This window comes from Oryzias latipes, chromosome 5, assembly GCF_053564925.1.
Source record: "Oryzias latipes strain Hd-rR chromosome 5, Olatipes_Hd-rR_3.1".
Lineage (NCBI taxonomy): Eukaryota > Metazoa > Chordata > Actinopteri > Beloniformes > Adrianichthyidae > Oryzias > Oryzias latipes.
The window spans coordinates 15346577-16392125 of NC_136241.1; the positions used below are offsets into that span (position 1 = coordinate 15346577).

The window sequence follows — 1045549 nt, forward strand, 5'->3', positions numbered from 1 at the left end:
GGGGTTTGTCCTCCCATGAGGGTCTGTCCTCCAGCACTGTGTCCTCTGCTCTATTTTCTTTTCCTCTGGAGTGTCTTTAGCATGAAGTGAAGGAGCTCAGCAAAATATGGATTTAGGCCTATTTTGGGCACTTTTGGACAGGAGAACCCGACCAGTCAAAGATGTTATGAGAATTAATTCAGCCTTTAACATTTAAAGCCTCACACCTACTTATTATCTTTTACACAACTGACTGATATTGTTTTGATTAATTTTTTGCCAAATCAGACTCAGAAAAAAGCCTAAAACACAAATCACATAAAAGATAAATTAAATAGTGAATTAAATTGGGTTACTGAATGAGAAATACAACGATTAGAAAAAGTCAGAAACGTCAGGTGGTAAAAGATAGAATTTGAAATTAGCCTATGAAGTTATACTTTGCCCATCAAAAAGCATGTCTTCTTTTGTGCATGCATCATGGCAAAGAACGCCCTATAACTGTTCTAAAAAGCAACCTGAAATCTGTTATCTCGCCCATTACTGTAATGTTTTTACACTCCAACATGCTCAAAAGAAGCAATTTATCCTTACAGCTGTCCAATCTGGCAACACAAAAAAGGAAAAAAAGGAAAAGACACGAACATGCGTGCTGATAACTTAATTGTTCATACACTTTCAGCTTTAAACGCATGTTTATTTAACGTTTATCAGTTGAAAAAAATGTTTTGCTTCATGGTTGTATTTTCAAGAAAATGAAACTATTTTTATCATTATTTTTTTTAAATAAACTTACATTAGGAGTTGTTTTTATTTTGACGCATCCGACTATTGTTTACTGATGGTGCAGTTTCATGTTTGTCCACTAGATGGAGACATCGGTGTGCTTTGGTGCAGTGATTTCAATCAGAATCCTCTAATCTTAGAACCGTTATTTGTGGTGGTTATTTATGTGGGTGCAAAAACTGGATCATTAACTATCATTCCAAAAAAAATGTTGTTTTTGATGCAAATTGCACTGACAATTTTCACATAAAACAAAGTACATTAAAAAAAGTGTCAGGAGAGGATGAATGTGGCAGGACACTAAAATTCAAAATACGGATAGGGGTTTTAGTTTGAGTTTTCTTGTAAACATTACACGGCTGATGGACTAAACTGATATTAGTTTGACATGAATGCAGGTCATTGATTTGACTTTAGGTCACATTGAAAGCATTAGACAGTATGTCTGTTGTGAATGAAAATACGAGTGTTGACAGTGATCATCTGATGATCTTCGCTGCGTCTTAGACAGTAGTCTCGCTGTGTCCTGCCCACATCAATGCAGCAAACAAAAGCAGCACAAACATGAGAAGATTGGCTGCCAGAGTGGGTGAACCCCAGCTGACCCTACAGCCTCAGTGGGAGCAGATAATAAAGAAGTGTTTTTGCAGCGTGCCATGGTTGTTCTTCGTTTAGAGTAGACAAATAGCCTGGAGTCACTGTGATTTGAACAGTGTTCCCCCTTTTTTTTTTTTTAGCTCGTAAGCAAATGGACATATAAAATTAAAATGTGCAGATGAAGACAGAAGGACCGTTTATGCGTTTGCTTTGAAAAGTTGTTTTTACATAAACAGGAAGAATTTTGACACAAAACGTTCAAATGACAGCCTGTAATCCCGCCAAACTGCAGCTCAGAGCAGAATCACTCAGTTTTCACTAACTAACTCATGAAATGCAAACCAAGATGAGTCTGCTGTGGGCCTCAGATTACCAGTCAGCTTGCAGTTCACACCCACCTCTCCATCTGCTCCTGAGTTATGGTGTGGGAGAGTGGCAACAAACACGCTTTCCACAATGTGGGAACACGAAAAAACTGCTGTTTAATATGTCACACGACATACCTTCATATTAATATCCTATAGGCTTTTTTTTTTTTTACTTACATCTTTATGTCTTGACTTTATTCTTTCTTTAGCATTTAGGAAAGAAAAACCCAGTCAGGAAATGTTGATACGAGCAAAGGATGAATGATGAGGGTGGACATCATGATGGATGGACTCAAGCTTAGTCAATTAAAACAAAGATATTGATACAAGATATGAGAAAGATATGAAAATAGGACGTGAGAGGGTTCTCTTTAACATTTTATTCCCCAACTGCTTCTTTAAAAATGAACATTTGTTTTCTGGAGTTTGATTTGAAAACATATTTTACTTCCACAGCTGTCTAGCATTTTTTTTTGCAAGGAATCATTTCAAATTTCCTGCAAGTCATGAATTCATGAGCTCCTGTGGTTCTGTTTAGTCTTTCTCTGTTGAAGGTGCACACCGGAGGCTTTATTTTCACAATAAATACTGCTATCTCAGAGAGGAGACAGACTCCCACCTTGGCTTCTATGTGAAAAGTGGAGATAGAAAGTGGTTCATATCCGTAGCTGCACTTTCATTCCAGGTTTGTGGCACAAAAATAACAGATGGCTCCAATTCCCAGCGGTGATGTGATGCGCCCTTTGGTCACATATGTTGATGCGTAATTCTGTGTTGAGTCAGAAGGTTCACGATTTCTAACAGAAGCGGACATTCATAGGCTGTGCTCTTTTTGATCCACACCTCCTCCTCCTCCTCCTCCTCCTGGTCGTGTTGTTGATGGATCATCTAACACCTCCCTCAGAAGGACTCTCATCCACCTCAACGGGCTCCAGCCATCACGGTGGGCGGGCGGTGCACAACTCGTGCTCGTGCTGCTTGTGCGCATGCGAGCAGATCTTCCATCCGCGCGCGGGTTGATGTCACACTGACTGACTGACTGAAGGCAGAATTCGTGAACCGAGACGGACTCCGAGCGGACCGAGCAGGCAGCATCATGAGCAAAGTGCAGGGAGGAATGAAATTCGTCAAATATCTCCTCTTCGTGTTCAACTTCATCTTTTGGGTGAGGCTGCTCCGCACATCGTTTTGTGTTGTTTTTGTTGCCCTGTTTTCCGTGCGTTTTAGGTCGGTGACTGTGAGGGAGCTGTTCCTGGTTGGGATTTGTCCTTTTGCTGCAAAACAAATTCATTTTTACGCACAGAAGCTGCGCGCGCCTCCGCTTTCTTTAGCCATGTTTGCATTTTTGACACATTGCATTCAAAAGACTGCAGGTGGGACACTGTTTTAGGTCATTTTTCCCCATCTCCTGATGATTTGTTGTTGTTCTTGTACAGCAGCCGCGCACCTGTCTAACCACAATGATGCGCCAATTCCCCTAAATCAGTTTTACAATTTCCTATTTTTAAAGCAAATAAATGTAGCAAATATTGCATAAATGATACACAGATTAAAAATGGTATTTTTAATTAAAAAAAAGGATCCCACAGGGTCAACCAGGAGGTGAGCAGTTTATTCCGCGGCACAGGGCTGTTCTGTTTCCTAGTGCTGCAGGTTGCTGCTACTTTTCCAACACAGACTCTCTTTTGTGATTTGGCATTTCAATGTGAATTTCCCAACTGCAAGTCTGTTATTTTTTACCAGGATGGTTGGTTTGTTTTGGAAACACCAATACAGGGTTCTGTTTGAACCTCAATACTTAAAGCCTGTGTATCTCTTTTTTTAAGGATAGGTGTGCAAAATTTCAATTATATCCACTTTTTTTCAGTCCTGTGTGGTGTTGCAGATTCATTGTATGTTTATATACATCTTTTTAAAAGATATAAGTGATAAAGTCCTCTTGAACCAGCAAAAAAATAAAAAAAAATAAAAAAAAGTTTGGGAACCCAACAGTACCAACTTTCAATCAATGATAGTATTTTAGGCCAGAACAAAAGAGCAGAAAACTCATTTTTTTTAGGTCAGGGAGGATTTGTATAGAAAGAAACGAGGCAAATGAGTGGGCTGAATCAAACAGTCATTTATGCCGCAGACTATTTATCTTTTCAGATAGTGACTACAGCTGTGTTTTATTGTTCAATGATACAGTATATATGAGTTTGAGAAGCTGCATTGACTCATCTGGGCTCTGTAAGGCGATCTCTTGTGTCACCCAAACTGACAGCGGCCTCTTTGTGGAGCAGTTTTGGAGCTGAAAGCAGAGCTGTTGTGATCAGAGCCAAAGGAGGCGTACAGTGCACTGTCATTTTGGGCTACAGAGCCAACTGGTAGCCAATGCCAATCTGAGTTACATCATCCAGGCACTGAGAGGCTGGCACAGCCTGTGTCTGAGGCACACCGTGGGAGATGAACCTCAGGAGTTCCAAAGTCACACAGACACATGAGGATAGTTGTCACGGTGCATTCAGGGGTTTTAGGAGGTCATTGTCATTCTTAGCATTACTGTTTTTCAAATTAAAGAGAAAAAAAGGAATGAATTAAAAACAAAAATCAAAAGACTGAATTTATTTCTATTTAGATGTTGTTTTACTCGTGTTTTTAATGGAAAATAAATTTAAAAGTGAACTTAAACTTATTTAAAATCAATGTGTGTTGTTAGTTGACTTAAAATATTATACTTAGAGGTTTTCCTCTGGAAAAAATTCACTTAAGAGATCCAGCATTTGCATATTTGGCAGGAACCTGTTTGAAATAAAGTGAAGAAGAAGCATCATCAGCCACTTCACTCAGAAGACATGAGCACGGCCTGCAGAATGTTAATTAACTGATACTATGGAGACAGAAAAATAGAGCGTTCCTTTTGTGTTACTGCTTTTGGACAGACAAGTATGAAAGTTTAAAAGTGTGTTCCTTTCAACAAGTTGGAATAAATGCCTGTACCAATACATTTATTTGCTGTCTAATAACTCTCAGGTGTCTGGCCTGCTGGTGTTGGCGGTAGGACTATGGCTCAGGTTTGACCCAAGCACAGTGCTTCTTCTGACAGATGATGGCGCCCCGGAGAACTACTTTATAGGTACGTCACCTCTTCACAACATCAATGAAAGGCTTTTGGTATTATGTCCATTTTGATTTAGGATTCAGGGGCTTTTCAAAAACATACAGCAGTAACTAAAATATGCCAGAGTTAGCCAGTAGGCTTCTCATCTGCAGTCGTGGTCCGAATGTGCAAAAAGTACAGTAAAGGTTCATAAAATGTAAGGAAATTTTACAACAATATGTTGATGATGAAACAACAATAAAAAAGACACCATAGTGTCTAACAGTTAAAGGAAGTTTGAGTTTAAAGAGCAAAGTTAAAAGCAACCATGCAATACCACGACAAATACACGGAACTAAAGAAATGAAACCAAATTCAACATGGAAGCAGCTACACTTGAATGGATAGAAAGAAAAAGCAGAAACAAAGACAGTTTTAGATAAAAGCTAATGAAAAACTGCACTTATGATACCACAGAAGGTTAGTGCCACAGTTTTCATGAATAATTAATCAATATTTTAACTGGGAGCAGGATAAAGTGTAGAAACTCATTTCTCTAAATGTTTTGTATGTGGTTTTTTACTGTTTTGATTTTGAACACGTTGTGCATTCAAAAAAAGCTGAAATGTAAAATGAGTTTGAGGATTTCATCAATCAAGGTTAAATAACTGCTGTAATAGTTCAACTCTGTCTACAGCTCACACCGGCCTCTGCAACGCGTGTTCAAGCCTCCACTTCCAGTCTGTAAATGCCCGTAAACCTGAGTTTGAGTTTCTCGTTCAAAACCCTCACATTCACGCCTCGCTACACAAGTTTTTAAGTCCGTTGTCAGACTCTACATACAAAATGAACCCATTCTGAATGTTCGACCAGCTGAACTCTCAACTAATCAAAATCAAACTTTATATATAAAATAGCGCTTCTCATGCAGTTGCGCAGCTTGAAGCGCTTTAACATTAAAAACAGAAAACACACAATATTACAGTAAAAACCCAACCCACCCTTCACCCTTCCCACTCCCCTCCGTTAAAACATATGACCCATGGCCCCCATGTACAAAGAATAATGACTATGTAACTGTAAATAAATAAATAAAGAAAAAATAAAGAAAGGAATAAACAAACAAGTAAGACTTGGCTCTGCTGTGAGGAAACAGTATTTGGGAATCTCTTCTTGCCAGGAGCCAGCCTGGCCATGGGAGCATCGCCACAGTGCCCACCCAGACTGGGACAACACTGGGGTCACAGTGCCCACCCAGACTGGGACAACACTGGGGTCCACTTCACAGCCATGAAGCTGCAAAGTTAGACTCCAGCTGCCCCAGCAACTGCGACAACTGCGGCAACAGCCACCGATGAAGCCGGCAAGCCCTGGAGGAAAAGATCTCCACAAGAAACACTGGGGCTAAAATCATGATAAGATACTAAAATTAAAGACATAACATGTATATAAAAACATAAAATTGAGAACAAGATGCATAAAATGAAATTACGGTAAATACACAAAATAGGCTATACTAAAACTAATAGAATTAATTAGCAGTAAAAATCAACTAAAAGCTAAATTAAAAATGTGGGTCTTGAGCCTCTTATTAAAAACCTGTACAGTCTCTGTGGCCCTGAGGTTCTCCGGCAGGCCGTTCCACAGGCAAGGACCGTAATGGCAGAACGAAGCCTCGCCATAAGTTTTGGTTCTCACCTTAGGAACAACTAAGAAGCCAGCACCGGAAGACCTCAGGGTCCGCGAGGGCTCATACTTTAAAAGAATATCATTTAAATAAGAAGGCCCAAGACTATAAAAACATTTATAAACCATCAAAAGAATTTTAAAATCAATCCTGAAACGCACAGGGAGCCAATGCAGCCATTTTAAAACCGGTGTAATGTGTTCCCGCCCTCTGGTCCTCGTCAGAACTCGTGCCGCTGAGTTCTGCAATAGTTGTAGATTTGAAAGAGACTTTTTGGGTAAACCAGAGAGCAGAGCATTACAATAATCTAAACGACTGAAAATAAAAACATGCATCAGCACCTCTGTGCTGGCAAGAGAGAGGAACTAAAGAAAGGAATTCATTAGTTTAGCTCTGACTGATTATTTTTAGTTATTATTATTATATTTTTTTTGTTTCAAAGCCAAACAGCTGAACTTTGACCAATCAGGGACTCGGGTTTGGTAGTGATGTGTAGGTAGTGTCTTTTTCAAAACACGGAAGTGCCAACTATTTGAAATTTGATCATGAGGATAAATTAATAATTGCGGTTTTTGCCCGGCTGGAATTATATGTCATGCTGGTCCGATGTGAACACCATGGCTTGAACACGGTCATGAAACTGTGTATAGCACATTTTTGAACGCATTACATATGAGCGTTATGAACGTGGCATTAAAGTTATCACGCGTACAAACTCAAAGAACTCCAGAGGGAAATTAGACCAGTGATGACCCATTTCTGCTGGTGGTTTTTGGTGACAATGACATGAAAACGTACAGAAAGTCTGAAAAATCTGCAAAACATGGCAGTCATTTCTACAAATTGCGTTTGTTTCCAACGGCTGGCTAACAGACGGAATTCGAAATATCTGTCATTCCCTCTGTTTCACATGTGAAAAGAAAAAAATGTTGTTTTTGGCTGCCCGCTTTAGGGGGCTGCCACAGCAAATCATACACCTTCATCTAATTGTATTCTCTGCATCCTCCTTACTAACACCAACCACCCTCGTGTAATCCTTGACTTCATCTAACCTCCCTGATGGTCGCCTCTTAGTCTGGTTGCTCCATCCTCAGCATCTTTTTTACAACAAAGAACACAAGTATTATGATGAAACATCTCTGACCAAACTGATTATATGGCTACAGACAAAGCCAAAAAGAAATGAAATATAATGTCAGATGTTTAAATTTCGTGCTAATATGGCCACACGCAAAAAATTACACTTCTTTCTTTATTCAAATCGTGAAAAGGTAGCAGATGAAAAAATCCGTTTGAAAAAGCTTGTATTTGTGACGTAGAAGATACGCTGGGTGGGCCATAAGCTCCCTGCTCCGATCTGTTCTAATGCATCTACTTTCATGCAAATAGATCCATGTACGTTTTTTGTTTTTGTCTGGATAGCAACAGTATTATTTTTGTCGCACCGGTAATGTTTTCGGTTGTGAAGGGCTGTTAGCTATTGGGAGAACAAATGGGTGATGGGGAGGGAGGATGGGCTTACTCTGCGTCAGTAGTCCTGCCCACAACTCAAAGGTGAATTTCTAATGAACTGCTGCTGCTATGTAGAAATTATGTCCTAAAAAAGCGCCAAAAAAAATGCCAAAAACATAAGTAAAAGACCACTGGGAACACTTTGAAAATAGATCAAACGATGATCGGAGTGGGGACTTTATGGACTCTGTAAATCTACAAAATAATCTTTTCTTTAGGGTGAAAGTGTGAAGAGCTCAGGTGGATTTGAAATAATACTTTGGTTGCAAAACTTTTAATAAACAAACAGAAGATTATTAATACACACACAAGACAAGCAGCCTCCAGTCTTCAGCAGGCGATACAATAGGGCCAGTCTTTCTTGCTTTGTGTAGGAGCAGATTTTCGGAACGAAGCCTATTCTTGCACCTCTTGTTTAGACCATGACTTTATTGTGGTGACTTCACTTCATCAGCTCTCTGCAGCGCTGCCATGGGTCCGGTTCCCTCCTTCTACATGTACAGCGACCTCAGTGGGTGAAATGTTCCAAAATGCCTACAATGTTCTTGAACGCTGTGCAGAGGGTGTGTCCAGCATCCTCTGAAGCCGAGGACACATGTTCTTCAGATAAAACGTGCTGCAGAAATTATCTGCTCATGCAAACCATCAACTGCAGAACAAATGTGTGCACTCAGCTTCTTCCAGTAAGCATGCAAATATTTTAAAAGTTATCAGTTGACGTCCAAGGCTGTGTTTTGTGATGCTGTGCTGATGAACTCTAAAGGATGTGTTTTCATTTTAACTTTGTAGTCCTGTGACTCTCCAAATTTCTTAGAAAAAGTTAACCTCACATTCACAATGGCTAACAAAAAAAAATATTTTAATTGTCTTTAAGCATTTTTAATTTCAAATTTTAAAAAAGTTGTTTAAATTTTAAATGATTGACTGTTTGCACATGTAACTTAACAATGTGTTTATTGGAAAAAACAGTGAAATAACCGTGTTTTATTAAGAATATGGGAGTGATGCTGGTATTGAGTGGGGCTGATGGGATTTCTCTGACTCTCTGAGACAGAAATCTGCCTACAGAGGGAGACAATGATGGGCAAATACCAAGTGTAAATAAAATATGTGAACAAACAAACAAGTAAACTAGAATTAATGGTAATCCTTTTATAAAGTTCATGAAGTTGTTTTCCCACAGAACAGAATATTCTACCACACTGTATGGTCACGTCTTTACAAATTTATTTCCACACATTAGACTGTAATGATGGTTTGATCGTTTTTTGCTGCCATCACACGTGTGTTGTCCGCTGTGATGCACTTGGTCGTTTTTATGTTATAGTAAAATAAACCTACCATGCCTCAATCCAAGTGGTATAGCCCAATATTAATGTAATCGATTTATTTCAGTTTGAAAGGTGGATTAGGTGGATAGGAATATTGATTCATTGATTGAGTTGATTAATTATTACACCCTTAATATAGCTACTAGACCCATAAATCCTAAAGTACAGCATGTTAATGACATGTATGAAACACATGACACTTACGATCAAATTTCATTGAGGAGTCGTGTCTCTTTTCTGATTTGGTTTTATACTTTTAAGACATTTCAGTGAATTGGGGAGATTACAGCGTTTAATGAGATAATTAATAGTTGTCGTTATTTTTGCAGCTCACTCTTACTGAGGCATGACAGAACGGCCCTACAAGTTTAATCTCTGAAATATCTGGTTTATGTCAAGTGCATCTCAAAGTTTAAGGAATTCTGTTGAATTTTAGCAACAACAGAACAAATCTCCTCAAAAACATTCTAGGCAAACTACCCAGGCACCACTGCCTGCTTGTAGCCATGACTAAGAAACCAAACACACTGCTAAAACAATGAAGTGAAGTGTCAGCACTCTCTGTGTGCTTTACTTTCCATTGTGTCACTGATGTGCTCCTCTGTCTCTCCAGCCATAAGATTTGCACATAAAACAGACATAAAGTAGTGAATCACAGATGCCCACATTTGTTATCTCTTTTATAATAATATCAACTTTATAGACAAAGAAAGCTACATGGAAGCTGATTTCTTCAATCAACAAGCATGCTTTCATTATTAAAAGAAATCTGTAATTAAATGATTAAAAAATTACAAGCAAAAAGATTTATTTCTGTCAGTATCTTTTCTTTTGATACTACCCAAAAGCGGTGTTTATACCGTTTTTCTGATCCCTTCAGGTCAGACTATTCTCTGCAACAAGAAAACAACAGCTTGCATGGGCCCCATGTGGATTAATTAAATTACTGCAGCGGTAGCTGTCTGTGTCACTGATTAGGCCCTTAGCAATGGACCTTAGGGAGCAACGTGGTGTACAGTTGCAGGGAGCAGTGGAGGTGACGTCACTCGGCCTTTTGTGGAGCTAACATGGTTCCTCTTTGCAGCCGTTAGATCCTCTATATTGTGTTAGGGCTTTTAATACAGACAGTTTGCTTTTCAAGCTCTGCAAAAGCAGGGAAAAGAAACAGTTTAAGTGCTAAGATAAGAAATAAAAGCAGTACACCAGAAAGGGTGTTTGTCGGAGGACTCCATCAGTTCTTTTTCTAATTTGATTATGATTCAACCCAGGCTGCTCATGCTCCAGAGAGCTGGGCTATTTAAAGGAAGGCTCTATTTGAAGGTTTCCTGAAGAGGAAGGAAGTCTATTTTGTTCTGCTGGTAATTTCATTTCTTCCCTGTTTTTTTTTTCTTCCTCAATGCAGCTGTCTTAAGAAAATCTTGAGAACCACATTGCAGTTAAAATACAAAAATATGTTCTTCACAATAACTCTTTATTTTTCTGTTAGACATTCAACAGAGAGACCTTCAGCGATTTCCCCGGCTAAAAGCTTTGCATTTCTCAGAAAAGAAGTAGGCTGTTAATCAAATTGCGATCTATGAGAAGCGGCTCTCATGTTTTGAACTGCTGAAGGAGGGTCCACCTACTTTTCAGCTGTCACTCAAACACAACAAATGGTCTCATAGAAATCCTAGTTCACCTACAGACAAAAAAATACTTGATTATGCTGCCCCCTTCTGCTAAAGATGAGAACTACAATCATGTGATCCCCATTTGTGCTCACATCTAGCCTCCTGAACTCAGTAACTGGTCTTTAGATTAGATTTTCTGCTGTTCGTTTATTGAAAGTCACACTAACTGACCTGTGTGGTTGCGTTGCTCCACAGCTGTGTACATCCTTCTCGGTGCAGGAGGGTTAATGATAATCGTTGGGTTCTTTGGTTGTTTCGGAGCCATACGTGAATCTCAGTGTCTTCTTGCCTCGGTGAGTGCTTAAAAGTATTTTCATGTATTATTTTTCTCTTTATTTCATATATTGTCTCATTATATAGAGCTGTGTTTAACTGAGTGCATTTAAACTGAGACATTTACAAGAGATATGTATATTGCTGGACAACAGTTGGTAATTATTTTGTTCTGATTTCAAATGCACAAATAGAAAAGTTAATTATGTAAAAAAAAAAAAGTCTTGCACACTACAACACAATTTTTTTTTTCTTTCAAAAATATACACATGTTTTGAAAACCAAAATTTGAATTGGTGAGAATTAATTAAATAATGAAAACACCTGTAAAGTTCATGGACCACCTTTATTTTTATTGTGCAGTTCTTTGCTTGCCTCCTGATAATCTTTGGAGCAGAGATTACGGCTGGCGTTTTTGGATTCCTGAACAAGGAACAGGTAAAGCTATCCACGCATCAATAAATCACAAAGCAAACAAATGGACCCTTCTTCTTGAGCTTGTTTTTGAAATTTACATCAGATTTCAGAGGAAGTCCAAAACTTCTACAGCAGCTCTTTCACTGGAGACAGCAATTCCAACGGCACCACAGTTGCTGCAATTTATCACACAGCTGTGAGTTGAGCTGGGCTCGTGTATCTTCTCTCATAGTTCAGTTGTGTTACTGATTCCATTTTCTGTACTGACAGCTGAATTGCTGTGGAACCTCTAAAGAAGACATGTCTTCAAACCTTTGTGAAAATGTTCCCCCAGACACCCAGGTAAACCATTTTTGATTGCTGTGACACCTTATGTCCACAAGATGGCAGCATAGCCACACATAGTCTGTTGCACATAGTCAAGCTGCTTTGAAGAGATAAATCTCTTTTTTCTTCTTCAAAATATTATATTCATAAAACTAAATTTAGCAATAAACCCTGAATAATACATTATTTTCAAACAGCTTCTACCCGTCTCAGTTTTATTAACATAGAGTTACTTTTATTTTTGTTGTTTTGTTATCACCCCTAAAGTAGTTTTTTTTTTTTATTAGATGAAAACTTTATTGTTCTTTGGTCATTACTGTAAGTGTTTAAAATAAAGACAGATTATTTGAAGCTAAACACTTCCTTTGTTTTCTTTTGTTCTCAGGACTGCTACAAGGCGATATCAGACTTCTTTAATGAAAAGCTCTTCATCCTCGGTTATATTGGCATTGGTATTGCTGGTGTAATGGTATGTATTTGTCAATGTTTATTAGGTTAAATCATCAAATACTTTCTTGGGTATTTTTTTCTGGCATTTGGTGAATTGACCTTTGACCTTTCATCTTTTGTTTTTCAGGTCATTGGGATGATCTTCAGTATGGTTCTGTGCTGTGCCATCAGAAACAGCAGGGAGGTGATATAGATGCTGATCGTATCCCCCAGTCTGCACACCTACCCGACTACCACACCCTCCTCCAACCGCTCATAATCAATGTATCCGCATGAGGAGGAGAACACCAAAGCTACATGTCAACAGCATCCATGTCCGCATTTCCCTGATGATGAGTTTCGCCAACACGGATCCTACCACACACGAAACGCTGGATCATATTTCCTCATGTCTTTCTCCCATCTCCACCAGCTCTCAGATCCAAATCTGCCCCCCCCCCCAAAAAAAGGCTTTACTTTTAGCACGGCACGCAACATTCCTTTCTGTTAACATCCTTTTGTTAAACTACTGGTGCTCTGCAGAGGTTTTGCAGAGGGCCACTGCAGCTACATCTCGGTACATGAAGCCTACTTTGACACAGGAATGTTGTGATTGAGAAGTATTGCTGTAAATATGAACAGTCGTCGTCACATCTGCTGTTAACATTATTTATTCGGCGTGCTTTGTTGCTGTTTTAAGGCTAACCCCGACCGTCAGTTGTGTGCTTCAGTGTTTGGAGGACTAGCATGTGCCTAGAGTGAAGCCTTCAGCTTCGGACGATTTCTCCCCATTCGAATATTTAGATGATGACTACGCTTGCTCCCCGCTTTCACTACCAAATATTTCTACCGTAAAGCACAATAGAAGGCATTTAGAAATCATATCAACCCAAAGGGTTAGGAAGGTCTGATGACAACCTACTTCTTTAGTAAATCTTTAATTTCATCTGAAAGATCGCTAACTCTACACTCAGCTCTTTTTGAGCTTTTTTAAACGATAACAACCAGCTAGTTTGCATTTTGTGTGAGTTATTTTATATGTAAATGTTGGTGTGCCAATGACGTGTGGATTATAGGATAATATAGTTGATATCATACATGTTAACTGAAATAAAACTTCTGGATGCTTTTGATGATGCTTATGATTTTTATTTTTTCGTTTGCTCTTGGAATGAAAGTTTTTTTTTAACATGTTTCAGAATCAAAAGACAAGACGGATTCAAGCATGCAAAATGGCGTTGAACACGTCTGTCAACAACTGATAAGATACGAACTAAACTGTTGCAAATGTCACATTTTCCATATGTTCTAAAATAATAATACTGTTGTAGTCCCAGCAAGACAAATACATGGTCTATTGCAGATTTTTATTTTATTTTATTTGATGCTTTATATCACATGCCGTATTTTCAAATTGATTAATAAACAGCAAAATACAACCACATTTTAAAGTTTCTCAGGAAAATCGTAGCAAAACGAAAGAAAAACTACGTAAGCAGCAAAGTACAACAAAGCATGTCATTCACTGTAATTACTTTGTACAACCTCAAATTATTTAACCCTTGTGCTATCTTAGATGACCCCAACCTTACATTGACGTGTTCTCCCTACCATGACAAAGGTGGATAAAGGTGGAAAGATTTCATGTAATCCATGGACACCAGTGAGGATCACTAATCATTGAAGAAAAAAGGTTCAGCGCACTGTCTAGTGGGTCTAGATGACCCAACTCCCAATGGTAACGTGCCTAGGATAGCACAAGGGTTACATAACCAAAAATCTCAAACTTTACTAAAAGGCATTTTTATTTTGAAAGGTATCAGATTTTAAGTAAGCTGTGCAACTTTAGCTCACAGCTTAAAATTGTTTTTTTATTTAAATGCTCAACTAAACATCGATTTCTCATGGCTTTGATTAGGTCAAAAACTGATCAAGTTGTTTCAGAGATTAGTGCGTCTAGAGTTCCAATCCATACTGTTGGACCTTGAAGTTTGCCAAAGGTTTGATTCTTCCTGTGAATGTTGAAAGTTTGAACAAGTTTTCACAAGGCAGCGCTCCTGTCTCAGCACGCAACAGAAACGCAGAAATTCTGTATAACCCTGCTGCTATGAAAAACCTGTTTTCGTTGGCAGAAGCTTTCCTTTTACGCACCACAAACAGATGCTTACCGGTATTTAGGCGCGTCCAATATCAATTTCTATCGTTTACCTCGCTTTAAAGGTCAGAACAGTTCATCTAAAGCAGAGGTCTGCACTCTGAGGTTCATGAGCCTCCTGTGGCTCTTCTCCCTTCATTGTTGTTCTCTGGTTAAAGAAGAATAAAATGTTTTTAACTTAAAAAGTATGTATTTTTCAGAGTAAATGATGCATCTAGTGAAACAAAACAGATGAGTCAAACTTTTTTCAACTAATCCACCGACTGCTAAAAACTGGACAATCCCTCCCATCCTCTCTACAAAGTGGGGGTCTAACTGAGAAACAGCTTTAGCAGTAGCCTCCTACACCATCGCACAGTACAGGAAGTCATTCCTGCCATCAGACTCTACAACTCATCTGGTAGAATTGTGCTCACAAACTTACACTGAAGAATCTTCTTTGGTGAACTCCAAACTTTAGTTACATTTACACTAGGCTCATTTGTCTCCGACTGCAGTGTTTCTTCTTTCTGCTACAACTTAATTTCCCTATGGGGATTAATAAAGCTCATCTTAATCTTTAACAGTTGAAGTACATCAAGTATCGCTCCAGAAAAGGCCTACATGATTGACCTTGATGGCACCCCAAGTGTTCCAGTTACCAGAACCCTGATCTACACTGAGAATGTAGCCTACGGAGATGAAAAGAAACCCAACATAGAGGTCAGTCAATAACTGATTTAATGTGTGCGTGAATGGAGTAACAAATGTCCCTTCAGAACAGTATTCAGGTTCCTTTCACATTATCAGGATTTATTTATGGGAGGTCTAGACTGCTGGCTTGAGGGAAACTTGATCTGAAACTGTTTAAACCATAAAAAAGTGACCCATGTTGTACACAAAACAACAAGAATAATTATGTCAGTTCACAATAAAATAACAATTATTTACAGAAAAGATCTAAAAGTAGCATTCTGTAGTCCACAAATATTCAAATATTAACGACCTATTTTAGAAAAAAAAAAAAAAAAAAAGGTTTTCAGTAAACCAAATGACAGGATTCTGGAGTTACAACAAGAGATCTGAAATCTGATCATTTGTTCAACTGGAAATGCAAAAAGTAATCAAAAATAAGATACAGGATCCTCTAGAAAACATATATCTTAGTTCCAGGTATAGCTATGTATAAAAAAAAAAAAAAAAAAACTTTCAGATTATAAGTCAGTAATAAAATTTAAATATCAAAAATACAGTTTGAAGAATCTTAGGGTTTTGAAATTAAGAACTAGCACACATCAAATATAAAAATTGAGATAATATACGGTATATGAAAATATGTAAAACAACTTAAGCCTCCACTCGCTCAGAGGGAAACGAAAAGAATAAAAAACAACCAGCTGTTTGGGAACAAAAGGTTGACGCTGCAACGGAATCCCCAAAAACAGGAAGGCCAACAGTTTCAAGTGCAAACAATGGCCTCGGCCAAGTCAACTCAATCACTAAATTGTACATGTGCAACTGTGCTGTCGAGATGGTACAGTCATCAAATGATGGGTCCTTGCATCCAGAGTCTTCCTGGATGTTTTCGATGTAAACTGATTGTAGCTGCCCGTTCTCCCACCAGGTGCTGTGCACGGCGCGTCAGCACATTTGGTCTCACGCAGACAGCCGGCTTAGAGGAGCGTTGTTCAGAATGTATTCACCAACGCCAACAAAGTACATGACTTGTGCAATTCCGAACAGCGGCGCGATGACCAGAGCCCGGCAGCCCGCGCCTTTCAGGAATGCAGAGGGCCCCTCCTTCCGCATTATTTTGCTGTTGAGACAGGGGGGAGGGGGGGGGGGCTTTATTTATATACATGCACAAAAGGGAAACTATGCGTCTATGTCACCAGCTAAACACAAAAGTAAAGGCATACCTTATGCAATCCACCACTCCGCTGTACGTTTCCTCACTGGCACCTTTGTTCAGAGACTGCAGTCTGGTCTTCACAACTGGAAAAAGGAATTGAATAGATATTTTCAACAATCGAGCGCTCCCATTTTACCCTCAAATAGCCCTGACCTAACTAACGGCGTGAAAAACGTACCATCACAGGGGTTGACAGCCACGGCGGCAGTCGAGCCTGCGACACAGCCGGAGAGGAATGCCCAATAGAAAGGCGATGACTCATCCCGGCTGGGTCTGCCCAGTTGGTTCAGATTAGCGAACAACGGGAAGTAAACAATAGAAAAAGGAACATCCCTGCAAGAAATGTGAAAAGTTATTTCAGACTTTGAATGCAAATCAACAAATACAGACAAGCTTGAATTCCCCTCAGTGAACAGAAATAAAGGATTCATCTTACCTCATGAGTGTTGCCCCCAGACCCCTGTACAGGCCTTGGATGCCTTGCGTCCGGAGAAGATCCTTTGCGATCTGTGTGGCAGATACGGTCCTCGGAGCAGACACCACGTTTCCAGAGTTGTAGGAACGACTGAGAACGGCGTTTGTGGCCACGAGCTTTGTTGGCGACATGATGATGGGTTTTTGCTGCTGGGCCGCTTTGGAATAAATAAGTGTATTTTAGATTCACGTTAATATTGCAAAACTTCATGTGGACGTTTTGAGGTCTCACTGGGGTTTCACACCAAGCCACGTAATCTAGAAACTTGTTCAAAAGGTCAAATGTGCTCTTACCGAGTCTGCCTGCATCCTGCAACTGAATTTTGAGCATTTCCATGGGAGTAGTAACAATAACCTGGCACATTCCTGCACCACACCCTGCCAGCATTTCTTTGAAGACTGTCAGTCCCTTTCTGTCGACAGAAGGATATTTTAGGATCATTTACTAAGAACTAAACACTCCTACTTTTTAGGAATACTTGACAAAGCGCTCTTACCCATTCTTTGCGAGGTGTTGTCGAAAGAGGTCATTAGCAGCCAGCTTGATGGCCTTCTCTGGGGTGACCAGGGTCAAGTTTACTGCAGCACCTGAGACAAATAAACGGCTACAGTTAGCAACAATGTCATATTAGCTGTTTTATTCAAAACCTTTAAGTAAAAAATTTGACAATTTTATTACAACACAAGAACAATAGTCAACTGTGTAGCTAATTTAAGGACAGGACAAATACTCAATTTAAAGCAGTTTCAGTCATAATGGTTTAGGATTATAGCAAATAAAAAGGAAAAAAAGATGAGAGCAAAGTAAAGAACAAGCGAAACAAGACAGAACGAGAGATGACATTCAGTGAAATATTCACGCCAAATTTATGACTGAGTCAGTGTTTGGTAACAAGGCCCAATTTATAGAGAACATTTAAAATAAATGCCTATTAAAGTTAATAAGAACAAAAAACAGAGGATGAATGAAGACAGGTTAGTGAGGACAGACCAACTTGTTCTATAGACTGTGTGAGCAGACTTTGAGGAGTCTCACAAACTCATCTCTTTGGCCATTTCATCCTCAGTTACTTCACAACAGATTTATTTGCAAAAAACACACAAAGTCTGCAGGAGCACAAGCCATAGTCGGGGGGGGGAATGACAACAAGTTGACAGAAGAACAGCAGGACAGCAGAGACGTTATTGACAAGAAATCTGATGACAGAAAGAAACAGATGGCAAAACAAAAGACATGTGCCTATAGTTTAAATAGAGCAATATTGTAAGAACCATTAAATGATTTGCCTCCAGCGTGGCTGCGCCTTATCGGCTAGCCTGCAATATCCCAGGGGACCCAAGTCTGTAATATGAAAAACACAGATGCAACAACAGCATTCCTCATAAAAGAGAGACCACAACTAGTGGTCACCATTCTGTGTAGGTTTAAACCTGTCCTTAATTCAACAAACATCACATCACCATTCTTTCAAATGAACCTCATTTTAACTTGAAAGGTTATTGTGACTTTAGATGTGTAGCCTTAACACACAATTTGAAATACAAACAAAACAAACTGGTCGGTAAAGATGAGAATGTACCCAATAGCAATGGCAAAAATCATTAAATCTTTTCATACTTGCAGAATATTTTCCTGCTTAAAGCTGTCAAATATGCACATGTGTAACAATCTTACCTCTATACATTCCAAAGTATCCCTCTGATCGAACTGTCTTGACAAGGCAGTCCATCCTAAAAAACAAAATACAGAATTAGACTAAAAACAAAGTTACAACGGAAAGAGTTAACAGGGAAAGACAGTTGTCATAATCCAAGTCAGGAATGTCCTCCTAAATCCACACACTGATCACCACACCATCCGTGCGTCACTAAGGACTTACGGATTAAACAAGGTCATAGTAGCTAATGTCAAAGAGAGTGGGCCAGTGGAGTGCTGCCAAGTCTGTCAGTCAGGAGACACTCAGAAATACTTACATGTTCTTGTAGATCTGCTGCCCTGGTCTCTGGTTCTGCAATCTGGTCTTTGCCAAGTCGATGGGAAAGACACAGGTGACCCCAACAATGCCAGCGATGCCGCCATTGATGAGTTTAGCTGGGAGGCTGAAGAGACAGAAAAGGTTTGACTATGTTGGACATAAATACTAATAACAAAAAAAAGAAGGTTTCAATTATAATTCTATTTCTGGATCATTTACAAAACCTGTAATTTCTTAGATTGTTTTTTTTTTTTTTTATTTTTTTTTTTTACACACAAAATAAAAAATTAATTTGATTCAAGCAAGATGAATTAAAATACTCCCCCCCCCCCAAAAAAAATTGGATTTTTAACCATTTAAAATTAAAATATTATTGAAAGAAAACAGCTAAAATAAATAACTTACCTGATTTGCTGCTGAGACATGATTGCTTTGACACAACTGGAGGCAAATGGTTCAAATTGTTTTGGGTTCCGACAGTTTTCTCCAATCAGTCCTACAGAATGAAAGTGGGGATAAGTTAGAAGAGAGACTCCCAGGACGCAGCCGTTTGTATACAGAGCACCCATCCACAGCACAGCCTCTTATGTGCTTTACGGTCACGAGGAGATGACGCGGCCTCATCCCCTCGATTGCCTTTGCAGTGGGCGTGGCCTAGTCCAGATAACTACACCCTCGCAGAAGTTCCCAGAAATCTGATACCAACCTCGCGCTTCTAAATTTAAGGCCCTTTAACGTAGATTAAGTTTGAAGTAAAACTGTGTTAAACATAAAATCATATTTGCAAATCATATCACTTCTTCGTGGGGCATTCTTGGACAAATATTGTATTGCCTTCTAATATCTGTAACTGAAACTGTTTGAAAAGTTAAAGTATTTTGAAGTTTAAAAGAATCCAAAGTAGTCTAAATGTACGATATTACTAAATGCTTTGACCCGCGCATATTTCTAAAAACGGTTGGCTCGTGCGTGTCTGGGAGGTAAAAAACTCAGACACCCATTCTTAGCAGTTTTGACAGTCAGATGCGGATAAAACGTAGCATGAAGCCAAAAAAATCACAATAACCAATTTCCCTTTGAAAAAAATCTCAAGCAAAACCTTGTTCGTTTACTCACCAGAAAACTGTCCTTTGTTTACGTTTGTAGTTGCTTTAAAAAAAGGGGGTTGTTCTGTGAGGTATCTTTAGAAACCTCGCTGCCAGCTCAAGAAGAAATGAATAAAACGACTGGAAATTTCCATTGGGTTTTAAAGAAGGGGCGGTGGACTGTTACATCCAACGACCAATAGTAAAATCACTTTCCTGGCAGCTGATTGGATAATAGTCCGCCACGCTTTGTTCCTGTTTAACAAGAGATCTGTCAATCAATCCGCTCTGTGGAGACCCGGAAGTTAAAACTGAACCAGTATTGTTCCGAGAGCTCACATTTCAAAATCCATGAAAAGAAAATATTAGTCATCTGCTTTTTAAATGAGAAGATTAAGTGAACTTTACATTTAGATCGTATTAATCATTTTAAAATGCAGTGGACGTAAATCTTTAAATGCTTATTTAATAAACTTCAAAAAGTCTATTCTAGAAACCCGTGGCTGCATTTTGCAGACCAAGGCGTAGTTTAACGCCCGGTATAGGTACTGGCGGGGTAAACGCGTCGCTTACTAAGCCCACTGTATGTAATTCTTCTTCGTCAATTCAATTGCCCTATTTTTCTTGTCATTTTACAAGTTTTCACGTGCAATATAGTGACATGTTTACTTTTTTTTTCATTCAAGCAAAGGGGAGTTATTTTGATTTAAGGATATGTACACTTCTGCTTAGAGCCCTTTTTATTTATGGCAACAGAACTGGAACAAAAAAGTGCAACTGAACAAAACTGTAATGTGTCGGTGGCGAACGAAATGGCTCTCTTATCTCATAAATATATCTCAAAATTTGCCAGAGAACACAAATGTCGTCTCTTTTTCCGTCTATGTATTCCCTGTTTCTGCTCAATGGACAAACAAACCACCGTCCTCTGCGTCAGCGCGTTCACAGACGCAGCAAGTCAATGAGCCGGAAGTCGTTCATTTTCTAGATAAATCCTGGAGATGATTGCCTTGTTTGATAAATATACACGCTGCTCAGACGTATATCGCTGTTCTAGTAGACCAGGGGTGTCAAACTCCTTTTCACCGAGGGCCACATCAGCATATTGTCTGTCCTCAAAGGGCCAGTTATAACTTATACATGAAACTGAATGTAATGAAAAATAAACGTAACTACTCCTTAATGTTAAAAAAATCATTACTTATTTAATTAAAACGTTTTAAAGTGTCAATTACAGTTGCATAGAAAACATGTTTGCTTGTTACTCTAACATAAATCCTTTTAACTTTTGTCCACTTATTAAAACCCACATAACTCCATTAATGAAAGATCAAACTTAATAAAGAAAAATAACATAAAACTGATCTAGAGAACATGTATTACACGTGTAACATATTATAAAAGAAAGGCTGCACACAGCCTTGCATCCAACTGATGGTTTGATGACAACAATTTTTCTGCATACACACATAAGACCTGCAAACATTGAATAATTGCAACAGGAGCTACACATAAATAATATGTTATCAACTAAAGAAACATTTAATTTTAAGAAATTAAAAACGTTTATGCTCTCACGGGCCACATGAAATGACATGGTGGGCCGCATGTGGCCCCCGGGCCTTGAGTTTGACACATGTGTAGTAGACAGTTGCAGGCATATCCAAACAGCACAAGTATGAACTAAATCCGTGATTTTGGATACGACTGGTGCGATGCCTGAATCCCTTGGCTCTAAACCGAACTAAAAGAGCCGGCTTCTTCCTGGGAAATGTTTTTTCAAACTGTCTTTCTTTCTCTCTTTTTTTTTCTCTTCAAGCTGCTCATAATTAGTCAATACGTGTTTATGCTGAGCAGGGGAGCGGTAGCAAAAGCTTGTTAAATGGAATAGAGCACCGGGTGCAGCAAGAACAGACTACATCAACACAAAAACGTACAGACATGAGTGACATTGGAAAAAGGAGCAAAATCAAGAACCACTTCACTTTAATTGATTATGCAAATAGAGAATTTAGAGAGTCTGCAACAAAACTATTCCATCTAAAACCAGCTCCAAAAACCAACCTGCACCTGAGAACTGAGAGAATCTTCTCAGGATACACTCCTGAAGAAGATAGATTAAAATATTGCACGTGGAAATTTATAAAATGCATAGAAAAATTCAGCAATTATTGCAGATATGAAGAAGATTCACATGATACGGCGGGCGGAGCGCAACGTGCTTAACGCCGCCCATGTAGAGCCACACCTCAGTCTGAACACCGAAGCCAGGGGCAGTTATTCTATTCTATTCTATTCTATTGTGAAAAAATGGTGTTATTAGTAGGGCACTATATCAAAGTGCTTATAAAGATACAAAACACATTCTACCTTTTCGTGTTACTGTATTCTTTATAATGGTTACACTGTACAGTACCTCGATCAGATTGCAACAAGTTTTTAAAGAAACATTGTTGCAAAGCGTAGATTAAAACTAATTACATAAAATTTAAAATTCTTTTTTTCTTACATCTAGGAATTTAGCATCAGAATGTTTGTTATATTTCTGGGTTAGTGTCTTTAAATATTTTTAAGGCATTTATTTTTTATTGTAACCATAAAGTTTAAAAAACAAACATTTACATTCCATGTGCTTTTAGTTGAAGACTAGCTGTTTTTGTGAGTGTTATCTTGCTGATGAGGGACTCTCACATTTTCTTTGCAGCTGCATTAAAAAACTGCTAAAGGACAACTTCAACAAATGGAAGATTCCTATGATGTTAAAAATGCAGTCTAGGTTAAATAAAAACAACCTTTTCTAGGAAAGTGTCAGCCGAGTCATCTGGAAAGTTACATGAAGACAGATAGGTTTAGCTCTGTGTTTTGAACACATTCCAGAGGATTAAGAACCTGATTCCTGCATAGTTTTCTTGTGACCAGAGGCTAAAATGTTGTGCAACCCTGGGTGGTACCTTTCATAATTTGGGAGAGGCAGCATGCACTCCTCTTTAGGTCATATTTAGTATATTTTTTACAAATAAGTAAAAATTAGATGATATCATATTTTAACACTAGAGCTAATAAGTAAATAGAAAACGTAGGGAATGGCATATGACAACAGCAAAAATCTCATTTTAATTTTCATCCCATTTAATCTCTTTCCAGCATCTGTTGAAAAAACAAATATAAACCTGTTTGTTGTGCAACTGCTTTTTAAAAATATATATTTTTGGTCAACAGATACTAAGGGTTAACATTAAAAACTCACCGTTTCCAGCAAAAAGCAAACAAATACACACAAAAAACAACTGAAAATAAATTGACCTTTCAAAATAAAAGAAAACTGGTGCTTTCAAGACCTTTTAAAAGTTTCATAACTCCAAAGATAAAACACTGTTTGCTGTTTTCCAATTTATTGTGTATTTTTTTATTAATCTTTAGATAATTGTTTACGTTTTTAGGGGCTTTCTTGTCTATTTAACCTTGCCACTAAAATGCAAGACATTGTGAGTAAAGCCTTATTCCTTTTTCGGGACAAAGATGTAAAAATGAACTAATGAAATACTGTAGTAGTTTGTGGTAATACTATCAGCTGGCTGTCTGGTGTCAGGTCCCAAGGGTTTAACAAGGTCAACTTATATATGTGTGCGTGTTCATGACACAAACTTCTAAACCAGTTTAACACTCGTTTGCCAACAAGATAAGTTAACAGATGTTTTTTTTACTCTACTTTAGTTTGAACAAAGTCTGTCAAAATTTGAGAGCCTGCTGACCAACATATGATACAAAAACCAATGATTACATGAACGAACTGAAGAGAATGCGATATGATGAAAGGGCAATGTCATAGGGAGTCATGGCAGATATTTTTTCTGACTAAAATACCAGGCTATTAATACTTGCAGCTGTCCCCCTGAACTCCCTTTGTGGACAGAAATGATTCACATTAATACGTTTTAAAAGTAGAGGTAAAAAAAAACTCTGAAAAGGAGTCTAGTGTTGGTGAATTGTCTTTAGAGTATGTCAATTCTCCCCCCTTGACCAACAGGTTATAAAAAAGTGTTTTGTCAACAATCATGTTCTTTCCAGAATGACTAGGAATCCAAATTTAGCAGCAGGAGGTGACATTGTGGAGAGACACTGGATTAAGGTTTGCTTGTAGTAAATAAACGGCACAGGATGTGATTAAGTCAAGAAAAGCTTAGTCAAAGAGCTTTGATTCTGCACGTTTAATTATAGGTAACATTCAAAGAATCCCTTTTAAAGAGAAAATATTTGGGAAAAGATAGTGAATACATTGTGAACAAGGAATCATTGTAATGCACAAAAAAAAGGTGACAAGAATTCATCTCATGGTTATCTGAGAAGCTATTTTGCTGCACAATAGGCCACCAAAGTCATTAAAGTACAGGTAAGCAAGTTGTAGTTGCAAAAGCAGATACATTGCAAGTATCTCTTAAAAGTTTTTTTTCTGTCATTTTTCAAGACATCATTTTAGGTTGACAAGAAGGACAACTTGAGAAAGAGGACCAAAGAGTCAAAACAGGATCATATAGGTGCTCTGGCCTGGATATGGATGGACTAGTCGAACTGGTTTGGTACACCTCCCTCCGCCTGTGCTGGCCCTATGCGTGCACTCATCACTGTCAGTCCTGCAGGCACTACAGTGGCAGCTGAGTGCCACGGGGTAGGTAAAAACAGGATTGGACTCAAGGGGACAGCCAGGCAGGATAGCTGATCGGTATTCCACCTTATCATATGTGCAGCCTCTCTGGATAAGGAAGCGTGGACCAAAAATGTCCCTCATGTTGCTGTCCTGCAGGATATACATAAGGGATAAACAACAATTTACATATTGCTGAATAAGAGTGATACATTTCCATTTTATACTTTAGAGGCTAAATTTCCAACATCACAACCACATAGTAGGTTACGGAATCAACATGTCATTTCTTTTCTCCTTCATTTTATTTGTATTAAGGACAGAACGAAAGCATTTTAATAGAAAGAAAAGAAAATTAACTTAATTAACTTCAGATACATAAAATTTAGTCAAGATACACATGTATATTTCAGGAGATGCATACCATTTTTGCAATATATGTAAATGTCTATTTATTACACGTTTTAAATTTAAGGTCTATACAAGCAACCTTTTTCCTTTTTTTTGCTAAATATCTATGAAATTATGTTTGCTGTACTACTTGACGCAAAAAAATGAAAGTGCTGCAAAACAAACAATTTGTTAGTGATCCAAAATTAAAACAAATTCTAGTTTTTATCAGGTTTGCAAATACTGGTATAACAGACAAAAAGAAATATTCCAATAGGTTAAAGGAATTAAATCAAGAAAGAATAAAAAACCACACATCTTTTTTTTCTCTTGAGAGAGAGAAAAGAGAATATATTAAAAACACACACACACACACACACACACGCACACACCCACACACACACACACACATTTTAAACGTAGCACCAAAAAATACAAAAAGGAGTATTGGTTTCAAACAAGCACCTAATCTGCAAGGTTTCAACAAGTGTTATATTTGCTTATAGAGGAAAACTGTTAAAATTGTATCTATTTACTGATTTTAAAACAGTCTAAAGATACCAATCACATCATCCTGTGCAAACAAAACAGTTTCCAAAATGTCATATTTCTCATAAAGTCATATTAACAGTCTTCTTTTTTCAGAGTGGTCAAAATTGACAGTGAGCTTTAATGCCTAAATGTGTCTAATTACAAAAATAACACAAAGTTATTTTCATTTGACGTTGGTTTGACAAAGGATAATTACATACATACCCTTGAGTAGCAAAACCCTGTGCAGATGGTGGTGTTGACTGCCACACAGTAGTCGCATTCTGGCTTCTCCACATACAGTGTAAAGTCAGTAGGTAAACACATTGGCACCACTGGAGACAGCAGCAGGAAAAGCATCCAAAAGGGGAACAGTACAGTGTTCATCTTAAGAGATGTGTTTGGCTTAACTTGAGTTTAGCCTGCAAAGAAAAATGTAAAAACAACATTAAATAAAGCCTACAAATTTATCTTCAAAGCCTTTATCTTCAAAAATCAAAGATCCACCTGTTTAAAGATCACTTTAACTTGCTGGTGACTGTAAGTCTGACTATCTAGGCTATAGAGTATTTATTTGAACATCGCAATAATCCCCCTCAGCCTCAACTACGCGTTATCTTCAATCTGTGACGAAAAAGGTCTCCTATTGTTTCAGTCCATTAGGTGTATTACATGAATTTGTTTAATGAATTTTATATAATGAAGGATGATGAAATAAACATTTTAATCTGCCAAAGGTAGTCAAGTCATTTTCCACTAGATGTCACAAAATAACAAAAGAAAAATTAACTTCCTTTTTGAAAGTATGCATGTTTCAAAAGGAGAAAATAAAATTTTAACTTTTATTACCTTTTCCAAAACAAACACATCTCTATGTGATTTGATTAATTATCAACTAAGACCTCTTAACTGTGATAGACTTGAAAACATGTTCAGGGCTCATCCTTCATTCAGCTGATGACAGGGGGGATAGGCTCAGCAGACCTTTGTGATCCCAAAATGAGTACATGAGTGAGTGAAACTTCTAAAGATGCAGAAAATTCTGTGAATGTGTAAGTGCGTGTTCAAAGAATTGCGTGTATGTTCTTGGTTAAAAATGAACAAAAATGTCAGCAGTATCAAGATGGACTAACCCTCATGCCTCACACTTGTTCTGAACACTGGCAAATAGAAATTTAGAGTGAGTTTATCTGATTCATGTATACATAAAAAGGTACAGATGGCAAGATATTTACCCTTTCAGCTGTAAAAATGCTGCCCGTTTTTATAGTGATATTGAATTGTGCAACCTTTATGATGATTTCACGTATTCAGGAAAACTATCTAAAAGAAAATCAGTTTCAGAGATTCAGAGAATGCCCACATTTCTGCAAAGATTTGGAAAACTTTATTCACAGGAATTCCAAAAAGCTAATTGACGCAAACGTAAAAAATGAATTACATTTGTTATTGTTGAAAGTGGAAATTACTTTTTGAGAACCTGTGATGTAGGTTTAAATATTTTTATTTCTAACAATCTATACTGAAAAAGTGCTCTTAATATTAACTTTTCTATTCTTGTATAGTATCCAAAATAGTCTGATGAACTGAAACATTAAAGTTTGACAAATGATGATACAAAAAAAAAACATACAACAGCATAGAGCACAAAACACAATTATCCTTAAAACACAAGTATTTCTACTCCAAAGATTCAAAGTTTGAACTGATTCTTTAACTACAACTTTAACTACGACTTTGCTTAATGATTATTCAAGATTGCCAAAATTATGCTGACAAAAAAACGTAATAAGCCACAAACATGTGAGCTTGTTTCTGGTCCTATCTCCTTTTTTATTTTTAGTTAACAAGATTTTTTAAAGATAAAGAACAATCAGGAAGTGTAAAAGATTACAGGGCTGGACACAAATTCTGTTTTTCTTTTCAAAATAAATAACAATCGTAATTTTTCTTTAAAACGTATACTTAATCCTTTACTTAAAATAGCACTTATACAACAGTTACATAGATAGTTAGGTTGTTGTGTTTTCTTCTTCTGTTTGCAGCTTCACAAGCAGTAAAGTGATCTGGTAATCTTCATTGACTTTATGAACTTCACTGTAACTTATTCTCTACGCAAATCACTAAACCATAAAACTAAAAGAATTTTAGGCTGCAAATACGTAATATCTGATTTGCTGACACAAAAGTTCAGAGAACAACTTCACACCTTCTTTTATTTTGTAGTATTTTTTTAACGGTTGCATGTTTCACAGACTTTAAAGTTTTAAATGACACCCTCCTTTTATTTTAGAGATAATTACATCATAAAGGATTGTCATCTGTTACAAACAAAAAACAACATGTGGCAGAAGGACCAACCCCAAAGTTTTAGCCTGCCCTCTTCCTGAAAGTCCCTATATAACTACTAAGTAACAGACAGATGTCATTAATGTGTCACTGAGACACTTGATTTTGTGAGTTAAAGAGATGTTTTAATTGTAACTGGATAGCAATCTAAGTGACACCACAGGGAAAATAGCTTTTTTATTATCGCTGAAATTGTTACAGGCTTTGGTGCCTTTTGGTCCTCATTGATCATTTACTAAAGTGAACTATTTATTGTCCGCTCAACACTTCGAGCCATTTAGACTTGCTTGGAATATCTCATTGAAGCACTGAACTGGCTGAAATGGACAAAGTGAAAGACAGACAGCTGGAAATTGTTGGATATATCTCCTAATTGTTTAAGGTTTGAAGGAAGTTTAATAGGGAATACAATTATATCTGTTGACTGATTAAATCTGTTTGGTTTTTGTTTATTGGCACATGCTCTATCGTTTATTGAACTTGTTCACTTTTTGCTTAAAAGACGGATGCATTTGTCAACTAAATCTAGAAATTTGTATTCATAACAACATAAAGGTAAGGCAAATTTTGTAACTTTTCTTTTTAAAAACCACAATGGTTGGAACAGGTGGCCCAGTGGCCACTTTCTCCGTTTGGGACTATGTGGTGTTTGCCGTGACCATTTTGGGGGCTGCTGGCATTGGCCTTTTCCAAGCCATCAGGGGCCGCAAGGAAAGCAGCAGTGCGGAATTTTTGTTAGGTGGGCGACAAATGACAGCAGTGCCAGTGGCCATGTCCCTCACTGCTAGTTTCATGTCTGGGATCACCGTCATTGGAACACCTGCTGAGGCGTACCAGTTTGGTGCCGCTTTTTGGATTTTTGGCATTTCCTACACCATTATGTCCACCATCACTGCTGAAATTTTTGTTCCACTTTTTTATCGGTTGGCGATCACCAGCGCTTATGAGGTAAGGGCCAAAAATAGACTGTCAAAGATATTTTTTTTTTCTTGAATAACCATGAACAGGTGCAGTAGGCATATACTATAAATGTACATCAAGGCAAAGCTTGTCAGCTTTGTAAGGTTGCAATGTTTACCTCTCCTTTTGTTTTTCTTTCCAGTATCTTGAGTTGCGTTTCAGTCGACCCATTCGATTAATTGGAACATCAATGTACATCATACAAACGGTAACTCTTTTTAAACAAACAAAAGACAGCAAATACAAATAAAATTTGAAAGAAGGTTTTCATTTTGGCAATTCTGAAGAGAAAAAGAGGATTGTGGTAGTTTCTCCATTGAAAAACAACATCTGCTTTTTTGCTTTTTGCCTGTATTCAAACTGATTGGAGATATCAGTTTCAAAACACTGCTATGTTTCCATGTTATTAACTAATGCTGGCATTGTTTTTTTTTTTCAAGGCTTTGTACACAGGCTTAGTCATCTACGCTCCAGCTCTTGCCCTGAATCAAAGTAAGCAACATGTATATCTAAAAGAATGAAAGTCTTTTTTTAAACAAATGATCAAACTGGGAGTATTAGGTTCTGTCTTTGGATTTCTAAAGTTACACATTTCTTGGTAAAATAAATAAATAAATGAAAACAAATAAATGTTTAGCATTTTAATACTTACGTGTACATGTGAGTATATATGGACTTATAAGAGTTTGAAGAATTTAAAATTTATAAAATTTAAGTTTTATACAAATTTAAAATGCAACTTTTTTTGTTTTTTTATTAGTCACTGGATTGGATCTATGGGGTGTGCTGGTTGCGACTGGACTAGTTTGCATACTCTACTGTTCTTTGGTCAGTACTATCTCATTCAAAACATATTCTAATAACAAATTTGATCTGTTTTTTTGGAAACATTACTATTTGATAGGGATTAGAAGCAGTGACTCTGAACCAGCAGATGGTTATCCATTTTTGTATTCTTCAAGGGGACAAACAGGTGTTTGATGTGAAGCTAAGGGAGAACCTACAATTTTCAGCCTCGGACATCTATGACTGAAAAAAAAAAGTCTTGTTGATGGTCAGATTTGGATTCATAAACTTGTTTCTTGGTTTGGTTGTGAAATACTAATATGGGTCTTGATCTATGCTAGAACCTATAACCGTGGATACTGTTTTCTTACCTGTCCACATGTGTTCTGCAAAACCTGAAGAATGTCAGTGTTAGACGTAGACTGTGTCCTTTGACTGTGGATCTAAGGCTTTACAGTTTAGGGTACTAGGGTGTCTGCAAACACCAGTTGGATCTTTATCAAATCAACATCTTGATAGAGCAAGTTAGACTCATTTCATATTTTTGGAGGTTCAGAAGGATTAGCTTCAAGTTTGGTTGCTCACAAAAATATTTGAGCAAAAGACTTTCTGTTGTGGTGAACAAAGGTACTTAAAGATTAAGCTCTTTTTTGCATCTTAGACTTATTTGTAGTCACAAGCTGTATGTGATAAAAGGACATTCTGAAGGTTTTCAGAAAAGGAGGCTAGTTTTACCCTTGAAAAACTGGACCGTCCAAAAAGACTCTGATGAGAGATGATGCTCTAAATCCACTCAAATCCAATCCAATTTAATATTTACAGCATGTTTCCAGCACGTGACTTAAAGTGCTTTACATGAAAACATTTTCCAATTTTAAAAACCATAAGAGAAAAAAAGACAAGCAAAAAAAATAAATGTACATAAAACACATACAATTCCCACAACCCCCCCCCCCCAATACACACACACTCTCTGACACATGTTCACACGCACACATTACTAAGCATAACATAATTAACTGAGAAGTAGAAATCTGGCTCTGTAATACCTGTTAAGATGTTTTGTTACTAGCTTAGAGGGGTGGTGGATTAGATTTGTTTTACCCGGAGTATACTTCAAGCCACATTGGCATGTTGTGACCAGCTGTATCCCTGATGGACTGGTCATAGAAAAGATGATGCACTGCGTTGGTTTCAGTGGTGGACAACCATCAAATTACTCATTCTAGATGAGACATAGGTGGCAAGAACTTAAGCGGATGTGAAATGAAAGCCTTGTCAGCTAAAGATAACATCGCAAAACATGCTAATGCCACAAAACATGAGTTTTGATAAGGGCTTCTTTGTACATTGGGCTTAAAAGCTTCTATCACACTGATGTGTTAGTCAATCTCAACAATATGCCATTTATTGTAGAGGAAGCAATAGTTGATGGCAAACAGATTTACTGTAATCTTAAGGCCTGTTTAAATATTTAAAGGTATTTGTTCTTTGGAAACCTGTTAAAATAGAATTTATGCTTGAATGAAGTTCCCTGTTTAAAATAAAGTTTGGCTGGAAAAAGAAAATTCATAAACTTTGTGCTCAAACTGTTAATCACACAACTTTGTCCAGATCATGAATAAGAAAGCCTAGAAGCAAGCTACTGTGGTCAAGTTTAAACAGTGGAAATTTGAGCTTGAGTTTGTGTATCAAACACTGTCATTTATTTGTACTTTTATTTATCAGCTTTCATATTTAAAGTCCATCGTCCAAATCCTTATATTTTTCCCACATCAAACCTTTTCCAGGATAAGTTCCAAATTGCTCTATTTCTTTTTTAGGGTGGCCTTAAAGCAGTCATCTGGACAGATGTGTTCCAGATGGGGATCATGCTGGCAGGATTTGTTGCTGTCATTGCTAGAGGAGCTGTAATAAGAGGAGGCCTGGGTCAAATCTGGGAAGATGCTGGTCAAGGAGGCAGACTGAATGCATTTGAGTGAGTTCACAAAAGATTAACAGATAAGATAATTTAATAGAAAAGATATTTTTGTAATAGTGTTTGTTGTTCCTGTTGTAAATCACAGTATTTTTCTCAAGAATAGAGAACTAGACGTTGCATAAGCTTACAGCTTTAGGGAAACAGATTACCGTGCAAGCATTGTCAACACTTTGTCATGGCTACATGAAAGACTTGCACATTATATGTTTACAGACGGTAATAAAGATATCTGTATAGGAAGCACGCATAAAACAAATGTTGGTGTATCTTTTTAAAACATTATGTGTAGCTAGAAGTTTGCATCGCTTGTTACCATAATTAGCATTTTTTTCAAGGCATTTTTCTAATGTTCATGACTTCACCACAGCTTTGACCCCAACCCCTTAAAGCGCCATACCTTTTGGAGCATAGTAATTGGTGGCAGCATAATGTGGGTTTCTATCTACTCAATCAATCAGTCCCAGGTGCAGCGCTACATCTCCTGCAAAACGCTGGGCCATGCCAAGATGTGAGCACTCCTGTCCTGCAGTATGAACAGTCTGTTCTTGCTGTCAGCAGAAATTCATGTATTGACAAGTCCTGTATTATTTCCAGGTCTCTGTATGTGAACATGGTTGGCTTGTGGGTCACAGTGAGCCTGGCTGTGTTTTCTGGCCTCACCATGTACTCCATTTACAAGAATTGTGACCCACTTTCCAATGGTGATGTCACTGCCTCTGACCAGGTAAATATGTGGTAGGCATTTATATGTGTTGTTCATGATTTACACACTATTTTGCATATAATGTCGACCCTGATTTAGTAATGCACTGCACATAAAAAAAAAAACAATAAACATGGATATTATTTGTCGGTCAGCTGCTTCCTTACCTTGTGATGGATATCCTGGGAGACTTTCCTGGAATTCCTGGCCTGTTTGTAGCTGCAGCATATAGTGGCACTCTAAGGTGAGAGCCAGATAAAGCAATTTTTGATTTATCGTTCACTAATAAATAAACACATTTGAGGCAACCAATGCAAGGGCCTGAAACAATTTGTTGTCAATGTCTGGGATTTATTGCTGCTTGATTACAATATGTGAACCATCTGCATTTCTGAAGAGATCTCTACATCAGTCTGCTGTAAACGCTTGACTTTCTGTTCAGTTTAGTTTCTAAAATCTTTCCATTGAACATTTTCCAGCACGGTTTCTTCCAGCATCAACGCTTTGGTTGCTGTCACTGTGGAAGACTTCATTTTTCCTGTATGGAAAAACCTCACACAGAAACAAATATCCTGGTTGAACATGGGTCTAAGTAAGTTCAATAGATATTTGTTGCAACCTGCAAGTAAAAGTCAGGTTCAGAAGTCCTATCTTTGAGACTTTGACATGGGAATAAAGTGAACTGGAGATTGATGCAACAACACCCTGACTTAATGATGATCATATTAGCAAATGGACCAGAGCTGCTTTATGGTTTCCATAGAAATGTGTTTTTAAAAACTGAAAAAAATCACAGAAAATGTAAAATGCATTTATAGATTAGTATTAAATAATAAAAAAAGGTCATGAGACACCTTAAGACATTCGCCAGGCCTCTATCTTATCTTGTTAGGCTTGGCAGATATTATATAGACTTCAGCTGTGCAAGTAAAAACCTGGTTGCAAATGAATTACAGAGAGAAAACTTTGCACAGGTTAACGCTTGTCAATTCAGCACCAAACTAAAAATCGCTCAAAGAAATGCATTTCTTAACAGTTTCCATGAACATGGTGTAAAGAACTCAGAAGCCTGAGTTCTGAGAAATTGCCAAGTAATTTGGTTGACAGATGTATTGAGAGAAACTTGTACGGGCAAGACGTCTATGAAGCATTGTGGGATACCGTCTCAGTAAAAGTACAGTCACACATTCAAGATGTTTATCTTTTTGTTGCTAAGTTTTGATTAAAAAACATCTTTAGTTTGGAAATAAATAAACTTTTTTTTTCTGTGAGCATCTAATCTGTGTTTAAGTTAAGACCAGTTTTATAAAGTGAATTCTCTCTCAGGTATTTTCTTTGGAGGGGTGTGTATTGGAATGGCAGGAGTTGCTTCCATGATGGGTCGGGTTCTGCAGGTGAACTTTTTTATTCACAGACAGTCATCCAATATTTTTTTTGCTGTACAGCACCCTCACTAGCTGAATGCTGAGAACTGCAAGCCTACTAATAAACATTCTTCTTTCAGGCTGCTCTGTCCATATTTGGTATGATCAGTGGGCCTCTTCTTGGCCTTTATTTATTAGGGATGCTTTTCCGCACATCAAATTCCATAGTGAGTACTACACCGCTGCATTATTTGGCAACATAAAAACACAATGGTACAGGGATGAAGCTGACTGCAGTTCTACTTGCACTGCAGGGAGGACTTGTGGGTATGGTCATTGGTCTAGTGTTGACTCTGTGGGTGGGAATTGGAGGCCAGGTTTACCCACCAACAGCCGACATGACAAATCCTCTTCCTCTGACCACTGCTGGCTGCAACAACACAATGAGCCAAAACTACACAACCACATCTCCCTGGAGCACTTCAGCATCTCTGACCACACCATCAAAGTAAGCCAGTTTATTTTAAACAAAATTGTTGTTTTTCTGATAAGCTTGTACAACAATATGTTTACAATGCATACTAAAAACAAGTGAATGAACGCGGAAAACAATACAGGTAAAATAATCTAACTACCGGTATAAAGATTTGCTTTTTGCCCAAGAGTCTTGAATGTTGGTGGAATTCAAAATACATACTTTTCCCTTTTTTTTCAGTTTCAGGCCAGATATAGCGGATTCTTGGTACTCCCTGTCTTATGTCTATTTGTCTCTCCTCGGCATGCTGGTCACAATGGTGTGTGGCCTGCTGATAAGTGCAATCACAGGTAAACTCTTGGTATTATATGATCGCTGTTAAAAAAAAAAAAAAGCTCTGATGGAACCCTCTATATTTATATTCACAACATATAACAAAATCCAGCAATATTCAGAAAACACGTGTTAGGTTAGGTTACCTATTTGTTATGTAATGTGCTGACCGTAGTTAAGAAATCTTCATGTCTTTGTATATTCTAAAGCTCTCTTATCTAATGGGAACTAAAAATCTACACAAAAAGCTTTAAGGTTACCATATCAGTAACCTTAAAGCTTTTTTTAAATATGCATAACAAAACACTTAAAACAGAAAAAAAATTAGTTGAAGAAAAACAAGAAAATGTGTTTCACAGGTGGATGTAAGCAAAAGAAGATGAACTCAGACCTGTTTGTAAGGAGGAGTGACTTGATGTGCTTCAGGTGTACCAATAAATCAGAGGTAAGATGTTAATTCTCATACATTTTTTAATATTTTCAAAAAAAAAATCCAATGGTCCCTTGGAAAAAAGATAATAAAAACACTATATATATATATATATATATATATATATATATATATATATGTAAATGATTATTTTTTTTTAATCCACTACAGGCGACAGATGATAAAGAAAAGTCTTCAACAGACCATCACACAGGAGTTCACATTACAGCCGACTTGGATGTCAAGAACACAGAGTTAGAAAAATCCACAAAGCTCTAATTCTGAGCTTTAAAATGTGTCTATGCAAAACCAACGTTTTACAAGCTTTTGTAAATAATGTTTCTTTTTATGTTCATTTTTGTTGTAATCTAAGTTGCCAGGAGTTTCTTCTCCTCGTGCCACATGCAGCCAGTTTCCTCATTACTTACATGTATAATCTGGAAAACCGTTAACTGTGTTATTTTATGGTTGAGACGTTTCATTGGAAAAAGTCTAAAACAGTCAATAATAGTTTGTCTGTCAGTGACTTTGAATTTGAGTTCTTAAGAGATTTTAGTCAAATTTGTTTTGTTGATGCTTGAATTTTTTGAAATTTAACATTATACATTTAAAAATAATAATTGTTAAATTGTACCTGCATGTTCGCTGAGATTGATCTGCTCCAGCTTTTCTTTTTATTGTTGCAGAAGTAGTTTGCTTTCCTTGCCCCGTTCTCAAATGTTTTCAGTGATTTAAAATAATACCTGAACTTTGTTTTCTTTTCCCCGCAGAATTGGACACCAAATGTTATATTGTTTTTTATATAGTTTTTTGAGCTTGTTGCTTTAAACCACCTTGTTTTTTCACTATTTGTGAATTTTTAGTACAAATCCCAGAAAAAGTGCAACTATTTTGCACCAACTTGGAATGAGTTTGTGGAAATATTTTAACTATGTAAGAGATCCCATTTAGACTATTACCTTGGAATTGATTTCCTAATATCTTAGGATATCAAGGTTTAAAAGACACTGTCCTATCCATGGACGTATGGGAAAAAAGGGAGTTCTGGCTTCTATCCAATCCAAAAACATACCGCACATGTTGATTGACAACTCAAAATTATCCTTTCAAAGTGAATGTGTGGCCCTGCCAGGTTGTGATAGGTTCCAGCGACCCCTGTGACCCTGCATTGGACTGAAGTGGGGATAGAAGATGGGCGGATGGACAGTTTGCAGGAATTTGTGAAATAATTGTTCCATGGGTGGAATAATTTGTTGTTTTGACCCCTAAAGGGAGCAATCAAAAGGCAAAGAAGACGGATTCTCTTGCTATAAAGAATTGTTACTCTTATTTTTATCAGCCATTAAAATGTTTTTGGAAAGGAATAAAGTTTATGCACCAATGATTTTGCTATTTGATAGTTGTTTTAGGCTTGCCTTTCAGAAAAGAGAGAGATTAGGTTTTAACATCCCAGGGTTTCACTTTGACTGAAAACCCATATTTTCTTTTTAGATAGTTTAGATGAGTGGGATAAATCAAATCTCCAAAATAAACTGTCAATATGTATACCAAATACTCTACTACACAAAGTTTACAATTTTTTATCTATCAAAATGTTTTTTAGCAAAAACATTAGAATGAAAGGAAAAACAGTACCAGAATTTTAGGAACATTGAATATTGATACGAAGATGTTCTCATGTTTATGCAGGATTGCACATTTGTTTCTAACTTTATAGAACTTATTTTAATTTATAAAAACATTTGCTTGGTGCTTTATGGTCATATTCCGCTGCGTCAAAGAAAAATCTTCATTTTACGGTAGTAACCACTGGCCCAAACCTGGCAACAACCAGTCAAATATGGAAAAATGGCTGAATAAAAGATAAAAACCGGCATGACGACTGTGGCAGTGACCATCAGACTTCCACCTCTGGAGTCAACTTAACCCAACATACTGACAACAGTAGACAAACCTAAATGCAAACCACACTAAATGTTCATAAACGTGAAGTTAGAATTTCTTCAGAAATCTCATCTGAGGTTGCCAGGTCAGTGGACAAAGAAACTCCAGGGATTCAAGTTCTCCTCACTACACTTTAATGTTTTCAGTAACAAGAGTTGAGACACATACATGAAAAGAAGATGACAATTATCTTCTACTCTGAAAGTTAGTAGTAATATTAGTTATATTTCAAAATTGCACATTTTAAATCTGGAACTTGCATCTTAATAGATAAAACAATATTAAATAACATGTTACAGTTTCAACACACGTCGAAATTTTTAGTGCAAAAAAAATATGTCTGCTCGACTTTCAATAGGGTTTGACCCCATCAAGCAAATTGGTGTTGTCCTCACTGTTCCCAAAACAATAAAATAATCCATTTGTTCACCAAAACTTGGCATGTTTAGGTTGAAACTTCAATTCCAAACATGTTACATTTTCCATTAGAGACAATTGGGAATAAAGAACAAAGATAACCAACAGCAGTACTAAGTGAATTCCATTGAACTACAGTCTAGAACACTAAAACAATTGGTCAATGTTACTTGTTAGTAAAATTCATAAAATAAACTAAAATCAATTCTGTTATGTGTGAACGTTAATAGAATGAACTGATAGAAGGTGGATCTGCTGTCACAGTATTAATCACAGATTTTTGAACTATTAGCAAAGGAACCAAAACAACTTTTTTTTAACAAATGTTGAAAAGTTCAATTTTAAATGTATTAAATGTATTCATTCTAATAATAGTAGCATGTTTTCCTTTGCTCCAGTAGCAATACTTATGCAAAGATCTTGTCCTGGGTCTTCTTTCTCTTTTCAAGACCCGTGACGGCTGTCCAGCCCGCATCCCTCATTCTTTTCATTGCAGCTAGTTTTAGGGAGTTTCCAGGTGAGACAGACGTGACTGGACTTTGAATCTGAAAAAAATATCAAGTAAAAACATAAGCAAGTGATAAATTAGTAACAAAAGCCGACAATAACCAAAAATCAAATGTGAAAATCTTTTAATTTGTAGTCAGGGACCGTGTTTCAGTGTAGAGCACCATTGCTGTGCCGTTACCTTTTTAGAGAAGTTGACTTTGAACTTTGGAGCACAAACATTTTGTGATGTTCCATTTGCAAAAGTCTTTAAAAAAAAAACAATAAAGCAGTGTCTTTAGGTTTTTTGGCAGAAATTGTAAGAAAGTTAAAAGATTTCTGACATTGATACCATAACAAGTATTAGGATAACACTCACGAGAAGATCAAGATGATCAGAATCTTCAGATTTTGGGTCCAGCTCAATGGTGCCCTTCTCCCACCAGGCAGCTTTTTCATTGAAGGGCGGTGTTCTTATTCTGTAGGACTGTAAAACGAGGTTACAGAGTAAATAGCATAATCACTGTAGAATATTTCAAAATGAATTACTTTGATCTTTGATTGCCCATTGATCTTGGAAACATCCCTTCCTGGAGTTTTCTGGTCTTTGTTCAGAATTCGCTGTAATACAAAAAAATCAATGTCAGCACAAGTTATCACATCCCAAATTGCAAATGGAAAATTAAAACAAAACTTTTTATTGTTCAAACAGCCAATCCACATTAACTTTTAAACTACATTTGTGTAGATGTTAATATCTTGGTTTGCTTTTTTAACTTTTTGGTGGATTGACAGGCAGACTTCATACTATGAGAAAACATGAAATACGATTTTCTGAACTCCAGTCCTCAGGACTCCACCTTCCTGAATGTTTTTATGCTACTCTACTCAAACACATCTGCCTCTGTCATGAACTGCAGAGCTTGATGATGAGCTGAACCAAGTGTGTTTGAGCAGGGTTCCATGGGAAACATGCGGGTCGGTGAGGCCTGGAGTTCAGAAACCACTAATAGTGGGAAAAAAAACACGTTTCTTTGTGGCCATCTAGTGGGAGAAAACAGTATAACAGTTTAGATGGTGTATGGTTCAGGGGTTCTAAATATATATATTTACTTTTACGCGTCTATTCACTAAATCCAATTATTTTTTTAAATCTTCAATTTGTAAATTTCCTCTCATATATTAGCATTAAATTGAATGTTGAAATTCAGAACCGTTTTTATTAACCCTAAGGGAAATTTACAGGCCTAATTTGGGGTACTGGTACATTTTTTAACCACTTATAATGTTAACCAGAGCTGTGACGGTGTGGGATTTTTGATCACCACGGTGATTAACCAGCGACCCCCCCAAAAAAACAACACTAAATCACCCGGCGGCCGCGTCGGAAATAAATACAATTACAATGCAGTATTCTTTATTAAAAAATGACGGTAACAACTAACTACTACCTATCTGACTAAAGAACTAACTATATCAGTGTTGTACAATGTGTATGTGTGCCAGGGAGTGAAGGAGAACACTAATAAAAGTTTCCCCCAGAAACCCTGGAAGTCTGAACACAGGACTAACAGAAAAAGTAAATTATCAGCAAAGATGAATGTGTTTAGTGTGTTTATTATAGTTCCAATCATGCACCATATGCAGAACTTATAAAAAAAAGTGTGGTGATGCGGTTATCGTCACACCCCTGATTTGTTTCCTGTCTTTTTTTTTGTTTTCTAATTAGAGATTATCATTGAAATGTATGTTTAATGTAAATGAAGGTAATGACTATGTTGCAGCTACTTCAGGAATATAAAATATTAAGTAAAACCCCCTGATTCTCAAATCAAATGAGGTAAACTCCCTCCAAAATGTAGCAAGCTTTTAACTTACCATTTTCCCAAGAGCTGCAGTACTCCCACCACTGCTCCTGGAGGGAGTTCTTATGTTCTTGGTAAAATTAAAGATGTCATTCTTTGCAGAAGTCATCTCTGGAGTTTCAAATTTTCCTTTTAGTTTATAAATTGGTGTTGCTGACTAGAATTAGGAAGAAAAGTTCTGCAGTTAAACCAAACTGTAGCAGGCTGAGTTCATTTGAGGTGTTTTTTCCTTACCTGTTTGCTTTTCACTTGAGAGGACTGGCTCGCATTCAGAGCAGATAGCTTTCCTTGTAATTCAGTCAGTTCCTTCTGCACGTTTTCCTTTAGGTTAAACATTTATAAGCACAATAAAACATTTTATTAAAGGAAAAATAAATAAACGTTAACAGCAAAAAAAGCTGAAACAAACCTTTTCTGTTGTTTTTTCCTGCAATTGGTTTTTGAGACTTTCAATTTCTGACTTCTGTGCTGCCAATTCTGCTTCCTGCTGTTTTTAGAGAATAAATATTACTGTTATCTGTTGTTCGTAAAAAAAAAACCAAACATTTCTATTGTTTATCATTTTTAGATTCAAACCAGTGATTTTGCATGGGTAACTGCCTCCTCTTCTTTCTTCATCTTTTCGTTGAACTCTGCCTCCTTCTCTTCAAGCATCCGGTCGTACTGGCTCTGAAAATACAGACAAAATTCTTTGAACAAAAACAAGAGTTCTTTCTAACAGCACAATACTTTCTCAAACGTACTTTGTGTTTTTCCATCAGTGTGATCATGTCTGCTATCTTCTGCTGACACTTCAGTTCTCGTTCCTCCTTGTCCTTGAGTGCTTCTGCAGCTGTTTTTCTGAGATTTTCCACCTGTAGCACAAAACGTTTTTATATTTAACAGAAAAGACATTTTGAAAGATTTCAAGACAAACCTCATTCATCAGCTCTGCTGTAAATTTAGATTTAGACTCCAGATTCTCCAGCAGTTTCTGATGCTCCTCATCTTTTTGTCTTTGAACATTCTGCATTTCTTCTTTGAGACTGTTGATCTAAAGACAAAAAAAGATTACTTCCTAAAACAGCAAGCTTAAGCTTAACTTTATTGTCTCAAGATCATGCTGTTAACTATTGGCACCAATAGTTACCCTTTTATTAAGTGTCCTGGATTTGGCACTTTCCACTGCTATTTGTTTCTTTAGCATTTCTTTCTGACAGTTAAAGACAACATTTTCTTTAGGTTAAATACTTGAAAACACAATAATTAGTCCATCAGGGGACCACCTAATGAACTCAACAGTAACAACAACAAGCAGAAGTGGATTCAAGCAAAAACAAACCTTCTCTGTGGTGTTTGACTTCAACTGTTTCTTAAGTTGGTCAATTTCTAACTCCTGTGTTGACAACTCAGACATCTGTAATGACGTTTTTCAAAAAATATTATAAGAGTCAGTTATTATTGTTTGCTACAGTATATTTCCCATTTTCAGCATTATACCAGTGACTTTGCATGGGCAACGGCCTCCTCTTCTTTCTTTGTCATTTCATTGAGCTCTGCATCCTTCTCTTCAACCATCCGGTCATACTGGCTCTGAAAATCCGTGTCCAAAATGATTTCAATAAAAACAACATTTCTTCATAAAACCTGATAAGAACTTACTTTGTGTTTTTCCATCAGTGTGATCATTTCTGCTATCTTGTGCTGACACTTCAGTTCGGTTTCTTCCTTCTCTTTAATAGTCTCTGCTGTCGATACTTTGAGCTTGTCAATCTACACCAGAACATATTGCTTTTGTTAGTCTTTTTTTTAGGATTGAACTACTTTTTAGAAGAATCTTGTCAAACAAACCTCATTCATAAGCTCTGCAGTAAATGTTGATTTTGACTCCAGTTCCTTAATCAACTTCTGATGCTCTTCGTCCCTCAGCCTTTGAAGATTCTGCATCTCTTCCTTAAGTCTGTTGATCTAAAGACAAAACATCCTCCTAATATGATCAATTCAAGACTAAGGTGAGGATCTGAAAAATACAGCCTTGAGACCTACTAGAACTTCAAGTTCACTGGATTTTTCTGTTTCCATTGTTATTTGTTTCTTCAGGGAGTCATTCTGAAATCAAACAGAATATTACTGATTGAATAATTAATTATCTCAGCATGAGTGTTATTTAATGAGTACCGGTAAATAAATTAACATTTAGTTTTAAAGTGTTAACAACCCACTTTCCAGAACCACAGCTTACAGACTCACCTGTTCTTCCATTTTCTTCTGCAGAGTTTCTTTGTTCTGACTCTCCTTCTCCATGTTTGCTTTCAAAGCCTTTATTTCCTCTCTATTTAAATGAAGAACAATTAAGGTTTAAACATCAGTCAAACTGTTTCACATTTCTATTGGCCTGTAGTCACGTACAGTTTTTTGAAACAATCATTTTCCCTGTTCATGTTTTTGCATTTCCTTGGTTTGATTTACTTTGATTTGAAATGGTTTGATTTGAAATGGTTTATTTCAAGCAATTAAGTAGAAATAATACACAAAAGCAATATAATCATCAGTTATACATTCATACAGTAACTAATCTTAACTAACTAAGAACTAAGTAACTTTAATCTTCTCATTTGCCTGACTCAACTATTTTTAAATAAATTACATCATAGTAAGATGATTATATTTATTAAAAAAATAAGAATTTAGGTCAAGGATCATTTGAAATTTAGTTAAGTCAGACTTTTCTATTTCCATCAGTGGATTTAAAACTAAATGAGTTTCAAACATGTTCTGAAAGGCAACTTTTCTTCAGCTGTAGCTTACAAAAGCTTTGACATCTTGCAAATTTTTTTTTCAGAAAAAATGGTCAAACCCAAAAACATGTACATTACAAAACATTTGTCTGTGTGATGGATTTCATCAAACTCACTTGTAATGCACAATATCTTCCTTTAATCTCTCCATCTCAAAGTCGCCTTCTTCATTTTTCTTCCTTTCAGCAGATAATTTATCCTCCACCTCCAGTACTTTTATCTGAATGTGCGTTAAAAAAAAAGAAAAGAAAAAGAAATGTAGCGATAAAGCAGCTGTTTTGCATTGCCGTGTTGCCAAAATATTGAAAAACTATATCAGATATGTAACCTCTGAGCAAGGCGTAACAGAGGGAAACAAGTAAGAAAAAAACAGAAAAAAACAAGCTTTGCAGTGGAAAACAGCAAAATCTTTCCAATGTTTTATCTTAAGCCTGTTAAAATTTGTAGATTCAGGAAGTCTACTTTCCCATGATTGCAGACAGTCTTTGAACTCTAAAAAAGCAGTGTAATTCTAAAGGCTTAAAAGGCTAAGATTTTCTGCTCTACAATTATAAGTAAGGGTATTTTCATTATACACAAGAATACTTTTACCATCAATAATAATATATATATCTAAATCACTTACTTCCAAATCTTTACATTGTTGTTCAGCAACATTTAGTTTTTGAAGACTATTCTCCTTCTCAGAATTTAAATTCTTAAGAAGTTCAGCTTGTTGATCTGTAAGAACAGCATGTGATCTTAACTAAATAACAATAGACCATATTACTACAGAACATCAGAAAAACTGAGGACATCCCCCATAATACATCTTACAAGTTTAAACATATCTGATAAAAAAATAAGAACATTTTCTTTAATTAAAAAAGAGCATGCAAAAAGAACAGGAAAACAATTATTTTATTGATTATCTACATTTGAAATTGCTTTGATATTAGTTGTGATATGTTCATTAAACTTACTTGTTGACTCCTCAAGCTCTTTGCAGTGCTTCTGAATTTCGTTAAGTTTGAATAGTACTGTTTGAAGTTCATGTTCTCCATTCTGAAGTTTAGTCTGAAGCACTGAAATCTGTGAGGATAAGAGTTGATCGTTTAAAAACTTGGAAAAAAATGTTTCACATTTCAAGAAAATTGATGTAAACTTTGTTTTTTCTTTTGACTAACCTCTTCCTCTTTTGCGAGATGGTCTTGGTGATACTTCTCTTTAAGCTCCTCAAACTGCAGAACATGGTTTTTGACTAAAGATACAATTGTATCAATATAAGTTTTTGTTTTATTATAAATGCTAATTTTGGAAATGTACCTTTCTGCATTTCTTGTTGGTCAGCTTCCACTTGAATACTGAGGCTCTGAAATGCTGCAACAATTTTCTACAACAAAATGTTATTTTCAGAAGTGAAACAATGACATCTTATGCTCTATTTTATACATTAGAATTGTTTTACCTTAATATTCTCACTATTTTCCAGGAAAAGGTGATGTGTTTCTTCTCTTTCAGATTCAACTTAAAAAAAAGTACAATAAAGTAAACTTCTAGTGCTACAAAAAAACCTTGTATGAAATATAAAAAGTAATCAGTTACTTACATAACTGCATTTTCTCTGTTGACCACTGAAATGTTTCTTTAAGTATATTACACAGGTTCCTTGTTGCGCTGTTTCTATATTAAAAATGTAGAATTTTAATATTTTAGAGGAATCTGAAAACTTGTATTTCATAACTGGATATTTCCATTTAACTACATGACATACAGTATGTGTGACAATGAAACTATCAAACATACTTGTTTCTTAAATCTTCATTTTCACCAATTTGCTCCTCTAGCTTTACGCTAAGACTTTCATTTCCAAACTGTCAGGACAAAACCAACAGAAATTGTCAATAAAAGTATCATCAAGTGTTACAAGCTCTAAAAGAATACACAGCATTTGGTATAACAGTAAAACAAGGAAAAGCCTTCATTATATGAATATGAATATGAATGAATTGAAAGTAATGAAATTTAGGAAAATGCTTGAATCTATTTGAATCTAGTGTGTTTTTTATTACATTTTTTTTTACATGTAGAGACCGCTCCAAAGAGCAATTTTATATTAAAAGATCACACAAACTAGACAAAATCTCCTGGCAAGAATGTGAATATGGATCCTGCCCAATAACATGCAACAGTTCAAATCACCAGTATGCTTAGTTTATTACTGAAGTGCCTTTAGTCGTGTTGACTTCAACAAGAGAGAACTTGAGGCCCATTGTGGCAATGAAAAATTGAGTGAAAGGTAGTAAAGGCTGATTTGAATCAACCTGAACATTGCATGCACGCACCTGCAGTTCTTGAATTGCTTTTCGCTGCGTTTCAATTGTTATTTTGCTTTCTTGGAGCTTTCTTTCCTGCTGCATTGTCTCTGACTCAACTTTGACCTTCCAAAACTTGATTTTCTCAATTTCATCAAAAAGCTTGGAATAAAGCTCACCAGGGCTACACATACTCTGGGAAATATTGACAAAAGAAAATCGTTAAACATGTAACTTTTTACGCTGATGGTCTGTTCAGTGAACACCGTACCTCAGCCATTTCCAATGGTGACACACCTCTGGTAGATAAAAGGTCTTAGGCGAGAATCAAGAATTACATTTCAAACTGTTCTTTGACACCTTGTTGACTTAAATAATGGAGTCAGTAGTGTAAAATACCTGGTTTGTTTGGCTTAGTTGGTGCAACCACATTTGTGTTAAACGGCATGCTCTTCTGTTGGTCAAAACATCTCAGGTGACCCTAAAAAAAACGTAAAGTAAGCCTTTATTATACAGCCATAAAGACATTTATTTAAAATCTCTTTTTAATTTATTACACAAACAGTAATTCATGAGGAATGCAGGGCGGTAAACAAGACAAAAATACCTAATCTTCTTTGTGTAATTTATCAACATTTCTTCAAAACTCCACATGGGGAATCTCAGTATTTCATGCAAATAATTCTATCAAGGTAAACCAAGGGTGCTCATTATGTCAATAAAGGATGTAATGGTAACAAATAAAAAGATAAAAAGTATTTAAAATATCTGTCAGCGAACAATCAATGTGTAATACATCACTTAATTGACATGCAGAATGTGCAATCTAACATCCTATGAAAAATACGTCACTGTGTTGAACTACACGGACCCCACTTTCTTTTTCCTTTCTTTGTTTTCTCAGGCTTCTGCCGGCCTCGCTGCGGCGTCCCAGGCGAAGCAAAGAAAAATGGGTCTAGGTTCTTATGGGCTAAAAGTATGTATTACTACAAATTACTACCAAAAAATGACTGTATCTTTTAGAGCTTGTTGTCTCAAAAGTAGCTTGACTTTTACCTGCCGTTATCCCTCAGTATCTTTAGTCATCAGTGAGTTTGTCAATCACATCAGCGTTTTTTAGTAGGAATGACAATGCATTTTTTTTTTGTCTCTATGCGTTTGATCTTTTGATGTAAAACATAGAAATAGTTTGATCTCAATTTTGGTGATTTTGTGCAGTAAAAAGAAAAAAAAATATCTGAAAAAAAATAAGCTGGGTTGTACTGAAAAATATTGATAGGGCAAATTGAAAAGAAAAACAAAAACCCCAGACTACTTACAAGAAGTTATTACAGGTGCGACATGAATATATTTGTTGCTTACATTTAATTTAAAATGTGATTTTTTTTTTTTTTGCAGAAAATGTTACCACTTTTAAAAAAGTGAGTAGACGGGTAATTTATTTAGAAAGAAAACAGTAAGTTCACAGGCGTTTATTTTACCAGCTAAGACGTTTTAGCTGCGTAATTTAAAAAAACAAACAATGTGTTTTTCTTTTAGTATGTATTGTCGTGCATGTCCCATTACTTACCTGGAATGTTTTCAAGCAGTCAATGCTGTTTGCATTGTTTTCCTTTGGCCGAACAGCATTAACCTGGCCGGTATAATTTACTCTGGGAGGTACCAACAGTTTGAAATTAAAGCCATGATCTCTCTCCATTCTGAAACGAAAATATTAATAATAAAGTCAATTGTACGGCTGATAATGTTATGTTCTACATCAATTAAAGGCTGTAAAACCGTCGAGTTTACTTATTAGACTATGTTCTTAGCCTGTAAGAAGTCTCTCACACATACATCACAAAGAAAAAGTTAGCTAGCTTGTTTAGCCGTTCAGTTTTAAATTCAATGATTCTCGTGACGTTTACTAGTCAACATAACCAAAAGTTACCCAAAAATATTTTAAACAGGTAGTATGAATTCTGTTAAACGTAAATATAAGTCAAACCCAAACTGATAAATTCGTCGCATAAACCTTACCTTGCTCTGTCAGTACAAGAAGTCATTTGCCACGGCGTTGAAGCGAGCGCGTGACGGACGTCAACGGTTATTTCAACGGTTGTACGAGAGAATGCTCTTGCTACATAAAAAAAAAAAAAATTACTATAAATATTTTCCCCAATTCAACGCCCATACAACGCTGCATTTCATTTTTGCTGTAATTTCTATAGTTATCTATTTGATAGTTTTATTCATCATGTTCATTAATTCATTAATTTAAGGTTAAGATGCATCCGCTGAATTTATTTTTCATGGCTTTAAACTAAGACACTAACCCACCTGCGTAATAAAATCCAATTAGTTTTCTTTCAACAACAGTTTAAAATAATAATATTAAAAAAGAAAATCACAAAATAAAAATTTCAGAAGTCCCCACAATTGCAATGAGCCTGCGCTGTATTTCTTGTTACCCCCCCCCCCCCCCCAATAAATACATAAATAAACAAAAAAACAAACATAAATTTCTCTTCTCTTGGCAAACTAGTCACAGACAAAAAAAATACTGACATTTAAATCATGATTCCCAGACTTGAGCGCATGTGGAGTTGTTAAGTCAAAAGTAGATAGACATTGATGATAAAAATATTGGATTCAATTTTCCTGATACTCAAAGCACTTAAATCCATAATTGGATGAATACATCCATCCAATGATGTGCAGTGGTGGACAAAATTGTTGGTACCCCTCAGTTAAAGAAAGAAAGTCAACAATGCTCACATAAATGACTTGAAACGTTCAAAAGTAACAATACATTAAAATGTATTGAAAATTAAATAACCAAAATCAGCCATTACTTTTGAGTTGTTGATTCACAGAATTATAAAAAAAAAAAAAAAAAAAAAAACTACTGAAATAGGGCTGGATAAAAATGATGGTACCCATAAATTAATATTTTGTTGCACAACCTTTTGAGGCAATCACTGCAATGAAACGGTTTCTGTATTTGTCAATGAGCCTTCTGCACCTGTCCACAGGTATTTTTGCCCACTCCTCATGAGCAAACTGCTCCAGTTGTCTCAGGTTTGACGGGTGTCTTCTCCAAATGGCATGTTTCAGCTCCTTCCACAGATGTTCAATGGGATTCAGATCTGGGCTCATAGAAGGCCACTTCAGAATAGTCCAACGCTTTTCTCTGAGCCATTCTTGGGTGTTTTTGGCTGTTTATTTTGGATCGTTGTCCTGTTGGAGGACCCATGACCTGCGAATGAGACCAAGCTTTCCGACACTAGGCAGCACATTTCTATCCAGAATGCCTTGATAATCTGGAGATTTCATTTGACCTTGCACAACTTCAAGACACCCTGTGACAGATGCAGCAAAGCAGCCCCAAAACAGAACTGAGCATCCTCCATGTTCACAGTCGGGACAGTGTTCTTTTCCTTGTATGCTTCATTTTTGAGTCTACGAACATAAAGCTGTTGTGCCTTACCAAAAAGCTCCAGTTTTGTCTCATCTGTTCCCAGAAGCTTTGTGGCTTGTCAACATGCATTTTTGCAAATTCCAGTCTGGCTTTTTTATGATTTCCTTTCAACAGTGGTGTCCTCCTTGGTCGTCTCCCATGAAGTCCACTGTGGCTCAAACAACCACGAATGGTGCGATCTGACACTGATGGACCTTGATCTAGGAGTTCACCTTTAATATCTTTGGAGGTTGTTCTGGGCTCTTTGGACATCAATTTTCCTCTTCCGGCCACGTCCAGGGAGGTTGGCTACTGTCCCGTGGGTCTTAAACCTCTGAATAATATGTGCCACTGTCGTCACAGGAACTTCAAGCTGCTTAGAGATGGTTTTATAGCCTTTACCTTTACAATGTTTGTCTATAATTTTGTTTCTAATGTCCTGGGACAGTTCTCTCCTTCGCTTTCTGTTGTCCATGTTCAGTGTGGTACACACCTTTTCACCAAAAAGCAACGTGACTATTTGTCTCCCTTTAAATAGGCAGACTGACTGATTCTGGGTTTAAAAACAGCTGTGATGTCAATTAAAGGACATACCTGAGTCCATCATGACCCCCTGGGCAATTAGTTCTCAGTCTTTTATGGAGGTACCATCATTTTTGTCCAGACCTATTTCATTAGTTTTTTTTTTAAATAATTCTGTTAATGAAAAACTCAAAAGTAATGGCTGATTTTGAATATTTAATTTTCAATACATTTTAATTTATTGTTACTTTTGAACGTTTCAAGTCATTTCAGTGAGCATAGTGGACTATCTTTCTTTAACTGAGGGGTACAAACAATTTTGTCCACCACTGTATCCATCATTCATTCACTCACTCATCATTCATACTTGGTCATGGGAAGCTACTGATTTAGCCACAGCTACCCTGACAGAGGCGAACAGCCCCTATTTGACCATCACTGGACATTCATACGATTTCACATACCAGTGGGGCCACTGGTATGTGAAATCTGAAGGTATGTGTATCTGAAGGCAGGGAGGGTGAAGTGTCTGTTATTTGGTGCCCTGTTACAGTCAGTCAAATCATTTTATAATTTACCAAATAGACATGGACATTTTGAAGTATAAAAAAAAAACAAGTCTTTTTTTAAAGGTAGTTTATTTGACACGATGAGGTATTCTAATGAAGTTTACGGACAAAAATGTTAATAAAGGTTTTAAAAATACAAAAATAAGTATTAGTCACATTGGTTATTTTCTTATGCTAAAGATCTTCCTCGTAAACTGCATTAGTCTTCTTATACCCTTCCAAGATATAGTGTCAGTTTCATTAAACAGATTAAACGCTTTTCTTTTTTTTAAAGAAATATTAGAGATATAACTTGGATACACAAAATACACACTTTCAGGTTAATATATTCAAACTGTATACATACGTTTAAAAAGCAAGCTTTAATAAAACATTTTGAATATATTTTTAAAAACATCGCTGTCTCACAGCCAAGTTTTATTTTAATGATTAACAGCTTTTGCAGATTCAAAGCTAAAAACAAAGCAGTTCATTTAGTAATGTATATGGTTTGACAAAGTAAGAGCATTTGACAAAAATGTTGTAAAACCAAATAAGTGCTTCATGCACATTTTTGAACTGTGTTAGATTGATTTTATCAAGTATGAAACACTAAAACAGGGTCAAAGGTAAAACCTGTAAGTGAAGTATACAAATCAAGTTTTTTTTCCCATAAAGGTATGTTTTACTTTGCTCAAAAATGAAAGATGACTGGGTGCAGAACACTAGACAGTGTCTTCTTTGCTCTGAGCCTCTGCCACCGCTTTAGAAGCATGGTCAACATTGGAACTTTGTCCTCTATTTCCCACCCTGGCCCTTCTCTCCTCCTCTTTTTTCTCTTTGGCCAACAGCCGATAGTTAAGTCCCATTCCAGCAAACAGGAAGACACTGGAGACGATGAGGATGATCCCACAGCTCTGGTATGTGTACCTGTAATGATGGTAGATGTCTTTGAACTTTCCTGAAAAAAAAAAAAGTCAAAAGTTAAGTCTCTTTGGTTGTGTCCAACCTTGCCATTCAGGCAAATTTGTAAAACTGAATCTTTCCTGATGGGGAACTCACCCAGCAGCGGAGGCCCTAACAGTACTGGACCACATTCCACAATGGTGACCAGCCCAACAGCACTTGAGAAGCGCTGGGCCCCCACGAGATCCATCAAAGTCTCAAACAGCACTGAGCTCAGCCAGCCATAAGCGAATCCAAAAAAAATGGCGTAAATAACAAAGCCTGTGTAGTCAACAGATACAGGGGCCAAAACATGACACACACCATTGAGCAGTGCAGAGGCAGCAAAGTAGTATTGGATTCTGGGCCGAACCCACTTGGTACTAGCCACAAAGCCCATTGAAGGACGGGCAAACATGTCAACAAAAGCCAGCACAGAGAGTAAAAAAGCTGCCTTTTCCTTTGGTATGTCTTCACTCTTGGCATAATTAGAGAGAAACACTAGTGGTGCAAACAAGCCAAAAAACATTATAGAGTTGCCCAGGATGTAGAGCAAAAACCCACGGTGCTTAAACAAAGTGAGGTCAATGAAGCTGTTAATGGTCTGTGATACAGTCCTTCTCTCAGTGGTCTTCTCTGCTGGTTTTGGTTTTGGCCCTATAGGTCGCATGAGTGAGCCTGCAACACAGCAGTTAAGAAGCAGTCCTCCAAGAATCATAAAACTTCCTCTCCAGCCAAACTGGTCAAAGAACCAGGTGTTGAGAGGAGCCAAGGTAGAGAGAAAGACAGGACTTCCAGCCATGGCAATCCCATTAGCAATAGGACGTCTTTTGTAGAAGTACTTTCCAATCATAGTGAGGGCAGGGTTCAGGTTGAAAGCCAACCCCAAACCTTGAGGAATAAAAAAAAAAATGAAAATAAATAAATAATCAACAGTAAAAATTCATTGTTCTACAACAGGGGTTTGCAACCTAAGGCTCCATAGCCACTCCAATGCCGGCTCTTTTGTCTCTTCATTCTGGCTCTTTGGCTTTAAAGAAAAAATATAAAAATGTAACTAAAAATGGGTTTGTAGTTTTGGTTAATTTGTTTTAGTAATTACGCTTGGTTTTATTATTAGAATACTCTAAAAGCTCATTTTCTTCTTCTCTGATGCACAACAGTATGTAGTTGCTTTTCAGAGACAAAGTTCTTAAAGTGATTGCATCTAGATTTTTTTAAAAATAGGATTCTTCCCCAACATAGTCATTTTTACATTTGATAGAATAAGGAGAAAATGAGTTATTATGATAGAAAATGCCAAGATTGATTAAAATGTTTTGCATTTTTAATTAAGTCAGTCGATTTAATTTGACTCAGTGTATTTTATTTTGAAAGGAACTTTTATGTGCTGCTGTCATAAGTAAAATATTTTTATATATAAATAAATACAACAATGTTATAATTCTACTTTTGTAAATATTTGAAAACTACATTTAGTAAATAAATGGCTTAATGGTCATAAAAATGTAAATAAAGTCTATTTTTCTAAAAGGGGAAGTGGGATTTTGCGGCTCAGCTGGACTAAATGGTTCTTTTAGTGTTAAAGGTTGCAGACCCCTGATCTAGAAAAAACTATGGCATTCTTTAACTAATGTGCGCAATTGCCTACGTAGTGTGCCTATGCTGACCAAACAAAAAATATATTTGTATGATCAAAATGTACTTACCTCCTATCACACCAATGCAGAAGTACAAGGCTGGAACAGAGTTGCAGAAAGAGGCAGCAACAAGTCCCACTCCGGATAGTAATCCTCCAGCCATCATGACAGGGCGACTGCCATATTTGTTAACCAAGATGCTGCTTATAGGGCCTGTAGTAAAATAAATAAAAGAATATATAGAAAATATATATATTAAAAAAAAAAAATTGCAGTCACTGCTTGCTAAAAGCTGACCACTGCCTTGAGCACACTTTAATATTTAACCACCAGGGGGCTCTGGTGCCACAGCTATGCTTGAGCACATTCAACCAACTTCTGCAATCATTTTGTGTCAGTACTGCAGTGCAGTGGAAGCGTTTTCATGCTATTAATAATTCCATCTGTCAGAAAAACCACAAACACTGCAATGAAAAAATCATTTGTTCCGTCTGAGATTCATAAAAATTGACAGAAAAATAATTTGTTTGGAAAATCTTTTCAAATGGAGTCCAAATGCATTTCAAATTATTAATGGATGTTTCTCAGGTCAGACATATAAACGTGGGGGTGTATTTCATATGTGTGTGTGGTGTAGTGGTAGAGGGGGCACCACAGTTTGCATGGAAAATACAAAAAAATGGAAATCTTGTTTTGGCAGGTTTGGCACCTGGTACTTATTTCAGAAGAAAAAGCTGAATGAAAATGGAATAAATTAACTTATTAAGATGCATGAATACAAGATCTTGCATTAGTTCAAGAAAATTACTCTGACTTGCAGACAAATAACTAAGATGCATGCAGAGTTCAGGTCCCAAAACACTATTTCCATCTAGAGCTTATAACAACCAGTCTAAATGAGTGTGAGGATCCACATGGACGACACTTTTGCCTTCCTGCCAAATCTCTGTGGTCCCCAATGAACCTAAATGGAAACTGACAGCTTTTGTTTAGAGGTTGTCCAGACTCATTTGCCAGCACAGCGCAAGAAAAAGGGGTTTTAAATTGTAATGCAGGCTGTCTCAACACACACAATGAGTTCTTTCCTTCCATTTTGCTGAGGGTTACTTTATATATAAAGGTTGGAGGCAAACCAGTGTAGAATATTATGAGTGTAATGAATCAAAAATTGAAGGAGTTCAGAGGTATGCAACAGTAGGCTGTTAATGAACTTCACTTGTGCTCAGAATGCTTAAAACACAAATGAGAGCAGACTGTCACAGTTCTGACAAACATTTCCTCATTTTTATTCTCATTCTTCCAGAAGAAATTCACCTGGAAATGCAGTTCAAAGCCCACAATTGTGCTCAGTTTCACATCCATCAAACAAATCAGTGAGGCTTCTGCCAAGTATGAGACAACAGAAGACAAGGACATTTTATGAGGAAAAAAAAAGGTGATCTATTAAAAGGACTGTATTTGTTTCTCTGTAAGGGCAAAGGTGAATGTCAACTACAGAACTAGGTCAAGGTTTGTCTTGTGAAAAAAAACTTTCAGGTCATACAAGGGTAGGTTTGTAACAAAAACCAATTTAATTAATATCTAACCTTGGATCAATTTGATATGGATTTCAGTTTTGTTATCAAAATGTTAAAATTGAGGTTAAAAAGTCTTGGAGGGAAACCCACTGACCTCCTTTTACAGCATGCATGTCACTCAGCAGCTACTTGTTAGGGGAATGTGCTGCTGAACAATAAGCAGCATTGATTCCTTTAAGGGGAACATGACCCTTCCGTCAAGCAGTAATGAGGGTTCGGCTTGAATAAGATGTTTTACATGCCTTGGCAGTGTAATGCTGCTGAAAGTAAATAGACATGTGTAAGCTTTGTTTTCCCCAGATTTATGCAGTATGAAGGTTATTTTGAGCTGTTTCTGATCGCAAATGGTCAACTCCATGCACAACTCAGCAGATCTAGAACCAACTTCATTAAAAAAACACATTTTCTGTTCTGTGTTCCAAATATTTCTTTTTCACACATATTGTTTGTTTTTCAACATTTGAACTGTTAAAGAGAACAGCGGTGTTTGGTTTTTGTGGCAGAAAGTGGCCTTTTTTCAGCGTATTGCTACCATTATTTAAGGTCTATTCAGGCACATGAATGGAGGTTTATTGTTATCCGATTGACTTAAGCCATGTCATATCATTTAACCCAATCACATATTTCTTCAGTGCAGGAACACCTCATAACTCCCTGCTGTTGTTCAACTTTCAAAGCACCAGGGGAATAATCTATGTGCTCACAAAAGCAAAACCTATTTGTGCACTCCGGAGAGATTATGTTGCAACAGCACTTCAATGCAAGAGATACAGTATTATTCTGAGTTTGAAAGTTTATTAATTGAGCGTGGACTCTCACTGTGAGGATCAGGGGCTTCTCTGTAGACAAAACAAGAGGGAGATGCTTCTGGGTAAGGCTGTATTTTAGCAGAAGACAAAGGATTGACTTCTAACCCAACACAGCAGGAATAAATCTTTTACGGTCATGCTAAGAGCCAGAAATTGATTCCATCTACAAATCTTCCTCAAGTGCTAAATGTCAAATGCAACCAAACCTCGCTGCTTGCAGTGTGGAGTTCAGCTCACCTCCGCCATACATGACTGCTAGCATGATAGATGAGATCCATGACACCTGGCTGCTTGTCACGTCGAAGATCACCTCAATTTCTTTGAAGAAGACAGTGATGCACTTGGGAAAGGCATAAGAGAAGCCGATAGAAATGAAGGCCCCAGTCACCACCATCCATCCCCAGCCACCTTCTGGTGGAGTGTAGCCTTCGGGACCACCAACGGCACACGGCATTTTCCCTCTATTAAAAAAAATCTGTCAGTGGCAGAAAAAGACAGCAAAAATAATAAACACCATCCATGTTTTTAGTTCACACATATATTTTCAAAATGAAGTTATAATTTAATTCTAAATCACACAAAATTTTTTCTTTTTTATTTCTTTGGTGGCTGTTTTGAATGCATCAAATGTTTGAACAGTACACAAAACAAAACTAACATCTTTGGTCTTCTCAGTTTGGCTTTTTAGTACCAACACTAGCATGTTTGTAGCAATTTTTATTAATAAATTCATCCTGCAAAATTTGGCATCATATACAATACGTAAAGGTTAATGGCCGACGAAGTATGCGTTATTACTTTTTAACGCACGCCATGGAAGCCTGAACCGTCCGACGCGAAGTGCGTTAAAAAGTAATAACGCACACTTCGAAGGCCATTAAACCGCCTATACCATGGTCACTTACAAAAGCAATACATATAAAACAGTTTTTAGTCCTTAAATCTTGTTTTTTTTTTTTTTTCAATTTGGATCGCTTTTCTCACAAAAAGCAGACTATGTAACATATAGTCCGCGTCGCGCAGCACAACCGCTGCAGTCAAGATTCGGCGATACATATATATGCTGATCGTCCTGATGGGTCGAAGAAAGCATCAGTTCAGAGAGAAAGTTCACCTCTTACCGCTTGTTTTTGTCCAAATGGTTGTTGTATGTTTGGTTGTTTTAAAGAAGCCGGCGCAGTGATACAAAACAGTTATGCTAGGTGACCGGAAGTTCTTTTTTCACCGTGCGGTTATCAGGTTTTAAAGCATACCCAGCAGCCAATCAGAATCGAGTATTCAACCGGACCATGGTATAATTTAGATTTATGAGCAAAAGGCATTAAAAAGATTTTTAACTGCTTGAACTATACAGATTTAAAGTTTAATAGCTACTTCAGACTCATTCACTTGTTCATCTTGGTACAACTGCTTGGCTGAGAGGATGGGCTTTCACAAAAAATACAGGCAGTCTCTAGAACAGTCACATAGGTCTAGCTTTAATAGTATTATTATTCTTATTATTCTTATTCTTATCATTTTTGGTTTTATGTATTTGTGTTTTTGCTTTTTGAATTGTTTTAGATACTTTTATTTACTGAGGTCTTTAGCTACTAAATTCCCACAGTTTTATTTTTTTGCCTAATCATTATTGTCAACCAGCAGAGTCAAGTGAACTACGGTACTTCCGTGTTTACTTTGGCAAAACAATGCTGACACCTTTTTCCAAAGCAACACATGGACTGTTAGGTATCATGGAAAAAATTGTCATGATCATCTAAACCAAACAGTTGGCAAACAGGCTGCTAAAGCCAAGGAGTTACAGCCACCATACACCCTCATAACTTTGATCTCACTGTGAACAATGGTTAAAATAACCCAGTTGGTGAAAATATTATGTTTTAAAGCCAAGCAGAGCTTGACTGGCTTGAATAGTCGGCATGGAGCTCTGAAAACTTATTGCACAAGCTAGTTATGTGCAGCAAGTAGTGCATATTTAATGTGGGTTAAAGACCTTTGGTTATTAGGTTGGGATTTTGGCTGCTGCTGTGCAGCTGTAAATGCATCCCTGCCTTATTCTAAAGATACTAAACACAGTAAAAGAAAAATAACAACTCTGTCTTTATGGGTCATGCTGGACAGCTTAGTATTCACATAGGTGAAACTGTAAAAATATTATGCAATACATAAAAAAGATTGTGTATGTACAATTGTTATTCTTTATATGACCAGTACTGTATTATGTGCATTGATGTAAGTGTTGCATTGGTAAACTTTAAGCAAAAAAATCAAAAAAGGAACAGAAAAAATGTTTAACATTTGAGGAAATTGGGAAATTGCAAGAAGCTTGGATTTATAGATTTTCTAAGATCCCATAAAAGCTTTTTTTAGTGCAACACAAGAGTGGCAGTTAACAACATTTTGATGGTGTAAAAGCAAACAACTCATACCAGCACAGAATGCTTGAGACATGCTGTGTTACCTATATTTTGAAAAATAAGATTTCCTAAGTTTGCACACTGAGTAAATAATTAAGCACATTTGAACAGACTGAGCTCCAGTTAACATAGAAAAATTGTCAAAATGATGTTAAAACCTACATTTTCAATTTACGATTTAATCCTCCAGAGTAAAGTCAGAAAGAGTTTAGTTAAAACAATAGAGTTGATTCATTCAGGCCAGTTAGAGGACTGAAATATAAGACTCATCTGCAGAAGCATGTAACCCCTCATACTGTACAGGTCTAAATAAAGCACTTCAAGTGGGGAGCCCAAAAGTGCCACTTGACAGCACACATACCAGAATCGAGATGGGTCAGATAAAACGAGAACACAGGCACCGGCATAAAGGCGATTTTGTGTCTGAGGATAAAAAGTTTGGGATGTCTGAATAATATTAGGAACTCAAGACCCCCTGGTATCAGGGCGCTCTTTGTGATTTCAGGCAACAATGTTCCTTTATTTATCAAAATAATAACCCTGACAACAAAATAAAGAAATGAATCCTAAAAAAAAGACAGTCATTTTTTTACTTTCCCTTAAAAGTTGTTGTTCTTTGAAAAAGCTTTTTTTTTTTCTTAAAATAAAAAAAAATCCTTGACTTCAAGTCAGGTATCTCACCTGAGAAAAAGTATCTTACCTCAGCAAAAGCTCTGGTACAAGGATGATGGAGCTGCTCTGTTTATCTGTATAAAAAAAAGTCAGTTAATGCAAAGAAAAAAAAATCAGTCAATCTGAATGTTTGAATATTTGCCACAGGGAAACAATATTGAAAGCAAATGCATGTCTGTAAAAGTTCAACATTCTTCAAATAACCTGTGCGTCTCTATCCAAGGTGTCAGTCCAAAAGTTGGATGGAGCTCCTGAGCTCTGTTTCCACTGAGTGCAGTAAAGCTGAACAGTCGACTGCATTCACTTTCTAGATCAAACAGCTGCATGACCTGGACACAATGGCTACAAGGTGGAGTCGGAAAAGTTCTTATTGGCCATAAGTGCCAGGCCCCTTACAAAGCTTTCTCCTCCCATCTATTATGTGCTTTGCACAAAACAAGCTAGTTTGTGGCGCAGCATCACAACAGTCTAAAGAAGTCTGCAGTCCATGGTGATTTGGTCATAGACCGGTAAGTTTATAAATAAAAGTCTCACCTTCCTCTTTTACCAAACAACAATCGTGGCTAACCTCCAAATCCAAAGCAATGAGTTTTATAACACTTCAAGGGTAAGTGTTTGTTACAGCTTTTTATACCACGGTCCGGGTGAATACTAGATCAAACAGCTGCATGACCTGGACACAATGGCTACAAGGTGGAGTCGGACAAGTTCTTATTGGCTATAAGTGCCAAGCCCCTTTCAAAGCTTTTTCCTCCCATCTATCATGTGCTTTGCACAAAACAAGCTAGTTTGTGGCGCAGCATCACAACAGTCTAAAGAAGTCTGTGGTCCATGGTGATTTGGTCATATACTGGTAAGTTTATAAATAAAAGTCTCACCTTCCTCTTTTACCAAACAACAATCACGGCTAACCTCAAAACTAAAGCAATGAGTTTTGTAACACTTCAAGGGTAAGTGTTTGTTACAGCTTTTTATACTACGGTCCGAGTGAATACTCGATTTTAAATGGCTGCTGGGTGTGGATTAAAAAGTGATAATCCACAGTGATAATGCAACCCTAAAAAAGAAGTTCCAGTCACATCGCTTAAATGTTCCATATCACTGTGCTGGCTTCTTTGAAACAAACTTTTGCTTCCTCATCTGGACAAAAACAATTGGCAAGAGGTGAATTTTCTCTCTGATTTTATGTTTTATTTAGCTTGTTGTAATGATCAGCATATACGTATATTACTTTCCTTTGCCGCCGCAGTCGAGGCCAGTGCCGGCGACACAGAATGTGGCATGTTACCGTGACAGCGCGCTGCACCTTGTGACAAATAGTCCCATTTTGTGAAAAAAGTGATTGAAACAAATAAAAAAGGACAAGAATAAAGTACTAAAAACTGGTTGAAAATTTATTTTCCGCCTGGTTTGAACACACTTCATGGAAGCAACCGTCCTCCGATTCAAGTCAGACGGTTCAGGCTTCCACGGCGTGCGTTAAAAAGTGATAATGCATACTTGGTCGGCCATTAACCCTTACATAAGTGGCACTAATAATGAACTCGGTCAACTTTTTCTTTTTGGTTTATTAAAAGATGAATCAAAACTATATCAATAGAGAAAAATATATGTCAAACTAATTTCAACACAAACATCTATTCTATACATTCTATTCTATTCTATTCTATTCTATTCTATTCTATTCTATTCTATTCTATTCTATTCTATTCTATTCTATAATAGTTTATGACAAAGATCTAGATTTTTGCTGATTTTTTATAGAACTCAAAGGAACAACAAGTTACTTATGAAAATTCAGAGGAAAACCACAAAGCCGGATCTTATCATTGACAAAATTCCAAAACATTTGTAAAAGCAGCTGTATCGATTTGTTTGATTAAATAACAATGTTCATTTTTATACCAGAGGGCCATAAATAACTTCCAGCCTGAGTCTGGTGGAATGTCGAACTGTTTGAAGAAAATATCTCTTCTGTTTAGGTAAAGAAAATATTTTTTATGTTAAATTGGACCACTTAACCTCTGCTTGGAAGGGAATGCTCTGAGGTCCAGAGTCTAAGGCTTTGAAGCCATTTGGAACCACTGGTATTAAATTTCTAAAAAATTAAGTGTAATTAAAATTCGAAAGAACTGATTATCCAAGGCCAGTTTTTCTGTTGAAAAGTAGGCTGGAATAACATCCCCACAGTTCACTAATAAAGGATGATCTTCTTATGGATACGTCACCAAAATATAGTTTTTATATTTGTATTTTTTAAGAAACTGCATTATTTTCAAATGCACTGCTTTTACAATAGCCACTGTCTTATTAAGAACACAGCATGCAGTTATTTCTATACAAATGTGATCAGACCCAATCAAGAGAAGCAAGAACAGCTTAATTGTTCCTTTTAACTCTGTAACCAGGAGCTAGATAAACTTTGCACCACTTTGTGTTTCAAACAGCCCAAATGCAATTTACAGTGGCCCATAAAACTGACACTCACAGGTCAGAAGTCAGTCAGCAATTACCTTTAGCAGGAAAAATTGAGTGGAGCAATTCTTGGCCTGGTGAACTGCGAGAGAGCAGCGTTTTCCTACGGGTCAAGGGGAGGGCATAATGGCAAAAGAAGCCAATTAGCTCACATATACAAGTTACAGTGACAGAGCTTACCCCCAGACAATGTGTAAAAAGGTCGTTCTGCTCCTACATCACTTCACCCCACACAGAGTTTAAACACAAAACAAACTTTCTGCATTACTCAGAAAGATAAAAATAGAACTAAACAACAATTTCTGCAGACAAGCACCAAATTAAAAAAGGTCTGGTTGTTGAGCACTGATGCTTGATATATTTACTGCTGGAGATCCTGATTTCATAGGCATTTACCAATAAACACAAATGCGTGCTTTAGTTCTCCATAATCAATTCTCTATATTGCTGCATAGCCAAAAAAAAGAAAGAGAAGAAAACATAACCAAACACACAAACAAACAACAAAGGCTGCCAAAAAAAACAGTGCCTGTTAAAATGATCGGAAGTGCACTCCCTTCGCTGACAAATATCACAAGTCACATGAGCTTTGTTTTGATCTTGTCTTTGTCTAAAAGCTTCCCCTCTCCCATTAAACACGCACACATACAAACACACGCACAGACTATATTGTCTGTTGTGGAGAACTTCAAGCACTTCTTTGTACTAAGAAATAATATACAATAACTCCCTGGGGTCTGAATTCCAGGTCACCATATATTCTGAATGCAGGGCACAAGCAAGACCTTGGATCTAGTTTACCCCAATTGATTTTTCCCTGTGTCAGCCGGACTTGGTATAACAATTATGTTATAGGAGCTTATTCACACAGAGTTTTTTAAATGTTACTGTTCAAAAAGTTGTGTTTCACTCAAGATAAAAGCCGACACCTTCTTGATTGTTGGTTTGCAACATGCATGAATGAAGCTTTTCAATTGGGATGCAAGAGCAGCCTCCAGCTGCTAATGAAAGTAATGGAGTAAAACAAGTGACTGGAATTTGTTCGGTCTTCACATGCATGCATAATTCTAACATAATAAATTGGATGCTGGATAACCAGAATGAAGCACCTTTAGTTTAATTTGTTTTCATTAAATTTTGGATTAAGGTAGCTCTAAAAAATTATTTTACTGAATCATACATTTTTCCCATTAATCATTTTACAAAAACTCATTCCGAATCCCACGAATCTACACTCTTTATGTATAAATAGATAAGTGTACACAGATATGACAATAATACATTTTTCTTCAATAGACTACATTAATAATTTGTATTATTTATTATAATTATATAAAAATGTTTTAGTAAAGCTGGTTAGCATGTAATGTCTTTGTTTTGTTGTTTTTTAGTCCAGGAAACATTCTGCTCCAGAGTATAAGTCGCAGGAGCCCCCCCCCAAAAAAAACCTTAACAAAGGAGAAAAAATTATATACAAGTCGCCTTGGAGCAGGAGTCACATTTTGGGAAAATTTCTTCTTGAAAGGCAAATGACATAATAGATAATAAGAACGCATCCAAGAACACACTAAATCCTGGTTCTTGAATTTGCATCACATGCTCTTTGTGTGTAGCTTAAGTCGCACTTGAGTATCAGTTGCACCCCCGGACAAATAATGTGAAAACAAAAAATGCGACTTATACTCCGAAAAATATAGCAGATGCATGATTGTGACATTAGGATTTCAGGTTATAAAGGCAGATGCAAAAACTGATTTTATTTTGGAGAAAGACATGAAGTCTTCCCAAACAAACGACAATCAAGTGGTTCTAACTATTTGGATAGATCCATCTGAAAATGGTAAGCAAAAATGAAAAAAAAAAAAAAGGTGAGATTTAAAAGGAAAACAAATTTAGAAGAAAGAAAGGTGTTATAGTAAAGTAAGCAAGAAAATAAATATTGTTTTGTTTTGCATGCTCAGACTCTAAGGTCTATTTGGCCTCAGTCTTTCACAACATTCAAATACAAGTTGTCGTGGTTTAGAAGCTTTTTCAGAAAAACAACACCAAGATACTGTTCATTTGTCATCTTATCGCTGCTTTTCTTAGAGAGTTTTAGAGGGTTAATCAAAGGTTTTCCTTTCTTTTTGAAGAGTCAAACTTCCAGCTTTGACACATTCATATAGCTAAGTTCAGAATGTTAATAGAGAGTTTCATTAAAAGCGTAGTCTTACAATACAATTATGTTTTTCTAACATCTGATTTAAGAAAAGTTAGGTCCAGAAGAGGATTTGGAACCAAAAAAAATGTAAAATTTCTGATTCCATGAAATGAAAGATAAAAACTAAAGGATTTAAAATAAAATTCCCTCTGTTGATCAGTAAAAGACATAATAATGTATGTCATGCATGCTAAAATCATAACAAAATGTTTGCAATATTGTTCATTATTCATTGACAAAACAAATACTAACAAATAGAAATGTGTGTTTTGCGATTATAGTAGTTGCACTGACATGTTTGCTTGTATCCTAATTGCATTGTCTTTCATGTTGTCTATTGTTTTGGTACCTTTAAAGTTGGTAGCCTATGATCAAGTGTGGACCATAGCAGATTTCCTGAAGTCCCACTGACCCCAATCTTTTCACAAGTGGATTATTCACCAAATACAAATGAAACTAATTAATAAACATCCAAAAGACAGAGGAGTAAAAACATATTAAAATGCAGTTCACATTTTGTTTAAAGTGTTTCTATGTGTGGATATTTCACATACATCAAAAACTCAGCAGATTAGGTCACTGTGTAAACAGATAAAGTGCCTGTGGTGGGGCATGTTTCGTCACTGCAGGGGTCGCATTGTTTGTTGAAGCAGTATTTTAGGAAGTGATGTGGGGACCTCTGCAACACATCAAGCAGAATGAAAGTCCACATTGACGTCTGTTTCCTCTGCTTTTCAAGCTGCAGTTAAATTATTGGGACTTGTCCGTGAACAATGTCTTTCCAACCCTTTTATTTTCCTCAAACCTTTTCAAGCTGTGCCATAAATTACCTGAAGGCATGTGGATTATGATTTTCAGCATAATAGCACATTTTATTTTTCTACAATACAAGCAGTGGATTTTAATAGCAGTAAAATGTGTCCCTTGTTACATTCAAATGTTTCATTTATTGTAGTGTAAAAAGATTTAATGCCTGTGCAAGTGGTGCACATAGAAATCTTTTTTCAATAGAAATGAAAGAGATTGAATAAATCAAAACATAAGTGTGAAGCATGTAATCTGTACAATCATTGCAGCAAATGTTGCTTAGGGAGTTGTTATGACACAACAAATTAAACAATGATCACTGAATAAAAGTGACTTTGATGAACAATTGGTATTCTCCAAAATTTTCAAACACCAAGTATTAAAACATTTTGTAGGGTAAAAAAAAAAACAATTAAGAACACAATTGTCTTTAACCTTTTTAGAAACAAAATGAAAGGATCTCAAGTTTTAAGTTGTGCAAGTTTTCTTATTTAGTGAAGAAAGGTCAAAACGATTATGAGAAGAGGACGGCTTGGTCTGCTTTTAAAGCTGCAGTTTTTTGTTTTCATACTAACATTTTCTATAAAACGCTGTCAAAATATTTTTTACAGATAAAATATTATATCATATTACATTACTTGGAATTGAAAAAATAAAGAAGACAAACTAACAAAAAATCAACAACAAAGTATTACATAGATATACAGTATCACACCTACTTTGGATATTTAGTCACGAATTGGTTGGAAAATAAAAAAAAAGAGAAAAAAAGAAAAACAATTACTCACACACACGCACGCACACACACACCCACGCACACACACACACACACACACACACACAGACCTACACACCCACACATAAATACATACATTGTAAGTAGTAAATGCTAATTTAATAGTAAATACTTTCTTAAAAGGCCCAAAGCGCTAGAGTCACAGTTCTATTCACCCACACACACATTCACACGCTGTTGCAGCTCCGCTGCCGAACACTGGCACCAACCCATAACCACCAAGAACAACGTGGGTTTCAGTTTCTTGTCCGCCTCAACACACAGGTGCGCAGTGCGGAAACGAAACCTGCAATCTTCCAATCAGAGGTCGACCACTCTACCTCTGCACATATCCATATACATCCACATAAACATGTAAATAATGTTATTGTTATTACTTTTGATCATGAATTGACACATTTTCACTTATAAAATACTTGAAACATTGAATCTATTAAATATTAAATACAATAACGTTTGATTGCTTGAAAGGAAACGACATGGGGCAAACTTATTGGATCCCACCTCTGATGTCTTTATTTTTCTGATTATTTAATTAGGTTACATATTTAAAACTAGTGTTGCATATATCTCTATGTATGATAGTGAGTGTATCATTATAAAGGCATGTTTTATTACTATATAAATAATAAAAGATGTATTTTGTCATTGTTACTCCAGATCAAAACGACATAGGTATAAAAAACACTTTTAACGTATTTTTATGAGTCTTCGTAACACGGATTACTTGAAAATGAGGGATGTCTAAACATTACATCAAACTAAGGTTGCTGTGTGCACTACATGACCATGTTTAAATGTTTTCTGCAATCACTAAAAAAAGTTTACTTAAATCTTTTCAAATCATTACGGTTCAGAAATGTGAAACTTTGAGCTACAGTTTTGTTGGCTTAATTTTTATCATTGCTGCGCTGTAGGAAAGAAGGTTGAGCATTCCAGCAAATAAGATATGACTGGAGCATAGAGTGGAGTTTAGGTGACTGCAGAGGTGGATGGGAGGCAGACCAGCAGTAACAGTCTGTCTGCTGCTTTGTCCATCCCACAGAGGAATTGACCTTGAAAAGAATAGGGAAAATTGACAGGGGGAGCAATAATAAGGGCCAGCTATATATCAAGGAGGCAATTTGGAGTGCTTTATCCAATGAGGGTCAACTCTTTTTGGGGTATCATAGATCAGAGTTTTCAAGCTTGAGCACACAGTCATGTGAAAAGGTTAGGATAGATCGTTTTTTGAATGAGTGAGTCGCTGATCAAGCTCCCACAAATCATTCACGCAACACATACAACAGCGGGGTGGCCAAGAGGAATTGTTATGGCAAAAATGTGCATCAGCGAATTCATCTTCTGCTATCATTGGCCTTGCTTCTCTGGATCTGGTCCAACTAAAATCTGCTTTCAGAGGCAGTTTCACCATGTTCCTCTCAATTGCTTTACATATTTAGGACATAGAGCTGGTGATTATCTAGGATCTGGGCATTAATGTCAGTATTATTGCCAGTAGTAAAACTGAATACCCCTCATTTGTGACCAAACCATATTTCTCACATGTATAGAAGACATTACATTTCTGTGCTAAATCCGTCATGGTACAATGACAAGACTGTGTCTGTAATTTTACAGATGCTTTTATTGAATGTCTGACCTTATCTATTACTACCTCTAGTTTGAATCAGTCTCTCTGCACCTCTGGGTCTGTCCAGATGGCAGGTTGACCAAGTGATAAAACTTAAAAGGCGAGAGCACCATTACACCCCAAGACCATTTGGCTCAGGAGCCTGCTTCGGTCGAGCCTAGAACAGCCACAGCATTTTATTTCCCTTCATTATTTTGCTCTCCTGTGTGGCTAACAGAATCACCCGACTTCAAATGCAGCATTTATTATGCAGTGGGAGAGGAGCAGTGAAGCAAGTTTTGTGTGACGTCTTGGTGGAAAAGATCTACAACTAAGGCCAAAAATCTTCTCCCACAAAACCCATAAAAATTATCATTGTGCCATATTTTCCGCACTAAAAGGCACACTTAAAAACCTACATTCTTTTCAATAAATGACGATGGACCTCATAATTTGGAGCACCTCATTAATAGATGAGTTCTTGGTGTGTTTCAAATCAAGTCAATGTTACTTTATGTTTGTGGGAACACAAGGCAGAGACAAAAACACATCAATAAACATAAAAAAATAAAAATAAAATCAGTAGAATTAATGCAACACACATACACTCAGTGAAATACAGACAATATAAACTCAGACCTGCTAAGCAACCAAATAAAAAATAAGTATTCAACGAAATAATAATTCAAAGCCTAAGATGACACTGATTTGATTTAAATTGATTTAATTTTATTTGATTCAATACAATTCACTTCATTTTAATTATACAATATGATACGATACATTTTGATTTGATTTTGGGAGTACCTTATACATGGGTGAATTCTGGCGGTGTTTATTGATGTCACCGCTAATGATTTACGTGTTTCAGACAAGGTTGGGATTTACAGGTAGCCTAATGTGAATATGCTAATGCTTCCAATCTGGCTAATGTTTAGAGTATTACAAACTAGATTAGCCTATGTTCAAATTCCCTCCCTACTCCCTAACTTAAAAAAACTGCACAGTGAGGAACTATCCAGTACGGAGCCCGTGTCCTGACATTAAGATATAAAAATATATCTTGTTCCCACAGATTAATATCTTGTTCCCACAGATTATTATCTCGTTCGCACGAAATACTATTCCGTTCCCACAAGATACTATTGCGTTCCCTCAAAATACTATTCCGTTCCCTCGAAATGATTAACTCGTGCGAACGCAATAATTATGTCGTTCGAATAGAATAATTAATCCGTTCGAACGCAGTAATTATTCACGTCATAAGTCATACACGCGGATATGCTCTCTGTACGCCGGCAAAACTAAGCCGCTTTCAGCGGTAACTTCCGTGTCTCTGTGCCCCATATTCGTTCAAAAAAGGAACATGAAAAACAAAAATGATCACTTTATTACTGTCTCAATGAATTTAAGAAAAATATCAAAAGATTTATGATAACTAGGCTGCTTTGTCATACGATAGCTCCTGCTAAGCTACCACTAGCGCCGCCGCAGAGCTCTTTGATGTATGCCGGCATTTGGGCAACTGGCTGGTCTGTTGTCAGACAGCTGATATTGTAGTTTAGGGTCGAATAGGAATAATAATATTCAGGACTTATAAAAATAAAGTGATCATTTTTGTTTTTCATGTTCCTTTTTTGAACGAATATGGGTCGCAGAGACATGGAAGTTAACGCTGAAAGCAGCTTAGTTTTGCCGGCGTACAGAGAGCATATCCGCGTGTATGACTTATGACGTGAATAATTACTGCTTTCGAACGGATTAATTATTGCGTTCGAACGACATAATTATTGCGTTAGCACGAGTTAATCATTTCGAGGGAACGGAATAGTATTTTGAGGGAACGCAATAGTATCTTGTGGGAACGGAATAGTATCTTGTGGGAACGGAATAGTATTTCGTGCGAACGACATAATAACCTGTGGGAACAAGATATTAATCTGTGGGAACAAGATATATTTTTATATCTTAATGTCAGGACACGGGCTCCCTTATCCAGTGCTCTGGATTTAAAAGCAATTTGGACACCATGCTCACTCCTTTTTTTTACGGCAAATATGTAACAGTAAAAACCTAATTAATATGAACCTTTTGTAAAGACTACCGTATTTTCCGGACTATAAGTCGGACTTTTTTTCATAGTTTGGCAAGGGGTGCGACTTATACTCCGCAGCGACTTATATTAGAAATAAATTGAAATAAATACATTGTTAACCCTCCTGTTATGTTCATTTGTAAGGAACAGAGATGATGTTTCTGGGTCAATTTGATGTATGAGGTATGTTAAGTGTTAAGAGGATGTTAAGTGACTCAGAGAATCAGCAAACTTTTTTTTACAGTAAGATCTTGAAGGCTAACAACATAATATTCTATTTTCCAATGATTTCATAGATTCAGAAATGCTATAAAAGTGAAAACTGTTTCTACAAATACAGGATGAAAACAGAGTATTAGTTAGCCAATGATGCTTCATGAAAGGAATAAATAAATAAGTTTGAGAAAAAATTACTGTGAAATTATTAGATAAACAGTCTGCAATGATTGTGTCATATAAGGTTGTGAAAGTTAAAATGCGACTTATAGTCCAGTGCGACTTATCTGTGTTTTTTTCTACTTTATAATGCATTTTTGGGCTGGTGCGACTTATACTCCGGTGCGACTTATAGTCCGGAAAATACGGTATTTATGAATATCCGCTGTGCTCTCATGGTGAAAACATGGATGGTTTATAGAAAATAAATACCTTCAATTCATTTATCTCTTTTAAAATGAAAATTAGTTCAAATGCAATGCATTGTGGTCTATATTCATTAATTTAGTGGGGACTGATGTACAGTTTTTTTGCAAAAAACTTTTGGGAAATTTCTAGGACACTGGATTTTGAGATTGTAGATTCATACAGCTCTACAAAATGGCAAACACACTATATATGGCACTATCTAGTGAGTAGTGAAGGAATTTGGACACAACCCTAGAGTTACTGCGAACTCAGTTAATGAAATCTACATGAATGATGGACTTATCTCTGACTCCTTTGTCTCACTTGATACGCCTCACAGTGGGCCTTTTTATCCAGAGTATCCTATGTAAAAATATGGTACTAAAGTATTTTATTTATGTTTTATATACAAATTTGGAGGAGAAATGTACATTTATTGCAGTGTTATCACTACTGAAATGCCAATTATAGCACAGCAGATCATTTTTTATTACCTGCCAGCTGCACTTGTGACACTTTTATTAAATCATCCTTATTTCCATAATTAATTTGCTAGGAGTCCAATTATCTCTTTTTTTAAAGATCAACTCTCCAGATCTGAGATTTTAAGGCATTTTTTTGGATTAGTATTCTATCTGAAATTAAATGTGAAGGCACAAAAAAAAAAATCTGATTCATTTAAGTATTGGTAAAATGTTCACCCAAAAAATAATCAAATAAGCAAATTTTTGATTATTTTTCGAAAGGCATAATTTCAGTAGGGGGGGAGCTTACCATAAAACTTTATCAATAAATTAATAAAATATATAATATAAATAAACTAATTTAATATAAATAAAATAAATACATTTAAATGTAAACATCAATATTTTTGTAGGGCATTAAATATTTAAATGACTTGATTTTTTTTTTTTACTAAGATAAGCCCTGGTCATTACATGGCCTTTTACACAAACATTCTTATGAGCCATACTTTGTCCTGTATGGTCTTGCTTTAGTACACACATTTATGGTAATTCCCTTTATGCTGTTGTGTGACATACTTTTTTGAAAAGGACAATGTTTTAACCCTTGTGCTATCTTAGACGACCCCACCCTTACATTGACGTGTTATTCCTACCATGACAAAGGTGGATAAAAGTGGAAAGATTTCATGTAATCCATGGACACCAGTGAAGATCACAAATCATTGAAGAAAAAAGGTTCAGAGCACTGTCTAGTGGGTCTAGATGACCCACCTCCCAATGTTAAAGTGCCTAGGATAGCACAAGGGTTACACATGCTGCGTTGCTTTACTCTCTGGCCACTGATTGGCTGTTGAGTGACATCACAAATGTATCTGCAGTTTATAGTAAAGAACTGCAGCCGTGCACATGGATGTTGTCCCTCCAAAACAGAAATAGAACAGAGCTGCTCAAAGCCTTCTTCGACTATGACTTTAAAATAAATCCAGAGACCTAGCAAAACGGTCCAAACACGTTTCAATTGTTTAAGTTTGTTGCTTTATTAAGAGCACTGAAATCCAATTGTTGAGACATACACTTACTTTTACTTTAGTTTTGTATACATTTATTCAAATCAACTTACAGTACATTTTGATCCGTTTAATTTGGATGGATATACACAATCAAAGGGCAAAACGGAATCATAAAATGTCTTCTTCAGCAGAAATTACCATAGGGGTCAAATGTGAAATGTATGCAGTGTGATTTAAGGCTTCCTGATGAAAGTCTACAGGATTTTGCCATATGCAATCACAAAACAGATACACTACACAGTTGACAATGCATTTTTGTGCATTATCTATGCTCTGCTCATTTTATGCTTGAGAAAGTTTGGGAAATTAACTTTGAATTGCTCTATGCAAAGTGGCTGCACTTTCCATTCACACAGTTAGACAGAGAGCATTGTTGTGCATCGCAGGTATGTATAGTTTTCAGCAGAAGATGCTGGGCCTTATTGTTGAAAGAAAAACATTCAACTCATGTTCTCATTACTGATTAGAGAGGTGTATTGGAATATTACTAATCATCTTATTTCTATGGGATTAGAAAAAAAAGTGTACATTTGTCTGGAAATAATGGCCTTTTAAAGAAATATGTTCAATTTACTTGTCAATCTTGACCTACCTTTAGCTTGAACTCTCACTTTTTACATAAAACAGCACAGTTGCTTCTCAAATAAAGAGTGCAAGTGGAACAAAATACATACAATCGTTTAAAATTGAAAGAAATGTACTGAACTTGCTAACAAAAGGGTAGAGTCAATGCAAAACCATGCAATTTCTGAAAGAATATATTATTGTTGAAGTTAATGTGAAAGCTTAAAAAGTTGGGGAGTTAGGTGGGTGGGAGGTACCTGTGTAGAGAAAAAACAGGTGAAAGCATTTGGAAAGATAAAATGTATCATCTGTTTACCCCAACTCAGCCCTGAAATAATTTCTTTACACTGACTTTATGAGAAGCATTTAAACTACATCGAAAAGCTCAATCATATGGAAACACCGTAACCCTTGTGCTATCTTAGATGGCCCCACCCTCACATTGACGTGTTCTCCCTACCATGACAAAGGTGGATAAAGGTGGAAAGATCTAATGTAATCTATGGACACCAGGGAAGATCACAAATCATTGAAGAAAAAAGGTTTAGCGCACTGTCTAGTGGGTCTAGATGACCCAACTCCCAATGTTAAAGTGCCTAGGATAGCACAAGGGTTAATCCCTTTTAAATTACTTAGAGTATCAAGTTCTTAAAATCAACTTCCAAAATACTCAAATCATGCTGAGATTAATAATTCTCAAAAACAGAGGCACTCAGGACCAAAGTCAGGTTTCTTTGTTGTTTTGTTTGGTTAAATAAAAGTCATGCGGTGTCTGAAATTTGTTTGAAACAAGCTGCAACAGTTTATTGTTGATTTCTTGTTGTTATGCAGTGAGTAAAGAAAGAAATTCAAACACAAGAAAGGAACACCTAGAAGAGTTTCAACAATTATCCTATATCTCATACTAAAAAAAACGTAACCCTCAGCAGTCCATGGCCTTTTTGTGCTTTTTTTTCCATTTAACAATTTACTCTATTAATATACGTTTAAAATTGTTTACACTATCTTTTCCGTTTATTTTCAGATTTTACCAGTGAGTTCAGGAACTATGGAAGCGATTATGAAGCATAAATAAAAAGCAAAGTCAAAACCAGAAATGCTTTTTCATTTTCAAAATGAAGCTGCATTTTTTGACTCAAAAATATAATGAAAAAGCAAACCACCAAAATGCTTTTTCATTTCCTTCCTCAACACAGCTTATTCTGTCACTTAATTAAAATTAAAATGAAAATGGTATTTGACATTTCATTTTCAAGACGTTCCATGGTAAATGTGTAGCATAATTCATTTAGAAATGTTTAATTTGACATTTAAAATGGATTAATAGAAATGCTTTTTAATTTTCAAAATGAAGCTGCATTTTTTGACTGAAAATTTAAAAGAAAAAGCAATACTTCAAAATGCTTTATCATTTTATACTTCAACCCAGCTTTTTCTGTCACTTAATTAAAATGATAAAGAAAATGGTATTTGACGTTTCATTTTCAAAAAGGTCCATGGTAAATGTGTAGCATAATTCATTTAGAAATGTCTAATTTGACAATTAAAATGGATTAACAGAAATGCTTTTTAATTTTCAAAACGTAGCTGCATTTTTTGACTCAAAATTAAAAAGAAAAAGCAATATTTCAAAATGCTTTTTCATTTTATACCTAAAACCGCTTATTCTGTGTCATAATTAAAACGAAAATGCAAAGAGGGGATTGCATTTGCATTTTAACATCCACCCCGCGCACCTTGTCACAATATTCATTTCGAAAAAGCATTAGCAGAGGGGAGGCGGGGCGATGACGTCACTGCTTTCTCCGTGTGTGCGGCTGCTGACTGACGCACACACGCACCAGGAGCAGACAGTGTTAGCGGCAGAGACGAGGGTTTTGTGATGGTTGTGAACTTCTGATGAGTTTCCACAGCTTCTCAGGACTACATAGCAGCATGTCCGCCTTCTGCAGTCCTCCTCCTGACGCACCGCGGACAAGCTTTGTTCTTCGGACCGCCAGCTGGCTTCGCATAGCGGAGCGCGAAGCTCCGATGATCGCTGAAGGCAGAAATGCTGCTACGATCTGAGAAACCATCATGAATTTGTGTTTCCAGTGGTGTCCAGAACAAAATAAAGACATGTAATTCCCAGATATTTACACTTTGATCTGCAGCTTCGCGGTGAATTTGCTGTTTGATGACAGCTGGAGCTCCATCAACAGACAGCAGATTTCTCCATGCTAAACGTTGCTGGTTGGACCAAAACACTCACTCAGCGCGAAGCTGCAGGAGACTATCTTCATATGTGCTTTTATTACAGTTATGCTAATATTTTACGGCCTGCTCTGCTCGATCATATGTTTTTAAATCCGTGCGGTCACACGACGCTAAAGTTGGCTTACGATTCACAGCTTCTGATTCGCGAGGGAGCTAAAGGAACATTCTGCTGCATTTTTCACATTAAGATTACGTAAAACCGGGTCCTGTTCAAAAACCGCTGGACCTGGCCTGCTCAAACCTGGATTCCTGGATTTTAATAAATCAAACAGCAAATTCACCGCAAAGCTGCAGATCAAGGTGTAAATATCTGGGAATTACATGTCTTTATTTTGTTCTGGACACCACTGGAAACACAAATTCATATGATGGTTTCTCAGATCGCAGCAGCATTTCCGCCTTCAGCGATCATCGGAGCTTCGCGCTCCGCTATGCAGAGGCAGCTGGCGGTCCGAAGAACAAAAGCTTGTCCGCGGTGCGTCAGGAGGAGGACTGCAGAAGGCGGACATGCAGCTACTTAGTCCTGAGAAGCTGTGGAAACTCATCAGAAGTTCACAACCATCACAAAACCCTCTGCCGCTAACACAGTCTGCTCCTGGTGCGTGTGTGTGCGTCAGTCAGCAGCCGCACACACGGAGAAAGCAGTGACGTCATCGCCCCGCCTCCCCTCTGCTAATGCTTTTTCGAAATGAATATTGTGACAAGGTGCGCGGGGTGGATGTTAAAATGCAAATGCAATCCCCTCTTTGCATTTTCGTTTTAATTATGACACAGAATAAGCGTTTTTAAGTATAAAATGAAAAAGCATTTTAAAATATTGCTTTTTCTTTTTAATTTTGAGTCAAAAAAAGCAGCTACATTTTGAAAATTAAAAAGCATTTCTGTTAATCCATTTTAATTGTCAAATTAGACATTTCTAAATGAATTTTGGTACACATTTACCAGGGACCTTTTTGAAAATGAAATGTCAAATACCATTTTCTTTATCATTTTAATAAAGTGACAGAAAAAGCTGGGTTGAGGAAGGAAATGAAAAAGCATTTTGGTGGATTGCTTTTTCATTATATTTTTGAGTCAAAAAATGCAGCTTCATTTTGAAAATTAAAAAGCATTTCTATTAATCCATTTTGAATGTCAAATTAGACATTTCTAAATGAATTATGCTACACATTTACCAGAGAACGTCTTGAAAATGAAATGTCAAATACCATTTTCATTTTAATTTTAATTAAGTGACAGAATAAGCTTTGTTGAGGAAGGAAATGAAAAAGCATTTTGGTGGATTGCTTTTTCATTATATTTTTGAGTCAAAAAATGCTTTTTCATTTTGAAAATGAAAAAGCATTTCTGGTTTTGACTTTGCTTTTTATTTATGCTACATAATCGCTTCCATAAGGAACTGCTAAGGACTGAAGTATAAAATAGAAAAAATATGTACATACAATTGGAAAGGACATTTCAATTAAAATCAAAAAAAAACAGCAAGATAAGAACAAACTCAAAAGTCAAAAAACAAAATTTTGTGGTAATATATATATAAAAAAAACTTTGAAGTAAACTGTTGCAAGGCAACAATGAAACCTATCAACCATGACACCAAGTGCTGGATGGCTGGTCAAGCTGCAAGCCATGTAATATTCATCAGAGAAACCTCAGCTTGTTTGTGGCCTAAGGATATTCTTAAAAAGTGGAAAAAAAATTATATATAAAAAGAGCAATGCTGACAACAACAATGACTTCTACAAATCTGTAGTAAAATCCTAGAATGCTTCTTGGCTCTTCCAGTCTGTTTTTGTGGATTTGTGCTGGTTTCTACATAAAGCTCAGAGGCTTTAGAGGAGCCGCTCTCTCACCTTGTAATGCCAAAGTTTTGTCCAGGGAACAAGACGGGAATATTGTGGGGGAAAAGCCTAACTTTTAGGGTTTTGTCCTGTATCCTAAAACTGTATTTTGACAAGTTACAACCATTTTGAATATTAGCGAAATAGAATTCAAATGATCCTGTTGTATCGAGTTGAACCATTGTTATACTGGATAATCTATTGTGAGTTGTGGATACAGTGGCAAATGAAGGATTGTTGTTGTTGTTGCTGTTTTGTTTTGTGCAGTCTTTTATGTTTAATTTGAAAATGGAACTCCAAAATAATGATGGAAACCATCCATTATAAGTTCTTCTTCCAACATACGAAATGAAGAAAACTCTTTCTGAGGCAGACCTGTTGACGTAATGTGTCTGCTGTGAGTTAGATTTAGCCTAATGTTGCTATTCCAAACTGAAAACCATTCAAGAGATTCCTAGACCAAGAAAGCCAGTACATTAAAAATGAGGACTCAGACCGATTAAACCAATCACTGCTTACTGATGTTGTCTGGTTCCATATTGCAAAAAATGGTGACTGAATTGGTTTCATTTGGTTGGAGCCGGAAGTAAAGTATTTTTATGGGTGACGTCACACTGACTCGTCCAGTTCCTTAAACAAAATCAATGTCTGAAACTCAGAACCAGAGTACAGATGTTACACCCCCATTCCAAAGGAAGGAGGTAGAGGGGGTGATCTTAAGACAAAATTGAAATCAGGGGGGTTAATGAACAGCAATTGGAAAAAAAGTGAAGCGTCATCATAGAGAATTAAGAAGGTGTGAACATAAATGTGAAAATGTGTAAAACCTAAACCTGAAATAAAAAAATATAAAGAAAACTTGATTAGCACCCAAACTAAGGTGCACTAACAGAATGGTGCAATCATTCTGTTTACCAGAAACTCCTTTTCTTATTTACACACAAAGTCCCAGACAGAAAGAGTCGGCAGGATGCAACCTTCGCAGTACAAAGATAACTTACAGCTTGAGCAGGGTGCTCCTTACAAGCATCATTTTGGCTGGCTTGTTAGTCAGTTGCAGGGGGCATGGGCAGGTAGCGTGCAGAAACTTGCCGGACCTTCTGCAGGTGGAACACACATCTACACACTGATGTACACACACTCAAATACACACTCACCAAAGGAAGAATGCCTGATCTCCAGGGCTCTAATAAAAAATAGCAAATTTTCATGTCACGTGTCATTGTCAGAGGAGTAGAGTGGATAAAACTGTTTTTAAGAAGGGTAACTTGACTATTGTAATAGCGCTTAAATATCCACATAACTATGGGCATATCTTTGTATTTGCTCACAGTACTCACTACTCCCTGTTCTGTCTAATTACCCATTTTTGGAACATTAAGTTGGATGGAATCAAGTTCAGACTTTGTTTTCCACTTATCAGTATCCTATAAGAGATGTGAGAGGTACAGTTACCGTAATGTTTGTTCATAAACAGCAGTGAAAGGCGTTCATAATGTTTGCATTTTTTACTGAGAACGTTTTGAGCAACGCTAGAAATACATCATGTATCTCCAGTATTTGAGTTAACAAGACCATGAGAAATTTTTCAATGAAAAAAAAGTCTGCTTTTCTGCTTACTGTTGATCCCTTTGTGTCAGCAGTGGGATTTGGAAGACTCAAATGCAGCAAGCAAAGAACAAGTTGACTGAAAAAAACATTTTCAGAACTGAAACATGACCTCAAGAGCAAATTCCAAACATCATTGTGACAAAATAAAAACACTTGTCTGTGCAAAAAGATTGAAGATGAGAAGATAAATAGTCAGAGGATGTTCAACTCAGAGATAGCTATGGTTATAGTTCATTTTTTCATACAAAAAAAATGGCTTAAATGACAGTTTATTAAAACAAATAACTTTACACAGCTTTCGTAAGAGATAAGATAAGACTTTATTGATCCCCGGAGGGAAATTCGGTTGTCACAGCAGCCAAAAGCAAGAAATATAGCAGTTAGAAAAAGACAAAAAAACAAAGTAGCAATGAGTAAGAATAAAATAGTAATAATACAAAGTGGAAGTAAAAGTACACATCATAAATAATGAGTTAAATAAGGCAATAAATAACAGCAGCGGTTTCAGCAGTCCTAGACCGTGTTGTTAAACAGTCTGACTGCTGTTGGGACGAAGGACCTCCGGTAACGTTCCTTTTTGCACTGGGGGGGTGCAGCAGTCTCTGGCTGAACGGGCTATTCATGGTCCTCACCGTTACATACAGGGGGTGAGAGGGGTTGTTCTGGATGCTGGACAGCTTGGTCAGCATCTTCCTCTCACCTACCGAGTCCGCTGAGTCCAGGGAACAGCCCAGGACAGAGCTAGATCTCTTCACCAGCTTGTCCAGTTTCTTTTTGTCCTTTTCATTAATTCCTCCACACCAGCAGACCACAGCATAGAAAGTTGCTGATGCAACGACAGTCTCATAGAAAGTCTTGAGTAGTGGCCTAAACACACCAAAGGATCTCAGTCTCCTCAGGAGGTGGAGGTGACTCTGGCCCTTCTTGTGCAGGACCCTTGTGTTATCTAACCAGTCCAGTTTATATATACACATCCACCCTCTCGATGTCCAGTCGCTGAATTACCACTGGAGGAGACTGAGAAGCCTTTTTGCGGAAGTCCACCACCATCTCCTTTGTTTTGGTGGCATTGATATGGAGGTGATTGAGTTCACACCAGTCCACAAAGTTCTTGATCACCTTCTTACATTCCAGATCATTTCCCTCTGACACGCGTCCAACGATGGCTGTGTCATCGGAGAACTTCTGGATATGGCAGCTGTTTGAGTCATGGTGAAAGTCAGATGTGTAGAGTGTGAAAAGAAAAGGAGAGATCACTGTCCCTTGTGGATCCTCTGTGCTGCAGACCACCTGGGCAGACACACAGTCTTGGAGCTTCACAGATTAGTAGATTCATTTTCTGCCTTTGTTTTGTAACTTTTGTTGTTTTGACTTTTTGGAAAGCTATTGTTTCTTGGTTCTGGTTATTTGTGTAGTTATTTTGATGAAAGTAACCAACAGAATCATAATACACAAAGTTTTGACAAAGTAATACTAAAATCAAGAATCTAATATAAACCAATACAGTGTGTTGGCATTGAAACAGGCGCCCTTAATACAGGCAGCGAGTTGAGGACAGAATCCTCTTACAGAAGAATTTACAGGTCTCTGAGAGACTGAAATTCTGCTTGTTTGTAGGTGACCAAATACTTATTTTCCACCATAATTTGCAATTTAATTCTTTAAAAATTTAATTTTAAAAGATTTTACTTTCTCATTTTGTTTTAGTTGGTTGTTTGTCTTAGTTTTGTCATAGTTGAGGTAAATTTATGATGAAAATTACTTGCCTCTCTCGTCTTTTTAAATGGGAGAACTTGCACAATTGGTGGCGGACTAAATATTCTTTGCCAGTTGTCATAGGCCTCACAAGAAACACTGCAGATAAAGATGAAGACGTGTAAAGTTTATTGTAGGTAGAGTCCTAGAAAATGTTACCTTTTTTATTTGATTATAATCAAAAATATAATGAAATTAAATTTTTTATAATAAAAGAAGTTATTAAAGTTCTGGAAAATGTTTTTTGTTTTCTCTGCATGCATCAGTTTCCATTGTTTTAGGCTGCTTTGCTGTGACAAACAGTTTGAGGTTCATTTTTATCTTTACGTTTCAACAATCTCAATGTAGAGAAGAGTCCTGTGACATGTTTTGGGTGTCAGTAAATGCAGCTTTTTCATTTTTCTTTATTGAGTTATACATCCATAAAAAAGCAAATGAACTAAAGCAGCCTCAGTTAAACTGTACTTGTGAAAAAACTCATCTGCATCATGAACACCAGAGGGCCACAAGTGTGATTTAAAGCAGAGGGAGTCTGTATCCAAGCAGGAGAGAGGTGCTAGGCAAAGGGGATGAAATATTCATCAAATGCTCTTCCTTGACAATGAATCTACATGACAATGGTCTCACTTTTAAACGTCTCAGGTGCACAAATCTAACGGGGAACTTACCTTACATAATTTCTGCTTGTTTCATTCAGAGCTCAAGTGCCAAGGCAAAGAAGACACTTGATATTCAACAGTGTCATTAAATAAGAGGTTAGTAACTCTGATAAGAGCATTGCCCTTGAAAAAGACTTGCTCACAAAGATGAAACACATTGTATGTAAATAAGGAAAAGCTGCTCATGAATGTTTAATTTTTAGGCAATAAAGCACAGAGGCAGACTAAAAAAGCTATCTTTAAGTGAGATAGCCTTTATGGAAAGCTTTTTTGTATCCTGATATTGTCTAGAAAGTCCCAAAATTATTCTCAGCTCCAGAATCTTTTATTTAAATGTCAAGCTAGTACACATGAACTTCAGCTTTTCATAGCTTTCCTAAAATTAGGAGAAAAAAAAGATTTTATATATATATATATATATATATATATATATATATATATATATATATATATATATAATCTTGGACAATTTGTCCTATTTAGCCCTTTATCTTTAAAGACCTACTGTTTTTAATATGTTCTTGTAGCATTTTTCTCATAATGGAGGACTTACAGAAAATTAAGCTTTAAATTCCATTTCTTTATTCAAATGGTTGTGAATCAAAAGCAGATGAAAAAATGCTGTTTAAAGAAGCTTGCAGTTGTGATGTAGAAGCTACTACAGCAAGCAAGCTCCCATGCTCTGCTTCTTTCTGATGCATGTACTTGCAGACTACTAGATCCAAGTACCGGTACGTCTTGGTTTTGCTCGTCTGAGCTAGAACTTGGCTCAAAATTAAACAGCTTGATTCTGATATAGCTCGCCATTTTTGTTGCACCGCTAATGTAAAGTGAGGGTGTGAGGGGTTGTAGGCTAGCGGGAAAGAGAGTGTAAAAAGAGGGACGATGATTTTGTCTCTCATAGTTGAGGTTTACCTATGATGAAAATTACAGGCCTCGCTCATCTTCTTAAGTGGGAGATCTTGCACAGTTGGTGGCTGACTACCGGTAAAAACTTTTTTGCCCCAACTGCCCTGACTTCTTTTATATTCTCAGGCATAGTGTGTTTAGAGGGAATACGTTATTTTTATTAATACTGGTTTAAAACACAGGTTTAAGTGGAACTACAGTACATGGAATGCTAAACTTTGAAAAAATATTGACTTTTTCAAAGGAAAATGTAATTTACTGGCTTAGTTTTTTCAAGCCCTAAAAGACTTGAGTTATAAGGTCAAATCTTCCTGGGCAGAGATGTTAGTACTGATGCAAAACTTGCATGCTTTCTTGCAATTGCGACTTTCATCCTGTCCTGTGCAAACAACATAGTAACTACTGGATTGTTGCAACACGAGAATGCTCTTTCATGTGAGGTTCTAAGACGAAGATAAGAATTTCATTTGAGCAGTATGACTGGCAGAAGACCATAAAACCGTGTTGTGTTTTTAAAGATGCACACAAGGAGAAGAGCTTGATTTGAGAAACAGAATTCCTCCTCAACATGCACTTATACCGTGTTATGCTAGGTGAATTACATTTAGCAACATTTACATCTTATTTGGTTACAAATTATGTGTAAACATACATTTTTTATTTGCTTAAATAAGATTAGAATTATTTTACACCGGGAGCCTTTTCTGCACCCTGTCAGCATCTTGCTGTTAACTCCCAGGTGGCATTCTGTCTCCCTCTTGTGGTTCTCCCTTATCTCCAACAGCGCACATTTTGGGCATCACTTTTTTTTCTCTCTACATCTAGGTGACAATAAATATCACTCTTTAGTGTTATCTATAGATTTTTTATGTTTTAGCTTTTAAAACAACACCTAAGACTTAAAAAAACGCTGGAATACACTTTAGAACCGCCGAGGCGGACTTACTGTAAGTATTGGCGCAACTCAAGACAAAACAATAAGCATCTTAAGCTAAAGATGGTTAAATTAGACAGTTTTATGCTAGAATGAAAAGTAACATTTACATAAATGTTTTTTAGTTTACATAAAAAAAACGGGGTTTTTAGTTCATCTCTATTTTCGGAAATACAAAAAATGCTCCCAGCTGTTCTAAAAGCATCCACCTCCCGCTCATATTCTTGATCTCTTAAGTGACAGCTGATGAGTTGAAGGATGAATAGTCATTGAAGTGGAGGCTTAATTCTTTGAAGGGCTTTTTTGCAGCAACACTTGACTAGCTGACACTGGCTGGCACCTTCTGGCTGCAAGCTCCCTTTGAGTTTGTTTTTTTGGCCTCTAGAAGTAATAAACATGACCCAGTAAGGCCAAGGTGAGTAACAAAGCTGAAAAAATATAATAGGTAACAAATCTCATTTGCCTCTGTGTAAGAAGACAAGTCATTTACTTTACAGATAATAGGTTGTGAGAGATTTCAAAATAGTTCTGTAAGCAAGCTGCCAAAAAATACTGTAGATAATGAATAGAACTTGAAAAAACCAAAGTTGTGAATGGTAATGTTTGGTAATGGTAATGTTTGGTCAGAGTGGAAAGAAGAATTTCTAAATTCAAGGATTACTGGAATAAAATCATTTTTCCCAGAACACAGCACACAAGACAGTTGTCCTTGCATCTTTGTTTACCTGAACTACAGCCTAGTGTTGCATCGCTCAAACTAAAATGAGGAGAGCATGCTTTTTAAAGGGATTGAGTGGATTTACATTCAGACATGCAGCAGTTGCAATTATGTGTGCAATCAAAATTATAAAAGAATAATCATTTTTTGTATTCTATCATTTTTGCTCAAATATATTCAAAAATACCTTTTTAGGACTGTAATCATCTTAAATCTGAAGCAAATTTTGGAATGTTTTTAATTTTATTTTAGTTAAAAATTTGACTTTCATGTTATGAGGTTGGTTTCTCATGTTCAAGAGTATTTTTTCAACCTTTAATTAACCAGATAAAGATCCACTGGGAACAAGATCTCTTTTTCCGAGAGGGACTGGACAGACAGGTCAGCAGCACACGTCATAACAAAAAAACAGTTGGACGATGGAAGAAAAAGGAAAAGTGTTTATTGCCCCCTTTTCAATCAGTGTGGGCTTGATGTGTGTCACAGTCACATGGAAGTATGACACCATGGAATCTGAGATATAGCAAGATATGCAGCATAATCTTTTTCAATTACCCCACCTCAGCACCATGGGGGGCAGGACCTTCAGCCCCCAGACTCTGGAACTCTCTTCACCCTGATCTTAGAAACTCTATATCCACCTTCAGATCCCAAACTGAAAACCTTCCTTTAAATCTATCTATCTATCTATCTATCTATCTATCTATCTATCTATCTATCTATCTATCTATCTATCTATCTATCTATCTATCTATCTATCTATCTATCTATCTATCTATCTATCTATCTATCTATCTATCTATCTATCTATCTATCTATCTATCTATCTATCTATCTATCTATCTATCTATCTATCTATCTATCTATCTATCTATCTATCTATCTATCTATCTATATCAATAGCACCTTCCATCTTCTGTCTTGTACCAATGGTTTTTATCTTGTTCCCTGTATTGTGTTTTACCTGTTTTTATTTTGAAGTGACCTTGAGAGCCTTGAAAGGTGTTTTTAAATAAAATGTATTATTACTATTTGCTAGGCATTAAACTGTTATCACTGTTTGGGATGGAGGTAGTGCATGTAGGGCATTAATGGTGACAACAATGGTGAAAATAGTAATGCTGGCATGACCAAATGTTGTTATAGAGACATGTTAACAGACCAGACAGATGGAGACAAAGCTCACTGAGGTGCAGCAGATTTTAAGGACAAGTGATTCAGTGTGTAAGGTTGTTATTGCCAATGCCAGTATATTCTGAATTAGATATTGATCCTGTCAGGGTAGGTGTGTGGAGCAGGTACGACCTGCTAAACTGAGCCTCATTTCACTGACAGTCTGCACAAGAAGAGCCTTGGCAATATTCACACAGTCACTTAAATATCCAAACTTACAGTTCAAGACCCAGTATGCTGGCACATGGAAATTAAAGTTAAAGTTCCACTAGTTGTCTCACACCTGATGTTCTCCACTTTTGACCTATCCCCTGAGCTGCGGTCACAGTTGTTCTCAGGAAACAGTTAGTGATTTAACCCTTCAATCCATTTTTTCTTATTGAATGATAAGATGTGCCCTTTGATATGGAAAAAACTAAACCTAAAACTGCCCAAAAATGACGCACACACTCAGAAATATATAATTACAACAATTTTGTTTTTTGCCCCATTTGTCCTGATAATGAACTCAAAGATCTGAAACATTTTCTACAAAATTTCTCTCAAATATTGTTCACGTATCTGTTTACTATCTGTGATAGTGAGCACTTTGCCTTAGCTCAGAAAATCCATCCCACCTCACAGGTGTGCCAAATCAAGATGCTGATAAGACAGCATGGATATTGCACAGGTATTACCTTAGACTGGTCACAATGAAAGCCCTCTCTAAAACATGCCATTTTTTTCATTGGGGGGTCTAGGGACTCAAAAAACCGGTCAGTTTTTTGGTGTGACCACTATTTGCCTTATGCAGTGCAACACACGTCCTTCGCATTGTGGCCTCGGGAACTTTAATCCAATCCTCCTTAAGGGCTGTGCAAAATTGTTGGATATTGGCAGAAACTAGAAGATGCCGTCGTATACGCTCATCTAGAGCATCCCAAACTTGCTCAATGGGCAAAATGTTTGATGAGTATGCTGGCCATGCAAGAGCTGGCATGTTTTCATCTTCCAAGAATTGCGTACTGATCCTTGCAACATGGGGCTGTACGTTATCATGCTGCAACATGAGGTGATGTTCTGGGATGTACGGCACAACAATGAGCCTCAAGATTTTGTTACAGTTTCTCCATGCATTCAAGAAGCCATCAATAAAATGCATCTGCGCTCTTTGTCCATAACATACGCCTGCCCATACATAACCCCACTGCCAACATGGATCAACTTTATATGAAGGAGATGGATTTCACTGCATTAGGCAAATGGTGGTCACACCAAAGACTGATCAGTTTTCTGAGTCCCAGCTCCCCAATTATACAAAATGGCATGTTTTAGAGGGGGCCAAGGCCCAGGGACACTTTAACACATGGGCAGGCAAGACAGGAACCAAACCTGTGACCTTTGCCAAGAAAAATAGAGTATTTAGCTTCATCAAATAAAGTGCCCAGATAAAGATAAACATGAAAGAAACGTTTGATTTAAAAAGGGAAGTGATTTCAACAACAAGAGCTTCATGGAAAACAAAATATTTAAACAGATAAAAAAGCAATGTCAGTTGCTGTTCTTGATGCTGAACAAGTAGTTTACTAAACACTCCAAGTTATGTCTCTATTAGCTTTGTTAAGTGTTTTGGCAGTAAAACTGCTGGTTTCAACTAACCCTTTTTTCATTTGGAAAGAGAACTATTATGTCAAAGTACTGAGCTGTAGCTTTAAAAAATATTAAAAGAATAAAAAGAATATATTGACAAACTATCTAAGGAAATGAAAATTAAACAGAGTCAAAGTCATTTGCATGATTATCCTCTGCATATGATTCTCTTTTCTGTTTGTTTGACAATCAAACTCCTTGGATCCAGTCAAAACATCATAATGTGACTTTTCAGCTTGAACCCACTGGACTTGCACTTCCATTTTTTTAACCATAATGCAAATGCAGACGATTAAAACTTTAGTTATGCCCAGAGGACAGAAGGTCTGTGAAGAAGGCTTTCTAAAGTGACCTGTGTGACTGAGATACAACCAAATCCACCCAACTACAACTCCTTGGCTCGAGTTGAAGACATACTGCCAGCAGATAAAGATTGACGATAGCATCTGATGCAATTTATTCCATGTCCAGGGTTGCTGGTTCACAATCTGTTGTTGGTAGCAAAGACTCAGGTTGCAAAGGAAATCCCCTGTGAATCTATCAGCTGGAATTGAACTTTGGGTTTAAACAGCAAAGCCTGTAGATTGTATTTCTTGTTTATCTGCAAATGCAGATGGGAAATTTTATAGGATTTGTGCAATGAGAAAATGACAACTGTGCTGGGTTCTGGGTATTTCAAATCATTGTGCTGACTGTTAAAAAGCACGATCATGCACAATATTTGCATTTACCAAAATGGAAAATTGACTTATGACTGTTCAGAAAAAGGTGGATAAGGAATTTGTATTAATGAGCTGCTTTTCCACAAAGTAGAAGAATAGGGCAATTTATATTTGAATAAACTGAATTTTGCTGGATCTGCATTTAAAATAAGGAATTACTGCACACAGGTCTCTGTTGATGAAATCATTAAACCGTGAAATATTACCATGTTAAGTAGATCAGGCAGGGGAACCTATCGATTAATCTCTTGATGGGCTATTTATTTCAACTGCTTGATGTATTGTGTCCTCTCTTTTTCAAACAAATCTGTTCCTAATTGCTTCTTCCTATTGTATGATGCTATTGAAGTCTGTTGTTGGGGCTCTTACATCAGGCAGTACTGGCTCCTAAAAACATGAATGTCTTTTAAAGACCAAACCATCCAGAAAACTGTTCATATAACATGATTTGACTCAAGTAAATAACTTAAGTTCATCATTATTGTCATCATAAAATAAGATATGATTGAAGTAGAAATTACTGTATGTGGAATTATGTAAATGTGCACACACAAATTATAACACTTGTTTATTTAATGATTACCGGTAGTTTAAAATACATTTAATTATCTTATTTACTCCGGAGTTTGAGTGTAAAAAGAATTCATGATAAAGAAGAAAAACAATCATATATAAGTCAAACTGTAGCATAAGTCACTCATTTGGGAGAAATTTATTTTACAAAATACAGGACCAAAAATGGAAATTGTAACACAGAATGGATAACAATAATAGACTAAACATCTGCACGCTTCGCTACTGCTTCACTACTGCAACCATTTAGTTTTATGAAACGTGAGAGGAACTGAGTAAGTGTCTAAACATTAGCGCAACATATGAACAATTATTCAGATAACTATAGCATGAGGAACATGCTAACTAGTCCACTAAGCTGTTTATATCACTTTTTTCACTAAATGCATTGAATTTTTCATTGTCTGTGTCCCTTTCAAAGAACCCCGCTGAGGCGGGCGCTTCTTCTTCTGCATTAATGCCATTAGCAAATGCTGATAAACACACCTGCAGGGCCCTCTAGTTGTTATTAATAGGAAAATAACAAACTCTTGAGCTTTTTTTTTTCTTTTTAAAATCACATATTCTCTAAGTCTCACCTGAGTACAATGCATATCCCCAGCTAAACTAGTAATAAAAGAAAAACATAAATTATACTCCAAAAATGCAGTGGTTCATCCCAAGTACTTTTTTGCTCATTAGATGAATATTTGAAGCTGTTTTATTGAATCTTTTAGCCAAATCAGACAAGACTCTTACATTTATGTGTAGCAACACATTCTACAATTTCATTTAAGTGGTCATAATACATTGAAATGTCAAAAAATCCTTTTCTGCGTTGGTTGCCTGAATTTTGTGGCAACACCTGCCTTCTTCCGAACCATTGAGGGAAGTCGCCAGACTGACATCACGTGACCAGTTCACTCAGACATTGTCCAGCGCAGTTAGAGAGCCGACTATGTCATCAGCTGTTGTTGTGTCCATCATAGGAAGCAACTCAAGAAACTCAGCAGTGATGAATCAATACTTCTAATTAATATGCACATCTATGCAATATCAGTCAATTGGCTGCCCAAGACTCCTGAAAGATCTTCGAATTGTATTTTTTTTCCCCAGTTTCTTTATCTCAAACACAAACACAAATGAAAATCAAAACAGTGGTTTAAAAGACATAAGAAAATACAATGAGCTTGAGAAGAGTAGGTTGAAGAGAAATCTTGTCTGATCCCACCCCTTTTTACAACACCTGATGATGTGCATATTTCATGTTACAGATATGTACAAGACATTCACGGTACAATTTTAGCATGGCAACTGTGCAAAGTAACTTTTTTTTGTTTTTTGTTTCTGGTCTTGCAAATATCAATTAGTGACTTCTTGTAGGTTATTATGACTAAAATTCACACTACAATGTGATAAACGCATTTTTCTTTTTTGTAGTGAGAATGCTCTGCTATTTGAAATTCAGTTGTTTTCTTAGATTGGAACTCCCGTCTCTGTCTTCGAACTTTTGCAGTAAGTTTATTGGAAGTAAGCTGTATCTGGCTTTATACATGATGAGAGCCGTCTTCAATTTCTTTGTAATTTTTTGTAATCCTTAACACACTTTAGTTGGTAAAGGTCGACTACTTTCTGGGTCACACGACCTCTGCAGCCTTTTTGCATGCATTCTTTGACAAGATCACCATCCAAAAATGGTTTGGATGTTTGCACCAACTCGTTTGCAATAAGGAAGCTAGCTCTCACTGCTCCATCACTGACGTCACAGCTGCAGTAAATGCAGATGATTGTTTTTTCAGTCCAGCTAATAGCCTAGTTGGTTAACCTTCATTTTTCTTAACTGCCCCTGTAAAAGGTGAAACCTTTCTTTATGATGACTGTAATAGTGGGACCGAATGTTATATTCTTTGAGCACTGCGACCTTTTGATTTCATAGCAAGTACGCGGGTTTTGCATTCAGCTCCGTGAATAGATAATAACGTCCGCTTATCCTGGAAAGCTTGACACATCACGTCAACCTTTCTTATTTTTTACAATGACATATTAGTAACTGGGGTGTAACACCTAATCATTTTTATAGGAACTTAACAGCGGTGAGGCTCGGGGAACCACACTGCATCTTACCCAGACGTAGCACGTACTTGCAAAGATATGCTGTTTATTTCTTCATCTCTTCTCATACTAGCCTTGCTTTTCCTATGCTCCCCTAGTGGCAGAATTACGCATTTCAGTTATTTCTTTAAAGCCCCCCTATGACAATAATTATTATTTTATAAAAGGATTCCCAGTGGTGTTTTATTTATGACCATGAGGTTTTCAACCAAAATCCCACAACCTAAATATCTTAAAAAGCCATTTTTCCTGTTTATCTGAAGCCTCTGTTTCCAAAATCTCCTCTACATGGGCGTGGCTGAACTAAGTGGCCCCACCCTTGATCCCCCCTTTCTGCAAGCTGTGTCTTGCATGAGTGAAGAGCTTGACCCTAGGGAGGATGGGGACACAAACGACACCGACTGACAGTCTCAAAGGTACAGACGTGACCTGAGGTCCAGTGGTGCGATTTGAGAGACTGGTGCAGCACAAAGGTCTGGCAGCAGCGCAATTTCAGCGTACCCATCCGAACCAAAGGTGAGTACACCCTGGACAGTCTGTCACAGGGCCGATGGAGCTGAAGCGATTCCGATCACTATGTTGGCTCCCCTGAGGCAAGATGGCGGCCAGACAGAGACCCGCTGCAGGATGGGGAATCAGCCTGTTTGGGCCTCCTGAACTTTAAATTTTTTCTTATTTTCATCAAGGCAATAATAACAAATGTCCCCTGATTTTATTCCTGTTTTTAATTTTTCCCCTTTGGTTAATGTGGGACAGCCTTCAAACTTGGTAGAGAGAGAACACAAAAGCAGAGAACATATTTGGGACTTTAGCTTTAAGTTTAATTTTAAATAAATGTGGCTAACAACAAAATCCAGCCTTGGACGCTCTTAAAATGCGTGCAGGCAATGCAGTAATGTGTCATCCTCTCTTCTGCCGCACCGGAGCTTGTTCACGCTGGACAGGGCAGATAAGGGAGATTGTGCAACGCACATGAGCTACTTGGCCGTTGTGACATCACAACAGCTCATTAATTCAAACTGCGCATCTTTGAAACAGTTTGATTGACAGCGATTTAAAAGGAGAAATACTCAAAAGTGCAAAAATGAATCGTATTTAATTGCATTTGTTCTCTTTTATAAGAAAACTGCCACAAGTACATGTCAAATACTCAAACATTATTTTTAATGGAGGGGGGACATTTCCTTAAAAAAACCCAAACACAACTCTTCACAGGAATTGGCTAGAAATGTGCTTTTTCTTAAACATCCTTATCATTTTTTTCTCTTCACGGCTGATAAAAACATCTGAGCGTATGTTTGACACCCCTGTTTTAAACTAATTTTAAACTCAAAGCTTTTATTTTTAGTCTATTAATTTTCACTGTACAAAGTAAAGATCTTTCTTAGTTGTTTGCTCCCCAGCTGAAAACCAGCACTTTCTACGCAAGGCTCTTGCACCAAAAGTCTTAACCTTCTCAGCCATGGATTTTTATGTGCTACCTGGTGCTACCTGTTAATTCAAGCACATAGAATTTAAGTGTTGGTACTAATTTAGTCTATACATGACTCTAAATGTATTTTTGAATGATTCCAAAGGACCTGTGTGTCCCCAGTGAGTGAAAAAGCACTTCTTAAACACTTCTTGTTTTAGGGGAATTAATTCTGCACCGGTTCAAATTGCATGAAATAAGAATGAATTACACTGACCCCCCTCAAAGTAAATTAACACGGGTGATTGTGGATGTAATTGCTAATTAGCATGGCACAGTGCTTCTATAGTCTCACAGGTGGATAATTTTCTCTCTCCATGGGTTTTAAAAGTAAGGAAACCTGAACAAAGTGATTAGATCAAAAGGCTTTCCTTAAATGTGTGAGCCGTGGTTCTTCATCTTCTGCTTTGAAATAAAAAGTGACAGTGCACCCGCGTGGTCTACAACTGAATGAACAAAACTTTCACATACATTTTCTAAAGGACTACTTTTTTCTATTGCAGTGCATGGGTGGCTTTTGCCTTCGGATTATTGTGAAAATTATGTCATTTTCACATTTTTTCAAATTTCTTACAATTATAAGCTGTTTCCTGTCAAAGAAATGACAAAACATTTCTTACCTGTCCAGTGCAGGCATTTTCTTTACATTTTCATTTATAAACTAATTGATGGTGCTATAAAATGGTCCTATAAAATGTGTGACAGTGAAACCTTAAAGTATGAACAAAGCCAGCTGACTTACAGTTCTTTTTAGAAGGGTCAATTGGAGATTGAAGTTCATTTTACCTCAGATAATCATTTGTACATTCACATAACAAACTGAATTTGGTCAAATACATCAGAGATATATTTGACCAAAACATGTAAACATTAAACATGTAAACATGTCTTTATGCCCATGTACTGTAAGCAGCATTTGCTTACTGCGTTTTCTGAGTCTCATCACTATTTCTATGAGCTGACCTTTGTTAAATTGACCCTTCAGTCTGTATGAATATTTTTTCCTTTTCTTTTTTCTCATTGAAAGTAAAAAAAATAGTGTTATCATGTTATGAGTGGAGCCATAAAGTTTGTCAGCTTATCAGATGTACAGATGCTCAGGATTGTAAAAAAAGTCAATTGGAATAGCAAATGAATGTGAAGGATTGCTGGCAGCATGAAGCCAGATGTGCAGTGGGGTTAATTAAAACTTGTTTAGCAGTTTAAAAAAAGATTCAAAAATAATAATCCAAAAAATATTTATTTTTAGTCACACTGGAGGACATGAAAACACAGTAAAATTTTAAATAATGTTTAAAAAGAAAAAAACGTTAATTGAGGGTTCATGACGATAATTTTTGAAAACTTAAACGGATTTTTTAAAAATCTATTAGGCACACCATAATCAATTATTCAGTAATTCCTAAACAAAGATTAAAGACAGTTGTTTAACCTTTATAGGAAATTTCTAGCTTAAAAGAAAACATTAGGGTTATGCATTATATGCATAACTGCTGCTGTAAAGCTTCAGTCTGCAACAATGAAAAGGTCTGTAGTACACACACACACACACACAAGTGAAGAAGTTTCATTATTCATCTCACACTGGCATGCCCAACTTCCCTGCCTCCCAAAGGGAAAAGTATAAAATTTCAATTGGCATCATTCTATGTGTTGGGTTTTAATGTCAATATCGCAGACAGTCTTCAACGGGCTCGCAGGCTCCCATCTGACTCCAACAAGAAACTTCAAAGGAGCACTTCTCTGAATCTCTCAGTCTTGCATTAAAAATGTTAACCTTGGAGACATGCTAACGACCCGGCTGTGCATGTTCCTGAATTCTAATGAGGATTCTGATCATTCAGGACAACAAAGAGAAGAGGAGTCAACCGTGCTTCTGTCTTTCAATCTGTCCATCCATCCATCCACCTTATGACTCTGACTCACCCTTTGACTTCTATTTGGAAAAGTTGTTTTATTGATAGAGTCTCAGAAAAATGTAAACATAAGATGAAGGTACACGTTTCTTCGATTTACAGTCATATTAAAATACATATCTTAAAAGGACTGAGAATAGGAGTAAAATACAATTTTTGTACAGTCTTCATGCAGCAAAAAAGAAAGATGGAAAAGCTGATCTGGTTCTTTTGGGACTTTTGTGGCTGCTGCTCAATTAGCCTCAGGTGTGGATCTCTAATGCTAGGCAGAAAAAAACTCCATCTCAGTGTGAACGTGTGCACAAAAACGCAGGAGCTTTAAAGGGAGTACTAGCTGGAATATATATATATATGTATAACTGTCCTCCAGCAACATGTGACAAGGCAAGATATTCCTCAAAAGACAAAAACTTGTGAGGAATAAAAAGTATTACCATTTTAGTTCGTGCAAGAACTTTTTTTTATTTTTTTAACCAATTTTCTAACCCTCTTACACACTGGAAATCCTGTGGTCCAATGGGTCCAGATGGAAAGGGTGCAAGGTTAAATTGCAAGATCACTCAGGTAGCTGAAATGCAGACTGAGCTACTAACTTAAAATAAACCAAAACAAAACAACGTATATTCTTATGAATGAATTATGAATACATTCTGAGCCATAGTTAACTTTTCACATTTATTTTACCCAGGTAAAAAAAAAGAAACATTTTAAAATGTCGAACTGATGCCCCAATTTTGTGAAGCAAAATAAAAAGATTCCAATTAAACAGAACTGTCTGTTATTGTTACAGCCTTAAGGCGCGTGGGTGTGTTTTCTGGGGGGTATTCCAGAAAGCATGTTTAAACTACCCTGACTTTAACCCTGAACTCTGGCTGAAGTCCGCCTGAACTTGCTTACTCTGGGTATGTGGGTTCCAAAAGACCGGATATGAGTTAGCATAATTACGCTCGACTTGGTAACCCTGGGTTAATGCATGTGCACGGCCGGTACATGAAGACATTCTCAACGGATTGCCGATTTCCAGAGTCACCATGGAAACGCGTGGAGAAAAAATGAGCGTGCTATACTTCAGTTAGACGGAGTCGGAGATTTCAATGACAGCGTATGAAGATTATACACCCATCAAGAAAGTAATACGGCTGCATCAGCAAAAGAAAGAGTTTCTGCTTGGACAAAAACCCACACTTAAACCCAAATCCGTCCAGACAGGCAAAGGGAATGGTATCCCACAATTCCTTGCGGTGCCGATCTAACAGCAGCACCAAAGTTACACCTACTTAATTGAATTAATTTGAATGAAAATAAAATAACTGTCTGATAACTACGTGTTATTTTTAAGCTGACTAAACTAAAACAATGATTTATCTTAACTGAGGCAAATAATTAAATTAGATCAATGTAAAAAAGTTTACCTTTCCAACATCCATACATGGTCTTATCACCCTTTCACGGTGGAAAAAGTATTATCTGAAACATACCTCCTTTTTTGGAACTGAAAGCTGAGGTTATCCGCTTCCTTAGCCTCAAACTTACCGTGGGAACTAGCATAACCTACTTTCTGGAATACCCCCCTAGTGCCTGCCCTTTGTCTCCACCTAGACAGGTGCAGGTGTTTTGGAAGTCAGATGACTCAAATAAAAAGGCCCGCCTTAGGAGCTCATCCAGGAACTCTTTCCCTGGTCTTCCTGCCACGTCCAGATCTGTTGCTGCTGCTGTGTGTTTGATCCCCACTCCCCTGCATGCACTCATCTGTTTGGCTTCCATTCATCTGCTCCATTTGCAAACATGCATTTTCATTCCCAGACACTCATCCAACAAAAGACCTTCACGATTTCTGTTATTTTGTTGTTTATTATTCTTTCAACCAGGGGTGCCCGAAATGAGACCTTGAGGGCCAGCCTCCTGCTAGTTGTCAATGGCAGGACTGTTGGAAAATTCAATTCAATTAAATTGTATTTGTATAGCCCAAAATCACAACAACAGTCGTCTCGATGGGCTTTGAAGTAAAACATGAACTCAAAAGGATCATGAATACAAAGAGTTCAATAACGGATTCCGGAAAAAACGAAGAAACCTCAGGGGTGCCCACATGAAGGAGGGGTCCTCCCCCAGGACGGACAGGCGATTTACCAGAACTCTTAGAGAAGAATGAATTTAACTAATTCTACAACTACATATTTAAAGTCCAGCAGACGAGCTTCATCCAGCCGTGGTTGGGGGGACAGTCAGGGGCGCGAGTCGAGCCAGAGGCAGGATCCACAGCCAGGTGTAGGAGCGGGAGCAAAGGCGAGGTACAAGGTCAGGAACTGGAGCACGGATGAGCCAACTGGAGTCTGGAAGCACTCCCACTCCCCAGGAGGGGAGAGGGAAAGAGGGACAATACATGAATCGCACTGCACCAAACAGAGGCATGGAGAACTAAATGATGAATGATGATCAAAAATAGAGAAGAGAGGAAGGGTAGAAGTAGATGGGAAAAGAGGACAGAACCCCAGTGCACCATAGTTACCCCAGCTTCAACTTCTAGCAGCCTTTAAAACAAATAGTTATTGTTATTAAGTTTAATTTAAACATATTAACATTAAGTTAAATAATCTCTGAATACTAACTAGTCTGACAATAAGCCTGTCCAAGAGGAATGTTTTCAGTCTAACTTTGAATGTAGAAACTGTGTCGGCCTCTCTTACATGAGCTGGAAGTTTATTCCATAAAACAGGGGCTTGATGGCTAAACGCTCTACCTCCAACCGTACTTTACTAATTCTAGGAGCCACAAGCAGTCCTGCTCTTTGCGAGCGGAGTAATCTTATTGGATGGTAAGGGACTATGAGGTCCTCAATATAGGACGAGGCCATTCCTGTAGATGTAGGACACCGGCCCTCGTAGCCTGGATTTGGGCAACCTAGCTTTATATGTATTAAAATACTTTCAGTGCTAAAAATGCTTAATCTCTCTTCTTTTTGATGTGGTTAAGAGCAAACCGTAACAGTAGTAAACATTCATTCATTCATTCATTTTCTGTACCGCTTTGTCCCTTTCGGGGTCACGGGGCTGCCGAAGCCTATCCCGGCTACTTGGGCGGAGGCAGGGGATGCCCTGGACAGGTCGCCAGTCTATCGCAGGGTAGAACATCCACAATCACACACCCATGCACTCTCACACTCACACCTATGGACACTTTAGAGTTGCCAATTAACCTATGAAGCATGTTTTTGGACAGTGGGAGGAAGCCGGAGATCCCGGAGAGAACCCACGCATACACGGGGAGAACATGCAAACTCCACACAGAAACGTCCCCCATTGATGTGTCCCCCAGCTGGGACTTGAACCAGGGGCCTTCTTGCTGTGAGGCAAGAGCGCTAACCACTGCGCCACCGTGCAGCCCCTAACAGTAAACAGTAACGGCTAAAAGTGGAGTGCCTTCCCTGATAAGTCACTTTGCTCACATAGGGTACATTTTCTTAAAATGTATTTAATTTAACTTAAATTTCACTAAACGACATTCCAGAAACAAGTGAAAACTCGAACAGCTTTAAATGGCCCTCTTCAGTCACTAAAATCTGCCGTGTCCCCTGTGCAAATGTCATTTTAGGCCCTGCAAGGTCACTTGCATTATTTTTGTGCTTAAACGTTTACCGGTAGTTGTTTTTTTTCTTGCAGTTGAAAAACTTGGCACTTTCAGACTTTGGCTCCAAAATGTAAAATTGTATGTCAAAGGTCATCGCCATAGTGACATTTCAATGAGCCCTATGATAGACTTTTGAACCATCCAGGGTGTAGCCTGTCTTTGCTAGAAAAAAGCTTAAATGATAAAAAAAAAACCTGTGACCTTTATAATTTTAGATCTTAGTTCAGAAAGAGGAAACACCCAAAAAGAGACAGGTTTTTAACAGGGAACGTACTGTTCTTTCACATCACGTAATGGGTATACAGTATGTTGGTCTACAGAATTAAAACAACAACAACAACAACAACACCCATTTGGCTTACTCAATGCAAAACAGTATTGTTCAGTATTTACAAATCCTGGTAACTTACAAGTGGGTCCTGCAAAAAAGAAAAGGGTAAACAACAACAAAAAACCTCTCTGTAAATGAGGTGAACAGGGACAAAAAAAGATCATATCTCCACCACTCCTCTAGCATTAAAGCAATCTGTTTTCCACAACTGATGGTCTCATGTCTTGGTATTTTTTTCTTTTTTTGTTTAAATCCTTTAAAAAGGTTGTGCATCAGAAAAAAACTCTTACCAATCTTACATTTCGATCCCAAACAGAAAAAATAAGAGCACACAATCGATGTTTCCTCCCTTACTTCCTGTAATCCTCATCAGTTTGCTACACAAGCTTCCTTCTTCCTTCATATAAATTAGAGTCGAAACCTCCAGAAAAGTACTTTTATTGACCGGTTTAAACAAAACTGTAATGCTTCACTGTTTTCTTTAGGTGTTTTAAGTAAAGGTGAAAGTAGCAGTAAAGACAAAAAGATGGCAGGGATGTGAGCAAAGACCTGGAAAGGTTTAACTGAAACTATAACAGCATACTGAAGAAAAGAAGCTGAGCAGTTAATAGGAAAAAGTCACAAGGAAAATAGAAATGAATGCACCCCTGGGACAAAAATTTGGTAAATAAAATGTGAAGGGGAAACAACAGAACTGTACAAACTTAATCCACACAAAGTGGTGACTGGTTAAACTTCCGGTACTTGGATGAGAGGTAAAAAAAGGTAAAAAGAGAAAACATTACATCCACATCAAGATACCGTCAACAGGACTTTAAACAAAACTCCAAAGAGTGAAGAAATCACAAAACAAGTAATAAAATACTGTAGACTCAAAGGACTGCCTGAATTATGTCCCTTTTTAACCAAAACTGTAATGATTCCTTAGAATTTCTTGGGTGGATTTTAATTGTTCTGTCTTTAAAAAGTTGATCGCTTTCCTATTTGAAATTAGGGTAAAGAAACAGCCAAGAGAAAAATAAAAGCCTTTATAAAAAAGTTGTTGCACTTTGGTTTTGTTACAAGAACGTCATCACATTTAAGTTGTTTTGATTCGTTCCCTATTTCAGCTTAAAAATGTACTCTGTACATCCCCGGAGACTTCTGTGAAAGTGACAGACTTCCGCTACAGCTGATGACAGGCATAGCACTTTTAAGTAAAAGTCTGTCTGGATGGCAATCTACCCTCCTTTCATTTAAATTAAAGTCCTTCCAATGTATAAAAAATCATCTTTCCACTCTTGCCCTCACTTATATATGGAGAGGTTCAAATAATCTTTACAAAGTTCATCTCATGCAACTGGGAATCTCAAGAAAAGCATTTATACATAATGTGAGCCGTCCGTGTGATAGACCTGTAAGGAATAGATTATCATCATCTCTGCACATTCGGAACACCCTCACAGTCTCTCAATTGTTGCATTTAGAGAGGGCATGAATGGGTAGGAAAATGTCATTAGTAAGATAGGTAATCTGTTTCTGGAGAGAAATCAAAGATCATAATTGGATTTTCTTCGAGTCTGCTCAAAGCTTTCTGGAGTCTCAGACAGCTATCATATTAATGATTGTAAGCTGACAGAGCTTGAGAGTGAGCTTGGTGAAAAATAGCTTCTTGTGCAGGTCAAGGCCTAAACTGTAGATTTCAGAAAGTGTTTTTTTCAATAAGTACAGTTTCACTATAAATAAACAAAACTTTATCCATTGTAAACTTGATTTTTGAATGACCATCACAATTAGACCTTTATTATAAAGGGGCAAAAGTTTACTTACATAATAGGACACTTACTTTGTAGAAATAATTACTCAGTAAGAATGAATACCACCATTAATAAAAGTTTTCAAGTAAAAGCAAATCATCTGTCCACAACCTACCCTGTAAGAAAACGTTAATGCAAGAAAACACAACAATAGTTACAGATTAAAAATTAGATTCATGCGTAAAAACATGAAAACATAAGATCATTTGACTGCAATTCATTAATGAGATTAACGTGATGATTTGACACCCCTAACTCAGCAAAGGCACAAAATGCACAGTTAGAGACAATGAACAATACAGTTTTGGTATCCATCGTAGTCAGTGCAAGAGTGAAGGAGAGGGGCTGTGAACTGTCTTTGGCACATTGCTGCATGAAAGGGAAAACACAGTATGTTCCGGTGTGCAAGAACCGTCGCAGCAGGTAACATTGGACGTTTTTTTTAGCTGACACTTCCTGAAAGCAGATCGGTATGGAGAAAATAATCCAAGCGTGCTAGATCAGCAAGATTGTTCACCTTTACTCTCACCTTCTTGTATTCTTTTACTATTGACATTTGTGACAGATGAAATAACAATAGATCTCTAACAAAGAGTTTTCACAAAACTTCAATGTAAAAGCAAAATGCAATGAAAAACTGCCCTGTGACAGACTGGTGACCTGGGTGTACCCCGCCTTCGCCCAACAGTGGCTGAACAGGCTCCGGTGATCCTGTGACCCAAAATAGGTAATAGCAGGTTAAGATGGATTTTATGGATGGATGGATGGATGGATGCATGGATGGATGGATGGATGGATGGATGGATGGATGGATGGACAAAATTAAACCTATGTCACCACCTCATGCTTTAGTTTGTATAAAACAGGTAGTGTGTATAAAAGCTGTCACATTTTCCAAGGCAATAAGTTGCTAGAACAGTTGTAGAATCAGTCTTCAGGATGTTTGTGACATGACTCAGTACTGTTATATAACAGCTAATCCAACTATAGAGTACTTTGGCATACAGATACACACTATGGTGTGTATTGGAGTTATATGGCTTCAGCATGCAAATAACCCTAACTCTGTGCTTTACAAACACGACAAAAAATGTTGGATTTTCTGCTCATAAGTGTTTTTGTTATTCTTTTTCACTAAACTTAGCATACATAAGTATGCTTAGCTGATGTCTGAGCAGATGGAAGTACTGCAGTTAAGGAAGATAACAACAGTAATGTGAAATGAAGGCAATGGGAAGTACTTGGAAAATTGGTATAATGGTGGAACATGCAAAGCATTTTTATAGCAGTATTTATTCTCTGGTGATTAAAATTATACACAAACGTACTTGGGCAAATTGAAAGACAGCACGAGTCAAATTATAGGAGATTTAGACACATTAATCTTGGTTACTTCTAACATTGGTGAACATATGTCTCCTTGATGAACAGGATTTTCTCTTTAGAAACACCTCATGTTTTTCAACCCTTTTATTCCTATTCATGCAGATATGCACCAAACAACTTTGGCTCTCAAATGATCTTAATTTAGTATCATTGAAAGTTAAAACATAAGTAACATTTTTGTTTTCACATCAGAGAAATACATTTAAAAACATTGCTTTACCATAGAAGTTACTATGAAAAAATGTCAATATTTAAGAGGATCATCATGAGATCATTAAGTGGCATGAATTGTCCCTAAAATAATATCAGATTCAGCAGCTTTTTTCAAGGCACACCCACAGTTTTGAAATCGCCACAGAAAGCACCAGAGTGAAAGTCCTATCAGAGATCTGTGTGTCAGGTTATGTTTTGTTGTATCACGTCTCCCTTGCACTTTGGGTTAGGGGGCTTCAAACTTCACCACAGTGTCTCAGTAAAAATGACAACAACAGTTTCAGTGACACCAAATCCCAAAGAGGCATTTAAAAACTTGCTTTCCAAGTGCTCGGCGAGAGACCTGTCACTGTTGTGACAGCTGGAAACATGTTGACACCAGAGGCCAGCCTGTGCCGAACAGTGTAGCCTTTTCTGGTGAGACGTCTGAAGGATAAAAGATGCTAAACAGCATTTTAACCCTTATGGTGCATTCCAGTCAAACTTTCATCTCTGGTAAAATATATTTCATCAGAACGGCTTTGCCCACTGTAATGTGAATTAACTGTATCAGTGTGTCAATTTGTGTTTTGTTCAGTATTCTTTTAATTGTGTTTTTAATGGTGATTTAAAGGAAATGGCTAATCACAGAGCATTGTGATGTTAACACATTTCAGGCTAATTTATTTGAGTATAAAATAAAGACAGAGTTTAGTTAACTTGATTATTGGTTGACCCGATAACAATTGAGCTTTCCAGTGTTTACAGATTTTTAACAACCCTTTATTTTCAACCATTTACAGAATTAAGGCAATGTCAGCAGATTCTGAAGCAGACAAAAGCAGTTTTTCACTGACATGTAACACTGCACATACATGAAGTGCCGACGTAAGCAGTGTAAATCAGCTGATTCTGACATGGAGAAAAACGGCTTTGGACCATTATGCAACACTTTGAACAAAAAGTGTTGCAAAACGGTGCAAAGCGGATATGAAAAGCCACTTTTCTCCTCATCAGAATCAGCTGGCTTACTGTAATCGTGCCAAACGTCGAAGATTTATGATAATTCAAGGAGCATGTGTTGTTTAGCTGTCATTGGCGACATCTCTGGTGGTAAAGGGTTTAGATCACGTCAGGTTAATAAAATCCACCTCAAGATTTAAAGTCATTTAGAGAAGGCCTGCTTAGCAGCATGCTTAGCAGCATAACATAATAATTCTTCTTCTTTAGCAGTCCGTCGATGACAACGATGACGTTGGGAGGAGCTATCCCAATAGCTGTCTTGAATGTCCTGTCGCAGGTGTCACACCTGTAGGTCGCTTCAGAAGGTGGAAGTGCTGGTTCTAGTTTACGCTGCCTTCTTATTGACGATACCTGAACATTTCGTTCCCTGATGGCAGCAGCAGCACCGGTCACCACCTTTCTCCATGTCACACGGTCTTCAGCTTTTCCCTTCCAGTTGACATATTCATTTACGTTCTCCAGGTGTCTCTTGAACACGTCTTTAAAAATAATTTGCTGGGGAAAAAAAACAGTTTGCTGTAATGTTCCTTAACCTTTTATCAGGAGTTGTCACCGACAACACCTACATAATACACGCTCCTTGACATACCATAACTCTTTGACAGTTTGAGCAATCAGCTGATTCTGACATGGAGAAAAGCGGCTTTCAATCAACTGATTTACGTAAATGGCGTCAACATTTCACTACTGTGTTGCTTTTTAGTTCAAGGCCGCTTTTCTCTGCCTCAGAATCCGCTGAATTCCTAATCATTAAACAGTATAATGCTACGTTCACACCGGGCATGTGATCGATTTTCAAATGGTTGTCACTTCTGTGAATTGGAAAGGACGCCGTCTATGCATCATCACTAAATCTAATTCCAAGATTGGTAAAAGTTTGATGTTTTTTAAATTTTAGTCTGTGTTCAATGGATGCGAGTTTGGTGCGCAGAGCCTAAAAACAGTCCGAAAAATGTGTGAAGCGACGGGTAAACTCAAGAGTTTTGAATGCTGAAGCCTGAACGCGCATTTACATAACCTTCTCATTGAAAGTGGTAACTTGAATGTTGCGTTGCCGAAAGCGGTGAGATGCATGTTTCATTTTGTGAAAATTCAATTCAATTTCCTAAAACTATGAACAAACCAAGATGTTTTAAGAAAAAAACTTGGTCAATGGTAAAAAGACACAAATAATATCAACAATTATGAAAGAAAAATAATATGAGTAAGGTTTGAAAATTAATCAGTAATTAAAGGGGAAAAGCTTAATTGTGGGTTTCCTTCAGACATCAGTTTTCTAAACTCTCAAACAGAGCTTATTAATTTGAGTCTTTAATCACATCCAGGTAGACACAGTCACCTGTAAAGGTGGATTTGCCAGGACCATTTATATTCAATGTTGATTACTTGTAGGATGTCATTTGCATTATCAGGGACCAAGCACTAATGAGACTCCTGGTTTTGGACCTTAATTGGATTGCTTCACTGCAGTCCCTTATTGATATTTGCACGCCACAGTTCATCACGATAAGTAATGAGAGGATTATCCACTGGAGGTATCCAATTGCAAACTCCATCTGTGAAATTGAGGGATCCCTGTCCATGCCTTGGTTTTTCTCATGGGGTTGAAAAAGCACAGTGCCTAGATGTGACAAGCATTCACAGTTGTAAACGCGTTACAGTAGCTGACTGATCCACCTTTTTACCCAGAGGCAGCTCAGGTTTACCATTTCAAGAAGCATTTGTTGTTCACCTGCTTAGAGCTATTACGGCATTGAATAAATTACTGTGCCAGCCAACAGAAGCAACATCTGCTCGGGAATGAGGTGAGGGGATTACAGAGGCTATAGCTACTTCAGGGACATGTCTTAAAAAATAATAACAAAAAAACACTGTGAGACTTGAGATGCAAAGCCTATAGAGCTCAGAAACACACAGAAAAATTACAAAAATAAAGTTGAATCAAAAAGCGAATTTCATAGTTTCTGCAGAGTGGCAGTAGTTCATCAGAAATTTGCCTCTTAGTTGTGGCGGAACTGTTGAGGAGGACCTTCTTTTCCCATCATCATTTTGTTTATACTCTTTCCCACTAGCTTACAGCCCCTGATGACCCCAACCTAACATTACGGTTGCAACAAAAATAGCGAGCAATATTGAAGCAATCCAGTTGTACAAATTTTGAGCCAAATACCAGCTCAGACGAGGAAGACGAAGACGTTGATGGATCTATTTGTCTGCAGGTGGATGCATCAGAATGAATCGAGCAGGGAGATTGTGACCCGCCAACTGCAGCACCTAGGTTATTTCTACACGCTTTGTTAAACAGCGTTTTTCCCGCCTGCTCTTGATTCACTAATTTAAATAAAGAAATACTCAGAAATGTCACGGTGGAGGGTGGCTCGAGAGCCGGTTGGACCCAGATGCAGAGGCGGAGGCATGAGGATCAGGGATAGTGGGTTTAATTCACAAAAAACAAAAAAAAAGCGCTGCAGAGCAGGATGTCAGAACAAAAACAAAAAACTCCCTGTGGCGTGGCATGGCATGGCGAGAAACATGGAACATGGCATGACATGAACACCAGACAGGAATAATGGACCAACACAGGAGGAAGGCAGAGACAAGACTTATATACAGACAGGGCAGACAAGACACAGGTGAACACGATTAGGGCAGATGGGGACCAAAGGAATTAAACTCAAAAAACATGACAAGACAGGAAACCTTTCAAAATAAAACAGGAAACAGAACCAAACAAGACAGGACAAGAACTAAAGCGAAAAACAAGACACAACAAACTGAAACCATGACAAGAAATGCAGTTTTAATTTTAATTTCCTTAATATTTGTCCACCATTATGAGGAAAATGCCATAGGTCCATGTTAAAAACACCCAAAACACAATTTTCTTTGGAGGAGGTCTTTAAGGAGGATGACAACAAAATCTGCCTATAAAATAACTTTGTCAAAACCTGGAAATGATAATTATTTTTCAAAACTGCTAGGGACTGTTATTTGCTGTTTGTTGTTTCCCTTTACAGGTATTTTCTATTGTAGATTATAACATGCCATCAACATTCCTAAGAAAAGAAGATTGGTGTTTTTTATGAATTTCTCATGTAATGTTGGAGAGAAAACATGCAAAGAAGGTTAAATCTTCAAAAACACAACAATTCTACAGCATTAAATGGTTTTGCATACATTGAGATTCTTGATAAGTACAGTTCTTTGGCTTTGTGTAATGTTTAAAATCTAGCCAGAAAGAAAAAATATAATTGGTGAACTTTACAGATCTAAATGACATCCATCCGATCAAAAGGAGGAGGATCCTGTAAGTGCTGCCACATCACAGCATTCAACAATCCCCTCAGCTTCAGCTGTGGACCACTCTGAGATCTGTGACTGCTGATCCGCTGCTGTGTGAGGCCTATTAAAAAACATTGCTCTCTGCTTGAAAGTCATCCTTCGGTGAATAAAACAGGACATGCAACAGAAACACATATTGTTTTCTCTCAGATTTTCACAAACATTTTCAAATGCATTTCAGCACCTGAGGCTTGGATTTAGCGCATGAGTGGACAACTGTACAGGAAATGCCAATGTTTTTATTTTTATTTTTGTAAATGAGAAGCAGTTTCCTGGATGGAAGCCCCACATTTTAAGCTTTAGAAAACAATGTTTTTTCCCTCTTTTTTGCGGGAAAAGGTCAAAAGATTGTTTTGCTCCCATGTCTCCAAACCTGACTGTCATGTCAGACATGATATTGCTACATTTGCAACTGTCAAAGCTTTGTTCTCCTCTGACCTGAGATGGGAAAATGGGAATAAGCCCGGAGCAACATTTGACAACTCAGTGAATCTTATTGCCACAAAGTGGGGCAAAGAAGACCCACACTTACACAGCAGAAAACATATTACCACACTCCCCAGCCAGCTGCTCTGTCACAGCGTACAGCAGTGGAATGAGGAACACTGCAAACAGGTTACAGTGTTTTGTTTGGGGACCTCAATGGAGAAGAAAATGATTTCACTAATCAGTGTGATCATTTCCAGGGCTTGCTTCTTTTAATGATTTTGAAAGATTTATAACTGTAACACCCAGGTTTCTTGCTATTTTAGACTCCCCAGTGCAGACCAAACCTGCCCCCAAACACTTGGCCTCTCATGCTTTATCAAATCAGTCAGACACGGCCTGGCTTCCAGCTTTCTGCCCTAACTCTGAATTTGCTCCGGGCAAGGTTGAGGTGGAGGGTACACTGACTAAAAGCGCAGTCATATCCCCAAGATTCTCTGCATGTCTCTTTTCTTTTTCCTCTGTCTTCTTTTATCTCACCAGCGTTAATTTCATATTCAGAGAACACATTTTTTGTTACACATTAAAATCTAAGTGAATGAATCATGAGATATCAGAGAAAAAAAGGGAAGAGTGAAAACTGCTCAGTGAATGAAATATGACGAAAAGATTTCAAGAGTGTCCAGAATTAATTCTAGTTTTTCCGTCTTGTGGCCTCGGTTGTAAAAAGCCAAAAAGATTTTAAATCCCTTTCTAAGAGTGTGCACACTCATCTGAAGGACATTACTGATATGCATCAACATGAATAAAGGTAACAAAAAATAAAAATATTGTTGGCCAATAATAACAAAGCATACAATTTAAAAACTGAAAAAAAAGAAATATTTCAATGTCAACAGCAGCATCACTGTGATGATATAGGATTATCCTGCAAAGCTGAGTCTGCACACAAAAGTTTTTCTCAGAGTTTTAGACTTTCTACAGTTGCCCCGAAGCAACTCATTCAGTTATAAAATCTGAAATGTTGCATCAGAAATCTCTCCACCTCTCTTTGTGTCTTATTGGCTGCAGGTGTACTGAGGCTTCAAAGCAGCGAGGGATCTCAAAGAGGAGAAGCCTCCTCTGCGTGCTTCCTCTGATGGCCCGGCAGACACTGCACTGTTTCAAATCACAAACGACTGGGCATGGGTGAACCACAGAAGATCACTTAAAAAGGCTGTTAGATGCTGTTTTTAATGGTTTTGGAACACTTGAAAGCTCCTTTGAATTAAGAGTAGATGTGTGAAAAATGTTCTGAATTGTTTTTCTTGGAGTTTAACCATATTGTTTTCTTTTGTTGATTTTTAGGGAGCAGTGGTGCTGCAAGTCCATCTCCATGTCCTTGTAAATTCTTGCACTTTCTACTAAGATTACTCTCTCAGCTTCCATACATCCGAACATTCTTCTCCAATTTTTAAGGATTGAGATTGCTATTGAGTTTCTCTCCTTATCAAGCCTCCATTTCACTAATTTCCACTTCTAAAACAGTAACGTAGGTCCAAAAGCCACACCCATTCCATCATCATTTGAGGTGACAAACCAGAAAAGAGGCATTGAAGGCCTCAGAAACACTCACTCTGGTCGGTTTCGCAACAAGGAAGTTTCTCCTGGGTTGGTTGTTGGCCCTCCGCAGGATAGTCGGATAGTGGGGCTGCCACCTTAAAGCGTTCTGACAAGCTGTGGGTCTATTTTTGTCTGGAACCTCGCCAGGTGACCGGCCCGCCAAGGGTGACCCTGCCAGGAGCAAGCTCCAGACGATATCGCTCCCTGGGTCATCGGTTCACACAAGCCCCCTTGCCACGACAAGGCCAGACCCATAAAACACTGAGTAATTCTTTATTCAAATCACTGTGAAACAGGAGCAGACAAAAAGATGCCATTTGAAAAAGAGCATATTTGTGACGTAAAAACAACGATGGGCGGACCACAAGCTTTAAGCAATAGGGAGGGGAAGGGAGGCAGAGTTGGTCTACACCAACGTTCCCAACCCCAACTTAGAGGCAGATTTCTAATCAGCCTCTGCTGTTCTGCAGAAACAATGCCCCAGAAAATTACACTTCTTTTGATTGTGCTTAAAAAAAAGCATAATCATAATTAAAAGACCTTAGGGAAAACTTAAAATAGCTCAAAAGATGGTCAAAGTTGGACTTTAGGTTTTCGTGTTAGTTTTTTTTACTGAAAATGCTCACAGACACATTGAAAAAAAAAAATAGGATGAAGACTATATAAAATGAGCACAAAGACTGGAGTTGCTTTGAACATTAAAAAGAGGATGATAAATGCATATTCATATTCTGTATGTTCAGTAAATGAAAATGACAAAATCCATTCAAGATATTCATTTATTTTAAAAGGATATGACCAGCCATGTTCATTTTTGAACACTCTCATCCGCAGTGAGCACCCGGCTCAAACACTAACCCAAAGCAGATTCTGGATTAACCCCCACTAAAATATTCAAACATGTTTGACCTCCGCAGATAATGAAGATTCTTGTGGCAATTTGTGAGCTACAAACTGCGGGGTCAGTCTCTCCAGTGTGTTTAAATGGGCTGCATTATCCCCTCTTCAGTCTTGCCTTTTGTTTACCTTCATAAAAATAAATGAAACAGTGCAGTCATCTGCAGAGGCAAGCAAAGCCTTCCTGACTGAGGAGGCTTTCAGGCTTCCTCAAGCTTTTTCAGCATGTTGTCATGGTAGTTCAGAGCGGCTCAGGGAGAACATTGCTGCACAGTACTGCTGTGGAATGACAATGGGAAAGGGGCTACAGAGGGGATTGCTAATGCAGAATGCCAATCATAACAATGTTGTTCTCATGTTCTGTATGAAGGACAGGTAGGCCAACTGGAGCCTATAAGAACAAGATCCCCCTGAAAGACAAATACGTTTTCAAGAAAGAAAAGATAGAAACGATTAATCTACCTGGAGTAACCATGCAACACACCAAACTAAAATAGAGCCTTTCTAAATGTGCTGCAGAGGTATTACTAATTTGTGGCTATTGAGCAATGCAATTAACATCTTCCTATTAAAATGAATATTTTCTCACATTACAGCTTTACTGATTGGAAAAGAAACCAAACAAAAAACGGTAGACTAATGATTCAGTTCAAATGTGCTGCCCTCAAGTTCATTTCATGCTGTTAGATCAGAAAGTTTTTCCAGAGTTTGCAGGGTCTTGTAGTTCCCCCTTCTTATATGGCTTTATTTGCTCAAAGACCGCAAGTTTAAAAGGATAAGAAAGCAACCCAGAAGTGAACAGTGAGGTCTTAATGAGTTACGTAACTTCCCTGGTGCCGCGCAGCCTCTGATGTAGCACCAGCCCAAGATTTCGGAGGACTTAAATCTAATCCACAGATGGAGGGAGATTTAAAGGTAGACAGGCAGGAATTCTTATTTGATGTCTCTCTTTTTCTGAGCAGAAAGAGATGTCAGCAGCCTTTTCCTTACAGCACGACCCAAAGAAATGCTTTGGCTTGTGTATAAATGCAATCTGAAGTTTCAGATAGAAACATGGACATGTTGTGTGAACATTTAGTCACTCTCAACAATATTGCTCTGTATTTCATATCCATATAAGTTTACTTGCCTGAACAAAAACCAGCCAAAAGCAGAAAATGCAGTGCTTGCATCCCTGAGATTCTGATTCCTCGTCATGTCTCACCACTTGCTCTAGAACATGAAGGCGGGCCATCTCTTTCCTATAGCTTTCTAATTTCATCAGGTTTCTATTTTCTTGAAGTGACCAACTTCACCCCTCTAAGGGAAATCATTCCACACACAGTTAAAAATATAAAATATGAACACACTATATCCTATTCTTATCAGTATTTTTCCCAAAATAATCAGAAATCAATTTAAACCAAATTAAATAATCGCAAAAAAGTATAATTTGTAAAGATTCAGTGAGAATCTCTTTTGAATTTACATTAAACTAATAAACTACACTATCAGCTCCAGAGTTGCAACAGTGTAGCTCTGTAGGCAGTTTGTCCATGAGGTTTTGCCATAGAAAGAACAATTCACAGCAGAGTAGTAGAGAAGTAGGAACGATCATGAAGTGAGAAATGTCCTGATTCATTATTTTCTGACAGCGAGCTTAGCAGAGATCGGTGAACCTTAATCTGTGGACGTAACTGCTCACAAATGTCAGTCAGCCTGGTTTTCTTCCCTTCTCCTTTTGTAGCAGTGCAAAGAACTCCAAAAAGATTTCTTTATGGGAACAAAATGTTTCATTTGACCAGCATCAATAGCACAAACTTAGTGTACTTGCTACCAGAGACAATCCACATATAAAAAAAAACAAGATAATGCTACTTGGTGGTTTACAAAAGTTTTGCTATTCAATTTTTTGGAATTGTCTTAGTGTTTAAACATCATAATATAATTAATTTGCAATTATTCAAACATGGCTTTCATAAAGATTACGAATGCAGCAATGGCTTTTATATGCAAGTGATTATTTAAATAATGTATATGTGAGGAGAAGATATATTTAAAAGAATGCAAAGTGGCTGTAGCTGAAGTACAGCAAATATTTTTTAATTTTAAGTTAAATTCTCCAATTGGAAGTTTTTTACTTTTTAAAAAGATGTTCAGAGACAGATTGATTTTACATTAAAAACAAACAAAACAGAATGGTTAAATGAGCTTACCTGTGTACTGCAGACTATTTTTCTTATACCAGTATGGTCTAGCTCAGCATCCCGACCCTTCGACTCAGAGAAGACTTTTTGTGCCTTTTTCTCAAATACAGCTAAAAGTGTTGAAGACTGTTTATTTTTTCCACTTTCAAAGGTGTTACAGGAATGCTGTAATAAACTTAATAAATAATACCTTTCAGGTTCTAGCAGGTGGTGTTAATGGTGGAGATGGGAGAGTCTCTCTGAGATGGAGCAAATCTGTGAATGCTCTCCAAGCCAAGGCATTCTCTGCACGTTGGAGCTGCCAGGAAAAATAAAGTTCACCAGATCACAGTTCACCCTGGTCCTGTATGTAATCAGTCAGTGGTGGGGCCTGTCTGTCAAGCCTCTGACAGCTGCCTGTGTCGTTAAATGTGCAGAGATCAGTGGTCGTCAGAGCCATTCGTGTGACAGCCCCTAAACGAGGACTTTAAATTAGTTCCATGGGTGGTGGAGCATTTCGCTTAAGGTCCACACTGTGCACAACACACACTCGTGTGCAGGCACTCATGCACAAACACGCAGGCACACAGACTGCAAGCATCTATTTCTATCACCCCCTCTGCTTCAGCCGCCACACAGTGATTACATATCGTTAATGACTCTCTTTACCTGATGTTCCAGTCTGTATGTCAGTGCTTCTCCAGAGCTGCAGTCGATGCCACTGGCCCTGCCAATGGAGGAGTCACCATCCCATGCCTAGTGTGAATAATAAAACTGAATATGGATGTGAAATGATTTCAACTAAAATGTATAAAAAAGTCATATTTTATACTAGAAAAACCTTTTGACATATTTCTTCATGTGCTAGAAGTGTAGAGCCAAATAACCATCATGTTTGCAAAAAAACTTTCATGTATGTGCAAAACATCAAGTGACATCTAATTCACAAGACTAACTCAAATTATTTGCATTGTAATATATATATATATATATATATATATATATATATATATATATATATATATTTTTTTTTTTTTTTTTTTAAGTTGACTGTTGACTGAATGCTTAAATTTATTTGGAGGGCATGTACGTAACACTTTTGCTATCCTAGGCACCCTAACGTTGGGAGTTGGGTCATCTAGACCCACTAGACAGTGCTCTGAACCTTTTTTCTTCAATGATTTGTGATCTTCACTGGTGTCCATGGATTACATGAAATCTTTCCACCTTTATCCACCTTTGTCATGGTAGGAATAACACGTCAAAGTAAGGGTGGGGTTATCTAAGATAGCACAAGGACACCCTCTTCTGACTTACGCTATGTGGCTGAGCGGGCATTGTTTCTAAAAGTTTTTAGTAACACTAAAGATGTGTTTATAATGTTTGATCACTGTATTTGTGAAGTCTTGACTCTTGCAGTTGGATGATAATTATCAAGCATTTTGAAGAAAGAAATGAAAAGAAGTCAAAAGAGTCCCAAATCAGCTGTTTGGGATCATTTTGAGCTTCTTGTGGAGACCTTTTGTTATAATATAATATAATATAATAATTTAAGTGGAGACCCCTGAGAACAAAATATCCTGATGATATATCCAGTCCAAGTTCAAGTGCTGAATCGAGCTATGGTATATAATTCAAGACACTCAAATTAATTAATAGTTTGTTTTTCCTTAAATAAAAAAAATAAACATTTCAGCATGTGCCTTTTGTCGTTAATTTGCAAATATCTGTAAAATTTACTAAACAATGTTTATGAAACAGGTCAGCATTCCATCTCATTCAATGCTTTTGATTCCCCCCATGAATGCACTTTAGTTAAAGCTGAAACTAAAAATTAAGTCCTGTTGGTTGTCACGCACCTAGATGTGTGAAATTTGTTCTCTGCATTTGACACATCACCTGGGGGGAGCAGTGAGCTGCAGACAAAGTTATGCTTGGGTATCATTTGGTGGTTTAACCCCCAATCCAACCCTTTACTGCTGAGTGTTTGATATGACTTGGCTGTGGATTTGAACTCTTGACCTTCCAGTCTCAGGGAGGGAACTTTACAAAGCAATTCTTTACTTTAAGCTGGTTAGAATATACAGTATTTTCTTATAAAACATACTCTATCAGTGTTTTTCAACCAGTGTGCCGTGCCGCGGCATACTAGTGTGCTGTGGGATATGGTCAGGTGTGCCGTGGGAAATTGCCCTCATTAACTCATCTGAATACATTTACCATCTCCAGGATATCAGCTCTGTGTTCATCCAAACAGGCCCTGATAAAACACTGAGTAGTTAGGAATATGAAAGATCGTAAAAGATTCTTTTCTTTGTGTTTATTTGATTCTATTTAAGACATTTTGATAAGTATGACGGTACCGCGATTTAGCCGTAGCTTCAGCTATTTTCGGAAAAGTCCCGCCCCTTTAACTCTCTCCACCAATCATTCTTGGAGGCTTAATCATACGTCATAAGTCTGACCAATCAGAAGTGGTTAAAGTCTTCAATTCCTTGTTCCGATTCTGCTCATAAAGTCGCTTAGTTCCAACAAAAATACCAGCCAAAGCTCGTCTTTAGCGGTGTAGCTTCCAGCAGGATCCGGTGTCAGACCGTGGAACAAGTGCAGAAAACAATGAAGCTCAGAGAAGGTAGTCTGTCTGTCGTTCGGTGGCTGTTTGCACTACATCTCCCATGATGCATTGGGTTAAAGTGAGAGCGTCTCAGCGCACAATGAGTCTTCGTTGATAAACGTCTTGAAACCACAACGAATACGCATCAAACAGTTTTTAAATGTTCTAACTTAACTTTTATTACATCTTTTAGAAAAAACAGCTGCTACTTCCAGCTTTTTCTGCCACAATTATCACAAAAATGCACGTGAGATTGCGGAGGGGCTGTAGATCAATACAGACTATGAGTTTCTCCTTTTTTTATAAATTTTTGGATGCTGGTGTGCCGCGGGATTTTTGTCAAGGTTAAAGTGTGCCGTGGCACTAAAAAAAGACTGAAAAACACTGTACTACATGACCCCACCTATATGGTAAGAAAAATAGCCCAAACACATCCGTCATTCCAATTTATTGAGTTCAGCATTTTTGAAACCTTTTTTTGGCCACTAGATGTGGCTGTGGTGGGGTGATCGAGCATTCCATCTTTTTTAGCACAATTGCTCCAAATGGTTCAATCTCCCAATCGTTCCTTTTCTGCCACCACCAGTGTTCAATACTTGTCCCGCTAAGCCTGAGGTTTAGCTGGCTCTCTTGTTTGTTCCTTTATTTCTTCGTCAGAATTTTTATTGCCGCCAAGGGAGATGAGCAAAAGCAAAAAACACCAGATCAAGGTGAGACATTTTCTAGCATTCTTAGCTCATTTGAATTCAGTCCAGGGCACTTTCCCTGTGTAAAAAGAACATTGCAACTTTCCAACAAACATCCGGCAATAATGACATTTAGAAAGCCATGCAGCTGTAAAGGTGGCAGGCTATCAATGTTCTGTGATGCTTAAAATTTCAGGGATTTTCACAATTACCCAATTTGTTTAACATAGTGCTAATAGAGTGTGACGTTTTTTGGTGAGTATTTTTCCTTTCCAGTCGGCAATAGGACTGACAGACTAAAACATTAGGAAAACGTGTCAGAAGCTGATGGTGAAGAACCCAAAAATTGAGACCAGGCTTGATGGCAGGAACTTAAAAGTAAAAAAATAAAAACTTAAACATGAACAAATTGTTAAACAAAGCAGAAATAAAAAATGGGTGACAGAGCAGATGAGCTCAAATTCCCAAAGGTGAATACAATTGATGTCATCATCAAACGGAAGTAAAGTCCAAATTTGAGGACACAATTCTTTCCACATCTCTCTGCTTGGAGGGATACATGTAGGGACAGGGAGAAGCAATTTGGATTCTCCTTTGGGTAAATAATGAAAAGAGTTGTGGTTTATGAAACTGAGCCAGGTAAAAACAAGCCTGAAAATGCAATATTACAAGAACCAAGAAAAAGTGACTGACAAACCAAACCAAAGGGCACAATCCTCACACCACAAGCTGGTTCATACTCTCCCCAAAAAACTGAGCAATATGTTTGTTTTACCCTTACAGGCTGCAAGACAAAAATTGTATTATTTATCTGTCTTATTTTGGAGTTTTTGCAGCCTTTCTCCACACATCACATGAGTTAAACTTTTTTCTTGTGCCAAAACAAACTTTTTTTTTTCTCTTCGAGTTGCTGAAGTTTCTCAGTTCTCATTAAATATGTAGAGATGGGAAGGTTTGCCCTCAATATTGACTTGTGATGGTGTGAAATGCACACAATTAGAATAAAATCCAACTTGGGCTTTGTTTTCAGGGAATTAAAATCAAATTCATTTCATTAGACTGAGATTTTCACATTTTGAAATCAAACAACAAAAAAATCATCAGCTCCTCCTTTTTCTTCCAAAACAAACCACCTCTTTCTGTTGCAAACCAACCAGGCAATTTTAAGAAAGGGTCCTCCCTAAAAACTCTTAAACCAACTGATCTCCATAATCTAGGATTACTCTGAATATAAAAGGAAAAAGAGGCAATCAATCTTGTTTAAAGGTTTTAATCCTTTATGAAATAGACTGGATTATTTCCTCAGGTTAGGCTTTATGACTTGGATTTAATTCCTCTGAGTGTCGGTGCCAGCTTTATGCAGCTCTTCTCTCTGTATGGATCCCACTAACTCTCCACAAGGGGATCCTTGATTTATAGATATCATTTGACCTGTTAAGGCAACAGTCTGCCAAAAGTCCAAGATTAAGTGCCAATGTCTGAGCTGACAGGAATTCCCGCTGCTAGTTTTACATGATCTATGGAGCTAATACCTGTTCTTCATCCGCCCCTTTACATTCTTCAGGGGGTCAGTGAGAAACAGCTAATGCCTCAAACCCCTGAGTAGCGATGATAAAGAAAAATTGCCAATAACATTTGAAATAATGTAAAGATGTATATGTGAAAGCATTTTACCTTTTTTCAACAAGTGAAAGAAATAGTTGTTAAACCTCAAAAGTTTAAAAGAGCCTCTGAAACTCCAAATTGAGAGCATAATCAAATTGTTGTCCTGGGAAGGACAAAGATTTTATACTGAAACTATATGCTTCAAAATAAAGTCTCATGTTGTTGCAGTGGCTAATCAGATGACAAATATTTATAGTCTTACAATGTTGTAATTCTATAAAATATGTAGAAAAGCGAACATTTTTTCATTTTACTAATTAGGAACCAGGACTTTGTTCATCATAGGTGTTCTATAACAGTTTCCCAATTAAACTTTTGTTTTCAGCCCTTTGAAATTACCAAAATAAAACTTGAAATAATAAAAAATGTCAAAAGATCCTAAAGAAAAGTGTACTAAAATCCCCAGCAGAGCCAATAAAGACCAAATCCCCTGATCAGCCAGATCCCTTGAGGGCAAAACTTGACATGTGGACCCCACCTCCATCAACCTGTTTGTTCAATTGCACGAAATATTAGTTTTGAATAACTGCAAGATTCAAGGGGACCTGAATTTCTGTGGTTTACTGTGGTCACTGTTTTGAGAAGTGTGTAAAAAAATCTTTAAAGTTGTAAAAAGGGATGCAATTTCAAGGACCACCAGTGTCCTTGGTCTTCTATCTGTGTTGCATGGTGTTCTCAGGATCGCTTCACTACTGCCTTAATTACTTTTCCGGCAGCAAATAAAAGCTTTCCCTAGGTAACTCAGCACACTAAACACACCAAGTGTCTTTTCAGGATGAGGTGGAAAACTGGAAAATGTATTAAAGACCATTTCACGTTTCCAGGAGGAGACTACAAGAAGAAAATGAGCTAAAATGTCTGTTTTTGAGCCTCTTCCACACTGTTTGCCTTGCACCCTCCTTTTTGTCCTCTTTTTTTTTGCTAATTTAAAAAAGAACAATTGCAGCCTGCAAATATCTACTATACTTCCCCTTTGCTCTGACAGAGATGGGAAATATTTGTGAGATGGCATACCATCAAAACAGGATGGGGGTGTGGCTTTCTGGATGTTTTGTTAGTTCAAAAACACTCATAACTCATTTAAAGCCTGCAGCTTACTTCAGTTTTTCATTAAATGCAACACATATCTCCTTTTTAACCCTTTAACACCAGAGCCGTTGCCAGCGACACTTTTATAAAACACGCTGATTGACACAGTGTAAATCAGGGGTCCCCAAATCCAGGCCTTGAGGGCTGGTGTCCTGCTGGTTTTCCAAAAAACGCTGCCTTATTTGCTGCTGATTAACTAGATCAGGTGTGTTTAGCCAATAAGGTGCTTCAATGGCAGGTTGGTTGAAAAAACATGTACACCAGCCCTTGAGGCCTGGATTTGGAGACCAATACTGTAAATCTTTAATTGTTTATCCAATCACCATGACTCAGGAGATTCTGATGCTCAGAAAAGCTGTAGAATAAGCCAATTTACGTTGAGCGAGTAAGCTGTGAAGTGTCGCATATCCGTGCAAGTTTGCTTTTCTCCGCTTCAGAATCCGCAGGAGTTACATTAATTGTGTAAAGACTGAAGAGGTAGAGTAGTCAAAAGAATATCAACACTGGAGCTAAAGTTCTGGTGTTATAGGGTCAACAAACATTGGTAGAATAATAATAACAATGGATTGGATTTATCTGTGCTTTTCCAGATGCTCAAAGCACTTACAGTGTGTCCATTATTCATTCACTCTTCATTCATACGTTGTGATGGTAAACTACTGTAGTAGCCACAGCTGACCTGGGGCAGACTGACAGCGGCATGGCTGCCAGTTCACGCCTACAGCCCCTCTGACCATCATCACGATCATTCGTACACATTCACACACCAGTGGAGCCACACTGGAGGCAATGAGGGTGAAGTGTCTTGGCCAAGGCCACAACGACAGTTGGCTGGGGAGCGGGGATTGAACCGCCGACCCTTCGATCATTAGACGACTTGCTCAACCGCCTGAGCCACTGCCACCCTGTTTGCCCTGCAAGGGCATACAGGATGTACCCCGCCTTTGTCTAACAGCAATGGGTCAGTTTTATTGACCATGTGACCCTGGACAGGAACAAGTGATGTAGAAGATGGATGAATGGATGACCTACTCTCATTTGTGTCATGAAAGGCGCTGAAAGGGTTGATACAGCAAAGAACAGAGAAACCCCTTAATGTGTGAAAATATATAATACATTTGGAAATCATATGTTCTTTAAAATGCAAATGAAAGCATTTCTACAAGCACGCAGTTCTTCTATACGTCTTCTATATGTTCTTAACCCTTTCAAATTACCAAGATAAAATGTTTCAGCTGAAACTACCTCACAAGAAGTTTGACATAACTATGTGTCTTAACACAGTAAAAGCAATGCAAACTGGAAATGTGAATGGTACGTGCTTTTTAACAGTATCCTTTTGTACTTTTAGAGTGATTTTGTACAATGTTTGTGCTAAGTTGGCCCTTAGAGTCATGGAATGTAAAAAATGAGCAAATGGGTTTTATGTAAAATTTAAAAATGTTTGGAGAATAGTTTTTGAACTTTTTACCTCAGCATTTTGTCAAGAGGCATCTCTCGTATGTAACAGACTGAGTGAGATGTTATGGGGAAAAAAACTCTTTTCAGCCTTTTTTGCCCACGCATGTTTTACAAATTTACATTTTTCCTTAATTTGTTCAATTACCAAATCCATTATTCATTCATGGAATATATCTGCTTTATTTACATGGCTGATCTCAACTTCAGCACGAGTAATGATCTTCGGTAAGTTGGTCCTTTATCATATGTATCTGAAAATGAAAAAATGAAAAAGAAAAGTCCAAATGAAGTTTACACATGTATACGTTTTTTTTTTCTTTTTTAGAAGTGCTGTGCTTATTTTCCACCAAAAAACAAACAAACAATAAAAACACTTTACCAAATAAAAAAGGGACATAATAAAAAGGGATAACTATATTTTTGAATGTAAAAACAATCAATTTTATTTTTTCCCCCCCACTCATATTTAATGATCATATATATCATGTTTAAATGTTCCAAATAAACATATTGCTACTCCCTGTTAATTAATGTGCTATTTTGAAGAAATAATGTCTGTGTTGGGATAAGGTCAGGATGTCACTAGAAACTTCTCATTACTGATCCAATGAAGAGTTAAATTTCTGCTCTGATTTCATGTGCAGAATTGGTCTTCTTTTAATTAGCAGACCAAATTGACTGTTTTCCCCACACTTTGGGTATCACCATTCAGTCTGGTTGGTTAATTAAAATCGTGCTAGCAGCCCCTGATGCAATAGGTTGTTACTGTGTACCGAAGGGCAAAGAGTTGGTGCTGCTTAGGATGTATTTTTCCTGGTTAAAATCCAGCTCTAAGGCTGTCTAAATGCAAATGCAATGACCTCAGTTCAAGCCTAGGCACAGGCTCTGAAGCACTACTGATCCACTTCAGTCAAAAATAAGGGGGGTGTCTGATATTCACATTTAGAAATACAATTGTACTTTTGGGAAATAGGTCGCATGAGAAGATGGGGACCATCAACAGGTTTCTTATAAGTTCAGTGAGAACAAAAAATTGGATTTGTGCCATTTATGCTTAAAAAAAAGGTCAATGAGAAAGGATCAAGGATGCATTTGAGAAAAAAGGTTTTGACCCTCACTGCTCAGATTGTATAAAAACAAAACTGTTGTCAAATGACACTCATAACTGATTAGTCTAAATCTAAACAAAAAAAACGCTTCAGTTTTATTTTAAAAAGTTTGTATGTTTAAACTCCTAATTATCTGTTTTTTATAGTTACATTTTCTATTTTTATTTTTAGAAGTTTAGATAATGTAAGAAGAAATCTAAAACACATGTTCAGTTTTATTAAGTATAATGACAAAACATTAGCAAAAATATAAAATAGTAAAATAGTTTTGTGTTGTTTGTGCCAGATATCCCAATCTTTGACAATGCATGCTAAAATGTAATTGTCTAAGGTTTAATTGTAATGTTATGCTATCAAAGCATAATCAGTTTTGACTGTCAGAAGATAACTTCATAAATGATTTTCTAGTTCACCACCTTATTTTACAGATTGTTCCTATTGATTTCTGTATAAATCCTGGATTTAAGCCCCTTTTCTAAAAGTGTTTAGAAAAGAGGAACTTGTGGTCCAAACGTTGCAATTCACATAAATATAACAGAACAAAAGACAAATATCTCAAAGCAGTATGACTGATTGATGCCCAGCCACTGTTTCAGGACATACTGACTTACAGACTGAATACGAAGGGAGTTTTATACGGGACTGGCAATAAGATCTAGTTCAACTTTAGTCCATCACAAGAAGTTGATTTGGGTGATGGGGTGGTTAAATAAGACTTTAAAGCCAGTGCAACATAAGTGAAATAATTCTCATAAAGACACCTGAAAGAAAGTCCCAAACGTGTGATTTTGTGAGTCAGTACACCTTGGATCCAAGAGCAAGCATCTATTCCAAGTATGTCAAACATGGAGACTGTGGGGTTTTGTGGCAGCATAAATTGCAAGAATCTCTTTGTGCACATACAACAAGTGAGAAAAGTTGTTTCATAGTTTGTGTGTTCTAGCATGGAGTAGTTCAGGCCGATCACAGAGCTGAGTGCAGCTTAGATCTTTTGGTTGGTGCAGTGGAAGACTGATGGTGGCCAAAACAGGTTTTGTGTGGCAGCCATTCAACACCATCCCAGGTACACATACTGCATGTAGTTGCTACTTGACCAAAGCAGAAGGTTAAAATGTTAAAAGTTCTGTCTTGAAACCTGGCTCTCTGCTGATTTTATATTGAAATTGTTTCGATACATTTATCAATAGTGGGGCATTTATGGAGGAAAACTTACATCTGGAAGTAGTATACCTTGTGTCTCCTGGGAATTTAAACAACGGACTTAAATTGTTTGATCCTGTTCGGCAATAATTTCTTTAAAATAATATAGATTTCACATAGGGGAAAAACGTTGTTAATGCCAGTGAATAGAAATAAACAATTCTGTGGAATACTCCTCCTCATGAGATCCGAGGAACAAGTTGTAACCAGAAGTGGGTGAATGGAGCAGAGCGTCCTGAAATGAACCTGTTGATTAAACCACTGAAGTAAACCCAGTTGACTTATTAGCCTGAAAACCCTGTTGTCTAAAAGAACCACCCCCCAGGGCCAGACAGGTGGTAAGCAGGTGTGACCTTAAGTGGAGTTTACCTTCACAGCGTTAGGCTAAATGGAAGCCCAAATGGAAGTAAAATACTGTCATTGTGATGCATCTTTGGAGTCAGTTTCTACAGGTGCTTTATCTCAAACTTTTCTCACCAGACAATACTTGTTTCAGTTGTTATTTCGAATTTCGAATTTATAAATTCAACTAGACTGAAAAGTACAAAGTGGTACTGGTACTGCTTCACACGTCTTAATTGTCTTTGCGGTAAACTTAGTTCATAATGTGAAAATTGAGATGTGTTCCGTCAGATTAATGACTGATATCATACCTCAGGACATTCCAGACGGAGTGTCTGGAAATCATGTAATGTGGTTCAAAGTGTCAAACAGAACTTACTGTATACAGTAAGATGAAGTACAGCAGGAGACACTATACAGCAGGAGCCTATACCTAGGATCTAGGATCTTTGTGATCCTGAGCAGGGCGGACTTGAGTAAATATTAGATTAGTGCATATTATAATTAAACAGTTTTATTTTTTCTTTAAATCTTGACTAATATCATGAAATTTATCCTAGCTTAACATACATGACCGACGTAAAAACTTTAGTTGTGTGTGCATATAGCGACTTTGAGCAACATTTGTGTTAAAAATGGATTGGCCATCATAACAGCAGCATCGTTTAAGCAATTCATGGGGCGTCCCTGCGAGACCACGATATCACATGAAGCTTTTCTAATCTGTTGCTTAGTGATATGGTTTCTGAAAAAGAAAAAAGCTCAGCTTTTATTGACAAAATGGATTTTCAAAAATATTATTACTTTTAGGTATGCTGTTTGCTTCTTTTATGTAATCATGAAGTGGTGTCAACAAAGAGACAAGGTTTTAATATGGTAAACCCTTGTAGATACACATTTATTTATCTAATATCATTCAATTGCTATGCCCTTTTTAAACAAATGAACATGTACAAACACTAACAGATTATTGTGCTAAACTGCTTCTCAGTCAAACCAAATTCTATATTAATACTTAGTAAATGATATTTTGTTATTTATCAGACAGCCACAAATTTGAACACTGGATGATTTGAACTGATGGACTTGAACAATGATGATTCTGATACATAACAAGTTCCTCTTCTTGTCCAAATTATCCTAAAAATTCTAAACTAAAACTCAGCATTTGCTTCTTAACTGTGACACCAACTTTTTCTTTTTTTACAAAAGTGAAATAAAAAAAATTGTTTAAATATCCTTACAAAAAAAGAGAGTCACAATAAAAGTCTTAAAAGCTACAGGTGCTCAATAATAGAGATTAATTTATGAGTGTGAATCTCAGTGTCTATAAATGTTTGGGACCATCATATGAATCTTTTTTTTTTTTTTTTTAAGGCAAGATATTTTTAATTTTTAATGGCAGATACAAACAGCATCATGACCATAAATCCTATCCAAATATTTAAAATGTTATATGATGGTTAACAGTAACAATTATTGTCAAGCAAATATTATGTAAATTATTAAAAAGGGTCTCACTTGTTTTTTTTTTTACTTCCAAATCATATTTGTTTAGTATCACAAGTAACCTATTGATTATTTAAGAATGTTTGATACTTGAAGATAAGACGTGGGGAAAAAGATATTTTATAGTTTTCGTATTTATCTTCATCATCTTTATCTTCATTTCAACTAATAATTATGAAATATTGGCCGACTGCGAGCAGTAGCAGATGTCCTTTAGCGCCCTACCTGCCAATTTTAACTGCACCGTAGACATTTAGGGCCCCTTGGTGGGGAGGGTGATGGGACATCACTGTGAGTAATCGGGAGATGTCCCCTCAGTGCCCTACCTGTCAATTTTAACTGCACCCCCTTAGTACACCTACCCTTTACTCCTCAAAATATACATTCCAACATAAACACACACACACGTATTTCACAAGGAAGGTGGGACCTAGGGACATCTGTCCTCTACCCCATCCCCGGTAGGGGGTACTGGGCCCTTGGCAACGGCGGCGGTGTTCCCTGGGTGCTGGCTTCCCTGGCCTGGCAGCCCTTTATCCACGCAGGGAGAGGGATCCCTGAGCTTTCTTGCAAGACCAAGAGCCGGGGATGACATCCCATCTGAGCTGGGGGTGTCCGAGTCCTTGTGGTGTGGGTTCTGGTCCTTGCCCCTGAGTGCCGGGCCTCGCCAAATTTCCAACTGTGGCCGAGCCTGGTCAGGCCATGTTTACAACACCTCTTGTGGACCCCCTCTTCTCCTGGGTGCCCTCTTTCTGGGCGAGGGCGGCTGCCCCCTGCCTTGCTCCTTCCTGGACCAACCCTGAGCCGGGTGGGTGGCTGCCTGGAGTGCGGGGCGGGTCTCCCTTTGGGGGCCCCAGGTCGTACCTGGGGTTGGGGTTTGGGGGATGCCCAGAACTCCTGGGTGGTAATGAGGTGCTCGTCTGGGGCTGTGGGCACTCTTCTTGGGCGGGGCCCTGCGTTGGGCCCTCCCTGCGCGGCGGGGGGGCTGCTCTCCTGGTTGAGCTGGAGCTGCACTCTCTGTCACCCCCATGCCTCCCTGCTTTCTGCCTCTGGGGGGCCCGTGGCGGTCCTGCCGGCCCTGGCCTGGGTGGTGGATGTGATCACCCGGGGGGCGGTTGCTCTCCATCTGCTGCCGTGCGGGAGTTGGGGGGTTCTGGCTGCCGCTGCGGTGGGGGTCTTGGTGTTGGGATGGCTGGGCACTCTCCCTCCCTCTTTATACATTCCATCATCCATTTTAGAAGAACATAAACACTCACTTGAGCACAGGTGTTAGCTCACCTTTGCACTAATGTCTGCGTGATTAATTGAAATATGTCACACTAGTTGGTTTGAAGGCATACGTATGCATGTGTGAACATTATTGGTATTGTGTACATGTTGACATGTGAACATTTTTGGAGCCAACAGGTAGGTTTACAACATTTGAGTGTGTGTGTGGACAGGCCCCGCCCCTTCTAGATTTGTATTACATCTGAACCTGACCGTAATGATAAACATCCAGCTTCATGGTTTTACCCCCCCCCCCCCCCCCCTAAAATCACCCTCCTACCCCCCTCTCTAACATCCCTCTCTTTTCTTCCCTCCTTTCCTTTTCCGTCCGGTCCAACACAAAAGATTTTCAAGTACGATTAAAATGAAGTTTGGCCTCGATTACAAAAGGGGTTTATTTAGACATACCTCTGGTTTGTCAGAAGATACATAACCCCTGTTGTTAAAGTAAAATATGTCCAACACAAGAGGCCTTAAGCTCTCATCTGTTTGCGCAGCTGTTGGACAGGACAAGTTAAAAAAAAAATAAGAAGAAAAAACAATGAAATAGTGGCGGATAGTTTTTCCACTTTTGAACATCGCCTAGACCTTGACTTATTTGCATTTATTAGTTTGTTTGCTCAAATGATAGTAATTTTGTTTATTCAAAATTGAATTCTCAAGGAAAAAGCCCTCAAACACCACAGCTTTTTTCTTTAGGATCAAAAGTTTATGCATGTAACTCAGTTTCAACCATAACTCAAGACTTTTCACAATGTTAGTATGCACAGAGGTAAGGGATGTGAAGGAAGATGAGAATCCAAGCTCAGTTGCTTTTGGACCTTTGTCTGTGCAACCGAGACAGATTTCCACACAAAATCCAAATTGAGCCTTACTCGCTGGGGATCCCTTTGATAGGAGAACAAGGCTAATCCCTTATAGGTGCTATGTCTTCATCCTCCCAACCAGGTGCCCTTTCATTAACCTTTGACTCATGCAGGCACTGTGTTTGAAGAGGCTGGTATTAAAGAGGCTTATTCTGGATCGCAGCTGCTGCTGAAACAGAAGGACTTGGTGTGTTTCCCACAGGTCTTTTAAGATGTTGAATAATATTAATAAAAAAAGAATAATATTTTGGGGCTCTCAATTACCTGTTGGCCCAGACTGAACTCTGCTGCACCTTCTGCAGCAGGGTAACACACTGTAACACACTGGAAACTCAAGTCAGCAGTCTAATATCTTTTATCTGTCACAACTTTGGCTTTATTTGTTTAGTATTTTTTCTTAAAAATTCACATTACTTTAAAAGCATACTCTTCTAAGACTCTTAGTGATTCTCAAGCAAAAAAAAGTGTTAAAAAGCAAAATAAAATACAATTTTGTGGTCTATCAATTTAACTCAAGTTAATACCTTCCCTTCAAGTCATCAAAGTAATTAAAATGCTGCTTTTACTTTAAATTAATCATGGAAAATCCATAACAACATATGAAAAATATATTAAATATGAAATGTAGGCTTTGTCAGGCAGGCTTAACAAAAAAACAGATGCATATACTCAATTAAAATTCAGTACTAAGATAAACTTAATCATGCTGTTTTAGATTATACATTTTACCAGGTAGTGACAGGATTTAGCAATCTGCACATCAGCACATTTTTTTTTTTACAGAGTTCATTCTGAAATCTTCGGATACACAGATCTTCATCATGTTTGTCCACCCCACACACTTGCACACAACTATAACAGTGATGTAAGAGGCAGATTGAGTGACAGGTCAGGAAAATTAAAAAGATTTCAATGTCAATAATAGTCAATAATCATACTTGCTGTGTTAAAAGTAGGAATACATTGGTGTGACAACACAATAACTACTGTTTTTCTCTGATTTTTTTTGTTTGTGTTTACTTTTGTCTATGCAGTATTAGTGGAATAACTTTTTAAGGATACTGAAATATTTTTGATTTTTTTAGTTCAAACTATGCCACAAGTGAATTAGTTAGGCTCCTGGATGCAGGAGATACTGATGCCAGCATGTGACACCACCAAGCTTAAGCAATGCAATTTCCAAGAGAAGTAAAGTTTGTGACTGTTAAAGATTGATGTAAAAACTCACAGAGCGGCACCTGCTGTCCGATGGGATTTATTTTATTTTCCTTTTTCGAGCATCACCTTCATGGTGTTTTAAATGAACTTCAATAAATGTTTAGCTTGAAACTGTTGAGCACCTAAAGTGAATGTAGGTGTGATCATTGGTGCACTTTTCAAAATATTGTTCAAAATATTGCATTGCAGCTGGGGCTCAAGGATTGATTGTCAACAAGGTAATAAAGTAAAAGAGCTTGTTTTTTGTGGCCATTTTGTTTCTTTGGGCTGTTTTGTTTAATCAGTTTTCTGACAGTATCTGGCTCCAATATGAGAAAATAAATATGTAGTGCTGGTGAAGTCTGCATGTGCTTGTGATGTGGGGTTGGGATGTTAAAACTTTCAAAAAAAACAATACATACACACTGTAAAATTCTTAAAATTAATAAAATCATACAAGCAACACATTTGAAATTCACAAGACAATATGAAGTTTTAAAGTCTGAAATACTTTCAAATAAAACTGGACCTTGAGGGTGTAGAAAATACTCTAAGCAAAAAGACATAATATGAGAGAACAAATATTTCTGCCTTAGTTTAAGTAATACTGTTTAAAAAATGCACATGTCTGATTTTCCTCCATCTTCTAGCAGTCTTGACTATTTCTTTGCTTGAAATAAATATCTAAGTTATGATGTGTGAATACCTACATTAGAAATGGTGGAACTGTTAAAAAACTGTGGGTTAGGTAAGAAAATGTGGGCATTTAAACCCTTGATGACCTATGGAAAAGCAAAACAAATGTAAATGACAGTAGTTACACTACAAGGTATTTTTACAAACAAAAACAGTCCACATTTCTATGAGCTCTGCATCAGTGTACCCAAAATACACTCAAGCATTTACACAGCTGAAAAAAACTGAAATCAGCAAAAGTTCGTAGAAAGTTTGCGGCTCAATCAAATAGCACTCTGACAGCACAGTGAGATTTGAATGCAAAGTCAACGAGGCTTGACAGCGTCAAACTGTTCAAAACTGCAGACAGATCTGAGCTGTCTCAGTCTCGAGGACGCACGTAGCTATCTGGGGCAAAAATGGACACATTATGTGATGAAGTTGGGCCGTGCGTTCTTTTTTCTGAAATTCTTTCTGAGTCATTCCTCCAGGACTAATTTGACAGAAGCAAAAGTTGCACTGTGGCATTTAGATGTGTTTTTTGTCTCTAGAAGGTGACAAACAATATTCTCAATTGTGCTCCACGGGACCAGCAGTGTCTCTGCCTGATAGTCCTCTCTTCCATACAAGATACGTATGCATTTCAGTGGGGCATACAACCCTGTCTGTTTGGAGAAAAGGGATGACAAGTGTGTGGATTGTGGCTAAGCATGAAGAAGCCCTTTGAACTTTACAGTTTGCATCACTCTTTCTATGTGAGAATGAGGGTGACTTCTCTGACTAGTTTTGAAGGGATGGTAAGGCTACAGAGGTTAAAGCAGCTTGAAAACTTGCCTCACCTAAAAACAGGATACTCTGAGCTGCAGCCAGCAGAGTCTCCACTCTGGAGGAACAAGTCTTGAAAAAAGTGAACTGTATTTTAATCTCTATCTGAATTTTTCCCTCTGGCACAGAGATCCTCTCCGTGCTCATTCCCATCGCCTCTGCTTCACTGGGGCATATGATGGGAGAGGTTTCAGCAGTGTCCCAAGGTAGCCGATCTTTGAGTGATGACAGGCCACAAGCTTCATTTTTTATTATGATTTATTCAAGCTAGCCACTTTTCTGTAATGGAAATTCATTTGAATCAACATCCCTTTGCAGAGCCATTCAGGCTCCATGCAGGCCATCTGTAAGGGAGGGGACACAAAGACAGGCCCCATTTGGCAAAATGAAAGAAACCGATCTTAATGTAAACCTTTGCTAAGCATGAAAGGGTGAGAACAGATCTCCAATTCTATTTTCAGGTATGTTGGCTGCTCTGTGACCCATTTTTCTTGAAGTGGATTTTTTTTTTTCTCAGCTGGAACAAGCAGAGCAGAAATCTCAACAATAGTCATCCTCCAAGCAAAGTCATGTGATCAACTTTTGCTTTTTTAGATGGTGTGTGACTCTCAATGACAGACAACTATGTTTCTTTGAAATAACTAACAACTAAAACACCTATCCAGGAAGACTTCTATTTCAGTATTTAAGAGATTTAGATTGTGCCTAAGTTCGAAATCTTCCCAAATAAAAGTCTTCCTGGAAAGTATTTACTTTTTTGGATTTTAACTGCACCATGAAAAAACAAACATAATTTACCTGAATGATTCAATTCAATTCAGTTTAATTTACAGTATATAGCCCAATATTAAATTCAATTCAATTCAATTTTATTTGTATAGCCCAAAATCACAACAACAGTCGTCTCGATGGGCTTCGAAGTAAAACATGAAATCAAAAGGATCACGAATACAAAGAGTTCAATAGAAAAATACTAAAATGAACTAACAAACTGACTAAGCTATACTGGCATCCCTGCCCTTAGACCCCCCTTCGCGGTAAGGAAAAACTCCCAAAAAACCGGATTCCGGAAAAAACGAAGAAACCTCAGGGGTGCCCACATGAAGGAGGGATCCTCCCCCAGGACGGACAGGCGATTTACCAGAAATCTTAGAGAAGAATTAACTTATCTAAATCTACAACTACATATATAAAAGTCCAGCAGACGAGCTTCATCCAGCCGTGGTTGTGGGGACAGTCAAAGGCGCGAGTCGAGCCGGAGACAGGAACCACAGCCAGGTGTAGGAGCAGGAGCAGAGGCGAGGTACTCGGTCAGGTACAGAGCAGAGACGAGCCAGAGATGAGCCAGAGGCAGGATCCACAGCCAGGTGTAGGAGCAGGAGCAAAGGCGAGGTAAACGGTCAGGAACTGGAGCACTGATGAGCCAACTGGAGTCTGGAAGCACTCCCACTCCCCAGGAGGGGAGAGGAAAAGAGGGACAATACATGAATCGCACTGCACCAAACAGAGGCATGGAGAACTAAATGATGAATGATGATCAAGAATAGAGGAGAGGAAGGGTAGAAGTAAAAACAGGAAAGAGGACAGAACCCCAGTGCACCATAGTTACCCCAGCTTCAACTTCTAGCAGCCTTTTAAAAGAAATAGTTATTATTAAGTTTAATTTAAACAAATTAACATTAAGTTAAATAATCTCTGAATACTAACTAGTCTGACAATAAGCCTGTCCAAAGAGGAATGTTTTCAGTCTAGCTTTGAATGTAGAAACTGAGTCGGCCTCTCTTACATGAGCTGGGAGTTTATTCCATAAGACAGGGGCTTGGTGACTAAACGCTCTACCTCCAACCGTACTTTTACTAATTCTAGGAACCACAAGCAGTCCTGCATTTTGCGAGCGAAGTGTTCTCATTGGATGGTAAGGGACTATGAGGTCCTTAATATAGGACGGGGCCATTCCATGTAAGGCCTTATAGGTTAACAGGAGGATCTTGAACTTAATTCTAGAATCAACTGGGAGCCAATGGAGCGAAACTAACACAGGAGTGATGTGATCTCTTCTGCTGGTTCCAGCTAACAATCTAGCAGCTGCGTTCTGAACAAGCTGGAGACTTCTTAAGGAACTCTTAGGACACGCTGCTAACAAGGAGTTACAGTAATCCAGCCTCGACGTAACAAATGCATGGATGAGTTTTTCAGCATCACTCTTAGAAAGTATATTTCTGATCTTAGCAATATTCCGCAGGTGAAAAAAGGCAGTTCTGCACGCCTGAGATATGTGAGCCTTAAATGATAAATCCTGGTCAAGTAAAACCCCAAGGTTTCTAACTGTGGAATTGGGGGTTATACTTATGCCATCCAGGGAGACTATCTGAGCAGACAGAGTATCTCTGAGGTTTTTAGGACCAAGTATAATGACCTCAGTTTTTTCTGGGTTCAAGAGGAGGTCATTAATTGTCATCCAGGTCTTGATGTCACTGATGCAGGCGTTCAGTTTCTCTATCTGGTCATTCTGGTCAGGCTTCATGGATAAATACAACTGCATATCGTCGGCATAACAATGAAAATTAATGCTGTGTTTCCTGATTATGTTTCCTAGGGGTAGCATATAAAGCGTAAACAGGATCGGTCCCAAGACTGAGCCCTGTGGGACTCCATAGTTGACTCGAGTGCACTGAGAGGAATTGCCATTTACATTAACGAACTGATACCTATCGGACAGATAGGATTTAAACCCTTGGGGAGCAGTTCATATGATCCATATGTCCTGCTCTAATCTATGGAGTAAAATACCGTGGTCAATAGTGTCAAAGGCTGCACTGAGGTCCAACAGGACCAGAATAGAAAGTAGTCCCTTTTCTGAGGCCAATAACAAGTCATTAGAGACTCTAACTAGTGCAGTTTCCGTACTGTGGTGAGGTCTAAACCCCGACTGAAAGTCTTCAAAGTGGCTGTTGTCCTGTAGGTGGCAGTAAAGCTGCTTAACTACAACTCTTTCTAGGATTTTAGAAATAAAGGGCAGGTTTGATATCGGTCTATAGTTGGCCAAGATGCTAGGATCCAAACTGGGCTTTTTCAGAAGAGGTTTAACAACTGCATATTTAAAAGACTGTGGCACGTAACCCGTTTCCAGAGAGGCATTTATCATTGTTAATATGGGATCATTAATTAGGGGAAAAGTTTCTTTAAAAAGTCTAGTGGGAATTGGGTCTAACAGACACGTTGAGGATTTGGAGGACGTAATAATTGATGTTATTTCCGCTTGATCCACAGCAGTGAAGCAGTCTAATGTTACAGAGGTTTCTATGGATGCCTCCACTTCTACCGCTTCAGCCTGCTCTGGGCTGATAGTAGGAATAACTTGATTTAACTTATGTCTAATATTTGAGATTTTACTGTCGAAAAATGTAAGAAAATCATCAGAGCTGAGAGAAACAGGAACATGTGGTTCTACTGAGCTCTGACTGCGAGTTAATTTAGCAATAGTGCTAAAAAGAAATCTTGGATTATTTCCATTCTCTGATATTAAGGTTGAATAATACTGGCTTCTAGCTCTACGCAGGGCTTTTTTATAATTTAAAAGGCTATGTTTCCAGGTATTCAGAGACTGCTCTGAACCGGAGCGGCGCCATTCCCTTTCCAACTTACGGGTTTCTTGTTTAAGAGAACGAGTTTCAGCGTTAAACCACGGTGCTACTCGGTTTTGTCTAACGAACTTAGGTTTCAAGGGGGCAACAACATCGAGTGTACTCCTGAGGGCTTGTAAGGCATCATTAACAAAGTGGTCATTTATATTAGGACTGATAATATGGGAGCTGGTCTCAGAGTATTTTCTCAGAATATCACTAAGTACTGGCTGAACTGTGTGTTTAAACTCAGACACAGAACGGTCAGTTAAGGTTCTTCTAAGCTGTTTCTTATTCACTGGGACAGAAGGATGTTCCAGTGTAAACTGGAAGGTAATCAGAAAGTGATCAGAAATGATGGGGTTAAGAGGAAGGACACTCAGCTGGCTGATCTCTATACCATGGGTTAGAACAAGGTCCAGGGTGTGCTTATGACAGTGAGTGGGTTCATTCACACTTTGGGTGAAACCAACATCATCTAATAAAGCTGCAAAAGCCTTTCCTAGGCAGTCACTGGGGTCATCAACATGAATATTAAAATCCCCTAATATTATAGTTTGATCAGAATCTAAGACAATAGTCGATAGGAAGTCGGAAAACTCAGTTAAAAATTCTGAATATGGGCCGGGGGGGCGATAAATAATTATGAGTAAAACAGGTTTTGGAGTTTTCCTGTTTGGGTGACTTAAAGACAATATGATGTTTTCAAATGAATTATAAGCATTTTTAACTTTAGGGCTGAGAAGTAAGCTAGACTGTGATATTACTGCCAAACCACCTCCTTTACCTGAAATCCTGGATTTCTGATAGTTAGCATAAGTGGGGGGGGTTGCTTCATTCAATCTAACATAGTCATCCTGATGGAGCCAAGTTTCTGTTAAGGCTAAAAGACTAAGGTTTTTATCAGTAATTAACTCGTTGACTAAGAGGGACTTGGAGGAAATGGATCTAATGTTTAATAAACCGCATTTAATTACATCATAATTCTGCTTGTGAGAACTGCTGTCTGTCACTTTAAGGTTTCTATGACGCCCTCCTTTCATTTGTCTTTCAGCACATAAGCTAAAGCTAGGACCTGCTTGACTTTTCCTGCATGGGTTTTGCACCGGCACTAACCCTAAGGGAGGCTCAGAGGAGCGTTTTACACTGCTGCTCTGCGCCCGGGTCTCGTCTCTGGATTGTCAGGTTAACAGACTAAGGCTAGCAGAAATGTTTCTAGAAAGAAGAGCGGCACCGTCCCGGGTGGGATGGACGCCGTCTCTCCGCATGAGACCGGGCTTCCCCCAAAACGCGCTCCAGTTATCCACAAAACCAACGCCGTTTTCTGGGCACCATCTAAAAAGCCAGCGGTTAAATGATGAAAAGCGGCTGTACATTTCATCACTGACTAAGTTCGGCAGGGGACCAGAGAAAATTACAGTGTCGGACATCGTCTTAGCCAGTTTACACACCGAAGTTACGTTTAACTTAACCACCTCTGACTGTCTCCGTCGGGCATCATTACCGCCTGCGTGAATCACGACTCGACGGAACCTGGACTTATTCTGAGCTAACATCCTAAGGTTCCCCTCGATGTCACCAACTCTGGCCCCCGGATAACACCTGACTGTAGCCGCTGGGAGCTCCACGTTTCTAACTTCAGAAGAGCCTATAACCAGAGTTGAGTGTTCAGCGGGTGTGTCGCTGAGGGGGGAGAACCTATTACTAACGTGGAGTCTCGGGTGCTCTAAGTTTTTGCGTTTAGCACTATGTTTCCTCCCAACCGGTACAAACCCCTGACTGTCTCCCGGCTGTTGGGAGGGCGCTGGGGTGCTAGCTAAGTTAGCCCTGGTAGCGCGGCCCGCGCTACGAGTAACGACCTGGCTAGCCGGCTTAGCTTCCACTGTGCGGAGCCGCGCTTCTAACTGCTCCAGCCTGGCCTCCAAGTCTAACACAAGACTACACTTAACACAACTACCGCTATTTTCACTAAAGGAGGCAGGATCATCACTAAACATATGGCACATGGGGCAGGAGAGAGGAGGAGAGGCGGAAGGAGTGGTGACCATGCCAGGTTTTAAGCTAAGGCTAGCGGTGTTTAGGTAAAGAGAAGTGGTCTATTTAGCAAAATGAGAAAGTGAACAGCAAGCGGTTTAACAGTGGTGAATTCGCTAATAAAAGGTACTAGATATGAATATTAACCCAGATAACCCTTAGAGTAAGCAATAGTAGTAAGGCTAATGCCAAACAAGAGGACAACAGTCACACACGACTAGCACTGGGAATAGCTCACCCGGAAATGATGTCACAGGAAAGGTTCAGTGCACAACACAGTTGTCTCAACAGGCTTAAAAAATTGTACAAAAGATAAATTATGTTAGAAAATACAATAGCTGATTGCTAAACTAAACTAAACAGACTATACTTAGACTATACAGACTTACTTCTTCTTGGTAAGGAACCCCCCCCCCCCAAAAAAAACAACAACAACCAAACCAAAAAAAAAAAAAAACCGATTCCAGGTTAAAAAAAAAGAAGAAACCTCAGAGTTGTTCTCGTGAAGGAGGAATTTTCTCCCACGATGGACAGGCAATGTACCAGAACTGTTAAAGAGGAATAAGCTTATTTAACTCTACAACTACATGTTTGAATTGTGTAGCAGATGGGCTTCATCCAGATGTGACTAGGGGACGGCTGGGGGCGTGAGACAAGCCAGAGGTGAGGTCCATGGCCAAGTACAGAGAAAGAGCACAGACGAGCCAACTGAAATCTAGAAATTACTCCCGCTGCCCTGATGATTTTTAGCATATCAATATTAATACAATATAGCATTAATCTAAGCAGGGGGAATGGCCGCCCTGGCCCGGTTTATGAAACCATGTTCTCTCTGTTTAGATCCGTGGAAAAATATGTACCGGTATAATGAATGTGATGAAAATTATAACCATTCCCCCAAACTTCATTTAAGTAGTCATGGTAGGGGGAGCAATAAGTTAAATATTCTCTGATTACTAGCTTGCCTGGCAATAACCCATTCCAAAGAGGAATATTTTAAGCCTAACTTTGAATGTAGAAACTGTGTCGGCCTCTCTTACATGAGCTGAGAGCTTATTCCATAAGATAGGGGCTTGGTGGCAAAAGGCTCTACCTCCAAATGTACTTTTAGAAATTCTGGGAAAAACAAGCAGTTCTGTATTTTGTGAGCAAAGTGATCTGTTTGAGTGGTAAGGCACTATGAGGTCTTTAATATAGGATGAGGTCGAACCATGTAAGACCTTGTAGGTTAGCAGGAGGATTTTGAACTTGATTCTAGATTCAACTGGGAGCTAATGAAGTGAAACTAACACAGGAGGGATGCTATCTCTTATGCTAGTTCCTGCTAACAATCTAGCTGCTGCATTCTGAAGAAGCTTAAGACTGTTTAAGGACGTTTTAGGGCCCGCTGCTAACAAAGAGTTACAGTAATCCAGCCTAGATGTAACAAATGCATGGATTAATTTTTCAGCATCACTTTTATATTATAATCTAAATATAATCTTAATATAATCTAAAAGTGATGCTGAAAAATGCTGAAAAAAAACGTACGTAAGATCTCTAGGATCAAAAATATATTATATTTCTGATCCTAGAAAGCTGCTGCTGCGGTGGGGGTCTTGGGGTGGGGATGGCTGGGCACTCTCCCTCCTTCTTTCCACGTTCCACCATCCATTTTAGAAGAACATAAACACTCACCTGAGCACAGGTGTTAGCTCACCTTTGCACTTACAGTTTGCATGACTGAATGACTGAAATATTTCACACTAGTTGGTTTTAAGGCATAAGTATGCGTGTGAACACTATCTGTTTTGTATATATGTCGACAGGTGGACATTTTTTGCAGCTAGCAGGTGTGTTTATAACATTTGAGTGTGTGTGTGGACAGGCTCCGCCCTTATTGTACTACATTTGAACGTTACCATAATGATTAACAACCAGTAAACTTGTTGCTTTATGCTGCTTCATGGTCTTATCCCCCTTCCCCTCCTATTATCACCCCCTACCCCCCCTCTCTCTATCGTCCCTCTCTCTTCTTCCCCTCTTTCCTTTTCCGTCCGGTCCAACACCAAAGATTTTCAGACATGATTGAAATTAATAAAGTTTGGCCTCAATTACAAAAGGGGTTTATCCAGACATACCTTTGGTTTGTCTGAAGATTAATAACCCCTCTTGTTAAAGTAAAATCTGTCCAACACAAGAGGCCCTCAGCTCTCATCTGTCTGCCCAGCTGTTGGACAGGACAAGTTTAAAAAAAAAAAAAAAAAAAAAAAAAAAAAAAAAAAAAAAGAGATCTTACGTACGGTAAATGCAGTTTAACAAGCCTGTGTTTTATGAGCCTTAAATGATAAATCCTGGTCAAATAAAACCCCTAGATTTCTAATTGTGGAATTGGAGGCAATACTTATGCCATCTAGGGACACTATCTGATCAAACACATCAACTCACGTATTTAGGGCCCAGTATTATGACCTCATTTGTTTTGGGTTTAGGAGGAGACAATTAATTGTCACCCAGGTCTTGATGTCGCTGATGCAGGATGATGATGGAATGACTGACTGTTTTATGGAAATCTTAAAAATTTAAGTTATTACATTTTTAATTTAGAATCAACATTTTTACTAACCTTATTTCAATTAAAAAACAAATTAAAACAATTAAAAATTTAAAAAAATTCAGACACTTAATGATATTAAAAACAGATGTAAATTACAATAAATAGGAACATACTAGCAACTGTTAAAAACACATGTGAAGGTCTGTATTTCTATGTCTGCCATAGATTATATTGCAAAATACGTCAAATGTGACAAATTAAGTTCTGTTTGAGGACTAACCCATAAAGCTGCAAAGAAGAGGGCACTTTTACTAGTTTTAGAGACGATTGGACATGAGACACTTCCAACAAGTAAAAAACAATTATAGGATGTATTGACTTTTGGTCATATGTAAATGTAAACAGAGAGATGAATGAACCAAAAAGAGTTTTATAAATCAACGTCATCCAGTAGATGTATCTTTGCATTGTTTAAGATCCCCACTTGGCTCATAGAGTTTACAATGCAAAGTAATCAGGCTGCTGCCTGTTACAGTTCTGAACAAGGCCCATTTAGACTCACTGTGCTCTGGTTTTTTCGTAGTAGGACTGAAGCTTTCCCAAAGGTGGCGGGGTAAATATTAGTCTGACAGCTTCTACTTCCAGACATTCCCAGCTGACCCACTCCACACGTTTGAGCTTACCAGGTCTGTCCAACATGTCCCCCTGCTATCTAATCCAACTCACCAACAGGTGGTAATCAGTTGACAGCTCAGCCCAAATCACAGCAAATAACAGACAAGGCCTTGACCCAGAGGTCCAGGAATACTATCATGTTATCCACAAGGGAAAGATGGAATGAGTATAGGTCCAAACTGGGGGAGCAGAGATTTGTCCAAATTCTAATTTTTGAAAAGGAATAATCCTAATTGAGTGAAATTACAGTGTCCCCTTTTAAAAAAAAAATTGTTTAAAATCATCAAATTATAAAAGAAAGGACGTTCGTTGTTCCGTTATTATTGATTTTAATAATTGATTTTAACCACATACAAGTGGCTGAAATGAGCTTCCTCTGTAGTGTGGCTAGGCGCTCCCGTAGAGATAGGGTGAAAAGCACAGTCAGCCGGAGGGAGCTAGTAGAGCCACTGCTCCTCCACCTCGAGAGCAGCCAGTTGGGGTGGCTCGGGCATCTGGTCTGGATGCCTCCTGAACGCCTCCCTGGGGAGGTGTTCCGGGCAGTGGACACGCCAGTGGACACGCTGGAGAGACTATGTCTCTCGGCTGGCTTGGGAATGCCTCGGGTTCCCCCCAGAGCAGCTGGAGGAAGTGGCCGGGGAGAGGGAAGTCTGGGCACCTTTGTTCAGACTGTTTCCCCGCTAACCCGGTCCCAGATGAGTGGAAGAACATGGATAGATGGAAAGCCAGTCCATTGTTTCTTAACAACAACACTGATGTCAGGAACTGAACTGGGGGTGTAGGACCCAATAAATGCTGGAGACCTGGCTTTCTGTCAGAAACTTAAACAATTCATAAATAAACATAAATATGGAACACAAAAGTGACAAAGCATTGAAGAACTGAAAACCAGACATCTATATACAGAGAGTAATTAACTAAATGGAAACAGCTGAGGATGATCAACCTTAACCTGGTAAGACTGACAGGCTAAATGGGAAATGACAAACACCAAAAAACATCACAAAAATTCAAGTGCAGAATCCTCACAGCACCACTCCCTGAAAGGGCAGATCTCAGATGCCCAAACACAACCCTTGGGAAGTACCTGGAGGAACAACAAAACAAAAGCAGAACTAGGAAACAGTTCCGTTTTCTGTAGCAGTGAGGTGTTACGGCAGATTTACATTGGTCCATCTGTGGCGTGTCTTTATTATTATTATTATTATTATTATTATTATTATTATTATTATTATTATTATTATCTGATCCACAACTACGTCCTGCTATAGTTGAGCAAACTGTGCAGGGTGTACCCCACTTTTGCCCTTGGCTCCAGCAACCCTGAGACCCCAAGCAAGAGCAGATGAGGTTTAGAAGATGGACTTGGTGCAGCAGTACTACAGAAGCTTAAGAAACTTTTTGCAGAGCATGAAAAGTAAGTAGAAATTCTGATAAAGACAAAGCATCATTGACTTAAACTCAGTGCCAGTCAGAGCTAAGAAGGGTAGATGTTTTAAAATGTGATTACTCTAAATGTAACCACTTTGTCATAGTAACAGCTGCTCCATTTTTCTCTCTCTCCTCCTCTCCTTCTCACCTAAGGTCTGTTTTAGGGTATTTGCAGAGCCTCCACTGTTTCTCTCTGTCCACAGATTTTATTACCATTCAAAATTAAATTATTGTCATGAAATTTAAAAAATTATAACATAGTTACTCTAAAACTGTTGTCATAAACGTGAACAAGCACCACAACAACAATAGCGTAACAACAATCGCGCTTAATATTTTTAATTCACTTTGGTATTTTAATTTTAAAGCACATTTCTGGATATACTTTCTGGTCAGAATATAAGGAACTGTTGTCCAAAGTTTCTTTTATTCATACTAATTTTATTTATTTGTTTTTTTCTTACAGGGGATTACAATGAAAACACAAAGAGTAAACTGGGTTTAAAACTAAACAACTTTAACAACTTAGTATTTACCACATTAAAAAACCTGACATTCTTCTTCATCTACATTCTGTTGCAATCCATCCATTCATCTTCTGAACCCCCCTAAAACCCTTTTGGGGTCATGGGTTTGCTGGAGCTTATCCCAGGCTCTGTAAGGCAAAGGTGAGGCAAACTCTGGGTTATGAAGGTAAAAATGTGTCTTAATGAACGAGCTTGTAGATTTGATATGAGAACTTGTAAAATAGAATGTGAAAACTTGGGCACCAAAAATCTGCATCTGCGTGTAAAAATCTTCTTCTGTAAATGTTGACAAAAAAGATCACAACTGACAAATTACCATTTGCATGTGTACATTTAGAGATACAACTGCTCAAATCTGCTGCTGTGAATCAAGAGTGCGCTCTGGGCTCAGACTTTTGACCCATTTCTTGAGAGACATTTGTGTCTAAACCGTTCTGTGTCCGATAATGGAACTAGAGGGGGGGGGGGGGGGGGGTTAGAGGAGGGAGAGTCAACCAATCAGAGTGCAGGACTCAGAAGACTTGGTAAAGTTAGAAAGATATTCACAGATTCTGACTTCTCGCCTCAATATCTCTTATAAGCGTTCAAATGGGACAGCAAGTATCTCTATCATTTTGTAACAACACAGAGAGTGAACTACAAATGCCTTTCTGAAGAAAAAGATTGTTTTTTTTTGCTGCCTTTTAATGAGAAGTATTGTCGTCGAGCTGTAAATGGAGACACGGCAGTAAGACGACTGCCAATTGACCAACATCAAAGTGCAAGTTCAGAGAAAAGACCATTCTGCAAAAATATCTAAAAATTCAATGATATAAGCTGGTAATGACGACTCATCAACATATTTATGCTGCAATAAATATTTTGTGAGAAAGTTAATCCAAATGTTATTGTATATAGTTATTCATATTTTAATAACTCTGAAGATACTGACATACAAAGTTTCTTTAGAGCTATTGAGCATTTTTGATTGAAATTTAAAAAATTCTTAACAATTAACAAAGTGAATTTCTGACAGGGTCATGATTACTCAGTGTAGAAAGTTTGGTGACAATAGCTTGAGTATATTCAGAGCTACTGAGCACCTTTATTAAGATGTGTGTGTGTTTATATATATATATATATATAAAACAGCCAATGTGTGATCATTTCTATTAGTAATTTATTAAAAAAACAAACAAATATACATTTCTCATATCCAAATTTCTGTTTGTACAATTTGGCTTGAGTATGTATGTGTATTTGTTTTTGTTTTTGTTTTTTTTTGCCTTTGTGTGTGTTTGTGTAGGCCCTCAGGTGCTGTCCGTGTCACTGTCCACGCAGTGTGAATTGAGTGTCAGTAGCAATGAGACAGTGCTCTGGGCTGTCATAAGCCTCTGTGTAAATGTCAAATGACTAAATGTGAACTCCACACGGCATGAGGAAAGGACAACCCTTTAAAGGATGACTTTGTGTATATCTGACAAAATGCATCATCACAATGTCACTGGATTCATCCATAATTCAGTACGTGTGTGCTTGTTTGTGAATGTGCAAGTGGGAAAAAAAAGAGAAAAAAAAGGCGAGCATATGATAAAGAAATGGGGAGAAGTTAAAATAAAGACAGGTAAAGAAAGGTGATTTTTCATCATGTTCCAGCAATGGTTTTATTTTTAAACTGGACTTTGAGCATGACACCTCATTTTAAGTATGACCATTGTGTGTTTGTGTGTGGTTTCTGTTTATAAGTTTGAGAGAGACAGGTTGGGCAGAGAAAGACAAATATTAAAGATGATTTCTGTCACTAACAAACCAATGTTTTTCCTAGCGAGAGCTTCTTCCAGCGTGGCTGTCATGTTCCGGACTGGGATGTCAATCACCTTCTTTGTTTCACTTCACTGCATTCGTTGACTGTCAGCAAAGGTCTAAGGAGATGTTCTTCATTTTTCGGGCTCTTCTGCTGTTCAGCAAAACAGGCAGTATCATCAAAAAGCATAAAAATGTTTGCAACATATAAAACTTATGAGATTTCAGAGCAGATAAAGAAAACAGGTTCTCCTAAAAGAAAAAGTATGCAAAAAATGATTTTTCAATAACTTCCAATTGAAAAAAAACATCAATTACAGCAGGGGGTTTGATTGAGAGACTGTGCATTTATACACAGAAGCTGTCACCCACATTATCTCCAAACAAAGTTATATGTTCAATACCTCAATAATACATATCAGTCATTTTGACAGTTTATGTGGTTTAAGTGGCAGAGTGTGGGAAAAGCAAATAATGGAGAAAGATGTAAATAAAACATTGGCATTTGGGAAACATATAGATAAGGTGGGTGGTCTCTTATGCAAATATGCAAAGCAAATATCATTCAAGGCTATATACATGACTGGAATCTTCTTTAAGGCTACAGGGTGAGTGGAACTGCTTTAAGAACCTAAATCTCATTAGTTTGATGTCAAATAAAAGGAATCATCTGGAGAGGCTGGCACCATAACTCCAGTACGACAGCATTTGAGTGAGAGGAAAAGTGAAATTTGTCTTTGAAGTCAGTGGTATTTACGGAGAAAAAATTAGGGTTATTTTAAGTGGTTTTCATTCCTAAAGGGCAGAACAGGTGGGTTCTTGTAAAAATGTATTTTTAATGTGCCGGCAACTAGAGCATCGAAGAGTGAAATGTGATCAGCGTGCCTTCAAGTCTAGAACTGCGATCTGCAACCTACAAAAGCCATTTGGACCAGTTTCTTACCGACCAAAACCCAGTGAGAGCCGCAAAAGTCCCACCTCTCAGTTTAGAAAAAAAACTATTAATTTTTGTTTTTTGTGGCCATTAAGTGATTCCTTTACAAATTTTAGCTTTTAAATATTTGTCAAAATTGAATTATAACAGTGTTACAACTATATTTTGTTACATTTGACAGCAGCACATACAAGTTCCTTTCAAAATAAAATACATCTGTTGTCAAATAAGATCATGCTGCTGTAGATTTTCTTGCAAACTTATTTTATTAATAAAATCACTCTGGGAATTGATCAAAGCTTTCAGTTCAATTCAAAAATCTAAAAATGTATGACAAAACTTTAGTAACAAACATATTATTTATTCAGATGTTTAGCACTTTTCCTCAAAGCCAAAGGGCCACAATGGAGGGATAAAAGAGCCACATGGGTCAGGTTGCAGATCCCTGGTCTAACTCTTGTGCTATCTTGGGGGTCCAGATAAACCCACCCGTACATTGACATATTATCCCTCCCAGGACAGGATTTCATGTCTGCATTGAATTGATGAATGTCAGATGTGACATAAAATTGGCAGTTTTTTTTTAAGGTGTTTCGTTTTAACAAGTTAATCAAAAAAATGGGGGGGGTTCTGTTGGATCTTAAATGCAAGCTTTTTTGCTTTGATGCAAATAATCTTGGACTTAAAAAATTCCACTTTCTCCACCAATGGAAACCCTGTACACAACAGACACATCACCTAAATGTTATTTCCATAATGTTTACAGCACAATGAGTCCCATTTTGTCTTTCATGAAAGCTAATATTTTCCACACTCAGTATGCACACCTCTTTTCAGGATGAAGAAAGGGATGATGACCTGAGACTGTGTTTTGCAAGTCGGGTTGTGAAAGCGTGTCCTTCAAAAATCCAAAGCTTTTTGCCTTTTCTCTTGCCTGGAAATTAAACTGACAAGGAATCAGCCTGAAAATGAGTGGGTACACTATTACGGCTGTATTCTACATCCAGCACTGAGTTGGTAAGTGCTTGATGGTGTCACTTTGAAAGATTAACATGTCAGCTTGTCGTGAAACAGTGTGGCGGATAATCAAAATGCAGGTTTATGGTAGATGGGATATTAAATAAATTGATAAATACATTGAAAACTGTTTTAAGAATAAAATAACTAAATGTATAAAAAGTAGAAGACTGATGATCTAATAATGAAACAATCAGGTTCTCCAGCACATTGGCAGGAGTAACTACAAGAAGAAAGATGTGATGATTGCAGTCTTAAACTAGATGTGTTTGAGAGTGAGAGGAATAGAAACACACCCAGAAATAAACAAGAAAATCTAATTATGAAACCATAACATAAAGAAAATCTAAGAACAAACAAGAAATCCTAGGCTTTCACAGAGCATTAGCATTAGTATATGTATATATGCACATGTATGTGTATATATATCCCTTGTGCTATCTTAGGCACTTTAACATTGGGAGTTGGGTCATGTAGACCCACTAGACAGTGCGCTGAACATTTTTTCTTCAATGATTTGTGATCTTCACTGGTGTCCATGGATTACATGAAATCTTTCCACCTTTATCCACCTTTGTCATGGTAGGGAGAACACGTTAATGATCAACACTATATATATATATACATATATGTATATATATATATATATATATATATATATATATATATATATATATATATATATATATATATATATATATATATATATATATATACATATATGTATATATATATATATATACATATATGTATATATGTATATATATATATATATATATATATATATATATATATATATATATATATTGTAGGAAAGAAATCTTCGCTTTTCAGTTCTTTCCGTACATGCGTGTTCAGTAGTACAGAGTGGTAAAGCAAACAAGGATTCAACCGGATTAAAAATACACGAAGTTTATTTCCCTGACAATAGTTCTAGAGCACAGATTAAACATTAATGCAGATATATCTGGATTCTCAAGTAAAGATCTACTGACGCACAAGTTACATGAATTACTCGTAGATTTTCCTAAGAACAATGGAAAAGTTTTAAAACAGTCTTTTAACTTGTGTTTGAATCTCCGCCTTCCGGAAAGATCATGGTCGCTGGACCTCCGCCCCTGGTCGCTCTGATTCGTCAGCTGATAGCCCGCCTGCTTCCTCTGGCCAATAGCTGACGGCTGCCAATCTTCAGATCCGCACCGCCTCTCGGGGGCCCGTTTTACCGGCGCACACAGTCCGATGATCAATAGAGTCCCCATCTGGTCAGAGTAAATCATTCCTGGACAACTCAAGGTTCCTTTACCGGTATCCAGAGCAAAGGTCAGCTCCAACCTCCACATGAGAACACGAATCTTCACACTTTCCCAGGGGAAGAATCTTCAACCCAGATGGTACGGATATAGACCATGACATATTTATGGCACCTATGGAAAACACCTATCTTTGCACAAAGAACATCCTATTTCTTCACAGGATGCTGCAATCATAAAGCAAAAAGGAATGTCACACGACCATAAATCTGGATAGTTCAAAATAAGTTCACTTCACACTAAGGATAAAGCTGTAACATAATAAAGAAGATATTAAAACATACATTTTCTACAATACATATATATATATATATATATATATATATATATATATATATATCAGGTGCTCTGGTTCCCCAGCACCTGAGGCAGACCTTCCAGAAAAGCGCAGTGCTAGGAACAGCTAAGATACTGCGCAGGACCCTCAAGCTCCCAGGCCTCTGGTACCTGAGCTTGGGTGAGAAACCACCCACGAAGGGTGAGAGGGGCGATTTTTAAATTTACATTTAACAATAGATTTTATCTCTGGTTTTCTAAAAACTTATTAAAAATATAAGAGAATTCCACAAATCCAAATTTAATTTAACACCACATCTATAGTGCGAATCTCACTTATCTAAAATGCACTGGGTGGCCATCCAGTGTGGATCCAATTTGGGAAAAACCTAAAGCTGTTGGTATGTGCATTTTATTGTGGTCGCCTGCCAGCTGGGGCAATTCGATGCACAAGACAAGCGACAACAGGAGGCAAAAATGCCAAATACAATTTGCCCACAATTAATTTCATAGAACTCAACGTCATATTTAGCTACTCACATTTAGGATACACAAAGTCAAACTTTAACTTAAAGATTGGGTCATCTGCAACTCACAAAGCCCTAATGTAGGATAAAAGAGGAGACGTAAAAGTTGACTGCAGTGTAAATGTGAATCTTCACCGAGCATGAGTGTCTTATACCACGCAGGGCCTCACAACAGGCAGTGAAGGTGATTTACAGCTATTGTAAGTCCTCCTACATGAAATATAACTGCTGAAGCATTAGTCTAAGTCAGTGACTAATGACAAACCATGTCAGCCAGCAGATCTTTGTTTACCTCCGCAGCATCATTCATCTACACCCCAGCGACAGTCCAGTCTGCGGGGGATATGAGTAAATAATATGCAAATTATTTTTTGAGATACATTCATAATTATAAAATGCATTTGCATGGTGTGAATTTAAATTTAATTGTCTCACATCCCCATCACATCCCGTTGTTAAAAAAGCCATCTGACAAGTTGTGCTTAATTAGTTAAACCATGACAGTTAATCTCTGCAATAACATTTACACAGGCTCAACAGATAAGAAGTAATATTTATGTCAGATAAAACAAGCTGTTATCAAACAAAGAGCATAAGATTTGTGGTTCATTTTTTAAAATATTCTCTTTTGAGGACATCCAATTTGGAATTTTTGCATAATGTACTGTATGGGGCTATTATGCCCAAATTTGTTTCAAGTCAGTAAAGACTTAAGAATCAACTATTTCTTCTGGGATCTATTTTGCTGCTCTTCTTGCTTCCGGACGTTCCATGGTCTTTTGCATTTTCTTACACATTCAACTGAAATCTCAGCAAGGATTTAAATGACGATAATCATCTGATAATCAAAAAAAACACTGTACAGGTTAAAATATGTATCTATTTCCGAGACCGCCGCTGCATCATAATCTCCATCATCATCGCTACCAGTAGTCACATCACCTGACATGAAAGAAAAAGCCTGAAACAGGGTGTGTTGTCACAGCCCATGATGGATTCAAGGGGCAACACTGAATGTTGATCAAGGTGAGGCATGGAGGAGGCCGTGCTTGTCAGGGACCCGCAAGCATCCCCAAGCAATCTTTGCAGTCAGGAGATGGAAAGAGCACCACACCAAAATCCATCATGTGCCACCTACGAATAGCATTGATAGAGAGGAGGTGCTGTCCCCAAAGTAATAACAAGTGAATGATCTGAGATTTTAAAGCACTGTTCCCAAAATTAATTTAAAAAATAATTAATCTTAATTCTTCTTCTTCTTAATTCTTGATAAAAATATTGAAGAACAAGATTTAATAAGTAAAATGTGAAAATATACACAAACAAAAGAAAAAAACCTTAATTGCTAATTAAACATAGTAAAAAAGTAGATTGTGAGAGATAAAATGCTTAAACCATACACACACAAGTAAAAAAATGTTACTACTAAATTACATTTAAAAAACTTTTTCTCTTTCTGCAAGAAAAGATGCCCACAGCTCTTTGTAGTTCTTCAACAGTACGTTTTTTGTGCCTCTTCTAAGATCCTGAAGATGTCTTTGGTGAAACAGTGAAGGAACTCTATAAGTCCTTAAAATATCTACAGCTTGGTTTCCTTGCAGTCTGCAAACAGTCAGGGCTGAAAGGTCAATGAAGGTATCTGGAGTCTCATGGGTGTGCTTGTTATTAAATTTAAGCCAACAAAATTTTGATTGTCTCTGATGTGTCTCTAAACCCTGCTTTTTATGTAAATTAAACTCACCACCCCATGGGCCACATATGTCAAACTCAGGCCCGCGGGCCAAATTTGGCTCACAGTGTAGTTATAATTGGCCTGCGAGATCATATCAAATGTGCTTTAGAGCTGGCCCATGGTATACACTGCACCGCTTACATAACATACCCAACAATGCTTTGATAGTATGTTGGCACTCAGTCAAAACCAGCAAGCGCTCCTTTTTTCTGTTGACATTGACAGCCATGCTCCAGTCATATCTGACAAAATTATTTCACCCTCCACAAAAATGGACTAACGAAAGATGGACAAAAGGACCTTTGAAGACAGGTGGCAGGCAGATTATCTGTTCACGAATATAAACACAGACCGTTTGTCTGACAGACTGTTTGTTTGACGCAAGACAATTTGTCTTGTGTACGGAGCTGACAGAGCTGTAACTAAAGAATATAACGTAACAAGAAAATAAATGAAAGGTTAAACTTTACATATCAGTTGCAGTTAATTTTTCAATAAATTTTGAGTTTGGCCCGTGACTTTACTTCACTGTTTAATTTTGGCCCACTGTGAATGTGACTTTGACACTCCTGCTATAAAAGGTGTTGCTTGTGACGTCATAATTCCAGAAGTCGGTCATGTTGGCATTGTCAAAAAATTAACAATCGCTTGATGACAATTCCAGAACTCCACTTTAAAGCAAAACAGTCAACTGCACTTGGCTGTCACATCAGGTCAGATTGAGAAACTCAGTTACAGTTTTACAGTTTGCTATAAAGTTTTGCAGAACCAGAGAGAGGAGACAGAGAATTTGACGACAAAAGGAGCAGTCTGTGGATTGACAGCCTCCTACTGGATTTGGCAAGATTAGCATTTTTGAACACTAAACAAGCCTTGTGTGGACATGGCAACACACTAAGTTACACTTGCTAACTAACACACTGCATGCTACAAATGCTTTATTAAAATGGTTTTACACATTTGAGACATTTTTATTCTATGTACTCACTTTCCATATAGAAGTTAGTGTATTTCATCTATCACTTACTTAGTTATCAAATATAGGACTACATGGTGGCGCAGTGGTTAGCAAAAAGGCTCTGCTTTACATCACAGTTGAGACCTTTCTGAGTGGAGTTTGCATGTTCTCCCCATTCATGTTTGGTTATTATGTAGGCGCTCTGGCTTCCTCCCACAGTCCAAAAAACATGCTCTATAGGTTAATTGATGAGTCTAAATTGTCCCTTGGTGTGCATGTATGTGTGTATGAAAAACTGGTGACCTGTTTAGTGTCAGCTACAACAGTAGCTGGGTTGGCTCCAGCGGCCCTGTGACGCCAAAAGCGATGTAGTGGTTTCTGAAAAAGGATGGTTTGGAAAAAGGAGAAGGAGGACTTTTACATCAAGTTAAAGATTTGCCCTGAAGCAGTGTGCATGGACTTTATTTACAGGTAAAGACAGGAAGAGTGCGAATTCTAGTTTTATTTATTTTACTTGTCCTGTCCAACAGCTAGGCAAACAGATGAGAACTGAAGGCCTCTTGTGTTGGACATATTTTACTTTAACAACAGGGGTTATGAATGTTCTGACAAACCAGAGTTATGTCTGAATAAATGCCTGTGTAATTGAGGCTAAGGGCCAAGGCAAGGGCCAGCAGGACCGCCACGGGGGCCCCCAAAGCCCGAGAGCAGGGAGGCATGGGCGGACAGAGAGTGCAAGCTCCAGCCCAACCAGGAAAGCAGCCCCCCCACCGCGCCGGGAGGGCCCAACGCAGAAGAATGCCCACAGCCCCAGATGAGCACCCCACCACCACCCAGGAGTTCTGAGTTACGAGCGAGGACCCCCAAGGGAGATCCGCCCCACGCTCCAGGCAGCCACCCACCCGGCCCACGGTTGGTCCAGGAAAGAGCGGGGCAGGGGCTAGCCGTCCCCGCCCAGGAGGAGGATCCCCAGGGGAAGAGAAGGGTCCACAAGAAATGTTGTAAACATGGACCTACCACATGGATGGGGTAGAGGACAAGTGGTCCTAGGTCCCACCTTCCTTGTGAAATGCATGTGTGTGTGTTTGTGAGGGCGTGTGTGTGCATGTATGTGTGTCTGTGTTGGTGTATATTTTGAAGGGTAAAGGGTGTGTGTACTAAGGGGGTGCAGTTAAAATTGGCGGGTAAAGTACTGAGAGGACATCTCCTGATTACTCACAGTGATGTCCAATTACTCTCGCCGCCAAGGGGCCCTAAATGTCTACGGTGCAGTTAAAATCGGCTGGTAGGGCGCTAAAGGACAGTGCCAATTTCATTGTGTGTTTGTGTGCAGGAAAGAAATCCTCTGCTTTGCATCCATACATTTTAATTCTGTCTTGTCCCAATATGCACCTGCTATGCATGTTGAAAGAAGGCTGATTGAGGTACAAAACACATTCTTTAGTCAACAATTACACAGGGAGCAAATAGTTGTAAAAGTAACTCTGAAAAAGTCAGGGCCTCAATAGCCACAAACTAGAGCCCTGCGCGGGACTATTTTCTTCATCCCGCTCCCGCCCGCGCCCGCTGAATTTCTGACCAATCCCGCCCGCACCCGCAATATGTATGCCCACTCCCGCCCGCACCCGCAAAACTCAAAGAATTTAGTCCCGCACAGTAATAGAGATGCATTGATTTTGTATCGTCTCCCGTCCCGCAGGAAAAAAAACACGTATTTGTATTGATAGTATTAAAGAGATTCATGTCCCTCCTCCAGCCTCATCTTTTCATGCATTCCTCTTTTGTGTAATTTGCAACTTAATTATTAAATATATTTTCACAAATCCTGTTCGGTTAAAAGTGTGCGTGTGCGCGCAGACAGACGGCCTGAAGCGCGCTCTTAGTAAGAGGCAGGGCGGGGCGTTGCACACCCCCAACAACAGGTTAGATGACAGAGGCCATTGGGCGTCTCTACCTGGTGCCTTCACGGAGCTTCAGTACATAAGAATCCAACAGCCGCACAGACTAACGTAATCCGCTAATATATATTCATGAGATATTCAAAGCAGCACTGATCCCGGAGTTTTTTTTTTTAGCCGCCCGCAGCACAATTCAAACCGCCCAATCCGGCGAGATTTGGGTTGGGTCCCGCGGAACCCAGCGGGACCCAATCCCAATGCAGCCCTCTACCACAAACCTCACCACACAACACTAAACCACTCGTAATGCGAGCAGAGGATTTGAAATGTTTGTTGAAAACAATACAAATACAACCAATAAAAGACCATGGCCTTGATACCCAACCAGGTCTCAATACAGTTAATTAAAATCTCATTTCAAACAGTAATAAAAACTGTGGTAAGATCTAAGGGAATTTAAACAGCACTCTGTACTTTATCTGTTGATGAAAGGATGCTATTTGTCATGATGAGGGCAGTTTCGGTGCAACACAAAGTTCAAAGAACCTGTCAGAAATTCATCAAGGTCTACTCATTGTGCTGTAAACCTGTGTTTCCATCTCTCTGACAGAGTTTGAAGCCAAAGCCCCTCCCCCGCTTCTCTACCTGCTTTTCCTCTCTACCTGTTCACCTGTTCATATCCTTTGCAGCTGAGAGTTGTTTTCCCCCACGCTCCTCAGTGTATTACACAGAGAGCACAAAATACGGTCATCATAGCAGCAGGTTGACACGATAGACGGGCGCTCTGGCGCAAGCGAAGCACAAGGATGAAAGAGCTGCACGCAGGTTGTAGCGGGGATAGAGCGGGTTACGAAAATGAATGGAAGAAGACCGGTCCGCTGAAGAAATATTCAATACTGTCCTCCTGTTTTGTGTGGTAAGTTAATGTGTTGTGAATTAATGTGTTCTGAGGTAAGTTATTGTGTTGTGTTGTTAGTTAATGTGTTGTATGGTGAGTTAATGTGTGACCCTTCTGGGCCACAAAGCAATCCTGCACAGAAGGTGCTGGAATACTTCGGTTTTAATGCTTACTTGTTTTAATCCCATCTTCTGTCATCCAACTCTCAGGTGAACGATCATCCATTTCTTCTGGTCTGCTGATAACATTTTAGAGGTGTCCTTAATGGGAGCTTATAGAACCAATTGCCTGTGATTGCCTGTAATTGCTATTAAAAGCAGTTGGCTGGTTAAATTGAAGCCTGGCCACTGTCTTTTTTTCTTTCCCAAACATGATTTGGACCATATTTTCTGTCTGCTGTGGCTTGGCACTTTTTGGATCCACCTATTACCAGCTAATACCTGTTGTCAACTTAGATGAAGGAATTCCAGCCCCTCTTCACCTGCCAACATGGATCCCCAGACTCTGAGAAAGCTTTTCCAGAACAGTGCAGCCCCATTTGGGGTGGTGAAGTAAAATAATAAGACCTCTTTCTTGAGGATTTTTCATCTTTCTGTCCTTAGTTTTCTCCTTGTAATGGAGATGTGTGCGGTTCCCAGTAAGTATGCCACTTTGTCAAACTATTACCAGTTCAATTAGGCTCAGGAAAAAAATCCCAAAACATATTTTGGCCACGAGGAACAGCGAACTAAATCAAATTCTACAAAAAAATACTTCTACCAGCCAGTGGGAGATGCATTTTGTTTTTCCAGACAGCATTATTGTTGCAAAGGTTTTGTTTAGGTTTTGCTGTTTCACAGAGGATCATTTTCAGAAAAAGGCTCAAAATGACACTGGATTTAGAGCGACAGGCTTGTCTAATGTACGACAAGCACATACTTGCCCATTTTGCTTTGTAACGCCTATGTCCTTGCAGCCAACCACTTTTATTTTATAAATATGCTTTCTTATTCCCAAGATGTAGTGTGAAGACATGGTGATTCTCTTATTATGGTGTGAGAAGATGAACAATCTGCCCTGCTTCATTTTCCCTGCCTCATTTTACAGCTCAAAGTAGATGGTGCAAAGTTGGGTGTTTGTTTGTTTTTGTCCACAGCAGTTGGTTCACATCCAAACAGTAAAACCCCTATTTTTACCACATATTCATGATCCACCTCTATATAGTAAAACCAATTAAGACAGCTGGCTCAAATTTTTAATATTAAAGTTAGTCACACCATTGAAAAATGTGACAATTAGGAAAGACCTTGAAAGTAAAGGGGAGGGGCATCAACAGAAAAATTAGTACAGTGGTTTCTCACTAATATGCAGTTAACCTTTGGCAATTATAAATCTGCTGTTTTATTTTTTTTGTATACATCCTCTTTTTTTTACAACACACTGGTCCTACATGTTCTGCATCCTGATGGGTTGCAAACCATTGTCAATCGTCTCCTTTACAGAAAGCGTTCAATTTGCCAATTTTACAAATGTACTTGATTGTGATCAGATCTTTGTTTTTAGTCTCTAATATTGGATTTATTTGTCAACAAAGATATAAACTTTGAAAGTTTCAACACGAGATTGTAGTAGGTTAACGACCCAGGTGGAACTGGTTTGGTTTGTTTAGGTTTCAAAACACTGCCGTAGATGGATGGAAGAATAAACCTGAGGCCGCCATTCTTATTAAGAGAAGGTTTATCCTTCTTGACAAAGATGGCTTCTTTCACTCCTCGCTCAAACCATCCTTTCTCTTTGGCTAGAATTCGGACTTCACTGTCCTCGAACGAGTGGTTTGTGGCCTTCAGGTGGAGATGCACTGCAGACTCAGGTCCACTTGGGTTGGCTCTGCGATGTTGGAAACCTAAACAAACAACAATATAAACCTGCCCAAGTTAAACGAAGATCAAACCACAAATTTAGACTCTCCGCTCTCGCTGTCTGAGCTTCATGAAGCTCTGTTACTTATGCCTAACAGCAAAGCACCAGGACCCGACGGCTTTCCTGCAGAGTTTTATAAGGAATTCTGGGAACAACTGGCACCAACGTTTTATAAAACGGTAAAATTTATCAATGAAAGCCAATCTCTACCACCTAACATGAACTCTGCCAACATTATCCTTCTTCTAAAACCAGACAAAGACCCCACGAGTCCTTCAAGCTATCGCCCCATTTCTTTAATTAATGCAGATGTAAAAATTATCTGCAAAGCACTAGCACAGAGAATAGAAAAAGTCACTCCTCACATAATTGACTTTGATCAAACTGGATTCATCAAAGGCAGACACTCGGATGATAATGTCCGCAGACTCGTTAACATAATAGACTTTGCCACCATCAAAAACCAGGAAATGACTATACTATCACTGGATGCTGAAAAAGCCTTTGATAGAGTAAACTGGAAGTTCCTCATTGCTGCCCTCCATAAGTTTGGGTTTGGAGAATCATTCATCAATTGGATCAAAATATTATATCACAACCCCAATGCATCAGTTAGAACTAATAAACAGACTTCCAACAGGTTTTTTCTTGGAAGAGGAACTAGACAGGGTTGCCCACTCTCCCCCTCTCTTTTTGCAATATTTATCGAGCCTCTAGCTGCAGCAATAAGACAGAATGAGAGTATTAAAGGAATTAAAACCAAACACAGCCATCATAAAATTAGTCTCTATGCAGATGACATATTACTGTTTTTAAGTAATATACATTCTGTAAATGAAACGGCAACAATCATTAATGAATTCTCTTCTATATCAGACTATTCCATTAATTGGAATAAATCTGTTTTATTACCACTGAACAGTAATGCGGAGCAAGGACTCACAATACCAGTTAAAACAGGAAATATCAAATATCTAGGTATTTATTTTTCCCCCAAAATATCAGAACTGGTGCAGCTAAACTACACCCCATTACTGAAAAACATACAGGACGATCTAACACGCTGGACCAACCTGCCTCTGTCCCTTATGGGCAAGGTAGCCACGGTAAAAATGAAAATCTTACCCAAAGTTAATTATCTCTTCTCAATGATTCCCACACAACCGCCATTAAAATGGTTCAAAACATTAGACTCATCCATATCAAGCTTTCTATGGAACAATAAACCTGCAAGAATTAGTCTAAAAACTTTAAAATCTGCAAAAAGCTGTGGAGGATTAGAATTACCTAACTTCCACAATTACTTTCTTGCAAATAGATTACAATATATCCTAAAATGGTTAAAAAATAATCCAGAAACTAACTCATGGTTAGACTTGGAACAGGCGTTATGTGGAAAGATCAACCTGTCAGATCTTCCATTTATTAGCCAAATAGTTAAAAAACAGGATTGTTTCAAAAGTATTAATATAAATGCCACTTTAACAGCCTGGTGGGAATTTCTCAAAATATCAAAATCATCAATTCAACCGTGCAAAATGACACCCATCTGGAACAACCCAGACATCCTCATAAACAAAAAAATTATCCACTTCCCAGCTTGGCAAGCAGGGGGCATAAAACAACTAGAGCACATAATTATTGATAGAAGATTCATAACTCCCCAGGAACTTCAAGACAAACATGGAATATATAACTTCTTGGAATATCAGCAACTTAAATCAATTATTACTAAAAAGTTTAAATACAGAGACAACGATTTTAAGCTACCAGATGTAGTTACCACTCTGATCAATTTCTCAATGAATAAAACTCTCTCCAAAATATACAAACTTTTATGCAATTTAGATAACAATATTTCACTTCCGACAACAAAATGGGATGCGGATTTAAGCATCAGCACAGATGAAAGTTTTTGGTCAGAACTTTGTCTAAACACCTTTAAAATGACAAAAAGTCCAAATCTGCAGCTAATCCATTTCAAAACTCTTCACAGAATTTACTACACTGGACAGAGGATGTTCAAGATGGGTCTCAGTAACTCAGACATTTGTCAGCACTGTGACAGTAATCTACCCGACAATTACATGCATGCACTATGGTTCTGCACGCCTGTCCAGGCTCTCTGGCAGCAGGTATGTGCCGATTTATCAGTCTGGCTTAAGGTTAAGGTTCCCCCCTCTTTCGGTTTTATTTGCACCTTAGACATGTAGGGCCCTTGGTAGGGGGGGTGCTTGGACATCACTGCCAGCAAGCAGCGGATGTCCTCCTGGCACCCTACCCGCCAATTTTAACCGCACCTTAGACATTTAGGGCCCCTTGGTGGGGAGGGTGAGGGGACGTCACTGTGAGTAATCAGGAGATGTCCCCTTAGTGCCCTACCCGCCAATTTTAACTGCACCCCCCTTAGTACACACACCCCTCCCCCCTCAATATATACATCCCAACATAAACACACACACATGCACACACACACCATCTCAAACACACATACACGCACACACAATTTGCAAGGAAGGTGGGACCTGGGTCCATCTGTCCCCTGCCTCTTCCCTGGTGGGGGGTGCGGGCCCCCCTTTGCAACGGCGGCCGTGTCCCCGGGGTGCCGGCTTCCTGGGCCCGGCGGTGCTCTCTCCGCGCGGAGGGGGAGTTCACATTACATCTGAGCCGGGGGTGTCTGGTTCCTGGGGGGTGGGTTCTGGTCCTTGCTCCTGAGTGCTGGGCCCCGCCAAATTTCCAACTGTGGCCGAGCCTGGTCGGGCCATATTTATAACACCCCTTGTGGGCCCTCTTTTTTTTCCCCGGGGTTCCCCCCTCCTGGGCGGGGGCGGCGGGCCCCCTGCCTCGCTCCTCCCTGGACCAACCGTGGGCCGGGCGGATGGTTGCCTGGAGTGCGGAGCGGGTCTCCCTTGGGGGGTCCTGGCTCGTACCTGGGGTTGGGGCGGGGGGATGCCCGGAACTCCTGGGTGGTGGTGGGGTGCTCGTTTGGGGCTGTGGGCGTCCTTCTCCGGTGGGGCTCTGCGTTGGGTTCTCCCGGCGCGGCGGGGGGGCTGCTCTCCTGGTTGGGCTGGGGCGGCGCTCTCTTTCCCTCCGTGCTTCCCTGGCCCCTGGCTCTGGGGGCCTTGCGGCGGCCCTGCTGGCCCTGGCCTGGGTGGCGGGCTTGGTCGCCCGGGCGGCGGTTGTTCCCTGCCGGTTCCCGTGTGGCGTTGGGGGGATTCCGGCTGCCGCTGCTGCTGCGGTGGGGGTCTTGGGGTGGGGATGGCTGGGCACTCTCCCTCCTTCTTTTCACGTTCCACCATCCATTTTAGAAGAACATAAAACCTCACCTGAGCACTGGTGTTAGCTCACCTTTGCACTAATAGCTTGCATGACTGAATGACTGAAATATTTCACACTAGTTGGTTATCAGGCATAAGTATGCGTGTGAACACTATCTGTTTTGTGTACATGTCGACAGGTGGACATTTTTGCAGCTAGCAGGTGTGTTTATAACATTTGAGTGTGTGTGTGGACAGGCCCCGCCCTTTTTGTACTGCATTTGAACCTTACCATAATGATTAACAACCAGTAAACTTGTTGCTGTATGCTGCTTCATGGTCTTATCCCCCTTCCCCTCCTATTGTCACCCCCTACACCCCCCTCTCTCTAGCGTCCCTCTCTCTTCTTCCCCTCTTTCCTTTTCCGTCCGGTCCAACACCAAAGATTTTCAGACATGATTGAAATTAATAAAGTTTGGCCTCAATTACAAAAGGGGTTTATTCAGACATACCTTTGGTTTGTCAGAAGATTAATAACCCCTCTTGTTAAAGCAAAATATGTCCAACACAAAAGGCCCTCAGCTCTCGTCTGTCTGCCCAGCTGTTGGACAGGACAAGTTAAAAAAAAAAAAAAAAAAAAAAAAAAAAAAAAAAAAAAAGGAAACCTAAACAAACCAAACCAGTTCCACCTGGGTCGTTAACAGCTGAAAGAGATGACCAATTTGGAGAGAGAGTCACTGGCTCCCGAACCCCCAGCTGAAGACAAAGGACTCTTAACGACCCGAAACCATGTAGACTAAGTTGAGAATACCATCCAGTTTAAGGTCTGACTCCTGCCCCATGAGCGCATATATACCAGCTCTTAGACCAGCTAATTCAGAATTGACAAAGCCTCTTGGATAAGAGGCAAAACGTCTTCAAACTTTAAAACCAAGTCCAGATGACATCTCCTAAACCTACTACAATGGAACCAACCTGGATGAATGAGAGTCATCATAGACATTAAAACACGAGAGATAAGTGTGAAAACATTCATGTCTGTCTGAGAACAGTAGCCGCGTTTACATGGGCAAAAGTAATCGGAATGAACGCCTGATCGGAAAGAAAATGCGTCATGTAAACGCGCCGTTCGGAATACTCTGCCCCGGTCAGACTCATTCGGATCAGAATTTCTTTCCGATCGAGATAGGTGGGTTATACCGATCGTTTATCCGATCGTGGAGCATGTAAACGGTCATTCCGATCGTGTGTCACTGCTGCTCTGGTTTACGTCACGCATAGACGGTGTTTCGCTGAGAGAAAGCTTTGGAGCGCATACGGGACCGACCAGCTCTGCGGACGCCCCGTGAAAAGCGCCGCTCCGCTCTCGCCCCGCTGGCTCTCCCCTCTCTTACACCCCTCACGGGGGAGATTCGGAGGAGGAGCGCTTCGTGCCCCCCGACGCTCACTCGGTCCACTGGCACCCGAGTGAGCAGAGCAGCTGGATTAATAATTTTGTGTCGGGGGGGGGGGGGGGGGGGGGGGGGGGGGGGGGGCTTTTTTACGTGTGCGTTTTGTTGTTTTGTTATGTGTGGGAGAATTCAGACTGCGAGCCGTCCCGCCGCTCTGGGTTAGCGGCTGCAGGACTCAGGAGGAACCGTGTTCGAACAGAGCTCGGGCCGATAGCTCACAGAGTGGCTTTGGGGCGGTCTGTGTGAACTTTCAGAGCAGAAATAAATGTCACTCAGTCCTTAGAAAGCTGCAGATTGCTGCGTTTCTCGCACGGTCCTGGATTTTGTGTCCATCCATCAGGCTAATGATGTTAGCCCGTGTTAGTCTGTCCTAAGCTTTCGTCCAGCTTAATTCTTCCACAACAAAAGCACTGACCACACAGATTAAATATAACGATGAGCGAACAGGCAATTCATAATATTCATGACATTAATAAAAGCACGTTTGGAAGATCGTCTCGTATGTTACCGAGCTGCTGCATAAATGTCTGTGGAAGCGGTTTGTTTACAACGGGACCTATATCCGCATCCGGGTGATTTTTACACTACTGCGCATGCCCAAATGATTCATTCCGAACGAGAGTATGAGCCATGGGAACGTTTGTTCTAATCGGAAAAAGGTTTTCTGTGCCCATGTGCACGGGTGAATTTTAACCCGACCATTGATCCGATCAAGATATTCTGCCCATGTAACCGCGGCTACTGTATAAAGTGTGTAGTGAGGAGTTTTACACTCTTAAATCATCTACAATCATACTTCACAGATTTTACCTATGGCTGGTTAATTTTTGAAAGTAACTTCTTGATTAATGAGGGAACACTGTACATTTGATAAAATAAAGGATATGATCAGCGTACATTTAAACAACTTTTTTAATATAAAATTGTAAGTGGATTTTGGTACAAAGGTTAATAGGATTAGAATTAGATAGCCTTTAAAGATTACACATGTAAACAGCATCGTTGAAACCATGTCAACAGTGACGAGAACTGAAACTTATGTAGCAACAAACGAGTTGCACAAAATTTACACTAGCTTTGTTTCCATTGATCATGAAATTGCGCAAATTGGATTTGCGCTAATAAATTTGCCTAATGGAAACACCACATTAAAAAAACCCCACAATTTCGCAAAATTGCTTCATCCGTAGCCGCTCCCACGTGTAAGAAGCTTTGCGCTCCATGGCCTGAATAAGACGCCGACGTCTCTTTTGATAGAGGATGACGTGCGCTAGTGCCGTGCCAGAAATTTGAATGTATGAAAGTTTTGTTCACATCCATTGCCATTTTTGAATGACTTTTGTCGTGAGTTGGTTTGTGTTTATTTGCATGTGTTGATTTAATGGAAACAGCGTAATAGCAAAATTGTGCCTCTTTGATTGATCGACTTACTGGTGAATCATATTGCTGCTGTTGTTTAGCTGTCAAACCTTTAGACAAAAGAAAACAAAAAAAAACATTGTTATTAGTAAATATCAAGGGGAATTTTTCAAAACAAGCTAAAATGATTCTGAACATTTTTACATAGCTAAAGAAAATCTAAATATGAGGTAGTTGAAAGTTTGAGACTGTTTATTTTAAATGGCAAGAAATGTTGCAATTTTGCAATTCTACGGAAAATTAAAAGTTGGGAAAAATAGCTGACAAGAGCAATAGTCCTTAAAGAGTTAAACATGTTATTAGTTGAGCAGTTAAAATTGGCTGAAGGTTACAGAGGAAATCAATAGACAAAAAATATGGAATAATACTAATAATACGAATAAAAAAATAAAGAGCAGAAATAGTTAAATTCAATACAGCTATTGAAAAGCTAAATCAAAGGATTAGAAGTAAAAAAGTTTCTGAAGACTTTATGTTGACCGTTATACTTCTATAAGGGGAAATATTGCTCCATGCAAGCTTAATTTCCATTCAAACAGCAACCTCTTAAATTAATTTGGAGGGTCAAATACATCTCACACATACCTTTCTATGGCACTTAACCTCCAACGAAAAACGTTATAGGTGAAAACATAATGTATGAATTATGAATTTGACTATTTATTTTGTTTCTTTAAAACTAAAATAAGTGAGGAAGAAGAATCAGTTATGATGAGTTATTACGCGACTGGACAAAAGAGATAAAGCACCTGGAATGTCCATGGTGTTGAAAACTGTTGTCATGAAAGAAAGTGATAAAAATCTGAGAAGCAGCACTTTGATAAAGATCTCAGATTGACTGGGAAACCTCCCCTCAAGGTTTAATTGAAGTTAAACCAAACATCTTAGATCTCAAAGATGACCCAGCCTGCACTTTTTTTCTCATTCGTTTTTTCTTCACAATTTCATCAGGGTCCCAGTGTTCATGAAATAAATTTGTAAAGTAGACCACCAACCAACAATACCTGCTTCAACTGGAAGTTGGGAAAATTCAAAATTAAATGGGTCTGTTTTTGGTAAAGCAGACATTGCTTCAGCTAAAAACACAGCAATAGCAGAAAACCACCAGCTCAGTAGATAAGGCTAATGTTTTTTTCAGAAGGTCGTTTCTCTGCTTTCCTCCTTATCCAGCTTGTTTTGTCATTGGGTGAAATGGATTTAATTTGTGGTTCAATGCAGCGTTTTCCCACGTCTTACTTTTTCTGTAGCATTACACAAATTTTAATGCGGTTTATTTCATCATTAAAATCAAAATTGTATTTTTTGCAATACATTTGACCTAAGTATATAGGCCTTGCTATTGCTCACATTTTCTGGCACATTTGGCTAACATGTTAACTTTGAATCTACAAGTTTGTAGCAAAATAAATCTGTAGGTGAGTATCATCTTAAAGATGTCCTACAATGAAAGTTTTGGGAGTTTTTGTATGTTCTTGTAGCATTTTTCTCATGATGGGGGACATGTATAAAGAAAATAATATCAAAATTGTGTGTCTGAGGAGTACCCTATTTAAATTGCTATGAATCAGGAGCAGATAAAAAATTACAATTCGAAAAGCTTGTAGTCGCTACATAGAAAATACATTTGGCAGGTCACAAGCTCCCTGTTCAGCTATATTTTGATGCATCTGACAAACAGATCCACGTACATCTTAGATTCCATTGTCTGAGCTCAAAACTGTATGGCTCCGCTACTGCTTGCCCTTTGTGTTGCAGCTGTAATGTTAGGTTGAGATTGTGAAGGACTGTAAAGAGACAAGGCTCTACATAATCTGTTTATCAATGGAAATACTAGCATGTTAATCCTAAAGCTATTCATCAGTTCAACAACTTGATACTAAGGTTGTGTAAGAATTCCTTTCATACTCACTATATAATCCGTTCGCCATTTTGTAGTGCTGTCCGAATCTAGAATTCCAAAATTGAGTGCCCTAGAATTTTCCCTGAAGTCTTAGCGAAAAACCATTGGGCATCGATGATCAGATCGGCAAATATGGACCACAATGCATTGCATCTGAAATTTCTTCTACCAAAAAAATGTATATTATTTTTTTTTTAATAAACCATCAACTTTTTTATTTTCATTAGACAGTGGACTCATCAATAATCATCGCAAAACACTCATATCAATTAGATTTTAACTTTGTGAAATTGATGACGTCACATCCCCCTTTAAAAAAAAAAAAGTAGTGAGCGTGGTGTCCGAAGTGCTTTTAAAATTCAGGGCACTACATAGTGCCACACTAAACAGCTTATTAGTAGTTATGGAGTAGGGTGGAAATTCGGACATGACATATATCTTACAAAGTCCATTTTATAATATTCTCATGTGTTTCTCTCCCATCATCAGTCTCTAACTCTCATCACTACTAGATTTTTGCATCATTGATTCCTCCTGTTATCTGTTAATGTTGTCTGACAAAGCCTGACAAGCTATTCAGGCATGCATTTTGCTGTTGCACACCCACTCCTAAGAATAACCCACTCACAATAATTATCTTCCGTACACTGCCTGATCATCTTTGGGGTGATCCAACTCGAGTTCAAGTAATTCTTGATGATGAACCAAAGCTCCGGTTGTCTCCAAGCTGAGTTGTCAGGATGGGACAAGCAGTCGGTGATTGATGCATATTCCAGAGTGGCAGATTGTTCCGCTGAGTTGCCTCATGCACCAATAATGACACATGATGGAAACCCTTGTCAGTGAGCCATGATAGGAAATGAAGATGGATAGTGCCTTGGATGGAAAAGGATTTTGTATGAGCAGAAATTTAAAAACATTTTTGTAGTGATTATCTTGCACAATTACTTCCTGTAGAGCTGCATGTTGGAAAGAGAAAAAGCATGCTTCCCTCAGAGATTTTACATTCATTTTTGTTGTTTTGCTGCTAAAAACGGCATGTGAAACAAGGAAGCTACGAGTTGATCCCTTCATGCCATATGTCGCTAAGTTGCAATGTACCAATTGATCCAGCACTCCACTTATATTAGCATTAACTTAAGTTAAAGAAACACTGAAGAATATTTTGATATAACTGGAAATAATATAAATGCAGGCATGAAAGGGTTATTATTGAGGCAAGTAAAAAAAAAAGTGTAATAAGTTCTCATTGAAATGGATCAATGTAATTTAATGAAAACAGCCATGCTTTATTACTTAGTGCAATCATCAATCATTCTTTACTGAGTTAACTGATTATTAATTATTTAGAAAAAAAAGTCTGGAAAGTAACACTTTCAACAAAGCTTATGAACATTTAAGCGATGAAAATAAAAATAAAGGTGCTTTATGTGACAAAATCCTGATGCTTACATATCAAAACATTAGACAGGAAGTAAATTACAACTTGCAGGATGCACTGTTGACATGAATTGTTTTAACTTTCAGTTGGAAACAGTTTCACACTCTTGTTACCGCTTCAGCCTTGATAACAACAGAACACATTCTGGATGCAACAAGCCTTTATTCATTTTGAAAGTACATTGTTCTGAGTTTAAATTGTTTAAGGCAGCAAAACAATTTCACCTTTTTTTCTGTTATGATAGCTTTAAGCCCCAGATTACCAATCGTTACTCTTCCCTTGCTACTTTAATAAATCGTGGTTGAAGGTTTCCTTTATTTTCAATGTTGCCCTACAGAAACAAACCATACTAGGCGTTTCTGCTGTTAGAAAATGTGAACAAATGTTACAATCGCATGTGCTTTAGTCCAATAAAATGTTCTACATGAAAAAAAAATGGTTCTCGGGACCAATAAACAGGCAAAAATGTTTTTGCATTTTCTTGTGTCTGTATCAACACCATGCAATCAACCCACTTATAGTGAATCGCTTGAGCCTGAGATGCTAACATTTCCAAATAGTGGAACTGGTAATAATAATCATGCATTTTGTTGTCCAAGCACTAAATTTGACATGGATGTACCTTGGTCTCCCCTTTTTAGAAAAGCACATTAGACATTAGAAATTATAAGGTTTTTAAATATATTTAGGTTGAATCTGAATTCTTTCCCTACCCCTTCGGCCCCGTCCTACCCCTAGAGTTATCCTCAAATTTGGACGTTACTATCGCTTGATGATGTCAAAAATAGTCGTCGGTCATCTACGTTAGCATGTAGCTGCCAGCTCTCCGAAAATACACACCAAAATTTGCTTTTATTACTTTATAAATTCATGCAAGAGAACATTTTTTACAGTTAAATGTAAACTTCTGTGCTTCAGAGTACACCCACATGAAGAAATGCGTTTCTCTTCTGCAGCACAGATCATCCAAAGTAATATATATATATATATATATATATATATATATATATATATATATATATAAAAATAAACGTTTTGTTTATACAGTCTATATACATATATATGTAGATACGTAGACATGTATGTAGAGAATATATACACGTATTACTTTCTTCTGTGGGTACGCTTTAAGTTTAAAGACTCCATTTTTCTCCATAATTTCGAGACTGGAACAAATTACTATTGAATATTTTTGTAATAATTGAGTGCAAAGCCACCATCTTTACAAATGGCTGCTGCCATTTTGGATTTTCTCGTGGAAAACATACTTTTCTGAAAGAGGGGATCCTACGGTACATCAATGCCAAAAATAGTGTACAAAATGTACAATTTGTCTGAAATATCAACTTGACTCACTCGGCTAAAAGCAAAGCAAAGAGATAACGATGCATCAAAGTCATTCTAACTTCATCCACTTATGACGTGGTTCTGAAGTGCAGCTGTTTAATGTCAACATTGTAGAAACAGGTCAGGAAAGTAGTTAGTACAGTCATAAAGCCATGAACTGAAAGCAGAAGTAGTATTCTCCTCCTCTTTTTTCTTTACAGCTTTACTCTCTTCACCTGAGCTGGGTGGTTTTAATTTGTCAAATCTGTTTACTAGCATGGCTCCAAGGCGATAACTGGTATGTCACAAGGGAGAAGACAGCTAATGAAAAGCGTACAAATGGCAGATAAAAAAGCATTGCAGAGAGGAGAGAGGACTTGTGTTGAGTTGATGATGCAAGTGGATCTTTCACGTTTAAGGAACAACATTGATTTATTATTCCATCTTTTCTGGGGAATCAATTATACTAAAATGCTAATCAGGGACATTATGATTTTCTCCGTTTGTTATGAATAATTCAGATATTTATTGGGTGTGGGTAGACAACACAAATTACTTTGTCCCTGCAACAACACACAACCAACACAGTCTAATGAGATGATTTCAGATGTTCCTTTTTCTAACACAGACAGCCCTTTTGTTATTACGCCATTGAGTCTTGCTTGTGCTTTGTAATGCCTATAGAAAACGCCTGTCTTCTAATGGTATAAAGCTAAATTTAACACAAACGGATAAAAAGCACAAATGAAACTCCAATCAGAGGAACAGAGTAGAGTCTAGCAGAAGCCAAAGTCATGAGACGACACACACATAGAAATAGGACATGGGGACATATGGCTGGCTGCCATCATTTAAGTGCCACTGAGCACATGTAGTCAGCCCAGGATAATGTCACACTATCCCATCATGGGGAATTAATTATACACCTGTTAAAGACAGGCCAGCGGAACCGTTTTCTCAAATATCCATCTGGATGTGGAGTGTGAATACCGGTACTTAATGTAGTGGCAGTTGGTACTTTATCTAATCAAAATGCATGCCTGCGTTTCTGTGATCGTGCTAACTACAGCAACATATGCTACTTCTGCGAATGCCTTCATATGGACAGCAACTCTTGCATGAATTGACTCACCAGGAGAAAATCAAATAATAATAAAATTAACATCACATCTCTCTGATGAAGACTTGACTCTGATAAAACTACCAGGCAAAAAATGATTAATGTTGCTTTGATTGATACTTGTGTATCACCGTGAAGGTTTAGTGTTTCACCAATTAAACAATAAAATAATTAATGCAAATAAGAAAGTCATGCAAGGCAAAAGTGGACCAAAAAAAGTGATTATTTTTCAATTCAAAAATATAAACCTAAATGCAGTATTCTTTATTATGCAAGTGAAAGGTCAAAATCCCTTACTACCATATTATTGCCCCAATATGTAAAATGTTTATATAGATAACACTATGTGTTGACACCTTTCTATTCAGGCCCAGTTATTTGCTATAAATGGCATGCCTCATTAAAATAAAAAGGTTTGAGCTGCAAAAAAAGTATGAATGTATGTTTTGATTTTTAACACATCCTTGTAACATTTTTCTCATGATGGAGGACAAATATAACATAATTAAAGATTAAAACGGCGTTTCTGAGTATTTTTTATGCAAATCGGGATGAATCAGGAGGAGATGAAAAAATGTTGTTGAGATAGCTCTTTTTTTGAGCAAGTGAAATGGGCAGGCCAAAGTCTCCCTGCTCTGCTCCATTCTTGTGCATTCACTTGCAGACAAATAGATCCATGTACATCTTTGCTTCCCTTATCTGAGCTGTCATCTGGATCAAAAATATACGACACAGGTTTTTGATTTTTTCATTATCATAAAGAAAAGACCACTGGGAACAGTTTTAAAGAGCTTTAAAAGACTTTGAGACTTGAATAAAAAAGAAAACATGTATAAACATGTATAACTAACACACTATGAAATACAAAAGACTGTGTTTTACAAAAAAGCTATTTTTAAACAAGTCCCTTTCCCAAACTGCCCTGAGAGAACAACAAATATATTTTTAGAAGAGATAAACATATAATTACACATGTAGATTTTTCCTCAGAAATAAATTAAATGACTCCAAAATCTTCCAAATTTGACTGAAAACACTTTTCTCTGCATCCTCGTGCTTTCATGTAGCACATGGTAGTTTGTGGCTGATGGGTGCTTTCTACAACATGCTGCTTCCTTTTTTTTTTTTCTTTGAGAACAAAGTATCATTTATCCACCTGGTAGTGACTTTTTTTTCTCTTTTTGGTAGAAATGGTCTTACCATGTATATAAAATTTTTTCTCTGTTTGATTCTACTACACATAATACCAGTAGCATGACACTATTACCTATGGTACAGAGGAGGTGCCTTTGAGGAAGTTCAGCACTGGTTTACAGTCTATCCATCCATCCATCCATCCATCTTCCTCCGCTTATCCGAGACCGGGTCGCGGGGGCAGCAGACTGAGCAGAGATGCCCAGACTTCCCTCACCCCAGCCACTTCCTCCAGCTCCTCTGGGGGGACCCCGAGGCGTTCCCAGGCCAGCCGAGAGACGTAGTCTCTCCAGCGTGTCCTGGGTCTTCCCCGGGGCCTCCGCCCAGTGGGACATGCCCGGAACACCTCTCCAGGGAGGCGTCCAGGGGGCATCCGGACTAGATGCCCGAGCCACCTCAGCTGGCTCCTTTCGATTTACAGTTTACAGTCTAGTCAGTCAGTAACAGGTTGAATGCCTAAAGATATTTGGTGAAGGAAATGCAACTGTAATGTCACAGTCAAATGAAACTGGATTAATGATCTCAGTGATCTTCAAGCTCAAGATTGGTGCTATTCTCTTTGTAAGCAAAAGTTAATATATTAAAATGTCATTTTAACACAGGCTAGGAACCAGAGGACAAAATCTAGAGTCAGTTCATGCGAATCGTTCTAAAAGCTAAAGCTAAAAAGTAATGAATAACCAAACATTGTCCAAAATATGAAAGCCAAAAAAGAGTTTAATGTAAGATTGTATAAGATCAAGAAGTACATTTAAAAAAAGCTGTATATCTTTTTTATTTATTTAAAGTGTAAAAAGTCTTTATTTCTAGTGAGACAATAAAACAATTCCCTTCTCCTACACAAGAACACATTATACAGTGACAGTGAGCATTAACCCATCAGAACACTTGAGATGGAAATAGCTGTCAAATTACATTTTAAAAAGAACTTGGAGTGTAGCAATGACACAATGGTGTTAATTAGACAGCATCAATAGAGTGATCACTTGATCCAGTGCTCTGGCAGCCAACCGCAGCCTGGTAACCAGGTCAGGCAGATTGATATGATAATCTCAGGGGCATGGCATGAAAGGAAAGGCTAACTCTGCATTGGCGGGGCACGAGCCAGGGGTGTGAGGGGGAGGTATTCCTCTGAAGTCAGAATCCTCCTTAGGCCTTGGAGGTCTAGATGAGTGCTTGAGAGAGAGAACTTATAGAAAAAGAGAAAAATCATTCATCCTATGGGATAAATGTATGAATCCAAGCTGCTATAGAATTTCATAAATGAGCAAGAAACGAGGCATGAAGGATGGGTAGATAAAAATCAAAACATTTGACAAAGGGTTGAGATGCATGAAAGTGTTATCCACAGGCATGGTGAAGGACTCAGGAACCTAATAATATAGTATCTGTGTAAACCTTTAAAGAAGTTTTTTGGAAGTTGGTTGTGGAAATTTACAATAAGGACAAAACTTTACCAACAGATATTCTCTGCAAGCATTCAGCTTCACAAGTCTGAACTGTGCAGTGAGCTGGGATATGTAAGGGTTAATGGCCTTGGCCGACGAAGTGTGCGTTATTACTTTTTAACCAGGCCGTGGAAGCCTGAACCGGACGGTTGCTTCCGAGAAGTGCGTTAATAAGTAATCACGCACACTTCGAAGGCCATTAACTCGCCTATACCATGGTCACGTACAAAAGCAATACATATTAACCAGGTTTTAGTCCTTAATTCTTGTTTTTTTTCCGATTTGGATCGCTTTTCTCACAAAAAGCGGACTATATGTTACGTGATGCGGTGCATCGATCCGCATCACGTAACATATAGTCCACGTTGCGCAGCACCATCGTTGCAGTCAAGATTCGGCGTTATATACATATGCTGATCGTCCTGATGGGTTGAATAAAGCATCAGTTCAGAGAGAAAGTTCACCTCTTACAGCTTGTTTTTGTCCAAATGATGAAGCAAAAGGTTGTTTTAAGGAAGCCGGCGGAGTGACACAAAACATTTAAGCTAGGTGACCGGAACTTCTTTTTCCACCGTGCGGTTGTCAGGTTTTAATGCACACCCAGCAGCCAATCAGAATCGAGTATTCAACCAGACTATGGTATAAACTGCAATAAACTGCACTGTATACTGGCAATAAAAACAATCTAGAAAACTACTTGTGGACTTTGTTTCTTTGAAATAACTTTCGCTTCATCATCTGAACAAAAAAAATCAGTGAGTGGTGTCGACCCATGATCGTAACATTGCAGGTTCGATTCCCGCCTTTCACACCCATGAGTCGATATGTCCTTGGGCAAGACACTGAACCCCTGAATTTCGTGTGGCAGAGCAAAGTCATTACTGTAACATGTCACACCACATATCAAAATGTTGGCTTCTTGTGAAAAACAATTTTACCCTAAAAAATAACAATATTAAAGTACTATTAATTGTTTTAATATTGATTTCTTTCATACGTGACCATAGTTTTACTATTTAAAAGTTTAAAAGTAAAGATTTGATGAGATTGTTATGTTGCATGATTGTTTATGGTTTGTCATGAAAACTGGATGCATTTCAACTGGAATACCTTGTATAAAAAACGATGTACAGATAAAACCATGCAAAAGCTAGCTTCTAAAAAATTCTAAAGGCACAATCAACACTGTCTACATGGATGGACAGCTCAAGTGGTTTCACAAAGATATATTCGGAAAAAGATTTAGGTCCTCTCCACTCATTCACTTGCAGCCACAATCATATCGTGTTTTGGCTCTTTGGTATCTAAATAACAGTACTCTAAAGCAACGTTTCCACTGAGCAGTCCAGTACAGTTTAGAATGGTCCTGGCAATTCGGGTAAGTGTTTCTACCCAAAGCTGGACTGTCACGGCACATGTGGGCTGTAGCTAACAATAACAACAACAATGTAGATCATCCAGCAGCTCATTTTTTCTGCTTGGCTTTTGGTACTTCGTATATACAAAGCATTTAATGTTGTTTGAGAGAAGAAACACATTCAAGTTCACTTTGTTTGTCACAATGGCAGTGTTGCATTCAAGATGCAGTTTGTACAATTGGAGAATTGTAAATCATCCCTGATAAATTTAACCTGTGGAGTACCACAAGGTTCAATATTAGGTCCAAAACTGTTCATCCTATATCTAAATGACACACACATTTAGTCGAATACACTCAAATACTTTTTATATGCCGACGAGACCAGTATAGTATGTACAGGGGAGAATCTCAGGGAAGTTGTAGAAACAGTAAAAACCTAGTTAGGGAAACTAAAACAATGGTTCGACATAAATAAACTCTCACTCAATGTTAACAAAACTAAATAACCGATTTTTTGAAATCGCCATATTCCTGCAGATTTAAAAATAAACGTTGCTATTAATAATCATGTGGTGAAAAGTGTGACTGAAATTGAGTTTCTTGGAGTAATTATGGATGACAAAATAAGCTGGAAGCCACAAATAAAGCAAGTCAGAGCTAAACTTACTGAAAAATATTAATATATTCATCGATAATACTACCATATTTACAGTAAAGTGTAGAAGTTTGGGTAAATACTTATAAAACAAAGTAACAGTCTTTGTACATCTAAAGCTATTCGAATAGTTCGTAGTGTGGATTATGGGAGATATACAAATGCACTGTTTTTAATGTCAGGTTTATTAAAATTATGGGAACTTTGTGTGAATGCTAAATATATTTCACAAAAGTAATGCTAATAAACCTCTAGTTAATCAATATAAGTAACAGTCACAATCGTTTATGTAAGTATTTTAGTTATTTTAAGTTAATGCATACATATTGCAGAGAATGCAAAGCTTTTGATGTACATTGGGTACATACTGTAGATAAATAAAATATACAGCATACATATGCTGTATGTTTTATTAATTGTGTCTTTTCAAAAACTGAATCCAATAAAAAATGAGTGAACATGTGTGAACAGCCACTGGAATGTAATAAACTGATTATTATATTTTATGTCAACAACTTACTGGAGAACATCTGTCTTTCATCAAACCATTTATGTGAGACTTTCAGACACAGCACACATAAACACCTGCCACTAGATATGAAAGAGAGCATATGTCAGGTCTGATCTTGATATGTCTACACCTCACATGAGAAAAGATTAATTTTTTTACCTATCAAAGACATTTCGTGAGGCTCTTTCAGAGCCACATAGGTTGCCAGACAACAGCCACTCATCAGCAATGCACTTTTCCTGACATTTGCAACCATATGCCATTACCAGAAAGACCTCGAATCTCCTGGAGTGACATTTAGGTCCTGACTGAGATATACTGTATCAGCATTACACGGTGAAAATTGGAAGCCATATCTATTCTACCTTCATGGAAATGTTATAAAGGCAGATATGTCATCTGGTGGGTGGAAATACAAAGAAAGAGGCACAGATGCAAGAAAGAAAAAAAAAGGTCAGTACTTACTTATACTAAAATTACTTCTCCAAATTACTGTGTAAAGACTCACTAAAGATTAAATTAGTTCATTTGCAAAATAAAAAAAAGCATCCACACACGATATGGAAATAGAAGAAAATATATAGTAGTAAAAAATAAAGTTGAATTGGAAATAAAATCCAGATAATTTAACTTTTAGTTAAAGACCAAGTAACTTTGGTGTATCATGTTTTGTACAAGCTAAATTTATGCATATCAGTGTTCACATTGCTAAAATACAACAGCCACATGTCACACAGCAAAATAAATCAGTACATAACAAGTTTTAGCATAAGTGAAGCAGCTCTTTATATTTTTAGGACTGCTACTTTTTCTTTAGACTTTTTTTTCCCCCAAATAGCTGAGATGTAAATTCTGGCTTGTGAGATCAAAACTCATCTAGTTTTGATCCAAATTAAACTTCCATGTCTTTTGGTCAGTTCATTTTTCTACAGCTACATGCAACAAAGTACTCCATCAAATTAACGTTATACTTCATTATTTAAGATTAAGTTTGTTTCTGTATGCATTTTGATTGAAAAAAACTTGACATTAAATTAACATTTAGAATTGTAATCATGCTTAGGTATCACGAAAAATGGTTTTAGTTTTGCTTGCATCAAAACTCATATTTACATTGTTGTTAGATGTGTTAACAGCTACCAAACTCTCCCACGGGCATAGGGCATTTAGTCCTGCAAATGTTTTTACAGAGGCTAATGAGCAGTCAGTATAGCGGAAAAATTTGCAGAAGCTGTGGTGAAAACACAATGTTTAACAAACAGATGGAGGAGAAATGGATAAGGGGGAGAATTTTGGGCAGATAAAGAAGCATTATCAGAGCATTTTTGACAGCATGTAACCCAACAAAATGGCTTCACATCAGAGAGGCTGCCTTGACCTTTTCAGTATTCATCACCAGATTGCATCTCCAACTCCTAAACCAATCAGTGCCATGGAATTTCCAGGTCAGCGTATCCACCTTAAAGCAAAAGGTCAGCACAGCAGAATCAGGGTCCCCTATTACTTGGAAGACAGTGCATGGTGAAGAGGTTTATCTACCTGGCAAATGACATATTACCTCACTGCGGCTTAAGTCCTCTTAAGTCAGCGATGAAACTACTTTGGCTGACTGCAGGAAAAAGGGCTTTTAATCAAAGAAAAGTGCTGCTTCAGAGGATGTCAGCCTCAGTTCAGATTGTACTGATAGATAATGTGGAGCCTGCAGCGAGAAAGTGGGAGAATGCTATTTGGAAAAAGTGTATTATTACAAGAAGGACTGATAAAGATTTGGATAGGAAAAATATTAACTTGTAATTAGAAGTGAAATGCAATGCATCCATTTGTTACAGCTTCAAAAATTTCAGTTTGTCTTAAATTGCAGATAACTGAAGCAGTATCCTGAAAAACTTTATTTTCATTTTATTGAGCATTTAAGAGCATCCCAAATTTACTTCCAATTGCAAAGGTAATGTTCTCTTTGTTACATCATAAATGCAGCTATACGTTTGCATAATTATTTCTACAGAGTGTTGATAATCTGCAAAGAAAACTGAGATTTTGCACAAATACTATTAGGTGGCTCAAGCAGCATTTGCTTCACACACCAGCAGAAAATGATGTCAATGGTGGTGTTTTTTTCTCTGAAGTTAGAGTTTGTATTAGAAAATAAAGGTTAATTTACTATAGTTGGTGAATCTTTGATTCAGCCTTGCCAATTTAGCTCCATTGATCTCTATCAATGGTTGAGTATCTTCAGCTCTTTCTCAGAAATTGAGATCAAAGCAGTCATATCAAAGGGAGCACAGAGGAAAACATAGTGAGCACTGATTTCCATCCCCAACTTCTCAAACTTTCTTTAGAGCGAAAACACAATTTTGAAGTTAATCCCAGATACAATTTTTTTGCAGTGTTTTTATTTATTACATGCCTTCAGATTGGTACACATAGAGTTTGGGAATTGAATGAAGACCTTAAACCCTTTTGTTAAACTGGTTGAGAACTGGCCTAGTGGACATTGCTGAAGAAACTACTGTTATCCTGAATATGGAGAACAACATCTAGTGGAAATATTGGACGGTATGTAGTCACAGGTATCTAACAAGGTAAACAGACAAATTCTGTCTGTTTACCTTGTTAGATCACCTGATTGGAAATGGTTTGAAGTGTTTAATTGTACAAGAGAGTATTGTGAGATGACAATCTTGCAAATCATACCTGAAAAGTTATTATGTTTTTCATAACATCAGTATGAAAATATGAAGAACAGCTTCAACAATTAATTTGATTTTGTGCTTGTTCTATCAAATTGCACTTTCATAGTTCGTATCAGACCATCTACAAATACTAAAAACTTGTAAATTTTAGTTGCAAGATAAATGTGCAGAAAAAGTTGCTTCTCAGAGCTTAGACTTTTGCAAACTCTTTTGATGGGGATTTTGGGTAGACTGGAAGATTCCTTTGGAAAGGATGGTAAGAGATATTTCAGGGTTTATTTTACCAAGTCTTTTAACCTTCTAATCAGCCTCCGAAGAAAACTATAAGAGAACAAATAAGTGATCAACAGAAGCAATTTCCTTCCTAAATAACCTGTTGAGTGTGAAATATAGTAAAATTTGTTTCATAACTGTCTTAACTGCACAAGCTAGTTATTTGATCTACTTAGTTGTTATTCACCATTTTAATATAGCAACAGTAAAAGTTTGTTGTAAATAATTTCTTTTCTAATTTTTTCTTCTTTTTACACACTGTAGCAATGAAAAAAAGCACCAAAATTGTTGTTATTAACTTACTTTTATTTATAAATGAAGTTCTTGCCCCGCTCCCCCTGAAGAAATACATGGATAACCTGTTTGTTGAAGTGTGTCTTTTCTTTCTTCAGTTTTAAATATCTCTGTCTCAATGGAGATCACTGCCAATGATGTGTCGAAACAAATTCCTGAGTTTAGACACGTAATCCTCCATTTAGAAAATGATGCCAAACAATATTAAAGAATAACTGGACGGCTGCGCTTGACAGCCGTCCAGCATTGGCTGTTTAATTCATAACTAAATTAATCGCTTGTGACATCACCTGTAGAAAATGCCTTGCATCTAGTTCCAACCAAATGCAGTCAATTCAATAGCTATTTTTCCGTTATGTGTCTGTTGCCATTTTGGAACCAGACGTTAACATATAACAAGATGGTCAGCACTTTGCAAGAAGGCCCCCGGTTCAAGTCCCGCCTGGGGGACCTGAAACAGAACACCAGTGGGGGACCTTTGTGTGTGGAGTTTGCATGTTCTCCCCGTGCATGCGTGGGCTTTCTTGGTGGACTCCAGCTTCCTCCCACAGTCCAAAAACATGCTTTACAGTTGAAGTGGTTACTCTAAATTGTCCACAGGTGTGAATGTGAGAGTGCATGGGTGTGTGATTGTGGCGCTGCGACAGACTGGCGACATTTCCAGGATGTCCCCTCACCTGCCTTCCATCACTGCACGTCACTGGTTTGAGTAGTGTAACACGTCCAAAACTACAGTTCATAATCCGCAGTAAATGTCAACATTATAACTTGGACTGGGTTGATATAATCGAAAAATCCATCTTAATTAATCCAAGCTTAATAAATCAATAAGTGATAGATCCATTATGCCTTTTATTTACTTTTTTAGTGACCTCATGCAAAACACAAGTAAAGCCAAAATCCACTAGCCTAATGCTAACGTGTAATGGAATTTCCCATAGGACAGCTAATGCTCAGTCGACCTAAACATACATAGCTGACTAAATGAAAAGCTATATATACTCACAGGCATACATTGTCCAATTTCTTTGAAGGAAACATTTTTTAAAGTAACCATTTGTGGTCTAAAACACCAGTTTTTGCTCAAATGTTAATGATCTGCATATTTTTCTTTCTTCTTTTGAGAAACCATGTACCATAATCCGGACTACAAAGCCCACCCGATTACAAGCCGCACCCACCCATTTTCACGTGTCTCAGTACTTTTAAACATATACAAGCCGCGTTGGAGTAAAAGCCGCATGTATTAGACAACATGGTAAACATGACAAGTCACGTCCTGACTCCCAGAGTAAGTGTGATTCGTAGTTACATTGTGGGAGGAGTCAGCCTTGCCTCAGGCTCATGCATGTGAGTATACCTACATCTGCCAAACACCATGGACCTCTATTCTGTTCACAAGTTCCTCAGTTATGGTTTTTGTATTTATTTATTTATTTTTTTTAGTTTTTTTAACTTATTGACAATCTAGGTATCATACATAACATTATAAACAGTAACCATATAATCAACATTACATCCCTCAGTTATGATGAGGAAATTTACATCCGCGATCCCCCATTTCCCATGAGTCTTAGGGGCTAAAGGCGGGGCCAACGCCCGGCTCGCCATACTGTTGTACGTGTTTAAGAATGAGCAAGTAGCAGCAGTGCATGGAGGGGTGAACGGGAACAGCTCTCCTTCCGCTTGTGTCGCGGCAGCATTATGGTACTAACAGGGCTGGTTAAAAAAACACACCAGTAAAATAAAGCAGCGGCGACTGAAAAGCGCGCGCCTCAGCGCGATACCAGCGCCTCAGCGCGGCGCGTGAGTCAGAAGTTTCCTTCCACAACAAACACTGTTGCTCCGCGGACGCCTCTGCGCTCCGCGCTCGCCCCGCGCGCTCCCCTTACTATCTTCTCCGACACCTCTGGCCAGGGCGGCTCCAGGGAGGAGCAAATCGTGTCTGTGCAGAGCAATCGGACTTAATACTGTACGTTTTGTGGATGAGGGGCGGATGCGTTGTTACGTGTGGGAGCATGTGCTGTTCTCTCCGTCACGCAGCTGACCAGCTTTTCCAAACCCGTTGGTGATGGCGGATTTTTTCATGCTGCTTTTAACGATTGTTTTTAACTTGAAAGCTTCATCATATTGTAGCGGCGATCACGTGCACGTTGGGTCTAGTGGCACCAAAGGATTCTGGGATGCGGCCGGGCATGCGTGTTTCGTTTTGTTGAACCATGACTGAAGTGTCTAAGACCTGAAGTGAGGTCCATGCTGTTTGGCTGTTCAGTGTGTTAAAAAACAAATGACTTGTGCTTGGTGTTAGACAAAGAATTCAAACCATTCACTGGGTCCGAAAGTACGTGCATGGCGGCCGCCAATTAAATCCATAAATTAGCCGTGTCACTTTATAAGCCGCAGGGCTGTAAGCGCAGGTAAAAAGTAGCGGCTTATAGTCTGGTAATTACTGTACTTAACACTGCATAGTGTTAACAATCTCTTAGGTTTATTATTTCACCAATAAATATTACAGTATGTGAACTGTTTCAGAATAATATAAATGTCCTCAAAAGATATATAGATTATTATTGTTTTTCTATGCAAATATTTTTAAATGTGTTAATCATGTAAATTGAAAAATAGAACCGAATTTTATTGAGTGGATTGGAAGAGCAGTCTATCGATCCAGGCCCCGGTGAATCAAATCAAATCAATTATTGTTGTTATTGGTGATACCCAGCCCCAACTATTACACAGTTGCACAGGATGGCCTCAGTACTTAAAAATATCATTTACTTTTCTTTAAGCTTGCTTGGCAGACACCAAAATGTGCGTATTCACTATTTCTCTCCTGGAAGCTTATCATTCTTTTTTCTTTTTTCCAGAGATTCTTGGTGTGATGAGTTTGGTGTTATAATAAAGACTCTTTGATTTTGCTGCTGCACACCTGAATTTCTATCATATCATGTCATTTTGATAACTTGCAGCGGAGGTTTGCCTTTGCCACAGACAAGTCCTTAATGCATCTCCACTGCTGCCTGGCACTAATGGTCAAGAATGGCTACTAATACTCTGCCTCTGGATATTTAATCACCCAATCAATCTTAGCTGTGACAAAGCCTCCTTACCCACACTTGGCAAGAACATCTATGCCTGCAATCTCTACCACATTTTCCCTGTCAATGGAACAAGAGAATAGCTGAAGAAGAGAAAAGAGAAGAGGTGAGTGGAGAGAGGAGATGGGGAAGGAGAAGAGGAGGAGGAGGCGGGGGTGTTTAATCTACTGATTCAATTCCTGCCAATGCCCGTCACTCTCCCTCTCTGTCAGGAGGGCAAATGGAGCATGCAGCCCAAAACACCCAGACCAAATCACATTTTCTCCTAACTTCTCAGTTTCTTTTTTGCTGTCTCGGTTGCATCTCTGTTTTTATCTTTCACTCAATCTCTCACTCTTTTCCTTCTGTCTATCTTCCTGTTGCATTTTTCTTCATTTTCTGCACCCACCCATTGACTGATTCCTATGTTACAGAACTACACAAACTGAGACAACTAAATGTTGGAAACCTACAGAGCGGAGTTTGTGAAATTGTAAGAATAATCTGTAGAAAAATGTAGAAATGTCTGCCTAAACAGGGAGTAAAGAAAGTTGTTTTTTCACATGTCCCACAGTTCATGAGACAACCAACATTTTGTCCAGACTCGACAATATGTGGCAATGACAGTAAAAGGCACGCAGCCAAACACAAATACACACAGGGAAAGGACACAAAAATAAATGAGGCCCAACGCCTACCTGCAAATAGCAACCAGGTACTAAAGAAAACATTTAAAAAAAGGAAAACACCGCATTCATAAGCCAAACTCATGCAAGTGAAGGGAGAAGGGGGTCAAACCCAGCGGAGCAGGTCCAGACAATGGTCACCATTGAGGGTAGACTATAAAAAAAGATGGATGAAATAGGGGTGCGCTGGTTGCTCCAATTGCTGAAGTTACCTAAACCACAAGTGGCAAATTAAGCCCACCCAGGGCCATGTCAGAGTGGCATTATTCAGTCATGGGTGGTCCAAGCTGTGCAGAACGCAGAATGAGTGGTTCAGAGACTTTTGATCTAAAAAATTCCAGATTCAAAAAATTTATTGGACTGGGTTTCACTCCTTGTGGATGCCGCCCATTTCATGACTTCAACCTAAAGTCAGCCTCGGCAGCGTGTCTGTGTTTCACCAACGAAAAACAAAGAACATCCAAACTTTTCCCAAAGATGGATGTGCATATTGTGCATATAAACTGAAAGCGTTTAGCCAATCACCGCTAGCTCCTCAAAGAAAGAGGGTGTTTGTGTTAGTCTGGGGGCACTGCTGGCAGCGCAGACACTTTCTGAAGGGGTTGTTCATCCTTTGTGACATCACTATGTGAGGACCCACTCGTTTTTATGGTTTGGTAAGGGCTGGTGCAAATAGAGCAGGGTTTTATAGGACTGCTCAGATATGTTTGACTGGTTAAAAATACAGCTTCTGGTTGTTTGTACTGAGGAATTAACATTATAATAAAAACTCAAAGGGTCAGATTTTGCATGACATAGGCCCTTTAATATTGAGTTGCAAGAACAGTAATTATAAACAGTTAGTATTTGGAAAGGTGCAGTCTATTGTTACAGAATCATGTCAGCTGTTACTGAGTGATGGCAGATGGAGTCTAGTGGTCTCACACTTCATACGCCTGTACCTCCGGTCCAAGGTGAGGAGAGTGAACAGACCTCGTTGGGGATGGGGTTCTTGGTGGTGGAAGCAGCTCTCCTGTTGACTCTGCTCTTGTAGATGCTCTGCAGCCTGGTGATCCTCGATGCGGTCTTTACCACTGCCGTACCACACTGGAATGCAGCTGGTTAGTATGGATTTAACAACGCTGTTGTAGAGGTTTTTAAGGATCTTTGGAGAAAACCCAAACTTCCTCAGTCTCCTGTGGTCTCCTGGGACTTTCACTCAGCTTAAAGGAGCCCCTGTCTCTGGACAAACAAATCTTCAGCTGAGCAATCATTACAAGATGCAGGACAGCATGACAGGGAAACGTCTTAAAAAACCTCCCCGAAACAGCTTTTAGCAGTTAGCGGTGGACCTGCTTTGCTTTGGCCGGATCCTTGGTATGTGCAACGACATACAACAAACCTCCGTCTTTTGTTGATTTTAAGACCTAAATAAACTTTCATTACATTTCAAAATTAAATATTTCCTTTTAGAGATTGACGTCAATCAAAGAAAAGGAGCGTTATTTTAGTAAAGTTGAAATAGCTGCTGGGGAAAATCCATATCAAATGCAACCCCTGTTGTTTCCCAGATGAACTCAAACAGTCCTCTTGGGTTTGTTAATTAACTTTTTTTTGTTGAATCATAACATATATAGATCTGTAAAAATTTTACAGTCAAATAAATGATAATGACATTCAACCATCAGAACTAGTATCATGAGCGAGACTACTTTGTCTGTAACACCACAAAACTACTCAGTTGGATAATTCAGTGGTGATGTAATTAATAATATAAATTGTCTTTTCTAATGAATTTCAATCACGATTTTTATCATAATTTTCGGTCAAAATTAGCCAACTTCTTTTGGAGGCTGTCAATCGACAGATGCCTTCTTTTGTCAACACTCCATGACCTTGATATGCTTCTTCTTCACCCATTCCTTGGTTGCCTTGGCTGTATGTTTAGGGCATTATATCATGGAAAGACCCATCCATGACCCATTTGAAGTATCCAGGTGGGGGAAGGAGGTTCCCTGTTCTCATAATCATGGAAAGCCTGCGAGTTAAGATTGTGTTTGGAGCCCCAGACCTAGATCAATTGATGTTCATGTCATGCAAATTTTTATTTAAATTCTTCAAAGTGAATTTCTAGATTTACTTTGCCATTTTCTATTTCTCACTATTCAAATAAACCTACCATTTGGATGACACTGTCAATTTTATTTTAGGTGGGCAAACCTTTAAAATCAGCAAGGGATCAAATACTTACTTCCTTAACTGTAAGCCAGCACATGTTCAAGCTGACATGTTACAGTTGACCTGATTTTGTGATTGACTCCAAACACATACACAAGAGTAAAGAAGGTGTTTAAGACGGTTTAAGAGCTTACTTTTAGCTAATACAGGCTAACTCTTAAAAAAAATAATGGAGGAATTTTATCTACTAACATAGTTTAAACAAAAATCATTTGGCAGTATCATTGGACAAATCCATTTTGTATAATATTCCTGAAAATGACATTACACTAGGCAGCAGTATGTTATCAGAAGAAATAAATCTTAAAGTCAGCAATGAAAAAGTAGATAAATCTGAGATCTTTAACTTGTAAAGCAACTGTTAAACAAACAATAAGTCTCTCAGAAAGGATGTTTTTCTGCATACCAATTGACCAGTGTGGGCCCATGTCATGTCTTAAAACAAGACATTAGTTTAAATGGCCACTCCAATCATCTTTTGATCTATTCCTAGCCTCGGTTCACAACAATTCAAATAAAGAAATACTTAGAATTTTTAAGCTTCATTTTCTGTATGTGTCCTCTTAAATCTGAAAAATGCCACACAAACATTTTAAAAACACAAAAAAAAATATTTTAATCTGAGTAAGTCTTTAATGGACATGGAGCGTTAATTTTGAGTTTAAACTTCAGATGAAATAGAAGGGTTTTTTTTTTACTCTGTTAGACGATTTAGAGGCCACTGACTTTTTCCCTAAAAGACTCTTCAAATGTATTACCAAATTTTTGCTCTACCGATTTGCCAATGCATACTGAATAAGTTGTCCAATGTTCAGTAAAAAAAAAAAAAAATGGGAAAACTTAATGTTCTGTAAAACTATAATTATGTAACAACAATCCTTTTAGAATTTGTTTTACTGATGATATGACAACTGGACTTCAACTTTATTTTTGCCCATCAGTCTCATCCACCACAATTTCCTGATTAAGGATTAGATTATCAGAAAGAGAGACCCAGTGAGGTTGGGTCAACCTGCCATGACGTATGCCACTTGATGAATCCCCAATTTTTATATCAGCTAAGACTCAAAAAATGAAAGCTTCCTGAACAATATCGGTGACACTCATAAACCCAAAAGCATACAGGCCTTAATTAGTAAAATCTTACAGTTTCACTGAATCAGCTTTCCTGCTCAGTGCAAGAGATGAAGCAGCTTTATTCATCTTCTTGCCAGCTTACTGAGTTGACACATTAGCATAAATGCCTTATGTTCTGTCTTTTTCTCCGTCCTCCTTTCATCTGTGCGGAGCCTTAGGCTGAGAGAGCCTCTGTGCTGCTACAGTATAATCTTTGTCACCCCCACATGGGGCCTCCGGCTGGCCACGCCAGCTCTCACTTTAGTCCTCTCATTTACACCCAGCATAATTAAGAGTGTCGACCCTAAAAAGCTGGTGACTCTTGTAGAAACAACTCCCAAAGGATTTCACACTAAAGCTGCCAAAGCAGCTCAGGGAATGAAGTCAGAAATAACCATGCAAATGTTCCGTAAGTGAGACTTCATAAGGCCACTGGTAGCGCAGTACCATATATGATCCTCTGTAAGAACGTAAAGTCACCCAAAACATAGCTGTTTTCATAACTACTTTTCTATATACCAACATCTAATGTAAAGTAATTGATCTCATAAACACAAATGATAATTGTGTGGTAATTTAAAATGACTATAGTTAAGAATCTAAACAAACATTATCTAACGCTTTCCCAAAACAAACTACTGAAAGTTTGCATCAGGAAACAAATCTTATGTTTCAGGAGCCTAAATTATCATTCCAATGAAATGAATCCACCGTGTTGTTCTTTCTTTGAGCTGATTAACACATGCATTGGCTGCATTATATGATATAATCATGAAGGAAATAGGCCTATGTACGTTTGGGGTTTTTAATATATGTTTTGCATTTTACAAACACAAGATAGTATCATTTTATGTTCTTTTTGGGAATTTAGGGAAAATATCTAAACAAAAACATTATTTTCCTTGGTATGGGTGTTTAAAATGTTCCAATTTAGTCTGAAAAAGTATTACTTTAGTACAATCCTACTCTACATGCGTGTGGTTAATAGTAAAATTGCCATACTTATACTCAAGTGTACTCAATGAAAAAAACTTCAAGTTTATTACTTTGCTCAGGTGCATTTTGTCTCAACCAGTCTCCAACAGATGGAAAAAAAATGCTGGGGTCTACTTAGCTGGGAAGGTGGAACTGTACCTAAAACTATGGCAATAAAACTAGTATATGTGAATTGGGATATGGTGTACATTATTTGTTTTTTATTGTTTTTTTTGAGGGAAGTCTGCATTTTTGCCTAGACTGCTGCCCCGGCGGAAGCGGAGGAAGATGGATGGATGGATGGATGGATGGATGGATGAATGGATGGATGGATGGATGGATGGATGGATGGATGGATGGATGGATGGATGGATGCATGGATGGATGGATGGATGGATGGATGGATGAATGGATGGATGGATGGATGGATGGATGGATGGATGGATGGATGGATGGATGGATGGATGGATGGATGGATGCATGGATGGATGGATGGATGGATGGATGGATGGATGGATGGATGGATGGATGGATGGATGGATGGATGGATGCATGGATGGATGCATGGATGGATGCATGGATGGATGAATGGATGTTTTTTTGTTGTTTAGTGTCTCAGTTTTCATAATGCAACAATTGAGGGATATAAAGCAGAAAAAAAAAACATGTTTTTTTTATTGCTTTTTCTGTTTTTGATGTTCCATCCATCGTTTTTCTTTATCCGCTAAATCCTTTTCGGGCTCATTGGGTCGCCCGTCCCGGCTACTGTTGGTCGATGGTGAGGTACACCCTGGACAGGTCACCAGTCTGTCGCAGGGGTGTTTTTGATGCTACATATGTGCAGATACATTTTCAAACACATTAAATAAAATACACTAGATAAAAAAAATCATTAAATTTTAGTTTTTAAACAAATACATTTTTGGCGTGTTTGTATTTTATTAACACATTTCTTTGGTTCCACATTCTACTCTGTTCAATAAAGACAGGATTCCAAATTTGTCTCAACAATTAAAGAAAGCGATCAAATGCTGAACCTGAAATGTTTAGATATGTTCAATGTGTGACAACCAGTTTTACACAGACAGGTTACAGATTTATATTTCTTAAAATGTTATTTAGGGCATAAACAGGACAATGCACTATCACTCATTATTTTTTCCAGTGTTCTCTTTAAAAAAGGAATTGTGAGAAAAATGTTGATTAATGAGGCAATGTATCTTTAGACTGCAAACTACACAGCTTGACATCAAGAGAAATCCCTACATGGTATTTTAATGCAGAAATGTCCTGGCATTCTGAAATGTTGTGTTTTTTGCTACACAAAAACTCCTGCTAAGGTCTGCTCTCTTCAACCCAAATGGTAAAAAAAAGTTTAATTTATACGTTTCGTTGAATGAAAACAAAGGTTTTCAGATCAGTTACTATTTTGCTTTCAACAAAATGTTGATGACATGATGAAGGTATAAACTAAGAGATTCTACACTTTTATCCACAAAATAAGAAAATTGTCACTTTTGTCCAACTTTTTCTGGAATCTGGGTTGTTTTTGTGTGTTGTCTAATAACCAGAAAAATAGATGTTGCCTTCTATATGACATTCCTGCAGCAAACTCTAAGTATAAAACCAAATGTATCATTTTCTGAAGTTGTTCTGCTGTATCCAGCAAGCTATAGTATTTTCTTTAAGTCTTTTCTATTTCGTTTTCAATGAAAGTCACGTTCACGATCATGAAGAAATTATTTAAACTTCAGCTGTCCTAACTATGCCCTACATATAGGACATATCCTTTTTGAACTGGACGGATCTAGGACCTTACTCTGGGCATTGCCTTATCTTTCAGAAGCTCACTGTAAAATAATTTGGAAAGTAAAAAAAAAAAAAAAAAAAAAAGAATCAGATGCTTTGATTTCCCAGTGTTTGATTTTCTCCAGCTAATAAGTTTGTTTTTTTCTGAAAATATTTAACCATAGTAAAATATATATATATATATATATATATATATATATATATATATATATATATATATATATATATATATATATATATATATATATATTTTTTTTTTATATATATATAGATATTGAAGCTTTTGTCATCATCGGAACATATGAAGGAAGTTTTACTTTCAACAAATTCAATCAGCCAAAACAGTCAATAGGGAGTCTATAATTTTCATCATTATTCATTCAATCAACAAAAAATATACTTGGAGTAATATTCCAATTACACCCATTCCAATTAACCGCTCAGAAAGGCCATCAAACATGCAGAACAACAATACATCCTATAGGAGCTGGAAAGATCCCTTTGCCTTTGTCGTAGATTAAGGATGTGACCCTTGTTTCCCTTAAGAGCACTTACATCCCATCTACCTCCAACCCTCTGAAATCCCCACTGAATACATGATCACTGCTGAGATGGCAACCTGGTGGACTGGATGTAAACATCCCAGAGGAGAGAAGAAGAGATGGTGCCTCCTCGGAGCTCCTCCGTCAACTTGATGGGAGGTGTTATTTCTTAAGCAGCTAATATCTATGTGATCTGTCAAGGACAAGCAGGGGATGGTGGAGGTATAAAGCAGGGTGCAGCCTTAAACAGTGTGATGGGCTTTAAAGGTGCACAGTGTTGATACACACACACGCATGCAAATACACACACGCAAATTCCTCCACAACTCCACAATTCAACAACAAAAATGGATTACTTACTTCCCCACTGGAAACCCTGTGCTGTTACATGAGGGGACTTAAGTAGTTGATCCTACATATATATATATATATATATATATATATATATATATATATATATATATATATATATATATATATATATATATATATATATATATATATATAGTTAACTGAGACACTCCAGGTTTCATTAACAGCAGAATTATGAATCTGTGTGCTCCTACACACAGCTGTCCGCTGAGTTTGTCCAGCCGCCTCCAGCAGGCACATCAGCCTGTCACATTTAATTGATGTGGCTTTGCATCACACTTATGTGCTACTAATTAACACAATGTTTTAGATATAGTATTGCTGCTAAAAGCCAATTCCAAGTCCTGTTTTTCACTTCATGACAAGATTTATTAACAACGTTCTAGAGTCAAAGGTAGAGAGCTTCATCATCCCAGGCTTAATAAGTCCTGAAATATAATTATCTTTACTAACACAGACATGCATGCTTAAAAAGTAACAGTAATTGAACAAAAATGATATTATAAAGGTTCCAAGTGTTTGTCTGATAATTGTTGAAAGTCTGCTTTTTGTGTGGTTTGCAGAGCAAACTGCCATCTGCATATTTTAGCTTAATCTTTCTTGGTGCTCAAATCTAAAAGTTTACTGAAAGTATAAAATGTAAACTGACAATACTGCAAAGAGGTGCAGCTTACTGACTTATAACACTATCACAAAATGGAAATGAAATAATTAAATCAACACTTATTTTTATTAAGAATCCCAATGACTTTTGCACAAAATAACTGAATTTCTGCTTAAATTAAAGGAAAATCTTTGTTGCTGGAGACTAATTTTATTGTCTCTGCTAAAAGTGACTTACATGATTCATACATTTTATTTTACAAAGCTTGCGTAATACTCTCTTGATTCCTAACTTCCTATGTTCCTTTTTGGTGGGTTTGTTCTGTTCTTTGCTCTGGCCCAGTTTAGCAAACAAATCCGACTGAGTCTAATTTCTCTCCATATATAGTCATTAGCTTGACTACAACGATCAAACTGCAGGTCAAAGCAATTCAAAAATTTGACCTGCTGGTATTTTTAAACATGCTGGAACACTATTCTCCTAAGCTATAACATCAATTTTTCTGCACTCCTTGTTTTTCCTCATTCAAAATTGTTCAGATGAGCTGCAATATACTGTAAACTGGGAATCACATTGTGCTGTAAAAGACAAACCATAGACACATTTATAACAGGTTTTTACAGCTACAATTACAAACAGTTTTTTGTTTTCCAAAGAAAGATTGCAATCTTAAGCTGCATTCACAACAGACACAGTAAATAGATCTGATCTCTCATCATTTTCTGTGTCTTCCATGTAGGGGTGAGGCTGAAAACTTTGGACAATAGCCGCTCCCACACAAGAGAGTCAGGTTTATGAACACATTTTGGAACAAGTGTTTTGCGCTGAATTCAACCACGCATCAAAACAGAGGCTGCAGATGCAAATTCAGTGCACGATTTGCGTTTGGAGTGAAGCGAGAGAGTTAAAGCCCTTTTTCTTTTCATGTTACTGGCTGGGAGTTGGGGCTGCATGGTGGCTAATGGTGGTTTGCGCTCTTGTTGCCTTTCGGCCCAGGTCTCCCTTGAAAAAACATTTTATCTCAATAGTATTTTCTGGTAAAATAAAGGTCAAATTAAAAGTTGAAAAAATCCTGGCTGGGTGTTTTCTGTGTGGAGTTTGGATGTCCCCCCGGTGCATGCGTGGGTTTTCTCCAGAAACCCCTGAACCAGCAGTTACTGAGAACAGTGTGAGCATTCCCTTTGTTTTGTATTCTGCAGTCTCTCTTGAGCCTTATTTAAGACATCCACATATCAAAACCTCCTTTGGATTGAAGCAAAAGAAAATTAGAATCCAGGACTTTTGCTTGAGACTGTTCAGAACTTGTATCAATCTGTTGCACACCGTGAAATACTATGCTTGGATTAATTTATAAGCAAGCATTGCATTGAGATCCCCTGTGTTTGTATATACATGCACATAGAACAAAATTGATGCACAAGTCGTGCTATTGTCTGACAGAATATTTTAATAATATCATATAATCTGCATAAAAATACAGGTGACTGATTAAACAAAATAGTAAAAATAACAAATAGATATGCATTTAGGGGTGTCTAGGCAGTAACATATCCACTTTCAATTGGTTTAAAAAAAATCAAAGGAAACACAAAACTGAAAAGGGCTTCATACAGCAAAGGTTTTGACATGTTGTGATTATTTTTTCATTAAACAAACTAGTAGGGCACACAAATTCATTGAAATGATTACTGTTTTATAATTTCAAGCAAATCATTTTGCAAGAGAGGCTGCTTTACCTTGAGGGCCAGAGGAGGATGTCAGGGGCCACCAGAACTATTGAGTTGGAAGTCCCCGCTTCACGGCTTGTTGCTTCCACCTCTGTGACCAACAGTGCGGCGCATGTAGCTTTGAGCAAGGACACCAGAGAGAGCTGTGTGTGTGTGTGTGTTGGTGTACTTGTAGCTTGTGTTTGTGGATAATTAATGGACAGTGTTTTGCACAGGCTTGGCCACATGTGCTTGTGAGGCATGTGTCCTGTCTAATTAATATCTTTATAGCATAATTAACTAAATACCCCGAAGGTGGATTGCATCAGTGTAGTAACTAAAAAATATGTCACGTTCTTAGAAAGCTGCTTTGAGTCTTTTTTACCCTGTTTTTTTGTGTTCCCCTTGTTTTGGTTTAAGAGACAATATGCAACAGTCTTTCACTGCAAACATAAATAAATGGAAGACAGCTTGAAATGTATTTGTCTGAAGCATGGCGGCATTTCTCCAGATGTATAATTCATTGTACACACCTGTCTGCTCAATAGCTGCCCTCTTCTCACACTCACTCCGTGTTTTGTATTCTGCCATGTTCTTTTCAGTGCCATAATTATTCATTACAAGGGCCTTCAATCCAATGTGACAGAGCTCTCTTATGATGAAGTGGCCTTTGTTTGAGTTTGCACAGCTGGACAGTTTGGCTGCAGACTAAATCCACCGCTGCATGTGTAAGTCTGCTGCAGTTTAGAATCATTTTTTTGTTTAAACCGACAAAGCTATTGGTCAAAGCCAATCTAACAGAAGGGCTTTGTTGTCACTCACTGCTTTCTGTAATTAAATGTTTAGGAAACAAGTGAGACTTGAGGGAATTTGGACTCACTCAGTGCCCAGAAAAGCAAGCATGTCATTGCTTTGAAAACCTCAGTAAATGGACACTCTTCTCAACTGCAATTCAGCTTGGAACAGTTAGGATAGCTTTAACACAACATTCTGCATTTAACCAGACTTGGGACTGGCACATTGGAACATTGCAACCCCATAAAACTAGGATAACTTACAGGACCGGGTATGACAGTCTCTCATCCAAAGATACATTAACCCATGGCAACAAACGTTCAAGCGACTACTTTTAATGTAAACGTGCGTATCTGCGCATTTCAGGCCCACGCATTCAAAACTGTCGCGTTCGCACGTAGCTACGCATATTTTTTAAGACTGTTTTTGGGTGGCCATTTAATGTGCACTGAACGTTAAATGAGGTTAAACTTTGACCAATCAGAGACTCTGATTTTTTGAGCGACGTATGGATGGCATCTTTTTTAATTCACGGGAGTGCCAAACATTTGAAAGTTGATAGAGCTATGAAAGAAAAGCCTGGAGCAAGATTTGCACCGCTTGAACATTTCACACCAATCCTCTTCCAACTGTAGGTGCCAGACATACGCTAGTAAATAGCGGCAAAAGAAAGAGATGAAGACCCTCTCTGCTCATCCAGTGTGTACACCATATGTTAGACAAGTTTCACATGCCCTGTGTGAACGTAGCATAAGGAATTATCAGACCTTAGCAGCCAGAATCAGACAAGCCTGGATGTACTCAAGGTAGTGAAGTAGTCAAAAGCCAAACTTGCACAATTCCACAAAATAGGCTTCATTTATACCATGTTTTAGTCAATCTTAGTAATACTAAAAAAAATTGCTTATTCATAAGATACAAATATCCAATTGTTTTTTTCTATACAAACATGCGTTTACTTTAAGCCAGAACAATCTGTATCACTGTTTGCTGAAAATGTTCTGGATGAAATGTGAGGCATCTTAGAGGATTCCCTACATTTCCACTGAGTGTATTTGCTCAGAAGAGCTCAGATGAGCAATATACACACACAGGGTGGGATATGGCCAAGTGTTACTCCTGACAGCAGGATAGAGGCAGCAAACAGTATAAATTTCGTCAAACAAACAGATATCAGGCAGTCTGTGTTTAAAAATTGCGTGATTTAGAAAAAGCTAAGCCACCATGCTGTTCTGTTCAGTGTAAGAAGGATAAATGAAGGAAAAATTAAAGAATTGGACAAAAATCAATACATGTGAGCTGCCATTTATCTAAGCAAAATATTTTAATCAAAAAATATCTTTTTTAAAGTTTAGTGTTACGTGAAAAACTATTAATATTGTATTTTAAAGCAGATGTTAAAACATCCACATGAACATATTTATAAAGAGTGTTTTCATATTTTTTATGTCTCAAAGTTCTTCATGTTGATTTTATCCCTAACTTAGTTTCTGTTATGCACAGTTCAGTGAGATTTACTTCATTTTCTGCCCACTCCACCGTTAATTGTTCACACCTGGTTTCTATTTCAGTCTCTACATCTGTTCTTTGACTCTCATCATCCATGAGTGTTTTGGGCCTTCAGTTAGATTTGACAGATCCTTCTGTCCACTCTGTCAAATCTTTCTGTCATTGCTTCCTTCGTCAAGCTGAAGATTTTGGTCTTTCTACCTCAGTGAGTCTGACTATCATAAAGTTAAACCAATAAGATAAAGAAATAAAATACGTTTTAGGTAAAGAAAGTAACGTTTCTTTGGAACCAATAAAAAAAGTCCCACATTTCTGAGATTCACTATTAAAGTAGAATTAATCTGTCGGAAATTAACCTCAACAATCTGATCACAGTCATCCTGGTTTCTGCTTTTGATGGTTTTATCAGGCATAAAAGATGGAAATAGCTGCACATCTTTGAACTTCTTTTTTGGGATTCCCTGATGATGCTGATCACTCATATTTTGGTTTGATTATTTGAACATGTTATTCCAATGTATTTGTTTGCTCTTCTTAAATGTAACCTTTTTACGTAGGAGATTTAAACAAAAGCTGAATTCTTGGTCAAGTCTTTGCCACCTCCCAAACACACAAAACAACAGCTTGCAGCTGCTTTTAAAGGTTACTCCTAAAAATAAAGAAGTTAAAAAACTGCCAAAAGTAAAAAAAAAAAAAAAAGAAATGGCCCTGGAGCAGCTGATTGCTATATGTATCTTATCCAAAGCAGTGTGCACCATTTCCATCTACATCCCACCAAGCATGCTGAACAGGAGGTTCATTCACCACCAGTCTCTAGAAGTTGAGTGTGAACAGTAATGAGTGGAAAGGGCAGGGTTCAGTACATGTAGGGGGTTGATCTGTATTCTTCACCGCCAGCCAGGTCTCTGGATCCCTCTGTGGAGGTCACACAGATCAGACGCAGCTTGCTGCTGCAGCTGCTGCATCACAAACCAGAGCTCTGGCATCTTCACTGGGAGAATAGCAGGGAATTAGAGGAGAGCCATAATGTTCTGAATGCTTAAGATAAACTTCTTTTTTTGTACTAACCTTCCTGTTCATCAGCACTTAAATCTCTCATCAGGATAGTTTGTTTTATGGAAAATAGCAGGGAAGGGAGAAAGAGTCTAGAGTCATGGAAGCTGTGTCAGCATAATGTTGCAGTAAATGGGTCAAATGAGACAGTGCTGATTACTGAAAAGAATTGAGTGGGGGAGTTTTGTTCCTAAACCCACTGTGGAGAACTTGAGAGTATTTTTGCATTAACCCTTCACCCTTGTCGAATTTGCTGGAACTCCAAACTGAAAAAAACCAGTGGAATTTTCGTGTTATGCTATGTTCACACCGGGCATGTGACACTCGTTCAAGAACGCACTTAGCACAGGGTCTTGAATGCACATTTAGCCCATGGTGTTCACATTGGACAAGCAGGGAAGGGCTTCTTCTTTCTTTTTCTACTGTTTACTGGCACATGTTCACCATCAACAGTTGGAATAGGCTTGGTGGGAAATGCAGAAGTGACGCAAATCTGGCAAATCTTGCTCCAGGCTTTTCCTTTCAAAGCTCCATTCCGATAGTAAAAAAGAATTTCTGTCATTCCAATTTAATTTCAGCCAGGCACAAACCAAAATGATTAATTTCTCCTTCATGATCAATTTTCAATCAGTTGCACTTCAGTGAATTAAAAGTGATGCCATCCATACATCACTACCAATCACGAGACCCTGGCTGGTCAAGTTCGACCTGGTTTAACTTGTAACGCGTGTTCAATGGCCATGTGTTGTGTACGTAGAGCCCAAAAATGGTCGTAAATCTTGCATAGCAATGGATGAATGCGAGAATTTTGAAAGTGGAAGCCTAAAACACGTGTTTATATAGACTATTTATTGGAATGTGCATTGCCAAGGTTGGTGTGAACATAGCTTTCCTGTACAGTGTACTGCTGCTTCTTATTAAAGGAAAAATAATGCAGAACATTAACTTATGTTTTATTTACAACTGCTTTTGATGTCATTTGTACTGAGCCAGTTATCAAGTCTGCATATTACATTCCCCATAAGCACCGGTGCTTCACATCAAAGACTGAGGTGAGGTGATGATTTTTCTCCTGACTGTGACTGCCCGTGACATGTTTCATCTGGTTTTTCCTCTCACAGTCCTTGGGTTCTGTTCATATTTTCATTTTCCATTCCCAGCTGCATGCCCAGCCTCGTCTCTTCCCATCTGTCTCTCTTTCTCTTTTAGGAAGTGCTTCTTTTGACTTTGACCTTAAGAGCCAGTGAACCACAGAATAATCAAATTTACTTACTCTGAGAAAACCAGATTGGCTCCGTGTGTAAAGACTAGTTAATCAGAGGAAACTGGCTCTGCAGATCAATTTTCATCAAATAATTAGTTTCACAAAAATAAACCTTTGATTAAAAACATTTACCATTTTTTTTGCATTGAAACTCTTAATACTCCTGTACGGAAAACTTAAAATTAAAAATAGAGCGCCACAATTTAAGAGAATGGGACCTCCTTAAGAAGAACTAAAACATAAATGTTTTTTAAAGGGAAAACTTTTGCTTAAAACAAACTGTTAAACTTTCTTAGGCTCTTCAGATACTGAACCAACTAAGTCATTTCTCCTGACAGAGACCAGGCATTCACTTCTTAAGCAAGACTGAAATTATTATTAAAATTTGGCAAAACATTTCTCAAACATTTCTCGATAGATTATAATGATCCATACCAAATGACACTGAATACTGACCACCTCAGCAAGTTTCAAATTTTTAGAAAGTGAGGCTGTTTGCAAGCCCACAAAATAGATAGGAATAAACAGCTATCTGCAAATTAACCATGAAAATCTGATTACAATGACAGTCAACATATTTTTTGTTCACTGATTTATTTAACAGGTCTGCAAGATAGATGTGTTTCTACTGGACTCTGTTTTATGTTACGTAAGACGGGTAAGGCGGTTACTTTAGATTACTTTAGATACACACGTTACATGAGGTACTATACTGCATTTCTTTTACACTTGCACAGATTTTTTTATCTATTTTACACAATAAATTGCATTGCCATGGATACAGTGGTGGATCGACAACTCAAACGTAATGGCTGATTTTGATTATTTAATTTTCAATAAATTTTCATTTATTGTTACTTTTGAACGTTTCAAGTCATTTCAGTGAGCATTGTGGACTTTATTTCTTTAACTGAGGGGTACCAACATTTTTGTCCACTACTGTATGTGCTTTGACATAGAGGCCGTAACCCTTGTGCTATCCTAGGCACTTTACTATTGGGGTTGGGTCATCTAGACCCACTAGACAGTGCGCTGAACCTTTTTTCTTCAATGATTTGTGTTCTTCACTGGTGTCCATGGATTACATGAAATCTTTCCACCTTTATCCACCTTTGTCATGGTAGGGAGAACACGTCAATGTAAGGGTGGGGTCATCTAAGATAGCACAAGGGTTAAGGAGGGAATCAACTTCTTTTTTACTATTAGGTAACTCTTTTTATTGAATAAAAGCAATGTCAATGATTGGATGTGAATGTAAATAGGCAGGAAATATCTTGATGTTAGATTTTTTTTTTTGTCTTTGTATTTTACCTTTCAAACCTAGAGCCCCTCATATCAGAGTCTTTCATGCAAAAAGTTAAAATAATAGATGTCATAAGTGACCTTTATTGCTATTTTTTCACAATTTCTCGATTTTGCAAGCGAAGCTTTAAAAAAAAGTTACTTCTACTTAGATTGACCCTCTAAAGAATGAAAATTAATTGATTTTACTTCAGAAAATTACATTTGCTTCCCACATCCCAGTCAAAAAGAAGGAATAGCCAGCTGTTCAAACCCCTAAAAGTTCCTATTTTAAATTTAAAGCTCTTAGGCTATCTGTTTTCCTCAGAACTTCAAATTTAATGGAGTAAAACACTTTCACTGCTTCTGTCATCTTAGTCATCTCTTTCCTCAAAGCAGCCATTTCAACTAACTCTGCATAGTATATGACAACACATCCGAGCTTTTCTCACCTTATTCTCAGTACACTGTGAAAGCCGGCACATCAAACCATAGTGTGATGATAGACCACTCAGACACATGCGAGCATCTCAGACACCAGGGATTTAGCTTACATAAAATAGATACTACAAGTACACAACTGTAGGAAACTAACTACACTACTAAACTACACTAAGTATAAGGCAGCACAGATAATTATTACAGGTATTAAAGCAGGTAAACATTTGAGGCAGGAGGGCCTCGAGTCACAAACATTCTGTCCAAGGCTTCAGCAACACACTATCTTGTGCAATAAGTCTTTCAGTCAGACACCTGGATCTGAAAATATTAATAAATGACGCCATGCAGTCATTCAGCATCTGGAAGGAATTTATTTAGTTGTGATTGACCAAAGGCGCTGGTATCTCTATGAGGAGATAAACAAAAATTCATCCATCACGCTGCAAGAAGACACAAGCCCACCTCAACAGTCTCCTACTCATCCTTTTCCTGTCCACATTTAACTTCCCAGGTTGGAAAATGTATATATTTTAAAACTCAGGCAGCAAGGGTGTCAATTACCTGAGATTGGTGAAAGAGACATTTTTGCCTGGAGTGCTTCAGAAACTGAACCTCGTACAGAAAGCTTTACGGCAGGGGTCTCTTTAAACCACAAATCAGTAAAGGAGAAACAAAATTCATTTTTGGATTTTCTTGCGTATGAATTTCTGCAGATTTAAACCCTGATCACGAGTTATTTTAGAGGAGCCGGTCAGCCACTCCTATATTTTCATTCTGAATTCAAACTGTGGTTAATAAAAGAACGGGCGCTGTTTACTGGAGATCAGAACAATCGTTACAGATACCTGAGGTCAAAGAAAGGCTCCAAAACGGATGGCAATGTATGTTGGCAACACCAAATAAGTGCAGCCAAGATGCCCAATGAGCGTGTTTGAGATCACCCAGGGGGACGTAACGCTGCGCAGATCACCTGGTGTGTGACGGATGTTTTTGTTTTTGCTCCAACATTACCTGTCACTCATCACAACAATATCATGAGAAAGGGGCGGGAGCAAAACTCAAACCTACGCGAACGCAGCTGGAAATTTAGTACTGTGCTGACCGCAAGCTGCCCACTGACTCCAAACAATGAATTATGGGAAATGTGTCCTGATGGTCTTTGTAGTTGAGTGATCAATTAAAATAATTTAAAATACCTATTGATTAAAAAAGGCTACATACATTACAAAACATTGAAATAAATATAAAATATATAATAACACAGATCACACTAAGGGGGGGAGGCATATAAAACTAAATTGAATGTTAAGGACAACTCCAGCTTCCTGTTCTCCTTCAGTTTCGCCTTCAACCCCCCCCCCGGGTTAAATGCAAAGTAAAATGTTTTTATTCTCTTGAATGCTGTTCCTTTGACGTATTATGTTCTAGTTTTAGATGGTGGTACTAATCAGGATTTCATACCAACTTGAGAAAAACAGGCCGTTTATTCAAAAATTATTTTCAAACATTTCGATATGTTAAGATTTTTGGTCTGCACAGTCTTTGTAGCCAGAATGTTTCCACTCCGAGCTGCTTCATAAATCTTTTTCATTTCATAAGTGTGTATCTTCTCTCCCTGCTGCACAGATTTATGGGGCTGAGTTTCACAGGGAAAAGTCAGACTTCAGTCACAGCAGACACACTCAAGTAGAATACGCTTCAAAAGTGACAGCTAACCAACTGAAATCAGGAGGTGAAGGCTTTCACAAGTTTTCCCAAAGGTTCCATCCTTACCATAACATTCTTCCCAAAGAGCTGTGTGTGGAGATCAACAGTCTCAGTCCAAATCAAAAATAATTCAAATAAATCCATCTACCTACAGTGCAAAATCACATCTCTATCCTTATAGTAAACTATTTTGTAACAACTGATTTTTTTTTCTAAGAAAAAAATCAAATTTATTCAAAGTAATAAAATAAATATCTGTAATAAAATGTGGTAAGGCGGTCGACTTGCAACCCCAATTGTAATATTGCAGGTACGATTCCCGCATTTCCCGCCCAGGAGTTGAAGTGTTCTTTGGGCAAGACACTGAAACTGTGAGTTCATCACTCAAACAATGTCTTGTAAAATATACAAAACATTGGGTTCCAAGTACCAAGACTCATAAACAACATGATGGATTTTTTTATTATTATTAATTTATGGATAATCTCTTACAACCAGAACAGACATAGACAAAGACATGTTATTTGGGCATTCTTTAATTGAATGTTGAAAATTTAGATTTTCAAAAATGTTTATGAGCTGTGTTAACACTGATATCAATATAAATGATATATAATACATTCTAACCAGTAAAACCTTTTTCTTCAACAGTTTTCTAACATTGAAGCCGTAATATTCAAAAGATCAATGCCAACAGCAACATTTCAATTTATAGTGGAATGTACCTGTCAGACGTCTGTCTCCCACTAACCATGTCACCATCGGGAACCATCTCCTGAGTTCTAACCGCACTTCCTGGATGCTGCACACCTGACTCTCATTTGACTCAATCAACCACAGCATACTTAAGCACTGCACTGAGCTGAGCTGTTTACCTGCCGCCTGCCTCGCCTGTATTTTGACCATCCTGTCTCTCCTCTGATGAACTTATGTCTGTAATCGACTCCTGCCTGCCTGCCTGAGCCTGATTTAGCTTTGTGAACTTTAAGCTGAGCTAATAAACCTGCTGCATTTGGATCCAGCCGTCTGCCTGTTCTTGTGACAGTCCCACTGCACAAAATAAATCTAAGCTCATGAACAAAGAATTGTGACCTTGACATTTCTTTTTTCCATACCATGGCATGATTTTTGCTTGGTTTGATTGTTTAAGTTTGTCTATAATTGTCTATAATATAATTCAGTTGAAAAATGAAAATGCAGAGTTTTTATTTTCTTTTTCTCAAAGGTGTTTTCATTTTTGTTCAAATTTAGCTTGATAGAAATTTTAGTTTGAAGGGATAAAGATTTTGTTCCTTATTTATGGAGAAAAAGGATACAAAATAATGCATTTTACTACTTTTTTGGCTGTAGAAATATCCAATAAACCATGTTCTCACAGCTGCTTTTGTAAATGCTTCATAAGAATTTTCTCTGAAGTTCACTTTTTTTATTTATTTGCGATCAGGAATTATCAAGCCTTAGCAGAGGCTTTTACTGTTTGCTGATGTGCAGCATGCCTGTTGCTTTTCATGACTGAATGGTCCTCTGGATCATTAAGATGTTTCAGACTTCCTCTGTTGCCAAGTGTGGCACAAACAGCACACTCTGCTCCCTGAGGGTTGAATTCATGGCTTTTTATAAATTTTGATCTTTCCTTCATTTCTTTTTTTGGTTTTTGTTTGTTTGGCCGGCATGTTCTTAAGCTTCATCTGTCATTTTAAGATGTAAGACAGAGAGTCCCTAAAGGCAGGGAGAGACCACGAATATGTTTGGTCTTAGGAATAACAGTGACTTAAAACACTGCATTGAAAAAATAAGTATCTCACTTTGTGTTTATTTTTGTTCAAGTTCAAGTTCAAAAATATTTATTTTGGACAAGTGAAAACGAATGCAGAATAATAAAATAAGACAGACAAAATGATATAAAACAAGAAAAAATATAAAACAATACTAAATTATAAGCACAAAGTCCAAAAGGGAGTAAGAAGAAAACAAATCTTATAAACTCTCACTCCTTGTACCTTAAGTCATTACTTTCCTAAACTCAGTACTCCCACCATCAACGTCCAGTGCCCTAGCCAAGAGTATATTCGGTTACAGCTGCACATTTAATTCTCATTTCCAAAAAACACCCAAATTGTGTTTTGTAAATCACTTTATTTTTAAATACTTTAAATTATCATCATATTTGATATTGGTTGGTTTTATAACATTTCACTGGATTAAAAATCCAAATATTAGCATTGGATGAGGATCTTTATGGATCTAATTGTGTATTTCTAAATAATCCTATTTCCTCTCACCTTAAGGATGTGGTAGATGGCAGGAAACACTAACAGTGGCTCTGTCTTAGAACTTTTAAAACAAAGCTGCTAGAATCATCAATGACCTTAGGGAAGACAACCGTGCCCTCAAGGTTGAACTGGAAATGAATGATTCCTTCTTTTCCAAATGTAGAGATGTCTCCTTTGGCCTGTGTAAGCTTTTAGCTTAGCCCGGCGCCACGCTTCAGGACACAGCTCTAACGCACCCATGACACTGTCCACAGCCTTCTTCATGGTCGACTCCCAAACAGAGATCAGCGGATTAGACAGTTGTTGTCCGATTACCCAGGAGGAGTTCCAGTGAGACTCCAAAACCCCCTTCACTGAGTCTTTCAAATTTCTGTGCAGCACTGGCTAAAGATTCTCAGCCCCCTCTGCTAAAGTCACAACGGCCCAAAACCCCACCAGACCTGGGATTATCCATTTATTTATTTAGCTCTGTGGAGATGCTTCAAACAGCCCTACAGAACAAGGATTGCAGGATGGAGTAACCCAGCTCCAGCCCTGAGGAAGACCACTGAAAAGTCTCAGCTGCATCAACATATCAGCAACAGCAAGATGGGGTTGTGTTGTCCAGATGTGTTCTGGTGCAAATGGTGCCTTTCCTTCTCCTCTGCTCTTCCAGAGGCAGCAAGAATTTGGGTCTTCATGATTAAGAATGTTTATAAATTCTATGGGTTTCTCCAGATATGTCAACTGACTGCCTCTATTTCAGGACCACTTCCTACCGTTTTTTATAGTCAGGGCTGCTTCAGCAGCAGACTGCTGAGCTTCAGTTCACCTCCAGTCTTAAGAGGTATTCTTTTAGGGACAGTTTTAAGCTGTTCTGAATCCAGACATTTTTTATTGATGGAATCCAGCACAGTAATTTGGGCAGTAACATAGACTATCCATAGACAATGCCTGAGTTTAGACCTTGAACCCAAATACAAACGCCCACAAATGGCAGCACAAAAAACCAGGCAACAATTACAACAATCAACACTGCAGCATCTTTTTTATTATGGCATTTGTCAATGTTTAACATAATGCCTAACATACCTAATTATTCCATATCATATCACAGCTAGGCACAGATGCACCCACAGTTATAACAGAAACCTCCCCACCAATAATTTGTTTTTTTCTTTTCAACCAGAAGACAAGGAATGGAAGTGGCACTGCATTTATGTTCCAACTCTTGCAGCATGAAAATGAATTCTTTAGACCACTACTTATCCTTTGGACCCTTTGTTTTTAATTCCCTTCAATTTTTTCCTTTAAAGTGAACACATTTTCTACTTATACTTATGGATTAAGAGTAAGCCTAATATTTAACTTCTCAGTTTGCATTTTTTGAAGTTTAAACCACTTGTCATATAGCTGACCCACAAAGGGGACAGATATTTTTGACCACCCGCTGTACAACAGAAAATCATTTTGAGATCAGGAAACACAACAAAAAAAATCATACATACAGCATAACCATAAAAAAGGTTACTGTCAAATATGACAACTGCCACCTTGCTGGCACTGTTCTCAGTGCATCAATTTCTTTCTCATAAACAGAAACTTTAAGATAATTATGTAATTGCACTTTTCGGGCGTGCATCAAATTGAACGTGGTGTGCCTTAAGGTTTTGTCCTAAGAATCCTTCTAACACATACATGCTTCTGTTTAGGAATTTCAACAGAAGATACACAATTATTTTTCCTTGCTAGACTGACAATAAACCGTTTTATCAGTTGTAAGACCATTTCCAGCGGTCCAGCGGTAGGGCAGTCGACCCATGTTCGTCAGATTGCAGGTTCGATTCCCGCCTTGCACGCCCATATGTCGAAGTGTCCTTGGGCAAGACACTGAACCCCACCTTGCCTCTGGTGGGAGGTTGGCGCCAGTGTTTGGCAGCGGAGCCGCCATCAGTGTGTGACTGGGTGAATGGAACTGTGACTGTAAAGCGCTTTGGGGCTTTGAAAGAGGGTAGAAAGCACCATAAGTATACGCCATTTCCAATTTAAGTCTATACCATGCAAAATAAATTTTTGAGAATATTATAATGTATATGTATAAGTTTGTTAAAATGTTCATTATTCACTAAAAAAAAACTCAAAGCGGGATTTTGCTCCATTCACGCATTTCTAAGTATTCCTCTAAAAACCTGCGCTCTGACCACCGGCCCCTCCCAACCCACAAAAATGAGTGGGTTTTCACGAGCTGATGTGACTAAGGAACATCCTCTTCCAGGAAGAGTCTGCGCTGTCAGCACTGTCCCCAGGCTAACACACACACACACACACACACACATTTCTCCACAGAGCTAGTATTTTTGGCCAAAACGCTTTCATTTTATACACACAATATGTACATCCATCTTTGCAAAAGTTTGGATGTTGTTTGTTTTCGTGGGCAAAACACTGACACGCTGAAGAGGGAGATTCTAGGTTGATGTCATGAAATGGGCGGCACCCACACAGAGCGAAAGCCAGTGCCTCAGAGATCAAGTCGTCTTACTTCTGGGTTGGAAAAGAACTCAGGAAAATAACTAATTTTATTATAAAAACTGTTCTTTACTGTGACAAAGGTAATACATTATCATATTTTAACGTCCAGCTGGTGCGTCACTGGTAGCGGGAAATATGAGAGCCAAGCTGTCAACCAGTTCAGCTGTCAATCAACTGGCTGCACTGGAGAGCTGTCCCATTCACCACACGACTCCGAACAGGCCCAGAAAGGAGGAGGCCAAACAAGATGCTGAGAGCATAAGTCCATTTATTTTTGAACATACACAACATTGAACATTGCACAGTCGTCATCACCCTCTGCCTCTCCCACACTCATGGTGCAACAATAAGAAACAAATATAACAGGAAGAATAAACTAAGGTGGAACAACAAAATCGCAATTTGAAAAGAACATGGGTGAAAAGAAACGCTCATGCTGAGCACAAATTTTGATCAGGGGCCGCATCCCACAATCCCCTGCTGCTAGCAGACCCAACATGCACATGGCCGCCACCACAATATATATATATGGAGATTGTTTACTATAAAAGGCTTCAGAATAGCATGGTATAGATCCTTTACATTAAAGCCATGAGGGTTGTTAAACCCTTTTGCTGAGTTATCCTAATAAAGTAGAAAATCTGCTTGTCATCTATTCCTTTAACTTTTATCTCTCATACTGGGTAGGTGGTCAAATCTAGTTTTTATTATCTTAAAAATTTTGCTAAAATCCATCCTGTTTCTTTCTTTTGTTGACAGGGTGAAGCTAATTTTATTATTTTATTTTGAGTAGAATGATATAAAGTCCCCATTTTTATAGTCTTCCAAATGTTACATTAACATCCTCCGGCTTCTCCAGAATCCCGCTGTACGCAATCTTTGTAAAACCAGAAGGTAGCCTTGTTTAGACCAATATTAAGAATCTTCCAATGGTTCCTAGTGGGCTTCAAGCTTGACTCAGGTTGTCAAGAACTAGTGCTGAAGGAATAGAATAGATTAGAAGCTTTAATAATCTCGAAAGAAATTTAAAAGCGGCCAGCTGTTTGCATTCACAGCCACAAGATCTGGAAAAAAACAATAAAAATAAACTCTAAAAAAGAATAAAACAATAAAAACAAACAAAGATTAAAATCTGCTAATAAAAAATGATTGAAAATATGAATTCCAAATATAATAAATCCAATATGCAGGAGACCCCGCTTGGTGGCAAAAACGTAAACATTTAATAAATAAACTTGAACATGAAAAAAATCCATGGAGAAAGAAAAAAAGATGACAAAGTAGATGACCTAACAATGAAAAACCCAAAGCCATTAACACAAATCAAGACACCTGTGGATAATTGGCAGCCTAAACCTGGCTTGACTGACAGAGGGAAAACCGTAAAGAGAACATGACAAGAACCAAGAACCCAACTGAGTAACCAAACTCAAACATTCTTTCCTCGTGAAAGTACTTCTGATAGTACTGATAGTAGTCTTGCACCTTCTTATCTTGTGAACCCTGAGATCTTTCAGCACAGATCTGTTCATTATTATACCTGTGAGCATGGAGAGGAATCATTTTAGTCCTTTTGTCCTTGTTTATGGAACATATTGTTGGACAATCTGAAGGCAGAAAAGAGCATGGGGATTTTTAAGAATAGATCTAAGACCCACATCTTCTCTTCAGGCTTTCAACTAATACTAATTGTTTTTTCTTCTGGCTTTATTTTTTTTCATAGTATTATTAAAAAAGATGTTTCATTTTCTTGATGTCATGTTATTATAGGCTGATGTTTAATTAATTGTTTTCATTGTTTTAGGGTAATCTTTTTCCAGTGTTTCATCTGTTAGAATTATCTCCTTCAGGGTCAGCTGGTGTTCCACAGCTGTAGCTCTAGCAAGAGACCCAGCTCGCTGCCTTGCTGGTTTCCTCCCTGGGTTGCTGGGTTGTAGACCAGCCCTACAGCTACTGCCAGATGAAGAGGGTATAACAGTTAGTCCTTCCTCCTAACTGAATTTTCTTTTCTCTGCTCAGCCTAATGTTTAACTCGTGCTAAAAGGGCACGAGGGGTGTGGGAGTTGTGAGCAGTGTGGGGTCTGTTTTTAAATTTTATTGTGCTACTGTGTATTAAAAGTGCTGACGATTGGGTTGATTTGGTCCATCAGCCGGTTGGTTGAAGGAGAGTTGCTGTCCCACCCTTCATTGGGCCACCAACGCATTTAAAGCTGGGTTAGTGGGGGCAAACATAGAATAAAACACCAAGCTGAGGCCCCCAATAAGGGTTTGGAGTGTGTGACAGGGACAATATTAGATAATATAGGTTACTGCAAACACACATCTCTAACACATCCAGCAGTTAATGTCTGTTTGGTTTAAAAGAGCCATGAATGAATTAAGTTTTTTTGAACTGGGAGAGAACGTAAAAAGGGACAAACTTGGAAGCTTGTTTTACATCTTGCAAGAGCTTTTCTGCAGTTGCTTAAGAAGAACTGGAAAAACTGTAGGCTTGAGTCATGAATTTCAAGTTTACAGAAATGTGTCAATGTTAAACAGCTGTTGTGATCAGGGTTCAGGGCGGTGGTGTGCTGGTTAGCACTTCACTTCACCTAACACAAAAAGAAGGTGCTGGCTCCAAAATGTGTGGGTTTTCTCCGGGCACTCCCGTTTCCTGCTTCACATGCTTCACAGATTAAGGGATATTTCATAATCGTCCTTAGGTGTTAATGTGCGATTGCAGGACCCTGCATCATTTCGACCTGTTCAGGCTGTACCCTGCCTTCACCCAACAGTAGCTGGGTTGGCTCCAGCAACCCCATGACCCAGAAAGAGATACAAAGAGTTCTGAAAATGGATGAATGGAAGTTTATTGTAGTGATTGAAAGCCAGCACAGGTGCTCAGGGCTGCACAGTGGTGTGGTGGTTACCAACCTCACTTCATGGAGAGAAGGTGCTGGCTCAAATCCCTGCTGAGTCCTTTCTGTGTGAAGTTTGCATTTTCTCCCTGTGGGGATGAGTTTTCTCCAGGCTCTCTCTTGCAGGCTTAAAACATGCTTCATTGGTTGTCCCTTAGGTGGGAGTGTTTAGCCTTGCAATAGAATGATAAATTGTCTAAAGCAGGGGTGTTATAATCCAGGGCTTGAGGGCCGTTGTCCAACATGTTCTCCAACCAACCTGCCATTGAAGCTCCTTTTCAGCCAAAAACACCTGATCCAGGTAATCAGCAGCAGATAAGGCAGAATTTCCTGAAAACCAGCAGGAGGCTGGCTCTCAAGGTCTGGAGTTTGACACTCCTGGGTTTAAAGAGTTCCCCAACTTCACCCCGAAGTCCTTAGCAACTGCTGTGACACTCCGTATAAGTGTTCCACATAATGTGGCACTTATGGAGCTGCCCCAAATATTATATTTATTCAAATGTCTTTTCAAAAACATGTATTTTTCCCTGAGTGTTTCCCTGATCATCCAAAAATTCTCATTATCAAACATAGTTGTTCCTGAATCCAACAGAAACCTAACGCTGTCTTTGTTAAATAAAAATATTTTAAATAAAAAGTGGCTCTGGAACAGTGATAGGGTAATAATCTGCAAATCTGCTCACATTTAGGTACAAATTTATGTTTATTTACTAAAGTTTTAGAATTAAAGGTTAGGTAACGTTAAACCCCCTTTCCTTATATCTTTTTTTAGAAAATGAATTTTTTCCTTTTCACTGCATTCATCTTATTTTTGTGAATGAAGAAAGAATGCAAATGTGAACATTATTTTCCTTATTTGAAACCAGTGTTTGGTTTTTACTTTGTCGTTTTTGTTTCTGGAGTTATTGAGTGTATATTTTATCGAGCAGCATAAAACGCTGTAAAAGTTTTTCACTTCATTTAAACAAAACAAATTAGATTTCCGTACGAACTGCAGTTATTAAAAAGTTAATCATTTAAGCTACTTCAAAACTAAATTAAATGTGAAAAGGATTTTACACCTTGAAAAAAAGGAAAACAAAAAAAACTTTTGGATCATTTTACCTTTTGCAAGTAAGTGCACAGAATAAAAGTATATTCACATCCATTGTATTTTACTCACAGAAGTTGCAAAAACAACATTTCATATCTCGGGCATCCGTTTAAATGCACACTACTCCGTGATGAAAATCAAACAACGAGAACCACAACATCCAGCAGCAGATGACAGGCTACAGAGTCATTCATCTGCCAGGAGAGTGGGATCGAAGGGATTGATCTGCGCCCCACTATCTCATCCCTGTTTTTACCCTCTGTCAAACAGGTGCCAAGGGGAGATGGATTGTGTCTGCAGAAAGAGTGGATTAATGGCAGTTGTAAAGAAATGGGGGGGGGGTCTGGGTACAGCTGGGATTGGTGCCCTGTTGGTGGAATGGAAGTGGCTCCAGCAGAAGACAGAGGATGCCAGTTCACTGCTGGTAGGCTTAAGAGCAGAAAAGTAGAGATGGAATCCTCTCCTATCTTATGCTAAGGTCAGTGGTTTAGAGGACTCCAATAGAGAGGACAACGCAATAGAAAAATTAGAAAAGACAAACTGAAACATGATTCAGCAAAAAAAAAAAAAAAGTTGGGGGGGGTCTTGGGATGTGGCCATCACCAGTTAAAACATAGTAGCACATACAAAAACCCTTAAAATCCTACTCTGATCATATTTCTCATAATCCATCTGATTCTCTCTCCCACTAGCTTAGGGCCCTCACAACCCCAACCTAACATTATCAATGCAACAAAAATGGAGAGCAATGTTAGAGTTATTTGGCCGTATAGTTGTGAGCCAGATGCCAGCCAGGACGAGGAAAACATATACGTACATGGATCTGGTTGTCTGCAAGTGGATGCATAAGAATGGAGGGAAGCAGGGAGCTTGTAGCCTTGTAGCTTCTCCATCACAGCTTTAAGCGTTTTTAAGTGGCATCTTTTCATCTGCTCCTGATTCTCATCAATTTTAATAAAGAAATACTCAGAAAGGCGGTTTTAAGCTGAATTAAATATATACATATTTGCACTCTATTTGCTCTGTTTGCTCTCTAACTTAATGAAAAGTGCTGCAACAACCCTACATGTTGTTACTAGTGCTGTTTAAAGGCCTCTCATTCAGTCTTGTTTTGACTTCCATATTTATGAATTGATTATTAGCCAAAGTAATAAATATGCATGTGCGAGATGATGATGTTCACAGGCTCAACATGGAGCATATGAACTGTCATTGTGCAACTAATGACTCAAACACAACCCTTTGTTCAATTTTCATTAACTTGCTGTGAGCTTACTTAATATCTTCCAATTAAAATTGATATTTTCTGTGCATAGATAAGTAAACAAGGATTGGATTATTCTAATTATGAAGACAAAATGTCAAAATCCGTCTTGATATTGCATTGGCGCTAACAGCTAAACAAATGAGGCTGACCTAATTCTGTGTTTCTGCCAATAATAACATAATCATGGAAAAACATTCACACTGAAGTAGACACACTTTAATGGGATTTGAATGAATCTTTTAAAGGGTATGGTCAAAAAATCAGCTTGAAAGGAAGACTGTTAGGGTTTTTCTTATTGGGAACATGGATCTATGAACAGAGAATGGGAAATCTGTGGATCCTTTTCTCTCTGCAAACTCTTCTGTCAAACAGCTCTGACAAATTCTTGATGCAGCATTTTTTTCTAGTTTTTTACAAAATAGGCTCATCATGCTAAAAAGGTGTGGCTTTTCCCAGATTAATAATTGCTCAAATGGCAACAAAGTTAACAACCTATTTTCTCTCTATCTCTGCATCATGTACTCTTTCGCTTTCCTTTGTTTTTTTCATGAGATTGTCTCATCAGGTATTCTCAACAAATAAATGCTTCTGCACAGTTTCTTACAAATTTAAATTAGGAACATCAAAATACGTTCAACTGTTACTCTCTGTGCTTATCGGATAAAAATGAATGGCAATATAATATATGAAACACTTTAGGTACGACTTTATTAGGTGTAATATATGAGATGACATGTTACCTAAAGAGTCTGGCAAGTCACACAAAGTCCACATTTGTAGTTGTAAATTAATGTTTTCTTTTTGAAAGAAGCGTTGTGATGTGATAGTGGTTTAATTACACATGACAGCCTGTGATTCAGGATACAGAAATAGGCTGGAAGCAGACTTCACAAGTACACAAGGTGTGAGAGTCTGAGTGTCTGCTACTTTAACCTCAGGCTGTTTTAAGGGCAACATCTACAGTCTTAGAATGGAAAATGTGACATGGGCTGGGCTTGGTCCTAATTATCACAGTCGACAGATTTAATTAAAAGTGACTATCATTGAATAGAGTCACCTGCACTGTATTTCGTAGTTTCTAGAAGGCAGGCAGGTGCACTGAATTGTCCAAAAATGTCTAATTTTCTGCATCAAAGAAATGATAATGGCAATTTTTCACAATCATGCACATGTCACCGTTTGTCTTTAAGACAAATAAACCTTTTTTTCTGTCCTACTTCATCACATTGTGACCTTTAGAAGGAAATAAGTGTTTAGGGGGTGGATTTATGCCAAAACATCATTTGTTACTGACTTTAGAAAAGTTTTATATTCAGTTTGATATTTATGTTGAAACACCTGTTTGTCCAAAAAGGGAAATTATAAAAAACAAAAAGGATAATAAATGTAAAGGCACATGTTTATCTTTAAAAGCCAACCATACATAATTTTTATTGAATAATTAGTTAAAATTTCTGATGAAGTTTACCTATACTTTTAAAGCATGTAAGTCATACTGATTTCTTCTATCTTAATTTTAACCTGGGATTTTTTTACATTACTGGAAAAGATTTAGAAATTTGTAAATATAATTTTTGGTAGAAACAAAACATATGCAGGGAAAGAAAAGTCAGATTCTTCTTTTGGAGATTGCAAAAAAATATTTTTCCTTTCATGTAGATTACAATTTAATCTATATATTGCAGTAAACTATAGGAAAACACGTGTAAAAAAAATATATTGGGAAAAAGTCATGTCAGAAATGTGGTTGAAATTTTTTCCGCTCAGTGGCTAGTCCACTATCTCTCAGCCTCAGCTGATCTAGAATCTCCCCCAGTAGAGGGATTACTGCCTCTTGTGACCAAGGTCTGCCACTGATGAAAAAATGCTGCAGTAAAGTGAGAATGGATGTGTGGGTGGAATTGGGATTGGGATTTAAGCGAACTGGAGACAAGGCAGAACCACAGGAAGAAGGGTTGGCTGGTGTCTGACGGATCGTTTTCAGTGAACAAGCGAGGGGACTTGGAGTACTTTTTCTGCTCTCCCCAATTGTCCCATTTGTCTGTGTCACAGCAAAATACAGATGTGTAAGTGTATAAGAGGAGTTTTTTTTACATTTTAGGTTCTTCAAATTAAGGTTTGCAACCCGGGCTAAGGCTAGGGTTTAATTAGATTGGTCCATTTTTACAAGCAGTATTAACAGTTAGAGGTTTAAAAAGGCTTAAAGTCCAGTAAACAACATTTCACATTTATTATTATATTTTACGCCTGTCTATCAAAAGACTTAAGAAACTATTCTTCTATTATTATTGCCTATGAAGCAAAACATTTATTAAAAAAGCATGTGAGCACATTTTTACAGCTCCAACTGTACTCCCTTTTCACTCAGACACTTCTGACATTTGTCTTATCGTCTTAAAAAATGTCTGAGTGGATTGCAGATGTCGTAAACATGTAAATTTCAGGAGACAGTTCTCCCAATAGAATGCCATGCCATTACAAGATAGGAAGTCTTACTTCTGTCACATAGAATCAGATCAGTGTATTTTAATGCTTAGAACTGAAAAAAGGTCATTCTTAGGTGATGCTCATTTCTTAAGAGGCCAGAGAACATAGTAATGATCTTAGCTTGGTTCCGCTGTTTTCTTCTTTTTGGTTCTGAACTCGCCACCCTCTTAATCTTTGGTACACATCGGCTGAAATGTCCCTCGCAAGCCTCATGTCACAAAGAATAAATTGCCTTTGCTATCAACGAGTCCAAACAACAGTGAAACATCATTATTTTGCTACAATTGATGACGTCTAAAGAAACACAAGTCAATAGTTTCTGAAGCAACGTCTCCAGCGCCTTGGAGGTTTGTTCACGAAGGCTCCTTCTCCCATTCTCATCTGTAATTTTGATCATGGCTGATGTATGACAAGCTTGAAAAATGTACTTTATACTAGGGTGGGTGTAGATTATAAATCAATGTCGGCCAAGTAAAATCCTAAAATTCTTCCAAAAAATAAATAATGAATTAGTAAAAATTTCAGTGTCATCTATATCAGTGGTCCCCAAACCCCGGGCCACAGACCGGTACCGGTCCGTGGGTCATTTGGTACCGGGCCGCACAGAAAAATTAAAATAACTTACATGACTTCCGTTTTATTTATTTCGGAATCTTAAAGATGTTTTATTTTGAAAAATTGTCCGATTCTCTGTTACATTAGTCTATGTTACTCTTGACGCAGGCCAATTCGCTCGTCTCGGTCACATGATAGGATACCGCTAAAATAAAACCCACACTGTAAATTGTAATAGCTTTCCTGACTCACATATACTTAGTTAACTTTACTCATTAATATAAAATACATACTTCTTACTAGGTTTTGTTGAGTTACAGTCAATTGCAGGTTGAAAATAACAATTTACTTAATTGTTTGAGTGCCGCTTACTTGAAACAAGCAAGTACCAACAAAGGATGCAATGACGTTATCACACCAGTGAGAGGCAGCAGTGCAATAAAGCGTACCTAATGTGCAGAAAAAAAACGAAGAAAAAGAAGCGGCACTGCAAGAGCATGCGTACTATCTCGGCGCCAATTCTCCAGATGTGGAAAGACGTTGACAGGCCACCTACGTTTTTATCCGGAGCTTCGTTACTTTTTTGAAAGAAAAAGAATAATAATAAGGTAAGTAATCAAGCATACAACATTTGAGTGAATGTTTTTTACTATTACTGTCTGTTGCTAATTGTTGCTGAGCTCCTTAATGTGTAACAGTTACCAAATAATTTTGATTTTATTCAGATCTTGAAGAAGATGGTTTGGGCTTTTTTTTAATTTTCATTTAAAAAAATACGCTACACCATGGCGCTGCACCACGGCGGGGCGGCCGTTCGTGCAGCGGTCGTGGTGCAGCGGTAGGGCGGCCATTGTAAGATTGCAGGTACGATTCCCGCCTTGCACGCCCATGTGTCGAAGTGTCATTGGGCAAGACACTGAACCCCACCTGGCCTCTGGTGGGAGGTTGGCGCCAGTTTTCGGCAGCGGAGCCGCCAACAGTGTGTGAATGTGTGTGTGCATGGGTGAATGGGACTGTGACTGAGCGCTTTGGGCCTTCGAAAGAGGGTAGAAAGCGCTATAATACGCCATTTACCATTTTACCTTTTTTTTTTTTTTTTTAACATATAAAACTATCAGGTACCACAACGGTTCCTGGATTGATTAAAAATTTGTTTTAATTGTTCCAAATACAATTATGGTTTTCTATTTTACCATTTTCCCTGATGCATTCCCATCTGTTGGCATTGGTTTATAAATGATTAACGTTACAAAGCTGTTGAAATGGCGACATTTACTGTTATATGTACCAGTTTATGCAGAGATGACGTTTGTGATTATTTTTGATATTTTTTGTGATTTAACATTAACATTATACTATTGTTTTAAATTCAGTAAATTAAGAATATAATACAAGCACTGTAAAATGTTTGATATACTGAGCCGTCTTCTAAAATAAGAAACATAGTAATGTTAAAAGTGAGTTAAACTAAGAAATGTTAATATCACATGAAAGTTTTCTTTTACGATATTTGTTTGTACTGGCACAACATTACTGAAAGTTATCAGAGGAAACCCTGTTTCAAAATGATCTGTACTGAAGTCACACATGCATATTTATAGAACTGTGTATTTAAAGGTATATTTTCTGTAATGCTTGCAAAATATGTACATATCAAGGAATGTGTCTTTAATTTTGTAAAGCAGAACCTGTTAATTAAATTTTGTTCTTTTTTTTTTAGAAGAAGTCCTTCTGGCAGCTGCCTCCTGATTGGTCTTCAACAAACAGGTCTTGATACACTGGTGAGGACTTTATATTTTGTTAATATTTTGTTGACTAAACCAACTTAAAATATTTGTCCACCTCACATAATCTCTTGCAGATGCAGTGGAACTGTAAGCACTGTGTTTTTTCTGCAAACAAAAGAGGACTTTTGTTAAAACATTATCGTCTAAAACATGGAGGCTTCACTCGACAACAGCCAATACCATGTCTTCATATGGATTGCTTATGCTCTTTCAAGTCTTTTAACGCACTCAAAGTGCACTTATCTTTTTGGCACTCTCAATCAGACAGACAAACAAGTGAACCCAAAGTTGCGTTTCACTGCCAGTTATGCGAGTATGTGCGTCCCTGCACTGAATCTGAGTTTTTCACTCATTTACGCAGTCATTTAAAACTTAAACAAAGTGTTTCATGCCCATATGAAGGCTGTCAGTTTGAGAGTAATATATATTCAACATTTAATGCTCACAAAAGCAGAGTACACAGTGGGAGTTCTACAACCCAATTTAAAGGTCCAATACTTTCAAACATTGAACAATTAGATCAACTGACTGAAGTGGCTGAAGAGGTGCCTTTACAGGATGACAATTGTGTAAATGAGTCTGTAGATGACATGCAGGACTTAGATATTCAGTTAGAACGTAACCTGGCTTCATTATTTTTGAAAATGCAAGCAATCCTGCATATATCTGAAAGCGCTGCACAAGAAGTAATCCAGCAGATTAATCAGATTCAAATGCTTTCAGAGCCATTACTACAAAATGCTGTCCAGAAAATTATCAGTCATCACTGTAGTGATGTGGATAATTCCATAGTAAGTGACATTGTTAGTGTAGTGTCACAAAGTAATGTCCTGCTGAAATTTACCAGTGCAGAAGGATCCCTGTCAACAGCTAGCAGAAGAGCATCTTATATGCTGCGAGAATTTCCAGTCGTCATGCCAGTTGAGTTTGCTCTTGATAAAGATCACTCATTTGTTTATGTCCCCATACTGAAAATGTTGAAGACATTGCTCAACAATAAGGACATTTTGGATAAGGTGCTGCACGCAGAGGGGATTTCACCCGAAGGATACCACTCATTCAGAGACGGCTCTCATTTCAAAGAAAATATTCTTTTGAATGTAGAAGAATGTAGGATTGCCCTTGGTCTATACATTGATGACTTTGAAGTTGCTAATCCAATTGGAACCTCCAAGAAAAAACACAAACTATGTGCCATATATTGGGTACTTGCAAATCTTGATTCCAAGTATCGGTCGGCTCTTCACTCCATCCAACTTGCACTTTTGTGCAAAGTTCACACTGTAAAAGAGCATAGCTATCATGAAGTTCTTCGTCCTCTCATTCAGGACATTGCAACTCTTGAGGAAAGTGGTGTGTATGTTGAACGATTAGCAGAAAGTGTTAAAGGCACTGTACTTTATGTGGCAGCGGACAACTTGGGGGCTCACTCTTTGGCAGGATTCCATGAGAGTTTTGCAGCAGATTATTTTTGTCGGTTTTGTATGTGTAAACAACATGACATTCAGGATAAGGAGGTCAGATCTGGTCTACTTCAGCCAAGGACAAGAGAGAACCATGAAAAACATGTGCACGAGGTTTCCCGTGACCATCTTATGGCAAAACATCATGGCGTAAAAAGAGGATGTCCACTATCTGAAAAATTGACACACTTTCACGTGGTGAACGGTTTCCCACCTGACATTCTTCATGATTTTTTGGAGGGTTTAGTACCAGTAGAATTGTCACTGTGCCTTAAGGATTTGATTGCCAAAAAATATATTTCTTTGGAGTCTTTGAATAGGGCTATTAGGCAGTTCCCTTACACATTTTCTGATAAAGCTGACAAACCACAGATCATTCCAAAAACTTCCTTCTCTAGGGGAACTACTGGGGGAAATGGTCATGAAAATTGGTCTCTGCTGAGGCTGCTTCCATTGATGATAGGCCATAACATCCCTGAAGGAGACCAATCATGGGAGATACTGATGCTTCTTAAAGATACACTGGAGTTGGTAATGTCAGCACACTTTACGGAAGAGTTAATACACATCTTGGACTGCAAAATCTCAGAACATCGTGAGTTAGTTCAGAAAACTTTTCCAAACTACAGACTTCGTCCCAAACATCATTTCATTGAACACTATCCTCAAATGATACAAATCTTTGGCCCTCTAGTAGATGTGTGGACAATGAGGTTTGAAGGGAAGCACAAATTTTTCAAGAAAGTTGTGCATGACACATGCAATTTCAAGAATGTAGCACATAGCTTAGCTGTAAGACACCAGAAAATGATGGCCTTCCATTTGGATTCCTCAACATTCTTCAAGCCTCTTTTGGAAATTGATAAAGTGAGATCAGTTATGGTCACATCTTTCCCTGAGAATGTTCAGAGCTCACTGCATCAGCAAAATGGCAAGCAATCTGCAGTGCTGGTTGCATCATCTGCATGTGTTCATGGTGTAAAATACTGTGCAGATATGATTGTCTCTGTTGGCAGTTGCTCAGGTCTTCCAGAGTTTAGACAAATAACACACATTGTGGTTATCAACACAGAAATTATGTTGGTCTGCAGGATTTTGAGCTCCTGGTACATTGAACATTTGCGTTCTTATGAATTGTGCTATGGTGGGGCAGGGTGTCTTACAGTGACCCATCTGTCTGAGCTTAATGATGTTTTCCCCTTATCTGCCTACCAAGTAAAAGGCAATGTGTATGTGACCCTGAAACGTTTCATTCTGTGCTGAATGAAAATGTATCAAATGGCCACTAAAGAGAATTTCTTTTTTTTCTTATATTTTTTAAGAACAATGGAAAGCTATAAAGTAAGACTCATCCTAACTGAACAGGACATAAGGAAGTTGTCACTGGATGCAAAACCCAAAAATGTTGAGGAGCTGAAGATAAAAATCAAAGAAAAATGTGATCTGCAGTATGATTTCAATGTGATGTATGAAGATTCAGACTTTGACAATGCCTTCTGCAACCTTGAAGACATAGGTGACCTACCAGCTTCAAGAGCTACAGTGAAGGTAATCCCATTGTTGGTTACCGCCTCAACCACCAGCATGTCTGATGACTCCTGTGTTTCCAACGATACAGTGATTATGCCCACAGACAGCTCATCTACAAGACACAATCCATGGCCAGAGATTTTTTAAATTTCCAGATTTTTCTGTCGATGTAGAATTCAGACTCAGACAGTCTAATCTTCAATATCTACGAGACCAGACGTACCTCAGTGTAACAAGAGACATGAAGCATAGCATTTTAGAAAAGCTTGCTGAAACTATTTACAAGTTTGATGCGTATCCGAATAATGAGCGTATTAATTCTGTGGCACTAGCACTCATTAACAAACATCCCTGCCTTAAGGAGCAAGGTTCACCGGATGGGTGCTCTAGCTGGAAGCACAGCTTAAAATTCAAAATGGGAAACTATCGGACTAAACTAAGAAAAGCAGGATGTGTGGAGGTTGGTGTAAACGGAGGCAAAACAGGTGGCCCGGGAATGGCAGCAAAAGGACTGAAAAGGCCAAAAAGGTCTGAGGTAAATTACTTACCAGAACACCCTGAGGGACAGAATGGAGACAGCCTAGAGGCTGTGAGACAGCTTCTGGTTGAAGAAATGAGGAAAGTGAACCCTAGTGGAACTTTCATTGCATCAAAGATGGACCTGACCTTCTCAATGCGAAGACATGAGATTGTGGATGCAGAAACTCCAGTGAAAACATTGATGGAGCGGTGGCCAGCACTTTTTACTGAGAGACAAGTAAGTACTTATTCATATTCCTTTTTTGACCATGAGAAACTGCATTCTGTTTAGGTTTGTCTTTAGAATTGACCTGTAGCCCTGACCAAACATTAACAAATGTCCACACTGTCTCAACCCTCAATTTTTTTCTTTTTTTGTTGCATGTGTAGGTGTTTGCAGAGTTTAACAGGATAGTCACCACAGATCTGCATTGTAACTTTTATGGTGCTGTGGATCGCTACACACCACGCTTTGTCACAATCTTCAAGTCCAAGAAAGGGACCGTTGGAGAGAAATTGGATGAGCTTATGCAGCAAATGAATACAGGGGTGAGTTTACTGCAGCCTTAATTTTGTTTATTATTCTGTGACAGAATTAGAGCCGGTTTAGCTCGTGCTGGTTTGCGGCGCCTTCCGTCCGTGAAACCAGGGTTCGACTCCGGGCTGCTCCCTCTTCCCTTCTCTACCTCTGCCGGTTCCAAGCCCGGTTTGAGAAGGTTGCGTCAGGAAGGGCATCCGGCGTAAAACATTGCCAAATCTACCATGCGACTCGTTCGCTGTGGCGACCCCTGATGGGAGAAGCCGAAAGTGGAAGAAGATTCTGTGACAGAATTAATATAAATAATGACAGAATTTAAATCTTTGGGTGAAGTAAGCTAATTTATTTTTATTGTAGCTGTAAAGTTTCATGATCTTGAACTTGATCTCTTTTTTTTTTTCATGTACTTCTAGAAAGAAGCAGATGTGACAGCAATGCGCACTCTTGTGCTCCGGGGCTTACCTATCCTGCTTGGTGATGATGCCAGTAACTTCTACAATACCTGCAATGTAAGTTCTCATTGTAAAAAAAATTTAAAAGGGTTACTTCTTCCAAAAAATAAAAATCGTCATCAATTGCACTTCTGGGCTCCGAGAGTTGTTTGACCAAAAAATTATACAGCATTTCTTTAAAAAAATAATAAAGGTACCCTTTTACTAACTTTTGACTGGTAGTTTATTTGCTGCACTTTTACTGAGACAACACTTAAGATTAATCTTGATTACATCCTATGAGTGAAGTAAAAAGACAAAGGCTTCAAAATGTGGCAATTCAGTGTAAGCTAGAAGGGTGATCAGAGAATATAAATCAGGAAAACTTTACCTTTATTTTCATAGCATTTATACAATATAAAAGTAAGTTCACAGTGCATTAACTAATGTTAACAAGATTTTAATAAAGTATTTGTGTGTAAATGTGTATTATATTTGTAAGGATATTAAACAATCAATGTCAATTAAGTAAAAAATAAAATATTGAAAAGTCCATGAAACAATTGATCTTATGTCTGGTAACAATTGTGACCAGTAGTAGAACACAGTGGGTCTTGGTCTATGGTGTTAAAGCATTTGCAAATTCACAAACCTCCAGCAATTAATTTAAGACTGTTAAATAGAAGGACAAAATAGCATTCATGCAGCATTGCAGCACAAATGATCAAATAAAATGATGAAAAAAGGACAAATTCTAGGAAAATGCAAGGTAATTATTATCAACTTTATAATAAACTTAAATAAATAACAAGATAGATAGATAGATATGATGTAAAACTGTGGATTTTCACGTTTCCCTGTTGTAATATTTGTACTGTTTGGTTTTATTCAGGCATGTGAGGTTGATGGCTGGCCACAAGTGTCCATTGGGGTGCTGACTGTTATTGATGAAGAAGAACCTCTCATTCCAAATAAACTGTACCTTGACCCAGTGTCTACTGCAGTCATTGTGGAGGGAGGTATAGTACTGGATAATCTGCAGAATCTGCCTCAGGCAATTTGCATCTTGTTTGGTCTGTCTTATGCTTTAAATTTGGAGTACCCAAAAGGCATGATCAACACTTTCAACTTCATTCAGAAAGTGATGCTTGGTTTGGGACAGAACAAACTGCCACCAAAACTACAATCTCTGAAAAATCTCCTGTTGAGCTGAGATGTAATCAAATGTGAAAGAGTGAAAATTGACATTTGATTTAAGAAAAAATGTTCTTTGATTAAAAAAAAAAGTTCTGACAGTGGAATAAGAGTAGTTGATAGAAGAAAAAAAAGGAAAACTAAGTCACTTGTTTAAAATTGTCAGCCCATTGGTTCTTGAGCAAGTTATGAGGCTGCCAGTGTAATCGATGTTTGTCAGAGACATTGCTTTTGGCACTCGTCAACTCGTTGGTTAAATCAAGTTTGGTCTCTGAAATGTTGTTGATTTAAAGTTGTTAAGATTCAAGGTATGGCCCATTTACTTAGATTTTATATACATTTATTTAGATTTTTGTACTGTAAAATATTTTTGTTTTAAACATTTTAAAAACCTGACTATTTGCATTAATTTTTACCCCAGTGCGTGTGTACCATCCTTGTGTCAGTTGTTAAGAAAAATAAATATATTTACCTTTGAATTGTATCATTGCCTTTAATTTATTTGTCCAGTTGCAAAATTTATATTTGAAAAATTGAGAAACTATTCTCTGTGATTTATAATAGATGATTGTTAGCACTTAAGTTATTTGAGTAACGCTTGCTTGGTTTTTTTAAGGCAATCGGTTTGCATGGTTTTAACAAGTAAACTGGATTGCCTTTGAAGTAAAGTAAACTCGGTAATTCCAAGTTGTCTGCAGAATACATCAACTTAGTACAACTTGCATAAATAAGTTAGGAATACTCACGAAGTGAATTTTACTTGAAATTATTTAGTTGTTTAAAATAGTAATTCTGAGTAGTCTATACTAAGACAAGTACATCTAAAGTAAATGATTAAGTAGACCATACAAATTTGTTTTAAGTTACTGGAACTCTCTTGTAAGTGTACAATACTAGACAGGCAATTGTAAGTTCTACATACTATTCCTATTTCACCTTACTTGGTTTTTTCAAGGCAATCGGTTTGCATGCTTTTTTTAAGTAAGGTTTACTTATTGGATTTTACAGTGCAGGAACTATCAAAATGAAAAAAAAAAAAAAGTTTTTGGAAAGTTTCTTTGCCAAGTGGAAAAGGCTGAGCTAGGAGACAGAAGAGGAGCCTTCGTCTTCCAAAAAAGAAAGCTACATTTAATAGACAGTATCAGGAGTCCTGCTTAAAATACGGATTTATCCCAACGGGAGATTCCCTCGAACCATTCAGCATTGTGGTGAGTTGGATTTTCCATGCACTTATTTTGAAGGAATGTTTAAATGTTATAATAATAGAGACCAAGGAGTGTTGCGGGCAGAGAGAACGTTGCTCATGTCATAATTCGTGTTTATTGTTATGTTTAGAAAATACCACAGTTTTCATGCAAGTCATGTTATTTTGTTGTACTGTAGTGTCGGTCACGTGCACGTTTGGTCTGCTGTCGGAGTTCCGCAGGCTGCAGGGGTTACTGTCGGAGCTGGCATCACAGGTAATTAAATCAATCCCCTTTGCCTGCTTTGGTCAAAGTAGGGTTGAGCATGGGTGTTTCTTTGTGCCTACAGGTCCTTTCATCTGGCAGTCATGTTGTTTCACCCTTAGTTATTTCTTCCTGTTGTGTTTACTTCTTTTTAACACCAGAGGATGATGACACCTGTGCGATGTACAATGTTTTACGTGTCAAAATAAAAGTGCAGAGTACATCTTATCACGTGTCTCTGCCTTTATTGCAGCGTTTCTGCAGCGTGTGTCCACCACAGATAACATACCGGTCTGTGAGAATTGTGCCAGACATCAAACTGGTCCGTGGTGCAATAAAGGTTGGGGACCGCTGATCTATATGATCACTCACTAATTGAGTGGTTAGCAGGAATACAAATGTGTTTTTCTCACTGATACCTAGACTATCATAATTTTTAACATGCGCTTGACTTAAAACACTGTCCAATACTGATAGATTTGTTTTATAAATATGAACACTGTAAAAATCAGTGAGAATTTAGCAATACATCCTTGTTCACATGCAGAAGCTGGCATTTTCTACCAAAAATGTCTCAAATGTTTGTGGACAAACATTGAAGGACAAGAAATCTCAACTGAGTCACTCATTTAATTGAGTAAATTTTTTTTTGTCTTTTCAATAGTTTAGTACAACGTAGTTTTAGGGCCAAGGTGAGAAAAAAATTATGGAGGATAATTTTGTTTGTTTTGTTCCTCACTAACAGGAAAAAAGGGCGAAATGTCGAGATTGAAGTTGAAATAGATTTAACCCGCTACACCAAAGTTGTCTGTTTATGGTAAATGGCGTATATTTATATAGCGCCTTTCTTCCTACAAGGACAAAGCGCTTTACAGTCACAGACCCATTCACCCAGTCACACACACATTCACACACTGGTGGCCACTCCGCTGCCAAACACAGGCACCCGCCAACCACCAGAGGCAAGGTGGGGTTCAGTGTCTTGCCCAAGGACACTTCGACTCATGGGCGTGCAAGGCGGGAATTGAACCTGCAATCTTACGATCATGGGTTGACCGCCCTACCGCTGCACCACGGCCACCCACACGTTTATCGGTGTCAGGAACTGGTGGTGGATGACCCAAAATGCAGGAGACCAGGGTAGGTGACAGGAAATAAAACATTTAATAAACAAACTGAAACATGACAAAACTATGGGGCAAAACAAAAAGGTGATACAACAGAGCAGATGACCTGACAAGGATGACCAGAAACCAAGACACTTAAATAGGCTGAGGGTGATTAACTGAACTGAAGACAGCTTTGGATCATGAACCTGAAAACTGGAGTGACTGACTAAATGAAAACCAAAAACATGACCAAGAACAAAACCACAGAATCCTTACAGTACCCCTCCCCAAAAGGGGCAGATGCCAGATGCCCAAACAAACAGAAGGGGACCTGGAGGAACAGGAAAAGAAAAACACAAGTCCAGAACACAGTTTGGGTTCCTGCAGCCTAGCAGAAGTGAGGGGGTGACATGGCAAACCCCTCCTCAGGAACAGGCGGAGCAGTCCCAATTACTCTCCCCAGGGACAGGAACCATGAAGGGGAGCAGCACTGGTGACCCTCTTCTGGACCAGGAGACATAGCCAAGGGGGAATGAATGGTCACCATCCTCAGGGATAGGGGACATGAAGTGTGGTCCCAGCAACCCTCCTCAGGAACACACATGAAGAGGAGCGGCCCCGGTGACCCTCCACAGGACACTTGAAACTTGAAGGATGGTCCTCCTCAGGAACAGATTAGTTGGGTGTGGATTGGCATGACTTGTGGCTGCAGAAAAACCCATCTAACATGGCGTGGACTGCAGTTGCAAAGAAAAAGCCCTGCTACTGCAGCAAAAATTCTCCTGCTGGGTCCAAGGTGGTCAGGTCATTCTGTCAGGAACTGGTGGTGGAGACCAGGCTTGGTGAAGCTTGATGTGACATTATAAAGTTGAACAAATGTCTGGTGAAGCAGCTAATTTGTTGACAAAAACAAGTTCACCCTTTCGTTTATGCACCTAATGTAATTCCAGCAGATTCTAAAGCAGAGGAAAGCAGCTTTGTGTTATGCAGCACCGCACAACAGTGAGGTGCTTATATAACCCACAAAAATCAGCTGATTCTGTTGCAGAGAAAAGCTGCTTTACGCCGGTATGCAACACTTTAAGTTAGTAATGTGTTGCATATTGGTGCAAAGCTGACACAAAAGCTTTTCTCCGCTTCAGAATCAGATGATTCAAGTTCACCACATCAATGGTCGAGGAGTTACAGTATGTGTAAGAGTGTGTGTTGTTTGGGTGTCGCTGGCATTTCTGGTGTGAAAGGGTTAAACAACAAACTTTTACAAACAAATATGACACCTAAGTGTGCATTTGTTGTTGTGTCCATCTTAACAGGGAGGTGTACTCTGAGAAACTTGGAAAGAGCAAGAAGGAATGCCTTCCATTTTTTTAAAACCCTTTGTAATTTTGTTGATTTTAAATCCGAGATTGGAAATTGTACCACTAAGTTTACAGCTGTTAAACTTTGTTTACCTTTCACTGTCTTCTCTTTGCATTTACGTGCTACATTAGAGACATCTGTACGGCACCCGGGATCTGACATGGATAAAATAAATAAATCGTTGCCTCAAAATAATATTTAGTTCCCACGAACGAATGAATTTTTTTACCATTAAATAATTAATTCATGGGAACTAAATATCAATTCACATGATAAGTCATTTATAAACATGGAAGTGAGCAATACTTGGATTTATAGCAGATACCTTCACATTTCTGTCAGTGTCTATTTCATTACAATGCGTGGAAGACACGAAGGATGTTTAGAGATCGGATTTATTTATTTTAAAAAGCTCTTCAAAAGCATCAATAACCACGTCTCCATGTCTGGGTTCATTCACATCCTGGTACGCTCTCCGTCCTGCCGCTAAAGCCTGCTGCCGAAGCTCTTTTGCTTGTCATGCCAACATTCGGGCAGCTGCGGTATGGGATGCTGTACTTTAGGGTCGAACAGGAATAATAATATTCAGGATGTGCTGAGGTGACTTGCCTTTTATTAACATACTCATTAGTAGTCACTTTACATCAAAAGGCTCCATGCTACGTATCCCATCATGCATCACACATATCCCATATTGCATCTCGACCAGTCAACGTGTCCCCGTAACAGTGGTGCATTCAAATACAACAGGATGTATATCAGAATATTATCTCGAGGAAACACTTTAATTATTTTGTGGGAACTAAATATTATTTAGTGGGAAGGGTTTATTTATTGTAACCATGTCAGATATCAGGCTCCGTACATCTGAAAAGAGAAAAATGAAAAAAATGCATATACAGAAAAGAGGATAAGCATGTGAAATTGTGGCCGAAATTTATAACAAAAAAAGTGAAGTCCTTCAGCAAGAAAGAATCAGGCTGTCTTAGCTTTACTTCTTTGAACCCCACAGGCCATCACAATGAACAAGCACTATCTTTTCTGGTGAAAACACTTCTGGATTTGATGTGCTCCTTACAATTTAAATTCTGCTTCATTCTCTGCATTTGTGCCAATTCATTCTCCTCCAAAGCAGGAAGTGGTGAATTGTTAGCATCACATTCACTTGCACAAATGTACTCACGGTCTGCATTGTGTCAGAACTATCAGTCTCTGATGAAACCATCTGCTCTGCTCTGTTCTTCTTTTGTGCAAAAAAAATAAAACAAAAAACCTTAACAACTCTTGGCAAGAGGTCCTCATTTGCCACCTCGCATGCATTGCAGCAAATTAATGAGTTACCTGAGAGAGCGCATGAATGGAGCTTTTGTGGGTCTAATGGGTAATTAAAAATGGCTAATCACAAGGAATCGGCCAAACTAATGGAGAGTGTTGCTGATGTCTTTCCTAAACCGTGCCAGAACCTCGCCTGGAGTGCCAAAGCAATGAAATGATTCGAGGGGGTGGGGGAGGGGTCATTCATGAATGATGGTCCCATAAGCAGAAGGTCTAATGAGCAATAAAGATGTGGGAATTCAAAATCTGCCGTCAGCCAGTGTGCCATATCCAACAAAACTTTACCAAAGGAAATTCCTTCTGGCAAAAGTAAAAAAAGAGAACATTTGTTTACTACTGTAAACTGTTTACAATGAATCCAGAATCATTTTGCATTAGTCTACCTGCAATATACTAAAATTAACAGTTCCCATATTTCTAAAATGTCAAATGTCATTTCTTAGCCTCCATCACCCCTCAACCGCCTTCAATAATGAGGGATGTTCCAGGTGAGGTATCAAATATTTCTCACTCCAGTGCCATCACATAATGCCATCTTTTTTTCAGCGGTCTATGGCATCAAAGATAAATGCGGAGGAGAGCCGTGAGCATCACTTTTCACCACACTGAGTAAACATCAGCCTTTTCCAGACATGAGATTCTTAACATTAATGCTTTCATCTGTCTATTTAAGTGATGGCTTTGAGCCGTTTGAACACTTTTTTTTTTTTTTTTTTTTTTTTCTTTTTTTTTTTTTTTCTTCTTTTTTTTTTCTTGTTTTTTTTTTTTTTTTTTTCTTTTTTTCTTTTCTCTTTTTCTTTCTTCTCTCTTTTTGTGGAGGAAAGACTCCTGGTTTTTGTCTGTTAAATGCAGCTTTCTTTTATTTTGAAATTGAAGGCTCTTGTTTCCTCATTGGCTCTTTTGTTTTGATAAATTTGCTAGCTTGGAGGTTTCAGTTTTGTGGTCGGCGCGTCCGTCTTACGACCGTAGCAGATGTATATTTCTCACCCGACCGTGCATCAAGAACGAGTCTGTTTTTCAAAATAAATCTTCTTTTAGAATCTGTTAATAAAGAAAACGGTGACAACGTTGGTGGTGTTTACAAACTGTCCCACTCACTGGGGGACCACTGTTTTAGGGGTTAGGGTGTGGTGTAGCACAGATATTAAAATGGGGTGAAGTGGGACTCTGACTCATCGCTTTGCAGAACTCTACAATCAAACCGGCTCTGGTCAAAGATGTATGTTTGCTCCTTTTGGGCGTTTCACCGTAAATCCACAGCCTGTTCCGTCTCTAATCCTTAACTAATCACGACTCTTGATATCGAGGCCGAATCCCTTCACCTTTTCCCTGGATGCTTTGCTGCATCTCACTTTTTAGAGCGTTTTTAGGTTTCTGCTTCTTCCCCAAATGGCTTAAATAAACGCAGCGTTTTTAAATTAAAGCTCAGGAGTTGTTGGTAAAATCAGACCGATTATCTGGAAAACATACTGAGAAGGGAAAAAAAAACAAGAAAAAACAGCACTGTCTAAATAAAAGTTGTTGACTCTTCTTGTTTGGATTCCTTTTTTCTCCTAATTGCAGCCTTCTTCCAAATCCTAATCACTATTTGCCTTTTTGAATTTTCTCTCTTTCTGTCCCTTCAAGTAAAAGCAATTTAATAGATAAATTGTCATGTTTATTTATGTGATAATGACTAATGCAGCAGCGTGCGCATTCTGATTAGGCCGGAGTGAAATTCTGCATCAAGTTCCTGATTGCAGTTGTGTGTCAGTAAATAACGCACAGCTATGCAGTGTTTGAGCTCCTCTAATATTTATTTTAGTCAGATTTAAATCTGTAGGGGAAAAAATGGGCAGTTTTTCCAGTGATGCACTGGTGTCCAACACCAAAAAAAGAAAAGAAAATGAACAGAATAATTAATCAAATGTCAGAAAATGAAAGCGAATAATGATCTTTTTTTTTTTTTTTTTAACTTGTCCTGTCCAACAGCTGGGCAGACAGACGAGAGCTGAGGGCCTCTTGTGTTGGACATATTTTGCTTTAACAAGAGGGGTTATTAATCTTCTGACAAACCAAAGGTATGTCTGAATAAACCCCTTTTGTAATTGAGGCCAAACTTTATTAATTTCAATCATGTCTGAAAATCTTTGGTGTTGGACCGGACGGAAAAGGAAAGAGGGGAAGAAGAGAGAGGGACGCTAGAGAGAGGGGGGTGTAGGGGGTGATAATAGGAGGGGAAGGGGGATAAGACCATGAAGCAGCATACAGCAACAAGTTTACTGGTTGTTAATCATTATGGTAAGGTTCAAATGCAGTACAAAAAGGGCGGGGCCTGTCCACACACACACTCAAATGTTATAAACACACCTGCTAGCTGCAAAAATGTCCACCTGTCGACATGTACACAAAACAGATAGTGTTCACACGCATACTTATGCCTGATAACCAACTAGTGTGAAATATTTCAGTCATTCAGTCATGCAAGCTATTAGTGCAAAGGTGAGCTAACACCAGTGCTCAGGTGAGGTTTTATGTTCTTCTAAAATGGATGGTGGAACGTGAAAAGAAGGAGGGAGAGTGCCCAGCCATCCCCACCCCAAGACCCCCACCGCAGCAGCAGCGGCAGCCGGAATCCCCCCAACGCCACACGGGAACCGGCAGGGAACAACCGCCGCCCGGGCGACCAAGCCCGCCACCCAGGCCAGGGCCAGCAGGGCCGCCGCAAGGCCCCCAGAGCCAGAGGCCAGGGAAGCACGGAGGGAAAGAGAGCGCCGCCCCAGCCCAACCAGGAGAGCAGCCCCCCCGCCGCGCCGGGAGAACCCAACGCAGAGCCCCACCGGAGAAGGACGCCCACAGCCCCAAACGAGCACCCCACCACCACCCAGGAGTTCCGGGCATCCCCCCGCCCCAACCCCAGGTACGAGCCAGGACCCCCCAAGGGAGACCCGCTCCGCACTCCAGGCAACCATCCGCCCGGCCCACGGTTGGTCCAGGGAGGAGCGAGGCAGGGGGCCCGCCGCCCCCGCCCAGGAGGGGGGAACCCCGGGGAAAAAAAAGAGGGCCCACAAGGGGTGTTATAAATATGGCCCGACCAGGCTCGGCCACAGTTGGAAATTTGGCGGGGCCCAGCACTCAGGAGCAAGGACCAGAACCCGCCCCCCAGGAACCAGACACCCCCGGCTCAGATGTAATGTGAACTCCCCCCCCGCGGGGAGAGAGCACCGCCGGGCCCAGGAAGCCGGCACCCCGGGGACACGGCCACCGTTGCAAAGGGGGCCCCGCACCCCCCACCAGGGAAGAGGCAGGGGACAGATGGACCCAGGTCCCACCTTCCTTGCAAATTGTGTGTGCGTGTATGTGTGTTTGAGATGGTGTGTGTGTGCATGTGTGTGTGTTTATGTTGGGATGTATATATTGAGGGGGGAGGGGTGTGTGTACTAAGGGGGGTGCAGTTAAAATTGGCGGGTAGGGCACTAAGGGGACATCTCCTGATTACTCACAGTGACGTCCCCTCACCCTCCCCACCAAGGGGCCCTAAATGTCTAAGGTGCGGTTAAAATTGGCGGGTAGGGTGCCAGGAGGACATCCGCTGCTTGCTGGCAGTGATGTCCAAGCACCCCCCCTACCAAGGGCCCTACATGTCTAAGGTGCAAATAAAACCGAAAGAGGGGGGGCCCACTCCATACGGCAACCATAGGAGGGGGGCCACTGCCTAGTAAACCCCCCCCCAAGGCTCATCGCAGGCTAAGCCCCCCACCCCCTCACCCTATTATGAGGTTATATGAGGAAGGGGGTAAGTTGGGGACAGCTGATAGACTGTCCCCCGGTGGTCAAACAGCTGTCCCCCGCCCCCCCCCCAGCAAGGGGGCCAGGCCCACCCAGCCCAGGGGCCCCACCCCCGGAGGCGCCGACACCCCAGGCCCAGCACCACCCCCCCCACACAGAGAGAGAGGAGCCAGAAAGCGCCGGCCCCCCCCGGAGCAAGCCCAGGCCCCCACCCCCAAACGCCGGCCCTAGAAGAGCTCTGGTCAGGCCTCGACGGGACCGAGGCAGCCAACCGGCCGGGGAAACCGCCGATGGCCTCAGCGGAGACCCCGACCCGTCAAACCCCCCTGCCCCGTACCAATAGTGGACCCCCCCCCTCCCCCAGAATGCCCCCCCACAGGTCAGGGCCGACAAGACCCCCCACCCCACCCCACCCCCAGACCCCGCAGCCGAAGCGGAGGACACCCAGAGCGACCGGGGGCCCCAAGAGGGTTGTCCCGTCCCGCCCCAGAGCCAGGGAAGGGCCGATCCCAGCCCCAGGCGTAGATGGGAAGCCCATCCAGTGCCGCTGGGCCCCCCCCCCCGAGCAGCGCCCCCCGCCGACCCCCCCCAGCACAGGCAAAGGGACCACCCCCCCAAGCCAGGCCAGACCACCACCCCACCCCCCCACCACGCACCCCCACACCCAAGCCCAAAGGACCACGCAGCGCCCCAGCCCGCCCCACCCAGGCGCCGGACCCGACCCCCCGACCAACGGAGCCCCCAACAACCCCCGCCAGGCACCGGAGGCCCCGACCCCCACCCCAGCCCACGGCAGAAGGGCAAGGAGCAGCGACGACCAGGCCCCCCCCACCCCCTAAGTCACGGAGTTAGCTATGGGAGACCAGAGAGACCGAATTCTTTCGAAGTTACTTGAACTTTGGGCTGACATTTTTTCCAAGCTGATATGATCAAGCAGCAGATTTCTGTGTTGACTTATATTTATATTTTTTTTGCTTTTCCAATTTATTAAAATAGTTTTTTTAGCAATGCAAAGAGTTATGAAAATGATAGATGCTAATCCTCCTTCTACATCGATGGCACTCATGTCACCAAGCACACAAAGTGACGGTGAAGCTGTGATTGGAACCTTAAGCCAGACTGATAAATCGGCACATACCTGCTGCCAGAGAGCCTGGACAGGCGTGCAGAACCATAGTGCATGCATGTAATTGTCGGGTAGATTACTGTCACAGTGCTGACAAATGTCTGAGTTACTGAGACCCATCTTGAACATCCTCTGTCCAGTGTAGTAAATTCTGTGAAGAGTTTTGAAATGGATTAGCTGCAGATTTGGACTTTTTGTCATTTTAAAGGTGTTTAGACAAAGTTCTGACCAAAAACTTTCATCTGTGCTGATGCTTAAATCCGCATCCCATTTTGTTGTCGGAAGTGAAATATTGTTATCTAAATTGCATAAAAGTTTGTATATTTTGGAGAGAGTTTTATTCATTGAGAAATTGATCAGAGTGGTAACTACATCTGGTAGCTTTAAATCGTTGTCTCTGTATTTAAACTTTTTAGTAATAATTGATTTAAGTTGCTGATATTCCAAGAAGTTATATATTCCATGTTTGTCTTGAAGTTCCTGGGGAGTTATGAATCTTCTATCAATAATTATGTGCTCTAGTTGTTTTATGCCCCCTGCTTGCCAAGCTGGGAAGTGGATAATTTTTTTGTTTATGAGGATGTCTGGGTTGTTCCAGATGGGTGTCATTTTGCACGGTTGAATTGATGATTTTGATATTTTGAGAAATTCCCACCAGGCTGTTAAAGTGGCATTTATATTAATACTTTTGAAACAATCCTGTTTTTTAACTATTTGGCTAATAAATGGAAGATCTGACAGGTTGATCTTTCCACATAACGCCTGTTCCAAGTCTAACCATGAGTTAGTTTCTGGATTATTTTTTAACCATTTTAGGATATATTGTAATCTATTTGCAAGAAAGTAATTGTGGAAGTTAGGTAATTCTAATCCTCCACAGCTTTTTGCAGATTTTAAAGTTTTTAGACTAATTCTTGCAGGTTTATTGTTCCATAGAAAGCTTGATATGGATGAGTCTAATGTTTTGAACCATTTTAATGGCGGTTGTGTGGGAATCATTGAGAAGAGATAATTAACTTTGGGTAAGATTTTCATTTTTACCGTGGCTACCTTGCCCATAAGGGACAGAGGCAGGTTGGTCCAGCGTGTTAGATCGTCCTGTATGTTTTTCAGTAATGGGGTGTAGTTTAGCTGCACCAGTTCTGATATTTTGGGGGAAAAATAAATACCTAGATATTTGATATTTCCTGTTTTAACTGGTATTGTGAGTCCTTGCTCCGCATTACTGTTCAGTGGTAATAAAACAGATTTATTCCAATTAATGGAATAGTCTGATATAGAAGAGAATTCATTAATGATTGTTGCCGTTTCATTTACAGAATGTATATTACTTAAAAACAGTAATATGTCATCTGCATAGAGACTAATTTTATGATGGCTGTGTTTGGTTTTAATTCCTTTAATACTCTCATTCTGTCTTATTGCTGCAGCTAGAGGCTCGATAAATATTGCAAAAAGAGAGGGGGAGAGTGGGCAACCCTGTCTAGTTCCTCTTCCAAGAAAAAACCTGTTGGAAGTCTGTTTATTAGTTCTAACTGATGCATTGGGGTTGTGATATAATATTTTGATCCAATTGATGAATGATTCTCCAAACCCAAACTTATGGAGGGCAGCAATGAGGAACTTCCAGTTTACTCTATCAAAGGCTTTTTCAGCATCCAGTGATAGTATAGTCATTTCCTGGTTTTTGATGGTGGCAAAGTCTATTATGTTAACGAGTCTGCGGACATTATCATCCGAGTGTCTGCCTTTGATGAATCCAGTTTGATCAAAGTCAATTATGTGAGGAGTGACTTTTTCTATTCTCTGTGCTAGTGCTTTGCAGATAATTTTTACATCTGCATTAATTAAAGAAATGGGGCGATAGCTTGAAGGACTCGTGGGGTCTTTGTCTGGTTTTAGAAGAAGGATAATGTTGGCAGAGTTCATGTTAGGTGGTAGAGATTGGCTTTCATTGATAAATTTTACCGTTTTATAAAACGTTGGTGCCAGTTGTTCCCAGAATTCCTTATAAAACTCTGCAGGAAAGCCGTCGGGTCCTGGTGCTTTGCTGTTAGGCATAAGTAACAGAGCTTCATGAAGCTCAGACAGCGAGAGCGGAGAGTCTAAATTTGTGGTTTGATCTTCGTTTAACTTGGGCAGGTTTATATTGTTGAGAAATGAGTTGATTCTTTGTTCTGATGGATTGATCTGTGGAGTGTATAAGTTTTGATAAAAGTCTTTAAACGCATTATTAATTTTTACCGGGTCATGGGTGACATTCCCTGTTTGGTCCATAATAGAAGTGATTGTTGATTTTTCTTTATTAATTTTAAGCTGATTAGCTAGAAATTTGCCAGATTTATTTGAGTTTTCGTATCTTTCCAGTCGAAGCCTTTGTATCTGGAATTGTGTTTGTTTATTGATGATGTCATTTAACTGCAGCTTTAAATTTTTCAGATCTCCCAGTATGTGTTCCTGTGCAGAAGCAGCATAAGCAGTCTCCAGAGTTTTTATTTTATTTTCTAATTCTAATAAATCTGCTTTCTCTTTGCGTTTTTTATGCGTTGAATAAGAGATGATTTTCCCTCTCATGACTGCTTTTGCTGCTTCCCAAAGAATACTTGGTGATATTTCAGAAGTATTGTTGAATTCTAAGAAGGTTGCCCACTCTTTTTTAAAGAATTCAATAAATTCCTGGTCTTTTAACAGAGATGTATTAAACCTCCAGGTTGAACCCGAGGGTCTGGGTACTTCCCTTGAAATAGTAACAGAAACTGGTGCATGGTCACTGATAATAATTGGATGAATGTTGGAACTTTTAATTTCTTTCAAAAGGGAATTACTGACTAATAAATAATCTAAACGAGAGTGTGAATGATGAACTGGAGAAAAAAAGGTGAACCCCTTAGTGCTTGGATGACATGAGCGCCACGCGTCGCAGAGACCCAGATCATTCATGTACTGCTTTAGAATACTTGCAGACTGCCATGTACGCTGATTTGCTGCTGTGCTGAGTCTGTCAAGTTCAGGGTCCAAAACCAGGTTGACGTCTCCTCCTATAATGATTGTGGAGTCAGAGTGAGCTGAGAGTGAGGTGAAGAATCTGTGAAAGAAGGAAGAGTCGTCAACATTAGGGCCATAGATGCTGGCGATGCAAAAGTCTTTATTCTGACTGGATATATTAATGATTACAAATCTGCCTTCTGGGTCAGTAACTGTATCCTTATGAGTAAATGTAACATTTTTATTAATCAAAACTGCAACCCCTCTTTGTTTGGAGTTGAAACTGGCAGAATACATAGCTGGATACTGGGAACAGCACAGGAGATGACCAGCTGATAAAGATAAATGGGTCTCCTGCAGCAGAGCTATATCTGCTTTAAGATCATTCAGGTGATTTAACACTTTCAATCTCTTTGGCCCAGAACCAAGTCCACGCACATTCCAGCTAACTATGTTAAGACTGTTCATAGCTGTTCTAACTGGGAGAGTGCAAGGCTAAATAGTGCGTGTGCCCGTCCGTGTGCGCGTGCACGCTGTGCGTTTCTGCTACACTGACAAGCGCTATGCGTTGTGGGTGAACGTGCCTTGGCTGTGAGCTGCATGTTGCGTGCGTCCTGTGTGAGCCTAAGTGAGCTTTTTGCAGTTTATCAACGTGTGTGTGCGGGATCGCGTGTGCATGCTCTTATGCGCGCTAGTATGCGCGCGCGCCCGTTCCGTGCATAAATAAATACTTACCGTGGTTGCGTTGACTTTACCTGATTCACATATGAGGAAATGGGAAGGGGGGGGGACAAGAGAAAAGAGAGAGGAAAAGAGAAAGAACAAAAAACAAAAACAACGAAACAACAACAGAAACATGAATGTGAGAGAAAGAAAAAACACTTTTCCTGAGAGGTGTGGATTATTGATGATCCGATTATTTCCTAGTTAAATAAGTTTGCGGGTTTCTTCTGGGCAGCGCAGATGTCAGTGCGCCTCTGAAAGCCTTCAGCACAGCCAGGGTGTTACCTCTGGGTCCCGGAACAGCTTGCCATTCACAAAAAGTTTATCAACAGCAACCACCGCGCGTGCTCCAGCAGACAGGTGCTTCCTCCTCAGCGGGAAGAGGATTTTCCGCCGGCGGAGGATCTCGCCTGGAAACTGATCATTCACGCTATAATGTGTGTCTTTTAGCTCTCGCCCTCTGCTTTTTACCTGCATTTTTTGTTTATAATGTTCAAATTTAGCAACAATAGGACGGGGACGCTGATTGTCCGGCCTCTTTCCTCCGAGCCGGTGAACCCTGTGGAAGGAGATCTTCTGGACTTCTTCCTTGGGGAGTTTCAGGTGGACCTCTATAAAGGACTTAACAATGTTCTCCGGGACTTCTCCTGCCTCTTCTGGAATCCCTGCGAACACTAGATTGTCCCTCATGCTCCTCGCCTGAAGATCCAGGAGGTTTTCTTTGATGGATCGGTTTTCCTCAGAGAGACGGGCGGTGTCGTTGGCCATGATCTTGACGGTCTCTCTGAGGGCCTGGTTCTCCGCTGCGAGCTCCTGCACCTGCTGTTGGCTGAACTCCAGAGACTCTCGCAGACCCTGGAATTCCTTATGGAGGATCTCCAGCAGATTTAAACGGCAATCAAGGCTGGAGAGCCTTTTATCAATTGAATCCAGGATATCACTCATGTTGCTGCCTGGGGAGGAGGCAGCCCCCGGGGAGTCTTCGGGACGGTTGCGTTTGGTGGACGGAGTGGCGGTGTTGGATTTCTTCATGAGGCAGGTATTGAAACACTCGTCGATGTAATTCTCCAGATCCTCCAGGTCCTCCAGGTCATCCAGGCTGGCAAATGCTTGACAAACTTTTTCAGATTTTTTTATTTTTTAACTTTCTGGATTATTTAAATATGGCGGTGTAGTAAAATAAATCAAAAATGTTTGTTCACAACTTACGCGCCGCCAAGTAAACTCACCACACTCCTCTCGTCGGCTCTCGCGATACTACAGCATCACGTGTCTCCTACCGTTTGAACACTTTTTCATTAATGTTCCTCTCGCATCGTTCAGACACGCCTGTGAAATTGACTGAAAGGACCGTAGTAGATGCCCAATATTTGCCATTTGTGCCAGATCAGAATGTAAAACCAAGTGGAGCATATTATTAAAGTCCCCACAAAGTTTCAGTTTTCTCACAGAATGTGTTCTATCACCAAAACAATTCGTACCACCTTGCCAAGTGTGCAGTAGTTGTGTTTGCCACACCACTGAAGGGTGAACGCTTCTGGAAAAAAATCCCTTTTTTAATATTTCAGCTTACTGGCCAGAGAATTTTAAATAAGGATTAGAAGGGCCTTCTGATTTCCAACAGCGTAAATTCTTTTAGGTCAAAAGTGTGATCTTCTGAGCTACTTCACTTAAGGACATGTGTCATCCATATGTGAACTTGCTGAATCAACCAAAACTGTGTGTCATTGTTTAGTTAACAAAATCTTTTTACTATAGAAATGAGGTATTGTGAGTCTATGAGGTAAACAACTTTGCAGCATTTTGGCCTTAAAAAAATGCCTATATTTTTGTGATGAACAGACTTTCAGTCTGACCCACTTGTATAAATATATTTTAAATTTCAAAGTGACTTATTTTCAGACAGGTTATGGGGATTACTGTCCCCCCGTCTGTTCAAATGTGGTCACTTCAGACATCAAAAAGATGAGGACGGCACTTCTAAATGCTTCACTCAAGACTTCAAAGTGAATGTTCATAAACTACAGACAGACATCTCAGTTGCTTGGATGCTCCGCTGTCTCAGGCACCTTACCTTAAAAATAGAAGGGCAAGTGTGGAGAAAAAGAACGGTTGAAAAAAAAAAAAACTGTAATCTTTGTAATAGTCCACAGTACACTTTAGCACTGCACTGAGCCTCACTCAGTGTGAAGTGTTGTTTTAAGAGATAGAGATTCTTTATTGATCCCACATTGGGGAAATTCAATTGCTACAGCAGTTCAAAAAGCAGAGAAGAATGACAGCAATGTGCAAAAGTGAAGGGTGTTCAAAATGTGCAAAAATAGAAAAATTATTTTGTAATTTGTGCCACTCTGCCTGCAATACCAAGTGTATACAGACCTGATCTTCTATTTTCGTAACCCTGTTTTGTCTCTGACTCCGTTTGCCTGTCGCCTGCCCAAAATCTTGCCTGGATCCTGACTACTGCTGTTTATTCTCTGATGCTCCCATGCTCGTTATTGACCTCTGCCAGACCCTGATTTAGCTTTGTTTACTTTTAGCTGTGCCTATAAAACCAGCTGCAACTGGAATTAGCCATCTGCCCGTTCTAGTGACAGTAACAGACAAAATACAGATTTTTTTGAGGAAATGTAGTTCTAGGTAATAAACTATCATTTGATCAAGAATTGTCCTTGGTCACAACACAAGGTATTTACGTAGTCTGCCCGCTTTCCAAGATAGAAACCAGAACAGATGAAGGTGTGCATGCAGAGAAAATAACTGAACATCAATATGTGGAATGAACTGCAGAGCCAAGTATGTGGGTTACCCCTATAAAAAAATAGCCAAATATTCTCTGTCTAATACTAAACAGCCTATATTACTGCAGCTATGGACTCTTGTCTTTAGCTTCTGGAACACAGAAACATGATATACACTCATCTCTGCTTCTCATCCCGCAAATGATAAACAGAAAATCCAACAGCATAGGTTTCTGCCTAGAAACATTGTTACAAGACAATAAAAAATTTACTGTGCAGGAATGTTTCTATTCTTCATGCTGTCTATAATAAAAGAAAATCTGCAATCCAACAGAAAAAATATAAGATAAAATTTATCCTAATAAACTACTAATTTGTTTTTTACATGAGGTTAATTTGTTTGTTGACACAACAAAGGTTAATGCTGACAACAATTTGGCAATTATTTTTTGTATTCATTTTTAGAGTGTAATCCCTTGTCACCTGAATTTATCTTCAGCTAAGACAAAAAAAATAGTTTTTTTGCTTTCGTGTAAATGCAAAATTAAGGTACGTCTGGAGCAGAAGTAGTTTGAAGCATATTTACATAAAAACGCATTAAGGGGTTAAATTGAAATGTATGTAATTTAATTTTGATTACAATTTAATAGCATAAATCATTGTTTAAATTGTTCATAATTTATTGATACAACTTAATAACGACTTTCATGTGATTTTTAAAATACATAATAAGTTACTGCAGGTCTCAAAGAAGGATATTTCACTAAACATAATATCATAAATAGAAAATATGCTCATTTTAAAAGGTTTTTGAAACTCAGTAACCTAGAGGAAGAAAAAGTAGCCAAACAAAAAAAGTTTGGTCACTTTTCGGTGACACAAGTTTACAAAATGCCAAGAGATTAAACAGGTAGGATGTTTAGCAAACGTGATATGGCACACTTCCTGGCTTTTCTTTTTCTTTTTTGTTTCTGCTTAATAGTTTCAACGATAGGACTAATTATTTAAAGGTGGCAGCATTAACAGCCTTCAAATTCCTCCCTAACACCTCCTCTGATTTCTCCCGTTCCATCGTGGTTTCAACTGAAACCTGGGCTCTGGGTTGCGAGTCACTCTCCATCTTGTCAGGACAGTGTTTTCACTGCCCTCTTTTCCCAGCAGCACTGACCTTTCTACGTCTCTCTGATCTGTGCAACAGAGACACTCATTGATGGATCTGTGAAAAGTATATCGTAATCCATTCTATCTCTGCTTTGGCTTTGGCTGTGGATGCAGGTGGAGTTGTCTTCATAGATAAAAAGGATTTTCCAAACCTGCTGGTCCACTGGCCCAAGAAGAAGAAGATACTGGAAAGAGCTGAGACTCAGATGGATGAGTGAAGCAGAGCGTTTCTGTCATTTTGTGTTACTCAACTGAAACAGACAATTTTCTCTGACCTTTCCCCCTGAAATATTCAGGCTGTGTTTTGTAAGGGCTGCTTTCTTCCCATGTAAATGCACATGAGCTAAATAATTCAACGGGGATAAATATGCCAACATATTCATATTGGGGAAAAACAGTTAAAGACAGAAAACAAATTTTCTTTGCAGTAAGATTCCATATTGCATTTATGTGTAGACTGCTGTTAAAGGTTTAGGGCCTGTTCACACCGGGACGAATTTCGCCCGCGATATTCGCAGACGTTTAACGCCTCGTGACTAAACAAAGGGCACCAATGTGAGTGTGCACATCGACACGAAAAAACGCCACGCGTCAAAGCGTCACTTTTTAAAAAACGCCTCGGGTTCGTTTTTTTGGTTTGACGCGTCGCGTCGAAAACTATAAGACCAATGAGAACGGCGCCTTTGCACACGTGTCTGGAGCTTCTGAAGTTACAGTAAAACACAACTTGGGGGCGCTCAAACATCCAACTGCCTTTCTGAGCACATATACCAGCGAAGAAGATAGACGCCAAGTAGCGTCTACACTGCCACGAAGAAATAATGACGGACATTCTAAAATACCCCCGAACCAATCACCAGTTGGAGCAACTGGTGCTTGAAATATTCATGTTTTCTTTGTATGATTCTGACAAGCGCGTAAATACTTGCTCTCTTCTTCTGAGTGAAAAGCGACTTTAAGAAGCGTAAAGTTGCGCAGCGCCACCTTGTGTACAGGAGTATTTCTGTTTTACATTAAGCGCCATCTAATGTCAGGGAATGAAATTGCATATTCACTTGGCTCATCGTCAGCGAAAATCGCCTGGGTGTGAACACAAAAAACGTGGCGAAAAACGCTGGCGAATATTCGCCCCGCCTTTAGGGTGAAGTATTTCACTGAAATGTGTACATATCTTTCTACTTCCTGTTTAAATCAGCTTCTGTTGAAATATCACTTATGGTCGGTCATAAAAAAAACAGCTTTTAGGTGGCTTCCTCATAAACACATGCAGGGATGCTTTTCCATATATTCTGTATTTTGTCACCTCCCACCTCTGCACTGCCCTTTACTGAAACTGCTGCACTGTGATGCTAAAACAGCAGCATAGAAGGATGTTTGCATGTCGACATAACAGAGAAAGGTGTGGGAGTGTGCTGAGCTTTTTAATGCTGGCAGGCCAGTTTTCCTGGATCCCTCCACATATGGAGGGAACCGCCCCAGGTAGGGAGAGACCAAACCTAGAATATGAAACAAGGATGACCAAGCTCCCACCGGAAGACAGCAGAGGAAGTGAGGGATTGTGGGATCTGTGTTACAATAGATAATTAGTCCGAGACATCTGTTGGAGGAAGTTCCGCTGCGTCTCTCGGGCCGTAAATCTTAAATCATTCTTTGGTTTGCAATAGAGAATGAGCAGCTCAAGCTATTTAATTTGATAAATTATTAACCGTTGAGGCAACCGTTACACTTCCGCTTGTGTTTGTACTGCATTTGAACTTTAATTAACCACACTGTGCTGAGAAACTAGACCAATTACTTAAACATAACATAGTTAAAGTTAGAAGTTTGCTTTACTTTGAGAATTGTTTTAAACTTTCAAGTTAAATCGCCCTTTAGATGGGCAGAGTTTTTGTACCATAAACCACAGATTATTAGACAACAGAAACAACTTTTTTTTCATTGTAAACTAATTTGAAATGACCCCCGGATTTTAAACGGCAGATTTTTTACCACTGAAATTGCCCGCACCCAACTCACCTGCCTTCTTTTTTTTTTTTTACTTGTCCTGTCCAGCAACTGAGAAAACAGGCCTCTTGTGTTTGACAGATTTTACTGTAACAGTGGGGTCATGAATCTTCTGACAAGAAGTGTATATTTGTATAAATCCCTTTTGTATTTGAGGCTAAACTTTTTTTTAATAATAATTGTATGCATTTCTTGTTGGACCGGACAGAAAAAAAGAAGAGAGAAGCAGAGAGAAGGATGTCAGAGATGGGGGACAAGGGCACAAAAGAAAGGGGAGAAAAAAGGGGTTGAAGAAGTTGGTGAAGGATTAAAACATACCGTTGTTCAGATTTTTTACAATACAGCTTAATGATTCCAATTGTTTAGAGGAGGATCATCTGGTGGATTAGATATTTGGCTGAGAATGTCACAATGTTCAGACCTGAAAATTGCCAAGCAGTTATGACAGCTTCTTATGTGGTAGCAGTGAATGTCCCAAAACAAGCACTGGCCAAAAAACCTCTTAAAATTGTCCTTTTTTTATTGGTCATCCTACTATGGTCAATTACTGTGACCTGATATTCTCCATCTGCCCCTAGGTTTTTTCTTTGACTTCGTTTTTTTTAAAGATTTTGTATGTTTGGACTGTTTTAATGTTATAAAGTTCTTTTTAGAAGCTTTATGCTTTGTGGTTATTTGTGGTAAAAACCTTCCTCACTATAGATGAGGTGCTGCAAAACATTTAATAAACTGTTAACAAAGTTAATTAATACATTTGTTAAGCTTATAAGCAGTTTAGTAATATGGACTTTGAAGACAATGGTCTGACTTTAGATGTTAATGAATCTTATTAACACTTTTAGGTATTTGCAATACATCTATAATGCTAATAAATATCTTACTAGCATCTGACACATTAATAAAGCCTATTAATTTGTTAAGATAGTTAATAAAACTCATTAAGCTAATAAGTTTGTGTGAGCCATCTATAATACTAATAAATGTCTTACTAGAACCCCAAACAAAATAATACTTCTTAATTTGTTAACAAAGGTTGTTAATAAATCTTATTAAGCTTATTAACACTGACACATTTGTTAGGTATCTTTAATGCCAATAAATGAATCATTAGAATCTTAAAAACATCCTAATAATAATGCTTTTAAATGTGTTAACTAAGTAATTTAATAAAACCTTATTAGACTTACTGTACTAATAAATGTCTCCCTAAAGATTCTATTATAGTGCTTGTTAATATGTTAACAAAGCTTGTTAAGGAATCTTAATATAAATAAAGTGTTACCAACAGTTGAATTAACATTTTTCTGTTTTATTTAACAGAAACAGAAAGCTTTAAATGAGGAGATGTTCATGCTAACAGATGATGGAAAAAGGGGTTAATAATTATTTTTAAAGATTAGAAACTTTTTCACAGTGAGACTTCAGTTGCTGTATTTATTAAAAAATCTCACAAGACTGAATATGGCTTAATTTCTCTTGTCAGTTGCTGGCAGCAGAGATGCCCCTGCTCCTGGTGCAATATGACCTGACCATTAGTAAGGAAATAGATTGCAGGAAGGGTCACGAAATGAGGTAGGTAAACAAATAAATGAAAACATTTGTGTATTACTTGTACAGTTACATTTTGCAAGATGGGGCTAAGAAGGAAAAAAGGCCATTAGAAATGCATCAGAATCTCGTTTGTGGGTCTTCATCTCTTTCTCTTCCATCCACAGAGATGACAGCCTTTTAGAAACCTCATTTCCATCAACTTGTTCACAGGAAGTTGAAATTTTCACCTTTTCCATCAACTCCTCCAGTCTGTTGACCTTCTTTCCCTCCCCATCCTCTCATCTGCCTGCCTTTGGTCCGCTGAGGAGGTTCCACGAAACTATTTCCTTTTCAAATTACAGCTGGCCCTTTCACTGACCCGAGGGCTTTGTGATAATGCAGTGTGGGAGTGGAGAGCATCTCTGATGAGAGACTAAAGCAAATGCATCAGCCAGCACTATTGTCTTGTCAACTATACGCTTAAAAATGCAAAAGCCAGAATCCTTCACAGTATTTTTACCAATAGTTACATCACTAGGTGGAGGTGTAAATAAAAGCAGAGTTTGTTCTTTTCTACAAATGAAAACCAAAAAATACAAGAAGCTGTTGGAAAATGTGTGAATGACCTGGAGCAGCTTGTTTACTGCGCTGTGAATCACAGACTAATCACCTCACGTTCCAGTTAGGCATGAGAAATGGAGAAAAGCACATGTCAGGCACAGCCACAAATACTTTGATATTAAAATTCAAGCCGTCAACGCCTTTCCTTAAGCAGGATAATCCCATTATTCCTCAGGTCACGGCAGTGAACAAACGAAAAGAAAGAAAATGCTTTAAAATCAAGAGGTTACAGTTGATTGAAATACTTGAAGCAGTGATCAAACATCATATAAAGCTCCAACCAAGATAGCAGCTTAAGTTACCAAGAAAAATAAATATTTCTGACAGAAAATATAATGAAAAGCAATACAGCCAAGAAAAACTATATATTTTTTAAAGTGGTGTTTTACCTGGTTTCAGGTTTAATTCAAATATTTTGAATCATGTTTCTTTTATTATTGGAAAAAATATACTACCGGTACAAACTGAACAGATTCCTCTTAATTCCATGAATCTGATCTTTTTTCACTTTCTTTTCACATTTTTTCCAATTTTTAGCAACTGCCACATTTTAGCCAGTAAAGGGGAAGTCTACAAGCATTTTTATTGTTGTGCTCCTATTTTAATCACTAGTTTGAAATTTAGCTCAACTAAAATATTGAAAACACAAAGCTGCATTTGTAAGATAGACTGGACTGATATGTTGATCTAATATTGGCTCTCCAATAAAAACCGGATTGGTGAGGCGGCTTCAACAGCTTCCACTGAGATCTCTGCCCCTCTGTGACCACAGCTAGAAAATGCAATTTTACTAATATTATTTTCTGCTTGAGATGGCCGACTAGAGAGTTTATACCAGGGAGGAGTTATGAGAGGAGTTTAATCAACAGCTTCAGAGGCAGCAGTCTGTGAAAAATGCAATGAAACCAGCTATAGGCTAATAACCTACAGACTATGACACACCTCAAAGAGTTCTATTAGTCAGACATGCATTGGAAAAGTCTAATGTGCACATTTATTTTAATTCTACTTCTGGAGGAAGCAACATTCCTAGTGATTGGAGAGGCTGAGATACAAATGAATAATTGACGGGGAAATACAGACAGTTAAAAATTCCAATCCAAAAACAAAGTAGTACAACTCTGCATGAAGTTTTTCCCCTTTCAATTAAATTTCAAACAATTTTTAGATTAAATAGAACCAGAAGTAAGCTGGAAAATGCATTCATTTTACAAATTAAATGAATTTAATACTCAAACTAAAGGAATACTAAGATTTATTTTAAATGAGCCAGGATTCATAAGGGATCAATAAAAAATATTTTAAAGTGGATTAATTTTGATTTCAAAAGTATTAAACTGCAATGATGCAGAGTAGTTAGATCCATTTTGGTCCACAATAAAAAAAATAAAAAAACGTATTATCTTTTGCGTCTCATTTATTGGGAGCCTTACACCTTTTCCAAAAACTAAAATATCGGGGAAGATTTTGTTCATTTCTATAATTCCATTAAAACATTTCCATAGAATAAACATTCAGCCAGCCTCCTTAGCTAGGAACTTGACTCCAGACTATGGAGGGGATCAATAATGGTCTTTTGGCTAGTTGTCAAGTCTGATATCCCCCCCATATTGATCCAAACTAAGACAATTGAACCAAACTGAACCAATCTAATGACATGTGGAGAACCTGTGCAAGTCTTTGAGTTTAGTAGATGATTAGTTGCTGGAACTCAGTTTACAACAATAATAAATTTGAGCAGATTTCTTCACAGTATTCTAATTTTTTGGAATCCTGTTTTCATTGGTTTTATGATCTGAACCCCAATTAATGTAAAGATTAACAAATAAATATTTTAAATCAATTAAACAGTGGGGGGAGCCAGTTTAGCTCGTGCTGGTTTGCGGCGCCTTCCGTCCGTGAAACCCGGGTTCGACTCCGGGCTGCTCCCTGTTCCCTTCTCTACCTCTGCCGGTTCCAAGCCCGGTTTGAGAAGGTTGCGTCAGGAAGGGCATCCGGCGTAAAACATTGCCAAATTTACCATGCGACTTGTTCGCTGTGGCGACCCCTGATGGGAGAAGCCGAAAGTGGAAGAAGAAATCAATTAAACAGTGGGCCCTAAACCTATATTCTGTAAAAGTGTAATGTTTTTAAATTGAATTGTGAAAATGAATACAATTTTCCATTATATTCTATTTTTTGCAAAGGGGGTCTGTATGTATAAAAGTAGTTAGTTAATAGAAGAATTGAGTCTGTCTTGCAACTTCCTTGGGTTCTAGGGTTAGGCTAAATATGCCAGTTAGTATAATTTCTGCATCTTATTGTAACGTTTCGAAATATTTCATAAGAAAACATATGTATAATAAGGCGAATACAGGGACTGATTCATATTAATTTATAGGCCAAGAGAGAGCAGGCAGAACCTAAATGTAAAATCCAGAAAACAGGTCAAGTGCATCGCAGTCAAACTGGTACAAGAGGAAAAACAAGGGCTTTGAGGTAGTGATGGGTTTTAACAGACAATCCGTCACAAGCCTGAAGTCACAGGTTGCCACAAGTGATGAGAGCACAGGTTAACTGTAACACGTAAACAACGCACACAGGGAATGGTGCATTCAGGGAGACTCAAAACACAGCAACACCTTTACCCACACAATCGAAAATAGAGTCAAGACCAAACAGTCATGGCAGTGCCGTGACCCAGCTTGTTGGGAAGTGGGGAAAGAGGAAGATGAACACAGAAGGTGAGAACAGTAAAGATTTTTTTTCAAAAACATAGTCAAAGCTATGCCACTGAGTTTCAATAGCAAAGAACACAGGTCTTCCCCTTCACCTTTGCTAAAATTATTAACACAAAGGATACAAAGACCACCAAATTATCATTATTATCCGACCAGGCTCAGATGTGCACAGACAATTTCTGCTGGAAATACCCATGAGCAGCAAAACCAAAGGTTTGAGAGATCTTATCAGCTCCTGATCAGAATAAAAATGGTTAATGTAAACACGCCGTTCTGAATTCTCTGACCCGATCAGACTCATTCGGATCAAAATTTATTTCCGATCGAGATAGGTGGGTTATGCCGATTGTTGATCCGATTGTGGTGCATAAAACAGTTTATTCCTATTGTGGGTCATCACTGCGCTGGTTTAGGTCATGCGTAAATGGCGTGGCGCTCCAGGAATCCTCTGGCCAGCTGCTCCACATGAGCAAAACATGAGCAGAGCAGCCGGACTCGTAGCTTTGTGTTTGCGGGCAGGCGAGGGTGCTTTGTCACAGTGTGCGCTCCAGAGCAGGCTTCGGACCGCAGTCCGTGCAGCTACTCTGCATGAGTGAGCTGCCAAACTCGTGTCTCCAGGGAGAACTGTGTCTCCGAGCAGAGGAGCAGCTTTAGAACTTTTGTTTTAATCGGATGAAGCATGTAGACAGTTCAATTTTGATCCAATCTTTGATCCAATCAAAGATATTTTGCACATGTAATTGCAGCTATTGACAGTGTTCAGGCATTTACCAATTCAAAAATATACATCGGTTGATGGTTGGTTGCTGGGCAACAAGCCAGGAAAGACTTTTTCCTCACCACATTCCACCTTAAATTAGTGACAACATTTAAGACTCTGTGGAAATCATTCACTTTTTTCTTTTTTCATTATGTTCTATGTAGGAAATTCTACTAAATGTTTTGTTCCCACAAGTGAATGATGACCATACAATCTTATAATTTTTTTAATGTCCTGCTTTAAAAAAGTCTTGTCTGGTGTGGTAGATCTGAGCCTCTATCGCTCTGGTGCTCAGGGCTTGTTCCTGAGCTGCCAGGATGAGCGCTTCAGTGCTGTCCTGTAGGCCAGCCCTTTCTAGCCATTGGTAGGACTTCTTGATATCAGCCACTTCAGTTATGGTCCGGTGGTACATCCCATGGAGGGGTTTGTCCTCCCCTGAGGATCTGTCATCCAGTGCCGTATCCTCTGCTCTCCATTGCCTGAGACATTCACTGAGCACATTGTCATTTGGGGCCTTGAGCTTGATGTATTCATTCATCTTGGATGTTTCATCCTGGATAGTGGCTTCAACACTCACTAGTCCTCGGCCTCCTTCCTTGCGGCTAGCATACAGTCTCAGGGTGCTGGATTTGGGATGGAACCCTCCATGTATGGTGAGGAGTTTTCATGTCTTAACATCCATGGTCTGGAAATCTTCCTTTGGCCATCTTATTCTTCCTTCAGGGTATCTATATATACGTACACACACACATTTCTACTTTCATTACTGCTCTGCTGCTCTCCTAACTGTGGTTAAAAACCCAAGCTTGATGTGAACAGTGAGGCTTTGAATTCAAGTATCACATCCTCAGGTGTTACAGCAACAAATGTTTACTGGGACATTTCAAGGCACGGTCTTCTGAATCAAAACCATAGCATATAAAAAGATAAAGCATGCCTCAGAAAGGCTCTAAAACATTCAGTGTGTATTTTAAATTTTTACTAAGGTGAATTGATCAAAAATTAAATGAGGGCACTACCTAACTTGAATTGCCAATGTCCAACAGTTAAAAAAGAAAGATAATAAACAAATAGAAAAGCAACTAAAGAAAATTATACCCTTTAATTTCTTCTGACATTCATCATTACATATTTTACATATTACATAAGGTAAAAAAGTTTTTTTTTTTTGTTTGGTAAGCATAACTATGCTTAAAGTCCAGATTTTGCTCAAAATGGTTAAATTAAAACAATCTGTGCCTTGGTCACCCACATTTTAGTGCATGTTGGAACTTAAAAACCAAAACAAATGTTGGTCAACATCTGAATTGACTTGAAGGACTAAAATCAGAACAAATAAGTCAAATAAAATAAAATAATGAGTATGCAACTTGGGTAGGTTAAAAATCCATGATGAATAGTGGTTTGTTTGTGACTAAAATTGAGTAAATGTCCATTTATTTACTGTTATTTTTTCAATGTTATTCAATTCAATTCTGAATATGTATTACTTTTTTATTTTTAATTGCTAATTACTACAAGCTAATGATGCTCCAAGTTTGCAGATCAAGAGTTTGACCAGGTCAAAGTCCTCCCAGTTGTCACACAGCAGTGTGTGTAAAGTTTGTTTTCCACTCTTAACAAGATTAACGTTTTGCTTGAAAACTGATTCAACATTTAATGCTTCGTATCATGCAGGGTACCCTTTTCTCCTCCCAGTTATGGATTGGAATTCATGATTTTCCAGACTCAGAAAGGACACTCTAACACTTAGCAGGTTACAAATCCACCAAGTCTTTTCTCAAACCTTTAAAAAGAATAAAATGCGTTCTGTGTCGTTAAGCTGCAACAAATTGAGAAAACCTATGTTGCCTTCTAAAGAAATCAAAGTAGAATGCAATTGTAGTCATATATTTTTTTTTATGAGATGCAGATAGTATCAATTACGATATGTTGGGTGATTTACTGAGTTTTTGCTCACAGCTATGTTATTTTAAGATGCAAACACATTGACATGAGTGTTCAGGGGGAAAAAAGCACCTTTTTTTTACCACTGTCTCAAATTTGATCCACACATTTTCTGACATGGAGTAACTGTATTATAAAGAAATGCAGCAGGTATTCATTTAAAAATGCATAACAATAGATGAGTTTTTGTCACCATAAAGTCATAAAAAATTTGCTAAACTGTTACCCGCAAAAAGTGTTTTTTCAGATTTCATGGAAGCAGCCATTTTGAAATGGGCAGGAAAAGCGGATTAATGAGCAGCTCCAGCCATCTTTCCAGAAAAATAAATGCAGGGATTGTAGTATCATGTTTTTGAAAAGGCAAGAAGTAGAAGCCGTGGGCACATATTAGGGAAATCCCACCAGATGTGGAAAACCAATCCAGACGGACATAGGTCTTTGACTTGTACAAGACTCACTTCCCACAGAAGAAGTAGAACAGAAATTTAAACACCTTGCATTCACATTGTGACTTCCAAACATGTAGGTCAAATTTCACTGAACTTTTGCTTTTGGTAAAGTGACTAACACCAAAGGAGTTCGAGTATAAAGAGAATTTTCATTATTAATGGAATATTAGCTTCAATAAAGGGCAATGACTGAAGGATTGTGTTTCAACACTGCAGGGGCTACAAAGTGCAAGGAGGTTAATTCTCTGATCCAAGGACAGATTTGTATCATTGTTTGTAGATAGAAAGGGTTTTTCCAGGGGACTGAAACACGTCTTCGCCTGAGCTCCTTGGAGTACCGTCGTAGATTGCCTAGTCAGATTAATCTTAATGAATTATGCAAATAGCCTTTATCTCAAATGATTTAGCAACGTTTTTATATTGTTTTATTAATACACTTTTGGATTGCTCTTTATATTCATCAAGCCATTCCACTGCCTTTCGTTTGTTTGTAATTCATCGCCAGCTTTTTTATTAAATTCATGGAGGTCTCCGGTGAATTGCATGCAGGAATGAGAAATTAGTCATTACTGTAATTTAATGATTTCTCGCCAAACAAAACACAACCTAGATCGCTAACCATAGCAACCTCCCTCATTCCTTCCTTTCAGCATCAGTCCCACATGTCTGATCTTTGGAAGCAAACCTTCTCCATTTTGGCTTAATTAATTGTGTTTAGAATAGGAAGCATTCTTGTTGTGAATGTACCATTTCAATTACAGGCTAAAATTGACTTACTCTACATTTACATTCATTTAGCAGACACTTTTATCCGATGTGATTTAGGAGTGGGGACTTGATTGTGGGTTAGGGTGGGACTTGGTAGCTCAACAAAAGACACACAATGTCCCCCCCTACCACCCGCATCAAAAACTTCATAAGAATTTCATGCTGCGATGTGTGGATCAGGGGCATGGCTACGAGGGGACAAGAGGGGAAAAAGATTTGCCCCGCGACTTGACCTCCCAATTTTTGAGCCGATATTAGTATCATTATTGACTAAGAAGTTATTACTGCAAATCTCCTTTGCAAAAATAACCAAAAAAACGTGATATTTCTAAATGAAATCCAGAGTCCCTCAAATTACTTGCCAGTTCCCTGTATTGTGTATGCTGGCCAGCACCCTGGCCTCAGCCAAAATCCATGCCATTTCCCTATTTGGCAAGAGGAAATTGTTATGTTTGGAAAACTCAATAATAATAACAACAGTTTGATTCTTTCATATGTAATGGCCTTCCATTACATTTGTCCCCCTTCCAAAGTCCTCTGCCTTCCTCTCACCCCCCCCCCCCCCCCCCCCCATATCAAATGTTCTGTGGATTTATACATGTTGTGCTTTGAGAGAAAACAATAGGTCATTTAGAGAAAATTCTTGACTGACAGACCAAAACAGTTGGTACACTGATGTTAATCCTAGAATCGTGACAATGGAAATTACATTTCAAAATGCCTCCTTTTGTCATGTCAGAAGAGCGCTTGCTGTGCTCCACACTAAAATGTATTGTCTCTACAGGGTTTCTCATATGCAGGTAAATACAAAAGAAATGTTGCAGCTGTTTCCTGCCTCTCGTCACTCCAACTTTAAACCTACTTGGCTTCTGCAGAGAAGGAAATAGAGCTCCGCATTGATTCTGGTAATGATAATGACTTTATTACACATATCAGAGTGGATAGAAATGTTGGTTGCCCTTGGAGTCCTCTGAGTTGTATAGTTGGTAAGGTCACAAGTTAAATGTTCCCATTTCATTTATGCATTTTCTTGTTACTCACAAAGCACACCTATCTTGGAGTAGATGGTTTCCTTCTTTAAATGGAATCTAGAAAAGGGAAAAACTGGTTCTAAAAGCATTCTTGTAAAGTGCTTATTTTTTTAAAAGGAAAAAAAGAGAGATAAAATAAATGCTTTTTTCGGATCTACCAAAATAAAACAACCACAAATAGCTCCTTTATTTCTTCACAGGATCATGTTCCTGATGGTATTGAACTGTAAAAACCCACTCCAATGAAAATCGTGTTTTTGGTAATTTTAAAATCCTCTTGTGGCATTTTTCTTCTGATGGAAGACTTATATAAAGAAAATTTAGAAATTCGTTCTGAATCAGGGGCAGGCAAAAAAAAAGCCATGTGAAAAAGCTTTAGGAGTGACGTATAATCTACAGTCTGTGGACCACAAAATCCCTGATCCACTCCATTTTGATGCATCCCCTTAAAGACGACTGAAATGCTCGCCCTTTTTATGCACCGGTAATTTTAGGTTGGGGTTTTAGGGGCTGTAAACTAGAGTGTAAATAGAGGGTGGGAAGTGGGTGCAGTCTTAATCCACTCCAACAGTCCCACCTACAACTCAGAGATGAATTTTTAATGAACTTCTGCTGGTCTGCAGAAACTATGTCCTAAAAAAAACAATTTTTTTAAAAATGATTTTGCCAAAAAAAGACCACTGGAAACGCTTTTAAAATAAGTTCAAAAGATGATTGGAGTGGGTCTTTAAATGAAAAAAATAAAGTGAGATAAAATCTGTACTCTTTTGTTTCCACCAAAACAATACAACCAAAATGCACTCCTTAATTTTACACAGGATTATATTTATTACGGATTTGGACTTTAAAGAAACATCTAGAAGACAGTGAGCTGCTCATTCAAGTCGTTTTTTTCAGTTCAAACTGCTGATAAGGAATTCAGGTTTCATTGACAGTCATTAGGGGTTTGTTGTTTGTGTGCAGCAGGTGTGAATGAGACCCTTAGGTGCCACGCAATAACAATCAACCACTGAGTGACATCACCTTCGAGTCCCATCAAGTAAGAAGACATTACCTGACCATTCTGATAAGCACTTCTGTATCTGCACACAACATTTAGTTTTGGAACGTTTTGCCACTTCGCTAAAGTAACACCACATAAATAATCATAATTTCCCATCAGCAGATAAAACTGAAGAAACTACTTGAATAAAAAGCAAAACATCTTCTGGATCAACCTTTAAAGTCCAGTTGCCCTAAAGATCTAAATTCTGTGATATCAGGACCTGGATGACCGATGACCTTCTCTGACCCACTCCTGTATTTGTTTTATTTCAACTTTTTTGATACACTGACCAAATAAGGAGCACAGATTAAAACAGAAATCCCACATTTTACTTAACAGCAATATTTACTGAGTTAGGTTTATTAAGGTAATATTGACATTTTGCAATGAATTATTGTTTCCAGGTATTAGAAATTGAACCAATCCATTCAGACAGAACTTGGCTGTGTTCGCCCTTAAAAACCTGTGGTCTTTGTGTTTAATCTTAGTGGCATCGTCTTTTGTCTTTAAAAATGAGTTGTCCTCTTAAAGATAAAAAAAAATGAGCCAGGGAATGTATCAAACCAACAAAAGAAGTTCAAAAAATCTATTCTCCGTAAGAATGAAGTGAATAAAAATGTTTATGACCCCACCAGATCTTCCACACAGTTCTGCATCAGGAGTCCAAGAGGATATGGGCAAATAAGAATGACACAAAAGTTTCACATCACATGGTTCTGCTTTATGAATGATTGTTATGCCCCCTCAGGGTAATCCAAGATCTTTAAGTCAATAAATAACTTCATGGTTGAGTCTTCTTGTCCACAGGAATAGAACTATATTACAATAAGAAATCTGATGGCCAGAAGAGCTTAGACACAGCTACTGTTGAAAATAAAAGTAAAAGCTAGGAATCTGTTTGGTTATGTAGTTTCCAATGGAGCTCCATGGTGCTGCTCCTCCTTTTGTTCACTGGAATGTCTGTGATTACTGTCCTCGTTGGTCCCTTGTTTCCACCAAACACAAAATCACACATCCCAATATCCCACTGAGTCGGCCCAAGAAACTCCATTCTGGTCCACAAAAGGTTGTCCTTGAAATACACGACTATCGGGTGACCTAAAAACCAGAAAAGAAAAAAAATGCATTATAGAAGCTGGAAAAAAAGGATAAAAACAATGACAATCATTATTATCTTCAAAACCATCTTTTATTGTAACCATCTTATAGTATAAACTTTTTTTCCCTGTGGTCAAGTCTAGTGTTTTTCTATAAAAACCTAAAACCGGTAGCAATCATCTCAACACATATTATGTTCAAAGATATTTACAATTATAAGTAAAAATAGCTTTGGTGGTCTTTTGCTTAAATGTGTGGAACTTGTATGTTTGGATTAGATTATAAAGCGTTTCCAAGCAGTAACCCAATTATTTTAACCCCTTCACAGCATATGTTGCTAATTTGCAATGCACTGTTCAGTCCGGGACCCCAATTAACTTAGCACCACCTTGAAAGGAAAAAACACTTACGATTTTTTTTTAATTTGGGGGAAAATTCAGGGACGAAGGGCTTACCTCTGTAATATCACAACGAAAGGATCACACCCATTTCAACTGATTTGTGTTTGTCATACTGTACATAAAATTATGCCACAAAACAACTATTGTTTCTGTTGCATTAAATCTTAAAATGATCAACTAACTTCCATGCTGTGTTTTTTACTCTTGCTCAAAAGAAAAATGTATAAACAAACTTCCCTGTACAAACAATTTTAAATTGCTAAACTTCTGGTCTTCTATGGCTAAAATCCTGTCATTTTTGTTAAGTTTTAGAATATATTCTTGTACTCTAGATAAATAAATTGAACAAATGTTTAATCATGAAATGTCTCATAACATAAAATAATGACAAATGATATCAAATATTGAAAACAAATGCTTGCTGTTATACTCCTACTTTCAGAAATACAAATTATGATTTTTCATTGTTATTAATTTACAAAATTCAGTTGAGTTAATGAAAAAATAAACTATTGGATTTTTTTACCGTTTGCCTTCAAACCAGTATCAATTCTTACAGGCACAAGATTTTGTAGAATTATTATCTGGTGTGTAATGAACCAGTAATACCAAACAGATGCTAATGATAATCAAAGTTACACCTATCTGCTCTCTACTGTCTAGAGAAGTCTGTCCAGAAGTGGTTTTTATGGAAGACATGCCGCTACAAAGCCAAACCTCCAACGTGGAAACTAGACCAAGTGACTCCATTATGAACGAAAACAAAGAGACTAGATTATAGAAAAAAATGGCTGCAGCTGCTCTGGACTGATGAGTCCAAATTTGAAGTATTTGGCTGAAGCAGAAGGAAGTTTGTTTTTCTGAGGGCTGGTAAACGGTGCAATAATAGTGTCAGCAGGCAACAGCGAAGCATTGTTGGGGGTCTCTCCATTAATACAAATGGAGTTGGAGATTGGGTCAAGATAAATGGCATTCTCAATAGTCACATGTCTTAGCAAATTTCAAAGTGTTTCCACACATTGGACTGTAATGATGGATTGATCATTTTTGCTGCCATAGTTTTAACATTGTAGTAAAATAAACCTGTCATGTCTCAATCCAAATGGTTTTTTCCAATATCGATTATTTTATCTGTTTCATTTTGCAAATATTTTATAATGGTATAGGTTAATTTGATTAACAACTTGCCTCAGATTGATCTGGTTGGAATTAATGAACATAAATTAAACCATCTATTAATCGTTACACCCCTAGTTTCCATCATGCAATACCATGATGAATGGCCCCAAATGTATTCTGCACCAAAACAACAAGCCCAAACATACAGCCAAACTCAATGAGAACTATTTTTTTATGAGGAAGAACAAGAAGTACTTATGGCATGGCCTCCACAAAGCCTTGATCTCAACATTATTCCGTGTGTGTGGGATGACATGAAGACACAAAAGGATGTGAGAAAGCCATCAGCCACACTAGATCTGTGGTTAGTTCTCCAAGATATTTGGAACAACCTACAAGCTGAGTACCTTAAAAAAAAACTCTGAAGAAATTATGTTCTTTTAAAAGGCAGTAGGTGGTCACACCAAATATTAATCTGATTTAGGTTTTTCTTTTTTTTTAACTTCTATTTTGTTGATTGATGACAATAAATGATTAACACTTCCATCTGTGAAAATAGTCTGTTTTTACAGTATTTTGTTCTTCACACAAGCCTAAGTTGGTGGGGTCTTGCCAGATGAATCTGCATGTCATTGACACATACTTACAGTTTTCTGAGGCATGCAATCAAAATTTTTTTTATAAAAGTGTGGATTTTTTTTTTAGCTGCAACTGATGACACTGTCATTGCCACTTGGGGAGGCTCATTTTAATTTTCACTTCCAGGTGGCAATTTTCAGAAATCACAATGTGACAGACAATATGAGAATGATTTCATCTCCCTGCTGCTCTGACTGTAGAAATTTTGAGATCAGTCACCTGACATCGGAAACATATTTATATGATAATAAAATTTCACAAGTACATTTTTTAAGAAGTTTCTCTTGCATAGTCGCTCTTGTAGAAAGAAACAATCTACAGCTTTTATTTTGGTAAAAAGTATTTTTTTACATCTTTTCCTTATTGGAAAAATATGCACATAATTAGAAAAAAAGATTTTTTCTTGTAGTCTATCAGACTTAGATAACTGGAACATCACAATTGTATACTATATCTAAAAGAATATAGAAAAATTGATTGAATAACTGAAAACAAACAGGAACACCTCCCCATGCAGTAAGTTTCTTTTAGTGCTAGAACTTTGAAATCCGCTGTTGATTACAGGACAGAGGGAATTTCAGAATAAGAGCTCAAATCCTTCCTTTGAAGCTCAAATTTCTTCAAGATGAAAGATCACACCTGACTGACAGTTCCTTCCCATGCACATGAGTGTGTATCGAACTCCAACAGACTCATTCATTTAACAATTTACAATGATTGATCACAGAATATTTTTTTTAGCTTCCTGTTAGATGAAGTGAAGACTCTTAAAATTTACACATTTGAATAAATAGCTTTTCTTTAATGTTTCTTCCACTTGAATGATTTTTCTGCTTTTTCAGTTATCCGTTTATTAAAACTTGAGAACATTTCCTTCCTTTTATTGTGGTTGATTGATGTTGACTGAGAACGAAAAGCAAAGAAGTGCACCAAAGATTTTATTGAGGGACATGGTCCACACAAACTCATTAGGGCTGTCTTCCAGAGAAGACAGAGTCAAGAAAATGTTAATGATGGAAAAATACATATGCATACAGATTCATGTATCATACAAACTTCCAGATTTTGCATGGAGACTTTCACACATGGATACAATTTCTAATACCCCTCTGTTACTGAAAGAAATCCACACAATGATCACTAACATACACTCAAAAAAGAGTAAATACCTAATAAAAAGTAAATGAAAAATCAACTAGTAAAAATCAGATATTTGTTCCTTGTCCAAATGGAATCATTTTAACAAACAAACAAAAAATGGTCAGAAAAATAATATTATTTTGAAAAAATAATCACTGTTATTAGACAATTCTGCATCTATCAACAATAGTGGCCCTCAAGTTCAAATCATGTTAACAAATTACTCAACACAAAAACACATTAAATACCACAAGGACAATTAAAAAAGCAAATTAAATAAATATTACATTTTAAAAATCAAAACGATATACCAGAAACTAAAGCGCAATTCAAAAAAGATAAAATATAATAATTATAAAATAAAAAATATAAACAAAATGTTTGAAAACAGAAAAGTACTTTCCAGCAACCAAAATGGAATGTTAAAAAAACAAAATAATAGAAGAAACAAGAGAAGTTAAGTATTTTTGGTCATCACTGATTAGATGATTGTCAGAAGTCAGAGCTCTGTCTCCACCCTGTTTTTGTGTTGAGTGAAAAGACAGATTAGGTTTTCTCCTCTAGAGGGAGCTGCTCCAAATACGTACATCTGGTTAGAAAGGTGTCTTTCAAATGGCATGTTATCTCCTTTCACCAATGCTGTACACAAAATCTCATAGACTACTTTAGTGTACTGTTTAATGCTTGTTCTTAGCCATTCTTTGGAGTTTTCTTTCACTTTCAGTGTATTACATCACCAAAGAGTACAATAACCATCATCACTTTAAAATAACCGGATATAACCTAAGGTCAAAAGAATTTACTGGTTTATGAAATCGTCATTGCAAAACTTGGAATTTTCAGAATGAAATCCCAACTTAAAACAGGAAATGTTTCTCTAAACTCACTGGCTTCTCCCACATTGCAGTGGCAGATCAAGCTCAGGTTGTCTTCCAGAGGTCTGAGAGCCAGAGGGTTTTTTCAGCATCTTAGTCATCCCTAAGACCGAACTCTGCATGCTAAGAATCTCTGATGTTTTTCTTGACATCTACTGAAGCCCCTCTCCCAGTTTGGTGGGGTCACAGCCTGAGGGCCATCACACCCTGCATCTATTCTCTCTTCATTCAGTTTGTCTGTGTGTGTTATTTCTTACATATTGTTTTCATGAGGATTTTTTTTTTTTGCATGACCAGCAGTGCATTGGTTTAAAACTAAGAAACCCTTGGGATTTTAGCCTTTCATCCTCTGCCCCTATTGGAGATGTTTCTCACGTCACAACTTCTAGAACTTCTGGACCTCCAACCTCTACTGTGCACCAGCATTCCTGTACAAATCTTCTGCTGGTATCTGTAACACATTTAACTGTATGATAATGAATCGGTTCAGTCTTTGAAGTCCCACTCTGATAATCATTTGATCTATTGTAAAAGCGGTCCCAGTGGTCTTTTGAATATACAAATACAAATATACAAACCTGTTACATAGGTTTTGCAGAGCAGCAGTAGTTCATTAGGATTTTGCCTCTAAGTTGTGGGCAGAACTGTTGGTGTTAAGTAAACATGTCATTTTCCATCACCCATCTGTACACTCTCAACCCCCAACCTAACCCTACTGGTATAACAAAAAATGGCAAACAATATTGGAGCGACCCAGCCGTACAGTTTTGAGCCAGATACCAGTTCATACGATGAAAATGAAGACGTACATGGATCTATTTGACTGCAAGTATGAAAAGAAAGGAGTGTAGCAGGGATCTTGTGGCCTGCTGATTGTATCTTCTACGTCATGATTACAAGCTTTTTCCAACTGCATTTTTTTGTTTTCTCCTGATTTACAACTATTTAAAATAAAGAAATACTTAGACATGCAATCTTGGTGGGTCTTTAAGCACAATCTAGACCTGAGTGAAAGTTTAATTACCAATCTTTAATGGTGTAATGATTCATTTTAACAATTCATATCAGATTTTTTGGTCGCTCAAAGTCGATATTGGTTTGATGTGAATAAATTAATTCAATCCAATTCACTGACCTTAAATTGATCCAGGACACCTTTAGTAAAAAAATTCAACCACTGTTATCCTATATAGAGATAGAGATAGAGATATATGGGACAGAACTGTGCTCATGGTTTTGCACTAAAAAACTGAATATGTTCCGCAAATACCAAAGGGATAGTCAAGTCATTGACTTAACGAGTTGATAGGATTATTGGATTTAACAAAAATTGAAATTTCTAAGACATTAATTTGTTGAGTCAACAGTGTGTAACAGAACCACACAAAGCAGTGATTGACCAGATCCTCTCCCTCTTGCAGGCTAACAGCTGGTTGTGTCGTTTATAACCCATGTGATTCATGGAGTTGACCTTAGGACTATTTTCAGGCAAACTTAGTCTTGATTAGAACTTAAACTTGTTTTACGGGCGAAATAACTGTAATCTTAAAGAAAGCACAAACCCCAAAAATATTGGGATTGCCATTATCAAAACTGATTTTGTTGGCTTTGCATTAACATTCCTTCCAGCAATTACAAGTCAATGCCCCTCGCACTCATACTCCCACCTCCAATAATGTTCTCCCTCCGTATACATCACACTTTAGTATTGTCTGTTCCCGTGTGAAGAGTTTTTAGTGAACACTGTGCATTCTGTTCCATATTGTCTAGGATTAGAGCATACAAACCGAGACCCTAAATCTGAAGAAAACTGCAGTTCTTGGTGTTGGCATGATGAGGATTCCCACTGTGCAAACTGTCAGCTGTTTGGAAGTTGGCCTTCAGATTGGATTTTTTTTTCTTTGTCTTATTCAAAATGATGCAACAACCTTGAAGGTGCCCGTTTGTATGTTTTCTGTTTTCAGATCCAGTTAAATATGGCAATCCAATTCCAGGAGAACCAAAAGAGTACCATCATAGCAGACCCCATACACGCTGGAGGAGGCAGAAAGTCAAAACAAGAATAAATAACAAAAGGTAAAAAATGCTGTTTGCCAATAACAAAGTTTACCATATTTTTTATTGGAGCTACCCTCAAACTCACCATCCCAGAAGGTTATTTTCATTACAAATATGCACCTTAGTCAGGCATTAAGAAGGCTTTCCAATAATTTTACAAATTTATCTCCTTTCCTTTGTACTGTGTTTGCATTTTAAAAGGACACATCCATTTATAAAAGAAAACTGCTTAAAGGCAGCAAAATAAGTAAGAGTATAGTGGATTTTAATTGCTTAAAGAATATTTTTGTTTATAACTAATGCATTGGAAAAAAAATATTTTCAGACTGCCTTTGCAACTACAGTACAGTATCTTTCATTCAGTTTTGGTGCTGCAAATGTCAGACATATTTTCATTATTTCTGGAATAGAAATCTTTCTCAGACAGCAATCTATCAAAAAACTTTAATACTCTCTCCAAGCTTCATAGCATCTGTCAAGTGCAGGGGCTCTGTGGTTCTTTTGGCCTATGTGTTCTGATTGATAGGAAGCGAAAAGCAGGAGCTGGCAGGGTTATAATTCTTGATATTAGAAGACTATAAAACTAGCAGCTCCTGGAACATGCAGAGAAAGATGAAACCAACTTGTTTGTCCAAGCCAAGGCTTGAGGGCCTTAAGACACCTGATTTACTGATGTGAATTCATTGTTGGGTGAAAGCATACCATCATATTTCAGCAACAATGCCACCACTGCAACCAAAAAACAACAAAAAGATTAATATTGCTGAAAGAGAAATTTGTCTGTTTGCAGCATTAATGTCAAGCAAACGTTTAGAGCCTTTTTTTGTTTTTTCTGAACTATGCAAAAGCGTAAAATAACATTGACAAAAACAAATAATCAAAATAAAACACTAATTCATGAAATAAATATACATTTCAGGCAGAAGAAATTGCCTTTTTTAATAAGAAATATTGCAAAAGGTTTGGATTTTCATTCACATGAGGGATTTTTACTGTGAGTCAAGCTCTGAGCAGAACAGAACTATTTTTTTGTCTAGAATTAACTCACTAATAAAACGACTATAAGCACAAACCCTTCAGCCACACAGAAACAAATGAATGCTGTTGATTTTTTTTTATTGATTTTTTTTGTCACTGCTCCTATAAGCAACAGGTTGTGAGCAGCAATTTCCTGTACAGTTCTCCCTATGATCAGGAGCAACAAGAACAACCTGAAAACAATGAGAGCAGAGATGATGCAAACGACAAACCAGCTCATCACTCTGATCAATGATATGAAACTGGCATTTTGTTTCTTTAGATCATGACATTTTTTAATTGAGTTTTTTACACCTCAGGTTTAGCTGTGGAAATTATTGGGTTACTTTTATTTGTTTAAAATTATGTTAATTTTTATCATGAGATTGACCATTTCCTTGTGTACAATAATAAGGTTTTGCTTCTGTTAAAGTTGATTTTTGTCAAATTGATGGGATTCTATTTTCATTCTTGAATTTTACTAATAAAATCCAAACTGAACCAGTGCCAAACTTAGCACTCTGAGCTCCATTCTTCTCCATTTTTCTGCTCATTCCTCAGAGGATGTTAAGTGTTCAAGAAGTTGGGGAATGGAGCTTTCTAGCAAGCACAAGTTGTCCCTTGCTGGTTCGCTGTGGGAGGGAGCAAGGCCATGGGCATGGAGCGACCTCCGCTGACTCTCTAATTAAAAATAGAGCTCAGGTTCTGAAGGGTTCTACTGCCCACCAGGCCCTCTCCACATCTGTGCCTGTGTTTCTGCTTCCCTGCAGCTGTATGAAGGGGCATGAATTATTAACCCAACTAAAATAAAAAGTGTTTCTTCATCCATGCCTCCTGTATTTATGAATAATGGAAGATTAAGCTCTACTACAGACAATTGGTAAGTCAAATAGAAGACTGTGATGGATGGTTGAGGATCTATAGTGTCCCTCACTCCTCACCTACCAACCACTTTGGGTCTACCCCACCCTGGGACCTAAAGCACAAGTTCAGACAACCTTCATTAATCTCTAGAAAACAACTCAAGCCCTCGAACCCCACAGCAGCAAACCCAAAGAAACGGATTTTGGATCGATTTTGGATTGTTTGCACCTGTTTTTGTATCATTATCGCTTTATTTAATTTACTTTTAAATAAAATGATTGTTTTAGCTACTTGCAAGTACATTCAAAGCCAAATGCAAGCTCGTTTGAAGCTAGAGCCCTATTTTCTTACACTTATTGCTAATTTATTGCACTGAGACTGTGTACTGTTCAAATCAATGGCCAGTTAACTAACTTAAGCTGCTAAGTGGAGGGCAGGGATCATTTATAGAATCTGTTTTGTGTTTTGAAAAACTTTGCCTTAGCTACTCCGTTTAGCATAGCTTCCTCTTTATTTTAACAGCCAGTGATTATATTTTGAGTCAAATAAAACCTTGGCTCTGATGAAAAGCTGACTATGCTTATCTGTAGAAGTTTTGTCTGCACTCGAGTACCGAGGGGGCTCGTAAACTTAAATCTCAGCCACACAGCACCTAAAAATAGGCTGATAGTTCAATGACCTGTATTTGTCTTTAACTTTAAAATGTGGGAGAGGATGTTTAGGCCTTCTTTTGGGACAGTTTTCACCAGAGCAGCCCACCATCCCTGAGGCTAATTGTCTTCTAACGATATCATTTTTCAAAGCTCAACCAGATCAGCAGTTTAAACAAATAACGTGAGTGAAGTTACACTACTAAAAAAAGAAACCCTAACTGTATCTCTGGTCCCAGCCTGCTCTAATACTCGTCAAATGCATCAAGATAGACCTCTCGCAGTCCCTGTACGTCTTCATCCACAGCATACATACGTGAAGTGATTAAAACAATGAACTAGTCCCTTTTTAGCTTCCGTTTTATTATTTTTCTATTGCAGTCTTCTGTTGTATTTTTTTAGGATTTTCTATTAAGGGCTTTACTCCATGCCACAAAATTGTTTTTCGCTTTTGGATCAAAAAATATTCCACTTGATCAATATGTTTTAAATATGTTTAAAATTGACTATTTGCCCAAAAATTAAAGACCCACTTCAATGAAAATCATGTTTTTGGTTTTTTCACGAATTTTTCTCCTGATGGAGGGCATCCTATATAAAAGAATTAAGAATACAATTGCATTTCTGAGTGTTTCTTTATTCTAATGTTGTGAATCAGGAGCAGATAAAAAAAAATGCTGTTTGAAAAAGCTTGTAGTTGTTACGTACAAACTACAGCTGATGGGCCACAAGCCCCCTGATCCTCTTCATTCAGATGCATCCACTTGCAGACAAATGGAACCGTGTACATCTTAGTTTTCCTCGTCTGAACTGGCATCTGGCTGGATAGCTCGAACATTGCTCACCATTTCTGTTGCACCATTAATGTTAGGTTGGGGGTGTGATGGGCTGTAAGCTAGGCGAAGGGTGTAAACAGAAGGATGTCAGAAAGCAGGGGCGGGCTTACACAGAGCCTCTTAAGTGACCCTCAACTTGGAGGAAAACATCTAATGGATCACTGTTGCTCTGCTGAAACTATGTCCTAAAAAAAACACAAGTTTATTAATTTTGACTAAAAATGGCAAAATCATAATTAAAAGACAACTAACACTGTAGATTAAAAAATGATGGGAGTGGGGCTTTAAGGCACAATTCCAAACTGCAACCCACCTTTGTTGTCTTAACTTTGTTTCCTGTACTGCAGCTCCATCCTTTGAGATCTGGCAGCACTTTACACTCCTCTCCATCCATGCAGGGATGCATCTGACACCACCACTTCTGAGCGACTATTGATGCTGAAGAACAATAAAATGGGTAAAGTGCAAACATTTCTATTAAAAGCAATTAACAGCACGCTGCTCTAAATAACATCAGTTTCTGCCTTTATTGACTCAACAGCCCATTATACTTCTGTGTGCAGAACAGAGCATGTTGATTTCTGGATATGTCAGTTCTACCCTAGTGTGTCTTGGGGTCTAAATTAGAGGGCATAGGTGAATTTCAAGGTGCCGAGTGTTGTGAGAACTGTGTGTTCACTCTGAGGAGGGTGGCTGTTTACATTTATAGAAGGAGTGAAAAAACATCCAGTCAAGGTCTTCTGCTGCTTTGAAAAAGCCTACAGGGGAGAAACATCTTCCCTTGACATTTCTAAAGCAAGGAGAGAACTGTCAACATGGAAGGAAGCCTATGTCAGAGCGCCTCCACTGAGAAGAGAAGACATGGATCGATTCACATGTAACTGGGGCCACTGCTGACATGATGTTAAATTACCTGGGCATCTGTCTACTCTCTTGAACCTGTCTGATGTAACCTCAAGACATAAGGCTAAGTGAATGAAATGCCCAGGAACGAACCATTTTTCTTTCAGAATGAAAACCTCTGAATGCTGAAATAGGCACCAGATGTACAGTGACAGGTGTGGCAGTGCAGAATATTCCCCCGAAATCATTACCAAAATCCATAATCAGAGTGCTGCCATACCATCTACACAAGATGGGGCCGCTCTCGTTGTTCCCGCCACCTGTCCAGGGAAGCAGGAGCATTTGACGGTCTGGGATCTCTCTTCGATCTTGTTCTTGTTGCAGCATCGGTGTGCAGCAATTACCTCACAGGTTCCTGCTTTGACGTGAACTGGAAACACAGAAGTATTTGATGGTTAGAAAACATTTGAGAGTTTCAGCAACATTTGATTTGATATTTTGCACCAGAAAAACAAAAGGTTTTCCATCTTTTTTTTTAGAAAAGCTTTTTTGAACTTTTAGATTTATTTCAAATCTTTAAAAATTATGTATCTTCTAATACAACATACGTTTAGAATAGTGCTAACATTACATGTTCAATGTATTTATTATGCTGCGGTCACACTGGACTGAAACGCGTGTTCAAGCGACAACTTTAAATGAAAAGTCTATGTTAACGTGTGTTTATGCGTGTTTCGGGCTTCTGTGTTCAAACAGGTTCATACGGTTATGACAAACCTTGAAAGTTTTGGACAATGAAAATGCAATTTCAAGGTCATTCATTGAAAATTGATTGATTCACTTATTGTTAGATAATTGTGAATACTGGAGTTATGTTTTAGCCTACAAAATGACTTTTTTTTTTTTAAGATATATTTGCTCAAATGTATGACGAGTGATTAGGCGTCCTGTGTTATTTCTCTTATCCTCGCCAATAGGGCACAATAGTCACCAGCATTGAAAACATTACTTGTACGTCTTTATAACTGTGAAAACATTGATATCACCTTAAAGATGAGGGGTAAATATGTAAAAAACAATGCATTTCATGAAAATCAAAACATTTTACTGTTTGAACAGTTAATGAAATAGTCAGTTTTTCTTAAGGTCTTTTATCCTGACTCAAGAACCTGGAGTTTTACAAATATTAGAATAAAAATTATGTACAAAAAATTAGAACAAAAATCAGATTTTTTTTTCTCTCTTTTTTTATTCAATCCAGTGCGCTTTCTGTATGGATTTGATGGTGACGTATGGGTAGCATCCTTTTTAATTCACAGAAGTCCGAACCATTTGAAAATTGATCATGGAGGAGAAGTTAATATTTGCGGTTTGTGTTGTATGACACAAAGTCGTTCATATTTCAGGACTGAGCTGTGAAAGAAAAAGCCTGTAGCAACATTGGCGAGATTTCTCCACTTTGACATTTCGTATCACTGTAGATGTAGAGCTTTATCTTTGTTTCTGTTCTTTCCCCTGTTCCTCTTCTTGATTTTCTTTTTGTTCTTTTTTTTTAACTTGTCCTGTCCAACAGCTGAGCTGAAAGCCTCTTGTGTTGGACATATGTTACAGTTACAACAGGGAGTTATTCTTCTTCTTGATTTTGACTTCTTAAAAAATGGAAGACAGATTCTGACGCATATGGACAACAAAGTCACTGCACACTGTAAAATAACCAAGTTGCTCCTCAGTCCATCTGTATTGACAAAGTCAATAACAAAACGTCGTCTTCTTCTATAAATTACATTAGCATGAAACAGGTCTGCGCCCTCTAGTGTTTAAACAATGCACTGGTTTTAACCTAAACATCAACTGTTCAAACATTTATGCTTCCAAAACAAATGTATAAATCTGGTAAGAGTTTAGCTGAATAGAAACAAAATAAAAAGAAATTATTTCATAATTTCAAACTCATAAAATGGTGCCTACAGTAGGCATCACTTGGATCAGGTAGTATAAAGAATGTGCGTTCTTGATCATGCATGCTGTTAAGAAGGTTTAAAATTTAGTTTTTGTATTTCCCTTTTTTGGAAACGTTAAATGAGACAGTGAGGCTTCATGTCTTGCATGTACACATTGATAGTTTTTCATCAACTGTTGAGGGAAAATAATCCATTCTTACTCCTATACTCTGTTCTCACAATAACTGCACATTCTCTTCATTCTCTCCTTCCCAACCCCGTACCTTCCACAACACAGAATGAATTATACCTTATGAATTTGTGGGATGCCTTGCAGTCTTTTAGGCTTCTCTTTTAGACTCACTTCTGCCCGTTAATGCATATAAAGAGCAGATTATCAGTTATTAATAACTTCTGTTTCCCACAATAGTTGTTTTCACAGTTTTTCACATGTGACCCACAGCAATGTGTATATTCAGAGCAGGAAACCAAATGAGTTAAAACAGGTAACGCGTTTGACAAGTAAACTATGATAGTCAAAGGGGAACACTACTTTAACAGCAAAGCAATGAGTCAGTAGACCAATATCAGCCCAGGATTGAGGTGCCAAGTTTGTCTGATGCAGCTGTAGCTTTGTGAGGAAACTGGATTTTCTAGAAAGGACTGTATTAATAAAAATATTAGGTTGGTTCGTTTCCCTTCAGTTTCCAACACACAGAAAGGAATGAATGAGACTCAGAGACAGTTACTTAGCTTCAGTGAAGATTTACTCCGCACAAAACAGCACAGATTTGTACGCAGGGTTACAGACAGAGGAACAGGATCACAAGGTCTGAACAAAGACACTCAGAAAAGGGCTTGGTATATATACCTGGCATTTACATATTCAGAAGATGGTCTGAGGATCTATGGTGTGAAAAACCCACCCACATGCTGTTGCAGGCTGGATACTTGAAGGTCATAAAGCTTCAAGTGTCAGATCTCTCTGATGTTCCCACAGACATTTGCCAGAAAACATCCATATAAGGCATTGAACATATATTGTTGAGAGTTTATCACTTCCTACCAAAATATTTGTGGACCTCCTCATAAATGTCTATTACATCAGCTGAGCAAAGGGCACAGAATTAAGAGGAGATGAACTCAAGTCCAGACCAGATGTAAAATCGGCTGCATTTTTCCATGGCTCCTATTAAATGCTTTGCAGTTTACTATCGAATTCTTTCCAAGTCTATTTAGTTTCATAAAATAAAAAGTTGTTTTTTTATTTATTTATAAAAAGTGCTGAACTTATAAATTGTTTTGCTTTCATATTTTGTTCCAGTTTATGAGCCCAGCTCCATGGGGTTCATTTCTTGTGACCATGTTGACTACTCCACGAGGTTGCCGTCTTGACCTTTTTTTGTCTGAGGAAGTCCTGGCACAGCTTGGACTCTTGTTTGAGTTCATTATGTTGCTGCAGGATGGACCATGACCATGGAAGTGCACTAGTAAGTGACATGTAAGAGGGCACTGCATGGAGTTTCAGAAAGCTGTTGTGGTTCAATTTGGCTCTATAAAAGTGACACTTACTCCTCCAGGTACACAGCTATTTATGTCACTCGTCCATTTTTTTGTTCTCTAACAGTGAACATTTTTGTACAAATTCAATTATTGTATATACATTATTTCAGTTTTAGAAAATTACAGATTTTTGAAAACTTTCTTTTATCTTCTGATATTTCACCATTTAAACTCCTTTCTACTGGGCAGCATCAAAGTCATGTGGTTAAAACCCATTTCTGGGAAATATGTAGTTGTTTTCTCATCCACAGCCATTAACTGCTTTTTCACTTTAACATTATTACTGACCAATTAAGTGGCTTTAACTAAATGACCCCACCAACTTCACTAATCTTTATTAGTTATGCAATGAATGCAGATTTAAAGACTCCTCTGTATCACAGTAACGTTTTTCTATAAAACTTTTAGCTTTAAACGTTTGATATAAACATCTGAGAAATAAGGATGTGTCTACAAAATGTATATTTTTACAAAAATGCATGTCATTGTTAGTGTAGACCCATTTACAACAAGACGTGGGATCTGTTATGTTAAGTCAAAAAATGGAGAAATCAACCAAGATATCTATAAATTACGTCATATCTTCCTTTGCTTCAGCTATATATATATATATATATATATATATATATATATATATATATATATATATATATATATATATATATATATATATATATATATATATATATATTTTTTTTTTACTGGCTCTGTCGAATAAATTTAGTACAGTTCATTTCATTTAATGAAAAACTTGTTTTGAGCCTTAAGTGTGGATCCTCCGGTCTTGTGCAAAAAAAAGAAAGAAGCTGTAAATTCGTACACAAATATATGCTGCTGAGCCAGTGTTCATTATGAAAATATTTGACCTATTCTTCATAAATCAGGCTATAATAAAAGTCGAATATGAAATATTTAGGTGTATTTTCAGTGTATTTTTTAAACGTCCAGTTGGACAGGCTGTTTCAAATCCAGGACACCCCCCATGTGAAAGAAGCAGCCCTACTTGCCCAAATATCCTTGACCAGCCCTGCAAATCCACCGACCTTGCACCGTAACCAGAGGACAGAGCATTTACCTTTTTTATAACCTGTGTAGTGTTCTCTAACAATTTAGGTGATTAGCAACACTAAATATCTTATTTTTAAAGCTTATAATCTCAATAAAAAGGGTTTTACTGACACCAGGCTGAATCAGACATAACTGCCCTCTATTTTATTTTCATTACTTCAACACATCAAAATGCAGAGCATGTTTGGATTTCAAACATAACCAAGCCTTGGTAAATGGGTGGAGCAGGGGGGGACCCCACAAAAGCAATATATTTGACATTCCTTTCAAATAAGCCTTAATTATGCATGTAAAGATTTTCAATTTGGAACTTTACTTGAAAATAGATTGCAGAGAGTTTCCATCTTCCCTTTAGCAGGCAATCCAGAAATCTCATCTACAACATTAAAAACATTTTGTTGCCAATCAATAAGGTGCTACTCACAATCCCAACAACAATTGCCAATTGAGTGCTTTTCATTGAGCAGAAACTTACCAATGCAAAAACAGGTCAGGGTCTGTGCCCTTGATGTGATTATCTTTCAGCCACCAGCACAACCATTAATCAAAGTTTCTTGGAAAAGTTGGCAGAACACGGAAGCAAAATTGAAACTTTGTTTAGGGGATAATACAAGGACAATAATAGAAAATCTGCTAAAACGTATGATAACATGTAAGAGTAATGAACAATATGTCTTAAAGTTAGTAATTCAGAAATGGTACAGGTTTTTAATGCCCATCAGGAAGACATGAACATCAAAACTGCTTTGGATTTTCTATTCAACACCACTTAATAGTGAGCAGATATTGACTCACTAAAAAGCAAAGACCAACCGTGCAAAACTCCTTTCTTAAAACATCAGAATTCTTGTGTGCTGGTCTTACACAACATCGCTACATTTTTCCTTTAAGCCCTGTGTGCCAGTGTTTGATAAAGAGAAAGGTAGGCCTCCACATAGACCACAGCTGATTTTGGCTTGGGACGCTGGAGTCATTAAGGTGCAGGAAGTTGTTAGCTGTGAAGAGAATTGCTGATTACAGCTGGAGCCTCAGGCCAAGGGAGCTGACTTTCAGACTGGACCCAAAAACACCAAGTAGTGAGGGGAAGATGAGAGTTCAGAGAGCAGAGTGTGGTGGTCAACTCCACGCTCCACAAGAATAGAAACAACCATGAACTCACATGTTGGTCTTTACACTGATCATAAAGTGAGATTGACAAATAGAAAAAAAACTTTGCAGCATAAACATAAAGAAAAAAAGCAGAAAAAAAAATTGTTTTAAGTATGTCTGGCTCAGAAATATATACGACTGGATAGCTCCAAAATTACTCGCCTTTTTTGTTGTACCGGTAATTTTATCTTGGGATTCTGAGGGGCTCTAGTGAAACCGAGTGTAAACAAAGGTATTATGGAAAATCAGCGAAGGGTCATGTCCGCGCCAACAGTCAACAGAGCCGTTCTGGAGAAACTTTATTCTAGAAAACGACAGATTTTTTTTTTTTTAAACTAAAAACTGCATAATCATAATTAAGAGACCACTGGGAATAGTTTAACAATGGATAAAAATATAGTTTGAATGGAACTTTAATTGAATTTCCCAATTTGGTGTCTACGTTAGTTTTAATCTGTACCATAACTAATATTTAAGCTGTTGTTCTGTGTTTCTCTTTCCAACATTTTTTCTTTTTTTTCAGGCCTAAAGATCAACAACTTTAGGTTTTTCTTGTCCCGACAATTGCAGTTCTCCAACAAACTCTGCTGTTGAAAATTCGTAGTTGTTTCATTGTCTATGGACGAACAAAAGAAAAAGGAGTGGTTTAGTGTCTGCAAAAGCAGTTTGGTTAAACTGGACCACTCAAAAACTACCATATTTTCCAAACTATCAATGAATGGTCTATTTTCAAATTTAAGTCATAAACTTAACCAAGCTACAGTACAGACCAAACATTTGGACGCACCTTCTCATTATGGGAAGGTGTGTATGGGAAAGCTTTTGGTCTGTACTGTATTTAAATTTAACTTAAAGTTTTTCAAACGTGCATCAAGTATGAAATAGAATTTGTCCTTCAATCCAGACATTATTAGAAAGCCGCTGTTTCCTTCATAAAGATGACCGTGATCCATATGGATCACCAGCCCCGCTTCTGCACATACGTGTGCGGCCGCGGATCCCCCCCCCTCCGCACACTTTGTTTTAATCACTTGTCTGTTCACATTGAACGCAACACACCCATTAAATTCACATCCTCCTCTTTTGTTTTAACCTGCATCAAAGTCTCTGCTGGACGTTTGTACAAAAGTGTGTTCAGAAACCTCACGCTCCCGTCTCGTGTGGGCAAAGCTTCTGTCAAAAGTTTTTTCTCGCCGTCCTTCTAAAAGACACAGAAGATGCTGAGAGATCAGGTGCATTTATTTTGAAGATCTCCATAAAGGCGTCGGCAAACTACACTGTGTGAAACTTGAGGCTTTTTTGAATAACATGGAGCTGATATTCTGGTGATCATAAATGTTTTTAGATCAATGAGAATTAACAATTTTCCACGGCACACTTGGTCATCTCTCACGGCACACTAGTGTGCCGCAGCACAATGGATGAAAAACACTGGTTTACAGAATTACATTCACTGGTTCTGTAGTATAATTACATGATAGGACTTTGATTCAACCAGATCATTTTATGTCATTTTAAGATGAAAACCATAGAACAAGCGTGTTTACATAATTAGAATTCCATTGCTTTAGTCAATGACTGAGATTCTCTTAGATTCTTGTTCCTTTTACAGGTGTAAGTGTAGTGATGAACAGCACAGAAAGTTCTCACAAGCTACAACAATAAAATGTTGATTTAAGACTTTGCTTCAATCAAGCTACTAACATAACATACAGGTAGGAGGCATCAGGAATAACACGCTTTTTTAACCGTCGAAAGCATGACTGGCTGTCTGGCAGCATCACCTGGCCAGTCAAGCACAGCATGCAATAATAGAAGCACAACAGGAGAGACAGGAAAAACAGAAGCATGATGTTCATTCTGATGCAACAGGCTTCACTGGCTGCAACAAAGTGAAACCAGGCATGTTTCTTGTTCCATGACGGGGAAACATGTACAATTTGTCACTTCTATTACAGGTGTATTGTACTTCATAAAATAATCATTATATAATATTTTCATTTGTTCACATTATGTCAAAGCATCTGATGTTATTAAAACATTCTTTCCTCCATTTTTTCAGATATTATTTAAAGATGAAATTGTGGAAAGGTATTTGACACATATCGTCATTGACTTAAAATATTTGCAACTATTTTAAGCACCAGTGTCAACATATGTAATGATAAAAGGCATCCATTATTTATTTACTAGCTCCATCTTCGCTGTGGGGAGGACATGTTGTTGTCAGGAGTCCATTTCACTATTTTTTTCCTAAAATGTAGAGAAACACAGAGTAATTTGAAAGGGAAGATAAAGAAAATAGCCATGTCTTTACCATCAATACCATAAAAAAAGTAAAAATAAAACAAAATATTAATAGTCAGAAAAATAAAATAAAACAAAATATAGTCTAAACTTATATGCATGATTTCCTATCAATGTTTTCAACTCAAATACCTTCAGCAGCTGAAGTAGAAGCTGACCAAAAACAAAAACTCACAATTCCTATTTTGTAACTAATAATGCTGCACAAGGCTAATTCTTTTTTTTCTTTTTTAAAAAAAAAACAAATAACTATTGTCTATATTATTGTAAAACACTTGAGACCATTCAGTTGCACTTTCTAGGAAGATGTTCTCCATTGTTTTTTTTTTCATTAAAGTTTGTTACTGTTCCATCCATCTTCTAAAACCGTTTTGTCCCTTTCGGGGTCACAGGGCTGACAGAGCCTATCCCGGCCACTCATGGGCAAAGGTGAAATTTAGAGAAACCAATTAATCTATGAAGAATGTAATTGACTGTGGGAGGAAGTTCTGCCAGCAGAACCTTTGGCCAATTCTAAGAGGTCCTCCAAGGGGTCGTCTGGCTTCTCAAAAGAAACTGGGGTGTGACGGTTGACTGTACAGTACAACTGGACTGAGTGAGTGATGTCACCCATAGACAATGGCTTATTGAAGCCAGATGTCATCAGTAAGCTGTAATTGGTCCGAGACAACGTTTCTATGGCAACCTCTTCTATTTACAGGCTTAAGTGTAGTGATGACCACTATCACAACAACTATCGCCAATCAGGAGTGAGCTTGTTGGAAGTCCACACCCATACTCCTTGAAAGCCGACTCGGAAGAATCTGTTAAATGTTTTGAACGTTCAACATGGGTGCCAGTGGGCACCACATACTTTTATTGAGGCATCTGATTATAGCTTGAATAACTAAATAACCTGAATAAATTGGACTACAACAAAGAAAAAGAAAAAAACGTGAAAAAAATAGGATTAGCAAGAATGTGTTAAAACAGGTAGCAGAGCAAGAACAGTTATTCTGACAAATAGAATGACTGTTTATTTCTCAATGGAAGTCCGTGGGATTTTGGCTTCTTGGAGGCACCAGGTACATCCTATTTGGAACATGAGGGGGGAGTGGTCACTAAGTCCGTAAAGTAAATGGGTGTGACACCATAGTTACAGTATCTCAAGGGGAGGTGCTTTATTGTGCCCCAGGAACCACAACCAATTCTTGGGCAATCATTGTTTGCATGTGGTTTGGAATAATTAAATTAAATAAAAGAGAAATACAATTGAACTGAATTGTTTGGATGAGTAAAAATCGCTCTGTTTAAAATGAATAATGTGTGTTCCAACAAGATAGAACTTTAATTTTATGAGGACAAATTTTAACCAGTTGTATGGTTAGCTAAACCAGTGAGGGCAATGTGATAACCGATTAACCAGATAAGGAAACAGCACTTTATGTGTGTGTGTTTATATATATAAAAACTAGCAGTATTTGCAACAAAAAGGATTTGGCATTTGAATCCACCAACGCTCAAGAATCGAGTATGTTACAAGAAACTACATAATTACATAAGTTGATTATAGCTTAAACACAATATAATCGATTACATGGCAATTTAGAGATATGGCAACATAAGATCAAATAAGCACTCTTGGCAGACATCAACAACTGGGAGGCTCAATCGAGAGCCCAAAATTGCTCAGTTGAATTAGCGTTACATCAAATGCCATTTCTCAGCCCTCCTGCTGACAGACAGATGTAAGCACCTAACAGGAAACAAGCAACAAGTACAGCTTCAGTTAGCCTTCACAACAGGGGGACAGACAGTAAAACCCACTGTATGAATTGTCTGTCTCCATCTCTCCCCATTGAGCGCGCTGCCAGTCAAGCTTTTTTTGTGTCGACAAATGCAGGCAGATCAAAACACTGAAAACAGAGTCACGTCCTGGCCACAGGGCCCAACCGCAGAACCAGCAGCAGCTATAAAAAACAGAGGTTATGGGCTGCACAATAGAGGCGCCCCATGAATTAATAATGACTCAAATCATACCGCTTGCTCCACATGCCAATAATTCTCTATATGCAGAACACAACTTGCTGCAGCACATTTTCCAGGTAAAAATGGATTCCAGGATTCACAAAGCGAAACCCTTCATTAAAAAAACATGCAAATTGATCGTAGAAATAGATTAGAACATTTCATATGAATACTTTGAAGGGAAAGAAATCTGCTATTAAGGAAATGATAACTACTAAGACATACTGCAGAACTAATTTATGAAACAGTAACTGTGGTTGCCCGGTGAGAAACAAAAAACTAATCTCTTCCAATAACAGATTTTAAATAGATCGCCATTTTCTAAAAACCCAGAATCATTCTTTTTCCACAAACGGAAAACCCGCTGAGGTGAATAAAGGACCAATGGGACCCAATAAGTGTTTTAACATCTAACAGAGAGAACATGCAGTTAAGTTTAAAACGAACTTGTAGTTTGTTTGTTTTTATCACCCTGGGTGTTGTTCTCATATCCTAAATCATATTTAATATAGATTAAGCCCTCCTATCTTAAGTTAAAGGTTTGGCAGACTCAAGCAAACTTTCCCAACAAAAACACTCTTTGAGTTTCTTTCCATTTCTCAATTTATCTTATGTCATACAGGAAGCTTGAAGTTGTTGGTTTACTGTGGCCGTTTTCATCACCATCACCTCTATTATTGACAGGAATAAATGTAGCTTCCGTCCACCCTTGGACTGTTGCTATGCAACAGATAATCAAAATCAGCATTAAGCATGTGGACACAGTAGAAACCGAGCCGAAAAGAATAAACGGCAATCTTGGACAGAGAAGAAATAACAGAGTCACATTGACGTAAACGAATTAAACTGATTTCTTTTTATAATCCATTCTGTAACTTTTACAGTCTTTTATGACGAGTCAAACAGAACTAAACTTATATTCTCTCTGTTTAGTTTAAGCAAACTGATTTAAAATAAAAGATTGGGTCAAAGAAGAAAAATCTTAGAAGTTTACAGTTTAGCTGAGTCTGTTAAGCAGAGTTTTTTAAGGCATTGTTCTTCCACCTAAAATAAAGAACCCATATCCCATGGCGTCCTGTTAAGGCTGTTGGAACAATGACTCAATTCCCTAGAACAGTGGCAGAACGGTACCTTTTTTCTTTTTCTTTTTTTGTCGCCGTGATCCTGACAATAAGCAAAACAAAATCCCAAACCAAATTCGAATGTAAAAAACTCAAGCCAACAGAAGTAGCAGCACAAAGACAGTGTACGAAAGCAAACTGTACATTTTCTTTGCGCACCAGTCTCCAATCTCACAGGGTCTTAAAAAAGAAAAAGAAAAACGAAGCTTCATTTAATCTTTTTCCCACTGAGGACCGGCTTTGAGAAAAAGAATACCAAAACAGATGAGTGGTACCTCCCACTCCCAGAGTGGATACTTTAGTGGTTGCGATGAGGTCTATGCCAGTGTCATTCATCTGGCTGCCACAGTATAAGAGCCCACCACTGACTGATCAATTGGAGTCCCTCAAGGAATAATACAGCCTTATAAGTGAAAGGCTAGTGAAGTTATTAAATCTTGGGACTGCAGCAGCAGCAGCACAGTAGGTAAGAAAGACTTATGCACAGACAGAAAGCCAGGCAAGAAAATGTTGCCTCTCTGTTTTTTTAGGTAGAACTTCAAAGAAAATGTAATAAAAGGACGCTCAAGCAGAATATTAATGACTGATTACATTTGTTTTTCCATCTTTAGATAGAATTTTATGGCACACTCAGTACATGATATGTGTACGTTAATTTCTTGTTTTAGTTGATGCAAGATTCAATTTGAAGCAAATATTTAATTTTTTTCAACTAAAACTAACTGAGACTTTAGATGAACACAGCCAGGTACTTTTATTATCATAAATTTTTTCGCTCTAGGGTTTGTGGAAGAGCCTATGAGACAAGATGGAAGATATTTGCTATTTTGTCGATAAATACAACAAATGACATAAAAGAAACCAGAATATTGCAATAAAACATGGGAGACATTATAACATGACATGAAGGCATACTAACAAGTGACACACAGGATGTCAACGTAAAGTAGCTGAAACTTGAAGGCCCACTCTGATCAACTTTTAATATATGGTAAAAGTGTTCCCAGTGTTTTATTTTTTTTTTTTAATTATGATTATGCAGATTTTAGCAAAAAACTGTTGTTTTCTAGTACATAGTTACTGCAGATCAGCAGTAATTCATTAGAAACTCTCCCTATAAGTTGTCAGGAGGTCGAACCCTGCCCATACGTCCTGTCATCCATCTGTTTATGTAGCTTACACCCCCTCTCACTCCAACCTATTGCCAGTGCTGCAAAAAATGGCGTGCAATGGAGCAAACGAGCCATACAGTTTGGATCCAGATGCCAGCTCAGACGTGGAAAACAAAGACGTACATAGATCTAGTCGTCTATAAGTGGATGCAGCAGAATGGAGCACAGGGAGCTAGTGGCCTGTTTATTGTGTTTACAACGTCACAACTACAAGCTTTTTCCAACGGCATTTTTCCTTCTGCTCCAGATTCATTTGAAAAAAAGAAATACAAAAAAAAAAGGCCATTTCAAGCTTAATTTTCTTCATATGAGTCACTATTTTTATGTCCTCTGTTATGAGAAAAATGCCACAAGAACACTTTAAAAACACCAACAACACAATTTTCATCCGATTTGGTAAATACACAGACTAACTTTATACCTATTCTAAAAAAACGTCCAAGATTATAGTACCCAGTTCAAAGAGAGAAGGTTGTGAGATGACCCAAAAAGTTATGCTCTAATAAAGTAGAAAACTGTTCTCAGAAAGACAAGGAAAAAAGATACCATTAACTCATATGGGAAAGTCTTAATGATGCACAATCTAACCAGGTGAAGAACATTTTCTTTCTATCAATTTGTCTCTGTCATCACAAAAAGCACAATCTGTTTGACCTGGATTTTTAAAGTGTTCTCTAATGTATGTAATGATGTCATCTACCTATCCTTTAAAGTGTACTTCAGCGAATTCAGGGTCAAGAGCCGAATACTGTTCCAGCTATCAGGCAAAAATTATGAGAAATATAACTGAAGATAAAGGGGATAAAAAGCATCCATTTTAATATTTTCTTTTAAACCATGTGATGCCTATTGACGCATCAAACTACTTCAGCTCCAAAATGATCTTAATTTAGCATCTACTTGTAAGCAACAACGTAAGTGATTTTTTTTCATTGCTACAATTTTTCATTGCTACAAGTACATTCAGGCGTCATGGGGTTAAACCAAGTTTTTTTTATGTTAAGATTTATAAGAAGGATTAAAAAGAGAAAAAATGTTTAAATCAAAGTTTTACATCATATAAAACAATGCATTTTCATAATAATCCTGTTCTAATGCAACACTTATGCAGAACCCGTTAAGAAAAACATTTTCTGGAAGCAGAAATTGCTCCGCATGCACTGAGCTCTGCAGGGACATACTAAAGACGTGCCTGGGATTCTCTTCTCTTCTCTTTGCTCTCTCATCTGACATGTACACATGCTGGGTATCTGTCAAACAGATGTCATGCCTGCACTAAACTGATGCCAGCTAGCTCTCCAACTATTTCTCCTTTTTTCATCTTAAATAGATTTTGCTGATGTATTCCAGTACTGAGTGACAGGCAGCTTGTCATGAAACCTTCATGACTAGATCAACTATGAGGAAGGGGGGGCAGATCAACTGTATTTTTATGGAACAAGGAGAGAGCCACTGTGATCTGAACTGCAATCTGCAATATGTGAGAAACCATGTGGAGCAGTAGAAGTAGAGCATCATCTGAAAGCAAGAAAAACACTTTTGTTCCCATTTTCCATGGTTGAGGGTCACAGATTTTTGCTCTCTAAATCAGGATCTCATGTAATTATATTAACAATGCTGCTAAGTGAGAGGTATATTTAGCTACTTATGCTAACTAAAACCTTGTGGTAGAAAACAATATTATCTCATTAGTGGAGAGACGGTCGCTGGCACAGACCCACCAAATGAATATTGGGCTGCCTGAGGACACCATTAAAAGAGCATCTGACCCCTCCACCCACTGACAGCTCAGTAGAAATGGTCCTCTTTTTAATAGACCATCTTGCTCAAAATTATGTCGACAAACATTCTTTGAAAGAAAACCATTTCAGGAGAACTCCACTGGTCCAAACCATTACATTTTATGCTCCAGCCCATTCCCATAAATGCAATGCTCAGCCTAGGTAGCTATTTTTATGGTGCAATGTGGACACTCTCACTCTGCCTCGTTCCTGAGGAGATGTGAGCCAGAAGGCAAAAAGATCTTGGAGTGCAGCCAGAAGTCAGGGAAGCAATTGATAGACTGCATTATAGAAGCTTATATTTCATTTTATTCAGTCATTATCCAGCCTCTAGTGAATAACCACCAGGTCGTAGCATAGCATTACTCAAAGGAGAATAGAGGATGCCACCCAAAGCTGAATGACAACTCTCCCTATGGAATTCCTCCAAAACATTGCCCAAGTACAGATGGGTATTCATAAAATCTGTTAGGATTTTCGTGACCAAACTGCATGACAAAAATGTTTCAGGCGACAGTTTCTTAAGCTAATTATTTAAAGTTAACCCTTTAAGCTGTAAGCCAGTACTGGAAAACACAGGGACTTACAGCCAAAGAGATAAAGGAGATTTTCCTGACATCATCTTAGATATGCATGAATGGCAAAACAATGGGAAGCACTAAGAATGCATTGGACCTGAGGCTGGAGGGGACATCATAAACCGCCCTCAAGGAAGAGATCCAAAGGGAAGTGCGTGTGATCATGACACAGAGAAAATCGTTTAAAACATGTTCATCCAATAGAGGAAAAAAATGTAGACTAAATTTGGAGTTGATTTTTATGAGTATTGTATTGTATTTTTTAATTTAATAAAGTTGGCTTTTGGCAGGCAATAATTGTCTCAGAATGATGTGGATGATAAATATTGTTTGGCTACAGATGAGTTTCAGCACATGAAGTGAAGACTGAAAACTTGTGTTGATTCAACAGGTGTTATTTCAATAAAACTTTGAGGTCATGTGTTGTAGAAGCTGACAGAGACGCAGAAGCGCGGAGGAGCAAGGAGGGTGAATTGTTACAAGTTGTGGGACAGATGTAGCAAAAGTTTAAATTAACCCTTGTGCTATCTTAGATGACCCCACCCTTACATTGACGTGTTCTCCCTACCATGACACAGGTGGATAAAGGTGGAAAGATTTCATGTAATCCATGGACACCAGTGAAGATCACAAATCATTGAAGAAAAAAGGTTCAGCGCACTGTCTAGTGGGTCTAGATGACCCAACTCCCAACGTTAAAGTGCCTAGGATAGCACAAGGGTTACACAAACATCCCTGCCAGACCTAAGGGAGGATGCCTGTGACTGAAAGATAAAATGCAAAACTGTTAAAAGAGAATCTAACAAACAATAATGGCGAACTAAAAACGAGACAATAGAAATAACTAAGATGTCCCAATGAGGTTTTTTTGGGTCCCGATCCGATTCAGATTCATTTGATCTTGATTATCTAATATCGAGCCCTGATCCGAAACTTTTGAAACACATTTTAAAAATAAATGAATTTAATAAACAGAAGATTTTCCCCAAATATTATTTTATTTACCTCCTTTTATCATTAAACGGAGCATTTCTGTGTAGTATCTTGACATAAAATACTGTAATTTGAGATTTTCGAGAGAATGTTTTTAAGATGTTTGCGTCAAATCCCCATTAAAAGTTCTCAGAACAAATTAACAAAGTTATCTGTCAATGAAAATAGTTTTGAAAGTCTTGAATGTTATATTTTTAAAAGCTACTTTAAAAATATAACAAACAAGTTCTAGCATATTTTGTATAAATGTTCATTTCTTATGTTAGTAATGAAAACATTAAATCATTTTTTTAAATGGGATAACCCAAATATACTTTTTAATAAAACTCAAAAAAAAGTATTTCTTGAAATTACATTTCCATGTAATTATTCAAACTCAAACAGTCAGTAAATATTTAGATAATTCACAGATTTGACAGTAGATTTTCACTACAACACTCATAGTTGCTCACTATCCCCTTACAATTAAAGTTAAACTGATATGAATTTAAGAGTTTAGGTTTTTTTTTTAAGTTCCAAAGGTGAATTAATAATTGATAAACCAACATTTGACTCCTTAATGTACAGCTTGGATCGTACAAGAAATAATCCTTTTTCTGGCAGCCTTTGACTTTTCTACACATCCTTTGGCTTTAACTCACTAGATACTCAGCAGTTGGTCCTGCTCTTTGATGTCTTTAATCTCCTGGAACCACAGGGACCGTGCAGACAGGTTGTAAATATCTGATATGTTTGATAAGCTAGAGGCAATTCATTCCATCTGTCAGTTCGTCATTGTGGTGGCAAAAGAGTTTTCACATCCTTTTTTTAAGAATCCGCATATTGCTATGTTCCTATACGGTTCTTCAGTCATTATTTTTTTCCCTACCTTTTCCTCACAAATAATTTTTAAAAATTCTCATAATAAAAAGGAAATATATTTTCCCGTTCATATATTTTTTCCATTGATTTATCAATAGACTCCTAAAAGTTGGCTTTGTTGTTTCTTACGTGTGAAGCAATGTAAACACCGACCTTGGCAACTTACATGAATGTGACCATTTTCAATAAAAACTCCATGTAAATGCCTGTAAACCCATGTTTCAGGCTTTCACGTTACAAACTCTCGCATTCATGTATTGCTACAAAATCTTTTAAGTCCGTTTTCAAGGTCTACATGCAAACCAGGCGTTCATTGAATGCACACTGAAAGTTCAACCAGTTGAACTTTTGTTTGAATGTCATACATACTTTGACCAATCAGAGACACCGGTTTGTTAGTGACTTACGGGTGGTGTCCTGTTTTGCCCCCCTTAACTTTACTAAACAAAGTGCAAGTATACAAGAAGGGAACAAATGTGTATATAATGTAATAGTCAGGGGGGTTAGTTACGTAAATGCATGCAAATATCAAACGTTTTGATAGTCTTTCTGATAGTGGAGTATGATATTGTTTTTAGGAATTGAAGAAAGGGTTTGCCTCCCAGGGGCGTGATGAGCTTAATCCAGTGTGGATCCTTATCCCTTGAGCTATCAAGGCACTTTAACGTTGGGTCAGCTAGACCCACTAGACCAGGGGTGGGCAATTCCAGGCCTCGAGGGCCGGTGTGTCTGCATGATTTCCAGATAGTCTTGCCCTACTCGTGGCTGATTACCTGGTTCAGGTGTGTCCAGCCAATCAGAACATGCCAGAGCAGGGTATGCTGGAAAACATGCAGGAATGCGGCCCTCAGTGCCCACCTCTGCACTAGACTGTGCGCTGAACCTTTTTTCTTCAATGATTTGTGATCTTCACTGGTGTCCATGGATTACATGAAATCCTCTTCACCTTTATCCACCTTTGTCATAGTAACACGTCAATGTAAGGGTGGAGTCATCTGGACCCCATAAGATACCACAAGGGTTAGGCAAGACCTTTCATGCTACTGCCTAACTATGTAGCCACAAGGTGGCCCAAGTCTGGGTCTCCCTGTGCATGCCCCCACCCCGGATAAAATACAGGGTTGTGTCAGGAAGGGCATCTGGCTTAAAAAAAACTCTCGCTAAACCTGTGCAAATCACTAACAACTGATTTGCAGTAGCAACCCCTGACACGATATGCCACAACATGAACAACAAAGCCAAGGTACAGGGAAAAAGAACAGAGCATTTACCTCTCAAATCACTTCAATATCTGTTTACACAGATATATATATAAGACACTTTGGATTGGAAGGCGCAGTGTCAAGGAAGAGTGAAATGAAGTAAGACTTTTAAAGGTTTTAGTGCAGAAAATACAGTGTTGCATCTTTCTGACTCCCCTATCCCCTTACATGCATAGAGCAGCATCATATTAAGTAGATTTGATCTATTCTAACCTTGTCAAATCATCTATGTAAAAAAATATGATAAAGTCATTTTAAGTTAAGGGTGCACTGCTGTCTTCTTCAAATATCTGAAAGCAATGAAGCAACATCATTTTTCTTCTTTGTGAAACTGCAACTGATCTCAAAGTTAATGATATGTAACAATATGCATCAGACAGCCTGTCCTATAACACAGTCTGAGGAGCAGTTAATCACCACACAAACAAATTAATCCCTCAAAAAATAAATAAATAACCAAAAGAGAGTCTTCACACAAAAACTTTAACACAGCAGAGAAACTGTAATAAGAACTGAAGCTGAGGCCAGATTGAAAGAGAACTCACCTCTTCCCACCACTAAGCTTCAGCCAAGCATGGACCATTAACAGCAATACAATTGACTAACTTTAAGGGAGGTTGCTTTAATTGCTGGGTAAGGACAGGCTTTTAGTTTGCAAGACCCAATTACTGCGAGGCTGTTAGCACCTCTTCACTAATTGCATTCATCAGCTGAAATCATTATCAGCAGGCTTTCTTTCAATTCCTATCAAAACCTAAAAATCCTCATTTCTTTGAGTTTCAGAATCACCAGAGGTAGCTCATAATGTGGTGAGGGATAATGGGTTTACATTTGAGCTGTAATTAGAGAGGGAATGGAGATGGAATATTTCTGGCACACGTGTTTCTGAAGCAGTGAGGGGGCTTTTTCTGTTGCAATGAAATCAAAAGAATTTGTTTTGCGCTATTATGCCAGTGTGTGTTTCTTTATATCATAGATTGATTCCATGCGATTGGAGAAAGGTGTAGTAGGAGACAGCGTTCAGGTGAAGTTTTTGTTCTGGTTGCACTTTTGACACCGGCTTTACCACACAGTTTTGTGGACACATATACTTGTTCCGTGTGACAACAAAAAAATTAGGTCTCAAATTAGTGTCAAAAATAATTATTCAGGTTATCTACTTGGCTGTTAAATGACACTTTGAAAAACAGCCTCAATGCAACCGTCACATGATTCTAAAAGGAAAATATCAAGCCCACACATGATCCTGTTATGGCTTCGATTTTTTTAGATGCCAGTCTTTAGTCGCAGTCATGCTCATTTTGTGCTCCTATTGAATCCCATCTGTACCAAGAAGAATCTAGTGTGTACTCGTTTTTTTTATGTTTATTTTAAAGAATTTTGTTTCAAACAAAAAATGAAATAATACGAGCTAAAAATAGACAGATAAAACAAAACAATGTAATTGAAAAGGAGTGGGTAAAAAAAAAACTTGTATGATCCCACCCCTTTTTACAACACCTCATGTTGTGCATATTTTTTATTTACAATTTCTTTTCCTCATAACATCCCAATTACCTTCTGTAGAGCACCTATGCAGAAGTGACATTTGTATTTATTGATCGTTTCTAGCTATGTACATTTTCATTCGTGCCATCTGTTTTTTTTTATTACATGTAAACTTTTCCTTGTTTGCTAACAGTTAATAAGGCCTGTTGTAAATTTAAAATGACGTCCCAGTAACACGTATAAATCATCATAAGGCATATTTATAAATCCCTAACAAACTGTTAATTGTTTATTAACAAGTCATTTATAACTCATTGACTAACAGTTTATAAATGAATTGAATTGGAGAGTAATAAAGTGTTACCAAATAGGTTTGTATTTATCCTTCTATGAATGACTCGAAATATTTCCAATATTTCCCGCTAACTCTTGGCTGAACTATTTCCTTTTCATGCGCAAAACTATTGATATTCTGTCTGTACATGAGTTGGTCTCCAGCTCTCCTCAGATGGCTCCTCAGAGCGGCAGACAGAGGATACAACCAAGGCCACACGCAGCCACTCGTGGCTCATCTATTCAGCTGCCATTCAGATGCATATAGCAAAGGACGTTTGAGGGTTTTCTAATCTCACGAACTGCCACTGGGAGATGGGGCGAGCTGACCCCTGTCATCCCCACAGTGCATCTCAAGCAGCCCCACATCTCCATCTCAATCTTTCTCTGCTTGCTAACCGTCCTCCATTGCATCGTTCACCGGCTCTCCAAATGTCAGCACGAATGCTCCACAGTCGCATTCTGGCACATCCCCAGGGTGAGGATGACCTACTCGCAACCATTCGGTATAATGTCGTGCTATCTCTGGGCAAGGGTTTCACACTGACCTGAGATGAAGAGCGTGCAACAGGCTTATTCATGCTAACATGCAACTGCAAAGATTCACAACATCTACAGCATTTTAGGGCCCTCTAAGACATGAAGCTGACAGAACCCACATGCAGGGGAATGTCTGAGAAGAAATGACAAGGTAAAAAAAAAGCATAAAGGGCAGGGAAAGAGATCTGTTTGGGGCTTCAGCCTGGCTCATCAAGCATGGCAAGCCTTTTCCCACATTTGTTTTTCCCTTTAGGGGATCTCCTATTATTAAGTCTTATTTTATTTAAAACTGTCAAAAATGTTTACAATTCTTTTCTTTTTTATCTTTTAATAACTTCTGTTATGTACTTATTTATTCATCCAGAAGATGATGGCAATGCAAATCCCTCCACTCTCACTGGATTTCTTCATGATCAGGGCCCAGAAGAAACATTTTGTGTGGCTACAAACAATAAAATAAAACAAAAAATCCAAATATTTCTCTGCTTCAGTTTAAATAATTCTTTTAAAATCCCCTGGGCATGAAAATTAGCTTGGGAATCCATCCGGAGAGGACATCACACAGTTTTTTAAAAAGTCCCTACCATAAGCAGATATGGAAATTTCCTCAGAAATTCTAATGAGAGCTGGTGCATGGTTTCACCTAAATAGAAAACTGTGTGGCCTCCTGTGTGTGTATAATAAGAATGAAAAAAAAAAAATCATTTTGTTCTTGATCAGTAATTCTGCAATGTGCATTTGGGCTAAGGGATACTGTACGTCAAAACAGAAAGATCACTTACAGAACAAGTGTTTACTCTTGTACCATATTGTGACTTTGTTTGCTCATTTTAATTGTGAATTTTCTTTGCTCATTTTAGTTTTAATAGGACAAAGAAAATAAAAATATATATATTGAAAAAAATAATTATTTCCAAATGTGTTGATCTTTGCAACCTTACCAGATATAAAGTCATGATGAAAAAGTGACAGCAGCAATTCTCTTCTTTGGCCTTTGGCTTATTTATTGGAAACAGACATTTTTTTTACAGCTATACTATTTCTCCCCTTCAAACCTGCTCCTCATGGTTGACAGTGAAAGACAAATCCCATTTTCAACTTGAGTGAACAAAGCAAAATTTCTCACAACCCTCAGTTGTACTGATATTAAATAACTCCAAACAAAAAAGTATACTGTAATGTTAATTTTAGAATAAAACCCACCTTCCCTACACTGTTTTCTTGCTAGTAGTGTTATCTTTAATTGGCTGAATTACTTTTTTCATTCCCTTACTCCATTGTTTTGATATATTGATCACAGCTACCTTAAATGTATGTTGAGTCCAACTATGTTCAGTGGCAGAAACCTGGGATAATGAAAAAATATTATTTGAGTCTGTGTTGTTAGAAAATCCCTTAACCCCTTGACTCTTGATTTTACCCCAAGCTTTGAAAAAAAAAAAAACTCAACTATCTTTTCACTTTCAAGTATATGCTGACTTATGGTGATATTGGAGCCAAAATGGTTTGGTCCATATTTGCATCAAGAGGTATGAATGGGTAACCCCCCCCCCCCCCCCCCCCACACCACACACACACACACACACATACACCCACAGGCAGATTCATTCACTCTGCCTGTAGCCATAGGCTGCGATTCTTTGTTTCGTCCATCATTTGGTTCTAATATCTAACTTGTATTTGCCTTTCCATGCTTTGATCGCCCACAAATAAAAAAAATATGTTTCTGAACATTGTCAGGTTGATATGCCAATAAAGGCTGTGCTATTTTTACCTTGACCAAAAAAACTTCTAGGTCACATTGAAATCCTGCTTTTCCTCATCCTGTTTAAATGGAAAACACAGAGACCCACATTTCTGCACTTTTGATAAGTCTGGCCTTTTATCTGTCAGTGTTCAGTAAGGGGTCTACACTGTTTGCTTTTAAAAGTATCATTTTCGAACTACAGGGTAAACATCCGTTCTGTTTTGCTGACATAAACTTTTCGACAAGACGTCCTTGAATGAGACTGCGTTTACAGCTGACAGTGACACACCATGACAGGTGTGAAAGCTTCTAAGGAAGACTGCAGGCCAGTTGAAACATCTCAAGGTAAAAAACAACTATAGTCCTATTATGTATGATAAAAAGAGAAAAAAAACACACATGGAGGACAAAAAGATTTTATTAGGATTTCTATTTTAAGTGGGAAGAAACTTTCCCTGAAGACACACTTTACACACTTGCTAGGTCTTTTCTGCTTTGCTCTTAATTACAAACCTCATTTTATAGTCTTAGCACATTTTCATAAGAGCAATTATTCCATATCTTATTGCATGGTGGTAAATCATGAAACTTACCTTTTTTGTCAAATAGTTTGCAAATAGTATACCTTCCTGTAGACATCAGTATTAAAGTTTGTACAGTCTTTGTGGGTTATCATGCTCTGTCCTTATTTAACTGTTGTGCCATAGTGTTGGAGTAAACAACACACTTGTTAGCATTGTTTCACGCTGTTGCCCCATGCTGTCGATCAGGAATACTGTGCATTTTCCTTTCACTGAGTAATATCTGCTAATTCCAGCTAATTTCAGCTTTAAAGTTTCAGAAAAACTCTTAAATTGTGTGACATTGGTAATAATGTGTGAAGTAGCTCCAGTAGCGACTATCAGGCTTCTCTTTTAAGGGTGTTTTCAGACTGAAAAATTCCACTGGTCCAGACCAAGTCCCCTTAATTTGGTTCGGATCAAGTCCTGAACCACTGCCTATCAACCGGACATTTCTGTTTCAGACCGTAGCTTGTAAACAAAAGCATGTGGCTGAAAATCTCTTCAGTCATTGGCCAGGAATTATGAGGGTGGGGAAAAGCAAAAAGAGAAAGAATAATGGAAGTCTTTCGCTTTGCTTTACTTTTTAGGAAGGTTCACTTTTTCAAACTTTATATTTCCCTACCCGATTTTGAACATCTGTATCAACATCAAGTACAACACTTTATATTTGTTCCTTTGGTACGCAGTTTCATACCGCAAGGCGGTTACTGTGGAGGCCATGGCTAAGAGGGTACGCTAAGAAGTGTCATATACATTGTTGGGAAATCTGTTTCATCTGTGGTTTTCTTTGCTCAATCCATTGTGTCTTCGTGTCTACAAGTGGTGTCATTATGTCTGTTACTCTTACAACAACTGAACCACATCTTCTTTCTGTACACTTTTGCATGATGACCCCTCATTCCAGACTTTAACAATTGATCTTTCCATCACTATTGTCCTTGCTTTGTGTATTTGACTAACGTGGCCTTTGCACGTCTCTGACCAGTCATGTCATGTTATGTCATGCCACATCTTATATTGCCAGTGGATTCAGTTGCATTTATGTTTACAGTGTTTTCAAAATTGCATAATTGTGTTTTGAACTTAAAAAATGTTATATTGTCCTTTTGTATTATGCATATATTGTAAATAGGTAAAAGCTTTCAGACTGTTCTAAAACGAAAGCGATACAAAGGTCATCGTCAAGCGTTTCCATCGGGTTGATGATGTTCTCTGCTCGCAAACCATCACGATGTTCTATTTGCAATTATATAATCAAAAATGAAAATGTTTCTTTGAAAAACTATTTTTAAGTACCTCCTTGATCTACAAACTGTTCAGCTTTGCACCTTCACTAACAATTAACTCAAAAGAAAAAAGATAGCAGCATCAGCCCATTAGCCCACTGGCATTTTTTAGCAACAGATTTTCAGAGCAACAGAGAATTGAACAGTTTTCACTATACATGGCTCATAAAAACTTCCAACTGTTACTATGATTTGAAACCCCTGCACCTCATAGTGGAGAAAAACCAACTTTACATCAAAGTTTGCAACAAATCCCATTTTTTACTTGAGAGAATAGAAAGCAATCTCTCAGCAAAATGTCTAAATAATGAGGCTCCTTCCTGACGTGGGCACATCATTATGAATCCTATTGAAGGGACTAAAACAAATTGTACAGGCGAAAAGTAGCTATTAATGCAACACTCTTTCTCCAAAATACCCTGGTCCTTCTTCACATTCCTCACTGTTTCCTGTTTTTCAAGACTAGCTAAAGGATGTAAATGGTGCTGTGGGGGATGGATTGGTCTTATTACACAGGTTATAGTTATATATAGACATGTGTGTGTTCACAGTTAGCTTAGCCTCTTCAGTCAGGCAATGGTAAGCAGTTCAATTGCTGTGGTAAAGCCCCACCTCAATAAACAGAAGGGCTAAAGAGGTTTGTTTATTGGGTCCACCTTGGTCTGACCTCTGTAGCTCAGGGAGAGGCAGCATGATTACAGAAGTGTCAGTGCAGCCCAGAGAGAACAAGGCCACACTACCTCTGCTGGCTGCTTCCCAAACCCATAATAAATCACATGAATAAGTGCAAAATCCACAGGTGTAAAGTAATGCTAAAGAAAAACAAAACAAAGCCTGCTAAACTTAAAAATTTAATAATTTATCCTCAATGTCTGCATGCAGTACCTGCTTGACTGCTGGTTTACCCAGATGGAACATCAAAGAATAAAATCCAGGACTGTCTAAAACAACATGGCCCCTTTGTTCAAGTCCAGGGTATTAACAGTGATACAAAGACACTGGATAATTGGTAGTCCCCATTTAAAGAAATGCTGCTATTCATCAAAGTTTGATAAAAGACCCACTCCATGAAAATCCTGTTTTTAACATGTTCTTGTGGTATTTTTCTCATGATGGAAGACATATTTTTAGAAGATTGAACTCAAAACAGTTTTTCTGAGTGTTTCTTTCGTCAAATCATGGGGAATCAGGAGCAGAAGAAAAAACGGTGTTGAAAAAATCTTGTAGCTCTTGTGCTGTTTTGTGGGGTCCAGATGACCTCACCCTTACATTGATGTGTTCTCCCTCCCATGACAAAGGTGGACAGGATTTCATATCTGCTATGTACACCAGTGAAAATCAAAAATCATTGAAATAAAATGTTAAGGACGCCGTCTTATGGGTTCCAGATGACCCCACTCCCAACGTTAACATGCCTTAGATAGCACAAGCGGTACCTGTCACAGAGGTGCTCCAATCGTCGGGGTATAAGCTGAGCTGGCATCTGGATCTAAACTGTACAGCTGGATAGCTCTAATATTGTTCGCCATTTTTGTTGCACCACTAATGTTAGGTAGGTGGGTCTATTGGGCTGTAAGGTATAGCGGGAGAGTATGTAATGATTGACAGGAAGGGGGGGTTGCTTAGTGCTAATACCCCCACCCACAATTCAAATTTCTTATGAACAAGTGCCACTCTGCAAAACCTATGTCCTAGAAAACAACACAGGTTTTTAGATTTGGGCTAATAATAGCATAATTGTAGTTAAAAGACCACTGGGAACACTTTGAAAATAAATCAAAAGATAATCAGAGTGGGACTTTGTCTGATCATTAGCAGTATGCAGACATTTTTGGAATTTGTTATTCTCAAAAATTCTAATGTGAGGTAACCACGTGTAAGATAATAACCATTCTAGATCAGACTTTTTAATCCCTGTGCAATAAAAAACTCATCATAAACCAAAAAATATGTATAAATCACTCTGTCTCCTGACAGGAATTATTTTACAGCAAAGCTGAAACTCTACAGTTCTTCTACTTATGTTACAACGTTTCATCCGCTTTTCAGGATTTGGTTTAAAGAATACCTTGAAAGACACTTTTTTCATATTCACAAAAGTGTCCCTTCTCTCCATTTCCCACCAATCATCATCCAATCAAGGTCTTTTACTTGTCATATTTGTGTTTTACGCTGATGCCTGGGGCCGTCTCCCCCTTGCCTTTGTGCCATTTTTCCTAAAGTTAGAACAAGGCTCATTATATCAATGTGCAGTCAAAGTTTCTACCATCACTCTCAGAGATCCAGCCATTACAGAAAGTTTCTGGAATCTGCTTCCAACACGTGTGTATTTAAAGAAACTTGCATACCTGATTTCTGGAATTGTGTTTTCTCATTTGGTGCTTGGCTGATTTCATATTAACTTTTGTAAATACCTTTTAATAGTTATGGGCCGCAGCAGTTACTCAGTGCAAGGACCAGATTGTTTTTTTAATTCTTTTTTGAGCAAAACTTTCTCCTCCAAGACACACTTAAAACTCAACAAAGGGGGATGGTCTCGTTGTTCCCTGGCTCCTGCCCCCTAGCTCGCTGGATTAGCTGGGCTGCTGTCTGCTGCTGGTTCTGGGTGCCGAGCCTCCTTTCTTTGCTGGAGCATTCAATGTGAACAAAGCACACTCTAAGAAGCACACATTAATTCAACCCACCTGCTTATTCACTTTTGCACAAATATGGGCGTGGGTACTGTTTTTACAACCCTCTCCAAGAATGTAGGATGTGTAAATATCGTGTGTATCTGTCTGTGTGCATAAGTTAATTTCAGTCGGTGCGTCCTGTGAGATAAGTTTTCCATGTTTGAATATACTTAAAACCTGTAAATATCTGGTACAGACTAGTTATTGGTGCGTGTATGTGAGAACGAAGTAATGCAATTTACTTATGACAGTCCTATGTTATGACTCTGTATTATCAACTGCCCCCCCCATCTTTTCCATCTTAACCCCTTATCCCCCATCTCTAACATCCCACTCTCTCCCTCTCCCTTCTTTTTTCCGTCCAGTTCATATAAACATAATTATTATAAATAAAGCTTAGCCTCAAATACAAAAGGGGTTTATACAAATATACACTCTTGTTTGTCTGAAGATCCATAAACTCATTTCAGCTTTCAGCTCCTATCTGCGTGCTCAGCTGTTGGACAGGACAAATTAAATGAATATTAAATGGTTTGGCTATGAAGCTAAAAATGTTTCTAAATGGACGAGCTTGTATATTCGATGTGAGAACTTAAAACAAATAGATCAAATAGAATGTACAAACATTCGCATCAAAAATTTGCATCTGTGTGTTCAAATGTGACAGCAAGTATTTCAATCATTTTGTATTAACACAGACAGAGAACCACAAATGCAAATCAAAAGAAAAAAGATATTTTTTTGTTGCCTTTCAATGAGAAGTGTTCTCTGCAAGCTTTGAATGGAGACATGGAAGCGAGACGGCTGCCAAGAGACCGTCAACAAATTGCAAACTCTGAGAAAAGACCATTCTGTAAAAATCCATAACTCTCAAAAACGAAATAATATATGAGCTGGTAATGAAGACTCATCCGCAATTTCGATTCAAGTCTTCGAGCATCATTGGGAAGCTAACTGGGCAAATTGTTGGCATTAGAAGTGGTAGATTTTGAAAGGTTTTAGCAAGGCAAGCTCGCAAAGGAAGCGTTTCCTTGTTGTACTCACATTTACTGGAATTACTCAACATTTAATTCATAAATCGATAACTTAAGCTGAAGAAATATAATTTCATTAGGAATCTGGGCGGGGTTAACAAAAAACCTCAGTTACCAAGGAAATTCAAAAGCTTACTTTTACCAATTCTTCTGAAAATTATATAGACCTCTTCATCACCTCCAGGAGGAGAGTGAAAGGCCTGAAGCATCCACTCAGCCAGTGCGAGCAGATAAAAAGGGGATAATGGGGTGTGGTGGGGGCATGGGAGGGTTGCGCTTGTGGGCCATACAACAGTACACATGGCTTTAATTATTTTACATTGGTCCACTGATAGTCTAAAAAAACAAAAAACAAAAAGGTAAATCTAATAAGATCGGTTGAACAAAAAGTGTTGCATGTGTGCTCTTGACTGCTCCACCTGTAATCTATTATCATGCATCATATGAAGCATTTTATCATATTGTTGGGGTGAGTTACAGTTCAGTAAAACTATTAAACATTATAATTTCTTTCATGACTCTATAATGATTCAGCCAAATGCACAGTTTTTTTTCTTTTCTATGAGCATTGTCATTTATTGCACATCGATAAATTATGTACCGTATGTATTGCATGTTTCATGAGAATGATATTTTAACAATATTTCCTGGAAGGAAAAGGAGCTTGTCAGAGTACCTATGTGGCTTCTGTGTGACGATGAACTGGTCAGTTGTCCCCAGAGAGACAGCATACAGGCGGTCAGCAGAAGCACCCTCCTGCACCCACTCTGGAGGTCCCTTTCCCGCATCCTGGGAAAAAGAAAATTGACAAAATGTGGCATAAAATTAACAAAAAGCCAAATAAGCAGACAAAAGCGCAGATCACTTGGGCACAAACCAACCAGGCCCCCTAGTTTTCACTTGGCACATGTGGGCAATTAACGTAACTTTTAAAAGCCACAAGTGTGGATCTGCAGGGTTTTTAAAGTGGAATCTTCATGGTGTGAAGGATTAACAAGCTGAGACACAACAAGTGACCAAAATGTGACTGTAGCTACAGACTGCAGAGGATTTAAATGGCTTGACTGCATTCATGTGGTGCTTTTTCTGCCCCAATTGACCACACAGAGCACTTTGCTTATTCTTGTTTTTTTCTCTCTCTTAGTCAAGCCAATAAATGCATCAGAGGCAATGCAGGGATTTGGATCACACCCATCAACCCCAGATTAGCTGCAAATGCTTTCCCTTCTTGACTGCAGATGAGCAGTATCACCAAAATGGAGTCTTCCAAATGCAAAGGTTTTAGCGTGAAGAAGGTTCATCTAAATATGCCTCTATTTAATCTGGCCCACCAGACTGGGATAATTAATACTGATAATCCATATTAATGTTTTGTTTTCCCTGTAATTCTGGTGCATCCCCATAGATGGGGGCACACACTGAAATGTATTTAGGCGCAGAAAGTTATTTTACATTCACGTAGTATTGGTAGATTTTGTAGTTTTTCTGATCTTCATGTGTGTTTTCCAAGTCGGTCAGGCATTTTTCCGATCATTCCAACACCACATGAATGCAGCATTTCCCTACATTTGCGTTGCTCCCTGGGAGGTGTAGGATCCAAGACGCAGGTGACCAGACATGGTGGTAGAAACTCAAACTTTCAATATATAAACTTAAACTTGACCAAAATCATGGAGAAACAAAGGAGGGTGACAAAGAAGATGACCTGACAATGACAAACTGAAAACCAATGACTTAAATACACTGATGATAATTATGGTAAATCAAGATAGCCATGTTTAATTTGCAACCTAAACCTGGAGTGACTGGCAAAAGGGAAAACAGCAAAAAGACCATGACCAAAAACCAAACTTAAGTACTTAATCCTCACAGAGAGACATCAACCCATTGGTGCAATTACCAGCAAAATGAGAAAAAGTCACAGTTTCTAATTTAAAAAACTCCAAAAGGTTCTATAATAATTTTTAATAAAAATTTCATCAAGATTGCATGTTATTTTTTTCTCTAATAAAGTGTATTACCAAAACCCTTTATGGGTATGCTTCTGCTTGTGGTCCAGCCCTTCCATCAGGTTTTAGAACCCTTTGAGCTCCCCAATCTAAATGGAGGTGGTTGTGAACAGTGGTTTTGTGGAGGGAGACCCAATTTGTGCAAAGACAAAGCAAGTCTGTATTTCAAACTACACAACAGCTGGATTTTCACCACACAGGTTTTTGCAAATACTTGGGTTTGTTCAGCAATGGTCTCTTGCAGCCTACCAAAACGTGAGCATAGATTTTGCAAGTCTAGAACAGACTCAATATAGGAAATAGAGCATCTTTGAATTCTGATCCAAAAATCAGAAACGAATGCATTTATGTGAATCATGACAACTATACTAGTCATTCTCGCAAAGATCAGCATGTAAAGAAAAGAAATATCTTATATGGAAATGGGGGGAAATAACCGCACCTAATTCACAGCCCTTGACTGTCAGCTTCTCAATGTGCATAATGTATACTGTTCTCTTTCCATCTTCCTTTGTGACTCAGTTTCTTCCACCTGTCTTAAATTCTCATCTCCAGCACTCTAAATCCCTCAGATTCCTTTTTGGATTGTGTTTGATTGGTATTTGGGTTATGCAGCTTGTGCGGCATCTTCTGTTTACCTCAGTAAGTGTGATTAAAAACTCTTTGTTCTGCACCTGCCTGCCTGCTCTTGCCTGTCTTCTGGCTCCTCATATTGCCTGTAACAAGTATAAAATAGGATGAAATGACGTGCAGATACCTGGCTCTATTTCTGCTGACACACTCAGTGATCACATTAAAAACCACAAACACAAGCTTTGATTCATATCACCAATTTAGATGAAGGAGCAGACAGAAAGCCGTTTCTTTTTTGTTTTTTTTACTCTCTTCCGTTGGCTTTTGTTAAGAGGAAAATGCCTCATGTGCTTAGAAATCTTCATATATTTTCAGACGACTGTTGTCCAGTTATACTCTCCATCTCAATCTAAAGGGCCCCGTGAGAGTGGAACAAACAATCAGCAGCACATCTTAATGCCTACAGAGCCCACATCCTCTCTCCTGAGGAAAAAGCTGCAAATCACAGCTTTCCTTTGAACTCAGTTCCAGTGCAGAAGCTGAAATTAGCCAAATGTTTGGTTTCATGCAAAGAGATCAACTCTTGCTTATCTGGCAGAGGCTCACACACACGAGACAGCTCTCAGTGAATGATTTTGTACCGACACAGAGATGAGGAGATCTTAAAGCGCAGACTGCTGATGCTATCACACTGTTGGGGAGCGTACTCATGAAAGAAAACAGAAATCACAAGAATCACAGTGACTGGAACATCTCTGCAGAATCCTGAAAGTGCTGTTTGAAGGTTGAGCTTTGGGTAAAGTGCTCCAAGTTAGATTCTGAAAGTAAATAATCCAGATTTGGAATTGAAAAAAGTTCTGGTTTGACCTTAAGTGGCTGATCCTTAGAGTAACATTCTAGGTATTTTTACATAAAAATGGGATGGAACATAGTGCAGTTACCGTAATTTCTGGACTATAGAGCGCACCAGGTTATAAGCCGCACCCATTACATTTTTAAAGGATAAAAAATGTTGTACATACATAAGCCGCACAAGGCCATAAGCTGCATGTGCCCACATTGAAACATGTGTTGTAGAATGAGGATGTGTATGTGCTGAAACCGCGCGCGCTTGTGTAAGACAGAGGAGGAAGCGCGCAGAGCTTAAGAGGGAGCGAGAGCGCGCAGCAGAAGTGTGTTGGGGGTGCGCGTTCATGTTTGGTGTTATGGAGTGAAGGAGAACAGTGATAAAAGGTTTCCCCCAGAAGAACGGTGAATGATTCTTTATTAACCCGCTCTGGAGGCTTTGAGGGTGCGAACGGGGAAGTGAACCCCGAAAGGAAGATCCGCCCTCGGCGGAGAGGATCTCCCTTGCATTTTCCGACCACCGTCAAAAAGAAAAAAGTAATTGCAGGAAAGGTTCAACAAATGATATATTTACAAAGAAAGACGGTACACAGAAAGAGTTTTTAAAGTTTTAATAATATACCTGTCATGGTCAAACACTATGGAGACCCAGTTGCTGGAACCCGGAAGAAACTCAGGAGACGAGGCAGAGTCAGAAGATTTAATCTGAGGGTGATGCGAGTCGTGGACGAGGAGGAATGTCAGGGACAACGTAGACAGCCTGTGACGAGGTGGAGCGCCGAGGACGGCGAGCACAGCTTGGAGCGAGTGGAGGCGCCGAGGACGGCGTAGACAGCCTGTGACGAGGTGGAGCGCCGAGGACGGCGAGCACAGCTTGGAGCGAGTGGAGGCGCCGAGGACGGCGTAGACAGCCGGTGACGAGGAAGAACCAGCGGCACCCGTGGAGGAGCGGACCTGAAGGCGTAGAATAAGGCAAGGTAAGTACGTGGCTTAACTTGGCAAAACTGGACTTAACTAGAGACCAGGCGTAGGCACCGGAGAGAGTGTAACGGACTGGCGTAGTATGCTGGGATGGATCTCCTTAAGAAGGTCTGCTGGTGATGAGGTGATGAGGTGCAGCTGGTTCCAATGAGGAGCAGGGAGGAGGGAGGCAGCTGACGGCGGAACCGTGACAGTGCCCCCCCCTCAACGACCGCCTCCAGGCGGTCCAGGGCGACGATCCGGATGAGCCCGATAAAAGTCATCGATGAGGGCACGGTCCAGAATAAGGGAGCGGGAGATCCATGAGCGCTCCTCCGGACCGTAACCCTCCCAGTCCACCAAGAACTGATACCCACGGCCCCGGCGGCGAACATCCAGCACCTTACGGGCCGTAAAAGCAGGAGCACCGTCGATGACCCGGGCGGGTGGTGGGGAAGCGGACGGTGGGCACAACGGGCTTTCCTGAAAGGGCTTGAGGTGAGAGACATGGAAAGCGGGGTGTACCTTGAGGGCTGCCGGAAGCTTAAGGCGCACGCAGGTGGGGTTAATAATCTTCTCGACCGTGTAGGGACCGATGAACCGGGGGGCCAGTTTGCGGGAGGTGGCTTGAAGAGGGATATCACGGGAGGAAAGCCATACTTTCTGTCCCGGCTGGTAGGTCGGACCCTTCACTCTGCGGCGGTTAGCAATCCGGCAGTTGCTCTCCCGAGTGCGCAGGAGAGCAGCCCTGGCCTGCTGCCAGACGCGCTGAACCTTCTGGAGGTGGTGCTGAATGGAGGGCACGGCCAGGTCCAACTCCTGAGAGGGAAAAAGGGGGGGAGAGTAGCCCAAGGAAACCTCAAAAGGGGACATACCAGTGGCTGATGAGGGATGATTGTTGTGGGCGTACTCTATCCAGACCAGGAACGAGGACCAGTTGGCCGGATTTTGAGCGGCCAGGCAGCGCAGCGCAGCCTCGAGTTCCTGGTTGGCGCGCTCCGCCTGTCCGTTAGACTGGGGGTGATGTCCAGAAGTTAAACTGACCGTGGCCCCTAGAGCAGAACAAAAGGCTCTCCAGACCTGAGACACAAATTGAGGGCCACGGTCTGAAACAATGTCACTGGGAATGCCGTGGTGGCGGAATACGTTCTGGACCACGATATCGGCCATCTCTGTGGCTGTGGGTAGCTTGGGAAGGGGAATAAACTGAGCAGATTTTGAAAAACGGTCGATGACGGTGAGTATTACTGTGTTACCTTGTGAGGGGGGCAGACCAGTGACAAAGTCCATGGCGAGATGGGACCAAGGACGTTGAGGAACAGGCAGAGGGTGGAGCAGACCGGCAGGAGGAGAGTGCGTGGACTTGGAGCGTGCACAGACTTCGCAGGCGGCGACGAACTCCCTGACATCGCGCTCCATGGTGGGCCAGAAGAACCTCCTTCGGAGGAGTTTTAGAGTCCTTTGAATGCCCCCATGACAGGAAATGCGAGAGGTGTGCCCCCAGACCAAAACCGCAGAACGAAGCGAGGAGGGAACATAAAGGGTGTTGGCAGGAGCTGGAGGGTGATCGGGTTCTTCGTTTTGGGCCTGTAGGACCCGGGTCTCAATGTCCCACGTGAGTTGACCAATAATACATGTGGGGGAAATAATGGGAGAGGGTTCCTGACTGTCACTGATGCTGGAGAGACGTGAAAGAGCATCAGGCTTTATATTCCTGCTGCCAGGCCTATAAGTAATAACGAAGGAAAAACGGTCAAAAAAAAGGCACCAACGGGCCTGACGTGAATTTAAACGTTTGGCGGATCGGAGGTAAGCTAAGTTTTTATGATCCGTCCAAACGATAAATTGTTGAGCCGCACCCTCGAGCCAGTGGCGCCACTCCTCTAACGCGAGTTTTATAGCCAGAAGTTCTCGGTTACCCACGTCGTAATTACGCTCCGCAGCGGAGAGTTTGCGAGAGAAGAAGGCACAAGGTTTTAATTTGCCGGTCTCGCTCTCACGCTGGGAGAGAACCGCCCCGACCCCAGAGTCGGAGGCATCGACCTCGACTATGAACTGGCGAAGAGGGTCGGGCTGAATGAGGATGGGAGCCGAGGTGAATAAGGCCTTGAGCTTGTCGAAAGCAGCCTGAGCCTCCTGAGTCCAAATAAAGGGGAAATTGACCGAAGTGAGCTTAGTGAGAGGGGCAGCAATGCTGCTGTAGTTCCGGATAAACCGGCGGTAAAAATTGGCGAAACCGAGGAAACGTTGGAGCTGTTTTCTGGACTCAGGCGGTTCCCAATTAGCAACGGCAGAGACTTTAGCGGGATCAGGGCGGATGTTTCCTGCCTCTATTATAAACCCGAGGAAGGAGATGGTGGGAACATGGAATTCACATTTTTCAGCTTTAACAAAAAGCTGGTTCTCGAGTAAACGCTCGAGTACCTGCCGGACATGGTGGGTGTGTTGGGCCTGGTCACGGGAGTAAATGAGAATGTCGTCTAAGTATACAAAAACAAAACGGTTGAGGAAATCACGAAGCACATCATTTACGAGATGTTGAAAAATGGCGGGTGCGTTAGTGAGCCCGAAAGGCATTACTAAATACTCAAAGTGTCCGAGGGGGGTGTTAAACGCTGTCTTCCATTCATCCCCCTCCCTCATACGGACGAGATGATAGGCATTACGAAGGTCCAGTTTAGTAAAGACCCGAGCTTCTTGGACGGAGTCAAGGGCGGAACTGATTAGCGGGAGAGGATACTTATTTTTAACAGTGATCCGATTAAGCTCTCGAAAATCGATGCAGGGGCGTAAGGTTTTGTCTTTCTTTTGGACAAAAAAGAACCCAGCCCCGACAGGAGAGGAGGAGGGACGTATGTGTCCGGAAGCGAGAGCTTCATGGATGTATCTTTCCATTGCCTGCTTCTCAGGGCCTGATAAATTAAACAGACGACCCCTGGGAAGAGTAGCCCCTTTTAGAAGTTCTATGGAGCAGTCGTACGGTCTGTGAGGTGGTAAAGCGCCAGCCCTGGCCTTACTAAAAACCGTCTTAAGGTCGTGATAGCAGGACGGTACCTTGGAAAGGTCGATGACCTCCGGAGTAGGACAGTGACTTGTGGGAACTGAAGGAATGGCGGAGCGAAGGCAATTAGCCATACAGGCAGTACTCCAGTTGGTGATGTGCCGGTTAACCCAGTCAAACTGCGGGTTATGAGCGCACAGCCAGGGAAAACCTAGGATGACCGGAGATTGGGGGGATTGAGTGACATAAAACTGCATGAATTCATGATGGTTACCAGAAGAGATTAGTTGAACGGGCTTGGTGCGGTGGGTGATGTGAGTAAGGAGTTGGCCTCCTAGTCCAGCCGCCTTGACGGGATGTTCCAACGGTTCTGTAGGAAGATTGAGCTCAGAGACCAGATGGTTATCAATAAAACTCTGTTCGGAACCAGAATCAATGAGAGCCTTGCAAACATGGGTTCTTGAAAGGTTACATAGCTTGACAGGGATGTACAAAAAGGTGTTCTCAGTGGTGAGAGGAGGGTGACCCGCCCGCGGCCTGTCGTCTAGCGGGGGGTCTTGGCGTTTAAACGTAAGGTACACTGGTGAACGAGATGACCCGACTGTCCACAGTAAAAACAGGTACCTTCGTCTCTACGTCTCTGCCGCTCTTCAGGTGTAAGTTTGGAGTGTCCTATTTGCATAGGTTCCTCCGGGGGTCCTCTGACCTGTTCATGAGAAACGGGATGGAGAGATTCAGTGCTTGATGTCAGAGGCAGGAGTTTGACCACCGTTTTCTTTTGATAGTGGGGACGCTCAGCCTGGCGTTCTCGGAGGCGAACGTCAGACCGCAAGGCCGCGGTGACGAGCTCCTCAAAAGTCTTGGCTTCGGGCTGAGAACATAAATGATCCTTGATGGAGTCATTGAGAGATTGGTAAAACACCCCCTTAAGAGCGATGTCCGGCCAACCTGCCTCCACCGCCAGGATACGAAAGTCAATTAAATGGTCACTCACTGATCTGCTGCGTTGCCTGAGAGCTAGTAATCAGCGAGTAGCTTCTTCCTCCTTGCGGGGCTGGTCGAACACCAGACAAAAACTCATTTATGAAACGCTCGAATGGGACCTGGTGTATGGGATTGGCAGTAAGAAAAGCCTGCGCCCATTGGAGCGCCTTACCCCTAAGAGAGTTCACGATGAGGGTTATTTTGCTTTGATCGGCGTGGTAATGTCGCGGAGCCTGCTGGAAAATTAGCCGACATTGTAGGAGGAAACCCCCGCATGCTTTGACGTCACCATGGAAGACCTCGGGTTGAAGCCGGATGTTTTCGTTAGCTGCGTTAGCGATAGCGGGGCCCGGACTTCCGGTGGCGGAGAAGGAGGTGCTGGCTGCGGCGATGGAAGATTGCTGACCGGTAAGGTCCATTAGGGCATGAGATATTCCATCCAGCCGACGGAAAAGATCCTGCTGGACGGTGGCCATCTGGTTCAGTGATTCCACTTGGCGTCCCAGAGCAATCCCCTGCTGCGTGACTGCGAAGCGGAGTCCTTCCGGGTCAGCTGGGTCTGGGCTATGGCCAGTCCGTTCTGTCATGGTCAAACACTATGGAGACCCAGTTGCTGGAACCCGGAAGAAACTCAGGAGACGAGGCAGAGTCAGAAGATTTAATCTGAGGGTGATGCGAGTCGTGGACGAGGAGGAATGTCAGGGACAACGTAGACAGCCTGTGACGAGGTGGAGCGCCGAGGACGGCGAGCACAGCTTGGAGCGAGTGGAGGCGCCGAGGACGGCGTAGACAGCCTGTGACGAGGTGGAGCGCCGAGGACGGCGAGCACAGCTTGGAGCGAGTGGAGGCGCCGAGGACGGCGTAGACAGCCGGTGACGAGGAAGAACCAGCGGCACCCGTGGAGGAGCGGACCTGAAGGCGTAGAATAAGGCAAGGTAAGTACGTGGCTTAACTTGGCAAAACTGGACTTAACTAGAGACCAGGCGTAGGCACCGGAGAGAGTGTAACGGACTGGCGTAGTATGCTGGGATGGATCTCCTTAAGAAGGTCTGCTGGTGATGAGGTGATGAGGTGCAGCTGGTTCCAATGAGGAGCAGGGAGGAGGGAGGCAGCTGACGGCGGAACCGTGACAATACCTGAGCTTTTCTTTCCAAACTAGGGGGGTGACGATAAATGCATCACGGCGGTGATGACTCTTTGCCTTTTTTTTTTTGAAAGTTTCCCCAACACACTTGTGCGTGTTCTACACACGCAGCCCGATGACACACATACTCATCCTACAACACCTATTTAGTTAGTTCATTAGTTAGTAGTTAGTTGTTACTGTTATTTGTTAATAAAGAATAGTGCGTTGTAATTATTACTTGTACCGGTATTTATTTGCGACGCGGCCGCCGAGGGATTTTGTGTTTGGGGGAGGGGCAGGGTCATCACCGCGGTGATCAAGAATCCCACACTGTCACAGCTCTATTCCAAACAGTGCCTATGACGCAGCAGTAACACGGCAGCAATGTGGTAGTAACAGCACTAACAGGGCTGTTAAAAGAAAACATACCAGTAAAAGTCACTGAGAGCAGCAGTAACTTATGGCGCTCGCCTCCTGTGCACTGAAACCATGGAAGTCTTCCTCCTCAGTGTTGGATTGGAATAACGTCAGATATTTTTTTGCCACACTCTCTCTCAGTGTCTCCTTCGTTCTCGCTGTCAGTGTCACTCTGAGGTAAATTCACTCCTGAACTTGCGCTGTCCTCTCCGTCACGCAGCAGACCGGCTTTTCCATACCCGTTGGTGATGGTGGATTTTTTCACAATGCTTTTAACGATTGCCTTTAACTTGAAAGCTGCGTCATATGCATTCCCTCTTGCATTTTCCATGCTGAGTGTCTGTTCGTGCCATTTAATCACAAAGCGGGAATTTACATTAAACTTCCGTCTTCCTTGACACATACACCGTATTCCCCATGTCTCACTCTTACCCTTTCTGCTCGAGCGCCCCTAGCGGCTGTTGGAAAAAGTGCATTAAAAAGGAGAAACAAATGCATAAAAACCACATCATTGAGGGTTGAAAGCGTGTGACAAAAGTAGCGGCTTATAATCCGGATATTACGGTAGTTTATTTATTTGCACTAACGTAACACAGGCCAGGTAAAGACTTTGTGTTTTAAATGTCTTATGTTGTACTCGGAGAATTAATGATATCTTACAATTTTATATGATTTATTTGAACATATCATAAAAATATTTAAAGTGTAATATTTGAGTGCAGAGGCTTTTATATTTACTTAACCTCTTTAACCCTTGTGCTATTTTAGATGACCCCACCCTTACATTGATGTGTTATTCCTACCATGACAAAGGTGGATAAAGGTGGAAAGATTTCATGTAATCCATGGACACCAGTGAAGATCACAACTCATTGAAGAAAAAAGGTTCAGCGCACTGTCTAGTGGGTCTAGATGACCCAACTCCCAATGTTAAAGTGCCTAGGATGGCACAAGAGTTAAAGAACAAAACAAAGACATAAAAAGCAGTATCTTTACTAAGTGTTGCACACAGACTTGCACATTTTTAATTTGAGTAGATGAACAAAATACTTTGAGTTTGAGCAGGAACATTCAATATAACATCAATCAGCATCTTCATCTCTTCAACTTCCAGCACTGCTTCCTGTAACAACATTGCTGGTCTCACCGCTGTTCTGTAAACCTTTCCTTTCATTTGAGCTGAAATTTTTCTATCACACCTGACATTTTTCTCCACTCATTCCAACCTGCCTCCACTCGCTTCATTTCCACACTGTCCATTACTCTGAACAGTTTACCCTAGATACTTAAATGTACAGTTATTGTTATTATATAAAGATGTTTCCACTGCTTTGTAATTTCTAACAACCTAGTACTGTATTATCCGCACTATAAGGCAAACAAAAAAGCCCTTTAAAAAAAACAAAACTACAGTGTACCTTATAATCTGGAGAGCCTTATTATGGAATGATTCTGGTTATATGTAATGATGTTGATGTCAACGATTTTGAGAGGTACACGGTGCTCTGTCAAAATGTTTGGTTGGGTGTTATCGTGAATAGTAGTGGTGTCAGGTTGTGTTCCCTTTATGTGTTACTAACATCGGTGGGAGTTACAGGTATGCTGACATGGCTAACGTGTAGTTACAACCAAGTTATAGAGTTACTGTGAATGCAGTTAATAAAGTCTGACTGACGGTGCAGCTTAATGTGATTTTATAGTCCAGTGCGCCATATATATGACATAATTGTGAAAATAGATAGTTTATTAACGATTCGCCTTATAATCCGGTGTGGTAAAAAGTATATACATTGTATATAAAGTGTGGAAAAAATGTAACTTCCTGAAAACAAAGTAAGCGACCTACTTGATAGAAATTATATTTCAGTTACTATTAACTGTCACGCACCTGATAACATTCACCGCTCATTAATATTTGCCTGTAGATTTCAGTTATTGTGAAATGTATAATGCGATGATTTAATGGTACAAATTCACTGTTGCTTGGCCGGATTCATTAGAGCAAACACTATTTCTTCTTCTTCTACCAGTCTTTCATATCCACTGCAGACTTTCATTAAAGTCTTGTGCTTCAGGCAGTCACAGAAGCTGAGGCTCGTTTATTCAAACTGCACATGTACTACAAAGAACTGAGAAGTGAATGTGTGAGGAAGAAGCCCAAGATGGGGAAAGTTACAGAGAAACAATTTACCAAAAACCGTTAGAGATGAAGAACATTTCTCCTGTAGCACCTTTAACATAAGCATGTTCAAAGCCATTATAATTTAAGACGTCATCTATGGTTGAATTACAAGATTACATGATACTATATACTTGTATTTGAAGAAACTACCGGTGCTTGTGTTTGAAAGTATTTACTAAATAAGGTTATTTTCACACAATCTCCGTGGCTGTGTTTTTGCAGTAGTTAGTTTGAAGAAAGAAAGAAAAAAGATCAATATTATATCAATCTTTACTTCAAGGACTGGTTGATTTAACCCATGAAATGATTGCTTTTCTTTCTTTTTCATAAGGTAAACACTTCTTTCAGTTTGTTTTAATGTAACAAATTATGATTCAAAGAAAATACCACCTTAGTTTGTATCATTAGTTGTGTAAACTGTTTCCATTACCAAATAAAATCAGTTTTATATACAAATTGGAAAAAATAAATTGATATCAAATTGAATTGTGAACATCAAATCAATTTTTTGTTTTGGCAGAGATACCCAGCCCTAAACTCTAGGACTGAACCATGAGGCCAGCCCATCAAAAGTGTAAACTATTCACCCAAAAAATACACCAAAAAACAGACCTTATAAGGGGACATAAGGGACATGCTTTTTGCTGTCCCCTTGGTGCCAGTTTAAAGAAGAACAAAGAAATACTCTGATGCAAACAGGACCAGCTGGTTGTCCTAATGGTCTATTTTTCTTCCTGGTCCAAGCTAGTATACTTCTGCCAAGAAAGCAGCTGTTGTAACAATGAGCATGTTTCACAAAAATTGGAATACTGGGAGAAATTAGACTCCAGCTTCCTCCCACAGTCCAAAAACATACTTCATAGGTTAATTGTGGATTCTGTGGATTCTAAATTGTCCTTAGGTGTGATTGTGAGTGTGAGATTGTGGACATGCGACAGATTGGTGACCTATTCTGGCTGTACTCCGCCTTTGCCCAACAGTGTCTGAATTAGACTCTGATAGCCCCGTAACCCCAAAAGGGATACAGCAGGTTAAGAAGATGGATGAATGAGAGAAATTAAATATTTGCACTAATCATTTGTTTTGAATTTACAAAGACTATGGGAATATGAGCATCAGAAAATCCTGGGCAATGTGTTAGTCTTTTATTGAATGCATTATGGAGAGCATACATGCAAAATTTCAATACTTACACCAGTCTGTTTTTGGTAAATGCTTGTTTACACATGTATAGATGAAAACCACAGAACAAATTGGATAAATGATGAATCATGCAGACATACATCATCTCCTCTAAATGTTTAAGTCAGATTTCTCATTGATACATGGCTGCCATTATCACGAAGAGAATATTAGATTATCCTGTGTACATTATGGATTAAAAAAACTCCTGAATCGATTAATGATTGGACATTTGGTGTGCACATAAACTTGCTCAATGTGATCTTACAGGATGGTTTGCACAAAACCAAACAGTCCAACTGAAGGTGTGGAAATTGTCCTTGGAAATCAATCCATGTGATTGTCCTTGTGTAAAAAACGTACAGCTGTCATAATAAATGCGTGGTTATATTGAAAGATTTACTCTCACTTGTGCTACGTGGGTTCATTTATCATTTTTTAGCCAATGAGATGCCAACTGAGAAGATTTTAGAAAAAAAAAAGTTGAACAGCTAATTGAAACTGTTAGACACTCTACAGGGCGGCCTTGGTGTAGTGGTAGGGTGGTCGAACACATATTGCCGGTTCAAATCCTGCCTTGCCCGCCCTTGTCAAAGCAAGACACTGAACCCCACCTTGCCTCTGGTGGAAGGTTGGCGACAGTGTTCAGCAGCAGAACCGCCATCAGTGTGTGAATGTGAATGTGTGTGTGAATGGGACTTTGACTGTAAAGCGCTTTGGGTCTTTGAGGAAGGTAGAAAAACGCTATACAGGTATTTACCACAGCTGATTTTTAATAGTTTTCTTCTGTAAACAAGGCAATGCTTCAAGTCTGTTCTTACGTGAGAGGTCAGCCTATGTATCTAGTAGAGACAAGAAAGATGAGCTAATTAGAAGCTCTCACCTTATTTGTATGTGCCTGCTCTAACTTTATTTTTAACTTCAATTGCTGGGAAACAACATGTTTACCTGATTAAAAAACTTATTAAAAAAACGTTTTTTACTTATTTTCTGTCTTATGTTTGTTTACGTTTGCAGTTACAGCAAGAGCAGGAGAGAACTCATGTATTTGCTGTGACAGCTGAACTTCAGAAATAATTTAAATTTCTGAGCGCTCTGTTGTGCTTGTTGAAAATTAAATGTTAAGCATTTGCTAGGTGATTGCACATTTTTCATTGGGGCCGTGGAATGCCAGGTTTTATTCCGACATTAAACAAACTTCCAGTCGAGGGCCCGCTGGTGTTCAGGTGGCGTTCTGGAGCTGGTTAACAGGAAAATGGTTCCAGCTGGCTGATGTGCCGCCGAGACCAGGTGGCTCATCAGAAACTGCTCTGAACAGGTAAAGGGGACATATTTTTACGTACATGTGGCGATCAGCGTGACTGTGGCTAATTTAATGTTGTCCACGTAGCTTGGTAAAACTTAAGAGCTCCTTTTATAAATGAACTCCGTGGTCTGGAAAACTTGAGTCACAGTTACTGCACAAACCAAGGATGTAAGGGCCGAGTGTATATTTAATGAGCGGACTAGCTACAGTAAGTGCAGCCATGAGTGTGCTCTCACGGCTGTTTAATTATTCAGCTCTCTCTTGAAGAGCTGCGGCTTTCGATTAAATTTGGGCTGCTTGGACTTTGAATTCCCTGATGCTTTGTGACTGTGCCTAGTCGTTGATGCTGCTTTATGACAGTTCATTAACAAAAGTAACATTTTCAAGGCCTACTCATTTAAAAAAATGTGAGCACAGCTATTCAAATTTTAAAATATTTATTGTTCTTATATTTTCAGTGGCAAAAAGAAAAATCACAGAAAATACTAAAACAGTCTCATCTGCATAAGGAGTGATTTTTTTTTCATCTAAAAATTAATTAATTGAACATTTCAAACATGGTTTCTTTAATATGAATTTAACTGACAACAACCTCTTAATGTTGTACCAGATAACCAAGTTAAAATCACTATCTTTCCAACCAAAAACAGAGAGGTTTTTTTTATTTGTTTCGAGGCTTTTTTCTACTACAACATGTAATTCTTTAATGTCATGGGGATTAAACTCATGTTAGCACTAACGTTCACACCAGGCATGTGACGCACATTCAAAAATGTACTAATTGTGCATTCTTGAACGAACTTTTTAGCATTATCTACCTTGCATGTACCTACAGTTGGAAGAGGTTTGGTGAAAAAAGGTTAAGGTGGTGCAAATCTCGTAAATCTTGCCTCAGACGTCTTCTTTTACAGCTCCATTCTGATTTAAGACAGACTTGATGCCAAATATTTACTTGATTACTTAATTGAAACGGACATCACCCATATGTCACTACCAAATCTGAGTCCCTAACTGTCAAAGTTCAACTGGTTTTACATTCAATGTCTGCACATTTTGTACATAGAACCTGAAAAGTGAATTAAAAATGTGTGAACGTGAGAAGCCCAAAATGAGTTTATACACCCATTTACATGGACTTTTCATTGGAAGTGGTCACTTGAACATGTGTTGCCGAGAGCGGTTTGAACGTTGCTTTACAGCACAAATATCTTAGAGAATTCTACAATAAAAGTATATAAAAAACAGTATAAATATATAAGTATATATAAGCCTAAGTATATAAAAAGTTGGTGAAGCATAACTTTTCATGGTTTTATGATATGTATTTCTCCAACAAAGACAGGCGTAAACTCTCATCTTTAAGTGTTTCGGACTCTATTTTGTTCCAAGGAAAAAGACAAAAACTTAGCCCAACCAATTCTACTAACCTGTAACACCCTCAGTCCAAACACTGAAGGTTTTCAAAAGGCCACCAAGAAACAGCAACTGTGCAACTTCACCTGTCTGATGATGATGACGATGATGATGATGCCACAAGTCAGGCTTGGGTCTTGTGCCATGCAGGAACTGGAAAAAGCACTTGACAGCAAAACCCACCCAGACGTGCTATAGTACATTTCCTTTAAATCTTTCCAGACACCACCATTTATTAGTGGAGCAGTGCTGAAGGCTGACTGCACTGTGAACCCCACAAGAGCTAAATGATGCATCAACACCTTCTAAAACACTTCACTGGGTGACTGCTTCGGAAACGGTCGCTCACTAAATATAGTTTTCACACAAAGCTTGAATTATCCACAGCTACTCATCTGATAAGGACGCCAGTTTGCTATTTTTTCCTAAAACTTTATTCTCCTTACAAAGCGACGTGAGAATTTGTATTTCATGTGTGAAGAAATCACTTTGTGTTGCATAGCAACAGCAGTGAAATAGGCCTCTTTGCGTCCTTTGATCCTCTGCTCTTTGTGTTGTTAGTGACTCTCACAACTGCTCATTTTGAAATAAAGCTTTTTTTTTGTTAAATGCATTTTTTATCACAATATATAAAAAGCTGACATGGCTCAAAGAAATGTCAAACGAGTTGCCTGAAACGCAGCCCATGAGATAGTCACAGAAGTGTGAACATACAGAAAGCAGCACTGTATATATGGGAAAAAAATACCTGCAAGAATGCAGGTATGCGTGTGATTGGGTGGAGGAAAAAACTTTGAAGCACCTGGAGAAGGTTAAAAGGTGCGATATAAATGTGGAGTATTTAACACTTTCCCCTGAGCCTCTTGTGTTTGGTGCAGCAGTGATTCAATGGACCAATAAGACTGGGAAGTGTGTTTACAGCTGATACATGATACAATGGACAAGTGTGAGGTGGCTGCTGTGGTTGGAGGGCAAAACAACCAGGGTTGTTGCTTAAGTTTACCGTTTTGTTTGTTCCTTATCTAAATATGACACGCGCTTGGTGGTGCTCCAGTCGTCTTGCCTGGAGCATAGCATTCCCTCAACTACATGCAGTTATTACACTGACTGACACAGAAAGCATGGGCATAATTACAAGCTCCACTGAAAGCTGGCAAATCTGTCCAGCTCAGTACATTTTAAATTCAGTGGATGCTAAAGTAAGGTTTAGACACATTTTATGTTATATGACACTTGCCTGCACTTTCTTTATTAACTTAATTTGTGTTTGCTTGTTGTGGGGATGTTTACTGTAAAGAAAATTACTTAAATTGTTAGACAGTATTTAATTGAAGGGTTTGGAAAACAAAAAAACCCTGCTTTTACAGTAAAGCTACGATTGCGCCAGCAATTTGACAAATGTCAAAGAAAGGACCTTTCACAGCTCTATTCTGATATATGACAGATTTGGTGTCATATAACTCTAACTGGATACAAACCACTGGTATTGTTTTCTCCTCCATTATTAATTTTCAAATGGTTGCCACTTACGTGAATTAAAAGGAACGCCGTCCATATGTCACTACTAAATCTGAGTCCCTGATTGGTCTAAGTTCAATGGATTGTGCGTTTTGTACATAGGAGCTTAAAAATGGTTTCTAGAAACTTGTGTAGCTACGAGTAAACGCAAGATTTTTCAACACAAAATCCTAAAACGTGCATGTATGTGCGTAATTACATTGACTTTTCTTTGGAAGTGGTCACCTGAACGTGCGTTGCCAAGGGCGGTGTGAATGTAGTTTAATTGTACCATCCTAAAAAATTAATATTTATTTTTCGGTGAATGTTATTTGCTCCAATAAATAGAAACATTATTTTCCAATTCTGCTCCGATCATATCTGTTATAAAAAGATCACTACCAGCAGAATTTACAATGAAACACGTACCAATTTTTGTGTGTAAATTGTGTCTTAGCACTGATCCAGCTTAAAAATTTCTAACTTTTAAATTAAGAATAATAAATCTTGTCTTTACTGCTGCGAATTGTCAACATTTGAACTGAACCATATAATAATAACACAGGCATAAACAGGGTTTATTTCTAAGATAAATGTTAAAATTTTAGTTTTGTTGTTGTTACAGTGGAATCACTTAATATACAGCAGTTTGATTTTGGTTAAAAAATCTAAATGTCCTTTCAGTATGTGTGGCCCATAAACAAATGTCTGCCAAGACCATCGTTCTATAGTTAAATGAATCAAAAAGAGCTCAAACCACAATCAAATATTACAGTTTTTTTGCTTATTTATCTGGTTAATTTTATTTTAGATTGAATTCAAATGAAAAATACTTGTACTTACTGCTGGAAAAATCACAACTGGGAACATTTTTTATATCAGTTCTGGATATGCATAAAACAACAATTAAAAATGGTTAAATATTGTCAGCAGCAATGTTAACAGCATAGCTAATTTAGCTTTGAGCAAACAGTAATACTCCCTCTGGTTGTATGATTTTCAAATCAAACTTTTTTTATTTGTACAGCACTATTTTAATTGTGATGGCTTCAAATATTTTTGCAAACTCTGAGGTTCAGAGTTGATAGTTGACATAGTTACAACTTCTTTAAAAGCGAAGACTATTAAAAAGCAATGATATTTAAAATATTGTACATTTTTACCCTAGAGTTTTTGTAATTTTTTCCTAAATCAAAGCAATCATGTCACAGTTGCGTCAGGAAAGTAATCCACTCAAAGTTTAGCATGTGACATAATATTATGTTAATGTTACAACTGATGGACTGTGCTCAACACATTCCCAAAAATAGGAAAAATTATGTTTTTTTATATAAAATTAAATTAAAAAAAGATTGAAGAAAGTTTTTTTTTCTGGAAGTTTTTTTGTATTTTTTAGTCCTACAGTTTCTTTTGTTGCATATTTTACATTCTTGTCCAAGTTTTTGTTGTCAAAACTTTCTAAAAATGTAAAAAAAATAAAAATGTAAAAAAAAAAAGAAATTTTTAGAAAACAGGCAGTTTTGAACTGTTCATTGGCTTTTTCTATTCTAGTGGTACTTTTCATTTTCATAAATACTAAAGTACTTCTTAGTTCTGTTTACCCAGTGCAGAAACAACTGGTTCTAGTGTTCACTTCAAACTGTTTCATCTTAAATACGATTGGAAAAACTGCTCCCTGCAGGGCTTTAGGAAAGGAGCTTTAAATCAGGAAATGTGTTGACAAAGACCAGCCGACCTGAGGCAGCCAATGCCCCACAGTCACAATGTTGACGGGACTTAATTTAATAGTTCAATATTAAAGGCCCCATTATGAATTCTTTACTGTACTTCAGCTGATCCTTCTCTGATTCTAAGGCCTCAAGGCTGTGTAAAATAGATCAGCCTTCACAGCATATAAAACCAGAGGGCAAAATTGATGAAATCTTGTTATTTTTGAGTATTATAGCACATTTAAGGGAAGCCTTTACTTAAAGATGTAAATTACTTGAAATCTGCTGCTCTCTTGCAGTTATTCTCAGATAAAATGGATGCTTACATATGTCTTTGTGCTAGTCATATTTCATTCCTTTGCGCCTTCTCCTGTAGAACTGTGACACAGAGTCCTGTTCTCTTTTGAAAACATCCCTCCTGACAATAATGAGCAGTTGAAATGCAGAAAACAGAGGCACCGCCGATCCAAACGGCGGCTGGAGTGAGTGGTTGACAAAAGGATTGTAATGACAGCATGAGGAGAAATCATGCAACTTAAATCCCCAGATGAATGGATTGAGGGAATGGCCATTTCCATAAAGTGATGGAATTTGCTCCAAGCATGTTTTGTTCTCGCAAATCCCAAGCAATCCCACAGATAACTAGAAGAAGGAAAAGATTTTTCATTATCCAGCAGACTGCGATGGGGAAAATCACCCAACCAGTGACAGATGAGCATCTTAGCCTGTCAAGCACAGCTTTAACTTTGCAGGACTGATTACCTGACAAAATTATAAGTTCTTAGGGAATAGAGCAAACCTGTAATCAAATGCATGATTACCACTGCAGCAAATGGCTCAGTTGGCAGGTCTGTGAAAGATGCTGACAAGTATGTAAATTCAACAGCATTCAAAAGAGTTTTATTTAGGGTAGTTGCTTTTTTTAATCATTTATTTTATTTTATTTTTTAAAACTTTACACTCCATAGTACACAGGTCACAAACTTTAGGCCTCAAGGGTCAGTGTCCTATGTTTTTTTTCCAACTGACCTGCCACTGAAGCTCCTATTTGGCTAAATTTCAGGTTTTTAAACTCTTGACGCGCTGTGATGCACTATTTGCACCAAAACACGCTGCTGCCAGAACGACACACTGGGCCTAATGCTCAAATCACACCACTGGACCTCTGATCGTACCTGTACATTGACTTTAACAATGAAGCTGGACGCCCCTGATACGTGAATCCCATTCGGTGTTAATGCAAATGCTGCATGCACAAGGTGTGCAGGGGATACTCTGCCTTATTTCCTTATTCAGTGTAAGGGATCCGCAAGGAGCACGCACTTACAACTTAAACTGCACTTGCTGTGCAGTGTGCAAGGTTTGGGAGGGGCTGAAAACAATTACATATACAACACGCCTGCATTTCTGACTTCACCTTTACCTACGTGTTACCAAACTTTTGCTACGACCTGCATGCTCATAGAAAAAAAATGTACATGGTAAATGGCGTATACTTGTATAGCGCCTTTCTTCCTACAAGGACAAAGCGCTTTTACAGTCACAGACCCATTCACCCAGTCACACACACATTCACTCACACATTCACACACTGATGGTGGCTCCGCTGCCAAACACAGGCGCCTGCCTACCACCAGAGGCAAGGTGGGGTTCAGTGTCTTGCCCAAGGACACTTCGACTCATGGGCGTGCAAGGCGGGAATCGAACCTGCAATATTATGATCATGGGTCGACCGCCCTACCGCTGCACCACGGCCGCCCCATGAACCTTTTTACTCACCAACCACTGTATGGCCTTCATATTTCCTCTGAGTGTCGCCCTTTTTTTCCACCCAGACAGCCCGTATCCACCCATAAGGGCAGTTGTGACTACGACTTTAGTTAAACAGCAGCTGACACATGTAACCCACTTTCAGAGATTGGCAAAAGATGAGTTAACGTGGCAAACAACTGTAAAATAAAAACATGACAACACTTGGAAAAAACTGTCTATAATGTTGGGCTGCTGAAACCTGTTTACAGAGGAGATTCTGTTTTTCCCGACTTGATACTCCCTCATCAACATCCACTTAACTATTATTGTCTCGATATGTCTCCTGTCATCCTCTTGGGAAATGTAATTTCAGGATAAAAGTGATTCCATCATCAGCCAGACAAGTGTATCTGTTTGCAGGGACCCTTTCCTGTATGGGATCAAGTCAACCATGTCAGCAAATACTCTCACAACACAAGTCAGCCACCAGGTCCCTGGAGTGTAGGAAGCTAGGCATCAAATCGTCCATTTACCTCCCTGTCTGTTCTTGTTTGTTGCTTTGCTTAAGAACCACCACTAATAGAGGTGTTAACATCTGAGTCTTTTTCAGGTGGTAATTTGATTGCTTTAATTCATAATTTAAAAAGAAAAAAGATAGAATGCATAGTCTTTCAATGGAGCTGTGTGAAAAACCTAATTTCATTAGTTTTCTTTGTTCAATAACTTCCCACAATGTGACTCAAAGGCTCCCACTGTGGCAACCAGAGGCTGTGAAAATTGAAGTTATGTAAAAACAGCAGTAAATTTAGAGGGCATGGGTAGATGATTGTGGCTGTGTTCCAGCTTTCACTTCCCGCTAGGTTTGGTACGGTGTCATTGTGGAAGTGGCAGGTCAAAGAAAGCCGAGCGCTTAGTTCCAGCAGCCAACATTAGGCTCAGACTTGTTAAGAAAATTCCCCTCAGGTGCAGAGGCAGAGGACTCCTTTAGTGTAGCGGCAGTCCCTCTGACACACTTGGCTACTCCACCTATCTCTCCCTGCCTTTATCTTTCTATCTCCTTTGCCGTTTAGATTTACCAAGGTCTTCTGGCTTCTGACTCATTCTGAATCCTCACAGCATGTTCTGAGCCACCGGACACGCGCTACACCACAGCAGGGTAAAGATAGCTGTCCTGCTGCATGATGACACTGTCCAACATTGTGCGTGTGTGTGTGTGGGGGGGGGGGGGGGGGGGGGGGGGGGGGGGACGACGACAAAGGATGAGTCAGGCACTGCAGGTTTCAGCTGGAGGTATGCACAACTAAAACACTTCTTTTTTGTGCATATACAAACAGAATTGTGCATTTCTACAGTCAAGAATCACAACTAGGGCTAGCTGAGAATTTAAGAAGCAAAAGAACGTCTTATCTTACTGTAAAGTTTTATTCATATTTATAAGCCAACATTTTGCATGTGGTCTCTTTTGACTTGTCAAGGCAAAGATGTGAAAACTTAATGAACATAATGTATCCTACTAAGTCGAGGTCTTGTAAAATTAACAAAAAAACATGTCTTAGGCGTAACCCACTTGTCTATGTTAACTCTATTGTTTTGCACCTTTTTTCCAATTATTTGGTATCAAAGATGTCAATACCACCAATAAAGTATTTTTTTTTATTAAAAGCTATTGTTCAGATGAAAAAATTTGAATATTTATCTTACTCATACCAAAAGTAGTCAGTTTAAGCATAGTACAAGTATACTGTGAAGAGATAAACTGCTGGGATTTTTACTCACAACCAACTCTAGGGTTTACAGTGAATGGTCCTTAAAAAGAGAAAATATCCAGTGAGCAGCAGTTCTGTGGGCAGAAATGCCTTGTTGATACCAGAGATCAGAGAATGCCCAGACTGGTTCCAGCTGATAGAAAGTCAACAGTAACTCAGATGACCACTGGTTACAACCAAGGTCTGCAGAAGAGGCTCTCTGAACGCACAACACGTCCAACCTTGAAGCAGATGGGTTACAGCAACAGAGGACCACATCGGGTGCCACTTCTGCTGAAACAATTCACACAGGCTCATCAAGATTGGATAATAGAAAAAACGTTGCCTGGTCTGATTAGACTCCATTTCTGCAGCGACATTCAGATGGTAGGGTCAGAATTTGGCGTTAACAACAGGAAAGCATGGATCCATTCTGCTTTGTATCAACGGTTCAGGCTGGTGGTGGTAGTGTAATGGTGTGGGGGATATTTTTCTTGGCACACTTTGGGCCCCTAAGTACCCACTGAGAATGGTTACAACACCAGCGGCTACCTGACTGTTGTCCATCCCTGAAGACCACAGTGTAGCATCTTCTGATGGCTCCTTCCAGCAGGATAAGGCGCCATGTCATAAAGCTGGAATTATCTCAGATTGGTTTCTTGAACATTACAATGAGTTTACTGGACTCAAATGGCCTCCACAGTCACCAGATCTCAACCCAATAGATCACCTTTGAGATGTGGTGGAACGAGAGATTGGCATCATGAATGTGAAGCCGACAAATCTGCAGCAACTGTGTGATGCTATCATGTCAATATGGAACGAACTGTCTATGGAATGTTTCCAGTACCTTGTTGAATCTACGTCATGAAGGATTAAGGTAGTTCTGAAAGCAAAAGGGGTCCAACCCTGTACTAGCAAGGCGTACCTAATAAAGTGGCCAGGAAGCATAGAGTATTTTGTAAAGGAACAAGATCACTGCAATTACTTTTAATAAATTTAATAAATCAAGGAAATTCTGAGCCAGACTTTCTGTCTGTCTGGCGAGTGACAAGCATAAACACATAGCTCTTGGCTTGAATTGTGCTAACTGTTCATGGGGCATTGAAACAAATGAGTTAAATAATGCTTATAGTTGCTTTGACATGATTGATTACCATCTCAACTAGTAGCAATGCTAAAAAATGAGGGTAATTACTCTTGCCTTCTCAGAAAAAAAATTCAGTCAGTTCAGCATGATTTTTAAATATGTTATTAATTTTTTCTGCATTTATTAAAAGTATTTCCAGTGTTTGCCACAGTCTTGTGCCTGTAGGCATGAAGCTTTTTTGGAGGACTTGAAATGACAAAAGCCTGTTTAAATGTAGAAAATATCCCCAATGCCCAATCAACCGACGATTTTTATTATCAATAGAGTAAAGGAAATGAAAAATATTTTATTTGTGAAACTAAGTTATTTATCTATAGCCATAAATATCATAGGGATGTTTTTAAAGCCAGGTATGAAAAAGACAAATGTTCACCTAAAATGTTCAAAAATATTGAAAATATGCTGAGGTTTTTCCCCTCTATTGGTGTAAAACCGTTGAGGTTTTGAGGAAAGGTTTTCTTGCATTCATTTACAATCGCAAATACACGACTTAATATTTCAAAACCTTAGAAAGTCAAAGTTTATTTTCTAAAATTATTTTGGCTGTTAATTTTCATTTCACTCATTCATTCTACTCTGCAGTGCCTTTTAATATGCTGTGCAAACCCAAATGAATATCCAAAACCTTAAAAAGTATTGAAACATGAACTGACTATAAGAGTCAGCCACAAGCCCTAACAAGATCAAAGTCATTTTAAGTGGATCTCCAAGCTTTATTTCCATGTTTCGTCCAACAATGTCTCTGCCAGAGCATAAGACAGATTCTGCTTCTTTTATACAATGTAAGCCACTGGAACATCGAAAGACCTTCTTAACAATTAAGGTTTAACAACTCGCAAATTAAGAAACACCAGAAATAAAGGTTAAAAAAAATGCAAAAAAAAGAATGCAACTCAAAGAAAATGAGTAATTATGACAATGAAGCAGAAGGTCAAAGAATATGTAAAGCTATATGCTTGTATATGTGAAAGATTTTTCATTATAAACATCACTGCAAGGCTCAACAAATTCCTTAGAATAACCTGTCAACCTAACAGACGTTTTCAATTTGGGTGTAACAGTGTTTTCTCCAAAATCGAAGTGCAGAAAACAACAGTAATTTATGAAGACACATTCTAAATCTGGGAGGCTGTACTCAAGACTTTAAAAATGGCACCCGGTGAGGTTACAGGGAGCAGAAGAGAAGAAATTAGAGGACTTTAAATACTTAGGATCAACATTCAGAACACATAAAAGAAAGTATAAGATAGGATCTTTGATAAAAGAGTGTCAGCAAAGAAAGTTGTGGAAGACTGTGCTGAGAGCAGACATGTTGCTTTAGAGACAGACAGGAGGCAGAGATGAGGATGATGAGGTTCTCTTTGGCAGTGACAAGGATGGATAGGATCAGGAATGAAAAAATCAGAGAAACAGATCATGTTTTGGAGATAAATGCAGGGAAGCAGACTGAGATGGTTTGGAGAAGTTGGAAAGAGGGAAAGTGATTGTGTTGGTAAAAGGATGCCGAGGATGGAGCTGCCAAGAGAGAGGCCAGGAGGACGACCAAAGAGGAGGTTTCTAGATACAGTCAAGGCAGACATAATGGTGGTGGATACGAATGAGGAAGATGCAGAGGATAGGGTTAGATGGAAGCTGGGACGCCGAAAAGGGGGGGGGGGGGGGGGTAAAGGTGGCTGATTCTAAAACTAAGGGAGGGGCCACAGAGGCCCTCAACAATGTTGAAATGATAAAACTGTAAAACTAATTTCAACAATTAACCAATATTTAATCACAAATAGTTTTTAATGTCATGGTAACAATATTTGTTTTGTTTTGGAAACACCAACTTCTGCAGGACCCCCCCTCCACACGCCATATTTATTCTAAAATGGTTCCGTCCAACTGGATTAAACTTCTGCTAGAAGCGTAAGCAGGCGATTTCTGACAGACAGGGCCACAGTGTGTGAGGCAGAGAAGACACGCCTAAAAAATCAGGATGCCAGAAATTAAGTGAGGAAAAGGAGTTGAAGGGTTGAAAACATGTCACCAAGTATTTCAGAAAAAAAAGTGGGTTTGTGGTAGAAAATAATAGAATATTAACTTTGTCCTTATAAGCTAGTTCATTTTTCTCACCATGTTAGCTCAAGAAAATTTATTTTTTTCATTTCACTATTAGTTGAACAATCAATCCATTCAAACTTTTAATTAGTTGACATCTACTCTGTCAAGATTATTTTTCTGAAACTTCTGAACAGAGTCAAATGCACCAGGATGCAGAAACTGCAGCTTTTATCTCCACTGATTATAATTTTTTTCATGAATTTTTTTTTTTTTTTTTTTTTTCATGTCAGAATCGGTTTTGCTGTGAATATATGAAACAAAATTAATTTGGTTGTATTCAGCGTTCAGTTCTTCCCATACTGTATGTCGGTTGTCATTTTATTTTGTCACGCAGATAATAATGAGAGTGAAAATACCATTATAATACATAATTGTATGTAAAACAGTGTTAGGGGCCCTGTCAAAATTATTTTCATGGGGCCCAAAATCCCTTGCGGCGCCCCTGGATTGAAGCACAGGATGTGCCTAAAGTAAGCTGCTGAAACAAAAAGAGGAGTTTATAGACCATCCAGCTCTCTGCATTCTCTATATATTTACAGTTTATAATACAACCCCACTTCTTAATTTCCATACAATGAAAATTACAATTTACAAAGTGATGTCAATTAAAAACAACAAACGCACAAGAAAACGAGACAAAAGGTTGACTAATCTTTTTGTTGGTGTCCCACATAAATCTGCTCTGCCAGACATGAAGCCAGCATTTCAGCAAAAACCAACTCAGAAGTTTTTTTGTTGGTTTTAATGCTGCTTTATTTGTTGGTTTTTATGTTGTCCCCCCCCCCCCCCCCTCCCAAATGAGTTGGGGGGGGGGGGGGGCTAGGAGGTTTTTAGTGGCGCCCTTCATACCACTTGGTGCCCATGAAATAGCCCTTGGCCTCAAAAAGGTTGGTGAACCCTGCCCTAAAGTCTAAGGACTGTTTGGTCCACATGTTACTTTATATCTCATTACCCCTCTTTTAGCTATGTGCCAAACTCCAAATGGCAGCTCTGTGCGGCTATAGCCAGATGACATTATGCTTCACCTTCTGGAAGTGCAATAATACCTTTAAAGAAAAAGCTGCAACTTTGAGGCATGTGCATTATTCAAAGTTTAGCAAGGCTGCAGCAGAAGTAGCTTTGCATGTAACCATAAATAATAAACATGCTGCACAACATGTGGTTGTGGGGTGGGGGGGCATTAAGAGAAGTTGGGTCACACAGCATGAAAAGAACAAGATGGTTCATTCTGCACACATTCAACTACACGGGAAAGAGCAGAACAAAAAAAGTGAGCATTCAACAAAAACAAAATTAGCATCTCTGGTGGGATTTGGGCCACAAGGCTAAACTGATGTAATCTTTTCTCTGTCAAAACAAAGATGAGAGGAGACTCTGTTTCAGACAAATATTTTATTTACTGGGTAGTGACAGGGCAGTGACACTTATAAAAGCTCAACCACAAGACATGGTTTATTGCCTGTGCTTACAAAAATGTGACATAACCAATGCTGCCATTACCCTGCTGATGAGGGATCCACACAGTCTGTCATGCAAATGAGCAAACCAGTGCAATGAGATTAGACGTCAACTCGGGCCCTTCACCTATCTAATGAGGATTTGCAGAATGTTGAGATTCATTCTTGATAGGAGACTAGTTAATACAAGTTGTTCCAGCCAAAAGCCTCAGGATAGTAGTGGCTGTAATTGGATATCTGTGCAAAGGCTTGGACATGTTTGGATGAATTTTTAGAACAACTGGGAATGCTAAAATGCACATGCAAACATTCGGTACATGAAACTTCACTACCAAATGAAGAGTTTCATAAAAAACATTACAATTTTGATCTGTTTTCCAACTGTTCCCAGAGGTCTTTTAATTATGATTATGCAATTTTTAGCCCAAATATATTTAAAAAGTGTGGATTTTTTAGAACATAGTTTCTGCAGAGCACAAGCAGTTCATTACAAAATCGCCTCTGGGTTGTGGGTGGGACTGTTGCCGCACAGTAATCCCACCCTCACTTCCTGCCATCCATCCATCCATGCTAGTTTAAAGCCCCTTACAACCAGGGGCAACAAAAATGGTGAGCATTATTGGCCCATAAGAACCCATGGTGGCATCAGTGTAATATTAAAATACCCAAAATGGATTCTGTGGTCCATTTGGTTTGTGGTAAAACACACATAATTATATTTTTAAGAAAATTGTGTCTGGGTTTTTATGGGTTAAAGCTATCTAGCCATACAGTTTTTGACAGATGCCAGCTCAAAAGAAGAAAACAAATAAGTACATGGATCTCTTAGTCTGCATGTGGATCCATCAGAATGAAGCAGAGCAAATTATTGCCTGCCAATTGTGGATTTTTTAAACTGCATTTTTTCGTCTGCTCCTGATTCACAATTTGAATGAAGAAATACTCAGAAATACCATTTCAAGCTAAATTTTCTTTATATATGTCCCTCATTATGATAAAACGCTACACGAAAATGTTAAAAACACTAAAAATAATCTGAGTGGATCTTTAATAAACAAAGAATTAAACCAAGTTTCATTACAGGCTTTATTGTTAAAAGTTTGCTCCAAGACTCAAGTAGATCTAGAGCCATAATTGCACTTTACATATAGCTATGAAAAAAGGCTGCATTCACAGTATTTGTGTGTGGTTTCATTCTTTAGCAGCAGGACCTGCATCGTGGACTGCAGTGACTCACTGCATTCACACACAGAAGAGGACGTAAAGAAGAGGAACAAAGAGATTGTCTTTTCAGATGGGAGCTTTTTTAATTTTTTTTGACAGGCTCACTTAATTCTTGTTTACAGTCCCTCCAAAAGATTTAGAGCCATCTTTGGGCCACACCAGCATGGAGTATTGTGTTTGAGATTTGCAGCTTGTTTATACGAGCTAATTTAAAGCATAAATGAGGCCACATTTCTGGTGAGCACAAAGACAATTGCGAGTGGGAATAGGGCTTATTGGGTATTTTTGCTTTCCACTTACAGTCAGTTGAGAAACAGAGCTTTGACTTTGTGACAAAAACTAGGCTCCAACTCCAATAAAATCCAAATTTGCATTAAATAAAGTAGAATATTTGTTGTTTGTTAAAGAACTAATAAAACTTAACCATTATTATTGCATAAGTTTGGTTTTTGAAAGTGTCAGTCTGTAAAATGAGTTCAGCTCATTATTTAAATGTGTAAAGTGCATTATAGGTGGTGTTATGAGGGCAAAATGAAAAAGCCAAAAACAAGTTTAAATTCATCTTTTACTCTTTCACTTCCTACATTTCTTTTTTTACTTAAGGTATCAATTTTTTTTTTAAATGTGACTGTGGTTGGAAGATCATGTGGGCATTTAGATGAAACATTAGGCCTCATACATGTCATCAATTTCTAAAGCTGCTAAAAGGCATTTAAAAAATTCAAGGTGTGAGCGAATGAATGGGAAAATAAAACGTTTTGTATGGGTAGATAAAAAAAGCGCTAATTTGTTTAATTACTAAGGTCTCAAAAGAAAGTGTGTCAAGTATTAGGCAAGTAATTGGTACAAAGGTTTATATATTTTTTAAAGTTCTTCTAAAGTCTTCTCCTGAGAGCAAAATAAGTTATAGTGGTCCTCAAAAGCAGAACATCATTTTTAAGGTAGAACAAAAAGTTGTGGTCCCATTTTTAACCCCTTGAAATCTATTGATGCAAATATGCATGAAACCCCTTTAGCTCCAAAGTTACCTTAATTTAACATCTGCATGACAACAAAAACACTGTTATTTTTTCTTTTTTTCAATGTTGGAAATTAACTCAGGTGTCAAGGGTTTAAATCAAATTACTACCTCCATCTGTTGCAGGCTGGTCCGCTGTTACAGTCCTCTCCCTGTTCACTCAGAACCAACTCTTATCAAGCTCTCAGACTGGCTCTCAACTCGATGCAGAATTGGTTAAAAAGTGGTGCTGATAGTTTACGAACCACTTATTAGTGCAACAACTAAATACTGGCACACACAGAACTTTGTGTGAGTACACAAACCCAGCAGGGCTCTGAGATCTGCAGGAAGCTTTCAGCTTCAGAGAACCAAACAGGGTGTTGCTGCCATCAGCTGCTGTTCTGAGCATCAATATCACAGGCATATCTTGGAATTTTTTACTGACTTTTTCTCGATTTAATTCCAACCTTAAACTTTGCTCTTTTATGATGCCTTTTTTTAACTGCATTTTCATTGTTTTCTTTAATAATGTCCCAGTTTTTATATTATTTTCTGTATGATGTAAAAAGTAGTGTATCTATGCAAAGTACTTTAAATTGCTCCAAAATTGAATGATTTTTCCAAATGGAAAATAAGAAAGCAGAAATTGCTGTTAAATCTGGACAAAGAAGTCCATTGTCCAAGCAGAGGTGTTAGAATGATTAGGAAAGAAAAGAACATCTAATGCAATTTTCCCTGAACTTTTTCACCCTTTAACAACCATACCAAGGGGGTAAAAATCTATGATTTTCTTTTTTTGTTTGTTTTTTTGTTTTTGTTGTTGTAATACACACAAAGGTTTTGAAAAAAGAAAATTCAAAATATACTAAATCATTTGATTTGTGGATGTAACATTATATAAAAGGGCTGTGTCATGGCAAAAACACCAATTTCAAAAAGGATAAAACATCTCCAAGAAATAAATGTAACTTTGTCTTTTGTTATATTTGATCAATGATGATTTGTTCTGCAATAGCTAACTTATATCTCTGTTGTGTTAGTTAGATAACATGATTAATGTTTTGGATTTTTTATTAATTTTTAAATTATTTACGGTGACAAGAAATAAGAAAAGTGAAGATTGTAAAAACAAGTCTGCTATTTTAAATCCATCCATTCATTAATTTTCTGAACCCACTGAATATCTATTGGGCTTGTAGGCCTGTCCCAGGACAGAGTGCCAGTCTGTTGAATGACAATTAATTCATAAAAGTATCTACTGTTTATTTGATGATTTCATATTTAACCTAAGGGCAATAACCCTTTAACACCCGAGCTTATTCTGACTTCTGTGTTCAAAACTAGCACTAGTATCAGATAGCGACAGTTCAGTGTGAACACCGTTTGCCAAAAACACAGGCTGAACGTGGGTCCTTGAACATGCCCGCTGTGTAGGTATCATTAAACAATCGAAGAGTTCCTCTATGTTATGGAGCGTGCATCAAGGCGTCCCCTGGAACATCTCCAGTGTTTAAAGGCTTCAATAATTTTAGAGATCATTTTGAACATTAAGATTTTTTTCTTCATTTCATCTTCATTTCTCTGCTTCAAGTTTTCATGTTTTTAATAAAAAAATGTGCACTATTTGACATAAATATTAATATAATTTGGATATAAATATTTCAGAATACACTTTTTAGTAGATTTTTTATTAGAACTCTAAATTAATAATTAATTTGGTTATTTATCAGTTTTATAATTAAGTTCTGTTTCTCACACATTACTATTTTATTCCAGTGCTCCATTCAGCTGAAATAATTAATCCAAGGCTATTAAAAACTATTTGTTTACACCCCCCTATCTTGATTCAGTTGCAGTTCATGTTCAGCTTCCTGTCCGCAGTGGCTACACATCATGCACGGTCTCTACTGTGAGACAAAACTGCTCCAAGCTTATCTTACCAACCGCCAATTGATTGGTTCATCAGTGTGAGATGTTTTTAATTACACTGTCAAATGATCTGTTAATGGACAAAGTGAAATCTGTTACAATGTTCTATATATAAGTGAGTATTCTGCACCTAAGACAATAATCCCATGGTCTCCAGTGACCAAGGTCATACCGGATTACTGATATGTGAAACTGCGTTAAGAGGCATACGAAACACGGAATTAGCTCCTGCCTGCTCCTCTATCATCATCTCAGTCCAGTTGTAGGGTGTGGACATCAACTGACACTCAGCTACAAACAAAAGAAACACTCAAACCCTTAAACTATACTTGAAGTAGGAAATAAAAAAAAATGAAACCCTCAGATTACAACTGTTTTGTTTGGTAGTAGGCATTAGCCAAAATGTAAAAAGCGTGCAGCCATGACATTGTGGTGAGGTAAATCATTGCGTAACTGCAAATCCTAACAGGCGAGCTCAAGGCCCTGAGGTTGAAAACTGCTTTCACTGCGATTGGACTGAAATGATAGCGCAGCAAATTATAATAGCACTCTTTCTTCATGTCAGGTGAATGTTGATATGTGCTGTGTTATCATTTTCAGTGACACTCTAAGAGAATTTTTTTTTTTCCTCAGCCTTGTATTTTATTTTTTTAAATAAAGAATTCATCTTCAGATCAAGGACAACTTGGCAACACATGTTTCTGTGTATGGTGTTAGTCCTTTGTTTTTTCTTTGGTATTCAAACTTTTTTTTGGGTAAAAGTAGCATTTTCTCTAAAAAAGAAATTAAAAAATAAAAAACTTTTATGGAGCAGAAAGGTATGAAAACAGTTCTTCTGAATCTGTCTTTCACAAAACACAACAATTGTGCCTCATGAAGCCCACACAAATATTCAGGAAACCTTCTACAGTTGTTGGAATGAACTTCTCTTAGACTAAATGCCACATGCATGTATTTGATGGCCTGTTAGCAGGAAAAAAGGAATTTTATTTCAGATCAACACCACTCAGATAAACACTCAGTTAAAAATATTTTTTTTGTGTGTTTTAACATGTTTTTGTGGCATTTTTGGTAATGAACAAATAAATATATAAATAAAATTAAGATTAAAGCTGCCTTTTTGAGTATTTCTTTATTCAAATAGCTATGAATAAAGAACAGACGAAGAAATGCTGTTGGAAAAGGCTTGTAGCTGTGAAGTAGAAGCTACAATCCGTGGGCCAAACGGGGGGGAGGAGAAGGGGGCAAGCTTGCTTTGCACCAATTGACCCGCCCACAACTCAGAGGGGAATCTCTAATGAACTACTGCCGCTCTGCAGAAACTGTGTCTCAAAAAAAACAAAAAACAGTTTTTTTCATTTTGGCTAAAAACGGCATGATCATAATTAAAACACCACTGGGAACGCTTTAACAATAAACATCCAAAAAAAAATAATACAATAGACATCCATACTGTGACCTAAATTTACAACGGCTTAGCTATAAACCACTAATAAACAAAATGCAATCTTACACCAAACCCTAACCAAGAACAACAACAGCCCACACTATAGTGGACTATTTCCTTTTATCTTCTGCTTCCTTTATTTGCCGTTTCTTCAAACCACATTGACCACTTTATTCCATTTAGTTTGCACACATTCAGGGGATCCCCCGGGAAAGGACCATGCACACTCCGTCTGTCTGGAAAAGCAGAGGAACGGCACAGAATTCGACATGCACTCACGACCTGTGCACGACTCTTACTAATTCTTCTAACCACCGCTCCATGAAAGAATTGTCTGGATGCAGTGTGGTGGTGGCTGCAGGAAAGCCCTACTTTATTTGTGCTCCTCAGAGTAAGATGATGGATTAAACATTGCAGTGGGATACTGTCTGGGTCATTGGTTTGGAGGAGGCCTCATTGGTCCAGCAGATGGGTTTGGTGATGAAGCTTTAATTGGTATAGTTTGCATTCTGTTTATGAGCAAATATTGCAGCAGAAGAAGAGGGGTGAAAAATACACTTTTGTACCTTCAAATTGATGTTGTATGCAGCTTTCTATTGACTAAATTCTTTAAAAAGATCCACTATTTGCCCTTTCTGCAATTTATCCTTCTTAACCACAACTCATCTGAACTCCAACTCAATGAATTGATGTGGGATTTTTTTTGCTGCTTCATGCGCTGTCCAAAAAATCTAGCTGTGAGGCGTCATCACTTGTGATATCACAACAGCACTAAAGAGGACATTTGCTAGGGGGAAAAAAGTCTATTAACAGTCGAACCAAATTAATTTGAAATGAAGATCCAATGTAATTGGTTTGCTTGCACAGCTAGATTACTTTTAATAAACTGCCACTCTATAAATGCAGTCACATTAGTGGCTAATGGAGTTGAATAGTTTTGACTGTACTGTCACTGTATCGCCCTGCAGCTTGCCTCTTACTGTCACACAGATCTCACCTGTTCTCATCAGTCCTTAAGCCTGTCATGTCTGCATGTGCCAGAAAGTTGCCAGTTCTCTGCAACGATGCATCCATTCTGGTCACATTACTGGTTTTCTGTTTGCTATGTTTCTCACATACTTTTGTTTCTGGACTCACGAGCCCTGCCTTTCAGATTTCTGTATCACTCCTGCCTACTCCTTTAAACACCTTTACTTTTGGATTTACAGAATCTGCTTGCTCCTCTTGAGTTTTCTGCCTGACAGTAGGGGAGATCTTTGGATACTGGATTTTGGAATTGAATATTGGATTTTGGTTTTGGATTAAAAGTTGTGTGAGTTTCCCTCCACTATAGAAAGTTTTAGAGTTTCTGACTCTGTTTACTAACTCTACTAACTTGAGTGGACATTCTCTGCTACCAGAAGGTTAAAGTGTTGCTTCTCCTGTTCCAGCCCATCTCTTTCATGTTTCTGAGCGATAAACTGTTACATTTTCTCACAGACAGTCATTTCATTCCAGCATACAATTCATCATACATACTAATAGCATGTATATTTACAATTGGAGAGAAACTTTGACAATGTTTAACTTGTATTGGGGCTAGTTTTATGCCACTTTAAATAATGCTACAATCATTGCCATCTTGGCTAAATAGGACACCATCAAACTCCTACCTTAAGAAAATAAACAAATTGGAGAGACAAACATCTCAGATTTGTTGGAATGAAGACGCAAAAAAAGTTCTGTAACTAAACTGTCTGTGGTAAAGTCAGGCCACACTTCAGTAACTTAAGAAATTGTTTGCAAAGCAATACATGTTAATCATTCTTGCTCTGGTCCCTTTTTCTTAATATCGTCTTGCCAAACCTATTTTTTTTTCCATATGTTTATTTATCCCAGATTATTTAGGTTATAAATTGACCAATCAGATGCCTCGGTAAAAAGCACGTTGTGCCCGCTGGCCCCCACCTCAAATGTTTGATTGACAGATTCTCCCGATCCGCTTTCAGTGGAAAGGGGTGTGGAAAGATCACTCATTATTGGCGACAGTAGTTGCCCTAGAAACGTGACTCAGACCAACTCGGACCAATCACTGTTGACTGACTCTAAATGGCGGTGCCCGTATTGTGGAAAAACGGCAGCTGAATTGGCTTCATTTCACCGGAGCCTGAGGAAAGGGATTTTTTATGGTTGACGTCACACCGGCCTTGTTCATCTCTATATACAGTCTACAATAGTAACATGTAAAAAAGACAGTACTGCTACATGTAAGCTGCGTATTTTCTTACAATCAAACTCAACCTTGATGCCACTGTAGGTACCATAACCGTTCGGCCTGGAACTTCCGTTTGGGGTCCTTTCGACTGAAGGTAACATCCCACCACGGTAACCCCGCTTGGACAAACTACGTAGCGTCGACATCTGCTCGGGCTCTACAAATTTTCATTTCACGTTCCCTTTTGTTACCTAAAGTTATTTTCCCTCATAAATTGTGTCTGACAATATTCTTTGTAATTTTTATAAAGACATGTTGCCACAATCTGCTTGTTATTCTTGTTTAAGTTCAGCCATGGCTGAAAATGTTGTTAGCACGGCTTAAAGTTGTTCCTCCGGGACCATTCTGCCAATAATAAAGCACTGGGCACACGGATTAAGCGAACATGCATCAATAACAATCATAACAAAAATAAAGGCATGTTTAGAAGACAATCTCGCTTTATGTCGGATCTGAGTTTGTTTACAACAGACTTCATAATAATTTCTTCTATGGTAGTATCGTAATTTGTCCAGACCAATCACTACCTGACACGTCATCAAACCGACGTACAGCCAATTACATAATGTGACGTCAGCATTAGTCCGAGGACCCCGTACGGACGTTCCAGGCTGAATGGTTATGGTACCCACAGCACTTGTATAAAAAATAGAGGGACATTTGGACAGAGCACCGTTTACCTCCCAAAATCCCTACAACATCAGTAAACACAACCAGAAAAAATACATACTGTATATAAGGCGCTCCAGATTATAGGGCGCAATGTGTTTTTGTAAAAGAAATTGGGCTTTTAAATGTGCCTGATATTGATTAAAATACCATTTGTTTTAACAGATGTTAGCCATTACATATAAAAATGTGATGAATTTACAGCTTTGTTTATTAAAATATGATCCATATTAAGGTTCCCCCCAAAAAATAAAGCTAGAGTGGATTGATCTTGAAAAGGCTTGGTGCTGCTCTTTCTAGGAAGTGTCTGGGATGCTCCATATTGCAGCCAGTGGACACAATCTGACTGAATAAAGTGCTTTTTTTGTTTGAAACAACATTTTCTGTCACTGTTACTTTGTGTTTGCTCAACATCAATTTTTGGTACGGCCAGAACTTAAAGGTTTTTCATAGCTAAAATAGATAACTTTTTTTTTTTTTACTGAGTCTTGCAATGAATTAAACAAAGTTCTCTTTCAACATTCGTTTCGGTATCTCACTATGGGACACGCCCCCTGCGCTGTCCCCCAGAAGCTCTTTTTCATTACGCCAGTCTTGACTGGCAGACAGAAGGTGACGTCTGCTCTCAGGAGGCGGGACTTCCTCCTGCTATAAGAGCCGGACGCCATCTTCTCTCCTCAGTCTAACACCTCTTCTCGCTCCCAGAAGCATCCTCAGACGGCAGGTGTAGTATCCGAAGCTAGCTTAACTGTTCCTAGAGCGAGCTAACAACTCGGTCGCTGAACGCTAGTCGGTGTTACATAGCTTGTCTGGGTCACGCGGTTGGTCTGTCTCCAAACAGCACCCGTTAGAACTAGTCACCATACTAGTAATTTTCGCGCTTCGCTCTCAACCGGCGTCGACGAAGTCGTCATGGAGCCTGAACCTTTCCTCGCCATGGAAACGGTCAGACCTCTGCCTAGAGCCTGCTCATGCGGCAGCAAAATCGCCGGGGCAGACACCCATTCTGCCTGTGCTGCATGTCTGGGGCTGCAACATGCCCAGGACGCGTTAGCATCTCCGGCTAGCTGCGAGCATTGTGCGCGCCTCTCCCTCAAGACCCTGAGACGCAGACTAGCGCGCCAAGCTAGTCTGTCCAAGGCGGACCCGGTCTTGGGGGTAACCAGCCCCCCACTACCAGAGGAGTCTACGCAGGGAGAGGTGGCAGGCATGAGCTGGGGCGACCAACTGGATACGGTCGCGCCACTCGAGGGCATGGATGAGCAGGAGGCCGCGCCCCCGGAGTTTCAGGACACTGTGCCCGACTCCGGAGACGAGTCCATCAGCCTCGGCTCTGAGGAGGACGAGGAGGACAGCGAGCCTTTCCTTCTGCCATCGGCTGCAAAGCCGCTGGCTGCGGGCGACGCGTGCAGCGGCTTCCCAAACCCGACCGCCGCGATGGACCTGCATGATGTCTGCAGAAGAGCAGCTGAAAAGCTGGGCATTAAGTGGCCTGAAGCCCTCACCGAGGCCACCACGTCTCGCTATGAGGGAAAAAGACTGCCTAAAGCCAAGTCTTCCAGCAGACAGCTGCTGCCAGTGTTCCCTGAGTGCTTGGAGGAAGCAACCAGGACCTGGAGCACCCCCTTTTCAGCCAAAAGCCCCGTCCTGGGAGGCTCGGCTTTGGACTGGGCCAACATGGAGGAGAACGGATTCTCGCAGATCCCTCCAGTCGAACCGCTGCTGGCTTCCCACCTGCACCCAACACAGAAGTCCACCATGACTTCCGCGGGCCCCGCCCTGCCCTCGAAAGCTGACTGCTTCCAGTCAACTCTCACCGAAAAGGGCTACAAGGCAGTTGCCGCATCGGTGAAAGCCCTGAATGCATCTTCTCTGCTTCTAGCCTACCAGGCAGAGCTGCAGGAACAGATGTCAAGCACTCCAACCCCAGACCTGTGGAACGAGCTATGCGTGGTCACAGACCTTTGTCTGCGTCTCCACAGGTCCGCAGTCCAAGCCTCTGGGCGAGCCATGGCCCTCATGGTTGTCCAGGAAAGAGCCCGGTGGCTGAACTTATCCAGTCTCTCTCAGAAGGAGAAGACTCAACTCCTCGATGTGCCGGTGGACCCAAAGAGCCTATTTGGGCCAGCAATGGCCACAATGCAAAGGCGCTGTGAGGAGAAGAAACGGGAAGGTGAAGCACTGCAGCTGTGTCTGCCCAGGAAGGTACCCCCTCCTACCCCAGCTGCACCGCGTCTTTCCTTCGCTCAAGCGGTAGCTAGACCAGCTTACCGCACTCCGAAACGCCAGCCTCAGCCAGGTGACCGGAGCCACGGAAAGCCTGCTGAGGCCAGAGGGGCCTGGGCCAAGAAACCGTCTGCTCCAAACGTGACAACGTCAGCCCAGCCAGCGCCTCCTGTCGCTCAGAGCGCAAAGAAAAAGAGGCGTGCCACCTAGGGCGCAACCAACAGGGATGGAGAGCGGGCAAAACCAGAAGCCTGCTTCCCCCCTTCCACGACACGTTCCGTTCCTGTCGTTTTTCTCCAGGGCATGTTCCAGCCCGACCAAAAGGCGTGCAGAGGCACAGGTGGCCCTCACTGTTCACAGCCAGTTGAAAAGGAGAAAAGAGGGACCCACAGAGAGCTCAGTGGAGCCACAGTTGGGTCCCAGAAAGTGTTTGAAAAGGTTTTTAAAACCAACACAAATAAAAAATCCCCGAGGCGCGCAACCAGGCCCCGAGCCAAGGGCGCAGCCTCAACACAAAAGACAAAACAAAAAACAAAACACATACAAATGACGGGAAGCCGAGTGGGAGCTGCGCAGCTGCACATGAGGCCACAGGAGGGAGCTGTTGCTCCGCCAGTGGCACAGCAGCCCAGCACCGTGGTACCAACGAGCCCTGCGCCAGCGCAGCTCGTGTTGGCCACGCCCACCAGTGTCTCAGCGCGGATGCCGCTCGGCCCGCTCTCGGACAAATCACAGCAATGGCGGCACTGCGGGGTGCCAGACTGGGTTATAAGCACTGTTACCAAGGGTTACAGACTCCAGTTTGCATTTACCCCTCCCCTTTTCAATGGTATACTGCAGTCGCAGGCCAGGGGGCAGAATGCACGAATTTTGCAGGAAGAGATCAAAACACTGCAGGGCAAAAGAGCCATTCAGCTAGTGCCACCGGAGCAAGCTCACAGCGGGTTCTACTCCAGATACTTCCTGGTCCCAAAACGGGGTGGAGGCCTGCGTCCGATTCTAGACCTGCGAGCACTGAACAAATACTTGAGGAAGTACAAATTCAGAATGCTAACACACGCAGGTCTGGTACGGTTTGTGCGTCCAGGAGACTGGTTCGTCTCCATAGATTTGAAAGACGCATATTTTCACGTCCCAATATACCCCCCTCACAGAAAGTATCTCAGATTTTCCTTTCGAGGGAAGGTTTACGAGTTTCTAGTGCTCCCCTTCGGCCTCTCACTGAGTCCGCGGGTGTTTGTGAAATGCACGGAGGCCGCCGTCGCACCCATGAGACAGATGGGCGTTCGGCTGGCCATGTATATAGACGACTGGCTGCTCGCAGCGCAGTCTCCCGAAGAACTCAGGAGGCAGGCCGGGTTGCTCACATCGCACCTAACTGCACTGGGCTTCACAGTAAACTGGGGAAAGTGCGTATTGACACCAGTTCAAACGATCACTTTCATCGGCTTATCCCTGAATTCGGTCGAGTTCAGAGCGCGACTCTCAGCGGAGAGAGTGACAGCCTTCCGGGCGTGTCTGTCACAGTTCCGCAGAGGGGCGTGGATAACATTCAGACTGTGCCTCAAACTCCTCGGGCTGATGGCATCGGCGCTGTCCGTCATCCCTTTTGGCCGCTTACACATGCGTCCTTTTCAGCGGTGGGTGGCGTCGCTCAATCTAAGCCCCGCCTGCCATGGTCACCGACGAGTGCTTGCTTCGGTTACGTGCATTCTCGCCCTACACAAGTGGAGGGACATCTCCTTCCTCACCACGGGTGTTGTCATGGGAACCGTGCAAACAAGACAGGTGATCACCACAGACGCCTCGCTGACAGGCTGGGGAGCCACTCACGAGGGCAGGACAGTGAACGGTCTGTGGGGCTCCCACATGCGATCAGTTCACATAAACTGCTTGGAACTCCTGGCGGTGTCTCTTGCACTGAAACATTTCTTACCCTTTCTGAAAGGGCGCCATGTTTTAGTCAGGACCGACAATACCACAGTGGTGGCGTATATCAACAGACAAGGAGGGCTGCGCTCATTTCAGTTGCACACGCTAGCACACAGACTGATTATGTGGAGCAGCTCCCGTCTTCTGTCGCTGCGGGCCATCCATGTACCGGGGATAATGAACTGGGGAGCCGACCTGCTCTCCAGAGGGAACCCGCGTTACAGGGAATGGAAGCTCCACAGCCAGGTGGTAGCCCAGATGTGGAGCATTTACGGTCAAGCAGAGGTCGATCTCTTTGCGTCAGCGGAGAACGCCCAGTGTCAAATGTTCTACTCTCTGACGGACCAGAGCGCCCCCCTGGGGGTGGACGCTCTAGCGCACGAGTGGCCGTGCCGACTTCTGTATGCGTTCCCACCATTGGAGTTGATTGCCCCTACCCTCACCAGGGTTCGGGAGGGGAAACACTCTCTCATCCTCGTAGCCCCTCGGTGGCCCGGGAAACACTGGCTAGCGGACATCATTCAGATGCTGCACAGCCAACCGTGGCCCCTGCCTTTACGCAGGGACCTCCTGTCGCAGGCCCGCGGGGAAATTTTTCATCCTCATCCGGAGCGCCTGGCTCTGTGGGCCTGGCCCGTGAGAGGCTGAATCTCATGGCAGCGGGACTCCCGCAGAACGTCGTGGACACGATCCAGAGTGCCAGAGCGCGGTCCACCCGCTCCGCCTATGGCGCCAAATGGCGCGTTTTTGAGGACTGGTGCGTAAAAATGGCCGTATTGCCTTTCCAGAGCCCAGTCCCAGTCATTCTATCGTTCCTTCAGGAACTGATTGAAAAAGGTTTGTCCTTTTCCACCATTAAAGTGTATCTGGCGGCCATATCCGCCTGTCACATAGGTGTTAATGACAAAACAGTGGGCCAGCATCCGCTTATTTGTCAGTTTATGAGGGGCGCACGTCGGCTCCGACCGGTGTCGAAAAGCCTTGTTGCTCCTTGGGATTTACCGGTGGTGCTGGACGCACTGTCGTGCGCACCGTTTGAGCCACTGAGGCAAGTCAGCCTCAAAGCGCTCTCTTTTAAAACAGCTCTGCTTATTGCACTAGCTTCTGCTAAACGAGTGAGCGACATCCATGCGTTGTCAGTTCACCCGTCCTGTTTGCAGTTCTCCAGAGGGGATTCTAAGGTTTTGTTGAGACCGAATCCGGCATTTATGCCCAAGGTTTTCAACCCTACCATACCTTGCCACCCCATTGAGTTTTTGGAATTCAATCCGCCTCCTTTTTCCTCTACGGAGCAAGAGAGGCTTCACACATTGTGCCCTGTGCGGGCGCTGCGCATGTATGTGGAGAGGACGGCTGGCTTCAGAAAATCTGAGCAGCTGTTTGTGTCGTGGGCTTCTCCTCACACAGGAAAGCCTATAACCAAACAACGCCTGTCACACTGGGTTGTGGGCGCTATAACCATGGCTTATAACAGCAAGGGGTTAACACCCCCGGCTGGCCTGCGCGCTCATTCCACTCGCGGCATGGCATCATCATGGGCAGTTTTTCAGGGCATCTCTCTGGATGATGTGTGCACGGCTGCCAGTTGGGCAACGCCTCACACTTTCATCAGATTTTATAGACTGGATGTCACTAGACCAGGGCTGCCTCACGCAGTGCTAGGTGTGGGGTCCACACCTTCACCTGTATGATCAGCCTGGTTGTTCTCTGTTGGTCTTCGGAGTAAGCTTATCTGGCAATACGGGAGTCTCTACATCCCATAGTGAGATACCGAAACGAATGTTGAAAGAGAACTTTAGGTTAAGAACTTAACCCCGGTTCTCTGAAACATGAGTGAGGTATCTCACCAGATCACCCTCCTTGCCTGGAGCGAGAAGAGGTGTGCTTACTTAGACTGAGGAGAGAAGATGGCGTCCGGCTCTTATAGCAGGAGGAAGTCCCGCCTCCTGAGAGCAGACGTCACCTTCTGTCTGCCAGTCAAGACTGGCGTAATGAAAAAGAGCTTCTGGGGGACAGCGCAGGGGGCGTGTCCCATAGTGAGATACCTCACTCATGTTTCAGAGAACCGGGGTTAAGTTCTTAACCTAAAGTTTCTTTAATATTTCGCATTGAAATAAACTGCATAACTGAAGGGTTGTTTCAGCAAGTGAAACTAATAGGTTTGAAAAAAAAAGGTATAACTGCCCAATGCAAAGCCCGTAATTTAAAGCTATACACACATCAAGATGGCCCTGCTGACGTGGTTACTTACCGCAGTATTCCTGTGATTTCTGCTCAACATTGCCACGAAAAGGTAAAGGGACGGAAATGCATTAACGACAAAATCAGATGCATGAGTCAGGAATGAAGGGCTGGTGTGGACCCAATTGCAGGAGGGAATCAAGAACGCAGTCTTTTATTTTAGTTGGTACTGATAAGACATCAGAGTCAAAAGGGTAAAATGGAAATACAAAGATCTTACAGAAAAATTGATAACGCACAGGAAGGTATAACATGGGAACGACATAGCTGCTACAAAATAAAGGTTAAATGACTCAAATAAAAGTCTCAAACTACGAAAAAATAAAACATTTGTATTTTGACTGAAATTATAGTCCAAAAGCTTATTAGGTTTAAGAAGAATAAAGAAAAATAGGAAAAAGAGAAGGTTTATACAAGGGTTTTCTTTGATTAATATGTGTTGTGGTAGATCTCTGGGGAAGAAAAAATGAAAAACCCTAAAAGTAACTTACTCAGCACTAAGATATTGGAAGTACTGGAGGCATTAGGGTTAAGCTGTCAATTGAAACAGCCTCCATATCCATCTTAAATACGAATACAAGAAGATAAGATGAAGACCCAACAGAAATATAAGAGACCCCAGCAATGAGAAAACAAGATAAGCTTTTATAATTTAAGAACCAAATGATGTCATCCTGGACATGTTACAATAAAAGAGTTGAGGACAATCATATCTACATGACAGAGCTATTCTGGCCTATGTTTCTCAGTCAGCTGGAACCAGAATAGTTTGAGACTCCTATGGCTCAGTTGTTGCCAAGTAACAAACACACCTGAGTAGTGCATTAATCTGCAAAAGCTGAAGGAATGCAGCTTGAAAATAACGTCACTAGTGGGTGTGCAAAGGTGCCTTGGAAAGCATCCAGCTTTGTTCCAGATTCAAAATATCATTAAAAACCAGCAGCTTGATGAACTTTCCCCACATTTTACTGCAGCTCCATGGAGTTTGAGTTTGTCAAAAATCTTCCAGAACAAGCCGGAGTTTCCTCAGTGGGATAGTGGTCTGGTCTTTGTCAGTGAGTATTAACTGAGCCCTTTTGTGCTTTGAGTTTATGACATCCCTTCTGGGATCCATAAAGACTATTTGAACTGAACTCAATTGAAAAACGTTTTATGGACGGCACATAAAACTTGCTGAGACTCATTTTTAACAGCACTAAGAAACTCAGAATGTTACAGCATCATGGGTAACGGCCAACAAACCTGCGTAAAGTGACATGAGCAGAGTAATGACAGCTGATAGGAGCTAATAGGAAGCTAATTGAAGAAAATCACTTTCATAAATGTTGTCTTTAGTTTGAAGGACAGGTTTGAGGCCGAGATGAAGATGACGCCTCACAGGGTTCAGTGTATTTTAATGAGCTACTTCAAAGAGTGAAAATAGATGCATCTATTTACATTCAAAAAGGCCCACACATGATCACGCGCAGGAATTTTTAGTAGGATACACAGAATTTCAAAGTAGCAGGTGATGCAACCAGAACTGGTTTCCTTACAAAGCCAACATACCAGAAGTGTACATTGAATTGTGATTAACTGATTTCTAATCCAGCCTTGGTTTTTGTTTTTGTCTCCTCTTTGATCAAACTTTGTGACTGAAATATTCATTTCTTACCTTTTTTATTTTGAAATTGATTTGGCCAATGACTGTGCATGTTAATACTTTATTACAGTCTGTATGATAAATGGATTGCATAAGCTTGCTTAGCATAATCTCAGTCGTGTAAGGATATGCATGCAGAAACCCCACGCACTCTCACTGCCCCCAGATGCAAAACCACAACCGGATCTATCAGCTTACTTTCCAATTAGTCCAGTATTAGTTTTTTCTTTTCCTCATCATTTTACATTTAAAACTTCAAGGAATGTCTTCTAAAAGGGGACATGTTGAAGACCCACTCCGATAAAAATCCTGTTTTTGGTGTTCTTGCAGCACTTTTTTTGAGGATGGAGGACATTTATTGAGAACATTAAGATTACATCTGCATTTCTGAGTATTTCTTCATTCAAATCCGGAGTACACCAAAAAAATGCTGGTTCAAAAAGCTCATAGGTGTGATGTACAATCAGCTGGTCACAAGCTCAACCCCATTCTGATGCATCCACTTGCAGACAAATAGATCCATGTATGTCTTTGTTTTCCTTGTCTGATCTGGCATCTGGATCAAAACTGTACGGCTGGAGAGCTCCAATATCGCTCGCCATATTTTCTGCACCAGCACATGGATGATGGGAAGAAGGGGCAGGCCTACTCTGCGCCAACTGTCCACAACTCAGGGGCAAATTTCTAATAAACTTCTGCCGCTCTGCAAAAACTAGTCCCAGAAAATGACAGTTTTTTTAAGATTTTGCCTAAAAACGGCAAAATCAAAATTAAAAAATCAATGTGAACACTTTTAAAAAGATTAAAAGATGATCAGAGTACAACTATAACGCTGTAGTACGAATAAGGGAAATAGCAAGGAGAACGCTTTTGCTCAACCTTTCTTGCGCAGCACACCTGTGAAGCAGTCGGGCATGCTGCCCAGTGCTGACTCCAGATTCTCTTTCTCCGTTCATTGCTCAATTTTACTCTGCTCTCATTCCTTGTCTCCTTGTTGTATTTTCTCCACTCTCCATTGTCTCTTTCCTTCACAGAGCCAGCATTTTCAGCTTCCTCTGGGTAAAGTATCACCTTCAGTAGAGCTTACCAAAATAAGCTTGTTTTCTGCACTGCTGTTCTGCAAAAGAGGAGCAGATAAGGAGGAAAAAAAGGCCTGGTGCTTTTTAAATCATTTTTAAAGGAAAAGCATGCTGGAGGAATTAGCATAGATCAAGTTAATAATCTGCCCGTGTGAAAGCAAAATATGCATTTTAGATTTTTTTTGCTCCAATATGAAACAGGGCAAACTCGGTTCAGCTTTGGGGGGGAAAAAAACCCTGCTTGGTAAAAATAAATTTTTTTTTTTGTTCTTATTAGATTTCCCATCCAGCCCCTGTATAACGTTTATTTTTATCTTGTTATTTTGCCGTTGAATTTTCATGTGAAACAACACACAATCCTTTCTTCTCCAATAAGGTGAGCAAGTAAACAATGTGCACTGCTGGAGCGTCATCTGAATGCAAAATCGACGCTTCACAGGACACAAAACACATTTTTATGAAGACACAAAACAACAACCCAACAAGGACAAAATACATCTGCATGAAAATGAGAGAGAGCTGACAAAACAACATTTAAAATGTCGGAAATGTTCAGTTCGAAGGTTAGTCCACTTTAAATATAATTTTAAAAAAATGAGCCTTATGAGCTCAACAGTCCTATCACATGAATCCTAAATGATAAAGAGGTTGTTTATTGGTCTGTAATTATTGCATGGCTTTAGAATATTTTGTTAAAAGCTGTAAATCTCACAGAAATCTCCATCTTAAAAAAAACAAATTCATCTACTGCCATAATTCTGGCATTCACAGACTCTTGGCGCTTTAATTGGTCATCTTTTCATTCCCTTTTGACATGGTGCTGCAACGTGAGTGGTTTATTGTATCAAGTCACGCTCGGCTCTGTTCTGCTTTGCCAAGACGACACCGATGACAGCAGCACTCAGGGGAACACGGTGAAGTTACATCAACCGAAAGAGTCTGCATGCTTCATGTAGTGCTGAAGCGTTTCCTTGCATATGGCACGTTTGATTTAATCCTAGCTCTGGTAGACATCAGTCTTTCTTGTCTTTACTTTGTCTCTTTTTGTACTCAGTGCATGTAGCCGTGGCTATGACAGACAAAGTGTGCAGCTATGCAGTGTTGGGATGACGTATGTCTAGATGCGTTTGAGCCATTTAAAATGTCAGCACATCCGCAATGTGTCCTTAGAATTATTTTTAAGGTGGGCTGTATTTCTAACGGGTCGTATTTTTTGAAGCACATTTTTGGGCAGTGAGAGGGCTGACAACCTAAAGGTGGTAAACTGTGAAACAGTTAGTGAAAAGCTTAAAATGAACTCAGTAAATAAATAAAATAAAAGCAGGCGTCTGAGAAACAAAGTACACAGCAAGCCACAAATTGTCATCTCATACCAAAAAGGAGTCATTTGCAAGGATTCTAAAATGGTCCTCACCACCATCTACTTAAGATAACTGACGATATTAGGTTTTATAATTATGTTCTCCATCCACAACAATCAAAACCAAATTTGTTGACAGAAATGGCTTGCAAGTATTTATAGGAAAAAAAAGGGAAGAGAAGATGAAAATTCTAAAGACGAATATTTGTCCAAGCTTTTTTGTGGACCTTTTTTAATGTAAGCTGTATTCATTAATACAATTAGTGGGTGAACTTTAGGATCTTTTTTTAGCAAGCCAGGTAAAATTGAGGATTTGAAACTACAATATTTCCTTCCTTTAGACTGTTCTGCTGAACTTTTATTAAGTTATTGAATTGCCAAAACCCCAGTCTAATGGTTAACTGAGAGCAAATGTCAGCCTTTCTTCATGGTGGTGGTGACATTCTTCAAATATTGACTGCACCTCCTCTGCCTTTCCTCCAGTCTTCTCATGTAGCCTTTGCAGGCTGCTTTTTCTTTTTCCACAAACTCTAGAAACCAGGTTGAATCTTTGAATTTTGCAGCACAGGCTCCCTCCTGTGTGGCAGAACTAATGCCAAAGCTTTTCATGGTGCACAAATCAGATAAAGCAAAAGCCCTGTGAAAAATGACAACACTTGATTTTTATAAATCCTCCACATGAACTGTGCAGGAGAAAAAGTTGCGAAAAACTTACTTGAAATATGACTAGCTGTTATCTCGGGTGACCTTTTTGAGAATGGACAATCAAATGTTAATCTCTTATTGAAAGTTTCTCTCTTTTACCCAAAATGCATCAGCCTTTTTTTGATTATTTTCAACTAGAACATCAAACATGAGAGCCACAGCAAGCCAGAAATCATAAAAAAAACAGAGGATACTTTGCCAATATGACCAAATCTGTGTTTCCTGCTGTCTGTACATTCTGCGGATGTGTCTTCTCATTTCCCAGATGATTTCCCTCCATCACTCCGTCCAGTGTGCAGTATTTATTCCCTGGTCTTCACTCACTGGCAGATTTTCATTCATCAAAAGTTGGTAATTAAATATTTGGAGCCGTTCCAATCTTCTCCCCAGTTTTTGTATCCATTTAAATTCCGCCATTTTCCCTGCCTGCTTTTGAGGAAAAATCATTCAACTGCAGCTCCCTCCTTTTTCACGCATATTATACCACAGCTGCTCAGAACATTGTCATTATTTACAAGAGCATTGCCAATAAATGCATGCCATAACTTTCACTGCATCTCTGTGCCTACTCCTGGACCCTCGGTCATAAAAATACCAATTTAAACGAAGCACAAAGAAATAGACTTTTTTTTACGTCACAGCCTTTCCTTTCTGCACTGAATGCAGGCAGAGAAAGAACAAATGGAGGTTTGTTCCTCACTCAGGAAGCCCTGCAGCTTTTTCTGAGACCGTGTTAAAAAAACAAAAGTTTGAATTTTCATGCAATCATTACCTGCAAACTCTCTCAGACACTCATCTGAAGCTCGAGACTCAATTTCACAGAATAGTTGCAGTAGCATCCAACACATGCCATGTGTCAGAAAGCAATTTTTGTCATGTGTCAGCCTCTGCCTCTGCTAGTCTTGACAAACAGGTGTATATAACACATAAGCAAACCAAAGCATGAACATGATGCAGGTGAAAACATGCTTAATGGTCAATTTAACAGTACTATGAGCAACTCTGCAGAATAACAACATCAAATGAAGCCAACATCTTCCACACAATGACCAGATCTGCATCCAGACTTGGTAAAAAAAGAACAATTGTTTTTTTCCCCCCAATCTGTTCATGTCAGAGTCAGGGATGACAGGCCCTCCTGCTTTTGTCCATGTGCCCACAGTTATGTTCCATTAAAAAAAAAAGAAAGCATCAACGCGTAGAACAGCCTGACAGCTCAAAGCAGCAGCCCGGACACAGTGATGTGTTCAAGTCTGTCAAATGACAATGCAAGTGCAATGTGACTGTCTGAAAGGTGGCCGCATGAACGAACTGCTCCCTTCGCCTTGTCAGAGGTTCAATGTCTGCTTGAGCTTCTTGTTTAGCCTCCTGACTGCTAAAATGGTGTTTTGGTTGATTTCAGTGATGCATTCACTGGAAGTAACCCCAAAATGAAACAGTATTTCTTCTTGAACAACTTTAAACAGTGAAGTGACAGACATCAGACATTTAGATAACACCTGCAGTTCAGCAACAACAGTCTTTCATTGACAACCACATAACATCAACTTGGAATCTGATATAAGTAATGAGGAGCCAATGTTGCTTTCACAGTAACTCAAAGAGAATTTAATATCGGTGAAAGCTACACTCACACCTGCCCCGAAAACACCCATTCCAGCTGCCCCTTCCAACGAAAAATCTATGTAAAAGCGCTTAAATGCACATTTCGGGCTTTCACGTTCAAAACTCTTGCATGCATGCGTAGCTATGCACATTTCTGAGACCATTTTCAGGCTCTGTGTACAAAATCCGCTGCAACTGAATGTGCGTTGCAAGTTACACAAGGTCGGACTTTGACCACGCAGGGACTTGATTTAATTCACGGAACTGCCAACTGTTTCAAAATTGATCATGGAGGACAAATAATTGCAGTTTGTGCTGGAATTATGTCATATATCTGAATGGAGCTGTGAAAGAAAAAGTCTGGAGAAAGATTTACGAGATTTGCACCGTTTTGACATTTCACCAAACCCCTTCCAACCTTAGGTAATGGATATGCACTATTGAACAATAGAAAAAGAAAAAGTCCCCTCCCTGTTTATCCAGTGTGAAAATTATGGGCTATATACACACAAGAACCCGCATTGTTGGTTTTGAATGCACATCGCATACCCAGTGTGAACGTAGCTTAAGAGTGTACTGATCCAGGTTAATCCTGCAGTTTTAAAAAACATACCCCTATAGTTTGACCTAAAAACAAAATGTAACAATGATTGCTAATCCAAAACTCTGTTTTTTTACCAATTGATGGCCAGGACCAATTACAGAACAAGTTTCTCCAGGGTTTCGATTTAAATTTGAAGAACACGTTTTGATGTTTTAGGGAAAAGCTCTTAAGACATATTTTCAAAAAACAGCGTAAACTACTGCAAGTTGCTCCAGAGTATAAACCGCAGCAGCCAAAATATGGATAATGAGGAAAAAAATTTTTTATTAACGTTGCATTGGAATATATGACTTCTGATCAATTTCACTAAGCCTGGCGTAAGACTGAGCGGCACGTCTTCTTCGGTGTTGGTTTCAGTAGCAAATACTGATGCACCTACAGTGTCCTCTAGCGGTTTTTAGTGGAAAAATGACAAACACAAGAGCCTATCTGTTTAAAATTAATAATTAAAAGGTTTGTGATAATAATTAATAAATGTAAAGCATACGGTATATGGGACAACAGACCCTTTAACCCTTTATAGGGCAAGTGACTGTTTTTGGTAATTTCCGCACCTGTTACTTTTCACGCCCTTCCCCCGTCTCAGTGAGTTCAAGAGTCATGGGATCTTTACCCATGACTCAGCAAAGATCATTCTACATTATAGGTTACTCAATTGTGCAACTTGACCAATCAGCAGAAAGCAGGGTCACATCAAATTAATCTTTTTCTGCAAAATCAGAAAAAGTTGCTTTTGCAGCTCAGTTCACTGGACATTTTCAAAGGAATCGTCAAAACTAACCATGGTAAGTTGATGAAACTCATACATTTTATTGTTGAATAGTTGTGTTAAGTGTTGACATATAAGTTGTTTGCAGAGAATTTATTGAAATGAGTGAAAATACGGCATGAAAAATGCAGGCACCATATTTGATCATACGCCCTATTCACTAAAAACAAAATTTTACTTGGTATGTCTGTTTTTGGACATATGCCCTATGCATCTAACAAACCATATTAGTGCATTTTCTTTACAAATAAAGAAATACAACTTAGAATATTATGTTTTAATATTGCCAAATGTTTTATATCACTATACAGTGATTCAGGGAGAATTTAAATACTGTTTTTAGATTATGAATAGTGATAAAGAGTGATTTTTGTCAGTTTATGATGTTATGACAGTTGTTTTATTGCATGTGTTTAATTTTTAGCTTCCATCATTTTTTTATGGCAAGAGGAGGGAGACTGCTGTTGTGCCAGTCCACCCTGACATTAGTGATGATGATGAGGATCAAGATGATGATGTGTCAGACCCCGACTTCTCCCCACCCACCAACAACCTGGACATTCCCAGACCCTCACACACAGTTGTGTGAGGGTCTATTCAACACTTTTGTTATTAGCACTTTTTTTATTAGCACGTTTATGTTCTAAAAGTGATGTTCAAATGTTCAAATACATAATATGTGTTTTTCTTATATTTATATATATATATGTATACTTATTGGAATTTGTTTTCCCACTCACGGGCAAGTGACCAAATATGGTAACTTCATTGGCATTGATTTTCTACATGAAAATAAAAAAAATTGAAAAATGTCACCAATGATATGAAGTCTTGTTATGTTCTCCAATAACACTCTAAGGTTGAATTTTAGAATTTTAGAGTATTTCATTGAGTGCCCTATAAAGGGTTAACAACTTTAACCTGCAGAGAAAACAGCTGATATGTGATATGTGTGTACATCAGAATGCATTTTATATGATTTTTATTTTTTTTACACATAAAGAAAAGCCCTGCTCTTCAGTGTTAGAGTGTATTCTTTGAGTATATATATGCAGCAAGTCTTTTAGTGTCAATTTCAGTCACATTACAAAACATTTAGCATGCACTGGAATCTAAAGGTTAGTAACAACTGGGCTCAGACGGGGCTTCGATGTCTTGCTAAAGGGCACATGTCAAACTGAGGAAATGATGGACAACTGTTCAGCTCACATGGGGCAACAGCCATCCCATCCCAGCTTGACTCAACAGGTACAGTAAAAATAATTTTTTTTAGCAACATTTCTGTTTTTAGATGCCCATTTTCTTCTGTAAAAATGCAAATAAAAATAAAAAACAAAAACCCAGGCTTAAAGACCTTAAACAAACCCACTCAGACGCCAGGTCCCACTTTAATGATAAATTTGAACATGAATGTATCTTTATTAAAGTTGTGCAAGGGGCATTTTATAATACTTTTACACAGTGTGGTTAATGGTTAAGTACAGATTAACTTAGTCATTACAATTTCCTTTTATTCATTATTAATTAGAAAGCACTGCTTCTTATAGCTTCCAGAAAAGCCGCATCATTTCTTATTGCTTCAGTTTCCCACACATGCGCTAAACAGGTTCAAATTCACCCTGTTACCACTCAACCTCAGAATGAGTAACAAGACGTGTAGGTGATGTCTCAAGAGCTGCTGGAGACGGTGTAAAGTCTCTTCACAAAACTGGTTTAGAAATCAACAAGAGCCTGTTTCACCCTCTGCCAAACATTCAGGCCTGGCATCTGTTCTCAGCCAGGAGGCCCCATCCTTCAACCTCTAAATGAAATTTCTTCATCACTTTTTACAATCCTACTTTTTCTTCTAAAAAAGAGGCGTGTTTCTAATTACTCCAGGGCTATTCATAGCAAATGACACCCTCTAGACAGTGCAGATAGCAGGTCTGTTAAAGAAAATAGGGTTTGCCTTTGCTCTGTGCTCCTCGCTGTTGATCAATAGTGAGACAGAAGAGAGGAACGCTTTTATCTTTTGACAAAATGCTATACCGGAGCATGAATATCTACTTTTATTGTCAGACCATCTTCTCTGTGAAGAATCTTTTCAAGGGAGTTGGTCTTGCTTGAGAGGGCACAGAGAGAGGCTGATCTCTGGCAGCGAATTACCTGGAGGAGGCATTCTCTACACAAGCCATGTGAGGGAGATTCATTATACCGCAGAAATGATCTAACACAGGAACGAAGCATAACATCTGCCCCTTTGCAGAACATCTGCATTTCCTGATGTGTTTCAGAGTTCCCCCACTTTTTTCCTCACCTGTCAGTCTTAAAGTAACGGTTGAAGTAATCAGACATCCAGCTGCCTGTCTCCTTTCTGGACAGAAATTATGCAAACGTATTCAATCAACCCCCAGCGGAGTGCAATATTTACCTCCTGCTTGTTAAGGCATAGCAAGGACAGCTGTCAGCAGGGCTATGCAGTCGCACAATCAATGCTGTGACATGATTGCAATGAAGGCTGGGAGTTTTAGTGTGGGTAAATTCTGTTTCAAGCAGAGCTAGGTCCAAATGCATTTTAAATGTAGGCAAGCTTTTCTCAGTGTGATTCTGAAGAAATTACTTCAGCAGAAACTCAGGAAAAATGACAACCTGTAATTTTTTTTAAATAAAAGTCTCGATAAATACAGATGCTTTCAGGAAAGTTACCATATACTCATGCAAAAATAATTTAGAAAAGTTACAGGAAGTTGAAAACTTTCCTATCACATGGTGAAGTTTCCAGGGATACACAGAGATGTTTAGTAAAATATACATTTTCTGCACTCTCAGGTGCACTTTAAAAAAAAAGAAAACATTGCCGTAAAGTGTCCTTTATCATTAAGATGTCAAAGCGTTTTTTAAAAGGTACAGGGGGCTCTGTTAGAATGTCAGTCTGCTTTTTTAGGGTTGCAAACAAGGTAGGGTGTCACAGTCACAGTAACCTTTATTTATTTGTCTGTTTTTTTTTACATGTGGCAAAACAAAGTTACAGGCATTGTAAATACGCTCACATGGCTAATGGTTCCAAAATGGCTAATGCTTCTAACATGGCTCAAGTGTAGCGTGTTACAAACAAGTTCTGGTGTTACTGTCAACACAGTTATAACGGTATGACTGACGGACTTATCCCTGACTCTGCTCTCTCGCTTAATCTGCCTTATAGTTCGATACACCTTATAAATGACATACTGTTCCAACAATAACCCCAGCGTTTATTCCAAAGATTTGGCAGCCAGCCCCGTGCTTCTAAGGGACAGGTGTCTGTTGAAGACTAGCGTTTATTCTATCACAGCCAGAATGGTAATGGCTAATAGGTTGATTTTGCTGTGAAATTCGGTCAAGAAATGCAGAAAAAAAAACACCATATATACATTTCAGGAATTAATGAAATTATAAATGAGAATATTTTGTTATTTTCTAAGTGGCACTTGCTGCGAACGTTTTGTTTCTTTTTGAAGCATCAGCAATCTCCCTATCAAAAATTCTCTTCGCTTTCATACCAATCATTTTCCTGGAGACACCTTTCCGTGTTGTTTTCTTTGCACCTCCACCAGACAGTCGTTTGCTTGTTGCTTCTTTTTCTGAAGCCGTCTTCTCAATATCACCCATCAGCTTGCGCTATTCTCTGAGACTATAGGATCCATCACTAAATATTGTGCAGATTCCTCACCTGAATGTTCTTTGGCGTATGCCACCACTGAAAATTTTGATCGAATGAGCGTGTCTTGGCCATTGTTAGGGTTAGGGTATCAGAAAACGGCGACTAAAATAACAAAGAACTGTTGGACCCGAAGTTTATTGGAGACCGGCGTCAATTACAGACTGGCCACTATTGGAAGATATAGACTCTGACCATTTATTGACAGTTTATCTTTTAATCTGGTGCACTCTATACAGCACTAAATACAATGTATGTGTTTTTATACATTTTATTTATATACATATAGGGTAGTCAAAGTTACACACACATATATGTGTCTTTTATCAATCTTGTTTTGTAAAAGTAATAGAATACCTGTAATTCTTAGTTGTTTCAAAATAAATTATTTCATATAGACTAGATTGAGGGTTAAGACTCTACAGAACATTCAAGGATAATGAGCCTGAGAATGAAAAAAGACTATGACTCATAGAGACAGTCTCAACACACCACCTGCAAAAAATTCCACCAGAGCGAAAATTACAATATTCTGAAGTTCCTCTATTTGTTTTTTTTACTTCATCCTCCACAGTCTAAAGAGCCATCCGTGCAGCATTACACCACATCAGAAAGCTGAAAAGGCAGCCTTTTCAAGGCCAGAATGCTGACCCATAACTTTATTTTTTATCTTTGACCAGATGCTTGTTAAAGAAAAACTAATGGTGCCTAGAGGAAAACTGAAATTTTCCAGCATTTGGATGTGTTTCTTAGATTACCAGTATATTTAGCCTAAATGTGCTCAAGCCAAATAATAAAAATAGCAATACAGTGCACAATTTGCAATGTTTTTCTCAAAATACCTGTCAACACCCACTGCCATACTCTATACAAGTAATGTTCTACATATTTCACAAATCTGGAAAATAATGAGCCGGCCGTCCTGAAATCATTAAGCCATTAAATTCTAGGAAACTGTGTTTTGCAAATATATTCAGAATCAAGTTAAACTCCACAGTCCCGCAATTAATAATTAAAAAAAGAATAGACAATGTGCTGATGCTAAAAAAAATGTAGTTGCAAAAAGCATTTGCTAAACTTTACATTTATTTACAATGCAGGAAGCACATATATCTTTGGTGGAAAGTTTAACTGCTGTGACACCATGGGTTAATACGCTCTTTTAACTGTGCTTTCCAATAAAAATGAGGAAAAACCCAACGGAAGGGTAATAAAACAGGAGTAAAATTAGAAGCTGAAGCAGCTTCAATACGAACTGGTGCACATCCCAGATCCAACCAATAGAGGAAATAATGGATTAAAGAAGTCTGATGTTGGACAACTCCACTATCATGAGACAGCATGAGGATAAGGGTGACCTCATAATCATTTGATCAAATAATAGATCCACTTGCACCATCAGAATTTCTTCAGTGACACAGCAAAAATCCAGTGAGCGAAAAAGTTAAAGTTGCTCGCTAATCAGTAAAGAGATAGATAGGGAGACATGACCAACTGCTTAAAAAGAAAATCACAGTACACACAATACACATCATAAATACTGGAAACAGCTGGTGCCCGTAGCAGTGAAAAAGTGTGGTTGAAAATGTGGTGAAGCCATTGGCTCAACAGATGCCCCGGGTTATTAGTAATAATTTCCATAAGGTTGGTTCTTCATAGTTTCCTCAATTGTTTATGCTCCAAACAAGAATAAAAAAAGAAAGAAAAAAAACTAAACAAACCAGATGTTTTTTGCTCTTGAGAACAATAGTTGTAAACTTTGTTAAAAACAAAATTACATCCGACAAATGGCTCCTCTTTTTTTTTTTTGTTTCTCGTTTTTGAGCTACAGATAAAGAAATGTTTCTAAAAAATATTTGGCTTCATTGTCAATTTTCTTTGAAGTAAAACACAAAACCATAACACGTAGTGAACGACCCTGGGTGTATTTCGGGCAGGCAACTCGAGCAGTGCGTTTACCTGGTTACTCCTCCCTGCCGGCGGTTCAGTCTAATCAACTCACCTGTTCTGCGTCCTACTTAAGTTCCAGGTGCGGTCCAATCCTCTTCTTCCATTTCCGCGAGCTCTGCGTTCGTCACCGGTTCTCCATGCGCGCTGTTCTAGCTTTTTCAGCGTCATGATGTCTTCCCCCCGTTCTTTTCCGGACTCGTTGGTCCCCCTTTTTATGATGTGGGGGCGTCCGTCTTCCCCACGTCTGCCCCTCCTTTTGCGGCTGTTCAGCAGGTGGTTTCACGGCTCCCGGCGCGTCTGGGGGGCAGAGTCCTGCAGTGTTCGGGTTGTCAGTGGCGCTCGATCGGGAGATGTATGGGCCTTCTTGAATGCCGTGATCACCGGAATCCCTATGGTGAGCGTGCCATGCTGCCATCCTCCTGTGTTCTTTCTGTGTTGAGGCTTTTCCGAGGCTCTTCCTGGTTCTCTGCTAAACCTGGTCATCGGTGACATCATGCCCCTAAGGACCCTGGGAATTGCAGTTATTTTTTCTTGAACGTAATGATGTGCACCTGGTTCGGTTTCTGCTGTGTGGCTCTGTGTCGTCCGGGTATCGTTTCGGGGATTGTGGGGTCTTTTCCGTGTTAGTGAAGGCTGGCGGTCCTCGCCTGGACCGGTTTCTCATGCTGGCTAAATTTGTTGTGGCCTTTGGGGTTTTTCTCTGTTGCTGTGTTATTTAGGAGCCGGATGTAAATCTTGGCCATCATTCGATGCTGGCTCCGTTATGGTGGCTCTCTGTTTTGTTTTGTTTCTTTTCTGTTAAAGCTGCTGTGTCCATTCAATAGTTTAACCAGCGTTTTGAATTAGTCTGTCGTTGGACCTGTCTCTCATTTGTAGGCATTTTATTTGTCATTGGTCTCTTTTATGCAGCGTCAGTGGCTCCTTTTCTCATTTTAATTCGCTTGGTCCGGAAACGGCGATCCTCGTGTCGTCATCACCGCATGCTCAGCTGTCTAGTTCTGCGAATCCAGCCCTAGCCTTCAGGGAACTAACATCAGCCACCCTTGTGAATGAGTCAGCTTTGTACGCGGCCCCGTCTTCTCAACCTGACAGATATTTTGTTATTCTCTCTCTCTGGTTGGTTAGTATAAGTATAAGTATAAGTATAAGTATAAGTATAAGTTTAAGTATAAGTATAAGTATAAGTATGAGTATGAGTATAAGTATAAGTCGCACCCAGCCAAACTATGCAAAACAACATGACTGATATACTGAGATAGATAGATAGATAGATAGATAGATAGATAGATAGATAGATAGATAGATAGATAGATAGATAGATAGATAGATAGATAGATAGATAGATAGATAGATAGATAGATAGATAGATAGATAGATAGATAGATAGATAGATAGATAGATAGATAGATAGATAGATAGATAGATAGATAGATAGATAGATAGATAGATAGATAGATAGATATGAACCATGCTGTAGGTTTTAATAACAATGAAAAATTGAGTACGGTCATGCTAACTACTATAAAGAATAAAGGGGCAGAAACAAGTTTATTAAGTGATAATAATCTACTTTAACTACTCTTAGCTTTGAGTTATTAGAAGGGAAACAGAGTATGTTTATGATTGGTAACTAAATTTAATGAATTGAATAAAAGCATCCCATCAGACATTTTGGCTGAAGTATGTTGTCGGTTACTGTGTATTTACTCGTAAATTAGCTCATGTAAACCACTTGAAACATCTCTGACCAGAGCACCAGTTACAGTTAACACACTCCGGCCATGTATGTTGCATTTCACTTAAGGGGGGAGAAGCCGGAGGACTGATACTCAGAAAGGCTAAGAGGGAGGCAGATGAAGGAATGAGAGAGCAAAGGAACACGTGAGGTGAGGCAGAAAATTAAGAATTTAGCAGAGGTGTGGAAAGCCGGCAGAGGGAGACGGCAGAAATTTCAGGATGTATAAAAGGATGGCAAGAGAGTGAAATAGTGAGCTGAAGAAAGAAGTCAAGAAGAAATAAAAAAGGATATGAACTCAGAAAGTGTGGTGGAAACAGAGGCAGAAAAAAAAACTTTAAAAAGTAAGAGTTTATGGCACAAAGAGCTGCAGCTGCTGATAGAACAGACAGCAGGAGCTCAATTAGCAACACTTCCTGCTGCTTCTCCCTCTGCCTGTGGTTGGACACCATAAGTGTATTACCCCATCCAGTACGCTAATTGATGTTTATTTGGGGCAATAATTTGAAACAAAGCTTAATTTTGCATCGACACTGCACCCAGTTTTCCAAGGTGTTTGTGTAATATGAATATTTGATTCAAATTAATGGAGCAGTGGGGAGCAGTGTCAGAACAAGCTAGAGCAGCAGAAATCACATGGTTTGAAGTGATTGTTCACAAATTAGGCATGCAGCCCCTCTGAGGGACGATGTCACCGAAAGACAAACAATAATTTAGCACAGTTTCTCAACAGCTCGCGCCTAGCTCTTTGCTTGATTTCACCACGCTGTAGCACAAACAAGGAGCTCGGAAAACGCACAACTTCTCTTGACAGTGGCAGTGGACAGATAGCATGCATGCCACTCTGACAGGGGCCAGATCAATAAAGCTTTTGGATATTTCAAGAAAATGACTGAGGAGGCGTGCAGACAGCCCAAAGCTGCGCGGCAGCCCCGGCACTGTGTGTATTTACAGAGCTATTCCTGAGGGAAAAGCAAAGAGCAGCAAAGCTCAAACAGAGCCACAGAGTCATTATTTTTAGTCCTGTTTGCTGTGGGCTCGTTCAAAACGCCCTCTCGCCTCACCGGGAATAAAGAGCAGCAGCAGGAGAAGAGAAATGGAACAGACCCCGAGGAGAAAGAGCAAACAGGCAAACACATCATTATGGAATTGGATGCAGCTATAATTATAATCATTCTGTTTCATTTATTACAGTTGGGCTAGGTCAATATAGAGTTTGTGGAAGAAATAACTAACCAAGTTTTGTCTCCATTTTTTAGGCTTCCCAGGACGTTTCCCGCATCAACCTCACTTTAGCTTTTGATGCTAGTAGACTTTTAGGAGTTATTCAAGACAATGAAAATGAAAACTGTGTGTTTGGTGTTTTTAAAATGTTCTTGTGTCATTTTTCTGATGATGGAGGATCTATATAAAGAAAGTTCATCTCAAAATTGTGTTTTGGAGTATTTCTTTGTTCAAATAAAAAAAAAAGCATTAGAAAAAGCTTGTAGCTGTGACATAACAGTTACAATCGGTGGGCCACAAGCTCCCTGGTCCGCCCCTAGATCTAAGTACGTCTGAACTGCCATCTGGTTCAAAACTTTACCGCTCGCCATTTTGATTGCACTGGCAATGTTAGGTTGGGGTTGTGAGAGGCTGTAAGCTAGCAGGAGAGAGTGTAAACCAAGGGATCATACAGCACATGAGTGGAGGCTTACTTCCTGCTCACAACTCAGAGGGAAATTTCTGATGAACTCCTACCGATCTGCAGAAACTATGTCCAAGAAAATAGCACCGGTTTTTGGATTTGGGCTAAAAACATCTTAATCATAAATTTAAAAAAACCTCTGGGATCCTGTTTAAAATAGATCAAAAGATGATTGGAGTGGGACTTTAAGGAGGCGATATTCCTGCTGGTTTTTAGCACTAACAAAACCCCACAGGTGAGCAGCTGAGTTTGCACAAATCTAAATGTCTCCACAAGGATCCTAAGTGGGCGTGGGCGTGCACGACGCAACCTCCACACTTGAGCATCTGCACCCACTGAAGCGCTAAGAGAGGGCCGCATTGCTGTAGCACTATAACTGAACAAGGCAATACCGGTGATGACATATATGATCTATCACACTCAGCCACCTGCTTCCAAAAAAAAGGCCATTTAAATGCCACATCTGCTTCAGTGCACCACCACCCACTGACCAGAAAACACAAAAGAAAACCAGAATTCAGCACTTACTGAAAACTGCATATAGATTTTTTTCCAGGAAGGCACACTCACAATCACACATGACACAGGAGACACAGAATCCTGACAACTAGTTGGGAAAAAATATATATAACCTAATTTCAGCTTCATAGTAACCCGTATGGAGCCAAATGATTCATGTGCAGCTGTCAGGAGTTTTAGAAATGGCTGAGGATAACTTCAGAGGTCACAACGACTGCACTTGCTGAGAACCAAAAGCCCATTGGTCACAAAGCACATGAAGTCCAACTAAATCTGACCAGCTGTCTGACTTTGGTTGGCTCACCGTGTGAATTGGGGTGGTTAAAAATGTGCTGCACTGCAGTGAGAGGAAACAACTCAGTTGGTGATTCAACATTTTCTGTACCCATTTTTATTTCACCTGTACATTTAAAATCTGTAACCTGCTTTATTAATGACTTTTATATAACGACAACTTAATCATAATTTCCTGTTTTTAGTGACAAAAAGATGCACTTATGAATTATTTCTATCTATCTATCTAAACAAAATACTGCTCATCATGGCAATTTGTCTTTTAAAAATTAATAGGTTTCATATTTTAATGAGTACGTATATGAACATTTGGATTACATTTCAACACAAGGTTTGGTATTTCTATCCTGGTCAATGTTTTGCAGAATGGATGAATGGAATAAAAGACAGTAAAAGTGATGCTTCCTGAGGAAAAAATGCAAGTGGCTAAACACTATTAGAAACACAGAATATTGATTTCTCAGTAGTAAAAGCTCTTTTATTTTAATAAGTAGATTGATTTAAAATCCTAAAAATTGAGAGTTCTACAGCAGCCCTGAAGTGCAAATCAAAGCAACAAATCCCTCAGTGCAAAAACATCTGATCACACGGACAATAAAAAAAAGCAAAATAAATAAAAAAGAACATAATTTTATTCTAGAAATCTAACGAAACACAATAAGAAACCAGAAAGGGATAGGTGCTCTAAGACATTACTGATTGGAACATAACATTTGTTTTTTGACGTTTGCATTTTTTCAAGTGCCTCTTCAATGTCTGTATACTAATAAAGGTTTTATGATCAGTATGGAGCATATCCAGTATCACTAAATGCCAAATAATGTCCAGGTTGGAATGTTGGACAAACGTCATCGATCCAATCATAAATGTCCCATAGGCCCTACCTTTTCCGGTTTCTTCTTTTGTTTCATTTTTTTACATTGTATTTTGGTTTCTGGAAATTACTTTTGTTTTCCAAAATGATTCCTTTACGGAAACAGGATTTGATTGAATTTGGACTTCGGGGCGACTGTAGAGTTCTCATAATAACAAAAACAAAAATCAAAATGAAACCGGCATTTTTCTCGTACTGATAAAAAAACTGTTGAAGGACGTAAAGCCTAAAAAGTTGTCTTTCACAGGAGTTTTGGATATTTGAATCCTCTCAATGAAGACGTTTTTGTTTTTCCAGAAACAAATCTTCCGGCTGATTTGTTGAATGTATTCTGCATCACTGAATATTTACAAAAGGATGCTTGAGATTTTAATGCACTTTTCTGTCCCTTGAAGGTCACTGTTGTTAAAAACAAACACTCTTAGACATAATGAGCTTATCCGGATTGACATTAAACAGACTACATCTTTGCTTTGTTACTGTATGAGTAAACAAGGAGAACACAGTGGAAATATTAAACAGGCTTCGATGTGACGCAAGTTGTTTGACGAGCTGTGATTACTCTGAAAGTCTGCCCACGCCTCGTCTTTCAGATTGACCTTTTTGTCCTTTAGAAAGTGTTTTTTAAATATTTCCCAACAAGCCTGAATGTGGCAGCAGAGTGTCGGAAAGCAATGCAACAAACAAGGAATCAAACAACAAAAAAAACAGACATGTATAAGCCTTTAAAAATATGTGTTCTATTTAAAGACACACAGGTATGGAAACAGGCTTTTCATCTACCACACAATCACACTGTGCTGTATGCATGCATACAGGGGTTAGTAGGCTCACGTTCACTAAACACCTGTAAATACTGCATCTGCACTGCTCAGTCTGCATTTCCATATGTGAAATAGAGCTCTCCCTATTTGTTTTTTTTATTTTTACACCTACAGTTTTTATCATTAACACTAAACTAAAGTCGGAAAAACAGCACATCCTCTGAGTCTCTACCAGTTTTGTTTATGCTGCTGCATTTTAAAAACTACCTTAAAAAACTAAATATACTGAGTTATGGGACTTTAACTAAGTTAAACTAATGGTTTTTAAAATGTATGTTTTTGCAACACTGGGCTCCACACTTTATGTCAAATAAAATGAAGAAAAATGTGAACATGATTTATTAATTCCAGACCGCATCATTAAGCTGAATGTTAGTGGAGGGGTCACAAAGCCACTGTCAGTTTCTATCCCTGTTGTGACTTTTGGCAATTAACAAAGGCTACAAAGGTTTATCTAAGTGAACATTTCTTCATTGCAGGATTTCTGCAGTGATTGTCACTTATGGCTGTAGCAAACTGGAGTGAATGGGCCATATGTATGTATGTATTTATGTATGTATGTATGTATGTATGTATGTATGTATGTATGTATGTATGTATGTATGTATGTATGTATGTATGTATGTATGTATGTATGTATGTATGTATGTATGTATGTATGTATGTATGTATGTATGTATGTATGTATGTATGTATGTATGTATGTATGTATGTATGTATGTATGTATGTATGCATGCAAGTATGCATGTATGCATGTATGTATGTATGTAGGTATGTATGTATGTAGGTATGTATATATATGTATATGTATATAATGTATTGCTTTCTCATGCGAAAGTCTTTGTTTTGCTTTATAAGTGAAGTTTGATTTGATTTGATCTGATCTGGTAGTCTTATACAAAAAAAGATATGGTTTAAAAACTAAAAGTGTAAAAGTAGTAATTAACTTTAATCAGTGCTGTACTTTTGAACTTATTGGTGAATAAATGCCAAATGTTCGACAAAAATGTCATTTTTTAACAAAATTGAACATATGCTACACGAAACTGCATACAAAAAAGCTAAATTTGAAGTTCCACTCCAATCATCTTTTGAGCTATTTTCAAGTTTTAAGCTATTTTCCAGTGGTCTTTTAATTATGATTTTAGCCCAAATCAAATTGTTTTTAGGACATACACTAGTTTCTTCAGAGCAGCACAAATTAATTCAAAATTTACCTCTGAGTTATGAATGGGACTGTGGGCATCAAGCAACCCTGCCCCCATATTCCCATTGCTGAGAGCTCTCTGTTTACACTATTTCCCACTAGCTTACAGCCCCTCACACCCCCAACCTTACATTAGGGGCACAGAAAAATGGCAAACAATATCGGAGCCGTACAGGAAAACAAAGACGTACACGGATCTATGTGTCTGCGAGTGGATGCATCAGACTGAAGTGGAGCAGGAGGCTTTTGCCCTGTGTATTTGCCTTACAAATATGCTCTTTTTTAAACAGCCCTTTTTGTCTGGCCCTCATTCACAACGATTTGAACAAAGAAATACTCAGAAATGCAATTTAAGCTTAATTTTTATTATATATGTCCCCCATTTAAAATAACGACATGTTAAAAACACCAAAAACACCATCTTACTTCACTAATTTTAGGCTTAAACGTTTAAGAATTGGAATCATAGAGATTTGCAGCAATCTTCTGAACGAAATTCCAATTTTGTGCTTGAAGATACTTAAAATATTTATTATCATTGAAGCTTGTGTTTGTGGGATCACATCTAGACCTCGTTCATGCAGCACCAGCTTCAGTTCTGGAGCCACAGAGGCAGCTATGTGGCCTGCATGCTCCTAATGAACTCTGCTTCACAGTGATGCATGGGAGCATCGTTTCTGCTCCACCCCTTCAGAGCCCGCAACTATGCGGTCGCTTGTAGGCACAGCAGTTATATACACTAATGAACACACAACAACATGTGCATCCACACAAGACTGATGCACTTAATCAATAGCAGCAGTCTTTGTGGGAAAACAAATCCATAACAACAGGAGTTGGCAGACAAACTCTGAAAGGCAAAGGGCAAAGAAACGTTACGTAGCAAATAGTTTCTCAAGATAATTAATGAAGACAAGAAAAAAATGCATAATTTGAAGATGCTTCTCAGTTTTAAACATTAAGAATTACTTTTAGTAGAATTGGAAAAAGATTAAATAGTTAGCAACGTTTAGCTTGTTACCACAGGTTTTCTTTTTTAACTTAGTGTAGGAAGCAGTCATGTTTCCCCTTTTTTTCTTAAAGTAAATTTTTGCTATAATGTCCACACAAACCTTTAACATATTTAGAGAATCAAAGTCCAAATTTTCCATCCATCTGAGTGTGACTCTAGAGTGGGTTCCCTCTCCTCACCCACATGTGACCTAATTTCAATTTGGCGCATTGCCTTTTGTGGACTTGTGATGTCAGACAATCTGATAAACTGTGATAAGCCCTGCAGGGCCACAGGTGGTGCAGCAGGACGCATAGGTGGCTGCATAGGAATTCACAAAGTGAAATTTGTAATTGAGTATTCTGTACTGTTTAAACACAGATTACACTTTCTAAAGTTTATTTTTTACAGTTTGGTCTCTTTGCCTTTCAGTCATCTTATACTTAATAAAATAATAAAATTTCGTTATACTGAATAATGGGCAAATCTGTACGGGGCAGACAGGTGACCCCCAGTAAAAAGCAAGATCGTAGACCACTGTTTAGCCTGGGAAGTGAAAATAATCATGCACATTTTGTTCTATAGGGATTCTCCAGGCGACAGGTCATAGCGAACACTTAAACAACACATAAGTAAACACATAAATAAGTAAGGGTGAAGTAGGTGATTATTTTTCTAACCCACCCAAATCATGCAGACTGCACAAGGGGCCCATTGGTGCCATTCATGTAATCATTGTGCACCTCATGTGTGCATCCTGGCTGCTAGAAATGAGAAAATTATGGAGCAGCGTAGCTTGTGTGGGCATTCTATGGTCACTTACATTGCACCTGCACACCCCATGCATGCAGCATGTGCACCTTACTGATGAATGTGGTGTAAGGCCACCGCACAACAGCATCACTTGTACATCGTAAGTACATGCAACTTACATTAGCTTTACGAATACTTCCAGTATGCTATAAACGACAATGGTGCGATCCATTTTCATGACGTCCCTTGAGGTGGCCAAATCAACCTTAAGGAAACTGGGAGACACACCTCCTGACTACGACCCTTCATGTGCCAAACAAACCAAAAACCCAGCACTCACGTGGGTCCACCATGTGGGTGCATGTGACTAAGACTATAGTTAAGGGGTTTTGCAAAAAAAAAAAAAAAAAAAAAAAAGGTTTGGTCTTGGTGGATACAAAGAAATTGGAAAGCATTTCAACATTCTCAAAAGATATTTACAGCAGACAGCACTGACTCCATTTACAGCCACACAGGCAATGTTTGTTCACAGAGAGCCTCTTTACCCATAAGAACCCATGGTGACATCAGTGTTACAGAAAAATATCATAAATTGATTCTGTGGTCCACGTTTGTGGTAAAACACACATAATTTTATTTTAGGAAAAAAATAGGTCTGGGTTCTTATGGGTTAAGCAACAATGAGTCTGCTTTTGCCTTAGTCTATACTTACATACCAAATTTAACCAGCCAGACTATCGTGATTTTGCTGACTTGTAAACCCCATCAAATCACTGCATGTAACAAGAGCTTTTCGTATTTTCATCATAGTTTCTCAATTTTACAAGGCCATATTTTCCAGGCGAAAGTCATTATTTATCACAAATAATCGTAGTTACAGTCACAGTCGTGTTCACCCACACACACACACATATTCGCACACTGATGGTGGCTCAGCTGCCTTACACTGGCACCAACCCATAACCACCAGGAGCAATGTGAGGTTTAGTGTCTTTCCTAAGGAAACTTCGACACATAGCCAGGTGGGGCGGGAATCGAACCTGCGATCTTCCAATCAGAGGTCGGTGGCTCTACCTATGCACCTTTGCTTCCACTGAGAAACATGTCACTATTTGAAAATGTTCTGCAGTAAACAAAATGCTTTCATTGTCATTTGCTTGCAGAAATAGTTTCACTTGAAATTAGAAATGTACTGCCTTATTTCTTTCCTACCCCTTCGCAATTCTGAGCATGGAAGACCATAGGGAGGACATTGGAGGACAGCTTGCTCTTCGTGAGATGTTGTGTTTTGCTTTTTCAAATTAAGACAACCACTTTACCAAAAATCAAACACATTTTTCTACATTAAAAAAGAAAGTTAGATGAAAAAAGAGAATCAGTAGACAATATTTTTTAGTGAACCAGCAATTAGAAAAGCTTTAAAAGAATATGATATGACGTAACTTGATCTGATGTTTGTCAGTGTCGTGTTTAGTTTCAGAATACTCAAAATCTGCTCTTAGATAAAGACTGATTAGGAACAGAAAACCATATCTTGGTTTCACACCATTAAAAAAAACTCATCTGAGGGTTAAACTCGTGTGAGTCATTTCTGTTGAAGTATTACAAACTTTGTTAATGCTTGTTTCTTCAAAATGAGTTTTAAGGATTTTTACCAAGTCTTCTTTCCCAAGTGACATTAATATTCCGTTCACAGCATGCAGCCTCTCCTTACACAACTATCTGAGTATTTTCAAAAGTTTAATTGTGCTCACAGGCCTACACACGCTGCCAAAATGTGCTAAATATCGGCAATTGTTTGAAAATGTTAATAGAAGCAGAAAAGCCTTTTATTTAGCGTAAGAGCTGGAATCCCGTATTATCCCATAATTATGTGTGACCAAATGACCCAAATCAAAACTCTACATACCCTTGAATGTTTGCTTTGATTGAATACAGAAAAGTTGACACATTCGGCTTTAACGTATTATTAAGGGTAATTTTCCACACCTCTGGTGTGCTTGATTGTAATTACTGCCTCTGGATAAAAAGTCGTTGAGTTTCAGAGCTTATTATAAGACCTCTGCACATTCCATCCATGGCTGCACAGAGTTTGCTGGGTGCTGATCTGCAGGGCAAGAAAAAGAAGCAGCTAAAGATCTCCAAAAGAAGACTGTGAAGCACCACAAATCAGGGAAGAGACGAAGATGTGAAACTTTGATGAAGAGCTTAGAGTTACTATTATCACTAAACAGATACTTTTCAGTCTAGTTTCATAAAACAAGAAACCCTAAACTTCTGTAGAAAGGAATAACATTAACTACAAATGAGCGAGTATCATATTAAAATCCTAAAATAGGTAGGCTTTTAAACAAATCAAAGCTGTCAGAAAAACACATTTCATTATTTTTTGCTTTTTCCTTCCAAATTCTTCTGATTAGACCTAATGTACGACCAATTAAGGTAAAAGCAGGGGTTTCTGTGAATCAGCTAAATGGTAAAAACCAAGCTATTTTTATGTACTGCTGTGTTTTTTTTTCCTCATTTGGAATTTTCCTACCGCAAACTTATCTGCTGATAGAAGTGATAAAAATTCAATATTCCACACAAACATGTGAGATTCTGATTCATTTCAAAATGTAATTAATCTATCCTGATGTATTGGCATGAGTGAAGGCTGCTTATTTGTGTCTCATACTGCAGTAAGAAGCTAATTTACCTGGAGCAGAGCTAAGAAGGGGGCACTGCCCCCCCCCCATTTTTGAGTCAGTGTACATATCAAAATTGACAAAGATTAAGAAATCATAAAAAAACAAGCTTCTTTAAGCACTGCAAAAACAACAAAAGCAATAAAATCTTTTGCCCCTCAAATTATTTGCTGTGCCCACACGCTGTGTATTCTGTGCTTTTTCCCTGCTATGGTGAGAGTAAATTCTCATTTTTGGAAACCTCATTATTAATAATATCACTAATAAAACAGTTTGAAATAGATTTTTTTTTTTTCATTTGTAATAGCCTTCCACTTGACCGTTCTCATCTGCCACCCTTCCAAAGTCTTCAGCCCACCTCATATAAAATGTTCTCACTGCGCCACTGCTGAGATCTCACCTTTTTCCACAGATGTGCAGTAGCACTGCTCTGCTGTTACTATGAGCAAGGAAGCAAAAAAACTGAGCAGTAAAGTAGAGCTTCACTGTCCCGTCCTCTCACTAAAATATCAGAATAAGAAATGTTGTTTTGTGCACTTGGATAACTGTAATCATTTGCCTTATAATAAAAGAAACGACATAAAATATGAGTCACATGGCAGCAAGTCAATGCATTTAGGCGTGTAGAAATGGTCAAGACAATCTGTTGCAGTTCAAACTGAGCATCGGAACGGGTAAGAAAGCTGATTAAAGGGACTTTGAACATGGCATGGTTGTTGGTGCCAGACAGGCTAGTTTGAGTATTTCAGAAACTGCTGATATTTTCATACTGCCTTGAATTAACGGTTCAGGCTGGTGGTGCTAGTATAATGGTGTGGGGGATATTTTCTTGCCACAATTTGGGCCCTTTAGTACAAACTGAGCATGATTACAATGCCACAGCCTACCTGAATATTGTTGCTCACCATGTCCATCCCTTACTTTTTTTTTTTTTTTTTTACTTGTCCTGTCCAACAGCTGGGCAGGCAGATGAGAGCTGAGGGCCTCTTGTGTTGGACATATTTTACTTTAACAATAGGGGTTCATCCCTTACTGACCACAGTGCACCATCTTCTGATGGCTACTTCCAGCAGGATAAGGCACCATGACATTAAGCTATAATCCTCTCAGAATGGTTTCTTGAACATCACAATAAGTTCACTGGACAGTCAGCATATCTCAACCCAGTAGATCTCCTTTAGGATGTGGTGGACCATAAGATTGGCATCATGGATGTGCAGCCGACAAATCCGCAGCAACAGCGTGTTGCTCTCATGTCAATATGGACCAAACTCTCTGTTGAATGTCTCAAGTACCTTGTTGACTTGATTGCACCAAGGATTAAGGCAGTTCTAAAGGAAAAAGGGGGTCCAACCCAGTACTAGCAAGATGTGCCTAATAAAGTGGACAGTGAATGTTTGTATTAAAAAAAACAGTTTGGATCAGCAAATCATGACCAGTTTCTTTTTCATTTCGCTTGTTAAGCTAGCAGTGTTAAGAAACTACGTTTCCGTGAAATCATCTCCTTGAATGCCAGTTTTAATAAGGTCTGGCTCAGTTGCCTGTCGTTATAGTTGCAGTTTGCATATAAAACCTTTCAGCATCAGGCAGGTCTGTTGCATTACTATTAAGTAATATTTAGAACATCAAATTTTGCTGCTACTCAATGTCCATGATGGTTCGGCTTTACTTCCTCTGGTGAAAGCAGGATTCTTGGCTTTCATACTTGCTCTTCTGCTCTCATGTGTGACCTAAATTGACTCAATTTGACTGAATATTTGTTAGTGAAGCTGTATCCACTACCAACACAAATGTCAAACTGCGTATTTGCTTTCCATCTTTGATTGCTTGTTCGGCTGCCCACACATGGATGTCCAATGTGCTAAAATAGCAGCAAGCTGCTGTTAAATGACAAGTCTCTGGCGCTGTCCGTGGTACTGAAAGAACACACCTCCTTGTTATCTGCATTTCTTACCATTCTGTCCTCATGTTTGTCATTCCACACAATTTATAAGAAGTCCAACAGAAACTTAATACAGGAACCTATGTCTGTTTAAAAGATAGTCATTTAAAGGCTTTGGGGGGTTTTGTCAAAATAAACACAGAAAAGTGACATTGATTTTTAAAATAATAGACTGTACAATACAACAAATTTTCAAAGCTAATCCAGATTTTGGAGAAAGAGGTTCTTTCAAAAAAAATTGAAATATATTTGCAAGAAATTGTGTCTAATTTACTCTGATTGTTCGGGTCAGTTCGTTTTTGACAAAGTTGGTAAAATTTGGGCTCTACGGTAATTTTCTTGCTTTTTTGCTCGTATTTTTGCTTGAATTTATTTACTAATGCTGCTTGGACTGCATGGAATTTTGCAACTTTTTGATAGAAAAACATGAATTTATTTAATAATCTTCAGACAGCACACTTGAACATAGCAGCTGTGCTTTTTCAGTCATTCTGCATGCAGAGTAAAGTGAAATGAGCAAACAGGACACATGCAGACCATGTTTTATTCTTCTTTAGCTCAACAGATGGAGGCGACAGCTTCTGTGACACATCACAGATTATTAGCACGACGTCAGAGCAGTAACGTTTCTTATGCCTCTTCCAGAGGACATTTTTCTGCTCCTCACAGCGGGCAGCGTGATGCTCCGTCAGATTCCACCAGTAGTGTCACAGAATGTCCTCTTTGCAGAAAAAGAGCTGTAGCTGTGTCTACTCTCTGCAGTGCTTCCACAACACTCAATGAGCAATAACACAAACATCCAAGTCCACATTTAACTCTGTACTCTCAGCAGTGCCCAAGGGGCATTCAGCCCAAAATATGCTATATTTTATTGAATTTAAGCTTGTCAAGTTTCAAACCATTAATTTTTTGAAGGCCTCAACTGCTGCCCTTCCCTCCATGTCTCCCTCTTTCTTCTTCTAAACCCAATTTTTCACGTAATAAACCATAACCACAGAAATGAGTTCTTTCTAAATATCCTAAGGATTAGGAGTCTGATCTGTACTTGAATGCTAATAGAAGGATAGCAGCTGTGCATTTTTGCATACAGAGGCGAATCCTCCTCCTCTATTTGGTCTTTGTTGTCAACGGCTTACAGTCGATCTCTTCACACCTCATTTCACTTTAAAATAAGAGACTGCATGACAAAACTTGCAGTGAAATAAAGTTCTAACATCAGATATGAGATTAAATGTCACTATTCACCCAGAAAACTGACAGAAACAAAAGGCAGAGTGAAGCAAAAAATCACTTTTTATACTAAAACACTGGGATTTAAAACGGTTTTATGGCAGGAAGTGCGATTCATAGAAAAACACTTAGAAATGGATATAATTAAACATTTGTTTGCATATTTTTACATATTTAAATCAGATGTATGTTTGAACTCAAGTTTAATTAAGAAACATACTTTTCTCATGATAGGTTGCAAAAAAATCACTAAAATTTTGAAGAAAAATAAATGCATATGTGTTATTATTTCAAAAGTCTATGTTTTGAATGGAACACACATTTGAAGTCCAGGCACTCAAACATTACTCCACATTTCAGCAAATCAATAGCATTCACAGTGGTCATTAATTACCGCTGCTCAGCACAGGTATACAGCATTTTTAAATGAGCTTCATGTTCTTAATACAGTCCCCAAACCCCAAAGCCAACATATTTATTTTCTTCTCTTTAATTCTGTATTTTCTTCCTGGCCCGCTTAGCTGCTACTTTGTCAGCAAAAGAGGGAGACAAAATAATTGCTTCTATATTTCCTGGATTGATTTCCTGCACAGCTCTAATAGAGCGGTCAGGCTGGCACTCGGGCGTCCATGACACAGCCCTGTATTGAAAAGATTTGTATTCCGAAAGGGAAGAAAAAGAAAGTAATTAGGAGTCAAAACTTTTTATTTTTTCTCAAATGCCGTAAATCCAAGGTCAAGTGTTTGTAATCAAAACAGAGGTCTCATCAAGAAATCCAATCGGGGAATTTTACACTGAAGACGGGCGGACCTTCAGTACTGCAGGTTGTAAAAAGGACAAAAAAAAAACAAGATTAATCTAACAGTAACTGCTTAATCAAAGTCAATTTATCTTAAAGGACATTTGAAACAGCAAACAAGCAAAAAAAAAGCATTGAATCTGCTAAATCTTCCAAAAAAGATATGAATCCAACGATCAAGGAAAATAATGTTTTGCTGCTGTAAATATTCGGACGCAAAACATTGATTTTGTTTATTCTTTGATCTGTTGTTACTATCTCATGGATTATGTGGGCTGACTAAGCAAGTCTTAGGTTCAGACTCATAATGCCGTTTTAATAAATACTGCTCATTTCTTTAATAGATTTCTATTTACTTGTCTGTCCATCTTGATCATGCCAGTGTTCGGCAGCAGAGCCACCACCAGTGTGTGAATGTATGTAGGGGGTTTGTGACTATAAAGCACTTTGGACCTTCAAAGAAGGTAGAAAGCACTATACAAGGATACGCCATGTACCATTTATCATTTAAATGAGCAAGAATAAGACTATTTCCACTTCAACTCAGGTTCTAGTCTTCTTAGCTCAAGCATCAGAGCCTATAAATCACAAACAAAAAGGTTTTTCTATTTTAACATCTGTTTAATAATTCCACTTTAAGTTATAGATTTGGGCTGATACCTAATGGTCTTACGTCTTTTTTCCTGTTATCCTTTGGTAAACTTTAATTTAATCTAGAACTAAGTCATTACCTTATAAATTAGGCTTAAAGCCTAATCTTTTTAAAACTTTCAGACATACACTGTATTTACAGCTAAAAGACTAAATTCTCCCTTTATCCACTTTAGTTGTTAATACAATTTTAAAAAGACAGTCATTTGGGAACAATCAAAGCATAGCATATTACCTGTTAGGGAGACTGGTGAAGGTCTAGAGATCTAGGTCAGTCCATTTTAAAATAGAAGCAGACGTCAGCCTTTCTGAACGGCCTGCTAAGAGAACAGACCTCCATCTAGCTGTGGCAGAACTGCACAGAGCTCTACAACAACAAAGGTTCTACCTATTTCAATGAGGTGAGACAACATGGTAAAGGGAGTAGACTAAAACTCTGTAACCCTTGTGCTATCGTAGGCACTTTAACATTGGGAGTTGGGTCATCTAGACCCACTAGACAGTGCTCTGAACCTTTTTTCTTCAATGATTTGTGATCTTCACTGGTGTCCATGGATTACATGAAATCTTTCCACCTTCATCCACCTTTGTCATGGTAGGGAGAACACGTCAATGTAAGGGTGGGGTCATCTAAGATAGCACAAGGGTTAAATGCACTATGCTGGATTCATATGGTAGACAAAAAATTAACTTAACTATCAAGTAGTTATGGAAAACACCAATAAAAATAAATGAATTCCTATTTTTGGATGTATATCTTTATGTGGCTAAATGTCATGTTGCAGGTCTATCGTTGTGGGTAGCTTCAGTACCAGAGCAAGAAGAGTGCAAAATCTAGTTGCTTTTTATCATTCCGTTCACAATCTAGTATCAATTTAATTCGGAAATCTTTATTTAAAACATATATTAAGATGAGTAGTAAACTGAACACGTGAAAATATAATTAACCAAATACAAGTTCTCACTGTAAAACTAAATGAAAACAGAGCTTTTTTCCTAAAAAAAAAAAAAACAAGAATTAAAGATAAATTCAGTCAACTAATCAACTAATTGGTGCCTTGCTCAATGGCTCAGTAAGTATTCTAGTTTCATATAAGTTTGGAAAACCTGTTTAACAATCTTGCCAGTTTAAGAATTAAACACCAAGTGTTCAGGCCACAGCTGGCCTCATCTCAATTTCTCTTTTACTTTGTGTACCAACAGTGATCAATAAGCAGTAAGAACACACTTTTAAACCTAAACCTTCATAATTAATTGAAACGTAGTGAAACCTTGGATGAAAATGGATAGGAAGTGTTAGATTAATAAATCCATCTTTAAAAGCTCCTTTTAGGGGTTAAAATACTTTTTTTCATTTAAGAATTTTACATAAAAGGAAAGTAAATTACAATTGTAATAAAAAACAGCAATCTGTGGCTGCTTAGTATGCATTTCTAGAACTCATAAAGACAACATTTTTACCCACATGTTTCCCTAACAGGAGCGCAGAAATTTCACGACAAGTGTTCAAAAATCTGACATGTTTATTCAAGCACAAGGCTGACAGTCGATGAGAAATAATGTTTGATAAATTCCTATCAACGGATGTTTAAAAAGATTTAGATTCACGTGTCAGACTGGTGTTTTAATGAGCAGAAACAACAAGGAGTCTTTGTTCTGATTTGACTCTTTATAATTAGACACCTTTTTTCTCATCGTTTGCTTTTTTTTTCTTGTTTCCTGTGGTGCATATTCAGTTAAATGACCTCCTCGAACTGTTCACCGCCTGGTACGAGCTGCTGCTTGAATTAGGCATCAGTGGGAAAGATAACACTTCCAACCATGCTAAGCTGTTTGATACAAGACCCAGAGCTACTTTAACAAAGCCAGGGCATGTGTTTAATGTTAGAAGGATCAGAAGTGCACTGCGTTGTTCCGTAGCTCTTGTCTGGTCAAACACGTAGTGTTTTCTTATTGGTTCAGCAGGTGAAGGCCTCCTTTGAGCTGCTCCACCTCCTCAGACTTTGAGTGAAAAGCCCTTGTGCTGTCAATGCGAGTGTGGAAAATCTTCATGCTGGATCCGCAGGAAAAGCAGCAGAGTGCACTAGGCACCCAGAGACAACCGAAGCATAAATTAATGCCCAACATAAGAACATATTCATGAAGCCTGGATAAAATCTGCACCTGGATGCCATCAGAGGCCAAACTCAGGCCACAGGAGGACTTGAATAATTAAGCTTCTTACTTCAAACCAATGGGGACGAGAGAAAGCAATGCACAGGGATGAACAGGAGGATAGCAACTGAAGTGTTTTTTATTTTTATTTTCCAGTCTCCAGTTTTAAAAAACAAAACTAAAACTCAACCTTCATTCATGTGTAAACTGCATTATAGCACAGATATTGTCATTCTGAGTTTAAATAGCTGTTTAAAATTGCTCAACAGAAGCAGAATCCCCAAGGAATTGAACTCGGTTGACTCACTAAACACGTTTTTTTCTTTATGCATACAAGCTGCATCTTCTTTAACACCCGCTAAATATTTAGTTTTAACAATAAATCCACATTTCCTAAAACCGTGTCAGGGATGCTATTTTGTTTGGTTCATCACATGTTTTTTGGCACACTGAAGGATTTTCAAAGCTTTGTCTCTCCCTCTGTTTTTTTTTTATACTCCCAAAATACACCCATCCATTTCTATTTTCTTTGTTACTCAAAGTAGTATTGATGATTCATTTCTGTTTTATCTTTAAACCAGCTAAACTTCTTATCATTTATGGTTGAATTAATGTTTTCTGTTACAGCATAACAAAAAAGACATTTAAAAAAAATGATAGTTTTTAATATAATAAGACTGAATGCACTTTTTTTAAACTACTATATTTTTTTCAGTCTATTATAAGGCACACTGTCAATAAATGTTCCATCTTTGAATTTATGTACTATATAATAATGTGCACCAAACTATAAGGTGCATTAAATGAGACAAAAGAGTCAGAGATCAGTCAGTCAGACTTGATTTACTTGTTATGTTGTTATGTTCACAGTAACTCAAGAACCAGTTTGTAACATTCTACGTGTTAGCCATGTTAGCATATTCATAATATATAACCATTAACTGTACAATATATAATAGGACGAACTGCGTGGGACGTCACCAATAGAAAATGCCTTGCATCCGGTTCCAACCAAATGAACTCAATTCAGTCGCCATTTTTCTGCGATATCTCTGTTGCCATCTTAGAATCAGATGTCTTAGTTGGCTGTAATTGGTCCATCTACATTTTTATGGCTATCGCTCTCTAGAATCAGGATTTGAAGAGAGTGAAACGAGTTCGGAGCACCGGGGAAGCCAGACCGGACTCGATGCTGTGTGTGTGTGCCTCTCGCACTTTTCAAGTTATGTAAAGACTCTGGCGGCCGCACTGTAGCGGGACTGGATGACATGTGAGCCCAGGGTAGGGTTATGGTAACAGTTAGGTTAGATGCGAGAGTTTAACGAATGGTTGTTATCTCAACCAACAACAGTGCAGAAAATACAGTAAATAGCATAAAATTCCAATGTTTGCAATCTTCAACAATATTAAATATTTTCCTTAAATGTGGCCGAATATATTGGCTATAGTTCAGGTTTTGGATATTGCTCCTATTAGTCCCTTATTCCACCCATTTAATAATCAAGTTGCTGTCAGCATTGACATGAAGATTGCAAAATGGAGCTTTTTTTTCTTCCAATGGAAGTAACTGCTTGCACAGTTGTGAAATTATAATCCCACATTCAGAGTCTATCTGACATCAGATTCCCTGGGAGAAATATTTCAGGGCTTCAAAGCGGTAGCTAAAGTGGCAATTCTAGATTTAGTCCCTGATGAGGCGGCAGAGCCGGACAGGAGGCTTTAGAACAAAATTAAAGCAGCGATAAAAATTCCAGGCTGAAACAGAAAGCATAATGACCTCTGGGGCAGTTTCCCTCAGTGGATTCACAATGGACAGACAAGTAGAACCTCTTTCAACAGCAGAACAGCTGAAGTAGCTATGAAATGCCTCAATTCCATTCACAGAGTTTAATTTTCCTAAAAATGGAAGCTCGTTTTTTCCATAGATTTTCCGCAAAACATATTCATGATATTTTTATTTGTCCGTATTTTTAAAAAGCGTTTGAAAATTTGAGACGCAGCAATTTCCCCTCCCAAATAGATGTATGTCGACAAGACCAAGCGGCTCCTTCAGACACATACCACTTACAGCAGCTCAGCCTTTATCAAACTGTACAAAGGCATCGTGCGTGACAGTAGAGCAGCTGATATTTGTATCAGCCTGTTGTCAGCGGGACACAGAGTAAACAAAGCTGTGCTGATTGGCAGCCGTTCCACTCTACAGAACCCAGCAAAGACAGTTTCAATTGGATTCATAAAAAACACACTTAGATTTCAATTTCTCTTCACAGATGGAAGCATCACGCACGTCGCTTGTGTTTTGTCTCCGCTACCTGAAACTGGGGATGTAAACTGATCAAAATGACACGGGCCCTCAGTGACGACACCCAGGCAGGGTGCTCTAGGCTGGCACCGATTTGTGAGGACCAACAAAAAAAAAAAAAAGACAGCAAAAAAGACGACATGAGAGGTGGTGTCGAGCTCCAGTGTGGGCGGCTTTGTGCGAGCTGCCAGTGTGCCGCTGCTTTCATTTTCTCCTTCTCAGACTCTCTCACGGTGAAGTCCAAAGCCCTGGAGAAATTAGTCACCCAGCGCTCTGTGGTGAGGGAGCTGTTGTGCATGTTGTGTTACAGTGTGTCTGAAGGAAAGAGGGAGTGCAGAGCGATGGAAGATAAGAGAAGGGAGAGCAAAATTGTTTTTCATCTCAAGGCTTAAAATTCAGCTTTCCTATCTGGAAATGTTGGTGTGGAGAGAGCACATCAATCCAAGCAGCAGTGATAAACAGCAGCAAAAGAAAAAGCTCACAGCGACAAAAATTTACAATAAAGCTACGGTCCTTGTTTGCTTTGCTTTAGAAATTGATGTTTTTCCTCACAAAAACTGATTTTTATGCAAACTTCATGCTTTCCTTTTTGAACTCCTTGTCTTGCTGTGACCTTTTGAAAAGTATGTGTCTTCATTCAAGTTTTAATTGTAGTTCTGTGGTTGGACTCTCAATAAAGAATCAAAATATGATCTATGCCATTTCAAAGATGAGCTGCTTTTGCCAACATGGTAACTGAGTTATGGAGGACAAATGCCTGATGTGATTTGAAAACGGCAGTAGACGTCTCCATTTACAAAATATTCACATTCTTTTCAGGCAATCTGCAAAATTATAAAAAAATTTAAATGTGTCTTCACACAAGACCCAAAAATGTAAATGTTACATTTGTTGAACTTGGCCTGCATCTTGTCTTTCAGACATGTTCTAGGTTAAGAAAGAGTTTAAAATGTTATATGCAGTTACCATTATCCAATATAAATGGCTTTTGTGTCCCTTAAATGAATCCAAGCTGCACGAATGACACAAATGTGTCTTTACAAGATCAGTTAGAAGTCAAGCTCCTGCAATGAAACTTAGCAACTCCTCTTAGTGATGGATGTGATGGGATGTACCCATTTCAGATTTATCACACTAAAACTGTCATGTCATGGCCATTTTTTCTCTCAAAGGAAAAATAAACATCACTAAGAAGCCTCAATGACAATTTCTGCCCTAACCGTAGTTTATTCATTTTAGACACCAAGAGGAGCCAAGACTTTGGAAAACCCGGTCATCCATCTATTTTCTAAGCTTTGAAAAGGTTGTATTTTTGATGTAAAAAAATATGCTGGGCGGGTCAGCTTCGCTCCTTTCTGACTCAGTCACTTGCAGACAAACAGATCCATGTACATCTTCGTTTTCCTCATCTGAGCTGGCAGCTGGCTCTAAACTGTATGGCTGGATAGCTCCAATATTGCTCGCCATTTTTTTGCACCAGTAATATTTAGTTAGGGTTGTAAGGGGCTGTAAGCTAACAGGAGCGTGTAAATAGATGGATTTTGGGAAATAGGGGCAGGGCTGCTTCGCGCCAACAGTCCTGCCCATAACTCATAGGCAAATTTCTAATGAACTCCTGCAGCTCTGCAGAAACTATGTCTTAGAAAACAGCAAAGGTTATCGATTTGGGCTAAAAATGGCAAAATCATAATTAAAGACCACTGGGGACGGTTTTACAATAGATACAAATATGATTGGAGTGGGACTTTAACAGAGATCAACAACCACATCCACTTAAAGGACCTTTTTTAGTCACCAAGTACCAAAGGAGCATGTGGGAGGAAGCCAGAGTGTCTGGAGAAAACCCACACAGAAAGGTCCCAGCTGGGTCTTGAACCAACATCATCTTGCTGTAAGATAAGAATGCTAAGCATTACCCCACCATGCAGCTCTTTGTTGATCAAATAATATGATACAAAAAGTAAAAAATGATAGCTCCCATTTTCCTGAGGTTTGAGACAGAAAGAAGGACTCTTTATTGTCATCGAGACAAACACAGCAAAACTAAAACCAAGGTGTTTCCAACTATTCCACTTCTCCTTTGGGCTCATCATTTAGGGTCAGGAAGAACCTGTACATTACTGCTGTGCTGCAAAAAAGATTTGATAAGAGTTCAGCACAATGGTTCAATGCTTGAGAATGAAAACTGCAATAGGCTCTCTGTTTATCGGAAGAACAAAGAACAGAAGCAGGAATTGAAAACAGAGGCAGCAGAGCTCAAAACCACCACCTTGGACCTGTGCTTTTTTTTTCTATTCAGGCCCTTTTTCACTCAAACTGTATCATCCTTATTGTCCACAGCACTTTGATCGGCTGAAGAAACCCCCTATGAGTTACATGTTTGTCCCAGCAGATCGTTCTGAGTGATTTTCTGCATAGACTGCTTGTGTTCTTGTCATTCCTGTGCAACAATGAATCTGAAAATTCAATTGAACGGACCCGATATAACCATTTCTTTAAAAAGAGTCAAAATTGACTCAACAAGTCAATTTTCCCAACGTGATTTTGATAGAATTGGTTCAAATCAGATTATATGTGCAGTGAGTGGCTTGGCAACACCTGCAGTAGGTCTGGTCATAGTGAATGTATATACTTTTGAGTTTCGATCAATGTTTTTAACCAAATTTCCTTCTGCTGAGAGTTTTTCCTTTAAATGCTTTGTGTCAGGGGGCAGGAGTATAACATTAGAGATAAAGAGCGTTTGGACAGAAGCCATTGTGTCAGTGCTCCCTACACAGCTAAAACATTCAACAGCAAATACAGTCCCTTAGTGTACATGTTGCTTCGCAGTTAAAAAATGGAATATTAAGAAAAAGGTTAATGTTTTCTGTCACTTAATTTCAGCCAAGTTTTCTGGTCAGTCAAGCATGGTAACCCCATGATTACTGAAGCAGTTTTTGGAAGTTTAGAAGATGTCAAATCCAGCAGGACAATCAAATCAGCATCTACATACAGCTTGTCAGTAAAGAGAATGACATCGTTTAGAATGTCCTGGTAGATGGCTGCATGGCGTTTAAGTGAGGTGGCTCCTGATGAACTGACATCACTTCCCTCCGTATGTTGCCTTTCAGGGCTCCGTTTATTCCAGTTGCTGATGCACCTTTTTCTACCAAACTTTTTCCTATCAGTCCATTTCCTGGTCATATTTTTAAATGCAGCACTCTGTGACTAACCAGTTTGTTTAGCAACGGACTCTGAACTCTTGTGGCTTGCTCTCTCTATACAGGTTTTCAATAACTGTCTTCTGGGAAACTGTCAGCACTGCCCCAAAATGATCAGACCATTCAAATGCTTGGGAAACCTTTCCAGGAGTTTTGTGCCTATTAGGTAAATTAGATTCAGCTTCCATCAGTTTCCAATATTTTCAGTTTTTAAAATATTCTAAATTTTTGAGACATTACCTGTAAGCAATAACTGTCATAATGACAAATAATAAAACACTGAAATATTTTAACCTATGTGTAATTTTATATAAATTCAAGTAGCATCTATTGAATTGCAAAAAAAAGGATTCAACTTTTTCAAAATATTCAATTATTTTTGATACACTTGTATAGTCGTGGGATGGGGTAAAGATTGGTTGTTTTAGGCCCATTTGAAGCTAGAATTTTATTTTCCAGGTAACAACCATCTCAATCACCCAAAGACATCAGCAAACCTCAGGCTTTGCAAGAATGAGCAAACAAACATTAATTAAAAATTAAATAATTGGTTGTTATTAAAATGATTTCAAAGTGACAAAAGTAAAAGTATCTTTAGTAAACAAATACGTTCTTTTACATTTGATTAAATGGACAACACCTCATCACCTAGTGGTTACCTGATGACTAACTTTCATTTCTCAAACAAACAGCTTTTAGTGGAAATTGCAGGCCTTACCCTTTTATTTAAAGAAAATCTCAAATATTTTCCCCTTAGAAGGCTGAAGTTTACTTTTTATTCAGTTGCTTCGTGGTTCAAGTCCCAGAACTGGGGTATCCCCAGCCTTTGCCCACAAGTGGCCAAGATAGGCTCTGGTAACCCCGAAAGTGACAAAACAGGTTTAGAAGATGAATATTTGCTGGCAGTGCATTTTTAAAAACATATGGATTCTGTAGTTTCTTGAGTTTTCGTTCAAACGTAAAGCAAAATTTCACAAGAGTTTATGCAATTCATGAGTTTTAATTTGTTTAGGTCATTTTCAATTTATCCAATCTGTATTTCTACAAATGCATTCATATTTAAGGAATTTAGGAAAACCTTTTAAAGAAAAAACATATTTTTGAAGTTTTTTAATAAACTTTTCAGAAAATAAATATGTAAAATCACTTAAGCATACATTTGTGACCGAAATGAAAGACTTAAAACTTTAAAAAAATTGCTTGTCAAAGGCATGATTTAAGGTAAAGCGTCAAAACTTCCAAAGGGATCAGCAATGTAGAAATTAATGAACTTTCGTCTAAAGAACTTCTCATTTGGAAACAATGCCAGTTCAAGCAGCTGGCTGTTCCCTGCATGTGTGTTCAAGTGTCAACAGATTCTCAGACAGTTCTTAGTGGGCTCTCTGCCTGGCCCACTGGAGATGAGGGAGTGTGAGGGGGATTGAAACTATGTAACAAATTGACAGAAAGCTGTCTGGCGGAAACAGCACCACAAGCCCCATCCTTATCAGTGCACTCAACCTTGTGCTGCACTATGATGGACTTCCACATTCCATTTTATTGATAAAATTCATTATCGAGATAAAAAGTCTTCATAAAGACATGGATCATAGTAAAATTCCAGCAGCTTTTGCTTTTTCGCACGGAGAGTGCAATTATTGGTTTGCTTTGAGATGACAGGGCACATGAACTTTTCCAGCCAACGCAGAGCTTATTAGCAAGTGCTGCTATGGAAGGTGGTCATATTAACTCACTTATATTTAACTGGCTCTGTGATGCAGAGGACATTAGCGGTGCACTCTTAATAAAAGGCAGATCAAGAATCTTTAGATAATGATCCGCACTCCAATCTGACATGAGGTCGATTTGAGGGAATATGATCAAATTAAACACAATATTGGGAGTTTTAATGGATCACTAGCACAAAAAAGGCGAAACTATGACTATTAAATGCAAAAGCATATTATGAAAGTCCTAATCCCAATTTGGTCTGTTGTAAAGCATTCCTAGTGGTCATTTAATTAGGATTATGCCGTTTTTAGCCAAAATGCAAAAACCTGTGTCGCATAGTTTCTGCAGAGCAGCACTAGTTTCTCAGTTCACCTTTAAGTTGCGTGACTGTTGGTACAGAGTGAGCCTGCCTCCACGTCCCATCATCTCTCTCCCGCTAGCTACACCAAACTAGCATTAGCCGTACAACAAAAATGGCAAGCAATGTTGGTGCCGTCCAGCTGCACAATTTAGAGCCAGATACCAGCTCAGACGAGGAAAACAAAGACGAACATGGATCTATTTGTCCGCAAGTGGGTGAATAAGAATGGAGTGGAGCAGGGAGCTTGTGGCTTGCTGTAGTAGCTTCTATGTCACAACTACAAGCTTTTTCCAATGGAATTTTTCCATCTGCTCCTGATTCATCCTGATTTGAATAAAAAAATATAAACAGAAAAGAAATGCAATTTTAACATTAATTTTCTTCATGTATGTCCTCCATCCTGAGAAAATACAACAAGAACATTTCAAAAACACCCTTTTCCTAAGAGAGGGTTTTTAAATGAAACATACACAAACAACATCTCCAGCTTTTTCCAACTCACAACAGCACAAAGGAACACGGTGAATAGGAAATGGAGCTGCTCTTCCCAGCCTGGTCTCTCTGGGAAAAAAACAAGCCGACGCATTGGCACGCGTCTCAGCCTGAGCTAGCAGATGAGGCGCTGCCTGGCTTCCAGAAAAAACAATTTGTTTGTTTATTGTCTTGGTGTTAAGACCTCGGTTACAGTACATTTTAGACAGCCATTGTTGGTCCTGCTCCTTTAAACGGCATCTATAAAACATGGGATATGCTCTCTTCTTGTCCTCCTCCTCCTCTGAACATGACGGGGCAGCACAGGAGCATCACAATGCTGCGTTTCTTTTGCTCTGTTGGGGTTTTGAGTTTTCACTTTAAGCACCCGGTGAGTTCACCCCCGGCAGCTCGTGCCTGCGCATTGAGAGGTGGAACAAACAGCTCTCTAAACACATTAGCTCGTGAATTCCACTGAGGAGCAAACCTTGAGGTGCTGGAATCGTGCGTGAATGGATGGGCGGCTTTTTCTTTTATTTTATTGTTCCTCTAAAACTAAACCCGCAGGGCTGATTGTGAACACTGAGCCACTGAGATGATGCAACACCCAGGATTTTCTGGTTAACTCCAGGCGTTGCTGTGTCATGTTCGCAAAGGCGAGGTGCTGGGATGATGTGAATTTAGCATAAACAGACGAGCTGGGCATGCCAACACTGCATTAAATGAAAACAAATGTCTTTAATTGAGACGTTTGAGAGGGCTGTAGCCGAAACAAGCGGCCTTAATTGCCCAATTACAAAACATCAGTGCCTTCATAAAGTTTAAAATCATAAGCACCGAAGGGTTTCATTTCATAATCCAGACTCGTGTGTGCCGTATTGATCGGACTGAAGGAGCAGGAATCAGGGAAGAGAACACAAGTACTGCCTCGGGTGGGTCTAGAACTAGAAGCAAGCATCTTTTCTGTGATTTTCCTGGATATCACCTGGCAGCTCATGCATCTCAAGGTCTCTTTCAGGGTCTCAGTCAGAGCTCTGCTTTTTTTTTTTTCTGCTGTTTGTTGCAATGCCCGAAAAAACATTTTTTTTAATTCCTTCTCCATGGTTGTCACGTCAAACTGCAGCACATCAGATGCATCCAAAGGGATCAAGGAAATGTATGCAATACTTCTGTGTAACGCAGGGTCACAACTTTAGTCTGTAGATGCTCCTTTTCTTTGGCAAACCATGCAAAAGCGAGCAGTTCTTCAATTCTCCACTGTAAGTGTAGAATACAGTGGACCTGTCACAGAGATCCCATCTCCCGTAATCCCAGGGTGGCCTTTGCTCTGCCAGTCAGCAACAGCAACCAATAACCCCCACAATAAAAACCTTCCAGAACAACAGTGGGCCGCAGGCGGCTTCAAGGGCTACACACACCGATCTATAAAACAATATAATGGGTTGCCTGTCAGTGAGAGTGAAAGGGAAGATCTACAGCTCCTGCGACTCTCCGAGGAACTTTGAGTAATCACAGGGGAACCGGATCGCTCTGTAAGAGGAGATATTATAATCCAGGTTTCTGGGGGATTGAAATGTGATGATAGTGCTATACTTGAAGTGAGGAAAAAAAGAAAATACAGGCGCAGGTAAGTGCAAAAGAAAAAAAAAGGTTTGAAGGAAGACAGAGAGAAGGAGCAAAAAGAAAATCTTCACAGAGCAAGCATAATTAGAAATATCCCCAGCATGTGTAGAAAGCAGCTCACTGCAAAAATAATTTTTTACCATGGACTACAAAACATAAGACACAAATAAGGCACTGAGCTGGAGCTGTTACTTTTTTCTTCTCTTTTTTGGTGCTATATTTAAAGAAAAATATAAAAAATCCGTGCTGTGGGTTGGGATCTATATGTAACCTGGCGTCTAGTTTAGTCTAGAGTTTGGAACTTTAAAAATATTTAAACTTTGTGTCAAGTATTTATTTTCTGGTTCTGGACCAAATGGATATTTCCCATCTTGCAGCTGCACCTGAACGCCACCTTGAGTCATTAGTTTCTAGCAGCCCCTCCACACGGAGAGTTAAAAACTATTCATCATGCAGGAAATGGTCAATAAAGAAGTCGATCAGCCCGGCGAGGCAAATTAGTTGTGTGGTGTGACCACTTTTGTGAGTTTTGGAATTTTGCATCCCAGGTGGCACATCTTTATGAAGTTGTGGAAGCATTTGATTATGCAGATTCAATGTGTGAGTGTGCGTGATGCTGCCTTACCTGTCGTTGTTCTGTCACTTAATCCCTGGATGCGTCCCCCTTCATTTCAGCTCCATTCCCAAATAAACAGCAGGACGCAGATCTTCAGAGGACCACCTGCATCTCCTCACTTTTAAAAACACCCAGGTGTGACATGAAATCTCTCCTCGCACTCAATCCCCGCGTCAAATCAGTCAGAAAGTGCTGCTTGTTGTCTACTTGCAAGCGCCAGACTTAAAAGTCTAGAAAAGTTGCTGGTCCTCCGCCTCTGACTCCCAACTTCCCATCCAGCAGTGCGCAGCGACGGCCGGGCAGCGGGGCGCGCAGCCGCGCATGCTCTCTGGATCCGCGCAGAGTGATGGTTGCGCTCTTCCGTCCGCTCGCTGGGTTCGGTCGGGCTTCGGCTGCGGCGTCGTGCCGTTACAGAAATGGGTTTGAGGCGTCCGGGGGCTGAAAGAGGAGCGAAGCTCATCACGGAGAGTAGCCCCGGTGCAGCAGCGCCACCCAGCGGTTACGTGGACATTCAGTGGCCAAACAGATGATTTTTTTTTATTGAAAAAAACATTTGAGGTTTACAATTTGGGACGGCTGTATACAATTATGACAAGTATAGAAAAACAGAAAAATGTAAATGACATGTACAAACAAGAAATGCAAGATAAAATTAAAAAATATAACAATAATAGAGAAAAAAATAAAATAAATTAAAAATAAAATAAAAAGGGGTTACATAGACATTTTAATGATTCTTAATTTAGAGGGTTATCAAAAAGCTGCAAGTTACATAAGATACTTTGAAGTTCCATAGCAAGTTTATTTTCCATGACATTTACAGATGAAAAAAAAGCATAGTTCTTTATGAAGTGTAAAAAAAATATCGTTTGATTTTAAGGAATCGATATTAATGTGTATAGAGAATTTACCCAAAATAATTACAACATTTAAAATAAGTTCTGTGTTTTTGTTTTTCTAAAATAAACCCAAAAATGATTTCCTTAGAAAAGTCTGCTAAATGTGGAATGTTGGGGAAAAGCCAATAATGTACATTATTCCAAAAGACATTAGAATAAAAACATTCAAAGAAAAGATGCTCAGTTGTTTCAACCTCCACATGACAAAAAGAACAACAATTTTCAGGAATTCCCAACCCTTTTTTAGTAATTCCTTGGAAGGGTAAATACCTGAAAAGGTTTTAAACAAACGGAAGAGAAGAGGGAAGTGTGAAAGATATTCCAATGAATCGTTGCTTACTTTTTGCTTTATCATATATTTTCAATTTTAGTTAACAGCAAAGAAAACAGCTGTTTTTTTTAGTATTTAATGAGGGGAGGAGCAGCTGTAAAGTCCCACTCCAATAACCTTTTATCTTTTTTTAAAGCGTTCTTTTTTTTTGTTTTGTTTTTTGTTTTTTTTTTAACTTGTCCTGTCCAACAGCTAGGCAGGCAGATGAGAGCTGAGGGGCCTCTTGTGTTGGACATATTTTACTTTAACAAGAGGGGTTATTAATCTTCAGACAAACCAAAGGTATGACTGAATAAACCCCTTTTGTAATTGAGGCCAAACTTTATTAATTTCAACCATGTTTGAAAATCTTTGGTGTTGGACTGGACGGAAAAGGAAAGAAGGGAAGAAGAGAGAGGGATGTTAGAGAGGGGAGGGTGATAGTGAGAGGGGGGGGTAAGACCATGAAGCAGCATAGAGCAGACAGGTTTACTGGTTGTTTATCATTACGGTACGGTTCAAATGTAGTACAAAAAGGGCGGGGCCTGTCCACACACACATACTCAAATGTTATCAACACACCTGCTAGCTGCAAAAATGTCCACATGTCGACATGTACACAAAAGAGTGTTCACACACGCATACCTATGCCTTTAAACCAACTAGTATGAAATCTTTCATTCATTCAATCATGCAAACTATTAGTGCAAAGGTGAGCTAACACCTGTGCTCAGGTGAGTGTTTATGTTCTTCTAAAATGGATGGTGGAATGTGAAAAGAAGGAGGAGGAGCGCCCAGCCACCCCCACACCCAGACCCCCGCCGCATCAGCAGCGGCAGCCGGAATCCCCCCCAACGCCACACGGGAACAGGCAGGGAACAACCGCCCCCCGGGCGACCAAGACCGCCACCCAGGCCAGGGCCAGCAGGACCGCCATGAGGCCCCCAGAGCCAGAGAGCAGGGAGGCGCGGAGGGAAAGAGAGCGCCGCCCCAGCCCAACCAGGAAAGCAGCCCCCCCGCCGTGCCGGGAGAGCCCAACGCAGGGCCCCACCGGAGAAGGACGCCCACAGCCCCAGACGAGCACCCCACCACCACCCAGGAGTTTCGGGCATCCCCCCGCCCCAACCCCAGGTACGAGCCAGGACCCCCCAAGGGAGACCCGCTCCGCACTCCAGGCAGCCACCCACCCGGCCCACGGTAGGTCCAGGGAGGAGCAAGGCAGGGGCCCGCCGCCCCCGCCCAGGAGGGGGGAACCCCGCGGAAAAAAGCGTTTTTAAAGCGTTCTGAGTGGTCTTCTAACTATGCTGTTTTTAGCCTAAATTAAAAAAAAAAAAGGGGATGTTTTCCAGGCCTACTGGCAGTCTGCTGCCCTTCCCATCATCCATCTGTCATCAGCTCAGACGAGGAGAACAAAGACGTAAACGGATCTGTTGGTCTGCATCAGAAGAGTGGAGCAGTGAGCTAGTAACCCACCCATTGTATAATCTACGTCACATCTACAATCTTTTTCAAACGTCTTGTTTTTTTGCTCCTGATTTAAATGAACAAAAACTCAGAAATTCAATTTTAAGCTTAATTTTCTTTATTTATCCCCTTTCTCATGAGAAAAATGCTACGAGAACATTTTAAAACACCAAAAACAGCGGAGTGGGTCTTTACGCTATGAAGGAACACGAAATAGTGGTAAAAGAGTGATTAAAAATAGGTATTTAAAAAAAAATAAGTGTGTTCTATATTTCTGTTTCTGTATTCACTATTTCACATTTTTACTGCTATTTCTCATGTTTCATCTTAATCTTTGGGTGGAGGCAAAATTTGATTTAGGGAACAAATGTCTTGGTTTTGGAATTTGGTCTTAGTCTACAATTTGTTTGTCTTTGGCATATTAAAAATTCTTTGTTATGAGAGTCCATCATAGAACAAATGCCTCTAAGCAAATTGCACACTAAGTTCTATATATTTTTTTATTTTGTGCTTCTTTTACCACATGTTTATTAATTTATGTATACAGCCCATCCCTTCTAAATTATCTTTAATTGGAAAAAAAACAACGTCAACCTTGTCCATTCTCAAAAAAGAGACAACAGTGATAGGGGAAGGGAATTCTGAATTAACGGATTAACGGATGTGTTTCCCCACTATGCCACCCTTTTGATTAAGCTGCTGCACATAAACATTTATAAAGGCCATCACATGCGAGTGAGTGAGCAGCACACAGAGCTGAAGGGCTTCTGCACTACAAGCCACACTCACATCACACGGCAAAGCCCACGTCTGTGCACATCTTTTGTTGTAACCTATTTGATCTCTTTTCCTATAGCAGATAGAATTCAAAAGAACCACAGGGTGTGAAAAATGAGATTCCTCCCTTTTTCACACAACGCGGATTACACTTCCATCAGCATTAAGCCCTCACTCTTTTCTTATCCCACCCACACAATTTGTGTGAATCTGAGGAGCTTGTCTATTATCACTTAAATTAAACTTGACTGAGTTTATGATACAGAAAGAAACCAAACTTTTTGAAACAAAATGTGCAAATAAAGACATCTGTGGTTAAATTATGTTGTTTTTAAAGTCCCACTCCTATCTTTTGATTGATTTTAAAAGTGTTCCCAGTGGTCTTTTAATTTTGATTATGCCATTTTTACCCAAATCAAAAAAACCTGTGTTGTTTTATAGGACATAGTTTTTGCAGAACGGCAGGATTTAATGAGAAATTCTGAGTTGTGGGTGCAAGCCTGCCCCCACTTCCCGTCTTTCCTATGTCTACACACGCTCTTCCGCTAGTCAACAGCCTCCTACAAAACCAACCTAACATTAGTGGTGCAACAAAACCGGCGAGCAATATCAGAGCTATCCAGCCGTACCGTTTTGACCCAGATGGCAGCTCGGACAAGGAAAACAAAGACGTACATGGATCTATTTGTCTGCTAGTGGATGCATCGGAATGGAGCCAAATGTAGCTTCTACTTTACAGCTACAATCTTTTTCAAATATTTTTCTTGTCTGCTCCTGATTCACAACAAATTAAATAAAGAAAAACTCAGAAATGCAATTTTGGGCATAATTTTCCATAATGTCCCCCATCATGAGAAAATGCCACAAAAGCATGTTAAAAACACCAAAACACAATCTTCATCAGTGTGTTTGAGGTATTTTCCTAGTTTTTGGGACCAAGACACAAAATGTATTTATGGGAGCAAAAACATCCATTCTTAATTTAAATTGCTGAAAAGTCCACAGTCTGCTTTAGGATTTCAAAAGCCACAGAGACTTTTAACTTGACTTCTCCTTTTACCATTTCCTGACTACTTTCAAAAGTTTCAACCAAGTGAAAATGCTTAGCATTCCTCCTCTAGCTTAGTTTAACTGTGCAAGTGTCAATTATTTTAATTTTCCGAGGTGTTTGCAGAATGCTGATGACAGTTGGAACAGCGTTTTTTTGAGCGAGCATTTTTATAAAACTTTCTTGGCCTTTAGCCATTGCTGTAGGCAAACCAAAACCCCATAAAGTAAAGAAGTGGGCATAGACTTTTTTGTGCTCATGAGCCATCCAAACCAGCAGCTGCAGCTTTAAAATGTTGATAAATTTTCCATCTTTCACTTTGTGTGTTTTCTTGGTCATCCCTATATAGCGGGTGTTTTGAAGGCCATCTGTTAATCTCTGACATTCTATTTCCATTTTGTCCGAGGACTACTGTTCAGTCTAAATGCATTATCATCCTTCCCTTTCTCAAGCAATCTCTTTTGTCTGGCACACTAAAGCGCAGGAATGGCTGGAATAATCAATATAAAGCATTGCAACAGTGTATGGAGATGGAAGGCGGGCATCTGGATTTTAAAATGAATTGATCTGGAAACTCCTTGAGAGAGTGTTATCATCATAAAGCTAAAGGCATCTACCTCAGATGAAACTCCACACATAGAAACACACAGTTGGGCAGAATCAAAGGCCAGGCCACAGCAATCCCTGCAGACTGAGAACGAAAAGACAAAAAAAAAAAAAAAGGAAAGGGAAAAGCCAGCTCATTATCATTGACCAGCCTGAGCTATAAAATTCAAAGCAGATAACAAGACCAGAGCCAAGCTTCACATCAAATTATGACCCACCATGAATAGAGAAGCTGTTATTCCCATCCTATTTGCGTCATTTATATTACGTGGTTCCAAAAGTCATCGAGTTTCTTTCTTCCTCTCTGAGTGTCTTTTACACGTACTGAAAGGGGAGATGACCTCATTAATCTTCGGAGCATTGTGTGGACCCATCCTGTCAGGCCGTGGACGCTGCGTTTTGTGACACAGCTCCGCTCATTAAATCATATGACAGGATGAGGTCAGCCGAGCTGTAAGGTGTCTCAAGCTGCTCCCAAGAAGATAAAGCAAAAAGTGTTGGAGAGCTCAAACAACAAATATACTGTAGGTGGCAGCTGAGGTGACTCAGGAGTTTTTTTTTTGTTTTTTTTTGCACGAGGCAACGAAGTGGATTCAAGAACCTCAGGCTGTGTCTATTTCAGGGAAAGTGTTGTCTCTACGCCTGAGGTGTCATGTGACGAGGAAACCTCTGCCTCTTCTGGCCTCATTAGTGTGGGCGGCACCTTGCATTACACTTACCGCCTCATGGTGGTCGTGCTGCGATCATTATCACTTCCTGCTGGTGGCACGAGTTGTTGGGGCTTCACAGCTTCTCACTGATGTTGCTGGTTTGGACTAAAATAAACCTGCAGGGAAAAAGCAGCGAAGTCCTGCTGAATCTTCACATGCTTTCCCCTTAGCGTTTGAAGACAGCGAGACGTCTACTAGAAAATTGCAGGGGGAGGGGGGCATTATGGCCTCAAGAATGGCCCTTTGCATCAATAATGCAGAGGAAGCAGCAGTTAATGCCCCCTTTATTTCAACAGGTCTGCAGATATCGGCATAGTTATTCTTCCTCAGCTGCAGATTTTCGATGAGAGGCCGCTACATCAGGCTTTATGGCTTTGTGTGCGGCTGCACTGAGAGGTCTCTCCTTCGACCTCAATCCTGCCTGCAGAGCCATTAATGGGTTTTCATCAGGGGCCCAGGATAATGGAGTTTCCGACTTCTTCAACACTCTCCGTCAATTCATCGGAAGGTTGTATCTAGAGAGAAAGAAATAATGCCCACATAAAGTCAGGATGTATGAGCTCAATTTTGCGTGAGCAGTGAGAGCACAGATGAGAAGAAGCCGGTCGTCTCAACAGGCCGTTTTAAATGTAAAAAATAACCTTTTATTACAAAAAATAATAATAATAAGAGATGTAATGGCAGGCTATATGTTACTGATTTTTGTGTAAGTGTAGTGGACTCTAGTACGTTTTGCTTTAAAAATGCAAATTAAGTCATTGTCTGTACTCTAACCATCATCCCGTTATGGCCTTTATATGTCAGTTCACAGCATAAGGAAAATGATGGGCATCACGCTGATTTATGTCATCATAGATGAACGGAGTCCTCTGCCAGGTGATCCCAGATGAGAGGAAACACACACTCATCAGTGACAATTAAAAAGGGGTTTATTACAACATTGAATTTACTGCATGTTAAAAAAAAAGTCAATACTATTAGTGAAAAGGGGTACAAGTGTTAGATAACCCTAAATGTGCATCCCTGACTTTTCCTCAAAACAAAATTAACAGAAAATTTGATAGAAAAACTATGATTTATCCTGTGGTGGCACCTTCCCACAAAGCACTAGGAGATCCATTGACAAATTCCTACAAGACAGATTCTGCAAAATATGATTATATTAGAAAGAGCTTTTCCAAAACCCAACAACCGTTTATTTTTTTACCCTAAAACTTAAAGGAAAATGTTGGATACTCAGTTATGGAAAACGGGTTTTAAAAATGACTATGAAGAATTTTGACCGAGCAGGACTGCGTGGTGGAGTATAGTGGCTAGCACCTTCACGTCACAATGAGAAGGCTCTGGTTCAAATCCCAGCTGGAACAGTTCTGTGTAGAGTTTGCATGTTCTCCTCATGCATGTGTGGATTTTTTCCAGGCTAGATTCCTCCCACAGGCCAAAATCATGCTTCATGGGATAACCCTTGTGCTGTCTTTAACATTGGGAGTTGGGTGATCTAGACCCACTAGACAGTGCTCTGAACCTTTTTTCTTCAATGATTTGTGATCTTCACTGGTGTCCATGGATTACATGAAAACTTTCCACCTTTATCCACCTTTGTCATGGTAGGGAGAACACGTCGATGGAAGGGGGGGTCATAGGATAGCACACGGGTTAATGAATTACTCCAAAAAAGCCCCTGGGTGTGATTGTGTTGCCCTGCAAGAGGCTGGCAGCCTGTCCAAGGTGTACTCTGCCTTTGCTCGCCTTTTTCCCCAACAGTAGCTGTGTAGGTTAGACTCTGGCAGCCCTGTGACCCTGAAATGGACACAGCAGGTTGAAAAAATGGATGGATGTTGACATAGCAGTAGCCAATCAATGATTGATTTATCTCTGAGTTAAACTTTATGTTTATCTGTGCAGCATTTGGAGCTTTTTTGCTTTACAAGTCAGAAATGGCCTAATTACGACTCCTCTTTAGGATCTTTGCATACTGTTTTATCTAAATATTAAAAAGAAAAAATAAATAAAGAATGCTCTGTGTCTACAAATGAATTAGTGTGTAAAAGACCTTTAAAGAAGACATTAAACACATTTTTACTTGAATTTGTCACACACTAAACTACAAATCCTCAGTTGACTTTTATTTCTTTCCCAATTGTTGGTGTTACCTGTTAATCTCTCTGTACAGATAGTTTCTAATCTAAGTCAAGCATTTCCACCTTTACCACCATTTGCACAAGCAGACACAAACTCATAGGAAGATAAAAATCACGGAGACAAATTCTCTTGATTTCTCAGTTCCATGTGCATTCAGAGCTGCTGCCTGAGAAGAACCTGCTCATTCATCAGGAAAGAGATTACATCTTCATCTATCTCTACTAAGTATTGGGAGTACTCTATCCTAGAAAAGAGTAAAATCTAAAGGAAAAGAAAATCCATCCTTTCAGGCGACGGATTTTACTCAATTTGGTTTGATCACTCGCCGACGTGCAACCTTGCTGTACATGAGCTGAGATATGTTTTGTGATAGATAATATGTCAGTGTGCAAATGCATTCTTTTGTCTCAATCATGAAGCAATGCAAATAGTTCACATATGTAAAATAACAAACATTAACAACAAGGATAGAATTTTTCCCCAAACTCTAGTAAAGCAGCACAGACATGCTCTGTCTTGAAAGTATGACTTTAACTCTATCTGGTGGACATAACCTGCAATTGCAAAAGTCCTTACTTGTCTGTGATTTGTAAATGCAAAAAAAACATGTAAACAAATGTTTAGTAAAATAAAAAATGATAAAAAATAAATCCCTCAGTAGTATCCGAGTCATCAGATCAATGATACTTTTGCATTTTGAAGAGTTATTTTTTTTAGTCAAAGTAGCAATATAACTACTGGACGATTTTATAAGGTGCACTTTTTGTAAGTTTATCGCGTTTTGTGTGTATCTTTTGACTGTTTTCAGAAATGTTTCTTTTTCTAAGATTTTACTTTCTAACATAAATGTTTTACCAGACCATTCAATTCAATTCAATTCAATTTCAATTCAATTTTATTTGTATAGACCAAAATCACAACAACAGTCGTCTCGATGGGCTTTGAAGTAAAACATGAACTCAAAAGGATCAGGAATACAAAGAGTTCAATAGGAAAATACTAAAATGAACTAACAAACTGACTAAGCTATACTGGCATCCCTGCCCTTAGACCCCCCTTCGCGGTAAGGAAAACCGGAATCCGGAAAAAACGAAGAAACCTCAGGGGTGCCCACAGGAAGGAGGGATCCTCCCCCAGGACGGACAGGCGATTTATCAGAACTATTAGAGAATAATTAACTTATCTAACTCTACAATTACATATATAAAGTCCAGTGGACGAGCTTCATCCACCCGTGGTTGGGGGGACAGTCAGGGGCGCGAGTCGAGGAACCACAGCCAGGTATAGGAGCAGGAGCAGAGACGAGGTACTCGGTCAGGTACAGAGCAGAGACGAGCCACAGGCAGGATCCACAGCCAGGTGTAGGAGCGGGAGCAAAGGCGAGGTAAACGGTCAAGAACAGGAGCACGGATGAGCCTTAAATGATAAATCCTGGTCAAATAAAACCCCAAGGTTTCTAACTGTGTAATTGGGGGCTATACTAGACTAGACGAGACTATCTGAGAAGACAGAACATCTCTGAGGTTTTTAGGACCAAGTATAATGACCTCAGTTTTTTCTGGGTTCAAGAGGAGGTAATTAATTGTCATCCAGGTCTTGATGTCTCTGATGCAGGCATTTTCTCTATATCGTCATTCTGGTCAGGTTTCATGGATAAATACAACTGCGTGTAGTCGGCATAACAATGGAAATTAATGCTGTGTTTCCTGATTATGTTTCCTAGGGGTAGCATATAAAGCGTAAAACAGGATGGGTCCTAAGACTGAGCCCTGTGGGACTCCACAGTTAAATCGAGTGCACTGAGAGGAATGTCCATTTACATTAACGAACTGATACCTATCGGACAGATAGGATTTAAACCATTGGAGAGCAGATCCTCTGATCCCTATGTCCTACTCTAATCTATGGAGTAAAATACTGTGGTCGATAGTGTCAAAGGCTGCACTGAGGTCTAACAGGACCAGAATAGAAAGTACCGGTAGTCCCTTTTCTGATGCCAATAACAAGTCATTAGAGACTCTAACTAATGCAGTTTCCGTGCTGTGGTGGGGTCTGAACCCCAACTGAAAGTCTTCAAAGTGGCTGTTGTCCTGTAGGTGGCAGTAAAGCTGCTTAACTACAACTCTTTCTAGGATTTTAGAAATAAAGGGGAGGTTTGATATCGGTCTATAGTTGGCCAAGATGCTAGGATCCAAACTGGGCTTTTTCAGAAGAGGTTTAACAACTGCATATTTAAAAGACTGTGGCACGTAACCCGTTTCCAGAGAGGTATTTATCATTGTTAATATGGAATCATTAATTAGGGGAAAAGTTTCTTTAAAAAGTCTAGTGGGAATTGGGTCTAACAGACAAGTTGAGGATTTGGAGGACATAATAATTGATGCTATTTCCACTTGATCCACAATAGTGAAGCAGTTTAATGTTACAGAGGTTTCTATGGATGCCTCCACTTCTACCGCTTCAGCTTACTCTGGGCTGATTTGAGATTTTACTATCGAAAAATGAAAGAAAATCATCAGAGTTGAGAGAAACAGGAACATGTGGTTCTACTGAGCTCTGACTGCGAGTTAATTTAGCAATAGTGCTAAAAAGAAATCTTGGATTGTTTCCATTCTCCGATATTAAGGTTGAATAGTACTGGCTTCTAGCTCTACGCAGAGCTTTTTTATAATTTAATAGGCTATGTTTCCAGGTATTCAGAGACCGCTCTGAACTGGAGCGGCGCCATTCTCTTTCCAACTTACGGGTTTCTTGTTTAAAAGAACGAGTTTCAGCGTTAAACCACGGTGCTACTCGGTTTTGTCTGACGAACTTAGGTTTCAAGGGGGCAACAACATCGAGTGTACTCCTGAGGGCTTGTAAGGCATCATTAACAAAGTGGTCATTTATACTAGGACTGATGCTATGGGAGCTGGACTCAGAGTATTTTCTCAGAGTATCACTAAGTACTGGCTGAACTGTGTGTTTAAACTCAGACACAGAACGGTCAGTTAAGGTTCTTCTAAGCTGTTTCTTACTCACTGGGGCAGCAGCATGTTCTAATGTAAACTGGAAGGTAATCAGAAAGTGATCAGAAATGATGGGGTTAAGAGGAAGGACACTCAGCTGGCTGATCTCTATACCATGGGTTAGAACAAGGTCCAGGGTGTGCTTATGACAGTGAGTGGGTTTATTCACACTTTGGGTGAAACCAACATCATCTAATAAAGCTGCAAAAGCATTTCCTAGACAGTCACTGGGGTCATCAACATGAATATTAAAATCCCCTATTATTATAGTTTGATCAGAATCTAAGACACCATCTTGGAACTAAGGAATAAACTAACTCCAACAAAGTAGTATTTCAGCTTTTAAATTAGAGCAGGCGTCAGCAACCTTTAGGCCTGTTTCTTAATGATCAAAATCTAGTAGGAGGCGCAAAGTCTTATTTTACCCTTTAGAAAATGTTGATACTGCTTTGCATTGATTACATTGTTTTTTCATGTCACATGAATTGTAATTCCTTTATGACATGATTAAAAACAAAAATTTAAAGAGGAACAAGCATTTTCTCAGAAGCTCATATGACGTCATTTGAAAATGAAAGACTTTCTGTGCCCGACACAGTTGTCTCAGTGCAGCTGGTGTGCTCCTGTAAAGGGTTTTAAACAACGCAAGACAAAAATGGCTTTTTCCTTGTTATTATAGGTCTACTTTGATAAGCCATCATATTTTTTCCAACTTTATTCTGATCTTAACTTGAACATAAAAATGAATGAATTGGTTTATGATCCAGTAGAAAAAGTACATAAAGAAAATACAAATGAGTCATTCTATTGATATGTCACATTTTGAGTCATTGTCCTTTCCAATTCTGATTAACTTTACCTGCTCATCAAAATGTATATCTAAAAAGCTTTATAAATACACTGAAATGTATTAATTGTAATTTAAAGTTATTTAAAATATACCAGTTTCTTTTTTTTCATACATAAATTTTGAATACTGTTGAATGATAAAAACAAAATCCTTAATTACAAAACAATTTTAAAACAACTGTCTTCTATAAAGTGATTCTCTTCTTTGACCACCCTCATGATCTTCTTCACTACATCCCTGAAGCTCCTCTTTGCTCTTCCTCTAGGTGACTTTCCTGGAAGCTCCAACCTCTGCATTTTCACCAACATGATGTTTTTTATAGATTTATTTATTTCAGTTAAGCAATTTGTGTTCATCGTTCCATCATAAACATAGTAAAGTGTACTGTACAGTTGTACACAGTTAATCGTTACTACAAGATGTTATTTCCATTGTAAAGGTGTCGACTATGCTATTTAAATGACTAGTCATTTAAGTCTGTCTAGCTGCAAAAAAAAAATCTGAGAACCAAATTTGAAGCAAGACTATTTTTAATGTTAGCATGCAAACCAAAAACTCTGTTGTCACTTTCATATTTATTCATAACTGAGTTTTTAAATGGTTTCTTAACTGATGAATTGGAGATTCATGACTTGAAAATTATTCTACAGTTTTACATCTATCACAGAAATACTGTTCATTTTAAAATAATTTGTATTGCCAGTTTTTTCATCTTTTTTTTCACTTTCATATTTTCTTTTTTATATAGTTTTTCTACAAATAATGTGTTGTTGGTTTTTTTGGCAACAGTTTCTCTTCATTTTTACTTCTTTGTGATTTTTCATTTGACTTATTTTTTCTTTGGTTTAAATTATAGAGGTGCGAGAATCTCTGCAAAAGGCTTCACATGTGATATTTGGATCAGCTGTTGCACAAACATCACTCCTTTTTTTATGCAGAGTTCTTTTTTTATTCATCAATGTTTCCTGATGTATTTCGGCTTGTTCATTTAAAAGACGACAAACATTTTTAAAGATGGCAAAAACAGTCACGCAATGTCACCAATTAATAGACCTCCAACATTTTGATCAACGAGTCCTTAGGTAAATTTGTTTTCTGGCCTATCACATGCTTTCCCACAAGCATGAAGCAAAGTTCAGTTAAGAACATACCAGTTTTTTCAGTCCACTTGTTGAAATCATTTGCCTTGGTTCAGTTAGGTTAAGTATTAATGTGGGCTTGTTCAGTTCCAATCCATTAGGTCTTGTGTTTTCCTTCCTTTTTTTTTTTCCATGTAGTTTAAATGTTTTTTTCTTCTTAAGGATGTGGTGTTGCACCCTTGAAAACAGACGGGACTTCGTCTTCTTTTTGGCAACTTTATTCACCCCGGATTTTGTATGTTTTAATATTTAGTGCTTTCTTCTGAGGCAGCCAGAGCAAGAAAAAAAAAAACGTGATGGCATACACATCGAAGCGCATCTCAATTCTGCACATGTGCACATTGCAAACATGGAGATACTGCTGTATTTTCAAAATAAAAGAGCATGGTAAATGACTAAAATGAGAAACGTTTCTCACATCTTTCATGGACCATGCCTTAAAGTAAATGAATGTAGAATTTTATGGCTGCAACTCCGGCTTGCTCTGTTTTCCCATTTTTCTTGGTTTCTTTATGTAGACTCCTGTGTCATTCAGTTTTCTGTTTGCGTCAAAATGTTAATTTTTAGATTTGAGCTTATCGGCTGTAATACAAGTGATTTTGTTCTGTCATCTTTGTTTAGTGTAAAAACTGGAATTATCTTGCTCATCCAGGAGTATCTTTTACTTCTTAGAAATTGCAATAACTGCTTTTCTAGTGTTTGTAACTCTTCAGATGAAGCTTCATCACCTGCATCTAGTCCAGTGCTTCTCAATTATTTTTTGCCAGGCCCCCTAGGAAATAGAAATTGTTTCATTGATTTGGAACATTAACACAGCAGCACCAATATATTTAACATTTTTAGTCTGAAGAAATAGGTAAAAACAGTGCTGATTTTTTTTCTAAATGGATTATTTTTTATGATCTCATAAAGGGCAGCTGTTTTCCTGCATTACCTGCTGTCTTTAGGCCCGTTCACACCGGGACGAAATTCGCCGGCGATTTTCGCCGACGTTTAACGCCTCGTGACTAAACAAAGGGCACCAATGAGAGTGTGCACACCGACGCGAAAAAACGCCACGCGACAAAGCGTCAAAAAAAAAAAAAACGCCTCGGGTTCGTTTTTTTTTCCGACGCGTCGCGTCGAAATCTATTCGACCAATGAGAATGGCGCTTTTGCACACGTGTCTGGAGCTTCTGAAGTTACAGTAAAACACAACTTGGGGGCGCTCAAACACAAAACTGCCTTGCTGAGCACACATACCAGCGAAGAAGTTAGACGCCAAGTAGCGCCAACACTGCCGCAAAGAAATAATGACGGACATTCTTAAATATCCCCTTACCAAGTACCAGTTGGAGCTACTGATGCTTGAAATATTCATGTTTTCTTTGTATTATTCTGACAAGCACATAAATACTTGCTCTCTTCTTCTGAGTGAAAAGCGACTTTAAGAAGCGTAAAGTTGCGGAGCGCCACCTTGTGTACAGGAGTATTTCTGTTTACATTAAGCGCCATCTAATGTCAGGGAATGAAATTGCATGTTCGCTCGGCTCACCGTCAGCGAAAATCGCCTGGGTGTGAACACAAAAAACGTGGCAAAAAACGCTGGCGAATAACGCCTGGCGAATATTCGTCCCGGTGTGTACGGGCCTTAAATGTCAAATACTGACACCAACTAAACCACAGGCAGACAAAGACTACATTTATGGAAAATAAAGACAGGTCTGTCACGGGGTGGGGGGCTCGAGAGCAAGTAGGACCCAGATGCAGAGACGGGAGGCCAACGGGTTCAGGACTAAAGGGTTTAATAACAGAACAAAAGGCGCTGCAGAGCAGGAATACTAAGACAAAACAAAAACTCACTGTGGCTTGGCGAGGGACAAAGAACGAGGAACGAGGACGCTAAGACGTGAACACCATGACACAAGCTAATGGACCAGCACAGGAGGAAGGCAGAGACAAGACTTATATACAGACAGGGCAGACAAGACACAGGTGAACACGATCAGGGCAGATGGGGACCAAAGGAAGTAAAACTCAAGAAACATGACAAGACAGGAAACCTTTCAAAATAAAACAGGAAACAGAACCAAACAAGACAGAACAAGAACTAAAATGAAAAACAAGACACAACAAACTCAAAACCATGACAAGGTCATCAAAATGGCTACAATAGTTAATAAAAAATGACAATATTAGCATGAGCAGAGAAATCTAAAGGCACGCCATGATCCTGGTGTTGCGTAATAGAGGCTGCTCGCATGCGCTGTTCCACCTGGCAGCCTCAGCCCACTACCCCTCCCCTCTCTTTCTCACACACGCAGCCGTGTGACAGGAGACGGGAGCAGCTGCAGGGACGGCAGTTCACAGTTTCAGGCTGTTCAAAACTCTGTGATATAACAGATAATAGGAAATCAATATCGGAGCAGATTTTTTTCCATTTGCACTCCGGACAATTACCCGTATTACCTTTGCCTAAAACCGCCACTACTCCCCCCCCCCCCCCCCCCCCTGCCATCGCATCGTGCCCATCTAGTCCAACTGGAGCTCTTGCATCGCTTTGTTCAAAAGCCAGAGAGCCCTTTTCCGGAGCCTGCTGCTCTTTCTCCTGCTTAGGGTGCTCCATCTTCTGCTGCTGAACCCACATTTTTGTTCAACATGCTTCCAATACCCAGCAATCCTTTTTTTATCTGTAGTTTGGTTTAGGGGTGGGAAAACTATGGCCATGTGCAGCCTGGTTTAATCTAGCCTGCCAAACTGGAAGAAATTCTATTGATAACCCCTTTTTTCCTTGTAATTCTGTTGTGTCCAAGATGGTACATAACAAATACTTTGACCATTTTCTATAGGTGGAGAAAGGTATTCTGCATTCATGTGATGTTGGAAGATTTGTTATTTTTCTGACGTTCATGTGTTTTCTGAGATGGACGTTCATTTTTCCAATCATTCCAATCACCGCATGAATGCAGCATTTCTCTAGATTTGTGTTTTTCCCTTAGGGACATCAACCCATTGGTGCAATTGGCACTAAAATTTGAACAAAAGCCACACATTTTGAAAAGAAAACCTTAGAACGTTCTGTTTTAAACCATATATTAATTTTCAATCAAAGTTAAAACATGTTTTCATCTAGATTTACCGTTTACACCTGCTGGTCTGGCCCTTACATTGAATTTTAGAACCTTTTGTGGCCCACAAGTTTAAACGTTTGCCCGTCCCTCCTGTAGTCCTTAGGGTCAAATCTCAAAGCCTTGAGAAGTCTCCAGTCTCAAGTCCTCAAGGTCAAGTGTCAAGTGCTTGGGATCAAGATTTAAGTCCTCGGTCAAATCTTTAGTTATTATGATCATGTCTCTAGTCCTTAGGGTTAATTCTCAATTCCTTGGCCAAGTCTCGTCCTTGAGGTCAACCTTTATGTCATTGGTCAAATCTTTAGTTCTTATGATCAAGCCTTTAGTCCTCAAGGTCAAGTCTCAAGTCCTTGAAGTAAAGCCTCAAGTTACTGGTAAAGCTTTAGTTCTTGTCATTGAGTCTCTAGTCATTAAGGTCAAGTCTTACGTCTTGAGGTAAATTTCTCAGATATTTTGGTCGTCCATTTCTAACTGGTGCCCTCTGGTTGTACATGTTTCTATGAAACGCTGAGCAGTCCTGTGTGAGTGAGAGTTAAGCGGCTTGTTCTTACAGAACACATTAGTAACAGGAGCCCTCTCTCAGTATTTTGGCAGTGTGTGTGTGTGTATGTGTGTGTGTGTGTGTGTGTGTGTGTGTGTGTGTGTGTGTGTGCGTGTGTGTGTGTGTGCGTGTGTGTGTGTGTGTGTGTGTGCCATGGTCACAGCTGGCTACACTGTGAAGCCCTGCCTTCTGGATCAGATGCAGCCTCCTGGCGGATTACAGACAGACTGCGCGCAGCTACTGATAAAAAAAAGGCTTTGAATGAGGAAAACCTCGAGCCTGCTTCTCTGCTTACTGTCACATGGGTCCAAAGAGGGAAAAAAAGCGCTTCCTGAAATGACTGTCGTCATTGTCTGCATGATCTGTGGTTTCTCTACTACAGCGGCATCGCGCTGCGTTCAGGTTTAGTGCGGCTCTGTTGGCGGCCAGCGTCGGTGCCGATGATGATCAGCAAGGTAAAAAACGCCATGTCCAACCTGGTCGGAGGAATGATGCCGCACGGACACCATCACCACCACAACCACCACGCGGGGGGCGCGCAGACCTGCGGACCCGACGGCTTGCCGCCGCGTTTCCCCTACGGCCGGCCGGAGTTCCTAGAGCTCACCCCGGAGCTGCTACAGTACTCCACCGAGCACGCATCCCGGCCGGTGCTGACGCTCAAGAGAGGCACCAGGCTTCCCTGGAGGACTGGATATGCAGAGTGAGTTTCGGGGAGAGGTTCACAGAAATGTCCGTCACGGGTTTACTTAGTGACTGCATCATGCCTCGTCTTGACTTTTGCTGCAGCAGCTCCGATGCACTGCAGTGTCCTGATGGTCGCCACCACAGCTCCATAGGTCTGTGTTTAACACCTGAGCGGCTCCATGGAGCTGAAATTCCCATTAAACAAAACAGGGATGCAGGATGCAGCCTCAAAAATGAAACCCATTGCAAAGTGAAAGCAGGAAGTGCTTGTTGTTTTCTCTCATTTCATAATTAAAAGCTGATGTGAACGTAAGATTTTCACATTTTTGCAGCTTATGCATCATATTATTAGTGCAACTTTTTAAAAAAACCTGAAATCCAGACAATTTCCATCCTAATTCTGTAGATCTGAGTTGTGGAAGTTCAATGACAGCATGCAGCTTTGTTTAAAGCAGGACTGTCATCTGATCTGCTCACACATTTAGACTATCTGGGTTCTTTTCAGGCAGAAATGAAGAAAACTGTTCAAAATAACCAAATGTAGTGTTACATTCACCTACAAGGTCAGTTGAAAGCGAAGGTTCAGTCAGTTCTGCATAGATGCCCATTTGTAGTTGGCATGATGTCTTTTTGATGTGTGCGTGTGAACTAATGGTTTAAGATCTATTATAAGATTTAATTCTTATATGATGAGTCATGTTAACAATGATTCAATCCATATAATTCTGATCCCATTTAATCCCATTCACTGACCTAAAATTGATCAAATAATCGATCCAAAACCTTAACCAAGTGTGACTCAGAGATAAATACGGGGTACTGAACAGTACAGGTAAAGTTTTCCAGATTCCATGTATTTCTTGCAAGATAATCACATGTAAATTAAATATTTGTATAAACAAACAATTAAAAAGAATGAATGTAAAATCCATTCACTTTGAATTTTCATAAAGTTCAGCCCACTGTTGTTTTTCCTCATCAAAATAATCCAAAGGGAACATTATTAGAACGTTCTACCTCACTGTATCGTCACATGTCTTTGCTCAATTCAAAGTCTTTGCACACATTGGACTGGATCGATGGCTAGATTATTTTTTACTGCATCACATATGTGTCGTCCGCTGTGATGATGGTACCTGGTCATTTTCATACAGTAAAATAAACCTACCGTACCTCAATCCAAATGCTATTTTCCAATATCAAGACATCATGCCAAACTTCTCCTCTTCTGAATGATTTGACGTTTCTTTGTCATTTCTGATCAAATGATGATTCAGTCTTTTTTTTTTCCGTCATCAAAGCTCTTAGTGAGCGAGCTGATAGTACATGCGTGCGTCACTTGGGACTTATTTCTGAAGAGATTAGCACACAGCATTGCTCCACTGTGTCAGTGAACAAAAAGTCAAACAAAAGATGGAAATACTTTTCTTAAAAGACTATAGAATTCAACAAATGGAGAAAAAGCAGTGGTTCATTTAATTTAAAATTTGTATTTATCTACTTTTTTATTTTTTATCTTTAGTTTATTAGATCCTAAAAAGGCTGCATTTTTCCTGTGTGCCATTTCCGTACAGCAAACTTCAGTATGTCAACAAAGACATTAGAAAATTATTGAAATGTTGAAAAGAAAATTCTTCAGGAAGGGGTTAGAAGATGTTTCGACATAATTGTAGTTTTTGGTTAATTAGTTAATTCATTAATCTAGAAAAATGTAACAGTGATCAGTGCTTACCTAGTAACAGATTACATGGAAAACTTTTGTTGGGGGGGATCATCTGCAATTAAATTTATGAGGTTTCCTCTAAAAAGCAGCCTTTTGCACACAAAAATGTATTTAAACCCATGAAATCATAAAAAACATTTTTTTTATTCAACAGAGAAGTTGCATGGATGCCTGTAAATTGGATTTATTGCAAGCAGATTTTGTGGTTATTCATATTGGAAAATGCACAACAGAAATGTTTTATTTATTTAGCTTTTACACAAAAGCTAAACAACTATCTCAAGTGTTACCATCAACCAGTCAAAAAGTTAAGGTCTGTGATTGTATCAGAGCTCTTAGGAAAGGCATTTCGCAGCAATTTGAAAGCAACATTATTGCAAAAGAAAGCACATGTTAAGTTTACAGGAACCTTTTGTTCCTTAGATGGAGAGTGTCTGCCAAAAAGACCTCAGTGCCAAACCGTGTGGTTTGAAAGAAAACACAAATATTGGGCTGTTCTTGTCTGTGCCTTCAGCCCTGAATTGACCTACAGGAGTCTCACAACAACAAGAAGAATACATTTTAAAAAATGTTTCAGGAAAGTTACAAGAAATAATTGAAAAATTCTGGGTGGTTAAAAGATTTGATGTTACCTCTCTTTCTGGAACTTCAAACTAGATCAAAAGAGGATCGGAGTGGGACTTTATAAATCCTGATGGCAAACACATGCAAGTCTCTATTTATGTATGTTTGTCCTGAACTCCTTACTTTCCTTGAAACGTGAAGCATGACTCGACTAATTTTAAATGTGTCTCATGGGGCTTTTATTTTGACAGCAAAGAAGTGTTTTTCACAAAAGTGCCTGCAGTGTTGATCTTAAACTAGAGTTTTCTTCATTCAGAATCACATGAACTTCTTAATATTTCTGCTGCTACTTCATGGGAGATTATGCTAAAATGTACCTTTTAAAAAGGTGATGTTAACTTAGAGTGGATTTCACCAGATTTGGGATGTTCTACGTACAGTGTGACTGGAACTCCACACTTCCCCTTTTGAAGTACTCTTGGGTAATATTTAGCAGAAGGGTTCAAGCAGAACATGAAAAAAAAAAACACAGCTTTACCAAACACGACTAGGATGGTTTTCAGTCACAGGTTGTGGAAGCATATGACCGAAAAAATGAAGTTGCTTTTTGCAGATCTCCCAGTTTAGGTTAAATCATCTTACAACGCAAGCAGAAAATTCCAAACATAGCTGTGCATGCTCATGGGACTGCTGTCAAAACAACAAAAAAAGAAATTGCTGATTAAGTCACTCAGTTTTTTTTTTTTTTTTTATATACAGCAGGAAGTCAAAACATTTTTTGGGTCAGTTAACTCCAAATATGAAGCAACAACCCAAATTTCTTCCAAATACGTTTTCCACAAACATCTAAACTTCGGGAGATTTTTTTTCTGCTTGGATGGAGATGACCAAATGAAATCAAACGGTCAGCAAAGCAAATGTCTTGGTTTGGGCTGAAAAGTGTGGATGACACACAGCAGATTTGCGTTCCACCCTATCATTAGTTCTGAAGCGGAAATGGCAGTGCAGGACACTGCGCTGAATGTCCACTGCTTTCAACTGATTAGGAAGTGAAAGGGCTTTCCATAATCCAAATATGGGAAGCTTTGGCATTTATAACATCCCGCAGCTACATGACATCAAAGTCTCTGACCTGTCAGCACTCGTTTTCTTTACTGACCATAATCAGAAATATATGTTGACATTTATTTATTGTAGAATTTCACATCATAATGGAATTTGTCGTCTTTCATTTGTCCTCATCTCAGCTCCAGTTGTCATTTCACCGCCATCTGTAAAGGTTTATTTTATTTTTTTTAGGGAAGTTATGATGACTCGCTGGTTATTGAGCCTTGTTACCTTGCTAATGTGTTTCTTTTTGTAGGCTACACAGGGACTGGGACAAATTTGCACACGTCAGTACTGCAACTGTTTGAGATCAGCGATTCATGTGGGAGTTTGTATCACTTAAATCACAAAATAATTTACAATTGGATGTATTTTGGATTTGATTCACCGGCTCCTTTAAATAGCCTTTAACTGTGATAGAATCCAAGACAAATACACAAACAAAAATGAGGCCAAAACAGTTTGTTATAATGTTTGTATTTATTATTTAGAATTGAAGAAATGTGCAACATATTGTATTATTTCTCTCAGATTTGCAGACATGTCTCTCAGGATTTGCCTAAAGCAAAAAATCTAACCCTACATAATTTATTAATCTTTGATGTGAAGTTAAAATAATATAGTAGATGGAAATGATGAATAATTCTATATGGGTATTTGAATAAAATTAGGTTTCTGGATTTTTTCTTTGCTGCAGAGGAACCTTTTGTTGATGTTGATGACTTTGGTTTCGATCAGCTGATCCTCAGCATGTTTTTAGGGTGTTTTCAGTTAAGTTTCGCTTTCTGATTGTTTATGCTTTTTAAATTCCCAGCTCTCATGCTGAAGGTGCAGTGGAGGAAATGAATATTTGATCCCTTGCTGATTTTGTAGATTTGTCCACCTAAAAAGAAATTGAAGATCTGTCATCCTAAGATTTGTTTGAACAGTGAGAGATAGAAATTCACAAAGAAAATCAAGAATTTGACTTTATAGAATTTATATAAATGTATTTGCATTTCATTGAGAGAAATAAGAATTTGATCCTCTAGTAACAGAGTTCTGGTTCACGCAGACCAGTGAAACTATCCTTATTAACCTGTCACCTGTAGAAAAGACACTTGTTCACAGAATCAGTCCATCAGTCAGACTTTCTAATATGGGAAGGGCTAAAGATCTTTCAGTGGATTTAAGGGAGAAGACTGCAACAGACTACAAAACCATCAGCAAGAAGCTGGGGGTTAAGAGTTGCAAAAATACAAGAATTACAATGTGACCATCAATCCACTGATAGGTCTGGGGCTCCAATCAAATCTTATCTGGTGGGGTTTTCATGATGCTGAGAACAGTGAGAAACAGGCCTAAAACAATAAAGCAGGAGTTAGTTGATGTTCTCAAAGCAGCTGGGACCACAGTCACCAAGGAAACCACTGAAAAGTAGCCCTGTTTAAGAGGGCACATGTGCAGGCCTGCCTGAAATTGGCCAATGAAAACCTTCATGACTTTAAGGGATTAGGAGAAGCTGCTGTTGTCGGATGAGACAAACACCGAGCTCTTTGGCATCAAGTCAACCTGTCGTGTGTGGGGGAAGTGCTCCATATGACCCCAAGAACACAATCCCAATTGTCAAGCATGGAGGTGGAAATATTATGCTTTGAAGGTGTTTCTTCACTGTGTGCATGAGAGAATGGGCGGACCCATGTACCGTCAAATCCTGAGAGAGAACCGCCTTCCCTCCACCAGAAGGCTTACGGATAGATCTTCCAACTAGATAATGACCCAAAACATTCAACCAAGGCAACCAATGGCTGAAGAAGAAGCATATCAAGGTCATGGAGTGGCCCAGAAAGTCTCTGGACCTTAATCCTATAGAAAACCTATGGAGACAACTGGAGCTCAGAGTTGCTAAGCAACAGCCAACAAATCTAAATGATTAAAAAGTCCTTTTAAAATTTCTCCCTATATGTGCAGACACCTTCTAATCAACTACAAGAAACATCTGACCTCTGTGCTTGATAATAAGAGTTTTGCTACAAAGTACTAAGTATTTCCAGCAAGAGGGATCAAATACTTATTTCTCTAAATGAAATGCAAATAAATTTACATAAATTCTTAGAAGTCAATTTCTTGATTTTCTTTTTATCTCTCAATGTTCAAATAAACCTACCATTTGGATGACAGACCGTCACTTTCTTTAAAGGTAGGCAAACCTACAAAATCAGCATAGGATAAAATACTTATTTCCTCATCAAACTTACTAACAGGAAATGCTTATAAATATTTCATTAGTTAATTTTCTTTGAAGCTGCAGAATACAAAAATATATGTGTATGAGTGAAGGGATTAGAGTCTTTATTCTTGCAGAAATGCTCATGGGTTTGATATTCAACTGGATGTCTTCAGGATTCTTTTTTTTAAATCATTTATTGTGAAGCTTTTAAAGTATTGATTTCTTCTGTGTTAACTGCAAAAAAGACACAAAAAACCACACAAGATCCTTGTTGGATGTGATCATCATTAACTCAATAAAACCACTTAGTATCTCCTGCAAATCCTCCTCCTGACGTGACCAGACCCCACTCTTGTTCTTTCTTTACACCTTTCTTTGCACTTCTTTGATTTGCAGCAGCATTTTTATGCAGTCAGAGAAACAAAAGCATAACTCAGCAGACTTCAGGCTCACCGTGTTCTTTCCTGTCTCTGTCAGGGTGATCAATGCAGGGAAGAGCATGCTGAATGAGGACCAGGCCTGCTGCGAGAAGCTGTTTGTGAAAAAGCCAAGTGGAAAACACAGAAATTCCACTCTGCTGGACAACAATGCGGTGAGGAAAAACCCCATCACTATCCAGTTAATAGGGTAAAAGTGGTTTGATTCTAGGTAAAAAAAAAAAAATTGTCATGGTTCATCTCATGAACTAAAGTCCAGGAACATGAATCTGGACATATTTGGGGTTTGTTTAGATTAACAGATTGTTTAATTGTAATGATGTTTTATAACTAAAAAAAGAAGACTGGCAGATGTTATAGGGCTGAAAAAGGAGTCTTTTCTGAAGAAAAAACTGCAAAATGTGAAAAAAAGGGAGCAGATGTCTCTGATGGCCAATTAAAAAAAGGTTTTATTTTCCGCATCAGTTTAGTTAACAGACTGGAAATGTGTGATTCGTCAAATGTCTCACATAAGTTTAATTATATAAAATCTCTGAAGGACTATACTGAGAGATTTATTAGAATAGTATAACATTACATATTTTTCAATACCAACTTAACTTTTATCACTTACTACTACTTACTCACTTATTTCAAACATTTGCTGCTTTATGTTTCCTTATTTAGAAGTCATGCTGTAGAGAAATTTCCCAAAAAACATTTATTTGCAAAATGAATATAAATAATGTTATTCTAACAGAATTTGTCATTTTAGGGTTATGTTGTAAATGTAAATCCTACAAAGTAAAACAGTTTTAAAGACTTTACACTCTGGTTTTTGTCAATACTGGGGGGAAAAGATGCATGTTTTTGCAGATATCCTGCATATCTGGCACTTTTTATTTGAGTAAATTTATGCAACTTAATTTATTAATATTTCCTTTGGTTTGTGTTCAGCTTTTTCATTACAAAACAATTCATCCTAGCTGTAGGCTTCTATTTTACACCAGAGAACTTAGTTTTTACTTTGACATGCACAAAAAACAATGATCTGCCCAAAGACGTTTAGACTTTTCCTTTAAATATTTGAGGTTTCAAACATTTCATAAAATATCCTAACCTAAACTGCCCTTTCATTGTTTTGGACATTTGGAAATTTATAGCTTCTGTAAAAAAAAAAAAAAAAAAGCAAGCCAAACCAGTTTCTTCAAAAACTCTGTTGTCTAGTTTTCCACTATTTAATCTCAAATTTGTGTCCCACATCTCCATAACACAAATCACACACAGACACACACAAACAACCTCCACTCCATTTGGTGTAAATGCATGACATCATCCTTTTTTCACCCTTCCCCCACTTGAGTGCAGCATCTGAGGGGTAAGCAGATGTCTTGTGCCAGTTCATTTATTAGTGAGCCTGGCTAACAAGCCTGTAAACATGTCTGCAGACACAAAGGTGGCTGCGCCTTTTTAAGGAGATCTTTGTTTCTTTTGCCATTTTCATTCTTCATTAAAACTGACGTAAATTGCAGTTTATCCATCAGATCATTGCACCGATAATGTTTTTGTGTATTTCTCGGTAAATAGATGTTGCAGTTCCTCACTGCGAGTGACTGCAAAGCAATGGAATCCGCTGCAAAGTAATCATTTTGTTACAAGAGTTCCATAAAGTTGTAACCATTAAAGGCAGCAGCTGATAAAATCTTTATTGTGTATCTGTAGTTAGTAATTGGGTCAGGCAGATTGCAGGAACATACTCCACCAACAATATTCTGAAAATGGCCATTTCAGTGGGACTTAGTAAAATGGGGGGTTTGTTGGTTGGTACATCAACAGATCCATCCTCCTGCCACTCAAAAAAAAAACATAGCTCCAACAGTGAACAAGCCTGAAGTCAAATTTGGGGTTTGGAATTGGCTTATTTCATGCAATCAAAACAAAAAGAAAACTGGAAACAACAGAAATATAAATCTTTGCTGTAATACTTAAAATAGTTAGTCGTGAATAAATTAGATATCCGCTGATGTCCCATCATGTCTTTGTTTACAGGATCTACTGCTAGCTTACAGTCTTTTTCAACATTACCAATGCAACAAAAATGGCGAGCAATATTGGAGCTATCCAGCTGTACAGTTTTGAGGCAGATGTCAGCTCGGACGAGGAAAACAAAGACGTACATGGATCTATTTGTCTGTGCATGCATTGGAATGGAGCAGAGCGGAGAGACCCGCCCATTTCAGTTGATGCAACAACAAAAAAGAGCTTTTGACAACTGCAGTTTTCATCGTTCCTGATTCATCCCAACTTGAATAAATACTCTGGAATGCAGTTTTAATCTTAAATTTTTACATCCTCCATCTAGAGAAAAATGCTACAAGAACATGTAAACAAAAAACAAAACATGTTTTTTTCTTTTGAGTTGGTCTTTAAATATCAAATTTTTCAAAAGAGTTTTATTAATTGCTTAAAAATGAGTGGGAGCAAGTGAACTTATACATTCTCACTCCTGTCACGTTTTTGATCATCATGTTCATGTTTTGATCGGTTTTGTTTAAAAAGAAAAGTATACTCTTCACACATGTCATGAAAAATAAAAGGAAAAATAATCATAAACAAGAGGTAAAGGGGTGTGGAATGTCAAATTAATGTCATTCCAGTTTTTAGCACTGATCCCTTAATGCTCCATCCCAGAGTTTATCAATTTTTGTGAGACTGAGTTCAGTTTACAGTGTTTCTGCATTTATATTTCCTTCTCAGGATGGCACAGGAATCCCTCTTCACTTCTGGGGAGTGTTTGATGGACATGCAGGTTCTGGCGCCGCCATCATGGCCTCCAAGCTTCTTCACCACCTCATCAAAGACCGACTTGGAGAAATCTGTCATCTCCTGGAGAACCCCAGCAGCGCACCCCCTATTTGCTTGGCCAAGAACGGAAACCCGTTTCAGGTGGAGTCAAAGAAAGGAGCGTCTCAGGAACCAGAAGACCCTGATGCTGTCTGCGACTCCTCAGTTCGCTTTTACATGGAGAAAGTTGTCAGCTTAGAAAGCCTAATTATGGGAGTCATAGAGACTGCTTTTAAACAAATGGTAAGCCAAACAACAAAGATTTAGTACAAATCTGGGGCTGTTTTGGTATCTGGAGCATAATTATTATTAGCATAATTTCCAAAAAGGAAATAAGAATCCTGAATATAATAAGAGGGGAAATAGGCTGTTCTTTTTTTCTTACTCTTGATTTTTCTCTTTTTGCTTTAGGATGACCTAATTGAAAAGGAAAAAGCTTCTTATGCCATTTCCGGTGGCTGTTGTGCCTTAGCTGCCATTCATTTAATGGGAAAACTCTATGTGGCCAATGCTGGGGACAGCAGGTAAGTGAAAATGTTTCTTTTTGGCCTCATTGACACAACATTAACATGTTCACATTAACCCCTTGTCTCCTGTTTCTCTCTGCAGGGCCATAATCATTCGAAACAAAGAAGTAATTCCCATGACTAATGAATTCACACCAGAGTCAGAGAGACAGCGGTTGCAATATCTGGTATTCAAATAAAACTTTCCTTTCTTCCAGCAAGCCCAACTCATTGTGATGTTCTCTGCTGCCAGTTTTAGAAGCTGTGTGCGATTCGGATTCAGTGTGGATGGATGGGCTAATTCTGTAGAATATATGTGTGGAAAAATGTTCCACTTTGGTTAAACGTATAAGTTTTTTTTTTTCTGTATCACTCCAGGGCTTCCTAAGGCCAGAACTCTTGGGAAATGAGTTCACTCACATTGAGTTCCCTCGCAGGATCCAGCACAGTGAGCTGGGGAAAAAAATGTTGTACAGAGACCACACTATGACGGGCTGGTAATTCTTATCATTTTTGTTAACCAAATAGGGGTGTACTGATAAATGGATTCATCAATGAATCGATGAATCCATTTCTATTGCTACGATCCAACCGGATCAATCTATCCAAGGGAATTTGTTAATCGAATTGAGTTTGACCTATAAAATCGTTTCGAAATAAAACAAATGGATTATATCGATATTGGAAAATACTATTTGGATTGAGGTATGTCAGGTTTAGTACCATCACAGCGGACCATACAGTGTGGTAGAATGTTCTAATATTGTTCCATATGTATTATTTAAATGAGGAAATATAACAGTGGGATAAACTTTATGAAACTAAAATGTGAATGGATTTCACATTAATTCTTGTTTACTTGTTTTTTGTACATATATTTACACTTGATTATCTTGCAAGAAATACAAGGAATCTGAAAAACTTCACCTGTTCAGTACCCATGTATTTTACTCCGAGTCACACTGGTTGGATTTTGGGCTAAAGATGTCCTTGATTGACTTTAGGGCAGTGAGTTGGATCGTTCAAAATGAACCCATATCGACTACTAACCTTATATCGACTACTAACCTTATCAGCGACCACAAATTATGATATAAATCGAATTGTTTTTAAAATGAATCATTACACCCCTATAATCAAATGTTTCATTGTGCATTACTTTTTGTAAATACTGTAAAATCAACCAATGTTATAAGAGAAGTTGACAAAAAAAGATTTTTCCTTCATTTTTATTGTCTACTCATATAATCAAGTCTTGTGTATTTTATCCGAAAAGTGTTGTTCCATTTTTGTGTTGTTGCAGGGCTTATAAAACAATCATAGAAGATGATCTGAAATTCCCCCTCATATATGGAGAAGGTAAAAAGGTAAATTAATTGACTTTAAATTAATTTTGCTCCAAAAAAGACCATCCTCTTCCCACAGTTATTGCACTATTTAATACACTGTTTTATACAATTTTTTTACATGATCGAACCAATGCAGAATTATTAAAATATACCTTTTGAATTTTTTGTCAGCAGATCTTTTTTTTTCCAACTTTATTTTTGGTTATGAACTGTTTTTCTGGAAAATTCTTAATCATATTACTGCACATAAAGTTCCACAGCCTCACGATCTTGCCCCATAAAACCTTTAAAAGTGGATTTCCTCCTTTAGGCTCGTGTGATGGCAACAATCGGAGTGACCCGCGGACTGGGAGACCACGACCTGAAGGTGTACAACTCCAACATTTACATCAAGCCTTTCCTGTCATGTGTGCCTGAGGTAGGTGTCAGGGTTTAACCCTTGTGCTATCTTAGATGACCCCACCCTTACATTGACGTGTTCTCCCTACCATGACAATGGTGGATAAAGGTGGAAAGATTTCATGTAATCCATGGACACCAGTGAAGATCACAAATCATTGAAGAAAAACGGTTCAGCGCACTGTCTAGTGGGTCAAGATGACCCAACTCCCAATGTTAAAGTGCCTAGGATGGCACAAGGGTTACAAGCGAAGTTGACTGCTTTCATGTTACTGCTTCAGAAATGTTTTCAATGGCCTATATACAGTATATCATGCTTTTTTTTAAGCCTTTCAGAGTAAACTATGTACATATATATGATAATATATTACCTTTGGCACACTAAAAAACAAATTTTAATGAAATATGAGTTATTTTTACTGTTCATTTTCCTACCCGAATGTAAAACAACTTGATTTCTGAGGCACCGCTTTTTCACTCCTTGTGGATGCCGCCCGTTTCACGACATCAACCCATAGTCTGCCTCTGCAGCGTGTCTGTGTTTCAGCCACAAAAACAAACAACATCCAAACTTTTGCAAAGATGGATGTACATATTGTGCACATAAAATGAAAGCGTTTTGCCGACCCCTGCCAGCTCCACGGAGAAAGTGGGTGTGTGTGTGTGTTAGCCTGAAGGTGGTGCTGGTAGCGCAGACTCTTCCTGGCAGGGGCGGTTCCTCACTGGTATACACCACAATGTGACGACCCACTCATTTGGGTGGATTTTAGAGGAAACTCAGATGTGTGAACTGTTTAAAATACCGCTTTGGGGTTTCTTTTCGTGATGAATGAAATTAAAAGCTAAAAAAATGTTGATTTTGCTTTTGTATTGACGTACTGTCAGATATAAGAATTTAAGCTTTCTTATTGCATTTTTTTGAAAATATTTGAACCAAAATGTTTTTTGAATTGGTACAGTACAATATGCAATAGATTTATTGTATAAAAGATGATTTCACTCTATCATTCTGCTAATTTCAACAACAAAAAAAAACTTTTTTTCACATGCTCATGCTACTGTTGCCTAACTTTTTCATATCACAGCAGTGTTATTTTTTAATTTTAAAATGTTTTTTATTTTAGGTTATTTTTATGAGTTAAGTTTGCTGCAAAAAACAGTCTAGTGCTTTTTTCTAAATACACTTTTTCTCAAAAACAGAAGCTTTAACCTGCTCTGCATCATTCCTGCAGAACATTCACTTAATCCACCTGTCAGACTCTAAAATGGCTTCAAAAGTACATCAAGCTTATGTAATAAAAGTGTAAATATGTAACGATCAGATTTCAATTCATTGTCATTTCTTGGAAAAGGGGATTTGACTTGCATCCTGTTTCTCTGAAGTAGAAGGAAATGTGTTAACATATGCTATCATTTCTCCGTCACACCAGAGCCTAATGGCTTCAGGCAAATTACGCAGTGATTCGCATACCAATTGATCTTCTTTTATTTATTTTTAGTTGAGTTCTATTATTAGAGGCTATTTTGACAGGAAAGGTTAAAAAGGCTCACTTGCCACCATACCTGTATCCATTTTTAACCTTTTTATAAGTTAGAAGAATGAAAAAAATTAATTTACATTTTTGCAGTGGTTCACTGTGCGCTTAATATTTGCTCTTTATCTTTAACCTTAGTGCATCTGGAATTCTAATTTATTTTTCAAGACTCTAATGGAAGCATTTACAGCTCAGCCTTTCAGAATATTTCCCTTTGCTTAATTATTGAGTTTAAACCATATATGAGCATGCCATATTTGCTAATAATTGCCCAAAAGGTGCAACGTCTTTATTGGTATCTCAATACCAAGCAGCTACAGGTTTTACTGGATTACACATGTTTTCTTTAATTGAGTCTATGTACTTCTACATCAAAACATTTAGGAAATGATTATTGCTTCCTCCTGACAACTCTATCAATCCAACTTTTTCTGAAACGCAGGTAAAGGTTTACAACTTGGAGGAAAACAAACATGGTCCAGATGACGTCCTGGTGATGGGCACAGATGGTCTGTGGGACGTGACGACAGACAGGGATGCGGCAGAAGCCGTGTCCACATACTTGGCCTGCTGTGACCCCTCTGATCCCATGAGGTATTGATTTTTCTATTCCTGAAATGAGTAAAGCTTTTCCTATTAAGTGTAGGAATAGTGGTCTGTAGATAGCATCATTTAATCTTTTTACCTCGTTCCTCCACTAGAAGGCAGCAGAATAACAGACTTGTGTGGAGTTTCAGTCTGAGTTTGTTATGATGCTGTTTAGATTTAGATAAACATTTTTAGTTGACTTTAGGACCATATTTACTTATGGCTCAAAAGATTCTCTTTCTATCTTACTTATTAGCTACTCACTTATAAACCCCACTCGGATGAAAATTGTGTTTTTGGTGTTTTTAACAGGTTCTTGTGGCCTTTTTCTCTAAAAGGAGACCATATAAGTTGTTTACCTTTTGACGTATCACTTCAGGGATTACCACAGTGAATCAGCCTTCACTGATTTGTACAGGTGGTTTGGCAGAGATTTCTGTTACGCCGGATCCCCTTCCTGACCCAACCTTGTATTTTATCCGAGCTGGGGACCGCCACAGAGGGACCCAGACTTGGCGAATCAGGAGCAGACAAAAAAATACCGTTAGAAAAAGCTTTTTTGTTTGACGTTGGACCTACTACAGCAGGCCTAATCTCCCTGCTCTGCTCCATTCTGATGCATCCACTTGTAGAAGATTAAATCCGTGTACGTCTTCATTTTCTTCGTCCGAGCTGGCATCTGGCTCAAAACTGTACAACTGAATACCTTCGATTATCGTTAATAATGCTGAGCTGTAAAAACTGTGCTAGAAAATGACACAAGTTTATGATTTGGGTTAAAAACGACATAATCATAAATAAAAGACGGGTGGGAACACTTTTACAGTAGATCAAAAGATGATCTTTTGTTTTGGCCACCAAAAGTGTATATTAAGTTACTTATAAGTTCTTAGCTGACTACTGAAAATAGGGTTCTATCCTGCACGACTGCACATCTAATTACACAGTGCACATCATTATTATCCTGTGTGTTTATGCTCCTTGCCCTCTGGTTATGTTGCACAGATACACACTGGCAGCGCAGGATCTGCTGATGAGGTCACGTGGCGTGCTGAAGGAGCGAGGCTGGCGGCTCGCCAACGATAGATTGGGTTCTGGAGATGACATCACTGTGTTTGTCATTCCACTGGTGGGGCATGAGACAGACACTTGATGAAGCCAGTGGTAATGGCTGCTAAGACCGGTCTCTGTTGGGAGAAAAAAGGTGATGGGGGAGGAAATTGTTTTTGACATCAGGACGACGTGTGCAGCACCTTTGTCAGCTGTCTGTTTCAAACCCAGTTTCTTCATATTCTCCTTTGGTTAAAGTCAGTTGTGCAGCAAAACATGCTTATGTGACATTACCTGAGGAGTTTTTGCAACAGAAAGGATGCTGCTTAATCTTGAACATTTGTCATTTTCATGTCACACCCAAATTGTTGCTGTTTTTTGTAAGGCATAAGAAATGTAGCAGTTTCTGTTTTGTTTTTTATTTTTTTTATTTTAAAGTCATAAAAAATGGAGCAGTTTCCATATTAAACGTAACAGGAGTTGCAATGGAGGAGCATTTCCCAATCCTGGTGGTCAAGCTCTAATTGTTTCCCATCCCTAGCTTCTTTATGAAGCTTTGGAGGAGACGGTGAAAGACTCTGGTGTGTTGGAGCAGGGCAACATTTTGGGCGTTTTGGAGCTGGATGGAGAAACTCTTCAAGAATGTTCGGAAACCAAAGACATGCTGATAAGTTATTAGGAATGAAAATAAAAAAAATAAAAAGTCATTATGTGCATGTCTGTACATATGAAGCCACTTAGAACAGAAGATCCATTTCCTGTCCAGGACAAGTCAGAGCTGGCTGACAATCAGTTAACAGCTGAGAAGTTCATGCATGAACCAGCTCATGATTTTTACTAGATTTGTTTGTACAGTAAAAAAAAGAATGAAGAGGACCTAAAAACAGAGGAATGGACCCATATGCGTCTAGACCCTTACAGAAGTAGCTATAAATATTTGTTGCAGTATTCCTGTCAATGACTGAAAGATTGTCGCCCATGCCTGTAGCCTGTTTGCTTTTGTTCTAACATTTTGATACAAGACTTGTTGTTTGTTTTCTCATGAAAGGTGAGCTGACACTTTTACATGTAAAAGTCTGAAGCCTTTATTTACGTGTTTTCTTTATTGAACTTTCAGAGCAGTTCTTCATAGATGTGTCAGTATTGTAAAAAGTGATTAATATTGAACACAAATATGCCTTATGAAAATGGGAAAGGGACTTGATTTCACCTCTTTCAATGCACTAAATTAAATTCACCTACACATTATATGCCCTCATGTATACCTCTTACCTACTTTGCACCATTTTTGTTACGCCATGTCATACCGCTTATATTTTGAAAGACAACATCTTTGACACGGTTTGACAAAAGTTTTTTTTCAAGTATTATTATTATTTTATTTGTCCATACATATTGAACCTGAGCTACAAGAATGTGTGGTAGAAGGAAGTGTTCCAGTTGGGATATGCAGAAGAATCCTCTTCCTTGTACTGAATGTGTTTATTATTGCCTGCTTGTAGAAACCTGCCATCTCCTTATTTCCAGTTGCTCTCCATCCTCCTAGGAAAACTCACTTTCAGTGTTTGCAGTCAGCTGATGGATGGGAAAAAAACAGCAAATATGCTGGTTTTGTTTAGAAAGGGTAAGTTAATTTATGGTTTGCATTCTGTAAGTGAAAGTACAGTTATCTACAGAAATGTTCTCACAAGTAAAGCCTTTCCCTGCATGTCTTAGTATCAGGTTCAAGTTGCAAATGTTGTTTTTTCCTTCATCAAGTTTTACTGTACAGTATGTTACATGGAAAGATTACACCACCGGTGGATGTAAGTCCTAAAATCCTTCTTTCAATAAATTCACTTATTGGTTCTTATTAAAAACTACTGTCATGGGTCTGCTTTTGTAACATCAGGTATGGTGAGGAGAGGGCAGTGCCCATTAAATGTCCTCAATGCCCTCCAAAAATCCAAAATGTACTACAGAAAAAATCACAACAAAAAGAAACCACACTAAAATACAGAGATAACAAATTAAAAAAAAAAAAAAAGTTAAATGCAGCCATAAAAGGGCGCAAACTTGTCCTGCTTGTGCCTGTCCCAAGCCCGGTAAATGCAGAGGGTAGTGTCAGGAAGAGTTTTTAACATAAAACCTATAAGACAAATTACATAAATCAAAGGAGAAGATAAACTGATACTATGATATCATGGTTTTCTAAGCATATTAGGGGCTTAGAGAGATATGACACCTCAAAATCTCAGCACACCCAGACTTGGCCCCCCTGATATTCTACCTGCACCCGATAGTGGGGCTGGCTAAATCCAGGCCTGCTTTTGTATTCCATTTTCCCTTCCAAATGGGCAACATTGCTTATTAATTTCTCTCTCTTTGACTCCTATAATTGAATCTGTTATCTCTTCTTGCAGAAACAGGAGCACAGCACTGAGCGTCTGGTTTTCAAGATGCTAATTTAAGCAACAGTCAAAATTCCAAACTTACACAATAATTTGTTGTGATTAAAATCAGAGAGGACTAAAACAGAAGATATCAGTGGAACATCTGTTCCAAGACAAAAGAAATGGCTTAGTTATAGCAGCAGCAAGACAACAGAAAAGAAACAAACACAAAAACACTCAAACATCTGTCATAAGGCAAAAGAAACATTAAGTTACTGCAGCCATGAGAGTACAGATAAGAAAACATTAAAACATGTTATAAGAAGCAAGAAAATTCTATAAAGACATGTAGTCATAGATGAGACAGAGACAAGACAACATTCAGACAGAAAAAGTCCAGTATATCCTAAAATAACCCCCAGTAGCACTTTACCAAAGACAAAACTCAAGACCATGGGAAAACCTAATTGTAAGCTTTCTTCAAAGGGATTGCTTTAAGTTTTGCCCTGAAGATGGAAAGGGGATTTGCTTCCCCAGAAACCCAAATTTTCAAGAATTTTTCTTATTCAGATTTCAAGAAAAAAATAAAAAGGTGGAGCACCATGCTCACGTTGTAAAACGAAGATGCCAAAAATATGTCTGCCATTGTTCTGGTTAAAACAACCATCAAAACATTCAGGTGAGATCATCTTTAGTCTGTCTGCAGGTACAACTGAGAACATGTGGAAGTGCAGATAAAACCACCACGTTTTACATTGGATGCTTTGAGTGCGTATCTACTAACAAGGGTACACCAAAGTAGTTTTCTGTGTACTGACACTATCTTTAAGTAAATTAAAATATAACAAGAAATGTTCAATCCACCAAGCTTTTAAATCCACAATAGAGCTGACCACAGTAAATCATAATCCACGAACACCAGGATTGGGAAATCTAATCATAATTGAAAGGTAGAGCTAACTGTTTGTGAGGGTCACACCATTAAGATCCACACCCATCCCTCCTGTTGCACTACTTTCTTGTACTACAGATGATGTCATCTTTGACCATGAAAAGGACAGGGAGGCGGGTGTGTGTGCGTGTGTGTGTGTGTGTGTGGGGGGGGGCTGAATGACGCCATCAGTCCCATCAAGTTTGGCAAAAGTAGGTAGTGCAAAACCGGAAACGTATATTTCAACATTCAAAATAAAAGCATCATTGACTTTTCTCTGAAACAGAAAGCAGTGTTTGTATTTGTTTTTAACTGGTATATGGCAGATTTCAGTTGACAAAATATCCCTTTAAACGTGCATACTATGTAGTATTTAAACATCATGTCTCCAGTTTCATGGACAAATGTCAAATGGTTCATGGACAAAATCAAAACAAGCACATGGAGCATGAAAAAGCAACATCATTTGAAACCTCAAGCTTACATAGGTTAGGTCTGACCTCCTTTCTCTACTCACGAAATAGTGCACTATATAGTGTACTTGCCATTTTGTAGTGCTGTCTAAATCTATAGGTCAAAAATCTAGTGCTCTAAAAAATTCCCAGAAGTCCCTGCGAAAAACCAGTGTGCATCAATGGCCACTAGATTGGTGAATTCAAATCACTAGTATTGATTTTTGATGGAAAAAAAAAAGTTCATAGATTTTTTTCATAAACCATCCCAGTTCTCTTCATCAGAACTCAGTGGATTCATAGTCTTCTTAAAATGCTTATATTTATCAGGTTTATACTTCGTGAAATCTGTGATGTCATATTTGACGGAAAAAAAAAAGAAGTGAGTGCTGTTAGAATTACTTGTTTGAAATGTCCCGCACTATATACAGTAGATTTTTTTTTAATTTAGTAGTTAGGGAGCAGGGAGGAACTGTTACATTACATCGCTAACTGAATATTTTTCTTCATTTTTACTTGTTTACTAGCAAATTTTTCTTGTTGTTTTGTACACACAAATATTCTGTCGAATCAGAGCAAAACCGTGACCCAACAATCAAAGATGAATCCGAATCGTGGGGAAAGTGAGGTGCTGCTTTCATTCCTTCTCGACGCAGGGTAGTTTGTGCATGGCTCCATTCTTTTATTATGAAGGCGAAAACCGGAAGTGACATCCTCCCTTCTGCCGGAGTGCTGTGTGTGTCCGCTGCTGGTGGGAGGATTTGGTTCTCGCCTGCCCCGTTTCTCTCAGCGCTCTGGTAAAAATTAGCGAACACTGCAGCAGGAGTCTCAGTGTTGGCGTCTGTGTGTGAGCGGGACGCTCCTCGAAAACGACACAAAGTCTCAAGGCGACGTTGATTATTTTTTTTACGACATTTTTTTCTACTGGTTGCAGGTAAACTAATATGCTTTTTGTTGTTTTTAACCAAACGTTCTCATTTGAAAAGTTAATTTATTTTGCTTAAAAGACATCGATTTGTGTGTCAAGTTGATTTTTCATTGACTTATATGTAAACAAGTGTTGATGATCGCTTAAAAAGTCACACAATGATTGAGATCAGAAAAGATATGTAGCTTCACTTTAGTGTAATGTTTGTTTTTGATCCAGATTTGACCCATTTGACAATTTCCCTCCTATGTGAAGTCGTCGGTTCAATTCCTCTGTTGTCATCAAACGTGTGCCATTCTGAGGTGATGAAATGAATGAACATCACGTCATCAAGTAAACAAAAACGCACATTGATGGATTCTGTTGGGGATGGGTTTACTGCAGTGATAAATGTAAAACTTTCTCTTTAAATGTGGAGAAACCTTTTAAAGAGGATTTTACACGTTGATTTTTCAAGGATATTTGTTTGACTTTAGATTTTGGATAATCAAAAATTAATAGTCTCATCTGATTGCCTTTTTATTTCCTGGATCACTTATCTTTATTATCAGCATACCAGTCAGTCAACCGTCTATTTTCCACTGTAAACTTTAGAGCCAAGATCATGTCTTTCATCCCGTGTTTAAGTGATAAATCAGTTTTTTTTAGGGTGACTGGAGTCAAATCTGCACTTTTCTCACATTTTTCTGAGGCTACTATCCAAACCAAAATGTTGGAAAGGTTATACAAGCATAAAGCAGCCCTAATCAGTAGCAGCAGCCTTGGAGTTGCATTTCCAAGAGGAAGAGCGGTATCTAAAAGCACAGAAAAGGGGGTGATGTCCTCCTCATCAGTTTTCCATTCTTTTTTGTCAGTTCATGACCTGAGTTTGTGCAGAGGTGAGTCATTGGAGTGTCTGTTTTGGGATGCGGTGGAACCACTGCCTTTGTTCTTGCACATCCTGCCCCGGATGCCACCAAGCGACTTAACTCTCTGGCAAAACCCCTTCTTCCTCTAAGTGTGTGTGTGTTTTTTGTTGTTTTTAATCCAGCAGGAGTGTCTTTTTTTTTTTTTTTTCCTTCAGTGAATATTCAACTACTAACCCTCAAGCAGCCTTGAGGTTTAGTAGGTTGCAAGTCATTATTCTGATAATAGCCAGTGAATGTTTTGTCTCAAATAGTTTTCATGGTGTGAACGCCCAGTTCAGTTATTGCATTGAAGAAAAGGTGGCTGGTTATATGAATTTTTATTTTAAAATCCTAAGAATCATTGTCGTAATAACGGCAAGAACACTTTATATTTTGTTTTTATAGTAATGTCAATACAACCACAGATTTAAACATCACATCATGTATAACACTATCAAATAGTTATCATTTTTTAGATCTAGGATTTATTTGGATCCAGTTATAACAACGTTTAAAACGACAAAGGAACATTTCTATGACGTAATCTGTCTCACTTTGTTTTGGACGAATTCTTGTCATTCTTCTTTAAGGTCACAGTAGATTGCACGGGTTTATCGATGGCTAGCTAACATTTTAGTTCATTTTTTTTTCTCTGTGTTTGTGTCTTCAGGATCTGTGTTTTGTTGTCAGACAGATGGAGTTCATGGTTGAGTCAAAGGCTACAAGATCCTGGTTAACAGAGAGGGGTTTGTGGATTGTTCCTGCAGATATGTTCATGTTTTTTTTTGTATTTCTATGCTTTTTGTTTGCGTTGTCAGCCTTTTTCTGTCACAAACCTTTAAAAAGTAGCTGAGCCCTGCGGAGTCTGAGATGTAGCTTGTTTTTTGGCGGTTGGGTTGTAAATACTGGAAGGTTAATGGGAATTTATGCTGAAACCCTGAACCTTGTAGCAGAGAAATCCTTTTCTTTTTGTCCTTCATGCATATATGCAGAGTTTTTCTGTTTTGTTTTTTTTAGACAAATGTAAGTTACGTATATAATCATCATCGATATGTTTTATGACAGGTTGGAAAAGCCCTGCAAAAACAGGCCCCTTTAAAAATAAATGACTTGTTGGCAGATTTTCTTTTAATCAGCAAAATAAAATAAAAAATCTGCCAATGGGCTAAGAAAAATGGTCTAACCAAGAATTCTTATTTTAGGAAAAAAGTTTCTCATGTTTTCTCAAACTAAGATATTTTGATATTGAAAAACTTCCTGATATGTTTATTTTTCTTACAAGACAGAAAAAAGGACACATTTTCTTGAAACAGGAGTCTTTTTACTTTCTTAGGATTCAGTTTTTGGTGTGTCATGATCATTTATTTGATTAGCTGCCCCTATAGTTGCTTACTCCCATTGGTGCAGTTATTATTAATAAATTAGGAGAGGACGCGAGCTGTAACTTGTTATTTGTATAAAGTGGCATATGACTCTTTTGGTCATGACTCTTTTATAGTTTTTTACAAAAAGTAAATCTTTAAATGTGACAGAAAGTGCACATTTACATTAAAAAAGACCCAAAACTGTGCAGTTAATTCAAAGAAATAACTCCAATATGGACTAAAGATAGTAAGCTAGCTGGCTCATCTTTAAAATTTCAATCTGTTTGCTTCTTTAAGTTACAGAATATTTATTTTAGACTATGCACTAATACAAATCCAGACAATGACTGGCATAAGTCTCTTTCTCTCCTGATTTCCTTGATTCTTTTCTTTAGGAGGGTTTTCTTTCAGCTTCTTGTTTGCGTACAGTAAGTAGCGTTGAGCTGTCAAATGCTAAATATCACCAACCAGTAAAGAATTTAAAGGGATGAAATGATAACAATAGCTATCTGATCTCCCTGAACTATTGGAGGCTTTACTCTGGGTTTGGAACCAGCAGGTTGCAGATTCAATCTTTGGTACAATCCCAGTCTAAAAGTGTCAGGAAGGGAAATTTGGTGCTAAATTCCACCTGAATTACCACATGGCTGTGGTGAAATCCCAGAAACACAAATCCCAATAATCTATATATTTGTAGTGTACAAACATAAATATTCTATAACAGACATGCATTAATCTCAGGCCTGCTGCCTTAATCTATGACTCAGAAACTAATGTGAGACATGGAGCATCTTTGACTTTAGATTAATTATGTCGCTGCCAATCATTCAAACCTTTAAGTGACCTCAAATATTTATTAGACATGTCATGAAAAGTCGGCCAGACACATGGCTGTCCGCTCAGCTCACAACTGTCTGCACACTTTGTCCGTTTTCTTTGTTAAGTTAAATGCCACAAAATCTTTTTTCCACCAAATTGTATCTTTTTTATCTTGTTTAAATCAGCAGCTGGTATGAATTTAATTGCATTTCTTCTCTTTAGTGATGGTGCAAGAGCAAAAAAAAAGATGAAAAGTAAGCTGTTTTTGCTCAGGTGGGGCTCAACGTTTGGCTGTTCTGGACAGACTAAGCAGCCCGGCAGAATGAAAACCTGTTGGAACCGTAACCTGTCATTTTGTGGCTTCTGCAAACGGAGAACAATTTTCTGCATCGTTCCCTCCGCTCAGCAACAGCAGCCCCTTTTATAGGCTGGATGTTTGTCTACTCCTAACAGTGTTGCTGATATTAAAACTGGCATGAATCTGGAAAGGACCGCTCATCTTTTGGGGATCATGCTATGCGCTTTACTCTTCTCAGTTTGTTGCATAACTTGCGGTGGCCCCTAAATCTCAGGAAGCCTCCTTAAAGGCGCTTATTAATGAGGACTGCTGCTGAAATAGAAGAGAAAAAAAGTCCTCGAAGAGCTTAATATGTCGTTTCGAACACGCCTCTGTGCTTCTGAGGGTTTTTTATTTAACACTTTACATGTACTTTTTTGTCACTGTTCCCCTCTGGATTGTATTTGAAATGCAGGCTTTGGTTCTTTAAAAAAAAGAGAAAAACTTCTCGAACCAACATTCAAGTTTTGGAAATTCATGTCCAGGATTTGATGTTTGAAGGACCAGACAAGGGTTCTTTGTAGTGTCTCTCTTAACCTTTTCTTTTCCTTTTTTTTATTTTTTGCTCTGTCATGTTAGGAATTTAGTATTTAATAATGTTTTGGTTTTGGTTTGAGGTGTCAAATCTTTGATGCGAGGACCTTTGGATGACCTTTAAATCCCTTGCTGCCTTTGAGCTGCATCTACTGTTTGAACTGCAGGAGTAAGACTGTGCTGTTGAATTCCACACTAAAAAAAAAAGCTTATGGAATTTTTCCCTAGTTCATTTTGAATTTTGATCTCTTTTCTTTTTTTTTTTTACATTTATTTATTTAGTCTAACTTGACCAGCAGCTGAGCTAACAGATCAGAGCTGAAGGCCTCTGGTGTCGGACAGATTTTACTGTTACAGTAAAAGGTTATGAGTTCTCTGACACACAAGGTGTATATTTGTATAAACCCCCTTTTTTGTATTATACCTTACAAAAAGGGTATATTAGACGAAGAAAAAGGGAAGGTTGAGGAATTTGGAGGACGATTAAACAAGTGTGTGATTGGGGGGGGGGGTAGAATCAGAGAGCAACAAGTTGCTGGAGGTTTATAATCATAACTGTCAGATGTAGATGTTAGTCAAAAGGGGCGTGGCCTGTCGACACGCACACTCAAATAGTGATAAGTGAGGAAAATTGCTGTTGAGGCCGTCTGGCCCAAAGTAGACGAGGTGAAGAGCCCAATGACTCCATACACAGCTGCTCACCATCCCCGTGAATGCACTGTGGAGCCTGACGTCATGTCCTGCTGCCTCGGCTCCTGTTCTTTTAATAAAGATGAGTCCTGAGATGATGATTCTCTACCATAGAATGCCTGAAGATCCCAATAAGCTTCTGTGCTTTGGGATCAAAGGGAATGTTGTTTGTTGTGCTCAGAAGCTTCGCTGCCGCTGGAATTTTCTGTTCACTTTCTGTCCTCACATGTTGCAGAATTGAACACGCATGACCGAGGCTGAGCCTCATGCCTCATGTTCCATCTCTCTTTGTGTCTTGTTTTGTGTGTTTTTCTTTTTGTCTCCCATTCCTCTTGTCTTCATTTGGCTGCAGTGACAGAAAAATCGTAGGCATTGTTTACACGACAATCATCAGCCCCCTTTTCCCTTGGATTGGGTATTACTGCCATTTCAATGAATGGATTCATTCAGATTCACACAGTCCTGATTTGATTTTCAAGTCTGTCTGAGTCAGGCTGTTGTTATGTACTGTAGAAGAGCGCTTTTACAGAACTTAAACTGAAGAAAAGTGTTAGTTTCATGATGAAACTTATCGTTGCTCAATTCAGGAAGTTTTGACAAAATATACATTTTTAAAGCTTAAAATCAGATATTGTGAATGGAAATTGCTTTAAATAACCAAAAAAAAAATGTTTAAACCCAACCAATTATTGTTATTATGAAGTATTAGCTACAAGAGGATATCACTGCCCAAGATGCAAATTATATAAAAATAATACAACAATATAAAATCTACAACATCAATTGACTCTGCTTACTTTGAAATTTTCATTTCTAAAAAATCTCTGTTTTTTCTCTTGACAGACATGTCAGCCCTTCGCAAAAAGCTGGTGATAGTTGGGGATGGAGCCTGCGGGAAAACATGCCTCCTCATTGTTTTCAGTAAAGACCAGTTTCCTGAAGTCTACGTCCCCACAGTCTTTGAGAACTACATCGCTGATATCGAAGTCGAGGGGAAACAGGTTTGTGCTGCCCAACCTATGTACTACAAGAAAAAGACGGCCTAATGTGCAGCCAAGTCTTTCATGTCTTCAGTTTCTGACTCAAGCTCATGCAACGTTTACTGTAAAATGGTCGAAAATTATTAAATATAATTTAGATTTGACTTTTTTCAAGCAACCCAAACAAAAACATACTAAAGAAGACAAATTTAGGATGTTTACTTGTGTTGTGTGTGTGTGTCTGTCTGTGTTTTATATATATATATGAAACATGAAACCATTAAATATTATTAATAATATTATGAATAAATTCTGGATTCTGGGGATGAAAGTTGTAGGATGTCTGTGTTTACAATTTTTCCATCTGTGTTGAACTTGATTAATGTTGCTCATGCAGCACGTTGCGCCAATATAAATAGCCTCCAGTGTTTTATTGCTTCCAAGTCTACAATAAAGTAAACAAAGTCATGTAGACTATAATTGTAGACATAAAAGAAAGTACAATTGTATCACTTTTATCTACACAGGGATCATAGCTGAGTATTTATCTATTAGTAGTTTATCTCAAAATTGTACCTAATTTTCGTACTGTTTAAAGCACAAAAAAGTGTTTTTGCTGCCCTTTTCCAACTTTGAGCCCCTGCCCTTTAAAATCCTGTGCACATCCCTGGGATGGACCATGAGGGAAAATCACTCTGATCTATTCAGGTTCAAAAATCTTACCAGACTTACCAGACAAGAAATATAGAATCTTTTGCCCCATGATGTTCAAATAAATTTTATAGTTAACTACAGCTTTTTTTCTTTAATCTGGAATAAACTATGTTTAAACTATAATCCCAACATTTAATTTAGTCTCTCTGGATAAATACAGAAAGATGTTTAGATAATATTTTTAACAGTTTGAATTTCTTTAGACTTAATATTAAAATTATTCGTGATAAAAGACGTACAACTATAATTTTGGAAAAGGTGCAGATAAAAGGCAGAAATGTATTTTTAACAATCAGGATGAATTCCTGATTGTTAAAAGTAAAAATGTAAGATCAATTGTTTTTACATTCACACAAATGTAGAAACTTCCTTCACAGCTGTCAGAAACGCAGAGGTTTAGATGACAAACTATTTTCCGACTTGACTTGAGAATGTGTTTGTTCCACTTCATGGAAGCTGGATTGTTTTGGGCTCAAACGCTCCTGGGATGTTCTTTGCCTTTGGCGTCTGGTCTGCGAGACACGGGGAGTCGGCGTGGAGACGGTGGAGGCCGAGCTGCAGATGGGCTTGTTGGGTCGAAAGGGTTTTTTACTCTCTTGATCTGACTATAGCTGCAGGATCAACACTTGCAAAACAGGAAATGACTCTGCTTCCCGGCTTCCTGTTCAGATGGGGGAGCAGGGATGTCTCCTTCCAACCCCCACATCCAAGTCTTGCATTTACCCCCTGTCCTTCATTTCCTGTCAATGTACTGCTCTAGTTTAAACATGGAGGGAGGGAGGGCTTAACTGCTGTGGGCAGGTTTTAAAACATAAAGCTGGGAATCTGTTATTGCAGAGGACGGATACTTTCAGGAAAAATCCGAGCAAAGCGCCTGCACTTCTCCCTGGAGGACGCCTGTCCCATATGAATCAGGCTTGTACAGTCAGCTCTTTCTCACACCTTCATTGGACTTGGGGCAGTTTCTATAAATAGCAGTTTTTTTTCTTTTCCTCCCCTCAGCTTGCATCTTGTAGCCGGTCCAGTGGGAACATAATGATCTGGTTCCTCACTCAGTCTCAACTGTGCTCCACTGCTTCCCACCCTCTGCCCCTGCAAACCTCTATTTTAGGACTCCTAACTGATTCTTGCTTCGACTATGAGCAAACCAGAACGCGCCCTCATTTGGAAAAGTTCCAGCGCTAAAACTCGGAAAATTTTCTTTCTCTAAAAGCAGTGAGTCAGCTTCAGAGCAGTGCTATTTACCGGATGGCTGTGAATGCTGGCAGGAGGGCAGAGGCTATCAGCTCGGATTTTTGTTTGACCCCTCCAGCTAATGAAACCCCCCAATTTGATTTTTTTGTCAGTGGCAAAACAAAAAGAAACGATCCGACTTGGAGCTGCTTTGGTTATAATAGGATCTGGATTACACCAAACAAGCAATTCATTGTAGGTGAATCACAAGTCGCACAGAAGCTGTAGGAGGAGCGGAATGTTCTGAGTTGAGTGTTTTTCAAGTTATGTGCTTCCTCATATTTAAAGCCCTGACCTGTGGCAGTTTCAAAGTAAAACTCCCATGAGCTAGAGTTCACACGTCAGCGTCCCAGGGCGGAGGCTTAAAAAACAGGAAATAAAACGTTTTTCTTTGTTGTTTAACCAATTATTATCAATGTTAATATTGTTATCATCATTTTTATGTGCAGAAAAAATAGATTTTTTTTTTGTCCGTGTCCCTTAGTGGCTTCTTTCTTTCTTTCCCCAGGTGGAGTTGGCGTTGTGGGATACTGCAGGCCAAGAAGATTACGACCGGCTGCGGCCTCTGTCCTACCCCGACACAGACGTCATCCTTATGTGCTTCTCCATCGACAGCCCAGACAGTTTAGGTGAGCTTTTCTCTCCAACTGTGTAAAAAGGTCAAAGTTTACAGTTTCGGTTGTAAAAATGTGAGACTTTTAAAGCCCCTCTCTGAAGGACATCTTTGTGTGTGTGTGTGTGTGTGTGTTTTAACTTGTTCTTGTGGCTTTTTTCTCATGATGGAGGACATATATTAAGAAAATTATAGTCACTATAAGGAACTAGATAGTCCCACACACACTATATAGATTTTGTTTATTTAGTTAGTCAAACATAGCTTATGTGCTAGAAAATGACGCAAGTTTTTACATTTTCCAAAAAAGTCTACTAGGAAGACTTTTACAATACACCAAAAGATAATTGGGGTGGGACTCTAATAGAAGAAAGTGCATGACATTGTAGCTTATATCAGATGTTTTCTAAAGTATTTTATGAATGCCATGTGAATCTGGACTAGTGTTGCTAAAAACATCTTTGCTCCAAGCACTGCAATCCATCATGGGAAGTGTTCTGCTCCATGACTCTGCACCACCTCCTCCTCCTTTTTTTTGGTAGCTCCCTCCTCTTTCCTCTTCTTTTTTTAAACTTTTTTTCCCCCCGAATACAGAAAACATCTCTGAGAAGTGGACGCCCGAGGTGAAACACTTCTGCCCTAACGTTCCCATCATCCTGGTGGGCAATAAGAAAGACTTGAGGAATGATGAACACACACGGAGGGAGCTGGCCAAGATGAAGCAGGTATGAAGGCGAGCCAGCAGAGACTCCCGCAAACACGGTCATGTCTTTGGCTCCACAGGCTGCAGAGGAAGTGATCTGGTTAATATTGGTTTTATTTGGATTTGAAGTTTCACCTCCATGTCTGTATTTCACCATCTTTTTCAATTCAAAAGTGAATGTCACATTCTCCAATCATTTCAAATAAATGTGTTCATATTTGTTACTGTTTTATGGCAGTTGTTGATATAAAAATACTTTTTATTGATCCCTGTTTTTATACTGCTCCATGCCGCCAAATTTAATCAGTAAAGGGAAAAAAACCCAAATATTTATCAGAAATTGTCAGATAATTACAGCGCTCATGTATATTATCAGTTTTTTTTTTCTTTCCATTTGGTCACTGATGGGCATCAGGCTCTGGAAGAGGCAGTCATGGTGGTCTGAAAGGCTCATGCCACAATGACAGCAACAGATTGTTTTGCCCTGTCACAGAATGGTACAGCCCGCCGCTGTGGCCCTGTCTGTCTGCCTCAGGTCCCACTGATAATGGGAGCTTGTTGACAAAGCTCTCCAGCTCTGATAAGACCCCGAGAGTGCTTTTCCTTCCGTCAGAAGACATGTCGACATCATTTTAAGAATTTGAGATGTGTCCTGATCAGAAGGACATTTTTAAAGCCTTATCAAAAATATTGCACCAACCTCAGAATGCTCTTCTTACTGTGAAGTTCCAGCTGCTGCAGACTCCTGCAGCTCTCATTTGTATCTCCTAAGCAGCATTTCTTTATGATCTCAATCATTTCCAACCCAATTTTTTGCAGGAGCCGGTGAAAACAGAAGAGGGCAGAGACATGGCTGCCAGGATTAGCGCCTTTGAGTACTTGGAGTGCTCTGCCAAGACTAAGGAAGGCGTGCGAGAAGTATTCGAGATGGCGACTAGAGCCGCTCTGCAAGTCCGCAAGAGCAGGAAGAAAAGTGGCTGCACGCTGCTGTGAGCCGCTCAGATCCACAACAACTTAAGTGACCGACAGAAGCCAAGCAAACACCAGAAAAGGACTGACCTGTTACCAAAACGGATCTTTGTACTGTAAATTGCCTTTTCCAGAAATAGGCTGGCAGGTGAATGAAATGGAAACAGAAAAAAAGGACTTTATCAACTTAAGTTTATGGCTCATGTTTCAGCTCTCTACTGATTTTTCGTTTTACCTGCTTTTCAGTTAGTATTCCCTCGTAGCTGTAATGGAAAGTGTAGATGTTCTTCAGGACCTTAAGCGAGCAGCCTCATTCTTAGCTTCTCCCAAAACGTCCTGATAGTCTTGTGTGACCTCTGGTCCTGGTGGTGGCTGTCATGGAAACCAGTGATTCCTGGTATGTTTTGATTATGAGTGCTCGTGCCTTTATTCAGTTGAAACGCTGAGATACTTAAGTCCCACAGCAACTTCTTTATCGTACTGCAGCTCCTTTTTACTGTGTGAAATCTGGCCCAGACTGTTAGTTGGGGGACATGTTTGAGATAAACAGTCATTTTTGCGAGCAGGAGACCTCATTTTCTCCCCAGCATCCTCTGCTTTCACATTGCTGAGGCACATTGGCCACACCCACTCTTTCTATCTATTAATCAGTTGGGGGGGGGGGGGGGGGGGTAAGGAAATAGCCCAGCAGAGACTCAACTATGCACAATATCTGTCTGGAACAAGACAAAGAAGACTTATGGAGATGACACAGAGGCTGAGGCCTGTTTGCTTTTAGTTTTTCGGGCCGCTGCCGGACAAGGACTGCTTCACTGGTTCATCCAGTCATGGAAATAATGTTAGCACTTCCCCGTCAGACAACATTCTTCACATGTCTGAGAGAGTAAAGAGATGATTGAGCAGTTTGTTTTTCTGCCGACGCCTTTTCTGTTCTAGCTGTTCTGTTTAAGTTCTGGCTGATCCCTCCCTAACCAGACCAACCGGTTAACCTGAAACTCTGAAGTGACTCCCTGACGTTCGTTGCGTACGTCACGCCGGTTTGATGTGGCGATACTCAGTGAAGGAAGACAATGCAGCTCTGCGTCAAATGATGCTGGCTTCCTTGTCATTGCTGGGAAGGCAGACATTTGTTGGTGTGATGGGAGGTCACCGTGAGTGCAGTCAGGTTTTTCACTTTGAGATTGAACCTGGAATGTTGAAAACTCCTTCTCACCGAAGGTTCCATCATGATAACATGGAGGCTGCATGGTAAAAAGCAACCCCTTAATTCGATAGTACTTTAGTGTCATTTGTATTAAAAATGAAAGATTTTTTTTAAAGTATGTTAAGAATATTTCTGAGGAGGAAGTGGAGATTTGGATAAAGATCTCTTTTGGCACAAAGCACACTATAAAGACAAAACTTTATGTCCTAAAACTTTGATGTTTGAAAACTTGAGTTGTCCACAGGTCTCAGCCAAGGATTTCTTTGGAAGATCTTCCAATAAGCATCTCAGCTGGAAGCAGAGCATAATGATGAAAGCATTCCTGTAGAGCAGTGGAAGGTCTACTAGTAAACATATCATTAAGAGCATGCTGCTTTTGTGCACGCACAGCCTAAATCAAACGTTCTTACAATGTGCCATGCATGTGTGTGTGTGTGGGGGGGGGGGGGGGTCTTCAGCGTGCACACGCCAGTATAAACAACTTACCCATCTTTCACTGCAGCTTCTATTCCATGTGTCACTTTTCTGTCTTTCTGGAAGTTTTTCAGATACTAAAGGATCCAGATTTCTGTAAAGTCCATTGTATTGATGCTTTATCAGGAAGTGGTTTGCTGATTGTCTCACCAAAGCTGAATATTAAACTATTTTTGAGACGAAGGGGTTGATAAATAAAAATGTAAAAAAAAGGGATCCTGAAGAGAGAGAGAAGCAAAAAGTGTATTCCATCTTTATTTGTGCTTTAAGAATCCAGTTTTATTCATAATGAAGATGAAAAAGATCAGAACGTAAAAAGATTCAGGAGGTAATTAAGTGAAATGATATGGCTACAAATGCATCACTCCTTAGTTTAATTCATCTGCAACCCCCCCCCCCCTCCAAAAAAAAATATATATGTAAAAAAAAATCAAAATTTTACATGTAGAGCAACAAGAAAAGTAGAAATGCTGACACCTGCTGGATGTTCGGATGTGACAAAGTTTTTAGCTAAATTAAAAATAAAAGAAACTTTGCATAGTTCCATCTGAGGTCCATGTGCTGCTGGATCTTTTCTTCTGCTAAATATAAAAAACAACAACAAATACATTAGTTCATGACTACTGGAAAGAAGATTTTCATGTGAATCTGATGTTAGAATGCTCTTTCCTAGAATTTGAGTATCTAAGTTATCCAGAAAAAGTTCATAACAATTATATAAATGCCAGAAATAATTTTATTCATAAAATAGATCAGTTTATAAATATGATCCAATATTTACCTGGAAAGAGATGAAACACAAAAAAACACACAGTCAACTCACTTGAGACCACCAGCTGCTCTAACATTCAGTGTCCAAGATTCTCAGGGATGCCATCATTTGCACCAAGGCATTCTCACCGGTATCTTCTAATGGAAACCCAGTGTAGCCCTTCATTGCCAAACAGTAGTCAATGAACCTTCAAAATACAATAAACAACTGAAAAATTAAAGTTCTGGTTATTTATAAAATGATTTTCACCATTTATATATTATTGATATATATTGGATATGTTAATGTAAAAAATGTCAAAGCTCAAGTGTGACGTACTTCTTCCAGACTGGATGACTTCTGAGGATCAAAGGATTCCCCACAACTATGAGCAGGGACTTAGCTCTTGTTATGGCCACATTGAACCTCTGAAAGCACAAACGTGCAAACGAGTAAAACACCGAGAACTAAAGAGATGAAACTGCGATGAAAGGATTTCCTCATAAAGGTGAACCTTGTCATTTGATAGGAACCCAGTGTTGAAGTCTTTGTCCATCTTGACGTAGCTGCTGGTACTGCGAACTGTTGAGATCATGATGATCTTCTTCTCCTGCCCCTGAAACTCTTCCACAGACCCCACCTGCAGGAAGAAAACCCAAAAAACTCAGACAATCTGATATTTTCACCATGCTGTTGGGACTCAGCAGACCTTTCTGCTCACCTTAAGATGTGTAAGATCCAGCTTTTGACTCAGCTCCCTGTCGTCCTTCAGACCCAGTCGGATTTTTTCAACCTGTATGACACGCCCAAAAGTCTGGTCAGAGAGATGCTCAGCATCATAAAAACTAATTGAAGACATGCAGATCCACCTGTTTCCTGTAGGGGGCGATAATGCCAATGTCTTCAGCTGAAATCTCTGGCAGACCCTTCTTTCCCTGGTCATCCAGCAGCTGTTTGAGGTACTTAAACAGGATGTTTATCTCAGTGACGATAACCCTTCCGCTCGCTTAGGTTGGCATGTGCTTTGGGGTCTGCATGACCCCCCTGCAAAAAATGTAACTCCTTCCGCTGTGTTACAGGGCATAAGTGACCCCACGATGCATTTCTCGGTGGCCAGCACGAAACCCATTCCCTCCGCTGTTTAAACGGGCATAAGTGACCCCACGAGACAATACTTTATTTATTTTTTCTCTTTCCATCCTCTCCGCTGTGTTACAGGGCATAAGTGACCCCACGATGCATTTCTCGGTGGCCAGCACGAAACCCATTCCCTCCGCTGTTTAAACGGGCATAAGTGACCCCACGAGACAATACTTTATTTTTTTTTCTCTTTCCATCCTCTCCGCTGTGTTACAGGGCATAAGTGACCCCACGATGCATTTCTCGGTGGCTAGCACGAAACCCATTCCCTCCGCTGTTTTAACGGGCATAAGTGACCCCACGAGACAATACTTTATTTTTTTTTTCTCTTTCCATCCTGTCTTCATTTTCCTTACACCCCAAGACCACCAGGGGGTGGAGAGGGAGGGGGGGGGGGGGGGGGGGGGGGGTATCAATTTTTTTTAAAATTTATTTTCATACCCCTCGCGCTGTGGAGTTTGCGACTACTATTCGCAGTCCAGCCTGTTCCTGTGACGCTTTGAGTGTGTGAAATATTGTTGTTTCTTTTGTAAAAAAAAATGCTTTTGTCTTTTCACTGTTGCTTGTGTTACTTGACTTGCCTGTGAAACTCAATAAAACAATGGAGTTGATATGTTTTTTTCCTTGTTGTTTTTTTTTTTCTTTCAACCATTTTTCACTCCAGCAAGGCATGAGTCAAGGTAAGTAAACTTTACAGCGACTTTTTCTTTTTAGCTGGGACTTTTGATTATGTTTTATGTCTTTCTTTTTTTTAAAAAAAAAACCTGTTGCAACTGTAAGACTTTAGATTATTATTAAATACCTTTTATTTATTTATTGCTTTCTTTTTTTGTTGTTTGTTTTTGCTTTCAAAAAATAAAAAGTTGTGTCTCAGCTCGCTTTTTGGAAAATCAGTTTTAACAGGAGCAGTTGGTGCAATACCTCCACACCAGGTGGTGGCAGTATTGCACCATTCTGTTTTTCTTGTCAAGCTGCAGGAACCGGAAATCAGAAGCTATCCGGTCTACCACGCACGCATTTAATTGCTTTTAAAAACTATAAACACTAAATTGTGCAGCACTGTATGCCGTTATAGTTATCGATTAGGGAGGGAATTCGGACACAGATTTTCAGGACTTTTGTAACCTTGAGATTTAATGTTTACAAGCTTCACGTGTTTACATGGCTTTGTTACAAAACGGTGAGTTTTCCCGGTCATATGTGGGCTTGTTGCTTTTACTAAACACTGTCATTTGCGTAATCAGTGTTCTAAATTTTATTGAAGAGAAAAAAAAAACCAACAGGAATTACCATCTTTAATAGAATTTGCATCTGATGCAGCAAGAATGATTTTATGGATTTTAATATAAAATGATCTTTTAGGTAACATTCTTTCGTTCAGATTCTTAAAAGAATGTAAAATTGTGAACGCTATTAAATAATAACAGGATGCAGACAATGAGTCCGAACACACAAAAAACCCAGGTGAACTCAAACCGATCTAGGTCACAGATTTTTTATTGTAATACAGTATAATCATAATCAAGGATACATTTCTTGAAAATATGCAGTGTCAGATTAAATCAAATTAAAAACGAATGTACGACTCCAAGTACCACAGATACATCAAACAAATTTCAGAAGCAATAGTTCTTGATAGTGTAATTACTCACAAATATAGACATTTTACCTTGAAGAATATCTATGAAGTACACTCGTGTCACATTTAGCTAAGTGATATAAGGAGCCACTTACCAGATATATCAAAAATAGAGATTAAAACTTTTCTTAAAATGTAAAGACAACTCAAAGATGATGATATAATATTTTTCTACATTTTCTTATGCGATGCACACGTGTCGAACTACGTTGGTTACATATATATTGATTACAATTAATGATTGCTATTACTTTTATAAAGAGCTTATATGTGGCTTGAAAAGTAACGAAAATAACATGTCATTCTGGGGGGGAGGTCCGGTCCACATCAGCGCCATCTTCCTTCATGTCATCGTCGTCCTCATCAGAAGAACTGCCGATATAAATGACTCCAACATGACTGTAAGGTACCGCATGTTCCCCATAGATTTCCATCTGTAAAAGATGTTAGGGAAATTTCATGTGTAATTGCATTAATTATTCATTAAAGAATAATGAATCAAAATTGCTTGAAAAGTAAAAAAAAAACAATACATTACCTGGTTGGGTTGCATGTTATGGTTTATTGAAAGTGGTCTCTGGTTTTTTGTCTTCAAAGTGAATTTTTCCTCACTTTCTGTCTGCACGCCTTTGTCAATCTTCGCAGGTTTGTCTGCTGTTGGAGTGCCTTCAGTTGAAGATGTGACATCTTCTATCATCTTTTCATCTTGGAAACTGGTTAGGTTTCTATTGATGCCTTCACAGCACAGGTATTGTCCTCCACAGAGGCAAAAACACCTCTTCCCTGAGCCAGGTTCAGGTGAACCAAAACCTTGGAGGTCCTTAAGATCTGCAGAAAAAAATGAAGGGGTAAAAGTTGTCCCGTCTAAATTTCTTTCGTGAATAATGGTAAGATCTTCCATCTTGTGCTCCAATCTGTTGTCCTGGGGAAAGCCTGAAGTAGAATGGGGAGGCCTTTATTTAAATCCTCTGTCTGGAGTCTGACTTCCTAATAAGGTTGAGGAGCAAATCAAAAGTTCCCAAGTTTATGGTTGCTCCTTTACCATAAACACATACATTTTAACTCAAGGATCAGAATTAGCTATTCTATCATTGTGCCATGTCATGTCAGACACCTCAGAACCCACACAGATTTAAATCTATGGAGGTTTTTAATACTAAACTCTGTGACATAACATAACAAAGATATATCTGGACTTTTTAAACAAAATTTTCTGAATCTTTACCAACAAACAGACAAACAATTTAAGCGTCTAGGTAATGTACCCATCTCATTAGCTGGTCGTGTAAATATAGTTAGAATGAACGTATTGCCAAAATATTTATTCCTTTTCCAATGCATCCCTATTATAATTCATTAAAAGTTTTTTAAAAAAAAAATCGATTCTCTTGTCTCATCATTTATTTGGAATAAAAAAACACCCAGAATTAAAAAAGTTTTTTTGCAAAGACCAAAATTCCTGGGAGGATTAGGACTGCCTAGGTTTAGTCTGTATTATTGGTCATGTAATATTTGATGTATGTCCTTCTGGGACGGAAAAACCAGACCTGACTGGGAACGGTTGGAAAATCGAGCTTTCTTCCCAAACACAGCAAAGTCACTGCTATATTGTACATCAGATCTTTCTAAATTTAAATGCCAGAACCCAGTTGTATCTCAGTCCCTAAAAATTTGGTCCCATATAAGAAAACATTTTAAATGGAATTTTTGTTCAGTACAAATGCCGTTGACCAACAATCAAGCTTATAAATTACTATCACATGATACATTTAAACAATGGGGCTCTAAAGGGATCCACTTAGTAGCAGATTTGTTCATAAATAAGACTTTCTCTACATTTGACCTTTGAAAAATCTCAAGAGTTGAGCTTAAATGTAAGTGCGGACGAGCCAATTTATTCGCCCAAAACAGAAAAGAAATACAACCTTTTTGGTAAAGTTACATTTGTGATTAAGACGAAAGAAAACCGATAATTCAAATAATTCAATCTCTTGAGTGGCTGTGATTGTGTAAAAAACAACCCTGCAGCTTTTGCACATTTCATCCACAAGGTGACAGCATTCTCCACAACAAAATCCACTGCCAACCTGTTTGGAAAGTCTTTATCGGTCTGAAAAGGACCTCTTTGCACCAAATCCATTCTTACTGGATCAGAGAGTGTGGTTGGTCATTCAGCTGGATCAACTGGATTTAAGTTTGGGCGAATTTTGGATCCAGTCTGTTCCTCTTCCATACAGAGCTACAATAAAAGCAAACAGTTAAAAGAAAACAGTCAAATGTTTCCCTTTCAACAGTAGATGTGGTGACAGAAGTTTCTTCTGCAGATAAAAAACAAGAATTATTATTGTACAATAATCAATGATAAAGCCAATAAAATATCTATAGCAGAATAATAATATATTGGCTCGTTTAAAATCTGTGTGCAGGTTTTTCACAATTTCATGATCTTTTTATATATTTATGAGAGATTTATTGTTTGATTGTATATTTGCATAAGGTCATATTTCATTATGCAGACACTGTTTTTTTTTTATTACTCCAATACTTTTTAATACTTTTTGAGAGCAGAAGAAACTGTCGGCTGAGATGGAACTGTGCAAAACATCATCATTATGTAAACTAAAACTGCAAAATATAAATGAGAAATAAATGTACCTATTTATAAATAATAAAATGTGAACACTAATTTGAGAATAAGTGGAAATATAAGCCTTTAATACACTTCTTTTTGTATTATTTTGTATGTTCATAATTTTAAAATTAGTACATTTATTTTGTTTGTCATTTATAGATGAGAACCTTTATTTCCTGACACACTCGTTGTAAAACTCAGACTACCTGACTGTCTATAACAGATAAACAGCAGTTTTTATGCTGTAATAAACCGAAAAATGCAGAACGCACTAAATATGTGTTACCAAAACAATGAAACAAAACGATAACGTGAGTTAATTGCGCAGCTGCACAGAACTGCTGGATAATGTAAAAATAAAGCCCCAACATCCTCCAAACTTACCTGGTGACTGATGTGGAGTTGATCAGTGACAAAATGTGTTGGTTCGTTGATTTGTTGTTAGGAACCCATCTTGAAACGGAAGGCATCAACCTAAGGGCTGTGTAAACATTACCTGGTGACTGATGTTGAAGTTTCTTTTATCCCTTTTAGGTCCTGTCAGATAAAGTCTCTGAGGAATTAAGTGTTTCTTGTCGAGTTGATCACTGACAAAATGTGCTGGTTCGTTGATTTGATGTTAAGGGACCCACCTTGAAACCATCCACCTAAGGGCTGTGTAAACATTAAGGTTAACGTTTTTTAAGGTTTGATGCTTTTCTATTCCCGTTTTTGCTTGTTCCTTTAGCATAAATCCTTTTAAATTTGATTCTGTCAGGTTAGGTTATGTGGACAGTGTTTAAGTCCAAAATACATTTAAAAAATAAATAAAAATACAGATCGGGAGAGGTGCAGGAGGGATAGACCAGCATTTTATGTATGTATGTATGTATGAATGTATGTGTGTGTGTTGAAGGCCGATAATCATTTTATTACCATTTAGCTTATAATCTTGTTTATGTTTACGCTGAAGACTTTTATTGAAACTGCTGAAACTTTTATATAACTTTTGCATTATCTTAAAGTAGATGTGGATTTTACTTAAATGTGTTTGCTAGATCTGTTTTTTTTTTTTAAGGAGGGGCGTGATGGTGACCTCAGGCCTTGTCTACAGAATCAATGTATTTTCTCTTTATTTTATCGCAAAGCCCTTTTCGCACCTTCAAGGAGTTGTAAAGTGCTATATGTATGAACAAAGTGTCATTCGTTCAGGTTCCCTTAAATGAAATAATTGTTTCTGACAGAGGCAAAACGACGGGGGAAAATAGTGTATGAGGATTCATACCTGCAGATCGTTCCCGACATTCCACAAAGCGTTCGTATCGCCAGAAGAGCGTTCAACTCCGTGTGCGCGCACCTCATCGAGAGGAATATACGCTTCCAGATGGCTTATCCAGCAACACTGTCCTTCACAATCAACGGACCTGAAAAGACTTTCAGAGACTCGAAAGAGGCTGAACTATTTCTAAAAATTGCCCACAAATGAGGTACTGTTCTTCTATTCCAACCTCAATAATAATCTGGTGAGTAAACGTCGCAGTAATGAATGACTAATGTTTGTTAAGGGTATTGAATGAATTGCACTCCTCGGGAGAGAGAAATTTGACTTGAGTTTACTTTAATGACTATGGTAATCTTTATGTTTCTTAAATTTTTACTTATTGCAAACAAAATCATTTTACTACACAACTGAAGGTTGCATCTGGAGATCGAAAAAAAAAAAAAAGTCTTGGAGGGTGTTAAATGACATTCTCAGCCGCAGAACAAAAACTACAGTCATCCCTGATGCCTTAGAGCAGTGGTTCCTAAACTTTTTCTGCAGGGCCCCCCTTTCTAAAGATTAGAATATTTTCGAGCCCCCCCACACTGACACAAACATACAAATCCTTTGTTTCTAAACTCCACTGCGCCTTATAACATGTGGTTAATGAGAAATCTCTCTCTGAACGGTAGAATTCTGTTATCTGAAGCTGAAGGAATCTCTAGATCTGTCTATGTGTCTCTGTCTTTAGAAATGCCAAAACACATCTGTAACCTATTAAACAAAACATTATTTGATTTTGGAGGAAAAAATGTCATTACTTAAGGAAAAATATTTGTGTAACAGCAGAAAACATTGGGGCATGGATGTATTAACCTTTGAAACTTTAAACAACTCTTTTAAAATAAAGTGGTTAAGTAATTTATTGAAAGGGGAAGACAATATCTGGAATGCATTTCCCAAATATATATTTGACACAATGGGAGGCATTCAATTCTTGCTAAAATGTAATTGTAAAAATGAAAAATTACCCACAAAACTTTCAAACTTTTACAATGAAGCCCTGCTGGCCTGGAAACTCCTTTATAAACATAATTTTTCTCCAACAACTTGTTTTATTTGGAATAACAGTAATGTACAATACTAGAATAAATCACTTTTTTTCCTAGATGGTATGATAATGATATTGTTTTAATCAGACAACTTTTCAATTCTCATGGACATCTTCTGACGAATGAAGAATTTCTTTTAAAATTCGGTATTCCTGTTCCACCCAGAGAATATGCAATAGTGTTAGATGCCATTCCAACCAGTCTACTTCAACTGTTTAAAGGGATTTATAACATAAGTCAATTAAGAACCCAGACAATTTTTTTGGACAATGTGGATATGTGTGTTAATTCAGTTTCCAATAAACAAATAAGAAATCTTTTACAGACCACAACCTTACCTGCTGGGAGGTTTTACTGGGAATCCAAATTTGTGGACATAAAATGGGCTTATGCTTGGACTATTAGTAATAAATACTGTCTAAATAACAAAATAAAAGAGGTGTCCTTCAAAATATTGCATTGTATATATCCTACCAAAACTTTGAGTAGATTTGTTGTGGACATGGACCTGTTTTGTTCATTCTGTGGAACTCAGGAGGAAACTATTTATAATCTGTTTGTGGACTGCAGACATACTAATATGTTTTGGATTGAAGTGGGAAACTATATTGGAAATATAACTAAACTAACTGTTACATTTTTAGATAAAGACATTATTCTGGGTTACCTTAATGTCAAAGTAGACAAAGATTGTATCTTCATTACACAATTGTTTTTATTATTGGCAAAATTCCATATCCATAAAGCCAAACGGTCAAACTCCAAACCTAAATTCCAGCAGTTTCTGAGTGAAATCAATCAGTACTGTACCATTATCAAACATCTGCAAAACAAAAAAGCAATCCAACTAATTTAATTTTTGAAAGATTTAAAATTTATTAAACCCCAAAGATTTTTGAAGGAATTATTCTTTTTTCTCTTATGTTGTATATGTATATGTATATAGTTTTTGTTTTATTTCCTATATTTTTCTGCAATATGTACACATTTCAATTCCCCCTGAGACATTCACATTGTTATTGTATTATGTTGTTTGTCAATAAAGTATGAAAAAAAAAAACTCCACCGCGCCCCCCCTGCAATACCTCCGCGATACCTCCTCTGTGATTTTTAGTATCATTTTTGTCCCCAGACTTATATATGGGTATTATTTGAGCTATTTTAGTAATTTTTGGGACTTTGCCATGTGTTAATGAAAGATTAATGGTGTAAGCGAGAGGTTCTGCAATTTCATTTACTATAGCTTTGATGATGTTACTACTTATGTTATCAGCACCAACTGTGTAGGACGATCTTAGCTTGTTTATAATATTCACCACTTCTGTTTTACAGGTTGGTTTTAGAAAGAATGAATTTGGGTAATTTCCCTGAAGATAAACATTGTAATTAGCACCACCTGGTGGATGAATGTTTTGAGAGAGACTTTTCCCAACTGAACAGAAATAATTGTTAAAAATATCAGGTAAACTGAGATTGTTTGATTGACATTGCTCTAAGGCACAGTGGCGCCTCCAGAAATTTTTCATGGGGGTGGCCAGTGGGGGGCCACATTAAATCTTGGGGTGGCACACAAAAACCATGAGCTATATTTTTAAAATTCATTCTACCAAACGTAGTAAAACAACCTTTAGAAAACCAACAGAAAGATAAATGCCTACTGATATTTTGTAGAACATGAACTTATAGTAGATACTACTAGTATAATAACTAATAGATACTAGTAGATACCATTAGTAGATACTACTACTGATATATATATATATATTTTTTTGTTTATATTTAATGCTTTGGTGTGTCTGCTTGGGGTGTTCGGCTCTTGACTGAGAGATATCTATAATGAACAAAAAATGAAATCTGTTGTTCTGAAATAATAATAAAAATATCCTCCTAATTATTAATTATATCTGTAGACATTTCTATTCAGACTAATAATCATGAAACATTTTTATTATTAGGGTAACATAATTCTAACTTCACCTGTTGGTCCAGGAACAGGTGGAGCACCTGCTTATGCTGAGTTCTGCCTTGTTTCTCTGACCAATGATGCTGACTGATGCTGAGAGTCTCATCTTTGTCTTCCTCATTCTCTTCTGTCATTCATGCTGCTCTGTCTCATCTTCCTCCTCCTCCTCACTACTCCTCTGTTGCTCCCCTTCCATCTCTTTCACTCCTTCTGCTGCACTTTTATTCTTAAAATAAGAATATATGTTGAATTTCTCTTCATTCTCTGAAAATGGACAGACACAAGCATCAACTAATGACTATAGGTAACTCTGTGGAAACAAAAACACATCAAAATGTTGCGGTAACACAACAACCAGTGCTTAAATAGTTCCATAAAAATGAGTGGCGCGTGTGACAGGGACATCCTTTGTTTACTTATTAATAAAAAGTAATGACACATCCACCGCCGCTGATGATGTGGCGTATTTGCACCAAGTATTTGCACACTGGGTTTACATGTTTTGCAGACCGCATGTTTTTTACACCTTTGCAGCTGTGTTTATTTAATATTTATTTCTTTATTTAATAAGAATCTAATTTTTCATAATTTTTCATAATTTTCTGTGATATTTTTAATTATTTAATATAAATGTCATTATTGATGTCCTTTATTGATGTTATATTATATAGATTATTTCTGAATGTCGTGTTGCTGCCACAGATAAATGAAATTTCCAAGTTATCTATCTATCTATCTATCTATCTATCTATCTATCTATCTATCTATCTATCTATCTATCTATCTATCTATCTATCTATCTATCTATCTATCTATCTATCTATCTATCTATCTATCTATCTATCTATCTATCTATCTATCTATCTATCTATCTATCTATCTATCTATCTATCTATCTATCCAGATCTAAAGTACAGTAAACAGATTGTTAAAGACCCACGGAAAATATTTAACAGGAAAAGAAACTTAGCATTTTGGGATGTGTCATTGTGTGTGCGTGCGTGCGCTCTCGCGCGCACGCGTGTGTGTGCGTGCTGAAACCGGTGCTCGCGCGATGCAGGAAGAGAGGGGGGAGAGCGCGTGTGAGGCTGTGGAGCGCATACACGCGCGGTCAGTCGCCGTTTTGGACTTAAGGAAAAAGTAATAAAGAAAGTTCATCTTTAGTGACTGAGACTGGTTCTTTTGTCTGACCGGCCCAGAGGATCTGGGGGTTCGAACGCGGAAGTGAACCACGCGTCTTATTCATTCTGCGTCCAGCGGCTCCTCTGTAGATGTCTGCGCACTCAAAGGCAGCAGGGAGGGGAGGGGGTGAGGGCCGGTTTAGGTGATCAGAGCGACTTGCCCGCTTGCTGGCTGTGCATTTGGGATGAAACGCACAACTGATGCTACCACAGCTTATAGTGGCCAGTGGGGTGGCCACTGGGGTGGCCAGGTGTCGGAGAGGGGTGGCCATGGCCACCCCTGGCCACCCCCTGGTGGCGCCACTGCTAAGGCAGAGGTTCCCAAACTGGGGGGCGCGCCCCCTAGGGGGTCGGGGAGGTATTGCAGGGGGGGCGCGGTGGAGTTTTTTTTTCATACTTTATTGACAAACAACATAATACAATAACAATGTGAATGTCTCAGGGGGAATTGAAATGTGTACATATTGCAGAAAAATATAGGAAATAAAACAAAAACTATATACATATACATATACAACATAAGAGAAAAAAGAATAATTGAAGAATGAATAAGAATAAGAATAAGAATGAATAAGACGCGTGGTTCACTTCCGCGTTCGAACCCCCAGATCCTCTGGGCCGGTCAGACAAAAGAACCAGTCTCAGTCACTAAAGATGAACTTTCTTTATTACTTTTTCCTTAAGTCCAAAACGGCGACTGACCGCGCGTGTATGCGCTCCACAGCCTCACACGCGCTCTCCCCCCTCTCTTCCTGCATCGCGCGAGCACCGGTTTCAGCACGCACACACACGCGTGCGCGCGAGAGCGCACGCACGCACACACAATGACACATCCCAAAATGCTAAGTTTCTTTTCCTGTTAAATATTTTCCGTGGGTCTTTAACAATCTGTTTACTGTACTTTAGATCTGGATAGATAGATAGATAGATAGATAGATAGATAGATAGATAGATAGATAGATAGATAGATAGATAGATAGATAGATAGATAGATAGATAGATAGATAGATAGATAGATAGATAGATAGATAGATAGATAGATAGATAGATAGATAGATAGATAACTTGGAAATTTCATTTATCTGTGGCAGCAACACGACATTCAGAAATAATCTATATAATATAACATCAATAAAGGACATCAATAATGACATTTATATTAAATAATTAAAAATATCACAGAAAATTATGAAAAATTATGAAAAATTAGATTCTTATTAAATAAAGAAATAAATATTAAATAAACACAGCTGCAAAGGTGTAAAAAACATGCGGTCTGCAAAACATGTAAACCCAGTGTGCAAATACTTGGTGCAAATACGCCACATCATCAGCGGCGGTGGATGTGTCATTACTTTTTATTAATAAGTAAACAAAGGATGTCCCTGTCACACGCGCCACTCATTTTTATGGAACTATTTAAGCACTGGTTGTTGTGTTACCGCAACATTTTGATGTGTTTTTGTTTCCACAGAGTTACCTATAGTCATTAGTTGATGCTTGTGTCTGTCCATTTTCAGAGAATGAAGAGAAATTCAACATATATTCTTATTTTAAGAATAAAAGTGCAGCAGAAGGAGTGAAAGAGATGGAAGGGGAGCAACAGAGGAGTAGTGAGGAGGAGGAGGAAGATGAGACAGAGCAGCATGAATGACAGAAGAGAATGAGGAAGACAAAGATGAGACTCTCAGCATCAGTCAGCATCATTGGTCAGAGAAACAAGGCAGAACTCAGCATAAGCAGGTGCTCCACCTGTTCCTGGACCAACAGGTGAAGTTAGAATTATGTTACCCTAATAATAAAAATGTTTCATGATTATTAGTCTGAATAGAAATGTCTACAGATATAATTAATAATTAGGAGGATATTTTTATTATTATTTCAGAACAACAGATTTCATTTTTTGTTCATTATAGATATCTCTCAGTCAAGAGCCGAACACCCCAAGCAGACACACCAAAGCATTAAATATAAACAAAAAAATATATATATATATATCAGTAGTAGTATCTACTAATGGTATCTACTAGTATCTATTAGTTATTATACTAGTAGTATCTACTATAAGTTCATGTTCTACAAAATATCAGTAGGCATTTATCTTTCTGTTGGTTTTCTAAAGGTTGTTTTACTACGTTTGGTAGAATGAATTTTAAAAATATAGCTCATGGTTTTTGTGTGCCACCCCAAGATTTAATGTGGCCCCCCACTGGCCACCCCCATGAAAAATTTCTGGAGGCGCCACTGTGCCTTAGAGCAATGTCAATCAAACAATCTCAGTTTACCTGATATTTTTAACAATTATTTCTGTTCAGTTGGGAAAAGTCTCTCTCAAAACATTCATCCACCAGGTGGTGCTAATTACAATGTTTATCTTCAGGGAAATTACCCAAATTCATTCTTTCTAAAACCAACCTGTAAAACAGAAGTGGTGAATATTATAAACAAGCTAAGATCGTCCTACACAGTTGGTGCTGATAACATAAGTAGTAACATCATCAAAGCTATAGTAAATGAAATTGCAGAACCTCTCGCTTACACCATTAATCTTTCATTAACACATGGCAAAGTCCCAAAAATTACTAAAATAGCTCAAATAATACCCATATATAAGTCTGGGGACAAAAATGATACTAAAAATCACAGAGGAGGTATCGCGGAGGTATTGCAGGGGGGGCGCGGTGGAGTTTTTTTTTTTCATACTTTATTGACAAACAACATAATACAATAACAATGTGAATGTCTCAGGGGGAATTGAAATGTGTACATATTGCAGAAAAATATAGGAAATAAAACAAAAACTATATACATATACATATACAACATAAGAGAAAAAAGAATAATTGAAGAATGAATAAGAATAAGAATAAGAATGAATAAGACGCGTGGTTCACTTCCGCGTTCGAACCCCCAGATCCTCTGGGCCGGTCAGACAAAAGAACCAGTCTCAGTCACTAAAGATGAACTTTCTTTATTACTTTTTCCTTAAGTCCAAAACGGCGACTGACCGCGCGTGTATGCGCTCCACAGCCTCACACGCGCTCTCCCCCCTCTCTTCCTGCATCGCGCGAGCACCGGTTTCAGCACGCACACACACGCGTGCGCGCGAGAGCGCACGCACGCACACACAATGACACATCCCAAAATGCTAAGTTTCTTTTCCTGTTAAATATTTTCCGTGGGTCTTTAACAATCTGTTTACTGTACTTTAGATCTGGATAGATAGATAGATAGATAGATAGATAGATAGATAGATAGATAGATAGATAGATAGATAGATAGATAGATAGATAGATAGATAGATAGATAGATAGATAGATAGATAGATAGATAGATAGATAGATAGATAGATAGATAGATAGATAGATAGATAGATAGATAGATAGATAGATAGATAGATAGATAGATAGATAGATAGATAGATAGATAGATAGATAGATAGATAGATAGATAGATAGATAACTTGGAAATTTCATTTATCTGTGGCAGCAACACGACATTCAGAAATAATCTATATAATATAACATCAATAAAGGACATCAATAATGACATTTATATTAAATAATTAAAAATATCACAGAAAATTATGAAAAATTATGAAAAATTAGATTCTTATTAAATAAAGAAATAAATATTAAATAAACACAGCTGCAAAGGTGTAAAAACATGCGGTCTGCAAAACATGTAAACCCAGTGTGCAAATACTTGGTGCAAATACGCCACATCATCAGCGGCGGTGGATGTGTCATTACTTTTTATTAATAAGTAAACAAAGGATGTCCCTGTCACACGCGCCACTCATTTTTATGGAACTATTTAAGCACTGGTTGTTGTGTTACCGCAACATTTTGATGTGTTTTTGTTTCCACAGAGTTACCTATAGTCATTAGTTGATGCTTGTGTCTGTCCATTTTCAGAGAATGAAGAGAAATTCAACATATATTCTTATTTTAAGAATAAAAGTGCAGCAGAAGGAGTGAAAGAGATGGAAGGGGAGCAACAGAGGAGTAGTGAGGAGGAGGAGGAAGATGAGACAGAGCAGCATGAATGACAGAAGAGAATGAGGAAGACAAAGATGAGACTCTCAGCATCAGTCAGCATCATTGGTCAGAGAAACAAGGCAGAACTCAGCATAAGCAGGTGCTCCACCTGTTCCTGGACCAACAGGTGAAGTTAGAATTATGTTACCCTAATAATAAAAATGTTTCATGATTATTAGTCTGAATAGAAATGTCTACAGATATAATTAATAATTAGGAGGATATTTTTATTATTATTTCAGAACAACAGATTTCATTTTTTGTTCATTATAGATATCTCTCAGTCAAGAGCCGAACACCCCAAGCAGACACACCAAAGCATTAAATATAAACAAAAAAATATATATATATATATCAGTAGTAGTATCTACTAATGGTATCTACTAGTATCTATTAGTTATTATACTAGTAGTATCTACTATAAGTTCATGTTCTACAAAATATCAGTAGGCATTTATCTTTCTGTTGGTTTTCTAAAGGTTGTTTTACTACGTTTGGTAGAATGAATTTTAAAAATATAGCTCATGGTTTTTGTGTGCCACCCCAAGATTTAATGTGGCCCCCCACTGGCCACCCCCATGAAAAATTTCTGGAGGCGCCACTGTGCCTTAGAGCAATGTCAATCAAACAATCTCAGTTTACCTGATATTTTTAACAATTATTTCTGTTCAGTTGGGAAAAGTCTCTCTCAAAACATTCATCCACCAGGTGGTGCTAATTACAATGTTTATCTTCAGGGAAATTACCCAAATTCATTCTTTCTAAAACCAACCTGTAAAACAGAAGTGGTGAATATTATAAACAAGCTAAGATCGTCCTACACAGTTGGTGCTGATAACATAAGTAGTAACATCATCAAAGCTATAGTAAATGAAATTGCAGAACCTCTCGCTTACACCATTAATCTTTCATTAACACATGGCAAAGTCCCAAAAATTACTAAAATAGCTCAAATAATACCCATATATAAGTCTGGGGACAAAAATGATACTAAAAATCACAGAGGAGGTATCGCGGAGGTATTGCAGGGGGGGCGCGGTGGAGTTTTTTTTTTTCATACTTTATTGACAAACAACATAATACAATAACAATGTGAATGTCTCAGGGGGAATTGAAATGTGTACATATTGCAGAAAAATATAGGAAATAAAACAAAAACTATATACATATACATATACAACATAAGAGAAAAAAGAATAATTCCTTCAAAAATCTTTGGGGTTTAATAAATTTTAAATCTTTCAAAAATTAAATTAGTTGGATTGCTTTTTTGTTTTGCAGATGTTTGATAATGGTACAGTACTGATTGATTTCACTCAGAAACTGCTGGAATTTAGGTTTGGAGTTTGACCGTTTGGCTTTATGGATATGGAATTTTGCCAATAATAAAAACAATTGTGTAATGAAGATACAATCTTTGTCTACTTTGACATTAAGGTAACCCAGAATAATGTCTTTATCTAAAAATGTAACAGTTAGTTTAGTTATATTTCCAATATAGTTTCCCACTTCAATCCAAAACATATTAGTATGTCTGCAGTCCACAAACAGATTATAAATAGTTTCCTCCTGAGTTCCACAGAATGAACAAAACAGGTCCATGTCCACAACAAATCTACTCAAAGTTTTGGTAGGATATATACAATGCAATATTTTGAAGGACACCTCTTTTATTTTGTTATTTAGACAGTATTTATTACTAATAGTCCAAGCATAAGCCCATTTTATGTCCACAAATTTGGATTCCCAGTAAAACCTCCCAGCAGGTAAGGTTGTGGTCTGTAAAAGATTTCTTATTTGTTTATTGGAAACTGAATTAACACACATATCCACATTGTCCAAAAAAATTGTCTGGGTTCTTAATTGACTTATGTTATAAATCCCTTTAAACAGTTGAAGTAGACTGGTTGGAATGGCATCTAACACTATTGCATATTCTCTGGGTGGAACAGGAATACCGAATTTTAAAAGAAATTCTTCATTCGTCAGAAGATGTCCATGAGAATTGAAAAGTTGTCTGATTAAAACAATATCATTATCATACCATCTAGGAAAAAAAGTGATTTATTCTAGTATTGTACATTACTGTTATTCCAAATAAAACAAGTTGTTGGAGAAAAATTATGTTTATAAAGGAGTTTCCAGGCCAGCAGGGCTTCATTGTAAAAGTTTGAAAGTTTTGTGGGTAATTTTTCATTTTTACAATTACATTTTAGCAAGAATTGAATGCCTCCCATTGTGTCAAATATATATTTGGGAAATGCATTCCAGATATTGTCTTCCCCTTTCAATAAATTACTTAACCACTTTATTTTAAAAGAGTTGTTTAAAGTTTCAAAGGTTAATACATCCATGCCCCAATGTTTTCTGCTGTTACACAAATATTTTTCCTTAAGTAATGACATTTTTTCCTCCAAAATCAAATAATGTTTTGTTTAATAGGTTACAGATGTGTTTTGGCATTTCTAAAGACAGAGACACATAGACAGATCTAGAGATTCCTTCAGCTTCAGATAACAGAATTCTACCGTTCAGAGAGAGATTTCTCATTAACCACATGTTATAAGGCGCAGTGGAGTTTAGAAACAAAGGATTTGTATGTTTGTGTCAGTGTGGGGGGGCTCGAAAATATTCTAATCTTTAGAAAGGGGGGCCCTGCAGAAAAAGTTTAGGAACCACTGCTCTAAGGCATCAGGGATGACTGTAGTTTTTGTTCTGCGGCTGAGAATGTCATTTAACACCCTCCAAGACTTTTTTTTTTTTTTCGATCTCCAGATGCAACCTTCAGTTGTGTAGTAAAATGATTTTGTTTGCAATAAGTAAAAATTTAAGAAACATAAAGATTACCATAGTCATTAAAGTAAACTCAAGTCAAATTTCTCTCTCCCGAGGAGTGCAATTCATTCAATACCCTTAACAAACATTAGTCATTCATTACTGCGACGTTTACTCACCAGATTATTATTGAGGTTGGAATAGAAGAACAGTACCTCATTTGTGGGCAATTTTTAGAAATAGTTCAGCCTCTTTCGAGTCTCTGAAAGTCTTTTCAGGTCCGTTGATTGTGAAGGACAGTGTTGCTGGATAAGCCATCTGGAAGCGTATATTCCTCTCGATGAGGTGCGCGCACACGGAGTTGAACGCTCTTCTGGCGATACGAACGCTTTGTGGAATGTCGGGAACGATCTGCAGGTATGAATCCTCATACACTATTTTCCCCCGTCGTTTTGCCTCTGTCAGAAACAATTATTTCATTTAAGGGAACCTGAACGAATGACACTTTGTTCATACATATAGCACTTTACAACTCCTTGAAGGTGCGAAAAGGGCTTTGCGATAAAATAAAGAGAAAATACATTGATTCTGTAGACAAGGCCTGAGGTCACCATCACGCCCCTCCTTAAAAAAAAAAAACAGATCTAGCAAACACATTTAAGTAAAATCCACATCTACTTTAAGATAATGCAAAAGTTATATAAAAGTTTCAGCAGTTTCAATAAAAGTCTTCAGCGTAAACATAAACAAGATTATAAGCTAAATGGTAATAAAATGATTATCGGCCTTCAACACACACACATACATTCATACATACATACATACATAAAATGCTGGTCTATCCCTCCTGCACCTCTCCCGATCTGTATTTTTATTTATTTTTTAAATGTATTTTGGACTTAAACACTGTCCACATAACCTAACCTGACAGAATCAAATTTAAAAGGATTTATGCTAAAGGAACAAGCAAAAACGGGAATAGAAAAGCATCAAACCTTAAAAAACGTTAACCTTAATGTTTACACAGCCCTTAGGTGGATGGTTTCAAGGTGGGTCCCTTAACATCAAATCAACGAACCAGCACATTTTGTCAGTGATCAACTCGACAAGAAACACTTAATTCCTCAGAGACTTTATCTGACAGGACCTAAAAGGGATAAAAGAAACTTCAACATCAGTCACCAGGTAATGTTTACACAGCCCTTAGGTTGATGCCTTCCGTTTCAAGATGGGTTCCTAACAACAAATCAACGAACCAACACATTTTGTCACTGATCAACTCCACATCAGTCACCAGGTAAGTTTGGAGGATGTTGGGGCTTTATTTTTACATTATCCAGCAGTTCTGTGCAGCTGCGCAATTAACTCACGTTATCGTTTTGTTTCATTGTTTTGGTAACACATATTTAGTGCGTTCTGCATTTTTCGGTTTATTACAGCATAAAAACTGCTGTTTATCTGTTATAGACAGTCAGGTAGTCTGAGTTTTACAACGAGTGTGTCAGGAAATAAAGGTTCTCATCTATAAATGACAAACAAAATAAATGTACTAATTTTAAAATTATGAACATACAAAATAATACAAAAAGAAGTGTATTAAAGGCTTATATTTCCACTTATTCTCAAATTAGTGTTCACATTTTATTATTTATAAATAGGTACATTTATTTCTCATTTATATTTTGCAGTTTTAGTTTACATAATGATGATGTTTTGCACAGTTCCATCTCAGCCGACAGTTTCTTCTGCTCTCAAAAAGTATTAAAAAGTATTGGAGTAATAAAAAAAAAACAGTGTCTGCATAATGAAATATGACCTTATGCAAATATACAATCAAACAATAAATCTCTCATAAATATATAAAAAGATCATGAAATTGTGAAAAACCTGCACACAGATTTTAAACGAGCCAATATATTATTATTCTGCTATAGATATTTTATTGGCTTTATCATTGATTATTGTACAATAATAATTCTTGTTTTTTATCTGCAGAAGAAACTTCTGTCACCACATCTACTGTTGAAAGGGAAACATTTGACTGTTTTCTTTTAACTGTTTGCTTTTATTGTAGCTCTGTATGGAAGAGGAACAGACTGGATCCAAAATTCGCCCAAACTTAAATCCAGTTGATCCAGCTGAATGACCAACCACACTCTCTGATCCAGTAAGAATGGATTTGGTGCAAAGAGGTCCTTTTCAGACCGATAAAGACTTTCCAAACAGGTTGGCAGTGGATTTTGTTGTGGAGAATGCTGTCACCTTGTGGATGAAATGTGCAAAAGCTGCAGGGTTGTTTTTTACACAATCACAGCCACTCAAGAGATTGAATTATTTGAATTATCGGTTTTCTTTCGTCTTAATCACAAATGTAACTTTACCAAAAAGGTTGTATTTCTTTTCTGTTTTGGGCGAATAAATTGGCTCGTCCGCACTTACATTTAAGCTCAACTCTTGAGATTTTTCAAAGGTCAAATGTAGAGAAAGTCTTATTTATGAACAAATCTGCTACTAAGTGGATCCCTTTAGAGCCCCATTGTTTAAATGTATCATGTGATAGTAATTTATAAGCTTGATTGTTGGTCAACGGCATTTGTACTGAACAAAAATTCCATTTAAAATGTTTTCTTATATGGGACCAAATTTTTAGGGACTGAGATACAACTGGGTTCTGGCATTTAAATTTAGAAAGATCTGATGTACAATATAGCAGTGACTTTGCTGTGTTTGGGAAGAAAGCTCGATTTTCCAACCGTTCCCAGTCAGGTCTGGTTTTTCCGTCCCAGAAGGACATACATCAAATATTACATGACCAATAATACAGACTAAACCTAGGCAGTCCTAATCCTCCCAGGAATTTTGGTCTTTGCAAAAAAACTTTTTTAATTCTGGGTGTTTTTTTATTCCAAATAAATGATGAGACAAGAGAATCGATTTTTTTTTTAAAAAACTTTTAATGAATTATAATAGGGATGCATTGGAAAAGGAATAAATATTTTGGCAATACGTTCATTCTAACTATATTTACACGACCAGCTAATGAGATGGGTACATTACCTAGACGCTTAAATTGTTTGTCTGTTTGTTGGTAAAGATTCAGAAAATTTTGTTTAAAAAGTCCAGATATATCTTTGTTATGTTATGTCACAGAGTTTAGTATTAAAAACCTCCATAGATTTAAATCTGTGTGGGTTCTGAGGTGTCTGACATGACATGGCACAATGATAGAATAGCTAATTCTGATCCTTGAGTTAAAATGTATGTGTTTATGGTAAAGGAGCAACCATAAACTTGGGAACTTTTGATTTGCTCCTCAACCTTATTAGGAAGTCAGACTCCAGACAGAGGATTTAAATAAAGGCCTCCCCATTCTACTTCAGGCTTTCCCCAGGACAACAGATTGGAGCACAAGATGGAAGATCTTACCATTATTCACGAAAGAAATTTAGACGGGACAACTTTTACCCCTTCATTTTTTTCTGCAGATCTTAAGGACCTCCAAGGTTTTGGTTCACCTGAACCTGGCTCAGGGAAGAGGTGTTTTTGCCTCTGTGGAGGACAATACCTGTGCTGTGAAGGCATCAATAGAAACCTAACCAGTTTCCAAGATGAAAAGATGATAGAAGATGTCACATCTTCAACTGAAGGCACTCCAACAGCAGACAAACCTGCGAAGATTGACAAAGGCGTGCAGACAGAAAGTGAGGAAAAATTCACTTTGAAGACAAAAAACCAGAGACCACTTTCAATAAACCATAACATGCAACCCAACCAGGTAATGTATTGTTTTTTTTTTACTTTTCAAGCAATTTTGATTCATTATTCTTTAATGAATAATTAATGCAATTACACATGAAATTTCCCTAACATCTTTTACAGATGGAAATCTATGGGGAACATGCGGTACCTTACAGTCATGTTGGAGTCATTTATATCGGCAGTTCTTCTGATGAGGACGACGATGACATGAAGGAAGATGGCGCTGATGTGGACCGGACCTCCCCCCCAGAATGACATGTTATTTTCGTTACTTTTCAAGCCACATATAAGCTCTTTATAAAAGTAATAGCAATCATTAATTGTAATCAATATATATGTAACCAACGTAGTTCGACACGTGTGCATCGCATAAGAAAATGTAGAAAAATATTATATCATCATCTTTGAGTTGTCTTTACATTTTAAGAAAAGTTTTAATCTCTATTTTTGATATATCTGGTAAGTGGCTCCTTATATCACTTAGCTAAATGTGACACGAGTGTACTTCATAGATATTCTTCAAGGTAAAATGTCTATATTTGTGAGTAATTACACTATCAAGAACTATTGCTTCTGAAATTTGTTTGATGTATCTGTGGTACTTGGAGTCGTACATTCGTTTTTAATTTGATTTAATCTGACACTGCATATTTTCAAGAAATGTATCCTTGATTATGATTATACTGTATTACAATAAAAAATCTGTGACCTAGATCGGTTTGAGTTCACCTGGGTTTTTTGTGTGTTCGGACTCATTGTCTGCATCCTGTTATTATTTAATAGCGTTCACAATTTTACATTCTTTTAAGAATCTGAACGAAAGAATGTTACCTAAAAGATCATTTTATATTAAAATCCATAAAATCATTCTTGCTGCATCAGATGCAAATTCTATTAAAGATGGTAATTCCTGTTGGTTTTTTTTTTCTCTTCAATAAAATTTAGAACACTGATTACGCAAATGACAGTGTTTAGTAAAAGCAACAAGCCCACATATGACCGGGAAAACTCACCGTTTTGTAACAAAGCCATGTAAACACGTGAAGCTTGTAAACATTAAATCTCAAGGTTACAAAAGTCCTGAAAATCTGTGTCCGAATTCCCTCCCTAATCGATAACTATAACGGCATACAGTGCTGCACAATTTAGTGTTTATAGTTTTTAAAAGCAATTAAATGCGTGCGTGGTAGACCGGATAGCTTCTGATTTCCGGTTCCTGCAGCTTGACAAGAAAAACAGAATGGTGCAATACTGCCACCACCTGGTGTGGAGGTATTGCACCAACTGCTCCTGTTAAAACTGATTTTCCAAAAAGCGAGCTGAGACACAACTTTTTATTTTTTGAAAGCAAAAACAAACAACAAAAAAAGAAAGCAATAAATAAATAAAAGGTATTTAATAATAATCTAAAGTCTTACAGTTGCAACAGGTTTTTTTTTTAAAAAAAAGAAAGACATAAAACATAATCAAAAGTCCCAGCTAAAAAGAAAAAGTCGCTGTAAAGTTTACTTACCTTGACTCATGCCTTGCTGGAGTGAAAAATGGTTGAAAGAAAAAAAAAAACAACAAGGAAAAAAACATATCAACTCCATTGTTTTATTGAGTTTCACAGGCAAGTCAAGTAACACAAGCAACAGTGAAAAGACAAAAGCATTTTTTTTTACAAAAGAAACAACAATATTTCACACACTCAAAGCGTCACAGGAACAGGCTGGACTGCGAATAGTAGTCGCAAACTCCACAGCGCGAGGGGTATGAAAATAAATTTTAAAAAAAATTGATACCCCCCCCCCCCCCCCCCCCCCCCCTCCCTCTCCACCCCCTGGTGGTCTTGGGGTGTAAGGAAAATGAAGACAGGATGGAAAGAGAAAAAAAAAATAAAGTATTGTCTCGTGGGGTCACTTATGCCCGTTAAAACAGCGGAGGGAATGGGTTTCGTGCTAGCCACCGAGAAATGCATCGTGGGGTCACTTATGCCCTGTAACACAGCGGAGAGGATGGAAAGAGAAAAAAAAATAAAGTATTGTCTCGTGGGGTCACTTATGCCCGTTTAAACAGCGGAGGGAATGGGTTTCGTGCTGGCCACCGAGAAATGCATCGTGGGGTCACTTATGCCCTGTAACACAGCGGAGAGGATGGAAAGAGAAAAAATAAATAAAGTATTGTCTCGTGGGGTCACTTATGCCCGTTTAAACAGCGGAGGGAATGGGTTTCGTGCTGGCCACCGAGAAATGCATCGTGGGGTCACTTATGCCCTGTAACACAGCGGAAGGAGTTACATTTTTTGCAGGGGGGTCATGCAGACCCCAAAGCACATGCCAACCTAAGCGAGCGGAAGGGTTATATTGACAAACCAATACCTTTTTACATGCTTATCACAGGTAAGATTGATAACCCTTGTGCTGTCTTAGGGGAAAAGAAAAGCATGGATTAAAAAAAAAGATAAGGAGGGGGGGTCATTTTAAAAACGCATACCCCCCTTTGGTATTGACCCCAGACAGGTACACCCCGTACACCCTCCCGCAATCGAAGAGGGTCGAGTTCCTGAATTTTTGTTTTTTCATTGTGGATTGACTCAGTCCAGTTTCATTTTTAGCATTTAAATCAGTGTTTTTCAACCAGTGGGAGATGGTCAAGTGTGCTGTGGGAAATCACCCTCATTAACTGATGTAAAAAGATTTCCATCTCCAGGATATCAGCTCTTTGTTCATCCTTACAGGCGCTGAAAAACAAAACACTAAGAAATTAGGATTATGAAAGCTCTTTGTGTTTATTTAAAGACATTTTGATAAGAATAACGGTACCCCGATTTAGCTGTAGCTTCAGCTGTTTTAGAAAAAGTCCCGTTCCTTTAACTGTCTCCACCAATCCTTCTTGGATTCTTAATCACATGTCATCAGTCTGACCAAGTAAGTCTTCAAATCCTTTTTCTGAATTTTGCTGATAAAGTTGCTCAGTTCTAACAAAAATACCAGCTGAAGCTCATCTTTAGCTGTGTAGCTTACTAAAGAAACCGGTGTCAGACTGTGGAACAAGTGAACAAAACAATGAAGTTCAGAGACGCTAGTCTTTTTTTTTTTACTTTTCAAGCAATTTTAATTAATTATTCTTTAATGAATAATTAATGTAATTACACGTGAAATTTCCCTAACATCATTATATCTTTTACAGATGGAAACCCATGACACATATATGGTACCTTACAGTTATGTTGGAGTCATTTATATTGGCAGTTCTTCTGATGAGGATGACAGCTATGGAGATGAAGGTGACGTGGACCACTGCTCCCCCCTAGAATGACATGTTATCTTCAGGTTACTTTTCAAGCAACAAAAGAAGCTCTTTATAAAAGTAATGGCAATCATTTATTGTAATCAATATATGTAACCAATGTAGTTCCACACGTGTGTTAAGGTAAAGTGCATCACCTAAGAAAATGTAGAATTTTTTTATCATCACCTTTGAGTTGTCTTTATATTTCAAGAAATGTTTTAATCAATATTTTTTGATATATCTGGTAAGTGGTTCCTTATATTACTTAGCTTAATATGGCATGAGTGTACTTCATAGATATCATTTAAGGTAATTGTTTATAATTGTGAGTAATTACACTATCAAGAACTATTGATTCTGAAATTTGTTTGATGTATCTGTGGTACGTGGAGTCGTACATTCGTTTTTATTTGATTTAATCTGACTGCATATTTTCAAGAAATGTATCCATGATTATGATTATACTGTATTACAATAAAGAATCTGTGACCTAGATCGGTTTGAATTCACCTGATGTTCATTATGTGTTCAGACACATTGTCAGCATCCTTTTATTATATATAAAAGAATAACGTCCCCCTTTTACATTCCTATAAGAATCTGAACGTAAGAATGTTACATTAAAGATCGTTTTAGATTAAAATCCATAAAATCATTCTTGTTGCATCAGATGCAGTTCCATTAATGATGATAATTCCTGTTTTTTTTTCTCTTCAATAAAATTGTCATTGAGAATGCGTATTTAGAACACGGCTTATGTGCGCCATCAGGCGGATACGAAGAGAACAGAACACAAGGGACGAATCATCATTCCACGTCTGGCCATTTTTTTTTCAAGTCCACACCACGCATATGTAATAACTGTCTGGACACACAAATGACAGTGTTTTGTAAAAGCAACAACCCCATGTGAACGGGAAAACTCACCGCGTGTAACAAACAAAGCCATGTAAACACGTGAAGCTTGTAAACATTAACTCTCACGGTCCCGAAAGTCCTTAAAGGCTCTGTCCAAATGTCCTCCTTAATCTCTACATACTTTAACACCATGTAGTGCTGCACTATGTAAAATTCTGGGTTTTAAAAAGCAATTAAAACCGTGGCTGTCAGTACTCACAGCTTCCGCTGTCGGTTCCTGTAGCTCGAGAAGAAAACAGAATGGTGCATTACCGCCACCGCCTGGTGTGGAGGCAAACTACTATCTTAACGCTGATTTTCCAAAATAAAAAATAAATGAATAAATATTGCTTTTTGCCTTTTACTTCTAAGGGAATCCATCCTGAACCGGTTAGTGAGCTGGTGGTGCAAAAGCCCAAAACAGTTGGCAGGGACGGTCTGAGCTCCACACTGTTCAAGGCATATACAGGTGATTAATTTAACTTTGTGTTGCTTTGTGACAGCAAGTTAAGTTGGGTTTTTTTTTTCTAATCTTATGACTAACCAAATTATGGTTACAGCAGATATAATGAATAAAATTTAAATGTAGTTATGAACTCATGTCTAACTTTTGTGTGTTGTGTTTCTCTTGTGTAGGACCACAGCCAGATCCATATATGATGACATCTGGAAGCAGATTATGCCAAGTGCAGCCCCAACCTCTCGTGGCTGTGTTGGATGGGTTTCTGAGATGGAATGAAAGAGAACCTGGATATGTATTATTATGGCAAATACATGAATGCATACCTTAAATTGCACTTATCTTGTCTTTAACAATCAGTTAAGCCTTCTGTCTTACTGTTGATGATCTGAAATGTTATTTTTTATTGTAAATGTTTGATATCATTTGTGTTGTGATTAATCAGTTGTTGTTGTTGTTGTTACCAAAATATTAAATGAGGCACAATTTTGACCAAAATTGTTTTATTTGTTCATCTAATTTTTTGTGAAGTCAAAGTCACCTTTCAACAGAAAAATATTAAGAATATAACAATTATATTTAATTAGATTTTAAGAATATGTGAGAACACGAAATTTTTCCATACTATTTGCACATTATACATTTTTAAAATACCAAACATTAATTCACTCTTCAAAACAAAAAGTCCATGATCATTTGCCAAAACGCGGAAGTTTATCCAGATCTGATTCCCACTGCCCAAAATGCAACTTTATTAAAAGATTACACAAAAATTTCAATGGATTATTGTTGGTGATGATGTTCATGATCATCACAGTAAGTTTGAAGAAGATTTACTGGAGAAAATTAGAGAAATTACCATTATAGTTCTCCTAAGCATACTGCCTTTATAGTTAAAGTAAAACATTTGATCCACCCAAAATGCAACTATTAAAAGATTACGCAAAAATTTCAATGGATTATTGTTGGTAATGATCTTCACTAATATCTAAGCAAGTTTGAAGAAGATTTACTGGAGAAAATTACAGAAATTACCATTATAGTTCTCCTAAGCATACTGCCTTTATAGTTAAAGTAAAACATTTGGTCCACCCAAAATGCAACTATTAAAAGATTACGCAAAAATTTCAATGGATTATTGTTGGTAATGATCTTCACTAATATCTAAGCAAGTTTGAATAAGATTTACTGGAGAAAATTAGAGAAATTAAAGTTTTAGTTCTCCTAAGCATACTGCCTTTATAGGTAACATAGGACATTTGATCCACCCAAATTGCCACTTTATTAAAAGATTACACAAAAATTTCAATGGATTATTGTTGGTAAGGATCTTCCCTAATATCTCAGCAAGTTTGAAAAAGATATACTGGAGAAAATTAGAGAAATTACCATTATAGTCTCATTCAGGCAGGGTTATCCATGGTCAGCATATACTTTAACTATAAAGCAGTATGCTTAGGAGAACTATAATGGTAATTTCTCTAATTTTCTCCAGTAAATCTTCTTCAAACTTGCTGAGATGATCATGAACATCATCACCAACAATAATCCATTGAAATTTTTGTGTAATCTTTTAGTCAAGTTGCATTTTGGGTGGATCAAATGTCCTATGTTACCTATAAAGGCAGTATGCTTAGGAGAACTAAAACTTTAATTTCTCTATTTTTCTACAGTAAATCTTCTTCAAACTTGCTGTGATGATCATGAACATCATTACTAACAATACTCCATTGAAATTTTAGTGTAATCTTTTAATAAAGTGGCATTTTGAATGGTTTCTATGTTATATGCTGACTATGAATGAGACTGCCTGCATGAGACTATAATGGCAATTTCTCTAATTTTCTACAGTAAATCTTCTTCAAACTTACTGAGATATTAGGGAAGATCATTACCAACAATAATCCATTGAAATTTTTGTGTAATCTTTTAATAAAGTGGCATTTTGGATGGTTTCCATGTTATATGCTGACCATGGATAACCCTGCCTGAATGAGACTATAATGGCAATTTCTCTAATTTTCTACAGTAAATCTTCTTCAAACTTACTGAGATATTAGGGAAGATCATTACCAACAATAATCCATTGAAATTTTTGTGTAATCTTTTAATAAAGTTGCATTTTGGGTGGATCAAATGTTCTATGTTACCTATAAAGGCAGTATGCTTAGGAGAACTAAAACTTTAATTTCTCTAATTTTCTCTAATTTTCTCCAGTAAAACTTGCTGAGATGATCATGAACATCGTTGACAACAATAATCCATTGAAATTTTTGTGTAATCTTAGACAGAAGCCACTTTAGAATGAATTGACATGACAGGACCAGATGTGCCCTTTTACGTGGAGAATCTTTATTTCTGTTTCGTTCCATTCCATGCCATGCTCAACAACACACAAAACACTCTTGTTAGTGTTCAAACACACTTTTAGAATCTGTCTGATTGATTATATTTCAAACAAAACACTTTATTTATGGTAGTTTATTATAGAATGGTCAGACATGCAATCTAAATGAATAAATCTGTACATCAAATAACAATATAGGGCTTGCAATAGCTCTCATAGATGTCAGAGCACAGTACATGTTATTTGATCATAGGTAACTGTGATATGATGGGTTATAGTAGCGTTTTATACGTCTTTTCAGCTCGCTGGCCGTGTGTACCGTAAACTATGATGTAAACGCGCATGCAAAAAGTCGGTGACGGCTAGCGAGACCGCACTTCCACAGATGTCGGCTCACTTGACCGCGGTCCACTCTTCAGGCGACGAACGACGCAGCCGCATCACAATCCGGAGCGAAGTGCCGGCATCAGACGATGCTAACTGTGTTTACATTAAAACTATGCCCTTCCTCTCTTCGGATCGCCTGTATCCATTCGGGTTTCAGGTTTGGATCCACAGGAAAATAATGAAATGAAAGGCCGGGCTGTTTTTGGTTGGAAGACGAACAGCCTGGAACACAACAGAAACTTCAACTCTTCGACTCTGCCATTCTTCATATGTGCTGCTGTGCTAACAGGAAGTTGTCATTGACGTATTTCCGGTCGAAAAATGCGGAAGTGTGAAAAAGGTCTATTAAAACCGTACTGTGTTTGAATTATTCGAAGATGGCAGACGGTTGCGCTAGAAAGAGGACTTAAAAATGTAAGTATATTTAAAAGTATCTTGTATATGTTGTAAAATATATTTGTAAATACGTAAGGTGACTTGTTTAATATGTTAATATTTATCTACATTGTTTTGAAGCTCATCAATTTCGGTAATGCTAAAGCTAACGCTAGCGCGAATTAGCATTGAAGGCTAAAAACAAACGCTGTTGATAGTACATCAAAAAATAGAGAAAATTCCCTTAAAACAGTCTAATTTTCATAAGCAGGTTTTATTAACATGGACTTTGATCTACAAACATAATTTTTCTCCTCGTCGCTACTATATTTGGAATAACGCAGATATTCTACACAAAAACAAGAGTATTTTACTTGAAAATTGGTTTGAAAAGAACATTTCTCTTGTAACACAGCTGATTAATCCACATGGTAACCTGATGTCATACGATGAGTTTCTGTCCACCTATGGTCTGCATGTTTCACCTGCAGAGTTTGCATTGGTTACTGGGGCCATCCCAGGTGGTGTTAGACTTCTGTGTAGCAGTACTCCTTCAAATACTCCATGTTCTCCTCCCAAATTAACAGATTTGTGGTGTGGAAAGATTTGTTTTTCAACTAGCAGGAATAATCGAATTATCCGTTTTCTGTTTCAAAATGAGATTGCCACAAAACCGTATGTTATCTCATACTGGAACAGCTTTGGATTTAGAATTCAGTGGGAAAAGGTTTGGACCCTGCCCCAAAAGTATTTCATCACCAACAAAATCAGAGAAATTTCTTTCAAAATTCTTCATAAATTTTATCCAGTGAAACACTTCTTTACCAAATTCAAAAAAGATCTGGACATAAACTGTTCATTCTGTCATTCCTCACCAGAAACTGTGCCTCATCTTTTTTGGTATTGCTCCTTTACTCAACTATTTTGGAAAGATTTGATACATTTTATAAGAACTCATCTATGTGTAGATTATAGATTATTTTATGAGCATATTATTTTTGGATATTTTACACAAGAAAAACTTAATGCAGATAAATTATATGTAGTTAATTTACTCATAATTATGGCTAAACACTTTATACATAAGTGTAAATATTCCAACAAGAAACCAGTGTTTTATGTTTTTCAGAAAGAAATGGTGTTGTATGTGAACAGTATAAAATCCTCCACTAACAAAAAAGCTGTCAGAACAGTTGAAGCTTGGTCTCTCCTGAAACTTTAACAAATTCCTATGCCTTTATTATTTTTGTTTTATTTTTGCATAACCAGTTTTACATAGTTATTATTATGGTTTTTGTTTTTTGTTCATTCTCCTGGCAAACGTGAATATTGTATTTTGCACAGTGTGGAGTTTTGTTTTTGGTATTTTGTATGTGCAATATTTGTTAATAAAGTTTAAAGAAAATAGTACATCAAAAAGCAGTGAGTTCTAACCATAGTCATAAGTTATTAACACATTTTTAAAATGTGTTTATATATGTAGGGACAGACGAGGATGAGGAAAATCTGATCCATCTGTGGATGGAGAAAGATAGCCTGTTTGTTATCAGGCAAGCTCGTGCCGGATGGGAGTGAGAGACACTTGATCAGATTTGTATTTATTTATCATTAAACTGTAATCGTTGTCATGTTGGGGTAAAGGTTGTTGTTAAAAGGGGAGAGGAGAGGAGGAGAGAGCAAGAAGGGACAAAGAGTGACAGGAGAGTCTGTTAAGCTTACCTGAGTTTAAAATATTGTTGACAAAATGTAACATCGTCGTTGTTTTTGCAATTTGTTTAATAAATGCATGAACAAAAATGAATTATTTACATGTATTATTTAAATCTGATCCATTTTTAACAATCTCAAAAGGATTTTCATATAAATATCAAATGTACATATTTACATTTTCGTTTTATATGTTAACATTTATTTTATACATCTTAACAATAATCCTGGTCTTCTAGAGTCATGTGTGTCACAGTTGGAGCTAAAAGGAAAGCAGAGATCTGTCCTCGCAGACGGACGCCACTTTACCCGTCCTACTGGTTCCTGCTGTGGCTCAACATCTGTGGCTCCCAGCAGTCCCCTTCGCTGATGCACAGATCGTGCAGAACTGAACTGCAGGCAATGATTTTCATCGCAAAGGTTGGTTTTACTTCCAGTGCCCCCAGAAATATTGCTCTCCTGCTCATTTGCCAAATGCTCTCTCTCCACCACAGAGCGTGCCTTGGTGTGGTGCTGGTTGTAACGGGCCTGAACCGCATTCCTCATGGGTTCCCTGTAGGGTGTCAGCAGCGTGATGGGATGAGCAATGCAGGGATACCCACCATCACCCAAAAGGATCCTTCAGGTGGGTTTGTTTGATTTACATAAATTGGGCTTTTACGTAGAACCTGTGAACTGTGGACTGATCCTTGATTCCCAACAAAAATATCTCTATATTTGGCTTGGAGTCACATACAGCCTGCAGTTGAATGGAATAAAAAAGCTTCCTGTTAAAATAACAAGCTGCATTTTATTTTATTTTAGGGCCTTTATTCTTCAGTGGCAGCCATCAATGCTCCCCACGACCTTTTGGAAGGTGGAAGACCAAGCAAGCTGCTAAAAAACCAGAGGTGAGTAATGGCAGTTCATTCCCACTGGATGCTGGATGACCCTGCTTATCAGCTGGAGGATGCGGTCTGCCGTCCTGTGGACAATGTCACTTACAGTGGACCGTGGCATGTCAAAGGCCCTGGCTACCACACTGTATGATGTGCCACATGCCAGCCAGAAAAGAAACACCAGGACCTCAGTCTCCTGTGCCCCCCCCCCCAGAGTGTGAGGAACCGGAAGCTGCTCCACCAGATGCTCAATGGTCCTGCGGGTCAACCGACCTGCAGGTCTGCCGGTCTGGTTTTGTGTCGGACTGAGCGTCAGCGTGAAGGGCCACGACAGACACCTTTATGTTTGCAAAGCAGTAGAGACGTGGAAGAACTTGTAAAATAGAAAAATAATTATTTCATTGAGAAAATTAAATCTGATTTTTTTGAATGTTTCATTGCAAAGCAGTAGAGACGTGGAAGAACTTGTAAAATAGAAAAATAATTATTTCATTGAGAAAATTAAATCTGATTTTTTTGAATGTTTCATTTTATTCTGATGTCTTACATTTTAGTTTATGACGTATTTATTAATGCTGGAAAATCTCGTGTTTTTTTTTTGGCTGGGTTTTTGGATTTTTATATAAATATTTAAAAATTAAAGTATTTTTGTTTAAAACAAGTGATATGGTTTGACTCTGAATAAAAAATACTAAACTTTGAACTCACAAGTGTTTCATGTAGTTAGACTATACAGTTCATAGTCCAGTGTTGAAAAATAATTTTAAACTCTTACCCAGCAGACTGTGTAATCTTGAGCACAATTAGTGACAAATGCTTAAATTGAACTAATAAAAAAACTTTAAGTTTAACTTACAGATGGTTTATGTCTGGTCAGGGGCATCCAGATGAAATCTTCTGAGACGTCTGCTTCTCCTTGCCGTCCTGTGATGCTGCATATCTGCTCGTTTTTGGTTTGATCCCATGAAAAACGGTTGAATTATTGCCAGGAACACGGACAGATTCATATATAAAGCTATTTTCAGTAAGGTAGAAGAGAAAACTACAGAAAAAAATGCCTCCTCGCAAGAGCCTGTAAATCGTTCAGCGGCACAAAAATAAATATTGCCATGGAGTAATAACATAGGGGTTTATTTATCAACAAATACATAAAATCACCACCAATGTGTTTGTAATTTTATTATTTATAAATCAGCCACGTTTTCCATGATCAGAACACAGCAGATGCATCAATAGTCTTCATAAAATGTTCATATTTATTATATTTTTAATTTGACAAATGGGTGTCATTCTCCGCGTTAAATAGAAGTAGTTCCCCTCCAGACCAGGTGGTGGCGGTAATGCGCCACTTTGTTTCCGTGCCAAGCGCCATTTGAAAACACCCGAAAGAGAAAACTAGTGAGCACGGGTGTCCGAATTGCTTTGAAAATTCAAAGAACTATATAGAGAACTATATAGTGCCGCACTATATAGGGTTTTAGTAGTTAGGGGTTAGGGCGGTAATTCGGACACAGTCCTCACAGCTTCCGCTGTCGGTTCCTGCAGCTCGAGAAGAAAACAGAATGGTGCATTACCGCCACCGCCTGGTGTGGAGGCAAACTACTATCTTAACGCTGATTTTCCAAAATAAAAAATAAATGAATAAATATGAACATTTTACGAAGACTATTTACGAATCTGCTGTGCTCTGATAATGACAAACATGTCTGATTTATAATGCATAAAAGTAGATACAAATTTGTCTAGATTTAATGTGTTTGTTCAGAAATAAACCGCCAAGATACTAGGCATGTGTCTGTCATTTTTTAAAAAGAAACATACTGTGGCGGCTGCTCTCTCACGTAGGTCAGGATGGAGCAGAATGCAGCTATGCTAAATAGCAAGGTGCTAATGCCTGTCACCTAAACTGTTTTAGCAGGCTGAAAAGTGAGCTGACCCGTGCCGCATGACCCCAGGCAGCTGTTGTTTTAGGAGGCACAAATGAAATGACAGAGTCCAATGTCCTCAGATTAACCATTTATTAGGCCTTTTCAGAACTAAACAGAACAGACCAACATTGAAAATGTCTTTACTGGAGATACCCAACTCACTCATGGTTTCAACAAAGCAAACAGAAAACTCCCATACTGCATTCCTGCCATGGGCAGGATAGCCACATCGACAGGATCACTACACAGCCCCCCCTCTTAGAGGGTTAAGTGTCCTCACAACCCTTAAATGTCATCAATTTCAAAATCTTGTAAGTTAACAGGCTGGTGGCGAACACGCACTGGTATTCTCTTTGGTGTGTCACCATGACCAGGCCCAGCCCTGAGTCTGCTTCCACCATTCTCTGACGCGGTTTTTGTGCAGGTTTGCTGTGAGGATTGTGGGACATTAACGCATGCCCGCCAGCGACAAAGGAGGTCAAGCCCTCTAATGCAGTCATCTTGGATGTCAGCCAGCCAAAACTCATGTTTAGACTTAATAGCCCCAACTGCCACCGATAACAATTTCTTCCCTGGCATGATGGTTCGCTCACCTGTCACTGTGAGCAGTGCAGTCTCAGTATCAATCCAACTCTCTGGGAGAGAGCCTGATGTCACTGGACCCTGCATTGGCATTGGTGGACCCTGTGTCCACCAATGCACTGCAGGGCTGGCCACCAATGGAACAGTCCAAATATAATCCATGTGTTGGGCCACAGTGATCTACCATTGGAGTGATGGTTCCAAGGGGGGTTGTGGTTTGGGGTGAGGATCCCCTTACTGCCTCACCCCGCTGGTGTTTCCCCTGAAGGGCCTGAGGTCTGGCTCTGGGACTGGGTGCTGGACAGTCTCTGGCAAAATGTCCTGGTTCTCCACAGCGGTGGCAGCAATTGGGCGGCATCCGGCGCCGTTGGGTTCGAACAGCTTGAGCTTGACTGAGCTCGTCCTGCGCAGAGTCCTCCAACTCATGGTCAGCAGCCCTCACCAGTGGGGATCTCTCAGTTGACCCAGCACACAAAACGTCCTCCGCCTGTTCAGCTCCTTTCAGCGCCTCCCCCAGGCTGGTGGGAAAGGAGAGACACACGTGTTGGCGCAGAGGTTCAGGTGTCAGACCCCGCAGAAATGCATGAAGGCTTAGCTCTTCCCTGGCAGAACTTGGAAAGTTAGGGTAGCCATGTCGTATGTGTAGTTGAATGTCAGCGGCATAGGCTCCCAGACTCTCTCCACTACGTCGTTGTCGTCTGATCAGCTGCTCTCTGCTCTGCTCACTGGACACTCTTTGGCCAAACCTTCTGTTTAGGGCCCCAGTAATGGCTTGTAGGTCACTATGTTCGTCTGCAGACAAGTCTACTAAAACCTGAAGTGCTGGACCCTCCAGAGCAAGGGCCAGGTGGATAGCCGTCTCCCTGCTGCTCCATCCATCATGCAAGGCAGCTAAATCCACTTGGGCAAGGAAAGGCTCAAGAGGAGTCAGGCCGCTAAATCTCGGTAGCTTTGCCGGTGTTTGAGTAATGGGTTTCGTGCTGGCATCCGAGAAATGCTTCGTGGGGTCACTTATGCCCTGTAAAACAGCGGAGAGGATGGAGGGGAAAAAAAAAATAAATAATGTATTGTCTCGTGGGGTCACTTATGCCCTGTAAAACAGCGGAGGGAATGGGTTTCGTGCTGGCCACCGAGAAATGCCTCGTGGGGTCACTTATGCCCTGTAAAACAGCGGAGGGAGTTATATTTTTTTGGAGGGGGGTCATGCAGACCCCAAAGCACATGCCAACCTAAGGGAGCGGAAGGGTTAAAGTCAAATTGTTTTTATCAATAAAGCACTTTGACACAGTAATCCGCGCCTTTATTTCTATTCGACTGGATCAGTGTAACTCTCTTTCCATCTCTCACTCGTCCTTATCCTGTCTCAAACTGGCAAAGATCGCTGCTGTATGTTTGTTAACTGGCATGTGGAACAGAGAGCATATTACTCAAGTTCTGACTTCTCTACACTGGCTGACTGTTCATTTTAAAATTCTTTTATTTGTTTCTAAATCTTTAAACAGTCTGGCTCTGCCCTGTCTCTCTGAGCTGCTACAGCTGCATTCCTCTTAGATCAGCTGACCAGCTGCTGCTGGATGTGCCAAGGACACAGGGGAAACTCAGAGTGTATGGGGCATTTTCCTTTGCTGGCCTCAGCTTGTGGGATGCACTGCTCATGCAGGTTAGGCAGGCCAATTCTTCGAATGATTTTAAATCCAAGTTGAAAACTCAGTTTTTCTCACTGGCTTTTAACTTAGTTTGAGTTGGTGATTGTACTGATTTTTATTACTTTTGTATTATGTTGTTCATTTTGGATCGTTGTCTTGTTTTATCTTTCATCATTAAGCACTTTGGTCAGCCTCTGCTGTCACAAAAGCGCTTTATAAATAAAGTTTACTTGACTCATGCCTTGCTGGAGTGAAAACATAGTTGAAAGAAAGAAACAAAAACAACAAACAAAACACATCAACCCCGTCATTGTTTTTATTGAGTTTCACAGGCAAGTTTACTGTAGCACAAGCAACAGTAAAAAAAAAGCAAAAGCATTTTTAAAACTAAAAAAAAAAACTATATTTCACACACTCAAAGCGTCTGCCAGCACAGAGTCCTTTCACTGCTAGCGCATTTCACAGGAACAGGCTGGACTGTGAATAGTAGTCGCCATCCCCGTATGTTTTGGCAGCATTAAGACCGTCTCGATGAGCGTTGTGTGACATGAAGGCGTCTGTATTTCTCCCGTCGCCTTGCCTCTCTTTGAGCACTGTGGAGGTGAGCACCATGGTGATCACGTACATGGCGTATATGAGAATGTTGAACACTGCTATGGCGCACTCCACGTTGTGCATCCTGTGTTCGTCACGAATCAGCGGCCTGTACAAGAGCTCCATGCAACCAGAGACGACTGCCATGAACAGCTCCAGATTCATCATGATCAGACAGGCCAGCACCGTCCGGGTGCTTTTGTTGAGCCTTCTGGTTCCTTCCTCGGCGTCGTCCATCTTGCGCTTGCTCTTGGCCGCGAAAAAGCTCAGCACCACGCTCACGACCATCGCCAGACAGCCCATGGTTATCACAGCTATGCCGCCGTGTATGTAAGCGTGATCGTAGCTACTCCTCTCCTGAGCCGTAGAGGAGCCGAAGGAGACGTCCCGAGCGCTCCCCCTCACGGCGTGACTGCTATCTATCAGGTAGAGGATGTTGTTGGGCAAGGCGAGGAACCCGACAATGAGAGAGGTGATGACCGCGATGGCGGCCCCCAACTTTCCCCTGAACCTGGCAACGCTCAGTACGGGGTTGGACTTCCTCCCCATCAACATCTCTTTTCCGGACGAAATCAAAGAATCGAAGCCTCCGACGAGGCCGGACCTGGTCCGCTGCATCCCGCCCAGCAGAGGTGGGCAGACGGGGTCGCGTCCTGCGCACGAGAGGGCCGAGCCAGCATAGGTTACCTACCCCCCTTTAACGGTTACTGCCGCACAGCGTCTTGGTCCACCCCGAGACATTTAATACGATGAAGCTCGGGAGGCCCGTGATCGAGTTCAGAGGGTCGAGAAGAGACCTCCAGGCGAAGGCCGTGACGCAGGACCGGTGGTACAGGGTCCGCGGCATCACGAGGACCTTGGATTCGATCGCGCGCCGCAGGAGAGGCGTCCGATCTCACAACATGATATGTGTGGACCTATACGCTAGGTTTTTTAGCCACCTCGTCCGTGACCGACGAAACCCGCTCGGCTGGTTGTCTCATCACTTGGCCATCCTGAACGCGCCTGATGACCCAGCCCGTAAGTTTGAGGGCGAGTTGAGACGCCTGCTGGCATACGGCTCTCTCAACTTTGAGTCGTGCAGGCGCGCCTGGGACAGGAGCCGCATGTCCAGGGGCATAGGAAACGCAGTAGACGCTCAGTGCAAGGACGTGTTCAACGGAAAGAAGGCTGCTTCAGAGACCGGGCCCGTGTCTCGCCTCCTGCTCGCCCAGCTCGAGGCCCTGCGCCTCAAGCCGATCTGCGCGGGCCTCAAAGTGGCCGGCGTGCCCACGCCCGACCGAGGCGGCAGCACGTACCACAACGGCTGCACCCGGGGCTGCGGGCCACTGCCTGGACGGAACACCTTCTACACGGAAGTCGACCTGCTGGCTCACGATGCAACGACCGACACCGTGGCCCTCCTAGAGCTCAAGACCCGAAACAGCGACGTCTTGGATGCCCCTACCCTGTGGCGGTACAACGCCCAGCTGTGGCTGACCTGGACGATGTTCTCGCTCACGTACCCGAGCGTGGCGGAGCGCTCAAACGCTTACCTGGTGATCGTGAGGCCAGGCACGAACACAGTCACCATAAGGAGCTGTCTGAGGCCCTCCGTGACCAAGACGCTGCGCACCAAGTTCCCCTGGATAAACTGCCTTTGTCCGCAGGTGCTCAACTGCCTCACGCCGACCTGTGTCAACGTGAGAGTGCAGGCCTATCCGAAGCCAGGCTCTGGCGGCAGGGCGAGCATCGACCCAAAGGACCTCTGTTACAGGAACGTCATGTTCAACCGAGAAAAGGCCAGAGTGCGTCAGAGACGTTACCCCGATGAGGGATCGCAAGGCCGTCCACCGCACCCAATACCCTCCTCCTCCGAGACGAGCGGGGCCCCCAGGGGTCCTGGGTCCGCATCATGTCGGAGCCAAAAACGGCTCCCGCGCAGGCATGACACACAATAAAAAGCCACGCATGTTCGAGCGCTGGATGGAAACTGACGGACAACTAGAACTGACATGGGTCTGAGGCACCAAGCGCTCCACGGCATGCTGGCCAACCCAGACGTGTCCCCTTTCAAAGTCATCGAGAAACCCAGCGAACAGCAGGACTGGATCCTGATAGACCATCTCATGGTCATACACACAGTCAGAGAAAGCGATTACACGGAGAGCGAACCGGAGATGTCGGTCGCGAGGATGGCGAGCTATTTCGCATCCCGGTACGTCAGAGAGAGGGCCCACGGCCGATGCGTCGTGCTCGTAAAAGACGGTCCGGGGGCGCAGAAGCCTAGCGTGAGGGAAGAAAGGGCCAACAGGACGGTCCCTGGTCACTTGAAGTTCTGTAAGGCTCACCTGGCCGAGATAGAGTACGGCACGATGAAACTGTTGGCCGACGTGGGCATGAGAGACAGCTTTTTCTTAGTCACGGGGGCGGTAGGCGAGTCGCGCTGGGCCGAGACCGCCGGCGAGCGCGCCAGCAACCTGGTCTCGTTCCACAACGAGCGCGAGGAGCGCGGGGGAGAGGGGGCCAGTCCACTCACGGAGCCAGACCACTTCAAAATCGAGACCCTCCATTTTCCCATCGTGGATCTGAGCTTCTGCGACGGCAAGACCTACAGGCCTGAGGGGACGCCTGGAGTTTTCTTGACAGCTTTCGGGAGCCCGGAAGACGAGCGGCTCCAGGGCTTGCTAAAGGCTTGCGTCGAGTGTCGAGAAACGGAGGCCGACACGCTGATGGTGGAGTTGGCCAACGCCCTGACGGGCTCAGTGACAGTGTGCACAGGGGACACAGATCTGATAGCCGTGCTCGCTGCGAGCGGACGGCCCGGCCTGACACTGAGGTTGGACAACAAAAGCTACACTGAGGACAGAGCCATGCACGAATCGCCCTTCGGCGAGCTCCTTGTCGAGCCAGCGGTCCGACGGACCGCCAACAGAGCGCCGGGTGCCACAGACGACTGGCTGAGCGCACTGTGCGACCTGGGCTCCGCAGAGCACCACCTGTTGCCCAACGGCGCGGCGGAAAGACATGCCGATCTGGGTCGCCTTCTGGAGAGCCACGGGGGCGAGGCGTTCAAACTCTCAGTGTACGAGTTCTTGTACCGGGGCGGTGTTCGAGGCTCGGTTTACGTCGCTTTCCTGAGCGCGTTCTTCGAGTCTGACGCGAGGAGCAAACTGAGCGAACTGGCACTGGAGAGCCAGAAAACGTACCCCCCCGGCACACGCAGCGCAAACACGTTACGCTTCGCCTTCACGGTCCTGTGCGGCGCGGATGACCCGAAAGTCTTAGGCGCGGGGAACGCGCCCTCGTCGCAACTTTTCGGTAACGCAGCACGCTCGGTCGAGCGGGGATCTAAGCGCCCCCGCGAGCCAGAGGTCGACCGTGAGGGCGAAGCAGAACAAGAGATCGGATCCGACCCCCAGAAGACCAAGGTAAAGATCACGGCTGGGCTCAAGCGCACGGCCAAAGCCTACGCGGACGGAGCAATTCCGGAGTCCACTCACGCCCGTTACCTCAGACTGGCTCGCTCCGGAAGGCACCTGTTCCTGAGAGCCAAAGCCAGAGCGCAGGAGGACCAGAGCGTCCGATCCAAACACTTGCTGTTCATGGCCCTCTGCGGAACAGACTACAGCTTCACTCCAGTGGGGCTGGGAATCAAAAGGTTGCTGAGTGGCGCGATACGCAACCGAGAGAAGTTCAGCTCTTGGTGCGCCAAGCTCGTGACCGCGCTGTGGTCCCGGGACGGAGAGGATGGCGGAGGGAGCGAAAGGTCCCTTGAGTTTCGCGCCATGGGCGAACAGTTGGCCAGCCTCACAGGAGTCCCCAAGTCTACGAGCTCAAAGCATTGGACTGGAAAAAAGTTTGAAATCATGTGCAGGACGCTCAAATACGTGTGCGACCTGTGGACCCTGAAGGGTCCCCGGATCGGTCCCCATTATGGGTTTCATGTGCACGACGGAGTCGTGCGTTTCATAGAAGAGGAAGACCCAGAGTCTGTGTCTTGAGAGTTGATACAGGGGCGAGATGTATTTCATTTCATTTTCTGTGTAAAAAATGAAGAAGAAAAAAAACGAGCGAACAAACACAATAAGAGGATGACCCAGAGTCTGTGTCTTGAAAGTTGATACAGGGGCGAGATGTATTTCATTTCAATTCCAATTTCTGTGTAAAAAATGAAGAAGAAAAAAAAAATAAGTGAACAAACACGATGGAAACAATAAAAGTAAATTCAAACACACCAGTGCAGTTTTCAGAGTTTTATTTCATTCGGGCACGTCTGTATTTACACCACACAATGTCGATTTCAACTCTCGAAGCCATCTCTAAATTACCGCTGGAGTTCGTCGTGTGTCAACCGAAAGGATGATTGGCGTACTCGAGCTTGCTCATCCATGTACATTAAGGTCATAGGCGGCGCTAAGGATGAACAAAGGCCGCAAAAGAACACTAAGAAGCAGGTCGAGGCCCCTGGCCCACAAGCGGGGAACAAGAGCGGTCGAGCCAGAGGATCCTCGGCCCGACTCGCAAGGGCAGCGCGGGGGGCCGAAGCCGGGCCGCTACGAACCCTACGACTGGGATTCGGACTCAGACGGGGGACACGGAGACGGAGGGGGTCACGGTCGAGTCAGCCGCAAAACTCGCGCGGGCCGGCGATCCCATCCGCCGGGGGACAAAGCCCGTGAGCCTGATGCGGCAGCGTTGGAGCCCGTGGGTCCTCGGCACGACTCGGAAGGGCAGCGCGGGGCCCCGAAGCCGGGCCGCTACGAACCCTACGACTGGGATTCGGACTCAGACGGGGGAGACGGAGGGGGCCACGGTCCGCCGCGGGACGAAGCCCTCGAGCCTGATGCGGCAGCGGTCGAGCCCGAGGGTCCTCGGCACGACTCTGAAGGGCAGGGCGGGGGAGACGGAGACAGAGGGGGCCGCGGTCAGGTCGGCCGTGAAACTCTCGAGGACAGGCGATCCGATCCGCCGCGGGACGAAGCCCTCGAGCCTGATGCGGCAGCGGTCGAGCCCGAGGGTCCTCGGCACGACTCGGAAGGGCAGGGCGGGGGAGACGGAGACAGATGGGGCCGCGGTCAGGTCGGCCGTGAAACTCTCGAGGACAGGCGATCCGATCCGCCGCGGGACGAGGCCCACATGCCTGACGATGGAGCGGTCGAGCCCGGGGGTCCTCAGCATGAATTGGAAGGGCAGGGCAGAGGCGACGAACCCTCCGATTGGGATTTGTACGAGTGTGAAACGGACGTGGACGAGCTCGATGGTTCTCAAAGTGAAACGGAGGAACAGCACCGGGGCCCCAGGTCATCGGGCGAGGAAGACGTCGAGGAAGCCGTTGAGGAAGACGCCGAGGAAGACATAGAGGAAGAACCAGCCGCAGAGAGCGCGAGCGTGTACCCGGATACATTTTCCTCCAAGAACGGTGAAATAAAGTGGTCAGCGAACGAGCGTGATCGGTCGAGCGTCCGGGCGTCCCCTCCTCACCAGGCCTCAGGGCCTACCACTGAGGCGAGGGAGGGGGCTCGAGACATCCTGTCTTCTTTTCTTTTGTTTTTCACTCCAAATGTAGAAAGACTGATTTTGATAGCTACCAACCGCCATAGCGCCGATAAGGCCCACGAATTAAAGACTCCGAAACCCATGGACGAGATTGAACTGAGGGCCTACGTGGGACTGCTGATCTTGGCCGGGGTGTACAGGTCTCGAGGCGAAGCGTTGGTGAGCCTGTGGGAGCCCGAGTGCGGACGACCGATCTTCGGGGCAACCATGTCCCTTAGAAGCTTTTACCAGCGCTCTGCGACGCTCAGGTTCGACGATCGAAGCACGAGAGCCTCTAGGAGCGCTTCGGACAGATTGGCCGCAGTCAGAGAGGTGTGGGAAGAGTGGTGCTATCGGCTGCCCAGGCTTTACGACATCGGACCCGAGGTGACTGTGGACGAACGAATGGTTCCTTTCAAAGGTGCGGTTTCAGCCTCCCTTTTTACTGTTCTCAGGGTATCCTTGACGTATTTGCGTCTGTCTTAACTCTTCCTTTTGTTTTTCTTTCTCTACGCAGGACGTTGTTCTTTCAGACAGTACATTCCCAGCAAGCCTACCAAGTACGGCCTCAAACTATGGGTCGCTTGCGACGCAAGGACGAGCTACGCTTGGAGGGTCCAACCGTACATGGGCAAGCTGGCTTCGGGTGCTCGAGAGACAAACCTTGCGTCCCGAGTGGTTTCGGATCTCACCCGGGGACTGGAGCACCGTAACGTCACGTGCGACAATTTCTTCACTTCGTACGCGCTCGCCACCGAGCTCCTGAAACGGAACATCACCCTGCTCGGTACGATCAAAAGCAACAAACCCGAACTGCCTCCGGAGCTCGCATCGGCCCGCGGACGAGAAGCACTCTCCTCCAGGTTCGCCTTTACGGACTGTGCCGCGGCCGTTTCCTACGTGCCCAAAAAGAACAAAAACGTCCTGCTCCTTAGCACGAAGCATTCGAGGGTCAAAATATGCCACGAACGCAGGGACAAAAAACCAGAGATGATCTTGGATTACAATAAAACCAAGGGCGGCGTGGACAACCTGGACAAACTGCTGGCCACGTACAGCTGCAGGAGAATGACCAAGCGCTGGCCCTTGGCCATGTTCCACAACATGATCGACATGTCGGCGTACAACGCTTACGTGATATGGAGGGAAATGCACCCGGACTGGATGCCGTGGAACCGCAACCGAAGGAGAATCTTCCTCGAGCAGCTGGGCAAAGATCTCGTCAGACCGCTCGTACTTCGCAGGAAGCGTGTTCCTCGCGCAAGGCCGGCCTACGATCTAATGGTCAGCATGCAAGAAGCCGGCGGGACGAGCGCGCGCAGCGAGGGCAAAAGAAAACGATGTCAGATATGCCCGCGCTCCAAGGACACAAAGACGCTGATCTCCTGCAAGAGCTGCGGAAAGAGCATCTGCAGAGGCTGCACTGTCCCCTTTTGCCCCCTTTGCTCCGAGCGCCAGGGAAGGGACGGCGACACAGACGCGTCCCAGTGAAAGGGATCGAGCTGTCTGGTAGCGCGACCTGATGCCTCGTTTCCCACTCGAGTAACTGAAAATCTGTTCTGTTTTGATATCAGCGAGTCTGTCCTCTGTGCCGCCCTGTATGTCCTCTGAAAATAAAACTGAGAACTGCTGTCGTACAAAGGTGTCTGTGTGCGCGTGTGTCTGTGTGAACATTCGAGAAGCAAAACTGTTGAAAGGGTTTGAGGGGTCTACGCGAAGGTACGGATATTTCGATCCAACGTGTTCGATTCACAAAGAAAGGCCTACAAACAGGGCTGGTTTGAGCTCGCAAAGCCTCTCAGCGCCCACAGGCCAACTCTGTCCTCGTTCGAGTGGATAAACAGAGTCAGCAGGGATTCTAAGCTTTATGGGGAGAGAATTGGCCTGCAAGCTCTGAGGCTTGGCGTTCTGGAGGTATCTTCACATTCAGAATGCTTGAGTCCGGAAAGATTTTTTTTTTTTCTTCCCACTCGAGCTGTCAGAATTACATGTGGAGCCAGTTTGGGGAGGGAACCGCAACAGCCGAGAGCTCAGCGGAAGGGGAAAAAAATGAGTTGGCCTTGTAGCACCAAATCTCTTATGAATCCTATGAGCTCTCCACCTAAACCTACTGTGAATGTTGTGTGAGATTTTCACTGGGTGTAAAATAAAATAAAAACAGAACAAATAATCGAAAAGAACCCAAACATTATAGTTTTTTTTTTTTTGTGTGATTCGGGGATGTCTTCTGATGCAAAAGGCTCGTAGCGCTGGCCAGCCTTCGCGATCTGGTCTGCGCCCTGGAAACGAGCAGCGTGGGTTTGCGAGGGTAGCCGAGCTGCCACACGGCTGCTCGTTCTGGGATAGGATTGGCCTGCGAGCTCCTCTCATCAACGACACGCTTCAGTTTGCCTCTGATTCGGCTTCCCTGACACAGCGCGCTGTGATGTGACTCGCAGAGCCACACATCAAACCCTTCCCATAGAGCTTCATGTGCTGTCAGAGGGGAGGCGATCGGCCTGCTCTGGGGCTGGGCTCCCCTTGGGGTTGCTTCACATTTGGAACATTTGGAGATACAAGCGGAGCCAGCCCGGAGAGGGAACAGAAACGGACCACAGCTCAACGGAAAGGAGAGAATGTTGGTCTTTGAGCACTCCGCCTGAAGCTATCGCGAATATTCCGTGAGGTTTTCACTGTCTGTAAAATAAAAATAAAAAAAACAGGACAGAAAATCCAAACAAACACAGAAATTGTTTTTATTTTGTAAGACTTTTTTATTACAACATGACCTGGGTATCCAACCCAGGGTGGAACCGAAACGGTCAGAGCTCAGCGGAATGGAGAAAGTCGGCCCTCCCTGACACAGAGCGCTGCGGTGTGACTCGTGGCATCCAGCCTGTCTCTCAGTCAGCTCACTCTCAGGCGCAGGCTGCGTGTGTTTTTCAGACGCGAAAGGCCCCAGCCTGTCTCTGAGGATGCCCCCCTGCCCCCCGACACAGAGCTCTGTGGTGTGTGGATTGTGTTCTGAAAGGGTTTTCTCACTCGAGCGGTCAGAATTACATCCTGAGCCACGCAGAGCCGCTCGTGCGGTTCCCTTCACCCGACCTGAGCCTCTCCACGGAGCTTCATGTGCTGTCAGAGGGGAGAGGGTCTGCGTGCGGGCTGCTCTCAGCCAATGCACGATCTAGCCTGCCCCTGCGCGGTCCAGCCTTCCTCTCATTCTCCTCCCCTGCAGGCGCGGGCTGCGTGTGTGCCTCAGACAGGAAAGGCTCCAGCCTTCCTCTGCCTCGGCCCCCCTTGAAACAGCGCTCAGTGGCTTTACTTCACGCAGAGCCGCTCAGGATTTTTCCCTACACACACCCCAAGCCTTTCCGTCGAGCTTCATGTGCTGTCAGAGGGGACAGGCTCTGACTGCGGGCTGCGCTGCAGCTCGGCTTCCTTGAGGTTGCTTCAAAGTTAGAACGCTTGTGTTCGGAAAGGGTTTTCTCACTCCGGCTGTCAGAATTACATCCTGAGCCACCCTGGAGAGGGAACAGAAATGGCCCAGAGCTGAACAGACTGAAGAGAATGTCCTTCTTAGAGCTCTACGCCTGAATCTATCGCAAATGTTCCGTGAGGTTTTCACTGGCTGTAAAATAAAAATTAGAAAAAAACAGGACAGAAAATCCAAACGAATTTCCCCCCGGGAGGGGCTGCGTGTGTTTCTCAGACGCGAAAGGCTCCGGCCTGCCTCTGAGAGTGCACCCTGAGCCTCTGCAGAGAGCCTCCGTAGAGAGCCTGCCTGCGAGTGGGGACTTCCCGACAGAAGCGGAGCCCTGTGCCTTGTGACATCTGTTTCGAAAGACCGCAGCCTGCTTCTGCTTCTGCAGCTTGCTTGACACGGATTTCTGCGGAGCGTGGCTGGTGTTGGGAAAGATTTGTTTTCTCACTCGAGCGGTCAGAATTAAGTGCAGGGCCAGCTCTGGGAGTGAACCGAACGGGCCCGGAGCTCAGCGGAGTGAAGAGAAAGTTTGCCACCGAGCTCTTTGCCCGTAGCTGTCTAGAGTGTTCTGTGAGGTTTTTGCTGGCTGTGAAATAAAAATGAAAACGAAGTAAAAACGGGACAGAAAACCCAAAAGAACACAGAAAATTTCTTTTGTGTGATGACTTTTTTATTACAACACGAGCTGGGTATCGAACCCAGGGGTGGAACAGAAACGGTCCGCAGCTCAGCCAACCCTGCCTGACACACAGCTCTGCCGTGTGACTCGTGGCATCCAGCCTGTCTCTCGCTCGGCTCACTCGCGGGCGGGGGCTGCCTGTGTTTCTCAGACGCGAAAGGCTCCGGCCTGCCTCTGAGGGTGCGGCCTGAGGAAAGGTTTTTTTTTTTTTTTTCCCTCTCGAGCTTTCAGAATTACATGTGGAGCCAGCTTGGGGAGGGAACCGCGACAGCCAAAAGCTCAGCGGAATGGATAAAGAGTTGGCCTTCTAGCACTAAATCTCTTATTGTTTTTGCAAATGAGCTGTCCACCTCATGCTACTGTGAATGTCGTGTGAGGTTTTCACTAGATGTAAAATAAAAAACAGAGCAAAAAATCCAAAAGAACCCAAAAATTATTGTAATTGTTTTATTTTTTATTTTTTGCATGATGATTTTCTTTGTTGTGACTCGGGGATGCCTCCTGATGCAAAAGGCTCATCGCGTTGGCCAGAAAGAGTTGCATTCAGAAAGAGTTTTTCTCACTCGAGCTGTCAGAGATACAAGCGGAGCCAGCCCGAAGAGGGAACAGAAACGGGCCACAGCTCAACGGTCTGCCTGCGGGCCGCTCTCAGACAAAGCACGATCCAGCCTGCCTTCAGTCGCTCCCCTGCACGATCCAGCCTGCCTCTCATTCCCTCCCCTGCAGGCTCGTGTGCCTCAGACGCAAAAGGCTCCAGCCTTCCTCTGCGTTGGCCCCCCCTTGACACGAGCCTCCGTGTCTCTACTCCACACAGAGCCTGCCTGCGGGCCGCTCTCAGACAAAGCACGTTCCAGCCTGCCTTCAGTCGCTCCCCTGCACGATCCAGCCTGCCTCTCATTCCCTCCCCTGCAGGCTCGTGTGCCTCAGACGCAAAAGGCTCCAGCCTTCCTCTGCGTTGGCCCCCCCTTGACACGAGCCTCCGTGTCTCTACTCCACACAGAGCCTGCCTGCGGGCCGCTCTCAGACAAAGCACGATCCAGCCTGCCTTCAGTCGCTCCCCTGCACGATCCAGCCTGCCTCTCATTCCCTCCCCTGCAGGCTCGTGTGCCTCAGACGCAAAAGGCTCCAGCCTTCCTCTGCGTTGGCCCCCCCGTGTCTTTACTCCACACAGAGCCTGCCTGCGGGCCGCTCTCAGACAAAGCACGATCCAGCCTGCCTTCAGTCGCTCCCCTGCACGATCCAGCCTGCCTCTCATTCCCTCCCCTGCAGGCTCGTGTGCCTCAGACGCAAAAGGCTCCAGCCTTCCTCTGCGTTGGCCCCCCCGTGTCTTTACTCCACACAGAGCCTGCCTGCGGGCCGCTCTCAGACAAAGCACGATCCAGCCTGCCTTCTGTCGCTCCCCTGCACGATCCAGCCTGCCTCTCATTCCCTCCCCTGCAGGCTCGTGTGCCTCAGACGCAAAAGGCTCCAGCCTTCCTCTGCGTTGGCCCCCCCTTGACACGAGCCTCCGTGTCTCTACTCCACACAGAGCCTGCCTGCGGGCCGCTCTCAGACAAAGCACGATCCAGCCTGCCTTCTGTCGCTCCCCTGCACGATCCAGCCTGCCTCTCATTCCCTCCCCTGCAGGCTCGTGTGCCTCAGACGCAAAAGGCTCCAGCCTTCCTCTGCGTTGGCCCCCCCTTGACACGAGCCTCCGTGTCTCTACTCCACACAGAGCCTGCCTGCGGGCCGCTCTCAGACAAAGCACGATCCAGCCTGCCTTCTGTCGCTCCCCTGCACGATCCAGCCTGCTTCTCATTCCCTCCCCTGTAGGCTCGTGTGCCTCAGACGCAAAAGGCTCCAGCCTTCCTCTGCGTTGGCCCCCCCTTGACACGAGCCTCCGTGTCTTTACTCCACACAGAGCCGCTCGTGATTTTTGCTTCACACAAACCGAGCCTTTCCGTCAAGCTTCATGTGCTGACGGAGGGGACAGGGTCAGCCTGCGGGCTGCGCTGCAGCTCCCGTGAAGTTGCTTCAAAGTCAGAACGCTTGTGTTCGGAAAGGGTTTTCTCAATCCGGCTGTCAGAATTACATCCCGAGGCAGCCCGGAGAGGGAACAGAAATGGCCCAGAGCTCAGCAGACTGAATAGAATGTCGGTCTTAGAGCTCTCCGCCTGAAGCTATTGGGAATGTTCTTTGAGGTTTTCAATGAGTGTGAAATAAAAAAATAAAAAAAAAACAGGACAGAAAATCCAAATGAAAACAGAAATTGTTTGTTTTTGTATGACTTCTCCAGCCTGCCTCCTGCCTCTGAGTCGCCCCTCCCTGACACAGAGCTCTGTGGCGTGTGACTTGTCTGAGAGGAAGTCTCCCGTCTGCCTCCTGAGCGGGCTTCTCCTGACAGAAGAAGAGCTCCGAGGCTGTGCGGCTCTGGTTGCTAAAGGCTCCAGCCCGCCTCTGAGCGGGCTCCCCTCGACAGGACGCACAGCTCCGTGGCGTGTGACTCGTCTCGACCAAAGGTTGCAGCCTGCCCCTGAGTCTGCCTCTCCTGACAGACGCAGGGCTGCCTGGCGTATGGGTCGTTTTTGGAAAGGTTTTTTCTCTCTCGAGCGGCCAGAATTACATGCGGGGCCAGATCGGGGAGTGAACCGAAACGGCCCAGAGCTCAGCAGAACGAAGAGAAAGAGTTGGCCTTCAAGCAACAAATTTAAAGCTATTCTGAATGTTCTGTGAGGTTTGCGATGGGTGTGAAATAAAAGAAAAAAAAATCAAACGGGACAGAAAATCCAAACGAACACAGAAATTGTTTGTTTTGGTATGACTTTTTTATTTCAACCCAGGGATAGCTCAGCGAAATGGAGAAAGAGTTGGCTTTCCAGCCCCACACCTGAAGCAATTGCAGCCCGCAGAGCTCAGTGGAGTGTGACTCTTCTGAGAAGAACCCAGATTTTTGTTTTGTTCTTGTGGGCATACAACGGGGAACAGAGATGCTTCAGAGCAGGCTCAGAGACCCCGCCGAGCTTTGGAGAGTGATAAAAAGAAATGAAAAGCAAAAGAAGCTGTGCTTTTTTTTTTTAAAAAAAAAAACGGTGCTTAGAAAGGCGACTGGTAGTCGTGCGAAACACTTTCGGTGCTGCTGTTAGATACTGCACTCTTCATTCTGTTTCAGAGTCTGCCCATCGGAGTCCTCGCTGTCCCCAGCCACGCATTTGAGAGGGAAATACCGCCGCCCCTCACTACGGCACGCTGCCCCACGAGTAAATCCCACGCTCGAACAGTCAGGGGAAGAGCCTCGGGATTTACATTTAGGGCTGACCCAGGCTGGAAACCAAAAGGGCCCAGAACTCCGTCACGAGAGGAGAGGGTTGGCGTTCGAGCAATAGGTTCAGAAGCTATTGCAAACATTGTGTGTGGTTTTCACTGGCTGTGGAATAAAACAATAACAAAACGAATAAAAAAGCCACAAAGACACCCAGAATTGGTTTTGCGTGGTGATTTTTTTTTATTACAGCATGACTTGGAGACGCTCTCATAGACAATAAAATGGAAAAATACAAAAGATTTGTCCAGCGAATCGCTCAGATGTTCCTAGTCAACGTCTCCGTCGCTTGTCAAGGCTCTCAGAGCAGACTGACCTGGAGGTCAGCCGTTTGCGCGAACGGCCCATCCCTCTCAGTCCAGAAGTCCTCACTTCGTGCCGAGTTTCACCTGCGCGAGACTGGGTCGAAGGCCACGTTCTCATCTCCAGAGCGGCGCGACCGTCGGCCTTGCGCAAGACGCTCACCGCGCGGGCCAACCTTCGCGATCTCATAGGCGCCCTGGACGCGTCCTCCCCCTTGACCACAGTCATGGCCACGGCGTAGTCCCGTTTCAGGCTTTCGACGGTGAACGCATCATGACCGTGCAGTCTGTTGAACACCTCGCAGGCTTCCAGCCACTCCCAATCCGGTTCCAGCTCGACGACGGGCCGGCGGGTGCCGTCTTCCTCCCTCAGCAGAATTCGCTCCTGGTGGTACACGGTTCGCGTGGCGCAGAAGGAGCTCAGGTTTTTCACCGGCAGGCCCGAGTACTCCGGCGAGTAGACGCTCAAGCGAGGCCCGTGAAAAGTGTCCGCCGGGCCTCTCTCGGACTCCCTCTCGTGCAGAGGGTCCAGAGATCCCCGCGGCGGGTCGTCTCCCCTGAGCCTGAAGGCTCTCGCCACCAGCCCTCCGTAGTACAAGGGCGCAGTGCAGCGAAAGAGCTGTCCCCCGATGGCGCATTTGTTGAACGAGAGCTCGTTCAGAGGATCCACTCCCGCCGTCGCCTCGAGTATCAGGGAGCGAACCGGGTCGTCGCCGAAGTCCAGGGAAAACACCAGTCTAGCGCTCCGATCCATCTCCTCGTCCCCGTCGGCCTGTGCGGTCCCGAACGCGTTGGTCTTTTCGACCGTTTCGTTGTCATAGGCGTCCATCATCGCTTCGCCCAGCTGGTCCCAGAAGCCCCGGTGCGCCTCGGGCGCGTACAGAGCCAGCATGTCGTAGACCGCTTCGAGAGAAAGGGTGACGGAGCTCACCTTTTTGGGCCGAGCGTGTCCACGCCTGCCCTGCTGCGTGTTCTGAGAGGGGGCGCATTTGTACGAGCAGAGCCTGCGGCTCCTGGGACCCGTCCCGCCACGTTCGGGAAACGTGCAGTTCGAGCAAAGCTGGAGCATTTCGTGAGCGGCGTCGTTGCCGCCTCTAAATTCGGGGCCCGAAAAACTCAAAGAATCGACGCCCGAAATGCACATCTGACCGTCCTTGACGGCGGTCTTCAGGCCCTTTTCCCGCACCTGACAAAGAAGGCGGCCCAGCGCCTTGCACGCGAAGCGTCCCTGCGCGTCCAGCACGCGGGGGCAAATGTCCGGCAGGCAGGCGGCCGCGCAGAGCTTGAACGCCGCGTTGGTCTCCAGGCAGATCTGTCCGAAAGACAGCCTGTCCAGGGCCCTCAGTCTGTTCCTGTTCAGCTGCGTCCAGAAGCCGCGGAGGTCCGGGAAGCTCCCCTCGTCTGGCACCTCCGTCCACGGAGGGACCCACACGTCGAACACAAAGTGGCAGGCCAGTTTCATGGCCTCGGCGAAGACCAGCTGGTTTATGCAGAAGGACACCCGTCTGCTCAAGGCTCCCGCGCACACGACGTGACTGGCGTACATGGCCTCGACGCAGGCGTCTCTGGCCGCGTCGAACCTCCTGTCGAACTGCATGATCTCGGACTCGGCGATCATGGTGGCCGACTGCACCAGGTTCTGCCTGTACAGGCAGACGGCAGCCACCTTGTCCATGGATCGCTTCTCCACTGTGTCCTGCAGCTGTTTCGAGCTGCGCGTCCGAGTCACGTGCGCCGAGAACTCGGATTCCATGATCACGCAGCGGTCGGCCCAGGCGTCGCTCACGAACCCCAGGGTGTTGGTGTTCCACACGAACCCGCAGTTGTGCACCGCGTGATACCTCACGGTGTCCACCTTTCCGCTGCACGCGTCCTTGCCCACCACGTCGCTCTCCAAGACGCTGGTGTCCAGCAGGTTCTTGAACGTGTTGGGTATCACGCTGGACTCCTTGTCCAGGGCCTTTAGGTTTTTCTCGTGGGTGATGTGAGCGTCGTCTATCATCACCACGCAAGCTTTCCTCTGTTGCTTGTACTTGAAAGCTTGCGGGGTGAAGGACGTGAGCGTCTCTATGCAGCCCTTCACCTGCCTGAACTGGCAGTTCAGCACGTTGTTGGCGTAGCTCTTGCCCTCCCCGGGCCCGGTGACGTTGAACAGCATGATCCGTTCGATCGTGTACCTGGGCGCGGTGTTGGTCACCACGTAGTTGAAGGTGGTGGAGGCCTGAAATAGCCTGCCCACCTGGAGGCTGTCAGAGAACATGTAGCGCACCAGCGCGTGGTCGTAGACCTTCACCGGGTTCAGCGAGCGCGGGTCCTCGGCGTAGTCGTCGTAGTAGTCCTCAGCCGGGAACTCCAGGCACAGCTCCTCGTGTATGTCGGGGAGAGCGCGGCCGAGAGACAGGCGCGAGTTGAGCATCCCTTCTCCCATCAGGTCCCGGAGCCCCGCGTACAGCGCGTCGGCGTGCGAGGAACGGCGCTTCGCGAGGATGTCGAAGACCATGTTGGCTATGCTCTCGAAGTGCCTGTGTCCTCCGTATTTCGTCTTCATGTCCTTGCTCAGGCGTTCGAGTTTTCCCAGGTGAGGGTACAGGTGCGCAAAGTAATGGTTGTAGTCGCACCTGCTCACGGAGAAGGGGTGCTGCTCGCACACGTTGTAGAAGCACGCGTACGCAGTCTGACAGTCTTCCCGGCACCTCCTCCCTCGACGATCCTGGTCGACGGCCGGGCCGGGCCGGGGGCAGGGGCAGTGGCAGCGGCCGCCCGTCAACAGCCGAGCGAGGTGCCGGGTCCTGCGGTTGGCCCTGATCTCTCGCAGCGCTCTCGAGATGCGAGGCTTCGTCACCGGCATGTGCCTGTGGAGCATGGAGTTCAGGAAGGCGTCGGGTTTGTCCCTGTCTATAAGCCTTTCGATCGAGTACCTAAACACCAGGAGCCTACCCACGCAGACTTGGGGCGCTGTCCCGCCCGCGAGGGCTCGCGTGAAGGCTCTCACCTCCTCCAAGAATCTTGCGTCGTTTGGGATGCTCGAGCTGTACCTCTGCACCACTTTGTGCCTTCTCCAGTTGTCCTCTGCGAGCCTCGAGACCAGGCGCTCGAAGAGTTCCTTGCCTTGGTCCCGACTCTCGGTGTCCGTGATCCTCCCTATCGCCTCGGCCAGGGACTTCAGCGTCAGACCGGTGATCGCCTCGGGCAGCGCGGTCGTCTGCTTTCCGCCCTGGCAGGCGGGCACGTACATCGAGCCCTGCAGTTCCTTGACCTTTTTCCGATCTATCTTGTCGGGGTTCAGCGTATCGCTGCGAATGTCTAACCACTCGAACGCAGGGTTCAGTTCTCCCTTGGGGTCTCTCATGACGATCATAGCGTTGTTCAGCGACACAGCTTTCTGCCTGACGAGCTGAAGTCTCATGAAGGCGTTGTAGGCCTCCTCTCCAAGCTCGTAGTCGATGGCGGTCCAGTCGTGTGGCTCCTCGTCGCCGTCATCGCCCTCGTCAGGCTCGCTGTCCACACTGGTGTCGGAATGCTCGTCTCCGCTCGCCCCGGGACTGCGGAACACGCTCGCGTCCGCCTCCACGAAACGCAGTAGACCACCGCCGTAAACGCACTCGGCCGGGTCGCCGTCCTCGCGACCGCGACGTTTACCCGACTCGCGTCCAGCGGCCACAAAGCTAGAAATTCCGGGAGAGTCGCCCCCGTTCATGTCCAACACGAAACAGAAAAGCCTTCCGTGCGCAAAGTCCTCCCTGACGGGGGCCGACATGCTCGAAAAGTCCGGGTCCTCCAAGGTCAACTGGAGGACTTGTCCTTTGCAGCAATAGGTGAGGTAGAGGAGCAGCTGCACCAAAGACCTTTCGCAGGGCGGCAGAGCCCGAAAAGCCAGCTCGACCGTCTCGTCGTCGTGCAGCATTTCGGTGTCCAACGCGAGGAACAGAGCTCTCCTGTCGGTGGGGAGTTCCACCATTCGCACCACTGCGGTGTTAGATTCCCTGTGGGGCAACGCCGCTCGCTCCTTCTGCTGGGCCTTTTTGTCAGACTCCATGCTCGTGGTGTGCGCGAACCTGCTGCCAACACTACATCTGGATCTGCGTGTGGCTCACTCACTCACGAGCTCATCGGTAGGCTGGCCAAGTGAGCAGTCTGACTTCAACTGAGGCGGTGGGAAACGCTCCGAGTCTGGAGGCAGGGCATCCCCGTCAGACTTTGCTGTGGGTTGGACACTTTCAGAGGCGGCCTCTGGCTCACTCACTCACGAGCTCATCGGTAGGCTGGCCAAGTGAGCAGTCTGACTTCAACTGAGGCGGTGGGAAACGCTCAGAGTCTGGAGGCAGGGCATCCCCGTCAGTTTTTTGCTGTGGGTTGGACACTTTCAGAGGCGCTCACAGCCGGCCTCTTTTCGATCAGATTTTGCTGTGGGTTGGACACTTTCAGAGGCGGCCTCTGGCTCACTCACTCACGAGCTCATCGGTAGGCTGGCCAAGTGAGCAGTCTGACTTCAACTGAGGCGGTGGGAAACGCTCAGAGTCTGGAGGCAGGGCATCCCCGTCAGTTTTTTGCTGTGGGTTGGACACTTTCAGAGGCTGCCTCTTTTCGATCGGATCGTTTTGCTGGCGGTCGGGGCTGGTCTTTGCTACGTCGGAGATTTTAGATCGTGGCCGGACCCTTTCAGCGGCGGTCGGAGTCCTTCTGTGTAGCAAGGGGAACCTGTGTTGAGAAGAAGAAAGAAAAGAGGTGAATAAGAAAGAAGAAGAAGAAAATAGAAGAGAAAAGGAATTTAAAAATAAATAAAATAAAATAAAAATAAACCAAACACCTTGTGTCCAGTCTAAGTTCACTGTACCCCCCATTTTTTTTTTTTCTGAGGAGAACGATGGATAGGCCCATTCCTTTCGTGAATTTGTTCCCCGACATCTTTCCGAAACGTAGAGCAGTATCGCCCTCGGAAAGAGGTTTGATCGGGCTCATGGTCAAGTCTGTGATGTTTCACAGGTTGGAGGAGGCACTCTTGTGCAGGGGCTTGGTGCTGCAGGCTCACAACGGCACCACGGTGTACACCACAGTGTGTTTCAAAGTGGTGGGCATAATGCCCGTGGTGGGCTATGACTTGGAATTGGACTCTGACCAGGGCGACGCCTGTGAGAGCTGGGAGCGGGTGAGTCGAGAGTGGCGCAGACACTTTGCTGCGGAGCCGGCTCACGTGAGAGTGGTGCACGACGACGTGAAAAGGGAAGTGAAGGCCGCTGCGTTCCCGCTGGGGAGCATAGCGCTGGCCAAAAAATATATGGAGACCGTAAAAGGAGCTCTCACGTTTGGGGATTTCCACCCAGAGAGCGGCTACTACGTTGCACGGGACGGCAACACGCCGGCCCTGTGCTGCGATGTCATGTACGGACGAGTGTATTTCTTGCCCGAGGAAAAGTGTGGCGGGACCCTGGTCCCAAGCGAGCTCGTGTACGACCACGAGAGGTCCGAAGAGGAGGCCAAGCTGTTTGACACCGTGCACGCGCCGCACGTCTACAGGGCCGCCTGTCTTGACATCGAGACCGTGGTGGACGAGGCCTTCCGCGATCGCTCCCTGAGGTGCGAGTTTTTCGCCCACAGGTTCCCCTACTGCACGGAGCGCACGGTTTCCGATTTGACGGCGTACAGGAGCAAACTGGTCAAGATCCTGAGCGACTTGAAGAAAGGCCCGCTCAGAGGGGCTTGTCGGGTGTCCATACCGGCCCTGGCCAGTGACATGCCGGGACAGGAGCACGAGATCACATGCGTGTCCTTGGTGCTGATGAACTCGCACCTCCCAAAGCCCGAGCCGGGGAGTCACAGGAAACAACTGATAGTGGTCTACAACAAACTGAAGGTAAAGGGCCAGGGACGCCCGAAACCCGATGGCGCGCTCGTGGAGGCCGTGGGACTGGAGTCCGCGTCCAGGATCCTTTTCTACCCCTGCGCCGGAGAGCTCGCGCTCCTAGAGCAGACCCTGCGGCTGCTCGATCGCCACGGCGTGGAGCTCCTGTACGTGTACAATGCGGAATTCGACCTGAGAGTCATCGACCAGCGCGTGCATTTCTACGCGGACTCCAACTACGCAGAGCGATCGGACGAGGATACCCGCAGAAGGTGCGCTGAAATCCTCCGGTCTTGGCACGGGCTCTTTGTCACCAGGCACCTCTCGGAAGACCTGCCTCCAGTTTTCCGTTTCGAGTCGGTGCGCCACTTGGAAATCTACAAGGAGATGCTGACCGCCGTGGGCTCGAGCCTGACCGGAGGCAAGCTCACCGAGCGTGAGGTCGAAGCGGCGTGTCGACACGTGGACAAGTTCAACAAGGACAAGGGCAAGCTGGGCCACTTTAAGATGATCGGCTGCGGCATGACAGTCGTGGACCTGTACAGGATGGCGGGCACCAGGGAGATCAGATTCGCCTGCACGAGCATGAAGCTGAACGACGTGGCGCCCTTCGTGATTTCCAGAGACCGAGAGCTGCGCGGACTGCCTCCCAAAGACCCACGTAAGCTGCGGAAGCTGACCGACGTGCCCTACTCGATGATGGACGGCATGATCCACCGCGGCGGGACCGAACTGTTCGCCGTGCTGCTGTACAACTTGGTGGACTCGCAGCTGTGTTCGAGGATGGCCAAGGCGCTCAAGCCCGCGTCCGCGCTGTTCCACAGGTGCAGGATCACGCTCAACATAGACGTGGTGGTGCACGGGCGGGGAGACAACTTTGGCGGTTTCGTTCAGAGCATCCACTCGGTCCAGATGCCCCAGCTCAAGTACGTGCTCGACACTCTGAGGGTCAGGGCGGGACCCTCGGGCAGAGAGCTGAGCAGCCGCGAGCCCTGGGACGCCTCACCGCCGGGGCTCGACGGAGCGGGCGAGGACACGTGGAAGGGAGGGTCCGTGTGCGAACCCCTCTCGGGCCTCCACTACTCTGGGCCCGGCATGGGCTTGGAGCTGGCCTTCGATTTCGCCAGCATGTACCCGTCCATCATGTGCGCGCTCAACATTTCTCCAGAGACCACCGTGCCCTGGCCTCCGCGCTCCTTCCCCCACGATCTCTCCGGATGGGTCGTGTACAAGTGGGAGGCCGAAGGCTTCGAGTACGCGACGCTGATCCTCCGGTACGACGCGGACCGAGCCGTCTTCGAGCGGGCGCCGGCCGTCTTCTCCTCCTCCGTGGAGCATTACCTCAACAGGCGGGACGAGTTCAAGGCCAAGCTTAAGGACCCGGCCCTCTGCGACGCGGAGCGAGCGTACTACAAGGTGCAGGAGGCAGAGTGCAAAGTCATGGCCAATTCGTTTTACGGGACCGCTCCCCCACCCTGCGGGTCCCTCATATCGGGACACGGCAGGAGACAGATATCGGTGGTGAACGACTGCGTGTCGACTTTTTACAAAAACCGCTGCCCGGTCATGTACGGGGACACGGACAGCGTGATGGTGTCCGCGGGGTACGGGCCGGACGACCTGCCCGAGAGCGACGTGTCGGACGAACAGCCGGGCGACGGGGAGTCCCCGGAGCTCGAGACCGAGCGGCTTCGGAACTTCGCGGCGGCCTCCCTGGCGGCCTTGGGGGCGAAATTCGAACGCGCTGCCTCCGAGGTACCGGGTTTCCTCCGATACGTGCACCTGGCGCTGGTGGAGGACACTCTGAAGAGGATGTACACCATAGAGAGGGGCAACGAGCCGGTGGCGGTGATCAGAGACCCCGAGGGCGCCTTCACGGAGGAGGGCTACCCCGTGTACGTGGCGCAAACTCCGGACTCCCGGAGCCTCCTGGACGTGACGAGGCCCTTCGTGAAGGACCGGCGGGTGAAGCTGGAATACGAGTACAGCAGCTCGGTGTACTGCCACGTGGCGAAGAAGAGCTACGTGTCTCTCACTCACAACCTTGATGGGAGGGGCCGCATGTCCTCCTCGACGGTCAAGATCAGAGGACTCTCCGCTGTAAAAAGCCTGCGCTCGCCCTGCGATTCCGCCGTCGCGGACACTTTCGTGGCCTGCGTCATGAGGGGAGACTGCGTCAAGCTGGAGCCCCACGGACTCTCCTGCTTCTCCACCCTACCGTGGCATCGGCTATCGGAGGGGGATCTCGTACTGTACCCGGAGAGCGAGCTCACCGTGGACGGCCGCGGGCGGTGGGAGCAGCTGGATCGAGCGCAAGCCCTCCTCGTAGGCCACAGGGTGCTGCGCGTAACAGAGCTGGAACTGGACGGCGGGTTTTCGGCCGTCTCCGTCACGTTGGCGAGGCCGGGTTCCGGCGTCGTCACGGCAAGAGCCCTGTACAAGGACGGAACGTACTGCATGAACCACCTGTTCTCGAGCAGACACGGAGTGCTCAGGGACCTGCTCGCGTGCCGAGCCTCCGAGCTCATCGCGTCCAAGATGGGAGCGGGCTTCTTTCCCTGGAGCGCCCTCGTCAAATCGGCGAAAAACAAGCACTTCAGCCAACAGACGCTGGAACGTTTCAAAGCGAGCAAGTCCGGCGTGAAGACGACGTACGTGGAGATCGTCCGCACGTGGCTGCAGAGGATAACCGGGCTCTCTGTGAAACCCGTGGAGTGCGAGGAGTTCTACAAGTGCAGCCCCATCGAAGCCGCCTTCTACAGGTACCCGCTCAACCTGCAGGCCACCTCGGGGTGCACGACCGCGATGTTCGGAGGTTCCCTCGCCTGCCTCTCGGACAAACACGCCCGTGGCTGCGACGGCGAGGCCGGCGCCCGGAGCGCCTCGGCGGGCCGTTTGGTCCCTCACCCCTGTCAGCCTCAGAGCCAGTGCTTCGCCGACGCCAGGGTCTTGACGGCGCACAAGGCAGACCGTGAGCTCGTCGGCCGATCCGGGAAGCTGGTGGCCCACTGCATCGTGGACTACTGCCTTCCGCGACGCATGTACGGGAGCGGCGCGGACGAGCTCGAGATCCTGGCAGACTGCAGGAGGCACCTGATCCTGTCATTCTCCGCCGTCCGAGAGCGCCTGAGCAGAGCTACGGCCGCGTTCAACGCGCTGATGAACGTCTGTCCGGAACACATGGAGCCGGCGTGCGGCCTCCGCGAGCTCGAGCGCCTGAGGGCTCTCCGTCGGGCTGCGCCTCGCCTCACGGGGGACAAACTGGAAGCCTGTCGCAGGGTCCTGGAGGAAGATCTCGCGCTGGTGCCCCGTGAGGTGTACGCCGGCCTGATCGGAGAGCTCGGCCGCTCGCTGGCCTTGCTGACTCGCGAAGGCGTCGTGCGCGTGGGAACCTCGGACGAAGGCGAGGGGCTCTCGAGCGAGCGCATAGCCCTCCGCCTGCCGACGTGCCTGTTGGTCGATGCGGGCCTCGCCGGCTCGGAGGGATCGCTGTCCATCTCGAAGAGCGAAGCCTCGGAGAGGGCCTTGGTGGACCTCGCGGGGCTTCTCTACCAGACGTTGCTCGCGCTGCACGTGAGATCGCCCGACGCGTTTTCCTCTGTCGTCGCCAGGGAGCCCGATTCGACGCTGCGCATCATGCCGTACACGACAGAAGACCCCGATGCCCTGAGAGCCTGGATAGAGGACTTCAAGAGCAAAAAGTGGCTCGTGCGTCCAGCGCCGCCAACGGCACAGAAAAGGACGGCCCGCGACAGGGCCTCTCTCGGAGGGACCGCGGGAGTCACGTATCACTGCGCCGGTTGCAAAGACTTTTTCAGAGACCTGTGCGCAAACAAGGTGTCGGGCCGGACGCTCCTGCGCAGTGTGTACGGAGACAACGGTAAGAGGAAGCTGGGGCGTTGCGTCAACGAAGCCTGGTGGCTCCGTTGAGAAAGGGGACGGCGCCCGAGCGGCAAACGGGTCGCGGTCCGGGGACGTGAACTGGGCAGACTAACTGAACCGAGGTGCGGAGGACCCCGAGCGAGCGAGCGACCAGGAGCGGACGAGATGGCCTTCAGTCAGAAGACCTACGTCTTTTGTCACGACGTGGCTAAGGACAGCGTGTCGAAACAGCCCCTCCTGTTCGCCGTCGACCTGCGGGATCTCATCTCGCCTTTCGAAGGATGCAGCCCCATGTTTGTGATCGAACAGATGAGCTTGCGGGCGTACAAGAGAGACACCTTCGAAAGGATACCGGCAAAGTTTGCGGTGCTCAACTACGCCAAGAGCAGGGTGGTCACCAACGACCCCTCCAGACTCTCGTCCGCGTGGGAAGTGGAGTTGAACGGAAAGGATGTCCGGATCAGGGCGGCGGGGACAGACACTGATCCTTTTTGCCGCACGCCGTCCACGCACGACGACGACAACAGACAGGCTCTCTTGAACGTTCTGGCCTTCATGATGTCGGGCGGGGTGCGAGCCTCGGATGGGGCGAGGCGCTCCCTCGACGCCATGAAAGGCTGTTTGTCCTCGGAACACTTCACCTACGCCTGCGAGCTGTGCAAGGGACAATGTGAGGCGACGGTCATCGTGACCCAGCCCGGCTACCCGTCCCTGTCGTTGCCCTTGTGCGTCGACGGCTACGTGTGCGTGCCCGAGCGGTCGGGCTCGACGAGTCCGAAGTCTCAAACGTACAGGAGTGTGATTTCGCTCCTCAGGACTGCGTACGAAGACAACACGAGCCTCGTGGACCGAGCGATCCAGGCCGCGTTTGCGAACTCGGGGTTCGGGCGTTATTTGGAACGGGGCAACGGAGAAGTGGAACTGTTTCCCAACCCGCTGATAAACTTTGTCGTTTCCCTGTATGACACGTTGAGCGACCAGGCCGGCAATTTCGTGGCGGTCGACAAACACGAGCCCGGTCTGAAGGTGCTGGTCGAGAGCCCCGCGGAGAAGGTGGGACACGTGACGGGCTCCCTCACTCTCACACTGCTGTACGGTCAGAGCGTGCTGGACGTGTACAGCAACGTGAAGGCACGGCACCGAGGCACCGACTGCCCACAGGACCTGCTGGACATGCACACGGCCGTGACTCGGCTCGGCTGCGACGCCTTGCTCAGACGATTCCCCTTGGACTTCTGCTCTAAGAAACGCCACCTCACCACAGTGGATTTGTGCAATTTTGACAACGACTAAGTGTGTCCCGTGGTTTATTTGAGGGTTATGCTTTATTGTGTGTTACCGGTTGCACTGTGCTCTAAACGCCAAGGTGACAATAAAAATCAAAGACAGAAAGAATATGTTTGGTCTCACGCACTCATTTATTTTGTGCACACAACCACATGGACAGAGAAATGAAAACGAGAAAAAAAATAATAACGCAGCCTCTCGCGCTGGGCAGAGCTGACCCACGGAGGCATCTAAAGGTGAAGGTGACAGCACAATTGTCTAATATCATGTGCAGACATTCACTTGGAAAGAAAAATCAGCCTTTTTAGCCGGCTGAGCCCGTACACCAGGGCCTCCATGTCCATGTGATAAGCGAGGCACTTTTTGTCCCTCGGTCCGCACACCACGGTAAACCCACGGATGCCGAACACGACCTTGCACTTGTTGATGAGCAGTCCGTAGCCCCCGTTTCGTTTGCTCAAGTACATGATCTCGAACAAGTACCCGGGACCCCTTTCTTCCTTCACGTCCGTCAGAGCGATCATGGCGCTCGGCCTCCTCTGTCGCTGCAGAGCCGTGAGGGGATACGTCAGCTTTGGCACTTGGGCCAAGTTGGTGTACGTACCCCACCAAACCTTGCCCATGGGGCCTCGTATCAGCCTGTGCAGCCGCTCTGGTATCCTCGCGTCGGCGAAAAAGCTCCGTTGCGAGGACGTCACGTTGGAGGGCTTGCGAGCCACCGTTCGCTGGCATCCCAGTAGCAGCACGATGTCCCTCGGGTCATCGTAGTAGCCCTTGAGCTCCTTGCACACGTAAAGTCCCCTTTCCATTGCGATCTCCGTCGTCAGCACTGCGTCCGAACTGCCCTGCATCGTCACGGAGCACAGCGCTCCGATCTTCGGCTCCAGGGGCTCCGAGACCACGACGGCGCATCGCCCCTTCTCGCTCCTCAAGAACGTAGCTATGTCATCTCGAGACACGGAGCCCCACCAGCGATCGTCCAGCCAGTTCAGGAAACCCTTCCAAGAACGCATGACGCTCAACCAGTTCTGGACGAGCGTGTCGGAGTCAGAGTAGAGCTCTTCCATGTTCACTTCAACTGCTCTCCTCGAGAACATGGTGCTAGGTACGAGCAGCTGGGAGCCATCCTCCCCGTTGATGATACACTCTTCTTCTTTATCCATTTCTACATCTTCATATTCTCTCTCTTCTTTTTCTTTCCTTCCTTCCCCTACTTTCTCTTCGTCCGCCTCTCCGGGTTTCTGAGACGTGGCGAACTTTGAATCCCGGAGCCCTCTCGCGATGCAGCGGAGCGGCTCTGAGACTGCCTGACGGCACTCGCCGACAAAGGTGTGGCGGCAGAACCCATAGCAACCCGAGCCGCTCGGGTCCTTCACGCACACGATGGGTTCGTAGTGGCCCAACTGGTTCTGCACGTATATCCCGGGCAGCTCGTTCGACCGAGGCCTGCCGTCTGGACTGTAGACTACCCACCCTCCGTGGTTGTGGGTGTACACGTTCACGTCCCAGCCGTTGGCCAGCGCTGCGATTTCCACCTCGGTGGCCCAGACACCCCGATCCTTCGGCCTCCTTTCGAGAATGTACTGCTCCACGCTCGAGTACTGCGAGCGCAGCAAATCTCTGTATTTTTCTTTATTCGAACTCATTTCCCTGACGCACCAGCTTCTGATCTTGTAGTGGTAGTCGTCCCTGCCGCAGACCAAGTAGCTGACGGCCCTGAAGAAACAGTTGCCGTCTCCCATCACCGGCACCGTCGCGCAGGGCCGTCCCAGAGGCACGGGTGAAAAATTCGGCCCGCGGCACAGAGCTCTCGGCTTCTCAGGAGCTGCCACAACGTACGCAGCCAGGTCGAGCAGCGTCGCTCCCCTCACCGGATCGAAGGTCATTTTGTTCCCCGGGGCAGATTCGATGTACATGACATCCAAGTCCGAGTCGCTCCCAGCCCTCCCTCCAGATACCGGGGTGCTGTCCATTCTAACGAAGAGAGTGTTTCGGTCTGGAAACTCGAGAGGAGCAAATGAGGAAAACGAAAAAAACAAAAAAAAAACAAAAAGAATACTACTTAGAAACTTTCCAAGCGACAGAGATACAAGGTACAACAGAGACAGTGCAACAGGTTTGCTCTCATCTGCAGAGCCTGTCAAGTGCCTGCCCCTGAAAGGGTGTGGGTGGGGGAAGAGGTTTCTTAGGAAAGGTGTGCCTGTTAAATATTTAAGCGGAGGGGCTGGCTTCTCTCCTCCTATCGTCTTGCAAACAGCCAGGAATTCAGAGACATGCAGTGTTAGGAATAATTAGAAACAGAATAGTTAGAAACTCAATCTTTTCTTTTATTACATTCACTTTTACCTTTTACTACACAAATGGTTTAAACTTGATTCAGTATTATCATCTCAAATTTATATTACATCCTAAGACAGCACAGCAGAGTTATTGTTGTCACAGTTTCTCCTCATCCTCCCTTTTTCACTTTTTGTGTGTCCTCGTGTGGGTCCATAGACCCTCGGACCATCTTCTGAATAAGTAAATGCTAGGTATATAAACCGAACCTTTTTATGAGTGTCTTTGTTCAGACTTTGAGATCATGTTCCTCTGTCTGTAACCCTGCGTACAAATCTGTGCTGTTTTGTGCGGGGTAAATCTTCACTGTAGCTATGTATTGTCTCTGAGTCTTATTCATTCATTTCTGTGTGCAGGAAACTGAAGGGAACGAACCAACCGAACGTTTTTATTAAAACAGTCCTTTCTAGAAAATCCAATTTTCTCACAGGCAGCATGGACGTCGACTCGGATGAGGAAGTCAACGCAGGACGGCGGTTTGTCCCAAGACGCCGGACCATCGGGACCAATACTGGGACCTCGCCCGAAGGGCCGCAGGCCAGCGTGGAGGATTCCGAGTCAGATTCTGACAACGATCGGGCCATGATGGCTTACTTGAAAAAACGGATCAAAGAGTCCCGTCAGTCCGGGAGCGACAGCAGCGAGCTGGAGTCTGGCGGAGAAAGCGTGGAGTCCTACGACGACAAAGAAATTTTCCCGGCCCACCTTTGGGGTTTCGGGGACCATGAAATCGACTGCGAATGCTGCAACTGCGTCTTCTGGCGCGCAAAGTACCGTCGCAATTACTACCAGAGTAAGCACGGTAGGATCTATTACGATCGCACCACGCAGACTGGAGCAACGGAATCCACGAGCGCGCCAGCTCAACCCGAGAAATCTGAGCCGGCACGCGTGGATCGCGGCACGAGGCCCATAACCTCAAGATTCACCAGCAAGAAGATGCGACTCGCCCAAGCCAAGTCACATTTCAGGCACACGGGAGACATATACGTCGACAGCACGTCTGACGAGGATGAGCCCAGAAAACCCTAGTTTTACAGTCACGGGCTGTGCACTCGTTTTACCAAACGATGTGAACCTGGTTTTGTTTGAATTGAATTCTACGTTCCTGTGTTCCATTACAAAATAAAGACTCCTTGACTGGGGTGTTGCTCCTTGACTGATTTTTTGTTTGTTTTGTTTTTTCTGTCTCGACCCTATCTTTAACTCGATTGAATACTGAGGAGCAAGTTACACACACACATGCACAAAAGACAAGCACACAAAAACACACACAACATAAAGGTGTGCACTGTTGGACAAGCATGAAGACTTTTGGTCAGAGAGGTAAAGTATGTCCCTAGACCTTGAGAAAGCTCATGTGCCCCTTCCACCGTATTTTCTGTGTGCAGAAGAGATCTGCTCAAACAGACGTTGCATCCTACCTGCCATAACGGCCAGGCAGCGCGGAAAGTGTAAGAAGTAGAGACGAACGAGGAGAGTGCACAGAAATTTTATTTTATTTCATTTTTTCCATACATAACAGACAGCAGAGGGCAATAAATCTACAAATCCGGTCGCCACTTCAACATTCCCGCCCGCTGTCGACTGTCGAGTCACGATCGCTGTCTTCGCGGTAGCCCCTGCCGCCTTGTTTCACCTCCCTTCCCTGACCGTGCCTTGTCGAGGAGAACTCCTTCGCACTCGAGCGACATCCATTGCGAACAGGCACTCTCCCTCGCTCTGTTCTGTCAAACCTCGATTCGTCCGCTTCACGCCATCCGCTTTCCACAGCTTCGCTCGGGTCAACCCTTTCGGCGTGACGACCGGGCCCTCTCGTCTGCGCCCGGAGCTTGCCAGCTCGAGAAAGCTGCGCAAAGTCAGATTCCTCCGGAGGAGCTGACGGGGCGGGCGACTGGAACGGAGGCAACCAAGCGTGGGGGATGTCTCTCAGGGGTTCGACCGCTCCGGCGCCAGCACCCCACGCTCGAAACCTGTTGTAAATGAAGCCCCCTCGATCGGACGATGCGAAGCTCACGCTGTAGCGAAACAGCAGGTACACGTAGTACCTGGACAACTTGCGATGGTCCACGGCGATGCATTTCGGGACCTTGGCGCCGGCGTGCCCGGCGCTCTCGCACTCCATCCGATGGAGCGAGATCAGGTCGTCCTGACACACGTGCAGCGCGTCAGACCTCGTCCACATGTCCCTCAGAAGCTCGAGGCTCTTTTGAAGCGTGGGTCTGTGCTTGCTGACCACTTCGTTCTGCAGCAGGCCAGTGGCGGGCGCCCCTGCCACTATCAGGCACTCGAAAAGGGCTACCGAGGCGTGGGGAGAAAACGCGATTTTCTGTCTCATTTCTGAGTTCATTTTATAAACTGACCGAGAGCCCCCTTCGGGCGCGCAAAGCATGGAGGACGGCGGACGGTGCACTCGGAGGCTTCTCGGACTGCTGGGAGAGCACCGCTTGTATCATGTTAAGACTCTTTGTTGCAGCGACGCTCCTGGAGCGCTGGAGTGGCTGGGAGCTAAAAGCTTCGATCTGTGCGAACCTCGCCGGGGAAGAGAAAACCTAGTCGCCTGGCTCACGAGACTGTGCGGGCTATGCGGCGTGGACACGGACAAGGTAGAGATATGCAGCGTGGACGCGAAACCTCGCGTCCGAGAGACCACGGAGCGTTTGGTGGTGTGCGTAGAGAGGACCTGGTTCCTGGGTCGCGACGGTTCTCTGGTCCTGTTTTCGACTGTAGGGCGAAACGCCCCATCTCAGAAAAACGACGAGGTGAGGTCCTTGTGCGCGGCCGCAAACGCGATCTTGGGCGCGGGAGGCTTCGAGTATGTCGCTCGCCGCGTTGCCCGGGGCTGCGAGTGCTCAATAAGACCCAAGGAGCAGGGGAGCGCTCCCGTGCTGAGGAGCCTGAGACCAGAGAGGTACGACACCGTGCCTCCAACGACGCCGATTGTGACAGCTGACAGTTTCGGACGGCGTAGCGAGCCAGAGGCGCCCACCCGCTCGTCTGAAAAATGGACGTTACGCGCCGTCCCGGAGACGGCGTCCGCGACGGCGGTCGACCTCGAGTCCCTGCTGCGCGACGGGAAGTCCGTGCTGGGCCGCGGCGGGTTCGGCGTCACGGTGCGCATCGAGGAGGGGCTGGTTGCCAAGGTCAACCTCTTCCCCGAAATGCTGAACTGGAGCCTGCCCGTGGTGGAGGACGAGTTCAAGCGCTATGCGCACGTCGCGACCCAGATGGAGGAGGTCCTGATCGGAGCCTCCATCAAGCACCCGAACGTGCTGCGGACATTCGGGGGCTTGTGGTGCGAGGCCCCCGGGTACCCTTTGGGTGGCAGGGTCGTATCCCTGATGGAGGAGGCAGCGTGCTCCCTGCACGAGTTTTCGGCGCACATGGGGACCGAGACGAGGTACGTGCCCCTGGTCGAACTGGACGTTCTGCGCGCCCTGGACCACCTGCGGTCGAGAGCCATCCAGCACAGGGACATTACGCACAGAAACGTCCTGGTGTGTCGCGCCGAAAGCAGGAGGCCCCTGCCACTGGTGTTCAAGATCAGCGACTTTGGCACCGCGTGCAACTTCTCCACTCCCGATCAGCCCAGGGGCACCCGTGCGAACAGAGCTCCCGAGGTGCTGTGGTGCCTGGAGTCCGACACTCAGGCGGACGTGTTCAGCTGGTACTGCATGATCTGGGAGCTGTACAGCGGCGCGCCCCTGATCGGCCACAGGGCGTCAGGTCAGCGGGAAGGTTTTTGCAGCAGGACCTACGCGAGGAATTTGTCCGAGCTGCTAGGCACGTACGAGCCTACCTCGGAAGCCGCCTTCGATTCGTATTACATGAAGAGCTTGGACGCCAAGGAGCTGCGGCGGCAATTCCGCTCGAGGCCGCGGACTAGAGACGTCGCGAAGAAGCTGGAAGCCGCGGCCGCGAGGGCGTCCGGTCGAACGGGCCCAGATCCGGAGTTCGTCGCCATCGGGGCGGCGTGCATCACGTTGTTCCCCCAGGAAAGGTGGTCGGCGTCTGAGCTGCTCGAACTCCCGAGGTATCGGGACCTGGGCGCGGATGCTGTCTCGGTTCCGGCGAGGGAGATCCCGACGAACATCGGAGCCGGCTGCTACAGAGCCTGTGACGCGGTGGCTTGCGAGGACTGCGAACCCCCCGCTTTCCGGGTGCCAGACACCTCTTCTCTCGCTACCACATTCCGATCCGAGAGCAAGATCTTCTACGGGGTCGACGTGATAAGACTGGCTCCGGGTTACATACAGCCTTACGTGTGGTACTCGAGAAAGGCCAGCGCTTCATCCCAGGTCGCCAAGGAAGACTCGGGCCGTGTCGGGCGGTCTCCGGAGAGACTCACCTTCGCGCGGATGCGGATCGGGTCTCCAGAGCCAGACCCCTGCTCCGCTTCGGCCAGCTCGCCCGCGGGAGGTCCCCGGGTCATCGTGAAAGGCAAAAGCGGATGCTGCGAGGGAGAGGTCGACACAAAGATGGCCATCCTCACCCAGGCATCTCCGGAGGACGCCGAGAGGTTCATAGAGCACGTCGTCGAGCTCTCGATTGCTGTCACGGAGCAGCGACCGGACTTGTTCGCGGGCCCGATCCGAGGCCTGTGCAGGAGCTCGGAGAGCTGCGACGGCGTTGTGGTGTTCCAGTACGCTCCCATGTTCGCTGACTGCAAGAAAGCATCCGAGTGGACTCTCGAGAAGGCGCCTTTCTCAGCTGACGCCTTCGCCGCTCAGGTGCTCCTGACACTTCACCAGGCCTTGGAGGCAGAGAAGCTCCCCACGCGCGCGTTAAATCTGGACGACTTGCTGATCTGCCGAGGCTGCGCGCTGATCGACCCGGTGGCTTACCTCGCCAAGCACTTTGGTCGCGGTGGTCCTTTTTTCGGGGCGCGAAACGAGGGCCTGCTCACGCTCTGTATCGAGGTTTTGGGCAGATGCGGCTTTCGCGAGGCGGATTCGATAAGCCTCCTCTCCTCAAGGGACCCCGTCGGGATCCTCAGCGGGGCCCTGGGGATCCTGAGTGAGAGAGCGGGCCGGGGGAGAGCCGTTGTACCCAGCAGGCTCACCCTGGACAGCGCCTACTTCGCGTTCGAGGAGTACACGGCCGAGAGGTCCACGTGGCGGGCCGAGCCGAGCCTCACGGGGACGAAATACGAGTCGGGCCGCGGGCTCGGCCTGCTGGTGTTCGGCAACCCTCCGCCGCGAAGGGGAAAACAGACGTTGCCGGGGCCTCCATCTGATTCCAAGTCGCTTTCTTCCCTGATACGAAACCTGACGCTGAGACTGAAGGTCAGAGTGTTCGAGAGCCACAAGGTCGAAGTGGTCGCGTTCAACTGCACGAGAGCCCCGCTAACCGTGGACCTGAGCAGGGCCGGGCTGCGCGACGTCGCGGGGGTCGACCTACTGAGCCCCGACAGAGTGCAGCTGTCCCGAGACGGCAGGTGCTACACTCACGACGCAGACCCTCGGGTCGCCTTGGGTCTATTGAAATGGGCCCCCGTCGTAATGATCTCCAAACACGCAGCACGGAGCCCCGTGCCCGAACTCACCAAAGTGTATTACAGGATCGTCATCGCGCTCGTACGCCTGTGCGGTAACGGCGCCTCCGAGAGCTCGCTGGTCGACCTCTTTGCCAGACTTTCGCCCCTCATCGTCTCCACTCACCTGCGGTGCTAGTGAGGAGCCCTTCGATCGGAGGCCCCCGCCAAGGTGCAGCGTACATGCTCATGTATGTGTGTCGATGAATGTCCCAGAGACACGGCTACGCTACACTGAGATCTGCTTCGGCTGGCTTTGTTTCTGTACTTTTACTTGACTTTTTCACGTTTGTTTGATTGTTTTCAGGTGTCCTTCGAGGGACCTACACATTGTTTTTTTTTGTTGTATCGTTGAGTGAAAATAAAATGTATTGTGTTCAGGTGTCTGGTTCTCCTTTATTTTCAGAGGTGAGATAAACTGTGCGCTCGCTCCACCGGGGGTACGGGGTACGGTAGTGTAACCGTCCGTTGGCTCCAGTGGTACTAGGGCCCGCCAGTTCTTATTAAAATCTCGCGTTCCCTTTCGGACTGCTGACAGATACTTTCGTGTATCCCGTCAGAATAAACCATGAGAGGTCTCCCATTCAGACCGTGGCTACTTCTGACTCTCACATGGACCTTGAGCGCAGCGGGTGAGTCCTCTGTAGGCTTGCTGATACTGTTCCTAGCACGAGTACGATCGATGAGCCTGTGTTTTGAGAGGCTCGATTCGATGAGTCTGTGTAGTCAGGTTACAAAGTCGAAGAGGGGCTCGGGAGGGTTGCCGGCTAAATGTTTTTTCTGCTTTCTTTCTTGTGTCGCTGTCACGTTGTTACAGACACCAACATCACCTGTCTCATCATGGAAACCTGCATCTTACCCTGCAGTTTTCAGAGAGGAGACAATCCGATAGTGCACTGGATTAAGGATAACGAGGGCACCCCCTTTCTTTCATATTACAACGCGAACCCTCAGTTCAGGAATGTCAAGGGCAGAGGTTTCTTGTTCTCGGATCAGGTCTCTAAAGGTAATGCCTCACTACGGTTGTCCTGGGTGCAGCTTCACGATCAGGGAAGATACACCTGCTACGTTACAACCCGTAAGAATGAGCGATACACTTATGTCAACGTCAACGTGCAAGGTAAGAGCGGTGAGTGACTTAGGTGACCGTTTAGCGAAAATGCGGCTCTAAATTCTAGTTTGTCTCGCAGCGGCTCCGGTCCTCGACAGTTCGGAGGGGATCAGCCGGGAACGCGAACCGGTTCGGTCGACGGAGCCCACTACGGCCAGCAGGACTTTGAACGCCGCGATCACCCCCCGGTGGTCCACGCAGCCGTTTCCCAACAAGGGCGGCTACCACGGTCCAACAACAGAGAACGTCGACGCGGACCGTGACCGCACAGCGGCGACTCCCGAACGAGACGATGGGGCGACGAAAGAGGCTGAAGGTGAGAGGGGCCGACGGTCACTGTCGAGAGGGAACGCTTGGCCCGCCAAGCAAACGGGTTGCGCTGAGCCCAGGATTCGTTTCTCGCAGCGGCTCCGGTCCTCGAAGTCCGCATGGAGGAGGTGGACGACACTGTCGTCTGCTGCTCGAAAGGGATCTACCCGAAACCCGAGCTAACCTGGTCCACCGAGCCTCCGTCCGGTGGGGCTCTGAACGCCACGACCGCCGTCTGGCGGACCTCGCTGCTGCTCTACGACATCCGCAGCTCCTTGTTACTGTCGCACGAGGACGCTGTCATGGTTTACAGCTGCGTTGTAACCTCTGGCAAGCACAGCAAGAAAGCAACTTTGATGGTGGAAGGTGTGCGAAGCAAGTGGTTCATTTGTTTAGTTTCTTTTTTTTTGCACCTACTGTTGGACTTCAGATTATGCACGAACGCCAGAGGCGTCACTATCCTCAATCTGTTCTCGCTTTCACGGCTTATTTCTTTTCGTTTTCCTCAGGCAGACTCCGAAAAGTTCTGACGATCTATGTCCTGATCCCCGTCGGTGTCGCGGCTCTCGCAATTTGCCTGGCTCTCGGGATATGGAGCATGCTAGGGAGAACCAGGAGATGCGCTCCCGCCTGACCGTGGGACTCTCGGCGACGGACCTTTCCAATCTGCCTGCTCATGCATTGTTCCAACTTCACAGGCTTACTTTTGCTACGTGAACCCTTGTGTGTGTTCGTTTGATTGCCGTAACAATAAAGACCCTAGAGTCCACCTCTGAAAGATGTCTGTATTTTGTTTTTCTTTTTGCTTTTTCAGTAATGAGAAAGTGTGGTTACGAAAAAATAAAAAGGATGGGGCATGCTCCATGAGCCTTCGAGCGCTTTGCGGCAACCCAGGGTGACCGTCCTACGCTTAACGGGGTTTCACCACGAGGTCGGTAGGGTCCTCCGAGCCCATCGCTTCACACTGCGCAAAAAACAAAAGAAAGGAAACCCAGGTTAAACGTCTGACTAGATTTTACTTTGTGTATCATCTCACACGATTACGTGTGAAAGTAGATAGAAGACAGACAAAGATGGCAGAGAGGTTCAGCCATTGAATCGAGCGGCCTTCACTGTATGAGCATGCCCTTTCGATTCTCGCCTTACGAGTTCTCTGGAATATGTAGCTCGAGAAACTCGGATGCGCCCCGAACTCGCACTTTCCTGACCTGCCTTCAGGGAATTCCCCATCTAGCGTCGGAACGGATTTGGGCGGGTCGAACGAAGCCCTTATAACTCCGCCGTGAATGCAGTGTTTGACTGAATCACCACCATCTGCTACGGTTTTACCAGGCTCCCCGAGCTCCCATTAAACTTCAGCGCCCCCTCGGACGAAAGCGAAGCGGACAGCGAGCGACGACGGTCGAAAGGTCCTTCTGTGTCTCCCACCGCCGACTCCCTCGACCCCAACCGTACTCTATCTGGCCTCAGTCATCAGAGCGGATAAACCATGAGAGGGTTCCTATTGGGACCGTGGATCCTTCTGACTCTCGCGTGGACACTGAGAGCTGAGGGTGAGTGAACTCGTTGTGTTGTGGAAGGCAGATGGTGAAACTTTGATGAATCTTTGTGAAAATGTGTGGGGTTTTGTTTTTCTTGTTTTTTTTTTCTTAAGCCGCTGTCATGTAGTTACAGACACCGACGTTACCTGCCTCGTCATGGAAACCTGCATCTTACCCTGCAGTGTTCCGAGGGAGGGCTCCATAACAGTGCGCTGGTTTAAGGATCCAGAGATAGTTCCCTTCCTCACATATGGTATAACAAACCCTGACAGGGGGAATGTCAACAACAGAACCTCCTTGTTCGAGGATCAGATCTTTGAAGGAAATGCTTCAATATTGCTGTCAAAGGTGCAGCTTCAAGACCAGGGATCATACCGTTGTGTCGTTGTCAGCTCGAGAAATGGGCATACCAGAAACGTCAAAGTAATGGTGCAAGGTAAGAGTCGCAAGTGTTGTGATTAAGTCAACCCCTGTGACCGTTAAGCGAAGACGCGGCCCTAAGTCCGAGTTTTGTCTCGCGGCAGCTCCTGTCACCGACGGTCACGCCAAAGAGGGGTTCGACCGGGATCCGAGTCTGGCCCGCCCGACGCCTCCTCCTCCACCTGGCTGGTCGAACGGCGGCGGCGCAGCCGGGGAAGAGGGGTCCAGCCGGGATCCGAGTCTGGCCAGCCCGACGCCTCCTCCTCGGACACACACCATGACCACCCCCCAGCAGTCCACGCAGACTGTCCACGCAATCAGCGACTCCCGGGTTCGACCGACCGAGGTTGTCGACGTGGACCCCAACGAAACCCAGGCCACTGGCAAAGGAGACGATAAAGCGTCGAGGGAGGTGGAAGGTGAGAGAGGCTTTCCATTTTTTATTTATTTCAATTTTTTTTTTTAAATTTGTTTGTTTCTTTCTTCTTTTAGTTTCTGCAGCATCTCCGGTCACCAAAGTCCGTCTGGAGCAGGTTGACAACACCGTTGTGTGCATTTCGGAGGGCATCTACCCGGAACCCGAGCTGACTTGGTCCACCCAGCCTCCGTCGGGCAGGACTCTGAACGCCACTACCGCCGTACGACGGACCTCACGGATGCTCTATGACATCCGCAGCACCGTGGAACTGTCTCCTGAGGACGCTGGCTTGGTTTACAGCTGCGCCGTAGCCTCTGGCATAAACAGCAAAAAAGCGACAGTGAAAATTCAGTTTTGTGAGTGGTGCTCTTATTCATTTATTCATTTATTTATTTATTTATTTATTTATTTATTTATTTATCTTTAACATTTGCATTTAATATCAGTTACGTGAGTGGTGCTCTTATTTATTTATTTTTAACAATTGAATTTATTATTTGCAAAAGCTGATGGACACCATCAACTCTCGGTTTAACGGAACATCTCCCTTGTTCTTCTCAGGCCGACTTCGAAATCGTGTTTTGTTTGTCCTTATCCCCATCGGTCTCGCTGCTCTCGCGATTTGCGCGATCGTCTGGAGGATGCGACGAAAGATGAAAAGGGGATTGGCTCCTGCATCTATCAACCTCAGTGACTTACTTCATAAGACATAAACCCATGTGTGTGTTCATTTGATCACCGTTACAATAAAGACCATCGAGTCCACCTCTGAAAGATGTCTCTGTTTTGTTTTCGTTATTATCCTTTTCAGTGCTGAAAAAGTGTGGTTAGGACAAAAACTATATAAAGGACAAGAAAATGCTATGAGGCACTTTGAACAATGTGGCTACGCGTAGCAGGGCCCCAATGATTCTGCTTGAGGTCACTCGGGTCCTCCGAGCGCAAACCCGACGCGCCGATCGCTTCAGACGGTGCAGACAAGGAAAAGAGACACAGGGCAAACGTCTGACATGATTTTATTTTGTATCTCATCACACGTGATCACACTGAGATGCTGCATCGGGCACTACAGCAGTCGAGGCGGAGCACAGGTCAGAGTCTGTGCTCTCGTCAACCGAGGGAGTGTGGAAGCGTAAGCACAAGCTTTCGGTCTTCGTCCGCTTCGCCCCGTCGTCAGCACGCCCACGATGCGAGTAGACGCTCACAAGCCCGACGTCTCGGTTTCCACTCGATGAGGAGGCCTCCCCCGAGCGAGGCACTTCAACGTGGTCGGCCAGCTCTTCCAAATAGGTCATCATGCGAGAGCTCTGTGCGCCGTGCGAGCGGAGAGTCTTCGAGGGCCCTGGTCGCCGGGACTCCATAGGCCCTGCCTGAAGGGAGATAGAAGACAGAGGAGTGCAACGGAAAGGTTAAAGGGGTTGAGTCTTCTTCGTCTGCCTCCAACGGTGTGAGCTTGTCGCCCCTCTGCCATTTATAAAAGACACCGGGTAACCCGACTTTGTGACCTGCCTTCGGGGAATTCTGCGTGACGTGTCGGAACGGTCTTCGGGTGTGATCGAGTGGTGCAAAGTGGAATAGTGTTTGCCTCAATCAACGAACGTCTGCTGCTGCTTCACCGGGCTCTGCGAGCGACGACGGTCGAAAGGTCCTTCTGCGTCTCCCGCAGCAGACTCCGCGACCCCAACCCTACTCGATCGGGCCTCGGCCATCTGAGCAGCTAAACCATGACAGGGCTCCCATTCTTACCGTGGCTACTTCTGACTGTCGCGCGGACCCAGAGCGTGGAGGGTGAGTGCTCTGTAAGCTTGCTGACATTGTTCCGAGTACGAGCGCGATCGTCATAACCCAAACAGTCAGCGCAACGCGGCTAGAGCAAAGCGAAAACAGGGGATGGCGAATTCCACACTACGGGTTGAGATGCAGTATCGTGACGTTGACTAAAAGTTCTTTTTTGTTTTTGTTCACCGCTCACACTAAAAGTCAGCGAGGAGGTGGTGTACTACGACATCTATTACGACCCAGACTACGCCTTCAATTACAGTTATGAGGGGATCAATCCGGAACCCGATCTGACCCGGCCAACGGAGCGTCCTCCATCCAGGTGGACATTGGACGACACCCAGGCCACTCACGAAAGAGACAATGATGCGACGAGGGATGCTGAAGGTGAGAGGGGCCGGCGGTCCCTTTCGAGGGGGCCGCTTGGGCCTAGAAGAAAACAGGTTGAGCTGAGCTCTGTCTTCGTTTCAAAGCAGCTCCGGTCACCGAAGTCCACCTGGAGCAGGTGGGTGACACCGCCGTGTGCAGTTCGGTGGGGATCTACCCGGAACCCGAGCTGACCTGGTCCACCGAGCCTCCGTCGGGCAGGAATCTGAGCGCCACGACCGCCGTCTGGCGGACCTCGCAGCTGCTCTACGACATCCGCAGCTCCTTGTTACTGTCGCCCGAGGACGCAGGCTTTTTTTTACGTCTGCACCGTAGTCTCTGGCGAAAGCAGCAAGAAAGCGACCGTGAAAGTTAAGCGAGGCGAGTGGTATTTTTTTTTTAAAAAAAACAAACAATATTTTAATTTGGTTTTTGGACCCATTTGTTGACTGTTTCTATCCCCGCTCTCTTTCAGTCTTCTCAGGAGGACTGTTTGTCATGATATCCATCGGTGTCACGGCTCTGACTGTTTGCACGGCTCTCTGGATCTGGAGAACGCGAAGTGGAAACAGGAGACAAGCTCCCGCCTGGGCGTAGGCTTATTCACGATGTGTCTTTCTGCCAGTGCGCCATAGGGTGATGCAAACCCATGACTGTGTTCATTTGATCATTGTGACAATAAAGACCCTCGTGTAGACTCCGAATGATGTCTGTATTTTGTTTGCTTCATTTTTTTTTAATTTTCATTTTCTGTGCTAAGAAGAGTTAGATCAGAAAAGGTTATGTTTAGAAAAATAAATGTAAAAGCGGAGAGGTATACTCTGGTATTCCTCGAGGCATTTTCCGCGTTGCTGCAACGCAGTGTGACGTTCTACGCTTATCGGAGCTGCAGAGTTTTACCGTGAGACCGCACAAGAAAAAAAAAAGAAAGAACACTCAAAGCAAAGCGTCTTACTTTGATTTTTATTTCATCACACATAATTACACAGATCCCACGGATGTAGAAGCGGTGCACCAGACAGTCTGCGGTCGCATCGAACTAATGTCCCAAACGAGAGCCCCAGTTTTGTCCACCGTGACTCCAATGCGTTCTGTCCGAAGGTTGGCTGAAGACAGGAGTGCAACGGAGAGGTCGAAGAGGTCGAGTCGGGTTCGTCTTCTTCGTCCGCCCCCACCGCTCGAGCTAGCCACTCCTCGACCTTTTCTACATCCACACCGTGTACGGGGCGCTTCCCTCTCCATCGCTTTCGTCTTGCGAGAGCCGCCGCTGAGACGCCTTGCGCTCGTCCTTGCCATCTGTGCAGAGGCGACCGGGTCCCTCTCCGAACCCTCCTGCGAGCAAATCGGCTCCAGGCTCTCTGTTCTCTGTGGGCTCTGGGTCCTCTGTGAGCTGCGGGTGCTCGGCGTGAGACCCCGCGCGCTCCGCGCTCCTCTTTCTCTGCGGGTCGCTCGCTTCCGAGCTGCCCGGCGAACAGCTCAGTTTAACCGGCGTGATCGGCTTTGGTTTTGCCGGCGACGTCACAATTCGACCGTCGGTCTCTCGCCTTTCGCCGCGAGACCTGACGGTTTGGCACCGCCTGCCCAGGTCCGTCGACTTCAGGGAGCTCCTGGCCTCACGCTCCCTGCGTGAACGGAGGCCTGCGGTCGATTTGTCAGAAAGGTCGGCCCCTTCGGATTCCCAACCGCTGCCTTCAGACGCGGACCCTCGACTCTCCGAACTGGAGGAGCGCGAACGAGCGATCCGAGCGCCGGACCTTTTCGAACCTCGACCGTCGGCCTCTCTGCCTTTCTCGCCAGAGAAACGCAGCGGTTTCCCGGAGGCTGATTTTTGCAGCCCTCTCTCTGGGCGTCTTACGTCTTTGCGGCCGCTGGAGTAAGTCTTGGAGTGGTCTTCGGTGTCGTTGCGTTGTCGCCGCGTGAGCGCGGTTTCGAGCCCCGGCCTCTTTTCCCGCTCGACCGAGGGTCTCGACTTCGACCCTCTGCCTTTCGGCCTCGCGGAGACTCGCATCGCCCATGGGCCTTCCGTCTCCGAGCTGTCCGAGCTGAGTGCGCGCTTGTAGCCCCGCCGGTCGCTTTTGCACGAGGGCGAGGACGGCTGCGACCCGCAATACGGACGGCCGACCCCGTCCTCGTTCCACCTGGCCTTGGAGCCCGCTTCCTCGCCAGCTCTTTGTCTGTACGCGCTACTGGGCGAGGAAGGTCGCGACACGCAGTACGGACGGTCAACTCCGTCCTCGCGTCTCTTGGCCCTGGCGACGTTGTCCTCTCCCGCCTCGATGTCTTCTTCGCTGGACGACGATGCGTCGTCTATGAAACTGTCGCTGCGATCGTAGTCGTCTGAGCTTTTGTCGCAATCCGAAGAGCTCTCCGTGTCCCTGTCGCTCAAATACTCCGGCTCTTCCTCGCTTTCGGAGCTGAGAGGTTCCAGGCCGTTGTCTTCCTCGGCTTCGCTCAGTAAAAAACTGTTTCTCTGGCGGCGCCCGACCTTTCTCCTCTTGGTCGCCGGAGACCGCGAGGCTCGGACGCTCTCGGCCCAGGGGGACAACCGACGTCGAGCTCTGCCGACGGTCTGGCGGCAACTCCTCTCGGGCTTCTTGACTGGCGGCGGCGGGGAGAGGTGCCTTCGGGGAACCCGCCTGGACGCCGCCTTGCGCTGGAGTGCCGCGAAGGACCGGGCCACCTTGTCGCTCCACCTCTGCGTGGATTGGGACTCCAAGCATTGGATCAACGCTCGGCTCAGGCGATCCTTGATGCCGCGCCTGCGGAGCTCGTTGACCGTGCCCTGGTTGTACGCCACCCATTCTCTCAAGAGTTCCCTGTTCGCCTCGCCGAGGAGAGCGCTGTCCAGGTTCAGGAGCTTGCACACGGCCTCTCTCTGGTACCCCAAGGAGTCGTGCAACCAAGGGTAGCTCAGGAGCAACACGGACAAGTTTTTCATCCATGTCGAAACCGGGACGGGCTCTGGGATGGGGTTGAAAAGCTCCGAGCGGTCGTTCGGGGGCTGTCTACATCCCTCGCCTGGCTCGACCGGCTCTCCGCAAGCGGGATTTCTGCCGCCCATGTCACCGTCAAAGCGGGCTGCGTTGATCCCCAGTTTCTTGAGCTTGCTGCAGTAAACTTTGAGCTTCAGGAACGCCACTTTGGCGGCCGCGTTCACCTCCTTGGCGTGGGCTTGCGCTTCCTTGTCTTCCTTGTTGCACTGGTCGCGTTTGCACATGGTGTACCAGTCTTTCTGGATCTTGTTCACTTCCCAGGGCTCTCTGTCCACCATTTCGGCGCAGGCTTTCGCTCGGCGGGCCGTCTCGGGATCGGCGTCTTTCCGGTTTTGGCTGTAGCAGCGCAACTGCCGAGCGAGCGAACCGCACTCCTTCCTGATCAGCTCCATGACCGAGGCAGCGAACCTATCCCGCTCGCTTTTTCTGAACGTAGCGTCCGAGGCGTACCTGCTAAGGAACTCGCAGTACCTCTGCAGCTTCCCAAGTGGACTGTGCAGCAGCTCGGCCACGGCGAATGCGCCTGGGATCTTGGCGTTCATGAACGTGATGGCGAGTTCAGCGATTTCGATCATCCTGGGGTCCGCCAACTTGCTCTCCACGTGTCTGGGTATGCGGTCGCACCACCCGTTCGGATCGACGCGCTTGGTGAACGCAGACAGCGCCCATTGGTTGATTTCTTGGAACGTGAGCTGCCCCGACAGATACGTCTCCCGGGCCATCTCCTGGAGCGTCTCGTTCCAGCAGCTCGCGAGCTCTCCGTTGCCTTTCACGCAGCTGCGTTTCAAGAGCCTGTAGAACCGGAGCGTGGTGGACACGTACAGCGTGGGCAAGTGTCTCTGCTCCGCTCTCACGGCCACCGTCGGCACCAGGTTGCTTCGCCTCCCATCTGACGCTTTCCCTCCTGACCTGAAGTACACCATGCGGGGTTCGCTGGCTTTGTACGTGAAACGACTCAGGTCGCATTTCACTGCGTCCTCCCCGAAACAGTCAACGCCGGCGTCCCCCTCGTTCTTCCTGTCGCTCGAGGACTCCCATGCGTGGCTAACTTCTGGCGCGCAGCACATCGGCTCCACATCTTCCAGGTGAGAGGCCAACGCAGCCTGGCTGCTCTGATCCCTGCCGGGGGACCCGGGTGTGTTCGATATCAGCAGTTGACAAGGCTGAATCTGCTGGAAGGACGGACAGAGCGCCTCCACGTGCGTGGGCATCTCCAGCGACATGTCCCAAAAGTCGAACGCGTGGCCCGCGACCTTCCTCAGCAGCTTCAGGCTGTCCAGGGTCGGGGCGAACAGGACCTCTTGCACGAAGTAAGACCCCTTGCTTTCGCCGTCGTTTCCGGGGATGTCTGTCATGTAGGTCCCGACCATGGACCTCGCGGGGTCGTAACGCAGCAGGTTCTCCTTCGTCGAGTGCTGCGTCACCACGGGCACCACCGTCCGATCCTTTCCCCTCAGCTCCTCGGCGGGGAGGTAGTACGCCGTGTAATTTCCGCACGTCAGCAACACTTGCTTGAGGCCGGCTCTGTCCGAAGTGACGATGGATCCGAAGTCGCTGCCTCCCAGAAGGTCCACCAGGTCCATAAGGGCGAGCAGGAGAGATCGAGAGGGACGCTGGGGTATCCTACCAGAGTCCGCTATGACCGCGTCTCTGATCATCTTGTTCAGAACCCTCGGCCTGTAACGCAGGTGCTCTTCGTTGCTCAGGCGCCGTTCCTTTTGGGTCATCATGCTTACCACTGCATCGAAAACGCCACGTGGGTGCGAGCACGTGAAGACCTCGTCGTGGTCCACAGTATCGAAGTACCACGGAGGGCTGCTGGAAACGACGAAGGTTTGATTTGTAGACGCGGCCGCCTCAGTCGCCGATACCGTAGCCATTTCGAAAGCAAGACCTGTTGAATGCGCGTACGGACAAAGTGGAAACAGCAGCAACAGCTCTCCTAATCCACTCTGGTGAATTCAGCCTAAGTCCTGCGAGATCCTTGCGCTCTCTCTAGCTCTTAGAGGGGAGGTTCGAAGGCCACTTATATCCTCCCAGTTGGGGTTTCCCACCTCCTCTATGCTTTGAACAGCCCAACCCTGATCCTTGCGCTCTCTCTAGCTCTTAGAGGGGAGGTTCGAAGGCCACTTACATCCTCCCAGTTGGGGTTTCCCACCTCCTCGATGCTTTGAACAGCCCAACCCTGAGGCTCGGAGGGATAGGGCGGAGAAATCTGCTCACCACCACTGCACACAGGCCCAACCCTTAGGCTAGGAGGGATAGGGTGGAGAAATCTGCTCACCACCACTGCACACACACTCGCAAGCAACTTGCACGGAGGCCAGTCATGAGACAAACAATCCGACTGCTCTTTGCAGTGTCCGCCGGCCTTTCACAGTGTCCGACCGTCGCGCAGGGAGTCCGACCGCTGCTCAGAACATCCGACCGCCGCTCAGTGACTCTGACCGCCGTTCAGTGACTCCGACCGTCGCTCAGTGACTCCGACCGATAGTCAGAGTACGACCGCCGATCCCTGTGTACACTGAATTCAGGGAGTCCCAGTGACACGGAGCCTACAGAGAGAGCCTTTGTGCACGGACAGTGATGAAAATGAAATATCACAGTCACCTAGGTTGAATTCAAAGTCACCTAGGCTTGCTTGTAGCTTTGTTGTTTGTTTGGTTTTCTCCTCATACAGCTTTTTATTTACCCCCCTCTGTGCTCAAAGAGAAAATCGTCGGGCTTTGCGATTTGAGGAGCAGAGCTCAGCATGGATGAGGAAATTAGAATTTTGATCAAAGGTGTTCTGGGGCACTTCGTTGGACGACGCCAAGACTTTGAAGTCGAAAGGCCGCGTTGTCGGGAAGCTGTAAATGCTATGACGAGAGCTGTGTGTGAAGTGCTGGAGGTTCACAGACCGAAATACACAGGTGAGCAGCACAAACAGATCTGTTTTTTCAGAGTTATCTGTACGCTCAGCGTGATCTCTCCTTGTCCGGTGTCCCACTTTAGAGATGGTTTCAGATCTAGGTGATTCATTTCCCGATGCCGCGATGGTCAACGTCGCGAAAAGCCTTTTCGAGGACGGGATCATCAACTGGGGCCGTGTGGTCAGTCTGATATGTTTGGGGGCCGCGGTGTGCCAACATCAGGACAGGTTCAGTGGCAGCCCTGGCTCCCTCTTGGCTGACACAGTGTCAGAGGCGATCGCCTCGTACTTGCTCACAGAGCACAGAGGCTGGCTGGAAGAGATGTGTTGGGTGAGTGGCCTGTACTCTAGGGGGTTGAACTTCATGCTATCGCTGTTATGAAACAATTTGTCTTCATGTTTTGCTTTTTTTTTTTCTGTTCCTCTTTCTGTTCTTTTTTTAACGCTTTCTTCATGACCAGGATGACTTCGCTGACTTTTTCCCTTCACCTGAAGCCACGAAGTGCCATGACCTTGTAGGACCGGCACTTGGACTCTTTGTTTTTGCGGTCGGAACTGCACTCTTGTGCACGCACCTTGGGATGTGACCCGGTGGTTGTTTTCTGACAGCCTCCGGGGGCTTTGCCCTCAGAGTGCTTTAAAGTCTGGAGGGCCAGTGTCAGACACTGAAACAACCGGTGTGGACGAGAGGACGCTTCTTAGACACGCACTTTAAGGCATTGGGAACGAGGAGACGTTCCTCAGGAGCCCGTTTGATCCTTTTCTTGTTTTTCTTTTGCTCCCGCATGGAGAAGTACTACAAAGACCCAGTGCGACCAGTGATCGGGCAAGGCACCTACGGAGTTGTCTACAGGGTGCGAGATGTGAGAAACGGCCAAGAATATGCCCTCAAATGTCACAAGCAGGCAGACGTTATAGAGGACGCGACTGTGAGAGAGTTGTCCTGCCTGACAGCGCTGAAAGGTCATCCCAACATAATACAGCTCCTGGACTGTTTCATGGACGAAGATCGGGTGGCGATGCTCATGCCTCACGTGCCCTTCGAGCTGACCAAAGCTATTCACCGCCAGCCACCGGCTCCGCTCAGCTTCGTGGCCAGCTTCTCGCTTCAGACGGCGAACGCCCTGGAGTACATGCACGGACTGAACATCTTACACAGGGACCTGGTTCCGAGTAACGTGCTTCTCGAGGAAGATCTGACGGTGAAGGTGGGCGACATGGGCCTAGCCAGACAGTACTCCCGACGCATGAGCCTTTGCGTGGTGACGGAGCCCTACAGGGCTCCGGAGTTGTTTGTCCGCGGGAACGCCGCGGAGTACACGTGCGCCGTAGACATGTGGAGTTTGGGAGCTATGATACTGGACGCAAAGGAAGGCGCCGTGGTGTTCGCTGCAACGCGTGGGTCCAGCACTCTGAGCAAAGTCATGGCACTGGCGGCCTCGGATCCCGACGGGGGAGCGGAGGAATCGACGCCCGCCAGGCAGGAACTGATACCCAACACTATGAAGTGTGAGCACACCAAACGCATCGCCTTCCGCCTAATCGCTCTCAGGCACGACAAGAGGCTTACGGCTCGCCAGCTGTTGGACGATGAGGAATGGAAGCGTTTGTCCCACATGACAGACGGAGAAAAGGCTGAGGTCTTGCAACAATGCGTCACGGGTGTCATGTAAAAATACACAGTTCAAGAGGCTTTGCAATGTCTGAGTTTATCATTTTTCAATAAAAAAAAAATGAGCCAATGACCACAGACTCTATGTATCGTACAGGTGTAAATTTTGTTTATTATTTTGAATACGTTTGACCATAATAGCAGATGTATCATTCAGCACCACTGGCCCGCTCTGGGAGCACGCTTACACGTTTGTAGCGATGGAGATGAAAAGGGATGTAGCACTCAACGTGGAACACCACTTGGCGTAGTTTGTTTCGTAACTGCGCGAGGGCCCTCGGGTCTTTTGAGGGCTTCGGGCTCAACTCAGCTTCCGCTCTTCGTCTCAGAGCGCGGCGAAAACAACAGTGGCAGCCGCTGCGACGAGAGACAGGGCTAGAGGTTTGGCTCCATTTCTCTGACTAGGCCATCTATCCAGTTCCTCCTGAGCCTTTCTCACGGTTTCCTTCAACTTGCTGAGCACTGCAAACAGAAGACAGCGAACACTGGTTGGGAGAGAAGCGCTTTGCGATAGGCGGGTAGCTAAAATGCACACATACATACATACAGTCTGTCGTGTTGTGGAGTTTTCCGAAAGTCATCACGGGCTCCATTGGAACCAGGTCAGGCATGAGAATCTCAGGCCGACGAACGCCGTCCGAGTAAGAAGGCTCGTTGCTGTGATGTAAAACACAAGAGTCCACTGATGTCAACAGCACGAACACGAACAGGGTCAGATGCAGCATCGAAGTGGTAGTCATTGTGTCTTCAAGAGAAAAAAAACCCCACAAAGAACAGTTTTCTTACTGCAGTGCGCAAACACAACTCACGCCTGAAGAGGTTGCCTCTGTCAGCTCTCCACTCTTGCCTTTTATACTTGCAGAAGAAAACACTCGCTGTGCAGATTCTAATCCCCCCTGCCCAAAAAAAAAAAAGGTCCCTGGCCAAATCCCAACCACAAGCCCGAAAGAGAGGCCGCGACCGGTCAGCTCGCGTAAACCCAGCACGCCCCTCGCTCACAGGCAGGAGAGATCACGTAACAGGGTGATTCAGGGGAGAGGAACGCAGAGCATGGCGTCAGAGTCTGCCTGCCTCGGTCGGCCTCTCATGGCGGAGGACGGATTCTCAGAGTGGAAATCGGTGTGAGAGAGCTGAGGTCGGAGCCAGCGTTTCTCAGTCCCTCCCCTACATCTCGGTTTGGTAGCGTAAGATGCCATCTGACTCAGTGATGTGTGGTCGGACTCCCTAAGGGTCGGTCGGACAGAGTGAATGACTGTCGGACTCCCTTAGCGCCGGTCGGACAGAGTCAATTGCGGTCAGACAGAGTGAATAGAAAAGGTCGGGCTGTCTGGACGCTGACCTGGCGAGGTGAAAAGCTGGCCCCATCTCTCGTCTGCAGCTTTGGAACTAGGAAATTTTAGCGGCTGTGTTCTCTGTGTTCTATGACACAGCTCCTACGTAGAAAGGATTTAGTTGGGGATTTTTTATTCTTATTTTTTTCTTTCCTTCATATCCAACATCGACATCACAGCCCTTACCAACAAAATGGTTGGATTTATCTACAATTCCAATAAGCTGCTCCCCGCTCTGGCCCCATCAGAGCCCCGAGCCGCTCTGAACACCCAACAGCTCTCACAGAGCCGGACATCCTCTCGCTTCATCAACCATCACGGATCCCCCACGTCTGCCCTTACCAACAAAATGAGCAAATCGGGCTGCTACAGAGACGGCGGCATGCCGCAGCAGAAACCTGACTGTCTGAACATTTCCGCCAATTACAAGACTAAATTGTGCTGGTTCTTCGCGAAGAACGGCGTCTGCAAGTACGGAGGGAAATGTCGGTACGCCCATGGCTACGGAGACCTGCGGAGCCTGCAGCTCAAAATGAACCTTTGCCACCATTTCTATAAGGGGCGCCCATGCCTCCACGGCGGAAGTTGTGGATTTATTCACAATTCCCATCAGCTGCTCCCCGCTCAGCCCACATCAGAGCCCCGAGCCGCTCTGAACAAGGACGGCTACCGACAGATGGACGTTTCCCCACCCCAGCAGCTCTCACAGAGCCTGACATCCTCTGGCTTCTTCAACCATCGCGGACCCTCCACAGTCAATGCCGGGGCCATCACCTGCTGCATCCCCACCGTCCCCGCCGTCGTCTTCTCGAAAGTCCCAAATCCCTGTAACCCCTGCCCCGGCCTTATCCCCACCGTCCCCGCCGTCGTCTTCTCGAAAGTCCCAAATCCCTGTCACCCCTGCCTCGGCCTTATCCCCACCGTCCCCGCCGTCGTCTTCTCGACAGTCCCAAATCCCTGTAACCTCTGCCCCGGCCTTCTTCTGCTTCACTAGCAAAGAGGGGCTTTGTCCAAAATTTGTGACGCGCTGGCCTGAACGGTCTACCCGGTTTCTCTCGGGGCCCTGTGGTCATGCGCAACAAGGCTTATGGCATCGAGGTCTTTATTTGTTTTTTTTGTGGTGTTTGTTTAAAATAAAAAATAAAACAAGACAAGAACAACGTGTTTTTACTACATTGTATCTGAAAAGATTCAAAGTGTGTTATTCCGTGTTGTTTCGCTGACCCTGATATCGTTGAGCTTCTTAAGCAAATAAAAAGACTCAGACACATTCACTTTTTCTGTTCTTTATTCGTTTGCCGTGGACATTCACAGAGTTGTCTTGGCGTCGCAGTATTCTGTCTGAAAATCTTTGGTGCAGACTTATACGCACTTTCCAGCCGTGCTCACTTGCGTTTTACGCAACGTATCTCCTCCAAAGAAACAGGCTGTATTCTCGTGCCCCAGTGCTTGTCCCTGTCAGGGGGGACGTGCAGCAAAGTCCAGGTGGGTGTTTGTTCGGCAATGCCCTCCAAGAGTCTTCTTTCACAGCAGCGGATGACGCCGTGCATTCCGTTGGCAAGTATTGTCCCTTCGCCGGAGTAATTCGTGCAGAGCCACGCCACCCCCATGCGCCGCAAATCCGGGTCTCCGTTCTTCTCTGTTGCAATCGCGTACTCCACGAACAAGTGAGTCTTTCCCACGCGCCTCACCCGTACGGGCAACGCTGCGATGCCGGCCGCTATCAAAGCATTCGCTCCGCTCAGAGCATCAACGTCAGAGTCCCAACCGGCGAAATCTTCGTCTGGACAAGCGCAGCGGCCAAGGGGGTAGCGACCATCTTCCGTTCTACCACCCATTCCTTCGAGCTCCGCGTAAGTCGTCTCCTCGGATGAGGTTCTGACGATCAGCGTTCTGCGACCGTTGGTTTCACCCAACCGGAGCTTGTGCATTTTGAGGGTCTCCGTGAGTCTCCGTGATCTCAGAACGGTCAGGTTGCCTTTCTTCTTCTCGGCCCCTTGGGTCGTCCTCCCGTTGCCGCAGCCTCATTAGTATGTCAAAGGAAAAAGGCCCTGACGGGAGAGCTTTCCGTCTGATCAAAAAGTGAATTTCATGATCGCATCTGGAGCAAACTCGAAATGCAAGGGCACGCAATAAAGGCACAGAACCGCTTGACACAAGGACGTCGGTATGAAATCGATTTAAACACCACACAGACTACAGCATTTTATCTTTTATTTGACTTCAACCATCCAAAACATGTTCCGAAAATAAAAGGATACAGAAGCAGCACACAATGAACCTAATGGCAAACATAATGTCTCAGGGCGGCAGCCCCACATCCTTCTCTCCCAAACAAGCGTTCCCGAGCCCAGGCTCCTATGCTCTGAACTGGTCCCCTCATGTGACAGCGGCTCAATTTCCGATCAGGGTGATTTCCGAAACCTCCACCACCGGCGCCCTGCCGCTAGCGTTGCTCGCCTTATCTACGTGATCCCAATGCGGCGGATCTGAACAGTTGACCGCGGCGGGTTGTGCAGATTTGACCTTTGTCAGCTTCGCCAAATTGTACAAGTACGGCTCCTCTGGGTTTGCGCCTCCCTCACGCGTCGCTACCATGTAGCACCTCGTCTCGCGGGCCGGATCGGGGTCTTTACTCAGCACGATGGCGTACAGGTGCTCCGTGGACGCCCCGTGGATCTCGTATCCTTCGCAAGGCGACCAGATAGCGACCAGCTTGCAGCTGAGAAGTTGCGATAGCTGTAGGAACGCTTTCGAGCACCGTAGATCCACGGCGCTGCATTCCCTGGCGACATCATCTGTGGTCTGGAGCACCCCGCAAAGGGTCTTCGGAGCGCTTTTGCTCTCACCCAAGTGTATGAGCCTCACGTCTTGATGGGTGTAATGCCGCACAATGTTTGGCAGCGATACGGAGGCCGAGCTCTCCCCGAGTCGCACGCAGTGGACACGTAGGTGCTCCGATCTTTCTGACTTGGCCTCCGTTTTCAAAAAATCAGGGCGCTTGGAAGAAGCGCAGTTTGATCGGAACGCGTCTCCGCCTGACGAGGCGGCCCTGTGTACTTTCGTCGGCGTGGACGCACCGGTTTTCGAGCCTTCGTCCACCTCCGTCAATTCGCTTGTGGGGCTGGCCTGCCGGGAGCCCAGGTTCAGCTTTCGCTTGGCCACCCTTCTCCAGGTGTCGCTGCAGGACGCTTCTGTGTGCTCCATCGGAGTTTGCTCCGTACACAGAGATGACACGGTTGTCCTTATGTAATTTTCATAGTCCTGGAACAGCGAGCCTCCGGGGGATCCCATCGCTTCATCTTCGCTGCGGTCGAGTCCTTTTAGCCTTCTGACGCAGTCGTGCCGGAGCAGCCGTGACACTCTCTTCGCAGAGCACAGCGCGGCACACCGGATTCTTTCGATCAGCTCCGTCTCCACTGCGCTTTTCTCCACGCCTATCAGTTGGCACACAACGGCCACGATACCTTTCAGAATCTCCGTTTCGTACGTGAGCTTTTCCGTGAGGCACTTTTGTCCGGCTATCGTCTCATCGGCCCGTTTCAGACGTGTCAGGAGGGCCTTGGTCTGGCTCTGACTTTCGTCTGTCGCGGTTGCGTTCTCGGCGGCCAGCTCTCGACTCCGCTTCAGTTCGGCCTCCAGCTCGTTGACGCGTTTCGACCGGGACTCGTTTTCGGCCTCCGCTTGCTTCTCTCGGTCCTGCAGCTGGGCGATGAGCTTTGATGCGCGCTCCTCCTCCACCTTGCTTCGATCTAAGTGTTCTGCGGCCAGCTCTCGGCTCTGCTTCAGATGGGCCTCCAGCTCAATTACGCGCTTTGACAGGGACTTCTTCTCGGCTTCGTTTCGCTTCATTTCGGCCTCCGATTTCTTCGAGAGCATCAAGGCTGTCTCCTTTTCGGCTTTCATTTCCTTCACTTCGTTCTGCAGCTTCTCCAGGACTCGCCCCTTCTCGCTTAAGTCCTTCTTCGATGAGGCTATGACATTTTCAGCGAAACTTAACTCTTGCCGCAGCTCAGCCAAGTCCAAGTTTGCTTTTCTAACTTTGGCTTCCATCTCCATGTGCTCTTTTGCGAGGTCTATTTTCATCTGCTGATGGGCTGATTTGTCCGTGGTGTACTTCAGGCTAACCTGCCCCAGTTGATCGCTCAGCTCAGCCAAGCGGGACTCGTATGTTTTCTGGTCGCGAGCCTCTCTTGACGCGACTTGGAGACGCTCCGCTAAACTCTGGACTTTGTCATGCAGGACCCAGCCAACACTTACCACACTTTTCCAACAGGCGCGAACGTGTGAGGGACTGAGGCGGCCCTGTGGCTCAGCTTGAGGCCAGTGAAATGTACCACAGCCCGGGGACGCGGACTCAAGTGATTCCAGGGCACGCATCAGGGCCCGCTGCCCACGTTCGTCCTCCGCTTCATTTCCCCCGGCGAGTATCTCGGACACGACTCCCAGGGTTTCGTCCGCGAGTGCCAGTCCCCCAGGTTCCCTCACGAATGTCCGGTCGCGGAACATATCCTGCACTGCTCCCGTCAACCTGTGAAGCGCCGCGTCGTAGCTGACGCAGAGTTCGGATGTCAGCTCGAATCCCAGCATCGCCTCCTGGCCCTCGGCGTAGGCCAGATTCTTGTGGAACCATTTGGCCAGGGCGTCGAATTGCCTATGGAACGCATGGGCTTCGTCAAGGGCTTCCTCCAAATAGCTGTTCCTCGTCGACGGGCGGTCTGCTGAGACGGCGGGATCGGTCCTCGATGTCGAGCAGGTCGCAGTAGAGCCCGAACGGACAAGTCCCGATATGATACCCAAGAACTCCGCAAGACAGTCCTTTCCAATAGTCTGACGAGAGAGAAGCCCCCCCGAGCTGCGCTCGCAGCTCGTCGGCCCTCCCGTTCGAGTAGTAGCTGCTCCACAACCTGAGGTAGGAGGGATCTTCTCCAACTGAGCGTCCGAGCACCTTCTCCCTGAGTTCGAGTCGAGCCCGTTTCTGCCAGATCCACCAGCCAGCGTCCGGCTCCTCCTCGGCCTCCGCGCGACGGTGAAGTTCTTTGGCTTCGCTTCTCGGCTCATCCCCCCTGCTGCCTTCCAGCCCGCCGCCGTGCCTCCCGCCTTCCCTCAGCTCTTCCGCACTGACTCCGAATGTCCTACGGTGATTCAGGCAGAGCCTCCCGCCTTGCGCCGGCACCGTTGCGCACAGGGTCGTGCAGATTTTTCCCAAGAGCAGGCCGTCGATCTGAGACACAGCCAGAGTCCTTAGGGCCGCTGGCTCGCAGGCCGAGGGGCAGACGCCGTTCGCGAAACCGCACCGTTGGCAGATTCGCCCCCAGGAAATCCCAGCGCTCCGCAGCTCTCGCGAGAGCAGGTCCAGTTCGCGAGACCAACGCGAAAGCGCTCCGCAGCACAGTGCGGTCAACACCACGGCCCAGTACGGCGCGCGGACCTGGCGGTCCGCTGAAATGACGTCTGGGCCTTCGGGCTCGACCACCTCGATCCCCGAGCGAGTGAGATGCGCTAGCAGCCACACGCCGGAGCTCGGTGGTGAAGGAGGCCTCAGGGGACTGTTGACCACCCAGCGGGACAGGGCTCCGGGGTCTGCGTCACCCTCTCGTCGCCACAGCACACTGGTGCCCCAGACGGCTTGCGTGGGGTCGGGGAGCCAGCTCGAGTCTGACGCTCTGCCGTCAGTACGAAGCGCAGCGCGGGCCACGGTCAGCCGACTTTGTTCGTGCAAGATTTTAAACGCGAGCGGGGCTCCCAGCGTGGCCAGCGTCGCGACCGTGACCTCTCGCGCAACTCTCTCCCTTTCAGACAGGTCCCCGTCGCGAGACGCCGCGACCGTGTAGTAGGAGAAGCGGTTCAAGCTGGTATATATCGAGGACACTAGCTTCTCAGCCTTATCCGTTCCATGTCCGCAGGCCAGACTCGCTCCAGGTTCTGCTGTGTCGTAGTGCTCGGAGTGGCGCAGCTCAACCCAGGCCAGGGGTGCGCTGGCCAAAACGGAGATCCTTTTCACCGGGTAGCCCTTGGCATGTCCCTTCGCGGCTCTGAAATGCCTGTCCGTCACCAGACCATAACTCTCACTCCCCTGCGAGTACACCACCCTCAGGACCATGCAGCGCGCGCCTCGCAGAGCGCCGGGCCCGACTGGGATGAAGACGGGACCTCCTAGTTTCGGGCCGGTGAGCGTCACGCTCGAGGGCAACCTTTTCTCTATTTCGTAAAGCTGCACCCACGTGTACTCCAGAAGGACCGGAGCATCGGACCCCTCCAGCTCCACAACCAGTTGAGGCTCGGAAGGCCCCGTCGCGCACATGCCGTCTAAACCCGGATCAACTTGAGAGCTTAAGTTCAATTTAAACACCACACCAACCTTTTTTTTTGTTCATTTATTTGTCTCATACCGTCAAAAACATGTGCCAAAGGAAAAAAAAAAAAGTTACACAAGCAGCACACACGAACATAATGGCACCGCCACACCGTTATAGCAGGGTGGCCTCCCGATGTCCTTCTCCCCCCCCCCCCCCTGAAATCCTCCCTCGTATGCGGAGTGCCGAGCTCATGTTCCTCTCCTCTGCGGAGTGCCGAGCTCACGTTCCTCTCCTCGGACTCGGCTGTCTCGCACGACCCCCGAAATTCGGGCTGTTCTTTGTGTGGGAGCCATTCTTCTGTAGATCAGTGGTCTACGACGCCGAGTTCTTTGGCTTCTCCGCACCATTATTGCATCGCCTAGGATCTCCGATCTTCTCCTAAGCGGTCTGTGGCGTGCCGCGGATCGAGGAACACTCTGAGCCCTCCTGCCGCGGACTCCTCTTCTGCGTTCCCCTTCGTCGGTCGTATCGCCCGGAGAGGGGTCCTCTTCCATGACCGCTAAACTCTTGCGAGGGTCCACTATTTCCTCGATCACGCTTTCGTTCCTTCCTCTCCGAGATGGGGCGAGGCAGGGTCGCGATCATTCTGTCGTGATACCTCATGACGTACGGCTCGTAGTAGCCACGAACCCCGAACTCCACAAACCGCTGTCCCCATCCGCCTTCGGGCGCTGAAACGGCTCGCTCTATCCGGAGGGTTCGGAGAGGAGGTTGCGAAGACATCTCAGATGCCGATTCGTTTCCATGAACAGAACACGCAGCGTGTGTAGAGCGTGTCTAGGTCCACTAGTGAATGGTCTATTTGCAAGCGGGGCAGACGGTGTACGGTTTCGGGTCCGGGAAGGTCAGCGTACTAAGTGGCACGTATTTTACCTAAAAAGGGGCCTAACGCGACGTGGTGACCTCACTCTGTGCGAGGAAACCTGCCACTTTGAATGGCTGAGTTTATGAGAGCCCCTGGAGCATACTCGAAACGCACTGAACTATACTGAAGTGAACTACACACAGACTGTAATGTTGTGTCTTTTATTTGACTCGAACCATCAAAAGCGTGTTCCAAAACCAACCAAAAATTACACAAGCAGCACACAGAAACACAATGACACCAACGCGGCGTCGTGATATCGCAGGGCGTCAGCCTGACGTCTTTCTCCCCCTGAGATCGGGAGTCCCGAGCCCAGGCTCTCATGCCTCACACCCTCCCGGGCGGTCCTCGTCCCAACGCTCCCCTCCGATTTCCGCGTAGAAGCTGAGAGTGGTGTTGCTCGCCACGCCGTCCAAGTACTGCGAATCGTGCAGAGGATCGACAAGAGCAACGGGCGCTCCTGCCGAGGACGCCTCCTCCGGGATCTTGCCTTCGTTCGGAGCTGGGTCCTCTTCGACGACCGCCAAGCTCTTGTGAGCTCGGACTATCTCCTCGATCACGCGCTCCCTCCTTCCCAGCACATACACGGTGTCCAGGTACGCGGACAGGTTGTCGTACTTGCCCGTCTTCAGAGCGGGCCCTCCGCGAGGTCTTCGAGAAGAGGCGAAGTGGGCCTCGCTCCCGTAGTGTCTGTCCATTATGTCCCGAAACGTCGGGTCGGGCAGCTCGCAGACGCTTCGAAACACTGACGCCTCGGTCCCCGGTTCCCGGTCCATCTGGAGGGTCAAGGAGGGAGGGGCAGGAGGACACGACGGGATCTCAGATGCCGATTCGGTTTGATGCGCAAAACACGCAGCGCGTGTGGAGCGTTTCCAAATCCACTAGTACTTCGGAGAAAATGGTCTGTTTGCAAGCGGGGCACACGGTGTACATCTGCTTCAGGTCGGTGAAGGTGCACGTGTTCACGGTCGACGTGCTGAGCGGCACGTTCGCCACCGGGGCCGCGCAGCAGGACGAGACGAATTTCATTTGTTCGAAATCGAACGCCACGTCGATGTTCCTGGGGTTGCCTTTCACTTCGGACGATCGGAACGTCTGGTTCTTCAGACACCTGACGCACCTCAGGTCTCCCTCCGCGGCCCGAGCCCGGTCCCGGCCCGGAAGCCCCACGGGTGCCAGCAGTATCTGTTTGTGGTTGTAGTCTATCCAGTTTATGTGACAGCTCAACACGGCGTACAGCAGCATCCGTCGTTCGGGGCTCTGGCTTCGCAGCTGCCCGAACTGCTCCCTGCTGACCATGTCCGCTGCTTCCCTGAGCTGCGGGATGCACGCCGCGGCCATCTCGAGCGGCCGGTCCGTCGTGTAAGCGGCGGCCAGCCTGTAATAGCAGCTCAAGGGCCACTCCGAATTTAGCGCGAGCATCGAGTGGCCCGAGGCCTTCACGCACTGAAATGCTCTGACGAGTTTGCAGTGGTACGACCGTCTCCTGGGGGCAAAGCAGAAGCGAGACCACTTCACGGGGTCTCCGCTCGACCCGTCGCCTTCCGGGCGGCTGCTCAATGGAGCAGAGGTCGTCCGGAGGGTGGCGAAAGGAGACACTGAGCGCAGTACACGTGTCACCCGTCTCCCGCATTCGTTCGCTCCGAGAGCCGCTCGGCTCCGCCGCGACTTGGCCTGGGGGCCCGCTCCGCCGTCGAGAGGCGCTCCTGATTTCTCCCGAGAGGGAGGTCGGACGACGGAGCTGCCCTCTGCCCGCTGGTCCGAGATGAGCCTAAAAGCCTCCAGTCTGAGGGCCAGGGCCTTGTGCGAAGAGTGCGACTCGTCAAAAAACAGATCTTCTGCTTGGAACCTGTAGAAGTCAGCAAGCAGGGCCACCCTGAGCATTGCCTCGCGCCCCCTCAGCTTGGACAGCTTGTCGCGGTCGGGCACAGTCCCCTCTCCAAACAGACCGTCTGAGCCGACCAGCACGGGGCGCAGAGTCGAATCCCAAAGGTTAGAGCACAGCGAGTAGGCTTCGCCGTAATCCTCGACCGGAGCTTTGGCCTTGCTCGTCAGCAGCCTGACCAGCTGAGCTCGAACGCTCGAACTGTCCCGAGAACCCTGTCTAATTTTGTTATGGCACACGGCGTGGTTGTGGAGGCACTCAAGGTAAGCCTGGACGAGGGCTGCTTTTGCGTGGCAACCGGACCGCACGACTCCGCCGTCGCTTACCCGTGCCCCGTGGAAGCTTTCGCGCCCGTGCTCCTCGGATCGCCCGTCACGCTGCATGTCTACTGCCCGGCCCTGTTCCCCGACAGGGTGTTGAGAGTGCACGCCGAACACCTGGGTCACTTCACCGGGATGAGGAACGTGCCTCGCGTGGACCCCCAGCAGGAACGAGCGCTCTTCTCAGGTCTGTGTGGACTGTTCGGCACAGAGCGAGTCCTCGGCCTTTACCGGGAGGCCCTGAACGTCGGAGACGGCGGCGAGGGAGCCCCGAGCCAGGACGGCGGAGCAATCGAAAAGCCGCCGATGAGCGACGGGGAGCTCTGCCCCTCCGTGTTCATCAAGTTTCGCAGAGAAAACACGCGGGAGGCCAGGCGGATCGCATCTCTGGCTAGCCAACTGACGGGGTTGTTCGACGTGGAGGATCTCAGAGAGAAAGCGATCCCCCACGTCAAGGGAGAGGAGCCGGCTCACATGTTGTTTCTGTTTCTCGTCCAGCTTACGGCCGTGTTCCTCAGCTCCTGCCTGGACGAAGCTAGCCTCGCCACGCTCATGAGCGTGGCTCTCTCCCCGTTCCTGGAGGGCAACTTCTGCGACCCCCTGTGCGCCGCCACCCTGCTGAAGCCCATGTTCATCCCGTGGTTCGAAGCGTTCCCCAGGAAGGCGGACGGCCCGGAGGCGAAAGCAGACCCCGAAGCCAAGCTGAAGTACTACAGGCTGTACAAGGGCTACGAGATCACGAACGATGGCGCGGACGTCTCTTCCGTGCTGGAGGACGACCTCACGTGGACCAGCGCCAGCTTGCAGCTGCGCACTCTGGGCTACAAGATCGAGGAGAGCCTTAGCAAAACGCTCTGGTTCGTGGCCCCCCAGTTCGGAGACAGGCTGCGCATGACTCGCGACTCTTGCATCGGGAAAATGGCCGTGTCCCCGGGCGAGCACGTCAACCTCATCCGCTCCTGCCTGCTCTGCGACAACGTGATGGCCTACGTGCAGTGCGCGCTCTTCGGCACGATCCGCAACATGCTGCCCTGCCACGCCAACAGCGAGTTCTGTGAGACCGTGATGGCGGCCCTGAACGGCTCCATGAGGAGGTTTGCGGCCGAGGCGCGTCACCAGAGCAGAGAGCTGTTCTCTCGCCTGGAAGGGTGGAGCGGCCCCTGCGCCGGCAACTGCCTGTACACGTCCGGCGTCAGTTTCGCTGGTCAGTCCGAGGGCAGGAGCCTGTTCTTCGGCAAGATCTTCACCGGCCCCGAGGACAGGAAGCCTCCGGGGAAGTACAAGACGGCATTTGGAGACTTTTCCAGCGTCACTCTGGGCCTTTCGCTCAAGACGGGCTTGCTGGAGGCGCTCAGGGTCGCGCTGGAACGGGACGAGGCGCCCAAGGCGGGCTGCGGATTGAGGCGCGAAGCCGGCGGCCGCATGCAAAAGATGCTCTCCACGGCCCAGGAACCCGTGTGCGCGGAGAGGGTGGTGACCGAAGTCGCTTTCTTCGCTCGCTATCACCACAGGTTCAACTCCGGAGAGTTCACCGAGGTGGGTTGCGTGAAAGCCATGAGCGAGCCCGGCTTCAACGAGCAGATACACAAGGACGTGCTGGACGACAAGAGCGAGTACCGCCTGTCCCTCGCCCACGGCGCACTGCCGATGTGCGCGCTCACGCTTTCCATGACCATGAGACAGACCGTCATGATGACTTTGGGGTTCTTCTGCGTGGAGCTCGCGCACGGAGCTTACGCCGGGGCCAAACTCAACTACAGTACGCTGTGCTCCCGCTTGGTCTCCCTCTCCACCGTGGCCAAATTCAGGCACGGGAAAGACAGCGACAACACGAACGTCTTCCAGGCGTTGTACGGCAACTGCCTGAAGCTGACGTGCGCCATGTTCAGCAAACCGAATCCGCACGCACCGATAAACTATCACGATCTAGATCTAGTCGAGTGGCTGCACCCCGACAACCCCCGCCTCCCCTGCTACCTGCGCAAATCGCTGGCCATGATAGGGGGCACCAAGGCTCGAGTTAGAGACATAATGCGGCAGCACGGACTCTGCTACAACAGAGTTATGTTCAGCGATGGCCAGCGCCGGTTGCTGTTCTCCCACGCTTTCGCCAACGCGGACTGCCTGATCCACGCACCGGTTACGATCTGCTCCAGCCTCAGGCTGTTTTCGAACACCCAGAAGTCGTTCGGGTCTCTCAAAGCCTGCAGGTGGGGCTGCTACTACCGAGTGACGATCATGAGCAACGGCTGCGTGAACACGGCCCTGTATACGAACCGCGGATACGGGGGCTTTGACAGCATCGCCTCTCAAGGCAGCGCCACCGGGGACGAGGTGTTGGAGAGGATCAAGCAAGAGGTGTCTCGCGTGTTGCCCAGGATCGACGTGGGCCGTATCAGGATGATGGCCCCGGAGATGAAGGAGACAGAGTTTGCAGCCCTGGTGTCCGCGGTGAAAGACAGCAACATCGAGGTCACCGGGCAAATGGACGGCGACGCTGAGCTTGAGCCGTGGCAGGAGGATGGCGCGGGGGAAGAAAATGCGAAACGCCCCTTGGACCACTCTGACGCCGACGACGCCAAGAGAGGTCGCTGGGATGCCTGTGAGACTGGTCGGGTTTCCGAGGACGAAGAATTTTTCTTTTTGTAGTGAGTCGATGGTGGGGTGTGTGGGCTGTGATAGATGGAAAGGAAGAAAAAAAAAAACTTTGCACTTGGAATGTGGTTGAAAGCAAACATGTGCGAATAAAAATGTTGTGAGAGAACAAACACAGAGTCGTCTGGTCATTTTCTTGTCTCCATCCTTCACAAACGTACGAAATGAAACACGTTTGGCCGCGACGGCTCTACCTCGGCCGCGACACCGAGCTCAAGTGACGACAAGAGGCCCAATGCTGAGGAGAGGACCGACGGCGAGAGGTGTCGCTCGGGCTGCCTCAGAGTACAGAGACTTTTTTTTTTTTCATTTAGAGAGTGACACAGAGTGTGTACAAACCGACGGCGAGCGGCCGGGGAGGAGAGAGCAGGAGAAAAGGCTGGGGCGTCAAGAAAGCATGCCGCAGACCGCTCCGTCGTCCGTTTAGATGATTTGTGTGCGGTTGGAAAGTGATTGAAAACAAGCCTACGAAAAGAATAAAGTGACATGACAAACACAGCCGTTTTCATTGTTTTATTGTTTCGCTGCCTCGAGTCTTCACGAATGTAAGAAATGAAGTATGTTCAGGTGTAACAGCTCAACCGTGAGCATCAGCTGCCGGTAGGCGCAGCCCAGAGCGTGCAGATCCCGTCGCACGCAGAAAGCGAATCGGGACTCCATGCTCCCGATGGTGTTTCCCAAGCGGCCCTCCTGCGTCGTCCCGACAGGCCTTGTTTTGCGCCGGGCCTCCAGTCTGCGCAGGGATTCCTCGGCCCTGCTGTAATCGAGCTCCCCGCAGCGGGTCAGCTGCAGCTCTCCGGGCTGCACGCGCGCGCTCACCAGAGGGCTGAGGGCCCCGCAGACCGACACGAGCATTTCCGAGTTTGCCGTCCGCTCGCGGGCCACGGGACACGCGAGGTTGGTGAACTTGCACCTAGGCGTTTCTTCCCTGCCGTGGTGTCGATCGCGCGGGTCGCGGGGCTCTTCGAAGGAGCACAGCCCGTACATGTTCATGAACTGGTACGAGGTCGAGGCCGTGCTTTGCCTTTCCACGTGCTCGCGCACCATGTCTTTTATGTCAGAGAGGGCTTTGGCCCTCAGTTCGCCGTACAGCCTCCTGTATTCCACGTCGATAGGACTCTCTCCTCGGTCGTCGTCCTCCTCCCTGATTCTCTTGGGCACAGGAGGCTCATCGTTCGGCTCGCCTTCGCCCTCCCAGTCCGGGAGCGAGCCGTAGCATGCTTTGACGGCGCTCGCCACGAAAAAAAGTTCGGGGATGTCCGCGGGACGCGAACCTCCCGTTTGCGTGGACATAACCGACTGCGCCCACTTGATCCGATACCTGGTCGACGAACTCGGAAGCGCCTCGCTCGCCGACCTGCCTTTAGTAGAGTGCCTGGTCAAGCATCTGGAGCTGGTCTCCGGCCCTGACGTCTGGTCTCCTAGGGCACGCGCCTACGTCGGCTACGACCCTCAGGTCCACGGCTCTTTCGGGCGGTTGAGGCCCGGACCGGCCGGCCGCGTGCGGTTCCTGGGGAAGCTGCTGCCCGTTTACTGCAGGCTGTGCTTCCTCTGCGACTGTCACGGCAGGGCTCTGGATGCCGCGAGGACGCTGCGGTCTAGACTGACGGCGGCCGCCGAGTCCGGGGGATCGGCGGCGCCCCCGAGCCTCGCGTACGAGACCAGGGCCCTGGAGTACCTGACGGAAAACCTCTCCTCCGCTCCACCTCCCGAGTGGGACTGCGTGCGCCGTTCCCCTGACGTTTCGGCCGAAGTGAAAATCGCGAGCGAGCTGCTCTGGTCCCACTTGGTGCTGGTTTACGCCGGCAACCGCAGGCTGCTGCTCTTCAACGCGGAGCTGTTTTTCTCAAGGCCGCTACAGTCGACGGCCCTCTGCTCCAGCGAGCTCAGGGAGGCGCTGTTTTTGCACGGCAAGCATGGACCCTTCTCCCAGCGCAAAGGCCGCCGTCAGGCGCGAGGAGCGAGTATCGGCTCTGCGTGGCAGGGGCGAGACTGCCCCGTTCTTCCACCAGACCCGCGTGCACAGCGAGGGCCTAGATCCGACAGGGGGGGAGGAATGTTGCGAGAGACCCGAGTGTCTCGACTGTGCTGGCTCGCGGTTTTGTGGCTCCTGGACCAGCACCGATGCCACAGCGAACTTGGTTGGCTCAGTAGGCCCGTACCGTGTCGTCCCTAGCCCCGACGTGCTCGGGCGAGGCGGGGAGCCAGAGCCCCGGCGCCCTTCTCCGCAGGAGACAAACGACACCCTCAGGGCCGCCGGCAGCTGCGTGGTGGACCTGAACGGCTCCGTGCTCCTCCACGTGCTTCACGTGAACACGGTGGGCAATCGCAAGTTCAGCGCCGTGGTGTACTCGGAAAGCCTCAGGCGCTACGCCCTTCAGCAGTCCAACACGACGAAAACCAAGCTCGTGAGCAGGCTCCGCTTCGTCTCGGACAAGAAGAAGCTCAGCTCCCGACACGGCTACAAGAACACCCGCATCGAGTTCTCGTCCAACCCCAGCCGCAGCGCGAACTACACGTCCAACGCGAAGCACGCGCTGCAGCCCTACTTCAGGGGGCTGTTCGAGACCGTGTCCATGGCCCAGGGCACCTGCGTGGTCTCCGCTAAGCCCTTCGAGGTGAACAACGAAAACCTCACGAGCTACATGTACGGCGTGGCGAACCCCGCGAGCGTGGTGATTCGCATGAAAGACACCAAAAAGGACTTTCACACTCCCTTCTTCTTCTCCTCGGTAAACGTGACGGGCGAGGAGAACAGGCACCAACTTTTCTCCTCCATGTCCATCAATTCGCAGAGGGTGAAGAGCGCGGCCGAAGAACTCCCCCGGGCCCTGGCATCCGTGGCCTCGCTCGTGGAGCTCCACGGCCACTTCAACAGACTTTGCTGCGAGCTGGCGCACGAGCGAGGTGGCACTCTCACGACCAGGGAAAAGGTCTGCCTGGTGTACCTCACGGAGATGTACTTTTTGCGAGTCAGGGACCGGAACCACCCCACGCGCTGGCCCGGCTACAGGGAGGCGCTGAGGGGCTCATTCGCCGGCCGCTACGGGAGCCGGCTGACGGCGTTTCAGGACAGAGTCCTCTCCAACTACTACCAGAAAAACCCAGAGTTCGTCCACCTGGTCCCGTGGCTCCTGGACAACCCGAGCGTGCGGCACCGGGAGATGCTCTTGGCCCACGAAGCCTACCTGAGAGAGGAGGGAAAAGAGGCCGCTCGAGCAGAGCTGATAGCGGCCGTGGTCTGCCACTGCGAAAACGACCTGACCCGCCGCCCCCCGGAGGGCTTCCCTGACCTGCTGGACGTCGACTTCTCGCGACTCGGCTACAGTGAACTCACGCTGAGGCACGCGCTGGACAGGTCCACCAAGGCCAGCGACGACGCTCGCCCAGGCGGTCGGGCTAAATGACCGGCGCGGTCCCCACGATAGCGAGCCCCCCTACCATGACGACCGAAGTGAGCGGCGGCACCGAACTCGGGAGCCTCCCTCGAGCTTCCATCCTCAGGGTCTGGGAGATAGTGAACCGGCACTACGAATCCACCTTGAGCTCGCTCGAACGAGAGGACACCTCTCGTAGAGCCGCGGCTCGGGTGAGCTCGCTGGCGAAGGAGCTGCGTGACCTGACCGCAGCCTGCACGGAGAGGCTCGACCGCGTGGAAGCTCGCGTCAAGGAACTCAAGGCCCTCGAGTTCGGCGGAGTTCGCAACGAGCAGCCCGACGGAGCGCGGGCCGGCGAGGCGCTCGGCGGAGAGTGGCACTTTGTCTACACGCGCCGAGGAGATGTGTTCGGATACATGAGGCTGATCCCCGAAACGCTCTCGCGGCTCCCCTCGGACGCGGACGACACGAGCCTCTGCGGCGGGCAGAGGGCCGAGTTCACGCTCCCGACACAGGTGGCGGCGGAGGCCCGTCGCGTCCCCACGGGCCGGTCCGGGAGCGCCCGAGGACGAGCGGAGTGCCCCCGCTGCGGCGAGTCTCTGGATCTCTCGGAGTTCTGGAGGCACGCGGTGTATGAGATCGCAGAGAGGGGAGCCAGGGTTCCTGCGCGCCGCCCCCCGGTTCGTTCAGACGGTCCGCGACCGAGGTGGACCTTGCAAGAGGGCGAAGGTTGGGACGAGCCCATTTACAGGCCCAGAGACCTGACGAGCACGTGCGAAATCGGCGAGTGCCTCTCCCAGCTGAACTTGAAACACTTTCTCTCGGACGATGAGTTCTCCGGGGCCCTGGACCGCGCTTTCGAACTCTTGGCTCTAAGGTTGAGATCTTAACGGAGACCACAAAGACGACTCGGCTGTTGACAAAAAAAAAAGGTTGAAAGATGAAGAGAAGAATCGAAAGGAAGAAAAAAAAAAAGAAAAAGAAACGGTTGTGTGCACGCAGAAAGTTGTTGACAGCGAACACATCTGAATAAAAATAAAAGTTGTGAGAGAACAAACACAGTGCTGTTTCATTGTTTTATTGCGTCAAGGTTTCATAAGCATACACAATGAAGTATGTTCAGGTGTTACAGTTCCACTGTGACCGTGAGGGCTTTGGGTTGCTCAAGGCCGGTTGATGTTCACGAAGCGGGTGCTCAACGGTCAATCGTGCCTGGTAGCGAACAGGAAGGCTTCGACTGTCAAAGCAGAGCCACCGGGGACAAAGGGTCGGAGAGGGGAAGCTTGGACGAAACATTTTGTATTTTCGAAAAAGGAAGACTTTTTCTGTCGGGAAATCTCAGAGTGGGGCAATGAGCTGTAAAAGAACAACAACAAATAGTGGTTGAAAGCAGACGTGTGCAAACGAAAAGCAACGAGAGAAGAAAACTGAAAGTTGTTTAATTGCCTCAATGTCTCAAGCCTTCAAAATAAAGTACGTTCAGGTGTGACAAAGACTTTTTTTTGTCCTTTTATTTGTTCGGAGATTTCCGAGGTACTTTTCGCGAAGAAAGTGGTCAAAGGCAAACGCTTGCGAATAAAATTGTACGAGAGCTTTTTTTGTCCTTTTATTTGTTCGGAGATTTCCGAGGTACTTTTCGCGAAGAAAGTGGTCAAAGGCAAACGCTTGCGAATAAAATTGTACGAGAGCTGTTTCATTTGTTTTCTATCGTCTCGAATTTCTGCGAAATGATATTCCGGCACAACAGTTTGACCGTGACCGTCGTCTGCCAGTAGGTGCAGCCCAGAGCGTGCAGATCCCGGCGCACGCAGAGAGCGAATCGAGATTCCGGACTCCCGAGGACGCTCCGATTTTGACCCGCTTATTTACAAGCCCAGAGACCTGTTGATTACCCGCGAAATCGACGAGAGCCGCTTCCACCGGCCACCATGTTCTCATACTCCTACAAGCCGAGCGCAGCCTTCGCCTCGGCTCCGCTCGGAGCCCGTCCCTCCGCCGCAACGCCCACAGTCAGCGGTGTGGCGAGACAGGCCGAGAAAGATCTCCGCTCGGAGAACGAGGGGGTCGACGGCGCGGCGGTCGGGCCTTCTCGGGCGGCTCCTGGGATCTACGAGACCCTTGCGAGCGATGAAGTGGTCACGCTCGACTGCCTGACTGGGGTGGTGCGATCTGAGCGGGGCTGCACGTTCGTGCAGTACATCCCGACGGAGGAGCACAAGCTGCGCGCCGGGCGGAAGAGCGCCCCAGTGGAACAGATCAACAGGTTCCTCAGGTCGTTAGGGGACAGCGGCGTGCCAGCTGAAACCTCCTTGATTGCGCTCTGCCCGTTGGAGCCGGGCCGCCGGAAGACCCTGTGGATAAGGGTAGCGCTGGAGGAAGTGCAAGAACTCAGCCTGGAAGCCCTGTGGATGCTCAAGGGCGAAGCGCGGCTTCACGCGGAGAGGACCAGCCTCGTCGTGTGGCTGGAGTCGAGCGCGCTGGGTTCCAGCTCGCTGAGCCCGACGGCCGAACGAACCCTGTGCCCCGCATCCGAAAGGGACGCGGAACGTCTCGCCGCTCTCGCCGAAGAGGGCCTCCTGAGCCCCTGTGAGAGAGGAGAGCGGCGCGAAGAGGGCTCGAGTCGAGAGGCCGCCCGCGTCTCGACACAACGAGACGAGTCGGGGCCCGGACGGTCCGGTCTGAAGCGCGTGAGGGTCAGAACGGGACTGGTTGGCGACTGCCCAACACACAGCCTACCCGAGAATTCGAGAGACGGCCAGCCGTGCAGGAGATCGAAAAGACAAATACGACGGCGGGCGCAGTCCTCCGGGGTAGGTTTCATCAGAAAAAGAATCAAAGCTACAAAGACAGCCGAGAAGAGGGTCGAAGCGGAGTCGACGTTTGCTCGATTCGGACGGGAGAACTCCACGATCTCTCCTGAAGAGACTTCATCGCTTCCTCCTCCTCCTCCTCCGCCTCAGCCTCCCGTTTGTCCTCACGATCCTGTTCCCCGTCACGGCACCGTCAAGGCCCCCACGCGCAAAGCGCAGGATCGGGCCGAAAGAGAGCTCGGGGCTTTGTCCCTCTCGTCTCGGCGAGTAGAAAGGCAGCCCCGGGCGCTTGGCGGAGAGTCTCCACCGTGTTCGGTTCCCAGTTTCGGACAGGCCAGAGAGACCAGTCTGTCGCCTTCCGGGGAGAGAGTCCGTGTCTCGTCGTCTCATCAACGCCCGGTGCCCACGGCGGTTTTGTCCGAAGCTTCTCGGGGCTGCGGGCTGATGTAGAGCGCGGACGGGTCGTGCGGAGCACCCGGGACCCGCTCTTCCGTCGTGACCTCTTCGCAGCTTTTCACGTCAGAGGGCCTGAGGCCGAGTTTGTTCGCCAACAGCAGGCCGTAGGCAGGCGGGTGCAGGGAATCCTTTGTGAGCATGATATCGCTCACGGAGAGGGACCCGTCTGGCTTTCTCCCCGACAGGCTGTCGGCGAACGTGGCACCGGACGTGTTGAGGAGAGCGACCAGGGCGCTGTGGAAGATGTGCACGGGGGATCCGGACTCCAGTTCTCTCACGCCGTCCCTGTGGTTGTACTGTATGGTGTTGTGTCTCCTGTTGAAGTGGCTGAATCCCGACAAGGCGCTACGCCAAAAATTTGTCCAAATGCTCAGAGTTTCCTCCAGGTGAGCAACGCTGACAGAGGACGGGTAGCTGCACACCAGCCTCACGTCCGAGCCGAGCTCGGTCACGGGATCCCGGTCTCCTTCGGCCCCGTCCTCCCGCTCGGCGAGTCGACGTTCCAGACGCCTGGACACGTTCTCCGCCATCCTCAGCAGCCCGGGATCCTCGCACTCGGACCTGAGCTTTTCCAGAGCCGCGCGAGGACGAGAGGTGACCTCGGTCAGAAATCCGCGCACCAGCAGGACCTCTTTGCCTTCGGATATCATGGAGGCCATCATCTTGCTGAGGCTGTGGGACACGCTGGCGGACTTGTGCTTGGACACCGAGGCGCACGCGCCCGACTGCAGCAAGGAGTCGGGCAGCTCGGCGTCGTTCAGCAGTCCCAGCATGTCCGTCTGTTGGTTGCAGGCGAGGGCTCGCGACAGGTTGTCCAGCAAAGGTCTGTCGGTCGCGTTGCCTACCACCGAGATGCCAGCGTCCCGCTGCTCGGCCCTCGAGGAGAGCATCACGTCTGCCACGCGCGCCAGCGACGACCGATCGGCCCCCGCGCTGGTGTACACGTGCCTCGCCGCGGCCTCGTTCAGACCCCTGGTTATCCTGCCGAAAAGCGTCCTCCAGTTCTTGACGGTGTCGTGAGCCCTCTCTGCCAAGGAGGAAAAGGAAGGACCCGAAGCCGACCAGCTGCTGTCCCACACCGACGCTCGTCTGTAGAGGACCCCGTCCACCACCGTGGTGACGAGAGCGGTGCGCTTGTCGTAGAAGGCCAAGCACGAGGAGGCTCTGCACTCGGGCACCACCGGGCACCGTCCGTGTTCGAAGGTCTTCATCACACCCCATAGAGTCACCACAGACATCTTCAGCTCTGTCTCCTTCACGGGGTTCCGAACGAAAGCCTCGCGCTCTCCCCTCACCCAGTCCGCGACTATCTTACACACCACGGCCGCCGGCGCGCAGGGCACCGACGCCATCATCAGCAACTTGGCTGTCTCCGCCAGACTGTCCAAGGGAACTTCGAGCACGCGAGGAAGCGCCTCGTCGTGAGCCTCCTTCTCTTGGATCGCTTCAGCCGCGGCCCCGGGAGGGCTGAGGCCGTCCGGCGACACCACAAACAGGCGTCCGGCACTACGGGGCGGGGCCGCTTCGACATCTTTCCTGCATCGCTTGCTGGGGCGCGCGTCCGGCCCGCTGGAGCCCGAAACCATGTTGATCACGGCAGCTTTACCAGACAGGCCGAGGCCGAGGGATCGGATTTTCTTCCACGGCAGGAAAAGGCAAGGCACGAAGCCCGCCAGCACGGTCCAGCGGATCATGTTTCTCAGGGTGCTTTTGATGTGCCCGCAGCAGGGGCGGTTGGCCACGTAGTGCCCGACGAGATAGCGGACCAGGCACGCGGCGCTCTCGCTGTTGCTGCCCAGCACGTTGCACAGCAGCAACTCCACTGACAGGGCCGGGCTGAAAGTGTTCACGATCTCCTCTATCACCACGGCCAGCTGCGGATCCTCGCTCACAAAAGCCCAAGACGCAACGTCCCTGTGTAGCGGCAACAGGTCGTAGCACTGCTCGTAGCAGTCCCAGCGCGCCTCTCCGCGGGGGCGATTACGGTTGCGTGCACGATGAGCGCAACGGCCGTTCCTGAAGTCCTCTAGAACCCTCGCGTCCCCTCTGTCCGCCAAGGCGCACTCGGCCAAGGCCGCCTCCCGGACGTCGAACGGTTCTTCGTCCGCCTTCATCGTCACAATTCTGTTCGACTCGACTTTCGGACGGTAACCGGGAGGGGTTAATGAGAATCCGCTCCTCAGCTCCTCACCCGTACTCAGCTGCTCCCGCCGCGTCTTCGACCCCTCTCGTCGGCCATGTTCTGCGTACTGTTCAAGGCGCTCTGCTGCCTTTGCGGCAACGGGCGGACGGCGCGCGGCCCGAGCGGGTACCGTTATGAGGTCCTCGGAGACAGCAGCGACGAGTACGCCGTCGAGGAAGGCGACGAGGCGGACGAAGCCGAACCTCGCCTCAGGGACTTCGCGCTGACGCGCAAGAGAGCTATCGGTCTGACCAGGTTGAAACTGAAAGCTATCAACTCCGCCTCGGACGTGTCCGTGGCGGAGAGGCTCTTGGAACGCCACGGTCAAAATGACCCAAGCTTACTAACTTACGAGGGCAGGTGCCGCGAGGAACTGCTGGCGGCTTTGAGCAAGCTCCCACCTTACGCGCACGGGACCCAGATCGACAGACCTTACAGGATAACGCCAGCCTCGCGCATCGGAAGCGAACGCAACGGAGCGATCGTGTGAGCGCAAGGGTCCCTTTCGCCGAAGAGGGGGGGGGGTGAAAAGGAAAAAAGAAAAAGAAAGAAAAAAGAAATAAATCACCATGAGCGTGGTCAAGACTGACCCCAGCGTTTACTCGCTGAGATCTCTGGAGGCTGCCAAACGACTGGTCAAAGCGCCTGGGTTTCTGGCCGACTCGACCGGGGCGTTCTCCGAGCTCGTGGCGGAGAACGTGATCAGGGCGTCCGCGGCCAACACCTCGGTGTCGGCCGACGCGGTCGTGATGATACTGCAGGCCCACATGGGAGTGTCTCTCTTCAAGCAGCAGAAGGACACGAGCCGTTTGCTGGCGGGCTTCGTGTACAAGATGTTGATCCCGGACAAGTCCGTGCCCACGGGCACGCGGTTCACGAGGCGTTACAAGATCACGGATCAGCGAGAGGCCCAGCGAGGTACCTATGACACGGTGGGAAACGGGGTTCGGACCAGGGAGTACAGCCAGGTCTTTCAGCACACGTCCAAAGTGGTGACCATGCAGTTTGGATTTCTGCTCGGCATCACGGTGCCTTCCGTGGCGGAGGAGCTGATACGCAGGGAGCTGGAGCAGGCCAGGACTTCGTGGGAACTCACCAAGACCATAGAGGTCCTGGAGTACTGCGCGGCTCAGCCCACGCTCACGGACAGGATCTGCCAGAAACTCGCATCCCTCCCCAGAGCGGAGAAGCTGGACTCTGTGCTGACGATGGCCGAGCTCATGTGCGGCACCGTGAACGCGCATCCGGATTCTTTTGTGTGCGTGGTGGAGAACGCTCGCAGGGTCCTCTGCAGCGACAGGCCAGAGGTCCTCGTCATGGGAGACACCCTCTTCAGGGTGGTGTCCCAAGACTCCAGCGCCGTCAGGACGCGCATCGCTTGCGAAAACGTGAAGCTCGCGCCCGAGTTCTGCGTCTACACCGCCGCCGACGAGAAGTCGCGGGGCGACGGGCTCCACGAGTTCACCATGGAGTTGGTCAACAAACGCGAGCTGGGCGACGGGGACCTGGCTTTCGCGGACGACTCCAGCTTCAGGGACCAGGTCACGGAGATGCCGGTGAACCACATTCTGATCGGCGGCGGGCGTTCGGTCGGCATTCCCATCGCGTTGGTGGACGGCGTGCAGATGGAACACGGATGCGGGAGGGAGACGTCCACGGAGCACAAAGCTTTCAGCAACACCCAGGGTTTCAAGTGGGAGTACTTCACGGTGGGCTGCACGGCTCCGGCGCTCGGCCAGATATCGCCGTCCAAAGTGCTCTCTGCCACTGACTCCGAAGAGGTCGGCTACAAGCAGCTGGCCCAGCGATCGCCCTCGGTCTCGTACCTGCACCAGTACGACGGCGCCGTGGTCTGCGTGACGCTGAGGGAGCTGCACCGCCTCGGCAGTCCTCGAGCTCTCTTCGGCAGGGAGCGCAGGGACAAGCTGCAGGGGGACTTGAACGCCTTCATGAGGAACGGACCCAGAGGGATCGCCGTGGGACGCATGGCGCAGTTGGCGCACAGCGATGACTGGTACCAGAAGATCAAGAACCCCGCGTCGCTGCTGGAGTTCGACGTTCGAAACATGGTTGTGCCCGAAGCCCCGGACGACGCCTCTCACGGATCGGCCGCCGTCGAGCCCGTGCGCTGGGTCGTCAGGCCCAGGGTGGCCCTGTTCAACACCTCCGCCATGAACAGCCTCTCCAACGAGATCGCGCAGATCGGAAGCGAGCTCCTCGCCCGCTTCGGAGACAGCGAGCACGCCAAGACCGTGACCCTCAACCTCACCTTTCTCAGCAAAGCCCTGGATTACCGCGGTGGTGCGCAGCGCATGCTGGAGATGAGAGGCAAGATTCTCGCGAACCAGCCCATCCGTGACTTAGAAGTGGATGGGTGGACGAGGGGCCGCCTGTTCTGGTCCTGGATGGCGGACCCCATATGCGCCGTGTACATGCGAAAGGCGCTCGGGGCCAAGGAGATCGGCGCCAATGCGCCTGATTTCACCGTGGAGGAACAGGAGGTCCTGGTGCAGCTCGAGGGGTTGATAACCGGAGTGCTGGCACTGTTTAGAAACGTGGTGGGGGACAGGTCGAACTCTGTCGTGGCCTCCATGCCCTGCTGCTTCAGCCACCGGCGCTACGCGGCCATAGATGGGTCCCAGGCCACGGTCAACGAACGCGGATATCCCGTCTGGTTCACCTTGGACGACATGGACTACTGCAACCTGATGTATTGGATCATCCTACCGAGCCTGGGGGCGAGGGTGTATCGCCGGCAACCCGTCGTCGAAAACGAAGCCCACGCGGTGCGCGACCCGCTGAGGTACAGGGACGGGGAGCCGAACCTCTCTCTCGAGCTGGGCATCGACGGCAACCTAGGATTGACCGTCGCCCGTCTGACCGGGGAATGCGTCTTCTCCAGGGTGGCGCCCGAGGCCTTCGCCGAAGACGCCAGCGAGCAGTTCGAGCCCACGGCCTCTCGCCACGTCTCCTGCACGGACCTGGGATTCCACAGGAACTCTGTGGTCACGTACATGTGGTCGATAAGACTCAGGAAGATCTCCGGCATCGGAAACGACCTGGCCAAAGCGCTCCTCGGCATGCACTACAGCACCCTGCTCACTCACGACGTGGTCAGGGATCACTACGACACCGTCTACTACTCCGGCTTGTCCTACCTGATGTTCAGGGGAGTGAGGTTCACGGGCTGCGGAGTGTCCCTGATGCAGCAAAAGTCGGCTCTGTACGCGCTGGGCACGCAGGTGCTGTGCAACCCGACGGCGAACAACACTCACCAGGTGTGCACCGTGAACCAGTACTGCGAGTCGGTGGTGATACCGGACACCCTGGAGTCGCCCGGGCTTTACATCCCCAACCTGTACATGAAAGACGTGCGAGGGGGAGACGTGCACCTGGAGGGGCGCGGAGGGCCGTACGACATGGTGATCGCGGACGCCTTCAACGGCTTCTGCCCGGAGTCCGACAGCGCTTGCGGCTACCGCAGGCCGTACATCTTCACCACCGGCCGGTCCCAGAGCCTGCAGGGACTCACGGGCGAGGTGCCCTTGGATCCGCTCATGCGCTCGGAGGCCTACACCTGCATGCCCACTCTGCTCAGGCCCTTCAGCTCGGCGCTCAGGTCGCGAGGCAGACGCAGAGGCGACGGCGGAGAGGACAGCAACCACAGCGTCTTCTGCGACGCCCTGCACGCGGCGGAGTTCGAAAAGAGCGTGCTGGATCACGTGGGGGACCTCTTCAAGGACACCACGGAGAGAGCGAATGGGAACAAGCGGGCCACGGACATCATGCAGCCCTCGCTCGGGGTGGCTTTCTGCGGTACTTACAGCATCGGGAAGACCTCGGACAGGAAGCTCATGAGCGCCTGCGCCGCGACGGGCGGCGAGCCCCTCGTCGACAGGCTCGCGCCCAGAATCAGCGGCACGGGCCTGTTCGCTTGCAACCCCATGCAGACCACCGCTCGGTTGATAGCTCCCATATTCAGCAGGATATTCGAGAGCCCCAACCATGGTCGCAGGCTGTTCTTGTGAGGGAGGAAACGGAACGTAAAACGGGCGAAGCGCGCGGGAGAAAGGAGAGAGAAGAGAAAGCAGGGAGGAAGGATGCCTCGGGTCAGGGGGCCCGGCTTAGCGCGCAAGGTGGCCCGCGGACTCTGGGCCTTTGCTGAATTGGTGCTTTTGTGCGGGGTCAATTTCTTCGTGACCCTGTACATGCACCCAGTTGACCGCGAGCGCGCCATCGCCTTGATTAGGAAGAGGGAGGAGGCCGAAGTGGACGCCGCCATCAACACAGTGGCCAGGTCCATCACGGGCCTGGACGCGAACATAGAAATGATCAAGGGGATCATCGGCTCCGAGTCATGTGACAGGGCCGTGACCGCCGAGTACGTGAACGAGCTGCGCTCAGCCGAGACTCAGAGGGACCAGCTCCGCTACATGCTCATGGCGCTCAGGGGCCGGATCGATGCTGTCAGGCTGGTGGGCGCGGTGGACACTCTGTCAGACAGCGTGGGGCTTCAACTCAACGCTTCGGCCAAGATAAACAGGACGGTGCTCGCCTTGAACGTCCACAGGGACCTCGACGACATGAGGGAACCGGTGTCTAAAATGACGGTGGAAGATGCCAGCGGGGCTTACGAAGACGGCCATCTTACTCAGAGGCACCCTCACTGGCTCGTGTGACCGCCCTTAAACTGGGTAGTCCCGCTACGGTTCTCTGATGGGGAACGCATATAAATTCCTACCGGAAGGTCTGGGTTGTTGGGGTTTCAGGGCTTTTCTTTTCTTTTCTTTCTTAGTGTACCTGCCCTTTGTATAAAGTGTGTCTCTTTTGCTGTGCTGCCTTTTTTGTTTTGTTTTCAAATGCAACAGTGTTTGACTGTCTGTGTGTGTTGATCTTGTAACAAATTCTGAATAAAATAATTTCTGAAAACACAACTGCTTGGCTTGTTTCCATATTCTGTTTGCCAAGAAATGTAGAGAGAAGATGTGAGACTACAGTAGGCGTACTTCAATCAACAGCAATATGATTTTATTCAAAGTACAAAAGGAAAATAAGTCTTACATTTCAAGAGGGTACAGTTCATGTGATTGGATTGCATGCTGAGGGTACAGTTCATGTGATTGGATTGCATGCTATGAAAAAGAAATGCACGAGGTAGAAAGACAACTACGCAAGCCTTCGCTGTTTCAATGGCAGTCACAAGGAATAACATCTGCTTGTCGAAAGAAACCTCTGAGATAACTGTGGTAAAGAAAACAAATTGTAAAAGAGTAAAAGCAAAACACTTCGATGACAATTCCTATGCAATCATGTTCCACACACCTGTTTTTTTCAAAAAAAAATATAATATAAAAAAATGATGATGAAATAATGTGAACATTGTGAGCAAAAATGTTCATACGTAGACATTTTTGTCACCTTCGTAGCAAATGGGTCGGGTCAGCGTATTTCCAGTCTCCGAGTTACGGTGGCAGTCGCTGAACTCCTCTGCCACGTTCATGTAAAGCGTCTGGGATTGGCAGCAAGACAGCGGCCTGTAGTCGAACAGAGCGGCCGCAGCTGCGTTTTTAGCCGAAAACACATCTGCGTCCAAGGCGAAGGGTCGTACCCTTTTGTGTACGTAGCTGGGATCCGCTTTCTCCATTCCGCTTCGGGCGGCAAGCTCAGCGATGGCTTGAACGATGGTGGGTCCATCGAGCGGCTTGCAGTCCAAGACCACGTGGATGTCCCTTTCAACGCTCCCGCCGCCTTCCCTTGAGCGGTACTGCACGGTGAACCACGTGCGCAGGAGGAAAATCATCCTCTTGAACTTGACCTCGGACACCGTCTCCCTCAAAGAACTGTCGATCAGTGGGAGGACTCTCATGCTCCCACCCTGGCACACTCTGGTGGTGCACCACGCTGCCAAGACGATCTGTTCCTTGAACACGAAACAGCACCAGTGAAAGTAATGCGTGCCCATGTGCACGTCGAACAGCCGCGGCAGGTGCACGTCGGGCCCGATGGCCGCCTGGGTGCTCTCGGGGCACCATTTCCCCACTAGCACGCGGTCCCAAAACCCCGGGATGTGAGGCATGCAAACGTATCTGTAGGCATCATACTCAGGCAAGAGCTTATTTTCCCAGTAGGTGAAAGACATGTCGTTTGCTGGATTCTTTATCAGGGTCTGGAACGCTGCGTAAAAAAAAAAAAGAGAGAGAGAAATCAGAGAGAGGAAAGTCAGACTCTTGAAGCTGTGCAAGGTCGAGGTGCTAGAGGGTGTGCCTCTTACCTCGCTGAAGTTCCTCGTCACTTGGCGACCCTTCGGCCAACATCCTTTCAACGCATTCCTCTTTTTCGATCCTCGTCATGAAGCGGTCGCTACCTTCTCGCTCCAGTTCCCAAGCTCCTACAGCCTCCATCTCCGGCATGTCAGCCAGCGCGTTTGCCGTGGCGTTCACCATTCCGTTCTCGGAGACGACCCAGTGCTTTCGGCAGCCTCCCTGCGCTCTGATGCACAGCGTGCACAGGACGCATCCGCAGAGGCACTGCACGGGTCGATTGAGTTGCAGGAGATACCCGCAGCACACCGGCGCACGGTTGAAAACCCGTCTGCATGATGGGCAAGTGATGAGATCTTCGAGCGTGGATAGGGAGACGCCGGGGATGCCGTCCCAAGGGCGCGGCCCCGCGCTGCCCTCTGCGCTCCAGCACGCAAGCTCCTCTTCTGCGGGCGTCCTGGGCTCGCGTCGGTTGGACTCCACGGAGAGACAGAGCCCTGGAGACTCACTCTGCAGCGCTGCGCCGGGCTCGTCTTTCGGCGGCTCGACGTCAGGCTGCGAGCTCGGGCGTCCGTCCCCTCCATGGTCGAGATCTTCGTCACCCGTCTCGGGTGGCGGAAGTAGAGAGCCTGGAAGCTCAATCGTCTCCGCGCAAGTCGAAGCGACCCGAGGAGGAACTTGGTAACCGTTTGGGGGTTCCGCCGCGCGCGGCTCGATGCAATCGGGGTACGTGATCAAGTTGATGTCGTCGTACGCTTTCGTGATGACGCTCTCGCACAGCATGGCGCTGGCTTCTTCCTCCAGCGTACCGTACTCCTCGTCCTCAGTCGAAGTCAAATAATATCTGGAGGGGTTTCTGTAACGCACCCACAGTGACACAAAAGACAACTTGTGAATATCACCTTCAAACCATGCCTCCCAGGATCGACGGGGATACCCACGGCTGGCCGCTGATGCTCCAGATGGCAGTGTGCAGCTCTTCGTCCATTCGCTTCGCGACCTCGACGCCTTCCTCGGACTCCGGGACGTCGATCTCCCCCGGGCGGAGCGAGCGTTCGCTCTCCGCGCCTCGGTCTTGCTCCGTGGCGTCCACTGGGCTAGGCGGAGGCGCCGGAGTGGGCTCGACGTGGTTTGCTTTCCGCAGGGCTTCGAGTCCAACGCAGATTGCGCCTCCCGGTACCGGCTGTCGCCCTCCATCCGCGAGGGCCTCGCGACACCCCGCGCTTTCAGCACCAGGACACAGAGGCTCGCCGCGAGCCTCTTCCGCCTCGTCTTCGGTTTCCTCCGGAGAGGCCGCCTCGTTTTCTACGCGCCCCCGACTCTTGTCGTCTTCGTCCGAGGAGGAGGCGCTGACATCAGATGGACTGCACGCGCGCTCTTTGGCCTCGTACTCGGCCGTGCGAATTTCGCCCTTCTCTTCTTCGCCCTCGCTGTACTCGCCTTCGCTGGAGCTGTCTTCCTTTGTCGAACAACACCCTAGTCTCCAGGGCCTGGTCGCGGTGTCTCGCTCCGTGCGACGGCCTCTCCGCGAGGACGACGATTGGGGGTTCGCGCGGTCAAAATTGCAACCGGCGTGAGGCACAGCCCAGCGAACTGCCTTTCGCCTGCCGTCGTGAGCTTCACCGACATCCACGCCAAAGTGCGACGGTTCTTCACCAGTGGGCCCCTCTGGCTCGGTCCTCCTTTTCACGAGCCGAATCTCGGATTTAGTCCTGCGAGGGCTGAGGCTCGGGTCCCGCTTGCGCTTGATCCTCTCGCTCCGGTGATATTTGCCGTCTCCTTTTCGCACGCAACCGCCCGCAGGGTTTGTCCTTCTGCGACGAGGTGCAAAATCAGGGTCGAGCTCCTTTCCAACCTGCCTCTTGAGTGTCGGGTAGAGGGGAGGCTCGCGGTCGAGACGGACGCATCCGAGGGCCCGCTCGCGTCCGCTTCCTCGGTAACGATCGCGGACTCCATCCCTCTGGTCGCGGCGGGAGATCTCGCCCTCGGCCCACTCGGGCGTCCAGTCGAAGCGCTTTCTTTCTCTCCTTCTCTTCTCCGTTTCTTGCCTTCTCCTTTGCTGCAGGTTGCGCAGGGGAGAAGGCGTAGTGTATCTGCGTTGGCCCCCGCCGATCCTTCTTTGTTCGGGCCTGGCCTTCCTCTGCATCTTTTCGTTCTCGTATCCAGCCGAAATCACCCTCATTGCACCGCGGGCTTCGTTAGAACAGAGAGCCGAGTTCCACCCAGATGCCGAGGGGCGAATCTCTAGTGTTCCTGTACGAACGAACGCTGGGGTGTGAGCTCAGTCCTCTGTGAGCAAACTTGGCAGCACTTATATAGCCCCTCCTCGACAGTCTCGAAATCTCTGCAACAGAAGAAACTCTCACCTTCCTCACTTTCATGCCAAAACAAAACTCATCACTATCAGTGAGTCTGACCTTCCCCCAGAGTGCAAGAACTCCGCTCGCAGCAAGACGTCTCTGGGTTGGACGAGATCCGTCAGAGTCAGGCCGATGTTTACAGCGTCTGACCGATGTGAACAGCGTCCGTCCGACAGCCACTCGCCTCCTCCGACCAGGCTTAAAAACGGCCGAGTGCAGTTCATAGAATACGACCGATGCTCGCAGTCACTGTCCTCCCTCCTCGACCTTCCCGCGAAGCTCAAAAAGTCAGACCGGCATCTCGCACGCCAAGCATCCACGGTGGCATCAATCCGCTGTTAATCGGAGCAGCCCAGACATTCGAAACACAAAAAGTTCTGGGCTCAGAAAAGAAAACTGGTAGGCTCAGGGGAAGGTAGATAATGTTTGGGAGCAATAGGAAAACAGGAGAGGCAGGGAGTAAGACATGAAGGTGGAGACTTGGGAGGAGCAGTGCTCAGGGGAAGGTGGAGAATGTTTGGGACCAATAGGAAAAAAGGAGAGGCAGGGAGTAAAAGATGAAGGTGGAGACTTGGGAGGAGCAGTGGAAGCCCATGCTCTATGAAGGTGGGGGGAGAAAAGAGAGCAGAGTGGTGTTGGTGACCATAAAATTACTTCTGATCAGCGCAACTGCTTGTGCACGCAGATGTTTTTTTTTGTTTTGTTTTTTTTGTTTTGTCAATTCACGCTTGCAGAAGCCAAGCTTACAAACCTCTCTCTTTCCCACTCCGGAGATCGGCAGGAATAAAGCACAGGGTGCACTGTCGTGAACGTGTGAACACATTTTTTGGTTTTTTTTTTTGACAAAGAAAATGTGTAGTGTATTTTCCCAGAGATGAAGCGCAAGCTGTGTTCGGTGGCAAAACACTTCAAAGCAACGAGAGCATTTTTGAACGAGCTCCTTTATTTCGCACTCAAACGCACAGTGTCCATCTCAGAGCGCACCGAGCTTTTCAAACAGTTTCACGACAAGATACATCTGCTTATATCCAAAGGATGGTGCACATGCAACACAGACAAAATGAAATACACATGAAAACCCACTACGCAAACTACATTTCTCTTTCCCACTCCGGAGATCGGCAGGAATAAAGCACAGGGTGCACTGCCGTGAACGTGTGAACACATTTTTTGGTTTTTTTTTTTGACAAAGAAAATGTGTAGTGTATTTTCCCAGAGATGAAGCGCAAGCTGTGTTCGGTGGCAAAACACTTCAAAGCAACGAGAGCATTTTTGAACGAGCTCCTTTATTTCGCACTCAAACGCACAGTGTCCATCTCAGAGAGCACCGAGCTTTTCAAACAGTTTCACGACAAGATAGATCTGCTTCTATCCAAAGGATGGTGCACATGCAACACAGACAAAATGAAAAAAAAAATACACATTCGATCCAACTACGCAAACTACAGCATCTTAGTCCTCCTCAGCTTTGCGGATCTGGGGATCGCAGGCCCTGCTCCGCCTCCCCCTCCGCAGTACACCAAGTAGATGATCCCAGCAGAAAGCGCTCCGCACCAGGTCGTGAGAAGGCCCATCGAAATCCACAAAGCCGAGCTGCTGGCGAACCCCGATAGCCAGCCTCCCAAAGAGACTCTCCCTGCCACGATCTCGTTGTACTTTGCGTCAAAATCAGTCAGGTCTCTGGTGATGTTGTTCAGGTTTTGACGCACGGACAACAGGTTCGACGTCGTGTTCACGGCTCGCAGCAGCTCCATTTCAGGAGTCCCGGGCAGACTGTCTTTCAGCAGGTCCGCGAACGACACTGGCCCGTCCGATATGTGCGGCCTGGAGAAAGGCTTCAGCGGGGGGGATTCGATCTCGACCGTGACCGACCCCTCCATCCAAGTTACCTTCTTGTCGCGGTAGCAGATGTTTCTGTGGCACTCTCCGCACACGGTCTTGCATTCCGAGGGGTCCTCGACGCACCTCCTGTACCTTTCGTGAAGCTCGGGCCTCCTGCAGTACTTTCCGTGGCACTCGGAGGGCTCGTAGAACCGTCCGTCTATGAGCCAGACATCGTAGTCTGGCCAACAGGGAACGCCATCGGTGCTGATTTTGGGCATTGGTATGATCCCTCGGACCACGGCGCGCTCCACGGCGTTCGGCAACGAGTGCACGATGAACAGCTTTCGATTTCTGTACAGGGCCGCGCCCACGGTCGGGAACTCGGACAGACCCGGGTGATCGCGCATCACGGTCATGCCACTGGGGCAGCTCCCCGAGCGCTTGGAGGCGATTTGCCTCAGACAGTTTTCCACCCCCCTGGCCATGAACTTGGTGTGCATGGCAGCCTGCGTCATCTGATGGGTCACGCTTTGCATCTGAGCGTACCACATCTGGTAGCTGGCCATCACGGAGAACTTGACGTTGGTGTCTCGCAGGGCTGCCTCGGTGTTGCGCTTCATCGCGTCCCTGAGGAGTCTAAAGTTCTTGTTGGCGATCTCGGTGTTGCGCTTCATCTTCCTCTCCTGTTCGTCTATCCTCCCGTCTATCAGCGCCACGTTGGCGTCGAGCCGGTTGCTCACCTCCACCAGTTGCCCAGCGACATTCGTGAACGCGTTCTTCACGGAGTCCATCTGGACCTCCAAGCGATCCACTCTCTGAGACACGTGCAATGCCAGACCCAGGGCAGCGCCTCCGAGCAACGAGCCCAGGAACCTCTTGTGCCTCGTGCGGCGTCGCTCGGGCCCGTCGAGTGCCGGGAAGGGTGCATTGTCGGGCAGGGCGTACGCAGAGGCCTTGCGCTCCTGCGCGGCCAACTCCTCCAGACCCTCTCTCATCAGGTCTCCGGCCCTGCGGGCATCGTCTGTGATCTCGTGCGCTGAATCGCACAGCTTGCCGTAGTCTCTCCGGCAGCCGTCATCACCTCCGCAGACCGAGATCAGGCAGGGCTTGAGGGCGCTCACGTCGTAGTTCACGCAGCTCACGTTCAGGTTGATGTAGTCCAGGCCCGGGGTGAAGTTGGACACGAAGTGAATGGCTTCCGCCGGTTTCACGATCACCCCGCGATCGTGCTCCACCACCGGCCTGTCCAACGCGTAGCTGTCGTCCACGGAGACTAGATTCAGGCCCTGGCTGCTCTCTCCCGTGTTGTGCGCGGTGCACACCCTGCTCACGGGCGGAGCGTACTCGACGAACCTTTTCGCGTCCAGGATCCCCACAGTGTAGTGATTGGGATCGGTCGTGGGCACCATGGTGTTGATGTTTATCGCTACCTGCGGAGGCCTGCCCGACGACTCGACCCGCTTGTCCGGTTCCCCGGGGGTGCACGACTCCATGGCGTACAAGTTCCCCACGTAGATCCTGTCGTAGCTGGTCGAGTACATCTCCCTGTGGGGCTCCTTGAACACCCCGAGCGCTCCGTGGACGGCCACGAGGCCGGGGCACACCAGAGTGTGGCTCAGACCCACGTTGTACCGAGGATCCAGGGAGCTCTTGGAACCCGACGCCGGATCTTTGTACGCGCTCTCCGGGACGGTGATCACGATGTCGCCCAGCTCGTCGAGCTCGGGCAGTCTTTCGTTCGTAGAGGGCAGCGGCGGCGGCGTGCTGAGCTCGGCGGACCTCGCGAACCTGGAGGGCTTCGCGGCTCCGGCCTTCGCGGTGGATATGCCCGCCGCCATCTGCTGCCTCTTCCAGTCCCTCAGCCTGTGCACGGCCGAGGCGATTCCCAGTATCGCGGGCATGTCGGAACGCACGCCACGCTTGAAGTCAGAGTCCACGGGGGCAATCATGAACTGGTTCACGCCGAAGGCCACGGCCACGAGTTCGGGAAACCGCTTCAGGGTCTCGAAAGACGTCGAAGACACGGTCACGTTCACCATCACTCCCCTGGCCCAGACCGTGGTGCTGGAGCCCGAGCAGCACTTGGTGTTGAGGTCTTCTTCGCACCTGAGCGCTGTGTTGGTCTCCAGGTCCGCTAAAGGCAGACCGCCCTCCACCTCCCACCTGCCCGCGCCCTCAGGAGCGCTGAGCTTTAGTCCTCCGGTGAGGGATAAGGTGAAGACGATCTTGTTTGCTCGGACTCCTGTCCTGAGCAGAGTCATGAGGTAGGGGACGACGGCGTAGCGCTCGTCGTCGCCGCCGTCAGTCCTCTGTCCGCTCGGGCTCACCCACGCGTTCTGGCAGTGCCTGGGATCCTTCGCGTCCGCGCGGCCCCGCGGCGTCACGAACGCTTCGAACTCGGCCAGGTCCAAGAAGTCAGTGCTCGCCAGCAGCCCGCGAGAAGGAGGCAGTCCGAGGAACAACTTGCGGACGCCTCGTCTGTGCAGGGCGGACGCGGCAAGCTTCGCAACTCTGCCGAACTGACGCCTTTCCCAGTTCGACTTGGAGCAGTTCGTCAGCCCCCACCGGCTGGCGTCCAAGAGCAAAGCCGTGGACGAGACCGAGGTGCTGACCCTCGCCAGGGTTTCGGCCACGGACTCCAGGACCGCGGGGAACTCTTTTCGGTCCGGGGACACGGGGACCACGCACTCGTCAAACGGGACCTTTGCCACGACGTGGCCGGCTTGCGCCACCGTGGCGAACAGGGCCGCGTCTAGAGCTACGGCTAAGTAGCCTCCGGCCGAGGAGTACAGAGCGCGCTCCACCGAGATGACAGTTGCGTCACACATGGAGGGTGCGACAAAGTCTCTGATATCCTCGGGCGTCGGCGAGTAATCCGGGCCGCGGGCGGCCAAGTCGTCGACGCTGGAGATCTCACACATGGCCAACGGAGCGGAGGCCAGGCCGTCCCAGTTGGTCAGACCTGGCCTCGCGTGCTCCGAGCTGCTCACGCAGAACGTGTTGCCGTTGGATTCGAAACAGTTGTCTCCCAGCTGCTGGTGGCAGGCGCCCATCGCCTCTGCGTCCCCCAGGCCGACGTACACCAGCACGCAGGCGTAGGCCGAGTTGCGGATGGCCAGGACGTCGTCCGAGTCAGGCCACCGCCTGCTGGCCTCGGGCGCGCGCAGCGTTCTCTTCATGAGCTTGTAGGCCGCGCACTGAGCTCCCGGGTCGCATTCGGCCGACGAGTTCGCCCCGAAGTAATAGTCTCTGTTGCGAGGGCTGGCGTGCAGCATCGCCGATATCCTGTTCAGCGGCGCGTGCGGGACCACCCGCTCGGAGCACCCGAACCCCCCCGGGACCGGGACGCACGAGGACCTGTCGAGCTTCTTCACGTAGGCTCCCAGCATCACGCCTTCCGTCTGGTACCTGGTCAAGTCGGGAGAGCGTCCGCGCGTGTCTCTCCACAGGGCGCCGATACTTCCCGGGCAATAATGCGTGCACTGGTCCCGTTCACCCTCCTGAGAGCCGATCCTGCGCAAGGCGAAGCCTCCCTGGCTGGTGCCCATGCACCAGCCGGTGTGAGCGCCACATTTCGTCACGGAGATCCACGCGTAAGGAGCATACCCGTAAGGTTCGTAGTCCGCGGGCGCTTGGGTTCGGGCTCGGCAAAGAAGCCACACGGCAAGCGTGGCGACGAGCGCGAGCATGTCACCACCCTTCCGAGGCGGTCGATCGTTGACCGGCTCGAGAAGGTGCGCGCTAATACTCGACGCCTCCCCCCCCCCCCCCCCCCCCCCCCCCCGGGAGGAGTCTGGAAGCCCGGCCTCGCTCTTCACAGGAGAGGGTGAGCGGGGTCGCCGTTACCCTTGTCCGCATCTGTCTGCTTGCGCTTCATGAGCGACTGGCACGTGGCGGCCAAGCCTATGAACTGCTTCACCGCGTCGTTGTGAACCTTGGCCACGGCCTGGTCAGGGACCAGGAAAAGTCTACCCATGTGGGTGCGCACGCGGTTCATGACGCGAACGGACGCCTGGCTCGCCAGGGAGTACGAGCCCGAAATCAGGTCCAGGGTCATGCTGCGCAGCACCCCGGCGACGTTCTCGTCGTCTCTCGCGCAGTGGGCCAAGTGAAGGTTGATCTGCTTCCTTGTGAAAGCGTGATGGCACGACTTCAAGTACGGAGCCACCTCCTGCGGTTCGAGCACTCCGATGGAGTCGAGGGTGTTTTTGTCCAACCTCTCGCACAGGAGGCACTTGGAGCGCTCCTTTTCGTAACAGAGACTCCTGATCGAGGGGTGCTCCCCTCCGCTTATGTTCATGTGAAGCATGGGATACTGTTTTCTGAGAAACTGATCCGCTTCGCTGACGCTGCGCAACTCGCCCTCCGTCAAGTCAGAGGCCCCTGCCTCGGGAAACATCTGAAAGATGGCCTCGGAGGCCATGCTCGACAAGTAGCCCGGCGAGTCATGGGACGCTTCGTTCTCGGCGCTCGACGACGACGACGGCGGGCCGTCCGGGTACCGCCCGCGTCTGCCAGCGGCCTCGCGGCCTCGATTACTAACCGCGGAGGCCCTCCGTCCCCCGAGCGGCACCCTGGTCCTTTCCCCCTCGCCTTCCGCTCCGTGACGCGTCGACCGGCATGGACGGCCCGAGGCTTCACCGCGTGAAGACGGGCGGGGCCCGAGCTCAGAGTCCATCGTTCGCGAGCCGTGAGGAGCCCGGTGCTCCATCCAGAGGAGTCTGGGGGGTGATGGAGAGCGACAGGTCGACCGTGCGTGGGGCGCTCTTTTCTTCCACGAACCCGTGGTTCTGGGGTATCCCGGCGCACAGGCGATGCGTGTTCCGCACAAGCTCGGAGCGCTCGATAGCCGTGATAGACCGCGCGAGGTGTAAATGGTGCAAACCGTCCCGCGGGGAGGTGCCGCGTTTCGACCAGGACGAGTTCGAGCGGATCAGGACGAGGTCTTACTTGCGCGGGACGTTCGGCTTGTCGCCAGCCGAAGCCGGTCGTCTTTCGGAGCTGCTGGCGGAGCTTGCACTTTCGGCCGAGGGGAAGGGCGCCTGTCCGTTCGCGGGCACCCCGCCTTACTGCACCGTCGAGAACGTGGTTCACATCTCGGGGCCGGCGCTGGAGAGACTCATGGAGTTCGACGACGAGTTCGTCTGGGGAGACAATCTTATCTTCCACGCGGGAGCCCGTCCACGCTCGTGCCACACTTAGCCACTCGAAGCGTGAGCCCGCCTATATACGGCGGCGGGTTACGTCTCTCGATGAGATGGGCGCCTCGCGATCGGGGAGAGGAGAGATGCCGAGCGGGGACTGCCGAGGATCCCCCTACGTCCCCCGGACGGGACCACTGTTCTGCCTTAAGGGCCAGAGCGTGTACGTGAAGATGACCGAGGCGGACGAGAAGAGGGCCTTGCTGAGCGAGAGCGACATGACGCTGGTGGGCTACGCCGATAGCGGCGAGTGCGAGGGCGAGGAGCTGCGCTCTGACCCGTCCGTCTTCGTGCCGATCTTCTGCAGAGAGTGCTACGGGACAGAGACACGGGATTACGAGGAGGCTCTGCGGGACATTCTCGCTCGCGGGACAAACTCGTTCATCGTGGGCGTCTGCAGCGTGTATGGCGCGGCCCCCGACGAGATTTACCCCGAATCGAGGGCCGAGTTCTCGGTGGAGAACGCGTTGTCATTCTCGGGGGCCTGCCACCCGCAGCCCGGCAAGGCCGTGTTCCTGCACGACGCGGAAAGAGACATCGGCTGCGTAAAGTGCTACTGGCACGTTCACAGCAGGTCAGCGGACAAGACCTTCCTGTTTTGCTGCGTGGCCTGCGACGGCACAGAGTACACCGCCAGGTTGCTCTCGGAGCTGAGGAAAAACGAGACGCTGAGTACGGCCTTCAGCTTGGGAACAGTGGGAGACAACTCCGTCGGGCCCGTCGTCGAGGAGTGCAGCCTGGTCTCGGTGCCCATGCGACCAGCCTGCTTCTGCGTGGCGCTCACGGACAAGGACCTCGTGTCTCGGACCATGACGAGGATGGGCTTTTGCTCGGTGAAGGACAAAGCCCTCGAAGCCGGGCTGCGCCCGGACGAGGGGGGCAGCCCGCGGGAGCCGGAGGGGACCGGACACCCCGGACTCCGGGAGGGCGAGAGCTCGGAAGATGGGATCGAGGCCGTGAGGCGGCTCGCGATCAAGCAGGCGGACGAGTTGCGAGCGCTCGAGGACGTCCTGAAAGCGATCAAGGTACAGAACGGGGTTCTCGCGCAAAGGTTGAAATGGCCCCAGGACCCCGACACTCTGTTCACGATGCGAGGGGCGAAGGACTTCACGGAGCGCACCGGGGTGAGCAACAGACTGTGTGCGGGCGAGGAAGCCCGTACTAACGCCGCGACACCGGACCGAGGGGGTCGGGGGTCCGAAAAGGACATGGAGGCCCGCGAGGATCAATCGCAACAAGCTTTGTCGAGGTACGAACTGGAAGAAGTCAGGCGACTACTCTCCGCTTCGAGACGAGCCGGGGAGGAAGTGGGCCAGCGCCTGCCGCAATACGGAGTCCGTGGGGGAGATGCTCTGGCGGCACTGGGGGGGTCGACCCGGCGAGCCCCGCACTACAGCTACTGCGAGGACGACGACTACGACTGCAACGAAGTCGCGTCAGGTCGTCCCCGGACGCGATCTCAGAGTGGGAAGACAAAGCCCTCACCGGTCGACCGCCTGACGGAGCAACAGAGGAGAGAGGTAGCGCTGGAGTACAACAGACAAGAGTCCGAGAGAGAGGAGGCCTCGCGGAAAAAGAGGGAGACCATGATCGAAATGATCAAAGCGAGCATGGGCGACTTGATCAAGAGCGGCATCAAGGATGCGATGCACCAAGAGCGCGGGTTCCAGGCGACCGCTGAAGAGGTCGGGGCACCCCAGTCAGCTTTGCCCAGCGCCGAGTTGGAGACCCTAGCGAGAGACACTCCGTACAACAGGCAGCCTAGGAACTTGGACGGGCGGCGGCCTTTGCCCGAGAGCCTGTCCGTGGACGTCCCAGCGCTGCTGAAAGAACTGGAAGAGCTGCGACAGCGATCGTTCGCGAGGAGCTCCGGAAAGAGCGGGGACAGCGAAGGATCGCTGCCCATGGACACGGACGACGACGCTCCCACCGGCGGAGGCGCGGAGGCCACTAGCTCCTTGCGCAGCAACGGCACAGACACGACGGCGGCGAAAAACAAGCAGCAGGCGGGCTACACTCTGAGGCCGTCCGGAGAGGTGCCCGGCATTTCTGACTCTCACGGAACGCTGCAAGAGTTCATTTCTGCGGTCTCGGTGCACAGATGATTCCGCTTACCGGGGCCGGGACCCTGCATAACATGTTTTTGTACACATTTTCAGAATGTCTGTAGGCTTGTATGACTTGCTTTTTTATTTTACTTTTTTTTTTTTCCTACAAGAAATAAAGCAGAAAAACTCTTTGAACGCTCCACACACTGTTGTTCTCTTTCCACTTCCCGCTCGAATAAGATTAAAAAATGAACACACGTTTGCGTATAACAGCACTTGCAATCGCAATGCCTTTCCTGGGCTTCGGTCTCAGGATCTGTACGCTTTCCACTAACGACCAGCTCACGGTTCGAACGTTTTGCCAAAGTGCATCATGGCGAACTCGATCTGCGTTACCCTCAACCTGCCCTCTGTGACGGTGGCTCAGGTTCAGCAACTGCAACATTCGCGTTGCGAAGAGGCTGACGACGACGACGCGGTACACACGGGCGCCTCGTCCTGTTGGAAGAGAAGCTGCGATAACATGGCCATGGGCGCTGTCGATTTCAGTTACGTCGCATCGCAGATGATTCCTTCCACGGTAAAGCAGGCGCCTCAAGTGGGAGACCTTTGCGTGCAGCTGGCTCCCCTCGCAGCTCGCACGGAAGAGTATGCGTCGATAGTGGATCTGTACAACACGTACTGTGCAAAGGGTAGCGCACAGATGGCCGTGAGGTGCATGCGGAGCTTCGCGAGGAGCCAAAGCGAGCTGTGCATCCCCGCGATACCGATACACATCTTCGTGTCAGAATGGAACAGGTCCCTGAAACGGTTCCACGACATGGTCAGGTGCAACAGGGAATGGACGAACGCGCGCACAGGCGCTGCTCCCGCACAGGCTGTGAGAACCTCGCTGCTGAACAACGTGATCACGCTGACTCTGGGGGACGTGCCTGCTCGAAGCGAGCACCTCTGGTACCTGCTACACTGCGTGATTTCCAAACCGTCGTTGGTCAAAGAGGCGCTGCAGCTCGTGGGCTGCGTGTCCTCGTGCTCGGGCACGCTCTATCGCACGGGCGACGTGACCAACTCGACCGTTCCGTGCAAGAACGGCTCGAGCGCATCCAGGCTGTACCTGATCGCCAAGTCGGCGGCCGGCGCGAACGACACTCGGCTGGGCGAGAACGCGGGTGCCTCTCTGGGTCTGATTTGGGCGTCGAGCGAAGACGAGCTCTTCGATCACTTTCGCAACGCGAGATGCTGCCACTACGTCCACCTGGGGACAGAGTCCGGGAACGCGTTCAGGTGCAACGGGTACTGCGCGTGGCGCACCCACGACCGGGAGGTTTTCGAACGGATGAGCGAGCTCGGTGCAGAAGTTGCGTCGATGCCCTGCGTGCAGGATTCGCACCTGGCCGGAAACACGGCCGACGCGGTGAGAGCAGCGTGCCAGCTGTGAGGCGAAGGCTGACGGCCTCCGGTCCCTCGAGCTTGGGGTTTCAGACGGCGCATCTGACCGACTAACGATCGTAACGCTGCGGACGATGGTGGGGGGGGGGGGGGACTCGAGAACAGCAGCTGGAGAATGCTGCCGAGGACTTTCGTGCCCGATTGTGACCTGATCGCGTCGGCCGCACTGAACAGAGGAGCGGTCTTGACCTCCGGCGTCCACCCGCTATATCTATCCCCCGTGGTGTGCTGGCTCAATCGCACGCGTGAGCGATTGCGTCGGGCCAAGCGCTCTGCAGTCTGCGCGCTGAAAGGAGCGTCAAACGCGGCGAGCATGCTAGCCATCTTATCCCACTCCGTGAAGCTCTGGGATTACCCGACCTTGGACGCGACCGCGGCAGGTTGGTCCCTGACGGTCTGCGGGGCTCTGATCGCAGGCCTCGCCGTGGCCGCCAACAGTTCCAGAGCATTGGTCTCTCGAGCGGACCCCAAAGTCATCGCTCAACCGCTGCGGGTCATTCCCCTCTGGGTCAAATGCCTTCTGTCCGCACTTTTGTTCTCTGCCTACACGTACACCTGGATGTACTGCGCGGACCCGTCTCGTTCTGGCTGCTGGGAAGAGGGCCGTAGAGCCTGGCCGCCGCTCTGGTCTTGCACGGTCGGCTTGTTCCTGTGGATTAATGCGGTCGGTTTGCTGGGACTGCTCAGGCAGACCCGTTTGTGCTAAGCGAGAATGGGATTGTGCGCAATCGGGGCGAGGTTTGGGCTTTCTTTTTTCATCTTTTGTTCACTGATCATCCGCAACCCTCTGGAACGGGGTTTCCAGTGGATCGTAGGATACGAGACCCTACTTGCGGTGGCGGCCGTAACATCGGTAGCGTCCTGTGTGTGCACGAAGTTCGCCTGCCTGATCGAAACGCACAGACGCATGCAACACCTGGCCCTCTCAAACACGAGCAAAGGGGAAACTGTGGCAGTGTACAGGGAGAAGAAGCTGTCGACGGTCTCCCCTCAGGACGACGACGCGGCTCGCTACGGGAAGCGAGCCTTCGGGCAGCTCCAGGACACACCCTTCCACCCTCGCGACAGATACGACGCGCCAAACTCTTTCTGGTGCGCGCTGACGACTGTCGCGCTCGCCTACAACACGGCTCACATCGCGCTGACCGACGCCTCGGATCCCGAGCCCCTCGCCTGTGGCGCTCCGGCACTGGCGCTTTACTGGTGCGTGACCAGAAGCGCGCAGCTGGCGCTCTCTTGACAGCGTTGGCGCCGCTCGCACTCTGACCGTGATGGTATTTACAAACGGGACGAGGGAGAAGAGGATGATGCACCCGAGGACTCCAGTGCGCTCAGAGAGCTGTCTGGAGGTGCTCCTGGAGGTCTTTCTATCCGCATTGGTGATCGCCAACATCGTGCTGTGGTTGCAGAGGTTGTTCTTCCAGATACACCAAAGACTGGAATAAGGGAGAGGATGGGTACCGCGGGGAGTTCGGGAAGCGCCTGGTGGACGAAACTCGCCTCTCCGAAAGACGACGGGGCTCTGCGGAAGCGCCTCGGGTTCTCGAGCCCCGAGGCTGACCCGGCATCCCTCCGATGGTGGTCCGATCTCGCTCGCGGAGGAGCATCGGAGCAGCAGCGGGACCTCGGCCACCAAAGCGTAGAGGACGGGGTCGACCTGGGTTCGAAGCAGAAGCTCCAGCCCCAGATCTCCTCGAATCTGTCAGCAAGGAAATCTACCAGCAAAACAATGAGCACGGACGACTTTTGGAGATTGAAGGTGGCAAAAGTCCAGGGTGGCCAAACCCTTCACCGCAGTTATGACAGAAAACAGCGAAAGAAGGAAAAGAGTCAGCCAGAGTTGGAGAAACTGTTGTGACCGCGTTTGACAAATGCAACATGTTTGCGAGCTCACACGAGCGTGTGCAGGTGATTGTAATGAAACGAGAATAAACCAATCATTCGCTGAAACCAAAGTCTTTTTGTTGTCTTTTATTCGCATTGGTACACAGTACAATGTCACACAAGAGAGAGCATTCTTTTATTTGTTTTTTTTAAAAAAAAAAAAAAGAAAACACCACCACCAAAGAGACCACCACTCCCAAGGCCACCCTTCACCACACACACCCACACCCCTACACACCATCCACCTCCCGGCAAAGCCGACCCACTCGGAGTTTAAACTAAAAAGACAGAGGGAAACGGAGAAGTTCGACACCGTTGCGACCCGCAGACCGATCAACAAGCAAACGGGCATGCTCCGCAAATATTCGCAGAGAAGTCTTCTGGCCATCTGGGCTCCTCGATCGGCTCCGCCGTCGCCAGCCGTTCGAGAAAGCGAAATGATCGATCGGGCTGCGCTTTCTTCTCGGACGCAGCCGAGCCAGTCTCCAGAATGCTCGCCCTCGTTGCTGCAAGGTGTCGTCCTTCTCCCCTTCTGCAAAAAAGTGGAAGCGGGAATTCAGAAAACTACTACTGAGACAGACCTCGAGCAGGGATCCGATCTGGACATGACCCCAGAGCTGGACCTATCTCAGCACAATCTTCCGAGCACTTACAAAAATACGAGCGAGAGCCACAAAGTGCAGGGGGGTTATCTCCCTCACCTCCAGGAAAAGGCTGAGAAGAAGATAAAGAAAACCACCCGCGAGAGCCAAAACTCGCAGACCTCTTCTACCGAGCCGTGCGGCCTTCGGAGCCGAGAACCGGACGAAGTGGAAGCTCTTATCTCGGGGCCTCTCGTAAAAGCGGTGAAGATAGTCGTGTTCCATCTCCTCACCACCTGTTTGAGCAAGGTCCGTAAAGAAGAGTGCTACGGCTGTCAGGTCGACCACCCCAGTCAGATGCAGCACCCCTGTCTGTTCGTAATCGAAGAGGGCTTTGTTTACTCCAACTTTCCTGCTCTGGTTAAGAAACTGCTGACTCCTGGATATCTTCCAGCCGTCAAAACGTTCCTGTCCATGCGCAACATCGTAGAGAAGGACGAGAGGATCCGAGCAGTGACCGACGCTCTGCTTTACGAACTGAGACACAGCGCTTTGAACTCACACGGTGATCTCGTGTCGACTGTGTACGAAGGACTGACAGAGGCCGAGGAGATTGATTTCGAACAGCTGGAAGTTGTGTCTAAGGTTTGGGAAGGTGATCTTTCCGCCTGTCCCAATTGTTTAATTTGAAGAAGAGATGCGAAAAACACTGTGATGGCTTTCACAGTAAAAGTTTGTGTGTAACCTGTGGGGGGAAAAAAAAAAAAAAAACATCTCTCACAAGATGAAATGTGAAAACAAAGAAATAAAATTCTGTCTTGAAAGAAGTGTGTGCTTCATCGTTCATCAAGTCAGACAAACCATTAGCCGTCAGACCTATATCTGGAGCCAGACAATTCTGCGAACCGGCTGCAAGAATTACATCTGAAGCCAGTCCTCGCAACTAAAAAAAAAAAAACATTCCTCGTACTAGCAAGGCCAGAAGCCTTCGCTTGAAAAGGACAGGGTTCAGACTGCGTTCAGAGTTTCATTACCCGGTCCAACCAGGCCGCACGGTGGAATACGGTCAAGACGAATGTGGTGTGATTATCTATGCCAACGTTTAAAACAGTCACGTACCAGAATGCCTATGTTTAAAACAGTCACGTACCAGAATAGGATCGTTGTGGAACGAGAATAAATCAGTGACTCAAACCAAGGTGTGTTGTCTTTTATTCACATCAGCACAATTTCATACACGAGAGAACATCTGTTCCACAAGCAATTTCAACAAGCAAACTGCATGATTGTGCACAAGCAAAGCTGTCTTTCTGGGTCCGAGGTAACAGTCGTCCTCCCCTCTTCGTGCGGGACTCCTTCCGTCTCTGCTGCTACAACAGCCACCTATGCATGTCGAGTTGAGCCACAAACCTATCCCCAGTCCGGATCGAGCTGGCGATGTGCCCTTTCCGAGCTCGTAACACCTGTCCTCCCGCGAAACCCTGCACACTTTCCACGACGGTCATCGCGTGGCCGATCACAGTCTTGAGGAATCGCTTCGCCTCTTGGTCCTGCACTAGCCGAGCTGCCAGGTTCGAGTCGAATCTGTCGTTCACCAAAGACGCGGCCGCGTTTCGTGTGACAATGTCCACTCGATGGTAGTCTGCTCCGTTGGCCAGGAGGGTCATTATGGCCAGCACGCTCTGGGGGTGGTAAGGGGAGACCAGCTGGAACACGTCGAAGTCACCGTCATGCTTGAGCGCCTGCACGACCTCCTCCACGGGATCTCCTCCGCAATCGCAATTTACGCGTCTGGTCGCGAGCAGACCGCCCCAGATGCCCTTGTTCACGTTGAGATCGTAGCCCGGGTCCCCCTCGACTCCGAGCTGCGCCGCCACGTCTTTTCTGTCCGGGAGCTGAACAGAGAACCTGTCGCCCTGTTTCAACGTTTCGTGGCCCGTGTTGATCAGCTCCACTTCGTACAAGTGGGGAGCGTTCAGGAACGGTCTGTCCACGATGGAGCTGCTCGCGCAGCACACGGCCACCTCCTTGAGGCGGCCAACGGATTCGAGGCTGAGGCCGTGTAGAGTGGGAACGTAGCGGTTGCTGTCTTTGACAAAGTGGAACAGGCCCGGAGGGAGGTAGTTTTTCGAGGAGTCGTACTTGTAAGCTCCGTAGGGGACAGACTGGCTGCGAGGCTTGCTCTCGCTCAAGCCGTGTGTGTAAGCGCGGATCGGCTCGTGTATCCTGGTCGACGACATCTGCGTTTGCGGCTGAAAACGAAAAAAAAAAAAAAAAACAAGCAACGACAACAACTAGTCCGCGATCGGACGACAGAGAAACTCGAGCGCTCGCAAAGGCTCTCTGCAGGTGGGCGCGTGCGGGGCGTTGGGCGCTTTCAGGACGATCAGAGCCGCGGCGAGCACCTCCAGTAGCACAGGACCCTCTTCTACGTGAACTCTGAGCAGCCTGACCGTAAGCATGTTGAGATTCTCCTCCAAGAGCTCCCCGAATGTCCGCGAGAACCACGGGCACCACTTGGTCACGATGTAAGATCTCAAATCACACCGGGACTCCGCTCGAGGGGGCTCCGGCTTCTCCACCGAGCCGTCCTCTCCTCTCGTTCGGGGGTTCGTCGCGCGAGCCGCGACCCGGCTCGGCCCTCGAGCGGCGGACTTTGGCGAAGCGAGGAGTATCAGCTCTTCCAGCGTGAGTTCGTGCCACATGGTTCGAGCGAAAGGTTGGTCGCGACGACCGTAAAGAAGAGGAGATTTCTGGCTAGGCCGAGGGCTCAGGCCGAGTAGTTCATCTCCACGCGTTTGCGGTAGGCCACTAGCCTCTCGTCGTAGAAACCCACCCGACCGACAGACTCTGCGAAGTTGCAGTTTGTCATCTGCAGCTTTTCTCTCCGAGTGACTCTGCTGAGCGCCACGTACACCGATGGTTTTATAGGGGACATGGAAAAGTTTCGCGGCGGGTGGTACAGCACCTCTCCGCTTATCGTACAGCCCTGACAGTCGTAGGTGTTCATGGCCAGCATGCAGGCCAACGGGTGCGTGGTCACCGTCCAGTTTTCGCAGTGCCACTTGGAAGGTCCCACTTTGTAAAGACGACCGGTCCTGTCTCCTCTCACGTAGAACTCGTAAGCCTGGGTCTCTTTCCGGAACGCCATCCCGCTGATCAGGCCTTCCACTTCGAGCGGCGAAACCGGGTCCCCGGCGAGGTTGGCCGCCGGCGAAAGGGTTTTACGAGGCACCGGTCCGTCCTCTACGGGCTGTATGCCGTTGTGGTCCATGTGCCAAAGCATCCTGACCTTGCAACCGACCCAGAGCTCGGGGTTCCTGAGGTAGTCCCTTTCGCGTGGGCGCTGGCCGCCCTTGAAAAACACCCTGGGCATCGCAAAGAGTTTGGGTAAAGCCTGAGTCGCCTGCTGAAGGACGTTGTACCACTGGGCGGGTCCCTTGCTCGATGATCCGTGCTTGGTCACGCTCAGGAACACCTCCGCCTTTCGTGTTGCCCTGGCGGCGTAAGCCTTTGTGTAGGCAGCGAGCTGTTGGTCCTGGTGGAAGATGCGAGTCTTGTGAGGCTCGTGCTCGGGGTCCATCGCCTGTCTCTCGCTGACGAGCAGCTGACTCCTGAAAATGGTCCGGGACTGCTGCGTCACCGTGTTGAACTGGAGGTAGGAGAGTGTCTCGGCGTAGCCCGGGTCGTCGAACTGCCGCCTGTTGACAAAGAGCGGGGTGGAGCAGCACAGCAGCGTTTCCATGCGACCGGTCTCCCAGAGGAGCGGGCCCGAACCGGCTGGCTGCAACTGGGACACGCTGCCCGCCAGGATTATCAGAGGACCCGCGTCCGGACCGTAGAACAGGGCGAGTATTCTGAGCATCCTCTCCAGAAGCCTGGCCGTCATGAGCCCGTACTCGTCCACGACCAGCACGTTCGTGCCCAAGAACGGAGGCGCGTCCGCCAAGGCGCTGCGGCCTCTCAGCCGAGCGAAGATCCTGCTGCAGGCGGAGCAGCTCTCTGGCCTCGGCAGCTCGCAGGAGTGTTTGTCGACGGCCCGGTCGACCTTCGACCGGCGGAACGCCCGGAAGGCGAGGATCGCACCCAGGTAGCATCTCCTGTAGCGCTCGACAAAGGCGTCCGCTTCGAGCGAATCGTCCAGCAGATCCTTTTTGAGACCCATCATCTTGTGAAACGTTTGCACCTTGTCCAGATGACCGGACTCCATCAGCGTTCCTGCCGCCTTGTTGGTCATGGCGCTCACTGCGACGCTGATCCTGAGGGCTTTCAGCTTTTTCTCCAGCAGACCGATCGCGTACGATTTCCCGCAGCCCGCGTCTCCGCTCAGCAAAGCCACTTTCAGGCGATCGCCTCGAAACATGTGCAACTTCACCATGCGTCGAACCCACTCCTCCTGGCAGTATCCCGAAAGAGAGAGCAAAGCCCGAGCCGCGGGGTCCTCGTCGGCGACGCGCGGTTCCTCTCTGGCGCGCTTGCGGGCACCGGGCGCGCCAAATCCCTCGGCCGGAGAGACGTCGACCCCCGGCTCGTCCATCTGTCTGTGCGGGGGCTGCGCAGTGTGACCGTCAGAGAAACGGCTCGATCTGCACCCGCTTCGCGAGGAGCGAGCTTCGCTCTGGGCGGTGCGGAGCGGCAACCCGAAGCTGCTCGGCTCGATCAAACCTCGAGGTCCTCGAGCCTCCGTTCCCGCCACTTAGTTCTCCTGGGTCTCTCTGTCTGCGTTTGATGAAGGCAGACAGAGAACGGTCAATGTTCAAGGAGTCTCGAGCGCCGAGGGATCCGTCCTCCTCCCGTTGCTTTGGAGAAAAGCTCGCGAAACGGGGGCTTTCTATGCCTTCCAGGACGGACCTGAGTACGCCGTTCCTCGCGCGGTTCGAACCCCTGTGGCGATCGCTGTGTTCCTCAGGCAGCCCCGCGTCGACCGGGACCGTGACGGCGCCCAGAGACTCGCGAGCCTGCGCGGCTCTGCCGCGAACACAGAGAAAAGACTCGGATGCCCTGGCGACCGTTTCTCTGAACAGCGTCACGCTCGAGGAGTACAGGATCTGGCTCAGTTTCACGGCCACGGCGGTGACGCCGCCCTTCCCCGTGCTGTTGAGCACGGTCAACAGCCCGGCCAGCAGCTCGACGAAGGGAGCCTGCGCCCCGTACTCGAACAGGAGCCAGGCGAAGTCTTCCGTGTCCACCTTGTCCGTGCACCTGTAGCCGTTGGCGTAGACGCGGGGCCTCGTGAAGCCAAAGTGTTTCGCGTACCACTCCGGCTCTTTCTGAGAGAGCGCGATGTTGACGTTTTCCAGCAGTATGCTGAACCCCGCCGATCGCCTCTCGCCCATCCTCATCTCGAACAGTTTCTGCAACACCCCGACCGGCGTCACGGACTCCCCGGGTCTGAACATGCGATCTTCGGGCAGAGACACCGCCAAGAAATGCCTGCCGACCCAGTCCAGGTGAGGATGAGAGCGAGGCGATTCGCTTTTACCCGCCTCGCCTTCCGCGCTCCGGGCGGCTTTCTCCCTCAGCTCGATCTCGAGGGCTTTGCGGTCTTCCAAAGCGCGGTGCAGAGCTTGTTTGGCCTCCTCGAGATCCCTCCTGCAAACCTCCAGCTCGTAGGCCATGCGGACGACAGCCTCCTCGCCCGAGCGCCCCGCTCGCGCGAGGTTTCCGCTCGACTCTCGAACGCCTGACCGCAGGTCGACACGTTCATGGAGCGCTCCTCTATCCCGCTCCCTTTCCGTTCTGTCCAGAGCGCCCTTCAGCTCTGCGATCTCGCGTCTCATCGAAGCGATCATGTTCATGTGAGAACACCGGTATTCGCAAGCGTCCTCATCTTCGGATTCTTCTCTACCCTGCTCTCCCTCGCCGCGATCTCTCTTCCGCCTGCGCGAGACCGTTGATCGTGTGAGCATGGCGATTCCTTTTGCGAGTGCGATTTTGGATTCCGAAGGATCGACCGGGGTGAAGTGTCTTGCTGTGTTATGTCAAAAGTCTGTTTGTATACTGTGCTATGACCAAAAACTGCTCTGATGCTAGTGGGGCCCGCGACAGAGACGCTGACCTGCGCAACGTTTTTCATTCCGTTGTGTCCGTTTGATGAAAAATAAAGTCGATCGCGACCGCTGCCGCCCTGTTGGACAGCTTCTCTGTGTGAAACAAACCAGTTTGCTCGAAAGGCCTGGGCGCTGCCAAAGACCCCTCTAACCTTCTCGCGGTCGCACATCTGACTGTAACAAGGCAGGCTCGCACACAAACACGCACACCAGATCGGCTCCCCTCGTGAACACACGGCTCACGTCCAGGGCGCTGACGGGACGGCGATGGCCATGAAGCAGAAGGAACCCCCGGGTCGTGTGATGACAAAAAAAAAAATCACAGTGTAAAATCAAGGTGGATTTTCTGTCCCATTTTTTTTTTAACTTTTATTTTACAGCCAGTTAAAACCTCACAGAACATTTGTGATAGCTTCAGGTGTGGTACTGGAAGGCCAACTCTTTCTCAATTCCGCTGCGCTCTGGGCAGTTTCGGTTCCATCTCTGGGTTGGATCCCTAGGACATGTTGTAATAAAAAAGTCATACAAAAAACAATTCCTGTGTTCATTTGGATTTTCTGTCCTGTTTTTATTTTTATTTTATTTTTTATTTTACAGCCAGTGAAAATCTCACAGAACATTCGCAATTGCTTCACGCGAAGAGCTAGATGACCGACTTTCTCTCTCCTTGCTGTTGAGCTGTGGGCCGTTTCAGTTCCCTCTCCGGGCTGGCTCCGCTTTTATGCCTGACAGCTCGATTGAGAAAACCTTTCCAAATGCAACGTTCCAAATGTAAAGCAACCCCAAGAGAGCCCAGCCCAAGAGCGTTCCGATCACCTCCCCTCTGACAGCACATGAAGCTCCGTGGAGAGGCTCAGGTTTGGGTGAAGGGAACTGCACGAGCGGCTCTGCGTGTAGTCACACAACAGAGCTCTGTGTCATGGGGGGCCGACGCAGAGGAAGGCTGGAGCCTTTCGCTGAGACGAGTCACACTCCACGGTGCTCTGCGCCCTGTCGAAAGGGGCAGACTCAGAGGTGGGCTGCAATAGCTTCAGATGTGGGGCTGGAAAGCCAACTCTTTGTTCATTCCGCTGAGCTGTGGACCTTTTCGGTTCCATCCCCGGGTTGGGTCCCTTTACTCCAGTAGCTTTGGACTGGGGGAACTGACAGGCATAAGGCTGATGCGGACCTGTTGAGAGGGTGGAGGTTGAAGGGTGGTCAAGATATTTGGAGGTGACATTACAAGAGGTAAAGTGGTTAAAGATTATCTGAAATGAATGGAGGGTGGGGATAGTGAGAGGGAGCAGCAGAAACATAATCCTGGTAAAAGGGGGGACAGGGGTGGTCATCATTTTGGGACAAACATAGGCGTGTGTGATCCTGAGTAAAGGGACCTGGGTGTGAAAAATCCTGACTGAACCTATGTGGGTGAACCGGATCTGGGGAATAGCTTGAACCTGTGGCCTGGCCTGGGTGAGGTGGCGACTGGTACAAGCTTGAACCTGTGGCCTGGCCTGGGTGAACCGGATCTGGGAAATAGCTTGAACCTGTGGCCTGGCCTGGGTAAGGTGGTGGCTGGTACGAGCTTGAACCTGTGGCCTGGTCTGGGTAAGGTGGTGGCTGGTACAAGCTTGAACCTGTGGCCTGGCCTGGGTGAACCGGATCTGGAAAATAGCTTGAACCTGTGGCCTGGCCTGGGTGAACCGGATCTGGGAAATAGCTTGAACCTGTGGCCTGGCCTGGGTAAGGTGGTGGCTGGTACGAGCTTGAACCTGTGGCCTGGTCTGGGTGAGGTGGTGGCTGGTACGAGCTTGAACCTGTGGCCTGGTCTGGGTGAGGTGGTGGCTGGTACGAGCTTGAACCTGTGGCCTGGTCTGGGTCAGGTGGTGGCTGGTACGAGCTTGAACCTGTGGCCTGGTCTGGGTCAGGTGGTGGCTGGTACGAGCTTGAACCTGTGGCCTGGTCTGGGTCAGGTGGTGGCTGGTACGAGCTTGAACCTGTGGCCTGGTCTGGGTGAGGTGGTGGCTGGTACGAGCTTGAACCTGTGGCCTGGTCTGGGTCAGGTGGTGGCTGATACGATTGTCTTCTTGCAAGAAATTGTGTGACCATTGTCATCATCTTCATTTCGTGGGCGTGCTGGGCCGCTTGCAATTTCAGCTGTAGCTCTGTGTCATCTGCCTGAGACAGGGCTTCTTTGATTGTCCTAGAAAAAACATCCATTGTGGATTCTAGCTTGTTTTTGGGCGTTTGACGGGTGGTAGGTGCACCTGTAAAATGACAAATGTTTTACATAATGAGCTATTTCTTTGTTGAGTGCTTTATCAATTACTACATTATGAGTATTGCCCAATAACATTATAGCTGTATTGCTGTAATATTGATTTTTATGTAAATAAAAAAAAAGTACTTAACACTGTGAATGCAAATGAAATGACCTACTTGTAAAAGACAAAATGAGTATGACTAACTGTGATCACGTTTGTCATGAGTCTATGATAATAAACATAGAAATGCAATATATAAAATGGAAGTAATAGCCTATAGTGTATTATATAATATTGAAGCATTGTTTGAACTATAAATACCTGTTAGCTATCAATCATACTTTGTTATGAATGATGGTAGTTGTAATATTTTAATTGCTTACATATTTTTCTAATCTGTCGAATACTAAGACAACTTTTAAATTGCTATACTATTATAAATACAATAAAATAACATTAACAACATAAACGAAGATTTAAAATAAATTCCGTTTGCCCTTACCTGTACTGTTACTGTTCTCAAACTCCGGCTCTTCACTGTCCACCGATGACGGCACATCATCAACTCTGGTGGTATCCAGTAATTCCGGTGGTCGGAAACTTGGCCTGTCACCCAAAATGCCTTCCATTTTATCATAGAATAGGAATGTTTCACAGCTGTTTCCACTCTTATTATTGTGGTCTTTTACCGATCTGTATTTGTATTTCAAGTTTTTGATCTTTTGCCGGCAATCTAGCCACGAGCGCTTAAAACCTTGCCTCCCCATATTTGTTGAAATGTCTTCAAACAAGAATTTGTTATGATAATGATCCTGCAATTCCGTCTGCATTGTCTCGTCGCCCCACAGACTTAAGAGGCATTTAACCTCATCATCGCTCCACCTTGTGGACTTTCCGACCTCCATCACTCTTGTGGCACACGCAAATGCACACAGTCGATTCGTTCCTGATTTATTTCCACATATGAGAGAGGCCTGTATCCGACCAGCCTGCCTCCTGAGCGTGCCTCTGTCGATTCGTTTCTGATTTATTTCCACATATGAGAGAGGCCTGTATCCGACCAGCCTGCCTCCTGAGCGTGCCTCTCGCGACAGACGTGGAGCTCCGAGGCTGTGTGGCTCTGGTTGCGAAAGGCTCCAGCCTGCCCCCACCGAGAGGAAGTCTCCAGCCTGCCACTGAGTTGGCCTCTCCTGACAGACTCAGCTGTGTGGCTCGCGTTGCGTAAGGCTGCAGCCTGCCTTTGACTTGGTCCCGCCTGACACAACACTCCACGCAGAGCCGCTCGTGCTTTTGACTTTGACAAACCCCGCCTTTCCGTCGAGCTTCTCGTTCCGTCCGACGGGAGCGGATCGGCCTGCGGGCCGCTCTCAGACGATGTAGGATCCAGCCTGCCTCTCGGTCTGCTCCCCCGCAGGCACGGGCCGCGTGTGTGCCTCAGACGCGAAAGGCTCCAGCCTTCCTCTGCTTCGGCCCCCCATGACAGCTCTGTGGTGTGACTCGCCGCAGAGCTGCTTGTGCTTTTCCGCTTAGGCCCGCTCAGGAGGCAGGCTGGAGACTTCCTCTCGGTGGGGGCAGGCTGGAGCCTTTCGCTGGCACGACTCACACTCCACGGAGCACTGCGTCTGTCACGAGAGGCCCGCTCAGGGGCAGGCTGGAGACTTCCTCTCAGACAAGGAACACTCCACGGAGCTCTGCGTCCTGTCAGGAGAGGCAGACTCAGAGGCGGGTTGCAATTGCTTCAGATGTTTATTTTTATTTTTTATTTTTATTTTTGTTTTACAGCTAGAGAAAAACCTTTCCCAAAACGAGACAAAGCTCGGCGGGGTCTCTGAGCCTGCTCTGAAGCATCTCTGTTCCCCGTTGTACGCCCACAAAAACAAAACACAAATCTGGGTTTGATATTGTTTCGCTTATTCGTGTCTTTATTTTGTATATTTTACAGCCTGTGACAACTACAAAGAATAATTGCAAAAGTTTCAGGTGTTCGACCCACTCTTGGTGCTCGTAGACCCAATTCTTCTGACCGACTGGGGGGTCCTCATGGACAGATACAGGGCTGGGGTGGTGATGCATTGCATGTTCCTTGCGGCCAAGCTCACGTTGGTCACCAGGAATAATTTCAGCTGATTGTGTACCAGGGTTTTAGTGAGAGAGTAGTAAATGCTGACAGCGATCCAGGGAGTCCAGCAGCAAACAAAAACTATGACAGTGAGCAATGAAAGGATGTAGGATTTTGCAAGGGGAAGCTGTTCTCTCTTTAAGTGAGCCGACCCCCTTCTAACATGTCTTCGCACAGTGAAGAAGATTGCGCCGTAACAAGCAGCCAGAATGATGCAGGGTGCGATAAAACAGATGGTCATCCTGATCCACGTGATGACGAACCTTTCGCTCGGGGAATAGGTGTCAGCGCACAGCGTAATCAGACCGACTTTGAAGGTTTCGTGATTGGATATGTTCACCAGAGCTGACACGGAGGGAGGAATGGCACACACCAGGGACAGGAAAGCTCTCCTCGCCCACTCTCCTTTCACCCTCTTAAGAGAGGAGAAGGCAGCTTTTCTGAGGACCACCCTGTTGTATCTCTCTACACTGATGCAGACCATCATGAGTACCCCGTATTGCAGGCAGAACTGTGGAGGAAACAAATACGCAAACAAAAAAAAAACCAAAACAGGTAATGAGGAGGGATTGAAGAAAGCAGAGGTTTTTCATTTGTCCGGATAGAGAAAAGAACAGGAAAAAGCAAAGGCGACTCACAGTTATCACCCCCTTCGTGGCTTTGCAGACGACATATCCGAAGATCCATTCTTTGGCCATGTTCTGCATGACCCACAGCGGCGTCGCGGACAATGTGCCTATGTCGCAGAGCCCGACGACCACGAAAAAGTAATCGCAGCGCGAACGAGCCTTCGGAGGTCTGCACAGCCGTAATCCCAGGTTTATCATGCAAACGTTTACGATCAAGCCCAGCACCATCACCGCAAAGTGAAGCATGGGTACCACACTGAACGCGATCGAAGAGTGAATCTCAGAGGACGCGTTGGTTGGTGACGGGCCAGTAGCATTGTACGTTGTCCTTTTGCCAAACATCGTCGCAGCTGACCTGAGGGACAGTGAACACTAGCACAGACAGAGAGACGTACGCTTGTGGTGCTGAAATAAGCTCCTCTCTCCCTAGCTCCAAGCCCCCGACTTAGACTGCCTTGCTGTATGGACATCCAACGGCGAGCCACACTCCCCCCACCTCACTCAGTCTCCGAACGGAGCAAACGGAGTACGGCCGACTCAGCTCGGAGTCGGACCTCAGCGTGTGGAGCCAACTAGTTGGCTAACTCTAGTTCCATAGCTGCTCAAAGTCTTGCGCTCTTGTCTAGGCGATTTGTGTGCCTCTTGCCTCAGTCGAGACAAGCGAAATCTCGATAACCTATTGTGCGAGCGCTGGCTGTGGCCCTTAGAAACCTGGAACTCGATCTTGAGCACACTTTACACTCATCATGGAAGTTACTCAGCAGACGTACGTGTCGTGTCCCGCATTGGACTTTGGTTTGGCAGCGACAGACACGAAAGACCTCAGAAAAGGCTTGGAGGATCAGCTTCGCCTTCTCGACCTGTTCGACTCAAGCGCAGGACTTGACCGCTTTCTGTTGTCATCTTCCGGCTTGTTTTGGGAGTACCGAAATCGCAGGTCAGAGGCTGCTGGCTGGTTCGCGGACAGTATAAGGCGACTGAACGTCGACACCTCAGACGTTCGTTCACTGTTTTTGGGCTCGTTGAACGTCATGGACAGATACGTCGCCACGCGTGACACTGAGTCCGAGCTCGTGGAGCTTTTGACGAACTCGGAAAATGTCCGAGCGGCCTGCTTCTCGCTCTCTGCGAAGATGCACGCCACGTGCTCTCAAATCGATCTGGACGACATCTGCGTCCGCAATCGCGTCTGGGCCAACTCCACCGTCAAATCCCAGCCGGGGCCGAACCTGACGGTCGCCGACGCATCCTCTACTGGTGAGGGGATACTGAGAGCGGAGAAGGACGTATTGATCGCTCTCGGAGGAGCTGCGTTCCCTGTGAGGGAAGAGGACATTGTGCGTCTCTTGGTGAGGTTTCTTGCGCTGAAGCGTTCTAAGCGCGTTGCATTCCGAGAGCCGCTGAGCGCGCTCCGAGAGCCACTAAGCGAGCTCCGACCAACTGACGTCGAGCCGCTTGCAGCGCCGATCTCTCGAGCCGTAGATTTGCTAACCAGGGCGGTTTTGGACATTGAGCTTAAGACGCGAGTGAGCACCTGGCAGCTCGCGGCCGTGTGCTCTTTAATTGGGTTCCTGGATGTCAGCGGAGCTTCGCCGGACGAGCGAGAGCTCGGCGAGGGTGGGCTGATGGCGCTGTTCGATAGCCTGCGGCCGGGATCATTGACGCAATCCATCATCCGCGAGATCGAGGCTTCATTGAACTCACGCTGTTTGGTGTGTGGATCGGGGGACCTCCATCCGCTCGTGGCTAGGAGCCTGCTGAGCGTCTCGAAAAAGACTTGTTCGAAGTGCCGGAAGGGTAAAGCGCGAGGTAAAACTCCCCATGCCCGTGGACCCAAAGTCCGCGGAGAGACATCTACTACCCATCATTCGACCAACTCCCCTAGGGCTGCGTTGCTCACGTGCCACGAGACGATGATGGGCTCCCAGTGAAAATGCGCTCGTGGACTTTGGTGGAGCTTGGAGTCCTTTTTTTTGCACTGTATTTTTGTGTGTGTGTGTGGGTGTGTGTGAGTGTGTCTGTTGTGTACCCGAGCAACAGATGTAGAAAAAAAAAAAAAAACGTGTCCCTGCTTCACAGAGACTCTCTTCCAATGCGAAACCTGCCTCTTCACCTTAACCGTCATCGATGCTCCGTCCGACGAGTAGGCAGTATAAAATGAAAGTGACCCAGAGAATGGAATGGATACTGAGGAGGAACCGCGTCGTGTCTCAGTTTCTGTAGAGAAGATGGCAGGAAAGGAGGAAAATTGGGTGGACAGACTTCAATCCTTCGCAGATCAGCGAAATTTAACAGTCGTGTACGACACTATAATTTCAAGAGACGACGACTTCGAGATGTACAAATGTAGTGCGCGGCTTTTCGCTGAGGGCAGCGTCAAGGAAGATTCCCTCGCCCTAGGCATCGGACCTCAAAAGAGGTTGGCAAAATTAGCCGCAGCCAAAGCTTTGCTATTGGGGGTGCTGAAAGAATCCGCTGCAGACAACGCCAAGCTCCCGTCACTGGAGGCTACGAAAGATGAATGGGAATCGAAGCTTGTCGCTAAGTTCGCAAGTTTGCCCACTGCGGAGAACTACGTCGGCCGACTGCAAGTGCGTATCCTATTCACGTGACCCAATGCCGCTGTTTGTGCATGAGAAAAAAAAAAAACTCTCTTTGCGTTCACAGGAATTATGCCAGAGGTACAACTGGCCTTTTCCCACCTACAACTTCGAGGAACTCACACAAGACCAGTGGGTTCCGTCCGGCCGATTTCGTTGCTTCTGCTCAGCATTTGCGATCTTTTTAGACGGAGCGACCAAGGTGGATGTGCAAGCGACAGGTAACAGGGATGTGACACTGTGATTTGTTTTCCCTCAAGTTTTTGGGTTTCAACTAGGGCCGTTGTCTTACACAGGGACCGGTGAGACCAAGAAGGCAGCTAAGGCCGCGTCGGCAATGGGTGCGCTGGACGTCGTGAGACTTCTCGTCCCACTGGTTGAGAAAACCTAGAGGGGAGGTTCGCCCCAATGTATTCAGAGTCTTCTCCGCATCACAACTCAACTCTGTCTCAGCCGCCGCTCGTGGACCGGCCTTGCACTCGGAGTCTGGTCTTCATGGCTGCCTGCTCTGCTCATCGTAGTGGCATACCTTTTGTGTGTTTTCTGCCCCTATGGCAAGAAGCGCAGACGATACGGCAAGGTGTTGTCTGTTGCTTTGTAATTGTTGCAGGGATATGGATGAAGTTGCTTGTCCAGAATAAAACATCACTCGAGCATAATTTGGATCTGTGCATTTTTTATTGTGTCGACAGCTTGACATTGTGAACACACTAGTTACAATGAAAAAAAAAAAAGAAAAAAGAAAGAAGAAGAACTGTCTGCAGCAGGATCTCAACAACTTGACATTGTGAACACGCTAGTTACAATTAAAGAAAAACAATGAAGAACTGTCCACAGCAGGATCTCAGCAAATTGGCCTCGTTGTCTTCTGGGCTGCTCCTCCTGCTATCACTGCAGACCTGCGTAAACTAGGAGAGATAAAAGGGTACAAGTTTCAGCTGTGTGCAGCTTTCTTTTTTTTTTTATTTAACAAAGCAGACAAACAGAAGAAAGAAGGAAAAAAAAAAATTCTCGCACCCCTTTAGCTCTGCCTCACAGAACCGAGGGGTATTTCTCATCGATCGGGACCTCCAGAACTTGGTCTGAGCGACTCAGGGCTGCGGGCTCCGGGCTCTCTGCCACTCTTCGCTCTGCACCCCGGCAGTTGCAGGTCTCGACGGTCTCACGCCAATTCGACAAGGTGGACGGTTGACGTTCGGTCGTGGGCTGGTACACAGCACCGACCCGTTGAGCGTTGGGCTTGTAGATGTTCCCAGCGGGCCTTTTGCAGAACCTGTGCATGATGAGCACCAAGCCCAGCACCATCAAAGGCGCTGCGACCATGGTGTATGCCGCCCACTCGTTCCGTTCGTACCACCACCAGAAACTGTAATTTTCATTCACCATCGTCTCATTGTCCAGCGAGTGGACACGGGGCAATTAGTATACCTCGGCTCAGTCTGGGTTCGCGTCACGGAAACTACGATCGCAACAAAATACCTCTGACGGCTTGCGAGTGAGAGCCGCGAGCCCAGAGCCTAACCCGGTCGCCGATCGAAACGCGTCGTCGTTCCGGCTGCGGCGCTAGGTTGGATCCGACCGCTGCCCCAAGTATCACCCCCTCCGAGTCATGTTTGAAAGCGGCAGTTACCCGGGCTCAACAGAGTTTCGCCTTGTCCTCCAGACCTCATCAGAACCTCGCGCTCAGCCACCCGGATAGAGGGGAGCAACGATGACGGACGACTCAAATCGCGAGCTACCTCCGGAGAAGTCTCCGGTCATCTCCGCAGCCGCGACCGAAGTTGACCGCGAGAGCCTCGAGGCCGTCGGCACCCGAAGCGGGACGGGATCCGGAGTGAACGACCTGACCTGCTCGACTGCCAGAATTTCTGCAGATGAGAATACGACTCCCCTTCGCCCTTTGCGGGGAAGGACGGTGCAACGCTCGCCTGCGCCGACGGAACACGATGGCGAGCGAATGGGCGGCAGTCAGAGGGAACCTTCGCCTCGGAGATTCCCGCCCTCCTCTTTTTGTACCCCTGTGGAGCAGCCCATCCCGAGGCACGGAGTTCCTGCGTTGAAAACGAAGATTCCCCACAGCAGAAGGCGGACGAAATCTTCTGACTGCATCAAGAAAAAACTTTTCAGTCAGCGTAACGCACACCCCGTCCCGTTGTGATCACGGCGCTTGTCTTGCTTTATCCCCTAACACAATTGTTCTCTCTAGCGTTGTACGCTCACTGTTGTGAATTAAACAGCATTGAAAACCTCAGCTTGTCCTGTGTCTGTTATTTGTATCGCATTGGGGTTTTGTGCCTTTGTCATATATGCGAGGGGCGCTTAGGAACACACGTAGGCCAAAGCGGGGAGGAAAAGTCAGAGCCTCTAGTCCCTTAGACCGAGAGAGAAGTGAAAACAGACAAAGACGCACCCAAGTGAGCTGAGAGACCACATGATTTTATTCAAGGGAGCACGTTCAACAACACACGCTCATGTAGCTACATGTTCAGCACACAAGCCCAACAACTTGAGTGCGGATGTGTGTCACGGTGACAAGTGCATTGTTCGCGAGCTGTCAGGTTGACACGTTACACAGAGGGTGAAAGCGAGGCAAGACCACATTTTGGAGTTGACCGGTACTTTATTGATTTTTTTTACATCATCATTTTTCTCTCACTTCATTTCATTGAGAAGAACACATGCCGTGAAAAGTGTGGACCTTTCAAAAATGTATAACAAGCAGTACGTGCACAAGGCCGGGCTCGTAGGGGATGAAGTCGTTAGGTTTGAGGATGGGCGATGCTGCATCAGCAAAATTTTGTTGCCGCTCAAGTCAAAGCAGTATCAGGATACCCAGGGAGGACAATGTCAACAGAGTGAGGGACGAGACAGAGGGCTTCGTCGAGCCCCCCTTGGCCCAAACTGAGGGACTGGGAGGTTTGACGATCAACGTCACGGAGCAGTTTGAAACAGAGAAACTGTACTGCTCGTTGCGATGGCCCACGTTCGCCCAGCGGCTACATTCGTACGAGCCCTCGTATCCTGTTGAAATTGGCGAGATGAGTAGAGTTGAGTTCGAGCCCAGGAACTTGTGAGTGGCGCTGATGCTCTCCTCGAGCTCGTACTCCAAGGCAGTTCCGTTGTCCCGGATGTAAAAGAGTCCGCGCTTGGTCCCACGTACAACCTGGTACCAGGAGAAGGCCATGAACCTTTCGGGATTCTCACGCGGACAAGTCAGTGCGACCGCACACTCTCCCCCATCCGCGCTGACATGGGTGCCGTGAGCCTCGTCCGCTTCTCTCACCTCGTGGCATGAGCGGAACGGGACCAGGGCGGTGCACGCCAACACCGTCAGAAACAGCATCTTCGCGAAAGGCCCGGAGCTTCTCTATCCTCGTGTCTTTAGCAGAGCAGACCGCGTTGGTCGAGAGGAGAAGTGTGGCGCGGATCTTCTGAACGACGGTCTTATACCGTCCGGGCTTGAGCCTTCTAGCGTCGGCCTCCCGCTGCCGACAGTCTCCTCTATGGGGAATTCCGAGATGGGAAAAATGCCTCTCAACCTCATCGGACCCTGTGCCCAAACCTTGAGCCTCTCTCTCTCTCGAGCGTCCACCCGACAGCACGAAGGTGATTGCGTTCGGCTTGGTCGAGGGCAACAGGGCTCCGCTCCTCTGTGCGTTTGTCCTCGTCCTATATGTCTGCACCAAGCACAACTTGATTTTTTTTTTTACCCTCTGGAATAAACGCAACCGTCTGTGGTATCTGACTTGTGTGAGCGTGTGTGTTTCGGTCCCACATTTACTGTTTGCAAGCTGTTAGGTTGACAAATACACAGAGGTCGAAAGCAAGGCAAACCACATTTCTGAGTTGACAGGTCTTTTATTTCATTTTTTTTTACACCTTCATTTTTTCCTCTCTGACATTTCACAGAAAACGACATAAGCCATGAAACTTTAAACTCTTGGGCTGTTTGCGGCGAGCGGCAGGTGTCTGAAACGTCAGCCGGATCCTCACGGGTCTTCGAAGTACGTGGAGAGGTCTTTTTCCGAGTATCTGTCGCCCTCAAGCGGCCTGTGGTCGCAGCAGCTTGTCATGGACACTCGCGCCCAAGGGCAGGATTCTCCGGTTATGGCGAACACAGAGGCCCTGAAGGCTTCGAGGGCGGTGTAGTCGGCGTCCGTTATGTACTCCTGGAGCGCGTCCAGCACCATCCGAGCCAGGTCTTTGTTTTGCGGGTGAGGAAACCTCTCCTTGCTGAACATCCCCAACCAGGCCTTCACGTGCGGGGGCTTCACTCTTTCGAAGACGCAGGCCAGACCGTCCACCACGGCCTCCACCACATACACGCCTGGCATCCTCTTGTCGCTGTTGGTGTAGTGCTCAGGGTGATGCTGGTTGTTTTCATAGTGGTGCCTGAAGCCGATGTTGGCCATCGGAGCGGTCATGGTGGCGTGGTCCTTGTAGGAGTCGTCTGTCTTGCTCCCCGTCGGGCTGCCGCTCAGTCTGCATCTGCGCTTGAAGCTTTCCTCCAGGAGAGCCCTTGTCATGTTCACGGCCATGATGCCGGAGTACGCCACGTCTTCCACCTCGCTGGTCTTGGAGCAGTCGTGGCAGGCGATGTTTCTCACATAGTGTCGGTCGGCCAAGAGGTCCAGGGTGAGACCCCGCAGTTCGGACTCGTCGGCTCCGTCGCCCAGCCTCTTTGCCGCCCCGCTCCTGGTCGCCTGCTCGAGAGCCCTGGCGACCACAGCTCCGATCATGGTCACGACCATGTTGTGAGTGAGGAAGGCGACGTGGTGTTCTCTCACCGGAAGGTAGTTCGCCAAGGCATTTTCGAACTCCCTGTTCCAGGATTCTTCCGCACGAAGCACCTTCTGCTCCCTCAAAAGGGCTGCGTTGGCCATCACGTGCACCAGTTTGCATACCCCTTCCTGATCTTGAGCGGGCATAGTTTCGCAGATGCTCCGCCTGGCAGCTCTCGGGAGAATTCCTTCGAGCAAGCTGTGAGCTGCCCTACTTGAGGGGCTGGTCTTGTGCGAGTACCGGTTGCGTTTGGGTATCAGGGGCTCGGGTCTTTCCTCGTCATCGTTCTTGCTCGACCTCGAAGAGCGGGGTTTGGGTGTGGAGGGTTTTGAGCTGGCCATGGTTTAGCTTCTTCCCTGGAGTTCAGCGGCTGCAATGAAGGCGGCGGTGATGTCAAATGCGGTGGTGGCAGTAGCAGGGATAAGTGTCAGTGGTTTCAATTCGTGTGGCGAAGACCCAGGGAGGACACTGTCAACAGAGCGAGGGACCTTAAGAGCAGGGATTGCTGAAGATCGAAGTTACGGTGCAGTTTGAAACCAAGAAAGTGTACTGCTCGCTTTGATGGCCCGCGATCGCCCAGCGGAAACAGCCGTAGGAGCTCTCGTATCCTCTCGTAAATGGCATGATGAGCAGATTTGAGCCGAGCAGAAAGTGACTGGCGCCGACGCTGGCCTTGTGGTCGTAGTTCGTGGTAATCCCGTTCTCGATGCGAAAGAGCCCGTGCTTGGTCCCTTGTACATCCACGAACCAGGCGAAGCCCTTGAACTGTCCTGGATTCGGTTGTGGACAAGTCAGTGCCACCTCACACCCTTTCACATACTTCTTGTCACTGATGCCTTTAGCCTTGTCCGCTTCTTTCGCCTCGCTGCATGGGTAGAACGTGACCAGGGCACTGTAGGCTAACACCGTCAGAAACAGCATCTTTCCGAAAGACCAGGAGCTTCTGGGCGCGTGTGTCTCTCGTAAAGCTGACCGCGTTGGTCGAGAGGACGAGTGTGCCGCGGATCTTCTGGACGACGGTCTTATGGCGTCTGGGCTCGAGCCTTCAAGCGCCGGCCTCCCACTGCCGACAGCCTCCTCTTCGGGGTGTTCCGGGATGGGGGGAAGCATCCCATCAGCACTTCATCTTCACGATCACCAATACCAGCACGGGGCAGGTCACGGTCGACAAAAAGAGAGCCACCGAGGCTGCAGCGGTTCCGCGGACAGCCGCCTTCTCGCACTGCCGCTGCCTTAGTGAACGCTCGTCCGCCTTGGACTCCAGTCTCTTGGCGTAACCCTTGAAGGTGGCGTTCAGCGTCTCGACGGCTCGAGTCACGGACACCCCTCGGTTGAGGAGATCGAGGGCTGCGTTGGCTCGGGCTCGCATCTCGAGGACAGTCGCTCTTTCGTCCTCACCTCTCGCGAGGTGTGCTCCTGAGAGGGTCTGGGGTTCGCCTGCCACCAGTATCTCTCTCGACCTACCCCTCCAGCTCTCTGCCTCGACCCCCTTCGTCAGGGTGTACGAGTTGAAATGGCTGTCGTAGCAGAGTGGCCCGAAACACGCAGACCCGCACACCAATGGACAATCTTGGCTTATGTCGCTGCCACGCTTCACTTGGCACGCGGATAGCGTGTCTCCGTCGACCCGTAGCGAGTCGCACAGGCCTCTCCGGTCGCATCTGGGTTCCCTGTAGCTGGAGCGCGAGTCGTTCACCATGCCCCTGTCCAGCCAGCACGTCCGATTTCCCGAGGACGAGTCCACAAAGGCCATGTACCAGCGGGACAGCAGCACGGGTTCCCACTTTTTTCTCTCGACGTCCAGCGCCAGCCCACCGTGGGTCGAACGAGAGAGGATCGGACGAGCGGCTGTGGGAACGTCCGTGTGAAACTCTGAGGGCGATCCGGGCGCGCAGCCCGTCATGTCGGCCCTCATCAGGCCCTGCGCGCAAACCGCCAGTCTCTCTCGAGCCCCGACCAATGCAAAGGTGACGGCGTTCAGCTGCGCCGAGAGCAGCAGGGCTCCGCTCCTCCACGCGTTCATCCTCGCAGCGAAGGCGCTACCGCTCAGCTGAGAATCGTCGTCGTTCTCGTAGTCTCCCTCGCGCTTTTTCTGAAATTTTTCCTCTGTGGCCTTGGCGGCCGCCCGGGCCTCTTCTATCAAAGACCTGTGGTAGCCCATCACGTCCACCGTCGCCGACGGCTGACTTCCCGAGTCGAGGTCCGAGCCCAGGTGCGCGTCGGCCAGAGCCTCGAGGTCCTTGAAGGCCGCCTGCAGCTCCCTCGCTGTCCGATACTGGCTGCGGACGGATGTGGACAAGGCGACGTCCGCGTCCCGCCAGCTACCAGAGCCGCAGAGGACGTCGCAGCCCAGCCGCTCGCCGTCGTCGGGCAGGCCTTGGCAAGAGACTTTGGCGCACTCCGGATAGTCCGAGGGAACGAAGAAAGTCAGATTTGAATTGAGGTAGAACTGGTACGAGAGGAACGTCTGACTGTCTCCCGGTCGCAGTATCTTCCACCTCCCGGGTCTGAGTATGACCCTTGGATCTCGAGGCGCAGAGGGCCCGCTTTCCTCCGAGCGAGTCGCCTCGGGACCCGGAGTCACGCGAAACAGAGTCAGGGCGACCGTAGAGAGAAGGCACGCAGCCCTTGTCGGTCGTTTCATTTCAGTTTCCTGTACCTGGGAGTCCGAGACCGAGAGCAGACTGCGCAAAGGGCCCCCATCGCGGCGGCATTGATTAATACGGAGACAGCCACCGCAGTCAAGCACAACGCGTAGGAGCGCTCCATTGCCAGGGCTCGACGCTCGGACACGACGCTTTCCAGTGCGTCGTTCTTTCGAGCCCGCCTCTCGAGCAGCGAAGCTTCGGAGCCCAGGCTCGCCAGACTTTGGTTGGCTTGTCGAAGGCAGTCCAGGAGCTGGGAGAGAGGGGAGCTCGCCTCGCCGCAGTGGCGCAGCGCGAGCGACTCGTAGGCCAGCAGGGCGAGAGCTCGGGCTTCCTGGGCGTAGTCCCTCGACGCGGAGCGGACCCGCTCTCCGGGCCTCGTGAAAAACCCTGGGAAGCTCTGCGGGCCGTCCCCGGGCCCCTCTGAGCCGAAGGAGAAGGGCCGCAAATTGCAAGGAACTGCGGCACGCACGGCTCCGTGGTCCGCTCGTAACAGGATCCTGAGCAGGATGTCGTCTCCGTAGTCGACCGCGATCCGCGCCGCCACGGGGTACCCCGTCGCTCCCTCTGGCCAGTCTCCTTCCGCAGAGTCGGCCAGTTCCAGGCACGAACCGCTTTGCTCGCCAAAGCACTCGAGTAGCAGACTCAGCTGGTCGCGTGCCCTCCAGGGCCAGGAGACGGCTGGTCGTGTCCTTTCCGAAGCCCCATCGCCCGACAGCCACTCTTCCTCTCGCCTCGTGAGAACCGGTGGAGGTAACCACCGCTTAGAGTCCATCAGTTTTCGGAGACAGGCCTTGGTCACTGGCTTTGTTGCCGAGGGCACGGACAGTTCCAATTTCACTCTCGTTCGAGCCTCGCGTACTCGTCGGGAGCAGCATTCAAGCTCGCCGTGGTCGCCCTGCGGTCTTCGATGGCAAAGCGGGCTCTCCATGCTCCGCGCTCTCGAGACCTGCGTCCGGAGTCTGGCGTGCCCCTGCCGTTTGGCCTCGTGAACGTAGATCCTGTCCGCCTCGACGAACGCCACGAGTTTCCCTCCCGAGGTCAGTTTCACAACCTGCGCCCCGACAGGCACGGACTCTGCGATCTCTGCCTGCTCTCGCAGCAGCTGGGCGCCGCCACCCTTCAGAGGATCACCGATGTTCATGCGAGAGGATAGGCCCAGTCTCAAGCCGGGAACACCCGGGATCGTCACGAAGCCTTTGGCCAGCGGAGCGTTCTCTGCAGCTCGCTGAAAAAATATCCCGCTCTGTAGCTTGTATAGGCCGTCGACCTCGACGTGGGACGAGCCCCCGTCGTCGAACGAGGAGCTCCTCGTGTACCTGTAGTGCAGGGTGCCGGAGCGTCGGGTGGCGGAGTCGATCGCTGTGCTGAGCTCTGCAAACAGCGAACTTCCCTCCGGACGCCCGAACGTGTGGTCCAGGTATCCCAGGGAGTACCGGCTCACCCCCCACCTCGCCATGTCCGAGACGATGTCCCGCAGCTCACCCGCCGAATACATACGATCGGTTGAGCTCTTTTTTCCCATGTGTCTGTTGCGCATCCTCATTGCTGAGCATTTTTCGTCCGGCTCGTAGCGGGCCGTCGGCAGCGTCACAGCGATCCCCGCTCGGTTGTTTGACCTGCGGCTGAGCTCCAGGAAAACGGACGGCCCCGTCAGGCCAAGCGGCGCTTCGCCAGCGATCGACTCGACCGAGTTGTGCTTCTCCGGGGGCCAGCGCCCGGGTTCAGTCCACTTGCAGGGGCCCTCCAGTTTTTCCATCCAGGAATCCAGGTCCAGCAAGGCGCCATGCTGAGCCGCCACCTCCCCGGCTTCCCGCAAGGCCGCTTCGGCCTCCTCGGCCCGACTCGTTTCGAGCCACAGGGCCGGCTTCCCGGGGGTCCGGGATCCTTTCTCTGCGACCTCCGCGGGCCTCAGACCCGTGGGGCACAACGCGTACACGGTGCCTCGCTCTTGACACATGGTGCAGTTCCGCCCGTGGGGCGCCGTGCGCCCACACTCGAGCAGAGGCCGTCTCCCGTGCCTTCGGTGCAGCATCCTCCCGTCCTCCCCGTACAGCGTCCCGATCTCAGAGCACTCGGAGTAAGTTTTGGTGCAAGCGTAGCGCGTCGCGTTATCGTTCTTCGCCGACATGAGGCGCGCGATGGTCTTCCCGGACATTGAGGGCATGACGTCCACGCGTGACCCGTACATGTCGCGCACGACTCCGAAGTAGGCCCCGAACCCGGGTTCACGCGGGTCCGCGTCCAACACGGCGAACTTCAGGTCTGGGCAGCCGCCCAATAACCAATCCAGCACGGCGGCTGTCTCCTCGACTCTCAGGTCTCTGCTCCTGGGCTCGGGTCGAACGAGCCTCACTCCTATCGCGCCTCCCCATCCTTGACGACTCATCTCGCGCAGGGTCTCGTTGGCCCCGGCAGGCACTCTCGGGCCGGTCTCGACCTGCTTCTGTCTCCTTGCGCTCGTTTGTCGTGCGGGGAGACGGAGGTAGGGACCGCCTTGTCGTCCCGCGTCGTTGTGCAGCAGCACGGGTACCTCGAGCAGCATCACGTCACAGCTCTTGACGTCCAGAGGCGCGTTCGGCGAGTCGCGCCTGGGGGCTGGGGCGCCGTCAAACACGGCGCTTGTGGCCTGGCAGAGGCGCTCGGTCTTGCGCGTTGTCGTCCCCCACAGCGTCCTACCCTGTGCTGCGCCGATGGCGAACTGCCGGCCGGACACCTCGAGCGTCCAGTCGTTGCCTCCGAGTCCGTGGTAAGCGTGCCTGAGGCCGATCAGGGCGCACTCGGGCGAGCAGGGGCCCGCGGGGGAGCTGTACCGCAGGAGGTCCTTCGTGCAGTTGCAGCCGGGGCTCTGCTGCTGCTGCGGGTTCGCGACGGTACGCCACTCCAAGAGGGCCACCGCTAAGAGCAGCCGCACTTGCCAACTGGGAAACATGGCCCCCTGTTGTTTTTTTTTTTTTTTTTTAGTTTTCAATGGTTCGCTTTACATGGCCCCCTGTTGTTTTTATTTTATTTTTTTTTAGTTTTCAATTGTTCGCTTTCCGTCGCCGAGGTCGGAGTTCCTCTCGACTAACGGGGGATAAGTTAATTCACCTAACGAGCTCGCAGGCTCGCGGAGCCATGGCGCTGGACCAGGGATTTCCGTCGTCGCGACGCTGTGTGTCGAAACCCAAGACGCTCCTGAGTTTGTTCGACGGGACCGGCAGCATATGCAGGCCTTTCGTTGCCGCCGGGTGGACGGTGCGTAGGCTCGACATGGACGGGAGACACGGGGCTGATATAGTGACGGACGTAAGGCAGTGGGACCCGAGCAGGGACTGGCGGGGGCCCGCGCCCGACGTCGTTTTCGCTGGGCCTCCGTGCGAAAACTACAGCTTGGCCCGGACCAGAGCCTGCACGCCCAGGGACCTGAGACTTGCTGACTCGCTGGTGACCAAGACGCTGGAAATCATAGAACACTTTCATGGACAAAACCCTCGCATGCTGTACTTTGTCGAGAACCCGGATTCCAGCATGCTATGGAGGCGGTGGGTTTCTCACCGGCTGTACGAGGACCCCGGCAAGCACTTTCTCAGCTCCTTTGTCGAGTACATGGACGCGAAAAGGGGCGCCAAGAGCTACAAGTACCTGACTTGGGTCAAGCGCAAAAGCTTCACCTCGGGCTGCAGAGACAGTCGCATCGTCAGGCTGGACTACTGCATGTACGGCACCAAGTACCGAAAGAGGACGAGGCTGATGACCAACAGCCCCTTCGAGGCCTCGCTGTGCAAAAAGAACTGCTCGGGTTTCAGAGAGCGCAAGCACGCGGAAGCGGCTCAGCGGGGACCCTACGACAGGGGCGCTAAGGGCGAGGGGCACTCCCTGGACGAGCTTCACGCCTATCCCGCCCGACTGGCGGACGCGATATTCACACACGTCAGCCGGGCCGAGTGGCGCGTACGACAGGGACTGAGCCCGTCGACTGCCGAGCCCGTCTTGAGACCGGTGAAGCGCCAGAAGAATGTGTGATGTGAATGAGTGGATGAGATATGCTGACATGGTGTATCTTGGGGGCCCATACTGACCGTGCGATCGTGGGTCATTTCAAAAGCTCCAACTAAAAACCAACAGGCTCTGTGTCTCCTGTCTTGAGATGTCTGGGCGATTGTACACATACACTCTTTTGCTTGCTGCTTCAGTTTCTGCTGAGCGTTCCAAATAAAGCTCTGACTAGAAAACAGCACCCTCTGTGATTCTTGTCTAACCTCGTCTGTTTTTATTTTTTTTTATTTTTTGTTCACAGGGTCAATGCATTTGCATCCAAAGTGCAAACCTAGGCGAAATAAAATGTTGACACTCGAAAAACAAGCAAAAAAAAAAAAAAAAGCAACACATATAAGACTCAAATGGGGTTTGGTGCAAACTTTATTATTTCACACATATGTATTGATCCATTTGTAAGACACTGATTTTCAAAGCAGAGAAACAGAACAGAAAAGAAAAAAAAACGGAAAAAAAAGCAGCGGATGTCAAACAACCCCAGTTTCCCCCAGTAAGTCCCTTAAGAGCATCAGTTACAAGCAGGTCTGACCCGTCTTCCTTCCTCAAGCCACAAAACATTTGGCTTTGGTGTGTGAGTCAAAGACCAGGGCACAAAGCTTGGTCCTGGAATGTACCCTTCCGTGAATGGGGCACGGGTAGGTCTCAGACTTTTCGTCGGCTTGCACGTACACCAGCCCCGATCCGGTCGTCCTCAGCGTCACCGGCACGCCCCACTGATCTGACAGTCTCCGAGCCTCGCTTTCTGCCACCGCTCGATCCGGGGCCCCTGGTCGCTCCATTTCGGGACCAGGCCAGATTCTCTCCGCCCCGACTGCGCACTCGAAGCGTGCGCCGAGCGACGTCACGTCGGGAGCGATGGGGTTAGAGGAGAGGCCCACGGAGAGAGCGCAGGGGTCCTCGAAGCGAGGATCCTCTAAGTCTTCTCGAGCGTTGAAGGTGTCCACGTACTCGAAAGCGAAGCCGTCCTTGCTGCAGTTTGGAAGTCTCACGCACTTTCTGCAAGAATACGGAGCTTTGTCGATCGCCGAGCGCCTGCGCGAGCCGGCGTTCGGGTCCTCGGTCCTCAGCCATCCCGACCCGGACACCCTCCGCTCACCGACCGCTCTTCTGAGATCGCACAGCCCGCACTGAGACTGGTCGTCCGGGTATGAGAGCACAGAGTAGCGCAGGGACCTTCTCTCCATCTCTCTCAGCAGCCGCCCGTAAACTTCGATCCCATCGAAGCTGCACAGTTCGACGGGCAGGTACCACAGGATCCTCATGCTGAGCTTAGCCTTGGCCGTGGACACCCTCTGGTACGCTGCGAACTTGCCCAGCGATCGGCACAGTTCCCCCGAAAGCTCGGGGTTTCCCTCGACCTCCGCGCGCTTCACTCCGGCCAGCCCGAGCACAGATTCAGCGGCGACGAGGACGAGGCTCGAGACTACGTTCTGACACAGGCGAGCCTTGGTGGCTCGGTCGGTCCTGTTCGAAAACTTCTCGCTGCATCCCCGGCAGCACTTGAGGTCCAGGTCCAAGTTCAGCCTGCTGACGGGTCTGCCCGGCAGGAAGACCTCGTTGTAACAAGGAGGCGGTCGGTCGCAAGGCGACGAGGAGGATGATCTTGCGATCAGGGTGCTTAGGTGGCCTCTGGAGGTTACGGTGTACCTGCGCGAAACCTTCCCCGTGTCGCGATCAACCGGGTCCTCCATGAGGAGCACAGGGTTTATCGATCCCCAGTGACAGCGCGCGGGCAAGGGACCTAGGGGTCCCGAGGCTCGTTTCAGGCAGTAGTCGACCAGGTCGTTGAAGCGTAGCTCCGCGCCCGTGAACACAGTGAACGCGTAAGGAAAGCCCTTCGGGCCGTCCGTCAGCGTTCCGGACAGATTGTTGAAGGCGGCATAGATCTCCCCGACCCCGTGAGCGATTCCCGGATCGACTGCGGCCACGTCTTCGTCCTCGCCGCTCGCGAGGTCCTCGCCATCATTGCCGCCGACCTCCTCTTCGCGGGAGCTCCCGTTTCCTCCGCTAATAGGGGTCTCCCCCTCAGCCTCTGCGCTCCCGGGCTCTTCGACGTCGAGTTTGTCACCTTCTGTCTCGTCGACAGAGCCGTCCCGAGCCTCGCCCTTTCGGTGGTCCTCCGCAGGGTCCTCGTCTTCTTCGTAGTACCTCCATCGAGAAAACGAAAAGCGGTCCGAACCCACCAGTGGTACACCGTGCAGAGTGACGTGCTCCTCCGCACTACGGTCGAGCAGCCCCCCTGGCGCCACCATGTCCTCCACCTCGGGCGGCCCGGACCGGACCTCGGACGTGTAGTGCAGGCTCAAAGCTCGACGGAACAGGGGGTAATGGTGCGTCACGTCGTACTGCCTGCGGAGCATCTCCTTCACGGAGCGCGCAAACAAGACCTGAAGCCGGGCTCCGAGCCTTGAGTCCTCGCCCTTCTCGTCCTCGGGCTTCTGCGCGTAGCAATTCAGGAAGAGAGAACAGTCCACTCCTTTGGACAGGCACAGTCTCGTGAGCTCGTCCTGGCGCGCCGCGCACTGAAGGACGCCGCGTGCGTCTGTGTGAAAGCGCACATCTCGATCGAGGGCGCAGGCTCTGCCAGAGCACCCGAGCAGGACGAGGTCTACGAGTGCTTGCACGACAATGCTCGCGCAGCTCTCAAAGTTTCGATCCAATATCCTCGCCGAGCATTTGTCTCCGGGGCGCAGGTTCACAGCTTCGGACGACGCGTTCCACACGTTCCACTCATTCTCCTCAGATCCTCTTGTCAGGTAGCAGACGGGTTTGTACACGCGGTCAGGCGAGGGCCTCTGAGTTCCTCCCAGAGGACCAGAGCGCTGCTGCTGCTGCTGCTGCTCTGCCGTGTTCACCCTTCTTTTCGCACGCTTCATCGTGTGACTGACGTTCTGCAAGAGGGTGCGATGTTGCTGATATTCTTTTCCTACTTTTTTTTTTTTCTTCTCTTTCGGTAACAATCCACAAAGTGAAATTCGTCTCAGATTCTCGGGCCCGACGGGGACGAGGCGCAGGGTGAGGCTCGCTCGCGCCTAGAGAACTCGCCTCCGAAGCTCGGTGACCCGTCACAGAACCGAATTTAGGAGGGTGTCTTGTAGAGCGCCCGCCAGCACTCTTATTTTGTGATAACAGCGAGGCCCGTGCTCCCCTGGGCAGCGGCCGCACATGTAGCACCACAGTTTCTCGGACAACGTTACGTATAACCCGTGGGTGAGATGAACTTTCAGAGAAATGTCCGTCCCGGCCGGCACCCACACAGCCTGAGGGTGAGCGATTAGGCCTCTAGTGAACCTGGCTTGGCCCAACTCAATGGCGATGCGCTCAGGTGTGTAGTTTGAAGTCAGGACGGGGCAAGCGCCTCCCGAGACGAAAGCGTGCTGGTTCAGATAGGTCTCGCCTGGCGCCGCAACGACCACGTCCATGCCGCAGGAGAAACATCGACTGTGCCCCGTGGGCTCGGCGGGAGCACGGCCTTGGGCGGCCTGCGAAATACCCGTTTCATCGTTCTCTCTGGGCATTCCCAGCCGTACCATTTCTTGCGCAAAATACGAATTGTCGTCCGGGTGGACGTCTCGGCCTCCATTTGTGCTGTTCAACCACTCGAGCCTGCGCGACATGGAGACGTCAAAGTACGGGTCTAGGCCGATCGGCACGTACACGCCGTCCCTGCGGACGATGTTGCTGTAGACCGTAGGTTCGTCTCCCTGTCGTCGCTCCATCCCCTGGACTAGTTTGACACCTGATGCGAGCCTGGCTGCAAAATGTTTGTGAAACAGAATCCTGGAGCCTTATAAAGAGTCACTTACCTGGCACAGATGTCTGAAGTTGGTGTTACGAAATAAAATGAAAGGAGAGAGAGAGAAAGAAAAAAGCAAAGACAGCAAGAAGTAGGAGCGAGGTGACAGAGAATGAGATAGATAGGGACGGACGAGGAGGACTAGTAAAAGAGTGCCCACTCACGTCGTTGCTGCTGGACAGAAAGTGAGCGAAGGACGAGCCCTTGTACCCGGGATCGAATCTGTACACCCGGTTCTCGGGGCTTCCGTGAACGCTCACGGTCCTCTCGGTCTGAAGGAAGGATGGGAGTCTCTGGAGTTCCTCCATGGCGGCTTCCACCCCTAGCCTCAGTGTGGTGCACATGTGTTTGTTCTGAGCCTGCACCATGACGTTGATGTCCAAGTGCAAGAGCACCGCCGCCAGTATCAGCCTCATCGCCAGGCTCTTGCCGCACTGCCTCGGGGCGAGGCACAGGGTGTACGGGTTGGCGTATCGAGCAAACTCCTTTTCCACTTCGTGCAGGTGGCTGCGCGCCGGGTCCTGGTAATCGTAGCTCTCGGAACCCAGAGGCGCGAGGTTCAGCGTGCTCAGCAGGGCGTGCTTGTGCCTGAAGAGCTCGTCTCCGAACTGTGCCTCGGTGACGCCCAGCACGACTCCTCTCAAGAGCTCCATCTGAAAGGGCTCCATGCGCATGCCGTTCGTTTGGAAATATTCAAACACCCGTTCTACCATGCGCCGAAATCGATACATGAGGCGATCGGAGGCGTCCCCTTCTAGATTTCCAGAGGCCCGTATCTCGCGCACCCTCGCCTTCGCGCCTTCCAAACCCAGCTCGCGAATCAAGACGGCTTGCGCCACTCGGTCTGTCATCAGCCGATTGTATTCCGAGACCCTCTCCCGTTCGGAGCGCCTGCTCTCCTCCTCGACCTGATCCTTGTAGAGCCTGAGCCGTACGCAGTCCACAGCCACAGCCAAAGGCACCGGCGGCCTGGAGCCAGGCACGGGATCGCGCACGATTTCTCTTCGCAACCAAAGGATGTCATCAGGGTCTGGTGACAAAGTTCTCCACGGAGCTCTCGACAGGCCAGGGCGCGCGAGGCGCAATGGCCTAGGTCCACGCGTGAGCTCGCTGCTCGAGGAGAGGGCAGCGGGTGAGGCGCTGTGTCCGGCGGAGCTCATCGCGCACAGTGCCTGGGCTCGCCGAACCCGCGACGCAGAAAGACGTCCCTGCAAGGCCGCCGTGAGCGAGTTCGTGCTGCCGCTCAAAATCCACTTCAGGTACTGCTGGCTCTTCTCCGGGATTCCCGTCAGCGATGCGGCGCGACCGAGAGACGCGTGCCTGCCGGGAGTTTTAACAGATCTCGAAAGAGTTCGCTTCAACCGCGTAATGATGTCGGGAGACGGCGATCCCGAATTCTGCTGCGAGGGAAGGCTCTCGGACGTCTTCGGGATGAAATCTTTCTGGCTCACCACCGACGGAAGGTTGGTCGTCGTCGACTCGCCTTTCGAAGACGCCAAGTTGTCTCTGCTGAGGCACCGCAATCTCACGGACGCCCTGGCTCTCTGGGAAGTGCAGCCCGAGCTGTGCTCCCGGCTCACCGAGGACTCGAGCGCTGCGCACTCAGCCTTGATCGGGCTTTGCGGGGACGCGTGCCGCCTGAGCCGAGGCCGCTTCTACAACCTGTACGCCAGGTACCCTTTGCCCGTGGAGAAGCAAAGAGGCGGCCTCGCTTCCGCACCTCCCCAGAATCGTAAGGCCCCCGTCGAGGAATGCGACGTCTCCGCTCGAGAGATACGTTCTGGTCAGGAGTTGCTCTCGATCCTCGCACCTCTCTACGCCACGTATTTCGCCCTGGTGGAGGGGGACCCGGCTTTGGATGAGCTCTGGCGCAGAGTGGATCTCCTCGGGGCGAGGTGGCTGGTTCGAGAAGAGTTTTCGGAGCTGAGCCTCTCCGTCAGGCTGCGCGACAGTCGGTTCGCGAGATTGGCGTTCGCCTGCGCTTTCTTTCTCTCCGACTGTTGAGCATGGCAGGTCTTTTGGGCGCAGAAACCGCCGCTCATTAACCCTGGACGCTGACCCGCGAAGGCCGCCGTGATCAGCTCTCGCTCCACCGAAGACATGGACCCTCCCAAGTTCGAAGACAAGGAAGAAACGATTAGGTCCATGCTCAGCACCCGCTTTGGCAGCTACCGCGTGGTCTTCAAGCAAGCTGCGTGCGACGTGTGGGTGCGAGGCAGAGATTGCACGGTCCAGTACCAGGTGCGCAAGCGCCCGGACGGGGCCGGGTGGTACGCCTACTCGAAATCCGAGTCCAGAATATTGGGGGAGTCGGCGGAAGACGTGATAAAGCTGTGCGTGAAGGACACGATTTCCGAACAGGACGAACGGGAGGACGAGGTGGTGGGGAAGGAGGACAACGAGGATGAGAACGAGGCGTCGCGGCACGACTACGAAGTGATACGCAAGCTCTTGGAGCGCGAGAAAGACAGCCGGCCCCAGGGAGAGACGATCCCGGACGTCGGGGACTATCGAAGGGCCGGGGGGTGGTTGAACTCGGGGCGGAGATGCGAGGATGGCGACCGATCGACCGAGGACGACGAGAGTGGCGATGAGCGAGACCGCTTGCGGGAAAGCTTTGGCAACCTCAGGCTCGGGGCAACGGATCGTGTGAAAGTCCAGCACCGCCATGCCGCTCGCCCCGTCAGCCCGAGTCTGGCTAACTGGGACCTCGACCCATCCGAAAGACGCTGGCCTGGCTTCCCCCCTCCAGTCCGTCGAGACCTGAAACCCGTGGAGCGCCTCTTCGCCAGGGGAATCCGTTCGATCTATTGTGGTGACGAGGAAGTCACGGATTCGAAAGGTCCATCGGAGTACGACAGCGAAGAGGATGGATACTCGTGGGGCTGCCGAGATAACAAGTCCTGAGCGTCGCAGCAAGCACCCGTACAAGCGCAAGGCAATGGGGCTGAATTTAGAAATTTAGAGTGTGTGTAATAAATTTTTTTTAAATTTTATTTCATTTTCTACCCATTTTCATCGGAACCACTTTACACCTCAGAGCTCCGGTCTATGTTCCGTGGAGATGAACGAGGTCGGACGAGCCTTTCCCGTCTACTTGAGCCCATAAGCAGCATAAGAGCGAAGAGACGAAGCCTCGGTCTTGTCTACTTGTCTGTTTCTGGAGCGTACACTCACACGAAAGCAGTCTGATACAACAAGCCCATCCGCCACTGCAGCAATGTCAACCACTCCAGAACAAGACTTGTACTCCTCGGATGTGACGCGCACCAGGGCATCGTCCTTCACGGTCACAACGGACACTGAATCGTTCACCACGGCCCGCAGTCCCGAAGGAGACGGTGTTGTTCCCGTATTCTCGCCCAGAGAGATGGCCCGCTCGGAGTATGACGGCGATTCGGGCCTTGAGGAGACCGAGGCCGAACCGGACAGCGTCCTTTACCTCCAGCTCTCGTCGAACCCTGGGATCGCAGAGCCGCGGATCGATTTCGAGCCCCCGTCCGATTCATCGGGAAGCGAGATCTACAGCTCCTCCGATGACGATGAGGAAGACAGCAGCATAGAAAATTATGATCGCTACGACCCAGCACTCCGGTGGCACCACCCAGACGTTGTAGACCACATGCGAGGACTGGGCCTGGCCATCGACGAAGAAGGATACTGGTTCGATCCGGGTTCCTTCCCCCTCTTCTCTGAGCCTAAAGGCGTCGTGTTTGAAGACGACGATTGAAGTTCTGCTTGCTGTGTGTGTGTCTGTTCACATTTTCGCTACCATCTTTATCTTATGAGACTCAATAAAGGTTCTGCTATCTGATAACCAGTGTGCTTGGGTTTGTCGAGAGCTCCCGACGCTCGTGCAGTGAAAGGTTTAGGGGGAGCATGGGTTCGAAACCCTAACGCCGGGAGTTTGAAATGGGGGACATAAAATGAAATAAAGAAACGTGACCACCGGCAACAGCAAGCGTTTGAGCCTTTTCCCTTTTCATTTTATTGAGGTGAAACAAAACAAAACACAGCTGCATTTCACGTACAATGAACCTCTCCGCATATTCTCACGGAGCTCTCTCCCCCGTGAATCTCGTCTCTTGTGTGGCAAAGGAGCAGAAACGCGGAGAGCACGTCGTCCCTGGTGTATTCGCCCCCCTTGGACTTTTTGCCTCCGGTGACCACGGTCCCCCCGCCGCCCTTGGCTGACTCCTTGATCGAGACGGCAGCCATTTCCTCCCTCAGTTTGCCCAAGAGCCGCTTCCCGTGCTCTGCGTGCAACCTGTCGGCCAACCTGCTGTCGGGTAGGGAGATGGTGTCTCGGATCTCCAGAGCTCGAGCGGTCGCGTCCGTGGCCAAATTGATACCGCTCCTCGACCTCCTGTACATGTGCACGGCCATGGAGGAGCCGGTTCTCGTGCTGGAGCCGGCGCCCCGAGAGACGCCCAGGGTGGCTTCCACGGCTCTGCCCTTCCCCACAGCCTCGGCCAGCACGGCCCAGCCGAGGGACATGACGCACTCGCAGTAGCCCAGATCGTCCCTCTCTATGGCGGACACGGTGCTGAGCACCATGGCCAGTTTGGTCTTGGCACTGACGTGTTTCCCCAGCATGTACCTGGAGTTGACCTGGGACCACTTGCTGTAAAAGAGAACCCTGAAGCCAGCGCGTGCCAGAGCGTGTTCGAGCAGCTCCTTCAGGTCGGCCAGCGCGTTCACGTAGGTGTTTTGCTCAAACACCACAACCACCGGCACCTCTTTCCAGTGCGCTGAGGGCAAAAGGACTTTGAGCAGCCTGACGTGAGCGCTCAAAAGGGCCGCGTACACCCTGGTGACTTGATCTAGGTCACGTATCTCCAGCTCGTCCAGTGACATGATCTGCAAAGAGACGGGGGAGAAAGCAGGTTTAGGTACTTTGTGGCGAAAAACGAATTGCACATAGGAAACCGCTGGCTGCTCAACACGATCACATTCCGCTTCTTAATCATCATCATCATCGTCATCATTATCATCATCATCATCACTTGTTGCAATATCACCCTTCGAGTAAGACGAAGGTTACGCTTTGTCAACATGTCTTTCTGTCCCGCGTGCCGCAGGGCTCGAAGACAACTCTTGAGCCTCATGCGCATGCCGTGGGAGCTGCTGCTCTCCCGGTACGAGTTCATGGTAGCCCTCGCTTCGTTCCGCCGCAACATGGACCTGTTCGTCGAGATGGACATCGGGCAACTGAGGACGGCGTACAGTCAGGTGGTGTCGTTCTCGCCCGCGAGAATACTGGTGACAGACTCGCTCGTCTCTCATTACGTGCTGAGTTCGAGGAACGAGCACTCGGGGCGAGAAGCTCTGGCTTCGGCCCCGCGCGTCCCTGTGGAGCTTTCGGAGGCAGTGACCCTTGCCCTCGGAAACAGCGTGCCGAGACGTTTTGTGCACGATTGCATGAGCCAGCATGAGTGGCGTGGGCATGAGGAGATGGTTCTCTCTGCCTTCGCCTCTGCAGAGTCTGTGCGCGGCGGGCCCCTTAAGTACCTGGCCCTGGTAAAGGCCAGCTCCCGGAACGTGGCCTCTCTGCACACGGTGGTGGCGCTCGCCATTACGGGCTGGCTGATGGAGCTGTCGGGGCATAGCGCGGGGAGTTGCAAGTGCGGGGTCTGGGAACAGGCCCTGGAGCTCATCTCGTGCTCCGTGCCAGATGCGGAGACCTCCCTCAGCGTGCAGGACGAGAACCGCGTAAGCGCGTACATCTGCACCCTGATGGACGTGAAGCCCGGGCCCGAGGAGCGAGCTCTTCCCGGGCCGGCTCCCGATTACGGGTACGTTTTTAGAGATCTTCTGGTGTCCGGTTTAGGGGGGACAGAGGAGGGAGGCGCCGATCGTGGGCGGGAGACCTACCACTAGCTTGCCTCCAGCGATCTCAACGGCGCAACAAACTCCGGCGCAGGACCTGGAACCTCCCCCGAAGGTTGGGTCCAGACACAAGTAAGCCCTGGTCACGATCGATCGGGCCACATCTTCCAGGGCCCAACAGTTGTTGGACAGGAACCTGTTGATGACGGAAGCCTCGAACGGGACTGTGGTGTCGGTCTTGATGTCTTCGGACGAAGTGCTGCTGCTGCCTGTGACCTCGCTCTCGAAACCCTTGGGTGAGACCATGTTCATGAGCTCCTTGAGCTGCCCGTCCACCGAAATGTGTTGCGGGCAGTAGACGCCGAGGCAGCAGCAGGTGAGCCCCGGATCCCTTTCGTGGTATGCGCATTTGAAACTCTGAGACACCACGTGGTAAGCAGGGCCTCCCCGGTCGTCGCGGATGTCCGCGACCTTGTTCAGCCAAGGCGTGTTGTTGACGTGGCTGGTGATGTGAACCTGTTTCCGTCCTCTGAACGCGATGTTGGGCAGGACGGCCAGAAGCACCTTGGAATTCACGAAGCCTACTTCGTCCACCAGGATGAGGTCGGCGCTCTGTCCCCTGCTCGCCTGTGAAGAGAGGCAATAAAAATTGATAAGGAACAAAGAAAAGGGAAAGGAGAAGAACACAGAGAAAGGAAATACGAAGGGAGAGGAGGAGAATCGAGAGACGCTAAGGGAAATACGAAGGGAGAGGAGGAGAATCGAGAGACGCTAAGGGAAGCGCCGATGGACCGCTGGCCTTCAGAATTAATAGACGATCCGCAGTGGGTGAGCCACTGCGTGGAGGAGGAATGCGCTTTTGACGACCGATACATCCCGGGCTGTTACGTATGCTCAGCGCACCTCAGCAAGCACTCGTGCTCGGGATTCGACTGCGCCCTTGTGCGGGCTATGGCCGCCCGAGTTTCTTACGCCTCGGCGTCGGGGGAATTTTCCTGCCCCGTGGTGGGGCTAGCCGCATTTCGCAGGGAGGACCCTGACTTCAGGGGGCCCTGGTACTCTGGGACGGAGGCGACGGTGGGCTACGGAGCATTGGAAGTTGACCCGCGGACGGGCGGACCTCGCGGAGGTCCGTGGGTCGAAGACCAGTGCGGCGTATCGGCGCGGGTGCTGAAATCCTGCCTGCCGGCCATGATTGCACTTTTCTCCACCATCCTCACGCGGGAATTTGCAGACGAGTACCGGACCGTTGAGCGCGGAGAGGGTCAAGTCCCGTCGCAGCGCTGCCGATGGACCTCTCGAGTGTTCAGGCTCGCGGGCTGTATCGAGTTCCGGACCGTCGGCGAGCGGGTCCGAGCGGACCTAGGAGATCTGGGAACGGTGAGGGACGCCGCTCTCAAAAGCGCAGCCGCCGTGTCCACCCTTTTCTGCTCACCCGAAGCTAGGATCAAGCGCTTCGTGAAGAAAATGGTGAACAAGCAAAGCGACAAGCACTCGAGGAGAGACGGCTTTTACACTCTGGTGATCATGGCCTCTCTTTGCTTCTTCCCTTACTTAAAACTCGCCGTGCTGAGCGAAATGTTCGACAACAGGACCCTGGTGCTCATGTTTTTCGACAAGACCCTCGCCAGGCACAACCAGTGGTCCATGCTCTCTACCAACGTCCACCTGCACGTGAAACGGCCTCAGTTTCAGAGAGCGCTCGCCGACGCCGACCCGGGTAGACTCCTGCCACTGGTCGTGAGGGCCGCCTTGGACGACTACGTTTCTCTATCGGGTCAGAGCAGCGAGCTGAAATGCCTCCCGGCCACAGTAAGGGCCGCGAGCCAGTCCGAGCCTCGCTCGGAGAAAATGGAAACGCGCTCCGATGCCGCTCCCGAGGCAAAAGGGGGATGCCCTCTCCGGCGGGCTTTTACGAGGTCCACAGAGGCAGGGTCGAGGAGAAGAGAATCCGCGTGAGCGACGAGTCGCCCTCGTCGCAGCGATCCAGACAAATCCGCGTGGGATGACGACATGCTACCTTTCGTCCGATGTCTTCGCATCTCACGCTGAACATTGTACCTCGTGGCTGTTGTTTCTCTGCTGTGTTGTACCTACGCTACCTTCAATAAAATCTCCAACGAAAATGTGTCTGATGTGTTGGTTTGCATGCCTTGCCATCTTTTCTACCCCTTCATCCCCCCTTAAGAAAAGAACGGAAAAAAAACAAAACAGCGCTTGTTCAAATTCAGGTTTGGTGTATCGGCTTTATTTTCCCAACCATGTCACCCCAATGATACAAAGAAACGATGAAACGAAAGACAACGAAACAAAAAACAAAACAAAACAACAAACATAGAACCAGCAACTCGCACACGTTCCACAGCAGCACAAAGACACAGGAGGGCCTTAGACATCCCCATATCTCTTCTCTTTCAGTTTCCTCCCTTTCTTTCGCTTGGAGCACAGAGGTCTCTTCCATTCCACCCCTTTGCGCCTCGCGCGTTTCGCCTCTCTCGTCTCCACGTGGCCGGACGCGTCCTGCTCCCGTAGGGCCGCGCTCTCCAGAGGCAGCTCTAAGAATCGCAGAGCACGATCCGATTTGAGCTTCTGCAGCGCCTCCCTCTTCCACTGGAGGTTGACCAGGGCGGTCAACGGCGCGTGTCCGAATCGCACCAAAGCGTCGTACGAGCTTTCTGGGTTGGCCCTCGCCAGCCTATCGGCGAAAAATCTCACAAACGCGATCTCGCATCGCAAGCAGTTCCGCGATGCGCTCGAAGGGCACGTGGGCTGAGGCCACGGGTTGGGCCGAGTCCGATCCTCTTTGTCCTCTCGCAGACAGCCTGAATCCAACGTGGTCGTCATCAAACACGTAGATCCCGTCCCGAGACAGTTCCTCGGGCGAGTCTCCCATGAGCACGTATCCATGAGGAAGCTTGCGCAGTGTGCAGTACGATGTGATGTGAGCGAACAGCCAGACCAGAGAAGCGATCTTTCTGTTATAGGACGTGGGTCTTGTCGTGTGTTTTAGCTGTCTGTCCACTCCCTCGCTCAAAGTCGCTCCGATCAGCGGAACCTTCGCTACCCGAGACACGCTCCTCACCAGGCTCCACGAGGTCTCCACCGACAGCCCCGACGCCACCAGGTGCTTGAACAGAACGATCCTCTCGGCCGTCCCGTTGTACCTGTCCGTGTATCTGCGGACAGGGTCCAGCGAGGCCATGCACACGTATGAGAGCAGTTTGTCATTGGTACCCGTTGAGGCAACGGAGGCCAAAGAGAGCTTGAGCTGCTCCACCTCGAGGCCCGCTCGCGTGCGATAGTCCTCCCTCGCCGGGTCGGGGCAACGCGTCGCCAGGAGCCTGGCCCTTTCTCGGCTCCTGTTCAGCGAACCGTAAAAGCGGTGCAGCCAGCGCACGGGATGGGTGCTCAGGTACCTCGGGGCTTCCAGCTCCTCCAGCGTGCGCACGTACGATCGGAGCTGATGAACCACTTCTTTCCCTAGGGCTATCTGTTTGTCCATCTCGTCCCGCCGCTTGATCGACTCCAGCTGCTCGAGGAACCTCACGGACCTCGGGCCACCACCCGTACCTTCCGCGGGCCGCTCCGTCCCGGGAAACGCGCCTCCGCTCGGCCTGGCCCCGGCCACCTCCCCGAAGCCTTCGCTGTTGCCCAAGTCCAGCGCGGCCGACGCGGCAGAGTCCGGGTCGACGGGGGGCTCCGCGCCCTCGTGCCTCAGCGTGAAGTGGCAGCAGGAAAACATTCTCCTGGTTTCTTCCCAAGTGTCCAGGGTAATGTCGGTTTCGAAATAGCACTCAGGGCACTCCTTGGTGTCTGCGACCAGCCTCGGAATCATTGGGTAGCGCAGCACCAACGCGAAAAAGTCCCTGAGAGAGTCCAGCGCGAGCAACGACTCTTCGGTCGAGATTGTGCCGAACTCCCTGCTCAGCCTCGCGTACACCTCCAGGGCTTCGGAGAACGTGAGGGGTTGGCCCGGCCGCCTGGCGATGGCTTCTCCTTCTTCTATGCCTCGCACCGCGAGCCACAGGGTGAACTCGTTCACTCGCTCTCCGCCCGGGTCCGCTGGGGTCGAGGCGGCCGTGCGGGGCTCGGAGAAAGTCCTCGCGAATTCTAGCAGCGTTGCGTCCGCGTGGCCCAGCAGGCGCGCCGCACAGGCTCTGTCGTACAGCTCGGCCACGGACCTCCGAGCCGTCACGGCTCTCGCTTCATCTCTGGAGCCATCAGGGCTTCCAGGGCGCCCGGAACCAGCGCGTTCGCGACGAGCCGGTGACCTTGCCACTCGGCCAGACAAACCATGAGTCCTATCCATCGCGGGTCCCCCGAACACGACGGGTGCTTCACGTCTGACCTGAGCCCCGCCTGAGGCCAGAGGGTTGTTAGTTGAGCGAACGTGGCCGCTCCGCTCTCTGAGAGGAACCGCCTGGGTTCGCCGTAGACGGGTCGCGCCCCGTAGCTCGACGAGGACGGCGATGCGGCCAACTCGCGGTCCAATCTCTCGGGCAGTTCTTCGAACTCGTAGGCCCCTGCCTTCGTCACGATCACGCAACGGGAGAGCTCTCGGGCGCGCTTCAGCATCTCCCCTCTGCCTCCGCGCACCACCAGCGTGACACCGAACAGTCCCGGGGGCGCGTCCGTCGATAGCACGTTGCCCAGCGCCAGAGCGCAAAGGACCAGGTCCAAGATCTTATCCCCCGCCGGGTCTGCCGATCCGTGCTCAAACACTGGCCTGAGGCCGCAGCCGAACGTCAAAACGGTGTGAACGTGATACGTCAGGGGTGAAAACGAACAGGGTCTGTAATAGCGTACGAGCTTGCCTCTTTCCGTCAGATCGAAATGCCTTTTCCAGGCCGGGTTGGGAGCGGGTGCGAAAAAAACGTGGCCCTCCACGGCAGGGACGTCTGGAACCAATTCGATTTCCAGTCGAGAGTTCAACGTGAGGATACTCGAAAGGCCTCTCTCTCGAAAGTCGCACTTTACTCTCAGGGGCGCGGGCGTTGGTACCGCAGGGTCTCCTTCTTCTCCTTCATCCACAGCTACCCCTTCTAGATCTTGGTCTTCTTCTTCTTCTTCTTCATCCTCCTCCTCTTCTACCCGTTCGTCTTCATCGTTTTCAGCTCTCTCGGTCTGCACCTGTGCATTTCCCGCCTCTGCATTGAGCGTCAGGGAGGCAGCTCGGCGCCTCATCTCGACGAGCGACGCCTTTGTGTCCACCGAATGCCAAAACCTGTCTCGCTTGAGCACGAGTCGACCGTCTGGGCTCCTCTGCCATCTCGGAGGGCTCGAACGTAGACGGGGAAGCCATTCGCAAGGTCCTCGAGCTGGCGCTTCAAGCGGCGCTTCGGTTCCCGACTCCCACCTGAACTTCAGCTCGGCCACCTTTGAGCAAAACGATCCTGGCTGTCTCTTTGACCACGGCGAGGGGTCCTTCCAGGTCTCGGGGCCTCGTATCCCCCCAGGCACTCCGTTCATTTCGCAGAAGGCCATGAGCGAATCTTTGTTGCGCATTCGCAGAGTCTCCTGCTGCTCCTCCGATGGTTCGGCGTCCTCGGGTGCGCTGACGAGCACGTGCAGGCCGGGATCGCCCCGTATCGCTGCGGCCCTTAGGGTCCTGGGCTCGGAATGCAGCACCAAGTTGCCAGAGTGTCTCACCGGTATGACCCCTTTGGACCTTTCGACCAGAAGCGCGATAGCATCGTCCTCCCGCGGGCCGTCCGGACGTGACACCAGGTACCCCGTCCTTCTGCTCCTCAGCACGTCCAAGTCCCTCGGCAGCGCGTGGGTCCAGCGACAGGCGAAAGTCTGCGAGTCTGCCTCCGGGGTGTACACAGTTACGGCGCGACTCCTGAAGGGGCCCGTGGCTCCTGCGAACCAAGCCACCGCGCGCTGCAGGTAACCGTACAGACCGCGTCTCGAGCATCTGATCTCCAGCTCTGCGTGAGTGTTCCCCGAGAGCATGGCTCTCGCGAGCGAGTCGGCGAACTCTCCGGCCGAGCTCACCTCGGCCCGAAAGCTCCAGCTCTCGAGCTCCTCTTCGCCGTCGGCCTCCGGCTCGCGGCCGTCGTCCTCGGGAACCGGCTTCGCGTACCACCTTCCGGGCTCCGCTATTTCGATCAGGCTGGAGATGGGCATGCGAGATTCGCGCTGAAACCGACTGGTGCCTCTATTCGTGACGACGCAGAGGCCTCTGGTCCACCTTCTTTCCGAGGGGCACGTCAAAACGCGCGATCGCAGCACGTCGAACCCTCTCCACTCTCTTGGGTTCAGGGCCCTGGCGTGCCCGTCTGCCATCTCCACACGCCCGAGGCCCTCGCCGGGGCGGCCGTGGTGCGTGAACTCCTCCGGCGGAGCCCCGCAGAGCCATCTGACGATCTCGACCCCTGCGCCCTCCGGGCCCGCGGACCTGGAGCTCCGGGACACCGGGTAGTCTCGCTCCCAGTCGCTCGGGCGCGAGGTCTCGGCCGGGACTTTGGCAAAAGTCCACAGAGCGTCCTTCAGTCTTTCCCAGGAGCTCTCGCTCGTGGCGTAGCCCTCCAACGGATCCCTGCGCCCCCGACGCATGAACATCTTGTCGATGGCGGACGCTTTGTCCAGGCACTTGATGCGTGCCCTGGCCTCGAGCGGCTCGGGAGCAGGCCACGCGGGGTCTTCGTTCGTCAGCGCGTCGGTCCGGAACAGCGAACAGTTCTCCGCGACCACGGCCACGGACTCCAGCCTCTGAACCAATGGGCCTTTGCCCCTCAGGTAGAACAGGGGAGACTCAGAAGCGAACGCCACCGTGTGCCCGTCTATCACGGACATGCCGGGGCGTCTGGCGGACGCCGTCGACTCGGGTCTCGAGGCCCCTTCGCTCGCCAGCCTAAGAAAGCTCCAGTCCCCCAGGCTCGTCGAAACTCTGCCCGGGAAGGTCTCGACCCTCTCGAACACCAGCGCGGGTCCCAGCGTCTCAGAGTACGCCCTCAGGAGGAGGTCTTCCTCATCCCCCCGAGGCAGCAGCTCGCTCCCGGGGCAGAGCTCGGAAGCGCTCAGGGGTCTGGGCTCGCAGCACCTGGCCAGGAGCGGAGCCAGCCTGTGGTCCCGGGAGCAGAGGAAGGCTCCGATTGTGTTGACCCTGAGGCTGCGCGAGTGGCGGACCTCTGCGTCCGTTCCCCTGGTCCAGGCAGACGCACCCCTGTGCCTGCTCAGCGTGAACAGCTTGCAGGCCGGGTGGCAGGTCAGTCTGCAGCTCTCGGCCAGGTGGCCCAGGAGAGCGTGCGCCGGGGGCAGAAGGCCCTGTCCGTGCAGGACGAACTCGTAGTCGAGCATCACGTCACCCCGGCTCATCTCTGGCACGCAAGGGTGCACGGCTCTGTAGAAGCGAGTCAGGCAGGCGCTCACGTCAAAGTCCTTCTCTGCCCCCCTCGTCGCCAGGACTCTCGCGCAGTGGCCCAGCATCACAGCCTCATCCAGGCAGGCTTCGTACGCAGAGCCGCACTCTCCGGGGCACCTGTCGGCCCTGTCCAGCGCGAAGCGCTTAGGGCGCGCGTTCGCCGCCAGGTTCAGGTTGTATTCACGCAGGGGATGGGAGAGGGCGTCCTCCGAGACGCTCCCGCTCGACTCCTTCTCGGCCCTCGCCACCTCGACCGTGGGGAAGAACTCTCCGTCCCCGATGGCGCTGTGGCACTGTCGGTCCGCCGCCGGCGACCTGAGCCACGAACGCGTGTGTGGGGGCTCTCCTCCACACGGGCCTCGAGCGAAAGGCTCGTCTACGGCCAGCTCCAGCTCGCAACGCCCGGCCGTCCGGCGGGAAGATCTGAAAATGCGCGACAGCCTGCGCTCCTCGTAACCCCTGGCCTGATCGCTGCGCACGGCCCGTTCCAGGCTGGACGCGGCGTCTGCTGTGAGCGGGAAGCGCTCCAGTTCGTGGCCGGAGCGGCTCCAGATACGTTCCCTCCCTGTCTCCGGGGCGTAATTCAGCTGAAAGTAGCAGTCGGGCGGCGGGATAGTCGAGGAGGCGGCGATCTCGCGCAAGTCCTCGGTGAGCCTCGTGCAACGGGCGCCACCTGATGCGCGGGAGCCCGGGCGCACGCCCTGCGTGTCGGGAATCTTCAGGAGGGCCCTGTGACGGCCGCGTCTCGAGTGAAACACCCCGCAGACCCTCAGTATGTTCAAGTCGGCGGGCCCCAGCGTGCGTATGCCTATCGTGACCCACTTGAAACGAGAGCTCGGCCCGAGCCCCCTCCCGAAAAGGACGATGTGGCCCGTGGTCCTCTCGCAGATCGACGGAGAATCCACGCGGGCCGGCGGATCTGCCTCTTTGATGCCCCTGGCGTCCGAGAGCGGCGCCCTGCTCGGGGTGCCCCGCAGCAGAGCCAGGTCCCCATCCAAATCCTCGTGCATCGGGCGCTCGGGCGACTCGGACGGCCCAAGACTCGCTAGGCGAGGACAGGTGCCAGGTACGTGCTCTGACACGATCTGCTTGAGCTTCGACAGAATGGAGCAGTCGCTCGCCTCGAAGCGAATGCTGCTTTCCCTGGAACCTCGTTCGAAGCCCGCGTTTTCCATGCGTAGGTAAGAAAGGACCAGTGCCCGCGCCTCTGTCCACTCCAAGGGCCCCGAGAACCATAGGCTCGTCGGTACGTCTGGGCCCGCCAGCTTCGCGAAGACTTCCAGCGCGTACAGCACTGCCGCGCAGCTCGCGCCGTCGAGCTGAGGAGGAGCGATCACGTCCATGCCCCCGGGGATCAGACACACGGCCCGATCGAAGAGGTACGCCTCTGACCTGAAGCCCTGCGGCATGACACCGCTGTACCGAGGGGTCCTGTAGACACGCAACGTGGGCGTCCTGCTTGCAGACGGTGATCTAGAGTTCCCTCGGACGACCTTCGGCGAGGATATCAGCAGGCGGGGCGCCCCTGGCGCGCCTGTCTCGATCTCCAGCACAGAGTGCCCGCTGGGAAACCATTCGGTGAGCCGTCCGCTCGGGCCTTCCGCAGCTGTCCTCGTCCTCAATCTGCTCTCGCTTTTGCTTTCGGCCTCCCGGGTTTCCCGTGCTGTCGTCTTCCCGCCTCTGCTCACACCTGCAATGTCCTGGCGGCCCGTGCCCCTTCTGGCGTTCGGACTCGACTTGGGCACGATCACCAGAGCATCCCTGAGAAGGTGCCTCAGCACGGCGACGTGGTCGTTCTCGGCGAGCACCGAGAACGCCAGTGGCGTGGAGATCACCTCCCTCAGAGCCGCAAGGCCGGAGAATGCGCCGTGGCGACTTTCCGCCGTTCCGTCCAGTTCCCGTAGAAATCCCTGCCTCCCGCTGGCGCCGGGGCCTAGCGCGGGCCCCGGGAACCAAGGATCTTTCGGCTCCAGTTCCCTCAGGTCGAACGCGCGGTCGCCTTCTCCGGGTAGCACGCACCGCAGGGCGAACCGCGTCCCCAGCCCGCAGTCGCCCAAGGCAAGGGCGCAGAGCGTGCGGACAACCTCCTCGCGGCAGTCGGGCGAGAAGACGAGGCAAACGCGAGCCTTCCAAGAAGACACCACCTGGTAGAGCGACAGGCCATCTGAAGCGTAGATGATACCCGGGACGACCTCGGCTCCGCTCACGTCCCTCTCCTCGACCTCGTAGCCCACGCTCGTTTCTGGCCACCAGTGGGAAGAGCCGCCCGATTCGATCTCTGAGCGCTTCGAGATCACCAAAGCGGGCTCGGCCCCACCGCCTGCGAGCGCCCTGAAGGCCACGTCCGAGAACACAGACAGGGTCTCCCTGAACACGGCGAACGCGCTGTCTGCGGGCCGCAGCCTCCTGGGAGGACGGGGCTCCGCGAATCGCTGGATGCTCAGCAGTCTTCCATCCTCGTCGGCGGTGATCAGCGCACCGTCACCCAGCCTCGCAGCGTAGAGCGACGAAGCGTTCGAGATGCTCAGGGGGCTAGGCCGCAGGCGCCGCCGACGTTCCCGCTCGTACGCGTCGCGGCACCTCGACCGGTAGCCCTCGAGCCACTGCGGATGGAGGCGGGCTCGCAGGTTTCGGCCCCGCGTCCCAAACAGGTAGGCCAGCTCGTCTTCCGAGAGTTCTGCCTTGCCGGCGCGGAGGCATGCGTACACGTAGCGGATGTACTTATCACACATGCGGACGGGGGGCCCCGAACGGCCTCCTCCCGAAATTTTCGGAGGCGAACGGGCTTCGAGGGAGCTGCTCTCGAACACTTCTACCCCATGGACACGGGCGCGGCCCCATCTTTCTGCTCCGCGTGGAGCCGGGCCGCCGGACATGCTGGCGGATCGCAGCGCACGACGCTGTTCCAGGCCGTGGAGTCTGCGTTTCGGAGGTATGAGGAAAGGGCTGCCGCTTGGAGGAAGATCGAACGAACGGAGCGTGAGACTAGCGGAGGGGAGCGCAGAGAGAGCAGAACCGGATGGTCCGCACCGGAGGAGGTCGAAATGAACACAGAGGACGAGTCGTTCGATCTGGATTCTCCGTCCGAGAGGTCCTTAGTGAACTTGAGGCGCTGCGAAAGCGAAGAGAGCATGTCTGTGCTCTCTCAAGGAAGCGAAGGCGAACCCGAGGGCGAACCCGGGGACGAACGCGAATACAGCATTTCCTGGGTACCCGTGAGACGGGAAAGACGCTGGCGCGAAGACTCTCTGAGCGACGGACGCCTCGGTCCGGGAGATCCTCCGTGCGGGCCCGCCCGGTGCCTCAAGTGCGAAGCCTACGACGCCCACTGCAAGTCCGCTGCTGAGAGCTACAGAAGGACCTTGGGCTGCTACACGAAAACGGTGTCCGAGCTCATGTTGGGCTTCAGGACCGTGCTGGAGAGGTATCCCGAGCTCAGGGTCGACACGGGCGACGAACGCCTGCACTTCATGGTTCAGGCCGCGCTGGGCCGTAACAACCTGGTCCGAGAAATGGTCCGCCTCTCTGCGAGGAGGACTCACGAGCGCGCGCTCGGGGAATCCAGGCGGGGAGAGTCCTGTCGAGAGTCCTGTCGAGAGTCTGCGGCGGCGGCGACCGTGTGCGAAGCGCTGAACTCCTGCTACACGGACGGCGAGGCGCTGCGGATGATCCTGGAGCGCTACACCGACCTGTACGTGAGGTACATGGAGGTGTGGAGGGGGATGTGCGCCAAGATTTCCAGGGATGTCACGCCACTGGAGTTTGTGGAAATCGTGCGGGACAGGCCCGGGGTGAGCCACGGTGAGCCGTGGAGCGAGGCGAGAGCGTATGTGGGTCGCTTGCTCGTCAAGGCATCTTCGCTGGTGCCCAGGCGCGTCGGGGACGAGTGCGCCCGGACGCTCAGGATGCTGGACCTCGAACTGTCCAGAGCCAGACCTCAGAGCTCAGAGGGTCGGGACAGGGTCCTCATAGGGCACGTGGAGAACGTGCGCGAGCGTCTCGACGAGGCGGGCTCCGGCATGTGGAGCTGGGATTTTCACTCGAACGATGCCTACTTTGACATCAGGAGCGACCTGGCGGTTCTCGAGAGCCTAATCGGCATCGGCGACATCTCCGTCAAGAGCCTGCTTTACGAGAGATCCCTGCTGATCTCTCAGTTGAGAAAGGTCGTGAGGAACGAAGGTTCTCTGGAGCTCAGCCTGAGCAGGGCACGCGGCGAGCTCGCGGAGGCCCGAGCGTCGATACGCCAGCTCGAGGCCGCCAGCTCCTACTCCGCGTTCTGAAGGTGCGCGTACGGGGGTGGGACGGGACGCGGTAAGATACTTAACGCGGAGGGCGACGGGCCGAACTCGCCATCCCCCTCACCATGGACGTCGACTGCGATTACTTGACGATCGGCGGTGTCGACGCTGAACCTGACGGTCTGATTGACTCTTGTCCGCATTGCTCCTCCGCGCGCTCCCTGCGCAGGGCATTGGTGTACCAGCCAGCGCACCAGGAATCTGACGGGGTCCCGGCTTCCATTTCGGTCAGGCCGGTCACTTTCGAGGAGGCTTCTTCCGGCAGCATGGTCCCCTACGTGCTTTCGCATGAGACAAGGGACGGTCGCGGCATCGACCCGGAGGACGGGGACAAGACCGCGCATTACTACACGGTGCGGAACTGCCTCGCCTCGATCCGTGGCAGCGTCCACCTGAGAGACGCGGCGGAATACGGAACCTGGCTGTCAGAGGTGGACCAGTGTGCGGCGGCACTCGGCCGGTTGCGAAGCGCAGCTCACGTCTGCTCTCACCTGCCCGACCTGAAACGATTTGTGCTCGAGCAGAAAAATGACGATGGCCTGCTGCACCTCGCCAGCAAGTGGCTCAGGCGGGGCGAACACGCAACCGTCGGGATCGAGATGTTCGGGCCCTTTTTCGTCGATGTGGCTTTCGCGCCGGTTTTTCACAAGATCTTGAGATCTGACTGGCTCGTTATGCGCAAACGGAACTGTGGCACCTGCAACGAACTGAAACCGGGCTGGGCTCAGGAGTTCTACGACGCTCGCGAGGTCCCGCGCTCGCCAGACAGTGAGATGAGGTTCGTGGGCCACCCGACTTGTCCTTGTTGCAAGCCGGGGGAGGCGAAGGACCTTGGCGTCGTGGCTCGGGCCATTGTGAGGGAGATGAGGCTCTGCGGATACACCCCTTGGTCCGCTGTGCAGGCGGTGCGGCGCTGCGAAAGCTCCATGCTGGAGCTGTCGTGCTCCGAGTGCCGTCGGGTGATTTTTACCCATTGCGCATTTCTCATGGAGTGCGCTGCGGTCGAGGCTTCTCGGGAACGCGACTGGCTGGTCCGCAACGAGGCCGTGATTCAACTGTGCTGGGTCGTTCATTCCCTCCTTCCGCTCGAGAAGCAAGCCGCGTTCCCTGCGACGGACCTTTCGGGCGCCTGCTGCGTATCGGAAAACTTTGCAGAATCAGAAGATGGGGGTGGAGGAGAAGGAGAAATCCCCAGACGAGGAGAAGAAGGAGGGAACGGGGAAGGAAAAGAGGATTTGCCGGCTTGCGAGACGCGCCAGCACGGAGGGGCTGCTGCGATGTACGCTTGGGCTTTTTCGGTGGCCGCGCACTGCGTCGCGTTTCAAACCTACGAGCGAAACGGCTCGCTGGATTTGGAAAAGATCGTGGTGCTGTACGCAAACGATCATCTCCCCATGCTCCTCGACGATCAGGACGCCCGGGGACAAGGCATCCTGACGACGAGCGTGTCGCCGGACCCCAGACTGTTTGAGACGGCAGCGCTGAACACTGGCTTCGTCTCTCCTGGGCTCGACCCGAGGGATCGCCTCGAGGAGCGGGACATGCGGGTCCCCCCCGCCGGAGAAGTGCTGTACGAGCTCCCTGCACCGAGGACATTCCGTCGCTCGGGTTCCGGGACCCCGGTCGCCCTGGCGGAGATCCCCAGTCACACCGAGGCCCGGGCTCAGGATCCCGAAGCGATAGCGGCCGCCATAGCGCTTCACTTTCCCAAAGTGTCGCCGTGCGCTCTCGACCGTCTGAGCCTAAAAGTGCCTCGACCCAGCTCGCTCAGGGCTGACGCCAGCTTGTTCTGGCCTGTGTTTGTCAACCCCACAAGGTCCTGCCACAAGCTGTTCAAGGCCCTGGCTCTGCCCGCGTCTCCGAGTCCCGCTTACGCGCTAGAAACGTTGGCGCGAGGATGGCGACGGGTGAAGGACCTCGTGCGACCAGACTCGCCTCTGCCCACCGCCTCCGGAGGGTGGGTCGCTGTGGAGCGCGAGCATTACGAACGTTATTTCGAGGGCCCCCTGGACCTCTTGACGCGCGCAGGGTTGACGAGTGAGAGCGAAAAGGAGGCGATGCAAGAGGCTTTGGCGAGAGGCGTTTTGCCGTGCTTCGCGGCCGAAGGGGAAAGCTTACCCGACGCGCTTGTGAATTCCACCCTGGCGCTATCGTTCGCGGCCAGCGGGTTGAGACTCTCTGCGCCTCGTCACCTTGGAGGAGTAGAGCGGGGTCGGCGAGGAGTAGAGGCGGACGGCCGGTCCGCGGTGAGAGTCACCGTGGCGGGTCTGTTGTACTTTGCGGCGTGGTACGTGCTGGTGTACGGTAACGCTCTGCACTCTCGTCCCAGCGCTCTCGAGGTTCTGGCTCGCAACCCGGGAGGAACGGACGCAGACAGGCACTTGCGTGCGGCCATGGAACTGAAGATCGACCGACGCGCCACGACAGGAGACTGGGGAGAGGACGACGTCGGCCCAGACCCGTCTTGCCGCTACTCTGTCCACGGGTACAACGACCGCAGCATCGTGAGAGCCATGCTGATCGTGTTTGAGGGATTGCTCGATGCTCGAACCGTGCTGCGCGCGGCACAGCTGTACGTGCCCGAGCTCACGGCTCAGCTGCCTTTCTTCATGGCCCTAAACGTCGTTCCCTGTACGGTGAAGAGCGCGATCGAGGCACGCGACTCGTGGTTCGCTGCCCGCCTAGGCAACGCGGAGTCGTCTCCGAACGACCCGCCTTACGCCTACCTGGGCGACATTGCCCACGGGATTCGCAGCAGTATGAGAGGCGCCTTAGATCGCGGCGACGAGCGGCCCGTCGCGGCTCCTCCAGCGAGCCTCGACGCTCGAGCCTCAGACCCCTGGCACGGCTGCCTCCTGTCTCTGAGCGAGAGCGACGACGACTGGGGTTCTATCCTCAGTTGCGCGACGCGCGACCTGGAGAGCATGTCTGTTCAGAGCGACCCAGATTGCTGGGAAAACGAGGTGGAACCAGGGAACCAGTACGTCGATTCGACCGCTCGCCATCCAGGCACTGCAGACGGGACGGAACGAGTAGCGACCTGCTCTGAGAGCGCCCCTCGAGACCCCCCGGTCGCCTCCGGAGATCAAGACGTTCCGAGCGCGGCACTCGCGCAGCGTGACTGCCCTCGGTCGACGCTGGAAACGCTGCTGGTGGTGGACTCTCCAGATAGTCTCGGCTTTGCGCACCAAAAGGTTTTTCCCAGCGAAACCGCGGACGCGAACGAATGGCCGGGCTTTGTTGGGGTGAGCTCGGTTCCGAGTCTGAGAAAGCCTTGCCTGACGAACGTGTGGAATACGACTTTCGCCAAGACGCGCAGGGACGCCGTGCCGAGCTCAGAACCTGCCGTATGCAGCTCGGCGTCGCGCCCGTGCAAAACCCTGGCGGAAGCGCTCTGGCTGATGTTCGTCGGCGCGTACGGACGCCGAGAGTCGGACTCGGCTGCCCTGACGGTGGAAGCCCTCGCGGTTGTTGTACACTTGGCCTCGAAAATCATCGATAGAAATTCTACCTCAGGCCTAGGGCCCTGCAAAGACATAAAGGCCCTGTGCGGCGACTTGTACGCAGCGCCGGAACAGTTTCTGCCCGTCGTCTCCATAGCGGCAGGTTTGTTCGGGCGCAACGTCACGGTCTGCTCGCAGGGGACCTTCTTTCACATTTGCAACAGCCATCACGGGAACTCGTGGGTGCAGGGCTTTCTGGAATGCGACGGATCATCGTGGCAGCTGAGGGGCCTGCCGCCGCACACGACTCCAATCGAACTTCTGTTCGAGAGTGGACCGAATCACAGAGCGGGCTCGCTCCGCGCCTACGCGAGGCTACACGACCTCGATGTGATCGAGGTTCCTTCGGACGGTTACTGCGGATTCCACAGCGTAGCCCAGCTCCTGTTCAATGACACGGCCAGAGGGGAAACCCGCGCGTCCCTGGTGACGAGGACGGCCGAGTTTGTGTTTCTCAACGCGGAAAGGGCAGACGTCAGAGAGACGTACCTGACAGTCAACGGACCCAAAAACGTCTCTGAGCTGAAGCGACTCTTGTCTGAGGAGAAGAGGTGGCTCAGTGTACAGGAGGTAAAATACATGCTAGAAGCTCACGGCAAACGCTTGGGACTCCTCACGGAGACGTCGTACCCGATCTACGATAGGGCTTGCGCTCACATCGTGTGGACCCGAAACCATTACGAGCCCTTGAAACCCAAAGTGTTACGATGCTGAGCTATGCTGTTTTCTGTCAGATGTTTTTTTTTTATTTTTCCTTGTTGTTTCGATGAGGTGATGGAAATAAAAATCAAAGACATACCAAATTCTGTGGTGCACGACTGAATTCTTTATTTTGTGAAAAAGGAATACACTGGAAATACTGTACATGAACACAAGTACATGAACACAACCGCAATGCAGTCAGAGGGTGAGTTTCTTTGCTTCATGCGAGATAAAGTAAACTGCAAAAATGGTACATGGCGACTGCTCTCGGTAGAAGCGACACGGGTCACTACACAGTCAGAAGGAACATTCGGTACACTGCCCCGTTGCCGAGTGAGAGACGGTGCGTGCGCTACAAATTGAAGCAAATTGAAGTGGATGAAACCTAATAGTACATGCTGCTTTGAGTGTCCTCTTCCCGCTGAGGGAGCCCTAGAGAGCTTTCCCCCGCCCCGTCACCGTGCGTGTGCTCAGACCCTCTCGAGGTCCACCCGTCTCCAGCCACTCCTTCCCCGTCGAGTTCTTCGTTCTGATTGGCAAAGGCGGCGGCGAGCGCTCTGGTGACCAGGTCGTACCTCTCCAACGGGTTGAGCTGAGCGAGGGTCACGGGCCCGGCGACAGCGGGCTCGACCACAATCACCCGATTCCACTTGATGACTTGATTTTGTATCCGTACGACAAACGGGCCGTAGGGTTGCACCTCGAAGCCTTGTTCCGTGGGCAGAGAAAGCATTTCGTATCGTCCGTCTCTACCCAGCACGTCCTCCAGCGGGCTTCGCGGTCCCGTGGCTCTTTCGGAAAAGCCGCACAGCCCGTACACTTGGTGGATGAGCTCCTCGTCCTCGGGCAAAGTCCACTCTCTGAAGTAGTTTCTCATATCCCCGGCCTGGAGCCACGACACGCAGCTGCGCTCCTTACTGCGGCCGCCCTTTGAGCACATCGGAGAGCCGTAGGCTGAGTGCGGGCACGCTCCGAAAACGGCGATGTACGCCCGCTTCAGCTTGTCAGCTGCCGCGTCGGGCACGTATTGTCGCAGGTTTAGCTGGGAGAGGGTTTCCCACACGGCGGCCAGACCTTCCAAAGCACCCCATGCGGGCCCGTTCCCGTCCCAGACGTACAGCGTGTCGACAAGGCACGCCAGCAGGTCGACCCTAAATCCCGTCTTGACCCTCCAAATGCGAGCCGGCTGTATGCGCTTCATGGTGAAGCCGAGAACCCTCAGGGAAAGGATCTGAACTCTGAGGAGGCACTGTAGCACGTGGTAGGCCAGCAGTACCTTGTCGTCGTAGAACCACGACACGAGCGACCCCTTGGAGCACCCGAGGTTCACAGACCCGGGGCTCTCGCCCACAAACACCCCGAGCGCCATTTCCTCCGTGTCTTTGGTCACGCAGTGTAGGGCGAAGGTGCGTGCAGCAAAGGAGTGGACTTGCAGGCGCGTGTGCATGTCCAGCAGATTCACCAGAGACTCGTAGGCCATGTGAATCCTGTGTATGATCAAGCCCTGGACGTCCTGGACGGTGCACACGGCACCCAGGTAGTTGGTCTTTTTCCCGAGCACTCGAAGGAGATGTGGCGTGTCCTCCTTGCACAAGCTCGGCAAACTGTCCACGAGAATCTCCGTGAGCCTGAAACCCCGGTCCGGCGGAGCAGAGAGGTCCACGGTGAAGTACCACTGCTCCGAGAGCTCGCAGTTGAGCACGGTGCGCTCCACCGCCGGCACGTAGGCAAACTCTGTGGGCCATGAGAGCTTCGTGCACCGGGCGTGCCCCCGTCTCGTCATATCCCCGTCCCTGTGCGAGTACTCTCTGCCCATCCTCCACAGAAACCTTTGGCAAGTGATTGATCCGTGTACCAGGTCCAATACAGCTGGCCCCCGCTGCATTTGCTTGTCCTTTGCGCCCGGGCCCCACGCATCCCATCGCTCCGGCTTGTTGAGTCCGTGGCACGGCCTGCTGACGCAGTCCTCCTCTGAGTGACGTTTCACGGTGAGGTTGCTGATCAAATCGGTTATGTCCCTCGAAACCAGGTAAGTGACGGGGTGAAAGCGGGCGCAGTCTGACAGTTGCCTCTCCCGCCGCGAGAGCCCTCTGGACCTCCATCTCATGCAATTAGCCTTCTGCACCCGCTCGCGTTTGGCCGAGCTGAGACTGTCCTCCTCGCCGCGACTGTCCTCCATTCGGATGGGGCCCTGAAGCGACTGCCTATCTGCGCTTCCCGAGGGGTTGAGTCCTCCCGAAGCGACGAGCGCCTCTTCTCCGTCGCACCGGGTCGTCTCTGGCAAGGGGTCCTCCGATTTTAGGCGAAGAAGGGTTAGAGTCGTGTCCGCACTCGTGCTCTGCTCGGGGTAAAAGGACTCTTGTAAGACTCTGTACACCATGTCGCTGCTCTGGAAATTGTCGATGTCAGTTCTGGCGAAGAAGAGATTCGTAGTGTTGTCTGTCACAATGCAGTCCAGGGAGCCTGCCGTGTGGAGGGAGCCTGCCGTGTGGAGGGAGCCGGTCGAGCGAAGGGAGCTCGCCTCGTCCTCGTCGCAAAGTCCGAAGTCCTGCAGCTCGGCGAGGGCGTCCCGCTTTTCGACCTTGGCACTGGGCGAACTGTGGCAGCCTCTGTCACAGTCTGTCAATCTCTCCCATTTCGCAGAGAGGAGGCCCTCGTTCACGGGGTTCACGTCCGCGTCTAGGTAGGTCACGGTCCGCGGCTTGCTCGAAGGTTCGCTCGACGACCCGCGAGAGAGAGCCAGTTCCCTTGTCAGATCGCTGCTCATCTTCATAATGTGCTCCAGGCCGCAGCATTCTTCCAGCGTCCGCTGGCTCGCGGACTGGGATGCCTCTGGAAAAAGCGGCTGACAGGGATCCATCGTCATGCTTTTTGTGACGTGCGGATTGCTCAGCGTGTTACTCTTGCGCTTCCTCCTGCCGGTCTTGGTTCGGGCTGGACTGGTGGCACGGGCGCGTCCCGAAGCCTGGCAAGACAGAATTTCCGCCAGGGTCTTACAGCGCTCCAGTGTCCTCCTCGCTGGCCCCAGCGAGGACAACTCGTCCTCCTTCAGGACCTCTATCATGCAGGCGAGCCCGGGCGCCGCTGCGGCCCCGTCGCACCGCGTCAACCAGTCGAACCGCTCTCTCAAAGAGCTGCGATCCCTGGACCCGGGCCCCAGCCACGTGGCCCGCGGCCAGCGCCCCGTCTCTTCGGACCGCGGCGGTCTCCCGAGGCAATCCAGCACCGTGGACCAGAGGTGAGCGTCCGCCATGCCCGTCCTGCAAAACTCAGAGATGGCGGCCTCCGTTGTCGAGCCATCGTCCGGGAGCGCTCCGGCGCGCAGCACGCTCAGCGCCAAGTTGGAGCACGCGGCACGAAAACTGTCTTCGTCGTCGGTCAGCGCAGAGGCCCTGTAAAGCCCGGGCATGGAAACTAAGGGGAGCAGCGACATTGTCTCCCCTGTGTGTCGGTGGATGACGAAGGCGCATGAGAGCTTGGAGGTGCGGCTGTGAGAGTCGTCATCCTTTGCGTTCTGGTACAGAACTCTGCAAGGATGGCGATCGGTGGAGCGGAGGTCTCTCAGGGAGTCCAACACGCAGACCAGCGCTCTGCGGACCACGACGTCGCGGACCTGCTTTCCTCGGGTCTCCCTCAGCCAGCTGTGGAGCGGCAGCCACCCGGCCCCCGACGTTGTCACCACGTGCATGACAGTCGACGGCGCTCCTCCCGCTTGCTCCAGCGCGATGCAATCGAGCTGCGGGTAGTGCTGCCCGACCCCCGGCGAAAAGACCTGTCCTTCGTCTTTCAGCCTGACCATCCGCCTCGCTCTGCATTGGTTCTCGTAAGCCCTCGCGGCTTCGTGCAAGGTTTGCTCCAGGTGTTTGTTGGAAACCAACACACTCAGGACGACGGAGACGTCCCCGTGGAGCGAGGTGCGCACCTCGCGCACCCTCACCAGCGGCTTACTCTGTGTCCTTTGGCTCGTCATTTCGGGTCCGGGCGCGGCCCTCAGCTCGTGAAACAGGCAATGGTTCCTCACAAAGCCGTAGAGGGGTTCGGGCATCCTCAGCTCGAAGCGGTCGGTCGACGGGGTCCACGACCAGCTCTCCAGCTCCGAGCCCAGGTTGAAGTAGTAGGGAATCGAAACGCCTAGCCTGGTGCTCTGCTTGTCCTGATATCTCCACCAGAGCTTGAGGATGCTGGCATGAAGGTGAAGCTCCTCTTCTGGGTCGTGAGGCGAGCGCCGGGATGCGTCGGGACCTAGCGCTAGAAGTAGGTGCCTGGCGACGTCCCTCAACTCGCCGGGGGATCTGTAAAACGTGTAGCGCCTCCTTTTGGCCAGGCTGACGAAGAGCATTACGAAGTACGGAGTGTGGAGGGTGGCCAAGTGTTCCAACCGCCGCAGGTTCAGCCCCACTTCTTGCGGTGCGCGGTTATCGCAGCGATCTTCCACCTCCAGCACGTGGCGACACAACGATGGTTCGAAACGTATTTTCACCCCTCTGCACAGCTGACAATATTTGCACTGGCCTGAGACGAAAAACGAACTTAGTCCGATCGAGCCCCTTAGGTCTTGCGGGTGGTAGAAGTAATCTCTGCGCTCTGCTGCGAGGCGGTCCCGCTCCCCCGGTGGAATCTCCCACGTAGCCCGATTGCAGAGGTAACAGATGGCCTCTTCGACGCAGTCGAAGCAGTCTCGGTCGACGTGGAGTTCCAGAGCACCTGCGTGCAGTGCTGCGGCTGCCACCAGCCACTTGGAGACGCCGTCCTTTGGATCCATGGGCTCAGCTGCGCAACTGACAAAAAAAACATAACACAGAGGAATGGTTGGGCAGGGGTGAGAGACAGAGGAAAGGACTCAGATGATGATGATGATGATGATAATGATTATGATTTGTCACAGACGCGGTTAGTTTTTTTTTTTCACTGCGTTTTTATAACTTTGCCTCGTCCTTTTCACTGGATCGCTTCGCGCTTCGAAGAAAAGTCTGAAAAGTCTGTTAATATCCCTCACGTGACGCCCGCCATGTAAGCATCACGAGCGCCCCCCTGTCATCTTGACTCGGCGTCACAGTTTGTAAATGTTCAGCGAGGTGTCGCCGTCCAACACTGTGTGCGTTACCATCAGTCTGTACTCTCTGTCTCTCGCGTGGTAGTACAGGGTGTGTTGCACGGCTATGGCGAGGCAGCAAGCCCCGTCCGTCTTCCCGAGAGCCCAGGTCCTGAACTGGTCCCGAAAGCCTTGCGGCTCACACACACGGCGAGACCTGGAGCCGCTGCTGAAAGGCGTGGGCTTCAGGGTGCCCAGGGATGCCGGCAGCTCGTACCAGAAAGCGGGAGATCCTGCCCGCGGGGAGCCCATCCTGCTCGAGGCCTCTGGGAGCTCACCGATGGCCGCCGCGGCGAGCCCGACATCTCCCTCGAAGTACGTGTGCGCGAAGCAGGAGGCTTCACCCTCGGGTGGCTCGGGCAGAGTCCCCGAAAAACCATCCACGTCTACGATGATGTAGCGCACGCCGAGACTCTCGTTTTTGTAGTCTACGCTGCGGACGGCCGCGGGCAGCACGGTGACGTACCCGAAGAGCCAGGCCAGCACATCGGACTCGATCTTCACAGGGTCGGGCACGTGGTTGGACCAGACCACCGCCTGCATTCCCCTGATCTTCGGAACCGCCTTCATGCAAGCGCTCATCACGTCGAAGGAGTTCCAGCGGAGGTCTATCACGCAGGCTTGCTCCGTTCTCATGCCGATCAGGTGGTGCTTGCAGGCGACGGCTTTCTCGCATGACTCCGGAGACACCAGGTCGAGCGCCAGGGCTTCTCCGAAAAGCCTGTTTCCGTATTCGGGCGTGGGTGCCGTGATGGCGCGCCCTATCACGTACAGGGCGCTGAAGTTGTCGCGGCCCGGGAAGAGCTCCAGGGTTATCTCCTTGGGCAGCGCACTCTCGAAGCAATGCGGCTCTTCCTCCACCGAAGCCGGTCCCCGTCTCTGGACACGAAAATTAAACTGGTCCACCACACAGAGGGGTCTCTCTGCGGTGCATCCGAAGTGGGATGGGCGTGATTTGTACACGTACAGTCCCGGAGGCAGGGTCCTGGAACGGTCTACCTGGTAGACCAACACAGAGTCGCAGCATTTGGGGTATCTCGCGCTCCGGTTGCACATCAGCCACCTGTACGCCGCTGCCACCGGCTCCATTTCGTACGCCCACAGGACTTCTGACTGGGCTCTGGCGATTTCGCGGGAGGAGCCCTGCCCGCCCGGTTTGGTGGCGCCCCGTCGGCGGCGTTCGGGGTTCGGAACATCTGCACCGTCCCCCCCTCTGTAGCGCTGTTCCGCGGACGCGCTAAGCCGTTGCGCGCAAGTGCAGGGCCCTTCTTTCGTGCCATGTCGCAGCAACGCGTCCACTGCATGCCTAAAGTTGAACCTGTGGTGGGAGCAGTTGGTCGTGCCCTCTCCGAGAGACCTCAGGCTCACGCCTTCAGTTCCGGGGGCGTACAGCACGCCGCCGATCACCGGCACGGGGTCTAGCGCCAAGGCCCTGTACAGGGAGCAGCACAGCTCCCGCTTCGCTTCCATCGTGGACTGAGCTTCCTCGGACGGCGGAGGGGGCCACGGGTGTTACGTCAACGATGTCGCGAGGAGGGGGGGAGGCTCCTCAAGAGGGCCCTCACGACGCCTTTGCAGGGAGGGTACCCGTCGAACTGTTGATGGAGTGTAAAAGAAAGCGTCAGAAGGCCTCGGTGGAGGCCGCTCTCAAGTCTACGAATCTATACAGGAGAGTTTCCACGATCAGCTACGTCGGCGGAGCGTCCAAGGTCGGCAGAGCGAGGGTCGACAAGCGGTCGGGGTGCGCAAAGTGCCTGTCGTGTCTGGTGACCTTGGTCAAAGGCAGCAAGCAAAGGAGCAGAGCCGGCGTCAAGCTCCGATGTCCTTGCGACGCCAGGGTGTGCGAGACCTGTTTCGTGAATGACCCACACTGGTACCTGACGGAGCCTCACTTCAGCAGCTGCCCGTCCCTCCGCGGGTTCATCTGTTCCGCGTGCGCCTGTTTTGCAGGACTCGTCGAGAAACCATGTTGCCTCTGGATGTGCCCGGGCTGTTCGGACGGGGTCCGAGAGAAGGGCGTCTCCTGCTCGCTGTGCTCAAAACCCGTGCCTCGCGGGAAGCCATCCGCGCGTCGCTCCCTCTGGTGCGAAGCGGCGGATCCGGGTCGACGGGCTGCGGAGCCTCCCTCGGACGCCCCATGTTTGGACGAGGGCAAAGTCTCAGACGGCAGGGAGCTGATCAAGGCTCGCGTCTTGGAGCGTGCGGCAGAGAGAAGACACCTGTCGTCTGCCGACCTCGCCGTCCTCTTCCCGGAGTGCGAGCCTCGGCCGGGCAGATGCTCGTGCGAGGCAAACGGCGACCCCAATCCCATGTGCCCACGCTGCACCCCCGTGCTGGCCGTGTTGGAGCTGCTGGCCAGGAACCCGAAACCGCTCATGGCATCTTTCGCGGAGCGCGCGGTGCCGGGACGAGCCCTGGCCCGTAACACGTACGACAGGGCCCTGCTCACGGAGATGCTGAATGACAGAGGGCTCCCTAGGTGCGCTAATCGCAACTCCTGCAAAGGAATGCTGGTCAACGTGCGGACGGGCCCCTTGACGACTCTGATGTCGCCAGAGGCTTACAAGCAATATGTTCTGGAACGAGATAAGGTGCAGCGCTCAGGCGACGGCGAGCCGAACATCGTGCCGCAGCCTTCCTGCTGCGTCCTGTGCCTGCTGTTTAATCAGTCCGCCGCGGTCGCGCAGATGTGCGGTTCGCAGGGCCTCCGGCTCGAAACCCCCCGCACGGACCCCGTGTACTACTTCAACGTGAAGTTCGCACCAGACGTGGGCCTGCCTGAGGTATCGGTGAGAGACTACCAAGGGTTCCTTGTCAACTTTCAAGGTTCCGTGGGAAGCTACAAGCCCGCGTTCTACTACAACTGGAGACACATGCTGGAAATGTTACACAGAGACGCCTCTGGAGCAGTGACCCTCATTCACCCCGGACAAAGGCAGCTTTAGACTCTTCGAGGTACGATAAGCTGTGCTCGAAAAGGGCGACTGTTTTGTAAAAGAAAAAAAAAAAAGAGAAAAGCCAACCGTTGATCAATTAGGATTTAAAGTATGAACTCACTTACGTGGTCCTGAGCTCTAAGCTGTGCGATCCAGGTTCAGCAACACGAAGCCTTGTGAGATTCTGCAAAGTGGAAAAAGAGGGGAGTATGCAAAGGAAAGATTGCCCTCCTCTGTGTTGCTCTTTGCAGCGTGACAACTGGCTTTGCACGGGCCCTTGGTAGAAATCTGCCACGCTACACTGAGTCTTAATCTCTGTGGTTGGACCTCACTGTCCTCTTTGCCCCTCCCTCTTTCCCTGCAGCGGGTGTGGGGGGGCTTACAATCAGCCTCCTCCTCCTTCAGAATGAAGGCCCCACCTTCTGTGTCCTCCTTCTCCCTCTCTGTCTGACTCTGCCTCGCTGAAGTCTGACGGGAGTGCGGCGGACCGGAAACGGAAACTAGACCAGAAGATTTGGATCACAGGCCCTTTAAAACTTGTTCCGTGCAAACCAAGACAGGTCATAGTAACCTTACGCGAGTTTAACAAAGACTGGAGGGAAGTTGCTCCGTGAAGAGCGCGACAGTTCGAGAGAGAGAAAAGAAAAATCAATCCTTCTGCCATGGAAAAGTACTGGAAGACCAGCTTTTGCCTGGGCAAGGGGGGCTTCGGCAAAGTGTTTCTGGGAAAGAGGCGAAGCGACGGGATTTCCGTGGCCCTGAAGATTATCCCGCTCTCGCGTACGAGATGCTGCGAGGTTGATGGGACCAGTAAGCCATTCGAAGCTGTCGCCTTGGAAATGGTCTCCAAAGACCCTCCGTTTCCTGGGATCATCCGCATGCTGGACTTTTACAAGACCCCGTATAATTGGGTGATAGTCACGGAGAAGCCAGAGAACACGCAAGATCTGTACGAATACATCACGATCAGTAAGCGTCTGCGCGAGGACACGGCCAGAGAATTTTTAGGTCAGGTCATCCAGGCCTTGCTCCACTGTCACAGCCGCGGTGTTGTGCACATGGACGTAAAAGACGAAAACCTGCTGGTGGACCTGACGACGCTCGAGCTGAAACTCATCGACTTTGGCTCCGCCGAATTTCTTGAACCCGACAAAGTGTACGACATGTTCCACGGGACTGCGGCATATGGGCCCCCCGAACGGCTCACACAAGGATGCTACAAAGCTCTTCCATCTGAGGTTTGGTCGTTGGGGATTCTTTTGTACGACATGGTGCACGGGGACATACCATTTGGAAACGACAGGGAGCTCCTACTGGGCGAGCTTAGATTCGAAAAAGACCTCTCTGAGGACTGCGTGGCCCTGATAAAATGGTGTTTGAGCAGGACGCCCGAAGAGAGACCGATGCTGAAAGACATACTGGCCCACCCTTGGATGCTGAAGCGAGGCTCGGAGGCGCACGAAGGCGACGCCACGGCTGGAGCCCCGAAGCCCACGCGAGGGGATCTCCAGCAATCGGAGCCCAGCTCTGCTCTGGCGGCCCGAGCCCACGATGTCGACACGCCGACCCGTCGAGGGTCCGTCTCGTCCGTGGGAAACGAAAAGCAGCTTCGTCCGGCGATGGCGACGCTCTGCTCCGAGGGCTTCGAATCAATCTGGAGGAGATTGCCGTCCTTCGACCGACTTCCCAGTCGTCAGGGGAGTATCGCCGCAGAGACAGGACTTACCGAGGCTCGTTGCCACTCAGAGGTCTCGCAGAGCGGAGCTCATCGTCCGGGTCAGGGAGAGCTCCCAAAAACGGAGTAGGATGTAGGATGTTGAACAAAATGGCTAACTGCTCATGTTGTATAGATGCCAGTTCCATGATAACTCAATAGAGCTTGTTCCCTGATGCCTACTGTACAGTTTTTTTTGCCTTGTTCGAATAAAAGTCAAACTGGAACCTCAACATTGCATATTCACTTTCTTTTTTGCTCATGGGTTTTGTCCCAACATGACTATTTGAAGAGACATTTTTCTAATTATTGGATACATCACACAACAATCTCGGTTTTTAAAGATTGAAAAAAAAAAAATACATTGGTGTGTACATTTTTAATCGTATAATGGTCAGCATATACACGTTAGATAAAGTGATTACCACACACAAAGGTTTCATGATTTTGGTCAGCATATACACAGGTTAAATGAAGTGATTACCATATACACACACAAAGGTTTCATGATTTTGGTCAGCATATACACAGGTTAAATGAAGTGATTACCATATACAAGGAATGACAGCCAGAGCTGTCTGCTGTGACGATACTTTGATGACCCAGTCCTCCCGCTCGCCGTAGCACCAACAGAGTGGGGTGGAAATGAAACGGTCCAAAGAACCTTCATGCAGCTCTACTCAAAAAGAAAAACAAAAACAAAACAAGAGTGTGTTGGAAAAGTCAGCAGAAGTCGATGGTATTTACTTACCAAATACCAAAAGAAACAAAATTAGTTGTAGCGTTAGATACAAGGGGGCTTACAAAGAGGCTCCGACCCAAGTTTAGGGACACTGACCTGAGTTCTGAGACTCAGACCATCAGAGGAAGCTTTGGACCCTATTCTCTCACAAAAAGAGTCTCAGTGAAAATCTGCTAAAAATGTATACTAAAAAAAAAAAAATAGTTCCACACGCTCTCTTGTAGGTCCGTTCGACCCCAACACTAACTAAAACTAAACAGTAGCTCCGCGCACTGTCTCGCGGGGTCCGTGAGACCCAACGCCGACTGGAACCAAACAGTGGGTCCGCGCGCTGTCTCGCGGGGTCCGTGAGACCCCGTACAGAGTTCGAACGAAACACAGGCTCCGAGCGCTGTCTCCCGGGGTCCGTGAGACCCCCTACAGAATTGGAAGGAAACACAGGCTCCGCGCGCTGTCTCGCACGGTCCGTGAGACCCCGAACAGAATTGGAACCAAACTGTGGCTCCGAGCGCTGTCTCGCGGGGTCCATGAGACCCCGTACAGAGTTGGAACGAAACACAGGCTCCGCGCGCTGTCTCGCGGGGTCCGTGATACCCCGTACAGAGTTGGAATGAAACACAGGCTCCGAGCGCTCTCTCCTGGGGTCCGTGAGACCCCGTACAGAATTGGAACGAAACACAGGCTCCGCGCGCTGTTTGCACGGTCCGTTAGACCCCGAACAGAAGTGGAACGAAACACAGGCTCCGCGCGCTGTCTCGCGGGGTCCGTGAGACCCCGTACAGAATTGGAGCGAAACACAGGCACCTCGCGCTGTCTCGCGCGGTCCCAGCGACCCCATCTCGATTTGGAACCAAACAGTTGCACCTCGCGCTGTCTCGCGTGGTCCGTGAGACCCCGTACAGAATTGGAACCAAACAGTGGCACCTCGCGCTGTCTCGCGGGGTCCGTGAGACCCCGTACAGATATGGAACGAAACACAGGCTCCGCGCGCTGTCTCGCGGGGTCCGTGAGACCCCGTACAGAGTTGGAACGAAACACAGGCTCCGCGCGCTGTCTCGCGGGGTCCGTGAGACCCCGTACAGAGTTGGAACGAAACACAGGCTCCGCGCGCTGTCTCGCGGGGTCCGTGAGACCCCGTACAGAGTTGGAACGAAACACAGGCTCCGCGCGCTGTCTCGCGGGGTCCGTGAGACCCCGTACAGAGTTGGAACGAAACACAGGCTCCGAGCGCTGTCTCCCGGGGTCCGTGAGACCCCGTACAGAGTTGGAACGAAACACAGGCTCCGCGCGCTGTCTCCCGGGGTCCGTGAGACCCCCTACAGACTTGGAAGGAAACACAGGCTCCGCGCGCTGTCTCGCACGGTCCGTGAGACCCCGAACAGAATTGGAACCAAACTGTGGCTCCGAGCGCTGTCTCGCGGGGTCCGTGAGACCCCGTACAGAGTTGGAACGAAACACAGGCTCCGCGCGCTGTCTCGCGGGGTCCGTGATACCCCGTACAGAGTTGGAACGAAACACAGGCTCCGAGCGCTCTCTCCTGGGGTCCGTGAGACCCCGTACAGAATTGGAACGAAACACAGGCTCCGCGCGCTGTCTCGCGGGGTCCGTGAGACCCCGTACAGAATTGGAGCGAAACACAGGCACCTCGCGCTGTCTCGCACGGTCCCAGCGACCCCATCTCGATTTGGAACCAAACAGTTGCACCTCGCGCTGTCTCGCGTGGTCCGTGAGACCCCGTACAGAATTGGAACCAAACAGTGGCACCTCGCGCTGTCTCGCGGGGTCCGTGAGACCCCGTACAGATATGGAACGAAACACAGGCTCCGCGCGCTGTCTCGTGGGGTCCGTGAGACCCCGTACAGAGTTGGAACGAAACACAGGCTCCGCGCGCTGTCTCGCACGGTTCCGTGAGACCCCGAACATAAGTGGAACGAAACACAGGCTCTGCGCGCTGTCTAGCGGGGTCCGTGAGACCCCGTACAGAATTGGAACGAAACACAGGCTCCGCGCGCTGCCTGGCGGGGTCCGTGAGACCCCAACACTAACTAAAACGAAACAGTGGCTCCGCGCGCTGCCTGGCGGGGTCCGTGAGACCCCAACACTAACTAAAACGAAACAGTGGCTCCGCGCGCTGCCTGGCGGGGTCCGTGAGACCCCAAACACTAACTAAAACGAAACAGTTGCTCCGCGCGCTGTCTCGCGGGGTCCGTGAGACCCCGAACCGAAATGGAACCAGACAGTGGCTCCGCGCGCTGTCTCGTGGGGTCCGTGAGACCCCGTACAGAGTTGGAACGAAACACAGGCTCCGCGCGCTGTCTCGTGGGGTCCGTGAGACCCCGTACAGAGTTGGAACGAAACACAGGCTCCGCGCGCTGTCTCGCGGGGTCCGTGAGACCCCGTACAGAGTTGGAACGAAACACAGGCTCCGCGCGCTGTCTCCCGGGGTCCGTGAGACCCCGTACAGAGTTGGAACGAAACACAGGCTCCGCGCGCTGTCTCCCGGGGTCCGTGAGACCCCGTACAGAGTTGGAACGAAACACAGGCTCCGCGCGCTGTCTCGCACGGTCCGTGAGACCCCGAACAGAATTGGAACCAAACTGTGGCTCCGAGCGCTGTCTTGCGGGGTCCGTGAGACCCCGTACAGAGTTGGAACGAAACATAGGCTCCGCGCGCTGTCTCGCACGGTTCCGTGAGACCCCGAACATAAGTGGAACGAAACACAGGCTCTGCGCGCTGTCTAGCGGGGTCCGTGAGACCCCGTACAGAATTGGAACGAAACACAGGCTCCGCGCGCTGCCTGGCGGGGTCCGTGAGACCCCAACACTAACTAAAACGAAACAGTGGCTCCGCGCGCTGCCTGGCGGGGTCCGTGAGACCCCAACACTAACTAAAACGAAACAGTGGCTCCGCGCGCTGCCTGGCGGGGTCCGTGAGACCCCAAACACTAACTAAAACGAAACAGTTGCTCCGCGCGCTGTCTCGCGGGGTCCGTGAGACCCCGAACCGAAATGGAACCAGACAGTGGCTCCGCGCGCTTTCTCGCGGGGTCCCAGCGACCCCGTACCGATTTGGAACCAAACAGTGGCACCTCGCGCTGTCTCGCGGGGTCCGTGAGACCCCGTACAGAGTTGGAACCATCAGTTTCTCTTTGAAAGCTCAAACAAGAACCTGTTTCTGTAGATCCATGACATGTGGGTTACAGTGGGCCACAGGCTGGTTTTCCTTCTCCCTTTGCTGCGGATCAGCAGCACCAGTGTTGCTGGCTTGTGACTGTGGGGCAAGTAAGATTAACTGAATATCAAAAAAAATAAGTTGTTTCAAAGAAGTTGGATTTGACGAACATCCCACGTTGACCAACCTCAGAGTTCTTCATTGTTTTGGTCCTGGCCTCGTAGTTTAGCATGTCAAACGGGTCGAGCCACTCACCGTTGACTGTCTGTCCGGAATTGGACAGAACCAGACTGCAGGACAGCAAAAACAACCAGAGCATCTTCTCTGGAGACCAAATTGGTTTGAACTAGCTAGCTAGTACCGGAAGAAGAAAACTATGGAAGCCGAAATTGCTTCCGGTTATTTTTTAAAAAAAAAAAAGCAGCAGAAAACCATTTAGGTTTGTTCATTTGTTTCTCTTGACCTTTCTTGATCACATAAAAAAAAGAAACGTAAACACAAACAGTACACTTCGAAAAGCCTCAAGGGTGATGTAGACAAGTGAATGCTAAAGAAAAAAAAAATACTTGGGGTCAATCGCACCCCATGAGCCAGCGGGTGGAAGGGAACCAGAAAAGCGAGACCCCCGGTGGTGGGCCATGAGAGAAGAGTGAATGCTAAAGAAAAAAAAAAATACTTGGGGTCAATCGCACCCCATGAGCCAGCGGGTGGAAGGGAACCGGAAAAGCGAGACCCCCGGTGGTGGGCCATGAGAGAAGAGTGAATGCTAAAGAAAAAAAAAATACTTGGGGTCAATCGCACCCCATGAGCCAGCGGGTGGAAGGGAACCGGAAAAGCGAGACCCCCGGTGGTGGGCCATGAGAGAAGAGTGAATGCTAAAGAAAAAAAAATACTTGGGGTCAATCGCACCCCATGAGCCAGCGGGTGAAAGGGAACCGGAAAAACGAGACCCCCGGTGGTGGGCCATGAGAGAAGAGTGAATGCTAAAGAAAAAAAAAAAACTTGGGGTCAATCGCACCCCATGAGCCAGCGCCAATCCCCTCAGTGGCCACACACAAAAAAAAAAAAAAAAAAAACTTGGGGTCAATCGAACCCCACGAACCAGCGGGAGGAAGGTGGTTGCTAAAAAAGTGGCGCCCCTGGTGGCTGAGGGCAATAAAAGAGAATGGGGTATTAGTGACCCCTAGAGGCAGGGTATAGAAATGAACGGTGGAAAACAAGACCCCTGGTGGTCTGGGGGTATAACTAAAATGGAGAAATGGCGGCCTCTGCTGGACGGGGACAAAAAAGAAAAGGGGGGTTTGGCGCCCTCTACCAGTCGGGGATATAGAGGGTGCCTGAAACGTACAAAAAAAATTTTTCAGGAACTCGACCCTCTTCGATTGCGGTGTACCTGTCTGGGTGTACCTGTCTGGGGTCAATACCAAAGGGGGGTATGCGTTTTTAAAATGACCCCCCCTCCTTATCTTTTTTTTTAATCCATGCTTTTCTTTTCCCCTAAGACAGCACAAGGGTTAAAGAATGAAGGACTGTTCTGCTCTCTTTCATCTTTGCCCATCACTCCATTGAAGATCACCGGGAAACCCTTGGGAGACAAAAAGCACCAAGTCAGTTGTTGTTGCTGAACAACGCCACTGTACTACAGTGGCCCTGGAGCCAAATCACACCAACAAATCATCCAACGCAAAAACAAATTAAAGATCACAGCGACAATGTAATAAAGCAGAAAAAATGATAAAAAAAAAATCTTACATTTTAGATGTCCAAACAAAATTAAAGAAAAAAATTTGGCAAAGGTAATTTCAAAATAAAAAGGTAACAAAACAAACAAAATCAGTAACAGCAAAAGTAGATACTATGGGACATCGCTGATTGGATGATGAGTTTTTTCAAATGCGTCTTCGATGTTCACAAGTTTTCTGATCAGTACGGAACATGTCCATTATCCCTTCATGCCGTCATTTTAAACAAAAGGACAAACATCATCATAACAGAGATCAAAGTGAATACATTAAAGAATGAAACAAAAGAAACCAGAAAAGGTGTTTCAATTTTTAACATTTCGGTTTGATTTCTGAAACTTATTTTTGTTGTCCAAATTGTTTCTTTTTTCATTTGGTTTTATATTTTTGGAATTTTGTTTCGATTTCTAAAATACATTATTTGTTTTCCTTTTTTTTTGTTGCTATGATCTTTAATATGTTTTTTGCATTGAGTATGTCTTTGTTGGTGTGATTTGTACTTCAGGGGCCACCGTACCTCACAGTGTGTGGACAACTTGAAACTTCTAATGCAAACTTTCATGAAACCCCCCCTCTTAAGTCAGACCTTCCTGCCGAGACCGTCCCAGCTGCAGAAGGCTTCCCGCTCCTTCTTGCCAGCAAACACTTGCAGTTTCCCGTCATAAAACTCCTCGTTGGGGATCTTCAGAATAGCCTCGTGGGATCTAAGTGAAGAAACGCACACGTGCAGCAAACCTAAACGTGCAGCATCGACGTGCTCAACCGGGCTTAACACTGAGCGACCCACCTGTAGTTTCGCTGCAGTGTGGTGACGAAGCGAGGATTTGAGGTTTTGTACAAGTTGTTGAAATCCATTAGCCTTTCTACTAAAGACAGTCCTGAAAAAGATTTTTTTCCTCACTGTTAGATCCTTATGATGCCACTGGGAGAGAACGTGAGCTGACAGAATGAACTGGTCTTACCAAACTGATGTTTAGACGCAATCGGGGAGTGAACTATCGGCCCCAGCTGTTTCGGATCCCCTGCTAGAACCAACTGACCCTCCTGTGGGCTGAGCAGGCCTGCAAAGCAAAATCAATCAGCTGACAGTGGCAGCACATTGCAAAAACAGGATATAAGAAAGAAATTCTTAAAATTTGAAATACGTACTTTAAATAAGCAAAAAGGATATAAATGGGGGTAAGAAAAACATGGTCTTAAAGCTGCTCTAGTGTGGTCTTAGATTTTTTTTTGTTACTATGATGGGTTTTCTTGAACTAAGAATATTTTAGTATTGAAAAACTTTGATACATTTTTTGCAAAACAGAAAACAAAGGAAAAGAAAAGAACAACATTTTTTCTTGAATCAAGGGTCTTTTGACCTTTCCAAGATTCAGTGTTTGCAGTGCAACAGTATACTGCGCATTTCCTGTACATTTGCTATTTTCTTTTGTCATAAGAATGACAGAAATGTAACATCAACCCACAGAGACATCCTCTGCACTTCTGATACATTCACACCAGCCTCGACCACGCGGGTTTAAGCGAGCACTTTCAATAAAAAGTCTCTGTGAAAGCACCTTTTCGGCTTCCGCCTCAAAAACTCTCAGGTTCATGCGATGGCATTTTAAAGTTCTTTTCTAGGCTCTACGTACAAAAGGAGCGGCCATTGAACACGCGCTAATCAGGGACTCGGATTTGGTAGTGAAGAATGGGTAGCATCCTTTTTAATTCACAAAAGTGCCTTCCGTTTGAAATTTGATCATGAAGGAGAAATTATTAATCATGTTTTGTGCTTGGCTAGAATTTAATGACATCAAGTCTTTCATATATTCAAGTAGAGCAGTGACAGAAAAACCGTGAAGCAAGATTTGCACAGCATCAACATTTTTGCACTAGGCCTCCTCCAGCGGGGAGTACATGCGCTAGTATTGGGTAGCGACAGTCCAGAGTGAGCACATATGCTAAGAGCGCGTTCAAGAACCCAGGTTCAGTTTTTTGAATCACATGCCCCGTGTGAACGTAGCTTCAGAGTTCAAAACATTGGTCTTTTTTACTTTGTTTGAAATATAATCAAATTGAAAAAATACCTAAAAATACATCATAATTTCTGTAATAAATGACAAAACAAAGATTAGTCAGGACTGATGTTGTTCTACATTGGAGATTTAACATAAAAAAACATTTTTCTTTTTAATATATATTTTGAAATCATTCTTTCTTGGAGAAAAAAAAGTTTAAAATTAAAATAACCTGCGATGGCAATAACCGTCTCTGACTCCAGACCTTGACCTGCTTCATCCACAAACACGTGGGAGAAATGGTTGACCGGGACTCCAACCATCACCAGCCTAAAGAATAAAATAAGATTGAAAAAGAAGTCATACACAGTTTGTGATCTGATTCATTAAAATGAAAGAAGTAGAATTTTCTATCGTGTTGAGGCTTCCATATGTTCCACTTAAAAAAGAAACACAAGTGGATCAATAAAAGCCCCAAATTTCCCGAACTTTGAGGGAAAATAGACCAGAAGTTGACTTAAACTGCACGCATCACGCAGTTTTCACCTCCCAGCTGTGTACAGAGTTGTAACTATAACTCCGAACGTCATTAGGTCCTCAGTTTTTGGAATACTAAAGCAGTTCTGCTTCTCGTCAATGTTGCAGTGTTTCTGAAAGTGAAAACAGAAGAAAAAAAAGATTTTAAATGCAACTGTAATAGTCAACAAAGATTTTGAATGAGAGGTTCCTTTCAACAGAAAAGGGGAAAAAGAAACAAAAATTAATCATTATTCTACGCACAAATCTTAGGTATTCAAATTAGAAATCTATAGTAGTGCCAACTAACTTTCAATTGAAATGGTGGACAAACGTCATCATCCAATCAGCAATTCCTTTTTTCCAACACTCCATTTTGTTTTCTGGAAATTACTTTTGTTTTGTGAAATTTCATTTTTGTTTTTTAGGTTTTAGTTTCGGGAATTTTGTTGTGTTTTTCTAAAATGTAATGCTTTTTTTTTGTTTTCCTTTTTAACCCTTGTGCTATCTTAGATGACCCCACCCATACTTTGATGTGTTATTCCGACCATGACAAAGGTGGATAAAGGTGGAAAGATTTCATGTAATCCATGGACACCATTGAAGATCACAAATCATTGAAGAAAAAAGGTTCAGCGCACTGTCTAGTGGGTCTAGATGACCCAACTCCCAATGTTAAAGTGCCTAGGATAGCACAAGGGTTACAGTGATTTTGTGTCGAGGGGTTCGTCGATGGGATTTGCACTTCCGTAGCACTTTCATTTATGAGTTCATTTTGAACTTGTGGGAGCAAACACACTCACATACACCCACACACACGGCAGATGCTTACCAGGAGGGGTGTGGAAACACTTGCTGGGTCTCGGCTTTGAGCATACATGCGGTACACCTGGTCGGAGCCGCAGGATGACAGCAGCAACTCACACAGCACGTCGCATGCACTGTTTGTTGGCGCGCAGGCCAGGATGTGAGCAGATGATTTCAGCTTTAGGATCTGAGGGTAGAAACAATACAAAAAAAATAATCTACTTAACCCAAAACAGGAGAACGCAAGACTTTAGCTTCTAATCGTCTCCACACAAATCCTGACTGGAATACCTGGTTTATAGCTTCAACCAGAGTAACTGTCTTTCCAGTTCCAGGAGGCCCAAACACAACATACGGAGCAGGCTGTGATGATCCTGCCACAATATGCTGAACTGCCTTAAGTTGCTCTGGGTTGTTGTCCAGATGATGGTTGAACATGCTGCACAGCAATAGAGAAATGTGAGTGATACCAAAAGAAAATGTTCCATAATGCCATGGGGAAAAAAAAAAAAATATGCATCTTGGGCCTTTTTTTTTTATTTTAGCCACAAAAACCTTTTCATTTTAGCTCAAATGTAAAATAAACCAATACATGTATTTCGTTTTCACCAAACCTAAGTTTAGGCAAAGAAAAGCTTGACTTTGCTGCACCAGACGGAAACAGCACATCCCCGAGCTGGTGTTTGGTTGCCAGGTCCACCGCCTGATGCTGCAGCCTCAGAGTCAATCTGTTGAAGGTGAACTCCACATTGAACTTCATTTTACTGATGAAGTTCTTCAGAAACCTGAACTCAGTGGAAAGACAGGGCAAACATAAATATTTGAGACACTTTTTATTAGATATCAGAGGTAAGGTATATTTTTTTACGTCTCAGGGAAGACAAGCAGGAGCTTATTTTGCTCTATTTTGTGAACACGTCCTTCGTAAACAGTGATCTCAGCACCGGTATCGTCAGATCTGGTCACTCTCAGACAATCTCCTTTAAGGACAGACGGACGATTCTCAGCAAGTCCAGGGACCTGTTGAACAGCCATCTGAGTTTATTTCTCTTTATGTGCATTTTTGCACCTTATACATGCATTTAGGTGATTTACATACCAAACTATTTGATACTTGCAAGGATTTCAAACCTTGTTTTTAGACTTTCAAGGTATTTTATCAGGTTTTAAGTAGTTCTAACTTTACACCTTTCCAAGCTTTTCTTAAAATCAGCAGAAGCAAGAATTGTTTGTCTCATTAAGAGCTAAAATCTAAAGATAAGGAAATTTTTGTTAAAATGGATCAAAATCCTTTTGTTCAACACTTGACAATAGAACAACTTAATCTAAGACTCAGAAAAACTCAAATTGCTCACTTATTTGAAGTTCAATTTTAAGGATCTTATTTTAATTTTCAATTAATATTGACAATCACAATGCTAACATTCATTGTCATTATTTTGTAAACAAAAATTTTGATTTATGTTCTAAGAAAAAGTTCTAGCTTTAGATTTTGTAAGGATTTATAAAAATGGGTCAACTTGTACTAAGATATAAAAATAAATTACGGAAAATGATGTGGATTAGAAAGAAAAGTTAGAGAGTATAAGACTGTGTTCTTCATACAAAAACAACTACAAACAATAAAAAGAAAGGAAGAACATTTATAGTGGCGGCTAGATTTTTACTTCAAGGACGAAGAGATTTCTGTTGTGTTGATCCAGACTCATGGTTTGATCTTGGAGGTTGTACTTCCGGATGTCAGCTTCCATCCGTATCTCTTCCAAGTGCAGCAGGAGGTGGAATCGCCTGGAGTAGTTTTCCATATCCAAGGAAGAATCGAGACATTTCCTGCAAAAGTAAGCACGGATGCAAAGAGGAGCTTATCGAAACAAACACCTCACTGACGGTAAGGAGAGGTGATTTGAGAAGTGTTAGGGGTGCTTTCTCACTTCACTGATGCAAGCCTCTTTCTCTCAAGTGAGGAGAGAAGCTCTGAGTCCTCCATCTTGTGTTTGACCAGTTTCTTCAGGTAGCGCGGGCATTTGTATTTTCTTAATTTCCCTTTGGTCGGCACTTTCTGATAAAAAAGGCTGAAGACAGCAATCAGTTTACCAGTCTGTCTCACAGAGAAATAGATAACCCTCTTTTGTTGTATCCTTAGTAAAATACAATTCCAAGTTCTCTTTATCTTTCACCTTAATGGAGACAATTCATAACTTAAAAGTTAATTGGAAATTAATTTTGGCAAGGTAAGGCTGAGGGACACATTCTGGATTTGTGATAATAAAAAGGGAAAGCTATGATCAATTTTTTTTTATACTAAAACTTTTTGACTGTAATTTCTAACTTACTTCACTGGTGGCACTCTTTCTTTAACCAACCAACCAACAGGCCTTCGTGTAACCTTCTGAAAAGGCTTATAGGGGGCTACTGGCCCCAGCTTTGAATCCAGGGGGGTCTCCACTGAAACCTCTATCTCCCTGACGATGTAGAAAGGAGACGCCTCTGGCACGTCCGGCTGGAACTCAAAGAACACCGTAGCGGGGAAATAACCGTACTGGTCCAATTTGTAGTGAACCACCACGTCATAACTCTCCTCTGTGAACAGGCGGGGAGAGCATGAGTCATGATTATGAGGCATCTCCTTGGCAGGTTTTGGTGTATTTTTGAACAGATGGTGAATGCCGGCTTACCAGAGAAGAGCAACACTGGGTTGACTCTGGACACCTTCCTCTCATCTTCGAGGCAGGGATGATGAATCCTGCTGATGGCGGTGTAGTAGGTGAAGTTGATGCAGCTTGGGCTTCTGTTGACGATGTGAAAGCCGATAACATGGTGCTTCTTCCCAAGATCCACAGAGACTTGGACCTTTCCGTTGCTTGTCATGGGGTCTGAGGTGATTATGATGCCCCCCTTGTCAGCTAACATCTCTTTTCTGTAAGAGATATCAAAAGGTGTTTTAAATATTTAGGAAAACTTGATTTGACTCAACGCCATTTTTCAAATATGATCCATCTTTGCTGAAGGCAGCAGTGATAAGAGATCTACAACTCCTTGCAGAGAGAACAAATTCTGCATCTATTTGCCTTAAGATCTAATGATTCATACACAGAACTTGACATACATTCATTCACTCACTCCAATCATCTTTTGATCTACAATGTGTTCCAAATTAATATGCAAATTCTATTTGAGTGTTAAAAAGATCAAATTCTTTTGTTTTTCAATTAAACTAATGGATAATATTGTGCCTCAGGGCTCTTTGGATCACTGACTTGGCCACCCCCAAACAACACTTGCAAGCAGAAACAGCTACAGTGGGCCCTGACAGACATGAGGACCACTTTAAACAGGCTTGTTCACTGATGATGGCCGTAAAACCCTGAATGGTCCAGATGGAAGGAGTGATGGATGTCCCAGCAAGACATCAGGAAGGAGTTGGCGAAGTAATGTTTTGGGCCGAAATTATGGGAAGAGAGTTGGTCGGCCACCTTTAGGCTCCCTCAAGGTTATGAGAATGACCTCTGAAAAGTATGTGGAATGTCTGACTGACCACTTTCTTCCATGGTAGAAAAAGAAAAACCATGCTTTCCTCTATTTGTCTACAAGTGGATGAATCTGAATGGAGCGAAGCAGAGAACTTCTGGCCGAGTATTTTTTTTTTTTTACATAACAATATAGCTCTTTTGCAAGTAGTATTTTTTGGTCTGCTCCTGACTCACAACGATTTGAATAAAGAAATGCTATTTTAGGAGTAACTTTTTAAATAAACATATGTACTCTATCATGACAAAAATGCCACAAGAACATGTAAAAATCACAATTTTCACTGGAGTGGGTCTTAAACTTCAGGTTTAAGTTATTTAAAGACCACGCTTCAGGTCTAGAGAAAAAATGTTGGGTTTGGAGGGAAAAAAATCAATTTGACAGGAAATATATCTTCACACTCCCCCTTAATTTCCCTTGGTTTCCAACCCCCACCTCTCCTCAAGTTCTGCAAAGCTACTTTTTTTTTTTTTTACTGCAACCAGACAACAGTCATTCAAGGCCATAAAAAATATCAGTAGATCTCCAAAGGTTTTGGCGGCTTCTTGTAGTCAATCTAAAGCCTACTAATAAGTCATACACTGAGTGAAAGAAAATTAATATATTTATTATTAATACTTTCATCACCCACAACTATTCTGCTCCATAGTCTGCTCTATAGTTTGTCTTTCTAGCAATGTCAGTATGATAGTATGATGCTAAAGGACATGAAGGCTGTGGGAATGAAATCCCTGAGTTACAACAGTAAGCAGAGGAAGCCCCACTATCGCTGATAAGACGACCTCGGCTCCAACTTAGAGCCAGTTTACAAGGTTGTTTCATTTTGCTACGGGAACAAAAGGCTACAGTCACGCTGCTCCTTCTTTGCTATATTTCACAATCCCATGGTTAGAGGTCAGACTTGAAATAATGTTGGGGAGGGCCCAATTCAAACGCTAAATTATCCTCTTTCGTAGTTGGGGTTTCTTTCATTTTTGCCTTCAAAGTTTAATGCCCCTCACGTGTTTAATCGTAAACCTTAATCCTATTTTCTCCCCTCATTTAATCAGTGTGTGCTGTGATGCTAAATGTGTGCAGACCCAGGCGAGAAGACCCTGGTTCAAATCCCGGCTGGGACATTTCTGTGTGGAGTTTGCATGTTCTTCTTGTACATGCGTGGGTTTTCTCTGGGCATCTGGCTTTCCTCCCACAATCCAAAAAAAAAGCTTAATTGGTTGACTGGTATCTCTAAATTGCCCCTAGGTATGCGTGACTGTGTGGCCTTGCAACAGACTGGTGACCTGCACTGTGATCCAGTAGCCCTGCAATCCTGAAGATAGATAAAGGGATTCTTAAGCGTCTAAAAACCCTCTAAATTATACAACACAAAAAAGGTGTGAAAAAAGGAATACCCAGTTCTGGCCAATATCTATTTCTATACGAAAACAAAACATAAATTATTGCCTACAATTACTAAATACCTAAGCCCCAGAAGGTTTATTACTGGGGTTTTGATGGTAAAAAGAAAAAAAAATGGGGAAAAAGAATGTCAGATAAATGCATCTAGATGTTAAAGAAAAACACAATTAGAAACAACAGACCTCAACATGAATCAAGTTTCTCATTAGGGGGTGTCGTATAATGACCCATTTGGTGGATTCTAAGTTCAAACAGTATTCCTTATCAGCTCAGGACAGTGTGTCGTAAAACCCCCTCATCCTAGCTGGGGATGAGAAACAGATGAACAAAAACTCAACTGTTTTCTTAAAAGGTAAAAAGATCAATCTGAGTTAACATTTAAACAAATACATTTAAACAATGAATGTGTGCCCTGTCTAGGCTACCCCACTTTGGTGGGACACAGCCTGGGTAAATATATATATGTATATATATATACATTTAAACAATGATAATTATAAAACAATTTCCTTCACACAAAGGAATTTAACTCTGAGGTCATCCCAGCTAATGTTTCATGTTAATTACCCTGCAACGTTGTCTGGTTGTCTCACTTATTTGATCAAAGACCTCAAGGAGACCCGTTTGGACTGTAAGGCTGCATCCCACAGACGAAACTCTCTGATTAGAGAAGGGACTTTCTGGTAGATACAAAACTTGAAAAGTTCAAGGCTGCAATATTTCTGGATTCCATGCAAAATACATATCCTGTTGTTTATCTACAGTTAAAAGTGGTTTACAAGCCGTTTATTTCTAAGCAGGTGCAGAGAATGAGTTTGAAACATTTCCAGTATGTACATGTCCAAGAGATCTCAAAAGTTTCAGCTAATAATAAGATTTTCAATAGCAAAATAAACAAAATAAGCTTTGTCTCCTTCTTGCTTCTGGAAATGTAACTATCTTACACTCAATCACTGTGACTGTGCGCAAGTCTTATAAGTAGTGCAGCTGTTGTGCACTACAGAGCACATTTCCCCTGAACCAAGCTTTCATTTCAGTAAAATGAAAGCACAGGGGTTTTGACCCTTAACTTTAGTCAGTTAAGTTCATAAAAAGGAAAAAAACTAAAGAAAAAAGTTTAACTTAATAAAAGCAAGTTTATAATAATCCAACTAGTAAACAGCATCAACAGGGGGTGGGAAGTGGGGGTGACTTGCTCTGCGCCAACGACTCAAAAATACTCAAATACTGCCACTCTGCAGAAACGATGTCCTGGAAAACCTCTTTCAATTAAATGTATAATGGTTAATAATATTTTTTAAGTTAAAAGTGACAAATAATGAGACAGAAAAAAACGGTGGCTATTTTTTTTCTATCTGTCAATTAACTGTTCTATTTTAGGTGGGTTTGTCTGTTGTAATAGATTAGCTACTGAACAAATCATCAGTAAAAAAAAATACATTATTTTTGCAATAAGTTGCAACCAACTGGTGGTTCATGTGCTGACTGGTTTATAAACCAAGCCGTACCTGTTGACTCTCATCCTCTGGATGATTTCTGCGGCCAGACTCTTTGGGTCGCTCAGGAGCGCCTGCTGTTCCGCCGCCGGACGGTCGCACCTGGACGGGTTTGGGTGGCTCGCTCGAGGCCTTCTCCCCTGGTTGGAGGAAAAGTGAACCTAATTTACAATGGATCCCGATTTTTGTCATTGTGTTTTTTTCTATTTGGATCGAACTAAAAGAAAGAAACAAACAAACAAACAAACAAACGAAAAAGCAGTTCAAAACTTTACCAGAGCTCCGGAACTTGAGTAGATGTTTCCATTATGATCTATGTAGATTTTGTTGAATTCCAGCAGAGCATAGAAGATTTTGTAAAAATTGGGGCGCTTTATTCCGTCTCTGTCAACGTGAACATCTTTTATGACACACCCACCCAAAACAAGACGATTGTGTGCAGAGACGTAAACCTTCTCAATCTTACCGCTGCTTAAAGTTGTTGTTGTAGATGCGCCCTAGCTCCATTTCGGTGATTCCGTTTATTCGGTCTCCCAGAAAGGCGATAAACTCTAAGCCGAAATGCAAAGACTGCTTAAGACTCGACATGATGTTGATGTGCGGTGTCGTTGCTTCGTCTAGTGGTTTCTTTAAAAAAAGGGGGAAGTTCTACTAACCATGACGCCCGCGCATTCGCGCACTTTCCTGCATCAATTTATTGCCGAAGACAAACTAAAAAACAAGAACGGACACGTTTGCTGTTATATCTTCAGATTGTTTTGTGATGACAACTTAGTTACTTGTTATTACGAGAGGACAACCGTTTCTTGAGTTAATAATAGAATAAAATGATAGCCGCGTGTTTGTGTAAACAAGGAATTAGGTAGTAAATTCAAGAAAAAGAACAGAAAGAATATGAATAAACACAGCTGATATGTCCTTTGTCGTCTTCCGTAGTTCACCATAGCTTAGTTGGAATTTTAAAATAAAAGTAGTCTTTGGGGATGGATAATATAATTTAGTGTTTAGTGAACTATTATTCAGATGTTATTTTAAACTTTGGAAAAAATTCTACCACGAGTGCAGTCCGGTTATAATTACGCCTAACCATTCAAAATATTTATTTTTCAAATGTTTTAATTTCAAACCATAAACATTAGAAACTTTATTTCTCATCTTAATTCATAAATATTTCTTAGCTTTGGCAAGAATAGTTATCTATTCTTTTCTTTTTTATTAATAGAACCAACTTATGTAATTGTAAACTCACACCTCAGTATTTATGTAGATTTGATATTAAAACAAAAGAAAAAACAGAAATGATCATAAAGGCACTTCAAAACATCATAAATTTTACATTTCTTTTTTGTGCAGTATTTTTATTTCATGAATAATAAATGTACTAACAGTTTGTATAAAAAATATAGTACAGGCTGAAGGCAGACACCTGGCAAAAGGACAACATACTTGATCAGTTGAGGATAGAGAAAAAAAAATCAACACCCCAAAAGGGAAAATAAAACCATTTATGCTTTGGCATACCTGCTGGTTTTTACCTCATAACTACAGGAATGCAGGGACAAATATTCATAATTTGACTGTCTTGATGCAAGTGAGTGTCTCAAGTCAGATAACAGTTTTAGTCAAGTCTTTACACAAATTTCCCACTTTTTATTACAAATAACCCAAAGAAAAACTGGAAGCACTCAAGGAATGACGTATGTTGTTAAGGAAATAATAGCAGAGTAACTAGTTAAAAACAGAAAAAAAGTCAGGATTCACTTGTGTCCTTTTGAAGCACTGAAGGAGTGGAGGACGTGCATATATTTCTGTTTATGTGAGAATCGGAATGATAGAGGCCCGCCAAACTTTCACAGTGTCACCAAAGGCAGAATTTGTAGAAAAATAAGGTTCACAGATGAGCATCAGTAACACTTCCAATTTAAATGAAGGCATCCCAACTCCATGCTATCAAGAACCTGGAACCCTCTGGAAAGATATATACAGTACATTAGGCTACATCAGCTTCTCTCTAACCATTGGGGCAAACCCTGACAGGCTTTTCCTTCTAGGCATTTTGCATCTCCTTGCCAATCTTGTAGCTAAGGATCTTGTTCCAGTCAATCTTAGTGCGGGTGACTGGAAGCTGTCTACGCAAGGCTTTGAATGTGGTGTCTGACATGGTCTGATAGTTCTCCGTGATGGCCATCTGAAAGAAGAAGAACATGTCCAAAATTGTTCAAGCTCACAGAAAAACACATCCTTATTGACAGGTGATTGCTTAAATGTGAGTTTTTACCCATATTCATGACTATTTGTTGACATTGAAAGAAATGAGGACAAATAAAAAACAACATTGTAGCAGAGTTTCATTTTGTTCTCTACATAGAAATACATACATTGCACAGACAAGTTCAGACATCAGTTTTTGGTAATTGATGTTACAGCAAAAAAGTTACAACTACAATTATGAGCGTTACCTTCTCAACTTCAAGAGAGAATCAATATTTCTGGGTTTACATGAGTTTTCAAAATGATTCAATGGTAGCACAGTTAGGAAACTATCAATCCTCTCACCCTGCTCTATTCCTTTTTGAAGAAAAGAACTTTGGCTTACCTGATATTCATTTTCTGCAGCCTTAATGAGGTTCACCAACTCCTTTGCAGTTTGGCTTTCGCTCTGTCCAAATAAATATGCGATTATTAAGCAAATACTTATAAAGCACAAAAAAAGAAAGAAATATTATTAATAGAATGAACACTCAAGGCCTTACAGTGACAGTCAGTGATTCCTGTACATCTTTATGGCTGACCAGCTGCACATTCCCATCTTCATAATAATGCACCTAAAATAAAAGAAATACATGAGGGCCCAGCAACACAATAAAACAACTTTTATGTCAAAGTCTTCATGGTATCCACATCAAAATACCTGAACTTTTAGGACTCCAGTCACGTGTGCTGTAGACTGGGAGATACTGAACTTCCATTCAGACCTGTAGCGACCATTCCTGTAAGCACAATATGTAAAATGTTTATTTTTAAAAGCTTTAAGGTAACACTGGTAACAACAATGAAACAATCATTTTCTAAAGTCTGAACTGAAGTAGGAAGTGAGTAAAAAATAAATAAAAATCCTCACTTACCAGAAGTTCTTGGGCTCAAACTGATGGCCTTCAATACAAACGATAATGGTCTTCTGACCATCGATGGTCTTTGCATAAACCTGAAGCAGATAAAACAGGACGATTGGGTGACCTTTCTTGTGTACTGCTGAGCTTGTCAGCTACGTTGTAGATTTGCAAAGTGCTCTCACTGTGCAGACTCCACTGGTGTAGTGATCCTTGACATAGGCCCGGAGAGCTGAATCACAGGCATCTCTCCAAGACCTGAGGGCAGGCTCGCCCTCGTGAGGCTGGGGGTCACTCGCCTCCTTTCTCAGGTGGTCGAACTTGAATGAGATCTTGTTGTGTGGATCAAAAAAGCGCCCGTTTCCTAAGTCGCCATGTTCGGTTATAAGAACCTACAAGGGGAAAAAAAGTATGTTAAAAATCAATGGATAAAAGATCAATGAAAACATTGTTAATATAAACAGATGTTTACCGGATCTTCATATCCATTGATTTTTGCACCGGTGAACTGATCCATATTGTACTGAGCAAAGGCACTGCATGAAAGAAGATGATACATGTATCTTTTTGTAAAAGTATTCACAATAATAATAATAAAAACCTAGATTCTTTTTATTTAACAATTGGTGAAAAAAAGAAAAGACTTACTGCGCTGCCCCCTCCCTGAGAAGACTATCATTGTTGAGCAGTATTCGCACATCTGACAAATATTCGCATATAATAAGCATCTTTGTTCAATACAGCACTCCAGAAATAAAAGCAGAAAAAATTAAACACATTTGAATGAAAACATACAGTAAATGTATAAACACTTACCATTAAAGACTTCATTGAACTCCCCTGGAGGAGCATGCATCACAAAATTTGCTGCAATTCGGACCTGCAAGTTATTGAAACAGACATTAAAGTCCCACTCCGATCACCTTTTGATCCATTTTAAAATCATTCCCAGTGGTCTTTTAATTAGGATGATGCCATTTTTTTGCCAAATTAAAAAACAAAACACACGAGGACATAGTTTCTGCAGAGCAGCAGGAGTTCATTACAAATTCACCTCAGAGTTGTGGACAGGACTGTTGGTACGACTTCCTATTATTTATCTGTTTACACTCTCTCTTGCTAGCTTACAGCCCCAACCTAACATTAGTGGTGCAACAAAAATGGTGAGCAATGCTGGAGCTTTGCAGCTGTACAGCTTTGAGACCAAATGTGGTCCTAGACGAGGAAGACGAAGACGTGCATGGATCCATTTGCCTGCAGGTGGAAAGATATGGGGCGGAGCAGGAAGCTTGTGGACCACCGATTCTACCGCATACGTCACAGCTACAAGCTTTTTCAAACTGCACCCCCCCCCCCCCCATCTGCACCTGATTCACAATGATTTCAATAACTAAATACTCTAAAACACAGATTTAATTGAACTGTTCTTTATATTTCCTCCATCATGAGAAAAATGCCACAAGAATATGTAAGAAAAAACAAAACATTACCATTTCCAAAAGACTTGGTTTTCAACTTTAAACCTTAAATTAGCAACTATGTTTATGATGGTGCAAGCAGTTGCACAGTCGTGGTGTGGCGGCCTGATGCAGGCAGTCAAATCAGCCACCAAAAGGCCAAGTCACCCTGATCATCTGCAGCGTTTTGGACGCAAAACTTGCTTTTTGAAACAACTACAATAAAAAAAAATTATTTTGGTACGACTTTACGTAACTCTTTCTGTTAAGAAAGCCAGTGTAAAATAAGCGAAACGTAAACTGGGTGTGGATGGTGGTTTGCTCCGATGCTGTCATTATCCCCAACTATGTAGGAAGTAGCCCTACTTCCCCTCATTTAGCTTTAGCGAAGCTCGCTTTATTAATTCTTTTTACGTACTTAAACTTCGTGCATATCCAGTCCTCACACAAATCTAAGTCATGTAATAAATGACAAAGCGACTTGATATTATAACACAGATCAATTCAAACTGCAAGGACTAGCAAGCAACGTTCCACTAAAGCTGTAGTCTTGGTTTTTTAAGCTAGCTCGGCTCTACCAGCACTTATGCTCTTCCTTGTTAATTCGGGTTTTACAGACTCTGCCCGGTCCCGTTGTTACAAACAAGTCCTTTATACAACCATACATGTTTCTGTATGTGTTTGTTTGAATAATACCTTCTCCTCTTCGCCGAGCTCTTCGAAATCTGCCATCTTAAGTCGATGAACCCTTTTATATATATGTATCTGGATGAAGCCTAAAGAAAGCGACTGTGAACGCAGGTTGCCAGGTATGATTTATCCCCCTCAAACTCACAGCATCCTTTGCGGAAGTTTAGAAAATGACGGAAAGCCAGCGACTTGTGCACACAAATAGTTCCTGCGGTTTACAGCCATAAAGTTACAGGGTGGTTGTAAAAAAATTTCTTACATTTTAGATCATCCTACTAATTTCTAAAATGGTTTAAATTTCATTACGTAAAAAAACGTTTCTCTTAGACCAACGGGGGAAATAGGCCCATTTTATAACAGTAAGCGGAAACAGACAACATCATTTCCCAACATGGCAACTCATCTGGTTTTTAAAAATGTTTTCGACCCTAATGTAGTTTAAAAGAAAAACGTTAAATTCATGTATCAGAATTTGAAAAAGAAGCTAATTTCAATTTTAGACTTCTAACCTTAAATCCAGTTCTTAAAAATGGGAGATTTTCCTTTTTTATGCTTGAATACTGCGAAAGGGTCTGTTCGGCAACCTTCGACTGTGATTATCTGGTTGAAGAACATTTGACATTTGAAATCAAATTTTGATTTAATTTCAGTTAGATCTATGTATTGATGACAGACATTTTTTAGATTGTTGCAGACTAATTTAAGAGACTCTGTGCGCTCCACCATTCTCGCACAGTGTACCCTTTCTAATACTAAGCAAATGTTTTGCTATAAATCTAATCTTCTTGCGTCGCAATGTTTTTTAGTTATTGACCAACTCCAAAAGGTGCTAACATTTGTTTTTACGTAATACATTTATGGGGAAATTCTTTTCCCCCCCTTTATATTTCAATGTTTTTTCCCTGCACAAAAACAAACAAATAAATATACAATAAGTTTATTGATATCATAATATTGATATCATTATAGTAACAATGTCATATACAAAGCAATGTTTTACTAAAGGGGGAAGCAAGGCTTTGCAGTTCCAGTTTAGAAACACTCCTGAATGGTTCTTTGGAAAAGAAAGCAGATTCCTGCATTACAGCTTTCTGTTTCAAAGACAGAGTGAAAAGATACGGGGGCGCATGCGCAATGCGCATTCATCGTCAAAGGTTGCAAGCTAGCACGGAGCTCCGCGCTTGTCTGTGGCCTCAGACAAAAGGGAAATACAATTGAAGTTGAAGGTAAATACACGCGTGCTTCTTTATATGCAGATTTGCAATACATGTTTCACCTACAGCTTGTAAATAAATTGTAGCTAAATTATTTAGTCTTAAACCTTTGATGACGCCAATTCGTAGTAGCTAACAGTCAAGCTAGCCTAGCTCAAACGTTGAGTCAACGAATGAGATTAGCGACAATACTATCAAAAACGAGCCAGCTTTATAATATTGTTAAAGGCGAAGATCTTTTTTAGATTTTTTTTTTGAAACCCGAGTATTTATTTTGTTTGGTTCTTGTTAACCACACTCCGTTGCTTGAACCATGCCATAGCAGAAAAGCACGGAGTCCATATTGAAAGCAATCACCTACCTAGGACGGAGTAAGCTAACATCACCGCAAGAGAGAGTTCACTTGTATGTGACAAACCTTTATTGATATGTTTTAGGTTACGTCACCTCAATAATTAGATTAACCACACGTACACTAACTGATTGAAAGAATATAACAATATAATATACTGTTTAGACGCGGGGAAATTGTATTTCTTTACTTATGAATGCAAATAAATCATGGCTTTGCCTATTACGACTTAACTAGAATAATAACTTCATGAACCGCCGTTTCATAGAAGATGGTCATTAACAAAGAATTCTAAGATTAACTTGTGTTAATTGATATTTTCTCTTTTGCTTTATGGTATAGCCAAGTTATAGCAATTTTTATATTATTGATTTTTTTTTTCCCCCTTTTTCTTGCACACGTCCAATTTCTCCTTCATTTTATGGTTTCACCTGTTTTGGGTTAATCTTTTTTTTGTTTTGACGAAGTTTTGTTAGTAATGGACTAAAAAAAAAAAGTAAAGGTAATTTTAGCATTTTACCTGAGTATAAAATATGAAATATCATGCATGTTAAAGCAAGGCTTTAACTTTAATTTAAAATGTCATTTCAGACCAAAACATTTTCTAAATGCTTAATCACAACATTTTTACAACTTACTGTTAATGTTTTTTTGGGTTTCAGACGTTTGGGTGTTGAGAACAGAAAGACTTTCAATCCGGAACAAACAGGCTCAACTTAAGGTAAGTAAAGGACTACTTCCAAGAATACACATAAACTATATAAATCATTTAAAAAGCTTGACATTAAAAAAACAACAACAACGTTTTATTTATTTATTTATTTTTACTGTATATTTGGTATATATTTGTAAGTTTGGTATTCTTCATAACAATTTTGAATGGCGGCATGTATTTAATAATTAACACTAAACTTTATCCTGAGTTTTAATCTTGTTTCTGATTTGATATTTATACATTTCCACATGTTGGTGCGGACAAATTCCATTCACTGTAATCGTTCTTTTTTTTTTCTTTCTGTCCAACTTAAAGGACAGATTGTGTAACTTATCTGCCAAAAAAAAGCTGATTAATTAACAAAATAAACTTTAGTTCTAAATATGCAAAAGGGGTTTCTACAAAATCTGTCGATTTTAAACAAGGAGTCTATTTGCTTCGCTGCTGGACTGGAAAATGGGGAATAAACAAAAGAAATAAAATTTCCGAGGTGTGCAATCTATAGTGTGCACCAACAAGTAACTCCAATATTCTCAAATCCATATGATATTTATTTTACTGCCTACCTGTGCTATTTGCTTGCTCAAGTGTGGGTTTAAGAGGTTTGCATTTTTTAATGCAATATTGTAGGATTTTTTTAAGATGCATTCGCAAAGCAGAGACATGAATCTTCTCTTTTTTTATATTCGAACCTTTTCATGAAAGCTTTCAGTTATATTTTCCACTTTGATATTCTCCCTTTTCTTCCAGTAACTTTTCTTTACCTGTCGCTTGGTTCATAAAACTTTATATCTGAAATAAAATACATTTCTGTTCAACTAAAAACATCAAAAGGGAAATAAAAAATAAAATCCTAAATGTGTTCTGAATCTGTTTTTCCTGATCTTCTTCATATATCTAGTGAATTTCTTTTTTTTTCTAAGATACAATTCTTCTTTCACCAAAGAGTTTTTGAAGTGTTTTGTGAAAAAATGAGCAATTTACTAAAATGATATTGTCATTTTGTTGTATAAATTGGAACACATTGTTTAAAAAAAAACTTGAACTCACTTTAGTCACACCATATTTGTGGTGCAAACTTAAAAAACAAAACCCACAAAGAACTTGCATCTTAACAGAATTTGTTTTGTTTATTTTTTGCACGTTTCCCTCCTCTAAACTCCTTATCCTTAAAAGAATTTGATTCTCTCCTAACTCACTGACATGTTACAGGACCGTGGACGCTTTAAAGACATTTATTTCCAAACCACTCAACCCTTTTCAAGCATTTGAGGGACACGAAGAAAGAAATCGCTAACGTTGGGATCTAGTCATGTCTCACAGAAGAAGCCGCAGCCCGTCGCCGGGGCGATTTTCACGCACCTGCAGCAGTAACGATCCTCGAGATTTGGAAAGAAGGATTTTTGTTGGGAATTTGCCAACTTCTGACATGGAAAAAAAGGATTTGGAAGACCTGTTCAGCCCATATGGCAAGATAATCGGTTAGTACACATAAACAATACGTCGGCAATTTAAACTCTTGACCGTATATCGCAGGGAGGATGACCTTGCATGCTTCAGCAGTTGCAACATTGTGTGGAACTACCAATACAAAGTTATAGAATATAGAAATGTTAGAAACAGGCATCAAAATGTTCTTCAGAATGGTTTCTGCCACCTAAAATATTCCTCTTCCAGGCGTATCCTTGTTTCGCGGGTATGGATTTGTTCAGTTTGAGCGTGTTGAGGAAGCTGAAGCTGCAAGAGCGGCTCAAAAAGGCCGACTATATAAAGGTTACAAAATAGGTAAGCTTCACCTGTAGAAAGTGTCATTTTTACAGCCCAGGAGGATTCATTTGTCCTGCTGGGGGAACCACAAAACCAACTTAAAATGAAAGCATTTTTTATTAAACTGATTTGAAACTTCTTTTTTTTGGCTGCATGTGAATTGTTCTTGATGGATGGCTTTTGATGTTAAACATGCAGTTTTTATGAAATCCTCTCCATATTTAGTTCTTTGTGATAAGAGTAACCCGCTAAGACCGAATGCAATGCCTGTAGACATGTTTAAGAAGATTAGGAAAAATTTGGCTTCCCGAGAATTGCAAGTTTATTACAACATTAGAAGAGATGCATGATAATATCTATACATTGTTTGTACCAGCAGATAATGTAAAAAATCGAATTCTAAATATTTGTGACCCAAATGTTTTTGGCCAATAGATCACACAGATGTAGTTGTCCTTTGCTTCTACAGCTGTGATGATTTTAGACCCACAACTGTCTCTTTTTACTGTTTACACAGTAAATGAAGCTCGGCTGTAGCTTCAAGTCTTTACCAAAAAGCCTTTTAACTAAGTGAACATCATTGCGCCGTTGACCTTCAAATTCGCCCGTTGAATGACTCCGCCCACCTCAACCTTGTGTGAGAAACTGCCCATCGGGCAGGACAAAGCTTTGAGTCCATCCATGTGCCAATCAAAACCACTCCCTTTTAATGTCAATTTGAGCTGTAATAAGATCCAAACAAAAGACTTAAAAAGGTTCCCTCTAATGTTATGAATAGGAAATATACATCAAAGATTTTGGCAGAAGCCTTTGTAAAATTGAACTTTTTAGGACAGCAGTCGATGGACATTTCCTCCCTACTGACACCAGCCTCCAGTGGTCATTTGAGGAACTACAACATTGGTTTACACATTTACATTTGATTTGCATCAAATTTGGGAATGTAAGGTAGAGGTTTGAAGCAAGGCACCGAATGGGGGAAAAAAACGAATAAAAGTTGGTTGCGATTCTCTTTTTGTGTAAAACTGAAAACAGTTTTGTTTGAAAATGCCTCTAGACATCCACCTTTGATTATTTACCTCACCTACTTCTATTTTACTGAACTTTCATATTTTTACTACATCTACTGATTACCAAAATCCAGAAATGATGCTTCTGTTTGACAAAAGGTAAAAAACTCCAAGTACAGAAACAAATCCTGAAGCTTACCTTCCTTGTAGACGTCAGAACCACGTCCCTTCAGTGAAAGAACACACAGCCACAGATGCACAGAATGAGTAGTTTGCAAGGAAAAACAAAGGTTTAAATTCAAAATTCAAAAGATTGACCTTCAGCAGAGATTCCACGAGTGGTCTCATGTCAGTTAAAGTGGAATGGATTCAGACGTGACGGATCAGATTGCAGAACAGTAAATAAAAACCTGGATTACAAATTTTTTTTTTTTAAATAACTGACTTTACTTAAGTAATTTCCTTATGCTTTTTTAGGGAACTGTTTGATTATTAAGTTGGATATAATATATTATAAAATCCTGGCATATCTGACACAAGCAAATATGTAACATTGCATATTACATTGAACTTGCAAGTATAATTTTTTTTTCAGTGAATATGATTGTTTCACAGAGTGGCTTGCATTAGAGACCCAATAGTATCCCCCGGCTCTATGCTGACACCATTACACCAGTGTTCCTGGTTTCTCTGGAACACCATAACTGGTTCTACAATAGTCAATGTGCACTATAGTTTACATATTTGATCAAAGTTTCTTATAAGGTTAACCAAAGTTTTCCTTTCAAAAACCACAGAGGAAAGTTCTATCAAGTATGAAAGGTTTTCCAGAAAGTATCCAGCTTTCTGGAGGGTTGTAGCAAACTTGGGCTGCATTTGGTCTTATTGGGTTATTTAATGGAAAAAAAAGGGAGGGGGGCAGTATTTTGTCTCAAATACTTAACATATATTTGGAGCTGTTGTTCTTTAGCTAATATTCTGCTTGAAAGAAAATGTGAATCTTTGACTTGATTTCAATTTGTTATTTAAGCTGCTACACAAGTTTACATTGCAAATAAACAAGTAGTATTGCTCTCTTCAAAATGTAACGGTGTCCTATTTTATTTGCAAAAATTGTTTTCGGAAGATTTGACGTGTCTTAAGACTGTACATCTGTGATTTCCAATTTTTCCATTTTGTTTTCCACAATTTTTCTAAACGTTTCTCCATCGCGCTGCTAATTACCTGCAAAATTTCAAGAGAAAAGAGAAACGGCACTTCTTCTTGCTAACTCGCTTTACCCGGCAGACAGCTGAGTCGGCTGCATTTTGTTCCTCGCCCAGTTTGGATGATCTCACTTTGAGCCTGGCACTTTATTTCTTTTGGATCGTGAAGTTGTGGAGCGGCCACTCATTTTGCGTGAGCAGCTTTGGCTGATCTACCTGTCACTGTAATGTTCAACGTTTGGATTGATTTATTTTCAGATGTAAATATGGCAGTGGAGCGACGGCAAGCTAAACCTCTATCCCAGCAGAGCCCACCACGAAGGTAAAGTAACGCGAAAAGGGTGTGAAGAACTACCATCGTCTCTACGTGTCGGTAAAAAGCGTATTTGACCTTTTCCTGACCACTTCTTTCCACCAGTCAAGACGAGCAAAAAGGAGCGGATGTGTCATTAGCTAAGAACATTTCATAAAGCGCTTGATGAAATACTTCTAAGTAGGATTTCCTGATGTGCTGAAATAAAGAAGAAAGAAAAATCTGTGCAGTTTAAAGTGTCTGTTTCCAAGATTCTGAGACTCTGTCAGAAACATGTTCTTCAGGCTGTTTCTGTCCTGCTCGGCCGATCTCGCGAAATGTCTGAAGAAGGTACAAATCTAAGCTCTTACGTGCAGATCATTCAAGTTCATGTTTGCTTTGACCAGGTCCTAACATCAAGGTCACTTTATTTATTCCAGAAGCTGTTTGAACCATTTGTGAAGAGGTTGTAGGCTTTTTATGTAGAAACAAACAAACAAACATTAAATTTGCTAAGACTTTTTTCTCCTTTAAAAAAAAAAAAGAAATCTGCTCTTGTTCATTTATTCTCAATGTCTGATCACATTTTTGTACCTAAAGAGGTAGAGGTCAGTAGAAACCTGCTGGACTTGAACTAGTTTCCAGTTTTCATGGTTGCAGATGCGTTTGCACCTGTTGGTTTCTTCTTAAGGGGGTTTTAACCTCTACCGTTTATTTGCTATTCTGCTTTATATCATCAGCTTAATTGGCTTGATTCTTTGTTTCTAAAGTGATGTAAAGAACACAGAAAGGAGCCAGCTGACATCTTCATAGTTGATGTCTTTCAATCTTAGTTTGGTTTGGACACCTCAGGATTTTAGAGGCGGCGTCCTGCAGCTACTCACCTTACTGTGTAGATGTTAGTGTGAGGCTGGAAGCTCACTGGATTTTCTAAACACAGCTTCTGCATTTTGTCTTGGTTTTTCTCAAAAGGTGATTTACTGTGTTATTCAATTCTATTTATTTGCATTTACATATTTTACTTTGTCTTGACACGTAAGATCTTAGAGGTGCGATGAGTTGTACTTTCATTTCAAAGACCGGATCAATTCCCATGCTGTTTTCTTTATTCAACATTCACCGGGATAACAGCTGCCCTAAACCCAAACGTTTAATGTAGTGAAGCTATAACAAAGACATTTACATTATACAAGAAAACAGCTTATTTTCTTCTTTGACCTCTTCAACTAAAAACAACCGAAAAAACATTCTCTGCGCAGCGCGCACCTGTCCATAACTGAAATCCCTCCAAACAATCGTCCCGAGTGCGTACATGTGATACAAACCACGGGAATGGATCTTTCACCAACGCGACTCCATCGTACCTCAAGCGGTCAACACGGAAATCTTTTTGATTGCTAGCTTTGACCTTCATACTCCGTCTCCCGCTTGCGGCAAAGGCTTACATGACCACGCGTCGGTAAAAAACCTGCTTCGGATGCATTTGAGTTCATGGGCATAGAATGGATGCCAACCTACACCGATTTGGTTGCATCTAGATTTTAATGGTGTAAAATATTCCAATGCCTCAATGAAAGATGGGAAGGGGGTTACTTATTTCATATTTTACAGTTTGCAATTCTATTTCCTGGCTTTGAGGTCAAACCTGCATTCTGCTCCCTTTGAGTGGTTGAATTAGATAAAATACTTTCTCGAAAAATGTGTCAGACAAGACTTCAAAGTCTGCTCTCTGGCTGAATGTGTGGATCAAAGGTTGGCTATTCCAAAGGACAAAGCCAAAATTTCCTAAACTATAAAAAATTTAAGTGCAAGCAAATGGTTTGAAATGGGGACAAATATTTTTTCTTTCCATGTCTTTATTTGTTACATTTCTTTTTCATGAATGGAGTCTTGTTCTTGCCAATAAGCACAAGCTCTTCATATTGCAGTACCGTGACGAGACTGTTCCTACTGTTCTTGGACTAATCCATCGTATTCCCCTCAGGGCTCCCTACAGCAAAGATCCTCGGCCTCGATCACGCTCCCCTGTGTACGGACGTGACGGACGCGAACCCCGGGACAGTCGAGATGCCAGGGACTCCGGTAGAGAGCCAAGACCAAGTAGCCACTCTCGTGACCCGGATTACCGGTACCGCAGCTCTGAGAGCCGAGACAAAGACCTCAGGGCCGATCCACGGGATCCGGCCTACAGGTGACTGACATCCACTGAGCTCATTGGCTTTGAGTTATGAATGGATTTGAAACTTAATGGAAGTTAAAAACATAATTTCAGCAGGGAGGACTACGACCGATACTACCGCAGTAGCAGTGCTGCGGAGGACTACTACAGGAGAAAGGACGACGCCTACAGGGATCCTTACGCGGATCCTTGGAATGGTCGCCGTGATCCAGGTGGTGCGTATAGTACAGCTTTTAGTCTTTTTAGTAAAAGTAGATGATGATCTGTGACTCCGCTGACCCTCCTCTCCTGATTCAGTAACCGATCGTGTTCGTCCAGAAGAGCGTCGGCGTAATGAACTGTACCGGCAGTACTACGAAGAGCTTCAGCGGCGCTACGACACGGATCGCCCCGTTGACTGTTCAGTGATTGTGGTCAACAAGGCGCAGAAGTAAGTTCACTGTCCGTGATGTACTGAGGTAAAGGTTCAATCTCAACATGGAACGGTTTCATTTCATACTGCTCCTGTGTGTGTGTGTGTGTGTGTGTGTGTGTGTGTGTGTGTGTGTGTGTGTGTGTGTGCGCGCTCTTCTACTTTGCTTCCAAAACAACTGTAGGGAGTATGCGGAGACGGTTGGGCGGAAGGTCCGCGATTTGGGGATGGTGGTGGATCTGATCTTTCTGAACACAGAAGTGTCTCTCACTCAAGCACTAGAGGATGTGGGCCGCGCCCGCACTCCATTCGCCATCATCATTACCCAGCAGCACCAGGTGCACCGCTCCTGCACTGTCAACATCCTGTTTGGAACCCCTCAAGGTAACAAAATGAGACGTGTCAAATCCAAAAAGGGCGGAGTAGACCTTTTGTCATGCTCACACTCCTGTGCTCTTGTTGTCGTAGAGCATCGAAATATGCCCATGCAGGATGCCATGATGCTGGTGGCCCACAATTATGACACCTACAAGGTTGAAAACCGGGAAAAAGAGCGAGAGGAGATCGCCAGAAAAGCTGCCAAGATGGCAGATGACGTCCTGCTCAGAGAGCCTGACAGGGAGAGCCACCCTGTGTCTGTGCTCACAGCCATCACACTGCTGTCTGAAAACAGGTATCATGTTCACTCTCACAAACACCACTTCATCAGCGTAGCTGTAGTCAGCTGTCACTCCAGCTGTCTGCAACTCAGAAAGAGGTTGGAAGAGGACGCTGCAGCCGGATGGATTGAGCCACACTAGTGTGCCCCTCAGAAAAATGGCCGTCAGCTTCATTAAGCTCCGTTTTGACCCAGTGTTGATTCTAATAGGAAATAATAACCCGTCTTGGTTTGAGGTTTTACAGCTGATAGAAAGCCCATCAGGGAGCTGAACACACACTGACTGAATAATATTTCCTCAACTGGTCATTAATCGTCCCGCGCTTCATTGAAGTGATCCCACGATTAACATCTGCTCCTGCTGGTTTATACTCCGCCAATCACAAAATTAAACGTTCTTCTGGTCCAAGAAATTCTACCCAAAATAAGTTGTAGAGTGGAGAACAGCTGACAAGATGACTTTTTGACATTTTGATTCTGAATTGAGTTCAGTCCTCCACCTCTCCTGCACTGCTCCACTTCTGCCGTCACCGGAACCGTGCTTTAAAAACCTGAAGGCCCTGCTTCAACGCAGCACACCTGGTGTGGAACAGACGTCAAAGCCCCTTCAGGGTCTGCAGACGGCTTCATTTCTTCCTGCGGTTCTCCGTTCATCTTCTCTTTGCTCTCATTTAATTGAAGTCTAGAGTGAAAATGACTTTAATACTCATGTTAGCATTTGCGCGTTAATTAGCCTTAAATCAATTATTATTATGATTATAGTTGGTGTGGAACCTTTTTGGAAGGAAAAATGAAATTGAATAAACATTAGTCCCAGTTTTAAACCTGTTAACTTTAAGGTCCACTTCCTGCTTTTATACTTGTATAGTGTTTCCTCGTTCTATTGTGAATCATCTTTCAGGGTCCAAGATATTTTTGTAACCCTTGTGCTATCCTAGGAACAGTAAAAATAACTCATATTTCATTAAAATTTGTTCTTTAGTGTGCCAAAGGTAATATATTATCATATGTATATGTACATAGTTTACTCTGAAAGGCTTAAAAAAAGCATGATATACTGTATATAGGCCATTGAAAACATTTCTGAAGCAGTAACATGAAAGCAGTCAACTTCGCTTGTAACCCTTGTGCCATCCTAGGCACTTTAACATTGGGAGTTGGGTCATCTAGACCCACTAGACAGTGATCTGAACCTTTTTTCTTCAATGATTTGTGATCTTCACTGGTGTCCATGGATTACATGAAATCTTCCCACCTTTATCCACCTTTGTCATGGTAGGGAGAACACGTCAATGTAAGGGGGGGGTCATAGGATAGCACAAGGGTTAATGCAACTTTGAATGCTATTCTTTTAGTTCTGGATCCTGATTGGCTGTTGAGCTTGTCAATCAATCTCCCCCTGTGCCGTGTCTCTCTAGTTAAATGATGTTATTTACACGTTTAAATGATTTCAAAGAACAAGAGTTTTCAAGGGCCTCTCCAGCTCGAGGGCGTCCTAACCCTGCCTTTAATGGCGCCACTTTGAAACCACAAGTTTCTAATGACTTCAGTAGAAACACAAATACTGCATTCAAAGGTTGAGTGGTTGACGTCTGCTGTGGTTTTTCAGGTTTTTAACCCCTGAAGAACTGGACGTTCTCATTGCGTATCTAAAGGACAAAAGGGTTCGCCTCGTACGAAGTGTTGGAGACCCTCTTGCAGGTAGATTGTGACCGGAGTAAATGTGGTAATAAAACATGTTTGGTGAAGCTTTAAATCGGTTTCCTGCTGCTGGTTTTGCTGCAGGCCACATCGGTGCTCCTTCAGGAGTTCACCTCGACGGTCCGGCATCTTCTGCAGGAATCCCGGCTTCCTCCGCTCTTCCCTCCCAGCAGCCCAGCCACCACAGTCTGTCGGCCGTCTCCAGCGCGTCTGCTAACCCCAGTCATCAGCAGGAGCTGCAGGCCAAAATCCTCAGTCTGTTCAACAGCGGCTCCGGGCCCCTGACAGCCGCCGGGAGCCTTTCCTCTGCCAACCCGCAAGCTCATTCCTACAGCTCTCTGGGGCCCTCTTCCTCCCAAATTCCTTCCCGCCCTGCCATGCCCGGGGCCCCCACCACAGCATCACAGGCCTACAGCGTCCCATCGGCCCGCCTGCCTGCAGCACTCGGAGCTCAGAGGGCCCCTGTGGCGACTTCAGGCATCAACTTTGACAACCCCAGTGTCCAGAAAGCTCTGGATACCCTCATTCAGAGTGGACCGTCTCTCAACAACCTGGTGGGCTCTGGAGCCTCTCAGCAAACCTCCTCGAGAGCAGCTCCGAGCATGGGGCAGGTCCCAGCCATGTCCATGTATTCCCGACCCTACTGATGAGCTGGGAGGAGTTAGTGCGCCCCCCGCAGTGCTAGAAATAGACACCACACCTGTGAGTGATGGGATTTCCCAGCTCTGTATCAGTAACCCTTTTTTTTAAACGTGTTTTTTTTTTTTTCCCTCCCATTAATATTGTTGTTTAAATTGAACGATGGGTTCAGACTGCTTGATTGTATTTTCAGTTGTTTGGCTGAAAACTTTCAGTCTTTTTACAAGTGAGTCTTTGAGCAAATGAAGTTTGGTTTCAGATTCAAACCAGTGACGCTTTTTATAGTTTCCTCCTGTTTTATTTGTACTTTAGTTGTTGTGAAAATGGGCCGTAATTAAAAACTCCACACACGTTTGATGTAATAAAATGGTATTGGTTTATTGCATTTTGTGCTGACAAATCTATAAAATGGAATGGGGGTCGCCAGAAGCCAGAGAAAAGCATTTGTTATGCAAGATAAAACTACATTTTCCTCATTTTTTTTAAATGTACTATGAATCACAAGAGAGAATAATACAGGTTCTTTTATTTTAGAATATTGAACTTACACTGACACAGAAAAGAAACACCTCCACACTATTTATTTACACATAGCCCCTCCCACCCTCGCCCGTAACCACCCCCCTGCTCCCAGCAGTTCCGGGTGCAACAAGTAAACACACACACTCCCACAGAACCGAAAGAAACACTACAGCTCTACCACGCTGAAAGAAGAGGGAGGTCTGACGTCGTGGATGAACAGTTTGGATGCTGGTCGGTCACATCTACAAGCGTCCAAAGTGTTTCCAACTGTCCCAGTGAACTAAAGGCGGACTTACTGAGAGGCTGTAGGTTAAGACAGGTCCAAAAGCTGTTTGTGGGGATGGACACCCCCAAAGCAATTGGAGGGACCTCTGCCCAAAGAAATCCTCCTTAACCTTCCTTTCTGCTATGAATGGGATCAAAGCTGGTTTCAAACTTTCAGGATTTGGTCAAAACCTTTTTTCTGTAACATCCACCTCTGCCTTTAGTTTACTGTCACACATTTCGTCATCAAACAAAAGTGTACTTTGGTAATTTTACCTGCTTATAATCAACACAAGAGGACCTTGTTGACCGATCTACCATAACATAAAAAAGTATCATCATTTTATCTTCTACAGGCCAGTCCTATGGAAAGAGGAAAACATACTAATAGAAAGCAAAGTTTCTGACCAGTATAAACAAAATACCAAACACCCAATATATTTTCAGCACACCTTCATCAGGGTAGTTGCATGCATGCACTGAGTTACACAACAGAACTGGCATGTGGCTCTGCTTGCACTGGGGGGATAGCCGCTCCGGCTTCTGTACTGTGTGAATTGTAGGAGCTGCTGCAGGCCTGACTGCTGCACTGGTAGTCTCCTGCAGACCGCCTTCTCTCAGTGTCTGGGGTGCGTCCTGTTTTTTTGTTCTCAGTTGATGTCTTAACAGAAAAAAGCCTCTTCAGCCCGGTAACAGAAGTGTTTCAGAGCCCTTTATATTCCATTTAAGGATGGAGACTTGAAGAATGACCAGCGACTGGTTTGTCTCATGCTACAGTTGTGCAGGCAAAGGGATCTGGTCTGGATCATTGGATCGGGTGGGGTGGGGGGGCATGCTGGTTTTTCTTAAGTTGACTATCTTATATTTGTCCAAGCAGAGCCAGTACCAGGATTGGAAGCGCAAGTTTTATATTCTTTGATCATTTTTCTGAATTATACTGCAGTCACATTTAAAATACAGAGCTGGGGTGGATTGTGGCTGGGATGGGGGGGAGACCATGGAGTCGGGGGGTAGGATGATCTTAGGGGTAGGGGTTGTTCTGGGAGGGCTCATCTCACAGAAAAAAGTGACAAGCACTAAAAAGGTTTCATTTTTTTCCCCTTATAAATAAACGTGACAAAAAGAAATACAAATTGAAAATGTAAAAAAAAAACAGGTCTCTGACGTTTAGGGATTTCTGAGTAATACATTCTTCCACCACCAGAGGGCGCTGTGAACCAGTGCAGAGTGGAGCTTCACCGCTGCAGATCGTCACAGAGCATCCTCTCAGCCATGTTTAAGATGATGATGTCAGTTACTCCGCCCAACAAAAAACCCAACCCACTAAAGAAACCCATTGAGGGGAAAAATATTGCACATGGTTTTACAAAGACTGCGTCCACAGTGATAGAACAGTGTACAACAAAAGACAACACTAGTAGGTTACAGTGTCTCTGACTTAAGTGATATCTATATACACAAAAGTGAAATGTCCCATCTAAGGCTCATCTATTTGCAAACTCAAAATCTCCTGTTACGTTACATAAGACTACTTCAGCAAGATTGAAATATAACAAGTAACGATATAGTGAAGTCACACTTTTTTTTCTCACTTTTTACCCAAAACTAAATCAAAATGAAAATAAAAGGCTTGTTTTTTGAGGTCTGGCCATGTATTTGAGTGCAGTTCCCAAATGTTTGTAACTTGTTGGGACCCACTGGCCTTTTGCTCCTGCGGTGCACCGTGAACATAGAAGTCATCACTATAAGAAACCACTAAAAACAAATATTGCCACAGAGTACCATGCAAACAGCAATTATAAAACATTTAAATTCAATAAATAAATCCATTTCCAATAAACTTTTTTCCAATAAACCTCATATATCTTGTCTTATGGATAAATCTAAAAGGCTCAGATGATGCAGACGATCCCAGAAAAATAACGGTCTTCTTCAAAAACCCCACTGTTTCAGCGACAACTGAGTGAAAAGAAGATCCACACCCCCCCAAAACCTCTGAGAACTAGGAGTGGCTTCTTGTTAAGTCTTCCGGTGTCAAAGGTAGTATTTTATACTTAATTAGTTTTATTTTTTTTATTTGAAACGCATCTGAAATGCTTCTAATTGAAAAAACATCAGCGTCAAAAATGAAACGTGCGGCAGAAATCAAAATTCTGCTTTGGTAAAGTTGCTTCTCTTCAGTTGTGGTAATAACGATTGTAATATTGAAGATAAAAGCGTGGGGGGCCGGGTAGGTTGGGGGGTTGCCCTCAGGTGTAATATTGCATCAAGATATTTAGCTTTTTGTTGTTTTGCTTGTTTTTGTTTGTTTGTTTCTAACAGAAAGCTAACCCTGTCCAGAGATCAGTACAGCCTGGTAATGTTTGGTAACCACCTCTGATATGTATATCTGTACCCTTTTTCACTTGAATGTTGAACCACTCACCTCTATTTACAGTACAAATAAACCTATATGTATATATTTATATATACTAGCAGCATTCACAACATATGATCAGACATTCAAGCAACACTAAAAACATTAAATACGCTTTTTTTCATAGTTCTAAAAACTAACTTTGTTTTGCTCCTCTATATTTCACATATATTTAATATATATATTTATATAAATGTATTTATTATTATTCTATGAGTGCAAATGACCAAAAATATCTTCTTCAAGAAAAGAATGCGACTGATGAAGGTAAAGTGACTGCTGTCTCTTGGTCAGAGTGAGATTGCACATGACTTGCCAAATCTACATATACAAAATACATGTGTTAAAAAAATAAATAACATGATCATGCCGGTCCAGATTTCAACTATTGCACATTCCTTCCGAGATTTCAAAGTTTTGTCGTTCTGCTCATGTGAGATTCATGGGGATGTGGCGGGGTGGGGGGCTCAAATCTTTAGGACAGGAGAACCTACTGCATAGAGGTCATTCTTGAGAGCTACAGCTGGACGTCCCTCCTTCCCTATTTCTAGTATTTTTTTTAAAATTCAAACTCTTCTCTTTAAATTCTTTGAGACCATTTCCTCTTTGGAAAACACTCTTATGGCACATGTAACGTATCTAAAATTTGGCAAAGCAGTAACATTTTAAAATGACTCTTTCATTAATATGTAGAATGTCTGTCATTTAACACATATTATGTTTTTCGACGTGAAAAAATAACATTTAATGTTTCGTTTTACCTCTTGGTTTGATGAAATCATCAAACATTTCACTTGTCGCGCGGCGGCGAGCAGTGCAGGTGCAGCGCTTTGTCAAGGTTATAAGGACGGTTGCCATAGTGACAGGAGATGATGCCACCCAATAAATATTTGCAATAAATAAATACTTTAAATAAATACTAATACTTTTTTCTTTTATAAAACAGCTTTTTTGGAGCTGTCTCTTTAAACGCACAAACCTTTTTCTCCACACTACAAGCTTTTTTTTTCTCTCTCCAAAGTTTGTCACAAAAATACTACACTCGTACCAAACGACGCGCTGGAGCTTGTACACTATTTACAGAGTCAATCATCTGATGGGAGTGGAGGAGGAGGTGGTGATGCTCTCCTGTGGTGGGGGTTCGGGAGGAGGCGGCGAACCGTCTCCCCACCTTTGCTGCCCACACCAGCTTTCTGCCAGGAAACTCTTCACAGTTTAGTCGAACTCAACTAACGAACGAAGCTCGCCGTGATCTTTTTTTTCTTTCTTCTTTTCTTTATTTTTGGCACAGACAGTGGCCACAAGAATAAACAGCCACTAAGTTGAGGGGTGAGGTGAAAGTGTGATGGCAGTAACACAACAAGTGGACTAAAAAGACACACACAGCTGTGAGTGTTGCAGAGAAATGTGCAGCTTAGAATAACACCTCCTTCTCGTTCCAGTTGTTGTGGATTTCACAGTTCCTACTTCACAGCTGTACTCTCCTCCTTCCTCCTGCTGGTGGTCCTGACCGTGAGTCCGTTGCTTTGAATAGAAAATTCACATCTGATACGACAAGCTGTGCGAGGTGTCCCGTCGCCCCCAGGACACAAAACAGACAGTCAGAGGCTGAGTTCCCCTCAGCCGCCTCCCCCTCGTTCCGAGCAGAACCCGTTCCACGCTCGGGTTTGGAAAGAGAGGATGAAGAAGCTGCAGAGGTTAAAGCGAACACAGACAGACACATGCATGCACGCTCACACCTCGGCGTCTCCTCCTCACACGCTTAACGCCAGGGATGGCACGCTAGCGGGGAAACAGAAAAATGTAAGGAGCATTTGATTGGTCTGGAAGGAGCTGAGTGGGGCTGCAGCTCAGCTGCCACAGAGATCTCTACAGAAATGAACACAACACAAAGATGGAGAGAAAACCGGCCCTGGAATGAGGAGGGGAGGGGGAAGGCCGGGGCAGGGGGGGCGGCGTGGGGGAGGAGGGATGGGGCTTCTCCTTCAGGAGTAGATGGTGATGACCTCGCGGCCGCCTCCGCGGACCAGCAGGACCCGGTTCAGGCCCTCAGTGAGAACCTCCAGGAACTCCATGTCTGAGAGAGAAACGTTAAAGGAAACCACAAGAAGAAAACAGCGGAGCGGATGGCCATTCAGAAGCCCCACCCACAACCACCCTATCACCTCCACCTGCTTTTTAAGTTTAGTGAATTTTATTTTGAGGACATTTCCTTTCAAGTTTGTGTTATTGGTTGCTAAAGTAGCATATTCTAAGACAACTTCCTGTCGTCGTGACTTTAAAATGTCAGGATTGATACTATGCAATCGACTTGTTTCTGTAGTGGTAGAAAACTCAGTGGTGACGGGCATAGTGTCTGTAGAAGTGTCAACAATGAGAAATAAAGATCCTTAGGTGTACTGGAGTACCGTGCATACTCACTCAGTGAATGTAGAAGATGAGTGTGCATTAGAACTGCAGCCCACAGGCACTTGCATTACCTAAAAAAGATCCTCACTGAGACATTCATCACAAGTTAAAAAGGTCCTCTTGTTTTGTCAATTCAAAAACTTCTTCCTTTAGTTTTCAATTTGACATCATCTTTGGTTTCAGGCCAAGACTCCCATAAAGACAGACAGACAATAAGAAGTGTTATAGGAGTGTAAAATATTGAGAGAAGGCTCTAATATTTAGGCCTCCTCATCCATTTGAATCAGGTAGAGCTCATTCCTCTGGGTGCTGGAGTAACTGGACAGACTCAAGAGAGCGTCTTCGCCTGCTGGGATCACTCCACGGGTTTTATAATCTAATCCTAACTCCACAAGTTTCCCTCAGACTCTGTCTTTGAGCCTTTGAGTCATCTCAGCCCTTTACAGACATTACCTTTAAATTACTATTTTTACTCCCAAAACAGTTTTTCCTTCATCTGCTGTTGAATGACTCCAATGTCTCCAAAATCTTTCCCCCCAAAAAACTTCCTTTAGAATCAGATTATAGATCAAATGGAAAAATGTAGGTGGTGTTTTTTTCCTCTGCAGCCCGGTAACAACTCTCCAAAGGACCGGTACTGGTCCACGGCCCGAGGGTTGGAGACTTGATGTCATCCTGATGGATCACGTACGTCTGAGCATAAAGAAGGCCTCAGATGTTTGTGTAATGTCAGTTTAAATATGACTCTAGTTTATCCTGATGCTAAACGATTAAATAATCATACATGATGTAAAAACTGTTTCTTTTATATTCTATTGCATTTTGAACTTATTCCTCTATTTTGGAAGTGAGGGTGTTTTCTGTTGCTTCCTTCTTTAGAGCATTTTGGGATAGCAGTGCATCTGACACAAGAAGTGTCGGCTCTTCACTCGTGATTATGTTTCCAATTCCTTCCTCTAAATCTGTTTCTGCTCTCTCTGAGGATACAGTTCTCGTCGCCTGCCCGGTTCTTGGGGGCCCCCGGCATGTTGAGGAGGACCAGTCTGGCTTCAGAGGACTTTTTCAGAATGACCTCGTTCAGCCGCAGGGCTGTGTGCATGCGCCGCACGTTAGACTGGTTCCTGAAGGAAAAAGAGACCAAAGTCATCCAGTAGGAGCAAATATCAGATCTTTTCTAAAGTATGTCAGAAGATGCTTCTCTAATAGGATCATGTCGACATTTATGTTCTTCCTATTTGGGTGTGAAGAACATGAGGACTTCAGTACTTACAGGCTCTCCCACTCACTGCAGCATGGCAGAAAGACAAACAGGTCATTTTCAAGCTGTTAGCATGTTTAAAAAAGCTACAAATAAGCTTCAAATGCTTTCACTGAGCTGAAGCTAAGAGTGGAGGTCCATCCTTACAGGAGCTATGGATTCATGAGGCTGGGGATCACTCACGGCTTCATGTTGAAGATGTCTTTGATGTTCTCTGTAGTAGTGGCTCCGGGGGGCTTGGCCGGCTCGCCGTCACACTTCTCAGTCCAAGTCATCTGGATCTGCTCCCCGGGGCTCTGGGCCCCCTCTCCAGGAGTCAGCAGGGTGGCCGGGGTTGCAGGGCTGGCCGGAGTGGTGTTGTCGTGGATGAGCTGGACCTGAGCAGGGGGGGACACAGGGGAAGAGGCCGACTTTGACTACAAGACGAAGGGAGAAGTGGACGGATGCGGATTCATGTGCATCATATGGAATGTTGAGAGAGCCACAGTTTAGGTGGAAATGTGGGAATGCACGGAAAACCACAGCGTTTGAGGGGGGGGGGGGGGGGGGGGGGGAAGTGCGGTTATGCTTGCACATCATCAGGAAAAGAGTCTTTTTAAAGATATCCCTGTGTTAAATCTTCAGAAGACCACAAAATAAATGTACATTTGCTAAAAGTTCATTCTCGCTCCAAACACGATCTTAGCAGGAAGAAGGGGAATGGAATAGTTAACCTGTGAGTCAGCAATTTCCACTACTTCAATCGTTCCAACAGCATCTTGGCGTGCTCCTCTCTTCATCTTACCTCCTCTTCAGGCTTCTCCTCCTTACTAGTTGCAGCGGGCTCCTCTGTCACGCTCAGCTGGGTGGTCACGGCGGCCGGGTTCTTGCGGCGGATGGAGCCTCGGGAAGAATCTGTGATGCTCTGGATCTGTGAGGACACAGATGTAACAGACAGAATGAATTACAGACAATAAAAAAGGATTCATGAAACCATAAAATAACATGAATTGAACTGAATTCATGTAGCTGACTAGGCAAACCAGATGGGTGGAATGGAGTGAGATTGAATTTAGGTTCTTCGACTGTCAGAAGCATGAAGTTCCTCATACAAAGTCTTTCTGTTGTGGCTGCCTTCAACTTTTTGATCGAGAGGATAAATATGGTGTCCAACTGCTCTGCTTTAACAACGGTCGTGCTTTTGTCTGCAGGGGCTTGTATGCCATGTTAGGTCAAATCAAGCATGCAAAGCCAAGTGGCACTGTCATGTCAGGTCAGGCTCATGTGTGCAGTTCACTTTTATTTATTTTTTACCCCCCCAAACAAAACTTCACCTCTCTTTCTCGCTCGGTCTTGGTCAGGTTGATCTGCTTGAGCATCTGGGACCGCTGCTCCATCACCAGGGTCTTCTCGTAAGTATAGGCTGAGATGTCACTGTCATGCTGACACAAACAGAGACCCAGGATTACATTTTAGTTTCCCTTCATTTCATTTAGCTCTTCATCCTGCAGAGCCATCTGAGCAGCCTTTGCACAGATGGATTCCTGCACCACAGCTGCTTACTTTATTCAAAAAAAAAAATCACATTTAAAATGAGGTTTGAAGGAACCAAACTAACTTCTACACACAAATTCACTCTCAAACACATCCAAATGCTGTGGATCCAAGGAAAGTAATTTGGTGAAGAATTAACACGGCAAAGTTAATTAAGTTCCGGTCTAGTTGCTGGCCTTTCCGTGCCTGAGCAGTCATTTGTAACAGTGAAAATCAAAGCCTAATTGTGGGCTTCAATAAGTTCCTGAAAGAGTCCGGTCTTTAAAAAAAATGCCAGGAATTAAGCAGGGAGTGAAGTGTCCTGCAGCTGGATCCCAGCAAATGCTGATGTGGTCCCCTCACATCATTAAGAAGCATCAGCGGTGCAGCCATCTCAGCGGTGCTTTCCTCCCTGTGTTAACTGAAGCAAATGTCCAGGCCCGAGGCTATGTCCACAGCTGAACGTTCTGCCATTAAAGTGCTCACGGATGGACTTAAACGGGGTCCGCGTGCTGTTCTATTTCCGCGATCCTTCCTCTGGCTTTGACAATGCTCACCATTTCCACAACTTCTACCATGGCGTCGATACGGAGGTGATACAGGAATGTGGTCAGGTCCTTCTTCATCTGGATGCTGTTGTCGTCCAATTGAGCAACAGTGAAGATGCGCATCTTGCACTTCCTCCAGACCTGAAAAGAAACAACCCTGTTGATGTATTCTTTCATTTCAGAGTGTGAATGAGACAGGAAAAAGTATTCCAGCAACTAAAATATAAGTTAGCAATGACTAGTAACCTGTGTGCAAATCTGTATTTTAGGTTATGCTGTACAAGGCCCCTTTGAATACACAATCAAAAATGTAGTTTGAACCTTAAATATTTTATTTTAATAACATAAAAGTATGGAGGACAAAAGCATTTTGTTCAGCTTTTTGTTTTTTTGCACTGTGGTGTTTGCTGCACGCTTACCTTGTGCTGGCGGAGCAGGAAGGGCAGCAGCATCAACATGCCTCCGTCGTGCACGATCCACCACACGTCGATGTGGCCCTCTGAGAAGCGCTCGCTGTTGGACGGGAAGGCTGAGATGTTCTTCGGCACAAGCAGAGCGAGGCGAGCCGTGGTGGTTTCTCTGACCAGCTCTGCAGGGCAAAGAGACACACAGATGAGTGAGCTGAGGAACATCCAAAACATGCATTTGAATCTTTCAGACTGTTAGCAGAGGATTCAGACAATTAGAAACAAGTGTAGCTGTTGTGCATTTATGCAGATGTCCTGCTGTTTTTGAGGTTTTCCCCACTAGTGATTCATTCCTCGGATTATATTCTCTACAGAATAGGAATGGATGGTCTAAATGAATCCATAGGGTGGCTGAATTTAAACCTTACAAGGTTGCTGCTCATTCAAAAACTAAAGCAATCAAGCTCCTGCTGGACAGCTTTGTGTTTTCTCATCAAATGAGGAAATTCAGATTTTTATTTTAGATGTGAAATCAGCAGAGCAGTGACGACTTTTAAAGCCCTAGCATCTTGCCGCCTGCTGTGTGATGATATGCGGTCTTCAAGCGCTGTGTTGGTGTTCTCGAATGTTTCCTCTTTCTAAGAAAACTTTGCATCACAAGCCATTAAATATCCACCAGAAATGGTATTTCCCATGTTGCTTGGTTCTAAGGTTGTCACTTGAAGTCACGTAGCTCTTCTTCGTAACCCCCTTTTGCAGGAAAGCATTTGTAATAGATGGATGGATGATGTTATTTGACAGGTATTTGACAGAAACACTCCAATTCTACAAGGAAGAGGCGTGTCCTCGTGTTTGGGCCACACAGAGAAGGCTTTTGCTCGAAAACCTCTTGTTTCTAAAATGCTGTTCTCTTATGACAGTACAAGATTTTTGAATAACATGTCAAGCAACTGAAAACCTTAGAATGGGAGAAATATTTCTCTTACCACACTGGACATTAAAACAACAACCTGTTTTACTAAAGAAAAATTAAGGTAAAGGCTGTAAAAAATAAAAAAATCACCATAAGAAACTTTCAGGCTGTTTTTTTTCCCACAACATATATTTTATGTTCCAGTCTGCTCACCAATTAAGTTCCTCCAGTTCTGGTGATCATCTCCTTGCTTCCAGTTGCGAGGCCAGGAAACCAGTACGGCGTTATGTTTCAGGCCCCCCAGCCCGCTGGCCTGGAGCAGATGGGACGTGGCGTCGCGGAGGTTGGAGGATACGGTCACCTGGCAGAAGCCCTTCACCTTCTCGGTCTCCATCAGTTTACGCAGAGACTAGAGGGGTAACAGACAAAGTAAATGCTACTGAAGAGAAAAGAAGACTATTAAGATCCACTATTATCAATGTAATACTGGATTTGCAAGAATTGTGAATGAATACCAAGTTTGCGTGGGCCTTTAAAGCTCTACTAAGCAGCAGAAATGTTGAGAATTAAACATGAAAAAAGCAGCAGGTAACCAAAAGTTAGTGGTAACACCACCTAGCTGGCTCCTGAAAAAGATTTGATTAAAAAAGTTAAGAGTTTTTTTCTCCCCCCAAAATATATCTTTCTGTGAGCAAAAATGCAAGTTTAGCCTCAGTCATGCAGCATTCGGAGATTTCTGTTTGTGTTTCTTTCTGTCCAAAATAAACATGTGATGAATTTTAAATACCCACACTAATAACAATCGTGTTTTAGCTGTTTTTAACATCTTCTTGTTGAAATGTTCTCATGATGGAGGACATATGTAAAGAAAATTTAACTTAAAATTGCATTTCTGAATATTTTTTTTAAATCAAATCATTGTGAATCAGGAGCAGGTGCAAAAATATGTTGGAAAAAGCTTGTAGGTGTCACATAGGAGCCACTGCAGCGAGCCACAAGCTCCCTGCTCCACTCCATTCTGATGCATCTGCTTGTAGACGACCACATCCATGTATGTCTTCGTTTTCCTCGTCTGAGCCGATATCTGCTGAAACTGTACGACTGGAAAGCTCCAGTATTCTCACCATTTTTGTTACATTGCTAATGTTAGGTTGTGAGGGGCTGTAAACTAGCAGGAGAGCATGTAAACGAATGGATGTCGGGATGTGGGGGTGGGCCAACAGTCCTCCTCACGACTCAGAGGAAAATTTCTAAAGAACTACCGCCTCTTTACAGAAACTATGTCCTGGAAAAAAACACTGTTTTTTTTTAATTTTGACAAAAAACTGCATTCTCATAATTAACAGACCACTGGGTGGGAACACGGATGATCGGAGTGGAACTTTCACGTCACGGCTTTGCAAGATGTCAGAAAAGACGGTGAAAGTTCCCCACCTGCTCTGCACGCTGGGCTTGTTCGTAGTTCTCCAAATAGGTGCCCTCGAGAGCCGTCCCAACGATGGTCAGACCTTTGCCTGCCTTCAGCTGGTTGGTGAGAGACAGCAGACGAGGCTGCTCCACGTTTTGCTCTGCATCTGTGCTGACCAGCACCAGCAGCTGTGGCCTACGGGGCGGGCAAAGCAGAGAGCAGAAGAGGAAGTGAAGCAGCGCCAGACAGAAAAGAAGTCATAAAAGTGATAAAGGTGAAGAGTCGAAGAAAAGATGGGAAAATGGCAGGTTTAGCCATTTCACAGGACTTGCTGGAGAAGCAAGACAGAGAAAAAACAGGAAAAACGTTCATTTGTTAATATGCACCCTCAGTTCCTTCACGTTATTAGACAACTGTGGCAGCTCCACATGCACAGACATCGCAATCAGAATAAAACAGCTGAGAAGTGCCAGTGTGTTTTCGCGCCGTACCTCCAGTTCTTGGTGTGTGGGGGACCTTCCTCCAGCCGCATGAGAGCGTAGCGTGCAGCGCTCAGAGACAGACCTCGGATGCCGTCGCCCCATTCTTTCTCAGCACTGTGACACACACACAATCAGTGCCAATCAGTGTTTGTTAGTCAAAACAGCAACAGTTCTGCAGCCTGGCTGAATTAAAAAAGTGACAGTGATACAGTCAACCCACTGAAATGAATCCACTTTAAGACGACAATCTGACAGCGCGCAAAGTGTTTAAAGATGACTGGTAAAGTGACTCAGTACAAAAAAATGGAAACACCTACATGTGTGTATTGTAGCGTTGCAGCATGAGAACACCAGAGCAACCGTGAGATTTCACAAAAGTTCCTGTGATTGGAATTTAAACCAGAAAATACCAGATTTGCTTTAACTCCTTGACACCTATTGATGCAAATATGCATCAAACCCCTTTGGCTCTAAAACGACTTTAATTTAGCAAATACATGAAAGCAAAAATAAATTCACTTTTTTGGAAAAATAATTGGTGTCAAGGGGTTAAATTCTGGAGCAGAAAAACTCCAGAGTGCCGACAAAAAAATGAAAACACACACAAACCATCAAATCTATTCCTCTTAAAGCTGCCGTGCACTCACCCTGCAAACTCAATGTACTTGTAGATGGAGCCTGCAATCACCATTGCGACAATGGCATAGTACCAAGAGCAGAGAAACATCAAAGTGAGGCACAAGCTCATCCCCAGAAAGGACAGAGCCCTGCAGAGCAGAAAACAAACTTAGTCGCATTTCAAATGCAGCTGCTGCTGTACTCTGCAGATGCTCATCTCACCAGTGGTAGAACTTGAAGCGAGGTCTCCAGTTTGGAGTCCTCAGCAGCGTCTGAAGGGCACATGCCAGGTTCACAAACATGTAGCACATCAGGAAGAACCTGCAGGACACACACATTTACAACATTTTAGGCATCCTAAAGATTCAAACAAAACTGTTTTGAGTCACCTTAAACACATAAATCACCAACATGAAATAAACTCAAGAGCCTGGAAAAACTACATTTCCATCTATGAAAACAACAAATGCCATCCTTCTGTTGTTTGTGGATAAAACAGATACAAGTTCCAGTTTTCCTTCTTACATGGAGAGGATTGGAGCCACTGAATCCAGGGAGGCAATGAGGATGCCGCTCTCACAAATACAGGCTGTGAGCAGCAGAGACCATGTTGGTTCACCGTTGGCCTTTCCATGTCCAAAGATCTGCATGATTGATACAGTAAAAGCCATCATCAGATTTGTCATTTATTGCTTTTGCAGGCTGTATTTTGATTTTTGCCTGTTTCAGATAAAGAAAACTCGGCTGGGCTGTACTCGGAGAGCTGGCACGAGGCCATCTTTGGCGATGGCCTGCAGGAGTCGAGGAGCTCCCGTCAGGCTCTGGAGGCCCGCCCCACAGGTGGAGAAGAAAGATCCAATCACAATCACCCACGGCGACGGCCAGGCTAAAGTGCCTATCACCAAGTTCCCGTGGACACCCTCTCCAAACCTGAAGAAGAACAACAAGCACACTTAGACTTCATATACATTTTTAAGTTGAGTAATGGCACTAATAAGAATTAGTTTTCAGATCTATGTCAGGTAAAGAAGAGCTGACTTACTTGTCCCGGAGGACGACCCCCTCGATGCAGGCGCCAAACAGAATCACACTGGACATGTCTGGGCGGTCGTGGATGAGGAAATTAAAGTAATTGCACATACTGCTGGCGTTTCTAACAATTGCTCGCACATAAACAAGTTAACTTCATTTTTTGGAAAACACAGGAGTCATTTTGTATTAGAATATTGCAGACTTCAATGACACTGTAAGCTATTCTGCTATATTAACTTATGCCTGCACAGACAGCTGCATGATGTAATTATGAAAGGCCTAATAAAATCAGTGTGGACCACAAGCTGATTATTTAGAGATTCCCAGGAAAATATCCGAGGTGCCTCTGCCTCTGAATTCTTTTTGTTATAAATCAAATTTAGCAGCAGCTTTTGTATAAATTTGATTGTTCCATGCTTTAATAAATAAAATAAAAATACTTTTTTTTTCAATGAGCAGAAGCACTGCACGTGCTTGATCCTCTAGACTAGCATCATTGCAGTTTGGCTTTTCCAATCTTAAGGTACTGACCTTTACTTAATAATCTCCCAGCAGGCCAGTGAAAGTATTTTTTTGCTGTCAGTCACAGGAAATGTCATCAAACGACTTAATACATGCAGTTAATAAGTCAGAATACTTAAAGTTTTGGGAGAAGTGAATGGTTCTTTGCAGGGTCATTAGCGAGAGGATACAGACTGCGGAGGTGGTGGTGATGGCTGCTATGGTTCCAACGGGAATTGACTTTTGAGCATCACGCAGATCCCCAGAGCGGTTGGAGCCCGCCATGATTCCTAAAGGAAAACAAAAAGAAGGGAAAAACATAGTGACAAACTGAATCAAGGTCAATTACCGTATATAAACTATAACTAAAATCATCTATGAAAAGAGCCACCTGTCACTGATGGGAAGTAGATCCCGACCAGTAGCGTGAAGAAGCTGGTGATGTCAGCCAACACGTAGCGGTTAGAATTGGTCAGAGGGTCGTCCGGATCTTCAACTGACTCCATGTTAGTCCTGGCAATCAGGTCTCCCTTCTCATAATAGGTACCAAACAGGTTCTCTGGAATGACAATGAAAAGTTTGAAGGTAAAATAAAACGAAAGAAGAATCCGAAGCATCGTAATCATAATCATAACAGTCAGTGTTTCCTGGTTTATTGCAGCGCTTCGGTTCTAAACCTAAACCACAATAGGTGAAATCTGCAAAGTAGAAATAGATGTTCTAAGGCTGTAGAACTCCTCACTACACACTTTCTACACAGACAGGAACGTTTTTACACTTTTTTCTCTTGATTAAATTCTCAAAGTTCAAACTTTTGTAGAATGGAAAAAAAAAATCTCACTGCGATGGAAGATTTTTACAGATATGGTATTTTAAACACATTCTGTGCAGGAGACGCGGCCCAGAAGAGATTGATTGACAAGATTATCAGACAATCAGGACACAGAATATATTGTGTGGTTTAAAAAAAAACAAAAAACATGCAAAATTGTACTGAAAAAAAATCTTTGTAACAGTGAGGGATTAACAGCGGTACAGTGAGGGGCCACTTTATATATAATCATTGGGATCAAACAAACACAAAAAAGAACAAAATAAACAATATAAAATGATGCATAATATCTTCATATATCAAAAAATAGGATACTTTCTTAAAATGATGTTTGCAACATCAAAAATTCTCAACTGTGATTCGTAGTAAATAACGATGAATAAATTGGTAAAACAGGAACACTTCCTGGAGTGGAATTTTGAAAGGACATTATTTTTTAAAAAGTGGGTCAAATGTTATAAATTTAAAAAAAATAAAACCTCAACAGAGGGTAACACCAAAGTAAAACAAGGTCATTAGGCCATTAGAGTTTCAGTCTTTGAAAAACTAAAGGCCTTTTTACATTTCCAAGAAAGATTTTAAAACACTTAAACAAGATAAGAAACCAGCATATAATAAACAAATTTAATAAAATATGTTGTATTCTTGAAAGTGAGAATATAATCTGTATGTGGCTGGTACATGGTCAGAATGACATAAAACAGCAGTCTTTGTATTAACATTTGTCCAGCTGTACTCTCATTACAGTAAAAAAGAAAAGTTCTGCTTGTCCTTCCTTTTTCAGGGACACCAATGGCAAACGCTTTAGCTTGAGCTACCTACTGGCTAAATACTTTTTTTCAAATAAGACATTGCTGAAATTTCTGTGTCAAACATGACCTGTCAAAACAGTACAGACCTGTCAGGATTCCACTGGTGATCCCGGGAATACCCTGGATCTGAGTCACATTGTTGGCGGCAAAGTACGGGTCGCAGGTTGCATTCAGAAGAGGGGAGTCACAAAAAATGCGCCACATCTGGGTGGTGACCGTCCCGTTGGCCGTCTCAAGCGTCTTGGCGCAAACATCAAAGGACTTTGACACCAAAGTGCGATTTCCCAAGAGACACACACTACAGGACATACAAGAAAGTCCATTAAGGCCCAACTCCATCACATCAAATGTTTTTACAGCTTTTTTTTTTTTTTTTGGGGGGGGGGGGGGGGGGGGGGGGTCAAAAATAATAAGGAGGTGAAACTGTGTCAGGATAAACAAATCTCAACATCTTGCTTAAAAGCTTATTTTGACTTTTTGTCTAAACTATATTAAATCTTTATGTTAAACTTAAACTACATTTCTTCTCATGCTTTATTGGTGTGTTTCACTTCGACTTACGGGAAAAATGGAGGTTCGATGCCCGTCTTGATGACTCCGGCGTAAACGGCCAAGATGGAGAGAATGACACAGGCCAGAAAAACCAGGGCCAGCTTGTTGACATATTTCACCCCGACAAAGACAACAGTGGCCATGGAGGTCAACAGGATGGTCCCATACACACGCATGTTGTTCAGCAGGGCGGCCTCTGCTTCAGCCCCCTCCAGGCCCTCCAGGGGAAAGATGGCTGCTTTGGGCACTATGTAGATCTGTGGCAAAGAGTTACAACATAGTCCTAATGAACATTTATTCCTCCATGACACAGGCACTTGTCATTTTAACTGTGAAATCTAAATGTGTTGTTCAAAGTCATTTTAGTGCCTGTGCTGTTTTTCAGGGTTGTAAAGTGACAGATTTAAAGACACACATCTGTTTATTTTGTTATAGATTCCTGCCGAAACTGGAACCTTTTGATCTGAAAAAACGAAAGGAAATGAATGCTCAAAGGGAAAGTGCTCGTGTGGAGCTTCCAGCAGCACACATGTTTGATTTCATTTCAGTTTAACTAATTAAGCCCTACATGACTTGGGATTGAAATATTTGTGATTTTCCGCTATATCTTAATCTAAAGATACCAGAATTTCAAAAAAAAAAGATCCCCATAATTCCCCATCAGTGTCTCTAGTCAGCGTTAAATGATTCACATCAAAGCTGTTGTGGAGGAATCATACAAGCATATGGTTAGGACCAGAAAAAGGTCAGTTACCATAGGATTTTACAGAAATGTAAAAAAAGAGCAAGCAAAGTCTTTGGATTTTTGGCTGAAGAAGTTGGTCAGATGCTAATAACAACATATCACTAGGCAAACAAATCTCCTGCCTCACTGTGAAGCATTCATGCTTCCTAAAATAGCAGCTTCAACTTGTGTTCTTGGCCTGGTTGGAAGGAGTAAACAGATTCAAAGCAGTTTTGAATTTTACAGTGAAAACTAAGCTAGCGCTCACCCAGAAGACAGAATTAACCTTCAGCCACGGTTAAACCGTTTCGTGCAACCAGGAGAACACAGGAAATAAAAATGGCATCAAATGAGTTAAGAATAGCAGAAATTAGTAGTGGATCAGAAGTGTTGAGAGCGTTTCCGTGGAATGATCTTGGTCCTCTGTGAGGGCTTTGATCTCAAGGTAATGCGGCGTTTATATAATTACCCCATAAGCTTTGCAGAGCTGCAGATTGCAGAGGGAGAGATGTACGGTAGAGGGCAGAATGAGATGAGAAAGAGGAAGAGGATAGAGATGAAGGCCATGCAGGACGAATCAGGATGGCACGTATTTAAATAATTAGAGTTCATTCTGAGGAACTTAAACTCTGAAGCTAAAATACAAACCCTACAAAATATCAAAATCTGAAGCACAGCAAAGGCTATTATAATACACTGATCTGTGTGATCAGTCATGTTTCTTTGGACTGTGATCGTAAGTAAACGGATCAATATTCCACATGCCATTCACATGCACTTTCCTGGCTCTTCTTGGTTGTTGGTACATCACAAATAAACAGAAATCTAAACCAATCGTAGGTTTATAGGCGGGATTAAAGCAAAAATAAGCATACATAAACCCAATAAGCGTTAGAAGGAGCAATAAGAAAACAGAGAAAGATGCATTGCAACAAATTCCTGTTAATTTAGGCTGACAGAATGACAAAACAACTGGCGAAACCTGCTGTTTTAATGACTCAGCCTGATTAAAATATTTTTTTAGACTTCGTAGAAGTAGAAATAACTAGCTTATGCTCCCACACACATTGCTGTTACGTTCTTGTGTTCCCAGCTGCTTCATTAAAGTCTCGCAGCAGCAGTAAATCCACTCCTACAAGGAAGACGTGACATAATGATGGTTTTGTCCTTGTAAATGACACACACATGGCCACGATCCAATGAGGAGGGGGCGTTTCTTACCAGGAGTAGCTCGATGGCTCCCAGGATGTACATGGCTCCAGCATAGGTGGTTCCCAGATAGAAACAGATCCCCACAGCTCCCCCAAACTCAGGGCCCAGCGAGCGGGAGATCATGTAGTAGGAGCCCCCAGCTAGACACAAAAAACATCCAGCGAATTCAGTTTGAGCCAACACAGTATACAACTGCTTGGTTCAACTTTAATCTTTAATACATCAATTTACCACTCTAATCCTAACATTGAACATTTGTTTTTGAGTGCAGACACATGCAAATTAAATAATTGACCTTGGATAAATAGAGCTTAATCAGCACTTTCCAGCTGCAACTGTCTGCCTCCAGTTATAAGGCAGACAGTTATAATTGGTTTGTAGATCCTTGCTCCCTCGCAAGCCTGTAATTTGCCCTCCTGAACAGTATCCGATAGGACGCAGGCCGTCATTACAACATAACTCCACTCTACAAAATATAGCTGCAATGCATGCGTGCATATTGTGGCTTCATATCGATTGCAATGTGCAGATCTCGATGCCCACGACAGGCATTTGGCTGATGCTTTATTTTGTGTAAATAATGTTGTGCGATGACGACGGCAAAGTGCACAAGATCGCAGACTCAAAGCTCATAATGTTTCTGAAGAAATCAAGCTGTGCGTGGATTAATGTGCCAAAGGCAATCAGGGAAAAGAGAAATTTAGAAGTAGACAGCTTCAAACGGTGATGACTCTGTGGTGCCGGCGTATGCTCACCCACCTGGCACTACTCCATTGGTGGCGATGGCGCTCATCGAGATGGCAGTCAGCATGGTCTACGTGGGGAGGGAAGGGAACAAAAGTAGATCGTGTTATCAGATTAGATTCTATGAGGAAGCGGCCTTTCCTTAGCTTTATTTGGCTTGAAAAATCCCAAAAGTCCTGTTCATTAATGCCTTGTGTTTAGTTGTTCACTAAATCCTAATAAACATGATTCAGAAAAGATGTCTGTTATTTCCATCGCATTCAAATAGTCATGTAACAAAAAGAACAGGAGAAAAAGCATTAAAGACTCCTCTGGTTGTAGCTATGAAACTCAGAGAATGAAGGTGCAGCTGTGGTTTGAACTAAATGCTTATGCCAGCGCGCAGAAAACACTCATGATGGCAATGAATGCTGACGTGCCTGTGGGTACAGTGAACCCGACTGTACCCACAGGCTACATTAGGTAATTATCACTAAACTGAGAGTACAGCAGAGGCTGAGACTTTGATGTGTCTGGAATGTACATGGAGATGAATTAAATAAAGCATGTCACTTGAGTGCACACGTTTTCTGAATTATCTGTTCATCAAATTGATGCAACAAGTGTTAAAGTAATGCAAAAACATGGCTTTTTTTTAGTTTTAATGTAAAGATTCATCATTTTATTATTTTTAAATTCCAAATGTGTTCAGTTTATGCATAAACCATGTGAAAACATGTCCCTTCCCAGGGGTCTCCATCCTTTAACACCAGTTCCTTACTGACCAAAACCCAGCGAGAGCAGCAAATACTCACATCAACATTTAGGAAAATACACTTTATTTATAGAAAATGTAGCTTTTAAATATTTATAATAGTTAAATTATAATAGTCTTATCATTTTCTATTAATAACAAATTTAGCTTCATGACTTTTGACAGCGGCACATCCAAGTTCCTTTCAAAATAAGGTACCCTTGAATTAAAAATGCAAGAAAAAACCTGGTCAAACATGACATTTTTTTATCATTATGAGAACAACTAGATGCTATTTGACAGCCCAGAATAGAATCTGTGCTTCCCCTGACTAAGTAATTTAATATTTATTCAAATTATCAGTCTTTTTCTTAATACCAGAGAGCAACAACTGAGGTATAAAAAAGACAAATCTAGCTCTGAAGCCTCAGATTGCAGACCCCTGCTATAACAAAACAAGTTTTTAAATAGATTTTTGACATATAGATAAATATTTGATCAAATTTTGTTGAACTGATAATAAATTCAATGGTAAACCTGTAATTCAAACTCAAATCAATGTGGTAGTTTGTAGGGATGCGTCGAAGTGAACATTGTTGCCCGAAGCTGAATAATAATTAAAAAGCTTTGCCGAATATCGAATAGTGACCGAATATCAAATGAAGGTGTTGAGTTTGTCTTTATATTTTAAATATTGCAGTAATAGCCTAGAATACATTTTACACAATTTTTCAAATAAAACAAATGTTTATTTTAAATTCATTCAAGGCTTTCCAGTAAGTGTGCTCGTGCATTTCCTTTATATAAGGCTATGCCTTCACACAAAACATTGATCCCTTGTGAATTTTTTTCATCTTTTCAAACACGTCGCACTGCGGCTAACACCGCTAGTGTTCCTTTTAGTGCTCTTTATCGTATTCCTCATGCAGTTCCTAGTGTTTAGCTTTTATAATGCAGATGTGGTTTTGGCTAATGAACAACCTCGCAACAATTTAGTTTAGCGGCCACTGCAAACTGCAGATCTTATATCGATGTCAAGAACTTTGAAATATTTCAACACAGTTGACATTTTAAAGTAGGCGCTAGAGCGCCGATGGACGTTGATTGCGTCACCTGGCACTATTCGGCCTCATTCCCACCTAAGCTGAACATCATTTTTTATCAATATTTAGCTGCTGAATATTTGGTCCATCCCTAGTAGTTTGGCATTGATCCTCAACTCTAGTCTGAAGAAACTTAGTCTGATAAACTCCTAGGCAACATGGCAGCATTTAGAAACAACAAAAATTCATAATAAAGTTTTGTCTAGGCCAAAAAAAGGCGACGTAGGTAAAAATTCCCTGAGTCACAGCAACGTAATAATAATAAAAAAAGTCCTAACATTTTTAGTGACATTAAATGAAATCCTGAAATGTTTCAAAGTTATAAACCCCAGTATGGAGGTAAAGAGAAGCTGACAGTTTACAGCTATGCTTAAGCGTTCTTCCTCTTTGACTCTAACTCTAATGAAAGTGTGGTACTTGGGTGGAAGAAAAGCATCACGAGGAAAGCAAGGGCATGCTTGAGTGGAGCTGCCTATGAGACTGACAGCCTGCACCACAGCCCTGCAGAGAAAGGAGAGGCAGAGATGTGTGCAGAAAGCAAAAGAACAGGCCTAAAAAAAAATAAAAGTGCAAAGCTGTGATTGTGACTGAGACAGAGAAAGAAACACGGTGTGTTTGACAGTTCAAAGGTGGCGTTAACATTTCATTATTCCTTGGAATGACACAGCTCAGTTTCTGAGTGTCTTCTCCATTGTCTTCCATGAAAAAGGCAGACAGATAAGCATGAGGAGATGGGAAAAGAGGCTACTCTGAGACAGCACCCCCTTCCAAAAGCTCCTAATTTTCTTTTGACACTGCGACAAAGCTCTGCCTTCATCACAATATGCAAACGTGTCTTTTCCAAAAATGTTCATACATAAAAACAGGATTACTGTGTTCATTCCTGCTGAGTAAACTTGACAACAACCTTAACTATATTTTTATAGGAATATTCCTTTTATGACTACTCCTGCTTTCGACATTAAACCCTCTGTTATGTAAGCTACTTTCAGCCACAAGACACAAGCACATTACATTCTTCTTTGTGAAGACTATAATGTGGTTAGTGTCACCTTTGGGCCCGGTGGGCTGATGATCAGAACTGACGAGTGTGCCCAGCACTGTTTGTCTGTCTAATCTGGTCATAATGAGGCCACAAGCCCTTCTCCCATCACTGCAGATAAGACAGTAATTGTTTAAGTGTTTTATCTGATGTGGGAAGCGGCCATGCAAAGGTAACCAGCTGCATACCTAATCAGAGAATTCTACGCAGATGTAAAGGGAAGGCAGCGATGGACTGATGTAGACAGCTAGGACAGTCTAAGAGGATTAGGACACATCATCAAGGAGGAACTGAATTCCATATCGCCACTGACTCCATGGCTAATTTTGCCCAAATTATGCTGTAGGCTGCAGAAGAAGACCAAATCATTACTCCTCCTCCACTGTGCAAGACAGCTGGGAAGAAGCTTTCAAGCTAATGAGCCATGCATGTGTCAAATGTAGCACTGTGCATTAAGTATCTCTGATCTATTTTAGTCTGTCTAAAATATATTATAACCGGAGGACTGATTTTCCCAACATGGAGTTAGCGGACTCCTGAATGCTGACTAAAACACCTGAGTTTGCATTGTAAGTGGTAATTTAAAAATAAAGAAATTGGGTAGGCGATGCATGGTAATATTGCATCATTGTGTCATATGTTTTGTTAAATAAACAAAGTTATAGGTTTTTTCAGTTATAGCACACTTTATTAGAAAAGAAAATTACAATTAAACCAAATATGTGATAGTATTATATATGGTGAGATTACATATATTAACTGAAGATCTCATGACTATCTAAGTAAAACAGTAGGTTAGACTGTTTTTTTTGTTTTTGCAACTTTATTGGTACAAAACTCTATGGGTCAAGTAAAGCCTTTTAGCCTCCATTCAGTGGTTTCACTAAAGAACATGTCATGCCAAGAACAAGTGATGCCCCTCAGTAAAGGGATTACCAGGACAAAAAGATGTCATCAGCCAATATGGAGGTATGGAGGACAGCGAGGACGTGCAGGGCAAAGAGAGAAGCATAGATGTGTGAGGATTCTGTGCTCGGGTTTTTGTGGTGTTTTCTTGTCATGTTCTGTTTTCTTTGTCAGTCTCACCAGGTTCAGGTTGATCATTCACAGCTTGTCTTCATTTAATTACTTAACCTCAGTGTACATAAGTGTCTGGTTTTCAGGTCCTCATTGTCAGCTCATCTTTTCTGCTGTGTCCCCTTTTTATTGCTCCATGGGTTTTGTCTTGTTCAAATTCATTTATTAAATGTCAAAGTTTCCGGCACTAAGCCTGGTGTTCTTCATTTTCAGCTCTTGACAAGATGGTTAGGCACACCGCATTCTAAAGATGCTGGTGAGTACATGGGCCACTAGTAAAGCTTGCTTAAGTTTTTAAGACTAACAGGCAAAGTCTGAGGCCAGAAGAAACACCACCAAATTTAGAATACCAGTAGGTCTGAGCATGGGTGGAGGAAGAGCAAGCAAAGGAATACAGTGGGGCTTAGGCAACGAGTGATTTGGACAAAGCATCAAGGTAGCCGGTGGGCAAAAATGACATAGGCTAATGTCAGGTGCTATGATTTCTTCTGTGTCCATTCTCTTGTCCAGGGTGTTAACCCCTTGCCAGGTCTAGCCATCTCCATTAAACAACGAGGCAAGAGTGAGACACCAGCAGGCCAACTAGGATCTGAAAAATGGATCCTGACGAGCAGCTGTGGAAGAGCTCTTGCATAAAGTTATTGGTGGGACCAAGCGGTAAAGGTGGCGGCAGAAAATGTATGTAATGGCGGCACCACAGCTGATTGTGCTAAACTCACAGTAGAAAAAGCAAATTCAAAAGTCTAACAAAGAAAAACACTTGAAGTACCAGGACATTGTAAAGAAATGATTGAAGTGGGGCTGAGTCAAAAGAAGTGGGCTTATATTTCAAATATTTCAGGGCATTCATCCTGCAAAGTCTTCAACTATTCGGGCGTAAAAGAAGTGGTTAAGAAGAGGGCTATCGGATCTGTGTGTGGAGCTACAGAGAAGACCACAAGGTGACTGTGGATTCAGAGGGCTGATTCATGGGTGGTTGCTGTTGGAACACCAGCTGGGGTGTGATCAACCTCAGTGGGGGTCGCATGGATGAAAGTGTCTGATGTTGAAAGAGCTGAAATGCCCCATGTTACTCCACGGATAATCCATCCCATCTTGTCAATGCCCTTTGCAACAGCAGAAAATTTTGCAATTCTTTAGTTCTGTAAACTATTTAACCACAAGCCTTTCAGGACTATACATTCCTTGTTTTTCTTAAAACATGGTTTTAAGGTTGTGTGTACATTCTGCAGATAAAGGCACATAAATGTATTTTAAGGCTACCTCTGTCTCAGAATATTTTTTTGGAAGTTAGATGCTTTTTTTTAAACAGTCATTCATTTTCCTGGATATATTCTGGGAGATTTGGATGTGTTGTTGAATTAGGCATCGTGTGAGATTCGGCTAAAATGAATCTTGTAAAGGACCCCGAGTTGGTTGCAGTCCTATGAAAACCTTCCAGCTTCAGATATTCATCTTTGCAGAAATGACAGCTGCACTTGAAATGCCTAAGTACCACTCAGTACTTGAAGTCTTTTAACTTTCAACTTTGCAAAAGAAAAATGCAGACAAAATCCCTCAAACATAGATGCTGTCAGGCATACTGCGTCTGGTTTGGGGTTCAGGCTCAACACCATTATCATTTCCTTGCAGCAGAAGCTCTTCACTGCTAAAGACGTGAGCTTGCTGCCCATGAAATACTAACAAGCGTTAATCTGAGAACAGTCTGTCTTTTTTTCTTCATCCCTTTTTCTCTTTACCTCCCCTTCCCTCTTTAATTTTGTACAACACGCGTTTCATAAACAAGATGAACAGATCAGCTGCCATTAGGGCTTGCACATCAGTATCAGTAATAACTACCCTTTAATGTTGTATTATTATCAAATCAGAGTTTGCTATACCATGAAATGCGATAGCAAATAGCGGTAATCTAATTTACTGTTGGCAAGTTTATTGCCTGAGCTCATTTTCTGACTTCTCAATAAGAAAAGAAGAAAAAAGAAACAAATTTGGGAACATTTTTGAACTTCCTTAGTCCTAAAACTGCAGTTATTCCTAATATGGATTTAGCTTGGCAGGCAAACCTTAAGCAGAGTCCAAATGTTATAGTTTAGAAGTTCTTACTTCTAAACTGGATCTGATTGAAGGAAAATGCTGCTGCGCAACAACATTTTAGAGTGAGACACTTGATACAAAGATTGTGCAGTAAGAATTTGAATTGAATGGATAAAACAACATAACTCTTTAAATGGCTGTTTGGATTTTTACATGACTAATTTGTTTTTTGTTGCTCATCACAATTGATGTGAAAAACAAAGAAAATGGCTGTTCTTTCTTTCCTATGACACTTGAAAAGAAAGTGTTTGTGATTGTTGCTCAAATCTACTTTCAGAACAAAACTAATCTGCCATTTATCATAGTGTGTTTGCCAATGAGAAAGTAGAAACATTAGCTATAGAAGTAAAGCACAACATCTTTAAGGCAACTATTATTTCCAGATGACATCATCTTTTTTCAAGCTCTTTCTGATTTTTTCATGATATAATTAGCTAGATTTACAGCAAAAACAGATCCAAATCTAAGTAAAAAAAATTGCATTTGCAAGCTAAAAATGAGGCTCCTGCCTTTGTTTGCCTTAAATGAAAATCAAGGACAAGCAGCTTTAAGAAAAGACAAAGAATATATATGTTTTGGCATTTATCACTGGCAGTGACACATAAGTAAAAAAAGGGTGGGGTGGGGGATGGGGTGGACTGACATGTCACATTTAATTTAATCACTTTACTTTGACAAATGATTTTCCTAGAAAGTGCTCCAACAATGAAAACAGACGGATATGTTCACATTAACATCAGTTATCAAAGGTAAAGATGATCAAAGTCTCCATCTTTCTTTGTAGGTCTAACCATAAAAATAGAAAAGTAGCAAAAGTTAGGACAGAAGAAAAGATTCTTCCAATTTTATTCTGTTTTGACAATTAAAGGCTAATTTACTCTTCCAGTGACCTCATGTCTGACTCACCAGCGAATCTGCGGACAGGCAGTAAAGCTGCCCTATTCTGCTGCCAGTATCTTTTTCCCAATGACCCAGAGCCTGTAGCCTATTTTATTGTCCCACTTTCAGTTTTATGTGGGCGGGTTAACATGGTGACGGTGTGAGTCTTTCTCTCCCATGCCATCTTCTCTGTTCAACCTGGAGTCAGTGCTTCCAAACTCGCATGTAGCCACAGGCCTCAGGCTTCTGAACATGCCAGCAGACAGCCTGAGATTAGGCTGCCTAACCATCTGCTCCATCCACATGGGGTACAACAGCACATGACTTGCATATCAGACAAACCGACAGTTTTCCTCAAAAACTGTCTGAATGTGAGCAAACCCAAACTCAATGTTATATGCAACTCAAAATCTAACACAAACATTTTGAGGAGCAGTCTTCTTCTCCCACACTCTGATTTTAGGGACGTACTGGGTGATTTCACCCAAAGTGCCAGTGAGCTCTGCTGTGACCTTAACTGACCTCAGAGCAGAGATGAAACTCTATTGGAAAGGCATAGAAGTTTGATTCTGCCTTTAGAGGCTCCTTCATTTCCATGCTTCATTACATCAACAGAGAATAGTTTTGAAAATACTTTATTAGTTTATATTTAATGTGGGTGTGCTTTTTCTCACTTGGAATCTATGAGGGGACACTCATGAAGGTCAAGTTTATTAATTAAAAATTAAGGGAATCTATCTTTGAAATTGACACATTGAGCTGAAATTGATCATGAGGGGACGGCGAAAAGGTCTGAGAAAGGCAGACGAAGGTAAAACAGGGCAAGAAGCGGACGGCAACACTTAGCATTTAAATGAGTTATGACCGAGGGCAGACAGCCCTTAATCCAGCAGCATTTAGTGTCAAGACCTGGAAGTAATGACGAAGGCAAAACAACAGATTCATTTGCATGGAGAATATTAAATCTCATCTGCCTTTCTGGCTTTTCTGCATTCATTATGCGGGATATAAACACTAAACCCAACAGATGTTTGAATAAAATGGCAAAGAGAAAGCTGGAGTGCTCTGACTGCCGGTTTTGTGTGTAAATTCATAGATAATGTCAAAGCAGGTGCTCACACGGGTACATTCTTCTTTTAATAAAGATTCCCAAAGTCTTGAGGAGTGCTGAGCTTTATTAATGCTCCCTCAAACAAATAACCGGGTGAGCGTTCGTCAACAGCGGATATGTGCAGCTGAGATTGAGCGCCTAATGAAATGCGCGCCGTCAGAGTTATCCCATCATTTGAATAAAATATGGGGTCATGCTGTTTGCTATCAAGCTCTGCAGAATGCGTGACTCCTTTACAAGTCAAGCCCTGTGGCTTTCAGTCAGGTGGGGATCATTGCATACATGCAAGCGAGGCACACACACATGCAGACACACACAAGCAGCCTCCAGAGGTTTGGGTGGTTATGTGTTATGTAAGAAGCTCAGAAGGAGAGAGGCGGGGGTTTCTCACACACCATTCATGCTGAGGCTTATCGCCCCAGGGCTCTGCTATGAGCATGTGAGACTGAGAATAGATGTATGTGTGTGTGTGTGTGTGTGTGTGTGTGTGTGTGTGTGTGTGTGTGTGTGTGTGTGTGTGTGTGTGTGTGTCAGTATGTGTGGCTAGAGAAAAAAAACACAAGAAAAAATATTTTTGACGGTTTAAACATATGCCGTTTGGTACTTGCACTGAAACCTTCAAGTTAATGTGCATGTGTTTGTGTTTCTGTGTGTGTGAGCTCAGGAAATAGAGCAAGAAAGGTAATTCTGTGAGCTTTCTGGCCTCCTGTCAAATTAGGTCTAATCTAGCTTTGATCTTTAAGTCTTATTTTTCTGCTCTATTCTTAGCATTCAATGAAAGACCATGTTTTTTCAAGGGCTTGAAAAGAAATCTTTCCAACGAAATGGAGTCGACTTGTTTGTAACATTGAAATGTCAAAAATAAAATACATTTTAACAACTTTTACCAAAAGAACAAGATATGAGCATATTCTAAACAATAATAATAATAATTTTGCAATACTTGTGCTGTACTCAACATTTCTACACAAAAACAACATAAAACAAACTGCGCTCTCTCTGTTTACCATTTCAAAGCCTGCTTTATACTGTCACACAGAAACATGATTTGGAAAGGATGTGCGTCTGTGCAGGCAACTTTGCCATGGCTGGGATTTGTGGGGGTTGTTCTATAAATACACTCTGTGGTAGAGGAGAATCTAGGTTGCACAAACACTTAGGCATTCCAACGTACAGATCTGCCTTAGCGCACATAAAATATCAGTGAAAGAAGAAAGCGCGCGAGACGGATGCATCTCGACACTTGTGCTTGTTCACAAAGAAACTGTCGTATAGAGTAAGTATATGTATATCCAGAATATCCATTAAAACATTGGAATGCTGCATGCTCAAAATGGGTCCTTTAAAGTATAGGATACTGTAATATTGTCACAGAAAAGACATTCAGAATCAGAATCAGAAGACTTATTATTACATAAAGGGAAATTCCTTAACTGCTTGTTCTTTCTAAAAACTCACCATCATTATACTGTTAGACCTTCAGGGAAAAACTTTAATATATGTGCCAACTTTCAGAATGCGGACTAAAAAGCTACCCAGAGGTCGGAAAGTCACAAAGTCTGTGCTCTAGGAGAGTATTGGTTGTCATTCAAGTATGAACTCTTTCTTGGTGTCCCTAAGGTCACACAAAGGTTTCTGAATGGTAATCTGATATTAATGTCTAGTTTATCAAAAGCCTTTCAAACATTCAGTCTGAGGGGCCAGCGGGAACCAAGTACTTTTTTAAGGCATCTGATTGGTCATTCCATAACTTGAATTACTTACAATATGGACAAAATATGAAAAGAAATTAGGATTAGCATAACATGTTAAAAACAGTTAGTAGAGCAGTCCAGTTCTCATATATGGTCACTGGTACAAACAGAATATTTGACCCCTACGTTTCTCAGTTTGGTGGTCCAACCTTAGTCTTAACAGAAATTGTCATTAGTGAACAATCCCAACAGTTTTAAAATGCGGCACAATTCATGAAAGTGTGTAAATATGACATGTACACTAAATGTTTACTGTGACTGTCTAGAAAGCGTTTGTCAAATATTTTACAGCTCTTAGGAAGGGTATTCAGAATGTTATACTGCTAACAGGGAAGCATAGATCTATGAGCAGACTTGTACAGATCAGCAACTCTCATGTTCTACTTTCCTTTAATTGATGGTCTACTAAATTGGGGTCTTCAGGACTAACCTGGTCTTAAATGAAAGACTTACCGTGGTACAGCACATGAAAACGATGATGAATGTACCGATGACGCCTCCAATTCCCACCAACCACGTCATCCTTAGGAAGAGGATCACTCCAAAGATGTTTTGGATGCATGGAAGATAGACACCCATCAGAGTACCGAGCTGGGGTGCCTGGAAAAAAAACATCACAATATATCTCTTAAAAATAAATCTTGCCAAAATATTCATAAATAGACATTCTTACATCTTTGGAAACCTTTTCTTTTAATATAATTAAAGAATATAAAGATGTTTTTTTTTTTTTTTTACGTAATGGTAATGTTGAACTTTATTTTACAGAGTACAAGACATTCAGACTGAATGCTTCATTCGTCACACTGCTGCAAGGCTCAGTAGTCAGCTGTGCTGCACTAACTGACTGATTCCTGCTACATTCTGGCAGACAAGTCTCCATGAAAGCCAAACACATCAGCTGTGTGTGCTGGGAAGCATGTAATGCAGACCTGCTGCAGCTGAAGTGTCCCCGGCTTTTTTAAAACAAGCAAAAGGGACCGTGACAACACTCATAAAACGCAACATAAATCCAGGCAAAATAAGTATCCAACAGATATTACCGTAAAAGCAGAATTGTGATGTAATTTATACTTTCTGATGGAGTAGCACTTCGGCCTGTGTTTTTTGGGGTTTAGGATTGGGCTTTAGAAAGTTTATCTTCTAACCTTTTTTTTTTCATTTGTTTGGGTTTAAAGTGAAAAAATCTGCTAATAAATACTTTTATTTAAAGAATCGTGAAGTCAAAACAATTTTGTTAGACTGCAGATTCTGCATTGCATTCTCTTGGATTTTTTTTATTCTCAGATGTCGTTAAAAAGAAGTTTGTGACCTGAAGTCTGAAATGATACTTAGAACCCGCAAAATAAAGAAATGCTGATATTAGAAGACATTGTTCAGGTTTTGGGTAGATGAATTTGTTGTGGTTTGATTTGTAGCAGAGCGCTCTTTGTTTTTAAAAAGCTGTTCCCTGCACAGAACCAGAATTAGTTTCAAGGTGTCCTGTTTAATTCAGCCAGTGATACTTTTGATGCTCAACTTGCATTCTATCATAATTGCCATTGATGAACAGGCTTCACTTCCTTCCTGAAGACTTTTGTCTTTTATTGTATTGGCAAATATTAAACATGACCATTCCTTGACCCTGACCATTCCACAAAGCAAAAACATCCATCCCCTGCTCAAGGCCTTCCCGCTCAAAGTTGACCTTTTCTACCAAAATGCAGTAATGACACTTTTCAGAGACTAAAACTGCACACTATAACCAAAGATCCACAAAACACAGCGCATCAACAAAGACCAGTGTGTCCACCTAGTTGGAATTTATATTACTGAGCAAGTTTTAAATCATATGTCCTCACTGATAAAAACAGTTTAAGAAAAAAAAAGGATAAAAACGCAACAAACAGCTTCACATGAAGAGAGCAAGTTAAATGGCAAACGTCCCAAAACCTGTTCAGTCAGAACCATTTAAATAGACAAGCAGCTATTTAATCTGTAGACAAGGTTACAAGAGTGTTTAATGGAGTTGAGATTTTTTTAATCGCATTACGCCGCGTTTGACAGTCTGTTTAGGTTTTATGCAACACTGTCACATCAGAAAACTCTGTAGATTACTGTTGAAAATAGAAAGAACATTACATAAGCTCCAATGAAAATGGTGTTTTTCAATAACATGTTCTTGAGGCATTTTTCTCTCGAGGAAGAACATAAGAAATTAAAGCAGCATTTCTCCCACTGGCCTCTTGGACATTTACCACTCTCACCTCACCAGCAAAGCCTTTAGTATTGCAGGTGACCATCACACCCATTGCACTTCATTCTGCAACCATCAGGAGGGAGACTGTGAAGTTTCCAGGCCAGAACCAGTAGTCTCAAGGACAGTTTCCTCCACCAGGAAGTAAGGAAACTCAACTTCCTCCCAGCCCTACCCCCATCTGCCCCCACCCCCCGCTACTAAGAACTTAAACTTGAAAACTTTTCCACCAGCATCAGAACATCATCTCTACTTACTGTTTCTTAGCACTGTTGTCACTTTATCTCATTGCCACTTTTGCAGTGACCTATTTAGATTACTGTTATTATTATTATTATTATTATTATTATTATTATTATTATTATAGGCTTTTTGGACTATGGGTTGAGAGGAAAGAAATTTCATCTGGGCTGTATATCATGTCTATACAGTATTTTTGACAAATAAAGCTGACTTGACTTTATTCAAATCGTGGTGAATCAGGAGCAGATGAAACAATGCTGTTTGAAAAAGCTTGAAGTAGACACTACATTCCAATCGGCGGGCCACAAGCTCCCTGCTCCACTCCATCCACTTGCAGGCAAATAGATCCATGACTTTGTTGTCCTCCTCCGAGCTGGCATCTGGCTCATAACCGTACTGCTGGATAGCTGCAATATTGCCATTTTTGTTGCACCGCTGATTTTAGCTTGAGCCTGTGAGAGACTGTAAGATAACTAAAGAATGTGTAAATAAACAAAGGGATCATAGGAAATGACCGGACTGGTCCACAACATGCAAATTTCTAACAAACTCTTGCAGCTCTGCAGAAACTATGTCCTTGGATATGACATAGGTTTTAGATTTTGCCAAAAAATTACATAATAATTAAAGACTGCTGGGAACGCTTTTAAAATAGATCAAAATATGATTGGAGTGGAACTTTAAAAAAAGGGGTAGTTAACATTTATCAGCACTTCATAGACAGTTTAAAAGGTATAAAACGTTTGAAACTGCCTCTAAATTTACACATTATGATAGATGTTTATTATTTTATCCATACAGATTGAAAAGAAAAATACTTTAAAAAAAATGAATCCTTGTGCTGCAATGAACATTGATTTTTCAAAACAAATGCGATCACGATAAACTTTTTAGAAGACTGATAATGTTTTGTTTTCAGAGAGCAAGGCCTACATCTGCATGCACAAAAAGCACGTCCAAACAGGTCAAGCAAATGCAATTATCCTCCAATTTCCTTTACGTAAACAAGACAACACCCGCTTACACTTCTAATTAGCAAACCTAGAACTTCAGCTGTGAGACCAATTACTTTATATGAGCCAACACAACATGTAATTTAGAAAAATATTATTTACGTCCTTAAATGTTTAATATGCGACACAAGTTTTTAATAAACATAAAACAATCAGCGCCTAACCAGGGTTAATGACAGGAATGGATATGGAGTCACCCACAGCTCCTCATTAAATTAAAATACACTGTTCTATAGAGCTGTTGGTGCTCGTAAAGTCTGGAGGGAACCTTTGAATCGATAACTAATCGAACTCTTCCGTGATTGCACAGGAATTGAGGGCCAAAAAGCCTCGTATATTCTGCCTGGTTTCCTGTAAGAAGTTGATGGTTTTATTCTCTAACAACCATTCAGCTCTGGACTTTGTAATAGAGAATAATGCTTGGTTCTGGACTACACTAATAGACAATTAAAAGAAATTCTATAAATATTGACTTAATTAATTTTTTGTGAGTGTTTTTCTATGTTTGTTGCGGCCCAAGTCAAGATTCCATTCCTTCAAACCCCAAGTTGCCTGTTGTCCCACAACAATTACATATAATTCCATGTGCTGCAGAGAGACATTATTCCAAACAGTAGGCACCTAAATTGTTTGTACGTTAGTGGCATTTACATTTACTTTAAGGTCACATTTGCTGATGTTGTGAGCATTAGTGCATATGGTTTGCCATCAACACCAAACGTCCCGTTCCTGCAGCTCCTCCCAGTAAGCAGTCTTTCAAAAGAGCAGCTGAGAATAAACTTCCTTCATTTCTGTTGCATCCCCCGATGATATGATAATCATCTACACTGTCTGTCTGTTGTCTATGGTATGTAAATCAGATTGTGACTCACTGTGACTGTGCCCTTCAGTGCGTGCCAGAGAGCATTTTTCATCATCTGCAAGGGCATCAGTGATGTTTTTTTTTTTAATCCATGACCTCTTTCATCTGTTTAGACACATATGTTTTATGTGTGGATTGTTTACTTATATTTCAAATCTAACATATTGACTAAGTCACAAACGTTTAAGTTGGTTCAATTTTTCTTAGGTGTCCCTAAAGTCAACAAAATCACCCGTTTCACCTTCAAAAGTCTTTTCTACCTCATCTATTAACAGTGCTGTAATTAAAATGCACTTCCACAGGCGGGTCCTACAGAGACCTGCAATGTAATAAATGATAGCAGTCAGGTGTTGCAGGCAGACAGGTACCCCTGCGGTCAGCATTTCGTTGTTATTAACCAAAGTGCTGCTGCAGCACAGAGCACACTCAGGTCAGTTTGTAATATAAAAGGTAGGTTTTTATTTTTTATTTTTATTTTTTTATAAATAACCTGTGTGCTGTTCGAGGAAAAGAAACTCTACAGACTGCTATGTTTAATATAAAATAAAAAGTTAAAAAAGTTACAAAGATTGCTCCATATTTTTGTTTAAACTTGGATTGGACTGTATCAGACAAAAGCATGTCTGTGCATTTGTTTGGCATAAAAGATCAAGAGTGCTTGAAAGTGAAGTGTTTCTGTCCTGGCAGACTGAAAGCAATGGATGACTGATCATAACCCAAATCACTCTGATCTGTCCCCAGAAGCTGGCAAATGCTGCTTTGTATCGTCGCCACAAATACGAGTTTTCACTCCTCGACAGTGAAAAGGACAAAGATGAAACCAAAATAGCCACTAACCCTCTTCAGACTACAAAATGCCATTTTCCTGCCTGCTGCCTTAACAAAAGAGAAGGACAATGAAGCAGACCTCATTTGTTGGCCCGCGGTAGGAGAGCCTCTGGAAGCCCTCAGCTGAGAAAGAAATTATAATCCAGATTCAACAACAGGATGGTTTCGAGAGACAATGTCTGAATGCCAAAAAACCTGGTTGCTACATGACACGCAGAGTAAAAAAAACAAAGACTAAAAAAACCCAAACACAACACATGTAAACAAACTGAAACACAAATCTGGTGATCTGTAGGAAAAACACATTATTTGTTGGTAAGGGAACAAAACAAAGTAACAGATTTACACTCATCTCTATTATGTAAGGGGAAAAGATGGGATGATTATTGGAGGCCACCTTGTTAATTTTTCATTAAATTGGTATTTCAATACCTTGTTTGCAGATGGGGAGTGCAGGCCCAGCCAGCATTGAGGTGTCACAGAGTACAAACAAACACACACAACCACACAAAATGAAAGCCTGTTTAATGGGTTTGGATCCGGGGGTGTGATGATTTCCCCAGAGAGGGAACCATAGAGAGCAGAGGGAACACAAACTGCTGCAGAGCCACAGGTAGGCCAGCATGGCTCTGCCGCACGAGGAAGATGCAGCTGCTCCGACCCCATGGGAAGTGAAGCCATCCCACTGAACGGATGGCTCAGGTGTGTGCAAAAAAAAACAAAACAAAAAAAACAACAGGATCTCTCAATGCATCTGCTGTAGAACCTACTTTGTATTCTCCGCCTCCTGCTGCACAAGCCCTTACTACCAGCCTTTCACCAGACTGGATCTACACAGTCAAAGTCCCAGTCACTGGAGTCATAAGTCTGTTACTTAAACTTTTTTCGTGAATAAACGGTCATTCCTTGTAACCATCTTGATGTCTAATGATGCAAATATGGATTAAACCACTCCGGCTCCAAAAGTACCTTAATTTAACATCTACTTGAAAGTAAAATAGTGAATTTTTTTTCACAGCTGGAAATAAATTCAGTGACAATCTTACATTTGTTATTTACCAAATGTGTTACTTATTGTGTTTCCTAAACGGTAACATAACAGAGTGGACAAATCTTCCCAGTTAACCCAAAAGTCAATTACAGACCACTCAATTATCATTATTCTAGTGTCTGTCATAGTTTTCTTCTCCGAATGAACAAATAAGAGTGCAAATGCACTTTGTGGAAAAGACCTTCGATTCCTACCTCTGTACATGACAGAAAGAAAGGCGTGAAGAGGAGGGAGCGAGTTGGGATGCAAGGCGATGGGCTAATAACCAACAGGGAGGAAGATTGGAAGCGTGTAACACCATCTTCACGCTCTGCTGGCCAAACAGGAACTGATAGCGTAAATGTGTTTTTGGTCAGGTGTGCTAAATTATGAAACAGGCAGCAAGAGGGAAGGCTAAAGAACATCAGCCTGCCTGAACGGCTGCGGACGAACGAATCCTCCTGTGGTCATGTTTTTTTGTTTTTCCTTATGAGAGTGCACACAGGTAATAGGCAAACATTAGCTGTGCCTTTGTTGAACTGCATATTAAAAAAGAAAAACTTCAAATGACCTTTGCAGGCTTTTGGTGGAATATTTATGGGTAAAGATATTCTGTTCACCTGTATTTACTGCATAACCTGATTGCAAAAGAGCAAAAGCAAACCATTTGATTAGCTTTACTGTTGTCACAGGTAGGGGGGAATAAGTGACCTCCTAAAAATGTTTTTATCTGTGCAGCAACAAGTGATATAAAGCAACGGTAATCAGGATTTAATTTTTCACCGGTTGCTCCGTCTTTGGGGGTTGAGACAGAAAGGGTGAGGCAGAGCATAGAGAGTGATCACAAAACAACCAGATGGTTCTGAATGTTTGGTTAGGGTAATATTAGGCTGTGAAGGCAGGGACACCAAGCGTATGGCAAATGTCACCATGCCTGGCAGAGGCACTCATTTAGAAATGACTGGATTTTTACTTGGAAAGTTTTTGTGGGAGCTAGAATTCATTGTGCCATCTGTATGCGATCTGGTGAAAGTAAAATTAATTTTAAAGGACTTTCTTTTTCTTTGAACTTTGAGTTAGCCCATAAAAGTTATTATTATTTTGAAAGTCAGTTACAAGTTAATGCTCATGCTCTCTTTCTGGACTGATAAAAGGCGGAAAATCCTGGCATATGGAACATGCGCAGGTGTTTGATTCAGCAGCCAGATCACGGTAGTAATGAGTTCAACTTCTTGCCGTATTAAACAAATGGCTGGATTTAAAGGTCTCATGTCCTCACATGATTTATTGCAGCAGATTGCATCTCTTTCTCCAGCGAAGTGTCATAATCCAAAGGTCCCTACTTATGTGTTCTTGGAAGGATCATTAGACAACAGCAGCACATTCATAGTGCTGCTGTCACAGTCCTAATTAAAACTGTGAGAAAAAAGAATTTTACTCATGTTCCTAAATGTTAACATTGGGTTAGTTTTTCTGGTTATGAAACTGCTTCTGTGTGTACAACCTCCATTACACAGACACTATCCTGGTATTTTGCAAAAAATAGTTAAATTAGCAACAGGTTTCAGTTAAACTATAGTTTCATGATGGACCTGAATGAAACCATTTATGGCCTCAAAAATTTCCACTGCATCTAAAAATGATTATTTTCTGCTTTAAAATAGCAGCTTTTAGATATTTAATATTAACATTACATAAATTGTTTGCTTTAAAAAACTTTAATTCTTTACTCACACTGCCACAAGAAAGCTGAGAACCCAGCAGGACGCATGCAAAAAAGAAAGAAAAATTGTATAAACTTGTTTTATTTATTTATTATTATTATGTGTATATTTTTTTCATATTGTTACTAATTGAGTTTGACATGCTTTATGTTTAAGTTTTAAATCATTTGAGTCTAATCAATAATGTAAATAATTTGCTGTTTTTTTTTTTACTGACATAAAAAATATTTTTGATCTAAGAAAATTCCCAAAAAATTAAGTTTTACCTCAAAGCAACAGTAAAGAAAGACATAAAATAATATTAATATAATATTAATAATATTAAAGATAAAATATGAAAGAAAATTATTGGAGTTTAGGAAAATTAATTTGGTCCAAATAAAATTCACTCTGTTTGGCTGTTTTAAAAATATTTTAATAACTTTTTTTACTTGAAAGTTAAATTAATTTCTGAATTACTCATACTAAAATTTAACAGAAAGAGGAGTGTAGGATGTCATTCAAATGTAGCAGTAAACCTCTGAGCTGTTGAACAGAAACCACTGTCACACGCAGAAGCAGCCACCTGATTCATTGTTGATTAAATTTATAGCCATTTGCAGGAGGTTGGACTCTTTTGCTTAATATGTAAATGCTTAATGAAAGTAGTCCATATTGCCTCTAAACTAATGAGAGCTCTTCCTCCTCGAACACCGAACAGGTCAGCAGAGACCAAATTACTGACGAAATGACCAGCCAGCTGTGACAGGTTCACGTCCTGACCTGTGTGACCTCCAGCCTCCTCCTTCGTGTCGCTCACCAGCCGACGCTTTCATCTGGGTTCACGCTGCGACAAGTGAATAGTTTCTTCCTCAGTGTCCCTTCTTCATCCTTCCTTACCCCCACCCCCTGCTCACATGGAGGGCGCGATGATGAACAGGGCGGTGCGAGAAAGGAGGAAGGGGAGGGGTTGTGGAGGGGGAAGACAGAGGGGTCGCTGTGTGAGCAGGGAAATGCTACAGGCTGCGTTAATAGAAAGCCTTTTGTGGTGATAGGAAGATTGTCCGTGGAATGGGCTGCTGATTGGAGACGCAGCAGCTCGCTGCAGCATGCACACTAATTAAAGAGCTGAATAGAGTGAAGTAACAGGGGAGGATTGGACTGGACAGAAAGACTTTATACTTCAGCAGCTGGTAATATGAAATTCGGATGAGATGCGATCTTCAGAAGATGCTGGTTTACCTTATGTGGTTCAGCAAAACTGTATTATTGTTCACTATATCTACCTACATTTTTTCCAAGGGCAGTGTGTTGAGGCTCTTTTTTCAAAAAACCATTTTCATTGAAGTGATATTGGAGGGAAAAAATAGGGTTGTGAGTTGTGTGGGCAATCAATACACTGAGAATTGTCCCTTGAAAGAAAGGTTCTAGTGTACTTTTTTCCCCTTCTCAACAGCAAGTAATTGTACAAGGCTGTAAAAGAAATCTCTCCTAAGACACTAGTATAGAACAATAACCTGCAAAGAGGGATTACAAAAAAAGAAACTCTAAGGCTATGTTCACACCGGCCTTTGACAACGCCCGTTTGATGAAGAGTCCATGTTAATGCGCATAATCGCACGTTTCAGGCCGCCGCATTCAAAACTGTCATGTTCACACGCAGCTACGCACATTTCTATGACAGCTTTTGGGCTCTACATACAAAATACGTGGCCACTGAATGAAGATTAAAAATTAAGACCAACCAGGGACTAGGATTTAGTTGTGACGTATGGATGGAGTCCCTTTTAATTAACAGAAGTGCCGACCGTTTGAAAATTGATTACGGAAGAGAGATTCATCATTTCGGTTTGAGCACGGCCGGAATTATATGAGACCAAGTCTTTTATATATCGTAATAGAGCTGTGAAAGAATAAGGAAGGCTGGAGCAATATTCAGGAGATTCAGCATTTTGCAGCAAGCCTCTTCCAGCTGCAGGTGACAGACAAGTACTAGTAAACAGTGGAACAACAAAAAGAGGACGAAGCCCCTCCCTGCATTTCCAGTGTGAACACCATGGGCTAAATGCGCATGCTAAAACCAGCTTTTAGCATATTCTTGAAATGCCTAAAAAAAGATGGCGAGTTCCATAAAACAGTGCTTTACCAAACCGTTATGACATTTTCTTTGGTTCATATTTTTTTTGTTTGACCAACTTTATTTATTTGTTTGGAATCTAGAGATTTCCAAAAGCAATGTTTTACAACTCATGGGTTTGAACTTTGTTGTCCTGTAATACTTTTACTTCTTAACTAAAAGTACTTCAGTGGCACCTCTTGAACTTTTCCCCTCTGTAAGGTTGTTATAAGCTTTCTCTAAGAGATCAACTGTGTTTCTGGTGGATTCATCTGCAGCAACTGTAGACAAAGGCTCAACTAAAGTCGGAGCACTGACCTTGTGGGTCATCGTCAGTGAGGTTGAAAAAGCAACCCCTCAGGTGAAACGAAACAGAAGGTACGCAGGGAACTGGCAAAGAAACACATTTAGTGATTACACTTAAATGAGGATGCCAAACACAAAGCAACAGGACAGGGAGCGTGTCAGCCTGATTGGACACCTGGAAAGATGGATGAGTCAAAGGTGACTGCAGAGGTTCATACCTGTCACTGCTGTGACTCGTCCATGCTTTAATAGTGTTTTACCTTCCAAACAGACATCTGTTAGACTGCACTTCATCATTTGTTGAGGTTTGTTTTATTACATACACTTTGCTAAGAAAAATAGTGCTGAGTGACTAAAAGCACAATTTCCTGCTGGATTAATGATGTAGCTGCCAGTCTGTTGATGGATGCTCAAGCCCACCTAAAAATAATCTCCTCCTTACTAGAATCCAGAAAAACAACAGCAGAAAACAGATGCGCACACAGAACTCATAAATAAGCAGAATTTAAACTGCAACCCAACAAAAAACACAGGCTTTAAATATTAATGTTGTTCATTAGAAAAGTTTAACTGGCTTTCCAATAGGTGGACATCCGAAGGATCACAGAAGCTGGAAGAGTAAGGGGTCCTCTGATAAATCCATGTAATAGATATAGTTGGAATCCATTATTGAGCAAAGCAGAGTGAAAAAAAAAAATTCTGGTTGAACAAATCTGTGCAAGTGAGCAGTAAATAATATCAATGCTTTAAATGCAAATCCACGGGTAAGTGATTTATCGACGTGCGCGCCGTCATTCTGAGCATGAAAACAGATTGGTGTAAGTTGATTTCAGTAATTTGTTTTTGGGCAGAATCATTTTTCATAACAAAAGTCTTTTTGTGCAGACAGCTGTAACTATCATTACAGAATTACTTTCTGCTATGCAACCTATAACATCATTAATTTGAGCTTCATCATAGCCACACTGCTATTAACTTCTATAAAACACCATTCTTTTCTTCTTTCTCTTTCGGCTTTTCCCATCAGGGGTCGCCACAGCGAATCATCCTTTTCCACCTCACTCTATCATGGACATCTTCTACCCTAACATTAGCCAACTTCATGTCCTCTGTTAAGACATCCATGTATCTCCTCTTTGGCCGTCCTCTCGCCCTCCTGCCAGGCAGCTCCATCTCCAACATCCTTCTACCAATATATCCACTATCCCTCCTCTGAACATGTCCAAACCATCTCAGTCTGGCTTCTCTGACTTTGTCCCTAACACAGGCAACATGAGCCGTCCCTCTGATGTACTCGTTCCTTATCCTGTCTAACCTGGTCACTCCTAAGGAGAACCTCAACATCTTCATCTCCGCTACCTCCATCTCAGCCTCTTGTCTCGGTCTCACTGCTACCGTCTCTAACCCATAGAGCAGAGCTGGTCTCACCACTGTCTTGTACACCTTTCCTTTGAGTCTTGCTGGCACTCTTCTGTCACACAACACTCCTGACACTTTCCTCCACCCGCTCCAACCTGCCTGCACTCGCCTCTTCACCTCTTTTCCACACTCCCCATCACACTGAACTGTTGACCCCAAGTACTTAAACTCCTGCACCTTCTTCACCTCAGCCCCCTGTAACCTAACGCTTCTACCTTGATCCCTCTCGTTCAGACACATGTATTCTGTCTTACTACGACTGACCTTCATGCCTCTTCTTTCCAGAGCAAACCTCCACCTCTCTAGCTGTTCCTCCACCTGCTCTCTACTCTCACTGCAAATTACAATGTCATCCGCAAACATCATTGTCCAGGGAGATTCCTGTCTTACCTCGTCTGTCAGCCTGTCCATCAGCATAGCAAACAAAAAAGGACTCAAAGCTGATCCTTGGTGTAGTCCCACCTCCACCTTGAACTCCTCTGTCTGACCTACAGCACATCTCACCACCGTCATACTTCTCTCATACATGTCCTGAACTACTCTGACATACTTCTCTGCCACTCCAGACGACCTCATACAGTACCACAGCTCCTCCCTCGGCACCCTGTCATACGCCTTCTCTAAATCTACGAACACACAATGCAGCTCCTTCTGACCTTCTCTGTACTTTTCCAACAACATTCTCAAAGCAAAAATGGCATCAGTGGTGCTCTTACAGGGCATGAAACCATACTGCTGCTCACAGATCTCCACCTTCTTCCTAAGCCTGGCTTCCACTACTCTTTCCCACAGCTTCATTGTGTGGCTCATCAACTTTATTCCTCTATAGTTGCTGCAGTTCTGCGTGTCACCCTTGTTCTTAAAGATCGGAACCAGAACGCTTCTCCTCCATTCCTCAGGCATCTTCTCACTCTCTAAAATCCTATTGAACAACCTTGTTAGAAATTCCACTGCTGTCTCTCCTAGGCACTTCCATACCTCCACAGGTACGTCATCAGGACCAACGGCCTTTCCGCTCTTCATCCTTTTCAGAGCCTTCCTAACCTCATCCTTTCCAATCTCTGCTACTTCCTGCTCCACAACAACCACATCTTCCTCCCTTCTTTCCCTGTCATTTTCCTCGTTCATCAGCTCCTCAAAATACTCCTTCCATCTTTTCTGTACACTCTCCTGGGTTGTTAGCACCTTTCCATCTCTGTCCTTAATCACCCTTATCTGTTGCACGTCCTTCCCATCTCTGTCTCTCTGTCTGGCTAGCCTGTACAAGTCCTTCTCTCCTTCCTTTGTGTCTAACCTGTCATATAGCTCATCGTAAGCTTTCTGTTTGGCCTTTGCCACCTCTCTCTTCACTCTACGCTGCGCTTCCTTGTACTCCTGTCTACCTTCCTCAGTCCTTTCTACATCCCACTTCTTTTTAGCCAACCTCTTCCTCTGGACGCATTCCTGTACTTCCTCATTCCACCACCAAGTCTCTTTACCGTCTTTCCTCTTTCCAGATGACACACCTAGCACCTTCCTACCTGTTTCCCTGATAATTTCTGCTGTAGTTTCCCAGTCATCTGGAAGCTCATCCTGACCACCCAGGACCTGTCTCAACTTCTGCCTAAATTCCTCACAAGTTTCTTCATTCTGTAGCTTCCACCACTTGGTCTTCTTTTCTGTTTTCCCTCTCTTCTTCTTCCTGACCTCCAGAGTCATCTTACACACCACCATGCGGTGCTGTCTGGCTACACTCTCTCCTACTACCACTTTGCAGTCATTAACCTCTCTCAAATGACCTCGTCTGCATAGGATGTAGTCCACCTGAGTACTCCTACCTCCACTTCTGTATGTCACTCTATGTTCCTCTCTCTTCTGGAAGTAAGTGTTGACTACAGCCATTTCCATCCTCTTCGCAAAGTCCACCACCATCTGTCCCTCCAGATTCCTTTCCTTCACACCAAACCTGCCCATCACCTCCTCATCACCTCTGTTGCCCTCACCAACATGCCCATTAAAGTCTGCTCCAATAACAACTCTCTCTCCTCTGGGAAAACTCTCTATGACCTCATCCAACTCACTCCAGAATCTCTCCTTCACTTCTAACTCACAGCCAACCTGTGGCGCATACCCACTGACTACATTCACCATCACCCCTTCGATTTCTAACTTTAAGCTCATCATCCTGTCTGAGACTCTTTTCACCTCTAGAACACTGTTTACAAACTCCCCCTTCAGAATCACACCTACCCCGTTTCTCTTCCTATCAACACCATGATAGAACAGTTTGTATCCTCCTCCAATACTACGTGCCTTGCTGCCCTTCCACCTTGTCTCCTGCACACACAGTACATCTACCTTCCTTCTCTCCATCATGTCTGCCAGCTCTCTGCCTTTCCCTGTCATTGTGCCAACGTTAAGAGTCCCTATTCTCAAACCTATGTTCCTGCCTTTTCCCTTCTCTCTCTGGCCACGGGCCCTTCTGCCTCCCCTCTTTCTTCGACCAACAGTAGTCAAATTTCCACCGACACCCTGTAGGTTAACAGCATCGGTGGCGGTCGTTGTTAACCCGGGCCTCGACCGATCCGGTATGTCTAAAGTGTTGTGGATGATTCGCATGGTTATTTTGGCAATTTTTACGCCGGATGCCCTTCCTGACGCAACCCTCTCTATTTATCCGGGCTTGGGACCGGCACAGAGGCAACTGGCTTGCAACCCCTGTGGCTAGATTATAAAACACCATTCTTTTAAATTGTCTTTTTATAAGCCCTGAAATTAAAATACATAGAATGCAATAAAAACAATAGTGTAGCTTGTTTTAATCACTGTGCATGATAAACCATTTACGGTTTTTGCTAATAAATCTAATCTAATCTTAAATCTGATCATTTTGTTTGTCTTCAGTTTTCATTTAAATGCTGCTTTAGTAGAATCCGAATATCAGAGCTTCTTAATGAAAAAATCTTGTTATGTGGGTTTTTCTGAAAAAAGTTTAGAAGAAAACTCTGCTGTGTGATGGAAATAAAAGAACCCACTTGGATACGGTGAACAAGTTATCGAAATGTTCTCATACATGAACCAAAACCCTTGTATAAACGGTACAAGCATTCACTTTTTTCACAGCGTATGTATGTGTTAGAATAAAAAAAGAAATAAAAAACGACAAAATGGGAAAAACTCCATCCCCAACAATCTCACTGCTTCCACAGCATTTAGTAGGCAGGTTATAACAAAGCTGCTTTAATCAACAGCTTTTGGGAAAATGATTATCAGTAATGATTTGAAACCGTTTCTTTTGCACACATGAGACCAAAGTAGAAATGTTCTGCACTAATGCCAAGAGCCGTACTTGGCAAATAAAAATGGCCATGTCATCAAAAAGGCCTCATAGTTCCCATTAAAGTCTGATAAGGGTTTAGTTGTTACAAAACTGAAGGCTTTATTTGATCTTAACAACACCAGATTAAAAGAGAAGGGATTAATTTTTTTTAGGTGTGAAGTTTGAAAGCACATGTTCGTTCTCTACACATAGTCACTTGTACAGGCTTATATAAAAAAAAAAAAAATAAACAATTTGCATCGTTTATAAAATGGTTTTGGTTTAGTTTAGCTTTTTTTTGGTTACTGTATGAGAGCATTTAGATAAATGACTGAACAGCAGAAATTTTTTTGTTCAGCTGTTTTGTGCATGGTCACAAATCGTGGTAATTACCTTGACCGGTTTCTTGCGTGCCGACTCAGCCTCATTGTTCTCAGCTTCTTCATGCTCTTTGCTGCCTTGAGGCAGGTTGGAGTAGTTGGCCAGACTGCTGAGGAGAGATGACACCATCGGGCTGGTGTCCATCTCCTCCTGCAACAAAAGGCAGGAGAATGGAAAAGTCATATTTAGCATCATTTTGGCATCCTCATTTAAGTGTAATCACTAAATTAGATAGGTTTTTAGACTGACGTTGATCTTTTTTTTTTTTTACATGTTACTAAGTCCAAATTTTATTGATAAAGCCAGTTGAGAACCCTGTACATCCATTTGAGCAGAAATGAAGCAAACTTCTTCACTGAAGTTCTTTTTGGTTATGGAGAAGGACTCACTTTTTTCACCCATGCGCCCTTCACACAATAATTACCATCATTAATCGATGTCGAACGCCCTGTTCTGTTGCGGTTATTAAAATGAGTGTGTACTATTTCTGAATTTTCTCTTTACTGAATGTGTGCTCCAACAAATCTGGATTGAAGTGTACCTCAAACAAGGCCATGTTCTTGCCATCGTACTGCTGGCTCTTTTCTGCGGCTGCATCGCTACTGTTGATGAAGGGGCTGCTCTCCTTCGGGATATTATCACCTGGAAGAAAGAGAACGCATACAGCTTTCAAAAAACAGGCAGAAATTAAGACTTGAACAGCCCATCGAAGGAGCAGATAGAACAAGCCAATTTTCCATAATAAATGTAATTTTTAAAAGAGGCAAACATTGAAGCAGACTTGTTTTAATTCTATTTATTGCTTTCATAAACAGATAAGCAGAAAGCATAAAACGTTCCTTGACTAGAGGACAATTAAGGCTTGTCGTGCTTATAAAGAATTTAAAAAGACAGCAATTCAGTCTCAGCTTAAAATGCAGCATTTGTCCAACGCCATGTACTCCATATGTTCCTGAGATGAACAAGTACTGCAACATCTCAGTGAGCCTTTTTCAACCCAGACCAACCATGACAGCGCAAGTTTGAACTGCATCACCAAAGCTGTACGATTAACATTCAAAAACTGCAGCTTTTTCATCCTCAAACAGTTAGGGGGATGAGCAGCACGATGTTATCGAGGTGACAGCTTATCAAGAAGCATCTGTCTGCAGGAACCGCTGCCCCGGCTGAGGGCAGATCTCCAAAATAAACCGTTCCTCTGCTGCAATAAGGGATATAATGGAAGCTATATCTGACTCTAAATGCAAATATTGGTTAGATGATTCCCCTTTATTGATATTTAACAATAAATTATATGGAAAAAAGAATGCTGTTTTGATCCCTGCTGCAAAACTGCTCAAATCACATCAGCTGCTCCCTTGATTGGAATATTTTTGTACTTTACTGTAGCGATTTATGTAAAATCGTCAGTTTAAAACACTGTTTCCACAGCTTTTCTGCTTTACTGTGTTTTCAATTGTGGGGAAATATTGCTGTCACAAAAAAAAAAAAAAATAAATCCTAAAAACCCCTTTATCTAGTTATGTCTGGTTTCTCTAAAACTGTAGACTTTAGAAGAATTTTAGTATTTTAGAATTTGGTCACACAAGAAAATATTTTTTTTACTTTGCAGTGTGTGTTCAGGATTAACATCTGGTTATCTAACTTGCTGAATCTTCTGGATGGAAACAACTTCATATTTTCAAGATGGTTGGTTTTTCTTTTTACTGGCTAAAGTAGATGTAAAACTGACTAAAAGGGGCCATACAGGTTTCATGCATACCAACTGTACAGCTTACTTACTAGCATCTGAGGAACAGTAATAAACTGCCTGCATGGATCAAACCCCTCAAAGGGCAAATACTTTAGCGCAAATACTATTGGGATCACTAAAAAAAAAGCGACACAGCACGACTGACCAAATGCTTTCTATTGTCCTGGGAAATTAATGGTTTCAAAATCCCCTGAATTGTTTTATCCGCCAAGAACAAGGAAGGTCTTCCCGCCGAAAGGTTTCACAGGCTAAGCTGTCTCATTTGCACCTCGAGCATTTCTTGAGGGAGACAGCAGATTGTGCTCCCTCTGGCTCTTGATCCTGTCTTGGACTGAACACTGTGAGACCAGGTTATTTATAGCTGGAATGCTGCAGCCATGTGCCATGATGTCTGGGTACCGCTAACAGTCAACTTACTGTTCTGCAGACTGAGATGGAAGAAATTAAGGAAAAAAATAAAGAGTCCTTTGTAAAAAAAATCCTAAAAGAGATAAGCCAGAAAACCAAAGAGGGCATTAGAGACGTTACTGCAGAGGCATTAGCGACAGGAGAAAAAGGGTGTAGAAGAAGAGGTGGAGGAAGACAAAGACAAATGATGCAAGAATGAGCAGAGACACAGCGAGGGAGAGAGAAATGAGGAGCCAGCTCTGAAATGGGAGTTTGCAGGGGGACGAAAGAGACACACATTTCTGTCTGGAAAATGAAAAAGCTCTGTAGCACTTAAGGTTCAGCTGCCTCCGACCTGCAGGTTAAAATGAACACAGCTCTTTAAAAGGGATGCAACAGTGTCATATGAAGGTTTTATGAAAAGTTTATCAAAACCAAATGAAGTCTGGGCCTTAATAGACATTTTTTAAATATTAGGTATCCATAAAGTAATGGATTATGGATACTATGGGGTCCCCATTTTTTGTTTCTTGACTGTCACAAAGACTTGACACTTCATTTTTAAGACAAAAAATTCTCAAAAATTGAAATAACATACATTTTCTTTGGTTTCATCTTAAACCGATGCGTTTCTAAAAATATATACACATACATGCGCAATTTTTAGGTAATATTCTATTCGGCTTTGCATGAGAATGCAAATATGAAGTCTATATGATGCTTTGGTTTTTTAAATGTAGACTTTTGTAGATTTTAGAGCAAAGTATAAAACTGGTTCCGATTTGCTTCAATCAAATTTGGACTAAAATACATTGTCCTTAATTTATGTAAACAGAATACGACTAGAAATAAAGTCTAATGGTACAAAAAATGTGTTTCTTTTATATTGTCACAAAGGTAGGCGTACTACCCTAACAAACACTTTCTTCTATAGTTGATTCATTCTAGGAATAACCTTTAAAACCAAGCACAAAAATATTTGAGTTTTAACTGGGACTGGAGCCATGACTGACCCTACCAGCTACATTACAGCTTTGCCTGCCTCCCACGTGCATAGAAACAGGTAGGTAATCCTTTCCCGTGTGGATAAGATATGATACTATAATTCCAAAATAACCGTTTTAACAAAGCACAAAAATATTTTAGCTTTGATTGAAGTCCTAAAGTCATGACTGAAAGAACAAGGTCCCAAATACAAGCGGCCAAAATGAGCTTCCTCCGCAGGGTGGATGGGGGCTCCCTTAGAGATAGGGTGAGAAGCTTGGTCACCCGGAGAAAGCTCGGAGAAGAGCTGTTCTTCTATGTTGAGAGGAGCCAGTTCAGGCGGCTTGGGCATCTGGCCCTCAGGCCTCCTGGATGCCTCCCTGGGGAGGTGTTCCGGGCATGTCCCACTGGGCGGAGGCCCCAGGGAAAACCCAAGATACACTGAAGAGATTACGTCTTTCGGCTGGCCTGGGGACGCCTCTGGGTCCCCCCCGGAGCAGCTGGAGGAAGTGCCCGGGGAGAGGTAAGTCTGGGCACCTTTGCTTATCCTGCTGCCCCCACGACCTGGTCCCAGATGAGTGGATGGATGGACGGACGGACGGACGGATGGATGGATGGATAAGGGCTAAGATGCATTGGGCAATAAAAATAATTAAACTGCTTACTTTTTCAGTTTCAACTTTATTTAAATAAATCCCTGCTAAACAAAGAATTGCAGTACCACATAGGAGTTGCCAACTTAAAGTTCATCCAGTCAATGTTACAAGTGACTTCAAACATTTTTAGTGAAAGCACATACATACCCTAATGATACAAAGAGGTTTTTAAGCGAAAAGTAATTGAAAGGTTTATTTGTCAAGTTTTTGTAGCAATTATTTTGCAAGCAAAGAAAGAGTCCTTGTGATCTAAAACTCCTTAGAAAAGCACTGAGTCAGGGTAGTAAAAATACACAGTGAAGCTAAAAATATTGTTTAAATTTGTAATGGTATATAGTACAGCTAAACTGAGAAACTTAGTCAGTCTGAAGGCTCTCAGACACCTTTTTTTTTAAACTGTCAAAATATCAGTATGACGGTTCTTCTGTTAGGAGTATTTTACCTCATTTAGATAATGCATGGATAATCAGTCTTCTTTACCAATGGTTATCTCAAAAGACTGATGAGAGGATGAGTCATGCTTCAATGGTTGCATTAAAACACAACGCTAAAAGCACAGAGCACTCTGATTGGACAAACCCAATTGGCCTCTAAACAACCAGATGATGAACACAATGCTGCTGGGAAAGCATGCAAGGAAAATACCCGAGAGTCAGCTGACGCAACTATGAGTAAACTTCTCAGTGTGGGAAAACACCATGATCACGTGGTGCAAAGCCTTTCTCGTGATTGAATGCTGGAAGCATCCAAGCATCAGCACAGAAGTCCTTCAAAGATCAAAGTAGTGATACACACATGGAGCTAAACATCTATGAGATCAGGCCCAGAATACTCCTTTCCCATTGCATCATTGATCTTTAAACAGCCAATTTCCCACCCCCATCATCTAATAATTAAAACTCTATCATCAAAAGAATGACGGATTCCCCCTTTTTTGGAAAAATGACTGCTCAGAAGAGTTTTGATTTGACTGCATCCCATAGCAGCTTATCCTTCCTCCATCTTATGGGATCTGTATCCATGGCGCTCACTATCAGAGCCTCTCTCTATCTTTGGTCAAAACAGCAAGCTTCAGTAGTCAGAGTGTGACTGTCTTCAAATGACCTACACTGAATTGACCCTTATCTCTTTTTTTGGAAAATGGACAGTTTATTGAAAGTAGCATGCGTGTGTGTGGGTAGGTGTGGGTGTGTGTGTGTGTGTGTGTATATGTGTGTGTGTGTGTACAGTGGCTTACTGTCATATTAGACAAGAACACAAAAGGGTTTTACTGCCTGAATGCATTCGTTCATACTTTCTGGGCACAATAATAACCAGACGTGTTCCTTTGTTGGCGCCAATAGCTCCTGCACTTTGCATAAGCCTCATTTAATGTTTGTTCAAACTGAGCAATGGCCACAACCAAGAGAAAAAAGTTGTCTAAACGCAAGTAATTTAAATAAAAGTAAATGCATTTCCTTCGCCCATCAGTGGCCGGGACAGGCTCCGGCAGCCCCGTGACCCCGAAAGGGACAAGCGGAAGAAGATGAATGATGAATGAAAATGCATTTCCTCAGTGATGCATTTCATTTATCTTTCACTGTGCAAGACATTGGCATTAAATATCAAACTGAATCTCTTTACAAATTCTAAATATATAATTTTACTCAAAAGGACAAATGAAGAAATCTAATGCTAGAAATTAAATAAATTTTTGATTTTTTTGAATTTTTTTTTTTTTTTTTTTTTTTAGAAAAGAACTGTTTTCAGTCAATTTGACTAATACAGAGGTCTCAGAATACAGAACATGTTTCATGTTTTATTTCCCAGACTCCTTTATCTGAATAAATTTGAATTTCAGATCAGTAATTTTCCTAAGAACACACATCAGTTTATAAAAGACGTCCATAAAGTTGCCTAAAGCAATGGCAGAATCACCAGTTCACTCACTTCCAGTCCTTTCTATAACTTATGATATGGTAAACTATGCCCTTTCTATAGCAATGCTCTCGCTTCAAACTTTTGCCGATTTAACAAAGTCAGTAGAAGGTTTTGGTACCATAACTCTTTTGGTCCTGTTGGTTTGTTTTCCATATCCTAAGAAAACCCTGTTTCCCTATAATAGCAAACTAGGAAAGCAGGCAATTAATTAAAAAGGAGTGGCCATTTATTTAAAAGGTGAAGAGTACTGAATGACAAGCATGCAACACAAAATCAGAAGACCTAATACAACACCCATCACTGATGCAACACAACATTTTCCCAAGTGATAATTGCCAGTGAGACAGAAGAAAATTTAATTGAAATATCCCCTCAGCTTGTTCAATTGAAAACTGGACATATTCAACTGAAACACTTCTGCATTTTGTTTTTGCCTTGGTTATCTTAGATTTTAATAGAAACAGACAGTTTTATTAAAAGGACTGTCAGATTTTCTTCTTGGGAGTTGGGATATTAGTTTCTATTTTGAGTAAATCCAAATTTTGTTACAAAAACAAAGCCTTTTAAAAAAAAAAAGGAATAACTAAATCCCACATTAAATGAAGTTTGGGATGCATCTTAAATGACAACAGTATCCCCCAAACATAGTAATAACAACGTTAGAAAGGAAGTCAGCCAAAAAGTGACGAGTCAAGTCCTTCTCCAAGGTTATTTTAGCCTATATTTATGCAAAAAAAAAGAAAATCCTATCTTGCTAAAGTGACTTTTTATTACATTAAGCTCAAATTAAATCTAATCAAATTGTATTTATATAGCACATTTCGTACATAGTAACACAAAGTGCACAACAAAAATAAATCAATAAATACATTTAATTAAAAAATTTACTTCAAAACTCTCCTCCCACCTCCTACCCCTTCTTCCCATGGAGGTAAATATTAGGTTAACCATATTAAAATGTAATTCATAAACGTTTTTTGGAAATACGATGATGAAATATCTGCAAATTAGCTGCAAAGTCTGTATTTGAACCATTTCAAAATTTTCACTTTAAGTCAAATTTATTTGGTTTAACAACTCTGCACTCTGCCACTGTGCAGGTGGGGTCATTTAGACAAAACTGTCAACTTTATCCCATTTGAACTTTATCAGGAGACGTGTCTGTGAGTAATGTCTGTGAGTAAATACCAGTTATTGCAAGTATGAGCAGTCCATTGTTCTCACTCGACTTTTCCAGCATATCTTTGAACAGAGCCACCGGGGATTACTTGGTAAGAACTATTTGACTTTGCTGTATTGATCCTTCTTGGGTGAAGTGTTGAGAGGGACAGCTATCGCAGTCTCTGCTTGTGCAGTGTCACACTGCCGCACTCCTCTGTGTCTCTGCGGACTGACTTCAAGAAGAAAAACAAAATGTCTAGAAGATGATTCTAAGAGAGCTGACTCAACAAAAGCTATGGGACTACTTGTTGGTGTGTGTGTGTATGTGTGTGTGTGTGCGTCAGTGTGCATACATGTGACAGTGCATGTGCTTGGCATAGACACGACTAACCATGCTGTACAGCAGCAGAGGAGAGGCTGTGGCCAATTAATCTCAGTCTGGGCACAGACGGCTGGAATTCAGCCATTTTGTGTAAAAGTAGGACACACACCACTCCTTTGCAACTAAAAATTTAGTCTTCTAACACCCATCTGAAATATGTTCGCAGTCGTTTCTCAAATAAAAATATGGACCATCTACATCTGGCTGTCAATCTGACTAAAAGTGAAACACACAGCGAGTACATAAGCTCTAAAAGACACCTTATGGAGGCCAGAAAAGCACTTGATCTAGGGGAAAAGCAAGAACTTGAAATGGAATCTGTGGGATAAAACAAAGTGTTTGACCAAAGATAAGTAGGATTTTCTGGTCACATGTGCTCCTATTTATTGTTCTGCAGTGTAATACCAAATCCAAGCAGGTCGTGAGTTTACTCACTAAATCTGTTGTCTCTGCACGGCAGAAATACGTTCATTTATGAGCAACGCTCCGTTTTATAGGCATATCCATCCTCCTGGCTTGTGTGGTGGCAGAGGAGCGCTGGGCAGCGTCAGGTGAAGGATTAAGGTCACTTTAATCTACAGTCCAGTCAAATCAGGATTGACAGTGATTTAACAAGTACCCAAACATTTCCATGTGTAAATCGGAATGAAAAAATAAGAAATTATATAAGTGCATGCTTGTGCAAAGTTGACCTACATTCCAAAGCTTATGGTTTTACACACGGTGCTTATGCACCAAACCTTCACATCATGTATATGTTATAAGAAAAATTAATTGAATACCTTATAATATAATTTACTCATTTTTAAAATATAAAATATATATATCAATTATGTTAGGAGTTACTGCACTTCTAATTTTAACTCCAAAAAAGACCATTTTGAATTGTGATATATCTATCTTTTCCTACTGTACATCCATTTGAAAAAACGTTGATAACTGATCGAAAAAATTAAAACTAAACCTAATATAAACCTAATATATATATATATATTATATATATATATATATATATATATATATATATATATATATATATATATATATATATATATATATATATATATATATATATATATATATATATATTATATATATATATATATATATATATACATATATATATATATATATATATATATATATATATATATATATATATATATATATATATATATATATATATATACACACATATATATATACACATATATATATATATATATATATATATATATATATATATATATATATATATATATATATATATATATATATATATATATACACATATATATATATATATATATATATATATATATATATATATATATATATATATATGATTTTGTGTGTAAATATCTATATACACAAACACAATGTTATCAAGTGCTCATAGAGGAACACTAAACTAGGGATACAGCATCAGGTTGTTGTTCAAGAGGATTCCGAAGGAGTCTGTCTGATTAAACCATCAGACGCCCACTTAAGTTTGCTTGTGGTGAAATCCAAAGAGTTCTGTAGCCAAGATGAAGATTACAGATGAGCAAGACTGGAATAAGATCAACTGCGTCATAAGAAAAAAGAAGGAAAAAAAAAAGAGTACATGCTTTTTCATTTCTTAAGTTTTATGTTGTGCTGCTGCCAGTTCCTAAAATGAAGTAAACACTTCTTCAAATGAACAACACAGAAACATTACATTTGCCAGCATTTTATAAACATAAAGTACATCAAAGCAAAGATGTGTCATGTAAAAAATGAGGTGCACTCTTCGTGCTTTTATTGAAATGAAGAGATTAATGTGCAGCCAGGTGCTGCTGATCAAACACCTTTAATGAATTGACACCTGACAGGTGTTGCTGTTATCTAACCAAGAAAAAGATAAAGCCATATATTAGAACAGACGCTTCCCAACATTTCATCTGAAATTAAAAAATAAATTGTCTTACACAGGAGAATAAAAATGTAACATCTACAGGAATAGAATTAAAAACAGACATAAGACTGATGGAAGGCACTGAGCCACATCACAGGGCAAAAGAAAACAGCTGGTAAACAGCTAAAAAAACAAAAATCTTAGGGTGCAAAGATTAATCGACTTAATCAGGACAAGTTAATATACTGTATAAAATCGTTTCAAAATGAAATAAATAGATAATTTCCATCTTGGAAGATACCATTGGATTGAGGCATGGTAGGTTTATTTTACTATAATGCAAAAAAACCTTAGTGCCATGACAGTGGACAACACACAGAATGGCAGCAAAATCTTGCAAGAAAAAAAAGGAATCTGCCAATCTTCACCTGCGCTGTTCAGTACCCAGGTAATTCTCTCCGAGTCACTCTGGTTGAAGTCTTGGCTGTAGATGTCCTGAATCGATTTGAGCTCAGTCAACCAATATCCACTATGAATCGTATCGTCAACCACAAATTATGATATGAAAAGAATTGTTGTTAAAAGGAATTGTTAAACCTCTAAATATTCGCTTTCCTTCAGGGAAGATGGTGCTAAGTATGTGGTGCAGGTTTCTGGGTGGTCTGCGCCCGCTGAGGGTTGTAGACAGGAGCGGCTGGATTTTAACGGAAGTGCAGGTGTGTTTTGAAGTTCAGGTGAGGCTTGTTGTAAATGGAACATACAATTGTCGTACATGTAGTACTACTAAAGCTAAAGTAAGTTGGACAAACTTATAATGAACAGGTGATGCCGTCAAACTGTGTCCTTATGCAACACTCAAAGTCATTGGTAGCCCCTTAGGGACAGCTAGTGCAGTTTGCAGGATTTTTATTTTTTTTAGGAGGTGGGGGCTGGTCAAAAACGCACACAACATGGCTGCATCTTATCTACTTCACCCCTTACTTTACCTTTTATTATGCATTTACTACCGCTCACAGTATGCCTATAGAAAAATTGTGAATGAACATTGCCCTCTATAAGGACTTACACGGTGCAGTCAACACCCTTGATATTTTTGTACGGGGCCAAAGCCAAAACATTGAAACTAAGTGGTGAGCTTCTATTCCTCCACTCTGAGAAGTTTAGATAGTTAAGGCATCTGGTAAGAAAGCCAGAATGCCTTCCTAGGAAGATTATAGATGTGTCCAGTGGGCAGGATGCTCCACGGCTGACCTTGGATACTCTGGATCCATTAAATCTCCCGGCTGGTATGGAAACACCTTGAAATCCTCCCTGAAGAGCCAGAGGAGCTGGTCACAGAAGGAGAAGTCTGGGTTTTACTGCTGAGACTGCTGTCTTTCTTAAAATCTATTTAAATTAAAAAAGATATTCAATTGGGACAAGATTACAAACTTTAAAGTATTTATTTTATATGAATCAAGCATCATAAAAATTCATTTACAACAACTCTTTTTGGGCTTAAAGAGAATTAATTTCTGTTTTGTTTCCATTTTAATATCACATTTCTCATATCACATTAGCTCTCTCTTAGGATCACAAAGACAAGAGAATAGTAGCAGCATATAGTTCCATGACCACATCTGCCCACGCACACCTTTAAAAACTGATATTTTCTGTCTCCTTCCTCCAGTCAAGGCTTCAGCTTCCCTCTAGGACACAGCAGCCTTGTATAACGGAATCTCATGCTCTGTGTTTTCTCACTTAAAGCTAACTCTGTTTTTTTCTTTTCCTTGGTTGAAGCTGTTCTCTTGTACGACAGTTTCATGATCGTTCAGCTTGTACACTACAAGCATAAATATTACCATGTTACAGCTCAGCTCCTTTACGGGGTTGTGGGGCTGAATCCGCACGTCGATCTGTATTCAGCCTGGTGCTTCAGCAGACTTTGAGTTATTATGCAGCATTGCCTCACAGGGTACGACTCTGACACAGTGTCTCTTACTCCTAATCATCTCCAGCAGATATACTCATTAATGATTGGCTGCGGAGCCAATGGAAGCTGATTGGCTGACGGCAGAGGGAGACGGGAGGAGAGCTGCTCTTTTACATGAAAGGGTAAAGCAGAGCTTAGCATGCTGAATGCGCATGTGACCGAGTGATGTCTGACAACGAATGGGTGGATTTGGTCCAATCCCTCACGCAACCACCCAGCACCCCCAATCCCAGCACTGTAGGCCTGGATTACTCTATTATAGCACCGAAAGTCATATAAAGTCATTGGCACGAGGGAGCACAAGACTGTAGACGTTGCGGCATAAAACAAAACAAATGTATTCTTTACTCAAAACTATATTTGTCGTGTTTCGAAAGTAATTAAGAAGTCTTACTAACAAGACAAAAATATAGGATTCCAGGCAAACCGAAAGCTTTTTAGGAAGCTCATGTTCAAAGAAAAGTGTCAGGCCCCCTGGTGTAAGGAGCAACAAGGTTAGCCATGTAAAGCCAGGCTTACTGAGCCCCCAGTGGAGCCAGGCTATCAACCTTCCCCAGGACGCATGCTGGCTTTGGGAGAACATTGGCTGTCACGTCAGCCAGCTGCACGCCTCCTGCATGCATGACACTGCCTGTGGGAGTGACTTCGGAATGCTGCCTATTGCTGCTGTAATTGGTGAGCCATAGAGCTGCAGGGATGAAGGGAAGAGATGAAAAAAAAACAAGAATCGAGTGGGTGGAAGAGAGGGAGTGGGAGCAGCAGGGAGGGAAAAGGGATTCGGTTGTAGAGGAGTTGAGCGAGATCATACACTTGAGAGGTAATTGGATGAGACAAAGGTGCATCGCACCTGTTATCTTTTACGTTTTAAAGAAAAGTGATGCCAGAAAAGACACAGGGGTATGCACAGATTGGTAAACTAGGAAATGGGAGGTGACTGGATCAAGAACACTTGAGCAGTGATATTTTCATGAGGTCGTTGATTAATAATTTACCCCAACTTATTACATGCCAAGAAACCAATTAAACTTGGAAATCTAATTTCTTTCCGTATGCTCTGGTGCCCGGGTTCCTAGATGAGAAGCCAATTGCCATCTCATTCGTTACCTTTTTCTCAGAGAAGGACTTTACAGCCTGTGACGAGATGAGAGAAGAATCCTGGCTGAGTCACAACATGACAGAGAGGGAAGGGAGCATCTGACGGAGCTGGTTTATGTGATCCCAACAGCTGATGGAAGGCGACAGGGGCATCACCTCGCCAAATCCGCAGGTTTTTGCTTCTCAGATAAAATGTTGGAGGTGAGAATAAACATGTAAATTAACACCAGAGTGTCTGCTCTGTTAAAAAAGCCAGTAAACCACATTCTGTTTCCCTGATTTTGGCATCCCTGACCAAATTAGATTCAAAATCCTGGAGAAAAACAAAAAAAAGGAGAGGGCATGTCCTTTTCTCCTCATGTCTCTCAGCACCTTCACTCATTTATTTCACTCTCCAGTCTTTGCCCTTCAGGCGTGAAACCACATCCCGGGCTCCCTTAACTGCCTAACTTCTCTTCACCGTCTCCTTTACATTTATTTTTTATTTTTTATTCCCATCTATTTAATTTCCTCTGCAAAGCTCTTTCTTTTCCTCAGAGAAATAACAAAGTTAATAGACAAGGCAGTGGCTGAAACGAAACAATCCAACACACTGGAATGGATCTAAAATATACAGAACAATAAATGAAAATGAAAAACAGAAAATTTTCATCACAAAAAATGATGGCAAATAGAGAAACAACAACTTATTTTTTCATATGTTCATATGTTGCTTTACATATGTTGCTTTACTTTCTAACGGTTAGTAGGATGTGTAAAAAAAAGTTCCTCCTTTGAAATGATGTAGTTTGTGTATTTTAAATATATATTTAAAATTGCTAATTTGTTGAGACAAATTGTTTTGTACATATGAATCCTGCTAACCTTAGGATTTTTGAGGGGGTCTGTACAACTGTCTCTTCAGGGAATCAAAGACAACAGGAAGTACATCCGTCACAAGACTGCATCCATTACAAAAAACAAAAAGCTACACTAAGGTAGTTCATTTTAATAGATAAAGAAAACTCCTTTTTAAATATATACGGTCATAGCTTATGCAGAACTGTTAATTAAACCAGCAAAGAACTTTAGCTGATGCTACTGGGGAATCTTCCACCACCTCCAGTTGATCAGTTAGCCTCTAAAACCTTTTTTTCCATCTCTACAACACCAACGTATTAAGCAGTTGTTTTCAAAGCTGTCTGTCTTAGCTGTGAAATTTTTCTAATACTAAAAACTCAACTGTCCAACGGCAGGGGCTTGCAACTAAGCCATCTCTAACACCACAATTAATACTTTCCAACTGTTCACTTCTTAATGAGAAGAGACAAAAAGAGGCTTGTTATGTAACACAGCTCAAAACCAAAGTTCAGCAAGAGACTCCATTTAAGAAGCTGGAGCCCAGCGGTGGCAACAAATCTACATCCGACTCATTTGCAAGAAAGTAGCAGCATAAACAGCAAAAACGTCAGCAGCGATGGTCATATAGCTTAGGCAGCCACCTCTGTAACAAATCTCTTCAGGCGTGTGACAGTTTCTATTTTCACCCGGCCACGACTGCCACATTTTGTGCTATTCTCCATTGTGGCTTTTTTAATGTGTAAGCCATCATCCCTTTTTTCTCCCTTTGACTTGTGAAAAAGTTTGAATTTAATGAATCCCCCTACTGATATTTGAGAGAAGCATCTATCCTGTTAAACCTAGAAAAAGATATACTAAATTATACAGTCTGCTCTTAAAATATTCTAACATAAATATCTCCTATATATATTTTGTGATGTTATTTTTACAAAAGAGAGCGGTATTTTCCTACAGCGGTCGTGTTACCTTGGAAAAACATACCTGTCCGAACTTACTTCCGTTTATAAACCTCTTCTTATCAACATTAAACAACTGCTTGGGCTAGATGGCTAAAGCTAGTATTTGAGGTGAAAATGTATACAATTAATTGCGATTGACAAACTTTTAGAAAGGTTATCCTTTGGTTTCTTTGTCATTTATTCTACGTAAAAATGATTTAGCAAATGTTCTATTTTTAAATTGAAGATGAACAGAATATAGGTGCTGGATAAATGCTCCACAATTCTCCGACTTCAGTTCCTAGTATTGTAAAATTCCTGTTCTGAACTAAACCACAGACTCCCATAGTCAGAAAACCATTAAACTTTGAGGGGTCTTTCTGACATTGCACTTGGTGACAAGCCATTGACTAATGAGGGCTTTTCTATCAGACAAGTTTTTGATTATTGTTAAGAAATGAAGAGTCACAATATTTCATACTATAAAATATGAACCTATTTTAAGACTCAAATCTTATGTTTAATTCTGTGTCCTTGAAAATCCTTTGGGTCAGCTTGTGCATACATTTGCTCATCTATCCATCTATCTATCTATCTATCTATCTATCTATCTATCTATCTATCTATCTATCTATCTATCTATCTATCTATCTATCTATCTATCTATCTATCTATCTATCTATCTATCTATCTATCTATCTATCTATCTATCTATCTATCTATCTATCTATCTATCTATCTATCTATCTATCTATCTAGATATATATATAGCTTCTGTTTTAAATAACAATTGACATTATATGAACTACCTATTTGTAGTGGACTATTTAAAACCCATAATCCATATCACAGATTCCTAATTTAAAATGTCCCCATGGAAGAATACTAAGTTCAAGTGTCGTCAATCCGCCTCAGTGGACAATTTAAAGAAAATAAAAAGACCGACAGTGTTGAGAGCGCAAGAGATCATCCATAATGAGCTGAGTGAATAGTCTATCAACTACAATAGGAAAAAAGACTATAGCTGTAGTACTGAAACACATCGACAGAGAGAGAAAGATAAAGAGTGGCTGGCTGACAGACGGATGGAGCCAAACACAAAAGACCAGCACTATTCTGAGCCTGGCTGTGAAAGATAAGACTTCAGCATTCAGGGGTTTATCAGGTGTCTTGGTAAAGGTGCATTACCTGAACGGTTGAGGGGCAGCTACAGTCAATTAATGATACATGCGATATGGCATGTGTGACAGGCTTAACATATGTGTGCTCATTTGACCCATTTTTAGTGTGTGCAAAGCAGGGTTACTGTGGAGGCTAATCTCGCTGAACATGGTCAAATCTGCGAGGACATTTTTTTGTCAGTGGGGGGAAAAAAGTATTAGAGCATCAGGTTTAAGTTTGGACAGAAATGATAAAGGAATGAAAGAAGATTTTTCACAGAAGTGCCTTGGAAGAGGGGCACAAAGAGAAGAAGGCAGACAAAAGCATCAACCACGCATGTCCAACATGGACTGTAAGTGTGGTCTGGGGAGGCAGTGCCTCACCTGCCATCATCCTCACCTGCCATCATGAGATGTAAACCAATCGTAAAATAAATATGTCAACCTGTTTGTGTTATAAATGCAACTTATGTATACGATTTTAATAATTGTAATCACTTTTTAAATTAACATTTCTGTATTTTGCGTACCTCCTGTTCAACAACAGAATAGACTGCAAGGAGAAGCAGCATCAAGCTCTGCCTCACGGTAGATGGTGCAGTCCCATGAAAACTGGGACGATTGAGTGCCTTTAGCTCACTCAGCCTATGCTAATATTGTAATGCTTTATCCATTTTTTTATACATTACAGACAACTGTATTACATATCCTCACTTTCCATTTAATAGGTAACGTGTTTCACATTTGTGTATCATTTATTAAGTGTTCCGACCCGACATGAAGCTGCACTGAGAAAACATAAGGCATGGGACTCAGTTATGTTTTGCTCTGACAAACTGCAAAAATGGTGGATACAATAGTATTAAAAAATATTGTAAAGATGTCATTTCAATCAAAATGTAAAGTAATAATTAATGGATGATCAATGCCAGACCAACACATATTTGAGACTGGGAAACTTCCAAAACTAAAAGAAGATGAGAAGTCACTGAGATTTTTGCCCAGGAGAGGCATATGGACTTCATTTACTAGTAAATGTTAGACCAGTGTGCGAATCCTGTTTGTGTGTGTCTGCACGCATGCGCGTGTGGCAAAGCGTGCAATTTAAGTGGTGCTGTGTCTGTTATAGTCTGTCTGTAGCATTCACCTTGGCTTTTTTGGGGAGTCATACTGAATCATTATACATTTTACATTCTTCCTTGGGTTAATATGAACCTACTATGTTTATAAAAAGAATGCTGATATGAGGCATGAAATACAATCAGTAGTACGCAAATATATTGGGTTCACATGTACGTAAATCGGACTCTGGAAGATTCAGTGCCTCACCAGTCAAACCTCACTGTACATCATGTCCAACCATCGAAGGGATTTACAAATTTTCCGTTTAATAGTAGCTTGTGCTCCAAAATTTAGAAATAACTAAAGTTTATGATATTCCAAAAGTCAATTTCCATCGGTTTTACTAAAAAAAACCCAAATATAAAATCTTTGCTACTTTATAAAGAGATGCAACAACCTTCTGCAGGCAAATTTTCTCTTTTCTCTGTCTAAGTAAATCTAGGTTTTGTATTTTGTAAAAAGAGGAAGAAAAGCTCTTTGAAAGAACCAGTTGTGTCGGTAAAGCGAAAAAAATATCTATAATATCTCATAGTTTCTTCTCTCTATAAACCTCTTCTTGTAACCATTAAACAACTGGTTGGCCTGGTTGGCTGAAGCTGCTGTTACACAGCTTTGATAAGCTTTGTATGTGTATAAAACAGTGTCATTGAGTGCCCATAGCCTAAAAAGAAAAAAACCTTTGCATACTGCCTGCCTTTGATTAAACCTATGAATTATGCACCGAACACCTCTCTTTTTGTGTGTCCATGTGTCTCTAACACTGTGTAGGTGTCTGTGTGCATTGCTGAGCCAGGCACTGCAGTGCCTAGTGACAGTGACTGATGCTGGCTGGTCCTCTTCTATTTAGTCTTACTTGTACAAACCCACACACATTTACAAAATGCAAAATTTTGTAGCTTTAGATCCAAAGCATCCAATGTAGAAAAACTGGCTTCTAAAACTAAAAGTTCAGTTTGTACCCTTGTTATTCATTTATCTATTTAGTTAAAACAGTTTAGCTATTTAAAACATACAAACACATATATTTCATACTTCAAATTAAGAATATTGCTTAATCTGAGTCACATAAACCAATTTACAACCTTAAACCTAATGGATTAAATTGCCTAAGGACTGGTTTATACATTGATTGCTATGAGTCCAGATGGGATATTAATGTACAGAAAGCATTAATTCAGTTTAGAGATTCTGTTCATAGATAATCCCTGTGAGCTGCAAGCTTGTCTGATGGCAGTCACTTAAAGCGTAACAGGGTGGCTATTTCTATTGAAAAAGGAGTAGGAGCTAAAACTGAGAAAAACGACTTCCATTGCAACAAATATTTGTTATAAATAACTTATTTGTCCTTATATTGGATTCACAGATGTCTTTTAATTGCACAAAAGCAGCCATTTGATCCCACTTTAGAACTCTTTCTCCAAGAGTCTGGAAGTGGTGAGGAGCCAGGAACAATCAGGCGACATGTTCTTTTAGAAACAGCAGCCTGTTGGTCATAACATTGAATTGAGCAACACTCTGTTGACACTGCTGTATTGCTCCATCTGATTTGTCTCTTATCTTCCATTCCAGACCTCAAGGAGGTCTGCACTGCTGAGGAGGAACAACCCCTCATTCGTGACAGAGGAAATCCCTCAAGACAGCAGTGGATTTACACCAATGTGTGTGTGTGTAAGAGAAAGAGTGGAAAGGGTGTGAAATATGAAGTAAATACATTGTAACTGCTTGTGTAAATCATGGGGATGAATCCACCAACAGGATTTTTGTCTCTGTTCTTTTGTTTTTGCAGCACAACTCCTTCTATTTTTTCTGTGCTCAATGCACAATGGGAAGAGAGGAAATAACATAAAAGACAATCAAAAACAGAGAAAACGGACGAAGGTAGTTAAATTGTTATTAGGGAGCCAACCAGCTGTACAAAGGGGAAGATAAAGCAGGGGACACACATTCAGTTAAATATCCAAAAGAAAAAAAAAGGAAAAGAAATGAGGAATACATTCAGCCATACAAGTGCTGCTATCTAGATCCTTCCATCTCAGACACAATGCTTCAGTCTTTTTAGTCCAAACCAAATTTACAGTGAATAAAAGATGTAATCTCAGAGATACACAGCTGTGCTCCAGAGGCTCAGTCGGGCGAAAGCTCACGCAATGTTGCATCTTTTATTCGGATACAAGTTAGATATCCTCACACCTGTATTCCCTGAACGCCTCACATGATCAGTTAAAGCAGCAGTAAGAACAAGGTTGGATATGCAGCTCAAAACCAATTTTAAAATATCATTTAAACCATTATCCCTCTAAGATTAGTAACAATGTAACCACTCATTAATACACAACACAGTTGTTCATGCGCTATTAAGATTTTGGAATGTGTTTGACTGTAACAAAATACAAAATCTAAACTCGAATTAGGACTTTTGGGCTTATGGGTTTGTTTAACACTTCATGGTTTATCACCCCATGGTTTTGCTCTGTTAAAACTAATCAGGGGTTCTTGGAACAAAATGGAAATTTTGAGAAATTGTTTAAAACTACAACACTAAGACACCTGTCTTTACTGTTAGCAAACTTACACCACAGTTGAGGTTAATAAATGGATTAATAAAAGCTAACCAGACTATTGTGATATTGCTTGCGAGACATGCAGACATCTGTGCACAGCTTGGAATTCCCTTTGGTTTTTGTTGAAACGAGTTCTGTGGAGTTTTCTAGTGCTGTTTATTTAAATGAGTTAAACGTCCTTTGCAAACATGGCCCCATAATTTCAGAGCAGAAAAAGTTCCCCCCACCATGATATTAAAGCCTAATTTCATTTACTTTGGGATTATCTTAATATTGAGATGTGGAAGAGTGTTTTAAACGTGATCATTTACCTGGACAGGGCAGCGTCTTTAGGGGATCTCGTTAACATGCAATCTAAATAACATACTGGTGTTTGCGTGTGTTAGGATTACTGCTTGTGGGTTGGAAGACTAGCTGTTTCAGAAAATATTACATGCAAAGTCAAAAGGCCTTTGGCCAGACACTATTGTGGAGATTATCCATCTGGCATGATTGGGCCTTGTAGGATTTATAGGGTGTAGATGGGAAGATAAAGCTCTGAAGGTCTGTGCACACATTTCAGCCCTCCATTTATAGTGCTGGAGTTCACCAAGTCCAAAACACCAAAAAAGCCCACTTCAACTTTGATAGTCAACATATCATTAAACCAAAAGTTATCTAACGTTCAAAGTTAAACTAGTATAAAGAAAAAGGAGATGTTTGATAGATATTTTATATAGTTTATGGGTATATACTTTACACTGTAAAGTTAAGTTTTAATACTGTCTAATATTGGTGAAAAGACAAGTTTACTAAATTGGAAATGTATTTATCAAAGTCCACTCATTTGGGCTGCCATTGTAATTGATGTATCCCATGCTCCAGCAACCAAACAAAACAGTGGGCAGTCTGCTAATCTCCCACCACTCTCTGGTTGAGTATGAGGACTGAGCTGAGGATTTGACAAGCCATCTCTTCAATCGTCTGGCCACAGCTGCCTGAGAACCTCCCCCAGTGAGGCAGAATGCACTCCCGCAAAGTAGCAGTTAACCAGGCCACCATTATGGGTATTCCTGTGTGCAGCAGGGCTGTTCAGTGCCTCGTTCTGAATTTAGGAAAATGAGGCAACTGCTTATTTGCATCAAATACGACACCACTGGGAAAAATTCTTAAAAGAATTTAAGAAGTTGTGTAGATTTTATGTGTCCGCTTTTTTCTGCCCTCTTATGGTGTATTTTCATTAGCTCTGACTCAGTCTGACTTTATTTGAATTTAAAGTGCTTCCACTAGATGGTGTACATGGTGAGGTTTTTAATTTTTAGTACCTCCTCACCTGCAACTCCAACAAAGGTAAGGGTGCGAGTTCTAAACCCTGCAATAGCAAACCCATTCATGAGCCAAAGCAGTTCATTGGAAATGTGGCCTTAGACTAATGGTAAAACTTTATTAAGTCCCATCAGCTGTCTCACTCCTGGGTACAAAATTTGTTCTCCGAATTTGACCCATCACCTGGGGGAGCAATAAGCTCCTGTCAAAGATTAGGGAAGCAGTTGGTGGTTGAACTCCCCAATCCAATCCCTTACCGTGAGTGTCAAGCAAGAAGGCATTAGTTCCCATTTCTAGTCTTTGATATGACCAAATAGTGGGTTGGAACCCACAACTTTCTAGTGGAACAGTTTATGAATGAATAGGCCACTGAGTTGGCAAAACCAGTCCCAGTAGAAAGTTACAAAGTCTGGTTCTGCTGTAGGTTTTTTTTTTAATCTTATATACCTGCTCAGTATGGAGATTACAATAAAACTCCTTTGATGAAATCTGCTGGTTACTTATATGGAGACTAATATTAAACTATGATGAGGACAATTTAACCTTGTAGGAAAAATTAGAATGACATTCCTTTATCTTTGCATAATGCTTCCTGCCTTTTGTGTTGCAGCTTGAGCCAAACTTGATTTGTCAAATGGTACTTAATATATAAACGAAATGGATTTTTAAATAAATTAAAGTAAATCTGTGGACTGTGATTTTTAACCCTTTAACTGCCTGCTCAACCAAACGGTTGAGCAAACTTTGAGTCACCATATTTTTATTAGAGAAGTTTCTAACTTAACTCAAACTGATTTAGCCATCTCAACCAATTGGTAGAAGCATGCAAAGCTAAAGAAAACCAACAGATGGCACTGTGTCAGTCAGTAGTTGCTTGCCCAACTTCTTTGACTGACAAGCAAGTCACAACTTGAAAATGATCATACACACTTTCTTACCTTTTATGAAAATTTGAAAGGTAGGAATATTTTTCTTACTTGGTATTACTAGTAAAGGTGATTACCAACATTTACAAAAGTTTTCTATCATTTTCTTTTGTTTTATAACTAGTAGATAGACAGTAAAACATTCTACAGTGCTAGACCACGACAAAGTCCACATGACTCAGATGCAGATCTGTATGACAGTGATGATGACCTAACAGATCCTGATTATCAATCCACACATGCAAAGGGCATTGGTGACAGTTCTTTTGAATCCCTGGATGTAGAAGAATCTCTTTCAACAAGCAGATCATCTACACTGCCACCTCATAAGAAGAACTGAAAACGCAAAAACATGCCATTCTACCCCACTAAGAATAGCCTGTCTCCTCCAATTTTGTTGGAGGAGACAGGCTATTCTCCTGACTCAATATACCCCTCCAACCCAAGCAAAACCACAAGAAGAATATGGAAGCATGAGGACATTGAAGAATTCAAGGTTCCAGAATCAAGATTTGAGCCTCCTGAGGATGTACACACACCCTTCCAATACTTCAAAAATGCTTTTCACTGATGAAATGATTGAGCATATTGCCTATCATACAAATCTTTATTCTGCTCAGATGTTGGGAGATCCTACAAAGACAAGTTCTGAAGAAATTGAGGTTTTCTTAGCAATTCTTCTATATTTGGGTGTTTTCACCTTCCTATCGCAGGCGGACAACTGGCACAGATATATAGATTTTTGTGATAAGTAGCACATCAACAAGAGTACAGACCAATTTCACAAAATTTGACAACAAATGATTCAACATGCTTAGCAATGCTTTTGGGATCATGCCTCTTTCAACAGTCAGGCGGTGGAGTAAAAAGTCAAAAGAGTTCATCACATGCCAATAATTGATCCCTGCTAAATAGATCTCTTTGATATGCTGGTGCACCTGTACAAGACCTGTACAGCTAAATTTAGGTGACGGTACAGTCTCCTGTTTGGATACATCATCGACTTGTGTATCACTAATTCCTGGCTGGTCTACAAGAGGGACCTACTGAAGCAAAAACCAGTGTTACTCAAAAGGTTCCGCCTGGCTGTTGCACACAGTTTAAATAAGATCAACAAGCAAGCAACCAAAGTTGGCTGACTATCATTGAGCTCTCTACCACAGATGTGGAAAGGCCACACACCAAGACCATCACGACCAAAACAACAGTGTGCACTACGACAACATGGTACAGCGCCTCTTCATTCTGACAAGCTGGGACGATGAAACCTCACTCCAAATAGGTCAAAATGTCAGAAATATGTTTTTCTGTGTTTCAATCCAAACCAAGAATGCTTTATGAAATACTATCAAAAGTGAGTCAAAGGTGTAGTGTCAAACAACTTCCAGGAAATATAGGTCAAAATTTGCTTTGTTTTAAAAAAGTTCAATGTTTGAGGCATGATAAAAAGAATGGAGACAAATGCCATTAACACTGAGTGTAAATAATGTCTAAATAAATTGGTTTACATGATTTTTTCAAATATTTGTTGTATCTGTATGAAATTTTGCACTTTTACCATTAAAGGACATCTCAACCGTTTGGTAGAGGTCATTATTTATAAAACTAAAAGGTCAGTTAAAAAAAACAACTAAACAGATTGTGGTCATTACTTACCTAAAGCAATAAGAAATGCAAACAAATAATTTTTTGATAGCTTTTTTCTTGGTGGGGTAGTTAAAGGGTTAAGATGTGTATTTTTGGGCTTGATAAACATTTTTTCAAAGGTAATTAATGAATAAACTGTCACATTTTAAGCAAGTGTCAGGTGCAGCATGAATAAATCCAATGGTCAAAAGCTTGGGCTTTGGCATTCTAATATTTTGCCACTGACACTGGACGTCTAGATTTGTGCAAACGGGCTTACGATTTTTCGTGTGAAAGATTAACTGGATATACTGTAGTCAGTCCTCCTTTAGGCTCCAGAAGCCAAAGGAAATGGAATCTATTCCACTGTTGAGTTGCCAAGGACGACAGACATTTTGCAGTAATGGGTTGCCCACCATACCAGCAAAACTTCTAAGAGTTTCTCTATTGAAGTTAAGAGTCACAAATACTAGTAGCAGCTCCCTTGACTTTCTGGAATTTTGTGAACTACTTATTTATAATTCCATTCATTATATCCAGGGTCTGGGTGCCATGGCATGGGCTCCTTAAACAACATTTGTCAAAACTCATTTGTCTAATAAAACCCAATGAGTACAGGTAATATCAGGTGTGATTAGTATTTTCTGTTTTTATTTTTGTCAGTGAGATTTTCCAATGTAGTCATGTATGAAGGCAAAGGTGCTTTTTAATGACTTTAGCTGTCAGAAGCTTTTTTTCTCAGATCTATCTCTCTGCTGAAGGTCTATTGAATACTAAGTACGCCATTTGAAGCTATGGGTGTGTGAGTGCAAGTCGGAGGCTTGATTCTTAATACTGGGTGATAAACACTTAACTGCTTCTGTATGTCCTTGACTTGTATTCTGTAAGCATAATTAGTGACATGGTGACTATCCACAGCACATCTTTTTGGCTTGTCCCAGTAATAGTCATAAAACACATTCCTGCTGAATTAAACATGAATTCAGTCACTGACAGCAGACATAAGCCACACTAACAGAATAACATGACAGGCATGAATGTGGGATGACACTAATAACTTCTTCCTGAAGTTCCCCTAAAATATGTTAACTTCAAAAAAAAATTAATGCTTTATTGGTTTTGGATTAAAACAAATTTTCATTTTTAAGTTTGTAATTAAAGGTTCGATTTTCAATTACAGTGTTATTGCGGTTTAATTTTCAAGGTCTCGTGGATTTTACTATTTTTTTTATTATTTTTTTAACAGCGCACTGATTCTGTGTCCTGATTGGCTTTCAATCAATCTCTTCTGTGGTATGTCTCCTGTACTTTGCCTAGGACAAATGTATGTGGTGTGTTGTGAAGGGTTTTTACAGCCTTAAAACATCTGTAATCTTACTTTGTGGATTTCACCTATTGCTAGTTCCTTTTAGTATGTAACCCCCATGATAAATGAGGGAACACTGCATCTCAAATATGAATAATTATTGTATAGTTTATTTAATGGCTCAAATAACTTCATCATAGATATTCTATAATACTTAAAATCAGAATACTGTACATTTATGATGGACATGAATTAAGATCAATAAAGTATCAATGTAAGTAAGAGCCCTGCAGCTTATGCATGCAATGAGTCATGCTTTCATCTTTAGCATACTTGCGTTTTTTTTTTTAGCCATAAAGACATTCAGTAATATAAAATCATGAGGATTACATTAAGTAGATAAAAAAAAACTTGGTTTGAGCAAAAACATTACAGAGATAATAAAAGGTACTTGACTTCCAGATTTTCCTTCCCGGCTTTGCTCTTCATGGGAAACAGTTAAGGTTGTCAAATCTTGGCACAGAGCATGAAACTTAGCTTGAGTTTGATTAATGCAGCACATTCAACAGATGTCTCTTTTTGTTGTCATTAGACTTATTGAAAGAAACATGACTAACGGCAATGCAAAAATGTACTTTGACTCTTCATTTTAATTACTGTCACATACTAAATATCCCTCAATAACTTATTTTTGTTTTGTTTACTATTGTCAAAAAGAGTTTTGAGAAGAGATGGTTATTAGCTTCCATCTACTAAATGATTCATGATTCGGTTATAAATAATTTTAATACACCCACATGTGTTATCGTCATGCTGGGTCACATTGTCCTTGAGGCCATCTTTTGTTTTCAGAGTCCTGATTCATGACCTGCCCAGAGTGAGCATTTAACTGCAGCTGCTATTTAAGCTTTGACATTAGACCTCACATCTGAGGACAAGGGCCTCTTTGATATGAGCATGCACGTGTATGTGTGTGTGTTTGTGTATTTGTGATGCTCCTACTTTCCCTGCTGCCTTTGAAGATGGATGCCGGTGAAATGCTAATTACTCTGGGCCATGAGGCTGGACGTGTGCACAGTTCAAAGGCTGGCCCGGGTCCATCTGAACCTCAAAGCTGTTAGACTGAATCTGTTCCGCTCTGAGGCTCTTCTGCTTCTGAAGACCAATGCCTCACTAAAACCGAACCTGACTGCTTTCATTACATGCATTACACATCCAGAAAATAAGGGTTTAACTGACTCTGCACTTTAGTGTGATGGGGGTCCTCAGTGTATGTTCTTTTGTAAACATGGTCAAATGGTTTGTGGCCAGCGATCATGCAGTGAAAGATGCTTTACTCTGCATGATGCAGCACATTTGGAAGCAGAGCTGCTCATCTGTGCATGGACTCCTTTGAGGGCAATGCTATGGACAGTCATCGTCCCTGGATGCAGTGCTTTCGTAGTTCCACGTTTCTATAACTTCACCATACTGTAGTTGTGGCGTTTGAGCAGCTGGAGAGAATGGCAATGACTCCGTGCTGCACTGCACTGCAGCAACTGCACGTCGGGGAGGTAACAAACTATGACAGGTAAATAGAGGTCAATTCCTGAAGGACGATGAATCAAGCCCCCCCCATCTAACTTACACGCACAAAAATGTGCACGCACACACATGCAAACTGTCTTAGCAAGTGATTTATGCAAGGTGTCTGCTTTGTGCACATTTGCATTTAAGATGGATGTTGATGTATCACCCAAAAAACCACATTACCAACAAGTTACTGCTGGATGCATTTTCACTGCACTTGACAAAATGTGCTGTATTTTTGTTTGCATGTGTGTATCTGTAGACTGCAAAAATAGTCTGTTGGACAGAAGATTTAACACTAGTCAGAGTTCGCTGTCTCATCAATCACCACATAAGAATAATTGCACCAGTTTGCCTCTGCTGGCAGTTGACTGTCTGCAACCGTTTAGGAAAGTCGTCGAAGTCGTAGAAGGCAAAACCACAAATGCACATACAGACACAATAAGTAGCAAAATAGAAGAACCACATTTTGAGGGTGGAAAAAAAATTAATTAAGCATTCATTGATATAACCTCTTCTCAAGATGACAGCTATTTCACCCTATAAAAAAAAACATTGGAAAATCTCAGTTAACTCATTTTATGCCATCAGATAATGTCAATGTATCCATTTAGCACAATGTGTGGCACTCCCACTCCATTTCAGATGCCTTTTCTTTTTTTTTTTGCCTCCTTTAGTTTAGATTGTGGAGCATATCAGTTAACCTGCAACTACAAGTGCATGAAACTATTTTAAATAGGTGCACTGACTGTTCAATGGGGTATCTACCACTAAAAACTGTAGGTTTTGGTTTCTTAAAATCTTATGAGTAACTTGGTCAGACCTACATTTCTTAATGCACACAAGTCAGTTCCACAAGAGAAGGACATTTATAAATTTCTGTTTTGGCATAAAAGAAAAGAAGACAGAATAATAGCAACCTTGTCCTCTGCTGTCTGTGGAAATAAGCATCTTGAAAAGAAAATAGTGTTTCACTGATGTGTCAACAGTCCTTCATTTGTCACAATCTTTTGGCAGAGATTCAGCAGGCACAAGGCCAGAGATTAATAATATAGACTAGAAAGCAGAGGAGGAAGAGGATGGAGAAGCTGTTGCCATGACAAGTTTCAATCCACTGGTAGAAGGAGTTTGTGTAACAACATTAATCAATACGGTGCTAGTGGATTCCTGTCTTTTACAGAAAGAGACACAGGGCTAAAATTGCCTTTTAGAGGAAATAAAAATTGTGTTTTATGCACTTCTTTTTTCTTGTGGTACAAAAACATGCAAGCCTTTTTTGGCCTTTTTATATGTCTCTTTCATTTTACATCCAATTTGTTGCTTCCCTCTCTCAAACTGTGTTCTTCTCTCCTCGGCGTCACCGCTCTTCCCTGCTGTTTGCTGAGTGGGAGGGCTGCAGGAATGCACACCCTCTGCACAGCAATCATTTAAAGAGAAGGCACACTGATACAAGTGATTCCAGGAAAAGGTGTTGACACTGGCATTAGAGGCTGTTGACACGACCACAGGTATTAATAACCTAATGAGGGTGTAAAACCATCACGTTGGGCTTGGTTAACATGAAGTGAATGTGCAATGTGTTAATTTATGAGGGAGTGCTGCTAAAAAGTCTGGCACTTGAAAGACTGATCACACGTAGACAGAGAAGATGGTCTGAACAGGGATGATGAAAGAAAAACGAGGCAGCGTTATCTTCACAGATCAGAGGTGGTTTCATCCACCAGAAAGACAAATGTCCTGTTTCTTATCAGGCCACACAGCTGTGGAGCCCAGCAACAGCAAGGTCACTGTTACAGAACTGTGTCCATGCTCTTCTGAAACCCAAAAGTCTGACGATCAATCTTTAAAACGTTCCCTTTCCATGTCCTTGACGCAGCAAAGTTTGTTCAAAATGAGGGATGTATTCCCTCAGCTAATATGTCTGTACTGCAGCACTGCATTCATCCCTTCTTTGATACAAGTGTTACAGCAGGAGCTCCATTTCAAGCACTCACAGCAAAGAAAATATAGTTTATTAAATATGTTGTGTTTTGCCAGCATTGAAGAACCAAGAACCTTGAATTGCAAAGCAACTCAGCCGTACAGCAGAGAATAAAGCCTCTTCCTATCAAGCCCTTATGTAATGCATCTTCTGGTGAGCTACCGTGCAGCCTTAGATGCATATGACATGCTACATTTCTGACCAATGCAAAAATAACACGTATGTTTTTCGTAAAAAAATCGGTGTTTGCAACACTTTTTCAGATGAAAAACTGTATTCAATTTACTTCGATGCAGATGAATAATTTGTTTGAGAAAAACAGACTGCTGATGATTTCCATTTTTACTGCAGATGAGAATCATTCAAAGATGCTCTGGTGGTTAAGAAGAGGTGGAATAATCAAATCATATTTTTTGGATCAGACTGTTCCAGTGCATATTCTATTTAGTATTTGATATTTCCTTTTCTTATCTACAGGTTGGTGTGTCAAAAAACAAAAGAAAACAAAGAACAATTTGTAAATCTTATTCCCTTCCCCTTAATTTTCTTGGTTGCAGACGATCCTTTTACAATTCTGTTTTACTCTTTACATTTTCTAGCCTTCACATTACTACAGTCATTCTTCTTCCTAAACCACCATCAATAAAAATCTTTCATTTCTCTTTGGTTTCCCTTCATTTTTCTGCTTTAGTCTTAACACTTTCTCTAGCTGCAAAGCTAGTGTGACTGCAGTGTGACCTACTTAGTGGTGCTGCTGCAGCTACTGCTGCTGACTGGTATGGTTAAGCGTTGGCATTGTGATGTAGGCACCCAAGAGAGACTACCGTGATGAAAACTGCCCGCAGAAAATTACCACACATGAAGATAGGTTGAAATATTAAGAGCCATTATCTTAACTTTGCATTCTCTGCACTGCAGACAATCATAAAGTGGTTATAAAATAGATTTAATGCTGGCTCCTCTATTTGGAATGAAAATAGAAACACTATCACGCCATACACCAATACTGACACTTCTTTTGTGCGATACATGAATGTTTCCCATATAATTCGAAAGTCATTACGTCCCCTAGGTTCCTAATAAGGTCATTTACTGAAATTACATAGAGGGTATTTAGCTTTGCATATTGTTTGTTGGGCGCTTTGGCCTGAAAATGGCAATCTGTTAAACCCATTTGGCTTTCCATCTGTAGGTAGCAATCTTCATTGTCCATTCAATCCCAGAAGCTTTTTCTGATCATTTTAGCAGCATGTGTCTGCCATTTGTCTCAGATGAACCGCTGCTGCTGAGACATGGTCACTAATGATAATAAAAGAAATGATTTCCTCTTCTCAGAATTTTATTTTCTCCCCCAGAACATTTAAGCAAAATTCCTGGAAGAGACTGCAGTAGAAAAGGTCTCATAAACTAAGTATGACATAAAAAACATTGTTGTTTTTTTTAGGAAAGGAAAATACTTTAAAAAACAAATGAAAAGAAGCAGGGAATAGAAAACAGTCCCTGACAACAGTCTTGTCACTTATCCATTTTGTAGAAACAAAAGCGTATAACCTCACTTTTAATGAAACCATTGGTTTTAGAAATGTCTCATATGAAAGCTAAAACCCTCCCAAATTATGTTCAATATACTAAAATAAAATTGCTTCACAGAAGAAAAATTGATCATTTAATGAACACAGAAAGGTCACATTTTGGCAAGACCAAAGGGACTGTAAAAGTAGTTACCATCACCAAGTGTGAATGAATAATGGACACATTGTAAGTGCTTTGAGCATCTGGAAAAGCGCAGATAAATCCAATTGATTATTATTGTTATTATTGATGTATCTATTGGTCCTTTAGTGAAGGATTTAGAATTGGTGAGACTTTGGCCCGCCCATGTCAGTTGCTGTGTCACAAACCGGTGGTTTTTGTCTGCTGCAGATCCATCACAAATTTGAATAAAGAAAAACTTAGAGACACAGTTTTAATATCTTTAAATGTATTATAAATGTCATCCATCATAAGGAAAATGCTAAAAGAACATGTTGAAAACACCAAAAACACGATATAGATTGGAGTGGGTCTTTAAGCCCCAAAAAAAATAATAACAATTGACAAAAATACCTCTCCCCTCACAGTCGTCATGGATATAAAATAAGGCAATAAACATAAAAAGAGTGTTTTTCTTGTTATTAGAGGTTGTTGTCACTCTACTCTTGGAGAGACGGCAGCCTCCCTAATGCATTTTGTCTCATAACTGTTTTTGATGAGACAGACCCATTACAACTGTGTCATCTGCAAACTTAAATATGTGCTTGGGGGTGCACCTAGGTGTGCTGTTAAGTGAGAAGAGTAATGAGCAAGGGATGGAGCACACAACCCTGGGAGGCCCCGGGCTTTGTGCACTGGTACTTGAGAGGTTGAAGCCAACCTTTTTGCAATGTCTTCTAGAATGTGTTTTTTGGATAGTCATATTAAAAAATAAATGCATAAATCATCCCTCTGTCCATCCATCTTCCATTTCTATCTAGTTCTGTACATGTCCATAGGGGTTGGTGGAGCCAATCCCAGCTACCTTAGGATAAATGCAGGGCACACTCTTGACGGATTGCCAGTCTATCTCTGGGCCAACATGCATAAACCTCTCTACAAAATGCTTTTTCACAGTAAACAGATATAAATAAGTAAGTAATATTAATTTATATAGCACCTTTCACCCTACCTTTCATATGACAGAAAATGTGCATTGCATATTTCTGCACCAATCTTATTGCTGCAAATGAGTAGTTGACCCAAACAACCATACATCATACAAACACAATACTTTTTGTTTGGTGCGACTGATGCCATGCCCTTTTTAGTCATAGTAAGGGTAATATAAAGTCAATTTTTGGCACATATGATGTTTGTAACTCTTTATTGTTGGTTTGATGAGAAATCCCACCTGAAACATTAAAGATAATGACTATCTGCACCTTTGCTGTGTGCCCTATTCTCCATCAATCTGTAACTCTAAAAACTGATCATTTTTGCTGAAAATGATTTTGATCTCTTTATATGTCATTTTGGGGAATGTTAAAGACATGAATGGTGGTTTTGAATACATAAATTTAAGTAGTAAGGCATAACAAAAAAACATGGTTTTTCATTTAGTATTAATTACTTTTTTTCTGATTAAAAGTGTATAGATCGAATGTTAAAGGCCCTCCACCATGCTATTCTTAAGCCTTTTATAGTAAACAATATCCATGGATATGATAATATAATACCTTTGGCACACAAATGAATGAATTTTTAATGAAATACGAGTTATTTTCGCAGCTCATTTTCCCACTCGGAAATAAGACGACTTGATCTCTGACTCACAAGCTTTTCGCCGCCTTGTGGGTGGCACCCATTACATGACGTCGACCTCCAGTCAGCCTCTTCAGCGTGTCTGTGTTTGGCCCACAAAAACAAACAACATCTTAACTTTGGCAAAGATGTATGTGCATATTGTGCACTGAAAAGTAAAGCATTTTTGCAAATCACTGCAAGCTCTGTGGAGATAGTGGGTGTTAGCCTGGGAGCGGTGCTGAGCGGAACAGAGTCTTCCTGGAAGTGGCTGTTCTCACTGGTATACGTCACAATGGGAGAACTCGCTCATTTTCATAAATTGGGAGGGGCTGGTGCTCAGAGTGCGGGTTTTTAGAAGAATACTCAGAAATGTGTGAACGGATCAAAATACCACTTTGGGGTTTCTTTTCATGAGGAATGAACTTTATAATACCTTTAAAAGCTCAAAACGCTGATTTTGCATGGTTTAGGTCCTTTAAAGCTGTTTTCATTCTGTAGGGTGGAAGTGTTTTGTTGAGGGATTTTTTTTCCTTACCCGTGATGACAAAGCTGGTGACATGCAGCATCTGCACCATGCTATGTTATTTTTCATGGAGACAAGAGCTTATCTGTTGCAGAGAGCAGTTAACTTGACATGACAACTCCTGAAACTGTGTAGCTGTCCACATCTCGGCATCCATCTGCAGTATTTCTTATTTATTTTCTGGTGTAGTGCTTGTTTTAAATATAGCAAGCACAGCTCAAATAAAAATTAACAACTTTTTAAAAAGTTCTAAGGCAAACAAGATCTAACTTTTTTTTTTTTTAGCATTTCAGCACATGGTAAAAAAAACAAAAAGTCTTAACTTTTTTTTTAATGCTAAGGTTTCTTGAAATTATTAAAATGATTAGACTGATTTTATCTGATTTTTTTCATGATGTAGTATTGCCTTATTCTTTATAGCTCAGAGGTTTAGTATCTTGTCAATACATGTCTAGAGAGAGATTAAAGTATAATCCCACTGTTATCAAGGGTTCGTGATACAGGGAATGATAGAGTGAGATCTGTTGTCCTTTGCTTGTGCCTTGGCCAAAACTAAAGTATTGCTGTAAAAGCAAGAAAAAAATGCTGAAGGCTTGCAGAATAATCAATAAAGAGCTCTGAGTTTTCCACAAGACGTGCACACCTGGATTTTCCCCAAATCATTCTAGGGAAACCCCAGTGTTGTGTAACAGTAACATAATGTTGCTGAGCTGTGTTTTCCCGCAGTTGCGCTCCACCTACATTTCTAAGTAAGAGCACAGAAATGAGGCAGAAGCTGCAGTTTTACAGGATGATGTTTGCTCAGTTGCACACCCACACACAAACACACATTCTTGCAAGTGTGTGTATAAGCTTTGTGTCAGATTGTGAACGTGTGTTCTGACAAAAACAGCTCCCCCGTGATAGTCTATTTTTTCTGTCGCTTCTTCTGTTTGCTCTCTGACAGGATTGTGTGACCAGCTCCAGATGTTTTGCTAATGAGCTGGGACATTAGTGCCTCCCTGTCAACCCATGTACTTTCATTTGGAGCAACAATGCCCTTTTTCTTCTTTTTTTTTTCCCTATCTCATACGCAGACAAAACTCTTTTGCAATTACAAATATATTCGACCTCTACAGATGAGCCTTTTGCGGTGCAATTTACAGTAAAAGCACAATCTGTACAGGCAACTAATTATCCATATAGTCAGAGATGCTTGATGAAAGCAACTGCAAATAATTTTCTCACAATACATCAAACTTGTGATAAACGGTTTAGTGGTAATGCACTAGTGTGTTGAATACGTATGTTTTACACTTTTACTCTGTATAAAGTGCATGGACAAATATGAAATACATGCTAAGAATGAAATCTGTATTACTTACTGTGTGTGTTTATAGTATGAAAAATGATATTGTAAGCACACATTTAAATTACGGATATTAAAAAATAAATAATTAACATTGATCAAAAATGTTACCAGTCTGCACTGAAGCAAAGTTGTCACGGCTCAGTGCCCCCAACTTAGGCTTCAATTTTTAGCATGCCCAGTTTTCTAACGCAGAACTGACTGTCACTATTCATCTATACACTGATTACACATGACCTTGATAAAAAAAACAACTCTTTGTTTTCACTTACCTGATTAAAACAGGCTAATAAGCACATTTATGCTATTTAAGGACGAGAGGCTTCCAGTAGTGGAGGCCATGACATATATGCATGGTTTTGATGTGCACAAAAGAGTTAGTGGCATGAGTTGGCATCAGTGCATGCAATGCTTTATCCAATTCTCCTAAGAAAAACGAAATGTTTGACAAGATCTATCTGGGTTCTGCTTAAGCCGGGCTGTTCCAATGGACCAAGCTTTATCATTGGGTGTGATTGACTCTACTATGAAACTTGCTTTATTTAGTGAGCTTCTAGTTCAATCCAGCACTCTCAAACTCTGCAATGCCTTAGTAAATGGCACATGGACAAATGAGGATAAAGATGGAGCACACCATGATGAAGAGTAAATTACCTTTATTGCCACTGGGAGGGCTGATTTGCAGATATTACCAACAAAGCTCCAGTTCTCCCTCCAAGAGTGATAGTAAGTCAGCTGCAATGGTGAGGTATTTTAGTACAAAGAAAGGTTGCTGAGGGAGAAGCAAGACTGAAAATTGATCAAAAATGACAGGTGAAAAGGAATGCAAAGTCATGTTGCTATAGCAACTAGCCATGTAGCCAAGGATAAAAGCTGGGGTTGTGTGCTGTTCCTTTCCTTGTCTCTTCCCTCGGAACGGCCGCTTGAGCACCTTGCATGAGCTTTTGGTAAACAAATACCATTTCAAGTATGCAGTCCATCTGATGTGGCCGGTTCAAAATTTATTTATGCAGGTGGAGTAGCACTTGAACGCAGATCAAGAGCTTTCCTGAAAGAGTCCGATTCCTTTCCTGAATGGATCACATGCAAAACCTTCCATTTGTATGCAAGATGCAACAGTAGTTGAAATATTATTTCTAGAGGCAACTGCCTGGGATGATGAAAAATGGGGGCAGGAAGACTCCTGGTTTCTACAGCAGCAGTACGGCACCTCGGCAAAAAACGTGACTCTTCCAATATGGCCCTAATGAAAACAGTATTACACTGAAACACGGCCACTAAGGATGATTTGTCTTTAGCCTTTAAAAACTGAATGACTCATGGCAGTGTGGCTCTTAATTTGATGACTCACAGCTCTCTGGCCCAAGGTACAGTTTCTCCTTTGAGAATGGACATATTGTGGGTTTGATTTGAGACTTCACTATGAGTGATATCCCAAAACACAAGGGTGGGACTCATTACTTTTTGCCTGCAAAAAAACAGCATTAAATGCTGGTTTGGAGCGCCGACTGCATGTTCACCACTACCTAAAATTATGAGAAATTCAGAAAAACATAGATATAAACTTATATATGTGACAGTCAGTGATCCTATCACAGCAAAAACGTAATCTTAAGCAAGTTAAAATATCCTTGATTTTAAGAAAAAAAGTCTAATTTTCTGTCTTACCAGAAAAAGAATCACAGCAAAAAAATCTTTTAAATAGAAAAATAATCTTAATTGGAGAAAATGTGCAGATTTTTTGAGTAACTTAAAGAAAATATGCAAATCAGGTAACCATTTTTGAGTAATATCTAAGGGGTTTGTCATTCTCACTTATATAATTTTATTAGGAAGAGTAAACGGGACTTAATTTACTGTTGTAAGGCAAATCTCACAATTTCTGTCTGTTTTAAGTTCAGGCTATTGAATGCCCCCCCCCCCAAAAAAACCTGACCGATTACCTTTTGAGGTTTACCACATGATGGGTTTCTTTTAACTGGTTTACTGTTTAAGGGTTCTTCCTTGGTACATGCATAAAAACCCAGACAAGTGATGTCAGATTGTCAGATTTCAAAACAGGAGAAAAGCAGCAGTTATGGATGCTAAAGAGCGACATGACAAGCATTTGTTTTAGTCTGTTTCAGAGTTTGAAAGATCAAAACCAAAGTCCCTGAAAGTTGAGTCCTATTGCTTTAACTCTGCTTGGTAAACAAGCTTTCTTTTAAGCCAAAAAAATATATAATATACGCAGACCAACCTTCAAAACCATGGAATCAAATCAAATCTAATGCACCCACCCGTGTAGATGAACTGAGCTGAGCATGGCCAGGCAGCCATCTTGCTCAACAACATCTGCGGCTGAGGAATCCTTTGATGTGGCTGAGCAGCACCCGTCTTTACATCGCACATCATGCCCCCCTCTTTGCCCCTGACAATCAAAGGCTCATCCAGGTCGTTCCCTCTGAACCAGCGGCAATAATGAAATGGAGCCAGAGCCTGACACCAGCAGAAATCCTCTGTACTAGCAGTCTGTGCCATGCTTGGTATGTAGGGAGATGATTATGCACACTCTTTAAAAAAAAGGGCACAACAATCAGTTCTTCAAAAGAGCTCAAACTACTGTAACACTTAGCTGACAGGCTAACAGAACAAGACTTAAGGCCATGTCCAGCTGTGAATATGAATGCCTGAGCCAATGCCTTGTGCAGCAGTGAGCTAAAAAAGTAGCCGTGTGATGACCAATCTGGGAGGCAGCTGTGGAGTAGGAGGCTGAAGGGATTACAAAGTGTTGAGTTTAATGATCTACACAACCTAGATTATAGGAGAGGAAAGGAAAAAGCCGATAGACAGCAAATGAGGAGGGATCAGGTTGTAAGCGGAGGTCCTCGGATTTATTGTTGGAGGTCACAAAATCCTTTTGCTCTCAAGACAGTCGAAAACATGTAGAAATCAGTTCCAAAGAAATGGTTAGGGGGCAAAGATTTTAGCTTAAATAGACCATCGATTCAGTAAATTCAGTAAATTCATTCTGCGGTTTCCAATGGTTACTTTTTAAAATTAAAAGCAACTTAAAAAATATTAAGGGCTTTCAAAACTAAATGCAGTTTATTTAGGCTAACCATCAATAGACTATAGAAAATGTGAGTTCAAGAAAATTAGAAATATTTAAGCATGATACCGTAGTTAAATCAAAATTGTTTTCTTTCAGTTCAAGATAGTAAAATCCAACAAATAACTTAAAATGGCACAAAAGGTTTAAAAAAGTTTAAAAAAGTAAAAAAGGCACAAAAGGTTTAAATAAAAACTAAGCCCCCTTAAAACGCAAAACAGAAACATTATGTAAAGTTCAGAATTACACAAAAAGGCCCTTTACAGAGAACATGAAGTAGATTAACGATTTAACAATGTTTATTTTAAATAGAGATTAATCAAGTCAGCTGTTCCAACTTTCATTGATTACTATTTTATTGATTATAAAAGACTGCACTGCTGAAAGTTGTGTGTTGTTTCAAAAATGGCAAGAAAGAGGAAACTATCAGTGGAAGAGAGAAAGAATGCCAAAAAATGCAAGTCTTTCTTGTTTTTTAACAGAAAAATTGCAAATAGAAAAACTGAAAATATTTTTTTCATGATCACAAAGTGCTCAGAAACTGGGGGAAATTCTGACAGGAAGAGATCTGGCAGACCCAGAGTGAAAACTGAATCAGAGGACAAGTTCTCATCTGCATGAAAAGCGACTCCTGGAACAGCAACTTTAAACAGCTTTATTGTGAGCCAGTCGAAGTTTTTACTGTGTGGAGACTTCCAGCTGCTGGTTTGACAGAACAACTAGCGGCAAGGAAGACAATGCAAAGATGTCAGAATAAGAGAAGAGCCTCATCTGAAAACATCACCACTGAACTACTGGTGTTCAGGACCAATAAAAATTTGAAATGTTTGGTTCATTAAAAAGAATCTCAGAAGGTTTTCCAAAAAGATAAAGGATGAAGTCCAATAAATTCACCTAGACTACATGTTTCAAACTCTGGACCGGGGGCCAAATTTGGCCCTCAGTGTAAATATAATTTGCCTGCGAGACCGTATTGAATGTGCATTAGAGCTGGCCCACAGTATATTGCTGTTGATGTGCTCCAATCACATCGGAGAAATTAATTTCACCCTCTAGAAAAATGTCCAAAAAAAAGATGGAAAACAGGAGATTTCAAGACAGGCCTGCTAAAATACTAGGTTTTCCTCAACTCAGAGCCTGACCCCAGACCAGTGTTAATTTTTACAAATAATTTTAATTTAGTTTTAGTCATAGTCTTGACTAAAACAAGGGTTCGTTTTAGTCGCAATTCAGTCATGATGATTCTATTAGTTTCAGTCTAATTTTAGTTGACTGAATTAGAGTAGAGATTCTACTCTAAAAAATCTAGAGTAAAAGGTAAAGCATTTTTATGAATTTTACTAAATTATGAGCATATGAATAACACTCAAAGACTTAAATAATTTGGAAAAAAAAACATTTTATTTCACTTTGCTTTCCAAAGTTGTCATTTCTGCAAGTTCAACATCAACAATCTAAATAAATAAACACATTCAAAGAAAATAAATTATAATTCAATCACATTTATAATACATGTCTGAACTTAAAAAAAGCCTTTGTTACGTTTTCTAACATTTTATGAACAAAAGTTATTAGGAAATGAAAATAAAAACTTTTAGTACAACTAATAGCCATAAATGAAGCAGTCAGTCCTTTTTTTGGCCATAAATCAATCCCAACAGACATCTTCCGAGCAGCAGCCAACCTCCTCCTGATTTTTTGTTTAAGATCTTCATAGTATTTGTCTATCGGGTTACTTAGTTTAGTTTTCTTGGGAACAGTCAGCGTTTAATCAATTGTCTCCATCATGTGAACAAAGTCTTCATCTTCAATAGTTGTGATTAGTAATCATGTGCTTCCAATCCATTTAGCTATTGCTTTTCCTTTGCTTAGCTGCACTTTTGAGTCACTCTTGAATTTTAAGACACTTTGAAATGCAGTTGAAATACTGTGTTGGGTAGGTTTAACCTTCTTGGTACCCAGTGGCCCACTCTCATCTTCCAGAGGCTTCTGCGGCTGTTTAAAGAATTGGGGGGTAAAGGGGAAAAAGTCAGACTTTTTTCACAACACGTACTTCGGCTGCTAAAAGGTTTTAGATTATTTTATCATTGCCATGACCACCGTAATTTCCGGGCTATAAAGTGCACCAATTTACAAGATGCTCTCATTACATTTTTAAAGGATAAACAATCTTGAACATACATAAGCCACACCTATCTGTGAGACACATGTGCCCCCATGTACATCAATGTAGCAGAGAGCCACATGGCCAATTACAACTCTTGACAATCTCAGACAATATCTGTAGGATTTAGGCCTATTTATTGGAAAATATTCACAAACAGCCAAACAGCACGGACCTGACTTCTGCTCACAGCCCCCTCACTCATGGTGAGGAACTTTACACCCACGATTCCCAACTTCCCATGAGTCTTAGGGGCTGAAGGCGGGGCTAACCCCCATGTCGCCACATTGTGTTGTAGATTGAGGATGTGTATGTTCTGCAGTGGAAGGAGGGGAGAGCGCATGTGCAGCGCAAGAGGAAGTGAGAGCAAGAGCAGCGAAAGTGTGTTGGGGGTGTGCGTTTATGTTTGTTATACAGAATGAAAGAGAAATGGATAATAAATGAAGGTTTGCCACAGAAGATGAATAATTCTTTATGAACCCACTCTGGAGGCTCTGAGAGTCCGAACGGGGAAGTGAACAACCGAAGGAAGATCCTCCTCCGGCGGAGAGGAAAGAAAGAAAAAAAAGTAATCGCAGGAAAGGTTCAACACATGACATATCTACAAAGAAAGATGGTACACAGAAAGAGTTTTCAAAGTTGTAATAATATACCAGTGCCTGTGAGAGGTGCTGGTGTGTAGTAACACAGCAGCAATATGGTAGTAACAGGGCTGGTAAAAAAAAAAAACGTAAATCATGGTAAAAGTCACTGAGAGTAGCAGTAAGTTATAGGCGCGCGCTGCGCAGAGGCAAACGCTGCGCAGTGCGTACGCCGGAAGTTTTCTTCCATAACAGTGACACACCGTAACATAGCACTAACAGGGCCAAATAAACACATTGGGTCTGATGGCAGCAAAGGGATTGTCGGATGCAGCCAAAATAGGGTTGAGCATGGGGGTTTCTTTTTGTTCTACCATGAGTCAGGGGTATGTCAATAAATGGGTTTGATACTGGAAATGTCATGGTTTCAATTTGTTGTGTCTTGTTTTTCGCTTTAGTTCTTGTCCTGTCTTGTTTGGTTCTGTTTCCTGTTTTATTTTGAAAGGTTTCCTGTCTTGTCATGTTTCTTGAGTTTTACTTCCTTTGGTCCCCATCTGCCCTAATCGTGTTCACCTGTGTCTTGTCTGCCCTGTTTGTATATAAGTCTTGTCTCTGCCTTCCTCCTGTGTTGGTCCATTATTCCTGTCTGGTGTTCATGTCATGCCATGTTCCATGTTTCTCGTCACGCCACGCCACAGTGAGTTTTTGTTCTGACATCCTCCTCTGCAGCGCTTTTTGTTTGTTTTTTGTGAATTAAACCCACTAGCCCTGATCCTCATGCCTCCGCCTCTGCATCTGGGTCCAACCGGCTCTCGAACCACCCTCCACCATGACAGGAAAGGAGATTTTGCATTGAGCTTCTCTCATTGCCTCCTCTCTGAGACTCTTCAGGTTTGAGCGGTGTATGGATCACGGATAGTTCTCCAGTGCAGCCAGATGGTTGATTGACGGCTCAGATGACTGACAGCTTGAACCATCTGCTTGTCGTAATGCTTTTTCCAGTGTCTGTTCATTCTATTCATTCTTAAAGAGGGAATTTACTTTAAACTTGCGTCTTCCTCAACACATCTGTCTCACGCATACCTTTTCTGCTTGAGCGCCCCCTAGTGGCCGTTAGAAAAAATGCATACAGTATCTGCATCATTGAATAAGTTTCAGGGTTGAAAGCGTGTCACAAAAGTAGCGGTTTATAATCCGGAAATTATGTTATTTTCTTTCACGAAGAGTAACTTTAACTTTGGAAGAATGCACCAAGACGCTAGTAATAATAGTGTTTGCATGCTTACCTTTGCGTGGATCTCAGGGTGGCTTTTCTGCAAATGTCGCTTCCAGTTTGTTGTGTTTTTGCCTGTGATGGTCGCTCCAAACAACGTCCACAAAGACTTATTGATGGTCATGTTAAATGTAAAAGGTGTTCATATGTCTGCTCTTCTTTCTCTACCCGGTGTAATATGCCTTTTTTATACCTAACCCACAGAAAAGCAATTCATTAAATTAAATTAGCGTCTTCCCAGGCCGATTACAGAAGCATGGCTGGCCTCACTGCAGGACTTTGTGTTCTGATTGGATCGCTTTGCATTTGCTCCCGCCTTTCTCCACCAGTAATCGTTATGATTGGATGTCGTCATCAAATGGCATTTTTGTTTCGTTTTTATTCGTTGACGAAAATATCAATATAGTTTGTTACATTTTTCGTGTCTAAGATAAGGAAATTTTGTTTACTTATCGTTTCGTTTTCGTTCAGGGAAAAAAGTTTGTTAACGAAAACTGACGAAAAAAATGACATTGGTAAACTTGCATCTAAGAAAAGATGCTAGGTATCTGGCTTAGACCACTGTGCAGAGTAAATCAGAGTTTAGCAAACTGAGCTTGTATATCTCAGTATATCTCAATATATCTGTTTCTTATGCACTTTTTCTACTGCAAGGCATGGTCTGTTAATAGTTGAAATGTTGGATTTTTTATTGAATGGAATCATTTTTGGTTCTTTTGTTGTTGGCTTTGAAAAAGGTTACTTTAAAAGGGAACTTGAAAGGATTTATTGAGAGACATACTTTATTTATTGAATTTTTTAAATAAGGAAAGAATACCACTCAATTGTCCCTTATTTCAAATGTATTTTTTTTTATGTGTTTGTCATATCAAGCCTTGGTTGTTCCAGATTCTCTGTTTAAGCAAAATTAAAGTTTGTTTCCATATGAAAAGGTTAAACATTAAATATCAGTTGGGGTTAATTTTTCAATAAATATTGAGTTTGGCCGGTGATGCTATTCACTGCACACCAACAAGCAACGTTTCTTGTGAACAAGGGAGAAACAAACGTGATGGAGAATTGCCACCATCCTTATTCTCAAAGGACTGCTTCTCTCCTTGCTCCTTCTATTGAGAATACAAGTGGGAGGTTACAACTTACAGGCAGAGAAACTAAGTTGAGAAGTTCATTAAGGGTGTCGTATAATGAACCTTTTGGGCATGTTTTCAGTTGAAACAGCACCCTTCCTTATCTGCAAAGGACAGTGTGTCGAAACTCCCCCATACTAGTTTGAGGTAAGAAGCAGGTGATAAAACACAGATCTGTTGCTAAAAAGGTAAACTGCAGCTTGAGTTAACATTTAAGAATACATTTAAACTATGATAAAAATAAAATCAATTTCTTTCGTAGATGATTAGTGAAAGAATCTAACTACCACAGCATTCTGCAGCACTCTGCAATTTCATCTGGTAGGCACTAATGTTGATCAGGGGCTCATCTTATAACAAGATAATGACCCAAAGCTCTGCCAGAACTACCCTGAGGACAAAAAAACAAGATAGTAAACCTGAAAACATGGAGTAGGCAACATTCTCTGGACTTGAACCCCACTGAGCTGGTCTGGGATGAACCAGACAGATGAGTGAAGTAAAGCAAACTAAAAAACAACATTATTTATGCGAACTTCTGCAGAAGGCTTGGAAAGAATTCACAGAAGAATATTTAATTCTGCAGCAGATAGAATACTATCAGCGTGTTAAGCCGTTACAGCTGTTTTATTTGTATATCTACAGTAAATAAGAAACTTTTTTGTTAGTAAGTTGATTTATGTTCTTTTGACTCCATTTTTTGTTTTGGTTTATGATATATATATATATATATATATATATATATATATATATATATATATATATATATATATATATATATATATATATATATATATATATATATATATATATATATATATATATATATATATATATATATATATATATATATATAGTCTGTTAGCAAACCATAGTGCAGCAAAAAAACATCAAATGACAGATCATGAATTATAGGTCAGACTAGGGGAACATATGGGGCTCTACTTTAAAAAGCTGGGGGCTTTTATATGCCTGAAATATATGGCTCATGATGAATTATTTAAAGAAAAAAAGACTATAGATTCAGAAAGGTTTAAATAAATGCAATATATTGTAAAAAGTATAGCATGAGCAACAATTACTATGAGAGAATATATCTCTCTCTATATAAAATATCTATTATCTCTGAAAAAACTGAAAATTTGATTGTGAAATATTTGATTAAAAAAAACAGGATATAAAAAATGTTACCAGCTTTCCAGGTTGAACGGTACTACATGAATTAATGTTAATATTAATACATTTTTATACTGTAATACACGATGAAGTGTATGCATCTTAAAAAGAAAAGCAAAACCAAAATATAAAAGTTCAAATTTGATCAGTTCTGAGTAGACAATGACTAACAATGCTTCCAAAAAATATTTAAGCTAAGAATAATATTGCAAAACTGCTTAGACAGAAATCCTAAATACAAACTTTCTGTAAATAATTATTAGTTATCCTGTATAGAAAAACTACAGATAGACGTTGTTATGAATAATTTAATAAAAGGAAGAAAATATAAATGTGAACATTTATGCACAAGTTGCATTTTGACCTTAAGGACAAAAGGAAAAGAAAAATTAAACTTTTCAGCATCAAATATCGCTGAATGCAAAACACCGAACACTGACATCCCACTGTGAAAGCTTTCAGCAGGCACACATTACATCTATTTTATAGCTCTCCAGTTAAGTTCCTCTATTTCATATTTCATAAAAGCTAAATGGGATTCTATTGAGGGCTGAGATAGGATGTCGGGCAAGAGGCGCAGCTCTTCACTGCCTGCAGAGGGGTCTGATTGTTTATTTGCATTTGCTGAGAATGTGGATGGGCGCCTAACGCTTTTGCAAAATAGCAAATGCTATTCGAATAGTTGCATCAGCTACAGACAAAAATATGACAGAGATACGCAGACATGTCAGCTAAGCTGTTGCAAGAGAGAAAGAGAGCGATGGATGCAGAAGAGTAAGAGGTGCTGTAGCCCTACAAGCTCGGTGGTCGACTTAACCAAAGGCAAACACTATACTTAAGGAAATGGAGTATAAAATGCATTCAGACATAAATGTTTTATTGTGAGATTATACAACATCTGTACATACACTTATCCGGCCATGGTTTATGTGGTGAGCTAAAAGGCAAAGAGTGAATAATGTAGGGAAAAAGAGAGGGGTGTGAGCAGTTCTGTGCTACCTTTGACAACAATAACAATCAAAGCTGAGCCAGAAATATAAATATAGATAGATAGAATTAATTGATGATTTCATGTCAAGTGACATGAAATCATTTTTTATTGTTGCCGGCCACACATTTTCGTTACAGCTCCTCTTTTGGAAAAATGCACCAGAGATATAGCAGGAAGCAATACCATATGGCATTTAAAAATAACATCAGAACAAACCATAATTTCGTCAACATATCAAAGTTTGCACGCGTACCTCCTTAACTCCTGTTTGTCATTTGTTTGACCCCTAACAATCAAACAGTGACAGGAAAGTCTGGGGGAAAGGACTTCTGCTACAGGGAAATCTGCAGAAAACTAGACTGTTCAATTGGACTATTTAGTTGATGGTATATAATCACCTCGTTTTGTGCATTCGTGTGTTAGTGTGTCATGGGATTAGCTGTGTACAGTTTGTTCAAGAAAAAAGGAGAGAAGCTGTCCTCTTTCAGTAAAGAATGACTATTTTCCCAAACAACTCCACTGATGCCCTGCCATTTAGAATGTCCAAATAACAGTGTTGCTCTTTAGGCCCCAGTCATAATTGCCGTAATCCAGTAATGGCCTTATACATTCACCCGTCACTTGGAGCTGTGGGGCAATTTAACCCTTTACTATATACGTACATAGAAGAGGGTGGCTATATATTTTTGAATGTTGTGAACAGCAGTTCCTGCAAATTGAAGGCAAAAGGAAAAGTAAGTTCTAAGCTTTTGGTAACACCTGCTCCTTTTTTGCTCTGGGTAGATAGAGATATTTAACAAAAACAACAACAACAAAGAAGTTGTATTGTAATTTAACTTAACATGATCTAACAGAAATATCAAAACTGCCTTTCAGTCAAGTTTGCAGGATTAATAAGGGTTTACCTCAATTAGAAAACACAAACAATCCAGGCAAAGGATGGGTCTGCCAGCTCCAGATCAATGATGGAAAATGACCAAACAAAACAAGCCAAAAAAGGCTAGATTGTGAAAAGAGTGATGGCTCAGTGTTTTCCCCTGGCTTAGACTAAACAGAAAAACTCTGGGGATTTTTGTTTTGCTGCTGAACAAAATCATTGCAAAAGTGTCAAAATGCTCAATATTAGAAAAAGATCATGTTTAAATTGTTTACTTTTCTTTGACTAATGTAGGATTTTTTTGGTTAAATGTAATTTTACATTTATAATTCAAATATTTTTAATTTCTTTTGACCATTACAAGAATTTTCACTTAAATTTCCAATATATATGTGTTTTTTTGCCAATGCCCAAACCCTTAAGTAGAATCTGTTACTGAAGCCAAAACTCCAGAGAGAAAAGTCTTCAAAAGAAGAAACAATTTTAATTGGCATATATGATTTACTTACTTTTAAAGGGTAAAAACTGCCTTTTTTTTGGTTGTTTACTTAGATTGTGCAAGTTAACGTATGTGTATTAGCGTATATGTATTAGCACCCAACTTATTCGTGTTTGTTAAGAACAAATTTGTTGACTTAACTAACTACCAGCTGGTATTTTTAGAATGAAAGGGAAAGGTTTAATAATTCGAGTGGTCTGTGGTGCAAAGTCCTTAAAAAATACAGTCTCAGTTGTTTGAGAGAGTAAAGTAAATATCACACAAAAAGATTTAGGAAAATTAGAGCAGATGTTAAAATTTCACAGCATGCACGGAAGAATGGACAAAATAATTTGAATTCCCTGTTTGCCTTTAAAAGATGATCAACTTTTTTCACAACACTGCATTATTTATTACCCTATGAAAACTTTCCCTCAACTTTCTAAACCCAGATTACATAACCAGTTTTTGCATCTGTGCACTCAAGATTTCATTGAAAATATGATTCTGCTGCTGTACTCAAGTACCTTGTTAGTAACTCCAATGAAAGCCAAACAAATACAAACTTTAAGTTTGCGTTGCTAGAAATTGTTTTAGTAGAACTACTCTAGAAACATCCTAACGTCCAACAAAACCAACAGCACCACTTTTGTCTTATTGTAAGACACAATAATATGGAAATTCACACAAACACAGAATCTCAGCGCTTCATGATCATGCATGGGAAATAAAGAATACTGCAGTAAAAGGGATTGAAAAATAGACTTGTTCCAGTGGTTTCAAGGGCAAATGAAACATGGAAATGCAGCAGCCTTTCTCGGATTGACAGTCACCGAAGTATAACACCGTCAAAGCGTGACCATGCAAAGAGAGAAACATCTCATCAAGCTTTTCAATATGCAAATGACCAAGGAAATTCCCTTACTGACTCTAAATATGTTAATATTGAAACTGAACGGATCACAGGAGTCAATGACTTGAATAAACGAACAAGTAACAGTATGAGCTGAATTGTGTTTGTCATGGGTAACCTCAACATAAAAGCTGAGTATTTAAAAAATATATGGAAGATTTCCAGCTGCCCAGACCGTAACCATGGCAATCCACATTACCTACTTGGTTATTTTGCCTCTCTTGAGCCAAATGAAAACAGCTTGAGAAAATGGAGCTAAGCCAGCCTCTGATTTGCACCACATGTACACTGTCATGGAGCAACAGCAGTTATTTTGCTTTTATTTTGTATCAACAGACAGCAGTTTTAATGTAAGCCCCTGGTTGCTGTGCAGTGGTTTAACAGTTGCAAAGCTGGTCTCAAATTTCAAACTAGCTAAAAATCCCCCAAATTATTTTCCTTTTATTTTCTGGCTCTGTTTCCTCTTGACACTGGTAAGTTCATCTGGTAAGAGTATCATCAACTGAGCTGCAAACTAAAAGACTCCTCAAGGACGAGGCTCTCTTCAATAGCAAGCACAAAAGTACTGATAAATAATGGGTCCAGTTAAGACTTCCTTCATTCCTACCCAACATGCCAACCAGAAATCTACAAGTAATTAAAAAAGAATACATCTTAAAAAATATTGATACAAATCTCCTGTTGCCTATACAATAATTGGAGTGCATATAGTTTAATAGTGTGCATTTAAGCATTAGTGTTTTCATGTCAGACAATTACTAAATGTAAAAATATATGTTTTTAAAATGTCAAGAAATTTGTTACAAGTCAATGACTTTCTTTTATTTCATGTATTTGTATTTTATTTCTTCCCTTTATGTACAAAGCCAGAAATGAAGAAATGTATTAATGTAAGCTGATTGATTTGGATTTAAAGAGGCATTCTATTTTCTTAAAAAAAAACAAAAAAACACAACTCTACAGCTTTTTTTATGGCATTCTAAAAAAATTGAGATAGCAATTTACATTTATTTAAATAAGGCTTGTGAGTAAAGTCACAACCTTAAGTTCAACTTAACACACACAAAGATTGAACAGTAGATGCCTTGAAGCAAGATTATTACCGGTAGTTTCATGAAACAAAAGACTATATCCATTTTGGGCCACTGTCTGGTTAGGGGGACGATTCAATTCTCTTAAGTCCAGGTACATATAATTTTTTTGATTAGTCATTGGGTCATTAGCTTCAATCTGTATAATATGATGTTATACACCATTTATGTTTTTGCTGTTATTATTCTGAGCATATAATTATCCTGATGCAACAGCAATTCACCATAAATTCAGGGGAGTCGGCTTATCTGCATGACGTTTAAGGCTTAAACTATACTTTTATGAAAGGAGACAAATTAGTTTTGTGCCAGTAGGTGCATGTGTGCATATGCCCTCATTTATCCATTCTTTTATCTGAGCTTTGAACTATATAAGTATGAGTCAACACTGAGCTTTAGGCAGGATAGTCCTTCAACATTGATTCTATTCTTCTGCTTTTTAAGCGCTAAAACTAAATCCATCCAGTTTATTTCATGAAGACCCATGACTAAGTGCTATACCACTGTAGCAGATAAAAATGTAAAAAAAATGTTTGCTGACCTATTCAATGTCGCTAATTTACAACGTATCATTAAATCCAGGACTCTACTTAATTGATTAGTGGTGTAACAACGATTCGATTCATTTCATAATCTGTGGTTGCTGATACAACTCACCCCAAATTTAGTTGAACTTTTTACTAAAGTTTAACCCACTCTTTGAAAATGGAACATTACTAGAACATTCTACCACACTGTATGGTCACATGTGTCTGCTAAATTCAAAGAGTTCCACACATTGGACTGTAATAATGGCTTGATCATATTTTGCTGCATCACATGTGTGTTGTCCGCTGTAATGGCACTTGATCATTTTTACATTATAGTAAAATAAACCTTATACCTCAATCCAAATGGTATTTTTCAATATTTATATAATTGATTTGTTGCTATTTATTTATTCATTTTATTTTTAAACAATTTCAAAAGAGTATAGGTTGAAATCGATTAACAACATGCCTCAGACAGATCAATCTGGTTGAAGGAAAAGAAAACACACAAATGGTGCAAAACGTTTCACTTCCACAATCAATCCTTCCAGACGCATTAAGTTGGGGATTGATACAATTGATCAATTCATCAATTAAGTCGAATAATTGCAACACTCTTATAATTCTGCATCACTTTTAACGGGAAAAAACATTTACAAATATTTTTATGTAGTAGGAAATAAAGTCAGGTATAACGGAGTTAAATGTGTCATTGCACCTTTTTTTTTTATGACTATCTCCCGTCATTACATCTAGATGTGCAGATAGATAGATGAGATAGAGTAATGAAATTAAAAAAAGGACAAATGGAGAAAGAAAGCTCAGTTATAATCGTTACTATCAACAAGTTATTTTATATATTTATTATTTTCGAGCAATATGGAGCCATTTGTTTTTAAAGACGCTGAACTCAAGAAAATGTACATTATATGCAAGTAACTTGGTTTACATGGCAACAGCCTTAAATTAGCCCTATAAAGGGCCCTCTTGTGGACCAGTGGGACAAAGGTCTTTTCATGTGGACATCTTCCACTTCAGCAAAGAGCCAATGAAAATGCTTTGTTTTTATGTTTGGCAATGGAGCCACCTCTCTGAGTAACAAGTGCCTGTGGTTCTGTATTAGCCAGCAGTCTGCTTCTCCTCTCTTTCCATTCATAGCAGACAATCTGCAGAGAGTGTGGACAGAGAATAATAACATTGAGCACACACAACAACTGCTTCTCTGGGAGAGGGCCCCGGGGAGCTTTTTGCAGTATTTTGCAGTCAGCCTTATCTAAAACATCATTACCACCCCATTCACGGTCCAGTCCGGGAGTACGGACTGGCTGCAGAGAGGAGGCTGTTTAATAGATTGTTCTAATGGTTGTTTTCATCATCAAATCCATCAAAAAAGTTGTAAGCTGTTTTTAGATTACAACTAAACAAATATATATATTTTTTTTATTTTGGAAAAAAAATGTTAAACTATTTGACAGGGTTTGTAATAAAAAAGCCAAACTTCTTTACTTCTTTTTACAATTAAAAATTAAAATATTTGTACTTAATTAAATCATAACTATAATTTTCATCTACAAAAATAAAGCAAACCACATAATTTTTTTCTTTTAGCTCTTTGTCGCAATCCCCAGTTTTTTAATTTTCCAATTTCTTCCAGCTTCAAAATTGGAAGAAAACAAACATGAATTTTGTCTTAATACTGTGATTTGCATTGCACAACTTTAAAATTAAAAAAAAAACAACCACTACCCTGTCCATGCAAAAACACAAAAACTCAATGATCTGAGTAACTCTCCCAAGCTGTAATCCAGCCATGTAATGAAGGCTGTAAATCAGCACCTTGGACAGTGCTCAGCAGACTGAAAGAGAGAGGGGGAGGATGGGGGCACTCTTTCAGCATACGAAACCAGTGGACAGTGACAACCTCTGCTGTCCTGCATGGTACTGATGACTAAACAGAGTAATTCAGGTTGCTGCACAGCTAGTGAGGGGGATGAAGAGGTTGGTGTTTGTGTCAGTGTATGAAAGAGGAACTATTCTGAGATATGCTGCAACTGCAGAGTGACAAAAAGAGAGAGATAGGGAGAGAGTGACAGAAGACATGACTAGAGTTAGGTGTTGGGAGGAGGTGGCTGGGGACGCTAATCCACTTTTTGACTCATCCACTTTTGGCTTTATACAAGTTTCATGCGAAGGTTTCAGCTCAGAGTTGAATGTCCGGGGACAGACAGGAGAGTTAAAGATTCTGACATCTATACATAGCTGAAGAGGCCATTAGCAATTGAAACACACATGCACACACAGCCCTAATACAAATACATACACACACACACGCAAAGACAGTAGCATTAAGTTAAATATTCATGTCCTGAAAGCTGGTCTATTTTTATCATTAAGCCTTTGCATGTAGGTAAAGCAGCAAAGTGATTGTTTTCTCAGCTTCTACCCATCTTTGCTGTGCATTCCTATGAGCCCTGGGATGACAACACACTGGTGGGAAATGAAGAGTGAGGGCGAAGAAAAAGTGAGACACAAATGTGGAGAGCAGAGCTTAAAAAGAGGGCAATGAGAGGGAACACAGAGAAATATGCTGTCTGTTCCTTGTTAAAGATTTCTCTGCACATAAGGAGGTGTCTCCATTGACGCTCTTACTAATAACTGCACAATTGTTCCTATTTTTAGAAAATTGAGCCAGTTATTTGGCCTGGCTTTAACCTAGACTTTCACTATAACTTTGATTCAGTTATCTTTTACAAAATCCTGTGTTTTTCTACAACAACAGGTTCAATGTTCACTTGGGCTGAGATGGTACGTGCTGTCTAGTGTCACACAAAAGAGAGCTCAGCACAAAGCAGCATCCTGAAGTCTTTCTCCTGGTTGCCTGCAGAGACTGAAGAGTGGGGTGAGCGACAGGGATTGGACAGAGGGCTGATTTTGACAGCTGGGGGCGATGGGATTAGCAGCGACAGTGACTCGGTTTCAGTAAATGTGAGTAGCCGTGCGCGTGTGTGCGGGCAGAGCATGTGTGTATGCGTAACTGCCCGTACCACAGTCCGGAGTGCCATATGTGGCAGGAATATTTCTTTCAACCATGAAGAACAGAGGGGGCATTAGATGGCTGTGTCGCTAGTCCTTAAGCACACATGCAATTTTACTTATTGACATGTGTGTATTAGTGGGAATGTGTGCATGCACTGGACAACGCTGTAATACCCTTATGCTCACAACCCATCGTATAGCATGAGCACATTACTATTCCTGTCACAACAGCCTTGCAGTAGAAGCAGCAGGCAAACAGGCCAACCACTGTATTATGTTAAACTCACACACCAATGAGCTTTGCTGCAGTCTTCTTGTGTGCTTAAACCTACGCTGTGTGTGTTCATGTGTGTGCTTTTTGCTGCTACGTACAGTATATTTAGTCTTCTTTCATGCTTTTGCGTGGGCAGGCACAGCATTCCGCCTGTATGCCATGCATCACCCAGCGAAGCCCTCTATTTATGCGTCTCGCTCATGTGTTTGAGTGACCGCATGACACATCGCATCACTCACCCTGGCTCTGCGCTCCCCCGTCCCCCTCTTCTGCGTCCGTCAGGTTGTTAAGCATCCCAGCTTGTCTATGCTACTTTTCTGCTGCGGAGCGATGTCACTGATCGAGCTCTCTGCGGCTCTCCCTGCGTTGGCCGCACTGTGATAGAGCCGCAGAAATAGCAGAGAAGCGTTGCAGGAAGAAAAAAAAAAGGCCAGCCGGATCCTCCTCACTCCTCTTCGCTCCTTGCTGCCTGTAGGACGCAACGAAGAGAGGCAGCGGAAAGGAGGGAAGGATTTTTTCCCTGCTCTTCGGATCCTCCTCTTGACGTCTCTTCTCTAGCTTGTAAGCGTGACTCTCTCTGTTGCTCTCTCTCCAAAAGGAGGAGGGAAGAGGGGAAGCTGCAAGAGTTTTTTTGGATGATGGAACGCCTGAAAGCTGCACACTTGTTCTCCTTCTTTGCCAATTTTTTTGTCTCTGCAACTCCTTATTTGTCTTTCTTACTGTCACTGAATGCAAAACACTCAATCTGCCTTGCTTCGATGATGTTGCTCAGTCATTATAAATGCCTACGCTGTTCCATATTCGGGCAGTTGTCCAATTCACTCCCTATCTTTTTGTCTTATACCTCTCTGTGCTTCTCTTTTCTCATCAAAGCCTCAGACACAGAGGTGACTGAGGAAAGGTGGTTTGAGTGGTTGTAAAAGCAAGCACATGGCATTCCTTCTCTGGCTTGGTCCTTTGTCTGATTTTCAATACCTGCTGGATTTTCTTCTTTAATATCAGTGCAAACAGACTCAATCTTTGTTGTAAGAGAATAAATACAAAAAATCATACCAACCTCAGACACATGTAGTTGTGAAAAAAGACAGAGTTTTGTGTTGAGATGCGCAACATCAGAGCACATCAGCAAGTGGTCGGGTTTGCTTTCTTATTGCAGTAATTTTCTAGTTCGATCCACAGAATAACATTGATAAAACATTACTACAGAGGAGACGTGCATGCTTTAAGGCAGCAGTGCAACAGCATTGCAGCCTTACTTCTAGACCAGACTCATTTTGATTCATTTTTGATATGGTACACCATGTACCCAGGAGCAAAGATGTGTGTAGCACGAGGACACAACGTGTGTCGTTCAGTGTGTTTCATGAGCAATGATTCTATAAACGCAATTAATCTGGGCTATAGCTGTGGGTGCAGCTGATGTTGAAAAGACATTTAAATAAACAGAGAAGATGTGAAAATGTAACTGCATGCACAGCATTTTTTTTAAGATACGACTAACCACGACAAAGAGCCAATACCTCGAAGCTTAGAGATGTTATTATACACGGATCTTTGTGTTTTCTTTCTTTGTTCAGCAGTACTTAGATCGTGGAAGAAAAAAAAAACCTGCAAATTGAATTATGGTACTCGGGGTAAGAAAACTTTGAGTTGGCACAGCACAACTATTCAGCATGCTGTGTACTCTGACTGGTCGGTTCATATAACAAAGTCATTTTTTCAAGAGTGTGACCTCACTTCCACATCAATGGCAAATTTTAAATAATAAAGTCCAAACTGTTTAAATTTAAGCAGATAGTGAGTAGACAATTAGTTAAAATTGTATGCATAACAATAAAACGCTAAGTGAAGTTGACTACAAAAACGTGGCATGACGTAAAAACAATCATGAAACAAGTCCCCTGATCATAGTCAAAATGTATTTTTGTTTGGAATAAATAGGAGAGCTAAAATATTTGTTGATTTGGATGATTGGACCATTTGGCATTGTCTGATTATGTGGCTAAAATGAAAATATATAAAGATTAAAAATGTACATGCGGACGCTAACACAACTAAACTTTTTCTCCGTTTGTAGAAAACAATAGTTATTAATTCAATGTTGATACTTTTGGCTTGGGGAGTTATAATATTGGGTTATGACCTGACAAAGCTTTGAGTACTTTCTCAACTGCGCTTTAAAGGTAAACATGACTTCCCCTTATTACATGATTGTAGTATCTGTCATTTCTCACCAAAAAATAATAATAATAATTTTAGGATTACAGATATGGCACGTAAAAAGTGTTCATACATCCATCCATCGTCCATGACAGACACAAGTCAGACTTTCACATTTGCTGCACCAAATGAAACGGTTGGTAAAAAATGTGTGAGGAGGCAGAAGAATGAAACAGATACGAAGAGAGCAACCACAATAATTGTATATTTGCTGTGCTAAATGATTAAAGATTAGGTTTATTTATCCCCAAACAAGATGACATTAGTCCTCAGAGTGCCAAATCTCAGCAACATTTATTGATTAAAGGAAACTCAAGGAAGGCACTGAGCCAGGCTAACTATAAATCTTGGTTTTATATTCATGACAAATGTGACATCTTGTTACACAACACTGATCTTGTAGCAAAGCCTCTTGAGAAAATGGAGTTCTAGAGCTGAATCTCTGTGGACTGTGACCCATTGAAACCAACAACATGATGAGAATGATCTCCATAGAAACTATAACAAGAACAAACACAAGAAAACTATTTAACATGCTTTAAAACCAAATGAAAATGCTACATCTCAAAGTTCACTGATGCAACAGTGAGCGGGTTCATTTTGTATAGCTCTGTCAAATTTCAGGTAAACAATACTGGCATAGTTATAATCAGGGCAGCTGGAAAAGGGACTATGCAAGAAAAGTGGCCCACATGAACTGACTTGCAGGAGCTAAGGGACCGGATGGTGCTGCAACTTTATATTTCACAGAAGGAAAAAGCTGAAAACACTCTTTGATATAAAAAAAAGCAAATTTAAAACAGAAAACCTATGAAAAACTCAATTTTAGAGCTGATAAACTTTGGAAAGGTTATTATAGACTTGACTATGAGGAAAAGGTGGCGTATTGTAATGCATGTATTTCAATTGGCTAGAATAGCATTGGGAAGTATTTCTTCCTTTCCTATAGAGAGTAACAGTCAGAAACGTCTATTTGAAGCATTTTGGCAAGGCTGCAAAAAGGCTGACATACTACTGAAAGCTGTAATGAATAGACACTGACCTCCACATATAAATGTATCTTTGGCTTCATGTCACATATGAAAGCAGAGGTTGTAAATTCTGAAAACATAGGATACTAAAGGGGAAACTCTTGTTAATCTGTCAGAGCTTATTTTACCGTAGTTACAACTACAGGGTAGAGGGAACTTAAACAATTTTCTTTATTTAGTTTAGCATCAAGGAAATGAAGCAAATTTTATATTATAGTAAGTTCTCACTGCTGACTCACTCCGCCATCTAAAAGTCATTTTAATTCTTAAGCCGTGTGGCTTGATGACAACCCATCAGTATCTCCCCAACAATCAGATTAGTAGTAGCCCTTCTAACAGTGGGAGAATGCCCAAAGGAAATACTTGGAGTCTAGATGGAAGGTGCAGTTCAACCAGCATCCATTACAATGAGAGTGAGTGCTTTGAATACAAACTAAAACAGCCTCTGTATCTTCCAAAAGCATAGAAGTGTTGCAGTCAACATGAAAAAAAAGAAACACAAATGGAAAATACTGTTTCTAAGTGACTAGATGTTTTAGCAGTGTTTAAATAAGAAGAGTAGGCAGAAAGGTGAGAGATACTGACAGTGGAGTATGAGCATTTTATTACTGTAGATGCATGAGTCATATTTTTCTGAAGTTGTTTTCGTTATCTGTGTCTGATTACATGTGCCTGAGCTGGCATTCAAGCATGACCTTTTGTTCCTCTGTAACATTTTTGCAGTGCTCCTTGTAACAACTAATCACCTTTGAGAGAGTTGTTCTCAAAAAGGGCTTTGAATTTTAATTTTCTAGGGTATCACTGCAAGCTCATTTGATTGCTATGGTTTTCTGGGAATGTTTGTTATAAAACTGTTTAAAAAACACAGAGTTTCCTTTCTATGTCATTACTGTTACTGAATATTAAACTCTGTGATCATAGACTCATAGATGTCACCAGTGAGACCGAAATAACACACGTTCTTCGGCATACAGTAACGCCTGGACCGTTTACATGATCAATTTGAAGCTTTCTCAATCTTTGTGATAAAATCAGATGATTTACGTCGCTTGCATCAGCTCTTCATCACTGTAATGTCTTGTAAATCAGCGCAAAGCTGCTTTTTTCCCTTTCAGAATCCACAGGAATTACTTCAATTGTGTACACAGTTGAAGAGTTACGGTAGATGAAATAATGTGGCTACTGGAGCAAGAGCTCAGGTGTTAAAGGGTTAATTAAAAAATGCAAACCAAACACAATTCTGGCCAATCTTGTGCTAAAATGTCTCTTCCTGTTAGAAGGGGAAACTGGGCGGGCTAACTACAGAATTAGCAATTGTGATTGGCAGAGGGCAGTGCAATCTTTCACGGTAGCCGATTGGAACCAATGCATTTTTACACACAAGCCAGGGCCCTCATCCCACACACAAACAGTTCAAAGAAGTTATAGAAAAGGTGCGTCCAAAGCAGCCTGATGGAAAATTGACATTTAATAGATGAAGATAAAAGCACAAACTTAAATGAATTGCAGTCAAACGCAAGTAAAAGCATGTAGAGTGTACATGCACATTCTTTTCAAATTTTCATTGACGGCCAGAAAATAAGTAAGTGTTTGATTTGCACTAAAAACACACTTTAAGCTGTTAAAATGTTTACATTTGTTGTGAACAAAACACTTACCACAACACAATAAATAATTAAGGTTATATGCAAGTAAATGTTTATTTCTCTCACTTTAGTTGAAATGAAAAATGATAAGAAAAATAAATATTTTGCATGTAGATGGTTTTTCTTTTACAGTAACACAAATAGTTGTTTTTCCTGGCAAGTAGGTAATTTTATAATAGAGCAATTCAGATACTAACTCAGTTACTTTTTTGAACGAGTGGTAAGCAAATATGACTACTTTTACTAATTACTAATTTAAAGTAATATTGCAAACACTGTCTATTAGCAAAGTTCTAGACAAAGCTTCACACTAGCTTAAAAATTCAAAAGACAATAAAAACGAGGCAGAGCAACTCAGATATTACATCCAGTAAAAACTTCCAAAAGTTCAGATTTCCATTTAAATATGAAATGAACAAGGATCATAAAGGGATAAAAAAAAATGAAGCAGATCAGGGAGCAGAGGTTGATTTTATAAATTGAAAAATAAAGTACTGACCCTGCACAGACACATGGTTTAAATAAAAAAAACGAGATTTCTACGATTAGTAAAGACGGCCCCCAGAGACATTAATGCAATAAGATCTTTATCCACGCTCAGACCATACTTTTTTTTTCAATTGTTAATGCCCCACCCTTCCACAAAGCTTTATGAAATGCAGCTTGGTTTTGTCAACAAGATTATGAAAAAAGAAAAAAAGCAGCAATCAGATAAACTACTCTGGCTTTGGTCCGTCTCTCCTCAGCATGGAAGAAAGACTGTGAGCTCTCCAAATAACTCAGATACGCAGTAAGCAGGATTTTCTGCGCTCCATTGCAAATGGGAGAAAATCTGACAGGGACCACAGGAGGAGAAGGTGTGGGACTAAAAATACTGAGAATCAACAATCCAGAGCTACAGATAGTGTGGGCAAAAGGTTAAGAGGTGTATGCATGCAGGTTGGAACAAGTGGAGGAAGGCTTCCGGTGGCAAAAGAGTGCCAGCAAGAATGAAAGGAGAAGTGGAGACCACTGTGGTCAGAGCAGCCATGTTGTTGGATTAGAGAGAGTGGCTTTGAGAAATAAAGAGGCAGAGCTGAAGGTGGCTGAGATGAAGACGTTGAGGTTCTCTTTTGGAGTGACAAAGATTGATAGGATCATGAAGGAATACATCAGAGCAACCGCTCATGTTTGATAATTTGGAGATAAATGCAAGAGAGCCAGAAAGAGATCTACTGGACATGTTAGAAGTGGGGACAGCGATTGTGTTGGTAAATGAATGCTAAAGTCTGGTAGCTTTGTTAAGCTTCCATCAAACTTAAAGCAACGACAAGGTTTTTTTCACAGTGCATTACGATATTTATTCCAGGTTTTTCTTTTAACTATTTTTTATGGATTAAAAACTAGAAAATAGAAAAACGAACTACTGCACATTATTCAGTTTGAGGCCCAGATGACTGCAGATAACCACCTAGGATGAGACTGAAGCTCATTTCAGCAAGAGATGATAAGAATAATAAATCCCCCCACCACTGCCACCATGTGCAACTAAATTTGATTAAAAACCTAACGTTCTAAATGTTGCAATTCCTTAAAGACTCGAGGTGCAAGAGATTATTTTTGATTTACATGTTAAAAGTCAGATTTTACACCGAAAATAAACACATATTTACAGTATTAAAGTATGTTAAAAAAGCAGTCAAGTGGACTTGGTTCATCTTTTTTAATAAGAGACATTTTATCTCTTTGTTCAAAAGGCTTTCTCGAGGATAAAATAAAGTGGTTAAAAAAGAAAAAAATGTAAGTTCTAGTAGTTGTCACTCACCTGGGAGTGCGGAACTAGTTCTCTGCATTTGACCCTTCCCTGGGGAACAGTGAGCTGCAGTCACAGCTATTTGGTGCTTTAACTCCCCCAATCTTACCCCATAATGCTGAGTGTCAAGCAGGGAGCCACTGGGTCCTATTTATGGTCCCTGGGTCGACTCTCCTTGACTCAGGGTAGACCACTGACTGTAAATGAGAACTGAACTGAGTGACACCTCCCCCCTCATGTTCTTAACAGGAAGTACCCGATGGCCACGAGAAGCCAAAATCCAAGAGACTTCTATTGAGAAATACACATCTATTATTCAGTCATTGTAGTTTTCAAAATAACCATTCTTTCTGTGCTACCTTAACATGTTCTTGCTGATTCTTTTTTTAAATTATATTTTTCTGTAGTGCAAGTTACTCAAATTATAAACTAGCAAATCAGATGCCTCAATGAAAGTATGTGGTCTCACATTTGAAGCTTTTGACAGATTCTCCCGAGCCCATTTTCAGCGGAAGGGGTGTGGCCTTCTATGATGCTTACTCCTGCCTGGAGAGAGTAGTTTCCATACAAATGTAGACTCAGACCGACACGGACAAATCAGTGACTCAGCTTACTGACAATGCCTAGTTCCAACATGGCGACGGTCGTGTCACAGAAAACTGAATTGACTTCATTTTGTTGGAACTGGAAACAAGTCATTGTTTATGGTTGATGTCATACCCACTTGGTCCAGTTCTCTTAATTTGTGTTCACAATGAATGCGATTCGTGCATCAGAAATGACCAGTTTCTATACCTGAAATGACCAGGTATAGACGCCTGTTTAGTACATAGTACACAGGCCCTACAGCGCGAAAGGCATGGCAGTCTGGCAGCATCGCGATTTGAGCAGTGCGGTGCGATTTGGGTAGCACGGTCAGTGTTAAAATATTTAAAATTTGGCAAGGTCGTCACGTCAACCAATCTGACCATTTTTTGGATGGCTGTACCCCTTTCAAGGCAACAGCGTTGCCGGGGCCCATCCTTGCTACTGCTAGGCGAATGCGGGTACACCCTGGACAGGTCGTCAGTCTGCTTTGGATGCTTGAATTTTAAAAATAATAATTGATTGGATTTATCTTTGCTTTTCCGGACGCTCAAAGCGCTTACAGTGTGTCCATTATTCATTCACTCCTCATTCATACTTGGTGATGGTAAGCTACAGTTGTAGCCACAGCTGCCCTGGGGCAGACTGACAGAGGCGTGGCTGCCAGTTCACGCCTGCGGCCCCTCTGACCATCACCAGGACATTCATACACATTCACACACCAGTGGAGCCACACTGGAGGCAAGGAGGGTGAAGTGTCTTGCCCAAGGGCACAACGACGGTTGGCTGGGGGGAGCGGGGATTGAACCCTTCGATCATTGGACGCCCTTGCTCAACTGCCTGAGCCACTGCCGCCCCAATTTAAGACATTGTTCTTATTTTCCATAGTGACATTAATAAAAAAGGTCCCTATGTTTTATTCTTGATTTTATTTTTCCCCTTTGGTTTATGCAAGACGGCAAGCTTTCAAACTGGGTCATCGACCACGGAAGCTGCCATCATTCAGACACTCGCAGCGGATATGAAGCTCACTGTACTGAAAAAGTCTCTGAATGATGAGTTGTTGTTTTTTTAAATGGGCAATAAGGATGTTTTAGAGGGGAATGACTACATAAGCCTGAACATGAACTTTTTAAAATTGAAAAATCTATAAATTAACCACATAATATGATGTTCAGTGATGAGTTGACATGTCTGTGGCGTCAGAAATGCGCTTGTATGGTAAGCTGCAAAACTAGCAGAACTGTTCAGCCACAGAAGGGCTGTCAGGTAATTAATGTGAGGATAGCCACTAAAGTCATGAGACAAGGCCCAGCTATTGACATTGCTTTGATTGTGAAACAGGCATCTAAAGATAAAGGGAGATTCTTGTAGTCGATGCAAAAAAAAAAAAAAAAAAGATCAAAGTAACATAGCAATGTTTCAGAAGAGCACAGACTTTTAATTGCTCCACATGTGTTTTATTTGATGAGGCCTGCTGACAGACATCAGTCTGTTGGGCTTTTTAGCTGTCTAAAAGGGGTTAAATAAATAAATAAATTTATTAGAAACAAACCTTTCGGGACTTGCATGCAAACCACATTGGAGAGGAGAGTAAATTTTCTAATCGAAAAAAAGGATTGTTAATAAGCATAATGTACCATTTACATTTTTTAGAATTTTTTTAAATTACTTTTGATTATTTATAAAGTACCAATTTACAAGCAAGGTTTTCTTAAGGTGCTATACAAAAAGCAAAAACCAGTTAAAGAATTGCATCAGATCACATGAAGACAAAGCTTAAGACTAGAAAGTTTTATTAGGTATTAGGAGGCACACAAGAAGAAGCCCCACATGCTACATGTGTACTGTTCCAGTATCGAAGCCAAGTAGCCTAAAATAATGGTTAATTATTGTGTTTTTTAGCTTTAAAGACTTGTCACTTAAAGTGTAAATATGCTAAGAAAAGCTGCAATTTGATTTCAATTTTTTCCTTCATCTTTTGAAAGAATTTGTACATTTCAAAGACTTTATATTTAGATTTTTTAAATTCTTCACAAACCTCTGTTACGGACTTAAGCAACAATGTATTACATCATGACATAAGTTACTTCTATATGTTCTTTTGTATAAAGTATTCATCGTGTGGGATCATGGGAAGTATATTAACAGATGTATGTCAATAGAGGGAAGAGGGAATGTTAAGGGTGGTTTAGTTTCTGTGTCTGTTTCTGGTTTAATTTGTAAAACGCTTGGAGCTGTGCAAAGTATAAAAAGCACTTTTTATAAATAAAGTTTGATTTGATATTAGTTTAAATTGACATTATGTACACAAACACGCAGAGGTAGATATGGCATTCTGTGCTACACTGCATTAAATTCCAAACAAACATAAATAATGTGTGTAAAGGTAAGAATAGCAAACTAAGGAAAAATCTATTAATCTAAATTTATTTTTAAAGTCATGAGCTCCTAAAGGTATTTTTCTGATGTTCTGCTCTTTGTACCAACACTTTACATAACGACAGAAGAAAATGTTTTGCATTGCAATTATCTTAAAAAATGTATTCCCATATCAATCAAAACGAATCTAGTGCTATGTCTATGTTTATCCAATGTTTCATTTTCCCTTGGGTGCTCCTAGATTTTGCACTGTCCCACGCAAAAGCTACAATCACTGAGGTAGCTTGTTTATTTCAGGCCAGCAAAAAAACTCAGTAGCTGAATCAAAAAAAAAAAAAAAAAAAAGAATGTTCTTTTCCTTTATTACTTAGTTTAAACAAATAATTTATTTGGTACAGTGATGGCCTATTCTATTTTACTATAAAAAAAAACTAGAAAGTTATTAAGTTTAACTGTAATACAGTTACCCTGTTTACCTGTTGGTGTTTTTTAATAGAATTTATCTTTTATTATAGTTTGTAGATGTAATTCAAAGCCTACGTTTTCTTAGCTGTGAACACTAGGATCTTTTTTTTTTTTTTTTAACCCAAGCCTGTCCAAAGTCTGGCAAATGTGGCCAGATGTGAATTTTAAACTCACACCACCTGTAAAATTATGCGAAGCAACAGCGATGTTTATATTTTGTTTATAGCTAAAGTTAACAAGGAAGTTGATAGGCGATTTTTGAGGGGGATATTCTTTAAAGTGACAGACACAATTTCCTTCTTTCAAAATCTTCGTGTTTACTTTTTGTTTATTCTGATTTCCCTTTCTAAATCAAATGTACAAATGAGTGTTAAAATACACAATATTTTAATTTGCACACATCCATTGACATGCATTTAGCAACCATTTAAACATAATATATTGAGGACATAATCTTGGTTTGAACTGTGAATCGCTGATCTTAATTCATGATTCAAATCAGATTACCATCTAAGTAATGATCCACAGCGCCATGAAATAACATTCATGTAAATGCACTTTCTAACAACTCCCTGCTGGTGCTTTTCAAGATAGCCTCTGTCTGTTATAAGTATATCTGTAAGATGAAAGCAAACCTTTTGACAACTTCCCACGTTAGGAGAGGTAAAGCTGACAGACCCATTTAGCTGTGGTGGAAGGTAGCCCAGGCTGAAAAAAACCCATCATGTTAGAGAGAGATGTAGAGAGAAAAAAAGTAGCCATGAGATATATCTTTCTCAGAAAAAACAGACAGAACTTTTAAGACTTAAGAGAGTGTAAATACATTTCAAGAGTTTTGATCTGAGTGTCATTTTTTGAGGGTACAGCATCTGACCTGTAGTTTATACATCAGAATCATTCCATATGTTCACCAAGACAGCACTAACTCACCCTCTTTTTTGCTATTTATTCTATTTTTGCCACTGAGGAGGTGGATACGAAAGAAGGAAGACATGACCCAATTTTGGTTTCCCTGAAAAAAAAGAGAGATAAAGCAACAAAGAGAGAAAAATTAAGTGGAAAAAAAAAGATGAAGAGGATGAGGAAGAGTGCTAGTTTGAATAAGAAAAGAAAGTAATGAGGGCTCATTCTTATGCATGACTCTAACACACTGCTTCCCACAAGGATATCAATGCCACTGTGGTCAAATCAGAACACTAAAACACCTGGCTCTTTGAGATTATCTTGTACAATATTTTTTGCAACACTTTACTATTTATTTTTTAACAATATTTACAAATTTAATATGTCAAGCTCCAGGAATGAGTACGGAAACTTAAAACTGGGTCACTTTGTTGTAAAAAAAATAAAAAATAAAAATTGCAGGACCCAATAAAATCTTTTTCAAAAGGCTTTTAATTGTAAAAAAAAAAAAGTAAATAATATAGAGTTTTCGTATTTTGGCAGCAAGTTACAGTTTTTCGATGTAATAAATGAAAAGTACAGCTGTCCAAACCGACACTTTGTTTTCTGGATGTGTGGTTTTCTGTTGACAAAGTGTTGTATTTTCACCCAGACACAGGACATGGTACCTACTTTTAGATATGAAGAGGATTTTCTACAGTTTTATAAACGCCTGTGAGGCAGAGGATACCAACAAATGTGTACAAAAAGAATAACTAACCTGAACATAAAGCAGATAATAGTGAGTTTCATATGGATTGTTGGTGCCAATCCCATAGTGATAACTTGATTTCAAAACAAAAACTGTTTATTAACAATCAAATGTGATTTCCTGTTTGAAAAAACAAAATAAAATATAAGTCACATTAATTATTCAATATTATTTTAGAGTTTATTCAGAGTGGACATAATTTGGTTTGCTTTAAGTAAACCAGAGTTCATTTTCAGTCTAAATACACTCAAGCAGAACCTGGTCCGGGAACAGGAGCCACTCTCTGACCCAGCCTTCGAGGTGGGCCCAGTTAGTTTCCAATCAAACTGAGCTTTAGTTTGCTCTGAGTTTATTCAGACTGAAAAGGCTCACTGTTTTCCTGACTTTTGCATCCCAGATTATATTTGAGTTCAGAGTCCAAAAACTGGATAACCGGCAGTTGGAAAAAGATGACAAAAGACGCCAAGACAATCTTTAAGATGTGAACATTAAGGGCCATTCATTAAAAAATCTCTTGGTAGTTAATTTTCATAGTGTCTTGGTCTAATGCACTCTCTACTACAATCTTGTGTAGTAAACTGCTTTATAGAATGTAGATCATGTTTATGTCACCGAGGAGACTCTTGACTGAGATAGGTTGGCATCCATTTCTTATGTTACACAATCCGTTCTAATTCTCTACTAAACATTAAACAACACCCTTCTTTTTCTGAGCAAAAGACCTCAAAAAAAAGGTTATTTGAAGATTAAGATGTTAGATTTTACGGCTTCCTCCTTTGATTTTAATTTGACGTCTCCCCCCCCAAAAAAATGTAATAAATACACTGGAATTTTATAATCTGTAACCCAATTCAATTAGGTTTTGCACTACATAAATAATGGTTTTACTATCAAATTTAAATGGTCCAATGTTGTTCATCCAACTAGATGGACAATAATAAACTTCAAATTTGAGAAATGTTTGCTCAAATTATGAGTACTGATAATCTCACTGCAGGAAAATAAAATATAAACTACCAAGTTTGTTTTCAATCTTTTTACATTTTTATGACGAATCTGGGATTTGAAGGGACTCAAGAGCCAGCTCCTGGATGTTATACCTATAACATGGCATAATAACTCTGGCCAAATCCATATATTCTACAGCTTCCATTTGCTTTACAGAACCAGTGGGTCCAAGAGGTGTACTTGTGGATTTAGCCAGAGATTGAGATTTTTTGGACAAATCTGCATATAGTTACCATGTTTAGCCATCACCACATATAAATGCACGAGAGATGGATTCCCGTCATGCTACAAAAGTTCCTTCTTCTCTGTGGTATTATTTTAAAAAAATCAAAAATTAAGGAAATGACATGGAAGGCATCCTGAAACAGACATAAGGCATCTTTTTTTTCTTTTTCTTTTTAGTGAGAAAATACAGGAAGTGAATATATGAACACATTTTATTGTTTAACCTACAATTGAATCTCAGAGCAAATCTAACATCCAGCCTGTCATTTACAACTGGCAGTCAAATAAGTTAAAGATGGCAATATTTTATTTCAAAGTAATAAATCTTTATGAAATCTCAAAGCCTCACTTGAAATAAAATGATCAATACACAAAGGTCAACAACAACTATTACAAGCCCAAACCCAGTGTGTTTATAAGCTACTAACTGTATCAACTTCTGGTTAGACAATCATGTTTACAATATTTTGTATTTATATTTTTAAATCTGTGAAAAAACAACATGCTGCACTCACTTATCTTCACTACAAGCCAGTTACTTAGAGAGTGACCGCACCACTAGCGGTTCATTGCCAATGGATCAATTGTCACCTCTGGCTTACGATGGGTGATAATGTCCTCGTCTGAGTGGATAATGCAGAGATAATCTGTTCTGTAGTACTTTTTATTGTTAAATAGGCACAACCAGCTCTACAAATTAGATTACACCTCCACTTGTGGCTGATACAATCACAGTTATGTCGAGGAGCCAGAATATTTCAGTTTATACAATGCCTTTGGACTGAAGATCCATTGACTTTCTGTCAATTCCTATTTGCATTACTGGACATGCATGTTGAGCAGGGACACCGCAACAGCAACATTTCCTGCAAATTTGTGTTTCTACATACTATTATTACCATCATTCAAAAAGAGCAATGTGTAACAGGAAAAAGGTTGTGCGACGTGTCACAAGTCATATTTCTGGTAAAGGAAAAGACAATATATCCTATATTTCTAGCAAAACAAGCTAAGGAGAGATAAATAACAAAACCACAATAATTTAAACATGTTTCCTTTCGCAAGAATGTTCCAATAAATAGTCATTGATCAATATAGGGTTGACAAAATAGACAAAACGAGACAATAAGGGGTGGTTTTGTTTTTGTGTTTCCTAAGCATTGTTCAGAAGTGTGTAAAATAACTGAAGGCTCCTTAATTAGCAGGACTTCTGATCTCGTAAGTTTACCCAAAGGTAATGTGTAAAGTCCCCTTGTGACTTTTTATTTTAGAATTGACAGGGTTCTTCTTTTTAACTCAGGGGCATCCTGCCTACTTAACCACAGTGATGAATACACATGCATGTACCCCTGTCATACAACATCTCCGTATCCTGTTTATGTGAGCAGCTTATTACTTTGTGCATGTTGTAGCGTTGAACTGTTATAGAGAAAACCAGTAATTGGAGGAACTTCGTTAGATAAGACTTTTTGGTCATGGGTAAATGTCTGTTTATTCTTTCTACCATCATGTGTACTGGATTGTTGAATTTGCAAGAGTCAAATCTCGCCACATTTTTTGTTAATTCATCTTGCATCAAATGGTTTTAAATGATAAAACTAAGTACCTGAACTGTCTGAGCTGCACAATCTAGTACACTTGAACACAAAACAAAGTGATTGGAAAAAGGATGTTCCTTTACTGTGTTCTACCAGGTGTGCTGTGAGCTAGTTCTGTAGACACAAACCAGGGAAGTGAGAGGGTATAGCGATTTAAAGGGTATGCACTAATGTAGTTAAAATCATGTGACTTTGTTAACCTGGCCACATTGGCTAGACAGCTTCAGCGTACTTGAATGGACCGCACCCGTAAACTGACCCAGAAGTCTTGGACTTTTGTTGATCTACTTCAAGAAGTAGCCCATTTGAAAGATGAAACAAGGTGATGTCACATCAAAGATGTCCATTCAACTGGACTTAGTGAATCGTATTTATAGCAGAATTCAACTACGTTGCAGAAATCTCTAATCCTAACTAGTGCACAATACAATATGTATGATAAGCCTACCTCTTATTTATATGGTCACATTGACTGTGAAACCAAGGATCAGACTCACAAAAGCTTAGACAATGTCTGCATTGCAACATTCTAAATAAATTAGACACCTTGTTTTTGCTCTTATTTCATCAACGGTTTCTTGCATTTATGTACCTGTTGTGGAGAAAATGTGTATAAGGAGACAGTCCAATAAAATCGAAAGTGAATTATCAATTTCTATTTATCAATCAAATTATTAATACCAAACCCCCCGTCCCCCAGTAGACAAGCAACTGCTTAGCAGTTAAACAGCAAACAACCAAAGTTTCTGAGTCCTGCTCAACTCTCTGTTATGATCCTATGGTGTTGCACCCTGTGAGGTCTATACCAGGGTATAAATGACAAACCTTGTAACATTGTAATAGTCTAAGATTGGGCTCTGTAATTCTCTAATATGTTTATCAGCAATCTGAAAAGGGAATCCGTGATAATATAGGGAGCTTTTATTTATAATGGATTTAAAAAATAATGCCTATTTTTTACGTCCAACAAAAAAAGTGTAGATCCTTTATAATATGAGGGGATGATAAAATAAACAGCTACATTGTTTTTTTAAATTATAAGTAACAGTGTTTATGATAAAAATAAAAATGGTCTTTCTGTTCAAACAGGATAAGATGGAAAACATTTGACTAGGTGCAGTCAGTTTTAGATTTTGCAACTAAAATCTTATTTCAGCATACCGTAATTTTTTCTCAGCTAAGACAATTTTACTGTGTACTTACAATGTTGTTGTTTTTCGAAATTTTACTATTATATCCATTGTTTTGTGACATTTTAATACATAGACAAAAAGCAGAACAGCTTAATGCAAATACAAGCGACGCTAGATGGCAAAATGCCATGAAAAAGATTTATTTGGAGACAGAGACAAAAGAGAAAATTATGGCATACAGCACATGTGATCGAGTACATCCACAAAAAAATAATAAAAGGACAAACATAGTTTGGACATAGTAAGACTTAAGTTCACAAAGCTTAGAAGAGCATCTTGCCAGCTTCAAATAAGAGAATGCTTCCCCTGAATCTAAATGCTATAATCTTATCTGCCCAGTGGAGCACAGATCAGAGAAAGACTAAATTTCCTTTCGGTGATTGGCTCAAACATCTTTGGAACAGCCTTATTTTTAGCTACACACACATTTTCACACACAGAGAGACGCACACAAGAAGAAGGTTCCTCTCCAGTGAGTTTAACACACTTGCCTGAAAAGTGTTTGACATCCAAAAAGTAAAAAGGAAGAATCTCTCTGATTCCACTGCTCCAACTTCATCTTCTGCCATAAAAAGATTTCTTTGTCTTTTAGACAATGGCTGACAGAACCAAGAGAGCATATGCACGTCATATGAATGCCCTGAGAATTGCAATAAAGAAACTTTCACCTGAACCAATACACATCAAACATTGCCATAAAATGCTATAAATTGTTCTTTAAAAACATGTATGTTTTGCATTTCCTTTTGTTTTCCATCCACTACTCAGATTCATTAATGTATACTTTTCATAGGCATAAGTATTGGCATAACATGAAAGTTATACAAAAGGGAAGCCCTCTTTAGCAGTGTACTAAAAAAAATTCCTTAAAACAGTCTAGGAACTTATACAAAATGCAAGGTATAAAGGTTCTTTCTTGTTGAGCCTGATATTCTGTGACTGTGTAAGTGAAGCATTTTGTATGGTATCCAAGCCATAACTAAGCAGTGCTATAACACACTGAAAGGTACAAAAGCTTGATTTATTGCATTTTTAATTCCAAGGAAGTCTAATTGAATTCCAAATTCTCCTAGTTATCTAGTTACCTAGTTATCTCTAGTAGGAATGTCATACATGTGCAGGTCTGCAAGTCTTTTCTAAAACAAAGAGATACAAGCAGTGTTTGACCTTTATATTAAAAAGCATCACCCAACTGAAACGATTGCAAAATAGACTCTTAGGCTTTTGCCATTTAACTTTAACAAGAAGAAATAATTGAAATCTTCTCAAAAACTGAAAAATACATAAGCAAGATGTCCTGCAGTCTAAATCCCAGTGCCAGAATTTCTTGCCTCCAGCAAGTTTTTTCTGCAATTCACACAAGCTTGAAGGGAACCTCAAGGAGAAAGGCTGAATCTCAAATAGGCCTAATGTGAAATGGAGTGAAAGTGACACAGTGAGGACAGCCTGTGCCCTGCGGCATCACCTGTTTTCACCTGACCCACAAACTGGTACAACCACAGGAACCAGCTGCTGAGTCAGCAGCAAGAGTCCAGGTTGAAGTCTGAGGTTTCATACTGGGGAAACAGAACAAGTGATGCAGCCAACTCAAGAGAAGATAAGATGATGTGAATGGCTTACAGAGGTGAAAAGGACATTAGAGAGAAAAAAGGACAAAGATAGACATCAGTAGTTCAGTAAGAAGAAACCAACATCATATAGTTTGGACACAATGTGAAGATTGACACAGACTGTGAGAAAAGATAAATAAAATCAACTTTATGCAACAGAGTAAGTGCTAAAGGGGGGAAATGTTCACCTCATGAGCTTTTATCTTGTTATGCAAAGATCTGTCATATACAGAATAGACAGAATAGTGTTTTTGACAATGTAAAGGTGTAATGTGATTTAAAAAAAAACCTAACCCAACTTACCCCCTTCCTTATATAACCTCATATTAGGGTGAGGGGGTGGGGGGGTCTAGCCTGCGATGCGCCTTGGGGGGGGGGCTACTTGGGAGTGGCCCCCCTCCTATGGTTGCCGTATGGAGTGGGCCCCCCCTCTTTCGGTTTTATTTGCACCTTAGACATGTAGGGTCCTTGGTAGGGGGGGTGCTTGGACATCACTGCAAGCAAGCAGCAGATGTCCTCCTGGCACCCTACCCGCCAATTTTAACCGCACCTTAGACATTTAGGGCCCCTTGGTGTGGAGGGTGAGGGGACATCACTGTGAGTAATCAGGAGATGTCCCCTTAGTGCCCTACTCGCCAATTTTAACTGCACCCCCCTTAGTACACACACCCCTCCCCCTTCAATATATACATTCTAACATAAACACACACACATGCACACAAACACCCTCTCAAACACCCATACACGCACACACATTTTACAAGGAGGGTGGGACCTGGGTCCATCTGTCCCCTACCCCTTCCCTGGTGGGGGGTGCGGGCCCCTTGGCGATGGCGGCCGTGTCCCTTGGGTGCCGGCTCCCTGGGCCCGGCGGTGCTCTCTCTGCGCGGTGGGGGGGTTCATATTACACCTGAGCCGGGGGTGTTCGTGTCCCTGGGGGGTGGGTCCTGGTCCTTGCCCCTGGGCGCTGGGCCCCGCCAAACTTCCAACATGGCCGAGCCTGGTCGGGCCATATTTATAACATCCCTTGTGGGCCGCCCTTTTTTCCCCGGGGTTCCCCCCTCCTGGGCGGGGGCGGCGGGCCCCTGCCTTGCTCCTACCTGGACCAACCGTGGGCCGGGTGGGTGGCTGCCTGGAGTGCGGAGCGGGTCTCCCTTGGGGGGTCCTGGCTCGTACCTGGGGTCGGGGCGGGGGGATGCCCGGAACTCCTGGGTGGTGGTGGGGTGCTCGTCTGGGGCTGTGGGCGTCCCTCTCCGGTGGGGCCCTGCGTTGGGCTCTTCCGGCGCGGCGGGGGGCTGCTTTCCTGGCTGGGCTGGGGCGGCGCTCTCTTTCCCTCTGCGCCTCCCTGCTCTCTGGCTCTGGGGGCCTCGCGGCGGTCCTGCTGGCCCTGGCCTGGGTGGCGGTCTTGGTCGCCCGGGGGGCGGTTGTTCCCTGCCTGTTCCCGTGTGGTGTTGGGGGAATTCCGGCTGCCGCTGCTGCTGCGGCGGGGGTATGGGTGTGGGGGTGGCTGGGCGCTCCACCTCCTTTTCACATTCCACCATCCATTTTAGAAGAACATAAACACTCACCTGAGCACAGGTGTTAGCTCACCTTTGCACTAATAGTTTGCATGATTGAATGAATGAAAGATTTCACACTAGTTGGTTTAAAGGCATAGGTATGCGTTCGTGAACACTATCTGTTTTGTGTGCATGTTGACATGTGGACATTTTTGCGGCTAGCAGGTGTGTTGATAATATTTGAGTGTGTGTGAACAGGCCCCGCCCTTTTTGTACTACATTTGAACCGTACCGTAACGATAAACAACCAGTAAACCTGTCTGCTCTATGCTGCTTCATGGTCTTACCCCCCTTTCCCTCCTATTATCACCCTCCTACCCCCCCCTCTCTCTAACGTCCCTCTCTCTTCTTCCCCTCTTTCCTTTTCCGTCCGGTCCAACACCAAAGATTTTCAAACATGATTGAAATTAATAAAGTTTGGCCTCAATTACAAAAGGGGTTTATTCAGACATACCTTTGGTTTGTCTGAAGATGAATAACCCCTCTTGTTAAAATAAAATTGTCATGGTGCAGGGTGGCTCGAGAGCCGGTTGGACCCAGACGCAGAGGTGGAGGCATGAGGATCAGAGTCTAGAGGGTTAAATGAACAAACAAAAGCACTGCAGAGCAGGATGACAAAACTAAACAAAACTCACTGTGGCGTGGAACAAGAAACGAGGAACATGGCATGACAAGGACAACCAGGACAGGAATAACTAATGGACCAACACAGGAGGAAGGCAGAGACAAGACTTAAATACAGACAGGGCAGACAAGACACAGGTGGACACGATCAGGGCTGATGGGGACCAAAGGAAGTAAAACTCAAGAAAACAGACAAGACAGGAGACTTTCAAAATAAAACAGGAAACAGAAACAAGACAGAACAAGGACCAAAAACAAGACAAGTTCAAATCATGACAGTACCCCCCCCTCAAGGAACCGCTCCGAGGTTCCAAAAGTCACATGAGGGGGGGGCCCCGGAGGATAAACCTCGACGGGCACAAGAGTCCAGAGGACGGCCGGGGGTGGTGATGGCGTCAGGCGTGGAGTCGTCAGGCGTGGAGTCGTCAGGCGTGGAGTCGTCAGGCGTGGAGTCGTCAGGCGTGGAGTCGTCAGGCGTGGAGTCGTCAGGCGTGGAGTCGTCAGGCGTGGAGTCGTCAGGCGTGGAGTCAGGCATGGAGTCAGGCATGGAGTCAGGCATGGAGTCAGGCATGGAGTCAGGCATGGAGTCAGGCATGGAGTCAGGCATGTCGGGCCAGCAGTCAGGCTCTGGCATGTCGGGCCAGCAGTCAGGCTCTGGCGGGTCGGGCCAGCAGTCAGGCTCTGGCGGGTCGGGCCAGCAGTCAGGCTCTGGCGGGTCGGGCCAGCAGTCAGGCTCTGGCGGGTCGGGCCAGCAGTCAGGCTCTGGCGGGTCGGGCGTGGAGCCGAGCTCAGGCGGGTCAGGCGTGGAGCCGAGCTCAGGCGGGTCAGGCGTGGAGCCGAGCTCAGGCGGGTCAGGCGTGGAGCCGGAAGTGGGGACCGGTCGGGGTTCCGGCGGAACCCCCCTGGAAGCCGGGACGGGTCGGGGCGCAGGCGGCACCCCCCTGGAAGCCGGGACGGGTCGGGGCGCAGGCGGCACCCCCCTGGAAGCCGGGACGGGTCGGGGCGCAGGCGGCAACCCCCTGGAAGCCGGGACGGGTCGGGGCGCAGGCGGCAACCCCTTGGGAGCCGGGACGGGTCGGGGCGCAGGCGGCAACCCCCTGGGAGCCGGGACGGGTCGGGGTGCAGGCGGCAACCCCCTGGGAGCCGGGACGGGTCGGGGTGCAGGCGGCAACCCCCTGGGAGCCGGGACGGGTCGGGGTGCGTCCATAACCACCACTGGAGCGGGTTGTGGTGCGTCCGGGACCACCTCCGGAACATGAAGGGGCTGGAGGGCATCCGGGACCACCACTGGAAGGGGTTGTGGTGCGTGCCGGACCACCTCCGGAACAGGAAGGGGAGGTTGAAGGGGACGGCGGGGACGACGGCGACGACGACCCCCCCTCATGGCGAGACGGCTCCCTGTGAGGTCCAGGTGGCTCCCACTCCAGGCATACGAGGCAAACTGGGCCTGGTCAAAAACCCAGTAAGACCTCGTACGCTCGGCTTCCTGGCAGTAGGCCTCTAGTAGCTTCATGTCCCGCTCTGCTGGGTCCAGAAAGTATGGTTGGTCCATTCTGTCATGGTGCAGGGTGGCTCGAGAGCCGGTTGGACCCAGACGCAGAGGTGGAGGCATGAGGATCAGAGTCTAGAGGGTTTAATGAACAAACAAAAGCACTGCAGAGCAGGATGACAAAACTAAACAAAACTCACTGTGGCGTGGAACAAGAAACGAGGAACATGGCATGACAAGGACAACCAGGACAGGAATAACTAATGGACCAACACAAGAGGAAGGCAGAGACCAGACTTATATACAGACAGGGCAGACAAGACACAGGTGGACACGATCAGGGCTGATGGGGACCAAAGGAAGTAAAACTCAAGAAAACAGACAAGACAGGAGACTTTCAAAATAAAACAGGAAACAGAAACAAGACAGAACAAGGACCAAAAACAAGACAAGTTCAAATCATGACAAAAATATGTCCAACACAAGAGGCCCTCAGCTCTCATCTGTTTGCCTAGCTGTTGGACAGGACAAGTTAAAAGAAAAAAATAAATAAAAAAAAATAAAAAAAAAATAAAAAAAAAACCTTCTAGGTTTTGTAGTGTTTGTACTTTTGCTCCACGTTACCATCCAAACACAAAAAACTATGAGTCCAAAAGATGCTATATTACATTACAGATTGCTATTTACAACTACAATATTTTTGTTCTTAAAGTGTCTCTTTGGTAGGTAATTCTAGGCTCCAATCATCTTTCCAAAACAGTGACAAGAAAGAATGTCCTCCAATTAAAATAATTTCACCTGTCAGATTAGTTTTTAATGAGCATTTAGACTTCAGTTATTAACTAGAAGAAGTTGCATGAATGCTCCAGGCTGAACCTTGTCAGATGCTAAAGTTAATTGCCAAATTAATTAAATAATAGGCCGAATCCGAATTCTTCCTCTACCCTTACGGCTACTACCTACCCCTCCAATTGTAGAGGCATTTGGAGAGGTAGGATTGTCCGAAAAAAAATTTTAGTTCATGAGGCTGTGCTCTGATGCACAGACGTTTACATGGAAATGTATGTAATTACTTCTTGTTTTAGCATGCAAGACCTTTTCAAAGTTCTAAAACAGATGTTAGAAATCTAGAGGAAGACTGAAAATGAAACAAAATGTATCATAAGAACATCTGGGTTGAGTGTTCACCATGATAAGATTCTAGGAGGATTCTAACAAGGAACCTTTGTGCTTGTTATCTGAGCCAGTAGCTTACAGTTTTTTTTAAGCCAGCAACAGTGGCCTTGCACAAAGCACAAGCTTTTAACTCACACAAGAAAATGAAGTTTTTAACTAAATTCCATAAGCACTAGAAAACTACATTAGAAGGATTTAAAAAAAAAAAACCAACACAAGGTCTGCATGGTTAAATTGATTTGTTTTTGTGTAAAAGCTGTGTGTTGAATTCAGCAGAACTGGAAAACCTGAATATCCAATATGGATTTTTATACAGTTTATATGTCATCTGAAATTCAGTAACTTTGTTCCTAAACTTTAATGTTTGCACAATTTCTGCACAAAAGCAAATATGCAAACATTGTTTTAAATTGAGTAAACACAATATAGTGTGAAAAAAGAGAGAACAGTGTAAATAAGACACTATTGTTCTATAATTACAGGGCAGACTCTACTTATTTCTTATATTTGTCCCTTTTATGCATAAAAAAGAAGTTTAGCTCAAAATTTTAAATCTAATATACACATAGATGCATAAGAATGTATTTTTAAACATTTACCCACCAAAAAGAACATGACTTCTCAGAGTTTCTGCCATAGGATAGGGAAGTGAAGTTTGTCTCCCCAAAGCGTACTTCCACTGTGCAATTGTGTCTGACAGCAGATGGGAAGTTTAAATAAATGAAAAGATGTGTTGTACACTTCATACTTCCCTGTGGGTAGTTGAGAAACAGTATAACTCTGGTTAAGAAGAATCTCTGGAAATGTGTGGTCTAAAAGGTTCAGATTTAGGTGATTAGCCTCTGTTGCCTCTATTAAATGGCTGTTGTTGCAGTTAGGGTGCATTAAGAACTACTCAGACTGCCCTTTGCAAAAAAAAACTGTCCATTTAGCCCTGAAGAGTCACTTTGCAATGTTTATCTGAATTGTAAAATAGATGATATAAAAGCATTTTTTTAAACCAGAGGATAGAGTTTTATGCATAAACGTATATATATATATATATATATATATATATATATATATATATATATATATATATATATATATATATATACATATATATATATATATTTGCAGCTTAACACAGTGTTCCATGGTCAGCTTAGACCTATGAATTAAAAAAGGTAGAGTCCACATTTGCATTTAAAAAGCATGCAATAAACAGTTTAAAGTGGACCGGCCTGAGTGGCTGAAATGCTTCCTGCGGTGCTCCAAGTGAAAGAAGATGTGGTTCAGAAATGAACAGAGATCAAGCATAAATGGTTTGTGATTGGTGTGCATCTATAGAGGGATGCAAAAGAGAGGGATGCTGAATCGATAATCTTATGTTCAGTCTAACAGTTCGAGAACTGCAAAATGCATTTGTAAGCTTTTGTTTTAAACTTGTAATAGTGTTGATTAAGACAGAGCTCGGAATGACACAAAAAACTGCCTACAGAGGTAGCATGTTTACAAAGCAAACACCAGACCTCTGGTTTGTATTCTCCAATTGTTTTTATTTTGTAAAATTTATTTTCTGCTCTTCATTTTCTAAGGTCGCCACAGCAAAGTGATCAGCATGGTGGTTTTCACACTAAATGCCATGCTGTCATTATTTCTAGAATCAAACCAGTGACCTGTTAGTTACAACCCCACAGAATTTTCCATTGCTCCAGAGCTCAGTATACCACTACTGTAATTTTATGTATTTAAAAACATTTTGAAAGAAACTCAAGTATTGGTTTCTTTTAACCTTCACACACCTGGTTTAGTCCCAGCACAAATGCTTTTGTTACACTTATGGTTCCTGACTGAAAGTAACGCTGTCGCTTTCTCTGCTTATCAAAAATTGGGTCTAAATGATTGTTACAAAAAAAAAAAACCTTTTGCTGACAAAATTGAACATGGTTATGTGATATCAAGAGCAAAACCATGTCAGTATGATACTGTGTGTAGTACCTAATACATGCTTTTCTCATGTTCTTTAATAATTACGCATAAACAGATAGCAATCCTAAAACAATATCCGTTCCCCTGGTGAATTGCTTCAGTTCTGTCGTATTATCGTTTTTATTAACAGTAATGCAATTCTCCTCCGTACATTAACGACACATTTTATCTTTTGGCTTTTACCATGGCCAATAAAACTCAATTATGTCTTGGCCACAGGCTCCCTAATACATTTGTTTATCTACAGGCACATCTGTGGGAGTAATATGAAACGTCAAGGCACCATTATAGGATTTTACCGTCAACCCCGAAACAAGCCAAGATGCGTATGTGCAGCTGGGTAGGTCAACCACGATGTTGCACCATCTCAGCAGGCAATGACTGTGCTCTGAAGTGAAGTGTGTAGTCAGTATTCCTGGGGGTCTCCGGAAGGCTCGTATGCATGATTGAAACACGTTAGAAAGAGTGCAGAATGGAGTCTAAAATATTGCATAGTGCTAAAGTCAGAGTAGAGATAATAAGAACAAAGACAAAGGTATGTAAGAGTAGACAAGGAAGGGGGACTGAGAGGTGGCAGGAATTGGAAAAAAAAAGTGTAAAAAAGAGAAAGATGTAATCCATGATCAAGATGGAGAGAGGCTTATGTTAGAAGCAGCAGGGGATTGGGGCTCTCAGTTAATGTGACGGGCATGCTGGGTAAAAATAGCCCAGAGAAACAGGGCAGGACTTCTCTATGATGAATAATACACAGAGGATGAGGAAAAAGAAGTGATGGGGGCGGGGGGGTGGGGGGTGGGGTGGGGTGTTTCCATTGCTTTGCTATGATGATGTTATAATTAATTACAATTACTCTGTTTTTTCTCGTTTACCATCACTCATCCTTCAGAGTAGTAACCAGGGTGAAGTTTCAACGAAAAATGACATGACGTGAACATTGCAGCCACTAAAACATGCCAAACTCACGTGAGACCACAGCAGAGAGCATTACAAAACCATTTGGGTTTAAGGGACGTGGGGAGAAACGTTGAGCTTTTATCCCCACTACAACCACAGAGACGGTGGGATATGTACTAAGCTCTTTCTCGATATCAAATATTCACACACGAGAAAAAAGTGGGTTGAATACCCATATATATATATACAGTATATATATGGGTCTTTGTGACAGCAAAGACTCATATATATCTGCTGTCACAAAGACCATTTGTTTCTCTTTGCGCATGATGTAATTTTATCAGATTAAAAGAAGACAAGTATAATGCTGGGCTTTTTTGGGCTCCTCCCTAGGAGCCAACACAGTTAATCACCTGCTTCCAAACATATTTTCTTTTTCATTTCTGACAGCAACTAAACTCATGTCTACTTTAACCAGTTCACATTTGTAATTTTTCTGTCATCATAAGCCCCCAGCGTTCTTATTAATTCTACTGATGGCCATATAAATCTATAAAACCATAATCATCTGGCTTTTTTGGCTTTTTCTCCAAAGAGTGAACATCTGCCATCTCCCTGTTTTATTCATTCCCATCATCTCTCTTCATCACACTCAAAGACAACCTAATTATCCTCAGCTCAGTTCTACCCTTTACTCTATCCTGTCTTCTTCACCAACAGAGTTAATGTACAAAACAGCATCCTATACTGACAAGCACATTGCTAGAACAGAAAAAGCATCAGTTCAACTAGCCCATAGTCTAAATGCTCCCCGTTCATCAAGAATACTTCTAGATATAGTCAGAGAATTCATCTTTAGATGTCTTTTAATTTTTGTGCACCATCAAACTAAACTTCAAAGCTTACATAACCCTAATTTACCAGGTCAGACTTTTAGTCAAAGTTAAAAACACCCCTTTCATGTAGCCTATGCCAAATAGAACACTAAAGTGTGTTATAAAAAGGACTATTAGTAAATGCTAGCTGCAGAAAGAGCATCAGCCAATGCATTGTCTGAGCTTTACTTTAAGAAAAATTGATTGCCACAAGCATTATGCTACTGAAAGAGTTTGTTTACTCTCTTCGGCTTACGAAAATAATGGGGTTGATGTTACAGCCACTCAGTTCTACACCAATTTGTTCCCTGTCTCTTGATAAGACACAAAACAAGATGAATTTCTTTCTGTGAAAAAGGTACACTCATCACACTCTGCTGTTTGACTGACAGTCGTTAGACTCTCCATAATTCTTCTCTAATAGCCAGTTAAGCTCTATGAGGTGGAGAGCTTTATTAACGATAATGCTTCTACAGACATCTAGTGATAAAGAGGTGCTCAGTGATCAGTATCTTTGGTAACTTTTTTTTTTTTTTTTTTTTATGGCTCACCTGGTTTAAAAAGATAAGATTTCCTTATATGTTCACCTTTGTCCACAAAAAAAAAGCATGCACATAAAAAAAGTATGAAAAGTGTGCGGTGAAAATTTTTGAAGTGGTACCGATCAACAGCCAGAGGCTAAAAATAATCATAAGTGCTTTCTATCCTCTTCCCATACCTCAAGTAAAACCAGCATTCCAAATATTTAATAGGGAAACGCTCAAGTCACACTGAAGAGCCATTTCAGAACATGTATTAACCAAAGTGCACCTAACAAAAAAAAAGAAAGAAACAACAGTCAAAAGTTCAAACGATGAAGAAGATAACGTTTTTTTGCATCAAATGCATCTACTGTGAATTCAACTATCTTTACAGCTGCTTTCATAAGAAGACTGTTATAAACAGAAAATGTAACGTAGTATATGGGAAAATTCCAAAGTTCTATTTACTGCATTATTGCAAAGGAGAATGTTTGTAATTTATTATAATATTGGTCAATGTTAAGAATCAAGGCATGAGCAGCACTTTTTTTGCTATTGGCTGAGACTCTCCTTAGATTTCTTTGTGTGTGTGTGTGGGTGGGTGTGGGTGTGGGTGTGTGTGTATGCTTGTGTGTTTTATGTAAGATATGAAGAAATGCTGTCCATGGGAAAATACTAATGGTCAAATAAGCATTTTGTCAGGGTTTATCTTCATTTTAGCTTTTATTAGCTGTTTTTTTCCCCATCTCCTGCTTTTGTGTCTGAGCTGTTCTCCATGGTGTTTAGAAATGTAATTCTGTTTTTAGGTAGTTAAGTTTGGTGTGAGACCTCCTGCGCTGTTTTACTCAGCTCCTTGTGTTTTCTGTCTTCCTGTTAATTGCTTCTTCGTTAATTACTACACCTGCTGTGTGCCTTCTTATTTCCCCAGTCAACATATAATCACCCAGTTTAAGCTCTTCCTTACCACATTCCTTGCCATCATTTCTGCTTTTTTCCATGTCAGTCCTCTATTTATATTTTTGGTTGTTTGTATTTTTGTGCTTGTTCTTCTTTTGTTAAAGCAGTTTTTTACAAATTTAGTCTCAGATTTGATTGACCTTCTGATTGTGTCTCACCTTTAATTATTTTTTTACATTAAAGACATGTAGTTCCCTATATGTATTATCATGCAGTATGGACTTTGCACCAGACTGAACTCTGATAGCATGGTGTTCATCTCAGTATGAACCAAACTGTTGGGTTATCTAAAACTCTATTGGAACCTTTACCCCATGTGGCTCCAAAGCCCCCCTGCTGTAATAGAGGTGTGTTATCCGGTGAGCGTAGGGAGCAACCAACTGTATTGTGATTTCTGTTGACCCTAGATGTGCACAGAACGTCAAATCCTCTCTGTAATTCCACTCACTGCTCCAAATGCTGACAGAGGGCTGTTGGTTGCCATAACAACGGCACTCCCACCCAATATAGCTAATATTCTCTCTCCTCACTAACCCTCCTTTTTCTCATTTCACTGGACACCATCCTTGGGTGTCGTGTAGAAATACCATAACATGGATTTGCTGTGACGATTATGGTTTTTCCGGCTGTGAGGAGGTCAATTTTTAAGCATCAGTGAGTGTTGTTGTCTTTGTTTGACGAGATCCTGACGAAACATTTCCTTTTCAGTCCATTTCTGCAGGATTAGATTTGAACATATAAAACTGCTAGTCAGGAATATTATCTGATTCAGTATGAAGTCAAAGGCAAAAGCACTTTAAGTTCTTATTAATTTTCAACACTCAACTGCAGAATTTCAGCTGGTTCACTACCTCATAAAATAAGGAGATATGAGTGATAGGTAGCAAATCCTTGGACATACTAAAGCAGGGTTAGATGATGGGTGTGTGGTCCTAAGCAAACAGTGCGATTTTCAGTGCAGCATGGATCACAGCTTAATCCCAAATTCAACAGATTGAACCTTTTCTATTCAGATACCCGGCTAATCTTTGTTTCCATCAAATGTCACCTGTTTGTCTGGTGTTATATACAAAAGGCATGATCCTCTCGCCCTGCATGCATTACGGGGTCTGTTTGGTGAAGGAAACGTGTGACAGAAAAGAGATGAGAAACCAAATTGTATGTTTTTATTGTAATTGTATGTTTTGTTATGTTTTACAGATTGGGATTCTGCATGGCTTTTCTGTTGCTCAGCATAACAACTTGGTTTCACATAAAACTAATTGTATTAAAATGTTAACACTGACAGCATTGCAACTGCACATAGATGTTACTTTGGAAGGCTGCATGGTATATACAGTATATTTAACATCAGCCTCGGGTCATACTTAAACATTGCAACAGCAAACAGATGTATGAGAGCCCCCTTCTTAGATCACCAAGTCCACTGAGAATTCATAGCCAAGAAAACACAGCCATGTCTTAATCTGCTTTTACAGCTAAGCATATTTAGCCAACGGGATTACAAGCATGACCAACACAGCCTGCACGTGTCAGCTGAGAATATCAAATCAATGTTTTGGGAAGCCTAAGCCTCTTAAAGATTCACATGGGAAAAAACACATACCAAATTATTATTGAGGTGTTGAGCAAGAACGTGTGTCCAAACTAGTTCATTGCACATTTAAAACTTTTCATTAAAGTACCACGCCAAACATCTTTCAATCCATTTTAAAAGTGTTCCCGGTGGTCTTTTAATTATGATTTTGCTATATTTAGGCAAATTTTTTAAAAACCTGTATCGTTTTCTACATCAAAGTTTTGGCAGAGCGGCTGGAGTTTATCAGAAATTCACCTCAAAACTGTGGGCGGTTGGTGTGAAGTAAGCCTGTCCTGACTTCCCATCATCCCTTTGTTCATACACTCTCTTGCTATCTTACAGCCCCTCACACCCCCAACCTAACATTACCGGTACAACCAACTTGGCGAGAAATATCCGTGCAATGCAGTCATACAGTTTTGAGCCAGATGCCAGCTCGGACGAGGAACACGAAGATTTACATGGATTTAGGCAAGTGGATGCGTTGGAAAGGAGGAGAAGCAGGGAACTTGTGGTCTGCCGACAGTAGTATCTATGCAAGTGCTACAGACTTTTTCAAACAACATATTTTTGTCTGCTCCTGATTTACAACGATTTCAATTAAAAAATACTCAGAAACGCAAGTTTAAACTGAATATTCTTAATATATGTCCTCAATAATAAGAAAAATGCCACAAGAATTTGTTAAAATGCCAAAAACAAGATTTTAATTGGAGTGGGTCTTTAACTAGTACAGCTAATCAGTTTTACTCAATAACTCATGTCTTTATTCATCCCATGTTTATTCAGTGGTAATAGCAAAATTAGGTTATTTTTCAGATCTTGGGGTGGGATTAACTGCAGGGTACAGATTTGGAGAATAAAACTCAAATGCCTCATACGCAGTTATGTTATGTAATACATAAGCAGTAACCAGCGACAGAGATTGGAACTGGAAAGTAACCAAATAAACAACAAAAAAGGAAGGTTTTGATGGGACATTAGAATTGACCTTCATAAGATTTTATTTTACTTAATAAATGTAGGATTCAAGATTTCACTTTGTACATGCATCGCTTAAATCACTTACACCATGAGAACAGGCTTAGAGAGAGAGAAATACACCTCTCTATTAAATCGTCTCCTTGACTACACGGTATCCTAGGCACATCCATTAATAGCTCTCTGTGACGTTGATGGTGGATTTGCTCCGGAATAATTGGAAGGAAAAGCAAGGAGGTTGAACAAGAGAAATTCTATGCTGAATTTACAAAACCGTTCAACTGAAAGACAGCAAGGGGGAAAATAAAGAACGAAATTAACAATTACATGGGGTGCAATAGTTCAATATACTGATTGTATGGAAGATTACATCTGGCGAGACATGTAGAAAGTTGTAGAACAGAGCAACAATCCCTATTCTTAAAGTTAAAAGGGTGTGTTATTTTTTTAAGATTGGTAAAAGACCAACTCTGATTATTTGCATTTTTAGTATTTTTAACATGTTCTTGTGGTGTGAAAAAACATACTGATGAATCCACTTGCAGACGACTAGATCCATGTCCGTTTTTGTTCTCCAATTTTGTTTGTCATTTTTGTTACACCAGTAATGTTAAACTGGGGTTGTGAGAGGGCTCTAAGCTAGCAGGAGAAAGTGTAAACAGTAGGGCTGGGTTGATAAAATGTATGAATCAATCTGAATCAATCAGAGCTTAATAGATCAAAAATGGATCCATAAAAGTAAAGCATTTCCTTTTTTGCTGACCTAACACTACTATCGTGAGATTTTGTGAGATTTGGCGAGGTCAAACTTTGAAACAATCATGGTTTACAACTGTAAAACTGCTAGACAGTTTACAGAATACAATCGGAAGGTTTATGGTACATTACTAATTTACTCTGATACATCTACACTGTAATTTTAACAATAACAGCTGTAACGCCAAAGGCCACTAGCTTGATGCTGACGTATAATAGACTTTCCCATAGGACGGCTAATGCTCGTTCGACCTAAACATACATTGCTGACTAAATGAATATCTTATATACTCAAAGACATACATTTACATACAAGGAACCATTTGTGGTCTAAAGCACAGTTTTTTGCTCAGATTATCTGGAATAAAGTGTAATGCTATAGTGTGAGCTCCACCTAGTGGCCAAACTGAAACGTCCTCCAGGAGAGCCAGAACATGTATTTTGTAATGTGAGCCTTTTTAGAGTCTTTACAATGTCAATGATCTGCACATATTTGTTGGAATTTGAGAAACTTTGAAACACTGTATGGTGTTAATAATCTCATTGGTTTATAATTTTCCTTCTAATTTTTACAGTATCTGAACATTATCAGATTAATATGAATATCTTCAAAACATATATAGATTATTACTGTATTTCTATACTAATATGTCTAACTGTGTAAACCATGTAAATTTAAAATCGAATCGAGTTGAATGGTTGCAAGAATTGAAAAAAATCGTAAATCGATCCTAGCTCTTGTAAGTCGAATTGAGTCTGGATATTGGTGATACCTAGCCCTAGTAAACAGATAGGTGAGGAAAAGTAGGGGCGAGTTTACTCTGCTCCAACAGTTCCACCCACAACACACAGATGCGAATTTCTGGCCCACTGCTGCCGCTCTGCAGAACCTATTTTTGTGGAAAATGAAACAGGTTTTTGGATTTTGGCTAAAAACGGCATAATTATAGTTAAAAGATCACTGGGAACGCATTGGGACTTTAAGTCTTAGTATATACCCTCACAAAAGCAGTCCTTTTTACATTGCCTCAAAAGGTTTCTACAAACTGAATACCAATTTTGTATGCTCCTCTTTTTTTAGCGTGAGACATTTTTATGCAATATCCTTTTTATGCTGTTGCCAGGTCTTGAATGCTTAATTAAAAAATTCAATCGCAACCAAACCTCTTATTGTCATGCTGACTGCTTTTTTAATTGGTTTGCTGTTCAGAGGTGGGACCCACTGTCATCTTTATACACAGATAAGCAGGACTGATTTAGGAAGTTCAGCCAAAGGCTCTAAGAAACTGATGACAGAACCAAACCCTAGATCCAGTTATACATTATCATGAGGTTGTTTATGCTTTTTTTACATACAGAACAGTGCCAAAATAAAGTGCACTCATTCCCCACAACATTTAAAGCACACACCAACACAGATGTGACATACACCAACACCAGTTGCTCAGTAGCAGACCTGTGACAAGATATAAGAAGCAGCTTTGAATGTGTTTACATCTCCACTAAAATCAGACAATGTAAAAGAATCAGACTTGCAAAAATACAAGAGAAATGCAAATATTAGAAAATATTAGTCTACATTGTACTCAATTATCGGTTTGTTGCAGCAATGAAGGTCATAAAGCTAACCACGGTAATGTGGGAGTTAATATGTCTGCAAAATAAAAAACATGTTGCCGCCGTTCTTCATTTGTGACCACAAGCAATCTACAGATGTCTTGGATACGCAATGCTACTGTGTAGTCTCATGTGACTTCACTATCCTTGTTTTTATTCACACATATGCAGATATAAAGCTACAAAATAAATCAGATAAAGATGGAATCATGCTGGGAAGTATCAGTTTTTCAGAGAGAAATCCTCATGTGTTAATTTGTTATCTCATTATAAGATAACTGCTGCTATTGGATAAAGGACATTGGATTATCCAGCTTGCATGTCACAAAATCAGGCCATTTTACAGGTCCCCATTTAAAATCCAGTTTTATGTTGAGATTTGTTCACAAATGCAAAGAAGGATGGAAAAAAAACAACCTTGACAAACCCACTTCTGTCCAGGGCAAAATAAAAAGCCACTGCATTCAAGGCTGTGAGGCCAAATTTTCTTTAAAACGACTGCTGTCCTTCACAGCTAAAAACAGTTCTTCAGCACTTCAATCATTCAAAGAATTTGTAGTGACCCTCCTTCAAAAACAGCCCATCAAACAGCAAACATAATTCCACAAGTTGAAGGTAAAGCATGCGCTTGTTCTGGCCTGCATGATAAATCACAGTCTGAGTGCCCCAGATATTAAGGTCCTCCTAGAATGAATGTGTAAATTGGCCTCACAGCTGCATTTGTTGAAATCTGTCTTCAGATCTGCAGGCATAGTTTTTGTGTCTAGTGCCTCTCAGTGGATGCTGCAGGGGACAGCTCTAACCAGCAGAGCCACATCCTTGACAGGCTCCACCACTCAGTTCAGTTTTCCTAATTTATCCTTGGCTAAATTGGTGCTCAGTTGAACATATTTGATCTATTTTGTGGGACACCATGAATGAATTTACAATTTAAAAAACTTTGACTAATCATTTAAGAGAGTAAAAAACTGCTTCATTAAATTCCGCTGCCAGCTTTATTTTTTAACACACATTTAGCGGACATCAACATGCTGCATGTCAGACTAAAAATTCAAATTTAGCTGCTTGGGGAATTTTTTTCCCCAACCATACCTGTGACCATCATCTAAGCAGTAGGTCAATTCTGATGCTCCATAACACAACTCTTTCAGATGCCTCCGCAGCCTTGACATTTCCACCCTCACTGTCGCATGTTTTCAGTTGAGGCTTACAGACTCTCCTAGGTTGTTTTAAAAAAATCTCCCATGGGTTGTACGAATACTGTCCACGTTTAGTCTGCAGATGTCGGCAAAGCTAACATGGTTTCGAGGTCTCCTTTAAGCAGAGCACACAGACATGTCTTCAAGTGTCACACTCCTAAATCTGAGTGACAGATACCCCTTGAGTAATTTCTCCAACTCCTTTTTTTCTATTGTGTCTTGAGTGTCATAAGAATCGACGGTTTAATGTTCAGCTTCCTGCAAGTGTTTACACCTTAGTTCATTTAATTTCTGTTTATGGGGGTTAGACAGATTGCATCTGGGGACTCACCTGGAATCACAGCATGGAATGGTTCGAACGTATGACATACGTTTTATTGAGGCATCTGATTGGTCAGTTTATACCTTGAATAACTTGTACTACAGAAAATATGCAAAAAATGGGATTAGAAAGAACATGTTGCAGAAAGGTAGCAGAGCAAGAATATTTATTCTGTCAAATATAAATAAAGAATGGACACATCCTGAGAAATATTGCCCTATTCAAGATGAAATCTTTATCTGTGAATTGTATATCTTTCATTAAACTTAAAAAGAACACTGGAAAGTGACAAATCTTTCCAAAATATGCTTGTATTATTGTAATTATTATAATTTCTACCATTAATTTGAAAACTAAATTTTCAACCAGTTTTAAAGTTGTTAAAACTTTTGCTGTCTCATTAAAAGCCAAACTGTAAAATTCCTAAAATATACCTGCAATTACAATTGTCCCTTTTTGTCAGAATAAAAATGTTGGACGTCAAATCACTTCCTACACAAGTACGCCTATTTCTATGTTTGGGCTAAAACTAGCAATGCCAATATTTGAAACTTTGTAAAATTTTAATAGAATGATTAGAGTTTTGACCAAAAAGAAATAGAATAATTGGATAAAAAGTAAAAAAAAAAAAAAAAAAAAACTACAACCAGAAGTGATAGTGGGAATCTTCCTAGCAAAAGCTTGGGTCTACAACAGTACACCATACTAGTCTACAAAAAAAGTCCAATATTATTGCACAACATGTTATCCCTTTGCCACCACCTGGATTGTTATATTGTTATAAACATTTAATTACAGAGTGCTGCATTATAGATTTCTGTCGATGTCTTTAAGCTTCAGACATGACAAATGTTACAACACAACCATCTGGTGGGGCCCAAAATAACTGTCAAAGAAAATAGACCCTTCTGGATTCATAATTCAGTCTAAGTTAATTCTGATCATTTATAAAGTGCCAATTCACAACTGAGACAATTGAAGTGTGGAACGTACACACTTACGCAAAAATACACACATCCAGGCACACACACACACATGAATGCATGCACGCACACTAAGTTGATTCAAAATAGTTACTTTTAGGAGATATAGACATAAAACAAACATTTGCAATGGAGTAATAAATGATTGCTTCTAATAATGTTCATGTTCTGAGACCCACCCTCTTCCAATCATGCAGTCGTTTTCATTAATAAACTATGCATTTGCCTGGAGAGCAGCTCAAGCATGAAAGACAAAAGAGTTACATAACACAAACATTGAATTCTAAATTCTTGGCTGTGGATTTTCAAAAGTGAGAGTGCTGCCTGTACATAGATATGTTCAGACAAAAAATGCTTCAAACTGGGCTTAACTACTTTGTAGCAATGGTTAGGTTTTGTGCAATGAACTGTGTTGTATGTGTGAAAGGGGAGACTGATAATTCTGGTATTATGATGCAGTTTAAGCCTAATAAAATAACTTTCTTTCAAATATCTGTCAAGATTAGTTACAAGTCACAAAAACACAGAACAGAAATACACAAAATGCACTCAGTGAATAATAGGTAAAACTACACTCTTTAGAGTAATTAAGCAAAACAGATCTTCTGTAAATTCTGTTTTTACATTTCTAGGACTTTCACTGCCACACAATTCCCAAACTTGAACAAATGTCACAGTGGCCAACTGCAGCTCACAGGTCCATAGCAAGGCAAACCCAAGAGGCTCGTTTAGGTTGAGCCCAGCTGGGCCAGTCACCAGGCGGTCACCAATGAGTCCATCCCCATGGCTTCAGAAAGAGAAACAACAGTACCATAACACAAGCAAATTCAATTTCTATGAATAAATAGCTTTAAGCCTGAACCATCCTCCAGATCCTAATTTTTATGAAAGACCTTACCAAGGGAAATTGATCAGGGACATTAGAAATTAATAATTTGGGCCTTCAACCCAAACGACTGAAGTGATGGCAATTGAGGGTAGAACTGCCAGTTGAGGTGGTAAAGACATTTGTCAAGAATGCCACCTGAATGCCTTCCCAAAGACGTGATGCTGGGCTGTCCAACCAGTAGGAGACATTTTGGAAAGTCACTACACTTTAAAAGAACTATAACTCTTGGGAAATCTTAACCCATAAGAACCCATGGTGACATCAGTGTAACAGAAAAATATCAGGAATGGATTCTGTGGTCCATTAAGTTTGTGGTAAAATACACATAATTTAATTTAATTTTTTTAAATGGGACTGGGTTCTAATGGGTTAAACTGCCTTGATCTCCCCAGAAGAGCTGGAAGAGGTCCCTGAGAGAGGTCTGGGCATTCTTGTGGAAAGTGCTGCCTCCTCAGATTCCAATCCAGATAAGCTGCAGAACATGAATCAGTAGATCCAGCGTCTGATCTCCATGATCCTTTATTGATGGAATAATTGTTTTTATCCTTTTTTTACTTATCCAAGTGTCATTATTGCATCTTTTTCATCCCTGTGGTTTTATAGAACAATTTCAGATCTCTCCGACAATGTAGCTGTTTGAGACTTCAGATACAAATGCATACAAATGTGCTCAAGAATATGTGGAACATCTTTACAACTACAAAAAATATAGATTCCTATAATTTAAAAATGAAGGTGTTTTAAAACCAGTTCAGAAGCCTTTTAAGACTGTAGTTTATGCACATAGAAATATGATACCAGTCTCCCAAAGAAAAATGATTATACTTGTGTCCTTTAAAATTACTGTACATGCAGCATATTCATGGTGGATGGAATGGCGGTTTGGCTCATTCACAAAGATTTACATCTAACTTACTGTAAACTTTGAATGAACATAATAAGAGTTAATTAAATGAAATATTGGAGCTAATAGAAAAGTAAAGATCAAGTGTCTCGTATGTGTGAGATCCTGTTGATGGGTTATGTGTGTTTCTGTGAAATTGCATTCATGGGCAAGGCAGGCGTATGAAAGGGAGACGTCTTTTGGGTCTTTTGCCAAGGTTGTTGTGTCTCCAACATAATGGTAAAGCCACTGCAATGCACCAAAACCAAAGGGAGAAAGGGAGTATAGGTGAGAGGGTGAATAAAGAGAGCAATAAAGGAAGCAAAAAAGAAAGCTGAAAAAAAAGCACACTGGAATGAAAAAAGTACCTGTCTGTGTATGTGGTCCAGTGTGGTATATTATCATACAATTAGTTTGAGCTCTGACAGCCCCTGCTGTTACCAAAAGAGATCAGAGTTTTTGAGGGCTGGGAGCATATCTCACCAAAGTTGAACTTTGAAGTAAAAATGTTTCCTGCCACAAAAGAAAAAAGATATCTTTTGGTGATTGTAAAAAAAACGACCTGTCAACATATAAACATGGTGGTTGGATGTGCTTGTTTGTGATTGATTGCTACATGGTTTCAATATTGACCAAAACTGCCAGAACCATAAATAATGTGCTTTACTGGATAATCCTGAAGGATAATAAATGGTTTTGTTATCAGAATGGAATTTAGTTTTTTTTTTAATTAGGGAAAAAAAACATTAAATAGTTCAATAAATATATATAAATAAATAAGATTTTGGAATAGCTTAGTAAAAGTCTATTAAAATCAGCTGATAAATTAATTTAAATTAATTGTAATACAAATACAAAATTTATACTTAAATTAACTAAAAGTAAAAAACTACTTATATGTGTGACAATTTTTGGTCACAAAATGACATTGCTAGAGGGGTTGAGGAGGAGTGATTGGAAAATGGTTTTGAATTTCATTTATGATAATGCACCACCTGTCAGTTCAGACTAAAGCACATGTGTCAAACTCAAGGCCCGCGGGCCAAATATGGCCCTCCATGTCATTTTATGTGGCCCACGAGAACATAAAAGTTTTTAATTTCTTAAAATAAAAAATAGAAAATGGTGTGTATTTATTCATATCTAGGGGGAATTGGACTTGAAATATCGGATTGACACTGTCAATATAACCTAACCTGACAGAATCAAATGTAAAAGGATTTATGCTAGAGTAACAAGCAAACATGTTTTCTATGCAACTATAATTCTCACTTTAAAAAGTTGAAATAAATAAATAATGAGTTATTTAACATTATGGAGTATTTACATTTTTTTCATTACATTTAGTTACATGTATAAGTTATATCTGGCCCTTTGAGGACAACCACTATGCTGATGTGGCCCTCAATGAAAATGAGTTTTACACCTCTGCACTAAAGTCTTGGTCAAAAAAGGTAAGAAGGATGTCTACTCAGGGAGATTCCATGGTTTTGTCAGGAGACTTGCTAATGTGGGCAATGGTAGTGAAACCTAGAATAATCTTAGTGGGAGAGATGGCCTGTGATCAGATCACCTAAATATTGCAACAAATATATTTCTAGCAACAAGTACGAATAGTGTACAGCACATTGTCTTTTAAAACTTCATCAATAAAACTTTAAAGCTCCTCCAACCAAAGGCTTGAATCAACTTATGGTGTATTCACACAGGACACATTTGGTTTGATTAAAGTTAACCAGAGTTTGTTTCTCACGATAATCCGGAACAAATTCTCAGTCTGAATACACTTAAGGGGACCAGCTCTCTGACGCATCTTTTGAGGTCTCGGTTCGTTTTCATTTGGACTGAGGTTCCGTTATCTCTGAGATTCCTTAGTTTGAATTCAATCTGTTCCTGGAGTGGAGCAACTGAACCAAAATGTCAGAGTATGTCAAAAACAGAGTAGGAATGAAGCAACAAATGAGTCGTGGACTAATATGCAGCAACAATTGTCATGTTATCAAACAGAAAAAAGGGTCCACCTGTTTATTTTAACACAGCTGAAAATGCTTCCCACATGCTTTTCTGTCTCGTTACGTGACATGCGCAGACAGGCACAGCTGTGACATCATCCCAAAAACTGCCTTGTAGTTCCCTAAAACAATGCTATAACATCACAACGACAAGAAACAGCAACTCATTGAAATGTGGTTAGATGAATTCAGACTCATTAAAACAACTTTTAACGTGATAAAAATTGCTTCTCGTTGTTTTCCCAACAATCTATATGTCATAAACACTTATCAGTGTACCTTCTTAGCTGTCTTCTTGTCAGTAACCACCCTGCAGCAGTAAAAAGCGAGTAAAAAGTCTTGAGCTTGACGTCGCTACAGACGTTTTAAACCTGTGACTGAAATATAAAGTTTGAATCAACTAAAAGTGCAGGACTTCCATAATTTCTGCCTCTAGTTGCCTTGCCCCGCCCTTGTAATTCCTGACCAATGAGTGAAGGGATCTTTAGTCATTTGGTTTTGTTTACTAGTTTTAGTCCGGAACAGGAAAGTCCGCTTGACAGCAGTCAGAATACAGACCAAACACACGGTTCAGGACTCGATCCGAACCAAATTAAGCAAACTGGGTCCAGGCCAAACAGTTTTCCCAGCCTGAATACACCCTAATTAAACTGGTCTTAAAGTGACACATATCGTTTTCACATTTGTTTATGATACAAATCGCTTCTGCATTGTCAGTTACATTTTCAGCTTACAATTTCCAGAATGACCGTTTCAAATTTCATTTTTAACCTGCCATTAAGACAATGTACAGCTCATAGAAATGTGGAGATGTGCATTACATTTGTTTGGGTTGAATGTGTGGACAGTTGTAATGTAGCTTCATAAAACAGGAGCACCTGAGACAAAAAAAACAATTTCCCTCCAGGGACTAATGAAGCATTCAGATTCAGATTTTCTTGTGTTGGGCTTTAATAAGAATTTGTTCTGCTGGTAGGGTTTAGAAATGTCAACCAACTCTGGCCAGAGCTGGAGTTCCTTTATTGGTTTGGCACTATTGCATTGATGAACACTTCATACCTCTAACTCAGCCCACATGAAGTGCAAACCTTTGAAAAAGATGAAGATATGAAACAGCTCCAGTGAGTCACTCACTCATTCTTCTTCCATGTTTTTCTTGCAGTGCTATGCAGACCTGCCTGGTAGCCAGTCAGCTAATAAATATGGTTAAAATTCACAACACAATATTTAAATCAAGAGAATATAATTAAAACTATTTTAGCTAGTGGCAGTTCATCATATAATTTCTTTCACGGTTAACATTTTTTAATTTAAACTATGCCAATACAATCTCTTGTCTTAAGTGTTTCCCAGCTGGATTGAGTCAGAGGCTCACAGAGCACTCAGTACTCAGTGTGCAGCAGTCCTGGGGGACTTGAAGCCTCGGTATAATTCCTGAATACCAGTCAAGCCCCATGGGGGTTCATGACCTGCATCTCAGAGCCTCTTGCTCTCTGCTTCAGTCGCTTTGTATGTGGATATGTAACAGAGGATGGAGCCTTGAACTCTCACAAATCAAACACACAGACGCACAAAGTTATTACAATTACATAAAGCTTCTCTTTGTCCCAAATGCTGCCTTACTTAAAAACAAAAAAACATTTTTATGGAAATTACAGAATGATGTATTTATTTCCAGTTTAATTGACAAACCTTCAAGCACAGCAAAGTTCACTGACTTGTCCTGTTGAGGTTCAACTGCTCATTTTGAGGAGAGCAGCCACGGGAGGCTTGGCTGTTTTAACATCCTGATGGGGCTGAGCAAAGCGTAAATCACTGAGCTATGAATAAATTCAAGATGATGAAACCACGAGTAACATCTAGATTCCCTGACAGTGACTAGTTCAGTGGAAATTCAAACACACAAGACAGCTCATTTACTGGGAGGCTAAATGAAAGGAGAAAAGACAAAGACAAGAAAAACCACTATGCTATTTTATACAAGACACCATTTATAGTTTTTATGTCAAGCTTGTACACATAATGCGACAAATTAGTTCACTTTTAAAGGGCCTATACCATGCCTTTCTTACGCTTTTCAGAGTAAATTACATTCATGTATATGACAACACATTACCTTTTGCACACTAGACAACGGCTTTATTTGTTTTTTTGTTTTTTTTTCGCAGCTACATTTCTTAACTGGAAGTAAGACGACTCGATCTTTAAGGCACCGGGGTCCTTTCGTGGGTGCCACCCATTTCTCGACGTTAACCTAGCGTGTCTGCTTTTCACAAAACCACAAAAACCAACAACATCCAGACTTTTGCAAAGACGGATGTGGATGTTGTGCATTAAAAATAAAAGCGTAATGCCAATCACCGCTAGCTCAGTGGAGGAAGGGCGTGTTTGTGTGTTAGTCTGGGGGGCGGTACTGACAGCTAGAGGTGACTGTTCTTCACTTTCATACGTAGGAATGTGGGAATGCACCCATTTTCATGGATTAGGAAGGGCTGGGGCTCAGAGTGCAGGGTTTCAGAGGAATACTAAGGAATGCATGAATGGATCAAAAAGTTTGGGTTTGTTTTTTGTGAGGAGTTAACATATTAACACACTTAAAAGCTCAAAAAACTAATAATTATAGATCTTTTAATTAACCAATAGGAACCCATGGTGACAGCAGTGTAACAGAAACATATCAGAAAATGTGTTTAATGGTCTGTGGTTTTGTGGTGTATTCTATATTATTTAATTTGTCAGAAAAAATGGGTCTGGGTTATTATGGATGAAATGTGAGCAAAGCGGAAAAAAATGGGGCTGGTATGTGTTTTCGTTAACTTTTTTGTGGTATTTTGTATTCATTAAATGTTTACAACAAAATCAATAAAACGTTCACCACACATTTTAGAATCTAATGTTGATATTTGAAAATGCAAGGCATTGTCTATGTAAAATGACTGTCAAAAATGAAAATAATTCCTGTTTCCTTTGAAGCAAATGGATCAAAACTGTTTTTGACAACCTTAGTTAGGTAGCATAGCTGGTATTTTTTGGCTAGGATAAAATCGCAGCAGAAACTAAATGAGGAACAGAGTTTGTAGACATCCTCGAAACATTTCGAAGCTGATAAATTGGCTTAACGACGCTAATAATTAGGCACACGCAGAAACCGGACAAGCGTGTTGTCTTAAGACGCCAGCATAGCTGAGGAGAGTATTTGCTTTAGTGGATGCAGACCTGTGGTAGACGTGTCATTGTGAGAAGAAGTTGAAAGGATGCTCCACCTCTCCCTGCCAATTTTCTCTCCCCCCTCTGTTCTTCCCGTGTTAATGTCAGAGAGGTTTGCCCTTCAGCCTGGCTGCATGTGAGGAGGATTTTGTCACTTTCTATCAATTACAACCCACCACAGTCACACGCATGCAGACGCACACGCACACACACACACACACACCCCGCCCCATGCGCGCTGACACCGTTACATAACAGCGCAAAGATTTCTAGCCTGAGGGAGGTTTATACTTGGTGTCTCCCTAATTTCTTCTCTGTCAGCATGGTGCTGATCCTGCTCTCATCCTCGGAAAACATGAAAGCATACTCACGCCTTCACATCTACTGCCATGTGCTTTACAAGCTTCTTTCGCCATAAAGACGACAAGGACTGTTGTGTAATTCATTAGATTCCTCATTACTCAATCATATTTGGGGTTTTTTTCCCCCCGCCAAGCACAAATCAGAGGGGGGAGAATGTATATACTTGTCTCAACATAACTAAGAACAAAACTGCCCCCTGCTGTTTTAGCAAGGAAGAGCACAAGTTTAAGTTACTGCAGCGCAATTAAATTCACACATTCGGCCCGCAGGTCATATTCCAGCCAGCAGGTCATATTCCGTACTCGCAAAAAGAATCAAGAATCTATCTTTTGTCTTAGCATTAAAATAAGCTAGATGACACCATAAGCAAAAGCTAGAACCCATCCTCCAACAGAACTGTTGTCTATCATTCAAACAGTTAATTGGCTGCCCTCTGCTGTATGCTTAATGTCATTTCACATCTCCTAACAAAACTGGTCGCTCCTTCCATGAGGGAACATGTTTAACTAGTTTCTTTAGAGCTATGCTGTTGATCAACAGATTGAAATGTTTCTCTAAATAAGTAACCAATAGGTCCTTTGACTTTTTCTGCAAAAAACTGCAGGTGGAGAAATATGAACCACTAGCATAGACAAAAAAAAGGACACAGCTTGCTGAAAGATTTAAAATACTTGAAGACCCACTCAGATGAATGTTAAAATTTAGATTAAAACTATGATTCTGACTATTTCCTAATTTAAATTATGGTGGATCAGAAGCAGAAAAAAATAAAGTTTGAAAAGCTTGTAGATGTTACTCACAAGCTACAATGGTTGTGCCACAAGACCCCTGCTCTATTCCATTCCGATGCACCCACTTGCAGACAAATGGATCCATTAACGTCTTTGTCTGAGCTGGCATCTGTCTCAAAACTGTACGGCTGGACAGCTCCAATACCGCTTGCCATTTTTGTTGCACCTCTAATGTTAGGCTGGGGGTGTTAGGGGCTGTAAGCCAGCGGGAGAAAGTGTAAACAAAGGGATGATGGGAAATCAGTGCAGGCTTACTCCCCACCAACAGCTCCACCCACAACTTCGAGGCCATTTTTGTAATGAACTACTGCTGCTCTACAGAAACTGTCCTAGTAAACAACACAGGTTTTATAATTATGTTTAAAAAAGGCATATATTTTATGTCCTCTTTTTGTATTGTCAAAAAGAGAACTGTCACCAAACGCAATATCACTGCATAATACTCTGTTATATTAAGTATAAAATAATGTTATATTTTATAATATATCAATAAAGGTAGTTTATCTATCTCACCTTAACCTGTTTCTATTTTTTAAAATGAAAAATAGTATTCAATTGAGGCAGGGGGGAATAAATTGAGTCATTCTGAAAATGTTTGAATCCAATTATGAATCCATACATCCCATAGGTAGAGCTCTGTTAAGCTTCCATCAAGCTTACTCATAAAACTGCATTGTGTGAAACAAATAGTTCCTCAGTTTTTTAATGCTTCAATGAATGACCAAATTTACATAACAAAAGTGTTCATAGTGTCCTCATTTTGATTCAATCAAACAGCTGCCTCTCGCTCGTGAAGCACTTTGTGCAGTACCGCTAACAGCATCTTGATGTTTCAGTGCCTAGGTCTCTTTAAGTGGCATTTGGAATTTTGTGTCTTCTTTGGAACAATTTGTGTCTTCCATAAATCATTATGGTGAAAATAGAACCAAACAGTGCCCGACTGACTGTTAGAATGGTATCTACTCAAAACATCAGAGTAGAAACTTGATCAGTATGATCTAGTGTTTAGTGTTCGTACAGATCAGGTTTAATCATTCTTCACAAGAAAGATAGATCTTTCTTTCAAACTCCTCTCATTATCTGAGGCTACACTTTGTTTATTGCTTCTTGCCTCCCTCTGATTTCAGCATTTGTAAATGTTGAGGAATATCTGGACCACAGCCAATCAGAGGTGGGCTCTTGTCTTTCAATATCTGATTGGTTTAAACCACAATATGTGCCTAAACCAAGCCTGAAACAGAAATATTTTCCAAGTTTCTGTGACATACATTTTTTACTACCTTAAGGATAGGGGTGTTAGTGTATTTTTACTGGTTGCACTTTTGAGAGGCACATGTAAAATTGGTGCGGCTATAGTGCAGCAATAGGGCGGTTGTACCTCTGATCTGAAAATTCCAGGTTCGATTCCTGCCTTGCCCGCCCATATGTTGAAATGTCCTTGGGCAAGACACTGAACCGCACCTTGGCTTTGGTGGAAGGTTGGTGACAGTGTTCGGGAGCAGAGTGTAAATGTGTGTGTGAATGGGACTGTGCCTGTAAAGGGGTTTGGGCATTTGAGGAAGGTAGAAAACGCTATACAAGTAAACAACCTTTACCATTTATGTGCGTGATCTGCTCTGTTGAATTTGGACTTCTTTGTATGTTCTGAATAATCTATGAATTTCCTGCGTTTAGGTGATGTGTTCTTTATTAACTCTTTAACACCGGCACACCGTCGCCGGTAACCCTTAAATAACACACGCTCTTTGACATACTGTAACTCTTCGACCATTTACTCAATCAACATAAATCAGCTTATTCTGACGCAGAGAAAAGCAGATAAATTCTCTGCGACATAATCAGTTGATTTACATTGATTGCATAAGCATTTCACTCCTGCGCAGTGTTGCATATCAGCACATGGCTGCTTTTCTCTGCTTCAGAATCTGCTGGCATTACATTAAATGCACACACGGTAGACGAGTCATGGTTATCAGCAACACCAAGTCGTAAATACCTGCTCTAAAAGAACCCTGGATAATTTGAAGTAGAACTGTAATGATTGGTAGACTCTAAATCTGATTGGAATCTGCTGAAGGTGTAGTGGCGACAAATGGAGAACAAAAGCACAGTCATGTACCAATTATTACTCTTTGAGAAGAGAAGTAGGAGTGACACTGACCTAATGTCATTACCAAAACTTTCCAAAAAATTAATAAATAGATAAAATAAATAAGTAAACATGTGGATGTGAGTTGATTGAAAAGCTTCTGAATAAAGCCATGTTTTGGCTAAACATCAGACATTATCATCCACCATTCTGTTAAACATAACTTTATTTCAAACTGCCAACCAACATAATTTACAAAAGTCTAAACATACAGAAATGAGCTACATGAATGCAAAAAAATGAAAGTATTGGTCTAAAATTGACAATGTGTCGCTCAGCTCAGTCACCAATATCACTGAAAGAAAATTAAAATTCTGACTAATTTGGTGTCCTGGAAATAAATAACTAACATTTTTTGTCTGTACTATCATCAAAGTGAAACTTGAATTACCATCAAGCTGCTTCACAAAACAGTAAATTGTAAACTCTTGTTTTCTTTTGTAACACTGATTTTCTCCAGTAAGCTGCTTGTTTTATATAAATGTGCTTTATAAGCTTATAAAGAAAAAAATCATAGACCCAGTCTTTGTTCAAAAAAATATCGCCTTTCAGTGAGTGAGTAGAAAAATTTAAAAGCAACAAAGAAAGTTTAAAAGAAACAAATCTTAGCCAATACTGCATCCATGAAGAGCACACTCTACAGAGTTACACAAAGTACATGACAACAGGAAGGCTGCAACTTCAAGGTTAAAGAGGCCGTCAGAGCAAGGATTCCTTCTTGGCAACGCCAACTACATTGATTAAGCCAAGAGAGATCACACTTCCCTCAGGATCAATAAAAACAAGATGAAAGGCGATAGAAGAAAAACTATGTCCTTGCCCACCAGCTAACATAGGAACAAATATAATTTTAAGATTACCAAGGAATGATAAGGGTAGCAGATATATAACACATGAGCCCTATTATAACCCACCAATTCTATTGGAGAAGAATTTTAATGCAAATGATCAAAAAAGACCAGCAAATGATTTTAATACTTTGTCTTAGGGCCTAACAATAACTAATACTGATCTATAACCCTGCTTTTGGTCTACTTGGAACTCATCTACATGCTCTTATTCCAGAAGTTACCTTCAGTCACTGGATGTTTCTTGGTGACTATCATCTCTTAAATATTTAGTGTCCTTATCATCTACCTAGCCAATGCTAAAAATGTGTGTTGTACACCAAATTAATGCTAAGATAGCAGAAATAAGATAAACCTGACCTATTTTTTTTACATGGTTAATTATTGGTTGCTACTATGATGCCTCAAATACAACAATCTAAAACGAAAGGATAGCCTAAATATGAACTGGTTTCTGAACAGAGAAAACCAATCCAGATAGTCAAGTCTGAATGGGATGAGAACATTGATAACTTTGAGAAACTGTGGAGGCAACTGGTGTAGTTATTGAGTCATTCCTTACTTGTAAGAACAAATTAGACAATAGCCTTTTTTTCCCTTTTTTTTTTGCTCTATAATGTATACTGACTGTGCACAAAAGTTTTGCCATACCTAAGGAAGAGTATTGTTGTCCAGCTGTATTATTATTAATTTTTTCTTATTTTACAGATATACTCATTTACTCGCTAGGACATAAATTAATGCTTGGGTAATTACTAAAAAAAACACCAGAGAGCTTCAGCTATTGTGTCTGAATATTTAGTTAAATATATTGTCAAATGTCATGTGATCTTTTTTTGTGTTATAGTAATCTTTTTGCAAATATTGACTGTTAGAACATCTCCTATAGTAAGTAAAATGTTTGAGTAAAGGTACATTTCCTTAAATCACATAACCAAGTGGGAGTAGGGTCTTTGAAAAAAAAAAAGACAAATGTCATAGATTCAAATCACTTCTCACTTACCAAGTGAATTGATTTTAGCCATTGACGAGAAAATGCTGAAAGGACATTTTATATTACCTAATGCCTCAGAGGAAGCTAAAGGGATAAAATGGACCACCAAAGCTTTTAGCAAAAAGAAAAGCTTGTTGAAGTAGTAGTCCCAGGCTCTTATTCCCTCCCCAGAGGTCAACTTCTGTAATAGTAGTATACTTGTCAGGGCAGGGCCATATATCAGACACGAAGGCATTAATGTGGGTTTCTATGGTAACCATAGGTGCAATTAGACCTGCACATCCAGGGCTGCAGACAGCCAATGTTTACTCAGCAGGTTCTGTTTTAGTTGCTCCGTGTTTTTTTGGACTCACAGGCTTTATACTAAATGATAGTGACCGTATGCAGAGCATACTCAGATTTTATCCACAAGGAGCAAGAAATAAAAAACAGAAAATCTATAGGAATATTAGTTCTTGACGCATAACACAAAAAGATGGATTAAAATTAAGTGGTAGCATTCAGTACCTCACACACTGATCACTGTCAGGTTAACCTAGGGCTCATGAAACATGGCAGTGTTGTATCAATCACTGGAAATTACTTCCTCCAAACTAATCTCACCTAAAGTGCAGTCATGAAAATCTAAAAACATCCCACTTTTCAATCTGTTCCACTAAGTTCTTTTCTCTGAATGTTGTTCGATATTTCAACATCACCACTGAAGCTTTCACTGTTGCTCCTGACATCAGCATTATTGAAACTCCTGTTCCTGACGTTTCCTCTGCTAGTCTTTAATTATTAAACACTACCTGCTCCTCCATGTCTAACCCTTGAAAGCGTAGAGTAGTTAACGTCTTCTGCGAAATGATGACCCTGTGACCTTTCACAGCTGTCAACCTAGACAAGGCTTTTCTTTCAACCCATTACTTAATCCTTCCTGAGAATTTTTTTCCCCCCCAATTACGTTCTCTATCTCTTTCCAGCATGCTGTTCTGTCAGATTTTGAAACTTAGATGGGGAAGAACTTTCTACATCTCAATTAAGGCAAAACAGTTGTTCTAATTCTTGGTCCTGATGCTGAAAGAGGGTCCCATTTTATTTCTACAATCATCACTTAAAGGTTAGCAATAAAGGCAGAAACCTTGGTGTGACTTTTGATAAAGATCCTACCTTTGAAGCACACACAAACCAAATTACAAAGCATTTTAACCATCTTAGAAACACTGCCCAAGTTAGAGGCGATGAGGACATTTTAATACATACATTTATAACTTCTACAATAAATCATTGACCTCTTGCAGTGATGTCACCCGCACCCCATTGTCCGTCATTTTGGGACTCAACCACACATTGTTTGATACATCAGACAGGTAAAGTGGGCTTTGGTATGGGAGGAATTATCCGCCAAATTCCATCATGGGACGGATGGTTGCTGTTGGTTGTCACAAGAGACAATCTCCAAATTTAAGCTTCTCATTTTACCAATTTCTGTGGGATGAAGACAGAAAACAAGAATGTTTTTTTTTATTTTGTCAATATTATAAGAATACACCTTAATATTATGTAACCCAGTCTTTCGATGTGCACACTGCAACCTCTTCTTCACGGCCCACTGCTCTGCGTTGAGTTTGTGCGTGGGTGCGAGGGGGCGTCATAAGAGGAGACGCCAGACGTCGGTTCTAATCTGTGAAAGACCCTGCTGCCCTTTATTTTATCTTGCCGACAACACAGAGAGAACTTTCAAAGGTAGACAGTGGAGTGGACACAACAAAAGATTGACAAGACAAAGATCCGCAGAAGGAACACTCTTTGTTTGACTCCCAAAGTTTGACTCCCAGAATGGTGAAGAGGGCATTCACGCAGACCCTGTGACATCACGTGCATGGGGTATATTGTAATCTCCTTCTTTTTGGTGTTAAGAAAAATACTATTAAGCTCGTTCAAAATTGGCTGCTCACCTTTTAACCAGGAAAGAAGAAGCACATCATACCAATCTTGAAATCTTTGCCCTGGCTCCAAGTGAGCTTTAGGATTGATTTTTGGATTGTTTTTTTAGTTTATAAAAACTTGAATGGAATTAGACCTTCTTTTTTAAATAAAAATTGCTTTTAGTTTATGAGCCACCCAGAACCCTCAGGTCCTCAGGGTCAGAACAAAAGCCCACGGCGAGGCCACATTCCAACACCGTGGACCTTCCCTGTGGAACGGCCTGTTTGAGGATGTGAGGGCTTCCTCTACTGTGGAGGTCTCTAAGAAAAAACTTAAAACTCATCTCTTTAGCTTTTACGTAAAATGTACAGTTCCTTATGTTTCAATTGATTTCATGACTAATTTCTTTCTGTTTGTTTTTTTATAATTTGTTACGGGTTTTTATTTTATTATTATTATTACTGTTATTGTTATTATTATTTATCTATTTATTTCATGTAAAGTACTTTAAAGAGTTCTGCAAAAATAAACTGCTCTAAACATATATTTGAATTTTTGAGTCCAGCACATTTACCAGCTCCATTCTCCCCATCGATCATCAGCAGTTCTTCTTGGTTTAAACATCCCAAAAATAATAATAATTAAAAAACGAATATGTCACCATGGCTGCCTTTTCAAAACACCTTTCTCTTTCCAAAGTCTCGGAAAAGGTCATGCTCTCACAATCACTGCCATACATCCAGCAAAATAGCCTACTGGGGGAATTTTAGTCTGGTTTCCGATCTCACCACAGCAGTGAGTCTGCTCTACAGATTCTAAGCACCCAGGCTCTCTCTGCTGACGCTAGTGTACACTCAGTCCTAATTTTACCTGACCTTGGTGCGACATTTGATACTATGAATCACCTAGGTCCCATTAGACTTCCCTGCAAAAAGTGCATATTGAAAAACTGAACACTTCACCTCCTACTTGAGTGGCAAGAATTTCTCTGCCAGGTTAGGTAACTTCAATTCTTCACCATCATGTCTCTTTTCCAAGTAGTGCGGAGAAAAAGATTTCATGTGTTGTAGGGGAAAAACAAACATTTTAAAGCTCTATTTTAGAAAATGGAACCAGTTGATCAGTTTCATGGGTGAAGTATTCAGCATCCAGATGATTGATCACAGGTCTGATGGGCATCATGTCCTAAGGCAAAGACATCCAACTCCTCATGTCTGCTATAACCTCCAACTCATTTCATGTAACAGTCGATCATTACTTACCCACTGCCCCTCATTCTCTTCCCACCATTAAAAAATCAGTGCTGCCAAACTCCTGACTGTTATAAAACAAGAGAAACCACATCATTCCCAATTTGCTAATCGTCCTTAACTTGTAGGTATTATGAAATTATTTGAAAAATATTTTGTTTGTTTAAAGCCACTCCAATGAAAATTTGGGACGATGGAGGACTTGCAGAAAATTAAAGAAAAATAAGCTAAAATTAAATCCTGCGTTTTTCTTCATTCAAATCAGTGCAAATCAGCAACAGATGGAAAAAGGCCATTAGAAAAAGACCTTTATTAAATTTATGGAAACACTGTCTTTTTATTTGTCATTGTAATGGATTTTTTATGGTGGGGTATGTATAAGTAATGTTTCTATCTTGTTATTTTATTCTTATCCTTTTTAATTAATTATTTTTTTATTAACTGTTGTAATTTTTCATATACTATTCCTCAACTTGTGTATTCTTGACAGTGTGCCTTTTTAATGAAGAGGGTCTGTGACCTCCTTTTTACTGATTGGACCATAAGTCTGGAATAAATTATTTCTATCTATTTATCTACCTTATTTGTGGTGTAGAAAATACTATATATATATATATATATATATATATATATATATATATATATATATATATATATATATATATATATATATATATATATATATATATATATATAGATTTTGATTAAAAAGAGAACAATAATTAAAAGACCACTGGGAACGCTTTCAAAATAGGTCAAAAGATGATCAGAGTGGGTCTTTAAAGACTATAACAGTTAGAAAAAACCCACAGCAATATGTTTAATCCTCAGCCTCCAGGCAGGGAACAAAACGATCCTACAGACGAACCATTCCTTGCTGGCAGTATGTGACTAATGTTGACAAATGGTGGCCAGAACAACTCCTCAGAGAGGTATCCAGGACGCATCTGAACTAGATGCCTGAGCCATCTCGACTGGCTCCTCTAGAAGTGAAGGAGTCGCAGATCTACTCTTAGCTCCCAGCGGGTGACAGAACCCTTCCCCCTATGTCTAAGGAAGTGCCCACCCACCTTGAGAAAACGCATTTCGAGTGCTTGTATCTGGAAACTTTTTCTGACGATCATGACCCAGAGCTCATGACAACAGATGAGTGCTGGAACAAAGACTGACAGGTAAATTGAGAGCTCCGCTTTCTGACTCAACTCCCGGCACAAAGACGGCATGACAGCACACACTGCACCAATCCACCCATCAATCTTCCCTCACTCGTGAACAAGACTCGAGATCCTTAACCTCCTCCACCTAGGGCCGGGGCACTGCATCGACCCAGAATAATGAGTTTTACTGGTATTCCATGGAACAAAATCAGCACAGATAAATATCAAACCGATGACTGTAAAGACTGCAGCGTGTCTCTGTAAGGTGGTGTGGGCGTGGCTTACATTTGAAAACACCTTTGATAGGTGTAGCCAAATTAACACATTTGCCAAATGTTTAAATTAAATGTTTAGCTTTAAATTTTTGTTGAATACTTAAATGTACCATAAACATTCAAATGAAACATTTATTTTAACATTTATTGCTAACATGTAACTTTGGTTTTAACATTTAGACTTAAATTCTGATCTAAAATTTTAATTTAAAACTTTTAATCAATATCAAAAATGGATAGATATTTAGCATTTATATTTAACATTTATTTTTTCTTTCTATTGTTAGCATTTTAATCAAAATGCTATAAAATAACAAACATAGCACATTTGTTTGTAGTAAAATTCTAGCATAGAGGTAATAAAAATGATGCATATATTGTAATAAAAGCTGGCTAAATCTGACAATACTGTTAGGTAATCTTTACTTGAAGAACTTTTACATTTGATGCCCTATAGAAGTGTACCTATGATGGACATTACAGACTTCTTTTATACTTTTTAAGAGGAGGCAACTTGGAGAATTGGTGACTAATACTTTTTTGGCCCACTGTTTATGTGATTAAACAAAGCTCTATCAGCGACAAAAGTTGAAATATAAAGAAATCATAAAGTTTTGGCTGTTTTCTAGAAAACTTTTAACTTAGAAGGTTACAAAGTAAAACTATTTTTGTAGACATATTTAGGGACACTTATTCAGAAAAAGGGATGTGCTATGAATCAGCTCAGATACTGTGCAGGACCATCACGCTCCAAAGCCTCTGGTAGAGGACCAGAGCTCGGGCGAGAATCCACCAGTGTGAGAAGGGTTCTTTAATCAATCAATAATCTATCTATCTCTATCTCTCTCTCCAATTAAAATGGTACTTTTGCATTTCTGCAATATAGCATATACCTAAGTTTGAAGTTAGAATAACCCAGACTAGCCTAGACAGTCATTTTTGTCTTTTTTCTAAATTCCTAAGTCGTAAATTTAATTAGGCAACAGGATTCTTTAATTTGAAGCAGGTCTTTTATACACTTTTTTTTCAATTGACTGTTAAAGTAAAGACTAATTTGATAATGGTTATTTTATTTTTATTCCAACCCTATTGAGTTGTTTATATTTATTTCTTTATTGCAACTGACTGTAGCTAAACTAGGTCTTTTTTGTTTTTACTTAACCACAGTAGAAGCTCCTATTTCTCTAAATAAATAAATGAATACAAAAATAAACAAATAAACAATAAAATGAATAAATAAATAAATACACAAACAAACAATAAAATAAATAAAAATGACAAACAACACAAATAAAATACTTTCTTTTACTTTTTTTTTTTATTAAAAAAAACACATTTATTTTACCTCTCATGTAAACAGTTCACATGTGATGCCTCCAGTCTAAAATAGGAAAATCAACAGGATGAACGGGTTCGACATGACTACTCCAATCTGTAGTACTAAGATCAATTAGTGACAGAAAACAACACAAAAGACAACCGAGCTGTCAACGATACATCAACAAAAACATCTGGAAAGAAGAATTCCGATTCTACAGAAAGGAAGGATTATGTCCTTGTTCTTTTGACACTTTGTTGTTTACAGCTGGAGAGTAAAAACCCTCCGTGGTTATTAGAGATTCAAAGCCCCGCAGCGCAGAAAGGAGAGTTGTCGGAACAGAACAGGACACAGGTGTCTGGAATGCTAGCTTAGTTGGAGCCAACCGCTAACCCCGAGAAACCGGCGTGAGGTTCTCCTCTTACCTTTCAGCACCACCACCACCTCAGCACCGGCGGCAGCCTCCGTCTCCGAGGCGTTGCTGGTTGGTTCGTCTCCCTCAAACAGCTGGTTGACCTCGCCCTGGATGTCCGCGGGGCGCGGGTCGCCGTCGCTCTTGGAGACCGTGAACCTCCTCTGGCTCATGGTTGTCGACCGGGAGACAAGCGTCGAGTCTTCTTGCCACGGTGCGGAGCGGAGGGAGTGACACGTTCAGACAAAAACAAACAAATCAAAAATACCCTTGTCTGTCTTAATGTGACAGTCCACTGCAGCGATTCACTTAATCCTCCGTAAATTGCTTTATCGTGGACAGGTAAAGCGCTCTTTGTCTGGATCTTGGAGATGTAATGCAGAGTGGAGTATCTCATCAACCGGTGTCTGCAGGCAGCCGCGCTCATGGGTCCTAATGCCGACCCGTTATGATGTTTATGTTTTATTTCTTTATTCGAATAATTGTGAATCAGGGGCAGATGAAAACATGTACTTTGAAAAAGATTGTAGATGTGACAAAGGACTAACAACAAGCCACAAGCTTCCTGCTTTGCTCCTTAATGATGCATCTAAAAAAGATCCATGTGTGTCTTCTTTTTCCTCGCTCTAACTGGCATCTGGATCAAAACTGCACAGCTGGATAGCCCAATATTTATCAACATTATTATAATTTTAGGTTTAGGATGTGGTGGGCTGGAAGCTAGTGGGAGAGTGCATAAATAGATAGATGATGGGAGGCGGGATTGTCTCACTCCACGCCAACGGACCCACATACAACTCTGAGGTGAATTTCTAATGAACTACATCTGCTCTGCAGAAAATATGTCCTAGATCAGTGGTCTGCAACCTTTTTCAGGCCACAGACCGGTTTAATGTCAGACAATATTTACCCGTTTCGAATGGGGCCAGAGTTCACATTTCTAATTTTTTCAAATTAAAAGTGCTACTACAGGAAATTCTGTTTAGATGTGTGTGTGTGAGAAGTTGTTTCTGAGATTTGTAAACAATTCAATAAGAGCAACACTTTTTTTTTTCATAGAAAATCATTATAACACAGAACTCAAAGGTCTCAGACCTTTTGTGGCAAAAAGATTTTTCATATTTAGTTTCTACATAAATCCTGTTTATCTGTATGTGTTTTCTTAACACAAAGGAATGTTATCTCTACTCAAGTTTCTTAACAGAGGCTTCCCTAATTCACCCTTTCTCTAGGAAAATTCATGTCCCTTTAACAAGTTTACACAAATCAGAAACAACTTAATTTTATTCAGTCTTCCTTGAATCCTCATTCTCTGTCAAAAGTTTGCGGCTGGTTTAAACGTAGACGTTGTGATGAAGTTTTTGCCTTTTATGTCAAAGTGGACGCTGACAACCAGATACTAAATCAGCCGCATGCGGCTTTTAAGGTGTGAAGGATAAATAAAGCAAAATAAAATGACACAACTGTTGTAAAACTGTTATTTTTAAAATATAATAAAAAACATGAATCCACAGTGTCTGCAACTTTATTATTTACATGTGTGAAACATTCAAAAGTCAGTCGCCGTGTATCAGGCAGAGCAGCTTCTGGTATGTAGGAACAACTGTCTCAATAAATCAATATTTGGAGGAAGACTCTTGGTTTTGTCTGTAAATAGCAACCTGATTTTTTTTTAAGTCAAAGGCTCTTCTTGGGTTTCATCTCTGTATTTTTTCTCCCTGAAGAATTTTGCAAATACTTTTAATTGTTTGGCATTGAAGCTTTGAAGCACTACTTACTGTGTGGTCCGAGCAGCTGCTTGAAGTCACCTGACGTGTCAAGACAGATGGATGTGCTGAACAGAATCCAATGTAAAAATTCCATTTGTATCAGAAAATAAACAAAACAGAACTAATCGAAATTAGTGTATGCAATTTTTTTTGTCTGCGGCCCGGTGCCAAGTGGCCCACGGGCCGGTACCGGTTTGGGGACCACTGTCTTGGAAAACAACAAAGGTTTTTGATTTTGTTGGTAAAAATGGTATAATCATAATTAAACAACCACTGGGAACACTCTTAGAATAGCTGAAATGATGATTAGAGTGGGACATTAATGGTTGTCTAATGTTCATTTGTCATTAATTAATGATATTTAAGGCTCTTACATAATTTTGACTTTTCCATCTGGAAACGTATTGTTTGTATCCATGCTTTAAGCCAATGTGACAGAGTTAGTTTAATGTCAAACTCACATAGCAGTCATTATAGTGTCTGACAAAACCTACATTTTACTATTAACCTAAAACAATAGGGGTGTGCGTCTTTAACCTTGATTCTATACGCATCTCGATATGTGGTTCCCTGTTCAATTCATAAAAGATTCAACCAACTTGGTTGCGATAAGATACAGTCCACACAACACACATTCTTCACCGTGGTTCTCCTTCAACCAACTGTTGTTGACCCAACTTAGTAGAAGCAAGCTTGTGATTGGACATCTTTTTGCTTGTATCACATGTACATAAAAAAGGCAGACCCTAGTTTGATTGAAACTTATTAATTACTTCCAGATTGATTTTATTCTTTTTTAAAGGCATAATCTTGTCTCTATCTTTGGCTATCAACCAATACTGCTGTTTCTACTAGTGCTCGATTGATTTTTCAATACATATCTTTACATCCTTATTAAACATACGGAACGAGGAAGAACATGGGGTATCATGTTCATGTATTTTTGCCTTATCTCTATGTGAAATCAGTCGTTCGTTCGCTGTGGAAAAAATGTTTTTCTGCATTAACTTTTCATTCATGTGACTCACTTAGTTCCAACCTAATATTAGCACAGAGAGAGCAACACAAAAGACTTCTCCTGCTATTGAGATGGGATGTTGTTGAAGAAGAACCCAGTCCTAAGAACAGCGAAATACTGCGCTGGACTCTGAAGTTTCCAATCCTCTCGTTAAGGACCTGAATATGAAGGATATCAAATGACTAACAGAGGAAGTGGGGATTTTTTTCCCCCTAGAAATCTAAGCCAAGTGGTTCTAGACTCCAAAGCTGGATGTTACCAATGATTCATCTCTTAATTTGAGGTTTGTGATATCATCAGGGTTTTTCATGAAGTCACACTGAGGCACTGCTGACTGCTAGGCAAAAATCTGTTGGATATCCAATCGGAAGCTAACTTCACTGTGGTTAAAATAAATCCTCGCTCTGCTATTAGTGACTTGGTGTTGCTAGGCAACAACAAACGAAGCCTGATCTCAGCTCTCAGTCAAAGAAGCGTAACATTCATTCTCTGTCCTAAGAGTACATTAAGAGACAATACCGCTGCAACACAGGTTCCGCTAGAAATATTTATGGATTGCAAACATTAAACGTTAAAGGCCATTAGGCAAAAAACTTTAGACAATTTGGCCAGGCCTGGTAAACTACAGAACAATAAAAAAATATATATCATACTAAAATTAACACAACAGTCATACAAGCTTATAATACTGGTTTATTGTGGTCAGATTACTGAGATTATTTTTCTCCAAGCAAAAAAATACGAACACAAAAAGATTGATTTTATTTTTTGTGCACTGCTAAAAATCATTCTAACAGAAAACATCAATATGGCAGCAATACTGAGTTTGTATGAGCATTGGTTTATGCTGTGCGAACAAAATTGCATATTCAGCTTCTCTAAATCCTGAGTCAGTTGATTGAGTTTTCAACAAAGGTTATGTCATGTCTAAAACCTCTATTTCTAACTCAACTTTTGGTCTTCCCTTTCTTCTTTTCTTCAGTTACCTTTACTCTTTCTTTCTTGTTGCCAAAAACACCTATTGCTTGTAATTGATTTTACCACCACCTTACTAAATGAAAAGTTTTAAAAAAGTGTGTCAACTGCATTTTCATGGTCAACAGCATTAAAGGTCCATTAAAATCTGATTGGAGCAACAAGTCAATAATCTTTTAACACATAATCTTTCAGGTTGCTCAAAATACATATTTTTTAATCAGTCCAGGTTGTCTAAAATTCTTTGCTGAAATTGTCTTGCAATGTTTTAAGGTTATAAATTTATCCAAAGTTTAGTATTTGAAAAAGGATAACTTTGAAGCACAGCTTTTTATGTAACGACAGTAAAATGTATCTTTATTTCAAAACATGTATTTGTTAAAAAATCACTTTTTCTGCTGTATTTTTGAATGTCCTTTTTCTGCCGCAGATAAGATAATTGTTTCACAATTTGTATTCCCCTTCATGTAAATTCACAGATTTAGTTTTCTGCATCGACATTCATGTACTGGGATGAAATCCAGCCAAGTTGTACCAGTCATTGATCCTTTAGAGAAAGTAGGACTGCAACTTGTTTTTGATGCAATAATATATATCATAATACATGTTTGAAATCCTTTCAGACATGTTTGATAAGATGTTTAACCCCATAGTTTCGGCTTCTTCGTCAGACAAATCTTCATGGATGATCTTGCAGTTGTCAAAGTCTATAAAAAATATTGAAAGCAAGGTTAAAGGATGGATGGATTTATTTCTGTTAAATTACCCTATTGCAAAACAAACAAACAAACACAAAAATAAAGACAATTAATTCTGTTACAATGGATTCTGGGAAAACTAAGGTGCTTCAAGGAACAAAATGCTAATCTAGTAAGAATTATTTTATATTGTTGTTTACTGTTATTGTTGATTTTAATAAAATAAAATAAACAGAAAAATAGTTTTATTGTTTTTACATAGCTTTGATTGAAAGCCTCTCAATAATACCACTTTTATCACACACAATTGTAATTGTAAAGTTATAGTCTGTGCTATTATTTTTTTTTTTTATCAATAAATTGTAGATGGAATCCTCACCAAATTCTGTGTTCAACATCTTCATTGTGGACCAGCCAAGACACTGGGTTTGAATCTCAAACTCCTTCAGCTCAGTTTCAGAGATGCTCTTTCTCCTGCCTGTTAGAGAAGACATCTTTAACAAACAAAAAGGAATTGTTTTGTTTTTTCAAATTGACCACACATCCTATAAATCTTACTTAATAAAAATGAAATGACATGTTCAGCAGACTAGAACACATTGCTATGTATTATGGCAATAGGTGAAACCATTTAGTCTGAGGGATCAACAAACATGCTCTACTTTTAAAAATGCAAAGTCCCATTTGTTCGCACACACCGTTGTGTGCAAAGTGTAGGGGCTGAATCCCTTACATCCGCCTTGACGATTGTTATACATGAAGTACTGATTTCCTTTTTAATTCTATGATGTGACATAATATTATTGCTCAAACGTTTTAGCTACATTGACTGGTGATAATAGGTGTGTCTGGTAATTAGAGATCCATACATTGCACAATATATGTACCAAACTAAGACAAGACAGGGATTTTCTATTCTTGTTTTAATTCAAAATACTAATTTTACCATTCTTACCCAGGCATAACTTCTGTGTGCTCCACTAACCAACATGCAACTATTTATGTTTGTGGTTTATAAACATCGAGAAGAGCAGATACTCAGTTTTAGCTCCAAATGGGAACTTCCCTTTTTTATTATATTTTTTTTTTGTTGCACCCCAAACGGTTTCAAAGCACCCAAGCTTTGCATTCACATGAAGGCCTGATTGGTTGTGAGCCAGGTATTACATGGTTGTGCTGCTTAATTGATGTCATGACAAACTGTCGTGTTCAAAGCAACTGTACAGTTCTCAGGTCCCGTAATCGGTGCTGCAGCACATTTCTATAATCATAAACCATACTTTAGAGTCAAAATTGGGCACAAAATGGAAGGTGTGCCACAAGTGCGCTGTGGTCAATTTAATCACTCTTAAACCTGTGTTAAAACAGAAAGTATTTTTTATTCCTAAGAAATTTTTTAAAGTAACAGTGAAAATTCCATAAAAGGTGGTCATTTTGAGCATGACCTTTTTGAAGACAGCTAAGGTTCTTGAACAGAACTGTGTTCAATTACTAAATGACTCATGTTACATCCATATTTACACACAGGTTATTACCCATTTATTCCTATCAATATTCCTTTCATTTATTTAGCCATTGCTTCCCACATGTCCACTGTCCTCATGCTCTTCTCATCCTTCTAACTGTTTGTCACTCCCATCTTTAATCCCTCTTGCATTATCTGATTATTTTATCCTACATTTCATTGCTCTTCCATTATTATCCACTGCTACGTAGTAGTAAAATAAATTCTTCAAGACAGGAGAAAGATTCCCCCTGGGCTCTACTTACTTAAAAGTAGGAGAGTGTCAATAGTATCTTTGGACTTTACAATGATGCAGTCAGAACAACTTGTTTGCAGGAGAACATCTGGATCACCAGTTGGGGAATCTGTTAAAAACATTTACAGCTGTGGTTAGTGGTTCATTTATAAATATGCAGTAAAATTTCTGCTGCAGTAAGGTAAGAAGTTATTGACTTTTTGTACTTAGTATGTTAAGCTTGCATGAAGTGGAAAAGGCACACAGGGTAAATGTAATGTGGAAATAGACAAAGTTTCCCTCAAATAGTTTGTGGTAGTAAAAATGTTAAAGCCAGGTTGAGGTAAAAAACGAGCTTTTATGAGCAACAATATGGTTAAATACAAAGAAAGAGTATTATAGATCTAACATGTGCTTTGACGGCGCTGCGAGAAAAGTACTGAAAAGGTCAGAAAGAGCTGCACTGTGTCTTTGTAGCTCTCTGTAAGTCTTTGTAGAGAAGGTCCATGACAGAGTATCTAGAGAGAAGCCTAGAGCCTTAAAGTAAAATAAATGTCTTTGTAAGTTATGATCCTCAGTACAGAAATGAATAAACAAAAATTGGCTTTAACTTGCAAAAATAGACAGAGACTTTTTTTATTACTTCTGCATATAAATCTATATGTTAAACAAAACTCTTACTGTTGCTGTCGACCTCCAACATTTTGCTGTTTTCGTAGAAAAAGGTTTGAGTTTCATTGTAGCAGTATCCATACCTGCACAGGATTTACAAAAATGTAACATTAAGAAAACTGTTTAAAAGTAATTGTGAAAAAAGTAAACAACTTTGAAAGGACAATACTTACATTTTGACTTTTATATTGTAATCATAAGTGTTTAGTTTAGCTGTAGAAGTAACATCCATTGCAAGGCTTGGCCAAACTAAAGTGTTAAATAAAGTAGTAACCAAACAGGATTCTGAGGCCCAAGCAATCAAGTGCCATCTCCCCAGCAGCTAATGAAAAAAAAGACCACAATAATTTTCTTGATATTATTTCTGGTTTAAAAAGTTATTTTCATAAACCTATTTCAAAAGAGAGACATAGTTTGAAATTAATGTAAACACAGAAAACTACAAATTTAGCATTGGTTGCAAATTTTTAGAAATACTTACTTCTGGATTCTTTTCTACAGGTGTCAGCAGGTTGTTACATGCCAGCGATGCAGGCTGACACACTGACACAAGACTCAGTGCAACAACAGCAGTACATAAAATCTTCATCGTTGTAGCTTGCAACCTCCTGTTGTGGTCAATGCAGTCTTTTTGAGGTCTTCCCTTTTAATGCTGTCTTTGACCAATAAAGCTTCTGCAAAGTTTGTCCACCCCTTAAACCCCTGTACTTTTACAATAGTCGTTTCTGTTTGTTTAAACTAAACACTCCTCTGCAAATATACCGTACATTCTGAACTCAGCTCAAGGTTCAGATAAAAAAGAAACCTAAGCAAGATCCTGAAAGCTTTTATCCTTTTACCGATCCATCTATAAATGCATTATTTCACATCAGTCAGCTAAATATAGAAATATACTTCTCCAGACATTATTTAGCACAAAAACACTTGTTGTGTTTACTAAGCATTACCAGTATCTGTGTAGAATGGATCAACACAAATAATGCAACTTACAAGACGACACGTAAAAGTCCTCTTTAGCCAGAGCTCAGTGATCAAAAGTTGAATGGTATTTTATAAAAAATAAAAAGCCAGTACATAAAAGATAAATAAATACAAAAATCTGTAAAAACTGGTTGATAGAGTGGACACTGTCCACATAATAACAGCCCTGATATAGTTTTGTCGGGTCAAGATTCATGTCAAAAAGTGATCTTTTTTTGATGAAACATCACATTATAATATAATAAAATATATTGTCCAATAACAATTAAAGTTAATGTGGAGTTTGGACCGGGGGTGTGAAACATTTTAGGCATTTTACTTCTGTGTCACTCAGGTTTTTAGAGTAAAACTTACTCCTGTATTTCCTTTCATAATTCACCTCACTGCAGTGTTACCCAATCGCTTTGCTAATAGTAATGGAAGTCAAAATGAATACACATTATGTCACAAAATTGGTAACAGGTCACAATTTAAGTTTTCACTGTTGACTGAACGGTACTTTGTACTTGAACTCTTTTGCACAAAAGTGACCAGAAGAGATGCAAACATGCGTCTAATTCATCAGTAAATCTAAAACTTACTGTTTTTTTTTAAATCAAGTATTATTTGAAAGACTAACATTAAAAATGTTTCTAATGCATGAGAAGTGTATGAGTTGTTTAAAGTGTACATGCCTCTGAGTAATGGAGCAAGATATGTACGGAAATCTATATCATGATTGGCAATTATTCTTGTATACATGTTTTTTGTATGCTGTACATGTCATGAATCAGTCCCCTGTCTCCCCCTCTGGCCATCAGCAGGAACTATCTCCAGAGTACTAGCACTTTCTGGTTCTCTACACTCCACTTCCCAGGAGCCCCTGCTGTCAGACCCATGAGCCCCACAGCTGTTTCCCATCAGTAATCACTCCCAACAGAGTTTAGAGTTTTTGTGTCTTATTTGTGTCTCTGGCATACAATTCTGAGCATTCTTCCAGCCTCTGCATCTGCATCTGCATCTGCATTTGCCTGATCCTCAACTCTCACCTGTCTCTGACCCACGTCTGCCAGCCGCCTCCCTCCCCATTAAATTATGCACATGGATCCTCCTGACTCTGGCTCCTTATTACAGTACACATTTATTATGTACTTTACATAATTGTCTTGCAAGAAATAGAAAGAATCTGGAGAACTTCACCTGTACTGTTCAGTACCAGGTAGTTATTTCTGAGTAACACTGGTTACTCATATATATATAAATATATATATATATATATCCTCTTCTTCTTCTTCTTTCTCTTTCGGCTTTTCCCATCAGGGGTCGCCACAGCGAACGAGTCGCATGGTAAAAAACTTGGCAATGTTTTACGCCGGATGCCCTTCCTGACGCAACCTTCTCAAAGCAACCGGGCTTGGGACCGGCACAGAAGTGTGTGTATGTATGTATATATATATATATATATATATATATATATATATATATATATATATATATATATATATATATATATATATATATATATATATATATATATATAAAATCATATCAACCACAAATTCTGATATAAATAGTATTATTATTAAAATGAATCGTTACACCTCTACAAAATATTCAACATTTTTGTATTCAAAGTTGGAAGGACACAGAAAAGTGTATTTAATTGTTTATTTAATTTTAAGTTATTCAGACTGAAACAGCTAAGTGGGTATGCAGTCCAAAGGACAAGTCGAATGATTAAAGTCATATTTACTGAAATCAAAAGCTATTACAATCAAAAATATCTTAATAGGTCATGTTACCATGTAATATAAGACCACTAATTTTGTAGCAGCTTCAAAATTCTTGCATCATTGAACTTGGGAGTTTTTGGAGTTTCTGCTTGAATTTCTTTGCAGGATGCCAGAATAGCCTCCCAGTGGTGCTGTTTGGATGTGAAATGCCTCCTACTCTCATAGATATTGTACCTGAGGATGCTCAGAATGTTCTCAATAGGGTTGACGTCAGGGGAGGATGGGGGCCATACCATCAGTTTATCTCCTTATCTGCCCATAGCAGCCAGTGATGCAGAGGTATTGCTTGCAACATGAAATGGTGCATTGTCCTGCATGAAGATGATTTTGTGCAGCTGTTTCTGCTTGCAAGTGTTGTTTAGGGGTGGCTGAATATAAGGTTTACATAGAACTGCAAGCCTCTGGAGGATCCCACACCTTGATGTTGGTGGTACTCCAGAGACACCAGCAGCTTCAAATACAGTATGTTCTTGCTGCTTTGTAATTGTATTTTAACAGCTCCTTTCTTGATCTGATGTATTTGTCTGACAGAAACCTCTCTCATGCAGCCACAGACCCCTGTGCTCTGAATCAGCCAAAAATCTCTTAATAGTACAAGTTTTTGTGAAATATTTAAGGTTTTCAATTCCTTGTCTAAGGCATTTAAATATTTCACACTTTTCAGCAGCAGACAGATCCTTTTCCGTATTGCTTGAAAATGTTTGTCTGATTTATAAGGTGGAACGTCTTTCTTGAGTAGGTTTTCCTTTAATAATAATAATAATAATAAACTTTAGTTCCACTAACCTGGCAAACTAATCCTAAAAAGTGTCTGAGATTGATGTCAGTGATCCAAAGAGCCCAGAGACACAGTACTATCCATAAGCTTAATTGAAAAACAAAGAATTTAATTTTTTGACACTTAAATATAATTTACATAATAATTTGGAACATACAGTAATAATGTTAAAGTTCCAGCAATTTGTTGCCTCTTTTTTGTAATTCTACCCTATTCCTTCTTTTTAGTCATCCTCCAACTTCTTCTAACTCTTTTTTTTCTCCCCTTTCTCTTTTGTATCCTCATTTTCCAACTCTAGCTTGTTTAACTACAATTCATGTTTTAAAAAAAAGGATAAAAGTGACATAATGTGTTGCAAATGTTCAAAGAGATTTTCTTCTGGTCCCTTTTCCACTGGTGTCACCAGTTTATCACATGTCAGCGATGAATGCTGAAACACTGACCACAGACCTAGCACAACAACTGCATTAAACATTAAACTTTCATTGTGACCAAGCAAACGGTGATGCTTTTCACAGCCTTTTTGCAGTTTCTTTTAGTTCATTTATTTTAACTCAAAGAACTGGTTACTTGAAGTTCTCCTTTTGTGCTTGGAGGGACAAAACATGTCTGTGTAAGAAACCTTGTTACTTCTTTTGGTGCTTGTGTGCCTTTGAAAACCCATTTATGCATAATGTTCCACATGAACTTCATGTGTAAGTATTAAATGCTCTCTTGTGGGAATTGTGTGTAGGATAATAGGCATTAGGCACTAGTTTATTTTGTGGAGTGATCACACAAAGCGTCAGCTGTGATAGACTGTGTACTCAAGTTTTTAAAACAATAAACTCAAGGCACTGTCTGTGTAGCTATCTTCTTGAATCGAACCGATTTGAAATTTTTGTGTACTGTTACACCACTACTATATAGTTTCATGAGCTGAAGGGATCTGCAATGCACTCTGAAAAATTTGCAATCTGAAATTATTAAAGGAGAATAAAAAATACAGTATTGTAAAACATGTAAAACATTTTCCTGGTCTCTTTGGAGAAGTATTTTGTCCGTTTAAAAGCTACAACTGGAGAGTTGGAATTACTAGTATTTAAATAACAAAATAAGAGGGAGCCAACAAAAAAAAAAAAATCAAGATTTTTAATAAAGGTTGTTGATCAAATAAAGAAAATGATCCCTCCAAGTGCACTCAGAAAAGAAATCTGCTTCGGGGATATTTCTTTTTTGCACCTTTGATGTTCTATTTTTGAATTAATAATCTTTCTTGAACCCAACATTTGAAAGTTACGCCCTCCTGGATCAAAGTTCGGTCCTCTAACGCATCATGGCAGTGATTCATTTACAGGTGAGTGTGGAAGATGGACGTGGGATGAGTCTGTCTCTTGTACTTTGACCTAATAAGTAGAAACTTTAAGGGGCATCTTTTTGTACACACACACCGGTTGCAGATTTCTGAGTTTAAATGTTAACTTTTAACGGCGTTTGGCTGTGGTTGTCTGCATTCACTTCGAGTCACTATCTCACTCGGTTGGAAGCACGGCTCTTTACGGACATAATTTACACCTGTTGGACCGTAAGGGAGTTTACTTCTCAGGTTTCAAACTGCATGTTGGCTGTGAGGCGTTCATATGTTTCTGTCAGATGAATGAATTGCTTTTATTTGTGCTTCGTGGCTCACGTGTAGGCCTGTGTTGACGTTAGGCTAGCTAGCTAGCTCATTCTTGTGGTGCCTTTTAAGCTATTCTTCAGCCGCTAAACTGCCTTGTTTCAGACGTGATAACGAACGGTAATGCTAACTGTGGAGGGCACCGGAAGTACTTTAGCTAACAGTGAGCAGTAAAAGCTGCAAATTAAAAGGGCTGCTGTACATTATGCTACAGTAATCTAACATAATTTAAAAAATCGCTTTTTATTTTAAACAAATGATCTTTCGGGTTTTGTTTGAGTATGAATTATGAACAAAAAAAATAGGAAAGGAGAAAAGATTTCAAATTATACGAGAATTCTCAGTAACAGTCAAACTCCTTGTGTCTCACAGTCAATGATTGAAATAAATCACATTTTATTATTTTACAAAAACAATTTTTATTTTCAATTTTTTATATCCGTAAAGCAGACATGAAAAAAGCAAATAATAAATAAAAATAAATTTTTGTAGTTTTTATGCTTGATAAACTGCATTTTTCTTCATAGTCATAGGAAATCTTCTGCACGTATTTTCAATACTGTAAAATTCACATTTAGCCAAAATTTTATGGAGTCCTATAATGTTCATAATTAAACAAATACATATGACCTCATGAAAATACACAATCAACCAATAAATCTTGTAAATATATAAAAAGATCATGAAATTGTGAAAAACCTGCAAACTGATTTTAAATTAGCCCCTATATTATCAAATATATTTCATTGTGCTTTAAAACAACCAAAACAATCACGCTACATAGCTACTCCTCATTTGAGCATCATGCATTTTCTTTTAACAGCCCATCTATCTTATCTGTTACTGTTTACAGACCACCAAAGCCTCCCTCCTGTTTTATTCAAGAATTTTCTGAATTTTTATCAGTAATACACTCCAAATATAGTAGAGTTTTAATAACTGGTGATTTTAACCTACATGTTGATAAAGATAGTGATGCTCATGCAAAGGAGTTTCTTAACCTCTTGCATTGTATGGATTTCACACAGCATGTCACACAGCATGTCACACAGCCTACTCACAGCAGGGGGCGCACTCTAGACTTGGTGATAACCTATGGGCTGTCCTGCAGTGTGTCCTCTGTTGTTGACTCGACTGTGTCAGATCACTATTGTATATTTTTTTAATATAACCAGTTTTACTCGACAGGAAGCTCCAGCGAGAACTGTGAGGAAACGATACATAACTCCTGATGTGGCTGCAAATTTTATCAATATTTTACATCAAACTCCCGCTCATATTTTTTTTTTTTTTTCTTTTAACTTGTCCTGTCCAACAGCTAGGCAGGCAGATGAGAGCTGAGGGCCTCTTGTGTTGGACATATTTTACTTTAACAAGAGGGGTTATTAATCTTCAGACAAACCAAAGGTATGACTGAACAAACCCCTTTTGTTATTGAGGCCAAACTTTTATTCATTTCAACCATGATTGAAAATCTTTGGTGTTGGACCGGACGTAAAAGGAAAGAAGGGAAGAAGAGGGAGGGATGTCAGAGGGGGGGGGGGGGGGTGATAGTGAGAGGGGGGGGGGGTAAGACCATGAAGCAGCATAAAGCAGACAGGTTTACTGGTTGTTTATCATTACGGTACAGTTCAAATGTAGTACAAAAAGGGCGGGGCCTGTTCACACACACTCCCGCTCATATTTTACCTGCATCATGTGATTTTATGGTTGAACATTTTAACAACAAACTACAGCCAGCCATTGATGCTGTAGCTCCACTTAAAACTAAAACGTTGAAAACTAAAGCTGCAGCACCATGGAAGAACGAACCAATCAGAGCCATGAAATGTGAATGCAGGAGAGCGGAGTGGAAGTGGAGAAAAACGAAGTTAACTGTACATCGCGAAATTTTTAAAGAACAGCAAATGAGGTACAGTCATGCAATAAAAAAAGCCAGGACCTTCCACTTCTCAAACTTAATTTTACAAAACAAAAACGATCCTAGAGTTCTCTTTAAAACAATAGACAGTTTAACTAAAAGATACTCTTAAAGGTCCTCCATAGCAGCCTCAGATGCTGTATGTGAGAGTTTTGCAGACCACTTCAGGAGTAAAATCAATGCTATTAGATCTACTCTTTTAATTCAAAAAGGTGTTGCTTTTAATGAATCTATAGCATGGTATTTATCAGAGGAAACACTGGAAAGTTTTGTCCTGGTTGATGCTGTGGGACTTGGTCAGGTTTTCTCCCAGTTAAAGCCAACCACCTGCCTTTTAGACCCAATCCCCACATCGTTGTTGAAAACATTTTATTACTTCTTTGAGTTTGAGCTTTTAAATATAGTAAATTCAGTGATGAAAGTCTTCCGGGAATTCCCGGAAATCCGGGTTTTTGAGCAAACCGAACGTACTTTCCGGGAACTAAAGACCTGATCTCTACGGACAAATCGCTTTCCGGATTAAAAAATGGTCTGAAATCAGCCAATTTTAGCTTTATTTTCTATATTTCTCCGCAGATCGCTTCCTCTATGGTCGTGGCCATCTCTCGTCTTCCCGGCCTAATTGACCAATGACGGGACGTTTTAGTTGCTTTCGGATGCGTCGACGGGTCTGATTGGCTCTGTCTGCACCACGTGGTCAGCGTGACTTGCTTCCCTAGAGACCAAAACTGGCGGACCCACGCTAAACTTTCACAAACACATCTGAAGAGTTTGCGATCAAATTTGTGTTAAAATAATGGCAGGCATCGTCATTATTGAGCGTGGTCACGACCTCAGTTGTGAGAAGACGATAAAAAACAAATTGAAGTGGTCTTGGCTGGAAAAAAAAGATTTTTAAGGTAGTGTAGGTCAAATACTTTTTTGTGTAAAATAATCTCAAAACCACATTTTGAAATAATTTCAATTTTAGTTTTGAGTTTCAGTTTTTATTTTGAATACATTTCTCTATTTAATTTATTTGTATTTCCTAATTACCATGATTTAGTTCAGTATAGTTGACATTAATTATAAGTATTTGATGGTTTGGAACGGCACTCCCTTAAAAAAAAATGTTTACAATGTTTAGCTTAGTTTGTATGTTTGTTTTGATATTTCCCAGATTACTTAGTATTGGTGTTAAAGAATTGATGTATTATGTTATAGAATTATGGTTTAAAGCAGATCCCATATTTTGATGTAATTATAGTTTGAGAAAACAGTGCAAGTGGATGTTGTACATCAGTCATTTCTAAAGCAGAAATAATGTATAAATAACTGAGGTATTTTCATAGAATATCATAGTTACTGGTGTTCTTTTTGCCATTTGGGGCTTTGATGTTACTATATTTTAGCAATTGTATGTTTTGCAGCTTTAAGGAAAAGCGTAGATTGTAGGATTGTGTTACTTTGAGCAATTTTCCAAATTCTTTTTTGGGACCAGCAAGTCCTTAATGGAGAGTCAAACTAGGGGTTTGAATGACAAATCATGATGCTCCAATTAGTCTTAGTTTCTTGATAAAGAAGTGAATAACTAGCTGCCAGAATGCACCAGAATGCATCTAAGACCATGTATTTTTCCAAAATTTCGCTCTGTGCTCGCCATATCGCTCAAAGAAAAGTTCAGGGATTTTTTCCTTACCTGACTTTCATCACTGTAAATTACTCTCTTCAGACAGGTGTCTTCCCTGCTGCCTTTAAAACGGCAGTGGTGAGGCCTCTTCTGAAGAAGAGTAATTTAGATCCAAACAACTATAACAATTATCGTCCAGTATCCAACTTGCCATTTTTAAGTAAAATGATTGAAAAAACTGTTTTAATCCAATTTAATGAGTTTTTAAATAGAAATAACATATTTGAAAAATATCAATCTGGTTTTGGGACAAACCACAGCACAGAGACGGCCCTTGTTAAAATAGTAAATGATATTAGATGTAACCTGGATTGTCAGAAACTCTCAGTTCTGGTACTACTGGATCTCAGTGCTGCTTTCGACACTGTAGATCACAGTATTTTACTCAACAGACTGAGAGGTTTGGGCATCTGTGGTACCGTACTAAAGTGGTTTTATTCCTATCTCACAGATCGGAGTTTTTACGTAAGTATGGATACTTGCTCCTCAAGGGTCTTCAACATCAACTGTGGGGTCCCCCAAGGTTCAATTTTAGGCCCACTACTTTTTAATCTATATATGTTGCCACTGGGGGACGTCATCAGGAGGCATGGCGTTTGTTTCCACAGCTATGCTGATGACACTCAGCTCTACATCGCTGTGTCTCCTGATGATGAAGAGTCGGTCAACACACTCTTAAAATGCATTTTAGACATTGAGTCATGGATGGCAGAGAACTTCCTACAGCTGAACCAGGACAAAACAGAGGTTTTAGTGATCGGTTCTGAAGACAAGAGAGAGATAGTTTTATCTAAACTAAAGAATTACAAAACTTCTCAGTGTGTGAGAAACCTGGGTGTCATTTTTGACTCTGAGATGAATTTTATCCCACAAATTAAAAATATCACAAAAACAGGATTTTATCATCTAAAAAATATAGCCAGAGTCCGCCCGTTTCTCTCTCTTGCCAGTACAGAGGTGCTAATGCATGCTTTTATTACCAGCAGATTAGATTATTGTAATGCCCTGCTCTCTGGTCTTCCCAGAACAAGAATAGCAAATCTTCAACTGCTGCAAAATTCAGCAGCTTGCGTTCTGACGAGGACCAGAGGGCGGGAACACATTACATCTATTTTAAAATCGCTGCATTGGCTCCCTGTGCAATTCAGAATTGATTTTAAAGTTCTTTTATTGGTTTACAAATGTTTTTATGGTCTCGGGCCTTCATATTTATCTGACATGATTTTAAAGTATGAGCCCTCGCGGACCCTGAGGTCCTCTGATACCGGCCTTTTGGTTATTCCAAAAGTAAGAACAAAAACATACGGCGAGGCCTCATTCAGTTTTTACGGACCTCGCCTGTGGAACAGCCTCCCAGAGAGCCTCAGGGCTGCAGAGACTTTTCATGTTTTTCAAGGAAGGCTTAAGACCTACCTTTTTAATTTAGCTTTTAGTTGAATTTTAGGATTTTTAATTTATTTATTTATTTATTTATTATTTTTTAAATATTTTAATTATCTATTTATTTTTCTTTTAACTAGTTTTATGTGTATGTAAATACATTTATTTATTTATTCTATTAATTTTTAAGTCGCTCTTACTATTTCATATGCCTATTAAGGTTTATGTAATTATTTGTTTTTTGTCCATGTTTTATATATATTTTAATTTTATTCCTTTTACATTTTATTACACTCCAGTGTTTTCTTCTGAGGGATCCTCCACATCAGTGACTGACCCTTCTCAGTGAGCGGGGACGCTGCAGGGGGATCTCCTGGGTCTGACTCTTTTGATCGGATCTGGGGGGTTCTGTGGTAGTGTTCTCCGTGAACTTGGGTTGGGGGGTCGCTGATGTGGACATGTCCCCAAAATATTGTTTCCCCCACGTCAGGACAAAGCATGGTCGCTACATTCTATAATTTTACCACTTTTTTATTTATTTATTCATTTATTTATTTATTGATGCGTGTGTTTTTGCGGGGGGGGGGGGGGGGGGGGGGGGGGTTGTCGCACGGTTTGTCTTGTCATCTTGTTTTTAAATTTTATTGTTTTAATGCACAGCACTTTGAGTGACATATGTTGTTGAAAAAGTGCTATATAAATAAAGGTTGATTTGATTTGATTTAAAAACCTGTTCATTATTTAAAACAGCATTTTAAAATATTGATTTTAATCATGTTGAATATTATTATAAGTCTTTTTTCAGAAGCTCGGATTTCAATATCAATATTTTCCAAAGTATCTTTGTTTTTATTTCACATTGCTGTTTTTCAGAATGACTTGTTTATTTAATGATGAGCTTTTCCAGCAGAACATGTCTGTCAATCAGTAAAATCGGGTGGGATCTAAACGCACATTGGCTGATCCCTGGAAATCGACTCATATTCCTGGATACCTTTGCGGTGTACCAGTCAGAGAACCTTGTGTATTTTGCTATTTTCATTGAGACAATGATTATAAATCAGTTCCTCTGATTTTATTTTTCCCTCTGGGGAAAATGTTGAACCTTTCCTGCGATGACGTTTCTGACCGTGGTCGGAAAAAAACGCAGCGGAGATCCGGGGTTTGATTTGGGGTTCACTTCCCCGTTCGGACCCTCTGAGCCTCTAACCAGTCTCTGTTCATTTGGAGGAAACCTTTTTTATTATTACTTTTCCGGCAAACTGAGCAACACACCGTTAACTTCTTGCACTCACACACATACACACACACTTCCGCTGCGCACTCTGATAGAGATAGAAAAAAACGCTGAGGCGGCCATCATCAAGACGTAGTTTCACTGCAGGAGCTAAAGCAGAGACTCTCTGGGATGATTTCATGAACACAAACATGGAAACATGGTTACCATGTAGAACTATTCAAAATAAATCAATCTGATCTCTTAACATTCTCCCTGTGCATTGTGCATCCATGCATTGTAAGTGAGATAAGCACAGACACCGCTCCATGTGGCTATCAGGCTAAAAACATTAGCTGGTAGCTCCTCCCACACGCGGTATGGTGCATTCAAGGAACTCCAGTTCATAGAAGCTTAGTGGAATGCCAACAGCCACCCAGCCTAACTTAGACCGCGACTATATTTTCACGAGAAAATGAAAACCGCCGAACCAACCACAAAATCACCCGAATTATACACACTCACCCAAAGCCGTTTTTATCTGCAAATTTAGAACCAAAACTGCCCAATATCTGGCAACACTGTGGATGTGTTGAGGTGCATACTCCCCTTAGTGTTGAGGGGTGAGCATTGCGCCATCACGTTCACTGAAGAGACTTCGATCGATGTAGTTATGGTGCTGCTGCCTATGCCTGAGTAAAGGAGTAGCCAATCACAAATGTGTCTCCGCCTTGTCTGGTTTGATTGACTAACAGACTCGTTCTGCTGAAAAGCTCATCATGAAATAAACAAGTCATTCTGAAAAACAGCAATGTGAAATAAAAACACATAATTTGTAAAAAATTAATTTTGAAATCCGAGTTTCTGAAAATAGACAGAATTATAATAATATTCAACATGATTAAAAATGAATATTTTAAAATGCTGTTTTAAAAGAATGAACAGGTTTTTAAAGCAAAAAATTACATTTCTTGGCAAATTTAAAATCAGTGTGCAGGTTTTTCACAATTTCATGATCTTTTTATATTTTTATGAGATTTATTGGTTGATTGTGTATTTGCATGAGGTCATATTTGTTTATATAATTATGAACAGTATAGGTCTCCATAAAATTAAGGCTTGTTTTTTTATTATATGAAGTTAAAATTAGGTAAATTATTTCTTCAATGACTTTATTTTGGTAGTTTTTTCAATCAGAAAGTTGACAGTAACATGTGCTGCATTAACATGAAACTGTTCTCAAATATTTTCCTGCAGCTTTCCTGATCATGTCGCTGCTGATTCGACGGTATCAACCAAAGGACAAGGACGTAGTGTTGACCTTGTTCAGCGATGGCATACGAGAGCATATCCATCCATGTTTTCAAAATGCCATGACCAGCCCTCTGTACATATTCATCAGCCTAACTCTGTGTGTTGTGGGTTACCTCGTCGGCTCTTTGTTCGTGGCAGTGCTGTTTCCAGCAGCGTGGGCAACTCTCATCTACTACTGCAGCTACAAACTGTTTGACGACTACGTCCAGGAAAGACTTCGGACAGATATGCAAGACATCATTGGGAACTACCTAAGCAGGCCAGGTGACTGTTTCTGGGTTGCTGAGGCCGAACAGGATGGGAAGACCCAGATTCTTGGCATTGTGGCTGTAATGGCCAAGCAGAGCGGAAAAGAAAAAGTAGGGGAATTATTTAGAATGATAATTTCACCAAAGTGCAGACGCATGGGCCTGGGCAAGAAGATGACTCAGACTGTGATTGACTTTTGCAAGGATCAAGGCTTTTCTAAAGTGGTTTTGGAAACAAGCTCTACCCAGATGGCTGCTGTCGCCCTGTACAAAAAATTGGGCTTCAAACTCAAGTTAACACATAAAGACACACAAGCTGGTCCCTGGATTATTTTGCTGACTAGAGTCACAATTTTAAAAATGGAAAAAAACCTCTAACTCTATATAAGTACATAAAATGTATATTTTTAGAGTCTTTGAGCGTTTGTCACAGCAAAGGAAATGTAATACATAGGATATTCCTCTATATTGAATATGGTGGTGACACATAGATGCTCCAGATTATTTTTACTCTTTGTACAAATAAATTCTAATCTGATTTCCATGTTTAAAACTTTTTAAAAATAGAAGACACTTATCTTTTTGATCCGTTTTGTTCCAACTCGGGTTGCTTAATGGTGGATCTTTCTTAGTTTTAAAAAAACATTTACTTAAATATATATTTTGAGATTCTGTCATGCTTTTTTTATTACTAAATAAATGTGCTCTAATCCTGTGGTCTTACTGTGTTTTCTGATATGTTCATGTAATATATTTCTGATTGTTTGCAATCCACAAAAGTTTTGTTTCCTGAAGCATTTTCACTTGCATCTGTTTAGCTTTACAGTAGTCATAGTTTATGGTGTGGTGGTTTTCAGATATGGACAGAAATGGCCTGATGGGGATGCTGGCCTCACCAGAGAGAAACTCCAACGTATAGCCGAGAGGAACCGCCAACACGGAATTGTATCATGTCCCATTGTAAAACAGATGACCTTAGTTCCACCTCCTCGAGACCTTGGAAAGCGTATACCATTTGGACGAGCTGACAACATTGGAGTCTACTCGCATCTTTTCGGGGGAGGAGGGTTAAACCCATGCATCCTTCGCCGCTGTGACATGAAGCCGTTCACTGACCAAAGGATGCAGAACCATGAGCTTGACATTCACCACCTTGCCTTGGCCACTGGACTTCGCCAGATTTGCACATTCCGTGTAGGAGTTGATTACCAACGCTCCGTCATTCTGGCACACCAACAAGTAATAGCCGAAACATTAGTCCTGCATGAAGACTGCATGAACCAGAACTATGCAAGAGCTGAGCTTCTGAGGATCACTAATGAACCCTGAAACTTCGCTAACCTGCAGTGGTTCGCTGACGTCATCGGTCTAATGCCTGCGACTCCACAGGGAGTGATACTGGGCACATAAAACCGTAACACACGAGAGTGGGTTTCCAGTGTCGATCTTGCCGCCCGCATCACATTCTTCATGGCTGTTGTTACCTTCCCTGCTAACTGCTGGGCCATTAGGAGCGTGTATGTGTTGCTACTGCTGCTTGTCGCCATTGCAACTAAAGGAACAATGTCAGTGGGAATAAATAAGATGCTTGTAGCAGAACTGCGCGACTCGATGCCCGGAGAGGTGGAAATGCTCCAACTGCCTGAAATATCTGCCACCTATGCCAACTTTGGCCACCGGATCGACTATCAGAACACTCACCAGGGTTTCGGCCGATTTCTAGGACAGGTCCCCAAAGAGGCTATCAGGCTCCGCCTGCTTTTGGGTCAGGGCGCAGGATCTGAAATCACATCCCTGGATATCATTGCTGAAGCAGTGGTGATGCATGTGGATTTCCCATGGTATCTGGTATCATGGTATCTTACCCCTATGAGCAGGTCTGCATGTCTGCATGCAGTGGGAGGTCGAGTCTATGCAGGGTTTGCTGGTGACCTCGTAGCTCTTCAGAGGTCCCTGTTCAGAAGGGTGGCGTGTATTGCTTGTGAGCTTCTTATCTCTAACGGGAACAAAACTCTTCGAAACGTCCGCGGGACACGGGAGGATCCAACCATGAAGTAGCAGGTGGCAAACTGGATTGCCCTGTACACCGCAAATAGGGGCAATGGTCCTAACTTGGTGCGTGAGATAAAAGCTGAACACACCGATCTTGTGTACTTTGCTACTGGTGCCAGAAATCACCCTAACATGGCGTTTCACCTGGCCAACTGGGCACGCGGGTCCAACTGTGGAAGACGATGGTGCTGACGGAGGGAGAGCTGGTCTTAACGCTGCGGTTCAGGGGGCAGCTGCTCAGGGTGGCAACTAGTGCCTTGTCAATTCTTGTTTGTTCTTGTGTTGATATTTTGTTAATAAAAGTAGTGGAGAAAAACCAATAGTATCCTAATTTCTTTATAAAAAGTAGTTTTGATCCTTTAAAAAGGATGAACAGCTGGACTTGGAAAAAAGGCACACAACAGGAGCTGCATAAGCGGTGTTGGAGCACCAGCAATGGGAGCTGTACGTGTGGTGTTGTGGAGCATCAGCAATGGTGGTACTTGAAGCACGCCAGCCCCAGGAATTGAACGTTGTGGAGACTGCTGGGCTTGGCCACATGACTAGGACAGCAAAGGGAACCAAGTGGAGAGGGGATGCGATGGACAACATCAGAGGGGTGTGGTTGCGACCCACCCCTCTTCGAGATAAGGAACTTATCCTCTCAGTGCAAGTCAAAATTAGCCCAAGACAACAAGATTTTTTTTAACCCCTTCAAATGGATTTTATTGCATGTTTTTCTTACTATTTTCTGGTTCTGGTTTACTATTTTTACTGTTTTTATACTGGGTTTTATTTGGTTCTGTGTGTGTCTTGTTTTTTTTTAATTTATCAGATTGGGGTTTGGACTGCGTTCTCCTCTAATCATCCTGTAGCATTTGGAGCCTGAGGCTGAACACTATTGGACACTGGGACAATAAACCTTTTGAAAAGTTATTTATTCACATTTATTGAACCAGGATAAAAAACTCATTGATATTAAAAATCTCTCTTAAAAATCTCTTTTGCAAGAGCGTCCTGGCCAAGAGGCAGCAGCTGCTCTATAGTATGTAGTTGTATCTCCTGCTGAGAACCGAGGAAAAAAAGTGTCTTACAATTTCTGTTTTTGTGTGATTTCCTATCTATTTGGGCCTGAAAAAACACCTTACATTTTTAATTTTTAAAAAAAATATTTTTATCTTAATTTGCCAACCATTTGTAGAGGACGACAGGATGATATTTCTGTGAAAATAGAACTCAATTTGGAAAATCAGTAAAAAGGACCAAACGAAATATCTAGAGTGATATTCACCCAAAAAACATTACATTTTGTTCCATAACAATAAAATTCTATATCACTCTTCTGTTACTTGTTGGACCATCTTCTACAGAGGAAGATCGACCGGTAAATTGAGAGCTTTGCTTATTGGCTCAGCTTTCTCTTCACCACAACGGACCGATACAGCAACCGCATGACTACAGACGCTGCTCTGTCAATCTCACACTCCTGTCTTTCCTCACTCATGAACAAGACTCTAAGATATTTAAACTCCTCCACCTGGGGCAGGGACACTCCACCCACCAAGAGAGGGCAAACTATCTTTCTTCGGTTGAAAACCATGCCCTCAGATTTAGCTGTGCTGACCCTCATCCCAGCTGCTTCACACTCGGCCACAAACTGCCCTAATGCACGCTGGAGGTCTCAGCTTGATTAAGACAACAGGACAACATCATCTGCAAAGAGCGGAGATGAAATCCTGTGGTCCCCAAACTAGACCCCCTCAGGCCCCTGCCTGTGCCTGGAAATTCTGTTCATAAAAACTATAAACAGAACCGGTGATAAAGAGCATCCCTGCCGGAGTCTAACATGCACCGGGAACAGGTTTGACTTACTGCCGGCAAACCAAGCTCTTACTTTGGTCATGCAGAGACCAGACAGCCCTCAGTAAGGCTCCCCGGACCCCATACTCCCATAGCACCCTCCACAGGATACGGGGGACGCGGCCATGACTGTTATGGATGTAAAAAACCCAAATAAATCAAGTAAATAAAAAAAACAACAGTTATCTTTTTCATTTACACATAGTACAAACACTACAATGTTCTAACATGGTCATAAAATGTAAGACATTAGCCTGAAACTAAATAAAACATACAAGTTAGTCCTGGTCCACAGAGCACGAGAACTTTGCTGCTCCTTCTCTGACTGATGAATCTTCATCTTCATCATCACCTATTACAGACTGAATCTAATCCTCCTCATCCTTTTCATCATCCGAAAGCTCCAAATCCGAATCTCACTCGATTATCTGGTATAGAATCCACTCTGCTTCACTTTTTTTCCCTAAAATAATGTGCAGCCATTAAATACATTAAAATGGTCCTCGTGTCCACTACAGTTGACATTCATTAAATGCCTGCTGTTTTAAAACAAAAAACATGAAACCGTTTTCCGATATAAAAATTTTGTTCCTAACATGTTGATGACCAAGAATATATATAATTATCATGGAAAAGAAAAGGAATAGATACAGAGTAATTGACTTACCTTTCCATAAAATGAGGTAAATGGTATGGCAGCCATCTTGGTAGATGTAAAACTTAAAGTTCCCAGCAAGCAAAGTCATCACATGACACATTTACTGGAAAGCCCAGGATGTCCTCTACAGTGTATTTGGAAATGTATCTCTTAATTCCTTAGAAATATACAGGTAAACAAAATGTCCATTATAATGGACATAAATGAGTGGGCCGGGTCTCAGGAGGATCTGGTTGTTCTGCTCCTTACACAGAATCCGATCTTCTAGATTCTACCTGTGTCACATATACACTGTGGTTTGGATAATTGCGTAGAAACTGGAGAGGGCTTAATCATAGGAGATGCTAAAGAAAAAATGTGCTTTGAACACCACATCAACTGCAGCCATTGATGTCAAGACACTGTATGGGATTGGTTTCTGGTCCACCATGAAGAGGAACCTCTGGATTTCTTTTCTTTGCTCCCCAACACAGAGTAGGAAGAGCTGCCTTGCATCAACTTTCTCCAAAAATGTATTGAGACTGGAGTTAAAGACAAAGATGTAATGCTTGAATGGTTGCATTTACTCTGAAAACAAAAAGTAGCATACAACAACAACAAACAGACATTGTTAATTTTGATATCTAGGATGCTAATGGAACACACCTTTACAAGACGGTGGGCTGCCTGTGCTGAGCTATCCTTTTGATGTAGGAGGCAAGAAATACAGCAGAAAAACTGATCATCACTATCAAAGCCTCAAACATATATTTTTTTAAAGGACCTATTTGTATAAAAATTATTTTCATAATTATTTGAACTGTTTTAAACAGAAATGAATTATGTCTTTATTGGCAAAGGGAAAATATTTAACCAAGCCTAAATTGACAGAACCCCTGTAACAAATTCATAAAACTGAAACTGTTTTACAAACTGCCCATGTTTACCTGATTAATCCTCAGCTTTGGGGTCAATAGACGTCGGTAACTCCTCTTTAGGAACTCGATGGAAGACACTGGCTTGCAGGAATCACTTTGTACTTGAAATAGGATGGCCAGATTGCCAGAAACCTTTCTGATACTTCATCCCAAAACATCATGGAAAAGTCCTGGTCGATCTTTGACGAAACAGAAATAAAACTTAATAGGTTTCAAATTTTCTATAATTTTTTGGAATAATAATCTTTATTGGTTCTTTACAACTCTGGTGTGTCAAGGAAATGAGGGAAGACTTCATAGAATATTGCACCTTGGTCACAAATCAGCCTCTGTCTGTACTCAAAGGTGGCTCTCATCTTTTTAATCACAGATTTATCTGTAGAGTGTCTTATTATGGAGATAGCCTCTCTACACTCCTCACCAAACAGCTGTCCATCTATTAACCCCTGTACTATCCTAGGCACTTTACCATTGGGAGTTGGGTCATCTAGACCCACTAGAAAGTGCTCTGAGCCTTTTTTCTTCAAAGATTTGTGATCTTCACTGGTGTCCATGGATTACATGAAAACTTTCCACCTTTATCCACCTTTGTCATGGTAGGAAGAACACGTCAATGTAAGGGTGGAGTCATCTAAGATAGCACAAGGGTTAACAGAGAATCTCTTTTGGTTCTTGGACTTTCCTGGTATTAATGCTTTGAATCCAAATGAGCCCCAACATTGGTGTTTCGCTGGACCGTCTTAAGTCTCCAGGCAAGATAGCCAGAATTGGCTCATAATAATGTTCCTGCTATAGATGAATAAACACACATGGACAGAGACACTTAAAAGTTCCAAGAGACTATTACTATGATCAAACATAGACAACAAAAGTTTATAGAACTTACAAATCCGTTTTTTGAGTATGGATCTTGAAGATAGGGAAAAAGGGTCACAATTCCCAGAGCATAACTGGTGCGAACACTTATCAGTGGAATCCTACTATTAAAAGAACATCCAGCATGGATCATTTACATTTTTTCTCAATCACATTCCATTGATCACTGTAGTGCATGATACCTTACCTGTGAAGTTTTAAAGCATTCCCTTTATGTTTGTTTACAAAATCTCATTTTGATGTATGTTTTATAAGCATCTTAGCTAAAAATAGTTTATTTTAAGTGAAGTTGACGTTTAATTTGATAGAGCTGTTTACTTTGCTAAATGTTTTTAACTTCTTTAAATAGCCATTTTTTCTGTGTCCTGCATGTCCAAAAAGACTAAATGTTTATCACAGATACACTTCAGCTGTGAGACACAAAATTTAAAAGAAAAATAATTAGCAGCTAAAAATAAGCAAGAAATGTGGCCCTTTCAGACTTGTTAGTTCTTCCTTAAAACCCTTGTGCTATCTTATGGGGTCCAGATGACCCCACCCTTACATTGACGTGTTATACCTTTGTAACTCTTTGTTACCATGACACATTTGGATAAAGTTGAAGAGGATTTCATGTTATCCATGGACACCAGGGAAGATCACAAATCATTGAAGAAAAAAAGTTTAGCACACTGTCTTATGGGGCCTAGATTATCCTACTCCCAATGTTAAAGTGCCTAGGATAGAACAAGGGTTATGAAGCTCCTCTACCCAGTGGTGCCACCAGGGCAGCATGATCCACAGCCAGCATGAATGACAGAAGATAATGAGGAAGACAAAGATGACACAGCATCAGCAAGGGACAGTCGGCATCATTGGTCAGAGAAGCAAGGCAGAACTCAGCAAAAAGTCCTCGACCTGTTCCTGGACCAACAGGTGAAGTTAGAATTTTTTTGCCCTAATAATAAAACTGTTTCTTGTTTATTAGTCTGAATTGAAATGTCTACAGATATAAATATTCATTTCCATGGAAGGGTATTATTATTATTATTATTCCAGAACAACTGATTTCACTTTTCAATGACAGACTGGCGACTTGTCCAGGGTGTCCGCAGCTTTCACCCACAAGTGGCCGGGATAGGCTCCGGCAGCCCGTGAAAGGGAATAAACGGAAGAAGATGAATGAATGAATTATTTCACTTTTTGTTCATGATAGATATCTCCATCATCCATTCATGAGGAGCCGCACGGCAACAAGACGGACTCTGATGATGACAAAGAGACATTTAGCCCAGTTGTATATTTCAGATACAGAAGTGGAGGACTTTGATGGATTTTTGGATGCTGATTGAGTACTGAAAAAATAAATCCCAACCAATTCAGTTTTGCCCCACTGCCTTTTTTAAAACACAGACTAGCATGCATGTTTTACCAGTATGTTTTAACGTGCCTGCGACTTAAAACCCGGTGCGCCTTCTGTACGTGTTAAACACAGAAAAAGCACCCGTAACTGACACGGCGCCCCATAACCCAGTTAGCCCTATGGTCGTGAAAATACGGTACTCTTGCACAGAAGTTGCTAAGAGACTGTCCCATAGCAATGATGCTGTGATCTGCATTGTACCCTTTCAAAAAGACCATGTGATAATAACATTAATAAAGCCTGTGTCGGCTATTTGCAAGTTTGATACTATTCTGGAAATATCCCCTTGAGTTTAAATGCTGTTTTGTGCAAACGGTGATGCTTTTCACAGCCTTTTTGCAGTTTATTTTAGTTCATTTATTTGAACTCATAGAACTGGTTACTTGAAGTTCTCCTTTTGTGCTTGGAGGGACAAAACATGTCCGTGTAACAAACTTTGTTGCTTCTTTTGGTGCATGTGTGCCTCTAAAAAACATTTTTGCATAACGTTCCACATGCACTTTATGTGTAAGTATTAAACGCTCTCCTGTGGGAATTGTGTGTAATATAATAGGCATTTGGTACTAGGTTATTATGAGGAGTGATCACACAAAGCGTGAGCTGTGTACTCATGTTTTAGAACTATAAACTCAAGGCAATGTCTGTGTAGCTATCTTCTAGCAATACATTGCACCAATCTGCATTTTGCAAGAAAGTTTTTTCTGCCTTTTTGTACCCAAAAAATACTGAAAATGTACCAAACCGAGCCCTATGAAATTCTGAATTGTACCGATTTGAAATTTTAGTGTACTGTTACACCGCTACTATATAGTTTCATGAGCTGAAGGGATCTGCAATGCACTCTGTAAAATCTGCATGGAGCATGAAATTATGAAAGTAGAATAAAAAATACTGTTATGGTGCCTGTCAGTCTCCTCCCTCCAGCTCCTTACTCCACCAGCTGGGACCAATTCACCTCATCACCTGCTTCTGCTCTTAATAAAATCCAGCCTCAGTATACAATGCCAGTTCGTTGCCCCTTATGGTGACTAAAGCCTGGTCTCAGTCTAGTTCATGTTTTTGTGTTCAAGTCTGGCCTCGAATCTAATCAATCTCTCCCTGCCTCAGGATTCCAGTCTCCAAGTGTCTCCAGTGTGGATGCCAGTCCAAGCCCTCCAGCAGTCCAGTGGAAAACCCAAGCTTTGCCAAACCGCGCTATTACCTCCAGCCACGCCACAGGCCGCTGTCCTCACCAGCATTATACCAAGCAACTACTATTTCTCCTGGAAGGAAAATAAAAACTATTACTTACCTTTCACCTACCCTTGTCCTCATTCTGGGTTTCAGCATCTGGGTTTGTCCATCCTTCAAGTCATGACAGAACGAACTGGCCAAACTCCTGACCCAGCTGACCCAGAAGGACTCCGCCACGCCATCAGCCAGCAAGGCATCACACTAGGCCGTCAAGCCGACGTTCTCTCACAAATCACCACTGCTCAACAGGAACTTTTCAGGCGGTTGGACGGTATGACAAACTTTAATGGATTTAACCGGTCAAATGACGAACTCTGTCAGCACAGCGACTCTTCCTACTTCCGGCAACACTTCCACTTCCGCTCCCTTTCCTATCCCGGAAAACTATCGCCTGCCACAGGAGCCATTCTACGGTGACGTAGAAGCATGCGGCGGGTTACTTCTCCAATGTCAACTTCTGTTTCAACAAGCTCCCAGGTACTACTATTCTGATCCCAGCAAAATCCCTCTCATCGTCAACTCTCTGAGAAATAAAGCCTTGCAGTGGGCCCAAGCCTTCCTTGCAGTCAATCCCATTACTCACCTTCCTTTTGATCACTTCATAAATGAGTTTCGTCTGGTGTTCGATCAGCCAAAGAAGCAGGAAGAAGCCACCAGAAAACTCTTCGCTTTCAGGCAGCGTAACCGCTCAGTCAGCGATCACGTCATCGATTTCAGAATCCTGGCGGTGGAAGCTGGCTGGTCTGATCCGGCGCTCCGCGGCGTCTTCTATCAATCTCTCAATGAATCCATAAAAGATCACCTGTGCACGCAGCCTGAAACCAATAACTTCGAGTAGCTAGTCTCCGCAGCCCTCCGCTCCGACGCTCGCCTTAGGGAACGCCAACACGAACGACCTTCTCAGGCATGTAAGGCTCCTAAACCCATGCTACCGGCTGCTGATGCTCTTTTTTCCCCTACTTCTGCTCCGGAAAAATCACGCAGCTCTCATGAGGAGCCCATGCAGATCGGCATCTCGAGATAACTACGCTGAGGAACGTAAAAGATGCCGAGAGGAAGGAGCGTGTTTTTACTGCGGAAACCAAGGACACCAGGTACATCAATGTTAGCTGCGTTTAAACTCCAGAACCCCCCACTAAAAGACAGGCCGCAGGCGGGTACTCCAATCATCTCTGCTAAAAACTTTCTTTTCCTCCCTGTCAAGTTATGTAATCGTTCTAATGTTATCGACCTTCAGGCCCTTATTGATTCCAGCGCTGAACAAAGCCTCCTAGACCACAGTATTGTTTCCTGTCTCTCGCTCCCTGTGGAAAAGCTCGACTCTTCGGTTAGAGCAGCCGGCTTGGGAGGACAACACCTCTCCCTCATCACCCATCGAACTAAACCCTTATTGCTAATCACCTCTGGTAACCATAGAGAAGACTTTCAATTCTTCATTACTCACACCCCCCAAAATCCCGTGGTTTTAGGTTTCTTGTGGCTTAAGAAACACAATCCACAGTTCAATTGGGCCAATCACCGTATTATAAACTGGAGTGAGTTATGTCTCGCCAATTGCCTCCGCTCCGCCGTTCCTTCCATAGATAATTCCTCTAGCAGTCAGTCTGAAGAAATTGACCTCAGTAATGTTCATGAGTGTTATCACAACCTCAGCTATGTGTTCAGTAATTCCAAAGCCGGTTCACTACCTTCCCATTGACTGTCCTCTAACACAATGTTTTTCAACCAGTGTGCCGCGGCACACCAATATGCCGTGGGATATGGTCAACTGTTCGTGGGAAATTGCCCTCATTAACTGATCTAACAACATTTACCATCTCCATGATATCAGCTCTGTGTTCATCCAAACAGGCCCTGATAAAACATGGAGAAATTAGAAATATGTAAGATCGTAAAATACTTATTTCTTTGTGTTTATTTGAGTCCATTAAAGAGCTTTTAAAAAGAATGACGGTACCGCGATTTACCGCGATTTAGCTACAACTAAAGCTATATTCGGAAAAGTCCAGCCCCTTTAACTATCTCCGCCAATCATTCTTGTAGGTTTAATCACACATCATCAGTCTGACCAATCAGAAGTGGTTAAAGTCTTCACTACCTTGTTCTGATCTGCTCATAAGTCTTTCAGTTCTAACAAAAAAACCAGCTAAAGCTCGTCTTTAGCGTTGTAGCTTTCCAATGAATCCGGTGTCAGACCGTGGAATGAGTGAACAAAACAATGAAGGTCAGAGACGCTAGTCTTTCTGCGTTCGGCGAATTTTTGCACCACATCTCTCGGCGCACAATGGGTCTCTCCTCTTAACGTCTTGAAACAACAATGAACACACATCAGACAGTTTTTAAATGTTCTAACTTTTATTACATCTTTTAGAAAAAAACAGCTGCAACTTCCAGCTTTCTCTGCCACAATTATCACAAAAATGCATGTGAGATTGCGGAGGGGCTGTAGATCAATACAGACTATGAGTTTCTCCTTTTTCAAAAAAAATGTTTGGATGCTGGTGTGCCACAGGATTTTTGTCAAGGTTAAAGTGTGCCGTGGCTCAAAAAAGGTTGAAAAACACTGCTCTAACACATCATGGCAGTGATTCATTTACAGGTGAGTGTGGAAGATGGATATGAGATAAGTCTGTCTCTTGTACTTTGACCTAATAAGTAGAAAGTTTAAGGGGCATCTTTTTGTACACACACACACACCGGTTGCACATTTCTAAGTTTAAATGTTAACTTTTAACCGCGTTTCGCTGTGGTTCTTCTCTGCATTCACTTCGAGTCACTAATCTTGGTTGGAAGCACGTCTCTTTACGGACATAATTTACACCTGTTGGACCGTAAGGGAGTTTACTTCTCAGTTTTCAAACTGCATGTTGGCTGTGAGGCGTTCATATGTTTCTGTCAGATGAATGAATTGCTTTTAGTTGTGCTTCGTGGTTCACGTGTAGGCCTGTGTTGACGTTAGGCTAGCTAGCTCGTTCATTCTTGTGGTGCCTTTTAAACTATTTTTCAGCCGCTAAACTAACAGCCTTTCTGTTGTTTTCAGACGTGATAACGAACGGTAATGCTAACACTGGAGTGGGCACCGGAAGTACTTTAGCTAACAGTGGGTAGTAAATAGCTGCAAAAAAAATTACATGCACTTTCTGAAAAACAGCAGAATACTTTCTGTTAGTTTATTTATTTATCTTTTGAAAGAATAATGGGTATATTAACCTGTCTTGTTTTTTTAATTAAGAAATTAAAGATAAATGCTTGTAAAATAAAATAAATAAATAAAAATCTGCAAATTTAAAGGGCTGCTGTAAATTATGCTACAGTATGTAACATAATTTGAAAAATCGCTTTTTATTTTTAAACAAATGATCTTTCGGGTTTTATATGAGTATGAATATTATGAACGAAAAAAATAGGAAATGTTCTGCACGTATTTTCAATACTATAAAATTCACATTTAGCCGAAATTCAGACTTGTTTCTTTATTAAATGAAGTTAAAATTAGGTAAATATTTCTTCAATGACTTAATTTTGGTAGTTTTTTCAATCAGAAAGTTGACAGTAACATGTGCTGCATTAACATGAAACTGTTTTCAAATATTTTTCTGCAGCTTTCCTGATCATGTTGCTGCTGATTCGACGGTATCAACCAAAGGACAAGGACGTAGTGTTGACCTTGTTCAGCGATGGCATACGAGAGCATATCCATCCATGTTTCCAAAATGCCATGACCAGCCCTCTGTACATATTCATCAGCCTAACTCTGTGTGTTGTGGGTTACCTCGTCGGCTCTTTGTTCGTGGCAGTGCTGTTTCCAGCAGCGTGGGCAACTCTCATCTACTACTGCAGCTACAAACTGTTTGACGACTACGTCCAGGAAAGACTTCGGACAGATATGCAAGACATCATTGGGAACTACCTAAGCAGGCCAGGTGACTGTTTCTGGGTTGCTGAGGCCGAACAGGATGGGAAGACCCAGATTCTTGGCATTGTGGCTGTAATGGCCAAGCAGAGCGGAAAAGAAAAAGTAGGGGAATTATTTAGAATGATAATTTCACCAAAGTGCAGACGCATGGGCCTGGGCAAGAAGATGACTCAGACTGTGATTGACTTTTGCAAGGATCAAGGCTTTTCTAAAGTGGTTTTGGAAACAACCTCCACCCAGATGGCTGCTGTCGCCCTGTACAAAAAATTGGGCTTCAAACTCATGTTAACACATAGAGACACACATGCTGCTCCCTGGATTTTTTTGCTGACTAGAGTCACAATTTTAAAAATGGAAAAAACTTTGTAAGTCTATATAAGTACATAAAATGTATATTTTTAGAGTCTTTGAGCGTTTGTCACAGCAAAGGAAATGTAATACATTGGATATTCCTCTATATTGAATATTGTGGTGACACATAGATGCTCCAGATTATTTTTACTCTTTGTACAAATAAATTCTAATCTGATTTCCATGTTTAACACTTTTTAAAAATAGAAGACACTTAACTTTATGATCCATTTCGTTCTGACTTTGGTAGCACAGCTAGTTATAAAATAACATTTACTTACGTATATAATTTGAGATTCTGTCATGCTTTTGTCTTACTAAATAAATATGCCCTAATTCTGTGGTGTTTCTATGTTTTCTGATATGTTCATGTAATATATTTCAGATTCTTTGCAATCCACCAAAGTTTTTTTTTCTGAAGCATTTTCATTTGCAACTGTTTAGCTTTACAGTAGTCATATTTTATGGTGTGGTGGTTTACCATCCAGACCAATATTTAAGTATATACAGCTGAGCTGCACTGCAGAATTTCCTACCATCCTTGGTTGTCCACCAATGGGCAGCATTGTGCTTACATTTTTCCAGAAGCCCAGCAGGAGAACTGGTTGATCTTAGTCGTCAATGGGTTCTTGTTGCATTCTTAAAATATTCTGTTGACTGGTGTTTACTCGGTCAACCTTAATATTTAGAAATCGAAATAAGCACGTTCAGAGTAAAATTGGTTCCAACCACCTGCCAATCAAAAAGCACGCTCCTTATTATGCATACATTTGAGCACCAACAAAACAAAACACCCTCATGCAGAGTAAGATTACAAAAAACGGAACTTATTTACAGCTTGATTGCATTTCTTTTTAACAGAAACCTAATTATTTTCAAAAAAGAACTCTACAAAAAAAGAGAGCACATTTGTTTGTAATTTTTTTTTTCAAGATGTGAAGTAATAAATATTTTAAAAGCGTTTCACTCATAGCAGGTTTTGTAGATTAAACAAAGTAAGTAGTTCTCCTTAAACACATTTAAATTATTACCCCCGGGTCTTTCTTTGATTGTTCTCATGTGTAAATATTAGAAAACATGCAGTCTGTATTCTTTCTCCATTTCAAGCGTTGACATTTTGATATAACATATGCTTCTGAAGTTCAAACATGAAGGATGACCTGCCCAGGTGAGCCTTTAATCTCCTTAGTATGCATAACAGGAGCCATAGACTGTCTGGCTAGCCTAACTGCAATTCTCACCACTGTTGTATTTCCCTAATAAGCCAGAATAGGTCGCACGGTGGCACAGTTGTTTTGGTGCTAAACACTGACAGTTTCCACAGTGACTTGGTTAAATTCACAGCCCAGGTTAAATTCCGAGTCAGGGAATAGACTAAGTTTAACGGAAACTCATATGAACCCTTAGTTTACCCTTCAGGTGAAATTACACTTATCAAAAACCACTTTCAAAAGCAGCTTTCTCCAAGACAACAAACCTTTTTAACAAACCTTAACTTTTAAAGACATCCCCAACAGGATAAACCTAGGAAACCGAACAAATATAACAACTCAACAAAGCATAGAGAACTGCTAAAGCAAAGAAAATATGCACACTGTTTCAAAAATGACAATTACCTAGGAACGAACATCGATCTGTTGACATTGTTCAAAGAGAGAAGAAAAAATCGAGCAAATTTTAATCCTACCTCTGTGGAACCACTTAAAGCTCAGCTTTGACTGTTCCAATCTACAACAGAAAAAGAAGAATTGATACAAATTGAACAACTCAACAAAGTATAGAGAACTGCTAAAGCAAAGAAAATATGCACACTGTTTCAAGAATGACGATGACCTACAAGTATGCTACATCAAAATGATGGTCTTTAGCAAATAATGACGACTTTTGTAATCTGCCCACTAAATGTTCTTTGTGATTGGCAAGAATTTCCCTGATGGTCTATTAGGAAGCATTTGGTGCTCTCACCGCCTGGGTTTAATTCCTGGTCAGGAAACTGAACATCTTTACAAGGAACCTAATGAATCATCAGGTTTGTCTTCAGGAGTAAGGACACTCGTCAAAAATGACTTTTGAAAAGAGCTTTATCCGTGATTTGAGCCAAACCTGGCTTTTGACCCAAGAGAAAACAAAGAAACCAGACATTTGTGAGCATTGAATAATTTCTTTGAAAAAAAGGAACATAAATTTGTATACATTTTGACGCTGTATAAAACATGTTTTCAATGTCGGACAATACCATTGTTCTTTATTGTTAAGAATAGTAAGAAACAGAATAGTTTGAAACTCCTTTTTATTTTTTATGATTACACTAATGGTTCAAACTTAATTCACTAAGCATGTAATATCATCTCAAAATTATATTACATTTGAAGAAAGCACAACCCAGATTGTTTTCTCATAGCATTCCTCATCCTCCCTTTTTCCTTTTTGTGTGCGCTGGTGTTTATGCTCTGGTAAATGTCTGTGAGAACATCAGAGACATCTGACACTTGAAGCTTCCTGACCTTCGAGCATTTAGCCTGCAACAACCTGTGGGTCTAATTTTCACACCATTGTCCAGTGTATGATCTTCTGACTATGCAAATGCAGGGTTCTTATACCAAGCCCATCTCTGAGCTCCGTTGTTCGGACTTGCAGCAGCCTGTTCATCTGTCTATAACCCTTCGTACAAATTTGTGCTTCTTGTACGGAGTGAACTTCCACTAAAGATTAGTTTTGTCTCTGAGTCATTATTCATTCATTTCTGTGTGCAAGAAACTGAAAGGGTACTAACCTAACCTTTTATCAATTACAGTTCTATCTAGCAAAACCAGTTTGTTCACATTTATAGATTGATGTTTTATATGTTTTACTTGAAAAGCATTCAACAAGAAGGTTAGGCTACATAAGTAAAGCTACAAGTACTGCATTGGCTGGGAATTGAACCCAGGTCAACTGCTTGGGAAGCAGCTATGCTACCACTATACCACCAATGCACTTTTTTTCATATTTACTTCACATTAAAATACAATATGCTTTTGGAATACAACGTAAACAATAAAATGTTGAGTGTTTGTTGACTAGGAACAAATATCGATCTGTTGACATTGTTCAAAGAGAGAAAAAAATGCAAGCAAATTTTAAGTCTACCTCTGTGGAACCACTTAAAGCTCAGCATTGACTGTTCCAATCTACAACAGAAAAAGAAGAATTGATACAAATTGAACAACTCAACAAAGTATAGAGAACTGCTAAAGCAAAGAAAATATGCACACTGTTTCAAGAATGACGATGACCTACAAGTATGCTACATCAAAATGATGGTCTTTAGCAAATAATGACGACTTTTGTAATCTGCCCACTAAATGTTCTTTGTGATTGGCAAGAATTTCCCTGATGGTCTATTAGGAAGCATTTGGTGCTCTCACCGCCTGGGTTTAATTCCTGGTCAGGAAACTGAACATCTTTACAAGGAACCTAATGAATCATCAGGTTTGTCTTCAGGAGTAAGGACACTCGTCAAAAATGACTTTTGAAAAGAGCTTTATCCGTGATTTGAGCCAAACCTGGCTTTTGACCCAAGAGAAAACAAAGAAACCAGACATTTGTGAGCATTGAATAATTTCTTTGAAAAAAAGGAACATAAATTTGTATACATTTTGACGCTGTATAAAACATGTTTTCAATGTCGGACAATACCATTGTTCTTTATTGTTAAGAATAGTAAGAAACAGAATAGTTTGAAACTCCTTTTTATTTTTTATGATTACACTAATGGTTCAAACTTAATTCACTAAGCATGTAATATCATCTCAAAATTATATTACATTTGAAGAAAGCACAACCCAGATTGTTTTCTCATAGCATTCCTCATCCTCCCTTTTTCCTTTTTGTGTGCGCTGGTGTTTATGCTCTGGTAAATGTCTGTGAGAACATCAGAGACATCTGACACTTGAAGCTTCCTGACCTTCGAGCATTTAGCCTGCAACAACCTGTGGGTCTAATTTTCACACCATTGTCCAGTGTATGATCTTCTGACTATGCAAATGCAGGGTTCTTATACCAAGCCCATCTCTGAGCTCCGTTGTTCGGACTTGCAGCAGCCTGTTCATCTGTCTATAACCCTTCGTACAAATTTGTGCTTCTTGTACGGAGTGAACTTCCACTAAAGATTAGTTTTGTCTCTGAGTCATTATTCATTCATTTCTGTGTGCAAGAAACTGAAAGGGTACTAACCTAACCTTTTATCAATTACAGTTCTATCTAGCAAAACCAGTTTGTTCACATTTATAGATTGATGTTTTATATGTTTTACTTGAAAAGCATTCAACAAGAAGGTTAGGCTACATAAGTAAAGCTACAAGTACTGCATTGGCTGGGAATTGAACCCAGGTCAACTGCTTGGGAAGCAGCTATGCTACCACTATACCACCAATGCACTTTTTTTCATATTTACTTCACATTAAAATACAATATGCTTTTGGAATACAACGTAAACAATAAAATGTTGAGTGTTTGTTGACTAGGAACAAATATCGATCTGTTGACATTGTTCAAAGAGAGAAGAAAATGCAAGCAAATTTTAAGTCTACCTCTGTGGAACCACTTAAAGCTCAGCATTGACTGTTCCAATCTACAACAGAAAAAGAAGAATTGATACAAATTGAACAACTCAACAAAGTATAGAGAACTGCTAAAGCACAGAAAATATGCACACTGTTTCAAGAATGACAATGACCTACAAGTAGGCTACATCAAAATCATGGTCTTTTGCAAATAACGTCGACTTCTGTAATCTGGCAACTAAATGTTCTTTGTGAGCGGCAAGAATTTCAATGATGGTATAATGGCTAGGATTTGGCGCTATCACCACCACGGTCTGGGTTCAATTCCCAGTCAGGGAACTGAACATCTTTACAAGGAACCTAATGAATCATTAGGTTTGTCTTCAGGAGAAGCCAAGTCCCTGGTGGTTTTTACTAAAATATTCCTGGTTAGGTTATATTCTACTTTTAGAGGGAAGCTTTTAGTTCAGCCTTCAGGAGAAATGACACTCATCAAATACCACTTTCGAAAAGAGCTTATCTAAGATTTGAGCCAACCTTGGCTTTTGACCACTTCCTCAACAAGATAAACCAAGGAAACCAAACATTTCTCAGCATTGAATAATTTCTCTGACCAAAAAAGTAAAAAAGTCTCAGCGAGGGAGTGACAGATAAAGAAGCTGATTCCCCAATCTTCTTTCTAGTATCTAACCCAATATATTTTAAAAACTTACAAACAGTGTGACAACATGAAGGTCACTTCTCTTCACAGATTCCTCACTTATGATAAGATTTTAAACTTCCCATGAGTCTTAGTGTCTAAAGGCAGGGCTAACCCCCAGGTCGCCACTTTGCCCCCACCTAGGAGGATTAAGTGTCCCTACAACCCTCATATAACTCAAAAATGTCCATAATCAACAAACACAATCAGCAAAACACATGAAAACCCTTTCTTTGATTAGTCGGATCCACCTGTTCTGAGGGGTATTCCAGAAAGCAAGGTTAACTTACCCAGACTTTAACCCTGAATTCTCTCTAAAGTAAGCCTAAACTTGCTTACTCTGGATAAGTCGGTTCCAAAACACCAGTTTGGTCACTGCAGCCTCCTGCATCACCACACTGTCATAATTGTAAGTGATCTTTGTCTTTAGATCTTTAGTTTTCTGTTTGGTAGATCAAGCATCTTTACATATTTACACTGCAGGATGAAGATGAAGAGTCCACTTCTGCTTTCACAGAAATTTACACAGCGAAACCCATCAAGGTATATGATGGCCCCCCTCTTTTTTAATTTTTTTAATTAGATAAATATTGTCATTGCAATTTTACAGAATATTGCCGGGGATGTCAGTGCAGATGAGAGTTAGTGTACCTCCACCATGAATCTTGGCAGTGTAAGAACATTTCTGCTGCTACAATTTCTCATGTTAATATTTGGTCTGTATTGTAAACGTCTAATTCCAATTATGTGGAATTACTTTGTCTCTGTAGTTGCCTGCCAGAAAGGTATATAAAGTCCACCTTCTAAGGCAAATTAGAAAATGTGACCTTGAGATGGACCGTAAACAACTTAAAAGCAAAAAAGACCAGTCTTGAAATAGAATTCATGGAGCACCATGCAGCTTAAGGTGAGAAACAATATGTGAACATGTAATCTGTCATTTGTTGAATGCAGTATAAAGCACTACATTCACTTTTTTATTACAGCAAATAAAGACATAAAGAAGAGCAATCAGCCTTTGACTCTTGATTGACTGATTTTTTTAGACATAATTTTGACAAATTGTGTCCCGTACCACCCTGCCATCTCTTTGGTCTGCTTGGTTCAAGGGGGCATCCACTTGGCCGTCTTCTTCAAGAGGTGGCAGGACCCTCTTACCTCCGATTGTGGCGATGTTGTGAAGAACAACCCATGCAGCTGTAATGCCACATGCCCTCTCCAGCCTGACCCTGAGCCCACGTAGGCACTGAAATCTTGCCTTCAGGATGCCTATAATCGTATCCACCCTGACCCGGGTTCGGCTGTGGGTCCGTTGTAATTGTACCTGTGGTCCAGGCTGAGGTTCAGGGTAGGGGGGTCATCATATATGGCAGACAAAGATACCCCCTGTCCCCCAGTAAGTAACCATTGAAATGTCCTTGTCACATTCAGCTCTTAGTCTCAGAGGCCATCATCATGGTAGAAGCATTAGCGGAGTCTCAGGACTTGGATTTAGCTCCAAACTTTATTTTCCATTTTCCTCCATTGCAATTTCCCAGTCATGCCCCAAACTCTAACCCAGGGGTCGGGAACCTTTTTGGCCGAGAGAGCCATGAACACCACATATTTTTAAATGTCATTTCGTGAGACCCATACAATATTGTGGAGTCCCTTTCCCACACTGAGGCACGGAGATTTAACCTCTTTTAAGGTTCTTTATTCTGGTTACTGCAGGCTGTAACAAAAGCCGTACAACTAATTCAGCAACTCCTTAATCTCTCCTGCCGAGAGCGCTTCTCCCAACTTTTTATTCCACCGCTGCTGCACCAGCCCTCCTATTTCACTTATTTGGCCCCTAGCTGAACCCCATTGGTCCAAACTCCCCAACGACAAACATGTATATGCTTGTAAAATAAAAAAAATAATTTCGAAAAAAGAAAACAAAAAATCACATCATAAGAAAACTGCCTGTCACAAGGTTGACAACAACACAATGTGAGCACATGCACTGTTTTGTTTGATGTACAGTATTTTCCAAGGCATTGACTCTCAAACAAAATAACCACCAAAATAATCACCTCACTTTTAACTTTTAAATTGTAAAATTCTAAAGTCATAGTTTTGTTTTATATTGTAACACTATTCATGTGACATTTGCTGGCCAGGTCAACATCGAAAAAGAGATCTTGGTTAAATTAAGGTTAAATAAAATGAATAAAAAAACAAATAGTTGATACTGGAATAAGACCTGCCCCAACATTTTGCTCTGTAATGTTTGTGGATAAAGTAGAAAGAACAAAACAGACTGAATTTGTGAGAAAGTACATAAACAAAATGGACAAGGATGATGTCTATGACAGCGACACATTGTGGCTTTTCGGCTTTTGACTGCAGGTTATCGTATCGTTTTTACGAGCAGATGAGGTTTATGTCCAGCCTGTTTGTAGTTTGTTGCTTTTGTAGTTTGTGGAAAATGAGCACAAAAATCAGAAAAAATAAAAATAAAACAAAAAAAAGACAGACAAAAGTAGAAAAATATCACAATTTTTCATATTAAATGCAGTAGGCTTCCATGGGAACTCTCTCATTTTGTCTATTTGTCTTGTGTCTTTTTCAGCCTAAACCACTAGGTGGGGCTAAATTATTGCAATAAAATTCAACGGCAACTTTTGAAGACTATTACTAGTTTCTGTATTTGTGTGCAGTTTTCTTTGAGTGCCACTAGGTGGTGGTAAATGTATGAAAGCTTGACCACATTCAAGACATTAATTCAGTATAAAAAAAACCAAAAAAAACCAAAAAAAAAACAATAATTCAGTATAATATACTGAATTAATGTCTTAATTAATGTATTATGTAAAGTTTGAAAACAATGTTTTATTGATTCTGGCAAAATAGTCAACATAAAATAAACCCACAGATAAATAAAGTTTTCTAGAAACTTTTTGTTTAAAACCACTATAAAACATGTCATTTACTGATAACAAATGTTCAAGTTCCACTGATTTCATAAATGTTTTTTTCCGCTGTTTTTTTTAAATGTTATCCCTTCAGTCTAAGGTTTAATCTAGCCATGAAGTTTTTAGACAAAATTCTTTTTGCTTGGTTTTTCAATTCCTTTTAGTAATACTCCAAATTCCAGTCAAGACAATTCTTGTAATAAGAAGATAGCAAAACAAGTCAAAATACAAGAAAGTGTTAAGACTTTTTATTGTTTACATAACATTGCTGTAACTTTTGGTTTAAATAGGTGGCAAAAACCATGCATATAGATTTTACAAAATCTATATACAAAAAGGAAACAAAATGTTTTTCTAATTACTTAACCCTCTATTCTTTTTAGGTATTTTTGTGAGACATTTATTTGTTCACCTTTATATAGTTTTGAAGGAAAGAAAGCACCTTGCTGTCCTATTGCTCCAGTAGTTTGTATGAAAAAAAGCCAAACGTTTTCACACGCATACCAACACCACATGTGCTTTTCACTGATGGTCTGTACCAGAAGAATATCAGTCAACAACTCACTCAGCAGGATAAACCCCTGCTGGCTCATTTAAAGCAACATAACTATGCTACATGTTATTACCCTATTTACTACCATGCGGAAAAGGCTCTAGTCAGACATATAATAAATGTTTAAGTCCCAATGGGTATTTAATGTTGTTGACTTCACCTAATAGGCCCTGTAAACTTATTTTTGAATGAGCGGAGCACTGTTTATTTATTTATTTTTGTTTTGATGTCTGCACAAGAAAGAAATCCTTATTTATTTTCACTGAATTATTTTTACCGACTGACTGTAAAAGCTGAAATACCCTACATTAAAAGGGTTTGAAGTTGATGGCTGGCATTAAACATTTGAGAAGTCAAATATAAAGCTGTCTTATAACTTTTATTTTTTATTTAAAAATTGAATATTTGCATGCTTTTTTATTTCACTAAATGCAGAAGATGTGTATGTCACATAATCTAAATAGAAGTCATGCTCCTAAAGGTCCGTTGACTCCCCAGGTCTACTTTTCTCTCCGTCAATCTCCATTTGGTTTTTCTAAACTTCCAAAAAAAACCTTACCCCATTGCTGTACCCGTAAGACCAACACAAGACACTTGTTTTGAGTTCATCTCCACACATTTCGGGTTAATGACACGGGCAGATCTCCTATGTAAAGATAGCGATTGAGAAATCAAAGGTAAAGTACCTCCTGCTGGTTATAACACTTGGCAGTGCTTTTGTGTGTTCTGACTGTTCTTCAAAGGCTTCAAGTCCAACATTTGTGTAAATGCCAAACAAAGTGGCAATGTTGAATTTGTGTCAGAAGAGGCAGATGGGGCAAACATATCAAAGTTTGTACTAGCAAAGACCTTGGATGGGAGTCAATAACAAGCATGTGCACACCGCGTGACACCAATACTTTTATGCTTGATATGCTCTGGCATTGGAGAGACAACACTTATTAGAGATGTTTAAGAAAAATTAGACTAAACAGTGATGAACATCCCCTTCAAGGTCCTGCAGCAAACAGAAAATACAATAGACGTCGTTAGAAAATAACTAATGGTATTCTTTTTTACCGACTATCATAGTTGTGGTCTGCAAAACTGTAACTAAACACACAAAATTAAATATACCAAACACAGTTTAACAAGTGTTTTGTGGTGGTTAAATGTGTATGTGATAACAAGGTGATTAGCAAAAACTGAAGGAAAATACACTAATTAGCAAGCACGTTTTCCCGAGGTCCACACTAAACTTGCTTTAGGGAAATACAAGCTCCTGCTGAAGACGCACTCATTTTTATCTGACGTTTGCTCGTTTTGCAAGATACTTGTGCAAGGAACCACAAGAATCAGGAATGGCAGGTTCCTGTTTGTCTGCAGCTCGTGCAAAAAAAGTTGAGATTTACCATAAACTCCCCCTGTGAATATTCTTTTTCCCAGTTTTGCAACAGTTACAGGAAAACATAACAAAATAACACAGACTCAAACACAAGCCATTACCAACAAAAAGCAAAATACTGATGCGCCATCAAAAGACCACAGTGCAAGAAACAATAAATGTCAAGGAAATAATGGACAAAGGCAACATAGTTAAGTGTCAATAAAAATTATATGTAAAGATTTAAATAATTTTTACCAAGTTAGGATTCCTTGTCTGACCTAAATTTTGATTTTTCTCTGAGAAAAGAAATGTTTATATCTGTTACTTTTTACAGGTGGGCACAATAATTTAGCTCCAAAAGGAAAAGTCTGGAGTTCTAGCATTAAACCAAATGCTTTTATCCTCCCCATCTGCCTACTAAACAAGTTAGAGATGCTTTGCAGCCCACCCAGAATTTAACTGCACATCTTGACGACTTTATTTATTTTTGTCCATTACAATGCAGAGGTTCCCATTCCAGCATATTTTGAAAAAGTAGCCATGCACCCCATACAGGTTTTACAAAAAACTGTTGTGGGAGACTTGTCCACATAAAAAGGGTGATTTTGTAAGCAAAGCAGAGCAAAGCAAGTGTTATGACCACGGACCAAGTCTGGGCCGCTATATTGGATAGGCTAATTTCTTGTGTCTAATGCAGAAATGCCCTTATGTATCTGTGAAAACACTCATTCAGCCAGAACGGATCCATAGATTTTTTTTTTAAGTCATATGGTCTTATTCACTTTTTTAAGTTAAAAATTTTGCAACTTTCAATTATATGCTTTTTCAATTAATCTAGAATTAAAAAAGTCTCTTGAATAATAGGTGAAAAATATAAAACTTCAAAAACTCAATTCATATTTTTTTTCTGGCCTTGTGATTCCCTTGTTGACAAAACAGAATTAGCAGCACATGGACCCCCCCCCCCCCCATTTTTCTTGTAAAAAACTTTTTTTCCCCCTGTTGTGAGTAAAATGCTGCTATGAATTAAAAAATAACTCAGTTTTCTATGAACAAGTCAGAAAGCTTTTTTAAAATTCTTTGTAAATGAGATTTTTGGAAAGAAGCTTTATCAAATCGAATGCAATGTTTGTTTAAAAGACAATTGTTTTGGCTGCATTTATAAATCTAATTCAAATGTTTCAAAAGTGTTAATCTTTCAGAATCCTTTTGTGATTCAAATTGAAGTTTTATTATTTTATTCTATTAGTTTCCTCAATTGCCATAAACACAGTTTATTATTCATTGTCTGTGTGTAGCAGCACAGCACACGTGTTACCTGGTTTTGGTTTTCAGTAACAATATAGCTCATGTCTTCACAAATCAAGAATTTTAGGAAAATTTGAACAAACTGAGCTTATGGCCTGTGTTAGCTTTCATGTTTCAAACGAGCATGGCTTTTTTAACACGTCAAGTAGATAAGTCAAACTTTATGCTCCATGTCGGATAGGAAGTTGTTAAGTTTGAATCCGTCTTTAAGTTTTGAAGACAGGAACAACTAGTTGCACTGTGTGAACACTTAATGGGTGCCAGCATGGTGGGCGGTGTTTTATTTGCCTGTCTTTATGTTATATCCCACATGAGACGTTAGACTTGATTATGTGGTCTTTGAGCTAGATTTACCTGTTCAGTCCATCAGGTTCGAGTTTAAGCAAGTGGGCTTTTCAAAAATGATTGTCAGTTTTTCTATCTTGTAAAGTTCCACTGCCACATCCGATAACCGTTATAAGTGGTGTGTTGATTACAAAAACGACTGAGTTTTTAAGGTGGTTTTGCTTTGCACTCTGAAAACATATGTGTTAGCTGTCTGTCTTTGTGGCCCTCTGATGAACTTGAAACTTTCCGCCTTCACTCCACAGGAGATGGTTGTGTGAGCCTGAACAGCTTTGGACAAAACGTCTGTTAAGGTTGAAAAGTTTACCACAGTTTAAAAAAAAAAACAATTACTGAATCTAAATAGCTACCCTTTGCTAAATTTGCTCAAACACATTGCACATATGCATTCTTTTAAAGATTAAAGAAAACTTGTACTTTTCCTTCACTATAAATCTGCATTTCCTTGACGGCTCAACTGCCCATTGGAGTTTCATACAGCACTGAAGTTCACACCTACATGCACCGTGAAGGTAAATATTGGAAAAAGCCAAACACTTGCTATGTGACAACATCCAAACTCAACATGGAATGAAAATCTGAATCAACTTCTCATCTCACTGCACCTTAATATTGCTCCCAGTGGCACTTGACGCTAACCTGTCATTTTCATCTAAACATGATCCTAAATTTTTATAATTATTGATTTTATTTTTAGGTTTACATCTTTGGAATGAAGTCATTCTATTTCAGTTTTGTGATTTTTCCCCCTCTATTTTTTATAATTTGATTAGTTATAATGCTATTTCAATTACCCACCCATTGTAAATACAAATGAAAGTGAACTTGAGAACTGATTGTGCTGATAACAGCATGGATCTGTACGTAAAAAATAGAAAAGAAAGGGCGGAGAAAACCCTTAGAGTTAGTATTTTCTGATAAACTTCCACATCTTCTTTTGAAATTTGCTTTATTTGTTTGTGTGCCATAAAGTCATAGTTATCAAATCAGATTAATCAGTGAATGTTTATGTCTTAATAAACATATTTCAAGGTAAAAACTGTAGGTGACTGGAATTTTACTGTGTTTAAGAACAAAAAAGAAGCTGTTACCTTATAATTACATGTTAATATAAGGGAAATAACTTGAGAAAAAATACAGCATGTTTTGCAATATGTATCTATATTTTTTGTATAAAAAAGGAAAAACTGTACCAGATTTTATTTTCTCTTTATAAATTTTGTTTTATACAAAACCAGTGCTTTTTACTTGACCTTCTGTATCCCTTTTTGGGTCCCAGTTGCTGTTGGATGGGTCGGCAGCCTGTTACAGGGCATGCAAAACTGATATTTAGGTTTAATTTGAGATGAAAGATTTTAATCTATGACAATACCTTATTTATTAATTGATAAAAGCTTGTTAAAAATATACATTTCAACTGTTGTTCATTCTCTTTGAGGAAACATCATAAAAATAAGATGCAGTTGGAGTTCATAGCATTTAGTTTATTTATAGCAGAGTTCAAAGTAAAAGTTTTAATAGAAAATGTGTTTCATTAAACATTAGAAGAGAATACCTAAAATTACAGTTTAAAGACAAGTGCTAATACTATGACAGATATTTGTTTTGTTGTCTGTGAGGTAAATCAAGGTCTACAAACTCAAATAAACATGTTTGCAGTCCAAGGGGATTTCTTCAGGTCAAATTAGAAGGTCTTCAATCAGGAAAATCCAGAAGCTAGTGGAGTTACTCAACCCTTTAACAGCGACAAAGTGTGACACAACAGACAAACAAACACACATACACAGGCATGCCCACCTTCTGACAGGGGTTTTTCAACAAACTACTAATTGCCCTAACACATCATTCCATCTGCATTCACAAATGCACAACTGCCAAAATGCCAACAGTTATTTCATTGGGTCATGTTGACTGAACGGCTGTCAAATGATAAACAGATGAGTGTCGCTTCTGTGCAACCAGGGAGGCAGCAGACTTTCTATCAGCTTCCAATAGGGAACACAGCTCAGGTAAAACAAATAAACATTCTGCTGGTGAGGCACTCACTCACACACACCATCACAAACTCTCACATACACCACCTATCAGCAGGTTTACTTTGAGCTTTACCGTAAATGGGTGACATCAGCAAACAGTTTCTTTTGACCCTTTGAGACTACGACTTGATAAGGGGTCAGATAAAAAAACGTAATGTAAGGCTCAGTTGAGTTTTACTTGTACACTCACTTACAGTAAAATTAAAGTCGGACACAAATGCCTCAACAAACAGTCTTTATCAAGGCTAGACTTTCTTAAAATATCAAAAATATGAATAGGTTTTTATGTTGTTTAACAAAGTTATTCCGATGTTTGAATGGGTGACCATTCAAAAGACATCAGCATCACAAGACTTGTTGCTGTTTGGTTCCCACACCAATGTTTTTAGACAATCTTACTTTGCAACAGTCATACTGATGTAGCCCAATTATTGTGTCATTTTTGAATCACTTTAAAAAATGATATATTTTCTTGTTATTATTGTTTTAGATATATTTATTTGGTAGAAATGCAAATTTCTTAAATTTGCTTTTAGATTTTCTTTTTTGTCATTGTTGATTTTCTTTTTGGTTAACTGTAAAACATAATTGGCTTACTGAATATTTTCTGTAGAGGACTGTTATTGTACAAAAATCATATGAGAGAGAATGACTATGAAGGAAAAACATAAAAGAGTGATTCGATTGCTGATTATATTCAATTTAAAAGAAAGAAAACAGTTTTCCAGCTGCTTTTATATCGTTGCATCATAACTATTAAGCTTATGTATGTTAGCCATACTCTTCTTGAATATGTTTGTCGCTTTACATAGTTCTTCTCCAAATTCCAGGGCACAAGATCTCACTATTTTTTCCATGACGTTCACATTATTGTAGTTTAGTTAAGTTTGATTTATGGCAATTGTGAAGCGTGGTTCAAGGCCCATCAGAGTATTTTTTATTGTTTTTTGTGTTTTGTAACTTAGAGCTTTTGATTCCTGCTTTGCTTTATAAATACTTCAATAGCTAGATTATTTCTAGACTCTTTCTAAACCAACCAATATGTAAAATGTTTGGTATAATTTTGTGATAGAATTTATCCACTTTTCATTCAAATGTATAGGTTATTAAAAAAAATGATTTAGGCAAATAATCCTTAATGTTAAAGTCAGCTTCATTTTTGTTGTTGGTTTTAATGCCGAACATGTTTTTCTTTTAGGATCAATATCCTTTGAAGAATATACTAAACAGTACTTTTGTTCTTTTTCTTGTTCTTTCAAATCTCGCTTTTTTTCATCCCTTATCCTTCTGGTTTCCATTTCTTCTAATCTTCTAAACTGCACAGCAACAAAAATTGAACTTTTCATTCTGAGACACATTGTGAGTGAACACAAATGACAGCACTTAAATTAGGCCCCTAAGAGGCTTAGCATAAAGCCGAGCAGGGGCAATTAAAGTTTTACGGTGCTCTTTCAGAGAAAAGGATTTCCGCTACGGTGAAATAATATTTACCACCTTATAAAATGTCACTGATGGATTATTAAGAATGACTACACCACCCTTTTTTGCAAGGCACTTATACCAGCAGTGAAAACTAACTTAATGTTTCTTTGATTTTGAAAAAAATAAAACAACAAAAAACAAAGAAGAAATGTCTAATTTCTGGGACTGTTGTTTTTTTCAGGTCCATGTTCATTCTAAAAAGACAGGAACACAACAAGTTCACATCAATAAAGGCCTGATCAGAGTCCTGCTGGAGGAGACCTTGAGGAGGAGGTTCATGGAGAAATCAATAGTGTTAAATGAAATACAGTAGCAAAAACAGCGTTAGAAAACAAGCTGAGAGCAGGAGAAAGGGTCACACAAACACAGAGATGTTGGTGTGATTATGCAGCGAGGGTTAATGATCAAATGGACAGCCTCATCGATGTGTAATACCATCTGTTTGGAGGTCAGTCACTCTATGTGGCCCCACTGGCCCCCAACAACCATCCGACATGCACTTAAATACCTTTCTGCACTCAAACACCAATGTACACATATAGTTCATACTTAAAATGTAAAGAAAATAAGTGTACAGTGTTTCAACTGAATCTATAAGTCCCCTCACAATCTCAGAGTTCAAGCAAAATGTTATTACAAGTTCTGGATGGTTGAGTCATTCCCTCTATTACAGGCCATCAGTGTAAAAGTGAAGAGATTCTGTTACTTCTATCATTCCTAAGTTTAATTAAAAAGTTTCATTATACATACACACAAACACACATGTATTTATATGTATTTTAATATTTATATGTATATATATATATATATATATATATATATATATATATATATATATATATATATATATATATATATATATATATATATATATATATATATATATATATATATATATATATATATATATATATATATATATATATATATACATATACATATATATACATATATATGTATATGTATATATGTATATGTATATGTATATATACACATATATATATATATATATATATATATATATATATATATATATATATATATATATATATATATATATATATATATATATGGATGTTAAGACATGAAAACCACTTACCATTCATGGAGGGTTCCATCCCACATTGTATGTGATGGTATGCTAGCCCCAAGGAAGGAGGCCGAGTACTAGTGAGCCTGGAAGCCACTATCCACGATGAAACATCCAAGATGCATGAATACATCAAGGCCCCAACTGACAATGTGCTCAGTGAATGTCTCAGGCAATGGAGAGCTGAGGATGCGGCACTGGATGACAGATCATCATGGGAGGACAAGCAATTGCATGGGATGTACCATTGGACCATAAAGGAAGTGGCTGATGTCAAGAAGTCCTACCAATAGTTAGAAAGGGCTGGCCTACAGGAGAGCACTGAAGCACTCATCCTGGCAGCTCAGGAATAAGCCCTGAGCACCAGAGCAATAGAGGCTCAGATCTACCACACCAGACAATACCCAAGGTGTAGGCTGTGCAAAGAGGCACCTGAAACAATCCAGCACATAACTGCAGGATGTAAGATGCTGGCAGGGAAAGCATACATGGGGCGCCACAATCAAACGGCTGGAATAATATACAAGACCATTTGTGCAGAATATGGACTGGAAACCCCAAGGTCGAAATGGGAAACACCTCCGAAGGTTAGAGAATGAGAGGGCAAAGATTCTGTGGGACTTCCAGATCCAGACTGATAGGATGGTAATGGCGAACCAACCAGACATTGTAGTGGTGGATAAAGAACAGAGGAAAGCCGTTGTGGTGGATGTGGCAGTGCCAAGCGATGGGAACATCAGGAAGAAGGAACATGAGAAACTGGAGAAATACCAGGGACTCAGAGAAGAACTGGAGAAAGAATGGAAAGTGAAGGTGACAGTGGTGCCTGTGGTAATTGGAGCACTCGGGGCAGTAACCCCCAAGCTGGAGGAGTGGCTACAACAGATACCTGGAACTCCTAGGCCTCTGGTAGAGGACCCGAGCTTGGGGGAGAAACCAAGGGCCGTTTCATATATTGTTAGGTGTTCCACTTAGGTTGAAACCCAGTCATAAAGGGAAATAGTAACAGCTGTGTTTGGAGTTAAAAACACACCCATCTACTGGTAGTTTGTTGAAGGGCTGGACAGTGGTACAATAATTAGCATCTACAGGCAACAGTGTCAAATGATAGAAGTTTCTTCAGCGTTTGCAAATAGATTTTGGCAGGATTGTTCTCAATGTTGAGAAATACTCGCAAATACATATTCATCAAGCAACCCTAACAGGGATTGATTGGCCCCAAATTTATTCTAAAGCAGCAAAACAGCCCCAAACATTCAGCCAAAGCCATTAAAAACTTTCTTCGCCTTATGAAGGACAAGACGTACTGGAAATGATGGCCTCTACTGAGCCCTGATCTTGAAATCATTAAGCGTGTCTGGAATTACATGAAGACAAAGAAGAATAGGAGCCTACTTCCACTGTAGATCTGTGGTTAGTTCACAGAAAATCTGAGGTTAGTTCTCCTTGATGTTTGAAGCAAACGTTCAAGATTCTTCAAAAACTGATCAAGTGTTCCCAGAAGAACTGATGCTGCTTTGAAGTGAATCTCGCCAACCTTTAATTTGATTTAGATTTCTCTTTTGTTCATTCACTGCATTTTACTGTTAGATGAGAATGAACGATTATCCTTTCAAGCTGGAAATAATTCTTAGGTTTCAGCATCTTTTCACACCTGCCCAAAACATTGCATATGCAGGACAACATCGACTGATGTCACAAACAAGTCTCATGCTATCAGTGCTGCTGCTGCACTTACAATACAGACATGTTTCTGTTGCCACCTTTCATGGTCTTTCCTATTCCAAACCAAGAATCCTCTTTAAAGACATATTTTAATCAACTCTAGTGGCGGGAATATCTAGCAAAAAATGGATTCTGCTTAAAAATGTATTTTAAAAGAGTCCATCGTCTTGTTGCAAACCTTTTGGGCAGGTTCGATATAGTTTCTTTAGGAATCTGTGATGTGAACAGATTGTTGAATTGTAGACTCACATTGAGCGCACACATTGGAATGAAAACATTACAGGTTTAATCTATTTAAGACATTGAATACAAATAGAATTATTAGAACGTCACTGAGACCAAATGAACACAAATTCTTGTCAAGTTTGTCGTCGTTGCTCTACAGAAATTTTGTCAAACAACTTACATGTCTTTTGTGACATGACAGACCTTGATTTTTTGCTTTTGTGCAATAAACCTCAGCCCGATGTGATTGTTTCTGGGCACGGGTAACAGGTTGGCATGGATTACACTGTCTCAGTATTTTTTAAAAGCCACCTGAGGCTACCTGAATGCAACAACCCAGTCAAGAGTGGCTAAGAGACTGTGCTTAGTGTTTTAGGATAATGAGCTGATGGCACTAAGGCGTGCAGGATGATTTCCAGGGAGCTGGAAACCACAAAAGCAGGACACACACAGAGAAACAAGCCAAAGTACAGACTGGCATGCATGAGGGGGAAAAAAAATGGAAAAAAGGAAGGCAATTAATAATGCCTATAAGACCTTACAAAATATGCTTGAACACAACCATAGATATTATGACAACAAGAAAAAAGAACAAATTGTGTTTATCTGAAACAATTTATCTAAAAATATATGATTAAATTCCACAAAAAGCACTTGTTTAGCCATTTTGAAGGAAAACACTGCTTACACAGTGACTTGTGAGTGGCTCAAGGGTTTTTGTTGTACAGGTAAGAGATGCTTCTTTAAATGGTGCTGTTATAAAGGCAGCAATGAAAGCCTCTTATTTTGCTTGAAAATGTCCCAAGGCTGCAAATATGGGATGCTTATAGTCAAATGCAGCAGAGGCACATGCTGCACTTCCACCTGTAGCTTCAAGCCTCTATCTGTAGCTCAGTGAGATCTCTAGTAGTAGCAGGATCATTTCCCCCTTTCATGGACAAACACACAACAGTTTTATATATATAACGTGTGCTGAATCTGTTCAATTCTTAACAGGAACTGTACTAAGTTCAAGTTACTTGTATCACATTGATATATCTTTTTCTTGCCACACTTTGCATTGGAATTGGTTGGTCCGGGACCAGTCACAGATTATGTTTCACCCCTGTGGTGAAATGACACGAAAAAAATCCTCAAATCCTGAAATTTTTCATGCAGCGAGCTCAAGGGCGTTTGCAACTTATGCTGCTGCTGAAATGCAGACAGTACAGGGGCCTTTTTCACTTTATCCAAAGGTACCTAGTGTAGTTTATTTCATTGTTTCTGGACTTGAAAGGTTTGCCTTCGTCTCTGTGGGTGCAGATTTCATCAGACACTTTTATAAAGTTCATGCAATACCTGGTTTCTTTTATCCTCCCAAACTTTTGCTTTTTCTATTACTTTGTCATTGTTTTAGTTTACTGAAATATTTTGACTTCTGGTTTTAACAAAACATGTGGGTAAATAAAATCCATCATTAAACTAAATACTTGTTTTTTTCCCTTTTGACATACTTGTTTGTTTCAGCTTTTTGCCCATTTTGGGAGTATTCAGTTTGTTCATGACCCGGTCAGCTAGATAGCAATGACCCCAGAGCTAAAAAAACAAAGAATATTTTAATTACTGGTACACCCAATAAAAAACAATAGATGACATGACCAAACACTCCATTCATCTTATTCCTTTCTCACTCAATTTATGTTTGCCTAAGCCCAGATGCAGCTAATGCGAGGTTTGCTAGAAAGGAAGTGTCTGTAAAAGTAACTAGAAAGTTAACTTATTATTTTAAAAAGCAATGTGTTTAATGTTTGATACCTAAACTACATAAACTGTTAAACATTGTAATAAATAATGTGCAATACATGTCATGGGTGCGGTAACTGCATGTGTGGGCCTGTGGTCTCCAAGAAAACAGATTTTTATTTAAACATTAGTCTTTTTTATTGTCAACAGAGTAAAATGTAAATGCATAAAGTCTACACCAAAGTCTTCATGGTTTTTATTTTTGGTAATAAAAAACCCCACTTTATGGACTCCTTTGGAGGGCTTTCTTTAATCCAGCGCTTTCTCCTTGAACTTCTCCAGAATTTGAACCAGGGACAAATTCAGCAAATCCAAGAGACCCGTTCCTGACCTTTTGATTTAAGAGCCTTCATTTTTTGTCTGAATACAAAAACTTTATCACTAGTTTTTTTTGACCCATTTTTCTGAAAGGGGCAGTCAAAAAGACTAAACAATATTTAACTAAACCCATCTTCACAGCATGTTATTACAGACATTTTTATTGATAACATTGATGAAGAAGTACTACAGAACATGAAAAATCTTTTCAAACTGTCAAGAGAAAGATAAGCTTTACCCTGTCCTCTAAAGGGTTCTTCAAACAGAAAAACAATATATATTTATTTTTTAATCTTGTTATAAAAACATTATGTTGGGTGAAAAGCATTTTATTCATAGAATAACCCTAATCTTTTATGAATAAGTAAATCACTTGTAATTACCATCTGTGCAACAGTAGATTGTTAAAAAACCTAATCAATATTATGACTATATTCTGTAAAAAATAACAAGTACAGGCAATTTTAGTCATTTTTGGACAAACAAATTTGTTTATGACGATGATTTTCCAAAAGGCTTATTTCACAAAAAATGTTTATCACCTTAAACAATTGAGGACCTTGACTTTCACTGAAGCTGGAACAAGTAGAAGCCTCTGATGTGACAGAGGAATGGTTGTTACAGCCTGCTGAAGTTCATCCTGACATTTTTATCAAGTTTTTCCAAAATGTGTTTAACTGTTGTGCATTTTATATAAGGTTAACCTCCCTGCTGTACAAACACTCATGTAGTTTGCTGCATTGTTTTACTGCAACAATACTGGTGTATTAGGTAGTTTATTGTCATTCAAATGATACCGTGTTTGGTTAGCTTGTGTGTCAGTGCTAGGTTCTCTGTTCGTTTACTTGCTGAAATTATTGCTTGGGGTTTCATTATTCTTCCTCCTGGCTCTTTGATTTGGCGTGGTCTGGCCTTCACCACCATCAGCGTCTGGGCTCTGGGGTCTCTTCACTTGGTCTGAGCTCATCACAATCAAAAAAGATAAAGATTTATAAGTGAAACATGTGCAGTCAGAAGTCTTTGGTGCTCAGGTCTGAGCTCATCACAATCAAGCAAGATGTCTCCAGGCCTGAGCACCAAAGACTTCTGACTGCACATGTTTCACTTATAAATCTTTTCACTACTAAAGCTTTTAGTCAAACTCTCAAGACCTCTTTTTATTGAACTGTTTTATGCAAAATCAAAAAAAACAAATTGGTATTCTAGGACATGGTTTCTTAGTTGTGAGTGGGAATATTGCTGTCTGGACTTCCCATCATCCCTTTGTTTACACTCTCACCTGCTATCTTCCAGCCCCCCACATCCCCAACCTAACATCAGAGGTGCAACAAAAATGGCAAGCAATGTCTTAAGAATCCAGCTGTACAGTTTTGATCCATATACCAGCTCCGACGAGCTTTCAGGTTTTTTTTCTTTGTACCGTTATTTAGAGTGTCGTTCAATGTAACATTACTTAAATATTGTATTTCAAATACTACACTATTACTCTTTAAATTAAAGTTTAAAACTATTTTGTTCAATTTTCCCACTGTTTGTAAAAGAACAATGTTGAACATGTAATTAATGCTATTAATATTGTTTTAACATTTATTATTTTGAAACGATGTTGTCGAAATTGTTTACTGTTTTTCGTTTCACTGTCTTTGTTGTATGACATTAAGTGTCTAAAATGAGGCCTAATAAACATTTGAATTGCTTTGTCTTATGTTTAGTACCATAACCATTGCTGTTTGACAGAAAACATCCTTTTTAAAACATAAAAACAGTCACCCAGAATTGTAGATGCGCTATTGCTTTGTGGGTTTATTGACGGTGAAAACATCCAAGAGGCACAGCTTGTTATCTCTGACAAAAACACACACTCTTTGCTCATGGTAGGCAAAGTGTTCGTTCGTGGGTGGGGGCATCACTTTGTTCCCTGTTGGCACAAGAGGGGTCGACCGGTGCATGTTTTTTAGCCCATTCACTCGTTCACCTACTACCACCAGTCTTTTAACCCCCCTTTACACACTCACGCACACACCCGGGGTTGCAAGAGTTCAGAGCAGGGTACACAAGGACCCCTCTGAACTCCACAAGTTTGGCTCCTTGCCAACAAATATCTCACTGTAGTTGGACAGCTCATAACAGAGCAGAACCTCTATGCCCTCCTGAGAATGTCCACACACACATCTATACACTGCTGAAAAACACAAGTTAATATACTGCCGTATTTTCCAAAACAACCTAGGTTAGCCCAGCCCAAAAGTACTAAACAACATTTTAAATCCTTCTTTTGATCAAGCTGCATGACCTCAGGGCTGCCTTTCTTTGTGCCAGCAACACACATCGTCAGCACACCCTGTGCCCTGGCATCAAAGTCAGACAGATGTTGTAACAGCCAGAGTGAGTGATGACTCTGTTCCAACCACACTTTGCCTGGTAAACGTGAGTGAAGATCGTAGTAAAACAGGCACAAGGAAAAAAATAAGAGGTGAAAATGTCTGGGAATGATGTTGGATCCCAAGGCAAGAACGCATAGAAAAGCCGCCCACATGCTGAAGCAAGAATGCGTGTGCTCGTGTGTGACATGGGACACATACAGTACAACCTCACACTCGATGAACTTAAAAAATAAAAGATAATATTCCAGTTTTCTTTATCTTATCAGAGTGCATTTAGAGTTAGACAAATGTCCAAACATTATCATCACACATCACATCAATAAGTAAGTAAATAAATAAAAACAAAATCATCATTACTTTTAACTTAAAAAAAGAAAAACTGCTCTGACTTCTCTGTTAAACCATACTGCAGGGTTGCAGTGTGGAATCAGGTCTACCCAAACATTTATAAAGACAGATTGTTCAAATTAAAAAAAGGATTTTACATTAAAGACCAACTCAATGCATGTCTGAGTATTTTTTCTAAATATAAAAGTCTGTTTTGAAGAAAGAGTGACATATAACATTTAAGCTATGTGACTGGAACTTCTTTTTTAGGTGTGCATTATCACTGTGCATTATCACTTTTTAATGCAGACCCAGCAGCCAATCAGAATCGAGTACTCCCCCGGATCATGGTATGCGCTTTTATAAAGTAAAGAAAAGGCATCTTAAACTTTTTCATTTTTATGGTTGGTTTGAGAATTACTTTAAACCCATTTTTAAATCAGTTTTAAATTATCTTAACTAATGTTGATTATTTTTTACACACATTGACGCACTGAGAAAGAAAATGACTTCAGCCAATCTTTCAACAAGCTTCAACCAGATTCACCCTTCACAGCTGTTCAGTTTTGGCTTATCCTGGCTCATTTGAGAGAAGTCACCAGTTCATGATCCACACAACAGCTCTGTTAAACTTATTTTATGTGTGTTTTCAAAGGAGAAATGTGGAAAATCAATGCCGGCAGAGACTTGAAAAAATGATTTTCCATTTTATGCTGACTATTCAACAGGTGTTTTTTTCTACTTCAAAGTGGCTAAAATTTAAAAGTTTTTAATTTAAAACAACTTTCTTTAATGCCAGTTTGTTGTTATTTTTTAAAAAAAAATAGACAATTCTTCTTTTAAACAGTTTTCTTTTTTTTAATAAAAAAAAAGTGCCAATAAAAAAGAAAGCCAAAGGGATCTTAAAGTACAAAAAAAAATGATTTTTTTAGTTCCACAACACTTGCTAAATTTTAAGTGGGAAGCAGAGCATTGAGCAGTGAGATTACTTCTGTTCCACCATTAAACAAAAGCTGTTTATACTCGCAGACTGAGAAATTGAGGTAATGGAAAACCAAGCAATATAAAGTCTTGGAATACTCTTTCTTTTTCCACGGATCAAGGCTGGAAATGTGCTTGAAAGCAGCTGGATGAAAACAGACATTTTGGTAGATTGTTAGAAAGCCTTTTTTGTTGTTATGCATGAATTCCAAGTAAACAGATAAAATGAAATCACTTACAAGGAACAGAATTACTACAACCAACTATTTTACCAATGTGGTTGACCAATCTCTGCGTGGTTGTAGCAGTGTAATTGTGACCTTTGTAAGTTTTTCTTTTTTTTGCTTGTTTGCATAATTAGTTTCTAAGAAACAATTATCATATTTCACAAATAGTCAATGACATTTTGTTTTAATCTGCCGACTCTAAACAAGCAAAAACAAGATATGTAGGGCTGCACGATATGAAGAAAACTCGTGATATGCGATATTAGTAATTAATATTGCGATAACGATATAATTTGCGGTATATAAACAATTAGCAAAACAACCAAAAATATTATTCCAATTCCATTACAACAGCTTAAAAATTATACTACAAATGACCCTTGTTGACATAGGAGGCGAACATACAACATAATAGGGCGCCATCCGATTAGTTAACAACGTGAAGGGGTCCATCTGATTGGTCAAATGCAGAAAGGGATTCTTTCAATCCATTAAACACTTCAAGCTGCCATAAGATTGTTTGGCCACATCTAAGGTAACCATTTATTGCAAATTTGCTGTCTTTCGCGATATGCATATTGCACAGCTTGATATTGCGATAACGATAAATTTGCGGTATATTGTGCAGGCCTAAAGATATGATATTTAAATATCATACCGTATGTTTATAATTGAAGCTGTGTGTGGAAAGGTAGAAATTAAAGCAAGCAAGAAAAAAAAACAATAATTTGATGAAAGTTAGTAATTGCAGACTGGATGCTTTATGGATCCATTACAGTGGAACTGTAAATAATCGGTGAGGGGTGTTAATGTAGAATAGCCTCCTCTGTTAATCTGTATATATTTGATGACTAAAAATATAAAATAGTTACTCAGATAATGATTTGAAAACTGTTAACAAAATGCTTTTAGTTAAAAAAAATCACAAAGCCAAAGAGTAAAAATAAAAAAAAACTCAGAAGATTAGATTTCTTAGATTTCTGCTCGATTGTTTTTCCTCACACCCCCATCTGTCATATGTGTTTAGTATTTGCAAAACTCCTTTTTACCAGAGATTTCTTCACAACCTGTTTCCTGCATGCTCTAAAAGAACAAACACATTTCTCCTCGATGTGGGTGTTAAGTTTGATTTACCAAATTGTCTCAACATGCTTGTTTTGATGGTTGAAATCCCAATTTCCATGTCCTCCTCCGCGTGTTTACTAGTACATTGAGCCGCACAGTTCTTCTCCTCGTGAAATCTGATGCTGTTACTGTACGCTCAGGAATGTTTTTCACCCGGTGAGAGAAGGCTGTTTTCACATCTCTTCCCTTCTACTCCATGTGCTCAATCATTCTTTATGAATGAGACGTAACACATGCCACATGTCATGCAAAAACAGAGCCTATAAGCTTTTCCTGGAAGTGAGCGTAATTGCTCTTCTCTGTAACAACGTGGTCTGGTTAATGTTGTAACAGTTGTTAAACGGGTGCAGAACTATCTGTCACACTGATCCAGTATGGAGGTGTAAAGCTTTTGGCCTTGACATTGTTTATTGTGATGCATATTCTATTGAATACACTCAAACTGAAGACAATACTTTATACACACTAAGAAGGCAAACAATAGAGTTTAGTACTCCTTCCCCTGATGGAGATGAAGGCTTTCTGTAGCTACAGTGCATTCATGTGAACAAGATATCCATAACAATGATCCCCAGATCCATCCACTCATTTATTTTCTAATCCCACTTAACCCCTCTGGGTGTCACAGTGTTGGTGGAGCCTATCCCAGCTACTGTTGGGGAAAGGCAGGGTGCACAGTTCAGCAGTCTGTCACATCCATCCATCCATCCATCCATCCACCTTTTTTTTCTCTTGGTCACATGGGTTGCTGGGGCCTATCCCAGCTGCATCAGAGCAAAGGCAGCACTGATGGATCCTAATCTTTATTATTATCTTTATTATTATTATTTATTTAGATAAAGTGGTCACACAATTTGACCTTAAGAACTCAAGCCACTGAGCCACAGACACACGAGTTCTGGTTGCTCAACAGTTTGGAGCCTCCATCTGCACACTGCTTGTTTCCTAATACTGAAGAATGTGAGAGGTTGGAAATGAAGTCTGGCTGCTTCAGCTCTTGGATCTGGACTTCAGTTATGTTGTTATAATTTATGCACGCTGTGATTTCACATCGATAAATTGTCTTCCCCTAAAACATCTGGATTGAGGCATATGTTACACCATAAACTGTATAGTAAAACCTTCAGATTTAATAGTGCTTTCTCAGAAATTACCCATCTGGAGTGAACCAATGTCTGGTAACTCAAAACTCAAGTTTTTTCGTCTTCTCAACTTTTCAAAGGCTTAAAAATTATTATGACTTTATGCATCTTTCTATATTATCAAAAGGCATACCTATTGTAACATTTTTAGGAAAGAGTACATTCTGTTTTTGTTTTCTCTTTATACAGACCTACAAACTTCAACTTCCCACATTTATTCAAACCACCTAAGAATGTATTTGTTTCTTGGTTCTTAAGTTTTCCAAGAACTCAACAACAAAGAATGTGAAAATAAGGCTTGGGATGGGCTGAGTGTCAGACTGCTCTTAGTTTACATTCCCAAAGCCAAAATAAAAGAATGACCACAGATGAAAGCACAAGATTGTCATGAGTGTAAAATTTCATCAGAATCAGGACACATTAACCCGGATTCAGAATAGTACACCATATCAGCCTTATGCATAACTGTCAACATCCCCTCAAAATGTTTTGTTCTCATATGAGAACAAAACAGGATTGTTTGACCCCCGAAGATGAAGATTGGTGGCCCACGCACCGGTAAACATCCAGGGAAGTGACATTGACAAAGTCGACAGTTTCAAGTAATTGGGTGTTCACCTCAATAACAAACTGGACGGGTCCCACAACACTGATGACCTGTACAGGAAGAGTCAAAGTTTAATCAAAGTTGAATGGAGAATGAGGTCCCTTGGAGTCTGCAGATCCCTGCTCAGCACTTCCCTTGATTCTGTGGTAGCTGCTTTTCTATACGCTGTTATCTGCTGGGCAGTGAGCAGTTAGTTGGTTAGTTGGTCAGGAGGGCCAGCTCTGTCCTGGGCTGCTTGCTAGATTCTGTGGAGGAGCTGGGTGAGAGGAGGATGTTGACCAAGCTCAGACCCATCATGGACAACAGCTTTCACCCACTGCAGCTAACTGTGAAGGGACTGAGGGGTTCTTTCAGCAACAGACTCGGACACCCACAGTGTAGGAACAAGCGTTATTGCAGGTCATTCATTCAGACTGCACAACTCCTCTGTATAAACAGGTCATCAAAATTTTGCAACAAATTGTCTACCTGTTTGTTTGATCTGATATTTGGTGAGCTTTAATTGTACTTGTTACTTTTTTCTTTGAGCTATCATGATGAGTGAATTTCTCCATTTGAGATAAATAAAGTGCAATTCAATTCCAACCACACACATATTTGCTGAGCACTTCATGAAGAATAGCATGAATAACTGTGATTCATTTGTGCCTTTGCTTTCTGGAAATCTTTTGGTTCTTGTAAATGTTGAAAGGATTCATGTCAGGTTCTGATGTGAGTGCTGGAAACTTAGTTCTTGCAGATTTGACTTTGAAATATTGGCAATTTTGTGTTGTAAACACAATCACACAGAAGGATCGACATCAAATTTGGTCATAATAATCTAGTTTGATGCTGGTGGATCATTTTAAAAAGCATTTACAGACAGCTTGTTGACACAAAGAAATGTCTCTGGATGTGGTTTAGAGCAGGTTTTAGCCCCGTAATCGGAAAGGGGGAGCTGCAGGCCATGCTCACATTTAAATGTTAAAGTAGAACTGCTCCTTTAGAAGCAGCAATTTCAGCAATTTGGTAAAACTCAGAGAATCCTGGTATCAGCTGCTTTTTTGCCTTTACTCCCAACATGATGATGCATTTGCTGCTGCCCGTAACGACGAGTGGGAAGACCGTGTTGACTTTCTGGGAGATGAGATACTGAAACTGCTCTCACTTGTACTTCTTTCTAGTAGCACACAATGATAAGATTATTTACAGAAAGTTCAATATGAAGATGCTAACGAAGTTAATGTCACTCCTTTGTTAAGCTTTTGTTTAGGTGAGTGAACACCTAAAAGGGAGTGATCAAAAAGTGAATGCTAGCAGTCCATTGGCTTTGTTTTTCAACCCTTCCGCAAGACTACTGTGACCACTGAGCACCCACGAGGCCACAGCAGAGAAGGTTCAAAGTGCTTGCTGTGCATCTCTGCATCTTTAGGGTTTACTGTTGGCAATTGGCCACAGATGTAAGTTCTAGAGTCGCAATGATCTGCTTTCGCAGGATGTCATAACTCTTTTTCTGTAAGTCTACCTTAGAAGCTGTTCTGGGATTGGATTGCTCATTCTCATGGTCTATTGTGAACGTTTGACACTTTTATTTCGTTTTTTTGGTAAAAATTAAAAAGAATAATATAGTTTTGACCAATTTAAATTTTCAGGCAAAATAGCTGAGATATATTTTTTTATAGTCTTTTTTTTATACCGTGGAATTATTGTGGGTTGAAGACATCTTCAAGGTTAATACTGTGAAATATAAAGAGGCACGCCACAGAGGGACTTTTCCTCATCTCCAACTAAAACATTTTTTGTCTGACAGACAAAAATATTTTTCCTAAATTGTCTTTGCGGGGCTGCTCCTTAAACAAACTTGTTTTCTGCAGCTTCCTTTGAGTGCCCATCGGCAGGCAAGCTGACAGGACAGCAGTTCATGATGACATTCTCCCTCAGCTTACGTCGATAATGATAAGATAACAGCAGCAGGGCGATGAGTTGACGGGTTGATGGGGCCATGGGGGTGCACTGTATCTAAGGGTCACTATTATGACAAATTTTCCTGTGGAGCTTGGGTCAGAGTGTTCCTGCTTATGCCATTTCAACAACTCAATGTGGGCTTGATAGCCATGATTTAAAAGTCATAATATCAAAGGATTGAGAATCAATTTACCATCCTGATCTGTGTGTCAAGCTTTGTTAAAAGGGTCAAACTGTGAAAAATAACAATATGCAATATTTTATAGTAAACATTTGCCCAGTCAAATTCTACTGCACTCAATGCACTCGCTAGTGGCCTCTATGCGGGCAAGCATACCTGTTAACCTATTGGATTGGTGTATGCAGGACAGAGTTCAGCATGTACAGTAGGCCTACCTTTACAGGACTCTAATATCATGCAGTCTTATTGGTCACTTGTTTCTTACTGTGTGTTTGAACATTAAAAAAAAGAAAACATTATAGAAAATCTGGAAACAACAAAGTTGGCCTCAGTAGGGGTTATGATCCACTAACTCATTGAAACCACAGCCATCCTGAAAACATCTGCGCCTTCAGGAAATCCTACAGTCGTCCTCATCAGCTGTTCCCAGTACACATTATACAAAACAAAAGACACAAGACAAAAAACACACAGAATACAATGTAAAAAAAAAAGGTTCTCATGGTTTTGTGGAAATTTTATACAAAAAATAACAATGAGTGAGTTTCTGCCTGTCTGAATGATTTAGAAGATCATAAAATAGTTTGGATAAATGAGGCTGCGCTCAGATGTCCCTTTTGCACTAGTTTCAGTTCATACAGGCCACATTCAAATGATTTGCCCGTGCATGAGTGTTTACATTTTTAACAGTATTCTGACTTTCTTGGAATTGTGATGACTTGAGGTGTGGTTGTGTTTTATAATATACTTTGCACTGCTTTCCCAGGACATTCTGTTCTCTCACTCCATAGATCTCTTTCAGCAGTATGCAGTCAATTACCTCTATATGCTGGATCATTAGCAGCGGCCCACCTCAGCCACCTCTGCCTTAACAGCTCCTCATCAAAGTTAACGATACAGTAAATCACACTAATGCAGCTTTATTTTCATCATTTCCATTAAGCGTTTGCTGAACTCTCTGGCTCCAGTTCAGCTTGCTTACTGTCTAATGCAACTTCAAAAGAAAGCTTTCCTTGTGACTTCAGATCCACTCTGGTCCTTTTATTATTATTTTGTGCTAAAATTGAGGGAGGTGCTCGCCCCCAATCAGGGGAATCCTGACCCAGATTTTGAGCTTGCTTTCCCCTGTGCGGTGCTGAATACAAGCAGGAAGCAATGCAACCCCAGTCCACAGGAGGAGGTCAGTGAGTTCAGGGAAATTTCCTTTCTTGCACCTCAAACCCTTTACACAGGGATGACCCACTTTCCTGGCAGATCCAATAATATGTTGTTGCTCATGATAAAACATATATAATCAACAAAAATGTTGTAAGTACAAAGACCATTCACGTTTCTAAAGGAATTAGAAAAGCTGTAATTTTTGTTCTGAAAAATGGTGCTGTGTTTTCAAAAGTACAACAGTAATGCCAGAATGTTAAATAGATACTTAACTCTGTTATACTTGGAAACTCTTTGATTTTACAATCCCCAAAAGCCCCAACTAATAAGTGGGTGATGTGATGGGTGGTGATGGGGGTCTCCCAGGATTACTTAACCGTTAACCGTAAATATTTTCAATCTTATTGTAAGGCTGGTCTCTGAGAAAGAGGCTGCTTCACATTCTGGGTCAAAGATGTTATCCGACCGACTAACGTGATGTGACAGTGCAATGTATTTACAGCTACACCATGGGTCCCAGCTAATCACCTCTGTGGCCTCTGTACTATTTTCCAAGTACATCTTGTGCCAATGCAGAGTATGTATTTCTGCTTTCATCTATGAGGGGACATCTATTGCATGCATACATGGCTTTTTTTTCCTGGACCCAAATAGAGTGGCTTCCCACTTTGGACCCAACATGTGAACCCACTGACCCACCAGTCAGCATGGAAATAAAAGACTTAAAGTCATCAGGTTTGCCTGGTATGTACATTGATGACTCCATGGGTGCACGAGGAGCTCAGCTGCCGTCTTAGCTCATTGCTTATCTGAGAGCCTGGCTAAATTACCCTTGCAAATTTCACTGCGGGAAATAGATAAATTGACTCAGACTGTAATCATTAAGATATCTAAAAGATGAAGGCTGAGTAGTCAGGAGGTTACAAATGAAGAAGGGATTATTCAGCAATTATGTTACACTTCCAGCACCAAAACAAAAGCTAAATGAAAATAATCAAAGTACCTGCAATACCAACTTAATGCTGTTTTGCAAAACACATATTTATTGTCTGTATTAACACTGAAACTGATTTCCAACTATCTAAAAACTACATATTTGAGTTGAAATCATGAAATGATGTGTACATTACATTTTGTCTTGTTCTCTGCTTCTTTCATCAATTATCTCAAGGAATTTGCTTCTGTTTAATCTTATCCTCTCCATCCTCTGCAACAGCAACTGTGTCAATGTCTCTTTCACAATTACATATCATGCCTCCCCCCAGAGCTACTCTAGGTGCTCAACATTCTTTTACTAGCATGTTTAGTGCCCGCCCCCTTCTGTAATGTTCCGACCATGTCCGTCTGGTTTTCCTGGCCTGGTTATTCCTGGCCTAACGCATCCTCTCATAAATAATTTATCAATTCTGGTACTTCTAGCTCTGCCTCCCATTTCCTCAGAGTTCAGAATCTCTGAACCAGACAAAATCGCCAGCTTGCATTTGCTTAGCTAAAGTATGAATACCGGAACTACTTCAGAAATGTAGGCTAGAGGGAGAGAGTGTAAACAAAGTGATCTTGGGAAGTCCCTACCACAACTCAGAGGCAAAGTGCTGATGAACTGCTGTCGCTCTGTCCTAAGTCCTAGAAAACGGTTTTGACAATGCTTTCAAAATAGATAAAAAGATTATTGGAGTGGTACTTTAATATATTTTGCGATGCAATTGGTGTTTTTTCATCTCTGGTTTTTCCAGACATGTGTTGTTGTTTTTGTTCATGTTGTGTTTTTCTTTTAATAAATATGTAATGTATTTTGTAAGTCTTTTTTGTAACCTTTTGTGGTCACATGAAAGTTGGTGTTGTATGGTGAAAAGCTAGTGGTCAACCCCTGCCTTCCCTTTGTAGTGTGGTTATAAGTTGGCACCTTGCATGGCAGCATGTCTGAATGTGTGTTGACTGGTTTACTACTGTAAAGCACTTTGGGCCTTAATTAAGGTTATTACATTATTAAATTGTGTATACTTTAAAGGTGTACACCATTTACCACACACCTTGCATGCAAATATGACATTTGATTACCACGGAACAAGCTGTTTAGCTGTGTGATGCATAAAGAGAAGCACTTTAACTTCAAAATTTGAATTTTAGAGATCTTGGCTAACACTTTGCCTTGTATTTCTTCTGCTTTGCACACATCCATGGCCATTGTTTACATTTTCAAAATAAATGAACTGATTAAAGATGGTACAAGGGCTGTATAGTTCAATTTGAACTATACAAACTATACTTTGTTGGAGAACAAAGAAGAAAAAACTGCTTAAGGTTTTAAATGTTGAAAATAACCCTCACAATTTCTTCTATATATATATTTGTTTTACTTCTGTGTTTTCTAGTTTAAAACAGACCTAACTAAGGAGGGGAAGAATTTCAAAAATGCTCCTGACCGAGACAGAATTGATGCTGTCTTTTGCCAAAAAAAGGGGGGGGGGGGTTAACAGAACGAAGAATGCTGCCACAAAAATGCATCTAACCATTGGAAAAATACTGTTCGCATGTGCTCTACATTTCATATGACCCCTAAAAAACGTTGTCCTTGTTTCAAAAACATCTATTTCATCAGTTTGTGGTTTCACTTCTAACACAGAATTGCACCAATAATAGTGGTGGCTACCAATGTCACAAACATTGAGTAAAATAAAAGAAACCTTGAGTCTCATATTGTACTGAAGGTCACAGAGGGGAGTGTTGTGCAATTTTCTACACACAGACAGCATCACAGAAATATGTTTTCTCTAAGACTTGAACACTGGTTGATACCAACCTTTGTGCCTGTTCAATGTGTGGCAGAAGTCTTAAATAAGGGCCATGTCCACTTTATGACTTAAAGAAACTATAAACAAGATCGATGTATACCCATAACTGCTATAGGAGCTGCGGGGAAATCAATGGTGGCTTACTTTTAATTTGAAAAATTTGTCGTTTTGGTTTCCCGACCATCCAATACATTTATTTTTCTAGCAAACTGGAGATTTCCCATGAATTTCAAAGCTGTGGTTTACAACAAAAATATATATTATCAAAGCATCCCAAAAAGGAATTTATCACTGGAAGTAAGCAATTTGTCAGGTGATTTGTTTTTATCTAAAATTAGGAAGCTTTGCATCAACAGCACTTGGTAATATTTGTATTTGTAAACACTGAGTTAAATCTTTGCTTTTCTGAGCTGAAAACACACCTGAAATAATCAACAATGACATTGTTTTATCTGACATTTCCCATTGTTGGAATTATGTAGCTGAAAAGAAATAGTGCTGTACTGAGACTGTGTCAACACAGACTAAATTGCCCTCTCATCTACAGTTGAACTCGTGATCACAGTGGGTATCACTGCTCAGTAACACCGAACCTGCTGCGGTTCTGCCGTCAAGGGCTATGGCACAGAAAAATAGAGAGAGATTGCGGAGGAATAGTCATTTTAAACGATTTTATAGTTGTATTCCTTGAAGTGTATTTGGCAGGCATTTATTGGTAAAAGACTGAAACAAGAATGATACTTGAGGTTCAGATTAGCGCGATTTAGAGGAAGTTCCCATGTCTTAGTCTGGACCACAGCATTTACCGTGTTTACCATGGTGACAGGGTAAAATCAGGGCTATATGCTGCTTGATCATAAAATTATTGTCAAGTGACAGGTATCCGTTTTCTGATGTGAAAAGTGACAAACATTTGTCTGTAAAGTCCATTGGCAGTATAAGAGAACTGGACCAAGTAATTGTGATGTCACCAATAGAAAATGACTTACCTCTGGCTCCAACCAAAGGAAGTCAATTCAGTCGCCACTTTCTCACAATATGGGGGCCGCCATGTTGGAGCCAGACAATATCAGGAACCACCAATTGGTCTGAGTCAGTCTATGTCAAAGTTTTTATGGCAACCACTTTTGCCAGTCATGAGGGAGCTTGTTGGAAGTCCACACTCCCACCACTTGAAAGTGGGCTCAGGAGAATCTGTCAATCAAGCATTTTGAACGTTCGATGTGGGACCCAGTGGAAACCACATACTTGTATCGAGGCATCGGATTGGTCAGTTTATAACTTGAAAAACTTGCACTACAGAAAAAAGCAAAAAACATGTTAAAACCTAGCAATAGAGCAAGATTGGTTAATCTGACAAATATAGTGACTGAGTATTAGCTGTTTGTTTCTCTATAGTCTATAGGATTTTGACTTCCTGAAGCCAACAGATACTTCATATTTGGACCGCGAGGAGGTAGGGGTCACTCTGACCTGTTCTCTTATACATTCAATCATAAAATCTAATCTCAGAAACTAAAATTATCCCTCTCAATGATTACTTTGACCAATTGATTTGACCGGCGTTTGAGAGGACTGGTGTTGGTGGAAGCATCTTTCTTTCTGCAGAGCAAAGAATCAAGGAAGACCCCACAGCCCCCATCTCCTCATCATCTCAGATCTTTCCCCAGTAACACAATGGATCTGCAACATATGAGATGCCACTGTGAAAAGACTTTATATACATCTGGATCATTGCTCTGTCTGATGCACGGCTGGATGAGTTCATAACAAACACTGATCAATTTTTAGATCATATACTATTTGACAGCATGAAAACAAAAAGCCTGAGTAACAACTAACTATAAACTATAAACTATGATGTGGAAGGCACACCCAACCTGAAGATGGTGGACTTATTCCTGCACCTCTATTCTGCCATCCTGGAGACACTTCATACTTCACAGTCTGAACGAAAAACAAAAAAACGATCACAGGTTGACAACTGGTTCAGCCTCAAAGAAACCAACAGAATAAATCTGGCATTTTCAGATTAAAGCTGATATACGAACAAAAAACTTCAAATTGAAACAACGGGTAACAACCTCTGCATTATCAGTTGAACAGGATAGCACACACTCCACTCGCTGAATCCATACTTTATCAGCAGGACGAAAGATATCACACACTGAGATTCAGGGAGGCTCTTCCAGATGAAACTGAAATTGCTCATATAATCTTTTACTCAAAAACACCAGCTGCCTTTTGATTATGAGCATATGGCTGGACGGTGGTTTTCCATGTCTGTCTTTTGTGTAACCTCAACATTTAAAGGATGAAGTTGCTTGACACGTCCATAAAGAAATGCCTTGTTGTCTGGTTTACCTGAGCTTTTTCCCATAAACCCTTTAACCAGAAGGGCAAGGAGAAGGTGAGGAGCAGATTTCCCCTCCAACTGGCTGGTTTACCACTGAACACTTACATTTTTCCTAAATGTTTTTTTTTAATAATCAGCGCAATTAATTGAAAAACATCTGATCAATCTTTAACACGTTTTCCTCATTTCAAACTGGAATCTATCATACCAGTTGGTTCTGTTTTATTTGTTTTTGTTCGTTAATTCGTTAATGAGTGAAAATGTCACTTGGCTGTTGTGTGGGGACACTTGCTGTTAGTCACGTCACAAAGTTTAGGACTGACGCTGGCTGGATGATTGTGGTCCAGAGCTCAGTCGGAAATGACAAGAGTCTTGGCGACAAGCCGTTATCTGTTGTTACATCGTCTTCAAAAGAGGCGAAAATAAGCTTATCAGTCATGTTTCTACTTTCAACAACATCTGTTGTTAAATCGTCTACGTGCAACTCAGTCAGTTGACGCTGGACTGACTGTGTGTGGGTTTTTTTTTTTAAAGAAATTCTATTTTTTTTTCTATTTTTGCAAATTTTGGAATTTTAGGTTTCGAAAGATCCATCTTTTTTCCACTTGTTTCTTTCTTTTTTGTTTCAAGAATTGTATTGATCTTCTCATCAGAGAGTATTTTCCCAGCAATTTGACCACCTCTTCCCAGAAGTGGAGGGGTGGAAGCGCATTCTTTCTGCGTGTTTTCTACACGAATGTAGATCAACATCACTTAAGAAAAAAAGAGAAAGAAAGGAAAAAATCATGTGATGCAGAGCCAAGCCTGCCCTAAATCAGAGTTTGGAGGAAAGGAACACTGTGTGCGTTTGAGTGTGCGTGGGTGGTGTTTTTTCCCTCTTGTTTTTTTGGGAGGGGTTGCGGAGCAAGCGCGGGGGAGGGGGGGGGGGTGTAAATGTGTGCGTTACACCTGGAAACTTTTGCTCGCTCACTCAGTATGCCGAAAAACATGAGTTCAAGGCTGTTCAAATGTCACCTGAGGGACACCGAATGGGCACTTTAACGGGGCATTGGAACACTGGCTCCATGTTCCTCAGCCACACCAGCTCTACAGGGGAAGGGGTGATGGGGGGGTAGAGGTTGGGGTAAAGGCGCCTAAAAATGCACTTTTCCACCTATACTTGTTTGGTCCGATTTGAAACCTCGGATTCACTGAAATTAAGAGTTTTGCCCAAAGTATTGATGCTGGTGCGACGTTTCTGCGTCTTTAAGCGCAGGTTGTATGGAACTGCACTTGACCAAAGAGCCCAGCGTATCAACCGATGTTCAGCCCCAATGTTGAATGTAAAGACTGGGGCACATCTAGAGCATCCAATTCTACTTTGCGTCATGAAAATCTGAAGATGATCAAGCAGACTTTGCCTTTTTAAAAGCACCCTTACTTTCAGCAAGGAAGTGTCTTAGAATAAACTTATTCTAAGGAAACAAAAAAAAAAGTTTCCTTCCCTCGTCAACAAACACAAAGAACGCAAACACACAATTTGCAATCGGTCAAATATTTGCCTGTCGCTGTTGTGTGACAGGAGTGTTTGATTTCGGTTCTTCCAATCACGGGTCTCTGTGAGTCCGGGTTCAAACGAACCGTCACCTTCGTTGGGACCTGCGTGTTTATTTATAAAGCAAAGGTGGGGGCGGGTGGGTTCACGGCACATCCACCATTTATCTGAGGTCATACGATCCTCTCAACGTGGGTCCATAAATGAATGGTGGGCTCGACAGCCACACCATGCAGGAGCGGTCCTTGATTGGTTCGGTGCACCGCAGGAATAAACACTCTCAAGGTATATATATTGGAGCAAGGTGTGTCACTTCCAAGAAACTAGAACCCACTTCTAGATAGCCCATTGAAGAGCTGCCGTCCAACATCAGAACAGGAAACAAACACAGCTGAGAATGAGGGCGCAGGTCCAAAAAGTTCCACAGATTGTGGAGCTGCTGAAGAAGAAGTCTTTTGGGTTGCAGCATTTCAAGCCAACATCCTCAGTGTGCGTATTGGAGGAGAAGGATGCTGTGGCGCCGGCGCAGTGCCCTCACGCTGCCTCCAGGACGCACGGCTTGGATACGATCCCGGGACCCACAAACTGGCCGCTGGTTGGGAGTTTGTTTCAACTCCTGTGCAAAGGAGGCTTAACCAGACAGCACGAGGCATTGGTACAGTATCCTTATAAACACCTCCATTTCTGCTTGTTTTTTTTAATTAAAATGTTTTCTCTTTATTCATTTTTGAATAAACTTTTAGTTTTGACTTCAATTAAAAGCCTTTTTTATTTTCTTACTTTAGATCGATTATCACAAAAAGTTTGGCAAGATTTTCCGGATGAAGCTGGGCTCCTTTGAGTCGGTGCACATTGGCGCACCTTGCTTGCTGGAGGCGCTCTACAGGAAGGAGGGCAGTTACCCTCAAAGGCTGGAGATCAAACCCTGGAAAGCATACAGAGACATGCGAAACGAGGCGTACGGACTGCTCATTCTGTAAGTAATATTTCAGACCTTTTCTTGGATAACAGAAAGAAAAAAAACTAGAGGGGGAGAGTCAAGGGAGAGTTTTTCAGGAAAGTGTGCTGAAGATTGCGTCTGGTTAACTTGTAGTGAGGGAAAAGACTGGCAGAGAGTGAGGAGCGCGTTTCAGCAGAAGCTCATGAAGCCGACAGAAGTGATGAAACTTGACGGAAAAGTAAATCAGGTCAGATTCTCATTTGTTACTTCGCCATTTTCGAGTTTAATGACGTTAAGTTGTTGTGAACCTAATTGTTGTTGGTTTTTTTTTACAACGCATGCGTACAACAGGTAATGATGGACTTTGTCGAAAGAATCGGAAGAATCAACAAAAATGGAAGAATTAAGGATTTGTACTTCGAACTTAATAAATGGTCCTTTGAAAGTAAGTTCATTCTGTTTTTGTCTTTTTGTGATAGAATTTGTTTGAAAAAGTTTGAAATACAGCAGATTTTATACAACTTTCTGTAAAAATATGTACATCTACCCTTCTTCAAAGTTTGAAGTTCTTTTTCTGATTTTTGCTCCTTCTTTATTCCTTAGCCATTTGTCTTGTACTCTATGACAAGAGGTTTGGTCTGCTGCAGGAAAAAGTCAATGAAGAAGCCATGCACTTCATCACAGCAGTGAAAACAGTAAGTATCTTTCATCTCCTTAGAACACTGTGACATGTAAGACAAGACAGTTGAGATGATCTGTGTGAAGCTGATGCTGATTTTCTCCAGAAGATTACAGAAACATCCAGATTCACATCAGCTAACAGCTGTCTAGTCTTGCTGGTTAGACTGGGGAAAAAACAATAACCTATCAATCACGATGTGTGATAAGTGGGGGCCTTCAAAGGTGTCTGGGGCAGTGGGTGCACAAAGAGACCAAGAATTTTCCATTTATTTTTCCAATTCTTCTCTTTTGTTTCTCTGTAGATGATGAGCACGTTTGGAATGATGATTGTCACACCTGTGGAGTTCCACAAGAGCTTTAACACCAAAACCTGGCAGAATCACACTGCAGCGTGGGACAGCATTTTCAGCATAGGTGAGCGGCAGCACAATCACTGGCTACCGTTTCTTCGGTACAACTTGTTTCCACTCCTCTGTGACGCGCAAAACAGTGTCAGTTCATTTCCAGTCAAATGATGGATAGGAAAATACAGAGTGGGTGAGAGGTTGATCTGAACCGGCTGCCTCTAAGTGTGTACTTGGTGCTCGAGGGGGAAATGATGGCTCAGAGTTGTAGTAAACTTGATGACCCACAGTGAAGAAATATGCCAAATATTTGTTGCTTGCAAGAGAAGGGGTGACAGAGTGTGGAGGAATACAATCCGGATTTAAGCCTTTACATTAAAGCACATTCTTTGCTGTGATTTGGTGGCAAATCTAAACACATGAAAGAAAATTTTGAGCATGATTTCAATGGGTGGAATTTTTCTTATTTTTTCAAATCAAGGGTACCATTTTTTTAAATAAGAAATGCTGTTCAGCCTAAAAAATGTCAATACATACAGTTAATGTCTTATTTTTTTTTAAATCTGCAGTGATGTAAAGTCAAGAAAATCCACACTCACACCCCTCATACTGGGTTAAAAAGAACCAAAAATGATGTTTGTCATATTTACCTGATAAGAAAAGTCAAATAATCAAGAACAAAACATATTGTTTCACACTCATCAGCGTTAAAATACAACCCACCACTATTGATTGAGAGCTGAAGGCAGACCTAACAATGCTCGGACATCAAATGATTTGTCGTATCACAAAAACGTGCTTATGTTTGGCGTCTGTTGCTGTGTCTGCATGCATAATGGCCCCTTAAAGCCAAAAGTGGATCATTAGTTGCTGATACATGTAAATGAGTGTTTACTAAATGTAAACAGAGCTATGTAAAGCAGTTGGTTCACAGTGTGATTGCTTTGTCCTTTCCCAGCCAAAGTCTACATCGACAAGAAGTTGAAGAAGAATGCCATCAGAGCTCCTGACGATTTAATCGGCGACATCTTACACCAAAGCAGTCTGTCCAAGAAGGAGCTTTATGCAGCCATCACCGAGCTGCAGGTTGGAGGAGTTGAGACGGTGAGCAACAACCTTCCTAAATTATGCCTGTGCAAATCAAGAGGAAACATACTTATATTGATGCCAAAGCATAAAAAGTAGGAGCAGAAGAGTCAGTCATGGCGAGGCTGAATAACAGCTTTGCATAAGGCCTACAATGGATTCAGGGTCAACAAGGTCACCCCTGACAGTTACCTTCTGGAAAAGTGTTACAATCCTTAGCAGCCAACAGTTAATATATTGACACCACATGGCGCTTGCTACAATATAATCACCTTGAACAGCTGATGACAGAGCCAGTGCTTCTTATTTGCATTGAAAGGGGGCCGTGCACCATAGACTTTGTCCCACTGTTGATTTCCCTCCTCTCTGAACTTCATCACCACATTCCTGTGATGTTTTTATTGTTATCTTTGTCACTTATGCTAGACTCAGGATTAGAGTGAGACAGAAGTCATATTGATCTTGAAGAAAGATCAAGAAAGTAAAGCAGCACCCGCGAGCTGAGATAAACAATTTGGATTTTTTGTATTGGGAAAGATTTTCCTTGATATTGACAGTGTTTGTGACAAAAATATCATTTTCGCTGCACAGATCCTCAAATGCCGTAGTTTGTTTATCTAATGCAGAATTTCTGTCTGTATGATCACTTTAAATAAAGCCCAAATTTCTATTCACAACTCTGTATTTTGAACGTTATGAGAACTGAAGATTGCATTTCTTTTTTAAATTCAATATTAGGGGATAGACTTTTGAAGCAGGACTTTGCCATTACTATAAAAACTTTATTAGTGTCAAAAATTTCAATTTAAACCTCCCAAATTGGTTTAAACCCATAAAATAAGACAGTGAATTATGGTTTAGGATTAATTATCTGGTGTTGAGGTAGTCCTCCGCTAGCATAAACTATATTTGTAAAGATAAGAAATAGGGGTCCCCACACAGGAGAGGTACTTTTTTGTACCTACTAGCTGTTCCGTGAGCATGACCTAATACTAGCTCTTGGTTATTTAAGCAAAAGCAAAGAAAAAAATTGTCATAAGTTCAGTCTTTCACAACTAATTGATTATGAATTACATGCAAAAATTATGAAGAAAAAAAAAGATTTTTTTTTTATTCGTGGCTCCCGGGTTTGTGCCAAGATTTCCGCCCTAAAAGTTAGAATACATTTATTTTCTGAAAGTCAGTGACTAAGCTGTCTATAGATAGGTACATGGTAATTCATGGACTTGACTAAATTAAAGTTAGGCAATCCAATTTGTCTGACTTAGTTTTTCATCTTTTGCCTCTTTTTCTGAAAAGTTTTTCCTATCTTAAGGAAGCAGATGTTACTTTGCCTCTAAAGCACATCATAAAAGACATTGGCGCCCCACAAGTAGGGATACCTGCCCTTAGCCACCCTTCTGACTTCTCTCTCTGTGTTCACAGACCGCCAACAGCATGCTGTGGGTCATTTTCAACCTGTCACGTAACCCTGATGCTCAGAGGAAGTTGCTGCAGGAGATCAGAGAGGTGGTGCCCTCAGACCAGAACCCAAGTGGGGAGCATATCAAGAGCATGCCCTACCTCAAAGCCTGCCTCAAAGAGTCAATGAGGTACAGGACCACACGGACACATCAACTTTGTTGGCAAGACGGGAGTTTTTAAAGAAAAGCAGCAGTAAACAGCAGACACAAACCTGTTTCCTCCCAAGTGTCCATATGCAGCAGAAAACTTGGGAGAAGCTAGTCGCACATATAGATATATCTGCCTGACAGCTCTTTGGATTAGGAGGGAAAAGGCCCATGGCGGTCTCAAAAACAAGCTTCACGTCATGCGGTGGCATGACCGCCAGCGGCACGTGGTCGTAGCTTAAAATCTTCCATGTGGTCACATTCAAATGTGCATACTCGGCTCCCTCTGCCCCCGTCTACTCGTGTAATCACGAGAGTTGTGGAACAGGGTTATTTAAGGCCATAACCCAAGCACATCTTAGGGAATTTAAATGAACTCTGGCTCGAGATTATGTCTCACCTCATTTGGTCCTGTGTATGTCTGGTTCCTGTTAAACAGCTTAGACACATGTATCATACTTCCCTGTGGCCACATTCCCATGTGTTCTTTTGTGTTTATTACAGGTTGTCACCTTCAGTCCCCTTCACCAGCAGGACCCTGGACAAAGACACTGTGTTGGGAGATTACGCCATTCCCAAAGGGGTAAGTGGCTTACATTCTTTTGAAAATGTACGTTTGATTTTTGAAACATGCTTAGTTTCGCTCACGTACTGTACTAACTCTGAATTGGGCAATTCTAATAACATGAGCCATTTGGTAACAAGGTCTTTATTAGGTTTTAACCTGATCAAGTAAAGTACAGATATTGCAATTATTTTCTACAATACAAATACTTTGTTTTTTTTTTAAATTTACAGACTGTGTTAATGATCAATAGCCACGCACTGGGCTCCAGTGAAGAATACTTTAATGACAGCAAGCAGTTTAAACCGGAGCGCTGGCTGAGGGAAAACAGCAACATCAATCCTTTTGCCCACGTCCCCTTTGGAATCGGGAAGCGGATGTGCATTGGTCGGAGACTGGCAGAGCTGCAGCTGCAGCTGGCAATGTGCTGGGTAAGATCTGTCATTTCACATCAGTGCACAAGACCGAAATGACTTTAAGCTCTGTAGTTTTATTGAATAAATTTCTATCTTTTGTTTTTCCCTTTCCTGCAGTTGGTTCGAGACTATGAAATCGTAGCAACAGATAATGAACCACTTGATGTGAGACACTCTGGACTTTTGGTTCCCAGCAGAGAATTGCCTGTTGCCTTCATCAAGCGATAGGGTAAGAATAAATTATGTTCCTGCCAAAATTAATAGCTTTAATAATACAAAGCCAGTCATAAAATGGATGTAAGCGCTTTGACACAAGCAAAATGTATCTGTTTTTTCCTCCCCAAATAATTGTAATGCCTGATGAAACCAGATTCTGAACTTTCTTTTACCCACTGTCAGATAAAATAACACCATGTTTTTCTTCCCTCTCGTCTCAGGCCTCATGTGAAAGTGTTCTGGATGTGACGACAGACAGCTGATGCGTCTGTTGTGATGGTCCTGATGGTCCAGTGACTCCTACCCACTGCTGCTCTGTACATAAAAAAATGACATGATTGCGCCTGAAATACCTCATCATTATTTAAAGGTGGTTTTGCAACTAAGTAAGACTGACCAAAACACACGATGTTATGTACAATTTAAAGATTGTAACAAGGCAGCTGTCTTTCAATCTTCATTATCACACTTGTAGAATGTAGATGTTAAACTATTACTTTATACTATTATTGTTTTGTTGTGTTTGTACATATCCATTTATATAGATCTATATATGTATATATCAGTCGTACATTCTGTTTATCTTTTTAATGTTTATTGGAGAATCACTACAATAATTAATATTGTATTCCTGTACGTTGTATTATGTAGAAACATATTTTATTCTCTGAAATAAATGCATTGATTGATACATCAAGCCATAAACTATGTGTCATGGTTTGTTTCTTCACTCTCCTCATTTCAAGACTGAATCTGAAGATGGATGAATTATATTTTTTACAGCTAACCTAACACAAGGGGTGTTTCCTTCACAGCAAACAACTATCAAGACCAAGTTAAATGAGGTTAACTTTTCTTTAATGAATTAATTAAATATATAAAACTTGAGTATCCATTTCAGAAGCTGGAAATTCACGAAAATCAAAAAATGCAACTGCTATGACTGCTCAAGCTTCAGTATCACGGCGGTTGTTGGTTCAATTTCTAAAGGGACAAGATAAAAAGATTAGCAGCCAAACTTTTTTATGATAAATAATCAACAAGTAGAAAATGTGCTACGAAATATGTTAGGCACTTCACAAACAATACTTTTTTGTTTAAAAAAGTTCTGCTTTTTTATTTATTTATTTATTTTTTACCTACAAGGTGGTTTGGAATTGGTTTTTTATTAACATTTTGGCAAACTGGTTTGGAATATCTTACCAGTTTTGGGCTTTAAACTCATACTTTACTATAATTTCTCAAATCTAAAAGGGTTATATTTGTAGTTTAGAATTAAAATTTAGAAATCAAAGCATGACATCAATCAGGCATCTATTTTGACGATTGAGAGTCTTTCATCTTGTGAACCACCAATTGGAGCCGGATATGTCATGTTTCACACCATTCTGGTTCAGAGTAGTACATGCAAATACTTTTACTTGTAATCCCACAATATATTTTTTTATTATTTGAAAGCTTTTTTTTTTTTACCACATTAGCTCACTATTCTTTGTAGAAAATTACATTTTTTTACCCAAATGCCAGAGTTGGCTCCCCCAGAAAAAAGCCTATCACAAATATATTCCATTTGACAACAACATAACATAAAAATAGCAAAATCGATAACAAACACATGCAGAAAAAAAACTGACTTAAAATTAAATGAGCTAAAGTAGCAAATCAGTAGAATCTAGTTCAGAAGTGTAAAAAACATTAAAAACTGATTATTTTCATGCAAAATCAGATTATTTTGAGTGGTTATGCTGTTTGGAACTGTCAAAGACCATACTTTATTCCATCACTTATTTGTAAATACACATTTTATATATGCTGTACATTTGATCTTTCCAAACCTTGCAGATTTGGCTTAATAGGAAATCATAACAGATTTTGGACAGCTGCTGGTCTTGATTTGAGCAGGAGGCGATAAAAGGGACTGCACTTATTTACAAGACCTAAGCCCTGAGTCTCAGAGTCACATACAAGTGGAACAACACTGCCACGGGACCAGGAATTAAATCATTAATTGACTATATTCAAGTATTACAAGTCTGTCTGGATATGAAGGTGACTGCTAATGCTGCCTAATACCAGCATCATGGGAACTGAATCCTCTTACGTGTTTCAGCTGCTCTGTCCAGTGTGAGACAAACAAAAACGTTGTCTTTGTGGTGTCTATATTGGCCTGAAAGCATGAAACAGTGAAACAGTGCACTCTCATATTATTTTCAGCGTTATCTAATCTATTTCACTAATTTTGTAATCAATTTGCATGTGTGGTTGTTCTGAACTAATCCAGCATCTACAAAGTCGTGTTGCACAACACAGTCTGCTGTTGTTGTACACTGAGGTTGAGAGGGGCCCTGTGTTGAGAAACTGAGTTATGAGGTGCTTTCTTTTACTTGAAAGTGTTTGAATTAAAATAAAAGACTAAATTCAACACTTAAAAATGCAATAAAGAGAGAGCAGAAGTAATCTGCAAAAATATTTTGAAACATTGTTCAAGAAATGATAACTGTGAGGCTAAGTCCCCAAAAGATGAGTAAAACAAGACTGCAGAGCAATGTTAAGTCTGTACAGTAACAAGGAAAAGCAACATTCACTGACACAACTGTGATTCCACTTGATCGCAGATTATCATGTGATAGAAGTGCATATTCATGTAGAATAAATTGTAAGATTGGATGTAAATGCATTTTCTGAACAAGTGCACTAAAAACAGTTGTGATTGCATTAAAACATTGTCCAAAAGTTGATTACTGATACAATCTTTTTAAAATTTCAAACAATAACTGAGATACAAAAAACTTTTTCTAAAAGAACAATAAACACATCATAGATGGCGGATAACTACGCACAACTTTCAAAAACACAACAGCTAAAAATAATGCTTGTGGACAATAACGTTTTGTTCTTCTTTATTTTAAGCTTAAGTTTGTTGAGGAGATGGTTTTTCTACCCATCCCTTTTACTTATGTTTCCATCTAATTTTCTGCAATGCGTTTCCTATTGGTTCCCATCCTTCTAATGCCTCATGTGATCTGATCTTTCAGTTTGAAAACTGTCTCTGTTTGTTTCAGACTGGGCCAAACAAGCTGCTCATCAGGCTTCATGCAAAACTGTTTCATGGTGATGTTGAACCCAACAGGAAAAATTGTGTGAATAAACAAAATCAAACACGTAGGAATGTAAATGATCTTTTAATGACTCTGCAGACCGTAAATAAAGCACTGGATCTTTCAAAATAAGGTCAGCAAGTGTAGAAAAACTAAGGAACAAAAAATGTTTTTTGTCAAATTCTGCTGCTAAATAGTAATGCGCTTTTATTCAAATCAGATGGGTTTCATGATCTCAATTTGGCCAGGTTAGACTAAAATATGTTTGATAAAAGCTTGAAATCTTTTTTTTAAAGGTTAAATAGAGAGAAAAATGAATCTATTCCTTATAGTCCTGTTTTTCCTTTTCACAATATATCTGAAAATATCAATGCACTATTATCCCAAACTTCTTTAAAAATGCTGAAAATAATCATACAGCAATGGGTTGTTGTTTCTTAAGTGGTTGTCAAATATCTACCTGTGTAAGCCAGAGTTAATAAGGTTGGTTATTTCTGCACTGCTTGCCGATTGAAAACAATGGTTCTTAACTGCATTTTCATCAATGAGCCAAGTAGCTCCAAACAAGTGAGCTCTGAAATCTTATGGGCATGAAGAGAATTTAAAGCTTTTTTAAGAGTAACCACAAGTGCTGGTAGCAATAAAACAATTGAAGTTCCACTCCGATTATCTTTATATCTACTGTAAAATTGTTTCCTGTGGTAATTTAAATTATGATTATGCTGTTTTTATGCAAAGTCATAAAACCTGTGCCGTTTTCATTGACATAGTTACTGCAGAGAGGCAGTAGTTCATTACAAATCTGCCTCTGAGTTGTGGGTGGGACTGATGGCAATGGAGTAAGCCTCCCTATATTTCCCATCATCCCTTTGTTTACATGCTCTACTGGTGGCTTACAGCCCCTCACAACTCCAATCTAACATTACCAGTGCAACAAAATTGGCCAGCAATATTGGAGTTGTCCAGTTTGGAGCCAGATGCCAGTTTAGACGATGGAAACAAAGACATACCTGGATCTATTTGTCTGCAAGTGGATGCATCGAAATTGAGCTGAGCAGGCAGCTTGTGGCATGTCAACTGTAGTTTGCACAACAGCTTATGATGTCCTATAAAACAACATTTTTTCGTCTGCTTCTGATTTAGTACAATTTTAATTGAGAAATACACAGAAGCATAGTTTTAGCCTTAACTTTCTTTATATCTACCCCCATCATTAAAAAAAAAACTACAAGAACACCAAACACCAAAAAAGAAAACACCAAAAGATGATTTTTTATTGAAGTGGGTCTTTAAGATAAACTAAAATTGCAAAATGTTTGTGGCATTGTAACAATAAAACATGCTAAAATTGTATTTAAAATTGCAGGGCATTTTCAATAAAAACCCTATCACCACCATCAAAGCACAACAGATAAAGAATAGTGACAGTTTAGCCCTTGAAAACTGCAAACTCTCTATTGTCTTGGAATTATGTAACATGTTTGTAAAAACATTTTACGAGCTTTTTAAAATTAATTTAGACCACATTTTCAATCATTGAAAGTAACTCTATTTGAGAACAACTGGTTTGGGAGACCCCTCCAATCAAGATGTGTACCATTCTTGGTGTCCTGGATCATGGACTATCTGACCAACAGGCAGCAATATGTCTGCATGGGGGGATCTGTCTCCAGTACCCTCAGCTGCAGTGTAGGGGCACCACAGGGGACTGTGCTGTCTCCTCTTCTTTTCATGCTGTATACATCCGACTTCCGCTATAACACCTCGACCTGCTACATGCAGAAGTTCTCGGACGACACAGCTATTGTGGCATACATCAAAGGGGAAGAAGAGAGGGAGTACAGGCGGCTGGTGCAGGACTTTGTGGCCTGGTGCGGGGAGAATCAGCTGCAGCTGAACATCCAGAAGACCAAGGAGAAGGTTCTGGATTTCAGAAGGAAAGCCCGGACACCTCAGTCCGTGCACATAGAGGGAGAAAGTGTTGAGATGGTACAGTCTTACAAGTACCTGGGGGTTGTGTTGGACCACAAGCATGACTGAACTACCAACACGGACCAGCTTTATGAGAAGAGCCAGTCCAGGCTGTACTTTCTTCGGAGGCTATGCGCTCCTTTAACATCTGCACAAAACTGCTGCACATGTTTTATCAGTCGGTGGTGGAGAGTGCTCTCCTCTATGCTGCTGTGTGCTGGTGCAATACCAGCAAGAAGAACATCTGCAGGCTCAACATATCATCAAGAGGGCAAGCTCTGTGGTGGGACTGAAGCAGGATCTTGTGGAGGAGGTGGCTGAGCAGAAAACTCTGATCAGGTTCAGGGTCATCGTTAGAAATCCCTCATCCCCTACATGAGGCCTTCACCAGCAGGAGGAGCACATTCAGTTGACTGCTGTCCCAGCGCTGCTCCACAGAAAGACTGAAGAAATCTTTTGTTCCTCGTGCCATCAGGCAGCACAATTATATGGCAGGGCATCTTAAAAGTAATTTCTTGTAATTTTTATTTTCATTTCATTTTTTCTTACCCACTGATATTAAATTGTTAATCTTTTTAATTTTTTTATCTATTAATCTTTTTAGTCTTTTAGTTTTAGTGTTTTATGAGTGTGAGCAGATGGCCATTTTTAAATTTCCTCAGGGATTATTAAAGACCTATTCTATTCTATTCTATTCTATTCTATTCTATTCTATTCTAGGAGACGACCATCAGCAAAGTACCAACAGCCTTGCTCCAGCAAGACAATACTGCCACCTAGTTGATAAAATAAACATGCAAGAAAATAGTTTTTGAAACAAAAAGAAAAAAAAAACTTTTTTGGCTGTTTCCTTTTTAAGTACCGTACGTTACCTTGTAATGTCGACATGAAAGGACTTAGCCCTGCCATAAACATCTGTATTATATTTTATTTTATTAGACTTAAATTGCGTAAATTAACAAAAAAGGGGGAAACATAACTCATCAATTTCATCTCTTCACCAAAAATTCAACTGACTGAAAGGCCATGCATGTCTCTTGATTTGTTACAAAAATAGCAGCTATCGCGGCCATCAGTGAAGTGAGCACACAGGAAGAGATGAGGCGTGTTTGCGCGCGCAGGCGCTCACTCTGCTCACCTCTCATCAGCAGCGCTCCCAGGAAGCGCTCTTTTCTTCGCACAGTTTGATGCTTCTCTTCGGCAGCTGCGCCAAGCTTTGAAATACATTGCTTTATAAAACCATTGTTTTCTTTTTGTTTTTGTTTTGTTTTTTGAAGCCGTATTTTTGATTCCGAGGACTATCTGAGTTGGCTATTTTGAAATTTAAAAAAAAAAGTTTGTTTGGGGACAAAGTCCTTTGAAGCTGGAGATGACTTCGGGAGGTTTGGAGCTCAGTGAGGGCCTGGGGCAAGACATAAACCAGGAGGAATTGGACTTTTCTGACCTGTTTCTATACAACACAGCGGGAGATGAGTTTACTGTTGGCTGCACTAAAGGTTGGTATTAAAAAGGACACCTCTGGTTATGTTTTTTTAGTCTTTTCCGTAATGTCTTCAACTTCTTCTCCCTTGACAATTTCAGAAGCCTGCAAGTGTGTTGTAATTAGGGAGGTGAAATTTGTTCAGGTGCACAGCAATTAAAAAAAATGCTTTTGTGTACCTAATTTACTCCATTTTGAGCAAGATTGTTTATGCTGAGTGTGTGTTATGAACATGTTTGACCTGAACAGGTGGGTGTGGATGTGTCAGTACAATGGATATTTTAAAGAAAGTAAAATATTTTATAATAATATTTCTTTCAGTGTAAATGTTTTATTAGTCTACATAAATTCTGAAAATCCTTTTAACAGCTTTTAATCAGCATATTTATTGATTTATATATTGGTTTATTTATTTGTTGGGCTTTTGGCCTTTTTATGTCTTTTATGATTTGTAATTTGTTTGTTTTTACCCTGTCTGTTTTATAATCTATACAGTGCCTCCCCAAATTTCAGCATTTTCTTTCTTTTCATGTTTGCCTTTTATTGTTTTATTCTATTGGATCTTAAGACTTTTTACTATTTTAACTCGTGCTTTTGTACATCTTTTATTTCAAGCTCCTCATTTTCGACTGCATCCTCACGAAAGGTTACTATATCAACAAAGTGATTGACTGATTGTTTGAATTAAACAAATCTTTTTTTGGTAACTGACAGGTGACCCAAATGCTGTACCCCAGAACAACAGCCACCCTGCTCTGGTTGGGATTAATTCGAATGATCCCTACATGTCAACTTCTGCTCAGCCAGTGACCAGCCAGAACACCTCCACCTACAGTCCCAACACAGACAACCTGCAAAGGGCTGTGCTTGACCCCCAAATGTTGTTATCCAGAGCAAACACCATCCCTGCCCCCAGTCCCAGGATTGAGATCACTCCTTCAGGGGACTCCTTAAGCTCTCAAACAATCGAGCCCAGCCCTGGCTCCAAGTCTTTGGGAGCCTACAGGGAGTGTGTCAGCCCTGCGAGTAGTAACTCCTCTACAGGCTGGCAAGCAGATATATACTCCCCCATTACATCTCCATGTGTCACCCCTCCTCATGGAGGAAGCTATGGAGCCTCACTGCCCGCCCTGGATCTCTGTCCCAGCATGCAGAACATCAACACTTCTTCTGCGCACTCCTCTCCTGGTACATCACCTCGTAACAGCGTCACAGACGAGACCTTTCTCCAGCCTCATCTCCACAGCACTGCCTCGCCGCTCCCTCACAGGCGCTCACGCTCCACCTCACCCCAAGGAAAGCGCTGTCTGCAGCAGGCAGGCTCCTGTCAGGAAGGCACGCCCGTAAAGCAGCGCTCCAGGAGCCCCAGCCCTATCCCAGTGCCCCATGAGCACCAATACCAACACTACTTGTACCAAAACCAGGCCCAAACTGAGTTTCAGCCTCAAGCTCAGACTTCAGTGCCAGGCCTGGAGGAGGTGTTAAGCAGCCTTAGCTCCAGTCTGCCCAGAGCAGTGCCTCATGCTGTGGGGAGGGGAGCTCAGCCACAGGCTCAGAGGCAGGACCGTGCATATGGAGAGACGTATGAATGGACTTTAGAGCAGGAGACTGCTTGTAGAGTTGGACACGAGGTCAAATCTGAGACCATATACATGCTTCCAGCTAGGTGGTCTCCAACTCAACAAGGGCATCATGCTGGAAGGTCCACATTCAGGTGATTTGTGTTTTTACCACCTACAGTATTTTGGTCTGGCAGAGGTAACTGTAAACACAAAAACACACAAGTTTTCAAAAGTGCAAATGGTCATATTTGTATAATATTAAAATGAAATAATTTTAATTTTTTTTCAGTGGCTTTTCTGTGACTCCACTTCCCTCCTTGGAGTGGACATTGCCCAGTCAGTCCGGCCAGTATGAGCTGCTGATCCAACAACAGCCCAGGTCCCACCACAGAGCTCACTATGAGACTGAGGGCAGCCGAGGAGCCGTCAAGACCCCCAGTGGAGGGCATCCCGAAATTCAGGTGTCTGGATATAAAAGCAAATGTTCTCAAGGACCACAAGACCAAACGGGGTGTAAGGGATGGTAAATGCTGGGTGATATTTCCTGGTAAATGTTTTGCACAGTAAGCTAACACGTATGCAAATAAAGAGTCTGACACTTTATCCCACACCAGTGTACCTTTAACAGTAATAAATAAGCCATGGTTTGTCAGCTGATACAAGGTGCCGAGTTTAAAATGTTTTTTGTTAATCCTACGGAGTTAAAAGTTGTGCTAAAGCATTGTGTTGCGTTCACCAGCTGCTCGGCTACCAAGGCACGACTCCACTGGGGCTGCAGGTCTTCATTGGAACGGCAGATGAGAGGCTCCTAAAACCCCACGCTTTCTACCAGGTCCACCGCATCACAGGGAAAACCGTCACCACGCCCAGCTTCGAGACGATGATCAATGGGACTAAAGTGTTGGAGATTCCTTTGGAACCACAGAACCACATGAGAGTGTTGTGAGTAAACCAAAACATGTGTTTAACAAATCCCACAGTGTTGCATGGATTGTTTTGGCATCTGCAAAGCAATGCCTATAGATACAGAGGGATGGCGATCCGAATCACCAGCGCTGCTAACTGTTTATACTAAAAGCTACTGTCATTCTTTCTATTGTTCTTTCTATTCTAAAGCATGTTGAATAAAACAAGCAAGCAGCAATACTGACATCTCTTTGCATCTTTTCTGTCATTGCACAGGATCGACTGTGTTGGAATCTTGAAGCTCAGAAACGCAGACATCGAACTAAGGAACGGCGAGACAGACATCGGACGAAAGAACACTCGAGTCCGGTTGGTGTTTCGTGTCCACATTCCTCAACATGGAGGTCAGCCCGTGTCTCTTCAAGTGGCTTCCAATCCCATCGAATGCTGTAAGACATATTTTTTTCCCATTTTATGGACTGAGAAACGTCTCAGCAGCGGTGTCAAGTACTCACACATTTAGTAGCAACGTTTCTAGAAAAGGCTGTGAAACTGAAACTGTTTTGTTGAACCTTCATCAAGACTGAGACAGAAATCATGATTTCGAGAAGGTTTTCTGAAAGTTGGCATAGTTTGTGGATGACTTTACAGGGAAAGTCCAGGAAACCCCAAATATGTAGCATAGAAAGTTGATAGTTTTCATGACAAAGAATAAATAGGAATTCCAGCAGCCCCTCTGGGTTGCCTTCAGTGTTGTTTATGGTGTGTGGTCACACGTGCATCTTCATGTCTTTCCAGCCCAGCGCTCAGCTCAGGAGCTTCCTGCAGTGGAGAGGCAGGACCTGGACCGATGCTCTGTGCTTGGGGGTCAGCAAATGGTCCTAACTGGACAGAATTTTACGTCTGACTCCAAGGTGATATTTTCAGAGAAGACTCAAGGTTAGTTTTTGTTTTTTTTAATGACTCAACTTTTGTCATCTTTGCAACTCTGACGCTACAGTTTGAGGTTTTTCAAATTTACTGCTTACACAAATTTTAGAGCCAACAGATCACTTTGCCAAAACATTTTTTGTGAGTACAGTTCTTACTATATTAGGTAAGAGGCATTGTGGTAAACATTTGCAGTGTGTGACTTATGTTGACATAAATTACTTTATATTTAGATACAAAACAGTTACTTTGATTGAAAGTGACTAATAATCATTTTGTGAAGTGAGGCTATATCATGCTGTGTCTCCACCCACACATCTAGTAACAGCATTTTATGATCATTTGCATATCACCTGGGAAACCTGAACTTTCACTGACGTATATCTACCTACGGCTCCCTCTTTCAGCTTCGAAACAGAGCTCTGATAAAAATATAATGTTTTTCCTGAAAGTGAAAACTTGTATCATTTTTAAATGGAAATTTCTCCGCTTGTTGTCGCTCTTTCGGCCCACACAAAGTTGCTTTGTTGCATTCTTTGAGCGTTGGTACAGTTGGTAGAACCCGAAGCCTCCCTGATGCTTGTCATTGGGGGTTTTGTGCAACAGGATGTGGTAAGACATGCTGATTAAAAATTCTTTTCACTGCGTGGGTGGAACAGAGTTACATCAGGTAGAAGCTGGGGCGGGAATGTAACACTAAAGTTGAGAAAATCAAACTTCAAAAGAGAAACCACAGTTTTCAAAGTGAACAAGTGTGCTCCAAATTGTTACCAAAAAAGTACATTTTTCACTAAGTTGTGTTTTTTTGGTTAGCAACAGTTGACCTAGTTAGCTGAAAGTCAATAAACTGTCTGGGTTTTTTTTCACTAAGACAATTTTTCTTCTGGAAACTAGGTTCACCTTTGTTCATCACAAACAGTTTTAGGGTGCGAGGCAAATTCTGTTCAAACCTCTGCTAAGAGCTGCGTCATCCGGATATGCCTCTTCTCATCTGGGTCCCGCAACTCTGCACTTCCAATTAAAACTGACAATTTAAAACGAAAATGTGCAGCAGATAGCAAGTTTGAGATTTGGAAGAGGTTAAATGACTCAATTGCAAGAGGATTGTGATGTAAGTTGGAGTCTTCAGACAAATGGATATGGTCAGGTTTTTGCTGAGCCAGCAATTATTTCATCTGACAGAAATAAGTGACCCACATGGTTAACTAGGAAGTGGCTAAAACAAAACAACTTTTTACTCGTTCAAGCAATTCAATTGTAAGTACTACAACTATCTGCAAATATGTCTTTTACTCTGCAACTTGGAGCTCTGAGAGCCGAATTTAATATAATTTGTGGGTGTAAGGATAACAAACATAACTAGTCAAACTATGATTTGATGTTTTACATTTTCAGTTTTATGAGTAAATATGCTTCTTCTATTTTCAGATGGACTACAAATCTGGGAGGTGGAGGCCACAGTGGACAGAGATAAAACCCAGGCTGTAGGTTACAGTCAGTACTTTTGCTAAGAAACATGCAAGCCCTGGACCTCTTGAATTGTTGGATTGATTTTTATTAAAAATCTTTCCATTTATATGTTTCAAATACAGCTCTTCAGAAAATCTGTCTCAACCTACTGATCAATGTATTGAAGTATGTCTTTTAAATGTTATATCTTTGATTTAATTTCAATTTTGCTAGAACATGCTGTTTGTTGAAATCCCTCCATATCGAGATCGGACGATTTGCCAGCCAGCTAAAGTCAACTTCTACGTCATAAATGGAAAGAAGAAACGCAGCCAGCCTCAGCACTTCATCTACACGCCTGTGATAGGTTTGTATTTGCCTGCGGTACTTGGAGTACCTGAGAAACAGAAAAGCTTTCAAAAGGTCTACATTCCCAACCTCTAAGGGCAGAAAGAAAAGTTGTAGCTCTGACAAAACTGCTATCAGAGACTCACCACACGTTTATGGGATCGTATTTGCCACAGAGAATTCAGTTACTACGAATGCACACTGGCAGATTGACACAGTGGTTTTGTGGATGCCAAACCCTCTCTGATATCAGTCTATGTGCTAACACTGTGATAAGGAAAACACTTTTTTTATTCTCTCAATGCACAGGTGTGTTTATTTAAAAAAGTTTACTTTAAAAGTTGCTCCAAAAGTCAGTTTTAGTAATATGACAAAAAAGAGGACAAAGATCAAAGACATTTGGCCAGAATTTGGATTCCAAATGCAGTCAGAATCCGTCTGGCTTGTTTGTTTAATAGAACAATTTATAAATCATTGACTGTTATGAATATGGTTTTGTGTTTATTATATTTTTTATAAAATCAGCCTGGTAACATAATCGGACATTTGAAAATAAACTATATGATGACGATTCAGTTTTGGAGGCTTAATCAAATGCTGTTTAACAACAGTGTTGTACATATTTCACCAGTGTTTTCAATGTACTCCCTTTTTATTGTAACACGCTCTTTGGTTTTACATTTCAGCCATAAAATCAGAGCCACTGGATGACTATCATCTGAATTCATACAGCTACTCTGACAGTCAGCCCGTGTCTGCCATGTCTATGAGATCCCTCTATCATCACCTGGAGCAGGACATCAACCCTCAAGCCTTAACGCTGTACCATCTAGCCACTGTGGACCCACGAGCCCAAATAGTAACCACTGATCCTCTGGAGGAGCCAGCCTATTACCAGTCCAGAGGGGGCTCTCTGCTCAGCAGCCCAGTGATGTACCACACTCCAAACCAGCATTACACCAACTGTGGTCCAGCCGTTCTGTCCCATTCCGCCCTCTCTCCCAGCCAGTGTATGGGTGTCAGAACCCCAGTGTCCACCAAGCTGGGTGACGGTCCAAAGGTCTGTGATTCGTTTGAGGCTTGTTACATGTCAAGGCAGCAGGGCTATGTGCAGACGTCGCTGCCACTGGGAAAGTCTCCACCTTCCAAATACACGCAAGTGAAACCTGGAAGCAACACAGAGTCCATCGGCCATCATGTGGTCCAGATCAAGTCCTCTCGAGAAAACTGTGATGATGAGAGAGTTCCAGAGAGGGTCAAGGTCAAGCAGGAGAACCTCAGCTATGCCTACCTAGAGGATGGTGAGTATTATTGAGAACTTTCCCCTTCATCACTTCCAAATAAAAACAACAGTGTAGATATCCAGTCTGCTCCAATTACCAACGGCAGAAAAAACTTCCAATAATCACAAAGTGAATTTGACTGATATTGTTTAAAAGAACCACTCCAATAAAAGTGGTGTTCTTGGTGTTTTTACCACCTTCTTGTAGCATATAGCATATAGCATGTTGGAGGAAATCCATCAAACATTAAGCTCAAAATTGCATTTCTGAGTATTTCTTTATTCAAATTGTTGTGAATCAGGATCAGGAGAAAACATGTAGCTGGAAAAAGCTTGTGGCTGTGATGAAGGTGCTGCAATCAGTGGGCCACACACTTCCTGCTCTGCTCCATTCTAACACATCTATTTTCAGACAAATAAATCCATGTACATCTTGGTTTTCCTCGTTAATTAAAAGACCACTGATCGGTGATGATCGGTGTGGGACTATGAGAAGACGCCTTTGATACTATTACAGGAAACAGCTCGAGCTTGCCATAAAAAAGCACAGCAGTTTTAGCTCCAAAATGAACTCTGTGCTGAAAGACAGGGGGATGGGTGTTTGTGGTCCAGTCTGCAGTGCGCACAAGCACACTGCAACTGTGCGTTTGCAGATTCTGCCTTGCGGCTTTTTGTAGGGCCTTTCTATCCCATTTCCTGTCTGTGTCGTGTCACACAGACACCCTCGCCTTCTGAAGACTCGAGTTTGCGCCCAGTTGCATTTGAACCTAAGCAAGTACACCTGCACACATGTTTCTGAGCATGAAGTGAGGGAATGAGTAGTCCCTCATTTTACCTGCAGAAAAAGTTTATTTTGTTTACACTTGAGCAATAGAGGGATTGAGACAGGAAGTAGCTGTACAGTCAAATATATGCAAAGGCCTCTGTGGCGAACATCAGTGTCTTTTGTTCTAAACGTTGGCTCAACAATAACAGCATGAAAGATGATAAATAACTATGTTAAAATAAAATAATAAACTTAGGATTTTAGGTCTTTTGGCTGGGAAATTACAAATAGTTTATACTTGGTTGTTTTGTTATTTTTGGTATTTTTTATTACTTTTTTCATCAACACAAACCCACAAAGAAGATGTTAAACACCTCCTACACCTTTTTGTTTTTATTTAAACTAATTAGTGAAAAGTTCAGATCAACATGCTAATTTTTGATTGAAATGTCACGATTTCAAGTGGTGGGGTTGGCTGGTCCTGGTGACTGAGGTGAAACCACAAACCTCAAGATTTCTGCTGAAACCCCCTCTGTCTGTCTGTCTCTCTCACTCTCCCTTTTCTCCCCCTTCGCTTGTCCACCTTTGAACTCATTGAGTTAAACAATTCAGGCAAAAACGATTCCATAAACCATAAAGAGAAAAAAATAAAAATAAACGGCTTTAGCCTTCATTAGAAATTAGAGACTTTATTAGAGACTTAAAAATCATAATGAGTCTGACTGATCTATCCTCCTACATTGGAAACTTTATTGGGGTGCACCACAACTTATAAACAGATTAAATTTGGCGACTCCTAGTGGTAGAATAAATATCCTTCAATTTGATTAAAACCTGAATTATTGTTATTAGTATTATTTCTGCATGTACAAAAACTATAAGGAATAGAAAAACAAAACAGCAGCAAATATTATATATTTTTCAATTTGTTTTAAAAATGCAAATTGTAAAACATTAATGTTTTCTTCTCTTGTTTTCCAGTAAATGATATCATAAGAAGAGACATGAAGGGCCACAATGGAGAGTAATCCTGCAGCACTTCCGTATCTCTGACTATATATATTGTAAATGTCAGACTTGGTTCATTTTGTTGGTGAGATTTTTAGAAACCATCTGTTCAATCTGTTGTGATTTTTTTAAATTTGTGTTTGCATCGTGTGTGTAGGGCTACAGGAAGCGTCTTGGTCTAAACTCTTGTTTGCAGCTGAAATCTTCTACATAAAAAATAGAAAACAGCCCACATTTGTTGTTTTTAACAAAACAACATTTTTTTAAGAAAAATATAAATGTCTACACATTCTCTACAGCATATTGTATCTATTGTCCTTTTTATATCATTTTATATTCTCTTTGTTTATATATTTGTACAATCGTTCTCTGTAAGCATGTGTATTTTATATCTAATAAATGTCTCTTGAAAATATGTTTGAGATGTTCTGCTGTATTATAATGGTGACTTCATTCAGATTTAGCATCTATTGGCAAACTCTGATCAACATGTGAGAGGTGGGAACTAATAAACTACGGCACATGTGGAAAATCTTGTCAACATAAGGGGAATTTAAAAGATCAGTATGAAAACTGATGAAGAAAATCAAAAAAATACTCCAGCAGCACAATTTATTTATGAGAGGTGTAACGATTCATTTGAATAACAATTCAATTCAAATCCTAATTTGTGGTTGATGATGCAATTCATAGTCGATTGGATCATTGTGAATGATCTGATTTGACCCGATCACATACCTAAAATCAGTCCAGGATAATCTTGACAAAAATGTAACCAGTGTGACTCAGAGAGAAATACCTGGAACTAAAAAGTACAGGTGAAGTTTTCCAGATTCTTTGTATTTCTTGCAAGATAATCAAGTGCAAATTAAACATATGTACAAACAAGTAAACAAGAACTTCTGGCAAATCCATTCCCATTTTAGTTTGATAAAGTTGAGCCCACTTTTGTTTTTCCACATCAAAATAATTTAAACAGAAAATTATTAAAACATTCTACCAGACTGTACGATCACGTCTTAACAAAATTCAAAGTGTTTCCACACATTGGACTATAATAATGGTTTGATCCGTTTTTGCTGCCATCACGTGTGTGTCGTCTGCTGTGACGTACTTGGTCGTTTTTATGTCAGCAAAATAAACCTACTGGGCCTCAATCCAAATGGTATTTTGCAATGTCGATTAAAATTAATTTATTGCAATTTGAAACTATTTTATGATAGCATAGGTCTATTCGATTAAAAGCTTGCCTCAGATAGATCAATCTGGTCGGGTAGCCCTAATATCATTAATCAATGACTTGTTACACTCATACTGTTTATGTTTTCATTTATTCTAATTATATATTTATAATGACTGAAGTTTAAAAATTTAACAATAGAAAAGTGTAGATTTTAACAGCATAAATCCTCAACGACACAAACAAATTTTTTATGGACGCCTAAAATATTATTATATTATATTTTATTAGAAGCTTGAATCCAAGTTGTATTTTTCTGTCAATGTTCTGGACGTTAGGGGGCGACATTACCACACCGATAGAGTGATGGAGCGGAAATAGATCCCAAATGTTCACGTCATTTCCGGTAGGTCATTTCTTTTGTTTTTCGCATTTTCTGACCGATTACAGGAATTTGTGTTTGGTGTTATGATTTTGGGGCTGAATATAAAGGTGAGTAGTTTAGTATATCATCGTATAACATCTGTCACAACGCTGGTGTAGTTGAACTTCAACTGCGGCGTACATAAGCACAAAATTGTCATCAGAAATACTAGATGTGCATCTTGAGCGCAGTCTTTGTTACAGCTAATACTGTTTTTATAGTGGCTTCAATCATTTGTCTGCCCCCACTTCTATAAAACGGCACCATTTCCTCCCTTTCTTTCCTTCTTTGGTGGTAATTATCCGTATGTTGTCGCAGAAAAACTAATTAAGAGAAGTAGATCGAGCAGATCGGAACCATGTCTGCAGAGCAGCTGGACCTGTCCCCTCCTGAAGTCCCTGAACCCACTTTGCTTGAAAGTATCCTGCGCTACGGGCTGTTTCTGGGCGCCATCTTCCAGCTAATATGCATTCTGGCTATCATCTTCCCCACATCCAAGAGCCAACAACAGGTAGAGATTCCACCTTAGGAGATGAAGGCAGATCACTGAATATGAGGCGCGTTTTTCCTCTCATTTGTAAGGTTTGGTTACTGGTTGATCATTGGTTAGAGTTTAAAGTGTCATCACCAGCAAGCCTGAGCTCATTGAGTGTAGGTTCAGCCTTGAGCATTTAACACAACTCAGTCTGCACTGTCCTATGAGCTCCAAAAAAATTCAGAATATTTATATCAAGAGAGATAACATATTTCTGAGTATGAGTTGTGTGCCAGAGATCTTCTGCAGCTCAGTTGTTTACTGTTTATTTTTATTACAGATTTATATATATTTTAAAATTTAATAATCATAATTTTTATCTTATATTGAAATGTGACAATTTTGTAACACAAATATTTCAAGTAAGATTTTTTTTCAGTATGTCAGAAAAACAGGGAAAACTCATTTTAAAGGAAGTGCTGACCTTTAATTTGTGAACACGATGTACTCTCATAATGCACACTGAGAAAAAAACATATATTTACGAGCTTAATATATATTCTCTAACTCTTATTTCTCATGTTTTTACCAGATTTTCTGACAACTCTTCACACCATTGCCATTCCATCTTTTGCAAAAGCCCAGTACTTTCTTTTAGGAAGTGCATGGCAACAGGAAGAGACAATGGATTTATGTTTATTTGGGTTTCTGGTCCAATTTTATTAAGATATACAACATACACACAAAGACATTAGATAAAACAAAAGTTTGACTTGAAACAAGATTTTACTTCATTGTTCCCTTTAAACTTTTTATTTAATACTTCAAATCTATCTTTGCTGTTTTGCAGGGTTTTTTTTTCTACAACCACATCTTGATGTTTGGAATTTTCCCCTGTATTTCTATAAATTCTTATATAATATATCACTCATAACTTGACTGATTAAAGTGTTGATTATCCATGTTTGCTCTACAGGAGGAGGTGGAGCCCAGTGAAAGTAAGCCTGCCGAGCCGGTGAAGAAATCCAAAGGACCCGCACCTCAAAGCCGACAAAAGCCTAAGAAAGAAAGCAAAAAGAAGCGATAGTGTTGCACATTTGTGTTCATTTTACCATGCAGAAGAATTTTCACTCTTCTAGAAGTTTTAACTGTAACAACAAATACACTTATGCTATTTTACAGCAGTATTGCAACTCACAGCAACCTTCAAGTCACATCAAGCAGTCATTCTTTGCTTTTTTTTTTTTTTCCTGAGAAACATATTAAGTGTTTTTTTCTTATCTTTTTTATGGGTATTAATGATTAAAGTGTATCTACATTGAAACAGAGAGAAAAGGTGTGTCTTTAAGTGCACTCACTACCAAAGTTAAATTTATTGTGTTTGGTATGAAATGAATTCAGGTTTATTTTATTCATTATTTCAGGTTTCCCCCCTGGTATCATCACACCAGAGGTACTTTTGAAAATATCAGACCATTTTTTCGACAATTGTGTCAAAATGTAATGAGCAATATAATTGTGTGCTTAAAAAGGTTTGCTTTTTAAAAGAAACTTTTTGGTATTGAAAGTATTAGGCTGTTTCAGGTTATGGAAAAAGTAGTTAGTAAGCTGAAATGTCCTAAATAAACATTTTATACATAAAGGAGTGTTCATTTCACAAACGCATGTAGGCTAAATAGCAGGAAATGTGTTGGCAATTTTTGGTTTGATGCTTGTATAAAGTGATCTTTAAATGTTTTGGGATATATTTTTCAATGTAGAAGTAAATACATTGTTTCTATATATCAATGAAATGTCACCTTTATATGTATAATACTTCTAATCACTCATGTTTAAATAGCCACATCAAAGCATTTTGTATCACAAACTAAAAAAATTTGGGATTTGATGATACATGTAGAATCAAAGTTTTAGTGTATTTTACAAAAATTGTTATATTTGATGAAAAGTCAACACAGAAAAACAGCTCTGGGACATGTCTTAATATTAAATCCCGTGGTTTTATTGTGAAAATCTAATTTAAGGATTATTTGCATAAACCAAATATGCGATTCACATGTGATGTTAAAAAGTTATTTTTATTAAAAAAATAAACGATTAAAATCATTTTAATAATAGGCTACTTGACTGTAGAACCAGTGTAGTTTTTTTTTGTTGTTGTAAAAATAAGCCATTTTCGGCTCGTGAGTGAAACGGTGCGTGTTGCTAAGCAACCAGTTCACCAGTCGAAAAAACTACATTCTCGAAAATATTTTCTGCCTTAACACGTTTTATGTGCTGTTACTCATATTTATAATAGCATAAAGGGCTAAAGACGAAAAAACAAAAGTTAAAGATGCGGTGAAAGCCAAAAATCCCAGTTTTAAACTTCTCCGTGGAGTTACGCAAAAACGTCGTGAATTCTCCCAACGCCGTAAAGGACGTAAAAAAGCTGTCCGTCCTCCTGATATTTTCGTCAGAGATGCTCCATCATCAGCTGGCTTCCCCCTTACGAGTCATGTCTTTACACGCCTCTCCAGCTCGGTCGCACGACCCCGCCGCGCTATTGACTCTTCACAGTTGAACGCTCACGGGGTGAGTGTGTGTGTGAGTGTGTGTTGGGGGGGTGGTTCGTCCGGCCCATCGACGCCGCCTGCAGCTGTGCCCGTGGTCCAGAGAAGAGACAGTGCTCGCCATCATGACCTCGTCTTCTTTCTCCAATCCTACGGAAATTCGCTGAATGCGGTTCGTGGCTGGACGAGGTTTCCACAGTAACCGCTCATCATCGGCTTCCATTCTTTTTCTAATGAGGACAGCCACGGGGATCTAACACGGTTCCTCGCCGCGCGTCTCACCTTTGGAGTCGAACCTCAAGACGCGTCAAAGGTGAGTGGATTGGAGCGGGACGTGTTTACGGGAAACAAAGAAAAAATGTTTTTTACATTATTTTATATGAGCTGTTGTGATGATAAGTGTGGTGTAGCCCGCGCGTATGCAAGCCCCTCCACGCGCACACACAGACTTAGATTTCATTGTTGCACAGGCCGTTCATTCACTCACTGAGGATCCCATTAGGACAGTGCCATCCAGCCCCCAACGGGGGGCTGCTTGTTTCACAAATAACTGCGATCCGGCGAACACAAAAACTGTTTGAAACCGTTGTCGTGACCTCGTCTCCACCAGCAGCGATGTGATTAAAGGCGCAGTGAATGCAGCCTGAGCACATAACCAAGCCAACGTTCAAAATGGAGCTGGAACAGGCAGCACCTGTTTTGATTCATCAGGCCGCCGCCCGCACGCCTGTGCTCCACGCCCCCCCCCCCTCCTCTGCCCACTCTCACAGCTCCGATTCCTCCCCAACGTGGCTAAACTTCAGCAAAGCCCCCACCGGCTGCGTGTTTATTTCTCATTTCCTTCCACTGCCGTCTTTTAGTTTGACAGCTGCTGCTCCTGTAGGCATCTCCCACCCCACCCCGCGTGTCCCTGAGAGCAGATTGCAGACAACTGCTGTTTAATCCCGTGGAAAAAGAATTTTAATTATGTGACTAATCTGTTTACTGTTGGTTTTTGGGCTGTTTAGTTCCAGCTCATTTCCACAAAGCCACGGATTCCAGGGTTGACATGAATGGGATACTTGAGGAGTGGAAAAGCTCTGTACTGGAATTTACACTAGGTGATATGTTTAACTCCTCATCAGAAAAACTAACACCTAAGCACTGGGTGGGCTGACAAACTCATTCTTAAAATGTTTTATTAATATACCAGCTGACCCATTCCAGACTTATTTTTAGGAGTTAAAGTTACAAGATTACTGAAAGTTACCATTTCTGAATACAAAAGCTGTTTGTTTTTGTTTTTTTGGATCTCTGGTCAGAAGATAATAGCAAGATGTAACTTGAGCAGAATCAGAATACTTTATTTATCCCAGGGGGAAATTGCCAATTTCAACATGGACAAAGAAAAGCTTTGTTACAAATACAAAGCAATGCAAATTAGCGTGTATTTGCAGTATAATGTACTTAAAAAGTTCAAAAAAATAGTAATTTGCTGTCTTATTTCAGCTTATTTGTTCAGATTTATTTTTAAATTCGCAGTAATGCTTTTTAATTTTTTTTAAAAGCCCTTGTTCCCCCAAATCGGTCAGGATGACCTGTTAAAACATTTCCTATTTTGATGGGTTTAAAGAGGACATTTAAAAATGAGAAAATGGATTGTTTTTAAAGTTCCTCATTGCTTTTTTTTGTACTCTGTAGAGTAATTTTCGTCTGACACAAAGCATCATTCATGTCCGGTGGGATTAATCATGCTGCAGCAGCAGTTCCTCATGGTCTGGATCTCTGGCTGACAGCATCAGTCAGAAATCGACATGGGGGGGGGGGGTAGTTTATCAGCTGAGAGACTCAGTCCCAGTCTCTTCCTTCTTTCCCACTTCTTCCTCTCGCCTTTCCTGAGTGTGAGATGATGTAGAGTGAGACACAGTCTCGCGCTCCCAATTGAACTGCAACAGTACAAATAATGGAAAAAGACTCATTCTCTGACACTAGAACCATATAAATCTCCTACCATTCACTTTGATGTGCTTAAAGTTCCACTTCAACCATCTTTTGATCTATTTTCAAAGTGTTCCCAGCGGTCTTTTTTAAAATTAATTTTAGGCTGTTTTTAGCCAAAATCCCCAAGTATGTGTCATTTTCTAAGAGATAGTTTCTCACCTCTGAGTTGTGGAGGGAACTGTTGGGTGAGTCTGCCATCACTTCCCATCATCCCTTCGTTTATTCTCTCCTGCTAGTTTACAGCCCCTCCTAACCCCAATCTAACGTTACCTGGGCAACAAAAATGTTGAGCAATACTGGAGCTATCCCGCTGTACAGTCTTAAGCCAGATGCCAGCTCAGACGAGGAAAACATACATGGATCTATTTGTCTGCAAGTGGAAGCATCAGAATTGTAGCCTTCTGATTGTAGATATTGCATCACACCTACAAACTTTTTCCAACTGCATTTTTTTCCATCTGCTCCTGAGACACAACGATTTGAATAAAGACATACAAATGCTTAATTGTCTCTGTATATGTTCTCCATCTGAGTAAAGGGCAACAAGAACACATTAAAAACACCATAAACAATTTTCATTGGAGTATGTCTTTAGACCTGCTTCCATATATATATTTTTTTTTTTACCCAGGGCATTTTTTTGTTTCATGTTGCTGTGGGGCTTAGTGTAAAAAAACGCGCAGTGCAAATGTGCTCTTTCCCTTCTTGTTTGATCTTTAGAAACCACCACTAAATCCCCCCCTTAACATCTTCTTCCTTTCCTCCTCTCCCAAGGGGCAAACATAATTTCCCTTTTCAGTGGAGGCATTGTCTGTTGCTCTTCCACAGCACAGTGACAACTGTTACCTTCTGTTGTGAGTCGTTGAGGTTGGTTGTGGCCAAATGTGCAGCTTGTGTGCTCAGATTCACACAGGCTTTCAAAAAAGAAAACAAAAGAAAAGAAAAACCCTCACTGAATGTTTGGTCTTAACACCAAGACAACAAAACATTCAACCCATCAACAAAAAAAAAAAAATGCATGTTTTTTTTTTGTCAGAAAAACATAACAACCAATAATTTGTGTCATTCTTTCAACATACCAATTGATAGATGAGTAATACTCGGATGGATATATTTCAACAAACTTTTTTTCACCCCAACTGATGCAATGAGGATTATCTCATCCCTGCCTTGGAAGCTCCAGCAGTCAGCCTAACCAAAGAGGAAGTTTAGTTTCTGGAGTTGACTCCAAAGCCAGGACAAAAGGTCATGTGGTCAGATGAATGCACATGTACCTCTTTTGTCATTCCTTTTCCTTTAAATATAATTTCAACATGATTAATCACAGTCAGAATAGCTCATTTTTCCTTGTGGTATACTGTGGGGGAAGTGTCATTATGTGGGTTTGCAGCAGGCAGTCGTCATAGTTGAAAATCCATACGATGAAGTTATCATCATCACAGAAGATTTTTATCAGAAAATGAAGATGCAAAATGTGCAGCACACCCAAAAGTGTGGATCTTAAATTAGCATCTTACTGTAGTATTGCAAAAAAGATACTAGAGAAACAACAGATGTTATATTGATGAAGAATAGCTTTTAAGAAAGTTTCCAAATACCACTTTGTACAAATGTTGCATAAAGTTTTTTTCTCCAGTTATCATTCTGTTATTGTAAACAACTGCATTTACATGCATACTTGTGCAGCTGATGACACATTTTCCTGCAAAAAAAAATCAAGGTCATTTATTTCAAAACTTAATATTTATAAAAAAAAAAAAATTCTGATCCTAGCATGTCAGCCAAGAACTACTGGTACTTTGCATTACAAAGGATCAGACAATGTATGGAGGCACACAGCGGGTTTTAAAGTCAGCTGACAGTTTGCTGAATGAAACTCGCGCTGAAATATTCTCTCCAGCGTGTATTTGTTTACTGCTAGCTCTTATTTGTTTCAGATCAAGGTCCCCTGCAGATTCTGGTCAGAGATGACAGCTCAATGCAGACATGCTGAGGAGCAAATTTTGGGAATTTTGTTGTTGCTATAAAACATGTAAATATGGTTCTTTAACCAGACTATGGTCTATATTTGAAGTATGACTTGCCAATAAACCAAGTCAAAGACCATAGAGCAAAAGTGACCAGTTTTTTAAAAATGAAGAAGAGAGAGAGCTACATTTTATGGAAATTCTTGAGAGCAGGAAATATTATTGTTTAATTAAACTTGTTTCAAAAATTCATTCAACTTAAGTGTTTTCGGCATTGATTTGTGGTTTTTATCAAGTCACACTTAATGTGTTTCAAATAAGTTATGACTAGTTAAGACAGAATAGGAACTGTACATTGTGTATGTTTTGGATTTTAGCGTTTTTTTTGTTTTTTTTTGCAGATCAGATTCACTCTAAAAAATAATTTTTGTATCAAGTCCAAACTAGTCGTCGTTTATAATCACAGAAGTGATTTTTCTTTTTTCTTCTTCCCTCTTATCTTCCACAGCTGTTTTGGGGGAAAAAAGGCTGATGCCATTCCAGCTGTGCAAATCAAAAATACATTAAACATACCAATGGGAACCTCCACAGGAGGCCTTTCATGCTTGTCCACACATCCACAGTTTTCCTTGGATCTTTAGAGTTCATGTGGTGAAAATAGTGGTTCACTCAGTTTCCAAACTAGACTTTCCAACACATTACATTCAGTGCTTTAATACCAAACCCTGATAAAGTGACTTGATCTTTTTCTTCTTAAAACACTTTTAACTTGATTTAGGTCATGTGAGGGGACGGCAAAGCACTTTAACCCCAGGGGGCATGTTATTTATCGTAGAGCAACGAGGATTTGAAAGACATTCTGACAGTTTTTCTTGGTTTTGTTTTCTCCAGCTCAGTTCCTCTGGTAACAGATTCCTCCTTTCAGTGGCTAATTCACAGAAACTTAATTTATCAGGCTACAGCAGCCTTCATCTGATGAAGTGGAGTCTTGTATTGTTTCCTCAAACAATAGCTTCATTGTTGTGCTGTGCTTGACAGACACAGAAAGCTGTTAGAAAGTCTAAATCAGAGATTCACTCTAAAATCAGTTCAAAAGCATAGTTTTTCTAAAGATTTTACATATCAAAGAAGAGTTTTTGGGCTGAAAAATATTTCACCTGGATTGCATGTTGCTTATAAGAAGGCGTGGAAGTGTTTTGCAGCATAATTCTCTACATTGTAATGGCAGCTGTCAAAATAGTGCCTATAACATCAATTTAATCCTTAGCCCTATGTTGGGAAATTATACCTTCAATGACTTCAAGTAATGCGATGATTTAGATATTGAACTTGCTGGGACATTGTGGCACACTGTTTGGATAATATGCAGTAGCTGTAACACCAGATATTCATCTTATGCTAACTTAAACCTCCTCTAACTAACTAACTAACAAGATGACCAAATGGGTTAAGAATATTTTAGGCCGACACGGCGCACACATAAATACAACCTGGACATGTTGGCCACATATGTTGCGGTTTTAGATGAATACATATTTTGCATACTTCTGAATTGATTTTCATTTTCTCCAGCTTTTATTTCACACCTCTACACTCAGTCATGTTCAGAGATGTTTCTGAAGCTGACTCAGCACAGAAGCTGAGAGGGACACAGGGTAGCAATAAGCAAAGTCTGTAATGACATGCCTTTCAACTCCACTGCAGTTCTGAGGTAAATAATAATTAAAGAAAAATAGATCTTAATTAAAGTCCTCATTTTCATTCATCTGACTCTGTTCCTCTATTTACCAGCGCAACACTTCCTGATCTTATTTTTGTGTGTGTGTGAAAATAATAATTTATACTTGTTTAAATTTTAGGTGAAACACAACATGACCGCCTCACACTCTGAAGATTTTATTTTGCTGCAGGAAATGCAAGGTACAGGATGTAAGAAAAGAGGAGTTGTTTTTTTATTTTACTAGAATTTCGGTTTTCCTTTCAAGAAAGTGGAGTTTCTCTGTAATAGGCTCATGCACAGCACACTCCATCTCATTCTCCCTCCTCTCTTCTTGTCTTCCCATCTCGCCCTCCTGCTGCGCATAGATGCCTGTTGTTGCAGTCACTGGCAATCGAAGCTGTGTGCTTCAGTCCACATTCCTCTGTACTCTAGTCGTATGGAAAATCTCAGTTTTTCCATACCTATGAAGAATCCATGTTCATAATTTACTAAACCACTTCTCTTAACGTTTTCTCCTTTTGGGATTGTTGACTAACAAATGAGCTTTTTGTGCTTGACTCACCACCACTTATAATCTTTTTTCTATCGCTCATTTTATTATCGCAGTGTTGGCACTTACTGATATTGGGGCACTCCATCCCCTTAAAAGGAAAAGTGTTTGAGTCAGCATCACTGTTTACACATGTGGGCTTGGAGGCTGGTCACTGTTCTGTGGAGAACACAAAGACAAGGCATCTAGTGAACCAGACCAGACCAAACGAAGAAAATGAGCTCTACTCCCAATACTTGATAAGCTTTGTTATTTCACACTAATTTCAACTTTGCAGTTTGGTATTTTGCTGTGGGATCGTTGCAAAATTGCTCAGAAAGGAAATGCAATTGTCGGGTATTAAGTTCCTTTTTTTTCTTTTATGATTATTTATTTTGTAGACTGCATCCAAAGAGACAAACACTTTTTAGTTTGTTTCTATGTCTATCTATGGGAACATTTAGATATTAATGATGGCATGTGCACAAAAGGTTTCCAGGACCATATTAAAGTCGAAAAGGTTTTCATAATTGTTTTCAATGTTCTTGCTGAACATAAAGTGATCTGAAACTAAAACTTAAGCATTCCAGATAAAGCTGAACCTTCACTTTTTGGGTACTTCTGCTAAACCTCTCATCAGTCCAAACAGCTGCAGTTTTGCAGCGTGAAAAGTTTGGGACGATTGACCCTCAAACGGATGTCAGGATTCTAAAATAACATTTCTTAGCTTCAGCATCAAGCCAGATTTCTATTTTGCTTTCTACTTCAAATCTTATCTATATGTCATTCTATGATTCATTTCGTCATTGTGTGGAGTCGAGGTGTTGAGGGTGTTGTGTGTAAAGGTGAAATATATATATATATATATATATATATATATATATATATATATATATATATATATATATATATATAATTGTTTTTTAACTTTGAAATATGCTTTTATTTTGTAAATCACTTTGTTATTAAGGTATAAAGGGTGCTTTAAAAATAAAATTTGATTTCATAATGTTTCCAGATTTAATGAATTCAGGGTTTTTTTGTATATTGAACAAATGTAAAAATCCCAAGTGTCTGAACCATGAAATCACTTCTAAATATTTAGAATAAATAACCTTGCAGAGAATAAGTTTGTGTGCAAATTCAGCTGGAGTTTGATGGGTTGTTGTATGAATATCACTAAATATTGTTTTCCTATATTTTGATTTGATTTTGATTTGAAATGGTTTATTTCAAGCTATCAAAATAGAAATAATACACAAAAACAATATAATCATCAGTTATACATGCATACAGTAACTAATCAAACTTAGGATAATTAGACATAATTAATAAATATTGCTTGAAAGGGAGTGGGAGGAAGCAAACTTATATAATCCCATATTCAAAAAAAAGTATTTTGAGATGTAAAACAGTTTTTACCTCAACTCCCACAACTGTACAGTTGCAGTAGTAACTGTAATCCCATAAATGCTTTCAGCCATGCACTGAAAACAACTCGTGTGAATTTTTGTAACGCCACCCAGAAATTGCCCTTTTTTTCCTTCTATATGTTGTTTAGTTTTAATATCGGGGGCTTTTAGGGTGTGTCGCGAAAAAACACACATGTCATTCTATGATTACATAGCAGTGATTTCTATCCCTTTTTTGGATGTTCTCATATTTGACCCCACACAGACAGATGCTCATCCATCTGCAGTGACCTTATTACACATTTGTTACCAAATCGGACCTTTAATTCTAAAATAACTACAAAGTTGGTATGTGAGTGCCTTCCAAAGCACTTGATTTATTGCTAATACTGAAAGTTTGGTTTACAGTTAATAAAAATGTGACACCAGTGATAGACTATACATTAACTCTACTTGTATTCCATTTTCATTTATTGTTTATTTTTTTAAAATAATAATATGATCAAAATAATCGTCCCATTCTTTGTACAGGTATTTACTGATTGAAATTCCGATCTTCAAAGATTCCGTCTGTTCCCTCTTGAAATGACCGTGTTGCACAGCGGTGAACACTGATGAGCCGGAGGGATTGGAGTTGGTCTCCCCTGGAATTAATTTTTCACAAATAAATCCTTCAGTGGACAAGTAAGGTAACAGAATGCAGTAATGGAGTGTCACTAAATATATTTAATTGACTGTATCACTTGGCTCTAAAATTGAATTAGGCATGCTTTGTTGTACACATAGGGCAGTGAAAATGAAAGGCTGGCTCATTCAGCTGATAGCCAGTGTTTACCTCTGCCCATTTTATATACTTGTATAATCCCAATTAGAGTTGTGGCCAGCTCAGACTCAATTTGTCAAACAATCAGCTATTTTTGGACAGACTATTACTCTGACGGGTTTGGTTTCTACGATACTTTAAAAAAAAGCAGGATTTATTTTCCTGCTTTTGAGATTTGGAGAACTGCTGCCATTGATTTAAGTGAAGCATTCCTATTTTGAAATTGTGAGGTGGTCATAAGTAGTAGAAGTTAATGGATAAAGTTTTAAATGTTTGACTTTGCGGTTGTGGTGCAGAGGTAGAGCGGATGACCTCTGATCACAGATTTGGTTCCTGCTTTATCCGCCCATGTGTCGAAGTGTCCTTGGGCAAGACGCTGAACCCCAGATTGCTCTTGGTGGTTATAGGTTGGCACCAGTGATGGGTAGTGGAGGCCTGGAGCCGCCATCAGTGAGTGTGAATGGGACTGTGACTGTAAAGCACTTTGGGCCTTCTAAGAAGGAAGAAAAGTGATTTATTAAGTATACGCCATTTGTAGTCATTAAGCTGGACAACGCAAAGAATCTGGTCTCAGTTAAGCTAAATGTCAGCCTGACATGGAGACTTCATGCATTTTATCAGTTGAAATATTATTTTTTAAATCCATAAATGCAGCAAATACAACATTTTGGATGGTTTTTATCCTTTTCTTTTTAATGGTTGTGCAATTATTATCAGAAAGTTCTTTTTCGTACCTTTGAGTGGATCAACAAGAAGAAATTGAAAGTTTGCAGCACAACCTCTGATTAAGTGATTACTCGTCAGGGCCGAGGTCCAGTTTTGGACTGTGACAAGAATTTTTCTGACAGAAACTGTGCAGCTTCCTTTACTTGAAAGTCATCAAATTTCTACAGGACCTGCATCTTATTCTGCATCACCTCGTCTTCATCAGTCACCTTATCTCAAGATTTCTTGCTGCCAGAAGTCAAATTGAAGCTCCTGCAACTATATTGTTCCTCAGCAACTGCTTGTAGTACATTCATGCTCTCTCAGATCCGTATTTGCCCACACTGATACCCTGCCACATCTTTGAGAATTCCCATACCTGTGTAATTATGTTATGCTCACACATCACACTTTAAACACCCACAAAGCCCCAGCTGTCCGTGCACCGCCTACAAGTTCTTTTTAAGGCTACAGTCAGTTCCTTCCTCCATGTCTGATTATTACCCTCCTCTGTCTTGTCTGTCAGACTGACACAAGTGCGTGTTTGAGACAGTCACTATATGCATGTGTTGGAAAAAGGATGTGAGACACAACTGTGTTCAGTGTTAGTGTGCGAGTCTTGTTTCCCAACGGCCAGGGAACAGCTGCTAATGCACATGAGCACACACACCTACGCACATGCATACACTCTGTCTGGAACTGAGAGCTCTTCTGTTCACAAAGGAGCGAGGCTGTTTCATGTGTGTGTGACTGTCTCTGTTTCAGCCGGCCTGAAATAGCTAGCTTCACAGTGAGTCACTCCACTGTGCCTGGAGGGAAGGACTGAACTTGGTGTGAACGAGGCACTCCAGCTCTGTGGGTGCACTTGACTCTGATCCTGTTTGTCGTCTTGATGATGGCACACTCTTGACTTGTTGCATCTATCAGGGCATAATAAAGGTGTTTGAAGTGCTTGTGTCCTGGTCGATAAGTTTTCTTTGTGGCTTTGTTGCTCTTGTTAAAGCTTTTGGAATTCAGTATGGACTTGATTAACCCATATACATGTTTTCTGTACATCATCCTCTTAGTGCTGCAGCATGCTGTGCATGTACACATTTATTTTATGAAATTGTGATTATATAAAGATAAACTAGCTTTAAAATGGGCTGGTTGATTGACTTGTATCTTTTTAAATCAATACTTTTTCAATATTCTTAACATAAATATAGACTTTCTAAAAAAGAACTTTGCTATGAAAAGGACTGGTTCTGTCCTTGGATCAAGTAACCACGCTGGTTACATTATTATGAAAGGAACTGAATAGATTGGGATTGGAACTGAAAGGTTTTCCAATCTGCAAACAAAGTGTAAAGCTTGCAAGTTGGCAGATATTGCTTTCCTGCTCATCACTACTTATCATTCCAGGTCTGCACATGGGAGCAGGCAAGAGCAAGCCCAAGGAGCTGGGCTCGCGCTCCATGAGCCTGGATGGCACCATAGGTACAGGATCAGACAGTGGACACTTCCGTCATCTGAGTCCCGCCCAGCAGACCCTCACCCCCGACCGGAGCCCTGCTGTAGGATCAGGCAGACGGGGGCATCAAGGGCAGCAGCAGCTCGCCCCCACAAACACTCCCGTGTTGGCTTTGTTTGGAGGGGTGGATGACACGGGAACTCTCACGTCACCTCAGAGAGGACCTCTTTCAGGTAGGAACAGTACTCCTTCATGAAAGGTTTTTCATTATCACTGGTTACAGGTGGTGGAGGGAGACAGAGTCAGTCTGAGACAGTCTGTCAGACTCGTGTTTCATTTCTGCATCCACAGAATTCATGTCAATTTTTTTTCTTGCCTTGATTTGATGAAAAAGTATCTTATCCTCTAAAAGTCTGAAACATGTTTCTGTCTATCTTTAAAAATACAAATTGTATCAAGGATTAATTTTTTATATACCCAGCGGATTTAAGCAAGTTTTAAAACTTGAACAATTCTGTTATGGTAAACAATCTACATAAAGAACAGATTTTTATGGTCATTGCTTCCAAAGTTGAACACACATTTTCATCCTAACACCTTGCATGAAACCTGAAGGTTTGTTCATAATCATGCAGACAGTAATTTTTCTGTCCCTTTAGTTGAGGACGTACTCAAATAAAAGCTCTGTCAGAAAATACCTTTATTGTTTTGTGGCTTTATTTATTCTATATTATGTAATTTCAAATGAATACTGTATATCTAAAAAAAATGCAGCACATTATCAAGTGTTGTGAATGTTATTTCAGATTTTAAACATAAACATGAATTTAAAATGTATAAATATACAGTACTTTAAAAAAAAAGTTGTATTGTTGTAATGTATTGTTATGAATTTTCCTTTACAAATAAGAGCCTTTCATCATAAAGATTCTTTGGTTGACTTTACTTAGCCTTAGTTTCTGTGTCATTACCACCAGATCTAATTTCAATAGTAGCATACTTTGTCTTATTATAAATTTTAAGAGTGTATTTAGGAAGCATTGCCTGTCTGTCTGAATGCTCCTTTTTCTTTACTACTACATTATTTCATTTGGCTCTCAATTTGGGCAAATGGGCTCATATACAGAGTAAATGCAGGTCAGAATCTACACACTGGGTTTTTGTTTACCTGTTGCCATTGATAATTCTTCAATCAGAGCTACACTGATGATGATGATGATGGTGGCTTTAGTATCTGTGATAAACTCAGAGCTAGTCAGAGTGTTTGAGCTCACCCAGATCATCTTTTCTGATACTGAAACTCAGTTTCCTGGTACGGTCAGACTATGTAAAGCCTCTTTCTTGAAGCAGGCCCCTGCTCCTTGTTCCCTCTATAATCTGTGAGCTTTAAAGGAAAAGCAAAACAGATATTATTGCTTCATCCTGGGGTTTTTTATGCAAGCGTGGTCTGTACGTGTTAGGAACAGCAACACAGCTGAGAAGAAGACTTAACAAGATCCAAAGACTAAATTTTCACTCATGAGTCTCCGATCACACTTGTTTTCAGTGTGTGTTGCTGCAGATATTGTTTGAGACAGGAGAAAAAAAACACAACCATTTTTTTTCACACCAAAACATAGCAAAACTTCAAACAAATCTGACTTTTGCATTTAAAAAAAGTAACAAAAGTTTAGATTTTTTAAAATTCATTTAAAATTAAGTCGACAAGCAATACATTCCAATTCAGAGGGGTTTCGTAATAAAATACATTTACTAAGTTGTACTAAATTAGAATAGAATAGAATGCCTTTATTGTCACTATACACGTGTACAATTCGCATCACACGCGCATACAGTTAAATGAGAGCCGATCACTGTTCAGTGCAGACATGCATAAGAAAAGGAATTTCACAAAAAATGTCCAATTTACAAAAGCTAAATAAGATTTACTTTCCACAGTGAGGTAGGTATTGCACTAGCTATGCCCATGATAGCAGAGATATTTTGCACATAATGAGGTTACATTCTGGATAATCTAATGGCAGCAAACTTTTTACTTGTATTCAATTAAATGTGCGATGAAAAGTCACCCCTCTTATTCAAATTTGTTACATTTGTTTCACAGCATTTTAAAACTTTCATTCATACCATTTATTCTACTTATGCAGGATATTCTTGTTGTTACAAGAATGATTTTAAACAAAGGAAAGTTATTTTTTGCTTATATTTTATTAAATAAAATAATGAATTTTCCACTTTTTTGTCCACTAACTATGTTCTTAGTGGACAAAAAATCTGGCATTACATTAAAAATGTTGCTCAGTATTTAGATGGTTTTTTTTTTACATGCAACTGTTTTTTTTATTGATGGTAGACAACGTTTCCTTTCTCCTCAACATTAACATTATTTGAAATGAATTCCTTTATTTTTACAGTAAAACAAAGTAAATATATTTAGCTCATAAGAACTCAGACCCATTTTCCTTAAAAAATACAATAATATGAACTTTACCACAAGCCAGATGGACCACAGAACACATTTCTGATGTTTTTCTGTTACACTGATGAAATCACAAGTTCTTACAAGCAAACAAATATCTATATCTATAGATATAGATATAGATAGATAGATAGATAGATAATAAAATTAGGTTACTTCTTGTTCATGCTATGAAATTTCTTATTACCAGACTGACAGGTGTCTGTGTGTTGGTTTCTTTTAGGAGGTGTTACCACATTTGTGGCTTTATATGATTATGAGTCCCGGACGGCCTCTGATCTGACCTTTAGGAAAGGCGACCGGTTGCAGATTGTCAACAACACGTAAGAATCAACAATCATGTCTGTCTTCCCTCCATGCCAGGGCTTCACAAACATATATACACACAGATGTCCAGACATACATGAGACTGCATGCATTTCCATTTGAATGAGCACAGGAAACTTGGTGAGAGGCCGAGCTGGTAACAGTGGAGCTGTGCCTCCCCTCTGTTTACTAAAGCAGAAGAGTGCACCACTTTTGCTAATGGATTCTGCTTCTCTTGGGCTACTGCCATCAACATAATCTTTAAGACACTTGCAAAGTGCCTCACTGAGATGAATGCTTACATTCCTTCAAAGATAACACCGGAAAAGTGTTCCTCTGATGGCATTGGCGCACAGATGGTTAGGGTGGGTGAAACAAAACAGAGTTAAACAGCAAGGTCTGTATTTGAAAGCAAAGTGTTTCATTTGGGGGCATTTAAATCAGAAAAAATACAGTTTTGTTTTATAGCCTTTGTACTGTACCCATAACTTCTTGCTATATGTCTGACCTACTTCCCTTTTCTTTAGTCTAAGGCCAACATAAAAGGGTCAAACGTGAGCAATGACTTGCTGTGAGGTAGTGCAAAGCTCTTAGAGAAATCTATACAAATATTTAGTTTTTCCGCTAGTTCCACAATTTATTTTTTAAAAAGAAGAGTAAGGATTTTGTTAGTCCTGAAAAGTGTTGTCATGAGAATAAAAAAAACAAAACAGCAACCAATCTCTTTTAGAAACAGCCTAAAACATCCCCACTGTGTGGCCCCATGGCAAATCCAACTCCTCTGCTCTCTGTCTGTGCTACTTGCCTTGCTGTGTCTTCTTGCTGCGTTTTGATGTGTCTGCTGTGTCTGTTATCTCTCCTTTCTTTCTCATGCTTCATGGTCTCTTCTAGGAAAAAGTACAGCTTCAGGTCAGTATTATTCAATCCCGGAAAAACCTCACTCACCCTTTTGTTTAGTCCCTCTGTGTGTGCAAACCCTCCAACCCACATCTGACCAAGCTCCTACTGTTCCTGCAACTATTTACTTTATTGTTGATGAATCAAATGAAAAGTAGAGGGACTGCGGGCAGAATTTAAGGCTGCTTGTTTACTTTTCTCATTGTGGTTTTCTCACACCATTCTGGGAGCCTGGAGGAGGGATGAGAGTGTACTTGGAAAGCGAACCCCAGTGTTTGTTTCCGTTTTGCTCCAAGCGTTGGAATGATAGTAATATGATGGAAACAACAATGCAGCTGTAGTCTACGCACATTCTCTAAACTCATGGAGGTATGCACATCTTAGCTAAAATATAATTGCAAATCTTAAAACCTTTAAGATCTGCAAGAAATTATAGATTCTTTTCTCTGTGAATTACCAGATTAGTTATTGTCAAGAAAGAAAAATGCATGCAAAAACTGGTTTTAACAGCCATTAGCCATATTATTGGATGAGGTGTTCAATTACTCTATGGAGACATGTTAAGACATGAACAGCCACATACATTGAGAGCTAATTGTTATGAGTAAGCAAGTGACCTGTATGTTTGCATCTACGACGTAAAACTCCAGATCTGGGAAAGACATGAAGGAAGAAAATTCCATGACAGTCAGGTCATATCCCAGTTTCAATTCAAAGCATATATAGTCATTTGTTTACACTTTATCTCACAAGTTTGGTGCATTTGTTTAATAGAAAAAGTAATTTCATACTGAAGCAATGAAAAGTGATTTACCTATTGCACTTCTTTTATTTAAACTTTCCATTAGGGCTGCACATTGGTGTAGTGATTAGCACCCTCCCCTTTATAGAGAGAAGGTGCTACTGTGGATCCTGGCTGGGTCCTTTCTGTGTGGAGTTTGTGTGTTCTCCACGTGCATGCGTGGGCTTTCTCCGGACACTCCGGCTTCCTCCCACAGATGAAAAACATGCACTGTAGGTCAATTGATGACTATAAATTGTCCCTTGATGTGTATGTGAGTGTGTGACCCTGCCATGGATTGGGCAACCATATGGAATATTCCCAGCATTTGCAGTCGCTGGGAAAGGCTCCAGCAACCCTGTGATTTCCCCAAAAGGGATTAAGCACTGGTCGTGCTTAATTCATTGTTGTATCGTTAGCAGAAATGTAAGAGTGTTTAATCAAAGAATGTCCTCCTTGTCGTAAGTTGTGTTCATCACTGACTCTCCTGCTCTACATCTTCTTGCTTCACAGAGAAGGGGACTGGTGGCTCGCTCGCTCGCTGACAACAGGAGAAAGTGGTTACATCCCCAGCAACTATGTGGCTCCCTCAGATTCCATCCAAGCAGAAGAGTACATTATCTTTAGTTTAGCCCATTTATTTATTCACGTTTTCAATGCAAGTCTTGGCAATTGCTGCTCTGGTAACTTAGTGCAGGTATATGTGTGTGCATCCATCCAGCAATGGGTGTGGAAGTTCTTGGATAGGTGTTTTAATGCATGCATAGCCCTGAGGTGTGCTTCAGCAGCTCAGCAGGAGCTTCCCTCTGATCACTTCCTTTCTTCGGCAGGTGGTATTTCGGGAAGATCACTCGGCGTGACTCAGAGAGGCTCCTTCTGAACCTTCAGAACAGACGAGGAACCTTCCTGGTGCGGGAGAGCGAGACCACTAAAGGTGAGCGAACAGATGTTTAACCCCTTCCCACCTCACGTCACTAATTTGCAGCCTTAACTTAACTTAGTTTGGCATCAGATTTAATGAAAAGGCATTTGAGAAATGTTTAATTATATAATTAGAAATAAACTCAGGCATGATGGGGTTAAGGCAAGACACATCAACTAATGGACACCACATTGCAAGGAGAAAACTTGTTAAAAGGTCCCACGTATCATTCTAACTGCTGACTACATGAAGCTGTGAGAAAGCCACATGGGGAAAAAGGCACTTTTGGTCAAGTTCTAAGAATATGTTTGAATAAAGCATAAAATGACTTTTCTTAAATTTGGGACCTATGGTTGGGCAACCTTTCAGAATAAAGGGATTAAGTTACTGTTTTGATTTACGGTAGATCATATTTTTGTCTATAAATTTGGCTTAAGTGATGCATTTATCAAAGATAGCAGAATAAAGATTTTATAAATTGCACTAAAATTACCACTAACGATTTATTGATCCTAGCTTGTATGGGGGAAACAGATTGTCATTAAATAACTGCATTAGTTTTGAATGTTTTTACATTAATGACCCAAAAAAAACACAAACGAGTTGATAGTCTCTTGATTCTCTGAGTCTATATAGAGAAATAGACATGATTTTTGCTATAAAAACAGAATAATCTTCAAGGACTATATTACAAAGAGGCTGAGCCTTTTAATAAAGCCATGCTCTTTCATGCCTCTAGTGCTGTAGCTTTACTGCCTGAGATCTGAAACAGTTTTGCATCATTTTCTGTTGTCAGATTTACTCATTGTGACCCATGTGGGCTCTTTAGGAGGTTGTTTTGTGGGCAAGATTACTTGCGAACGGTGTGGGTTGGATTTGCAAATGAACAGGGGTGAATTGCTGCACCGGAACTAGGTCAGCCTTGGAGGGTGCTGTTCCCCCCCCAGCTATAACTCAGTGTTCCCATGCTCACACACTGAGAAGAGCAGTGGAAAGACGACAAGGAAGGGTAGAACTGTAAAGGGGAAATCTACAAGAAAGGAGGCGAATCAGGGGAGCAAGAGGAGCTTGAGCGGGAGTGGATTTTGTATTCAGTTTGACTGTTGGGTTCACAGTTTTTCACAAATGAGCGCCAACTTGCAATGACATGTTGCATAGTGTGCAAATGATCTTAGATTACAGCAGGGAAGTGATACGTTTGGCTCATGCTGCAAACACAAATGCTGCAAGTGACATTTGTTAAATGTGATTATGCCACTTAATCTTGCCTGCATAAACAAAGAAAAAAACTGCTGTGATTTGCTCAGCTCTTGCAGGTGAATCCATGCACAGCGCAAAACAATCTCAGCCGAAAAAAAAGCAAAAATGGTTTGCCTTTGATCATGGAAGGCTGAGGGGTTTAGCTGTCAAAGGATTGCTGTTTTAATACATGATGCACATGTGGTGAATTTAAGGTGCATCCTTTTCTTGCCCCAAATTTTTCCTTTCTACATAAGAAGCAGAGTGAGTGTCAGTCAGCGAAAGCTCCAGATCAAACAGTGGATTTCTTCGCTGTGGAGCTGAGCTTTGTTAAGGCAATTTTCTCTTCACTTCCTAAATCCGTTTGATTGCTGTCACAAATGAAAGATCTTACATTTGTTTCTTTGTTTGCCATGAATTGCTCCAACCTAAATGTGGATTTGGGACATTATCTGTAGAGATTGAATAATTTTCACTTGTCATTAAGAATGGGAAACTCACTTGCATGATGGTAAATGATGTGGCTGGTAAATCAATAATGCTGGAGAACTAACTTAGTGTCACAAAGCAATGTTTTTTTGCAAAGCTTCTTTCAAACGTCTGGAAACAGCTTGCTGAACTTTATGCTTTTATAGTTGAGCCAAAGGTTCATCTAATAGTCAGATCTGGAATGCAGTAATTGATCATCTTCTCCACTTACTGTATTGTCAAAGAAACAAACTATCACAATCATTTCTACGGCTAAAGCTAATTTTTGGAAAACCGTATAGCTAAATGGCCAAAAATGTGATATTATTTTTTTGCTTAATTCTTTGTCTTTTTTTTATAGATTTTTTTGTTTGTTCTCCGTTGTGAAATCTGTATAATAATTTTTTTTCATTTTGCGCTCAATCAAATGTATTTTTTGTCTGAGAACGAATCTTTCTGAAGTCGTCCTTAGCCGAGGATCACTCGTCTTTACTAGAACCCTAACAAAGGGAAGGATTTGTAATAACGCGTAGTTCTGCTATGTCTGCTTGACTCAGAGAAACCGGATCATATGTTGAGTTAAGGGGACTTTCCTTCTGCCACATTGGTTCCATGTGATACAGACTGAAATAAGAAGTTAGATATTATGTCGTATTTTCTATAGTAAACATTTGCTTTCTTATTTATTGTAGTAATCAGGACTACACTACGTTTTAATGCTGCAGCTTGCTTAAACAAATACTTCAAAAATAAAAGTTTTCTTAATGTCATTGTTTTATAAAAACTCTAAGAAAGAGAAAGGGCAGCTCATGTTTACACATTGTGTCTAAAGAGAGGATTTTATGTCTGAGAACTAGCTTCCTAAATTCGTTTTAATTCTTTTTTTTGTGGTGAAATTTCCAAAGGTGAAGGACAGGAACCAAGACACTTGAAGCTTGAAGGCACAGCTGCTCGGAAACTCCGCAGAGCAGCTGTCAGAGAGGCCCCAAGCTTTTCTTGTTTTAACTTCTGTCTGCTCTTCTGTTTGCTCACAGGGGCTTATTGTCTGTCTGTGCTGGATTATGACAACGCCAAAGGCCTGAATGTGAAGCATTACAAGATCAGGAAACTGGATAGCGGCGGTTTCTACATTACCTCCCGTACCCAGTTCACAAGCCTGCAGCAACTAGTCTTCCACTACCGCAGTGAGTACTCGAACAGTGCGGGCGATCCTGCTTCTACAATGCTGCCACCTTATTCTCTGTTGTTGTCCACCTTCAGAGCACTCTGATGGCCTTTGCCACGCCCTTACAGACGTCTGTCCAGTGGCCAAACCTCAGACGCAGGGACTCGCTAGGGATGCCTGGGAAATTCCTCGAGAGTCCCTTCGCCTGGACGTTAAACTGGGACAGGGATGCTTTGGAGAAGTCTGGATGGGTAGGACGTCTCAATTCATGTCAGAGTAAACAGGAAGAGCCTGAATATGCAGCATCCGAGCATGATAACTATAAAGTGCATAATTATTCTCATTATTTAGCCTTTACATATGTTAGTCTATATCAGCTCAAATGAGTTAAGGCTTGACAGTTTAAAAGCGTCTCATTTGGCGTTGGTTTGTGGCAGGCACGTGGAACGGTACGACACGGGTAGCCATTAAGACCTTGAAGCCTGGAACTATGTCTCCAGAGGCCTTTCTTCAGGAAGCACAGGTCATGAAGAAGCTCCGGCACGAGAAGCTGGTCCAGCTCTACGCTGTTGTGTCTGAGGAGCCCATCTACATCGTCACGGAATATATGAGCCAAGGTACAACAGAACAGCACACTCTAACAATGACTTCTTGAGTAAGTCCTCTTTTTTTTGTGATGAATATGTTTTAAATGCTAACAGGTTTCTCTACTTTATCAAAAAAAACCAATGTTTAACACTTCAGAAAAAGGGATTGAATGAAAGTCAGAAGTGCACTCATAACCACTGTTACAGGTCTAGTTTTAATACAGGATATATTGATAATAATAATGAATTGGATATATCTGTGCTTTTCCAGACGCTCAAAGCGCTTACAGTGTGTCCATTATTCATTCACTCCTCATTCATACTTGGTGATGGTGAGTTATTGATGTTGCCACAGCTGCCCTGGGGCAGACTGACAGAGGCGTGGCTGTCAGTGTACGCCTCTGGCCATCACCAGGACATTCATACGCATTCACACACCACTGGAGTCACGCTGGAGCCAGGCTGTGTGAAGTGTCTTGCCCAAGGACACAACGACAGTTGACCGGGCGGAGCGGGGATCGAACCGCCATTCCTTTGACCATGGGCCGACCTGCCCAACTACCTGAGCCACAGCCACCCATAATGTTATTCATATTATCCCCCTGCATTCCCAGGTAGCTTGTTGGACTTCCTGAAAGGAGACACAGGAAAGTTGCTTCGACTGCCACAGCTGGTAGACATGGCAGCTCAGGTACACTGAGATTTTCTTTAAGGTTTATTTTTTATTTAATTTGATAAAAACTGTAAACCGCCTTTCTCTTCTACAAGATTGCAGCTGGCATGGCCTATGTGGAGAAGATGAACTACGTCCACAGAGACCTGCGGGCTGCTAACATCCTAGTGGGGGACAACCTTGTTTGTAAGGTAGCTGACTTTGGTCTGGCAAGACTGATTGAAGACAACGAGTACACTGCAAGACAGGGTATGCCGTCACTTAACGTCCATCAAATCAGCTCAGCAATGCTAAAATAAGACACAGAGATATATATTTGGTTTCAATCTGGAAGTGAATATATTAACTTTGATTTCTTAATTTAGGTGCAAAGTTCCCGATCAAATGGACGGCACCAGAGGCAGCTCTGTACGGTCGTTTCACCATCAAGTCTGACGTGTGGTCCTTTGGTGTGCTGTTAACAGAGCTGGCAACTAAAGGCAGAGTTCCTTATCCAGGTAAGAGCTGCACTTGTTCAAATTCAGGTGCTGAGATCTCTGGTTTGATCTTCCTAAAGACCCACTCCAATGAGAATTGTGATTTCTACATGTTCTCGTGGCATTTCTCTCATGATTGAGGACATGTATAAAGAAAATGAAGGTTCATCTAGTATTTCTGAGCATTTTTATTAATATTGCTGTGAATCAAGAGCAGACAAAAAAATGCAGTTGGAAAAAGATTATAGTTGTTAAGTAGAAGCTACTACGGCGAGCCACAAGCTCCCTGCTCCGCTCCATTCTGATCCATCCACTTGTAGATGTGCGTCTACGTTTTCCTCATCCGAGCTGGAATCTGGCTCAAAATTGCACAGCTGGATATCTCCCATATTGCTCGTCATTTTTATGGCACCACATTTTATGACTGCAAACATTTTATTTGTTTATCACTTTAACAAAGCTTTACAAATTGATCTGCAGGTTACTCAGGTGTAATTCATTGTATTTCATCAAAAAGTATTTGAGCCAAACATCTCTCACATTTATCAGCAGTTCTAATGAATTAACTGTATCCGGCAGTTCTACCATTAAAGGAAGAGAGCTTGTCTCTTGAGTGTGAACTTCCTGTTCTCTCCGGCAGGTATGGTAAACCGTGAAGTGCTGGATCAGGTGGAGCGTGGCTACAGGATGCCTTGCCCCGCGGAGTGCCCTAGTTCCTTGCACGAGCTCATGCTGTCATGCTGGAGGAAGGACCCAGAGGAGAGGCCTACATTTGAGTACCTTCAAGGCTTCCTAGAGGACTATTTCACCTCCACAGAACCCCAGTATCAACCTGGGGAGAACCTATAGAATCTCACTGAATCAAATCTGAAAAAAAAAAATGGTAGGGGGGGTCTCAGCACTGAATGATCTGCACTAACCAACCAAGGAGCATCTGAGGAGGATCTGAGCCTGTGAAACTCTTCTGTGAGGAAGTGGAAGCTAAACCGAGACTGATACCTGTGGAAGCCCACTGCTGTGCTTTAAAGGAACTGCTGCAGAAACTATCCACTCTTGTTACCCCATTTCTAATGCACTGAAGAAGTTCAGAGGAGTAAAAGAACCATGGTTGGACTTTGGGGTTGGAGGGGGAAATTGTTTTTAAAAGGTGCAGCAATGTGAGGAATAACATCAAGATTTGTTGATGATGTGAGGAGTTCAAATGCAACCTCCTCCCTTCCGCCAAGAGAGAATATTTAAATTGGGCATCAGCTGCTGAGTGACATTTCCTTCTTTTTCTGTCGCATTTCTCCACCTTTGTCTGGTACCTTTTCCGCCTACAGAAGAGCTCTGCTGCTGTGGCATCCATCCATCTCCTTAAACACGCCTCATCTCCTCTCTGCCTCTTTTTCTGTCTGGCCTTCACTACGTCTCTCCAGATTTTAAGTGCTTCTTCTGGTCTCCACATAAATCTGTTTTCTGAATTCTGCTTTGCGGTTTTAACTTCTTTTTTTACTTTGGGAAAATGATGTCGACTTATCTAAGGGTTTGCTCAGTTGAGAAGGTTGCTAAAATCATCACGAAGCCATGCCAAACGTATCTAACAGGCAAGTTCTTAAAGTTACTGAATTTCGACATTTGAGGCCTTCTATCGTGTTAAACCATGTTGGATCAAAACTCCATTAAAAACCAATTTTGATGCAGTTTGTGGCTGAATGCTTGTTGTCTTACAGTGGGAGCAATTAGCACTGTTTCAGGACCACCTAAAAACAACAGCTCAAGATGTTTTAGCTTTCTGTCCCAGATAAGTGTAGTGACATTCGTCAGGTGGTCTACAAAAAACCCCTGAAGGGGCCACAAAACCAATCAGTATGAGCCATCGTCCAACTCAAGAAGGTGTGTTCTGTGCCAAACATTTCTTTCCTGCTGTCAATGTGCAAATACTGTTTTACTTTTATGAAGCTTGTCATTGAATACCACACAATTATTTACTTGAATCCGCCAGGTGATCTGTTTGTTGGTGAGTAAACCAGATAGGTAACCATTTTTACCAATTGCTAAACTAATTAGATAGGTTTTATTAACTTTTATTACATCTAAAATATGCAACCAGGCAACTCTATTGAAACTGTAAACTTTTGATCAGGTAACCCCAATAAAACTGTGTTTGACTTCAATATATGAGAGTTGATTTTAAAGCCAGTTAGCATGCTTATGTGCTGTTCTTCTCTTGATCATTGGCTGGATTTGTATTTATGCTGTGTTGTACATGAACATGTGTGATTACTTAAGGTTCGGTTGAAGATTTGGCATCATATACATTTTTTTTTTAAATACAGTTTTTTTCCATTTGTTTTTAGTCATAATGTACATAATGTAGAGTTTTTAGGATTTTTCTTTTCTTGCTCAAATTGCAGGTATTTTAATTTGGTGTCACAGGTTAAAGATCTGCAGGAGCAGATATGAGAGTTTAGATGGTTTAAGCCAGTTTTTATAACATGAGTCATGCAGCAATAAGAGACAGCAGTCTTCGCCCACTCACGTCACAAAGAAATGACAAGCTGTGATGTTGACTGATTTTAACATGGCTGATTATCATAACCAGAACAATAGAGTGTGGGTTCTGTTGTTACAGAATCGTGTGATTAATGAGGTCAAAGATGTAAATAGTTTCCTAAACGATTGACTGTGACTATCATGTAATTTGTTTTTGTATAGTTTTCATTTCATTGCACCTCCAAGTGGAGGACACGCCTGCTCCTACAAGATTTAATCATAAACGGGACTGAGTTTTATATCTTATGCTCCTTGTCATATAAAAGGCCATGCTCAAAATGTTTTTTTTGGTATAAAACAGCTTATATTTGTTTTTTTGGGTAGATGTTCATCTTTTCATGAAAATATAATACTTTGCTTATTTAGAATGGGGGAATTACCCTCCTTTTTTGGCACTTCCTTTCCGCCTGTAAGTCATTGAGACTTTGTGGAAGTTAAGAAGGCTCATGACAAACATGAGTAACAGTGAAGTCAGGTTGTATTTTTGGCTGCCATTTTAAGAACTGTAACAATCTTTCTCTCTTTTAAAAAGGAATCTTTTTGCTTTTATAAACTATGCATTTTCGGTCTTGCATCCCTCTAAACTTTTGGCCACTAAAAAACAGTTCTTAACCGGTGTGAGCATTTTGTAAAGACTATTTTTTTTTTCCTAATGTAACAAGAATTGAAATTGGTATTGTGCCACTTTATGTTGATCTTTAAATGTGCAATAAATTATATTATTTCAAAAGTGTTTTGATAAGAGTGCGTGAATGTGTCTGCTTGTTTTTCTACCTGAAAACTAGACCCTCCTTGTGCAGGAAAAGCTGGCCTGTGTGACAAGTGTTTGCGGAAGTTTGTCATGTGTTCATCATTAACTTGACCTGTCAGAATTTGCACAAGCTGTGGTTACACAGAGATGGACAAAGTAAGAAGTGATGCAGTCTTGTCATGAGTAATATAAAGGGAAACCTAACTGATGCCGGAGTGTGAAGTGGAAGAACGGACCACCTGAGCATTAATTGACAATAGATGAAGTGGAACCACTAAAAGTAGAGGGTTTGGATGGATAATAAGTATGTGCATCTGTGAGAAAACAGGGTTCCTCAGTTCTGGTCCGGGAAACGTATTATCCTGCATGCTTTCTGTTTCCTTGCTCAAACACACCTGACTGGGGGAGGGAGGTCCGGCCCAGAGGATCTGAAACTTACTGTGAACAGTTTGTGATTGAACTTATGATTAAACTTTCATAATTTAAATTTCTGCAAAAACAGCTTCCTTCTGTAGTTGCTGTTTTGAACCCCTTCACACCTGAATTTATTTCTAGCTATGTAAAAATTAAAAACATTTTTCTTTTTGCTTTCAATTAAATATTTAATTAAGGTAAGTTTGGTTGTAGAATTGGTTGGATGCATATTGCATCAATAAGTGTCAAGGGGTTAAAGTGATTTTTTTTACAGCTTCAGAATGCTTTTAAACATCACATTAAAAGTTATTCACCTAAAATCTTTTTACTGCTGTTGATGCTACATTTATGATTTATTTTTTAGTCTTAAACCTTCTGTTCTGTCATTTTGCTCTAAGCTTTAACTATTGAATTATGTTTGAAGACACGCTGCTTGGAGGAAAAATCGTTTAAGAAATATAACATTCAAAGATAGGCTCTTATTACTGATTTTTGAACTGAGTCAGCTGAGAGTTTCCTGTCTGAATTATTGTGTTTTCTCTGATAACCGTTATTATTCATTCAATTGTTAACTTGTCATTGTTACATCTATAGTGAGCACCCATGATGGAGTGTAAAGATCGATCCATCTGAGTCAAGTTGTTAATCGAATGGACCCATACCATTATAAAAATCATTTCAAAATAAAATATATCGATACTGGGTAATACTATTTGGATGAAATATACAGTAGGTTTACTAGTGGACAGTGGACAACACATGTGATGGAAGCAACAAATGATCAAGTCCATTAGAGTCCAATGTGTGGAAACTCTTTGGATTTTGTAAAGACGTGACCATACAGTGTGGTAGAACGTTCTAATAATGTTCTGTTTGTATTATTTTGATGTGGAAAAACAAAAGTGGGCTGAACTATAAGGAAGCTAATATGTGAACGGATTTACCATTAGTTTTTGTTTAGCTGTCTATTTTTACACATATTTCGTTATGTTGCAAGAAATATGAGGAATGTGCAAAGCTTCACTGTTCAGTACCCAGGTATTTATGTTTGAGTCACACTGGTTGAATTTTTGGCCAAAGATGTCCTGGATCCTGCAACAGACTGGCGACTTGTCCAGGAAATCCCCTGTCTTCACCCATGAGTGGCCAAGATAGGCTCCAGCAACCCCCTGACCCTGAAAGGGACAAAACGGGTTTAGAAGATGAAGGAATGGATGGATGTCCTGGATCTATTTTAGATCAGTGAATCAGTTCCAATCAGATTGTTTAAAATTAACTAATGTCGACCATAAATCATACCGTCCACCAAAAATTATGAAATGAATTGAATTGTTACACCCTTAAATTAAGCTTAGTGCTTGAGCCTTCTGCTCTTGCTTTACTCAGATCGCTTTTGTCCACATGGTGGCAGTGTTTGACAGTTATACTGGGGACATTGCAGCGTCCAAGAAGGTGGAAGGCATCAGTGGGCAGGAGTTTAGCCACCATATATATGGTGGCGACCTCCACTATGTAATATTAAACTTTGGCTGTCATCTATGGAATATAATCCCCAACACATCCTTGAAACTCTAACTGATTGCTGTGATTTAAAATTAACCATGCCTTGGATGAATCAAGCTGTGGTTCACTTCATCTGACTTGTTTGCATCATGTTAAATTCACTGAAACTGACTGCAGATGGTAATTGATCACAGATGACTTCTTCCTATTCTCACTTAAATCAAAGAACATATTGAGTCAATCGGCAGCTGACATTTCCCCAGTAATGAGGAGTTACCCTTTCCTGTGGTTTTCTGCTCGGCTGTGATTAGGAGTCAACATGTATCGGTTTGAAAAAAAAAAGCGCTCACTCTCCATGCCAAAAGAAATCAACGGTCGCTCTGAAAGATCAGTTGATAGAATCTACTTATCCACTGTATGTTTTACTTTCGTGCAGTCATGCGTGTGTGTTTCCTTGAATGCACAGGCATGCACAAGCACATTCACTTAGGTGTGTGTGAGTGTGCTGACTGTAGATGATCCCATTTGCTAAGCCGCAGTAAGAGTCATTCATCTCAGTTATCCAGACAGTTTCAGAACACCATCTATGGAAATTGTAAACACACTAACTGACAATTATTGAGTGCAGCAGCTGCTATGGTTACTGTTTGTATTCAGTCACAGGATTGCCTAAAAGGTGGCAAGAAATCATGAGGTTTTGTCATCTTTGTTTGTCATATACTGTTTCCTGTCTAAATATATATTTTCAGTTATATTTTGTTTCCAATGAAAATGTGTTTACCTACTTAGAATAAACATTTCTTGTTATTTTCTGTCAGTCCATTCTTCCTTCTTTATAATGATGTTAGTTAGGCCGGTTACATGCACAGGGATGATGTGGTCTACCCCGAGTATCTCAAGTCTCTGAATGTTGCAGGGCTGTCTTGGATGACACAGCCTTGGAACTATGTCTTGGATTTGCAGCCTCATTTAGTGATCAGGAACAGCACCTCTGGAATGGCAGTCCAGGGTATTAGTCCTTCATTTTATGAGGGGAGACTGGAGGGTTTGCCTCATCTACCAGGGGTCACACTACTCAGCCTTAGAAAAGTCTATTTCAGAGTAGTAACCCTTGTGCTATCCTAGGCCCTTTAACATTGGGAGTTGGGTCATCTAGACCCACTAGACAGTGCGCTGAACCTTTTTTCTTTAATGATTTGTGATCTTCACTGGTGTCCATGGATTACATGAAATCTTTACACCTTTATCCACCTTTGTCATGGTAGGGAGAACACGTCAATGTAAGGGTGGGGTCATCTAAGATAGCACAAGGGTTTTAAAGAAGAGAATTTGCCCAATAGCTCAACGTCAGATTCGAGAAGAACAGTCTATTTTTTGTCCTACTTGTGGAACACCTAACACAGAGTGTTTGAAGGCTCATGGGACCTCACCCAGCCATTCCACAAGGTGTTTTGTGAATTTGCAGACCTATACCAGCAGCCAAACACTAGAGGGATTTTTTTGGGGACCCAGGGCTTTCTGAAGATGATGTTGTTGTCCTCATTCCAGATGACACATCAAGTATCCTCCTCCCAGTATCCGTGATCCCTTTAGCTATAGCTGTCCAGTCATCTGGAAGAACCTCCTGATAATGCCAGTTTCAACTACTCCCTAAAGCCACACAGCGCTCTTCTTTTTTAAACTTCCACCAGTTGGTCTTCTGCTCAGCCACTAATCTTCCTCACTAGAGTTATCCAACACATCACCATCCTTTGCTGCCTGGCTGCATAACCACTGCAACATTCAACATCACACCTTAAACTTCCAGTTTCAGACTTATCACCCCCTCCCCCTTAAAACATATTTTAGCAAACTCCTCGTTCAGAATCATTCATACTTTGGTCTTCCTTCCATCTACAGATTGATAAAACAGCTTGAATTTATTTTCGATCTGTAAGTCTTGCTCCTTCTCCATTAAGACTCTTCAACACGCATTTCTTCTTTCCATTGTGTTGGCCAAAGCTCTAGTTCTTTAGCTGTAGTTTAAATGTATTCACCATTAATTCTTGTTTACTTGTTTGTTTGTAAACATATTTAAATTAAATCTGACTATCTCACAAAATATACACGGAATCTGGAAACCTGCCGTTGTACTATTCAGTACTAGGTATTTATTTTGGTTAAAGATGTCCTGAATTGATTTTAGGTCAGTGAATCAGATCAAATAGGATCGTTTAAAAAGAACCAATACTGACTATGAATCAGATCAACAACCACAAATTATGAAATTAATTGAACTGTTGCTACACCCCCAGTTCTCAATTTGCTGCCTACATTGAAAATGCAAAAGGAGACAGCGGAGATAAAACCCCATCTAAATGGAAGAATAAGAAGAATGAGATTTACCAAAGGGGACTATCTGTTGTGACCTGGTGGAGTCTGAGAGGACAGGGAAGAAACAGATAAAACAGAAAAATACTGGAACATATTGTATGTGGTCAGATGAATGCCTCCAGATACTAACTGCACAATTGAGAAAACTGATACATTTTGGACATGTCACCAGTCTGTCACAGGGCTGCACAACCACACACAAATTCTAACCTAACACACATTTTAGAATAATCAATTGACCTGTGAAGCATGTTATTGGATGGTGGGAGGAAGCTGGAGTACCCAGCGAGCACGAGGAGGACATGCAAAGTCCATACAGAAAGGTCCCAAGTAAGAATGGCGGCTGGGCATTCTAGCTGTGAGTCAAGAGTACTGACCACTGCACCATGCAGCCCTGGAAATCAGACTTAACTCAAATTTCCCAAAAATAGGGGTTAAAGTTCAAAACATTTTAATACTCTCTTAGAGTAGTTTGACCCATTAATGTCTATCTGTCGATGGAATAAATATTACTTTTAACACGATTCTTGTAAAAGAAATCTTAGTTTAGCACCATCAAATACAAGTTTCTCTGGATGTTCATAAATAAGCATGGAATTGGGGGCTCATATGTGCTTGAAAGCAAAAAGCCAAGTGATTTCAGTCTGCATTTGAACTGTTCTTCCTCTGAACTCCAAAGGGACTTTTTACCTGGATGCAAGCCAGTACACTAACACTCGATTGGTCAGAGCTACTTGGGCCACAAATGAAAACCAGAGACTTCTGCCAAAACGCTGACTGCTAAAAAGAGATAAGAGCATATTCATTTTCCGCTATCTGTTATAGAAAAACGAATGACATGACATTAGGCTGGCTCAGTGGATTGTGCTGTTGAAATCCAGATAAAACTCTTTTTTGCTTTATCTCTACCCACTTAATTCTTCCTCCCGTTCCTTTTCTGTGCTCTGTTTGAAGCTACAAGACGCACTACAGGATGTCGAGATTGGCCCACATGTTCTCCATCATCAACTAACTTCAAACACAGAGGATCACAAAGCGACGTGTACAAACAGCCCCCTGCTGTTTCCCATTGTGCTCCTACTCCTGAACCAGACCTGTAGAGTTTATACTGTAAAGCCTGTGCACAGTAATAACAGATTCCTCTCTGTATCAAGGGATGAACAGGTGTGCAAGGACCTCAAACTTTGATCAGCCTGCCTTTGTTGTGAAGAGCAACCGTTGGAGGGAATTGTGGCATAAAGTCACACCTAGACGCTATTATTGGTTTAAAAAAAACAATTTAAGCTTGTTGCAGTTGTGCCAACAGGAACTAAGCTGCAGCAGTTTTGATATGGTTGAAAACCTCTGCACACACCTCCCAAAGACCTTAAAATGCATCCCGCATATTCCAATGTTTTTCAGTCTTCAATGAGAGGATTTGATCTCTGTAAAAATAGGTTTTCTTTCATTCAATGGAAGTGTCATGCTCTTTCATTGCCCTTCACTGTGGTTTGTTTTCAACGAAACGTGGCCTGGGATGAACAAGAAATATTATTTTAGTTCAAAATAATCCCTTTGTAGACCTGCCAGACGTACAGAATGCATTTGGGAGCTGTTTTTCCACTACATACATTATATAACTACAAACTCATGTTCTTCAATATTTGTCCTTAACAACTGGACCTTTAAGAACTTCAAGGACCACAATTCATTTTTTTAATATTGTGAGAATAAAAAAAAATAAAAATACTTTCTCTGATTTGATGGATGGCAAAACACAAATTGGTTTGAAATGGCTTGGAACAAACTCAAAGCATGCGTGATCAAATTAATCAAATTACTTCTGAGGGAAAATGTGTCTCTTCAGGATCACCATAACATGCCTATCCTCAGGACGGTCTTACATAACTACTAACATGACTGTTCTTTCTTATATTTTGCTCTTTTTCTCTCTCCCTGCTCATAAATTCTACCTCCGCTTTACATTTTTCCTCTCCTTGCTAACAAGTTGTCACATCAATCTTTCCCACTTACTCCTATTTTCCCTTCACTTATCATTACACTCAGACACTCTCTTTTTACCTCTATCTTTCTTTATCTCAGTCCCTTTTCCTCCCTTCTTTTTATTTAACCTGATTTGAGCTTTTTGCTTTCCCTCACTTTATGTTTTGAGCATTAGTGAGACTAGCCTCTCCCTTGCTCCCTCTGCTGTTATCCATCAACCTGTATTGGTCCATTTATCATGTAGCTAGCATGTAATTGGTTCATTCATCAACAAGCCCCAAGTCCCGGAGCTGCAGACAGCAACCAGAACAAGACCATAAAGGCTCAAAGTTACATCACAATGCAACATCGAACTTAAAACTTTGTCCATTAATATTATTGTAAAATCTTCATCCCCCTCACCTCAGAGTTTTGGAAAATTTACTCCAAGGCTCAGCAACCACTGAGAGCTAAATCAGATGTGGTTTCATGAAGGAACTTGTGATACCATCTTCACAGGGTTCCTCCACAAAACCTACAAATGCCAATATAAAATTCTAACAATAACAATGATGTCTGTATTAATTCCTTATTTGTATTGGTGTAATTATCACTGTCAATTGTATATTTAATATTATGATTATTAGTGATAATGGGATTTTTTGTTGTGGTAGTAATGTTACTTGTAAGGATTTATTTTCTTTTCCAGTTAATTTTTTTAAATACTGAAGTTCAATTAACCCTTAAGTTTGTAATTGTTTTCTTCAGCATTAATGCTAACATTTACCTAAATTACCTGCAGTGAGTAGTAACCAGTCATCCTCTTTTTAAATAAAAGGGGAAAAAAGAAAATGATTTACCTTACTTATTACTCTGAACTGATCATAACTATTATTTCAGGACAGAAATACATGTTTACCTTAAAAACTCCAGATAACCCTTTGATGCCCAGTGATGCAGATATGCATCAAAAATGAGCTTAAATCAGCATCTACATAAAAAACACAAGTGATTTTTTTTTCATAGCTTGGAATAAATTCAGGTGTCAAGCGGTTAAAGAATGTGAGTGACGTTTCTGTAAAGAATTAAGAGTTTGCATCATTATGAACAAACATGGGGTGTGTCACGTCTAGTACTTCACACACAGCTTTACTGAGTTCAGCAGCACTGTGAGTCAGTCCAGTATTGGGAGGGGTCTCGGCAGTGCCAGGTGCTCTCGTGCTGTGCAGCACCTGTCTCTAAACTAAGCAAGCGACTGAAGACACACAGAATCCATCATCAGTCATTGTGCATCATTTACACCCTCCTTTTTCCCACAGGAATTTCTTTAGAGACATGAAAAGGATGGGACAGAGTCAGACGTTTTTTGTACTTTTAGCTCATCACTTTAGCGTAAACATCTTTTGCTAAAGTTTCAAATCAAACGTTATGAGAAGAACTAAGAAGAAGATAGGAGAACAGGTGGGTGTCCAATCAGATGCTAATTCTGTGACCCTGGTTTCATATCAAAGGCAAAAATGTTTTTTTTAAACTTTATTGACAATTGAAGTATCATAAATTAAATAACGAACAGTAACTATAAAATCAACATTACCTCGAATAGCAATCACCACTAAAAGGCAAAAAGGTTGTTAAGAAACAAATGTTCAAAATCAGCAACAGTCTAATGTAATAATCACAGGTGTAAAATTTTCCTTCAGTAACATTTCAGGTCTGCAGTATGACCCATAAACACTGCAATACTTCAGCTTTAAACCTGTGCAATGTCTCTGACACCAAAAGACATCAACAAAGTTCTGGTCGGTGACACGCTGTGAGAAATGCTGGAATAAAGGGATTTGAACTCTCACCTTTTCAGAGATATTTCCAGTTTTTGAAAACACTTGTTGCTCCACCGTAGCGATGAGAAAAGATATAAATGCATGTTATTAACATGGTACTTTCCACAAAAGCCCCTCTGATCCAGGCATTTTGACACAATTGCTTGCAATGAGCACAAAGTGGGAAAAGTTTAGTCGTTTTTTCAACCAGTGTGCTGAGGTGCACTAGTGCGCCGCAAGAGGACGTCTGGTGTGTTATGGGAAATTGTTTAGGTTCAACTTATTGTGTACCTTGACTCAAAAAAAAAGTTTAAAAAAATGATATGGATGATCCAAATCTCACAGCTAAAAATTTCTTTGTTAAACATGGGTGGATCTCCACTGTCCTGACACACTGGCTGCATCCCTTCCACTCACACCCTCACACAGGGGAGTGGACATGTTCTGGGACACAATGTCAAATTCCACATGGCTGAGCTACCTGCCTGTGCTATTATTGGAGCACATACCTGACAGGACTGTGGGTGCTAGACGGTGGGATGAGACAAAGAGCGACTGTGGGTTGATAAGTAACAGATGGAGACAGACAGAAGCTCCCGTTCAGATAGATGACAGTCAACATGACTTTAATAAAGGACAAATTGCATGCAATGACAAATTATAAAGCTAATATATATATATATATATATATATATATATATATATATATATATATATATATATATATATATATATATATATATATATATATATATATATATATATATATATATGTATATATATATATATATATATATATATATATATATGTATATAAACAGTACATGAAAGCTTTCACACACTTTATAACAAATTATTTTCGGTAATTAGTTTGATGTCTTCTTTGCGGTGTTAGATGGTGCTGAAAATGACAGAAAACTAGTAAGTATTGCAGGAAACTACAGTCCTTTTTAGACATTTAATAGAAACCTGGACTTTGTTAAACATCATAGTAGGTAAGGATACAAACCCTGAAATACAGCTGAAACCTATCATGACTTCATTCTTTAACATACTACTACTGAAGGGCAGTAAAGACTTGGGAATATTGTCCAGCAACCTCTAAAAAAGAAAAGTTTGCTGTTAGGTGCATCAATTTTCCTGATTTGATGTTAGCCCACTGTCCAGATGGGGCTTGACGTCGTTCAGGGTGACAATGAGAAACAGACCAGAGTTCTGAGGGAGCATGTGTGTCCACGATCGCAGCTGTTCTCCATCTCCAGTATGTTTTGGAGACACTTGAAATCCTTTTACCTGACTAGATGAGCAAAAACTTATAAGCATTAGGATGAAGAATATATTTAGTTTCAGTTGCATTGCATTCTATTTTATGAATAAAACTTCTGAGCATGCTATGAATTTTCTACTCACATTTTTTCTATTTAGGATCTAAAAGATCTACTGGAGCCTACAGCAGCTCTCTGCAGGTGAAGGCAGAGAACAGCAGGTCACCATTCTATCACAGTTTGGGTAACCCAAAGCAGGAGCAAAGGCAGAGCGCTTATATTTTTCTTTAATAAAATCCCTCTGATTTACATGGTATTACTTTATATTTGTTCAGCTAAACTGCAAAGCACCCGAGCACACATGGTAATATCACAACAAAATCTCTTTTAAATCAGCACAAAAAGAAATCCTTAAAAAAACAACAAACAGCTCATTAACTTTGTAATAAAAAAAAATATTGGCAAAACCTTTTTTTGATTTGTATTGAATGATAAGGTCAAAATTTAATTCAGGTCATAATTCTTTATTTAAGATTCATCTATCTTCAACTTCATATCATCTTGCTTCATTAAAGTTTTTTTCTTTAATCATTTCTGGTCAGTTTTTAAGATCTGCCCATTTTAAAGCAAACATACATTTGGGTTCTTTACAGAAAGACAAGTTTTTTAATATTTCAAATAGTATACTACAGCTTTTCTTCTTACTTCAATTGATTTTAGAGATTTTTTTTTACAGTTTCTTTGCAAAACCTGAGATGCTTTCACAAGCTTCCAACAAAAAGTGTTAATGTTTTCCGAGCTAAAGCCACGAGCAATTAAACTGACCGGCTTCGTTTGATATTCCAGCAAGAAAAGCATTTTTACTGGGGCTCCATTAACACGCTCAGATAAATGTTTTTTCTGGACGGACGGTTAATTTTTTCCGTGCTTCACATGTCCAGAAAAACAAAAATCTGAGCTGTGATTAAGAAAAGCTGGGAGACAGTTTACTGCCAGAAGAGCATGAGATCATCTCTAAATCAGCAGAGCTGCCATCCATGATAACCACACGTTACAACCTCCCACGGTTGTGTTTAAAGAAACATTTGACTGTCCTGTGTGCTTGGCTTCACAGGGTGGGCTCGTCTCACGTATTTTTAACCCCTCTTTGCGTTCAGCCGTGCATGGACCCCTCTTCTTTCTCCCCCCCCCCCCCCCCCCCTCTAGGTCAGTGAAAGACAGATAGAACTGTGTGGGGGGAAAAGTCAGATGGTTTTGTCAGGAAGGAAGAGAAATAAAAAAGGAAGAAGAAAGACTTTTCCAGCCCAATCTAACAGATGTTCAATTTTTGGATGTTTGCTTTCGACTGTGGAGTAAAACAGAAAGACTTCATTCAGGGTGATTTACATCCAGTCTTTTCCCTGTCATTTTTCCCCTTTTTCCTCAATTTCCCCCTTTTCTTCTTCTAATTTTCCTGTTTTCATCGTTCCTTTTTTTTATTCCTCTGTTCTCTACTTCTACAGTTTTTAAATTGTCTCCTATCTCATTTTAGCTCCATCTGCTATCCCTCTCTGTCTCTTCTTCTCTCCTCTCAGCTCAGACATTTTCCATCTTCTTTATTTCTGTAAATTAATGCTCTATTGTTTAGTTAAATTATCTTTTTAATCCTTTTTCCATAAGTCCTCTTCCTTTTACTGCGCAAAAGGAAATAAACAAACCATTCAATGCTGAAATTGCAAACAATGAGTTGAACATATTTCTATAAATGTCACAGAGAAAATGTCTTCTGATCAAAGCAGGGATATTTGAGGCCTGTTATTTTTCACTTAGCACTGAATTTAGGGCTTGCAGTCATTTCTGCACAAGAATGGAGGAATAATTGTGCTGAGATGGACACAATTTTCCCATCTGGCTGCTGCTAGCAAATGGAAACTATTATGTATGATTGGAGTGTTTGGATGTCAGAGCACAGCCTAACTGTCTCTTCATATGACACAGTGAACATCTCAAGCACTCTCACACACTATTTGTGATAAAGCAATCAGCCCTGACTCTGCCCCTCTGTCTAAATCCACAACTCAGTATCAGTATCCTGTTCAGCAAGGATTAATCAGTAGTTATGCCAAATTGGTTGCAGGAGGCTTCTGTCTTTCATGCAACGCTGTATAATTTCCACACTTTGCTAAGTTTTAGAATACTTTTTTTTAACTCAGAGCTACTTCTTTCTCATCTTGTTTTGAGTGCATCTTCGCTTCTGGTCTATACTTTCTCTTCTATCACCCTAATATCTTTCCTCCTCTCCTTCCCCCTTCCCTCATTCCTCCATTCACTTTGATGTCCCTTTACATTATCTGTCTTTTTTCCACCACCCAACACCAGACCCCCTGTTTAGCCCAGATTACAGGGTGGAAGTGGAGAAGAAAGGAAAGGACTCACCAAACAGTCATTTTCCTATTGTCATGAAAAGTGGGTTCCTGTCTTTCTCTGTTATCTCAAGTGGTGTCTCTAGTAATCATTGAAATGTCTGTTTAAACCTTGTAAGAGTGGAGATGCATCTGTCGTAGCTGTCGGTAAACTAAAAAAGAAATGCTGTCCTCTAAATGTTAGTGCACATTATCTTGCGAGCTGACAGAAGTGTCACAAAAAGTTTGAACATTCCTTCCTTTTGAGCTAAAAAGTGATTTGATGTCTATGAGATTACATGGAAACATGCGTGAAAGGGGTTCTGTTGCACAGAGAGATCCATCTATCCATGTTCTGCCACTTTCTGAGTGGCAGTGAGGAAACGGCTTAAGCAAAGATTTCAACACCTTCAGCTGCCGTCTTCACTTCCCCTCTGAGGACACAGAAATCCTTCAAAGCCCGAGTGTGAAACCAGCCTGCCAACTTTTTACTGAAAGGTATCCTAGAGACAGTTTAGTCACATTTTCCAACCATTTTTAGCTACTTTAGCAAGTCATTGGTTGTCGCTCAGATCCCATGATGCTTTGCAAAATACAAAATTCCAAATTGACATAGTTTAATGCATATTTATGAAGGTCAACAAGTGTTTAACCCTTGTTCTATCTTAGATGACCCCACCTTTACATTAGCGTGTTCTCCCTACCATGACAAAGGTGGATAAAGGTGGAAAGATTTCATGTAATCCATGGACACCAGTGAAGATCACAAATCATTGAAGAAAAAAGGTTCAGCGCACTGTCTAGTGGGTCTAGATGACCCAACTCCCAATGGTAAAGTGCCTAGGATGGCACAAGGGTTAATTTAAAGGAAGATACTTACAGAACACTTTGAGTTGTTTTTTTGAAGTACCTTTAAGTAAATCAATAAATTACATTTTTTTTCAAGCTGTGATTTTGTTTGATCTGCTCTGCATGGTAAAAAATATATTATAAACTCATTCCTGCTGTAATTAGCTCAGTTTAAACAGATCAGGGTTGGTTTCGCATGTTGGTCCAGACAAAGTGAGCAGGTTTGAATGCATTAGGTCAAACTCTGCTCTTATTTTGTCTAGATGTGTAGCTGTGTATAATTTTTTACTAGTTCATCAAAGTTTCGTACCCCACAAAACCAATCTTAAACAAAAACTTTCTTTAAAGGACTCTAGTATGTAATTCCCCCCCTTGCAACCCGTCTGAAGAAGCTTTATGCAGCCAGGAACAAAAATACTGTAAATAGTTAAAACAAAACCATTTTGAAAACACTTCGGGTTTTCCTTCTGTCAATCCAAGGCAGCTGCTTCATTTTTCTTTTTAAATGTTTTCTGAAATCGGCCACTCTATTTTTAGTTATGCAGAGCTTCACTGAAGCTCAAGAAACTATATAAAGATAAAAACAAATCGTGTTTTTTTGCTTGTACTCTTCTGTATGTACAAATACCAGAGTAACTGGTCTTTACAATGTAAACAATAGAATTGATGAGTACAGGGGATATTTTGAGCTCAACATCTTTTATTTGTGCAGCAACTTTGACTTGAAATGTAATATTTTTAATTATTTTCACAATGATTTTCTGTTTTTTGAAGTGTGTAAACAAAGTTTCATTAACATTCTCTCCAGCAAAATATGTGTGAAGTCTGGTAACCAAGAGTGCTCTCTTCCTGACACTGTGAAATGTGTCGGAAGGTAGTGATATTTCTGAGTGTTGCAGCTTCCATGATGCTGTATTTCCTCACAAAATCTTTTTACCTCAGGACCACTCAAACCAAACCATATTCCCCAATCAACCTCGACACCCTAATCTTGACCCTGGCTTGCTCTGTCCCACTTCCCCACTGATAAACGTCCTCCTTCTCTTATGCTCACGGCCTTGTCAGTATAACTAATGAATTCCCATCCCAAAACTCAGCACGTCACCGGTCAGTGATAGATGGTGACATAACAGCTCCAGTTTGCAACGTTTGCATGAATACAGTGAGGCTGGCGCAGATCCCCCCTGTCGAATCCTGCCTCTCGGCCTTCAACGCTGCAGTCGTAGGTGCTTCCTGCTGCTCTTAAAACCTGATAGTAAAGTCGTGGAAAACCTCATCCATAAATGTCAACGCTCTGGCTCTCCATCCCCCACTGCTAACACCAACAGCAGAGTTTCAGCTCACCTCATCACTACCTTACGGGGGGCTTACACTGGAAAACCCGGGTGTGAAATTGAGGATGAATCGTTGTCACAGAAGAATGTGCTGCAGACACATAGAGAGATTGATAGCTTATTTTGTTTGTGTCTTAAAATCTTCTTTTCTCACTTCTTCTGTAATGGCGCTATTCATCTCTCCAGCAACAGGCCATTAAACTTCAAGCCAAACAGGAATTCGGAGGACGTCAGACATTCCTCTGAAACAACGAAGCCCCCATCAATAACCCCTAACCTTTGCACGAACTGGCAGAATATTAAACTGACTATCTATTTCATCCAACTATTAACTCTACACAATCCTAAAGCTGTGCACCTGGACAGTAACCTGATCTGCCATGATCCTTCATGAACTCCCTGGACAGGAATTATGTTTGTCTAGCTGTGTGTGTGTCTTTGTGAGCACAGCATAGGAAGTGGCAGATTTAGCGACAGCGTTCGAGACTAAACCCCAAGATCAGCCACCTGTGAGTTATCAAGGGCAGCCGGATAATCCGTGCTGCCCTGTGTGTGCCCTCGTTGTCCACAAACACACAATCTTAATTTAAATCCTCCACAGGTGACGTGCTTTTTGATGTCATGTCTTAACACACCCCGACGTTTGGCTCAGAAGACGCAGATGTTCAGTGTGGCTTAATCAAAAGCAATCAAAATACTTTTCATGCAAAATTAAGCTTTAAAAACCCCCTGCTCATCAAAGCAGCATTGAAAATAAACTCACTTCACTTCTGATGAGCAGGAATTCCTGCCACCACATCACTCAGACCCACAAAGAAGAGCAGGGGCAGGTGAAGACCTTGGAAAGCACGTCATGGCAGCGCGAGCCGGTCTTTAGGCTGTGATTTCCTCATCAAGAAGATAGACGTGCTGTCAAAAGAGCTACTTCAAACCCAACCACATCTGAACAGATAATTAGGCATCAACCTTTTTTAATCCAAACACAAGCCAGTGTGCCAGCTGCACACTGTGCCTGCAGACCACCCTCACAATTAATTTAAGATCTCTCACCCCTTTAAGATCTCTCACCCCTGTGCTTTTGACTTGATCTTGTGTTTGCTCTTGCTGGCCGTTACAAAGTGGGAATTTTATTGCAACATGGGAAAACCTGCCCAACAAGGGAGCCTATTCTTCCAAAGATCACTAAATTTCTGGTGTAATGTAATTTCTGCATGCCTGCTGTCCCGTATCATGGCTGTGCGTTTCCAAGGTAGAATGCACTAAATAACCACCAGCAGCTCCACCTTTGTGCCAGACTATTTCCTTTACAGTAGAAATTCATAAAGGGAGCTGATGCAATAAATCCACGCTCTGTAGACTCAACAGATGAGAGTTATGGTGCAGCAGATCTGTCTGCAGTAATTAGATCCCATAAAACCCAGACACTGGATGCTTGAAAACAAAGGAAAAGAAGCAAACAGACCATAAGCATGATCATGAACTTGTCCTGTTTAATTTGCTTTTCTATTTTAAATCATAAGCATGTATAGCAGTCCAAGATGAATGGTATCAACCTACATTTTTAGGATTTGTCAACAAAAAATTTAATAAAGACACATTTTTTTAATCAAAAGAATACACTGGCGTCCTGGTTAAAGTGAGTGAAAATGAGGTCCCCTCTCCACGCCGCGCAGTTTCTGCCTCTAAATCATTTCAGCCCCTCTTTTTTACGGGCTGTCCTTGAGCTTTATATGCTTTATGTGGTCTGAAAGTTTTAAGCTGACTGCCACAATCACCCCTGTAATTCAAGTAAAGCATTTTTATTTGTCCGGTTCCAACAGCACATTCATTAAACAGTTATGATATATTGTAAAGAATGCTTTACTAGCACTGTTCAAATAAGAGCAAAAAACGGCTGCTCTTCATTTGCACAGCCCTCTTTTTTCAGAACAGGGCACAAACTCTTCAGAAGTAGCCAGCATCTTTTTTTGTTTGTTTATTTTTTTTTAAGTAACATTGGCCCTTAAGCCTGGCCTTTATTCCAAATCTCATTTTCAGATCCCACTCCGATAATCTGACACCACTTCCCCACTTCGAGAGCAAAAGAGGGTCTGAAATCTATCGTTTCCAGATCAGTGGAGGAGGGAGACTTTGGGGGGGGGGGGGGGGGGCAGTGTGACCTTCTTTGATCCCTTTAGAAAGTCTTCATCATTCCTAGTCTCCCTTTGCACTCCTTTCCCACATCCTTCATTCACATTTAACCCCTATGAGCACCTGTCTACAGGTATGAAATGAAAGAAAGATTCAATATCTGCTCTCACCTGCCTGTTCCCTGTTCTTATCTGCCTGCCCTCATCTGCCTCTCACTGCATCTGTCAGCATCTACATCTCCAACTAAATTACAGGCCTGGAAGACAATTGAAGGTATGATGATCCCAATCAGACAAGATATCTACAGTTTAGTGGTCTTTAAAACCAAACATACATTGCTTTCAGAAGCTGTCAATTTTAGTAGATGTGTATCAAACACCTTCAGTTCTCGGATATCCCCTCTTTTCAGATTTTTGCCTAGGTCTTGAGCTGATTCTTTGTGAATGTAAGAGTTCAGAAGTCTTAGTTAGATGACCTGCCCTGAAGGATCATGGTCCTGCTGAGCTTTTCAGACACCCTTTCCCCGCCTGCTGCTGATCACCTTGAAAAAAGCGCTGGCTCTTTAGACCTCAGATTCCTCTTGAGGAAAAATAATTTAACAATCAACTGTTAGTCTACAAAGGTCACTGTCTTGCTTTTTTTTTCATATTTTGATTTCCAACTGCGGTTAATCTTCTGAGCATTGTTTGGCATCACTACGGCCCTTCCAATTGTATCCAGAGGACAATATCCGTCATGTAAACATTCTTTTAGTTTTTTTTTTGTGTGGTAATAGTGCAATTTTTCTTTTGAGGCAACCAACAGCTTAATGGCGCTTTATGAAGTAGAAAAAGTAGTTTAAACAGAGCATGACCTGGCTGTACCATTGCCCTCAGAGGTGCAATCTGTGGTCAGGATCAGCTCTCACCTCAGCCAGCCTCTTCATGTCTTTCTCTAATCTCTCATTCTAGGACCAGAAGCCCTTGCGGAGACCTCCACTGGAATGTGACAAGTCATGAGACTGCCACTGCTGCAAACTCCGCCCCCACATCTCTGTCCTTTCAAGCAAAGACTTGAGACGAGCTATAAATCACAGGATATAAGACGTCCCTGACCTTTGTCACCTGAAATCACCTGAAACAAAAATCAAGGTGTTTTTCACTTGCATACATCGTGCAAGTTCATCAGAAAGGCTTTTAGGATGATCCAAGAAATTCTCACAGACCTTAAAATTCAGAGCAAATTCCACAGATCGGACCTATTTTAAAAATTAAATAAGTGCAGCACATAAAAAACAATTATCATTCCTCCTGTACTTTTTGGAAGGCTGACGCTGAAAGAATGTGATGACTGGGCATCACATCGCACATAAATCACTGGTGGCAGTGAGCAGGCGGTGTCAACATTTCAAGTTAGCGTGTATAAGGTCTCGCTCTGCCTGTTGATCTAGATCAACACGACTTTCGCATGTCAGGTTCCCATTTGCGACCCAGGATGAAATATCTTCTGCCGGCTGAGGTCAAGTAAAATAATATGCGGGCAGATTTGGAAGGCAGACGATATGGATCCAAATAGCAGATGACAGCATCCACAGCGGAAAGCTTTTGAATGTAGGATGTGTGCGTTTGTGTCCGTGTGTGTGGATAGACCATGTTTGCTCAAGTGTTTCCTTTCCCCATGTTTGTGTGTGAGTGCCCGCACATTCCCCGTGACAGGAGATCCATCATCTGGGTCATGTTACACAGCAGTGGGGTTTCTCAGTCAGATCTGGCTGATAGATGAAAAGAAGAGCAATGATGGCAGCTTTATCAATAACAGGAGCAACCTATGTGGACATCTGACAGCATTGAAACCCCACCCTCTTCCTCCATTAGATCCATTTTGTAATCTATATCAAGCAAAAGTGACTCACATCTGTCAGAGATGACCTCTTATTTAGAAAATGACTACTTATCCCATGCACTACGTAGTGCATCCTGAAATCCATAACTTTGTTTTTAGTTTACTTTTCTTTTTTTCCAAAGCTTGATCTAAGTTAACATTTTTGATGTGGTCCTGAAAGTTTAAGCAGCCAATCAGCAGATCAAAGTAATCAAAAACACTTGTGCTCCTTCGCAGAATGTTGCATTTGAGATAATAGGATAAGATAGAGTGATTAAAGAACAACAATTCTGAAAAGATTAAAGGAGGTGGCCACATTTTACTGTTGCACATTTGTGGATGAGGACTGAGCTGTGTGTCATCTCTAATCCAGCTGAGAGCAAAACCAGGTAATGTGACATTACGAGACAAGCCAAAGAGCAAAGAAACATTAAAGCTCTCTGCTTCCATCAGTCACCACATATAGAGATTCACTTCTACAGTTACTGGAGGTATTTTAATTGCTGATTAAAAAAAGCTGCAAATGTAAAGTTCTATTGATTCATTTTTCTCCCATTAAAACAATAAACATAAACACAAAGGAAAAACCTAAAAATGTAGCAAACGGTTGAGTTTAAAGAGTTTTGTGGTCCTCTGAAGCATTATGTATTAATTCCATGATCTCTAAGTGAACCCTGTGGGGGAGGACAAATGAGCCTGGCTTTTGGGGATAAATCAATACGTCTGGAGCTCGCATGTCTGAACGTCCTTTGAGCTCATCCACATCAGTTGAGCCCCTCAGAATTATTTTAAGCCATGAAAGTTATGACAAGGAAGAAGTGGGACAATGTAAAGGACAGGTTTATCTCTACCCCCCTTTCCACATCATTGTTGGACACTTTGAACCCCTTGAGCCTTTATGCGACACATGGGTGATGCAGTTTTAGAGGATGCCTCGGGACTTAAAATGATAATTTGCCTTTGTAGTGTGTTAGAAGAAACTTATTATTTTTACTAAGGTATCTATGGCATTCACCTTTCACCATTGTAGAACAATTCACCATAATTCCCCATTGTATATAAATTGCAAATATTTGCTGTTTTTATACAATGGTGAGGAAATTAAAAAAATGAACCCTTTATGTACAACATATTAAATGTATGAAGCAACTATATGAAAGAAATATGAACATGTCCTAAAAACCTTTTTTTTTTTATTTGTTCTGTCCAGCAGCTGGGCAGACAGAAGAGCTGAAGGCCTCTTGTGTTGGACATATGTTACTGTTAAAACAGGGTCTTGTGGATCTTCTGAGACTCAAGGTGTGTATTTGTATGAACCCCTCTGGTAATTTAGGCTAAAAAAAATTTAAATTGATTGCATTTGTATCATTTTTTCTTTTTGGACCGGACGGAAAAAAAGAAGAGGAAACAAGGCAGGAATGTTTGACTTAAAATGAAATGTAACCATCATCAATATTAATCTCATTTATTATCTAATATTACCTGTTGTTCTTAATTATTATCTTGTTTTGCTTATACGGTAACAAATGGCACAAAGCAATATTATTGGCTCTGAGAAGAAAAAAAAAATCACAGTAAAAAAATAAGTAAAATTTCACCTCTTCAAGCAGGTTTTTTAGCTAGCGGCTGGCTGGATCAGTTGTAGGACTGGCGCATGGGAAACCAGGGTTGGTTTACCAGGGGGAGCGATGAGTTTCATCCAGTGTGGGTCCTTGGGCAAGACCCTTCGGACTACTTCCTGAATATACAGCCACCCAGCTCGGATAAAATCCAGGGTTGTGCCAGGAAGGGCATCCGGTGTAAAAATCTCTGCCAAACCACCAATCAGTGAATTGCTGTGGCAGCCTCAGAAGGGATATGCCGATGGGGGAACAACAAACTAGGTTTTTCCTCTGTGCACGAAACAGATGGTGGTTGTACTATAATACAACAACTTCAGAAACTAAAACAAAAAAGTACCATTAAAAAGATCTAAAAGCATTTGGTTAGTAAGCCATGCTGTGTTAGTGTGAGATGTGTTTGACCACTTGTAAAGGTATGGACAATTGCCATTATACTAACAAAGACAATTGAAACAGTAGCTGTTTGGCTCTACATTAGCATGAATAAAAAACCCTAAACCTGAGCTGATAAGAGAGATAGTTTGTCAAATTGAAAGCATGCGTGGCAGCAAATACCCCACCACACACACACAAATTAAAAAATAAAACAAACTTTATAGAAAAGACAACATTTGCTTTAAAAATGTAAACAGTTCATTGCAAAAACATTTCTGAGTGCAAAATGATTACATGGGATTGCTCTGAGAAGCCCCACTGTTCCTTTAAATCTACAGTACGGTCAGTGCATGTTATACAGAGGCAGAGTGGATCTTTCTCTGCTCTTTCAAAATGTTTGTGTGCTCTGGTAGTGATAGCAGAGATGATAACATTCCTCCTCTTGATTTCAGTGTAACATGTTTAGACATCTGCAGTATTACAACATCAAATGCACATGTGCGCTATCTTTCCATCTGTGCATTTAGAAAGTATCACAACATCACAGTCTCCCAGATCTCATCTGGTTCCACCACCCAACACTGTCAACATGGCTGTGAGCTTGATGTTCACCGTTCACCGATGTTCACTTTATGTGAGTAAATCGTGTTGCTGGTGGACTGTAGATGGATTTCTTGGAACATGAAGCCACACGAACAAAGACTAAAGAATTAAGCCATGTGGGTGTCTGTCTTTCCTCATGGCTGGTGTTACGCTTGTTGGAGATAAGAGGCAAAGACATGAATGTGTGAAGCTAATTATAGTCTTATTTGCAGCTGGCATTGGTGTGGCCAAGAGTAAAACCTCTGAATCCTATTATGAAACACTCACACCCACAACGACATGTCCAATAACACAAGAACAGAAAAGCGGATTTTCTTTTTAAAGAAAAACCTGTCTATCTGTTATAAAATAGCAGAAAAGTTTGGTTTGGGGCTTTTTAATGTATGGGTGGCACAGGATTGGGTCTGAAATTAACATTTAGAATAAACAAGTCACAATTGCTCCAAAGTGTTTGATTTAACCCTTGTGCTATCTTAGATGACCCCACCCTTACATTGACGTGTTCTCCCTACCATGACAAAGGTGGATAAAGGTGGAAAGATTTCATGTAATCCATGGACACCAGTGAAGATCACAAATCATTGAAGAAAAAAGTTTTAACGCACTGTCTAGTGGGTCTAGATGACCCAACTCCCAATGTTAAAGTGCCTAGGATAGCACAAGGGTTAAAGTTGTCAGAGTTGGATTCTGTGATTTTAAATGGAGCATAGGTTTATATCAAAAATGAGCCTAACCCAGCAAATATGAGTCGTGTTTTTTAATATTACTTGGAAAACAGCCTGTCTGTATGCACACCAGCAAAAATGTACCAGTCGGTTTGGTGTTCACATACATATAGAGTTTTATGCAGATAAATTGGATTTTTACACAATTCTACTTGAATCTCCATCATTTCTGACAAATGTTTAATATTTAAAACATTTTCCCCTGCAAAGGTTTTCTTGTATGAATTTCACTTAGATTTAAATTTAGCCAGAATTTTGGTTACAAGTTTATGAGACAAGATAAGTTGGTGTGACAAGGTTCAGTGGTTTGAATTAGTATGATTTAAAGCCAGTTTACAAATGTATGGTTGCCACTGTGTTTGTAAGTCCTCACATCGTAAAATACTTGTTTTTCCTGCAGGGCAAGAGTATAAGTCTTTTAGTTTCTGGAACTGTCAATTTAAATACACTACATATACAATCGCTGACGTTACACACAAGATTCTACGACACAAGTCTGATGGAGGAAAGGAACATTGACCGGCCTTTAAACGAACAAAGAAAAGCTTGAATCTCTTTTTGATTCACCCACTTGCCTAATGAAAGACCCTGTCCTTAAATATACATAATTTTGTGCTCAAACACCGTGCATAACACCCTGCAGTTGTCAGGAGTAGAAAACACGGCAACAAACATTTAAAACGTTTTTGACAGCAGCCTGTCAATGTTTACTTTTGGAGTAAAATCTCACTTCAACAGGGGAGTCATTATATTGTTCTCTTCCCAGGTGGTCTTTTGAGAAACTGCAACAACGATCTTTCCTGGTAGACTTTAGGAACCAGAAACAAGAATGTAAGTGCTTGGTCAAAGCATGTTACTTCTGACAATTGAATGAATGAACTGTCAAATAAAGAAGATAAAAAAAAGTTTAACCAATGTGTAAATATCTTTGTTTGAGTCAAACGTTTTACATTAGAGTAAATTGGGGCTGACCTACACATGTGTCACTATCAAGCCACCTAATGGCTGCCTACCTGGCTCCAATTAACTTCACTCTTATACCTGCAAACAAGAAGTCACAGAGTCGCTCCTTCTTGGCTGTGGTACTTTGCATGTCCTTCCAGTCCTTTGTAAATGCTCCGTGTCACTTTTTGATAAAACCAAAGACCTGCTACAGTCAGACACCATCAATACGTTTCTGTAACGTTACTGTGGGGCAATTTTTGTCATGAATACGATTTGGTATGAATCATAAGTCTTTTAAAATAAAGGACTGGAGACAAGGTGTGGTGAGGACACACCATGTTGTTTTATAGATCTTTTTTTATATATAGATCTATTGGAATTGTAAAACTATATACAAGTCTTTGGTTTTTCAATCCAACGTTTATGTAGAAATTGACATGTGAATTTTCCAAACAGTCATTAAAGATTGAAGAAAAAAAAAGTAAAAAGCATCTTAACATGGGTAGGTATAATGAGAACCCTGCTGGGGTAACAAAAAACTCCCTTAAAGCAGAAATAAAAGGCCTTTGTTTTCCAGCAAAACAGCATAGAAAACACATTTTCTCTCAGGGAATAATAACAGCTTTTCCCAAAAGCTTCAACTAATGCAAAAACCAAAACATCAGTTTCAGAAGACCAGAGTAACCTCTCCATGCTCCCACAGTCCTCACCCACCACCGGTGAGCAAAGCAACAATTACTCGCTACTTCCAAGATGGAATCTAAATAACTTTTTTTCTTTTTTTTTAGAATAAAAAGACAATTGTTCAAATATGTTAATGATCAAAATCAAATAGCTTTAGGTAAGTTTAACTATAACACACAGGTTTTGTGAAATCGGTCTTTTTCTCAGAACCACAGCCCCCGCCCTCACCCCCGGGTATGAAACTTTAGGGTAAAACATTAATGATTAAATGATCTGCTGTTACAAAACACCTTTTTCGCTTTTCTCCCCTAATTCTAATGTCAAACAATGGGCGGGGCTAAAGGTGACGGTTAAATTCATTTTCCTGGTCTTTCAATCTCAAGCTTTTAGTTTTCAATGTCCCACATCTGAAGTCTTCTTCTTTAGTTTTTTTCTCCTTTTTTCAGTTTTGCTAATTAAAATGTAGAGAAATAAGTGCAGAAGTGCAATGTAATCTGGAATGCACATCAAGTCAGATGCCTACTGAGGGCGCTGATGGGCCTCACCAACGTCAGCAACAGATATGAATGGACTCTAAAGTTATTTGTCAGGCTGCATACCGTGTGAACTTAGACGTGATTACTCAAGTGAAGGTTGAGAAGTGTGTCTGTCCGTGTGAGCTGAAGTGTCGGAAACATGCCCAAACAAACACGCGCCACACACAGAGCCCACCGAGGTTGGTGCAGCAGCTCACACCCAGAAGGGGATTGGTTACAAGATTGGGAAATTATTTAGTCATAAGAAAGGTTGACCATTTGTCAGATTTTTACGCCAACTCCAGCACTGCTGTGCCAACAGAGCTCCAATGTGTGTGTGAGTGTCAGAAAGGAAAGGGAGTGAGCGTGAAGCTGATGAGCGTACATTTACTATAAACATCAGAAAGCTACACTGATTTAAGTGTGAGTTGCATGTTTGTGCATTCCTGAGAGGACCATGAGTGGATCAAAGCCCCTGACACCCCAGGCAGCGTCCTACTGAGGGAGCCAGCTGTCAGATCTATGATCAGAGATCAGCATCCGCCCTCCTCCTCGCTCTCTGTGGGGTCTGTCACAGCAAGTTAGCATTTAGCCAGCGGCAAAGATCAACAACTAGATTATGCTCTTCTAAAATAATAGCTGTGACGACTGGCTGTAAGGATGAGAAAGTTCAAAGAGGAGTCCAGAAAGAATGACTGTTGCTTGTTCTTGAAATGAAAGGAAAATGGTCATTTATATCAATTTTTTCCAAGTAAAATGGCAGGGACACAGGTTTTCTTCAAAATATATTTCTTCTGGTTTTTTCCACTGCTGATGAACACCTTAAAAAGTCAAGGTGTGTGGCAAAGCATGTTATGTAACGATTGGAGCTAGCAACAATAGGCCCTCACAACATGAATCTCAGCAACACCCCCCTTTCTTTGACTACTGTACTGCCATGACCCACTGCTGTTCAAAGTGGATACGTTTATGTAACAACAACAAAAAGCCTCTTTACGAAAGTCTTCGCAGAAATAAAATTCACTGTTGACGTTTTCCAACAGTCTCCTTAAATAAATGATCAAAATTCAAAACTGCTGTCTGTGAACTTAGAACCCTATTTCAAAAACAAAACAAACCAAAAAAATGTCAAAACTGTAAATGCAACTTTACTGACGCAGCGGTGGACTAAAGGGCTGCTCAAGATTAAAACAATAATCCAAGTGACAAATGCATGCAGGTAGACCTGAAAAGTTAAAGCAAGTTAAATCACGTCTTCATCTCAAACATGTGGGTCTTAAAAGTGTCTGTTTGCATTCCAGATTTACCAAGACATTTTCAGCCTCAAGCCCAATGATTCAGTCAAAGCACATTGTAAACTTTTGTATTTTAACATTGATTTTAGTGGAAGATGACTTTTTATAGATGATTTTGGGTAAAGGTGTGTTTTCTTTTCCCACACAAAAGGATAGAGAAAATAATGCCAAAAAATATACATATATAATCATCTCGTATCTCCTGATGCTGCCATTTTCTGTTTTCTAGGCTGTTTGAAGCTCTGAAGAACTTCTGGTGCTTTTAAGGACCCGACTCAGAAGGAAAGTGTTAAGGCAGACTGACAATTGGCACAAACCTCTTAAAAAAGGAATATAAACAAGACGATGCCTTTCAAATGTGTCATAGAAAACATAGTCACTCAGCCAAGTTGCACTGACCATTGACTTTGTGTGTATGTGTGTAGTTCTGAATGTGTGTGGGGGCTCTGGTCAGCCCACCCGTTGTAGACGTGCTGCCAACTCTTACTTGGCTCTAACTTTGAAACTGTTCTCTGCCCCCACGGCGGTCAACAGTGTCAACAGTTCCTCCAGACCACATGTGAACGCTGTGCCTATGAATCATCGTGACTGGAGCGTCTGTGTGCGCATTAGCCTTTCTAATGATGTGTTACACAGGTTTGTGCAGTCTTGGGCAGCTGTAGACCACTTTTCCTCACGGTATAGTCGCCTACATTCAGCTTCAGTCACACAGAAAAATCACATTCTACTATTGTGTTTCACAGCCTTCCACACGGTGGTGTCATTCCTTGTTCTTAGCCAGCCGCCTCATTCCAGATGATGTTATGAAAAGCATTGCAATGCATGAAAACATGAACTGAATCGAATGTAATGAAGGAGAAAAAAAGAAAAACAAAGCAAGAGGCAACACAAAATTGACCAAAGAATTCAAATGGTCCTGAACTTACAAAAGCTTCAGCTTACTGAAAACATTTTTGTTGGTGTTTTTGATATCTGTCATAAAATGCTGTACATGTAAAAATGTGCAAAAAAAACATGATTTTGGTGTTTTTAACAGTTTCTTGTGGCATTTTTACTTATGATGGAGGACATATATATATAAAAAAATTACACTCAAAATTGCAATTCTGAGTATTTCTTTGCTCAAATTGTGAATTAGGAGCAGATGAAAAATTCTGTTTGAGAAAGAACATACTTGTGAAATAAAAAACACGCCTCATCAAAAACCCACCTCCAAATTCTATGCAGGGTTTCTCCACTCATGAGTGGCAGAAACAATGCCATGCGTATTTCCAGTGAATTCCTGCTGCTCTACAGAAACTATGTCCTAGAAAAAAACATTTTTTGGCTAAAAACGGTATAATCATAATTAAAATACCACTAGGAAGACTTTTGAAATAGATCAAAAGATGGTACTGGGGCTTTTAAGCCTTTACAATATTTTTCTTTTATTGTTTTCCACCTCTTTGCAGATGTAGCCTGCCATCCAAAGTTAGGAATAAAGGGTAAATTAAATTCAAGGTTGCGCGATCGGCAAGTTATCTGGGAAAAAAAAATCCTCAGAAGATGAATGTTTTTGACATGCAAGCTAAAGTATTAACAGCACAAATCCAGGTGTTACCTGAATGTACACAGCGCCTACCAGCCAGCTCAAGTACACACAACGTAAGTCTGGAAGCACATTCCTCTCCACACCACAAAGCCACATGTCCCAAATGAGCGTCTGCTGAACATACAGAGAGCAAACGGGCATCAATCTTCAAGTTGAAGTAAACAATTCCATTTCCAAGTAACTGCAGTAAATAACTGATTTAAAGTTTTTTTTTTTTTTTTTTTTTTTGCTGCTGTGCTGAGGCAGGAATCTGGGACAAATGTCTAAAATCTGATGTCCAGAAATTAATCACAAGATACTCCAATCGAAAGGTCTATGAAGAATATGTTTTCTAGCATATATTGCAGCATTGTGTCTGCAGTGTTAACTCCTTCTCGCTGCCCTTTTGCACCTTGCTCACCCCCCCCTCCCCTTTTTTCCCCTCTACCCTCCACATGCACACAAACTAAAACTTTCTCTGTCTTACACCCTCCCTCCATCCCTCTTTCTGCTCCCTCCTTCTCAACTCTGAAGTAGAAGAGCCAGACAGGAGCAAGCACACACAATATCCGCCTGCTCCCATGCATGCATGCACACACATTGAGAGCAGCAGGAAGGGAGAACATCCGTGTGGAGAAGTCTCAGTTGAGGATTTTTATTTCCTTTTTTTCTATTATTATTATTATTATTTTAATTAATCATGAAGGCAAATAATTGCAGGTAGAGGAGAGGAGAATTTCCATCAGGACGAAGTGGAGCTTTTTTTCTTTTAAGGAATTACTGGACTCTTCGTGGATGAGTTCTTGTCATGGTGTGATCATATTTTGATTTAAAGCATCCCTGTGATTTGGACAGCTTTGTGTAAATGATGTCTGTGGAAGCAGGAACCATGTCAAACAGCTGTTTCACTGGCCTGTTAAGAGGGGTCTGGTTGCTCTGGCAAGGTAAGTCCAGATACAAAATCCTTTCAAGCGAGCTACTCATAGTTTTGATAGAACTGTTGGATTCTGAAATATCAATTTGAAAATTTAATTAACTTACATCAGTGGACTTAAAGTGTTTATACTATGAAAACAACCAGATAAACGCCCTTTCATGTCCAAAACCCGCCAAACACCCACAGATCCACATTTTCTGGAGAACACGTCAGGAAAAGTGGCATGCAGGGAAGGATTATTGGCCACAAACTCATAATTACAAGGAAGTCATTATGTAATTTGTCATAATTTGAATTATTTGCAGAGTTCAATTTAAGGATCATCATTTAAAAAATAAAAGCTCAACTAATGCTGACATGAGGCTTATGAATAGTTGGTCTGTGTTCCCTCTTTAGTCCTGTGTCTTCAAGGCTCTGTCAGGTCTGTTTGCATGAGGGGGGAGCCTTAAAAAAGAGCTCTGCCTGATGCCTTCAAACAATAGTTCTCTGGGAGCAGGGGAGCGTGGCCCTGGAACTAATGTCGCTATTATGTTAATAGTAAGAATAACAGAAGACAGTCATTACTGACACAAACCTGGGCTTCTGAGCTGAACGTCCAGCTGCCACAGCCTCCCTCATGGAAGGCTGGATTCTTGAAGGCCAGGAGACGAACAGTGAGGCAGCATTTGTCTGCTTCCAATCATCAGGTCGGCACCACTTTGCCGCCTCCATCCCTCACAGCTGCATGCTATACTGTTCCTTCATTCATGTCTTAACTTCACCTGAGGAGACAGGTGAGTTGATGACTATGAGTAAGATCAGGCACAGCAGTGCAAAAACTGATTTACAGTTCAATGGACATTTTTTAACTAAACAGATTTCAGCAAATTTTTCAGAAAATGGTGGTTTCAAAATCCTGGAGTTAAACTTTTCCAGGGTTTTAAAATACCGTACATAAAAAAATATTTTGCATTTCTATCCATCCATCCATCCATCCATCCATCCACTTTTTTAACCTGCTGTATCCCTTTCAAGGTGCCAGAGCCTAACCTGGCCACTGTTGGACAAAGGTGGGGTTCACACTGGATGGGTTGCCAGCCTGCATTGTTACCTTTCTGTTCAAAAAAATCTTCATTTCTAATGTAGGTCTGAGCTGAGTGAGAGAATAATCCAGCTCTTATCATACCAGTCCCAACACACATCCAGAACCACATTCAGTCTGAGCTAAGATGATTTTGGTATAATCCTGGATCCAAAACATCAGCAGACCATCAACTTCTCTTGTCTGAATGTTACCGCCTCAAATAAACCTCATTAGTTGTCAGATTCAGAGATTTTTTTCCCTGAAACAGTTGAACGCGTGGAGATAAGAATGGAGTGAGTGGATGTGTTGGCAGTTCTTATGTACTGTAGCCTTGGGAGCAAGATTCAGAACTTGTGAACGGTGGTGGAACGGGCAGCGGGGACTGCTGGGCACAGATCTCTTGTCTAAATAAACAAGGCCACTGGATTAAGCAGCTGATACCCTCTGATGAAAAGACAACAGTGGTGTTCTTTTCTTTGGGACAGCTCTGGTCTGGAAGAGGTAAATGCAGAAGTTCAGGTTAGAATAACAAAAACTAACCCTCTGTTCCTTAAATCATCCTGACCTTCATCTGAATGTGGCGACAAGGGTGGAGGAGAGAGAAAATAGGGGCGGTCACTGCACAATGAAATTTATTTTCGATGTCCTTTTCCTCTCAGTTTATGAGAGTTCTGAGCCGAAACACATTATGTAAAGTTGTTATAAAATGAATAATGCTTTAAGACCTCCTAACTAATAATGTTTTCTATTTTGGCCTGTTAACCATCACTGTAAGACAAAGACAAGGAGATGCATGTCTGCAGCTCTGACGTTCATTTTGCAAATATAATCATTAGTCACTTCAGTTAAAATTTTCGAAAAATGTGCCATCAAATGTCATGGAATAATAAGGTGGGTTCACGGTGGCATTAACTTCATTATTTTACAATAGTCCAGTTGCCAGAATCAAAAGTTGGCTCTGATTATTTTGACAAAGCACTGCAACCTGTAATCTGAACCAAAGCAGCCTGGTCTCACTCTTAAACTGACACTATCAGGGCCGTACAGGGTTGGGAAAGATAACGTTTAAAACAAAGCAGGGCGTTTTCCAATCTTAAGTCATCTTATTGCCGAAACCAGACAGCAAATTAGAAAGAAGAAAAAAAAAGTACGAATTAGCTAGTCAGGGTGATTTTCAAACCTCTGACAGGGAAGATGCTCATGCTAATTTTTGCTGCTGTTACATTACACAGTCACATGCATTTGCAGCAGCTGTCTTTATTTCCATCAATTCTGGGGGTTTTTCATAGCGTAAACACTTTTCATCAGTGTATCTGCGTAAATGTGTCTGGATTGCGCTCTGAATCAGTCAACAATATAAATGAAGGGTCAAAGCAAAGAATTAGCTAATTATCTCAAGTTTAGTGCCCCAATGCTGTATGTTCCCTCAAGGTTTTTTGTATTTCTTCATTTTTTGGAATTAGAGTCAAAGCCTATAACATTCATAAACAGCAACTCAACTTTATAAGTAGAGCTAATTGATTTGAACGGAGTCTTTTGAGTCAAATCAATACATGTGTTTTGTAAATTTAAATATTTTTGAGTAAATTTGCAGATACTTTGGTGTGAAAATTGGTTTTCAACCCAAATTTCTTTATTAGTAGTTATTTAATTAGTTTGTGACATTCTTGTCTTTAGGTCACGATATCAGCTAACTACTTTAGCTGTATAAAAAAATACCATTCAGTGGCCATAAGATGTGACGCCTCAACTGAAATATAAATCCAAATGTGCACCTCACAAATATCATTCCAGTGGGAGGCCATTTGACCCTCCTCGTCATGTTATATTCTGACTAACTCTATTCGCCTCATCAAGCCCTGACACACACCGGAGAACTAAATAAAGATCAAAGACAGAAAAGTGCAGGAGACAACCGACATCCTTCAGATTGAAATGAGGCGTGAACTTAATGTTTCTGTCATTAGAAAGGGGAAGCGTAATCAGGGGGAGGGGGAGAGGGCCAGGAGGGCACGGACAGTTCAGGGAGAGCCAGAAGGTTTCTATACTGCAGCAAGAAACTGTTACAGGAGACTGGGGCCTCCACACTGGAAGAAAATATGAAGGAGGAAGTTGTAAAAAAAAAAAAAGGAAAAAAAAAGAAGAGAAAGCGTGTGTAGTTAAGCAGTTTTAAATAATCTGCAACAAATGTTTTTATACATCTTAGCAGTCTTAAATGACTGTCTTGTCAAGGCCTCAGTAATGAACTAAGGCTTCTAGTTGAGCACTTGATTCCCAGCAAGCTTTGAATCAGAAGTACCTGGATCTGGTTCTTGTTTCCACAGGATATCTCCAAATACGTGCGCACATATAGCTATTTTGACTGTGGCTAAGATGCGAGGGGTGAGGGTGCCAAACCATAATCACAAATGCAAACAAGCAAACAGAAAGCAGCCTAGAGGGCTTTCATAAATGGCATCCTTTTTTCAGGATACAGTAAATCTGTGTGTAGTGTGTTATTTTTTAATTTTTTTTTTTTGCATGTGTGTAGAAACTGAATTAATTTAGAATTTCAAGAACAGGTAGATTTCTTTGGCCCAGCCATCAGACAGACGAAGTGAGGATCAGTTGCAGCAGCAGTTTTGAAAGGTGGTGACAAACTGACTGTTTAGACCACACACAGTTTGCAGACTCCAGCACTGTCCCCTGGTGGGTGATCGTCATACTGCAGGTAGAAGGTGGTGGGACTGCTCAGAAGTACAGTATGTACTATACGTGAATGCAGATGTGGGATGTGCCATGTCGGCCTACTTTAAATCATTAGGAGTGAATACCAGAAAAGCACGAAGTGACACCCAAAGTAAATAGTTCTTCTCTATTTTGTTTTCTTTTAACCACAAGTAACAGTCACATTTCACTCTTTAAAACCAAAAAAGCAAACTTGATCAAGAAAATGCTTTGATTAGTTTACTGTGTTGTTGAAGGTAATCCAGTGGCACCTAAAGTTGGGTTTCACAGTCAAATTACTGACGAGGTTCAAATAAGGTTCAAAATTTTGCAATTCAATTCAAAGATGTTGAAATGACTGAATATTGATTTATAATTAAAATTTGAATTCACAATCCATTTTATTTGGTTAAGAAAGACAGTTTTCACACAATTAGTGATGTAAGCTGAACAAATTGGGAACTTTTCTTTTTAAAATCATGCATATTTATAATTAAAAAACAAAGAAAATCAGTTTTTGTCTGAAACACACATAACAATCACTTTAGAAGAAGATGGGTTTACAAATCTGATTCATCAAAAATGGATTATTCAAGTAAAAGCAGGATCAATATACAGTTAATTGTTCAACTTTTTAAACTCAGGCCTGGTTGTACTGTCATCCGAACACATAAACACAATAATCTTTTTACAGTGTGTCAGACAGCATGTAATTGTGTTTCTTTTAAAAAAAATAAAAAATAAAAAAAAACTTCTATAACAAATCCCTGGGGGTGGGGGTTATTTTGTTTTTAACTCCTGTTGGCAAAATACACGTTGCTGTCCGTAGCAACTTTTCTGATCTTTCTATTATTTCAATCTTTTGCATCTTAATTTTTCCATTTGATTTTTTTTTTATTGTGACTCGTACCAATAGAAGCATGTGCTGGGTTTTTTTGTTTTTTTTAGCTGAATGCTGTCAGTGGGAAGGTTTAGAGGCCATAGTGGAAAAATAAATCAGTAGGAACCATTGAAGGGTAGAACTAATGATATCTGACTGCATGTGAAGGAAGTAAATCAAAGAAAATAGCCTCATACTGCCTCTAAATTGAGATGGGGCTTGGATATTATTAAACTGTACATATAATGCCATCATTTCTCTTGTGGTTTGAATGGATCTTTTAGGAGTCGAATACTTTAAACCCTGAAATGAGCAATTTTGTTTGACTTTCCTCTGCTTTATGAGAACTCTCCAAGTAAATACAACCATATGCCCAACAGGAAAAAGATCCAAGAAAGTAAAATAATGAAGGACAAATCTCCTCAACAAAAACACAAAAGTCGACTCCACAACACAAACTGCCTGACAGGTGTTGTGTGTTGTTGCAAGTGGTTGTTTTTTTACATTGTTGTTAAAAGGTTGATAAAAATTGTGTTTTTGGTGTTTTTATCATGTTTTTGTGGCGTTTTTCTCAGGGTGGAGGACATGTATAAAGAAAATTAAGCTCAAAATTGCATTTCTGAGTATTCCTTTATTCAATTGGTTGTAAAGCAGGAACATATAAAAAAAAGCTGCTGGTGTGTCATAAATATACAATCAGCAGGCCACAAGCTTCCTGCTCCACTCCACTCTGATGGATCCACTTGTAAAAGATTAGATCCATGTACGTCTTCGTTTTCCTCATCTGAGCTGGCATCTGGCTCAAAACTGTACGACTGGACAGCTCCAATATTGCTCGCCATATTTGTTGCACTGCTAATGCTTTGGGGTTGTGAGGGGCTGGAGCCTATCCATGCTATATTGGCCAGGGCAGGATACACCCTGGACAGGTCGGCAGTCCGTCGCAGGGGCTAACAAAGTTCCCTCATTGAATACAGAGATGTGTAGCTTTGGAAAGCACACCGAGTATGATAAAAGTTGCTAAAATGTTTGTATGGTCAATACCAGTAAAAAAAAGAAAAAAAGAATGATCTTACTGAGGAGTGATGGACTTCTGGAAGGAAGAAGAATATAGTTTAAATCTGCCATCTGTATGGTTTCAATAATCTTTTAAACACTTGTGTGTGGGTTTGTGAGGTGACCAGGTGAAAAGGTGTTGAGAAACCACTACACGTTTGTGGTTGAGCTCAACATGTGCAGAGCAATTCAAGAACGAAAGGGAGGAACAGTATCTGTTTTTTTTTACATTAACAAGGTTTATTAATATCAGTCAGTCTGCCTCCGTCTTGGAAACTTTTACAGTAATGAGTGCAAGCTTTCGTCTCATTGGCCCATAATTTTTTTTCAAAAAACAAGACTGGCGCTTGTTTAGTCCAGAGGTTTTCAGAAAACACATTAGTGATTAATAGCAGGCAACATATGTGCACATGTGAGATCAATAACTATTACAGAGTGAAAAATGCTCTCTGTTGGATTTACTGTCAGAGCTTGTGAAAAGCCAAGCCAGAACATTCATCATCATCTGTGCTTTTCTTTTAAATCATATTATCAGCAGATGTGTTTGGCTCAGTTGGCCTGCTCTGTACACGCCAGAAATGCAGATTGTGCACTCATGCAGTCACTTCTGCACACACCTTGCTTCTGAGCAAAGCTGAAATAGATCTGGTGTTACAGAGAACCCCAGCTAAACTTGAATTCAAATCATTTTTTGGAGTTTAAGTAAATCAATATTCTTTACAAAGAAAATGTGACCAAAGTCTAAACTTGGAGTTTTCAACTTGAGTTGAGTTAAAAGTCCAATATAAGAAAAATGTACAAATGTTTTACCCTTATTGTATTTTTTTTATTATGAAATTGGATTTTCTGATGGTTCAAGATTCTCCCGCATGCAGTTAAAGTGTGCATGGCTTCTGTGTGTTTATCTTACATCCTGACAGCGGCTCATATTTACTAACCCTTTTCTGACTTTCCACTCCCCTGCAGCTGTGCTTGTGGTTGGAAGAGGCAGCAGTCTTTGGGAGGTGCCCCCACATCACTTCAGCACCACCTCCAATCTCAGTGAGACTCTGCAGTGGGAGCCACACTGTCAGTACCGCCATCTACAGGACAGAGTCAAAGTTACAGCAGACATCCCCCCAAAGCTGGAGGGCACCTGGGTGTCGACAAGGTACATGATCGTGTAGGACCGGGTATAAGACTCCGGCCCTCGAGGGCCACCATCCTGCTAGTTTTTAAGAAATCCTGTCTCACCTGCTGCTGATCACCTGGATCAGGTGTGTTTAGCCAGTAGGAGCTTCAATGGCAAGTTAATTTGAAAACATGTAGGACACTGACACTTGTCACAGTGATGTAGAACTTTTTTTTTTTTTTTTTTATGTATGCTCGCTAAACTATTCTGGTCTTCTTTTCATAACTGGTTAACATGTAAAAAAGTATTACAATTCCACACTAAGTCCTCTTGACTCACAGTGAGAAGGCCCTGGTTCAAATCCCGGTGGGAACCCCCTCTGTGTGGAGTTTGCATGGTCTTCCTGTGCATACGTGGACCCTCTCTGGGTACTCTAACTTGTCTGTAGCTGTGATTGTGTTGCGCTGCGACAGGCCGGTGACCTGGTCCACAAAAAGGGGGAAAAGCTGGTTATGAAAAAGGATAGATGATTAACAAATTGATTTGGATTATGGAATATTTTATTCACAATTAGAAATTTCTAAAGGTGAAACCCCACACAAACAGGTTATCAAATGATCTTAAATCATATTCAAGATCTACACCACATGGAGAACAAAAGTGCCAAAAAACTTTCGCAGTCACTAGTTTTGATTGAATACCTCACAACTATTATTTAATTTATCTATTTATTTGAGTGTTTGTTTTTGTGTAAGATTGTTTATTTGTTCTGTGTATTCTTTTGCTGTTGTTTCAAAATGACACGACAGTATTGTTGATGGATGTGCCTTGACCGCACCATTCATCATACATTTTATGTTCCTTCAAAGAATGGTATTAAATACTTGAACGATACACACCACAAAAGGTTAAATCAGTACTTTTACTCTTTGTGCTCAGATGTGAAGTTCGGCCTGGCCCACAGTTCCTCACTCGCTCCTACTCCTTCCAGCCCAATCGCCACTTCCATGCCCTGCAACACTACTACTCTGACAGCAGCTGTGGAGACCCAGCCTACTCCCTTCTGATCAGGGGGAAGATTCGTCTGCAGCAGGCCTCCTGGATCACCCCTGGGGGCACTGAGGCTGAACATCATGTCACCAAAGTGGGGATTGTGGTCCACAGCATCTCAGCAAAGCAGACGCTGGCTGCACGGCTGCCTCAGACGTGCACGGATGTGAGTCTCGACAGAGTGGTGCCAGGGAAGCTGATTGAGCTCTACAACACACGAGCCGGCAGAGGCTGCCTGGCCGCCCTGGGTTTCTCCATGATGGAGATGAGTTTGGTTCGCGTGCAGACTCAGCACCACAGCCATGGAGGGAAGGTCCAGGAGTTGTTTTTGGGGGATATTCACACAGACTGGATTCAAAGAACGCTCCACAGACCCACCGGGTACCAGCAGCCTCTGCAGAACGCCATGGTGAGGCTTCAGATGATAACTCTTCTATAATACAAGCACAATTTTGGAGACAGTTTTATTTCATATTAAATTAAATCCACAGAGGGTATTATGGATTTTACAGTAGATAGTAAAATATTGTTTTAATAACCACCAGAAATCATTAGTTGCAGACAGAAAAACAGTTAATGTTTCTTTCATTTGGCAGCATCACATCCACCCCTGCCCTGTGTGTGCGCTGGTGTACCGCTCCTCAGAGAAGCGCCCCCCAGTGTTGCCCCGAAGTCCTGCCCTTCCGCTGTCTCTGGATGGCCGCTGGGTGAGCCAGAGGTGTGAAACCCGACCCAGTGTCCTCTTTCTCACTCGAGATTTTACCTTTGATTCTGGCCAACAAGCCTGGGAAGGCGTCTACAGGCACTACTCTGACCCCGCCTGCTCGCAACCCACTTTCACCCTCAGGGCCTTTGGCCATTATGCTCAGGGAAACCCCTCTGCCAAGATTTTGGGAACATCCGAGTTTGTCTTTAAGGTATCACAGGTGAGCGTCACCGCCATGGACGAGCAAATTGTGAAGCTGCTGAACAAAACAAGACCAGGAAAGTGTGGTCTGGCAGGAGGCTGGGAGGAGGGGGTGGAGCAGGATTTGACTCCGACGGATGGGTGCACTGTGCTGGGCATCAAGCTGCCGCATAAAGAGTTTGAGCTCCTAAAGATGGAGCTGGATCACAGGAAACATCTGCTGCTGTTTACCGGAGAGAGACCAACAGACGGGACCAGTCCTGACAGACCGCTTCGACGACCCACATCCTTTCAGGCTCCCATGGTGCTTTGCAGTGGTGGAGACATGCAGTTTTCTCACTCAGGAAAGCAATTAAAGTTATCCAGTGGAGTGGAGAAGGTGACACAAGTGGTGCTGCTGTGGTTTGCATCTGTGCTGTGCAGCAGACTCTGTGTTTCTTAGACAGTGAAACTTTTTTACACTGCTGCAGTCAGTGATGAACAATGTTTTCTGCTACATTTCATTCCTCCTTTAATGGACACACGTTTGGGTGGAGAATCATTTGACAATCAAAAAAGAATGGTTCTTCAAGGTTGATAAGATGCTTTGGGTTCACCCTTGTGATCCACTGTGGCTTCTTTCTACTCACTCGTAATGTGTGGAGCAGAAAATCGAACTCAAACGTCAGTCAGATCAGTTAAAGCCCATTAAAACAAAGATCACACAAATAATTTAATGCTGCAGCTATATTTCTTTACCATGTAGTTTAATGAAACTAGTGGTTACAAGATCTTTCTTGTAAAACAACATGACCTCAATTGCCACAAACCTTTCAGTTGACCAATCTGTCAGATGCATCTCAAATTTTGCACTTTTTATTTCTTCTTTTTTAATTAACATATGGGACAGATGCAAAGCCATAAAGAAGAGGTACAGCTGCCACATATCTGATGCTACCAAGGTAGGAAATTTGGTGTAACTGTAATGCTCTTTTAAAACGTGTGCAGTAATCTGCTTCTTATTATCAGTGATTAAGGTAGACACATCAGATGAATATATTTATTTAACCATTTATATTGTATGTTTTACATAAAGAGGAGATTTTTGTCAAATATTCTATCTACTTTTGTCATCTAATATTTTTATGTCTATTAAAAATAGATTTTCAAAAACTGTCTTGTGTCGGACTCACCGTTTACATTTCTGACAGTGGTTTTACGCAACCTGTGCTTGACTATGTGTGGTGGATAGTAATGCACAGGAATGAGATCATATCTTTGAAGGTGGTTAATAACGAAACTTTAAACCAACATAGATAGAAGATGCATACAAAATCAGAAGATTTCTTCCTATTTACTTGGCAGATGCACCATCTATTTAAATTATGCCATCATTTACCTCATTTTCCTTTTTGATCTTTTTGAGAGAATTACTAACCCTGTTAAGCCCACTACATCAAAGATTTTTTTTTTTTTTTAAATTACCGGTAAAAAAGATTTTTTCAACCCTTTGATGGAATCCACAACATAATTTGCAGGCCTTTCATTTTCAATGAAATGTAGATAGTATCAACTATGATATTTTGGGGTTATTTGGTAATTTTTTGCTCACAAAAGCATTACTTTAAAATGTGAAAATACTGACGTGAATGTTTTAGGGGGGGGGGGGGGGAAATCATCTTTTTTTACCCATTGTCTCAAATTTGATCCACACAGTTTTAACATGGTGTAATTGTATTGTAAAAAAAATTATTATCAACAAATTTTGCATTGTTTTTGTACAGAAAGTAGTCATTTTTGAAAACATGAGTAGCAATGGATGAGTTATTCTCACCAAAAAGTTTTTAAAATGAGCTTAAACTGTTTCCCGCCAAAAGTGGTTTTGAGATTTCATGGAAGCAGTCATTTGGAGCACCTTGTGTAATGCCTTATTTGGAAAAGTGCTATATAAATAAAGTTTGATTCTATTTTATTTGAAATGAGCAGGAAAAGCCCTTCTACTGCCCCTAGTGGAATGATGATGTATTAAAGAGAAGACAAAATGGACCAAGTTACGTAGACTATAATGGGTTTTCAGGGAAAGTTTAGGTCATGCTAATGAGATCAGGGTCTCAGAATTACGTGTATCAAATACGTTGGTTAGAAAGGGGTAAAGTATTGTAAACATAATAATTATTACAACTCAGCCTTATGATTGGATGATTCTCCTAAGACCAAATATTTATTAAAATATGCTTGAGAAACATAGTCCTTGAAGGTAAAACTGAAAGTATCTCAAACCCTTTGTGCCATTTCAAAAAGATAATTCAGAATCAAGGACGAAATGGGCTGAAAAGGATTTTTTTACAGTTCGATTCAAAGCCCAGATGGTGAGTAAATGTATTGCTATTCGATAAATAGCTGTCAGATGGCTTACACATTACTCCAAAGACTCTCCAGCACAAATATGACTGGAAACTGCAAAAAACACACAAAGGAGAATGGATGAGATGTGAAGCCATTAGCCAAAAAAATACACTTTGCATTTGGTGTGGCAACACATGAGTCAGGAGGAGCAGCAAAGAGACAGCAGGGAATGTATACATCAGGAAACACAGTGTTATGACTGAAACAGATTAAGGGCCGTACACAGACACGTTTTATATTTGGAAAAAGTGGATGCTTATATCAATAAAATGATTGAAGGCTTCTTCAGTTTAACACAGAGGAGAGTTTTAAACAAAAACAAAAAAAAGTAATTTATAAAACCATTTATATTCAAATGGTTATAAACCATAAGACTGAGGAAGGATAAATAAATCCACAAATGTCTTTTTTGGATGAGATGACAGTTTATTTTTTAGACATTGGTTTATTGTAAGCAATAGGCCAAAAAATAATTTCCTGACAGTCAATGAGATCTGATCAAACTTCTCTAAACTATTCCAATAAAACCTTTACAACGCACTTTCACATTTTTCATTTTTCCTCAATTTTTTTCTCGGCTTAAGTCAAGCTGGCTGTCTGGAGATCCCGAAAAAACTGGATCCAGGGGACTGGGTCTGATGATGGTTTACTTCTTTTATAAAAGGCGTTTGGTAGCTCAGTTGGGGATAGGGTCTTTTCTAAACTCATCAATTTAGTTGATGAGTTCGATAAAATTTTGGCGTTTAAAAGTGTTTTATGTTCTGTCAATGTAGACGTCTTGGTCCTGAATTTCTGATAGTTTGATTGGTGTTTTTCTCTTGGTTTACAAAGTCTTTTCCTCTATCCGTGTACATTTTAATTAGTAAAGCGCCGACTGATTAACCAAGGTGTTACAAAACTCAACTCTCTCCTTCCATGCATCCATCCATCCATCCATCCATCAAAATAATTTATTTAATAATCTGGAAAAAGCAAAAAAATTTCTGTGTATTTTTTAAGAAACTTTACAACAAAAAATCTGAATTTTTAACTCTTAATGGATGAGACTAACAAATGCTTGGTAGATTTTTTTGTGCTTACTCATGCTTGGATAAACTGCATTAACAATCATCCTGTGTGGAGATGGTCAGTTATATATTACACACACACATACATACACACACACACACACACACACCCACACAAAAATCACTTCTAATAATCTTAAAAAGCAGAGGTTGATTAAAAGAAAAACAAAGTGGGGCTGAGCAGCATTTATCTGTACGATGATGTGTAGAATTTGCAATGGAACCTCAGTCTGGAAAAAAATCCTCTCGTGCTAGAGGGAATCCACCCGTGCAGCTGCAGCCTCTGGGATCAATCTGCTGGGGTCTGTCTGTGGTTTCTGCTGCAAATCATAAGGCAGAAAGGTGTGCAGGGCCAACCTCTCTCCAAGCAGACCCAGAGGGTTGTTAAAAGGAGCCATTTCAGAAAAGATAAAACACAGGCACAGTATATTAGAAACAACATTACGCATGTGTACGAGTGTGTTTACACCAAAGCACAATAGAAGACCTCACATACTGAAGTTCCACTGCATTTTATATGCATTTGTACTAGTTTCTAACTAAAGAATAGACGTTAAACAGCAACAGAAATAACAAAAAAGGTTTTTTTTCAGTTATGTATGGACTAAAAATGCATGTGGGTGCCGCATCCCCTTCTTTTGTACCATAGGGCAGCAGAATTCTTGATCATTCCATCTCTATCAGATCCAGGATAGAGCACAATAAATCCTAATAGGAGTTCTACGGTGTCTCCTGTTACAGATGTGCACTAATCTGTGTTTATTTCAAGCACGCATTTAAAATTGGCCAATGATTACCAAACAAAAGAAGGGTTCATCACTGGGTATTCACTTTTCATATTTCCTGGCAGCACAGAGCCCTGAAAATTTTAGAATTTACCCAGAGGCACAAGATAATAGGTTCCTATAATGTCAGGAAATTTAAAAAGACTTTTAAATCAATTACATTGTAAGGGGAGCCAGTTAGCATACCAAAGCACAGAAGCTGGAAACTGGGGAGGGATCCAGCCTGACTATCAGGGCAAAAAAGATTCATAATTTTTCTTCAGGTACACAAAAAAGAAGTTTGTTCCTTAATGTCACAGAAGAAAAACCTGTACATTTGTTCCTTTGTCAAAATGTCAAACATTACTGTTAAATACTGTTGCAATTTTTTAATGGCAAAACCATGAAAAAAATGATCACATATTTAAGGACACATGTGGTAATACTTCAGAAAACTGAGGAAAAAATTCCTTCACTTGAAATCATCCAGACAAGTAGTTACATCCAAAATTGTGTCAGTCAAGCACGAAGTGTAACAAGGAACCTTTTAGGGGCCAGTGAAGCAGTTCACAGCGCTCCCATGGATCTTTGATGCATATGTGAGGTTTAAACTTTTCTTTGGTTTAGTTGCTGGTTTTCCTCATGGGACGATTCAGAACGGAATCTTTTGAAAACATTTTAAAAAAAAGAAAAACAACGCTAATTGCAAAAGGTTTTTGATAATGTAAACCAAGTTTGATGGTAGTCTGAAATGTGCTTTTGGACAAAGATTTGTGTGAAGCATGTTTTTTCTCCAATCACACATGTACCGAAAAATAGGCCACCATTGTTCACACACACATCCAAAATGACATCACTACAGTAGTGTATGCGCCTTCACGTTTTTCCCACTTGTTCACATTTTAGGCCTCATTAACTAAATCCCATTATTGCCATAAGAATATGAGCTGCAGCTGTCTTGTAAAAAAAAATCAACTCCAATCGTGTTGGCGTGCTTCAAACTAAGTTGCTTCTTTAAAGAAATGTCTCCACTTACACAACAAAGTTTTCTGCTGCTGCCCACAAAACTGCACTCTGAAGCAGCAACTCCACTTCCCTGCTTGATACCATGCCAAAAGAAATTGCCTCATGGTCATATACCTTACCAACTACTGAACAGATAGCACCACATTCCAGCCTCTAGTTTCATTTTCTACCTTGATACACTGAGCTTCCTTTTCAAAACAGTGACAAGAAAAGGGGGGAAATTTAACTTCTCCAAAGTAAAAACAATTTTTGTTCGATAACCAGACAGGAAAAGTTTACTGTAAGATTTTTTTATAATTCACTGGCAATTGTTGTTCTTTAGTTAGTTTTCAATGTATTTAATCACATTTAAAATGCAACTTGCAATTCTATGGATGCGTCAGGGGAACACGAGGTTCATGGGCACATGATCATAAAAGGAAGTGAATCAAACCACTAACCTTCCGATGGACAAACAGCTGTCGTTTTTTTCAAATATATTATTTTAGGAAATACTATGAACCCCCAAAAAGGTATTTCAATACTTTTCTTGTGCCAAAAATCCACAACTTTCTGTTTTAGTCCCAAGTTATATTGTTCAGCTTTTTCCTGATGGTGGAACTGTGAAAGATGTTCGGACATGTTGCAGCAAGAACAATTATTCATACACTTCTAAAATGGGCTCTGTATTAGATGTGAGCAGAAAATAGGGCTTCAACCATTCAAATAATAGAGGATTATTTAATTCTTGATGCTGTGCATTAGTATGTGAAATTAATATTTAATACTTTTTTTTTTGCTTTAAATCATGCAAAGAAATAATTATTGATTGAGCAATTTATGGGATTTATGGGAGAAATGTTTAACTTATGGTCAAGGGAAAACAAGGGAAAACAAGAAGATTTTTTTCCCTTCTTTTGCACAGTGAAACATAACAGATGGACAGAAAGTTTCTGGCTCCACTTGGGACCATGTTTGTAAAACATCTGCTTCCTTCAGTGACCCTTAGTGTGATGCAGCCCTTTCATTCCCTGGAGTTACCTGCAACTTCATATAGCTCGTAAAAGCGGGTCATGTTTGTGTTACAAGGTTAGGATGACACTGTAAAAGGTCCTCGGTGAAGAGGTTTGCTGATCTTTTCCAGCTTTTGCATTTGCTGCCTGTTGATATTTGTCAAACCATTACATTTTTATACTGATTTCACATAATTAACCATTTTCCTTTTCATTCCAGCACTTGTGAAACATGTTTCTTTTTCTACGGCTCTTAGGTCCACTGAATAGAATATATCAAACCGTTAAAGGGGTCATTCACTTTCATTTGGTTCTCTTCTGCTCTTTCCTTTTTTAATTTTGGAAGGAATACATCAAGGGAAAAGATCATGTTAGGTTTTTTGGAGATAAATGCAGGGAGGCCAGATTTAGGTAAATGGCGTATACTTGTGTAGCACTTTTCTACCTTCCTCGAAGGCCCAAAGCGCTTTACAGTGACAGTCCCATTCACCCCTTTCACACACACACACATTCACACACTGGTGCCAAACTTCCACCAGAGGCAGGGTGGGGTTCAGTGTTTTTTTCTCACTTTGGGCAGACAAGACGGGAATCAAACCTGCATATTCCGATCAGTGGTCGACCACAGCCGCCCCTATTTGGACACGTTGAAAGGAGGGACAGTGATTGTGTTGGTGAAAGGATGAGGAGGTTGGAGCTACCAGGAGGGAGTTCTAGAGGAAGGAGGAGGGTCATTGATACAGAACATGAAATGGGTTAGTGTGAACAAGGAGGATGCAGAGTTTGGGGTTAGAAAGAAGCCCTGTGACAAAGAGAGAAGCTGAAAGGTAAAGATGAAGACGTTGTACTTACATGCAGTGAACCCCATTATTCATTCGCAAAGCAAAGCAAATAACTATGTTGTCATTTGTTGGGATTTAGTGAACGCCAATGTCAAGGTGCCCTTGGGTTCCAAAATTGTACTAAAAAAAGGAAATAAATACAATACATTTTTACTGGCAAGGTCTGTTCGATGGAAAATAGTGAAAACAAATTTAGTCTTAAATAACAAAATACTAAACTTTTGACACAGGGAAAATCTCACAAATCAAAATTTGGTGCATTTTTTGTGCACAAGAAATGTATTTTGGCATCTTTTTTATCCATATTTCACACTGTTGTTGGGTGATATTTTTTGGCGCTCCTTGTGCAAAGTATTTTTGCGGCCCATCTGTGTTTAATGGCTTCTGATCATCCATCTTTTTTTTTTTTACCGAACATTCAAAAGTTTTCATGGGGTTTAAGTCTGGAAACTGCACTGGTGGTCCTTCATCCACACCTTGAGTCCATGCAGTGAGCTTTACTGTCCTTGAAAAAGAACTTTACAGCCAAATAGGCCAGTTTCCTAACAGGATTGCTTTGTACACGAATCATTTCACGTGTTCTTTGAAGAATCTGCAAAATTCCAGCCTTGACTTAGCAGCCCATCATCATAAATCCTCCCATAAATTTTACTGTGGGTGCAGTGTTCTGTAGATGGTATGATGAAGTGTATGACAAAGCTTGAAACTAGTGAGAGCATGGCAAATCTTAAGATCTTTTGCTAAATTTAGCTTTTTTTAGTCTTATTTTTTAAAAAAGGGCATTTTTTTCAGCCTCATATGAATTTTACTATGTCCTTGGAAGCCTGATTTGAAATGTTCTCTTAAGCTGCTAATTGCCATTTTTTGAGTTTCATTAGATTTCATACTACAGTTGTTGTTCATTTGAATATGATGGTCATTCAAGTCTTTAAAAAGTCTCTTTTGCTCTCTGCCTCTCTGTAACTTTGTTGTGTCTGCTGCTGGATCTTCAGTTTCATTATTAATCAAATACTTTGTAAAGCCAGAACTAAACTCTTTAGTCCCTCATTCAGACCTTTAAAACCCTTTTAGCAAAATCAGTTGTTTGTGTTTAGTTCAAACTATTTTTGCTTTGCCATCCAAGCTTTTCTTTAAGTAATATTTGAAAATTCTCCTTGAAATGGACCGGCTGATGCAAAAAAGATGCTGATTTTACAAAAATAGGAGCAGAATTGGGAAGACTGAAACACCTCATGGTACAGAACCTGTTGCTATGCTGGTCTTGGATGTTACATGTCCTGATTCCGCATCAGGACATGTGGCGGAAACTTTTCAAATGAGATCAGGGGAAAAACAAACATGTTAGACAAGAAAACGCTAGTTTAATTATAGGCTACCTTCACACAGCTCATGGGAACTCGACACCGGAATGTTAAGAGAAAACCAGCCAAACAAAGGATTTGTATTGATATTTTAATTAAAACTCTGTTGTTGTAATCGTAGGTTCAGTTATTAGGCTAAAGAAGGCTGTTGAAGTTTTAATACAGATTGGAAGCAGCGGGTAACAGTTGACTTACTTTTATTTAGAGGCAACATTTCTCCACCAGAAATCCAGCAATTAAATAATTATTCATTAAATCAATGCAAGAGATGGAATTTGTAATTGACAAGTTGATTAACGGCCATTTGTCAAGGGGCTCCCAAAAATTCAGTGAATTACACAAGTTGTTTTTTTTAAATAAACCCCTTTCTGTCTCTCTGACCGTTCCCTCAGGTGAGCAGCAAACTGCTGGACCTCCTAATTACAGCTTTGCTTCTATTTTGAAACATTCGTCTATTATGGAAAAGAATTCTTTCCCAAACGAATATGAAAGCAAGCATAAATCATGTTTTTTTTGTTGTCGTCCAGAAATGAGTATGCTGTAGGAGCCGAGCGAAACAGCAGAGGAGCTACTGGGTCCAGGTGCACACCCAGGAGGACACTTGCCTCAGATCCCACCCTGCTGCTCCAATCAACAGTGCAGACAGAAACATCAGCTGGTTGACAATTTTGACTTTACTCAAAGGCAAAAAGGCATGAATGAAAATGTAAGAGTTAAATCATTTATTTTTAACCAATATCTTTTACTACTCTTGAAACAATAGCAAATTGTGATGACTGAGAGTCAAAGAGCAAAAAAAACAACTAAGATTTTGACTGCTCTAGAGTTCATGCTTTTGGTCATTGTCTAATGTTGCGTGTTTTCTTGTGGTTTCATGTTTGGAATGTGTTTTTTATGTTATTTGCTGCTGACCCAAGTCCCTGTGGAAAACATGGTTTTGTCCGAGATAATACATTACTGCATTGCACGACAAAAGAGTCATATAATGTTAGTAAAGTTATCTTTGGATCCAAACAATTGAGTCTTCATAAAAGTGTAGTAAGATTATTTTATGGTAAAGTAGACCTGCCACAGAAAAGAAAGTAAATGTGAGTTTGTTTAAATATTCTTTGTTACAATGCTTCCTGACAATAGCTTAAGCCCATTTTATTTCCAGTAAGGAAAATAAAGTGCCCCACCATCATACTACCTCCTACAAAAGATGTTACTCTGCCATGGCAGCAATCAGCTTTGCATTCTCTGCGTCTTCTCCTCACTCTGACTAATGAACTCACTGCTTCCTCTTCCCCATGTTCAAGAGCACACGTTGCAGAAACCGGCACGAATGACCTGGTAGATTTACAAGATGGACTATTCATGGGCTACGGCCTGTTGGCAAAAATGTATAAATAAATCAGTGATTGTCTGCTGTTTTCCTGCAAAACTTGACTGCAAGTCTGTAAGAGACAACCTACCAAAGTGGTGACAGGATGGGAAAACTGTCCTTCTAGGACGCTCACTTTGTAGCCCATGTTGTACAGCACGTGGTCTTCAAGTTGGTGATGGAGCGAGGGCTCTCTCCTAACAGTTACTCCATTTGCTTCTTTTTGCAAAACTCAGTATCATAAAAACAGAATTAAAATCTGTTGTGGGTCAAGACGTTTTCACATCAACACAATTGTTAACCAATCTCAAGTTCTTAGACTTTTCCTTCAACAAATATTCAAAATGAAAACTACCTTTTCCAATGTTTTAACTTTTCATGAACTAAATTAACACATTTATTTATTAGTACAATATAAAAACATATTACTCCTGAATGAAGGACGGAGAAGCATGAACAGAAGCTCAAAACAGCAAAAAGCTGCTCATTTTTAGCATGTATGTATGTACTTATATGGAATAGTTTAAAGGGGGGGGGGGGAGACACACACCTTCCACAAGTGAGTTTTAACCAAACATCCTTATTTTACAAAGAAAAAGTCTCCCAAATGCATTTTCTTACCATCTGGGCTGGTTTTATTATCAGGTTGCTTCCTAGCAAATGTTAAGTGGATATAAGGTGTGTTCAAAAAGTTTCAGTTGATAATGGAAATGCGTTCAGAGTGGTTTCTGATCAAATTTTCCTTTATAATTTAAAAATGTCAGATCCACTACGCTAGAAAACTTGAATTTCGCAGAACGTTAAGCCATAATATCCTTAGCTTTAAAAAAAAAAACTGCTATGAAACTCTTCATGACTCACCATAATGGATAAGGAAAAATACTTAAAAATAATCACAAAAAAATCCTTTTGAACTTTTCAAATAAATTGCAAAGTTGCCTTGTATGTCAATCCACTGCATTTTCTTCAAACATAAGTTGCAGTGCATGGCTTTTCCACTGCATTCATATCGACAATGAAACAGTTTTACAAACATTTGACCGGCCTGATTTAAGATCATTACTACTTTAAGATTTAAAAAAGAAAAAAGCGGCATATGTGTGGCTTCATATGAAATGTGTACACTGTATATCCTATGTGCTTTACAGTAAACAACTTCACACTAAAAAGTCAAAGCTTTATTCATTTAATTTATTAAGATGCTACATAATCCAACATTGGAGCTTTTTTTTTTCACATCATACTACTTGATTAGGGTTAATCATCTTGTCAGATAAGACGTTTTTATTTCTTTATTTATATACATACAAAACAGCTTCTTGACTGTTTACATCGATCATGGTGATGGTCAGATTCCAGGTCAGGTCGGTGGAGTGCGCTGTACAATTGGGCCCAGACTGGTTAGTGTTTACACGTCGATACTCATTAAATCCGATTATTCCTGGGGAGGAGATGCAGTCTGGTGGCGTTTGCACCATCAGAGACTGTGTCAAAGTTACACATTCATTCACATGTGTTAATAGTTTAGTGTTTGGAAGCAGCTCTTGTGTAGAATGTGACACTCCAACCAGGATACACTAAACAAGAACAACTTTGTGCAAGTACTATGTGACAACCCAGGATGGATCTGTAGCACAGGTCGGCAGCAGGTCATCCTCAGACCAAAAAACTGCAGAGATACAGTAGAAACACGTTTTTATTTTCAGGTTCTTACTAGTTCCATTCTTCTTTAGCTTCCACAGGAAAACATTTCCTGATTTCCTCTCAACTGTTAGGCTTGGACACAAACAAACGCAACTGTTTATTTTTCTTTGGAATATTGTAAAGCAGAATGATGTATTACCTTAGAATTTAAAAAGGTAAACAATTTCCAAAACACCTTTTCCGTTTTTTTTCCTGAATTTTCAACAACAACAAAAAAAAGCAAAGCTTGTTGATGTGGACCCTCGTGCCGTGTTCACTTCCTGCTGCAGAATGCCCAGAGTCACAATAAAGCCGGCAGCATAAACAATCAGAACTGCAGTTGTGTGGTGAACAAAAAGAAATACCGAAGCTGAGTGGAGGCTAAAGAAAAGCTAAGGACAGCAGGTTAAGGCAGCTACTAGAACACTCAAGCAGAACAAATGTATCAGGAAAAATATGGAATAACGTGTCGGAAAAAGAAACCTAAAATCATTAATGGGACACGCATGAGGATCTTAATGTTGAAAGGAAACCATTTGCTCTACACCGTCTGTCCACTGTACAAGCTTGGCCTGAGAATAACTTGCCTCGAAAGGTCACAAGGCAAGGCTTTCATCTGAATCTACAGAAAAGATCTGAACCTCACTCCGGGTAGCTGCAATCATCTGCTCATCCATACGCAGAAAGAAAAATTATTCAGATAAAACCTTGCAGAACTGCAACGGGAAAACACAAAAAAAATCTGAAATTGTAATTGTGCAAACCTACAATCAAAATATAATTTCCACCATTATAAAAGCAATTAAATTAGATTCAAAAGTCCAAATGCAACACTCTGTGAACGCATGCAAACACTCCCCCCAGCCAAATGGAGACTTGTAAGCAGTGAGTGATGGGAGATGGGGAAAACAAAACAAACACACGGAAAAGAAGCTAAAGTTAGTGTTTTATACGCAGACTGAGGTGGTTGTACAATCAAAGAGAACTACAAAGCCTCTGATTGAAGGAAGCTGTGATAGCCCTGTGTGTCACCCCACCTGTGTGCATCATTCCTGTTGTGAATCCGTTCTTTAAAGAGGACTTTGCTGGAACGAACACCAGGATTTTACTGTTGAGTGGGGCCGTCACAGCTCCTTTTATACTGGATTTTGTCTGTGTATGTTTAAAAAAACAATATACCGGAATGACATTTGCTCGACTGCAAACGGACTCAGTCATACCAACACCATTTCAGTGTTAGAAAATTAGCTCTGATCAAGTCTTCATTTTCCCCCCACCCTCAAACACATCACCTGTATGCAGGAAACTTTGGGAAGAAGGCCAGACTGATTATGTGATGATTATGAAGAGACAAGACCTGTAACAGTTTTCATTTGTTCATAAGTCATTTTTTTTTCTTTTTGCTTTCATACATTAAATTTCATCTCATACAGGATTTTTCTTTTACATAAATGAGACTAGATCAAAACTAATACCACCCACCCCGACTCGAAAGATATGACATTTCCTGATCCAATAATCCCAGATCCTGTGTTTGGTTTCATCCCCGAAAGCATGCTGTGGCCGACAGAACTCCTGCGCTTTACAAGACCAGTTTGCCCACGATGACGCCCACCACGAAGAAGAGGATGATGAAAGCCATTGTGCGAGTGCTGAGGCCTTCCTCTTTCTTCATGGCAACAGAAGCATGCTGTGATGACATGACATTGCTCTTCCTCATCCGGAGACCATCGTCCTCCTGAAATGAGGAGGAGAGAGAATATATACAAATGAGAAATAATGGAAGAGCATTTACAGAAGGAGAGCGGCACCAGCAGGAGACAAGAAGAAGGAAGAGAATTTGGGAGATGAATAAAAGGGAGTAATATCAAATTAATAGGTTTTTATTTATTTTTATTCTTTTTTCCAGCAAACAATACAAACAGTACAATATCAAAAAACAACAACAAAAAAAGCAACAGAAAAAAAGAAGAAAAAAAAAACCCTGCTGCTTTTACTAATAAGTGTTTAAGCAGAGGTCAACTTGTCTATATACCGTTGAAATAACCAATAAATGGTGCCAAATTTCATTTTCTTGCTGTCTCAATGAAAATGTAATCTTTTCTAAGTTTGAGTATTGCATTATGTCTGTTACCAAATGAAGATGTGTTGGGGGACATTTGCTATTCCAATTAAGTAGGATTAGACGTCTAGCCAATAGAGCAGTGCTGCAGCAGTTTTAGGCACAGCTAACACGGGCAATTGCTTGGGGCGCAAAAGGGGGGCAGTGGTGACAGCGGCTCAGTGCTTGGAAAAAAATCTGCGCCACCATTGATTTCCTATTATCTGTTATATCACAGAGTTTGTAACAGCCTGAAACTGTGAACTGCCGTCCCTGCAGCTGCGCGCTCCTGTCTCCTGTCACACTGACTGTGTGTGTGAGAACGAAAGGGGAGGGGTAGTGGGCTCCCTCTGTTGCGCAACACCAGGATCATCTCATGCCTTTAGATCAGTGTTTTTCAACCTTTTTTGAGCCACGGCACACTTTAACCTTGACAAAAATCCCGCGGCACACCAGCATCCAAAAAAAAAAAAAAAAACAGAAACTCATGGTCTGTATTGATCGACAAAATGTCTTTAATAGCATTAAATAAACACAAAGAAAAAGTAATTTTAAGATCTTTTATATTCCTAACTACTCAGTGTTTTATCAGGGCCTGTTTGGATGAACAAAGAGCTGATTTCCTGGAGATGGGAAATGTTTTTAGATCAGTTAATGATTAATGAGGGCAATATCCCACGGCACACTGGTTGAAAAACACTGCTTTAGATGACCCAGCTCCTGCTAGTGATGTCATTCTTTATGAACTATTGTAGACGTTTTGATGACGTGTATTTTCCATAAATGTATTCTTTGTCTGCCTGTGGTTTAGTTGGTGTCAGTATTTGACATAAAGACAGCAGGTAATGCGAAAAAACAGCTGCACTCTTTGAGATAAATAAATAATCCATCATTTACTGTTTAAACAATTTCCAGCAGTTAGCACTCCAAATAACCCTGCTATAGGGTCCAATGGGAGTTTAACCTTAAATATTAGAGACAATATTTCAAATATTTTGTGCAATAGGGAATGATTTTGTTGCAGTCCCAAAATGTGTGGGACAGTGAGGCAGGAACATGTCCACAACGTTCACATGAAGGGTCCACTCCTGAGAACATTTTTGATCATTGGTGCAGTCTGTGAAGGATTTTGAACTGGATTAAACCATGTCTGCTGCACACTGATGAGGAGTGAACTTGTTGCTGAGCCTTTTTCCACTGTTGTTCCGTAATTGTTGTTGTCAAGTCCAAACTCCAAGCTTCTTTCAGATGATCCAATGTAACTCTGGTACATCAGCTCGGATAGTTTCCATGTTACTTTCAGTCTGACATCTCCAAGAAGCAATATCTTCGCGTATTTCCTTACAGTGGATTTCTATACGGTCTTTGATATCACTTTTCATATCTTCTCTCTATGTTTCAAACTGATTTTTCCGCTCAGCACGCAGCATTGCGGGTGAAATTGGCCCTTCCTCCTTCGCGTTGGCGCGGCCAGCGTCAGCTGTGTTGCTTTTCTCCTCAGATGAAGACTGCGCTCCCACCTCTATGGTCGTCTGCGTATATTTCTTTCCTTTCCGTGTGTCCTTTTTTAAGTTCCAGTCAGGTAGTAGCGGCTTACTGGCTGAATGTAACTCTGGGAAGTATGATATATTTTAATCAAGCTCGGAGCTGGTCCCTCGTGCTGCTTACTCCTTGCGGACCGGAAGCGGAAGCCCTCAAATGAATAGTTTGTAACCAGTTTTTGCAAGCTCGAAGAATTAGGATCTGCTTACATTTTCTAACCCGACACCCAGAGGAACACAAAAGGCGCCGGACTCTAACTCAATTCACTTCCCAGCAGCAAGTGGTGTTAGTTTAATCATAGCTTCTGGAGCAGTCTCCAGTCCCTCTGCCTGTGGCTACTGCTACAGCGGGATGTAGTGATGATTTGCTAGGAGAACTTCTCTAGCCTGCCTGTAGAGTGTTTTTGTGTGTGTAGATGTGTGTGTGTTAGGGATGGAGAGATTCACCGATTTCAACCTGTGGTTCCTTCGTGGCGTCAAGGATGGGATTGCACCAAATGTTTCATTGACATCGGATCAGCTCATCTTTCCTGGTGTGTGTTTATAAAAACTGTGGTTGAATCAATAACTTCATGGTTTTTTCGAGGTGCATTGAAAGCATCTAGCCACAGGGGTTGCAAGCCAGTTGCCTCTGTGCCGGTCCCAAGCCCGGATAAATAGAGAGGGTTGCGTCAGGAAGGGCATCCGGCGTAAAAATTGCCAAAATAACCATGCGAATCATCCACAACACTTTAGACATACCGGATCGGTCAAGGCCCGGGTTAACAACGACCGCCACCGATGCTGTTAACCTACAGGGTGTCGGTGGAAATTTGACTACTGTTGGTCGAAGAAAGAGGGGAGGCAGAAGGGTCCGTGGCCAGAGAGAGAAGGGAAAAGGCAGGAACATAGGTTTGAGAATAGGGACTCTTAACGTTGGCACAATGACAGGGAAAGGCAGAGAGCTGGCAGACATGATGGAGAGAAGGAAGGTAGATGTACTGTGTGTGCAGGAGACAAGGTGGAAGGGCAGCAAGGCACGCAGTATTGGAGGAGGATACAAACTGTTCTATCATGGTGTTGATAGGAAGAGAAACGGGGTAGGAGTGATTCTGAAGGGGGAGTTTGTAAACAGTGTTCTAGAGGTGAAAAGAGTCTCAGACAGGATGATGAGCCTAAAGTTAGAAATTGAAGGGGTGATGGTGAATGTAGTCAGTGGGTATGCGCCACAGGTTGGCTGTGAGTTAGAAGTGAAGGAGAGATTCTGGAGTGAGTTGGATGAGGTCATAGAGAGTTTTCCCAGAGGAGAGAGAGTTGTTATTGGAGCAGACTTTAATGGGCATGTTGGTGAGGGCAACAGAGGTGATGAGGAGGTGATGGGCAGGTTTGGTGTGAAGGAAAGGAATCTGGAGGGACAGATGGTGGTGGACTTTGCGAAGAGGATGGAAATGGCTGTAGTCAACACTTACTTCCAGAAGAGAGAGGAACATAGAGTGACATACAGAAGTGGAGGTAGGAGTACTCAGGTGGACTACATCCTATGTAGACGAGGTCATTTGAGAGAGGTTAATGACTGCAAAGTGGTGGTAGGAGAGAGTGTAGCCAGACAGCACCGCATGGTGGTGTGTAAGATGACTCTGGAGGTCAGGAAGAAGAAGAGAGGGAAAACAGAAAAGAAGACCAAGTGGTGGAAACTACAGAATGAAGAAACTTGTGAGGAATTTAGGCAGAAGTTGAGGCAGGTCCTGAGTGGTCAGGATGAGCTTCCAGAGGACTGGGAAACTACAGCAGAGATTATCAGGGAAACAGGTAGGAAGGTGCTAGGTGTGTCATCTGGAAAGAGGAAAGACGGTAAAGACACTTGGTGGTGGAATGAGGAAGTACAGGACTGCGTCCAGAGGAAGAGGTTGGCTAAAAGGAAGTGGGATGTAGAAAGGACTGAGGAAGGTAGACAGGAGTACAAGGAAGCGCAGCGTAGAGTGAAAAGAGAGGTGGCAAAGGCCAAACAGAAAGCTTACGATGAGCTATATGACAGGTTAGACACAAAGGAAGGAGAAAAGGACTTGTACAGGCTAGCCAGACAGAGAGACAGAGATGGGAAGGACGTGCAACAGATAAGGGTGATTAAGGACAGAGATGGAAAGGTGCTAACAACTCAGGAGAGTGTACAAAAAAGATGGAAGGAGTATTTTGAGGAGCTGATGAACGTGGAAAATGACAGGGAAAGAAGGGAGGAAGATGTGGTTGTTGTGGAGCAGGAAGTAGCAGAGATTGGAAAGGATGAGGTTAGGAAGGCTCTGAAAAGGATGAAGAGCGGAAAGGCCGTTGGTCCTGATGACGTACCTGTGGAGGTATGGAAGTGCTTAGGAGAGACAGCAGTGGAATTTCTAACGAGGTTGTTCAATAGGATTTTAGAGAGTGAGAAGATGCCTGAGGAATGGAGGAGAAGCGTTCTGGTCCCAATCTTTAAGAACAAGGGTGACACGCAGAACTGCAGCAACTATAGAGGAATAAAGTTGATGAGCCACACAATGAAGCTGTGGGAAAGAGTAGTGGAAGCCAGGCTTAGGAAGAAGGTGGAGATTTGTGAGCAGCAGTATGGTTTCATGCCCCGTAAGAGCACCACTGATGCCATTTTTGCTTTGAGAATGTTGATGGAAAAGTACAGAGAAGGTCAGAAGGAGCTGCATTGTGTGTTCGTAGATTTAGAGAAGGCGTATGACAGGGTGCCGAGGGAGGAGCTGTGGTACTGTATGAGGTCGTCTGGAGTGGCAGAGAAGTATGTCAGAGTAGTTCAGGACATGTATGAGAGAAGTATGACGGTGGTGAAATGTGCTGTAGGTCAGACAGAGGAGTTCAAGGTGGAGGTGGGACTACACCAAGGATCAGCTTTGAGTCCCTTTTTGTTTGCTATGCTGATGGACAGGCTGACAGACGAGGTAAGACAGGAATCTCCCTGGACAATGATGTTTGCGGATGACATTGTAATTTGCAGTGAGAGTAGAGAGCAGGTGGAGGAACAGCTAGAGAGGTGGAGGTTTGCTCTGGAAAGAAGAGGCATGAAGGTCAGTCATAGTAAGACAGAATACATGTGTCTGAACGAGAGGGATCAAGGTAGAAGCGTTAGGTTACAGGGGGCTGAGGTGAAGAAGGTGCAGGAGTTTAAGTACTTGGGGTCAACAGTTCAGTGTGATGGGGAGTGTGGAAAAGAGGTGAAGAGGCGAGTGCAGGCAGGTTGGAGCGGGTGGAGGAAAGTGTCAGGAGTGTTGTGTGACAGAAGAGTGCCAGCAAGACTCAAAGGAAAGGTGTACAAGACAGTGGTGAGACCAGCTCTGCTCTATGGGTTAGAGACGGTAGCAGTGAGACAGAGACAAGAGGCTGAGATGGAGGTAGCGGAGATGAAGATGTTGAGGTTCTCCTTAGGAGTGACCAGGTTAGACAGGATAAGGAACGAGTACATCAGAGGGACGGCTCATGTTGCCTGTGTTGGCGACAAAGTCAGAGAAGCCAGACTGAGATGGTTTGGACATGTTCAGAGGAGGGATAGTGGATATATTGGTAGAAGGATGTTGGAGATGGAGCTGCCTGGCAGGAGGGCAAGAGGACGGCCAAAGAGGAGATACATGGATGTCTTAACAGAGGACATGAAGTTGGCTAATGTTAGGGTAGAAGATGTCCATGATAGAGTGAGGTGGAAAAGGATGATTCGCTGTGGCGACCCCTGATGGGAAAAGCCGAAAGAGAAAGGATTGAAAGCACCATGAGTTTAATATTACTGCAAAAAATGAGGCAAAGGAAGGGAACAATAACAGATCTGCAACCTGAATCTTGAGATTTGAAGTTTGGGATTTGGGAACTCATAAGTTTTTGGATTTATACCAACTTTTAAAATACTTTTTGATAAAGACAATTAACCCTTTAACGCTGGACATGCCACCAACGACATGTAACCCTTGTGCTATCCTAGGCAGTTTAACATTGGGAGTTGGGTCATCTAGACCCACTAGACAGTGCTCTGAACCTTTTTTCTTCAATGATTTGTAATCTTCACTGGTGTCCATGGATTACATGAAATCTTTCCACCTTTGTCATGGTAGGGAGAACACGTCAATGTAAAGGTGGGGTCATCTAAGATAGCACAAGGGATAAATAAAACAAGCTCTTTGACTTATTGTAACTTTTTGACCATTTACACGATCAACATAAATCAGCTGGTTCTAAAGTGGAGAAAAGCGTCGTTTCATATCTGCGGTTTTTCTCAGCTTCAGAATCCGCTGGAATTACATTAATTGTGTAAACAGTAAAGAGTTATGGTGGTTGAAAGAATGTCAACACTGGAGCCAAAGCTCCAGTTCAAAAAGGTATTTTTTATTGTCTATGTCAATTTATTCAATCGCATCAAACAGTATCAGCAGAGGCTTCCATGTTATTGTTACTGTATCGTATCGCTGGTAGATTTTTGAGATGCGTATCAATTCACATCCCCAGTGAGTTCACGTTTGTGAATCTAAAGTTTACCTTTAGTGAGACCTTTAAAACACCAAAGTTTAAAACCTCTTTTTTTTCTGTGGCTGATTGCTTGGTGTCTTCTTGAAGATCTTCCTTTGAATGATCACAGTCTAAGACATTCAGCATGATCCTGTTACACTCTTTAGTTTAAATACATTTTATTTAAAGTTTTCCTCCTTTAACATATAATTCAAATCACAGTTAAAATAAAGTTATTACAGGTATTTACGTTAAAGGGCAACAGTACCATGACAAACTTAAACTATATATTTTTTGATGATCGATATTCAATGGAAGAAAAAATAAAAATGTACAATACAAAAAGAAATGATTAGAAAAAGTATTTCTTCTGAAATGTACAACTGATGATTCATCATTAAACACAATGAAAGAATTAAATCTGGGCAAGAAGTCAATTCTGCCATTTTCTCCAGTCAAAAAACATGTCTTCATTAACTTTGTTCATATAAATTCCAGCAGAAACGGATCATCTGTCATTTCTCTTTGGCTCCCCTAAAATGTGGTCTTTCAAAAAAAAAACTAATTCGTTTAGAAAGCTTTTTATTAAACTATGTGGATGCTCTCATTTAACCTTTATTTGACCTCATTCACAAAAACTATTAAGACAAAAACAGACTTGAGTAATAATTTATTTTAGTATTTAGGTATCGAAAAAAAAAAATCCTAGTTTTACTTATTCTGTTGAAATCGAAATCAGGTGATAATTTCATTTATGTAGATTTTTTATATAAAAAAGGCTTTAACAGGCCATCATTACAACATACTAACAATAGATTCCAGAGAAACAAACCATTAACGTGGAAATTTAGACCTGATTTGAAGCATCCTATAGTGTTTAAATCCTCTGCTTACCATTTGTAACTAGATGTTCCTGCATGCAAGTCTCAGCTCGCTTCACAGGAACTCATAACTTCTAGTGCTATTTTTATTTAAACTGCTGAACAGCACAATATCATTCTTTAGACATCACCTAAACACAGTGAAATGTTATTGGAAGAATTTTATGAAATAAAAGCTAAACTGTTCATAGCAGGAGTCATTATTAATCCATAATTTACACTTGGTTACTTACTCTAATCTGTTTGTTTTCTTCCCGTAGCCTCTGAGCTTCCATCTGCAGCCTCTTGCACTCTTCCATGATCCTTTTTACCTCCCCGTTGTCCAGGGTGGAGCTGGCCGCCTTTGTGGGCAACGCAGAGGATTCAGACTTCAGCAAACTGGTCGACATGATCTTGCTGAATTCCATGTCGTGCTGTAGGGGGGCACAGAGGGGCAACGCTTTAATGAAATTACTTCATTGTTGTGGCTCTACTGTTTACATGCTGACTCTCAGTATCAGATTTGCTGCCTGCCACAGAGATATCGCACCTTGTTTACATTTTGGGCACTTGCTATGTTGACACACAGAAGTTCAGAGACACAGAGCCTTTTGTGGGTGAGTTCACCCGGGGGTCCCCTGCACAAGTGGATCAAGCTGCTTTCTATCAACTGTATCTCTGACTTTCAGACTATGTGGTGCAAAGTGCAAACTGAGAGTGATATGCTCATAATGAATTGAAAACAATTACTGGGGGCTGTGCTCCCTCCTGGTGTTCATGTAGACTAAGCTCATATCATAGAGAAAATAATATTTTCAAGATGGGAGGAGTTGATGGGCTGAGAGCAATCACATGAAAATAAACCCTCTGGCAGAGTGAACAAAGTCACTTTCTGCAAGACTGTGGTTCCGCTGTGTGCTTTTGCAGACAGCAAAGAAGGAAATTAAAGATGAAAAAGTAAAAAGCAACACTAAGAAATAAAGCTTGAGATAGGAAAAGCATTTCTCTTCTTTCTTTTCAAGATTCAAAAGGACACACTTGAATGGATAATATAAAAATAATCTGCCAATTTAGGTAATTCCGATTCTTTTTTACTGAAATTGCATATTTAAAACCTTAAGGGAATTTATACATCATTCAATAGGATAGGAGTCTTAGATCGCTGTAAAGACTAACTTTGGTTTTAAAGCAAAAACATATCTATGTTAATGTGTGGAAATCTACTATTTTTGTGATGAAAATAGTTTTTTAATCCTTATGGTTTTAAAACAACTGTCCAATTCTTAATTACTTTACAAATTTCTCTATATTACATTGCGTTTTTCACAGAAGTATGAAACTATGCAACTCATTTTATTTTGTAATTCTTCTGTTTTTTCATTTTACTTGTAGTGTAGACCAGAAAATTCTGTAAGAGGAAAAGTGGATAACCTCACCGTTTTCTCATTGTCCACTGGCATCTCAAAGACACACCTCAGCTTAGAGTCCATCAGCTCATCTGGTTTTGCTTCTTTCCACTGCAGAGAGAAAAACAGACAAAAGAATATATTCATTACAACTATTTCTAACAAAATAAATAAAATGTATACCATGGTCAGGGGGAGTATTCGATTCTGATTGGCTGCTGGGTGTGGATTAAAAAGTGATAATCCTCAGTAATAATGCACACCTAAAAATAAGTTCCGGTCACATGGCTTAAACGTTCTATATCACTGCGCTGGCTTTTTCAAAACAAACTTTAGCCTCTGGACAAAAACAAGCTGTAAGAGGTAAAAATTCTCTCTGAACTGAAGCTTTATTTAACTTCTCGTGATGATCTGCATATATATCGCTTTCCTTTGCCTCTGCAGTCGAGGTCGGAGCCGGCTCAGCACGTTGTCATGGTACCGTGACAACGTGGTGCACCATGTAACAAATACCAGTAATCCACTTTAAAAAAAAAAAAAGTGATTCAAACCACAAAAAAAATAATAATAATGAACTACAAACGGATTGAATATTTATTTCCTTTGTAAGTTACAATGTTATAGGCAGGATAATGGACTTCAAAGTGTGCATTATCAGAAATTTCGTGTTGGATGGTTCAGGCTTCCATGGCGTGCGTTAATTTCTGATAATGCACACTTTGTCAGCCATTAACCCTTACATGACCATTATATCAGTATCTCATAAAACAGGTCTTTTAAAAGACTGTTTTACTTAGGCAAAGAAAGCATTCAAACAGTCAAAACACATTTCAGGAATCACTTACCACTCCCTCCATGTCGGTCATGTCTGGAGGTGCTACCATGGATTGAACCATGAACTTGTGTTTGCTCTTCTCATTGGGATCATAGTCAAAAGGCTGCAGCATAACTGTAAAATATTGCATACAGAAACCATCGTCAGTGTACAAATGTGAACATTCACTTTGCCTCTTTTAAAGGCTTAAAAATTTTTTTTTAGATTGATAGGATTTTTAAAATGGTCTTTCTCATGCAGGGTTTCAGAGTGTCCCCATGTGTAATGTGGTTAATCCGACAACATGTTCATGGGTGAAAAGAACAGTACTGCTGCTTTGTAAAAATTTTAGTAAAGGTTATTTTCCACAAAAACATATTGGATTAAAAAAACTAAACTATAAACCTGTTGTAATTTATTTCACACAAATAGAAATGCAAAGATAAGCAGAACAACAATAAACATATCTGCTACATTGAGCAATCTACCGTAAATACCAATACAGTAATTGCAAATTGATCAGTAGACACGGAAGAAGAATACAACAAACGTTTGCATAGCGTTGAAGATCTATTACAGTTTAAACTTTAGACATGGTTATGTGCGTTAATGCGAGGTACAATATATTTGGTAGATATTAGGGCTGCACGATATGAGGAAAACTCGCAATATGCAATATTGGTGATTAATATTGCGATAACGATATAATTCGCGGTATATAAACAAATAGCAAAACAAACAAAAACATCATTTCCATTTCACTACAACAGTTTAAAAATTATACTCCAAATGACCCTCGGTGACGTAGGAGGCAAACATCAAACATAAAAGGGCTCATCTGATTGATCAAAAACGTAAACGGGTCCTTCCGATTGGTTAAATGCATAAAGGGATTTATTTCATCTGTTCAATATTTCAAGCTGCCATGAGATTGTTTTAGCACATTTAAGGTAAACATTTATTGCGATTTTCGCCGTCTTTTGCGGTATGCATATTGCACAGCTTGATGTCGCGATAACGATAAATTTGCGGTATATTGTGCAGGCCTAGTAGATATTCTTTTCTGCACAGAAAGATGCACATATGTTCTGCATACATTTCTTGATAAGTGACACTGGTGTCAGCCTTGAATCTGTTTGGCCTTTTGTTTCTTTATTTGTTATGAACTTGTAATTCAAGAAAAACTGAATTGTATAAAAAAGACAAGCTCCCATATCTGTCAAAATTGTATTCTGTGGACAGGAGAATATTATTTTCTCATGACTGATAGACTTTAAAGATATTTCTTTGTCAAGTTATTGCAAAACAACAGTAATAAATTACAGTGATCTCATACTTGTCTAGTTAAACAGTTAGAAATGCAGGAGCATTAAAACTGTAAAATGTTTTCTAAATATTTACCAACAAATATTAAAGTTGTGTACAAGTATGAAAAAAGGTGTGAAAAATAAAAATACTTTTTTTTAGGTCTTCCCCAACCCTCATCAGTTTTTTGGGGGGATAATATTTTGGCTTTCCCCCAAAAAATAATAAATTGCTGTTAGCATTGCTTTCATATGTGGCACATGCCAATTTTCCCCAGAGTAGCACTTTAAAGCATTGCAGCAATCAGCGTAGCTCAGTACCGCAAATCAGAAACAGACGGCATGAACAGATTGAGAATGTCCTGTTTCAGTCAGCCTTAATTTGCACAGCCATCCAACTCGGGTCCACAGGGACGACACCAGTGAGTGGAAGCAGTAAAGCACCTAACATCTCTGACAAACACTGACTAGAGTTAAAGAGTCTGGTCCAAAAACTGAGATGGAAAGCACAAGGCTACTATAGGGGGAGAAATTATTCAAATCGCCTTTACATCTGAGTTGAGATGGATTTATATATGTAGCTCGATCGGGATAACTGCTGTCTTTACGTCCAAAGGTTGCTGATTTGATGTTCAGTTTACAGCTCACCGAGTCCCAAGTTGCCTGCAAAACACATTGCTTACATTGGCAGACACGTTGGATAAAAGCATCTCAGTCAATAAGCAGCATGCTGGCTCAAAATGAATGGAGCCATTAAAGGGCGGAGAAGAGTAGGAAAATATTCTCTTCCTGTCACTAATGAATTGTATCCTATGCTCATAATAGAGATAATAAATACTTTTGAATGAGGAGATACCATTGAATAGTGGGGGAATATATATTATTAAAACAACATCATAAACCCTGGGGAGGAAAATTTAAATAAAGATTGGTATTGGTCAGAAAAAAACTGAAATAAAGATATATATATATACATATATATATACACACATACAGTGCAGACCAAAAGTTTGGACACACAGTTTTCTTTATTTTCATGACTAAGAAAAATGTAGAGTCACACTGAAGGCATCAGAACTGTGAATTAACAAATGTGGAATTATATACATAACACAAAAATGTGAAACATCTCAAAATATGTCATATTGTAGGTTCTTCATAGTAGCCATCTTTTGATTTGATTACTGCTTTGCTCACTCTTGGCATTCTCTTGATGAGCTTCAGGGTAGTCACCTGAAATGTTTTTCACTTCACAGGTGTGCCCTGTCAGGTTTAATAAGTGTGATTTCTGGCCATCTCCTTTTCAACAATAAAATAAACAATCTAAAGAAACAACAATTCTGTAATATAAGCATGAGCCTAAAGCTCCAGTGAGAGCAAATATAGCAAATACTGAAGCGAATAAGATGCAGATTCAGAGCTTATTATAAACTAATCACTAAAGCAGTTTTACATCACTCCTACAACTAAAGATCTTTTGTAACTCAAAAGTGTTTCTTCATTTTTGTTACAAAGCTTTTTCAAAAATTCCTACTTCACCTCAAATATGCAGATTTACCCTAAACCGACACTCACCCCACCCGCAGCTTTCCCTTTTGTTAAATCTTTTGGAGAGATGAGTAATATTCTACTGTGGTACTTTTGTAGTTTTGAGTGAATCTTTGCTCACAACATAATTATGCCATGTTATTTTAAACCACTGCAATGCAGAAACACACCTAATATAGAATTATGTATATTTTATGAAGACGTGCTGCATTAAATGAAACAATGGATACAAAATGTATTCCCAACAATGTAACCAGCAAAGTGACATAACCGAAATATGACAGATGATCGATTCATTTGAAATTCAGGAAATTATTGGACAAGGATTTGCTTGTTTATATGCAATTGGGAAGAATAAAAAAAGGACAACTAATATAAATTTAGCATAAATGTCCATAAATTAATAGTCATGTTTTATTCAAATAATGTGTGTTGTTAAGTTTTTTTAGGTGCTTGCAGAGCATGGTGGTTTCAGATCAGTTCAAACGCTTTGTTGGAGAGAAAAAAAACAAAAAACAGAAGAAAACATAGACATTACATTGTACACTGATGCCAGATAAGTTCACTAAAGTGATCTTGTATATAAAGCACGAGTATTTTAAGTTTGAAAGGGGTAAAATATAATGAAAACTGACTGACTTGGTATTTTATGGCAGCCTGCATGCAGCACTGACACTGTTTGCAGTTGTTGACACCAGATAGGGGACGTTGTAAAATGAGTCTGTGGCAGCAAATGGTAGAGGTAGCAGTGGAAACTTCCCCCGTTAGCTGACTATCCAAACCCACTGCAGTCCAAGTGGAAGGGAATTCATTCTAAAGACCCAGCATGTACTTTTCAAACTGGTTGTGTTAAAAACCCTTTAGGTATACAGCACTTTATAGTTTACATTTAATATAAAAAAAGGTATATTTTTATATTTAATCAGGAAGTGTTGCTACGCCGAATGTACAGGATATTAAACTATGAGTGAATAAATATAACTACTCAAAGTCTATCTAAATTCAAATAAACCTGTGTTTCCCACTTCATGTCTCACATTTTGGCCTATTCAGAATCCCACAAATATGCGGTTGTAGCAAAAAAAAAAAAAAAAAATTTTGTTTGGTCTAAAAGCTGTACAATAAGAATGAGTATAACCAAGAACATGCATCAAATCATTTAAAATTAGTAGCATTAAATAAATAAATAAGTGCTGCTGGCTAACCCAGTAAAGGTGCTAACAACTGGGTTACAAGTAACCTCTGTTATAATCTGATGGGCAAACGTATCAACTCTAGATAATCAAATATTACTTTTCAATTTCTATTTTTTAACCAATAAAAATACACTTATGTCAAATGAATAACTTAGTCATATAATAACTTGCCTTTGAGACAGCATGAAAATGAATGAAGATTCTAGTAGACACACCTTTGGACATCAAACCAAGGAAGTGACTCACCAGAAACATTAATGGAGGTGCCTGCATCGATGATTCCACTGTTTGGCCGCACACAGTACCTGCGCGGCGCCGTTGTCTTCACCTTAAAACACACATTCCTGTCTGTGGGGTTTGAGAGCTTAAGATTTGCAGTGACCACATCTGAAAACGGACCTGCAAAGACAAACGGGGAGAGGTTAGAATCCCCAATGACAGACTGGTTGAAATAGACTTTGAAAGATTGAGTTCTATGCTTATTATTTAAAGGACAATGTTTTTTATTATTCTGTTAAAGTAAAAACAAAGGACAATACCCGTCATCTGGCAAAACAAGCAAAAATTGGACAAAGCTTGAGCTAACCAACCCTAAGTTAAGAAAAAGTAAAAGTAAAAAAAAAATAATACCTTTTTGCTCAAAGCAAAACACTGTCCATTTTAAACAGCTTACAACAAATGTTTACAAGAGTAAACTTAATACTAAACAATGAACTTAACTTGACCTTGAGATTCAATGATTTATTCACCATTTCCTTGGTTACATTTATGAGAAGGTATTTGGAGATCTAAATTTTGATATAAAAATCTTTGTCTTTACAAGACAGAAGTAGAATTTGATATCAGCGGATTTAGCATTAAATCCTCCAGAAAAAAAATCTTTACTCAAGGTGAAATACAATCACAGACTGCCTACTTTTGTCAACATTATTAAAAAAAAAAGAAAAACATTTCTAATACTCTCTGAATAATCTTGGTGAAAGATTATGGAGGACAAGTGGGGGAAAGTTAAGTACAAACAAAATTACACCCCAACATCATGTCTACACCTCCCGGTAACAAAACCTGTGACTGGGCATTTAAAAGAATGTTATTGTCATTTTTGTAAAGGTTTTTTATCTCGAATAAACACATTAAACACTTAATCATGTTTTTGTATTTTAACATCATCTTGAGGCATTTTTCTCAAGATGGGGGACATAAATGACAAAAATTAAGCTTAAAACGTGTTTGAGTATTTGTTTCTTCAAATCATGGTGAACCAGGAACAGACGAAAAAGAACATTTGTGACAAAATCTACAAACAGATCCATGATTTTGTTTTCTTCATGGCTTTACCTTTTGAGAATCTTTTTTTAGATTTTCCTTTTATTTATAAACTACCGGTACACTTGCACTGGATGGTCCAAATTTTCTTGTCAAGTAGATTTTTAACATTGCATATGATAAGGCTTAGAGTTGAACGCAGTACATTTTGCCTGCATGGAAATACTCACAAGCAAACAGTCTTGCTTGAAAAAAGCTTTAACTTAGCAAACATGCTGAGTAACTGAGACTTTCCTTCCCCGCTGAGCAAAAACAGAAAAGAAATTCAGGCCTTAAAAAGACGGTTTTACATCCAGAAAGGTTGTATTGTAAAGCACGCACACCACAAAGACTAAAGCACACCTGATACACTACTTCCTGAGAGCTTCATGGGGCAGTATCCAATTCATGAAAACAACAAATGCTACATATTAAACGCTGCCCCTGCATGAAGCTGGGTTTTCTAAAGATGAGATCAAAAAGGGGGAGCTGTGGTTGTAATTTCTCTTATAAATATTCCTCCAGAGTAAGATAAAAAAGTAGGAAAGGTGACTAAATGCAGTGACCAGTATTTAGTACCCAGATGGTCAGTGCAAACCCAAGTTCAAATAGACAAAATGGCTACTTATTTTCTGATGTTTTACAGTGCAGGTGACTGTCAGTCAGAGAATGCATGCGATCTGTGGTAATGTCTAGTATAGAGGCCACATCAAGTATTGCTATCCACACAAAGATGCTATAGTCTCCAATGGCTGGCTTTATCGTCAATTAAGTAAAACAGACAAAATAAACCACAGAAACTATTACTAACTGATTAATTATTCTGAACCTGCTACCCAACGACATTTTAAACATTGATTTGAAACAAAATATCTCTTCTATTACTGGACTGGGGAAAACTTTAAGCAGTACTTTGTTTTTTTTGTTTCTTACACTACTACTAAGATAAAGAATTATGTACAAACTTCTGGATACAATCATATGGAAACCGCCACTGCTATTGCTCGCAAAACAAAAGCAAACAGCATCTTTTTCTTTCGTTTTTAGAGACACGACCATATTAAAAGATATCTAAAAATCAACAGTGAGTTAAACTCTTTACAGTTTTTGGAAAACAAAACTTTGGAATGAGCCACATCAGACTAGAAATGTACTTTTCTTTAAATTAATGATTGAGATTCTATAGAAAAGCATAAAATACTTTATTGAATACTAAAGAACGAACATTCTAGTGAATTACATTAAAAGACATTTAGTAATCAAAAATAAGAAAAGGTATTTTTAATGATTGTTTCCTATATAAACCTTGAGAAGCTGAGAGTAGTAAGTGAAGTTGGTGATAAACTGACTGAACATCGTCATAGCCTTATCATTTAACTTTGACCTTAGAATGCCTAAAGAGATTATTAAAAGTCCCTGAAATTACATAAGTATCTGCATGCATTCTTGCTGTCTGTAGTTTGTTTAAATGCTCTTTTAGGGTTAATGGGAAATAGAAAAAAAATGCAGGAGCTTCAGCAGCTACTAAAAAGAGCAACACAAGAACGTACAAATACTAAAAGCAGACGTAAATATGGATTCTTGCTTTATGTTTTCTTTAAATTTAACATTAGAGCTGTTGTCATCAATAAAAAAGCATGGCCAACAATGTCCTTTAACTTTTTTTTTTTAACTTTTGGTTTAGGAAAAAAAAAAGAATGCAAGACTGTCAAAGTAAAAAGCTTTTCTTAAAATACATCTTTTGTTTGTGTAATCAACAACTTAAATTAGTATAATATTGAACAAACTTTGTTTTCTAAATGCGTGTTCACTATTAAATTATATGGAAAGGGGAAAAAACATTTCTGTACACATTTATAAAGTAAATAGTCGTAAAAAAGCAGATCATTGTTATTTATCATTCTTGCCTGTGAAAACATTACACCTAGTAAGCAAATGACCAGGCTTCACAAGAATGTCTGTTATCGGTGATAAAGCATAAATCATACAGGTTGGCAGGCACGTTAATGGCATTAAAGAGCAAAGGTTGTCCTGGAATATGGGAGCTGTCAACTTCTTAGATGACAGCTGTCTGGCTAGAAGAGTGAGGCAGCCAATCAGAGAGTAGCTAGCTAGGTCAGCTAAGGATGTCAGACTTTTATCTACAATGAAATATCATAAATGTATTGAAGGTAATGAAACTATTATGCAATATAAAATAAAATTCTTTATGTCTTGTCTCGCCGATGTGAATTCCTTCACAAGCAGTTGCAGAATGAGAAATGTGTGGCAGGGCCTGGTTAATTTTGCCATTAAAGCTAATCCAGCTAGCTAGCTAACTAGCTGTCAAGCTTATAGCTGCGCTCCTTCAGGACAGCCGTTGTCTTGCTATCTGAACAAAATGTGCACTGCAGCCTCTTTACGTTTCCACTATACCATCAGTCCAAACTCCCCGAGCGTGTTGACAGTCAGCTCCCCAGCTTCGGTTTATAGCCGAGCCCTCCTCCCCCTTACCTCTGAATTTTAGTTCGTGCTGCGGCTCCAAAAGCAGAACCTGTTCCGGCCTGGCCATATCCCAATAGCTGTAGTGGGGTTATCGAGCTGTAACCAATCCCGTTCGGCTACCCCGGGTTAAAAGGTTGTTTGATACCGTGACGCCAGTCGGTTCTCTCTTTATTTTTATTTTTTTAAATCAATGAATTAGTGACGGATATCCCGTTCCCCTAATGACAAGTGCTACTCGAGCTGCTAAATGCTGCTGTGATGCAGCAGGAAGGCAGTCGGGCTGGTGACGTCACTGCCTCTGCAGAGGAGCCTGGTGGGGAGGGGTGGAGGCGCGATGTCGAGTTGCAGTCGTGGCTGTTGGAGCTGAGGGGGTGGAGCCACCACGCCCACGTGATTACCTTTTGTTAGGATTTACTTTAAAGAATAAAACAATTTGAATGCAACGTGTGTGGGACTCATACTTCCAGAAACTGATGAATAATTTAAAAGATCATTTTATGACCAGTTGATTTTCAGTTGTCTGATTTTTTTCATACCTTTCAACATGTTTACTTGTGCTGATTAGGAGTATAACGATTCATTTCACAAACTATTTAATTTATACCATAATATTCCAAATAGAACATCCTACCATCGTCATGTCTTTGCAAAATTCAGTGTTTCCACACATTGGACTGAAATGACTTGATCATCTTTTGCTGCCATCACGTGTGCATTTTCTTCGCTGTGATCATGGTACTTGGTCGTTTTTTAAGTTAAAGTAAAATCAACCTACAATGCCTGAATCCAAATGGTATTTTCGATTATTATTAATTTATTTCATTTTGAAGCAATTTTGTAATGGTATAGGCCAATTTGATTCAGTGAACTTGCTAGTTCCCACACTGGATAGTGGGAATATAAATCAGTTCATAAATAAAGTCGATTGATTGCCCCTAGTGCTGATAATTTTATTTTTTAACAAATGTTTGTGTTTAAATTAAATGTGAAGCTTCGGAATATGTCTATTCATAGTGAGTAAATCAGATGTAAATTTTTTACCAAATATATATAAAAAAAGCACCAAACTACTATCCAATAAACAAAGCGTCTTAGAAAGGAATGTCAGTTCATTAAGTAGCCTTAATGATAAAACTAGTTGTAGTGGAAACTCCCTCTAATACATTATAATGCCATTTTTGGATATAGCCATGCAGTGAGCTGCCAGAACAAAACAATACAATTACAACATCCCCAGAGAACAATTCTCTTTATGAGCATTTTCAGTCAGACAGCATTCTTTCATTCTTGTGTGACACACCAAGCATTCGGCGTATTTGTCAGTTTTATTAGTAACCAACAAACAATTCCCTTTTTACACATTTGGATTATTGAACAAGAGCTCTCACGCATTTTGTCCCAAGAGTTGTACAACAGTAAAATGCCACAAATAATACAATGCTAACTGTTTTACAACAAATGGTGAACAGATATACTGCGCTCAGACACAAGTAAATAGGAGTATTTCATTCATTTGTGTGTGAGCTGGTGCCATATAACTCCACAATAAAAGATACATAATATAGATGAAACACATTGCCTGGGCCAGCCCAAGACAGTTTTTAATACAAAACCAAAATAAGGAACATTATTGATATAGTCTTTAATTTCCAGACATATTCAGGTTTTATATCACAATTTCATGCAATTAGCATTTCAGCATAACATTAACCTTAAAAATTAATTAATTAGTGGGTGGGTAAACAGCTTTGGCATGACAGCTTTCATATAAAAAAAAGGAACGTGAGCAAAACCTGGCACAACATATGAAGACTTAAAATGCTATGACATTTTATAAGACCCCTCCATAGTGTGATTTTTAGAACACAACAGGCAGCAACATTCATAATATGGGTCAAAATTTCCCCAGTAAGAAGTATGAGGACATTTTCCCTTTTAAACTGAATGAAATTGCAATAAAGACTGGCAAGAGCTGAAAGCAAAGATGACTAAAATGTTAGAGACAGTTTACTCTGAAAATAATCAAAGAACAAGACAGATGTCTCATTCTCAATCTATTTACTCAACTACAACTGAAAGAAAGAGTTATTAAGTCTGCATTAGGTGCATTCAACATTGAAAAATCCTTTGACAGAGTCAGAGGGAATGAGACCATATGTTTGATATAACTAATGAAATACACTCTACTTTTTGTCTTGTTTGTAAAAAATAAAAAAGGAATTTGAAAATCCGAAAGACAGGGATAAAATAACAGACATAATTAGTGAGTTTTGAATCCCGCCATAATGTGCTGCCTGTCCCCAATTGGGCCAACTCTGAACAGCTTCATGAAAACCATGTCCAGGAATTTAAATACTCTGGAAAAGTGGAAAAACTCTTATGCATTACGCCACAATTAGAACCAAGCTCAAGGTCCGATTGTTGACGCATAAAACATAAAAGCGGGGGGGGGGGGGGGGGGGGGGGGATTAATAGGGCGACTCTGGAACAGAGAATCAAATTAATTCAGAGCAGAATAGTGACCAAAGTTCAGCAGGGGGTCAACAGCCCCATGGCTGCTATAAAACTTCTGCTAACCTGATATACATGAGAAAAAAAAATAGAAATGTATGATCTGACAGTTTTCATCTCATCACTAGGTATGAAAGCTGGTACTGATTAGGTGAAGTGGTGGTGAAGAGAAGATGGGACAATAAAAAACAAAAATTATCATTTAACTTGCTGTTTAGCATTCCAAGAAGCAGAGAAAGACTAAAAAGTGGGCAGCTCACCAGTGACCATTAAGCACTGACACGATTCTCTGTAAACCGTGTACAGCATGGAACATAGGAGTCGTTGTAATGCCTCTAGGGGCCGTTTACTGAACAGCAGACTGGTTGTTTCAAAAGGCTAATTCTGAGATTTAAGTTTACAATTTTAAGTTATTGTTTGATATTCAAAAGCCAAAAGTCAAAGCAACAAAAAGCTCAAAAATAAAGGGAACTTTAGAGACATCCCTTTTTTAGTGCAACATGATGATGAAAGACAGCACATTAAACACCAAAGATAAACTAGACAGCCCTTTTTTTTTCTTCTTCCAAAGTTGTATTTATCTCTCTGCTTCAGCTACATCTTTACTGAGCAAACATGGCAGAGGCACCAATACTACTAAATGCTGAGCTGTTCCCAGCATACAGAGGAAGTAATGTCCCACATACCTTTCATTTCTTCATCTTTTACTGGGCAATTGTTTCCCACAGCACAGAAACCCTAAGCTGATCAGAACTCACACCAACCGATTTAAACAAGGCGCTCAGGACAATCAGTCACGAGTGTAGCTGATAACATGCTTTTTTTAGTTTCTTGTAAAAAATAATAATAATACAAAACAAAAGAAAAGAGTTCATGCATTGATACTAAGGACAGTTTGCTCTTGAAGTCGATAATTCTTTAAGTGATACTTACCCATCAAAGTAAAATACAATAACTTAAGGGCTATCAAAATAACTGATTTGCTCTTTTCTGCTCAAAAATAGCAGATTTGTACAACTGTACAAGTACAAATGACCTCTCAATCCATGTATTACAAACTTAAAAATTCTAATCATACTTTGGCTATGATACAATTGCACAAGGCTTCTTTAGAAATGCATGCACTCATTGTTGCACAAAAATGTTTCTCCTGTCATCATGTTCGAGGTGATGGATGATGACCTATCTCCACTCAACGTCATAAAAACGTGTTTTCTGCAGCTGTCAGTCAGTCGCACTGCACCCAGCTGCTGGTTATTATGGGAGGTTTGAGAGTGAGTGGAGGTCCGAAGCACTGCGGGGAAGCAAAGGTCACATCTCGGGTCTTCTTAGGACAGTTCCCATCATCAGCAGCACGTCTTGCGAGACTCTGAAACCTGCCGTCCTAGTTTGATACTTTTCGCCGAGCTTCCCCCTGCTGCATCAACAACGGGAATGCGCTTGCCTGCAGGGACAAACATGCACTTTCAGGGTTTCAACTAGATTTTTCTTTTTTTTTTCAAATTTAAACTCTGGCTTTTAAGTTTTGTTCAATAGTTAAAATAAAACTTTGTATTTATTTTCTCTGTTCTTTATATCAATTATGTGCAGAGAGGTGCAAGAAATGTCTATACATGCAGAACAAAACACCCCCAAACCTCCATTTAAGCCTTTAGAATAAAAAAAAAGTGTATCCACTGAATCATATTTAGGTAATACAAATGTTATTTTATAAGAAGCAATACTTTGCATCAAAGTTTTAAAAAAGGAATCTGAGTAAATTCTTTCAATCTAGGAGTAACATCTGTGACTTGACATAAAAAGGTGACCTCTCTGTGCTGTTTCTGGGTTTTCTTCATTTCAAAGTCCTTCCTATCTCCTTTTATTTATTTTCAATTCAGACAGATAAAGAAGCCGGAATGCAGTTTTAAACCAAATTATGTGAATATTTCAAGCAAAAACAGAACTATTTGACACTAATAAAACCAGATTAAATGCTCCAGTGTACAACGCCATTAGCTTTTTGCTCCAAAAAGCATCAACCTGCGACTAACATGACTAAACTCATTTGCCTTAACATGCAGGCTATTTAACTGTCAAACAGCCATGAGAATAAATAGCAAGAACAAATCAATTTCATTATGATCTATTATTTAGGTGCTTTAAAAATGCACTACTAAAACGTTTTCTTCCTACCATTACCTTGACGGTAAGGTAAATCTGCTGATTCCAGCTGCTTAGAGTATTCAAAAACACACTCACTTATCTCTGTAAAGACCTCGTTGATGTTTATGGCATTCTTGGCACTGGTTTCCACAAAGATGGCATGGATGGACTCAGCATAGTCCTTGGCATCCTTTTCTGACACTTCCCTGTAAAACACACATCGAGGGCAATATTTTGAAAAATGTACAAAGGTTTCCCTGCCGGTGTGAAGTGGGGGATTTTACGTCGGTGTGGAATATAAACCTGGGAGACGGGTAATTGATGTGTGAGATAGTGATATAGCAACAAAAAACAGGAATCCACAGCATAACCTTACAAAATGTTTATCTTCACAACATGTTTCCATAAACACATATTTCTCAAGGAGTTATTGCTACGCTGCATGTTAGCATAGCTTATCATCACATGCTATAACCTCATCTGAGGCTTACCTGGCATCTGACAGGTCACATTTGTTGCCAGCAATGGCGACCACTATATTGGGAGGTCCGTGCTGGCGAAGCTCTTTGACCCAGTTCTTCAGTGTTTGGAAGGAGTCCTGGTACAGCGGGTAAACAATGAGCAGAAGTATCAACAGCATCTTCTGAGTACATATTTTTTGTAAAAGTACATTAGCAAATAACCTCTTTAGTGATGTCATATACAATGACGGCCGCTGCTGATCCTCTGTAGTACATCGGCGCCAGAGCACGAAACTTTTGGAAGATGAAGATGAGATGTTATTAGATAAACACTAAAAGAACAATAATAGTTCTGTATTCATTCTTCACCAGATTTTAACTTTGATTAAGGAGACGCCAGAAGCTACAATTGAAACTATACACGTCCTTTTTTTCCCTCATAGACATGAAATAAAAGTAAAACTTTCCTGTTTTAGGTCAATCAAAATTATTTCTATATGACACATGTCAGAATAATGAGACTAGCTTTTTTTAAAGACGATTTTTATGACTTTTATCATGACATTACTTTTCATTAGTATTTGGTACTATTGCCTTTAAACTGCAGTACTTGGGTCAAACGTCTTGGATATCCTTCCATAAGGCCCAGAACCGGCCCAGAACTGGTGAAACTGAGCCAAGTTTGTTGGTCGCCTTGCACGCACACGCCTTTTCAGCTCTGACCATACATGTTCAATGGGATTTAGATCCAGTGATGGCCACTCCAAAACAATGACTTTGTTATCCTTAACCCACTTTGTAACGAGTTTAGCGATATGCTTCAGGCCATTGTCCACTTGAAAGGTCCATTTGTGCCCAAGGTTCAACTTTCTGGCTGATGTCTTCAGATTTTGCCTCAATATTTCCACAAACTGTTCTTTCCTCGTGATGCCATCTGTTTTGTGAAGTGCACCAGACCCACCCAGCAGCAAAACAACCCCACAACATGATGCTACCTTAACCATGTTTTACAGTTGGGATGGTGTTCTGAGTCCTGCAGGATTCCCCCTCCTTCCTCCAAACATAACCATGGTTATTGTGGCCAGAAAGTTCAATTTTAGTTATGGCAGATCACAGGACATGTCTCCAAAAATGAAAGTCTTAATTCCTGTGTGCATTAGCACACTTTAATCTGGCTTTTCCATTTCTTTTGGAGTAGTGCCTTCTTCCTGGCAGAGTAGCCTTTCAGCCCATGTCTGTCCAGTACTCGTTTCTTGATAATGACACATTCTAACCATCTTCAGCCAGCATCTTCGCAACAACTTTTGCCTTCGGCATTGGGTCGTTCTGGACACATTGGACCAAAGTATGTTCATCTTTGGGACACAGCACCCATCTCCTTCCTGAGCGATATGACGGCTGGATGTTCCCATGATGTTTATATTTGCATAAAATTGTCTGAACAGATAAACGTGGCACCTTCAGGCATCTGGAAATTACACCCGAGGATAAACCAGACTTGTGCAAATCCACAATTGTCTTCCTACTATCGTGAGTGATTTCTTTTGACTGTCCCATGAGGTTTTACAAAAAAGCAAGTGTGTTCTAGAATGTTCTCTAATATATATCCACAGGTGTGTTTCTAATCAACTCAAATCCTGTCAATAAACCTATTAGAAGCTTCTAAAGAGATGACATCATCATCTGGGGTTTCCCAAATTGTATGTAAACTTGTTGGTGTATGTAAACTTCTGGTTTCAACTGTATTTAATTAGTTTAATGGTTCTGCTTGTAGTACAACTCGTTTTACGTTGTTTTGAATAAATGCCTAAATATAAATGTATTTGCTTAACCTGCATTGTTTCTTTGATCTCACATCATTTCTAGTAATTGGCATTGAGAGAAAAAAAGGCTAAAACTTTTTCTTGTGTTTTCAGACCCCGACTTTGTTCCAGTTACTTTTTTCCTAAACAAAAAAAGGTTACTGCATAACTCTCTTTAATATAAGAGCACAGCAATAAAGTTTTACTTCCAACAACATTAAATAGTTTTGTGGTTTTTCATGGATTGAGGCTCAACTATTACACTGGCACAGTTTTATAAAAACAAAACAAAACGCATTACTCGAAGTTTCATTAAACCTAAATTGAAAATAATTTGAACTGTAATAAACAAACAACAGAAATAAATTCTAAGACAAAAAACAGATGTTTTCAAAACTCCAGGGATGACCTTGGAAAGCTGGTTAATTGATAAAATGTGCAAGTGTCAAGTGCAAGACTTTAAATTCTTGCTTTTATATCAACAGCTCTGGAGAAAAAAGAAAAAAAGAAAAGAAAAAAACATCGCTTCCCATTTAGAATGACCCTGAATTCCTGCAAATTGTATTTTCCTTTTACAATAGGACGGAATAAACGATCCATCCGAGTGACAGTGTTATCCCAGGAAAGCCCACATTCCACATAATAACAGTTGTTACTGGCCCCAAGACTGCCAGCAAGAATCCAGCCCGGGATACTTGGCAGAGGCACTGAGGAGAGCACTGTCTGCTCAGTTGGCGAGCATGAGCCAGTCCTGTGTGGTCTATACTCGCCTCAGCCCAAAGAGCAATCGCAGCAAGGCCAGACATCTGGCCACAAAGAAACATTGAAAACTGCTCCTGGGATGACCCAGAGGAGCTGATTAATTGATATAAGCATGAGCTGGTTGTAATGAAAGAAAAAACTCCTGTTCCACATGCAGCAAGCGTCCATCTGCTTCTTTCATGTGATAAAGAGCAGTCAGACAGCGCAGCCCGGTGGGCTGCTGACAGTTGAGCTTGTACGTTCTCTTAAAACCTCATTTTGTTCTGACTTATGGGTTTGAGACAGTGGATGGCACCCAGATTTTCTCTATGTTATAGCTTAGATTTGTGTGTTTTTGTTTTTGCACAAAAAAAATGCAAACAAAAACATGCAGAGAGCCAATGTTAAAATTAAAAACAAAGAAATGTTAAAAGCAAAATAATTTGGGTTGAACACAGACAACTTTTTTTGTGGGAATAAAAAAACATTTTTAAGTGGCATAGAAGTCATTCCTTTCAGATAAGAAGCAAGCCGAATGAGAAATTCCGGTTTTACTTTGCTGTCCTTTTTTTAAAGAGTGCTGTGGAGAGGCAACTGCCAGGAAGGGTCAAACAAAGAAGGAAGGATGTGTCCCTTTAGCAACAGGACATCCTAAACAACAGCTCCAGACTGTACAAAAAAAAAAAAAAAAGAAAAAGTCAAAGGCAAGAAAGGAATGAGTAACATGGACAAAGGATTCTTATAAAGTGTGAGTCAAAAGAGAAAGTTGATTACTACACAATATCTGTCCGGGTGTTGGTGTGGATTTTACTTAAATAATTGTGGAGATGGTGCTAAAACATCAAAATGTGTTTTTTTTCCCCCATCTGTCAGATGGGAAATTATAGATTAGCACATAAGGCAACCACAGACTCACAATTTTTTTTCCTATGAATATAAAAAAGAGAAAGAAACAGAAAGAAGAAAGATTACTTAAATACTTAATCTTTTAAAAACACTACTAACTGTTTAAAGAACCTATAACTTAAGAGTTGAAAAAAAGAGACTCAATCATGAGCAAGCAGAGAAGTCGACAAACATAAAAAGCCTGAACTTGAAACTTAAACAGGAAGATATTGCCCCCTGTCTGAAGTACTCAGTACTTGCATGCTTAGAGTCTTCATAAGGTAGTGACTGACGTTCCAAGAGCTATTTTGCCTCCTGTAAAAGCAAGCAATAGAAATGATACGACTAAACAATCTGCTTTTATTTAACGTTTTTGTTGTCGAGTCACTGAAAATCAGAATTTGAGGCTACTGTATGAGTGTGGAATACAAACCCGCTCTTGTCCTGCAGTGTCCCAGATCAAGAACTTGTGCAGCTCGTTTTGGTATTGCACCGTTTTGGTCATGAAGGATGCCCTGGTGGAGAGGTAAAGCATCTTTAAGACCCTTCAGACTTAAATATGTATATTCAAAAAACAAAAAAACACTCTTGATTTCCTTTTAACTGCTAACGTTTACAAAAGAGCCTGATGTCATTTTGTCATTTGGAATTTCATTTAAACCACATCAGTCTTAAATTTTAATGACATGTGGAGCTGTAACCCTTATGCTATGGCACTTTAACATTGGGAGTGGGGTCATCTAGACCCCACCAGACAGTGTGCTAAACCTTTTTTCTTCAATGATTTGTGATCATCACTGGTGTCTATGGATTACATGAAATCCTCTTCACCTTTATCCACCTGTGTCATGCTAGGGGTAACACGTCAATGTAAGGATCGGGTCATCTGGACCCCATAGTATGGCACAAGGGTTTAAAAAAAAAGTAAATATTTCAACAAATAATAAAAGTATACCAAATATTTCAAACAGTAATATAAAAAAGGTTTGCATTTGTCAGATATATTCCTAATAAATGGTGTCATTATTATAATTTTATAGTAAATTTATTCCCTGATATGTAAACAATTATGTTCTGTCCCGTAGTTCCATATTGTGGGTTTGACCGGTCAGCAAAAAAAGGTGAAAAGTGTCAGAATAGTATTTAGGTGAAGTTTCCATAAATGCAGCTAAATGAAAGTGTGAACCAAATCAATGGTTGTTTTGTTTATTGGCTTGTGTAGTTGCAGAACCGCACAGCTAAGAAGAATTTATATATTTCTAAAAACATGACAAAACTCAAAAGGTTACTGAGAAAAGCTGCATTATAATTGTGATCTGTTTAACTAAAAACATCATAAAACTTAAAGATTAATGACATTTGTGACAAATGTGTAAAATGACATTTTTAAAGATTACAGCAACAAGAGACCAAAAATCAAAACAATCTTGAGGCTTGAAAACAGTAGACACTTACCCAATGGTTGGATTGATGTTTGGGTCAAAACTATCCTCCACAAATCTCCACACAATACTTGTTTTTCCAACTCCAGTGTCCTGCAGAGACAAAGAAAAAAACCAAACTATACAACTTTGGCATCTTCTTTCTCCGTCACTTGAAGGTTTTCCACGCTGAAGATCTGACAGGAACGTTGGCCTTGGTCTTCTAATGAAAACTCCTAATAAGTATGTGGCATTACTGGTTTCCCTGCATGCATTTGACTTCCTCCCTCAAATACATTCATGAAAGATTAAGAAGATTCTAAATTAGTTGTGCTTTGATGATAACCCGTTTAGTGTCCACCTTCATCTCCACAGCAAGCTGAGGAACCTGTCTCTGCATTCTTACTCCACTTCTTGTCCCTTCAAGCACTAAGGAAGTAGTCTGTAGTATAATACTATACATGCTGTTCCCTTTCTGATTATCATGAGTCATATTCCTACAATCCAACCAGATTGATCTCCATGAGGCAAGTTGCTAATTGAATTAAATTGACCTATATACACTCTTGTGGTAGTGTACTCCGTGAACTTGGGTGGGGGGGGTCACTGATGTGGACATGTCTCCAAAATATTGTTTCCCCACTTCAGTACAAAGCCAGGTCTCTACATTCCATCAATTTATCACTCTTTTTATCATGGTGTGTGTATGTATGTGTGTGTGTGTGTGTATGGGGGGGGGGGGGGGGGGGGTTGTCGGCATTGTTTGTCGTGTCATTTTGTTTTTCAATTTGATTGTATTTTATGCAAAGCACTGAGTGACATGTGTTGTAAAAGTGCTACATAAATAAAGGTTGATTTGATTATTAAAATAAACGAAATAAATGGATTAAATTGATACTGGAAATGATCATTGGGATTAAGGCACATTAGGTTTATTTTACTATGACCAGGTATCATCACAGCAGACGACACGCATGTGATGGCAGCAAAAAATGATCAAGACATCGATCCAGTCCAATGTGTGGAAATAAATTGGAGTTTTGCAAAGACATGTGACCATAGAGTGTGATAGAATGTTCTAATAATGTTCAGTTTGTATTATTTTAATGTAGAAAAACAATAGTGGGCTGAACTTTATGAAAACTAAATGTGAATGGATTTGCCATTAATTCTTGTTTGGACACATGTTTAATTTATACTTGATTATGTTGCAAGAAACAAGGAATCTGGAAAACTTCACCTGTTCAGTGCCCAGGTATATATCTTATCACTGGTTGAATTTTTGGCTAAATATGTCCTGGATCGATTTTAGGTCAGTAGGGTTGTTCTAAATGAACACATATTAAATATGAATCGTATCGTTGATAAATGAATCTTTACACACTTAATCAAAACATGTCTATGAAGACTCTCATTCATCCATTTGGATAAGAAGTGAAACGTCTTCTAACTTTAAAAACCAAGTCCAGATGACAGCCCCTAAACCGACGACTTTACTTACTGATCAAAGCACAACCTGTTCAGTAAAATTTCAAAATAAGAGAGCAAAAATCCCTGACAACAAAACTGTCTGGGACAGTTGTAGGTCTTTGTACTTTTATTCAACGCGTACAATATGTTGCAATTATTCGATGAAAACCACTGACTCGTGTAAACTTCCAACTTTAGGCAACAAATAAAAACAAAAAAACATATTTAGGTCATGAAAATTCAGAAATCAACGTTAAAATAAAAAACCGGAACTTTGCCGAAGTTTTGAAAATGACATCCTTTAAACAAATTATGAATAACTCCCCATAAGAAGATGATGCTCTAAAAGTGTCGGTTTAAGTTGAGCAAGACAAAGGCCGATAAATCTATACAAACATTACAAGAATTAAGAGGTCGATTTACACAACGAGGAACTTAAGGCGTTCCCCTTTTGATTAACCGAGGCTCGTTTTAACACAATATGCAATAATCATTTTTGTTTATGTTTATCTAAAAATCAATAGCTACTTACCCCTAAGAGACACACTTTTAACTCTCTCAACGCCATATCAGTCTCCTCTTTCAGAGTGACTTTAGATGAAGATCATGGACAGTTTCTCTTCTGCTTGCTTGTTTATATCTTGAATTTTCTTGAGTGGGAATGATTACGAACAGTCTCGTTTCATGGTTGTCAATAGATGGATAATATACATCTCTGGGTTGTTATTAAAAGTATCTCAAAGGTCCTACAGCCCGTCATACAGGCATAATGTCGTTTACTGTAAGCATCCAGCTAGCTAACACAGCGAACCCTCCAAATTGCTCGGTCTCCATCTTGAACCTCGGCGTGTGGTCACGTGATTACATTGGCTCTTCTTTTTGTGTGTTTGTGTGTGTGTGAAGGTACACAAAGAGCCTCACACTCCGTGACGCGTCCACGCTCAGTTATGTCGAGTTTGTGTTTGAACTGCAAAAAGGTTACGTAAGTATTCGCTCCAAAGATATGCAGCCCGTATATACCAGCATATATGCAGTGTCTAGCACCAGGAAATACTTTCAGGAAGTAGTTCGCCGCCGTGTTTGAGTGACAGCTGTGGGGTAGTGACAGCAGCCCGCAGAGCCGAGCCAATACTCAAGATGGCAGGTAATACACTTTTTAAAACCTCCAATTAATATTATTTTTCACTTTCACATTTTTCAAGTTTCAAATCTGTTTCAGGAAAGTGTAGAAATTACATAAAGACGTTCATGTTAGCTGTTTTTGGTACCCGTGTTGCTAAATCGTGCTAAAGCCGCGTTAGCACTATTGGCAACCCTAGCTAACTAGCTAACGACAGCTACTGAGCGGTGTCGAATTAAGTCCCATTCCGGTCGTTTTTTAAACAAATATCGTCACTTTCCGTTTAGTTTGGCTTGTAAAGAACAACTTTCAACTCTTAAAAGCTTGTTGTCCGTCCTTGCTTACGTATTTTCGACCTGTTGACAGAGCAAACGTTAGCTTGATAGCTACATACAGTTAGCCAGTAGCTGACCAAATCCTTCTTTACACTATAACAAAGCGGCTTTGCTGTTCTTCACCCCACTGCTCAAAAGATGCTTTGAAGCCTGTCTCGATGTTTTCTTCAGTCACGAAACACGTTTTTTGGATGTAATTTTGTTAAAAGAAAGTGCTTCAAATTTGTAGCACATTCCTTTGCTTGCAATGTCTAACTGTAAACACATGATCCACTTCCTTCACTTGGTTTGCTTTGCTTTCTCTGTTTTAGCACACGTTTTGTGGTCTTCCTTGACTTAAAAGTTGTTTTTTGATGACGCTTGGGCTTTTTTGTTTTTATTAATTAACTTAATACTATGCTAATAATGATGTTAAGGAATTTTATTAATAAAATAAATCACGAAATATATAAATAGACTTTCTAAAAGGTCTAGATTCATAGATTCTGTCATCACAGATGGGCTATGGGATGAGGATCATAAACCTTGTGTTGTTATATTTGGTTTTTGAATTTAAATTTGATCAGTTTTTGGTCTTCTTTATATACTTTCATTTCCTTTGGTTAGTTATTTCTGTTACTGTTAGAATAATGTAATGCCAAATATGAAAATGTAATTGAATTTGGACCAACTCTGAACATGTTGATTCCTAAATCAAAATGTTTTAACAAAAATAAAAGGATATAGCTGTATAATATTGCACGGTGCTTCTACAGATGAAGTGTTTATTTCCTCTGTTGGACTCAGAAAAGACACATCTGGACTGTATTTGACTGAAAAAGCAAACTATAAAAGACACTGCAATATAGTATCTTATTTTTACCATTAGCACTCTTTATTCTTCAATCAAATGACACATTTTTTTAAATAATCAAAATGTGTCTAATATGACCAAATGTACTAGATCCAAAGCAGAACATCAGGTGTACAGCTAACAATAACAATAAGCATACAAGGCATCTTTCCAATGCCAAATACGTACTTTTTTGTGTTAAACTTTTGTTTTAAAACTAAAATCAAAACTAAAAAGTCATTTCAGATTGTGTTCATTTAGAAAATACTAACACAGCCTCATCCATTTTTATAGCCTCTGTTATTCATTATGGGGGCTGTGATTTAACCTGATCAGCGATTTGTGTACACTAAACTTCATTAAGAGGCTGCAGACTGAAGCATGTTGTGTTTTTATGTGCTGAGTCACATCATGTTTTGTTTAGCATAATAGGGTAGGTGGAAAAATGGCAATACTTCCTAATAAATGTAGAATTTTCTTTGGACCAACAGTGTAAAAAACCAGGTAAAACTAAAAATGTAAAGACATAAAAAAAAAAATTGTGTTTGCTTCTTGTTTTCTACAAAGTCCATCCTCCCTTTAATGTTACATCTTCCTAAATGTGGGGAAATTGTTTATTACAAAAGGTTAGCGTTATGCATTTTCTCTTGGAAAGTTTTTATTCGGCCAAACTTTGTGTTACTGAAATGAAACTTTCTGGTCAGAACCGCAGAAAATCTTCCCCATCATGATTCCTTTACAGTACATGGTGGGAGAAGTGGTGATGGTGTGGTGAGGGTGTTAGTTACTAGAAAAGCCTCTTCTTTTCTGCTTGTCTTTGCAGGTCTATCTTTATACTTTGAAGATAGTCATGATGATATGGATGACTGTAAGTATGCTGGTAAAACTTTACTAAACGTAAAAAAAAATGTTTAAAATATGTTATTTTTGTCATAAATGAATTTGTGATTTATTTATTTATTCCTTCAGGGAGCTTTTCACAAATTATATATATATATATATATATATATATATATATATATATATATATATATATATATATATATATATATATATATATATATATATATATATATATATACACACACACACACACACTCATCATAATTAGCTTTTTTATTGCTGTTATAAAAGACTAGACAATACTTTTACTTTAACTAGCAACTGCAAATTTAAAAGCTGCGTAATCGTAAAAGGAAACTTACAAATATTATTAAATAGAGCTTTGCGTGTGCACTCATTTTTATTTTTTATAATTCGGTCCTTTGAAAGTACTGATATGTTGGCCAAGTGTTTCTTGACAAAATCCCATTACAAAATACTGGCATGGATTTGTTTACAACGTCCATCCCTGTAAACAACCCTCTGTGTTGTTCCCACAGTTGGATTTGATGACTACGGGTCAGACTGTGACGGCATTCGCATCACGGCTTTTCTTGATGCAGGACAGGACAACCTCACACCTCTTGGGAGGCTAGAGAAATATGCTTTCAGCGAAAATGTCTTCAACAGGTAATTACAGTCCCTGCTTTCAGCCCCTTCAAATCTGCATTCAAAGAGCTCATATTTGGATTTCAGACCCCCGTGACTAGAAGGCTGATTGCTCACATTTGCATTTCTGCTGCTTCTGTAGTCAATGGCTGGTTTGTAATAGAGGAATTGATTGACATCCTCTGAACTGTTGATGATGGATTCCACAGTACCAATGTGTTTTGAGAAAGATAAATGACATAAATGTACATTTGACCAAAGCTAACATTTTTTTCTTCCTTATGTAAATGATAAATGAAACCATAGATAGATAAAAACTTGACATTAATTTTCTACCTGCTGTGTTGCTGACATGTCCTGTTGGTGATTCATGTTGAAAGAATCGTGTCACACCTTGGAAGTCTTGGCAACAAAGAAGTTGTTGCTCAGCAACAATTACCGGTAGCCGAAAGATCTTTTTGCTTTGATTTAGCAACAATTACGGAAGTTTATTTTTAAAGTAAAATTAAAAAGGACCAGACAGATTATTAGTTCTACAAATTTTGGTAGAAAACAACTGTCTTTACATTTTAAATCTCAAATAATATATGATATTGATTGGTTTATTGATGTCTTGTCAACTATTTATCTGTAAATGTAAATTGTATTGACTTAAATGGTTAGTTGTATTATGAAGTATGTTATCAATATGTTAATATCTTACTTTTTTCAAACGTATTTTTTGTAATGTTGGTCTGTTTCGTTTTATCGCCTAATGTCTGAACTTGTCTTACAGTCATCAGATTGCACGGTTGTCATGCTAGCATAGTTTGTAATGAGTTCTGCAGAGTTGACTGCAGTTCCACAGACATTTACACTCCGCCAGGCTCCATACTAGGCCTGCACAATGTATCGCATATTTGTCGTTATCGCAATATCAAGCTGTGCAATATGCATATCGCAAAAGGCGGCAAAAATCGCAATAAATGGTTACATTAAATATGCTAAAACAATCTTATGGATGCTTGAAGTATTTCACGAAACAAACAAATCCCTTTTTGTATTTGACCAATCGAATGGACTCCTTTACATCATAGACCAATCGGATGGAGTTCTATCATGTTAAATGTTCGTTTGTAGAACGATGTAGATGTGGGTCATTTGGAATGCAATTTTTAAACTGTTGCAGTGAAATGAAAATGATGTTTTTGGTTATTTTGCTACATGTTCATATAGATCGTCATTGCAATATTAATCACTAATATTGCATATTGCAAGTTTTCCTCATATCGTGCAGCCCTACTCCATACTAACAGTTTCTTTCGTTTTTTTTGGGCTGGTCATTTTTCAGTTAACATACTTGATGTTCTTGACAGTTCTGTCAGTGCTTTTTAAATTAGTGGCTTGTATGCATTGGCAGGCGTTTCATTAACTTCAAGCTTTTGCTTTCTAGGCAAATCGTGGCTCGCGGCCTACTTGATGTGCTTCGAGAGTTCAGTGAGAATGAAAATGACTTTATCAGTGTTATGGAGACTGTTGCCAGAATGTCAGAGGATGGAGGTAGATGCTTTTACGTTCTTGTGATGGTCTTTAGCTGGGGTTTGCTCGTGTTCCCTTTCCTCATGAACTGTCATGTGTTCTCAGAGCCCACAGTGCGAGCTGAGCTAATGGAGCAGGTTCCTAACATCGCCATGTTTTTGCACGAGAGTCGGCCAAACTTCCCAGCCGCTTTTTCAAGATATTTGGTACCTATTGTGGTCCGATATCTAACTGATCCAAATAACCAGGTAGGGATTATCGGTAGTCTGTTTTGTATTTTTTTATAGTTGAAATAAATGATCTTTTGGAGCAGTTGAATATTTTTCTCTCTTTTATTTGCATGAACTTGCTTCCTTCATGTTTTTCAGGTGCGTAAAACAAGTCAGGCAGCCCTGCTTGTTCTGTTGGAGCAGGGCCTAATCTCCAAAGCCGACATGGAGACCAAAGTTTGTCCAGTTCTTCTTGACCTGACAGAACCCGCCAGTGATGATGACTACAAAATTGAGGCAGTTGCTGTAAGAATCCCCACAGCTATTCATATATGTGATGCTCAGATTTCTTACTTTGTTGTTTAATTATCATTGCCATGTATTCACTATTAAAAGATCCAAAATGCATTCATCGCTGGTTCTAGTTTCATGTGCTTACAGTGCTCTCTGCTGTAAGAGCATTTGTGCTGGTTTCAGTGTTTAGGTGCAGCACAGTCTGAAGCTGTGATGGCACAACATCATCTGCATATTTCGTTGTTACAGATCTTGTGTAAAGTTGTAACTATGTTGAGCAAAGACACAGTGGAGCATCTGTTGCTGCCCCGTTTTTGTGACCTGTGCAGTGATGGTAGACTCTTTCAAGTGCGGAAGGTAAGTCTTCACCACAACACACTTTTCAGTATCTGCATTGTTTTCTAAATTCTTTTTTTTTGTTTTTTCTGGTGTGTTACAGGTGTGTGCGGCTAACTTTGGTGAGTTTTGTTCCATTGTTGGACAGGAAGCAACAGAAAAACTACTGGTGAGACTAAATAACTTTTTTTTTCCCCATTTGATTTTAACATAATAGCTTTCTGTTTTATTTATTTTTTTATTATCAGAGATGTTTTAATAAATCATCTTTAACACTTGTTTTTTAAAGCTGCTAAAAGGTCAATTCATGTTTGAGGTTTCCATTAGGAAGTTGCTTCTTACTTTGTCCTCTGATGGGGGTTCTGCTTTTGTCCTAAATATAGATGCCCAAGTTCTTCGAGCTATGTTCAGACAGCCTTTGGGGCATAAGGAAAGCTTGCGCCGAGTGCTTCATGATGGTTTCCAATTCCACTTCTCCAGAAGTCCGACGATCGAAATTGTCGCCTTTGTTCATCAACCTCATTAGTGACCAGTCCCGCTGGGTAAGGTGCACTCAAAACAAAAAAAGTTTCTCTCATGTTAGCTAGTAAACTGTATGGACCTTTTTAGCATCCCCTGACATAAAAATAACCACTCTGAATAATTTAAAACTACAGTTGTTGTTGTTAGTTTTTCTCTTGTGTATAAATTTTCAGGGATTTAACTTACTTAGTAAAAAGGGCCACAAATGTGTTGTTTGGGACTTGTGGCTAAAAAAGTATTAAATTAAAGATTGACATGATGGAGGACATATGTAAAGAAAATTAAGCTTAAAATTTCATGTCTAAATATTTGTTTATTCAAATCGTTGTGAATCAGAAGCAGGCACAAAAATGTCATTGGGTGTGACATAGAAGCTACTGCAGCAGGCCGCAAGCTCTCTGCTCTGCTCCATTCTGATGCATATGCTTGTTGACAGACAGATCCTTGTTTTCCTCGTCTGAGCTACTATCTGCTCCAACTGTACGACTGGAAAACTCCAATATTGCTTGCCTTTTTTGTTGCACCACTAATGTTAGGTTGGGGTTGTGTGGGACTGTAAGCTAGTGGGAGAACATATAAATAGATGTGTAATGGGAAGGGGGTGGGCTTTCTCTACACCAACGGTCCCTCCCACAACTCAGAGGTTGATATGTAACGGATTACTGATGCTCTAAAGAAACTATGTCCTAAAAAAATGACACATTTTTTAAATTTCATCTAAAACAGTCATAATTCTAATTAAAAGACCACTGAGAACACTTCTAAAATAGATCAAAAGTGGGACTTTAAAACATTCCTTTTAAATAGCCCACTGTAACTATAGTTTGGGGAAAATAAACATTTTGAGATGGCTTTATTTAATTCTTTCTTGGGTTTGCACTAATAAATATGGCTGGTTTTCTGGTTCACCTTCCAGGTGCGACAGGCTGCCTTTCAATCTCTCGGACGATTCATCTCCACCTTTGCAAACCCCTCCAGCACAGGCCTTCACTTCAGAGATGATGGCACCCTTCCAGAGATTCCCAGGTGTGTATCAGACAGGTGAAGTGACCTGGTTCCTTCTGTTCTTCATGACTACTGTATCACAGCTCAATTTAATTGTATACTTTTAGGCTTCTGTGTTGCCTTGACATGGTTAAAACAAGTGTCTTTGTTTTCTATAATCAAACACATTCACAACAGTTAATAAAGTCTACTTTTATCATGTTTTTTTCTGTTTTTAGCAACTGCTCGCTTAACTCCCTGAATTGCAATGAAATAAGCAACTGCCACACAGAAAGAAGCATCCCTCACACGCCTCCTAACCAGGACGGCCGTGCTACACCATCACCAGAGCATGTTTCGACAACAGAAAGCGAAGACTTGCACAACTTTGAGGACGACCACACTTCTGTTCTTGGAGAGCCGCATGACAACTTCACCCACACGGTTCGAAGTGACAGCTCAACAGCAACAAAAAGTCCCAGCATCACAAAAGGAACCGAGCACACAGACGAGAACTTTAACTCTTTTCACTATTGGAGATCTCCCCTACCCGACATCAGCGGGGAACTGGAAATGTTAAACTGTCAGACGTCTGTTGAAGTGACAGAGACAGAAGAAAAGGAGGAGGAAGAAGCAGAAGAACTAGAAGAGAATTGTCCTGATTCCAAGTCTAGCCACGGGAAAGCTACCAGTGATCAGATCCAGAAGGTTTTGGATTGTTTGCAACCTCACATTGCTGATCCTGACGTACAGGGTGAGTATACAAACTAGCATATGTTTGTGGAGGATGTTGGCGCTGTTCTGTCAGGTAGATTTAGCTGTTTATATAATCTACCTCCAGTTCAAGTCCAAGTGTTGTCAGCAGCTCTGAAGGCAGCCCAGCTCGACAGCCCCACGGACAACAGCCCCCCTGACCTGCAGCTAGATGTGCAGCCTGAGAGCGACTCTGGAAGCCTTTCCCCAGAGTGTAAATCTGAGGAACTGCAGTCAGAGATTGAGGGAGCGTTGACAGAAGAAGAGCAAACCATGGAAACTGTTCCAGCTTCAGAGACGTGTCCTCTCCAGGAGCAAGGCGATGAGCCGCAGACAGAGACCCTGGAAAATAAGGAGGAGTCTCCTCCGTGCTCCCCTGTTATGGTAGGAGACTATTGTAATCTCTGTCTGTTTTTAACTTTCAGTGACATTTATGCAGCAGGAATAATCTTTAGAATGATAATGAGCCCTTTTGTGTTCATAAGTTCTCCATGTGTGTGTGTGGGTTTTCTCTGGGCACTCCAGCTTCCTCCAACAATCCAAAAACATCTTTCTTTGGTTGTTTAGTGGGTCTAATTTGTAAATCACTGTGTGATTGTTGGTTCCTGAAGGCTGGTGACCTGTTATGGGCGTATCCTCCCATCACTTTCAAACATAGTAAAGGCTTCAACAATTTCCTCCTGACCGTTCTCGGCATAAAACAAGTTTAGATAAAGGATGAATTTAATCATTTGTTGAAATTTCAGAGCTCCGCTGGGATGCTGGGTACATTAACCATGTAAATATCTCTATTGTGGATCATTCAGGCTGCTTTTGTGTTTAAGTCCAATTATAATTGATTTTTCTGCCATTATACAATTGTAATTCTATTTTTTCTTTGCTTTCATTTAGCTTTTGACTAAATTTACTAAAATGGTCAGCTTTTAATTGAACGTCAGGCTATTAGACCAAAGGCTAATCCTTCCTTTTTGATAATGTTATCTGCTTTTTTAATCTATAACACTGATGGTGTGGATCTGTGTTTAACAGGAGTGTGAACTAATCGAGAGTGTAGAGGAGGAGAAAGAAGACTCTCCTCACAGCCCGTTGTCTGAGGATAAACCTAAAATCCAGGTCAGTTGGATTTTCCCTTTGTACTTTTACCAGCACAGAAATGCATTTTAAACCCAGTGTTTGACCCCCACCTGTAGAATGTCATCCCCCAGCCTCTGTTGGACCAGTACCTGTCTATGACAGACCCGGCACGAGCCCAGACGGTGGACACGGAGATAGCCAAACACTGTGCCTTCAGCCTCCCAGGAGTAGCCCTCACTCTTGGTCGACAGAACTGGCACTGTCTGAAGGACACGTACGAGACCCTCGCTAGTGACGTACAGGTCAGGAAAACCTCAAGAAGACAAATGGGATTAGATTTGAAGTTGGATTCTTAAATGTGTGTGAAAAGGTTGGATAGAGAGGCTGCTCAGACGCTGCCTTTTTATTCCTCTGGGGGTTTTTGTTCAGAATTTGAACTTTAAGCTGTTGGGATGTGACCTGACTCAACAGCAAGAACAATGATGTGTGGACTGAAAATGCTGAGGCCACAACTCTGCAGGAAACATGTCAGGAACTTGCATGACTCTTCTGAACAGATTTCTTCTCAAATAGAAGGAAAAGAACATCAGAAATATATGGTAGCTGTACCACAGAAATGTGTTTCAATCAAGTGGAAAAGGTCCCATTGTGATTGGCTGTGGCAACCCCTGAGGGGATACGCCACAAGGTAAACAATAACCATATTGGTATTTCATTTAGGATTTCCTATTCTTCCAAGACTAGTTTGATTTGTAAAAATTAGCTTAAAATGATTTTGACTTTGGTCCTTTTTCATCAGTAATGTTGTGGTATTGATGTATTTTTCCCTCCGAGCTGTGAAACAACACCGTGCAAAAGGAACATACTCTGAAGCTACAAACTGTCGGGACAAATGATTTGTTTGCCTTTGCTCTATCTTTCCCTTATAACTTTTTTATTATAGACAAATAAAGCGACCGTTTTTTGTTTTTTTTACAATTTTAAATTAAATTAGATTAAAATGTCAATAAATTAATCATATTTGAGCAAATCCCTTTGTCTCAATAAAACTTAGCTCAACCAGACAGTGAATGTAGAGCCTTTGTTTCTATGCTGTGTAAATCTTAGGTTTTTTTTCCTGTCTTAAAAAGTAACTCATTTATTAAGCTGCTTGTTTTTCTGTTTCTGCTGCTGTCATCTTGTGGTGTTTTCCTTTGTGGTCTTTCTTAGTGGAAAGTGCGACGCACACTGGCTTTCTCTATCCATGAACTGGCGGTTATCCTGGGCGACCAGCTGACAGCCGCTGATCTGGTTCCCATATTCAACGGCTTCCTGAAAGATCTGGATGAAGTTCGCATCGGCGTGCTGAAGCATCTTTATGACTTCTTAAAGGTAAAGTAATTCCCATGCAGACTAAAGCTGCAGGTACAGTCACAGCTGCTTCGTGAAAGATGTTGAAGCTCTTTAAAAATCATTTCTAAACCAAAGGAAGTCGTTGGCATGGGTGTGCTAGATAATGTTGTTTGTCATTCTCTTGTTGCAGCTGCTGCATGCAGACAAAAGGAGAGAGTATCTGTACCAACTGCAGGAGTTCATGGTCACAGACAACAGTCGCAACTGGAGATTCAGATATGAGCTGGCAGAGTACGTTGACTTTTGTTTCCTCACACACAACAGACTTGAACATCATTTTCTATTCAGTTTATTCATAAAGCACTGCTTCATATTTCTGTGTTAAAAAACATGTCTATGAGGACTCTCATTCATCCAGGTTGATTCCATCATAGTAGTAGGTTTAGGGGCTGTCATCTGCAAACCTACTACTATGGTGTTAAGAAACAGTTTCAGTAGGGGGTGAGGGATGCAAACCAATATATTAGATATCATAATATTTTAGCCAGACTAATAACAGTGTTCCCTCGTTTATTGTCAGGGATAATTAAACCGAGATGGGTGAAATCCACAAAGTAAGAGTATAGATGTTTAAGGCTGTAAAAGCCTTTAGGCACACTTTCGATACTTTTTCAGACAGACTTTACATTTTCCCATTTTCTCTCTTGTTTAAACTCTCAAAGCTAAGACCTTCATGGAAAAATGAGCCCAGTATTATAGAATAAATACAAAGATCTGTTCTCGATCAGTGTTTTATGTAAATAGGGGAACGCTGAAAGCATCCTCTACAGGAGATGCAGCACAGAGGAAATTGATTGACGAGGTCAACAGCCAATCAAGATGTAGAACACATTGTGTTGTAAACAAAACATGCAAAATCACGCTAAAAAAAATCTGAAAACAGCGAGACCACCATGGATGAACACTGTATCTATAAAAGGGGTTTAGGATTGTACATTCCCTTTTTTTATGTTTATTTAACACCACATTATCCTGATTGACAGCAGATTCATGTGCTGTCTCTTGCTGGATTAGTAAATAATAATTATTTGTATTTCTAGCTTCTTTTTTTGGGGGGGGAATAAAGCCAAAATCTGTATATTTTAAGAGATAACCATAACATGAAAAAGAAAGTCATTCTACAACATTCTAGCATTTGGTTCTGCTCACACACTTGTGCACTGTTGAGGCAAAAACATGCGTCAATGGAGAAGTGTGAATTATTCATGACACAGTGTCTGGAGAATATTCTCTTTCTTGACCGTGGTCTCTTCAGGGTCCTAGTGCCAGTTGGATCTAGTCCGGGCTTCACATTGCTGGCAGCTTGCCCTTTCTGTTGTGTATTTTTAACGTTTGCTTCAAGCAGTGACAACAGTAACCAACACACTGAACATGTGTGCACATGAACGCAATAAGTAGCTCCTATTGCCACATATCATGGAGCATAAATGCATTTCTGCTTTGATAGGTATGAAGTCATAACACAATCCTGTCTTAAATAAAATCAGGCATAGTTCTTTTAGCCCTAGATCTGTTCAAATTACAGGTATTCTAACTGACTTTATTTTCTATCAGCTTCATAATTGTGTGTTGCTGTTTTTTTTTTTCCTACAGGCAGCTGATCTTGATAATAGAGTTGTACAACCACCGTGACGTGTACGACTACCTCAGACATATAGCGCTCACCCTTTGCTCTGACAAAGTGTCAGAAGTCCGGTGGATTTCTTACAAACTGGTAAGTTTACAAGAAATGGGGTTTGTAGAAAGACATGTCTAAATATTTAAAGAAACATGACAGTAGTATCACAATAGAGAGGAAGTTTAGATGCTACACACATGGAAGAAAAAAACCCATAACCATCATGATTCAGGTTTTAGCATCAAGGCGACATCTGGGGAAAATATTCCAATTTGTCAGCTGCTGATTCATTCATTGAAACTTCTAGAAGTGGTCTGAGTGGGTTGTGTGCTCTTACCTGTCGTCAGGTGGTGGAAATTCTGCAGAAGCTGTATGCCAGCAGGGCTGATGACCTGGGCTTGGAGTTCATCAATGAGCTGACCGTGAGGTTCTGCCACTGTCCCAAGTGGGTGGGGAGGCAGGCGTTTGCCTTCATCTGCCAGGTCTGTGTTTGCTTTTAGAATCCACATTATATTAGGGAAGAGGTATTCTCAATAATTCTTTGAACACGCTTTTGTTTATTTTGGTTTTAATCTTTCAACTGAATGTATAAAAATGCTGATACTGAGCTCCTAAACCAAAAGACAGACTGACCGGTGTGAACTTTATTACTGCTGTGTGATTCTAAGTTACAAGCAAAACTGATGGAAAAATTTTCACTTAATTTTTAATACAGCAAAGAAGACTTTGATTCCTAAATGCAAACATGCATTCAATCATTTTTATTTGAGTAAAACTTGGACAGACTAAAAAGTTCTGTGGTTTTCTCTGTTTCATTTCTGGTGAATCTGTTTGATCTCTAACAGGAACACTTTCCTCTGAATATCAGCTGTTTCTGCTGTTTTCGCATACAAAAGAAAACATTTGTCAGTGTCAATTAAAGACCAGCAAGTAGATGGTGTTCGGCTTGGTCCCGCCTATAAAATCCTCCCACAATTCTCTGGGAACGATCAACTCATTTACTTGCCCATGTCATACTTTACATATGTAGCCATGGTGAAACAACAGAACTTCATTTGTGTTTAAAAGCCCAGATGCACATTAAAGCTTGCAGATAACCTGAACCTCAAAAAGTGAGCAAAGTGCTCTGGGCTCTGAGGGGTTTTTACCCATCAACTTACAAACTGTGACTAGTCAGTGCAGCTTTCCACTTTTTTTTTTTTTTTTCCTGTTTCTGTGTCCATGGCTGTCTCCAAATCAAATGTCCTCAAAGACACAAGAGGGACAATTCAGCTCAGAAAGGGGGGTGTTTGTGTTGCTGGTTTTATCTGCAACTGAAAATAATTACAAAACTTGTTTTTTTGTCTTCAGTGTTGCACAATCAGATAAGGTTGATGCCATAGAATGCTCTTTGTTGATGAACCTGTTTGTTGACTTTCTATGTGATTTCTCTGGACTGAACTCCTTGTTGACGGACTTCCTCCTGCAGCTTTCTGACTGACCGTTCTGTTGAATCTCCTGCAGGCTGTTGTGGAGGAGGACTGCATGCCCATGGAGCAGTTCAGCCAGCATCTCCTGCCCAGTCTGCTCAGCCTCTCCACAGACCCTGTAGCCAATGTCCGCGTTCTGGTGGCCAAGGCTTTACGTCAGAGCGTGATGGAAAAAGGTATAGAGCAGGAACATTTCATGTGTGTAGATTATTTGCAGTTTCCCAACATTGTTTATTTCCTTGTAATTCAAGCCTTGGAGTGTGACCTTCAACAACCACAACAAAAAGATGTGATGATGAGCAAGGTTCAGAAATGCTGGGTTGGATGTTGAATGTCCTGTTTGTGCAAAAATGTCACCTTTTCTCTCCTTTTTTGATTTTTTTTCCCCCAGCTTATTTTAGAGAGCCGGGCTGTGCCTATTCTAACAAGCTGGAGGAGACTGTGATGGCTCTGCAGTCCGACAAGGACCGAGACGTCCGATTCTTCGCCAGCATGGACCCAAGCAAAGGCCTAATGGACACGGCCCCTTTTATCTAGCCTCAGCTCTCACACACCTTCACAGCCTGCCTGTCTTACCTTCTTGGCTGCCTGACCGACACACGGCTGGCTTAACTGGCCACACCAGCATCTGGACCAGAACCCTTTGAGAGTATTGAATTGGGATGTACAAGTGCACGAATGCTCAGACCACGCGGCCCTGTCTCTGGAGGGACGCTGAAGCGCACACGACAACAAGAAAATGCAAAGTACTCAGAGATTTCCACAGCCGAGCAGGACTCTGGTGGCCGTGGTGGCGGTTGCCATAGTCATGTCTGAACTTGCTCCCACCCCCACGCTAACATCGACCCCACCGCCACAGACTCACACTTTCCAAAGCTAATTCTAAACCCAGTCTTTTGTTTTCTTTGTGGATTTCATGGCTGTGTGTGTGAGTCCTGCTGGACTCTGATGTGTGCACTAACTCAGGGGGACTCATCTGAACCTGAACAGCATTATTAGCTCATGTTATAAGGAGCCGCTCCTGGATTTCTGGTTGTAAAAGAAAAACTCCAGTTGCAGAAGGTGCAGACCAGTCCAAGCTTTCCACCTGAACGTCGGTTGTCTCTAATGTCCTCTGACTTCTCAGATGTCTTCTGGTTTCTTCCCTCCCACCGTCTCAAATCCCTTTTAGTCTCTCCTGGTCTTCGTGGACCACAGAAACCACTACTGCTGCACAGATGGGATGATTAGTCTGCCACTTCGTGGTATCTCTTAAAAAAAAAAAAAAAAAGCAATCTGATAGACTATGACGTGCCCAAAATGTGACAGTATGTCTCCTAAATGGCAGGAGATGAATGAAATACCTCCATTTGTTTATGGCCAGCAAGTGTCACACATGTGGAGGGACATCCAAACTGGTTCTGAATGTCCTAGACTGTGTTGTTTTTTTTTTTAAATGCTCCCCATCCTTTGATTATTGCTTTGGTGTTGAACCATCACTAACTAACAAGGGCTCATGACAAAGTGACTCCAGCTGATGCAGAGAGGAAAAAATCAAGCACACTGTTAGAAAATGCACGCCTCCCCTCCTTCATCCTGCTGTCTGGACCACTTCCTTCAGGTGAACTCCCTGACATCAGCGTGAGACCACGGTTTCCTCAGTGGATCTGAACGACCAGTTGTACAGTAGAATATAGTAATGGCCATGTTACTGAAACATGCCTCCATTTTTCTCTTTGTCGGTGGAATGATTTAAAGTATGAGATTTCGTAAAACTTGTTTTCATTTTTGTACAGCTTGAACCTGTGGAAGACTGTCGGTGGAACCAAGGCCAGTTTGGTAAAGGTGTTTGAGAATATGGGAGCAGTCACCAAGTCACTTTTTTTTTGAACCCCCCCCTCTCTCTGGTGTAAATGGTTTTTCCCCTCCCTGTTTAGTTTTTCTTTGGAGCATAATTTGAGAACTTGATAAATAGTGTGCTGTGCATCTCATGCCTTTCTTTTTCGGAAAGGAGAGCTCGCTGCAGTAATGGCAGTGTCGACTCATCTCGTCTGTCTGCAGTTTGTGTCCATCTCATTTTTTTTAATGTAGTAGAACAGTTAATATATACATTTTATGAGAATTATTTTTCTTTTTCAATTCTTCACCACAGCTCAAAGATTTTATATCCTACCTTTACAAAATTTACAACCTTTGTAACTTTCAATGGTTTCTTTTAAAAAAACAAACATTTTATGTATTGTTATTTTTAGTATTCTGTAATTAAAATTATGAAATTAAAGCAAATTCAAGTCTTGTGCCTGATTTATTAATTACTGGCTTGTTTGTTTGCAGTTTTTTTTTTCTTAACCAGAACTAATTTGAAGAACTAAAATTTAATGACTAAAAAAACTGCAGCAACTTGCAAAACAAAAAATGTAATATAAAATATTTACATAATTTTAAAGCATGGTGTAAAAATTATGTAGAAATGTTACCAGTTTGTATGAAAAATCCTTTATAATGGTGAAATTGCTCAAGCTAATGACAGTCCAGTTTTAAATTCTTGTGAAATCTAAACACCAAAAAATGAGGAAAATACAGAAAATAGTTTTTTTATTTATTAGATGAAAGTATTTCCATTAAAAATCTGATGGCAGTCAACTGATTTCTTCAGGTAAATATCATTATGTGCTGCAGATTAAAAATATTGGTCCTGAAATGTTATTTGCGTCTAAAGAGCAGCAGCTTGCGATCCCATGCGGTGCTGCCAAAGCTCTGGATGAGTTCCATCCCACAGTGTTTCTCCAGATGCTCCCTGGCATGATCCGCCATGTCCCCCCGGATTTTAAGGGTCTTAAAGTGGTCAAAGTCGGAGCGACCCAACTTCCTGAGCCGCCGGGCTGCAGAGCGGTAACATTTCCACGGCTGCGCCTCAAGCAGGAGATGCTGGCTGATGGAGGCCAAGCCAGAGAGCAGCTGCGTCAAGCCAGTGTCTCCGTGGTTCAGGTGGACCCACATGGTGACTGCCAGGCAGAGACACAGGTGGAACCGAGAGCAGCCATGCTCACTGAGGTAGACTTTCAGCTGCTCGGTGTTTTCAGTGATGTCCAGAGTGATGAAGGTGATGCTGTCCTGCAGAGGGTTGGTCTGCTGTGCCCTCTGAACAAGACTCTCATCCAGATCAAATCCCAGCAGGTGCACTTTTCCTCTACGTTGGTTCCCTTCAGACTGCGGCACCAGATGCTTGTAAAAGGCTACGCTCAGTTCCTGACAAACACAGAGACAGCGGTTGCTAGGAGACGCCATAAATCTTACACAGCACCAATGAGATAGTTTGTTGACTGTGAGGAAAACTGTGAACAAACTAAACTGATAAACAGTCTTATTGGTTTTTTTTTTTTTTTGTTGCATGATGAGAAATTTACAAATCCAAATGTCTGCCTTGGCTAGTCTTAGTTTCTGCCTTGACCTTAATCTCTGAAATCTATTTGTAATAAATTTAATCTGACGGACCCCTGAGTTACAGCCCACGTCCAGGATCAGCGTGGCCTCATCGTCGCTGTAACCCAGTTCATGGAGGAGTGTGGCCGGAACCAAACTCAGACGATTCTCCGGAGGGTTGAACGTGTAATAATTTATAAAGTTGCCGTAAGGAGCAGCTCCAGGATCCTCTTTTTCATCACCGCTGTCACAACTCGGTGGGTATGTTGCCTTGTCCATGTGTGTTTCTGTAAAATAAGTCCGGGTGGAAACTCTGGTGCGTAGGGGAACTGCACACTTAAGATTTGTTGTGGTGTTTGCGTGTGCGTGCGTGTGTGCGCGTTTTGTCTTTTCTATTAACATTCCTTCAAGAAATTCCTTTTGTTCCCTTTATTTAACTGGTTTTGAAATAATTCTGTTGAAAGCCCATATTTAAAAAAACAAAAAACATTTTTTGACATATTTTCAGTTGTTTCACTATGTATATAATTACACGTGTTTTCATTCATAGTTTTGATGCCTTCAGTGTGACTCTACAATTTTCGTAGTCATGAAAATAAAGAACTCTAAGAAGGTGTGTCCAAACTTTTGGTCTGGACTGCATGTGTGTGAGTGTGGGTGGGTGGTTTTTATCTGTCTGAGTTCCTTAAGTGTTATGTTGTGATCTTAAAAATGCTTTTGTATCGAGTGATTTGTTGAATGCTTTGCAATTCAGGGCCACCGTAGTTATGCTTAACAACCCTGAACATTTTAAATAAAGTTTTTGAAGTCCTAGTTTGGAAAAATGTATTACAAAATGTTTTTTTTTTAAATGGGCTCTGAACAGAATTATGTCAAAACCACTTAAAGAAAGAGAACAAAAGCAATTTATTAACGCATAAAATTTGTAATAACTACGGTGACTTGTTAAATTGAATCTAGTATTCCTTTCAACAGATGGCAAGCCTTTTTTTCATTTAGGCTACCTCCTGATCTCTATATACATTGTATACAGATGATATACTTGAATTACGATGTTTTTCACCAGCGATTTCACCTAATCTCCGCATTACCGATAACTGTTTTTGGCTGTTTCGCCGCGGAAGGGTTTGTCAGGACATTCACTCCGATTCGGCAGGAGGCGCTCTCATTTTTATAGCTCAACCATTCTTGTCCCTTCTGTCTTTCCGTACCTTACAAAAGCGAATGTAAGCACGGTGACTGCTAACTAACTAGCTCCCCTGTTGACATTGAGGCAGATTGTCGCGATTTGCTTCTTTATTGGAATAAATATCAGAGGTAAGAACGTTCAGACATCTTCAAGTACTGTCTACTCCTGTCGTGTTTTGTATACTATTATTTTTGTACAGGTTGGGCTTGTAGTGACTCAGGAACTGCTGTGGTTGGGCAAATTCAACGAACTTGGCATAAAAAATATTATTCAAACGACATTAAAATTTCTATTTCGTCACCAACGTCACTAATACCACAATAATTGTTGCTAGTGTTGTAAACTATAAGCTTTATCCATAACAAAATGTATGACACCACCATCATGCACTCTAGTCTAGGGTCCAAATTGAACGATACATTTTTTAAAATATTTTAAGATTCAGACAGTCAGAAAACGCACTAGTGCACGCATATACTACTCTGTTCTGGCGGGTTGTATTAACAATGGTCAGTTGAGTACATTTTAAAAGTCGCCTCATTTATCAGTGCTTTTGCATTCCTTAGTTTTTCTTTTGACAAAGGTAAATATTAGAAGTTTGAAAGATAAGACTTGATACATCAGCGTTACTCCTTTTTCCTTACAAATGTGACATCAGGGGAAAATGATCAGACTTTGCTTTTTTTGCTAAACAATGTTAAAACAAAAGATAATTACCCAAACATTATAGATTTTGTTTATGAAGCAATGTTTGAGCAGCATTTGGGTGTTCTTTTAGAGTTAAGGGAATAGTTTTATTTAGTTGAATTTTCCTTCTACAAATGCATAATTAGCCTTCATAAATATTATATTCTACTTTCTCTGGATTCCTTTTCAGGGTTACCGTCATCATCATGTTGACAGGAAAACGCCTGGCGGACATCGGATACCGTGCTTTTTCTGCCTCCATGATGCTGCTGACAGTGTATGGCGGCTACCTGTGTTCGATGCGAGCGTACCGCTACGTGCAGAAACAGAAACACCTGAAAGTGGCTGCAGAGAACCAGGATGCTGAAATCATCAAGGACTGACATCGCACAGACTGCTCTGTTCAGCGTACATGTGGACATCTCCTACTCCTCTTTCTTGAGCACATTACTAAAAATGGCTGTTCTCTTTTGGAGTTTGGGACTCTAAGGTCGCTTCACAAACCCAAGAGGGTTTTTAAAAATGTTTCATCGAGCTAATTATTAGGACCATTTATTTTGTCCTATTGTTTTGCATTTAAATGAAGTGACTCCGTTTCAGTAAAAATGGCTGCAGTTGTTTGTACTTTATTGTTAAATAGTTTTGGTCACAGTGTAATGTTTTTTTTTGTTTTTTTTACTGAGTGGCAAAATCCTGTTTTAAAAACATTTATTTTAAAATACATCTGTACAGGCACTCAAGTGGGAACACAGTAAACAGTGGTCCTCAACCCTGGATTGTTTTAAGTGACACATTTCCTACAAATGTGGCCTCAGAAAAATAGTAAAAAAACAGTAAAACAGCTTAAAAAAACCAACAATAAATTTAAGCAGTGAATCCACAATGAACTGGAGAAAAAAGATGGGCCAACAGTTTTCCTGTCACAGAGCAGCTGTTCCTTTAAAGCTGATAAACCAAAGCTACAAGAAAACTATTTACTCATTACTTTTGTTTATCACCTGCTGTGGAAATCCATTAAGAATAAACCCCTTTGAGACAAAAATAATCAAGTTCATCTGACCACTAAAACTGGGAGAGAACATTGAAACCGCCCAACATCTGCGACCAAAAGCAACACAAAACAGACATTTCCAAAGAAGTACAAAAAAAATCACATGCTTCAGTTGATTTCCACGTCTTTACAGGAAGTTCTGTGCGACTGCACAGCGGTGTCAGTGTGCGCCCGCCAGCCGTTCACAAACGTGCTCCCCTGTGAGGGGAGGGGCTGCAGGTGGGTTGTTGCGTTCGCTCCGTATCACCAGCTGCTGTGGTTTTGCCTCCGTGCTTTAACAGCAGCACAATGGCCGTTTGTGCCGTTTTCTCCATTCGAGGAGAGGTGGGTAGACTTGGAGCCGCCTGTGGTAGTGTTGCTTTCATCTTCTGAGCTGCTCTCTACATCACTGCGAACATCTTTGCATACCTACAACAAATGCAAGGAAATTGTATCAAAATACTATAAGTAGATTATTCAGGAAAAACTCAATTTAGCCCAAATTTCCTACTAAAATAAGGTGAAGCAGATTATCACCGTGAGACTAAAAACTAAAATCTGCAGATACCAGAGGTCCTAATGAACTGTCAGCACTGAAGAGACGTTTACTTATTGGTGATACCAATGATGGATTTCTAGATTTTTTCTTTACCACTGGGTGGTGATGTGGGGCAATAATGTGATTCTGCTTTCTGAGAAACAGCTGGACATACCTGACATCCAGTGTGACTACATGACTCAACCACCCTTCTACTGCGAGCAATCTAGACGCTGATCTGCCGTCATTGAGGAGATGGCAGTGGTGGACAAAATTGTTGGTAGCCCTCAGTTAAAGAAAGTCCACAATGCTCACTGAAATTATTTGAAACAATCAAAAGTAGCAAAAAATTAAAATTTATTGAAAATTAAATAATCAAAATCAGCCATTACTTTAGAGTTGTTGATTAACAGAATTATTTAAAAAACAAACTAATGAAATAGGTCTGGACAAAAATGATGGTACCTCCATAAAAGACTGAGAACTAATTGCCCAGGGGGTCATGATGGACTCAGGTATGTCCTTTAATTGACATCACAGCTGTTTTTAAACCCAGAATCAGTCAGTCTGCCTATTTAAAGGGAGACAAATAGTCACGTTGCTTTTTGGTGAAAAGGTGTGTACCACACTGAACATGGACAACAGAAAGCGAAGGAGAGAACTGTCCCAGGACATTAGAAACAAAATTATAGACAAACATCGTAAAGGTAAAGGCTAGAAAACCATCTCTAAGCAGCTTGAAGTTCCTGTGACGACAGTGGCACATATTATTCAGAGGTTTAAGACCCACGGGACAGTAGCCAACCTCCCTGGACGTGGCCGGAAGAGGAAAATTGATGTCCAAAGAGCCCAGAACAACCTCCAAAGATATTAAAGGTGAACTCCTAGATCAAGGTCCATCAGTGTCAGATCGCACCATTCGTGGTTGTTTGAGCCACAGTGGACTTCATGGGAGACGACCAAGGAGGACACCACTGTTGAAAGGAAATCAGAAAAAAGCCAGACTGGAATTTGCAAAAATGCATGTTGACAAGCCACAAAGCTTCTGGGAAAATGTCCTTTGGACAAATGAAACAAAACTGGATCTTTTTGGTAAGAAACATCAGCTCTATGTTTGTAGACTCAAAAATGAAGCATACAAGGAAAAGAACACTGTCCCGACTGTGAACATGGAGGAGGCTCAGTTCTGTTTTGGGGCTGCTTTGCTGCATCTGTCACAGGGTGTCTTGAAGTTGTGCAAGGTCAAATGAAATCTCCAGATTATCAAGGCATTCTGGATAGAAATGTGCTGCCTAGTGTCGAAAAGCTTGGTCTCATTCGCAGGTCATGGATCTTCCAACAGGACAACGATCCAAAACACACAGCCAAAAACACCCAAGAATGGCTCAGAGAAAAGCGTTGGACTTTTCTGAAGTGGCCTTCTATGAGCCCAGATCTGAATCCCATTGAACATCAGTGGAAGGAGCTGAAACATGCCATTTGGAGCAGAAACCGTTTCATTGCAGTGATTGCCTCAAAAGGTTGTGCAACAAAATATTAAGTTATGGGTACCATCATTTTTGTCCAGCCCTATTTCAGTATTTTTTTTTTTAAATAATTCTGTGAATCAACAACTCAAAAGTAATGGCTGATTTTGATTATTTAATTTTTAAAACATTTTAATTTATTGTTACTTTTGAACGTTTCAAGTCATTTCAGTCAGCATTGTGGACTTTCTTTCTTTAACTGAGGGGTACCAACAGTTTTGTCCACCACTGTATCAGGAAATGAGAAAGGAATCATAGGAGAGGAAGGGGAGAAACTTACAGCCAAACAGCAGAAGGGACATTTGTCAAGCAGAGTCAGAAAAGCAAGAGAGCAGCGAAGGAAGGTTCACTGGACAAAGATAGACAGACACAAAGGATCCCCTGCTCTCATTCTGGAAGGAGAGCAAAATTGCTCCACCTGCAGAAAGGAATGAGAGAGAGTCAGGGGAAGACTGAAAGAACTAGGAGAGGCTGTAAATGCATCACTGACAACACGAGCAGCCTACGTGTGAAAGTGAAGTGAGACTGACTGGTTCTATAGCACAGACAGGTAAAAGCTGGTACAGAACAAGAAAAGCATTATTGCAGCAACATTTCAGTCATATTTTAAGATAAAGTAACAGGATTCCAGGAAACAGCAAAGACATTTATTATGTTTTTCATTAAATAAAATGTCGTCTTAGACCACGGGTCTTCAACCTGAGGCTCTGGCGCCACATTCGACTCTTTTACCCCTCCATTGTGGCACGGTGATTAAAGAAAAATAAAGCTTTAAAGCATTTTAAAAAGTTACTATAAGGTTCAACTTAGTCGTAAAGTTCAAAAAACGTTAACTAAACCAACTCTAACTTTATTTGGTCCATTCACAAGGAGCTGGAGAATAGTCCTCATCACTCAGAGAGGCTCCTGACAACAGTACCCATAATGCTCAGAGAATCCATCAAGCGGTTTGGCTTTGTAGTTTACCAAAGTCAAACTTAAACGTTTTGGCAGATTTGTGAGCACCGTTTACTACAGAAAATTGATTTGAGGTAAGTAAAAAGAACCTGAATCATACAGTGGATTTTCTATTTTTTAAACAAATTCAAGGGTTTTTAAGTGCGTCTTATAGTTAAAAAAAAATACAGTGAATTTAATTTAGGTTTCAGATTTAAGAATTTCTGGCAGAGATGCAGCACAAATGGTAATTTTTTTTTAAATTCCTGACGACATTATACTGCATTGAAATGATCTTATGTTTAGAAACAAAGTCATATGAACCGTTGTCAAAAGTTATAACTATTTCCTATTTTTTAAAGTTCTTATCTTTTTATATGCTAAAAAAACAAAAACAATAGTTTATTGATATGTATCATAATTTTAATAATAACATAAATACAAATCAGTGTCCAGTTTTTCTATAGGGGGAAATGTTTGGTCAGTGAGAAACCGATCAGAATTGCTCTTTAAGTGCTAAAGGTTGCAGACCCAGTCTCAGACAGTTTAGAACTACCAAAAGTCCCTAAAAACGTTTAGTTCTGCACATTTCCATGCCTGATTCTGCTCTTTGGTTACCCACCTTCCCTCTCAGCATAGCTTTGATCGCAATGCGAGCTATGAGGTATGACCAAAAGATGTGCAGAACTTGGAGAACCAGCAGTAAGAAGTTGAAGAGCCACCAAGACGGGAACGGCCCGACTATTGTCCAGCTCTCAAACATAGTGGAGTTAAGGACCCTGTAAAACAAGGAAGCTGATCAGAGACGGAAAATGGTCGACCTGTGCAACAGAATTACAACGGGAACTTGATAGACGTGTAAAATAATAGCAGTACAACATCGGCTAAGTTGTGGGTTCAATTACATCTGCCAGTTAAATGCAGCAGAGCTGTTAACACACCCATCTCCCGCTGTGAGGGCTTGGATTTCAGTTCATGGAGCTTCACCGGCAGCACGGGCTGCATCATTCATTCACGCCACGACACTGAATATAGCTGCTCGAGTTACTGTAGCCGCTGGTTCTGGCCTTTTGTCTCTCTCAGCTGAGGCAGAGCTATCCAGATCCAGATCAGAGAACCGGCTTCACCTGACAGACTCCATGCTGATAAAAGGTCCGCACAAATCTCAGAGATCAGGACGAGCGTATCTGTGAGTCGTATCGTGCGACGGCTCGGGAAGTTTCTCAAAAATGACTTACAAAATCCATCAAATAAAACCCTATGGAGAGTCAGAACAGCGGCTGTGTGCCTTTCTGACCTACATTAATAATAATAACAATAATGCTCACCCTCCACACATCAGTTGCTGTGTTTCAGCTTACGGACCCATAATTTTAACCCTAAACAACCAACAGGGTCAAATCTAATTTTTAAGAAATGTTTTTTATTTATTTTGTCATTTTTATTTGCATTGCTTTCAAAAGTGAAAAAAGAAACAAATAGTCAAAATCACTTTAAAAGCCCAGAAGCAAATTGCTCCTGAGTTTAACTCTCCAGGTTAAAGACCGGTTTATGCTGTTTTGTAATTAGGTGGTGTTACTGTCAGTTTTATTTCTACAGTGTTTTCTTTTTTTAATTTCTTGCTGCTGTTTCTTTTATGTAAAGCCTACTTGAATTACCTAAGAGGTACTTGCACATAAAACTAAATATTATTCAGAAAGCAACACATAGCCCCGCCCCTAACCATATGATCAATTAATAATTAAAGAGATGAAGGTAAAAATGACAAGACAGTGTAAGTCAATTATTTATTCCAACCAGGACTCACCAATATGGATAAATGACGAGTCGTGTAATAAAGAAGACCACACCAAACAAAATGAAGAGGAAGTCGCACAAGCGCTGGGACTTGGCGTAGTTGGCCAGCTTTGCTGCCTGTTGAAAAGAAAAGCTTACAGATTCCAGCGCTAAATCTCAACTGTGTGAAAGTTATTTGGATTTTGGCCAAGAGGAAATAACCAAACTACATCATATGTCATCACCATCATTGTTTAGCGTCTGAACCGCGTCTTTAGGCTGTTGGAAGTCACATTGACGCAACAAAAATATTCTATATTTCTTATTTGCGTCGCTCCATTTTTAAATTGCGGACCAACAAATGTTAAGACTTATGTCATGAAACTGATATTCTTAACACGGTTTCTTATGACTGAAAATAGTAACTGAAAACAAAACAAATATAAGAAGACAAAGATGTATTTTGGGCCTTTCACTGCCTGATCTGGTAGAGCACATTTAGAAAAATATTTAAGTAAAAACACTGATTGTGTGTATTAGTCCTCCAAGCCAATAAACAGCAAAAAAAAAAAAAAAATGTTTTTATTGAGTTTGCTTTGGTTGGATAGTGAAAGGGTTCAGTTACTGTAGGTGAACACTGGTCTACCCATTCCTGCACATAACTACAAACAACATCATGGTGAACTGGATTTGTGTGTGGCAGGCATACAGGTCCCATGCTACAGTGCAGTCTGAATGATGAAGTCAGCAATAAACTCTCTACTGGGAAATATATATATAATATCCACACACAGATCTGCAGTGATGGAGGCAGATTTCTGAGGTTTCTGACCTCTAGCAGGAAATCCGAGGTATCGTGGACAAATAGCACAAGGCTTCCTACTCGTGCCATGTTGTTGACGTAAGAAAAGCTGATGAGGCCGACTGTTGCCAGGTGATGGACGAACATTATGAGGAAGTCCTGAAAAACAACACAAATGAAGGAAAAGTGATAGTACGCTGGAACACTTCTGCAAGCATTTAATGTGGTTTAGACATTAATGTCGCCCGGATCACCTACAATAACTTGATTGGGATTCTTGAGGGCTACATATTACCATGGCAACACGATCAACCAATCATGTGGTGTCAACATACTGACTGTAGCTAAAATCCATAAACATACTTCAGTGAGTTTTTCACCTAAAGCTATCTTGTGCTCTCACTTTGTCACAGAAGACATCTATGATCTGCAAATTGTGCCCAACAAGAAATGAAGAGTTGTGTTAAAAAAGGCTTCTCATCACTGACACAAAAGGACCACAACTTATAACAACAATAACCACAAATTACACTATGTTAAAAAAAAACATGTGACATACATACGGTATATACATATATATAGACATACATAAACAGAACAAACCAACAGAAACAGTGCAGTATATGTAATAACAAAACAAATATCATGAAACAAAATGAGAGAATTAATGAAAGGCAGAGGAAATCAGTCCATTTAAGCGTCTTCATTTTTGCTTTATTTTTATAGAACTAACATTTTCCATGAACACCAATTCACCAAAATAGTAGAATTCTAGAAATTGAATTTACCAGTAATTGAATTTCTTATCATTTTAAGCACAATGTGTATCTGTTTATATACGGCAGCACAGGGCAGACTATGCTTCTGCTGGCATCATGTAAGCTTTACTTAATGATGGTTTAGTTAAATATCCACATCTGTTCAATAAGGTTAAATGGCTATGAATGTGAAAAACAGTTTTTCATCAGCAAACAGAACTGTTTTCTGCATAGATCCAATAAAAAAAATGACACTGAAGTGAATCCGATCAAACTGTAAATGGAATCAAACCACAACCTTGTGGATTTCAGGTATTTGGCAATGATTCCTCATTTAACTGGGCTGTTTTTAGCAGCTTTTTAAGTGTTTTATTTTGGTATGCTCTCCTAAATAATAATAAGATTCTAATGCAGGGGTCTGCAACCCTTAACACTAAAAGGGTTTTTTGGTCCAAAAACCCAGCTAGAGCCGCATAGACCCACCTCACCGTTTACCAAAATACACTTTATTTACATTTTTGTGGCCATTAATCCATTCATTTTTAACAGGGGGGTCAAACTCTTTTTCACCGGGGGCCACATCAGCATAGTGGCTGTCCTCAAAGGGCCAGATATAAAATAATTGTAACTACTCCTTAATGTTAAATAACTCATTATTTATTATTATAACTTTTTAAGTGACAATTACAGCTGCATAGAAAACATATGTTTGCTTGTTACTTTAGCATAAATCCTTTTACATTTTGTACGCTTATTAAAACCCACATAACTCCATTAATGAAGGATCAAATTGTCCAAGTGAATAAACAAAAACAAAATAAAACTGAGCTGCAAAGAACATGTATTATAGTGTAACATTTGACAAAAAAAGGCTGCATACAGCTTTGCATCCAACTGATGGTTTGATGACAACAATTTGTCTGCATACACACATAAGACCAAACATTGAATAATTACAACAGCAGCTACACATTATTAATATGTAATCAACTACATTTTCTTTTTTATTTTAAGAAATTAAAAACTTTTATGCTCTCGCGGGCCACATAAAATGTCATTGGCGGGCCACATTTGGCCCCCGGGCCTTGAGTTTGACACATGTAAATTTATAAAATATAGTTTTTCAAATATTGATAATAATTGAATTATAGTAATGGAGACTAATAAATATAGTGATGTGTTTTTCTTTTACAATTGAAACTTCTTTTACTTTTGAGAGCAGCAAATTAATTTCTTTCAAAATAAAATACACTCTGTGTCCAATAAAACACAGACATAGTGTGGATGATGAACAGATTCATATTAGGGATTTACTTCAATTTAAAATGTAGTCAAGCATTATATTTTCTATTCTTATGACCATGAAGCACCGTCATCCTTTTTTTCTTTTAACCATAACATTGTGTAGTATCCACTTTTTTTTAATAAATCTATATATGTAAATGCCATTAGAAATGTGTTTCTGAACAGCAACTAGACATTCTTGTGTGGCTGAAAATAAGACTATGTGCTTTATGTGCATCAATATTTGCAACATTTTGCTCAGTTTTCTGAGATGTTGAAAATCTAAGATGACAAAACCTAACTAAAACAAATGTAACCAAAACAAATAAACAAATTATTTATTCAGATTGTTTGCTATTTTTCTCCAAAGCCTAAGAACCACAATGGAGGAGTAAAAGACGCCCCACAGCTTCAGGTAGCAGGAACCCAGTTCTAAAGAGCCATGCACAGTCTTTACCGCGTTTCTCTCCGAACACTTCCTCGTCTTTGAACACATGCCCATAGTCTCCACCCAACTATGCAGCCGCATGTCTAACGCATTGCATCAGACAGGATAGACAAAAGTGTGCATCACATTTCCTTAACTTTCTCTTTAAGTCGGCTCAGCTGCAGCACGCTCTGCATTCTTTACACCAGCCTCTTCGTTTGATTTTTACTTAACAAAACAAGCAGAGGCAGTCTAGAAGCTTCCGATTAAATGACCATCATTAAAACTCTGTTTACTAAAGCTGGTGTGTTGGAATATGGGACCTTATAAAAGATAGTAAGGAGTAAACAAAGAGCTAAGCCTTTTTTTCCTGGGAGGCCGGCAGGGCCTAAATCCTATCATTTTACACATTTTTAGTACAAAAAATAAAAATAAAGGCTTCTAGATAAAAAACACACTACATAAACATGTGTGATGGTCTGATTTCCTGTCATTTTCCTATACTAAATCCATTTGACCCAGCCCGCTGAGACACATTCAGAGTGTAAAGCCGGTCGACATTCTTTAAGTGAGGAGTTTCCAAAGCAAATATAACTAAAATGTTTTTCTTTTTAAAAAGAAGCTACATTTTACAAACTTTTTAAATCTAATCCAGAAAGTCAATTAAAATTCTAGCAAGAATTACATCTTCAACTGAAAGACCTATCCCTGGATAGAAACGTTCTGACGAGCCTTGCAAAGAAGCAGTTGTCATGGAGGTCCTGCATGCAAACTGGTGCATTTGTGTAATTGTAAATATGTTTTCATTCATTAGATCTCCACCCAGGACTTATTATTTAAAGGAAAACATCAAGTTCATCCAAACATCAATGACTTAAACACATAAAAGAACCAATTTCTGATATCTGCTGCTTCGTGTCTAACTCCTAGTCTGCTGCTCTGTGGAATTTCTATAATTCTAACAAGGCCAGGCCCACTCTTCTCGCAGTCACATGATAGCGGCTGCCCTGCTGCTGCAACCAGTGACTGACTGAGCATGAGATCCAGCCCCTTCTCTGTGACCTTCATTAATCAAATCCATGCAAGTTTGTATGAAATGGCAGATTTATACTAAATGACTCGTGCTCTTAAAGCTGAAAACTTGGCGACACATTCGCATTCATCTACACATGGTTTGCCACTTGAGGAACAACAGTCGTATTGACTAATGTTTCACAGGGAGGGGCCACTGCGGGATCTAGCAGACCCAAAAAGAACGCAGCACTCACCTTCCTTTTTATGTCCCTGAACTGGGAGAACATGAGGGACCAATAGAAAGCCAGTTCTGTCACGTAGTAGAGATAAAGACCCCGAGTCATGACCTGAAGTGACAAAGAGCAGGGAGAAACTTCAGGGAGTGTAACAAACAACTAAATACTGCTTTAATCTTCAATGCATACATTAAAAAGGCTGTAAAAGTGACCCATGTGACTGTTAAATAGTGCCATAAACCAGCATAGAATCACCATGATGTGTCATTTACTACTCTGAAGATGCTCTGTATATGACTTCAGGAGACACAAAGAAGGTTTGTTTTCAAAAATGTCTCAGCCTCAATAGACAAAATCTTTGTGTCAAACTAGAAGAGGTGTGACAGTAAATTATGCTTTTCAGAAAAAATATGTTTTTTTGTTTTTCTGTGAAAAAAAGAAGCAAAAGTGAAACGTAAAAGCTAAGAATGCAGACAAACAAAAGAACATTCCATTGACTTTTTATTTCTTCTTCCTTTGATTGAATCCTTCTTGGGGGTGGCTGTGGTGCAGCGGTAGGGTGGTCAACCTCTGATTAGAATATTGCAGGTTCAATTCCTGCCTTGCCTGCCCATGTGTCAAAGCTTACTTTGGTGAGACACTGAACTGGCAGCGGAGCCGCCACCAGCCCCTGAATCGATGAATGGGACTGTGACTGCCTTTAGAAAAAAGATATACGCCATTTAACATACTCCATTTTTAATAACATTAATAATAATTCTATTCATTCCAATGTATATAAATTGAAACAAAGATCTTTCAAGAATGCTTTGCTGCTGTCAACACACACAATTTATGTCAATCCTAAGCACATAAAAACGGTCCCAAATCATGTCAGTGTTTGTCGTGCGTTTGGTTCTGTCCAGCAGACTGTGCACCCCAGGCTCCTGTAAAAACTTAAGGGTTGCTTTGCTGGGTTCATGCTGCAGCATGAAACACTGGGAGGTAGTTTATGACCGCTTTAACTGCATATTAAATTAAGCATAAAATGCGTGATTTGTGTGTGTGTGTGTGTGTGTGTGTGCACGTCTGCTTTGGTGCACCCGTCATAAACTATGTTTCAAAAGGAAATAAATTCAAAGTTTTAAAGCGAAAGATGGTTGAAGGTGGTATTTCCTTTTATAAAAGCTGTGCTTTTTTGTGTTTAAATGTAAAAGAAGACATTTTTTAGAACTGTAAAAATGATGGTGGATGCATATTTGAATTATTTAAAGAGCTTTGTTTAATGTGTAATTTTAAAGTAAAAATCTTTTTTTTTTTGTTTTTTGTTTTTTTACTATTTAGGTTTCAAGAAAGAAAATAAAAAAAACAAAGTGAAGAAACAACCAACTGATCTTTTGTTTGAGTCATACATTCTACTTCTTTTAGTTTATTGGCCTTCTCTTTGGTCCCAATCCTCACTTCAAATTATTATCAGAAACTCCACTGATGTTAACTTTGGATGCCAGCCAACCAAACACAAGTGATGCTCAGAGCTTCTCCTCTTCTTCTGCCAGTAAAATTGTGCTTCCACTGTTTTTGTCTCACTGGGCACACACAGAAGTCTACTAAATTCAGAGTGCTTTTTATGGCGCATTGGGAAAAAGGTAAACAGATAACAACGTTTCTGCTTTTATATACTGGGGCTTTTATTGCAGAGCCTCTTGCAGAGAGTAGAGGGTAAAAAGTCAGCACTGGTTCCTTTTTCTGCGCTTTGGTGACAGCGCATCACGTACTTGTTACACCCGAATTAAGCAGTTTAATCAAAGACAGTATTACAGACATCTGTCTTCTTCTTAACCCGTTTTGTCCCTTTCGGGGTCTCGGGGCTGCCGGAGCCTATCCACTCGTGGGTGAAGGCAAGGGGACTTCCTGGACAGGTCGCCAGTCTGTCGCAGGTATTACAGACAGAAAATATTTAAAATCCACTATGTTTTCTTGCTTACTTCAAGCCCCTGAAAGCAAAAAGCCCATTCACACTGTGCGTTTAACCTTTAGCACACTCAGAAACACACCCTACAAGAGGTAACGCCACTTGTTATCTTGCCCTTTGAAATGACAAGTATAGGATTAAAGAGAAGAGTTTTATATGGAAGGAACATTTGCGTCACTGACAGCTGAGGTCACAAACCAAAAGGATCACAGGAAGTTGAGTCACACAGTACCTGATAGGGGTAGCCGTACCAACAGTGCCGTGTGTCCCACATCCAAGGGGTCTAGGAGAAAAAAGGGCCTGGATTAGTCCAGCAACCTTTTTCAAAGTTTCAAACAGCTAGTGTGCTCACCTGCCACAAAAACTGCACCCCATAGGTAAATATACCCAAATAGAATGTAAATCTCCACCTAGAAGAATTAGGAAAAGAACAGCTTCTCGTTTCACAAAAACAACAGACGGACAGCGCTTCAGGCTTTCAGAGGAAAAACATAACGGGACTAGACCTACATGCTCTCGCAGAACTTTGTGTGTGTGCTTGGTTTATCTTGGTTCCTGCGGTGCCTGAACCAGCGCTGGACCTTTCGCACCTCCCAGTCCAGCTGCTTGGATAAGCCATCCAGATGCCGGGAATCTGGGTTCTGTTGGGAAAAAGCAAAGCTTTCAGTTTGGAGTGGAAAGCTGCATGGATGTTTATTTAGTGAGCATAGGCAGATGATGATGAGATTCTGAAAATCCTTGTGTAAATGTGCCAAATAGTTTCATTAATTAAAAGCCTCTGATGAAAATTGTGTTTTTAACATGTTATTGTGGCATTTTTCTGATAATGGGAAACATTTATAAAGAAAATTAAGCTGAAAATTGCATTTCAGATTTCTTTACTCCAATCATTGTGAATCAGGAGCAGACGAAAAAAATGCCATTTAATAAGGCCGTATTTGTGACATGGAAAACACAATGGGCGGGGCACCAGCTCCCTGCTCCGCATCCATTTGCAGATAGATAGACCCATGGACGCCATTTTAGTTGGACCAGTAATGTTTGGTTGGGGTGTGAGGGGCTGTAAGCTAGCAGAGTGTAAACAGAGAGCTCTCATCAAAGGGGAGAGGAAGGGGGCGGGGGTTGCTCAACGCCACCAGATGAATTTCTAATGAAATGCTGCCGCTCTGCAGAAACTCTGTCCTGGAAAATGATACATTTTGTTAAATTTTGACTAAAACAGCAGAATTGAAAGACCACTGAGAACACTTTTAAAATAACTCAAAAGATGATCCAAATGGGTCTTTAAGGAAACGTTTAGTTTAGGTTTATCAGTATATTAGAACAGTGTAATTTCACTCTTTTTTGGTTTTGCCATTCCAATACTGCTCTGTAATCTGGACAGGAGGAGCTGGAGGAAAAGAATGAGAAAATATTAATACAATGATGCAACTTGTGGGTCATATGTCTGAAAGCAAACTGATGTCTGAAGTAGATCAAACAAAAGACCCAGGAAAGAGCTGAATCCAAACTGACTGTGGAGTGAAGTTAATGAGCAGATCAGATATTTTTCCTGCTACTTCTCCATTTTCTCCATTTGCCCTTTAAATGTATGCAGGAGAAAAAGTCCTTCATCTTCATTCCGTCTTCTAACATGAATGCATCACATTATATGACATTACACAGATGAAGGGAGGAAAAAGAAACAAGGTCATCTTGGAAACTTGAGCCGCAGGAAATTATCCTAATAGGATAGTCATGAGTTGAAGCCCCGCTGACCTCAATCACACCCCTAATACAATTTGCTTTAACACAGATAGTAACTGGTCATCTGAGCTTAATGTAGTTATGTTGGGGGACTTCGCTAAACCCAACTTGTAACTGACAGTCAGTTGATGCAACTGCAAGTGAAAATCTGGGATTTGTCAATAAAGTTTGTTGCATCTTCCTCAATGCAACACCACATAAACCCCCTAAAAACACCGAAGCCTCTGCATCAGTGTGCACAAACCTCTGAGGGAGTTCATTTTATATTCGAATGCAGGATTTTAACCCCATCAGGCCTGAATTTTTTTCCAATTGTATAAATATATATTCTTTTTTTTCTTCTTCTTCCAAGGTGATGCCAAATTTCTGCAGCACTGCCGCATTAAATGGTAAGTAGGAGATTAGGAACTCTTGTTAGGTTACACATGTAGTTTATTTTATTTTATTCAGAAATATAAGGGAAACTTTTCTCACCAGTGAAATGGAAACAACAGCAAAGGTCTTAAGGGAAATGAACAGGTTTTCAACTATAACTATAACTCAATAAATCGATAATAAAAAAAAGTAATGAGAGAAAATCAAAACTGAGAGGAAAAAAACTGCTTAAAATGAAGCATCTTTGTCCACTTGGCTGAAGCGGCTTCATAAAATGTACTGCATTAAAGAAAGGTGAGCTTTTTTTTGTACTTTAGTTAAGCTGATTGTTTGTCAAGAATTAAGAACAAACACACTGTTCTATTAAAGAGGGATGTTTTGAAGCAGGTTTAGCACAAAGCTACTTTCCACCTGCAATTCCCAAAGGGATGCATCTAGTGGTGGCAAATGATATCGCAACGCTCCTGTATTCTAGCAGCTCCCTAAAGAGTAAACAAGTCTTCCAAACCTTTGTGATTGATATAAACACTTTCTCCAGCACTGCGTTGGGTTGAGCTCTTCTTCCCGCCCCTGGCTGGATGTGCAGCCTCCGGGCACAGGCACTGGCAATAAATCTGAAACAGGTGAGAGTCAGAGGGGTCACTCTGCGTGCTTAAAACACTCACATCCACCCAATGAAGCCAGCTTGGAGAATAATCTCAATATTTTTGCAGCAGAGGGTAAAGAAAGAAATCTTATAAAGAGAAACAAAAGAGCAATGTTGAAGCCTGATTGGCCGGATGGAGACAAACTTGCAAGGATTTAGACTGGAACCATCATGCATGCAGATCAGCTAAGGGTCATGAAAACACAGAACAAGGGAAGAACTTTACAAAATTACAGAGCAAGTTTATTTGACTAACGACAGGGAAACTGAGCTTCAGCACGAAAGAAAAATGCAAATGATTTATCATCAACAGACGGATATTTTGGCTATATAAAATTCCAGCTAATGCTCCTTGATAACTATTGTGATGCTGGATTCTTCTTTTTATTTGGTTCATTTCAAAAAGAAAACACATTGTTTGGGTAATTCTGAATACAAAAAAATAGTATAAAGCATCTAAAAAAAGCAGAATTCTGAGGGAAAAGTTGATTCAGTAAATCACTGCAGATTCCTTTAAATATCTAGGTATTCCCGGGGGAATAGAGACGGATAATCGCTCTATTGAAGAAGTTGCAAACCCAGTTTTCAAGTGAACTCTTGACCTTTCAGAATCCCATATCCTTTTTTTCACACACTCTTAAAAATCCTAAGCTTGCTTGAAGAATTGAAGCTTGATTTTAATGCATCTCTCTAGAAGGAACACTAGAAGTGTCCTCACAGAAAAAGAACATTCCAAAGCGTTTCTAAAGTTTTTCCGATCATTTTTCGCAAACTTTCCAAAGCAAACATTGAAGTTTGAACACAAAGACCAGGATGGATTCCTCCGCAAACTTTCCCTCACCTGTGCCGGAGAGATATTTAGTCAAATTCCTACAACTATTCATGCACTGAACTTGAGCCCAGTGGAAGACGAGAGAAAAAAGGAACTGATTATTGTATCAAATGACCTTAAATAGTTTAGAAGCCCAAAAATACATTCACTGATCTTTCAAATCTTACTCACGGTTCGTCTAAAATTACAGAAATTCTGAAAACTAGACTTTTTTAAATAGATTTTTGTCTTTCACTGAAACATTGACAAGACAGTTGGGAGTTTTGTTTTGTGTTAAATGCATGGTCACCTTTATTTGCAAGCAGTAACCTCTACAGAATAAAAACAGAACACAGTTGAAAACCTTTTGCAAAATTAATGTAAAACAGACTGCCTAAATAGTTTTTTGGAATCATACCAGTCTCTTGTGCAGCTACTGCACATAAAAAAGGTTGGTATCATCACCACCTTAATTCCTAACGAAGCTAAAAAAACCTAAGGATTGTACTGTTTGAAAAAAAATAATCAAACTTTTTACCCATGTTTATCAGTTTTTCTCCCTTGCAAGAACCAGATTTACCTGTAGGCAGTTAGATTGCTTCTTTCCCCTAAAGTAATCGTTGCAACAGAGGAGCTGGTTCCCACAACTTTTACAAAAAGGGCTCAACCTGGAAGTTTCAGAATTATGAACTTCCCCCGGTCTTTCAAAAGGGACCTAAAGTTGACAAAAAGTGAAACTTGATTGTAGATCGTGTGAAGAACAGATAAATGAGTGTACAGCACTGATGTGTCGAAGAATAAAACAGTTCTGTTGAGAAGAGAAACCGGACAGAGGAGTTTCCTGTGCCGTCATGTTGTTAAACATTACCTTAAGGCAATTCACATTTTACTATTTATGTACATGTTAAGCTCGAACGAGCAAAGCAGACATACATTTCTCAGTGTTTAGCAACCTCAAGCCGGGGAGGAACGTAGAGCAGAGTGAGGAGAACCATGTGGGCCCCATTCAAGGGAACTAGAGGAACTGGGTTTTCCAGAAACATAAAAACGGACTACATGCCCACATTTCCTGGAATTGAGGTGATTGAGATTTAGAGTGAATAATCCAGATTGTTTAACCCTTGTGCTATCCTCGGCACTTTAACATTGGGAGTTGGGTCATCTAGACCCACTAGACAGTGCTCTGAACCTTTTTTCTTCAATGATTTGTGATCTTCACAGGTGTCCATGGATTACATGAAATCTTTCCACCTTTATCCACCTTTCTCATGGTAGGGAGAACACGTCAATGTAAGGGTGGGGTCATCTAAGATAGCACAAGGGATAAATGTCTATGAAATTGGAGAGAATTCCTATTTTATCCAAAAAATACCCCACATTTGAGATAATCTATCCATGTCAAAACATCCAAGTACCTCTTTCGAGTCTGAGGCCTCCAGTATGTACAAATAGTGTTACTAAGCAACAGAGCTGGTCATGGATGCTCTAACATTTGTGAAGTGAACGGCACCAAAGAAATGCACGAGCTGGACACACTGGAAAGAGCGTGGAGGCATCAGAGGACTGGCTGTGGTGCTGCTATGGTTTGCTTGACTTTGAAACAGATATTATACTTAGAAAAAAAATAAAAGATGTCAGTGTATTCAGACATAAAGCAATTCATAAAAAGAGCATAAACATCAACGGCGTCTGCAAAAACCTCTCTTTAGGACCTGTTCATCAACCAGGTGAACATAAAACATCTGATTAATCGTGATTAATCGTGTTCTCATTGATACCTGAGCACCTTTAGCTCACTACACACCTTCAGGAACGGGCACAGACAAAAGGAAACTTCCATCTACATAGTCAGCAGCTCAGCAGTAATTATGACTGAACAAGAATGAACTGGCTGAGACGAGCGTGGGCTTGGGGTGGGATGAACACAGCCGCTCTATAAGCCCCAACAGGAAATGCCCTGCATGAGGAAGAGGAACCCCAAAGGCATTCAAATGACTTCATATGACAGTTGACACTTTTCAGGGATAAAGAGGAAATGCTTTTGAAGAAAGAAGATAGAAATTTCAAGTTTTTTTTTTTTTTTTTTTTTTTTAATATGCTTTACCAAAACACACACGCATTTTTACACACAGAATTTTATGACACAACAAGCAGACTTTCCTCTGAGCTGGCATTTCTCATTCACACAGTCTGGAACTGCAGGGCTGGAGGCATGACAACAATGCCAGTATGGCTTGTTCAGGTGGTGCCGAGTCGACGTGCACCATTGTTTCTGCTGCCAATCTAGAGTGAAGAACTCAAAATGTCCAGCAAATAGACCGAGCCACTCCAATCCAGCTAATGCAGCACTCCTGCCTTCAGTCCTCTTATAAAATCTATAGATTAGTCCACATTGTTAGAATATTTTTATGAGGACACATCAAGATCCATAAGAAGTTAACTAGGGTTGGATTCTTTTCTTTAAAGACCAACTCCGAGAAAAATTAAAGTTTTGAGTCTTTTTATCATGTTCTTATGGCATTTTTCTGATGATGGAGAACATAAAAAAAGAAAATTAAGTTTAAAAATGCATTTCTGAGTATTTCTTTTTTTAAACTGTTTTGAATCCGGAGCAGACAAAAAAATTCAGTTTTTAAAAAATTTGGAGTTGTGATGTCGAAGCTACAGTTGGCATGTTCACTGCTCCTGGAAAATGACAGGTTTTTCGATTTTGTCAACAAAAAAAAGGCAGGGACAGCATAATCATAATTAAAAAACCACTGGGGATGCTTTTACAATAGATCAAAAGATGATCAGAGTGGGACTTTAACATGCCATTGGTACATTGTCCAAATAAGTAAGAAACTTTAAAAAGTCAAGTTTGAATGCACAGTTGGAACAATGAGATGTCAAGTTTCCACAGGACATCATATAACTACATTTAGCTTAAGCTGTTAACTGTGCTACTTTCAAATTGCATAAAAGATGCAGAAAGTTTTTTGTTATGGATTTAGCTACTTTTTGGAGTTTAAAATAGCATTTTTTAACATTGTTGCTTCCTCTCATTATTTATGTTATCATTCTATTATTGAATAAAGCAATGCAGATATTTTCTCCTCATCCTTCTGTCCAGTGCGTTTGTGTCAGTGTGACCAGATTGCAGCAGTTTTTTTATTTTTATTTTCTAGTGATGTAAACTGAATTTCAGCTGCGCTCTGATACTTTTCTCTCATAAATAACGAATGAGTCGTCTTAAGTGACAGGCAGTGGCAGAAATGAAAGGTGGGACTGCCTCACCCCGTATCAGGACCTAAAGTCTTTGAGGACGCCGTCGCCCATGGCAACTAGGGCCACCCGAGACAGAGGCCGGGAACCAACAGCACCTCATCAGACACCTCAGTGGCCTGTGATTGGTCATTATTCACATGCCTGGTCTGACACATCAAAAATAGCTCCCCTTTGTTTTCCAAAAGTATATTTAGAATATTTATGACTATAGATCTGATAAATCTGTCCCCCCAGCGGTTCAGAGAAGCGTGCCTTTTTGTGTTTGTCGATATAATGTACTTCCTGACGTACGCTGATGTTTGTTGTCACACCACTAAAAAAGGTGTGCAGGGAGCACAAACCTTCAGATTTTCTTCATGAGGAAATGCAGGTCAAGGTAACAGATCCAACATAGTCCACACAGAGGAGCCTACAGAACAGCACTACTGAAACACTCAAATTGGACAACAGAAGCTGCTGTGTTGGTAACTTCTACAATGTATGACAATCACATGGATTTTTCAAACACTTTTCTGTTGAGCAATTTGCTTCAGGGCACTTCTGTTTAAACAATACTCTCTATACATCAGCAGGGCGGATTTATAGAGTACAGCTTTGATGGAGAAAGAGCAACATCATCGATTAAAGTTTTTTTTTTCTAATGTTTTTCACAACTACTGTGTCGTAAATTTTGATCAGAATAATTTCCCATCAGCCCCGCTGATGTAAAGAGAAAACATCCCGTCATATTGAACAAAGTAAATACAGTCTGTCAACTGTTAAAATTTAAAGGCAGGGGGTATTAAAACTCCTGTAACCCTTGTGCTATCCTCGGCACTTTAACATTGGGAGTTGGGTCATCTAGACCCACTAGACAGTGCGCTGGACCTTTTTTCTTCAATGATTTGTGATCTTCACTGGTGTCCATGGATTACATGAAATCTTTCCACCTTTATCCACCTTTGTCATGGTAGGAATAACACGTCAATGTAAGGGTGGGGTCATCTAAGATAGCACAAGGGTTAAGAGAGTTGAACGTTTTGCGCTTTCATTAAGTGCATTGTTGACATCAGTTGAACCAACGGAGACCATTTAGTACTGGCAACCTCTTTCTCTGTTTGTGGTTTTCCTGTTAAAGTTCAAAGTATAGCTGTTTATTTTCCGCATTTGACCTATCCCCAATCCTATCCCCTCCCGTCTGGTGAGCTGCAGACACAGTCGTGCTAGGGAACCACTTAGCAGATTAAACCCCCCCCCCCAATCCAACCCTTTAATGCTGAGTGTCAAGCAGAGTTGTTTTTTAGAGTTGTTTTTTTTTTTGTCTTTAGTATGACTCGGCCTGGATTTGAACACCCGACCTTCCAGTCACAGAGCGAACACTCTACCACAAGGCCACTGAGCTGGTGTTGTCACTTGAAGCATCACTGGACATAAATGAACACAATGGCAAGCAGATCGAATGATTATGCTTTTTTTCCTTTTTTTTTTTTTTTGCCCATCAACTTGATACTGTTCAAGCGGACCTCATGGTTTCACAAACCGGATCTTCAGCAGAGGAAACCCTTCACTTGTGGGTTAACCAGTCTGTGACACCACCATCCTCCTGACCTGACTTCTTCTGCAGAGACCTGCTCCAGTGCAAACAGCCTTTCTATTGTGTTGTGTTTCTTATCACTACTAAACGTGAACTTGTCTTATATTTATAGTTAAGGGCGATATGACAGTTACAGTAGTTATGCACATCAATTAAAGGGATCTAACTGGTAGTTTGTTTGTTTGTTTTTTTTGGGGGGGGGGTCCCAAACAAAACTGTTTGGTTAACAAATACTATGACTTTCCTACAAATGGGTGCCGAGAGGGGAAAAACGGAGAGATCTAAAATCATTTCTAACAGCAAGAGCGCTTCACAAGAAGAGCCGCAGGGCTGACAAGGAAGTGGAGGTCCATCATTCTGAATCAATGGAAGTAAACGGAAGACTACTGAGCACATGGGTTCACAGTCTGCCCGCCCTCAGTCTAAAGAAAAGAAACTACATTGAGCTATACATAATTATTTGCCTTCATTAGTTATTACTATGTTTCTAGCCATTTAGAACACGACACTACAGTTTGTTGTTAACAACAAAGACGGCCGTCTATCATCTTTTAAAAAGAGGGAAATCAAATCAAAGTGGGAGCACTTTCTTTGAAGACAGCGGTCCTCCCGCTGTGACTGAGCTAACCCATCATCTGCTCCTCGGGAAAAAGGGGGGAAACGTTCCTCACGAAAACCGAATTTAGTTATAAAGTTCTTAGAAATAAAAAGAAACACGTGTGTGAGAGTAAATACCCACCTTTCGAAGAGTATTCTAACTGCGAAAATCCCCAAAGCTAACGGTAAGGCAGTCAACAAATGTCCTGCTTTGGGATACTCCACCCCGGGAGCTGGGTCTGCCAGATCCGCCCAGGTTACATTGTGCGGCAGCCAAAACCTCTCGTTCCAAAACCAGGCTGAGAAAGTAGCCATGTTTTTCTTAAAGCGTTCCTGTCTCCGGAGAGTCTGAGCTAAACCGTTTTGACAGCGGAATAGAGGATGCGCAGAACTTGTTGGACGTATTTTTTCTTCCCCCGCCTGACTTGTTTGAAGGCTCAGCACACTCAACTTTACCGCACCAACGTCAAGACTGTTAGGACCTAAACTCACTTCCGGTTAAGATTTTCAAATTAAAACGGTGAACGGACATCTTTGTTGGTTCCTGGTGTTATGGCCACCACAAGACAAACAAAGGAAGAAAAAAAATAATAAACAAATATGTGCAACGCAGAAAAGGTGAGCGGATGGACTCTACATGCCTGGTTCCCACCGTGAAGCATGGCGGAGGAGGTGTGATGGTGTGGGGGTGCTTTGCTGGTGACACTGTTATTCAAAATTGAAGGCATACTGAACCAGCATGGCTACCACAGCCTCTTGCAGCGGCATGCTATACTATCCGGTTTGCGTTTAGTTGGACCATCATTTATTTTTCAACAGGACAATGACCCCAAACACACCTCCAGGCTGTGTAAGGGCTATTTGACCAAGAAGGAGTAATGAGGTGCTGCGCCAGATGACCTGGCCTCCACAGTCACCGGACCTGAACGGAACTGATGGTTTGGGGTGAGCTGGACCGCAGAGTTAAGGCAAAAGGGCCAACAAGTGCTGAGCACTATATACCTGGGAACTCCTTCAAGGCTGTTGGAAGACCATCTCAGGTGACTACCTCTTGAAGCTCATCAAGAGAATGCCAAGAGTGAGCAAAGCAGTAATCAAAGCAAAAGGTGGCTACTATGAAGAACCTACAATATGCCATATTTTGAGATGTTTCACACTATTTTGTTATGTATATAATTCCACATGTTTTAATTCATAGTTTTGATGCCTTCAGTGTAAATCTAAAATTTTTATAGTCATGAAAATAAAGAAAACTCTTTACATAAGAAGGTGTGTCCAAAGTTTTGGTCTGTACTGCTATTTTAAAACTGTTGTTACATTTTCAAATTGCTTTCTCAAATTTACATTGTCTGTTTTTCAAATTTACAATTTAGTTTTTCATTCACTTTAAGCTGATCCTAGTTTAGCACTGCTTACTTTGCAACAGCAAACAGTTGTATTTGTCAAATTAACAGTCACGTTGAACACGTTCAATCGTAGCTTTTATTCTCTTACCGCCACAGTGAAAGGAACTCGGTTTCTGTAGACCTGTCTACGTTCATGTAACTTCACAGCACTTGGCTGCCACCGTGAGATGAGGACAGGAATTGAGGAAGTCGGGTGGGTCGGGTCCCTCCCCCGTCGTTGCCTTGAGAAGGGATGGTGCTATGCATGCTTGCACGATAACCAGTACTTTTCCTTTTTTGAACTTGTAGAACCACATTGCATTTTTTAGATGTGCGTTAATATTTCCCTTCACTCCAGTCAATTTTAGACTAATTTCAAACAGTTTTGTATGAGGCTGAGCGTTTTGGCAGGGATGGGACTGATGTGATTGCAACCCCTAGTGGTCAGAGAGTGAATTACATGCCGGGGAAAAATATCTTGACCTGCATAAAATTGCTTAAAAATTGGAAAAGCTTAAATATTTTCATCATAAAATGTTTCTTATAATTATGCTATCTATGAAATTTAGCATTGCTCCTGGTTTGTATGGTAACACTGGGAATCTTTTAAAGGAGCATCCCCTCATTTGTGTTATAAAGCTGAGGTTAGGCAGCTGCAGCCCTCCATGCTTTCTAATTATAGATGTTCATTTGCCCCTTCAGAGCATGTTATTATTAGATATCTCAAAGGGCAGTTGACTCAATAACTATTCATAGGATCTCAGAGGGGGAATACAATTCAATCAAATGGTAAATATTTTTCACTTCTCACACACATGTCAGATCAGACATTCATGTTTGTGGGATTAAATACTTTTGTTTGTTTTTGAAATGTCAAAAGAGCACAGTTTCAGTTTAAGGTCAGAGGAGCTGCAAGTCACTAAACAAAGCTGATTAGTGATCAAATAGAAGTGGAGTAAAAGAGACAACTCCAGAGTGTATTTCTGAAAAAAGAAACAATATTAGAAAGCAATATTTCAGAACAAGTCCAGATCTTTAATGAGGATCACAAAATCAGCCATCAGGATTCAGACTGAGACCAAACCTTCTCTAAGAGAAAGGCCAATCCTGACGGTCTAGAAAATGGTAAAGGTGAAGAAGAGTTTAGGGTGGCAGCCAGACTGAGCTCAGGTCAGGTTACAGCAGGGCTCCTCTCCTCGTGAATGGAGTCTGCAGTTAACAGCAGGATGTTGAAAACTATCAGGTCCAGTTGAAAAACATCTTGTTGGAGTGGTTTTTATGTCAGTGCTTTTCTTTGGAAAGGACATGCATGACTGGAAAAGACACATTTGTTTAAAGATTTGTGTTAGGTTTCATAACACTATTAGTGTAAAGGCTTTTGTAAGGCATTGCTATTTTATTAAAACATTTAAGACTTGAAAAATGATAGCAAGAATGGAACAATCTCTAAAAACAGACACAGAATTCCAGCTTGTGGCTGCAGGTCAGGTCAAAGAAGAACGATCATAGCATTTCAAACATCTTTTTGAAAGCGAAACAGAGACTGATAGAAGATAAGAATCTGGATTTTTTTGTACCAAAACTTTTGCTTCTGAGTTCATACAGCAGCACTTAATTACGCCCCCCCCCCCCCCCCCCACACACACACACACACAAATTAAATAATTTTGTCCATCTTTACATATGCTCAGGATGACTTTGCAAACAGCTAATGAACTCTGTGACAGGTTGGCCATTGAAGCAGATCTCATAAACAGCAGTGAAAAGAGGAAACCTGCACGGGGAGACAGAAAAACAGACATGTGAAACAAAAAGTTCAACATGTTGAGGAACAGGTTTCATCACATACACTTACTCACTAAGACATTAGAGGCCTTTTTCATGCCTGTTCACTTTGTATAAAGACACCTTATGTTGCTCAAGTCAGTCCAATAAAACTGGGTGAAAAAAAACAGTCAATTTCTGTCCATTAATACATTTAGAATTAAAAACACACATCTAGTTTTGGAATGCTTGTTGAAAACTGTTGAAAATCTTTAACACCAAGGCTGGTAAAAGCATGGGCAGGGGGAGCAAAGCCCCCCCCAAAGCCAAAATTAACTTAAAAAAAACTATATACAACAAAAAAGTACAAAAAAACATAAGGATGGACAGATGGACGGACATAGACTGACATAAAAAGAAAAAAAAGATGACTGCAGCCTCAACAGGGCCCAAACTAGTGTCCTGCTTGTGACTGTCCCAAGCCCGGTAAATGCAGAGGATAGTTTCAGGAAGAGCCTTCAATATAAAACTTATAAGACATGTCAAATAGTTCAAGGGAGAAGATAGATAGACGGATAGATTAATCAATGGTATGATGTCATAATTTTCTCAGCATTTAAGGGCCTCAAAGGGATATGACACCCCAAAATCTCAGCACACCCAGACTCACCCCCCCCCCCCCCCCTTGATATTCTACCTGCAAGCCGGCTAATTCCAGCCCTGCTTAATGCACTCTAAATTCAATATTGCATGACATGAAACAGTAATAACCATGTTTAATAAAGTACATTTTTTTAACCAAATTGCTCCTGCACTGTCCTACAAATCCTCTAAATAATGGATGTAAACTTACTTCTCCATCATGCTTTTCTGTTTCAATATTTGGTGGACTTCACTGGCTGTTGCTGGACCTTGGAGCTTCTGCCCGTTCAGCAGCTCCTTCTCCAGCTGCTCAATACTCTAAAAAACAAATAGAAATGTTCCTTTATATTGTTTTTTTTTTTACATCAAGATAGATGTAATCCTTCAAATAAAACCCCCAAAAGCTGTTTCATACTTTTCCTGTTTTAGCAAAGGCCTCTCCAATCTTTCGGTTGCGTCCTCCGTAGCAGGTTGTGATGAGGTCGGCGACACCGCAGCTTTCTAGGAAGGTTGCCGGGGAGACGGCGCAGTCTGTGCAGAAGAGTCTGGCAAAAGCGATCATCTCCATTAGACCGAGACGTATCACTGCTGCCTTGGTGTTGTCGCCAAATCCCAGGCCATCACAGAAACCAGCTCCCACTGCCACAATGTTCTGTGATGAGAAAATCAAACCTCACCTCAATTAAAAGATCTACTTTAATTATGTTTACTACAATGTTTATTTAGGCTAATATCTTTGCAGTATATATTTTTTACCTCTCCAAGTCCTGGAAGATGCAATTATTTTTAAATAACTTCAGGGTACAGACAAACAAAAGTGTATTTTTTTGACAAATCAAAACATTAAAAACATCTTCCAGTGTTCAAGCAAAAGTGCATGTGAATAAGTTTGAAAAATAGGGGAGAAACCTTTAGTGCACCGCAGATCTCCACCACATCCGACTCCTCCACCACAGTCACACGAAAGTTGGGGGTCTGCATGAGTTTCTTCAGCAGTGGTCCATATGCTTTGTCTTTACACCCTGCAGAGCAAACATCAGCAGCCTAGTCAAATACAGCTCTGTAAAATAAGCCAATTTCAGTGCAAAATCAACAAAACTAAATGAACTTTTGTAAACAAGGTGTGTCATTTTATTCCATTTGTAGTGTTTAACGTGATCTAATACAAACACTTTTGCAACACCAGCAACAAACAGGTTTACTTTTAATCAGGCATTTCTTGTTTTTTTTGGGAGTATCAGACTTTGGCGATGAAAAATTGGAAAAAAGGATTAACATAAATTATATTCTGAACCAAAAAAACTCAACAATCACATAACAGCTTACATTGTCATAAAGGGTCGTTAACTCGTTATGCATCATCTATTATGTAGGTTTGATGTTCTGTGAGACTGGTGCGTCTCATTACCGATTAGCTTTTCAACGTGTCAGAAAAACGGCTGGGTCAAAAAAGGACTGCAAACTTTTAACAATAAGATAAATATTCTAAATATACTTTTGAAAAACAAAAAACCAAGCTGTTTTTGTCAGAACAGACGTGTAAATAATGAACAATGACTCCTGCAGTTTGACTTCCTGTGACATAAATAAGCAGGAAAGAAAAAAACAAACTATAAACATGCTCACAAGCTGCATTCATTTTAAATGATGAACAGCATATTTTTGTGGACTTTAGGCTCTGCAACATAGGAGAAATTTCTCATTTTTCATTTAATTTAAAAAGAAAAAGTATTTCTTAAATAAACAAATTTCCACACCTATGGTTGTTTCACAGAACTTTTCATCTGCCACTTCGTTGGCGATGTTTGCACCCATGAGGACGGTCATGGTGATGCCGAGATTCCCCTTGATGACCTCAGAGATGAGTTTGAGACCTTCAGGACCTGCATCCACACCCTACAGCAAACAAACAAAAAATGATTCTTGGGTTGTCTGGACTTTTGTCAGATTTATACAATGTGACTTAATCAACATAGGAGACCAATCTTTAATGTTTGATTATAAAGTAAGATTCTGATTTCAGTGTGTGCATTTATCAGATCATACCTTGATGAGAGACATTCCAACAGCATCTTTCTTTATGTGGTCCTTGATGGTGTCACACACTTTTGCAATAAACTGATGCGGCACCACAAATATCAGAATGTCTGCTTCTTTTACGGTCTCAACCAAGTCTGGAACAGCCAGCTAATGGATAAATCATAAAAAACTTCAATGACACAAAAGAGGGGAGAAAACACATGCTCCGTGGACATCAGTTAAAGTCTCACCACGTTGTGGGGCAGCTTATGACCGGGCAGGTACTTGACATTCTCATGGTCTGTGTTGATGATCTCACTGAGCTTCCGGCCATTCACTGTCTCCTCAAACACCCACATTTTCACAGTGCTGTCGAATGTGTCATACTTGGCTGCATTGGCACCAACAATTTTGGCAATGGCAGAGCCCCTGTGGGCGCGAGGACATGACATTTTTGAATTATTCTTAAAATTAACAGGCTACCTATCATTACAAAATGTATCTCTATTTTTTAAAAACTCATTTTTATTGAAAAAGAACTGGACACATCTCATGTGCTTTGTGTAATGTGCAACTTAGGCAGTGCTTTTTCTTTTGTCACTGTTTTTGGAATCAAAGGCCACAAGGAGGACTTTGCTCCTGTGAGGCCAGAGGAGGCCAAAAGAAGTAAGTTCTTTAAAGACAATGGAATAAAACAAGACAAAGGAAAAAAAAATGGTAGCACATTTTTCTTAATAGGCCTACGTAAACACTATTGTTGGAAAGCTAGTCAGCCAACAGACGCAGAAACCAAAACTACACAGAAATTATCAATTTAAACTTTTCTTCTCTGAAGAACCACTCACAACAGAGGCATTTGGTACTTCAATAGCTTTAAATCTATTTCTATTTAGAAAAAAAAAAAAACTGAACCGAGGAAAAAAATCATTCAGTCAGTCTAACAAGAAACCAATGTGCAAAGGTATTATTAATTAGTTAAGAAGGAAAAATAAATAAATAAATATATATATATATATATATATATATATATATATATATATATATATATATATATATATATATATATATATATATATATATATATATATGTTATAGTATATAACAGAATAAAGATAAAAAAAAAACAATTCAATAGATACATTTTTAAAGGTGACAAGAACGTTGTTGATTATTTTGAACTGTTTTTTACAGAGTGCTATACCTCCAAGACCAAGTCTTTCCCTCAATCCTATGTTTTGGGTCAAATAAACTGGAACAAAACACGTGAGTTCACCAATATTTGTTTTGGAGTTAGTTCACAAATAGAGTGGAGTCATTGGCACGGCGGCCTGTCAGCATCCGGATCTTTCCCCCTGAAAACGATATGGGGAGAATTTTGAAATAAAGAACTGGCAGCTCGGTTTCCCACGGTGTCAAACTCGCAACCTTTGTGTCTTCAAGGAGAATACCAGCAATCCCATAATAACCTCGAACAAGCCACTTTGCTGGTCTGAGAGGGGACTACAGCCATAACAAAGTGGGAAACACTTTTCCATCTCAACCAGATCTCATTGAGAAGATGTTGCAGGTCAGAGACTAACATGCTGAGGATTCACTACAGTGTGATCACAGTACAGTCAATAAGTCTGGTTTACTAAAGGTTTTATGTGAGTTCACAGACTTAACAGCAGACATTTGTCAATTATTAATTGCTGCAGTTTGGTTTCCGTGCCAACCACACTTTTATGTAAGTTCAAAAACGGTCTATTAAATCCAGCCTTCACTCACCAGTTCCCTGAACCGATCACACACACTTTCTTGGGCGCTGCCATCATGTGTCACTGACTGTCCAGCAGCTCCTTTCAGTGTGAGGACCCCCCCCAGTCTTTATAACAGCTGCGGCTCAGGAACACCCCCTCCTCGGGGTTGGTTCGCTCTGCAGTGTGATGGTCATGCAGGAGGGAAGGGGCTTTGTGAGGAAGGAGGTCACAGCAACCCACTGACTGATCCAACTCAGCTGATCACATCACTGCAGCTCCACCTCATCAAAGAACCAGAAGAAGAGAGGTTCCCCCAGAACTGAAAGGAGTAAAGTTCACCCGGAGCAGGGCTCTGCAACCCTTTCATGCAAATAGAACCATTTTGGCCACTTTCTTACAGACCAAAACCCAGCCAGAGCAGCAAATCCCTCTTCATAGTTTACAAAAAGTTCACCTTCTTAATGTTTTTTTGGCCACTATGCCATTCTTCATAAAATTTAGCTTCAAAATATTTACAATTAAATTGTTATAATTTTCTAATTTAACATTTATTTTTGACGACAACACACACACACACAAGTTCTCTCAAAATAAAATAAACCCTGGTAAAAAAATGTCATGTTTTAGAATTACTTACATTAAAAATATAAAAAAATCTAGTCAAATGTGACTTTTTCAATCAATGACTTTGCTGCACCGTCTGCTTTTTTCCTTTTACTATTAAATATAAGGATAGCATTAGTGAAAAGCCACTTTAAACAGTCTTTGCATATAAATATATTCTTTAAGAACTTTGCTCTGAAGCTACATTCTGTTGTGCAGGAGAAGAGAAGATGTTTTAAGCTTATTCTAATAAACTGCTCTTGACAGTCGATCAAACCTTTTACAGTCACTTTGCTGAGAAATCTGACATGTTATAAATCTAAACATAAATCACAAATAAACCAAAACTAAAAACACCACTTACACAGATTGTTCATTTTTCTCTTCAAAGCCAAGCGGAGGGATAAGAGCTGCATGTGGTTCTGCAACCTTAGGCTGCAATCTCCTGACCCAGATTAAACAATATATTGATTTAGTCATCACATTTCTGAAAGACAAAAAAAAGAAAAAAAAGAAAAAAAAGAAAAATACTTTCGCTGAAGTAATTTTTCTCCCCAGAAAACTATTATGTAATGATGCTGAAAATATGAAACATTGAGACAGAGGCAGATAATTTTATACATATCCTTTACTATAACATAAGAACATACAGAAAAATAGGTTTGGTCCATGAAAAAGTCTGCAGATTCACAAAATATCTTACAGTCCACCCAGTGTTGGTTTACATCCCACAAGTTTCATTAGTGTATTCTTGTCAATAATTAAAGACATGTCAGTCAAAGATGTTTTTTCCCCCACTTCCAACAGAGAAAACTAAAACAGACCATCTTCAGGCGTGACGCTTCTCACCACTTCATGGCCTTTTCTGCGCTTGGTTAGAAGACATCCAACGAAAAGGTTTGAACTCTAAAGGGCGAGTAAAGACGGAGAGCCTTTCAATACCGTTTCCACTTGTTGAATGTAGACTTCAGCCTTCAGCACTGATGACGCCACGTTATTCTGCTCAATATTTACAAAACTATGTAGACTAGAGGTAATCATACTAGCTATTTCTATTATAACCTGAACTAACGTGATATATTATACAAGTCTAAAACAAGGATCATTATTAGTACAAGAACAAAAAAGCCTTCATACCAAAGGAGAATGTAACAAAGGATTTCCAAACTGCCACAGTGCTGTTTTCTGCTGTGACTGATTTAGCTTTGAAGGGACTCTCACCCTAACGACAAAGCAAACCAGTGACACTTAAAGCAAATATAATATACAGCAAAGTAGCACGACTGATCACAAACACAACAACAATCAATAGTTACTCAGGTAGGCAAGGGTGTTAAGGCGCGTCAAAAGACAAAAATGTTTTTAAACTTAGGGACCAGAATACAATCCATACATCCTTTCTTTAGGGGGGAAACAACGTTTCCCAGTACGGTCTGCGTTCCGCTTTAGAATTGTGTACATGCAGTACTTTTGCACTGAACCGGTTTTCAAATCAAAGGAATGGTACGAAAAGCAGAGACAACTATTTTAAAGGAGTTGTGATATGAAGAGGGGAACAAAAAGACATGAAACTGCAGTGTGAAAACAAAAACTGGCATCCTATTTAATAATGCAATAATCTAGTATCTATGTCTTCCAAGGTTTTTGCAAAACTGAGGAGTTGAGTCTAAATACCCCCCACCCCCCAATACACTGAACAGTTGTCTCCAAAAGACGCGTGCGTGGTCTTCCTCTGCTTCAGGTGTTCCTGATGCCGAGCGCCTGCTCCAGTTCCTGTCGTCTCTGCTGCACCTAGAAACACGTTTCAATCAAAGCTTTGATTATCAGGAGATGACGTTTAACATAAAATGTAACTAGGTTTTAATCAAAGTTCAAAAGTTTTCTGAAATTGATAGGGTGTTCATAATTTTTACTTTAAAAAAAGGAAGAGAATGTTATTGAAGTTATACGCTTCTAATGCAAGCATAATTTTACCACTCTAGCCTCATTTTTCTGTAGTTTTATTGGAAATAATGCATTGAAAAGGATGTTTAGAGACTATAGAACATGATCAGAAAAAGCCTCACCTTTGAGTAGAAGTAGCGGCAGACTGCCTCCTGAGCCCACGGCTGGTAGTAAAACTCGGCCCTCCGCTCCTCTTCTGGGTTTCCAACCACATCAGTCATGGTCTGTGGACAAAAAGGAGTTTTGAACTGGATTTGACATTAGATAGTGCCACAAATAATAAGTAGAGAGTCGACTCATTACCTGGAATTTTGGTGTGTGCATTTGTCAGCTTTTAAATAGAATTTTTTATGAAACCCATGCAAACACTAATGCACACAACCACAGAGCCCACATGAAACCTGCATGACTCCACATAAAACTGAGCAGTTGTTGATGGTAGATCAACATTTGCTCTGCAGTTCATTTGTTCAGAAAAGCTGTAATTGGACAAATAGTTTCACTAGGTATTATTGCCTATTAGGGTCTCAAATTCGGCATTAAAGTCACATCTAAGCCACATCAACAATAGTTTGAATCAGTGTTCCATGAGCCTTTGGAATAAAAACGCTACAATGAAACATAAAGAATAGGCCTGCACAATATACCGCAAATTTATCGTTCTCGCAATATCCAGCTCTGCAATATGCATATCGCAAAAGACGGCGAATATCGCAATAAATCGCAAACCCAAAATGTGTTAAAACAATCTTCTAGCAGCTTGAAGCATTTAACACATCAAATAAATCCCTTTATGCTTTGACCAATCAGATGGACGCCTTCCCATTGTTGACCAATCAGATGGAGGCCTATTATGTTAACCCTGGTCCTGAAGAGCCTCAACCCTGCCTGTTTTCCAGCTCTCCTTAACCAGCTTGCTGTTGATTGGCTGACTCAAGTGATTTCACATCCTGATTGACTGAACACACCTGATTTTGGTTATCATTATCGAGCAGTCTAGGGAGAATTGGAAAACAGACAAGGTTGAGGCTCTTGAGGACCAGGGTTAGCCACCCTGACGTTTGTCCCCCATGTCGACGAGGGTCATTTGGAGTATAATTTTTAAACTGTTGCAATGAAATGGGAATGATGTTTGTTTATTTTTCTATTTGTTTATTTACCGCAAATTTATCGTTATCGCAATATTGATCACTAATATCGCATATCGCAAGTTTTCCTCATATCGTGCAGCCCTAATAAAGAACTTACTTTGAGGTCTCTACACTGAGACTGAAGCCAGTCGTTGATAAAGCCCTGAGGATCTCTGGCAAAACTCAGCATGAACTCCCTCTGGGTTTTCAGCTGGTTGATGGTCTCTATGGTTTCATGAATCTGTAAAAAAGAAGAACATTAAAATAGACCATTACTATTAAGGAAATATGTCTACTTAATGACAACAGCCAAGGAAAAACACAATAATTGTTAATGAGTGTCTCCAAACATTCCCTAATATTGAAGAATTCTGAATGATCAGCTTTAAAACAGTCAATACCACAACATTTGCTTAATCTTTTCTAAATTCAAACAAAAAGTTTTATGAGATGCTTTATTTACATAGAATAAAGATCAATGCAATCAGTTTATCGAAATTTTACTCTCATACTTTTTACAATGTAATATTTCATTACAAAGTCCTTAAAAACAAAGAAATCTTGGGTTTTTTTTAGGTGAACTACTAGTTTCCAATGGTTCCAAACAATGAGGTGGTATTTTGACACTCATATAGAAAATGTATCAAAAATAATCCCAGCCTGATTTCTGCCAAAAAACAACAACAAATAAACAAAAACAATTTGGGCATTGCAGTCCACCTCAACAAATCTCAAGTGAAGTAACTGAATGAATGCCGCAAAACACTAAATAACCTCTCTGTGTTTAGATTGTTGAGTTGACTGGAAACAGACGCTTCACCATGAGACGCCCTTCATCAGGACCACTTTGTTCCCGTCATTGCGATTACAAGCTTTGCAGAAAAATAAATGTTCTGCCTTACTGACCCCAAAACGGGGAGAAAAAAATGTGAAAAAGAAAAAGATGATCTGGAAAAAGAACAATGGAATTATTTCACCAACCTCAAGTACCTGCCAAAGGAAAACCATGGTTCGCTCGTTTAAAAAAGATCAACTGAATAAAAAGCAGGTTGAAGGTTTATCTGCACTCTGAACATTTTCACACCACAACGCATGTCAGAGGGAGGTCTGTACCTTGTTATCCAGTCCTGCAATTTCCTGCTGACTGGCTGTGGACAGCAGGAAGGAGTTCATCTGAGTCTTCAGCGTGTCGTCCACCTCCACATCGATGTCATAACATGCCGTCTTCTTTTGGTCATTAGGGTCCACACTGGTGAAAACCACAGCAGCAGTTTTCAGCTCTATTCACTACTTTGGACAATTAACTTTATTTTTATGCAAAAAAACAAACAAACAAAAAAAAAAGACAAAAAAAAAGATAATTTTGGGAAATGAACATTAAAATATTTTAAAAAGTCTTTATTTATTTCAGCTTTTGTTGTTCGAAACCAAACCAAAACAGTCAAAGATGATGTTTCCTAACGACTGTATCAAGTGTTCAGGTCACAAAGACGACCCTGAGGTTACCTGATCACATGGTTGATGATGATCGGCTCTGGAGGCATGAGCAGCGCATGCAGGCGTTGTGGGATTTCAGAAAACTTCATTCGCTGAGTCTCAAAAATCTGTCAAACAAATGCATATTCCAGCAAATGCTTAGTTTTTTGTGTGTGAAATGCTTATTAAAACATTTGTTAACTTTAAAATTTCTATTCTTTTCCACAACTTGGGAAACCCCGCTCTTTGACCATTGTCTGAAATAAAATAGAAAAACATTTTTATTTCTAACAGTTGTTAAATATTAATTAAATATCGATCGACAAGTTTTATTACATAAGAAAAAAAAATTAACTAAAGAACAGCAGAAGTTCAACATAAACACCCTCCTGTCTTTTGTTTGTTTAGAGTAAGAAAGCCAGACATGAAGCAGGGAGGAGACGGCGTGACCATACAAGGACATGAAGATGCTCAGAGAAGATGGAGTGTGAAAGAAAGGAATGGGAGGATATCAGAAGCAGAAACAGGACGAGAGAAACTATGAAGCTGCTGTCGACAAGTCCTTCTAAAGTTCAAGAATGTACGAGTTGTTCTGATAAATCAACCGAGAGCTGGTAGTCATCATGCAACAGCTAAAGGGAAAACCGTCACAAATGGAACAATCAAGCAAATCAAAATGTGGCTAATCTTCAAAACAGCTAACCTAACAAAAAAATTCCTCTACACAGACTACAAAAGCAGGTAGATTAGCTTCGGTTTGTACTAATCCATCAGGGGTCTTTATGACAGCAGAACAGAATGTGACACACATGAATTATGTCATGTAATGGTGGAAAGTCTGATCTACCTGGTGCAGATATTTGTCACAGTTTATGAACTCTCGCTCATGTGGGTCCTGGAGTTTGTGGGTCTTGACATACTGCCACAGGGCCTGGATGATGACGGGTCTGGTCTGTGTGTGAATACCCAGCATCCGGGCCAGTCGAGGGTCCAGCTTAAACTGAGGGGGCTGCAGGATGCAGAGGAAGCTTGGCAAACAGAAAGAAACCACAAAGATCTGCCACTACGACGCACGGTTCCTTACCTGGTAATCGAGCATGAGCAGGACGGTGCAGCGAACGCTCACATCACCAGGCCTCTTCACCTGGAAACCATCAGTCTCCTGCGTGGTGGCAGTCCTATGCCACTGAAGGAAAGAAAAAAAGAGTTTAATGTCAACTTTGATTAAAGAAAAATTCCATTTCAACAACAATTAAATGAAGAGAGAAAACAGATTTTAACAGAAAGAAAAAGAAGAAATGACTCTTGAGTGAAAAAATGATCTTACTTCTACCAGATGATTATCTGGACCATACAAGTCTTTGTCCAATTCAATCACTAAAGACTTGAAGAAAGACGAGAACTTCCTCTTCTGCTTGGTAGCTTCATACTTGGACACAGCCGTCTGAGATGAAGGAAAAAAAGCAGCATAGTAATATGAACCTTTTTCAAATCTAAACTTTAAATCTGGTTAGGATTTGGTTAGGAGTCAGAGTTCCAGAAACTTCATTCATTTTTTCTTTTTTTAAAGAAAAACAATAATTCTAAACTGGATAAATTAATTCAACCCGTTTGGAAATTGATGATGGATTTGGATGTTGTTTGGATGTGTGCAAAATAAATCTGAAAAGCATGTAGTGCTTAAATAATTTCTATATGGGGTGTTGGATTTGTCTTCATGGTATACAAAGGACTGACTGGAGGTATGATACACGTCTATGACCTGATATGCTTAAAAATGATGTTATAAAAACAAACAAAAGTCTTACATCTTCCAGCAGGCGGCCTTCAACGCGCAGCTCCCATGAAGCCACCGTGCCCTCGCCGTCTTCAGCGTCAGGCTTTGCAGGATTGAAGGTGTTGGATATAAAGATCCGAAGTTTCCTCTTTTGCTAAAAATAAGAGAAAACCAAAACGATTATGGCTGCGACTGCTCCTTAGGTCAAAAAACCTGCTGCAACTCACTAAAAAGCTTTGTCCTAAAACTTTGAGAACCACTGAATTGATTCGATTTTGATATCATAACGTTTTTAAACATAACTGGTAATTGAAACAGAACAAAAGGGAAACTGATGAACAAAAAGTGTTTAATGCTAAAAAATCTGAACCAAATAGTTTTTTACTGCTTTTAGAAACAAAATTACTTAACAAGAAAGTCCATACTATCAAACTATTTGACAAATTAATATATTTTCCAAACAAAGATCCATTCGACTCTCCTTGGTAGATTTTATTGTTAGAATACAGCAGTTAATATTTAAAAGAATAAATTATTTCACTTTTCCATCTAAAGTTAGAACTAGAACAGACTGATAAAGAGCGGTCCGTTCATTTCAGCAGCTTTTCTTTTGCTTTATCAAACAAGCCCGACGTCTAGCTGAAGGTGTTGGTTCACACCGATCAGCAGCCAGTCATTAGATCATTTGGTGGGAGCAAGTCCAAACTTGAGACCTTCCTGGTGATGTTTTAGCAGATCATCCTAACACGTGCAGTAAGAGAGCAGAATCAGACAATCCTGCTGCTGAAAAACTTTCAAATTGTTTTTGATCACTTATTCACAAGAAGATTTTTGTTAAACATGCACCTCCCTTTAAAGTTCGCCCTTTTCCCACAAATCAAATTTTAATTTATAAAATCCCCTTTTAAACAATTGTAGCACAAATTGCTTTACAGATTCCAAATGACAGATTCAAAAACACAAGGAGAGAAACTTGTAGCCACTATTGGGATCAAGGGCTTTGCTCAAGAGCACCATGGTGAGGTGCAATGGGTTTAAAACATGAAAGTACCTTAATGGGCCTCTTGAGGGCCTCCTGAATGTCCAGTCTCTTACGCATTATGGTCTGGTCCAGCTTTCTCTCAAAAGCCAAGAGATCCATGTAAGCCTGAGACTCCGGGACCAGTTCCCTGATCTAAAGAAAACAAACATTTTTTTAAATAAACAAAATAAACTATTAAAAAATGTGAAAACATAAAAATTAAAATAAGGTGGCGTGTTTTGTAACATTTCATCTGTCAAAGCACGCCAATAATTAGGGCTGGGCAATATGGCCTAAAAATAAAACCTCAGATTTTATTTTTTTTAAATTCAATTTCCGATTTTTTCCCCGACCCCCCCACTTAACGAAAGCAACAAGTACAAACGGCAGACAACTTCAAGCAAATTTTGCTTTTATTTAACCAAACTCAAGACAAATGTAACCCCCCTTCTGGGATGAATAATAGATAAATGAACACACTCTTGGAATCAAAGTCCCAGCTGTGTTTAAAGTCACACTTTGTAGTCTAGACTAAAAGAAGACAAACATTCACCTTGAGAGGAGCACAGTTTTCTAAAGGATTAACAATATATTCAAACCCATTGGGTGCGATGTCTTTGGCTATATGCAAAGCGCACGCTTCTGTGATTGTTCTCCACCGTGCCCCTTTCCTGTTATATGCGGAACCTTGTGCAAAGGATTCGGCTAAAGTTAGCTGTTTTTTTGGGTTAATGCGGTTTTGTTTGTCTAGGAGAGACTGGCATTTTTCGTATTCGGCTGGATGTGTCTGTTTCAGGTGTTGGAATAGGTTTGTGGTGCTGCTGCCTTTGACTGCGATGGGCTTTAGGCAAATGTTGCAGCGTGGGCTCTCTTCCTCCACCTCTGTGGCAGCAAACCCATACCAGTTCCAAACAACAGATGATTTTATTCCTTTCTTGCGAACAAACTTCCCACTCTCACCGGTAGCCATGTTGTCGCTTGCCGTTTTGTGTGTGCTATGATGTTGCTGTTTGTCGCCTGCCATACTGCCGTGTGAAACTGACGCTGCAGAAAATCCGGGGAGCCAAAAATGCGCATTTACACAAAAACTCGATTTAGTTATTTTTTTAAATCGCCCGTAACAAAAAATTGAAATTAATTCATTCAATTGATTTTTCGCACAGGCCTACCAATAATCTTTATTAAGTAATCTCAAAAGTTTACACCAGGACTTTAGAAACCCGTAATTCATTATAGAAAGGCATTGCAGGAGTAGTTACACCTCATAGACATGACTAAAGCTAAAACACGCTTTGCTTTAATGCTTACCCGCTGAGGTAGAATTTTATCGGCCATCTTCTTCTTCTTTGTGCTACAAAAATAAACAAGTAAACATGAATACATTTTCATTGAAGCCAAGCACAGTTTGGTGTTTTGAAGCCTAAAAGCTGATCAAATAGTCGTTTTCTGTGATTGGGGATCTCAAAAAATGTGTTGAAGATTCAAAAATCCAGATGCTGAGAAGTTTTAGTGTAGCTGTAAAAATCGGTCTGCTTTAAAGAGCTGGAACAGGAAAAAGAATTGGGAAACCTCAAATAACACAAGGCTGCAGCTTTTCTGCTTAAATAAACTGCTTTACTACAATCACAAAGGCTGTTTATGCAACACTTTACAAGAAAGCCTTTGGATTAAAATTCAAGGCCAACTTCTCTCTTAATTGTTCGAACATCTTTAAAAATCTATCTGCATTTTTTGCATACTTAAATTTCAGATTCCATTATTTTAACAGCACATAGAAATATGAATGGCTGACTTGTCACATAATTTTGAGGAGGAAAAAAAAGAACAAAATTCAAGTGTTAACATTTCAATCATCTGTGCAAACTAAATTAATCTTTTAAAACCTGTGAGACATGCGTTTGCGTCATTACCACTAATAAAAGAATTGACTCCAATGTTCAACCAAACCTTTGTCTATTTTTGGTTAAATTACACTATATATACTCTTTTTAACCACTATTTATCTGAAGTTCTGCATATCACCGAGTACTTCGTGTTTGCTAAAATAATGACAGTAAAACAACCATTTCAGCACAAATGCATTATTTTGAGAGGGCGTGACCAGAGTGAGCTCAGACTTACTGCTGGTTGCGGTTCTGTTGCTGCTGAACCTGCTGAATCTGTTGGGGGGCCGGCCTCTTCCGGGATGGGTCCATAACTCCAGGCATCCCAGGACGAGACACAGGGCTGTTGCCGTATCCTGGGGGCCCCATTGCTGGTCCCTGTGGGGTCATGCGGCTGGATGGAGGCATGCCCGGTCTCTGCAGAGATGTAGCCAGTTGGAAATAAATTTGAATGAATGTGTCCAGTTATAACATTTAGCATTTTTAAACTGCAATGATTGAATAACTTGTAATGATGTAAAACAAGTGGTTTTAAAATCATGTTTAACATGGATATACAGCAGCTGTAGTCGTCTACTGGCTGTAATTGATACTGTTGAACAAAAAACTTCATATGTATGGAGTAACAGGACTGGCCCTATCCTCTGCATAACAGAACAGAATCATTTAAATTTGGCGACCTGGTTGATTTCAAAGTAATTAAAATCATGTTCAAAATAAAAAATCACCAATTACCAAAGAGCATCTAAAGACTCTTCCCCCTTAGCAATAATAAATACAGTTTGAGAGGATCAAATATGTTTATGAAATCTGCTGTGAGAGCAAAGGCTGAATACTGTATCGGATATGGAATAGCTGCAGGAAAGACATTGAAAATGTGGTCAATCTACAAAAAATTAAAAGTGGTTATAAAAGGTGATACAATAGAAAGATATAATAACTCAACGAGATTCATTGATTTGAATTTCTTATTGAAACCTTTTTCTTTTGACCATCGCTAATCGTTTCTGTGTTTATTTCTTGTAATTGTGTACAAATACTGTTTTTATAAATTTGAATAATAAATTTGGATTTATTATAATAAAATGAATAAGTTGATGAACTTCCTCCAAAGTCCCTTTCAAACTATCAATATGGTCATTTATCCTTATACTTATTTTTTATCAGATCAAAAGAAATAAATAAAATATCTGGTTATAAAGTAGATCCAAGACTTTAAGAAATTGGATCAAAGTTTGTTCCGGTTGATGACAGTCTTAAAATAACCCTGAAAACCCAAACTGCTCATTTTTATTGATAAATGCTGAAAAACAAACAAATCATTGATATGTAGATTTCCTGCAGAGCACATTTCTTACTGCTTAAAAGAACACGCTAAAAAAAAAAAAAAAAAAAAAAGGCAAAGACAAGACAAAGGCAATCAATTAAAAATCGTATGTATTTGGGCCTTAATAATATGAAATATGTAGCCTCAACCATGAATAAAAAGGTTAACAATGACCTCCTCCCCAACAATTACAGCTGTGATGCAACTGTTCTAATGTTCTGAAGTGCTCAGACTTTCCTATAACAAACGCTTAAAAAAGTTAACAAGAAATCTTAATAATTAATTGTTTTTTTTTTCATTCTGAAAGGTGCAGCTTATTTCACACAATGCAGGAAAAAGGGAAAAACATTAATTCAGGTAGTCATGCTTTCTGTAAATGCAATATTTAAAATGTTAAGTTACAAAGAAATGAACGCCTACCAATCGACAATACATTCAGAAAAAAATAAAATAATATAATAACAGTAAATCATGACTCACACACTATGATACGCTAGCAATTATAACCGACCTAACTAACAAAAAAACAAAACAAAGATATCCCACTCACCAAGCCATGTGCTAAAAACTCATACAGGCGACTTCTTGTATTTGACTGCATGATTGCAGATTAGGAGTTTTAAAAAAATTGACCACTAATTGCAGGTTTTCCTCCAGCAGTCAGTCCAACAAGTGAGGCAGATAAAAGCAACACTCAGTCTGTGGTGGAAGAGAGGAAGAGGGACCGACTCCAACAAAGCAGTCCTTGCCTTTTCAATGCAGTGCAGTGTAGGCAGAAAGGGACTGTGCCGAGCATTTAGTGCTTTCTACGCTGTAGATCAGTATGACCTTGGTCTGCTGAAGAACAAGTGGATATCTCTAATATTCAGAGTATGAAGCCTCTTTTTAGATTGTGTTGTGAAAGGAGGCCTGTGTGAGGGAGAGCTGCCAAGGATACAGGAGAGAAAAAGAAGATGTAACATCTTTTCACCGAGCTGTTTCAAGTTTAGTGACGTTCTTAAATGTTCAAGTTCTTGCAGATTTGTCAAAGTCAATTTAGGAATCAAATACAGACAATGTACTTCAGGATCATTTTACTGTTGGAGCCGGAACACAAAGAACATAAAAATGTTTTGTAACAGAAAGACCCTGGTGTTGTTTTTATATTTCTTGTACCGGTAGAGAAATTCAGAGCATTCACCAATTATGGCAGTAAATTCTGCCATTATACTTGTGTGCAATTCTTGTGACTGAATGCTTGTGAAAATACAAAAAGAGCTCAAAAGGTTTGACAAAGATGCAACTAGGGCTGCATGATATGAGGAAAACTCACGATATGCGATATTAGTGATCAATATTGAAATGACGATATAACTTGCGATTTATGAACAAATAGCAAAACAACCAAAATCCTCATTTGCATTTCACTGTGGTTTAATTTAAATAAGAGTCAACATAACTAAAATTATTTTCCACATGAAACTAGTCTTCATGGGAGGCGAGCTTCTAACAAAAAGGCTTCATCCATAAATAGATTTATTTGATTTGCTAAATAATTACAAGCTGTCATAAGATTGTTTTAGCACATTTAAAGTAACAATTTATTGCGATTTTCGCTGTCTTTTGCTATATGCGGATTGCACAGCTTGATATCGCGATAACGAGAAATTTGCCATTTATCGTGAAGGCCTAGATGGAACAGTCAACAGTATCCTTTAGTGGGATTGGTCTTTAAATCACAAAAATAAACAACTGTAGCCAAATCACTGCCTTAGTGAAAAACATTTTTTCATCGAAAGTCTTTTAGATAAACAGACTTCAACATAAACCCACTAGGGTTCAATCCAAATTCTTCCCCTACCCCTCCAGCTTCTCTCTTTCCCTCCAATTGTAGGGGCATTTGGGGGTAGGGGTGTTAGTTTTTGGAATGGAAAACCTTCACTGCGCGGAGGGATACGGAGCCCTCCAACGCAAAGGTGTTCCGCATGTTCTGTGCCGCAAAAGAGAAACGTATCTCTGCAAGTGGGTGTGCCTTGAAGCACAGAAGTTTACACGTAAATGTAAGTAAATACTTTTTGTTTTAGCATGGCTTTTTAATGTTCTAAAACCCACGTTATTTACTTCTGATCGCCACCCGCTAACGTGGCTGACCGACGACGATTGATGACCTCATCGAGTCAGAGTGACGTCTAAATGACTATTTTTATATGACACTCCATTTGGAGGGCTAACTGTAGGTGTAGGGAGAAGTAGAAGTGGGGGAAGAACTTGGATTTGGTCTAGGTATTGTAAATATGAAGTCTGAACATCTAGGACACTTTTAAAACCCTAAAAGAACTGCAGAAATGTAAACTCTTTCTCTTAGTCTGTTTCAACACAACAAACATCTTTAGCATTAATGTTAAACTTCTTGAAAACGGTGACAAAGGTTGCTGCGTACACTACTCCACACTAAAATTTGAATCACCAAACTAGCTAGCTGTACTTCCACGTTCCATTTTAATTTATGTTAGCCCGCCACTAACAGCTCACTTCCCTCATCATTTTTCACTGCCATGTTACTTTCCCCTCAAGTTCCACAATTTGTTTCCACCAAAACATCCCCGCCTAATAGAACTGGACTAAGTGACCCCCCACCCCCACCCCGGATGTCAAATAGGAAGTACCTGCTCGAACGTGTGTAAACCCCGCCTCTAATGATTGAAATGTTTAATTGACAGACTCTCCTGAGCCTGCTTTCAGTGGCAGAGATGTGGACTAAGATAAAAGCTTAATCCTGATTGGCGACAGGAGTTGCCATAGAAGCGTCGACTCCTACAGACGCAGGCTCATCACCGTTTACTTAGGTGGTCTGGCTCCAACATGGGGATGAGTGTACTGCAGATCTAACAGCGACTGATGGATTCATTTTGCTGGAGCTGAAAGTAAGGCGTTTTTTTTTTCTTTCTACGGGTGACGTCAGACTCGCTCAGTCCAGTTCTCTTATACAGACAATGACATCACCACCCACCTTTCCATCAATTAAGAATCAAACGATCTTGATAGATTTATAAATAAGATACTTCTCCATTCCCTGCTAGTTTATAAAAATAAAACATTTTTTGAAGTTTTTCAAGGTTAAGATCTTCAATTTCTAAAAATATTTATCATGCCCTCAAGTAAATTCTGAGTTTACCTCATTTGTAATTGGTTAAAAGTATGAAGACTCCTCTCAAAATTGGGTGCATGTCTTTATTTTAAAAAAATTAATTCAGGTTGGTAGGTAGGTGGGTGGACTTTTAAGTTTACCATGCCCCCCCCCCCCCCCCTTTTTAAGTTTAACAACTGCAATGTATGAGTAAACTATGTTGCGTGTACTTTAATAGCAAAACATTACCAAGCGTTGTATTATTAACAAGTAGAAGTTCTCGACGGCGGAGTTACACCTAAAACCTGACCAAAAACTCAATGGTTCCGTTAAGTAGAAGTCAAATCAAATGCCAATTTTTAAACGTCAGCAAAGAGAGACGCGACAAATACAAGCGGGTTTTCGGAAATTACCTTTCAGCAAATTTGAATTTAGACTCACATGACGGTAGCAGCCAGATGTTTTCGCAGAGTACGGTTCCTGAGAGGCGGACTTTTTACTTTCAGATTTCCCAGAGGAAATCAATGGATCCCGTCAAAACGAGACGTATTCATAAAAGTTGATAGATTTAATCAATCTGTATATGCCAGTTAACTCCACACAATCAGTAACTAGAGAACTACGACGAGCGTAACACAGTAACTAGTTACTAGTTAGCGTTAGCAGGCGAGGTAGCACAGTTTCATGTAAGCTAACCTTCTGTTAGCGAGCGGGAGGTTTAGCAAATTCAAACATGATAAACTCATAAAAGTCCGCCAGAGCGCTCGAAAAAAATATTTATTAAAAGTCGATTACTTTTAATGGGTTTCTTAAGTTCTATTGAACTGGGCCTGTAGGGGGACGGGGGTTAATGTTAGCCATTGGCGACAAAGCAGCGATGAGTGGCTTTGTTCTACTAGCGGACCGGCTAGCATTGACGCAAAGATGGAGTGATAACTCACCGGGTACCCAGGCCCAGGCATTGGAGATCGGTACATGTGGTTCTGACCAGCCGAAGATGGACCCATTCTTCCAGTGGGAGTCCCGGGTCCCATGCCTGGTCCAGCACCGGGTACAGGTTGTCCAGGTCCAACAGCTCCACCACCACCAGTCGGTGCAGACTGAAACCCCCCTCTGGACGCCATCTCCTCACTAGATGTCGCCTCCGGTGGAGCAAAGGAACTAACGCGAGAGCAACTGAGGCGTTCACTTTGCGATAGCGCCCTCTACTGTTCTCTTTTGACACTGCACGATTGCCCACATTAAGAGACAAAGGATAATTGTGGGGTATGAAGGCGTAATATAGGCTATTTCTTAAAAAAAACATTTAGTATGTTCCTTTATAATATTTTAGTATTTTTCGTGAAGTTTTTTTGTTTTGTTTTTCGTGCTATTTTTTTTAAATACAAGAGCAAAAAACAACAAACAGGCTGGGCAGCTACTCATGAAAACTACAAGAAAAACTATAAAAGTATAGTTCATGTAGTTTAAAATATGTATTAATATATATCAATATATACATGTATATGTATTAATATTATTCATATATAGTTTAAAATATATATTAAAAACACGAAAAAATCTGTCTGGTCTGTAGAAAATAAAACAATTAAAATAAAAAAAGAAAGAACATTTTAATTAGCTGGAGTAATACAGTCCTGACAAGTCCTAACAACCAGCATTCAATTTACATGATTATATGCACAAGAATAAAGTCAACGGGTAGGCCAACCATATTGGAGTAATTTAGGACGCTATTAAATTGTCTTCTTTCTTTTCATGTGAATTCACTAATCTGTTCTATTGCCTTCTATATGTCTTTCATTTATCAAAACAGAATACATTGTTTTTCAATTTTCTCTTATCGAACAAAATAAAACTTAGAGCAAAACAAAATGCCCCAAAACATTATTAACTTTTAAAGAACACATTTAAAAATAAAAGTTTTCATTTTAATTTAGGCTACAGTACAAAATCAATTGGTTCAACAGTGGATTGCTGATATTTTTCATTTTTCATAATATATGACTGTTTTGCAAATGAGAAAATCATTTGATTTTTATTAATGTAACTATTCATATTTTTGTATCATATCCTTTAAAAAAACAATCATGTATGTTTTTAACTAACTTCTATTTGTGTACATATTTGCAGGTTATTTCTGAATGTTTTTAGAAGGTTTTATAAAATAGAAATCTTGATGATGACGTTTTCAGCTACAGGATTGTTTCTTTCCATCATTTTGCTAAGTAACATGTGACACTTTTTGTCTCTACAAGTCCAGAACTTGACTATGTTGAGATAAACACAATATCTGGAGTAGAAAATATTTTCTTTTCAACAACACAACACCTGGTATTTTGTGATGCCTGTTTGTTTGGGCTTTCTGTTTTCTGCTAGTATATACGAGAATCAGAGTAAACCTAATTTCATGGGTCTTTACTTCTTTTGTACTGCAGAAAGAAAAATGACATCAAACAACCTTGTGTAAGGACAACACAAAAAACGATGTGCATTTTTGCTTTTGGGTGAAGTTGTGGAATAACATGGAGGAATGATTAAGAATATTACACAATTAAAATAAATCCAGTTAGAATATGAAAAGCCCATTGGGAAAATGTGGTTCAATCATAACCTCATGACATTTTGGTCCTCTTTTATTATTTTTCATTATTTCATTATTGTCTATGTGAGTAGTTATTATATATTTAATATGTGGGTTTGCGTAAAAAATCGAACATATCGGGCGTGGAAAGTAATAATATTTTTCTTCTAGCCACTCCTCTTTGAGCACTTTATTGTGTTTATTTTGTATTTGAAAATAAAGGTAAATCAAACCAAAATCAAGTTTCTTGTTTTTATGTTAAATGCACATGAGCAGAGCATGAGCAGAGATTATTATAATTGATTTAGAAAATCAGATGTTTTTGTGTTACAAAGCTGAGGTATTCAGTGAATTATCTAGTTTTAAATGAAAACAGAGACATAAGACATTGTGGAAATTTACTTTACATTGATGGTAAAAATAACTGTATAGGCCGACTGAATGACAACAATGTTTAGCTTTTTTTTGTTTTTGCAAACTCAAATTCACAAGTTCATCTTCTAAAAGTTGCCTTTTAAGCTTTTCTTAGAAATTGGCACCTTGTTTCATTTCATCACAGTGGGGTTCATAAATTAATGAACAAGCTCCTTTTTCTGTTCATCAAAGGATGTAAATCAGTCCCATTGCGTTCCCATGATGGGTTTTTAAAAGGGCATATCACTTTTTTGAATTATTTTTAATTTAATTTTTGATCCTTTCATTAGACCAGACAAGCAGAAAACAGGCGTCGAACCTCTGAAATCTCCCTTTGAGGTAAACACCTAGAATAAACAGTGATATGGGGCTTCGGAGCATTTTTTTGTTTTATACCTCATTTAGCCAATTATAACCCATGAAACCCTACATAACGTGCCATCTCCTCTGTTTGCATAATATATTTGTGTTTAATAGGTGATGGTCTGTATGATAACATGTGAAGAAGAAAGGGGATCTCCAGGATAATATATACTGTGAGGTTGATCAGGTTCATCTTTTTCTTTACCTCCAGTGGCTTATTGAAAAAAAAAGAACAAATGCAAAGCCAGCATGATCAGGCCTGAGTCTGGGGCCTGCCACAGTGTGTTTCAGTAAAACAAAACTTGACTGTGTGACAACAATTAATCATTTTAATGAGCCAAATGTAAAGTGGAACCCAGAGGAGGTGTCAGCTGGCATATCCATGACAAATGGACAAGAATCCTAATTTAGCTGAAAGATCTGACAGGAAAAGTTCATTTCACAAATGTGACTCATCTGACACACACCCTTATAAAAGACGTGCTGTAGTGCAATAGCAGAAAAAATGATTTATTTTTGCACAAAATCTTGTCAGTGGCCCAGTGGAGACTGAGACCTGTTTTGGTTTAGTTTGGTCAAAGGACTGCAGCAAAAAGAAGCAGTTTTCAAGCAATGAATAATTGATCAAAACAATACATTTTTACATAACATGAATATCCACCAATATGATGCAATCTCTGTCTGATTACAAGTACCACGACTTCAGGCCCCTTATTGTATTCACTTTTGCAGTCCTTTTCCTTTGCTTTCATAGCAATATGTTGTTTTGGTTCCCTTCTGTACAATTTATGTAACTGAAATCAGCTCAAAATCTATGGAGAAAACCTGCAAAGCAATTCCTGTGTAAATCATGAGCGTGTGTGTGTGTGCAGCACATGAACCCTGAAGGTGTGTCTGACTGTGCATCAACGCTTAAAGAAAAGTAAAAAATGTATTTCTTTTTCTCTCCCCCCCCCCCCCCCCCCAAATACTAACACGTTGTATTTGTTGGCAAAAGTAAAATCATAAAATTATCTAAATTATGTAATAAAGACTAGACCTTCAGGGTTACAGCTCACTATTTTACTTTTTTTGTTCACATATACACAGAAATACATGTATTTCAATTAAGTTCTGGATTTAATATGTGTTAGGAAGAAGAATGTTTAAAATAATGTAAAAAAAAAGTAAAAAATTCCTCTTCATAATAGTTTCTCATCTTATGTTTTGTTTTCAAATCTGATACAATGTAAACCATTTGACTCATGCAAAGATTTGAAAACTTGTTTACAGCCATTCAAGGTAGTTTACCAGGTTTTAGGCTGTTTAAACTTCTCTTTGCTCTACACCTTTCCAAGCTTTTATTAAAAGCAGCATAGTCGAGAATTTTTGGTCTTATCTAATCAAGACCTACGATTTAGAAATAAGGAAAGAATTGTTTAAATAAGTCAAAATCCTTTTGCTCCAAACTCTTGACAATAGGAAAACATGATTTAAGACTCAAATAACGTTTAAGAAATGTTCATAAGACATCTATGCATTTTGAAGAGGTTATGTTAAATCTCTCAGACAGTATTTACCCTTTTAGATTTCAAAATTTACATTTATGTTACAAGAATTAGTGCTAGTTTAGTATTTTATGGGAATTTATTAAGATTGGCAACTTTTACTAAGATGGTTTTCTCTTTTTCAGTGATAACACTGTAGTTTTTTGTCATTTCAATCAAAAGGAGCTGCGATAAGGCACATTAAAACTTCAAAAATATACATCATTTGCTTAGAACTAACAAAAAAAAGCTTAATGATTGTATACAATTTCTATTTGTGTTAATTCTTTAGCCTTTTAGCTTATTTAACCCTTTTTAATTGCTTGTGGAACTTTTTGTTTGTACATTTTGATCTTATTATAGGATTTCTTGTTTTGTAAAAATGGCTTGCTGCACGGACAGATCTCTTTTTTGGTGTAAATCAAGTTGTAAAATATTTTTATTATTTAGTTATCTTTTCATGGAGAAGATAATTCAATTAAAGTTCATTCAAGTATTCAAATATTTATTCCTTTTTTAAAAAAATTGCAATAGTTATTACACAGACATGTAATCATGACTTAGAAACAAATAAATTCTTCTATGGATATTATAAAAACAAAATGTCAAAAGAAACTTGTGCAAAATTTGGCTAAAACATAGCAAGTTAATTTAAAATGTTGCCAGTATATTTAGACCTGAAGTAACATTTTGATGAAGCCATTAGAAAAAAAGAAAAAAGAAACATAATCACATGTTTAGCGTAGGTCGATAATGGAAATGACAGAAGTCCCCGTGCAAAAGGAGTTTAATATCCATGTGGATAACAAGATGTGATAACAGGATTATATGGAAATTACCTCTCATTTGAAGAGAGTTTACGAGATTAAACCACCAGATGTGTGTGAAAACATAAGCAAGAGTGTAATCAAAGTAGAACAACAACAATGAAAGATTTGCTGCATTAAAAACACCCCCCTGCAAACTGCTGCCAGCTGGTCATTAGATGAGGCTTTAAGAGGGTCTGACAGTTTAAAATATGACATTAGGGAGCATCTTCGTTTTACAGCATCCACAGATTGGCTGCATGTCAAACAGCAAGGTGAGAGCCAAGGAGGAATCAGTCATCCTTGATCTTTAGATCTGGGAGGAAATAAGAGCACAAAACGATTTAACCTTTATCAAGAAGGGACTGAAGTTATCGCCAAGATTTCAAAAAATCTGCAAAAAAACACGAGAAATTGAGCAATTAAGGAGTCTGTGACTACAAGAGCAGGAATTTTGGACAATTTTCATCTGGTTTAAACTCTGGCTGGTGTTACCACCTCCCACACAGCCGCCAGTGGAAACTTATCAGAATGCAGGGAGCATCTCCCTCTGGATTCCTGTCACTCCCAAACCGATCGTCTGTATCCTAACCTCCTATATAATCTTATGACAAATAAAACTGGTGGTACAAATACACAAAAACTGAAGGTTTTCTCATAATAAGGATTTTTTAATGATATATTCATTTTGGTAGTAGTTTAAAAAATCATGTTTAGTACAGTAAACTACTTTATTTTAAATTCTAAAATGATTCTTTTTTGTGTTTAAAATA

The 1045549-nt window shown here is 41.5% G+C and overlaps 35 protein-coding genes, 7 long non-coding RNA genes, 2 other non-coding genes and 1 pseudogene across 87 annotated transcripts; 22 read left to right on the forward strand and 23 right to left on the reverse strand.

Annotated features, from left to right (window-relative positions):
• The first annotated feature begins 2511 nt into the window (after positions 1 to 2511).
• On the forward strand, positions 2512 to 13588 carry tspan2a (tetraspanin 2a). Its single transcript, XM_004068794.4, has 8 exons — positions 2512 to 2895; positions 4743 to 4845; positions 11205 to 11302; positions 11646 to 11720; positions 11803 to 11895; positions 11970 to 12041; positions 12412 to 12495; positions 12604 to 13588. Exons 1-8 carry the CDS (start codon positions 2827 to 2829, stop codon positions 12667 to 12669), a joined length of 660 nt encoding a protein of 219 aa, XP_004068842.1. The 5' UTR covers positions 2512 to 2826; the 3' UTR covers positions 12670 to 13588.
• Positions 13589 to 15312: 1724 nt separating this feature from the next.
• On the reverse strand, positions 15313 to 20207 carry slc25a55a (solute carrier family 25 member 55a). The gene is made up of 10 exons (XM_023954940.2): positions 20068 to 20207; positions 19357 to 19447; positions 18950 to 19075; positions 18651 to 18706; positions 17473 to 17563; positions 17270 to 17388; positions 16938 to 17133; positions 16680 to 16834; positions 16509 to 16584; positions 15313 to 16405 (listed from the first exon to the last, which is right to left on the reverse strand). Exons 2-10 carry the CDS (start codon positions 19374 to 19376, stop codon positions 16246 to 16248), a joined length of 999 nt encoding a protein of 332 aa, XP_023810708.1. The 5' UTR covers positions 19377 to 19447; positions 20068 to 20207; the 3' UTR covers positions 15313 to 16245.
• Positions 20208 to 24229: 4022 nt separating this feature from the next.
• On the reverse strand, positions 24230 to 26221 carry tshba (thyroid stimulating hormone subunit beta a). Its single transcript, XM_004068796.5, has 3 exons — positions 26107 to 26221; positions 25825 to 26021; positions 24230 to 24831 (listed from the first exon to the last, which is right to left on the reverse strand). Exons 2-3 carry the CDS (start codon positions 25984 to 25986, stop codon positions 24553 to 24555), a joined length of 441 nt encoding a protein of 146 aa, XP_004068844.1. The 5' UTR covers positions 25987 to 26021; positions 26107 to 26221; the 3' UTR covers positions 24230 to 24552.
• A 1808-nt stretch (positions 26222 to 28029) lies between these two features.
• slc5a8l (solute carrier family 5 member 8, like) lies at positions 28030 to 36362 on the forward strand. Its single transcript, XM_023954941.2, has 15 exons — positions 28030 to 28896; positions 29051 to 29116; positions 29349 to 29400; positions 29669 to 29736; positions 31518 to 31672; positions 32043 to 32183; positions 32270 to 32399; positions 32534 to 32622; positions 32858 to 32970; positions 33705 to 33772; positions 33883 to 33969; positions 34057 to 34250; positions 34458 to 34567; positions 34910 to 34995; positions 35152 to 36362. Exons 1-15 carry the CDS (start codon positions 28543 to 28545, stop codon positions 35257 to 35259), a joined length of 1821 nt encoding a protein of 606 aa, XP_023810709.1. The 5' UTR covers positions 28030 to 28542; the 3' UTR covers positions 35260 to 36362.
• A 675-nt stretch (positions 36363 to 37037) lies between these two features.
• sycp1 (synaptonemal complex protein 1) lies at positions 37038 to 46465 on the reverse strand. Its single transcript, NM_001104726.1, is given in 29 exon segments — positions 37038 to 37886; positions 38030 to 38095; positions 38207 to 38314; positions 38377 to 38448; positions 39706 to 39849; positions 39927 to 40013; positions 40102 to 40179; positions 40269 to 40361; positions 40436 to 40546; positions 40609 to 40725; positions 40822 to 40884; positions 41014 to 41088; positions 41172 to 41264; positions 41334 to 41444; positions 41523 to 41639; positions 41718 to 41780; positions 41922 to 42003; positions 42586 to 42689; positions 43095 to 43189; positions 43432 to 43540; positions 43636 to 43709; positions 43775 to 43841; positions 43917 to 43975; positions 44058 to 44131; positions 44255 to 44322; positions 44794 to 44958; positions 45035 to 45078; positions 45163 to 45244; positions 46334 to 46465. Coding segments are annotated over 29 exon segments (2688 nt in total). The 5' UTR covers positions 46463 to 46465; the 3' UTR covers positions 37038 to 37748.
• A 3085-nt stretch (positions 46466 to 49550) lies between these two features.
• Positions 49551 to 57675, reverse strand: slc16a1a (solute carrier family 16 member 1a). Of its 2 annotated transcripts, none has more exons than XM_004068797.4 (6): positions 57537 to 57675; positions 57361 to 57406; positions 54481 to 54704; positions 51927 to 52070; positions 50335 to 51108; positions 49551 to 50233 (listed from the first exon to the last, which is right to left on the reverse strand). In XM_004068797.4, exons 3-6 carry the CDS (start codon positions 54695 to 54697, stop codon positions 49998 to 50000), a joined length of 1371 nt encoding a protein of 456 aa, XP_004068845.1. In that variant the 5' UTR covers positions 54698 to 54704; positions 57361 to 57406; positions 57537 to 57675; the 3' UTR covers positions 49551 to 49997. The 2 variants fall into 2 exon arrangements, with proteins under 2 accessions (XP_004068845.1, XP_020558876.1); XM_020703217.3 differs by having other exon boundaries at positions 54481 to 54718.
• A 66775-nt stretch (positions 57676 to 124450) lies between these two features.
• On the reverse strand, positions 124451 to 131681 carry LOC144992311 (uncharacterized). Its single transcript, XR_013656178.1, has 2 exons — positions 125302 to 131681; positions 124451 to 125225 (listed from the first exon to the last, which is right to left on the reverse strand). It is a non-coding gene; the product is annotated as an uncharacterized LOC144992311 (long non-coding RNA).
• A 71018-nt stretch (positions 131682 to 202699) lies between these two features.
• Positions 202700 to 210169, forward strand: LOC111946275 (sterile alpha motif domain-containing protein 3-like). Its single transcript, XM_023954943.2, has 5 exons — positions 202700 to 202838; positions 203951 to 207767; positions 207920 to 208078; positions 208481 to 208576; positions 209391 to 210169. The coding sequence occupies exons 2-5, from the start codon at positions 207252 to 207254 to the stop codon at positions 209709 to 209711; spliced, it is 1092 nt and encodes a 363-aa protein (XP_023810711.1). The 5' UTR covers positions 202700 to 202838; positions 203951 to 207251; the 3' UTR covers positions 209712 to 210169.
• A 28977-nt stretch (positions 210170 to 239146) lies between these two features.
• On the reverse strand, positions 239147 to 364091 carry tafa3a (TAFA chemokine like family member 3a). Its single transcript, XM_004068798.4, has 5 exons — positions 363689 to 364091; positions 280004 to 280116; positions 252143 to 252292; positions 251333 to 251457; positions 239147 to 241420 (listed from the first exon to the last, which is right to left on the reverse strand). Exons 2-5 carry the CDS (start codon positions 280113 to 280115, stop codon positions 241409 to 241411), a joined length of 399 nt encoding a protein of 132 aa, XP_004068846.1. The 5' UTR covers position 280116; positions 363689 to 364091; the 3' UTR covers positions 239147 to 241408.
• LOC111947441 (uncharacterized) lies at positions 317789 to 320065 on the forward strand. Its single transcript, XM_023954946.2, has one exon. The coding sequence runs from the start codon at positions 317789 to 317791 to the stop codon at positions 320063 to 320065; it is 2277 nt and encodes a 758-aa protein (XP_023810714.1).
• Positions 329369 to 330237, forward strand: LOC111947442 (uncharacterized). Its single transcript, XR_002873284.2, has 2 exons — positions 329369 to 329438; positions 329871 to 330237. It is a non-coding gene; the product is annotated as an uncharacterized LOC111947442 (long non-coding RNA).
• Positions 364092 to 366452: 2361 nt separating the features above from the next.
• LOC144992175 (uncharacterized) lies at positions 366453 to 378554 on the reverse strand. Its single transcript, XR_013656035.1, has 4 exons — positions 378475 to 378554; positions 369503 to 370008; positions 369002 to 369107; positions 366453 to 368868 (listed from the first exon to the last, which is right to left on the reverse strand). It is a non-coding gene; the product is annotated as an uncharacterized LOC144992175 (long non-coding RNA).
• A 1844-nt stretch (positions 378555 to 380398) lies between these two features.
• ppm1j (protein phosphatase, Mg2+/Mn2+ dependent, 1J) lies at positions 380399 to 397116 on the forward strand. Its single transcript, XM_023954948.2, has 10 exons — positions 380399 to 380983; positions 387048 to 387162; positions 389744 to 390073; positions 390242 to 390354; positions 390440 to 390524; positions 390715 to 390833; positions 391640 to 391703; positions 391996 to 392103; positions 394062 to 394213; positions 395213 to 397116. Exons 1-10 carry the CDS (start codon positions 380721 to 380723, stop codon positions 395358 to 395360), a joined length of 1497 nt encoding a protein of 498 aa, XP_023810716.1. The 5' UTR covers positions 380399 to 380720; the 3' UTR covers positions 395361 to 397116.
• A 2607-nt stretch (positions 397117 to 399723) lies between these two features.
• Positions 399724 to 411702, forward strand: LOC144992170 (rho-related GTP-binding protein RhoC-like). The gene is made up of 5 exons (XM_078947231.1): positions 399724 to 399946; positions 405415 to 405572; positions 408007 to 408127; positions 408706 to 408836; positions 409634 to 411702. The coding sequence occupies exons 2-5, from the start codon at positions 405417 to 405419 to the stop codon at positions 409805 to 409807; spliced, it is 582 nt and encodes a 193-aa protein (XP_078803357.1). The 5' UTR covers positions 399724 to 399946; positions 405415 to 405416; the 3' UTR covers positions 409808 to 411702.
• On the reverse strand, positions 411703 to 614726 carry LOC144992163 (putative helicase mov-10-B.1). The gene is made up of 23 exons (XM_078947199.1): positions 614480 to 614726; positions 614289 to 614397; positions 614026 to 614153; positions 610267 to 610508; positions 609925 to 610171; positions 609523 to 609663; positions 609259 to 609421; positions 608460 to 608611; positions 608206 to 608376; positions 607883 to 608030; positions 607617 to 607778; positions 606815 to 606918; positions 606501 to 606598; positions 605231 to 605329; positions 605056 to 605146; positions 604855 to 604972; positions 604040 to 604111; positions 413082 to 413201; positions 412934 to 413005; positions 412727 to 412852; positions 412552 to 412640; positions 412285 to 412420; positions 411703 to 412042 (listed from the first exon to the last, which is right to left on the reverse strand). Exons 1-22 carry the CDS (start codon positions 614599 to 614601, stop codon positions 412303 to 412305), a joined length of 2892 nt encoding a protein of 963 aa, XP_078803325.1. The 5' UTR covers positions 614602 to 614726; the 3' UTR covers positions 411703 to 412042; positions 412285 to 412302.
• LOC144992173 (uncharacterized) lies at positions 414312 to 416370 on the forward strand. Of its 2 annotated transcripts, none has more exons than XR_013656031.1 (3): positions 414312 to 414532; positions 415307 to 415397; positions 415637 to 416370. It is a non-coding gene; the product is annotated as an uncharacterized LOC144992173 (long non-coding RNA). The 2 variants fall into 2 exon arrangements; XR_013656032.1 differs by having other exon boundaries at positions 415307 to 415392; positions 415637 to 415849.
• Positions 433390 to 434927, reverse strand: LOC144992174 (uncharacterized). 2 transcript variants are annotated; one of them, XR_013656033.1, is made up of 3 exons: positions 434707 to 434927; positions 433847 to 433932; positions 433390 to 433602 (listed from the first exon to the last, which is right to left on the reverse strand). It is a non-coding gene; the product is annotated as an uncharacterized LOC144992174 (long non-coding RNA). The 2 variants fall into 2 exon arrangements; XR_013656034.1 differs by having other exon boundaries at positions 433842 to 433932.
• LOC144992172 (uncharacterized) lies at positions 435276 to 438180 on the reverse strand. The gene is made up of 3 exons (XR_013656029.1): positions 438084 to 438180; positions 436898 to 436984; positions 435276 to 436415 (listed from the first exon to the last, which is right to left on the reverse strand). It is a non-coding gene; the product is annotated as an uncharacterized LOC144992172 (long non-coding RNA).
• Positions 441018 to 461709, forward strand: LOC144992171 (uncharacterized). Of its 2 annotated transcripts, none has more exons than XR_013656028.1 (5): positions 441018 to 441471; positions 443379 to 443559; positions 443634 to 443764; positions 443944 to 444029; positions 461572 to 461709. It is a non-coding gene; the product is annotated as an uncharacterized LOC144992171 (long non-coding RNA). The 2 variants fall into 2 exon arrangements; XR_013656027.1 differs by lacking the exon at positions 461572 to 461709 and adding an exon at positions 444126 to 444538.
• On the forward strand, positions 481310 to 483099 carry LOC144992168 (uncharacterized). 2 transcript variants are annotated; one of them, XM_078947228.1, is made up of 5 exons: positions 481310 to 481533; positions 481719 to 482021; positions 482092 to 482328; positions 482418 to 482687; positions 482831 to 483099. In XM_078947228.1, the coding sequence occupies exons 1-5, from the start codon at positions 481470 to 481472 to the stop codon at positions 482953 to 482955; spliced, it is 999 nt and encodes a 332-aa protein (XP_078803354.1). In that variant the 5' UTR covers positions 481310 to 481469; the 3' UTR covers positions 482956 to 483099. The 2 variants fall into 2 exon arrangements, with proteins under 2 accessions (XP_078803354.1, XP_078803353.1); XM_078947227.1 differs by having other exon boundaries at positions 482418 to 483099.
• LOC144992167 (uncharacterized) lies at positions 483605 to 485474 on the forward strand. 3 transcript variants are annotated; one of them, XM_078947225.1, is made up of 5 exons: positions 483605 to 483874; positions 483990 to 484298; positions 484387 to 484701; positions 484775 to 485056; positions 485262 to 485474. In XM_078947225.1, exons 1-5 carry the CDS (start codon positions 483811 to 483813, stop codon positions 485411 to 485413), a joined length of 1122 nt encoding a protein of 373 aa, XP_078803351.1. In that variant the 5' UTR covers positions 483605 to 483810; the 3' UTR covers positions 485414 to 485474. The 3 variants fall into 3 exon arrangements, with proteins under 3 accessions (XP_078803351.1, XP_078803350.1, XP_078803352.1); XM_078947226.1 differs by lacking the exon at positions 483605 to 483874 and having other exon boundaries at positions 483932 to 484115; positions 484211 to 484298; XM_078947224.1 differs by having other exon boundaries at positions 483787 to 484298.
• On the reverse strand, positions 521668 to 525859 carry LOC144992164 (uncharacterized). The gene is made up of 2 exons (XM_078947200.1): positions 522933 to 525859; positions 521668 to 522835 (listed from the first exon to the last, which is right to left on the reverse strand). The coding sequence occupies exons 1-2, from the start codon at positions 524116 to 524118 to the stop codon at positions 522057 to 522059; spliced, it is 1965 nt and encodes a 654-aa protein (XP_078803326.1). The 5' UTR covers positions 524119 to 525859; the 3' UTR covers positions 521668 to 522056.
• On the reverse strand, positions 571135 to 603596 carry LOC144992165 (uncharacterized). Of its 2 annotated transcripts, XM_078947222.1 has the most exons (4): positions 602714 to 603596; positions 602524 to 602625; positions 573045 to 573626; positions 571135 to 572030 (listed from the first exon to the last, which is right to left on the reverse strand). In XM_078947222.1, the coding sequence occupies exons 1-4, from the start codon at positions 602843 to 602845 to the stop codon at positions 571194 to 571196; spliced, it is 1653 nt and encodes a 550-aa protein (XP_078803348.1). In that variant the 5' UTR covers positions 602846 to 603596; the 3' UTR covers positions 571135 to 571193. The 2 variants fall into 2 exon arrangements, with proteins under 2 accessions (XP_078803348.1, XP_078803349.1); XM_078947223.1 differs by lacking the exons at positions 602524 to 602625; positions 602714 to 603596 and adding an exon at positions 599163 to 599292.
• On the forward strand, positions 597427 to 598915 carry LOC144992166 (serine/threonine-protein kinase pim-3 pseudogene; annotated as a pseudogene). The gene has a single exon (XR_013656026.1). The product of XR_013656026.1 is annotated as a serine/threonine-protein kinase pim-3 pseudogene (transcript).
• A 617-nt stretch (positions 614727 to 615343) lies between the features above and the next one.
• On the reverse strand, positions 615344 to 620898 carry LOC144992169 (F-actin-capping protein subunit alpha-1-like). 2 transcript variants are annotated; one of them, XM_078947230.1, is made up of 10 exons: positions 620846 to 620898; positions 617940 to 618003; positions 617772 to 617823; positions 617596 to 617659; positions 617309 to 617515; positions 617139 to 617218; positions 616925 to 617003; positions 616767 to 616838; positions 616610 to 616672; positions 615344 to 616201 (listed from the first exon to the last, which is right to left on the reverse strand). In XM_078947230.1, the coding sequence occupies exons 2-10, from the start codon at positions 617977 to 617979 to the stop codon at positions 616061 to 616063; spliced, it is 798 nt and encodes a 265-aa protein (XP_078803356.1). In that variant the 5' UTR covers positions 617980 to 618003; positions 620846 to 620898; the 3' UTR covers positions 615344 to 616060. The 2 variants fall into 2 exon arrangements, with proteins under 2 accessions (XP_078803356.1, XP_078803355.1); XM_078947229.1 differs by lacking the exon at positions 620846 to 620898 and adding an exon at positions 619277 to 619431.
• ncoa5 (nuclear receptor coactivator 5) lies at positions 620355 to 631781 on the forward strand. Of its 21 annotated transcripts, none has more exons than XM_078947201.1 (12): positions 620355 to 620496; positions 621499 to 621557; positions 622764 to 623032; positions 623229 to 623336; positions 625792 to 625855; positions 627810 to 628016; positions 628098 to 628219; positions 628302 to 628434; positions 628598 to 628800; positions 628885 to 629089; positions 630684 to 630775; positions 630860 to 631781. In XM_078947201.1, the coding sequence occupies exons 3-12, from the start codon at positions 622864 to 622866 to the stop codon at positions 631420 to 631422; spliced, it is 1866 nt and encodes a 621-aa protein (XP_078803327.1). In that variant the 5' UTR covers positions 620355 to 620496; positions 621499 to 621557; positions 622764 to 622863; the 3' UTR covers positions 631423 to 631781. The 21 variants fall into 21 exon arrangements, with proteins under 21 accessions (XP_078803327.1, XP_078803328.1, XP_078803329.1 ...); XM_078947202.1 differs by having other exon boundaries at positions 628601 to 628800; XM_078947203.1 differs by having other exon boundaries at positions 628098 to 628216.
• Positions 631782 to 633122: 1341 nt separating this feature from the next.
• On the reverse strand, positions 633123 to 779918 carry slc12a5a (solute carrier family 12 member 5a). Of its 4 annotated transcripts, none has more exons than XM_023954949.2 (26): positions 779504 to 779918; positions 676350 to 676450; positions 675821 to 675958; positions 660827 to 660973; positions 650596 to 650650; positions 649846 to 649976; positions 647910 to 648157; positions 647435 to 647646; positions 646096 to 646263; positions 645896 to 645994; positions 645214 to 645271; positions 644927 to 645101; positions 644697 to 644815; positions 644394 to 644492; positions 644201 to 644320; positions 643563 to 643667; positions 643098 to 643266; positions 641877 to 642072; positions 640763 to 640932; positions 640353 to 640484; positions 639597 to 639704; positions 639068 to 639193; positions 638467 to 638660; positions 638296 to 638310; positions 638013 to 638146; positions 633123 to 636693 (listed from the first exon to the last, which is right to left on the reverse strand). In XM_023954949.2, exons 1-26 carry the CDS (start codon positions 779661 to 779663, stop codon positions 636602 to 636604), a joined length of 3471 nt encoding a protein of 1156 aa, XP_023810717.1. In that variant the 5' UTR covers positions 779664 to 779918; the 3' UTR covers positions 633123 to 636601. The 4 variants fall into 4 exon arrangements, with proteins under 4 accessions (XP_023810717.1, XP_023810718.1, XP_078803323.1 ...); XM_023954950.2 differs by lacking the exon at positions 779504 to 779918 and adding an exon at positions 726359 to 726871; XM_078947197.1 differs by lacking the exon at positions 638296 to 638310.
• A 3032-nt stretch (positions 779919 to 782950) lies between these two features.
• Positions 782951 to 787026, reverse strand: LOC101172895 (uncharacterized). The gene is made up of 6 exons (XM_004068801.2): positions 786843 to 787026; positions 786535 to 786683; positions 786371 to 786444; positions 785721 to 785819; positions 784330 to 784428; positions 782951 to 783959 (listed from the first exon to the last, which is right to left on the reverse strand). Exons 1-6 carry the CDS (start codon positions 786948 to 786950, stop codon positions 783802 to 783804), a joined length of 687 nt encoding a protein of 228 aa, XP_004068849.1. The 5' UTR covers positions 786951 to 787026; the 3' UTR covers positions 782951 to 783801.
• A 4049-nt stretch (positions 787027 to 791075) lies between these two features.
• On the forward strand, positions 791076 to 800012 carry LOC101173140 (N-acetyltransferase 8). 2 transcript variants are annotated; one of them, XM_023954957.2, is made up of 2 exons: positions 791076 to 791228; positions 798993 to 800012. In XM_023954957.2, the coding sequence occupies exon 2, from the start codon at positions 799004 to 799006 to the stop codon at positions 799673 to 799675; it is 672 nt and encodes a 223-aa protein (XP_023810725.1). In that variant the 5' UTR covers positions 791076 to 791228; positions 798993 to 799003; the 3' UTR covers positions 799676 to 800012. The 2 variants fall into 2 exon arrangements, with proteins under 2 accessions (XP_023810725.1, XP_023810724.1); XM_023954956.1 differs by having other exon boundaries at positions 791221 to 791456.
• A 10734-nt stretch (positions 800013 to 810746) lies between these two features.
• On the forward strand, positions 810747 to 812882 carry LOC101173383 (N-acetyltransferase 8-like). Of its 2 annotated transcripts, none has more exons than XM_078947232.1 (2): positions 810747 to 810873; positions 811877 to 812882. In XM_078947232.1, exons 1-2 carry the CDS (start codon positions 810762 to 810764, stop codon positions 812557 to 812559), a joined length of 795 nt encoding a protein of 264 aa, XP_078803358.1. In that variant the 5' UTR covers positions 810747 to 810761; the 3' UTR covers positions 812560 to 812882. The 2 variants fall into 2 exon arrangements, with proteins under 2 accessions (XP_078803358.1, XP_004068851.2); XM_004068803.5 differs by lacking the exon at positions 810747 to 810873 and adding an exon at positions 810913 to 811105.
• A 2563-nt stretch (positions 812883 to 815445) lies between these two features.
• trnag-ccc (transfer RNA glycine (anticodon CCC)) lies at positions 815446 to 815516 on the reverse strand. The gene has a single exon. It is a non-coding gene; the product is annotated as a tRNA-Gly (tRNA).
• Positions 815517 to 816887: 1371 nt separating this feature from the next.
• On the reverse strand, positions 816888 to 816958 carry trnag-ccc (transfer RNA glycine (anticodon CCC)). The gene has a single exon. It is a non-coding gene; the product is annotated as a tRNA-Gly (tRNA).
• A 32901-nt stretch (positions 816959 to 849859) lies between these two features.
• cyp24a1 (cytochrome P450, family 24, subfamily A, polypeptide 1) lies at positions 849860 to 856275 on the forward strand. Its single transcript, XM_023954958.2, has 12 exons — positions 849860 to 850367; positions 850498 to 850688; positions 850806 to 850899; positions 851004 to 851097; positions 851256 to 851347; positions 851636 to 851747; positions 852636 to 852781; positions 854189 to 854355; positions 854878 to 854956; positions 855172 to 855369; positions 855472 to 855583; positions 855792 to 856275. The coding sequence occupies exons 1-11, from the start codon at positions 850110 to 850112 to the stop codon at positions 855580 to 855582; spliced, it is 1542 nt and encodes a 513-aa protein (XP_023810726.1). The 5' UTR covers positions 849860 to 850109; the 3' UTR covers position 855583; positions 855792 to 856275.
• A 5491-nt stretch (positions 856276 to 861766) lies between these two features.
• On the forward strand, positions 861767 to 870785 carry nfatc2b (nuclear factor of activated T cells 2b). The gene is made up of 10 exons (XM_011474982.3): positions 861767 to 862135; positions 862834 to 863833; positions 863971 to 864142; positions 864421 to 864623; positions 864864 to 865036; positions 865386 to 865526; positions 866946 to 867001; positions 867201 to 867333; positions 868001 to 868615; positions 870344 to 870785. Exons 1-10 carry the CDS (start codon positions 862009 to 862011, stop codon positions 870388 to 870390), a joined length of 2667 nt encoding a protein of 888 aa, XP_011473284.1. The 5' UTR covers positions 861767 to 862008; the 3' UTR covers positions 870391 to 870785.
• A 1141-nt stretch (positions 870786 to 871926) lies between these two features.
• On the forward strand, positions 871927 to 874091 carry manbal (mannosidase beta like). The gene is made up of 3 exons (XM_004068804.5): positions 871927 to 872042; positions 872293 to 872485; positions 873426 to 874091. The coding sequence occupies exons 2-3, from the start codon at positions 872333 to 872335 to the stop codon at positions 873534 to 873536; spliced, it is 264 nt and encodes an 87-aa protein (XP_004068852.1). The 5' UTR covers positions 871927 to 872042; positions 872293 to 872332; the 3' UTR covers positions 873537 to 874091.
• Positions 874092 to 874685: 594 nt separating this feature from the next.
• On the forward strand, positions 874686 to 898848 carry LOC101173856 (proto-oncogene tyrosine-protein kinase Src). 2 transcript variants are annotated; one of them, XM_011474984.4, is made up of 13 exons: positions 874688 to 875314; positions 885542 to 885823; positions 888293 to 888392; positions 889267 to 889284; positions 890567 to 890665; positions 890884 to 890987; positions 893717 to 893866; positions 893943 to 894098; positions 894285 to 894464; positions 895049 to 895125; positions 895203 to 895356; positions 895473 to 895604; positions 896224 to 898848. In XM_011474984.4, the coding sequence occupies exons 2-13, from the start codon at positions 885550 to 885552 to the stop codon at positions 896430 to 896432; spliced, it is 1653 nt and encodes a 550-aa protein (XP_011473286.1). In that variant the 5' UTR covers positions 874688 to 875314; positions 885542 to 885549; the 3' UTR covers positions 896433 to 898848. The 2 variants fall into 2 exon arrangements, with proteins under 2 accessions (XP_004068853.1, XP_011473286.1); XM_004068805.5 differs by lacking the exon at positions 889267 to 889284 and having other exon boundaries at positions 874686 to 875314.
• A 26781-nt stretch (positions 898849 to 925629) lies between these two features.
• On the forward strand, positions 925630 to 935956 carry apcdd1l (adenomatosis polyposis coli down-regulated 1-like). Its single transcript, XM_011474985.4, has 4 exons — positions 925630 to 926038; positions 932703 to 932886; positions 933787 to 934306; positions 934494 to 935956. Exons 1-4 carry the CDS (start codon positions 925960 to 925962, stop codon positions 935244 to 935246), a joined length of 1536 nt encoding a protein of 511 aa, XP_011473287.1. The 5' UTR covers positions 925630 to 925959; the 3' UTR covers positions 935247 to 935956.
• A 9825-nt stretch (positions 935957 to 945781) lies between these two features.
• Positions 945782 to 965693, reverse strand: LOC101174096 (vesicle-associated membrane protein-associated protein B). The gene is made up of 6 exons (XM_004068806.5): positions 965323 to 965693; positions 961771 to 961923; positions 957508 to 957611; positions 956693 to 956773; positions 955511 to 955690; positions 945782 to 948025 (listed from the first exon to the last, which is right to left on the reverse strand). The coding sequence occupies exons 1-6, from the start codon at positions 965378 to 965380 to the stop codon at positions 947870 to 947872; spliced, it is 732 nt and encodes a 243-aa protein (XP_004068854.1). The 5' UTR covers positions 965381 to 965693; the 3' UTR covers positions 945782 to 947869.
• Positions 965694 to 966619: 926 nt separating this feature from the next.
• Positions 966620 to 977514, reverse strand: rab22a (RAB22A, member RAS oncogene family). The gene is made up of 7 exons (XM_004068808.5): positions 977282 to 977514; positions 975314 to 975393; positions 974292 to 974373; positions 970653 to 970724; positions 970461 to 970567; positions 970066 to 970175; positions 966620 to 969268 (listed from the first exon to the last, which is right to left on the reverse strand). Exons 1-7 carry the CDS (start codon positions 977315 to 977317, stop codon positions 969171 to 969173), a joined length of 585 nt encoding a protein of 194 aa, XP_004068856.1. The 5' UTR covers positions 977318 to 977514; the 3' UTR covers positions 966620 to 969170.
• A 128-nt stretch (positions 977515 to 977642) lies between these two features.
• Positions 977643 to 992961, forward strand: ppp4r1l (protein phosphatase 4, regulatory subunit 1-like). Of its 4 annotated transcripts, none has more exons than XM_078947233.1 (20): positions 977643 to 977731; positions 979860 to 979904; positions 980419 to 980548; positions 981960 to 982066; positions 982151 to 982293; positions 982414 to 982560; positions 982798 to 982905; positions 982988 to 983053; positions 983268 to 983426; positions 984323 to 984432; positions 984630 to 985144; positions 985232 to 985527; positions 986173 to 986256; positions 986334 to 986519; positions 987427 to 987588; positions 987740 to 987840; positions 989203 to 989323; positions 989575 to 989709; positions 990731 to 990872; positions 991088 to 992961. In XM_078947233.1, exons 2-20 carry the CDS (start codon positions 979895 to 979897, stop codon positions 991231 to 991233), a joined length of 2868 nt encoding a protein of 955 aa, XP_078803359.1. In that variant the 5' UTR covers positions 977643 to 977731; positions 979860 to 979894; the 3' UTR covers positions 991234 to 992961. The 4 variants fall into 4 exon arrangements, with proteins under 4 accessions (XP_078803359.1, XP_078803360.1, XP_011473288.1 ...); XM_078947234.1 differs by having other exon boundaries at positions 977645 to 977731; positions 985256 to 985527; XM_011474986.4 differs by lacking the exon at positions 977643 to 977731 and adding an exon at positions 977754 to 977893.
• A 417-nt stretch (positions 992962 to 993378) lies between these two features.
• On the reverse strand, positions 993379 to 993963 carry bcdin3d (BCDIN3 domain containing). Its single transcript, XM_004068810.5, has one exon. The coding sequence runs from the start codon at positions 993961 to 993963 to the stop codon at positions 993379 to 993381; it is 585 nt and encodes a 194-aa protein (XP_004068858.2).
• cox14 (cytochrome c oxidase assembly factor COX14) lies at positions 993611 to 996580 on the forward strand. Of its 3 annotated transcripts, XM_078947236.1 has the most exons (3): positions 993611 to 993729; positions 994184 to 994355; positions 996165 to 996580. In XM_078947236.1, exons 2-3 carry the CDS (start codon positions 994231 to 994233, stop codon positions 996355 to 996357), a joined length of 318 nt encoding a protein of 105 aa, XP_078803362.1. In that variant the 5' UTR covers positions 993611 to 993729; positions 994184 to 994230; the 3' UTR covers positions 996358 to 996580. The 3 variants fall into 3 exon arrangements, with proteins under 3 accessions (XP_078803362.1, XP_078803361.1, XP_004068860.1); XM_078947235.1 differs by lacking the exon at positions 993611 to 993729 and having other exon boundaries at positions 994175 to 994355; XM_004068812.4 differs by lacking the exons at positions 993611 to 993729; positions 994184 to 994355 and adding an exon at positions 995275 to 995415.
• cers5 (ceramide synthase 5) lies at positions 996581 to 1017754 on the reverse strand. Of its 3 annotated transcripts, none has more exons than XR_002290216.3 (11): positions 1017410 to 1017745; positions 1010882 to 1010987; positions 1008763 to 1008893; positions 1008605 to 1008662; positions 1008485 to 1008535; positions 1006320 to 1006412; positions 1002613 to 1002741; positions 1001812 to 1001918; positions 1000627 to 1000783; positions 999349 to 999486; positions 996581 to 997433 (listed from the first exon to the last, which is right to left on the reverse strand). XR_002290216.3 is itself a non-coding variant. In XM_004068811.5 (10 exons), the coding sequence occupies exons 1-10, from the start codon at positions 1017580 to 1017582 to the stop codon at positions 997269 to 997271; spliced, it is 1170 nt and encodes a 389-aa protein (XP_004068859.1). In that variant the 5' UTR covers positions 1017583 to 1017754; the 3' UTR covers positions 996581 to 997268. The 3 variants fall into 3 exon arrangements, 1 of the variants encoding a protein (XP_004068859.1); XR_013656036.1 differs by having other exon boundaries at positions 997228 to 997433; positions 997718 to 999486; XM_004068811.5 differs by lacking the exon at positions 999349 to 999486 and having other exon boundaries at positions 1017410 to 1017754.
• Positions 1017755 to 1019666: 1912 nt separating this feature from the next.
• On the reverse strand, positions 1019667 to 1025003 carry LOC101154943 (glycerol-3-phosphate dehydrogenase [NAD(+)], cytoplasmic). Its single transcript, XM_020703226.3, has 8 exons — positions 1024845 to 1025003; positions 1023329 to 1023506; positions 1023105 to 1023245; positions 1022816 to 1022954; positions 1021968 to 1022080; positions 1021474 to 1021710; positions 1021270 to 1021376; positions 1019667 to 1020426 (listed from the first exon to the last, which is right to left on the reverse strand). The coding sequence occupies exons 1-8, from the start codon at positions 1024889 to 1024891 to the stop codon at positions 1020330 to 1020332; spliced, it is 1059 nt and encodes a 352-aa protein (XP_020558885.1). The 5' UTR covers positions 1024892 to 1025003; the 3' UTR covers positions 1019667 to 1020329.
• Positions 1025004 to 1026032: 1029 nt separating this feature from the next.
• Positions 1026033 to 1040308, reverse strand: smarcd1 (SWI/SNF related BAF chromatin remodeling complex subunit D1). The gene is made up of 13 exons (XM_004068815.5): positions 1040025 to 1040308; positions 1034889 to 1035067; positions 1034076 to 1034118; positions 1032798 to 1032920; positions 1031778 to 1031900; positions 1031297 to 1031413; positions 1031054 to 1031155; positions 1030817 to 1030978; positions 1030000 to 1030097; positions 1029607 to 1029742; positions 1028612 to 1028734; positions 1027486 to 1027587; positions 1026033 to 1027210 (listed from the first exon to the last, which is right to left on the reverse strand). The coding sequence occupies exons 1-13, from the start codon at positions 1040205 to 1040207 to the stop codon at positions 1027157 to 1027159; spliced, it is 1545 nt and encodes a 514-aa protein (XP_004068863.1). The 5' UTR covers positions 1040208 to 1040308; the 3' UTR covers positions 1026033 to 1027156.
• Between the last annotated feature and the right edge of the window lie 5241 nt (positions 1040309 to 1045549).

Excerpts from the sequence above, each read along its gene's own strand:
- tspan2a (XM_004068794.4), top strand. The coding sequence starts at position 2,827 with ATGAGCAAAGTGCAGGGAGGAATGAAATTCGTCAAATATCTCCTCTTC. Across the intron at positions 4,846-11,204 it reads CCCGGAGAACTACTTTATAG|CTGTGTACATCCTTCTCGGT; the intron begins GTACGTCACCTC and ends GTTGCTCCACAG. Across the intron at positions 12,496-12,603 it reads TTGGTATTGCTGGTGTAATG|GTCATTGGGATGATCTTCAG; the intron begins GTATGTATTTGT and ends TTTGTTTTTCAG.
- slc25a55a (XM_023954940.2), bottom strand. The coding sequence starts at position 19,376 with ATGTCTCAGCAGCAAATCAG. Across the intron at positions 19,076-19,356 it reads ATGTCTCAGCAGCAAATCAG|CCTCCCAGCTAAACTCATCA; the intron begins GTAAGTTATTTA and ends CTGTCTCTTCAG. Across the intron at positions 16,406-16,508 it reads GGAGTGGTGGATTGCATAAG|CAAAATAATGCGGAAGGAGG; the intron begins GTATGCCTTTAC and ends CTGTCTCAACAG.
- tshba (XM_004068796.5), bottom strand. The coding sequence starts at position 25,986 with ATGAACACTGTACTGTTCCCCTTTTGGATGCTTTTCCTGCTGCTGTCT. Across the intron at positions 24,832-25,824 it reads CAGGGTTTTGCTACTCAAGG|GACAGCAACATGAGGGACAT; the intron begins GTATGTATGTAA and ends TATATCCTGCAG.
- slc5a8l (XM_023954941.2), top strand. The coding sequence starts at position 28,543 with ATGGTTGGAACAGGTGGCCCAGTGGCCACTTTCTCCGTTTGGGACTAT. Across the intron at positions 32,971-33,704 it reads CTGGTTGAACATGGGTCTAA|GTATTTTCTTTGGAGGGGTG; the intron begins GTAAGTTCAATA and ends ATTCTCTCTCAG. Across the intron at positions 34,568-34,909 it reads GCTGATAAGTGCAATCACAG|GTGGATGTAAGCAAAAGAAG; the intron begins GTAAACTCTTGG and ends TGTGTTTCACAG.
- slc16a1a (XM_004068797.4), bottom strand. The coding sequence starts at position 54,697 with ATGCCGTGTGCCGTTGGTGGTCCCGAAGGCTACACTCCACCAGAAGGT. Across the intron at positions 52,071-54,480 it reads AGCAGTCATGTATGGCGGAG|GCCCTATAAGCAGCATCTTG; the intron begins GTGAGCTGAACT and ends ATTTTACTACAG. Across the intron at positions 50,234-50,334 it reads GTTAGGGCCTCCGCTGCTGG|GAAAGTTCAAAGACATCTAC; the intron begins GTGAGTTCCCCA and ends TTTTTTTTTCAG.
- LOC111946275 (XM_023954943.2), top strand. The coding sequence starts at position 207,252 with ATGAAGCATAGCATTTTAGAAAAGCTTGCTGAAACTATTTACAAGTTT. Across the intron at positions 207,768-207,919 it reads CACTTTTTACTGAGAGACAA|GTGTTTGCAGAGTTTAACAG; the intron begins GTAAGTACTTAT and ends TTGCATGTGTAG. Across the intron at positions 208,079-208,480 it reads TGCAGCAAATGAATACAGGG|AAAGAAGCAGATGTGACAGC; the intron begins GTGAGTTTACTG and ends ATGTACTTCTAG.
- tafa3a (XM_004068798.4), bottom strand. The coding sequence starts at position 280,115 with ATGCGGGAAAGGGACCTCCAGAGTGGGTGCAGGAGGGTGCTTCTGCTG. Across the intron at positions 252,293-280,003 it reads GTCACACAGAAGCCACATAG|TTCACGTCAAAGCAGGAACC; the intron begins GTACTCTGACAA and ends CTGTGTTTCCAG. Across the intron at positions 251,458-252,142 it reads GGCCCCATCTTGTGTAGATG|CATCAATAGTCGCTCAGAAG; the intron begins GTATGGCAGCAC and ends ATTGTTCTTCAG.
- LOC111947441 (XM_023954946.2), top strand. The coding sequence starts at position 317,789 with ATGTTCCAGCCCGACCAAAAGGCGTGCAGAGGCACAGGTGGCCCTCAC.
- ppm1j (XM_023954948.2), top strand. The coding sequence starts at position 380,721 with ATGATGATCAGCAAGGTAAAAAACGCCATGTCCAACCTGGTCGGAGGA. Across the intron at positions 380,984-387,047 it reads TGGAGGACTGGATATGCAGA|GGTGATCAATGCAGGGAAGA; the intron begins GTGAGTTTCGGG and ends TGTCTCTGTCAG. Across the intron at positions 387,163-389,743 it reads CTCTGCTGGACAACAATGCG|GATGGCACAGGAATCCCTCT; the intron begins GTGAGGAAAAAC and ends TTTCCTTCTCAG.
- LOC144992170 (XM_078947231.1), top strand. The coding sequence starts at position 405,417 with ATGTCAGCCCTTCGCAAAAAGCTGGTGATAGTTGGGGATGGAGCCTGC. Across the intron at positions 405,573-408,006 it reads TCGAAGTCGAGGGGAAACAG|GTGGAGTTGGCGTTGTGGGA; the intron begins GTTTGTGCTGCC and ends TTCTTTCCCCAG. Across the intron at positions 408,128-408,705 it reads CGACAGCCCAGACAGTTTAG|AAAACATCTCTGAGAAGTGG; the intron begins GTGAGCTTTTCT and ends CCCCGAATACAG.
- LOC144992168 (XM_078947227.1), top strand. The coding sequence starts at position 481,470 with ATGAGAGGTCTCCCATTCAGACCGTGGCTACTTCTGACTCTCACATGG. Across the intron at positions 481,534-481,718 it reads ATGGACCTTGAGCGCAGCGG|ACACCAACATCACCTGTCTC; the intron begins GTGAGTCCTCTG and ends ACGTTGTTACAG. Across the intron at positions 482,022-482,091 it reads TGTCAACGTCAACGTGCAAG|CGGCTCCGGTCCTCGACAGT; the intron begins GTAAGAGCGGTG and ends TTTGTCTCGCAG.
- LOC144992167 (XM_078947224.1), top strand. The coding sequence starts at position 483,920 with ATGAATCTTTGTGAAAATGTGTGGGGTTTTGTTTTTCTTGTTTTTTTT. Across the intron at positions 484,299-484,386 it reads CGTCAAAGTAATGGTGCAAG|CTCCTGTCACCGACGGTCAC; the intron begins GTAAGAGTCGCA and ends GTCTCGCGGCAG. Across the intron at positions 484,702-484,774 it reads AGCGTCGAGGGAGGTGGAAG|TTTCTGCAGCATCTCCGGTC; the intron begins GTGAGAGAGGCT and ends TTCTTCTTTTAG.
- LOC144992164 (XM_078947200.1), bottom strand. The coding sequence starts at position 524,118 with ATGGAGGGCGACAGCCGGTACCGGGAGGCGCAATCTGCGTTGGACTCG. Across the intron at positions 522,836-522,932 it reads TGACGAGGAACTTCAGCGAG|CGTTCCAGACCCTGATAAAG; the intron begins GTAAGAGGCACA and ends TTTTTTACGCAG.
- LOC144992165 (XM_078947222.1), bottom strand. The coding sequence starts at position 602,845 with ATGCTCTGGTTGTTTTTGCTGTCCTGCAGTCTGGTTCTGTCCAATTCC. Across the intron at positions 573,627-602,523 it reads TCATGGATCTACAGAAACAG|GCGAGCAGGGGACAGAGCGC; the intron begins GTTCTTGTTTGA and ends CTCTCTTCACAG. Across the intron at positions 572,031-573,044 it reads TCGCTGGAGGCAAGCTAGTG|ATCATGTCACTGGACGAGCT; the intron begins GTAGGTCTCCCG and ends GTCTCTTTGCAG.
- LOC144992163 (XM_078947199.1), bottom strand. The coding sequence starts at position 614,601 with ATGTCGAGTCTTAAGCAGTCTTTGCATTTCGGCTTAGAGTTTATCGCC. Across the intron at positions 610,172-610,266 it reads CCCAGTGTTGCTCTTCTCTG|AGGAGAGTTATGACGTGGTG; the intron begins GTAAGCCGGCAT and ends GCCTGTTCACAG. Across the intron at positions 608,377-608,459 it reads CTGCTTGTCTTCCCTGAGAC|GTTTCTGAAGAACTTCATCA; the intron begins GTAAAAAAATAT and ends CACTGAGTTCAG.
- LOC144992169 (XM_078947229.1), bottom strand. The coding sequence starts at position 619,312 with ATGGCAGATTTCGAAGAGCTCGGCGAAGAGGAGAAG. Across the intron at positions 618,004-619,276 it reads AGCTCGGCGAAGAGGAGAAG|GTCCGAATTGCAGCAAATTT; the intron begins GTATTATTCAAA and ends AATAACTTGCAG. Across the intron at positions 617,004-617,138 it reads TTTGAGCCCAAGAACTTCTG|GAATGGTCGCTACAGGTCTG; the intron begins GTAAGTGAGGAT and ends TTGTGCTTACAG.
- ncoa5 (XM_078947201.1), top strand. The coding sequence starts at position 622,864 with ATGTCTCACAGAAGAAGCCGCAGCCCGTCGCCGGGGCGATTTTCACGC. Across the intron at positions 623,033-623,228 it reads CCCATATGGCAAGATAATCG|GCGTATCCTTGTTTCGCGGG; the intron begins GTTAGTACACAT and ends TTCCTCTTCCAG. Across the intron at positions 630,776-630,859 it reads TGTTGGAGACCCTCTTGCAG|GCCACATCGGTGCTCCTTCA; the intron begins GTAGATTGTGAC and ends GTTTTGCTGCAG.
- slc12a5a (XM_023954949.2), bottom strand. The coding sequence starts at position 779,663 with ATGAGCCAGAGGAGGTTCACGGTCTCCAAGAGCGACGGCGACCCGCGC. Across the intron at positions 640,485-640,762 it reads TCCTGCTCCGCCAGCACAAG|GTCTGGAGGAAGTGCAAGAT; the intron begins GTAAGCGTGCAG and ends GTTTCTTTTCAG. Across the intron at positions 639,194-639,596 it reads AGACCGAGCGAGAAAGAGAG|ATCCAGAGCATCACAGATTC; the intron begins GTGAAGTTTTGT and ends GTGTCCTCACAG.
- LOC101172895 (XM_004068801.2), bottom strand. The coding sequence starts at position 786,950 with ATGAAGATTTTATGTACTGCTGTTGTTGCACTGAGTCTTGTGTCAGTG. Across the intron at positions 786,445-786,534 it reads TACAATATAAAAGTCAAAAT|GTATGGATACTGCTACAATG; the intron begins GTAAGTATTGTC and ends AATCCTGTGCAG. Across the intron at positions 785,820-786,370 it reads GTTGGAGGTCGACAGCAACA|ATTCCCCAACTGGTGATCCA; the intron begins GTAAGAGTTTTG and ends TGTTTTTAACAG.
- LOC101173140 (XM_023954957.2), top strand. The coding sequence starts at position 799,004 with ATGTCGCTGCTGATTCGACGGTATCAACCAAAGGACAAGGACGTAGTG.
- LOC101173383 (XM_078947232.1), top strand. The coding sequence starts at position 810,762 with ATGTTTGGATGCTGGTGTGCCACAGGATTTTTGTCAAGGTTAAAGTGT. Across the intron at positions 810,874-811,876 it reads TGGCAGTGATTCATTTACAG|CTTTCCTGATCATGTTGCTG; the intron begins GTGAGTGTGGAA and ends ATTTTTCTGCAG.
- cyp24a1 (XM_023954958.2), top strand. The coding sequence starts at position 850,110 with ATGAGGGCGCAGGTCCAAAAAGTTCCACAGATTGTGGAGCTGCTGAAG. Across the intron at positions 850,368-850,497 it reads CCAGACAGCACGAGGCATTG|ATCGATTATCACAAAAAGTT; the intron begins GTACAGTATCCT and ends TTCTTACTTTAG. Across the intron at positions 852,782-854,188 it reads AGGTTGGAGGAGTTGAGACG|ACCGCCAACAGCATGCTGTG; the intron begins GTGAGCAACAAC and ends CTGTGTTCACAG.
- nfatc2b (XM_011474982.3), top strand. The coding sequence starts at position 862,009 with ATGACTTCGGGAGGTTTGGAGCTCAGTGAGGGCCTGGGGCAAGACATA. Across the intron at positions 862,136-862,833 it reads TACTGTTGGCTGCACTAAAG|GTGACCCAAATGCTGTACCC; the intron begins GTTGGTATTAAA and ends GGTAACTGACAG. Across the intron at positions 868,616-870,343 it reads CTATGCCTACCTAGAGGATG|TAAATGATATCATAAGAAGA; the intron begins GTGAGTATTATT and ends CTTGTTTTCCAG.
- manbal (XM_004068804.5), top strand. The coding sequence starts at position 872,333 with ATGTCTGCAGAGCAGCTGGACCTGTCCCCTCCTGAAGTCCCTGAACCC. Across the intron at positions 872,486-873,425 it reads CATCCAAGAGCCAACAACAG|GAGGAGGTGGAGCCCAGTGA; the intron begins GTAGAGATTCCA and ends TTTGCTCTACAG.
- LOC101173856 (XM_011474984.4), top strand. The coding sequence starts at position 885,550 with ATGGGAGCAGGCAAGAGCAAGCCCAAGGAGCTGGGCTCGCGCTCCATG. Across the intron at positions 890,666-890,883 it reads GATTCCATCCAAGCAGAAGA|GTGGTATTTCGGGAAGATCA; the intron begins GTACATTATCTT and ends TTTCTTCGGCAG. Across the intron at positions 895,605-896,223 it reads AGGCAGAGTTCCTTATCCAG|GTATGGTAAACCGTGAAGTG; the intron begins GTAAGAGCTGCA and ends TCTCTCCGGCAG.
- apcdd1l (XM_011474985.4), top strand. The coding sequence starts at position 925,960 with ATGATGTCTGTGGAAGCAGGAACCATGTCAAACAGCTGTTTCACTGGC. Across the intron at positions 926,039-932,702 it reads GGTCTGGTTGCTCTGGCAAG|CTGTGCTTGTGGTTGGAAGA; the intron begins GTAAGTCCAGAT and ends ACTCCCCTGCAG. Across the intron at positions 932,887-933,786 it reads GGCACCTGGGTGTCGACAAG|ATGTGAAGTTCGGCCTGGCC; the intron begins GTACATGATCGT and ends CTTTGTGCTCAG.
- LOC101174096 (XM_004068806.5), bottom strand. The coding sequence starts at position 965,380 with ATGGCCAGGCCGGAACAGGTTCTGCTTTTGGAGCCGCAGCACGAACTA. Across the intron at positions 956,774-957,507 it reads TGACCGACATGGAGGGAGTG|TGGAAAGAAGCAAAACCAGA; the intron begins GTAAGTGATTCC and ends TTCTCTCTGCAG. Across the intron at positions 955,691-956,692 it reads CAGTGGACAATGAGAAAACG|CACGACATGGAATTCAGCAA; the intron begins GTGAGGTTATCC and ends GCCCCCCTACAG.
- rab22a (XM_004068808.5), bottom strand. The coding sequence starts at position 977,317 with ATGGCGTTGAGAGAGTTAAAAGTGTGTCTCTTAGGG. Across the intron at positions 975,394-977,281 it reads TAAAAGTGTGTCTCTTAGGG|GACACTGGAGTTGGAAAAAC; the intron begins GTAAGTAGCTAT and ends TTGTCTCTGCAG. Across the intron at positions 970,725-974,291 it reads ACACTGCAGGACAAGAGCGG|TTTCGTGCTCTGGCGCCGAT; the intron begins GTTTGTATTCCA and ends ATCTTCCAAAAG.
- ppp4r1l (XM_011474986.4), top strand. Across the intron at positions 982,294-982,413 it reads TAACTGATCCAAATAACCAG|GTGCGTAAAACAAGTCAGGC; the intron begins GTAGGGATTATC and ends CATGTTTTTCAG. Across the intron at positions 986,520-987,426 it reads CCCTCGCTAGTGACGTACAG|TGGAAAGTGCGACGCACACT; the intron begins GTCAGGAAAACC and ends GGTCTTTCTTAG.
- bcdin3d (XM_004068810.5), bottom strand. The coding sequence starts at position 993,963 with ATGGCGTCTCCTAGCAACCGCTGTCTCTGTGTTTGTCAGGAACTGAGC.
- cox14 (XM_078947236.1), top strand. The coding sequence starts at position 994,231 with ATGGAGGAGTGTGGCCGGAACCAAACTCAGACGATTCTCCGGAGGGTT. Across the intron at positions 994,356-996,164 it reads ATCACCGCTGTCACAACTCG|GGTTACCGTCATCATCATGT; the intron begins GTGGGTATGTTG and ends ATTCCTTTTCAG.
- cers5 (XM_004068811.5), bottom strand. The coding sequence starts at position 1,017,582 with ATGGCTACTTTCTCAGCCTGGTTTTGGAACGAGAGGTTTTGGCTGCCG. Across the intron at positions 1,008,536-1,008,604 it reads GGGTGCAGTTTTTGTGGCAG|ACCCCTTGGATGTGGGACAC; the intron begins GTGAGCACACTA and ends TTTTTCTCCTAG. Across the intron at positions 1,002,742-1,006,319 it reads TCAGGGACATAAAAAGGAAG|GACTTCCTCATAATGTTCGT; the intron begins GTGAGTGCTGCG and ends GTTGTTTTTCAG.
- LOC101154943 (XM_020703226.3), bottom strand. The coding sequence starts at position 1,024,891 with ATGATGGCAGCGCCCAAGAAAGTGTGTGTGATCGGTTCAGGGAACTG. Across the intron at positions 1,022,955-1,023,104 it reads TTGGAATGTCTCTCATCAAG|GGTGTGGATGCAGGTCCTGA; the intron begins GTATGATCTGAT and ends TGTTTGCTGTAG. Across the intron at positions 1,021,711-1,021,967 it reads AGATCTGCGGTGCACTAAAG|AACATTGTGGCAGTGGGAGC; the intron begins GTTTCTCCCCTA and ends TTCTCATCACAG.
- smarcd1 (XM_004068815.5), bottom strand. The coding sequence starts at position 1,040,207 with ATGGCGTCCAGAGGGGGGTTTCAGTCTGCACCGACTGGTGGTGGTGGA. Across the intron at positions 1,031,414-1,031,777 it reads AAGGCCGCCTGCTGGAAGAT|ACGGCTGTGTCCAAGTATGA; the intron begins GTAAGACTTTTG and ends CCTTCATCTCAG. Across the intron at positions 1,029,743-1,029,999 it reads ATCATCAACCATGTGATCAG|TGTGGACCCTAATGACCAAA; the intron begins GTAACCTCAGGG and ends GGTTTTCACCAG.